The 1,153,433-nt window shown below is 45.2% G+C and overlaps 3 protein-coding genes and 1 pseudogene across 6 annotated transcripts in view; 3 read left to right on the top strand and 1 right to left on the bottom strand.

The window, feature by feature from the left end:
- Positions 1–74,263, top strand: part of CHRM3 (cholinergic receptor muscarinic 3) — a 2,422,098-nt gene extending 2,347,835 nt beyond the window's left edge. For all 4 annotated transcript variants that reach the window (XM_085612342.1, XM_085612343.1, XM_085612344.1 and 1 more), the window contains 2 exons: positions 45,909–46,033; positions 70,782–74,263. In XM_085612342.1, the coding sequence (XP_085468468.1) occupies positions 70,801–72,600 (1,800 nt within the window). In that variant the 5' untranslated portion in view covers positions 45,909–46,033; positions 70,782–70,800 and the 3' untranslated portion in view covers positions 72,601–74,263. The remainder of the gene's footprint in view (positions 1–45,908; positions 46,034–70,781) is intronic.
- Positions 74,264–184,750: 110,487 nt separating this feature from the next.
- Positions 184,751–962,185, top strand: LOC146821397 (kinesin-like protein KIF28). The gene is made up of 28 exons (XM_085609842.1): positions 184,751–184,801; positions 185,071–185,262; positions 253,338–253,544; positions 264,196–264,210; positions 265,207–265,242; positions 290,174–290,398; positions 291,993–292,147; positions 323,507–323,618; positions 334,811–334,878; positions 353,667–353,809; positions 353,977–354,095; positions 383,270–383,813; positions 385,319–387,418; positions 398,628–398,749; positions 414,919–415,009; positions 447,019–447,073; positions 465,999–466,122; positions 496,089–496,233; positions 498,780–498,788; positions 520,256–520,365; positions 530,131–530,238; positions 568,674–568,948; positions 595,731–595,865; positions 652,911–653,077; positions 697,300–697,406; positions 750,709–750,859; positions 789,612–789,817; positions 961,160–962,185. The coding sequence occupies exons 1-28, from the start codon at positions 184,751–184,753 to the stop codon at positions 961,319–961,321; spliced, it is 5,934 nt and encodes a 1,977-aa protein (XP_085465968.1). The 3' UTR covers positions 961,322–962,185.
- A 4,042-nt stretch (positions 962,186–966,227) lies between these two features.
- On the bottom strand, positions 966,228–1,134,924 carry SCCPDH (saccharopine dehydrogenase (putative)). The gene is made up of 12 exons (XM_085612341.1): positions 1,134,327–1,134,924; positions 1,098,949–1,099,061; positions 1,089,629–1,089,709; positions 1,079,851–1,079,980; positions 1,077,437–1,077,486; positions 1,074,850–1,074,980; positions 1,054,516–1,054,633; positions 1,047,059–1,047,178; positions 1,046,904–1,046,960; positions 1,046,369–1,046,480; positions 1,021,513–1,021,594; positions 966,228–966,814 (listed from the first exon to the last, which is right to left on the bottom strand). Exons 1-12 carry the CDS (start codon positions 1,134,538–1,134,540, stop codon positions 966,709–966,711), a joined length of 1,314 nt encoding a protein of 437 aa, XP_085468467.1. The 5' UTR covers positions 1,134,541–1,134,924; the 3' UTR covers positions 966,228–966,708.
- On the top strand, positions 997,896–999,346 carry LOC146821396 (E3 SUMO-protein ligase KIAA1586-like; annotated as a pseudogene).
- Positions 1,134,925–1,153,433: the final 18,509 nt, after the last annotated feature.

Raw genomic sequence — 1,153,433 nt, 5'->3', positions numbered from 1 at the left:
AGGACACATTTTGAGGGACTTCTCAAATCCTCTTCTATTTCATTAAAAAATTCTGACATGCAGACTGAAACATGCACTTTCAATAGCAGCAGCAGACTTCCCTGGTGAGCAGTAGCTTTACTACAGTGATTTAATGAGCAACTAGAGTGCTAACATTCTGAATTTATGGTAAATGTGTGACACATCTGAATGCCTTCTTGATGGAATCAAAGTAAAAAACTGAAAGTATTTCCTACTAAGGAGACTGTAGTAAAAAAGGAAATTAATTAGGAAACTTCATAACAAATAAGTCTCCCAAGATGGCCACCAGAGACAAAAGAGCCCAAATTTAGCACAAATATCACCCAGATGTAGCCCAAGTATAGCCCTTTGACAGAATATCCCAGAGTGTTCTAAAGAACAACTAGTGCGCTAATAGTCTTACTTATGACAAAAGTATTGCACACCTGAAGCCATCTTGATTGGAATAAAGTGGTAAACCTTAAAACATTTAATTTGCAAAGGAACAAAATGAGGGGGTTCATTTTGCCATAGAAATTACGATTAGTGCTGCAGAAAGAACAATTAGGGCACATTTGGCTTCTCAAATCCTCTTCTATTTCATTAAAAAATTCTGACATGCAGACTGAAACATGCACTTTGAATACCAGCAGCAGACTTCCCTGGTGAGCAGTAGCTTTACTACAGTGATCTAATGAGCAACTAGAGTGCTAACATTCAGAATTGATGGCAAATGTGTGACACATCTGAATGCCTTCTTGATGGAACCAAAGTAAAAAACTGAAAGTATTTCCTACTTAGGAGTCTGCAGTAAATGAGGAAATTAGGAAACTTCATAACAAATAAGTCTCCCAAGATGGCCACCATAAACAAAAGAGCCCAAATGTAGCACAAATATCACCCAGATGTAGCCCAAGTATAGCCCAATGACAGAATGTCCCAGAGTGTTCTTAAGAACAACTAGAGCGCTTACTGTCTTACTTATGACAAAAGTATGGCACACCTGAAGCCATCTTGATTGGAATAAACTGGTAACACTTAAATCATTTAATTTAAAAAGGAACACAATGAGGGGGTTCATTTTGCCATAGAAATTATGATTAGTGCTGAAGAAAGAAAAATTAGGGCACATTTTGAGTGACTTCTCAAATCCTCTTCTATTTCATTAAAAAATTCTGACATGAAGACTGAAACATGCACTTTTAATACCAGCAGCAGACTTCCCGTGGTGAGCAGTAGCTTTACTACAGTGATCTAATGAGCAACTAGAGTGCTAACATTCAGAAACAAAAGAGCCCAAATGCAGTACAAATATCACCCAGATGTAGCCCACATGTAGCCCAATGACAGAAGTGTGCAAAACAGTTTTTATTTTTTGTGTTTTTGCAGTTTTTTTCATTCATTTATCAGCTTTATTTCGGTCACTTGGACCATAAAAGAATAATACAAATATGCAGGGAAAAAAGAAAAATAATAAGATACAATCAGAAAACAAAAATAAAAATCCATCATATTCAATAAACCATAATTAACAAAAGAAAAAATTCAATTACCGATGTTTGACTTTATGCATCGATTGCGAATGTACCACATTGCTGTTAAATTCTAAAAGCAGGGAGATGGTGCCTGAAACCCAAATTTTTAAGCAATGGGACGAGCCAGTATTTCCTAGCTCTGTTTTAGGCTGGGCAGAAGAATATAATGTGCAAGCCAGTCTCGCACCAATGAGCGCAGGCTGGGCATTGTGTTGCGTGCTGTGCATGTTTCCAGGAGTCCGTGTATGCCCTAAGGGGAAGAGTGCTATGGCGCCATTGGATGTACAATTTCCTTGTTAATGTAGGGGCAATATCATCAAGAGCGAGCTCCAGATGGTATGAATCTTTGAACCCCAGGAAATGATCGGATAAAGACCCTGCCCGAACATTCTTAATTAAGGCGCATAAATTGTGCTCGTAGTAGGCCTTGGAGATGGATTCGCGAGAGATCCTGGTGCATGCATTTACTAGATCTAACCATAGATCTGGTATTCCTATTGACTCACATAATTGTTTGACATACCTTAACCATGGAATTTGAGCAACTTTTACAAGGCGCAGTATCTCTTGGAGCTCCATTCTATAGTTCAGGAGCTCTGGGGTGCTCCAGACTCTGCGCCAAAAAGTTAAGGGTTTAAGACCAAGCTCCTCTACAATAGGTCTTAAGCCCAAGTCAAATCTTAGTGGTAGTAGCGGAGTGCTAGCTGGTAAGGCTGTCAACTGCCTTAGAAAGTTATTCTCCGTGACCTGCAATTTCTGGGTAGATGTGTGCCCCCAGATTTCACCCCCGTATAACACAGCCGCCCTGGCCTGGGTTTTATAAATATGTAGGCGAGGGCCAAGTGGTTTGTAGGACAATCCTTTTGCCAACCTACAGATGCCGCCTGTCATCTGGGTCAGTTTTAAATTTGCCTTTATTTGGTGGGAATCCCAAGACATGAACTGGTTACATATGACCCCCAAGTACTCGAACGTGTATACCCTCTCCAATCTGGACGCCCCTATCAAGGGACTCGGTCGGGTTTGGGAGGGCGGGTTGCAGTTTTATATAGTGCAGACTTGTCAGGTATTGGAGTGCTTTACATGAGCATTGGTTACATCACACAAGATCACATTTTTTGGGTTGTAGACATGGGGAGATTAAGTGATTTGACCAGAATCACAGAATGTTGAGCTGAAGCAGAAACTCCAACCTGGTTCCCCAGTTGCAAAGTCTGCAGCTCTGGAAGTAACACCACATCCACTCCCCTAGGTGCAACATTTAATCAAGTGGTCAACTGGATGAAAAAACATAAAGATTACAAATAATTTAAAAGTTCTTTGTCGCTATTTGAAAACTCAGAAAATATGTCCTCATTTTAGTTTTTTAGAGCACTAACCATAATTTTGATGCAAATAAGACCCTCTCATATATGTAATTTCTAAAGAAAATGCTCTAGGTATTATAGTTTTGATCACATCAAGATGACGTCAGGCATTCCACACTTTTGTAATAAATATAGAATGTTAGCAATCTAGTTGTTCATTGGCATACTGTTGAGAGGCAGAGGCCAGGGGTACGGACTCTGAAAATTGAAGGCAGTTAGGAGAGTGCAGAGGCAACAATTGGACCACACTGGGTAGGCAGGAAGGGCAGTGGCAGCACAACAGACTATGGAGGGCAGTGGAAAGGGGGGCAGGGGCAACAAACCAACAATACGGGACTGGAAAGAGAGGCTGTGGCAATATAATAGACCATTGTGAGCAGAAGGAAGAGGCAGTGGTAGTACAACCATACATGCCAACAGACCCGTTTCAGCCAGGAAACGTCCAATGTTTTTAAGCTCAAATGGGCTTTATTTGATCTGTCTCCTGTCTACAATCTCCTCTTTTTCAATGTAACTCAAAGGGGAAAATCAATTCCCCAGTTTTTTTTCAAAATCTCCCTCTTACCAAGTTCAAAATGTTCGCAAGTATGGTACATTGGATCATGGTAGGCAGGAGGAATTGGGGTAGGGACATGGACTCGGATAAAAGAGGACAGGAGGGACTTGGAGTGGTGCACCAAACTGACCCTACAGGGCAGGCATCAGGGTTTGCAGCAGCACAATACACCACACTGGGCATGCGTGACGGGAGTGCAGCACAACAATCCATAGAAAGCAATAGGGAGGGGACAGGACCATGCACATGAACAACAGAGAACAGAGGGGACAGAGGTAATGACCATAATGGACAGACAGGAGAGAAAGCTGCAGCATAACAGACCATAAAGGGCAGGAGGGACGGATCAGGGGCAGTACAATGGAACAGACAAGCCAGGATGGAGGGAATAGGGGTCTGCACATGGAAACAGAGGGCTGGGGCAAGGGGGCAGGGCAGGAGTAGCAATATGACCATGGAGGTCAGGCAGGATGGGCACTAGAAACAAGACACACCATGGAGAGCAACAATGAGACTATGATGGCATACACACAGACCAGGAGGGAAGGTGGGAGGGGGTCAGAGGCAGCTAGCTGACCACACAGAGAAGGTGGGAGGGGCCATGGCAGCACAGAAGACCATGCATGGCAAGCGGGAGCGTTAGTGGCAGCACAATGGCTATGATGGGCAAGAAGGAGGGTGCAGGGGCATGCACAAAGGACCATGGAGGATAGATGGGAGGGTCAGGACCTGGGCACAGACAAGAGAGTTCAGGGGAAGGGGCCTCACAACAGACCGCGTGGGGCAGGCAGTAGGAGCAGTTGCAGCACAACAGACCAGGGAGGGCAGAAGGGTGTGGCAGTAAAATTGACCATGGAGGACAGGAGGAAGGGGATAGGGGCATGGCATGTGGACAGGCAGGGTGGAGGTGGCAGGGACAGGTTACAGTCATCTGACAATGCTAGGCAGGTGGGAGGGGAATGGCAGCTCAACAGAACACTCAGAGTAGATAGGAGTGGCAGGTCCATGGAACATGGTGGGCGAAAAGGATGGAGCAGGGGCATGCACAAAGACATCGGAGGGCAGGGGGAAGGAGAATAGGGGCAGCAAGCTAAGCACAGAGGCTAAGCAGGAGGTCAATGATGGGCCATAGAATTGGGCAATGGAGGGCAGGAGGAGTGGACTGGTACATCATGCTAAATGGAGGGCAGTGGCAGCACATCAGACTATGCATGGCAGGAGGGAGGAGGCTGGTCCATGGATTCAGACAACAGAGGATAGGGAGGAGGTGAATGGGGCAGCAAGCTAACTGTTCAGAGAAGGTGGGAATTAGGAACTTTATTGTTTTTAAAATGTGTGTCTGTGCGAACTACTTAAAATATGAATAAGTATGCAGCATAATCTCACTTTTATTCAAGAAGAAGAGGATGTTTGTGACTGTGCCTCTGGGCTCACTTGGCAGAAACACCCCCTGACACTCCACCCCCCCATCGCAAAATGTAATGCCTGTGAAAAGGGTAGGTGGACGCAGTGTTATATAGAACATAGTCCTGAGAGCACGATTGAAAATGAAAACTAGATATAGTATATGGTATAAACTATGCACCAAAAAGTGTGATATAAGATGAGCCGGGGCGTGAAATATAATATGCAATACATTGTGCGCAATGACAGATTCATTGGAGAGCGCAAGATAGCACAGGCACTAGTGCGTGCTATGCGATATGCGCCTTGGAGTGTAATATGCACAGGGCAGTGTTGTGTAACCTAACTAGTCTCTAAAGTTGTAATATAAAATATGTGCTGGGGAGAGTAATGTTGCATATGCACTGTGACAAAGATATGGATCCCAGATTGTAATATGTATGGCATAGCGCTGTGCGTTATAACATAGGCATTGAGGAAGGCACGTTATATGGGGCAATATAACCTGTGCGAAGGCAAGTGTGGCATGACATATTCACGGGGTGGTGTTACAGTGCACATGGGCTAGAGAGTGTCATAGCATACGCACTAGCTGGTGGAATACAACACAGAGGTGTGAGGCACTCGGCGGGCACTGGTGGGTGTAACACAGCATTGGGCTCAGCCAGGAGCACGCTGTGAATCGCAAGTGAGGTTCGTCTCCTTTCCAGAGAGTAAAATAAAAAGTATTACACATCCGGAGGTGGATGTGTGTTTTATTAACCGTGAGCGGGGTTTCTTGCATAGTTTGGTCGAATTTTTGTCAAATCCACTCGAATGGCTTGGTGTGCGTGTGTATTAAATGTGCCCATCAATAGCTACCCATGTTTGTATAAATAAACGACAAGGGTGTCTACTTGGAGAGTACCCACTGGTGGGGGCGCCGGGATTAGGCACGGCAGGGCGCCAGACACGTCAGAGCTTCACTAGCGGTGTAAATACATTCCACGTGGATTCATTGTATGCATAGTCGCCTTTTAATGACTATCACGCGAATCGTCATGGTGATGGGTACATACGGTTTGTCCAGCATGTCCTAGGTGTTTCTATAAATATATTTTTACAAAAAATATTAAAAAACAAAGGCCGGCCCCGGAGGATGGGGTCCCTGGGGCCATATATGGCCTGAGGAGGGGGCCCCCTCCTAAGGAATAAAAAAAAAAATGCCATGACCCGGGGGTTGGGGTCCCCGGTGCGGATTACGGCCTTGGGAGGGCCAAATTAATTTTTTTCAACAAGAAATATTAGGGTGCATGGTCCTATGGTTTTTTCAGTGAATATATATATATATATATATATATATATTACCTACTGGCGGTCGCCAGTAGGTAGTTATAGTTAGGACCACGTTTCCATAGGAAAACCTCAACATTCTATTTTGAATAACTTTGGCGCCGGTCGACGAATCCTCGCGAATTTCTCAAAATAGGTGGGGCGCTACGCTCCGCTCCTACCCTGAAAGTCTCGGGGGGATCCGTCAAGCGGGGGCTGAGATAAAAGGGGGGTCCCAAAACGCGTTTTTCCCATGCATTTTTCCATAGGACCTTTAGAACGAGCTACAGCCCGAACGGCTGAACAGAATTACTCAAAATTTGGCAGAGAGGTAGTCCCTAGGTCAAGGAAGTGCCTTTTGTAGGTTTGGTGTAAATCTGTTCAGTAGATTCTGAGAAAATAGCCTTTAAATCAATATATATATCTGAGCCCGCTTACGGTACGCTTACCGTACGCTTACCGTAAGCGTACGGTGGCGTGCGCGAGCGCGATTCTGATTGGCTCTTAGATCTTAGTAAACATTCGAATCGGCCGAAACCAGGAAGCGGCGGCCGCCATTTTCTGTGTTTCACTCTGAAAAAAAAAGAGTGAAAACAAGAAAAGGGGGCAAGGAGGAGAGTTACAGACCCCCTAACATTTGTAAGGGGGTCAAAGAAGGACAGAAAAGTACAAAAAAAACATTTATTGATTTTTTAAAAAATCACGGGGTACGCGTACGGTAAGCTTACGGTAAGCGTACGGTTAAAAAAAATAAAAATGAATAAATGAAATGACGAATTAAGAGTTTAGAAATTAGGGAGCTCTAAAAAGAGCTGTTGTGTTTATGAAGTCATTTTTTTAGTGGTACCTACAAGTAAGTACCGATGCAGAGTCTAAGGTTCAAGAGGAAGACTCTGTTCCCTTCATCATTGAAGTGCACACCATCTCCTCTATAAATGTCTTGCATGTCATAACGCAAGTTGTTGTGGTAAATGGCACCCATACCATAGTCACGGAGGAAAGCAGAAACAGATTTGTTGACGTGCTTTCTTGCTTTGTCAATCTGCGGACAGAAATGATTGGACCAGTTCCATTTTTGCCTTTGGCATATGTTGGAAAACACAAAGGCAGTTTTAGGGAAAAGTGTAAACAGTTGTGCAAAGGTGTCCTTCATAAGCATTTCCAGACCTACCCCAGTCAAAGTGCCTAGGTCATTGCCACCAAAGTGCACTATTATGAGGTCAGGGTGTTGGATTTGAATGAAGGATTTCACCAATGGCATCAATTGGTGCCACTTTAACCCTCTCTGACCAATCCATTTAATGTCTACATTTGGCAAAGCAAGGTCTCTCACCATACCTGTTTTCTCTGCAAACTTTTCACTCCAGAAGACATAGCTGTGCCCTACAATCCACACTGTGAACATCTTCAAAGGAGAACTGGATGCACTCAGGAGGTGTCTTTCAGTAGAATGGCAATATGAAAAGAAAGACAGTTTGGAAATGGAGGCATACATATTTTTTTCAAAACAAAAAGAACTGATTGGCTGTTTCATACCATTCTAGAAAAAAAACTAGGCTGTATGTGTAAATTAATAGAAGCATGTTTTGTATTGGTACAAAAAAATGTGTAACCAAAGAACAGTACTATGGATTTGCTGTAAGGTTTGAAAAGTCAAGCACTCTTGCTCTGTGGAATTGAAACATTGTTTGGCAAACTTCTGACCTAACTGCACACAGCAGTGTTCCATGAGCTGTTGCTATGGTAGCAGGCAGAAGTCAAGTTGGGGGAAGGGTACTAGGCAGAAGTCAAGTTGGGGGAAGGGTACTTTATGCATTTCTATAATGTTAAGTTTAAGTAAAAAAAGAATCAGGGCTTTTTTAATACAATCTTTGTGATTGGTATTTTTTTTTGCCCGCTGTAAAATGATGAATGCAATTGCTTTCACAATTTATAGTGAAATGCAATATATTCTGAAAACAGCAAAAATAAGGCAAAAATATTTTTTGGGAAAAAATGTAAATATGTGTACTGTATTATAAAAAGTTTTAAAAATATTAATACTTTTTACTTTTTTTCCAGATAGATATAGAAAATTTACGAAAACTACAAACATTTTTAAAACTATTTTTAAAAAAAAGAAATGAATAAATATTTTTTCAGTGAGTATGGTAAGTCAATAATAATAATTGTAGTCTCTCAAGGTCAATGTAATGTCATAAATGATTTTTAGTGTTTTTAAAAAAAAAAAAAAAAAAAAGTACGCGCACCGTACGCGTACGGTAAAAAAAAATAAAAAAAAGTTTTTAAAAACATATGTAAAAAAAAGATGAAAGATAAGGTTGGCTCTTAAAAGAACCGTTGTGTTCATGCAGGGACAGAGGAAAGAAAGATTGGGAATATTAGACGGTACGACAAGTGTGCTGATCTATTTTACTGTTCACCAGGGAAACACTGGTCTCCCTATAAGTAATTAGATCATGACAATGGGCGCACCGTACTTCAACCCTCGCAAACCGAGGGTTAATTTCCAGAGGGCCAGCAAAAGGAGATTCTCCCCCCACAGATGAAGGGCTCACCTGACCTGCAGAAGAAGGAGTCAGCCCTGCAGATGATGGTCCAGGCTGAGCTGCTGTGGATGTACTGGCTCGTCTTTCTGAAGAGTTACCTCCAAAAAGATGACCATGTGTCCTTCTGTGTATATCCTGGAGGTGTCTCTTCATGGTGTGATTCCCAAAGGAATACTTCCTGTCAGGATTACCTCTAGAAAGTACACGCTGACACAGCCTGCAAGTAACTAAGGGTGCATTCACCTTTTGCTGGCCTTCAGGAAAAGTAAAATAATCCCAAAGATAAGAAGGCTTTTGTTTCCTCGCTCTCTGCCTCAAGACAGTGCTGCTGGTGCTAGCCTCACTCTCAGAAGGGCTCTGCTGTTCTGCCATCGTATCCCAAAGACAAACCAGCTCCTTCTCCTAAGGGATCACAAGCAGAAATGAGGGGAATGGGTGTGGTGTAGGAGAGTTCTAGAACTGAAAGTAGTTTCAACCAATCAAAAGTTGTGTTTCATGATCACATGACCAACCGTACGCTTACGGTACGCTTACGGTACGCTTACGGCAAAAGTGCGCATGCGCGTAAAAAAGACACGCGCTTGCGCGCATGCGCATAACAGTCACTCCCCGACACTTCCGCGTAACGTGCGCGCGTGGCGTAAGCGCGCACGCGTCCCACGCGCAGTACGCGCGGCTACGCAAAGTCCGTAACTATACGCAAGCAGCGTAGAAAGATTACGGACGTTGCGTAAACCGTACGCTTACCATGAGCTTACGGTACGCGTACTAAAAAAAATTTAAAAAAAAAAAAAAACTGGAAATAAATTTTACATGTTTATTTTAAAAAATATATAAAAAAAACATATTAAAGAATTTTAAAAATTTAAGCATAGTCTTTATAAAAGGTAAGAAAATTACATTAAAAATATGTTAGAAAAAATTGAAGAATAAAAAAAAAATTAGCATTTAAAAAACCTTGCAAATTCACTGAAAAAACCATGGGTTTCAAACACGTTATAGTTAGGAATTAGCATTTAAAAAACCTTAGAAATTCACTGAAAAAACCATGGGTTTCACACACGTTATAGTTAGGAATTAGCATTTAAAAAACCTTAGAAATTCAGTGAAAAAACCATAGGTTTCACACATGTTATAGTTAGCTGGACATTTTACTCGTAAAAAACCAATGAAATTGCCCCGTTATAGTTAGTTCAGCTAACTATAACTCGCGCGCCCGCAATGCACTGCTGATGACGTCACATATTACATCACTCATGACATGGTCAGTGACATCACTCATGACATCACTGATGACATCTCAAATGACATCACTGATGACCTCACTGATGACATCATCCTTGTGATAGAGTGGCAGACCTCCTCTCACCCTAATATAACCTTTGATACACACATTCAAAAATAGAGACTAAAATTTTCAAAACAATGGACATACCAATACCAGTTACAACAACCTATTCAGTAATTCTAAGATCCACATAAACATCCACTCATTCACCAACAGTCCAATACAGTCACTCATACATGTACTCACTCAACACATGTACTCATACACCTATACATCCTGTTACACAATGCCACTCATCCACAGAGTTACTCACACACATAGTCACTCATGCTAATAAAGAATCAAACATACATTTACTAGCATATACAGTTATACACACACCACCACACTTACTTCTACAGAAACTTACACATACTTAGTCTTTTAAACAATCACTTATAGAAACACATACTTATTCATAAAGGAACTCTTTCAATCTCTCACATATACTCACATATATACACCAATAGTCACATATACTAGTTTTAAACATATGTAGTTACTCATAAAGACACTATTGAGACAGTCATTCACTCACTAACACACCCATACACACACTCATCCACCCATACAGTCCTGCACACATGCTGTGTTCAACACACACAAAGAGTGAATCATTCATTCATGCACCTATGCACTACATAATACCCCCCACCGAACCATACAGACACTCAGACTGATACTCAAAAAAACAACTAATAACCTATATAGACACCCATGTAGCTACTCACCAACCCATGCAACCACTTATACACAAAGTGAGAGACTGATACAGATATTTTCATATTTAAACATTACACAGTAAGCCATGTATTCACTATGATACACTTAATCAGTCAGTTACACAATACATTTTTCAAAAACAAAGCATCCATTTAGACACTTATATACCCATTTATTCTTCCATTGACCTTGAGATATACATATATAAAACATATTTAATTTTCAGAAAAACACACATTCACTGGATGATGTCATCAGTGAGGTCATCAGTGATGTCATTTGAGATGTCATCAGTGATGTCATGAGTGATGTCACTGACCATGTCATGAGTGATGTAATATGTGACGTCATCAGCAGTGCATTGCGGGCGCGCGAGTTATAGTTAGCTGAACTAACTATAACGGGGCAATTTCATTGGTTTTTTACGGGTAAAATGTCCAGCTAACTATAACATGTGTGAAACCTATGGTTTTTTCACTGAATTTCTAAGGTTTTTTAAATGCTAATTCCTAACTATAACGTGTGTGAAACCCATGGTTTTTTCAGTGAATATATATATATATATATATATATATACGCACATATATATATATATATATATACGCACATATATATATATATATATATATATATATATATATATATAAATATATATTGTGAAAGCTTTATTAAGTGGTTTTAAATGTTGATATTAGTCTCTAAGATGACATTGATCCACTCCACATAGAGGTTCATAGAAGTTTCGCAAGTAATGCAGATATTATGAATAAGGTTGTATACAATAGTGTATTTGAAATTAAGTGACTGATTTATAATGTGAGAAAACATGCAGTAACGATTTATTATACACATTGTATCAATTACTAGGTCAAGCTGCAATGAGCACGGTAGGGATAGTACAATGTTGCTGATAATCTGTGGCCCGGGGATACTTAGTGCAGAGGAATCCAATTAAGGATACCTTTAGAAATGTTATGGGGAAAAGAAAAAGAAAAAAATGTTTCTCTTTGAATGTTTGTTTACACCTGTGTGACCATTCCAAGAAAGCAGAAATTTCTGCATATGTATGTAATATGAATGTTTTTTTTACTGTGACAAAGTATTTTTATCAGAACGTTTAAAGGGTAGGACACGAAGCTCCTTAGTCTGTTTTCACTAGTATTGTTGCACGTCATTCACTTTGGTTAAATAACGCATGAAAATGGTGCCTCATCATCAATGAACAAGGCTGTGAGTCAGGCGAAATGTGCTTGATGTTAGCTGGACACTAAAGCATGTTTTTCAATGTTACACGCAGTGTTGTCCTTGAGATTCAAGGTGTTGGTGAATATATATATATATGAGATATGGAGTGTGATATATATATATATATATATATATATATATATATATATATATATATATATATATACATATATATGCCTTGAGGTCTTCCGTATATGAAATGCCTCCTCCTGAGCGAGAGTTGCTTTGTTGCCAATGGACCGCACGGAAGCCGGTCTCTATCAAATAAGTGGAAAAATCTTCTCCCATGTATCCGGAAGAATAACGAAGCCTTGTGCGGTTGAATAAATGCTTTATTCCTCAGTCAGCCGTTCGTCAAACGCGTTTCGAGTGCGCAGCACCCTTGTTCACTGACGCTGAGTAAAGTTTTCACAACCATTTTAACTTTGCTTTGCACGTGACTATACAACTACACAATGAGTGTATAACAAAACAGACTCGTAGTTTTTAGAATACACATATGATCCTACGCTGTTGGCATATAAATCACAATCCGATTTCATTGGTATTGAACTAAAATAGTAAATCATGACCGGCAGTGATTATATTATTGAAAACATTGTTCCGTTATCTGTTGTAATTATGAAATAAGGTATAAGGTATAAGTAATGCCCAAGTGGGCTTTCTTAATCCAACCATGTTGTTATTAAACAATGTTTTCCTAGAAACTTTTTTAAAAATCTAGCCCCAGTGGGCTATGTTGCCAATACAATGCATGAATTTATATATATATATTTTTTTTTCACCAAAAAGAAGAGATACTCGCACTCCAGGAGGACAGTTCAAAAGTTTCTTTACTTTCAAATATTTCAAAAACAGCTTAAGCACCATCAGGTTCCCTTAGCTAACCAACGCGTTTCGACCACTCTGGTCTTGATCACGGTTAGTTGTGTGCTACAAGTGATGTCTTTATATATCCAATTACCCATATGGCCATTGAAATGCATCATGGGATATGTAGTTTACATTGTGAAAAAGTGATTAATATATACAGTGTAATGTGTCTCAATATTATACAATTTTGAAGGAAGAATCTAATCTTTTAGTTTGTATAAAATACATATGTAGTTCTTTTATATATTTATGTATATACATTTGGCAGTTCATTAACGGCTAAGTGCCCCAATTGTCGGTATAGTACCACATGTATCCTATTTTTTGCCAATCAGTTCTTTGCTAATTTTTACATTGAGTCTATGATGTTGTCTTTTATGCATGAACAAATTATTTACAAATGAACATGAAGTTCTTCATCACCGTTCAGTCCTCTTGGTTGTTTCGTTTGAAATCTAATGATTAATTTTGATTCCAATTGTCTCAATTTTTTAGTTCTGTCTCCTCCTCTCTCATTTATGGGGATTGTTGCAAGTCCCCAATAGTTCATTTGTTGCCATCCGTATTCATGATGTATTTTCATATGTTTAGTCATTGCATAGGTTTGGTCGTTGTTTTGGATTGCGCGGATATGTTCTAATATTCTTTTTTTTAATTGACATATTGTACTCCCAATATATCTGCTTCCGCAATTGCATTCCAACATATATACGGCATACGTGCATTCGCAGTTGATCTTTTCTTTGATTATGTATTTGTTTCCTTTTGGACCCATGATCTCTTTTTTATTTTTTCCAAATTTACAGGCCTTGCATTTTTCACACTTTTTGAAACCTCTTTGATGATCCGAGAGCCAGGTTTTCTTTTTTATTCCTGTAAAGTGACTATGCACAATCTTATCTTGAATCGATGGTGCCTTTTTATAGGCTATATTCGGTTTTTCATTCAAGATTTTTTTCATATCTGGATCTCTCAATAAAATATGCCAATGCTTATTCATAATTTCTGAGATTGCATGATTTTCTTTGCTGTATGACAGGATCATTCTGATATCTAATGTTTCAATTTTTTGTTGTCCATGCTTAGCCTGTAAGGTGGTTTCTCTTGGAATTTGTTCTGTTTTTGTTCTTCCCAGTCTTATATCTGTAGGTTTATAGCCTCTTTCCAAGAATTTTTTCGTTGTTTCGTCCATTTTTTGTTTGAGTTCATCCTCATCAGAGCAATTACGTTTCATACGTAGAAATTCCCCAAAGGGTATGCTTTTTATTAATGATTTTGGATGGAAGCTGGTTCCATGGAGGAGGCTGTTTGTGGCTGTAGGCTTACAGTACGTTGTAGTTTTGAATTGGCCATTTTCCTGGTATACCTCAATGTCCAAGAATTGGCTTTTTGTTTTGTTTACATTAAATGTAAATTGTAAGCCCTCCTTGTTGATGTTAAGCATTTTTACATATGTGCTGAATTCTTCTGATGTTCCATTCCAGATAATAAACAGATCGTCTATAAATCTGAACCATAGCACAATTTTTTCCGTGTACATTTCCATGTCTTCACTCCATGCGATTGATCTTTCCCACCATCCCATTGTGAGATTTGCGTAGCTCGGCGAAAATGAAACGCCCATGGCAGTACCGCACATTTGGCAGTAAATCTGTTGATCAAATATGAATATGTTGTTTCTTAAGCACATTTCCACCATCTCCAAAAGCATTTTGGAATGTTCCAGATATTTAATGTCTCTTTGGTTTAGAAAGTATTTCAATGTATTGAGTCCTGTATCATGATTTATTGATGTGTAAAGTGAGACTACGTCTATTGTAGCTAATAGGTAGTCTTCTTGCCAATGGATTTCATTCAAAATTCTTAGAAAGTCTCCTGTGTCTTTGATATAAGAGCTTAGTGTAGTTACCATCGGTGCCAAAAATGAATCCACATATTTTGAGAGGGGTTCGTAGAGACTATCACAACTTGATATTATTGGTCTTCCAGGTGGATCTATTAGGGTTTTGTGAATTTTTGGCAGGAAATACATCGTTGGTGTTGTGGGATTGTCCTTTGTCAAGTATCGCAGTTCATCAGTGGATAATAGACCGTTTTCTGACCATGTTTTTAATTTGGATTGTAGTTCAATTGTCAGCTGATTAGTAGGATTTGTTTTTAGCTTTTTGTAGTTTTTGATCCCATTAAGTTGTCTTGTGGCTTCTTTTTTATATTGGATTTTATCCATCACCACAATATTTCCCCCTTTATCTGCGGGTTTTATTTCAAGATTTTCATTTTCCATCAATTCTTTCAAAGCTTCTCTCTCTGTTTTTGTCAGATTCTAATTTTTCTTTCTTTGTTGATTTGGTAGATTTTCTAGATCTGCTATTACCAGATCATAATAGAGATCGATCTTGTTGCCTTGAGTGAGGATTGGGCAGAATTTGGATTTGGGTTTGAAGGATATATATATATATATATATAGCAAAACAAAAGTTCACCGGACGCCGCACCTCGCGTCCCGGGTGCACTCCTACGCGGTGGTGAGTCGCGTTAATTGGCAAAAGCAATCCGCCCATACGAGGATATATTTGGAGGCACTATTCATATATATACATTTTTTTCTCTATTCATGAGCTTTCCAGTTTCCAGGGCTACTTCTGGGATTGTGACATCAGTCAGTGCTCCCAAAGGGCCGAATTACAATGCGACCATCAGCATGGTAGTCAGAAACATAGCTTGTGCTGCCTGCCGAAAAAGAGCCTCAGCACGAGCCACAATAGTAAAGGGTATGGCACCATCTGGTGCCTGGCACAGGGTTCATGGATGTTTGAGGGACACCACATGTGCCCCACTGGGCCCATAGCGGAGGCTCACCGGGCCCTGCTAGGGGCCTACAAAGTCCCAGTCCGTCTGCCTTTACATGGCCATTGGAACTCCATGTAAAGGCAGAGGAAAAAGGGACATTGTAATCCCTATGCAGGTGCCTCCGCAGGCACTGCCCCATTTGTAGGGTATTACGCTCTGACCAATGCTCTGACGGGCTCCTTGAGCCTCTCAGAGCCGTTGTTCTGTCCCTGCGCCCGCTGCCTCTGACCGACTGCATCATAATGATGCAATTGGACTGCAGCCCCAGATGTCAGATAGACCGCTGCCAACGGCCTGTCGGTGGCAGTCTGTCCGACATCATAATCGCGCCCATTCTTTTTCTATTCCTTGGCAAGGAAACATTTTCCTCTTGATTTGGAATGCTACTTTCCCATCCCTTGACTGGGATTTACAACTACAGAGTACTCGGCACTCATGTCAGAGAAATCTTAAGTTGTAAATGCATACACACCTGCCATGAATCATTTTGAGAATTCCTAGCAGGTCATAATAAATGTATGTATGGTTGTGAATACTGTAGGACTGATTCACAAAGGGTCTTTGCACTTATAGGGGAGGCCCTGCAATCGTGGGGAAGTCTTCACACTCGGGGTGGATTCTCGGCAATGATCTTCATTGAAGAGTTTCCACCTTGAGTGCAGAGACTTCCCCATGACTGCGGAGTCTTCACCCGACTGCGGGGACTCCCCTATGACTGTGGGGCCTCTGCACACGAGTGCGGGGGACCTTTGTGAATCAGGCCCTGAGACAATAGTGTCATACTGCTGACATACCAGCTTAATCATTCAGTATTGTGGATCCTCCTTGATCTACATACAGAGCATTCTTAGTGTATCTATGGCAGCAAAGTAAAGCTAAGTTGGTGAAGACATACAGACCCAATTCATTTAACTGAGCCTGTTTATTTGCAATTTGTATTTTGTGGATAGCAAATGTGCACTCTATCTCCATGTCCTGATTCACGAAGGAACCTATGTGCAGAGAAGGGGCTTAGCCTATAGCACAAGAGCTCTGCTGCTTTCTTCTGGCAGTCCCTCTGAATAGTAGGGCAGCAAGCAAGACACTTATGTTTTACTGTTCATTGATAGCCATCAGACTTGTGGAGGGGAATGAGGTACCGTGGATCTGCTGATGGAAGCAGGTTCCCCTGGCAACCTTCATGGGTCATGGATCACCCACTACAGTTGCAGCCTTGGGTGGGGACTGCAGGGAAATGCAAAAACGTATAGTTATACCCCAAAATTAGAACTTGATGAAAGAATTTCAGCCTCAAAAATATCCCAAAACAAAAATATCACTGAAAAAATGTTGAGGACCTAATTACGTATCTGTAAAGTAAAGTACAAGAATATTGACTATAAGAATATCATGAACCAAGTACTGCCATTGTATACGTATGAATATATTTCTTTTGATGTATATATAAATATATTTTTAATTGCTCAAACTAAATTATAAATTAAAATACATGTGTTAAATATAATTAAAAAGCAAAAAGAATAGATTATTAATGCATAGGTTACAACAAAATACAATATGAATATTATGATTATTTTTATCAATTCCAAACAGTTGTAAAGCAAACTGTATAACTATTAAGCATTAAAAATACATTTTAAGTTAATAAAACTGATGTATGTCAAAAGATAAAACACAAGATAAATAGTTTTAACAACAATGGACTAGTTAAACAAATAGCAAATTCTAAATGTAAAACCAAATAAAGTTAACACCATCAAATATTTATATACAAATATTGAAAAGAGTGAAAAAGTGGCCAAACTCCAATCCAAAAATATAAAAAATACTAAGAAGCTGTCCAAATACAAAGTAGACACAGCCATTGAGCAAATATTTTTGGGGGTAAAGTATCAAACTTACAGACGTTGGGGAAAATATATACATTAGGGGGTCAATTTACTAGACTAAATTCAATATAACAAACTTTGGAGACAGTGCACACACTGGTGGGCATATTTTCTATTCCAGTTCCACACTAACAAATGTTGAGGAAAGTGTATACATTCTGGGGGGCATTTTTACTATCCTAACTCCAGAATAAGGAATGCTGGGGCACGTTTATTCATTGAGGATTTCAGATTTCCTATTCTAACTTGAATCTAACAAACAGTGGAGGAAATGCCTACGTAGAGGGTAAGATTAATTATTCAAAATCAAAGTTTAATTATGAATCTAATATAAATATTAAATTCAAATAGTAATATTTATGTTAAAATAAAGAGTACGTTGCACACAAGCCCATACAACACACAAACATGAAACAATCTCTGACAAGCATTAATGATTTACAAAACAGTGTTGTTTTCTTATGATATTTAAGACACTTAAATATTGAATAAATAATATTTAACAAAATTATATAAATTACAAAATAGATGTAAAAACATAGTTCTACCCACAAAATACCACACAACCCTATAAAGTAATAACTTCATTAAAAAAATTATATAACATAGCATTAAAAAAGAATTAAACAATAACTCACAAAGCTAGAAAACATTTAGACAAATATTTTAATTTTTTTATAAGAATGAACATCTAAGTCAGTTAATATACATTAATATATATTTAAAAATAAAACTATCCACCCAATCACCAATAAACCCTGCAAACTGAACTTAAAATGTAATGGTTACACACAAAATGTATCAAGCGATTAAAGCATATAAAATGATCAAGAAATTTATCAATTTACAATAATTCATATATAATATTTAAATCAGTGTATCCAACCACACCCCAAATAAACCCAACAACCCATATTTCAAATGTAATACATAATTAAACATTATATTAACCTTTTAAACAAGTAGCTAAAACATAATTAACAAATTAATTACCCAAAAATATGATATATAATTTTAAAGACAAAAAAACACTATCTACCCATTCCCCTAACAAGCTCATAAACCTGAAAAATATAAATAAAAAATTTTTTAGAGATAATTTTACAACACATAAGAGAAAAAACATTAAACAATACAATATAACATCATTCAAAAATATTATATCAAAGTAAACAATATTTAACTTCAATATAATAGCAAAACAGTCAAAAAAGATATACTTACCTTTAAAATTTTGATCTAGGATATTTTGTAGGCATGATATTTTGAAGTACAAAATAAGGGGAATGAGAGGTTTTGGGCAGTTCAGCAAACATCCTCCAATCTCAGAATAAATAACAATAAGATGTGCTGTTCCATAAGTCCTACTTATCTACATGCTAGTAGGTGAACTTGTTCAGGTCGCCTGAAGTATCCTTTTCAGGATGCATAAGTCCTCACCCACTGTAGAGTCATGCATCATCATGGGGTGATGGCCCTGATTGTCTAGGCGCTCCAATACCCATGGGCGGTGGAGAGGGCTCCTTACCGGAAATGTTTTTTCTCTAACTATTGATATTGGTGAGATGAAAATATCTTAGCCCTTTTCTATGTAGGTAGAAGAGTATGAGGCAGATTGGATAGTCATCGGATAAAAATTAACTATTGACCAGCAAGGGCAAGTTTTATTCTGAATGGTTGTCCATGTTAAGATTAAAAGCAAACAGGATAGAAACTAATGTGGTAATAATGATCCTCATGGTCACATGCATTACATCTCTGTCGGGCAAGCACACCATTTTGGTTTGCATATCTTTGTAAACCTGGGTTTGCGTCAAAATATATGGATGGATGCACAGTAACATTCATTCTCCACCCATGTAATGCTTCCCGGACTCTAGGTAACGCAAGTCAGTGCAATGTGTTGTTTTACTTTGTATTTGCTAAACTATTCAAAGCCACACAAATAAACTTTGCGGGGCTTAATAAATGCCAAAATGGATTTTGTGTTGGGGCTGCACCAAAACAGTGATGCAACTCACACTCAAAATCCTAGTAAATCTGGGCATGAGTTTCAATGATTTATTGTTGTTTTTCCCCCAAAACGTACCACGTTCAGCACTCTTTGAAAAAACACCACACAATGACTCAGAAGATGGCAAAATGTCAAGTACTTTTTCGTTGTTTATAGTTTGGTTGAAAAGAAAGATGCCTTGTTTCCATAATCCAAGCACTTGTGGGTGTCCAGATATTGTCATGGACAACATAACAATAGGCATGCTCCAGCATTATGTGTGGTTTAACTTTAGCCTGAGGATGTAATGTTCAAATGGAATCTGCATGGCAGATGTGGTAAGTGTACAGATGGCACTGGAGTGATGTCGAGCAAACCTAGCTTCAAAGATGCAGAGTCCTGAATGGTAAAGAAGAGATATAGTGCATCAACGTGAGGCAAGTGAAGCAGTTGGGAGGTTGTTTTGGCCTCGACCCCTGCCAAGAGGCACAACACCCCCCCCCCCCTACACAGCAGAGGGCTTTTGGGATTGGATCAACAGGGCTCTAGACACAGTTGCCGCCTTCAAGAACTGCATTATTATAAGAAGTAAACCCTCTTACCCCATGATTCTTGGGTGAACTCATAGTCGTGAGGCGTGAATGCCGCAGACAAGAACACAATTGGTGCATCAGTCCTTGCCCCCAGGAGAAAGCCAAGCAGTGTTCACTGCTATAGAATTATAAGAACGCCAACTTCCAGGCTAAATCCCGTTTTCTTACTTGAAAGATTACGACAGCTGACAACTCCTCCAGTATGCTCTTTAAAGTAATCAAGGAAATTTCTGAACCTTCCCAGCAACTCCCCATGACTCCCTCCCAATATTTCTGCGATAATGTAGCAACCTATTTTCAAGAGAAAGTCCTGCAGATTTTCCATGAGTTTTCTCCTTCTGTTGACAAGGTGCCTGCCAGTGAGGAAGTCACGGATGATAGGGTCGAACTGAGTATGGTGGAGCACCCTCAGATCATTAGGAAGAATGTTTTGTGTTCCTTCTCCCCTATCTCAAGTCAACAAATTAAAGATCTCTTCCTTGGCCTTAAATCCAGAGCGCCCTCTGATCCCTGCATGCCCTCCATTCTTAAAATGGAGCTAATTTCCTGTGCAATGTATACAATGGAATACTTGCATTCGGCTGCTATCCAGCTATATGGAAGGAAGCAATTGTCCTTCCTCTCCTTAGGAAACCTAATGCCGGCCCCCTGGAGCTAAAGAATGTCCGCCCTATTTCCCTCCTTCCTGCTCCTGGACAAATCCTTTAACACTGAGCTGATGAAGTATTTTGACTCACGGGAAATCTTAGATTGCTCCCAGAATGGATTCTGCACCAGTCACAGTACGGAATCTGCCCTCATTACAGCTTCTGACTGCATTTGGATGCAGGTAGACCAAGGGGGCTCAGCGATGTTGATTCTGCTAGACTTATCGGCAGCATTCGACACTGTCTCCCCAGTACGCATGATCCAACACTTGCGGGAAGTGGGGGTCACAAGAAAAGCCTTGCATATTCTCCGGTCCTTTCTTACTGATAGAAGGTAAACATTTAGTTGTGGAGGCTTCAAAACCAAAGCTTTCACTCTCTCATGTGGGGTACCTCAGGGCTCTTCACTTAGACCTACTCATTTTAACCTGTATGTGACCCCTCTGGCCGAACTGTTGAGATCCTATGGATTTCAGGTGCTCTCCTACGCGGACGACACCCAAATCAATGTCTCTGTCACCAACAATGTGCAGCTGGTTGCCGAAAAGTTTAACGCATGTATGCCTAACATCATTTGTTGAATGAAGGGCAATTACTTAAAGATTAATACAGACAAGACGGAGGTAATGGTATTTGGGCCACAGAATTCCATTTGGTCTAAGGCCTGGTGGCCAACAGAATAAGGACCTCTTCCTGCCCCGGTAAAAACAGCTAAAAATCACGGGGGTAATCTTTGATGAGTGTCTGACTTTTGATGCCCAAGTCAATCGCACAGTTAGCACATGTTTTTATATTCTAAAAACCCTCAGAAAGGTGCTTCCCACTCATTCCCTCAGAACTGCATTGACCCACTATCATTGCTTTGATTACCTCTTGTCTTGATTATTGCAACGCCCTTTACCTTATAATCACCGCTGCATCTCTGAACAAATCCCAGATGGCACGGAACGCAGCAGCAAGACTGATTTTAAACATTCCCAAACATCAATCTGACAGAGGAGGGATCCGTTCTTTACACTGGCTCCCTATCAAGGAGCGCATTTCATTCAATGACCTAAGTAAAGTATATAAGGCCATGCATTGCAATGACCTGTTCCAATTCAAATCTTTGTTCCAACGGTGTACTCCAGGAAGGACTGAGATCATCCACACAATTTAAACTGGTCGTGCCCAGACTTCGTAGCTCCAGATGGGGTGTCTGCGCCTTCTCGGTGGCCGCTGCCAAACTTTGGAATTCTCTCCCCCAGCTATTGCAAATTCAAGCTCCCTTCCTGCTTTCAGGAAACTCCTGAAAACATGGTTATTCCCCTCCTAATCTGCTGTTGTATTTCTCTTCCTTACTGTGTCTGCTTAGGGCCTTGACACCTACGGGTTTAGTGTGCTCTATAAATACTATCTTATCTTTATCTTAGTTCATGGAAGGACATCATTTGAGAAGTGATGCTGAGGCTGGCAGAGATTAGAGTTGATGCAATACAGCAAATGGAGCAGGGCGGTGGTGAAGGCTTCAGGAAGCACAACAGAGAAGGGGCAGTGAGAGAGGTTGGGTGAAGGAAGGGTGAAATCTTTACTGGATGTTGCAGTACTGCCAGCAGGGCCATCAGCTGGGGAGAGAGGTAGATGGGCACAGGATTGAGGGGATCATTTGCACTGTTTAGAGAAGTCTGGTCACAAAAGGTCACACAAAGTGGAGATGCCCCTTGAGGAGTAGAATATAGAAATATTTTCTGAAGCCAAGGAGAAATGATGTTTGTTGTATTGTGATTGGGATAGAATCCACATTCTTGGAAAGCACCATGAAAAGGCAGACACCTTTCACTCATAAGTAATAGGCCTCAGGGATCCACCCCTTTAGGGAGGACAGAGGTGACAGAATGGGTCCCACTACCTCAAAAAGTAGTCATGTATATATCCGAGTACACATGGAGTTTTGCTCAGACTTAGCTCTTTGAGGGAGCGGGCTATGGCAGAAGGAAGTTGAGCCTTTCAGGGGCAACTCCTCAGTTGGAGCAGAGGAGCGTTGCCCTACTTACAATCCCCCCAAAGCCCTATAGATGATAAATAAAATAGTAGTTCATTAACATTTCATTTTTCATCGTCCGCCCTGAGCCAAGTGTTAGGATGGGGCGGTGCAGCTGCTGACTGACAGTAGCAGGGAGGAGGGTGGGCTGTCTAATGCATTGTTTAATGTGTGCATGTATTATTGGCTGCCCGTCGTCTTGAGACAGCCAGCCATACATGAGCCCTTCTAACCTCTTGACCCATCTGTCTTCAGACAGCTGAGTTGGGAGTAAGTGCAGGCCTCCAGTGCACTGTGGAGTGCCAAGTGAGACTGCTCCCTCCAACCAGGGCGCTGCTCACATGCTGCATGAGAGCAGCGCCAGGACTGGGCAAGGGAGTTGCAGCATCCAGTTCCTACAAAGAAGAGGTCCAGAGCGAGGACGTTGTGTTGCATACATTTTTATTTTATTGATTTTTATAATATTTTGCGCACCTTCACCCTCCTCCCTTCCAGTAGATGCCAGCCACCACTGCAGCCTTCTGTCTATGGAAGAACCAGAGAACACAAAAAATTGGCATGATATTGCTGCATGAATTCTGATAGATGAATTAGAACCAGGTGCACAAGACCACATTGTCTCAAAAGCCTTTTGACTGCAGACAATTACACCATTTCCAAATGCACTAGACAGACATGCACCTCATTTAATCATGTTCTCATAGTGTGGTACCAGTTGTTCCTGTGCCCTCTCAGTTAAAAATGCTACCAATCTAAGCCAGTTTAATTGAATCCTTTTTTTTGAATTAGGTAATGACTGACAGACTGTTACGAAGATCCAATCATGTGCACCACCCATCTTCACAGTCAGACCACACACACTAACTTTAATTAGATTCTTCCCTGCACTCAGTCCTACTGACATACTAAATCACCAATCTACTGCAATATGATTTAGAAATACCACTTCTAACTCTAAACTTTCCTGCCATGTGTATAACTTTTAGATAAAACCTCAACAGCACTTTGCTGTCTACAAGACCTGTTGTATCACTTCTGCAGGCTTTTGTCACACCCACTGATTGTCATTGGTTGTTATTTGTGTCATTTATAAATGCTGGCTTTTTATTGGTGCATTTGTTTAAATGTCCCTACTTTGTGTGCTTAGCTCCCTCCCTGGCAATTTCACTAAGAGAAGATTTTGTTTGACCATCACACTGTTATAGGGTGTGATGGCCTCTTCTCCCTCCTCCCTTCTGGATATTGTAGGTTTATTTTTACTGTATGTTTCCCCAATTTAAGATGGTGGCTACAAGTCCTGCGCGATGATGTCATTCACATCATGACAAGGCCATCTCGTTTCTTTCACTGGTGTTTGTTAAGCATGTCTTTGCTCCTCCAGCCCCTTGCTCTGACACTGCCCCCATTACATGCAGTTTAGTGCTCTGCTGGCAGACTGACCTGCCACAACCGGAAGTGATTGTCAGGGCACGTTGAGGCTGAGTCTTGGCACTGGGGCTGTGCTTGATGGACGGCCAATGGGATGCATACTGTCAGGGTGCTTCCCGTGATAGTCGTGCTGCATTCCAGACTGTTTTAAAGAGCTACTCAATTTTATAGCCCTGTTCCGTTGTATAGCACTGCTGGCAGGCTCTGGTGGAATGGCAGTCACACTGCCATCAGCGCACTTCTTTGCTCCACCAGCCCCCCGCCGTGACACTGCCCCCATTACATGCAGTTTAGTGCTCTACTGCCGAACTGACCTGCCCCATCCGGAAGTGACTCTTAGGGCAGGCTGAGGCTGAGTCTTGGCAATGGGGCCGTACGTGATGAGCAACCACCGTGATACATAGCGTCTGGGTGCTTCCTGTGATGGTCGTGCTGCACTCCAGACCATTTTATAGCACTACTCTGTTTTTATAGCGCTGCTCTATTTTATAGCATTGCTGGTAGGCTCTGATGGAATGACAGTCACACTGACATCTGCGCTGCTCGTTGGGGAAATTTGTGATAGCTGAAGGCAAGCTGGGCAGCACTTTTAAATGTCTGCGCTACACTGCAAAATCATTTTTTGTGGTGTTTTCACTGTTTTACTGTTTGAAGTGTTTTTTTTGTGTTTTTTTTTTTTGTCCTCATATATGCCGTCAAATGATGTTTGCTCTAGATGGGAACTCTCTGTGCCTTTCACACAAGCCAACTCGATTTCCGCTCTCGGGGGCTGTGTGCGGCAAACCGGGTTCCCCCAGAGGAAAGCTGTCTCCTTGTCCAACTCCCATTCCCTACCAAGGACATAATAGGTACTAGGGAGGACCGGACCACAGACCCCTGGCATAATCATTGGACAGATGTTATTATTTCTTCACCCAAGCCATTAGTGGAGACCAGATCTTATTAGTACTCGCTTCGTCACAGGCCATGTCTGACTGACTGATCATCATGATATTTTTTAGACAGTCCGCAAATCTAGGTGGGGCCTCGGACTTCCATTGTCTACAGATTTCTCTCCTAGCTATAACTATTACATAAAAGACAAATTGTGTGGCAGCATTCGTATTATACCCCGGTAGAAGTCCAAAAAAAATCAGTCTAGGGCAGCATATGATCGGTACATGTAAGACTTCCTCAAAGAAGCTACATATAGACCCCCAAAAACTAGAGATCTTTGGACAGTCAAAAAACATGTGACGATCGTCCGCCGCCGGGAATTTACACCTAGGGCAATAAAAATGATCTGACGTTACCCTGGATAGATTAGCCGGAGTCCAATAAACCCTATAGGCTGTAAATAGATGGTTCATCCTCAAATTAGCAGGTTTGATCACTCTCTGAGACATGGAAAAAGAGTTCCTCCAAATTTTCTGTACCTCCTCCATATTTCCTATTAAACCATTGCCCCAGAGTTTCCCTACCTCTAAATCTAAACCATCCTCAGACCCAATAAGTGTCTGATACCAAAAGGAAACTTCTCGTTTCCAACCTCCCTCCCTACAGATGGAATCTCGGATCGGGCTGTCAGCTGCAGGCCCCAAAGATTGTCTTGCCCACCACGCGGACAGTTGGTAAAACTTAAACCTAGTTAGGGACCTATTGGTTAGATTTGCAAGACACTCCCAGTCCATAAGCCTAGAATCAAGACAAAGGTCCCCCCATGTTTTAATTCCAGCTACCTTAAGAGGCTGGGACAATTGATCTAAAAGGCATTCAGGAGTGCCTGGAGAGTCCCAAATTGGGGCATGTAGGTTATAATAAGGTATCCCCAGTGATTTCCGGATGTATCCCCAATTTTTAAGTGCCGACTGTAAGATCTTAAGTCGGACCTTTTTAAAGAATTTTTGATCTCCAAATTTGAGAAGGAAATACTCGAGGCCCTGTGACTGGTCATATAACATTGCTTGGAAAAGGCGGCCCTGTGAAGAAAAGTCCAACTTATTGGGCAAAATTCTAAATTTTTTAAAGTGAAAGGCATGGCAGTAAGTAAACAGGTCGGGCAGAGCCAAACCACCTACGTTCAGACCTCTCCTCAGTTCCTTCCAAGCTATCCGAGGCGATTTTGTGGCCCATATAAACAAACCGATCTTCCCTTGAAGAATAGCAATATCTTTGTGATTGAATAATAATGGGATAGAATTAAAGAGAAACGTTATTTTGGGAAGGATAATCATTTTAACAAGATTTACTCTCCCATAGATATTGAGCGGGATACTTCCCCATCTTAACAATAGCTCTCAAGCTTCCTTCGCAACACTCTGCCAACTGGTTTTTGGGATGTCAGCCAGTTTCTGAGTTAGGTGTAGTCTGAGGTATCTAATTTTTTGTTTAGCCCCCTCTATAGGGATTAAATTATTCCATCCCATTATATCTGTTTTTTACTTTGCTCGAGGATTCCGATATAAAGATTAAACAGCTTCAATAAAGATTAAAGGGAAGCCAAACTTCATCTTGGTAGCCCAGAGGTACCCCCAGTTAACCTAATCGAAGGCTTTAGCTGCGTCAATTGCTATAATAGTAAGAGGCAGCCCCCTCTCTTCTGCATAATCAATTGCCCCTATTGCCTGAAACGTAAGTTCATTGAGCTGCCTACCTGGTATAAACCCTCTCTGATCTGAATGTATAATAGTTTTAATGGTTCTAGCTAATCTAGTGGCCAGTAGCCCTGAAAAGATATTTAAATCCGAATTTAACAATGAAATGGGTCTATACGACTACATTTTTTGTGGATCCTTATTTTGCTTGGCTATCAGGGTTATAGTGGCCTCAGCCCAGGATGGGGGTATGCTATCTCCTTGTAGAAGAATTCTGTTGAAAATCGTCCTGGGCACTGGAACTATTATTTCGATATTATCAGAATACATTTCTACCGGCAGACCATCTGGGCCAGCGGCTTTACCTCTACTCATTTTCTTAAGCTGTTCCTGTATTTCACCATCCTTAATTTCACTGGCTAAGTAGATCTTATCTGCTTCGGAGAGTTGGGGCAAATTGCCCAAATTAAGCCAGTCGACCACCTCCTCTAATCCAATTCTGGTATTCTCCTGATACAAAGCAGACATAAACCCCCTGGCCTCTTCTTTAATCAGCTCATCCTCTGATATTAATAGTCCAGATTCTCTTTGTACCAGCGTCTTGATGTTGTTCCTAGCCCTATCCTCCCTTGACTACGATGCTAGGAGAGCACCACATTTTTCACCATACTCGAAGTTCTTAAGTCTGCTGGCTTCCCACTTTTCCCTAATGATCTTATCACTCCTGGCTTTAAATGCTGCTTGTAGTTCCAACAGGTCTCTCTCAAGTATAGAAATACTCTCCCTGTCTTCCAGAGCAGCCAGTTGTAGATCTAGCTCTTACTTTTTTATAGCTTTGAGATCGTCAATTTCTTTTTTCTTACTGATTCTCCTCCTGTATGTCATTTGCGAACCTAACAGCCCGCGTACATAAGCCTTAAAGGACTCCCAAACCAATTGCACTGTAGAGGAACCAAGATTGAAATCAAAGAAATCCGTCATTCTTGCTTTTACCTCTACCTTCACTTTATCATCCAGGAGAAGTGTTCTGTCAAGTGTCCATCTATTTTCGGTATTCCTGGATCCTAAGCTGAGTGCAAGTTCGACCACTGAGTGATCCGAGATACCCACCAGGGTGTGGCAGACCGAAACAATGTTTGTAAGCAGAGCTTAGTCAGCCAAGAAGAAATCTATTCTGGAGAATTGCTTGTACTTTTTGCTATAAAAAGAGTACTCTCTTTTAGCAGCATATTTCACTCTCCATAGGTCCAGTAGATTAAAGTCCCTCATGATGTTCTTCAGTGATGCTAGAGTTTTGGTGGGAGCACAGTATTTGACCCTACAGGTCCGGTCCAGCTGCCCATCGAAAACCAGATTAAAATCTCCCCCTAAGATAACCGGGGCTGGATTCTGTAAAAGGCACGCACTAAGTTTTAAGATGGGACCTGGGTTATCCTCATTTGGGCCGTAGTACGCGGCCCAGGTAAAGGCTAAACCGCCTAATGAAAGAGCTGCCACGAGCCATCTACCCGATTGATCCGTTTCCCATTTCTGGACCTTAATCCCTCTGTTTGATCTAACAATGATAGCTACGCCTCTTGTGCACCCTTTTCTGGCGTGAACATAGTATATTCGGAACCCACCCAAGTTTACTAGAAACTTGTTCACATGCATTAGCCTCTAAATGTGTTTCTTGTAATAAATAGAGGTGAGCTTCCGTACTTTTTAGATGTTCACGGACCCTCGATTGTTTCCTGCCGCCTCCTAAACCATTAACATTACAGGAGAGGAATTTTATACTACTCAAGCCACTCATGATCTACCCATATTACCATACATCTAGGGCAATTAGCACAAAAAGACAGTCTTGCATAATGTGAGGACATTTTTCCAAATTTACTAACCCCCTTGTGACCCCACCCCAACCCTCCCGTGAGGAACCCTCCCTTCATTTCTGGCGTTGGTATCGCCTTTCAGGAGCGCCTCCCCGGCGACATAGCTATGTAATTATTACACAAAATCATAACTCTAAAAGGCGACATGATGGGAGTAATTACACCCACGACTCGTGCTGTGAGCAGAAATTAATTGTGTCCCATTTATAATCCACACTATAATATTTTTATCTATTATATATATATATATTTATTTTTTTCCCCTTAGAGCTACACCTCTTATGTTATGTTTTTCCCCCTCTATTTTGTAGTTAATGTGTCTTAAAGACTGAAGTAGAAATATATATTTTTTTACAATCTCATCTGAGATAGGAAGTCATCAACGTCTTCTGGCTGACTGAAGTTATACATTTTGTTCCTCCACATTATTTTCATGAGAGCAGGAAATTTAATTTGGACTTGTGCACCTAGAGACCTTAAATCTGGTATTCTAGAGCCCAACTCCCACTGTCTCTGCGCCGTTCTTCCCCCAATATCAGATCTAATTTGATACGGACGTGCCTTATGATGAAGAGTAGAGGGGGATAGGCATCTACCTAAAATTAATTCTTTGACGCCGTATGTTTGAAAATTAACAAGGATTTTTTTGGGTGTTTTCCTATCTGGGTGTAGTCTAAAAGGGTCCCTGTGCACCCTTTGAATCTCAGCCTCCAAATCAATGTCGGGTCGGTCTTTCAAAATCCCATCCCTCAGAAACTTGCAGACAAAACCCTTAATATCCTCCAGCTCTTCACCCTCAGGAATCTTCAGAATTCTAAGGTTGTTCCTACGGGCTTGCATTTCTAGCCTTTCCATGTCCATTGTGAGAGACCGATTCTGAGTGTTTAATGTTTCAATAACCTTAGAGTTTCCTTGAACAGACTCTGACAAGGCGGTAACTTTAAGCTCCAGAGACCCAGTTCGAGCACAGATATCATCGAGCCTGGACTCAAGAAGATCAAACCTGTCGTGAATACTCTTTTGGTTATTCTCGGAAATTTCGAACTTAGCCATGAGGTCGCCCCTCAATGACTGAAATAAGGAACCCAACATACCCCCCTCGCCATCGTGGTTTTCAGGTAGCAAAGGACCCCCTGAACCAGAGCCTGCGAGTGTAGCGGGGCCAGGATTTGAGGTTGACAATACCCATCAGGGACCGGTGTAGGCTGGGTAGGCAAAGGGACCAGGGCCCCCAATGAGAGCTGTGAAGTCCGAGCCAGGGGTGGGCTGCTTGCCGAGGGGGTCTGATTCACACTCTCACCCCCCAAGTCCAGCATGTTCTCCAAAGGTGCATACCGATTCTCCAGCACCAGGGGAGGATTAGCACACCCCTGGGCAGATACAGACAGCTCAGCCGCCCCCTCAGAGCCTGCAACCTGCTCCATAATTTTAAAGAAGGTCTTAAGCGACGGAGTATTCTTCTGAGGTTGTTGAACCTTAGGACCTTTTGCCCTTTTAATATCTCCTGGCTTTCTCTTCTTCTTATGGGGGGTAAGTGGAGTTGGACCCTCCCTTGCCACAGGATCGAGCACCCCTCTTGACCTAAGCTCTTGCTGTGACCTTAGCTGGTATCTATTTCTATTTTTTGAGGGTGAGACTGACAGCACTCTTTGCTCATTTGAAGGGTCCCTACTACTCTTACACCCTAAAAAAATGGACGCCTGCACCTCTGAACTTCTTCCTCGCAGAGCAGCCACCCCCTTCTCACTACAGGGGAGGCCTGATTGGATCTCAACAAAAATCTGATCCATAAACTCGCGCTGGCGAACTTCCCCTGCTTGGAAACTCCTTACCGAGATCGCCGGTTGAGGAATGAGGTAAGAATAGAGAAGATTGCTGCAGACCGGCCCACGGAACTGAGTAGATAGAAGTGCAGCTCGTACTCGACACCAGAGATCCCTCCGACGTCCACCGGGCCGCCGTACTGCAGTGTTCCTCGCTTCCTAGAGGGCTCGATCCGTCCCAGCTGCCTCTGCCGCTACACCAAGCATCCGTGTCCTCAGGGTCCTAGCGCCGCCGAGCGCTGTGAAAACCGCCTTGTTTCATGGCGTTTTACATAAAAGAAGAAAAAAGGCAAATTACCCGCAGATCGAGGGATGAAAGGAACAAGGCCAGCATCTGCTCACTGGTGGAATGAAGACCTCCACTTCATGTCGCCCAGATCACCTAAAAGCTCCTACATACTACGCCGCCTCGGACTCCCTGCGACGGGCGTCAGCCTGCCGCTGCCATGTTCCTCCCCGCCGACCCGGAAGTCACTCCTTTGATTCCATACTTAGCTGTTTGAAGTGTTGCCCAAATACTTTTCACATTGTCTCTAAGTTAAGCCTGACTGCTGTGTGCCAAGCTACCAGAGGGTGAGCACAGGTTAATGTAGGTGTGCCTGCTTTTTACCCTGACAAGGATTGTGGTTGCTTTCTGACTTGGGCTCATATCCCAGTCAACCCACAACCCAACTTCTAACAATCACTTTTTTTTTCTTGTTGCCAGTTTCTTTGTGACAGAGTTTAAAAATAAATAAATGTGTAATTTGACAGTGAGACTGCTTTTCATCGGTCTACCCTCGTGACTTCACCCTATTTTTGCTGCCAGACATTTAGCTCCTACTGATGGATTCCCCTAGTAAAGTTCCTCCAATTCCAGCACTGGCTGAGATATATGGACAAATGAGGGAAGCCCAAACACAAGCAGATTTCGGTGCTTGGGCTTGAAACGTAGGCCATCATGTTAAGTATATTACTGTGATTTGGAAAAACAAAGTCCAGTGTGTAAACTAAGTAAACAAAAGGTAAGATTTGGCTCTGTTCGCTTTGCTGGAAGCAAATATCCCACCTGTACATGTGGCCATTGACAGCAAAGCATCCTTCAAGGCTGCCATTATTTCTCATGCTATCTTTTGCAGCTGCCTTTTCATCATTGCTCTTGGCTCATCCCAACTCTAATTTACCAATCATCCTGCAAGATCCTATCATGTATTTGGGACGTTTATGGTCTTTAGTGAACAACACTACCGAACAAAGTGCCTCATGTAACAACATATGTAATAGCAATTACCTAATTGCAATTTTATGCGAATCTCAATTAGGTAGTCGCTGGCGTAAATTGACCTACCTCATTAATATTAATGAGGAAGGTTGTAATTTGCGACCCCCCAGGAATGGCTAAAATCACAGACGATGGTCGCCTGCTTGGGTCAGCAGACCAGCATGCCCGTGGTTGCTTCTAAATAAAGCATTCTTTTTTTTAAATAAATGCAGCCCGTTTTCCCTAAAGAAAAATGGGTTGTGTTTCGAAAATAAAGTGAAAAGATTTCTTTTCATTTTGTGGGACCACTGCATACTCTTAAAAAAGGTTTTGCATACATTCACAAATGGGAAGGAGTACTTGAAGTAGGTGGTAAAATGCAAATGTTTTGCGACCGCATTTCAGTCACAAAACATTCCTACATACCAATGCGATTGTGTATGAGGAAGGGACGCCCTGAACACGCCCCTTCCAAATAGCGAATTGCTCACCCATTTTGCGATTCGGTAATAGGTTATGGAATTGCAAAATTGGGTTTGGTGCATTGGGAAAGCTTTTTTCCGGTCACAAACAGCCCGATTCAGGTGGCAGGTGGTATGGAAGTTATTAACAGGATTTTCATTTCGGTTTTGCCCTGTGACTGATATTTCACACTGCAGTCCCTGAGTCTACCTTGATGATGCAAGTGATGATAATAATTCTTCTTTAAAGCAAATAATATTAGTTGTTTTAATAGATGAATATCTACTGGAACCTGATTATATTAAAAGTATAGTCCACTGTAAAGGATTCAGTTAAGGTGTTTGATATCCTTCAGGAGATGCAATATAATTAGGAAAAAGTTGCCAGAGCTGAATCTGACATTAGGGATGTCGCCCACGCATTCCATTTCTGTGGGAATAGGAGCCATTTCTTTCCAACTTTTCATAACCTTTTACTAACACTACGGTGCCATCTAGTGGTGCTTAGCCGCTTTTAACAACCGATTGAATTCTGCTTTCACAACATCATCTCTACAATCTGGTCGGACAATATCATGGAGTTTTCCTTTATGTCTGCCACGCACTATTAGATTTGGGCCGATAGGCCAGCTTTTTTTTATCATTATTATTTTATTTTACTACTCGTTCCTTCCTGAAGGCAAATTGGTTAATAAATGTTTTCAATCAGTGCTCTCAGCAGTATGAATTTAAACGAATGCAAAACCCATGCTGGCATCGAGCTCACTCGAATGTATTCAAAACCTTTTGCATCGGCTGGGACAGGTGTGTGGCTGAACGGAGCGTAGTTGCGTAGGGCGTGGCTAGGATGTTTCGAATGGCACTGATTTACTGTTTTACCGCTACTAAACATGAATAATAAGCGACAAAGAACTCCCAGCCGTTGGTAAATCGCCCCTAATCTTCATTTTGCATTTGGTGACCACTATGTTTGATGGTGAAACGATCACTGCACATAAAAAAAAAATAATTATACCATGACCTTAAAACTAGGGCTGTCCGTAACTTACAGTTGCTGTAGCATAATTACACGAAAATACAGTAAAATCAGGTGAAGTTAAAGCAACATTTTGCAAGATTACAGAGAATTATGTAAGCAGTGTAACCCAGCATTCAGCACTCTTTTCTGAAAGAAAAATGCACCCTCGCATCCATAATGTATGCATTGTGCAATAAGAAAATAGCGCTGAATGCAACAGAACACAAACCGCAGCGGCCAGCAGCTGATTACACTCGATAAATTTGTTGTTCCTGTGCTCCTGTAGTAGGATTTTTGTGTCAAATTATTCATAATTACTCAAATGGATGGAATCACATAGGGGCATATCAGCAAGACAATTATCGCCGTTTTAGCGGCCATTTTCAGCTGGAAAGCGGTGATAATTGTATCGCCCTATTAGCAAGGTCACGCTATCGCGTGAACCCTTGTCTCAGCGCCCTTTCCCTTAACGCCCAGCTTTGCATCTCTATGAGATGCAAAGTGGGCGTTCCTCCCAAGAATAACAGGAGAAATGTCACTAAGCGACATTTCTCCTATTATCAAGCCTCACGCTAAACTGCAGAGCGGTAAGAAAAGTAGCGCTAACCTCGGTTATCGCTATTTTCCTTTCACCTGCATTTCATCTGACTTAGCCATGATATCCAATGGAAGGTGGACATCATGGCTAAGTCTGTCCCTGCCCTATCAGCAAGCATTCGCCATACGTTGTGCGATTAGCGCTGGATTTCCAGCGATAATCGCACATTTGGCAGTTTGCGCCTTGATTTTTATCGCTGTTGAGATGAGCGTTGCTGATAGCACGCTATCTCAGTGAGAAAAATCAGCGTTAGCCGGCGATAATTATCCTTGCGCTGAGAGATAATTATCTCCGGTTCTTGCTGATATGCCCCATAGTTTTTGGTATTTTCGCTTCAAAAGAGTAATGCACAATATCTACAATTATTCCAGCATAATTAAAATTTAACCCAGGCCTTCTTAAAACATATGCACTGGTGAGAGGAAGCACGAAGACCGGTTTTCCTTTGTGTGAGTATGTGTGAGTGAGAATGAGTATGAAGATGTGAAAGTGCATGTCAGTAGCAGTAGGTCTGAAAGAGATGTGTAGGCGAGGGTAAGTTGTGTTAGAGGAGGGAGTCTGAGGCTGTCTGAGAAGAACAAGTAACAGGGTTGCGAGTGAGAGAGGGCAGGCTCTGCGAGAGAGGAGAGTGTGGGAGCTAGTATGAGTGTGTGGTAAAGACGGTGGGTTGATAAGCAAGAAGTGTGGGACAGAGGAAGATCTAAGAGAAAAGTTTGTGAGACTACAGTGAGACTAGAAGATATGCGAAAGGAGGCTGTGACTGTTAGGAAGAGAGTAGGATGAGTGAGTATAGGAAGCTGACTCTTTATGTGATATATCAATAAGTTGATATACCATATAAAGAGTCCAGGGGTTGCCTTGTGAGTGGACAGGGGCTTGCTGTGTAATCCCAAAGCATTCTATTAGGGGGTAGTGTGGTCGAGCAGCCTTAGGTTTAACACAGGGGAGTGTAATACATTTGTAAATATACACAATGATTAATAAATGACGACTCAAGAAAGATCTCCACACCAATTTATAAAAATAGCAAGTATCGTTATATATGTTTAGGTATCAGAGAAAAATCATTCAAGTAAGTACGTTTTTAAATAGAAGTTCCTTTCACTTTAAAAAGTGGAAAACTGTGCATTTTCTCAGTTCTGCAAAGTTATTGTATGGATGGAAGAACAAGTTCTGCAAACATGTACAGTACTTTGACTTATAGGACCAATCTCCAGGAGTTAAGGTGAGTGGTGGGCAAGGTGCAAGGCAGCACCAACAGTACTACACCAGCGGCACAAGGGCGGCCGGATGTAGGGTGCAAATCAGCATCTGTGTGCCCAATGTGTTTCAATAGGGATTGGTCACTGTAAAAAGAGGCTGCAGGTTCTTGGCTAAGAAGCCAGTCGGGCTGAACCAGCAAGTGAGCTTAGGCCTTGCAATGCTCGGAGATGGGGGGGACAACTTTGATCCTCTTCTCCAAGGCCCAGGGGTGATAGGTGCAGGGATATCCTTAGGCATCCAGTTTTTCCTTACTGGAGCAGTAGCGGTTGAAGAGGCGTGTGTTCAGACCCTGCAGGCAATGTCAGGGAGTCCAGGAGGGGTGAAACCACAATGGATTAGAGGTCTGGGGGGCCTGGGGACCTTGTTGACACCAGTGGACCACTTCAACTTAGGTCTGAGGTGACGGGTGGAGTAATGAATTCGGGTGTGGGTGTTATTGGTTCAAGAGGCCTCAGAGTCTTCTCCTTTGGAGTTTCTTCAGAATAGGTCTGCTGTTCACAGGAGGTCTTGCGTCTTTTTTGAAGGCAGGTAGTCCTCCCAGGTTTCTGGTATCGCAGCTGCAGGACGAGTCAACTTTGGCACAGTTTTCTACGAGGTATGCAGACAAGTCAGCGGAACTGGTACAGGTCAGCTGCTTCTTCTCTCCTCTCTGCTTTTGCGGCTCCTCTGTGTCATTTCTCTTTTTAGGTAATCAGGATCTGATTCTCTGGTGCCAGGGACTCCCCTAAATACTGAATTTAGGGGTGTTAGGGTAGTGTTTGGTTGTAGCCAATAGATTACTGAGCCTTGGGGGTCACTACGCCCCCATATGACCACTTCCTGTGGGAAGTGGGCATATCCCTGTTCAAGGATTCCTAAGTATGCTATCAGAAAGATGTCTATTTCTTAAAAATTGTGTCCACCTCACAGTAGTCAACCTTTGGGTCTAAAGGCAGCAGCTTCTTTGAGGCATGCCAGCCCAGGGAGGCTAATCAGCAGGTCATCCTGTGGGAGGGGGTGTACCACCCTCTTCCTGGACCGACTTTTGTCCTGGGTCACCTGATTGCAAAGGCTTTCACCCTAGATGGTCAGAACAGCGTCTTGGGTGGCAGGCTGGCAGAAACCGGTAAGCAAGTACGCCAGAGGCTATTAGGTTTTCAGGGGTCCCTCTAAGGTGCCACCTGTGTGCTTGTATCGGTAAATCCAACACTGGAATTATTGTGGGCTTACCAATACAAGATGGTGGGTACCAAACATCTGGGGGTACAGTGAAGCCATCATGTAGCTGGGGAACTCTTAATCATGGATGTCCAGCCCATGGACTTGGTATGACTTCCCTGTGCCCTCGTGGTATCCAAGGGTGAACTTAGATATCAAAGGGACACATCTCTCATGCAGATATGCCCACACATGGGTATAGTGAACCCCGCCTTAGGGTTGTTAGACCTGCTGTAGGGGTGAATTACCTATACAACATGCAGTGCTGGGTAGGCATGGCACACAGGGATGTGTGCCATGTCTACTCTTCGTTTTTCTCAACACCAAGACACGCAGGCTGTAATGGAATTTTGCATGAGCTTGGTGAGGGGTCCCTGAGGGTGGCACAATTCATGCTGCAGCCCTTAGGAGCCCCCCATTTAGTTCCAATGCCCTAGGTACCAGGGGTACCACTGGCTAGGGATTTACATGGAGCCTAAAGTGGTGCCAATTGTGGAACAATAGTACATTTTTAGGTAAAGAACACTGGTGCTGGGGGCCTGGTTAGCAGGGACCCAGCATACTTTCGGTCAAAGTTGCATCAGATACCAGGCAAAAATTGGTGGAGGGTAACCATGTCAAAATGGACACTCTTGTTCAGTGAGTTAAACTAGATTGGGGAGAGAGATCATAGTGTGAGAATGAAGAACAAGAATGGTATGCAAATGAAAATTGAGATGTGGGAGGGTATGTGAGATAGACAAAAAGGAGGTGAGAAAGGGGAATTAATGAGTAGAATGTGGTTAGGCAGAGAGAGGAAGATGAATATTATTAAAACGGTTTCCTGGGGGTGTGAGAAAGAGCCGATGGTTTGTGAGACAGAGAAATGTGCAGTTGTCGTTTTTTGTGTAGGGAATACTGGGTTGCTGCCTAAGCTTCCATCAGCGAGGGATTTTATATTACCATTTCAAATTAGGTTAATGAGGGACCATGCCTAGAGGGCTCGTGTAGAGAAATGTACCTCTGCCTAAGTGGGAAAAAAACATTGCAATGGCACTAGGTGGTGGAGATGAAGATAGAATTATGACATGAGAAAATAAAGCAAGATGTAGAGCATGAGTGGTGAGAAATTGGGAAAAATTAGAAGCATGCAACAGTGGTGTATGTGCGAAGCAACCAAAAAATGAGATTTATGAAACCATGCAAGGCCACTTTGCGTGGCCCTGAGTGGCTTAATAAGTCTGGAGTAACGCAACCCAGCGCAAATCACTGCATTGTGTTACTCTGTCCTGGGAAGGCATTGCGTGAGTGTTCCCACATAACTCCCATGTTTTTGTTGCATTCCCAGATTTACCAAAAGAGATAGACCTGGGAATGCGCCAAAAAGATACGCCTTCGCAAAGGAGGCGTAACAAGGAGAAATATCTCTTTGTTACTTTCTCTTTCTATGTGTGCTGTAATCTGCAGCACACATAGAAAGAGAAATATGCCTCTCAGGATTGTTTTTGTGCAGAAAGGTGCCCCTCCTGCACAAAAACAATCCTGCATGCAATAAAGGCACCCGTGCACTATGGTGCAAGGGTGCCAGAGTTGGTGCTAGGCAGCCCATTGTGTGCCAGTGCTGGGGAAAGGACAGGAATGTGCTGTATTGGCATAAATATGGCGCATTTCTGCAGTTTCTCTGTGACACAGCACAGCAAGGTGAATTGCTGCGCTGCATCACTTAACCATAAAGATGGCCCAGTATTTTTAACAGAATAAGGAGGAGCGAGGCTGAGGGAAGAAGATGAAAAGGATAAATTAAGGTGAAACAACAGGACAATGACTACCGATGAGAGTGACATGAAAGCCAAAGAGGCAGACATCAGAGTGAGAAAGAGATAGAGAAAAGGGGAAGGAGAAAGGGAAAGAAGTAAACATGTGAGCAATATTTACCTATGGTTTTACATATGAAACAAGTTCGGTGTTTTATGTACTACTTTGTAAAGTTTTAAAACATAGCTGCCAAGAGTCTGAATGTCATGCATCTCTTCATCCAATTCTGATTTTTTTTTAGATACAATCACTTTGTGTGTTGAGCATATTTTGTGCAGGAAGATGTCCCTTCCTGCACAATATAAATCCCGCATGCAACGCAGACACCTTGCACCATGGTGCAAGGGTGTGTGCATTGGCGCTAGGTGGCCAAAAGGGTGCCAGTGCAGGAAAAAAGGCAGGGAGCACCGTATTGCCTTAAATACAGCATATTCCTGCCCTGTCACGCAGCGCAGCAAGGTGACTTGTCACATACACACTTAAATCAGCAACACGCTTAAATCAGCCCATGCTCACCCTCTGGTGTTGTGACACAGAGAGTCAGAATTAACATAAGAGGCGACGTGTAAAGCAGCTGTGCATATGTAGATACAGTGAAAACACTACAAAAAGACACAAAAATGAGGTACAAAATAGTATCTCTTTTACTCTTTAAAACAAGATAAAAATGATAAACTAAAGCATCTCAAGGCATGAATACTTCAAGAATGTACAATTCTAAAAGATCCCTTGCGCTTTCAGTAGGTTCTTTACGGTTACGCTGGGGAAATGACAGAAATGCACGCCGTGAATTGGGAACAGACTTTCTTCCCGGGTCAACGCAAATCAATGCTTCCAAAGTTATTACAGTTTAAATATAATGCCAAGTTTATGGGAGGCTGATCTACTCGCTGCGTTCGGGTCACCTGCAAGAGCGCGGGAGGCACCAGGGACTTCGTAAGTCCCGGAGTGCACAGTACCTTTCTAAGGGGTTTGCAGCAGTGCCATCGGCCTCAGGATTGGGACCCGAATTGCAGGAGTCTTTATTTGCTGGAAATGATGCAGTGATGGGAGTCACAGAGGGCATACGCCCAGCTTTCTGTGATGTGTGCATAGTGCGCCGGGTCATGCTGAACTGCCTTCTGGGCGCTGCAGCTTCAGCTAAGTCGACGAACATGATGGTCTGCGCTCGAGCAGGCAGACACTGCAGTTCTTGATTGGTGCACTGCGCTGATGCATGTGAATGAATATGTTATCACACATACAATACATTGCATGCCATTGCAATGTGGTCGTTACAACAACAGCGTTGTTACATCGCATACGATTACATTGCAAGTCTTTACCACAACTTGCTTTAGGGGACGCGCTGGACTTAGGAATAGTATAATTTACTATTCCTACTCCAGTTTGTGCAACAGCAGGGAAGGTATTGGATTGTAAATCCAACACCTTCTGCCCCCTACAGCAAGTCGTGGTAATGACTTGCGATGTAATCGTATGCAAAGTAACAACGCGGTTGTTGTAACAACTGTGTTGTAATGGCATGCGATGTATCGGATGCGAACTAAAGGATATCTCCCATGTGGATGCCCAAAAGCGGCTGCCGACACTCTGTGAAAGCCCAGGATTGGTTGAGGGCAAGTCAGGCAGAGTCAGGCTCAGGATTAGCAGAGTCTAGCAGTGGTCATTTGTGCAAATGAAATCTTTGATGGCCCTGTGATTTCCAGAACAGGTGGCTAGCCAATAAAATCTTGTAGTTACTTTGCTTGCAAAATGTTGTAGAGAACGGATCCAGTCCTTCTCACTGACCTGGTCAGGGGCAGCAGGCCAACACAGCAGAGCAGATAGCAAAGTGGCCTACTGTAGTGCAGTAATCCGCAGACAGGAGACCAACACAGCAAAGCTGTTAGCAAAGGGGCAGTCCCTCCTTTAGCACAGCTCCTCTTCTTGGCAGAGTCATTTTAGTACCCCTAATTGAACTAGTGAGATGGGGTCATAGACCCAATACTTATACCCAAATGTGTCCTTTAAGTGGAGGTGACTACAAAGCAAAGCCATTGTGGTGCACAAGTCTCCTTTTAGCCCAATTCTGTTTCCTAGCCTATCTGCAGGGGGTTGATCAGTGTTTTGTGTGAGGCCAGACCACTACCTATTCAGGTGTACATGTCAGCTTCTCTCCCGTCTTGCGCAGGACAGCCCATCAGTATGCAGATGAATGCAGGTTGATTGTCCTGTACTTGTGGCTGTCTAGAGGGAATGCACAAGAGCTGAGAGCCGAGTTCACTTTCTAATAGTCACGTGATGAAATTGTTATTATGAGAGCCAACTTCGCCACTAAAGAGGATTTGTCATTACCAATCCAATGATATAAAACATAAAGCAGCTACTCCTCTGCAATCAAGAATTACCCTTAAAAAGGGTATTTAAGGAATTCCCAATGATAACCTATGAGAGGAGCAGGCCTAACAGTAGTGAAAACAAACTTGGGTGGTTGTTAATACCAGGACATATAAAACAAAAAGGTACATGTCCTACCTGTTACTTACACAGCACCCTGCCCTTCGGGCTACATAGGGCCTACCCTAGGGGTGACTGATATGTAGTAAAAGGGGAGTTTAAGGCTTGGCAAGTAGTTGGAAATGCCAAGTCGAGGTGACAGTAAACTGAGCCCATGGGCCCTGCAGTTGTAGGCCTGAGTCAGGTTTGAAAGGCTACTTCTGTGGGTGGCACAATTAGTGCTGCAGGCACAGTGGTAGCCTTTGGTTTACAGGCCATGGATTTATGTCACACTACTTTAATAGGGACTTATAAGTGAACCAAATATACCAATCATGGATATTCCAATTGTCATCACATTTTAGATAAGAACCCATGCACCTTAGCACTGGTCAGCAGTTGCTAAAGTGCTCAGAGTCCTAAAACCAGCATAAACTAAGTCAACAACAGAGGAGGAGGAAAGCAAAGAAATTGGGGTAACCCTGCAATAAGGGCCATTATCAACAAGAAGCTTTGTAGGGACTGTGGCAAGGGGAAGCTGTTTCTCACATATGACTCGCCAACATTAATTTGCCGAGCGCGGGCAAGAATTTGCTTCACCTTGTGCAATTTTCAGGCACTAAAACGCCTCCTAGCGAGATTTCTCAATGCAGCCAGTCGTGGCAGGTTGGGACTGTTTGAGTTGAGAAAGCTGCCACTCAAGCAGGAAACCTATTTGAGCAGCAGAAAGAAGCAGCGTCCTTTGATGTGGTGCTGTTTTTGCTGATTTTACATTGTGAAGCAAGCTCCTGGTGCTAAAAATCAGATAAAGCTACGCTATGTTCCAAATTCCACGTGCTGTGAAACTCCACAAAAACTCTGCGGGCTCCCCCTAGTTCTGTTGTAGAGGCTAGTGTCATGTCTGTGGTGATTAGAATGTCTGGGTCAGAAACAGGGTGGAAAGAAGATAAATGCTTAATATGCTACCTGAGATTTCCACACACCAGCATTCAGCAATGGCACTTTTAGTTCTCTTTGAAGAAACTTAGTGTTTCTCCCCACAATAGAGAATGGGTGTGCAAAGATGCATCCCCAAACATTTGATTTAATGCCATAATTCACAAGCATTCACATTGCATGCAAAATGTAAAGTCTACCCAAATGGTGACTAATATTTGTACTTACTCACAGAGCTGATCTGCTTTTAAAAGATATGAAATAATAGCACACCTTTACTTTCGCACTGTCATTTATTAATATTTACTTTCAGTAATTACTTGAGTAAATGGGTATTGATTGTGTGAGCTTTTTAAAAACAATGTAATGCATGTATTGGTTTCATTTATAATTTCTTTCTTGTATTTATACTTTATTCAATTTATATAGCATTGACACTCAAACTGGCATTTGAATGTTATCAGCTGCTTCAGTAATGTGTTTACATACCTATATGTTGCCCTCTTCCATGACATTTTGACCTAACTATAACGTCCCTTTAACCTTTGGTTGTGTAAGTGAATTTCTAAGGCAATTCTATGTAATGCTAAGGCCAATGGACGAAAAGCCACAGATTGGCTGAGTGAGCGCTTGCTGGGCCCACTCTCTTATTCACAGGCCCGGTACCAGATCTCTGAACCCATGAGGAGACGAACAAGGGTTCAACAGATTCTAAGTGCATGTAAACTCCCCGTTTGGGTCCACACGCCCCCCATCCCTCCTCAAAAATAGTAGCTTTTACTATTATTATTATTTTTCAAAAAATGGGGACCATCCAAGGTATGTATGCAGCCAGGGTTCACACTTATGGTAGGTGTTGGACTTGGCTCTTCTGGCAGGTTCACCCCTGAACTTTTTGCCTTAAGCTCTGACATATTGGTAGTGATTTGTGGCCTCTGCGCACTTTAGCACTGTGGCCCAGTGTAAAGTGTGTGCTCTCTCTGAGTGCATGTGGTGAGATAGGCCTGCCCTTCCATAGGAATGCATGGGGGATATGTGTGTCCATGGTAGTTCCTGATGTGAGAGGAGTGCAGGGTCAAGTTTAGTATGTGCGAACTCGTAAGAATAAATGCTGCGCAATGATGTGCGCGGATTTATTATAACTATAGGAGAAGTGCCACTTCTAGAAGTTGTACAAAAGGGGGTGGTGATGGACGGAGCATCAGAACCAATCAAACACTCACACACAGAAGTTGGCATGTCTGTGTGCTGTATGATGTGAATTGCCTGTCTGGCTTGTGATTGACAGGAGCTGATAGGGCTGGGGAATTCCAGGAGCCAGGGTGAGTCTGCCCGGTGGTGAATGGAGAGATCTGCATGTAGATGGGAGGGAAGAGTTGCACCTGGGACCTGAATAGGGCTGGGCCTTCCCTCCACAATGCTGGCTCCACCCCCTGTGGTGCGTCTGATGTCCCTGGCCTGTCCTGTGAAAAGAAGAGAGGAGCTGAGCAAAAAAAAGTGCTCAAGTGCTCCTGAACCAGTTGTATCTGGTTCTCCCCTTGCCCTACAGTTTTAGACAAAGGATCTGCTGATATAAATAGAGGGGCTGTGACCCCATGAAAATGTTCCTGTTTTTGACTTGAAACTACCAGGGGCGTGCTGCTGCTGGGGCCAAGGGGAAGGCTTGCCTCCCTGGGCCCTGCCCAGCCCCTGGATACCTTGAAGACTTCTGGGACCCTTTTGGCTTTATTTTCTTTGCCCCAGGACTCTTGCAACCTTTTGGCATCCTGGGAGCGCCATGCTCTGCGTCATCTAATTTCCGCAGGAAAAGGAGCTGGGGCTGTGCAGCGCCGCGCTCCTTCCAGGGAGAGAGAGGGAATCCCCAGCTGAGGGATTCCCCCGTGATGCCAGCCTTGCGGGTGCCCCCCGCTTATTTTTATTCAATTACGGGTGCCCACCCCGCTTATGGCCGCTTATTTACTTTATAGGCGGGTGCCCACCCCGCTTCGTATTTTGCCTTATGAGGGAGCCTAGCCCTCCTTACCGAGCTAAAAATCACTGCGGCGGCCCGAGTCACGGACCGGGCGGAAGTCAGGCAACGATGTGCCTGGCGGCGGGCGGGACTTCCGGTTTTGAGAGGGAAGTCCCGCGCACGCCGCCGCCTGAGAAAGCCGCCCCGAAGGAAATGCTAGGACGCCTGCCGGCGCGGGGCTCCCATTGCTGAGGGAGAGCCCCGCAGGCGCCAACCAGTGGAGACGAAAGGCGGAGGGGGCTCGAGGCACATTGCCGGTGCCTTCCCCCACCGCGTGCGGGGGAGAAGTGCTGCCGCCGCTGACACAGGAGTCCTGCCTGGCCCCCCCCAGCCGGTGAGTTCTACAAAGGGAGTCCGGGTGGGGAGAGGCAGGGTCTGAGCGGTCCCGCCAGGAGAGCGGGCCGCTCCAACGTGGGTCACAGTTGTGTCGAGCCCCATGTGACTCCAACAGAGGGCACCCTTGTTAAGAAGCCAGTGCGCTCCAATGAGGCGGGAGCATGGTTGTTTTCAGGAGCCCCGTGTGGCTCCAACAGGGGCATATCTTACAGAGCCTTGGTGGCTCCAACGACGGGGCATAATTGTTCTGAGAACCTACGTGGCTCCAACGAAGGGGGCATAGTTGTTTACAGAGCCCCGTGAGGCTCTAACGCTTTGCATATTTAGTTTCAGAGCCCTGTGTGGCTCCGCGGTGCTGGGGGACATGGTTGTTTTTAGAGCCTACGTGGCTCCAACGTTGTGCATATTGTTTCAAGGGCCATCGAGAGCCCAAGCCTCATTTGACCATTTCCAGCTGCCCAGCAAGTGGTGGGCAGCTGCACCGTTTAGGTCTTCCTTTTTAGGGGACAGGTTTTGAATGCAGGAGTGAGACGCACTCCTTCGCCCCCATCTTTTCCTTCCCAGCTGCGCAGCACTTAGTGCCAGCTGCTACGTTTAGGCCTGCGCAAAGTGCGCACCCCTGACTTTCGCTGCCTTTGCAGCGCGCCTTGACTCTGGGGACACAGGGCATTTGAGCCCCTTTCTGAGATGGCCAGTTGGCCAGGGGGGATTGCTAGAGTTATAGGGTGCCAGGCCCGCACTGTGATTTTGGGTGCTAGGAAATGTGATCTCTGTAGAATGATTTACGCACCCTGTGTTGATGCCTCTAAATGTGATTCATGATTATGAGGTTGGTTTGCATATGATGGTTTATGCTAGTGAGAATTATTCCCTAAGGTAGTTATCCTTAGGAGGTTAGGGTCTAATGTGTTTAGACTTGTGAGAGAAGTGCATAATGGGTTTATGCTGATGAGGTTGGCGTACAATGCGTTGGCGCCTAATGTGGTACTGTGCATAATGTGGTTTATGTTACAGGCTGATGCTAAGTGCAGTGATTACCAGTAGTACTGGTTGTGTTCTATGTTTATGCTAAATTTTACATTTACTAATTTCACTTTGTGATGGTACTGACAGTGGTCCAGTGGGTCCTGTCAGGTGTAAATAATCCCTTGTAAATAGTGCCCAGTGCCAGTTGGCACAGTGTATAATATGTGCACACTATTCTAAGGTGTTATGATAATACAAAGGCTATTTTTATATATAACCTTGTGTGGAGTTTCTTTTGTGGTGGGCCTGGGATGTTGTTGCTGGGTATGTGCGCAAATGCTTTACACATTGCCTCCGGGATAAGCCTGACTGCTCGTGCCAAGCTACCAAGGGGGTGAGCAGGGGTTATCTTTGGCGTGTAACTTCCTTGCCCTGACTAGAGTATGGTTTCTGCCTGGCTTTGGCGCAAGCCTTAGCCAACCAGAAATCCCATTTCTAACAGTAGGGTAGGTGCTGGGCTCAGCAGATGCTTAGCCTTGCTGCATTCTGTGCAACAGGTAGAGGAACCATTTGAAAGAAGATGGAAGTAGTACATTACTAAAAGTCAACTACAGTTAAAGTGAAGTTATGGTTAGGATTAGTTATAACACATTAATATATGTTTAAAAAACACTTAAGTCCACTTAGAAACACAGTTAAAGTCAAGTTATGGTTACAAATCAAAATCTAAAAAAATCACTGGGAATTTGACAACTATGGCTGCCTCTGCAATTCATGATTCACACAGTAGCAACTCAAACCCATAATTCGCTCACCAAATTATCTCACTGATTCTGAAGACCAATGGTGCTGATAGTAAAGGCTTCAGAGGTAGTCTGTATTCCAATGTGATAATGTCATCTTAAATGTTAGATTTTAAAGAGTGTACATTATATCTCCTTCTGAAGTGAACAAGGCACCTTTGCTATCAGTAAAATGCCCTTAGCATACTTCTGCACATTTAACTATTTAATCTTTTTATGTTTTCTAGAGCAAATTTCGGAGCAACATGAAAGTGGAAGCAATGGTGATATTCGTCTTCACAAGTAAAGCCAAGTGTTCAGGAAGAAAAGATCACACAGGGTCGCACTCCGAAAAATAACGTTTGTTTGAAAAGTAAGATACATTTTCATCTCTATGTAGTGGCCTAGTTGGGTGTCAGAGTGGAGAGCCAATTAACCTTTCACTTTTTTAATTGGCAGTTTTATATAGCGCCTACTCGAGCCGAAGGTATTGGAGTGCTTTACATGAGCACCAGCTACATTACACAAGGACAGGTTCATTTTTTGTTGTTATTTTAGGCACGGGGAGATTAAGTGATATGCCCAGAATCACAGAATGCTGAACCCAGGCCGGACTCGAACCTTGATCACCAGTTCCAAAGTCAGCAGCTCTGGCAGTAGAAATTGGCTCATAGTTCAATAAGGTTTTGTATATTGAACAGTGTCAATGCAAAACGTCTTCTCTTATCTAAGCGGAAAAAAGGATATCAATGGAACTGCCGAGACCTGGTATGACTGTCATTATAAATGCAACTGACCAAACCAGGCAAGAGTGGTCATATTAGGACACAGTGACATTTCGATAAAATTCTAGATGGCTCCATGTGCTAAAACCGTAGACCAAAGCAGGAAATCCTTCTACAAGCCTGTTATGTTTTTAAGAAACACACATTTTATCCAATCAAAAGTCAGTATATTTGGAATTTTCTTCTGGAATTCGTAATGAACAAGGCTAAACACAGGTTTTTTTTCCATGCCTATGAAATCATTCAGTATAGACAGAAATACCCCCAAAAGTCAGTGGGCAAGAATTGACTACATTTCACACGTTCTCCTCTGTGGTGGGAATTCCAGCCCATGCCTATTCCAATTACACACATCTTACTTGACAAACTCTGGGTCTGATTTAGAGTTGGTGGATGGGTACTTCACAAATGTGATGGATATCCTATCTGCCTGATCGCAAGTGCAATAACATATAATGCACTTGTAATAAGTTAGACGGGATAGCATCCTGTTTGGGACGCAGTAACCCATGCGCCAAACTCTAAATCAGGCCGCCTGTGTCTTCAAGGAAAGACCTCAGTAGAAGCATCTTACAGCTTTGGTATCTTTCCATTCTAAATCAGCACAGAATAGACAAGGTCATTGACAGCCCATGGGCTGTGCATGAAAACTGACAAATTAATTCCAGGAATTACCAAAACCGGAGCGTACAAGGTGACAGTGGAGCAGATTCCACCCCAGTTGGGTGGTATCTGGGCATGCAGCAGATCTTCACACTGCCAGAAATGATCAATGAGGCCGGCCGCGCCCCCCTGTATATCAGCGTCATCTATTGTGGTCTCACAACCAATATTTTGACCTACACTGACAGTGCCATTTCCGCTGAAACATAAGGAAGTGGAAGTTAGTCTCATGACAGTCTGAGGACTTATTGTGCTATCTAACCGAGTGTAACATGAAATGGCCTCATCCCAGATATGCACACACTTCTTTATTGTCTCCTGACTAACATCTGTACCATTCCATAAAGATATAACCTTACAGGAAAATTCAACATTGGGATGCCATTGATCGTGGGCAAATACTGACCGGGTGACTCTAAATCCTGGCCTACGAGCATAATCTGGGGCTAAAGGATTTATACATAGCTGTTACACTCAGTAGGTGGGTGTGTTACTCCTAAAAAAAATCAGAATCTAAGACCATCTGGATAAAATCTATAGTAGTAGGGCGACCTGTCTTCTTCATACCTGATAGCTCATCCTTGATGTCCTGTCTATCTGTGAAAATGTATAACACTTCTGCTAATGAGTCATATGTCATGGTTTTAACTAAAAAACGTACTACCTTAACATGTGTTAACTGCATTTGGGCCTTAATCCTACACAAGAAGAGATGCAGCAAACTTGGGGTTACTTCTTTTGTTGAATTTAACATTTCTGACCTGGTGGCATGAGGAATTAGTGAGTACACAAAACAGGAGTCATTAGTATTTTCTGAACCTATTTCTGACATGTGTTGATACATTTTATCTGACAACTGAGTACAAGCATTACGGGTCACAGTATTATTCTTAGAGAGTCCTCTTGGTACATGTAAACTTTTAGAACTAAAGGGTACTTCGCTATAGAAGAGCAGAAAGGATAGTACCAAAAGACAGAAAAGAGACATTAAAACAAAAATACATATTTATGTGTGCTCTTTTTAAAAAAAAATAGTCAAAAGGTAGAGGTGGAGGGAGGTATTTTTACAATGACAATCTTCTTCTCCCCTTGTGTTCATTTAATATTGTTCATGATGTTGGCGAGATGTGTGGTTTAGATGAACATCAGTGCGGTGAAACCAGGGCTTTATGCCATCCACCTTGAGGGCTGGTGGGGGGTCACTAAGATCACTGTATATGGGCCTTTCGAATTGTCTTTCCCGCCATTTTTGCACAAACTTCTTTACAAACACTTTGTCTCCTACTCGCACAACTGGTTGGTCAACCTCAGCTGTAGCACGCTTCTCCTTCTCTGTAGTTACCTGTTTAGAGATGAATCTTGCACATTTCATTAGTTCACAAAAGTACATATGCATCTCATCATGTAGGATCTCTGTGGAGCTTTCTACCTTTACATTACTTCTAGTGGCAGATACTTGATTATCCATGGATCTCTCTGGCACTATTTGATGGGGTGATGGTCAGAACTAGGTGTATTCCTAAGGGATAAGAGAGCTATGCAACAATATCAATGTAGCACATAACTTACTGATTTCACTCCTAAAGAGGCCGTTCAGACGCTCGACAATGCCAATACTTTTAGGATGGTACACAGAGGATAATTTTTGTTTTATCCCTAACTGTGGTGTGATGTACGTAAATATTGTGTTGACAAAATGAGAGCCATTGTGCCTGATCCCTTCTGAAACTCCCCATCGTGGAATTATTTCACAAATCAGAAATGTAGCAGCTGATTTAACATCACAATGGACGCATGGTCCTGCTTTAATCTATCGAGAAAAAGGGCAGATCACAACTATGAGGTAAATGCAGTTACTGCACCTATCAATCATATCAATAAAGTCATATGAAGAACTGTAAAGGGACCTTGTGGTCACTGAATGGTAGAATGTATCACTTTCAGTGTGGGATAAGGGCAAAAATGCTGACAGACAATACAATTTTGAAGATACATGGTAAGTATGTAGTGTAAATTCGGAACTTCTTGTATTTTTATAGACAAGTAATCTCTTGAGGTATGAGTAGGTATATGTAACTGATACAGAGCTTTCGTAAGCAACACTTGTGGCATTACTAGTCTACCTGTAGATAGTTGTCTATACACTAGGTCTTCCCCTGACTGGGTGCATCTTCTATCTACCAATAACTTACTAATGCAAAGGAGCAGCCTCCTGCAGTTCTTGAAGATGTAACATGCTGTCTCAGCATAATGAGGCCTGTCATTGTCTGTGGTAGCATTGGATTCAGACTCGGATGGTGAGGCAGTCTGACCCACCACAACAAAGATATGTTGTGAACCTGATGGCAAAGGTGGGGGCATGTGCCTAGCTACATCTTTAACTGCCCGATTTGCTAGTGCATTACAACGAGACACAAACTCATGTCCGCTTGTATTTACTGTGTCTCATTTGAACATGGACCTGTCACATGCCTATGAAATCATTCAGTATAGACAGAAATACCCCCAAAAGTCAGTGGGCAAGAATTGACTACATTTCACAAGTTCTCCTCTGTGGTGGGAATTCCAGCCCATGCCTATTCCAATTACACACATCTTACTTGACAAACTCTGGGTCTGATTTAGAGTTGGCGGATGGGTACTTCACAAATGTGATGGATATCCTATCTGCCTGATCGCAAGTGCAATAACATATAATGCACTTGTAATAAGTTAGACGGGATAGCATCCTGTTTGGGACGCAGTAACCCATGCGCCAAACTCTAAATCAGGCCGCCTGTGTCTTCAAGGAAAGACCTCAGTAGAAGCATCTTACAGCTTTGGTATCTTTCCATTCTAAATCAGCACAGAATAGAAGCACAGTTCCAAATTGGGAGGAATTTTGCAATGCATCTTCTTGACACTGCTGCAGGGTGAATAAAACTTTTAAGAAATTAAAAAGATACAGACTCCTCTTGGCAATGCAAAGACAACTCTTTACTGTTGCGACAGGGAGACAGACTCTCCATGTGCACAGGCAGGCAGCCGGTCTCAATTTGACACATCACAAACAGCTTCTTTTATACAAAACCTAACAATAAGGATTACAAAAGTTCAGCTGTGAATCATTACATCAGTTACAGATTAATATATGCCAACCATAAGAATTATGAAGTCATCTGTGACCCTTGACTTCAGCATAAATCAATATATATTCTTTATTGCAGGTTCTAGCAATGCTTAACAAACTTTGCCATTCTTGTACGTGAGCGCATGTGTATTCATGACAAATACAATTTTGGTAAAGTGCATGCTTTTATCATTGTACACCTAAGACCTCTGTGTACTCTAAGCTAATTGCATTTCCTGCAGCCATTGTCTAATCAGGTTACAATCTATTTGGAGACACGAAGGGCGTGCCGATGAACCAGTATGTTAAAACCATAAATGTTTTCAAGCTTGCTAAACACGAATTGGCCTTTAACTGCAATCCTTTCAAGTTATCTATTCCGTTGAGCGAACTCTTAACCTTTCTTTAGTCAGCACAAGATTTGGGCCTACACTGATCTTTAACTTTTAACCACACACAGCTATGTGCTGTCTGTTCGTTTTTATTGTTTCACCATGTTTTTATGTTTTACATACCTTACTATGGGCCCGATTCACAAAAGTGAAACATAATCCTAACTTTACAACTTTCGGTATTCACAGAAGGAATTTAGGAGTACTAAAGTTAGGATTTTATCTCAATTAAACTTAAGTTTTGGTCTTGAGTTCAACTTAAGACAAACTTAAGTTTAACTGAGACAAAATCCTAGTCGTAAAGTTAGGATTTTGTCTTTTTGTGTGTTTTATTGGGGCCAAGCTCCTTGGACCTGTTTGAACTTTACAGCCTATCTGTGGGATCGATCGCGTTTTTCTCTGTTTACGGCTTTATGCGTTTGTCTTCAGGATAGATGTAACCACACCTGTGACCTATTAATCGGTAGGCTTCGGTTTGGGTCTGATTCTTGGTTGATGGAGAGGTCATCTCGGGTGAATTCAACAGCTATGACGCAAGTTTGTTATTACATGTACGTATAACATGGCGGTAATTGATATATTTACTGACATTCTCATTATTATGCGTACATTTGTTATAGGGTACATCAACATCGTTTTTACTTGTATTGACATACCTATGTGTGCATAGGTTATGGCGTATATAGGCATAGCATTTCACTGATATCGACGTGGTTATGCATGCATATATCATGGTGAACATTGACATCACCTTCACCAATATTAACACTACCATCTCCTTTTTCACATTATGCAGTGTCTGTATGGTCTCTAATAGAGTTACATTGTCCGCATCATTTGCCGGGATGAAAGTGTAGCACACAGTCCCAATGTTCATGCATACCCCTCCTTGCATGAATGTCCTAAGGTCAAGTACATAGTGGTGTTGCATCATCATCATTCTTATGGTTTGTAGCTCTTAGTTCATGGTGTAAAATCAATTGTTTGTACTGTTGATAACCTTAAGAAGTTCCCATCGAGTAATTTGAAGCCATCGAGCCGTGCCTTTAGCCTTAACAAACGACTGAATGCTCCACACAAACAGCTGTGTACCACTATACAGGCAGTATTCTTGGGGAACATCTTTCAAAGTACTTGTACCATAATACTCTGCAGTTCTCTTGCTTTGACTATGATGTAGCAAGGTCATTGACAGCCCATGGGCTGTGCATGAAAACTGACAAATTAATTCCAGGAATTACCAAAACCGGAGCGTACAAGGTGACAGTGGAGCAGATTCCACCCCAGTTGGGTGGTATCTGGGCATGCAGCAGATCTTCACACTGCCAGAAATGATCAATGAGGCCGGCCGTGCCCCCCTGTATATCAGCGTCATCTATTGTGGTCTCACAACTAATATTTTGACCTACACTGACAGTGCCATTTCCGCTGAAACATAAGGAAGTGGAAGTTAGTCTCATGACAGTCTGAGGACTTATTGTGCTATCTAACCGAGTGTAACATGAAATGGCCTCATCCCAGATATGCACACACTTCTTTATTGTCTCCTGACTAACATCTGTACCATTCCATAAAGATATAACCTTACAGGAAAATTCAACATTGGGATGCCATTGATCGTGGGCAAATACTGACCGGGTGACTCTAAATCCTGGCCTACGAGCATAATCTGGGGCTAAAGGATTTATACATAGCTGTTACACTCAGTAGGTGGGTGTGTTACTCCTAAAAAAAATCAGAATCTAAGACCATCTGGATAAAATCTATAGTAGTAGGGCGACCTGTCTTCTTCATACCCGATAGCTCATCCTTGATGTCCTGTCTATCTGTGAAAATGTATAACACTTCTGCTAATGAGTCATATGTCATGGTTTTAACTAAAAAACGTACTACCTTAACATGTGTTAACTGCATTTGGGCCTTAATCCTACACAAGAAGAGATGCAGCAAACTTGGGGTTACTTCTTTTGTTGAATTTAACATTTCTGACCTGGTGGCATGAGGAATTAGTGAGTACACAAAACAGGAGTCATTAGTATTTTCTGAACCTATTTCTGACATGTGTTGATACATTTTATCTGACAACTGAGTACAAGCATTACGGGTCACAGTATTATTCTTAGAGAGTCCTCTTGGTACATGTAAACTTTTAGAACTAAAGGGTACTTCGCTATAGAAGAGCAGAAAGGATAGTACCAAAAGACAGAAAAGAGACATTAAAACAAAAATACATATTTATGTGTGCTCTTTTTAAAAAAAAATAGTCAAAAGGTAGAGGTGGAGGGAGGTATTTTTACAATGACAATCTTCTTCTCCCCTTGTGTTCTTTTAATATTGTTCATGATGTTGGCGAGATGTGTGGTTTAGATGAACATCAGTGCGGTGAAACCAGGGCTTTATGCCATCCACCTTGAGGGCTGGTGGGGGTCACTAAGATCACTGTATATGGGCCTTTCGAATTGTCTTTCCCGCCATTTTTGCACAAACTTCTTTACAAACACTTTGTCTCCTACACGCACAACTGGTTGGTCAACCTCAGCTATAGCACGCTTCTCCTTCTCTGTAGTTACCTGTTTAGAGATGAATCTTGCACATTTCATTAGTTCACAAAAGTACATATGCATCTCATCATGTAGGATCTCTGTGGAGCTTTCTACCTTTACATTACTTCTAGTGGCAGATACTTGATTATCCATGGATCTCTCTGGCACTATTTGATGGGGTGATGGTCAGAACTAGGTGTATTCCTAAGGGATAAGAGAGCTATGCAACAATATCAATGTAGCACATAACTTACTGATTTCACTCCTAAAGAGACTGTTCAGACGCTCGACAATGACAATACTTTTAGGATGGTACACAGAGGATCATTTTTCTTTTATCCCTAACTGTGGTGTGATGTACATAAATATTGTGTTGACAAAATGAGTGCCATTGTGCCTGATCCCTTCTGAAACTCCCCATCGTGGAATTATTTCACAAATCAGAAATGTAGCAGCTGATTTAACATCGCAATGGACGCATGGTCCTGCTTTAATCTATCGAGAAAAAGGGCAGATCACAACTATGAGGTAAATGCAGTTACTGCACCTATCAATCATATCAATAAAGTCATATGAAGAACTTTAAAGGGACCTTGTGGTCACTGAATGGTAGAATGTATCACTTTCAGTGTGGGATAAGGGCAAAAATGCTGACAGACAATACAATTTTGAAGATACATGGTAAGTATGTAGTGTAAATTCGGAACTTCTTGTATTTTTATAGACAAGTAATTTCTTGAGGTATGAGTAGGTATATGTAACTGATACAGAGCTTTCGTAAGCAACATTTGTATCATTACTAGTCTACCTGTAGATAGTTGTCTATACACTAGGTCTTCCCCTGACTGGGTGCATCTTCTATCTACCAATAACTTACTAATGCAAAGGAGCAGCCTCCTGCAGTTCTTGAAGATGTAACATGCTGTCTCAGCATAATGAGGCCTGTCGTTGTCTGTGGTAGCATTGGATTCAGACTCGGATGGTGAGGCAGTCTGACCCACCACAACAAAGATATGTTGTGAACCTGATGGCAAAGGTGGGGGCATGTGCCTAGCTACATCTTTAGCTGCCCGATTTGCTAGTGCATTACAGCGAGACACAAACTCATGTCCGCTTGTATTTACTGTGTTTCATTTGAACATGGACCTGTCACATGATCCACACTGTTGTATTTATTACTCCCACTCAGTCGCAACATTTAAGTCTCAGATGGTGTTCGGCTGCTGATTCCTCCTTTGTCGGTATCATCGTTTGCATATCTCTATAGTAAGTCGCTAGCAATTGTTTTCTTTTTTTCTTTTTTGTCTGCATTATGTCTAGATCGCACTTTAGTGGTAATATTCACCCACACATTCTTTGTTGCTTTTTGGCTGTCTTTGGGCTCATTCATTAGAATTTCATCACCTGTGCCTCTGTTGGCCTTTCTCTTTGAGCCTATTTTAAATGCTAATTCCAAATGCATGTTTTGACTCTCCCTAATGTCAAACTCGCCATGTTGCGATGTTCTGTGGACATTACCATCGTAAGTAGCTAACAATTGGTCTTTTCTTGTGCCTATACCACGTATAGCCCATTTTCTAGTTACTTAGTTTACCCATACATATTTTGTGTTCTTTTTTGGTAATTTTAGGGCTTACATCTTTGTACCTTGCCACGTGTATCTCTGGCGGCTTCTTACTTTCTGAGCTCATTTTAAATGCATGTTTTGACCCTCTCTGATGCCAAACTCACCTTGCTTCATTTCCATATTCTCATACCACCATGTTTATAATTAAATAATTGCTTGGTGTTTATATTAAGAGCATATGGTGCATTTTGAACAAGATCAACATGGACATAGAATCTAGTTCAAATATAAGCATCATATACATTTCTGATCTGGTCATTACTTGACAGTATTTGTTCAGGTACCCACGAAAAGTCAGCACCCTGGGACTGCAGGATAAAGGCTGGCCAACAGACACCGCATATTCAAGTTTCTGTGGTCTCTTGCTGGTGTTAGGTAAATATGTTCGGTATCACTGTTTCTCTATCCACTTCCACAAAATGTGGATAAACGAAACATAATTGCTTGCTTTACTTTATAGACAATTTTACCTTCTGCGTGCTCAAGAGGACCTGTTACATTCCAATCACATTGTTCAAGTGACTTCACCCTTTTGGGTATTTATTGTTCAGGAAATATTTATTACTCCTTCAATACACTCTGGGAGTTTAAATGTGATCTATGCACCATAGTTTTCTGATGGATTTATATTCACTTCAAGGGGATATATGACTTTTTGGCATGTTTTACAACTGAATTGACCTGGCTTGGCAGCATGCCCCAAAATCTTTATTCACTGTTTCCATTTTCTTCACCTTCTGTCCAGTTAGTGTTCTGGGGCTCTATCATTTTATTTTAGTTGCTTTATTATTGATCTGTGATCCTTTTATATTAACAGCTCACAGACATGAAGCAATGAATGTATTTTCTCCTAATCTGTCATCGTAATTTTGTGGAGGGATGCCCTATACATATATTTTGTTGATAGCCACAGGCATTCCTATCCGTTTTTTGTGGCTTTTCCTGATGAAGGCTTTGTTGTGCCAAAATGCGCGTAGATACCATCTGGGTTGCAGCCACTGAATGATGCTGAAGCTATTCACAAATTATTCATCAGATCGATTTAGTTGTCTTTCAGAACCTGGCCCTTTGCCATTTATGACGACATCACATGTTATAGAGATCTTACAGATTGAATATCATTACAAATGAGAAATTAATAGACATTTTTTCTAAGTATTTGGTTTTGTATATTATCTATGTATATATATCGTGTTTGTCTTGATTGCACATTGTGATGTTAAAGTGAATGTAGATATGGCTGTGGTTTGTCTGTGGACTAATGTATTGTTCTTATTATTCATATTTATAGTCTTGTCTCAATAAATGCTATTTTTGTATTTGTTGAATAACTCACGTTTCCTTGTCCCTCCATGTGATAGCTTTGAACTATTGTCACGTCTTTAACTATGTTTGAGTTGCCGTAGGAATTTGTATTTTCACTTGTCTGCAGTGCACATTTCACAACTGCCACTGCCTGTGGTAACGTGATTTCCTCTATTAGAGCTTCTAAAAGGTTCTTATGCATGTCTTTGAGAAACCTCTCCTGGCCCATCTCATAATGCTGAAATGCACAGTGGTTGTCGCATAAGCTGAATCTGAATAGATTATAATGACTTCTACTGCTCCTAGTTAAGAGCCGCCATTAGTGCTGTTAATTCTGCTGCTCGGGTGGAATAATGCACTGGTAATGTCAACTGCTCTATTGCATGCAGTGTATCAGAGGATTCATGCTGTTATTATCTGACTACTGCTGCAGCTGTGTGTCTAATTACTATGTCATGGTCATTAGTAGCAGAACTGTCAACTAAGTAGACAATACTACCTGGTATAGGATCTTTGTTGCTTGACTAGATTAATTGGGAATATAGATTGTACAGTCATGTGCATCATCCTCAGAGTCTAATATTGGCTGGGCAAAGAATTTTGCAGGATTCATTGTATGGCACTTCACAACCTTCAAAGATGATAGTGATAATATCACCTCATATCCTGACACTCTTTCTGTAGTCAGAGTGGTTTTAGCCTTCTGAATATTAGCAAATACTACATGCTCTGCATAGAACGTCAAAGGTGTCCCATAACAATGGGGGTGCTCTTCTGCACTGCAAAGGCTGCGTTAGCGAGATCCTGCTTACGGGGATAATGTCCTTTTGTTACTGAATCCAGCAGCTCACTAAAATATACAATGAGCTTGTGTCCTAAAGGGTATTTCTGTGTAAGGACAGCTGTCATCACCTGACCATTGCAATGGCAGAATAAATAAAACTCCTTGGTATAGTTAGGAGTTCCGAAAACTGGAGCATTTGTTATTTCAGTCTTCAATTTCTGGAAAGACTCTCTCATCTCTGATGTCCATGTTATCTTGTCATTCCTGTCTTTGCTTGTTTGATAGAACCTAACAAGGGCCCTATTAACGTGCTATAATAATAAAAAACCCATTGTCTCACATAATTACTCCTGCATTCCTTTGACAGTTTCTGGCTCTTTTGTTTAGCGGCTGGATGCTACTCTTTCAGGGGTTACTCATCGACCAGAAGCTGACAACAATTGCCCTAAATAATGAACCTCTTGCTGACAGTACTTTAATTTTCTCTCTCTACTTTGTATCCTCTCTGGGCAAGAGTTACTAGAAAAGATATACTGTTTTCTCTGCACTGCTTCTCAGTAGGACTACAAATCAATATGTCATCGACATATTGCAACAATGTGCTGTCACACTAGAAATTTCACAGGTCATTCTTTACCATTCTGTTAAAAACTCTAGGGGACTCACAATATCCTTGGGGCAAACAAGAGTACAAATATTGAGCCTGCAATAGGAGAATGCTTTCAGAAACTGGTTGTCGGGATGGAGAGAGATGCTAAAGAAGGCATTCTTCAAAGCGATAGCAGAAAAATACTTGGCATCCTGAGGAGTATCAGTCAAAGTTATGGAGGGGTAGGAACAATTGGAAATTCTGGTATCACTACATCATTCAGGGGGCACAGGTCTTGGACCATACGACAAGTATTACCCTTAAATGTCTTGACTGGGGAAATCGAGGTGTTACAAGGAGACACTCTAAGACAAATTACTCCTTGCTCTAGCGATGCCTGTGTACTAGGGTTGATGCCCTCATCTGCTTCTTGAGACAGAGAATATTGCCTCACTTTGGGTAGGAGAGCACCTTCCTTTAATGTAATTTGGAATTGTGTGGCAATACTAATAAGACAGACATCATGGGGACCCTTAGTCCACAAGGTGGCTGGTACCGGGGACAAATCTGATTCCCTAATAGAATCAAAAGCTCTATCTGGTGTGGGCGTCCTTACTTCTAACACTGTTCTCATCAGTATGTCATCTTGGAAAACTTTTCCTGGCTCAATGAAGATAGTGTATGCTCATAAAACATGATTATGGTCACTTGGTATCAGAGCACCATAGGTTCATGTTACTTCTAAAGCCTCTATTTGCAATATTTATTCAGCATCAGACATCCAAGAGTCTTGCCCTTGCTGCCGAAGAAGGAAATCTTTAGGTAATTGAACTTCCTTTCACAATAACTCTGGTGTCTCTGCTATAATTTTATACACTGCTGTAGTAAATGCTTCCATATCAGCAGGTCATGCTCTAATCTGATCTCCGGTAGAGGAATCTACTGTTAATGCCATTATTTTGGAAAATGAAACTCCAGGGGTGGAACAAATCATGGTACCATCAGATTCTAAATAAATAGTCATATTTATTTTGGCAATTAGATCTCTTCCTAGTAGATTAGTTTGGGCAGCTGGAGAAAACAGTAAACAGCCATTGATGTGCCTCCCTCCTGCTTCCATCTCCACTGGTTTATAAAAGGAACCCTTATCACTTCCCCAGAGAATCCTTGTGTGTCCATTGATCTGTTAGAAATCGGAAGGTTTCCCTCTGTAACACAGGATCTAGTTGCTCCTGTGTCTATGAGCAATGCATACGCTTTGTCATTGATAGCTACCATCACAGTGGCTTCCTCATCTGGCCTGGCAATACTGGACACATAGAAATAATCTGTGGGCACCTTCATTGTATTTAGCCTCCCACATAATTAACCTGGAAAGGAGTTTCCCCTTTCACAACTATATCTCCTTGTCCACTTTGAAGTGGAGCCACCATTGGGGGTATTTGGTAATTTATGCTGAGGCAGCACCTGTTGCGCTTGAGACAGTACTGGTGGCTGTGTATTGCGGGATGATGTCTGCGGCACATATATTATTTGCGGATTTGATTGTGGTTGTACTGCTCTGTTTCCTGATTGATTTTAAATTCCTGCTCTTCCACTTCGCTCATCCCATCTTTTAGTTTTGTAGTTTCTAGCAAAATGCCCATATCTCTTACAATAAATACATATCTGATCCCACCTTTGAGGACCCATCCTACCGTTTCCTATTCCTCCTCATCCTCCTCTACTATTTCCCTGAATCCCTACATTATCCTGCTGTTGTGGGTGCTGTTGTTGGGTGGCACCTGAGACCGAACCTACAGACATTGCAGTAATCTGAGTGGTGGCTATCACTACAGCTCCTTCTACTGCTCCTTTTTTTGCCAATTTCTGATGCACTAACTTGCCTGCTGCTTTCTCTGTCACCTCCTGTTTGTTCCTTTCTTTCTCCTGATTTTTCTTGCAAAAATGGATTATGTGCACTTGTATTTCTGTCCAGGGCTTGGCTTCTAGTATCACTATGTTATCTAGGCTGTCCTGCATGTCAGAGGGCAACCATTTTTAACTAAATGATAAAATAATATTGCATGGTTCAAAACACCACCGCCAGATTGGTCTCCAATTCCCCAGCCAGAACCCCATACTTGCTTCTACTTCAGAGATTACACTGGCTGCGTATGCGGAAGCAAATTTGCTTCAAGATTTGCTGTTTAGTGCACAAGGCGCTGTATGGCAATGCTCCCAGCTACCTTAGCGAGAGACTCACACGGTACCAACCTTCAAGAACACTTAGTTCTGGTTCCAAATCACTCCTTGCGGTCCCTCGGATAAAGAAATCACGCACTAGGGGGAAGGCCTTTTATAATCTGGCCCCCTCCTATTGGAATCATCAACTGCCTCTTTACCTCCATGAGTATACTAACTGTCTGCAATTCCGCCAATTTCTTAAAAACAAACTTTTTAAATCTTCTCCTTGACTTCGTCATTCTCATCAGTTCACCAAAGCTGACTAAATAGCACTTTCATAGCGCAGAGATACCCCTTTGGGGGTGATTTGGGCGCTCTACAAGACACATAAATAAATAAATAAATTGCCTCCTGTTACTTCCCAACCCTGACCTACTTTCTGGTTCCATTTTTCTTTCATTCTATTAAGGAACTGAGCAGGATCCTCATCTGGTTGCATTGTCTGGCCTATCAGGATACATTTTGCTTAGCTGATCCAAAACTACTGTTTTAACCAAATTGAATGGAGACCAATCACATCTAGTACCAGTGAGGGTAACATTTCTCACTCCAACCTTTTGAAATACAGCGTCTGTTTCATCTCCTATAAGAGAACTAAGCAGACTCTTTATTTCCCCTTCTGCTAAGGTGATTCCTGTGGTTTGTTTTTCAAAAGCTCTAATCCATTCCACCCTCTCCCTCTGTAAGGAGTGACCACAGATGTATAAGATTTTCCTTATCCATCAGTGACCAAGGAACACAATGAGGGTCTCCAGGTCCCTTGCGTATCAGGGGCATTTGATGTAAGGGAGTGGTTGAATGCTGGGGATCTTGCTCTCTGGCGTATTTCTGCCATACATGTAACATTTTCTGCATGTAGGGGTTATCCAAGTCTAGGTCTCCCTCCCCATAAAGAATGCAATCTTCAGCATTCACCATATCACATGGGTCAAAGGACCATTCTTGTGGCCATGGACTTATTTGTGAAGCTAGCCGCTCAGTCCAATCTACTAAATTGTCTACATATGTCATAACATTGAACCAGCTATTCTCTTAATTAGTGACTATCTCACTAGGAGTGAGATCAGTGCTGCGCAAAATTGATTGAAAACGTATTTGTTGCACTGGTATATCATGCAGTGTCAACCCTCCCATAATCTCACAGGATCCCATCCTGGCTTCTGGCTGGCCATGTGTTCCCTGAAACTGCAATTGCTAAAGCTCTGTCGCTCGAGCTTTCCCACCTCTAGAAAGCATATCCCGCTCTCCTTCTCTAATAGCAACACAATTAGTCAATCCCTTTACACTTTTTGTATGATCTAAATCGATAAGGGGTCTTTCTTGGATATCAACATCATGGGTGCAGTGTCTTGCTTTTGAGGGTTAAAGCATTTCACTTATGCTATCCACACACTTTTGTATAGACTCTGTCCTATTTGTTATTCTCTCAAAATCTCCTTGCATCTGTCCTGACAAATCATTGTGCTATCCTTCTCTCCTCACTTCACTGTCATCCCTTGTACTCTCACTCAGTGATAACTGTTCTTGAACACTTTCTGTTGAAACTATTACACTCCCCTTCTCCTACTGCCAGGGTGGTAAACTGTTCCGAGTTCTTCTACAATCCTCTTCTCTTCCTTAAGCTACTGGCCATCGTGCCATACTTACAGCCCTATCCACATAGCTACTCCATCTTGCATCCTCTGCATCTCTTCGCTGTGTGGTAGAGACATGCTCTCTAACTGCCCTTCCTGTGGTATCCCTTCTCTGCAACAAACTCGATGTTGCTGAACATTCCTGTGACTGGTCATCACTATCTCTGGGCTTTGCTCTTCGCTTTTACCCTTCTGGGGAGAGTGGCTGGATCTAGATGCATTACAAACTTCACTTCTAGTTGTCCTGGAAACTGGGAGTCACCCACCCTTGTTTGCTACCTAGGTGTACCCGCATGTTTTGGCTTTGGCGTTTGTCGGGTGACATTAGGGATAGGTTTTGAAGATTGTGTAGGGGTCTAATTTTCAGGGTTCTTAAATCCCACTGGTGTTTCTTGTAGCTGCACTAGTAGGTAGATACTAGGTACCTTGTGAGAAGTGCTCATTGGATCATATGGGGGTGGGAGAACAGACAGGGTACTAGCGGTATTATTTTTTGAGGAGCACTTGGACTTTTCCCAAGAAAAAACTCGCTTTAAAGGTAAAGTAGCTTCTGTTATTTGGCTCTTGCATATTTACTTATGAGATCTGTAATAACATGCTCAATTATTTTATTATCAAATGTTCCTTCTTTTGGCCAGGGATGCATGCGCTTTTGGGTGGCTTTAAACCACTCTAGGCTAAATCTTTTTAATTTTATCTGATTATTTGGAAAAGCCCTCTGCATCTGTGTTAAGGGAGTCTCCATGGTCGTATACAATACTTTCTACTATTTAACCTTCTTACCTAACTGATCATATATTACTTCATGTAGAAAACTTGCACGAATCTTTCGAAAAATGGAAGATTCATCAACTTTTGTCTTACCACTTATGTGAAGCACATTAAAAAATCCTTTTGCAAGTTATACATCATTACATAACAGCATCAAACTGTGCCCAAATTTCCTTCATACATGCACACACTCACCATCAGCATAAAAATATGAACACTTCTACTTCTCTTTAACATTAAACAGCGTTTCCTATTCTACTCGGTAAATACAATTGATAACCTGTGGTCACTTCCCTCTGCGCTTAGAGGGGATTTCTTTTTCTGAAACCATGTATCTTTGAGACCATGGAGTGGCTGCCAGACATTAGGTCCAGGATGGTAACTTGAGTGTTTAGATCGTACCTGGAGGTAAAGGCTAGCAACACAAGCTTTTCAGCTGTCCTTCAGTGTCATGCATTGGAACACAAATTGGCACCTTCCAATTTCAAATTAACCACATTGTCGAAATCAAATGTTATATTGGGAATATCAAGTTGACCAAATATGTAGCACCTTAATCAACAGTTTCTATTCAACTCAATAAATGCAACTGTCTGTTAAATAGATCTGGCACCCTGTCACTTCCTCTTAGAGGGGGTTTCTTTTTCTCAAACCATGCACTGGTTTTTAACCATGTAAAGCTGTGCGCTATATACCCGTTTTTGTTGTTGAGCCATGTTTTTGTGTTTTACATTTCTAACTATTTGTTCATATTTCACATTTCCTAAAACACAACCTTAAATGATAAATAATGGCTCAGATGTATTTGTATTTATAATTCAACTTGATGAAAGTAAGCATTTATTAGAGTACACAAGCTTGTAAAATAGTTTGATTTCTCAATGCACCGATTATAGCTCTATTACTAGTGTGATGTGACCTATTCATACCAGCCTGTACAGATCTTGTAATTAAAATCTCAGGATGATGATAGATGATAAACATAGAGGCAGTCTCTTTTTTCCATTAATGAGTCTAATGTGAGATTTGCCCTTCTGTCCTCGGGCCCAGATTTACTAATGCTTTGCACCCCATTTGCGCCACTTTTGAGATGCAAAACCAGTGCAGGGCTTGGTTTACTATCCAATGCAAACCAGGATTTGTGTTGAAAGGTATCCTAAAGTAACGCAAAGTCATGCTATAAGCTACTTTGTGATACTTTTCATCAAGGTAGAGTTCTATGGGTGGTACATGGGCATTCCCATACAACCACACATGGGTTTTGACCCAAATCCTTGTCTACCAACATTTGTAGAAATGGGATAAGACCAAAACGTTACATCTCCTCAAAGAAGGTGTAACGAGAAGAAATGTTTTCATTTGTCCTCATTTATTTTCTTTCCACTTTGCATTTGTGCCGCATGGTGCTGCACATATACTAAGTGTGAAAAGTAATAATGGATAGTTCTTCTACTAAAAGGATCCTATTCCAGTAAAAAAAAAACTCCACTTTAGAAAATGCACACACCCTTGCACTATGTTGCAGTGGTGTGTGCATCAGCGGATGGCAGCCACAAAGATATAACACACTTTTTCTCTCTTCCTTTTAATGCAAGGAAGTGCAACAACTTTGGTTGCTGCACTGCCTTGTGTCACATATTAGTACATTTGTCCCTGCTTATTTGAATGAGGTATGTGATAAATGCTTCTGGGCATAAGGGGATAACAGAAAAACAGCAAATAGAAAGAGTAATTGTAGAGTGCTTTGTTTCGACTGTCTGTTGTCATTGAAATTAAATTAACATTGATCCACAGCATTAGCAACAGTTCCTTACAATGATAATAATCTCCAGTCCCCTTGATTTAATTACTGTTTGTGCCTGCTAAATGGTTGTTCAGAAAAGCAATCCTCATCCATTCACAACAGAGGAGCCAGTTTGATACACCTCAGAATGAAGAGATGTTCTGGTCTGTGAGCCATAGAAAAAGCAGCTTGTGCATCATAGTTCAGAGTTTGATGTCACCTTTTACAGAGACATCAGGAGATGTAGGAACAGTTCGAAATGCAACTCACGTAGATGATCTGATGACCTGATGTGGAAGCAAGCACCAGCAAAGAACAGCGTTATTTGAAATATTGTTATACTTTTTAATATTATAAAATGTGAATGCTCTGAGCTCCTTGAAAGACAATGAAATGGCTAATAATGACTGGTATAAACTTTCTGCTCCAACATTCTAGAACAGTCTACCCTCAACTAGTCTTGTGTCAGCACATTCATTGGTCACGCATGTATCACACTGATAGCGTGTCTTGAGTAAGTCCTTTATTTTAAGCACAGCATACAGGAAACAGGTCTGCTCCGCAACACTGCCACAGCAAACTGCCCCACACAGAATGCTGGCCAGTGGAGCACCACTATGTCAAGGATGACATATGCCTCTTTCCGTGTTGTCATGCACAACACAAAAGAATACATTGCCATCTATACTATCTAAAACATTTATAACATAACCAAGACATTAATATCATAACCCTGTGTCCCCCTTAAAGGAGAGGAAAAAAACATCATCATATATACAAGAACAATATAAGAAGAATCCATCATCCAAATCTGATTGTGCTCACAACCCAATAACTTGAGTCAACCAACAACATAATCCTTCAACCATCCTGGAACTTCCCTTTTCCTTTTCCCAACACCCGACTCACTCATTCCATTTTCTCCTATACCTTTAGCCATACTATCACCCTTATCACCAGAAACACCCTCCAAAACAACACCTGGCATCCCCTGTATGACCTCCGTGCCATTCAATAATTCCCTCGACTGTGCCCCTCCTGGCTCAACTATATTCTCCAACTAAATTGAATTTGCACCGTCATTCACCACCTCTTTTCCACAATTGTTCCACTGAGCCTCTGAACCCAAAGCAACATGCTTAAGATTCAACTATTTGTCATTCCTGAGTCTAACCGCATTCTCCAAGGTCTCCACAACCTCTTCTGGCTCAAGGAATTTACTTTCTCCTTTAGAAACTTTTGTTGGGTTTCCGTACATGCACTTAATCTCCCACTTTAACAAAAGCAGGTTTGACCAGATAAGTGGAGTCCTAGTAACACTAGTAACACTTACTTCTCATATGCGCCTCTTCCAACTTCTTCCAAGCTGAATCCGGTGACCAATGCTTCACTGCACTGTTATGTAACCACACCGGAGTGAACTTACAACTGAGGCTTCTACCATTATCACAAACTGAGACAGACCAGTGGTGCCATTAGCAGTGATTCTATATGCCCACACAGCCTTTCGTACCGCATTGTTCCGAACACTGTTTCCGTACCGCACTCTGAATGACTCCCTTAATCACCCTATTACATCTCTCCACAGTGCCATTCCCAGTTGGATTATAAATGGACATGGTTTTGTATTTCACCCCTACGCGACATTTGAAACAAATTGCACCCCGTTGTCACTTAACAGTGTGGCAAGAATCTCCTCTGACCAAAACACTCTGTCTAAGAACTCCAACACCGTGGCAATATCAGCTTTGTCCACCATATCCACCACAAGCCACTTTGGGAAAAGGTCCATTAGCACTATCACATGCTCCTGTAGAGCCCCTACAGGACCTAATAAATCCATCTCAACAGATTCCAAAGGTTGTTCAGGAATAATGCATTCACACATGGGTAGTCTCAATGTCCTTACTGACTTGTCCACCGAAGAACACACCCTGCAGGAGCTGCCAAACTATTCCACCACCTCTACCAACTTCAGGCCAACAGTTCCTTGACTACAGATTTGGTTCCTACAACACCAAAATGTCCTTCATGACAAAGGCTCAAAATTACCTCATGTAATCCACATGGGGGAATAACCTTACCTTCCCCAAGAACCACATTTTTATCTACTGACACCTCTTACCTGACCTCCCAAAAAAGGTTAACTGTTCCTTCCTCCTACATGTATTTCAAAACCTTTTGCAAAACATCATCCTTCATTTCCTTCTCCCACTCCTCTCTCCTAATAGCAGGTGTGCCTGAGTCATGTATCAATACAATTTTAAAGTCATTCCATGGATCGTGCTCCCACTTTTTTAACAGGCAAGTCATTCTGGATAAACAATCTGCCACTTTCTTGTTCTTACCAAGAACATACACAATGCAATACACATAATCTTTCATTTTCATGGACAATCGCACAATCCAAGCAGAGGCTGTAACACTTCCTTCTGTTGTCAAAAGTTTCACTAAGGGCTTGTGGTCACATCTAATGGTGGCTTATTTACCCCACACAAAAGCACGAAAATGTTCCAAAGCCCATGCACATGCCAAAGCTTCCTTCTCAATAATGGGATATTTCTCCTCAGCTTGGGACAGTGATCTAGATGCAAACAGAATGATCCGCTCACCACTCTTAGCATACCTCCATAAAAGTACTGCCCCAACCCCCCTATTATTAGCATCGGTTATTATGATACAATCCAACCCAAGGTCAAAACTACCCAAAGCAGAAACTTTTTCCAAATCACGCTTGATGCTTCTGAACCCTGCCTCATACTGCGAGTCCCACACTAACTTCACATGTTTCTTGAGTAGCTGTCTGATTTTATACACATTATCAGCAACATTTGAAATATATTTTGCACTGTATTCCAAAGAACGATCTCACCTCATCTTTGTTGTCAGGCGCTGGGGCTCCCGTTATTGCATTGATCAATGATGGTTTGGTTTTAAGCCCCCTTCACTAATCGTATGCCCCAAATAAATTACACTCCTTTCCGCAACCTTGCATTTGCTCAGCTCTACAGTCAGCCCCTTACACTCCAGTATACTCAGGACGTTCCACAACCTCTCATCATGTGTCTCCCTGTTCTTTCCAAAAACTAGGATATCATCCTGAAAAAACATCACTCCACCCTCCTTCCCAGTTTATGACACTGGAAAACGGCTGCCACTGATGCCAGTCTAAACTGCATCCTTTTAAATTGAAAACACCTCATGCCGTAAGGTTCCTGGATGCAGATGTGAGGGGAATCTGACGTATGCTGCATAAAAGATCTATGGTAGAGTACCTCATTACCCTCTTAAAACATGAAACCGTTTATGTGATCTTTGGAAGAGGAAAACCATCTATAATAATGCTATTGTTCAGATTGCGCGGATCAACTGGTGAAAACCACTCTGAACTTTCTATTGGTTCAATTATATCCATCTCTACTAGTCTATCCAATTCCTTTGATACGTCCTCACATATCATCAATGGTATCATTCTTAGTTTGTGTACTTTGGGAGTAACATTTCCCATTAGAACAATCTTGTGCTCAAAACCATCCACCACGCCCAGATGGTTGCTGAACACTTTTGGAAACCTATACACCACCGCCTTGCTCAAAGAAATTCCTATATCCAACACTTTCTCAGTACTATTCTGATCCAGGACAATGTGTAACTTCCCTTGATCCTGCCAACCTAGTACTGATGGTCCTCTTTTCACCACATACAGTTTACATCTTGCATGTCTTCCCTAAAATACAAAGGACAACCACCAAAAACCTAACATATCGATCCTTTCTCCCATGTTATTCTCTGGATTAATGTCTGTTTTTTCAAGGTGTGATCCTATTTTTTACACAGATTTACTCCTCCACACCTCCTCATTGACTATGTTAAAATTAGAACCTGAATCTGCATATATCCTAATGGAAACCTCCCCAATTGACATATCACACTCCGGCTTCCCTCTGGCACTCTCCTCATTTATTTTCAAAACAATCTTATCTTGTAAGCTCATTACACTGTGTTCTGTTCTTCACTTTCCTCCTCAGTATCACTTCCACAATGGCTTCCAGTCTCATATATGGTCCTTAATGCAACGCACACTGCACATTTGTCTAATCGCATGACACGTCTTGCAATGTGCTAGATGCTCTTTACTGTCACAGTGGTAACATCTTCTTTCTTTCCCCATTCGTTTCTCCTTGTAGTGACTCTTCTGGTCATTCTGCACTTTACGTGTCAACACTTTACACACACACTCCATCATTTTCTCAGATTGTTTTAATTCTGTAGCGCATCTACCTAAGATCTCTGCTTTGCATACTATTGCTAATACATATTCTAGTGGTGAATCTCCATTGATCCAAAGACGTTCTTGGAAAGCTGGATTATTAGCATGCATGACAAGTTGGTCCCTAATTAAATCATCATGTAGAATACCAAATTTACAATCTATGGCTAGCTTCTTCAATTCAACCACAAAGTCATCAGCAGATCCTCTTTTGCATTGTTTGCGTTGAAAAAACTTGAATCTCATGATACCAATACATACTTTAGGTGCAAATTATTTATTCAAGTCTTTCAGCACAGCCACAAACACATTGTCATCTCCACTTACAGTAACCTAGGCATATGACTGTACCTCTTCAATCCTAAAGGGCCTAATGAGTGTAAGAGTATTCTTTTATTTTCTTCAGGTGACATTTTATCTCTCTCATCCACTGCCCTATAGTTCACAAAATAGTCCTTCCACTCCACACATTTCATTGATGGCTCCGTTTCTGACACCCAAAATGCATGTAGAGAACTAATTGAAAAGTTTTATTGAGCCATTGTAAGTATGCTACCAAACAGCTAAACTGGAAACCTGATAGTGTTCCTCCCAATATAGTGTTCACTTAGCAAATATGACCCCCAGTATTAAGACATAAAAATGTCTCTTGAAAAATGCAGCAAAAATGTAATTATAATAGTTAAAAAAAATAAGGGTCAACACCCTCACCTGTTTCCTGAATGCTGAGTACACATGAAAGTTCTCACATGACAAGCTTGTAACTAAAGCTGTGCCTGTCAGCTTGCAACCAGATTCCTCCATCTCAGTGAAGCTGTGCCAACCAGTGGTAGGCTTCGAAAAAACTTCAGTCATGGTCTGGGCATATCCTAACAAGCAGTGCCTGTCAGCACGACAGGCTGGTAAAATTTTTTGAATGCCTTTATTTGACCTTCCATCGGCCTGCACTACACGCTGAAGCAATCGGACGATAATCCCATATCCAAGATGGTGCCCTATCATGTAGCGTCACATCGTGTAACCCTATGCAAGACGCGTTTCAAGCACCCATAAGGACCAGCAGCCATAATAATGTCAGAACGCAGTCTGCAGCGCAAGCTCTCCACAGGGTTCTATGCACCGCTGCTCAAAAAATGTGGCTGAGTAACCGCACACAACTGTGAAATACACAGCTCAGCAATGTTTCTTACATGCCACACACCTTTGCCCGCAGCTCCCTTACCGGTGAAAGACAGGAGATAACCAAGCAGTAATAACCTCACTGTGGCTTTCCCCAAGGCGGTCTAAAAGTCCTTGTAAATCAGGTTGAGGTCGAGAAAAGTCATACAGGTTCAACTCGTCTCCAAATTGTTGTGTGCACACTTTCCTCGGTCAGGCATATATCATACTGGGAGCGTGTTTTGAGTAAGGCATTTATTTTGGGCACAGTATTGAGGAAACAGGTCTGTTCCGCATCACTGCCACAGCCAGCTGTCGCACACAGAATGCTGCCCCGTGGAGCGTCACCAAGGATGGCACATGCATCATTCTGTGGTGACATGCACAACACGGAATAAGCAAACCCTAACATTGAGTGGTAAGTTTTAATAGCCTTATTGCCCTTCTGCCTTGATCTATACCAGTTGTTAAAGGCCCTCTCCTTCGTTATATTTTATAACAACAGTACAGGGCTGTTAACAACTGTTATGGTCCTTAGCAGCAGGCTTTAAGGCAATAGTATAACACTTTTCAAGGAAAATAAACAAAGTATATAGCTCAGTCAAATGCCACCTAGTCGCAAACTCTCCTATAAAGCTTCATTCAGTTGCGGACACATTTGTGACATCTTGCACCATCTCCTCAGATCCAATCAGTACACTGGTCAGTTTTAAAAACTGAATATATTAAGGGTATCAAAGACCATTGATACAGGGATTTGGTGCAGTTAGTAAATGAAAAGACAACTACTTTTGTTTTTTGAGAGCTGTGCCTGAAGTAGGTCTTCAGGACCAAGGAAGAGAGACTTAATAATAGAGGAGACAATGGGGTTTACCATTAAATGGGACCACTTTTATTGAGCTTGTCATGAAATGACCACAAATAATTGATCTCTGAATAATCTTCACTTGGGCATGCTTTATGCAGGTACTATATGATTGTCTGCTAGACTGTTAGAGGTGTCAATGGTGTGCTCTGTGAGGTGTATCTCTTTAATGGAATATTCATTGATTAATGTGGGTTTCTGGCCTGAGTGTAAGGGGGTTAATAAGTGGTGAACTACAAAGAACTGTTCTATGCTGTAATGTGATTTTTGGAGCGGGTGTCTCGATAGAGGTTAGTTTTGGCCTGTGCGGTCATTAATTTTCATTTAGCTCATGTAAATTATTTAGTGATTAGGTTTAATGCCCTAGTTACAAGCAGGCTGGAAAAGGTTCGAGGTATTTATTGCACCTGGTAAATTCCAACACTGTGGGTTTTTGCAAACCATTTATGGTGTTTGTATGCATAACAGATGTTAAACTGAAATCAGCAGATGTACACATCATAACTTATGCTGTTTGAGATTTCTTAAAATCAAGTTGTAAAACATTTTAGAAAAAGTAATGTTGGGCTTGTCCCATACTAATTTAGTAAAACTTATTATTTTTTTCTTCTCTGCAGATTATGTCAGTGAGTCAAAATGACCCTGTCTATTAACAGTACATCTTCGCCTCTCGTCTCAAACTTCAGCTTCCTGGACAGCTTTGCAGATCTCTTTGGTCAGAACAATGAAACAGCAGCAATACTTGGCAACTATGACCGCTCGCACATGAATGAGAGTTTTCCCTTGAAAATAGTAGAAGCAAATCAGTCACTACAAAGCAATGGCACTGATCCTCTTGGTGGGCATCCAGTGTGGCAAGTGGTGGTGATTGTTTTTCTCACCGGCATCTTGTCCCTGGTGACCATCATAGGAAACATTTTGGTGATAGTGGCCTTCAAAGTCAATAAGCAACTAAAGACAGTCAACAACTACTTCCTTTTGAGCCTTGCCTGTGCGGATTTGATTATTGGTGTCATTTCTATGAATCTTTCCACTACCTACATCATCATGGACCGCTGGGCTATGGGCAACCTGGCCTGTGACCTGTGGCTAGCCATTGACTATGTGGCCAGTAATGCCTCCGTCATGAACCTTCTAGTAATTAGTTTTGACAGATATTTTTCTATCACAAGGCCACTCACATATAGAGCGAAACGAACAACTAAGAGAGCTGGAATGATGATTGGCCTGGCCTGGGTAATCTCATTCGTGCTTTGGGCCCCCGCCATTTTGTTTTGGCAGTATTTTGTCGGTGGTCGGACGGTGCCCGAAAATAAGTGTTCGATCCAGTTCCTAACAGAGCCCGTTATCACCTTTGGGACCGCCATTGCTGCCTTTTACTTGCCTGTCACCATTATGACTATTTTGTACTGGAGGATTTACAAGGAGACAGAGAAACGCACCAAAGAGCTGGCTGGACTGCAGGCCTCTGGGACCAAAGCTGAGACAGTGCGCTTCATGCGCAAGACCGGAAGCTCCAGGAGCTGCAGCAGTTATGAATTACAGCAACAGCAGAGCATTAAACGTTCCTCCAGGAGGAAATTTGGCATTTGCAACTTCTGGCCTATGTTGAAGAGCTGGAAACCTGAAGCCGAGCAAGCCGACCAGGATCACAGCAGCAGCGACAGCTGGAACAACAATGACGCAAACGCTTCTGCTGAGAACTCCGCTTCTTCCGATGAAGAGGACATGCCCGTGCAGACCAGGGCTATATATTCCATTGTCCTCAAGTTGCCCGGCCACAGCTCGATGCTGAACGCCACCAAGCTACCATCTTCGGATGACCTGAATGCATCTGGCGGCGAGCTTCAAAAATCAGACAACGAGGCCAAAGAGCGGCGGCCGAAGAAGCTGCACTCTCAGAAGAGCCTAGAAGATGGAAGCAGCCTCCAGAAAGGTTTCCACAAGCTTCCGACTGGACCGGCAGGGCTGGAGGAAAAGAGTTCACAGCTCAACTCTTCAGTGACCAAGGGAACAGCTCCCCTCCCTCTCTCTTTCAAGGAAGCTGTGCTGGCGAAAAAATTTGCGGCAAAGGCAAGGAACCAGATCACCAAACGGAAACGAATGTCCCTCATCAAAGAAAAGAAAGCAGCACAGACTCTGAGTGCCATTCTATTTGCCTTCATCATCACATGGACCCCCTACAACATTATGGTTCTTGTGAACACTTTCTGTGACAGTTGCATCCCCCAAACATATTGGAACCTGGGCTACTGGCTCTGTTACATAAATAGCACAGTAAACCCCATGTGCTACGCACTGTGTAACAAAACTTTCAGAACCACTTTCAAGATGCTTCTGCTGTGCCAGTGCGGCAAAAGAAAAAGGCGCAAACAGCAGTATCAGCAGAGGCAGTCTGTGACTTTTCACAAAAGGAGCCCTCGCCAAGCCTCCTAAAATATATCACAGTCTGATAGGAGGGGGAAAGGCTTTGGGACAGAGACTTATCAGTGTACAGTGTGTTTCTTGATGAAAAATGAGAGCAGGTTCCAGATTCCTATATTCTTTCAATAGATGTATGTATGTTGCAACTTTGTTTGGAAAAAAAGATATCAAAATGTTATTATGAAAAAAAAAACTGCTCCTTGCCATTAAAAAAAATGTTATGTACCTCTTTTTTCCCAATCTGCCCTCCATCTACAGTTTATAACATTGTTACACTCTGGGATCTCAGGTAAGCCTGTCTCACTAACAGTTGTCTTTACTCGATTGAGGAATTCATGAAGTTCCTCTACAAGGCGGAACGAGACAAGACAAAGTGAAATCAAGTTCCAATGTTTCTATTGTCATGTGTATGCATGTGGCAAAGCTATTTTGATAAAGGAGATCTTCCGGTCTTTTGCTCCTTGGGATCCATTCTGGCTCTCGCCATGCAGAATCTTCTGGAAATAAGCAAAAGATTCTTCGGAAGCAGATCACCCCGGAAGGAAAATGGGACTCCAAAATGTATTATTCCATAATAGTGCATTGAATATGCACAAATACAAAACACGCATTCTGTTACCCTAGAAACTCCTCTTTGTAAGGGACAGGTACTACCTTAAAAAGACACATGTTTACCTGCCTGATGGGTTTGGCCTTGTTTTCGCTTATATAGCAGTGGAAGACCGATTCAACCACAACCTCCAATCAATTTGTGACTCTTGGGAACTCTAAAGGGAACATAAGGGCTTTACACTTGTAACCAACAGTGTTTCCTGGTATTATACTGTGTGCACTTTGCATCCAAGAAAATGCTGTGCTTTTGAGTGATGTTTTAAGTTCCATATATATTCACATTTTTGGAAGATCATTTTGTACTATCCTTCGAACTGACCAAATTCTGTTGCCGGCACAGGTTTGCAAAGAGTACTTCCTTTGTCATATCACATCAGTGTTGTGAACACAGAACTGGTGTACAAGCTGCTTTTTGTATTCAGTGTCCGATGGTGTTTACAGATGATTTTGACTACAGTGGAAGTGAATTCAATGGTGTCTGTGTAGATGAACTGTTAACAGTTTTGTGTTATGTTTATATGAAGAAAATATTTATACATCACCAAACGTTTATTTAATGTTGATAAGTAGTACAAACGTAATGTCCTTTTAAAGTGATTCATAAAGGGGCCACCTGACCTATGAATACCTTCTAATGTATCTAGCTTTCATGTTGCTAAAAGTTAGCTATACTGTTGGTATCGAAAAAGAATACTTTTTTATACGACTTGTATAAAATGTCTATTTAAAATAAAGTTTGTAGGCTATGGTGTCATGAATTACAGTCAGGAACAAACAGCTCCTTGTGTTGTTTGCCCCATTGTATGAAGTTCTATAAAGTGAAAACAATAAATTATGTTGTTTCGTGTGCCAAATTTGCAACTAAAAAACGATTAGGGGTTAGAGAAGAGGTTTCACCAACCCCATTAAAGCACTCGGCTACTTTTAAAAAAAACCTTATTGAGTGGATTCACCCATTACAATTGATGCAAAGAAGAAAACAATTTCATTGAGCAAATCTGTCCGATGGAGCAATCCATACATGGATAAAGTGACAACAATACAACCAGAAATACAGTGCAAATATCACAAAAATGAAAAAAAGAGCAGCAGCCATTATAAATTAAATCGATAGTAGCAACTTAATCTTAGATCACTCTTCAATCGAGTAAAATAAAAAACAATAACATTCATATTAATACAAAAGATTAGTTTCCGTCTAAAAGAGATAAGACCTGCATAGTAGAAACGATTAAGAACATTAGTGGGTGAGAGTGCCACCAAACAATCTAGAATAAATTGTTAAAAAACCCTGACCAGGTCGCTGCAAATCTACGAAGGGACCCTATACTTTTGGCATATGCTTCATCCCAGATATATATCCTAACCATCTTCTTCTGCCAATGATGAATCGAAGGTAACTTATCGGACTTCCAATTCTGGAGAATTAGGGACCTAGCCACTGCTATAGCTATAGAGAAAAAATATTGCTGGTACTTTGACAAGTGCAGGACCTCTATTGAAGAATCAAATCAGACCAATTTAACAGAAGGGGTAATGTGGACCGATAGTGCTAACGATTGATTGATCATTTGAAATAGTTTGGACCAAAATTAGTGTATATCACGACAATTAAAAAAAATATGATTCCAAGACCCTATCTCTAGATCACCACATCCATAGCAATACTCTGAGAAAGCCCACTATTGACAACCCTAATCTTCCTGCTATGTTCGAAAAATCCTATTTTTCAGACTGGTTTAGAGCCGGCATAGTGAAGCTTGGGGACCTTATTACCACAGAGGGGGTAAACTCTTTTATAAGCCTGCAATCAAAATTCAAACTGAAAAGCCAAGACGCATTTAAATACCTCTCTATATTTGACTTCTTAAATAGGAAAGCTGGGGGCGCTGCGGGGTTTGCTGAAGTGGAATTTGTTAATTTACTGCGTAGTACTACAACACCTAGAATAGGATCCCTTTATAACAACTTAAATAGGCAAACCCCTGATGATCTCCAGATAATAGCCACTAAATGGCATTCTAAACTCGAATGTCCACACAACTTATTTTATAATTCTTTAACACTCTCTCAGAGTATTTTGCTCTCAGCTAAACTGCAAGCCCAACACTTTAAAACTATTTTTTTTCTGTACATCACCCCTAATAAAATCGCTAAATGGGGCTTTTTGCCCCCGGTGCTCGGAATTTGCTGAGGATTCTATCCATATATTTGCGACCTGCCCCAGACTCTTTCCAAATCTTCTTAAATTACAGGAATTTTTGAGGGAAGTCACTTCCCAGGCTATCACGTAAATCCCACAGTCATTATGCTGGGAACGCAATCTAACATCCCTAGGATAAAAAGTGAAGGATTAATTTTTATTGCAATGGCAATATGGAGGATTTGCGTTGCTTCGGCTTGGCTGGACTCTGATTCTCCTTTATTTTCTCAGTGGCTGGCCAGAATAGTAGCAACTCATCATTTAGAGAAAGCTGTCTATGCCATAAAAGGTCGTAGAGGACGGAAGAAGGGCTTAGAGGTTTGGGAAAAGTTAACATCTTGGTTGGACCAGCCCTGAGTAACCATTGTACTTTTCAATCCTTCTTCCATACTCTAATTTAGGTGCCTTCTAGGATCTACAGCATTTTCCTTTTTACTTACTCTTTGCTCTTTATTTTCTGTGCAAATGTGCTAAATTTTTGCTGGTTTTTGTTCGGTCCTCCTCTCGGTGCCTTAGGGGGGCGGAGAGGGTGGGTTTACCCAATTGTTTCTACTACTTTTGTACTTATTTTGTCAAACAATAAAAATAAAAAAAAATAAAAAAAATTGAACCTATATAAAGCTCTTTTAACATTTTAACCAGCTGCTCAGGGTGACCGAATTTTTGTAATATAAAAATCAAAGCCTGCCAGTCAACAAGGTTGAATGCTTTTTCTGCATCAAGCATTAAAATCGCTGCCTTGGCCTTGTTGACTGACAGGAAATCCATTGCTTGAGGCCATAGATCTATGAGGTATAAACCCTGTCTGATCCTGATGGGCCACCTGTTGTGCACACTGAGCAAGCCTCGATGCCTGGATTTTCCTAAATATTTTATAATGTACATTTAATAAAGTAATGGGGCGGTATGCGCTAGGATCGCTAGGACCCTTATCTTTCTTAAGAAAGCAAACCACCACTGCTTTTTAAAAGTTTTTAGATACAGGCTCACCATTTTTTATCAGATTATAAAATTTAGTGAGAAAGGGCAAAAGCAGAGGCTCGAAGGTCTTAAAAACTTTTAATGGGGATGTAGTCATTACCTGCAGCTTTTGCATTAGCTATAGTTTTTGATATATTACTAACTTTGGTTTGTGAGATAGGCTTATCGAGGGAGTCGCTCATGCTCTTTGAGATAGAGGGCAATTGTAGAGATTCAAAATATTGTATGAGTGAAGCAAGGCTAATTTCCTGCGTTTCTTCATAAATAGTTTCAAAGTGTTGCAGAAAAACGTTGGCAATTTTATCCTTTGATTCGACCACTATACCCATATCCGGATCTCTGATCTGAGTGACTACATTTTGACTAATCTGGATTTTTGTAGCCTAGGCCAAAATCGTCCTATATGTTGGCTTTCCTCATAGAGTTTTTGTTTATAAGCCTTATTCCCCTTGATTGCGTGTAGATTAAAAAATTGTCTCAGCTTGTCTTTAGCAACCGATAGGTCTTGGAGAGACGCCATTTTTTGGGTTTCTGAACTAGCCTTATTTAAACTATCACTAGCTTTTTCGACCGCTGACTTTAGCAAGAGCACCTCTTGGGATCGTAGTTTACTCGCCACAGACGTATATGCTATTACCTGGATTCTGAAGGCTGCTTTTAAAGCCTCCCACACAAAAAATACAGGGGCAGAATTCTCATTGATTTCAAAGGCGTTTTTAATGAAAAGCTGCAATGCAGCGATCCAATCCGCATCTTCAAGAAGGGATTTATCGAAGTACCACTGCTTAATACTTCTAGACCGAGTTTCATTAGATTAATTATTGTATAAATAACTGAATGATCTGAAAAAGAGTTGGAAATGATGTCAGACTCCCCTCTGAATGGCAAGTTGTCAATTAAAAAAAAATCTATTCTAGAGGCAGTCTTGTACCAAGAGGAATAGCAAGTATAGTGGGAATGCCCTGGATGTCTTAGACACCACAGATCCAACAGGGCAAAATCTTGTTTCATACTGTTGATCAACTTAGTTGATTTGGGTTTTAATAGCTTCTTAGCTGGATTTGAAGTGTCTACGCGGATAGCCAGAATATAGTTGTAGTCTCCCTCCAAAATATTGAACCTTCAGAAACAGCCAATAAATCATAGCTTTGGAGCAAAGCTGAAGTGTGATTGAATATCGGGATTAAACATTACACCACTAAGCTTAATTTAAAAACAAATCCCTTGGCCTTGAACATCTCACTAGCTTGAAGTACTTCACAATTACAATTATTAGAAAATATAATAGCAACTCTGTGAACAGACATACTTGTGGAAGCAAAAAAAGCTTGATTATACCCCTTAGAAAGAATCAACTTTGGTGTGTTTGACTTAAAATGAGTTTTCTGAATGAACCGAACCTGGGGAGAGAAGGAAAGCAACCAAGTCAACATAGCGCTTGCTTTTTTAGAATTCAACAATCCATTCTCATTACAAGAAATTATTCTGATACTATCCAGTTGTTATGAAAGTTATAGCTTTTCACAGCACCAAAAACACGGGAGCTTGAACATTAAAAACAAACAAAATACACAGAAATAAGTATGAAGAAAAAATTAATTTGATCCACTCGTTTTTCTCTGCTGCCCCAACCCACACCTGACCCCCCCCTTCCCCCCTTCCATCCACATAGCGGGAGACCACACTCCACGCGGGATTCCTTACTGAAAAAACACCATGAAATTGCATCCTAAGCCTGTGGCAATCGCCTACCTCAACCACCAACCCCCATCAACCCACTCAACACCCTTAAAAAGGTGTGCCCCCCAAAAAGAAAAAAAAATGGTTAATTAAGATTCTAAATACATCTTAGTTTCTAATTAACTTTAGAGAAGCCTGGGCTTTGGAAAGAACATTAAAGATCTTGAATTGTCCTTTCCAAAGAACCTTGAGTTTGGTGGATTGAACTAAGGAGGTTCTGGGCACCTATCGGCCTAAATTTAAAGGCTAGCTGTTGAAAGGCCTTTCTCTTCCTAGCAGAAGCCACAGAAAAAGTATTCAAGGAAACGTTTTTCAGGACTGTGAACGTTTTCTGCTGAATTGATTTTGAAAGAACTTGTTCCTTGATCAGGAAATCTGAAAAGTTGACCAAGATAGTTTGTGGATATTTAGCCCCTGGTGGCTGATGGAACTCTATATGCCCGCATGGTTGTCAAATCCTCAGGGGCAGATGGTAAAATATGATCTTTAAACAACATATTGATGAGCTGAGAAACAGACTGTAGTTGACCCTGGGATTCGCTTCCTTCCGGAATTCCCGTGAATCTGAGATTGGAGCGTCTTGCATGATTCTCCATTGATTCTAATTTCATCTCCTATTCCGCGATTTTTGCAAACTCAGGTGTAGAACGAGATTACAGAAATGCCAGTTTATCTTCAATATCTGCAATTCTTTGCTCAGCTGCCTGTAGCTGTTTTGGAAGTGCCAGTAAGGTTTCCTCCATCTTAGTAAGTCTTTAATAACCCCATATCCAAAGCTTGCTGTACCTTTAGCCCACGTATCCCTGCCAAAAATGTTTCAAGCAACATTTTAACAGTCTCTGGCAGAAACCCCTGCGGAACGCTGGGATTTTTGAGGCAGGATGCTTCCGAGGGAGCATTAGACTGAATAGTGGCAATCGCTTGAGAGCCGAAACTGTACTGTAGAGGGCCCAGAAGGAAGTTCGTCTGAGATCAAGAGGACAGCTGGAACGCTACAGTTTGGCTTCGCTCTCTCATTTTGAGAGTCACCCCCACCCTCTGTTGTTAACAGCATTGATCCACCTGATGTCATATTGGCATAGGAGTTGCCTGGTGATAACCCCATACTGGCATCAGCATAGCCCTCCGCACAGGCAGGCTTAAGCCCTATATTTTGAAATAGGGGAAAAGTTGTAACTTTTTGAGAAGGCTGCCTCTCTTCATTTTTATCATGCTCCACGCTTGTCGTCAGTTGAGCTGGAGAAGAAGTTACATTTAAATGAGCTGCTAGAAGTTGAAGAGGAGACGTGTGCTGCTTCTGCTTGAGCCTCTGCAATGCTTAACTTACGCAGGAGTGAACCACCAGCTGCACCCTTGCCCTCCTCTTCCAGCTTCTGGCCAGGATTAAAAGATAAAACAAGAGCACCTGCCGGAATCTCCATCTGTTTATCTCGCCATCCAGCGACTCTGCTTTCAGAAGCTTTCTTATGTTGTTTTGGGGGGACAGGAGGGACTGGTGAAGCAATTTTAGTGCGAAGCTGTCACATGACAGTAGGGTGCATATAATGTCAATTAATATAAATCCCCTAGGGCGGGGCTGGGGAAAGCTGATTCCGCAGACGTCAGAAGCAGGACATGGGACAGCCGCTGCCGACTCCCGTCCAGCACTTAGCTACTTGATATATTTTATTATTTGTCAGAAAATCATATATGTAGCATTATGATTTGCTCTGTATTATGATACAAAATTACCATGCTTCCCACCAAAGCAAGTCTTTATAAAAACGATAGTTACAAAGTATGCCTACAAAAAAGTGGCAGTTCAGAAACTCAGTTAGGGGTATCCCAAACCTGGGCATTATCCATTTACTTCAGCCAGTCACTTTGGCTCTATCTCGAGATCTAGTTTCCTGTGCCTTGAAACGAAAACAAATTCCAAAGATGTTACTTAGGGGGTCATAAAAACAAAACAGAGGGACTCATTTATGAAAAGTGGCGCATCGCTGGGCAAAAACAGTGATGCGTCACTTTTCATAGCGCCATCCTTATGGCATCAATGGATGCAGCATATTTACAATACGGTGCTTCATGGCTCAAGGATTTACAGATACGTCAGGAATCCTGACGTATCTGATGGTGCAGTAATGATGCATTGCCGGAGTGCGTCAGCTAACTGACGCACCTCCGGCAATGTGTCATTACACATGGGCGAGTCCCATCTGAAAAGCCCTGCGTCACTCCTTACACATGCTTGAAGCAGGCACGAGGATTGTGACGCTGTCAAGTTGTGGAAGTGGCACAGTGAAATCTCATAGATTTCACTGTGCCAGTCCTACAAGGCTTTTTTATGGGGGAACGCCCACCCTGCATACATTATACCTGACGCAGGTATAATGTATCGCAGGCCTTTACAAAGTGATGCATCTGCCTAGATGCGTCACTTTGTGAATAAGGGACTGTGCGCATTGGTTATGCCATTGCAGCGTCACAAAAAAGTTACGCAATGGCAGCGCAAGCCCTTCATAAATAAGGGCCAGAATATCAAGGATACACTTTCCTCTTCGCCTCTCTCACAAGTCTGCTGGCAGTGCACTGTATATCCACAAGTGCCTGCACAAATCAGCCAGCCAGAGGGTTCTATTGCCTGGAGTAGCAACCTCTATACGGCTTGGCTACACCACATTCACAAATCACGGAAAACACCGCTGTATAAATGTGGGACCTATTCTGGAACGAGGTGCCTAACATGTTGTCTCAGCAACAACACCAACAGATAGTCAACTATGCCCACCCCATTCAGTTCATCACTGAGATGAGCCATATATTAAAAGAGAGAAACTCAGACCAAAGCAGAGTCAAGCTTGCAGGAGATGCGCCACACAGATAGGTGCCAATTACGATCCGGTAAAAAATTTCCCCGTCCGACTCGTATCCGGTCGATTCGCATGGGAAAAAGTCCATACGAATCGCATTGGGAATTATTCCCCACACGTCCTCGGGTCGGAAAAGGTGTCCGACACGTCCTCGGACGATTTACCGTACAAATGTGAATAGCGAAGTCCGACCGCGGAAGTACGATCCATCCCGTGCGTCCGATGTCACAACCGTATGGAAAAAACACCGTCCGCACCGAACTCCCATAGCAACCTTGGAGACATGTGCCCGCATACGCGCCCAACACTCCCCCCAGCCCCTGCATGTACGAGTCGAATCCCCACCCGTGTATGTACACCCTTGTATGTACGAGACGTACCCCCACCCGTGAATGTATGGAGCGTACCCCCACCCCAACCGTGTATGTACGACACGTACCCTCACCTGCGTATGCATGGAGCGTACCCCCACCCCACCCGTGAATGTATGGAGCGTACCCCCACCCCAACCGTGTATGTATGACCCGTACCCTCACCCGCGTACGAATGGAGCGTACCCCCACCCCAACCGTGTATGTACGGACCATACCCCCACCCGCATATGCATGGAGCGTACCCCCACCCCAACCGTGTATGTACGACCCGTACCCTCACCCGCGTATGCATGGAGCGTACCCCCACCCCAACCATGTATGTACGGACCGTACCCCCACCCCAACCGTGTATGTACGACACGTACCCTCACCTGCGTACGAATGGAGCGTACCCCCACCCCAACCGTGTATGTATGACCCGTACCCTCACCCGCGTACGTATGGAGCGCACCCCCACCCCAACCGTGTATGTTCGGACCGTACCCCCACCCCAACCATGTATGTACGACACGTACCCTCACCCGCGTACGTATGGAGCGCACCCCCACCCCAACCATGTAGGTACGACCCGTACCCTCACTCGCGTACGAATGGAGCGTACCCCCACCCCAACCGTGTATGTACAGACCGTACCCCCACCCCAACCGTGTATGTACGGACTGTACCCCCACCCCAACCGTGTATGTACGACCCGTACCCTCACCTGCGTATGAATGGAGCGTACCCCCACCCCAACCGTGTATGTAAAGACCGTACCCCCACCCCAACCGTGTATGTACGAACCGTACCCCCACCCCAACCGTGTATGTACGACACGTACCCTCACCCGCGTACGAATGGAGCATACCCCCACCCCAACCGTGTATGTACGACCCGTACCCTCACCCGCGTACGTATGGAGCGCACCCCCACCCCAACCGTGTATGTACGGACCGTACCCCCACCCCAACTGTGTATGTACGACACGTACCCTCACCCGCGTACGTATGGAGCACACCCCCACCCCAACCGTGTATGTACGACCCATACCCTCACCCGTGTACGAATGGAGCGTACCCCCACCCCAACCGTGTATGTATGGACAGTACCCCCACCCCAACCGTGTATGTACGACCCGTACCCCCACCCGTGTATGCATGGAGCGTACCCCCACCCCAACCGTGTATGTACGACTCGTACCCTCACCCGCGTATGCATGGAACGTACCCCCACCCCAACCGTGTATGTACGACACGTACCCTCACCTGCGTACATATGGAGCACACCCCCACCCCAACCGTGTATGTACGGACCGTACCCCCACCCCAACATTCCAAGTACGGAGCGCACCCCAGGCCCCAACACCAGCACCTTCACCCAACATCGCGCATGTACGAGTCGTACCAAGCCAGACACAAGGACAGCACTGTACAACAAAATTCCCCAAGTACACACCGTACACACGCTAAAAACGCACGTACACAACCAGGACAAAGCAAAACAACACAAGAATACACCATTCAAATGGCACAAAGCCACAAAACATGTCCAACAAGCACAAAAACAACACATTCACTGACCTGCAACTGCCAAAATCCAAAACAGAGGCCCAAAACACAATCACTCCTTATAACACACCCACCCAAAGTTCAAACACAGCCACACCCACCAATGGATCAATAAAAAGGGCCCACACACACAAACCATGAGCCTTTGCAACAGACTCACTGCTGCCAGACCCCACAGACAACCTACAGCACCATACTTGAACCTTTACTACACCTTACACTTGCACACCTTCACACACACACCTTCACAAACACCCCCTCATCACATATACACACACACCTGCACAACCACACCCACACACCCACAACCATCCACACCCACACCCCCCACAACCATCCACACCCACACCCCTCACCATGCCCACTAACAAGAATCCAAAGTTCACTAGCCAAGAGTTGGAGGTCCTTGTCGACGAAATCCTCAGAGTCGAGCCACACCTCTTTGGAACATTGGTCAGACAGACCAGCATTTCCGATAAAACAGCCATGTGGCAGAGTATTGTCGATGCTGTGAATGCTGTTGCGGCCACCAGAAGGACCAAGCATGAATGCCAAGCCAGGTGGTACGATCTGCGGAGGAGGGTCCGAGCCAAAATGACCGACGACCACAACCAGGCCAACGTCACTGGAGGAGGGCCGCCCCGCAGACCCGTACACTACCATCCCTGGGAGGAGAGGGTGATGGCCATACTGCCGGTGGTGGCAGTGGACGGATTAGAAGGACTCCGAGACCCAGGTGAGTACACAAACAACTCACCTCACATGGGGGGAACGCCATCCACAACCAAACTCACAAACAGGCACACAACCACCCCAAGCTATCGCATGACTCAACCACACTCCATGAACACGCACATGCCACTGGCGCCACCATGCCCCATGCACCCAGCTGGACAATGCCAAGTCACAGGCCACAGAAAACACCAACACAAGACACGGTAAGCCGGATGGCGGAAGTGTGGGCCCCAAAAATCACATAGTGCAACTCAGAAGCAGACAACAATGCCCCCTGCCCATTTGGCCTAGGTCACAGGCAGACAAACAGTGTGTCCCCACACAGGAAAGACTTGCCAGCAAATGGCGCACGCCTTGCATCAACACATGGGGGTGACGGCACGTTTTTGCACATGACAGCAGCTAATGAACAGCCAACACTGTGAAAGAGTGGCAGCACACACCACAACAGCAGCAGCGCAGACACAGACACTACACCCAATGGGTGCCTGGAGATCAGAAACAAACTCACATCAACAAGCCAAGGGCCATTCAAAGATCTGCCAAAAGTGTGTGCCTAGGAAGCTGGGCTGAGGTGACAGAGGGTGACACACAGAGGGAGGGAGAGGGGGAGAGAGAGGGAGGGAGACACAGGGAGACGGACAGAGGGAGAGGGCTGACACACGGAGGGAGGGAGAGGGGGACAGAGAGGGAGTGAGAAAGGGAGACACAGGGAGACCAATTCAGCCTTGGGGGGTGTGGGAATGTCTGCTCGTCAGCAGGTGGACTGCGTGCATGTAGACAAGGGTGGCCAGTGCCTCAATCCCCCTCTCTTCTCCATGGCAAAACACAGGGCCATGTCTCAACCTGTGCACGAGCACAACACCAGCTACCTGCATTATCTAAGTATGTGGAACAACTCCATGTGCCCACGTACAGTGCAACACGGAAGGCGCCAATGCATGGCTTGCCACACCTGCTCACTCCACTGCTGACTGCAGTCACAATTGATGCAGCAAGTAAGACTGTGCCACACATAGGTAAAGTCACAAAAGCTGTGGCCAAGGGACACACCCATGCACAAGTGCACTGTGAGTGGAATGCAAGACATATCCAAATTCCCAGAGGAAATGTGCCAACTTAGAAACGAATGAAACATGGATGTTGCATGGAACAAAATTAACATTGTCTCTCTCACACACAGGTCAACGTCGTGGATCACCCCCCAACACTGGGGGGGAAGACTCACAGGACCCGGCTCTGCGGGATGACGGACCCACCGGCAGCGACGACTCTCACCACTCTGTGGACGAACCCGACCCCGACCAACCTGGCCCCTCTGGTGTCCAACCACCTGCAGCACCTGCGTCAGGTACAACTGTGCCAACCACCACCCCCACTCCTGCCACATCCCAGGAGACACCCAGGATCCCTGCCCCACCACCACAATGCAGCCAGGCTGGCCAGGAGGGACACGGTGTACCGGGCACCCAGGAGGAGGCAGGCGACAACGCCAATGCCACCCCTCAGGGGTCCTGGAGACCCGATGTGCCCACAAGGGCAGGCCAGGTGCAAGTGGGCAGGGGTGGTGGGAGTGGAGGACGGCGGAGGCGCGAGCCTGACCGGTTGGCTGCGGAACCGGTATATTCCCATGTCAGAAACATCCTGGACACATACCGGCAGGACACCACGGGCATGGCCCAGGTTGTGTCCATCCTCGAGGAGATCAAGACCCAGCAGGCCCAGCAACATGCCTGTCTACAGTGACACCAACGGCGGATGGAGGACAGACAGGCTGAGCTCGTGACGGTGTTCACGGGAATTCACAGTACACTCCGTCGGATAGCCGACAACATGGGCAACCCTCCCTGTGCCAGCAGGCGTAGAACATCACCACCCACAGGGAGGGATGAGGAGGAGGAGGATACATCCGACGGAGCATCCCAAACATCGTCACGGCCTGCTTCTGAGGGTCCCCGCAGGAGGGCGGGTCGTCCACGGAAAAGACCGTGAGGGTCAGCACAACAGCACCATCTCCCAGGACACCTGGCCTGGCACCTGGCCCACTGGACCAACAGCAGCACAGCAGCAAAAGGCATTCTCTGCCACATGGACTTGCTGGTCACTGTCTGACCAATGTTGACAAAGACAGTGGCATGGACTCTGAGGATATCCAATGGCAAGGACACCAACTCCCCTAGTGAACTTTGGATTCCACACACCCGCAAAGCCCCTCATGTCATACCCACCCCCACGTACCCCAACCAAAATAAAAAGTTACACCATAAATAGAAGATGCCTACATTTTGCTTTATTACCTTACATGTGTCTTGTAAAGTCTAACCATGCCTGAGTTCTCATTTGACTTCAACCATCCACACCCTGGGTCCTGAGTCTGGCACAGGACACACATGGGTCACATTGTATTAGGCAACACAGACATGGAGCACCATACACACCCGTGATGGGCCCAACCAGCTGAGGGGGTGGCCGCACAACCGTGCCGACAGACATATTGAGTACAGCGACAGCCATGCGCAGAGGTCAGGGATCATGTGGAGTGTCCTGTGGGGCACCCAGGTATGTGTGGACAGGTTGCAGGACCATGTCCTGCAAGCTTCAGTCAGGTGGATGCAGAGAATGGTGGCCTGGCCAACGTCGGATGCATGGGGATGGCACATGTCACAATACCCCCACAGTCATGGACATCATGCACAATACACAGTCTAATCCCACACAAACAGCTAGCATCTTGCAACTTTACACATAGACACATAGCCACTATCTCGGAAAACCATGCCAGACATGCCGGATGCACCGTGGCAACACACTGACTGAGAAGAGGCACCTTGGAGGCATAGGGACACCTTTATTAGTCATGTATTCGGGAATGCAGAGGCAACTCGGAGTACACATGAACAGGTCATGTGGAGTAACATGTGGGTCCAACACTGGAACCCCCCTTCTGCAGCACCAATGCGTGATAGCCATGGAACTGGCACACAAGTGTCGGCTAACAGCTAAACACCCCCTGCTGCTCACGGAGAGGCTGCCATACACCATTTATCCTCTGATGTGGAAGTCCCACACCATGTCAAGCCAATGCAAACCGGATGTGTCCGAGGGCAGTGTAACACACATTGATGCCATCATCACAATCCACAATCCCATCACAGATGACTGTCAACAAGTCTGACCATCTATTCAGGTGTACCCAGCTGCATGTCATGTGTCCCATGGTGATGCGACATGTCTGCAGAGGAACCAAACATCGACAGGGGCAGTGTGCACACATCGTAAACAACTGCCACACCCAATACACCCCTGATGCATCCCTTACCCTAAGGAGACTTCCAAGCTTGTCCGTGCGTGTAACGCTGAGTCAGCACACGATGACGTGTCCATGAGGAATAGCAGTACCACAACAATGCAACCAGCAGAGGGCATGCGCAAGTACCTGGGGATGAGAGACACACAAGAAGTCAGCCACAAAAAGCACAGCCACTTGCATGTGCATGTACTCGACACATGTAAGGATGACAACATGCTAGGTCACAATTATGACTGGGGAAATACACTCATCACTGGCACCATCACTCCAGTGACACATCCACACACACCTCTGACTCACGTGGCATACATGCAGATGGACACACACATCACAACACATGCCACACGGGGACCAATGTGTGCACACACAGACACTGGTACTCACCACTAAGCAAAGAAGTCGCGTATGAGCCGACTCCGGATGTCCTCTTGCGGAACCACATCCTCCACATCACTAGCCCCATTGCCAAGCCCTTCGTCCTCCACGGGTGGATGGTCCTGATCATCTTGATCCAGGATGAGTGGCACAGCTTTCTCAACTGCCATGTTGTGCAGCATGCAGCAGACCATGAAGATTTTGCAGACCTTCGCCGGGGCATATGGGAGGGCGCCGCCGGTCTTGTGGAGGCATCTGAATCGGCTCTTCAGGAGGCCAAATGTCCTCTCTATCACTCGCCTTGTCCGGCCATGGGCGGTGTTGTAGCGGAGCTGGGCCGGCGTGATGGGGTTGCGGAGAGGTGTGATCAGCCATGGCATGTTCGGATAGCCAGCGTCCCCTACATGGAAACCACATGGACATAAGTAGGACAGGAGAAGCAGTCGTGCTGGAAGTCTACGCTAAATACAGGACAGACAGAGTGTACCCACCAACAACACATGCTCTTTCGTTGCGCAGCTGCGTCATCATTTCAGGCACCCTGATACGCCTCATGATGTAGGCATCGTGTGCTGATCCTGGAAAACGAGCACAGACATGTGAGATCACCATGTTGGACAGACACACCACAAGGGCATTGATGGAGTGGTAGTGCTTGCGATTCCTGTACGCTATCTCCTGTGCCTGTGGTGGTATCAAAGCCACATGTGTCCCATCTATGGACCCAATGACATGGGGCATCCCTCCCAGGGCATAGAATCCACGCTTGACCCCAGTCAACTGTTCAGGAGTAGGGAAATGGATGAACTCATCCAGGTGAAGCAACATGGCCTCTAAGAAATCATGCAACACGGCTGAACATGCTCTGGGACATGCCACCAACATGAGCTATGGTATATTGAAAGGTACCCGTGGTAAGAAAATGGAGGGCTGCCATTACCTTCAGCTTGGGTGTCAGTGCCGTAGGATACCTGTGCAGCGGTTGCAGGTGTGGTGCCAGCCTCGCCGTCAACTCCTCAATCAACTGTTGGGGGAAGCAGTAGCACCGGATACAGTCATTCTCCCGCATGTCAGCCAAGTCCGGAATTGGTCGGGGAAGAGGCGACGCTCTGCAGTAATTGGGAAGTGACAAGGAAGAGTGAGTGCACTACAACACCAATTTATTTGTACAGGGCACATGTTAATCTGTCAATACACATATGCGACATACGGAGTCAGGTATGTGCCACATGCCCTGGACACGTATGGCTGCCAGGTGACACTCCTACCAAGACCCAGCTACACACGGAGATTGGGAACCTCCACATGCCATGGCATGGGATTAGCTGTGTCCCAGTGTAAGTGAACAGCCAGAGGCAACACAGGAGTGACATACATCAGCAGAAGTAGGATGTCGATTTCAGAGACTGGTAGCGGAACACTAGAGCCACAGGTCACATGACATCACACTAGGACAGCCCACACACCTTGCCAATAAGGTGTACATGTAATGACTCACCACACATTCATTGAGAGGATGCAGACATGTCCTTGTGACACTAATCCGTGTCCCATGCATACATACGCACCTCACATCCGATACCACATGTGGCCTGGTGTGCGTAACAGTGTGCCATGTCCATCTACACACAGACACATGTTGGTTGCTGCAACAGCTGATGCTTTTGAGGGAGCACCAACATCAGGCTAATGGGAACACCCCACACATACATGACATAGACACATCGTGCACCGTGGGTAGTCAAATGTCTGGTGTGGTAACCCCTGTAGCAGGCATCAGGGGACAGTTGCGTGTGTTGTTGACTGTGCCATGCCAGTGACGCTCATCCCAAGTGTGCAGTACGACATGCACACATGTCAAAGGAGTTAAGGGCATGCCTGGCACACATTGCACCGTCACACATGACATCTGTACATCTGGTGCCTTCTCGACTCAGGAGTGTGCCACATCACAGCCTTTCACACCTGTGCCCCACACATGTAGTACTGCCCAGACAATGCCTTGATGTCCATCCATGGACAAGTATGTCAGCCCCATTCCTTCCTGTGTGCTGCCTGTCACCACTGTGATGTGTGAAAGGCACCGTACATTCGCTCAGAGGGCCTGTGTACGTTCCCTATCACTATGGGAGTGCTGCCGTATATGTGTACCCATAGTGATAGTGAGCGTACAGGCGTGTGTACGGTCCGTACCACTATGGGTACGCATACGCGAGTACACCCATAGTGATAGTGAGCGTACAGGCGTGTGTACGGTCCGTACCACTATGGGTACGCATACGCGAGTACACCCATAGTGGTACGGACCGTACACACGCCTGTACGCTCACTATCACTATGGGTAGGCATACGCGAGTACACCCATAGTGGTACGGACCGTACACACGCCTGTACGCTCACTATCACTATGGGTACGCATACGCGAGCACACCCATAGTGGTACGGACCGTACACACGCCTGTACGCTCACTATCACTATGGGTGTTCTCGCGTATGCGTACCCATAGTGGTACGGACCGTACACACGCCTGTACGCTCACTATCACTATGGGTACGCATACGCGAGTACACCCATAGTGATAGTGAGCGTACACGCGTGTGTACGGTCCGTACCACTATGGGTACGCATACGCGAGCACACCCATAGTGATATGGACCGTACACACGCCTGTACGGGCCGTTGCTATGCTTTTGGGGTACCCTAGGGCCCTGGTACGCACCGTACATGTGTGTGAAACTCCAAATTACATAGGGGACACATGAGGGACAAGTATAAAGGCCTACATGCATGCTGGTTGTCATGGAGACCAAGTTTAAAGTTTGAATTTGTTTAAGCAGGTGCACAGCAGAAGTCAGTTTGAATAAATCTACTTTGTTGCAATGTGGTTCTGGAGTTGACATCATGCTCAAGAAAAAAACACAATCAGAACACACTGACTGTGCTAGGTTTGGAGGGATTGGAGGAAACATAGGATGCAAATGTGAGTGACCAATCACTCTGTACTCCTGTGCATGAAACAGGCCAGCAAGGCAGATATAAGGCAGCCAGGTCCCATGAGGGAGCACTTGCCTGCACATCTTTGGATTCTACGACCCAGCTGCTGCTACTGATTCCCTGGAACCATGTCAAGGGCTGTGGAGAGGTCACAGCCTTTCACCCTGGAGGAGAACCTGGCCTTGCTGGATGTGATCCTCCCACAGTACCCCCTGCTGTATGGGCGACCAGGGTATCAGGTGAGTGCAGAGTCCACTAGCACAGACTGTGTCCCTTTTTTGTGACTGTGACTTCTGCCATTGTGTCCAGGTGTGACACACATGCAATGTACTGTAGGGGGGGTCCCAGGGGGGGGAATGCCTGATGCCTCCCAGCCAGAGCATGCTGTGGTGCATGTCTGCCGTCCTCACTTGCATTGTGTTTACTATGACAATCACTGCATGGTGCATGCCACATTCTGCCTGTCTCATCCTCCTGGGAATGTAGCCTCTACAGTCCTCATGTGATAATGTGGTCAGCCCAGTGTGACAGGTGACTGTACCCACAGATGTGTGTTAGTTCTGTGTACCTGTGCTGAGAGTGTCCACATGATGTGTTCGTACCCTGGACATCGGTGTGTGTGTAAGTCCCCTGTCATGTGGGTGGGTGCATATGTGGAGTGTAGCACCCAAGCTGCATGAGGGATGGATATACCCTGCCCATGTGATGTGAGCAGGGAGCAGTGCTGTGTGTCTGATGTGCAGAGCCAGCCCCACACCTGTGAGCCCCCCCCCCTCTAGTGGCACATGTGCAGAGTGAGGTTTGTAGCTGCATTTGGCAATGGCAGGTGAATGTCCTGTGCCTGTGTGTGTCTGTGTACTCTGCTGAGGTAGCGTCAGTGGCCTGTGGCATATGACTGCTTTGAGGTGCTGCACATAATCCTGGTGTAGCTTGTGATGCACAGTGTGAGACTGGATCATTGATTGTGTCGTTGCCCTCATTCCACCTGTGTACTTTCAATGGCACGTACTGCTTTTGCCCTTCCCCAGAGGATCATGTCCCTATGACAAAGGTGCAATGCGTTGGATGCATACTATGCCTTGTTGTAAACAGCAAATTTGTTCTAATATGTGTCTCTGTGACATGTGCCAGGTGTATTGATGTAGTGTCACTTGTTCATCCTCACAGGTAGGCACCTCTGCCAAGAAGCAGATCTGGATGGACACCGTCAGTGCCGTGAGGAGGACGGAGGGTCGCAAGCGGCGCCTGTCCCAGGTGAGGAAACGCTGGCAGGATATCCGGTGCTGGACGCGGAGGATCGCACGGGTCCTGCTGGGGGACTCACCTGAGACCCATAAGAACCGCGGGCGCCGCCGACTGACCCACATCCACAAGCGTGTGCTGGCGGTGGTGTTTCCAGACTTGGAGAGGCGCCTACAGGAGAAGCAGCAGCAGGAAGGGGGTAGGTACATGTGTGTTTGTTGTGTGTCACCAGCATTTGTAAGTGCACAGTTGCATGGATACACTGCCAGGGTTTAAAGGTGCTGTGCAGATCCGGTTACCCACAGTATAGCGGTGCTCTCCTGCCTCCCTTCCCCTCCTTGCAATGTGTTCCCTGGTCTGTGTGTAGTCACTCCTTCACAAGGTTATGTAGGCTGGCAGTTTATCCACGTGAACAATGCCTGTAGCATCATGTGTGGGGGTGGTGTGTAACAGGTTTTTGGACCTTGCCTGTGCCCTGTCCAGTTCAGTACTTGTGGGTTCCATGTCAGTTGGCACTGATGCTGAGTCCAGACATGGGAGTTAGTCTCTCAAGTGTCATGCCTTACAGCACGCATGTCCTATGTTGTGGCCTGTGACATGATGTGCATGAGTGTGCGATACGCATAGTGCAGGGATGGTGACGTGTGTTGTTGTCATTCCCATTCAGGACCATGGAGTTGTGTGGCCACTACTGTCCCCTGGGGCATATTTTCCTAGGTGTCATGTGTGTCATCACAAAATGTGGACACTCTCAGTGTCTACAGCATAGGTTGTGCTCTGTGCCATTGTCCCCTGGCACCATGTATATTGACGTAATATGTAGTACAAGTGTCCACTGTACAGCCTGACCTGATTTTCCTTGTTCATACTCACGGTGGCCAGTGCCTGTGTGTCTTGTTACAATCATCTGATGATGACCATTTGTACATGATTATTTGGACAGGCGCACCTTGGGTATTTGGTGTCCATTCTTGCATTTATGCAGCCCCTGTGTATTTCACCCAGACTAAGAGATGTAAGTGCTTCCTGTGTCTCAACAAATAGTCTCATGTAGGGGGTTGTTGGTGTGGGCAAAGCCTACATGTCATGACCTGATGTCTCCTTGCTAGGTCTGGCCAGTGTGTGATGTTTGTCTGGACATACACTCAAGGTGCAGTGAGCCAGTCATGGTGGGCATGTTTTCAGTATTACCTATGCAGCATGTGCCTCAATTTCATGGATATGGTCCCTGCTCATCCCTATTTTCGGCAACGCTGTGTGGTGCAGATGCAGTGCTGGATTGCCCCCAGGGCCTGGCTCCTCTGTCAAACTCCATTTCATGTCATTTGCTATTGTGTCATGCTCTCCATGGTTTTTCAGTGGCATGGTGGGTCAACCAACTGTGTGTTGCATGCCCTACATCTGTACCTTGTTTTGTAGATGTTACTGATCTTTCTTTTCAGGCTATGCACTGTAACCTATGTAGATTGGACTCATGTGACAGGTGTATGGTTAATTGCTGTCTCTTTACCTTGCCCACAGCATCTTCGGGGGGCACGGAGGGAGACATGAGCACAGACGGAGCGGAGGGACCGAGCACCAGTGCCGGCGTTGACATCGTGGCTGGCACATCGAGTGGAACTGAGGCGGAGGAGAGTGAGGCCGAGGACCTGTCCACTGGCACGACAGAATATGAAGCTGACGGGTCCGAGGATGATCTCTCCGAGTGGGCGGAGGCTGCACCAGCAGCTGACAGCGGCACAACATCTGTCCCCGCCCCCTCCATTGCCATCAGCCGCCTCCCACTTGCTCGTGTCCCTTCCCAGCGTGCCCGGTCACCACATGTCTCCTTCCTGCCAGGCACCGCACCCCCTGCCCCTGTCTCCACTGCTGCCGCCAATGCCGAGTCTGTGGACATCCAGCGGCAGTTGCTGGTTGGTCAGGCTGCGATGCTTAATGTCCTCCATGGCCACAGCCAAGTGCTGACCAACATGGAGGCATACTTGGAGGGCATTTTCTCATCGCAGGCTGACCAACGCAACTTGCTGAGGTCCATTGACTCGACACTGACTGCAGCAGTGGGTCTCCTGCAGCGCTACGTCCAACCCCCTACCCCTGACCCATCCACACTTCCCACTCCCATGCCTGTCCCACGTACACCCAGACGTCAGCATGCACCCACCACAACAGACACAGGCACCACACCAGCAGGGAAGGTCATACGCACACCTCCTGGCACGCACACGTGGGGTGAAGTAGGCACACCCACTGGGTCGGGGGGCAAACGTAAGACACGCAGCCAGAGTGGGAGTCCGCATTCCACCCAATCCACTCCCTCCAAATCCCCTCCCCTCAGCTCTCCTGGCCACATATCCGGCAAAGACTCCTTCATGGCCGCTCTGTCCCTGAGCCCCACTGTGACACCACCCCGCAAGCGGTCAAGGGAGTCCCCGGTCAGGGTGGTTGAGTCCCCCCCTGTCCACACCCTCCCCCAGTGGCGCTGCGACCCATCCCTCTGCCCCCCCCTACTTGGGGCCTGTGGTTCCTTTGGGTGCAGGGGAGTCTCTGGAGGACCTTGCTAAGGTGTGCAGCGACATCCTGGCCTCCGCCTTTGGCCCTGCCCCACCCCCTGTGGTGGAGTCCTCCATCCCTACACCCACGACGCCTACCCTTCGCCCTCATGTCCCTGCGGTGCCTGGTCCTTCCCCCCCACATGATGCCCTCCCCGCTCTGGAAGACGAAGGAGTCTGACTGTGCAGGCAAGCTAGGGGACACGCGTCCCACTGTGTCCCCCACCTGGATTCGTCCTTTGGATTGCCCTATGGGCATTGTACATTTTGGACTTTCAAGGGACAAACTGATTTTTGGATGCTGAATAAAGCAATTTCTTTTTCCTTAGTACACTACTATCTGTCTGGTACTGCTGTTGGTCGACCTGCCCCATTATTTTGGGTGGTGATAATGTGTTGGGGGTGTGGGAATTGTAGTCTTGTGCTGGTCATAGGGTGGATCCTGGTATCTGTGTGCCATCACAAGCTGTTGGCTACATAGCTTTGTTCATGTAAGCAGTTACTGCATGGTGACATCGTCCCAAGGTGTGTTCCTTCCTCTGTGTAACCTGACATCTTCCCTGCAGGGTGTTTCCACTATGTGGTGCTGAGCTGTGTCTACATCAGCTGGGGGTGTGACGGACTCCTTCAACTTTGCACATGCATGCTGTGCGATGTCTCCACCTGCATCATTTGTGGCATCCTTGGTGGTCACTGTACTTGTGTGTGTAGACTGTTGAGAAGACTTCATGTGGACATGTCCTCTTTTAGGCGCTATGCATGTGTGTACTCCCAGCCTCGCACACATGTGGTACATGTACTGCAGGGGCTTTGTGCACCTGACTGACATTTGTGGGCATTGTATCTGTGGGTACTCCACCCTTTGCGTTCCATGGGCACTGCTGGGAGGACTCTGGACACACCCCTCCTGTGACTGGGCACTGCTGGGAGGACTCTGCACACACCCCTCCTGTGTCTGGGCACTGCTGGGGGGACTCTGCACCCACCCCTCCTGTGTCTGGGCACTGCTGGGAGGACTCCGCACACACCCCTCCTGTGTCTGGGCACTGCTGGGAGGACTCTGCACCCACCCCTCCTGTGTCTGGGCACTGCTGGGAGGACTCTGCACCCACCCCTCCTGTGACTGGGCACTGCTGGGAGGACTCTGCACACACCCCTCCTATGTCTGGGCACTGCTAGGAGGACTCTGCACACACCCCTCCTGAGTTTGGGCACTGCTGGGAGGACTCTGCACACACCCCTCCTGTGTCTGGGCACTGCTGGGAGGACTGCACACACCCCTCCTGTGTCTGGGCACTGCTGGGAGGACTCTGCACACACCCCTCCTGTGACTGGGCACTGCTGGGAGGACTCTGCACACACCCCTCCTGTGTCTGGGCACTGCTGGGAGGACTCTGCACCCACCCCTCCTGTGTCTGGGCACTGCTGGGAGGACTCTGCACCCACCCCTCCTGTGTCTGGGCACTGCTGGAAGGACTCTGCACACACCCCTCCTGTGTCTGGGCACTGCTGGGAGGACTCTGCACCCACCACTCCTGTGTCTGGGCACTGCTGGGAGGACTCTGCACACACCCCTCCTGTGTCTGGGCACTGCTGGGAGGACTCTGCACCCACCCCTCCTGTGTCTGGGCACTGCTGGGAGGACTCTGCACACACCCCTCCTGTGTCTGGGCACTGCTGGGAGGACTCTGCACCCAACCCTCCTATTTCAGATATGTACGCTTAGAACATACACAGGTGTGGGTTCGCTCCATGCATACGAGGTGGGGTTACGGTCCGTACGTACACTGTTGGCATGGGGGGTACGCTCCATGCATACGCGGGTGAGGGTACGGGTCGTACTTACACTGTTGGGGTGGGGGTACGCTCCATACGTACGCGGGTGAGGGTATGGGTCGTACATACACGGTTGGGGTGGGGTTACGCTCCATACGTATGCGGGTGAGGGTACGGGTCGTACTTACACTGTTAGGGTGGGGGTACGCTCCATACGTACACGGGTGAGGGTACGGGTTGTACTTACACTGTTGGGGTGGGGGTATGCTCCATACGTACGCGGGTGAGGGTACGGGTCGTACTTACACTGTTGGGGTGGGGGTATGCTCCATTCGTACGCGGGTGAGGGTACGGGTCGTACATACACGGTTGGGGTGGGGGTACGCTCCATGCATATGTGGGTGAGGGTACGGGTCGTACTTACACTGTTGGGGTGGGGGGTACGCTCCATTCGTACGCGGGTGAGGGTACGGGTCGTACATACACGGTTGGGGTGGGGGTACGCTCCATGCATACGCGGGTGAGGGTACGGGTCATACTTACAATGTTGGGGTGGGGGGTACGCTCCATACATACGCGGGTGAGGGTACGGGTCGTACATACATGGTTGGGGTGGGTGTACGCTCCATACGTACGCGGGTGAGGGTACGGGTCGTACATACACGGTTGGGGTGGGGGTACGCTCCATGCATACGCGGGTGAGGGTACGGGTCATACTTACACTGTTGGGGTGGGGGGTACGCTCCATTCGTACGCGGGTGAGGGTACGGGTCGTACATACACGGTTGGGCTGGGGGTACGCTCCATGCATACACGGGTGAGGGTACGGGTCGTACTTACACTGTTGGGGTGGGGGTACGCTCCATACGTACGCGGGTGAGGGTACGGGTCGTACTTACACTGTTGGGGTGGGGGTATGCTCCATACGTACGCGGGTGAGGGTACGGGTCGTACTTACACTGTTGGGGTGGGGGTATGCTCCATTCGTACGCGGGTGAGGGTACGGGTCGTACATACACGGTTGGGGTGGGGGTACGCTCCATGCATATGTGGGTGAGGGTACGGGTCGTACTTACACTGTTGGGGTGGGGGGTACGCTCCATACATACGCGGGTGAGGGTATGGGTCGTACATACACGGTTGGGGTGGGGGTACGCTCCATACGTACGCGGGTGAGGGTACGGGTCGTACTTACACTGTTGGGGTGGGGGTACGCTCCATACGTACGCAGGTGAGGGTATGGGTCGTACTTACACTGTTGGGGTGGGGGTACGCTCCATTCGTACGCGGGTGAGGGTACGGGTCGTACATACACGGTTGGGGTGGGGGTATGCTCCATGCATACGCGGGTGAGGGTACGGGTCGTACTTACAATGTTGGGGTGGGGGGTACGCTCCATACATACGCGGGTGAGGGTACGGGTCGTACATACATGGTTGGGGTGGGGGTACGCTCCATACGTACGCGGGTGAGGGTATGGGTCGTACATACACGGTTGGGGTGGGGGTACGCTCCATGCATACGCGGGTGAGGGTACGGGTCATACTTACACTGTTGGGGTGGGGGGTACGCTCCATTCGTACGCGGGTGAGGGTACGGGTCGTACATACACGGTTGGGGTGGGGGTACGCTCCATGCATACACGGGTGAGGGTACGGGTCGTACTTACACTGTTGGGGTGGGGGTACGCTCCATTCGTACGCGGTTGAGGGTACGGGTCGTACATACACGGTTGGGGTGGGGGTACGCTCCATACGTACGCGGGTGAGGGTACGGGTCGTACTTACACTGTTGGGGTGGGGGTAAGCTCCATACGTATGTGGGTGAGGGTACGGGTCGTACTTACACTGTTGGGGTGGGGGTACGCTCCATACGTACGCGGGTGAGGGTACGGTCCGTACATATCCGTACCCACGCTATGGAATGCTTGTGCGGGCCGTACCCAGGCCTTTGCCACGTGGGTACCGCCTTCCCGCCATTGTTGGTGTGACGTAGGTGTGGGCGGGGTACGACTCATACCCACGCTCTTAAGGCGTGGGTACGGGACGTACCTGTATTGTTGTGTTGCCGGTTTGCGTCGTCAAGCACTTCCGTTGTGGCGGACGCTGGCTTTGCTGGACACGCCCCCACCCCCTCGTAGTGACCAGGGCCTGGGGGTCAGGTATGTCCAGGGCATGTGTGCTGTGTGACTTTGGTGGGGGTTTTGTGGCCTGCCCCTGGTCCAGCCCCCACCCCCTTTCCCCGCTCCCTTTGTTGTTCTGACCTTCTGCGGCGTCTGCGTCGTAACCTGTAGAGGAGGTCGACTGCTATGAGGGCCGGGATGACACGTAGGTTCAGGTCCATGTCTGTCCGTCGCGTACAGGTCCTCCTTGTTCGCGTCGTCCTGATTTCCTGGCAGTTTTTGGCTGCCGGAAAATATTGTCCGTGCGGGATGACGTCGGTGCGAATCGTACTTCCTGGTTCGTGAATGGCAGGCTGCGTGCGTACCGACGTCACGTCGGCGCTTTCCCGGATCACATTTGTATGTTTATTTTCGTCGTTCGGGGTTTTGTACGAATCGTACGGAAATGGTATTTCCGTGCGAATCGTACTTCCATGTTTGTATATTTTGACGACCGGGTACGCGTCGGACAGAGAATATGCTCCGTCCGACGGTTCGTACCCGGTTTTTACCGGATCGTAATTGGCACCATAATCTCTCCTACAGCCCCTGCATATAAATCCATCACCAAGTGACACACATCTGGTAAACATGGTTATAAGTCCCTCAAATGAAGATCTCTTGACTTCCTTGACTGTCTTGATGAATGGATCCTCATGATGTGGGCATTTTCAGAGAAACTGTCTTGCAGCAACTTACATAGTCTAATAAGTGAGAGTGGTCATATTTAACACTATGATAAGTGCTACGAAGAGTAAGAAACACTTAATAACGTGGTCACAACCAAAGCACCATGCACAAAGTCAATTACAGTGGATAACATGATGTTCCTCCCAGAAAATGTTAACCCAATCCTCATCAAAGAGAAAAGTGAAGCATCTAAACTAACCACACAAATTCCATCCTTGAAAGACCCATCTTAAATAATGTTTTTCCCACTTCCAGTGTACAAATGCCAGTGCCCACTCCAGTTTCCAAGCCTATGCACTAAGCCTTTAAAAGACACAATATCGAACATCGTTCTAGCTGAAACTTCAGGCATTTCCATGATGAAAAAAACATTTGGTGTGTTGTTTTACTATTAACTAGAAAACAAGGATGTTTAAATATGGTAAAATCCTCAGTGTGTTTGCCAGTGGTAGCAATTTGCAAGATGCCCAACGTACTTCAAGATAAATGAAACATTACAAGACAGAATGTTAATCAGGAGGTAGCATAATTACAGTAAAGTTGGTTGGGAGTGGTCAGACAACAAAAATTGACAATCTTAATAAGAATTTATATTCTACAATGTGAAGCAAAAAAGGCTGTATCATAAAAAGAAAATCCCTCAGAAACCTATGAAGAAATCTAGAGTTACTAAGAGAAGCACTTGAACTGAAAATTGAAGTCAGCATTTTCCCTTTGCCTTCTCTTGTCCCTCGAATGAGCACATAAACGGTCTGGTCTTAATGGACAATGGATTTGCTAGCTTAGACCGGTTTGGATCTCCCTCCCCTGTCAAAATGGCCACCCTGAAACGCCTTTCCCACCTCTATTTACTTCTCTTATTAGGTTGAGCCTCAACAGTGCTTGCGCTGTCTGCAAGATCTTTTGTATCTCTTCTATGGGCATTTTTTTTCAATCAAAACCACTTTATTTGATTAATTAAAATCATAAAAGTGTACAATACATTCAACAACAAATTAAAAACATTTCATCTTATACATGATTAAAAAAGTGTAAAATAAATAAATTATTCCGGTGGTACGGTTTATAAAACTAATTAATTTCCTCTAGTACAGCCAATCTATCCCTCCTTAGCCTAATAGAGGCTACTAAAAAGCTAGCTACATAAAACATAATTGAAGGAGATTCCATTAATTGTAAAAACATTAGAGCAGGTTTGACTTGGACGAAAGCATTCTTTCTCATAATAGGCAGGATAAACCTTTTCCTAGCATCGAGGTACAGTGGACAAAAAACATAAAGTGCATCGTATCTTGAGCTGAGAAATCATCACATCTGCAGGAGACCCCATCTTCCGGCCTACACCAACCCTGTGGGACACTTAATACTAGGTGGATCTGATTGAATCGGAATTTTGTCAGAAGCCATTTATGATAAAAGTTTGAAACGGTTGACAAATATGGATGCATAGCCATGGATGAATTAAGCAAGAGGTGAGCCCTAACTGAGGGTTTACCATACTCATGGGATTCACGCTCAATCTCGCAGTGCTTAATAAAATATGTCTTGACCCACATTATATCTGCTTTACATAAACCTTCGGGGTTAGTAAAAAGCTCAGGGCGTCCTAGTTCCTTGGTAATTGATTTAATATATGACAGCCACTGAATTCCCTTCCAGTTATCTAGTTTACAGCAATCTTTCAAAATATTGTGGTTCAATGTAAGATCCGGGTTCAGCCAGATTCTGATCCATAGCAGAAGTGGGGCTATTTTTATAATGTCTGAAATATATCCAGTCCCCAATTCAAGATGGACCGAATGTGTCGCAGTGGATTGAGGAAGGCCCAGGAGAGCACGAAAAAATGTGTTCTCTTCTATTTGGATGGGTTCCGGGTTAGTATACCCCCATATAGTAGCCCCGTACCTAGCTATTGAGACAGTTTTTGCTTGATATATTTTTAAAATAGCCTCACAAGGTTTCCCTCCCAACCTTTTTGCAAAGCCCAGTATAGCAGCCAAGGAGCTATGGGCATTTGGCACACCCACCGATTGCCAGTGGTTGTTATCTGTGTCATTTAAAAATGCCTGCTTGTTATTGGTGCATTTGTTTAAATCCTCCGCTTTGTTTCCTGAGCTCCCTCCATGGCTATTTCACTGAAATAATTTTTTATTTGGCCATCACACTGTTATAACGTGTGATGGCCTTTCCACCCTTCTCTGGCTATTGTATTGTATTGTATGAACATTTATAAAGCGCACTGTAACCCTACGGACATCCTGGCGCTGTGATACACATATATTACCAACGGGGGATGCTATAGATCATACTGAAAAGATTATACTCTGGGAAAAAGCCAGGTCTTCATTTTTTTACGAAACAGCATCAAGTCCTGTACCTGTCTCAATTCGAAGGAGAGGCTATTCCAAAGGCGAGCAGCTGCCACGCCAAACGCTCTTCCCCCCATAATTACTTTCTTTGTTTTGGGTATGATTACCAAATTAGCAGAAGAGGGGCGGAGGCTGCGTATAGGAGCATACCATCCAAACCTATTCTGTAGCAGTTTGGGCCCAATTCCATGTAAAGCTTTAAACACGATGCAAAGAGACTTGAACTGTACCCTTTGAGCCACCGGAAGCCAGTGCAACTCTGCCAAAGCCAGAGATGACGATGACCGATGTGGTCTCATAAGTGCAAGTTTTACTACTGCCGCCTGAATTCTCTGGAGCCTCTCGAGCAAATAACTCGGAGACTCCAGTAGCAAAGCATTGCAATAATCCAGACGGCTCATGATGACACTCCTGACCACTAAAGCTCTGGCCTGGGTTGGAAGTACTGGCAGCACCTTCCGTAGTTCTCTAATAAGAGTATAACAGCTCCCCACCAGCATGTTGACATGAGATTCTAGGTTCAGCTTATCATTAAAGCTGACCCCCAGATTTCGCACTGTCCCCACCGGTACCAAAGGAGCATCCGTGGGGATTGGCCAAAAATTAGTAGGAAGAACCGGCGGCACTCTGCCTACTCCACAATGCCGGATCTCAGTTTTGTCATTATTGAATTGCAGGGAATTGTCCATTGCAGCCTTCGCCCTCCCCCTTCTCGCTCCCCTAATAATTTGACATGAGCGTGAGGATCAGATAAGGAAGGATTGCTGTCAACAAGATGGCGGAGTTTGCTGCGCTATAGCGCCTTTGCGGACCGCTCTTTTCATAGCCTCTTTTCATGCTGGTCAGTCGTGGTGAGTACTGGGCAGCAGTGAACTGTACTGCGCTCTGGTTGGAAGGTGCCACTGCCTGGGTGGAAGGCGCCACTCTCATAGGTCAGAAATGGGAGATCAGTCCATGCTAGAATCCTGCTACTTTGCTGAATTTGTTTTGTGCAATTCTGCAGTTAGCAGCCCCTGGTAGGATCTTAATAACGGCATATGTGATCAAACAGCATATGCAACAAATCCTTCAGAAGTGGGAGTGGTTAGTGTCTGCTGCATGTGGGAGAGGGGTAAATGTTTTGTTTGGCCAACACAGTGTCAAAGCGTGTGATGGCCCCTCCTCCCTCTTCTCGTCTAGCCATTGCAGCCTAAGTCCTCCCCCTTCTCGCTCCCCCGATTAATGTCACGTGAGGGGCATGATACGGAAGTGTTGATGTCAACAAAGATGGTGGTGCTTGCTGAGCTGCAGCACCTTTGTGGAGCATCTCTTTACGTGGCCTAGCTTTTCATTGTTCGGTCGTGGTGAGTACTGGACAGCAGTGAACCATACAGTGCTCTGGTTGGAAGGCGCCACTGCCTGGGTGGAAGGCGCCCCTGCCATAGGTCAGCAATGGGATGTCATTCCATGTTAAATGTGTATGTGCATGCTGAATTTGTGTGTACAATTCTGCAATAAGCAGCCCCTGGTAGGATCTTAATGATGGCATATGTGATCGAACAGTGCAAGGAATGAAGGAGGTGGACGAGGAGAGGTTCCACCTTTGTTGCAAGGGGAGGCCGCTGCATTTGGTAAAACCCTTCTACATAGGGCTAACAGCCCTGTGATGGAAAGGATCCTGGTCTATTGCAGTCATTTCATAAGGTGGGGCGAGAGGTCCTGGTAAAGTATTGCTGCATTAAATCGTCTCTGGTGTAAACTTGCTGCAGGTGGTTGGGGACCGCAGGGTAGACTGTCTATATTATGTATGGTATATAACTTTGCAGAAAAATGGTAGGAGGTTTGTCCTGTGGCATATCCCTCAGTAAGGAGGGAGTGGATCTGCCGATCTTGCTATAAATGGGAAGCAGCCTTGGGGAAAGCCAAAACGATTATTTTTGTAATGGAAAGGAAAAGGCTAGTCACTCGTGGAACTTTTCCGTAGGAGGTAGGGAGCTTGCTATGATATAACATTGGTAAAGGGCGGTGGGAAGGTGTGTGTACGTGACAAATACTTCAGAAGTGGGAGGGGGTAGAGTATTGCTGCATGTGAGAGGGGAGTCCTCTTGCGAAGGGGGCTGTGGGATCTATGAGGTCCTTGGTGCTGGAAGTTCTTTTTGAATTGAATTTTTATAGCGCTTACTACCCATAGCGAGGCGTGTGATAAATCCAGCCTTAGTGAGCGCCGATGTTTGAGCTCTGCTGCAGGCGGAGAGCTGGATGGAGAAGAGACCGCCTGTGTGGAACCTGCTTCTGCTGAGGGGAACCCTGTCCAGACCCACATTATCTACATGGTGCAAAGTGAATGCTTAATGAAGTTTTTGATTCCAACAGAGCAAACCCAACTATTCTTAGACATGATCTGGTGCAGCTTCATGCAGACCTTTTAGCTCCACTCGCACAGCTAAAGACATATACTGAGACAATGCAGCTGGATGGGAGAATTGTTTCCAGTTCAGCTACTTTGGCATTCAGGGGCAGATTTACAAACCCCTTGCGAGACATTTACGCCGCTGTTGCGTCACTTCTGTGACGCAGCGGCGGCGTAAACCATGCGCCATGTTGCGCCTTATTTATAATGTGACGCATTTAGGGAGATGCTTCACGTTGTAAAGCCCTGCGCTACATTAAACCTGCGTCAGGTTTAATGTATGCAGGGTGGGCGTTCCGTCGGAAAAAGCCTCGGAAAAGTGACGCAGTGAAATCTACAAGATTTCACTGAGTCACTTTTCCGATGCTGCTGCGTCAAAACCCTGCACCTGCTTGAAGCAGGCGTAAGGCATGACGCAGCATGTTCGGTATGGGCAGCCCCTGAGCATTGCTGGAGTTGTGTCGTGCTTGCGACACAACTCCAGCAATGCGCCGCCCTTATGCCATCAGATGCGTCACGCATCTGTTTATCCTTGCGCCATGATGCGCTGCATTGTAAATGCGGCGCATCTGTGGTGGCGCAAGGGTAAACTTGCGTGACGCATCTTTCCTGGCGCATCCCTGCTGATTTGCAGGGATGCGCCAGGAAACATAAATCTTCCCCTAAGTTTGAATTTCCAGTCTCAATTCCCTGCAATTCTCTCTTTATTGAGAGACCCTAATCTGCACTATGATAAGTAGGGAAAGTTAAATTATGGTAATTATGCGGTTTACATTATACAACCTCCAGTGACGCGTGCTACACCCTGGACTGTAAATGCCCCACCTGTCCTTCCTGAAGCACCGTCCCTTTAATGAAATCTCCTGCAGAGATATGTTGTTCATTACTTCTGCAAATGGTGACAAATGCTGGCAGGGCCAGTACTGATTATTGCTAATGATTGATTAGTATACTTTTAGATTGGCATATATTCGGTCCCTAAATTAAGACTTTAATAAAAGCTGTCACCCTCTACCTCATTTGAGGTATCTTTTTCTGAAAGCCGCTTTTTGTGGCAATCCGCGCAATTCCGTGTATAAAGAGTTCATCGGAATTTAAGTGTGTGTCATTTTTTTGCCACTCTGACCAAACCATAAAGTTTTACATCGTATTTACTGTTTGTCTTACTTATTATAAGACCATTTTCTACAGAATGCAATGCTACAAAGAATTGACAAACATACATTTACATTTACATTACATTTACATTACATTACATTCTGAGTGGCCTATGTTTATCAAGCTGACTTTTTAAATGTACTTTTTGCAATATTTATTAGAAATGCAAACATCCAATGTTAAGCTAGTATCGTCAATGTTAAAATGTTTTAAAAAAACAATGAGGATGTCGCAAAGTAAGAATATTGGTCCAAGGTGTGTTAATGGATAGTGTAGGCTTGAAGCTGGCTCAGTGAAAAGTGGTTAGACTTCAATAATTTACAGGATACCAGTGAGATTGTTACATTTTCAAAGTCCATCTGATGCTAAATAAAAATCATCCATATGGAGCCAACTGCATTCTTTTAGCAAATGGAAGTGTGAGCCCCAAGATAGAGGGCCATTGTATTCCAGATGATATTTAGTGTGTTGGTCTATTGGCAAAAAAGCTAAGTGCTCACTACTGAACGTGTAATCTGCATGTCACAGGTATGCTGTTATGATCTGTATCCTATTATAACCTGTTATAATAGGTAGGACACAGGTTGGAATCCTGTCACAACTGACTCAATTGGTCATCATCCTGAAGTCAATAGTATTGGTACTCTGCAGTTTTGTGGGTAGAGGGGAAGATTTACAAGCCCCTTGCACTGCCAGTGCGTCACTTTTTGTGACGCACTGGCAGCACATTTTTCTGTCCCATATTTACAAAGACAGGAAAAGCCACCCTGCGTGGCTTTTTCCGTCCTTGTAAATACGGCCCCTTTTCACGCAGCTCTTTGCGTGAAAGAAGCATTCCATGGGTGTTGCTGTGGGTGTTCCCACACAATACCCATGGAACCAGACACACTTCCAGATTTACAAGAAATCTTAAATCTGGAAATGCGTCTGAATGGTACGCCTCCCCAGGGGAGGCGTAGGGAGGCGCAACGAGGAGAAATTTATTTATTCTGCAGCACACATAGAAATGAGGAAATAACCTCTAATGATTGTTTATGTACAGGAAGGTGTCCCTTCCTGCACATAAACAATCGTTTAAATAAATGACGTTTTACAAGTTCTCTGTGTGCTAATGCAGCACGCATAGAATTAGGTAAACGCCATTTCTGATTGTTTATATGCAAAAGAGGAGTTAAAAGCAATTTTAGTTTTCCTCCACCTACGCTCCCTAACCTGCGCCTATCTCAGCTAATCCCCTTCCAATAGATCAGAATACTGAAGCTATTCCTTACCAGACACCCTTTCTCCCAATTCAGTTCATCCGTGATATTTGTGATGTCAGCAACAGAACTATTAAGCTAGTTATCTATTTTTGAGATGTATGCACAACATTTCCTTGCATGAATTTCCTTGCAGACTCCACCTTCCTCCACGAGAAGCAAAAAGTATTTGTTAATAACTGTTAAAGCACCTTCTGTATTAGCGGCAAGTCGGTCTTTTAAAGTCAACAGCTTTCTAATCTTGACGTTATTTAGTGCAACTCCTACAGAAGGTATGAGCGCTCCAAGGATATTGCTATGGGTCTGATTAAGGTCTCACAAATATATAATCATCTAGGAGTCAATAAAATTCAATTCAATAAGCTTTATTTAATTTCTACAGAGGAAACCACAAAAGCAAGTACATACAAATAATCTTTACAGACTAGAACAATTATGTATCAAAAAACAATTAAATAAGCAATTAGCATACAGGTTAAAAAACTTCAGCAGCCGCTGATTAAAAATCATCGTAGTGTACAATTTAAATTACATCAATAAAATGTCATAAACTAATAGTTTTTCTGCATCTGATTAATTTCTTTCAACAAACTGCCACTAACCGCAAAACATATTCGTTATCTAAAAGCTGCAGCGATATAAATGCTGGTTGACATTGTGTAAGACCAAACAGCTTTAAAATCGGCAGTATCCACAACTTTCTCTGTACTTCATAAAATTTACAACAAAGCACTACATGAAATGTTGTTTGCTGTGACTGTTCATCACATGGACATTTACAAAGTGAGGTTGACCAATCGTTAGTTACCAGAAAACTTGTTAATCAATGAAAAATACAGAGCCTAAAACGAGTAAAAACAAATCTATCCTGAGTAGCCTCCATGTTTTGCAGGTAGGGCTGTATCTCATATGTGATCAATATCATTTGGTTGTTCTGTACAGTTGGCCTCAATATTTCTGTAGAAAATCTATTTGACTCCATAAGGGCCATGCATCATTTTTAATATCATTTCTAGTTCAGCTGCTATGGAACCCTGTGCATTATAATATTCCGGGTGACCAAGGTCGTTCATAAAATCTTTAAAATATTTCAGCCAAAGTATGTTAGACACCCGATGTAATTTAACACAATTTCTTATGTTCTTCCTATTGAGGGTAGTTTTCTCCACGGCCCAGATCTTATACCACAGAAGGATTGGCTGGATTTTTATTAGGTCCGCTATGTAAGGTAACCCTAGCTCTGAATGGCATACATAAGTGGAGCAGCTTCCTGGCACAGCTAAAAGAAATCTTACAAAGGTGTTCTCAACCAGTTGTAAAGTCTGGGAGTCCCATTAACCCCACACACCTGAAACATATATTGCGGTAGCTACACATTTTACCTTATTTATTAGCTCTACAGGCGGTCTTTTGACCAACTTTCTTGAAAAGTTAGCTAAGACTGCCATGACTTTCATGAAAAATAACCTTCTTGATTTAACTGCCTGGGACCATGTACCTTTCTGATCAAAAAGGATACCTAAATAAGGAATATTTTAGTAACTTCTATTTTCTTGTTGTCAATAAAGATATCTCTACATTTTGAACTCCCTGTTCCACATTTCATAATGAAGGTCTTTGATATATTAACTTGCAGTCCTAGGTTCTGCATATATGTAGTGAAGCTTGTCAAAACACTTTGTAGCCCCAACTTTGTGCGTGCCATCAGCACTGCATCATCAGCATAGAGAAGGGCGGGTATTGGTCGTTTGCCAATATGTGGTAGGTCACGACACTGATCCAACAATGTCTGCCCCAGGCTGTTGATGTAAAATGTAAATAAAAAGGGTGCCAAAAAGCAACCCTGTCTTACCCCCCTCTCCATGCTGAATGATGCAGCCAACTCGCCCTTGACCCCATAGCGACCCTTGCTTTCAAGCCAGAATACAGTTGCCTCAGAAGATGCAGCAGCGGGGCATCTACACCTAATCTGGTCATAACAACCCATAATTTGTCATGTTCTATGCAATTAAAAGCTGTGGTTAGGTCTACAAACACAAGGAATAATCTACCCTGCTTGGCCAGGATATACTTTCCGATTCATAAATTTAGATTTAATCCTTGCTCAACTGTACCTAGACCTGGTCGAAAATCAAATTGCAGTTTGGTTAAAATGTAATTGGCTTCAGCCCAGTTCTGGAGTCGGTACGGACTGGGCACGTCCATGACAACGGGTGGTCTGTTTAATTATAAGGGACTTATCATAGTCCTATATGAAGCCTTGTAAAATTGGACTTAAGGCTTCTTACTTGTTTGATTGTCAGTAATTTTTGAGCACGGACTTATCATAGTCCTTTAGAAGCCGCGCTTAACTTGGGATTCTGGCTCTTTATGTTGTCACTACTGTTTAATTTCAAATTTGTAAGTCACTCCAGTCACGAGGCTTTACAGACTGCTAAATTCACTATTGCCATCAAGACAAATGAGTGGTCTATTACACAATTTCAGTCCATTAAGTCGACTCTTTATGAAGTATTTCGAATCCATCATGTATCACTACTGGCGAGCGCTTAACTTTTTACAGAAATACGTTCTTTTAGAGCCTTGAGGAAGTGTTGGCTGTTTCGTGTTCTGCTTCAAGGACTGGACTACTTTTTTACAATTATAGAGACTGTAATGTTTGATTGTATCATCGAGATTTAAGTGTTTCTGTCCTTACATATTTTGTAACATCTTTTCTAGTCACGTTTGATACCAATGAAATAAATTAGTGAATGTTTTGATAAACGAAATCTCTTGTGTTCCCTGCGTTAATAGTATATCTTGTCCTGACTAAACAGTGTCACTTATTTCAGTTTTAAATGTTATGAGTGCTGTGGTCTACCCAGTTTTTGTAAATCAGTTCTGGAGTCTGTTTAATACTATACGGCCCACCACCTTGACCAACAAGTCATTTAAAGATATTGGCCAGTAGCAGGCAGTGTTCTGGTGATCGCCTTTCTTAAAGATCAGCACCAATAACGATTTTAACCAGGTGGCAATGAGGCCTGAGGTGCAACAGGCTGAAATTACTTGTATCACAAGTTGGCCCCATAGCAAAAGATAAGCTTTTAACACGTCTTCTGTTAAACCATCGACATCGGGTGCCTTCCCTCCCTTACTAGCTCAATTGCTCGATTAACCACATCTCAAGTGAAATGTAGGTCTATAGGCATTTTAGTGGGAGCATTTATGCTCTTATCCATTAATATATCATCTATTCCTGTATTTCCTCCTGTGAGCTTATACATATTTGAATAATGATTCACCCACTCCTCCTCACTAATTGCGATCTCTATGGTGGAAGTATCCTCTGTACTCAAAAAGGGGGCCTTTATTGCCCTCCAAAACGCTGTGTTTTCTCTTGCTAATGTTGCTTCATGCAAAACCCTCCATGCATCTTCTTTCATTTCCTTCTCATGCTCCTTTAAAGCTTGTTTGTACTCCAGTCTACGCTCTTGTGCTCTTTTTTATTCTCAGCCGTTAAGGCTTCCTTAGTCCCTCTAGTAATCCATTGGAAGGATTCTATGACTTTGCCATCATCAGAAGTCTCATCTAGGCAAGCTAAAATGGCTTTATAATATTTACCCACTAGCTTCTTGATAAATTCAGCGGGGTCCACTTTGGCCCACTGTAGGGAATAGCCGTTGGTTTTATTAAGAACTATATCCTGTACGATTTGCGAGCATTTTCCCTTACCTTTTATTATCTTACTAGAAAGTTGAAAACTAACACTTTGGGCCCGATTCTGATCCTGGTCGGAAACCGTTCCGACCGACACGGACCGGGACTGTATTCCGACCGACACGTACAAGCGCTGTACAACCGGCATAGTGCAATGCAATGCGTGTGAAATACAACCGGCTCGCACGGATCACAATACGTACGACCGACACGTACGGAAATCAGTGAATCGGCCGTAAAAGAGCCCGACGCGACCGACTCGTACGCAGACGCTGCAACATAGCATAATGTGAGTGGGACAGGCTCGGACTACCCCGCAAATGCTGAGAAAAGCATCCGTCACGGTCAACGGAACCTCTCCGTCATGCTCAACTGAACCAAATAGAAACAGACAGAAAAAGACCAAACAGGCATTGTCAAAGGCAAAAAATAAAAAGACAATTCATTTAACACACACCCACAACTCAACCTACATAATGGGCCAAAATCCTTACCATGAACCTTTGCAAATTCAACAGACCTGCCAGCAGAGAATACCACTACACTGCACTGAGACATACACTCACAACACACCCACCACACAACCTTTACACCACTAGCACCTCTCAAAAAGCACACTTACAAATACCCAGCTCAACTCATACTCACTCACCCTCACTTTCACACACACCCACACATCCATCTCCACCACCACCCATCACCATGCCCCCAAAGAAGAATGCACAGTTCACAGATAGTGAGTTGGAAGTCATGGAAGATGAAATTCTCAGAGTAGAGCCACAGTTAATTGGCCCATTGGTCTAACAGACCCCATGTCCCAGAAAACAAAGATGTGGGAGAGGATTGTCAACAAGGTGAACTCACAAGCACCTTGCCTGCACACAATGGACGACATCAGGAACAGGTACTATGATGTGCCAAGGAGGGTCATGAAGCTGATTGGCAGAGACCATGGCCTGAGCCAGTGGACCGGCGGTGGCCCTCCTGCCAAACCTACGCACTTCACTTCCTGGGAGGAGAAGGAGCGGGCCATCCTTCCACCGGAGGGCATCCATGGATTAACAGGAATACCAGAGCCTGGTGAGTACATAACCAACTAGCCAATATTGTGAGGCAATACACACACACAGACATCACTGTCAAGGGGAAAGTGAAACCAATCACTGTTAGCAAAGCCATATCAACCGAAAGCTCATTATCCTGTGATGTGTCTGCCAGTTAGATAAACACAATACCTGCAATCTCAGAGTAATATGTAACTATGTCATAAAATGTACAAATTTACTAACAAATACAGCGAGACTTTGGCCTCAAAACACCAACAAACACTGTCAGCCATCTTGCCTGCACTGTTACGCTACCTCACAGGGATGCTGAGTCACAGGAAGGAAGGTCGGGTTTGCTGGGAAGGTGGGTGTAGCCAAAAGCATGATGGGAGTCGTTGTCACAGCTAACAGTCCTCCTCCCACATGGCCCATCAAGCCCACCTTCAACTATGCTCAGCTCACAGGGGGTGGAAAAGTACTGACAAGATGGCTGACACTGGGCTCTGCTGTTGGGAGTACAAGGCCCTGTTGGGAGTAGTGCTCGAACACCAGGACACCACTGTCAGCTATCTTGCCAGCACTGTTACACTACCTCACAGGGAAGCTGAGTCACAGGAAGGAAGGTCGGGTTTGCTGGGAAGGTGGGTGTAGCCAAAAGCATGATGGGAGTTGTAGTCACAGCCAACAGACCTCCTCCCACATGGCCCATCAAGCCAATCTTGAACCATGCTCAGCTCACAGGGAGTGGAAAAGTACTGCCAAGATGGCTGACACTGAGCCCTGGTGTAGGGAGCACAAGGCCCTGTTGGGAGTTGTGCACAAACAAACACCAGGCCACCATTGTCAGACAACGTTAACGTAAACTTTGACTCCCTGTAATGGAAGCATGGTTCATGGTGGACTATCTGGTCTGGGGGAGGAAGGGTGCTAGCTCTGACTACATTTACCAGCAGGCCCTGTCACTCACACACCCCTCCCACTAACTACAAACAACACACCTGGGACTATGCACTTCTTAAGAGTTGAGGAAAATCTCCTATTAAAGATGCCTCACACTGGACTCTGGTGTGGGGAGCACAAGTCCATGCTGGGATATGTGTTCAAAAAGTGATGTTCACTAACAACATACCTGCAATGAAAGTGGAAAGCTCGCCATTCATAAAAATGTACTAACTGAGCACCAACACACAGCAAGGCAATGTTATCCAAACACCAGGCACATCCAACAGCCATCTTGTTGCCACACATTCACTACCAGGGAAGAAGAGTCATAGGAAGGAAGGTTGGGTTTGCGGGGAAGGTGGGTATAGCCGAAAGCATGATGGGAATCGTAGCCACAGCTAACAATCCTCCTCTCCCATGGCCATTCAAGCCCACCTTGAACTATGCCCATCGCACAGGGAGTGGAAAAGTACTGCCTAGATGGCTGACACTGGGGTCTGGTGTAGGGAGCACAAGGCCCTGTTGGGAGTGGTGCACAAACAAACACCAGGCCACCACTGTCAGACATCTGGAACGTAATTTTTTAATTTCTGTCATGGAAGCATGGTTCATGGTGGCCTATTTGGTCTGGGTGGGAGGAGGATTGCCAGCTCTGACCACATCTACCAGCAGGCCCTGTCACACACAAACACACCTCCCACCAACACAAAGCACCACACCTGGGACTATGCCCAACCTGAGACCCAAGGTATACCTACTTCCAAGATGCCTGACAGTGGGCCCTGGTGTGAGGAGCACTAATCCATGGTGGGATCTGTGTTTAAATTCAGATTGTAACTACCAACATACCAGCAATGTAACAGGAAAGTTCACCATTTACAAATATTAAAAAACTTAGCACTAACTCAGCAAGGCAATGGGATCCAAACACCAGTCACATGCAGCAGCCATCTTGTTTGCACACATTCACTCCCAGGAAAGCTGATTCACAGGAAGGATGGCTAGGAAGGTGGGTGTAGCTGAAACCATGATGCGAGTCGTCGTCACAGCCAACAGTCCTCCTCCCACATGGCCCATAAAGCCCAACTTCAACTATGCTCAACTCACAGGGAGTGGAAAAGTACTGACAAGATGGCTGACACTGGGCTCCGCTGTGGGGAGTACAAGGCCCTGTTGGGAGTTTTGCTCAAACAAACACCAGGACTCACTGGCTGACATCCTGAACTTAAAGTTTGACTCCCTGTAATGGAAGCATGGTTCATGGGGGATTATCTGGGCTCTGGGGGATGAGGAGGCTCTGCAATTACTCCAACTGCTATCAAGGCCTGCTCTAAGCACACCTTCTCAGCCAGAACAAATAGCACTCTTGGAACCAGTCAGTCCATGACAGTGAAAGTAAATGCACTGGCAAGATGGCTGACACATGGGCCTGATGTATGAATTGGCCACCAGACACACCTAGGCACTGGCCCTCTCACACACATTCGCACTCTCAGCCATCTTAACTGTATATTTCCACTCACTGTCTGGGGATGCATTGTCCCAGGGGTGTCCCCTGGGCTGGCTGTGAAGGTGTGTGGAGTACAGGACAAGTGATGAGATTCAGACATAGCACACACCAATACACACACACAAAGCTACATATACATCATTGATAAGGTATACCTGACAGTGAATGGAATGGCCTTAGAATGATAGCTGACACTGTTACATGGTGTCATTTATACAAACCGCTGTTGTGAGCTGCTTTCAACTCCTACATCATGCAGCATTGTCAGCATCCTTGCCACTATACTCCCATCACTGTCATTGACACTTTCAAAACAAGGAGTAATCTGGACTGGATTGGAAGAGGCGTACAATTTACAGCAGCATACCACAAACACACACAAACCTCTGGACCTCACTGTTATAAGCATGGAAAAGCAAGAAAGCAGTCTTGGTTAACTCATCTTTCCATAGAAGGCATTGACAAAATAAATGATATTATCATGTACAAAACTCAGCAGATACATCATTTACTATGGTAACACAATCACATGTGTGCAATGAGATGAGAACTATAAATACATATAACAAAATAGTATATCTCAATTGATCACATACATACCGGACTGTGATTATGTTGTTAGACACACCAATGTGACTCAAAAAGACATGCACAAATGCCAGCACACATGCACTAATCTTGAAACACATCGTAAGAGGAAGTGCACGTATGTCATTGTTAAAGCACAATGTTGAAAAAAATAACACACCTGTGTCAGGCACAGGGTGGCACTTGAGTTTCAATGACTATGTACAGTCAATGAATCAATACATGAGCTGTGCATGCACAATGCTCTACATGCTTATCAATACGATTCACGCTGTAATTACAATGTTCTTAACCAATATAGGCCTCTGTCTGTGACAATTGAGGACAATGCAATGTACATACACTCATCATGAAGTACAATAGCAACTGCAATGTGTGTGATCCGTTGATGTGTGCAAAACCACAACATACATTGTGTGTTTCTCCTACCCACAGGGCCTGCTGGGGACACTGCAGGAACAGAACAAGAATCCTAGTCCCAGGCTCGGGTTGACCCTGAGCTCTCCAGTGCGGATGTCTCTCAGTTCTCTTCAGACGACGATGAATGACCTGGCCCCTCCGGTGTGGATCAGCATGCAGCACCAGCAGCTGTAACTTCAGTACCCCCTGCTACCAATCCTGCTACATCTGCCAACAACCAGATGACCTCTACCAACACGGACAGACCAAGGCCAGAAAACATTGACGGCACAGCTCCACAGGACACTCTGGAGTTGGAGGACAACAACACCACTGTCAACAGTGAAGGAAGCTCAGTGTTGTCTGTGTCTGCAACAGCAGGTCCTGCTCGTGTGGGTAGGGGTGGTGTGAGGGTGCGCAGGGTGAGGTCATGTCCTGAAGATGGTGCTGCTGCGCAAGATGACTCACAGTTAGGACGCATCATAAATGCATACCGAGAATGCACCGGAGACTTTGGCCAGGTAGTTGGGATCCTCAAGGACATACAACATCAGCAGGCTGCCCATTATTTCAAAATGGACTCCCACATGTCCAGGATGGACTCCCACTTGTCCAGGGTGGAGACCCACATGTGGAGGATGGAGTCCAAAATGGATAAAATGGATGACCTCACTGCGGTGCACAGGGACATTCTCACATTCCTCCGCAGATTGCTGACAACATGACCACACCTCCCTGTGTGCCCACTACATATGTTGCCACAACATCTGTGACTGCTACAGGGAGGGATGAGGACTATGGCGGAGAGTCCCCGGCACCGCAGCAGCCTGCACCTGAGGGTCCCCCTCAAAAGAAGAAGATTGGTCATCCAAAGAAGGACAAGTGAGAGACAGATGGCCATGCATACCCCCATGAAGTGAACACATGCTCCTGATATCCTCCATTGTGTGCAAAGCGTTCACGTTGTTGACTGTCACTGAACTCTCCCACATGTGATGGAGGGTCTAAGTTGGAACAATGAATGTAAAGCGCTCTGATACCTGATTGGATTCGGGTCAAGTTTGCGCTATATAAAACTCTGCAAAAAAAACCAAAATGAATCAAATGACTGTGGACTTAGCTCTGAAAATTTCATCTACTAACACTAACAACTCCTCTGTGAACTTTGGATTTCTATGACACTGTACAGCACTGTCAATGATGTGTACTATTTCACACATGCATCTAAATTAAATCATAATCACAGAATACTTGCCTCTGAATTAAACTTGGTTTGTGACATAGAGATGATGACCTGCTAAACAAATACTGTGCAGGAAAACAGCTACAGCAATTAAAACACAGTCTTGTGAGTCATGGTGATGTGACACATATGAGAGATACACACTACAAGGTCAACACAACACAAAATTCCCAAGGCACACATACTCATTGCCTCCACTATTGTGAATTGAAAAGACTCTGAAATGCGCATACACTAAACTCATTCTGAGAATGTGGCAATCAGGCCACAGGTACAGCATGCAAATGAATCTTGGATGTGTGTATACAGATGAGGCACACCCCAATGTGGAGCAGAGGTTTATTACACAATCACAACATGTCGCCTCCACAACAGATGCAAGGTAACCTCACCGTTACAATGAGCACAAAGTAACCAAGAGGGTCAGAAATGTCAGTACTGGGGTGTGTGGCACCGCTTCCGGTTTCCAAGAAAAGTAGCACTATGTAACAGCATTGTGTGTTTTGGAGGTCACATGTCACCAGCCAACAGCCGAAGGACCCTGTGAAGGACAGACATACAACAGTCTTGAAATACCAAAATAACTGCATACTTCTCCAATAGACATTCCATACACAAGTCTCATGAATCGTGAAAACAACCTAGGACTCATGTCAACACTGTAATGGTGAATATACCAACTCAACAGACACATAACTGCAAGGATCATGTCAAGTAGCATGCAGCCACACATATGCAGAGACATTGCACTACATACACATATCAGGCAAAGAAAATCTTAGACAACTCATCACTGTATACTCAGAATCATGAGAAAAATGTGTTGATGAGCTGTGTCCGCACATCCCCCTCACCCTCATCATCACTGGCAACATGACCCTGGGATGGATCCTCCCCTGCTGGAGGCTGCTGGTCATCATCATCTTGGATGAGAGGTAGCTCTTCCCTCACTGTCAGGTTGTGTAGCATGCAACACACAATGATGATCTTACACACCTTTTCTGGTGCATATTGGATTGCCCCTCCTGTCCGGTCCAGGCAGCGGAATATGCTTTTCAGTAGTCTAAATGTCCGCTCTATCACTCGCCTGGTCCACCCATGTGCCTCATTAAAACATAACTCGGCAGGGGTAACAGGGTTCCTGAGTGGTGTCAGCAACCATGGCATGTTGGGGTATCTGGAGTCACCTACATACAAACAAACAAACAAACATATCATGGGTCTGAAAAGAGGGTTAAAATCTGAGATACAAAAAGCACACAAGACATTACACACCGACAAGCCAGGCGTGCTGGTTTTGCAGCTGAGACACCATCTGTGGGATCCTACTATTCCTCATGATGTACGCGTCGTGTGCGGATCCGGGGAAACGTGCACAGACATGTGAGATTGTCATGTCAGGCAGACATACCACCAGGGCATTGATGGGGTAAAAATGCTTACGATTCCTGAATGTCTGTTCATTTGCTTGTGGTGGTACCAAAGCCACACGTGTACCATCTATGGAGCCTATGACATGTGGCATCCTTCCCAGAGCATAAAAGTCACTCCTGATGTCAGCAAATTGTCGTGGTGCTGGGAATTTGATGTACCGGTTCGGCAAATTCAACATTCTCTCCAAAACATCACGGAGCACAAGGCTAAACATTGTCTGTGACATCCCACCAGCAGTAGCCACAGTGTACTGGAAGGTTCCTGTGCCACAGAAATGTAGGGCTGCCATCATCTTCACATTGGGGGTCAGCGCTGATGGATATGGCCGTCCAGGTTGCAAATGTGGGGCCAACTGCTCTGCCAAATCCTCAATTAGTGGTCTGGTGAAGCGGTAACGTTGGATGCTGTCACGTTCAGTCATGGTCTCTAGGTCTGGAAAAAGTCTGTGGACAGCTGGTCTCCTGTGGTACATAGGTGAACAAAGAAAGATTATCAGTTCCCTTTCATATGTGGCAATGAACATGCAAAATATCACATGCTACATCATAGCAAGACTCAATGAAGTCAGGTGTGTGCTGTTGAGCATGGACACATATGCCAGCTATGCGCCCCTCACTGAACATTTCATCTCCTGATGGTTAAACAACAAGTGTGATTCTATGCTGTGAACAATCTATGGGGTCTGTCACAGTACATCTGAACAAATGTCACATACCAAACACCCACCTCAGTGACTAGTGAGGATAGATGTGTTCTCCAAATAACAGAATGTTTGTAAGGTCCACACACAGGGATATTGTATTGCCACATGGACACTGTCTTTATGTAACGTCTGATGCACACGTACCATCACAACCATGAAACACACATGATGTGCTCCCCAATTTGTTTGCATGGCAAACATGTATGTCTGTGGCACACAGACACAACAGCAACTCACATGCCAAATACAGATGGATGTTTGAAACGATTTACATCTACAACATACAAAAAGAATTATGTGCATAGCACAATATGCAAATATTCTGGATTAACCCCACAATAGTAGCTCAGGAACACTTTGAAACACACACTCCATTTCAGCTGTAATTCAGGGTGTATGTAACATGTGATCACACAATGGGCCCCTGGAACTGTGTCCAGGCCTAGGGGGGTGATCTGCAAAGTTGTCACTCACAGTTGTGATGTGCATCACACACAATGGATTTTGTCCCCATGAAACCTGGCTCATCATGGGAGTGTGTGCTACAAAGAGCTCTGTCCAATATGACATGTGAAGCTATGTACCCACACATGTAATGAAGCAGGAAATGTGGTTTTCTATAAAGTGTGACAGGCGTATTGATTGGTGTAGAGCACCTGAGGCTCAGCCAAAATATTGTGGATGGCATCCTTTGGCTGTTTTCTGTAATGGTGACAGACGCGGTGACTATTCAAAAGACGCGGCGTACACTCCAAGACCAAGCCGGACACATACATTGGATATTGGCCTTCTGTGGGACAGACGTGGGTGACTATTCAAAAGATGTAAGATACAAAGAGAAGGGACAAGAGAGGCTTTTTCCATTCACAAAGGAATGGGAGGTCCAGTAGGAACGGGGGCCCCTAGTACAATGATTACAAAAAGGTGTTCCTATAGTTCCTCAGAAGTAGAGTAGGTGAAGTCAAAGCGAAGGCTGGATCCAACTTAGTTCACCATGTGTCCATGGTCGGGAATCCATATGTTGGATTATAGTGCCCTCACACACCCTTTCAGGTGTCATACTTCATCATATGGGCTGCTCCTCGTTGGGCCGGCGGTGCAATGCCCTACGGGCTCCCTTAGAAGGGGCACTTTTGCGGAGATCTTCTATCCAACTGCCGTATGGTGAAGTGCGGGTGTGGGGCCTGGATAATGTAGATGTGCGTTGGTGGGTTAAAATAAGGTCAGGAATGCCTAGTGGAAATTGATTTTATTCTGGGGGCCTCCTACCCTAATTAAAAACGTGTAGACATGGCATTAATTTGAGTATAATGTCTCGTATCAAAGTGTCATGTATTTATAAAAAATGGGTCCACATGTTTCTCGCTTTGAGTAAATATACTCGCGATTCATCAGGACCTATAGAAAAAAACTATCTACATTTGACAAACTAATTATGTTAAGGTTTCTGTCAACCTAAGTGTTGTATTCAAACACAATACCTGTTTGCGTCAGGAACTACCTGGAATGAAAAAAGGTATGTTAAAACATATACATGGGTATATATTGTACAGAACGGTTGGTAAGAAAGCCTTCAGTGTGACGCACACTCTTAACTTGATTAAAAGTAGTGATAACTGATGCGTCGCAAGACACATCAGAGCGTAAAAACAAATAGTGGTGAATCCCCACGGTGAGCTAACGTGACTACTCACCACTGTGGAAATCCTGTTAAAAGCAGCGAAAAATACACACAGGTGTGACTCACTCTATTCAGTCATTGTCCGGACATCAACAGTACCCGGTGACTGTAGAAAAAATGATTCAAAATATCAATTGGATCATGCCTCATGTTGAATAATCTCTTTTTAAAGCCTCACAGTGACCAAAATTTCCATTTTTAGAGACTTGTCCTACTACTCAGAAGCTTCTATTTTGACCAATTTCAGGCAGGAAAATTACTCCGAACACATTAATTTTAGTTGCAAGGGTAATAATTCACATCCAACAGTCATTTACAGTCAAAAGATTAAACATTGAACATTTACCATTAGTGACCATCCTCAGAAAGTTCGACACGTCCTGGGTCATAGTTTTTCATCAGAAAATTGATTTTTTTAACTGTACAAAAAATGTATTCAAAATGCCAATTGGATCGTGCCTCATGTTGAATAACCACTTTTAAAAGCCTCACAGTGACCAAAATTGCCACTTTTCAGCATTTTCCTACTACTCTGAAGCTTCTATTTTGACCAATTTCAGGTAGGAAAATGACTGTAAACACATTTATTTTAGTTGCAAGGGTAATCATTCACATCAAACAGTCACTTACAGTCAAAAGATTAAACATAAAAAAACTCACCATTAGTGAATCTGGAGAAAAATCGATAGGTCCCGGGTCATTGTTTTTCATCAAAAAATTGATTTTTTTAGACTGTGCAAAAAATGATTACAAAATGTAAATTGGATCATGCCTTGTGTTGAATAACCACTTTTTAAAGCCTCACAGTGACAAAATTGCCATTTTTACAGACTTTTCCTCCTACTCAGAATCTTCTATTTTGACCACTTTCAGGCAGGAAAATGACTCTAAACACACTTATTTTAGTTCCAAGGGTAATAATTCACATCCAACAGTCATTTCCAGTCAAAAGATTAAACATAAAAAAATTACCGTTAGTGACCATCTGGAGAATATTCGACACGTCCGGGGTCATAGTTATTAATCAGAAAATTGATTTTTTTGACTGTACAAAAAATTATTAAAAATGGCAATTGGATCGTGCCTCAAGTTGAATAACCACTTTTTAAAGCCTCACAGTGACAAAGTTGCCATTTTTACAGAATTTTCCTCCTGCTCAGAAACTTGTATTTTGACCACTTTCACGCAGGAAAATGACAATAAACACACTTATTTTAGTTGCAAGGGTAATAATTCACATCAAACAGTCATTTCCAGTCAAACGATTACACATTAAAAAATCACCATCAGTCACCATCTGGAGAAAGTTCGACAGGTCAGGGGTCATCGTTTTTCATCAGAAAATAGATTTTTTGGACTGTAGAATAAAAGATTCAAAATGTCAATTGGATCATGCCTCGTGTTGAATAACCACGTTTTAAAGCCTCAAAGTGACCGAAATGGCCATTTTTCAGCATTTTCCTCCTACTCAGAAGCTTCTATCTTGACTAATTTCAGGCAGGAAAATGATTCTAAACACACTTATTTCCATTCCAAATATGATAATTCACATGCAATATTCATTTACATTCAAAAGATTAAACATTAAAAAATCACCATTAGTCACCATCTGAAGAAAGTTCGACAGGTCAGGAGTCGTCGTTTATCATCAGAAATTTTTTTTTTTTTACTGTAGAAAAAATGATTCAAAATGTCAATTGGATCGTGCCTCATGTTGAATAATCTCTTTTTAAAGCCTCACAGTGACCAAAATTTCCATTTTTAGAGACTTTTCATACTACTCAGAAGCTTCTATTTTGACCAATTTCAGGCAGGAAAATGACTCAGAACACATTATTTTTAGTTGCAAGGGTAACAATTCACATCCAACAGTCATTTACAGTCAAAAGATTAAACATTGAAAATTCACCATTAGTGACCATCTGGAGAAAGTTCGACACGTCCAGGGTCATAGTTATCAATCAGAAATTTTATTTTTTTGACTGTACAAAAAATGATTTAAAATGTCAATTGGATCGTGCCTCATGTTGAATAACCACTTTTTAAAAGCCTCACAGTGACCAAAATTGCCATTTTTAGAGACTTTTCCTCATACTCAGAAGCTTCTATTTTGACCAATTTCAGGCAGGAATATGACTCTAAAAACATTTATTTTAGGTGCAAGGGTAATGATTCACATCCAACAGTCATCTACAGTCAAAAGATTAAACATTGAAAATTCACCGTTAGTGACCATCTGGAGAAAGTACGACACGTCCTGGGTCATCGTTATGCATCAGAAAACTTATTTTTTTGAGTGTACAAAAATCGATTCAAAATGTCAATTGGATCGTGCCTCATGATGAATAACCACTTTTTAAAGCTTCACAATGACCAAAATTTCCATTTTTAGAGACTTGTCCTCCTACTCAGAACCTTCTATTTTTACCAATTTCAGGCAGGAAAATGACTCCGAACACATTTATTTTAGTTGCGAAGGTAATAATTCACATCCAACAGTCATTTACAGTCAAAAGATTAAACATTAAAAAACTCACCATTAGTGACCATCTGGAGAAAGTTTGATAGGTCCCGGGTCATCGTTTTTATCAAAAAATTGATTTTTTTAGACTGCAAAAAATGATTACAAAATGTCAATTGGATCGTGCCTCGTGTTGAATAACCCACTTTTTAAAGCCTCACAGTACAAAATTGCCATTTTTACAGACTTTTCCTCCTACTCAGAAATTTCTATTTTGACCACTTTCAGGCAGGAAAATGACTCTAAACACACTTATTTTAGTTCCAAATATGATAATTCACTTACAATATTCATTTACAGTCAAAAGATTAAACATTAAAAAATCACCATCGGTCACCATTTGAAGAATGTTCGACAGGACAGGGGTCATTGTTTTTCATCAGAAAATTGATTTTTTGGACTATAGAATAAATGATTCAAAATGTCAATTGGATCGTGCCTCATGTTGAATAACCACTTTTTAAAAGCCTCACTGCGACCAAAATTGCCATTTTAACACACGTTTCCTACTAATCAGAAGCTTCTCTTTTGACCAACTTCAGGCAGGAATATGACTCTAAAACATTTATTTTAGTTGCAAGAGTAATAATTCACATCCAACAGTCATTTACAGTCAAAAGATTAAACATTGAAAACTCACCATTAGTGACCACCTGGAGAAAGTTCGACACGTCCCGGGTCATAGTTTTTAATCAGAAAATTGATTTTTTTTTTACTGTACAAAAAATGTATTCAAAATGCCAATTGGATCATGCCTCATGTTGAATAACCACTTTTCAAAGCCTCACAGTGACCAAAATTGCCACTTTTCAGCATTTTCCTCCCACTCTGAAGCTTCTATTTTGACCAATTTCAGGCAGGAAAATGACTCTAAACACATTTATTTTAGTTGCAAGGGTAATCATTCACAATAAACAGTCATTTACAGTCAAAAGATTAAACATAAAAAAACTCACCATTAGTGAATCTGGAGAAAGTTCAATAGGTCCCGGGTCATTGTATTTGATCAAAAAATTGATTTTTTTAGACTGTGCAAAAAATGATTACAAAATGTAAATTGGATCATGCCTCGTGTTGAATAACCACGTTTTAAAGCCTCACAGTGACAAAATTGCCATTTTTACAGACTTTTCCTCCTACTCAGAATCTTCTATTTTGACCACTTTCAGACAGGAAAATGACTCCAAACACACTTATTTTAGTTCCAAGGGTAATAATTCACATCCAATAGTAATTTCCAGTCAAAAGATTAAACATAAAAAATTCACCATTAGTGACCATCTGGAGAAAGTCCAACACGTCCTGGGTCATCGTTTTTCATCAGAAAACTGATTTTTTGACTGTACAAAAAATGATTCAAAATGTCACTTGGATCGTGCCTCATGTTGAATAACCACTTTTTAAAGCCTCACAGTGACCAAAATTGCCATTTTTACAGATTTTATCTCCTACTTAGAAGCTTCTATTTTGACCAATTTCAGGCAGGAAAATGACTCTAAACACACGTATGTAAGTCCCAAAATTGATAATTCACACCCAACAGTCATTTACTGTCAAAAGATTAAATAATAAAAAATCACCATTAGTCACCATCTGGAGAAAGTTTGATAGGTGGGGTCAATGTGTATCATCAGAAAATTGTTTTTGGACTGTGGTAAATATTTCTCCTTTACCGGGACTGAATTTGATACAGAAACATTATAGAATAGCTCAGTAAAATGAGAGGCAGAATCCGTGATATTAGAGTTTCGGAATGGACTTTATTCCGGTGGTCGATTATAATCGGATGCTTCAAGTTCCATCACCACGGGGGTTCAGGAAGTGAAGTACATACTTTATTGACAAGAAGTAACTTTTATAGTACATACATTATAATGAAGTGAATACAGTAGGCGTAACAATTGATAAGGACATTGACGTTTGGTTTGCGTAACCGAAAATGGGTGTAATAATGAGTAAAAAGAAACATGATTGGTTATGATGTAATACATAGGTGGATCTATAAGATAATACTTGGCATGGATGCGCGCGCAGCAGTATGACGTGTAATTGACGTGTACTAGGGGGTGACGGGGACTTGACATTTAGCTCTACGTGTGGAGACAAGAAGTCTGGGGGGTCAAGTCAACCTAATCCCAAATCATATCTAACATCCTATGTTTAAAGAACTATGTTATCCATAAAAGAAGGACTCTCGGACAGAATCTATTCTATACTGACTGTGCGTGCATGTACAAGCGTCTAAGTGTCTACACTAAATGCGAGGGGGTAGGAATATTCCATGGTAACAGGGCTATGAATTACTTGCATGAGGACAGAGAAGATGGGCCTTTTTTGCTTGGTAACTGGAAGAATGTTTACTTAAGCTACTAGGCAGGAATGCGTCGGCTGAGGGGGAAGCAGATAATTCGAAGGTGAAATACAGTTCTTGGCAGGGAATAGGCTGATGTCAGGCTTCGTGAGCCGCGCAGAGAATGAGACAAAGTTCATGGTCACAGATGCAGGCTCGGACTGGAGCTTTCAGAGGCAGAAGGCAAGAAGAGTTTGATGACAGAATCAGGGCCTACTTGCCTGGACTGTAAAATGGCATAAGTGAACCATATAAAGCCGGTGGCCTTTCATATTTAGGAATGGAATATCCGGCCTGTTCATGGCGGATCTGTCAAAGGACATGTTGACGGTGGACGCACATGTGTTTGCGTCCTCAAAACTGGAACTGGGGGAAACATATATGTACTTGTGATATGCACATGGAACCGTTGGGGTCCAAGATAGGGGACATAACTGACCAGGAAAATCCATATTTCCACATTCCCTCCTTGTCCCCTACTTGCCCTTCAAGAGATATCAATCTTCATCAATCCATTGATCTGTTCATATAGCATCATTTGTTCTTCTTTCTTCTTCCGGGATCTTGAATGAAAATCTTGATGTGGGATACACGATGTGGCACACAGACCACAAATCGCTGGTCCACATTGTAGACATAGACAGCAACTGAATAGTATGAGAAGGCCAATACCTAGGAAGGATAAAACTCTCCATCCCCAGGCTGATACCGTATTCCAAAACCAACTGGACCAAGTCCAAGTGCCTGGGTTCTGGTGTATCTGGCTTACAATCTTATGAAGGCGAGTGATGGCTTTATATACAGATGGCGAATTTTCTGGAATGAATACGCAGCAGCTTGATCCGATGACCCTACAAGCTCCGCCTCTATCAGCCAGGATGACGTCAAGGACAAGACGATTTTGAAGCACAACAATCCGCATAGCAGACTGCTCTTCCGTTAAATTGCCTAAGGCGGAAATAGTTTCATTCACTACTGCTTCAAGGGTTCTAGTTAATCTACGTATCAGCTTACTATTAGTAACAGTACCTATATAGGGAAAGATGCCTTTATTAAAATCTACATACTTGTCCCATGCCGTCTCAGTGTAATCGACAATGGGGAGATCTCTCCGTTCTCTGTTGTGTACTAAATGAATATTTCTGTAATAATCAGGAGGAGCTAGGAAAACAGGTGGCAGAAGGAATGCTATGTAGCAGGTACCATCCCAATCTAGAGGTAGACGCATATATGCAGTCTGACCACATATAAAGTAGGAGTGGCGATAAGCTCTGAATGAAGATTTTCCTTGATCACTGAATTCTACTATAGTAGTGCATTTACTATGGCCCATATGTATGGAACCAACCTTTCTTACACATAATTCACCTTTTGCTGGGAATACTGACATGGTGGGTAAGACTAGTTCAATTTCAGATACGACATTTAGAATCATGAGATTAGGTGTAAAATTACCTAATCCATATACTTCATTTTCTAGATCAATTCCTGTTCTTTTGGGGCGACCCTCCTTGTCAGGGTAGCAGACCTTGAGTAAAACTAGGTTCAGGTTTCCCCATATCCAATGGTCTTGGTAAACTGCTGTGTCTGAGTCTATGGAATTAATTAAACTAAACCATGCTCCACAGGAGCCATTATGTGTAAATGGATGTGGAAAGAAAGGCAGGACTCCTTCATAATTCTGATAGGGAGGGAGTCGGCCACACACCCAACAATTGGTGGCGTTACTAGTCTGATGGGAATGATGTAACATACTAATGAAAGTGTTATTGCGCAGCGCAAGTCTATAAGACAATTCATGCGGAGGTAAGTCACTAAAAGAATGTTCAGCAGCAACATTATAAACATGTCTAGAAATAGGGTAATATATGTGCAACAACATACTTGTAATAATTATTAAAAGACTCAATAAAAACAAAATTAATAATGTCACTATGCAGTGGCTACGCAGTGATTTACAATACGCCTGTCGTTTCAACATTTTTCGGGTATTTTCTCTACTCAGGTCCAAGGGATACATGTCAGAGTCAATTCAACCGCTTCACCTTGGAGAGGACTTAAACAATCAAATTGCTCGACTTGGTGGGCCTAAGCTTTAGTTTGTAATTTTCAGATTTGTTCGGTTCAACAAAAGGGAGTTTTGTATCAGTCTGTGAGGGGGTGCAGGGCACAATGTCTATATCCGAGGATAGTCCATGAAATTTCTTGATGTGGCTTGAATGAATCCAGCCCTTGCGGCCCTCGATCTTCACGGCTGTTCTTGTGGTCAACAGGACCAACTTGGGTGTTTTCCACCTGGGCTCCAGCTGAGTCTTTCGGTCGAAATTCCTCACAAAGACAAGATTACCCGGAACAACGTCATGGGGTTTCACCTCAGTGTTGTCGGGAAAGGCTGCAGCTACCTGTGAACGAGAAGATTGTAGTGCAGACATCAAGGAAGCCAAGTAATCTGTCAGCATATTACAGTCAATATCAGTTATTTTGCGTGGTATAGGCGTCCCCCACATATTTGGTGGTCTACCGAAGATCACCTCATACGGGGATAGCCCTGTTCTAGAGTGTGCTACCATTCTCATGTAAAAAAGTGCAACTGGTAATGCTACTATCCAGTCGACCCCTTTCTCTCTGCATATTTTGGACAGTCTGATTTTCAGTGTCTGATTATGTCTTTCTACGAGACCTGCTGCCTCGGGGTGTCGGACACAGTGGAATTTCCACTGATATCCTAGCAGAAGTGAAACGTGTTTCATTAATTCGGATGAGAACGGCTGGCCGTTATCTGAGTAGACAACACGTGGTAAACCGTATCGTGGGAAGAATTCTCGAACCAACTGTTTGGCAGTAGTCGGGGCAGTGTAATCTGAAACCGGGTATGCCTCTGTCCAACGGGACAGAGCGCAGACAACTACGAGAACATATTTGAATCCTCGACATCGTTCCATCTGGATATAGTCCATCTGGAGTACTTCAAAAGGATTATTAGGAGGATGAAATCCACCCTGTTCTACGGGAACGCTTTTTCCTGGGTTAAACTGGCAACAGATCATACAGGTACGGACCTTTTGTTTGGCTGCTGCTCGTAAATGTTTATTGAACCAAATGTGTTGAATGCTGTCTAGCATAGCTTTTTCTCCTAGATGTGCCGGACTATGTATAGTGTTAATTATAACTTGGACCATTGAATCAGGAAGGAACCATACAGACCTTTCCTTCATCATCCATCCTTGGTCCGTTTGGATCCCTCCTAATTCGGTCCATTTCTTTATTTCGTCTGGTGTAGCATGTGTCTGTATGTCAATTACGTCAAGAGTAGGATCTTTAACTGTCATACAATGTGTCGGTGTCGGGACTATTGTCTTTGCCATATCGGGGGTTTGAGTTTGAGCAGTCAGTTTAGCTGTTCTGTCGGCTAGATCATTGCCTTGGGAAATGATATCAGTAACCTTCGTATGGGCCTTACATTTCATAATTGATATTTCAGTGGGTAGATGTATTGCATCTAATAATGCGTGAATGAGGGGTCCGTGCTGAATGTGGGCACCGTGGGAAGTTAAATAACCTCTCTCTCGCCATAGCACGCCGAAGTCATGTACAACTCCGAATGCATAACGTGAATCAGTGTATATGTTGACTTTTTTATTCGTGGCTTGAATACAGGCTTGTGTCAGAGCGATGAGCTCTGCGGCTTGAGCTGACAAAGTATTTATACGATTAGTTTCAATGACTTCAGTATCTGTTGTGACTGCATAAGCGGCTACTAACTCTCCTGTACTTGTTCTCATGCATGAACCATCGACATAAAATGTCAAGTCTGGATCTGACAATGGAACATCGGTCAAGTCTTGTCTGGGTTTTGTCGTTACAGTAATAACTTCAATACAGTCATGGGCTAGTGGGTCTGTTCCGGTTACTGGCAAAAGTGTGGCAGGATTCAATGTGTTACAGCGTCTTATTTCTATATGTGGCTGAAACAATGTAAGCTCGTACCCTGTAAGTCGTGCTATAGTCAAGTGTTGTGTTTGTGTTCTATTTACAAGAACCTCTACTGCGTGGGGTACTTGAACTGTCAATGGATGTCCTAACACTATGGCATCGCTTTGTCTGATTGCTAAAGCTGTTGCTGCTACTGATTTCAGGCATGCAGGCAAAGCCTGAGCTACGGGATCTAATGTACTAGAAAAATAAGCACATGGTTTGTGTGCTCCTGCTTGTTCCTGTGTGAGTACTGACAAAGCAGTACCTTCGCGTTCTGTAACAAAGAGTGTAAACTGTTTTCTGTAACATGGTGTTGCTAAAACAGGTGCTTGACATAAAGCTTTCTTTAGGTTTTCAAAAGCTTGTGTATGTTCTTGAGTCCAAGGGAGAACAGTCGATGTGGCTGCCTCCTGTGTTGTCAACTGGATGAGTGGTTTTGCTAGAAATGCATATTGCGGAATCCACTGTCTACAATATGAAGTGAGGCCTATGAAAGCCCGCACCTCCTTTTGTGTCTTGGGTATTGGCATGTTATCTATCAACTGAATGCGGTCGGGTGTAAGCTGCCTTCCCTCCTTGTCCAGCGAGTGTCCAAGATAAACAACTCGCTGGACACAGAATTGCAGCTTAGAAGGGGACACCTTGTGCCCTTTTTCGGCTAGAAATTGTAAAACTGTCAGTGATGCTTTCTCACATTCAGGTTCGCTTCTTGCGGTGATCAGCAGATCATCGACATATTGAAGCAGGGCAGTGTTAACTGGCATGTGGATACTGTCAAGTTCTCGTTTCAGTGCTTGGCTATAGATGCTGGGGCTTTCTGTAAATCCTTGAGGTGCGCGTGAGAATTTAAAGCTACGCCCATTTAAACTAAATCCGAACAAATATTGACTTTCCGGATCTATTGGGACGCTGAAAAAGGCATTTTTGAGATCAATTACAGTAAAGAATGTCGCTTCGGAATCAATAGCTGTCAATAATGACGAGATATCTGGGACCACAGGGAATTGTGGCACAATGCATTTGTTTAACTCGCGCAGATCAATAACCAATCGATATACTGGCGGAGCTGTAGGATCTGTTCGTTTAAGAATCGGTATTATCGGTGAATTACATATATTGGAGTCTGTTTCCACAACTACTCCTTGGGCAATGAGCTCGTCAATGATTTGTAGTAAAGCCACTACAGCATCTGGTGGTAACTTGTATTGTCGCATTCGTGGTAGTACCACTCCTGCCTTTAGTGTAACTCGGTATGGTGTAGTATTCATGCATCCAACATCAGTAGGGCCTTGTGCCCATAGACGTGTAGGTAAAATCTGTAATCGGGGATCCATGTCTCTAGACACATAATGACCTTTAAAATCACGTAAAAACAATCTTACTCCTTCCGGAGAACAACATATTATAGCTCCTAGAGCTTTTAACGTTTTTATTCCTAATAGATTTTCTGGACATGATTTAGTAAGCAATAAATCTGTAGTTCGGGTCAAAGGTCCTATCGTAAGTGGCAGAGGTTGTGACACTTCATTAATAATAGGTTTTCCTGAAAAACCAAGGGAAATATTCTGTGAGCCTGAGAGGGGTGCCCCTGGAACTTCACTACGTTTTATGGTCGTTCGACTTGCCCCTGTGTCGAGTAGAAATTTTCTATCTTGGCCTAATAATTCACTATGTACATAAGGTCCTTCTTGATCTACAGGAATCTCGATAAGGGGTAAGTCAACTTCCCTCTCTAGGCTAGTTCATGCGTAACGCTGATACTCGGGATATTCACACTGTGCGGTCTGATACATTTGTCGTGTTGTTGTTTGTGTGGCAGCAACAGGCAATGGGGGTGCAGCTGGCACAAACTGTATTGGCTGTTGTGCGGCTGGCATGGCCTGGGCATGCTGCATAGCTCCTTGTTCATTCTGATCTTGTCTGAGTGGCCGTGATCTTTCTTGTGTTTTACCTATGGCGATATTATGTTTTAGCACTGGACAATCGTGTACGTAATGACCTGGCTTTTTACAATAATTGCATGTCCCTTTTACAGGTCCTGCTGAATCGGAATGTGTCATACCCTTTTTATGTCCTTCAGCTGGAACTGTCTGGGAAACTAGCATTTTCATTTTCGTGTCTTTCATGCGTCTGTGTTCATGTTCTTGTTCCTCTCTAATTCTATTGTGATGGTACTGTAACATTTGTAACATTTGTGATGGAGTGTTACCTTGCCAGGTACTTTCGAATTTTAATACTCTATTCTTTACTGGGGGCAGAGCATTTTCCACTAATTTTGTTACAAACAGATGTGGGTATGATTCGCTACTTGCTTTTATGCCACTATTTATACCAAAACATTTCTCGAATCGGGCATAGTAATCGCTAGTGTCTTCATCTTGCTTCTGCTTACAGGCTGAAATTGTACCCCAATCTTCCTTTTTCGTAGTTAATAAACGCGGCAGTACCTGTACTAGTAGTCCTGGTAATGCCTTAGTTTTGTCCCCAAGCCCTGCACCTGGACCTCGGGCCCTTTCTTCTGCTTCTAATGCTGACCATTCTATCTTTTGATCACCTACCTCCCACTCTTTTTCCTTGAGTTTCTCATAAATGCCAGCAGGCATCAACACCTTTAATATTGTCATAATGTCGGGGTAGGTATACTCTCCCATGAGTAACATGTCTTTAATTTCTCGGTGAAAACCCGCTGGGTCTTTGTCATGACTGGGTACTACTTTCTTCATTTCTAACAATTCTATTTTCGATATAGGTGTATATACAAATACGCGTTTAAACTCATTGTCCTCACCCTTTATTGGGTGCACTTCTCGTAAGGGATTCTGTCTATCTATGTGATACGTAGTTCTTTCCTTGACGGACAATGGAACATGTTCTGAACATACAAAAAGAATATACTGCTTTCTTGATTCTAGAATTTCTTTAATTAATTCAGTACCTGGACCTCTCCATTTATTCATAAGCAATTCAGTCAATATGTCAGGCAAGGGACCAGGGTCCGAATGCTGACTCTGATATAGTATAATGAGTTGTTGAATCATATAAATCCCAGCTAACCTCTGCTCATCTGGGGTGAGATTCAAAAATGTGCGTACTACTGTATCATCACTATATTTTCCGGGACTGTCCACCCAATGAACAGCTGCCCTTGCTAAATCTTGTTCATCCATAGAATCGAGAAAATGATAACCCCTTCGTTCTCGGAGTAGTTTGTCGGCGGTTTGGAACGAATGCTCGTTAGACCTTATATTAATTATAGGTATTTGAAAATTCCTGTTATTATCTGGACATATCGGATGTATTGAGTCAGTATGATATCTAGTCTTATTCCTATTACAAGATCTTCCTCTACCTACATAGGCTATGGTGTCCGACTGCCCTGTGGGCAGTCCTGACCCTTCTTCCTCGTTTTGTTCGAACTCGTCTACCTCTAATCGCTCTTCGTGTAGGCGTTCTATTTCTTTACGGATCTTTCGGCACATGGCTATTATACAATTTTGTTTATCATGTCTCCCTTCTGATATATTCTGGCTCCATCTTGTAAGAATTTTCATGGCTTCCGGGTCTACCCCCGGTCGGTCTTGATTTCTGATCACACAGTTTATGAGGAAACGTAACAGTTCCCCCTGTATCTCTACTTTCTGGTATTCCATAGCTCTGTAAATACATTCTGGATCTCGCCCTGTTTGGACAAAATGATATATATTATCTAGATGCGCAGTCATTCCTGGTAACTTCGCTAAATACACTGCGGCTCGTCTGATACGCAATGATGCTAGGGTCATTTCGTCCTCCTTTCCAGGCACCGGGTCATATCTACAATCTATAAGAAGTTCCTTAAGCGCACGGGCACTAAGGAGTTTGGGTGTACGTGAATGCGCTGACTCTTGAAAAGTAAGTTTATTTATTCTGGGTGGCGTAGAAAAGACATTGGTAGCTCCTCCCGCGGCCCCATCTGGGGCGTCGGGTGTAAAAGGATTCGTCGAACGTGACACAGCAACTACAGGTGTGGACACAGCCATAGAAGTAGCTGTAGGAGCGGATACAGAAACAGATGTGCTTGCCGGAACTTGTGACTCGATTTGTTGCTGTAGGGATACGGGTACTGGATCTTGGCGTTGAACCTCCCTGGTATGCGGTCTATGTGGGGCGGAATTAGCATACTCGGGAGCTGCGTCATCTAAATATGAGGAAAGAAAAACATCTTCTGCGGTTCTAGGATGCCCCTTAGGATGTACCTTTATTGGGAACAATGGGGTTGGCAAGTCTTTTGGTGTTTCTGGAGTAGCCTTAGGTAATCCTTCGGCCAGAAGGGGATACATACCATTCATAAGGGCATTTCTTTGTCTGTCTACTTGTTCTGATTTCACTCGGATACCTTCCTCAATTAATAGATTCTCTCGAACTTTGCTTGAACTTTCTTTACTCTTCTCTTCCTGTCTACGTGCTTTTTCTGTTCGTCTATGCGATTCTTTACGCCATAATTCAACGGCGTCTTTCTGTGACTGTCTGACTTTCCTTTTCCATAACTCTTCCTCGACTTTCATGATGCACTCTGCATCCCAGGTTCCTGCTGTGGGCCACCTCTGACTTTCCGGTAATCCCTTGGTATAGTCTACCCATAAATCAAGAAATAATATAGCGTCTAAGCCATGTTTGTGATACATAAAGTGCCCTGGGGTGTCCCTAGGAGGAATAGGGACGGCTTCTTCGAGAACCCCTTTTCTGGTAGTGATCTGTCTTAATTTCGAAAAGAGCGGCATATTGAGAACTGACCTTATACTTGATTTTAACCTGATACTTGAATTTGAACAGACTTAATACAATAAACACGATAATGAACAGTCATTCATACCACGATATACAGAACATACTTAAACACTTTAAACATTTAACATTAAACCTTTAACTGAAACAACAATGATGATCGTCTGCATAACTAATCACCAAGCTTAATTCTCGACAATAACTAGACAATAACTAGACACTTCGGAATACTTCGGAATACTTGATATACTGCTAAACAGTACAGATACACTGCTAAAACAGTGCAGACCGGATTTGTGTACCCAAACCCGTCTTGACCGGCACAACCTATGTGCACGTCAGAAATGCCTCCCCAGCAATGGTACTCACCGGGTAGCTTCGGAAACGGAAGGCCTCAGTAACTTGAACTTGAATCGGACTGGACTCGACTCGACTCGACTCGTCGGACACTGAGCTTGACTTCGGACTGGTGGGTCTCTGTATACCTCGGATCTTGCTCTCTCAGCTAGGCTCTGGTCGGGATACTTCGCACTTCTCACCGCCTCGTCTGGGTGTTGATCGCAGTCTCAGTCGCCCCCGCTTGACCGGAGGGAGATACAGGAAATCCTGCTGGTACGCGTTATTGTCCGTCCAGCTGTGGCAGGAGACCGGGCCTGCAACGCACCGCCGGCGCGTGAGATGAGAAAGTGTCCCTATTCGGGCGCCATCATGTGGTAAATATTTCTCCTTTACCGGGACTGAATTTGATACAGAAACATTATAGAATAGCTCAGTAAAATGAGAGGCAGAATCCGTGATATTAGAGTTTCGGAATGGACTTTATTCCGGTGGTCGATTATAATCGGATGCTTCAAGTTCCATCACCACGGGGGTTCAGGAAGTGAAGTACATACTTTATTGACAAGAAGTAACTTTTATAGTACATACATTATAATGAAGTGAATACAGTAGGCGTAACAATTGATAAGGACATTGACGTTTGGTTTGCGTAACCGAAAATGGGTGTAATAATGAGTAAAAAGAAACATGATTGGTTATGATGTAATACATAGGTGGATCTATAAGATAATACTTGGCATGGATGCGCGCGCAGCAGTATGACGTGTAATTGACGTGTACTAGGGGGTGACGGGGACTTGACATTTAGCTCTACGTGTGGAGACAAGAAGTCTGGGGGGTCAAGTCAACCTAATCCCAAATCATATCTAACATCCTATGTTTAAAGAACTATGTTATCCTTAAAAGAAGGACTCTCGGACAGAATCTATTCTATACTGACTGTGCGTGCATGTACAAGCGTCTAAGTGTCTACACTAAATGCGAGGGGGTAGGAATATTCCATGGTAACAGGGCTATGAATTACTTGCATGAGGACAGAGAAGATGGGCCTTTTTTGCTTGGTAACTGGAAGAATGTTTACTTAAGCTACTAGGCAGGAATGCGTCGGCTGAGGGGGAAGCAGATAATTCGAAGGTGAAATACAGTTCTTGGCAGGGAATAGGCTGATGTCAGGCTTCGTGAGCCGCGCAGAGAATGAGACAAAGTTCATGGTCACAGATGCAGGCTCGGACTGGAGCTTTCAGAGGCAGAAGGCAAGAAGAGTTTGATGACAGAATCAGGGCCTACTTGCCTGGACTGTAAAATGGCATAAGTGAACCATATAAAGCCGGTGGCCTTTCATATTTAGGAATGGAATATCCGGCCTGTTCATGGCGGATCTGTCAAAGGACATGTTGACGGTGGACGCACATGTGTTTGCGTCCTCAAAACTGGAACTGGGGGAAACATATATGTACTTGTGATATGCACATGGAACCGTTGGGGTCCAAGATAGGGGACATAACTGACCAGGAAAATCCATATTTCCACAGGACTGTAGAAAAAATGATTCAAAATGTCAATTGGATCGTGCCTCATGTTGAATAACCTCTTTTTAAAGCCTCACAGTGACCAAAATTGCCATTTTTACAGACTTTATCTCCTACTCAGAAACTTCTATTTTGACGACTTACAGGCAGGAAAATGACTATAAACACACTTATTTTAGTTCCAAGGGTAATAATTCACATCAAACAGTCATTTCCAGTCAAATATTTTAACATTAAAAAATCACCATCAGTCACCATCTAGAGAAAGTTCGACAGGTCAGGGGTCATCGTTTTTCATCAGAAAATATATTTTTTGGACAGTAGAATAAATGATTCAAAATGTCAATTGGATCATGCCTCGTGTTGAATAACCACGTTTTAAAGCCTCAAAGTGACCGAAATTGCTATTTTTCAGCATTTTCCTCCTGCTCAGAAGCTTCTAGCTTGACCAATTTCAGGCAGGAATATGATTTTAAACACACTTATTTTCGTTCCAAATATGATAATTCACATGCAATATTCATTTACATTCAAAAGATTAAACATTAAAAATCACAATTTGTCACAATTTGACGGACGTTCAACAGTTCAGGAGTCGTCGTTTATCATCAGAAAATTGTTTTTTCTTTACTGTAGAAAAAATGATTCAAAATGTCAATTGGATCGTGCCTCATGTTGAATAACCACTTTTTAAAGCCTCACAATGACCAAAATTTCCATTTTTAGAGGCTTGTCCTCCTACTCAGAAGCTTCTATTTTGACCAATTACAGGCAGGAAAAAGACTCCAAACACATTTATTTTAGTTGCAAGGGTAATAATTCACATCCAACAGTCATCAACGGTCAAAAGATTAAACATTGGAAATTCACCATAAGTGACCATCTGGAGAAAGTTCGACACGTCCTGGGTCATCGTTTTTCATCAGAGAACTGATTTTTTGACTGTACAAAAAATGATTCAAAATGTCAATTGGATCGTGCCTCATGTTGAATAACCACTTTTTAAAGCCTCACAATGACCAAAATTTCCATTTTTAGAGGCTTGTCCTCCTACTCAGAAACTTCTATTTTGACCAATCACAGGCAGGAAAATGACTCCAAACACATTTATTTTAGTTGCAAGGGTAATAATTTACATCCAACAGTCATTTACAGTCAAAAGATTAAACATTGAAAATTCTCCATTAGTGACCATCTGGAGAAAGTTCGACACGTCCTGGGTCATAGTTTTTCATCAGAAAATTGTTTTTTTTGACGGTACAAAAAACGTATTCAAAATGTCAATTGGATCGTGCCTCATGTTGAATAACCATTTTTTAAAGTCTCAAAAATTGCCACTTTTCAGCATTTTCCTCCTACTCTGAAGCTTCTATTTTGACCAGTTTCAGGCAGGAAAATGACTCTAAACACATTTATTTTGGTTGCAAGGGTAATCATTCACATCCAACAGTCATTTTCAGTCAAAAGATTAAACATTAAAAAACTCACCATTAGTGACCATCTGGAGAAAGTTCGATATGTCCCGGATCATCATTTTTCAACAGAAAATTGATTTTTTAGACTGTGCAAAAAATGATTCAAAATGTCAATTGGATCGTGCCTCCTGTTGAATAACCACTTTTTAAAGCCTCACTGTGACAAAATTGCCATTTATACAGACTTTTCCTCCTACTCAGAAACTTCTGTTTTGACCACTTTCAGGCAGGAATATGACTCTAAAACCTTTATTTTAGTTCCAAGTATGATAATTCACATACAATATTCATTTACAGTCCAAAGATTAAACATTAAAAAATCACCATCAGTCACCATTTGGAGAAAGTTCGACAGGACAGGGGTCATCGTTTTTCATCAGAAAATTGAATTTTTGGACTGTAGAAGAAATGATTCAAAATTTCAATTGGATCGTGCCTCATGTTGAATAACCACTTTTTAAAAGCCTCACTGCGACCAAAATTGCCACTTTAACAGACGTTTCCTTCTAATCAGAAGCTTCTCTTTTGACCAATTTCAGGCAGGAATATGACTCTAAAACCTTTATTTTAGTTGCAAGGGTAATAATTCACATCCAACAGTGATTTACAGTCAAAAGATTAAACATTGAAAATTCACCATTAGTGACCATCTGGAGAAAGTTCGACACGTCCTGGGCATAGTTTTTCATCAGAAAATTGATTTTTTGGACTGTACAAAAAATGTATTCAAAATGTCAATTGGATCGTGCCTCATGTTGAAAAACCAGTTTTCAAAGCCTCACAGTGACAAAAATTGTCACTTTTCAGCATTTTCCTCCTACTCTGAAGCTTCTATTTTGACCAATTTCAGGCAGGAAAATGACTCTAAACACATTTATTTTAGTTGCAAGGGTAATCATTCACATCAAACAGTCATTTACAGTCAAAAGATTAAACATAAAAAAACTCACCATTAGTGAATCTGGAGAAAGTTCAATAGGTCCCGGGTCATTGTATTTGATCAAAAAATTGATTTTTTTAGACTGTGCAAAAAATGATTACAAAATGTAAATTGGATCATGCCTCGTGTTGGATAACCACTTTTTAAAGCCTCAGAGTGACAAAATTGCCATTTTTACAAACTTGTCCTCCTACTCAGAACCTTCTATTTTGACCAATTTCAGGCAGGAAAATGACTCCGAACACATTTATTTTTGTTGCAGGGGTAATAATTCACATCCAACAGTCGTTTACAGTCAAAAGATTAAACATTGAAAATTCACCATTAGTGACCATCTGGAGAAAGTTCGACACGTCCTGGGTCATAGCTTTTCATCAGAAAATTGATTTTTTTGACTGTACAAAAAAACGTATTCAAAATGTCAATTGGATCGTGCCTCATGTTGAATAACCACTTTTTAAAGTCTCACAGTGACCAAAATTGCCACTTTTCTGCATTTTCCTCCCACTCTGAAGCTTCTATTTTGACCAGTTTCAGGCAGGAAAATGACAATAAACACACTTATTTTAGTTGCAAGGGTAATAATTCACATCAAACAGTCATTTCCAGTCAAACGATTAAACATTAAAAAATCACCATCAGTCACCATCTGGAGAAAGTTCGACAGGTCAGGGGTCATCGTTTTTCATCAGAAAATAGATTTTTTGGACTGTAGAATAAATGATTCAAAATGTCAATTGGATCATGCCTCGTGTTGAATAACCACGTTTTAAAGCCTCAAAGTGACCGAAATGGCCATTTTTCAGCATTTTCCTCCTACTCAGAAGCTTCTATCTTGACTAATTTCAGGCAGGAAAATGATTCTAAACACATTTATTTTGTTTCCAAATATGATAATTCACATGCAATATTCATTTACATTCAAAAGATTAAACATTAAAAAATCACCATTAGTCACCATCTGAAGAAAGTTCGACAGGTCAGGAGTCGTCGTTTATCATCAGAACATTGGTTTTTTTGACTGTAGAAAAAATGATTCATATTGTCAATTGGATCATGCCTCATGTTGAAAAATCTCTTTTTAAAGCCTCACAGTGACCAAAATTTCCATTTTTAGAGACTTGTCCTACTACTCAGAAGCTTCTATTTTGACCAATTTCAGGCAGGACAATTGCTCCGAACACATTCATTTTAGTTCCAAGGGTAATAATTCACATCCAACAGTCATTTACAGTCAAAAGATTAAACATTGAACATTCACCATTAGTGACCATCTGGAGAAAGTTCGACACGTCCGGGGCCATATTTTTTCATCAGAAAATGTATTTTTTGGACTGTACAAAAAATGATTCAAAATGTCAATTGGATCGTGCCTCATGTTGAATAACCACTTTTTAAAAGCCTCACAGTGACCAAAATTGCCATTTTTAGAGACTTTTCCTCATACTCAGAAGCTTCTATTTTGACCAATTTCAGGCAGGAATATGACTCTAAACACATTTATTTTAGTTGCAAGGGTAATCATTCACATCAAACAGTCATTTACAGTCAAAAGATTAAACATTAAAAAACTCACCATTAGTGACCATCTGGAGAAAGTTCGATATGTCCCGGGTCATCGTTTTTCATCAAAAAATTTATTTTTTTAGATCGTGCCTCGTGTTGAATAACCCACTTTTTAAAGCCTCACAGTACAAAATTGCCATTTTTGCAGACTTTTCCTCCTACTCAGAAATGTCTATTTTGACGACTTTCAGGCAGGAAAAGGACTCTAAACACACTTATTTTAGTTCCAAATATGATAATTCACTTACAATATTAATTTACAGTCAAAAGATTAAACATTAAAAAATCACCATTAGTGACCATCTGGAGAAAGTTCGACACGTCCGGGGTCATAGTTTTTCATAAGAAAATTGATTTTTTTGACTGTACAAAAAACTATTCAAAATGTCAATTGGATCGTGCCTCATGTTGAATAACCACTTTTTAAAGCCTCACAGTGACCAAAGTTGCCATTTTTACATACTTTTCCTCCTACTCAGAAGCTTCTATTTTGACCAATTTTAGGCAGGAATATGACTCTATACACATTTATTATAGTTCCAAGGGTAATAATTCACATCCAACAGTAATTTACAGTCAAAAGATTAAACATTAAAAAATCACCATAACTGACCATCGGGGGAAAGTTCGACACGTCCGGGGTCATAGTTATTCATCAGAAAATGGATTTTTTTGACTGTACAAAAAATGATTAAAAATGGCAATTGGATCGTGCCTCATGTTGAATAACCACTTTTTAAAGCCTCACAGTGACTAAAATTGCCATTTTTACAAACTTTTCCTCCTTATCAGAAGCTTCTCTTCTGACCAATTTCAGGAAGAAGTATGAGTCCAAACACATTTATTTTAGTTGCAAGGGTATTAATTCACATCCAACAGTCATTTACAGTCAAAAGATTAAACATTGCTAAATCACCATTAGTGACCATCTGGAGAAAGGTCGAGAGGTCCGGCGTCATTGTTTTTCATCAGAAAATAGATTTTTTTACTGTTCAAAAAATGATTCAAAATGTCAATTGTATCGTGCCTGATGTTGAATAACCACTTTGTAAAGCCTTCACAGTGACCAAAATTGCCACTTTTCAGCATTTTCCTCCTACTCTGAAGCCTCTATTTTGACCAATTTCAAGCAGGAAAATGATTTTAAACAAACTAATTTTAGTTCCAAGGGTAACAATTCACATCCAACAGTCATTTACAGTCAAAAGATTAAACTGTTAAAAACTCACCATTACTGACCATCTGGAGAAAGATCGATAGGTCCCGGGTCATTGGTTTTCATCAGAAAATTGATTTTGTAGATTGTAAAAAAAAATATTCAAAATGTCAATTGGATCGTGCCTCATGTTGAATAACCACTTTTTAAAGCCTCACAGTGAACAAAATTGCCATTTTAACAGACTTTTCCTTCTAATCAGAAGCTTCTCTTTTGACCAATTTAAGGCAGGAATATGACTCTAAAACATTTATTTTATTTGCAAGGGTAATAATTCACATCCAACTGTCATTTACAGTCAAAAGATTAAACAGTGAAAATTCACCATTAGTGGCCATCTGGAGAAAGTTCAAAACGTCCGGGGGTCATAGTTTTTCATCAGAAAATAGATTTTTTGGACTGTACAAAAAATGATTCAAAATGTCAATTGGATCGTGCCTCATGTTGAATAACCACTTTTTAAAGCCTCACAGTGACCAAAATTGCCATTTTACAGACTTTTTCTCCTACTCAGAAGCTTCTATTTTCACCTATTTCGGGCAGGACAATGACTCTAAACACATTTATTTTAGTTCCAAAATTGATAATTCACATGCAATAGTCGTTTACAGTTGAAAGATTAAACATGGTAACAGAACATCCCATCTCCTTTTGAGTTTTCAGGGAGTCCTATTATCATGCCTTTAAATGTCATGTTGAATCACTCAACAAGACCATTGGTTTGTCGGTGGTAAGTTGTTGTGAACTCATATAACACTCCACACTCATCCCACATGTGTTTTAAGTATATAGACATGAAGTTGGAACCTTGGTCTGATACTGCCTCCTTAGGAAACCCTACCCTGGTGAAGACACCACTGAGGGCCTTGGCTACTACAGGAGCTTTAGTGGTCATGAGAAGAATGGCTTCAGGATACCTGTTGGCATGATCCACTACCACCAGTACACATTTGTTTCCTGAGGCAGTGGGAGGCTCAAGTTGACCCACTATATCCACATCTACCCTTTGAATGGGAACCCCAGGCACTGGTAGTGGAATTAAGGGGGCCTTTGGGTGTCCTCCTGTCTTGCCACAGGCTTGACAAGTGACACAGGTCTGACAAACTCTTCCACTTTTGGGGACATCTGGGGCCAATAGAAGTGGGTGACAAGTCTTTCCCTAGTTTTTTTCTAACCTAGATGCCCAGCTAGGGTAATGACATGGGCTATGGTGAGTAGAAACTCTCTGTACATCTGAGGCACTACCACTCTCCTAGTGGCACCAGGGTTGGGGTCTCTTCCAATAGACCTTGTGGGAGCCACTGACATCTCACTGCTCCTGTGCAGCAGCTTGCTGTCTCAGGCCTTCAAGAGTGGGGCAGACCTGCTGCCCAAGGCACAGTGGTTCCCTAGAGGGAACCAAGGGCCCATGTGCTCCACCTCATTAGGTTCATGCTCCATGGGCTCAGTTTCCTCTGGGGCTGACGAGTTCTCTCCGTGAGGAGAGGGGTCCTGATCTTTTTGCTGTGTGAAATCTGTTTCACTAATCTTCCTACTTGTTTCTTGGGAGGTTGGACCAGCCTTCCCGACTTCAACTCTCCTTTTTCACCCTGTGCTAGGCACTTTTCTCTTGTTTTCACACACACTATCTCGGGGATTTGCAGCATGACTGCATGTATCTTTCTTTCCACCTCAGTCCATGCTGAGGATTCTAGATCATTTCAAAGCAGACAGGCTAAGGGTTTTGAAGAGACCACTACATGTTTTAGGCCAGCACCCCCCAGTCTAATGTCACAATAGCTATGGCATGGTTATTGGTGACACTGTAAGCATTGGTAACTGACTAGGTCTTTCCATTCAGATATTGCTTTGGGGAAACCAGAGTATCTCTCGCCATGTTAACACTGGCACCTGTATCCCTCAGGGCTTATATCTTAGTCCCATTCACTAAGGGGTAATGTAGGTATTTCTTTAATTTAGGAGACCAGACAGCCAAAGTGGCTAACCCTCTCTCCCCTACAGAGACTAAAAAAGCCTCAGTTTGGAACCTGATTTGTGCTGGGCACACTATTGATCCCATCTGGAGATGTGCCACACTAGTAGAAACTGGAGGGGGAACTAGAGGCTGGTTTGTTGGGACAGGCAAGATCTCCAGTTCAGTGTCCCCTCTTGTTACAGTGGAAACACCAGGCCTTAGCAGGATCAAAATATTTCCCCTTGTACCCACTAGTGCTGAGAAGAGTTCTTGGACCCACCCCCCTGACTAGGATTTTGGAGGCCTTTAGAATACTCTTGTATTCTATCTTTGAGTTTCTCACCTCCTTTCCCGTGGGGAGGCTTTCTAACTTTTTCCTTTTGGACAGCCCCACTGGTTGTCTTGGTCAACCTTGTCTTGAACCACCAGTCCTGCAATCGGCCGTATGCCGCATTTTGCAACCCCCCACTCTGCCCCTCCTCTGCCCCACGTCACCGCCCCGGTAAAACGCCCTACACGGGCCGTCGCTGATCCAGAGTATCCTTATATGGGGTAGTGGCCTCCTGTCCAAGCCTTGGGTGTAAACATAAAGAGGAAGTGGCAGCATGCCATGTTCTGTTATTCTGTAGAGTGACCAAATCTTTTTCCTCTGTGACAAGAGGGAGCATGACCTACTGCCCCAGTCGTGTTAAGTTAAGCCTTGATCTGAAAACCTTGCACTGGCATCCCATGTGTATGCTGAGTACATGTGGAAGTATATAGTATGCATTACTATGACTAGAGGGTAGAGATCCAGACACTGAAGTATGGAGCATGGACACAGGGAGATCTGGAGAAATTCCACGAGGGCCTTGTTAGCAAAAGACCGCTGATTAGTTATTCCTAACCACTGGCATTTGGTAGCTGGTTGCAGTGATGGGTAGGAATGCAGTGCTGTAAATAGGCCGGTACTGTCTGGCACTGAGTACCGGTCCTTTTTTATTTTGAGAGGGAGAGTACCGGCAGCCCTCAAGAGTGATTTAATACTTTTAATTGGAGAGTACCAGCACTTCTCAGAAACAAGCAGGTATTCTGGTACAAGGTTCCTGCCCTCCACTTTTCACAATCCAAGCACTGTAGGAATGTGGTTTCTTGTGTTCAAGGTGAGTAGGTGTGTAGGCAGAATCGGTCCTCTTGTCTGTCCCTTATACTGCTTTCGGAAGGCTGATAACTGCCAGGAGCAGATATCTTAAATGTCACTGTGCTCATGTTTAGATACTTCCACTTGGAGCCAGCCCCATTGCTACCTGATGTGAGTAGCATCACTTTGCACACAGGGAGCGTCTGGAGAGCGGCCTAAAGGGGATATTTCAAAGGGAACCAACGCAAACAGTTTCTGAGTCCTTAGACAGCGAAGGCACATCACCTATCTGGAGAACGTACATGAAAGTAGGATCTTTACCACCCACATGTGATTCAGTTCCAAGATGTTCGTGACCAAAGAAGGGAGTGCCTCCTCAGTGCTTGAAGGCCTGCCGTGTGACCAGGACTGGTGTCGGCATGATAGCCGGGCTCCGAGAGGTACAGGGATATCACCTTAAGTCTGCAACTTCCTGGAGGAGCTTGCCAGCTCAGAGAGGAAAGGAGAGTTCCTGAAGCAGGAGAGGCTTTCCATGAGGACAAGCCCAGCATCTCTTTTGAGTGTGGGCCACCCCAAGTATATGCTGCCAGACAGCAAAGCTAGTCCTAAACCAATGTCTGCAGGGTCTGCTAGCCTCCTCTTGCAGCTCCTGCTGGAAGCTGCATCAAGTATTCACCAAGTCGCCACTTAGCTCCTCGGCATGCCCACTATCAACCCCAAGAGGTTAGTGCTGCTGTGCAAGACGCCCATCTCATAGGAGCTGCCGCATCAGACTGGAGGCTGCAAGTGCCCGCCTGCATCATGTTTACTGCCAGGCCGCAAGTGCTTAGAGATGAGAACCCACCTGTTTCAGCCCTGAGGGGTCACAACTGCTATTGCTAAAGATCAGGGGTGCAACTAGAGCAAAGTTTTGAGGGGGGCTAAGAAAAAAATCCAGAGGGGGGGCTGACTCTTCCAGCAATAGTTAGAGTGGAGATGCAGCGTCCTCTAGAAGGGGTGAAAAAACTACAAAGCCTCATTTACAAGCGAATGGTCTAGACCTGTGAAGTACTCGGGTGCCGCCGTGTGTGTGCCCGGGGAGCTGTCTCAGCCTGGGCTGCCACACACGACGGGGGGCTGAAGCACTTTGATCCCAATGGGAGTTGCGCGCCTGCTAAAGATGAACGTCCGCCTGCGTCGGGCCAAAGGCCGAGTCCTCCGTAATGAAGAGGACCAGACGTCCACCTGTGGCCTCCCGCTCAGCATTGAACCCCGTGAGTGTGAAGACGCTAATCGCACCTGTTTCACAAGCACAAATAAACTGGTAAAACAGCACAGCACATTGTCTACAAATAGCTGAGACTGCCGAATATGAGAATAAAACTTGCAAATAACGCTAACCTTTGCTGGCACAAACTTGTTGGGCTAAAAGACTAATGAACTGACCTACAGGGCAATCATGTTGGTAACCGCTGGTGCTCTGCACCCACATCTGCCCGTAACTTGCCTGTAACGCTACCTTTGCCTTAATTGCGCGAGACCGTTGGTGGAGGAATCGGACACCATAGGGATATCCTCATATCATTTGATCCCATAAGAGGTATGCAATCCTATTACTGAGCAACCTTTGGGACATGTACTATTTCGTTTTTCTGCACGATTCATGTGTTTTTTACAAACACAGGCCTGAATAATAAAATAATTAAGGCTGTTGTTTGACTGTTGAGTAACTAGCTCCCCCCCCCCATGAGAAGCGTTGGACCTCTCGACCTCACTACTTTGAGTGTCAAGTGCCGAAAGGGTGGTACTTGGACGAGTGTGCGCGGCCATAATTGGTCGGACCCCAGTCACTAATAGCAAAAGATCTCAACCACCACAGGTGGAACCAAGTAGTCCGGGCTTGCGCTGTGGACCCCGAACAGGGTCACGCCACAATTGTGTGTCAAGCATTTTAAAATGTAATACGCAATAAGGCATTTGACAGTAGGTAAGTAAGTAATACATGTGAACAAAACTGCACACAAAATGTTATCGTCGTATTATTCTGAAGTTGTTTAGCGTTTGTGCCAGAGACGCACAGGATCTGTCAATGTATTAAGATGCTTAACTGTTAGAAACAAAATATGGCTGCACTCAAAAGCAGCGAAAGTCACCAGGCAGGTCTGGCGTTTCACTCCAGTAATTTAATACGTTGGTCTCACTGAAGTCACTTAAATAATATATCACCCTTCCTTTCTTCAAACCCTGCCTGTGGGCTGGATAACCTGTTCATTCTCCGGATTGAGGGGAGCGACGTCACTGCGATTCTACCTTACTTATCAGAGTAGTCAGGAGTCCGGAAGAAATGCCGCATTTTGACAGCGTGAAAGTAGCCGTGCGCGTGCGACCCTTCAGCCAGGTAAGTAGATGAGGCTTTGTATGTATGCCCCTTATCTATATTCTGAAAGGAATGCAAATGCCCAGGCTCAGATGTCAACCATGGAGAAAAAATTGACCGATTCTAGAATGTGTCGTTGTTTGCTCAGCACCAGGACACTTTAACTTGTCATGTGCTAATAAACGTCCCTAAGCAAGTGCAACCCAAACACATTATATACAGAAATAGAAACAAATACTATTTGCGGCCATGTTTGAGTACGAGGAAGGGGCATTATTATGCAACAGAGACGACGCCTGGAGCGTGGCCTGATGGCCCCTCCCTCTTAAGAACATTCATAAACACAATGTTAATCTTGAGGAGAGAGGCCGTGTGTATAATTTATAAAAACGGTATTTAGCTAGAACCATAGCGCAAAGGGTACAATTCCGTGCAGTGCGCTTAAGTTTCATCAAAAGGCACATATTGGCCTTTACTCATTGGATAGTGACTGGCAATCTGTGACGCAAGTCATTTACGCTCTCCCACGGTGATAACGTGGAATTTGGCTTTTGCACTGTTTAATTAATTGTTTATAAGCATGTTTATATGCATGTTTATTAATTACACTTGTTCAAGTAACCTGTTTGTGGGCTTCCGTGCCGAAAAAGGTTAATAATTTGTAGATATGTTGCCACCCAGTTTAGTCAAACAAATGTGATGGAGGCAGTACCCCAAAGGCATTTACAATTTTTGCGATATTTTAAGTTCAGAAGTTTAATGGTTGAAATTCGGGTATGGCACTCTTAGAGAAGAAAACAAGGCTTTCCGAATACGTCCAGCTCACTCCATGGCCACCCCCCTTAGCATACCATCTTCAGTTTCTTCTAAAGATCCGTCATATTCACCCACTTAACATCATGACTGGCCAGGTTAAACCTATATTGACCATTTACATGAAAGGATGTTATCTCATTGAAATTCAACAGTATTTGCGCCTAAAATGAAAATTTAAAAAAGGAATAGAAAATGCAAGGACTGAGGGTGGTGTGGGAGAGGGGTTCTGAAGATACACATTCTGTAACAGGTTCTGTTCTTTTTTGAGTACTACCATAGTCTGGCTTGATGTCTTCAAAGCTAACCAGTTGTTGGACAGTCAGTCATACTTGCCCGTAATCAATAGTGTCATTTGGGTTCTGCTAGTTTCTTTCGGAATTTATCACCATGTAGAAAGATCAATCGAGTGTCATGTGCAAGTGTGAGACCCCATTCAGTGGGTCGTGTGGGTGCTTCACCTATAGTCTGAAAAGTACTGAGGGTTGCTGAGAGTTTTCGGGAGCTCTGCAGGCTTCCTACATTGATAGATCAAACACCATGTTGTATTTAATCTGGGGGGTCCTGCCCTCCATGATGCAAGCGACCCTGCTTAGAGTTTGTTGTTGCTTAGTTGCTACAATGCCAATTTAGTTGAACAGGATGGTGTGATATAAAGTGGTGAAAGCATACCCTAGATTCTCCAATTAATAAATCAGAGGGTACTTCATTACAAATATTTTATTGTCTTCCCGCCACCACTGTCACCTAGGCTTCCTTCTCACTCAGAACTCAAGTATCCACGAAGAAAGCACTACCCAGCCTCACAATGAGCTGGTTGGGCTAACCTGCTTTTTACCACAAAGGTGGTCTTTCTGGGTGATTGTTAGTTGTATTTGGGCCAGAAAGAAAGACGTCTTTTTGTGTGTTCTGACACACCAGCACCTGCAGCAAACACAAAGACAGGTTATGATGTACAATCTACCTATTCTCTGTCACATGCTTATCAATGTGCCAGGTTATATCTGTTCTCCACAAACTGCAAGTTTTCCCACAAAGCGTTGGTGAAATTTAGTGTGGAGTTTCACATTCTGTTTTTTAGTTCCGATCTCACTCTTATCGTTTGTTTTAGCATTAGTATTACATGAGAAGCAATGAGAGCGAACCAACCAAGTATAAACAGTCCGTCAAACCATTGGCACCAAATTGAATACCATTTCAAATTTTATTGTTCATTGCATTAACATTTGTTAGTATGATATGGTCTAAAATTCAATAGCTGAATATTGGGAATTGAGAGTTTCAACATCTGCCACTTGTCTGATCCAACTCTTCACATTAATATTGTCTCACTGTCGTTCTAAAATCTTCCCAAATCTCACTCTACAAACTCTGACACGTCATCAAAATGGTGGTCAAATGTAGCACTTGATATAGTGTAATCTACAGGTACGTGGTAGCCTGTCACACACTTAAAAATCTGCCAAAACGCAATGCCAAATCTATTGCCATAACCAAAGTAGTGGCATAGAATCAGATGTGGGTAAAATGTGGGTGTAGTATCCCAGGCACAAATCCACCCGGAGTCACAATTATAATGCCACTCTCTTAAGAGCCTGCTGTAGTGTCCTACCCCAGCGCGGGTACATGCAAATGATCATGTCGCATATGGAGCTTGGTGTTACACGCCTTCATTCCTCAATGTGTAACCGTTAACTGAACATTCTACATCATGAATTCCATCACTCACACCCACGTACTTATGTCACTGTTCTAGGAAGTCCACCAAGTACCAAAAGCATCCTGTCATCTCTGACTCCCAAGACACTACATCCCCCCTTTGTTAAATAAAAAGTACCAATAATACATATATACATTACAACTCTTCAATAAGTTGTTTTTGTGCTCAAACCAATTGCCAAGAAGGCCGCCGAGGTAACGGAGAAGGGTCCAAGATGGGCATTGGTGACAGAGACATCGGTACAGTCATTGGGCTCTCTGGATTGTCAGGTGTAAAAGTCTCACTCCTGAAATGAAATGAACGGAATGAAATGAAAATTTATAAAGCGCTACAATCACCCAGGGGTATCTAGGCGCTAGTCAGACAAAACAGGCTAAGAGGAACTGAAAAGGTAGGATTATTTGCGGAAGAGCCAGGTTTTTAGATGTTTCCTAAAGTCCAGTAGATTTGTCTTAGTTTTAAGTTCTGTAGGTAGAGAGTTCCATAGCCTGAAAGTGAAGACAATAAAGCCTCTCCCACCCCAGTTGGCTTTTTTAAATCTGGGGTCTCCTGACATCTAAAGTTGGCGAAGGTCACGGCAGGTGCTTGAAATGGAAAGATTCTCAAGTAATGGACTTTCCAGGACGGTGCGTAGTCACCATGTGTCCTTTACTAGTCACAAGCCTCAGTGGGTCAGCTTCAACAGGAGCATCATACTTGCGTTTCTGTTTCTGCCAGACATAACTTGGTCTTCTCCGTGAAACACAGTGCCCAGAGCACATAGGTCTTCATTTTGCGATTGTGAGACAATTCATTGGTTCGAAGTTTATCAATGTCAATTGATCACTCAGTGGTCCATGGTGGCAATTTGGTTCCTATGGCTCTCTCAAACGTTATGGTAGCAGGGCTCTCACCCATGGAAGAAACTGGAGTTGACCTGTATGTACTAAGCATAGACTGGAGAACTGATTTGAGTTTAAGCTTTTCCAGCGCAGCTCGCTGAACGTTCTTCTTGAGGGTACTCATAAATCTCTCGACAACACCCTTCACCTGTGGCCAGAGCAGTGTGCTTCTCTGATGCTTTATATTTTAAATGAGTGAGAACATCTTTAAATTCTCGACTATTGAAAGGCAGGCCATTGTCATTTCAAATTCAAAGGAACACTGCATGTTGCAAAACGACTTTCTAGTCTCTCAATGACTTCCATGAGCAGTTGGCAACAGATCTTCCACAAGGAGAAAACGGGAATATTCATAAACAATTGCTAGTAGATTATGTCCAAAGAAATCAATTGCAATCTTCACCCAGGCATGCTTTGGGGATCAGACATGTTTAATGGATGTGAACATGTCTTGGATGACAAAGAGTTGCACAAATGACATGCCTTTAACTATTTTTCAACTCTTTTGTCAAGATGAGGGAACCACACTCGGTCCTATAGAGCTCGTTTCATAGCAACATCTTCACGGTGTCCCTCATGAGCCAGTTCAACAACTTGTTGTCTCAAGCTCTCGTGTAGGACAATTCTTGACACTCGTAAGATGATGCCTTCTGGAGTAACTGAAAAGCTGGTATTCAAGGATATCTTGAAGAGGTTGATTATGTCTTCACCATGATGAATGGTGTGAAATAATGTCTTTGAGGATTAGCAAATCTCTGTCAGGACTCATGGCAGCAATGATTTGTTCTACTGTTATGGCAGCAGGGGTATTGGACTTCACAATGAAATTAAAATAAGTACCAGCCGCTTTAGAAATAGTGCCATGACATTGTATTGGCACACGTGAGAAGTAGTCAGCAGGGTTTTGATCTTTCTCCTGTATAATGCACAATCATATAATCATACTCATGCAGTTGCAAGCCCCACCTCTTAATGCGAGGGGGCATCTTGGCTTTAGAATTGACACAAATGGTGGGCAATGCTTGGTGGCCAGTGACAACTGTGAAATGCTTTCCATATAGGAACATATGAAATTGCTCACAAGCCCACATTACAGCGAGGCTTCTTTTTCAGGTCGTGAAGAGGTACATTCTGTTGATGACAAACATCGGCTGCCATAGGCCTCAATGTGCCTTGGAGTACTGGGATGTCCAGTGTGCTGGGAAAGGATCGCACCCAAACCCACTGGACTTGCATCAGCAACAACCTCCATCTGTAATTTTGGATCGAAGTAGGCCATTTCAGTTGCCTTTTTGATTGCATGCTTGATTTTCTTGAAGCTTTGTTCACTTTCACTTGACCATTGAAATGGGACATTTTGCCTCTTCAAGTCTCTAAATGTGGTCCTTACAGTGGGAAAGTAAGGTATATATCTTGAACTACTGGCCATAACCAGGAAGGATCACAACATAGTCACATCTTGTGGGTGAGAAGTGGATGACAAGGTTTGTACTTTATTCTGGTCTGGAGTCATTCCCCAATCAGAAAAGATATGACCAAAGAACTTGGATTTGGTTTTATGAAACTCACACTTCACTGCATTCAAACTGAGGCCTGCATCAGCAAATTTGCTACACACTTGTGTAAGAGCTTTATCATGTTCCTTTCCAGTGGGCTCAAAAAGTAGTAGTTTATCACTGTAATTGAATGCATTTGTGACTGGCTGCATAATGCAACAGATGGCATTCGGAAATAGTTCTGCATCTGAAGACACTCTGAAACTTAGCCTTTTATCTCAAAACAAACCTACACGAGTCAAAAAGGTAGTAATGTACTGGCAGTTCTGCCTCCAGCCGAGCTGGTGATACCCTTTGTTCAAGTCAAGGTGGGAAAAGACCTTAGCTCCGTTCCTCTGCGTAATCATGTCAGCAATTTGCGGACCTGAGTGTCATTCTCTTTTAATCACCTTGTTGGCTTGGCGTATATCAATGCAGATATGCACAGCTCCTCCACTATCCTTTTTGGGCACTACCACTACAGGTGAAACCCATGGTGTCGGACCAGTAGATCACTCAATGATGTCATGCTTTAAGAGTGTCTCAAGTTCTTTCTCAACAGCCTCTTGTAAATGAAATGTAATTGAACAAAGTTGTGTAGCGGAAGGACGAATGTCGTCATTTATGTGAATTTACACTTTCATGGTCTTAAGGCATCCTAGTCCATGAAATAAAGATGGCAACTGATTCACTATCTCATCATGATAGGCATTGACATTGTAGTTTACAGAAATCAGCCCCATTTCAGCAGCAGTACTGAAGCTGAGTAAACATGTGCTGAATGAAGTGCATGGCAAGACATGAATTGGCGCTTGGACTTTCGTCTTTTACTTCACAGTTGCTATGAATGAACCTTGCATTTTGAAGTGGCATCGAAAAAGCCCACGTATACACTTTGGTTTTCAAAGGGCTTAAAGGAGGCACTGGAAACAGTTCATTGTACTTTTCATTTGGCATAAGGTTTATCACAGTGTCACCTTCTATGATGCAAGGTATGGAACACCCATTCATTTTCAGTGCAATCTTGGATCAGTGTCCAAATGGATTTCGCACTTTCACTTGTCGACCTAGCTTTGATCTGCATTCTTCCTTGTGAGAAGCTAATCCTACATGTGTACATCGTCCATTAGTCAACATTGACATTGCGCCCCCATCTTCCTTACTGTTGCTTGACAATGACGGTGGCAAACTTTTCATGAAGAATTTGACGATAATCAGTCTACTTGTCTTAACTGATGTTGCTGCCTGGCCTTGTGGGCATGCTTAGAACGTTGTGTCTGGAATTTTCTGGCATGCATTTTGTTTTCTCAACATGACGCACTTAATCTTGCCTCCGTTTTGTTTTCTCAGCCTAAAGCACTTGATATTTCCCTTGCTTTGCAGACTGTTACAAAATTGTCCTAATTTCCTCAGCCTTTGCATACCTTTCCAGTGGCGGGACATCTACACTTCTGTGGAAAGGAAAATCCCCATTGAAAACCCAACTTCTTTTTCTTTGGAGACATTACTTTTTGGCCCTCTACTTTGTATTTCAACTTTTCACACTCAGCGCTGATTCATTTTGGGGTGTTTCGGCCTCCATGGTAACTATTTGACTGTCAGCTCTTTCTTCTGCTCTGGCAGCCATGAGTACTTGCTCCAAGCTGAGTTTCTCTTTCAGCATTAGTCGTCTGAAGGAATCGGAGAGGCAGCCATTTATGGCCTCTTCAGCATGGAACTCACTGAACCTACAATGCTTTATGAGTGAATCAAGTCTTTCTACAAACTCATCCACCATTTCTCCAGCTCTCTGCCTTTCCTGACTGAAGATGTACCTTTCATAGTCAGGATTCGGTATTGGATTGAACTTGGTGTTTAACATCGCTTTGATTTGACAGTATGTCACTTCATCACCATGTGACATTTTCTTTATCACTTCTTTTACTCCTACACCTGCTAAACTCTTTAGATATTTAATCATATTTTTGTCATTTGCTTTTTCCAGTGCATCAACTAAATCATCAAAGGTTTCGACACATGCAGTCCACCTGTTGCCAATATTTTTCTTTTTTCTTTTTGGCGGTATCTAAGGGAGGCGGTGGTTTCAAGAAGGCGGTGGTGCCCTACCTTGCGCTATTTTCAGCAGCCATTGAAAAATAACACTATTCTGACCGCCACTCACGGCCTTTCAGTTGGTCCACCGTGATTCACCAGCTTCGTAAGCACAACTCCCATGCTTCTGCTTGGGTTGCGGCCCAAGGTGCTGAGGTCGGATGACTCTCTTTACTCATGTGTAGGTAAACATGATCATATTCTCTATGTCTGGTTATCGCTACTTCTAATGATTCTCTGCATTTACCTGATTCTGCTCACTGCATTCTCATCTCTTGGTGTTAGAAATGCTTCTGCGTTTAACACTTCCTTGCACTCAGCTAAGATAGTCTTTAGTGCTTCTCTGTACCTGGTTGTCACTGCCTTTACCATTGTACTGTATAAATGACGGTTCTGTGTCATGTTGCAGCGCAGTACCTCTTGTCTCGACTTTATCAGCAAATTTCTAGCAGATGACAAACAAATTTATTGTTAGGCTTTCACCTTCTTTACAGGCCTTGCACTGGCTGGAGTGGTGTTTTGACTCCACATAAGCCAACCGTCGATTTACAATTCGACTGAGGCACACGTGGCATGCACAAGCAGTTTGTTGGACCACTGTAAACTCTTCAGGAGTGCACTCAGTTCACCAGGTCGCAAGGTTTACGTAATCCCCTATCTTGTCGCCAGCTGTAGCATCCTTCCCAGCCCGTGTACATGCAAATGATCATGCCACACAGTAAGCTCTTTATTACATTCCTTTATTCCTCAGCATGTAACATTAAACTGAACATTCTACATTAGGAATTCCATCACTCACACCCACGCACATTTGTCACTATTATACAGTGTCCGTCAGGAACCAAAAGGGTCCCATCACCTCTAACTCACAAGGCACTACATCTGCAACAATGTATCCTCCTCCAAAAACTCCAAAACTCCCCCAAAGTGGGTGCCTAATCAGTTGCATGGAAAATGAGTTAATTCATCCATCATTGGCCCAAAAAACCAAAAATACCTAGACTGAAATATTTCAAAACATTGTTTGCTTAGAGCTGCCACTGCCCCTTCCTTCCCCCCTGTAAGCTTCAGCAAACCTACTGAGAAGCTGCAGAATCAGCCTGCACCGATACCATTGTCTGAAATACCTAGATGTTTGTCGAGCTCAGAAAAGTAGGAATACAGAAAATAATTGAGTAGTTTGGTATTCACCTGAATAAATACACCCAAGCTATTATGGAACAGCACTGTCTTAGAGGTGGGCCACTAGTACAATTTCAGCAAAAGCATGAGCTTCATTTGTATTTTGACAACACAATGACATCATGGAATGTACCATTACATGACTTTTAATTTTATCGCTATCACAAAGTCACACATTGCTTGGATACTGATGAACTCAGAGGCAGAAGATAAAAAATACTACAATATATCTTATACTAATAAATATCTTTTCAACCCAACAGTAGCAGATAGGTAAATAAAGCAGACCGATGAGTCACAAGAGGGAGCTTGGACATTATTTCCATCCTGGAGTTCCCTAAATTATGCTCCTGCCATCTTTTAATGCATGGCAGCAAGTCTGGCTATTAGCTACTTGATAATTCCCTTTGGAGATGTGTGGTGCCCACCAGCACCCACTTGAAACAAGCATTGGCAAAGTCAATCAAACGCGCCCTCTGGTTTGTCAATGAAAACTTATTGGCTTCAATAATGCAGATACATTAGATTTGCCAATGTTATTTGCCATTGCTTTTAATCATCAAAAAAAGCGGTTATTGCCAGGGGTGTTCAGCATCACCCTAAAAAAACAGAAAGCAAGATTATGTAAAGACGCACATCTGTCTTCAAGCATGTATTCATATGAGTTATCACGCTATTGTAGCCCCGGTTTTATGATGTATATGCATGCCCACGCAACATCATGATGCAATAGCGATATTTTGCATTTTCATAACATTTTTAGTTGACCAATACGAGATGGGCGTTCCCCCGTCCTGTTTCGGTAATTTAAAAATTATGAAATAAAATGTGCACAAAAGAGCTGTTAAAAATGCAGCGGACCTATAGCAAATTACAGATGCTGGGCCTTCCTAAGAATGAATTTTAATTTTTTTTTATATATAATGAACAACGGACAGTGCGTTTTAAATCAGAAACAAGCATGTAGAACAGGGAGGTGTAGGAAAAGAAATTGACGAGCTCGAGGTGGGTGGACGGTATGGAGGGCGTGGTACAAGATTCTGACGGGGAAGAACTACACAGGAGAGAGAGAGAGGAAAAAAACATAGGCTCTCTCATAAATTTAGAAATGAAAAAAGTAGTTACTTCAATGTAAGCAGTCGATGGACTTCAACGTTCCAGAAAGAAGACAGTAAAGAAAAAAAATCTCCAGAAGCAGGACAACAAAGAATAGTGAAGAAAGCTGTTGTGAGATATCGGGTTGTTGGTTAAGTGGGGGTGTTATACCTGCCCAAGTCACAATCCCTGTCACGGTGAACCACAAAAGTGACTAAATTACCCTGTTCTTAAACCTCTGGTAGCTTGTCACAAAAGTAGTCAGGCTTAACCCAGAGGCAATGTGTAAAGTATTTATGCAGCACCAAGGCCGAACTGGCCTTAAAGGGCATTGGGCATTTCCCTGGTGGGCCGGAGGGTTAGGGGCCGGTTTTTGTGCCCCCCCCACACCCAGGGCCGGCCGAGCAGCAATCTGCCAGGGCTGGTTGCTGTTCCTAGTCTGTCCCTGTGCAGCACACAAACAGTAATAAAGTACAAACACAACACAAGAAAAATCCCACACCAAATTAGAAAATAGTGTACATTTTAATGATTATTTGATGCCAAAATGACAACAATCTAATCAGTAGAACCAGAGTTCTGAATTTTTAAAGTTTAAGGTAAAAACGAATGCCTAAAAGTCAGAGCCCCAATCACGGACGTCTAGTCGCATGAGACCAGGTCAAAGGTGAAAAATATGGCCGACTGTGATGGAGCTCAGGTCGTATACAAGAAGTGGATTAGAACCGGTTTGGTGCTTACCTTCGAACTTAGAAGAAATATTTGTGGAAAAATGTATAAGAAGGTGAAGTTCATTGGGGCAAGGCTACAGGCTCTGTTTGAGGAGGCGACGTCGTCGTTGGGTAGCTGCTGGATAAGGTAGAGTCGAAGAATTCTACATTCAGACTTAGGGCATCATTAGGATGTCCGCCCGCCATCCCGACGTAAAAAGGGACTGCCCGCCATGAGTGTGGCGGTCCCATGGGGGAGATTAGGATGCGCCCGCCACACTGGCGGGCGCCTCCTGCATTTTTAACATTGCGGCGGGCGGTGCTTCCAGCACCACCCGCCGCAATGCCAAAATTGCATGTTGTGCATTTGCATGCACAATGTGGCAGACACCGCGCGGTGCCTGCCATGTTGTGCATGCAAATGCAGGGGGGTACCATAGGTACCCCCCATGTGCACTCCCCACCCCCCAAAATTCCTGGGGGCCCATGGCAAGGACCGCATGCCTCTCTATGGTGGCAACGCCGCCACGGAAAGGCAAATCCCTGCATGAATCGTAATATGGATGGCGGGGTCTAACAGACACCGCCACCATATTAAAACCTTTTCCATCCGGTCGAATCAACGACCGGCCGGAAAAACGGCAAACCGTCTTTCCGTCCGCCGGGGTCCCCCCTACCATAGTAATATGGTGGTGGGGAAATGGCATGCGGGCGGGAGAGAATGTCGGACGGATCGCCACCGCCATGCGGGCGGTGGCGATCCACCCAACATTCTAATTGACCCCTTAGGCTCTTTTTTGGTAGTAGAAAAACACTACTGAAATTAAACTGCAAGCTGCAGCCAATATGTACTCCATGAGGCCTGATACCCCTTCTATGAAAGACCACTGAAATACCACCGAACAGGATTTGCTGCTGTGGAGTAGAACGCAGTGGGAGCAGCCATGAAGTCAGGCCGACTGGCGATTCACATTGGGTGGATCAAAGAGCAGGTAGGACCCGGTCTTCTCTCAGAGCACTTGGTAGTCAAAAACATTTCTAAGTTTGGGATTTTGGCTCTTTGGGCACCTTTAGCACCAATATAATGAGTACAGGACTGTAAAGGCACCGCTTGGAAGGTCAGGATTCACTCTGGCTGGGTCCAGGTACAGGTTCTATATGGTATGAGTCTTCTTTGTCCCTAAGGCACTGATCGGGAGGCCTGCCAACTAGCCCATGGTGTCACTCTGGTAGTCCTGGGTTCAAGAGGTAGAACAGGGCTCAAGTAGCAGGGCAGACCTCAGAGTGTTCAGGGCAGGCTTCAGGCAGCAGAGCAGTTCTTCCAGGTGAAGCAAAGCAGTCTTCTGAAGTACATGGCTGGTCTCAGCAGGCCACAGCAGCAGAAGTCCTCTGAGAGCCCTTCCCCAGGTCCAATAAGTGAACTGAAGAGTGGGTCTGAGGGTCCAATCTATATTCTTGGCACCTTCTTTGAAGTGGGAGAAGTTTCAAGAGATTCTTTTTGAAGAGGACTTTAAATTTCCTGCCTCCCGGTCCTGGCTCCAACCTGACTACAGACACAATGATGTAGTGTGAAGTCTTTTTTGTGAAGGCAGGGCACAGTCCATCGATTTGCAAATGGGGCAGTGCCTAGCTCCGCCCCACTACCCTGCAAGTGATGGCCTATCCAGGCACAATGAATCCCTCTATTGTGTGGTCCAACTACCGACTACACCCAGTCATGTGACCCAGGTAGAGGCTACAAGCACAAAATAGCTAGGGCAGAACAATAGCAACTTTTTTTAAAGTGGCATTTTCAAAACTAAACTGTCACTTAAAATCCTACTTTACCATTAAAGAGGATTTTAAATGATAATTTCTTAGAAACCAAGCATGAGTTTCTGAAATACTCCCAAACAAAAGTTAGCACTTATTAAATGTAATAAGGCAACCTAGGGCGACTTATATTTAATAAAAGAGGAGTTTAAGGCTTGCATGGGGGGTAATGCAGTTTAAAACTGCATACAGGCTGCAAAGGCACACCTGGGACATGTTTTACAGGGCTACTTAAGAGAAGGGCATAATAAGTGCTGCAGGCCACTAGTAGCATTTAATTTACAGGCCCTGGATATATGGTATTCCACATTGCTAGAGACTTATAAGTAAATTAAATACGCCAATCAGATGTAAGCCAAATTTACCATGTTTTAGGGAGCGAGCACAATCAATTTAGAACTGATTAGCAGTGCACAGAGATCTAAGGCCAGCAAAAACAAATTCAGCAAAAATAGGAGGGGTGAAGGCAAAATGTTTGGGGGTGACCGTGCAGAGAGGGCCAAGTCCAACAGTCATTGAATGAGAAGCAAGGAAATTAGAAAGGAGCACCAATCAAGAACACAATAGTGAAACATCTTATTGATGTTTTTGAGAGCAGAGTCCATCACAGTTTGAGGTAAGGTCTGCCTTTAAGTTAAGTTACGGCAGTATGGGGTGAATACAAAGAGCAAACCTTTTAACCAGAGTTGCAAAAGTTTTTTCAATGGTGGTCCGGTACCCACAATTATATTAACAATATTTCCAATTTTTAGGAGTCTGACGTATGTTCATCAAAATCTCAGTTGAAAAAATATCCTTATTTATTTTCTTCTTTTAAAAAAGCATCATTAGAATAGTGCTTTATAGTAGCCATTCGTAGTAGCCAGTTGCAAAAGTCCTTGCATGGATCAGGAGACCTACCCACAAATAGGAAAGTAAAAAGGTGTTAAGTTACTAGTAGTGGCAATTGCCGTTTTGTAGGTAAGAGGGTGAAGGTGGTTGAATTGTAAGTGACAAGGTTTATGCAATTAGGCCTTGATATGAGACTAATGCATTAAATGAAATATTCATAGTTTGAATGGATGGCAGCAGGATGAAACCAGATAGACACAGCCTGAGAAATAGGGGTATAAGTAAGAGAATTAATATGTCTTGAAGGATTGAAAAGAACATAGATCATCATCTATTTCAGAAGGGAGAGGCTGGGAGTAAGCTGAGCATTGACTGTATTGGTGAAAGAATGAGGTAAAAAGAAAGACTCCTCCACAGAAAGATAACGTAAAGATAAATATAAAAACATATTTAGCATAAATATAAGCATATAAAGAATATAAACAATAAAAAACAATAATAAAATAAAACATATAAAAACTTGAATAAATAGTAGGAGATATACAGTGAAAATATAAGTGGACCTAGAGTTAAGGCTTGAAGAGCATCATGTGGAAGAAGAGTGGACATAGATAAGGGACCTTTACATGAATCAGAGAGCATGGAGAAAATGCCAACGTAAGCCACTATTGAGGCGGTCCCAAAAAAAACAATGCAAGAGAAGAAAAGGTAGGTAGTCGATAATACTGCGTACCATTGACAAGTTTAGAATTCTAGGTTGGAGGTAATGGGGTTAGCTACTGTTGATTTTGATGAATTCAACTGGAAACAGAAAGTAGTGCAATTTCGGCATGTTCTCTAAGCACATTGAAAAGGAACAATTATGCTATGTTTATACAAGAATGAGAGTTCTGCAAATGGAAGGGCTAAAGTATTAAAAGCTAAAGAAGGAACCAGAGTGAATTGCTTAAAGTAAATTTACACTTCACACGAAGACGCAGAGATAAATAGATCAATGAGGAAAATACCATGTATTAAATTGATCAACATGGTGGCAGAGTCTCTGATGGTTTTACTGTCAGGCTAACTTGGAATGTGAAATTGAATTGAACACTTTAGGTTAAGACATTTTGGAGAAATTAGTCTTCACAGGTAAATTTGCACTGGCCTCTCAAGGCTGACATGTTGCATTTTTGTTTCTTGTAGTTGCGTTCAAAGAGCACCCTATCCTCTTGATGAGGCATCAAAGTGCATTTGTGGATGGGTAGAAGGCTACTCCTATATGTATTATAAATGGAAGTGTCTCTCATGCTATCGATAGTGTAAGACACCGCAAGTAAGGACCAATTTGTATTTTTATTATGTCTTTTAGTTGCCGCTATGTATGAATTTGAAACAAAAAGGAGTGATGGATATGGTGCTTGAAAATTAGACGCTAGTCCATAGCTGGAGAGGAAATTGTTTAAGTGAACTGGGTTCTATTTGAGAAGGGTGTCTGATAGAGACATATAACTACATATTCCTTACCTTAGAGTATTCCCCAGGCATCAGACTAAATCTGGAAAATCTTGAGCAGTACCCTTGTGCACCGGTAGGTGGTGTTGAATGGATCCATGTCCTTTTCTTTCCACGCCAGCAGCGCTAATCTGGAAAGGTTACCCTAGTCACTTTTTGACCATTTTTTCAAAATATTGTCCGCTTTGTTTTGAGCATTCTGCTCCCAGTATGCTAGCGATGTCCCCTAAAAATCCAGTAGTGTTTAAACACTGTGGGGCCGGTCACAGGCAAATGTCTGTGGTGCCTGGAGCCGCACCACAACTCCAGGAACGGTCCAGCCTAGTGCACTAAGGATCTGAAGGTGATTTGAAAGCAGGAGACTAAACTGCTGACAGCCTGACATCAGAATACTTTGCACCGCTCCAGGCCCCAGTCACATGCAAGGTCATGGGCCTTCTGTCTGAGTTATTCCCGTCAGTTGTCGTTGCAGTCAAAGTTGTTTTCACATATGTCCCACAAACAGAAGAAGTCTCAGAAGTTGAAGCGCTCTTCAACTTCACTGCACCAGTCCAAGTCATCAGACAAGGCATGGAAACTATGCCACAGAGTTAAGCCCTGCTCCTGCACTCCACCTGTGGAGTCTGAGTCTGAGCACGCTCAGCGCCTCCCTAAACTTTTCTGGAGTCAGCGCCACCCCCACCCAACTCAAAGAGTTTGATGAGGACATGCATCTCCTATTTGGACATTGGGACCCCTTTAGGGCACCTCCAGTCCCCACAGGTCTGGGAGATTCACTGACTGGACTTTCACCAGCAGGTTCACCCTCTGCACTGGTTGGGCCCCCTGGATCCATTCCTAAATCCGGACTGACTCTGGGCATGAATCCACACACTTTGGCAGGTTTTGGTGCAGTGGCCACAGTACCAGCACCACCGACATCCCTTGAAGGTGCCAAACCCATAGTCATTCCCTACTTAGACATGGAGTTGGACCGGCAACATCCGATGCAACGCCGACGCTGACCACTAACACGAAACGTCGCACCTTGTCTTGACGCTCGGCTAAAGTTGTCTCATTCCCAAAAAAACATGAATTCTATCAGTAATAGTTATAACCAAAAGTTAAAAGTCCATCCTTACTCATGTATTGACATCTGGGAAAGTCTGTCTCCTTATTGGGCTAGAAGCATAAGGTGTTAAGTCACACCACTTCCATCGCTCTTCTCTTTCAAAAGTTCTTGGTTTATATTCATGCTGTCATCATCTTCCTTCAGCAAAGGAAATCAAAATCTTCTCCTTCCTCGACATGCGCATTCAAACAAATTTTGTAACATTTTACTAGCACAGTTATCCACAAAACAAAATATTTCCTCGAACAATAGGAAGTTCCGCTGATACACCAAACACATAGCAGCCATCGACAAGAAAGAACACAATAGTCATCTAACACAATTTTCTGCATTTCTACATTTTAAAGCAAAATTAACACTAATGACAGCTTTGAAGGTGTTAGAAATGGGATCTCTGGTTGGCTAAGGCTTGCGCCAAAGCCAGGCAGAAACCAGTCAGGGCACAGGAGTTACACGCCAAAGACAACCCCTGCTCACCCCCTTGGTAGCTTGGCACGAGCAGTCAGGCTTATCTCGGAGGCAATCTGTAAAGCATTTGTGCAACACACACACACAGCAGCAACACACTAGGCACACCACAAAAGGAACTCCACACAAGGTTATATCAAAAATAGCCTTTGTATTATCATAAAACACATTAGATTGTAATCACACAATATACACTGTGCCAACTGGCACTGGGCAATATTTACAGGGGATTATATACACATGACCGGGCCACATGGACCACTGTCAGAATCATCACTTAGTAGAAATAGTAAAAGTAAAATCTATCATTAACGTAGGACCAGTAATTGTAGCACAAATAGTAAATGTAGCCCAACCAGTAACTACTGGCACAATAATGACCTCAGCATTATCACATTAGGCATAAACCATATTAGGAGAACGCATTGCGCAATAGGCATCATAGTAGGCATCACAAGCATAAATACGTTAGGCAATACCTGTAAGCATGAGCACCATCACATAAACACCTGGGGCATCACCTTAGGGCCTGGCGCTCTATCAATACTCAACTGACCCCCTTGCAGACTGGCCTGTCGCATGGGGCTCCAATATCCTCTGTCCCAGAGTGTCAGGGCTGGAGGCTGCCAATGCAGCAATCTCGCAAAAGGTGCGCAAATGATCAGGCCTAAACGTAGCAGCTGCCCGTTAATTGCTGGGCAGCTGGGAAATTAAAGGATGGGCACGGGCATTTACTGTGCCCTCTGTAACAGATCTGCGCAACGTTGCAGCTGCCCTCTATCATGCGGGGCAGCTGGGGGAAAAGTCTTGGCACTACGGTGCCCTGGGAACCCTCACTTGGTTCCTACAATTTCACCCAACCGTTGCAGCTGCCCACTGGTGGACGGGGCAGCTGGGAGAGAAGCCAACACCAACATGGTGCACGTTGGAGTCCCGCTCTGGGACTCAGAAAACACTGGTGCCCCCTCGGTGCAGTGGCCCGCTACTGCGGCGCCACTGAGGAAATTGGCCTCACACAGGGAATAGCTGACCCCCCAGCCGGGCCTTGGGAGCACAAGCCAACCGCTCCCCCCTCAGTCCCCACTCACCGGCAGTCCAGGGACTCCGATCTGCTCCTCTGGGAGGCTCCGGTTTCCCGGCCGGCTTCCTCTTTGCCAGTAACTATCTTGTGGGGCTCTCCTCACAACACAGGAGCCCCGCCAGCCACTGCAGCACTCCTCCGCTCCTTAGCGGGCACTCCGGGGCTTTCCCTTGCTCTCTGGAGCCCCATGGAGAGACCCCCGCTTTCTCCACGCCGTACCGCCTCCGGATGCCCCAGCGCGGGGTGGGCTACTGACCAGCGCATCTCTTCCAGGCCGTTCTCCTTGGTCCCACCTCCAAACAGGCAGTCCCGCCTGACTTCCTGTTCGCTGTTCTTACGCTGCAGTTTCTTTACTTGGATCTTGGGCCGCAGCGGTGATTTCTCGGTGGCAATGTGGGGTGGGCACCCACCAATAATTAATTCAAGGTGCGGGGTGGGTACCTGCCAGTTAACGAAAAATTGGCACAAATATGCGGGGTGGGCACCTGCTAGAAACCAACAATGCGGGGGAATCCCTACGCCGGGGATTCCCTCTAAAAGGGATCGCAGCTCCGCGCTGCAAAGTCGAAGCTAGACTTGCTCTTCCTCAGCTGCAGGGAGCACAGCGCTATGAAAAATAATGCAAAGCGCTTTTCAGAAATAAAAAATAAAGCGCTCACAAGGTGCTAGCGTTTAAGTCCTGGGGGGCAGAGGCTGGGCCCAGGCAGGCAGTCCCTTGTGGCGGTTCCTCCTGTAGCCCGGCAGCAGCAGGACCCCCTCAAGTCAGGAACAGCACCCAAAATCACAACATTTTCATGGGGTCACAGCCCCTTCTTTTATAGAACATTTTCCTTTGTGACACAGCACAGGGCTGGGGGAAAACCAGATGCAACTGGTTTAGGGGGGATTTGGAACACTTTGTTTTGCCCAGCTTCTCTCCCCTGTCAGGTGGGGGCTTAGTGATCAGACGCACCACAGGGGGCGGAGCCAGCATTGTGGAGGGAAGGCATAGCCCTATTCAGGTCCCAGGTGCAACTCCTCCCTCCCATCTAGATGCAGATCTCTCTATTCACCACTGGGCTGACTCACCCTGTCTCCTGGAGCCACCCACACCCCTCAGCTCCTGTCACTCACAAGCCAGACATGCACTCCACATCAGGCAGGCAGACACATAGCACACAGAAATGCCAACTTCTGAAAGTGGTACTTCTCCACCAGTCACCATAATTCTGCGCACACTGTTGCGCAGCATTTATTCTCACGAACCTATACATACTAAACTCGGCCCTGCACTCCTCTCATACCAGGAATTACCATGGACACACATTTCCCCCATGCATTCCTATGGGAGGGCAGGCCAACCTTTCAAATGTAACACAGAAAACGCACAAACTTTACGCTGGGCCACAGTGCTACAGTGTGCAGAGGCCTAAAACCACCAACACTACACAGGGAAAAGGCTAAGAGACAGGCAAAAAGTTTAGGGGTGAACCCGCCAAAAGGGCCAAGTCCAACAGAAGCCTTCTTTGTAAAGTGTGCAGTTTTCTCCTGGAGAAATAAACCGGTTCAGTTATCCCCCTTTGATGGCTACTTAAGCCATCAAAAATCAGATTACAATCTGATTGTATCAGAACACACTTGTTCTCATTTGTTTCAACCTAACCCCATCTATATCTTTCATTATCTCATAATAATTTCTCTTCTGGTCTTCCATTTCTATTTCTTCTCTCGTTCTTTTCTTTGCTCTTTGTTTTGTTTCTGGTGTTTTCCCCTTGCATTTGCAGCATTTATATATTAGAAACAGCATTAGTATTCCAGTAGCAGCAGCAGTGATATGTTTTAGTATCTTACCTAACAAGCTGTTACCAAATGTTAAAAACAAGTTTCCCATACAAGAGAAACCCTTACCAAGTTTCTCCCAATCACCATCAACTTTAAGTTCAGTTAAATCTTCCCTTAAATGTGTAATGTTAGCGATATATCCCTCTAGATTCTTACTTTTGTCAGGGATATATGTACAGCATTGTTGAATTTTCAACATGTTACAGATGCCGTCCTCTTTTCCCAATAATACATCCAGAGTAAGTCTATGTTGCAAAACCATAGAGCTCATAGAGACCATTTCAGTGTAAATCATCAAAAATGAACAATCAACAACCGTGGACAGTTTTCTAATTTTGTGCTAATTTAAAATTAATCCAACTGAAGGTATCAATGCTCCAAAAATATCACCCACATTCTCAGCAGCACTAATTCCCCTTTTGCTATGTAGTAATCTACTCTTCCTCCTTTCATTGGTTCCATGATTCTTGTCAACATGATAGACTTTGAGGAAGACAATACCCATATAATAACACTGTAAGGAAGTGGGTTTCTGTTGCAGTAATCCCCCCACTTTTTGCCTGATAACTGATGCACTTTTCCTTGTTGTGCCCTGGGCTCCTGCCAATCAGGTGCCCAGAGCCTGTGTTCCTTCCCTAAAAACCGCCTAACAGCCAAAACCCAATTGGCATCTCTGGTCACATGTCAGCCCCTGGTAAATGGTACCCTAGGTACCCAGGGCCTTGTGACCAGAGAAGGCCCCTAAGGGCAGCAGCACTTATTGTGCCACCCTTAGAGGCCCTGTACCCTGACACACACACACTGCCTCTGCAGGCTGAGTGTCTTGGTGCAGAACAAAACACAGAGTTGACATGGCACACATCCCTGTGTACCATGCCCACAACACACACTGCCCTGGCATACCTCGGTCACCCCTCTAGCTGGGTGCCCTATGCCAGTGGTGTGGGCACAGGTGCATGAGCCCTGTGCCCCTACAGTGCCCAGGTCTATTCCTGGGCACTGTAAGTGCAGTGCTGCTATTAAGAGTATACGGTGCTGGGAGATTGTCAACACGAACTCCACAGCACCATGATGGCTACACTGAAGACTGAGGAGTTTGATATCAAACTTCTCAGCACAGTAAACCCACACTGATGCCAGTGTGGGATTTACTGTAATATACACAACAGAGGGCATTTTAGAGATGCCCCCTGAACCTAACCTACAATCCACGTCTTGTCTGAGGAGCTGCCTAGGCTGCCAAACAGCAGACATGTTGCTGGAGCCCTGGGCAGAGAGCCATACGCTCTCCTGGGCCTGCTACAATGCACATCCTGAGCGAGGTGCTAGGTCTCTTCGCCCAGGATTGGCAGGGGAAGCTTCACAGGCATGCCGCCTTTGTGAGCTTCTCCAGGCCACCTGCTGTACTCAGCAACTGGCCCCTACCGGTTCTAAACCCCCACTCTGGTGGGAAGACTGGTTGGAAACCCCAAGGAAGGGAAGGGGGTGTGCCAGCCTCTGCCAACCCCACCTCTCAGGTGGGGGAGGCGAGGTGAAGCACATCTCCGGGCTCTCACCATCTTGAAGATGGGAAGCCCTGCCCAATCAGGACTAGGCTACTGCCCCCTCCCACAGGAGAGTGGCAGGATAGGGGGTGTACCCACCCCAGGACAGGGACCCATTGGTCCCTGCCCTTTACCTACCTGTAACACCCCTAAATTTAGGGGCACCCTGAACCTTCCTTCCTTAGATTCCAGATTCCGAAACAGCAAAGAAGATCAAGAAGAAAGAAGACCTGCCGTGCAGCTGCTAACAAGAGGAAGACACCAACTGCTTTGGCCCCAGCCCTACCGGCCTGTCGACCCTCGAACCTGCTCCTGCTAAATACCGGCATCTCCCATGGCCAGCAACCTCACAAACCCCGGAGGACCTGGCTACCTTGTGACTCTGAGCATCTGGGACTCCCATGAGCAGTGGCACTGCTCAAAGCAAGTAACTGACCCCTGGCACCAGCCAGGAACCGCAAATCCTGCACACTCTGCACCCGCCAAGCCTGGCCTGTGCTGGGTGGACAAAGACCCCGAGGACGTCCCCCAGCGACTGTGACCCCGAATCCGGCACCCAAGGACCCCCCTCGATGCTCCTGACGATGACTGCAGCCTCAGAACCAGGGACCCCCCAACCGCGATCAACAGAGGGTAAGATTTCCCGACATCAAAAGGCACCCCTGCATCTGGCGCCCTGCGGCCCCTTGTGCCCAACTCCTGGGTACCTACCTATCCTCCAACTACCCAACTTACCTCTCGAAGTGGAGGTCGCACCTGAAGAATCTTCGTCCCCGAGCTTGCAGCCTTAGATCGTTCTTGAGCTTTTCCATTGCAATCCATTGAGCGCCCGACGGCTCAAAAGCACCCTGTACCCTGCCGTCCGAGTGGCCCTGGCAGTGCAACTTCTACTCCTACCTACTTCCCCATTTACCCTGAGCAAGTGACCAGGAGCCCAGCTCCCACAGCCGCGTGGCCTGCCAGTCAGCAGCCACCAACCAAGGGCCCCCTGCCTTTTATAGGATAATATTGGGCCTAACTCACTCTACACCCAGCTGCCCCTGTGCCGCTCAGGGTGTAACAACTTTACTTACCTGACCCTGGGAGACCCCTGAGTCTATGCCCAGCACCTTAACTCTGCCAGTCAAGTACTTACCCAAAAGCCGATAACTCACTTTTCTTCCATAGGGTAACATTGGCTGGTTTCACTTCAAAATTCTTCTAAGTGTGGAGTTTCTAAACTTTAAAATATTTACCTAAAATCAACCGAGTAACGAAATCGAAAATACTCACCTGCTATTGGGAGAGTTCCCAGTACTGGATCTTGGTGCCCAGCACTGACCCTGAAAAGTAAATACAAGCATGCTTACCGCTAACTCAATTTTCTCCCTTAGGAAACCATTGACTGTTTTTCTGTGAAATGTATTTTGTCCATTTTTGCAAACTACAAATATTCTTTAAAAATCGTACCAACTGCGAAAACGTAATTACTTACTTGTGTTAGATAGATGTCCCAGGACTGAGCCTAGGAGCCCAGCACTGGATTACAAAAGTAACGAGAACATACTTTACCTGCAACTTGAATTTCCTTCTATGGGATAACATTGCCTAGCTTTTGCTGAAAAAGTTTCCAAGTGTCGGTTTTGCAAACTTCTAAATATTCGTTAAAAATCGCCTGTATAACCTAAACGCATTCTCGCAACTGCTTACAGGTGGTATACTAGTGCTGGATCCAGGATCCAACACTGAACCCGAAAAAGTAACCATAACCCCACTGACCTGCTAAGTGAATTTCCTCCCATAGGATAACATTGGTAATTTGATTAGAAAAAGTTTCTGAGGTGTCAACTTTTAAAATACCAAAATATTGCTTAAAAATAACAACAGTAACTAAATCGTTTCCAAGAACTGTCCCAGGACTGAATCTAGGATCTAGGATCCAGTCCTGGAGTTAGAAAAGTAATCCTGAAAGTAATCAATTACATTTAACTTAAAATTCCCATTGAGCTCAATGTATAAATGTGTTTGAAATTTGTTGCCTATTGAAACAAACAGTAACTATTACATGCAAAAGTCAATTGCCTATTGCAAAGTATTTAACTAATGCATCTCATTCCGAGAAAGTATATTTTGATACCTATTGTTAGTTCTAAAATAATACAATCATATATTTTTATATACAAACCATTGGCCTAGAGTTCAGTTCTTGAGTGTGTGAGACCATTTGCTGACTGAGTGTGTACAACAAATGCTTTACACTGTCCTCTGATACTGCCTTCCTGCTTGACCAAGCTACCACTTTAGGGAGTAAGGTTATATCTTACTTTAGCCTCTGCCAAACCTCTGGGGACAGTGGACTCTGTACACACTGTACCTATTTGGGAACAGTATATACAGAGCCACTTTCCTACAAACACCCATACCAATGTGCTGGTAACCTATAATAGACATTGTTACCACACACATAATAAATTCCAGGGAAAACAGGATCCGTACCACCCTTTAAAACCCCAACCTCCTGTAATCAGAAAGGTATGATCACATTTACTAGAACCAATGAAATAGTTATTATAATCTGTCTTACCTTTATGATGCCAATCCAGGGTCAATGCAGCATTGTACTCTACATGAAATACCATATGTTAAGGGAAGGTGGTGATAAGTCACCCCTTCTGATACAGAAGACGGTAATTGCATGCACACATAACAATCTCTAGCATCCATAGTACTTACATACTTATAAAGAAGCTAGTAAAAACATTTAACAAAAAATAATTAATATAATTATCTTGATGTAAATCATTCCAAGTTAATCTCCTAATGTTAGTGTGTGGGTCTTCTTTAAGAGTTTCTCCCACGTTCCTGTTTATATTCACTAAATCATTAATAGTATTACTCTTAGTAGGAAACATAAAGTAAGACACAACAGATTTTAGTATTAACCCAACAATCATTATTAGTAAAACACATAGACAACAAACGTTAATACACTCACGTTAAGTTAATCCCTGATTCTGATTACCAGTCTCCTAAATCCTAGACATTTTAAGCTAAAGTACTAAGAATACTAAAAAAAACTCAAAAAAATTAGACTTGATAAAAATGTGTGTATCCAAGCACTTTCAGGCCTTAGGTCTCCACAGCTTCTTTTTTCTCTGAAACTTCTCAAAGAACTTCTCCAATCCCCTCTTTTTTTTTAAGTCTTCTTAGCACAATTTACAGTTTTGGTTTCAATTTTAGTTTCTCTTCTGTATTTCCAGAAAAATGTTCAATCTTCTGCACCCAAGTTCTTTAACACAGTTCATTTAGGGTGGCTCATAACAAATTCTGTTATTTGGCTCGGTATCTTCTCCACTATTGTCTTGATCAATTGTTTGTACAACCAAGTATGTCCAATCAGGTGCTGTGTATTTCTTGTTTGGTACTCTTGCTCTTTTTATTCTCCGAACTGTATTTTCTTCTGCATCATTTTATTCAGATATTTCGACTATTGTATTTGGAACACTCTCATTCAAAGTGTATTTCAGTCTTTTCACTCCTCTTGGCCATACATCTCCTTTTCTTGCTTTCTTCTTTTGAATTTCTTCGGTTTTGTTTGGTTCAGAGCTTGTTTCAATATTTCTTTTAATTGATTCCTTTTTCTCTTCTTCACTGTTTTATTTTGGAATCAGTCTCTTCACTGTATCAACATTGGCAGTCTCTCGAGACCCAATAGCAAGTGCCCACTTTACTCCACTTTTAGTCTGTTCAGGTTCTTTTTGATCACTTTCTTTATCACCTTCAATTGAGTCTTCACTTTCAAGTGGACTTGGGACTCTTCGTGTATGACTAGCAAAAATCCAATTCGGCAATCCTCCACACTTTACTGCTGTCATGGTCCCCAGTATCACTTGTTATGGCCCATGCCATCACGGTTCCAAACATGACTTTCTCATGTGCTTATTGACAAGAACCCACTCTTCAGGATTCAAGTCATGTGCCTGTTCTTGCTGTGTTGTGGTTGCAACTTCTCCAACCTGACGAGACACAGAACGCATCACATCAGCCAATCCTTTGGAACAATTGAGTACCAAATAATCAGTTATATTCATTAGTCGATTCGCTGGAATTACTGGCTTTCTCATGGCTCTGCCCATGATGATCTCATGCGGAGACAATCAATCCAGTTTTCTTATCTGGAATACTTCTCAGACTCATGAGAACTATGGGTAATGCATCTGGCCATTTCAGTGCAGTGGAAGCACATACCTTCGCAAGTCTGGATTTAATTGTTCCATTGACCTGCTCAACCACACCTGATGCTTCTGAACGATAGGTACAATGCAATTTTTGTTCAATTTGTAAGGCTGAACAAATCATCCAAATTAATTCATTGTTGAAATGCATTCCCTATCAGATTTTAAAGATAATGGAAATCCAAATCTTGGGATGATCTCTCTAACAAGCAATTTAGCAACTGTTAGACTATCATTATGTCTTGTTGGGTAGGCTTCTACCCACGAGAAAGCAAACAGACAATCACCAGAATATTATTTATTTATCTATTTTTGAGTTTTATAGAGCACAAACTTGACCCGTTAGGGTATCAGAGCGCTTTACAGGACTCAAGCAGTAGTATACAAAAGACTTGGATGGGGGGGGGGCTGGATACAAAGGGATAAAAGGGACAAAGTACAATTTACATTTGCATTTTATGAGAAACAAAGGTCCCATGGTCCATGTAGGGATGCCCTGAGGTACCGGGAGGATAGTGTTTGTGTACTCCAGGGGATGCATTAGAAAGGAAATAGCGCAAGGTCTCTGTGTGAAATAGAGGAAGGTTTTGGCATCCTTTTTGAAGCGAGCCAGAGAAGGGATTCCTCTGATGGCGGGCGGGAGTAAGTTCCATATTCTTAGTTCATTAAATCTTGGTAGTTCTATGAAATCAGCTTGTAATTGTGTAAAAGGACCTGCTGCTTTTCTAATTCATCCCCAACTAACAGCTGTCTTTCTCCCTGCGTTTTGCTGCTGACAAGTCACGCACCTCTGGCAAAGACTTTCTACAATGACCCTGAACTAAGGGTTGAACCAGGATTCCTTAAACATCCTAATCATAGCATCTCTACCAATGTGTGTAGGACCATGATAAAACCTCGCCAATTGGGACAACAGACTATCTGGCATTATTAGTCTTCCATCAGGATAAATCCACACCTCATCTTCTTCTCTATGTGAACAACCTGCCTTGATCCAAATCTCTTTTTCTTCTGCACTTGCTTCTCCTCATAACTGTCTAATTTCATCCCATGTTTCAACAAATGAGAACATCAGATTGCATTCTTTTTCATCAGATTTCTGTATCTTTTTATTTATTGAAACCAAATTTAGCACACAAAAACCCTCAACTTCATCAGCATACTTGTTTCCAACTGTGATATAATCTCTGCCAGATCTGTGTGCTGAACATTTCACAACCCCAACTTCTTTGGGCAATTATAGTGCCAACAGTAGTTCTTTTACATACTCTCCATTTCTATTTGGTGAACCTGATGAGGTCAAGAAACCATGTTGAGAATTAGAAAAGCAGCAGGTCCTTTGACACAATTACAAGCTGATTTCATAGAACTACCAAGATTTAATGAACTAAGAATATGGAACTTACTCCCGCCCGCCCTCAGAAGAATCCCTTCTCTAGCTCACTTCAAAAAGGATGCCAAAACCTGCCTCTATTTCACACAGAGACCTTGCGCTATTTCCTTTCTAATGAACTGAAAGTGTACAACCGTCTCTTTCGTAACAGAATAATGCAAAATCCTTATTGAAATATGGCATTCCAGATGCTGGTGCATGACAAAGGCTATCTCACGACTCAACAAATGCCCTCATGCCTTCCTCATCCAATTGAATCAGATCTGACACATCTTTGTGAGTCAGGTTCTGTAATGGCTTAGCTATCAATGAAAATCTATTGATCCAGTGTCTGCAGTATCCAACCATACCCAAAAACATTTGAATTTCTTTTTGTGTCTTGGGAGGTTTCATTTGCAAGATCACATTTATTCGATCTTGCGACACTTTCCTGACTCCTTTTCAATTCTTTTTGGCAAAATTGCAATTTTGCTGGTGACACTTTATGCCCACCTACTGCCAAATGGTTCAGTAGAGCAATAGTATCTGTCGCACAAGCTTCTCTTGTCTGTGATGCAACAAGCAAATCATCCATGTACTGGACTAGCACTGAGTTATTAGGCATTACCAATTACTCTAAGCACCTCTTCAAAATCTGATTGAAGATTAAGGGGCTTTCAGTATACCCTTGAGGGACTCAGCATAATGCCAAGACATGGTTTCTGAACCGGAACGCAAACAAATATTGGCTATCCGGATGCAAGGGTATCGAGAAAAATGCTTGACGCAAATCGATCACTGTGAACCACTCTGGGTCACATAGAATTTGAAAAGAATTACTGATGCATTTGGTACTATTGCACAACAAGGTACTACTATCTGATTGATTTTCCTTAAATCTTGAACGATACGATATTTCCTGTTCGGTTTCTTAATTCCCATAATAGGCGAATTACAAGGACTGCTTAGTATCTCTTTTAGAATAACTTGTTCAATCACCATTTCAATCACAGGCGTTACTACTGCAATTGTTTCAGGACTCATTTTGTAACGTGGCATTTTTGGAAATTCTGCACCTTGTTTGACTGTAATTTGGATTGGGATCAACTCCTCTCATCAATCCAATGTCTTTCCCTGAAAAATCCCACACATCAGTCAACACAATTTCTCTTAATTCAACAGGCAAATCCTTCGCCGTAAATAAAGGAGACAAATCATTCACCCCTGACCCTTGCCTTGCCATTTTAAAAACGACATCCTCGTCCTTTGTATGGAATGCTATTCCATCTGGTGTACAGTAGATGGTGCAATTCATTTTGCACAAGTCTCTACCCAAAAGGTTAACTGGACTTGTATCACACACCACAAATCGATGTAAATCTCTGAAATCTCCTATTTACACTTCCATTAGTTTTGTTCCTGGAGTTTTGATCAATTGATTTGAAATGCCTGCAGCTTGGATATTATCTCCTGAGAGGGGTAGGTTAGGAATATCCACTGTTCTCACAGTGGAACGGGTAGCGCCAGTGTCTACAAGGAATGTAATCATATTACCTTCTACTTCTCCATCCACAAAAGGACCATACTGATCTACCCCTAGGGATGCGCCAAGCACGCACTCCTTCTCCCCCCTCAGGCACCGTCATTGAAATGTATCTGAATCACTCCCTTGGGACTGTTACCAATATTGTGAAGTCACTTGTACATTTTGCTTTGCTGATTCATCCGTGTGAAAACCCATATTTGCACTGTATTTCAGTACTTGACCACTCATATTCTGATTTGGAATAGGAGCTTGAGGTATTTGAAGTTGAGTTATTGGTAAACCTTGTCCTCTCCCATCTGGTATTAAACTCTGATTCTGCATCTGGTTTTGAATCTGATTTAACTGATTCTGATTCATATCTTTAACACCTGTACCACCACCTGTATTTGTCAATAAACTTCTACACTCGCGTTTCCAATGTCTAAATTTACCACAAGCATGACATGGATATTTCTTTTTCATATTCTCTTTATTATTTCTACCTCTTGCACCCTCACCCTTTGTAGCAATAGCATTCTGAGTATCTTGAACAACCTGATCTTTGTCCTGAAAACCTGATTGAGAAAAATCCACAAATCCACCTTTCTGTGCTGCTTTCATCTGAGCCCACATTAATTTATCTTTCAACTTTTTATGTCTTGTTCCAATATCATCACTACAGTATTTCGCATAACACAATATCTCATCGATAGACTTATTTTGCCAACAGATTAAATGCTGTTGAATCATCATGCTAATCTCTGATCTCAATCCAAACACAAACCTATATAAAAAATGACCCATGTCCTTGTCAGTAATATTCTCAATTCCACTATACTATTCAAGCACTTGAAGAAGCCTTTCATAGTAAGCATGCACTGTTTCTTTAGTGTCTTGTGTAGTTCTATCTATTGTAACCCAATCTTCCCCTTCAAATAGGTAATGACGTGATTATACTGTTTCCTCACTTCATCAGGTGGTGCTCCAGTTTTTGCATCTCTTGGATATTCTTATTTAGGCCAATATACTGCAACTTTACACTCAATCTACAAATCAGCTGGGACCACAATATCAAACAAACCATCTAAGTCTTTCCACAAAACTTTTGAAACTTTCACAAACCTCTCTACTTGTTTGTTTCATTCTACTGTTTTTTTCTCTCAATCTGGGAAATTCATTTGTCAATGTATTCTGTACTGACCACGAGACATGAACATATCCACCTCCAGGTACCTCTCTTATGGGATATATCATTTCAGTCGCTTCTGTACCTGTTTCTCTCACTGGAAACATTGATAAAGCACCTGTATTTACAGCTGTTTCTTCCTTCTTTTTATCCCACCTTCCTTTCCAGCGATCTAATTCACCCCATCGTCTCAATGTGTCAATAAACTCCTTAATCTGCAATCGCTTCCCTGAAGCATTCAAACTCTCCAGATCTTTGTCACCGAAATCCAATCTGTATGTTTTTTGTAAGGCCTTTGACTTTTCTATACCCAATCCATACGTCTGTGCAACTTCAGCAAATTTCTCATGACGATTCCTTGCTCTCATTGTGATATTTTTACACAAGAATTACAACTCTTCTTCCTGATACCTAATTAGTCTCGCTGGACTAATCGTTTCCAATATCATTTCTTCCAAATCTGCTTTTAATCTACCTACATCCATGTGCCATTTATTAGATGTCATCCCTCTAATCCACTCATCCAATTCCTCCAGTGATGGCCCTAAAGACCCTCCTGATGTAGGTGTTGCTGTCACTCCCTTCGTATTCTGTAACAATATCCTTGGACCAATCCATACACCACGTTTTGGAGTTTCTACTGATCTTTCAGAAATATCAATTAAAGATTCTGATTCTCACACCATTACTAGTCCCATCATTTAGAACTGTAGGAACTGTTAGAGCATGCACCTGTGAAACATTTTATTCATTATTATATAATGGAACTATTGGACCAATATTTACTGGAACTGACAAAGCATTTGCATTCAAACTTTATTGATTTATTCTTTTGGTTAAATCTCCTTTTGCCTGACTTACTACACTTGCATTTTTCCTTTGGGAATCTTCCATCTGAATCAATAGAGCACTTGGTGATGGTCTCTCTTGTTCTTCCTGATACGGTGGAGATCTATTCATTAATAACTCATCCAACAACTCATCATCTGCCACATTTGGATCTGATTCTGTCTCTAGAATATTATTTTTCTTTTCTTTACATTTTCCTCCTTCATTCCTTTGCCCATTGACACTACATCTCTCCTCCATTTTTTCATCTGTGCTTCCCATTTTGCCTCAGAGTATCTACACACAGTGTTTCTGTATCTATTCTCAGTTCTATCCTTTTCTCTTTTTTATGCCTCATGTTCCCACTCTTCTAGCGCTTCATTCTGCATAGGTCTCAGACTTGATTTCAACTCATTCATTTGATATCACAAATGTTCTAAAATCCTAGTGTTAAAAGTACCATACTCTGGAAATGCATATTACCATCTCTCTCTGTATACTTCACACAATGTTCCAACCATGTACACATATGATAACCCCTTTCTAATGACTTAAAGAAGCAGGCTTACCCTCAGGACCCATAGTAATTTCCTCTCTAATGGGTATAGGTTCATCCTTTCTAAACAAGGTTTTCAAAAATTTGAATAACTTCATTTTCGTTTCGATCGATCGCAAAAAAACTATATCCAAAAAATTCCTACAACTTCTAACAAATGCAATTGGTTCTCACTGACCAATACAATCACGATTCACACCAATCAACCAATAACAGGTTATTTATCTTTATGACATTTCATATTAGCTATCCAAAAGCAGCAGGCTTTCGGTGAAGACTCACGCTAAATATCCAATTGCAGCACGGCTTTCTGTGATGTCAGTGTAACTCCTGCAACTGACCCTCCCTTTACAAAAATTATCGGCAAATATTTACAAACTTTTTAGACAAACAAAGTTAGAACACATAGACATTCCAGCTTGTCTGCTCCACTAAAAGAAGATATATACAAACTCTTCAAGAATACTCTCGCTACTAGTAAAATCTCCGACCAGCGTGATTCTACTCTCATTCAAGTGAAGACTTTTGGACTACTCCAGATGCACTTTCTAAAGGTGCCCAAATAAGTCTCTACTATATTAACTCCAAAGATCCTTGTGCAATACTGACAATATGGCTATTGTTTCTCTACTTGCATCACCAGCAGACAGCGCAATACTACTTAGTGTATGCTAGACTAAGACAAGACCTTGAGCTTATCCCGGGATCTTAGGTCTCTTTGGACCTGCTAACAAATTCCTTTAAGCTCAAAAATTGGTACGAACACTACATGTAACAAAAAGTATGAAAGATTATTAACAAACAATGATTCTCATCTTAATCATTGGGCAATATAATCAATCTACACTAACCATCCAAATCCTGCTACCAAAAACTGATAGCGCGTGGCACAGCGGAAAAGGGGGGTTTGGCTTACTAAGGCAGAGTGTATAATATTTATACCACGCTCTGAAACAGTTAAAAAATCTCTCTTTTATAAGACTGAATTTTGGCCCATGTCAACATCAGGTTCTCCGACCAATCGGAGAGTTGACAGGGATTTGGCAAAGGATTTAGATGAATATCCCCCTCATGTGGACCTAGTGCAAGGGGAATATTTATACAAACCACACTATATACAACTCTATATATATGTCTCATTATTTACAAAAATCAATAATGACAGATTCAGTTTCTCTATTACTTTGCTTTTATCTATTTTCTTTGAAAGCATGTGGAATGGTCAAACAAAGGTACAGCAGCGAATTAGAACCATCACACTAGAGAACACAAGTTTAGTAATTCACAGTAACATCTCAATTAAGGAGCATGAGTTGAGTGGATAGTGTAAGAAACAAAAGAGCATTTTTATAAGATCAATGGCATTACAGAATTTCATACAAACCTAAGAAAACAATAGCACAGCGTGCTAATAGCTGGAAATGCTAACCCTCCGGCCAGAGGGGAAAGCTGGGGCAAACCTCACAAAAGTATGAGGAGCAAAGTTAATGAGTCAGCAAAGATAAACGATAAATGATGAACAATAAACACGTTTTCATTCCACATTTGCTCATGAAAATAATATTTGCTCCTTCTTTGCTGACTTTCGTGCAGAAATCATTTGTGGCCCACTTAAACCTATTGTCATTTTCCTTGCACCTTTTTAATTTTATTTTCCAAGACTAAAGATTAATAATACTTTTTCGGTTAATTTCAAAACTTTGTTAATGATTTTCACACAATGGAAGGTTTAATCTGAGCAGGTTTTATTTACGGGAAACCCTGCTCCATCAGGGGTGATGGCCTCTTTGACGCCTTGTCATCAGGAGCGGATATCCCTGACAGATTCAATCTGAAGCGAGAGAATACTTCACCAAGCCCCCCTTCCAGACAAATGGTTTGTGACACAACCCAAATGGAATCAACATAAAGCAGAGGCTGCTCCCAACGGACAGACTGACGGAAGGGCGGTCACACAACCTTCGACCCAGCCTGGAACCTGCCGAGTCCTCAGAGACAATGCATGAAATCTAGGGTAGGCAATGGCTACCACTCAAAGCAATGTCCTGCTTGCAAACTGACTTGGGAAGGGATGTAGAGTGCCATCTCTGACTCTACGTAGCTTGTAAACATGTTGCTCGCATCCGTGGGTCCCTTGCTCACTAAGGGGCCGATTCACAGAACTAATCCAAGACAAAATCCTAAACTTACTACTTTTGGTGTTCTCAGATGACACCTACAATTTTTGGTATTCACAGAATGCACTTACGACTCCTAACTTTACATCCGCACTCAGGCCAGAATTTCCACACCCGTACCGTAGTCTGGGGCCGGATAGAGTGTCATCAATGGGCTGGATTGCAATTTTTACAAAAAGGAACATTAGGAATGTGTGATAAATGGTAGAGGGGGTCATAAAAATTGTTTGGGCAGGGAGGAGAGTACGGCCAAACACTTCATCATAACCCAGAAAAGTTTTCTCTTTGCATCATGGTACATGCAGTGCACAATTTGCGCTCTCCTCAGTGTTGACTGCGGTGTCAACACTACAGTCACCACTAAGGGGCGCGCCCTTAGGGTTGACTGTAGTGTTGACACTACAGTCAACCCTAAGGGGGTTTTCTTGCACACAGTCTTCACACTTTCCTTTTCTTCAATTTACATTCACAGTATAGCAGGGGCCTAACACAGACTACTGCCCCCCCCCCTGTGATGCAGGGGCACTCAACTTTTCAGGGGGCACTTAAACATTCAAGGAGTTCCCATCCGTGACCAGGCCAATGAATATCTGTGAGACATGGGATATGTGGCGGCCTCTCATCACTTTCTGCAGGGGGCACCACCATTGAGCATTACGCCACTGCAGTGTGGTGGATGGTTTCTAAACAATGTCAATGTCATTCTTTCATGACCAAACAACATGATGCTTTGATCTCATTTTTAGGTCTCGCCTGATTCAGCGCTAGCGCTGATCTGGCCGAGACATTTTGTAAACAGGCTTTTTCAAAGTGCTGCCGTGGCCTAAAGCTACAGTGCACGTGAACGTGCACGCGCGCCCTCCGTTGCACGCGATCGTAATCGCGATTGCGATCACTTTCACTTTCGCGGCCGCGTCAGTTTCGCGGCTGCGTTGCCAAAGCTTGTTTAAATGTTGCTGACAGACCTTGTTCGCTTCACTTCTCCTCTCCTGTTATCTCTCTGCTGTCTCTCTCCGGTCTCACTCGCTCTCTATCAAACCCTCTTTCCCGTTACTACTTCTCTTTTCTTCCCTATGTTACTTTGCATTGTCCCTTCCCCCATTGTCCTCTTTCTTCTCTCTCACCTGCCTGCCATCTATTTTCATGTTTTATCTCCTTGTCACCTCTCCCTGCGCCTTGTCCCCTCCTCTCTTTTGAATGCATTAAGTTTACCTCTTCCTCCCGTACCTCTTTCCTTCGCTCCTCCCTTCTCTGTCCACGCGTTCGCTCTTCCTCTCACCCTGACTTGTCTTCCCTTTCATGTCTCACCTCCTGTCGGTCAGAGAGACTCTTTCTTAGACAGACTCCGGTTCACCGCAGAGACTGGCCCCGTCAGCCACAGATGCCCCGTACTGCTCGCAATATTGTTACAACTGTAAAAACGAGGTTAGCAAGCGGGTGAATACAAATTCTGCCCCCCCCCCCCAATTAGGCATCGTATTTTAAGGTAACGCCGTTCTTGAAATTAAAATGGAATATATTTAAAAGTTCCTGTGGTGGAGAAGTCATCTGAGAGTTAAGATCCCTATTTAGGAACCAAACACATATCCTGACGCCCTAACTTGACCTCATATGTTCTAAAAATGTAGTAAGAGAAACAACGCAACTCCATTCCAACACTGGGACTGGGCCTGCATCATACTAATAACAAAGTCTGCTGTTTGTCATGAATGAAGCCATCCATAGAGCTTGATCGAAGGTCATATAAATACTTGATAACCTTTCTAATTTACCGAGTACCATCGTGGTTTTGAAAATTTGTAAAAAATGTGAGACATACATAACTGAAGCTTTTTTTTTCGAATGCACAACCAACTGATCGTTCTAAAAGTAATCTAGAACATTCACTGAATGAATTGTAGATGAAAGCTTGAGTTTCCAAAGCTAAAACTGTTGCGTTTTTTGTATCTATATAAGTGCTATACTTCTGTGCTTTGTCACAGCTGTGATTCGGTGTTTCCAAAACCTCCTAAAAAAAGGATTTAAAGTGCTTTGAGTGGGCGCCGTGACTGTGGTGACTTTTTTCTGACCGACAGTTTTGCTCTTGCCTCGGGTTAATCCCGCATTTAAAAGGGAAACATGTTCATTGCCAGAAAACACTGTGGTGGGTCCAGTGCCTGCACTTAATCGCATTTAAAGTGCCTTTGTAATGTTATTGAGGTCTTGGGGAAGGGAGCTGGACAGCATATGAAAGGATAGTCCAGGTGTCATTGCTAAGGTATTTTTAGAGCCGTTCTGTATCGAGATTCACTCGAGTAACTTTATTTATTGCTCAGTAGATTAGTGAACAGTTGGTTGTTCAATCAAAATCTAGATTGCCAGTTGTACTGCAGGCTGTATACATTATACCACGACGTATGTAGGATTTGAACTCTGCATAAGCACCTAGTTATTCAAGGCACTGAAAGGCCACCATTCTACCTTGTAGGGGACGATGCTGCTAAAATAAAGGTATCTCGGGTTGGAGGGGCTCTTTCGAAATTACATTACACAACACTTGTTTTAGGGATCCTAGACTATTTATCTGGTGCACACTGTGTGCTCATGTGGGTGATTAGTAATATGCGCAGGGGCTTGACCATATGGATGTAGAACTGATTGAGGCATTGTCAGTAAGCTGTGTACAAAGCACAGCCCTTGCGAGTACAACCCACAGTTTGCTCAAAATATTGTGTGTCAATAGCACCACTATTTCTTGGATTCGATAACCTTAATGTTCAGTCAATGTTTTTTCCTTTGAACCCGAGTGTACGCATATAGACACAATTATTCTGTAGAGTAATCCCACGAAAAGTTTACTTTTTCAAAAGTAAAAAGTCCTAGATTATATTGTACTATTGACATTTGAAAAATGTGCATGCAGGGCTGGCCCAAGACCAGCTACCAACATATGGTACGCTCGTTTTTATTCATCTGTTACTTAAAATTGCATTTTGTTCTTGCTTGCTTTTTTGCCGCATCCAGGTGCGGTTTTTCCTCTAGCATGGCTTCCTAGTGCTTTCGTCCGCCTGGGGATGACTCTCCAAATACTCCTGAGGTTTGATCGCAGACTGGAGCCTGGTTCCGCCTGTAGCTTTGTGGGTATGGTTTTGTGCTGTGAGACGCCTTTCTGCTTGGTGGTTCTGTTTTATTGATTGTACCGTAGATACATATTATGGCATGTGAGAGGTGAGTGTAGAAGGCCTCATTGATTTGCTTTCACATCTTCTAAGTTGGTATATCTGCTCAGTGCTCATTGGGTTAAAACCAGCTGCCCTGTTGTAGTTGGGTTTGTGGCAGTCTGAGGTATAATAGATATGGGCGTGGTGTTGTAAATAGTGTTATTTATTTTTTGAGTTGTGTGTCGCACCACCTTAACGCCTCACATACTCCATCACTAATAACCCACCGTGATCACTAGACACTGGATATATGGGGAGCCCTCAAGCATAGTTGAAGTGTGTGCACGCCTCTGCACCTTTCAGCAGGTACAAATAATTCGTGGTCTATCGCTTATTCGTTTTCAGTTTCACGGATTCTAGATTTTATTTTTTGCTCCTGTACATTCCTTTGCTCTGCTTTTCATCTGCTGAGTGAACTCGTGCATTTCCTGCCCCTCTGAGGTTAAAGTAGTTTGGGTAAAGGCTGCTCCAAGCCCTCTCCTCGCTGGCTGAGAGGTAATTGTTGGCATTCAGTTTTCACAGAGCTCGTCGCTCTGGTTCGCAAGCTTCCAGGGTATTTAACTGATCTGTTTTTCCAGGATCTTTGTATGGATAACTGTAGCATATTAAAAACAAGCATTTGCAATGCACTAGGTCTCACATTTGTGAGAGTTTAAGCTATTGGCCTTGTAAATGACAATTCCTTTTATTGATGTTTTAAAAACCAACACATAAATAAAAGGCATTGTCATTTACAATGCCAATAGCTCAAACTCTCGCAAATGCGAGACCTATTGCATTGCAAATGCTTGTTTACTGTGTTAGCGAAGTGAAAGTTTTATCAGGCCCTCGCCTATTGGGGCTGCGATGTATTTCTCATCAGAACTTAACCTAGACGGTAACAGAATTTGCACTAACCATAATGTGAACTAGGAGCACCGGGCAGTGGACATTAGATTATCAAAGTCTATGGGACAGTGCTGACTGGCATGATTTCTGCCACTACACGTTCACACCAAATGAATGAATTCTATTGTATTTTACCCAATGAAATGGGCTTCACCCAGAAGGTGATGGGCTCACTTTCCCCTGATCTCTAGAAGGTGACACTCTGTCAGTCCGATCCTTGAGTTATGGTCTATTTACTGAGCTGCAGTATACTCTGTTCGTTCATTTCCTGATATGCATTTTATTCTAAGCTTCATGCTTTTTTACGAAAACTGAATACCTGACTGACTTTGCATTTTACTTGCTTTCTGTTATGCCTTTAATGTTTGAATAAACCTGCACTGTTTTCATTTGAAGACTTGTCAGTCTTTCTTCTGAAGCCTTGTGTGGTTTACATTTAATTAATTCTGTAATGTATTTGATATTGAATTTACATTTCCTACTCTGGCAGTCCTCCCTCATGAAATCTAGAGTACCCTCATTTCTGATGTGTACAATGATTAGTGTTACCTGCCCAGTACTGTGCCCACCGCCCCCTCTGTCAAACCAAACTGGGTTCTCCAGAACCATACCTTGGGAGGGAAGACTCACAAATGGAAGACCCCAAGTCCCTCCTTCGACCTTAAAGGCATAGCGAATTTCACCCCGTACTCACCGCCTACGAGAAGTCTATCAAAACAAGTTACAGCAGCTCTGACATTCTGACAACCTATACCCTTTCTTTAGGGTGGCGTGTCCTTACAATAGTGTGTGAGTGACAGAATATTAAATTGCAAAAATGAGCCTGGGAGGTAGTGGCTCGCAGCAGTAGGAGGTCAATGCACCTGCATCCCTATGAACAAACCGCTGCTGACAATATAATGCCTAAAATTAGGGAATTTATGCGTGGGAATGAACAAACACACCAGACAATTCATATGACGAGCGAGACAGACTACTCCGAAAAAATGAGCATAGAAAGAGTAGCCTTGTTATAATAGACAGTGCCAGGCACGTGTGCTTGTTGCTTGCCCCCCTGCGGCACTCTGGTATTACTGACGCTTGTGATACATGGGTCGAACGAGCCAGCACAATGTAGGGAACCCTGTGCCATTTGGGGTAAATGGCACAGACGCTTTCAGGAGCAGCGCTGATTATGTGAAACATGATGGACTGGCGCGACTTCAGAGCAGTGAGTGCACCCCTAACAGGTGCTCCTTTAGAGGGGGTCGCAATGTCTTGGGTCCCTCCAGTAATAGCCCTCTAGGTGGGTACAGTTACACACTGCACCACCCTGCGTGGGATCCATCCCTGCCCAGTGCCCATTCTTCAAGCTGGGGCCAGTCCACTTCCTGTAAAAGACGGAGACACAGCTTCGAATCGAGCGCCGTCTTTCTGTAATTGGCCCTTTTCAGTGCTTGTGTAAACTGTGCGTTTAGTGTAATCAGGTGTACAGTGTCGCATTCTGGGCCAGGTTCACCGAGTTAAATGTTCAGTGTTGCACAAACCGAGATAGTGAGGTTAATGAATAATTTCGGGCTGAATTTTTGAAGCTTATTACTTGAACCTGTCCCTGCCACCTAGATGCGTACCTTAATTGATCAGTTTCATAACTGATGATGGCTCAGTGATTGCTGTACTAAGAAGTGATTTACATGGCACACATTTGCATTATTGTAAAACCAACGGAGGTTTCAGTCCTTCCAAAGTTGGTGAGTTGGATGCTTTAACATTTAGGGGCATATTATCAAGGAAAGTTTAGCTGCTTTCCCGGCACATATCACCGGAAAAGCGGCGATTTTCCTATCGCACTATCACCAACGACTCGCCAACATGCGCTAGCACTTGTTTCCTTGAGATAGCAGCCGTTTATCCTGCCGCTTTGCATGTCAGCGAAATTTATCGCTAATGATATGCAAAGTAGGCGTTCCTCACTAAAAAACATGAAAACTGTTGCTAACACAACTTCCCTCTATTATAAATCCGACCCTGGACCCTGGTAGTGATAATAAAAGTTGCGCTAACCGCGATTATCGCTGGTATTTGAACACCTGATTTAAACCTGACTTAGCCATCTTGTCAATGGGAGGTGGTTTGTCAGGATAAGTCAACCCTGGCTCATTATCAAGGATTTACCTATCGCTGAGGTTTTATCGCTGGATTTCCAGCGATATTTACGCATTTTGCCACTATCGCTGGAATTCTTATCGCCTTGGAGATAAGCGTTGATGATAACGAGCTAACTCGGCGATGTAATCCAGTGATAACCGGCGATAATTAAAATTGCGGCAAGCGCACTTACCGATAATTATCGCTGACTGTTGATAATATGTCCCTTACTATTTACAGCCCTTAGAAATGTCAGAACTGGGTAGTGGAACAAATTCAAGTACCGAGTTTCAAAAAACAAGGAATGGGAGGTTGGCTATTGTTGTGCAAGCTGCAATGCTTGGTAATGTTCCCATACCAGGTTTGTAAACTATCTCAAGTACCTGTTTATAATTTATATAGGTGAAATATTATGACCATGTTTTGAGCCTCAAGTATGCAGAATGAGAAAGTTATGAGACTTCAGCCCAATTGCACAAACACACTGGTCAGAGAAACTGCACACTGTCACTTTGTGACCAGTCTTTAGCATAACGATGTGGCCATTGTACAAAAAGGTTGCAATGAAACTCTTCAGTCGTGGAATGCTCACAGAAAGACCTGCCACAAGAATATTAGTTAGGCAGGTTGTTATTTGCGGCCAACTGGGATTTCTTTATGGGGGGGGTGGGCAGAATTATCATTTATTTTTTTCTTATATAAAGCTATTTGGGAAAACAGAAGGCTGCTCTTCCAGAGGCCACCCAACACAGTTCCCAAAGGAGGAACTGTCCAACAGGAACATCTCAGCTCGCCTTTGCAGCTTGAGGAGTCAGTAAATTTTCAATGTTTTTTGCAACTGAGCTCACAAAATCATTAATACTTCTCATTCTGAATCGCAACTAAAAGGAATACTATTTTCTAGTTATGATTCAGACTGCGCCTGTAAACTCATTTTGTGAGTCCGAAATTATTTTCGGGTCCTAAATTGGGTTTAGTACATACCAAAAGCCATTTTGCTCGTGCAAGCTCTATGATTTTGCCAATTGCCGTTGTTGTGACCTTAAAATGGAATGGAATGAAACCCCTTTCATATTAAAAGTTATGCTTGTTAAATGGCTTTGTACACGTGACCCTAAATTAACAGAAATAGGAGGCCATTTATGGTGAAAGCCCATGCTTTTTAAGAATTAACATAGGGCAACACAATGCAACATAACATACTTTCTAGAAGGTCCACATATGCACTACATGGAGTTTAACATTAAGATAACTTACTGGGTTAATGCACTCACTGCAAAGGTATTTGTGTATGTGATCTAATGGGTATATGATTAGCTCCAGGCCTGACCGACTCAAACTTTCATGCCTTTATGGTCAATAAACCGGTTAAAATTAATGTGGCTACCAGTAAGAACGGTTAATTACATTGCTAGAAGTGGCAAAACCTGTGACGATAAATATTGATTAACCTAAAATAAGAAGATCACACAGAATGGCTTGGTAGGTTTTAGTTGTAACTATAGTGAGTAATACACTGCTAACTGGTTGATGTGGTCTTCTTTATACAGAGGGAGAAAGAAGCAGGCAGCAGGTGTGTCATATCTATGAATTCCAACTGCACCACCATTTTTGATCCTAAGAATCCTGGGCATGGAAAAACCTTTAATTTTGACTTGGCATATTGGTCACATGATGGGTTCCTGAAGGACAGCAATGGCCTGCTCATTCCAGATAATCCCGACAGCAGATATGCAGACCAGGTAAGACCAACACTTTCAATGCATGTTGGACTTTCCTACTAGAAAAGTATAATAATTCAGAGCAAATCACTTTAATCATGGGTAGCAGTTGTATAAAACTGGTTAGTCTTCAAACAGACATCTATGGTGCAATTTCTTAGTTACATTGCTACACATATACACACACAGACACACACGCACACACACAAACACATATATTAATTCCCCCAAAAATGCCCACCCAGGACACTCCTTTCAAAAGAAAAAATATTGGGGAGGGGTTGCTCAGCCCCCAGCCAGAGTCTTTCTTTTTTATTTAGCGGAGGGGGCATGTGGACCCCCTCCCTGACCCACTACAGCCCCGGGTACTGCACCCCCGGGGACTTTTTTTTTAAAGAAAAGGGGGTACGCGGCCACCCTCCTTGAACCTCTAGGGCCCGGGGACCCATCCCCCAGTGACTTTCTTTTTTTATAATGGGACTTAGTCAATAGTGGCATGAGGTCCCTATCTCCTGGGGCCTTAAATGGGTGCCCCTGTGCCCACCCAGGGCACCCATAGTACACATCACAGGGGGTGCCCTCACGGACCACTGGCCAACCAAACAGTCCTGCGCACTTTGTATGTTCTTCATCCAGGATGTTATGTTATGTTATGTTATGTTATGTTATGTTATGTTATGTTATGAGGGATTTGTAAAGCGCACGGCTACTCAGAGGAGTGTCCCGGCGCTGAGAAAGTACCCCTTGGAAAGAGAGATGTACTACAGCCTGATGGAAGACATGCCCATGCACCCAGTCCCTCTCTGAGTGCCGAATAATGGTGCTTAGACCAATCACGACACTGCTCAGTGATGTCATTTGAGATGTCATTAGTGATGTCGCAGTGCATTGCGGGGGCGCGAGTTATAGTTAGCTGAACTAACTATAACGGGGTAATTTCACTGGTTTTGTACGAGTGCAATGTCCGACTAACTAACACTTTCACTAAAACCTCTGTTTTTTTCAGTGAATTTCTAGGCTTTTTAAATGCTAATTTCTAACTATAACGTGCCTGAAACCTATGTTTTGTTCAGTGAATTTCAAAGGTTTTTTAAATGCTAGTTTCTAACTATGTCTACAGAGGTAGGACATGTGATGAAAGTAGAAACAACACACAGAAAGAAAAAAATAAATGCAGAAAGAAGCAACAGAAGTCCACAAAGACAAAGAAAAGAGCAGGGAGAAGCAAGACATATGCAGAAAGAACCAGCAGAGGAGCAGAAAGACGCCTTATTACAAAATCATCCTGTGCCCACAACTTTTTCAGACGGGTACAGGTGGTAACTGACTCTGACTAACCAGGCCTAGAGCCGGTAGTATGCTAAAAGACACTTAGAATACAGTGAAAACGCCTACATACACTATGGAACACTATGCTTTGGGGTACCCCTGTGATTAGCATGACCTCCTCTGTAAGCCCCTAGTACATAATAGGGCAGGGGGATTAAAACTACCTCTTAAAATGCACCAAGAGGGGGGGGGGTTGCACACTGGTGAAGGAAGGGGGGCCAGAGGTAATGTGTGCAAACACGCCCTGTGGCACGTTTTAAATTGGGGGATTAAGTCCCCTTGAATCCTGAGGGTCCCTGGGGTCCAACTAGCCCACCAGGTACCTCCAGTAAGCACCACAGACCTGCGTTGCAGAGAGGTGTAAAAAGGGGCTTTGCCTCGTCCAACTCTCTGCAACGCAGGTCTGTGGCGCTTACTGGAGGTACTTGGTGGGCTAGTTGGCCCCCAGGGGCCCTCAGGTTTGAAGGGGAATTAATTCCCCAACTTACAACATGCCACAGGGCGTGTTTGCACACATGTCACCTCAGGCCCCGCCCCCTCCCTTCACCACTGTGCAAACTCGCCCCATGGCGCATTTTAATTTGGGGGATTAAGTCCCCTTCAATCCTGAGGGTCCCTGGGGTCCAACTAGCCCACCAGTTACCTCCAGTAAGCAAAACAGAGCTGCGTTACAGAGAGGTGTAAAAAAGGGGCATGGCCTGGACCACCTCTTTGCAACGCAGGCCTCTGGCGCTTACTGGAGGTACCTGGTGGGCTAGTTGACCCCCAGGGGCCCTCAGGATTGAAAGGGAATTAATTCCCCAACTTAAAACGCGCCACAGGGCATGTTTGCACACGTCACCTCAGGCCCCGCCCCCTCCCTTCACCACTGTGCAAACGCGTCCCATGGCGGGTTTTAAGTTGGAGATTAAGTCCCCTTTAATCCTGAGGGTCCCTGGGGTCCAACTTGCCCACCAGGTACCTCCAGGTAGCGCCACAGGACTGCATTGCAGAGAGGTGGTCTGAGGCCACGCCCCTTTTTACACCTCTCTGCAACGCAGCCCTGTGGCACTTACTGGCGGTACCTGGTGAGCTAGTTGACCCCCAGGGACCCTCAGGATTGAAGGGGAATTAATTCCCCACCTTAAAATGCGCCACAGGGCCTGTTTGCACACATGTCACATCAGGCCCGCCCCGTCCCTTCACCACTGTGCAAGCGCGCCCTGTGGCGCGTTTTAAGTTGGTGGATTAAGTTCCCTTGAACCCTGAGGGTCCCTGGGGTCCAACTACCCCACCAGGTAGCTCCAGTAAGCGCCACAGAGCTGTGTAAAAAGGGGCGTGGCCTGGACCACCTCTCTGCAACGCAGCCCTGTGGCGCTTACTGGAGGTTCCTGGTGAGCTAGTTGGCCCCCAGGGACCCCCAGTATTGAAGGGGAATGAATTCCCCAACTAAAAACACGCCACAGGGCGCGTTTGCAGAGTGTTGCTGGAGGGGGCGGGGCCTCTGGCACGATCGCGTGTATTTTTATTTTTTTATTTTTTAAGAAGGGGGGCTGTGTGGCACCCCTTCCTTTTCTATTTTATGGGCCCTGAGGACCCCATCCCCCAGGGCCTGACCCCTTTAAAAAAAAAAAATTTAAACAGAAGGGGGCCACGTGGCCCCCCTCCCAAGGCCATATTTAGCCCCGGGGACCCCATCCCATGGGGCATGGCCAGTGGGTTTTAAAAAAATATATATATTTGGAGGGGGGCTGCGCGGCCCCCCTCCTCAGGCCATTTACGGCCCCGGGGACCCCAACCCCCGGGGCCTGCCTACGCATTTTTCTTTGGTTTTGCTTTTTTTTAATTATGGGGGAGGGAGCCGGCATTGCTTTTCCACACGGGGAGCTGCTAAGATGCAGCTCCGCGTGTGGAAAAGCAATGTGGTTTGGTTTTTGGAAGAGTGAAACTCTCTTCCAAAAATCAAACCAGAGTTTGCTATGACAGGGCTGGAGCCACGAGGCTCCCGCCCTGTCATAGCAAACTGCAGTGTCCCGGGGGTGGGCACCCCGGGACACTGCTGGAGCCGGCCCTGGGGGGTGGCGGTCCCCAGGGCCATCATTGACTCCAGGAAGGGGGCCGTGCGGCCCCCCTCCCAACATGTACACAGCCCCGGGGGGTGGTGGTCCACGGGGTGTGTGGGGGGAGAGCCCCCCTCACAGGTGTTTTTTTTTTAAAAAGCCCCAGGAGGTGGTGATCCCCGGGGCAGCGGGGGGGCCGTGTGCCCCCCTCAAATTAATACATAAAAGCCCCAGGGGGTGGCGGTCCCCGGGGCTTGGGGGGCCTCCAAGGCCCCCCCACAGGTGTAATAACAAGCCCCGGGGGGTGGCAGTCCCCGCGGCTGCGGGTGGGCCATGTGACCTGCGCAAATATTCATGCAAAGCCCCGGGGGTGGCGGTCCCCGGGGCAGTGTGGGGGTCATTCGAGATGTCATCTGTGATGTCACTGACCATGTCATGAATGATGTAATATATGAGATCATCAGCAGTGGATTGTGGGCGCGCGAGATGTAGTTAGTACAACTATATCAGAGAAATTTCAATGGTTTTGTTCGAGTGAAATGTCCAGCTAACTATAACACCCCTAAAACCTATTGTTTTTTCAGTGAATTTCTAAGGTTTTTTAAATGCTAATTCCTAACTATATCAGGCCTGAAACCTATGGTTTTATAGATATAGAGATATATATATATTCACTGAAAAACCCTAGGTTTCAGGGACGTTATAGTTAGTTGCACATTTCACTCGTACAAAACCATAGAAATTCGGCCGTTATAGATAGTAAAGCTAACTATAACTCACGCCCCTGCAATGCACTGCTGATGATGTCACATATTACATCACTCATGACTTGATCAGTGACATCACTGATGACATCTCAAATGACATCACTGATGACATCATCCAGTGAATGTGTGTTTTTGTAAACATTAAATATATTTTATATATGTTAATGCCAAGGTGTATTGAAGAATGAGTTGGTGTATAAGTGTCTGGGTAGAGGATTTAATAGGTGTGTGACTGACTGTATAAGTTAGTGATTAAATGTCTGTTACTGAATGCATGGGTTAGAGACTAAACTGTGTGAATGTCTGTATCAGTCTCTCAGTTGTTGTATAAGCTGCTGCATGGGTTGATGATTAGGTACATGACTGTCTATATGGCTTACTTATTGGTAGCATAAGGTTTAGTATGGGTGGCTCAGTGTTTGTGTGTGTAGGTGGGTGGGTGGTATGTAACTTCCTGCCAACATGTGTGAGTGGCTAATTTACTAGGTGTATGGGTACAATAGTGTATGTGGAAATAGCTGTTTCGGTGAGAATGTGTGTGTATCACTGTGTTGGAGAGTGAATGTATATCTCACTGATATATGTGTGAGTAACTACATATGTGAAAGGCAGTATATGTGAATGTTGGAGTATATAAATGACTCTATGCGATAGTGAGTAATTGTGAGAGTGGCTGTATAAATGAGTGTGTGCGTGTGTCAGTGATTGTATAAGAGAGTTAGTATATGTTACTATTTGTATGAATAGGTTGGATACTGAATGTATAACTGTGTAGGTGACTAAACGGCAGTGTTAAAGATTCTTTATATGACTAGCTACGTGTGCCAATAACTCTATGGATGAGTGACGGTGTATGAGTGTTTATATAGGTGTATGAGTACATATAATAGTGCTATATTGATGAGTGACTGCATGTATGAGTTACTGTATGGGTGAATGAATGAATGTGTGTGTATAATTAGGAAGTGGTCAGTTGGTATATAGTAACTGCTATTGATTTGTCTATGGTTTAGAAAATAGTAGTCAGTATTTTAGGGTGGGTGTATCAAAGGTTATATTAGGGTGTGAAGAAGTGCATCAAATTATCACGTGGATGATGTCATCAGTGATGTCATTTGAGATGTCATCAGTGATGTCATTAGTGATGTCACTGACCATGTCATGAGTGATGTAATATGTGATGTCATCAGCAGTGCATTGTGGGGGCGCAAGTTATAGTTAGCTCTACTAAATATAACGGCCGAATTTCTATGGTTTTGTATGAGTGAAATGTGCAACTAACTATAACGTCCCTGAAACCTATATTTTTTTCAGTGAATTTCAAAGGTTTTTTAAATGCTAATTTGTAACTATAACGTCCCTGAAACCTATGCTTTTTTCAGTGAATTTCAAAGGTTTTTAAAATGATAATTTGTAATTATAACGTCCCTGAAACCTATGTTTTTTTTCAGTGAATTTCAAAGGTTTTTTTAAATGTTAATTTCTAATTATAATGTTCATTAAATCTATGGTTTTTTCAGTGATTTTAAATTATCATTCCATTTTCAACCTGGTGAAAATAGGCGATATCGCCAGTTTTCCAGCAATAGCTTCCGCAAAAAAAAAATTGCCTCAAATGAGAGCAACAACTAACGCAAATAATATGCAGAGTAGGCGTTCCTGTACAAAAATAACACAAAAACACCACTTCCCGATATTTTCAACGAGCAACCAAATCTGCGGTGCCATCCAAAAACAGGCGATAAGCTGCATTAGCAGTAGGAATGTACCATCTGCCATTTACTGCTGTAAAGTAGGATGACTACCTACAGTGTGAAAGGGAGCCCAGCCCAGAATCACATCTGAAGACCAACACATGTCATAGAGCTACTGATCATGCACCTCCAATACCCAAGAAGGCCACAAAACCTACTGCCACCACCCTCAGGACCTCCCCCCCCGGAGCACCCCCCTACTGCCACCGAGGCAGCGCACCACAGGACAGTGGACCTTCCAAAAACGGCATGGCCCCTCAGCCACACAATAGCTGAATGTTGCGAGATGTGGCAACCAAACATGTGTGAAGGACGCAAGTCACCCACCAATAATAATGCCCACAATACCAAGTGTAGCAGTGATGTGCTGGACAGACCTCACTATGCAGAGCACAAACCTCTCCACGTGTACATATACTGCTGGTGCTTGTAGTGTTGTGGACAGTGGACGCAACCATGTTACCTCAGGCAGCGGGGAAGATCTCGGTCATGTACCTGTATCGTCGTCCTCTGTAAGCGGAAGCGCAGTGGGCTGGTCCAACATACGCCACTCCAGCGTAGAAGTGTGAATAAATAGGCCGGAACTCTGGGCGTGGTTCACTTGTGTGAAAGCCAACTCGTCTGCCAGAGCAGTGGCCCTCACCCTGCCATGAACTGCCGCCATATCCGCCGGCCTCCTCGACACACGCCCCCTGCGAACACAGCAGCACAGCACCGCAGACTTATGTCTGTACAGACTACTGCCTTCAAACTGCACTGCAGACAGCAGGGCTCACAATTCAGATGGAGTGGCGATTGCAGATGACGCAGTCCAGTAGGCAATACACAATCGTCCCAGTGTGGCCCGTCCGGACCACGCATCACCGCAGGCTGTGTACACGTTGAATGCCAGAGGTACCACTAACTCAGTGCACCACAACTCAACCCCACGTGGCCTTATTAAGGCAGAATTCATTAGACAAAAGACATTGCTACCAGTGTGGCCTGCCCGGACCACGCATCATCGCAGGGTGCGCACATGCTGAGTGCTTCAGGTGCCACTAACTCAGTGCAACACAAGTCACCACCACGTGGCCTTACTAAGGCAGAATTCATTAGACAAAAGACATTGCTACCAGTGTGGCCCGCCCGGACCACGCATCATCGCAGGGTCCGCACACGCTGAGTGCTTCAGGTGCCACTAATTCATTGCACCACAAGTCATCGCCACGTAGCCTTATTAAGACAGAATTCATTAGACAAAAGAAATTGCTACCAGTGCGGCCCGCCCGGACCACGCATCACTGCAGGGTGCGCACACGCTGAATGCTTCTGATGCCACTAACTCAGTGCACCACAAGTCACCACAATGTGGCCTTACTGAGGCAGAATTCCTTAGACAAAAGACATTGCTACCAATGCGGCCACCCGGCTACGCATCATCGCAGGGTGTGCACACGCTGGTTGTTTCAGGTGCCACTAACTCAGTGCACCACTTATCATCTCTGGCTGCACACACGCTGAATTGCCAATAACTGCGCAGCTCTACTGAACGCCACGTGGCTGTGGGCCCTTGCTGACCGCTGCCTCTGGCCTACACTGCGGTCAGCACGGCTCACAATTAAAATTGAGTGTTAATTCATTAATTACAGAGTCCAGTGGGCAACCAACTACAACATCTTCGAAACCTAAATAATATCCTTTTAGTATCCTTGCTTCAAGAACTTTTTTGATATCAATTATAGCTTTAGTACAATCACCAAATTCATCTTGCAAGTCCAAAGGGACACTGAATGGCAGTCTATACTGCGGCCAGCAGAGCTCACAGTTCGAATTCAGTCTTGATTCATGAATTTCAGAGTCCAGTAGGCAACTAACTATAACATCCCCGAAACCTACACATTTCGACAATGTATTCCATACATATTTCATCTTTTGTTACCTACACTGCGGTCAGCAGAGCTCACAATTTACATTGAGACATGATTTATTAATTGCAGACAGAATTGTACTCTATGTCCTCGGATTTTGCCAAGAGGAATTGACAAAAAGCATTCCTCGATGTCTGTGCTGAGCCCTGCCTTCCATCTACATTGCGAATAGCAGGGCTCACAATTCACATCGAGTCGCAATTGCAGATGACGCAGTCCACTAGGCAAGAGACATTGCTCCCAGTGCGGCCCACACGGGCCACGCATCATCGCTGGCTGCGCACACGCTAAATGCTTCTAATGCCCCTATCTCAGTGCAGCACAACTCATGGACCCTTTATGATACAATATTTTGTGTATAATTTCACATCTGGTGCCCCTACCCCAGTGTACCACAAGTCATGGACCCTTTACAATAGAATCTTTTGTGTATTATTTCACATCTGGTGCCCCTACCTTAGTGCAGCACAAATCATTGACCCTTTATGATTGAATCTCTGTGTCTGATCCAATGATTACTGTTCTACTTGTTGCCAGCACCAACCATTCCCGGAGGGCTGGCTTACACTCACACCACATGCATCCAGCACAGACGTCACTGGACATGTGACCCTGGTAATAAAAAGGAGTTGAGCGCACGTGCCGGTACCCAGTTCCACTATCTATCTGTGTCCGTGTGTTCATTATGTATGCAACATGCTGCCCCTGGGCCCTACCACATTACATTGCGCTCTGAACAGCGTTTGCAACCAACTTACCTTTGATAGTGGGAGAAAACTTTGGTTATGTAACTTTGTCTCGGTCATTGTACAAGAACATACGTAGAGACTGGATGATTAGAGTACTGCAAGGAGAGTATATAGTGAATTTATAAGTGTGTGGGGATTGGCGGAGTGATTGTATAAGTAGATATGTTGGTGCACCTAACTCCGAAAACGGAATTTCGGACTTTGCATGGCCCAGTATTGCTACAGCTGCAAAACTCCACTGAATGTGCAATAAACATTCACATCCACACAGATGTGTCATGTCCACAATCTTTCTGGTGTGGAACTATGGATGAATGTAGGGTCAGTGATTCCCCCTACCTTCCATGTTGGCCATGTTGTGGGACTTGGCTCATAGAGTGACACATTGACGCTTGTGACCCGGGTGATGGCAGCACTACAAGAACACCCGCATGCCAGTGTTGCCATACTTTTCAAGCATTATCTACCCCAAAGACAACCAAAAAGTAGCCCAAAGTAGCCCAATATTGCTACTTTAAGGAAGGAGGGACAGGGACATCCTCAAGCAGGCGGTGAATGCATTGGAATTGATGTTGCAGCAGGCTGCTAAGTATATATTTGTCTAATAAAGTGCTTTAACATGCTAGTTTGCTGGAGCGCTGTATATATATTTATAATCTGGCAACTAGCACAAACCAAATTTTACCGTACAACCGGGAAAAATATAGCCCAATTGTGAGTGATCTAGCCCAATCTGGCAACAGTGCCGCATAAGTTGATTCCTCATACAGCTCACGATGGAGCCACGCCCATAGCTCCGGAGTCATTCTTCACAGCCTCACGCAGGACTGGCATACTCCAGGCCAGCCCATTCTGCTTACGCTTACAGGGAAGGAAAACAACGCTACATGGCCCAGATTTTCAATGTACTGATCTGCTGGTCACAGGTCTAGTTGTCATTATGCCACAGCCACTCCCTCATGGCTGGTATATACCCACACCACACCCATCCAGCACAGGCGTCACAGGACACGTGACCCTACCAATAAAAAAGACCGGGCACATGTGCTCTACGCCATTTTAGAGTTGCTCCCACCGCACGCACTGTCATGGCCCATCCCGGTGATCTGGACACCTCATGTAGGCCTGAGCCACCTAACAGGGAGGCCTACCGCAACGTGCGTGGCCTCACTGGTCACTGCGTTAGTGGCACCGCAAGGACTGAGTGGGTGTGCAACCTGCGTTGATGTTAGGTGCACTAGTATGTCCTCTGCCATGGCAAAATCAAGACGCAGCACGAAATGTGAGACCTGTTGGCCTGCGGAGCGGGACTGCATGATGTGGAGGGTGCCCTGTCCACGAATAGGTGAGCAGTGAGGCCTGGGTGTGCAGCGGTGGGCAAATACGTCTGGGTGGCGGGAGTGGATACACAAAGGCGGCACTGCGATTTAGGCGTACACAGTCATATATACTCTCCCATTACCAATTCTGTACTATGTTTCAGATGTGGGAGTTGAGGGCTCCACTAGGTCCCAGCACGTGGTTGGAGACACAGCGGTGAAGTAAAGGTGAGCTGTGAGGGTTTTGTCAACAGTATGGGCCCTCACTGTCCCTCTTCATCTCTTCCTTTCTCTCCTTCACACTCTTTCTCTCTTCTTCTCACACTGTGTCTCTCTCTCTCTCTCTTCCTGTTTCTCACACTCTTTCTCTCTCTTCCTATCTCTCATTGTTTCTCTCTTTCTCTTTGTCTTCCTCTCACTCACTCTTTCTTTCTTTTTCTCTCTCTCTTCCTCTCACTCTCACTGTTTCTCTCTTTCTCTCTGTATTCCTCTTTTTCTTTCTTTTTCTCTGTCTTCCTCTCACTCTTTCTTTTTCTCTCTATTTCTCTTTCTCTCTCCTTTGATGAACGCATGACGCACAATCTTATCTTGCTTTTTGTCTTGCAGGCCTGTGATATGCGTTGCCATCCTGCAATCAACACTCAATCTGAATTGTGAGCTCTGCTTCGCCGCGTGTGCACAAGGGGTGAGGAGGTTTCTTCGGCACGTGGTTGACCCTATTCGACACACGCCGGTGTTGTAAGGTGAGCAGAGAGGCTTGTTTGCACAGCGACGGGCAGTCACCTCCGGGCAGTGGGAGTCGATGGGGTGCAGCAGCCTGGGTGCGCAGCAGCACGCAGTCATGTCCGGCCAGTGGGAGTGCATGGGGTGCAGCAGCCTGGGTGCACAGCGGCTCTCATACACCTCTGGGCAGTGGGAGTGGATGGGGTGCAGCAGCCTGGGTGTTCAGCAGCACGTAGACACTGGACAGTGGAAGTGGATGGGGTACACTAGCATGGATACACAAAGTCGGGACAGCAATTTAGGCATGCACAGTTGTATGTACTCATCCATTACTGATTCCATACTATGTTTCAGATGACTAAGCTTGAGGGCTGCCCTATATCCCGGCACTTGGTTGGAGACACACCGGTGGCAGAAAGGTGAGCTGTGAGGATTTTTTCCAGTGTCAACACTTCCTCTCCCTCTCCCTCTCATCTCTTCCTTTCTGTCACTCACACTCTTTCTCTCTCTCTCACTCTCTATCTCTTCCTTTCTATCTCTCACTCTCTATCTATCTTTCTGTCTCTTCCTCTCTCTCTCTCTCATTCTTTCTTTCTTTCTCTTCCTCTCTCTCACTTTTTCTTTCTCTCTCTTCCTCTCTCACACTGTTTCTCTCTTTCTTCCTAGTATCTCACTCTTTCTCTCTTTCTCTCTCTCGCACTTTTTCTTTCTCTGTCTTCCTCTCTCTCTCACTCTTTCTTTCTTTCTCTCTCTCTTCCTCTCTCTCACTCTTTCTCTCTTTCTCTCTCTCCTTTGTTGAACACATGACGCACCATCTTATCTTTCTTTTTGTCTTGCAGGCTGTGATTCACAAATTGTACACTTGACGGTACTCATCCAGTACTGATTCCATACTATGTTTCAGATGACTAAGCTTGAGGGCTGTCCTATATCCCGGCACGTGGTTGGAGACACACCGGTGGCAGAAAGGTGAGCTGTGAGGATTTTCTCCACAGTGTCTATACTCACTCTCCCTCTCTTTTTTTCTGTCACTAACACTCTTTCTTGTTCTCTCTCTCTCACTCTCTATCTCTCCCTTTCTCTTGCTCACACTCTTTCTCTCTTTCTCTGTCGCTTCCTCTCTCTCTCATTCTTTCTTTCTCTCTCTCACTCTTTCTCTCATTTCCTCTCTCTCACACTGTTTCTCTGTCTCTTCCTCTATTACACTGTTTCTCACTTTCTCTCTTCCTTGTATCTCACTCTTTCTCTCTTTCTCTGTCTTCCTCACTCTCACTCTTTCTCTCTCTCTTCCTTTCTCTCACTTTTTCTCTCTCTCTCTTCCTCTCTCTCTCCCTCTCTCACTCTTTCTTTCTCTCTCTTCCTCTCTCTCACTCTTTCTCTCTCTCTTCCTCTCTTTCACTCTTTCTCTCTCTCTCTCTTCCTCTCTCTCACTGTTTCTCTCTGTCTTCCTCTCACTCTTTCTTTTTCTCTCTCTCTTCCTCTCACTCCCACTGTTTCTCTCTTTCTCTCTGTCTTCCTCTTACTCTTTCTTTCTTTTTTCTCTGTCTTCCTCTCACTATTTCTTTCTCTTTCTCTCTCTCTCTCTCTCGCTCTCTCTTTCTCTCTCCTTTGATGGACGCATGACGCACAATCATATCGTGCTTTTAATCTAACAGGCTGTGATTTACGAATGGATGTCCCCCCAACACCACCACAGCTGAACGCGTGTAGAACCTGCGGTGATGCGCGGCATCGTGACAACGCCTCAGAAAGTTGCTTCAACATGCGGTGCACCCTCTTACACACGCCGGTAGCGGAAGGTGAGCAGAGAGGCTTCTTTCCTCAGCAGCGGGCAGTCACCTCTGGGCGGTGGGAGTGGATAGTGTGCATCAGCCTGAGCGCACAGACACCTCCGAGCAGTGGGAATGGATGGGCTGCAGCAGCCTGAGTGCGCATTGCCGAAATAGAGAATTAGGCGTATGCAGTTGTATGTACTCTGCAATTACTAATTCTATACTATCTTTCAGATGACTAGACTTGAGGGTGCACTATGTCCCGGCACGTGGTTGGAGACACACCGATGGCACAATGGTGAGCTGCGAAGATTTTCTCCAGTGTCAACTCTCCCTCTCCATCCCTTCCTTTCTCTCTCTCTCAACTTTCTCTCTTTCTCTGTCTCTTCCTCTCTCATTCTTTCTTTCTCTCTTTTCCTCTCTCTCACTCTTCCTCTCTCTCTCTTCCTCTCTCTCACACTGTTTCTCTCTCTCTCTTTTCCTTGTATCTTACTCTTTTTCTCTTTCTCTCTCTCACTCGTTCTCTCTTTCTCTGTCTTCCTCTCTCTCACTCTTTCTCTGTCTTCCTCTCTCTTTCTTTCTTTCTCTCCTCTCTCTCACTCTTTCTGTCTCTCTTCCTCTCTCACACTCTTTCTCTCTCTCTCTCTCTTCCTCTCTCTCACACTGTTTCTCTCTTTCTCTCTTCCTTGTATCTCACTCTTTCTCTCTCTCACTCTTTCTTTGTTTTCCTCTCTCTCTCACTCTTTCTTTGTTTTCCTCTCTCTTTCACTCTTTCTTTGTTTCTCTTTCTCTCCCTCACTCTTTTTCTCTTTCTCTTTCTCCTTTGCTGGATGCATGACACACCATCTTATCTTTTGTTTTGTCTTGCAGGCTGTGATTCACAAATGGTCCAGCGATGACATGACATGGCTGTACATAGTTTTATTTGTTGTTGTTTTGTTTTAGTAAAATGTTTTATATGTAAATCCATACATGACTAAGATTCTTATTTGTCCAACCTAACCTGACTGTCACATTTGTTTGTGGGGGGTGGGGGTGAGGGGGGATGGTGGACAAGGAGCTCCTGCTGGGGGATGTCGGAGCAGTGTTGGGTGTCCGACCTGCATGATTTTTGCCTCCATTGCATCTGTTCTCAGAGACTTACAAGCCAGTGGGCTGGCTCGTAGAGGATGAGCTCTGAGCCGACTGGCAGGCTCATAAAGGGAGAACCGCGGTCCATCAGTTCGCAGAGGGAGAGCTGCGGGCCAGCTGGCAGAGGAACACCTGAGGGCAAACTGGTATAGGGAAAGGTGCGAGCCGTCGGCTTACAAAGGGATAGCTGAGGAACAGTGATGTGGGGAGAAGAAGCGTGAACGGGGTATGTCGCAGAGAGAGACCTGCGGTATATTTTTAGTCTTGGCTTCACAGATACCACTGCGGGTCCGAGAAATCGCACCTGAAGAGCTGTGAGCCGACAAGTGGTTCCCAGAGGGAGACTTGCGGGCCCAAGAATGTTGTTGGAGGTATGCTGTTGATGGGGAAAAAGGGTGTGTTACCTGCTGATGTAGGGAGATGCAGCGTGAAAGAGGTATCTCGCACAGAGCTCTGGCATATTAAATTGCTCTAGGGACCTTTCTTTTATATTTTCACTCGATGTGAGGCACAAGATGGCTGCTAACACTTCCTGGTTTGAAGTGTTAGCAGCCAATCAGAGGCAAGCTCGTGCTCGGGAGTTAGGCACCGTCCAGATATATATATCTTTTTTCCTTTAATATCTCAAAAACTACTGAACGGATTTCCACCATTTCGACAAAAGAGCGCTTACTGGACCAAGACCGTTCTCCCTGCCAAATTTGGCTTAATTCCGTTAAGCAGTTTGCCTGTAGCCTTGTCTAAAGTTTCCTATGGAAAATGCATTGAGAAAACACTTTTCCGGACCCCCCTATGTTCTCAGCCCCCCCTTGACCAATCACCCTGTAATATGTCTTCGCAGCTGGATGGCTCCGGTCGTGGGTGCAAATATCTCGCAATAAACTTGCTTGTAAGTCCTCAATACACACCTAAACTTTCAACATACGAGCTGATCAAAAAAGAGAAACTTTCTGGAAATTTTAGTAAAGATTCGTCAAACGATGCCAAAGTTATAAGCACATGGAGGGCACAACCCCCCTCCCAACATGAGTGAAGCGCCGGGTCTGCGGGGACCCCAGCGGGCCCCCTCAGCACCAGCGAGCCGCCGCTATTATTTTTTAAGAAATGCCCCCGGGACCTAGCCCACCCCGGGGTCTCATTAAAATAAAACGTGGGAACCCGCGACCCCAACGCGAATTCCGCCGATATATATATATTTTTTTTAAATGCTTTCTTTGGGGAGAACATGGCGGCTGGCTAGGAGCCTGGGTCGCAAGCTCCGCCTCTGTGAGAGCGAGTAAGGCGCAAAAACTGGCTCTTGTATGCAGCTTTTGAATGGGAACTTCTTTTGGCAGGTCTGAAGATTACTCACCAGGCTCAGAGGTAAATTTTTGGGGGCCAGAAACCGTCACAGACCGGAAAACTCGTACGGTGGTTTATTGGGCGGTGGCAGCATCCGAGGACTGCCGAGGCTCAGCAAGACGGAGGAGCAGGTCGGAGCTGGAGGCGGAGGCGTGTCCTGCCTGGAATCGGTGCCCCAACAGCTCGGGAGCACGGGAGAAAGCAGGAAGTCTCTGGGCAGTTGCCACGGTGGTGTTCCAGCATCAACGCGGGGCAACACTAAGAGTACATTTTAGGGGATCTTTATGTAAGTCCCCTCGCATTACTCAGTTAACCCTGGGGGCCTCAGAGTTTGGCTTTAACGACGGGTAACTTTCCAGGTGAAACGTTAAGGACATAAAGAAAGTGAATAGAAAAATTAAAGTGGACCCTGAAGCAAAGTATCAAACTGAAGACAATGCAGAAGTAAATGCCACTGTCTGCATGAATTCAATTAGGAAGAAAGACAGAGACAAACAAAGGGGGTTTTCCACCTCAAGCACAAATCCGGCGGCTCTGTTGCAAGGGGATACACTGAGTCCTTCCGTACAAATTCTGCCTGGACAGGATAAGTCAGCTTCAAAACCCTATGAGGGGGAAGGCATTAAAGACGGTGTTTTTGACCTTAAAGAAGCTTCCTATGCCTTAAAAAACAAGCGACCGAAATTGGAGCCGGCTCCCATAGGATGATGACAGTCCCTTGGCAGAAACTGGGTCAGAGAGAGAACAGGAGCAAGACAAAGAGTTAACTACATTACAGGATAGCGACATAGGGAAACATATCAATAGAAAACAAAGGGTTCAGAAAGCCAAGGGAGGCACAACAGCGGTAGTTTCAACCTGAGCTGCAAAAACGGCTAAAAAAGAGCAGTTAAAGAAAGGATCAAACCTGAAAGTGACTCCCTCCCTGCGTTCTTTTTTTAAGGTGCAAGAGAAGCTAACTCCAAGATACGGGTCACTTAAATTGGAGAGTGTCACTGGAGGTAATCAACCGGTAGTCCCCTTGCCAACTTTAACAATAATGGAATCTCCCAATAGGTATCAAGTCCTTATGTCAAAGGACCCAGGAAACGAGGGTGAGAATGCCATAGAAATCGAGGAGGCACCGGAAAGGGAAGATAACCTGCAACAGTGTATGAAGAATAAGATCAGAAACACCCGCGCGGGTTGAGATTGGTGATTTGGTGGGTTCACTCTTTAAGGAGATGAAACTTAGCTTTGCAAAGTCGGAGAAGAATCAAGAAAAAATCCAGGCTACCTGTGAAGCCGTCGATAGAGTTGTGGCAGTTGAGACCACTTTGGAGCAGACCAGGGAGGAAGTGAAGCTCTGCCAGAACGACATTGATTAGCTGAGACTAACCGAAAAGGAACTCAGGGATAAAGTCGAGACCTTGGTAAACAACTCAAGGAGGAATAACTTACGATTGTTGAATATCCCGGAAGGTCAGGAAGGGCAGAACATAAGGAGCTTCATAGTTAATCTGTTTAAAGATTTTACCCCGGACTTGGACAAAAAAATCCTAGAAGAAGACATACAAAGGATACACAGGGACGCTTTCAGACTAAACAAAGCTAGAAAAAATCCGCGAAGAGTGCTTGTTAATTTTAAATCCTACACCTTTAAGGAACATATTTTGAACAAGGCCTTGAATTCAGGTACTCTCACAAAAGACGGATACAACTATAAAATTTGTTCCGACATTTCTAAGGCAACGGCAGACAGGCAGTGGGCCCTAGGAAATTACATGCAAGATCTGAGGGCCGAAGGGCAGTTGTCCAAATGAAATTTTCAGCCCTCCTGCGAATAATGTGGAATATCCAAACATACAATATTAGAGAGCCGAAAGAAGTGGAATTGCTTTTAAAGCGAATGAAAACAAATAGTAATGTTCTGAGCCAAGATAGTTAAATTAGACTCTCACGACAGCGGACCTCAAATAGGGCAACTAGGTTTGTCCAATGACTGTAGGGAGGGTTCTCTGGGGTGGGGGTAGTGTTAAGGGTTTTTAAATTCTTTTGGAGCACAATACATTTTCTTTGGGTGGGGAGCATTGGGGAAAAAAGGAAAAAAATAGTTGTCCGTTATGTAAAATCTATAGCAAACAGGGCCAAGGCAAAATGCAGATTAATAAACTTTTATCTAGATGGGCGATCTAAAATTCATGACATGGAACGTGAATGGGCTAAGAACAAGGGGAAGGCGACAAAAAATCTTTGAGTACCTTAACTTAACAAACAGTGACATAATCATATTACAAGAAACCCATCTTCTTAAAGAAGAGTGGGTTGAAATTTTAAAACGTGAAAAATGGGTTGGGGAGAGTGTTTGTACAAATCAAATCAATCTTGTAATATTAAGGGTGTATCAATTATTATTAAAAAGTCATCTAATCTAACATTAGTAGGGGAAACCGTAAACCGTAGATTCAAGAGGTAGATGGGCCATAGCTAAAATAAAGTCGGGAGATATTTCTTTATCTGTGGTTGGGTACTATGGCCCCAATACAGACGACCCTGCACCTCTATAGTCCCTTTACGCACAGTTGATAACAGCGTTCACACCAATTATACTAGGTGGTGACTATAACATTTTATTAGACCCAAAAAGGACAGACACCCACCTGGTAGAGCTTTGAATCTCCCTAAAATGAGAGAGTGTCTGAACAGACTTAAAGACGACTGGTGGCTAATTGATATTTGGAAATCCAGAGGAGATCATACTAATAAATTTGCCTATAGGAATCACAAATACCGCCATGCCTCAAGAATCAATTTCTTTTTAATTGATACACTCTTATGCAATAATGTTAAAAAGGTGTTCCATGTGCCCGCTCACCTCTCAGACCACTCTTTAGTTCAGCTAGATATAGGCATTAATCCTGTGCAGGGAGAGAAAAGATGGACATTGGACCGTACTCTTTTTCTGGACCATCAAGTTATAGACAAGATAAGAGATACAACAGTAAACTAATTTAAAGATAACATCAATGGAGAAGTCCCTAATATGGTAATCTGGGACGCTTATAAAGCTGTGCTCAGAGGAGTCCTAATTGGTTTAGCAATAAGTAAAAATAAAGAGAAAAGGCTTAAAGTATCTCAGTTAGAGGCCGACATATTAGAAAAACAGGGGAGGTGGGATGCTGGAATTACAGAGGAAGAACAAAACAAAGTAAAGGGAGAAATACTAGAAAAGAAACAGGAGTTAGCATTATACCTGGAGGAAATGGTAAGGAAGAGATGGCAGACCAGCTCTTTATCGAACTATGAATTTGGGGAAAACAGCGGAAAACTCTTAGCGTGGAAGCTTAAAATCGAGTCTAATAGAAATGAAATCATGGCAATATATAAGGGTAATGAAAGAGAAAAAGTAGAAGACAGGCCTGGTATAGAAGAAGCCTTTGTATACTTCTTTCAGTCATTGTATGAGGAAGACCTTTTCCCTTTACCCTCCGCTGTATTTAAAAAAATTGCAACTCTCGAAGCTGGACGTAGATTCTTGTGAATCACTAAATGCAGCTATCACAATGGGGGAGGTCATGGAGGCAATAAATAGCTTGAAAAGAGGAAAGGTTGCTGGTCCTGATGCAATCGCCAACGAGCTTTAATTAGTCTTAAAGGAACCACTAGCCCTCAAATTAGCAGATCTTTTCAATACTATTTATTTACCGCTAGCCCTCAAATTAGCAGATCTTTTCAATACTGTTTATTTAGATGGTTGCCCGATTCCAAAAACCTGGAATGAGGCGACTATTAGCTGCGAGTCATACAGGACCATATCACTTCTTAATACTGGCTACAAAATATTCACACAGATCCTAGCAAAAAGACTTGGGTCTCTCTCTGATAACCTTATTCATGATGACCAGAAGGGTGTTATAAGGGGGAGACAGTTACATGACCTCACCCACCAACTCATTGAAACCATTGACATTGCAGTTCAGGAAAAATCCCCTCTTGCGGTTTTCACTTTTGATGCGGCCAAAGCCTTTGACCGCGTAAATTGGTCATATCTGCAGAAGGTTATTCATTATCATGGTCTAGGGGAAAACTTTTCAAGAGTAATCGCGAACATATACGCGGCTCCTGTGGGGATAATACTCCTCAATGGTAGTGAATCAAAAGGCTTCCAGATTAAAAGAGGCACCAGACAGGGTTGTCCGCTCTCCCCCCATCTTTTTAACCTCTACATAGAACCCCTAGCTAACATGATAAGGAACTTTAGAGAAATTATCCCCTTTAACTTTAATGGCTGGAACTTGAAAGTGGCATTATATGCCGATAATCTAATGATCTACACAAGTAGCCTGAATGAGTCCTTTAATAGTATAACCTGCTTATTAGCAGAATTTGGGAGCATTTCCGGTTATCAAATCAACCACCAAAAAAACGAGGTTATGCACTGGAACACGACAAAGCTATTAAAATTATGGAGTTGCTTATTTCTTACCTTCATGGGGAGAGCTAATGTTATTAAAATGGCTATTTTACCAAAGTTTACTTTTGTATTCAATGCTATTCCTTTGGAGTTTAAATCAACTTGGATAAAAAAGATTCAGAGCGAAATTAACACCTTTATCTGTGCCTCCAAAGGAGTAACGATAGCCTGGAAAAAGCTCTGCCAAAAGAATAATCGAGGGGGCATAGCCAGCCCAGACCTCATGATGTACTACAAGGCCTTCCACTTCAAGAATATCAGGATTCTTTTTCGAACGCACAAGTTTTACTCCGCCTACTGGAAAGCTGTGACTGAACATGACCAATGTCTTTATAAGTTTGGCCACCCTAAGTATTTTTAAAAAACCAGAATGAAGCTATTGAGATCAGTGTATAAACTATGGTATGAGATAAGGAAAACATGAAAGTTCCTGTATTACAGTCCTTTAGCAACACTATGGAATTCTCCGGGAACACCAGAATATTTTAAAGACTCCCTAGCAAGTCCTTTAAAGAGAGCAGGAATATAGAAGTGGGGAGATCTTCTTGAAAATGGTAATCTAAAAAGTTGGGACACTTTAGCAGAAAGAACGAATGCCGAAATATCGAGGTTTAAATATTACCAGATGGCTAGCTGGTCTAGAGAACAAGGGACAATATCAGACCATATTGGGAATCTAGAGGAAGAAATACAGAAAGACCCAGCTCGAAAAGAAATATCGAAGTGGTATTGTTACCTGTTCGAGAAGAATGAGGTCGATTTTGATACACTAGATGTCATATGGAAGAATATCTTCCCGGCTCAAGATTTGCAACAACTCTGGCAAGTATCCTGCACTTTTTTATGGTATATTATAATTTCTACACCCCTTAGGAAAAATCATCTTTTTACTTTGCACAGGTCATATTGGAAGCCTGAAAAACTGTCAAAAATGAACAAACAGGTGACGAAAAAGTGTCCCAAATGTGGAGAGATAAAAGCAAATGATATCCATATGTTTTATGCATGCACCCATCTTGATGCCTATTGGAATGCAATTGGTAAGATTGTTGATAAGGTTCTAAACACCAATATCAAGGTAAGCGCCTTTACTATTATCTTTGGCATTTTGGACACTGAAGAATCTAATATTATTTTAAGTAAAAATCAGAAACATCTATTATTTACTTTAATGTTACTAGCCAGACGTGAGGTGTGCATAAACTGGATTCTCCCATCTCCTCCTAAGGTGGATGATTGGTTTCGTGCAGTTGATAAGTTTAGGAAATTGGATAAATCAAGAGGGAAAAGTAAACGTATGAAACATTGGGAACTTTGGGATATGTTTTATGCGGTAGGGCAGGAAGGGACGTCCAATGATTTAAACTAACGCGATCAAACAAATTCAAGAGAATCATTATGGTGGCACAGTGACGGTTAAACTCAAAGAATTTGTAGATTCTTAAGACATGGTCTTACCTCGTATTACAAGGGCGTTTCTTCTCTAACGAACAGGATGTGACCCTGCCTCTATAACCATGAAGATCGCATAAATGAGGACAATAAAAAAAAATTAAAAAATGCTTTCTTTGGCCCTGAGGTTCCTTCTGGAACCCCCTGAGCAGGCCTACCTGCACTACCTTTTTGCCAAATTTGTGGTAATTCCGTTCAGTAGTTTCGGCTCTAGCCTTGCACAAAGTTTCCTATGGGAAATTGATTTTTTGACTCTTATTCTTTGAATTTCTCAAAAACCGCTGAAGGGATTTACACCATTTAAGAAAAAGGTCGCTTTCTGAACCAGATCTACCTTTCTGCCAAATTTGGGGAAATTCCGTTCAGCAGTTCGTGATGTAGCTCATCGCAAAATTTCCTATGGAAATGAACATGAGGAAAACGCGTTTTAGGACCCCCCTTTTTTCTCAGCCCCCGCTTGACGAATCACCCCCAAGCTTTCAGGATAGGAGCTGACCTGGACAGTTTTTATTTGGGGAGAATTTCGCAAAAATTCGTCAAACGACGCCAAAGTTATTAGCAAATCAAAAAATGCTTTTCCTATGGAAACTAGGTTGTAACTATAACAACCTACTGGCACTATATATATATATTTACTAGAAAAGATGACGATTAAAGTGACGTTTTAGTTAAGTATGATAATACCTTTCTTTACATTAAAAAACTTGGAAATTCACTCAAAAACATGTTACAGTTGGAAGTAGGCAATACATTGAAAAACAAAAGCATAGGAAGCTTATTGGAGAAAGAAGTCATGGAAATCCTTGTTAGAGAATTACATTTTTATTGAAACACTCAAACATCAAAAACTAGAGGAAACATTTGAATGGAAATGCATTTAAATCGAAAATGTAAAGGAGCATTTAACTGGAAACACAATTTAATGTAAAGTACAGTACAAACAGAACAGTTTCATGAGTGATTTATTGAATGTTTAAACAAAGCAACAGTTGGTAAAATGTCACTAGAAATTGAACTCTGGAACAATTAATTTGTAGTTAAACCAGCACAAAGGTTAAAGTTCACATGCAGTGCCCCTCATTTTAGAAGGTAGTTGCTGCATGGGGTGGGGGGAGCAGGTGTTGGCTTACAAATATGCCAAAGAGATGACTGAAAATGTGGTACTCTGGTCACGCTAAATTGAGGATCTTCATGTCCTATGGCATGGCAGCAAATCATCAGCAGAGATTTTCAAAAATAGATTGAACAACAATAATCTAAATCTACAGTTCACTGCACATCTCAGTGACAAGGAAGTACAGTTCTTAGATTTAAAAATCTATGTGGCAGATGGAAAAATACAGACCCAAACATTCAGAAAGAGCACTGCGGGCAACACTGTGCTGCATGCTAAGAGTTTTCATCCCACTGAGTTAAAGAACAGTCCTCAGTACGCAGAGAATCTCCGCATGAGAAGGAACTGTAGCAGTCCTGAGCAGCTCCAAAAAGCCCACTTTGCTTCCACAGAGAGGTTTGATGCACAAGAGTAAGATGAGTTGGCCTAACGGCTAGGGTGGTTGACCTCGAATCTGGGGAACTGGGTTCGAGTATCGGCAATGACGCTGAACATTCTGTGATTCTGGGCAAATCACTTAATCTCCCCGTGCCTAACAAAAACAAGCATTTGCAATGCAATAGGTCTCGCATTTATAAGAGTTTGAGCTATTGGCATTGTAAAATTACAATGCCTTTTATTTATGTTTTGGTTTTAAAACAAATAAAAGGCATTGTCATTTACAATGACAGTAGCATAAATTCGCATAAAAGCAGTGTGTGGAGTGCAGCAGTGTGCCGCGTGCAGCAGTGTGTGGCGTGCAGCAGTGTGAGGCGTGCAGCAGTGTGCGGCATGCAGCAGTGTGCGGCGTGCCGCAGTGTGCGGCGTGCAGCAGTGTTTCGTGTAGCAGTGTGAGGCATGCAGCACTGTGACATGCAGCGGCGTGCAGCAGTGTGTGGCGTGCAGCAGTGTGCGGCGTGCAGCAGTGTTTCGTGTAGCAGTGTGAGGCATGCAGCACTGTGGCGTGCAGCAGTGTGCGGCGTGCAGCAGTGTGCGGCGTGCAGCAGTGTCATGCAGCATGCAGCAGTGAGTAATGCAGCAGTGTGCAGCAGTGTGTGGCGTGCAGCAGTGTGCCGGTTGCATCAGTGTGTGCCGTGCAGCAGTGTGTGGCATGCAGCAATGTTTCGTGTAGCAGTGTGTGATGTGCAGCAGTGTGCGGCGTGCAGCAGTGTGCGGCGTGCAGCAGTGTGCGGCGTGCAGCAGTGTGTGGCGTGCAGTGGCATGCAGCAGTGTGTGGCGTGCAGCAGTGTGCGGCGTGCAGCAGTGTTTCGTGTAGCAGTGTGAGGCATGCAGCACTGTGGCGTGCAGCAGTGTGTGGCGTGCAGCAGTGTGCCGGTTGCATCAGTGTGTGCCGTGCAGCAGTGTGTGGCATGCAGCAATGTTTCGTGTAGCAGTGTGTGACGTGCAGCAGTGTGCGGCGTGCAGCAGTGTGCGGCATGCAGCAGTGTGCGGCGTGCAACAGTGTGCGGCGTGCAGCAGTGTGCGGCGTGCAGCAGTGTGCGGCATGCAGCAGTGTGTGGCGTGCAGCGGCATGCAGCAGTGTGTGGCGTGCAGCAGTGTGAGGCATGCAGCAGTGTGAGGCGTGCAGCAGTGTGAGGCGTGCAGCAGTGTGGCAGTGTGAGGCGTGCAGCAGAGACACGTGGAGGGTGAGGACAGACATGTGGAGGGTGGGGAGAGACACGTGGAGGGTGGGGAGAGACACGTGGAGGGTGAGGAGAGACACATGGAGGGTGAGGAGAGACACGTGGAGGGTGAGGAGAGACACGTGGAGGGTGAGGAGAGACACGTGGAGGGTGAGGAGAGACACGTGGAGGGTGAGGAGAGACACGTGGAGGGTGAGGAGAGACACATGTGGAGCGTGAGGAGGAGACACCTGTGGAGGGTGAGGAGGGGACATGTGGAGGGTGAGGCGGAGGGTGAGGAGACACGTGTGGAGGGTGAGGAGAGACATGTGTGAAGGGAGAGGAGAGACACATGTGGAGGGTGAGGAGAGACGTGGAGGGTGAGGAGAGACACGTGTGGAGGGTGAGGAGAGACACGTGTGGAGGGTGAGGACAGACATGTGCAGGGTGGGGAGAGACACATGGAGGGTGGGGAGAGACACGTGGAGGGTGAGGAGAGACACGTGGAGGGTGAGGAGAGACACGTGGAGGGTGAGGAGGAGACACCTGTGGAGGGTGAGGAGGAGACACCTGTGGAGGGTGAGGAGGAGACACGTGTGGAGGGTGAGGAGAGACACGTGTGGAGGGTGAGGAGAGACACGTGTGGAGGGTGAGGAGACACGTGTGGAGGGTGAGGAGACACGTGTAGAGGGTGAGGAGACACGTGTGGAGGGTGAGGAGACACGTGTGGAGGGTGAGGAGAGACACGTGGAGGGTGAGGAGAGACACGTGGAGGGTGAGGAGAGACACGTGGAGGGTGAGAAGGAGACACCTGTGGAGGGTGAGGAGGAGACACCTGTGGAGGGTGAGGAGGAGACACGTGTGGAGGGTGAGGAGGAGACACGTGTGGAGGGTGAGGAGAGACACGTGTGGAGGGTGAGGAGAGACACGTGTGGAGGGTGAGGAGAGACACGTGTGGAGAGTGAGGAGACACGTGTGGAGGGTGAGGAGACACGTGTGAAGGGAGAGGAGAGACATGTGTGGAGGGTGAGGAGAGACACGTGGAGGGTGAGGAGAGACACGTGGAGGGTGAGGAGAGACGTGTGGAGGGTGAGGAGAGACATGGAGGGTGAGGAGAGACACGTGGAGGGTGAGGAGAGACACGTGGAGGGTGAGGAGAGACACGTGGAGGGTGAGGAGAGACACGTGGAGGATGAGGAGAGACACGTGGAGGGTGAGGAGAGACATGGAGGGTGAGGAGAGACCTGGAGGGTGAGGAAAGACCTGGAGGGTGAGGAGAGACACGTGTGGAGGGTGAGGTGGAGGGTGAGGAGAGAGACATGTGGAGGGTGAGGAGAGACGTGTGGAGGGTGAGCAGAGACGTGTGGAGGGTGAGCAGAGACACGTGGAGGGTGAGCAGAGACACGTGGAGGGTGAGCAGAGACACGTGGAGGGTGAGCAGAGACATGTGGAGGGTGAGCAGAGACATGTGGAGGGTGAGCAGAGACACGTGTGGAGGGTGAGCAGAGACACGTGTGGAGGGTGAGCAGAGACACGTGTGGAGGGTGAGGAGAGACACGTGGAGGGTGAGGAGAGACACGTGGAGGGCGAGGAGAGATGTGTGGAGGGTGAGGAGAGACACGTGGAGGGTGAGGAGAGATGTGGAGGGTGAGGAGAGACACGTGGAGGGTGAGGAGGGTGAGGTGGAGGGGGAGGAGAGACACATGGAGGGTGAGGTGGAGGGTGAGGAGAAACAGAGTTGGAGGGTGAGGAGAGATGGAGGTGGAGGGTGAGGAGAGACGGAGGTGGAGGGTGAGGAGAGACCGAGGTGGAGGGTGAGGAGAGACCGAGGTGGAGGGTGAGGAGAGACCGAGGTGGAGGGTGAGGAGAGACCGAGGTGGAGGGTGAGGAGAGACCGAGGTGGAGGGTGAGGAGAGACCGAGGTGGAGGGTGAGGAGAGACCGAGGTGGAGGGTGAGGAGAGACCGAGGTGGAGGGTGAGGAGAGACCGAGGTGGAGAGTGAGGAGAGACCGAGGTGGAGGGTGAGGAGAGACCGAGGTGGAGGGTGAGGAGAGACCGAGGTGGAGGGTAAGGAGAGACCGAGGTGGAGGGTAAGGAGAGACCGAGTTGGAAGAGAATCAGAAGTGGAGGAGAGAGAGAGGTGGAGGGTGAGGAGAGACAGTGGTGGAGTGGGGGGGAGGGGAGGATATCACTTTTACTTCCTCTCCTAGTGTAAGGTAACGCCCCCACCCCACAGGCCCTGCCGGGGCCGAGAGCAGATCACTGTTCGCATCAGCCGTCACCCGAGACCGCTCCGTACTTGTTGGTAAATAGAGGTTCACTATCTGTTGATAATGGGATTCACTTGGGGGGCTGACTTACCTCCTCCACCACCAGGGCCAACACTGAGAAGGCATCAGAGACCTGGTGCTGCCTATGCTGCAGTACTACGAGAGAGAGAGGGATGGGGGGGCGGGCAGAGGAAGAGGAGTGGGGTTAGAGAAGGGACAGGTGGGGAGAGAAAGAGGAGAGAAGGGACAGAGAGTTGGGGAAAATGAAAACATTACGAGAGAACATGTAGCAAAGAGGTGGAGAGAGAAGATGGGAGAGAGTAAGGACGCAGCCAATAGATAGGGCAGAGACAAAAAGAATCGAAACAATACAAAAGTATTTTCCAAACTCGTAAATAACCACGGGCCAAACAACTGATCTGCAATGAAGCATCCGAATCCGGTATATCATGACGTTAACCATGCAATAAATTTTTTTTTTTTTTTTTAAAACACCCAAAAACACGTATACACCATGTTGACGATTTTCCATGCAACGTATTCTAAAATGCCATTCTCATTCATACATTCACAGCAAACCTGTTCACAAGAGTGACAGAAAATGTGGTATTAGTGTTACATTTTTGTTTACATCCATACCCGCTCACTTATGCAATTAAAGGATTCATGACCACACGGTTAAACAAAACGTACTGATTGGCCTTGCCGTGAAGGAGAAACATGTGTTGACACACACTCCCGATCTGTGAAACGTTCACCCCACTTTCTCGAAATTGAAACCAGTGCATGTGTCCGACGAACTTCCTGCCGCTTATCTGAATGCACCAGTGGCAGAAGATAGTTCCCATCTTGCAACAACACAATTAAAGGGAGGCATGTCTGTCTCTCCCCACCGTCACATGTTTCTGAGTCTTATTGTCTCATGCATGATCTCCCTCTAGGAGACAGCTGACACCGACTCTTCCCCTGAGACAGTACGGGAGATGCGTGTGTGTGCATAGTGTGTGTGTCTATATGTATATATCTGTGTGTGTATGCATGTGTGTGTGTGTTTGTATGTGTATATGTTTGTGTATGCATGTGTGTGTTGGTGTGCAAGTATGGGTGTGTCATGGTGTTCATTTGTCTTCATGGATGTGTACACATATGTTTGTGTGTATACCTATGTCTGTGTATGCATGTTTGTGTGTATGTATATGTGTTTGAGTATGTTGGTGTGCGTGCTTGTTTATATGTGCATGTGGGGTTGGTGTGTTGGTGTGCATGTATATGCATATGTTTATGCATGTCTGTGTGTGTTTGTATATGTTCATATGTGTGTGTAAATGCATGTTTGTGTTTGTATGTGTGCATAGTTGTGTATGCATGTGATCAGAGGGAAGAGTGCACTTGAGGGCTAAGGGGAAAACATACAGGGAAGAGTATGTGAGGGCAGAGAGAAAAATACAGAGGGAAAAGCACGCGAGGGCAGAGAGAAAATACAGAGGGAAGAGTCCATGTGAGGGAGGAGAGAAAAATAGAGAGGGAAGAGCTCATGTGAGAGCAAAGCGAAAAAAATACAGAGGGTAGGGCGCATGTTAGACCGGAGATAAAAACATAGAGGGAAGAGAGCATGTGAGAGCAGAGAGAAAAATATAGAGAGAAGAACACATGCGAGGGCAGAGAAAAATATACAGAGGGAAGAGTACATGTGAGGGAAGAGAGACAAATACAGAGGGAATAGCATGTGTGAGGAAAGAGAGAAAAATAGAGAGGGAATAGCACATGTGAGACCAGAGAGAAAAACATAGAGGGAAGAGCATATGTGAGGTCTAGACGCCTTACACAATTGGCGCCCTGAGCAGCATTTCCTTTTCATGCCCTGGCACAATCAATGTTACATTCTATGTCACGTCACTCAGGAGTACAACCTCGAATGCTAAACACTGACCAATGAAATTACGTGGCGAAACACCAGCCTATTCAGTGTCATGGACCCCAGGGCAAGTAAGTAAATGACCCCCCAACCTCCTCAATATGCTACAGTTATATTAAATACACGAATTATCAGCGTTCGTGGGCCCTGGTGCCACTGCACCTGCTGCACCAATTGAAGAAACGCCCCTGGGCAAAGGTACACAAACAAGGAATCAATGACTGCCGACCTACCGGAACCACTGCAAAATGATAAAATAAAAATACTTTCCAAAGAACATTTACGATGGAATGCATAGAAGCGCTGCCATTATAGCATTATTAATAGAAGATCGTTGCTACACGTTTGTTTTTCAAGTGTCGAATTCTAACCTGGAGGGTGAGGATGGTATATTTTAGGAGGGCTGAAGAGGCGCATGGCGTGGGATCGCGCTAGCATGCATCACAGCTCACAAACCTCGGACACATTAGGGGCAGCGGAATGTACAACATACAGAAAGTATGTGCATCACCACGTCGTTACAAAAGTGCAGAAACCTGATGCTTTGGTTAAAACATGGCCACAATGTTATCAACTACTGCAGAAGAAAAGATGGCCAAATGGGAAACGTGTGGAAGGAGAGGAGTTTTCTTGTTTGAGAACAAGGCTGTAAGATTACGACGACATTTAAAAGTCAATTGCTTCACTTAAGGCGAGAGTTTATTATTAAAGTAAATTAAAGGGAGTGGACAAAAATAACCGGTTCCTAGTCGGGAAAGATGGGTCTAGTGAAGCAAAGGTGACCCAAACAAGATGGACTTACAAAGGGATTTAAGGACAGTGAAAAGGAATTGAGCAGAGCATCAAAGGGCTGGGTGAGAAGGGAGGGGGGAATGAAAGTGAAAGTAATCGAGCAGAGCATCAAAGGGCTGGGTGAGAAGGGAGGGGGGAATGCAAGGGTCAAAGCGGCGAAATTGAAAGTAATCGAGCAGAGCATCAAAGGGCTGGGTGAGAAGGGAGGGGGGAATGCCAGGAGCAGCTGTGCACGTGCACGCCATCGTGCACTCAAGCCCTAGGCCAGCAAAACCATGTGGGTAGCACTTTTGAAAGCCCACTTACAAAATGTCTCAAAGAGACAGCTTTCGCTGTCTCAGCGAGACCTAATGAATGAGTCCTCATGTAACATAACTGGTGCTATGTAAAGCGCTCTGATACCCGAGACTGGGTCAAGTTTGCGCTTTATAAAACTTCGTAAAAAAAGAAAAGTTACAATAAAGCCATCCTAGAAGGAGCCTAACGCAAAGCTAATTTGAAACCTACGGAACAACTGATCTTTACAGACGCAAACAGAACAAGTACACCAGATAGAATTGAGCAGAAATTTCACTTCATAGCTGGTTACAATATGCAACATCAGAAAATTTTAGACATTTTTCAGTGACATTGGCACTTACTATGTAGTGATCCCACATTAGGGCTCAAATGCACAACAAAATACTTATAACTTGTCACAAAGCCAGATAAATGAGACAACATATAGTAGTCCAGAGATGACACAACAGGAAACATGGTTGAGTGGTAGTAGTGGTTTCAGACGATGCCATAAATGTAAAGCATGAAATTATGGCATGAACACCACAGAGGTGCCCTTGCCGTTTTACAACAGAAAATGGCAGATCATGAAGCCACTAACATGTAGAAGTGAATTTGCCATATATGTACTCAGATGTGGTTGTCTTAAGCTCTATATAGGCAGTACTATTTTGCGTGCACATCAGCTAATTTTACAAAATATTCGAGCCATTAGGAACAAGGCCCAGTCCTATCCAGGAGTAAGACACTTTTAACTGGTGCATGAGAGCAATGTTAAGAATTTTGAGTACTCTGTGCAAGATCAGGTCCCGGCAAGATTGAGGGGTGGCAACAGAGAAAGTTATCTAAGACAGTTGGAGTCCAGATATATTTTATGTTTTAATTAGAAGATTCCAAATTGTCTTAACACCGAAGAAGACATGTATGTCAATCTATGAATTTCTACAGTGATACAAATCTCTGTTCGAATTGTAATGAATTAAGAGGCCACTTTTCAAGTAATTTTATTCTTCAAATCAATTTCCCTCCAGACACATCCTGTAATTCATATTTATAATTTTAAAATTCCTGACTTTTATATAGCATTTAAATGCACAGCACTTTATTAGAAATTAGATTCTATTTATTCTAGCAGTATTTTGTAGAGTCCGGAAAAACATCAATGACAATTTTACCATGTTTTTGAGGCATTCAGGAGTTGAAGCAATATAGGGGAAAGGGCACTTGCCCTTTATCAGCAATGTGATGATCATTGGTAGAATGTGGGAGCATCTTTCAAAGCTATAATTATTGGGTTGAATAGCATGCTGTTGTACTACACCCAGGCACATAGCCCCTGATTGACCCCATGTATGTCTGTATGTATATGTATTTATATCAGAATTGTCATTAATGTCAATGTTATATCTATGCTAGACTAATTGAAGGTTCTTGGTAAATGTTTGAGGCAATTGTCACTTTATTTCACGCAGTTTGAAAGCATAACTTTTCAAAGTAGGAGCGAAGTGGGTTTATTTGTATGCATCACTTTAAACATAAAAGTTGCACTGTCACTTTAATTTTTAAAGGGCAGGAACATGTATAAACAGTATGCAAATGGTGACAGCAGAAGGTTTGACAAAGAACACGACTGCAGTTGAAATGCGCTACCTGTCCTGTTGTGAGCCGCAATAAAGCTGTCTAAAAGTGAACCCGAGCGTTCTGGGGCTTGTTTGTACTTGGCAGCAGGCGTGTTGGGGAGATATATATAAATATATATACTTACTAGGAAAGACAAAGATTAAAGTGACGTTTTAGATAAGGATGATAATATCTTACTTTGCATTAAAAAACTTGAAAATTCACTGAAAAAACAAAGGTTAATATCATGTTACAGTTGGTAGTAGGGAATTCATAGAAAAACAAAAGCATAGAAAGCATATTGGAGGAAGATGTCATGGAAATCCTTATAAAAAAAAGTCATTTTTTAATGAAACACTAAAACATCAAAAACTAGAGATAACATTTGAACGGAAATGCATTTAAATTGAAAATTTAAAGGAGCATTCAACTAGAAACCCAATTTAATGGAAAGTAAATGTACAAACAGAACTGTGTCATGAGTGGTTTATTGAATGTTAAACAAGACGACAGTTGTTAAAATGTCACTAGAAATAGAACTCTGGAACAATTTGTAGCTAAACCAGCACAAAGGTTAAAGTTCACATGCAGTGCCCCTCATTTTAGAAGGCAGCTGCTGCATGGGGGGGTTTAGGTCTTGCCTAGGCAGCGCTTGTGCTGTCTCTTCGAGATATGCTGCGTTGCGGTATGGACTTGAAGCTCCGCCCAATTTCTGCCCATCTTTTCAATTGACTTCCCTTACTGCCATTTTTAAATGGTTGCTTTTGATACGTTAATAGGCGTATTAGTCCCTCCTTAATACCTCCCAGTCTTCTGTTGTACCCTCCCATTGGGACTGCCCCGGTTACATGTGTTGTAACTTGTGACCCTATGTAGAGACATTCAAGATAACTTTTTTTCTGTGTTGGTCTGCATCTTCTATTAAGTGTTGTGTACTTAGCTTTGGCAGCTGTTTTCACCTAATGTCGCTGTGCGGTCCCTCCAACAACACTGTTTGCCTGTCCACTCCTCCAAGATCGCTGTTTTTTTGGGTTTCGTTTAAACTATCATTTTTATGTTTTATCTCCCTGTGCCCTCTCTCCCCACCCCCTCATTCCTCCCACAACAGTACGAGTGTGTCCCCACCACCCAAGAAGATCGCTGCTTATTTGTTTTCAATTACATTTGTAAATTTATGTTAGCGGGGACAATAAGTGATTTCCAAAAACTTACAAATATTTAAAAAATATTGAGCCAACACCGAGGCTCAAACATGATCCCCAGCTCCCGAGGCGGCAGCTTGCAGGGAGATTACAGTGGCAATGGGGTCACTGATTGCCTTTGCCCTATCTCCCCACCCACTATCCGCCCCACAACACTACTTGTCTGCCCCCACCACAACTACAAGATTGCTTCTTCTTTCATGTAAAATTGTACATTCTATATGAACTAAAGCCCCCCCGGGTGTCTAACTTTGTTTTGGGGGCACACTGTTGCACCTCAAGCTCACCCCACAAGGTAATGAAGCACTTAATGGTGATTTTGTATCATTGAGCAGGCTCCCTTTATTACTATGACAGAATTGCTTGTTGTTATTTTCTGTATGTTGCGTTTTAGCCCGCAGTGCATATCTCCTAGAACGCAACTTACTTAAAATAACAAAAAGCAATTACGCCATGGTAATAATACAAAACGTGTGTTGCTTCGCCTTCCCCACCCAGTGTTGTTTTGTATTTCCCCTGTGTTGCTTCGCCTAACCCTACCTGCCCATGGTGTGTGGGTAGCAGTTTTGGGACAGTAGCATTTAACACTTGATAAAAATGGTTAGGTTGTTTGTGCATCCTTAATAAGTATGTACATTCTGTGAGGTTTGGGTGAAAATTGTTTATTTTTAGCCATCTTTGATACATACACGGTAACCATAAGCAAATGGAAAAGGCCCGTGAGTGACGTGGCATCTGGGTAGTAGTTACATATTTGGTATTCAGCAGCATCACAGTAATGTCACAAATGAAATATATCCTAAATCTCTGCAGTAGAAGATGTGCGTTTAAAATGGGCGGTGGGCTTCCCCCAGAAAGATTACCTCCTTCAGGAGCAGGAAAAAACAAAAGCTGCCAGGGCTCCGGTTTATGTGTCGTGGCAAATTGATTAACTGTTAACCAGCAGATTACCTGACTCCCATGCTCCCTCCAACACCACCCAATGCGCAGCACACCGTGGCGCTCATGTCTTTTTGGCAATTATAGCAGTTGAACGGTAGGGCACTCTGCAAATCTGTCTAAGGAACACACCAACATGGTAAACACCAATGCAGTAGTTTAGTTTTACCACCTAATAAATGTTTTGAAAGTTTGCGCTCCGAAACTGCAAAGAACAAACCCTCAACCACTTTCCTCTTTCTTCTGTCCCTGCCGTTGCTTGCCATGCCCCACTTTGTGCTTTAGTGTATATGGTGCACTACACTTCTTCCATTTCAGCAGGAAGGAGGATTTCTAGATATTGGATCCTGATTGTAGAGAAACAGTTTCAGTGTCAGTTTGCAAGGGTTTTTCTCAAAATAGAACTGCACGTCATGCAGCTTTAGAAAGTTTCTCTGAGAACTCTATAATTGCCAGACGAAAACCAGGTGAAAAGGTGTAGCCCTTTTTGTCTGTTATTGGCACTGCCATAAAAACTCCACAGCTGACACATCTTTCCAAAGACAGCGTTGACATTCCTTGATTCTGTTGAGGAGTCCCATGGAAGAACATGGAGGCCAGTGGAGTGGGCTGTTGGGCTCCTAAAAGGTCAGATTTCGATGTCTGGACAAGACTGGAGGAGCCCTCCTCTACTCACCCTATAAGGTGTGCAAAATCACCATGGCATGCCACGTGTTACACAACATAGCCCTGCGACTGAACATCCCATACACTGCAGATGAAGAAGACCCTGGGTGAGGATGTTGAAATGCCAAATAAAGATGATAGTGGTGAAGAGGAAGGAATTGACGTACGTCAAGATGACATTGACAACTTCTTCACATAAATTTAAGTAATAATTACATTTTATTAAAAGAAATGTCAAACCAACTTTCATTTTAATGAAGATAAAAGTGTGCTGGGCATTTTTTAGGAAGGCCAAGTAAAGTGACATCCAGTGCAAAGATGTTTGTTGATCAAAGTTTTGACACATTGACTACCGCCTTCATTTGCATTGTTCATCTTTATTTATTTTGACAAACCTTTTGTTTTTTTCTGTTTTGGGACCCTTTATGTCATCTTCATCTTCCTTGGGACATTTCAAAGTTGTGACATTTGCAGTTATATGCTGCTGTTGCGAAGTACAAAGGGCATATGGGTTCATCCTGTGGAATGCGCACACATACTCTGAGACAACTTGCACAGTGATTGAATGGAAGTTTTTAAAACTGCATTAGACTTCCTTTCTGTTGAATTTTGGCACCAAGCCAATATGTGCTGCTTGAATTGCTCTAACCACATGTGGTAGTTGACCCAAAGCACACCAGTCTCCCTTCACATGGACAAAATGCTCATTTTGTGTTAAATTAAGTGTGTGAATCTGTTGATGTGTCTCATCATTGTAGGAAGAGTTTCCTGTAGCACACTACTTAAAGTTGGTTGTGACATTCCCCTAGATACAGCAACAGTGTATTTGAATGATCCTGTCACCATAAAGTTGAGTAGTACCAGGATTTATGACTATAGGTGTTATTGCTGTGAAATTCCTATTTTAGGCAGAAGATCTGGCTCCAGCTGATGACATAATTACATAATATTTTGCCTATTGAATCTGATTTTTTTAATTGTATCCCCTTCTTTCATAGTGGCAAGTTGTCGAATTGGAAATGTTAATATGGTACTGAGTATTTATGTTATGTATGGTTTGATATGTTTAAGGAAAATTTGACAGACCAATCTTTTTCAAACTTAATAAAATACTATTTGATGAGTATTTGGTATTTGTGTTGTTGTCATTGTAGAAAATTGTGAGAAACATGACCTACTTGCAATTCATTCAAAAATAAAGAATGATTTGATTGTTTACTTTTTTAGATATCCGATAGAAGTAAAAAAAAGGAATAAATACAGAAAAGAACTACAACACCAGTCTGCAACTTTGTTAGTTTTGCATTTATTAAACCAAACCAAATAAACTAAGACAGCATGAAAGCAAATATCCAACAAAAAATGAAAAAGCCAGTCATGGTGAATGAAACTATTATTGAAGTGCCAAAACTGGTTGGAATTCAATGTAAAAAATACAACTGGCATCAGAAAGGCAGAGTGAATGGTAGGTACACACTGGAGGAACTTAGGTTCTGCGTCTCTTGGTGGTGGTGGTCTTGCCATCGTCTCCTGGTGGTCAGGATGAACATGTGCTCCTGCGGGGGGCTCGTGGATCCACAGTTGCAGGGACTGAGTTGGGTGCAGGTTTTGCCTCTTGTGGCAGGGGCTCTCTTTCTGTGGCTGAGGCAGATGTAGATGGCCCAGATATTGTTGGACCACAGAACAGAGAAGATGGTGCTGGAAAAGCCCTGCACAAGCGGGTGTAAATGTCATGCAGCACCCCAGAAAGGGAGCCTAAACTGGAGTTCAGATTCTCCATCTGTACATTGTGCTACCTCTGAAACTGCTTCACCTCCCAGGGTTCTATAAGGATCTGGCCCATCATGTCTTGGGACTTATGGAGGGATCCCAAGACTTGGTTAATGGTGGCCTGGGTGACAGTGAACCCAGTGGCCTCACTATGCTGGCCTACAGATTCCTTCCCACTACCTCTACCCACACTACCCTGTGCCCTTGACCCAGTGCGCCCCATCAACTGGGTCCTTGCTAAACTGGAGGTGTTGGTGTTCTCTCAACTACAACCAGGACAGGGGTTCACAAGATCGGGGTGATCTTGGTTTGGAAACAGGAAGTGGAGGTATCCGTAAACTGAGGTGTTTTAAGAGCTGGGGTGAGAGCTGTAGCTATGGGCCAAGTTAGACTCACTGGAGCTGTCTGCCCAGGCAGGCCAGATGGACCAGGCCACTTCTCTTGATCCAGACTTTCAGGAGTGGAGTCCTCCCTGGAGGCTTGATCCAGGGCTGGAGTGGATCTTTCCTCAGTGACAGATGTTTGGCCACGTGCTCTGGCTGCTGGACCTATTATGAATGTTGAAAAAGGAATACATTGTAAAACGTGTGGAGTACACATCCAATGAGTTTTAAGCAAAAATGTAGCAGATTAAAAGGGTAAATGAATTCAATATCATGATTATATCTTTCAGTGGTATCGTAATTAATTACACAAATAGTTTACATTTCAGACAAAACTACTTCAGATAAACAGGTAAGATGTCCTGAAATGAAAAAAAAATGTGTAACTGTACATGAAATGTACAAACCATTCAACACAACACAATAGAGAGGAGAAATGTGAAATTAACCATTTCAATGCTTAGTAGGCTAAAAAGCAGACATTTACACAAATTAGAAGGATGTTTAGCATTAGTCATTATATAAGAAGTAAAGTTTTCGCATGTACCACTTATATTCAGCATACAAATTTATATACGTTAAACTCCTTAGGTCAAAAAACTATGATTTGTGAAACTGATGACATCAATTACAAGACAAGAAAAGGACAACATCCAAAATTCAACACAAACAGTTTTCAAAAGAGAGCATTAATTAGAGATTAATCAATATATAACACTTTACCGTATGTGAAATATGATAGAAAATGGAGAATGAGCAAAGTTACATTGCAATATTATTTTACTAAACATAAACAAGGCATGAGTTATAGTTCTTTCAATGAAACACACAACACTTGCAAAATTGCAACTTGAACCTACTTAGTGAAAATCTGCAGTAAAATGAGAACAGACATTTGCTATATGAAACATATGTTATTTGGTGTACAAACACTTACAAGCTCCATAACATCATGTGAACAACACAATACATTTAAACAAACAAGCCAAACAAGATGTTACTTATGTATTTAGGTTTCTATGTAAAACGAAATGTGCTGAACACATTAGCAACAGCTAATTTCAAAACAAGTATGACATTTAGGACTAGTGGCCCTTTGAAAAGTCTAGCTTACCAGTCTCCCTTCCAACAGGGATCCCTGTCAAGCCTTCAGGATGTAGAATCTGCAAAACCTTCTCCTCTCAGGAAAAGAGTTGTAATGTGGGGCTGGAAGAACCACCACCAGTCTTCTAGGCCTCCAGGTGAAGCTGGGAGGCCAGGGAATGCACTCCCCCCAGGTCGTTCCACCTCTTCCTATTTTCCTCCTGTGTGCGCAGGTTGTTTGCTACAGCATTCATTCTATTAACTATTCTGACCACAGTTACATTTTCTGAGATATGGTTGTATTTTGGACTTAGGCTCCAAACAATTGTGGCTCTGATTTGTAATTTCTTCCACTCTGACTGTCAATTCCCCCTCTGTAAAACGGGAATTCCTCCACCCTGCCATTATAATGTAATTTAAAGAAATTTGTGAGCCCACAAGTAAAAAAAAAGAAAAAATCTGAATACGTTGACAGAACTTCTCCTGGAAAATGCCTGCATTCATCTAGATAGGGCAGGTGGGATTCCATCAGCTTGACGGAGTACCTGGAAACTCCGGGGTGATTAGGATGCGCCCGCCACACTGGCGGGCGCATCCTGCATTTCTAACTTTGCGGCGGGCGGTGCTTTCAGCATCATCCGCCGCAATGCCAAAATGCATTGTTGTACATGCCTGCCATGTTGTACATGCACATGCAGGGGGGTCCCATAGGTACCCCCTGTGCCCCCCCACCCCCCAACATCCTGGCGGCCCGCAACGGGCCCCCAACTTCAAGATCCGCATGCCTTTCCGTGGCGGCAACGTGGCCATGGAAAGACTGCCCCCGCCTGCTTCCTGATAAGGATGGCGGTGTCTAGCAGACACCGCCACCATATTAAACTCTTTTTCGCCCGGTCGACTCGTCGACCAGGCAGAAAAGCGGCAGACAGTCTTCCCGTCCACCGCAGTACCCCCGCCATACTAATATGGTGGGGGGTAAATGGGTGGTGGGCGGGGAAGGATGTAGGGCGGATCGCCACCGCCATGTAGGCAGTGACAATCCGCCCTACATCCTAATGGACCCCTTAGTATTTGCTCCCGTTTAGTCAGAGATTTTAAAGTTCTCCAGCCAGATGGGTGTAAACACGTTTCCCTGCCTGCGCCAGTGCGGGCAGAGAAACTACTGTGTCCTGGGGTGGCTCCCTTAGACACAGTAAGTGAACTGGCACAGGTGGATGGTGTCCTTGAGCCATTAAATGCTCAGCGAGAGGGGCCATGTGGCCCCCGCCCCTTTATTACACATTTCGGCCCCGGAGGATGGGCTCCCCAGGGTCTATAGTGAGTCAGGGAGGGGGCCACATGCTCCTGTCCCCTGTATTAAACCCCAGGGATTGGGTCCCCTCTGTCTTTGAAAGCTTTGGGAGGGAAGCTGGGTGCCTCCCTCCTCTTCTTCGGACATTTCAACCCCAGGAGATGGGTTCTCCAGGGCCTATAATGGCTCAATGATTTCAGTAGTGACTCTGTAGTTATTTAGGATTCCCAGAGATCGGAATTCCTTCGATTTTTGACTGTTATTAACTTTGTAATCATCTGTAGCAGCCAAACATTCAGTCGAATTTCTTTGAAATTTGGCAGGATTATAGATCATGGTGCGCAGATTACCCTTTTTGGTACTACAGGTAAGTAGGGTAAGGATTTCGAAAGTTATTAGGCTTTTAAATTTAGTGATATCTGTGGCTACTGTAGTTTTGCAAAATTGCACTGTATTTTGCTAAAATAGTGCGAAACATAGTGAATACAAGCCAATATGTGATTAACTAATGACTCTCTTTACCAAGGTTTAAAGGCAGACCTGTATTTTTAAGTTCACTTTGGCTGTGTTCTGAATTGGACCCTTAGATATAGGCAAATATTAGGTTTTATATTTTTTCCCTACTTATTACCATTTTATTAAAATATTAATTGTTTTCTATATATTTTGAGAAAACTTATGGAGTAGCGCAAATGGCGCACGCACTCCGAAACAGCCAGCTAATCTAGATCTTCACAGTGGTGTGATGAGGCGATCCTGAGTCCCATGCGGTCAATCACAGAGTGTGGCTCACTGAGGAGAGAAGGCCACAATCAACAAGCTCACCACTTACTACAGGAGGAGCAGCCCGATCATCGTCCCCGCGTGGCTGCAATGTGAGCCGTGTGCTACCAATATGCACCGACGACCGTTGCAGAATCAGTCCACAGCTGCTGCTCCTCTACTGTTGACATCAAGTGCAATTAAGCATAGCTTTTCGAACACACTGGGCCCGCAGCCTCTGTCCTAAACCCACACAATCAGCTCAGTCTAGATGCTTGCCTGACCCTGCATGTCTGACCCTAAGATGGCGACTAGCTCCCACACGATCAATCGCTTAGCAGTAGGCACCTGAACCGATTCCTAACTCAGTACACTGCTACCTTAACTCAGTGTGGGAGAGATTGCTTCTCTTAACTTGCATGAGCAGGAACTTGCTTTTCTTATACTCAGGGATCTCTGCATGGAGAGTTAATCTCAACCCGTACATATCCAAAATGGCACCCAATGTTGTTAACACAGGATAAGCAAATGACAGATGGTATCAAGAGCAGCTTGGTTTATAAAAGGTGAGGTGTGAGACAGCCAGGGGAATGGGGAGAGGATGAACATGAAGATTCAGTTGGTTATTTAGATGGAGAGCTGAATGGAGGTAGTGATAGAGGAAATGGGTGAAGGCAAAAATTATACCCCCAAGGCCTGGCAATGTTGTGGGTGAACAAAGTGGAACTAGGGTGCAAACAAAAGTAAAAGAAGATTGCTGGCTCCCACTGGCACTCAGGATGGATGCTGGCAAGAGAACCAGGGTCCATGGGCCTCCACAGTGGCCCCCAACATTTTGAAATTGTTTGGCGTCCTGGGTAGTACTGGGGCACCCGAATATAAAAAACGGTTAATTTTTTTAAAGAAGTTCGTGAAATGAGCGGGCAGCCTCTCATTTTACATTCAATTCTTCTGCAAGGGAGCCCCCAAAATGCCCTGTACCGGCTATAGATTTTAATAAATGTATCCACCTGGCGCCCCCAGAAAGGGTAGGGGCAACACCAATTTTTAAAAATGTTATGGTGGACTGCAGTTAATGCAACCCCCCCCCCCCGGAAATAATTATGACAAATTGTTACAGTAAGTCTCCTGGGTCATTGAATACATGACCCCAATAGAGTTTACAATATTTTTAATGCACTCTAAGCTGTATGCTCCTCAGCTGAAGTGTGGGACCCCTTGTGGCTGTTCTATGGCTGCCTTTTGTGACCTGATGAGTGTTATAGAAAGACTCCAAAACATGTTTATGGCTTTTTTTGAAAAATAAAAATGCTTTATTTAATTTATGTTTGTGAAAACAATTATTATTAATCATTGCCATATATGGAAATACATTGGATAATAATTGTTGATACATTATTGTGGTGATTAAATGACAAAGGCAATAGATCTGGTTTACAAATGTTGATGTGCTGACCCTCTGATAAAGCCAATAGGCCTGTCTTGTAGATTTTAGACCTCTGACTTTTTAACAAAGCCAGTAGGTCTACCTTACTTAAAATAGCAGACTTCATATTGTTACTTTACGCTGAAAAAAGACTCAGAAATTCATTGAAGAAAACGAAGATTAAAGTGACGTTATAGTTAGGTTTGGTAATACATTCTTAATTTACATTAAATAAAACCTCAGAAGTTCACTGAAAAAAACACAGGTTAAAGTGATGTTATAATTAGGTGCAAAAGGCAGTTAAAACATAATGTTTATGCTAAAAAAACTGAAATTCACCAGCTATAGTTAACTGGAGTAACTATAACTCACACCCTCATCATTTAGTGCACATGACCATATATATATATATATACTGAAAAAAACCAAGGTTAAAGTGACATTACACATAATTGAAAATGTCAGTTTAAATGTAACATTTTAATTTTAATAAACACAATAATTCACCAGTTATAGTTAACTGAAGTAACTATAACTCATGCCCCTGCCATGCACAGTGTCGCCATCAATTATGTCATTTCAGATGTCATCCGTGATGTCACAAAACAAGTCATGAGTGATTTAGTATGTGATGTCAGAAGCAGTGCAAGCAGCTCTTTGCAGACACATTATTCTCAGCACTTACACCTTTACCCAGACTAAAGGTGGTATCACTGTATCCAGCAGCTATTGATAATGCAGAGGGTAGGATGGCATACTTCAGTTAAAGGGAGGAGGACATTTTCCTCCTTGAGAGAAGCCCATTTACATCCCTCCAGCCACCATGCATCATATCAATGCCCCAAATGAGGCTGGCAGCGCCATCTTTGGCAGAAACTGAGCTGGCTGCACCAGGCAAGCTACCGCCACAGCCAGCCATCAGAACTACCGCCACAGCCAGCCATTAGAGGTGCACACAGAGTTCATCCAAAGACTGCTATCAGACTGAAATTAGTCAGCCTTGTAACTGAAGACACACGTATTGAGGCTGCCTTCAGCCTGTGTTACTTTTTAGCTTGCCAAGCATGAACTTTGGGGCCATCTCCTGATGGTGTCTGCTGAAAGATTTCTGCCCCTTCTTTACCACCTTAGAGAGAGCAGAAAGTCATTTCAGCCCTCGACTTGTGTTCACTCTGTTCATGCTGCATCCTGCTCCTGATCTAAGAACTGTAAGATTATTTTGTAAATCCTACCCCAGGTTATGCGATCCCCTGAGTTGGTTCGAGTCATTAAGAAAGGGAAATCGGAGTGATTGATCGCCCATCGTTTCCCCCGAGACCAAACAAATTAAGGGGTAGAATTCTGGGTCCAAAATTATTTGACAAGACAAATTGTTTTACTTTTCACAGTGTTTGAAAGAGCGTAAACATAGATTGCTTCTTCAGAGGCCAGAACTGTAAAAGAGATTTAGCCCAGTGGATAATTTGTGTTGATCCGTTTTTCAGCACTGCCGTCTTATAGACCTATTGTTACCCTTTCTTAAAGGATACATAGAGTGGCATTTGGTTCTACCCTGAGAACTATTCCGCTCTCTCACCTCGTGCTATTGTCAGTGTGGTGTATCATTCCTCTTTCTATAGAATGTTTTGTTTGTTAACGGACTATTTTGCATCTCAAGAATACAATAACTCATGAAACATTAAATTATTTGTCTCCTGTATAGGAAGCAGTTATTTGTTGTTTTCACTGCAACAGGATTATTGAAAATATTTTAATCAGGACTCAAAATGCAAGCCAGGAGCAACTGGCATCCCCAGTGCTAATTCGTGAATGTGGATAACTCAGGTTAAGGCTGAAAGTCAGACATGTCGTCGTGTGCAGCCCTGCTAAATCGTCTCTTATGCTTCAGAAGTTGGATTTTTGGGGAGCGTTTAGTTTCAAATGATGCATTTATTAAGCACATTATTCCAGTGCTATAAAATGAAGAGATTTTTTTCTCTTCACCCTTCCTTTCTTAAACCGAGGTCTTGGTTAATGCTTCAAAAGTCGGATTTGTTCCACAAAACTGTATTGCCCTTCACTTCAGTTTGAATATTTATTTATTTATTTAATGCGTTTTTATATAGCGCGGACTTTACCCGAAGGTGTCAGAGCGCTTCACAATAGCAGCAGTAATGATACATAAGGAGCAAAAATACAATTGAGCATGTTACAAAATCAAACGGTACGTTACATGAGGCAATAGTGAAAATTGTGCAAGTATCAAGGGCAAACAAAATACAAGAGGTAGCAAACGATACGTTACAAACGGAAAAAGTGATGTGTGCAGGTTACAAGAGCATACAAAGTACACGTAGAGGTAAAAGGAAAAAAAAATTGCAATAAATGGCCGACACTCAGAACACTAAAACAGAAGTTACGTTACATGAGGCAGTGGTGGCCGTAGTGCATGTATCAAAAGCAAACAAAATACAAGAGGTAGCATACGATACATTACAAAAGGAGAAAGTGACATGTGTGCATGTTACAAAAGCGATCTTAATACAAGTAAAAGTATAATACTGCAATATATGGCAGACACTCAAAACACAAAACACACTGGGAAGGCACTTCTATAGGCATGGAGAACAGAATTTCCTATAATGGAAGGACTTCCTTCAGAAAATATAGGGCGTGAATTAAATTTGGAAGTGTCTTTGAAGGAGGAGAGATTTGAGGTCAGTTTTGAAGGCCTGGGAAGAAGTGGTGGTCCGGAGCTGAGGCGGAAGTGAGTTCCAAATTCTCACCGCGTTGCCTGAAAAGGATTGGGCCATCGATCTTTCCTTCTTGAAAGTGGGAGGTTCAAGCAATACATTTTCTGCATTCCGTGATGGTCTGGAGCCACCAGAGAGTTTCAGTTTATCCGCCAGGTAGCGAGGGGAGGATGAGTGCAAGGCTTTGTGGGTGATACAGGCAGTCTTGTAGATAGATCTTGCCTCTATGGGAAGCCAACGGAGGGTGGATAAAATGGGTGTGATGTGGTCGCTTCTTTTGGCCCCATGTATGAAGCGAGCTGCTGAATGGAGAACAGACTTCAGGGGGGACAGGTGGGATTTGGGGAGGCCAGTAAGAAGAGAATTGCAGTAGTCCAATCTGGAGAGAACCAGCGATTGGACCAGGGTTTTAAGGTCGTGCTCCGGGAAGAAGCGACGAATCCCCCAAAGAAGGCGCAGTTGGTATCGAGCAGACTTTGCAATGGAATCGATGTGGGAGAGTAGATTGAGTTTTTTGTCGAGTATGACGCCAAGGGATTTTGCGCTCTCGACAATGATGGGATTATTGTTCAGTAGATTAATCTGATGCATCCATGATTGCACTGGGGGAGGAGAAAGTGAGGAGGAGAGGAGGAGGAATTCAGTTTTGGAGGGATTCAGGACCAGTTGATGAGTTAACATCCAGTTTTGAATGGAGTCGAGAGTAGAGCTTAGGAGGGAGAGATCGTGAGTGGAGGCCACCTTAAGGTAGATTTGAGTGTCGTCCGCATATAGATGATAGTGGATCCCGGATTTACTCATGAGATTTCCCAATGGTTCTAAGTAGAGATTGAACAGTGTGGGTGCAAGTATAGAGCCTTGAGGGACACCTTGACCGACCGCTAAAGGAGATGAAAGACTGTTCGCTATTTTGATCATTTGGGATCTATCAGAGAGGAAGGAGGCAAACCATTTGAGCACAGTGCCCTCCATGCCCATTCTCTGTTGCAGAGTGTTAAGGAGAGTATTGTGATTGACAGTGTCAAAGGCTGCAGAAAGGTCAAGAAGAATTAGAAGACAAGACTCCCCTGAATCGAGTATCCATAGTGCGTCATCAATCACTAGCAGCAGGGCTGTTTCAGTGCTGCAGTTTTGAATAAAGCCGGACTGGAAGTTGTCCAGAAGATCATTGTCCTTGATATAGCGAGAGAGTTGTTTCGCTACACATTTTTCTGTGATTTTTGCAAGAAAGGGTAGGTTAGTGATGGGACGGTAGTTGTTAGGGTCGTTCGCATCAGCGCTGGGTTTTTTAAGCAGAGGGGTGACCTGCCCAGTTTTGAAGGAAACAGGAAGGGAGCCTTGACTGAGGGAGAGGTTGACCAGAGTGGTCCAATAGGAGAGAGAATGGGTATAGAAGTCAATGGCAATGGCACTAGGGATGGGGTCAAGAGAATGGTTAGAGGGCTTTGTATCGAGGATGCATTTAAGGAGGGCATCATCAGAGATGGGGTCAAAGTTTTGCCAAATGGTGAAGGATTTGCGCTCCTCTGTAGGGGTAGGATGAATGACCTGATCTACAAGTGATTTCACCTTTTCATCAAAGAATATAGCGAATTCCGCTGCTTTCTTTGTGGAATCCTTCAATTTGGAGGTTGGGGGAGAGCTGTTTGGGTTCTTGATGAGGTCGAATAGTTTTTTGGGTCTATTTTTGGCTGAGTCAAGGAGGGATTTAAAGTGCGACACTTTTCCAAGGAAGATGTGCTTGTGGTACTTGGATCTTGCTGAACGAAGCGTGGCCAGATTTTCGGTGAAGGGCGCTTGTCTCCATTGTTTCTCAAGGACTCTTAGGTACTTCCTTTCTTCATAGAGGGATTTGTTGAACCAAGGTGCTGAGGGAGTGGGCCTTTTCTTTTTGCTTTGGAGAGGAGCGACATTATTGATTTCGACTGCAAGGACTGTGAGGCATTGGGAGGTGAGTTTGTTAACATCTAGGTCCGGGTCTAGCCTTGGAAGTGATAGCAAAGCAGAATCACAGAGGGTACTGAGGTCAATATTTTTAGTGTCACGGAACCAGGAAGTAGCCCTCTTAGGCTGGCCGAGAGTTATAGAGTGTGCTAGCTGAAGAGAGAATGGGATGAGGAGGTGGTCAGACCAGTCTACATGAATAGGGGTAGCGATGGTCAGCAAGCCTGCTTTAGAAATGACAAGGTCCAGGGTTGAGCCCTTAGAGTGTGTTGTTTCAGTGCAGTGTTGGATAAGATCGTTTGCAGAGAGGAAGGTGGCCAGTAAGTTCGCATAGGTGTCTTGAGGCGAGCCCCAATGGACATTGAAGTCACCCACGAAGATCTGATCGTCACTTTGCGAGTATTGGTCGCTGATGCAGTCCGTGAGTTCCTCCATAAACGAAGGGCTGCTTCCAGGCGGGTGGTAGATAACATGGAATCTGAGAGGTGAGCGGTGGTGCAATTGAAGCTCAAGAGATAGGCATTCAAAAGTGTGGAAGGAGCTGTTGGGAAGAGCCTTAAGTTGAAGGGAGTTTCTAAAGATGACTGCAACACCTCCCCCAACTTTGTCAATTATGTCATTTCTAAGTATAGAATAACCTGTGGGTACAAGGAGATCAAACATAGAGTGAGAGGTATCGTTGAACCAGGTCTCAGTGAGGAAGAGCATGTCAATATTGTGCAAGTTGATGGTATCGGAGATTTCAAGTTTGTGTTTTATTGCAGATCTGCAGTTGTGGAGCATACAGCGCAGCTCTGTCGCGACTGTTTTGGTGACGGGGGCACTTGGGCTCTGAGGGGTGATGGGGATATTGTACCTGTATGAGGGTGCTCTGGAGGGTTTAGGTGTCTGCTGTTTTAGCTCGTTATCGATTTTCCCTCTCATGTGTACAATGTATTGTATAGTGTCTGATACGTCTCTTTTTATGCAATGCATCTATGATGAATGATGTATTGAACCAAAATGGCTTTGCTAATGCTGCAGGACGCGGATTTTGTAATCACAACACAGTATTTGCGCCACAAGTCTTCTTTTATATAACCACTAGGTGTCAGTGTAACTATGCAAACATGATCTGTAGAACGACTCTCCTAAGTAACATGATCATGTATCAGCGGTCGTTTGGTTCAGTCTTCAAACCTTACCTTACCTTAACTTTGAAGTATGCACAATCTAAGACCTACATAAAAGTTATATTTCCTGAATGCTAGGATAGAATAGTTGAGCCATTACACATTAGCAGCTGCACCAGCCAGAGCTGCATCCAGCCTGCAGTCTAGACTGCCCAGCTGTGTGTAGAACATCTGTAACTTGCCTTCAGGCAGACCTAGAAGAGCTCTAAAATGTTTATCTTCCTGTAGAATCAGTTGTATTCCTCTTGAAACCTTGCCATGAGGAGACACACCCGCTGCATATCATTCAACCCTATCTATAGCGTTTATTTAATACACTAGGAACCTTTTAAACAGCCTTCTACATATGCTTTGGTTTAAGACGTTGTAAAAGTGCTTATTGTGGTGTCTCATTTCTTTCAATTTCCTTGTAGGCCCCCTACATTTTAACTCACTAATTACGGGGGAAGACAGTTCATGTTCACCATTCGAAACAATTATATGTGAGGGTGGGAGCATTTCCCACCATACAGTTGGAGAAATCATCCTTTTTACACATCTACTGCTGCTGAATAATTATGGCCCCCTGTACCTCGCTGGGACCATCGGCCGCAGAGAGGATGTGAGTCTGTATGGTGTCTTCTATGAAGCCCCCACCAGGAGGCACTACCCTTCACTATATATCATTCAGCCCACTTAGTCGAGAACAAACAGCTTTTATTAAGATATTAGAGTATATTGATCAGGTCCTTCTCCTGATAGGTCACATAGCTGAGGTTCTATCCATATATGGGAAGCCATACATAACCCATTGTTAAGACCTTTTTGAGAGGGGTCCCACTGACCCCCAGTATGAAGTCTAACACCTGACAATGGTCCATTATTTATATCAACGTTCGTGCTGTGACACAGCATCAGTGATGTATCAGGGGGATCCCACTGTGATGTCAAGGTTGTTTTAGAATCAGTATCAACAGCTGTAGTTATCCAGAAGGCCCCCAAAGTACACACTGAAAATAAAGCATCATGGCTGCTGATTTGAGAGGATCTCCAGTCACAGCAGCTTGGAAGGGTGTTCCTTCCGGGTCTGCATACTTTGCTTCTACATGCTTAGAGAATGAGTGGTGGTAATTGACCTCTTTTATTCTGCATCCCAAGGTTGTTGCTGTCGTCTTGGCGGCATATGGCACCCGTTGAGACAAACTTGTGGATTGGTGTGTCACCTGACAAATTGACCCTTTACAGGCAAAACCGCTGGGACCTGCTATCGCACCCTGAGCCTTTTGTGCAGAGTGTTCATTTGGCTGCCCCTCGCAGTACGTAGAACCCTAGTTCAGGCTCTGATTATAGGTCGCCTCGACTATTGTAATGTCCTACTGGCCTCTGCAAATGAGGCCCTTCTTAGCAGATTACAGATCGTTCAAAATGTGGCCGCACGCTTAGTTCTTAATAAGCCACCTCGTACCTCCTCCGGGCCACTATTGAAGTTTCTGCATTGGCTTCCTATTCGCCAGAGAATAAAGTTTAAGCTCTGCTGCTTTGCCCATAGAGCTGTTTTTGGCAAATGCCCGAGCTATATGGCGGACAAGCTTTAATTGTATCGCCCGAACCGGTGTCTTAGATCAGAAAGTAAAGGGCTGCTGGCAGTCCCGCATTTTAAGAAAATTCGAACTGGAGGTACAACAGTTGCCTTCCAGGCCTCAAAATATTGGAAATCCCTACCAGAGGAGCTTCGTAAATGTTCTAGTTTCACGCGCTTCAGAAAACTCCTGAAGACGGAATTATTCAAGGCCTGAGTTATGGAAATGTATGCCAGTCTGCTCTGTTTTCTATGTTAACACGGAGATACCCCTGTGGGGGTGATTCCTGCGCTTTGCAAATTCCCTACATACATACATACATACATACAAAGCTATCTGAAGTTTTGCTGTTTGTTTTGTCCCTAACACGGCAAGGACTTTCCTTGGGCACAGTTAAGGCTCCATATCTGCCCTTTCAACGCTACCTGTGACCTGTTATGGTGTGTTGTTTTGAAACATTTGCAACATTTGTTTCCACAGAAACCCTGTTTTGCCCCAGTGGGACTTGAACTTAGTCCTCCCATTTTTGATGTACATCCTGTTTGAGCAGTTGCACAGTGTTCCTTGAGATTTCTAACTTTAAAGACAGTCTTTCTCATCAACATAACTACAACTAGATGTGTGAACGAACTTCAGGCTCTTTGTGTAAATCCACCTTATACCACCTTCTTCCCCAATAAGTTGAACTTGAGGACCCGCACTTCCTTTTTACCCAAACAGTCCATGATTCTTTGCTTCATCTCCTCCTTTTAAGGAGGAAGAGAGACTCCATAATTTGTAATATAAAAGAGCCTTGATTTTCTATGTCGATTGTACAAAGAAACACTGAGTAGACAATCAGCTCTTCATTGGGTTTTCTAAAGCAAAGAAGGATAAAGCGGTAGAAAGCAGTGCAAAAGCAGATCATGTCACAATGGATTGTTCTTTGTATTACGATCTGTTGCACATTGATGTAAAAGCAGCCCCCAGAAGACTTGCAGACTCGTTCCACCAGTGTCAACGCTGCTCCTTCTGTGTTTGTGATTGTCCTGTCCTGGACATCTGTTAGTAAACTTCATGAGCTTCGGTACACTACTGCCTTGACAGTCAGGTCTGTGGAGAGGGGCATTGTGCCCTCTCGGTCCTGCAGGACGTTTTGGTCTGTCCCATTTCAAAGACCCACCACCTTGGGAGGCACTGCTTTGGTATCTATTCACAAAGTGGTGAATCTGGGGTCAGAAGTAAACATCAGAAGAACAAGTTGCTAACCTTTGTTAATTATCCCTCTATATCTAACCATAGAGTTCTCACTGACCCTCCCACTTCCCCGTTCCGTTCTGTGAACTAGACACTTTTCCGTCTAGAAAGATCCCAATCTAGAGATCTCTACACTGGTTGTACCAATTTGAAGATGTGATGTACTTCTGAGGGTGTGGCCACCCTAGAAGACAACTGATGTCAGCGCGCATGGATGGTGTTTGGGTGTGTCTCCGCTCATCCTTTCCAGAACCAGTTGACATTGGTGCAGAGCCATGCAGTGCCATTTGGTGGCATGCAGGAGAACTGCTGTGGGAGATTATGGATCTAGTCTGACGTCTGGGGATTGTTCATCTTTCTGTTCAGCCTCAGGACATGAAGAAAAAAGAAACACAACAACTAAAATACCAACTCTTCCACAAAAGATCCATGAAAAAACATTGCTTTATGATCTTTGACCTACTCTCAGAAACCTTAAATCAAAAAAGGGGGAAGGAAGAGCAAGTTATTTAAAGAGGTCATACTCCTAAGCTCCTCCAGGTAGTAGTATCAAGTATATCACCGAAAGGAGATCGTTCCTCTATCAAGCCGGTGCACTGATGGGTGCTACTTGGCCAGAGATTAAGTCGCTGGGAGATCTGAATTTCAAATCGTGATGCCTTCACACACCTGTAAGGGTGTCATGCTTCATCAGAGGGTGCTCCTCGTCAGACCGGCGCTGCAATGTCTGGCGGGCCTGATGGCTACTTTGGCAGAGTTCTCTTGATCTGAGGACCCCGTATGTGGTGGGTGCACTTGGCCAATAAGTGGTGAATAGTGATGTGTAAAAAGTGCCTTAAAATAGGCACCGGAACCCATTCACAGAAAATGTAATGAGATATGGGTCCAGGACTAAGTAAAAACAGTGGTGCTATATATGTGGTGACCCTCCGGGTGCCCGGATGGCTGTTATTACTGAGTGATCGCTTTCCACTCACAACAGATTTGCAATGCGTGGGACTCTCCCTAGGTACTCCCTGTGATCATGCAGGGCCAGTCGGGTCCCTTCTCCGCATGTTACTTTCTCTGCCATACAAACTCACCTTGGATATCTGCCTCCAAGACCACACAGATCTCTAGGCGACTCAGCTCGGCTTTCATATGTTCCAGCTGGGATGGCAATGAAGAGCGCACCCCGCTGGAAGTCTTGATGCAAACTCCCTGGATGTAGGCCTTGAGGGCGTCACACTCGACGAACAGCATAGTGGCAATGCCCAAGTTGTGTTTGAAGTATCGCATGATCTCTTCCAGCACCATGCCATGAAATGCTGCATTTTCTGAAGCAGATGTCTGCAATCGCAAAGAGAAGATGTGGGTCCGAACTGGAATCCACTTCAAGATCAGTATTAGTGGGCAATGATCTGATTAGGACTTAGCTAAATATTCTACATTGTGTGTTGCTCCCTCTAAGTGTCGAAAAGTAAGAAATAAATCTATTTTCGCATTTGATGCGTGCACAGGGTAGATGTAGGAGTATTCCTGCGTCAGGGGATGCACCTGGTACCACGCGTCCAGTAGATGCCAGCTAGGCACTCATACACGTAACTGCTCCACAATCCATGTGGCTGTGTCCTGCAGTAGCGGGTGCGAGCAGTTTAAGTCAACATCCACTACCCTATTGAAATCCCCTCCGACCACCAGGGGCTCGGTTAGCGTCTGTTCCATCAACTCCTCAAGGGAACGCAAATACTCTGTTTGCCCTGCATTTTGGAAGTATTGTCCCATAATGTGTATCGAACAGCCATCCAGCTTTCTTCTCACAAACACATATCTACCCTCCAAGTCTGTCTTCTGCCATTGCAGTTGGAATGGCATTGCAAATGCCACCCATGTAAGGACATCCCTAGAATGCGCAGAGTAGGTGGTGTAAAAAAGTTGGCCCCCTCCACCTGGCCCACAAACTCTGCTCCTGCTGTTAAGTCAAATGTGTCTCTTGCAAGGTAGCCACATGCACCATGCACCTCGCCAGGTACAATCGTACGTTATAGCTCTTGGCCGGTGTTCTCATCTCACGGATAATACATGTGAGAAAATTAAACCCCGAGTGTCATGGTATATCTCCGGTTGTGGTGGGCCATGTTTCAGGTGTGGACAGCACCCCGTTCCTCCTGCCCATGTTTCCTGACTGTCCGAGTCAGCCCTCCCAACCAATTGTCCCTACTGTGGTCAGCTGAGGATTCCACTAAGTCTTGTAAAGTGTGAAAGTCTCTGATATGTCCCGCAAACAGTGTATCAACAGTAAACATAAGAACCCACAACAAGAACTCCTTTTCCAGGGCTCAGCCGAGAACCAAACCTTACCCACTGTTATAACAAAAGCACAATGTAAACCATAGGAGGAGACCCCAAAACAGATGACAGGCTAGCATAGCAGTAGAAAGCAACAGAATATGTGTGGAGAGAAAGTAAAAATTGCCCAGAAGGGTGTAAAATAGGTAGAGGATTAGAGTAAAAACATACCTAAACATTACTAAACCAACTTACGTCCCGTGGGGGAGAGCGCAGAGGAACTCCTCCAACTCCTCCAATTACAGATGATTTAGGCTGGGTCCCCAGCTCAGACTGATGCAGCTCTCAACCCAAAGCCCACCTCTATGTCTGAACACACAGCCCCCCCAGGCCCAGAAGTCAGGGGATGAAGTAATATCAGCTCCTCAGCAGACTGCAGAGTGACCCTTGGGTGGGCACAGGCCTCTTCATCAGAGCTGTGTAGAATGTCTTAGGTGTTACTCTTGCTGCTAGCCTCCAAAGCGAACACAGAGGGAAGGTCTCAAAGTGGCACAGCAGACCTCAATGCCACTACCTTGTCAATATTCACCTGGGATCTCTCAGGGGTCGCACCCGCTCGGTCCCCGGACCTCCTCTGCTTCTGGCCTAATGCTGCGCCCATTGGAGCTTCAGGTTCCCACCACAGAGCCCGCATATGCCACCTGGCATGTATCACACGCAGGATGCAGGTGGCTATGAGGCAGTCTCACTGATATCCAGGACAGAGGCTGGGAGGATAGGCTCAAAACTGCACCATGTCCAGAACAGCCCTAATAAAAGGGAGCGTTAGAGAGGGAGTCAGGTGTGACTTCGGCACATCAATAGTGAACCTCAGCGAAAACAGGAGATTAGTCATAGTCTGGAGGTGGGAGAGGACCATCTGGGGCTTGTTCACTTTAACAGCCATTCGTCAAGATAGGGGAAGACTGGCACCCCTGATCTGCACAGATGAGCTGCAACCATCGCTATCACCTTGGTGCACTGGTAAGGCCAAAGGGAAGAACTGTGAAGTGAAAGTGCATGTGGCCTACTGTGAACTGCAGATAGCGCCGATGGGCAGGCAGGATAGGAATGTGAAAATTGGTGTCCTGCAAGTCCAATATTACTATCCAGTCTTTGGGGTCCAGGGAAGGCAAAACCTGAGTCAGCGTAAGCATTTTGAACTTTTCCTATTTGAGGAAGTAGTTGAGGGCTCTCAGATCTAGACTAGGACGAAGGCCTTTGTCCTTTTTCGGCACTAGAAAGTAGCAGGAATAGCAACCACAGCCTACTTCTGGTGGCAGAACTATCTCTACGGCTGCCTTGGTTAAGAGAGTCCAGACTTCCCCCTGAAGTAAGTTCCTGTGATCCTCCATCAGCTGTCAGAAGTCGGAGGCATGGAGTGAGGGGTAGTCTCAAAGGGGAGGGAGCAGCACTTTCGTACTCTCCGAAGAGCCACTTGTCCGATGTGACGTTTTGCTGGTGGCGGAAGTGACGGCTGATCGTGCCACCAACTGGCTGCCCATGATCTTGAAGGGCCAGACTAGGAAGGTTTAGAGTCTGCAGGGGGAAGAGTGACCTGACTAGAGCTCTGGTCCCCTGACCCACAGGGTCGAAAGGAGCTGAGCCTACGACCATGCAGAGTTTGCTGAACTGGCACGGTCTTGTGGCTGGGATATGTCTGGCGCGACTGAAAGCCCTTTCTGTGGCAACGAAAGGGATAAAAAGCAGACCGGGACAGGTGGTTACCGAAAGGCCCAAGCATTTGACCGTAGCCCTAGAGTCCTTAAAGTGCTCCATGGCTATGTCTGCCTAGTCTCCAAAGTGATGGGTGTCATCAAAGGACAAGTCCATAAGGAAAGCCTGGAAATACCCAGAAAAGATAGAAGTTCTCTGCCAGACATGGTGTTGAACAGCCACCATCGATGACATTGATCCACCCAGTGAGTCAGTGGTGTCAAGCCCACAACGAATGGTGTACCTTGCAGCATCTCTTCCTTCAGATAAAGCTTGGGAGAGAATGGCTCATGTCTATTCTGGGACCTGTGGCAGCACTTGAGAAACCTGTGGGATCCTGGTTGTCATAGCAATGTCTAGCATATGTCATCTGGATTCTCTAGCTTGTCATTATGATGTAGGGATGTTCAGGCTGTTACCTAGGTTAAGGAATGTGTTGGTTTGAAGGTGGGTACTGGGACCAGGGACGGTTGGGAGAAGACAACTGTATTGCTGATGAGTTGGATGTGCGATTGGATGGGTCCTCTTACTTGGATTAAACCTGCATTTGTTTCATGGAATTCCTGTGTCCAAGCATCTTATTTCGTCAAAGGGAGATTCCTACATTGGCGTAGTCGGCAGCTGTACCAAGAAAGGACCCAACATCTGCAACGCTCTGTTTATGATTTACTTAAGGTACTCTGTTCTTTTATTATTGGGCTGGGAGCTTTCGCCATGAAGGACTTACTTGTAGCTTATTAATCGTCACGGGCTCGCCCTTTGTTTTGCGAAATTCTGAATTTTATGACGTTTTAAAAGAGGTGCTCTGTTCATAAATTGTGGGGCTGGGAGCTCTCGCCGTGAAGGTTTAATTTGGTGTAAATTACTCGTCACGGGCTCGCCCTTTTGATTTAAATAGAATTCGGCGTTTGCTGACAAAGGAAGCTAAAAAAAAAGTTTTGCGAGAGTACTTGCACTATATTTCACAGCGTGGCTTACCTGGTGTGAGCTGCAGTGCTTCGTGGTGTTTTGGTAAAGTTTTTACCTGGTACTTGACTCTGCGAGTGGAGTTGCGGTTTAACGGCATTATCTGTAACTGCCTCCGGAGAAGCTCTTCACTCGATGGCTGTCTGTTGCCAATGATGACGTAGTGGAATCCTGCAAGGGGATTCGGTGATTCACCAGCGTCATCATTAGTGTCTCTTTCAGAACCTTGGCAACAGAATTTTGAATAAGTATCTGTGGGTTGCTAGAAGCAGTTTCGTCGCGCGTGTGAGCAAGCGAAGCCATGGACATTTTATTGACCCTGTGCTGTGAATGATAGGAAGTAAGTGACTGGTGGTGATCGATTCAAGAGGCCAAGCGGCAAGTTTTGTCATAAGAGCTCTGACTTTATTTTCTTTCAGTGACGTGATAATTTTATGAGCTGAACATCATTTCATCGTTTTTCATCGTTTTTTTTGGTCGTGTGTACCTTGGCACTGTCTGTCTGCAGCAACGGAGAACAAAGCATCTGTGTGGGAAAGCACAGAGGGGTGTTTTACTCTGTTTTTTTGTTTTATTTCATCCGTTTTTTTAAATACAGTACATTATTCCTTTGGGTAATACTGCCATCTACTGTCCTTTTGCTGTATTGGTCTTATCATATGTTTTAAAGCTGATAATTGGCTTTGGGTAGATAAGAATAATTTTCCAATAGAGTGGGTAGTACTGTTATTTAAGTGATCTGTGTTAGGTGTTGCTTGTGCTGTTTTTTTTAGCAAGCTGAAACCATGGAGAATGTTACTGCTCCTCCCTTCTTTTTATCAGAGCCTGGTGAACCTGCGATCAGGTGGAAGAAGTGGAAGAAGGTTTTCGAACGGTATGCTAAAGTTTGTGGTAATAATCTTGGTGCGGAGAGAAAGACTGCTCTTCTCTTACATTGTCTGGGTTCGGAGGTGCAAGATGTTTTTGATCATCTAGCCGAACTCTCGGCAGTTGAAAGCAGGGGGTTAAATGAATTTGAAGTATGTATTAAAAAATTAGATAATCAATACCTCCCTAAAGTTAGTACAATTTTAGAGCGGTTTCAGTTTACCAAGAGACTGCAAAATGAAGGGGAATCTGTAGAGGTATATGTTACTCAACTAAGGAAGCTTGCTTCTTCCTGTAGGTTTGAACAGCTCTTGGAGGAAAGAATAAGGGATCAGTTTATGCTAGGCTGCAACTTAAAGAAGGTTCGTGACGAACTCTGGTTAAGAGATGAACCCTCTTTAGATGAGGTATTACAGGTTGCGAAAAGAATCGAACATTCTTTAAAGTGTGTAGACACCTTGAAAAATGATGTGAAAGTCTCTGTTCAAGTTGTAAAAGAAGGCAATGGTACTAAGGACATTTCTAAAGACGCAGAAGGTGCTAAGAGTAAAACGAAATCTTTTGTTCCTAAATGTTTTAGATGTGATAAACATGGTCATTTTGCAAATGATAAAAAATGTCCGGCATTGAAGGCAACTTGTTCGAAATGCAAGTGCAAGGGTCATCTTGCGGTTGTTTGCAAAACAAAGGGTTCTTCCAACAGTGTCAGAACTGTAGAGACTGGATTTCAGGAGGAAGACTTTGTATGTGGTCAAATTGTAGTACAAGTTCAAGCTGATGTACAAGAAAATAACTCTGGAGAATGTAGATCTTCTCCTTTGGATATTATTCAAGTTGAGGGGGAGAAGACAAAAGTGTTGTTTGATTCTGGGGCGAAAATTACTATTGTCTCAAAAACATTTTATCAGGAGAGACTTGCTGGGAAGGTAAAGTTACTTAAACCAGATATACGTCCTTTGGCTTATGGGGTGAACCGATACCACTATATGGGTATTTTGTTGGTTTGATTGAATATGGTGGTAGATATCTATCAGGGAAGGTGTATGTCTCCAAGAAGGGCGACAGTATTATCAGCTGGTTTCATCAAGCTGATTTAGGGGTTATGTTGGATCCAGGGAGCACCACTCCTATCATTCTTAAACAGAACATTCAAACGTGTTTAGAGAAGAGTTAGGTTGTCTAAAAGACTTTAAATTGAATATACCTTTACGTCCTGACTCTCAACCTTCAACTTGTAAAGTTAGGAGTGTCCCTTTAGCGGTGAGAGATGAGATGAAGAAGGAGCTGGAAAAACTGAAAAATGGGGGTATAATTGAAGAGGTCTCTAGCACAGAGTGGCTTGCTCCGGTTGTCGCTGCACGCAAGGCCAATGGGTCTCTTCGTTTATGTGTGGACTTAAGACAATTGAACAAATGTGTGGTTGTTGATAAATATCCACTACCTAATATCTCAGAGTTACTCATGTTGTTAGGGGGTGCTAAAGTTTTTAGCACTATTGACTTAGCATTGGCATATCATCAGATTGAGTTAGATAAGTCTTCCAGGGATCTGACTTCATTTGTCACACCTTTTGGTACGTTCAGATTTGTTAGAATGCCTTTTGGCTTAATATCAGCGGCATCTGTTTTTCAGCGCGCAATGGAAAAGTACTTGAAGGTTGTGATGGTGTGTGTGTGTATCAGGATGACATTCTGGTGTTTGCGAAGGATCATAAGGAGCATAGGAAGGTACTTTTTGATGTATTGAGTAGACTGGAGGATGCCAATCTAACTATAAAACTTGAGAAATGTCATTTTGAAACTTCATCCATTCACTATTTAGGGCACACAATTTCTGGTGCGGGTATCTCTCCGAAGCCTGATTTGGTTGATACAATTTCACGCATGCCGCCTCCTGCTTCAAGAGAAGAATTGATGAAGTTTTTTGGGATGGCAGAGTACTATAACAAGTTTGTAGAGGGTTTTGCTGAACATTGCTCAAACATGAGAGCACTGTTGAAGAGAGGTGTAGAATTCAATTGGTCTCGGGAGTGTGATGAGGAATTTCTTGGGATAAAGGAAAAACTTAAAAATGCGCCTAATCTAAAAGGGTTTTGTTCATCAAGAGCTTCAGTGGTAACTACTGATGCTAGTGTAAAAGGGTTGGGTGCGGTGTTACAGCAGGAGGGTGAGAATGGTTTGGAAACAGTGACTTTTATTTCAAGAGGCCTTAAGGATGCGGAATCGCGTTATTCTGTTATTGAGCGTGAAGCGCTTGCAGTATTTTGGGCTATCAGGAAATTGAAGAAGTTTTTATGGGGAACTAAATTTATTGTTAAATCGGATCATAAGCCACTGTGTGAGATTTTTGAGAAGAAGGGTATTGATCAAGTTTCGGGGAGGATCAGTAAGTGGGTCATAGCTCTTCAGGAGTATGATTTTCAGATTAAGTACATTCCTGGTGTTGAGAACACAGTGGCAAATGCTCTTTCTAGGCTGGTTGATGGTTGTAGTGATGAGGAAGAAACTGATGATTGGGCTGAGGGAGATTCACATGTGTGTCTGGTCAATGATGGGATTATTGATGAAGCTCAATGGCGGGAGAATTTAACTCGGGATCCTGTTCTAGCTGAAGTGATGGATTTGATTCAGAGAGGGTGGTGTAAAAAGAAAACTGGGTCAGTCGAAGCTATGAAGTTTTGGGGTGTGAAGGATGAATTGAGTGTGATTAATGGTATTTTGTTACGTGGCACACGGTTGGTACCTCCTTTAGAATTAAGGAAAGTGTTGGTTGATATGGCACATGAGTTGCATTCAGGCATGTCTAGGACCAAGGAGCGTCTCAGCTCTTCTTATTGGTGGCCTGGTATGGATTTGCACATTGAGAGAGTTATTAGAGATTGTTCGGTGTGTGCTGCATGTGGAAAGTCAAAGGTTGTTAGAGTTCAGCCCATGGTTATAAGGGAGCTACCTAGTGGTCCGTGGAAGGAGGTGGCTCTGGATATTGTGGGTCCTATTCATTTCAATGGTCAACAGAATTATATTTTTGTGTTCTTGGACTTATTTTCAAGGTGGCCTGAAATACAGTTCACGTCGGGGATAGAGACTGTCCATGTGATTCGGTTTCTTGAAAATCTCATGGGTAGAGAGGGATTCCCTGAGTCAATTCTAACTGATAATGGGGTTCAACTGGTTTCTAGAGAAATGGAAAAGTTTCTTAAGGATAGAGGCATTATACACAAGAAATGTTCATTATACCATCCAGAAACCAATGGGATGGTGGAGAGGTTTAATAGGGTGATTAAGGAGACGATCTCTTTAGCTAAAAGCTCTGGGAAAAACTGGAAGGAACAGGTTTTAAAGAAAATAGAGGAGTATATAATGACCCCACACAGTTCAACGGGTCAGTCTCCTTTTGTTCTTTTTAAGGGAAGGGATCCTTGCACCCAGGTTGAACCTTCTTGGGTTCGACGGTTGGGAAACTCGGTGTGTGGTTCTTCTGTTGTAAAGAACAGTGAAGTGTGGAGAATAAGAGAGGAGAACAAGTGTCGTTACAGGAAGGAAAACTTTGATGTGAGAAAATCCACCAAGCATACGAAAGTCAAGGTTGGAGATGTTGTTGTTGTAAGGCTTCCAGGTTCTAAAGTAAGTTTCTCCAAACGTTTGCATGTTGTTAAGGTTTTCAATAATGCTGTTCGAACTAATGACCATAGAATTTGGAACTTAGGTAGAGTTTGTGTGTGTTCAGACTTGTATGTCAATTCAGAGAAAACTTTAAGAAAGGACATTGATTTTTCTGAGTTCTCACGCAAATCTTCTAGGGTTCTAAGGAAACCAGATTACTTAAAAGACTACGTTTCCTAAGGTGTTGGGATTCTTAGTGGGATATGTTTTGTAGCTGTTGTAAACATATGTATTCTTCTGTTCTTTTTGGTTTTTTTTGTTTTGTTTTATCGGAGGGAGGTGTGTGGGATCCTGGTTGTCATAGCAATGTCTAGCATATGTCATCTGGATTCTCTAGCTTGTCATTATGATGTAGGGATGTTCAGGCTGTTACCTAGGTTAAGGAATGTGTTGGTTTGAAGGTGGGTTCTGGGACCAGGGACGGTTGGGAGAAGACAACTGTATTGCTGATGAGTTGGATGTGCGATTGGATGGGTCCTCTTACTTGGATTAAACCTGCATTTGTTTCATGGAATTCCTGTGTCCAAGCATCTTATTTCGTCAAAGGGAGATTCCTACAAAACCGTTTCCCTCAAGAAGTCTGCATAGCGGCCGAATAGGCTTGCAGTGTTCACTGACTGCAATGCTAGGCTGGCGGAAGAGAAAGTCTTCTTGCCCCAACTATCCAGCCTCCTGGATTCCCTCTCCGGAGGTGCGGAAGGGAATGTGAGATAGAGGCCTGGATCACCAAGCTCTTGGGGTAGGGTGGTAAGTGGGGAATTTCGGGTTGTCTGGTGCAAGACGATGGCTGCGAGCAACTCTCCTGTTCTCCGGAGATCCTGTGCTGGGCTTTGACCATGTGCCCAGAAGGACATCAGTCAAGGCCTCAGTAAAAAGGCAAGAGGGGCTCTGAGGAGGAGACTCGCAACTGCAAGATGTTCATCTTGACTTCCACCAAAGGGATCCCTTCTCACCTCTATAGCTTATGAAGCACCCACCTCCATAGCCATGGTAGGGTGGAAAGCAGGCCAGAATCTTGGAAGGTGTCTAGTCTACTAGCCTCACCCAAATCCTCATACCATTTTGTGCTAAGTCTGGTCTTGTAAAGGGTCCAGCAACCCATCCCAATCTTCCTCCATTCCTAGCTCCTCACATATATAGACAGGCGGATATCATGATGGTGTTCTCCGGCTACTATGCGGCCCTGTAGGGGCTGTCATGTGATGCAGGAATGGCTCAGCTGGTCTCCTTACAAGCCAAAAAATCTTTAGACATCCTCCCTGCAGAGAATAAGCAACAGATGGAAGGCCCCATCATGGCGGGTGAAATAACCCTTGCAAGTAAACAATTGGCGATGGGGAAGACTCCCGGTAGCGACAGGTTCCCCATAGAATTGTATAGATACTGTCAGGAGAACCTTATAAAACCACCGGCATCAATGTATGCAGCGGCACGGAGGCAGGACAGCTGTCAGACTTCTTGCGAGAAGCCTTGATCGTAATGATACAGACCGAGGCTCAGAACTTCTGAACCAAGGTGTATACAGACTCCTGTCTCACTTAAATCTGGGTTGCAGGATCCTGGGGAAAATCATTGCGAACCTCATCCAGCCTCACTTTTCAGCATTGGTCCACCTAGACCAGAGTGGGTTTATCCTGGGAAGGAGGAAGTTCTCGAACATATGGCGGCTACTCCATCTTATAGATAGCCTGCCCGAGTAGTTTCGTAAACCAGTGGCAATTTTGGTTGATATGAAAAAGGCCTTTGACATCATCTCCTAGGCCTACCTTTTTTGCTGTGCTCCATCGCATGGAGTTTGGAGCTGGACTGTTGGTTGGTCCTGATACACGAGCCAGGCTGTGGTGCGAATAATCCAACAAAAGCAAGGGGACCATTGGCATGCCGGTTGCAGTCGCAGGGCAATTGGCCTTCTGGCAGACACTGCCCCTTTCACCTTTAGAAAAACAATTGCTGAATTTTTTTTCTAGTTTATGTGTTTGCCAACGTTCCATTGACACTACCCTGCAAAGTGTTTACCGATCTAAACAGCTGGCTCTCCGAACAGACCTGGGCCGTGGGGCGCCGTGGGGCGCCGTGGGGCGCCATGGGGCACCACCGTGTTTTTTAGGAGAAACTGTATTTGCCAATGGCCGCAGGCGGCCTGGGAGCACCACATTATGAGTTGTGTTACCTGGTGTGCCAACAACAATGGTTTATTATGTGGTGAGCCTCAGATTCGCCTCCTGAGATTGACACTCTATGGCCCCACAAAAGAAGGGAGGGTATACTCAATGATATGCTGGGAGTGGACCTTGAGATTGAGCGCACACCACTTTTGAGAACAGTGGTTAGTTATTGCTGGGCATGTTAGAGGCAGCATTGTCATGCAGGAATAGCATATTTGCCAGATTTGCCCTTGTGGTGCCTGCCAGCTTTCGCTAAGATGGAACAGATGGCCCTTCAGTCCAAGTAGGACTGACTTGGGCTAGCTGTTCTCAAAGAGGACTGCCCCCTCATTTGAAGAGCTCCAAGAGATATATACTATCTCAGCTGAACAGTTCTTGACACATTCAGTGCTGATGGGGGCAATTAGTGAGACGTGGGGTGACCAGAGCAAACAGCCAGACGTGAACCGGATACTACAGGTACTGTTGACATTGGGCCTCACGCTCCACAGGATCACTAATGTATATTGGGGCACTGATCCAGGTGATGGGTGGGCTAAATGGCTTGAAGGATTGCTGGAGCCAGGGCTTTCAGATCGTGCCAACAGAGGTGGACTGGAGCAAGGTCCTGAGCAACATCTTGAGGGTCCTGCAGCCATTTTGGATCGCAATGTGCACATATATTACACAAGACACGGACGGTAGCACATCCATATCTCCAAAACATGGCTACTTGGTCTGGTGCCATGTCCCAAAATGGGCAAAGCTGGAAGTAGGTTTGTGGAACTGGCACTGGTGAGGTGGATCATAGCAATACACTGCAGGGCAGACTCGTCACCACTGCTCGCAGCATGGCAGAATGATGTGCGCTGCAGAACAAACAGAGGATAACATGCTGCGGCTACTCCGCTGACATGTGGGATGCACCAACAACATCACCGGATGGGGTATGACAATATAAGCATTGGAACCCGACCCGGATGGGTGTCCACCCTGAAGGAGCAGCGGCCAAGCATGGGTCCAGCGGTCATCCCATAGAACTGGGAACGTACAGACCTGCTGTGGGCTTGTCTGGCAGAGTTTACATTTTTGGAGGTGTGGGGGATGCCCACACACACAGTCTTGGCTTGGGGGACACTGGCCCCTTCTTCTTTCACCCCTCTCATTGGTGGCTACGGGGCACACACTAAATGTCTTACTGATTGTTATCTAATTGTATACCGCTACCATCCAATAAATATATATTTTTTTTAAGGAGACAAAAGCACAACAACACATGATTAAGTCATCATAGAAAGAGACAACAATAATCATCCATCAATGCATACTTTCAATACCCACGCATTACGGAATCAGCTGTGTTTGACCATTGTAGCCGTTGATACTAATTAGAGTTCCCGAACCACATATTGCTTTAACGTTGTGATGCATAGGGCATATGTGGAGCCCTTAATTCATATACATACCTGACTTGTCAGCAAGTACCGATAAGCTTCATTCCCTCACAGCACTGTGTCCTGAGGATAGTCTTGTGCACCTGTTGTGCCATATGAGAGAAAGCAGCAACAACTGTCCTCTCTAGCAACATTTACAACACTGCTCTGGGTCCCTCATTCAAAACTGAAACATTATTATTTATATCTCAGGGAATGGTGTGTCTTGGACCTATATAGTTAGAAGGATTGTAGTGCTTTCTTAGATCCTCAAATCGTTATGAAAGTGTATGCAAAGATCATAAGGTGGCATCAGTGTGGATTTGTACTGCTTTTATGCCACGAAATGCTATTTGGACTATAATCGTGTATAATGTATATGATGCTACTGTGATGTGATTTTCATGAAAAACTAAAGGAATGAGGTTTCATACAAAACTAGGTATTAGTGTTTTCAACGTTACTTCATTTTCTATACATGAATGTTGCGCTGATGTTATTTGATCATTTGCCTGACAAGCATAAAGATTAAGTTGAGTGGAAATAAATCCTCCAGGAACATATTAGTTTTGCAGATTACATTATCCAGTTCCTTGGGGGTATACTGGACGGCCCTGTCCTAATAGAGACTATCAATACCCTGTCACAAAAAGATTTTCTCAATATTATATTTGCAGCCGGTCCATCAGGGTCACTTTCAGATCCAATACCACCAAAACTCTTTCAAGATATCCTTTTCTCAACCTGTGTGGCAAGATAGTCAGATGTTTACTCCTCAAGTGGCTGAAATTAGGTTCATTCCCACATGAGCTGAAAGCCTCATACATTAGACTTCCCCTCAACAAGAATAGGTTCGACCCATCCAACTCAGCAAACAGCAGGCCCATGTCAAATGGACCATTCTTAGGAAAGCATTTTGAGAGATCAATGTTTACTTGTATTTCAAAGTTTATTGGATATTGTGTTGACTTTCTGCCATACATTTATAAATAAATATATATTGATAAATAATCAACAAATACATAAAGTCACATAAATAAGTCTCTTGTCTCTCATATTAGACTGCAGAATACACAAAAAAAACAGTAGCACCCAAAAGACCCGCAACTGCAGGTTAGCGTTCCCATAAAGTGCTGGTGCGTATACAGTAAAGGATAGTAGCAAAGAGCATAAACACCATATTATCCACATCATCATTCTGCCTAACAGTTGTGTTTCAGTACACCCCAAGTTACATAAAAACCCCATAACACAACAATCTCGTAGCAATGATGTTGGGCTACTGTGTACAAATGGTACTGTCCATGAAAGCTGCAACTACTAATCAAGATCCTCCTTGAGTACAGGTATACAAATTTAAGAAGCACAAAAGCACCATGAGGTTCTTAATTGTATACAGGCCCTTTGGAGTTTAGTCAGATTCATTGGGCAATTACAGGCCCCTCATACATGGCCAAGCTGCCAATAAATAAGAGGTAATTGAGCTAAAAATACATTCATCATCTGTTCTAAAACAAAATGCTAATACTGCTCCGACAGAGTTGAGCTCATAGTTTCTAAAAAGAGGCACAAGTCACCTTTTTCATGCTAAGACATGTTCAGTGCAAAACAGAAAAAAAAGTGCAACAGATTGTACCCCCCCCCCCTCAAAAAAAATGAGTCACAAGATTCCTCATTTGTAAGAAGCCTTGAACATTTAACTGGGTATTCTCTTGATGGCAAGATACCCAATCTAAATTTCATTTAAAGTGTATGTATTTGTTCACGGTAAATCAAATCCCTATGCCATGTCAATGGGACCTTAATTATTGCTAAGATAGTGCCCCAACAGACTCACAGGATTAACCAGGGAAAGTATCCTCTCCTGCCTAGTCTCAAAATAGCGTTCCTTGACAATTTTTACTGTGTCCTGCTTTATGCTACTCGGGTCGGTCCAGAGTGACCCCAACCGCAATTCATCTAATTTGTGTTTTACGTGGAACAACCAAGTATTTCTACCGTGGGTACCAGCATAATTGGCATCTCCCAAAGACTTTAGATAGCCTGCTTCTTTAGGGTTCAGCACAGCTCTGATTTAGTATAATACTGATTTTCGAGCCGCTATTTCTGCTATTGGTGTGTGTCTAAGCTCTTTATAAAGTGCTAACAGAGGGGTGACAGAGCCCAGTCTTAGCAAGGATCTGAGGAAATTATTCTTAGCCACTTGTAATGTGTTTCAGAATCAAATCCCATACCCCAGGACTTAGGCCCGCAAAGTGCTGTTGCTACCGCCTTCTGCCTATAAATTTGCAGAATGGTTCTGATACTTTTAGCACCCGCCTTATGACTACATTTAGGATTGCAGTTACCTTGTGTACATTGAAGTTCTATTTCAGGTCCTCAGTAAACCGTACCCCCAGGTACTCTAACTGCTTAACAGACTATTGGCTCACCATATATCATATTCTTCCACTTGAGACTGGGAGGCAGTCTCAACACCATGCTCTTTGTCTTGCTGCCGTTAATAGTCAAATACTTTTTTTTGGGCAATATTCGACATACCTCCTCAGTAGATTGTGGACTGCATTTTCAGTATATGCCAATAAAACTGCGTCATCTGCAAACAGCAGTACTAGGACCTTTTCCCCTGCTAAAATGAGGGTGTCGATGTGATCTTTAAGCAGATATTTTAATACATCTTTTAGATATAAACTAAAGAGCAAAGAGTCTAACATACCTGGCAAACTCCGTTTTCTACTGGGAAGGTTTCAGTGCACTCTCTCCCGGTCCATACCTGACCCTAGCTTTGTTATCCTTGGGGAGTGCCATTATTGCATGTACTAATGTGGCGTCAGCCCTTAGCTCTAGCAGTGTTTGCTCAAGTCTCTGACTTTACTCAACATTATGATTTAATGTCAGACCAACAGTCCAGTTTCAGACCAGGCAGAGGCACAGAATCAGCCATCAAATACATCTGGAATGATCTAAAACACAGTGGACGAAAACAGAGTAGCTGCATTGTTGCTTCTAGATTTAATAGCTTCATTTGACACTGTCTACCACCACACATAACTGCAAAGACTCCACAATCTTGGATTCCATAAAATTACCACATGTGAGCATTTCCATTTTGGAAGCATTCAATTTGAGATGGCTCCATGTCATCCACTGATCAACGGCTCTGAGGCAGCTGAAAACTTGTGAGTTTCCAATGTTTTGGAGCTTTCCAGTTTAAGGACTATTTGTGTGTCATCTGCATAGTTATAGCATGTGAGGTGAAATTCATTGATCAGTGCTGGTAATGACTTCATGTAGAGAGCATGTGTGAGATGATAGAGCCCTGGATTTCGGTTTGGCAGAGAAAGGGGGGTATGGAAGACATTTGTTCTGTTTTGAAGATAGGATGTGATCCAGTCAAGAGCAGTCCCATCTATGCCAGATTAGTGGAGTCTTTGTATTAGAGTGTCACAGTCAACTGTGTCAAAGGCAGCTGAGAGGTCCAAGAGAAGTAGTGCAGGAACCCCGTTCTGTTCAACTGTGTTATGAAGGTCATCCCAGGCGGCAATGAGGTCAGATTTGTGCTTCTTCCTGGACAGAATCCTGTTTGGAAGTCTGAAAGTATGGAATTATCTTCTATGAATTGTGACATAATGCTCCTCTTTCTATCAGTTTGCCAAGCAAGGTCCATTTGTAATTGGTCTATAGATGTTGGGGTTAAGCGGGTCCAGGTTTGTTTTCTTTAGTAATGGGCGTATGTATGATTTTTTTTTATATCTTCTGGAAATATTTCTGCAGTTAAGGAATTGTTGATGATTCTGCTTATTGGTGTTGCAGCAGAGGTAGTTAGCAGAATGTTCTTGAAAGTTTGTGTTGGACATGGGTTAGAAGAGCTGACAGCAGTCCTGCTTGCTTCGACCAGATCCATAAATTCATTGTGTGATATTTGTTGGAAGGAATGCAGAGGCTGGGTTAGCCTACTCTTTTAGTGTTTTTTGGAAAAAGGTTCGTGCTGGTGGTATTCCTTTGTTTGAAATAGTAGTCCACGTGTCTGCTTTGTTTGTATAAGGATTTGCCAGTTTGTTTGTGAATTCTTAAGTCATGGGATGAGTTCCTTCTAAGCAACTGGTCTACAAAATTTGTTGAGAATTTTATAGAATTCTTTATTTGCACATTTAGCATTTTGAATTCTGGCAGAATAGTATCTGTATTTTAGCTTTTTTGATTGCTGACTTGTATAATCTGTTACTTTTCTATAGGCGAAGTTTGTCTTTCTTGGTGTTTGTTTTGAGCCAGGTGTGTTACAGATTTTTCTAATTTGTTGTTTTATCTCTTTTAGCTCTGTATTTCTCCAAGGTGCCTGTTTTCTTTTGTCCTGTTTTATTGTTCTGAGTGGCAATAATATATATAGAAAGCTTCCTGTAGCCACTCGTACAGTTTTTAAACGGAATATATTGTGCCTAGATCTGTCTTGGATGTTAGTTGTGTTTCTAAGTGTTCAAATTTTAATTTGTTCCACAATAGGTGGATGCATGTAAGGTGGTTCTAGGTGTGTTGCTTTGGCAAATGGTGGTCTGACCATGTGACTGGAGTAATCTTTTGAAAGGTAAGTAGTTCTGTATTTACAAAAATTACATCTTGGATGTTTTCAGAGATGCGTGTGGATTTGTGGACGATCTGATGTAGGTTTAATGCTTCTAGGCCAGTGATTATTGTTTTCAGATGGGGCATACTGGGTTTGTCAAACCAAATGTTTAGGTCACAAAGAATGCATAGGTTGGAATGTAGTATAATCAGGTTTGAAATTGTATCTAGAAGTGTGTCTGGGAATGTTGCATTGTTTGGTGGAGGTCTGTAGAAGAGTAGGAGGTTACAGGAGGAAAATGGTGTACGGTTGCATCTGGTGAAGAGGGCCTTACAACCTTGTATGCAGATGTTGTCAGGTTTAGTGATATTTAATGTTTGCTTGAATACAACAGCTAGGCCACCACCTCTTTTCTCTATACGATTTTGTGTGATTGTTTGATAGCCTAGAGGAACGGCTTCATGCAACACTGGAGCCATGTCATCTCCCAACCATGGCTTGTTATGAAGACTAAGTCAGGTTGTTTGACAGTTAGAAGGTCGTAGATGTGATGTTTGTTTTTAGAGAGTGATCGAGCATTTATTAGTAGGCAGTTTCCAAAATCTGTTTTGGTGATGGTGTGACTTGTAGAAGAGTGAGCAGTATTTTTTGGACTTGCGCTGGTATTAGCTGTATGAGGATAGAAAAAGTGTTGCTTTTCTGTATCATATTTCTCGTCCAGCAGGCTAAGAAGGCATTTTTATGTGTGTGTTGGTGGTGGAGATGGTGGTTGAGAGTGAGTTGGTGAGCTGTGTTCTTTTGTAGAGTAAACTTGTTGTGCAGTAGACACGGAGATGTGAAGTTATGAAGAGTGGCATGTTGTTTATTTTGTTTGCGTCTGTTTAGGGTGGAAGGTGTATGAGTTAGGGGTGGTGGTGCAGCATGTGGGTCATGTTGTACGGTTCTAAATTGTCCAATGGACGAGAGGCGGGTTAAAGAGAGTTGCTGTGTTGCTGTATGTGTGTTAGGTGTGGGGTAAGAGAGAAAGCTTGGCAGTAAAGTGGGTCTAGAGTATGTATTATTTGTGTAGTCTGGAGGGTGTATGTTTTTAGTTTGTGATGGAAAGTAATATGAGGTAGTGTGTGTGTGGTATTTTGTTGTGCTTGTGAGTGTGTTATGTTTTGATTTTGAGGATTAGTGAGAGGAGATGATGATGTAATTGTTTAAGAAAAGTATTTGTATGTAAAGTATTGTTGGTGAGTGGAAGCTGAAAGAATGAGGGGTGATGATGTGTTTTGTAAAAGAGTGTATGTGGTGTGAGAGGGAATGGATAATAGTTAAGTGTGTGTGTGTTAGATTTGATCACTTGAAGAGGTAATATGTGTGGTAGATTTGATCGCTTGAAGAGCTAATATGTGTGGTAGAGTGTAGTGTCGGGGTTGTGTGGTTGTGTTTTTTTGGTGAAAAGAGAAGCAAGGTGTTGGTAAATGAAATGATAGATGGCTGAATATAGGTTTGGTGGTGACAGAAAGGGGTCTGTTACGAGTTTGTAGAGGGTAGAGCTGTTGCTTTAGTTTAATTTAAGACCGAAACTTAAGTTTAACTGAGACAAAATCCTAACTTTACTACTTCTAAATGCCCTTTGTGAATACCAAAAGTCGTAAAGTTAGGATGTTGTCTCAGATAACTTTTGTGAATCGGGCCCTTTGTTTTTTTGTGATTCTCAGGGGTGGAATCACAAAATCCATTAATACATCTGTCCCTTGGAGATTACTAATCCAGTGCTTGCAACACAATCCCAAAACACTTGCCTGATCACTGGCTATGATTCATCACCTCTCAGGGCATTATGCACAATAGAAAAAACATTTTGTAATATTCAGAAAATATCAACTGAAATCTCAAACACCAAAAATGTCAATTTTTTTGATTAAATGACAAGTTTCTGTTTTCTTTCTCTCTGCAGAAAAGAGTATTTTGTGACCTCGGACAGGGGGTTTTGAACAATGCTTGGCAAGGCTATAATGCAACTCTCTTGGCCTATGGGCAGACCGGCTCCGGGAAGAGCTATTCTATGATTGGATATGGTGCCAACAGGGGTATAATCCCAATTATCTGTGAAGAGCTCTTTAAAGCAATTCAAAACAACCAGGACAAAACAAAGCAATACCAGGTAAATGTTGAGTTGCTTGAACTAGTATCTGATGACATAGATACCAAAGTGCTTACTTCCAGTTTCTTATCTTTCATGGACACCATTTAGGAGTTTTAACTGCAGCCCCTGACTTTCCTCTTGTTACCCCTGGCACTGATTTTGTGACCCCTGGCATCAGCGCTGCACCCTTCTCTTTTCTTTTTTCCTGTCTGTTTTATATAATACTAATAATGAATATAAGTAGGTTATTGTGAGAAATTGAGTTGTTGGTTGAGGGCGGTGTGAGGCCTTCTCAAGCAAAAGCCACAATCCTAGCCAGGGTGAACCTCAAAAAGTCACTAAATTAACCGCTGCTTAACCCTCTGGTAGCTTGACTCAAAAACAGTTAGGCTTAACTTAGAGACAATGTGTAAAGTATTTATGGAGTCTTAAACTGCAATAAAGTGAACACACAACACAATAAAACTACTACACAAATTTAGAAAAACAGAAGGAAATGTAATACAGTATTTGACACCAAAACAAAAAAATCCAATCAGTAGAACCAGAGTCATGCATTTTGAAAGGTTTAAGTACAATCTGGCACCTACAAGATCAATTCGCAAACCACAGACATCTAGTCAATTGAGACTGGGGCAAAATCAAAAGTTATGGCAGACTGAAATGGAATGCAGTTCAGATTAAAAAAAATGGATTTGGCCAGGTCTCTGCTTATCTTGGACTAAGAAAAAATTTCAAAGAAAAATGTCAGAGAAGGTTAACTTTAGCAGGGCAAGTCAGCCAGCCATCTCACTTTTGGAAGTTGAAAATCCCCAGCAGCCAAAGCTGTAGCTTGTAGCTGACAAGGGCTCCACAATGCCGGATGTCTTTTTGAAGAAGAGTGGCTGAATAGGAGTTGCTGCTGCAGAGAGAAATGTAGAGGGAGCTACAGCGAAGTCAGGCCGTCCGTCAGTGAACCTCGGGTGGATCAGTGAGCAGATAGGTCCTATTCACAGTTCTCAGAACACTTTTAGCAAGAAATTTTCTTTTCACCATTTACATGGTCAAGACTCACTTCAGGCTAGTTCAAGGTGCACTTTAAAAGTTGTTGGAACATTTTGTGTCCCGATAGCTCTAGAAAAGAGGCCAGCAAACTAGCCTTTGGATTCAATATGTTGTGCTTGGGGTTCAGGTAGAAAAACAGGTCTCAAGCAGAGGACAGTTCTCTGAGGGTATGGGCAGGATTCAGCCAGCAGGGCAGTCCTCTGAAGTACATAACAGGCCACAGGCAGCAGGTCAGCCCTCTGAGATTCTTGCCCAGGTCCAGAAGTGAACTGAGGAATGGGTATGAAGGTCCTATTTTTACATCTGGTGCCATCTTTTAAGTGGAAGAAACTTCTGGAGTTTTCCCCTCACAGGTGGCCCTGAAATTTCCTGCCTCCCTGCCCAGACTCCACTGGGTCTAAAGTCCCATTAATCTAATGTGCAGTTCTTTGTGTTTGCGCTGAGACAGCTCCTCTGAAATGTAAGTGGGGATGGGCATAGCTCTGCCCCTTCCATCCTGCAAGGACGGCCCATCCTGACAATCAATAGTCCCCCTTTGTGTGACTGTCTAGTAGGAATACATGAAAACCAACTGCAAGTCACACCTAGTCATGGTAACCCAGGATACAGGCTGCTAGCCCCAAATGGTTAGAACAAGAAAATGCCAACTTTCGTAAAGTGACCTTTTAGGAATGGTGAATTAAAATCCAACTTTACCATGAAATAGGATTTTAAATGACAATTGTTTAGACACCAAACAGGGCATTTCTACCTGTGCCCAAACAAAAGTTATCATTTAATAGCTGCAATGAAATAACCCAAAAATCATATGGGAGAGGTAGTCCTCGCCGTAGTGAATAAAGAATTTGTGAGTTTTTTGTACCAGTACAATAAAACATAAATGTACATGTCCAACTTTTTTTTAATACAAAGCATCCTCCCCTATGGCCTTTTTAGACCCTTTCCTAGGAGTGACTTATCTGTATTAAACACTTGGTCAAGTCGAATTGGCAATTAAAAACTACACACATGCTCCAATGACAGGTCCGAGACTAGTTTTAAAGGGCTCCAGAAGTGGGTGGCAAAATAGGTGCTGTAGGCCCACTGGTAGCATTTAATTTACCAGCCCTGGGTATGTGGTATACTACTTTAGTGGGTTGTACTGTAGGTTTTCCTTGTTTCTGAATCCTATTCTGCTTACATTAACCACCTACTCATAGGTCATAATCAAAAAAGAGCAAGTCAAAATAGTGAAAGATACCATACAATATAGAAAACTGACAGAGATCACCTAATAATACACAACCGAGTAGCTTTGAGAGGAGTACGGCAAGAACTGCTGCAGAGTAGGAAAATCTGGCAGGATATTGGGAAGACCTCGATGTGTCTAGTCTTTAAGCCATTTCCTGAGAGTGAGAGGAGACTTCTGGAAAAGAAGGAGATATTCCAATATCACTCAACTGAACAACAATCAACTGGGCCGCAACGGAAGTTGGGATAAAAGTTTGTCAGCCCCAAAAACTTTTATCAGGGTTATAACTATCGCAGTCACTGTGAAGCGGGGGGATTCGAAACATTCAGTGTGTTAGAACCTGGCAAACAGCCAGTGTATAGTTGTGAACTGAAGGCCTAAGTGAAAGTATAGAGGCCACTGTATGCATTTTACCAGGGGAATTATTTTTTGTTAATCCACTGACACACTGTAATAACAGTTTGTACATGAGACAGATTTCTGAGATAAACACCAGACAAACGTAAAACACATTTTGAAAGGGAGAGGATGTAGGAAAAGATGTAGGAAGATAATGGAGTTAATACAAAATGAGAAAAGAATTCTCCTCAGTCAATGGCAGTCTCAACAACTCTTGCAAGAAATAGGGAAAGCATTACAGAAACATGTCTTCAGTTATTAGACATAAAACGTTAATGGAAATAAGATTGCATGGAAAGAAAAGATGATGCGCATTTCAAGTTAAATCAATGTGCAAACAAGGAGACCTAGTGGACTCTTAGCAGGAGACACATACCAACAAACAGAAGAACAATGATTTCTAAATTATGTCTAGGAGAATCAACATCAAGCTTATGTGACTACTTGATAAAAAATAAAAGATGGATAGATGATACTGTAGAAAAGAAGACCATCCTGAAACATTTTGCATTGGAGCATGCACAAGAACATTCAGGCAGTTGGTCGCTTCCTGCAAATCGACCCTACATAATATCTAAGATAAAGGAAATGAAATAAGCAACCATACAAAAAACAAAGAAAAGGCCAGCTTTACAAAACAACAGATCTGGAATGATGGAATGCAGAAGACCAGGATAAGTACAAGTTTTTAGAGACTCTAAAAAAAGCTTGGAAATGTATTTTAGCTACAGCACAAGAACCGGAAATGAATAAAAGGGACTGTTCTTGATGAAAGGAAAGAGCAGGTTATGTAATAAAATCAAAATGATGACCATCAGATAGGTAGCCTGGCAGGAAGATAATGGGCCTGATTTTAAGACCTGTCGGTTGTTATCACTTCCGAAAATAAAAAAACTGGCACAGAGGTGTTCAGAATTCAGGTTTGACCTGATTAAATATAATGAAGGATGTGATCTTATAATACCTGGTAATTACCTGTTGCAATAAAAAATTTCACCACTTGTAACTGCGATCAGTGTGTGAATGTGTTTGAGTATAGGAGTCTTGATATAACCAGCCCCTTGTTATAAGGTCCAAAATCTGCTCTGCAGGTTTTGAAGTTGGATATCGGGGTGGGGAAAATGGCAAAAAAGACACCTCAACAGGACACTCACTGGTGGGTGGATCAGGAATGGTGTTAAACCTCAATTTCATGAGGCAATGTGCCCCACAGTAAGGTGCAAATTAGCATATCAAAAATGCAATCAATTAAAAAGGGACTGACTCAATAAATTAGTTCTAGGGCAGAATAAAGAAATCAAAAGGATTTATTATATAAATCCAAAGTACAATACAGAATAATTAAATGCAGAAATTGCTAGGTTGCATTGGATATCAATCGCCATAAAGGCCATCAGTACAGAAGAAATCTCTAATGAGACAGATCGTGGATCTCATTTTTAAAATAAGTTTCATTAGCTGTCTCAATAGAGATTGGTAGGCCAAATTTCAGAACTAATTCTGTCAACAAGAGTTTGGCAACTGTCATGCTGTAACATCTCCACGTTGGATAAGCTTTTACACATTTTGAGAATAAGCAGACAACTGCAAGAATATACTTGAGCCCATTACAAATGGGCATTTCTACAAAGTGTGCTTGAAGTCTAGTAAATGGACATTCTGATGAGCTTATGTGACTCATGGTCACCAGTTTCTTCTTCCCCAAATTATATCTCTGGCAAGTAACATACCTCTGACACAAATCTTTTGCCACACTTCTGAAAGTTCATGGGTATCGCCATGCAAATAATGGGCCAATGGATACAAAATGGAGTCTCGAAGTATGCACCGATGTTCAGGAGTGACCCATAAATCATTAAAGTCTTTTGTGAAACCTATCAATTCCCATTTCTTGTTCTAGTCCTCTGTTACTTCCTCCTGGAGGTTTTCAATTCACTCAATGTGGTCTATAATGGATATAACAACAAACAATATACATAATTAGCATTTTCAAAAGTTCTCTCACTCTGTTCCTGTTCATACACTGTGATTTGTTTATTACATTTCACAGCTGCATTTTCAAGGGCACAGTACTTTGCCACTTAGTCAGTGTCCTTGTTACTCATTGTGACTATGCCATCTCCAGTCTTGCGGGCTATTCATTTGACCACTGCAGTCTCTCTAGGTTGTTGCATTGCTTCCAAGAGATCGGGAATTTAGAAACCATTCCTAATGAGAATACCAGAGGATATCATAAAACCACTTTGACTATAGCTGCCCAAAATTATGTACCACTCCAAGTTCATACCAGCTGTTTGTATTAATTGTCATGCTCAATTTATCTAATTGGTAGGAAGCTCTTGTCGGAGCAATCTAGTCTGCCGCTGGTGCTGAAGTTATATCAGACACGTATGGTGCTTTAATGATTTCAGAAATGGAACAAACTGCATAAACAGCTTTTAATGCTCCTTGATGGTCTCTCAAACAAAAACCATCTACAAACAAGGTCAGATAATCCATTTCAGTAGGAACATCTTTGATCTCTGGACCTGGCTTGCTACACAATGCTGTCATATTAACACATTCGTGGACTGGATCCTCTGCATCTCCATCTTCATTGCTGTCTGAAACAGGAAGCAGCTTTCCAGGGTTTAAGGAATTGCACCTTCTAATTGAAATGTTTTAAGCCAGAAATATTATCTGCTCATATCTTGTGAGGGAGCTTTTTGTCATTTGCTGAGCTCTGGTACGAGACAGCTAAAATTTCAATTGAATGACGGACAAACACAATTAGTATATGACCCATTACAATTCATTCACTTTTCTGAATTGCAAGGCAAACAGCTGCAACCTACTTCATATAACCAGGAAAGGCTCTAGCTACTGAATCCAACATAGTGAAGGCCTCATTGCCCCTCTAGGTTTTGGGGTAATCATTGAAAGTGAGCACCCATTTGTCTCATGACACAAAAGGAAACATTTATTATTATAATCAGGCTTTTGAGGGCAGGTGCACTGCATATATTTTCTCCTAATTCTTGGAAGGCCTTCATATATTCATCATCAAATGGTACCAGATCCTTGATATCATTGTAAGTTAGCCTTATTAAAGTTTTCGCAGTCTAAGAAACGTTTGGAATCCACTGATGACAGTAGCCTATTATTCTCAGAAACATTCCCAACTCCCTTCGGGAGGTTGGAGGATTCATCATTAAGATTACAGAAATGCGTTTGTTTGAGACTTCATTGCCCCCTTTTCAATGTGGTGACCAAGATAAATCACTTCTCTTTTACAGTACTGCATCTTTGTGGGAGAGACCTCATGGCCATTGTCAGCAAGATGGTTCTGTGTAATTGTATCCAGGTTGCAGTCTTCTTTTGTCCTTGATGCCACTAAAAAGTCATCAATGTATTGGACCAAGACTGAGTTACAGGGCAGCTGCAAATTTTCAAAATCTTTTAGATCTAACTAAAAATTGAAAAAACACTTTCACCACACCCCTGTGCGATTTGAACTCAAACAATAACTCTTTTTTTTTGCAACCAAAATGCGAAAAGATATTGACTATCCTCATGTAGTGGAATGAAAGAAAACACTTGCCATAAGTTAATGACTACACCATTCTGTATCTACAGGAATCTGAAACGGTATTACTGCTGGATTTGATACCACCAGACAACATGCAACAGCAGTTTAATTTATCTTGCAAAGGTCCTGCACTATCCTCCACTTACCTCTAAGTTTTTTAATGTCCATCACAGGAAATTTGCAAGGACCACCGAGCAATACCTTGTTATATATTCTTTCCATTACAGGCTTTACTCCCTCTGCTTTTAAAGTGTGTGCTGCCTAATTCTGGAAAATACAGCACTGGGTTTGACCTGTAGATATGGAACCTCCAAGGAATAAACTGTAGAGCGGATAGCACCAGTATCGATCAAGAATGATCCGGGGTGGCCATTTACCTCTCCTTCTACATATGGACCACTTTGGTTTACCTCTAGGACTGCACTATGCAAGTGTCCTCCTCTCCCCTCAGACACCACCATTGTGAATTTGTCTCTGATGAAAACTGAGGAAACTCACTGTTCAGAATCAATGGATTCTGTTGGCACCCTGGATTGTTTAGCATTTTGATTCGCATGTTTTGCTGCAAAACTTGAGCTGTGGGAATAAGTATGGAACTGCCCTTGATTTTGCACAGTCAGTATAGGAGTTGGTTGGGCTGGAGAGACAAACTGTGACTGTGTCTAATTTGTATTTCGCTTCATCTGGGAAACAAAATCATTCTGGATTAAATCCAGATTCTGTCTGCACTTGCATTTCCAGTGTTCAATTTTAACACAGAAATGATAAGCAGTGCTTGTCTTCAGAAAATGTGTAAGTGCATTCACTTCAGAATTATTCACATTCGCTTTGACTCAAATCTGCGTCATCTTATTTCCCATTCTGCACCTTGCATCCTCATTTATTCCTGAATTTTCAGACTGCATGAAATCTGAATCAGAAATTATCATCCGATTTCTATTGTTTTTCGGAATCTCTTTCGTTTACACAACCATCAACTTTTCCTTAACATTTTTTTGGTTTGTGACACACTAATCATTATAATATTTTGCATATTTGAAAATCTCATTAATACTCTTAGTCTGCCAACACTTTACACTCTGTTGAATATTAGAACTAAGCCCTGAAGCAACCCAAAAATGAAAAACGATATGAATCCACTGACTCCTTTTTTCTCAGTCTCTTCAACTTGGCTATATTTGCTTCAGCCTTCATAGTACGTATGCACCAACTCGTCCAGCTCTTGTGTAGCTCTCATTGTCTTTGTCCAGTTCACTCCCTTCTCTGGCACTCTCATTTTCAGATACTCTAGCACTGCTCTGTATTTCTCAATAGCCCACCTCTGTTGGTGCATTGTAGGGAGGTACCCTACATGGTTTGGCAGTCAGCCAAGAAAAAGCAGCATTGAACTCTGTCCACAAATCAGTAGGAACAACAATCTCAAATAATATATTAAAATCAACCCAAAGCATCTTTAAAATTTTCACCAATCTATAAACCTCTTTGCACCACATGTCAGGTTCCTTTCTCAGGTTCGTCAATTTATTGTAAAGGCATAGAGATCATCTCAAGAGCAAAGGACATGCACATAATTCCCTCCGTGCACTTTCCTTAAACACAACCCTGCCACTGTTTCTGATTCTGAAACACTTACAATTTATTTTGCTTTGTTTCCTAGCTCAACCTTTTTCTTTTTAGTGGTAATTTTCTTTTTCCATTTCTCTTTGCATTTAGTCAAATCTCTAGTACACTCAGCTTACACTTTATTGTTAGCTCATAAAGTTACCTGACCCATTTCCTTTATTTCTGCCTCACTCAAATACATTTTGTAATTCCTCTGTGAATTACTTGCCCTCCTTGTATCCATGAATCTGATCACTTAATTACCAAATATTAAAACCAATTCCTTTTTGACACAAATAAGACAAATACATCAGAATCACTGTAATCAAACTACCAATTGAACCAAGAATCAACAGAGAATAACCAAAAATTTCATATGGAATGTAACAATCCATCATTCAACATAAACTATACTCTCAACTACACATTCCATAATGCATCACTTGTACACTGAACACTGGCAGTCTTAGGAATCATTCCACTCTACTAATACTCACAGCCCTTTGCTCAGGAACAGCCTCTGCAGTGTCAGAACTCAAAAATAATTCCAAAACTTGGGAATGTAGGCAGAAAACCAGTCTAGGGACAAGAGAAAAATGAGACTATAAAGGCACCTGTTATCTCGTAACCATCCTCTGCAACCAAAGTTGTGTGTGCGTGGGTATCCTAAAATCTTACACCGCAAAAGACATCTCAACCCCACACCCACTCGAGGGAGGATCAGGACATTGTTAAACCTTAATTTCCTGAGGCAATGTGTTCTAAGATAAGGTGCAAATTAGCGTATGTAAAATACAGTCAATTAAGGAATGACTGATGCAATATGTGAGTTCTAGGACAGAATGAAGAATTCAAAAAGATTTATTACAAACATACAAAGTACAATACCGTATAATTAAATGCAGAAATTGCTAGGTATCATAGGGAATCAAATGGCATAAAGGACACCAGTATAGGAAAATGACTAAACCAAAGGAAATGTGAAGTCCCAAATGTGCAGCAAAATCAGTAAGAAATTCGACAGCATACCTAGCAGAATGGGAAAGCCATTATAGAAGAGTAGGCTCACCTCCAAATTGAAAGGTTTATATAGAAAATGTTTTCATGGACTAGCATTGAAAGTGCAGGTTCATCATGGTGTGAGCAAATCCAAATTTCAGCAACTCAGAACACAGAAATATTAAGCATCTAACCTAATGTCATCAGGAGATGTCAGAACAAACTAGTGATAAAGTGAACTATAATGAATTAATGAAATGCCACGTGCAAGCAGAAGGACCTTAAAGAACCAGTGCTTAATTTGAGCCAGTAGTTTCAGTGCTCGGCACTGGCACTTAGTTGTGAGCACCAGTACCTATGACAGTCTGCCACATGGTGGCGCTGTTTTTTTAATTCAGAGTGAGCACAATTACTGTTGTTTATTCACTCAATATACATTAAAAATGACTAATACCTGCTGCCAAAGTCATTCTTTTACCTTTGGGGACTGAAATAGTCAGAATTGTAACACTTGTAGAAGTGTGACTTATTACTTTTGCTCTTACTGTAATTGACAGCCGAAATGGGCAGTGTAAGCGGAAGTGGCCTGCTGACTAGAGCCATGGCACTTATTTATTTTTTACAAATTAAGCACTGGGAAGAACGATACAATACAAGATTTCGTGAACAGTGTCAATAGGAAATAAGCAAGCATGATTTTTTGTTTTGTTTGTTCTGATATCACTATAGCGTTTGCAACACTTAGGCCTCTGTATCTGTGCACCTTGCGGTCCAACCCATTAGCTCTTGGCCCCCTCCACTCAGGCCGGCCAAGAGGCCTCTACCTAGTGTAATTATGGGATAAAACATTCATACAGTCCACGCCTTTTCCCTAAGACTCCCTCCATCTAGAAATGTCGGCCCATACCCCTTCTGCCCTTCCTATTTTACATTCCAGATCCAAACGCCACACCCAGTTGGCCGCTTTAATCCACTCTACAATTGTTGGGGGTGAAGGATCCATTCACTTCTTACAGATTTCCCTCCGTGCAATCAGTTTAAAGTAAAACTAAAGGCCACGTTGCTCCCTACTTAGAGAGCTATGTGTTGCTATATCCACACCCAGAAGGACCAGTTGTGAATTCATGACTATTGCTGCCCCAAATATATCTTTTAGGATAGCCTCTAGGCCAGCCCAGAACGCTTTTATCCTGGGGCACTCAAAGAAAATATGATCATCATTGACTTTCAGAATGTCACTCCTTCTAGCCCTGGGAGTGGGTGGTAGAGCGAATGTAGCTATTTTTGAAGGTGTCCAATAGAGTCTATTGCTAGCAAAAAAAATGGTTTCGCATTAAAGTTGCTGGTTTGACAACTGAGGATAGTAATTTCAAAGAGTCACTCAAGATCAATTGAAAGTCCGCCCCTTGGAAGGTGTCGTCACTCCACACCATATGTGCCGATTCTGGCTTTTTATCATCTGCTTCCAGGAATTCCCAATACCATAAAGCGACCTCTTTCTTTTTAGACCTACTGTCCTGAAGTGAGGACTCGAATTCCCAATTACCCCCCGATCTGCACATTCGAGGCCAAGAACCAGGAAGACAGTTGCACATATATAAACCTGAATAGACTATCTCCAACTCTCGCTGTAAGTACACCTCAGGGAATCAACCCTTGCATTGTCATCAAATCCCCCCAGATGGCAATCCCAGCGCAGCGTATAGGGAGACTCAGCTGATCCTTCATACAGTCAGGGGTGCCTGGGGCGTTTCATAATGGTGCAAAGTCAGAATAATAACCTACACCAACAAATTTTCTCACCCTACACCAGAGAAGGAGTGCAGTCATTAGAACCTTCAGTCGCACCTTTTAAAAAATGTAGGTGCACCAAACTTATACAGAAACCCAACGACGGTCACCTCCTCTGTCATTTCTCCAATAACCTACCCCAAGTAGAGTTGTCGGGCTTCCGCAACAGCATTTGGATATTCTTAAAGTGGAATGCTATGGAATACATATATATATCCTGGAGAGCTAAGCCCCACTTACCCAGCCTGCATCTAAGGTTTTTCCAACGCAGTCTTGCCCCCTTAGCAGTATCTTGTAAAATACCCATGTTTTAAGACTTTCAAATCAGAGACTAGAATTTGTATGTGTTTTTGTCTGAGTTAGTATTTAAATATCCCAGGTGAAATCGAGCAGACATCTTACTATACCCAACTGAAAGTTCCTGTACCCTACTATTTATTAAATAATACATTGATTAGGAGGGGTTTCTCCATCTCAAAATTAAATCCCAGGTGGAGAAAAAAGAGCAAAATTACACATAGTAATGTATAAGCCGCAATGTTTGCTCTAGGAGACTATCCACCTTGCAGACAATTCACAGAAATACATGCAGAGGAATAGAGGTGTGCGTGAATGAAAACATTTAAAAATAATCTTTCTCAATCAGCTTTATAGTGTCTCTGATTGCACAAATGGAAGCTTGCATCAAAATGTTTTAGGATGGTGGTGAGCCATAAACACAGCCATATATAAGATCAGGATAGCTTACGAGAATTTCACAGCGTCCACAGGGTGAATCCTACCATGGGTAAGGAACGCCCATCTGTCATGGCCAGGAAATATCTTTGCTTTACATGAAGCCTCTAGTTTGCTTGTTTCCAGATTTCCTGCATGGCATAGCGCCCGTCTTGGTGGTGCATAGCTTTATAAAATTACTATATGTTTTTTGAATTTGCTTAAAACGTTTACTTTTTATCACTTAACTCTCACTTAGTACGACAACTGAAACAACCTTTAAACGCTGACGGTCACTGTCTATCTTTTCTTTTCTTGTTTTGTCTTTTCAGGTTACTTTCAGTATGCTGGAAATTTACAATGAGCAGGTATGGATTCCTTATTCCCTTGATCTTTTTTTTTGTTTGTTAATGCTGAGAGAGGGAATGGGACATATTGGCACTTCCATTAATCCCGCGGTAGAAATGTCTACATTGTCATAGGATGTTTCTGGTGGTAGTTTAGGGGGTTCAGTAAATGATTTCCACACTGCTTCATCAGGGCTGCATGACTTGGGCCATCATACATTTGCGCTCAGACTTTCAGAAGGGTAGTCATGGCTGGGGTACCCATGGACTCTGAATCTGGATTTCCCCAGCCTGTGAAAGGGTTTTGCTGGGTTCGGAGGTCAGTGCATTATACTAGAGAGGGATCCATGCACTCCAGAGTTCCAGGACCATTGGTTCAGTTGTTGGAACCCTCGGGAGTCAGTCACCTGGAAGATGAGAAGGAGCAAGTTGTTGCTCTAGCTTTTGGTGTTCCGGTACCTGGATAAATCTTAAAGAGGTTCTTCTTGTGGATTTACGTTACATATAAGCTGCTTCTTCTCATCCATGGGACGTTGTTGCTAGGTGAGCTTCTTTTTAGTTGAAAAAAGGAATTTTATGGATATAATATAAAACATCTCAATAAAGTATTGAAATAGGAAATACAATCTTAGCTGTATAGTCTATTAAGGTAATATGGGAAGGGAGGGGAAGAGAAAAAGAGGGGAAGGGCAGAGGGAAGGAAATAACATTCATGTAATATTAATTTTCAACATAACCACTTATAGACTTAATGCCTACTGTATTGCATAGTAAAAGGAAGTGTGCACAGAAAATACATAGTATTGATATCAAAATACAGATATATAAACAACTGAAATTAAATCATGGCAGGTTAGGCACTTATTCAACTCGGGGATTATGGACTTGTGCCAAATTTGCAGATACATCTAGAAAATGAGTAATAGGTGACCATAAGTATTCTCGTTTATTTGCAAGGGAAATAGGGTGGTCATACGCTCTATCTAGCCTGTGGTTATAACAAATCCCATACCACCAGGCCTGATAAGAAATATTGGTAGTGTTCTTCCAGGCCCTACTAATTTGTTGGAAAGCCACTGCGAGAAGTAGGTTTATAATATGGAAATTGTTTGAATGTGATTCCCATTTAGAAGATACACTACCTAGAAATATCCTAACAAAGGTGAAGGGGATTCGTGTGTGAAAGATATTATTGTTTTGTCTCCAAACTTATTTCCAGTAAGTGGACACATGGGGGCAAATAAATAGCATGTGGTGTAAGTCAGCCGGGGAAATATTACAGGACCAGCACGAGGGAGAGAGAGCAGGGTTTATTTTATGTAATGAAACAGGAATCAATAATAGTCTGTTATAAATGTAAAATAAAGTTTGGGTAGTATTAGCAGCCCTGGAAGACCTCCTAATTTTAATCCAGACCTAATTCCTTTTTTTTTTTTTTTGTCCTCATCTCACCTATAAACTACTAGCAGGACGTAACCGGTCAGTTTTAGTGATGGGGCGCCCTCCGACCGCCTACATTTGTTTAGGTTGTCCAACCAATCCCCTGTCGTCCGGGATTTAGGTGTTAATCATAGGACCATGGTCTTTATCGGCCCTTAACAACTGCAGAATGGAGTCAGCAGAGTCTCAGTTCCTGACCCAGACGAACAAAGTGCCCAGAGTGTGGGAAGGCTAGGGTTGGAACTCATAACTTCTAGCCGGGCCATAGCCAATGCGGATTTTAACCAGTCTTCTACTTTCGGGGGGAGGGGGTCTTTCCACCTAAGACAGATCTCCCTTCGGGCCAGCAAAATCAAACATAGTAACAGCCCTCTATATGGTTGAACCAAGCAGGTAGTAGACACCTGGTCATTGGCGAAAAAAACCAGAGAGCCGTTCAACACGGTATCTATTCCTATTCCAAAGGTCATACATAAGTATCTGCACACCCCTACCTAGTATGTTCCTAATTTGGCACATTCAAAGAAGATATGTACATCGTTGGCTTTAGGGAGCAAGCACCTGGGGCATCTCGGCTCGGGGATTGGGGCAAATTTCGAGATCTTCTCCGGGGTATAGTAGATTTGATTGGTGACTTTTCTTCAGACTGGCAGATTTTGTGTATTTATAGAGCAGGGTCATGGAGGGTTCCAAGAGGTTCCCGATATCCGCTACAAAAGGAGAGTCGTTCCAGGCTGACACCTGATGTGGAATACCAACATCATCTGCGTTGATCAAGAGCCTGTACCAGATGGAGATTTCCTTCTTCAGATGTTGAATGTTTTTAAGAGCGGCTTCCACCTCTCCATTTCCCCTTAGATTCTCCTTCTCTGTTTCAAACCAAGATTTTAATTGGATAAACTTGAATCCGAGGCCTATTCTTGCTTTCAATAGCTCCCAAGGATGTATACCATTTTCATCCCCCAACTCAGACCAATTCGTGACCCCAGCTCTTTTGATTGGGAGTGCCATACTATCCTGGAGGCAGGGGGGGGTCCCCGGGGAGTCCCAGATCGGTGCCTGATCGGAGTAGTTACCTATCCCACATCTGGAGCGGATGAAATACCAGACCTCCAAGGCATTTTTGATCACCTTCAGCCTTACTCGTTTGAAAAAGTTTGGTGAGCCAAACTTATAGAGAAACCCTACTTTATTCCCCCCGCCTTCAGTGCTGACCGACTCCCCCAACAGCTTACCCCAGGCACATGCAGTTGGTTCCCCCAATAGCATCCTGATAGCCTTAAATTGAAAGGCGATCAGATAACAACGGATATCTGGAAGGGCCAATCCCCCTTTAGTTAGGCGACGCCTCAATTTTTTCCAAAAGATAGCCTAACACCCTTCTCACCCCAGATGAAACTCCCGATTTTACTTTGCACCTTTGAGATAGAATGTTTAGGAAAGCCTAGAGGGACCGCGTTGAACAGGTACGTTAATTTTGGGAGGATGGTCATTTTAACTAAATTCACCCTCCCGAAAATGGTCAGGGGAAGATTCCTCCACCTTGCAAACAGCTGGTCAATTTCTTTTATTATTTTTTCTATATTAATAGATGAAATTTTCTCAAGATCTTTCACTATGACGATACCGAGATATTTAAATTTGTTGCTGGTAACCCCGCTCCACTGATCTATGTTCCAGCACATAACCTCCGTCTTCGTGGAGTTCGCCAAATATCCGGAAATTGCCCCAAAGTCTTCCAACAGAGCCCCTACCTTTGGCAGTGTTATCTCTGGGTTGTCTGTGTAGATGATTATGTCATCCGCATATAGAGCAATTTTAGAGCGATATTGCTGGGTCTTAAACGGGGTTATGGTCTCATCTAGCCTTATAGCCTGGGCGAGAGGCTCAATGTAGAGATCAAACAGCAATGGGGAGATGGGGCAACCTTGCCTGGTCCCTCTTTGGATATTAAAACTGGGAGTAAGTACACCGTTGATGAGGATCTTAGCTGAAGCATCCTGATAGCACCCTCTCAGAGTATGAATAAATATTGGACCAAATCCCATCTCCTCCAACACCTCCCAGAGGTAGACCCAGCACACCCTGTCAAAGGCCTTGGCAGCGTCTAACGCGACCACTGCCAGGGGTTCGGGTCTAGAGATCGCCAAATCAATGTTGCCAATAAGTAGCTGTGTTTGTTCCTGGATGTATCTCCCAGTGATAAACCCTTTTTGGTCTGTATTAACCAGCCCAGGGGCTAATTTGCCCAATCTCCCTGCCAGGACACCCATAAAGATCTTATAATCTGCGTTAAGCAGGGAGATTGGGCGATAGGAATCCGCTTTAGCTGGGTCCTTCCCTGGCTTCAGAATCAGGACAATGATTGCCTCCCTCCACGAATTAGGGGCATGGCCTGTTGGGCTGTAGATTGAATGAAAAAGGGATCCCAAGACAGGAATGACTACTTCCGAAAGAGATTTATACACTTCGTTTGGGAGGGCGTCAATACCGGAGGCTTTACCGTTTTTAGACTGCTTTATTTGACTTCTTATCTCCTGCAACGTGATTGGGGAATCAAGGAAGTCTTTGTTGGCCTGTGTTAACGTGGAAAGGGATTTTGAGCTCAACCACCCGCGGATTTGTTGTTTAGAAGGGAATAAGTTCTCCCTATAAAGATCCGAAAATAAGGTAAGTATAGTATTTTGAATGTCACCTATATCAGTAGATCTATCCCCTTGGTTGTTCATCACCAGCTCGACTATGTCATTCTTCGTGCGTTCCGATCTCGCTTTCCACGCCAAAAGAGCCCCAGCCCTTTCCCCATACTCATAATTCTCCATCCTATTCCTATCCCATTGCTTCTTACACTTCTCTTCTAAAATGCCTCTATAGCATTGTCTTGCCTGTTCAAGTTCGAGTTCTACCTGCAGCTTCCTTTGTCCATCTGGGGAATTTAATAGCCTCAAAAGCTCGGCTTCTAGCAGTCTAATCTTTTCTTCGCCCAATTTCAATGCACATCCTTCAGAACGATTTTTAAAGCATATGAGACTGTGCAGTCGGCCTCTCAGATTAGCCTTAAAGGCATCCCACACGACCTCAATGGCAGCTGAACCAATGTTGCTGTCAAAAAACTCCGAGGATGATATTTTAACTGCCTGAATTAAATCTGGATCTTCTAACCTTCCCCTGCTAAGTGTCCACCTCGATTGAGATTTTAAAACTAATTTTTTGATGGAACAGAAAACAGGGGAATGGTCCGAGAGATGGCCAGGGAGAATGGATATATCGGAGTCCTTACCAAGTAGGAGCTTACTGGCTAAGAGATAGTCAATCCTGGAGGAGTGATGAAATCTCTTACTATAAAATGTATAACCAGCCCTATTGCCTTTCGTGAACCTCCACACGTCTACCAGGCCAAGATCGTGAATCATATTCTTCATTGCCCGTCTGACAAGAGGAGTCGGAATAGAATGCGCCTGATTTGACCTATCCAAATTAGGATCTAATAAGGCATTGAAATCTCCTCCAACGATTATTGGGGGAGCCAGCAACATAAGCTTGGATTGCAGCTTAACAATATAAGAAGGGTTGTCGATGTTTGGACCATAAAATGAAGCGCACGTTAAGACAGTGCCCCCAAAGTCCAACTGCACTATCACCCATCTCCCTGATTGATCAGTCTGGATAGATTTAATCGAACAGGTTACCCCCCGTTTAACCAGGACAGCGACCCCACGGCTATTCATACCTTGGTCCGAGACGCCATAAGCTTTTATCCAGGGAACTCCTGAAAAAAGTTTATCCGACTCCCCAGTGGTCAGATGGGTTTCCTGTAGGAGGCAAACCCGAGCTTTCGCAAGTTCTAGATATTTCATAATCAGCCTTTGCCTCCTAATACATCGTAACCCATTTACGTTCCAGGAGAGAAGGCCCAAACCGGCCTGATCTATAATTACATCAGCCATCCGTGTACATCGCCCTTCCGCCTTGGAGTTGTTCCGAAGATTAAATCACAAAAGTAAGATGAGGTTATTTTAGTTTTATCATTTTTATTTTTATTTTAATATTTAATCCTTGCCCACCCCTGGTGCCCCCCCCGAAAATCCACCCCCTCCCACTTCCCCGTGCAAACCCCTAATCCCTTGAGGAACCGTCCCTTAAAGATGGGTAAAAGCATTAGGTCACCCTCACCTCGGGTTCAGCTAGAGAACAAATATACTAGGAGAAAAGGAATGAGGAGGGAGCAGGAAGAAAGAAGTGCAAATATATATATATATATATATATTGCCCAATAAAGAGGCCCCTCGCTAATTACTTGACAATCCTCACTTTCCCTGTTCTGCCCTCCTTAACCCTGCCATGAAGAGATCTACCTCTTCAACTGTATGGAATAGGTGCATCTGATTATTATGCATGGCACGCAACTGAGCCGGAAATTTTAGTTGTGCCTTTACACCCAGAGATCTCATTTCCTCCAGTCTATTACCCATTTCCCACTGCCTTGTAGCCGTTATGTGGGGAAGGTCCGACCTTATTTGAAATGTAAATGAATCCGAACCATTGGGGGAGAAAGACAAGGAGCCCTCCTTAAGACCGAGTGATAGAACTAGATCTTTTACCGAGTAAGAGAGGAAATTGACCAGAATCTTCCGGGGTTTCTGTTTCTTCGGGTTTTTTCTATAGGGATCCCGGTGAATTCTTTGAATTTCTGACATTAAATCAATGTCAGACTGATCCTTCAAAACAGACCCTTTTAAAATAGAAATAACAAACCCCTTTAAGTCCGAACCTTCCAAGTTCTCGGGAATATTAAGGAGTCTTAGATTGTTCTTCCTTGAGTGGTTTTCCAGCCTTTCGATGTCGTCCTTCAGAGCCTTTTGTTGTAAGGATAGCTTCCCTACTTCCTTCATGGCCTCACTTATGGTTTCTTTAATGCCAGGTATTTCTGCTTCGAGAAGACCCGTCCTAACCACCACCTCATCAAGCCTCTGAGACAAAATTTCACAGGAAGCCTTAATCGCTGCCTGATTGGCTTCGGAAACAGAGAACCTTCCCGCAAGTTCTGCTTGGTTAAGTTCTGATACCTTAAACCCGCTTAACATCTCCTTCTTCATAGCGATCAGTATATCAGACAGAGATCGCACTCCAGAGCCATCTACTACTTCCATGCTTCCTGCCTCAATGCACCCAGGAGGAGCTCCCATTGGGAAGTCTCTAGAGGGATCCTTGCTCGATGCGGGCCCTTCCTCATCTGATGACCCCAAGGCATTAAACCTATTCGAGAGGGTTACACCTTGTTGTGAAGCCTTAGGTACTTGGGAGTCGGTTAGAGGCCCAGTGGGTCGCTTGGGATTTTGCTTAGCCCCCCTCTGTTTGCATTGAGAGAACGGGGTCACGGGGGAAGAAGTCCCCCCATCATTTACAGCAGGTTTCGGTTTGGACTTTGATTTTACTTTGGAAAAAAAAACCTCCGGCCCGTCAGATGTCACTTCTGTAGTTTGGTTGGGCTCCGCTGTGGTGGCCATGACTCTATAGTAAGTCTTTAGTGAGGGGGTGATTTTGGAAATAAACGCGGGTTTCTTTTTCACTCTAATTTTGGTTTTAGAGACACCTCTCTGTTTCGATTCCTCCTCCTCTTCTTCGCTCTCCCCAAATCTAGCTCCGGACCTCCTTAGCTTTGCCTTAGTTAAATTGACAATGGAAGTCTTCTTTTGGGTCACAGAGACATGGGTGGCCTCTCAATTCTGCAGTGAGTAGGCAGCTCTAGCTCTTAGGGTATACCTGCCCACTCCAGGAGGAGAAACAATTCCTTTTGGAAAGCCGCCTTCATTCACCTCCATACAGTTACTAAGGGTGTCAATGCAGCCACCCCAGGACATCGGGACCAAACCAACCAAACTAAAAAATGTATTACACCTTACCGGAGATTCGACCCCCCCTGAGGCTTGATTGTCACCTCTGTCTTCGCCAGTGCCTTCCTCTAGGGGATGCCGTGCAGTTCGAGCTTCTGGTGTCCCGGCTGCCTGCTCCCGATGCTCTCTATACGGAGTCCACAACTGCTCCGGAAGAAATTGCTCAGCCGTAGTCACCGCTGCAGGTGCTGACACTGCCCCCGAGGCCCAGAACCAAAAGCAGGCAGAGACTCGGCGCCTGCGAAGCCTCGCTGCCTCCTCCCACCTCCAGCCGGTAAACTCCCCGCCGAAGCCCATCAAGTCCAGGCGGGAGAGGCGGAGGCAAGGCTACGGCGCTTTGCCGAGTGCGAGAAACCAGCGAAAAGAATAAAAATCCACTCAAAGGGCCCCCGGAATGCCTCTTCTCCCTCCTTTCATTCCCCCCTCATTCCGCGGAAAGGACCCGAGGTGAGTGCGGCCGCGACCGTTATCTGACGGCCGCCATGTTCCCTCTCCCCAGACCTAATTCCAGGTAGGAATAGAGAAGGACAATTGGAGATCAGCCTCCCATGAGAGTTCCACGTCTGTTTTATCTCAAGTAACTGGAGAAGAGGACAAATGTTTATAAACTTGAGATGCAGATGGGGAAAGAGATAAGATGGAAAGGACAGTAGGAGACAAAGATGACAAGGTAGTACTAAGTGTTAAATTATTCTAGGTTGATTGAATCAATGAGACTAAGGATGAATATTTAGACGCACACGAGGTAGGTAAAGAAAATTGTGTTTGAGCAACTGTAAAAGATATACATGTATTATCCTGTTAAAGTTGATGTACCCAGTGAAGTCCTTTGGTATGCCAATCCTTCCGAAAAATAACTCTATTATTGATTTTAAGACGTTTACTGTCCCATAGTGAAGACTGCCAAAAGTGGTCTTTAGGAGAAAGATGATTAGTAAGTAAAGGTTGGAGAATTCTGCAGCTATAATTAAAAATGGGCAGAGAAAGTGACAAAGGACAGTGTGTGAAGGATACAAATTCTTGGAAGAAGAAAGGATTAAGAACATTTCTTTCAATGGTAGTCCATAACCATAATGATGAAACTTCGTTGTAATAAAGAGGCTTGTTTGAGAAAGAACATGGTATGATAGGATTGGAAATCTGGGAAATTGACACCACCCAACTGTTTTGGTCGTTTAAGATTATGTAAAGACATACAAGGTTTCTTATTATTCCATAGAAATTTTGATAGGATAGAATAGATTGTTTTAAAATGTGATTTTGGAATATTTACCAGAATATTAAAGATATAAAAAAGTACTATAGGTACCAACATCATTTTGATTGTGTATAGACGGCCCCACCAAGATAAAAACATGGGATTCCACCTGGACGTTGCATTTTTCAAGAGTGTCTGTAGTTCTTTTAAATGTATTTACATTGACTCTTGAATGGAAGATTTGAACCATAAACCCAAGTATTTAATTTTATCCAGGGCCCAATAAAAACCTGAAGAAATGTAGTCCACGGAAAAGCATACTTTGTTTAATGGGAGGATGTCACATTTGTCACTGTTTAATTCATAAACAGACACAGAGGCAAAAGACTACTTCGGATAAAACAGCTGGCAAAGAGGTCTATGGTTGTATTAAAAAGAGCAAAATATCATCTGCATAGACAGGAAGTATTAATTGGTTAATTCCGTATTTAAAGCCTGTAATCTGAGAATTGGAACGGATCTTAATTAAGAAGGGTTCGAGAGCAAGTATAAAGAGAAGAGGTGAGAGAGGACAACCTTGTCGTACGCCACAATATAAGGGAAAGGAAAAAGAGATAAGACCATTAGCTAAGATGGAAGAAACAGGAGAAGAATATAATAAGGAAATATAATTTATGAACTTGGGACCAAAACCAAACCAGGACAAAGTGGAAAAAATCAATGACCAATCGACTCGATCGAAAGCTTTCTCGGCATCCAAAGAGATAGCTGTTATGGATTCCTTACACGATTTGGCCTTGGTAAGAACGTTAAAGAAAAGTCTTGTGTTGTCTGAGAAATGTCTCCCTTTACTAAAACCACATTGTTCTCGTCCAATTAATAGGGGTGAACATTTCTCTAAGTTTAGCGCCAGAATTTTTGCGAAAACTTTATAATCCAAATTATATAAAGAAATGGGTATGAAATTTGTACATAAAGTATGATCTTTACCTTCCATGGGAAGAAGACATATCAAGGCTTCTTGAAAAGAGCCACTGGAATTTTTGGAAGAAATAAAGAAGTGAAATAATTGATGTAATTTAGGAATAAGAAGTCGAAAAAAATAAGATTAAAATTCAATCGTAAAACCATCAGGACCTGGGGCGTTACTGCATTTAATAGAGTGAATAATAGCAGAAAGGATATCTAGTTCTCGGATATCATCTTCTAACACTGAAAAATCTAGCTCAGGAGATGAAGGTGGGTTAATAGAGGATAAATATTGAAGTATAGTATCCTGAGGTACAGAGGAATCAGGAGTGTAAAGAGTTTGGAAAAATTGAGTGATTTCTGATAGAATATCTTCATTTCTGTAAACTATGTGATTGTTTGAAGAAAGAATAAAGCTAATCTCGGTGAGCTTTTTTTTAACTTTGAGATAATTGGCTAAAAGTTTCCCCGCTTTATTTTGACCCCCATAGTATTTGGCTGAGGATTTGAGCCAAAAGGTGTTAGTGTTTTCAATAGATAATTTGTTGAATTTGAATTTGAATCTGATTAGCAGGATTTAGAATTCGATTGGAAAAAGTTTATTCATGTGTGCCGTAAGTGATTGCATAGTGAGTAAAGAAGATTTCTTCCGGTGGGACACAAAGGAAATAATAAAGTCTCTAGAGGCTGCTGTAAATGCCGCACCTAATAAAGAGAAAAACATGACAGGTAAGTATAACATAGGGAAATCCGAGAAATTTTAGTAAACTGGAACAAAGACAACATAGTTTGAACAACAGAGCACATAAGACCAATAACAGCACAAGGTTAAACAGTATCGTGTCTGGACACATCCATATCTTCTTCGCTGCACTGCTTCAAGAACTTTTGCAGTAAAACAGGATCCTCATAAATTGTAGTTCTATTCTTATGTGTCACTTTGACGAGACAGGGATGAAAGAGACCAAATCTGGCATTGAAAGTACGAAGTGCTGGCCTCATATCTAGGAATTTCTTTCGTCGATCTGCTGTTTCTTTGGTATAATCTGGCGCAAAAAAAGAGATTAGAGCCTTGTCATGACCTTTGAGTTTAGCTGCTTGTAGAGCCTTTAACAAATATGTGTATTCTAGGAAGTATATAATTACACCTCAAGGTTTGGCTGAAGAGGCTGCCATGGTTGGAGTCTTACCCAAACAATGCGCTCTTTGAATGTTCAATGCAGGGGAGGAAGGTATGCCAAGAACTTGTGGAAGGAATGATTTGAAGATAGAAATGGTGTCTGAGCCTTCCAAGCCTTCTACCTGACCATAAATGCACAAGTTATTACGTCTGTTATGGTTCTCCAAGTTTTCCACGCTTTTTTTGAGCAGTGAAATTTCAGATTTCATTGAAGGAACTTGGTTCACAACAACCTGAACAGAGTCAACTTGCTGTTCAATCTGCATAACCCTAATCTCCATAGTAGAACACTTGTCATCCAAAGCATGGAGCCTTTTATTTGTTTCTTCCATGTAAGGCTGAAGAGCCAGTATCTCCTCAAGAAGGACATCCATAGTTGTTGGTGGAGGGGATGCAGTAGGTGAAGGAGAATCCTTTTTGATGTGTTTTCCAGAAGTCAATATAGCTGAAGTGGTCAATTTACGAATAAGTTTGCTGGTGGGGAGAGGAATATTAGATGCATCCACCAATGTTTCCTTATTGGAAACTGATGAATTGGTGTCAGAGCTCTCTACAGTCGTTGAAAGAACAGAGTAAGGGTTGTGGTCTGCCAAAGATGAGAATGGCAATGAAGAACCAGTAACACGACGAGTGGATTTTGTTCCCCCCATATAATACTGAGTGGGATTTGAAAAAACTGAAAATAGCAAGCCAGTGTGCAAAATAGGATGTAAAAATGCAGTCTCAGAATAGGGACACAAGGTGATATGTTGTGGCAGCCAAAAGAAGACCGTTGTTGAGATAACAGCAAGAATGCCCTTGGAAGCAAAAAGGTTAAGACTAATAAATTAGACCATATTCTTTAGCCATAATGAACTCAATTTATCTATAATCCATTCCTGCTTGATAGGAGACCCTGAAGAAATATAATGACGAGCATCAACATCCACTTGAGGAAAAAGCACATTATCTGTAACAAATTATTCCCTTTCAAACATTTAATTCTAGTCGTGACAATTTTTGTTTTTGTTTTGTTTGTTTTTTATTTATTTTTTGTCCTCATTTATGCAATCCTGTTGATTAAGCAATCGGGTCTCCTCTCTAGTTAACCACCCTCGGAGCGGAGGTAGAAACCGTGTCTTAAATGCAACAATTCCATGAGCTAGTGTGACACTGTTGCCGCCCTACCAGACACATGAGTTGTTTGGATCGCAATGTTTAAATCATTGGACAGCCCTCCCTGTCCTACCGCCTATAATTATCCCATAATTCCCAATGTTGTGTACGTTTACAATCCCCTCTAGCTCTATCCAAGTTCCTACATTTTTCTACTGAACGAACCCAATCATCAATCGTAGGGGGAGAAGGAAGAATCCAATTTATACAATTCTCGCGTCTGGTCAGAAGCATGAATGTAAACAGAAGGTATTTCTGTTTTTTTGATAAGTTAATATGAATATCGTCATTATCAAGAATACCAAAAATAATAGTAAAAGGTCTTACCTTAATAAACGAGTTTAAACTTTTATCAATAATCTTACCGATTTCACTCCAAAATAAGTCAAGCTGGTGACAGGAGTAAAACATGTGGATATCATTTGCTTCCTTCTCAACGCATTTTGGACATTTTTTCTTCACCTGGATTTTCATTTTTGAGAGCTTTTCGTGGGTCCAATAAGATCTGTGCGAAGTAAACAAATGATTCTTCCTAAGAGGTGCAGAAATTATAATATGCCATAAGTAAGTGCAGGATACTTGCCAAGCTTGTTGCAAGTCTTCAGCCGGAAAAATCTTCTTCCATTTGAGGTCTGGGATATCGTAATTTGCTTTCATCTTCTCCGCAAGACACCAGTACCACTTCGATACTTCTTTCTTCCCAACATTTTAATGGAATTCAGCCTCTAAGTTCGTAACGTCAGCCAGCCAGGTAGCATGAGATTTAGCCCAATTAGTCAACTGATAAAATTTAAACCTCGAGATTTCATTTGTCGTCGTTACCACCAGTTCTTCCCATGATTTTAAGTTTCCATTTTCCAAGAGGTCTCCCCATTTTGCTATTCCAGCCCTTTTCAAAGGGAGTGCTAGTGAGTCCTGCAAGCATTCGGGAGATCCTGGAGAGTTCCATATCAGGGCTTGCGGACTATAGTACGGGTATTGCCATATTTTCCTTATATCTGACCATTGTTTAAATGCAGATTTTAACACCTTTAGTTTAACTTTTTTGAAGAACTTTTGGTGGCCGAATTTATATAAGCAGTGACTATGTTTTGTTATTGCTTTCCAATATGCGGGATATGAATCGTAGTCTCGAAAGAGGTGCCTTATATTCCTAAAATGAAAGGCTTTATAATACATCAAAAGGTCCGGACTAGCTATCCCTCCTCGATGTTTTTTCTGAGTCAAGTTTTTCCAGGCTATCCTGGGCATTTTTGACGACCAAATGAAAGTGTTCTTTTCGCTTTTTATCCTTTTTTATCTATAATGAGTTAAACTCTTAGGGGATTGCGTTAAAAATAAAAGTAAACTTTGGTAGGATAGACATTTTTATTACATTGACCCTCCCTATAAAAGAAAGAGATTGACAACTCCAAGACTTCAATAATTTCCTTGATTCTTTAACTTTTGACTGCAGATTAACCTGGGCGATGTCATTAATGTTTTTTAAAATTTGGATCCCAAGGTATCTTATTTCATTTTTGGATTCAACTTGAGGGTCAATTATATTCCAATGCATTACCTCAGTTTTTTGATGGTTTATTTGATACCCAGAAATGTCCCCAATGTCTGTTAGTAATTTATTTATGTTGTTAGATGTCTCATTTAAATTACTCGAGTAGATCATCAAATCATCGGCATATAATTCCACTTTTAACTCCCAGCTGTTAAAACTAAAAGGGATGATTTCTTTTGAGATCCTAATCATGTTGGATAATGGCTCTATGTATAGATTAAAGAGGTGGGGGGAAAGAGGACACCCCTGCCTGGTGCCTCTTTTAATTTGGAAACTGTTTGTTATGATGCCATTGATAAGCATTTTCCCCGTTGGAGCCGAATAGATATTTGCTATTGCCCTAGAGAAATGATGACCTAAATTATTATGTAAAATAACTTGTTGTAAATAACACCAATTAACTCGGTAAAAAGCCTTGGCCGCATCAAATGTGAATATTGTTAGGGGTATCTTCTCATGTGCAGCAATGTCAATGGCTCCTATCAGTTGGTGTGTGAGATCATGCAGCTGTCTCCCTCTAATAAAGCCCTTATGATCCTCATGTATAAGCTTACCGGCGAGAGACTATTTGTTAAAATGAAACCAGAGACTCACTGTAGAGAAGTTTCCATCTCACATCATTTGCCGCAGCTCTGTATACATTTAAAGCAAATAAGACTGACTGAGTGGGAAAAATGCATCTAATGTCTCTCTCAAAGCGTGGTGGTATAACGTCTGCCATAATCACAGACTTGATAACGCCTTTGTTTTTCCTGTTCACTTAGCAGCTAAACGTGCAGACTTATGGCTTCCCATTACGCTGTATTTAAATAACTGTGCGACTCGTTCTTTCAGCCCTATGCCTGTTCAACAAGAAGTCTCTAAACCTCCATGATACCCTTTTCACATTTTACATATTTCTAACATATTGTTTTTGTTTTTATTCTTCTAAAATTTGCTGTTTAATTTATAACGGTTATGCCTTTTATACTTCTTTTCTAATGCCCATGATTACTGTTTCATTGTAGTTTTCTTAGTTCCTACATTTTGATTTGTTAACCCTCCCCCCCTTCCCTTTCCCTCCTCTTTCCTCCCCCCCTTTTATAGCTGATATTGTGTATTGATTATTCCTTTTTCATTCTTTAATAAAATTTCATTGAACTTAAAAAAGACTGACTGAGTGGAAATTTTCTTTAAATAAGTTTAAATTTGTTGCATGCTCCAGTGTCCACCACAGGTTATAAATTTTTCCCATTGATAGCACGAATGATGGGTCAGGCATCAAAAATTGAATGAAGAAAGTCCAGTTTTTCGCCTTTACATTATGCGAGCCATTTCGACAGAGAGAAAATGTCTGACGTGAGTCCCCTGAGGGAAACGCTCCATCCTCAGCTAAGTGTTAGAAATGCTCACCAGCAACTAGAAAGAGCGAAAAAGGGCACGTAATACGTCATCGAGAAGCGGCAAAGCGGCGGGGTCTGCAAGGAAAGCTGCCACTCCTTCTGAGCTGCACGGAGCTCCTCTAGTGAGCAGCCATCTTCGCTTGGCATCAAGCCAAGCCCCCCGCTAGGTAAGCTTCTGATCTTACAGATTTCTATTAGAGAAGATCATGACCACACCCTAGAGTTAGTCAAACTACTGATCTCACAAAATCTTTCCCTAAAGAAGAGGAATCCTCATATAGTGAGTAGGCAACTCATATGTAATAATCAGACCCTCGTATAAGGGCAGCACCCAACATGGGTAATCCAGTGTTTGCTACTGGAGGTACAACTGTGTGCACTTAGCCCCTGCACTGTGATTAGAGGTTCTTTACTTCTGCCACAAACTAAGCAAGACTGCCTTTTCCCTTTTGCCACCACGGAGGACCCTCTTACAGTTTCTTAGAGTGTAACCACCTGTGCTGAAAATTGAGTTTGTCCTGAGATGGCAGAACCATAATCTGTAATGAAGTAGTCTGCCCTACTTAGCCTTGCATCGCACTACCATCAACTTTGGTTGGCCCCAGGCTGTTCCTCATGTCCCCCTGCACTTTGCCATCACAATGGCCCTCAATTCTACAACGAAATTGGGTTTACCTCATACTTCAGTCGCACCTCGCCCTTACCACGTAAGCCTCAACATATGTGATCAACAGTTTGCCTGACTTTGGTGAATTAAGTGAATTATTATTGAGCAAACCGCAAACTGCGGTGTCCTGTGGTTGGACTTGTATATAGTTGCACTCCTAGCCACACACTTACCCACTTACCCTTGCCTCATTTTAGATGGAGATAATAAATAAACTTGATTGGTCTTCAAGTAGATCATTCTGTTTACCTCGAATCACCAAGAAAAGAGCCCATTCTGCTACATAATGAACTCCCTTATTTGTTCTTTCATGAGTTCTCTGTTATTGTTCCATCCTATGACCTAAAAACAATCTCATGAGCTGTCTCGTGACCCTAAGGAAGGTTCCATCATGGCTATAAGGTCCAGTCATAGCAAAGCTGTCAAACAAAATGGTCTAATTTGATTCTGATTTTGCTAATTTAAAAAATCAATACTGGGAAGGTGATTGAATAAATGACAAATAGAGTTCTAAGCGGTGGAAAATATGCCAGAACTGCCAAAAACAGGTAGGAAAATCACATTCACATTTACTGACAAAAATTGATGTTCAGCATTTTTTGGGATTGGATAAACTTTGTAAGACGGTGAATCTCAGTCATTGTCTGATGAAATGCGACCGTCACTCTTCTGTGTCAAGAAGGAACTAAAGATTTAGGGGCATATTTACAAGCCCTGTGCGCCACCTGACCATCACTGTTTTGATGCTACAGTGGCAAACAATGAAGACCCATATTTACAAGCCCATGCAAATTCCACCCTGCGTGGCTTTTCATGGCCTTGTAAATATAGTGCAAGCAACGCAGCACATGTCGCTGCGTTGCCTTACTATGCATCGGGGAGGCTTGCCATGGGCGTTGCTGTGGGTGTTCCTATACGACACCTACGTCAATTCATTATAAATACGCCCCCCTACTCTTCAAAAAACAACCCATCTGCAAAAAGTAAGATCACCTATGAGACCAGTAACTGACACCACATTAGGAGCTGCCCCTCACTTTCAACACCCCGAAAAAAACCTTAAAATTAGAGCTTCTGCACTATTGCTAGATATATGCTTCATGCCTACCATACAAACAGACATACATTTTCATGTTTTTTTTTAAACAAAGGGACATATTTACAAGCCCCATGCACAACCAGAGCGTCACTTTTTTCTACGCTCCGTTGGCGCACAATGCAGACCCATATTTCAAGGCCACGCAAAGCCACCCTTTGTGGCTTGTCATGGCCTTGTAAATATGGTGTTAAGCAATGCAGAGCTAGATACTATGCAACGGGAAGGCGTGCCATGGGCATTGCTGTGGGTTTTTTCATGCAACACCCATTGTTTTTTATACTCCTCCATATTTTCAACATAGCGTAAATCTGGGGCAGCGCCAAAATTGTAAGCCTCCCCAGAGCAGGCTTAACGAGGACAAATATTTACATTTCTCCTTGTTTTTTCCTCTTTCTATGTGTGCTGCATTCTGCAGCACACATAGAACGAGGGAAACTCCTCTCCTGATTGTTTTTGTGCAGGAAGGTGCCCCTTCCTGCACAAGGTGCCCCTTCCTGGTATAAGGGACACCCTTATACCATGGTGCCTGCGTTGCCACTCGGCTGTAATTTATGTGCTGGCTCAAGTAGAAAATATCTTGTAAATATGGGGCTCTGCTGTTCTTTTAATGTGGCATAGTGCAGCGCTGCCCTACGTCACTTCATTGTAAATAAGCACCATTTAAGTCCATCTTGATATCATAAGGCCATATATATATATATCCTATTTAAATATTTTGCAATGCAGGTTTTACGTGTTTCAAGCAATCAAGTCTTGCCTTGGTTGTGAAATGGGTTTATATATTCTTTTTTAAACAGTATTTCTTCAAAAGAACTCTTCACTCAAAAACTGGAGTATGACCCATCTTAATATCTGCTAACTATCTCTGGGTGCCTACTCTAGAAATAATGTGTGCACCTAATTTAAATTAAGTGTGCAATAAACATCAGTTTCTGGACGTAAGATCGCAAGCCTTAATCAGAGAATTAGTATTTTCATGTTTAAGAGGCAGATATGAATAAAGAAATTTGGAGTCTGTGAGACGCATATGGACTCTGTGGTGCTTGGGGGCAGAACAACATCTATCAGCAGCCCTCTTCGCACCAGGAGGAGGATAACTAATGTGCTCATCAAAGGGCCTCGCAGGCACCCATACTGCAGGACGTGTGTGCCAATCTACACCTTAACGAGGCCAGGCCGTGTCCCCACATCTAACTCCTTCACCGCCCTGAACGGAGTGTGTCAGGGCCCCTCGACAATTTATTTTTTGACTTTTTGCTGTAGGTATGCTGTCAGAAGAGATATCGTCAGTAGAGCAAGAGCTAGGTTTTGGACCGAGGAGGGATGGGAGAGCCTCCAAATGCCAGCCTAGTAAATCTATGAACCTTCCTGAGACTCTTGCTGTACACTCTAGCTTGTATTTGGCAGATGCCAGAAGTACCACAGGCGGTTCTGGCTCCCTGACTATTACAGAAGATGTTCATCTCTCCAGTGTGGAAGCTGACCATGACCAACCAGCCCTTAAGAGGAAGAAAGGGTGGCTAAATTTGAAGAAAGTTCCTATTCCATCGTGGTTGTATTCTTGTATGGGAGCCAAACATGGGAGGCTCCAAGGGCTGGCAGTGATCAATGGGTTCTGGGGACCTCAATAGCCTTCATAGTAATACATTGGGCTTGTTTGTAAGTCAGTTGTAAACTAAAATCTAATTACTTTTGAAGAATTTCCTCAATGATATTTGTAGTAGCTTGTCACGGATAGAGAAATCCAGCGCTGACTTCACTTGTTCTCACAACGGAGCCCAATTTATAATCCATTACAACAAACAAATGATGGACGGAATGCTGACAATGCGTACATTCTCCCCCAGTCAAGAGATCTGGGTTAAATCCATCGTTCTTTTGCCCACTACACCACCCCAGTTCAGACATGGCCATATGCAAATCAGTCTTGACCCTGTGCCTCATGGGAACAGTCCAGCCCGAACTGCCAAGCCATGTCTTCCCTGGACCGGAATCAAGCATCCTAGGACCGGTTTCTGGCTATCAGCCGTCATCAGCCAGGATAGCTTGACTCCAGTGGCGTAGTGAGCACGGGTCCCACGTCTGGGAATACCCATCCCACTTAGGGCGAAAAGCGTTACAACAAACAAATGATGGACGGAATGCTGACAATGCATACATTCTCCCCCAGTCAAGAGATCTGGGTTAAATCCATCGTTCTTTTGCCCACTACACCACCCCAGTTCAGGCATGGCCATATGCAAATCAGTCTTGACCCTGTGCCTCATGGGAACAGTCCAGCCCGAACTGCCAAGCCATGTCTTCCCTGGACCGGAATCAAGCATCCTAGGACCGGTTTCTGGCTATCAGCCGTCATCAGCCAGGATAGCTTGACTCCAGTGGCGTAGTGAGCACGGGTCCCACGTCTGGGAATACCCATCCCACTTAGGGCGAAAAGCGTTACAACAAACAAATGATGGACGGAATGCTGACAATGCATACATTCTCCCCCAGTCAAGAGATCTGGGTTAAATCCATCGTTCTTTTGCCCACTACACCACCCCAGTTCCGTCCGTCATTTGTTTGTTGTAACCCAATTTATAATCCAGCCCATGACTCCAAGGTCTGTTTCTGACCAGGCATACATGGCAGACAGAGCTGAAGGGCTTGATGGGGCAGTAGGTGGTGTGTCTCCAAAACCCAGGGGTTGGGGAGTTAGAGGAGAATTTTGCTACTCATGCTTCTCACCAGCAGCCCATTTTCCCAGGTGCCAAGTTTCCCTAATGGTCATTTGCAGCCCAGGAAAAGGGTGTACTTAAAAGAAGGATCACAGGCTCACTCATTCAAGGGTGTACTTACCACCTATGTCATTATCTTTGCCATCTGGGATCACCCCAATGTTATTGTCATGATTAAGGTCTCCCCCCTTTAAAGAAAGCACTGACCAGTAAAGGAAAACGTTGCTCACTGGTGTAGTGAACACAGTGGGAGTGAACCATCTTTATTTGACCATATAATTATGGTCAGGTGTGCTGGTTGGGTGAGGCCGGGCCATAAAACTATTGAAGGTAATAGCATGATCATACATTTTAAGAAGTCAAAGGTTGAGGCTATACTACTTTCATCGCCTTTTTATTTAGGCAGCCGACCTTCCACGATCCAACTTTGTGCTTCAGGTTTCTTTGACCCCTGCTACAACCTTCCAGATCTAGACCTCCAAAATGCCTTGTCCTTGACAAGATAATTAATCCTGCAATATTCCACTGCAGCGTTGTGATTGGTCAGTGGCCCGTGAGTCTGGGTGCTTCCTCGTTCGTTGACCTGAACGAGAATGGAGGAAAGTGGCCACCGGCAAGGTAAGTGTTTTTTTTGTTTTCTTTGCCCCTTTTTAATATTTTTTTTAAGCCCCCCCCCCACCTCCCCGCCGCACCACTACTGCCCGGTAGCAACCGCTACTGCAAACATTGAATGCTGCAGCAAGGGTATGGATTCCTAAGTGTTGGTCACAATCTATAGTCGTACCAATTTTTAAGAAAGGGATCAAAACCGAACACTGCTGTTATAGGCCCATCTTCCTGATTGATTCGACTGGCAAGGTACTTGGGTGTGTGGTCCTAGCCAGACTTACTGGTTGGGCAGAGGATAACCATATAATTTTGGATGCCCAGTATGGTTTCAGGTCATGTCGTAGTACCATTGATCGATGTCTCAACTTATATTTGAAGATAAATATACTGTAGCTAAGCAAGGAAGCCTTCTTATGACTTTATTATGCCCGCCTTTGACAGGGTAAACAGGGACAAATTGGGGCCTATCATATGTTGAATTCCTTTGGGGTAGATGAGGGCATAGTCTATTTACTTGCTGATCTGCATTTGAGTATGACCATCTGTGACCAAGATGAGTCCTGCACAGAGAGTTTTGTGCTTAAACAGGGATTAAGGCAGGGATATATGTGTGCCCCTTTTGTCTTTATGATGTATGTAAACATCTGGAACTCCATCTGCTTAGAGCAGGAACATGCCACCTGAGGGCATTTGATATATCCTTGTACATCTTCACACAAATGATGCAGTACTGTTAGCAAAAACAGCCTTAGGACTCAAGCAGCTCTTTGACTCTTTTGGGGGGTTTTATGGACTCTCTTGACCTTTCTGTTATTTATAGTAAGTCACAGGTTCTCGTAGCTGACCAAGGTCAGCAAAGATTAGGAGGCACCAGGTACAAAGACATTAGATTAGCAGGGTAAGTACCTTTTCATATTTGGGAATCCAGTGTTCTGATAAGGGGACATGGTCACCACTATTGTCCGGTACAAAACACACCCTCTTCAGGCTCATTGCCTCTGTTTTTTATATTTCTGTGAGATAACGGAGTAAGCTCCTAAAAATTGTCCTAAAGAATTTTAACGCCAAATGTGTCGCTGCTGCAGCATATGGCTGTGATATGCAGGGCTATGTGGAAACACATTTCTGAGACGCCTTTCATCACTGCCATAGAGTGTTTCTTCATATATTGTCCTCGAGGAGCTAAGTATAAATGTTATGTCCAGTATATTTGACTTTCGCCCCCTTGATTAGATGCATTTTAGTCTGGTCGAAATCAGCTATTGAGGTTCATAGATTCATTTTGAGAGATATTTTTTATCTTTAGAATGGGCTGGGAGGATTCCCTGTTTACAGTGTGTTAAGACCATTTTTATGAGCTTGGGTCGTCCTGAATCGTTTAATCACTCTGTATCAATTAATGAAATCAAAAAAAGAGCTTTCTCAGATATCAATAGTTTGAATAAATCTACTGTGCATGCACATATCCTAGTCACTACTATACTATTGATTGAGCCTTATCTTATTTTTGTTACCAGTAATAGATTCATCCTTACCAGGTTTAGATTAAATCTATTGCACTGTCTTCTGGCATTGACCAGCTCAAAAGCCTGGGACCATGTTTATGTGACATGTTTTAGGGCCAGGACAATTGCACCTTACTTTGTTTTGTGATTTTTATGCTGCTCTTTGTATTGAGTTCATTTTACCGCTGTTAAAAAATATGGTATGTTACACAGGCCAGCCTTGACCTTTCTTTGTTATAAATGTTTTTTTCTGATCATATTAGTTATTGTATTGCCTTCTTTCATCTGCACTGTGAGAAAAAGGTCTTTAATGGATGTTTAATTGTTTTATGTGCATATGCTTTTATGGTCTATGCCTAGACCGAAGTAAAGGTATTTTGATGATGATGAATATTTGTGTGCACAATTTATTGCAACTTTGAAATTTGAGAAGTTCTTGAATGACATATTATGAAAAACTCCACACAATTTTTGAGGACTGATTGGAGGAACATATGTCTAACAGTAGACTAGTTCAAGAAGATAATGTCTTGCATTAGATATTTTTGCACAAGCTAGTGCCCCTGCTGAAATCTAGCTTGGATTTTGAATGCAACACATGCACAATATACCTCCAACCTACCAGCTACCCAGGCCAGCAGAGTCCATGCATGATTGGATTTAGCGCTGGTGGCAGTTGTGCGACAATCTTTTTGGATCCACCCCATATGACCTTTTTCTCCATGAATTTCCTCACTACCTCCCTCCAAAAGTGCCCCTTATCTCTCCATAGCCCCTCTCTTACATGCATTTCATTTGTTTTATAGCACCATTTATATCAGTGTACTTTACATCACACGTAAACTATGCAAAGACAGCAAAACACGTGTGTAAATCAGTCTACCGGAAATGCTGCTTAAGACAATGAGGATTCATTTACAAGGTGTGCTTGGTCTTAGAAGCACAAACTTAGGATTTGAAACGTACCATACTGGTTGGCTTTACTAATAGGAATGTATGTCCATCCAAAATCAACCCTTTTTAGCAATCTTAGGATAATGAAAGACTGGGGAAAAACAATCTAACATATATCATGCAGCTCTTTGATGAACGTTCATAGGCCACTGCGCTACATTAGGATTGTAACTTCTGAACTGCAAGTAAAAAAAGGATTGGTCTGACAAAAACAGTAACCCACCAAGCTATCTACATAAATACAGTTATGTGCTCTGCGGGTTACATGTTCTTTGCAGCAGGCATATCAATCGCTACTCTATGATGAGTCAAAATTGCCACTAGATAAAACTATCTGTCTCCAGCATTAAGTTGACATTTTTATTGTTGCCTGAAACCTGCTGGACACACAAGGAACTCTGCAGCAGATTCTTTTAAACAGATAAGCTATTTCTTAATATAGCACGGCCCCAAACTTAGCACCCCCAAACTCAGAGCCCCCCAAACTCAGCGCCAGTTGCAGGTGCAAAAGTCACACCGCCCTAGGCCAGCCTTGAGGCCATGGCCTCCGCTACCTTTGTGGAAGACCTCTGGCCACATTAGTGTGGAGCAGTTTAGCAAAGGGGTATGTGCTGCTTTAGCTTTGAACCATTTTGTATTCCAGAAGCAAACCCCTGAAAATAATGTTACTATGCCATTTCATGCAATTATGTGCCGTACTCTCCAAAAATGTAGCACAATTATATATGAGAGCATATATAATGGTCAGAACGCAAGTGACTGCTGTTTGTAGTTTGTGTGATTTTTACACTAATTTATTTGCGCAAAATGTTTCCTCGCTTCCAAAATAGATGTGAGGGCTCATTTCACGCTAAATTATAGTGCCAAATGCTGATTTTGAGTTTCACCTAATTTCATGTAATTTTTAAATAATTTCACGTAATTGCCAAATAGCAAATGATGCAATTTCTGCCACAGGAACTTTTGGCATCAGTGCATTTTTTGGGTGATCGTGGAAAACAAAAATCTGCCAAATTCTGCCATCCGCCTTACCGTTTGAAGTACTATCCATGATATTGGCAGACTTCATTATTTAAGATTTAAAATATACACAATTTTTGTTTCCTAGAGAAATCTCTGTCTCAACCACAGCACAACTGTTTACGTGCAGAACCCACTAGGTGCCTATTGTACTGCCCTATACGCCCATTTCCCACCATTGCTCTTTTCTCAGTAGCACGTAATCAGCCCCTCCAGGTAACCAGTACTTAGCGCCAGGACACCCCAGGGTAACCGTGCGCTCTATAAGTATAAATAACATAACATAACATTGCTCAGTTCCACTGTCCGGAAACCTTCGCTGATGTGTTCCTGTTCATCAGGATTGATTTTACGCAAAGTGCCCCGTGGGTACTACGGGCATGCATGGCCACTTTATGCACCCCTGGGGGCACTTTGGTATGAAAAGAAGGGGCTGTGGCCCCTTTTATAATACCAATAGCTCTGGTACACATATAGCACCAGTGCTATCATGAGAGGACTTTCCCTCATTTGTATGGGGTCGTGGCTCCAAGCAAATGAGGGAATCACTTTTCCTCGTCGCTCACGCTGTATTACGGACATGGGTGTAGAGCAGTAGTGGCAGGTGCTGTGAAATTGTGACGCTGGATAAGGTGTTGGGGGGACAAAATGTAAGAAAAAAACTTGCTGCCGCGCCTTTCTTTCTCTCTTCTCGCAAACACAGGATCCCAGACTCCACTGCAGCCAATCTTAACGCTGCTCTCAATTCATGATGGTAGCATCAGGATTCACCTGAGCGCACTACATGCGCTTCCAGGGAGACTGCGAACCTGTGCCTGCTCTCTCCAAACCTGCAACGCAGCTCGGGTTGGAGACCGCTTCAGTGCACATAACGGTTTTGGCCGGCCCAAGATGGCCGGCCAAATCGCTATGCTCACTGTTCACAGTGCACTACCACTCCTCCTGCTCCTGTCGTCCCCCATGCCCCCCCCCCCTAAAGACTCAGCAGGAAAGGAAAAATAGAACAATAATATCACGTTTATTATTGTTTTATTTTTCCTTTCCTGATGTTTTGAAGCAGCTGGTAGGGGGCAATGCTCCTCTGCCATTGTGGAAGAGCTGCGTCTGGTGTAGAGAGAAAGATGCGTTTTAGGAAGAGCACTGACAGTGCGCCACAAATGGTGCCCCCAGAGGGCAACCCCCTCTGTATGGGGGAAAAAGGGCCATGTCAATCCCTCAGATGGGAGCTGCCTACACAGAGAAGCATGGAGAGGCTCGGAAGCAGCTGCTCCATATTTCATTGAATGTGCTGCCCACGGCAGCGTGAGTTCACGACTGCCCTTGTGGCAGCGCTTTCATTGGAAAAGGGCAGGATATCCTGGGCTCACCTTTTGAAAGGCGCGCCCTGGTGCAAGCAGGGAAGTGTGCCTTAAGTATAATACAGGCTCAGAAGAAAGATTTTTCAAATGTTGTAATTGAATCATATCTACTAACTGCAAGGCTGATTCTCCTTACTTGCAACATTATTTTTAATTAATGTACAAGGCAATTAAAGCTAACACTGTTTATGCGCAACTTTGTGATGTAGGAAGAATAGTTGATCTACATGAAATTTCCTTTTCGACCTAGGTAACAGATCTCCTATCTAAGACTAAGAAGGCTGGTGGTTTGAAGGTGCGGGAAGACCAGCAGCAAGGCTTTTATGTGGACGGCTTGAAGCTGGTGCCTTGTGAAAGCTACTCACAGATTGAGAGGCTTATGGAGCAAGGAGCTAAAATACGAACCACAGCTTCAACCAGCATGAACGCATCGAGCAGCCGATCCCACATGGTCATCACCATCCAGTTCAAGCAGGTAAATTAAATGTAACACAAGCAGGTATCCATAGCAGAAGCTATATAGGAGGGGCAACATTTGTACCTGTTAGTTCTGTGAGTTTCAATGCCTGTTTACCTATGGTAGTAATTTATTTTTATTTTGCAATGATGTGGTGTATTATACTACAGAATATCGACCCCCAGGATATCATCATATATGAATATCGAGGACAGAACAGAAAATCAAGGGACAAAGTATTGAAAGGCAAGTGCAGATAGGGAAGTATAGAATACTATTTCTAACTCCACATCTATGAAGATACATGTACAGCTTAGTTACATGTATGTGGAGTTAGGTATAGAAATTCTAAACTACCTGTCAGTATTATTTTTCCCATATTCTGTCTTCAATATTCTGCCAGCTTGATATTCGGGGTTTGATCAGTGGCATACCAAAAGTTGAGGGGGCCCCCCTGCCACGCACACAGAGGGGCCCGCTCCAGATTTAATCCAAGCTATTGGGCCCGCGTACTGTGCTGAGGGGGCCCCGTGCAGCTCGGGGGCCCCCCCACACCGCAGAGGATGCGGGGGCCTGTGTTACGCCCCTGGGTTCGATATTCAGGGTGCACATCATATCTGTGATGCATGGACTGAGTGGGCATGGAGTAGGACGTTGAGTGTGGATGATGGGAGAATTTTATGATGCATGGAACGTCGATGTGTGCTGGGTGAAGTCTGGGAGTTGATTGCAGATGGAGTGAGAACAGAGCCCCGTCAGGACCTATCAGACAGTGGATGTAAATGAAGGGCCTAACATGAAATAAAGAACTTATCACCAACCTGAATGGCTCTAGAATCTTGTGTGACAACATTGCCATCTAACTACAAAATATTTGTCTTTCAAGGAGCATTCTGACTGTGGGTGTTGTCATTGTCCTTAGTCAAGTTAATCTAAGTCTCTTGCAGTAGCATAGGTCTTGTCGTCATCCTCACCTTTACTGCTTTCCATAGTAGAGTAATTGCTACCGTGCTGCCGGTCCAGGAATAGGGTTTATTTTGTAATCCTTTTGGTGAGAAGTTTTTCTGTACCTTGCAAATATTTCCTCACAGGTGTCCATGACTCCCTTGATTTCTCCCATCAAGCTCTCCCACGCCTATGCACCCCAAAACATATTGCTGCTCAAGGTTCATTGTGATTTCAGCTGCCAGTACAAACATTAAAGCCCATTATTAGTTTTCCCAGAATACTAAGGGGCACAGGGAAACACTTGCAGGCTCCTGAGCAGTTCAGACATATAATGCGGAGCACCGCATGAAGGGAAAATCCAACGACAACAAAAACAGGCAGCCAGACCGAGAGGGCAATTAGCAATGCCTAATGGGTTATTCTCAATTCCTAACCTGCATTTTCACCCTGATTCCTCACCGTTCCTTTAAGAGGAGTTTTCTCGTATTCAATCAGTCACCTCAAGCCGCAGTTGCAAGGCTTGTCATATAATATATACAAAACATATTATTAGTTAGGCTTATTCATGCAGGAGTACCTAAGCATTCTGATGATGTTGTCATTAAGCATGAAGTACATAATTTTTCAAAAATATATATTTGTGTCTTTTCAAAACCTTATACAGCTCTTTCTGGAAGAAGACATCACCAAGCAATCCATCATAAATTTAGTGGACTTGGCAGGAAGTGAAAGACAGAAATCTTCTGGATCAGAAGGAGACCGTCTAAGGGAAGGGACTTGTGTCAATCTCAGTTTAACCACTTTGGGAAACGTGATAAGGTACAGAATGACTGAATACAAGTTATCCACATTTACATAGTCTCAGTGTTACTGTCTTCACCTCACAAAGTTTATCACTGGCATAATGAAGATAAATAGGGGATCCAGTGCTGTATCCTCAAGAATTTAAAGCAATACTGATCCTAGCCAATTGTTTTTTATGTTGGTTCCACCACTGAACCCATCCTGTGTATTTAACTCTAAGATATATTTCCTCTAACGCCAGAACTTTAATAGTATTCAAATTCATTTTTTATCAATCATCCATCATCGCTCGACCAGTAAGGTAAGACAGAGGCGAGGGGTAAATGCCACCTCAATGCACTTCTTCTGGGCAGCATAGGGGTTAACATTGTTCCCCATATTAGGGATTGATATTAGGTTTATATATAAACAAGAAGCCTGTAATCATTATATAAAAGTGTCTCTTTAAATTTCCTTTTCACATGCGAATTGCGGCATCCTTAGTCACATGAAGTATATTGGATAAAGTATCTCTGCCATACATTATAAAGATCTTGCAAGTCACCGAGGGCTTCCATGACCATATAAAGGGGAACACAGTTGAAGGCTGAGTTCCCTTATAAGATTAAGAAACTCTGAGGTAACTTGCAATATCCTTATAATGAATGGCAGAGGTATGTCATTCCTTCTTAAATGGTCCCACAATCACCTTTCCCAAAAACCACTCAAATCCTTGGTGCGTAACTCTTTCATATGAAAGAGAGAGCTGGTTTGCAAAAATGAAGAATAAAAATAGAATCTCTGTTTCAAAATGAAACTCAATATAAATATGCTGTTAGATATTTAAATTAAAAATGCTGTTAGATATTTGTTGGAAAAAAGATATTAGAATCGGTTTAATATCACACTATTTGTTAATCGTGTGGAGGATTAGGCAAAAGGCGAGTCTGCAATCAATACCCCTGATACATCTGAGGCAGCAAGCCCTCCCTGATTTGTACAATACTCTAATTACTAGAAGAGGCTAAAGTGTACTAATCTTATGGATATGATTTACATTGTACAACAATTTTGAATTACTTTAATATCTGTTTTCTTAGTTTATGTATCTGACATAGGCACCTTCGCTTCTATGAATTTTATCCAATGTGTATTCTAACTGTGTTTTATGACAGATTGGAGGAACAAGGATCAGGAATCACTGCTCTGTCCATTCTAAGTTATTCCATGTTGGCCTAAGGCGCTACAATAATCTGCTACCAGCTTAGACTTTCCAGATGGCACAATGGACCCTTTTCTCGTCCATTTTCCAGGAGTTTTTTTTTGGTTTTGTGTCTCAGCAAGAATATGCCTAGGTAGCAAAGGATGCATTATCTTGTAAACCAATTTTATTCAATTAATTTGCTCTGATGTTTTACTTAAACAGCCTATTATGCATTTTATTGTTTTAATATGTGTATCCTGCACTTTTATGGTACAATGAGATTACTTGTTCATGCTGTTTAATGCAAGTTAGTTTTTTTTTAAAGGCACAATTGCTCTGAATGTGTGGAAACATGCAGAAAGATTCAAATGTTTGTATAAGCATATTTTGCAACAATAGTCTCATTTGTAAAGTACATGCATTCTACCACTCTCCTGGAGACAATCTGCCATTCATTGAATAAATAATGGAAGTCATCACAACCAGCGATGACCCTCAAGTGACCCAGATCTGCTTCTGGGACTTTAACCTCCACAGGATTGACCTGAATGACTATGCAGTGAACAGCCCTAAATCTTTTCTATCAGAACATAAGTTGACCCAAATCTGTGACAGGCCTACTCACAACAAGGGTGACACATTGGACCTTATCATTTTGAAAATGGACAACATCACATTGGAGTCTATTAGCCCCTGCGACTGTACAGGCCATTACTTTTTCACCTTCCTCATCAATGTGGTGGTGACCCCGAAGAGAGCTCAGCCGAAGAAAACAAAACAATGGAAAAGGAGTATTTGAAACATAAACCCTGACAGCTTAGCTACCCGTTGTAACAACGCTTTGACTCCCCCGATGGACATGGTTGATGTCCATGACCTCACAGAATTCTACAATACCTCCATTTTGGTCGCCCTTGACTCTTATTGCCCTGCTTCAACAAAAAAACATATGCACTAAAGTCTCTAAACCTTGGTTTAAGGACAACTTCAATACTAAAAGACGCAATCTAAGATTAGCAGAAAGAGCCTGAAGATCCTCGCTCTCTATGGAACACCTAAAACGCTTAAGATCAGTGAGGAAGAAATACAACAGAAGAATCAGAAATGCAAAGCCAACTTCTTTAGAACCCAGATAGACCAAACCAGAAATCGACCCAAAAAACTTTTCAGAATCGTCAAGCAACAATCGCTTATCTTACCAAACCCGCTTGGCATTGGGTACATCGTTCTCCCAAACTGTGAGGAGTTGGCTTCCTTCTTCTGAAAAACTAAAACCATTGAAAATGACCTACAAACTAAGGAGTATAAAAAATGAACGGGTTGCTATAAATATGTCATTTCTGCTTGTCACTATATAGCTAGAAAAACAAAGCAGAAGAAAGAAAAGCCACATTTAGTTTTCGTTCTTCAAATATCTGGTTTACTTATACTCTGTGGCCTGACCTGCCTTTCTGTTAGGGAGCTGGCATTGGCAGCAGGCATTGCGATTCCAGAACTCAATTTCAATAAGTCATTATAATTGAGTGGCTTTTGTCATTTCTTTATAACAGGTGACTGGTTGTGTCACAAGTCATCGATTATAAAGAAATTAGAGATGAGTTTTTATCTATAGTTTGCAGAATCCCATGTATTCATCATCATCATCAAGTTCTTTATTCGGCCAATCTAGGCTATAAAAGCACACATAAAGCATATACCTAACACAAAATAAATTTCCTTACACATTCTTTACATATAGATATGCAATTGTTTCATATTAATAAATGTAAGCCACCCATTTTAAAATAGACTTAGAAGAGCAATTACATACTACAATTTAAGGCCTTATTCAGTATAAACTTAGGGTGAAAACCTCAAGTGTGGATACACTATGTCAAATGGGTTACATTTAATGGTGCCTGGAAAACATTGATTAATTCAATTCGGTGTGTATTTCTTCCGTTCATCCATGCCATATAAAATAACATTCACAAAACATACAAATTAATTAAAATAGACAAGCATCATAATATATTTGCAGTGTACTATAAGAACTTGAAAACGTAAAATCCTCTATGCATTTCTTAAATAAATTGAAAATCTCACAAACAATAAAAATTCCAATAAATATAAATTCATTTATATGTGCAAATAATGCAGAAAGTGCAAGGAGGCTTGTTTTGATCAAGATCCCTAATCCTAAATCCAAAGGAATACTTGCTCTACACATGATAGCCATTACATTTTAGGGCTTTCATTCTAATATGCCATATTGGTGACAAATAGCTCGTAATTGCCAAAACAAGACAGTCTCCGGTCTTCGTTTCGCATACTCTCAAGGCAATGATTGATCTATGAAGCCAAAAAGACTGCAAAGAGGGATTATCTAATACAAGCATTGTTCTCATCTACCAGACAACCCATTGGACATAAATTTGATCAAATTGACCTTGTTTTTTTCTTCCAAGAAAGCTTAAAAGTAGTCAGGGGTAGAGTCCTTAATCTAAATGTTTTATAAAGTGCTTGTGCAGATGGATCAATTAAAAAGTTCATAAATGGTTCCAAATCAGGTACATGTTTAAATAACAACCCCCAAAGCATAATTCCCTGTCACCACGTCTCTTGGGAGTCATTCCTTGATGAGATTTCACATAGCCTGCTCCATCTCAAGTAAGAAATCCAGAGACTAACATCCATCATCCCAGAGCTACTGCTAACTCATAGACCCAATAGTGCCTTGGTGAATCGGACCGGCTCACAAACAGGCATGCTACCTTCCCATAGCCTTCACACTTCTTATTTTAAATTGAAAATAATACCTTTCCCCAACATCTGTGGAATATACAACAGTGACATCCACGACCTACTCCTCTATTACTCCTATACAAGAAATACAATACCTCCATCTTGGTCGTCCTTGACTCTTATCACCCCGCTTCCACAAAAAACATATCCACTAAAGTCTCTAAACATTAGTTCAATGATAACTTTAATTCTGAATGACGCAATCTAAGATTAGCAGAAATAGCCTGGAGATCCTCGACCTCCATGGAAAACCTAAAACGCTTGAGATCAGTGAGGAACAAATACAACAGAAGAATCAGAAATGCAAAGCCAACTTCTTTAGAACTCAGCTGGACCAAGCCAGAAATTGACCCATATCGTCAATCACCAATTGCACAACGTGCCAAACCCGCTTGGCATTGGGTACATCACTCTCCCAAACTGTGAGGAGTTGGCTTCCTTCTTCAGATACACTAAAACCGTTGAACATGGCCTACAATCAGCGAGGGAACTACTTCCGACTGCCCCACACATTTTCAACACACCTCCTAGACTTCTGATCAGATTGGTCCCCCCGGGCAGGTCACCAAAAACAATGCCTCTTGGCACACTTTCACACACCTCGATGAAAGTGACATTTACAACATTCATTTAGCTTTAAACCCATATAATCACTTCATCGACCCTTTACCTCCTACGATCTTCAAGGAGATCAAAGTCGTTATACTCCTCTTGTGGTCTAAGATTGTAAATGCCTTCCTACATCAAGGCACTATCCCTGACTTCCTAAAAGTAGGACAGGTAACCCCCATTTTGAAAAACATCACAACTCTGGGGAAGCTTCTGTAAAAATGTGCCCAGATCCAACTCTGCAACCACATAGATAACTTTCAACACCAATCTAGCTTCCGTCAAGGTCACAGCACTGTATCGGCACTCACACACATTGTGGATGACATATTAAAATGATAGACTTAAATAAATCATGTCTTCTGATACTACTTGACTTATCCTCTGCCTTCGTCACTGTTAAACACGACAGTCTACTGAATCTACTTGAACTGAGGATGGGCTTATCAGGGTCCATACTGCAATGGTTTACTTCTTTCCTCCACAACAGAACCCAAGGTGATTGAATCTCTTTCTCAGTCCTCTGCAGTCACCCTTTGGGTTCCACAGGGATCAGCCCTCTCACCCATTCACTTCAATTTATTCTTGGAATCTCTAGCAGACTCTTTGAAATCTGCTAACATTCATTATCACTTGCATGCAGATGGCACTCAATTGTATCTGAAAATATCCTATCCAGAAGACATCATAGCTCTCAACTCTACTTTACAAAACAGTCAACATTGCCTCACTGGCAACCATCTGAAGCTCAATGCTGCTAAAATGGAATTCCTCCTCATTACTCCTCCGAACCACATTACCAAGATGAACCTTTTGGATGAAGTGTCTAACACCCCTCAACTGTTCTCCTCACATTATACACTGTGCTAGATCATTGGGAATTACACTAGAAGAATACCTGAATGTGCAGGATCACATCAGTACTGTCACCAAAGGAGCAAATTACCAGATGAACATTTTAAGGACAGTTAAACCCTACCTCCCACATGATGATCTTAAGCTTGTGGTCTAAGCTCTTGGGTTGCCTAGGCTAACTATGTAAGTGCCACAATATGCGGCCTACCTAGATACAAGCTGGCCCCTATAAGAGCCTCCCTTAGCATTGCTGCCAGACTTGTCTCAGGAACAAACAGAAATAGCCACATCTGCCTGGCTCTAAAATCCCTCAACTGGCTCTCTGGTGAGGCAAGAATACAACTAAAGATTGCGTGCATGACTCATAAAGCCCTACATTTCAACACCCCAAGTATTTGTAACAAAAGCTAGAACTATCAGAGGGATGCAGATCTTCATGAAGTGCTAGCTCTCTGATACTAAAACCACAGATTTTCCAAGAAAAGAAAATGTGCTACAGAGCCTTCTTGGGCATCGCCCGAAGATTTGTAACTCCCTGTCTCCAGTGGCGTAGCTAGAGCTTTTGATGCCCCGGGCGAGCTCTTAGTTTGCTGCCCAGTGCCTGTAAGAGCGGGGGAGGGTGCTGGCGAAAGACGACGCTGAGCAGGGGGGTGCGGGCAACAGATGACAATGAGTGGGAGGTGTTTAGCGACACCAATGAGAAAGAATAAAGAAAAAACAAAACCCACTTGGCGCTCGCAGCTTGCGGCCGCACCCAAAATAGTGACGCTCGGGGTGGACCGACCCCACCACCCCCAGCTACACCACTGTCTGCCTACGGATGTACGCCTAATCAAGACTCCTGCCTCGTTCAAAAAAGAAGTGAAAACATTTCTGATTAACAAGTTTTTGCACACCTTATGTCTATTGATTGTACTCCTGCTTGTTATTCAGTTATTGTTTTTGACTACTACATTGCTGACTCCCTAATGAGGTCAAGCCTATTATTTTGTTTATCCTCAATGTTTATTCTTCGCTTGTATATGTGACTAGATTTGTTTTCACACCTATACCCTACCTCCCCTTCATGTAAATCACTATTGATACCATCTAGGGTCATGTTCGCGCTATGCAAAACTTTATAAACAAGCATTTGCAATGCAATAGGTCTCGCATTATGGAATGTTTGAGCTATTGGCGTTTCAAATAATAATACCAAACCAATAGCTCAAACTTTCAGTAATGCGAGACCTATTGCAGCCAGGCCTCCTGTGTGTATGTTGGGGTGCTGAATGGTAGAAACGGGTTGTTGTAAATAAAGATAAAGGGAGTTAAGAGGCTTCTGCAGCCTGTCAAAATAAACTTAATGGTTTGTTCAGAAAAATAAACGTGCTGGAGAGGCTTCTGCTGCCAACTGAATAATTGTGGAAATGCTAAATGTACGAGGACCTATAAAATGAAATGGCATAGAGTGTTCACTAGTGACAGAATAGTGCATGGGAGTGAGAATTATTTTTAAAAGAAGCAAGTATTCGCTTTTATGAAAGAACAATATTAAAAGAAAAGCAAGCAAGCTGTAAATGGACGCAGCCAGGCCTTCTGGGTGGATGGTGGGGGGTGCGTGGCTCAGACGGGGTGACAAATACAAGCATTAGCGAATACCGAACTGTGTCCTGGTGGCATGAAAACATGTTTTAAAATGTGTAATCACCTAAACAATGTAATTACTGAAAAGGCATCAGAGGTTGAAATGTTTATAATGTGAAAGATCCCCTAGACATGTCAAGCATTTATAAAATGCATGCTGCTGCTACCGAATTTGATATTATCTAAAAAGGTAAATAATGACTTTTGAGGCATAAAAGACCAAAATCTTTTCAAAAACCATAAGTGGCAGTGAAAAAGCAAGCATAAATTTCCTGATGTTGCTATGACACCGGTTCTGAAAGAATATGGTAAAAACAGAAGTTAATTATTTACTAAGTATTGGAGCTAATATTTTATAAAAAATATAAATATACAGTAAACAAACAGTTTTTGCAATGTGTGCATATAAGGGAATGCGTGGGGACAGGAACAGATAAACAACCCCCTAAAAAGTACATTTGAAATGCGTGGAGACAGGAGGAGCCAACTTACAGCAAATGGTGTTAATAAGGACGATCTAACTGTGGAGCGATAGCGATCAGGGAAATGAGGCTACAACCAGATCAGACTTCCTCAAGGATGAGAGACTCTTAGGGCCCACAGCCAGGCATCCTGCATGCATGCCCTGAGGGATGAGGGGGGGTAGAGGTGTGTTGTGGTGATTTCTGATAAACGTGTTTGTGAGGCCTCTGCAGCCAAAGAAATATTTAACATAATGGTAAATGCATGCATGCAGGGAAAGTGAAGAGCAGCGCCAAAATAAAAGTACAAAGCCTCGTATGCTTAAAACCTGCCATTGAAATGTGCAGAAAGAGTTAATAAAAATCAAATAATTTCCCATCATAAATAAAACTGGCCCAGGTGTATGGAGTCCGGAGTTCCTTGAAGCCACACAACTTGTTCTGGTGTTATCTTTAGTGGCGGCTCGCCTTATTCATAATACATTTCAGTTGATCCTCCATGCCCCGCAGGAGGACAATAGGTAAGGGTTGTTTTAATATTTTAATTCAAATACTGGAGCATTGAAGAAGCAGCGTGATACCTCAGCACAACCATACTCTTCCATATAAATAACACCATCTCACGCAGCTCTGCTACAGCAGACTGCTTAATGAAGATTAGAGAAGCGTTAACCCAATGCGAAGGCTCAGCACAGCTGTGCTGATAACGTCAAACATACTGCGTCTTCGCCACACTACTGCATCAGAATGAGCGCATTAAAATACAGAAGCTTAGCTCATTGCCTCTCCTCAGTTGCACTATAATGGCATAAATTTACAAAAGCAGTAACTCACATGCATTGGGTTCCTGTCAGCCACACAACTCGTTCTGGTGTTGTGGGCTGCTGATCAGCTTTTGCAGGGGAGGAGGGGAGGCGGGTAGGTCGGAGCCTGGCTCAGCGGCTGATCACCATGGCTGAAAGAGGCTTTTGCTCGGCCGCTAATGAAGAGGTGGGAGGAGTGTGAAATATGTAGCCTGTTTTTGGTGGCTAGAGGTGGAGCAGATGCAGCTTTGAACCTGCAAATAAAATTAAAGCACAGCACTTTGAAGCTGCAAATATAATTAAATGGCGGCGCTTATAAAATTGGCGCTGCGCTTATTTAAATTTGAGAAATATTAAAAATTGGAGGTGGGCGAGCAATGATGAAAAAAGCGCACGGCCTGGTATGTGCGTGACTGCAAGTGAAGCAGGCATGCTGAAGAAAGCGCGGTGCCCGGTAAGTGCGTGGCTGCGAGTGAAGCAGACACCATGTTAATAAATAAGTAGTCCCTAAACAAATACATATGGAACTATAGTGTAAGGAAACTGTAGTTGGCCGGTGCTCCTGGTCTAAAAGTGGAAGTGATGTACCAGGAGCACCAACCAATAATAAGCCAAGAAATAAAGGTGACACACAAATGAACCAACGGTAAGCGGCAGGCGGGATTACACTCAGTATGAGTGATTACAGCAGGTCTAGCAGACAGTGCATGCACGCTGATGCTCGACCTAATAAATAAATAAATGAATCTGTATTCTTCCACAAATGACAATCCGATTCCCTTGCTCACTGACACCCTTATCAGTGAGCCTGCCTCTATCCAACCACCAAGCAATAAGAATTATCTAGTATTCACCCTGGATGAGGTAGTTGTGGCACTGAAGACAAGCAAGGGTGGCAAAGCCCCAGGCCCGGACGGGATCCTGATTGACATGTTTAAGTCCAACATTGACCTTTGGGGCACTATTATTACCCTTCTCTTTAGAGCCTGTCAGGACAAAGGACCTGGCCTGAGTCCCTCATCGTACCCATATACAATAAGGGTGATCGTAATATCCCAGCACAATACAGGCCAATCAATATAGTGAATGTGGCCGCGTGCATTCTCCTCGACCGACTGCAGGACTGTCCAATAACATTCTCTCGGACCTGCAGTATGGTTTTAAATCTGGTTTGGGGACCATGGAACATGCGTGTAATCTGGACTTCCTCGTTAAGAAATACACGTGCATTTAGAAAGGTAATCTGTTTTTGGCCTTCGTTGATTTATCTTCTGCTTTTGATTTTGTGATACATGAGAAACTATGGTCCATCATGACTAGCCTCGGAGTTGACTGCACCATTATTAATTTTCTTAGAGATTTGTACGCTCTAGGTCGCGGTAGAGTCCGCTACGGCATTAATGGCGATTGCACTCAGCCATTTAGTATAAAAAGAGGGATACAACAAGGCTGTGTGCTCGCCTCCTTCTTGTTCAATCTCTATCTTAACAGCATAGGTGACATCTTGGCAAGTAAGTGTGCCAACTTACCACAAGTAGTTCATTGTTCAATTCCAGCATTTTTTTACACTGACTATGCTGTGCTAATGGCTCGTACTCCTCTTGGTTTACAGCGTCTAGTCAACGAGTTTGCCAATTTTATGCAGGACCACGGCCTAAAAATCAACATTGGCAAAACTTTTGCTATGAAAATTGGGCATTCGACCTCACAACCTCCTGACATTTTTATTGAGGGCACTAAGATTCAGTATACCACTACTTTTTCCTATTTGGGGATTGTATTTAGCCACTCTGGGAAGTGGTAACAGGCTATAAAATCAAGGCAACTTCAATTTGTTAAAACTACAAGGGCCCTGCTGCAATTTGCTAGATCTCATGGAATTAAACACCCGAGGGAATTGTTGACTATATACAAGGTCAAATGCAGACCCATAGTTCGAACCCACACATGGCATGTATGGGTCTGAACTTTGGGGCCATCTATGGGTTTGAACTATGGGGCCATGGGCAGATAGACAGCCTCCAACTGGAAGAAAATGCATTCTTACGTAACCTTCTTGCCATTCCGAAAAGTAGTGCAACTTATGTCTGCCATACAGAACTGGGAGTCCCGTATATTTCGCAGACCTGATTAAGAAACAGCTAGTACTACTATGGCATAAAATTTGGTCATCGGAACATACTACACTTAACCGAGCCATTATAACCGATTGCCTCGCTTAAATACGTGCATAACGTTCTGTCTGATATCGTTCACTCTGACTACTTTGAACGTCCCGATAGCTTGGTTTCTGTCCAAAGAAAAGTACTCAAAATTAAATGCTTTGCTCATTTAGAGAAAATGAGACTAGCATCTGAAATTTTAAAACCTTCTGTACTGAGGAATCAGACGATATTGACTAGCTTTAAGATGCAATTTTATTTAGCTAATGTGTTTAATGCTCACCATAGGTTTCTCCTGACTCTGTTTCGTCTGAACATCTTTCATCACTCAATCAGCTTCCCCACTATTAACAACTGGTCATCTGACATGGGGAAATGCACTTGTGACGATATCTCTTTGCAATCCACAATGCACACTGTTTTGTTCTGTAAACAATTATCCGGGCCAAGGAAGAAACATATTGTCCCTCTGTTGTCGCAGCTTGGCTTTGTTCAATGTCGCCCAGCTTTTTTGTACCTGCAAATGCTACCAAACATTCATACTTGTGCTGTGATGTCTTGATTTTTGCTGGCAGTTACTAATTGCAGGAAGCATTTGTAGTCTGAAACTTAAACTAAAGCTGATATCGACTGTGTATTCCACTGTAGCTATGTATCGCTGCTTTTATCTTTTTAATCTTTTCTATTTTTCTATTGATTTTTTATTGTTTTTGATACAAATGTTGCTCTGTAGCTTATATGGATTATTTGCAAATTCGAATAAAGCTTATTTTGATTGATTGATTGAATCTGTAAGTCTCCCTGTGGTTACCACAGATGTCTTGGCTCCCCGGATAAAGTCCCAATAACAAGTTTTATCACTTCATGTACCACTCTCGAGATTGTGCTAGGATGTGACCAGTAATCATTCAAACCAAGCTTAGATAGCTAGGTTTTAATATGTAGTAACCATGGAATTGTGCTGATTGAATGTCCAATGAATAGCTCCTTAACACAGTCCCTAAGCCAACTCTTCGATTGACCAAAGTCTAACCCATTATTGGATGGGCCTTAGTACAGCAATATCTGATATTGGTCTAAAATTTAGATAAAAACTTGGGGTACTGATGGGATATTTCAGAAGAGATTTAAGGAAAGTATTTTCCACTTTTCAACAGAGTCCAAAATATCCCAAAGTGTAGCCCTTGGGATGGGATCAAGGTCCACAAAAGCCACAGACAAAGATCCCCTTTCTATACTACACTGTTTTCCACATGATGGCAGTGAACCGCAATATCTAGTCAATTGTGCCTATATTGGGCCTAGATCCTGCCTGGAAGTGGGATAACACTGGCCCCAAGGATATCCAATCCCACTGTCTTGTTAGAATCTGATTACTTTAGACTTTTTGGGGCATAGGTATCAAAAAAGCGTTTTGCGAATTTCAAATAGCGATTTTTAAGGAGTCACTATTTGAGAATCGCAAAACGTAATGTAAATAAATATTCACAAAAATTTAGCGATTCGGTAATAATCGCAATCGCTATTACCGATTACCAAAATTGCGATTTCTTAATTGCGAATTCGCTATTAAGAAATCGCAATTTTGCGAATCTGCTATTCTGGAGCAGAATGATGACATCACAACCAGGAAGTGTGACTGCCCATGCTGTTCCTGATTGCCTGAGGCTGTGTCAGAGGCTGGGAGTAGGAGCACACCACTTTGAACTGCAACACCATACAAAACTCAATGGGCACACAGGAGAAGGAAAAGGAGGCGGATGGAAGGAAGAGAAAACAGAAATTTTGTGAGAAGGAACAGGAGGTCCTCATTGAGGAGATGGTTAAGAGCCATGAAGTGCTTTTTGGCAAGATGTCCCTGCTCATCCCAGAGTCTGAAAAGCGCAAAGTCTGGCTGGACATACCGGCTAAGGTGAATGCCATAGGTGTGACACAGTGCTCCATTGGTGACCTACGCAAGCTCTGGTATGACATGCGCTCAAGGTCTAAGGACAAGGTTGCCACCAGGCTTGCAGAGGCGGAGAAAACTGGTGGGGGTCTATCCACAGAGCCTGCATCCACACCCCTTGAGGAACTGGTGGATTCCACCCTACAGCCTGAAAGCATCAGCGGGGTCGCAGATATGGACAGCTCCGCCACACCCAACACCAGACAAGGTAAGATGCATGCTAAATCAGCCCTGACACATTACCCACTTAAGAACATACTCAGGAAAGCCCCAAATTCAAAGTTAGGATGCAACTCCATTTCACATTTTCCTGCCCACCCAACAATGCATCATGGGAGATGTAGTCACACACATTTCACAGTTGAGCAATGACACACACCATTGATTCTGCAGTTGACATAAAATAGTAAAACCAAAAATGTAACACAGCACGTAGGTACCCAAAATTCAACCAAGTTTATTCAGTGAACAATGGAAAGCAGGACACACAATAAGTAGTGCTTTTGTATTTACAGGTGAACTTGCAGCACAGTGTCACAACACATAACCTGAGGAGGCACAGCAGTCACAGGACCAGGCAGGGGAGAGGACACAGATCAGAAAACACAGCCAACACCTGTGCCAAAAAAAGCCGTCACACTGTGCCTCCGCTCCCGGAGTTGGAGGGAGAACCCGAAGGCATACAGGATGAGGCACATCCAGAGCAAGAAGAGCAGGCATGGCAGGAACATGAGCAGCCCCCTATGCACCGTAGGGACGACAGTTGCAGGATACTCAGGCCCAGGGCACAAACCAGCACAGTGGTAGGAGATGATCCTGCCGTATTCTCAGGCCTGGAAGGCACAATGGTGAAGTTCCATCGTCTGCAAGCTAAAAGCATGCAATCAATAAACAGGCAGCTGGTCTCTGTCACCCATAATCTCACAGACATGAAGGAGAGCATTAGAGAACTCAATCACACCATTGTGGAGGGCAATACGGCCTGTGCAGACAGCATTATTGAAATGACTGGAGCAATCAAAGACCTCTGTGCTCCAATGCAAAGGGACCATGCATCCAGACGGAGGGAAAAACAACGTCTGAACACCCGTCTGGATGGATACAGTAAGGCGGTCAACCATTTGTGTAATGCCACATCAGTACTGTCAAGACACTCAGTGGCGATGCAGATAGAAATGGCACACTGCAGCCAGGATGCTGTAATAGGTTTGGTGCAGGTCACAAATGCAGTTGACCAGCTACAGACTGCAAATATAGGTAGCACAGGTCTCCTGTGGGCAGGGGACAGTGAGGAGGTCTCCAGCCGCAGCAGCATCACCCCACCAATGACAGAACCCAGACGGCGTAGTGTGAGGCAGGGAACTCCATCAGATGCCTCATCAAGGTCTGGTCAGTCAGCACACTGAGCGTGCATCTGCAGGACGTGAACGGAAGAAATAGACAGAGTTGCCACAGCTGGATGCTAATGGGTGAAGTAACCCATGGCATATGTACATTTGTCATTCCATTACTCATGTCCTGTGTACATGACATGTGCAACAGCAAGTGCCACACATAACTTGTGTTTGTAGGCTGTATGAATGCAATTTACCTGACGCTAAGGTACATTAAAACACAGTCAATCTCAAATCATTATTGGCTATGTGTCATCATTACTCACCTAAAAATAGTTGTGTGTTATTTCTGCACGTCTGTGTCGGCCATCAGCTGCCCCTACACCACCTGCTGGTCTGCGACGTGGACCTGGTAACATCCTCATCTGATTCTGTATCTGTGAGTTCCACTGGTATGCCTTTTCTTGTCGCAATGTTGTGCAGCATGGCACAAGTAGCCACAATCTTGCAGCAGGTCTCTGGCCCATATTGTAGTGCTCCTCCGCTCTTGTGCAAGCAGCGGAACCTGCTCTTCAGTATACCAAATGTCCGCTCGATTACACAGCGTGTTGATTTGTGTGCGCGATTGTATCTTCGCTCACTCGGATTAGCCGGATTGAGGTACGGTGTAAGGATGAATGCACGCACAGCATAAGCACGGTCACCTACAGGTTGAAAGGCATATGGTTAATCACTGTCCTATCACTGCAGCTCTAAAGTATATATCAGAGTGTCTGACATGCATTTACCTAGCAGGTATCCCTCGCCAAATTCGCCCCCAGTGAGATGTGTGTATATTCCACTGTGTCTAAAAATGAAGGAATCGTGTGTACTGCCAGGATATTTTGCAACTATATCAGTTATGATCTGTTTGGCGTTGCAAATAACCTTTATGTTTAGTGAATGGAATGATTTCCGGTTCCTGAATACGTACTCATTGTCTGAAGGGGGTGAGAGGGCTACATGTGTTCCATCCATGCAACCAATGACATTGGGAAACTGGGCAATATGGTAGAAGTCCAGTTTGGTCTGCTGCAATGACTGTTGTGTGTTGGGGAATATGATGTGATGATGTATCCTCCGGACCATGGACCATTGGACCATTGCATCCAAGAATGCATGGAAGAAGCGTGACAGGCAACTCTGGGACACCCCTCCTGCTGTAGCTATCACTCCATGAAAGCTCCATGATGCCAGTAAGTGCAGTGAACAGATGACCTGCACATGTGGTGGAATTGTTTGGGTCCTGCGGGTTGGGTGTTCAAGTATAGGTTTTTGCTCAGCAGTCAAGTCTAGTATGGTAGCTGAGTCCAGCCCATACTTCTCATGTATCACTTCCTCTGTATGCTGGAACAGGGTGATGCGCACTCTGAAGACCCGTTCCTGTCTCCTCCTTCTCTGTGCTGCTGCTTGAATCCGCATCTTCCTGGCTATAACATGCAGCGCTGCCATTGTGGAAGTTCCTGAGGCATTCTAGGCCTGTTTAAATAGGTTGCACCTGGTTACCACCTGGCTTGAGTTGGTGGTAATTTCCAGGTGCAAAATTGCAAATCCTGCCTATTTGCAATTTGCGATTTTTTGACACATTGGTTAGCGAACTCACAATTTGCAACATTCTATTTAGCAAATTCGCAGATTGCGGTACGGTAATTGCCAATTGACTGTGAAAAACGGTAGCCTAGCAAAATTGATATTCACTATTTTTGGGAATCTCTATTTTGCGATGCGAATCACTGACATACATTGGAGAAGGCAATTTTGCTATCGCAAACACTGTTTTTTTGCGATTCCCAGCGTTTGAGACCTCAAGATTGCTTGATACATATGGCCCTTTGTATATTGTCTCGCAGACATATTGGTCTGTAGTTTCCCAGGGTCATTCTGTCACCTTTTTTAATATTGGAGTGATTTCTGCACCTTTCTAAGAGCTCAGAACAGCTGTCAAAGTATTTATAAAAGGACCCCATGTTTGCGGCTCAGAACAAACCTGATCAGATGGCATCCTATCTAAGGGGCTTTTTATGAGTTTGACTCGTGGGGGCGCGGCGGTGGCGGTCCTCCAACCACCCTATTATGGCCAGTGCGGGCAGGCCACCCTGGAACTTCCACAACCGCTAGGGATCAGAGATTTCTGGCCGTGTTAGGTCGGTTTTAAGGCCACAATACGATTAGTGGGGCATATGGGTCCCTGCCAAGCTTATTATGAGTTTCCACTTTTCATGGGGGTCTGAATATACCCCAATCAACTTTGAATCTAATTCTAGTAATATTCCAGCCTACGAGAAGTAGAGAGATTTCAGGATGTTTGGATTTATGGTTAATATTTGGAGGGGTATTTGGTGGCAACGAGGGGTAGCTAGTCAGACCTATATTATTTGGGTAACTCATATTATCACAAAACAAGACAGGTGCTCTCAAGGTTTGTCACAGCTGAATATCCCATCCAACTAGAGTAGACTCATAAGTATTTGTATCAGGTGGAAAAGGGGATAAGATTTGCAGTCAATTAATCTCTGCCAGATTACTCTCCTGGGCGATAGATGGATTTACCTCCGACTTTGGTCCAGATCTACATTTGTTCTTGGTAGTTACACCACTCCCACCTCTTTCCTTCACCCAGATTGGACATGGGCCAAAGGTCTCAACTCAAAACAAATTTCTGAGCCTTTGTGGGTCGTGGAGCGCTGAGCTAATGAAATGAGGCCTTTAACCAGGTCTGGAGAAATTGAGTTCAATTCAATAGAGTCCCAAGGGCCAACAGGCGCTATATGTTATTTGACATGCAACATATCTGAATAAACAATTGAATAGCACTGTCTGGTATGTCTGATCCACTGCAAGATCTTGTTTTTAAATGAATAAGTGCTTTTGCTGGAACCAGGCAATAGCTTTAGCACTTTCATCATAAAAACTGAGTGGCCAGATCTAAGGGAAAAAGTCCTCTTCATTCTCCTTGTGGATGTTTATCGAAGACCCTAGTGGCGGGACCCATAAGTGATGTTATTTGGTCTTCACAAAGTAAGATAAGAAGAGGGGGGCAAACTATTCTCCAGTGTGTGAGCATCTGCTGAAGATGGAGCTCTTATCTGGGGACATTGGTCCATGCTTGCGTGTTGATTATGATTACGGTAAATGTTTGCAGGAGTTGCTCGATGGAAAGAGGCAGATACCTGAGGCACAGCTACTAGTCTCTTCATGCTCCCTTGATCCTGGTGGGTCGACAATTTTTCAGCACAATTTGGTGACTGCAAGGGAGATTTAATAGATACTGTTAGATTATTGAGAGATTTTACCACAGAAAATAATACCTGTTTCAAGTTTACTACCCTATCCTTTAAAGCAGAGGTTAAGCTAATGACTTCCATGAAAGTCGAAGGTTCCTGGGTAGTGAAAGCAGGTATGGGAGCAGTGTGCGGGTGTGGGTCTGTCAGGGGAGCCCCCTGCAGAGGGGCATACCTATTAGACCATTCAATTTCAGCATGAATTTATGAATCCTCCTTAGTCCCCACAGGAGAAGTGGGAGGCATAATAGATGCAATGTAAGTGACTGCGCCATGTTAACAAGAGGTACTGTTGTATTTAGTTTTTTCTGGGCCCCCTGTTACATTTTAACTAAATCTGGGACCTTACTTTCTTTCCCCCCTTTCACTGCTTTCTCCTAATTCATATCTTTACTTTGTAGGATAGTTTCCACCTCTTCAACTAGGGTATCAATCTCATTTACTACACAATTTGCAGCAACATACTTAGACTGCTTTGAAAGTTTTAGCTGAGCAGCCGCACCCACTGGACTAGTTTATGCCTTCCGTTTCCCCGTTTGCACATCACCTTATAGGAATGCAATAAGTATCAATTACAGTATCTTTGGATGCAGGAGAACACCAAGACTGTAGGGCTCAAAGCCAAGAGCCAATGTGAGTGGTCCTGCCATGGCTTTTCCCAGCACTAATGGGCACAGGACGAGCCCACCCTTGGACCCGGTGCAAACAGCGCTGCGGTAAGTGAAGGCTGTAGATATGTGCCTGATGGCGCTTACAGGTGATCAGAGCCCCCCCCCCCGCCTCCTGGCTGGTGTGGATGTCTGGGACGTGGAGTCCCCAGCCCTCTGAATGTTTCCCGCACCACAATAATTGAAGGCTATAGATTTGTGCCCAATGGCATTTGCAGCTGATCAGAGTCCTGCTCCACGTCCTGTCAGCTGTGGATGTCTGGGACGAGGAGTCCACGGTCCTCTGGGGTCTTAATATAAGTGTGATTATGTTGATGATAATCTTTTCTCATTTTAACCGACTTGACTATTACGATTTTTTTTTAAAGTCGAATAAAGATTATGAACTGGACTGAACTAAACTTACCAAGTGCAAAGTCGGGCAAAGTACAAAAAAAATACTGTTCGAGTGATACAACTCAAGACAAGGAAAGGATGTTTTTGTTATTTTTGTTAAAGAAATTAAGGTAGAGACAAGTTCAGTTGATTACAAAGTTATAAATAAAGGAACCTAAGGAAGGCTGATTTCCTAACCTCAGTTTTGCAAGAGGTGAATTAACCTGAGAGCATCTGATAACCAAGCTACATGCGAAAGTATATTTTGTGTGAACAGCTCACAGAATTGTAGTGCATGTAATATTTACTTTTATCTGCTATTGGCGATAGGATCATTCTGTGTATTGTACATTTTTTCTTGACAGAGCATGATAAGACAAGAGTGAGTTAGAAGGAGGGGCAACCCGCATAGGGGCAGTAAGTGCTATATAAATTCTGCAATACAATGAAATATAAGTTAAGGCACTGTAAACCAACAACGGTTGTTGTGGAGTTAAGATTAACTGTTTCTAGCTAATTGAAATATTTATGTGAATGCCACTGCAAAGAGCACAGTAAGGTGTTAAAATATGTGAGGCTATAAAACACGTACAAAGTCTTGTACAGTATGGTTTATTGAGGGATTATGCTGGCTTCTGCTCCCCCCTCAGTACAAACACTACTCTTATAGATGAGTTGGTCATGGCCAAATGTATGGTCTACCAAGAACCTTGACGGAGCATCTTCTATTCACAACTATTGACACAAGTATACTCGGCATCCTGCTACGTTGCCTGAATGAATACAATGGTAAATGTTAGGTGTGCCCTTAAATTGCTTGCCTTCTTTCTTGCCGACTGCACTAAGCTAAAAAGGGTCCTTTCATTACCTCCACCACTAAAGGACTTAGCAGAGGGCCTCTAGGTTCTGGTCTTATTCCTGATCTTTAAGGTCTGTGGGGTGACAATTAAACAAATCCTCGTCAATTACGAGACTGGTGACCACATAAACAACAACAGTACTTAGATGCACTTTAACATGGAGGAAAGTGCTGGTATTTGTGGTTCTGTGAATGTAAGCTCTCTACCTTTAAGATGCGCCTCTTCCTATGTGTCAAATTCTCAACCCTGGAGTAACCTTTGGCAAAGGCTTGTCCTTTTTGCCACCAGTCAACCTGGTCAGAGGCGTAGCTGCAGGGGGTGTTTAGGGTATTACAACTCCCTGATAAATGCTTTCTGTAGTAAATAGTTGGGTGCAAGTTCTGTAAGCCATATAAGGTGAGGTGTTTGTCTGATTTCACTTGTGATTTTTAGAAACACATGCAGACAAAAACACACAGACACACAAACACTCTTTTCTGTTTTAAAGGTCTTAAAATATAGTTATTTTTCAAAATATTCTGTTTTGAAGAACCCGTCACAATCCACACTCCTCTCCCTTTTTGGTTCTTCTTAACCCCCCCTCCTGCCCTGCTTCTCAAATAATTATTTTAACCAGTGTGATTGTTGGGAAACTTGAAGCCCCTCCAATCTTATTGACTAAGGTATGCCCCTGACAGTGGTACTCTTGCCAGGGATGCTCCCCCACCTAATGCCCCAAATGAGAGCGCTATTTCTACCAGTCATCATGAACACTGAACAAACACACCAGATACAAGAAATATTATCAGTGGCTGCTAACCGTACATTGGATCAGCTTTAGGGCTTTGTCTTTGATCCATAAAGCCCTTTCTAATTTTTGAACGGGTCCCTATATTTAGAAGGCTACTGCCTTTCAAATTCCCTGCTAATGCAGCTCTGTGTATACCCTGATAGTGTTACATTCAGAAGAACACTGAAGAACCACATGTTCTGCAGTTAATTTGGCCTTTAGATTTTTGACTGTGCTCAAACATTCGTGTTTGCTTCTCAGTGAGCCCCTTCCTTTTATCTATTTGACTTTCTCGGTGCTCTGGAAGCCTCCATCCATGGCAATAATCATATAGTTACAAACAGAAATCAAAGTAAAAAGTAAATAAATATAGTTGAGAAGACAGTTATTCATATTTTTCTAATAACCCATTAGTGCAATCTCCCATTTCTAGTTATGAGTGGGCTTGCTGAACTGTGTGTAATATCCAAGCTAAAAGGGAATACAGAGCACCTAATTCAACGTATTCTAAGAATATCAAAATCACTGTCATCAATTAGGGGCAGCTGTTCTGACTTGTTCCTTGTTACCTCTGCCATCCCCTCTGTTACCCCTGATCTCTGTGGTCTCATAGTTTGCATTAGAAAACAAGTCTTAAACCCAACTGTTTATGTTCCTTATCCTTCCCATAGGCTTCAGGCAGCAAATGGTATTCGTTTACAGGCGGGATAAGGAGGAGAAACAGGGTCAACATGCACTCAGGGGATCAAAATGTGTGATGTCTCTTCCACTGCTGAGGTACTTTTTATGAATTGACAACCATGCCCAGAGTTGTCCGTAGCCTCCACACATTCATTTCAAATCATCCATCCTTAGGGTAGTGCCTATGTCAACTGGAAGCCTGAGGACAAATTCTCTAAGAAAGATTCTATCACGTTTACAAAATGGCTGTGTGAATCCTTTATGAGCCTATCTTTAATATTCAACACAGGGAGGGATAAAGACTTCAAATAGATTTTCAAATACAATTAAAAGATAACAATATGGTTGCCTAGTGTTCCCCAGATTTTATGAATTGTGAACAAGCTTTTTATCTGAACAAAATCAACATGTTTGTTAGACTTCCTTTAAGAGAAACCTTGTTAATAGAATATCAGGTCCTGATTTGGAAATTGATATATCCCATAACATAAAATTATATAATTTGGTGTTAATATTTGGAGGGCTGGCCATCATCTTTAGCTCTCACTCCCCAAAACTTTCATTTGTAGACAGCAAGTTTCTCCGTTATATGCCCCAGCAGAGAAAGCAGTAGGTTTTGTTGGTTAACTTGCTGTATTAGTGTAATATCAATTAATGCCTCATCTGATTCTTTGAAAGAGATTTTCATCTCCATATCAATGATTCTGCTGAAATACATTGCAAAATGCTAATAACTATTTTAGAAGGTTTTTGCCCAGTGCAAAAATGTCTTAATTACTCATTGTCAGGTCATGCGTGGATCTTATCTTTGCCATAGAGGAAAGTGATGAGTATGTGGCTACTGAACCCACAGCACGGTTGGACCACAGCCTTGTTAGATTTGATATAAAGAGTATTAAAAAGAGCCCCCTAGAGTTATAAGTTTTACTGATATTAATCCAAAAATATATTCAAAGGGAAGACCACATATACAAATTGCTTTGGATAACATTAGAGCTTTACCATGTATTGTCTTTTGTGTAGAAAGACCCTAGTTTGGTATTAAAAACCTCTATTAAACTTAACAATACATTATCTGCATATACACCCACCACATAGAAAACGGGAGGGACCCACCACAAATGTAATGCTTGGATTAATCAACAAATGAAAATCATAGAAGCTCGCGAACATGTCAGGCAAGGGGGGCAAAGTTTTTTCACCTGAATACTACAGAATGGTTAAAAATCAGTTGTGTGTGTTTCTATTGCTCTTTGAATGGATGGGAAAACAACTGATTTATATATGGTTGTTCTTCATTTAGACAAAAAAAATATTAGAATGGAATGCTGCTCAAGAAGGTTCCAGTGGCTGATTCTTTTATGAGCAGTCCGCTTATCAGCTTTTGTTGTTTTAACGTGACATTGTTAGTGTGGCTGGTAAGGCCAGATGTTGATGGTGTGCGTAATGTGCCACAGGATGTAAACTGCACCTCACCGATGAGGCCCAAGTAGGCTGAAACCGAACTGGGGTTGGTCATGTGCCTATTCTGAGGAGAAATGGCCTGGCAGGTTGAGCTGAGCAGTTCCTGTTGGAGCAGGACCAAGTGATTTGCATATGGTTGCTTCTTGTCTGTGTCCAAAAAGGAATGGAATTCAGCTCTGAGCGATTGCCAATGATGAAGACTATTGTAACCATTCTACAAATCACAGCTTTTTTGTTTAAGGAATTATCTGACAAAGTATAAATTAAGCCTTATGACATCCACCAACGCCTTCTAAAGATTGGTACTCAGTCTCCCAATTCAGCTCACGAGCTATTTACAGCAGTCAGAGAATTCACTAACCCATGACGGCATAAGTCTCCCAATTCAGCTCACGAGCTATTTACAGCAGATGTATGACATTACAACGCGTGTTATTACAACACGTGCAGTAACATCGCATGCGTTACAATGCATACGATGTTACAACGCTATGCCATTACAACGCAAGTCTTTACATCGACTTGCGCTAGATGGCGTGCTAACATTAGAAAAGTGTAATTTACTATTCCAACTCCAGTCCACTTAACAGTAGGGAAGGTGTTGAGATAGTAAACTACACTATTTGTAATGTTAGCACGCCATCTAGCGCAAGTCGATGTAAAGACTTGCGTTGTAATGGCATTGCGTTGTAACATCGCATGTGTTGTAACGCATGCGATGTAAAGGCTGCGCGTGGTAAAAACAGCGTTGTAATGGCTGTTCCCCATTTACAGCTGTCAGAGAATTCACTAACCCATGACGGCCTAAGTCTCCCAATTCAGCTAACGAGCTATTTACAGAAGTCAGAGAATTCACTAACCCATGACGGCCTTATTCTGAGACTCAGCCCTCACAACGGTTATGAAACACCTTTAGGATTTTCTTTGAAGTGAAACTAGCATTGATTTATAAAGTGATTCAGGCAACAGATATCCTGAAACTTGCACCTTAAATAGCCACAAGAGCCTTAGCTATTAAGGTTGACATCCCTGTTTTACCTCAGTTAAGATTTTTTTCCATTATTCATCCTGTGTTCCCTGCCTTGAACTGGCCCCGCTGCCTGAGATTTACCTTCCGATCACCGGCGCTGCCCGAGCTTCCCCTTTCTGCCGCTGCCCGGAGCTGAATCGCTGCTGTACGCGAGCGTCGTGGTGAGGCCTACCGCCCACGTGCTCGCAAAGGGATCCTGCGGCCTACCTGCGCCCCCGCGCTGTGTCTGACATGTTGCGGGCTCGCCCTGCCTGTGGCCGCGGACTGCCTCGCAGCCTCGGCCGCTGCGGTCTGCCGCGCGCTCCTTGCGCTTCAGGAGGCCGGCGGGTGGGCCCGGGTGGTGGACTGCGGCAGCGGACCTGCTGCTGGTGCTCTTGTTTTGACGCGGAAACAGCCGCTGTGTGGCTGCTGCGGCCTGGAGTTGTCTAGTGTTCCTGTGCCATGCTGAGTGCGCCTGGGCCTGAGGCACTTGAGCCCTCCAGCTGCTGCGACCACGGGGGCGATAGTGTGCCTGGCACCGAGACCTGTGAGTACTGCCTGTGATCCTACCTCCCGGGTGACTCAGCTTTCCTTCCTGCACCTAGCCTCCTCTCTCTTTGCCTGCTTTGGCAGCTGCGGGTGACTGCCTGAGGTGTGGACTTTGCCCGACACGGTCTATCGTGACAGGGACGCTGCGCTGTGGAAGGCACGAGAGTTGGGTGCTCTACGCTATGAGGGCTCTTCCATCTCCCTATTCCCGGATTTCACCCTTAAAGTCCAGGAAGCCAGGCGGCAATTCCTCCCATTGAAGCGCAAATTGCGAGATCAGCAAATCGAGTATGCCATTCTGTATCCTGCGCGCCTTAAGGTTCTTTTTGATGGTAAACCCTGAATTTATGCTGACCCACAGTCGCTTCAGAGGGCACTTCGTGACTGAGAGAGGGCTGGCGGGCAGGCGAAAGCTCCGGCTACCTCGCCTACATTGCAGGAGGCACCTGGTGCTCTTGATCACAATGACTGAACTCCTGTTGTCCTCCTCTAAATGTTCCCATGCTTTGTTTATCTCCTGGTTATTGCTCTGCTCAGTCGAGCTGTTTTCTTCTGCCTTTTCTTCACATATTTCAGGTTGTCCATTGTTTCTCATCTTCACAGTTGTATGATACTGGCACTAAGGTTCTATCCTACTAGCGCTGCTGCCCTCTGCTTCTGCAGTTGCCCCTGTTTGACTGTGTCCTGGTTTTCAATCGCTTTGCTTGTGGGGTTTATGTCAGCTTCTGTTGAGCACGCCATAAGTCTGTCCTCTGTGTGGGGAGTCGCCAACCTGCACTCTGCTATTAGGAAGGCAGGGAACTTCCCTATTCCTTATGGTCGGTGGTATGGCGGGGAGTTTGGTATAGTTTGTGTCGCTGGGTAACATCTGCCCCACTGCGTTACCCGCCGGTAGTTCTCTTGGGTTACTTTTTCTTTGTGTTTGTTCAGGTTGGATTGTATTGTGGTCTTGTTGTTTCTCAGGGTTCTTGGGGGGATGGTCTGCCACTGCACAATTGGGTAGTGCAGGGCGTGGGTGGGGGGTGGCTGGTTTTAGGGTTTTACTTTTTTTTTTCTTTCTTCCTTTTTTCTCTCCCTTTTGTATAGATCACGTGTACGAATGACGTCCCCATGGTCGACATAGCGACTGGTGTGGTGAGAGTGGGGATTCCTATTGCTAGTGTAGGTTGTCAATATGGGTGACCCTCGGGCTAGGCCCAAATCACCTTCCAGTGTGACACTACTGTCATGGAATGTTCGCGGTTAAATTATCAACGTAAGGTGAGGAAGATTATTGCTTATTTGAAGCGTAGGGAGGTGGATGTGGCTCTGCTCCAGGAGACGCACCTACCCACGGGTGCCGCGCTCCTTTCTGGCCGTAGACTGGCGGGGGTCTCTTATGCTGCTTGTTTCACTTCCCATGCTAGGGGGGTTTTGACTTGGCTGAACCCTAAGGCTGGTTTTCAGTTAGTACCCTTACATACTGACCCCGCGGGCAGATTTGTTATCTCTTGCTGTCACAGCCCGTGCTGGGACTTCCTAGTGGTTAACTCCTATGGCCATAATTGGGTTCTACCGGTCCCTCTTTGAATTGCTTAAAGACCATTGTGCTCTACCGATACTCTGGGGTGGGGACTTTAACTGTGTAATGGATACGACTCTAGATCGCTCTAAGGGCCCTAGTTGCCCTCTCTCGGCCAAGGCTGTGCAGGATGTTGCCCTACAGCTCCAATTGGCGGATGTCTGGCGCTCTCAATCTACTACTAGCGGCGAATACACTCATTACTCCACACAGTATGACATTCACACGCGAATAGACTACTGGTTTATCTCGCAATCCTTATTGCCCTGGGTGCTGGGTTGCTCTGTCCTAGTGCGCTCCTTCTCTGATCATTCCCCAATTATGGTTGCTGTGGCGGTGCCTCCTCGTGCCCTCCCCCGTTCTTGTGGCATTTCCCGCCCATTTCATTGCTGGACTCTGTTTTCCACTCCGAGCTGCGCAAGGCGATTTCTGGTTACTTCGATACCAACGTGGGATCTGTTGACTCCTTCACCACAGTGTGGGAGGCTTTCAAAGTCTTCATTAGAGGGATAGCTATTAGCAAGCATGCCGGGGTACTCCGTGCCATTCGCGATCGGCTTACTCTGCTGGAGGCTCGGCTCTATGATTTAGAGTCCCGTCTGCCGCACTCTGATGACCCTGAGCTGCGCGACTCACTTAAGGCCACTCTGGCCGAATTTCATGAAGCGGCAGACAGCGAGGTCAAGCATATGGGCAAATACGCTTCCGCCTGGGCTTATGGCGAGCCCGATTGACCTGGCTCTGTTCTGGCAGCCTTGGCCGGCCGGCGGGTTGCGGCGTGCGCGGTTGTTGAGGTGGAGGGTGACGACGGGTCGACCCTGATGCTACCTGCTGACATTAATGCGCAGTTTTGAGCTTATTACCAGGAGCTGTACAGCTCCAAACTCGCTCCAAGTGATGATGACATTACTAGCTACTTGGAATACATAGAGCTGCCCTGGCTACAAAACTGGCCCAGAGAGTTCTTGATCCGACCTCTCGAAGCGGCAGAGCTTCGTCTTGCTCTGGGCTCGATGCGCGAGGGCAGCGCCCCTGGCCTTGATGGCCTCACGGTATCCTTCTATAAAGCCTTCAGTGAGCTTCTCATTCCACATCTAATTACCCTATTTCACGAGATGGCCGCGAGTGGCAATATGCCTCCATCTATGCGTGAGGCGTTAATTATCACTTTCCTAAAGCCTAATAAAGACACGAGTAGATGCTCCTCCTATCGTCCGCTCTCTTTGATTAACGTGGACACCAAGCTATACGTGAAGGTCCTTGCTTATCGTTTATCACCGCTCCTTCCGCAGCTAAATGGCCCTGAACAGGCTGGGTTCCTTCCGAGTCGCATGCTCTCGCAAAATCTCCGTACGGTCTTTGGAGCAATGCAGCATGTTCGTCCGGAAGTTAAAGCTGCCGGGCTCTTCCTTGACAACGAGATGGCTTTCGATTCCATCGAATGGAAGTTTATTTATGCGGTGTTAGCGACGCATTGGGGTCGGCGAAGAATTCCTACAAATGGTGTCGGTATTATACAATTCCCCAGTGGCTCGTGTCCGCACAGGTGATGTGGTTTCGGCCCCCTTTTCGATCCGGCGGGGCACGCGGCAGGGCTGCCCGCTTTCCCCATTGCTGTATGCGGTGGCTGTTGAGCCACTGTTGCGGGCACTGTGGGAATACCACAGCCACAGAGGGCTTTGATTTCCTCAATATAACCTTATTGTCTCGGCTTATGCGGACAACACGCTTTTATCTATCAGGGACCCTGAGACACATCTGCCCCCGTGATTCGGGAGGTGCTGCGCTTTGGGGGTCTCTCGGGCCTCAAGATCAACTGGGATAAATCCATGCTGTTCCCATTGACGCCTTCCACAGTGCAGTTCCCACTAGACCGCCCCGTTCCAATGGACCAACGACCCGGTGCGATACCTCGGCATCCAGGTTCACCCAGATGTAGACGTGGTACTTAGGGCTAATTATGGTACACTAATAGAGAAGATAGGGAGTGATGTTGATAGGTGGATACGCCTCCCATTGTCCTTGGCTGGTAGAGTTTCTTTAATGAAGATGGTGGTGCTGCCCCGCCTACTCTTCTTGATTCTCAATATACCCATAGTAGTCCCTAAACACTTGTTTCGCGACCTGCGGTCCCTGTTGCTCAAACTGGCATGGGCAGGAAAATCTCCACGAGTGGCCTTTGACACGCTTATGCTCCCATATGCCTCCGGTGGATTTAACGTCCCAAACTTTGAACTGTATTACAGAGCTGCACAGGCCTCTCACGCCCATAGCTGAGTACATGGCCCTCCAGATCTACCCCATCTTCATATTGAAAAAATCATCGCTGCCCCCTTTCCGCTGCCTCGTCTCCTAACGTGCGTCCCCACTAGATGCTACGGTATACTGGACTCGATTGACTCTGTTGTACATGCATGGAATGCATTCCTGACGCTCCACGAGCGGGGCGCAATTATATTCGCCATGTATGCGGATTGAGTGGTGCCAATGGTTTGTGCTTAGTTCAGATAGGGATACCCTGGATTCCCTTCACAAACTATATATATATATTGTATGGGTGATCTTTTCCGTGGTGGCCGGTTGGGCACCTGGGCAGAGATTGCGGGTGAGGACGGTGCGCACTAAGCCCTAACCAGGCTTCACTTCTTTCACACTCGACATGCTTTACGGGCAGTGCTTGGGGACGACCTGCAGGAGCCCTTGGCCATTTCCCCCTTTGACAGCTCTGTTGAGCACCCAGTCCCTGGCACAAGAAGAGAAGGCTTCCTCCATTAGTAAGGTTAGGATGGCTTTGCAATCTGATATCGGTACTCCCATCAAGGATGATATTTGGAATTATTGTTGCGAAGTTACCCGCAAGATATCCCTCAATGGTCGTCATCACATTGCTCACTTCAAATTTTTAAACAGAGTTTATTATTCCCCTGCACATCTCTTCGGGTATGGTCTGAGGGATATTTCTTCCACGAAGCGTGGCAGTGCCCGCTAGTGTACCAATATTGGGAACTAATTTTTCAGAAGCTAAATGATATTCTAGATTTATCCCTTGTGCCAGATCCCCTCTTAGCGCTTCTTGGTTACACTAAACCCCTTAAGAAAGCTGCGCGCAAATTGGTGGCTATGGGTCTACTACTTGCCAAGCTGCGACTAGCGATGAAATGGATGAGAGGTCCGTTGCCTACCCTAGTGGAGTGGGAGAGTGATATGGTCTTCTGTAACACCCAGTCTGATGTGTATAACGAATTGCTCCCCCCTGCAACCGCCCGAAGAGTTTCTGGGGTATGTTTGAGAAATATCGGGCTGCTCAACAGTCTTCGCCTGAGTCTCCTGGGGACTGAGTGGGGACTGTGTGTGGATGTATGATGTTACAACGCATGCTTTTACAACGCATGCTGTTACAACAAATTTTTTACAACGCAAATGCTGTGACAACGCAAGTCTTTACAACGCAAGTCTTTACATCGACTTGCAATAGATGGCGTGCTAACATTAAAAAAGGGTAATTTACTATTCTAACTCCAGTCCACGTTGCAGTAGGGAAGGTGTTTGGATAGTAAACTACACTATTTTTAATGTTAGCACGCCATCTAGTGCAAGTCGATGTAAAGACTTGCGTTGTAATGGCATGCGTTGTCACAGCATTTGCGTTGTACCAGTTTTGTTGTAATGGCAGTGCGTTGTAAAAGTTGCGTTGTAATGGTTGTTCACCCTGTGGGATGTATGATGTTACAACGCATGCTTTTACAACGCATGCTGTTACAACAAATTTTTTACAACGCAAATGCTGTGACAACGCAAGTCTTTACAACGCAAGTCTTTACATCGACTTGCAGTAGATGGCGTGCTAACATTAAAAAAGGGTAATTTACTATTCTAAATCCAGTCCACGTTGCAGTAGGGAAGGTGTTTGGATAGTAAACTACACTATTTTTAATGTTAGCACGCCATCTAGTGCAAGTCGATGTAAAGACTTGCGTTGTAATGGCATTCGTTGTCACAGCATTTGCGTTGTACCAGTTTCGTTGTAATGGCAGTGCGTTGTAAAAGTTGCGTTGTAATGGTTGTTCACCCTGTGTGTACCGTTTGCTTTTTTTTTTTTTAACAGTCAGGACTGCATCTGCCATCCTTCAGGCTCTCTCTAGATACCTGCCTTCATCCCACTCACAGCTATTTGTAATCACCTGGCCCCGCCTGCATGTCTCACTATTGATGAATTGTACATGCGACTGATATATTGTATGCTCCCTCTCTGCCATTCTCCTCAGTGTCGCCATGCTTCGTATTGTCACTCTTGTAGTGATATTTGCCTTTGATTTCAGTGATCCATATAATTGTATAAATGTTTGATTCTGTATTTTTTTTTCTCGTTTAATTGTATGATTGATTTCTTTTCTTTGTCTGTTTAAAAAGCAATAAAAATAAAAAATAAATAAAAAAGTTACGATTTTGTATCTTTTCTACACCAGATTAATCCAAGATCATCTGGGCATCTTTTTCTAGTCCCATTGAGCATGACAGTAATCTTTCTTATGTTGTACAATCTTCTCCCAATAATTGGAAGAGAGGAATTGTCAAGCCCCTGTTTAGTAAGATAATTTCTGACACTTCCATTCCTTCAAAAGTATAGATTTATTGTCTTACTTCACACACAAAAACTGTAGAAAACATTTTCGACAGATGGATTTCCAACTTTCAGAATGGCTACTTAGATTAGCCCCAACTGGTTTTAGTTTCGCTCTTGAAACAAAGGGAGCTTTTGCCCATGGTTGAATGAATATAATGTGAACCACTGAAGTTGAAACAGTTACCAAGGCTGTCATTCTGTTAGCTCTTTCTGCAGCCCTTCAATGCGCTAGACTCATGATTCTAATCAAAAGTGAGCCATCTCTTTTTTTTTAAAGGACCGGACCAACCTTAAGCTACTTCTTCTTCATTTCTTTTCTACAGTACACAAGGCAACCTGGGCAATGTCATCTAGTTGTTGAAAAACCTGATCAGAGTGTTTGTTCATTAAGCCATCTCATACACTGAAGATAGCAAATGCTTTTTAAATCTCTGTAAAATAGAATACCGGATGTCATCTAATATAGGACATCAACCCGGGGGTTCTTTCGGTTTTTGGGACTTCGAGGGACTCTGACAATGTATGAAACCCACAGGTGAGGTGAGGGCATTTAGAGCACACGGTCATGGGAGGCCTCACCACTGGCTTTCTGACAGAAGACCGCCCACCATATTTAGAAATTCTTACTGTGTCAGTCCTATGAGGGTCCTGATTTCTATTTCAGTGGCAAAAGAAAATGGTCTGATCACTGAGGGAGATGCTCAACATTGTGCATTCTGATAATTGTAGTCTTGATCTTTAGCATTGAAATAAGTTGGACCACCAGATTTTTGCTGCTTTGTAAAAAGGTAAAAAAGAAAACCCAAAATACGGGCAATGGAGTCCTTAGTGAGTCACCTGGCAATCTCACTCTACAGTGATATCACTAAGGCAGAACTTTCACATACCGATTCTCGCTTCCTTTAAAAATCAGAAACATTTTGGTTGCCACCATGTGTGGATATAAGAGCCTTTTGATACTGCACTTAACTGTTTTTCCTGGCCAGTGAGTCATGATTGTGATCATCAGGTGTATATTTGGTTAAATTCCAATTTAATGGCCAATACAAGTATTTTGGTTTGGTCATGAGTATTTTATTATTTCATTTTCAGAAGAATATATGTGTAAAAATATTCCTATTTTCCTTGAGTGTAGGTTATAGCTCCTACTTGTGATAGCCAACATGTATTTTGATCCAGGCTCTTCAGCCTGCGAGTTTTCTCAAAAACAATTCGTTCTTTGCTGGTTGTAATTTGAGAAGGGTTGCAGGTAAAGGCACTTTCTATCTGTAGAGTAGTAGGATGGAGAACCTTAAGCGCTGCCTGAAAACCACGTGGTTCTCGGAGTTTGTATGAGTGTGTACCCTGGCATCCACCCTTAAACCGCCCGGTTTTCAGACGGCAGTTGTGAGACTCCATGTAACTGACCTGATGGACGTAAAGTGACATTATCTCCACCCGTATTTTGGATATTCATTTTGTAATCCTTGGGGGGGGGGGTCACAAAATGGCTCAGGCCCATGGTGCCTTCTGTGGCTCAATGGGGACGTACATGATGACTTTGTCCCACCTACCACTGCAGACTGACTCATGTGTGGCACATAATAGCTCATCCATGAAATGTGATGTTCTTTGAGTTAAAAATTGTAGTTGATGTTATTATTTGGATTAATAGGTCTTCAGGTGAATCTTTCATTCGAACAAAAATGCTCCCTAAACCCTCTGTTACTCCTTGTTCTTTCTTCTGCAGTGCTCTGGCCGAGGCAGCAATGGGAAAGAAAGTACTCCATATTCCATACAGGGACTCTGTCCTAACAAAGCTCTTACAGTCCGCTCTGGGTGGAAACAGCAGGACTATTATGGTAAATAAAAAAAAAATTGATTTTAAGTCTGGTACCGCGTGCTTGACTTGCGGAAAGACCTATTGAAACATATGTACATATTTAGGTCCTTAAAAGATACACATTACATACACCGAATTATCAGAACGCTGGATATGGTTAACCTAAATGTTACTTACATTTTTTGTTTTTTCACAATATACTGGCAGCATCGCATAAATCATGAAAGGTCTATGTAAACTGCAAACATTAACTGAACGTTTCCCCTGTAGTTAACATTATTACTCAATATCCAACGTTTCTATCGCCTTTTCTGTATGTGTTACTTAAACGTGACTCGCAGCAGCACTAGGGACCGTGGAGCACATCGAATAATACATTTAACAAATGTGTAGCTGGCCTACTTTTACATTTATTTTAGGAATGTGATAGATATTGGTGATTTTCCCTATTTTTAGTCAGGTGCAAAGAAGGGGTTCCGCCCCCTGCTTCCAGTTTGGAAGTTGATGCCATTCAGAATCTATTGGCTTGGCAAGTGCCAACATGGCTAAATTTCAAAAAGCATGTTTTCAAATATTAGGGGCATTTTTAACGGCAATATTTCAGGTCTGCAGTTAGAATGGTAAATACACCTCCTGGGCTGTTTTGCATAGAATTAACAAGTACGTTACTGATTCGCCTCACTTCTGGAGGGTGGCAAAACCTTCGGAGTGCCTAATGGGACAATTTGAAGATCACTGATTATAAGAGACAGGGGAAATGTGTAGAGTTAAAAGTAGAGACTGGCTCAGGAAGACAGAATGAAAATAGTGCAAGAGACATAGGCACTGTTTAGAAGCGGGCTGGTAGATGATGCCGTAAGCTACCCATTAAAGGGTCTGGGGGAATGATCGCACCAGGCTACCCTGTGCACAGGGAGGAAGGCAAAGCAGGCTGCTGTCCCATGAATGCTGGCCCTACACTTCTTGACTACGCCCCTAAACAGAATTAACCTATTTCAGGTTGCCTGCCTGCCGGCAGGCAGCACTGCCCATATCACAACCCTGAGATAGTCCTTGTGTGGCATCTTAAGATGCTACTCCTGTTGCTAGGTGCTTAAGAATGTTTTTATCTGCATGTACGGTTATGATGTAATCACCTGCAGGGCAGTTGGAGCCTGGCTTTCATCCCTGCAGGACCTTCTCATGTGGATGGGATCTTTTCCTTGGAATGAACCTTCTCACTTACTTTAAACCTTCCTGAGTAGTCCTCATCTTTACATTTGGCGACAGAGGATGGCTACACCCTAATGGATTGGCTTCAAAATAATGGAAAGATCTCAACACTAATTCAATTCCTAAAGCTACTTTAACAAGAACTGCTCTTGATTTATCTACATCACAGGTACTGTTTAATTTTTTTTTTTGCTTCACCCTGGATTGTGATGTACTCCAACAAGTAACTCTACACCTTTATGTACTACTGATGTCATTTGCTAATTTGGATGCCCATATATCTTTGGCTGTTCGATGTTTTACCTTCTATTTCACCTTCATGCAACGGGCACACGAGTGAAGGATTGTGCTGCTGTCATCTCTTTGGAAACCGTATCTGACTGGGGAGTCCGTACTGTGCTCGCATTCATCTAGCATACACACTATTCACACTATATTTTTTTTACATTGGAATACTGTTTATTTTTGAGTCTCGTTTGGAGGATGGTGACTCTTGCTCATGGTCTTTAAGCAATGACGTACTGCTCTACTTGTACTCGTACTCGCCGCCGTTTTGCGGCTTCGCGATTGAGTGCAGCATTTCAGGTAGAGAGGCGTCATTTGATTTTACCGGCGGTCACTCACCTGATGATCGTGTTTACGATCGAACATTAACAGCGCTCTCCTTCTCCTGCCTCACGAAACCAGCTTCAGAGCCCCCACATATGCCTCTTCGTGGAATCATACGCCAGCGTTTGGACAGGCCGACGCGTCACGCTTTTGACGTACTTCCTCCAAAGGACAGCCATTATTAACGTTGCTTAGCAATGCATCAATACAGAGCATTCATCCCGCTCTCAACGCGTTACCGAACACTAACTCGCCTCGCATTAAACAATTTACACCCATTTAAAAAAGGTTATTTTGGCAAAAGACACAGCGCATCCTGCATCAACGATCAAGGATTCAAAAGGGAAATTTAGTGTATCTCTTCAGTGATACACACACTTGAAAAGACAAAGGTAAATCCAAGGTGTGTCATAACAGTGACACACACACTTTCTTCAAAAGATAATTCTACAACAGTGACACACACACTATTGTGTGTCACAACTTACACAACATTGAACTTTCATTGCCGTTTCTCAACTTGAATGTAAAACTTATATAATTTAGAAGTCTGTGCTTGAGTTTGTTTTACAGCTCCTTCAAGTGCTAATAACGTTAATCAATTATTGAATAGATTAGGAAAATTTAGAATATAAACTAAATCTGTCATATTTTTTTTAACTAATTTGTTTTCAACAAAATGCAAAATGTCACTGCACCTCCGTTCTTTTTGTCATCACCGGGAGATCCCCCTATAAAGTGGCAAAAATGGCGAAAAGTCTTCGAGAGGTATGCAAGAGTGTGCGGTTCCTCTTTAAGTGCAGAGAGGAAAACTGCTTTACTCTTGCATTGTTTAGGATCAGAAGGTCAGGAAGTTTTCGATCACCTTCCTGAACTTGATGATCGTGACCTTAATGAATACGAAATTTGCATTGGAAGGAGGACTCAATTGGAAGTAGGCCTGGGCAAAAATTTCGTTCCGTTCGCGGAAATTGCGATAATTTGACATTTTTGCGTTCCGCGGAGAGCGCGAAAATGTCAAAAATTCCGGTTTCCGCAGCTTGGCGATAATTTGTTTCTTGCTCGCGCTGTAAAATGATACATTCTTGCGCGCGCGCGATCGCCTTACCTGAATCCCTGCGTTCGCCGACAAGTTTTCTTGATCCGGTCGCGTTCTCCATGAGATGTTGTATTGTTTTTAGCCATTTGCGCTGTCTCGCGACAGTTCGCGCCCGCAGTGACGTCATGCGTCGCGCGATCACGTCTTTCTTCTCGCGATCATGCACCGCGAGAACAACTCAAAACAAGATGGCCGCGCCCGCAAGCAACCACATGGGTAAGTTGGCGACCCGCAACCATGCAGAAAATCTCGCGAACATGCCGGAAAAAAACTTCCGCATCTTCGCGATATTTCTGCTTGTTTGCGATAATTTTAAACATTCTCGCGATAATTTGCGAAGGTTAATTCCGCAAATTCCGCCCACCCCTAATTGGAAGATGAGAGTATTGAGAACTATGTTATGTCCCTTAGGAAGTTGGCATCATCATGTAGATTTGCTGCAACTCTTGATGAAAGAATAAGAGATCAGTTCATGCTGGGCTGCAGCATTGAACACGTCAGAGAAGAGTTGTGGCAAAAGGATGAGCCAACTTTGGAAGATGTAATTGTAATTGCCAAAAGGATAGAACACTCTCTAAAATGTGTTGATGTTATAAAGAAAAATTTCGAAACTAAAGAGAAAAACTCCATTCAAGGTGTTAAGGCTATTCCTAGAGGGACTACCAATCATAAGGAAACTATAAAAAATGAAACTTCAAAGGAAACACCCAAGAAATTTGACTTTTCTAATGTGAAATGCTTCCGTTGTGGGAAAATGGGACACTTTGCAAATGACAGACAGTTTCCAGGATGGAAGGCGATTTGCAGTAGTAAATGCAAAAAGAAAGGCCACTTCTCTGTCATGTGCAAAGGGAAGAACTATAAAGGGAAAATAAGGGAAGTTTATTATGATGTCGATGACAATTAGGAATGTCAAGATGAGGTAGACTGTGGTCAAGTACAGGTCATACAAAATGGTGAAGGGAAAAGTTGCCCTATTGATGAAATCCTAGTGGAAGGGAAACCTACTAAGGTTCTGTTTGACTCAGGTGCAAAGATCATCATCATCTCGAAAGACTTCTTCACCAAGGAAATTGTTGGAAAAGCAAAGGTTTTTCGCCCTGACATAAAACCCTTTGCATACGGCGGGGAACCCAGTAAGCTGTTTGGTTACTTCTGTGGTTTGATTGACTATAAAAACAGGTTAACAAGCGCAAAAATATACATATCGCAAAAAGGGGATAGCATATTGAGCTGGTTCCACCAGAGGGATCTAGGTGTTATGTTGGATCCAAACTCTTCGCCCCCTATTATATTGAAAAAGAATTTTGATTTAAATTCAATTTTTGTTAGTCATGACACCACAAACAAAGAATTTTCTGATGTCTTAAGAAATACATTTCCGAATGTTTTTTCAGATAAGTTAGGTTGCCTCAAAGGGTACCTCCATCACATTCGTATGATTGATAATGCACAACATGTATGCTGCAAGGTTAGGAATGTACCTGTTACAGTTAGGGAAATGGTCAAACTCAAATTGGAACGTCTCAAATCTGAAGGAGTAATTGAGGATGTAGAAGCAACTCAATGGGTTGCTCCGGTAGTCGCCGCTAAGAAGGGGGATGGGTCTCTTCGTTTGTGTGTGGACCTTCGCGAATTAAACAAAAGTGTTGTCGTAGACCGTTATCCGCTGCCTAAGATAAATGATATGTTGATGTTGTTAAAAGGTGCAAAGGTCTTCAGTACCATTGATCTGAGGTCAGCTTACCACCAAATTAGATTGGATGATGTCTCTAAAGATTTAACGGCATTTGTCACTCCCTTTGGCACGTTTCGCTTTGCAAGACTCCCTTTTGGTCTTGTATCAGTAGCCTCAGTTTTTCAAAGTGCGCTGGAGAGGGTTTTAAAAGGTCTTACAGGTATTAGGGTTTATCAAGATGATATATTAATCTTTGGAAGTGATACTAAGGAACATGATGACAGACTTTTCATGGTATTAAACAGGTTGCAAGAGTTCAATCTGACAGTGAAGATTGAAAAGTGCAAATTCAGGAGAAGCTCCATTGAATACTTAGGGCACACTATCTCCGAAGGGGGTGTTTTACCAAAGGAAAGTTTAATTACTGCCATACAGAATCTAGCCTCCCAACGAATAAGGACGAACTGATGAGCTTCCTGGGTATGGCCGAATATTATAGCAAATTTATAAGTGGGTTTGCCTCATTATTTGTTCATATGAGAGCTTTGCTCCGCAAAGGTTGTGAATTCATTTGGGATAGTAGCTATGAACAAGAATTTTATACCATTAAAGAGAAGTTGAAAACAGCTCCCAGACTATGCAGTTTTGACCCTGAGAAAAAATCTATTTTAGTCACTGACGCAAGTTTGAAGGGGCTGGGAGCTGTTCTTTTACAAAAGGATCATTCTCAGGAACAGGACATTCTTTTCATGTCAAGGAGCTTGAGGGGCGCTGAGTTACGCTACTCTGTGATAGAGAGAGAAGCACTTGCCGTTTATTGGTCAATAAAGAAGTTAAAGAACTTCTTATGGGGTGGTGTGTTTGAAGTCAGGTCTGACCATAAACCTTTGTGCGAGATTTTTAAGAATAAGGGTATTGACGCCGTTTCAAGTAGAATTACCAAATGGGTTGTTGGTCTCCAAGATTATAATTTTGATGTCAAATATTTGCCTGGGGTGGAAAACAAGGTGGCTGATGCATTGTCTAGACTTGTTGTCAAGAGTGAGCTTAATCCTGATGATGAGATTGAACAAGATGACGATACGGTTTGCGCCATTGAGGAATCTATAATTGACAAGGATAGATGGGAGAACGCTTTGCAACAAGATCTAGAATTAGTGAAAGTCTCAGAAGCTGTCAACAAGGGTTGGGAGACAAAACACAAAAGTGATGTAAACTTGGAGAAATTCTGGCATGTCAGAGACCAGTTATCTGAACGCAATGGTCTGCTCTTCAGGGGTTTGAAACTTATTCCTCCCAATTCAGTTAGACTAGAGCTTATATCCCTGACACATATGACACATCAGGGCATTTCTACGACTAAAGAGAGACTTAGATTAAATTATTGGTGGCCAGGCATGGATTTACAGGTTGAACGGAAAATAAGAGATTGTGTAGAATGTGCTCTGAGTGAAAGGGTAGCCAAACCCAAAACACAACCCATGATCATAAGAGAAAGACCAGATGCTCCTTGGAAAGAGGTGGGATTAGACATTCTTGGCCCGATACAGTCTTCTGTAACCAAATGGTATGTGTTTGTGTTGATTGACTTTTTCTCTAGATGGCCAGAGATAGGAATTTCTAGAGGGATTGAAACCAAGCACGTAATCAATTTTTTGGAAACAAATTTCGCTAGAGAAGGGATACCTTGTAGTATCCTTACTGACAACGGTGTACAATTTGTATCTAGAGAAATTGAATCATTCTTGTCAACACATGGTATCAAGCACAAAAAATCTTCTTTGTATCATCCAGAAACAAATGGAATGGTCGAGAGATTTAATCGTGTACTAAAAGAAACCATTAAAATGGCACGTTCAAATGGTCTAGATTGGCGTACTGAAATTTGGAAAAAAATTAGGCTTACAGGTTGTCGCCTCACTCTGTGACGAATAGGACCCGCTTTGAATTATTTAGGTCTAGGTGCCCCAACACCTTAATTGCACCTCCCTGGGTGAATAATATGCAGCCTGAATTACTTACTGAAAATGAAAAATTATAACTGGAAATTAAATGAGTCTAAAAGAGTTGAATCTAGAAAAAAATTCATGACTTGAGAAAGTCTGTAAAGAAAACAGCAGTGAAAATTGGGGATTGGGTTCTCATGAAAAATCCATCCAAAAGAAAATCTAATTCAGGATTTTTGAAACCCATTCAAGTAATCAAAATATTTAACAATGCTATAAAGACTGCTGATCACCGTATTTGGAATTTAAACAGGGTGGTGGTGGTTAGGAAAGACTTTGTGGCTGGTCATCGTAATTCTAGTTCTCATGATTTAACTCCTAGCCCAGATGTCATTCGTAGGTCCTCGAGAGTTTCCTGTCCACCTATATTTTTAAGAGACTTTGTTAAATAGATGTTATGTGAATTTTATGTATTTTAATTTTAAGGTATAACTTACTCTCTTTCTTTATAAAGGATGGGGATGTGTGGCATCTTAAGATGCTACTCCTGTTGCTAGGTGCTTAAGAATGTTTTTATCTGCATGTACGGTTATGATGTAATTACCTGAAGGGCAGTTGGAGCCTGGCTTTCATCCCTGCAGGACCTTCTCATGTGGATGGGATATTTTCCTTGGAATAAACCTTCTCACTCACTTAAAACCTTCCTGTGTAGTCCTCATCTTTACACCTTGCTTATCCCCTGATCCCCCCTCCTACCCCACCACTTCTCTTCTGCCACTTCTAAGCTCTGTAAGAAGATGGTGTTACTAGTACACATTTATTGGTACTTACAGGATTTCAATGGGACCGTGATTTTGGAACAGTTTGAGGGACGTGGTGTAAAACACAATAATAAGTGGACCCGTATAACGTTTGTTGAGGTTCCCCTAAAAATTCATGCCACGTGAGTAGTGACTGTCCAACTGCAAGCTCAACAAACACAAAGTCAGGCCACCTAGCGGATAATCAGAGGCCTTGGGTCCACCCTGGTAGTGCATTGGCTGCAGGGACCGACTTGATTCCCCTCAGTGTGAAATGAGGCCTGTGAAATGGCCCCTCCTCTGAGAGCAAGCTTTGCTCTATTCTTCTATTGCTGAAATCTTAATAGCAGACTCCATCAGAGCTGGAATATGACTGTGTTATAGGAAGGTACCTATATGGATATTTGAACACAGTCATATATATATTCCTGCCCTGATGAAGTCTGCTGGTAAGATTTCAGCAATTGACACGTGCTGACCGGAAAAGACAGCCAATTATTTGCATGGATCAAAAAAGAACAGTTGATACCACAACCTCAACATCTGAACTAATTGTTTGAGTGCGCCGAGAAAACGTTTCACCTGCTACAGCTGTACAAGTATCCAGAAATTTCAAGGTATGCTCTAAGGGAAACATTCATTACAACGCACTACCTATGCAACGCAACTGTTACAACACAACTGCCTCTACATCGCATGCCATTACAATGCATGTCATTACAACGCATGTCACTACAACTCAGGCCATTGCAACGCATACCATTACAATGCATGCCATTACAACGCATTATAAGGTAAGTAATGGAGATTTTTTAATTATTAGGGTGGGTATGGGTTTTGGCGTACATGGGAATAGTTTTTTTTAACCGTACACTATCCAACACTTTCCCTACTGTTGCACTCACTGAAGTGGGAATAGTAATTTTTACCCTTACACTGTCCAACACTTACCATACTATTGCCCTAAAAGTATTATGTGTTGTAATGGTATGCGTTGTAATGGTAGTTTTTCAAAATGCGTTGAAAAATCATGCAATGTAATGGTGGTTGCAATGTAAAGACTGTGTTGTAAAAGCATGTGTTGTCATTGCATGCGTTCTAACGTCATACATTCATGCTCTAATGACTAAATCATTCGCAGGAGAAATCCTTTTGCATTAGTTAAAATACCTTGATATCACCTGTAAGGTAATACGTTTGAAACCTATTAGCTTTTAATTCAACTTTTGTTGTTTTAAAAGTTTGATAAAAACGTTTTCCATTGACTAGTAACAACCATTTATTATTGAGTGGCAAAACATTTAATGTTTATTATCTTCTATATAAATAATGATCATTCATGTACTTGCTGAGCGTGCATAGATCTACACGTGTTAAACAACCGTGAGAACAACATGACGTTACACTGCAGGGGATCTCTTTGTTTCTCTCAATGAGCTGATGGATACACTGGCCCTTTGTTTGATTGCAGGTGCGGTGCGTCCATTGGGGCATTGGGGCGTTTCCCCCCGCCCCCGCCCGCGCCCGCAGCTCCCTCGGTGTCTCTGAACTTAGTATACTTAAGTTCAGAGATGCCGAGGGTGGGGAGAACTGACAATGCATGTCAGTCAGCATGACGTCGGACCGTGGGCGGTCCGGCGTCATGTTGACTGACATGCATTGTCAGACAAGCCAGGGACAGGCAGCTCTGCAGCACAAGTGCGCATGAGTGGGCATGGTCAGCTAATTTTTAGCCCGTGCCCAGTCATGCGCACTTGTGTTTTCACGGACTTGCGCATGCCCATTAGGAGCCCCTCGGTCTCCTAATGGGCAGGCGGCGGGTGAAGAGTAGGCTGTGCCCTCAGCCAATCCTGGCGCTGCAGCAGCGCCAGGATTGGCTGAGGGGTTGCCACTGCAGTGCTGACGTGCTGTTCCAGTTTGAAGAGGGCAGAGGCGCCAACGCGGACCAGGAGCAGAGGCGGTCAGGTAAGGTTTCCTCTTAATTTTAAATGTATTCTCCTGTGCGACCCCCCCTCACCCCCGCGCGTGACCCCCCTTCACGACCCCCCACCCCTCGCGACTGCTCATGTAGTAAAAACCGGTCCTTTTGTTTATTTGCTTCCTTTGCAATCATTTTACGCCCCGCCACTTTCAAATGTCACCAGCCGCCCCTGTTTGATTGTCCAGGTGAGGCGTAGCTTGGTCAGTAAGACTGGGGGTGTGGGCTTCAGATTTTCCGTCAATCAGCCTGGCATATAATGTTTAAATACATTAGACGACAAGCAGAGTACATGAGAGGGGCCTAAGGGGCAGTTTGAAGTGAGAAAAATGCGAATAAGTCTGAGTACTAAGAGAGAAAGCACAATATATTGTAAAATAACAGGTATTTTTGAGGACTTTTGAAATAGAGAGGGAGAGAGTGTGTATTTTCTTCTGTGTGTATGTAAAAATGAGTGGTGAAAACTGACTGGCATCTCACAATACCCAACTGTAGGCACCTGTATCCAACAATTTATCAGAAAATGCATTTATTAGGGGAGGTGTAACACCCCAAACACCCCCTGAAGCTACGACCCTGAGGACAACATGTGTACAAGAGGAATTGGGTAGATTGTCTATGAAGTGATGCCTTTGCTGCTGGTTGTGCTTGAAAGGAGAAGCAGACTGAAAGCATATGGGCGCTGTTACACGAGTCCTGGGGTTGGTACTCTGCCCTGGGACACAGGCAGGATGATTCACAAGGACTGGCTTTCAATGCAGTCGAGTTGCAGGATATCCTCCACAGAGGCGGTATTTCAGGCTGGAGTTTGGGGAGCCCTGTGAGACATTGCTGGCATCATTAATGTAGATGACATCAACAAGAGCAGCTCTAATAGACCAATCAGGAGCCTTAAATCCTAAGAATGAAGAAGATGTCCTGTTTGATGCCATTTCTTTTTTAGACATTACAGTTTGTATTTATAAATATATTTTTTTGCTCATGTAATGTGTATTTACCATACGTTTTGTGGTGTGCGCAAAAAAGGCAGCAACTAGTATTTTTGCACATTTATTTAGCTGATAAGGGTACACTCACATTCAGATGTCTGATGGGTATTAGTGCTGTAAGAAACCATATATAATGCTTCTCTGGTATGCAATAGACTAATGAGAAAATAGTGCATTGTAGTTCAAACACACCCACCTCTGCATCTATTAAAATCATCGTTAGGAAACGTCATCCCTTTCTTAAACTCCCTCACCTCACAGTTTGCACACTCTTATGTCTAGAAGGCATGATTGATAAGATTGAAAATCACTGAAAAGAAGACTCATTTCAGTGTTTCCATATTTAAAAACAAAGGCAGAGAAATAGATGGCTTCTATGTGTATCTAGGAGTAAGAATCTGTAAACAATTGAAAACTGGGAGCCTTAATTGTGAACAAAAATAGTGCTCATAGCAGTATCACTGAAATGAAAGAAAGGAGAGAGTAAATCAAAACTGCAATACAACGTCATACATCAATATGTTTTAAATTTGTTGAATGTAATGTGCTAAATATAAACAACCGAGGTCCTCAGGTGTTCACACAGTAAGAATCATGCAATGGAAAAGTAAAAATGACTGCAAGGTTATGAGTAACAGTGTCTTTGGCCTGCTTAGGCCTTAGTGGACAATCAATACGGTTGAAAAAAATTATAAACGTGAGCAGAATCAGATGGATTCGGGTTTTTTTCACCAGATATGTTGTTATATGAAGTATACACTAAACTCCCACCAAAGTGTAAAACAAGTGGTCTGGACACGTTAAAGGTCTCAATAACTACACTCCATGGTGTAGAGTTTCTGGAAGGCAAGACACTAAACTAAATAATGTTTGGTAAATCTTGGCTTTTTTCATTCCCAGATTGCTGCTGTAAGTCCAGCAGATATCTGTTATGAGGAGACTCTATCAACTCTACGCTACGCAGAGAGGTACATTTTTGTTCTACTTCTTTACCAAATGCACATGTATTGCACATGATGTATATGCACCATTAAAATGGGAATGAATGAATGAATGAACGAACGAAAAATGTATAAAATGTTCAGCTCTCTCAGTCTTTAATGTTCTAAATACATTGGTACGTAATCGTAGTTTACTAGAGACGTACAACACACCACTAATTCATAAATGTAAAAAGCATTTGTTGTGTACCCTGCTTTAACTTTTCCACAAAGTTAGAATTATAGTGCTGAGAAGTGCAGGAACCGGTGCTTCTCTGTTATTATTGTGTTTATGTTCATTGTTACAATGATTTGCTTTCTGGTGTATATATATATATTGAAATACTTAGGGTTCCTAGCAATGGAAGAGACTTCTATTTTGACACACCACATATTGGTGCAGTGAAGCCTTTTTTAGGTCAAGCCTAGGCAGCGCTGTCTTCGAGACATGTGGTATTCAGTCCATGGGCTTTAAACATTCCAGCAGTTCCCATTGGTTCTTAAGTCAGCCTTTACAAATTCCTTTGTTTTCGTTGGTCAATAGCCTACACTTGTATCGCCTTTGTGCAGATTTAGTCCACCCTGAAGTCTGCACTGGCTGCATGGATCCTTTCACTATGGGCCATATGTTTTGCTTCAGTGCACTACTTTGTCTTGCCGCTCTCTCCTCACCGCTCGCTGGCACACAGTGTTGCTCCCAGTTCACTTCATCTTGTGTGTCGTTCCCACTGCTTCACCTCCTTCAGCTTGTTATTTGTAATGTGTGTCATTCTTCTGTGATCCCATCCCACCCCATGCTGCTTGTACGGTGCTGCCCATAACAGACACATGGGCCTTGGGCAGTACAACGCCACCTCCCGACGCTCCCTGGTACGCACCTGAGCTTTGCCATGACTTCACTACTACTCAGTTCATGCATCCACCCGCATATGCAGTGTAAGGTGGTGCAAGCCGGAATGGCTTCCCCACGGCCTGTACAATGGTAGCGCCCACCTCCCCGGTACATTGTAGCACCTGTGTCATGTGCATAGTAAGCTGGAACTGACTGGGCTGGCTGGGTATTGACCTCTTCGCCATCTCCTCCCCCCTCCCCCCCACAGAACATTTTCTATCCATTCCTTTATAGTTTTAAAACTTTAGGGCTATTTTAGTGAATTGCGTTCACGTCAGGGATTTGCCGATGTAGCTTCAGGAGCTGGAGATTCGCTCGTGTTCTGGGAGACCAGGGCTGTCTTTCAGAGTGTGCTGGTGGGGGCAAGAAATTTTACTCTTGGAATGAATGATGACAGGTGCCCAGGGCACTGGACCTCTTACACCCCCCCCACCATTGCAGATCTTGTCATTACGGTAGGGGTGTGTGCAGCCCAGAAATGGGGGAGGAGGTAGTCCTCCCTTATTCTGAGCTGTGCAACACAATGCATTTTAAATTCTATCCGACACCCTGGGACTGTGTGTGCTGAAATGAGGGTTAAGTGAGGTGGGGGAGTGTGGGGCGGGACTCACCTGTGCACAGCAATGATGGTGATAATCAGTTGGCCTTTCTCATCAAACATGACGTCACGGGCTGAATGCTTTACATCACTATTCTCCTTCCTGAACATTAGCGGGCCCATCTGTTTAATGTGACAGTACTCGCAAAGGGATCTGAGTCATTTATAATGGAACAGCAGCAGTCGTTTTGGAATAAATGTAAAAAATAAATGAATGTTTGTGATTAAAGTTATTTTTAACAATGCTCAGTAATGTCTGTGTGAGCAGAGGTTTTTTAATACTTTATTGCGACTTCCATAAAAAAGAAAAAAGATCGCAAAGATTGGGCTCAGAGTAACAGGCAGGAAGAAGTTGCCAGCATTTCAAGGACAAAAAACACTAGAATATATCTTTATGTTAATTATTTTCTTAGCAGGGTCATTCAGTTGTACATAATGTTTTATTGGTTATCTATAAGGTACCAAAAATGCTTATAACACTTCTTTATTATAACTTTTCAACATGCTGTACAGCAGCCACAATGCTCTACAGCAAAGCTTAAAAACATTAGCAAAGTCAATAGCTCTGGCTAAACACTTATAAGGTCCCAAAGGTGAGATGCTTTGACTATGCCAGTGCTTGTTGAGTTATGCCAACATCCCATCATCCCTTTTACTAAATACGTAGGCTATTATTCCGGGTTACATAGTAAAACTGCATGTGATTTTACCATTACACTGCAGTAAATCACGGAAGATACTCCTAAAGAAGTCTTACACAATGGGCACCAGCATCTGCCCTGCCTCATCGTTAATCGCCAGCTACCCCCCCATCCTTCACACTGGGTACCCGGCTGGGTCCAGTGTGAGTATTTCTTTACTTTCCTCACTCACTTGACCGGTGTTTTTCACTTCCAACACGTGGCTGCGAGTACTTACCGGTCCTTTTCATATGTCCCTATACTACTAGGTCCTGAAGAGACCCTACATCCTTGAAAGGGTTGAAACGCCATCGACACATGTATAAAACGAACCATTATGTCACCACTGATTATTGGACACAGTGGCTGCAAATATTGTTAAAGTTACAAATGGTCGTTTTCCGAATTATGGAAATCAAGCTGTAAATGTCACAAGAGTCACTATTTTGTTCCATTTCACACTGGAGACACTAAGCACTGCTTGTTGTATATTTTTACATTTTTTGAAAGTTTGATATAAACTAAATACTCAATCAAACTGTACTCGGCCTCCTTTCTGTCTGAAATCCATATGACCCATTTCTATTGCGATTGTGCATTGTAGTACCAATAGAGAATACTATTGTCCTCACTAGAACCTTTGTTGTTGTCGTATAAATTCCTACAGCAGATGCATTATTTTTGAATAACTGTCCCCGAGCAAAAGGGAGTTGCCAAAAATGTTGTGATTTAGCTTTTTAAAGACACACAGCATGTCTGGTATGCAAAGGAACTGTGTATGAATAATCCCAATTAGTGAAAAATAGATTTTCCCCGCCATTGCAATCTACTCTTGTCATAAAGGGTTGATTTTTGTTCCAAAAAGCATTGGTTTTTATCAGAATTATAGATACACACAGAGGGCCAGACATACGGAGGGCCGGGCATCATGTCTAATGGCACACAGGGCATATATGTGTTTATTCTTACTTTAACAGATCTGTTTCATCGGAGGAAGTAAGGTGGGTATGAATATGGTTCTATATAAGTGAACAGGTTTACGGCTGTTTTTTAGGGAATCGTCTTGCTAGAGCACTTAGCCCTCTGTCCAATTTTCCCTGCAACTGACCTTTTTAGGAGCCTACAGAATGAAAAGGAGTTAACATCATCCACACATTCAATATACAGTGTAACCAATTCTGCCACACAGTGAGGACCCAAAGTCTGTAAATGAGATCAACTATGTTTATTACAAATTCAAAGCCAGACTGATGTATACAAGGCTAAAAATATATTGTAAAAGTACAGAATCACTACTGGCAGGCCAAATCGTCTAACAAAGTTCAGTCTCAATTGCATATTATTGTGTGGTTCCTATAAATCTAGATATGATCTACATAAGCTGTGGGATTGAGGTCCAGACAGATTTCAGACACCCCACACCAGGTATGTTCGCCTGTATACCTAGCTAGCTCACAGTGCCACTGCAAACTCCTATTACCAAGGAGAGAATAGTTTCTGGCACCTATCGAACATGACAACCCTGTCCCATAATGGAAACAGTAGAGTACTTTTCGCTCCGTCACTCGTGCTCACTTTGTCTCAGAGAGATACACAGAATAAACGGTGGGGACATTTTTCGATAAGCACTTATTGAACCGGCATCATTCTAGTGTAAAATATGTGTGCTGAAACAACCATAAGACAGAAACAGTTATAAATGATTATAAGCACCAACAGAGTAAATGGATGGTAGATTTCTATCATATTGCTAAACCAATGAATACATGCAGGTTTGAAAATACATGACAATAATAATGCGTACTCCTACGTTGCAACCCGAACTAGATGTACCTAAGTGTACCTCGCAAGTATACAGGTGTAGAGCCAAGAATCCCCCTAAGATGAAGCCAACCCCCCATTACCTGATGTGGGAGAATGAAGGACCCCATCTTGGTCTCGAGATGGACACCCCGCAAAGGATGTCAGACCACTGCGTGCTGGAGTGTCTGCATGTAGGAACCTTAGCCCCTCGCGTCAGTGTGTCAGCATGGAAGTCTTTCGCCTCTGCCTGCTTCAGCAAAGATATGGTATATATATACCCGAAAGGTACCCTCAGGGGTTCTATCTTTCTGTGTCATGTCGGCCGAGGATGACGGAAGGGATGACACTTATACATAGTTATTATGCAGAAGATGGTCATTCCTGCTGTGATTCTGAGAAGCTCATGCATAATAAAGGAGGCTAGTTTTCTGGGAAAATCACACGACATTTATGCAGCACCTTAACTAGGTATTAGGTCAATACCAAGAACCTTTATGTAGTACAATGGCAGTGAAATGTAGGTGCAAAGGTTAAGTGACTATCCAGGCCTATACTGGGGTACATTACAAAACATAACAATATAACAGACAAGGAATTTGGTGATATCAATGCCCAAAAATAAGGAATACAATTTGATGATCAGTATATGATTTGCAGTCCGCTTGCCTATTATGCTTGAGGAAGTCTAAATCTCCTAAACTAAGCCTGAACTAAAAGCACTGATTGGGAAAACCCTAATCAGATCCAATAAAGTAGGAAATAAAGAGCATTGTATAGCATAAAGTCATACAACAGAGACATCGCGAAGAGGTCTATACTCCTCTGACACTAAAAGGAATCTGACTAAAGCTGAAGTGTGACAACCAATTATAACTCGCAAAAGAACATTAGGGGATCCTATATCATGTATCTCATTATTTACTCCTTCACAGAGTAAAACTTGGCAAGAACACTTGAAACTCCTTTCCTTTGGTACGCACATCTGAACGTCCATGGATTCCTCCTGTATCTCAATTCCACATGGACAGTAGTACCCCCTTTGTTCGTTAAGGCTTCTCGTCTTTGCCAAAAGTACTCCTCCTGAACCTCACTATCTCTCATACGCAATATGCCTTTCTCTATTCATGAGATCATATGACTGCACCTGCAGAGGAGAGGAAAATATTGAAACCCTAGCAAACATTCACGTTCAGGGTTAAACATAAAATTCAAAGGCTAAGGTCTTTAGTCAAGTTAATGTGGCAAGCATCTCACCACACGTTTAAATGCATGGTTATAGATACATATTTCGTCATGAAATACATGAAGAATAGTATTGAAATGAGTAGATGAATATATAAGAATTAACAATATTATTCAAACCACACAAATGCAGATATATATGGCAACTAATTCAATGTTACTGTAAGAAAAACATTAGTATTCACACTTGTATAAATGTTGAGATTACACAGTAAATGCAGTTCAGTACACCACATCACGTTAGTGATATTAAGTCACATGAATACATGAGGCCATGTGGAAATATATATGTGGGCTGGTCGAACATAAAAGGGTAGAGCCAAAATTACGCTACTTCAGTCTGCGCCTATTTCTTTTTACCAACGGGAAAAATATATTTGCACACCCCTCTATCAGTGCACAGGTAGTACTGTGCTGTGTCCGAAAGACAGGCCCCTAGAACTCTGCAGTTGCTCACATACCATTGGCATTGTTTTATTATGGATAAATTGAAATGAGGGAAAAGTAATGCTCAATTGTTCTTAAAGATTTCCAATCATATAAATATGCATTAATATGTGCTATATTAGGACCCCAAGCAACACTCTTTTTTCCTCCCCTGTTTAGCTTCTGTATCCAGACAATTGTAGAGGGCATATTAAAGTCCTATGCCAGTGGCATACAAATAATGCCATGTACCTTACATGAATGATGTGGCTTTTTAATACAAGAGTAATGAGTTTCATGCGAAGACCTCGAGCACAGTTTGGAGGGTGCACTGAGGTCCTAAATATGAGTTGTATGATATAGGGGCGATTTTACAGCTTCCGTGTGTTGGAAAGTCATCCTGTGCCCTGGGCACCCCCTCAACCTTTTTCTCACTGGTACTGGTGGTAACCGACTCTGACTGACCCTGGGCTCTGCCTAACCAGGGCCAGTGCTATGCTGAAAGAAACACATTTAGAATACAGTTAAAACACCTACATACCCTAGGGTACACTATTGGTTAGGGTACCCCTGTGATTGACATGACCTACCCTATAAGGCCCTAGTATATAATAGGGCAGGGGGGTTGAAACTACCTATCAGTCCCTCATATATAACAGGGCATGACAATATAGAGGCCAGCAGCCCTTTCTGCACTTGCATGTGTGCACTGCTGAAGCCTGAGGTCAGTTTAAAAGTGGCTCTGTGTTGCAGGACTGATTTTAAAAAGTAAATTGTGCCCAAACTCGACTTTGGAGTTTGGGGCACCTAGATGTGGTTGACTTACAATGTTTGGGCATATTAGGTACCCCCAGGGTCTCCCCTAGGTGTCCCAAGGGATCAGGTATTTATAAGGAGGACACTCATAAAATGCGTTTTATATGCCCTGGGTTAAGTGAAATTGCACATTTTCCCATGAGGCACAGGGTCAGACTGATTTGCATATGGCCATGTCTGAACTGGGGTGGCAGAGTGGGCTAAAGAACGGTGATGGATCAAACCCAGATCTGTTGACTGGGTGTGAGTGTTTGATTGGTTCTGATGCTTCGTCCATCACCCCCCCTTTTGTACAGCTTTGTTCGCCATAAGTTGGCAGGGTATGCTCAGACGTGAGTCCCTTGCTCACTTTGCCACTGAATTCAAGCAAACCTGGCTGAAGACGGCTGAAATGCCAGAAACCGGTCCTAGGAAGCTTGTTTCCGGTCCAGGGAAGGCATGGCTTGGCAGTTCGGGCTGGACTGTTCCCATGAGGCACAGGGTCAGACTGATTTGCATATGGCCATGTCTGAACTGGGGTGGCAGAGTGGGCTAAAGAACGGTGATGGATCAAACCCAGATTTGTTGACTGGGTGTGAGTGCTTGATTGGTTCTGATGCTCCGTCCATCACCACCCCCTTTTGTACCGCTTTGTTCACCATAAGTTGGCAGGGTATGCTCAGACGTGAGTCCCTTGCTCACTTTGCCACTGGATTCAAGCAAGCCTGGCTGAAGACGGCTGAAATGCCAGAAACCGGTCCTAGGAAGTGTTTTTCCGGTCCAGGGAAGGCATGGCTTGGCAGTTCGGGCTGGACTGTTCCCATGAGGCACAGGGTCAGACTGATTTGCATATGGCCATGTCTGAACTGGGGTGGCAGAGTGGGCTAAAGAACGGTGATGGATCAAACCCAGATCTGTTGACTGGGTGTGAGTGTTTGATTGGTTCTGATGCTCCGTCTATCACCAGCCCCTTTTGTACCGCTTTGTTCGCCATAAGTTGGCAGGGTATGCTCAGACGTGAGTCCCTTGCTCACTTTACCACTGGATTCAAGCAAGCCTGGCTGAAGACGGCTGAAATGCCAGAAACCGGTCCTAGGAAGCTTGTTTCCGGTCCAGGGAAGGCATGGCTTGGCAGTTCGGGCTGGACTGTTCCCATGAGGCACAGGGTCAGACTGATTTGCATATGGCAATGTCTGAACTGGGGTGGTAGAGTGGGCTAAAGAACGGTGATGGCTCAAACCCAGATCTGTTGACTGGGTGTGAGTGTTTGATTGGTTCTGATGCTCCGTCCATCACCACCCCCTTTTGTACCACATAGGTTAACATGGCAGGAAGTTATTAACTCATATCTTTTGATAGGAGAAGGCTAAAAGTACCATTCAAAGACTTCCCAGAATGGTATTAATAAACTCAACAATATTATATTGTTGAATTTCTCCTAAAATGTGCATACGAGAAGTTATAATACTTTCTTGTTTGTAAGCCCAGATTCAGCCTTCCAGTGGTCTGTACTGATTGGTCAGAGTTAAGAGGATTAGTCTGGCTGCTTTGAAGAGGCGATAAAGAGCCCCTGGGGTTGTCCAGTTCTGCTGGGAGGGCAGTGTTCTGTTGCAGGGCGAGGAGTCATAAACAATGGACTTCACGGGAAGGGGAAGAAACCAGTGTCATTTACAACTCCACTCTTTTGACCCCAGCCAGATGCTAGGATTAAGGAAGGAATGAGCAAATGCAAGGGGGAGAGACTAGGGAGATTAGCCATCCTAGGGTTGTGTTTAGCCAGCTCTTCTCTCCCTGCTGGAAAATCAGCCATTATGAATTTGGAAAAATTGGTGCACTCTGGGAAAAAATAGTGCCACACTCTGGGCCTGATTCTGATGCGGTTAGGAAGGCCTCCTAACGGCATTTGCTCAGTCCAAACCGGATTAGGAATGTGTCTTTCAAACTGACCGACTACGATGCGAGTTAGGCATTAGGAATATCCCAATCCAAAACAGACGGCATTTGAAATGACCGATACGTATGGAGCAGAATTGTACGTCTCCATGGGCTGTGTTTCCAAACAACCGAGTACGATGCTGGATTTGGACATCCTTTCCGAATCCTGCTATCTGACTCGAATCGGCAGTCGGAATAACATTTTAGGGGCCCATAGTTTCCCCCTTTGCACCTGGAGCCTTCACAATCAGGCCCGTGGGGGTACCCATTGGTCTTCCCTTACCAGCCATGCACAGTATGGCAGGCATCAGGGGGTGCCCGCCACAGGGTGCCCGCCACAGGGTGCCCAATTTTCCCCAGACACCCCTTTCTTCAATATGAGCCTATGCATCCAGTCGGAACAAAGGCTACCATTGAATTCAATGGGAGTCCAACCAAATTGCATCTGGAAGCATCCGGATGCATCGTACTTGGTCGATTGGACTCTCCCGATCCGATTAGGGGTCTGATTTTGACATGGTTAGGAAGGCCTCCCAATGGCATTTGATCCTTCCAAATCAGATACGTGTCTTTCTGACCGACTCTGAAAGATTTCTGAGCGACCGAGAATGATGCGAGTTAGGTGTTAGGAATAGCCCAATCCGAACCCGATGGCATTTGGAATGAACGAGCTGTACGGAGCAGAATCGTACGTCTCTACAGGCCGCGTTTCCGAACGACCGAGTACGATGCTGGATTTGGACAGCCTTTCCGAATCATGTCATCCGACCCCCCTGCACCCGGAGTCTTCCCAATCGGGGCCGTGGGGGTACCCATGGGTCCCCCCTTACCAGCCATGCACAGTCTGGCAGGCACCAGGAAGTGCCTACAAAAGGGCGCCCGATTTTCCCCAGCCACCTCTTTCTTCGATTGGATCCACTGCATTCGGTCGGAACAAAGGCTCCCATTGAAGTCAATGGGATTCCAACCAAATTGTACCTGGAAGCATACGGATGCATCGTACTCGGTTGGTTGGACTCTCCAATCCGATTCGGTCAGAAACCATTCCCAAACCCATTCAGATGGGAAACTTTCCAAATCACATCAGAATCAGGCACTAGGTTGGAAACCATTCCCAAACCCCTTCGGTTGGGAAGCTTTCCAAACCTCATCAGAATTGGGCCCTCTGCAGGAAGTGGTCAGACCTTTCGGTAGAACCCTGCAACCCATTGGACAGGAGTGACCTCCTGCTTGACCCAGAGAAATTGGAATAAGTATCTGAGAAGGGCAGAGCCCCTCAGATCTGCTGCTTGAAATTTAAGAAAGCAAGAAGGGCAATGCTGGAAGTGTGATATGCATTTCCTAGGGCCTGCACTCTGAAGACTGCACCTTCTGCACCATCTGAAACTACAGCCTGTGGATTACCTTGCTGTAATAGGACAAAAAAGATTAATTTCTGGTATTTTTCTGCAGCAGGAAAACAATCCTGTGTTCACAGGATCCTCACAAAGCCTAGGCACCAGGATGACTTTCACAGCACATAGAAGGGGGAATGTTCTGATGTTACCTGAAAATGTAGAGTGGGATGAAAATAAGCAGAAAATCACAAAGTAAAAGTGCCATATATGAAAAAGGTAAAGGGCAATATGGATCTGGGTGACATTTCCTCGTCCATCACAAGGCAACAAATGCAAAACAATTTAGAATAAAAAAATCAGATGTATTGTGTCTGTCTTTTTTCTTTGTTTTTATTTCAAAGCATGATATAGATATTATACAGAGGGGCTGACAAGAATAGAGGCGTGGAATCGCCAAGGTGTATCGTTATTGCTCAGTGGGCATTACGGATGCTTGACAGGTATTATGGTAGACCGCTGGTGGAATCTTTTCGTTTTCTTTGGCCATAGTTAAGATTTCACATATTTTCTGAAGGCAAGGCTGTTTATCATGAGACATAGGTTTGGAGAGAGCATCAAAGTATTGCTAGGCACGTGGAGAATGACAACCCTCCCATTCAGCTTTTTTTCTAGTTAGCCATTATTATGTGAAAATGGGGGAACAATAGTAACAAGTGATGGAAAGAATGGTTGAATTAATTTAAGACACTGGCAATCGCTTGGATTGAAACTCAATTAATCGTTTTTCACCCACTGTACCACTCTAGACACAGACCAGCCAAATGTGTGAACAACAGTACGTGCAGACATGATTGTGTGCATGTGTGAACATGATTGCGTATATGCTCGTGAGTGTGTGTAGAAATTTGTGTTCGAATCTCAACAGCTTCATTCAGCCTTTCATCCTTCTGAGACAGATAAAATGAGTACCATTGAATTGGGGTAAATGTGTGCATTTGCAAATACTTCTTATTTGTCTGCAAAGAGTGTGGGCACATGAGTGTTGGTGCACATGAGTGTGTGTGTGTGAGCACATGATTGTGTGAAAGTGTGTACTAGTCTGTCTGTGCACATGTGTGTATGCAAAAATCTGTGTTCGAAGCTCAGCAGCTTCACCCTGTCTTTCACCCTTATTAAGTCAATAAAATGAATACCATTAAGTTAGTTAATAAATAAACAATTGTTATTCATTGCCAAGATATCCTAATGGGTCAACTTCCATGAAATCCAGGCAATAGAAGAGATCACTGTCCAGCCAGCAAATCCTTTGACAGTGAATATCAGGGGGGTCTGATAGCCTCGCTCAGTACTCAGCTTTTTCACAGGGGTGGTGGTGGCAGGGGGTGGGTATAAGAGAAAATATTCTGGGGCACATTTACTGTTCTTTCACAAAACACAGCAGGGAACTTGCTGCACTGCATTGTGTGAAAGTGAGAGAGCAGAAATGTGCATATTTACTAAGATATGGCAGACTTCTGCTCTGTCACAGCGCTGGCGCACTTGTTGGAGCCTAGCGTCAATGAAGGTACCCTTGCACTATGGTGCAATGGTGCTTACGTTACAGGCAGAATAGTTTTTGTGCAGGAAGGGATACCTTCCTCCACAAAAACAGTCCTGAGAGGCATATTCCTCTTTGTAGCACACGCTACAGAATGAAACACACATGGAAAGAGGAAATAGCGAGGAGAAGTAACAATATCTTTCCTTGGTATACCTCTATCGGGTAGGCACACCATTTTAGTCAAATCCAGCTTTACGGCCTTTAGTAAATCCGGGTTAGCGTCAAAATGCATGGGTGGATGCATGGGAATGCCATGCTTCAACCATGTAACGCCTACCTTATGCAATGCACCACAAGGCGCAGCATTACATTACATTTTGTTTACAAAGCCATCAAATCTGCCCTTGTGAGGCTTTGTAAATCTTGACTAGCATTTTGCATCGTTACTTCACAAAAAGTGGCTGAACCACAACACAAAATGTTAGTAAATCTGGTCCTTAATTTTTACTAGCTGCATTTATGTAAGTTTGCCTATGTACACATCTGGATCCCACAAATGAGTTTCTTGACCGGTGACCATTTTTTAAACTAAGACCTGCTTTAAAGACCACAGTTAAAATCGCAATGTTCAATCATCCAAAACATGCACGCAACTTGATACTTGAGTGGCACAATGCCTTGCCTTGTACGCCTTGTATGCCATGTGAATGTGGCATTGCATTGTGCCGCATTGTAAAAGCAGTGAACAACGCAGGGTTGATCTTGTTTAGGAAACCAAGGGTAGGCATTTGAATCAAATGTCACCAAGCAAGACCACCATAAATGTACTCCCATCTAGTTAATCTACATGTGGACCATATTCATCATATTGATATTATGTTTTTCCTGAACATTCTATTATACTACTGAGCCAGCATATAGATGAAATCACTTTTGAGTTCTTAAACATATAGCATACAGCACTTTGTGCATGTACTGACATTTTACAACAAACAACACATAGCATTTCACCCACATGTATAGGCATTTACAAAGTCACAACTAACATAAAGGGAAGAACGTACCCAGTGTCCCAAACTCGTGTGTTTGCAAGTCCTACGTATTTTATGGACATATACAAAGTTAATTTAATTGCTTCACGTAATTAATTCCCAGCTGAGGGTCCTGTAGCTGTGCCCCATTTTGTTATATTGATCTGATTGTCCTTTCTTGGGTCTCTCCATGTGAATTATGGCTTTTAGAATGTTATGTGGCCCAGTGACTCCTCAGGAATATCTACACGTTTCGATCTCCTGGTATTTGGGGCAATGGTTGTCGGAGATTTTCTTCGAGGCCCAAAAATCTGCCAGTAGTGTCTTTGGTATGCATTTTAAAGCTGCATTATTTGACTGGGGTATTCTCTAAAGGTTGTGAGGAATGGGTATTTGTCATGCAGACAGCTGTTTATGCCGTCCAGTGTCTGCTGCTTGTTGGCTTTCTAAAAGCGGCACTGTGCCATGTGCTTGGCTTATACAACTGTTAAGCATTTGTTAATTATTCAACTGGTCTTTGTAGCATGCTCTGGTGTGCACAGCTGTTTTGCCAGCTTATGATTCTATGTAATTATTAATCCTACTAACAATATTCCTTACCTTTCCAAATGCCACCCTAATACCCCCAAAATAATCAATCAATCAATCAGGGGTTTGTAAAGCGCAGCTGCTCACCCATGAGGGTCTCAAGGCGCTGTGGAAGCGGACCCACATAGCTCCAACCCAAACCATGCTCCAGGTCACCCTATTTTCTTTTACTAGTTGGGTACCCTACATCACTTCCTGGGACATCTCAGTCTCCCAAATATTATTGAGTATGCTCCATCCTTGGTCATATGATACCACTTCTGTTGTCTCATCAGGATCAAAGGACATGCTATATCACTTCTGCTATCCCCGACTTTTTAGTGAATCAACATTCATGACAACAAGACATAACATATGTGCAGCTATTTTTAGCATTCATGCAAGTAGTGAAATGAAGGTCAATAGCATGCTAGCAAATTTAAAGTATAGCTAAAAAAGATCAAAGTGTAACAAACGTTAACAAAGCCAATAGGTATCATCTAGGCAAGATTGGGATTTTCTTTTTCAGTAAATATATGCAATAGGCATTAAAAGTGTACAAGTAATAAAAGTGCAGACGTGGTCGTTGACGTCTTCTGGGAGGCACTGTTGGCGGGTGGTCCGGCGAGTTTGGTCCTCTTATAAGACCTCCTCGGCAGGCAGTTGTGGGTGGCGGAAGCGGCTGGGCTAGGCTCGGTGCGGCTTGCGGCCGACGGCACACCTGGATCCGTGTGGACCTGCTGACGGTGCTTCCCTGAGGTGGAACCCAGCACAGTCCTTGCAGATTCTCCTACATTGAGGTTGAGCATCCCCCTGGGCCAGCACGGTTCCGCCACCAGCACCTATATCTCTGGAGCTGCTGTCCCCTCCCTGACACTAATCGCAATGGGCAGAGATAAACCCAGCGGGTCTGGCCCCAAACAGGGCACCTTGGATCACTTCACCGTGCCCTTTGGGGGCTCCACGGGGAGCGAGGGGGCCACCTCAATACCTGATAACGCGGCCCTCCTGGTGGCCATAAACGACGCCAGGGATAAGCTGGATGCTAAGATCGGGGTAGTGGGGGTCGGAGGTATCGTTCGTGTGCCACGATCTCCGTAAGGCAGTTGACCGTACCACAGAGGCGGAGACGCGTGTCTCAACATTGGAGGACTCCGTGACCACCCTTCAGGGAAAGGTCAACAAACTCACAGTGGTATCACAGGAACTGGCCTCTAGAGTGGAAGATGCGGAGGGTTGAGCGTGATGCAACAATCTGCGGTTGTGGGCCTGCCGGAGGGATGTGAAGGATCCTCCATGACCCGCTTTATTCCCCGGTGGCTCACAGATATCATGCCGCAGGAACAACTCTCCCAGTGTTTCGTAGTGGAGCGTGCTCACTGGGCGTTGACCAGAAAGCCACCTCCGGGTGAAAATCCCCAACCAGTCATAGCTAAATTATTGAACTATTTCCTAATTATACGCGCCTGGTTCAGCAGCAACGCCAGTCGTTTACAGCGGCAAAAGCGCAGATTACGAGACTTGAATCTACAATACATGCTCCTGTACCCCGCCAGGATGCAGGTAATTTTCAATTTGAAATCACTTTTCTTTGACACACCGAAAGCCGTATTTGCGTGGGCAGAGAAAAGTACTCATCTTAAGCTGCACTCACCTCCACCTCTGGAATCGGACTCCTCCCGCGGATCACAACGGAATAGACCTCATAGGACTAAATCAAAGAGATGCCATAGATGCGGATCGAACAGGCAATCCACTAGTTCGGAGCGCGTCAACTGAGTCCTCCGGTCACATCTTTGAAGTCCAGCCGCTTATTGCCACAGATTGCTATCCACCGAGACAATCCAAATATATGCTTCCTTTGAGTGGGCGTGGATGCCCAGTCATGGGGCGCCAAGCCCGAGACACTTTGATCTCCCCTTGTTAAATGTTTCTTGGGTGGGCAGGGAACCGTTGGTGTAGGGGCCCTGGTCTCCCCTCTTGGGGGCTCAGCGAACCCTGCACCGCGACTGATGCTCCTAGTTTATGGCAGTGTCGGGTGGGGGGTTTTGTGAGGAATGATTTTGTACCGTTTTTATTTTACATTCAGAACTTTTATCTAGATTCAGATGTCATCATTATAGTGCGTTTAGAGATACAGGATGATGGCGCTGGCTGATACAGCCCCCCTCAGGAACCTCACTGTGGTTTCATGGAATGTCTGAGGTCTTCTAAATAAAATCAAACGCAGTGCTGTTCTACGCCAGGCCAAGCGCTATGGGGCCGATATCTTAATCCTCCAGGAGACTTACCGCCTGGGCAATAAGCCCCATGTCTGGCTCGTTTTGGCTTCCATTATATATATCATGCAGGTTTCACCAGTAGAGTCCCGTTTCACTATATAGCCCACAGAGTAGATCCCAGGGGCAGGTTTGTCTTCGTCATGGGCACACTATACAGTGAGCTGGTCACCATGGGTAGTATATATGCTCCACCTCCGCTTGGAGTGACCTTTATTGACAAGATCTCTGGAGTCTGGGGGAACTGCCGGAGGATCTGACCCTCCTGGGAGGCGACTGGAACGACACAATGGGGCTAATTAACCGACAACACAGTACTGACTGCCCACCACCACCGGGTCCCTCTAAACTACACGTACTGGTATCTACCTTAGGCTGGGCAGACATTTGGTGGGATTATCACCCCACAGATTGGAGCTACACATACCTATCCACCGTTCATGGGTCACAGTCCCGATTGGATTATTTCTTCGTACCTCGCATATTTCTCCATAGATTCTCACAGATTGCCCACCTCCCTTTGGGGCTCTTTGATCATTCCCCGATTACTCTAAAATGTCATACTTCCTCTCGGAAACCCCCCTTTCAATGGCGCATGTCCCCTTGGCATCTTCGAAGCCCGGACTACCAGGACATGTTACACGCGGCGATCTCCGATTATCTAGGTGTAAATGTCCCCTCTGCTCCATCCCCGAGCATCCTCTGGGAAGCTCTCAAACCCACTGTGTGAGGGGGCGGAAATTAGCTATTTTACCAAAGAAAGGCGCGCGCAACGGGAGCAATTGGCAGACCTCAAGTCGCGCCAGATGGCTCTAGCCCTACAACTTAACCTAGACCCCAACCCCACTCTTTGACGTAACCTGCTATAAGTGCAACAAACAATACAATAATATCTAATGGGGGAGGCAAAAGAGATTTGGGAAGCGTCGCAGCACCGAATTTACCAATGGGGGGACAAGTTGAGTAAAATGCTCCATAAGCTCTGCCGGGCGGACAGATCCCCAGCTGTGGTCCCCACCATCCGAGATGCTGGTGGTGCCATGTGCTCGTCACCAGAGGATGTGGCCAGGGAATTTGCACAACATTTCACATCACTGTATGAACGTCACAAACAGATCTCAGAGGCCCTGATAGCGGAATTCCTGACAGATATCCCACCTCGGAAACTCACTGACCAAATGCGCGAACAACTGGAGGCCCCCATCACCCTAGACGAGTTGACCTGGGCCATACATGCCTTACGCTTGGGGCGGGCCCCCGGACCCAATGGATTCCCTATGGAATTCCTGTGACCGAACATGCACCTAGTAGGCCCCCACTTACTGGTGGTTATGTACGTGATGGATGGTTTTAAGCATCTGGACATCTTCGTGTCACCATGCCCCAAAGTCTCATGGGCGCAAAATATCAATCCAATGCTTCTGAGTCTGAATGGCGAAAAGACAATCAGGTCCTCTCTTCCCCTGTCCCTCTATGGGCGATTGGCCATCTTTAAGATGGTGTCTTTGCCTCGAATTTTATATTGACTACAAAATTTCTCCTACACAATCCCACGATCCTGGTTTGCGCAAGTGAATGCCATACAAAATACATTTCTCTGGTACGGGGGTGCGATTAGGGTCGCACTCCGCACTTGGGTACAATCTACGTATTGCGGGGGGATCGCAGCAGCGGACATCTATTCTTATTATGCAGCTTCTCATCTACTCATTGAAAATGAATGGTGGTATAACTCCCCGTCTGACCCAGCTTTCGCAATAGGGCAAACGGCAATGGAAGGGACCCCCCTCCTCCAGCTCCTTTACAGTGCCATACGATTGGATTTCCTACCCCTGCGAGTAAAGTGGTGATACGGCTGTGGCAAAACACAGTCCGACAGATGGGGTGGTGAGGAACGTTGACTCAAACAACTGCCTAATGGCAAGGCACATACCTCCGTCCAGTTGCAGCTCTGGCGGGATTCCGCGGGTGGGACCTGGTGGGGATATCGTCCCTCGGTGATGTGATGCAGGGCACCACACTGAAATCCTTTTAGCAACTTCAGGCGGACTATCAACTACACAAGACGCAATTTTATAAATACCTCCAATTCCGCCATGCCTTGACCCCCCTGGTTCGCACTCTTGGGACCCTTCCGGAATTCCACCCATTAGAGGGTCATCTGCTGATGGGAGATTTGGGCCTACATAAAATTAAGCAAATATACCAGACATTGACAACCCATACACAGACAACGTTAGATAAGACACGTCGTGCGTGGCAAACTAACATCCCTGACCTGACGGACAACGACTGGGCTGAGGCCGATACACGGTATTGCCTGATACAGTTCAAGTATCTCCACCGCACATACTACACTCAAGACCAACTCTGGAAAATGGGGGGGTCATCCAGTCCCCTACATGTTTACGGTGAGGGAGGGAGGATGGGACCTTCCTACACACGGTTTGGAGCTGCACTGCGTTGCAGCTCTTTTGGAGTAAAATACTGTCCTGTTTAAAAGTACTATCATGGGAACTCCCGCTTGACCCGCGACTTTGTCTCCTGCACAGTACAGATGATATTGGGGTCAATAAGTATAAGCAACATTTATTGTTTTCAGCCCTCATTATCGCTAAACACGATATCGCCCAATTGTGGAAAGGGACTTCTCCCCTGACCCTAGGCAAATGGAAAACTGAACTTGATAGATGTATGGGGGCAAAATTGCTGTAGCCCGTGGCTGCCCCAAAAAACACAGAAAAATCTGGACCCGATGGGCGACATATCGTGGAAAAGATCTTACACCCCTGCCGTCCACAGACCCATGATAGGTGACCCCCCTATTCCAATGTTCATTCATCGGACCACTCCATATTGTTTGATAACCCATCATTCTGCTAATGTATCATGTGCACATTTATTGAGATCTAGTACAGTCTGCGTTTTGTTTAAGTTATGGACCCTGCACGTTTTTCAGGCCTTCAAAAATATTCAAAATATCGGAACTCCTGCTAGGTTTTAACTCCTACAGGTATGTATAGGGCTGCAGCCAGAATTTCATTCGAATAACCAAATAAAAGTTGTTGTTAACAAGTAATAAAAGTGAGAGGGTGTAAACCTGACTGTTCGCTTGCACAATGATCCACTGCAAAAGTACATTAATAACATGAATTGAAAGCATAAATAAAAGAATAAATTGACCTACTAGCCATGGTGCTGAAGTGGATTATTTCTTAAATGGATGTGCACGCGCACAGTGCCATCATTGACAAAGTAGAGAGCCAATCATTTAAGTAGCTTGACCCTTTGACCAATGCTACAGTGGGCGGAAACAAAATGCGAATGACACTTGAGCATACCAATAGATGAATAGAACTGACCTAAAGCCTCAGTATGCGTGTTTAAATATATAAAACATTAGGCTGCCTACAGCTGTCTGCACCAAACTTTAGAAGGTAAACTTACAAGGATAGTATCCCTTAAATCTTAAAGTATTATCCTTGCAAGATGACATGTTGTCATTTTGTCTTTATAAACAAACACGCTGTGCCATACCGAGAAACATTTTTATTTTTTGTCTATTTCTCTTTACACACTATTTCCTGAGATTATATTTTGCCAACATTGGGCATGTTGTGTTAAACTATTTTAATTTTTTTTTAACAACAGGGCAAAGAAGATCAAGAACAAAGCGGTGATTAATGCAAGCCCAACAGAAAAGTTGATCAGAGAACTCAAGTCTGAGAATAACAAATTGTTGACCAGGCTTTCTGCACTTGGGAATTCTGGGAAGAAAGTGGAAGAAGACACAAGTACGTGCTATGGGTTCCATTAATTGAAACTGCATAATAGGCAAGGCTGTACCATTTCTCGTAGTGGTTATATATTTTATTTGTCCGTCCTTCAGAACATTTACGTTGTAATAGTTTGTGTTGTTCCTAAATTCACTTTTGTATCAAATGTTTGACTTTTTCGGCAGGAATCACTATTATGCAGAATGTGCAAAGAGATAAGAAAAGGGTGGAGGATGTGCTCTTATGGCTGGATGTGGCCTTACGGCTAGAGCTCCCGACTTCAACACTGTGGAACCGGGTTCGAGTCAGGGCAGGGACACTCAACATTCTGTGATTATGAGCAAATCACTTAATCACCCCGTGGCTAACAAAAATGAACGTGTCCTTTGGTAACTCAACTGCTGCTCATGTAAAGTGTTCTGATACCTGAAACCTTCAGGTCAAGTTCACACAATATAAAACTCCAGAAAAAAAATTATAATTTGGTGCTGGTTACCAATGAGCCCTCCCCGTTAATATGCATTGCATTGCATTCTCTCTCTCTCCTGTCGTTCTCTTCTCCCTCTCTGATCGCTTTCTCTCTAACCCTGGCCGTAGTACTACGCTACGCTCGCGGAGCGTGCGTAGTTTTCACCATTACGCGAATTGCATGTAGCACAGTGCAAAAACGCGTAGTGGGTATTTTTTGCTTGCTCGTGCTCCTCAACGTCAAGTTGGCGACCGCGAGCGAGCAAAATCAACATCCCGGGGAGACTTTTTCCTCGTTTGCGATCAACAACATCAAGTTGCCGATCGCGAGCGTGGAAAATAAACCTCCCGGCGAGTTTCTCAACGCAGGGTGGTCGGATTTCCCATAGCGAGTGGTTACGTATGCTTATGACCGCTCGCGATGAGAAACTACCAGTCCGCGTTGAGAAAGGTGCCGCTCGAGTACAAATCTACTAGAGCGGCAGAAAACAACCGCTTGCACTGTGCAAGATGCCGTTTGCAATGACTGCACAGTGCGGACAAGCATCCGGCACTGTGCAATCAGTGCGAACACCATTTCCCTACAGCACCACACAGTTTGCGTAAATACGCGTAGTATACGTAGTGCGAAGTGCACTTCGCGTAGCTATGCGTAGCGCTACTATGCAAACTACGCCCAGGGTTATTCTTCTCCCTCATGCAGGGTCAGGCAGTGGCCGATGAGCTGGTCTGGCAGGAAAGCCTGTTGGCCATATTTTTTTTTACTGTTTGTAGGTCTCTTTTGTGGTCTGCTAGGCTAATTTTCACTGTGATTTCTCTGATAGTAAAACAAACATTGACTGCAGAAAGCTTAACTCCATGCAGTCTTTCATACCTCGCGAAAAACATATATAGCTTGTCTTTACAAGTTCATACCTGCACCAATTTGCAAACATTGGCCCCTTTTTTAGCTATCTAATTCACTAATGGCGACTACATTTATTTTGGTGCCTGAGCCTATTTTAATTTCCAGCCCAACCCTGCATCCCTCCCACTCTTTCTCTCTCTCTGGAAGCATCCTCAAATTAACCTTGATAGCTTGGGAATGTGATAGAGGCACCAGGAATGCTCCTGGGCTTTTCAAACCCAGCTTCCAATGACTCCAGCCCACTAGGGAAATGCCTGGCGGAATAAAAGGACTGTCTTGGCCCAGTGCTTAATTTGAGCCGATGTTTCCAGTGCCTGGCACAGGCCCTTAATTGTTAACATCTGCACTTATGACAGTTCGGCACACGATGGCACTGTTTGTGTACTTTTGTGATGAGCACAACTACAGTTGTTTAATAATTCAATGCATATTAAAAATGACTTCATGCCTTGCACCCAAAGCTTGGGCGGCTGGTCTAGTCCTTTTTAATGTATACCAAAAAGTCTGAATTGTTACACTTGTAGAAGTGTGATAGTCAGTAGTTGTGTTGGTACTGTCATTGGCAGCCTTGCCAGGGAGAATGGGTTCTGCAAGCTGCAGCCACCTCCTGACACGTGCACCTAAGCCAAGAAATCCAGAACGCAGTTCCTTATTAGTAGACACACATTTATATTGAGAGTTGAGTATGTAGTTCATTAATATAACATGGTGTCTATATAGGCATGCTAGATTAGCCTCAGAGTGTTTAGTCATTGTTTTCTGGGAATAAGTTATCTGTAAAAGCTTTAATAATGTTCCTGGAGTCGTGATTTCATTATGTTTTTAAGAAGTGTTGTCTTTTTCTCTTTCTGTCTCTTGCCACTCAGTATTCCTCCATTGATTTATATATGTTAAAATGAGGAAATAAACATAGCTGTGTGGGTATATAAATTGGGGCCTCTTTACTTCCTGTGCCTTACAGCTCTTTCTCCTTTAGAATGCTGTCAAAGCATTTCTGGCATTTTGTATTTACCTGTTGGAGCTTGGACAGTGCTTGATAGCGTTGTAAGTTCAGTAAAATACTTCTAGGATTTTCCTCACGACAATATTTCATGCAATCCAAGAGGAGATCTAGAGATAGCTTTGGAGGGGTCTGGAAGCTGCATCACCACCGCTGACTTGTTTTTTTATCTTTTTTTTGTTGCAGTTTTATATAGCGGGAACTCAACCCGAAGGTATTGGAGCGCTTTACATGAGCACCAGTTACATTACACAAGGATACATTAATTGTATGGTAGGCACAGGGAGATTAAGTGATTTACCCAGAATCACAGGGTGCTGAGTCGTCACCAAGACTCATACCTGGTTCTCCAGTTCTCCAGTTCCAAAGTCGGCAGCTCTGACCATTACGCCACATCCTCTCCCAAGTAAAGCACCATTATTGCCTGTGTTCAAATTATGCCGAACATCTGTGTTACTCGTCCTTGTAATCTACATTTGATGGGGAGTGTACACTGTGAATTTGAGTTGCCTGCTCAAGGGATAGTCGTTGAGAAGGAGGGGTGTGTGAGAGTTAGCTTGAGCCTATCTTGCTGACGGCTTTAACACTTGAAGGTGCAGCATGCATGCATCTCCATGTTATTGTGACATATGTGCCCTGGTACGCTAGACCACAGTGCACGAATGCTGCACTGCTCTTAGTTCTTGCTGCCATATCAGTGTTTGAATGAACACCATCATTCCTAGAGTACGGAGTTAGAGACATGGTAAAATCATCTGAAATAGTTAGATGATGTTGTCTCCAGGCAAGCTAGTCTCCGGTAGGGGCTGTGCAGCATTCCATCCAGGATGTGCTCATCTGTTTGTGGAACCACTGCTTCCAGCACTCCCAGGTGAAGGTCTTACCATGTGCAAGGTGATCGACTGGCAAGCAAGGGGCATCCTTTCCAACTTGAGCCGGTGGTTGCAGGTGGAGTCCCACGGCACCTAATTTTCCTCAACAGACTCCGATCCAGAGCAGAAGAGAGAAAATCACAAAAGAGGTAAAGAAGGAGGAAGGGAGAGATGCAAAAAAAGGGAGAAAGCTGGAATGAAAACGAACCAAGCTGCAATAGTGAGATAAATAAGTAGGTGATATCTGGTGGTGGATATAAGAAGCTGGAGGTAGAATCAAGACTAGGAAGAGTTGGTCAGTCAAACATTCTTTATTTGGTTCTTTTTGCAACCATGAAAGAGGACATCAAAAGTTAAAACAAGAAACAGACAATATGGTGCCAATTCCGATCCTGGAAAACCCGGGTACGAATGGTCGTACGGAGCGTTTTCTCCATACGACTCGTACCCGGGATTTCCATCTTACAAAGCTGCAAGTATGATTCGTACAGAAATGTATTTCCGTACGATTCGTACAAAAGTACGAGCGGCGAAAACTTACCCACAATTCCGATCCGGGACACTGCGTACGTGACGTCCGGACGGAGTCAGGCAGCGTTTTAAGAACAGTGGTACGGCCCGTACCCACGTTCTGAAGGCCTGGGTACGGGCCGTACCCACAATGTTGGGGTGACGTAGGGGTATGGCCCGTACCCAGGCCTACAGAACGTGGGTACGTGTCGTACCACGCCTACCCCTACGTCACCCCAACAATGGTGGTACGGCCCGTACACACGTTCTGAAGGCCTGGGTACGGGCCGTACCACCATTCGTGGGGTGACATAGGGGTACGCGTGGTGCGACCCGAACCCACGCCCTGAAGGGCTGTGTACGGGCCGTACCCCTACGGCACCCCAACATTGGGGGTACGGCCCGTACCCAGGCCTTCAGGGCGTGTGGGCGGGTGGGTGTGTGTCATGCTACAATCCACATCAGTGGACAGAGACATAGGGGTGGGCGCCTATCACTTCCAGCAGTGCCCAGACATATGAGGGGTGGGTGCCTACCACTCCCAGCAGTGCCCAGACATATGAGGGGTTGGTGCAGAGCCCTCCCAGCAGTGCCCAGACATATAAGGGGTGGGTGCAGAGCCCTCCCAGCAGTGCCCAGACATATGAGGGGTGGGTGCAGAGGACCCCCAGCAGTGCCCAGACATATGAGGGGTGGGTGCCTATCACTACCAGCAGTGCCCAGACATATGAGGGGTGGGTGCAGAGGCCTCCCAGCAGTGCCCAGACATATGATGGGTGGGTGCAGAGGCCTCCCTGCAGTGCCCAGACATATGAGGGGTGGGTGCAGAGGACCCCCAGCAGTGCCCAGACATATGAGGGGTGGGTGCAGAGGCCTCCCAGCAGTGCCCAGACATATGAGGGGTGGGTGCAGAGGACCCCAGCAGTGGCCAGACATATGAGGGGTGGGTGCAGATGACCCCCAGCAGTGGACAGAGACATGGGGGTGTGTACATCATCCTCCGATGAGCAAAACTCCATGGGTGCTTGAAGGCATCCACAATGTGTGACTATGTTGAGAGTGCCATGACAACACATCACAGTGTCCCACTCCCATGAGGATGGATGTCCTTCCCCCACTGCATGACACACCACATGTGGGTGTGAAGACAAATTACACATGCATACCCACCACTGGCGGTGGCAGCACAATACACACACTGAGATCATGCAACAAGACTGTATCCTCATGTTAAACCCCACTAAACTAAGAGAGCCTAAGGGAACACACACTGTCACCCACATTCCAGGACTGATAGGAATGTACAGGTGCTAGGGCAGCCAACAAGTTGTTGCCTCCCATGGAAGGGAAAGGGTGGAGTACCCACAGATACAATGCCCACAATTGTCAGTCAGGTGACCAAATACCCTGCAGAACAAGTAACACATGTGTGCTAGGCTGGGAGTGCACACATGCATAGTGCGGAAAATGGACCATGTCCACATGAAGCCATGGCAACATACTCCATACACAAGTACAGTGACTACCAAGGATGGCACAGACGATGCAGGCGGAGACATTGATCAGCAGGCATGGGCAAAGTTGAAGGGATCCCTCACACAGCAAGGAAATGTAGACACAGGTCAGCACAACAATTGGGAAACATCCTGCAGGGAAGAAGTCAGGTGCCACAGAGGAAGGAACAATCCTTGGGACAATGTCACCATACAGTAAGAGCTTACATGACCAAATATTATTTGCAGAGACCTTGTGATGGCACGCAGATACCTGGGTCCTCCCCATGAGCAGCACACTACAACATTTCCCAGACACCTAACACATTATCACCACCCCAACTCAGGGAGCAGCAGCACCAGCAGCAATACCAGAAAAGCATTTGTGTGCAAATGAAAAACAAAATGCTTTACTCAGCATGAAAAATTATTGAATTCGAAATGTACCCTATATACAAGGCCCATAGGCCAGTCCATATGCAAATTCCTGGGGGGGACACATTGGGACGCGTCTCCCCTAGCTTTCCTGCACAGTTCAGAGTACCTTTTCATCCACAGGGGGGGGGGCATCATGTGGGGGGGGGGAGGACCAGGCACCGCAGGGACAGGAGGGGCAAGGGTAGGTGTTGTGGGTGCAGGGACGGACGACTCCACCACAGGGGGTGGGGCAGCGCCAAAGGTGGTGGTTAGGATGGCACTGCACACGGTTGCAAGGTCTGCCAACATCTCCCCTGCACCCGAAGGAACCACAGGCCCCAAGGGGGGGGGGTCGGAGGGATGGGTTTCAGCGCTACTGGGGGAGGATGTGGACGGGGGGACTCAACTCCCCTGTCCAGGGACTTCCTCAACCACTTGCGGGGTGGTGTCACACTGGGGCTGAGGGACAGACTGGCCATGAAGGACTCCTTGTCCGACTGTTGGGCAGGGGAGCTAAGGGGAGTGGTTTTGGAGGAAGTGGGTCGTGAGGACTGCGGACTCCCACTGTGGCTGCCTGTCTGCCGTTTGCCCCCCGACCCAGTGGGTGTGCCTACTTCCCCCTGTGTGTGCGTGACAGGAGGTGTGCGCTTGGCCTTCCCTGTTGGTGTGCTGCCTGTGTCTGGTAGGGTGCGTGCATGGGGATGTCTGGGTGTGCTTGGGACAGGCATGGGAGTGGGAAGTGTGGATGGTGCAGGGGTGGGGGGGACGGAGTGCTGCAGGAGACCCACTGCTGTCGTCAGTGACGAGTCCATGGACCACAGCAACATGCGTTGGTCAGACATCGCGGATGACATGCCATCCATGTACGACACTGTCTGTGTCAGCAGTCTGGTGTGGCCATGGAGGACATTAAGCAGCGATGTCTGACCAACCTGCAACTGCCGCAGGATGTCCACAGACTCGGCATTGACGGCAGCAGGGGAGACAGGGGCAGGGGGTGCGGTGCCTGGCACGAAGGAGACATGTTGTCGCCTAGCACGGACATGAGGGACCTGAGCCAGTGGGAGGGCGGTGATGGGAATGGAGGGGGCGGCGAGAGATATACTGCTGCTTTCAGCTGTGGGAGCAGCCTCCGCCCCCTCTGGGAGCTCAGCCTCGGACCCGTCTGCGTCATAGTCGGTGGTGGGACTGGACAGGTCCTCCGCCTGACTCCCCTCGCCCTCCGTGCCACTTGCTGCACCAGACTCCCCAGCACTGGTGGCACCGGTGCTGGATCCCTCCTCCACGTCCGTGCCGGTGTCTCCCTCGGTGTCCCCAGACGATGCTGTGGGCAAGGTGAAGAGACAGGAAATAATCAGACACCTGTATACATATGACACATGAGTCCAAACTACATAGGTCACAGTGCATAGCATGAAAAGCATCATGAGTAACATCTACAATACTACGCACATATGTAGGCCCTGCACTACACAGTTGGTTGACCCACCATGCCACTTTGAAACAATGGAGAGCATGACACAACAGCAAAGAACTTGATATCGAATTATACAGAGAAGCTAGTGTCTGTGGACAGTCGAGCACAGCATCTGGACCACACACCGTTGCCAAAAATGGATGAGCAAGAACCATGTCTTTTAACCATTGACACATGCTGCAAAGCACAAACATTAAACCCTGCACAACATGACTGGGTCAATACTTGTTGAGTGTCTGTTCAGACTATCATCAGACACAGGCCAGACCTGGCAAGGAGACAAGTAACATTTGGACATGTAGGCCTTGCCCGCACAACCCCCCCCCCCCCACCTGAGACAATGTGATTGAGACAGAGGAAGGACTTACACCTCTTAATCAGGGATCACAGAAATGTGCTCCATTACATCCTAATTGCACTCCAACTACCCCTTGTGGGGCTGACCACACATATTATTGGCAAACAACCATCATCAGATAGTTGTACACAGACACACAGGCACTGGCCAGTGTGAGGACGCACAGGCCACATTGGGTCACCCTGTACAGTGGACACATGTAGCACATTTAACGTAAATACAAATGAGGCCAGGGTACAATGCCACAGAGGGCAACCTATGCTGAAGACACTGAGAATGTCCACAGTGTTGGATGACACACATGATTCCTAGGAAAAGGTGTCTCAGGGGACTGTAGTGGCCACACTGCTCCATGGTCCTGGATAGATCTGACTGCAACAGGAGCAACTGTCCCCGCACAATGCATATCTCCCCCTCATGCACATCATGTCTGAGGCCAGAACATCGTTCATGCATGCTGCAAGGCAGTTCATTTTAAGCCTCACACTCCTATGTTGAGACTCTGCATCAGTGCCAACAATCATGGACCCCCAAATGACTGAACTGGACAGGGCACAGGCAAGGTCCCAACACATGTCACAGACCACCCCCACACATGATGCTGCAAGCATTGGGCACTTGGATTAACTGCCAGCCAAGATTACCTTGTGAAAGAGTGACTACACACAGACCAGGGAACACATGTCAAGGAGGGGAAGGGAGGAAGAACAGCAGTGGATGACTTTGGGGAACAGAATATGCAAAGCACATATCAACCCTGGCAGTGTATCCATGCGACTGAGCACCCCCAAAAGCTGGTGACACACAACAAACACACATGTACCTACCCCCTTCCTGCTGCTGCTTCTCTGTAACCGCCTATCCATGTCAGGGAAGACCACCGCCAGGACACGCTTCATCTGGTGGGTCAGGCGCTGGCGCCCGCCATGGGGGCGTGGTGGTGAGTCCCCCAGCAGGACCCGGGCGATCCTCCTGGTCCAGCACCGGATGTCCTGCCAGCGTTTCCACACCTGGGCCAGGCGCTGACTGCGACCCTCCACCGACCTCACGGCCCTGACGGCCCGCTTCCATATCTCCCCTCCATGTCACAGAGACACACATTAGAACAATTAGGCTCGTACACACACGGGTACGGTCCGTAGCACTATGGTGTATGCCTATGGCGACACTACCATAGTGCTACGGACCGTACCCGCGTGTGTACGGTCCGTAGCACTAAGGCATACGCCTATGGCGACACTACCATAGTGCTACGGTTCGTACACACGCAGGTACAGTCCGTAGCACTATGGCGTACGCCTATGGCGACACTACCATAGTGCTACGGTTCGTACACACGCGGGTACGGTCCGTAGCACTAATGGGTACACCTACGGTGACACTACCATAGTGCTATGGTTCATATACACGCGGGTATGGACCGTAGCACTATGGCGTACGCCTATGGCGACACCACCACCATAGTGCTACGGACTTTGTCAAGTCATTGTCAGTGCAGTCCTTCATGTGTAGGGCCTAGGTGTGTCAGGCAGTGATGTGGCACATGTCTCCTCATGTGTCAACCCAATAGTTGTGTCGTGACCTGTGTACACATGTCATGTGTGATGGGGCACTGTGTTGCGCACTTCCCCTTCACACCTTTCACATGTGTGCATGTAGCTCTAACTTGTCAAGCACTGCATCACTGGCATGGCACAGTCACCAACACCCGCAACTGTCCCCTGATGCCAGGTACACGGATGATGACACCTGACATCTCACTACCAGCGTGCCATGATGTGACTATGTCATGTGTGTGTCATGTGTTCCCATGATCTTGCTGTTGGTGTTCCGTCAACGGCATCTGCTGTGGCTGCATCCAACATGTGTCTGTGTGTAGATGCCCATGTCACACTATTACACACACCAGGACACATGTGGAATAACACGTAACGTGTGTCTGTATGCATCAAACTGGGACTTGCGAGCTTAGGACATATCAGCGTGGTCTCAATGTCTGTGTGATCATGTTTGACATGTACCCCTTCATGGCAAGGTGTGTGGTGTGTCCTTTTTCCATAACATGTGACCTGTGCGTCTAGCTTGGCGCCAGCTGTCTGTATGAGATGACTTCCTCCAAAAGCACATATGTGGATGTATGTCAATCCTGTAATTTGTATACCTGTTCACTCACACTGCCCCACAGCTACTTTCATGGCATGTCATGTTGACCTTTACAATCCACGTTTGTAGCTGGCTCTTGTTAGGAGTATCACCTTGCTGGCATACGTGTGCAGGTTGTATTGCACAGTACAGACTCTGTATGTTGCATATGTGTATTAGCTGTTGAACATGTGCTGAGTGCATTGACATTGGTGTAGTGATGTACTCAATCTTCGTTATTCCTTCCAAATTTCTGCAGGGCACTGCCTCTCCCCCGACCAATGCCCGACTTGGGTGCCATGAGGGAGCGTGACTGCATACGCCGATACAGATTCTCGCAACAGTTAATTGAGGACCTGACAAACAAGCTGGCACCACACCTCCAACCGCGACACAGTTATCCGACTGCGCTGGCCCCCAAGATGAAGGTGATGTCAGCCCTACATTTCTTTGCCACCGGTACTTTTCAATTCACCATCGCTGATGTGGGTGGCATGTCCCAGACCATGTTCAGCCGTGTCCTGCATGATGTGTTAGAAGCCATGTTGGAGCACCTGGATGAATTCATCCATTTCCCAACTCGTGAGCAGTTGACAGGTATCAACGGTGAGTTCTATGCCCTGGGAGGGATGCCCCATGTAATTGGGTCCATTGATGGGACACATGTGGCTTTGGTAGCACCACAGGCACAGGAGGTAGCCTATAGAAACAGAAAACATTACCACTCAATTAATGCCCTTGTGGTGTGTCTTGCTAACATGCTGATTTCCCATGTCTGTGCACGTTTTCCAGGGTCAGCACACAATGCCTACATCATGAGGCATAGCAGGGTGCCAGAAATGATGCTGCAGCTGCACAACGAACGGGCATGTTTTGTTGGTGGGTAGACACTGTTTGTCCAGTATTTAGCGGTGTCTTAGTATGTGACTGCATCTCCTGACCCACTTCTTTACATGATGTTTCCATGTAGGGGACTCTGGCTATCCCAACATGCCATGGCTGGTGACGCCTCTCCGCAACCCCAGAACTGCAGCAGATCACCGGTACAACAACGCCCATGGGCAGACCAGGCGAGTGATTGAGTGGACGTTTGGCCTCCTGAAGAGCCGATTCCGGTGCCTCCACAAGACCGGCGGGTCCCTCCCATATGCACCGGTGAAGGTCTGCAAAATCTTCCTCGTGTGCTGCATGCTGTACAACATGGCAGTGGAGAAAGCTGAGCCACTCATCCTGGATCCCGATGAGCAGGACCATCCACCTGTGGAGAATGACGGCCTCCTACAGGAGGAGGAGGAGGAGGAGGAGGAGGAGGTGGAGGACATCCGGAGTCAGCTCATACACAACTTCTTCTCATGATGGTGAGTCCCTGGGTCTGAGTGTGCACGCTTGGAGCCTTGTGTGGCATGTGTTGCAATGTGTGTGTCCAGATGACTGTATGCTAAGTGACTTTGAGGTGTGTTCTGATGTGTCACTCGAGTGCTGATGTCATTCCACACATTTCAGCTGACACACTGATTTGACAACTAGCATGGTGTCAACCTTAGTCAATTGTAGTACATGACCATGCATGCGGATGACTATGTTTTTCCTGACTCCTTGTGTGTCTCTGATCCCCAGGTCGTTGCGCATGCTGTCTGCTCGTGGCATTGTTGTGCTCCTGCTAATCCTCATGAGTATTGCAACGTGTGCTGAATCAGCGTTACATGCACGGACATGGTGAAAAGTCTCCTTTGGGTAAGGGTTACAGCACGGCATTTTGGGTGTGGTAGTTGCTTGGAATGTGTGGGCACTGCTCCTGTGCAGGTTTTGTTACTATGCATACATGTGGACTCAACATGGTGCACATGACATGTAGCATGACTCACATGAATTGATGGTCACACTTCGTGACAGTCATCTGTGATGGGATAGTGGAATTTGATGAAGGCATCAATGTGTGTACAACTTGCCTCGGAAACATACGGGAGGCTACGGGTGGACATATTGCGGGACGTCCCCATGAGAGGCTCAATGGGGAATTGCAGCCTCTCCGTGTGCAGCAGGGGATGTTTGGCTCACCCCCTTCACTTGTGTGCCAGTACAATGGATTTACAGCATCTGTGGTGCCAAGGGGGTGTCCAGTGTAGGTCACACATGTTATTCCTATAGACCTGTGAGTCAGTTAATATTGATGCTAATGCATAGGTGTGAGCCTGGGTAATAAAGGTGTTCGTCAGCCTCCAAGGTGCCTCATCTCGGTCAATGCAGGTCTATTGCCACTGTGCATGTGGCATCTCTGGCATGGTTGTCAAGGATTGTGCATATGTGTCTATGTGTAGATTAGCAACCTGCATGCTGTTGTTCATGTATGTAATTCTCTATTGTGCATGATGTCCATGGCTGTGTATGTGGTTTGGCATGTTGGTCCCCGCAACAGGCCGTCAACACCTTCTGGGGTGTGTTTCCTGTGTGCAGCTCTGCCTTCAGTTTCATGATCCGCTGTCAGTCATCTTTGGTGATTGTGCATCCTTTGTCTCTGGGTGTGCCATTGGAAACCGGTTACTCCTTCCTTGGCATACACCTATTGCAGTGGTCCTTTCAGACATCCTAGTCTTTGCGTGGATATTGTGTCATCGTTCCCAGGACATGCCGCCTGCTGTTGCAGCCACTGCAGCAAGGGCACACGTAGTTTCCAGATTTGGCAACACACACACATCAAAGATGCTCCTCCCTTCCTCCCTCCACCCATTAATTTGGCTGTCATCTGCTTGCCTGTGCCACAGTTGCGTCCATGCGTTGCGAAAGGCTGGACCGTCTGCACATGCAACGTGCACATGGCACGACCCTCAGGTCCTTGCATGACCCACATCACACTACAGCCTGATGTTGCAGAAACCCTCCAAGCAAGGTCCATCCACACATCTCCCGCCTGCTCTCAGGCATACACTAAGCGCACACACCTTTGCATGATGAGTGTGCAACTCCGACTGCCTACACTGCGCTGCCACGCCTTACAGGCCCTGCAACACCCACCAGGTCATGTCCCTCCTACTCCCCACCGGCTCTGTACCCCTGCAAGACCATGGGAGTGGGACTCAATGCTTCTGCATGTAGTATGCTGTTGTCGTGAGGCACATGGCAGAGGTATCATCTCTCAGCGTGTCAATCTGCTATGTGTCCAGGACCCCCCTCTCCACCATCACATGCGCACACAACCTCATCATCAACTCGTATGCCATTGCAAGCCAGGCGCTTCTCACCATCACCAAGGACGCAGACATTTCCAGTTCCAATATTCAAGATTGCATGAGATCCATAGATGAATGTCAGAACAGCAGCCACCTGAGGCTGGACTTGTACAGGGCTGAGGTCAACATCTGAGAAATGTCCCCTTACAGCTGGGTCAACTGGTTGTGTCCCACCCGCAGACGCCCTGCACAAGCACCCAGTGTCCACGCACACAAGATATTGTGCATCATGGATTGCTTGCTCACATTTGCCATGCTAATCACCAGCATCTGTACCTCACACTGCAACACCCTCTGCATTATGCACATGATCCCCAGATGGATTCACTCCAAGGAAAGACGGACCATCCCCCAGGTCCATGACACCATCCGTGTCAAATACTGGCCTGCCCTCTACGGAGCAGCCACATCCAAACTCCCGGGACACTTGTCCACATCCAGGCTGCATCATTCTGAACACCTCGGCTGCAACATCCCGCGCCCCAGCCACATCACCGTCCAGCAGAGATAGCTGCAATGGATCACTGTGTGCTGCCGGAAGACCTTCTGACTCCCCACCCACACTCAGGAGGCAGCCCACAACCCTGACCCAACACCAACCTTGTACCACTGTCATCCGCGAGCCCATAGTGCCATCTCCGTGCATCCAACCTTGACCTGGCCACCATTCTTCACATCCACCTTACTCCAGCATGCAGGTCATAGTTCTCCCACCTGGGAACACATACCTGGGACTCCCTCCCCGGGAACCTCCAAATGAGGCATGACCTCTACGCCTTAATGTTACTCTTCCAAATAGGTGTGTCCGCACAGTTTGGCAAGCACCCCCTCAGCAGCTTGAGCCCATCACAGGTGAGTATTGTGATCCATGTCTGCATTGAATGATTACTTGTGACCCATGTGTGTCCTGTACCAGACTCAGACCCCAGGGTATGGATGGGTGGAGTTAGTTCAACACTCAGGCATAGTTAGACATTTACATGCACATATGTTGGGGACTCATGCAAAATGACAGCAACATCTCATGCCAGTAAAAGAATTTATTTTTGATGGTGTGAGTCTTTTGGTAGATGTACAAAGGTGCTCTACCGGGTGCATAGAATCCAAAGTTCACTGGGGGAGATGGCATCCTTGTCAGTTGGAGTCATCAGAGTCCAGACCACAGTGTTGGTCATCATTGGTCAGACTGTGACCAGCAAGTCCATGTGGCAGAGAATGTCATTGGGTGAGGTGCTGCTGTTGCGCCCCAGGGCCAGGTGCCAGGCCAGGTGACCTGGGAGATGTGAATGGTCCGCTAACTCTCACGGTCTTTTCCGTGGACGACCCACCTTCCTGGAGGGACCCTCAGATGCAGGCCTTGACGATGTCTGTGATGCTCCGTCGGACAAATCCTCCTCCTCCTCCCTCCCTGTGGCTGGTGGTGGTCTTCGCCTGGTGTTACAGGGAGGGTTGCCCATGTTGTCGGCGATCCGACGGAGTGAACGGCTCATGTCTGTTTGCACCGCCAGGAGCTCAGCCAGTCTTGCCTCCATCCATCCTTGGTGTTGTTGTTGACTGGCATGTTGCTGGGCCTGCAGGTTCTTCATCTCGTTGAGGGTCCCCTTGATGTCTGTGAGGCTGGACACTACCTGGCTGATGCCCCTGGTGTCACGCCGGTATGTGTCCAGGATGTGGTGCATGTGTGCCATACCAGTTCCCTCAGCTGGCTGGTCAGGTTCTCGCCTCCGCCTGCCTCCACTCCCACCACCACTGCCCACACGTGCCTGGCCTTCCGTTGTGGGCACATCAGGTCTACGGGACCCCTGAGGGATGGCATTGGTGGTGTCGTCTGCCTCCTCCTGGGTGCCCGGAGAACCTTGTCCCTCCTAGTCAGACTGGCTGTGTTGTTCAGTGCGAGCAGGGCTCCTGGGTGTCTCCTGGGATGTGGCAGGAATGGGGGTGGTGGTTGGCACAGATGTACCTGACGCAGGTGCTGCAGGGGCTTGGGCACCAGAGGGGCCAGGTTGGTCGGGGTCATCCACGGAGTGGTGAGAGTCGTCGCTGCCGGTGGGATCGTCTTCACGCTGAGCCTGGGACTATGAATGCTCCCCCCCATTGTTGGGGGGAGGGCGATGACGTTGCCCTGTGTGAGAGAGAGAGACAATGTTAATGCTGTCTCTTGCCACATCCATGTTTCATGCATATTCAAGTAGTGACAGTTCCTCCAGGTGGTTGGATGTGCCTAGCATTCCTCTCAATGTCCACTTGTGGATGGGTATGTTGTGGGGGACAGATTGGCATGTGCTCCTGAGTGTTTGCCCAGTCTATTTTTGGCTCGGATGCTTATTTGGCTATGCATTGGTCTTGTTGTGTCACATGTCCATTGTGAGAGTGGGTGAATCCGTAGCCTGCCCCGGGGGTGTGTGCTTGTGTGAGGGGGGGGGTGACCGGGCCTGCTGTTGGGTGTAGTGTGATTTGTCATTGGGTCTCCCAGGTGATGTGTCTGTCCCCTCATGGTGCATGCTGGCATGACAGTGTGTGTGAGTTCCTGTGCTAGGTATGTGAGGTCGTGGAGTTGTTGTTTGAGTGTACAGTGGTGACAGGAGGGCCTTGTGCTGCCTACAGCAGGGCCAAGTGTCAGCTACCTTGTCAGTACTTTGCCAGTCCCTGTGCATTGGGCATGGTGCATGGGTATGTACCTAGGCCATATGGGCTGTGGGCATTGGTGTCTGCTTCTGAGTTGCACAATGTGTTGTTTGAGGCCCACCCTCCCAGCATCCCGGACATCCAGTCTTGTGTTTGTGGATGTTGTGGCCTGGGACATGGCATTGCCTTTCTTAGTGAATGGGTCATGGAGACGTTAGTGACATGAGCGTGGTTCTTGAGTGTGGTTGTGTGCGGTGAGGGCATGGGGTAAGTTGCGTGCATTTGGTGTGTTAGTGGTGTGGATGCCATTCCCCCCATGTTACGGGAGTTGTTAGTGTACTCACCAGGCTCTGCGACTCCTTCGACTCCGTGTACTCCCACCGGCGGAAGTGTGGCCATCACCTTCTCCTCCCAGGGATGGTAATGTACGGGTCTGCGGGGCAGCCCGCCTCCAGTGATGTTACTCTGGGCGTATTCCTCGTTCATTTTCCTCTTGACTGCCCTGAGCAGATCGTACCACCTGGCTTGGCATTCATGCCTGGTCCTTCTGATGGGCGCAACTGCATTCACCTTATCGACGATCCTCTGCCACAGGCTGGTTTTTTGGGATATGCTGGTCTGTCTGACCAATGTTCCAAAGAGCTGTGGCTCGACACTGATGACTTCGTTGACAAGGAGGTCCAGCTCCGCATTTGTGAACTTTAAATTCTTGTCTGTGGGCATGGTGTGGGGTGTGGGTGTTGATGGTTGTGGGTGTGTGGGTGTGAATGTGACGGTGTGTGTGTGAATGTGAAGAGGGGGTGTTTGTGAATGAGGTTGTGTGAAGGTGTGTGAGTTAAGGTGTAGTTGAGGTGCAAGTAAGGTGCCGTAGTTTGTCTGTGGGGTCTGGCAGCAGTGGGTCTGTTGCAAAGGCTCATGGGTTGTGTGTGTGGGCCCTTTTTATTGGTCCTTGAGTGGGTGTGTCTGGGTTTGAATTTGTTGTGGGTGTGTTATAAGAGTTGTTTGTGGTTTAGGGCCTCTGTTTGCCTGTTAGGATGTGCCAGGTCAGTCATTGAGTGGAATTTTATCATGTAGACGTGTTTTGTGGTGTTGTGCGAGTCGATTTGACCCTCCTTGTGCTGTTTTACAGTGTCCTGGTTCTGTACGTGCTTTTTTCGCGTAGGTACGGTCTGTCCATATGCGATGCTGGGTGAGGGTGCTGTGCTACGGTGTGGGGGTACGGTGCGTACAGTTGCGGTGCTTGTCTATGGTGTGGAGGTCTGGTGCGTACAGGTGTGGTGCTGTGCTACAGTGTTGGTGTACGATGCATACAGGTGCGGTGCTGTGCTACGGTGTGAAGGTCCGGTGCGTACAGGTGCGGTGCTGTGCTACGGTGTTGGGGTACAGTGCGTACAGGTGCGGGGCTGGGCTACGGTGTTGTTGTACGGTGCGTACGGGTGCGGGGCTGGGCTACGGTGTTGGGGTACGGTGCGTACGGGTGCGGGGCTGGGCTACGGTGTTGGGGTACGGTGCGTACAGGTGTGGGGCTGGGCTACAGTGTTGTTGTACGGTGCGTACGGGTGCGGGAGGCTGGGCTACGGTGTTGGGGTACGGTGCGGAGGGGGTACGGTGCTGACATATGGGGGTACGGTGCTGACATGCGGGGTGCGGGGGGGCTGTACGTCTCGTATCCGGGCACAGGTTTAACCGTGTACATGTGTGCTACAGCGTTCGCTCCGTACGGGGCCTTTTACATGCAGTTGTGTATTCGGACGGCCGGTACGGATCGTACTTGCGCGCTCGGACTATTGTTTTACGATTTGCACGGACAAATTTCCGCCTCCCTCTCGTACGCTTTTCCCAACGCTATTCGGACGTAAAAATTCCCGGGTCCCTCTCGGACGCTTTTCCCGACGCGAATCGTAGGTAATTTTCACGTCCGAATCGTACTTCGCTGTTTGTACGGTACTTGTACGATTCGTACGTGAAAATTTACGGATACGAGTCGTACGCAATTTTATTTTAACGGATCGGAATCGACACCTATATGATCAAATTCATGATGATAACATTTATAGTCAGCAATGTAAACTAAAAATTAAGATGGTATTTCATCACATGGCAGCAATTCACTAGTTTCCAAATGAGGGCAAAGATAACAATTGTGTGACAGTAATCATGGGTCAGTACAGAGACAATACAAATATAAATATTAAAACAACGCTGTGCACCCAGAAAACCATGATATTCAGTGGTAATTAATTAGGGATCAAATAAAACAGAAAAAGCCATAAGACGTGACCGGAGCATGATGTAGTGATAACAATAAATTCAGTAAAAAATACAATTTGCGAATAAATAAAATCATTTCCCAACGAAGAGGCCCATTACGATGGCGGGCGATCGCAAGGGAGCCAGGGACCGACCGCCAAAGGTGCGGCAATCCCGACAGTGGCATTAGGATGCGCCCACCACACTGGCAGGCGCATCCCGCATTTTTCACATTGCTGCGGGCAGTGCTGCAAGCAGCACCAGCCGCAAGGTACAAAATGCATGTTGTGCATTTGAATGCACAACGTGACAGGCACCGCGTGGTGCCTGCCACCTTGTGCATGAATGTGACAAATCTTTATAGATTGTAACCTTGAACAGGAGGAATGCCATAGTGTCCAAAAAAGCTAGAAATAGCCCAAACTGTATGTTTTTATGATATAACTATAACACTGTTTATCAGCAATAGAACTTTGACATAGACACTTGGTCCATGGTGAGAGAATTCTCTTGGTGGTATTGAAAAGATAGGGACATTGTGTTTTAGAAGGTTGAGACACTGCTCAACAGGTCCCAGGCCCCTCCTGAAGCCATACTGAATATCCGAAAACGTCCCTTTCTGTTACCCAAGTATCAAGGTGATCTAAAATGACCCTGTTCATCAATTTACATGTACAATCAATAAACGAGATTGGGCAATAACACCTCGGGTCAGACCTGTCCCCTTTTTTAAAGAAGGGTACTATGATCATGGTGGCCCATGATAATGGGGGGCCCTGGGAAGCTATAGAGCTTAAAATATTAGTCAGCAGTGGGAGCCAAAGGACAGGATTGGCTAGGAAAGGGTTAGCGGGGATGGCATCCAGGCCAGATGCCTTGTTCTTTATGGTTTGATTTAAGGCTTTTTTGACTTCCTCGAAAGTCGGAGGCATCAGCTGTAGAGGCCCCGGATCAAGTTGATTGTCTCTATGTTATAAAGTGCAATAGTGCTCACCCTCATTGCTATATAAGCTAGAGAAATGTTGAACCCAATCATTGGGCATGATAGTGGCATCAGTGCTACTATTGTGGGAACTTTGAAAGAAAGTTGAATTGACTGTTTTCCCAAAATGTCTAGGGTCTTTGTTGAGACTAGCTTCATGCAGTTGTTCCCATGCCTCTTATCGTATTGCGATTTTTCGTTTCAGGATAGCCTTATTATATTCATTTTGAAGGTGTCTCACTGCTAAATTATCCCTAGTTTTTTTTTTTTCAATGCCTTAATGAGGTTGCTGTGAGATCGTGAGGAATCACAGTTGAACCATATGTGGGGCCTATGGAGTCTCGGTTTCCTATCCCCTTGTAATGCAACATTAATTGTCTCCGTTATTTCGGCAAAAGCCATTAGCCTGGACGGTGGATTTATTATGCTTTCTAGACACTCCAAAAAGTGTGCCTTATTAACAAATCAAGATCTGTTGAAGAACAGAGTCCAGGTCCACCAAGGTCCACTTACGCAGGAGGCCCTTATTTTTATTATGAGTTATGGCAGGTAGTTTTGATTTCCCAGGGGAATGAGCAATCTGGGTATCGAAACGAATGGCTAAGGGGAAGTGATCACTAAGACAGGTCTTTAAGATGGAAAAGGCCACTGAATGAGATAGGGCAATGAAATCAATGAGGCTACCTTGGCCTCTGCAAAGTGGATGTCAATAAGGTCAGTAAACCCCCCTTGAGGTGATCACCCAATGTGCACCTGCCGGGGTATGAATGGAAACATAATCATCAATGTGGACTATTTCTCTGGCCCAGGTTTCTTGAAGGCATATGATACTATAATCTTTCACAAGTTTAAGCCAGGCATCATTCCTCACCTTATTTAGTAAACCTGCAATGTTCCAAAACAAGCCTCCCCAAACAATAAAATTATTGCTGATAGGTGTGCCCCAACTACTTGCATGGCCATCTACCTGGCAGTCAATGTGGAGCATCTGAACTGTGTTTGGGGGTATCATATTCTGACCCATTTCTAATACTAAAGTGTTCGAAGTTTCCACAGGTACTGCCAGTGCTAAATCCTACATAGTTGTTTTATCTGCAGACACCGGGCAGTTGATCACGGCCTTATCAGTGCTACCTTCAGCGTCTATCATGACTTAATCACAATTACTATCCAATATAGGGGCATATTAACAAGGGCAGTATCGCCGCTATAGCTGCACTTTTTGACGCTAAAGCGGCGATATTTTCATCGCCCTATTTACAAGGTGGTGCTAACATGCGTTAGCGCATGTTAGCACCCGTTTTCCCGACGCCTCGCTTTGCATCTCTAATGAGATGCAAAGTGGGCGTCACTGGGCGTACCCCTGATGGACTACCTTGTAAAATATCGCTAGTTGTACATCGCGATATTTACAAGGATGCCCGCGCATTTTAGCAGACGTTAGCTTTTGGCGAAAACCGACGTTTTCGCCAAAAACTAACATCTACAAAAATGCTGACTTACCTATACCTAACAATGGGGGTGGATTATGCTGATACGACCACAGGGTCATATCAGCAAGGTTATCGCTGTTTTCCATGTAACATCGCTGGAAAACCATTGATGTTCCATGGAAAACACCGCTATCGCTGGAAAATTATCTCCATTGCGCTATGCGTTGTTGACACAGCGATAGCATGGCGATAATTGCCAGCTACAGCTGGCAATAAATAGGTTCTCGCTAAGAGCGGCCAGCGATAATTATCGCTGCTGCTTGATAATATGCCCCATAGTTCCCGACCCCCATTGGTATAGTCAGTCCACCTGTTCCAAGGGAGAACATTGATTAGAGGTTGGAATATCAAAGTCCTGGTGGGCACTGTAATTAACATAATGTAACAAATGTGCCTGTGTCCTTGGTTTATAGAAATAGCCATGGGGTACTGCAATGAATTTGTGAGCCTAGAAAGCCTTTCCATAAGAGAGTGTACCAGGAGCATATATTTAAAATTAATGACAACACAGTCACCAACATCAGTTTTGAATTGTGAGCCCACTGATAATACTCACTTGAAATTATTTATATTCCTAAATAAATCCTCACAGTTTAACCAATTTGTGGTTTGTGCTAACAAGTTATTCTTTAGTTGTAACATATCTTCTTCCTTATCAGGTGATGGGGGTGAAACTTTTTGAGGACTATAACCAATGGGTTTGCTTCCAGTGGAAGATGAAGAACTCTGTCTGGGTTTCTCCTCGTTTCCGAATAACATTTGCCAACTGATTCATTGTTTCCAACAACATTGCTCCCAGTTAAAATTGTTGATGATCCCCTACAGCTGTCTGGAATTAGGACTATATTTGCTCCAGTTTGAGATTTTAGGCTGATGGCTGGGTATGAGCTGATTATCTAACATGGCCGGCCTCTGAGTGGGCAAAGAAGTACGCCGCATGGGCAATGGCTCAGTGTCCAGTCCCTTGTTATTCCCACCAGTTAAGCTGGACAGATTTGAGCCAATCAGAATTTTCAAAGAGGTATCTATACTGTTAAGGATACTCAGAAAGGGACCGAGGAGTGTTTTCACAGTTGTTTCCAGAGAGCTAATAAACAGAGCATAAGATAAAGTCTTGCCCTGATCATGGGTTCCTGATTCTATTCCCAAGTTAGTCTCCCTTGCGCTCTTACTTGCAGAATTGCAGGATTTAAGGGGCACATGCATCAAGGTAGGCTTTTGCGAGTCATTAATTGCGATTATTAAGGAATCGCAATTAAGGACGTGCAAAAGCCAATGCATGTAGGAATCGCTATTAAAATAGCAATTCCTAAACATTCCTTAATTGTGACTTACAAATTTCGAGTCGCAATTACGGAATGGCTTCCCATTCATTCCTATGGGCCTACAGGCCCTTGGGAATACATGGGAAATTGCATGCGCAATTTGCGAGTACCAATAGGTACTCTCAAATTGCGCATGCAATTTCAAGGGTGCAAGATTGTCAAAAGGACACCCTGTTGCACCCTTGAAATTGTGATATGCACCCATGTTGCGCACACACATGCCCCAAGGGCATGTGTGTGTGTAACCTGAAACTTTGAAAAATGTACTTGGTGCATTTTTCAAAGTTTTCGCTAAATACCACCAGGTTGTAATAATTGGTATTTAGCAGACCATAATAGCGAAATTGCTATTTCAAATGCAAACTTGCATTGACTTTAAGGCATCGCAATTTGCGATTCCTTAAATGCAATCGCAAATTGCGATTTTTGCATTTGGGATGATGCATCCCAAATGCAAAAATTGTGGTCGCAAAGGGGCAGATTCGCAGACTCTGCCCCTTTGCGAGCGCAATTTCCAATGATGCATGTGCCCCTAAGTCACTTTTGACTTTGTTACTGGCTGTTGCCTTCTTTGGTGGAGAATATCTGATTGAGGACTATGCAGGATATTAGTGGCAGACTCTGGATCAAAAGAGTTTTGGTCTGCCATAGAGGGCTTGGGGCCAATCAAGGCTGGATTTGTGGTAAACTAAGTGAGTCTACCAGGGGACTCGTATGTAGTGCCCTCTTTGTGGCCCCCAGCCTCTCCTCAACAGACTCAATCTCATTATTAATATCCGGTATAGAGACAAAATATTGAGTACAAAATGTTGAGGTGCACTAATATCGAGTTGGAAATATCGTGGGTCAGAATATCGGCAGCAAGAATATTGAGGGCAAGAATATCGAATTCATTTTGTGTATAAGAATTGTTTGTATTTTTAATATATCTGTTACATTTTTAGTAGTTATAATAAAAATGTATTTTAATTTAGCACTTTCAGTTCCGTAGTGGGTTGTGGGTTTATAGGGGAATAGGGTGGAAAGTAATTTAATTATATTTAATTTATTACTTTATTTTTAATATGAATTTGGTGCTTTTAGTTCCCTAATTGGTTGTGGGTTTATAGGGGAATAGAGTGGGGGTAATTTAATTATTTTAAATGTATTGATTGTTTTTTTTTTTTAAATTAATATTTGTTTTATTGATATTTTATAGTATTAAATGTGTAAATTAATGTAGTATTAATTAGTATTATTTGGTTGTTAATTAATTTTAATTTTATGTATTATTTAATTATAGTAATTATGTAATTAATTGTAGGTGTGTGTTGTGGTGTTTGTAGGTATAAATGGTAGGAAGTAATTTAATTCTAATTTATGAATTAATAATTGGTTGTTAATTACATTTAATTAATTAATTGTAAATTAATTATGGTAATTGTCTAATTTTAGATGTCTCTTGTGCTGTTTGTAGGTGTAAATGGTTGGAAGTAATTTATTTGTAATTTGTGAATTAATAATTGGTTGTTAATTAATTTTAATTAATTCAATTAATTAGTTTGTGTTGTGCAAAGTATAGTCTTAAAGTGTGTGTAGTAGATCAATGTTCATAATTATTTATTAGTAAGATGTTTTTATTGTTTCTTAAATATGTAAAATATGTAAATACATTTAATTAAGAAATGTGAAGTGTTTTGTTATTGGAGTGGTGTTATAGGTTAGGAAGTTAAATAAATACATTTATTTTGTCATTAATTTTAGTTTTTGTAAATTTTTGTATTTTAAAATAAATATTTATTGGTAAATGTATTTATTATTTTATTACATATAGTATTTGTAACTTTTTGTTATATATAATTACTATTGTTATATGTTATACGTTTTTTATTATATTTTTTCAGTGTGAATAGTAATTTTCTTTACTACGGTATCCAGCACTTTCCTTACTGTTGCACTCATTAGAGTGGGAATATTAATGTTTTCCACTCCGCTATCCAACACTTTCCCCACTGTTGCACTCACTGGAGTGGGAATAGTAATTTTGACCCCTCCACTATCCTACTCTTTCACTACTGTTGCACTCACTGGAGAGGGAATAGTAACTTTTACCCCTCTGCTATCCAGCACTTTCCCTACTGTTGCACTCACTGGAGTGGGAATAATAATGTTTACCCCACAGCTATCCAGCACTTTCCCTACTGTTGCACTCACTGGAGAGGGAATAGTAATTTGTACCCCTCTGCTATCCAGCACTTTCCCTACTGTTGCACTCACTGGAGTGGGAATAATAATGTTTACCCCACAGCTATCCAGCACTTTCCCTACTGTTGCACTCACTGGAGTGGGAATAGTAATTTTTACCCCTCCGCTATCCAGCACTTTCCCTACTGTTGCACTCACTGGAGTGGGAATAGTAATATTTACCCCTCCGCTATCCAGCACTTTCCCTACTGTTGCATACACTGGAGTGGGAATAGTAATTTTTGCCCATAGTAATTTTTACCCGTCCGCTATCCAGCACTTTCCCTACTGTTGCACTCCCTGGAATGGAAATAGTAATTTTTACCCCTCCGTTATCCAGCACTTTCCCTACTGTTGCACTCTCTGGAGCGGGAAAAGAAATGTTTATCCCTCCGCTATCCAACACGTTCCCTACTGTTGCACTCACTGGAGTGGGAATAGTAATTCTTACCCCTCCGCTATCCAACCCTTTATCTACTGTTGCATTCACTGAAGTGGAAAATTTAATTTTGAAGACTTTTAAATAGTTTGTTTTAATTTATAATATAATGTTTGTAATATATTTTATGTTATTGGTGTATTTATATATATATTTATTTATACATTTTCATAAATACAATTACAAAATACATTAGAATGAATAGTTTATTAATTGTTTTAAAGTAAATATATATGTAACATTTTATATACGTATGTTTACATTTTTAAATAAATTTGTTTGTTATATTCATTGAAATGTATAGTAAATCCAATCAATAATAATTTTTGAGGTAATTGTTATATATTATATTATATCCTATATTTTTGTATTCACAATAATAAATATAGGATGTCGATATTTTTGACATCGATATTAAAAACTCGGTATTTGTGTATGGGGATATTTTGAGGGTTGATATTCTGTCAGTGAACCTTAATAGCCCCCATGGCCATGGTGAGAAATCTGGTGATAATAGAAGTTAATGGGCGGTTCATTGTGGAGGTATAATAGACTTTTGTTTCCCCATCCTCTTACCTTCTCTGTAGGCCGAAATTACAGGGGAACCAGGCACTCAATGCAGAACCAAGAGAAAGGGCCCAGCCCAGCCTTGTACGGCCACGGATGGGCGCATCCCGCACTGCGGGAGACCCGCGCTGTTGAAGAGGGCCTCCAGGCACGGAATGATGTGGTCCTGTGCGGCAGCAGCCTGGGACATTGCTGGGAGTTGTAGGCTCCTGCCCCCTCACCAGAAAGCAAAGATACCGGCTCCCTGAATTGGTATTCTGCACCCTGACCTTCAATAGCGCCGGCTGCTGACTTCTGAGCAAAAACTTTGGCCCCTATACTTATTCTTTTATATATCTTAGCACTGATTTCTGTGTATAACAAAAAAAAATGACCTTCCAGTGAATTATTTTTTACCTAAAGAAGAGACTGTGGTGGGGTTAATAATGCAGAAAACAGATTCTGTTGTGCTAAAACTGTTGTATATTCTGGAAGGAACACAGACTCTAGGAATGGAGTCACATACCTTATTAGAATAATCTTGAATTGCATTACCAGTGTAATTTTCCTAGAGTAAATGCACACCCCTATTTTTTATTTCAATTTATTTTAAATTGTTATTTTGCATTTTTGCACTAGTTTATTGTTTTAATTTAACATGGCAGCCATAGTACCTCAACCTCTGACTTTTTTAAATGATGTGAGTGAGCTGGTGTTGCAATGGAAGCAATGTTGTTTGAATCATCTTTGATTGGCTTCAGGGGAGAAAAAGAACTGTTGCACAATTCTGGGATGGAGGGTTGGAAAGTATATGAACGTTTACCTGACTCATTGAAAAGTTGAGAGGGTAATGTGTTATCCTTGGTTTCAATACCTCAGGACTTCAAAATCTCAAGATTTGTAAATTGGGAAAAAAGTGATGCACATCAACACATTTAAAAACAAGTATTTATAGGGATAGTGGATTAGAGAATGCAATATTAATACAGTACTGTTTGGGCCTGGTCCTACTGCACCTGCTGCACCATTCAAATCATGACCCTGTTGTCTGCAAGGTAACTTCACTTGTGACTGTCTTGTTTGGTAGTAGTCTTGTGCAATAATCTGGGTTTTGTGGGGTCCCTAGAGCTGTTGGCCTGGGTGCCACTGCACCTGCTGCACCATTCAAATAAAGTCCCTTTTAACTGCATGGTAACTGCAATTAGAACTGTGTTTTTAGTATTCAAATATAGCAATATTGTGTGTTTAGAACAGTTTTGACAACTTTTTAGCTCGGTGCCACTCCACCTGCTGCCCCATTCAAATCATGACCATGCTGTCTGCAAGGTAACTGCACGTGTGACTGCCTGTTTAGTAGTAAAATATAGCAATTTTAAGTGTTTAGTAAGGTGCCTAGTGCTTTTGGTCCTGGTGTCACTGCATCTGCTGTACCACTGAAATTATGACCCTGATTTCTGCAAGGTATCTGCACTTGTGACTGTCTGTTTAGTTTAAAATGTTAGCAATATTCTGGGTTTAATGGGTTCCCCAGAGCTGATGGCCCGGGTGGCACTGCACCTGCTGCAACATTCAAATCAAGTCCCTTTTAACTAAAAGGTAACTGCAATTGTGACTGCCTGTTTAGTAGTCAAATATAGCAATAATATGTGTTTAGAGGAATTCTGACAACTTTTGGGCCCATAACTACTGCAAATGCTGCACCATTCAAACCATGACCCTGTTGTCTGGACGGTAACTGCACTTGTGGCTGCCTGTTTAGTAGTAAAATATAGCATAGCTTTCGTTTATTAGCTTTATTTTTAATGTGCAATGTTTATTACATTTAGAATTTGATCGTAATGACCAAATAGATTAAGTTGAGAGAATCAAGCCTATAATGCCTAAGAAGTGCAAAGAAAGGTACTGAGGCATGAAAAGGAAATGCCACAAAGTTATAAGGCTAAAGCATCTGCTTTACACAACTAAGTAATAAAAAGCAAGAATTCCAGCATACTGTTAGAAGATATCTGTCTAGCTTTTCCGTGGGAAGAGATCTTATCTTGACAGTGAACGGGTCTTAAACAGTGTGAACAGCTTTGGTAGAAGTATAGTCCAGTGGAGCAACGGCGTACCACTCGTTTTGCACCTAACGCCAGTTCCAATAAGTGAATTAGCCTCGCAAACAACCCTAACGCCAGCCATGGTGTGACGTCACTGTGCTCTAGATCAAGAAATCATTTTAATGTCCAAAGGGGGTGCGCAGCTCACAAGGTCCAGTAGTCAAATGTTGGTGAAAAAATATTTTAGTCATTTTAAATTGTGTCAAAATCATCAAACATAGACACTCCAGCCAACGCGTTTCATTCCCATGCTGGGAACTTCATCAGGGCTCAAAAAGTAACAAATATTACATTCAAATAGCGAGACACAGGACTGAAATAAAGCACATATATATACACAACAATAAACATAACAGAAGTATGTGCATTCCTGTTTATAACTGATCAAGACTCAAACGATCACAGAAGACTTAACACATGGACTACATATATAATACACACCACACATAATATTAAAATATTAAAACACCCTCGAAATACGATGGGACCTGGTACTTGGCGCAAGACACTTCAATATCAATTTATGACAGCGAGTATCTTAATCCGCCCCATCATTACAGCACATATTGAATATGGTTTGAATGATGCATACAATCAGCATAGATTGAAAAGCTGAAATCAGCCAGTAACCAGTATGGACACCCCTATACAAAAGAATAAAAGGGAGGTGATAATGCATTTCTTACCAAATGAAAATAGTATAAAACTGCTTGTAGCTATCGCCTCACACTGACGAGTTTTCGCGTTCCGTTATCTTAAGTGAGGTAGACTCTCCCAAGGTAAATGTGCGTCTTGAAATGTTCCTAGAGGGTGAAATACACAATTTAAAAACTAGGCAAGGCAGATCTGTATCCTACTCTATTCATGTTTGTTTAAAGGCTAGAGATATGCAGGGAAGAAGAGCGAGGAAAAACTGTATGGAAAGTAAAAGCCATTCATACTATGCTGCGTCAGCTCCATCACTGCATAATAAGGTCACATGTTGGGCAAAAAAGGTTCTGTGTCCATATGACCACATACTCAAATACCCCCCAGTCCAACTTGGCACCCGTATCAAACTCCATAAATAATAACTTACTATATATGTCAGACAACATACCTAATTGGCCATTGATTGATTGTGATAGTCTGGGTAGACGGGGTGCGTTGTAAGATGAAACCCACCCGACAGAGTGCAAATAGGCTGTCATGTTTCCTTGCGCCCCTCACCCGTAAACCAGAAGCAGGGCACTCCTCAGTTGACACGGGACTCCTCCCCCTGGGTGGTCCCGGCAGGTTGCAGTCTAGTCTTTTGGCGGCACGTAGTGGACGCCGCCGGCCGGCCGTCACTTCCGGTTACCTGAGCATATCACTACGGAGGACGGCAGGCTCGGCGCTTCGGATTCATTTCCTGAGCTTCGCAGACACGCAGGAGCGTAGCGAAAGCTCTTCCAGCAACCGGACAGTCGGTCCGGACCGCGCAAGGGCGCCCAAAGATCCCGCCTTACTTTATACTTGGCATGGAGCCACCCTAGGCACTATTACCTTCCAGAGCGCAGTGGCGCTTTTCCTTTGTTTGTAAAGACGACTCGTGCGACGGCACAGAGTCACCATACCTGCCTTGGTAACCTCAGAGCGCAGTGATGCTTTTCCTTTGTTGGGACGACTCGTGCGACGGCACAGAGTCGCCATCTCTGCCTTATAACCCCAGAGCGCAGTTGCGCTTTTACCTTTGTTGAGACGACTCGTGCGACGGCACGAAGTCGCCAGAACTGCCTACTTGTCCCCCAGAGCGCAGTGGCGCCTTCCCTTGCTTACTTTCACACATGACTTGTGCGACGGCACGAAGTCGCCACACCGGTATTCCTCCCTCTAGCGCAGTGGCGCTTTCCTGGTGCTTGATCCTTCCCAAGAGCGCAGGAGCGCTCGGACCCTGGCGTCCCTTCAGGGTCTTTTTCTTCACTCTCCGCAAGGACCTCGTTTGATACCAACGCCTGACATTCTGTACAAGAACACCGCGCTCACAGGTAACCAGAAAAGAGTACTGCTCCCCTTAGTACTGTGTTCCCCCAAAAGCTCGGGGGGTGTGCATGTTCCGCTCTAACCCTGTACTATAGTCATCCCTGTTTCCTCTCTTGCCTTAGGGATCGTGGACTTCTACACAGCCTAGGAGCCACGAAGGGTATCCCCGTCACGTCATCCACAGTCCCACTCGCACCACCCTTCCTGGCAATCTCCCCCGGTTCCCTCCTGAAACTGGCTAGTGTATTCAGTCCTTCCAGTAACAGAAGGGTTCAGGTAGGGGTTGCTCCTGTCGTCCCTGTGGGATTCCTCCGCAAACACGAGGTGAGAATTGTGGGGGTCTGACAGAATCCGAAGCCCAAGTTTATCATCCTACCCGGACACATGGAGGGCCCCGATGTTACGTTACAGGACATAGCAGCAATGTTAACTAACATCCAGGCTGAGAATCGGAGCTTACGTAGCGATGTCACTGCGTTACAAGGACAGTTGGGTGCAGGGCATACAGGAGCCTGGGGCGCACCCCAGGGACAACAAACCTAACCAGCCGGAATAATAAGACCTCCTTTGCTTAACCCATGGGGTCAGGCGCCTACTGTCTCGTCTAATCCTCCCCCCGTTCAGGTGTTAGCCCAACCCATGGCACAATTGGCCGCACCAGAACGTTACTACGGTGATAGTACTAAGTTCAGCATATTCCTCAACCAGTGCCACCTGCACTTCATGGCCAGAACCACCGCCTTTCCGGATGATGCCTCAAAGGTCGCCTTCGTTCTATCCTATTTAGGAGGTGACGCCGCTCATTGGTCCATTCCCCTGGTAGAAAACGACGAACCTTTGCTATATAACTTTCCAGTTTTTAAGGAGACCATGAGACGCATGTTTGCCCGCCATACCTTCGTCCAAGCCGCGGACAACGAATTGCTCAAATTAAAACAAGGCAACACGGACTTGTTGCACTACATCACAACGTTCAAACGATTGGTGGTGGAGGCTCACTGGCCAGAAGATAAACAAGTGTCAGTATTCTACAGGGGTCTTCGGGAAGAATTGAAGGATCTCATCTCACAGATGACGGAACCTCCTGAGGACATAAACCAGTTTATTGATATGGTAGTGAAACAAAACTATCGTCTGCAAGAGCGAAGAACCGATAGGTTCAGAGGAAGTGAGACCAGACTCCCGGTGTACCGGGAAACTCCAAAACCCCGTGAAACACCCGAGCCTATGCAGATCGGGGGGGTTCGGGCTCCCTTGACGAAAGAAGAAAAAGATAAGAGGCGGAAGCAGAACCTATGCCTGTACTGTGGCAAAAATGGGCATTTCGTGCGGGATTGCCCTGCTAAACCACGCCAGTCCAAGGAGAGGAACCCTTCGGCTCTATCGATCACCAGAGAAGAAAGGACGGGAAACGAGACCTCCCAGTAGATAATGGGGTCTGTCTACTGGGACTACACACCGAGAAGACGCAGACCTCGAACACCTGCGCCCGCCATCACCATATGGGTATACCCGTACTCCTTCAGTCGTTTACAGGGTCTTCCTGGCGTGTCATTGCCTTAATAGACTCTGGGGCAACCGGGAATTACATCGATGCACAGTACATGAGGGGTTTGGGCATACTGACACAAGCCAAGAAGACACCAGAGATAGTCAAGGCCGTCGACGGTACGGACCTAACCTCAGGATTGGTTAGATACCAAACGGAGGATCTGCGAATGGTGTTGGAAAATCATCATACCGAGACCATTGCCTTCGATGTCATTGATGCCCCCCAGTTCAGGCTGATATTAGGCCTTCCCTGGCTGGTTCAGCACAACCCCTTGATCGATTGTGTTACTGGCAAAACAACAGTGGACTCTGTTTATTGCGCCCAATCCTGCTACCCCTCCACGGGGAAAGAGGCGACCCGAGAGGTTCTAGCCTGTATCCTACCTAGAGACGGCATGGGCTCGGTTACACAGGAGTCTATACCCCAGGAATACAGGGATCTGGCCCAAGTGTTTGACGAACAAGGAGCTAATACTCTGCCTCCACATCGACACTTTGACTGTAGAATCGATCTGATTCCGGGATCCACGCTCCCTTGTAGTCGAATATACTCTCTCACAGAAAAAGAAAACACCCATCTCCGCAACTACCTCACTCAATACCTTCAGAACGGGTTTATCCGTCACTCCAAATCTCCGGTCTCCTCCCCTCTCTTCTTTGTGGCTAAGAAGGAGGGGGATCTACGCACATGCATTGACTTTCGGGCAATGAATGCCATAACCGTTAAGAACAGGTATCCACTCCCCTTAATTCCTGACTTACTGGACCAAGTGAAAGATGCGGCCATATATACCAAGTTGGACTTGCGAGGGGCCTACCATCTTGTCAGAGTCCGAGAGGGCGATGAATGGAAAACCGCCTTCCGGACGCGGTACGGGTTATTTGAGTACCGCGTCATGCCCTTCGGACTCTGCAATGCCCCGGCCGCATTTCAGTACTTCATCGACGAGGTGTTACGGGAGTTCCTTGACCGTTTCTGCATAGTATATATCGATGATATACTGATCTACTCTGCGAACACGGAGGAACATCGCCAACACGTACGAGCCGTCCTCCAACAATTGCAACAACACGGGCTGTACGTGAAATTGGAAAAAAGCGTGTTCCATACCACAACCGTAGAATTCCTGGGACACATTCTGACACCAGGAGGCGTCCAGATGGATTCCAAAAAAGTCGATGCCATTCTGAGATGGCCAGCCCCGTCCTCCGTGAAACAAGTCCAGAGATTCCTAGGGTTTGCGAATTACTATCGCCGCTTCATTGATGGGTTCTCCCGGATTGTCGCCCCCATTACCGGTCTTCTGCGTAAAGGGGTGCTGTTCGCATGGAACGCCAAAGCAGAACAGGCATTCCGTGACTTGAAAGCCCGATTCACCTCGGCTCCAATCCTGAAACATCCGGACCCCACACGCCCCTTTATCGTGGAGGCCGACGCCTCGCAAAACGCCCTCGGGGGAGTATTATCACAGAAAGACGACAAGACCAACATGCTTCACCCAGTAGCATACTACTCCAGAAAGCTACAACCCGCTGAATGCAATTACTCCATTGGGGACAAGGAACTCCTGGCCATCAAAGCAGCATTTGAAGAATGGCGACACTACCTCAAGGATGCCAACCATACGGTGACCATCTTCACCGACCATAGGAATCTACTGTTCCTCCGTTCAGCCAGAGCATTAACGGCAAGACAGCTACGCTGGACCCTCTTTTTTAACGAATTTGATTTCCATATCACTTACAGACCCGGAAGAGAGAACGCCAAAGCCGACGCCTTGTCAAGAATCGAGGAAAACGGAGACCAGAAACCCCCAGCAGAACCAGTACCCGTAATTCCCATCCGCTGCTTTCAGGGTGCAGTTACGTCATCCGACTTCTTGACACAACTCCACCAAGAGTTACAACAGAAAACCAGAGACGACTGGGTCGGAGACGTCCAAGGGATCACAGAAAACAACGGCTTCCTGTTCAAAGACGGACGATACTATTTACCGCTGCTCACTCAACAGCTACAGGCAATGGTCCTGTGCCACGACCACCCCTTAGCTGATCACCCAGGGTACCAAAAAACCAAGGAATTACTGCAGAGACACTTCTGGTGGCCCACCCTCAACCATGACACACAAGCCTATGTCGCTCGATGTGCCATCTGTACTCAAGGAAAAACGCTCTCACAACCCACGGTAGGGCTGTTACACCCCATTCCGGTTCCGCCTTGCCCGTGGCACATGGTCTCGATGGACTTCGTGGTAGAGCTCCCTAAAACCTCCACAGGACACACCACCATTCTTACGATTGTGGACCACTTGACAAAAATGGCGCATTTCATTCCTCTCACGCATCTACCGTCAGCGGCAGAACTGGCAGCCCTGTTCATGCAGAACGTGGTGCGGTTACATGGCATCCCATCGGTGTTGATAACGGACAGAGGTACCCAATTTGTATCCAGATTCTGGACTGAAGTCTGTTCGATATTACAGATGGAAGCCTGTTTATCGTCCTCCTACCATCCCCAAACTGATGGCCAGGCCGAGCGTACAAATCGCACTATGGAGCAGTACCTCCGTTGCCTGCTATTGTCTATGGAAACCGACTGGTCCGCAGTGGTGTGGATCGTAGAGTACGCCTACAATAACAGCAAACATGCGGCGACAGGGGTTTCCCCGTTTTATTGCCTCCAGGGATATCATCCCAGAACGACCCCCTGGGTGGAAGCTCGACCGTGTGGAGTGCCTACTATCCAGGAACACCATGCTTCCCTCCGCACCATATGGCAACAGGCTCGTTTTGAACTCGCAAAGGCCAAAGAATACTACAAACACAACACCGATAAACACCGGCAACCCGAACCAGCCTATGTGGTGGGAGACAAGGTGTGGTTATCCATCCAGAACCTCAACACGCATGGCCCCAAGAAACTGTTGCCCCGATACGTGGGTCCCTATCCCATCACCAAGATCATCAACCCAGTGGCCATGAAGCTTTCCCTACCATCTCACATGAAAATACACCCTGTCTTTCATGTTTCCCTCTTACGCCCTGTACATCCAGACAGCTCGTTGGCAGAACCTCCTCCTCCTGTTCCCGTTGAAGACCACGTGGAATACGAGGTTCGGGCCATTCTTGATTCCCGCAGAACTAGGGGAAAACTGTTCTACCTAGTGGACTGGAAAGGCTACGGCCCGGAGGAACGCTCCTGGGAACCCCTGTCACACGTCCGTAATGCTCCTTCCTTAGTCAGAGCCTTTCATGCCCGGCATCCCCAGAAACCTCGCCCTGTTACCCCTCTGTGACCGGGTGGGTAGATCTGTTTTCGGGGTGGGTGCTGTCATGTTTCCTTGCGCCCCTCACCCGTAAACCAGAAGCAGGGCACTCCTCAGTTGACACGGGACTCCTCCCCCTGGGTGGTCCCGGCAGGTTGCAGTCTAGTCTTTTGGCGGCACGTAGTGGACGCCGCCGGCCGGCCGTCACTTCCGGTTACCTGAGCATATCACTACGGAGGACGGCAGGCTCGGCGCTTCGGATTCATTTCCTGAGCTTCGCAGACACGCAGGAGCGTAGCGAAAGCTCTTCCAGCAACCGGACAGTCGGTCCGGACCGCGCAAGGGCGCCCAAAGATCCCGCCTTACTTTATACTTGGCATGGAGCCACCCTAGGCACTATTACCTTCCAGAGCGCAGTGGCGCTTTTCCTTTGTTTGTAAAGACGACTCGTGCGACGGCACAGAGTCACCATACCTGCCTTGGTAACCTCAGAGCGCAGTGACGCTTTTCCTTTGTTGGGACGACTCGTGCGACGGCACGGAGTCGCCATCTCTGCCTTATAACCCCAGAGCGCAGTTGCGCTTTTTTTACCTTTGTTGAGACGACTCGTGCGACGGCACGAAGTCGCCAGAACTGCCTACTTGTCCCCCAGAGCGCAGTGGCGCCTTCCCTTGCTTACTTTCACACATGACTTGTGCGACGGCACGAAGTCGCCACACCGGTATTCCTCCCTCTAGCGCAGTGGCGCTTTCCTGGTGCTTGATCCTTCCCAAGAGCGCAGGAGCGCTCGGACCCTGGCGTCCCTTCGGGGTCTTTTTCTTCACTCTCCGCAAGGACCTCGTTTGATACCAACGCCTGACATTCTGTACAAGAACACCGCGCTCACAGGTAAACAGAAAAGAGTACTGCTCCCCTTAGTACTGTGTTCCCCCAAAAGCTCGGGGGGTGTGCATGTTCCGCTCTAACCCTGTACTATAGTCATCCCTGTTTCCTCTCTTGCCTTAGGGATCGTGGACTTCTACACAGCCTAGGAGCCACGAAGGGTATCCCCGTCACGTCATCCACAGTCCCACTCGCACCACCCTTCCTGGCAATCTCCCCCGGTTCCCTCCTGAAACTGGCTAGTGTATTCAGTCCTTCCAGTAACAGAAGGGTTCAGGTAGGGGTTGCTCCTGTCGTCCCTGTGGGATTCCTCCGCAAACACGAGGTGAGAATTGTGGGGGTCTGACATAGGCAGACTGTATCTGTAATTGAGAAAATAGGGTAGGGGGTAGTACACACTCCTATATGGGTTGGCCAATGAGCCCAAATAGAATGTGAAATTCACATCCAACCACCAGAAAACCAATGCTCAGCACCCCAATCCTCTTATCACCAACCCTAAGTAATAGTATGATAACGTACCCCATAACCCATCGATTTCTTTAAGCAATATTATTATTATTCAATTCTACTCAGTCCCGAGTATTGCACTGGGACCCAACACAGCGATAACATGTATGATAACTCCTATACAAATAGACAGGAAAAAGAAAAAGAACCCGTTGTGATGCTTCGTTCGGCATGGACCCAATTATCGGTGATTGTAAGTGAATTCCCTATTGGTCTTAAACTGAGTCTCCCGGTGTAGAAAATCTTGTGCAGATAGAACCTGCACTGAACATAAGTTATCTGTATCGCTATCAAGTAGACATTTCACGCTATTCTAAACAAACCCACTCCTGCTGGCTGCCCCACTCCCTATTAGGGAATATTGAAACTGCCCAAGTTAGCCCCAGGCCAAGATGCTAGCCTGCATGTCTGCTCTATTAGATAGTTCCTACGCCCACAAGATAAGTTTCCCAAATGAATAGGTACGGTGATCAATATTTCACGAAAGTTAGGTGACGGGCTGTTCATAACCGCGCTCCTCCGTCGAGCTGGAACCTCTGGGTGGCCGCCATATGTACGAGGTCTGAGCACTCCTCGAGATGAATACATTTTTGTACAAATACCGAAAATGAAAATGGGAAAACAAAAACTCCCATCATGTTTAAAAAGTATAATCCGTCACAAACTTAGTCAATATACACGCACACATCCAAGACCCTCAAAGAAGAGAGGCGGAAATTAGGTAATGGAAACACGGGGGAAAAAACAGCTGCCATTTCTAAATAGTGTCATTTGCCATTAAAACCTTATGAAACAGACACTGTCACCCGTGTGTTAAATTCAATTAAAATGAAATGCCGTATGTACAACGACTACCCATAAATGAAAAAGGAAGGTAATCAATATTACGCGAAAGTCAAGCGACGGGCTATTCGTAACCGCGAACCTCCGTGGAGCTGGTACCACGGGGTGGCCACTATATGTAAGCGGTCTAACCATCCCTCGAAGTGAATACCCTATATATACAAATATCGAAAACGAAAAGGGGAAAACAGAAACTACCGTCATATTTAAAACTTATAATATGCCCCAAAATTGGTCAATATACACACACACATCCGAAACCCTCAAGATAGAGAGGCAGAAATAAGGGCAGGGAGGAGGTAGAAAAAAGGGGGAATATGATAATGAATGATCCAGATTGTCAGAGACAGGGAGATACTGATGTAAGTGTAGATTTTCAGCCAATCCTACAAGTCATAGGTGTAATGAAAAACAGCATTTCGGAAATATCAGTCCCAATGCCACCTCATACATGGCCCCTCCTGAAAGTGCTAGTATGGAAGATGCAAATGTTCAATTATACATGGTGCATTTCTCATCTGATGCGTGTATAAGCAGGGCAATAATAATGAAAAAAATATCACACTCCCAGTGTAGTAGAGTGAGGATCATCTACTATGGTACTAATATAAAGGTGAAAATCAGTTAGGTAGTAAAATAACTGCATATTTAACACACATTTACAGTAAAAGCACAATCACTCCAGGATATACATAATGAATATAATACCACTTAAAATAAAAGCGGAACACCCCAACAAAGATAGCTTTTCTCAGAAGAAACTGGATGGTCCCTTCCCATATAGCAGTGGCACAACATTTGATTAGAAGAAATATTTCAACCATTCCCTAGAAAAAAAATGCATTTCATGATCAGTGTTGAAACCCTGGTTGATACTTCTATGTTTGCAGATCCTTTTTCGATTCACACTGACTTAAGTGAAGTTCCCCGTCACCACCCCTAGCTCCCATTTCAACATGTTTGATGGCACGGAACCAGAAGGTGGCTTCACCCTTGTGATTCTTGGCAAAGTGTTCTGTCATTGGGTATGTTAGATCTCCTTTGAGAATGGCCCTTCTGTGTTCCTGAATACAAAGTTTTAAGCTACGATTGGTGCTGCCCACATAGATCAACCCACATGGACATCCAATCACATATACCACAAAAGTGGTATTGCAGTTAATGAATTTAGTAATATTGAAATCTACAGATCCATTGTAGGTAAACTTCGTAATCTTATTAATGCCCAAATTGCAGATATTACACAAACTGGGTGTGTAGAAACCCTTTGGTTTTGCTGGTAACCATGTTGCCCCCTTCTCAGTGTCAGTCGCTACATAGCTTGGACAAAGTTCGTTTCTCAGTGTGTTACCCCTTCTGTATGTAACTGATGGATTGTTCCAATTGCAGTTCGGAGGCTGGGGATTTCCTCTAGCAGATGCCAATTCCTCTGTAATAGTTTGAAAATAACGTCACTGTGCGTAGTGTACTGTGTAATTAATTTGATATCAATACTTTCCTTATTATTTCTGGTCCTTCTGCCCTCTGTCAATGTGGATTCTTTAGTCAGTGTTTGTGCTCTGCTCTCAGCTAAGTCCAGGACCCCCTTGTTATATCCTCTTGCTAGAAATCAGTTTTTTTACTTGTTGGATGTTGCTGCTGAAGCTGTCTTCCTCGCTACAGTTGCGTCTAATGCGGACCATCTCCCCATACGGGATATTCCTGATGGTTGAACTCACATGTGCGCTACTGGCGTGTAGTACTGTGTTGCAGGCAGTCTCTTTGCGATGCAACGTACTTTGTATCAGCCCATCCTTAACGTAGAAGTGTAAGTCTAAAAAGTTCATGCTCTCCTTGTGATATTCCATTGTAAGCTTGACATTGTAAGGATTGGTGTTTAAATACTGGAAATATTCCAAGAGCAGTAACTCAGTCCCCGACCATAGGCAGATGATATCGTCGATGTACCTCCCCCAGAACATGATGTGTTCTGTCCAGGAGGAGGCACACCTGTTCCAGGCGTGCTCCCTCTCATACCACCCCATAAACAGGCAAGCATAAGAGGGAGCAAACCTAGAGCTCATGGCTGTACCCCTCTTCTGATGGTACCATGTGGGGATAGCGTTTCCCTTAATATTAAAGTCAGTACCTCATGAGATCAGTGAGGGCACTCGGGAAGGTTCTCCGGTAGTAGCAGGGCCGATCCACCTGCATGCCACTCCCTGTCTCCGCCGGCGGGAGAACCTTCCCGAGTGCCCTCACTGATCTCATGAGGTCCTGAATTTAATATTAAGGGAAACGCTACTCCCTTCTACAGAATTAGCAGCACTAGTTAGTTCAGGCCGCCACTGATACTAAAATTGAACTCCCTTTGGTCCTGAAGAAGCACTTTGGATCTCCCTCTGAGGCCACATACAGCGTGAAACATGTTGACCGTTATATATGTTCATTAGGGACATATAACCCCCTACAGAGGGACATAATATCCCCTAGAGCAGTACCACACACTTTGTTTTAACAATAACAGAGGGATCACCCTAATAAATAGTACCCACTCTCCCTTCAGTCATTTTTTAACACACCACTTTAGACTTCACTGCCACTTACACCCACGCACCCAAATGGCTTCTCATCAAAATATCTCTGATAAAGAGACCCTTCGGGGGACCTGTAGGGCATTGCAGCGCCGGCCCGACGAGGAGCAAAGCCCAAATAATGAAGCATGACATCCTTCGGGGTGTGTGAGGGCATTAAGATGAGGACACACTGTCCCCCACAGACAGAGTAGCACATGACAAAAGTCTCTTCCTCTTTCTTCCTCTACAAGGAACAGTGACTCCCTTTATGTACCAGTAGCTGGAAAGATAGCCATACAGCAGCTGCAACAGTGGTGTTTCTGGTTGTTTCCCTTAAAATTGGATAGCGTGAGATGAGTGAGCATGTTTGTTGGGGTTGAAAGAGAACAAATCATGGAGTGTGTGAGAAAAAAACATGAAAACTATATGGGATGATATGTCCGTTCCAAAGGGGTGAAAGTAATGAATTGTTCTGTGGGTGACCCAAGGAGAGCAGTCCAGGTCTTGCTAAATAATGGTGAATTTGATACCATTTGTGGGTGGACTTATTCTGCAAACACTTTTCAATGAGCAGCAAGGCTGCCCACGAGCCCCTCATGTGTATCTTGGTGGTGCTGTACATTTCCAGAGCGTTACAACAAACAAATGATGGACGGAAAGCTGACAATGCAGACATTCTCCCCCAGTCAAGAGATCTGGGTTAAATCCATCGTTCTTTTGCCCACTACACCACCCCAGTTCAGACATGGCCATATGCAAATCAGTCTTGACCCTGTGCCTCATGGGAACAGTCCAGCCCGAACTACCAAGCCATGTCTTCCCTGGACCTTAATCAAGCATCCTAGGACCGGTTTCTGGCTATCAGCCGTCATCAGCCAGGATAGCTTGACTCCAGTGGCGTAGTGAGCACGGGTCCCACGTCTGGGAATACCCATCCCACTTAGGGCGAAAAGCGTTACAACAAACAAATGATGGACGGAAAGCTGACAATGCAGACATTCTCCCCCAGTCAAGAGATCTGGGTTAAATCCATCGTTCTTTTGCCCACTACACCACCCCAGTTCAGACATGGCCATATGCAAATCAGTCTTGACCCTGTGCCTCATGGGAACAGTCCAGCCCGAACTACCAAGCCATGTCTTCCCTGGACCGGAATCAAGCATCCTAGGACCGGTTTCTGGCTATCAGCCGTCATCAGCCAGGATAGCTTGACTCCAGTGGCGTAGTGAGCACGGGTCCCACGTCTGGGAATACCCATCCCACTTAGGGCGAAAAGCGTTACAACAAACAAATGATGGACGGAAAGCTGACAATGCAGACATTCTCCCCCAGTCAAGAGATCTGGGTTAAATCCATCGTTCTTTTGCCCACTACACCACCCCAGTTCAGACATGGCCATATGCAAATCAGTCTTGACCCTGTGCCTCATGGGAACAGTCCAGCCCGAACTACCAAGCCATGTCTTCCCTGGACCGGAATCAAGCATCCTAGGACCGGTTTCTGGCTATCAGCCGTCATCAGCCAGGATAGCTTGACTCCAGTGGCGTAGTGAGCACGGGTCCCACGTCTGGGAATACCCATCCCACTTAGGGCGAAAAGCGTTACAACAAACAAATGATGGACGGAAAGCTGACAATGCAGACATTCTCCCCCAGTCAAGAGATCTGGGTTAAATCCATCGTTCTTTTGCCCACTACACCACCCCAGTTCAGACATGGCCATATGCAAATCAGTCTTGACCCTGTGCCTCATGGGAACAGTCCAGCCCGAACTACCAAGCCATGTCTTCCCTGGACCGGAATCAAGCATCCTAGGACCGGTTTCTGGCTATCAGCCGTCATCAGCCAGGATAGCTTGACTCCAGTGGCGTAGTGAGCACGGGTCCCACGTCTGGGAATACCCATCCCACTTAGGGCGAAAAGCGTTACAACAAACAAATGATGGACGGAAAGCTGACAATGCAGACATTCTCCCCCAGTCAAGAGATCTGGGTTAAATCCATCGTTCTTTTGCCCACTACACCACCCCAGTTCAGACATGGCCATATGCAAATCAGTCTTGACCCTGTGCCTCATGGGAACAGTCCAGCCCGAACTACCAAGCCATGTCTTCCCTGGACCGGAATCAAGCATCCTAGGACCGGTTTCTGGCTATCAGCCGTCATCAGCCAGGATAGCTTGACTCCAGTGGCGTAGTGAGCACGGGTCCCACGTCTGGGAATACCCATCCCACTTAGGGCGAAAAGCGTTACAACAAACAAATGATGGACGGAAAGCTGACAATGCAGACATTCTCCCCCAGTCAAGAGATCTGGGTTAAATCCATCGTTCTTGGCAGTTCGGGCTGGACTGTTCCCATGAGGCACAGGGTCAAGACTGATTTGCATATGGCCATGTCTAAACTGGGGTGGTGTAGTGGGCAAAAGAACGATGGATTTAACCCAGATCTCTTGACTGGGGGAGAATGTATGCATTGTCAGCATTCCGTCCATCATTTGTTTGTTGTAACGCTTTTCACCCTAAGTGGGATGGGTATTCCCAGACGTGGGACCCGTGCTCACTACGCCACTGGAGTCAAGCTATCCTGGCTGATGACGGCTGATAGCCAGAAACCGGTCCTAGGATGCTTGATTCCGGTCCAGGGAAGACATGGCTTGGCAGTTCGGGCTGGACTGTTCCCATGAGGCACAGGGTCAAGACTGATTTGCATATGGCCATGTCTAAACTGGGGTGGTGTAGTGGGCAAAAGAACGATGGAATTAACCCAGATCTCTTGACTGGGGGAGAATGTATGCATTGTCAGCATTCCGTCCATCATTTGTTTGTTGTAACGCTTTTCACCCTAAGTGGGATGGGTATTCCCAGACGTGGGACCCGTGCTCACTACGCCACTGGAGTCAAGCTATCCTGGCTGATGACGGCTGATAGCCAGAAACCGGTCCTAGGATGCTTGATTCCGGTCCAGGGAAGACATGGCTTGGCAGTTCGGGCTGGACTGTTCCCATGAGGCACAGGGTCAAGACTGATTTGCATATGGCCATGTCTAAACTGGGGTGGTGTAGTGGGCAAAAGAACGATGGATTAACCCAGATCTCTTGACTGGGGGAGAATGTATGCATTGTCAGCATTCCGTCCATCATTTGTTTGTTGTAACGCTTTTCACCCTAAGTGGGATGGGTATTCCCAGACGTGGGACCCGTGCTCACTACGCCACTGGAGTCAAGCTATCCTGGCTGATGACGGCTGATAGCCAGAAACCGGTCCTAGGATGCTTGATTCCGGTCCAGGGAAGACATGGCTTGGCAGTTCGGGCTGGACTGTTCCCATGAGGCACAGGGTCAAGACTGATTTGCATATGGCCATGTCTAAACTGGGGTGGTGTAGTGGGCAAAAGAACGATGGATTAACCCAGATCTCTTGACTGGGGGAGAATGTATGCATTGTCAGCATTCCGTCCATCATTTGTTTGTTGTAACGCTTTTCACCCTAAGTGGGATGGGTATTCCCAGACGTGGGACCCGTGCTCACTACGCCACTGGAGTCAAGCTATCCTGGCTGATGACGGCTGATAGCCAGAAACCGGTCCTAGGATGCTTGATTCCGGTCCAGGGAAGACATGGCTTGGCAGTTCGGGCTGGACTGTTCCCATGAGGCACAGGGTCAAGACTGATTTGCATATGGCCATGTCTAAACTGGGGTGGTGTAGTGGGCAAAAGAACGATGGATTTAACCCAGATCTCTTGACTGGGGGAGAATGTATGCATTGTCAGCATTCCGTCCATCATTTGTTTGTTGTAACGCTTTTCACCCTAAGTGGGATGGGTATTCCCAGACGTGGGACCCGTGCTCACTACGCCACTGGAGTCAAGCTATCCTGGCTGATGACGGCTGATAGCCAGAAACCGGTCCTAGGATGCTTGATTCCGGTCCAGGGAAGACATGGCTTGGCAGTTCGGGCTGGACTGTTCCCATGAGGCACAGGGTCAAGACTGATTTGCATATGGCCATGTCTAAACTGGGGTGGTGTAGTGGGCAAAAGAACGATGGATTTAACCCAGATCTCTTGACTGGGGGAGAATGTATGCATTGTCAGCATTCCGTCCATCATTTGTTTGTTGTAAAGTACATTTCCAGAGGGTAGATAACAGATTTTGTTTTAAAGCTGATCCCGGCAAAATCATGAGTTCTTTTGGTTAAGTGTGAAACTCTACTCTGGTACCAGGGTCTTTGGCCATTGGACAGGAGATCATGGCTCATGCATTCCAAGACAGCCAAATTGTGGTGGCACCAGTGTCTTTTTTACCTTTTTCTCACCAAATTCTAGTAAATCTCATATTGCACATCAAATGTAATTCTCATAATTATTTATACTGCCTATATGTCAGTAATACGTCTTTCTTTGTGGAGACTTTTATTGGGCACCTTTTGCCAGATCTGTTTCATGTGTCTTTTTTAAAGTGCCGTTTTTCGAATAAGCCTTTTGGGATGGTCAGACTTTCTCCCATCAAACAGTGTTCACCGGGAGCCAGCTCCCCCAAAATCTCATTATCCTTCGGATCATCTGCAGTTCCACAAAGCCATTGACACCTGACTCTTCAAACAATAGGTTGTTGTTCTGTCTGTTCACACTTAGCATCGTGAAACTGCCTGGTGGTGAATTACATGCTTCATAGAAATTAGATAACATATTACGTATAGGAAATGCAAAAAAAATGGTGGATTACATTTAATCTGCTATCCTTCCTATATGTAGACATTGAACAGAAAAACAGCTTAAAATACAGCTCACCCGCCCAAGCTATTATTGGTTTTGTCTGTATCAGCATCACCCCGCCCCCGATTAAGTTAACCTACAAGCAGTGACAGCAGTGGCTTAACGATAATTGAGGGAGCCCCCCCCCGCAAGGTACGTGCAGAGGCCCCCTCCAGACTCTATCAGGAGCTCTCCCGCCGAAGTGCTGTGCTGAGGGGGTCCCCTGGAACTTGCCCCCCCGCACTGCGGGGGCCTTTGTTACGCCCCTGAGTGACAGTGGATTACCTGGACAATTCAAAACACTGCCCAGTCTGCCCTCACAACACTACTTTGCAACTCTTCAGATATGCGTATGTGTATATGTTACATCAGTGGTGGTTGGCTAGAAGCCACTTTTTAAAGCAATACATTCATGACATTCCCTGAGGCCCAAGATACTTTTGAGCTACGTACTGGTCAGGTTTCACAGTACAGTAACTAGGCTAAAACTACTAAGAGCTTCCGGAGCTCAGTCCATAATGTCCTTCAATAGTCTACCCCCGGGGTCAATGAAGGGGTAGGGCTCTCCCCATGTTATATGTAGCCCTCTACAAATGTGAGACATCGCCAGAAGAAGAACTTCACAGAATCAATCAATCAATCATGCATTTGTTAGCGCTACTACTCACCCCTGAGGGTCTCAAGGCGCTGGGGGAGATCCTGTACAGGGAATAAGGCTTACATGTCACCATCTTGAATAAGGCCATATTCACATGTGCACAATTTAATGTGTGCACTTACATGACTAAAGCCATAATGCATAGGATTTATGCAGCACAACGTCTTCTTATCCACTGTTTTGTGAGATTCGGTTTCATCCATTTTGTCCTGGGACTTCCCTTGGATAAGTAAATACTGCCTTATTGACATGTACAGACTGGACAGACACTAGGATGAACAATGCAACGCCACCCACAGATGTGTCCGCTGGTTGCATCTTCTGGGCCTTGGGGAAAAAGACTAAGAAGAAAATGTAGGCATTAGCATTATTTGTAACTGAAAGATAAGTATCTGTCTAAGTTGGATGAATGGCTGAATAAGCAGTCCTACTTTTATCAAAGCCCAAAATTAGGTGACAGGGTGAGCGGATGCTTGTCTGATTCGAGGACGGAAGTTTACGACCTTCTCTGCCCATCTGATGCCACACAGAATCATGAATTGCCTATGCGATTGACGTCATGAGTTTGTTCTTCAGTAGTTGCATATTCTGATTTTGTGTTGATTTGAAATTGGTGCCCTCTGGCACCTTGGTGTGGCACACTGGCCTACGTAGACATGTAAACACCTTGGTAGCTTCTCCTAAGCAGTTAAACTACAAGATTCACAAAACTTGATTTCAAGTTTCAAATCTTATTTTCATTGTTGTACTTAATTGTGTTCTTTTATGGAAAAATTGAAAAAATGACTATTCTGCTTTCGACTGGGTTTAGTTAATGCCAAAGGTTACAACTGCCCTCGTATTTAGCAATCGATTCATCTCCATTGAGAGACGTCCTTTCATACTAAAACAATTGCAATGTGAATTTGTTGCTGGATCCCTTTGGCCATGGGAATCCCCTAACGCCAAGATCCGTCTATTTCCAGAAGAACTGCGGCGTTTGCTCACTGAAAATGAGCTGCGAATACAAGCCATTCAGATCACCTGGGAACACCAGCTGGAAGAGGCGAGGAGGGAATGGGAGCAGCAGTATGCTGCCATTACACAGGTAATGATGGCGAACACCTCACGTGACCTTAACTGTGATGAAAGCTGCCCAGCTCAGTCAGTGAAATTACACATTATAATTGAACAGAAAATAAGCATTTCAATACTTTCTCTAGATATGTTCTTATAGACTGATGAAGAGGTTGCCTAATCTATAACAGTTAGCAATTATGATGTGTGTATTAAACTGTACTGTTCTAAATGTGATCAAATCTAAATATTTTTTCAACGTCTAATACATCTTTTCTCACTTTAGGCGGTCTAAATCGTTCCAGTTGGAATGATTTTCATGCTGTCCGTCTCTGCTCCTGTTCTGTTTGTTGACAGTCATGAGTGCCAGGTGGCTAGAGTTGTTGTTGCATCCATTGTTTAATTCTCAAATATTCCAAAGCAGCATATAATTGCATTTCTCTCAATTACATTATTGGTTGAATTATGAAATGTGAGGCTGCTGATGTGGTTTTGTACCCATCCCAAAAGACATTTAACCCTTTCGCTGCGGCGGGAATTCCGCCGCAGCGCTGGGGGGGGGTGGGGGGGCAGCGCAGTGGCGCGGTGCTCATGATGGAACCGCTCCGTCATGAGCCGCGGTTGAGCTGTGCTCATGACGGAATGGTTCCGTCATGACTCCGCCCACTGCGCTAATCGCCCGCACAGGCGGGGAATTAGCGCCGCGTGGGCGGCGCGGCCGCCAAGGGCCGCAGCATGACGGAACCACTCCGTCATGAGCACACGGCGACCGTGGCTCATGACGGAGCGGTTCCGTCATGAGTGGGGAAGGGGTTAAACTCATGCCTTGTTATGAAGGCTACAACTCTTTCACAGACTCTTCATACAAGCTCCCTCACCTCCTCCACCTAGCACCAGGTCATCCAGCTCCAGATGGAAATACTGCCAGACTCCATCCCAGCTTACCTCAACACAGGACATATCTTAATGCCTTACCCCGTCATAAATCATAGGATGCATTTGAGAAAACGCTGCTCAGCCCTGAATTCACAATACCTTCATAAGAACTTTGAGCTCTCAAACACTTTGCGGATAACCCAGGATATATCGCTTAACGCCTTTTTAAAAAATAATAGGTGATCCCTTCTTGCCACTAGAAGAAATCTACTAGCCCAGAGCACCTTTCAAGGTAGAAACATTCTCTTTTCTCTCTAATCAGCACCGGTTACCCCATCTTTTCACTTCAACCGCACAGGGGAGGCTCCTCCATTTGAGCAGAGGAGCATTGCCTCACAAGCCCCCTGAGCTGAAAAATAACAGTCATAAAGTTCCTTTATTACCGTTTTATTTTTCAGTCACCCATCCTGAACTAAGCTCAGACGGGGCAGGGCCAGCGCTGCTGAGTGGCCGCAGCAGAGAGCTATGCACTTTAAAATGCACATGTCTCTTTGGCTGACCATTTTGAGGCAGCCAACCAGACATGCACATTTTAAAGATCTGTAAACTAGCTGTCTCAGGCAGCTAGGTCAGAGAAAGCGCAGGCCTCTGGTGCTCTTAGGACCACTGGGAGAGGCAGCGCTATCCAATCCTGGTGCTGCGTTCATGCTGTGAAAGCAGCACCAGGATTGGGGAGTGCAGTTTCCTGCATCGGGAACTTCCTTGAGAAGAGAAGACACCCGAGGGAGGAGGGCGTTGTGCTGCAAGATAAAAAGTCTATTTTAATAATTTTTGGGGTGCCCCACCACCCTCTGTACAAGCCAGCCGCCACTGCATCCGCATTCAAAATGTCCATCACATACCTTGCTATCGCTGGTTTCCCTACACTGCACCACTATCACTTCCTCCATTCTTGCAATATTGAGTTTTGCTAAGTATTTCCACTTGAAAATTCGCATCAGCACAACAGTCACAACTTTGTGCTTAGCACCCCTTCTTCCCTGTTCACCAGATCATAGAGCAGTGTTATTTGCAGCAAAGTTGTACCTCTTGAGTAATTCCATCTTAGACTCTTTGAATTCAGTTAGGAAACTCATCCTCACTCTAAAGTCTGCAGCTCAACCTAAGCGTAATTCAGGCACGCTGGAATCTTCCCAGGAGTTTTGTAAAGACCTTGCCACACATTTGCAAGGTACGATTAAAAAGATCTTTGAATGAATCAAAGCAAATAAGACATCTAGCAACAATGATACTAGCTGGGAACTTTTTGTAGCCCCCTCCTCCATATAAAACTGGACCACATTTTAGCGAGTCGAGGTTGAAACAGCTGTTTTGTTTAGCTGTACCACGTGAATAGATTTGCATTTTCCCCTTAAAGAAAGACAAAGACTTTCTCAGATTGCTCAGAATAAAGTATACACATTCAAGGTTAAACCTAGCTGTGCCAGGGAGACTCACATTTGATGTATCTTTTCTGTTTCATGTGTAGATGATTGCTCATAGCTGTAGTACAGTTATGAGAATAATGTTGATTGTATTCAGTTCTAAAAGTTTATTTTTACTTTATTCTGGTTGGTTTAGAGCCTGTGAAACATGCACCACTCTAGGGAATGCATCATATCCTTTGTTTAGAACCCTAAAAAAGAGTGTGATTTCTGGAGGTGGATGAGAGCCCCTTTCCACTTGCTTTAGAAGGCACATATATGCTGGGTTTCTTCCCCATGTTAGACTCTGCAATTTTGTGATCTGAACATTACTGAGTTCTTGATTGAGTTTGTACTTTAACTGAGCTTGCACTCTGATATATTGATTAACTCATTTTGACTACTTTGAGGTAACTTCTGCATGCCTCAAATTCTTAATTAAATCCTTTAACTTTGAGACTGTATTGTCTGCCATTCTTGTAGTATGACATGTGCTCTACATTTCTGTTATTTGAAATTGCCACCAGTGACTTCATAAAGTCCTTCTCGGGACTACACTGCTCCTGATTTAACAAGCACACTTTGTGGGAAAATGTGAATGGATTTTGCACACTGTTAGATCTGGTAGCAGACTTGATGGTTCTGACTGGACTGTCTGGTACAGAGTGGGCCGCTGTAGCTAAATTGGCTTTTAAAAACCGAGAACTGCACCTTCATGGTACAGACATTTTTCCTGAGACTCAAATTGACCCTGATCCAATCTGCATCCCCAATTCCTAACGACCATGGGGAGATGTGGCAGCTCAACTTAGATTCCTGAAGCAGCTTTGTGAGTATTTTACATGTGTGATGGTGTGAGTCAGCATGAAAAAAAGTGGTGCATGTTGGGGTTTGTATTGCATTGTGAAGGAGAGTGCATTGTCATTGTGAGAAGTTTGCCTGGTATATGCTGTCCACTAATTAAAGTGGGCACATTCAATCAGTCCAAACAACCCTTATGGTGATTTAAGAGGTCAGAGATAACCTTAGAAAGCTATCCAAGTGGTAGCAATGGACAGCAGCCTTCAGGCTTAGTATTGAAGGAATGTTAAGCAGCTTCTTTTACCAGAATGAAACCTTATAGTATTGGTTAAATGAAAAGAGAACCACACAGTAGTTATAAAAATATGTATTTAATAATATAACACTCTCTAGTATGACACAGTATCTCCTACGCGGAGATAATCACAAAGCACACAATACTTAAGCCCAGAAATGACAATAAATAGCACTCACACAGTGGGCCCGGGGGGGGGGGACCAAACCATATACTAAAATAGTGGTATAAGAACCACGACTCGAGTCAAGACAGTGTCTAGAGGTTGTTGAATCGCTGGGACCTCAAGGAACCACCCAAGGTGAGTAAGTTACGACTCCATGGAGGATGGGTGCAGTGTGGGAACACAACCGTGTGCTCCGTACAATTCTATGGGAAAGCCACGGGTGACGTTTTAGAGTTTAAGGACCCTTCCCAGTGGACTTCGAAGAAACCCAGTGGAAGTTAGGAGGTTGGAGAGCCACCGCACCCGAGGATACCGAGGTACCCAAGTTACCTATCCCAGGTTAGCCGGGTGCATAGATCTGGAGTGGCGTCGGAAACCACCGTCGAACCAAATAGAGGACTTGGAAGAAGCGTCGCTGCTGGAAGGAAGAAAAGTGTCCGTTGGAATCCAAAGGTGGATTCTTGTTGAAGAGTACCTGAAAGAGGAGGGGACAGAGTCTGGGTCACTCAGGAGTGACCAGTGGCTCGGTAGACGAATGCCCACCGATGTCGGGTGCTTCAGGTGCGTTGACGGAGTTCTTGACTCTGCAGCCACGGGGACCAGGAGATGTTGAGGACAACCAGGAGCTGGATACGAGCTGTCCCACAAAGGATCTCGAGGGCTGAGGGGTCGGTTTCTGGCGGGAGCAACAACAAGCCTTGGCAATGGCAACCAATGCAGAAGGTCAAGGATGGTTATGGTTCGGACCAGCAAGGTCCAGGAGACTCACCAAACACAGGGCAGTCAGAGCAGGCAGAAGCAACCATGAGAGCCCAGGAAAAGCACAGTTGACCCTCAATTGGACCTACAGACCAAAGGCACAGGAGTCACAAGAGGACCTCAAGGGATTTCAATAAACTGCAGCCCACGGAGCACTCGCTGCAAGGAGGCAGGAGTTCTTGGTAGGAAATGGTGCCAGAGGTTGGGGCTACTCGGAGCCCTATGCACTCATTTGGAAAAGCCAACAAGCATATCCATCTGCAAATATACGCAGTGCACAGGGGGTTCAGGAATTGCAGCCCCCACGAGGGATTCTGACCTCAAACTTGGTGAGAGGGCAGCTCAGACCTCAGGGAACATAAACACCCTCCTCCTATGTTGCTGAAGCCTTCAGAGTCGGTAGGAACTCAGGGTCGGCAGACTGGACAGCAGTGATGTGGTGCCTGCAAATGCAGGGGAGTGACTCCTTCTTTCCAAGAGAGATATCTTTAATTGTCCTTGATGCTCCACAGGTCCTGTACAGATCCTGTATGGTGCACGGGCATAGACAATGCTTCAGACTGAGAGGGAGACAAAGTTGGGCCCAAACGAAATCCAGCGAAATCCAGAATGCCCAGATGGTCGAAATTCAGTGGTTTCTTGTTCAGAATCTTGTCCACATCGAATCTAGGATCCTATAGGCAGGTAAGCCCTTTTGTACCCATGGGAGAGGGTTGGACAGATTCAGGGAACCCACGCAGGGGATGGTCAGAACAGTGGGGAGGTTACTCCCATGTCCTTTGTCCAGTTTCACGCCAGAGCAGGAGCCAACGGCTCTCAGGACTGGTTTGAACTGGACTATGCACAGAGATACCAAATTTGCCCTTCATGCAGACTTTCTGTTGATGGCAAGGACACCAACCCATCCCTAATGCACTAAATCCCGTTTGGAAGGTGGTCACAACTCCCTGTGACAGGATGCCTATTGCTCTGCCTTCCCCTGCTTGAGCATGGCTCAGCAGCAGGAGGGCAGAACTGTGTCTCTGGTCAGCAGCAACCATTTTGTGCTACCTGGGACTAGAATATGTGAAAAGACAAGGGGTAGCCGAGTATCCCTCAGAACCTGCGGTACAAAAGGGGGTGGTGATGGACGGAGCATCAGAACCAATCAAACACTCACACCCAGTCAACAGATCCGGGTTTGATCCATCACCGTTCTTTAGCCCACTCTGCCACCCTAGTTCAGACATGGCCATATGCAAATCAGTCTGACCCTGTGCCTCATGGGAACAGTCTAGCCCGAACTGCCAAGCCATGCCTTCCCTGGACCGGAAACAAGCTTCCTAGGACCGGTTTCTGGCATTTCAGCCGTCTTCAGCCAGACTTGCTTGAAACCAGTGGCAAAGTGAGCAAGGGACTCACGTCTGAGCATACCCTGCCAACTTATGGCGAACAAAGCGGTACAAAAGGGGGTGGTGATGGACGGAGCATCAGAACCAATCAAACACTCACACCCAGTCAACAGATCCGGGTTTGATCCATCACCGTTCTTTAGCCCACTCTGCCACCCCAGTTCAGACATGGCCATATGCAAATCAGTCTGACCCTGTGCCTCATGGGAACAGTCCAGCCCGAACTGCCAAGCCATGCCTTCCCTGGACCGGAAACAAGCTTCCTAGGACCGGTTTCTGGCATTTCAGCCGTCTTCAGCCAGACTTGCTTGAAACCAGTGGCAAAGTGAGCAAGGGACTCACGTCTGAGCATACCCATACCTTGAGTATTTGAATTAACCGACAGCCGTGTGATTATTCAATAACTGTTTTGATATGCTAAGTAAAATATTGCTTTCTTTTCATATCAGTGATTATCTTGTGTGTGTGTGTGTTTATCTTCAAGTGTCTCTCTTGAATTTGTTATTTTGCCCTAAGTAAATTTGGCACAATTGCAAAGAAATTGTGTTACAATTACAAAGAAATTGTTTGACCCGACAGAACCACTTGTTGTTTGTACTACATGGGACTAGAAGGCGGGTACCGGGAACACCAGAGACCCAACGAAGCTCGCTTCTGAGGGGTGGAATCATACCTCCTAAACCGGTGTCAGAGGTATGATTCCAACATGTTTGACACCAAATACAATAGGGTTTGTTTCAGCCGTATTAGAGTCGGTCATCACTCGGTCGCATAATGTCACTATATATGTCGTAAATGGCTGATGCACTGAAAACCCTGGAGAATGGACTCCATAGGCTGCAGGAGTGTTCTGCTCATGCTGTGGCACCCTCTCACTTAGAACCAAGCACCCTGGCCTTAGGTTTGTAAAGGCCTGCTAGAGGGGTGACTTATAGGTTTTAAGTGTGGTGACCCTTAGATATAGCAAACCTGTATCTTAAGTAAGTGGCTCATACACCAACTTACACAGGCTGCAATGAAAGGCTCGTAGGTTCTATTTTGCATGGCCTTTCATGGGTGGCATAATACATGCTCCAGCCCATGGGAGGCCTCTGGGATACCTATGCCCTGGGTACATGGGTACCATATACTAGGGACTGACAAGGGTACCTCAGTATCCAATCTGGAGTGTACCAAAGTACATAACATAAAAGTTTAGGGATAAAGCGGATAGACTTGGGTCCTGATTGACAGGATCCCAGTCAGACTAGTTAAAAACAGTATCACATTTAGCAAAAAGTGGGGGTAACCATAAGAAGCAGATCCTACTTTCCTACAGTCATGCAGCGGTTGGATTTACAATTCTCGTTTTATATGGCTTAAATGTATGCACTTGTAGGGACTGTGAGAATTGTATTGATGTTTTTCTTCCCGTTTTGAGTGCGTGCGCTGTGTGATTTCGCTTATGTTCAAGGCGCTTAAATAAATTGCAATATAGAGTTGTGGTTTAAGTTGAAAGCCCCTTCAAAATCTGTGATCTTGAGATGCAGTTGTTTTGTTGAATTGTCTGCTGGAGTTGAAGTGTGTACTATCACACCAAGGTAGGAACTTAATATCAGTGTATGTAAATGGATTATTCTATATCTAGATTTGTTTATTACTTAGTGGATGGGAGTGAATGTATCGGTTAATAGCAGTAGCGGCTTGTGATCTTGACATAGAGGCAGGCGAACGGGCCACACATGCACAACTTTACACTCACTGACACCCATGCATTACCAAATGTGCACACACACGCATTTACAACACTCGCTCACAACCAATTTATACAATTAAACATACACGCTTGCATGTACAAAACATTCACAAACTTAAACTTACCTCAGAGGTCCCAGGAGGGTTGGGACTGCTGCCTTTTCTCATTGGCTGACCTTAGGCTGATGAACTAACCATGATTAACAAAAAGCTTTTTGCACTGAGGATTATGATCATCCAGAACAGACTTTCTTCTTGCAAAGTAAGGTTGGGTTTCTAAGGTACTATGCCAAAAAGAATGCTGTGCCTATATCCCTAGAATTATAACTAGATTAACAATGTTGTTGTGAATATCACTAACAGACAGACGGAAAAGCCCAAAACTGATGACACCTGTCTTGTGAAATTACCAAATTACATGTTTATGGTGATGAGAATCATCAGAAGTGGGGTTGATATAGCTGTTTTGTTGAAAAAGATTTTTTGCATTTATGAGAATTTGTATTCAAGCTGACTTAAAACAAACTATACCTTTGACTCAGTTTGTCCCGTGACGGTTTATTGTACCACTTGAATAGACTTGCATTTTTCATGTCTCATTAGAATAAAAGTTAATTGGGTCCCTCAAAGAAGGACAAAGACTTTCACAGATTGCTCAGAATATAGTATACACATTAAAGATCAAGCATTGCTGCCCCAGGGAGACTCACGTAGGATGTAATAATGTCTGTTCCATTTGTAGACGATTGCTTGTGAGAGCTCTCTGTAGTAGAATTATGAGAATAACGTTGAATATATTCAGTAGTAAATGTTTCTATTTTGCCTTATTCTAATTGGTTTTAAACCTGTAAACCATGTACTACTGTAGTAAATGCATGAAATCCTTTGTTTAGAACTGTTTAAAAGAGTGTGATTTCTTGACTTGACAAAGAACCCCTTTCCACTCCTGAGTTCTTGATTGATTCTGTAGTTTAGCTGAGCTTGCACTCCCATTTATTGATGTAAGGAATTGCCACTTATTGCATCATCACCCTCAAAATATTGGACTAATGCTGCTGTTTTTTTGAGTCAGAGAGTGCACTGAGGCCTGCTAACCAGACCTCAGTGCCAGTGTTCTAGCCTCTTATGAACTATATGAGTAATTGGCTACACCCAATTGGCCTGCGTTTACTTACTTTTGAGTCCCTAGTATATGGTACAAATGGTATCAATGGCATGTAACACAGAGTGAACACCCAGGGCTGCAGCACTGGTTGTGCCACCTTGTGTGTGGCAGAGTACAAAATGGCTCCCAGCCTGCCACTGCAGCCTGGAAAAGCAGCTCTCAACTGCTAGTTCAACTTTGCTATTTAAACCAATGGCAAAGTCCCCTCTTCCCTTCACAATATATATAGTCTCCCTTAAGGAAGGCCAATGGAGCTCTAAGGCAGGGAGGTGTAATTATTAAGACGGACAATTATTTTTAATATGTCCTTACAGCAAAACTTCCAAATTGGTTTTTTTGTGTGGAAAGGTTAGTAGCCCGATTGGCTAACACAGAGTTACCGGCTCACCTCTCAGTCTGGTTAACGTTTGAATGGTACTACTAAAATGGGTACCACAAGGTATTAAATTAATCATGCCACTAAACCCGACTTGATGCCAATGTCAAATTTAATGTCACATTTAAAGAAGGGCAATTTTTAGAAAGTTTCCACTCTCTTGCCCAGTTTGTCCAATGGCCCGCACAGTTCCTGGCTACCAGACAGCTTTCTGCCCTCCTGGGGAGTAGTGTGAATGTCCCCCAGGCTCAAGAATAATAGAAGCCTGATATCGGAATAGGTGTTACCTTCCCCTTGCAGGAAGCCATTCAGAGTGTTCACCCCGAAGGAGGACTTCAAAGATGAGGCAGCACCTTTGGTCAGATGGACAAGCTGAAGGCGGGAGCAGAGAGGGGAGACCAGTCCCAGTAATAGTTTTCCCGTGGGTGTGTAGCCCACAGGTAGCCACATCTCTACGGTGGGCTACCGAGCTCCTAATATCCAAGGGAGGGTTCATACATCTTGAGAGTGGGAAGAATGGTGCACTGTGGGACTGCTAGATGCTACACATAGCTGAAAGTCATCACAGGTGGGACAGATCCTGGTAGTCCATTAGCTGGTAACAACTTCATTCCCCCAGGGCACTTTCTGGGCATCGGTATGGCACCCTTGGCACCCTCAACCTCAGATCAAAATGGAACTGGAGAAAGGATTGAAGAAGGAGTTCCCTGCTGAGCCCTTGACCTGGCAAGAAAGGCTGCACCTTGGGTTGACAAAGAGGGGACTGTGCCTGTGGCTCCTGGCTAAGAGAAAAGTCACTCCAGGGCCCCAGACCAAACAAATGACTACAAGAGTCAATCATCTGAACCCCTAGAACCAGTACCAGGGCCATCCCAACTGAAGAAAACTATTCCAGCAAGTCTGTAGCTGCTTTCTTTGACAGCTGCTGGGTGACCCAAGAGACAGATCCTCAATGGCCAAAGGTTGTGCCTAAGCCTGCTTGACCTGGAAGTATTGTCTGGGCCCAGATTGGTCGCCAAAGAGAAACACCAAAGGATACCACTGGACCCGCTGTGTACCGAGACCGGTAGACCGACCCTGTGGCCAAAGTTGCCTCACCTTACCCGTTGGCCAAGGAATAACCGCAATGACACCCCCATCAACTGCACAGCACCCAGAGCATCTTTCAGCATCTTGCATCCTCAGCAGGAAGACCACTCCAGTGAAGTCTATGGCAGTCGTGATATAAAGTGCGGAACTTGACTTGAGACTGCTTTGGTGACCTGGTAACGGTCTAAATACTCCTTAGTGGCCCTCTGAACTTCTTCCTGTTGGGTATGGTCACCCCACTTGAGCCAGAGTAGCCGAACACAACTCTTGCAAGCTTTTCAAAGGTTTTCAAACTTTACGGTTACCAATGTTTGTTTGCACCTTGGACTAAAAAGCTGAGATTTACGTTTTACTTACAAATCTATATCTCTGGAATCTTCTGATGGATTTTGCTCTTCTTGGTGTCCAAAAATTCATAAACATATCTATTTTTATGTATTGGTGGATATCGTTTGTGTTTTGTGACTATTATTTCGCTGTTTGGTGCATCTAACTAGTTACTTTGATTACACCTTGCTGCTCAAAGCCACAGCTGCCCAGGTTTTATCTAAAGATTTGACAAATTAGCCTGACTGGACCCAGGATAGTTTTACAAGTGTACTATATGGTAAAGGTGCACAACCATACCATATGATACATCACAATCCTCACAATTAATACATTGATATTTTATATTTTGAATTAACCACTGTGTGCCTAAAATCCTTAATTAAAAAGGTTAAGGTTGCAACTCCAGTGTCTGTTATTCTTATAGGACCAAATGTGTTCTACACTTCTGTTATTTGACATTGCTACCTTTGACTTCTTACTTTTGAGACAACTGCAGCGGGAAACACAAAAGTCCATCTAGGTACTACACCACTCCTGATCCATCAAGGCACACTTTGGAGCAAGATTGAATGGGTCATCACCGACATCAAGTACAATGAAGTCAAAGCTAGAATGCTGAAAATGAAGTCGGGATCCCTTCATGATCTAATCCCTGCTTTATTTCTTCACAAGTATGCTTTGATTCTAGTCCCTTTTATGTTCGAGATGGTTCATTTCTCCATAGTTACTGGTGAACCTCCAATTGATTTCAAGAGAGGTGTCATTGGGACTCTCCTAAAAAAAGAGTGATTTGGATACTCTGAACATGAGACAACTGCAGACCACCCTGTTACCAGTAATGCGTAAAATTATGAAAAGGGTGGTTGTCAAACAACTGACCACAAGGTTGATGGAAGAGACCTACCTTGAAGCCTGGCAATTAGGCTTTAGGCTGGAATGATTTAATAAGAGAAAGCAAAGGTTGCATATATATGTTAAACAACATAGATGATGGGGACGAACCCTAAGGAACTCCACATATGGCATCCTGAGGGGCAGATAAGGAGCACAGCAAAATGAGAACGATTTAAACAAACAAGAGGTAATAAACAGCCAACACAGTATCTCAAAAGTGCAAATACACAAATTGCCTGACAATAATATCACAGTCCACTTAATCAAATGTTTTCTTTGTCCACAATCAAACACAATTATGTAGTGTGAGGCTACCAATACATAATTGTGTTTAATTGTGGAAAAAGACAGCATTTGACAGAGTGGACTGTGGTATTATTGTCAGGCAACTTGTGTATTTGCACTTTTGAGATACTGTGTTGGTCTTGTATTACCTCTTACTTAAACATTCATGCTCATTCGGTTGTACTCCTTTTCGGCTCCTCAGGATGCCATATGTGAAGTTCATTAGGGTTCGCCAATGTTGTTTAACATATATTTGTGACCTTCTCTTTATCTTATTAAATCATTTGGGTGCACTGTTGTTTCCTAACCAGATTACACCCAATTTTTCCGAAGGTTGGATCAAAATGCACTGAAATCTAGTGGAAATATGGCTGCATGCTTATGCACATTTCATTCATAAGTTTCTTTTAACTTTGTAAAGGTCATCTCAAACAAGAAAGAGCTCCTGCTGGTGGGTAATCATGCTGCCAGATGGTAGGACTCCATCTGGCCTAGCTCCTTGGCGCCAGCTTCCTTTCCCTTTAAAACAATAAAGTCCCTGGGCTTTTTGTTTAGATGACCATCTCTGTGTGGACTAGCAGCTTAAAGGGGTCTTTTCCTTATGGATCTTTCAGCTGAGGGTTATTAGGGAAATTCTGCGTTTTCCTGATCAATACTTACATGACCAAGTGGTATCAGTAAGTGTTTTCCCAAAGTGGATAGTTGTAATTTGCTGTACGTTGACTTTCCACCGTCACCCCTGATGCCCTTGCTGAGAAATCAAAACATAGCTGTCAGAGTGCGGTGTGGACTGAAGAAATGTGATCATGTCTCTCATGCAAGAATTACCCTGCATTGGCTTCCTGTCAATCAGAGGATTGTTTTTAAAACACTGTGTTTAATGTTTAGGTTTGTCTACAGGATCAAAAGAGTTCCTTCAGTTGAGAGATCTCATTTTAGCAGCCCCTGAAAGATCTCAGTCCTAACACTCAACTACTTTTTGCAGAACCCCATGTCATAGACACTAGGGGGCATATTATCAAGACAGGCGATAACATTATCGCCGCTTTAGTGGCAGAAAACTGCAGCTAAAACGGCGATACTGGGCTTGATAATATGCTCTATGGAATTCCAATTGAAGCCCATGTTAGATGTGAAGGACATCTAACCTGAGCTTCGATTTCCAATAGTGCCACTCCCTAGTGGAGCCCTGCTTGGGGATTGCCCCAGGAGGGCGATCCCCAAGCAGGGATCCACCCACCAGCCACCAGGGAGGAGGGAGTGGCCCCTTGGTTAAGGGCCTTTGCTTCTCCCCTGAATTCTGGCATAACCAGTCTTTCTGCCCCCCTGGGGGCAGATGGGGTCATTAGCCTCCGATTGTGCCCCCCCCAGGGGAAGCAGAAAGCGCTTTAGACACCAGGGATTATTTTTTTACAGGCCAGGGGTGGGGGCTGCCCACAATGGGCATGTGAAGGCCCCCACCACTTCCCCCCCAAAAAGGCAAAAGTCTTTATGTCCCCCCAGGAGGTAGATGAGGCAATAGCCCATGATCTGCCCGCCCGGCTGGTCAGAAAGCCCACTGGGCACCAGGGATTTATTTTGTACATAGGGTGGGGGCTGCCCTGAATGGGCATGCCATTGCCCCGACTCCCATAAAAATGCTAGAGTCTATCTGCTCCCCAAGAGACAGATGTGGGCAGTAACCCCTTATCTGCCCCCCAGGGGGCAGAAAACCCACTAGGCACCAGGGTTTTTTTTTTCAAAGTTCAGGGGTGGCGGCTGCCCGGAATGGGCATGCCAATGCCTCCACAAACCCCCCAAAAAATAGCCAAAGTCTTTCTGCCACCCCCCTCCCCCCGGGCAACATAGAGCTTACTAGGCACTGACTTTTTTTCGTAGTGTGCATACCTATGGAGTCTGGATCCTAACACAGCTGGCACCTAGAGAAACCTAGCAAACCTGTACTTTTCTTAGAACTAGACACCAAGGGGAATCCAGGATGGGTTGACTTGTGTGCCTCTCACCAGGTTTGTTACCCAGAATCCCTTGCAAATCTCAAACTTAGTTTAAAAAACAAAGTTTCCGCACATTTATGTGATGGAAAGTTCTGGAATCTGCACGGAGGCACAAACTTCCACCCACCCAGCATTCACCAAAGTCTTCCGATAACAATTGTACCTCACTTGTGTGGGTAGGCCTAGTGCCCATGACATGAAACGGTCTAAAACTTCAAAATGATCAATTACAAAAAATACCTTGTTTTGCGAGGGAGTCAGGTTCCCCAGCCAATCTGGATGCTGTTCTCATGTTATAAGAGTGATGCCAAGAATGGTCTGAGCGGCCTGGTCTGCCTCTCAGACATTGCTTAGGAGCCTCCAGCTTTTCTCCAACACGGCTGTGAACACAGTCGGGTTGGAGTAATAGAAGTGATGCATGTCTGTTTGGCTGGTCTAAGAAGGCCTGACACACTTACATGCGCACTTCCAAGTGTCCACCACTCCTGCCACAGAAAAATAAAATGATATTGTTTTACTATCATTTTATTTTTCTGTGACTGACTCTGACGAGTGGGGTGGTGCTCCTCCGCCATTACAAAGAAGCCGCCCCTGCCTTTTACTGTGATTACTTGGAAACTGCAAGTTACAGGATGATGCTGACAACAATTCCAAACTCAGCTTGACTAACCTGGCCATGAGTATAGAGCCAAAGAGTGAAACACCAAAAAATTCTCTATGACTTAGAAACAGGTGATATCGGATCTCACAAAATCACAACTGCCTTATGCCACTTACTTCATGCTGCACTCTCTTTCCGCCACTGGATAACTAGCTCGGGAGCCTTGTCCAGTCCCCCAGACACTGTAAAAGGTGTTTGTTCTGTTGTAATATGCATCATTGTAAGTGATCTGATTCAAAACCTTGGGGTCTTACCCGTTCTTTAGCACCCTTTAGCTTTCGAGGTAGGTTTGCACAATGCAAGTGCCACTACATACACACAAGTGTACAATATGGAGTTTAGCTTCAATGTACAAGGGTTAGGTTAAGAGAAGTGCAGGTGCACCAGCAGGCACAATCATTTTGTGCTTCTTTGAAGATAAAGTCTCTTTTCAGGCAGCCCAGGTGGAATGTGGGTTCCAAGGTTTCTCCTTTAGGTGTTCTATGTACAGATATCAATCTGTTGCAATGTGTGCATGTCCTTGTAGTTAGGAGAGTGTCTTTTGGATCAGCAACTTATCTTTTAGGGATCACAGCAGCAATACTTATCCATTGTCCTGGAATTCTTCCTAGTTTTAGAGAAAATAGCAGCACATAGTGCCCTGATCTTGGCAAATTGTACTTTCAGCTGGTGCTGTAGATTGAAATCACAACATACACAAAATACTGGCTCCACCTGGTCAGTGCCTCTCCGAAACAGGGAGCATTGGCAGGAAACCAGGATAGGGTCAGAAGTTTTGCCATCGTCAGATTTGATAGGAAAAAAAAAAACAACAGTCAAGAAGATGCATATTGGAAAGTCACGGCAAGTGGGTATCCGTTGTGCCTGGTCAGAGTTGGGGACTGAGCAGCCTCTACAGGCAAACCACTTTCACCCAGGCATTGTTACAAAACAGATTTCTGGATTGAATGTGCTTTGCGGTCCAGCAACACGATGTGGACGAAACTATTGAGCGGTCACTTCTGTCACCAATTACTTTGAAGCCAGAATGATCATCACTCTGATGCAAGGCACCACTTCTTCTGTGACATAGAATATGTCTACAGAGAGGACATCTGTACTACATCACATATTTCCCAAGCATACCATACATGAGCACAGCCACACTATACACACTCAGAGGGGAGGGTACAAATAGGGTTCACCGGAGGGGATCAGAAGACCCCCTCCTTAAGGTAAAGGTTAAAGGTCCTCTTTCCTTACCTTTCAAATTAGCAACTATCCACTATCTGTCTCACCCATAATCTAGTGAGTGGGGACTATCTACTCTTTACTATAGGTTGGGTGTATTGCGCTGTACTGGCGACAAATAAGGCAACGTCTCCATTGGGCACACAAATGTTGAGCACACCAGAGTGAAATATGCACCCTGAAAAGCGAAAAAAGGCAGGATACCACGACTCACCACGCAGTGCGAGGACCATTAACAGTACTGGCTATTCTGCAAGAATGCCATCTAAAGTCACTGGTACCTGTTTGATCTAATTTATTTTTTGCATTGATAAAAGTCATTCAAAATAATTCACACTGTCCTGGGCAACTGACCATTTTCCCCATGCCTTAAAACGTCTCTGGTTTGCATCTGTCAGCTTTTTGGTTGAGGTTTGCTACTCCCATCTTAACATATGTCTGTTCCTCTTTAGCTTTTATTTAAAGATGCAAATGGTGATCTGCCTTTGAGTTAAAACAGTTCGGATGTTTCCATACAGGTGATCATTGAATGCAACTTATATTATTTTGGTCAAATATTGAGAATCTCTAGGACGTGACTTAAACAAAAGTCAAACTCACTATTGTGTTTATGTCTCAACATCTTCAGCTTGTAATCCATACAGTTGGTTCCTTATAATTGACCATGTCTTTTGTTGAAAACTCTCTCTAGGAACGGCGCATGATGCAGTCGTTCCCGTATCTGTTGAACGTCAATGAAGACCCTCAGCTTTCCGGAGTCCTCAAGTTCTTCATACAAGAAGGTTTGGTGTTCCATTGTGGTATTCTGCTGCTGCGATTCCATTACTTGCTTTATTTTAGCCTTCAGTAACCCTGGTAGAAGAATAGAGTGAGCCTAACATAAGTCAATGTATGGTGCAGTGCTTATGACAATAGCATGATGTGCGGTGATATGCGCATTGCTAGAATTATGCAATCCAGCAACTGCGAAGTGTATCACTTTGTTATGGATTTGTTTCATGGTGCGCTCATGCCTGTGTGATTTCCAGTGTTGAGCAAATAAAACTGGCTCTCGGTAAACTGAATTAACTGTAACTGAATCTTCTGCAAAAGACTTCAAGATAGCTCCTGGCAGTCTGGTAAAGAAAGGTGGTTACCTATAACATGTTAATTTTTGGATTCAAGCATTACAGATGTGTGAATTTTGCTCATATGGCGTTAAAATTCTCAATATGTAAAACAGAGAAGGTATTTTGTCTGCAGCAGGAACAAACATGTACATAATGAATTGTACTTCAACGATTTAGGGTCTAAGTGGCATCCTCCCCACCTTCCTGTGGTGAAGTGCGGCCCCTCTGCATAGCTGCCAAGATTTCAGATTGCTTATCTGTGACATTTTCATGGTTTCAGTGTTTTTATGAGTGACATTCACCGACCAAATGTGTGACACTTAGAGTGACACTTTCTCACAAGAAAAACCAAGCAACAAAGTCCATGGAAACATCTAAATGTCAGAAGTTACACCCATTTGAGCAACAAGAAACTCTAAATGCTTTCAGTTGTAGGCTTGAACTTCATAGCACTATATATACACAACTTTATATCCCCCTTGAGCCAACCAGGATGCATTTCCTTTTCTCTCGGTTACACAGTGATAGACATGATCTGCAGTGATTGTGATGCACTCTGAAACTTCACTGGAATCCTCCTCAACAGGATCCAACACTAATACCACACTCTTCTTCAGCTTTCTGCCACGCATGCACATGTTACTTCAACACCCTTCTCTAAAAATGAAAACGCTCCTACTAACTTGCAGAACCTCCTCACATTCTACATGATTGTACACCTCTTCTGACCACTGCAGCAGAGCTGCTTGCAGTACAATGGACAAAATTAACACATTCATTGCTGTCTCCGAACAATCAGTGTATATTTGCCAGGCCATTGTAACTTGGCTGCATAAACACTTTTCAACACAACTTATTTGTTATCAAACCCCTTGCTCCATCTATACAGTAATAAACATTAGTATGATATCATTCACAAACAGTATAGTGACAGAAATAACTGGCTCACTCTCTCAGAGCTGGCATTAGTGCTATGGCGCTCGCTTCAACAATATTTTTGGGCAACCCCCCTTCCAATGACCTCCTTCTCCAGGGATTCCCTCACTACCACTCTCCAACAGGGCCCCACATCTCTCCAAAGACCATCTTTAATATCATTTTGATTTGTTTTATAGTGTAATTCATATCATTGTTTGGTGACATAGCACTTTACATCACAGGCACATTACACAGAGACGATGAATCATACCTGCATAAATTAGTCTATAGTTCATGTTGCATGAGACAATGAGGATTACAAGGTGCAGGAGTCACATGTTAATATGTTATCCATACTAGTCAGCAGTATATTTAAAAGTGTTTGGTTTGGAGAAGCAAAGACTCCGGATTCAAAACATACCACCAGGAGCGGCCGGCATGGCTCGTGGGTGTGGGGGCGGGTGCATTGGGGGGCTCAAGGGCTGCTTTAAAAAAAATACATAATAAAAAAATGTACCTTGCCGCCGCTGGGTCCAGTGTCTTCTCTCCTGCTCGCCTGTGTCCGACTCCAGGTTGAAACAGAATGCAGGAAGCTAGGCTCCCACAACCTAAGCCAAATACAATGCTCCAATGGAGCGTTGGGATTGGTCTGAGTGCCGTGACTCAGCACTCAGCCAGGGGCTGTAGGGGTGCGCATGTTTTCCATGAAGACTGTAATGCAGCCTGCATGGAGAACAGGGGAGTGTGCATGACTGTTTTGGGTGGCCCGAGAGGGCCGACCAAACAGTCATAACGAACAGGAGTGTCTACCACTCCTCCCCTGCAGGTCAGCTCTGCACCCTCACACACTGCCGCAGCAGGAGGAAAAAATAAAATGATACTAACGATTCCGTTATCATTTTATTTTTTCCTTTCTTGCTGCTCCTGGCAGTGGGGCAACGCTCCACCGCCTTAGCAGAGGAGCCGCCACTGCATACCACAGTGGTTGGTTTTGGCTTTACTAATACGAATGTATTTCTACCCAAACAAACCCCTATCAGCAACATTAGGATAATGGACAATGGGGAAAAACATGACATTCTAACCTATACCAAGCAGTTTGCATGCAGCTCTTTGATGACAGTTCATAGGCCACTGTGCTGTATTAGGATTGTAACTTATGAACTGTAAAGTAACAAAAGGATCTCTGTGACAAAAGCAGTAACCCACTGAGCTATCCACATAAAAAAGAGTTCTCTGATCTGCGTGGTACATGTTCTTTGCAGCAACAACCCTCGGTGATACTTTATGATAAATCAAAACTGCCACTACACAAAAACTCCGATCTCTCTCCAGCACGAACATTAATCACCAGGGTAATCTTAGCATTTTTAGTGTTGCCTGCAAACTGCTGGACACACAAGGAACTCTGCAGAAGGTGATTCTCATAAATTAATCCTAAACCCAGTAGTGTCCCCATCTCAGAGCCAGGTGAGTCTGCACTGGTACTACCCTAAAGCCAGTCCAGCAGGAAGGCTGGCACAGATGATGCTAGTCTGTCAGAGTACACGTAGAAGTCATGGTGAGAGCAGTCCATAACGTGTGCCTTTTAAAGACACTGTCTCAGTGCCTGCTCTCTTGACCGAACACAAATATAGCTGACCCCCAGTCCCCTACCCCTACCCCCTACTGCCTGTAGTATCCTACTGGACACGCTCTAGTGTTCAGCCGTGTACCAGTTCGCCAGCCACTCCTTTGAGGGCTCGCCTTTACACCCACACCCATCCAACACATGCATCATTGGTCAAGTGACCCTGCCAATAAAAGAGCCAGAGTGCATGTATTCGTGCCAGTTTTAGAAACTATGCACACTGTGTCTGTCTTCACACACAACATTTGCCCACAACATTACATTGGTGACAAGGGTTTGACCCCACATCCCATCGTGCCTCTGCTGCCATGAAGGAGAGGGAGAGATATCCATCGGCCGCTATTGCATGCCCTGTGAAAGAGGGCATGTCATCCGAAGTAGGGGGAGAGCACTTTTACCGCATGAGAGGGAGGGAACAGAGACATTCCATAACCTCCCTACATCTGCTGCCATGCATCTGCTGAGGGAACTGTGCGAGGCGAGCAGTGCCAAGAAGTGTGAAAGAGTTATGGGTAACACGCCGGCTAGGGACACGCCCCGGTCCCTCGAGGTGCAATATGTTGCACTGCCCACCTATCAGTGAGGTTTTTCTGCATGAGAAGGTGAAGTATTATAGAAGGAAGAGGCCCTGGGGGGCTCCCTGCCACAGCAGAAGAGTGAAGAGTGGCTGCAGCACCACCTAGAGGCAGCCCATGGTATTGCACCTCAATGAAGCAGATATTTGCACAAACATGCCGGACACCTCGCATTTGTCTAAGAGCCTGCGATGTAGATCTCTATGCTCCCATAACAATTAGCCCCATGAAGCTCAAAGCTGCCCAGCCCAGAAATCTGCCAAGGGTCCAGGCAACTCAGCAAAGCAAAAGGCAGCCAAGTCCAAAGCAGAAAAGTTAACAGAGCAGCATGCCCTGCAACAGCAGAGTCAAGCACAAACCTCAGTGTGCAACCACATTGTCCCTCATGAACTGTATTGCTCTCTGTGAAGCTGAAGGAGAGAAATGTATGCTTCACCTCTGCAAGTGAACACAGCAAGCTCACAGAGATCCAGTAGTTGGCACCCTTAAAGAGACACAGCCAAGTGACGCCATTTGTGCACACCAGGCTGCCACAGGGAACAGTCCACTCCTTAGCACTCCCCTGCGAAAGCTGCCCACCCGAGCAGACAAGACCGTCTCAGATCAGAGCTGCGGTGTGCATGAAGGAGAACCTACAATGTTGCCAGAATGCAACTAGAGAGTGCCAGTCCATCAGCATTCAGACAGAGCAGCAGCGCCTGCATCCCTGAAGTCAGCACAAGAGAGATGTGGGAGAGGTAGGAAAAGCGCGGCACAAGCGTCACACCAAGAACTGCAGGACAAAGGGTGTGCCCAACAATGTATGACAAAGAGCACCAAGACTGGCCTAGAGAGTAGGCTGGACCACTCTCCCAACCAGACCCAGGTACCTACAGCGCTAAAAGTAGTATCACAGCAGTGCAAACAGAGAATTGCATACCACCAGTGGTGGCCGGCCACTACCGCAAGAGAAAATAACGAGCACACAAGGCACCAGCAGAGGGGGCCCATAGAGAGACTATCTACTAACCCCACCACTGAGAGAGCAGGGACAGTGCCAAGAGGGTATATAGACAACGCAGGGCTGCGTAAAAGTAGCATTGCCAGCTGGACGCCCAGCATCCTATGGCCACAATTGGCCTGCCAGTGAGAGTGTCACACGGAGCAAGCAACCCCACCCAGCACACACAAACCTAGACAGAACCCAGCGTCGCGATTTCACAACCTTGAGGCATAAGCACTACGCCCTCAGATGGAGGAGAGGCGGAAGGATGGTGACCTTGCATTAAGAGAGCACCAAGAAAGTCCCTGGGGAAGGGACAGGACCTGCAAGAGGTTCACGAGGCGAGGGAAGAAGACTCAGGCGTACAGAGAGCAAGCTCAGGACTTGCCTAAAGAGACAATGCCAGCTACAGAAGAAGCCTGGTTGCCTACCAGGTGTCTGCAAGAAAGACACTGAAGCTGATGCCATGAGGAGGAAGACTGACACTGCTCCCCACCACAAGACAAGTAAGGTGCTTCCTGCTATCTGTCCCACCACACACATGCCAGTATCACTAGTTATCACTAGAGACAAGAAGGGAGGAAAGGCCTAGAGTTGCCTGAATGCAGGAAGGACAGTATGTACACCCTAACTGCACTAGCACTGCCCTTCAGGGGGCCAGAGACTGTTCAGGGAGTTTCCTTCCCCACACTGTCTTAAGACAGAGTCGCTCACCAACCCATTACAGGCATGAGGAGAGCCGCACATACCCCAGAGGCAAGCTGCCACCACCATGACAAATGAAAGGAGACCCTAATCTCCCACGGTAATCCTGAGTTGCACCTGGTATACCTTGTACAGGAGAAGAAATGTATGGAAGAGGCTGCAGACCAGGTCCCTGAAAGCAAACCTACCTCCACTGCCATTCACAACCTGGCTAGCGCATCGGTAAGATGACACCCAGACCTGCTGATAGGACAGGACTTGTTAGTGGCCCAAGATGGGAGAAGATGTGCAGTCCTACAGACAGGTCAGAGCAAGCAGGAGGTCCCAGTGAGGAGAACCAATGACATGTGGCCTGATACCTTCTCAAACAAACGGAAGAGCTGAAGAAGTGTGACGCGTGGCAGGATGCAAGCAAGAGTTATCAAAGAGAGAAAATGGTGTAACTAGCCCTGTCACCCTGAAAGACTGGACAACTACAGATACGTAAGAGCAGAAGACCAAGGACTTGTGCCATTACCAGAGAATGCACCGACAGACACAAGCCAGCTACTGAAGCATAGCAACGTCCCTGGCGACAACTCAGCGGAAGGACCAAATGTAAGCCACCACCAAGCAATGATCGAGTCCCTGCCCCACTCTTCCCAGTGCGACTGTCAGTTCTCAAGCATCGGCTGGCTTAGTGAAAGATGGGATCCCTTCTAACAAGCACACATTCCAGAGGAGAAGAACAAACCCTCGCAACTACAATGACCTATGTGGCTGCAAAGTCCCTCTAATCACCCTTACTCCATGCAAATCATCACCACCTGTCGTCCAGGTCGTCTAAATGGCAAACACTTCATCATTGCCATGTGCATCACCCAATCCAACAAAGGAGCATTTCATCACCTGGGTGGATCCTTGCATCCGCAAACATCCAGAGACTACTGAGGCACTCCTGGCAACATGAGCGAATGATTGTCCATAGACTATTTGACAGCCCACCTGCACCTGGGTCCTATTGGTAAGCACACCGAACATGAGTCATCCACCCTTGCAGTTGCATGCATGACTTGGCTGTGGTTTCTGTAGGAGATCCTGCAGCGACCCCCAGGCGGCCCACAAACAGACCTGCACAGTCCACGTGGTCCTGTGGCAACCCATATGAAAGGGCCTTAAGAAAATTCCTGCACTAAGGTATCCCGGTATGAGAGATGGTCTGGGAGTTGCTCCACTGACAAGTTACTGGTAGGCACTGGGCTTCAGAGGAAGGAGTCCCAAGCATCGTTGATGCCATCCCAGTTCTGAGAAGACTTGCCTTCACAGAGTCAGTACACCTACAGGAGAAAGCTCCACAGCGGAATCCTCCAATGCTCCTGATGCACCAAGTTTGAACATTTGACACCCACTGAATCACAGTGAGAACAAGTCAGACTGACCAACATCACATAGGTGAACTGTCACCCAACTTATAGGCCGTCAAAGGATTCAGACTATATCTACACAATGTTGATGCCCAGTGGTAGCTGATTAAACCATAGTTGCGTTCTGGGATGTCCGGATGCCCCCAGCTGCACCTATCTAGTGCTGTCCTGCGGACTGCCTCTCGAGGCTGAGACTAAATGTTGGTTTAGTTGTCTTTTTCATTCCAACATGTTAGACTTGGCTTTGTTTTTTAGTAGAGTTTTGGAGGAATGTAGTGTTCAGCTAGACACGTTCTAGTGTTGAACCATGTACCAGTTCACCAGACACTCCTTTGAGGGCTGGCCTTTACACCCACATCCATCCAACACAGGCGTCACTGGCCAGATGACCCTGCCAATAAAAGAGTCCTAGTACACGTGCTCGGGCAAGGTCTAGTATCCATACACACCGTGCCTGTGTCATCACTTTACTAATATGTGGGCCTAGGGCCCACAGCATTACACCCCTTTCCCCCCATACACACACATGAGCAGGGCAGCACACGGATGTACGTCGTTACAACGCACACTTTTACAACGCATGCACTTACAACGCATTTTTTACAACGCAACATCCACTACAACGCATTCCATTACATCGCAGGACACTACAACGCATTTTTAAAAACTACCTTTACAACGCATTCCATTACATCGCATACTACCTTTACAACGCATACCATTACAACGCATAATATTACATTGCATTTAAGGTAAGTATTGGATAGTATAGGGGTAAAAATTACTAATCTTACTCCAGGGGGTGCAACAGTAGGGTAAGTGTTGGATAGTATAGGGGTAAAAATTACTATTCTAACTCCAGGGGGTGCAACAGTAGGGTAAGTGTTGGATAGTATAGGGGTAAAAATTACTATTCTTACTCCAGGGGGTGCAACAGTAGGGTAAGTGTTGGATAGTATAGGGGTAAAAATTACTATTCTTACTCCAGGGGGTGCAACAGTAGGGTAAGTGTTGGATAGTATAGGGGTAAAAATTACTATTCTTACTCCAGGGGGTGCAACAGTAGGGTAAGTGTTGGATAGTATAGGGGTAAAAATTACTATTCTAACTCCAGGGGGTGCAACAGTAGGGCAAGTGTTGGATAGTATAGGGGTAAAAATTACTATTCTAACTCCAGGGGGTGCAACAGTAGGGTAAGTGTTGGATAGTATAGGGGTAAACATTACTATTCTTACTCCAGGGGGTGCAACAGTAGGGTAAGTGTTGGATAGTATAGGGGTAAAAATTACTATTCTAACTCCAGGGGGTGCAACAGTAGGGCAAGTGTTGGATAGTATAGGGGTAAAAAATTACTATTCTAACTCCAGGGGGTGCAACAGTAGGGTAAGTGTTGGATAGTATAGGGGTAAAAATTACTATTCTAACTCCAGGGGGTGCAACAGTAGGGTAAGTGTTGGATAGTATAGGGGTAAAAATTACTATTCTAACTCCAGGGGGTGCAACAGTAGGGTAAGTGTTGGATAGTGTAGGGGTTTTAATATAATATTATGCGTTGTAATGGTATGCGTTGTAAAGGTAGTATGCGATGTAATGGAATGCGTTGTAAAGGTAGTTTTTAAAAATGCATTGTAGTGTCCTGCGATGTAATGGAATGCGTTGTAGTGGATGTTGCGTTGTAAAAAATGTGTTGTAAGTGTAGTGCGTTGTAAAAGTTGCGTTGTAAAGGTTGTTCCCCGCAGCACACATAAGAGGACACCACTGGAGTCCACAGAGAGTGACCTGAGTTCGATAGTTGTCCTTTATGGCAGGCCACGTCGCCCGGGCAGCGGTAGCGATGCTATCCTAGCAGAAATTAAATTAATTTAAAACGTGATGCTGCCTGCACCAAACAGACTTTTTCATTCTAGCCTGAAAACTATCAGCTGGCTACACTGTTCAGAGTAGTGCACTGGCTGCAATAAGAAAGAGACATGATGCGCCATATGGACCTGAGAGAAGTACCAGCCCCGTTCTTGGATTTTTTTTTTTTTTTATCTGTTTATTGAGATTTTGTAAACATAAGGAAACATGATACAAATATGCATTAAAGCAACGAGTACCAGATGGAACAATAGTGCACATTAATAAGAAATACATAAAATCCTGGCAGCGATAGAAAAGGTAAAAAAACATCGGTGTAATCAGTGAGTAATGTGTCTCAGGAGTATATACAGATGCTTAGCAATAATACATCATGCTTCCAACAGTGTATATTAGCCATTACAGCTTGTCATTAATGCAATATCTAAGACACCATGCAAGAGTACAAATAACTCTCCGCAACATGAGAACTGTACATTTCCAGCGACTCCTTTCAGCTGAGCTATAAAGTCACGACTTTTATGTAAATAAACAGATCCACATAATAAAACTATATAAAACCACTCAGAAGAAACAACTGAGAAAAACATTAAGGGAAATAAAGGAAGGAAGGAAGCGGGGGGCTGGAGGGGGGGTGAGATGTAAGGGGACGATCCGTTTAATAAGGCCACAGCCACCCACACTCAGTTCCAGACATATCAAACTCGGTGTCACATATTAAGAAGCAATATCATCCGAAATGAAGAAATGCACTAAGTGCAAAACTCTTTAATGAGTGGGATCAACATGCCCAGTATGAGAATTAACCTGATCGGAGTCGGACGCAACGGTAGAGTCCTCTGGAGTCGAAGCTACCTGTAATACCGTCAGCAGCCCACCCCATGCCGCTGAGATGGGATACTTGCGGAGTCCTAGCGTATCCTCTCTGACCAATAGTGTCGCCTCTGCCTTAGCACAATATAACATCGAGTGAACCCAGGCTGTGAGTGAAGGGGTGAGTGGAGGGGGGTCAATTGACTTTCAACAACTGGTGACCAGCCGCTTGGCCACCGCCAAACCAGATCGAGAAAACGAGAGGAGACCCTGTGTTGTCTATCTCTGGGAAATATGCCCATGATGCAAGCTCCCCAAGTGTTCGGCAGAGCTCTATCTGTGCTGTTGGATAACAATCTAATTACTCCGAGCCATTAAGTCTGCAATTTGGATCAGGATCATATCATATGCAAGAAATCAGCGTTCACCAATTGGCATCGCGGGCAACAGGCATCTGCCTTATTGAAAAACGTATTCATTTTATCTGGGGATAGGTAGGCCCTATGTACTATATAGAACTGGATTAGCCTAAATCTTGCATTCCTAGGGATCCGTCTGGGACTTTCCAGCAACGCTCCCCATTCCCTAGGTGTGAATGGACGTGCAAAATCCATTTCCCACTTACTGCGCATGTGTGTTAAATCAGTAAAGGTGTATTCTCTAATGGACCGCGCAAACCACTTAATGAGGTGTCTCCCTGTGCCCAGTACATGTATATATTGTAATAGAAAGTGTGTCGGAAGTCCTTGCGAAATATCCTCCCATTGGTGTCTCAACGTAGCTGTCCAGGAGGCGTGTTGTAGGAACTGCCCCAACGGAACACCTTCCTCATCCACCAGAGACTGAAACTGCCTTAATGTGCCCTCTAAGTACAGGTCCCGCAGAGTAGACACATCAGCCTCATGCCAAACTACCAGTTCAGCCGTACTAGCTCTGCCCTTACCTCTCGGTAGCCCTAGGAGCGGTATCGTGGGCGCATATGTCGTGACGTGCCTAGTGATATATAAGGCTCTATGTAACGTAATGTAATGTAATGCAATGTAAATGTAATGTAATGTAAAATGATTCTTGTTGAGCGCATATTTCATCCAGATGTCTCATAGCGCTTTGCCTAGACTCAGAACAGACAAAGGAGAACTAGAGGGAAGGAGATAAATCAAAAGAGCCACGTCTTCAGGGACTTACGGAACTTCTGGTGCTCTATGGAAACATTTATGGGCTATCTGCACCAAGAAGGGTAAAGGCATACTTGGTTTAGCACAAGGATGAAAAATGTAGACAAGCTCATCTAATGTAAACGGCGGTCCACCGTCCGCTGTATCCTCAAGATTTAGCTCACCTAACCACTTCGCCACCCACTGTATCTGGGACGCCAGAAAATAATGTTTCAGGTTGGTTAGAGCTAACCCCCCCGTGTCACCGGCAGATACAATTTAACAAGCGCAACCCTACAACGAGTATTACACCATATAAAGTCTCTCAGCAGCCTTTCCAATGTGCGGAAAAATGAGGCCGGCAGAGATAGAGGGAGATTCATGAAGAAATATAATAATCTGGGCAATACCACCATTTTGATGATTGCCACCTTCCCCGCAACAGAGAGGTTAAGCGTTTTCCAGAAGTCCACCTGCTGGCGCAGCGCAGTGAGTGCTCTGGATAGGTTGCCATCCAGTAGATTCCGGTCCGTGTGATAGATACGGACACCCAAGTACCGAAACACCGCCGGGTGCTAGGCCACCACTGCTCCATCTACTGTCCATTGAGGATCCTCAAAACCAGGAGTAAAGGGAAATAAACATTATTTCCCCCAGATCACCTTCACCCCGGGCACTTTGGCAAACAGCCGCAGCGTGTTGGGCACCATGGGAGGAATCATCTGTATGTTATTTAGGAAGAGTGAGATATCGTCCGCGTATAGTGACATGCCATGTGCCTCTTCCCCCAGCTGTATTCCCCATTGGTCCGCCAACTGGTGCAAAGCTATGGCCAAAGGTTCTAAAGCCAAAGAGAATATGAGCGGAGAGAGGGGACACCCCTGTCTGGTTCCCCTAAATATCGACAAAGGTTTAGAGAACAAGAATCCCGAGTGAACCCGGACGGTGGGGGCGTCATACAACAGCTTCACCAGATTAAGGAAATAGGACCCAAACTCAAATCGACCCAACACTGCGAACAGATACTGCCACTCCACGGTGTTGAAGGCCTTCTCTAGGTCCAAGACCAGGCAGCCTGCTGCAGGCCAGTCCACCACAGCTGTGCGCATAACCCGAAATAACCTACGAATATTTAAAGAGGTGTTGCGAGCCGGGACAAACCCATTCTGATCCCGATGAACCAGTTCTGCAGTAACCAGGGCCAGACGACTCGCGAGCACCCCAGCCAAAATCTTATAATCTCCATTTAGCAGCGCCAAAGGCCGATAGGCGCTCGTGGGATCCCGATCTGGCTTAGGAAGGGTAACCAAAGTGGCTTCTGTCATCAGGGTCAGAAGAGCAACCCCCTCCAATGCGTCCATATAGAGTCCCAAGAGGGGTGGACCCAGCTGATCCGCATAAGTCTTATAAAACTCATGAGGAAGACCATCCGGTCCTGGGGCCTTCCCGTTAAGCAAAGCATGCATCATTCCTTTTATTTCCTCCAGGTTAAGAGGTGCATCTAGTTCCCAGCGTTGTTCAGGTGTGAGCATAAGAAAAGTGATACCATCCAGAAAGGAACAGATGTCCCCATCAGAGGCAGTGTGGGCGGGAATGTGCAACTGTGCAAAGTGCGAGGTCAGTTCTCTGTGAATCTCATGTTGTGTATATTTAAGCCCACCATCCCGGGAACGAAGGGCAGTGATGAGGCCCGTGGTCTGGTCCCGTTTGATTAACCAGGCTAGTAAAGCACCAGTGCGGTCCCTCTGAGCGTGAGCCCTCATTGAGTGTGCCGCGTAATTTAGGCATCTCTGGCGCTCCAATAGTTCTTTGTGTTCTTTACGTGCCGCCAGAAGCAAAGCCCTATCCGTAGCAGCACCCTCAGTTTCGGATTCAAATCGTAATAGTCCCCGTTCCACGTCAAGCAATTCCGAGTCTACCTGTCCCCTCATGTTACAACCCAACCCCAGACATTTCCCTCGAATTGTGACCTTCATAGCAGCCTATTCCTACATACATGACAAGGCCGTTCCCGCATTGTGCTCAAAATACTCACTGAGAGCTTCTCCCACCCCGTCTCTAAACAGGGGATCCTCCAGCATTGACGGCTGTAACCACCACGTAGGAACTGCAGGAGGGACACATAATGTGGGTTGTGATCGGAGTGGGTGCGGCCCCAAGATTCCGAACCTGAGACATATGGGAGTAGGGAGGGAGAACTAAGAAACGTATGTAATCGGACATGTAAATTGTGTGGTACCGAGTAAAAGGAATACACCCGCACCATAGGATTTTGGTGCCTCCAAATATCCACCATCCTCCAACCCTGAGCCCACCCACTCAAGGTACCTGAATTGACTGTGGCTGCGGTATGTGTAAGGGGGGGAAACGATCTGTCTAACCCAATATCCAACACACTATTGAAGTCTCCTCCAATCAGCCACGGGGTCTCCCACCATTTAGCAAGAGTTAGGGAGACCAGCCCCGTTCTTTGATGGTGGGCGTTTTCAAACAAAGTTTTGCCGATTATCACTAATGCCCACCACAGTAGGTCAGTGACACACTGGTGGGGTGGCTCCATTTGCTGGAAAAACAACACAGGGCAACTAGGCAACACCCCTGGATTCCCGTAAGGCCCATCACTGCCAGGGTTATAACACTGACAGACTCCAGGTAGGATGCTCATGTCATTACAGGCAAGCCATGTGTAATGATGGTATGGTCTCTGAGGCCGCAGTCGGGTCTGAATTATTACAATTAAATGAAATTCAATTGTATTTAAATAGCGCTTACTTCCCCTGTCGAGACAGTCAGTAGCTGCACAGACAGCAGTTGCAGGCTGCTTGATCATGTATTGATAGTCTGCCAAATTACAGATGCCAGTAATCAGAGGGTGGGTCTTATCACTGCAGCACAGTAACACTCACTGCGCTGCTACTTTAATCCAACTCCTGAGTCCTCTCGTCTGTAATGGGCACTCTCTCCCGGCCAGCTTCTGCCTCGCAGCATGTTGCAGCAGGTAGTGTCAAGGTGTTAATAATGCAAGACTATGCATTTTAATGCAGTGATGCGGACCACCACACTAAAATGCGTTAGCCTAACCTCTGATGTGTGGTACGTGGCAGGGCTGCCTCTGTTCATAGGGATACATCAAGTATAATGGGGTAACCCAGTGACCCTGAGAACCTGGGTGTGTAGGATATGAAGTACTGTTGGTTCTGTCAGGTGCAGATATTGCTTTAAAACTTAATCAATAATAGAACTCAAGATGAAATAGTTTAAAACAAGAGAAAAGAAGAACACACTAGTTTTGAATTGATCAAATAACAATATATTGACAGCGTCATCACTTTTTTTCTTTTTCCATTTTTTGGTAGTGCAATAATAACAGAGTAAGGCTGTCACAAGTAATCCAAAATAACTTATTTGGAAAACGGTGCATGGGTGATTAAGTGATCTAAAAGTGACAAAGCGTTGTAAGTCAGTGAAATATATACAGTGCTGTACAGGTTATCTAAAAATGTCCAATTTAATAAACATCCAGCCCTAGGCCCATGAATCTCCAGTCCGACTAGGACTTACTCTGCTTTTCTTAAGGAATGGAGAGAGTAGGGTGTGGATCATACAGGCACATCGAGGTTTCGACCCAGAAGAGTGCATGATTGAAAATGTAGTCATGGCGGGTCTTCTTCTGGACACGGGGGGACAGGGGAACAGTCTGAGAAAGAGGAACTGAGTTCCAATGGAATTCTTAAAAAATAGTTATTTGACTAATTCAAAACTGGGGTGTTCTTCTTTTCTCTTGTGTTAACCTATAGATCTAGTGTCAAAGCAATTGTTCCTTTCACCTTGAGTTCTATTATTGATTGAGTTTGAAAGCATTTTTTGCACCAGACAGAACCAACATTACTAAGTATTCTTTTCATAGGGAGCCCCATTGTAGACAAAGAAAATGAGACTTTACTTGAAAGCGGAACTACTCTACTTTCTAGTGCCTTCACAAGGAGGATGAGCTGCGTTGACTCTTCACTGCTGGATATTTTCTAGCAAGCAAAGGTGTGTGCCCCTCCAAGAATAAGCCTAATAGAACTTAATTTGAGGAAGTGGTACCACCAGCACCTGTTTTTGGTCCCGGCACTTATTTTTTCACATCAGATGTTTACCAAGCGCTAGAGATGGAAAACAAAACACACAGTTAAGGAAGACGGAGGAAGATAAAGTAGGCAAGACTGTCACACAGAGAGAAAGCAGGAAACTACAAGAGTGAGACAGAAGGGCAGGTAGTGTCTGGTATTGGATTAAGGAGGCATGAGGTAGATTTAAGACTGCCAGCCTTGGTGTTAGGCATGCTGACGCTAAAGTGCATCAATCCCAGGCCTCTGAGCAGAGTTCCTGGCACCAGAATTCAAATTAAGCATTGCTAAAAGTGTAGGCCCCTTCTGTAGGGAGGCACCATAGGCTATGTTTATGGAATGTTCATCAGTTAGTTTAACTTTCTCTATTGTTCCATGTGCAGAAAGCTGTACTGTGGAAGTGGAGGGGAATCGAGAAGGATAGCTGTCCTCTCTCCTTCTCTGCACTGGGAGTCCAACTGACATGGTATGCCTGCTCACCTCCATCCTGTCGTTTGTGTCTATGAGGATCCTGACTTCAGAGCTATAATGCAAGCCCCTGCAGTGTATGCGACCACTGCCCTTCAGGGGACCCCTTTGAGACCAAGGATTATGAAGATCTCTAAGATATGGAAGCCCGAAGGGACCATGACTGTCTTTGCAGACCCCATAACTTTGCATTACACCGCTGCCTGTTTGACCTCTTCCTTGCTGACTCGTGCTAATTGTAAGTTACTGAATGACCTGCAGATCTGGCTGATCGACAGGCACTGCACCAACCTTGGTTCTAGGTCTCAGAGTTCTATTGCAGGACCCAGAATGTACATTCTCAAAAGATTACACAGCACTTCATCCGTTCTCATAGTAACTGTGCTTACCGTATCATTTAATTATCATATTGAAGGAGTTTCAATCGCTCATTTCAATCAGTTATTATATGCTGCATTCTTGTCCTTTCCTAGCGCTGGTGCACTTTTGGCTGCCTAGTGCCAACACAAGCACCCTTGGGTCATGGTGCAAGCGCAGCTGCGTTGTAGGCAGGCTTTTGTTTTGTGCAGGAAGGCAGCCACGGGGCCTCCATGAGAGTGGAGGAGCGTTGCCCCTCCACTGCAGGGCAAGAAACAGGAAAAATAAAATGTTATAAAACAGATGTATTGGTATTTTATTTTTCCATGCTGGTACCAACCAAGTCTAAGGGTGGGGCAGAAGCAGGAAAGAATAGTGTGCATTCCAATTTATATATGTGCACGTCAATTTGGTCATGGTCGTTGTTTTGCGATGGCCAGCCTGACATGCACATATAGAACACTCCAAACCAAGCTGTCTTAGACTGCTGGGTGGAGAGAATACACAGGCCTCCAGTGCTACAAGAAGCGTCGAACCAGCATGCTCCAGCCAATCCTGGTGCTTCTTTTATGCTGCCTAAGCATGAGCGCAGTGCTAGGATTGGTAGTGGGGAGTTGCTGGCTAGAGCTCTGGGAGCCTGCGGTGCCGAGATGAAGAGGAGCATGAACTTCATTTAACTCACTGACAGGCAATGTCAGAAAGTCCATGGCCCGTTATAAACACTGTTTAAAACGGACCACAATTGAACGCTTTGGCTTTGAGCCTAAGGGCACTGTTGGTTTTTATTAGTGCCCGTCAGTGGGTTCATATTTGTCTGTTGCCCCACCTGTTCTAATTGCCGCTGGCAGTCACTGCAGGAAGGGACACCTTGCAGAAAGGGACACCTTCTTGCACAAAAACAATCCTCAGAGGCATTTTCCTCTTTCTATGTGTTCTGCAGAATGCAGCACACATAGAAAGAGATTTCTCCTCGTTACGCCTCATTTGGGGAGGCGTAGCATTTTGATGCATTCCCAGGTTTGCCTGTCTTGATAAATCTGGGAATGCGCCAAAATCCATGGGTGGATGTGTGGGAACACCCATGCTCCAACCATGGAACGCCTCCCTAAGGCAAGGCGGCAAATTGTGCTGCCTTGCATTACTGCAGATTTATTAAGCCGTGCAGGGCCACATCCAGTGGCCTTGCCTGGCTTGACAAATCTCATTTAGGTTTTGTGTTGCCCTTGCTCGCTCTTGTGTGGTGTGAGGGTGACACAAAACTTGATGAATCTGGCCCTCAGTACTTGACATACCATAATCCTGTTGCCTGCCAGAATAGTTTCTTTGTGTGAGGGTTTCACCTGTACCATCAGTGCTAGAACTGCCAGTGGGTAGTCTTCAAAATGCCAGGTGTAATCCTATATAGATGTGTTGCTGACACCAAAGTTGCTTTACTTGTTGCCATTACCTTGACCCACAAAAAATGAACTTGATCTGCTGAAAAGGATTTGAAGTTCTGCTCTTCTCCAGCATCATTCGTATACATTATGTGGTGCGCACTTTCAGCATATCAGCACCAGTTCTCCCAAGTGCATCTGGTTGTTGCAATTCATAGTATTTAATTTGGTCACAAATAGAAAGTATTTGCCATTAACGATGGTACAACCAGTGCTGGACATCTCTGGACACGTGTTTCTTGGTTATTACATTCATCTGCAGAGAGTAAGCGTTTGGGGCTGATTGATTGAAATGCTGCTAAGACATTCCCAAGTGAAGCACAACTCCAAGCATGCAGTTGAATCCCCTGATGCTTCAGCCAAACAGCTCCAGAAGAAGCCTAACAATTACAGGTTGAGGAGTTATACGGCGACCTACATGCTTGAAGTAGATCTTGATCTTAGACTTATAAGCAGTTTTTTTATCGCCTGCTAACCTACTGTCTGTTGATGAATGACAATGACTCAGAAAAACATGTGTCCAGAGCTGTCCACCACTGGCTGCGGTAGCACTGATGGTCCACACTTTCAACTTGTGAGAGCTTAAACTAAGAACTAAAACAACTAGAATGCACTGGTAGGACTGGTGTTCATACGCTGGTAGGCTGCTCCCTCCCCCTTTAATTGTTAGGCTCCTCCTGGAGCTAAGTGGCTTACATATCATGGGATGCACCTGCATGTTTGGCATGGTACTTTAACAGAAAACCTATAAGCAGCAGTTCAAAAACCCCCAAATACAAGGGGATACTTTCGGTTGATGAACGGCAGTGATCAAGAAGCGTGTCCAGAAATGTCTCATACTAGCTGTAACCAACATTTATTTTGCTTTCTGCGGCCTGTAGTCTTGATTGTATAATGAGATAAACACATTTTGTTAAAAACCTTGACTTGAGCAGTGAGTCATGCGTGGACCTGTGAAAATTGTCTGATGAGGGCGAAGCTTCCTCATCATTTGAGAACCTGGGCTTGCTTATCTCACAATGTCAACCAAAAGAAACAATTGGCTGAAAAACACAAAGAAGACCCAGGGAGTCATGATGTCCCAAGGGAAGGCCAACCAGCGAGAGGAAAAGAATATGTAAATAATTTAAAAGTCTCTCTTAATTGAAAAATGCAGATAGGGAGTCTGAGTGAGGCAACTGCTCACAGAATCCAAGAACAGAGAGAAATGTCTGCCTGTTTGCAAAAAAATGTTGAGTGAAATATTATTGACTCATATTAATAAAAGCATGTCAAAAAATTGTGAACAAATAACAAAATAATGCACATGCTTTAACACATTTAAATGCTGCCAGATTTAAGGTAAACAGTCTTTGGCTAAGCCAATAGGTCCAGCGTTGGCCGCCAGCCTTTTGGCTTTGTTAATGCTTGTTTTGTTTTGTAGGGGAGCAGATGGCACTCGCAAAAATGAAAAAAAAAACTGGCTAAAAGCTAAAATATCTTGTGGTCTCCAAAAGTACACATAGTGAGAGTACCCCCTGGCACTGAAGGAAACTACTTTGAATGTGGATGTGCTGCTTGTAAAAGAGAAAAATCCCATCATTCACAGTGAAGTTAGCTAACAGCTGAAGTGCGCTGACTGTATGCACTAGCGGGCAGAAGGAAAACATGAATGACACGACAAGAGAGGGTTGGCTGAAAGCCCCAATTAAGTAAGCATATATATGTAAAATCAAAAGGACGTTGCTAATGCCAGACCTAGAAAACTCTTTAAAGATGGGTGTCTTTAGATGGGTTCAGAAGGGGGTTTCTTGCTTGTGCAGTGACACAGTAGGAAAATAATACTTCAAAGCAGGGGGACAGCAGGCGCATTGGTATAGCCAAAAAGAAAGTGGAGTAGAACAGAGTGGGAGCAAAATGGAGGGTGTGAAGGATTCATGGGACAAGGAAGAACCATGAATGGGCCAAGGGATTTAAGGAAACAAAAAAGAGGTCTAGCCTATGTAAGTGTCCCCTTCATAAGAAGGGAGCAAGGATAGTAGTGTACCAAAACTTGAGGGTCCCTCTGCAAAGTATGTGAAGTATATGAAGTGGGCCCTCTCCCCCCGGACCCAATCAGGAGCTTTCAGGCCAGGGGCCCACCAACAGTGAACATTGTGGAAGAGGGCCTCCTGGAGCTCCAGGCCCCCCACTGCACAGGGGCTGCGGGGGCTATTTTTACATCACTGAGCAAGGAGCTTGATAGAAGCCGGGCACAGACAAGGCCCACGGTGGTGGCCCTCCACAGTTTCAGCAGGTGCACCATCAAGGCTGGGATTGCATAGAGTTTGGTACGTGCATTTAAAACCTTTTCAAAGAGGTTGGCACCTTTGCGCATGTCTAGAGTATAGCTACTTAGGATATGTTGGGTGCTCCAAATACCAATGACCTACAACTTAACTCAATATGTAGAAAACCAAAGATTCAACACAAACAGATAGCCTCCAAGTGACAGAGCAGGGCTTTAAGGTTGCTGGTGTAGAGTATCTCCTAGGTGAGAAAGGTGTCAGAACTTGGATTTTAACAGGAAATGGAAAATTGCATTTGCCGCCTTCTGTGAGACACTGAAGCTTTATTTGGTTTGCTACAGCTGTGCTGTACTTCTTCTGTAAGGAAAAAAAGCTTGCACTACTGTTGCCCAAATTGTGGGTGTCTGTGCTGGGGAAAGATTGCACTGGTGCTGCCACAGCCCTACCTGTCCTCTGAAGGAGGGAAGCTTGCACTGCGTCAGCCCGAGGTGTGCACAGGATATATAGTGAATGTACCTGCATAACATACCCCATGATCCAGCAATTGTTTCACAATATTCTATGTGAGATACCTATAATCCTTAGGAAGTTGCCTGATCTCGTAGTGGCAATATTCAAACAGTTGGAAAAAAGGAGCAGTCTCCATTGCTCCACCCTCCTCTTATTAATTTTGTGGTAGAAAGACACCAGCAAAACCATTTTTTCAGCTCATCCACACACAGTTTTAGATATATGTATGACAGTTTAACAAAGGGAGAAAATATTTGTCTATACAGGATATAACCCCACCAAAACTAGAAAACCCATAACTAGGAGACTGTACAACCAGTGGAGAATGTTACTCAGTGCTAAATATAGAAACCACTAGTGAAGCATACCAAGATAGATGAGGGTTTATCATCCTATATGAGTCCATGAATGTATGGCAATTTCATAAGAGATTTGGCAGCTTTTTTCAGGAGTTTTGTATTTCTTGTATGTTTAAGTCTGTTCCTGAGAGTGTACAAGAATCCTATAACTCCTCTCTTTCCCTCTTCTGTGTGCTAGCTACCTGTGTTGTACCAGATCTTGATTTTTGTGATAAGTTTTGTGTGTTGTTCTTTCTGCTACTGCTGCCTGTCCTGTTTTTTACTTTAAGTGTAAGGAAAGGTTGCACTGCTGCTGTCCAAGTTGCACCTTTGTTTTCCACTACACAAAAGACAAAAAGCTTTATATTGCCAATGCTTGTTTTTAAGCATTATGGGAATGAAAGTGGAAGCCCTAGTAAAGTATGTGTGCAGAGTTTACTTTTGGTTTTACCTGTGAAGCAATCAGTTTTTAAATGAACTAGACGAATTGTTAAAATTATAAAACATAACTGACTAGTAGCTCTTGTGCTGGCTGTTGAGCCTTTGGCCTGCTGCGCACGAATGGGGCGTGATTACCGGGGACTAGCTGTGTGGGGCTTATACGTGGATGATCTCCTGATATTCCTCCGAGATACGGGAGAGGATTTGAGGGGAGCAAGGAGTATGCAAGAACGCTTTGGTGTGCTAGCAGGTTTGAGAGTAAATTGGCAGAAATCCAGACTCTTCTCTGTGACGTCCAACAGGCTACCCCCAGACCATATAGACCACCTCCAATGGGAACCCTTGAGCCTGGCATTCCTAGGGGTAAAGATATATAAGCTATATAACCTCTTGGAGGGCAACGTGGGTAGAGTGATCCGCTGCCTCCATTCCTCCATGGAGTTTTGGAAATCGCTGCCTCTATCAGTTGAATGCAGAGTGGCCCTTCTGAAAATGGTGGCGCTTCCGCAGCTTCTATACTACTTTGTCACGCTTCCAGTGTGGGTCCCTCGAATGCTGTTCTGAGACCTGGATTCCAGGTCATATTGTTTATTTGGGGGATGGGCCGCAGACGAGTGGAACTGGCCATGATACCATGTTCCACAGCGACTGGGGGACTGGGGGTCCTGGACTTCGAAGCGTACTATATCGCAGTGCAGCTAAATAGGCTAATTCAATGGCAAGCGTCCAGAAGGAACCTGGACAGGGCCCTAAACCCATTCACACTGGCATCATCTGACCTCGTACACGAGAGAGTCATAACTCAACGTTGGGCTAGATTTCTGCAACAAAACTCACAGTAGAATCCTGTACTCTCACGATCTACCCCTCGTCATGTTACGACATTTGCTACATGCCAGATCCTGGGTGGGTCTCGATGCCTGGGTTGCAGAAGGGGTGACTACAGTGGCAGAACTCTTTTGAGACTGAATTACTCCAGTTTAATGAATTTCACACAGAATTTGATCTGCCTCAAGGTAATTTTCTCCTGCATAGGGCCCTCACTTCTGTGTTCAGAAAGCACTGAGGTACTGGGACAATGGAGTGACGGGCACTGATCTGTTGTCGATATGTGGCCCTATTGGCAGGCACAGTCAAAACAGTCTTGTGTCTCTATAAAGCGATACGTAACAATCTTCAACAACCAATGGAGCACTTGCAAATACAATGGGAGGAGGATCTGGGGATTCCAATCCCTGAGATGGATTGGGATACCATAGTGGAAAGAATGCCAAAGGGCTCGCATAATGCACAGTTTAAGGTAATTGATGACTATCTTCTGAACAGAGCACACCTTACCCCCTGAGAATTTGAAGACATTTCCAGATGGAGGAGGCAGCTTGCCCCAGATGTGGGGAAAGGGAAGCACATATCTTACATATGTTCTGGGAGTGCCCAATTCTAAAATGCCTTTTGGGGAGAGGTCGTGAATATAGTCCAAGCCGTCACTGACAAAGAGATTCTTCGCACTCCAGGTCACTGCTTACTGGGATGGTTTCCACACACAGCCAAAACCAAAATCACAGGGAAATTCCAAGTTCTCGCATATGTCCTGGCCAAACGGGAAATCACCAGGAACTGGAAGTCAACGGGAGTGCCTAGATTCGAAACATGGAGGAGAGACCTGAAAAGTGGGCGGGCTGTGAAGAGAGAATACTCCTAAGGGAGAGCCGACACAGTATAGGCACATTGGACACAGCCAGGGCCTGGGGGAGAGCTAGTCGATTAACTGATAGCAATGAACTCCGATGCTGACGTGGCCTTGCCCTTGCGACCTCCATCTCCAGAGCAGGGATGAGGTGGACTGGTCCAGGTCGCACACTTGGCGACACCTCTCTGACCACACACCCCATCTCCCATAGTTATAACCTACACATACCAACTCACAGCAAACTCTAGAGCACACACGAACATCGCATACACTGACAACTGCGAAGCGGTAATGGCTAGGGATGACAGATACTCCTGGAATTCCAGCCTCTGAAGTGGAGGATTGTTGTCAGACTTTATTTCCTCCGGAAGGCCAATCAGGGCAAATACCTCCACCAAGACTGGTTTGATATTCGCGAATGCAGTGGTTTGTATCAGTTCCACTACTGGGAACATGGTGTGGTAGTCCATGAGAACCACTGTGAGGCGCTCATCTGGGAAGCTCCAAATGTCCATACTCACTTTCGACCAGGGCTTTAGGCAGGGTTCCTCTGTTATTTCCGGCGCTGGGGGTAAGTCTCCCTGAGCAGAAGGACTTCCTTGCTTGCACTCAGTTTGTGTTGCACATGCCATATCTTTTCCCTTCTCATCTGTGTTTCCACTGTTTCCCGGTGAGAGCCTCTTTGGCTCTTGAGATGTTCTCATGTTTTTCAGTTGCTTCCTGTATCTCCTGGATTGTTAGCACCCTGGGGCATGCTTCAAGTCAAACCGTTGGCACAAAACCGTTGGCTCCTTCATTGTCTTTTGTCTGGTTTGCCCCTTCAGGAGGCGCTGGGTGTCTTGACAAATAATCAGCCGGGTTGTTGGCGCCTGGACAGTAGATGACTTCAAAAGAGTATGGTTCCAACTGTAGGGCCTACCTCTCAATCCTCTGTGGCACTAGCCAGGCCGACCCAGTGAATAGCTGGTCCAGTGGTTTGTAGTACATGATCACTTGAAAGTTGGCCATAAAGGTACAAATGGAAATAACGACATGTCCATCGGATGGCCAAAGTCTCTCCCTCGATCTGGGCGTGCCTCGCTTCTATATTGGAGAGCCCCCTGCTCGCATAGGTCATGGGGGCCCACAGTCCTTCTGTTTACTCCTGCAGGTGCACCCCTGAGCCCTACCAAGCTGGCACCGACCACTAGCTCTGTCCTCCGCCACGGGCTGATGCATGGCATGATGGTTTCGTCAAGGAGGGCCTCTTTTACTCTTCGGAACACTTTTTTTTGGCCTCTGGTCCCCACTCTCATGAGGTGGCCACTTGTGTCAATGGTCTTAATGGTTCTGAGGTTCTGACAGGGTGGCGAGGTTCAGTATGAACCTCCTGTAGTATTATGCCATACCTAGGAAGTTTATTACTTCTGTCATGTTCTGGCGTATGGATGTGCCCCTGATGGCATCAACTTTCTTTCGGTCCCCCCTTAGGCCATCTCAGAAGATATAGCTGAAGAACTCCATCAAGTTTTGATAGAAGGAGCACTTTTATTGATGCAGGGTCAGATCGCACTCCGTCAATGTCTGTAGGGTGACTCTTATTCTTTCATGGTGTTTTTCCATGTTGTCTAAAAAGATGAGGATGTCATTGTTTATATTAAGCATCCCGATCTGTCCCAAGAGGGTCTCCCTGACGGCATTCTGGAACATCTCAGCAGCAGATGAAGTGGCAAAGTTTAGCCTGATGCCCACATGCATGGAGAATGTAGTGATGTATCGGCTGGATGTTTTTTTTTTAAACACATATTTTATTCACTTTCGTTCTGTATATGCTCATTACATCTGGAAGTGATTACATCTTCATTATAACGAATTGCATGGACAGGAATTCCAATTTTTGTAACATGGCTATCTCAGACTTAGTCATTGCAGTATACTTCTGACATTAGTTTGCATGATGAGAGGCTTACATACAATTGTCCGGATATACATTCAGGGTAGTTAATTTTTATAAATCTCCTCCCCCCACAAACCCCTCCCCAAAACCACTAAAACGATGCTGCTATGGTCTGAACGCTTGAATCGTATATTACATTCTTATGGGGTGACAGAGCTAGAGCAGTAGGGGTGGGGGGTTGGGAAGGGAAGGGAAGGGAATGAGAGGATCCAGGTCAGAAAGGGGGGTACATGAACAATTCAACATATGATGCCAATTTTTAACAGGTGTCTGGACAATTGGTCACAGGCTAAGAACACGAGGGGGGGCTCTGATATTCCCTCAATCTTCAGGATCAGCTGCGGTATTTAACCTGAAATCTTCAACCAGTTGTGCCCATTCCATTGAAATCAGCTTTTTCCTCAGTCCCCTATACTCCTCGCGCTGTAGCGCCTCTCTCTCAGCAGTAGTTCACTTGAGAACTTCTTCTCTCCACTTTCCCTCGTTCGGCGCGGCACGAGATTTCCAGCTCTGCATGATTAGCCTCTTGGCCAGCATCAAGGAGAGCCCTGTGAAGCGGTTCAGTACTACCGCCTTTTTAGGGAGAAGGGAAGGTCCCAAGAGGCCGGCCTCGATAGTAGTCCAAGTGGAGCGCTCAGTAATTAGGGTGAGGCCGAGCGTGATTTCAGTCCTAAACCCCTTCAGTGAGGGACAAGCCCACATCATGTGGATGAAGTCAGCACCCGGTCGGCAAATCGGCTGGCTGGTTCAAGCTCCTACTGGAGGTATTCAGCATTCAGATCTAGTTTTGAGAACCATTGGGCACCGTTTAGGCCCCTCACATGTCATCAATGGTTGGCGTGATGTGCTGCTCCCTTCGATGGCTTTGGTCGGGAGATCATATTTGTGCAAAGCCTGATGACTCCCAGCTATTTCAGGTTTAGAGCAATGACTTGCAGGGACACCCACAGTGTGGGGCCCGTTACCTTCTCTATGACCTTCTGTTTTCTGAGTCAGGTGAACAACTGGTGAAATTCTTCCAGTATTGCATTGATGTGTGACACGTGTACTTGCCTGGCAAAAAATACCAGTTTCAGGTCTTCCGCTGCGTGGCACCCCAGCAGCGTGACTGTGCCCCTTTGGTGATGTAAAGTCTTGTCAGGGTTGAGTGACCTTAACTCACACACCGAGCACAATTATTCCTTTGCAGGACAATGGCTCTGTGCTTCCATACATGTATATTCTTACTTTAGTGGCGGATAATGATGGGTGAGGTGTGATGAGGTTGAATTGTATTGAGTCCATAACATTTACAGAGGCAGCGATGGTGGTCCCTCCTATCTCAACTGTGTACATGGTGGGCTCCCTCTTCCCTGACAATGAATGATATTATGAAGACTTCATCTTCGTCATCCTCCATAGGGCTGCCTGACCCACAGCTGCTTCAGGGGTCTTCTTCTTCATGCTTGTCGAGGGATAGCTGCCTCAGTGCAGTGGTTGTCTTCTTTGGGTACCCCGTCCTTGGTCTTTGTTTCCCACTTCGGCACACCTTCGCAAAATGGTTGGCTTTTCCGCACTTGGAGAAAGAGTGCCCTCTGGCCGGGCATATGTTTGAGGTTTTGTGTACAAGTCCGCAACTTTCTCATCCACCACTCAGTTGTCTTATGGCGCCCACTGGGTGGGAAGTTGCTGGTCATCTTTAAATGGCTTCGACATGTTCTTACTTTATCTTTACGTTCCTTAGGGGTCCACTTGTGGCTGTGACTTTGCTTAGGGCAGCCGCCATGTCTTCAGCCCTGCTATTCGATAGTTCATGGGAGCGGGCTAGGGCTAGGGTATCATCCAGGAAGATGCCCAGCTATCGAAAAAAAAAGGCACCAGAGCACCTTTGACTTGCACCCCTGTATGATTTGTGTATTGATCTCTTCCAGTTGATTAATGTTTGCACACATGTTTGCCAGATTTCTCAGATGCGCATAGAACATGTCCACTGATTCCGTTTCTGCCTGCTGGGTCTGATGTAGAATGAAACGCTCATAGTAAGGATTGAGCTGCGGCTTAAAATGCCTGTTTAGGGCCATCATGGCGGCGGTGAAGTACACGTCCCCTCCTGTATTTGGTAGAGTCTCGAATAGATCATAAAGCACTGCCCCACCAAGGTGCACCAATAGTGATCTCTTAACGCCTCCTTCAGTATCTCTGGTGACACGAAAATAGTGTTGTAGGTGCCAAATCTAAGAGTGCCATCTAAGTGCCGCTATTGCGGGGTCAGCTAGCTCATTGAAAGCTTGCAGCTTTCTTCTCAAGATCTTGCCTTCCTTGTCTCCTTATTATTGATATATATTTGTTTCTTTTTCTTTTCCTTTTCCACTGACCACTAGTGGATTACTTTCAATCATGCATCCCTCCTCGGCACTGCGCTTACACAGCACTGCTCGTGTTTGAATTGCACTTGTTGTCTTTTTGGTTTTCCACTGGCCCCCAAGCAGCAGTGATATTGCTGGTTTCTTCAGTTTTTTTCACCCGCTGTGTCGGTTGGTGTAAGTGGCACATTACTGCACCCGTCAGGGGCCTCTATACATGGCTCAGGCTGCGGTTGCACCTGTTGGGCTCTAGGTTTCACTGTGTGCAAACCTACAACAACTTTTCCAAAAAAGAAAGGGAGGCAGTACGCAAACTACAAGAAAACCCCAACATAATCATCAAGCCTGCGGACAAAGGGGATGGGACATTGATCCAGAACAAACAGGGCTATACCACTGAATGCCACAGATTACTCAGTGATGGACGAAACTACAAACGCCTGAGAGATGACCCAACCAGCACACTACAGACCACCATCATTTAATTGGTAGAATCAGCAGAAAGCCTCCAACATATCTCCAATCAGGAGGCAGACTACTCATGCACAAAAAATGCTAAGATCCCCTGTTTCTACACAGTGCCAAAAATTCACAAAGAGGCAAGACCCCCACCCGGACGACCAATCGTCTCCGGTATCGACTCTCTTTTAGAACCACTGTCCAGGTACTGTGATTTCTTTCTGAACCCACTAGTCCAGAAAGCCTCTATTTATATCAGGGATACCAAACACCTGCTGTCTCTCGTTAAAGATGTACGTTTTGGCCCCACCACACAACTCCTCGTGGGGCTAGACATTGAAAGTCGGTACACAAGCCTCCCTCAAGATGCCACCCTGAAAGTCCTCTGTGACATGCTAATGGAGACCACCTGGGAATACACCACCCCCAGGGAATTTATCCTGCAATGTGCCACGTTAGCCCTGAAGGGGAACTATTTCAAATTCAAAGGTGAATTCTACCTCCAGACAAACAGCACCTCGATGGGCAGCATTTTTGCCCCTAGTGTGGCAGGACTATATGTATACCAATTTGAAAAAACACACATCATACCAGCCACCAACACACATACTAACAACATCGGTTTTTGGTGTCGATATATCGACGACATACTCATGATTTGGGCTGGCACAGAAGAGTCCCTGACCATTTTCCTCACCTGGCTCAACGAACGTGACCCCTATTTACGGTTCACCAGTACTGTCAATGTACAGAGCATAGCCTTCTTGGATCTCACCATTGAGGCTGAAGCAGGAACCCTTTTTTTTTTTTTTAAACAAACAAGATCTTTATTAGTATCGCGGGCCATACAACTCATCCACTGCCTACATCCCGTCGGGCCGGCAGGGCTAAAGTACCAGTGCTGGGTGGTATGTGGGAGGAGGTAGAATACACAGCAAGCCGCCTACAACCCCATGAGGGGCCGGCCGCGTCAGGGGGGGGGCAGCGGTGACAACTCAAGGTGACTTAGATCTCGTTTTTTTTTTTTTTTTTTTTCCTTTTTAAAACCATTATATAACTGAGAAAGAACTGTGGAAGGGAAACCACCATCATTGAAGTGTGTATTAGGGGATGTACGTCGCGACAGACCGTGTTAGAATATGCAGCAGGGGTGGAGGCCGGGGGGTAAAACGGGGATGTCGTTGCCCATGTGTTCACGTTGCGTCTACTATGGTGGGCCTAGACTCCGCCCCAGTGCTAGGGGCGCATCCGGGCAGTGCGGAGGATAAGTGCAAGCTATTAGGTATTGTGGGAGAAGTGTCAGAGTTCGTGGGAACTATTACCCTCCGAGACGGGATTTGAAGGGGGGGGGGGGGGCGTGTGCGGTGATGGTGGCGCCAAGCGTGTCCCTGTGCAGGAACCCTTAAGACCTCCACTTATTACATACCCACGGCTGGAAACTCACTGCTTCAATTTGAAAGTTTCCATCCGCGCCCTCTCAAAGAGAACCTACCCTTCGGGCAGTTTCTCCACATACGGCGAAATTGTAGCTCAACTTCAAACTACCAGAGACAGTCAACAGACCACGCATTGAAACTACGGGAATGCGGCTACCCCAATAAAATCATTGAAACTACCCAAAAACACGCCCGTAATCAGAACAGGGAGGCACTCCTGGAGGACAATGTGCGAAATGACACATCCGTGCCACTCACCTGCGTCACAACCTACAATAAAGTATCAAACAGGGTGGCTAAAATGATACGGAAAAACTGGTGGATTTTCAATACAGGAACTAGAAATTGGGAGCAACCACTGTTTGCATATAAAAAAGCTAGTAGCCTTAAAGATCGACTGGTTTCCACGCGCCCGCAGAAAATCCAAACCACCACTGCCAACACTGTCCTGAATGCATGGGGTTTACCTAATGTGGTGACTGTAGTGTTTGTCATCTGACACAACATAGTAAGACATTAAATCTAGAACCGGGAAAGACATGCCACCAACTAAAACACACAAACTATAATTCGACCAACACAATATACCTGATTGAATGCCCATGCAAACCCTGTTACGTCGGCATTACTACACAGAAAGTGAGGACGAGAATTGTGGAGCACCATTCGATGCAAGAAGACCAACAGCAAATTAATGGATCACTATCTACAAGAAGGGCACACCCCAAATGACATGTCATGGACAGTGATAGAACACATACCATATCACAACACCAACAATGATGATTTTCTCCTCGCAAAAGAACAGCACTGGATATATCGCTTTTCGACCCATACCCGAGGATTAAATGACAATATCCCTTGGAATAGCCTCAACAACTGAATTTCGCTACTAAATTCAGCCTAAGAACCAGATATTGATCCGTTGGGGGACAGTTACATGACCATTAACATCGCAGGCCACACTACATCTGCATCCCAAACTTAGGATCTTTGATGAACACCTAAAAACTAACATTACCCAGCCTGGCACTATGACCAAACACCACTCTTGATAAGCGAAGCAGGGCCAGCCTTTTCTAAAAATATTTTTCCCGCACTATGCCTTGCTCAGATGCTCCTTTTGGGATTTATCCCTGGGATTCACAAATTTGACACACTATGTGTGAAAAGAACACATTTGCACATTTGACGCTAAGAAAATACTCACAAGTTAATGCTTAACATTCTGAAATGCAACCTTGCAGTCTGTCGTCTCTTTCTCGCCCACACTTCCCAAACCTACTAGACGGGATAACCGGGCTACTTTTGCACTGGCAACCGCTACTGTAACTACATGGCCCAGGTGCATATATATTTTTAAACCCTGCCAATTTCCATTATTATTTTTAAAGGCTATAATAATGTGCATATACGAGAAAATGCAGATGACACTACACACATGTGCAGTCTGTCGTCTGTTTTTACTCTTTGCTTTGCCAGATGCTACTCGCGCTGAATAGGGAATCAACTTCAGCTGCGGCACCAGGAAGATATTTAAACCCCACCAAAAAGCATTGCGATCACCGACGGAGTTCCTGTAATGGCCAAGTATGTTGAGCTGTGGGTCCTGAGCCGTGACAAAGTAAGTAGGGAAATGGGGGGGATACTCGTGCCAATCCCGATCCTGTGCGAATTGCGTCCGTGACTTATACATGGTCACGTCACCCTTCTTTTTAATCAATACTAGAGTGTGACAGTAAGCCGGACCCCCTCCAGGGACTCATGGAGTTTGACTCTTTGAATATGAGAGTAAGAATTAAATGTTTTTCATGTCTCCATGAGCACTACAGTCACAAAATGTATGATCATCCGGCCATCTGACAATCTAGTACGGTTCCGCATATTTATCAATACGGCAATTCAGAATCACATGCCGACACGTACCGCTATACACCTCCGCATTTATTCCGACTATCACTAAGGCACGACAATACGAAGTCACACAAAGATAATAGTGCCTAGCATGATATCAACTCATTGTTATTGTGTGTTCTCATGTTTGTTTGTCTCTTTTATCTCCACAGGTACGAACCTAGAGGAAAGCATCCTCTTACACTTATCGCACCTTAGCGCGTGCGTCACTTAGGAGCCTGTACACATTCTGTAAACTCACGTTTTAATTTACCATTCACACATAGGTCCTGATGAACGCTAGAATTAACACAAGGCCTGGCTGAAACTAGTTGACCACACTGGATGTGGGAGCCCATGGTCATCTCCAAACACATCCGCAGCCTTGCTTTTAACACTGCCAAGGGCCCACGATTAAATTTCCCTTGTGGACTTTGGGACCCTTAGGACAGTGTTTAAATCAACGGCCTTAACACCATCACTGCACACTCACTTAACACAATCCGCTCCGCTGTAAACAGACGTCGCAGCACACCCAAGGCACACTCGGTGCCCTGGGTGGGGCCCGATGATGAAGCATGCCACCAACTAGGTTGGTGGGTGAGGGCCTTCATGAAAAATAAATTGTTTTTTTCTGACACACAACACATGAGTTTCTATATAATAGCTATCTCCTGTTGATTATCTCTAAATATGCTTCTGTGTCGTCAGAGATTGTCAACTGAAGATAAACGGTTGTATGATGGAACCCTGCAGGCCTATACCCCACACGCCTTTACAATACAGTCAGTACCCCACGTGCGACATTTCCACTTGTTACTTTAGCACGCAAGTTGTTACAACAACTTGCTTTAGGGGGTGCTGGACTTTGGAATAGTATAAATTACTATTGCAACTCCAGTCTACGCAACAGTAGGGAAGGTGTTGGATTTAGAAATTCCAACACCAGTCCAACAACGTGCCCCTTACAGCAAGTCGTTGTAATGACTTGCGTGCTAAAGTAACACGTGGTAACGTTAGATGCAGACTACCAACCTTGTTGTAAAGGCTGGTCTTTGTAAAGGCTACAGAGTAAATGATGTTTCTCAAGACAAGCATATGTCCAACAATTGTCTGAGAATTGACTATGTAAAGATTCATGTTTGGATTCAGTGTACATAAATGTATCCCAAGTGTATAATAAGAAAATGTGGCATGGGCCCAGCAGTCATGGACCAATGTTATAGATCCCTTACCCTAGCACATTCAACAGCCAGATGGCACTAACCAAGGATGTAACCTAACAGGCACTTCCTTCCTAATGCAAAATTTAAACAGGCAGCCTCTCCAAAACCTACCTTTCACTCTACCCTCATTAAGTGTGTAACAGAAATGGTTTGATGTATGTCATAAATCCATTGCTGACTTGTTTCATTCAAGGATATTCCCAGAAACAGTAGTCTTATCAATGCTGGATGATCTAAGTTGGCTTGTGGATAAAGTGGAATCAGGAATATTGTTAGATTTGTCGGTTGCTTTAACGGCATCAACAAAACACTCATTTATCCATTCTGTTTGGCGTGCTATAAAATGATTGTGCCTGCCCAATCCTGGTGTAGAAGACCAATTGCCAGGTAGTACATTTCTGACAGAAGAGGCAGCTAAAGCTCCACCATCAGAAACCTTGTAGGCCCTCCACTTCCTAATGAGATGAATGTACTGCAAGTCTGGCCATGCTCCTCGCCGATTTATGATAAGGGTCGACTTTCACAAACTCTAAGGGGCAGATTTACAAGCCCCTTGCGCCACTTTTGCGTCACTGTTAACATGGGAAAATTGACGCAAAAGTGGCGCAAGGGGCTTGTAAATATGCCCCTAAATGTCTCCCAGAGTACTGGGATCAAGCAAGAAAATGCAAAAATAGCCTTAAATTGATTAATAATTGTCGTGACTGAATTCTAACTCCACTCTTTTTCAGGTTCCTGTGATGCAGGTCAGTCGACATCAAATGCAATAATTCTTAGAGGCTTGGGGTAAGTAAAAAGAAAAATTAGAACATTATGGCACGTGTTCAGATTTATTCTTAGCCGCTGAAACCATGTGAACATAAGGAAGTAACTAATTTGCATATTAAGTGACATCACAAGAAGTGACATCATAGGAAATGGTATCTCGACCTTACCATTTCTTTGATTCTAATAGGAAAGTTTCACTTTGATCCTGTGGCAGCTTAAAAGTTTTTGTATTCACCCAGGGGCATTCTTTCCAGTTACTTAATGGGAATATGTTAATACATCGTGTATGTTGTTTTGCCTGATGTTCTGTATTATTGTTTAGATTTCAGCAGAAAAAACTGCACATCTGTATTAATAAATCTAAATTGATTAAGCAGTCACTGCTGATATCGGTTTTAGAGAGTGCTGGTCACTCATTCAGATCCTGACATAATGAATGCTGTCCTTCATCATTCCAAGGCTACTGTAATGATTACTATGTTAGATTGGGTAATAGTGATGGTGCACACTAATGCAATATGTAAAGCACTTTTGATGAAGATGCATGTAGAGAGTTATTTATAATAAGTATGAGTCATTCTTTCCTCCATAAGGTGGAATATCTTTGTCTCCTGTTGCACATTTCCGCATAGATTAATAGGAAAACAGTGCATCCCTCAACCCACTAGAGACACATGGGCCCTAATACCAGCCCACTACAGATTCAGACTGGCCGAGTATAAGCAGACAGTACAACCATCCCACACAAACTGTAGTACCAGCATTGGAATACATTTCCCCAGAACCATATCACTTCTGTAAAGCTAAGTAATGGTTATAGGCCTTAAAAGTGGGTGTGCATCTCAAAACTTGAACCATACAGGCAACTTCAATAGGAAGACCTAGACACCAGTGCTCTAGGTTCCCAGTGCCACATAGACAGGCGCATTCTCAGAAGGTATAGCATGATTAAGACCTGGGATCAAAACAGAGGAAGCAGGGCCTTGCTCTTGTTACTGCATCTGAAACCTGCTGCACACCTCCAGAACACAACTGGAAGAGACAGACGTTCTGAGGTGAGGAGTACTCAGCTCAGTGAGTCTTCCCTTGCGTTGCCCACACCCTTCATTTAGACTGCGTTCAGTTAAAAAAAGCTGCAACTCTACCCAGGGGGCCATCTGGAAGGCTAGCCCAGCTAAATTCTTGCGCCAAGTGTCTCCTTCATTGTTTACTTATGCCTTGATGGTAGTGTGTCTGTTTCCAGAATCACAGTCTTGAGCTGCACAGACCCCACAAAGGCCTGTATAGTCAAACAGACAGACAGCACTTTCCAACTTTAAGATTGTCCAAAGTTTGTTATCTCCTCAGAGACCTTGAGCAAAGATAAATCTTAGCTTTGCATCCCAGTTTTAACTTGTAACGCCTAGGCAGGGCGGCTTTAGTGCTGGTGGCGCCCAGTGCGACAATGTTAGTTGGCGCCCCCAATGACCACCTCCACCACGGATTCTCTCACTAGCACCCTTTAACAGTGACCAAGTCTCCATAACCACTCTCTCTCAGATGCATTGAATTATAATATAGTGCCACTCATACCAGTAAAGGATGTCAGAGCACTTTGCATCCCACACACATTACACAGAGACAATCAATCATACGTGTGTAAATCAGTGTTTAGGAAATGTTGCATAAGCCAAAGGAATACAAGTGTAGGAGTCACAAGTCATCTATACTGGTAGGCAGTATAGTTTAAGAGTGCTCGGTGTGGAGAAGCACAAACTCAGAGTCGAAAAAGAAACAGCATAGTTGGGAGTTTTCTTTAATAATAAGAAACGATTTATAGCCAAAGTAACCCTTTTTGCAACATTAACCACTGTTCTAATGTATACTTTGCAGTGTGTATGCAGTTCTATGATGAAAGTTAATAGCTCACTGTTCTATATTAGGACGCCGATGACACCCAAATTATGGTGTCCCTGACCCACTCGAAGAATATCTCAGCGTTCAACTTTAGGAGCTGCATGCAGGCAGTCTCCGAATGGATGATTCTAAACTCTCTGAAGTTGAACGGTGATAAGACCGAAGTCCTGATTTTCGGGAACAATCAGGATTGTTGGTCTGATGAGTGGTGGCCCCCTTCTCTGGGTTCTTGTCCTATTCCATCTCAGTCCGCCAGGAACCTGGGCGTCATATTTGACACTTCACTGTCAATGACCCTCCAGGTTAACAGAACGGTTTCTACTTGCTGGGGGGTCATTAAGATTTTGAGGAGAATTGTTCACTATCTTTCTCCTCAATCACGTATGCAGATTGTGGTGGCACTGGTTGGATCAAGACTAGATTACTGCAACTCCTTATATGCTGAAATTAATAAGGGCTTGATCCATCGCCTTCAGGTGATACAAAATGCGGCAGCGCGATTTGTTCTATCTGTTCCTGCTGCATCTTCGGCCACCTTAGCCAGGAAAAGCCTTCACTGGCTCCCCATCCAATATAGGATTTCTTTTAAACTTCTGACTCTGGTTTTTGGAGCCTTAAGGGCAGATCCTCCTAATGCTCTGGGCTCTCTCTTGATTTGCTACGCTCCTAGCAGGGCTCTTCGTTCTGCAAATATGCACTTGTTAGTAATTCCCCGTTTTAAGAAAGTTAGATGGGGAAGTAGGGCTTTTTCTGTTGTGGCCCCACGGCTGTGGAATGCTCTTCCCTTTGACATCAAGGTTCAACCCTCTATGACCATGTTCAAAAAAGCACTCAAAACCTGGTATTTCTCTAAGGCCTACCAGTAAGCAACTGTGATTGAAGATCCTATATTTGGTTAGGCGCCTTGACGCCCATTGGGCTAAGTTGCGCGCTATAAATTAATTTTCATTTCATTTCATTTCAAGTTATAAATTTCAAGTAACAAAAGCATGTCTCTTTTAAAAGCAGTAACCTGCTGATCTGTTTACATTATATGCACTCTGTAATCTACTTGGTACACGTTCTTTTCAGCAGGCATACTAACCCTCTGCACTCCCTTCACATAATCCAAAACCTCAACTAATCAAAACTCTGATCCCTCTCCATAAAGAACATTAATCACAGGAGTTATCTTGACATTTTTGTGAGGCCTGGTAATTGCCAGAGGGAAGAAACGCTGCAGCAGGTGCTTTATAACAGAATAAACTTGCAAACAGGGCTCCCCCAGGAAGCCAGTACCCAGTGCAGTGGAACCGGTCGCACCGCCCCAGAGCCGGCCCTGCGCCTAGGGTCAAAACCTCCGGGTCTGGAGTAGCAGACGGACTCTTCCTCACATGTTTGGCTACTCATCATCACTGCAAGTTCTTGTTGATCTCCGTGGCTAGAATCCGGGTTTCATAATGATGCAATGCTGAACCCCAACAGTGGAGAACGAGATGAGATTCTGGGAGCAAGTACAGTGGAACCCAAGGCACCACAAACACCTTTGAATCCTGTAGAGACGGATCAAATAGAGAGACAATGATATATGTATATATGGAAACAGAACCCAACAACTAGTCTTCTCCCATCCCTGAAGAGGACCACTGCTCACTAAATCTCCCTGCATCCCACTCCAAGGATAAGCTGACTGCCTGGATAGGAGCACTGTAAAGTGTGAACGGATGCATGTTTTGCACTATCCACTGGTATGTACACCATCCCCACATCTCTCTAGAACTGGGTTTTGATAAAATGGAGATTTTGGGCCAGCACCAACTTGGACTTGGGCACATTCACATTCATCCGGAATCCAAGGGAACTGTGTATCGCACACATCCTCTCTGCATCCTCCACATATTTGGTCCTGGATGGAGAATGAATCAACAAATCATTCCAAGACTGGTATAGATCCACACTTTTACAATATATGGTAGTCCCCACTGGGGCAACCACCTTGGAAAAGTACTTAGAGTGGACTTCAGACCAAAAAGGAGGTCATTATACTATAAATGTGATGAAAGAACTTCAAACTTTGGGACTCAGTAACGAAGAACCCAGACTGGAATGTTAAGATAAGCATCCTCCAAACCCAGTGTTGGCAGAGTCTCATAGTCAGGTGACTGATGCTCTGAAGAGTGTCCTGCAAAACAGATCGACCCCTTTCCGATTGTTGATCATTCTAAATCCTGCATGATCAGTAACACTAAAAAATGTGACAGTGAATCTTATCACTTTGATGTCTAATGGGCACTGGACAGGTGGCCACCTTGTCCAACAGAGATTAAAGTTCAGCTTTGAGTGTGGCCTGTTTGTCCAAAACTTCCAACCAGGGTTGTGAGAGGCATGGAATTCGGTAGCAGAGAAGAGAGTTCCAATCAGGTATTACTGTCACAAAATGTCCAACACCCAAGTATCAACAAAAAACCTGCCATCAATCGAGGTCCCCTGAATCCTTTCTCTAGGGGAACTGTGTAGATAGTCATGAGTGATGAAAAGGCCTTAAAGTAGGATCACCTGAAAACGCCTATGCCAGAGCCCACTCTTTGCCCCAGAAGTGACGAGCAGCACTTCTTAGTTGGCTAGTAGAAGGATGATGGATGTTGGACTTGGCCCTCTCTGCAGGGTCACCCCAAAATGTTGCCCTCACCCTTCCTATTTTGCTGAATTTGTTTATGTTGGCGATAGTATTCTGTGCATTTTACCATTGCTAAGCAATGGTAAAGTGCTTGTGCTCATTCCCTAAGAATTAGTAAAATTGGCTTACACCTGAATAGCATATTTCATTTGCATATGAGTCCCTAGTAAAGTGGCATTCCATATAGCCAGGTCTGTAAATTAAATGCTGCTATTGAGCCTGCAGAAATTATTGTGCCACCCACTAAAGTAGCCCTCCTAAACATGTCTCAGGCCTGCCATTGCAGCCTGCTATCAGTTCGAAACTTTCATTGCGACCTGGCAAAATAGCCAATTTGACAAGCCTAAAACTCCCTTTTTAATACATATAAGTCACCCTTAAGGTAGGCCCTCAACAGTCCTTAGAGCTGAGTGCATTATAATTAAGAGGTTGGACATGTACTCTTGAGTTTTACATGTATTGGTAGTGAAAAACCGTTAAATTAGTGTTTCACTGCAGTGAGTCTAAGCCTCCACCAGAAGACAACATTGGGTTGCATTATTACATTGATTTAATGTTAACTTTTGATTGAGAAGAGGCAGGAGAGTCATGATTAGTTTCTGAGGAATTGTAATTTAAAATCATCGTTGATGGTAATGTCGGCTTTTAAGTCACAGTTCTTAAAAATGCCACTTTTAGAAAATTAAAAGACACAGAGATGATGGATGGAATGCAGAGGGAAATCAAACATTCACCTCCAGTCAAGAGATCTGGGTTAAATCCATTGTTCTTTTGCTTACCTTGCCACCTCAGTTTAGACGCAGCCATATGCAAATCAGTCTTGACCAGGGGTCTCCAACGAGTTGCTCGGGAGCTACTGGTAGCTCGCCAGTTTCCTGAAAGTATCTCTCAGAGTTGAAGACAAGCCAAGACAATCTCAGAGAGTCCATGCATATAAAAGAAGGCAGCACCGCTCATCTCACAACACTTAGAGGGAAAGCCAACCAAACCAATAGCAGACCCTTTTAATAACACTCAAACACAAACTGAGTTGGGTTACGGGTCTGCCACATGACCGTCTGTATCCACTCTAACTCTTAATCACAAGGAGATTTGCCATGGTATACACCCTGCTCTTTCAGTCCCAGCACATATGTGAACAATGCACTATCAAAGAATGACAGTAGTACTCAGTGCTGTCCCACCAAAGTGTGGGACTGTAGGAGCCGGAGAGAAAATTTGTTAGGAGCATGATCAACCCAAGAGCTGAGAGGAGCAGTGTATTGATCCAAAGCAAATAAATAATAGCCTCATCTGCATTTATTTATGTGATGTCTGTCTGACATGGTGTCGCTCCCTAATAAACATTGTTGTTTCCTGGAAGCTACGTCTAGAGTCAAGGACCGTCAAATGTGTATGCTGGCCTGCATCATAAGGGTTTTATCTTTGGTGCAATTGTTTCCGTTCATGGCATAATAGTGCCCATGCTGTAATAATGGTCATCCTTGACTATTACGGGTATTTTTTAGTGTAGTTTTCCAATACCGGCTACCATCATTAACATATTGACTGGCCTACTTTTAGCCCCCCTGACAAAATGATGACTGTTTCTTGCATAAAAATGGCAATAACGGATATACATTGGGCATCCTGGATGTTATGGCGCCCAGCCTTGGTATGTTGGCCCTGGTATAACGGTGGGCATTATTTGCATAACAAAAGCATACTTGGTGCTATGGTGAAAATCCATTACCTATGATTGTAATACTTGGGCACTTTAAGCAGAATCTGTCTATGTGAGGCATTTTTACATGATAGTACTGATATTTGCGGATTTTTGTTTTCTAAAATTGAAAACTGATATTTTAATGGCAAATATGTTTTTTAGAAAATATTTGTTATTTTGGAAACTGAGTTTGTTTGCCCAAAATGGAAAGTGGTATTTGATAGAAAAAAAATGCGTATTTTCAATAATTAATATGCTGACAAAGACAAAATACTTTATTTCTAAAACACATTTAAAGTTGATAGCAGAATGCTAATTCAAGCTGAGCTGGGGGTGGGGGGGGGCACTTACTGCTCTAGTTCGGTCCTTTGTGCCGCAAAGCATTTGATAATTTGAATGTAACTTCATTACTGAGGGGGTGGCATTTAATAGTGAGAAATGCTTTCCTGCTATTTCTGCTGGTAACCTTATCTTGAATGCTTGGGTGATTACTACTGACAATCCTGCTTAGAGTGGTCATAATGTAATGTTAACACATGTTGCCACTACTTTACAGTGATAACATATACTAGTAGTTCAGCAGGACTTTCCTTGAGCAGAAGTAGCTCTCAACACAGAAAAGGTTGGAGACCCCTGGTCTTGACCCTGTGCCTCATAGGAACAGTCTAGCCCGAACTGCCAAGCCAGTTCCTCCCTGGACCAGAAACAAGCATACTGGGACCGGTTTTGGGGCATCACCCCTCATCAGCCGGGCTAGCTTGAATTCAGTGGCACAGTGAGCCTGGGACCCACGTCTGAGCATAACTGGCACACTTAGGGTGAGAAAGCAAAAGACACACAGATGATGGACGAAATGCAGAGCAAATCAAAAATTCACCCCTAGTCAACAGATCTGGGTTAAATCCATTGTTCTTGTGTTCGCTACTCCAGTTTAGAGCCAGCCATATGCAAATCAGTCTTGACCCTAAGCCTCATGGGAACAGTCCAGCCCAAACTGCCAAGCCAGTTCCTCCCTGGACCAGAAACAAGCATCCTGGGACCGTTTTCGTGGCATCACCCCTCATCAACCAGTCTAGCTTGAATCTAGTGGCACAGTGAAACCGGGACCCACGTCTGGGCATACCTGGTGCACTTAGGGCGAGAAAGCAAAAGACACAAAGATGATAGACGGAATGCAGAGCAAATCAAACATTTACCCCTCAGTCAAGAGATCTGAGTTAAATCCATCATTGCTCACCATGCAACCCCTTCCCCGTTCCCTGGGCCGATTTCGGCCCCAAGGACCCCATCCCCCGAGGCCGGGCATTTTGAGAATGGGGAAGGTGGTCACTTGGCCTGCCCTCCACAGCCTGATTTCCTCCAGGGCCCGGTCTTTCTTTTTTGATTTTTAAAATTTGTATTTTTAAATTAAAGGGAGAGGGAGCGCAGCCCCCCTCCCGGGCCAATTTAGGCCCCAGGGACCCATCCACTGGGGTCTGCCCTTTTTTTTTTTTAAAGGGAGGTGGTCTGCACTGCCCTTCGATTTTATCCCCTGGGGACCCCAGCCCCCGTGGCCTGGCCTCTATACCAGGTGCCCTGGTTCCACCCAGTTTTTTTTCTCAACAGGTAATGACTCTAAGACCATCAATCAAAACATTCTTTAGTGGAAGAGACCCAAGTATTGTTTCTTCCAATGTCTATGACTTGACCGCTAATTATTTAATGCTTGCAGCAGATATGTACACTTGAATATTTCACCCCAAAATTTTAATATTCCTGTGATTCTGGATGAAATGACTCAGCAGTCCTATTTTCTTAGGTTATAGCTTTTGTCATTGCCTTTCAAAAAAAAAATTCTAAAAAATATTGTACACGTAGTACTTACATTTGTAAACAAAATGACTAAGAACAAAACTTATACAAATCAAAGACAAAAAACATTACATGACATGACTTATTGAATATGTACAATACGGTGTCCTACTTTGTCCTATTAAACAGTCCAGCCTGAACTGCCAAGCCAGATTCTCCCTGGACCAGAAACAAGCATCCTCGGACCGGTTTCAGGGCATCACCCCTCATCTGCCAGGCTAGGTTGAATCGAGTGGCACAGTGAGCCCAGGACCCAGGTCTGGGCATACCTGGTGCACTTAGGGTGAGAAAGCAAAAGACACACAGATGATGGACGGAATGCAAAGCAAATCAAGCATTTAACCCCAGTCAAGAGATCTGGGATAAATCCACCATTCTTTTGCTCTCCATGCCACCCCTTCCCCCTTCCCTGGGCCGATTTTGACCCCGGGGACCCCATCCCCCTGGGCCCAACATTTTTAGAATGGGAAAGGTGGTCACGTGGGCCCCATCCCCAGCCCAATTTCTCCCGGGGCCTGGCCTTCCTTTTTTGTTTTTAAAATTCTTGTTTTTAAATTAAATTGCCCCCCCCACCCCCCTCCAAGACCGATTTCCCTTAACTTCCTGGCTTCAGAATAACTTTTCCTAAGAGATATTGACATAGCGCTATTTTGTGGGCGTGCAGTCAGGGCTTTGTGCAAGGATGTAAGTGCTTGTGTGTTCACAGGATGTTCACGATTTTTCCATGAGTCGCGCTAATACTAATCTGAATTTCAGTATCTAATAGTTCCACCGCGTCCTTCATATTACCCCGGAAATTATTATTGTAGAAATTCACTAATAACCAATCACATTCCTTATTCCCCTCTATCAAAAGAATTTGGAAATAAGGACTCGGGTGCCTAACGTTTTTGATTTTGAGGGGGAGGGTATTTGCAATCAAAGTCAATAGCCCCCCCCCCCCCTTGCTCTGCCTGAAGTTGAAGGGAGCGCATCTGTTTGGAAAGAGCGAAGCCCATATAAAAATATAGGTTTGGTTGCCCATGTTTCTTGAATGCATAAGAGGTCTGATTCTTTCCATTGTGCGCACCAATCTGGATTGCTCACCTTTGAAGAAACACCTGAAGTATTCCATGGGGATTTTTTTAAAGGGAGTGCAGAGCCCTTTATTGCAGCCTCCCTGTCTTGACAGTTTTGGATAGGGTTTATATCCTGAGTATTTCTCGTATTTGCTAACTCCCTTAACTGAGTCGTGGCTACCCCTGACAGTCAGTCACAGGATTCCCAGTTAACCAGCCGGGTTAAGGGGTCAAATCTATTTGCTAGGACCAACCCATTTTTCTCTGAATGCCCTGACTTTATAATGCCCGCTATACCCTCTGTTGGTAGACCGATGGGCTTTATTGGTTGACCTGAGTGAAAGCTATAAAAATGTTCAAGTGGGGGTACAGAAATCTGAGAAAAAAGGGGGAGATTGGTCTGGAAGTAGTACAAAAAGGACATAGTAACATGTTTATTATTGAAATTTACCACCACGCAAGCCCCCGGAGTTTGATTTGGATGAAGACCCCACCCAACTCACCCTCCTTGCCATAATGATATGTCTGGCACAACCCCTAGTACCATCAAAGATAGTGGCCCAAGAGTTCAGCCAGTGGAGAAATGTATCCATCAATTGAGTAGTAGTTTCCCTTTGGCCATCCCCCAGCAGTGGAACATTTGTCAATACCAGGACCAGTGCGGAAGCAGTGGGAGAAAGGTCCAGTACCGAATTGGAGTCCCAGGACTGTGCTAATCGGCATGCAGTTCACCCGGTGTCCTCAACGGGTCCTTGCCCCCCTCTTTTGTTTATGTCCCTATAAGAATCTATACCGGGGGGGATAATGCAACTTGCTGCCCTAGAATATATCGGCTGCCTCTGGATCGATAAAGGTGATGGATGAGGCACGGCATAGAGAGACTGGAGAGAGGGTAAAGATGGCGCTACAGCCTGCTCTGATTGCCCACTGGGGGAGCCACCAGACCTTGGGGGTGGCGGAGGGACCGTGGTTGTTTTGGATTTTGTGATTATGTTATCCGGGTTCTCCTCAATTTTCTCAAGTCTACCAAGTAGTGGGCCAAACAGAGCCTTAACCAATTTTTCCAACTTATTCCAGTCAAAGTCAAGGTTTTGGGTGATGGCAGTTCTTAATTCTGGGGATGAGGGTTTTTTTTTACTCAGATCCCGTGATAGGCCCTTTCTTGGGACTTTAGAGCTTCTTGCTCTTTAGCCCCCCTTTTCCTCTTAGCAGCAGGTTGTGAGGACTGATCCACCTGTACCATGGAAACCATTACAGCAGCAGGAACTAGTGTGGGGGGCGAGGCCTAGCTGTAGGTACAAGGGATGAAGCAAGAGGGGTCTGAGAGGTAGACTAGAATATCTCTGGAGCGCGCCTACCCTCCTCCAGAGATAACCGGTGTTCAGTCAGTTTGATCTCGTATGAGAGTACATTTGCAGCCCTAGATAAAAAGACAAAAGGCATCTAGGGTAGTTGATGTGGCCGCAAAGCACGGTGGGGTATGGAGGCCCCTTGTAGCAGGCAAGCTGGAGGCGAAAAGGCAGATTCATTTAGCATTCCGTCCTTCATTTCTTGTTGCAGCACTTTCTAAAAGTGGCATTTTCAAAAAACACAATTTAAAAACCATCTTTAGATGTGTTTTTAAATTCTGAGCTCAGAGAGACCAAAATCTAAATCTCTAGCTGGTCCCAACAGAAAGTTACACTTGTAAAATGTTACAAGGCAGCTCAAATGATAGCCTATGGGAGAGCTAGCCCTTGCAAAAGTGAAAAACAAAATTGGCAGTATTTCAGGACATGTAGAACACACCAGTATGTGTCCTACCTTTTACATACTCTACACCCTGCCCACGGGGCTTCCTAGGGCGTACCTTAGCGGTGCTTGACATGCAATAGAAGGGAAGGTTTGGGCCTGGCAAGTGGTTGCAGTTGCCAGATCGACATGGCAGTTTAAAACTGCACTAATAGACACTGCAGTGGCAGGCAGGAGACACTAGAGACTTACCAGTAAATCATATATGCCAATCATGGATCACTAATCATAATCACAATTTATACAGGTAACACTAGCACTTTAGCACTGACCAGCAGTGGTAAAGTGCCCACAGTCACCAAGGCAACACAATCAAAGTCAAGCACACAGTCGAAAATACAGGAGGTAGAGGCAAAAAGGCTGGGGAAATCATGCCAAGGATGCCCGGTCTAACAGTAAATGCTCAACAAAACCCATGGGAAAAGAAAAACCTGAAATGGAAAACAATGAGATAATCCCAGAAAATAAGAAACACAGTGCTAATGGAAAATTTTAATCTTCAAAAGAAAACAGAAGACAGTCAGGCACAAATTCACTTGTTATAAAGCCAAGCCACTATGGACAAATGAAAATATCAAAGTATGTTTTGGTGGGTTAACAATAGATTATCCATTCACTTTCACCAGGATTTGAAATTGATGACTTTGAATTGTACTAGTAATTCCAATTAATTGGAAATAACAAGGGTCTGACAAAGAATATAAGCAATAACACCAAAAATATGATTAGCGAATAGTCATCAAAAACAAACCTCTTTGGACAGTTATCTTAGGTGGAACAGTAACAAGCATTGGCATAGCCAATAGGTCTCGCCTTTGGGACCTTATAAGAGTTAAGCCATGCAACAGTTCATGTTGTTGCACCAAGAATATTGTGCTGGATAACCAAACACTTATTAGGTCCCAAAGGCGAAACCTATTAGCTATGCCAATGCTTGTTTCATTTTGTTTGCTGATCCAAGAGGGATCAGTAAAAAAAATAGCATGGTGGGGGGAAGCAACATGGCTGGGATATAGATTCACAGACGCCTGGGGAAGCAGTTCAGAGGAATGCAGGTTGTGGGAAGCAACACAGAGGGCATGAGTGAAGGAAAGGATGCGGGAAGGGGAAGCAAACAGAGAAAGGAAAATTGGGAAGAACACATGGATAAGATAGAGCACAACAGTACAGAATATTGCAAATGTTTCCGTTCTGAAATGATGCGACTGTGAAAGAACTAAAACGAGTCTCTTTGAAGTTACATCAAAGTCTTCGTCGAGATTTTCTTTTCCACCCTGAGGGCAGAAATGCCGCCGCCCGCGGCCCCCGCAGAGGGCCACTAGAGCGGTCGGCGCCCTAGTGTCGCCTGGGCACCGGTCACCCCTCCCCGCCCCCCCTCCAGGGGGCGGGGACGCCGGCCGGTGTCTCCCTCCTCTCTCTACCAACCGGAAGTGACGCAGCAGCGTGTCACTTCCGGCCCTCTGTGGCGAGGGGGAGGCTATTTAGCCTTCCCCCACACTCCTGGCGACCTCGTTGTTCACCTCGCACGCCGCATCCCTCCCTACCGCTTACCCTGCGTGAGGGTCAGGTGGGGGTAAGAGTGTTGTAATGTTTCTTTTTTCGTTGCAGGCGGAGTTACAGGGCGATCTGAAAGCAGGCCGGTACCAAGGGTACCTCTGCGCGGCACCATAGGGGGTGCCTGAGCCAAATCCGAGGAGCCTCAGGGGAGGGCCCTGGAAGCAGTGTCGGCGCCCCGCTAGTCCTGCGGGCGGTTGTGGGCCTGAACAACCGGGGGTTTGCTATGCGACGCTCCGCCCCGGAAGGGGTGTGAGTAGAAGTTACCAACGGCACGTGATCCTGTAAGAGAATCACCTGGACGGCAGCAACGGTGGGGTTCCCCCAGCGCTGCCCGGCTCATCAGGCGGGCAGGTGGCCCAGTTGGTTGCCTGCCCTGGATCACCCGTAAGATAACCCACCCATTACATATTGGAATATGTAATAAACCTGCAGCAAACTTTACCCAACCCAACAGTCTGTGTGTATGTTATTTGGGTATGTATTCTGGGGGAGGGGGGACTGAGGAGTGCCAATGGCGATACTATGGAGGGCACCTGCTTTTAAGAAATGCTGGTGCTCAGCACTGGCAAGACCCGGCCCACTTAAAGCCCTGAAGGGGTGCCCCATTCAGCACTGTATACTGGAAGAGAATCACAAACAGCTTTGAATTAACAACTGTCTATGACAGACCAAAGCTCTGATGAGGGAGGGCGTGGGTTTGGGATCAGTGGCCTGGACAGCTTGTCATGGGCCCTAGTCGAAGTAAGGAAAAGAGCCATTGACTGATGTGTGAACTGTGAAACACAGGAATATTCTGAGTTCAGAGGGCCCCTCGGGCCTGTGTCCCGGTGCCACTGCTCCTGCTGCACCAATGGACATTATGCCCCTGTTGAGGGTAGCTGTTCTTCAGCATGTCACGTGCTGTAAAAATACCAGCCATACAGTGTGTCAGGCCCCTGCTGCACTCTGGGGCGGGGCCTGCCTGGCTTGTGATGCCGCTTCCTACTGTACTGCTTGGAATGTAAGGTCCGTATCCGAACAGCCACCGAGACTCGGCCAGTTTTTCAGGGATGTGCACCATCCTGTGCCTGAACCCCTCCACCTCTGTGTGCACGTACTTGCAAGGGGCAGGGGCACGCATGCAGTGCACCTCTTGCCCCCGACAGCCGGGGAGCCGGGCCCCGCAGCAGCCGCTCATCTGGTATGCATTTGCAGACTCTGAAGTAAACCTTCATTAAGTGGCAGGAGCACACTGCTTCTGTTTCATTCATCAGCGCAGTAAAACGCTCAGTTTTCTTTCGCAGAATCTTGGGGGGGGGGGGGCTAAAAAGCACCACGTCCAGGGTGAATTGGAATTCTGACGGCGCGTCTCACTCCCGGACTCCCAAATATAAACTCCCTGCTCGTCTTTCACCCTCAGACACTCACGCGCCATATTTACTCAAAAGGTCATGAAAGGAAAATTTTGTTTCCCTGCCCCCAGTTGTTTTGTAGACCTAAATTAAGCCTGCGCCCTCGCCTCTGCTCTCAATTGACTGTATGGGAACACTGTAAAGAAAAGAAAGGAACAAAAATCACACCCAGCTGCTGATGAATGCGAGTGTATTTGTTGTCTCATGCCACCCTACCCACCACCCAGGAAAAAGTTTGGATATGACTTTTGGTGGAGTTGTCAAGCCATTTTTAACTTGTGGTAGGAAAGCACGGACCTTGCAAGACTAAACCACATGGGACACTTGTTCTAAAGAAAACTTACTGAAAGAAACTGAAAAGTTCTATTACAATATACCTTGGGCAAAGAAATAAGTTGTTCCAAATCCTAATCAAGTCCCAGGAGCACTCAGTGGGGCAACGTGTACCCAGCAAAATACATTTGGCGTCTTGGCTGCTGCTACTGATGAATACAATTATGCAATAGAAGTCTCCGTTTGTGTTCCCAGGCCAACCCCTGACTTTATCACTTCAGAGCAGTGACTGGCCTCTGAACACAAACAGCTCCCCGACACCCCCACCCCAACTTCACCCAAATCACTCACTGCTGAGCTCCAGCACACTGCTGCCGAGTTGTTTGTTTTGGGGTGTTGGTGTGTGGCAGCATGGGTGAGGGAGATGGGGCAGGGCAAAGAATGTGCTGCTGAAGTGTTAAAAATCACGCCTGCTTTATGCTAAACAAAGAATAAAAATTAGTTTGTAAATGTACCACTGGAGCCAAGAATCCCCCTGAAGATTAGCACCGTTGCCCTGGGCCCAGCTCGCCCGTGCCAAAAGCCGGCGTTGCCTGCTGTGTACACAGATCAGGGCATGTTTCCATTACTGCGAATTGGTTGAGCGAGACGCCCTGACCAAAAGGCACTGCTTTCACGGCAGTGTCCGTGCAAAATGCACAGCTGACTGTGGTATTGTTGCCAAAAGACTGCCGACCCTTCGTAAACTTCGCCACGGAGTTATCAACACATCCAGCGTGGTTAATACATAGTGGTGGTAGTAGGGTAATGATCGGTGGCCTAAAACAAAAGCTGACCAATCTGTAATCATGGCGCAGCTATCGAGAATACACCGGAGTAGAATTAACAGCAGGGCACATTTAAGAACAGTACTAAACACAAGGAAACCAAGCATTTGCAATGCAATAGGTCTCGCGGTTACGAGAGTTTAAGCTATTGGTATTGTAAATAACAATTCCTTTGATTTATGTTTTTAAAAAGAAATCAAAAATAAAAGGCATTGTTATGTGCAATGCCAATAGCTCAAACTCGCGTCAATGCGAGACCTATTGCATTGCAAATGCTTGTTTTAGCTTGGGTGTTTTAAGCCACGTCCGTGACTGCATTGGTCACTCCCCATTGAAATCCCACACCCCACTGAAGTTTATATCCCACATAAAGCCTGGTGAAGACTGATTTGCATATGGCTTGGTCCAAACCGGGGTGGCGTTCTGAGCAAAAACGATGGTTTGAACCCAGTTTTGTGACCCGGTGTGACTTTGCATTCCATCTGTGCTTCATGAACAAGCTCAGCCACGCTTTTAAATTGAGCACGTTTTGTATACAAATTTCCGCTAGGGCCTTGATTGTGGTTGCAGCTTGTCACGGCTGTGGTTTGATTTCCGAATAAAGTTTTTGTCCCAAGAAGGCTAGCCTAATCCCAACACGAAGTTGTCCGACAAGGAGAGTGACGGCCCCGGATATGTTTATGGGGTTAAGGGGGTAAACTATGGTTACAGCACGGAGCAGGATATTTCGTGTGGCGCAGGGTAACGAATTTTGTTGATTTTGGAGTTTAGGAGAGCTTTATTACTTTATTTGGTTGGGCAGTGAGCTTGTGTTGGGAAGCCCTGCTGGCTCATTTGCCAGCACCTTAATACGGTTGCCTTGGGTGGTGGGTGTTGCCTGGTAGGAGTTTTGATGCATTGGTATGATTTCTAATAGCCACGATGTTTAATACGGAGGAACCAGTATTAGCCAGGAATGCTTGGCACATGGTTAATTTTGTGAAACAAGTTAAAGGGATGTATCTTTGTAGCTGTTGGGAACGAAACCGTCTCGGGGCCAAGCGGGTTGACATGGCTCTGTTCGTGGGAGAGACGGAGGTTACTTCCGTCCAGCACCGGATGCTGCTGTCACGTTTTGGCAGTTCTGTCCAAGAAAAAGGCGAATAACTGTGCTCATTTACCCGAGGTTGGAGCATTGAAATGAGTCTCTCTCACTTACCACCATAGAGCCATAGCGATCTGTTGGATTTCAGTGGGTTTCTGATCGGCTTTAGTGCAAAGCAGTAAGTGCTTGACAGATGTCAAACAACGAAGCACCTTCACTAAAAAGAAAACCTGACAACTTTTTGTGACTACAAAGCTAGGCCAGTTCTTAAAATGGATGGTGAGCTTCGGAAGGTTAAACTAATGTGGAACAAGCGGCCGCGAAAGTGAAAGCAAATGGTGTGCAGGCTGCCAAATGGTGCGCGCGCCCGGCGCACATGCACTGTATTTGGAGGCCTGAAAGCACTCGTTTGCACTTCCAGATCCCCCATTTACAAAAGCTCTCGCGAGAGCAGTGCTAAAGCGCTGGCTCAGGCGAGACCTAAAAAAAGCAAAATCGAAACAAACACGGCTTGTGTAAGACAACCAAAAAGAAATGAAGTGGGTTTTGTACATTTATTTGCATAAGTTTTGCTTTACATTAAGCTTTCACTTTTCCTAATTACTCTTTCCATCAAACACAAACCTGCGCTAATACATTATTCAAGCTGTTAGAACGATTTTCAGCACCTTTAAGTTGTCTTAGAACAACATACCCGCTGTACAGAAATACTTCTCCAATTAAGGCTCTGCCGCTCTTAATCTAGCATTCCTCACCATAGTGCCAAAAGCATGGTGTTTGTCACAGAGGATTATGACGACTACATTTTCTCCACAACTTTCTCTAACCCTGTTGCTCACCACAGTGACTTGCTGGACTATATCAATCCAACATAAAACCTATAATGCTTCATATTTTCACATTACATCGCGAGACACTAACGAAACCTGAGGATGTAACAGATGCTGCATGTAGCAACAGAGTAAGGGTTAGATGATGGGCTGTCTTTTTGAAAGCAAGTGTTCAAAGAAATACAATAGAAAACAAGATTTCGAAACCTTCTATAGATTATTGGCCGCACATATACATCAACAAGTGCTGAAAGACAAGCGCGGCCACTCGACCACGAAAGTTAAAGAGTACTTGAGGGGTGGGCGGAGTGCGGCCGAGAGCAGGGACGCGCAGCGTTTACCTTGCGGGAGCGAGCGGGATAATTGGTAACACATGGCGCCGCTCGCTCCCACAAGGTAATCGCCAAACGTTCACGCGTTGCCATTGAAAGCAATGCAACGCGTGCACGTTTTTGCCCGAAAAAGCGAATCAATTCCAAGAGGTCTCTTCCTACAGTAGCGCATGCGTGCTGCGTAGGCGATACCTAAAAAGGAGTGTACCTTATAATCAATATTAGCAGAACAAATTATCATTGCTACAACAATAATTTACACAGTCTAGGTATTCAAACACAGGTTTAACTGAAGACAATTGCATGTATGGGAAGAACATTTTTGTCTTCCATGGCTTGACCTTTGGTACCCCTGTAACATCTCCTTCTACTCCAGTTCTCCATGGTCATGATGGCGGTGGTGGGAGCATACGTTTAACGTCTCTAGATACTAGAGGTGGGCAACCTAAAATATTAGCAAGGAGAGCTGAGTCAGAGCAGAGCTGGTTAGGCCGTAAGAGCCTGTGCATGATCCAAGCTCTGAAAATATTTGGCATGCAAGTAATGCAACAAAAATAATGTTAAAATATAATGAAGTCACTTGAAAATGTAAATAAAGTGTACACTTTACCATGTGGGTGCACTTCAGCACTTCAGATAATGGACCATATGTATCACAATGTTCTTTTGCGATTCTCAAATAGCGATTTTTTGCGAATCGCTATTTGAGAATCCCAAAACGCTATGTGTGTAGGATTTGCAATTAATTTTGCGAATCCTACATATTCCTTAATTGCGATTCGCAATTAAGGAATACTCCCCCATTCATTACTATGGACCTAGAGGCCCATAGGAATGAATGGGAAGACATTCTCAATTTGCGATTCTCAATTAGAGAATCGCAAATTGAGAATGCAATTTCAAGGGTGCCAGGGTGTCAAAAGGACACCCTGTTGCACCCCTGAAATGTGCATGTGTGCAAATGTGGCACACATACATGCCCTAAGGGCATGTATGTGCGCCACATGGCACTTTGAAAAATGCAAAAAAGTGCATTTTTTCAGAGAAATCGCAAATTACCACCAACTTGAAGTTGGTGGTAATTTGCGATTCCTTAAGGCCAATTTGCACTTTTTCTGTGCTTCTTACATTGCATTTAAGGAATCGCAATTTGCGATTCCTTAAATGCAATCGCAAAACAGGAAATCGCAAATTTTGCGATTCCTTATTATGCGATGGAGTTTTTCTTTAATGCATACCACTGAGCCCAATTGCGATCGCAAATGCCGAATTTCGTAGAATTTCGGCGTTTGCAATCGCAATTTGGAATGATACATATGGCCCTACATCACTTCGTTATAAAGTATTTATTGCCCTCCTGACAATGCCATTGGTGAACTAAGAGGCAAGTCAGCTGTCATGTGTTCCCCTATAGAGGTGGAGTAGATTTTTATTGCAGGCAGAGTCTGGCTCGAGCTTTCAGTGGCTCGCTCACCTCTACTAGATACTAGGTTTAGTTTATGTATTCTCCACTCTTTGCCAAACGACCAAGGTACTCAGGAGCAAATATAAGGTTGTTGAGAAGAAAAGTGTTAGAAAAGGTGTCAACCTAGTGAAGTCCTCGTGTATTACATGGTGAGTGTGTGATTTCACTTCCACTGCACCTGCCATTTTGGTGAATTAAGTCTATCCATAATCTGTTTTTTCTTTCAGCATTTCGGACAAGCATGCTGCTTTCATAAATGTGGAAAACAAAGTTACAGTCATTCCCTGTGGCAAATCTAAAGTAGTCGTCAATGGCGTGCCCATCATTATAAAAACCAAACTTCAGCACCTGGTAAGCATTTGAAAAGGACTGGGTGGGCCATTGTGACAGTGGTTCATAGAGTTGCAGTGTTCATAATTGACAATTGTAATCTTGCGCGTTCTTTGGACAAATTTAGCACTACCAGAAGTAGATGAGTGCTTGTGGTAATAGTGGTACACTCTGGCCCGTAAAGTAGGTATATTTCTTCTTTCTTTGTTGCTTTCAAACACTCACCAATACTCATTGCGTTATTCAGCACAGGAGTAGTTTAGTGATGCATCATGTCTTGCTTTCCCTCAATTGATATGCTATATGACCGCCTCACAACCTACTGTTCAGCATTCAGATGAGATTTATTTGCATGCCTATGTGTCACTTAGATGCAGTATAAAACACTAGTCAATGCTACATACTCATTCTCAGATTTAGGGTTAGAGGAATTTTGAAAATGCAAATTCAGCTTACAATTGTTGAAAATTCCAGTAGGTGCCCATCAATCTTCCCTGTGCCCACTGAAAGGTGCACGGTAATCAGCAGCAATACTTGCTCACTCCAAGCACCAATGTAATCACATTGCCCACATCCTCTCTGAATTCCACTCAACCAGAATACAATTAAATATTGGCTGTCTACTATAAGTCCACAACATGGTGAACAGGGTCGGTGGTCACCAGACCACCTCCCGAGAATGGGGGGGAGGGGAGGGGGGGAATTTTAATGGATAAGGATACAGTCTCACAAAATAATACTATAACACAAAAGGGTATCCCACACCCAAGAGTATATTCAGAATTGAGTACAAAGAGAAGTACACCTTGATTCAGACAACCAACAGGCTTTCTTTGTTAGACCCTCACCTACCCTATTAGTGGCAAGCTTCATCATCAGGTCTCATCCAGGTCCCCAAAATCCAGGACGGGCTCAACCATATGGCAGGGAGTTCTTTGGATATTATCACAGTCGGAGTCTTGGGAAAAAGAATAAAAAATTGTGAACAACCCAGGCCCAATAAACATTTCATTCATTAATAATTGGAAGAATATTGGGCCATTGTACCCCTGAATAACCTCCCTATTAGTTTTTCGATATACTTGAACAACCAATATTAGCATTATACCTGGATTGTTCAAGGTATTTTTATCATTTTCCCCAAGACCCTGGTTGTAATATTATCCAAATTGCTCCTTCGAATATGATTGAGCCCACCATGGTTTTTGGGGACCAGGATGAGACCCGATGATGAAGCATGCCACTAATAGAGTTGGTTAGTGTCTTACAAAGAAAACCTTATGTTTGTTTGAAGCAGGGTGTCCTTCTCTCTGTACTCAATATTCAGTATACTCTTGGGTGTGGGATACCCTAGTGTAATAATGTGTATTATAAGAGCCATTCATGATAATAACTCTCCATAGCTAGCAGACATGCTCAACATCTTGAGAGGCTCAAAAGTTGTCAGGAGTCACAGCACACTTCTGGAAGGGCCATAATTCAGGACCGCCACAGCACAACAGCAGTCACTCTAGGGAGTTTTCACCTCAGCCTGGAACTCTTTCCCTACTGAACACAGAATGCTGCCCACTGGTACAGAGATAGGTAACAGCTCAAGGACAATGTTTTCAGACAATATCTAAAAGTAAAATGGACACAACAGCCTGCTGTCTGCAAATGAATCTCAACATTGTTCTTCAATTGTTTTGTCCAATAATGTTAATCCACTTCCCCGGTTAGATGTAATCTTTGTCAGTTCACAAATTGTTCTCAGTAATGTGCTATACTATTGACTAAGCCCTGGTGTGCAATACAAATCATAAAGATAGAAGTTACCCTATCTGAAATCTCCGGGGATTGGGTGTGATTTGCTATCAGGATGTTGACCAGGGAGGTGAACAGAGCCCATGTTGCTGTATTAAAGAATTTGAATGTACTACATCAAGTTCAGGCATCACTATAGGTACAGCCAAACCCATCAGTCACTTTCAATACCACATATTTCGGATTATCTCTGCAAAGGTTACACAGTGTAGAGGTGTATCTGAGGTGACCTTGGGTTCGTTTAAAACTTTCTGTATCAACAGTATACGAGGATGATCAATAGTAGCAATTTGAAAACTCTGGTGAGATCTACCTGTGGGGTTCCAACAGGGCTTTCTATTTTCCCTGATACTTTTTAATGTATATGTGAGTCTGCTCACTTACACCTGATGGCTCTCAGTTATCCCATTGAGTAGTAAAATCCAGGTAGACAGAGTGCATCTGAACAGAGATTTCATGAAGGTGAAGCAGTGCATTGGAGACCCTTGAATGGCCTTAATGTTTCTCAATCAGTTAAATATTTGGGTTTTATATTTGATGAACATATGGTATTAGATAAGTATGTTAATCAAATCTTCAGTGCACGTTGATTTTACAGCCAGGCACTGGTCATGATGCGGCCTTAACACCGGAGTAAAAGAAAAGGACAACTATTACAAATCTCAATGTGGGCTCGTGCCTACACTACTACTACAACAACATTTTTCTGGGAGCCCCACAAAAGTACTAAGTAGGCTGCAGCAAGTACAGTTTCAAGCAGCTACAGTAATGAGAGTTGTCTGTTAACAAGATCATATTTTTCTATATACTTCAGAGACTTAACTGGCTTTGGATATATTAGACCCCATTCAGGAGGTCACATGACAGTCAGGAGCTATTGTATGCAGCTGTGTGGGCTTGGGGCATTTGCCTCTAATGTCTAGGTGCCTGTCCTACTATACCTCTGCAAACTAGGCCAAGTACAATCCTTTCAGCAATTGACTCTCAGTGGTAGCAATGGCAAGCAGTCACACTTTTCTCATGAGGGTTAGTGTGGGGGTACCCAGACACAGCCCTCAACACCACCTCCAGGACTGCAAAAAGATCAATGTCTTGCCCAGTGTTTCTCTTTATGAAAGACAGAAACTTTATTACACAGAAAGCAGAAATATTGCAACCAGAAATCACATGAGCCTATCTGATTCACTGGTGTGGCTCCCTCTAGGCGCAATACCTTCTTTACCCTGTCCCTGTCCCTCTGGGTTTTCGGGGTCCATGGTGTAGCATTTAAAAAGGCACAGAGCGCTCCATCCCACTTTGCGTAGTACACACAGCCTTTGGGGCACTGGACCACCCTTGGTTGGAGCAGCATGAGTGCCGCATTGGTTCCAGTGCTTAATTTGTAAAAAAAAAATATATGTGCCAGGGCTCTCACCAGGAGGCCATTGCAACTTGCACCAGCCATTGCTCCTGCATACTGCCAATGATAATAACAATTCAACTACTATCACACTCCTACAAGTGTGACAATTTATACTTCTTCAGGCCCCAAAGATATAAGAATGGTTTGGGTGTCAGGTAATAGTCATTATTTATGTATATTGAATTATTAATTAACTGTTGTTGTGGACATCTCTAAATTAGCCAGACAGTACCACCTTGAGGCAGACTGCCGCAAGCGCTGATGTTGACAATTAAGGGCCAGTGCCGAGCACCGGAAACCACTGACTCAAATTATGCACTGGTTGGTTCGTCGTGCTGTGGCAGGTTCACTGATGATCGTGAGCACATGCCATAGTGCCCCTGGACGCGAGCATCTGCCAGCTGAGCAGCACATTTTCTGGAAGACGTGACAGGATCAGTTGTTTTTGGCATTGGCCCTCTTCAGAGTTCCTACGTGGTCGATGTCGGTGGCCCGGACGCTTTGCGGTCTAGCATTGATTCTCTGGTGAGTCTCCTGAGGTCAGTCATGCTGGGGCCTCCCTGGCTAGAGGTAGCTGGCAATCTTCTTCTCCCAGTTTGTGTTTGCTTTGGGCTCAGACCATGCCAGCACCATTCCAGGGGCTATCTTGGGATCTGATGTCAGTCATCTGATTTTGGTCTGAGGTTTTCAGCGCCTTAACTGCCAGGCACTATTGTCGGCACATTGTACCACAGGGCGATGGCTTCAAATCTTCTTAGCAGGGTGGCTTGTGGACCCTCAGGACAGTGCTGGCCCTCTACTCATGACAGGGCACCTCAGGCTTGGTAGTCTTTGCTTCTTGGGACCAGTCAAGGCCAAACACAGATTGGCATTGCCACAATCACAACGTCCATGTTTTCAAAGACACACGCAGCAGGTGCCATAACCAGGCATTTATTCCGGCCTACAGATAAGGTAAATGACCCTTGGCAGCAACAATTTAGGATAATGTAAGGAGACCGCCTGACACACTACTGCAGTGCCACAACTCCTTTAACAAAACTGCACAGACAGATTAGTGCTCCCAATCATGGTGCTCATGTTAGATGGCAAGTCTTTGTTGTAGGGACCCCTACAATAGGGTTAATTACTGCAGCCTCTTCCTTGGTCAGCTCCTTCGGCAGGGTTGACACTTCCTTCTCTCTCACAAAGGCAAGACTCCTTGGTTCCAAGGATAACTTCAGCAACTCTTCCTTCAGATCATTCTCCAGCTAATGTTCTTTCACCCCTGGGACGTTGGCTGTCAGAGGGACACCAACAAGTGGTTGCAAAGTAGTCCTCTGAGTACTCTGAGATGTATCCCTCCTTGGTCAAAGAGAACTTGGAACTAAAGCTACAACTGGGTCAGAAGCCCCAACTTCTATATAATTTTCACTCACAGAGGATGTAGATTAAAAATCATGGCCTTCACTGCACTTTTTTGGATTAGTTTCTCGTTCATGTGTGCTGCACAGGCCATCTTTCTGACTCAGCTTTTATCTCGAGGGATGCTTTTCAAAGCTTGGCTGTCTCCAGGTAGAAATCTCACCACAAAGCTACAAAAGAGGTGTGAGCAAACTGCCCCTGGCTATTTACAACCACTTCTGATAAAGATAAGGCAGAGAGATAAAGGTTTACTCAGTGTCACAAACACCCTACATCTCTGACACCAGATTCTGCAGTCCTCACCCTTTACCCCGGACATCCAGCATAAGGCAGTTACAGCAAGACTAATTCGCAGACCTCATCATCAAATTGGATCTAAAATACTGATTTTTAAGTTGAAGAGAAAAGTTTATTTATGTTAAAAACAATACAATTGAAAAATAACAACACTGAGAGATATTTAAAAAAAACCAAATGATTAGTATGCATTTGAATTGTAAATACAGAGGTGGAAGGTATAAGAAGGGAGAACGAAAACAAAGCTATAAGAAAGGTACTCCTGTGTAACATTCTAAGTAGATTACATAAAACAAGACTGAAATTAGTAATTTATATAATAACATATAATAATATCTTCACATATGTAAATGCATACAAAACAATTATATTATCAACAATAGTAAACAAGGGAATTTGAGAACTTCCACTGAGTGTGATTGTGCACTCTGATCAAAGAAATTAATGACTGGAGACCATATGGTGTGATGCCTTAGTCAGTGGCGGCTGCTACTGAAAGGGGGTGGCGGGGGATGAAAAACAAAATTAAAGATCACTTACTTGTTCGCGCTACACACTTCTCTTAGTCCTCTGCTCTACCTCACTCCTGAAAGCAGTAAGCACCCAGGCTCCCCTAAGCCAATCACGATGCTGCTGTCAACATGACAGCAGCGTCATGATTGGTCTGAGCGCCCTGGCTCGGTGCTCAGACGGGAACTGTGAGCCTGTGCATGATCTCCACCCAGCCTGTGAGTTACAGCCTGGTGGAGAACATGCTAAGTGTGCATATACAATTTACATACATGTTTAAAGATGAGGCAAGAAATAAATTTAGGTTCTCTTGAAAATGAGAGATATTCTTGAAACTGAAAAGGAGATAAGAAATAATGTTCCAAGGCTAACAATGAAGGAGAGAATTTTGAGGAATCTAGGAGCCAATGTACCAATTATGTTGCCAAAAATGCTGAGTGATATTTATAGAAGTCAGGGAAGTTGACGCCACCATCAGTAAATGGTTGTTTCAAGTTTAACAAAGACATACATGATTTCTTATTATTCCAAAGAAAAGAAGAAAGAATAAGGTTGATTTTCCTAAAATATTTACAAAGACGATTTAATAGGATGATAGAAGAGTTCGGAAACAAAGCAGAATGTCAGCGAAGGCTTGGAACGCTACCAAAGAATCGAGGCTGTTACTGCGCTCGAGCAAATACGACTTCTGCACAAGTCAAGGGTCAAATGTACAGTAAGGCATCTGAAATATCTTTTAAGCCTCCAAAATCGCAATTGATACGACCTGCACTTGAATCAGTTCGCCATACACCAATGTTGAACATTCTTTCCTTTTAATTAATAAACACGATTCAAAGCTGCATGAAGAGTAATGTTCGAAAATTCAATAAATGTGGGTTCACCAGTGTTCCGCTCCCGCTTGTCACCACTTGTAAAGTTGAGCCGGACATGTATTTGAAAGTAACTCCTTTATTCATGAAACACTAGTAAGCAGTATCCAGTGGAGAGGCAGGGAAACCCTTCTGCACACGTCCAGCTCCAACGTCCACTGTCGGAATTCTCAAATCGAATCTCTGACCTGGACCTGGACCTTCAAAGTGAAACCCATTCTGGCTAATTCAGACACAGATTTACTGCACACCAACTCACACAGATGCTCGGCACTTGGGATTCCTGTGTTAGGATTCCAGGTTCATTGTGAGCAACAGAACTTTCAGATGAATGTGCCGGTAGGCTTGTATTTACATGATGCAGGTGAAAAGGCCTGGCCACTATAATCACTACAAAACACGGTATTCTGCCAACACCAGGTTACACGCATGAAACCAGTGACAGTAGTCCAACCATTAGGAGGGCTTGTTTAGTGCGCCACTGAAGGTGTAGGACACGTCCATAACCTATTGTAGTCAATTGCAGGGCTAGGCCTTCAACCACACAATATATTAGTTTGGGGCGAGGACAAAATCCAAAAGCCAGGATCAAAGAGTCTCTCATTTTGGATACCCAGGGCACGACATATAAGTGCACATCATGTAGGAGACCGTCCTGTCCCAATGGGATGGAATATAGGGTTATTTGTACAACCCTCACTTCAGTATTTAGTATAGTGCACAGGGAAGGACTAGGACATTGAAAAGCCAGAAGAGTTGAGCATGTATCAGCAAGTGATTTAAGGCTAAGAAACAAATGTCTCTGGAGGTACTTCAGGCAAAACAAACACAGCTGGAGGCAAAATGGTTCTAGTTGAAACGGCAAAATTTTTTATGGGTTACCAGAGCAACTTCCGAATTTACAAAATGCTGGTTTATAGAATAATGTAAAAACATTTAGGGTTAAATAGTGTAGCAAGAAATGCATATGGGCAAATAAAAACTGTTTGGTTCATTGGCGCTTATAGGTGTTTATGACTCTGACCCTAGATGCACAACAGCATTTACTCAGCAGTCCTCTGTGCAGGCAACATAGAGGAGGTCATCACACTCAATCTAAATACACTATCCTCCATCAAGAATATCCTCATTTCCACAGGCCACAACATTCAAAACATAAACCAAAGACACAATCATAAATGAAAATAGATTCAGGGCCTGATTTATAGTTTGTTGAACAGGTTACTTAGTCATAACATGTCAGATATCTAGTCTGTTTTATAAGTGCACTATTGCGAAAAGGTTACATTTTCAGTGGAGTATCCCATCTGCTAAACTATAAACAAGGCCCTCAGTTAGCACAAAAATGCAACCCCATCTTCATTTAGTAGAAAAGTTAGACAATATTGTTTTAGCACACCAACAGTAATAAGCATGACATCACCACACCATCAAGCCCTTGTTATAACATCTGGTCAACTCACATAGGATTTACTGACACACTACAAGACCTTTTGTCCTTCCTCTAAGATTGGTACCTACTCATTTACATGGGCATCCCAGATACCATCAACTTTAGTTGACTCGCAGAGTCCCCCAAATATCCATCGTCTAACCTGTGATCTTCATCCTCTATATTGAACTTCTCTGGTCCTTCCTAGGAATCCTGGAATCAAGATTCACAAATCTGTAGATGGCACCCAATTTTACCGGAAGGTATCTACAATGAAGGTCATCAATCACCACAAGTTCTATATCTTCTTCATCCAAGCATACTTGCCAACTGACTGCCTCAAGTGAATCTGAACAAGACAAAATGTATCCTCATCAACAACATCCAACTAACCCGGATCCAGATGAATCATCACCACAGGAAGTGACATCACTGCATTTCCTAGTGTTAATCTGTACAAGAAGTGACAACACTTGTTTCCATCTGAAACCATCTTTAAATCAAGAAGCCAGACAAATGGCCTTTATTCCTTAGCATCCATCTACATGGAAATTGTCATCGTTGCATTTCCTGCATTCATCTTTACAAGATGCAAAATCACTGATTTCTCCTCTAAAACCATCTTTAAAAGAAGAAATAAGATAAGTGGACTTCATTCCTCAGCATTCATCTCCTCGGGATGCACTAAGATAGATAGCTTGTCCAGCCCCTTCATAGTGCTTTAAAAAGCAGCTATGCTTTTGGGTTTCTTTTTCCACCCAAGGAGCAACGGATCAGCCACAATTCCATTCTCTCTGTATAACCAATGGGCAAAATTCCATTCTTTCACTTATCACACTGGAATTATGTTCACCTCTATTCTAAACAACTTCTTTCTGGAGAAAAACATGTGAACATCTACGCTCCAACTAAAACACAAATGTGCAAGCCAAAACCTTAAGCACATTCATCTTCCAAAGACCTTGCTAGCAACAAGTGCTTCATCCACAGGCAAGAAAGAAAAAGGAGTCAAAATCACCTCGATGACCTCACGTCCCTGAAGTTCCTCCACATAACACTCAGACACCTCATCACATCATAGACTGAATACTATACCAACACCATCAATGAACTGGCAACAGAAACAAAACAATTCAAAACAAAGAAGTTGAGGCCCTGGGGGAGTAGAGAGTGGAGAAGGCCGCAACACTAAAGGCTAGGCCCCTGTGCAGCAGAAACGGTTGGCCTGGCAAGAATGAGCAGCGCTATAAGGGTGGAGACAAGCAACGCTGGGAGGCTCGCCATGGCAAGGGGAGTGAATAAAGCATAGCTCGAGGACTTAAACCTAACAGGCTCCACGCTGAGAGTGAACCTATAGGCTATAGGGAGTCCGCTCGCTGTGAAATATTGGGAATTACAGGACAGTGATGGCTACAAAAGTACAGGTGAGATACGTAAATATATAAACGCTACCGACGGGCTATATCTGCTGCGGAGGCGCGGGGCTCATGGTGCGCATACAACTGCTGGTTATACCCTGGTCGAATGGGGCGACTACATTGTTGGCAGAGAATTCCGCAATTAAACAGCGCTCCTATACGACTCACATCTACTGGGAGCGTGTGTAATTTGTGGGTAGCTGGTACAGCACAAGACACACCACTGAAGTGGGAGGCAGCAGCCTGTGCAGATAATGGGAAAGATGGATAAGAATCAAGCTAAGCTCAACTTTGAGACGAAAGGCTCAGATAAACAACCCTCAGACAATGGAGGGGAAGGGAGGCAGGCAGCTGGGACAATGGAGACAAGTGTATTGGAAACAACTTTACTAGCCATGAGGAATAGCCTTCAATTTATAGATGGCAAGATTGATACCCTCAATTTGCGTATGGACAGCATGGCAACAAAACTAGACAAACAGACTTCACGGATCACTGAGATGTAGCAGAGGATATCGAAGGCCAAGGATGAGTTACAAACTGTAAATTCAAAAAGCTTGAACATGGAGCGTGTATTGGCAGTCATCCAGGCCAAAAATTAAGATTTAGAGGCGCGCTCTCACCGTGATAACCTGCGAATTATAGGTATGCTAGAATCCACAAATACCGGGAAAATGGAAACCTACATTGAAAATATGTTGACGGTGGTGTTTGGCACTGAGAATTTATCAAAATTACTGGTGGTGGAGCGACGAAACACGCGCTCATGGTACATCCGCTGCCTGGAGCACCCCCTCACCCTATAATAGTGAAAGTATTGAATTATAGGGATAGAGACGCAGTACTTTTTATGGCCAGGGAGAAAGGAGAAATACAATATCAAGGGGCCCAGGCCTCTTTTTACCCGGACTTCACGGTAGCAGTACAATCAGCAAGAAGAGAATTCTTGCCCATCAAAAAATAGTTACAGAAGGCAAACAAAACATATGCTATATTATATGAAGTGCGCCTACGGATAGAGTATAAAGGACAACAAAATATTTTCAGGATACCCAAGTGGCCACAGAATACCTCAAGACACTCTTGCCATGCAGGAAAACACGAAGCACTGCGGACACCGACAACGAAGAAATATGATAGCCCCAACAGACTGTGCTGTTTCATTTGGAGTAGCGTGAACCCCAACTAAAGGATAACAGAGAATAACTGGTGATGGTGGGGTGGGCATGGGGAGTGCTAGGTAATAACGGTTTAATGGACCTTTAGCTGAAGATGGCTTGCAACTGCTGCTGAGAACCTGACTACCTCCGTACACCTGGAGGGAGGCTGGGAGTCAGGCGCACCACCCGCGAGGGAGCACCCCGGATGAGTTCAGCACATTTTGCTATGTTGTGCTATAGTGTGTGTGATACTAATGCTGAAATGTAGTACATTGTTTGTTACACAGGGATGTCTTTAGCAAATTGATATAGCTGAAGTGGGAGGGGGAGAATGTTGGGTTGTATACCCGCTCATTGCGTGCATAATGCTCTGGAACATTCACTTGCATACGTACATTGGCATACACAACACCCAGATGAAAAACAGATGGCAAAGATGAGGGACAGTATAAACTGCATTTACGACCCTCGTACGGTTAGACTGGTACTCAGGTGTCTAGACAGATATAACATACATGTAGCGCTTTTACAGGAGACGCATTTGGACAAAAAGGCGGAATGCACAGTGGACGCACGATGGGGGCAGTTTCGATTGGCTTCTTCGTGCTCCAGGTAATTGCAGGGGTGCTAATATGGATCAAGCGGGGGTCCCCTTCACGCTTATGAACCACTATGAGGATGATCAAGGCAGGCTTGTAATTGCGCATGGTTTGTTGGCTGGCAGAGCTATCACGTTCGTTAACACCAATGCCCCAAGTATCGACAACCCTGAGTTTTTTGGGCAGTTTGGAGACAGATAGTTGCGACCCCGTCAACGCATGTTTTCTGGGGAGGGGATCTTAATACATACTTGGATCCTGAGATGGACTGATCTGCAGCTACAGAGAGGCGTGGGAAACAGGCGGCCAAGGTGATCAGAGGCAGAATGGAGGAGTATGGCTTGGTAGATGCCTGGCAATCTAAACATCCTTTACAGAAGGAAGGCACATTTGTGTTTTTTTGTGCACGGCACATGGTCTAGACTGACTACTGGCTCACATCTACGGAGGTGTGTCTGTGGATAGTGGAGGTGCGGCACTTACCCAAGACGCTATCGGACCAAGCGCCAGTGCTTTTGAGGCTGGAAATACCGGATATGACTCCTGTGCCTTTCACCTGGCGGTTTTGCCCAGCAGCTTTATTAGATGTAGCCTTTAAAGTGGAGCTGTGCAGTGCGATTAGTGAATACACTAAATATTGGCACTGTGGAAGGTCAGGGTATTTTGTGGGAAGCCTTTAAGGTAACGATACGGGGTAAATGTATTGGCGTGCAGGCAGTGGTACTAAAAACCATAAGGACATACTAAAAACACTGAGGATAAACTAAATGCCCCAGAGAGGGATTACGAGAGGCAACCAGCAGCAGAGACACCTACATCCATTAGGGAGCAGCTAACAGAATGTGAGGCTCTGGCGGAGCAAGGGTCACAATACCTGAATAAGAGACATGTGGCAAGGGCATATGGTGAGGAAAGGAGGCCGGGACACAGCCTAGCAGAAAAACTGCAATCTCAAAGGGGTGTAGCTTCTGTGGTGTAGCCGGTGGATGGGGCAGACACAGCGCAGTATGCTTACACAGACATACTTGAGACGCTTTGGAAATTTTATGCCAAACTATATGGAGCAAGGACATCGGCATCGCAGGATGAACTGGAGCGATACCTGGGGAAGTGGCGCTGGCATGGCTTTCACCGGCCAGAGGGAATACTTAACCCAACCAGTAACAGTGGAAGAAGTTAAAGATACTATTTGAGCCTTGCCTAGTGGGAAGGCCCCCGGGGTGGATGGCATTCCGAGGGAATTCTATGAGGAATCTATTGACTTGTTAGCCCCTCAGCTCCATGCGGTGTATGAGGAGGCATATCAACATCGCATATTGTCGCCCTCATTGAAGGAGGCACTGATAGTTGCATTGGTAAAACCAGATAAGGCACCTGTAATGTGTGAGTCCTACAGACCTTTGTCTTTAATTAATATAGATGCCAAGATTGTGTCAAAGGTAATTGCAATGTGCTTGCAACCCCTGGTGCCCCTATTGGTGCTACCTGATCAGTCAGGCTTTGTACCTGCTAGATCAACTACGCACAACCTGCTCACTATATTTGCATTGCTGCATTATCTAGAGCCTACATTGCAGGCGGCAGCAGTATTATTAGATGCGGCTAAGGCCTTTGATTCCATTGCATGGACCTACATGTTTGTGGTACTAGGTCGCATGGGGATGCCGGAGTCATTTATTAGTTGGATATGTCTCTTTTATGAGAGCCCAATAGCACGTGTAAGCATTAATGGACACACATCAGGGGTCATTGAGGTCGGCTGGGGAACGCAACAGGGCTGTCTGCTGTCGCCACGCCTCTTTGCGCTGGTGATTAAGCCACTCGCCTGTTTAATCTGGCAGAAGCATGCAGCAGTGGCGCTGCGATTCCAGTTGCAAGCCCTGATCATCTCACTATCTGAGGATGATATGGTACTCTATATGAGGAAACTGTCCAACTATTTGGCTCTGGACATTAGAGAATACGTAAAATGTAAATATATCTCGGGGTTGAGTATTTATTTGACTAAGTCCATAATTCTTCCATTAACACCAGACACCAAAAACTGCGCAATTGAATACCCTCTGGAGTGGGCGAAGGGGCATGTTAGGTATTTAGGAGTGTAGGTGCATAGGGACCCTGCCATCGTGTTACAGGATAATTATGGTAGGGCAGTGTCTAAACTGGAGGACCGTGTATCGCGATGGATGACACTTCCACTCTCACTGGCAGATAGGCTAGCGGTCATTAAAATTACAGTACTACCGCAATTTTTATGCTTCTTCATCATTATTCCAATAGTGTTGACTGAGACTTTCTTTAGGCAGCTACGTTCTCTATTGATTACACTGGCATGGGCAGGAAAGAAGCCAAGGATTAGTTGGGAGGTTCTCACTTTGCTGTACAGAGAAGTTGGGTTTTACGCACCGGATTTTAAACTGTATTATCTGTGTGCGCAGGCGCATTTTGCGCAATACTGGTACACAGCACATGAGTTCATTCCACATGTGGCGATCAAACACAATGATGCTGCTCCGGTGCCCCTCAAGGCTATTTTACTATATAAGCGTATGGCGGTCTAACGCACTGAAATAAACACCCTTCATACAACATTGCTGGCTTGGCAGGGGTTAGCTAGGTGGGCAGGTCCTGAATGGATCCATGCCCCTGCGATCTCCTGCTGCATCACCCAGACATAACAGTAACACAGGAAAGCAGGTCACTCCGGTGGTTGCAGGAGGCAGGCCTACCTACTATGGGGGAGTTTTATAACAAGGGTAACTTTTTGACATTGATAGATGCGCAGGCTACACGAGACAGTGCCCCACTGTCAGCCTTTCTATATTGCCACCTTAGAGCGGCGGTGAGAGTGCATAGTCCATGCTTTCCTGTAGAACCACCCGCTCGTAGGGTGCTACAGGTGCTGATTACCAGTATGTCCCCTCAGCATCTCATCACCAAATTGTATGCTGCTGCACAGACGGATACAACATCGGGTGGCGGGAGGGCAATGGCTAAATGGAATGCAGGATTGGAGCAGCCTATTGAGGTAGAAGACTGGAGATATTGCTGTGAGCAATTAGATACACTGACATCAAATTGCAATCTGCGTATAATACAGTTTAGATTTTTGCATCAAATGTACTATACCCCTAAACAACTGTTTAAGTATGGGCTGAGGGATGAATCTAACTGTGCAAGAGGTGGGCCTGCAGAGGCAGATTTTATGCACCTGGTGTGGAGTTGTTTGCGGGTAAGACAATGCTGGGTGCGAGTCACATGAACTCTTTCCGAAATGGTTGGAATGAATGTGAAGTCCAAGCCAGCTATCTGTTTATTCGGTCTATTAAAGGACTTTCGGGTGATAAATAAGAAAAATCCTGGCTGTGAGTCTAATGCTTGCAAAACGCAGAGTGCCACTGCATTGGGGATGTAAAGCCAATCCAATGAAGACCGCATGGCTGGCTGATATGGCACATTGCAAGAAGCAGCTTGAACTGTAGGATGAGGAACAACCACTAGCCCTAGGCCAAAGGATTACTGGGGACCAATGTTGGCATATCTGCAATCCAATAGTGGAAATGGTGGGTAAGGTATGAAGAAGTAGATAATATGTCACTGTAGACAAAATGTATTAGATGTTTGAGAGCCTGGACTACATCAACTATGGGTAAGCCCTTCACAGTGAGACATGTGTGTACTCCCTTGGATTTTGTTTTGGTATCTGGGAAAATAAGGGGCAAGGAATGCTGTGAATGTAGCTGGACTCTGGAATAGCAAAAAGCATGTGCAGATACTGTTTGTAGAAGTTCTATGTTAATGGAATGTATGTTTTATACATTAAGCTTTCTTGAAAATAAAAATAAAAAAAACAACACCAATCCTCTTTCCCCGTTGACACTCAGCCCTTCCCACTACATCCCACAATAGTCCACATTAAAACTCTGTCTCTCAAAGACCTCACCAACCTTCAGTGCTTAATTTATTTAAGAGTAAGTGCAGTGTCACAAACTTTTGCTCAGAAGCATGGTGCTATTGAATGTAGAGTGCAAAGGCTGTCTAGTCCTCATTCCAAGCAATGCCTCTTTATCTGACCACTGGTCACTGTCTGTTCCTTTTATCTCACTCTTGCAGATTCTCTTTCATGCCTGCTTTCTTTCTTTGTTACTGTTTTTACACTTTTTTTTCTTCCTCCTTCATTCCCCTTTCTGTGTCTTTCTCTCCTTCTGGGTCAAAGTCTAGGTCCAGGTCCCTGAAAATGTATGTGATGGGCTCCACCTCCAGCCACTGGCTCAAAATAAGCACTGTCAACATCCTCAACTACATCAAAGCCATTACCTATGAAGTTGATATTTTACCCTCATCCTTCCTCAAACCACTCTCAGGAGGAGCCATCTCACCATTTTGAACACGTCCTTCACTCAAGGCATCTTCTCATAACCTCTGAAGACAGACCAGATTGTCCCACTCCTGAAGAAACCTACACTAAATGTTGAAAACAGTGCCAGCTTCCCAACACTCACCTACCATCCATTGGCAAAATTATCGTAAAAGCAATATATGCACAATTCAAAGATTACATCTACACCAACCATCTCTTGCACAATTATCAATCCAGCTTCAGATCATGCTGCAGCATGGAGACAGCTATCTTACAAAATCTGACCAGAGATAAACATGACACCAAAGTCCTGATTTACTTGGTCTCCCAGCAGCCTTGGGCATTGTCGACCACTCAACCCTCTTCCACACCCTGTTAGAATAGAACTGTTCATGTTTGCGTATTGCCCTATGTAAGTTAGCATTCTCTTTGCCATTTTCTTCACAGGCGCCATTTTCAGCTGCTCGAAACTGATCTTGTTCAAATTCTGAAAAATACTCCCCTTGGAGTTCCGTTTTCTTCACTTCTGTTCCAGCAATGAATACACTGTTCTTATTAGCGCATTCCTTTCTCACTATATAGAGGCTCTCTACCACTTGTCTAATGGTGGGCCCGAATGGAACGACCTTGGAGTTCAGATACTTTGTGCAAGATAGAAGCGCTGAAACCGTTTTTTTGTATTTCACTGTTTAGCTGCACCTGCCTGGAAAATTCCACTGTGGGCATGTTTTAGCCCAGTTACAAAATGTACACAATGGGCAGACTGGGCTCCGCTCTGAGTGTACAATAATAAACAAGGATTGGTTTGTATTCTCTACTGCCTGACCGACTCTTCAGTTGGTATGGAAGGCTGAGAGGTGGTCATTAGTAACCCGCGTGACCCTAATTGGGCCACTTCCTTCAACCCGGATGTCTCAAATAGAATTCAGATGAAATTGTCCTAACTGGTCATCTTCCTATCTAGCCAAACAGAAACAATTCATTCACACTGGCAACTCAAGGTACGAGAATCCCTCGTGGAGTTCCCCACGGTTCCATCCTGTCCACTGTCATCTACATGATCAAATTTCACCAATACACTGATGAAACAGAACTGCATTTCAATGTCTCCTTTTCTCCAGACATCCAGTGCCTCAAAACACTGCTTAAAATTCATGCAGACCTACATGTCCACACACAAACCTGAAACGTAACCCCTCAAAACAGCATTCCTGCTTCTCAACAAGAACAACACACTGCAACTAGTCCAAATCTGCCTCAAAATGACACAAACCTGTTTGAATTTGAACCCCGAATCTGATCTCACCCTCAAGGAACACATCACCAAGTAAGGTAAGACAGCATGGTACCATCTCTCTCTATTAAAGAAAACAAAACCATTTCTGCCAGATATCAACATCAGAATTGCTGCTCAAGCACTTATTCTCTTGTTTGGAGATGGCAGCAATGCCCTGCTCTGTGGCCTTCCTCCTAGATTCTACCGTGACCTCCCTCAAGGGAATCCTACATGCAACAGCACGCCTCATGGCCTAAAGAAATATGACCACCCTCCAACCCTGATGGAGCTCCATTAGCTGTCCTTGCCAGCCTGCCAGCATCATCTTCAAAACCACCTGCATTATCTAAAAAGTCATCATGACCTGCGCACATGCCTATCTAGCTGACGTGGTCACCATCTTTAATGACTCTTGGCACTCTTACAACTAGGACACCATCAAATTAGAGATGAAGAAGAGCAAAAAATGTTAAAGACAACAGACCTTCTCCAGTTATGCACCTAGAATCTGGATCAACATCCCAATCTCAGGATTGCCCCAACATTTCTCCAATTTAGGAAAGTACAGATGTATAGTTGGCAATACAGTATCATCGTAGCTGATTTTTCAGTGTTGGGGGATTTCAATTATCATTTGGTAAAAACTGGAGAACCATGATACAGCCTCGCTAGTCAATACTTTGGCCAGTTATTCCTTGAAACAAATAGTCAAGCACTCTACCCACTCTGCAGGACATATCTTAGGTGGCATATCAACATCAAACCCGTCTATTTTTTTTAAACAAAATTTGTATTGCTTTTCAATCAAAGTATATTGGGCCGTTACGCCTCGACCCTGTCAATCAGCAATGTTACAATCAAACTACTTGGAACACGAGTAGGGAAGGACATAACATACATAGGAACAGTCCGTATGAAATGTTGGATTAGCGCGATACCCACTCAGTACTGTATATGTATTTGTGTTCAGTTCCCGCTACAACCCCCCATCCACCAAAAACCCCCTTCCCTTCCCACCCCCAAGGCGTGTCACCTAAGTCCAGGTTGTTAATGCATGGTAGACCTACATACCCAGTAGTACGACGACAGTGAGTGAAGAATCGCTGTAGGGGATCTCGTCCCAGCTAGGTAACCCAGTGCTCTCTCAGTATGACTCCAGGACATAAGAGACCTGCCTCTCCCTGCAAATTAACCTGTGTTCGCTGTGGGGTCCCCTATGGAAGTATCTTCTTTACGGTCGTTGGGGGATTTGAGTGCTACAACTAGCGCTTCCCAAGCTCTCGTCGCTTCTAGTGCCTTCTCACTCCCTATTCGTTTTGCCATCTGCAGCCTGGCCACCCCTTCACATTCAGCCCATTTAAGGAGCGCTGTCTTCCACCTTGCTATACTTGGACCCTGCTTCACTTTCCAATGCATGGTGATATTTCTCTTTGCCAGGAGTAGCCCCAAATCTAAGAACTTACTTGTGATTTTAATCTTGGACGTGTGGGGGAACCAGTGCAAAATGCAGTGTTTCAGAGACGGGTCTATCTCCCTATCCATGACATTCGTCACCACTGTCGTTAAATCCTCCCAGTAACTGGCCAGGAACGAGCAGCCCCAAAACATGTGTTTAAAATCTGCACCTTCTGCATTGCAATGCAGGCAAGCCGCTGAATGGGTTGGGAAATACTTGTTGAGCTTTTCCAGGGTACGGTATGCTCTGTGTAGGATATAGAAATGTACTAACTGGAACCAACTCCCCCCAAGTCTTCTCCGTGATATCCTCCCCAACGTCAGTCTCCCACTTGAGCTTCAAGTCAGTCAGGGGAAGTAGGGCTTCCAACGACATGCGCCTGTATAGGCATGTCACTGCTTTGTATGTACTTGCTGCCATTACCACGTATTGGCAGCCCAGCGATGTCTTTGGTTCATTGAGACTTTCTCCCCAGTGCTTCCGAATAGCCGCAGTAAGGGCTGAATACAGCAGAAAATCTCCCCTGGGCAAGTCATAACGAGCTTGTAGATCATTAAACGGGATCATGGTTCCTTCCTCATACAGGTCTCCTATAGTGAATAACCCTTGTTCCGCCCAGACCCCCAACCAATGCCAATTACCTCCATGCGGTAAGGCCCTACACATAAGTAATGGGATTTCCGGTGCATAAGGGCGTCTAATTTTAGCCCTCCGCAGGTATCTGTTCCAGCACTTTCGTGCCATGCCGAGCTCTGTGGTGAGGGTTGTGGTCCTGACAGGAAGCCGCAAGACAATGCGGGACAGCAGTTGAAGGGATCCAAATTCTTCTCTCTGTTCTTCCGCCCCACTGGTAATGTTCGCTACCCATTGCGGGAGCCATTGAAATTGTGCTGCTAAATAATAGGTCTCATAGTCTGGGACCGCTGGGCCACCCTCCGCTCTTGGTCGCAGAAGAGTAGCAAGTGCTACTCTTCTTCTAACAGTACCCCAAATGAATCCTGTGATCATCGATCGGAGCTGGACAAAGTACTTCGTCGGGATCCAAATCGGCAAAGTCCCGAAGTAATATAGTAGCCGCAGGAGGGTGACCATTTTAAGCCGTGCCACCCAGCCCGCGACCGATAGCGGCAAGGAGCCCCAGAAGTCAAAGTTACTTTTTGTCCCCCTGATGGGCTGTCCTATGTTACCCTCCAGAATATCATCTTGGTTATGGTAGATCTGCGAGCCCAGGTATGTCAAGCACCTGTCCTTCCAGGTCACCCCCTCTGTTTCTTGTGGGCCCACTCTGCCCCTTTTCACGGGATACAGGCAAGATTTTGTCCAATTCACTTTCAGTCCTGAGAGCCTGGAGCAGGTTTTTTGCTCCTACTAGCTCCGCTCCCGAATCGGCCAGAAAGAGCAAAAGGTCATCGGCATACAACGCTATGTGATGGATCTGCCCATGCACATTGAGCCCCTGATATGCTCGCCCCGATCTGGCCGGTGCTGCCAGTGACTCCAATGCCAGGGCAAATAGCAGAGGGGAAAGGGGGCACCCCTGACGTGTCCCCCTCCTCATGCTGCAGGCATCTGAAATGAGCCCACCGGTTTTTCATGTGATACAGGTCACTCCAGGCTGTCAAATGCTTTTTCTATCAATGGCAAAGACCGTCGCCGTGTCAGTGTTATAAGAGTCCGCTTCTAGGACTCTCAGAAGGCACCGAACATTAAGCGCTCTGCTTCTGGTGGGGATGAACCAGGATTGATCTTTGTGTATCAGGGCCGTCATATGGGGGAGCAAGCGGGTAGCCAAAATCTTACTTAGTATTTTGTAGACTAAATTAAGCATGGATAACAGGCGATACGCTGTTTTATCCCATGCCTGCTTGCCCAGCTTGAGCAACAGTATGATGACCGCCTCTCTAGTAGACACGGGCGGTTGGCCAACCCGCTTGGCGTCATTATATGACTGTACTAGCCTGGGAACCAATATATATATGTATTCTAGGTAGAATTCGACTGGGAGGCCATCCGTGCCTGGAGTTTTGTTTTGGGCCATTCTCTTGATAGCTCCCCGCACTTCTCCTATCTCGATTGCCCGCCCTAGCGATTCCGCTCTGTCCTCGTCTAGAGCTGGTAGTTCTACAGCCCGCGTGAACTCCTGCAATTCCTCTTCCGCTGGAGTTAACTGGCTTCGGTAGAGGTCAGTATAATAGGCTAGGTACAGATCATTGATTCCCTGCTGATCATATCTGCTACCCCATGTTGGTCCCTAAGCTCCAAGATCACTGAGCCTCTTCTGGCCGGGTTGGCTAACCAAACCAGTAGAGCTCCCGACTTATCCCTTTTCGAGTGTGTGTGGGATATGTATTTTTTGTAATTGAAGCACGGTAGCCGCTCTACTTGCATTGCTACTGCCTCTCTGGCTTCTAATAGCTCCTTCTGTCTGTCTGGGTTCTCAGGCCTATCTTTTTCCAGGTCTCGCAGCCACTGGTCATCCCTCTCTATGTCCCGAGGGAACATTTCCCTAACTTCCATCATCTCTGATATGCATCTCCCCCTAATGACTACTTTACATGCGTCCCATTCCACTAAAGAGGATGTGGCAGTGCCAGCGTTATCTTGGAAGTAGTTAGTAATAGCTGACCCTATTACTGCCTGGAAAGCTTGGTCTTCTAAAGCCTCGGGCGCAGGCACCAGGTGGGGATCTTGGGTCACCCACAGGACCATTGTGAACTTACTAGTACAGGATTATGAATAGATAGTGTCTGAATGAGGTATTAGCTGCTGCAAATCCCCTCATGGACATGAGGGTAGCACAATATGGGGTCTAATCAGACATGGAGGACAACAAGGACCGCAACACCACTGCTCTGCTGGACAACATGGCCAACCTCGGACTCAAGCAACTGGTAACCACCCCCACCCACTACGCCGGCCACACGCTTGACCCAGTCTTCTCATCCAGCAAATACGTCACCTTCAGCCACTCCACCAATCTCCAGTGGACTGACCACAGCTGCATCCACTTCAGCTTCAGTAAAACGATGACCCACCACCACCCTCAACAAGCCCCCCGCAGGAGCTGGAACAAGATCACCGGCGACCAGCTCACCACCTTCCTCAGCCAGAACCCCCCCACCAGCTCAACGGACCCCAACGAAGCCGCCAACAACCTCACACAGTGGATCACCAACTGCACCACTGAAGAAGGACCCCCCCAGCAGACGCGGCAGCAAGAAAGCCTCCTGGTTCACCGACGAGCTCATCACCTCCAAGAAGAACTGCCGCTCCCTGGAGAACACCAACCAGACCACAGACAACATGACGGCCCTCAAACACGCCACCCGCAAACACCACCAACTGATCCGCGCAACAAAGAAGACAGCCTTCAAGGAACGACTGGACAACAACACCCAAAACAGCAAGGAACTCTTCAGCATCGTCAAAGAGCTCTCCAACCCCGACGCCGGAAACAATGACATCACTCCCTCGCAAGACCTCTGCGACTCCCTCGCAGCCTTCTTCCACGACAAGATCGCCAACATTCACAACAGCTTCAGCCCACCAACCACGAACCCCACCACCGAACCGATGCCCCCCACCGCCACCCTCCGCACCTGGACCCCAGTCAGCACCGAAGACACAACACGCACAATGAACACCATCCACTCCGGATCCCCTACAGACCCCTGCCCACACCACATCTTCAACACAGCCGACCACATCATCGCACCCCACCTCCGCGACATCATCAACGCCTCCTTCAACACCGCCACCTTCCCTGAGTGCTGGAAACACGCCGAGATCAGTGCCCTGCTGAAGAAACCAACTGCAGACCCCTCCGACCTCAAGAACTACCGCCCCATCTCGCTCCTCCCGTTTCCTGCCAAAGTCATCGAGAAGACCGTCAACAGACAGCTAGCCGCCTTCCTCGAGACCAACGGATCCCTCGACCACTCGCAATCTGGCTTCCGAGCCAACCACAGCACGGAGACCGCCCTCATCACAGCCACAGACGACATCAGATCCCTAATGGACAACGGGGAAACTGCGGCCCTCATCCTCCTGGACCTCTCCGCAGCGTTCGACACTGTCTGCCACCACACCCTGGTACAGCGCCTGAACAACACCGGCATCCAGGAGAAGGCCCTGGAGTGGATCACCTCATTCCTCGCCGGAAGAACCCAGAGAGTCCGCCTCCCCCCGTTCCGGTCAGCGGCCACCGAAGTCATCTGCGGCGTTCCACAAGGGTCATCGCTCAGCCCCACCGTCTTCAACGTCTACATGAGGCCCCTTGCAACCATCGCACGTCAACACAACCTCAAGATCATTACCTACGCCGACGACACCCAGCTGATCCTCTCCCTCACCAGCGATCCGGACGCCGCCAGAGCCAGCCTACACGAAGGGATGAAAGATGTCGCCGAATGGATGAAGAACAGCCGCCTGAAACTGAAATCTTACAAGACGGAGGTCCTCATCCTGGGATCATCACCCTCCGCCTGGGACGACTCCTGGTGGCGCCCCGCCCTGGGAGCCACCCCCAAGCCAACGGACCACGCACGCAACCTAGGCTTCATCCTGGACTCCTCCCTCTCGATGACCAGACAAGTCAACGCCGTCTCGTCTTCATGCTTCAACACCCTGCGCATGCTTCGAAAGATCTTCCGGTGGATCCCCACCGAGACCAGGAAGACGGTCACCCAGGCCCTCGTTACCAGTCGGCTGGACTACGGGAACGCCCTCTACGCCGGCACCGCCGCCAAACTCCAGAAGAAACTCCAACGGATCCAGAACGCCTCAGCACGACTCATCCTGGTCATCCCCCGACACAGCCACATCTCCGGACACTTGAGAGACCTGCACTGGCTCCCCGTCAACAAAAGAATCACGTTCTGACTCCTCACCCACGCACACAAGGCCCTCCACGACCTGGGCCCCAAGTTCCTCAACAGCCGCCTGACCTTCCACAAGCCCACCCGCCAGCTCCGCTCCGCCAGCCTCGCTCTTGCCACCGTCCCCCGCATCCGCAGAGCCACCGCCGGAGGAAGATCCTTTTCCTACCTGGCAGCCAAGACATGGAACTCCCTCCCCATCCACCTCCGGACAACGCAAGACCATCTCGCCTTCAGGAAGCAACTCAAGACCTGGCTGTTCGAGCAGTAGCGTTCCCCCCCCCCCAGCGCCTTGAGACCCTCCGGGTGAGCAGTGCGCTATACAAATGCCTATGATTGATGTAGTACGTGCAGAGCTGAGAAGAAGGAGTAATCCCTGGTCTGAGGGTGTTGCGCCCTCCAGGAGTCTATCAAGTCCCATTTCTGTTGCCAACAACAGCGCGCTTCTGCTAGCTTGGGTGCAGGTGCGTCAGGGAGCGGAGGGTGGGAACGGTCAAGAGTGACATCTGATGTGCAATTGATGTCGCCCCCCAGTAAGACCGAGCCCATGAGGACAGTCGCCAGCTTCCTAGTCAGATGCGAGAAAAAGGCTTGTTGGTCCGAATTGGGCGCATATACACTCCCTAGAGTAAGGTCCCTGCCATCCAATTTCCCGGTCACTACCACATACCTGCCCTCTGGGTTGATAACCTGATGTGTGCACTGGAACAGGATAACCGCCCTTATCCATATTAACACCCCCCATGCAAATGCGGAGTAAGAAGTATAAAATGCTTGGCCCCTCCAGCGGCGCTACAATGCCGATCCTTCCTGTGCCAATATATGGGTTTCCTGAAGTAATGCTATCTGAATACCTCTACGGACCAAATAGGAGTGCATTTTGTGATGGCGTGTCATTGAGTGCATTCCCCTCACATTCCACGAGATGCATTTCAAACCTAGTGGGGATCCCATTGTCATGGTATGTGTCTGTATGAATGTCCCCAACTCCCCCTCCCCAGACAGGTACTGGAGAACTAGCCCCCATCCAAACAGTGCTAAAACATACCATCATCTGGTGACAGTTTCAGGGGTGGACAACTTGCAGTCTCGGTGCTAGGTCTCCGCTCCACGCTCCCGCATTACATGAATCAGACACTACAAGACAGTAACCCCCAGACCTGCTGGCCTAGGCCAGTAGCCCAGAGTGGAATATAAACGGGCCTATGTGGATTCCACCAGAGTCAGGGATATGTCTTGCCGCTGGGATCTTCTGCGCCTGCTGCCGTGGTACTGTCATCACATGAGATCGTCTGCAGTCAGGGGTGTAACCTGAGGTAAGTCCGTTCCTAAGCTGTCATTGTCGCTGTGGTCTGGAGAGGTTTCCGATCTTCCTGTGCGACGATCACTCCTGCTCTAAGAAGGGATGGGACTTTTTTGGCTATGCATCGCCAAAGCCTGCAGTGCATTGCGGAGTTCCAGGCTAAGCTCTCTGGGCAATGGGACATTGGATTCGGATTTAGTGCTGCGAGGGCTCAGCTGTGGAGAGTTCGTAGTGGAGGCACGACGGGGCACCAAACCGCGTGCTTCGAGCCAATCCCATGCCTCTTGTGGTGTATGGAAAAAGCGGGTTCCTGCAGGGTTCGCCACCCGGAGACGTGCAGGGAATAACATTGCGTAGGGCAAGTGCAGCTGGCGTAACTTTGCTTTGATAGCTGTGAAGGACGCTCTGCTCCACTGGACCTCCCTTGTCTGGGAAGATAATTATGGCGTTGTTATCGAATTGCAGATTTTGTTTTTTGCAAGCTCTCTGGAAGATGTGATCCCTGTCCCGCAAGTGCAACAGGCGGGCCACTATTAGTGTTGGAGGAGCCACTGGTTTTGGTGGTTTAGCCGGAACTCTGTGTTCTCGTTCCAGTGTATAGAAGGGAGATAACCCTTCTGGCGTGACCTCTGCTCGGATCCAATCCTCCAAGTATCTCACCATATTAGGCCCTTCCTTTTTTTCTGGCACTCCCATGATGCGGATATTGTTTCTGCGGGACTGACCTTCACTGTCTTCAGCCCGCATTTCCAGCACTTTTACCTGAGCTTCGAGGTCTGTGAGAGAGCGTTCCTGGCCATGGACTTTCTCCGGAAGGCCCCCTAGTTCTTTTTCATTAATGGATACCCTATCCTTGAGTTTGCGGTGCTCATCCTTTAGCAGGGATAGATCTGTTCCGATAGCGCTGATTTTCTCCTTCAGCACCTCTCTGGAGGCCGTAATCGCCTGCATGACATCTGTCAATGTGGGTTTCTGGGGGGTCGAGTCACGACCTGTCTCCAGGACTTCGTCCTCATCATCCGTCTGGGCACCCGGGGGATCCATGCTGAGGACAGCGGAACCTCTCTTCTTTTGTGTTCTCCCCATACCGGTAGAGCTACAATTGGTGTCTGTCAGCTACAGGTTTGCGCTGCAATGCTGGTGGCTGTTTCGTGCAGGTTAGTTTGGGGCCTCTCAGTAGTCTGCTAGGTGGTAACGGGCCAGCAGGAAGCCTCCAGCCCTCACAACCGCCCTGGAGTCTTCGTCTGCGCACTTCAGTAGTGTCAGGGACGCTGCGATTTAAGCCCTCCAGTACCTTGAAGGCCCGCGCCCTTTCCGGGAGGAACATACTCCACTGCTGCACCTGGTTCTGGATCCTCACCGCCACCATATTTTCCTGGATCCGCGTGAGTGTCTGACAAACCACCAGCCCTCTCACGCGGCAATGGATACAATACCACTGATGATCAGCCCTGCCGCAATTTGCGGGCCTACGTCTGTGGATGGCCTCAACCCGGCGCCTTCCCCAGTGCTCAACCAACGTCTTGCCAAGGGTCCGGAGGAGGTTAGGCCATCAGCGTGTGGGGCACCATTCCCTTAGGAGCGCCCTGCGTCGTCCCCAGTACCAGATACCTCTCCGCTAATGCCAAGCAAACTGGATGCCGTAATGTTGGGCCTTCTGTGATGCAGGGGTCCGCCATGTCTAGCCTTCTGGGTTGAGGCCTCCTATGGGGCTAGGGCACACGGGGAGCAGCCGGGGGAATGTAAGGCTCTTGTAGGGAGAAGGAGATTCTCTTGGCACTCACCCACGGTGGCGGGATACCAGGGCTCAGTTCGGTGCATGGACTACTGCACATGCGGGGACCCCCAGTGTCGTCTTCCTCATCTCTACCAGCCTCCCACTCACGCGGGCACTGCCTCGCTGCGAGATCACCTCATCGAGGGGATTTCAGCGCAGCTAGCAGGGGCCAGCTACATCCATCCACTGCCTTATGCCGAGGTTCAGTGCACAGTCTCCACATAGTAGCAAAGCGGCCTCCACTTGCAAACAGCACCCAACCGACCAATGGTCTGCTTCAGTGGCTCCAAGACCTCCCTCGCACCGGTATACCCCTGCTGCTCCTTACAGGTATCATTCGTCAGCAATTACAAGGGGCAGGTGAGTCCACTTACGCTGCCCCGTCGCAGTGCAGGCACCACCAACCTTGCGCTGTTACCTGCAGTGTACTAGGCCTCATGAAGGGTCAGGTACACTCCGGTGCCAAGTGTCTCCCAGCCGCAAAAACAACAGTTGATGGACAGAATGCAGAACAATGTCATACATTCATCCCAGTACAGAAATCTGGGCCTATATCCATCGTTTTTTTTGCTCACCATGCCGTTCTAGTTTGAACCCAGCCATATGCAAATCAGTCTTGACCCTGTGCCTCATGGGAGCAGTCCAGCCCGAACTGCAAAGCCAGGTCCTCCCTGGACTGGAAACAAGCTTCCTAGGACTGCAGGGAAACCGCACTAGGGTGCCATTTTGCTGTTGCGCTCCTCCGGTCAAGCGTACCGTTCAGCAGTCGGGCAGTCGCCAATACTCAGGCACCCCTCCGCTACCCCTATGCCCCCATGCAGTCTGCAAATTCGGATGAGCACTGCCGCAGCGGGTGAGCTCTCCGTCAGCCCCTCACATTGAGTTCTCCACAGCAATCATGGGGTGGCCGCCATCTTGTCTGTGCTTGCCAGCGCTACAACCTCTGATCTTGTCTCAAATGGAAATGATGCAGGCAATTCAGAGCCCGTGTCACCTCAAGGGCAGTTTTAGGCAACCCTCAGTCTGTGTTTCAGGGCACCTCACCAAGCCCAGGGGTCAGGATTATTGTTTACGGGGAAGAGGCAGTCAGAGCTTCTGAGCCCGCGTCCGTTCCCATCGGCTGCAGGCCACGCCCCTCCTACATCAAATCTATGAAGGTCTCAGTAGTGCTGCCTATGGTCAGAGAATAAATCCATAGGGGCAGATTTATGAGCCCCTTGCGCCACTTTTGCGTCACTTTTAACATGGGAAAAGTGACGCAAAAGTGGCGCAAGGGGCTCATAAATATGCCCCATAATGTTTACAGTGAGTACTTCTCAGCTCTCCCCGTGACATCATAATCCCCGCATAGCATCTAAAGGTCATGACTGGAGAAACATTGAATCCCTTGCACTACGAGTGTCTCTAACTAGTTTAAAGCACAATCTGATTACAGATGCAAATACTGCAGCTCATAAGTTTTCTTCCTGGATTAAAGCTGCGGTTGATACTCTAGTTCCTGAAAAGACCTTTTTCACTAGGCGGACAAATCACTCAGCACCCCTGTTCTCCGATAAATAGAGAGCCCAGAAACAAATCTGCAGAAGGAAGGAGAGGCAGTAGAGAGCAAATTATGACCTTCCATAAACAAAATATGCAAAATCACTCTCTGACTATAAGAAACTAATAATCGAAAAGGAAAGCAAGTATTTCTTGGCAAACCTTCTGCAGGCGAATAATTCTAGTAAAGAGCTCTTCATGTTAAAAGCCTAGCCAAACTACCAGAGCCCCCCAGTATTGACAGTAGTGCTGAATTTTGTAATTCACTAGCACTGTTTTTCAAGGACAAAGTGAAGACAGTGTAAGTCCTTTAGGGACAAACACCTAACCACTAACGGAAATTTTCTGGCAGCCACAACTCCCTCCCCATCTAATCTGTTTGTTTATTTTTTTTCTGCACCCCTCACAGAACAGTTCCTTCAGGTGGAAAGGACATCTAAATCGGGGGCTCCATCTGATCCATGTCCCCCAAAAATACTGCACCTGAAATTATCAGGGGGCTGCATTAAAAGAGATCATTAGTTCAGGTATTTTCCCTGATGTTTCGAAAATAGCCTCAATTCTCCCACTTTTGAACAAATCCAATTTAGATCCAGCCGATCCCAGCAGCTGTAGACCAATCTCTAGACTACCCTTCCCGGCAAAGGTATTGAAAAAGTGTTACATTTTCAACTCACTTTGTTCATCTCTTACAAGGAACTTATAGATCCATCTCAATATGGATCCTGGGAGGGGCATAGCACTGAGACGTCCTTGGCCATTGCTGCTGAAGAGTTAAGATCAATTCTGGATGCTGGTGCTAAGGCTGCCCTGATTCTGTTAGATCTATTGGCAGCCTTCGACACAGAGAATCTTCAAATACTGGCCAAACAGGTTATCAGATTTGGGGAAAAGAGGCACTGCCCTTAAACTGGTTAAATCATTTATATATAATAGGGTCCAATCAGTTGAGATGGGAGCTTTTTCACATTTAAGCCCTACACTTTTAAATCTCAATTTTATCCCCCTGGCCAAAATTATTAGGGAGTTTAGCTTTTCTGGTGTCCTTACGCTGATGATACTCAGTTAGTGGTGTCATCTCCAGTAACGTGGAAGAGACTGCAGATCGGTTCAATAGATGTATGACCCAGGTTAACCAGTGGATGAGTTCCAATTGTTTAAAATTGAACAGTGTCAAAGACGGAGTTTCTCCTGTCGGGTACTGTTACCTCCTTTTGGACACCGAGATGGTGGCCTAGTCCAGAAGACCTTCCAGTCCCAGTGATGAAGGTGAAAAACTTAGGGTTTATTTTTGACAACAATTTGACCTTAAAAAATCAGATCAGTACTCTCACCTCTACAATCTTTTTCATGTTAAAGATAATCTGAAAAATTCATCCTTTCATATTGCCTGACTCCCTAAAAACACTTGTGACAGCATTAGCTCTGTCCAGGCTGGATTATGGTGATACTCTTTACATGAGTATCCAAACGGAGTACTTCCAAAAGTTACAGCATCTCCAAAATACAGCAGCTTATTTGCTGCTGGATATCCCCAGATCTCAGCCAGTCTCCCATGGTTTGAGAACTTTGCACTGGCTTCCAGTCGAAAAAAAGGATTACATTTAAATCCCAATGCTTAGCATTTAAGGCATTGCACGGTGCCGGCCCTCAACATTTGAAGAATCATCTGATCTGGTACATGCCCCCTAGAAAGCTAAGGTCTTCACACAGCAAATTCCTACAGACCCCCAGATTTGCGAAAGCTCATTGGGGCGGAAGAAGTTTAATCTTGGGGATGGTTAAAATATTGAACTCACTACTGACTGACATAAAGAACAGCCCAATGCATTTATCCTTTGCAAAATCGCTAAAAACCTGGCTTTTCGCCAACTAAAAATTTCCTATTACATTTCTCTCTGGCAACCTTCTGGGTCTTTCTGGCACCAGCTCCTTGACGCCCTCGAGCATTTGTGTGCTATATAAATGTTCAAATCAAACATACCTCTGTAAGAACACTGCATTCTAAAGCAGCAAAAGACCTATTTTGCTCTTAAAAATCAGCCTCCTCTCCAATCACATGTTGACAGTTTCTTTGCCTTGGACTCTGCAGAGTGTTCCACCACCTTTCGGTTAGGTTTATGCTATATATATACCAAGTGCATTCATATATACATGCGACTCAAATAACACTGATGAAGCTCATTGTGTGCAAAGACAAATGTCATGACATGTTAGAGCAATTCATTCCCTAAGCAGGTTTTGATATCTTTTGTTGGACTGACAAATGTGCCTACTAAATGAGATCAACACAAAAACCTATAAAGCCCTACTGATTCCTTAATTACTGACAGCTCACTCGGGTCTTAACTTCATAATAACATTTAGGATATTCATATCTCGGATTACAATGCTTGTCCACTGTTGAACTTGACGATGGTTATTTTGAACACGAGGATCGAAATAAAGATGTGAATCTGACAATGCTTGAGCTAATTGTCATCTTCTTCTTCTATTTTATAGGACCGCATCATTTTGGGATCCAACAGTGCTTATCTGTACATTGGATTTCCCAGTGAACGCAACAATGATGACATCTCCAAATATGACTATGACTTCTTTCATTCCGAGCTGGCAGCAGCTGAAGGTTTCAGTGTTGATACGCTTGGTAAGAATGTAATTAATCAATGAACAATTTCCATTTAAAGATCAGCTTGAGATATGTTCCCTGCATCCTACTTGAACTATCAGATTTCACCACTCCTCCACCTCACACAGACTACAAGGTGATAGAAACCAAATTGTGCATTTGAGTTGTTGGGAGGAGGAGGAAAGGCCAATTATGCTATAATCACATCTATTTTGAAGCCCATTTTTTTTTTAGATATTCTCTTGTTCTTCTCATCTTTTGGTCTACTTTCACACTTTCTGTTCACAGAAGGATTTCCTATGACAGAATAAAAGTGATACTGGATTCAGCTAGAGGAGTTATACCGAACATTGTGGAAAGGTTGTAAATGAACGGTCCACTGTGTATTGAGTCTAATCTAGTCATCTACACTTTTGCCATCAGTTCTTCTGGGGAGCAGGAGACAAAATGTGTTACCAAACATGGGAGCCTGCCTGGCAATCCTGGTGACAAAGGCTCCATGCTATCATTTTTGAATATTCATAAAAATGAAAGACTTCATGCTTGTGTTAGTGTAATGAAGAACAACTTGGGCAGGTCAATGACATCTAGTTTGTTGGTGTCTACTTATTTTTTAAATAATCCCAAAGTCTACGAGGAAGCAATAGGCGAACAGAGGCATACTGTGGTCAGTGAATTGTCAACAAGCATGTAATATGGTAAAAATCTGAACTCAAGTTTCCGGGTTCCATGTTATTAATGTAGCCACAAGCTCACATTTCTACATCCACATCACCTGCATGAACAAATGTGTGCAGCAGTATTTGTTAGAAAACCTTGCTCTATGGAAAGGTTTTTTGTACTCTGTGTGAAAAATAAATGTTTTTTCTAAAGTACATCAAGTCAGAACTTGTGGTCACAGTTGTATAGGAGTAGTTTATTTTTCTGTATTCTCTGCAATTTGCTAATGGGATAGGCAGTAACGAAAAGCATGTTCTTGAGAACGGCATTGTGCCTGAGTTATGTTCTTGCTTCATCTTCCTCCCCGCAGAATCAAATCAAAGCAAATGCCAACTTTCAACCTCATACAATGAGATGCCACTCTTCTACAGTAGTTCCAGTGGTTTATAGAAATCTCACATATGTCCCAGGTTGGTAGAGGCGTCAATAGTTCAATTGGCAGACAGATGTATCTAAAAATGGGTGTGATTGTGACTCTAAAGGGGGTTCTGTTTCTACCATGGTCAGTATGGTAAAACTATTTAAGCATTTATCACTTTGATTTTCAATTGTGGTCCAGCAGGGTTTTGGGTCCTTATGACAAAGAAAATACCATGTAATGGCCTCACCAAGGGAGCTAGGTTTGGAAGTTAGGTTGCCAACCAGAAGAGTAACTTTTGATGGTGTTGGAGGAGCAGTGGCACTGGAACACAGAGGTTTGGGCTAAATCCACACTTATTATAGCTGTCTTTTAATGGTTAACTGCGAGGCAAGGGAGCCCATTTTCCTTGTTTGCAGTAGGACCCTTTGCATCCTTGTTATGCCACTGTTGGCTGCCTGTCATCTGGAATCAATCATGGCAGACTATCTTGTCTCCCTTCTCTGTTCATGGCTTCCTTGTGTCAACAACTACCCTATATCTGGGCCTTTTCAACACTAGAACCTGACTAGCCCTCCTACTACCAACTGAATTATTGTAGTCTTGTGTGGTTCAACTTTCCACAGATGGAAACCAAAGATCTACAAAGCAGATCCAGCCCCTCTCTGTGGCTATGGCTAACTTCCTGGTGTAGCTCATTGTAAGAAGTTAAAACCTGGCCCCTGATATCCAAAGTTTCCTAGATAAAGAAGGGAAATAGAACTCTCTGAGTGGCTGGAAGAGGATGTGGCTACTTGAACCCAGGAGACATATATGAGAGTGTGGAAGAGGATCAAGTAGATGGAGCTGGCTGGTGGACTTGAGGGTGCACCCTCAGAATGTAAGTACCATTTTCAGACCCTAAGGGCAACCCATTAAGGGCACATGTCAGCTGCACAAGAGATTGAGTTAGACTATACCTTCCTTCCTAAATTAAAAAAATACCACACTGTAAATTCAGGTCTTCTGAAGATGATAACAATACAGGTGCCGTGACATAAAGAACAATACTAATGTGCAAGTAGTATCAGTTTAACAGGACTCTATATTATGGTCACTGGGCGACCCAGTACAACCTGCAAACCAGTTTACAGTCATGAATATTTTACAATACTTTGTGATTTTTCTCTTAGTTCAATTGGTTTAAGTTACATGAACCAAGACTACAACACCCAGAATGAATTAATTTGCAAGGTCTAAAACACAATGGGCTGGTCACACCACGTCATCTGCCCTCTTTACACTGAGTGACTGCTGTATGTAGATTCTGCACCTCTAACCTCAGTTCATAACATCTGGTCATTTCTAGCATGACAGGTATGGGGCATCTGGGTACAACAGGCAGTGCCCCTTGAGCCAAACCTACAGTTTGCTTGCTTCATTTAGTGGAGGGTAAATGTTTTGGAATGAATGAATAAAATAATTGTATAGAGCAGGCAATCCCAAGGATGTCTTAGTGCTACACAGACCATAACAAGGAGACCTCCTGCTGGATGGACACATCTGGCAAGCTCATTGATCTATTGAGTAAACAGCCAGGTGTTCAACTCTTTTCTGAGTTACTGCATGGTGGGTTGCGAGCGTAAAGGAAGAGGCAAAGAATTCCATAGTTTCCCTCCGCAGTAGGAGAATTTTCTTCCACCCCATTTTGCTTTGTTTGTTCTTGGGACAGTAATCATTCATGCAGAGCTCGATCTAGGGTTTCTGCTGGGAGTGTACCAGGAGAACCGATTCTGAAAGTAGGTCAGGTTAGCCCTGGATATGGCCTTGTGGATTACACACAGAGCCTTGAAATGAATCCTTTTTTCCACTGGGAGCCAGTGCAGGCCATGCATTTGGTGAGATATTGGTGCAAATTTCGGGACCTTCAGCAGCATTCTTGCTACAGCGGTCCGCAAGGACTACAGTTTCTTTATCATGTATTTAATGGTATCTAAATATAAGGCATTTCAGTAATCCATCTTTGAGAAGATAAGAGTCATCATCACCGTCTTTTGTAGGTCAAAAGAAATAAACAAGAGAAGTTTTTTAAGAACCTTCAGCATAAAAAATCCTGATGAGGTAACAGCATTGATTTGTTCTGAAAAATATAGATTGGTGTCAAATATGACTCCTAAATTTCTTACCTTCTGAGCTGGCCCTGTTCATGCACCTAGGTCTGAAGGCCACCATGATGCATCCCGAAAGGTGGTCTCATTTCCAAAGAGCAGAACCTCCGTTTTTCCCGAGTTCAGCTTGAGACAGTTTATCTGCATCCAGCCTGCAACCTGGGACATACATCTACAGATATTACTTGCCTCCTTTTTCACGTCCAATGAAATGGAGACCACAATTTGCATATCATTGTCATAGGAGTATACAGCCAAGCCATAACTGTGAATTAGATTAACAAGAGGAGTGACATATACATTTAAAAGTGTGGGGATAAGAGTAGACCCCTGGGGCACCCCACAGTGAAGAGAGAAAAGCCTGGAACTTGCATCTCCCATCTCTATCCTTTGCTGTCTATTGTTAAGAAATTAACTCAACAATGTTAGTGCAGCATTCCTAAAACCAAGCAAGTCAAGCCATTTGATGAGAAGTGCGTGGTGAACCGTATCAAAGGCAGCAGAGAGGTCTAATAAAATCAGTACTGCTCTACTGCCCTTGTCAACTACTCTTTTTAATTCCTCTAACGCTGCTACCAGAGCTGATTCCATACAGTGGTTTGCTTTTAAACCATATTGAGAAGAATCAAGCAACTGGTTGGCATCTAAAAATGTTAGTATTTCCTCATTCATTGCCTTCTCTAGAATCTAGGCAGGAAGAGGAAAGCAGGATATGGGTCTATAACTTTCCACCTGCTTAGGGTCCAAAGAGTATTTTTTCACCAATGGAAGCCCTTTTCCATATAATCAAAAATTGCCCCGAAATCAGTGTCTCGTTTAATAAATCCGTAAGCAGTCTGTCCACAGAGCTGGCCACTTGGTTAATAACCTGGGGAGGACAGGGGTCCGAAGGCACCCCCGATTTAATGGAACTCATGAAACTAATTATTTTCTCCTTAGTGAAAGGTGAGAACCTTTCAAATCTAAGTGTTTCTAGAGGCCCAGGATCTAAACCAGGGTTCAGTACCTCAGCGTGAGCTGAATCACCATGTAAACAATGTGTGTTCAAGGATGAGGAAAACACTTGAAAAATAGAATTGAATTTAAGTTGGAAAAAATAAGCCATCTGGTTGCAGAAGTGTTAGAAATGGGGGTCTCTAGTTAGCAGAGGTAGGTACTTTTGACCAAATAGGGACCCTTGCTTCTAGTCAGGGTAAGGGGGAAACACACTTTAGATAACCCCTGTTCACCCCCTTGGTAGCTTGGCACGAGCAGGCAGGCTTATCCCCAAGACAATGTGTAAAGTATTTGTACCAACACTCACAGTAACACAGTGATAATACCACAAATGGACACCACACAGGTTTAGAAAATAAAGGTATCTTTATCTAACTTGAAAAGAACAAAACAACAAAAATCCAACATATGCGTATTCAGTAAAGTGACTTTTCAAATAACTTGTAGGTTCTGTATTCCTCGATGTAATTAACCAAAAATGTCAAAAGCACAGTTCAGCACGGTGCTCTTCATGGACTCTCACCACCTGGGGGTTGCTTCCTCTCTTCTCCTTTCCTCTTGGCTCGACGTCCCGCTGGGCAGCTCCATTGACAACAGCTGTTCCTCGCTGGGGAATCCCGGCTGCTAGGCGACGCCTCGCAGCGGATCGGATCCCAGCGCAGTTGCTTCACGAATGCTTCTCGATCTTGGGCAGATGACTCGGGCCAGCTGCGGTGACGGCTCGCAATAATTCTTGGCATTTCATGGATCGGGCCGGCGGCGGTGAAACACTTGCAGTTCTTTGCAGATGACGGCTAGGACCAGTGGCGGTGATTTAGCAGCGGTACGATGGTTGCACTGCAGGGTTCAGTGCAGTCATAGTGCGCTTCAGGCACATGGGTACAGCGGACCATATGACAGTCTCAGGCTGCAAAAAGCACACCCACGCAGTGTCGCTGAGACGATGGGGGGAATCTTTGATGTTCCTGAGTTCCCACAGCAGGAGGCCAGCTCTTCTCAGGCCCTTGGAGACTTTCTCTTCAGGACACAGCACACAGCAAAATTATTTTGCAAGCGGGGGGACACAGCACACAGCAAAGTCCCTTGTCCTCTCCTTCAGTAGAAACAGCAAACTGCAGGCCAGCCCCAGACACACAGCAAGGGCAGTATTCCTCCTCAGTCTCTTCAGCTGTCCTCTTTGGCAAAGGTTCCTCTTGATCACGAAGTAGTAGGGGTTTCAGCTCACATATTTATACCCCAAATGTCTTTGTTCTCTAGGTGTAAGGGGTCCTGAACCCAGTCCAAACCAGTTCTGGGTGCACTCTGCCAGTGCACAACTTCTTCCTTTGTCAATGTGGGCCAGGGTCATCAGACGCACCACAGGAGGTGGAGCCAGTCTTTTGTGGAAGGCAGGCACAGCCGCAGTCAGGGACAGGTACTACTCCTCCCACCACTCCAAATGCAGATTGACCTAGTCAGCCCAGGCTGACTCACCCAGACTGCTGGAGCCACCCCAGCCCCTGTCACTCCTAAGCCAGACAGTCAATTCACAGCCAGGCAGAGGCACACAGAAAGGTTGAATAAGAAAATAGCCACCTTCTAAAAGTGCTATTTTCAAACACAGAATTTAAAAACCATCCTTACTAAAAGATGTGTTATTAAATTCTGAGTTCAGGGATACCAGACTCCAAATTTCCATCTCACTCCTATGGGAAGATATGCTTGTAAAATGTTACACAGCATTCCACATTCTGTCTGATGGGCAAGATAGCCTTTTTAATAGTAAAAAACGAAATTGGCAGTATTTCACTATCAGGACATGGTACACACACCAGTACATGTGCTACCTTTCACAGACACTGCACCCTGCCCGGGGGAGGTACCTTGGACCTACCATAGGGGTGCCATATGTGTAAGAAAAGGGAAGGGTAAGGCCTGGCAAGTGGGTACACTGGTCAGGTCAAAATGGCAGTTAACAAACAGCACGCGGGCACTGCGGTGGTAGGCCTGAGACATATTTTCTGGGATACTCATGTGGGTGGCACAATCAGTGCTGCTAGCCCACTGGTAGCATTTGATTTACCCGCCCTGGCACACTCAGTGCACTTTACTAGGGACCTACTGTTAAAACAACTATACCAATCATGGATAACCAATCACAATAACAATTTACACAAAGAGCATATGCACTTTAGCACTGGTCAGAAGTGGTAAAGTGCCCAGAGTCCTAATGCCAACAACCACAGGTCAGGAAAAAGTAGGAGGAAGAAGCAAAACGTTTGGGGCTAACCCTGCAAAAAGGGCCATTTCCAACACAACTCCCATCCAGCCTAAATCCAGGGTAGAACAATCGATCACTCGATGGGATTCCCTGATTGGGGTGATAGAACACAGAACCTGCCCCAAAACAGCAGGGGGCCATTCTTGCTCTACGCTTCCCTGATCCCAGTTGGATCCCTCTATCTATACTCTCAGGGCCCACCAGGCTAACCAATGGGGGACCCATCTCCTCACCTGGGGACCCCATCTGTGCAGCGCCTAAGCTTACTTTGCTCACAGATGCATCCCAACAGGTAGACAGTACCCACAAGGCCAACACAGCGGTGTGACCCAGTCCACCCCCAGGGTGTGACTCCTGCCCCCCTCCCAGGGGCAACTCTGTCCACCAGGACAGCCAGCTACAGAGGCCACTGACAGTTGTCAGTGATGAGAGCCAGGCCTCATGCCTGCCAGGCCTCTCTAACCACTGTGGCATCAGAAAGTGGGGGGCAGTAGCCCCAGGTGCCTGGCACTTTTTCTCCACTTTCCCTCCGGCCAAGTCAGGTATGGCATCCTGACACTGGCGCACAAGCCCGGGGTCCGCACCCTCAGGCTCACCAGAGGTCACGGGTGAGGCTCTCCTCTGCCTACCTCTCCTTCTGGGGTCCTGCACTCTCCTCTCAGGAGAGGCACCCTCAGGACACAACGCTCCCACCAGCTCAGGACCTCTCTCCTGCAACTGGTCTCCCAACCTAGGATCTAAACCCTCAGGTTGAACCAGGGTCAGAGGCGAGGACTCCCTCCCTTTTCACACCCTTCCAGAGTTCTGCACCCTCCCTCCTGGAGGGGTACCCCTAGAAGACAAAACGGTAGGGACACTGATTACAGATGTCCTTCCCTCCAGGTCAGGCAGAACCTGAACCTGGCCTCCCAACCCAGGGACTAAACCCTGCGGTTGAACACTTGCCTGGCACACCAGGACTTCCGGGGGTGCACACAGTTTCCCTCTGAAGGTAACACATACCCCATGCGTTGTGTGACAGTCTGCCTGGCGCTGATCTCCCGACCCCTGTCCATCTGACAGTGCATTAAGACCCCCCACGACAGAAGTGGTGTCACTATGGTCACTGCTAGGAGACTCAGCCCTTCTGGCTGGTCCCTGACCCAGTGGTTCTTCCACTGGGGATTCATTCCCTCTCTCACCCCTCTATCTGGATTTCTGCACCCTCCACTTAGGAGCGGCACTGCCAGACATCAGAACCACCGGAGCTCCGTTTACAGACGCTCCATGTTCTCCTGACACTAGGAGATTCCCCTCAAATGGCCTACGAGTACAGCCTAGGCTCCCCACCTGGTGTTCCCTTAGGGCACCCTCCCGGCCCTGAGACTGGGTTTTGGGCACCTTGGGACGCAGCCCACTCTCACTCCTCCTCCGCGGAGACAGGACATGAGTCCCTACACCCCTCCCACTACACGGGACCTAGTTGGGCTACTCTGAACCTCTCCCAGCTCCCTGGGCTGGAAGATACCTGAGCCACTCCATTTAAGGGTCACTCCCAAAAGCTTCTTCAGACCCTCTGGAATCCACCAAGAGGTCTGCCTCCAGCGCAAGCTCCCTGGAATCAGAGAACTCACACTTCACCGGGTGTTGGCATAACTCTGGAAAACAGGGACTTAAAATATGCTCTCCAACAAATGAATCACACAGCTACCCACAGTTTTTAACCAAGTTAACCTTTGCCTCACCATCCAGTGCCTCACACAAGTACCCCACACCACTCTCCTGAGATTGGCAAGACAGTGTCTGACTGTCTCTGTCACTCAACCCACACTCTGGGCAGTCTCCATACTGACGCACCAGGACTTCTATCATGGGGGAACCACTCTCCCTGCACCTCTCATCTAGAGTCAGTAGAGTGTCCCTCCCACCACTAGAAATATGATCCCCTGTGTCAGTTCCCCAATCTACTTCATGGACACTGCACACCACTGGAGCTATCTCATAAACCTGAACCCCCTGGTGTATTTTAACCCCCTCCCTCAAGTCAGCCGCCACATCTCTGGGTGTGTGCACTTCTCCCTCAGCACTATATATCTCCATTTCGCTGCTACCATCTGAGCTGGACTCCACCTCCAACTCAGCAAAGCTCACTTCCTGAGCTAAAAACGTTTCCTCTTTTTTGGCTAAGACACTCATGGCCTCCAGCCTCTCGAGCTCCAAATCAAGCTCCCTCATGCTTAATTCATGTGCCAAGGTCAATTTCATTTCTTCCAGGGCATACCTCTTCTTGCTCTCCTCTGCCATCTTTTTGCTCTCAATAAGCAACTTCTTTTCCTCAGCCTGAGCCTTGAGTTCCAAAACTTCCAGCTCATGCCCTCTGACCCTTTGATTTTCCTGCAGCTTCTCTGGGGAAAAGCTCCTACAAGAATGGTTGCTGCCAGCCCTGGAGGCTGGTCTGCCCACAGGCAGATCCTGTGATATGAAACCATCCCCTTGCGCATCCTCATCCATATTTGCATCACCTGTCTTCTCAGCCTCTTTGGCCTCCCACCAGGCCCTTAAGGCCTTCTGCAGCTCCTCCTTCTAAGAGCTGCTTCTCATGGGACATCCAAAATCTTTGCAAAATTGTTTCAGTTGATCTACTTTGTAGGTAAGCAATGCCTCAATATCAAATTCCAATTCTTCAATCTCACTTGCTGGTTTACTCTTCTGAGACATGATGCGTGGATGCTTTAAGGGACACTCAAAAATAGAACCAAAAACAAAGCACAGTATGTGGCTGCGTAGTGGTCTGTGCTAAACTAGTGATGTACACCAATCACTGTGGGTCAAGTACAAATACAAGTTCAGATCCTCACCACTGACCACCAATGTTAGAAATGGGGGTCTCTAGTTGGCAGAGGTAGGTACATTTGCCCAAATAGGGACCCTTGCTTCTAGTCAGGGTAAGGGGGAAACACACTCTAGATAACCCTTGCTTACCCCCTTGGTAGCTTGGCACAAGCAGACAGGCTTTTCCCCAAGGCAATTTGTAAAGTATTTGTACCAACACTCACAGTAACACAGTGATAACACCACAAATGGAAACCACACAGGTTTAGAAAAATAAAGGTATCTTTATCTAACTTGACAAGACCAAAACGACAAAAATCCAACATATGCATATTCAGTAAAGTAACTTTTCAAATAACTTGAAGGTTCTGTATTCAGCACCGACACACGGTGCTCTTCACAGACTCTCACCACGGGACTGCTGACTCCACGTCAGCGATTGCAGAAGTATGCCCCCAAATGCTTTTAAATCAGGTAAACAGCTTTAACACGGGCCCCGGTACTGCCGCTCCTCTCAGGCAAGTATGGGCCGGTGGAATCACTCGAGCGGAGGCTCTCGCTACAAAGGGAGGAGCTGAGAGCAGTCTCTCACAGACATGCAACCCGCCCCAGGGGGTGACACACGCAGTGCTCTGGACTTCGGTCCGAGCGTTACCTGGGGTTTGCTTCCTCTCTTCTCCTTTCCTCGCGGCTCGACGTCCCACTGGGCAGCTCCGTAGACAACAGCTGTTCCTCGCTGGGGAATCCCAGTTGCTAGGCGTCGCCTTGCAGCGGATCAGATCCCAGCGCAGCTCCTTCTCGGGTGCTTCTCGATCTTGGGCAGATGACTCGGCCAGCGGTGGTGACTGCTCGCAATACTTCTTGTCAATTCACGACTCAGGCCAGCGGCGATGAAACACTCGCAGTTCTTTGCAGATGACGGCTCAGGCCGGTGGCAGTGATTTAGCAGCAGTACGATGGTTACGCTGCAGGGTTCAGTGCGGTCATTGTACGCTTCAGGCACACGGGTACAGCTGACCACACAGCAGTCTCAGGCTGCAAAAAGCACATGCACACAGCGTTGGATCAGCAATGGTACAGTGCCCAGAGTCCTAATGCCAACAAACACAGGTCAGGAAAAAGTAGGAGGAAGAAGCAAAAAGTTTGGGGCTAACCCTGCAAAAAGGGCCATTTCCAACAAGAAGGATTCATCGGGATTGTAGATTACTGTTACTCCATTTGATCAGAGATTTAACTGTTTTAAAGAGTTCCCTAGTAGAGTTTATCGCTTAGCTAATTTTATCAGAAAAATATTTTATTCTTTGCTGCTTTAACTAAATCTTCATATTCTAAATATTATTTTTTTGTGCTTAATTTTTTTTCTTCAAGATAATATTCCTTCCTTCTTTTGTGCTTCTGAAGTCTGCACTTCAAATGGGGCCACTATAATTCTTGTGAAAACCATGGGGCTGATGGGTTTTTCCTATAGTTCTTAAAGGTTGTTTTTTCCAGTACCAATCTTTGAAATCCTGTGTCTAACCAATGTGTATAATTTATGCAAAAGTTGGTCGCACACTGCTCGTCACACCAGCAAGTTGCCCCAAGGGACTATGGTAGATGTAGTGGCGACGGCGGGTACGCCTGTGCCACGATGTATAGAGAACAGTATGTGTTTGCGTTAGCCATCCCTGGACACGTGTTTCGAGGTAGTTGCCTCTCGTCAGCAGGGAGCAGGTCAGTGTAAAGGGGTGCCGCGTGGACTGCCAAAATGTAATTAAAACAGGTCAAGTACCTCTCATGGCACGCAGGTGCAGATCCAAGGCTCGTCAGCCCGTTGGCTCAAGGGAGCCGTAATAAATTATGCAAAAGTTGGTCGCACACTGCTCGTCACACCAGCAAGTTGCCCCAAGGGACTATGGTAGATGTAGTGGCGACGGCGGGTACGCCTGTGCCACGATGTATAGAGAACAGTATGTCCAGGGATGGCTAAATGCAACACATACTTTTTTCTTTTTACACATCGTGGCATAGGCGTACCCGCCGTCGCCACTACATTCACCACAGTCCTTTGGGGCAACTTGCTGGTGTGACGAGCAGTGTGCGACCAACTTGTGTTCAAATTATTACGGCTCCCGTGAGCTATCGGGCTGACGAGCCCTGGTTCTGCACCTGCGCGCCATGAGAGGTATTTGACCTGTTTTAATTACATTTTGGCAGTCCACTCGGCACCCCTTTACATTGTCCTGCTCCCTGCTGACGAGAGGCAACTACCTCGAAACACGTGTCCAGGGATGGCTAAATGCAACACATACTTTTTTCTTTTTACACATCGTGGCATAGGCGTACCCGCCGTCGCCACTACATTCACCACAGTCCTTTGGGGCAACTTGCTGGTGTGACGAGCAGTGTGCGACCAACTTGTGTTCAAATTATTACGGCTCCCGTGAGCTATCGGGCTGACGAGCCCTGGTTCTGCACCTGCGCGCCATGAGAGGTATTTGACCTGTTTTAATTACATTTTGGCAGTCCACTCGGCACCCCTTTACATTGTCCTGCTCCCTGCTGACGAGAGGCAACTACCTCGAAACACGTGTCCAGGGATGGCTAAATGCAACACATACTTTTTTCTTTTTACACATCGTGGCATAGGCGTACCCGCCGTCGCCACTACATTCACCACAGTCCTTTGGGGCAACTTGCTGGTGTGACGAGCAGTGTGCGACCAACTTGTGTTCAATGTGTATAATTGATTGCTGCAGTGTTGACGTTATTGTCTGGAACAGGAACTGATTTAGAGAGTATGCCCTCCAATTCCTCCGCATTAAGATTTTTCCACAGCCGGTATTTAACAGTTCTTGCTGTATTATTAGGTATTGCTGTATTACAGAGGACTTTCATTGAGAAAAAGATGGCCTTATGGTCTGACCATAAAAGGGGCAAGACTTTATCTATTTTCAGTTCTTGATTGTAAAAATTCCATCCAGCGTATGATTGGCCAAATCTGTGGGTTCTTTGATTAACTAGTGTAGATTGAAGCTCTTAAGAGTTTCAACTAAGGTATCTGTATCGAGTTAATAGAAAGCTCAAGGTGGAAATTAAAATCCCCTACAATTGTGAAACTTGAGTAATTTGGGCAAGATTCCAAAAAGGTTTGAATTTTTTGGATGAAAGGCCTGGTGGTCGATAGACTAATAGTCCCTGAAACGTGTATGAGTTGTCCATTTTTATACTAAAACTGAGGGCTTCGCAGTCTAGATGGGGTATTGGCTGAAAGATGGCATTGATTGAGCTACGATACACAATCGCGATCCCCCAACTTTTCTTATCTGTTCTTTCCAGCCTTTCAATATTGAAGCCATTGGGGATGGCAATTTTAATATCTGGATCCGAAAGACTGTCTGCCCAGGTCTCTGTGAGAAAGGTAATATCTGGATCGTGCTGAGACATGAAATCTGCAAATTCATATTTATTTTTAATGAGGAACCTTGAATTGAGTAACATACAAGAGTATACACTCCCTGCTGCTTGCTTGTCTGTCGCCTTTACAGCAGAGATTGTAGAGGTAGCATGACCCTGCTGATCCTTGGTATCATCCTTAAAGCCAGAATTACAAGGTCGACATTCGTAGCTGTCTGTATGGAACCCCCATTCATGGGGGTGGCAGAGACTAGTTTTACCACTATAGCGTAGTTCCAAGAGTTCTCTCCTTGTATACCTTGGTAAGGAAGCAGGGGTCCTGGAGCCGTCCAGCAGCAGACGGGCTAGACTTTGGCGCGTCCACTGTGAGTGTCCACTGCATGCGTCCTCTGCATGCCCAGTCCTTCCTTTCAATTTATGGGCTGGGTGTAAAAAAAGCTGGACCCCTAAGATGGCTGCCAGTGAGTAGGCAGTTGTGAGAAGAACTAACCATTGGCTCTCTCAACACAAATGGGAGGATTCCCGCGAAGGACCGGTGAGTCAAGGGAGACTTTGCAGGTATGTTGTCTTCAACTGTTTTAAAGTTTAAAACATGCGATGTCCCCGAGGCACTGCAACCCAAAGTGGCAGAACAATTTAGGAGCAGGTAGTGCTGAGCTCTGGTAAGCACTATTCTATTTAACAGAGCAGGAGAAATAATGATTAAAAGCTTAAAGACGCCAGTCTTAAAAACGCTTAAAAATGTCAGCTCCTTACTGTAGTTTCAAGTCCGCGAAAGGCAGAGCTTCAGCAATTAATCTCAACTGAGTAGTTATCACTCCAATCATTTTTACATTTTCAGTCCATCCTTATATTCAGGAGAGGTCCTTCAAAAAGAAAAGCACATTTTCCAGCATAATATGTGAGGGTGACTCGGTTTGTAATACAGCTGAGAAGTTAAGTGATAATTCAGAAATCCTGTTGAACATGAGACCAATCTCTGTCTTAACCATAAAGCTCAAGGATTCTTGATACAAAGGTTATTGCTCGACTCTCTGCCCACTTTGAAAGCAACCAGCACCTTCAGTCATTTTCCAGAGTGGTGCCAGATCACAAAGAAGTAGCAAGAGAACCTCAACAAATATCAGCAAAGGGATCGGGGAAGAGTCTGTACCTTGATTCTGCTAAACTTAAAACCAGCTTTTGACGTAGCAGAATGCGATTTTCTCATCTGTCAGCTAAAGAACTTCTCTTGAACAGAAGGCTGAAACTTACAATGGTTTACGGTACAGGTGAATGTGAACCCTTCTCTCATACTCCACTACAAGAGTGTGAGATGGTCACAGCATGAAATAAAATATGGTTTACCACATTTAACTACCAATTCATCCTAATTGGAATCCCGCAACAAAAGGTCAATGGACCTTTGATGTAAGTAGGAATAAACAGGAGCTGTAAATCATTTAATAATTTTTAATAGTTACTATTTCAATCTGGGGAATCAATGATGAGATTTTGCTGTGAGTTTCAAAGATATTTTAAAGCATCAAATCTTTAGTCTTAGTCTTTATTGGAAATTGACATACTCTCATCAATATTAATCAATGTTAATAATAATCATGAATAACCAATGGCAGAACTATTTTATTCAGTGTGTTCCATAAAGAAAAGTCCCAATTCTAAGGTTGGGAGAACAAGAGAAAAGTGTCAGTTAGAAGAACTCATAAAGAGTTCCAATTCAGGATGCTAAAGCATGAAGCTTCAGCATAAAACGCCAATTGGAAATCATCACAGAACTCCTCCTAAAGAAAAGTTCATAACATGCAGTAGAGTTTTATAGAAGCATAGGTTATATTAGGGAAAAAGACCTTTGATGTAGCAAGGGGGAACCGGAGCGGGTAGCATGAGTTTTGGGGGTGGTGGGCCACTCCCCTTACCTGCGGCTGTTGTGGGCAGCAAACGCAGGAATCAACAGCATCCTCCTCCTTACATGCGGCTGCAGCGGGCAGGGAATACAGGGACCGCCACAGGTAGCCAAAGGTCTAGCTTCGCCATTGGAAAATAGAAAAGGGGTTTCTCAGCAAAGGGCGCTGCAGAGAAGTCAAGAAAAGATCACCATTCAGTCCATCTTAAGGTCTGAGTGAACTCACTCTGTCTATGTCAAAGAACACGCCCTTTAAATCGTTCCTGTTGCAAATAGTTGCAACTGAATTCTAGAAACTTTTATTGAAACATTTGTAGAAATTCAGAAGAATTTCTCTACTTTCGTCTACTGTAAGAAAACCAGGGTTAATGGTTAGGCATTTGCATCACTACGTTAAATCACTGGGTTCTCATCCATTAAAATTGACTAATATTTTATTCATATGAAACCTTTCTGCGGAAATTCAACAAAACATTTTAATACATTTTTATATTTTATGAAAGTAAACCTATGGGAAGGCCAAAAACCTAACCATTTGACATTTTAATCAAGATCGTCATGTCAGCTTATAAAGTTTAAACATTTCACATTCCTAATCTACGGCATACCCAAGTCTAATACGTATAAAGGAAATAGATAGTTTAAAAAAAACTTGCTTTAACTCTGACTTTTCATTTGAGGCCTACATTCCTACACGTAAATGTTTTACTCTTTCATTGTGTATTTAGGTCGAGCCTGAGCCAGCTCGCATGCGCTGATCTGGCGATCTGCTGTAGTAGAGTATAGAAGAGAAGCCCCGCCCACTCTCCGCCAATATTTGTCATTGGCTTTGTGTTTGTCCTTCTTCAATGCAGGCTTCTGATTAAGTAATCGCTTTGTTAGTAACGCCTTTTCTTCATTTGTAACCTTTAATGGTTACTGGCCCCTTTACTTCAGTTGCTACACGGTACGTGTTATTTAGTCTTGTAAGCACTATTTTCTTCATTGAGTTTCTCTTCCTGCAAGCACGACGAGCTTTGCTTACATTCAGCATGCCATGCGCCATTTGTTTTTTACACATCCTGTTTCTCTCTGGCGCCACAACGTGCTTTGCTTACAGCGTTTTCACTTTTCAAGCAGCCCGGGACAATGGCGGCCACACCATAGGTCTCGCATTTAAGTGCGAGACCTATTGCATTGCAGATATTTTTTACATGAAGCAACACTGTTTTACCAAGCATTTAAAGGCACTAAAAGCAGCAGAAAACTGAAGGGAAATAAGTTAAAACACCAACCTTAATGGCCGGGAGCAGAACGGACGTCTAGCACGTGCAATTGCTCAGCACGCAAACACACACAGAATGCCTTTTTTCGCATACACTGCACAAAGTACTGTCAGAAGACAAAAATGCCATGTTCTTCCTATGAGTTTCCTCTGTGCCTTTGCTGGAGATCAGCCCAAGTTTCGAGTGACATCTCTTCAACAGCCACCTGCTCGCATAGGTGCTATTGATCAAAGTGTAAGGTAGATAATGGAAGCCTAGGGAGAACTCGCATGTTTATTAATCAGAAGATGGAAAAAAGGGTTTGCATTCCAAAGAAATCCATCCAGTTGTCGGGACAACAGGAAACAAACCAGGGGTGTATCTGCTATACCCTGACATCACTGTGTTGGAAACACGCAAGAGAGGGGCAAGGAGGCCTATCTGGGGGTAGGAACTGCCAGAAAAAAATATTTACACAGCTGTGTGCCCTAGATGTTCGCTGGGTCTCCTATTGCACAAATATACGTTTCCATTTTTTTTTTTTACCGTTTACGAAGACCCCTCGGACTGCGCCTTTTAGCAGCAGAATTCATAAAAAGACATTGAGTAACAGCAACAATCCTGTTCTGAAAGCAAAGGTGAGGTCATGAACTAGTTTCTGCTGCATTAATCCAGGTGTGGCAATAAATTACACGCTGTCCTCTTCTACACGTAACGGCCATCATGGGTGAGTATTGGCATCCGCAGCTACCATGGAAGGCAATATCTGGTTTGTGCACCTGTCCTAACGCCGAGAGTGGTGAGGCCAGGTGGACCCACACAGGTGTGTGTGTGTGTGTGTGTATATATATGTTATGTTTGTGAATCCTTATATGCACAATGGTCAGCCATACGCTTGGTGTGCACAGGCTCCCTCAATAACGAGGACTGGCCCTTTTACTTCTGTTGTTACACGAATTATTTCTTATTTTCTCTGTAAGCACTATTTTCATTAATGCGTTTCTCCTACAGCAGGCATGACATGCTTTCCTGCAACATTCAGCGCACCATGCACTCTTTCGCCTTTTCATGCAGCCCGGGACAATTGCGGCCGAAGTCTTGCATTTGCAAGAGCTTGAGCTATTGGCATTGTAAATGACAATGCCTTTTATTTCTGTGTTAATTATCAAAACATATAAATAAAAGGCATTGTCATTTACAATGACAATAGCTTAAACTCTCACAAATGCGAGACCTATTGCATTGCAAATGCTTGTTTCAAATGTGTTGGCACCGCCATGGTGTTGTGTGTCATTCTGCATAGTCCTCATATCTATCTCTAGACTCTGGGGATTATTCTTCGTGATGAAGAGGGACAGATCGCCGAACAGTTGTAAGTGAGCCTCATTCACAGTTAACCTTCAGTAAACCACTCATGACCTTCTTGATGCCGCCTGGTCACTGGCTCCTGTGGCCTGGACCCCTGCACAAAAGAATCAGGTGACCAACAAAAGGAAAGCTGGTGCTGCGGAGTGCGAGTGTGAGTGTCAAGCATTTACCACTCAGCACACCTGCACTTCTAGCAGTGCAAAGGAGATCTCTCTGGTGAGTGGTAGAGGCAGCGTGTCCAAGTCGCAGAACATCTTGGGCTGGGTGGCAGCGTCTGCAAAAGCAAGGTGGGCAGCGGGACAGGGCAGCTGAGCTTCAGTAGAATCTTCAGGCTGGTTCATCGGCAAGAGAGAACAGGCAGCACTCAGCTCCACATTCTGGCAGCACCAAAGCAGGGTCCAGGCATGCCTGGGTTGAAGGTCTTCAAATGAGTAGAGACTAGCTCCAGCTTCTATTGCCATTCCCTGACTGCAGGGCAGCAGCCGATCACCAGTGCGGCTTAGTGCATCTTTTCATCTTCCACCATCCAACCAACTAGGTTGGGACAGAATTCTCCTGGTGAGAGGGGCTTCTGAGAAGGGTATCTCTTGCCTTTTTTCTCAGAATGCACTCTGCTGGCTGTCACATATGTGCAGCAGGCAATGCGCAACATTCAAGAACCTGCCCAGACAAAAGACCTTGTGTATTCTCCCACACACAAGCACTGTTATTGGGGATGAAGAAAACAGGAGAGGAGGAGGAAGTGCGGATTATGCTGTCCCTTTGTAATATGGGAGCAGCATCCATGCTCCATCTTGCAGCCTCCAATAATACATATATATGGATGTTTGCGACAAGCTGCAGGTATTTCCTGCCAGTGATGGGAAACTACCTCCCATGCCCACACATTCTGATGTTTGCAATCTCTGCTGCTAAACCTGTGCTTTTTACTCATAAAAAATAAACAGGCCCACCTTTGATGCAGATGACCTGCATTTTTCATTTAATTCCATAATTTAGAAAGGAAGGCCAGTAAATGTTACGTCAGTGTGCAACTACCACTCTCTAACACTCTCAATGCTTCCATCAGCCAGGGCCTGTGGCAGATTGACCATCGGGACTACCGCACTAAAGTATATAGTGGGTTAGCCATCCCTTACAAATGTGAAGTTAATATGACGAGTCTTCTATGTAATCAATTTCCAGGAGGCGATTCTCTTTATTTGTAGCTATAAAAACCATAGCCTTCTTTTAATAAATCAACCCTTCTCTCTCTCCGGATAATTCTTTTGGCTCGAAGAACGTCTACTACCGACGAAAATTTGATTCTCCCAAATAATAGTGCTTGCAGACTTCAATGTTTGTGGTGAGGCCCAAATAAAAATAATAATACTTTAAAGCAATCAATGGCCAATCTAAATCCGTCTCAGCAAGTCACTAGTCATACCCACCAAGCAGGTCACCTTTGACCTTATATTCTCAATAGTTTGCCCTGATACATTTCAAATCCTGGTCGGAAATACCATGGTCAGATATTCCACCTCTTAAAAGTTCAACAGCTGTATAATTAACATTCAAAACAGAGTATGAACTGACAACAATGTAGCAAATTTAGCAAATGCCGTGATTGTCTCCCCATAGTACTCCTTCCTTTCAGTAAAACGACCAAAATACCTCCGCCATGCTTGAACTCTTTTATGTCCATTTCAAGTCCATTTTAGATGCCTGATTCAGTCTAAAAAACATCAACCAAAGCCGAGCTTCTTGTAAATAGTATACTCCCATGCTTAAGGAGGAGACTATGAAAGCATCAGACAGAATGGCGGAAAGATTGTGGCCCTGCCACCAGAATTACACAGTCTTCAACTGAGGAACTTCTGAAAGATCCTACTTGTCAAATAAGATCTAAAACACAACAATTCTGATAATGAATCTGTTAACCTACTAGCCTGTCCAGTTGAAGGGACTTATGCTGTTCTCCCTCCCCACGTGCCAGCGAACAGCCTCTTGGACTATATTGCTAAAAAGAAATAGATTAATTTGTAAATAATTTGTGGCACAGGACAACCCCACGCCCGTCTCTGCAAACCTTAGTTGCCCACAGCTGGATGCTGTAACCACGTTACCAAAACAAGAAATTTCAAGAAGTACCACGCTCCCCTTCAAACATCCCACAGCTCAATGCTGCAACTGTGCTACCTAATAGGAGCGGCGTTAGCCCTGGTGGTGCCTGGTGCGACCATCTTGGTTGGCGCTACCCACCATGACCTTCTTCTCTATGGATTCCCTCACTACCACCCTCCAACAGTGCCTCTCATCTCTCCATAGCCCTTCTCTTGCATACTTTCAATTTCTTTTATAGTATTATTCATCCCAATATAGGGCGTCAGAGGCTTTACATCATTAGCACGCAGATGCGTGCATATTAAGCTGAGACGATTCATATAAATGTGTAAATCAATGTATAGGAAATGTTATATAAGACAATGCAGACTATGAGGTGTAGGAGTCACATTTCATCCACATCGGTAGGCATTATATATTAGAACGTTAAGTCTTGAGAATCACAAACTTGTGATTCACAACATAACAGTGGTTGGGACTGTCTTTACCAACAAGAATTTATCACTAACCAAAGGAATCATTATTAGCAACCTTAGAATAAAGAAAGTTGGGGTAAAAACATTAAGGTTCCAAACCCATGCCTTTGCAGTTTGCATGCTGCTCTTTGATCCTCGCTTATAGCTAACAGTCCCATATAAGGATTGTTATATTTTAGGAACTGCAGATAACAAAAGGATCTCATTGGCAAAAGCAGTAACCCACTAAACTATCCAGAGAAAATGTAGTTCTGTGATCCGCAGTTTACACATTGTACTTTGCAGGTCACAGTGGCATTATTTAGCCTTTTCCCACTGTGCGCGGCCCTGCTGACGACTGCAGTACCCTACGCTATCCCAATAGCTACACCCACCTTTCCGTATCTCGGGGTTCAGGTATACCGGGACTCAGAGGATATTGAGCAGGGCTTTCTGGCTAACGCTATCCCTGTCACCCATTAGACAGGAGGCTCTGGCAAAAAAGGTGGCTTTGCCACGCCTCATTTGTGTGTTTGTCAACATCCCACTTACACTACCCTACATGTTCGGAGTCCTGAATGGTTGGTTTTCAGAACTGATCTTGGCCATGGGGCAACGTTGCATGTCCCTGGAAAAACTGCATCTGTTGCTGATCGCGGGTGGTCTGGGTGCAGCAAATTATGAAATGTACTATCTGTCATGTCAGCTGTAATGGCTCATGAGGTGGATAACCCCAGCGAGTCCTCTGAGAGGGCAGGCTGAGGCCTCATTGGACCAAGGAGGGCATACTCTGTGACTTGCTGGGCCTGCCCCTTGGGCAGGGCATATGACACTCTTGATAGAGGCGGGCCGGGACTGCTGGTCCTGCTACAGTGTCATCAGGGCACAGGAATGGCATATTCGCTGGACCTGCTCCTATGGTGTCTGCCGGTCCTCGCCAAGGGTAAGTGGATAAAACACCAGTTCCAGTGGCGGCTTGACTTCATATACAGCCTTGGCCAACTGTTTGGGGAGGGCTCCAACCTCGAGTTGAGGAGCTTCAAAAAACATACACTGATCTAACGGGCAGTTCTTGACACACATTGGCCCTTAAAGGTGCCGTAGGTAAAATGTGGGGAGATGCAAGCAAAGAGTGGACCCCATACTGCATGTGTTATTTACATGGAGCCCTAAGAACTGCCGAATCAACAATAAATATGCAGAATTGATTCAAGCAATAGGTAAACCACTTACTGGCCCGAAATACTGCTGGCGTTAGGACCTAAAGATCATGCTAACGGAAAACAACTGGAACAAGGTCCTGAACCATATTCTGCGAGTCGCATGACTGAAATTACTACATTTCAATTACATCCACTACACATATGTCACCCCATTTCCCCACTATCGGATGTTTGGCACAATGGCACATAAATGCAGAGCAGACAATGCAGACTTTTACTACATGACATGGCAATCCAAGATACTGTGACCATTCTGGAATGCAGTCTACACATACGTCACACAAATCAGCAGCATATAAACACACCCAAAACATGCCTGCTTGGCCTGATGCCTTGCCCCTAGGCAGACAGGGCAGGAAGCAGCATACAGCCCTAGAATTGGCACTGGTGCATTGTGCAATCATGAAGCACTGGAGGGCCTCAACAGCACTGCCTCTGTTGGTTTGGCAGAGTGATGTCCGCTGCTGGGCACGGGTGTAAGATGATGTACTCCAGTGACCCGGTGTTAGATGAGACAGGCCAACCAGATTATGGGATGAGACGTGATATTGCTGGCAATGGAGCCAGACCAGAATGGGTGTTCGCCCTGAGGAGTCGCCGATTGGGGGATGGTATCTGGGGGCAGTCTGAGCTGCCAATGTCCAAAATTGGGAACCAATATGCCAATCAAAGCAGCTCAGTAGGAGCAGGACTAACAGCGGCAGGAAAAGCTCACCACATGCAGTCAGAATCTGACAGGACAAGTTTCCCCTCTCTCTGGACTTCCGGCCTGGTGGCAATGATGCACAGCTAAGAGGACATTGATGAACACATGACACACTGTCCCATAGATAGCTCACAGCTCACACCACTGTACAGGGCTACCCAAGACCTCATCCCACCCATCTTGCACCTCAGTGTTGAATGGTTACATGACCATGCTTTGTATTGGACCACCAAATGTCTAAATAAATTGACTTCCCACTGTTTATCAATACAATTCAATAAAGATTATTTGTAAAAAAAAAAGTTACACATTGTGCTTTACAGAAGGCACAATGTTCCACTGTGCTGCTTTATGATGAGTCAAAAATGTTACTAGACAAACTAAGATGAGATCTCTCCATCAAGTACATTAATCACCAAACCTAGCTTGTCAGTTTTAAGAATACCTCAAAAATGCTGGGCACACAAAAAACTCTGCAGCAGTTGTCTTTAACGTCATAAGAAGTTTGAAAATGCTGCGCCCCTCGAGCTTGGCATCCAGTTCGGTGGCTTTAACCGCACCGCCCTAAAGTCAGCATTGTCACCTGAACAAGAAATATCAACTGAGAAATCCAGCAAACAAGGAGCTAGAGGTCTATTCCCTATATACTTTTAAACCCATTGTGACCAAAGACTGTGTTTAACTAGTCAGTATCAGCAGGCCATCAGATTCGCAAGTCAATCCAGTTTTAGGCTTGCTGTGGAAATGCATAATAATGTGGGATGCCTCATATCTAATGAATATTATAAATTCCTCATTGTCAACCGTCATCTTCCCTGAGCACTTAAAACATTCTTTTGTTCACCCCTTGTTAAAAAAAAACATGTTGGGTTCTATGGATCCTAAAAATCTCATGTCCACTTCCCAATTTCCTTATAATTCAAAGCTCATTGACAATATGGTCACAAAAAAGTTTGAAGATTTTATCGAAGAGAGCCACAGTTAGCAACTGGCTACAGCGCCAAATGGTCGTATACTCGGCAACTGGGTAGATGTTGATGGAAGGGTCCTAATTCTACTGGACCTATTTGCTGCCTCTGACACCATAGACCTACTGCAATATATTAGCTCCTTTGGAATTGGAGACACCATCCTAAGATGGATCATATCTTTTTTTTTTATCAAACTGGTCTCAATCCATCCAACTTTAGATCTTTCTTTCCATTTCTAAACCACTACCTTGGGTGTGCCAGAAGAAGCCATAATTCTCCCCTGCGTTTTAATTTATAGCCAAGGCCTTTCACCTTCCTGCTACAGACGTTTCAAGACAAATCTTACTTCTATGTCGATGACACACAACTCATTTGTTGTCTTACCTCCAACCCTGCAGAGAATCAAACCAATATTTTGAAGCAGAATCCCAGTAAGACAGAGATCCTTTCAATCAGTAACAAGATAAACAGACCAGACTCCACCTTGGGACTATCAATCCTGGGCCATTGCCCGACTTAGAATCAGCCTGTGATCTAGTTATCATTCTTGCACTAAGCCATCCCTAGAGTGAAAGACAGTGGTATTCACCAAATTGTGTCTTTTCCACCTTTAACAACTAATGAGAATCTTCCAATTTCTTTCATTCACACACAAAATGATGGATGCTAATGTTTTTGTCCAGACAAGGCTGGATTGCAGAAACTCAGTTGAGCCTCTGGCTGCCCAAAAAATCGTGGTTTGCTTGCTAAAACTGTAAAACGCCACGATATGGCTTATTTCCAACCTAAAAAATGTTTCACCACATATCATCATACCACATCCAGCTCGACTGGTTTCCATTGAACAAATGTATCCAGTTAAAGGTAGTGAGCATCAAGCCTTATTTTTGGGGACTGCTTGTTATTTTTTATCATCACACTTTGACCTGGGGAAAGAGAGATAAAGGCATAAAAGTATAGTAACAAAGGTAGGAAGAGGTTGTGAAAAAGGACCTGCAAAAGTGAGATTAAGAGACACGATTGTAGGGTGGTAGAAGAAATTTGTTGGAGGTGGAATCATGGCTAGCCAGCCTTGGTATTCGGCCACCTGGCATTCAGCCGTGCTGGAGAAGTGCTCCTAAGAAAAACTTTGAGCCCCTACACTTATTATTATTTTACAAATTACTCCTTCAAAGAGCCATCTGATCAAAGAGGTGCACTCTAAAGGTTAAATGTTACCAAGTTTCTGCAGTGTTGGAAGAGCAGGCTTTACTTATATTCCAGGTTTGTTGGCACATGAACAGTGGAATAAGAATTCAGAACTGCATAGTGTGTTTCAAATCTGGATATGCAGATGTTCTTGTTTTTTCGTCAAACTCTTTCTCACTTTATACTTATAGGTCCTGCAGATGGCAAACCAGATCCCAGTGTCCTGGCTGTCTTTCATGATTACATTAAAGCAATGCCCTTGGTTGCAGAAGGAAACCAGATGAGTAAGGACCTGTCTAAGGTAAAACTTTTATACTGCTTATCAAAGACCTCTTAACTCATACTTTCTCAGTAATATCAGCTCCACACCACCCTCACAGGTGTAAAAAGTAACTACAAATATCATTGACTGAAGTCAATTTCTGACCACCCAACCAGTTCCAGCATGCAGAACTCTCAGAGAGGAGTTTGTGTGATGGCCATAAACTCATGTGTTTGTGGGTATTCACTAGCTGTCAAGGCTAACTGCGGTTTGCAGTGTGCACTCCCCCTGTGAGTGTAGGGTTTACTAACTAGTAACTATACATGGTTGGGGGGTATTAATTTTAGGAAGCAAAAGCATATACTACTGCAAGCCTCCTTTTCAAAATTCCTTGCAGTCGTAAATCAATCATTTACTCAAGTAAATCAGATTTAGGATAACAAATTTATATATAAAATCAGGCCCTGTGTTTTCATTTTCCATCAGCAGTGTAATATAATCTAAGATGATCTTACTGAAAGGGAATGATTATGGCTAAACACTATGAAGAAGGAAAAGCACTGGAGTAGTTAATAGCATTGTCACATTTCTAAAGCTATGATACCCATAGTTCACAATAATGTACAAAAACAACTATATCGTATCTATGTCTGGGCTGGGGCTATTCCCATATTCTGTGTTTTCAGGCAGCCATAAAGTCCACCAAGGTAAATTGAACAATTGGTTCAAGGATGTACTATTTAATGCTTACTTCTTCATTAAGCATGTGTGCATGACAGCCAGTCCCCCAGAAGTTGAGGGGACATCACCTAAAGTGTGCACAACTTGCTGGAAACCTGAGGATCTTCCTAGGACCATGAAGCCTACATGCCTGCTGTAGGAGGGAAGCAGAGTGCTTTGCCCTATAGGAAGACCCACTGTCAAGGCTGAGAAGACCACCCCTGTTCATGGTGTGTGGTTATTAGATATGGGGGTCTTTAGTTGGCAGTGGCTTGCACCCTTTCCAAGTAGGGACCCTTCTTTCTGGTCAGGATAAGGGAGTGACACACTCTAGATAAACCCTGCTCACCCCCTTGTTAGATTGGCACGAGCAGACAGGCTTATCCTAAAGGCAATGTGTAAAGTATTTTTACTGAAACACAGAGTGAAGACACCACAGATGGACACCACACCAGTTTAGAAAAAATAAAGTATCTTTATCTAAACCAAACCAGACCAAAACAACAAAACTTTAACATACAGAACTCAAAGTATGACTTTTAAAAGTTTTCAAAAAATTCTGTCCAGAGAAATCTATGGATGCTTGATTTTTACACAAAGTTCACCTCAAATGTGTCAAAATCCTCATGGCAAAATAGCCGCAGCGGAGGGAAGCGTCAGAAAGCACAGTGATGCATCAGTTCCTGAGTCCTTGGCGAGGCGATGTAACAGTTCTGCTGCACGCAGGAGAAGTGATGCGTTGAATCCAGACTGTAGGGGGAAGTGAGGCGTCGATTCCAAGACAGTTCTGGTCTGCGGGCACTGTGTCAGTGATGCGTGGAAATTCGGAATGCACTGGAGGTTGATGTGGTGGCAGCATACAGGCACTGCGTCGATTTCTTGAGCCGCATTCCCACTATGCGTCATTTCTTGTAACCGCACAGCTGGGCCTGCATCGGAGTCGGACAGTGGTCTTGGAATTTGGAGACCATTGCGTTGAACTCAGTGTGCGGCGATTCTTTGGGCTGCTGACAGGCGCTGCATGGATTTCTTCAGCCGCACAGGGCTGTGCGTCTCACTTTTCTCTAGCACAGCGGTGATGCATGAGAAAATTCAGCCGCAAAAAGGGTGAAGTGCATCTCTTTCAGTTTTTTTCAGTTATTGATAGTTCTTTGCAGCAGAAACAACCTCCAAAGGCCAAGAACGGGGTTTGGCATCACAAGGCTGCTAAGAAATCCCAGCAATGGAGTTCCAGGAAGCTGCAGATGAAGCCTTTGTGTCCCTGAGACTTATGAACAGGAGGCAAGCTCTACATCAAGCTCTTGGAGATCTTCTTCAAGCAGGATACCCAAACAAGGCAAACATTTCAGTCCTTTCCTTTGCCCACAGACAGAAGCAGCAAATGCAGGCCAATCCAACAAAGCACCACACAGCAAAGGGCAAGTACTCCTTCTCGCAGCTCTTCAGCTCGTCTTCTTGGCAGGGTCCTCTTAGTTCCAGAAGTGATCTAAAGTTCTAGGGTTTTAGGTCCAATACTTATACCCCATTTTCTCTTTTTAGGGTCTCTCAGCTCAGTAAAAACCAGTTTGGTCCTCCCTGGTCCAGTTTCACTACATGAGGTGCAGGCAGCATTGTGCAGAACAGGCACAGCTTATTCAAGTGCTAGTGAAAACTCCTCCCACCACTCTATATGCAGAAAGGTCTATTCAGCCTGGCTATGAGTCACCCAGGAAAGGCAGGGCACACCTTAAACCCACGAGCTCCTGTCACTCCACAACCAGAAGGTGAATGCACAAATAGGCAGAGGTACACAGGATGGTTAAACTAGAAAATGCCCACTTTCTAAAAGTGGCATTTTCAAACAAATAATTTAAAAAACATCTTTACTAAAAGGTGTGCCATTACATTCTGAGTTCTGAGAGCTAAAACTCCAAATCTCTAGCTTTTCCCAATTGAAAGTTACACTTGTAAAATGTTACCAGGCAGCTCCAATGATATCATATGGAAGAGCTAGTCCTTGCAACAGTGAAAATGAAATACACATTATTTCACGATCAGGATATGTAAAACACAGCAGTACATTTTGTGTAACTTTCTTTTAATTAGCATTTATCATAATTGCACATTGACAGGTACAGTCATAGCATTCCATCATACTCTCCCTTGCATGACAGAGTGGTATCCAGATGGTATACCCCAACCATCCCACCTGTTCTTGTCATATCACCGAATCCACCCTTCAAAAAACATTGCTTCCATGTCATGGATAGTAATATCAAACCATTCTATGTGTTAAACATTTATATGGTTCTACCCCCTTCGACATATATTCTGAATTTTTATGTTTCCGTGCTTGCTGTATGGTGCAGTTTAGGAGCTCCAGTGGGGAGATCTCACTAACAGTGCCTTTTCATTTAAAATTTGAGAAAAAAAGGAAAAAGAAATTACAGTAGAGTTTCTGGTGTGGGAATAGACCATGGATGAGTGCTCCATATCAAATTGTGTTACAGTCCCCTGACAGCCTGAGTGCTCTTTTCTTTTAACTGGTGCTTGCCGGTAGGCTTAAGGCCAGATAGGACAGCGGGCCCTGGCCTTAAATTTTTGTAACTTGATTTACAAAGGTTTTAATTAACTATGCAATAAAATTATATTTGACATTTTGTGCTCTCTCTATCTCTCGCAATACCTCATCTTACCTGTCTCTAACACCTCTCTCGCCACTGTCTAACTCCCTGCTCTCTACCTGATGTTTCTCTCTATCTCACAAACCCCCTACTTCATTTCTCTCTATACCGCCCCTCTCTCTCTGTCTATATAGTATGTCACTTTATCTCACCATTCATTTGCTATCTCACCTCAACACCTACCTTCTCTCTCTATCCCTGTCCCTCCACCTCATCTCTCACTACTTTACTCCTTTTTGGCATCATTCGCTTTTATCTCTCTACCTCTCACCTCCTGCTCTATTTCCACTTGCCTTCTTTGCCTCACCACTCTCCCTCTCTTTATACACCTATTTACCTCACATCTCTGTCTCTACCTCTTACCTCTTTCTCCTTCTATCCACCCGTGAATTACCCTCACCTTTGTCTGCTACACGTCTGTCTCCACTTCATTACATGTTTCACTAAAACTCCTCTCTATTTCCTTCATACCTCCGTCTGTTTTTCTCTCTGTCTCACTACACTCAGAATCAGATCTTTCTTTCAGAACTTCTTATTGAACTGTATATTGTCTTGTAATTGCAGTTATGTAGTGCTTACAACCCCCGACGAGGCAGAGAAGTGCTTTATGGTAGGTAGCAACCCAAAGTTGGTTGTTAACCCAGTGGTTATTGGTTATTGCAGTATATTGTTGGTTACTGGGTCAGTCGTGTGCTCTGAGGGAACGTTTTGAAGAATTTCCTCCAGTTTCTAATGAGGCATTGAGTTAATGGGAGATAGGTCTGAATAATAAGGTGAGTTCCTGCAAGAAGGAACAAAGGGATAAAGAAAGAAGGTACAAAAGGTTACATATTGTGAAATTGCAAGAGGTTACACAGGGAAGAATTTGGGATTACTGAAAGTGGGATAGTCGATAGACTAGAAAAGGTTAGATATTGCAGAAATGGTTACTCAGTGAGGCAGACAGGCAGGCATGTGATAGAGTAGGATACACCCAATTGCACTATGTCAGGCAGAAGCTAGAGTATAAGGAGAGTATACTTCAAATAGAAACATACGAGAGAGAATAATCCCTAGCTATAAATAAAGGTTTTATCCTGCAGGTTTTTTTGGGCAGGGGTAAAATATTGAGATAGAATTCAATTAGAGGAAGTATAAGTGTAGAAAGAAAGGTTGAGAGTTGATAATCTGTGGCAGATGAAGGAGTCTGGGCCCATCAGTTCAGTTCCAGTGCAATACCAATCTTCAGATGGTTCTTTTTAGTAGCATAAAAATGTAGAGGGGAGTAAAATTAAGTACATCGATTAAAATATAGTGTAACACAATTCGGCTACACAAGAACCCAAGTCGACAACCAAATGAAGGTTAGTCAATTTTATTACAAGTTTTACAATAGTTCGACAAACACAGATCTGAGCATGAGAGTATAAAAGTACAGGGGAAACAGAAGGAATCTGAATCTCGCGAAAAGATTCCCTTGATGAAGCATGAACAGTTCTATGACGATCATACGTGAAAAGAGAAAACAAAAGTTCAAGCCCCCCCCCCCGGATCGGCACTTCTTCAGTATACAACGTTTAGCTTCTATCTATCCCTACTCTAACTCTAGAGGTGACATCCCTAAATTAGCAATAAGCCAGCGATTTGCCAGAGAAAAAAGGTATCAGCGGGTAGAGCTTTCCTAAGAAGTCACTCCACCGTCAGATGGGTCTGAGGCATGAAGCCACAAACAAGGAAAGGAAGCAAGATAGGACTCAGGTGCTGCATGTCAAGATGGCAAGTAGGAATGGGGGTATCTGTCCATCTCTACAATGCATCATATACTCAAAGCCATAGTCTGCAAATATCCCATGATTCTTTTCTCACACATACTCCTCAAAAGGCTCAGCCACAGACTTTTCCATGACGTCGACACCCTTCATGGCTTTCTCCATGTGCACCCCTTTGTAGCAGTTTGTCCCTGATCTTCTCTGTTTCTCCAATGTGAAAACACCTCCCTCCACCTTATCTTCCTCAGGCCAAGTGAATTGTAACTCCTTCATCTTACAACCTTGACTAATAGAACAACACTCCTTCTCTTTGCTACCAAATGTTGTCCACTTGCAATGCAAATGTGAAACAGTAAGCATTCTGCGAAAACTCACTTGAGAAATCAACATTACATTACTTTCAGAAACAAGTACATTTCAATATGCTACAAATTCAGGCTTACAGCTTAGGCTAACTAATAAATTCACCATATGATATATGTTAGAAATTAATAAACCCAATAACATTCATTACAAATAATCTCTTTAACTACATTAACACGTGTCTTGAGCTCTACATCATTAGCCTACAATACCGTCTAACAAATTAATACAGCATTGAACCACATTCACTAATAGGGCCTATAAACAAATTGCATTGGTTACAATTTCCAGCACAAGTTATACATATTAATTATTAAGCTATATATTACAATATACTACTTTCATAGAAACATGTTACTTGATTCACGTTCTTTCTTGCATCTAATTTCCCTAATACCATCGGATAATACGTGAGTGTGTTCTACAGTGACTATATTGCACAGGTACCCCATTTAGAAGAAGAACTTTTCACTCTATCACAGGTGATATATATTGTTGCATCTTTAGTTGTTCCTTTTGGCTGTTAGTGTTGATAATGTAATTTGTTTTTTACATAGATAGTTTGTTTAATGGAACTGAGTTATGTGTTATGTCCAGATAGCGGGTACTTTAGGTTTCTCTGATAAGATATCAAGGAATGGACAATGTCTGGGTTTTCCATTGATTATTTCCTTATGTATTTATTTTAGACAGATGCATGAGTAATATATTTCTAAGGCGATACAGTTCTATCTGATATAAGTAGGGGTTGTTTGTAACAGGATTCTGCTTACTTTGCTCTTCCTTGATCTTGAAGAGTAGTGTAGGATATATGCCTGTATATGCCTGTAACTCGAAATTATGGGGCATATTCACAATGCCACTGCGGCACTTTTACACCACCGAAGCGTCACTTTTGTGACGCTCCAGAGGCGCAGTGAGCTGTCCCTTATTTGCAAGGCCACGTACAGCCGCCCTGCATAGTTTTTCATGGCCTTGTAAATATAACCCCCATTCACGCATTACTCTACGCAAAAGGGGCGTTCCATGGAAGCTGTTGTGGGTGTTCCTGAGCAACACCCATGGAATCTGACTCATTCCCAGATTTACAAGGTTTCCTAAAGCAGGCAATATGTCAGATTCTAACGCCTCCCCAGGGAGGCGTTAAAGTGGTGCAGCAAGGAGAAATAACTTTGTTTCTCCTCATTTCTTTCTATCTCTATTTGTGCTGAATTCTGAAGCACATATAGGAGGAGCAAATGCTATCAATGATTGTTTTTTTGCAGGAAGGTCTCCCTTCCTGCAAATAAACAATCATACCTGCAACACAGGCATCCTTGCATCATGGTGCAAGGGTGTCTGTGTTGGCGCTAGGCAGCCAATTGTGTGCCAGCGCAGAGGAAAGCGCAGGGACGCGTCATATTGCTGTAAATATGACACATCCCTGCACCTTCCTAATCACGCAGCTCGGCGAAGCAAGATGGCTTGCAGTGCTGCGTCATTTTATAGCAAATCTGCCCTTGAGTTCATATGGATTCTTTGTTGGCTCGTATTAGGATTACCCAAGGCTTAATCACCCCTCTGAACTTTAAGTGATTCTAGTAGCTCTGATATTTGCAGCTAGGAATGGCATCGTTTTGCGGCTTAATTGGAGAAAGCTGTGCCACCAAATCTTTTTTTACTTGTACGTAGGAAATTTTAAGTGTAGTGCCAGTCTGGAGCATAAGTTCATAGGTTGGGAGTATTTTTGCTTGAATGACTTTTGGTCCTTCGCCATTTCTAACTCTATGTGTGACACATTCTGGTTTGAAAGATGATCTTCTTTCAATAGGAAGACAGTGTAAAACCCTCAGGACCACAGAAATGTGGGTTTGTACAATTACATTTTGAAGTGGTCCTAATGCTAATTTGTGTAGTCTTTGTAGCCTTCCGGTAGTTCATAGTGGAAAAATCAGGTTTTGAGAGGATGAAAGGTGTTGTTGCTTGCTTGCACTTTTTGAGGAAATGCAAGGTCTGTAAAGATATAATCCAAGATGTGGAGAGACAGAGCATGTAAACTTGAATATTCATGGGAGGTGTGGTCAAAGAATATTCAAAGAGTTCTCAAATCTGTAGCATGGGTTCCAATTCATCTGGTCAAAAAGATAGAGGATCATAATTTTCTGTTCACCCAGGGTCAGTATTTCAGTTTTTGAAGCATTCAGCTTGAGGTTATTCCATGCCATCAATTGATCTCCAGCTATGAGGCAGTTCTTAAATTTAGATGTTCCTATGATTTCTACCGGACCACACTCTCTTCCCCTTACATAGCTCTATACCACTCTCTCTACTTCACATCTCTACCAATACTTTTATCTACCTCTACCTCTAAACTCTTTCTACCTTAAATATCTCTCTACTACTCTTCCCTCTGTCTACAGTTCAATCTCTTGCTATTACTAGCTCCCCATTGTTAACCTCATTTTAAAAATGTACCCTGTGCCTGTCTACCTACATATGTGTTGTGTGCATGTGCTGGTATTTTATTTAGCTCAAATGTAACTAGGGTACACTGCAAGGGATAGGTGTTGGAAGATTATCTAAAGGTTGTGTACACCAAGTAGAGAAGCACACAAATACATTTCAAATTTCTAAGCACAGGGATATTAAGCAATTTGCCCGAAATCGTACAATGTTGAACCAAGCGCGGAGGCCACGATTCAAACATTGGTTTCCAGGTTCCAAAGTCAAAAGCTCTAGCCGTAAAAACACGTCTCCTCCCTACCTCCTTTTTTTCTAGATCTCTGTATGTTTCTTTCTGGTTACCTCACCAAACTCTCTACCTCGTCTTTGTCTCTACCTCGCTTGTCCCACTACTTCAGCCTTCTCTCTAAACTGTGCTCCTAATTACTCCATTCTCCTCATGTCAACCCAATAGCATATTGCAAAATAATGTCCCCGCCAAATGTGAGGAGCAGCCCCACCCATATCTCACAGATTTTCATTGATCTTGGGCTGAATGAGGTCCCCTGAAGAGTTGGCCCCAATGTTTCGCAGGGGCCTGTGTTAAGCTGCTGCATCACCCACCCCCTAATAGTTCTCTTACTAAGCAGAGACAGAGGTCGTGAACTTGCCAAAGTAGTGTACATATAGAAAGAGGAGAGGAGGGAAAAGGCAGGGAAGAGATTTAAGAATAAAATTATCAGATTTCATCCAAAGAAATGGTGAAAATCCTGGATCAGTCTTTTGATTTTCACTGTGCGAGAAGGCCAATTGTAAAGAAAGATTTATTTGTGATTATGAATAACCAGCAATTGAAGCTAAAATATATGTGCATATGTTTTCTTTTCATGATGTGCACTAGTCACTTGAACATCAACCCAGCCAACATTTCTGTGTATAACTTCTTCCGTCCTACCCTGTGAGAGGCTTTTGGATGGGAGCATGGGACTTGAAGAGGTTCTCAGGAGACCCTACTCACTTCGACAGGCCTCAATGCCCACTAGCAGCGGCTGTTGCCCCACTGCTTTAAGAGCAGTGCAAAGGAAAAATAAAAAGATAATAACAAAACATTATTATCATTTTATTTTTAGTATTGAACTTGCAGTTGCAGGCAGCTTAGGTTAGGGCCGGACAGGGCTGGGCTTCCGTGACTTAGAGGGAGGAGGAGTTGTTGCTGCACCTTGAGTGCGCATGACGGTTTAGCCGGCCGTCTTAGGCCAGCCAAACCCTCGTGCGCACTTAGCATGTTCCCCTCCCGGCTGCAATGCACAGCCTGGGTGTAGAAAATGCACATCCAACCAGTCCCTCTCTCAACAGTGAACCACGTCACTGTTCCCTGCCAGACACCACTGGTGCCCACTCTGGAAGTAGGCTAGCCACTGACAGAAGATTCTCATATTTTGGAACTTGATTTCTTTGTAATCGATCTATAAGAGTGTATGTATGAGTGAGCAGATTTAAAATGTTTTTTAAATGAAATTAAGGTTCATGTATGTACTCTCAGAGCAATTTTGATAAATGCAACACATTTCACCATCTTTCAGGATCTGTGAAAACAGTAACACACGTATATAAATATGGAACAATTGTTTACCTGTTTATTAAGACTGTCAACCTTGTAAAACTCGTTTACAAATATCATTCATCAGTGTTTTTGTGGTTTGATTCCATGCCAATTTTTGTACTGTTCTAGGTTTTGTTTGTTCAGTTTTTGGCCTTTTATATTGAAATATGGAAACATTATTTTTATTAATTTGTTGTGTTCACTCTGGAATGTACGTTTTACATTAGTTCTCAAGAAGCCCTATATTGAATGTCATAAAATACAAACATTCTCTTTTCCTTATTAGGACCTTAGGTTTGAGTTGGAAGTAAAAAACTTAGCATTGTCTGATTCCAGAGGAAACGATCTGCAGAAGGAAATAGTTGTGAAAGTGTCAAATAATACCACACAGCAGGTAAAGGCACGCAACTGTCACAATTGCTTGCAAATTGCACGATGCAGCTATTAATGATAATATCTGGCTTTTGTAGAAGATGTGCAAAATGTGAGCGTGTGAAAGGATTTCAAAGGATTTTGGTTTTATGCATTCCACATTTTACATTTGAAGAAGGGCATGCAACATTGACTAGCATTGGTAATCATCAGTTTCGCCTATATAAGGAATAAAATAGCTTTTTTCCTTCAATCATCATCCAGGATTAGGAAGGCGCTCCCTGACAGATAACGGGGGGGTGGAGAGGACGTGGCACAGTGGCCAGAGCTGCTGACTCGAGAGCTGGGCGAGTGTCGGCACCACGCAACATTCGTTGATTCTATGCAAATCACTAAGGGCATGATTACGATGTTGGACACACTCACATCCACCCAACACCGTTGTGGTCTCGGGACATACTAACCTACGGTCAGTTGTCCTGACACAGCAATTACAATGCGACCGCACATGGTGCGGTCTCATACTCCCATTTCTCGATGGGAGCTTGTGCTGCGGCCGCAGACCTGCCGTAGCACAAGCTCCCATAGAGAAATGGTAGCCTGTGTAAATCCCTGCAACATGTGGCAGGCACCTCATGGTGCCTGCCACACAGAGGGCCAGGGGGGAAGAGGGCTCTGCTAGGGGCTCCCAAAGGCACTTTCCAACAGCAAATCCATGTCGGAAAGGCCAACATGGATTTGCTCCCAGGAAGTGTCATCATAATCCCGAAGGTGGAAACGTCTTCCTCACGGGATTATGTGGCCCTTCCGACTGGCCGATGGGCTCCTTGAGCCCTTTGAAAGTCAGCCAGATTGACCGGCCGGTTTGAATTCCGACCGCATTAATTGTAATACAGGGGTCGGAAGTCAAACCAGGGATGTCAGTCAGACAGCCTCAGATCAGCTGTGAAGAGACTTTCCGACCAACATCCTAATTAGCCTCTTAATCTCTCCGAGTGATAAATTGTTATATACATTTGCTGCAAGAGTAAAAGGTAAACTTTTATGAAACTATAGTTCCACAGAAGCAGATGTTAACAGTATTTCGGCCGTGGTAAACTGATAAGAAAAGCAGGAACAAGCATTGGTAAATGCAGGAGGATATGCTTCAGCCAATATAAATCGAGGAAATGTGAGTGACAAGCAATGAGAAGCCAGGAAAGAGACAAGGCTGGATGTAAGTCCCTTTTAAGTTTATATTAAAAACAATAGATTTGTGCAGTGTGTGTACTACTGGCGCCTCTAGAGGGGCGTAAGAAGGGGCCATCCCCAGCTCCATTTGTACTGCCCCTCCCCATGCCCTTAAATCACAGCTGCTGAATGTGCCAGGAGGCAGCACAGAAAACAGATGTTGCACCTTACCACACACATTAATTTGTCAAACTACTTTTAATTTGAAGCAATGTTCACTTAAAATGTATAAATTTGACTTTGTATGTTAGTGTGTATATCTAAATAAATATACACATGCACGCACAACACACACACACACACAGACACACACACACACACACACACACACACACACACACACGCGCACACACACACACACACACACACACACACACTATAGCCTTTGTAGATGGCCCCAACAGTGTTATCTGCCGCCTGTGTGCCCCTGCCTCCCTCCATTCACTCCGAGAGATGCCCCTGGTGTGTACTAGTTGAATGTATATAATACTAATATTTGTAATAATTTAGAAAATCAGTGAAGAATATTGCACAATCAGTTCCGAATTTGATATTCTTTCACAGCAGCATGAGAAAGGAAGTGAATGCTGTTTATTTCAGAAAATATTACAGACTCTTTAGGGTTTATGCTTCATAACATGAACTAAAGCATGCATTCTCCACTGATTATGTCCTCGTCTGTCTCCCTTGTTAAAGTTATTACAGTGCAAGGTTTACCTCCTGCAACAGATAGAATTTATCTAATCTTCCCCTGGATAAAAACTTTTTTTCCTAACAAATACCCCTAGTCCTGAACCCAGTTGCTCCCCTTACTAGAAATTATAAATAGAGACCATGGCTAAAAGGTGTTCTGAATATCAGGCAACTCCATTTCCCCTGTGGTTGACCAGTGGCAGTTGGTGGCATATTACATCAGAGTCGCGTAAACAATTTGTTACAAATAAAACAAATACACATACCATACACTGCCACTCAATGTTCTGCAGCATGACCTCAATGTTTTGCAGCATGTACTCTAATCACGAAACTAACAGCCAACGCTCTCATCCTATCAAGACACTGTTCTCATGCTATTAAGCAGCATGAATGAAGCGCCTTGATTGGCTGGATTGGGCTGGCTCTGCACTCCAAAAGGCACTATAAACCTGTGCCTGCTCTCTGACCCAGTTGTCCAAGACAGTCGGGTTGTAGAAGTTTGAATTGCATATGTCGGTTTGGCCATAGCAAGGCAACTGGACACACAAAAATGTGCACTTCAAACTTAAGTGGGAACTCCTTACTGCACTGCAGTGTGGAGTGGGGGCGATGCTCCTCCACTCTCATGAAGAAACCGCCGCTGTGGTTGAACCAAAAAGGGCAGTGATGGCGATTAGCCAGGACTGCCTGGAGGAAAACTAGGATTCTGAGCAATGAAGACTACTGGAAACAAATGGGGACACTACACCCGTCCTTCGTGTCCCATCCTAACAAAGCAACAATTTACCCAAGCAGAATAACCTCCCAATGTACTAACCATGGACAATAGACCCAGAAACCCTACCAGAATCAATGACTCACAGCTGCAGAGGAGGGATCTCACTTCCATCATGATCAAAGAGGGTGAGAATCCACCAGAAGAAGAAGACCAGCAGAAAAGACTGTGCAAGGACTGTGATGATGAAGAAAATAGAGCAGTGATAATGCCTGTCCTTGATTGTTTTTTGGAATGCATCAATTATTATAAACCAGAACATTGCACAAACCAACAGCAGCCCTTTCTCAGAGTGAGATATATTTTTACATTTTACAAGCAAGCTAGTGGGGACAGCAGACCTCAGCACACAGCACAATTACAAGATATGAAATACTCACGCCCAGTCGACCATACGTCAGAATAGCGCTGTAATAACGTCTGGCTGCATGTTTTCTTTACATAGTGGCAGGAAGGAGACACTGGAGCACCTCACAAACAAAGCATCATTCAAATAATTAAAGTAGGATTTATAATACAGCAGAGGTCCACACAGTGGCAGTAACTAATTTTTGAAAATGGAGTGGAGTAATAAATGTCATGACTTTACATGAGAGGTCAGGGTTCCTCCCACAAAAAATAATTTGGTCAAATAGTGCTATTCAAATCACAGTTTTCATATAAATTTTGCTGAAAGCCATAGGCTGTGACATGGCGCTCATTAAACATTCAAGTACTTTATTAGTATGCCAACCCAGTAAAGCCCTATGGTCCACAGGGGCTGACCCAATTGTTTTCAAAATTAACTTTGTGTACAACATGTTAGGGGCTATCACCAGTGTGTTAGGACCACCATTTTGTTGTGGGTGGATCCTATATGCCATTGGTGACCCCTTATGACAGGAATTAGATGGAATATGCCGGTGCCAGAATTTTGCTGTTGATGCCTTCATATACCATTAGTGACCCATTAGTCAAAATTTGCATCTACTTTGTCAGGTACAGCATTTTTTCATGATTAACCGCCTCCTATCCCACCCCTATATCCCATGGTTATCTTCCCTAATATGAATAATTACCTTTACACGGTTGGACTAGCATTTTGCCTCGGATGCCCTTTATGCCAAGAATCATCTCCATAATACCTGCCCCATAATTTTGCGACGGGAGCCTCCATAAGCTAAGAATTAGCTCCAGTATACCAGGTTCAGTATCTGACTCCCAAATGTCACACACACACACACACACTCTCTTGCTTATGCTTACTTACATTCACTCACAAACTCATTCTCAGTCGCACTCACTCTCCTTCCCACTCACACTCCCTCCAACAAACTCACTCTCACACTAATTCTCACTCATTAATTCTCACTCAATGTCTCCCTCACTCACATGCACCAACTCTTACTCTCACTCACTCTCATGGACTCACTATCACATTCTCATTCACTCTCACTCACTTTGATTCCCTCATTCTCTCTTACAGTCACTCTTGCTGCCACTCTTGTTGTCACTCATTCTTCATGAGTCACTCACACTCACTTCCATTCAAAGACTCTCTCTCACACACACACACACACACACACACACACACACACACACACACGCACACACACACATACTTACACATTTTCACACATATAAACATTCTCACATATGCACACAATATTTGAGAGATTTTTTTTACTTACTTACTTCCATCTACCTGGGCTGGTCTGCTTCGGCTCTTTAGCTCCTGGTGCTTAAACCAACAGGAGCTAAAAAGCTGATGCAGAACATGAAAAACACTGATTGAATGTATTGTTTATACAAGATGGCAGAGGAAGGATCCTGGAGCTACATGCATGGTTTAATTTTAAAATAATAAATGTAAACTTATCCTCATGAGGCATGCTAACACAAGCCCTGGCATAAGTCATTGATGTGTATTTTCTTTATACACAGGAGCAGAGAAAAAGCTGAGAGTCCCTAAAGCATTCACCCTCCCCTCTCAATTTATTGGTTGCAGTTGTATAATATATAGAGTAGCACAGAAACTGTATAAGCTTTGTGTTTTCTTTGTAGATTTAGGATGGGTGAAGATAATGGAGCCCTACACATGACACAATTATAAACATTCTATACACATGACCTTTTAAGCTATGCACAGTAGCAGAAGCCTGTGGCAACTTCCACAAAGTAGAAAAACAATCGCTACAGTGCCAATAAAATGCACAGAATCCATATTCTAGTGGTGCAACATTCAGTTTAGTTAAGTAATGTATGATGTTTACAGTTCAGCACTGAATGTCAAACAGTGCCCTAGAACAACTCTTTGAACTAGAGAGGGTTCTTAAACACATTTAGTAACTTTTTATCAAGCATTCCTCGTATTATTTCCTGGTGTTTGCAGTGTGGATGCACTCTCTGACAAGCATCTTTTTTTACTTTTCCATCCCAAAAATATCTAGTTCCTTACTATGTAAAGACAAATGGAACTGTGTAACTTCCTGTTAAGTTAATTGTCCATTTGGGTGCAAATTTTCTGAAGCATGGTGCACTGGCCTATGCATATTTATATTGTTCAGTTATAAGCGGCGTGTTGACCTGCCTATTTATTATGTGATGCATGGGCCTGTAGAATATAGCATGCTACAACGCATGCAAATATATCGCGTTCCGTAACAACGCGGTCATTACAACGACCGCATTGTTACAACATGATGCCATTACTACGCAAGTCATTACATCGACTTGCTGTAGATGGCGCTGTAACATTAGGAATGTATAATTTACTATTCCAACTCCACCCTACGCAACAGTAGGGAAGGTGTTGGAATAGTAAATGATACTATTCCTTATGTTAGAGCGCCATCTACTGCAAGTCGATATAATGACTTGCATAGTAATGGCATTGCATTGTAACAACGCAGTCGTTGTAACAACCGCGTTGTAAAGGCATTGTAGTCAATTGACCGCGATGTAAAGGTTGTTTCCCGGACCAGCATGTGCTGTGGAAGAGTTCTACCTGTATGCAATGCAACATAATAACCACTGACCATTCTGTTAGCACTGTATATTAGGACAGGTCTGCAGTTAAACTTCATTAACTTAAAATACATCATAAAATCAAACTCACTTATTCATTATAATTTCCTGGCATCCCGCCTTCCTTAAAACTCCTCAAACTATAAACTGTCCCCCCAAACTACTCATCCATACTCAGAACAGCTTTCCTTCTGCCATTCACAGTCATTCCCATGAATTCCACAATCTCTCTTGCTCATCTCCCACCAAACATCTCCATGTCAGTTCCCCTTCACCTGCTCCAAAACCCCCAAATTACTCTTCCCCCTCCCCTTTACCCGCACCACCATGAGGGGTGGATACGCCTGAACCTTCTCTTTAATGCTCCCATACACTTCAATGCCTGATATCATATAAAGAAAACCTTACCTATGTTTTCAGTTTTCTCCTTGCTTTGTCCACCGCTGCACATGTGCAAGCCTCTCCCCAAATTATTCTGGTGATGACTTCTGCTAATACTATATATGTTTCAGCCCACATCTCTTTTAGTAGCATCAAATTTGCTTTCTTTTTTTTTTTTAGTGTGTTACAGCAAACAAATGTTGGACGGAATGCTGACAATTCAAACATACTCCCCCAGTCAAAATATCTGGGTTAAATCCATCATTCTGTTGCCCACTACGCCACCCCAGTTTGGACCCAGCCATATGCAAATCAGTCTTGACCCTCTGCCCCATGGGAACAATCTAGACCGAACTGCCAGGCAAGGTCCTCCCTGGACCGGAAACAAGCATCCTGGGACCGGTTTCAGGGTATCTCACCCTTCTTTAGCCAGGCTAGCTTGAATCCAATGGCACAGTGAGCAAGGTACCCACATCTGGGCATACCCATCCCACTTAAGGCAAAAAGTGTTACTGAATACAAATGATGGACGGAATGCTGACAATGCAAACATTCTCCCCCAGTCAAAAGATCTGTTTGCTTGCTGTAACACTTCTTTCTTTTTAAATCAAAGTCAAGCCTGAAAGTTGTACCAAATCATTTTCTGCATGGTTGACTAACATGTCTGGGCACCCTCTGCCCACAAAAATCTCAGATAAATAAAGACATCAACCTGACCCATCATGTGCCATTTGTTCTCCTCCACATCATCTCATGTCTGCTGTTGGGCAGTCTCAAATAACGGCCATATATTTGCTGGTCTGTATAATGGCCAAACGCACCAATGAATGCATACACTGTGGAGCCATTAATGCATCCTGCAAAAAAGAGAAGGAAATCTTTTTCTTTTCTGGGAAATCTTTTTATTCATTTTAAGTCATAGATCATAAACATCATCACAACAATCCAACAGAGTACATCATTATCCAGTTATATATTCCATGCAAATTTCTGAAATCTGTTATGATCATGCAAATATCCCATTGTCTAAAATAAAAGGTCAGAATTCCATCCCTACTTAAATACACTCTAACTCTAGAGCTGCGCTTAGTGATAATTATCGCTGGTTGTTGATGATATGCCCCCAGATTCCTTCCGATAACTATGTTTTCAGATCTTCTTCTCCGGGAGCCACCATTCAAAATTGTTGCCACTGAGAATAGGAAAAAGCATCAGCTATATTATTGTTCCCCCTGACACATGGCATGCTTTGAAGGCAATATTCAGCTGTAACCACTTTAACATGAACCTGCTCAATAGATGAAACACTCACAAACCTTGTGCTTTATGTTTATTTACTAAATCTACCTCTGTCATGTTGTCTACGTTAAACATCACATTCCTATTTGCAGGCTTGTTTCCTCATATTGCAAGTGCCACTAATAATGGAAAGAATTCTAAGAAAGCTATGCTCCTGCCTTGCTGAAAACTATGTTCTGGCCATTTTTCAACGCACCAAGGTCCATCTCAAAACAGTTTGAAGCTTTTTGCTCCTTAAGGATCAGAAATAAATTAAACCTGCCACAATTTCTTCATCCACACAATATATTGATACTCATTGAAATTTTCCAAAAGAAGCACGTCTCTGCTCTCACTGCCATATTGACCCTCACTCTATGACGTGTCAACATACCTCCCGCTGTGGACAATCCTAATCTCCTACAGAAAGTCCTGCCCACCTTCCCTACTCTGAATGCAAAATGTAAATACTGCAACAACTTTTGAACTTTCCTCAATTCTTAATACCTGTGTACCATAACTTCTTCCAGAAATGTCTTTATCACCGTCACTTACTTTTGTAGCAGTCCAGCTAACATTGCCATTGTATCCAATTTTCTGCCCATAAGAATCAAGTTGTGTAAGGGCTTTCTGTTTTTCTGGGAGCCAATGAAAACTCCAGCTAGCTCCTCAAAGTTCCCCAGAATTAGCCCTACATACAAAAAAAAAATTGTGAATAATGTGTAATAAAGTTGTGACCAGGCTTAACTGAAATGACCTTTGCTAAAAGGTTCTAATGTTTCAAATAATGATCAAGAAACTGCACTTCCCATTGGTCGTACTCCTCCATTTAACTTGCATCCCCAGTAATAAACAAATCTTGGGTATACTGTTATTCTGCAAAAAGCATATTTTATATCACATTTTGACAGTGTGGCTCCTGTCCTGCCATTTTTCACCAATTTGATAGCATCATCAACATTTACATATTTTACACTAGAATCCTCTAGCGCTATCAAGTAATTGACAAAAGCTCCTTTCTGTCAAGATAAATGGTGAATCATGTTTTTTTGGGAATAACAGCTAATGGTGATATTGTTAAATCATGCAATGGGCATTCAAAAAATCAGCCTGGAATATTGAATCCTTTTACCTCTTTATCCAATTTTTATGCAACAATATGTTTTAATTCTTTCATGGATTTTAAATTGTCTTCCCACCTTTGTACCCTAGAAGTAGGCCAAACTAAAACCCTCCTTAAACCCCAATACCCAAATTTGTTGCAGCTTTGTTGTCTGGGTAATACAGCAACCATTCTCTCAAACTGTCCTCTTTAACCAGTCTATGTACTGTTCAGTAAAGATTGACTTTGCTTTTCCTTCCTTCCCGTTGTTTGTCATTCCTCCCATCTGCTCGCCAATTGGGTGTCTTCCTCCATACTAGGAAGATTCATGTTTATACCTATAAGTTTGCCTGGCATAAAGTCTCTTGAGAAATTCCCAAAATGCTCCCAAGTTAGTACCCTGTCCTCTTCTATAGATACCTGCCCCTGGAGGGATGAGACGGTAGGGGAAAGGTCAGTATGTTATTGGAGGTCCACTGGCTCCGTGCATTATTGATGGAGGTGGATTAGGCCCCATCAATCGAAGCTATGATTCTGGAATCCACTTCCACCAATGGATTCTCTGGATAAACACTTAACCTTGGCCTAAATTCTTCATCATGCCTCAACCATGCAGAACCTCCAAAATCCATTTGTGCCTTCTTTATAATGTCAATTTTTCTGAATGCTGCTACTGCACATTTTACATGTCTATCAAAGTATAAGCTGGTGTAAAATAAAATGGCAGATGTACGTGTTTCAATGTTCACCTGCACCCTTAGGGCCTGATCACAAGTTTGGCGGTGCGGCGCCGGGTCTGCCATGCTGCTGCACCGCCAAACCTGTGAACAGGCGCCCACCAGATTACAAGTAATTCTCATGCCTGTCAGGCTTTTTTATGCTGTTCCCACTGCGGTGCCCTGAAAATGGGCACTGCAATAGGAATGCTAAAAACAGTTCCTGAACGACATGAACTATTAAGTCCATGCTGTGCAGGAACTGGGGTGCATGCACACATGGAGGCACATGTTGTGCCCCCATGCAGGCCCTCCAGGGCACAGAGGCACCGGGGGCTCCCCTTGTTTCCTCTCAACCACAGTTTTCATGGCGATGGAATGGCTATGAAAACCGTGGCAGACAGGAAACTCGTAATATGCTTGGCGGGACCGCGGCGCACCCGCCAAGCATATTGCAACCTTCTGACCGTCGCAACACTGCCAGGGAATGGCGGTTCACTGGCGGCTGCGGCTGCGGCGGGGCAATGGCGGTCCAACTGCCCTAATAGTAATAAGGCGGGTGTTTGGCCCCCACGAGTCTGGCATTCCGTGGACCGCTAGACTCATAATAAAGCCCTTAGTGGTGCTCATTTTGGCAGAATGAAGGGCTGCGTGTACCAGCCGGGAGTAGAACCTGTGATCTTGAGGGGATATTTATAGGTATGGTGTGTTGTAACTGAATGCAAAAAAACTGTCTCATAAGACATATGCCTCATTCTCCTCCTTATGGAAAAGGAATTTAAAATTTGGGAGAATTTCAAATCTCAGTTTTTAATGAGGGGTTTGTTAGCAACACAACTACAAATGCTGGCAAAATCCATCTTGAAACTCTCAGTGGACGATGAGAGAAGCAAGATTGAGGCTTCTTCCCGCTTAAATCTAACCCTTGTTAAAGGCCATACACTTCCTCATAGTTAGTGACTTCCACCTGATCTTCAAACTGTGATGTTGATGAGGTTGAATCTCCATAGAGTGGTGGTTATTTATTTATTTATTTATTTATTATTGAGCAGAGCCTTAGGTTCAAGAAATACATGGTATACTGCAAATCATTTTCATTAAAATCAGTTTCTACAAAAAATCGAAATGACAGCCGCACAATACATAAAAAAATGACAAAGAACTAAATCTAGAGCAGCTAATTATATACTCATTCACAAAGCGAAGTGCAAATTTATCCTAGAACACAGCAGCAATGAGGAAAATTCCTAATACATCTAAAGTGCAATGCCAATAAAGTGCTAGTGCCATCTTATCGCCTAAAGCCAACATAAATACAACATTTTTTTTTTCCCCCCAAAAGAAACGAGGATTTGGGGCTATAGCGGTTCCTCACATCATTGACCAAAGTGCAGAATGCATTCTATAAAGTGCTGAAACTGTTAAAGTGCTAGTGCTGCTAAAGTGCAATAAGAGAAAGTGCTAATGCATTTTAGAAAAAGCTGCTACCTTAATTTACCAACCCTGGTGCTATGATCTCTCTTTAAATTTTTCCAGTTCATTAAAAAACTTCCAATTTTTTTCAAATGTTTTAGTAGCTCCTACCCTCCTAGCATAGGCTTCCTCACATTTTCGGGTTCTTTTCATTTTGTTGAACCATTTCAGATGAGAAGGTGCTTCCCTGGATTTCCAATTCTGCAGAATTAGGGAGCGAGCCACCATACACGAAATAGATACGAAGGCTTTTTCGGGTTCAGATAGTATCTTTTCATCTCTACTGATACCAAACAAGGCAGCTTCGGCCTCGAGCAAAATACTCTTACCGATTGCTTGCCCAATATCCGAGAAAACTGCCTCCCAAAAAAGCCTAAGTCCTGAACATGCAAAAAAAGTATGATGCCACCCACCCTCCCCATCTATTTGACAGCGAAAGTACCTATTTTCTGCGCCTGGAAATCTTTTTTTTAAAGCGGCCAGAGTTAAATAAGAAAGCCATCGCGATAGAAAGGCCATCATTTTAAAATTTGCGGCACGCAAAGATTTACTTCCTAGATGGCACATAGACTCCCACTCCTTCCCATCCAGCCTACATCCGGTCTCCCGAGTTATTTTGTCCAGATGAGTCTCTATCACGGAAGCCTGTCCGTGCTTATGTAACAGCCTATACCAGTTTCCCACCCCTTTAACATTGGTCGCATAAAGGGCTACCACAAATTGATTAGGGGTGTCCAAAATACCACTGGTATTTGTTAGCAGATGAACAACGTGTAAATATTCAAGAAAGGTCGGCTTCCGACGGCCTTCCACCCGTGCCGTTATTTCTTGCCAGGAGATCGGCCTATTTAGAACTATAAAATGCCTTAACTCGGAGAGTCCACAGCCTTCCCAAGTACTTATATGCCTTGATTGCATCAGGAGGCCGAGACTCGTACATTCTCTTAATTTTAAATACTGGAGACCAGATGAGCCCATCTTTTTAAAAAAGGACTGGAGTCTAAAAAAATAATCTTTTAAAATCTTATAACGTGTCTTTTTTGGAAGTCTAGAAGTTTTTAAAAACACTGGGGTTAGTGATCCAATTTCTTGTGTCATTTTATCCATAAAAAAGCTGTCGCTAGTAAAATTGGATCTTATCAAGCCAGACACTAAATCTAAAAAAACGGCCTCATAATAAGTTCTCAGATGAGGCAGCGCTAAGCCCCCTTGTACTATGGGTAATTAGACCACGTTCAATTTAACCCTCGGAGCTTTCCTACCCCAAATGAATTCCCTGAATAGAGTATCAATTTCATTAAAGTATGACTGATTTATTTTAATCGGGACATTAGAAAATAAAAAAATAAGCAGCGGGAGTATGGACATTTTGATCAATTAAACTCTACCCACTATCACTAGGGGGAGTAATGTCCATTGTTACAACAGCTTCTTGATCTTGCCCTTCATTGTTAGATAGTTCAACTCAAATAACTGATGATACTGATTAGATACATATATCCCGAGATATCTTATAGGATCAGTTTTTGTTGCTTGTATCTTTAGACAAGATGGAAAAGAGTTCAAATCAGCATTAAGGGCGAGACCCTCGGTTTTATTGGCATTTATTTTGTACCTGCCTATTTGCTCAAACTCCGAAAATTCCCTCAGAGCTGTTTCGAGGTTCTCTCTATTGGGAGTCAGGTATAAAATAATGTCATCAGCGAAGAGTTTTAATTTAGCCATACCAGGTATCGGGGGTTGGATAGCAACATTATTTCGTATCTTTAAAACCAGAGGTTCTATAAAAAAAGTAAAAAGTAATGGCGAAAGCGGGCAGCCCTGCCTGGTTCCGCGGTTTATATTTATGGTTCCTGCATAGTTTGAGTTAATTATGATCTGGGCAGTGGCCCCCTGGTAGATGTTACGTAACATATTAACTACTTGTGTAGGAAACCCGAACCGACCCAAGGTGAAAAACAAGGTTTTCCAATTCACAAGGTCGAAGGCTTTCTCCGCATCGACCATTACAATACTGGCCGGGATGGAATTTGTATTAAAATAATCTAACGCATATATTAAAAACTGGATGTTGGTCGCCATTGATCTGCCGGCTATAAAATCGGTTTGATCTCTATGGATTATTTCTTGGGCGGCAAGTAAAAAACGTTCTTCCTATACCTTCATCAAGATTTTATAGTCAGAATTCAACAGACTAATGGGCCTATATGAATTCACATCTTCCGGGGGTTTATCTTTTTTTAACAAAAGAAACAATTATTGCTTCTTTAAAAACATCTGGGACTTCACCACCCTTTTTAACAAAGTTAAATAAGTTTTTCAACGGGGTAGCAAGTTCTTTTAAAAATACTTTATAAGACTCGATAGGAAAGCCGTCCTGCCCACAAGCTTTTGCCCCGGCTGTTGATTTAATAGCTGCTAAGATTTCGGTAACTTCTACTTCCCTTCCCAATTCGCCAATCCGGCTATCTGATAGTTTGGGGACATTCATATTTATGAAATGTTCCTGGATTTGCTCCTCCTCCACTAAATACTCAGTAGAGTACAGCTGGTGAAAATGGTCCACAAAAGTCTGTGAAATATCGCTACTGTTAACTATTTCTTGACCAGTCCGAGGATCTAAAATTCTGGTTATTGTGACTGATTCTTGTTTTTTCCTGGTGGAGTTTGCCAAGAATTTACCGATTAACTGACTTTCTTCATAGACCCTCTGTTGGAATATTCGTGAGTTGCAAACCTCTTCTTAAGTAAAAAAGTCCCTCAGCGCTGTTCTTGCCTGCTCATATAGGTTTGGAAGAAGCTGAAGTTGGAGAGCGTATTCCCGATCCACTACACTTTGCAATTGAGCTATCTTAGTCCTCCGGGTATTGGACTAGGCGGCTGCTGCCTTGAACCCCCCCCCCATACTGAAAAGGGGGCAGCCGTATTCTCATTATTCTGGAAATATTCCAAAATCCACTTTCTAAATCTCTGAACCCAATCCTCATTTTGCAAAAGGAGACAATCCAGCTGCCACCTGGGACGTTCCCTACTTCTTCCCCCAAGCACCATTTCTATCCCAACATAAGCATGGTCTGAAAAAGGGTTACAGCCTATGCCGGCATCTTGAATCTGAAGGGATCTGGAGGTAAGAAAAAAATCTATTCGAGATGCCGTCCGAAAACGGTGTGAATAGCAGGTGTAGAATTCCTTATCTAAATTGACTTCCCGCCATGGGTCCACCAATTGATAATTCTTGTTTAATGGGTCCCATTATTTTTTTTGTATTTGGTTTTGGTTGTTTTTTATTTTTATTCGAGGTATCTTTCCTTATATCATACCACCTGTCTGGGGGATCCTATCAATAAATCATTAATTTGAGTTAAGGGTACAATGTCATCTGAGACTGGACCATGGTAATTTATAAAATTTAACGCTTTCCCCTGTAACTTGGATACTACCCATAACCACCTCTCATGTATATCCCTATGTACTTGTATGAATTCCCAGGGAAGTTTACTAGAAAAGTAGATTGCTACCCCTCTAACCGCAAAACCCGAAGATGCAAAAAAAACTTAAATCTTAGGTATAAAAAGTTTTGGAGAATTAGATTTCAAGTGTGTCTCCTGTAAAAACAAAACTTGGGGATTTAATGAAGATAACCATCAATAAGAGCGCCATATTTGCTTTTGTTTAGTATGCCATTAGTGTTGACTGATAGGATGTTACATTTACTGGTTTCCATAATTAACCCTTTCTTGTGCCTTTACTAAACCTTCAGAACCTTCTGCTCGTGCTCTTTTTCCTGCTGTGCCTCCCTTCCCACCCCTTAAAATGTGGGAAAAGCCCTGCCACCCACACTGCTCACATTTCGCCCCTCCCACCCAACTTCCTGGGTGTCATGAAATTACACCCTAAGTGACCCTGCTAACCTCGAGCCCCCCAACAATATGAAGAAGAAAAATCGATCTAAGTGTGTGCCAGAATCTATACGCTAAATGTAGGGAGCCCTTTTTTCATTTACTGAAAGGTTAATCTAAATAAGAACCAATGTCAACAATATTCTTAATTACAATTGACAGTAGCCTATCAGTAAATACATTTCCTAACCAGCCCAGCTGTATCTCTAGAGAGGTCACCCTTAATATTGCCATTGCTACTGGTAACTCTATATATATACCAATATTTAACCACTAGACCCTGCTGAAATCTCTTGTAACAAACCCTGGGCCTCTTCAAGGTCTGAAAACATAAAGACCTTTCCTTTGACTAAAACTCTCAGATTGATGCTTGTGCGCCATGAGCTTTAAAAAAATGCGAAATTTTAACAAATTATTTTCTCCTGCGAGCAGCAGCACCAGTCATGTCAGAGAATATGCGACACTTATTAGTCTCGTTCACAAAAAACTGTCTGGATAGCTTTTGTCAGAATCCTCTCCTTTATACGAAAGTCTGCGAAGTTCAGCAAGATAGTTCTTGGTATCGTGGAGCTTGGAACAAGTTGCGGCGGGACTCGGTGGGCTCTTGTAATGGTGAGGTCGCCCTCAAACTCTAAAAAACTCTGATAAATGAGTTTACCCATGGGAGGGGTTGGGAGCCTTCTAGCCATTCCGGAACCCTGACAATCTGGAGGTTAGACCTCAGAGAGTGGTTTTCAAGCTCCTCCACTTTATTCTCAAGGTAGTTCTTCCTTTTAGCTGCCTCTTTTGCCTCTCTCATAGCCATATTCATTTGATCCTCCAATACAGATATTCTAGCTTCCGCTTCCTGCAATCTAATGGGAAATCCGGTCATCGCTTCTTCGATTTTCCCCAGTCTCTGATGCAAAGCAGCGATTTCCATTTGCTGCGTTTTTTTCATTTCGCGGACCTCTTCCAGGATTAAATTCAGCATGTCCCTGATGTCTAACTGAAAGACCCCCCTGGTCTCCATATTCTGACAGGAATTGCTTAGCAGGCTGTCAGTTCCAGTACTCGTATTTCCCACCTTTGGATCCGGCTGGGCCGGCACAGCTTCTGGCAGTGCTTGCCCTTGAGATCTCAATTGAGGTTAAGGCTGAGATTGTGGCTGAGGCTGGGATGACATCAAGCTCACCGAGGTATCCATCACGATCCTTCTACCTTTATCTGCTACATCTTGGGCCTGGATAGATTTTAACCTGGGCATAGTTTTTCCCACTGCATTCATGGAGCTTGGAAGTATAGGGGGCGCCGCCGAAGCTTGTACTGGAGTTAGATCTTGCTGTTGATACTGAGCTTCTAAAAGATCACTTTCAGAATTTCGTCAAGTTATAGCCTGATCCTGATCCTTAGGAATCAGTTCTTCTGGAGATCCTAGTGGGACCAATCCTGACCCCGGCGGTGAAGCACTCGATTGTTTGGAAACTGAATTTGAGGTTGGTGAAGAGGACTGTGACAGTTGTAGAATGGTTTTCTTTATAAACAACGGAAAATCCTTCATTCTTTTTCCACCTTTCCTCAGACCGTCCTGTACTGGGCTGCCTTGTGGAGACATTGTTGATACAACGGCAGCTTCAGTCGGCTCTGGTGTGGCATACGCCTGTTCAGCTGTTAATTCAGGCAACCCCTTGCATTGTGGAGAAACAGTGATGGAGGGGGACTCGTCCTCAGAACTCTCGGGAGTGCTGTTGAGCCCGGGGGAGCTGGAATTGGTTCGCTTATCCTTTTCCTTATTAGCCCAGAGTGCGGCTTTTTCCACCAAAGCCTGGGGTGTTTTAGCTTTAAGACGAGCCGCAGTGTCAGTTTTACTTGATTTATTAACAATACTTGCATCCTTCTGGGGTTTGCCCATTGTTACCCTAGTTTTTTTTTTTACTTTATTTGCCTTTGTTCCTCTCGGATCCTCCTCTCCTTTACTTTCACGAAAGGATCTCCCAAAGTCTGCAATATCCGATTATTACTTTCTTGCTTTCTTCTTCTATGTATTTTCCCCCTTTAAGCCACTAGTGCCTCTGATATTCCGAGTCTTTAAATTCCTGCAGTTTAGGTACTTCAAAATCAGGAAAGGCTCCCGTCATTAAATCTCACAGCATCCCCGCAGCAATCCCGGCCGTCATTTTGGAAAGCGCTCGTCCCCTCCTCACCTTCACGGGCGTTGCTCGCATCGGTCAACTCCCACAGTGGCCGCCGGAAAAGAGATTGTCCCCTCCTCACCTTCACCGGCGCTGCTCGCGTCAATCAACTCCAACGGTGACCGCCAGAAAACTCGCAGTTGCGAGCGGACAGACTCCCGGAGGGCTCACTCCACACCCTGCTCAATCCTTACGCCTGACGCCTGGGACTCGAAAGCCTGCCTCGCCTCTCGACAAGAATCCCGGCAAAAAGTCGCGGCAGGAATCACTCGGGACGCCAGCCAGCAGCAACACACCAGGTACGAATCGCCATGTTGGGGGTGGGGCAGCGGTCACCTACGGCTATACGGAGGCGTGGTTCTGCATCCGTATTCGAATTCGAGTGGTGGTTATTTTTTACATCTTAATAGACCAACAGTGCCAAAATTATGATTTAGTTGAACAATTCAGGATTTGTTACAGAAAATAGATAATTCCGATAAATTCTCTCTTCCTAAGTCTAAGGGCATGATATATCCATTAGCAAAACGGTGAGATAGGACTGCTTTATTAGTTAATTGTGCTTCTTTGTTGGTGTATTTGGTTGAGTAGATAGCAGACATTACAGAAGATGTGGTGATTCAGACTCTATTGATGAAGAGGGCTCAGTTGGATCTCAATCCAGATTGTACGAGCGGTTATTTCCTTTGTTTATTCAATTCAATTCAAAAACTTCATTCAGGTGCATTAATGCAGGAATAAATGTGAATCACAAAAAATAATCACATAGGACAAATTAAAAATAACGATTAAAAATATGCTTAAATATAAATGCATAAAAATACGATACAAAATGACATCAACATGTATTATCGAAGCATTGTTCTAGATGCTCCTGTAACAGCCTTTAAAAAAGAACCAAGCCTAAAAATCATTTCAGCATTGTGCAAAAGTGATAAGAATCTAAAAGCAGGTCTACATTGTTTATAGTCGTGGCAATACTTCTTTAAAATTGGAATTAAAAAGAGTCTGGTGTATCACATATATAATTTACAAAAAAAAAGGAGAAATGCAGCGTAGTCTGTTTGGATATATCATCACATGGACAGGTTAAAAGTTCAAGGAGCTGAAATTAGCCTAGAGGAAAACATAGCAGATACTTAACAGTGTCTGATCTGAAGCGGAGTAGCAGGGAACATTCCCATCTGCTAAGGGCAATCCATATGTAATTGGTAATGTAATCTGAGTCCCATGTGTCCAAATAACTAGTTGCAGTAGATCACCCCAAATGACTCCTTAACTGCTGGGATTCCTCAAGCTGGTAAAAAACTTCAGCCACACTACTTTTACTTAGAGAGATGATAGTAAGGGGGTTAGAAAAAAGGATTCCATCCTTATACAACCATATGCAGCTTTTACATAATTAATCCAGAGAATGTGACACTTCTTATCCAAGGAGAGACAATCCAGTATATTCTCTTTTGTTAGAACAATCTCAGAGTTCTTCCAAACCGACAGCCAGAGCAGCGGGCTGCGCCTGGATCAGATCTTCAAGGTAGGGTAGCCCAATTTACTTGTGGTTGATGTAATTAGAAGCAGAAATGGGAAGAGCAAGCACCTTCCTAAGCAATCTATTTTCCTCTTGTTGACTAACCCTACAGTTTGAGATTCCCCATATCTCTGCACCATACATGGGAATAGGTAAGCACTGGGATTTATAAATTTGTAGCAGTGAGATTAAAAAGCCGCCGCCGGTGGTTGGGGAAGGCGGCATAAAGAGCCATTGGCCATTGAAAATGTTGTTGCACGATGAGAGATAATAGGGGATCAGGAGCCTTGGGCAGAAACATAGATTCCTGAATAAGGAAAAGTGCTAATGCTGGTCAGGTAATTGGGTCGAATGGACACGGTTGACATGGGCCTACACTTTGGGCTACAATATATGATGTGAGACTTAGTGAGATTATTCCGGAGATCTAGGGAAGCCATCAATTTGACAAAAGCATCTACTAGGATATGCAGTGCTCTCAGGGTACCCTATGAGCACCGCGGCATCCGCATACAAAAGGACTGGTAATGGTTTACCCCTAATTACAGCACATCTTGTGTAACACCTAAAAGTGAAGGATGGAGATCGTTAACATATAAAAAAATAAAAGTAGGGCCAACACGCAGTTCTGTCTGAAACCACAATCAATCTTTATATCTCCTGAAACCTTCCCTTGCTGGCTGATGCGAACCATTGCCTTCATCCCCTAATGTAGATGGGCCAAAAAGTGTACCAAAGCAATGTCAAGTTCCCATGCAATAAGAATGCACCATAATTTCCTTCTGTTGACAATGCGAATGCTGATGTCAAGTCCATAAATGCTAGGTAAAGTGGAGATTTTTTAGCCACTGTGTATTTACCTAGCAGTACAAGGTCTCCACCATCGAATTTTAATCTGTGATATTTAAAGTGACATTTTTATCTTCCTATTGTTACTAGCCTGACATTGCAACTGTGATTAAGGAGTGCCTGGTAAAGGGCTCCTTCACCAAATGAAACACTGTTTTTAAACGCTGAAAATACCAAACTCATACCATTCAATTGGAAAGAAATCTGCTTGTTTTAACTTACTGCATTCTCAATACTGTTCACGCTGCTCACTCGTAGCTTGGTGCCTCCCCGTTCCACCGCGGATCGTTCCGATTGTGTGGAGGGAGGGAACACCCACCGGAAGTGACTTAGAGCCCACTTCCGGCAAACAGCAGATCGGGAAGTTAGCAGTTCAGCTTTCTCCATATAACCAGATGCAGGGCACGATGCGCAGTAAACGCGCTTGAGGCCACCGAGGAGACTGTTTGAATCAGTAAGCTCGCTTCTGCATTACAAGGAGAGCCTGGTAAAGGTCTCCACCATAGAATTTTAATCTGTGATATTTAAAGTGCCATTTTTATCTTGGTATTGTTACTGGCCTGACATTGCAACTGTGATTAAGGAGTGCCTGGTAATGGGCTCCTTCACCAAATGACACACTGTTTTTAAACACTGAAAATACCAAACTCATACTTTGAATTGGAAAGAAATCTGCTTGTTTTAACTTACTGCACTCTCAATACGTTCACGCTGCTCACTCGTAGCTTGGTGCCTCCCCGTTCCACCGCGGATCGTTCCGATTGTGTGGAGGGAGGGAACACCCACCGGAAGTGACTTAGAGCCCACTTCCGGCGAACAGCAGATCGGGAGGTTAGCAGTTCAGCTGTCTCCATATAACCAGATGCAGGGCAAGACGCGCAGCGGACGCGCTTGAGGCCACGAGGAGACTGTTTGAATCAGTAAGCTCGCTTCTGCAGTACAAGGAGAGCCTGGTAAAGGTCTCCACCATAGAATTTTAATCTGTGATATTTAAAGTGACATTTTTATCTTCCTATTGTTACTAGCCTGACATTGCAACTGTGATTAAGGAGTGCCTGGTAAAGGAATCCTTCACCAAATGAAACACTGTTTTTAAACGCTGAAAATACCAAACTCATACCATTCAATTGGAAAGAAATCTGCTTGTTTTAACTTACTGCATTCTCAATACTGTTCACGCTGCTCACTCGTAGCTTGGTGCCTCCCCGTTCCACCGCGGATCGTTCCGATTGTGTGGAGGGAGGGAACACCCACCGGAAGTGACTTAGAGCCCACTTCCGGCGAACAGCAGATCGGGAGGTTAGCAGTTCAGCTGTCTCCATATAACCAGATGCAGGGCACGACGCGCAGCGGACGCGCAGCGGACGCGCTTGAGGCCACGAGGAGACTGTATGAATCAGTAAGCTCGCTTCTGCAGTACAAGGAGAGCCTGGTAAAGGTCTCCACCATAGAATTTTAATCTGTGATATTTAAAGTGACATTTTTATCTTCCTATTGTTACTAGCCTGACATTGCAACTGTGATTAAGGAGTGCCTGGTAAAGGGCTCCTTCACCAAATAAAACACTGTTTTTAAACGCTGAAAATACCAAACTCATACCATTCAATTGGAAAGAAATCTGCTTGTTTTAACTTACTGCATTCTCAATACTGTTCACGCTGCTCACTCGTAGCTTGGTGCCTCCCCGTTCCACCGCGGATCGTTCCGATTGTGTGGAGGGAGGGAACACCCACCGGAAGTGACTTAGAGCCCTCTTCCGGCAAACAGCAGATCGGGAAGTTAGCAGTTCAGCTTTCTCCATATAACCAGATGCAGGGCACGATGCGCAGCAAACGCGCTTGAGGCCACCGAGGAGACTGTTTGAATCAGTAAGCTCACTTCTGCATTACAAGGAGAGCCTGGTAAAGGTCTCCACCATAGAATTTTAATCTGTGATATTTAAAGTGCCATTTTTATCTTGGTATTGTTACTGGCCTGACATTGCAACTGTGATTAAGGAGTGCCTGGTAATGGGCTCCTTCACCAAATGACACACTGTTTTTAAACACTGAAAATACCAAACTCATACTTTGGATTGGAAAGAAATCTGCTTGTTTTAACTTACTGCATTCTCAATACTGTTCACGCTGCTCACTCGTAGCTTGGTGCCTCCACGTTCCACCGCGGATCGTTCCGATTGTGTGGAGGGAGGGAACACCCACCGGAAGTGACTTAGAGCCCTCTTCCGGCAAACAGCAGATCGGGAAGTTAGCAGTTCAGCTTTCTCCATATAACCAGATGCAGGGCACGATGCGCAGCAAACGCGCTTGAGGCCACCGAGGAGACTGTTTGAATCAGTAAGCTCGCTTCTGCAGTACAAGGAGAGCCTGGTAAAGGTCTCCACCATAGAACTTTAATCTGTGATATTTAAAGTGTCATTTTTATCTTGGTATTGTTACTCGCCTGACATTGCAACTGTGATTAATGGGTGCCTGGTAAAGGGCTCCTTCACCAAATGACATACTGTTTTTTTAAACGCTGAAAATACCAAACTCATACTCTGAATTGGAAAGAAATCTGCTTGTTTTAACTTACTGCACTCTCAATACTGTTTACGCTGCTCACTCGTAGCTTGGTGCCTCCCAGTTCCACCGTGGATCGTTCAGTTTGTGTGGAGGGAGGGAACACCCACCGGAAGTGACTTAGAGCCCACTTCCGGCGAACAGCAGATCGGGAGGTTAGCAGTTCAGCTGTCTCCATATAACCAGATGCAGGGCACAACGCGCAGCGGACGCGCTTGAGGCCACGAGGAGACTGTATGAATCAGTAAGCTCGCTTCTGCAGTACAAGGAGAGCCTGGTAAAGGTCTCCACCATAGAATTTTAATCTGTGATATTTAAAGTGCCATTTCTATCTTGGTATTGTTACTAGCCTGACATTGCAACTGTGATTAAGGAGTGCCTGGTAATGGGCTCCTTCACCAAATGACACACTGTTTTTAAACACTGAAAATACCAAACTCATACTTTGAATTGGAAAGAAATCTGCTTGTTTTAACTTACTGCACTCTCAATACGTTCACGCTGCTCACTCGTAGCTTGGTGCCTCCCCGTTCCACCGTGGATCGTTCCGATTGTGTGGAGGGAGGGAACACCCACCGGAAGTGACTTAGATCCCACTTCCGGCGAACAGCAGATCGGGAGGTTAGCAGTTCAGCTGTCTCCATATAACCAGATGCAGGGAACGACGCGCAGCGGACGCGCTTGAGGCCACGAGGAGACTGCTTGAATCAGTAAGCTCGCTTCTGCAGTACAAGGAGAGCCTGGTAAAGGTCTCCACCATAGAATTTTAATCTGTGATATTTAAAGTGACATTTTTATCTTGGTATTGTTACTAGCCTGACATTGCAACTGTGATTAAGGAGTGCCTGGTAAAGGAATCCTTCACCAAATGAAACACTGTTTTTAAACGCTGAAAATACCAAACTCATACCATTCAATTGGAAAGAAATCTGCTTGTTTTAACTTACTGCATTCTCAATACTGTTCACGCTGCTCACTCGTAGCTTGGTGCCTCCCCGTTCCACTGCGGATCGTTCCGATTGTGTGGAGGGAGGGAACACCCACCGAAAGTGACTTAGAGCCCACTTCCGGCGAACAGCAGATCGGGAGGTTAGCAGTTCAGCTGTCTCCATATAACCAGATGCAGGGCACGACGCGCAGCGGACGCGCTTGAGGCCACGAGGAGACTGTATGAATCAGTAAGCTCGCTTCTGCAGTACAAGGAGAGCCTGGTAAAGGTCTCCACCATAGAATTTTAATCTGTGATATTTAAAGTGACATTTTTATCTTCCTATTGTTACAAGCCTGACATTGCAACTGTGATTAAGGAGTGCCTGGTAAAGGGCTCCTTCACCAAATGAAACACTGTTTTTAAACGCTGAAAATACCAAACTCATACCATTCAATTGGAAAGAAATCTGCTTGTTTTAACTTACTGCATTCTCAATATTGTTCACGCTGCTCACTCGCAGCTTGGTGCCTCCCCGTTCCACCGCGGATCGTTCCGATTGTGTGGAGGGAGGGATCACCCACCGGAAGTGACTTAGAGCCCACTTCCGGCAAACAGCAGATCGGGAAGTTAGCAGTTCAGCTTTCTCCATATAACCAGATGCAGGGCACGATGCGCAGCAAACGCGCTTGAGGCCACCGAGGAGACTGTTTGAATCAGTAAGCTCGCTTCTGCATTACAAGGAGAGCCTGGTCAAGGTCTCCACCATAGAATTTTAATCTGTGATATTTAAAGTGCCATTTTTATCTTGGTATTGTTACTGGCCTGACATTGCAACTGTGATTAAGGAGTGCCTGGTAATGGGCTCCTTCACCAAATGACACACTGTTTTTAAACACTGAAAATACCAAACTCATACTTTGGATTGGAAAGAAATCTGCTTGTTTTAACTTACTGCATTCTCAATACTGTTCACGCTGCTCACTCGTAGCTTGGTGCCTCCCCGTTCCACCGCGGATCGTTCCGATTGTGTGGAGGGCAGGAACACCCACCGGAAGTGACTTAGAGCCCACTTCTGGCAAACAGCATATCGGGAGGTTAGCAGTTCAGCTGTCTCCATATAACCAGATGCAGGACACGACACGCAGCGGACGCGCTTGAGGCCACCGAGGAGACTGTTTGAATCAGTAAGCTCGCTTCTGCAGTACAAGGAGAGCCTGGTAAAGGTCTCCACCATAGAATTTTAATCTGTGATATTTAAAGTGTCATTTTTATCTTGGTATTGTTACTCGCCTGACATTGCAACTGTGATTAATGGGTGCCTGGTAAAGGGCTCCTTCACCAAATGACACACTGTTTTTTTAAACGCTGAAAATACCAAACTCATACTCTGAATTGGAAAGAAATCTGCTTGTTTTAACTTACTGCACTCTCAATACTGTTTACGCTGCTCACTCGTAGCTTGGTGCCTCCCAGTTCCACCGTGGATCGTTCCGTTTGTGTGGAGGGAGGGAACACCCACCGGAAGTGACTTAGAGCCCACTTCCGGCGAACAGCAGATCGGGAGGTTAGCAGTTCAGCTGTCTCCATATAACCAGATGCAGGGCACGACGCGCAGCGGACGCGCTTGAGGCCACGAGGAGACTGTATGAATCAGTAAGCTCGCTTCTGCAGTACAAGGAGAGCCTGGTAAAGGTCTCCACCATAGAATTTTAATCTGTGATATTTAAAGTGACATTTTTATCTTCCTATTGTTACTAGCCTGACATTGCAACTGTGATTAAGGAGTGCCTGGTAAAGGGCTCCTTCACCAAATGAAACACTGTTTTTAAACGCTGAAAATACCAAACTCATACCATTCAATTGGAAAGAAATCTGCTTGTTTTAACTTACTCCATTCTCAATACTGTTCACGCTGCTCACTCGTAGCTTGGTGCCTCCCCGTTCCACCGCGGATCGTTCCGATTGTGTGGAGGGAGGGAACACCCACCGGAAGTGACTTAGAGCCCACTTCCGGCAAACAGCAGATCGGGAAGTTAGCAGTTCAGCTTTCTCCATATAACCAGATGCAGGGCACGATGCGCAGCTAACGCGCTTGAGACCACCGAGGAGACTGTTTGAATCAGTAAGCTCGCTTCTGCATTACAAGGAGAGCCTGGTAAAGGTCTCCACCATACAATTTTAATCTGTGATATTTAAAGTGCCATTTCTATCTTGGTATTGTTACTAGCCTGACATTGCAACTGTGATTAAGGAGTGCCTGGTAAAGGCCTCCTTCACCAAATAACACACTGTTTTTTTAAACGCTGAAAATTCCAAACTCATACTCTGAATTGGAAAGAAATCTGCTTGTTTTAACTTACTGCACTCTCAATACTGTTTACGCTGCTCACTCGTAGCTTGGTGCCTCCCCGTTCCACCGCGGATCGTTCCGATTGTGTGGAGGGAGGGAACACCCACCGGAAGGGACTTAAAGCCCACTTCCGGCGAACAGCAGATCGGGAGGTTGGCAGTTCAACTGTCTCCATATAACCAGATGCAGGGCACGACGCGTAGCGGACGCGCTTGAGGCCACGAGGAGACTGTATGTATCAGTAAGCTCGCTTCTGCAGTACAAGGAGAGCCTGGTAAAGGTCTCCACCATAGAATTTTAATCTGTGATATTTAAAGTGCCATTTTTATCTTGGTATTGTTACTAGCCTGACATTGAAACTGTGATTAAGGAGTGCCTGGTAAAGGGCTCCTTCATCAAATGACACACTGTTTTTAAACTCTGAAAATACCAAACTCATACCTTGAATTGGAAAGACATCTGCTTCTTTTAACTTACTGAACTCTCAATACTGTTCACGCTGCTCACTCGTAGCTTGGTGCCTCCCCGTTCCACCGCGGATCGTTCCGATTGTGTGGAGGGAGGAAACACCCACCGGAAGTGACTTAGAGCCCACTTCTGGTGAACAGCAGATAGGGAGGTTAGCAGTTCAGCTGTCGCCATATAACCAGATGCAGGGCACGACGCGCAGCGGACACGCTTGAGGCCACCGAGGAGACTGTTTGAATCAGTAAGCTCGGTTCTGCAGTACAAGGAGAGCCTGGTAAAGGTCTCCACCATAGAATTTTAATCTGTGATATTTAAAGTGTCATTTTTATCTTGGTATTGTTACTAGCCTGACATTGAAACTGTGATTAAGGAGTGCCTGGTAAAGGGCTCCTTCACCAAATGACTCACTGTTTTTAATTGCTGAAAATACCAAACTCATACTTTGAATTGAAAAGAAATCTGCTTGTTTTAACTTACTGCACTCTCAATACTGTTCACGCTGCTCACTCATAGCTTGGTGACTCCCCGTTCCACCGCGGATTGTTCCGATTGTGTGGAGGGAGGGAACACCCACCGGAAGTGACTTAGAGCCCACTTCCGGCGAACAGCAGATCGGGAGGTTATCAGTTCAGCTGTCTCCATATAACCAGATGCAGGGCACGACGCGCAGCGGACGCGCTTGAGGCCACCGAGGAGACTGTTTGAATCAGTAAGCTCGGTTCTGCAGTACAAGGAGAGCCTGGTAAAGGTCTCCACCATTGAATTTTAATCTGTGATATTTAAAGTGCCATTTTTATCTTGGTATTGTTACTAGCCTGACATTGAAACTGTGATTAAGGAGTGCCTGGTAAAGGCCTCCTTCACCAAATGACACACTGTTTTTAAACGCTGAAAATACCAAACTCATACTTTGAATTGAAAAGAAATCTGCTTGTTTTAACTTACTGCACTCTCAATACTGTTCACGCTGCTCACTCGTAGCTTGGTGCCTCACCGTTCCACTGCGGATCATTCCGATTGTGTGGAGGGAGGGAACACCCACCGGAAGTGACTCAGAGCCCACTTCCGGTGAACAGCAGATCGGGAGGTTAGCAGTTCAGCTGTCTCCATATAACCAGATGCAGGGGACGACGCACAGCGGAAGCGAGAGCGGGTGCGCCAAAGACGCACCAAAGGCAAGCCCGTCTGCGCCCGTCCGCGCCTTGCCGTCGCCAGGAGCCAGAACCCCTGCCGGTTCCCTCACAGACCAGACATATAACAGAAGCGCCATCCGTACATACTCAATGCAAGACCTAGAAACAATTAGAAATATGAACGGTCTAACGCTCCCAAATAGCAAAGAGTGTAGCTCCTCCCTAAGAATAGAAGGACCTTTCTCATGCAGAGCCTACCAATTTCAGAGTAAAACACCTACTCGGCCCCCAAAAAATGATCCCAACACAATCAAGAGCTCAGACCCCCCCCTATCACCAACAAACCAGAAAGATTATCACACTCCCCACAAAATAACTATAACGGAGGTTGGAATTGCTTCCTGGCCAACGCCAGATCATTACCTAAGCACTCCACCCATATATGGGATCAGATATCCTCCACTCTCCCCCACATCGGATTTCTGACCGAAACATGGACCAAGCCCTGGTCCAACCCTGATATTGCTATCGCAGTTCCCGAGGGCTATCACAATCATAAAATAGATAGACCCCACAAGACAGGAGGCGGGCTAGCAATCATATATAAAGATCTGATTAGAATCTCTATGATTGACCATCAATATAACGAATCGAAGGAGATTCTGATATTCACAGCGGACCTACATCCCCAACTTAGCAGGAAAGGTTCACTTGTATACAGACCCCCAGGACCCCTTGCAAAGTTTCCATCACAGCTAATGGAACTAATTTCCCCCCACGTAATCTCAACCAAAAACTTCTTACTGCTAGGCGACTTTAACTTTCACGCCGAAAATCCCGACAACAAAGAGGCCGCAACTTTGATGACGGACCTATGCACACTAGGACTAACAAAAATCAACAATGAGCCCACCCACCAGACAAGGCATACTCTAGACATCATTTTTACCAATTCCCCCAATATCACTTATAAAACCTCCAGCCCTCTGACATGGTCAGACCATTATCTAATCGAATTTCAAATTCACGGCCAGAAAAACAACATAGCCCACAACACACATATTACTAAGAATTGCAGGCAATGGCAAAAAATTACCCCCTCTAAGTTTCATTAAATATTCACCCCCCCCCCCAAGATTTTGGACTCCGACACGATCCAAGAACGTTTAGCATCCTTCACTGCCAATTTGATAGCCACTATTGATTGTTTGGCCCCTCTGAAATCACTGCCGACTAAAACTAAATGTCTTCGGGCCCCATGGTACACCCCCGACCTAAGATCTGAAAAATGCCAATGCAAGAAACAGGAATGGCTATGGCGCCTTTCCAAAGACCCGCAAGATAAAGAAAGTTTCAAAACCACGCTAGCAGCATATCACAAAAATATAAAACTTGCTCGGAAAACGCATATCATATCACAACTTGAAAGTGCTGGAAACTCCTCTTGCACCTTGTTCCAAGTTTTGAACTCATTTATCAATCCTAAGGCCTGTCACACCGAAGTAACCCCCTACCAAACCTTGTGCAACAGCATTGCAAATCATTTCTTAGAAAAAATCGAAACCATCTACCAAAACATTAGCTCAAGCCTATATCTTCAACCGTGCCCCAACATAGACTCTCCCCCTATTGCTACAGATGATTTAACCCTTGAATCCTTTCCTGCCTTGACCGCAATCAAAGTGGAATCACTGCTGAAAATGGTTAAATCTGGATCACCCCTAGATCCCATACCCACCAAAACCTCTGCCCTCTTATCTATGACGCTTGCTGCTCCCATCTGTTCAATCCTCAATAGATCTATGGAAGAAGGCAGCCTCCCACCAGAGTGGAAAGCAGCACAGATCACCCCCATCAGGAAGAATCCAAGGATAGCCATTGATGAAATCTCTAACTATCGTCCAATTTCTTTGCTCCCCCTGCACAGTAATCTCCTGGAGAAACATATTAATAAGCATCTGTCGGAATTTATTGAATCCACACATCGCTTAGACCATTCTCAGTCAGGATTCCGACCTAAACATAGCACCGAGTCAGCCCTGGTGGAAGTAACGGATAACATCAGTATGCTGGCGGACAAAGATCGAGCAGTACTTTTGGTGCTGCTCGACTTGTCCGCAGCATTTGACACCATCTCCCGCCAGATTCTACTAAGGCGACTCGAAGACATAGGCATTCGAGGAAAAGCCCTGAAATGGCTGACCGACTTCCTCACTAACAGAACGCAAACCATAAACTTAGGCCCTTTTAGCTCACAAACCACCAAAGTCACCAGGGGGGTACCGCAGGGCTCATGTTTGAGCCCCACATTATTCAATATCTATGTTACCACTCTGGCTGACACACTGAGACAACTCGGCTTTATCCCTATCTCATACGCAGATGACACGCAACTTCTTTTATCCTATGATAAAACGGACATGAACATCTAGTCCACTTTCTCGAAGGGTATGAAAGGCATTGCACACTGGATGAGAGGAAACCTTCTCCAGCTAAATACTGAAAAATCTGAAATCATGCTGTTTGGAGAAGCAATGATGACATGGTCCCCCAATTGGTGGCCTGAGGAACTAGGTGCAGCCCCATCCCCCAAACAAATAGTGAAAAACCTAGGGGTGAAACTTGACCAGAAACTCACATTAGAAGAACACGTTAACCATACCGCAGGGACATGCTATCGCACACTGGGCCTCCTCCGAAGGGTCTTCCCCCTTCTACCGACATCCATTCGCAAAACACTGGTCCAGGCCTTGATACTCAGCCACCTAGACTACTGCAACGCTTTACTTATCTCTGCCAAGGAATCCTCACTTAGCAAACTGCAGGTAGTCCAAAACACCACGGCCCGTCTGATAAACAATGCCCCTTCCAGAACCTCAGCTGCCCCATTGCTTCAAGAACTTCACTGGCTTCCAGTGAAACAAAGAGTAACATTCAAAATATGCTGCATGGTACACAAGAGCCTGAACAACATGGGATCCAGCTACCTGACCAAAAAACTGGTCAAATATACGCCACCCAGAACCTTGCGATCAAGTAACCAACGACTCCTCCAGGTCCCACGCTTTAACCTTGCTCACATGGGCGGTAAAGCATTCTCTCACCTCGCCCCATGCTACTGGAATCAGATTCCTGCCCAGCTGCGTCAATGCCCCAACTTCCTGACATTTAGAAAACTGCTGAAAACGACATTGTTCTAACTCTCCTCTGGCTGGCCATTAGCAGTCACAGCGCTGAGATACCCCGAAGGGGGTGATTCAGGCGCTATAGAAACCACAAATCAAATTAAATCAAATACTTAGAACTCCTTTTTACTTGGCGTGGAAGTTCGGTGGACATATTGCGAACTGAAATTTATACGGCCAGTCAAGGCTATTTTCAGATTTTCAAAAAAATTGGGAACAAACCAGTCAGGGAAATGTTAACTTTATATAGGAGCAAATGTGTCACAGGAACATGTTATGGAGTGGCATTATGGGGAACAGCAAACCATACTTTATTACAAACTCAGGAAGGTAAATTTTTGAGAAGGGTTTTAGCAGTTCCCAATTCAACCCCGTCATACATAGTCCATAAGGAATTGTCAGTACCTTATATTAGTGATTACATCAGTACAGCAGCTCTTATGATTTGGTATGGGATCTGGACCAAGGAGGGAACTAAATTTACCATGAAGATTATAATGGATTGCCTTGCCCTTGATCACTATAAAAAAATCCCTTGGTTGCAGTCTATTACAGTATTTTAACTGAGTGCAAAGTGGACGCCATCTTTAAATATCCAATGTCCATATGAACTATAGCAAACGGGACTTAAAACTGGGGCTTGGAGGTCAAGAGAAGTATCAAGAGATACAGTAGCAAGTTCCAAAAAGACGATTAAATTATACTGTGACGACCCAATATCAGTAGGCACCCAACCATACCTATTGCTGACAAGAAATTTACAACATAGGTTTTACCTAAGAAGGTTACGTCTGGGTACCCTCCATTACCTGACTGCATTCCCTACAATGAGCAAGTGGATCAAAAACCTTCCAATTTGCCCTTGTGATGGAAGACGACATTGCACTTTATACTTATTTGTAATTTCATACAGACCTCAGGAAGCATATTTTACGGCCTTTATTTATTGATAGCAAACTATATTTTTATAAACATGCTTTTAATTATATTTATGGCTTAGAAAATGTAAAAGTTTGTAATGCAGTAATCTTTGTACAAATGGCAATTAAAAGAAGAATAGATAATTCCCACCTGGAGGCACTAACTGACGAAAATACCTAGGTGCTCTTGTAAAGATTGGATTGCTTGCTTTTTAAATTTTTTAATATACTTTAACTTTTTAATGATGACCCCTAATGCCTGTGTGTTGTTATATATTACATTTCACCTTGTGTACTGTATAAACAAATATTAAGTTGATCAAATAATATAAATTTTATAACATGCTTTTATGGTTGTATTTTATAAACCGAATAAAGCTTGATTGACTTGACCAATTCCTATTCTTTGGTGGATCGTGTGCTCAACCTCCAGCAAGGTGGTATGGAAATGTAAAACCAGCAACAGATCAACTTGAAAGATATCTGCTAAATGTGGTGCGACATACATTTTCCTAAAATGCTCCTCCCATTTTCTCCTGAAATATGACAGGAGATGATAGTTTTGAGTTTAGAAATGGTAGACCAGAATGTCTTACTGCTACCCTGCTGGGATGCCTGTAAGAGTGTTTCCCAATGTGCAGTTACGATATTCTGTCAACGTCTGTTCATATCTTGTTTATATAACTTACACAAAATTGGGGTCTCTGGGTTTAGCTGTTAGTGCAGTACAGAGGGCCCTGTTGGCTGCAGAACACTCTGTATTAAACCATCTTGGCGTACCCAAAACAGGCTTAGCTGGTTTGAGTAAGCCTTCCTTAATTCTGAGACATAGGTCAGAGAAAGCCCCCACCTCAGCCTCCTCGGACAGACGCTCTAGATTGGCCCCAATTAATAGATTGAACAACTGATCGGGGTGCTGCATTCTCCACACCAGCCTCAAATTATCAGTTGTAGGTTGAAGATTGAAAGCACCTACATCCCTCTTGAATTTCCCCCTAAAATGGACTGCCAGAAAAATGTCAACGGGGTTGTGATCACTAAAAGATGGTGGGACTACCATACCTTTATGAAGTAGGTCATTTAAGCTATCAGTAATAAAAAGTAGTCCATAACTGAGTAACTCCTTCTTCCTTTAAATGTGTGAATCTTGCTCTAAGTAGGTTTTACTACGGCCAATCATTCCAAGTGAGGCAAGAAAAGCAAGCAAGTCACAACCATAAGGATCATTGCAGGTGCTGGCTGCCAAACAAGTTACATTTGAATGAGTCATAAGATGTTTGGAATTTGCAAATTTAAATCTCCAGTGAAGCAAAGGTGAAGTGAACGTCACCGACAAACTATGTTATCCATTAAATTATTAATAAAATTGACCAGGGAAGGACACTTTGAATTGGTAGTGTTGAGAAAATCATTGTTATAAAAATGACCAATATAGAGCCTAAGGGTAGACTTAATAACTGTATCTTGAAAGTTCTCCTCATATGTCTCAGTGGCCTTTACAATACCCCTAATTTTAGTTTTTAGCCATATAGCCAGCCCCCCTGAAGCACGTCCTCTATTGGAGGGCCTTGCTGGATTAGAGAAACAATGGTACCCATCAAATTGAGTCAGCGATATCTCCCATGTTTCCTGCAATAGGATAATATCATACTCCCTTATAAAATACTGCCACTCTGTTATATGGATCTTTTATTTAAGGCCCAATACGTTCCAGCTTAAGATTCTCAATGTGGTATTACAAACATTAACATTGGTTGTGTAGGGATCAGATACTCGGCCCCTGAGCCTATATTGAGAACTACAATTGGTGTTTGATGCAGATGTTGTTGCCAATATCTTTGGATAGATTGTATTGTTCCCTTCCTCAATTGGCATTCTTGCAGTACTAGTAGTTGTCAGTCAATCCACGCATTCTAGGTCATTCAATATGAAAAAGGAGTTAGAACGAGAAACAGCATTAGGAATGTATTGCGCTTGAGGCAAGGGACCATACTGAGAGACCGGAGGCTTGTCTAAATATCCTAGTGGCAAAGTGGCAATATTGGTTTCATTGTGCATGTGAAATTCTTTAGCGCATAATATTCTCTTTACATTTGCAGGCCTTTTGAACCTTATAACCACACAGTCGCTATGAATGTTCTTCTCAGAATAACCCAACCAACCCACCCTTTGCACCATTAAAATCTCATGTTGGTCCTGTCTTTCAAAGTTCTTGTTTTTAACAAGCTAGTGTCTAACGTTCGGTTGGAGCTGATCCCACGACTCCTGCTGGCCCGTTTTCAGTGCAGGTACCCCAGACAGAATTAACACATATTGGCAAGCCGTGGAAGGCAGATTCATCAGGGCGTTAAATATGCAAATTGCTGGAGGTCATCAGAAAGCTGGGTGACACGGTTGATGCCTGAAACTGAGTGGTAGGGTGAATGCAAGCATATCATTCCGATGGACATTACCTAATACAACTGGAGGTATTATTTGATTGTTACACAAGACCGAAGGATTGGTAGCAGTCTCCTGCAGTACAGATGATTCGATATGCATGTGGGCAGGAGCAGATACACTGGAGGGCATTTTATTTGAAGGTTTGGAAGCCCCCGGCTTGTGCAAAGTGTCTAGTAGTCACTCCTAGTGGCCTATACGGTCAACCAACGTATTGAGTTTTGCCTCCACATTAATCTCAGTCTTGGTAGAGAGTGAGTCTATTAAGTAAGTGTCAGGTGGCCGAAGACTGTAGAGATACACTAGGAGGGGCACAAGAAGGCATGGGTGTTTGAATCCAAGAGAGAATCTGATTAGAGTATTGACTTGTTTCACAACGAATGGGCTGCCTTTTTTAGTAGTTGTTACCTTTTACGTTTAATAGCAGCAGTTGGTTGAGGTGAGTGCTGTACATGAGAATATCCCAAATCGGTCAGATCAAGGGGGAGTGTTAGTTACTATAGCATTGGTTACACTCGCAGCTTCTGAAGATATTAGATCCTTATTGATGCCCATATTTGTTAGGGGACTGGCATTAGGTCTGGAATGAGCATTAGAGGTTTGGAGAAGTGGTACCCCAGGGTCAAGGAAACCTCTGTTCTCGGTCAGATCAATCTCGCCGACCACGAGCCCTAGGTCTCATTCAAGAATACTTTCAATAATGATTGAAGGACGCGATGTCGCAATGCCTCCATGTAGGAAGCTGGCTCTGCATATACTATACCAAAGTGAGGTATAGTGTGTACAGAGTCAAGTTGAACCCAAAAGGTAGGCAGATGTAAAGTAGATAGCACCTCACTTTCTATTTGTGGTAGTGTGGTCGAGCAGTAAGGCTTTCTCAGAGGGTAGTTTTAAGCATTTGTTGTACACCCTCAGAGTCAGTCAGCAAATGAATTCACACACTCAAAGACTGAACTTCAAACCAATTATTTTTGTATAAAAATATTCTTTATGTTATTTTATTTTCCAGAACCAAGCAAGCCTCGCACAGGTAAGCAATAAATACTTTACAGTAGTAATGCAGTTTGTAAACAGTTTGAATTGCAATTGTAAATGTAATTTGATTTGATTACAGTAGTGTTACTGATAATGCAATGCTTTTCAGAATACAGTACATATACTTTGTATAGGATTTTTGGTAGAATATCATGTAAGTTACTTTTCAGATTACTTTTCTTACACAGTGTAGTATACCTGGATACTAGACTGGGACACTTCCTGTAAACAGGTAAGTAAAACCGTTTTTGTTATTCAGTACAATTTTAAAGGATTTCTTTAGGAGTTGTAACTCCACACTTAGAAACTTTTCAAAGAAAAACAGTCAATGTTATCCTTTGGAGGTAAATAGTGTTATCGGTTTAAAGGTAAGTACTTTGTTGTGGGAGATGGTGTTCTGGGGTTAGAATCAGGGGTCCCCAGGGTCAAGGATGCACTCTTGTTGCACCCTCAGGGGCACTAGGGCGGCCGGGTGCAGAGTGCTGAGGCCCAATGTTATCCAATAGGGGGTAGGGGTCCTCCGGTTGGTAGCTGCTGACGAGCAGGCCACTGGGTTGTGGGAGCAAAGCTCCTGGACTTAAGCTCAGGGCAAATGGGGGTTTAGGCCAACAAAAAAGATGCACCCTCAGCGGCACTGGAGCGGCCGGGTGCAGAGTGCTGTTTTGGCGTTGGCCGCCCTGTAGCTTTCAATGGGGAGTCTCCGGTTTGCAAAAGCAGTGCAGGCTCAGGGACGAAGGTCTTCTGGGTGCGCCCACCACTTGGAGAGGTAAGTTGGGATCTTGGGGCTCGGTTAAACACCGTTGGTTGGGCCACCCAAGGATATGGACCATTGGGTGCAGGGGTGCCTTTTAGGGTCGGATCTTCTTACCAGCTCCTGGTCGGGGTTGGGGGGACCCTCTGGTTTGAGGCTGAAGGTTTCGGCTGAAGGCTTGAGGCAGGTCATGGGTCGACGGATCTAGGGTCAGGATCGCTGGGAGACCTCCTCTTGATGTTGGGCCACTCAAACTCAGGGCGTGGGAGTCGGGTGCAGGGTGGTGCAAACTCGCAGATCCATGCGGAGCTGGAGTCTGTTGTTTGAACAAATCCGGTGTTCATGGGAGACAGTCTTTGGGTCCTCCGGGTTTCTTGAGGTTGCTGGCTGCAGGACACACTGGGATTTGGCTGGAGCAGGTTCGAGGTGGGGACGGGCCGGTAGGGCTATGGCCAAGTCAGTAGGCTTCCTCCTCTTGTTAGCTTGGCACGGCTGTTCGGTCCTGCTTCTTCTGTTCTTCTTGTAGTTTCTTGTCTGGGGAAGCAAGGTTCAGGGGTGCCCCTAAATACTAGATTTAGGGCTGTTACAGGTAGGTAAAGGGTTGGGACCAATGGGTCCCTTCCCTGGGGTGGGTACACCTCTATTATGCCACCATCCAGTGCGATGGGGGCATAAGCCTTTCCCTGGTTGGCTGAGTCCCCCATCTGCAAGATGGCAGGGACTGAGAGTCGTGCCTCACCTCGCCTCCCCCACCTGAGGGGTGGAGTTAGCAGAGGTGGGCACACCTCTCTTCGTCACTTGTTTTTCCCACCGGTTCTCCCACCCAGAGTGGGGGTCAGAACCAGTAGGGACAAGTTGCTGAAAGCAGCAAGTGACCTGTGGAAGCTCACATAGGCAGCAAGCCTTTGAAGCTTCCCCTTCGTGAACCCTGCCCATCCTGGGGGAGGAGGCAAGACACCTCGTCCCAGGATGTGCACTATTTCAGGCCCCCGAGAGCAGCAGGCTCTCGACCCAGGGGTCCAGAAACATGTCTGGTGGTGGCAGTTGGGGTTAACTCATATTTGTATGGTACTGGCACCATGTTGCAGCACGGTAAAGTTATTTTTTGCATGTGAATTTACCACCACACCGGTACAGTGCAACTCAATGAGTCAATGGGTTCCTCAGTGCCTGTTTCATATATTCCTTCTTCTCTGGGTCCATTAAGATTATCTTTGAACTGTGTTGGTATGTTCTTCTCCCCCTTTGACTGGCAATAAGAGGAGCATGGGGAAGTACTTGAGATTCAATACGTTCTCACACAAACTCTTAGGCACATGTGCCACATATTCTCTTTTCCCGCTTCTTGCTTAGCCAGAGCAGCATCAATATTTGAATAGGTGGCAAATTAAAGCTGGATTCTGCTCCTTGTCCAAGCTGTCCCAACCCTGGCCACTTTCTGTCTCCTGTACACTCATCCACTGTCCTCTGTACTTGCAATGCTCATTCCCACTGCCTTTTTGATACACATTGTCCAGTGTCTTATCCCACTGGTCTTCATTCTTGTCAGCTGCCTCCTTACTGTTGTCCTGCCAATCATAGAGCTCTATACTCTTTCACTGCCCCCTCCCTGATCCAACTGACTGCATGTTTCGGGAGTTAGATGGCCGCCCCCCAGCTGTGCAAGTATCTCATGGGCACTCCTACGTTCCTTCCTTGCGATCAATTATGTATACCAAGACCTTTGAGGCGTAAGAATGGCCAAAGTTTATTCACATCATAAGTTGGTACACGCTTGCATGATGCCATTGGTCATCAACATGCCAAATTCTGGTTTATCTTGGAATTACAATGTAAATCATCTTATAACAGGTTATACATTGTACATCCTATACTTTATTCCATATTAATAACCATAATTAGTGTAGTTATGCAATGCATCAACCTTACAGTCATCATGTTTCTTCAAGGTTGTCATAAATCACCTCTAACTGATGTGACAGCTCTACTTGTGTCACTTGGTACGATGAGTTGTGGCTTCAAGGCTTCAACTTGCTATCCAATGTGTGGCGTTCGTGGCACTGTGTCCATGTCTGGGCTGCAAGTGCCGTGTCCCTCCTGAGCTGACCATTTTTTACCTTTTGTCTGCCCATTAGGCATCCCAAGGACCTTGTCTGGGCACTTGTCTCAACAGTCCCTGCAGTTAAGGCATCCCAAGGACCTTGTTTGCCCTTTTAGGTCCTTATGTGAACATATTTATTGTTAAACCTCATTAATCCCTACCCCCTGGTCTCACTGAGGTTGCGACGCCTGCATTCTCTGGTGTGGGCGGGTGGGACCAATTTTCTCTAGCGACAGAGCTGGGGACTGATTGTCCCGGTCACCTTTTTAGCCGAGCTTCTGACCATGCCCCTCTTTCTTGACTGAATTCTTTGAACCCAAACTCCCTTGGTCCTTCGCTGATCCTTTCTTTGGCACACTCTTGCGCCCTGCTGCGGCTGTGCCCTTTGTCTGTTGTCCATGGGGGGTGGGTTAGCCGCCCTTCCTCTAGAGTCGACTGTGCCTCAAAGCTGACGGTAAATTCTTCTCGCCGCTGCATGGCATTGCATTCACTATGACCCTCCAACACCCTGCTTCAGCACCTCGATGCACTGCTTGCAACCAACTTGTGGTTGGTCAAAGTATAAACTGGATCACGTTCCACACACTGCCTAATTCCTAGCCTGCACAAAGTCCCTAAGGCTAAAGGACCAAACCCAGGGTTCACAGCTTTTGTCCCATGCTTACAGCTGGGAATATTCTTCTTGTAACAATAATTGGTCATAAGGGTGGTATTTGATGAAACAGGTGTTTAACACCGTAAATCAGCAGGGCATGGTAACCTTAACTTGATTACTTATTTGTCTATTTTGTACTGTAACAAACATTTGAGCCACTCCATTATGCACTATTGTTATGTTGTGAATTAGTGGATTATGTATATTTCTAACTAGGGCGTATTCAGATTTTCTTTGAATTTTCTATAGTATGCAATTGGATCTCCAAAATTAACAATTCATTAAATGCAAGGAATAAATGGCAGCCCTTGGACAGTCATAAAGTTGTTTTTATCATTGTCTTTGCAATTAGAAACTTGACTAATGCAAACAGGGCTTGATTTAGAGTTTGGCGGGCGAACATGATTGCTGTATCCCATTAAAATTCCGCCGCTGCTGTCGGCTGTCCAGTGTAGAGACGAGTATCCTGCAAAGCCAATGGCAGAATCCCTACCTTTACAGATTCACACCATGCTGCACATGAAAACATAGAAGACAGTGGGTGGGAGGGAGAAGGGCATCAGTGGGCCTTCTCATAGCTGAGAGAAGCATCCCTTATTGTCCTTCTCTGAGCCTACGGGAATCTCTGGTGTGCCTCCCAGCTTCTCATCCATTCCGGGCAGTATTCGGTGTACCACATATCATGAGAGCATTCTCTGATATTCTCTGTGGTTGCCTCTGAGTAAGAATTCCGTTCCATGTTTCCTCTCCCCCACAATGATTTAAAGTGATAGTGCAAAAAACACATACTGCATTTTTTAATCCTTCATTGCTTGCATTTCTAGGTGTGGGTATGGTCCAAAGCTAAGTTCATCAACCGGAAGTATCTGATGGAAGAGCTTTATCAGCGTTTTATAGGCGGCGAGGAAGTTGGAACTGACAAAGAAAGTGATCCTTTCTGGGACCCTATTGAGGTCATTCATTTAGGATCGGCTCATATATGGCTTCAGTCCCTGGCATATTGTATGAAACTTGAGGAACAAACAGAACTTCTGAACTCTGAAGGGAAGGAGGAAGCCATATTGCTGATTAACATCATACCCTGCTCCAGTTCAGGAAAGTACGTACCATTCTTTTAAAATTAAGGCAAAGTAACTATTCTCAATGAAAATATGTGTTGGTTTTAAGGGGACTTCAAGGGACTATTACTATTTTATCTCCTTTTTATTAGATGTTAGATCCACTTAAAATATAATCTTAAATATAAAACAACTGTGCCAGGTCTTCAAGATCGATATGGTGACTTAAAGGAAAAGTTAATTTAGTTTTTGAAGAGCATTTCCTTTATCGATTAAATGTTTACTGCAAGCTAGTTAGTTAGCCATCAAAACAGGTTAACCGTCTGATTCGTTCATCTCGGCCACATGATGTAGGTTCAAGTAAATTTTGCAGTGGGCAGGATTTTTCCATCAACATGCACACAACTATCAAATTTAACTCTGCTGATACTCACAATCAAAGCAAAGGGATACTTAAATGCAGGTTAGCGTAGTGGTCAACTGATTACACACCTCAAGGTATCTTGGCAGAAATTAACACAGTTGCTTTGCTTCCTAGTGAGGACAAGTGGTTGTAGGAAGTAAAGTCCTACAAATTTTTATTTTACTGAACTGTGTGAAATTAAAAGTGAACGTACCCAACAGTTAACCATTTATATGGAATGATTAAAACACATCTGAAAACAAGTTTAGGAAGGCAAAGTTTTCTGCATGGCTCCCGATGAGAGATTCACATCTGGTCCCTGCCACGAGCTCTCCACTTTAAATGCAGGAGCCGTGACTGTGTGCCCAGGCGATTGACACAACAATAGGGAGGAAACAATTTCAGACAGTCAGTGCTATTAGCAGAAGGCAGGAGAGAGAACTATTGAAAGGCTTGATCAATGTTTCTACACCATTCTGATAACATCATCTCTGTTTTTATCAAAATCTCCCTTTATTCTTAGCAATTGATATAAAGACATGAGGCTAACTCAGTTTTAAGTAGGCTGACACTCCATGTTCTGTATTTTTGCAGGATCATAAACAGGTTTGCCTTTGACACAGATTTTGTTTGACTTTCTCTTTCCAAGAACCTGTGAAAGTGTCAAGTCACTCTAATATAGACATCAACAAGACACCTGATGCGACATCAGTCTGGAACGAGTTTCTTGTTATCTCAATTTCAAAGTCAAACAAGAACAATAGCCTAAAAAGTGTAGTCTGAATCGGTATATTTTTACCTTATTTGTTTTAAAGACTTTCCTTTGGACTTGCATCTTGATGCTCATTGATTATTTCAAACATTCCTAAGGTGATGTCAAATATTCCATCTTAGAGAAGATATAGTTTAAAAGGATTGGATAGGATCCCAAGAATAGCTGTGTCCCCCAAGTCGAGCACCACCATCACAACCCTAGAGGTTAGGGACTCGGAGGGGCATTTGAACAGGAAAACCAGGTCCCTAGCCCAACCTACATCTCAGGAAAATTTCGTTAGTGGGTATACTTCATGTAACCCCTCAATTCAACCTTGTATCAATCTCCCCCCTGAGGCTGTCCCGTTGGTGGTTATCCTGGTTAAAGTCCCACCACTACCGTACGGAAAAACTGAATCATCCGAAGCACTACTGTCAGTTACCAGGAAATGGTGTGACCAGAACTGCTCGGGTGATGCCAATATTTCATGTAGCAACACGTTTACTATGGGACGCCTCTGATACAGCCGGGGAGGATGGTAATATTAGGGCTGTCCCTTTAAGCCTTTTTTATCCATCGCCCCTCAGTTTTTCCAACGCTCGAGGGAGACACTGTCCCCCGCTACGATCTGAGCGCCCATTGGCACTGGTGCCCTGTGCCGTTTCTAGCGAAGACCCTGCGCCTTGGTGTCCTACCAAAGCTCCTTCTCAGGGTAACTCCAGATTTAATAGGATAGATAGGACCACTGATGCCATTGTTTTATCCAACAGGTTTTTACCCCTGTCCCAGCTAGATGCTAACGACTGACTAGATCTCTCAACCTCCATACCAAGTAACATTGGTAACGATATAGTTAACCCAGGGGACCCTGGAGACTCCGTGAGACTCATGACCTGGAATGTAGCTGGTCTACGTTCTAAACAAGAAGATGCAAACTGGTTAAAATTTGTTGCAGGTTTTGACATTATAGCTCTACAAGAGACCTGGGCTAGGGAAAATAACTTGTGGATTGACGGTTTTAAATCCTATTTCCACCCTGCATTACCATCGGCAGCAGGCAGAGCTAAGGGTGGCCTGCTGTTCCTTTTCTCTACAAAACTCAAGGCCAAGATCTCCCAGCTAGACATAGCCTCCCATAACTGTCAATTGTTGGAATGTACTATGGAGTTGCAATCCAAAATATTGTTTATTAATTTTTATAATGCTGGGGATTGTGTACCTGTGAATGAGAATCTTAGTTTTTTATAAAAATTCTTAGAACTGTATAAAGCTCGTCAGACCACTTTTGTACAAATTATTTTTATGGGTGATTTTAATATTCATCTTTGTGATTTTAATTGAAAGATTGTTGATCTGCACGGCCCCCCGCACTTTGCCCCACCTCACTTTGAACATTCTATCAAGGGTGAGGCTCTTGAAGAACTCCTTCAATTGGCGGATCTTTATGAGCCTTGTTTCTTAACCAAGAGTGAACGGGTTGCGACATTTGAAGCAAGGGATAGTGAATCAATTATTGATTGTATTTTCCTATCGCCAGCTCTCTTAAGGTGGGTCCATAGGTACTATGTTTTTCGGTCTCCATTCAGTGACCACAATCCTGTAATCTTAGTATTAGATAAGGGTTTTTGTCCCAAGGAGGTTCCATTGGCCCCAGTCCCCCCTGTTACCCTGGTCTCTTGTGACCATGGTAGGAAACTGAAGTGGGCCAAAGTAGTTCCGGAGGACTTTATGGAGAATTTAATTGCGAAAAACAGTCTTGCGTTTAGGAAGTGTTTGGACCCCTCCACTATGGGTGGAGAGATAATCTCTGCCTTTGACTCTATCTGCTCCCAGGTCGCCTCAGACCTAACTATTACTAGCAATCTGCGTCCTTTACAGGGTGGTTTGACTCTAGCTGTTCTAGGGCCCATCAAAATTTATTAACTGCTCTAAAAAAGCAACCCCGGGACAAGGCTCAAATATCCATCCTTAGGAAAGATTACAAACTAACCACCCAGAGACGAAAAAACGAACTAAAGAAGGAGGCCTGGGATGCCTTAACTTCGGTAGAGGTTCTTAAGGATAGTGCTAAGTTTTGGAACATAGTTAATAGTCCACTCTTAACGGGGGAGGAAAATGCTCCACTTGATATTAACATCCCAGAGGGGGAGTGGTTGGCCCATTTTGAACAAATTTACGCAAGTAATTTGACCCTGGATATCTTTAAGGCCCCTGAAATATCCTCCCCCCCTAATTTTTTGACATTTGATAAACTTGATGTGGGGAAGGCCATAAAAGACTCTGCCTCCAACAAGGCCCAGGACCAGATGGCGTCCCGTTGGAGCTCTACAAAGGTGACATTGAGCTATGGAGCAATATTTTAACCAATGTTTTTAACGCTAGTGTTGTGAATGGGTTTCTGGAGTCCTGGTCCAAATCAATTATTATACCGGTTTTTAAAAAGGGAGAGAGGGGTGATCCGAGATGTTACCGGCCCATTTCATTAATTGATTCAGCGGTCAAAATTTTGGGTAAAGTGATCCTGAATAAAATTTCAGACTGGGTGACAGAGAGGGGGATTTTATCGGAGGCCCAATATGGCTTTAGATCTGGTAGGGGTACTATGGAACAGTGCCTTAATTTGTACCTCCTAATTAACAAGTACACAAAATCAACCAAAGGCCCCATATATCTGGCATTTATGGATCTATCCACAGCTTTCGATCTGGTGAATAGATCGAAGCTGTGGACGCTCCTGTTGGATTTGAGGATTGATCCTTGTCTTGTCCATTTTCTAGCGGATCTGCACCAAGATTTACACGCCGCAGTAAGGGTGTCCCATGAGGGCAAATGCACACGCCACTTTAAATCGGCCAGAGGGGTCCGCCAAGGTTGTATCCTGGCCCCCTTACTTTTTACTATATATATCAACAAGTTAGATATCATCTTAGGCGAGGCCAGCCTGGATATTCCGCGTATAGGGAGCTGTAGTTTACCTGTTCTTCTGTACGCGGACGACGCTGTCCTATTGGCTCGTACCCCTCTGGGATTGCAGAGACTATTGAACTCCTTTGGGGAGTTCATGAGTTCTTTGGATTTAGTGGTGAACAGCTCTAAATCGCAGGTTATGTCCCTGGGCACTCGTAAAAACAAAGTTAAACATTTCTATTGTAACGGAGTAGAGGTCACAAAAGTAAAGGTATTTACCTACCTGGGGGTCCTGTTTGATGATAGATGTTCGTGGACCCCACAGCTTATAGCCAAGAAAAACAGTGTAGGTAGAGCTTCCTCTGCTATATTAAATTTTGCCCGACGCCTGGGTGGTAAACCATGTGAGGCTGTTCTTGCCATCTATAGGGCGAAATGTTTAGCTTTAGCGGTCTATGGTGCCGCTATCTGGGGGTATAAAAGAGCGGAGGGTGTCCAACTGGTAGAAAATAAATTTTTTCGCTCACTTCTCTCCATCCCCCAGTCATCCCCTACCATCTCAATACACCAAGGATTGGGAATGGATTATGTCTCTGACCGTATAAGTCTGGCCCCTTTAATATTTTGGCTGAAAATTTGGTTGAACTCTCCCTAAATCAACTAATCTTAAAAGACTGTATTGGCTTAGATAGAGCGTCAGATATCCCCTGGCTCCTGTACATTAAGAAAACGTTTTATAATCTAGGGCGCCCTGAGATCTACGAGAACCCAGAAGTGATCACTAAGGGGGATATTGACCGGGTTAAAGCTCAGTTCTTGAATTTAAGGTTTCAAGAGCGGGAGGGAGAGGAACTTAACAACGTGTCTGTAAGGGCTCATTTCTTACTAATAACCTCCCCCCAGATCGAGCCTTATCTTAAGTTGGTCACAAATCATTTTCACCGCTGGCTGTTGACTAGATTTCATTTTAATTTGATACATTTTAATTTAGGGAGCTTCCAAGGATGGAGTAAACCAGAAGACGCTGCTCTTTGCAAATGTGATGATAGCTCAATCCAAGACACTGTGCACTTTATTCTATTTTGTAATTATTATACTGCAAGCAGAGAGAAGTACATTTTACCATTGTTTCAAGGGAGAGGTTTTTATCAAGTTAAACCAGCTCTGATGTACCTGCAATTACTTGACTGTCCTTGGATCATTTTTAATATTGCTAATTTTCTGGTTTCTGCGGTGCGGACAAGGAAAAAACTTGATGTCCAGCCGGGATTATGACATCAGTGGCACATTTATTTGTCTAGATGATCTTTTCAGGAAGTGTTTATCACATTGTATTTTTTAACGTATTTTATCTGTATGAATTTTTGTGATGTCCTTTTATGATTTTAATTAATCGATTAAAGTGGTTTTGACTGACTGACTGATATAGTTTAAAAGGATTGCCACTCGCCCACTTGGCAGGAGAGGTACATTGCCTCAGATTATTGTGCACGATTCTGCCAGAAAAGATTCTACCTGCCGGAGACGCTGCTGTTTCGCACTTTATACTCAAAACTGATATTGAGCACGAGCCCAAGATTTGCTGATGCTGATACAACTCATGTTTGCCTTTTGCAGGGAAAACGGTGTACCTAACTTCTAATAATTACAGCATTTTGCTGTAAACAGGCATGCAGTGCACTCATTCTTCCTAAGGGAATCTATATGCAAGTTATTCTTCTTCATAGACTCCAAGGGCAGTGCATAGCAGCAAGTTTTAGGCGGATAGGTTTTTAGATGACATCTTAACCTTTGTAGAAATGTTAATTTTATTCTTGTTGTTAGCAACATGCATTTGTGTTGTTTTAATCGTATTCTGTGTGGTTATTTAAGATGAGCTGAGTGACAAAGTCTACTAGTTGAAATTAGCACGCTTTTTATTTAAAGTATCTTTTTCTTATCGCAGTTTATGTGGGTGGCATTAAGAAGAACAAAAAAGGTTTGTATCCAATCACCACATTCTCCCTGGATCCCTGTTGAGGGACTGTTAGTAACCCAAACACATTGACACCACTTTAACTATGAATTGGGTGGGGTTCTGTGGGGCTTCAAAAACTGCTAAAGTCCCCCTCCCATTGTCTACAAACATTTTAGTAAGTTTTTCTCCCTAACCAGGTGAAGTGAAACAGTGAGCAGCATGAATAGTAAACAGCTGGAAGCCACGCTTAGGTAAGAGGTGAATATTGAGACCAAATTATTTTATTAAGTAAGACAGTTGTTTTTCCAATCCAGAGCCTCAATAAAACATAGAAGCAGACTGTAGTAAACCGACATTGATTTATTTAAGCAGCTGTATATAGTGTTTACATGTCTTCTAATGGCCACTTCAGAGCAGGTGAGAAATCAAGTTTGCACATCATCCTTGAAAATGAAAGTTTTACATCCATTTCTGAACTGGAGATTGTTCTCTTGGTCTCCTGGGGCAGGATATAGATCTGTCCAGAACTGGGAAGCCAAGAACTTTATTGATTTTCCTCTGTGTTTAAGTAATTTTAGCTTGTGTGGAATGATCTGCAATGCATTAGAAGACATTGATTTCCTCATGGGTTGCTGAGATTTGGCCTGTTATTCAAGGTGGGTAGTGCCTTGTGCCTGATACAAAGTAACTTCAATGCGTTCCCTTGTTTCACAAGTGCCCATTGATCACACTTCAAGGCAGGGAGGCTGGTTTGAATTCTTTGGAGAGTGAGGCTAGTTCTTGCCACCTGATTCTGTATTGTTCAATCTTTCTAAATTTGAGATATTTGAAGACTGGAATAAACACTAGTGCAATAATCCATCATTGAAATGATTAGATCTCTTGTCAATTCAATTAAATATGACAAGTGAAGGTGAGGTGGGCTTTTCCAGAGCATGGATAATTGCAGGTTAGGGATTTTGACCACTGAGATCATCTGTGTACAGTAGGACATTGCATTGTCCAATAGGATTCCAAGCTTTTTTCGTCTAGAGATCACGGTTGTCTCTTAGGCAAAGGCTAAATGAATCAAAAGGCAGGATAAGAGTTAGGCCAGTTGTCGAAGATGAGAACCTCTGTTTTGTCCCCAATGAGGCAAAGGAACCTTTCCTTCATCAAGGAGAAAATGTGGCAATAGTCAGCAGTGTCAGTGTTGAGTAAAGATTTGTGATTAGGAAGGGGACATCTATCACTGGAGTTAGTAAAGGTTGATAACATGAGATAGAGGACGCAGATAAACTTTGAATAAAAGAGGTGACTTAAAAGATGAACCCTGAGGGTACACACATCAGACATGTTTCCAGGTGAATCCTCAGGAGCATAACCTGACTTTTTTCTATTTGCTAGGAAGGAGCTGATTCAATGCAGAGCAGCTCTTAACAGTACCAACGAATCCATTGATGATCTAAAATACGTTGCTGATGCACATTGTCTTAAGCTATATTGACAAGTCAAGAAAGATCAGCACTGCTGGCTGGTTTGTGTCCAGAGCTAAAAGGATTCAGTCACTGACGTTTATTAGCACTGATTATGTGCCTTTTCCAGGCCTAAATTCAGATAAAGATTTAAAAAGGAGGCCAATGTTTTCCAGACAACCTTGGAGTGGTTTAGCAGCATCCATTTCCACTATCTTGCTAATATTTGAAATTGGCATGAAGTTAGCTAAGACGTATGGATGTGCTGAAGGTTTCTTTGGCAGAGAAGTATTTATTTATTTGCAGAGTTTTATATAGCGCTGGCTAGACCCGGAGGTATCAGAGCGCTTTACATGAGGAATCAGTGAGTTACAGGTTACATTAATTACATCACTTACAGGAGCCATGTATAAACAAACATTGGAGAAAAACAGTGATTACACAATAAAATGAGTTATTAGCGCGTAGCATAGCCAGGACACATGTCTGATGGGGAATGGAAGGTAGAGGTGAATGGTAAAAAGGGGTAAGGAAAGCAGATAGTGTCAGGCAGACCGGCAAGGGGAAAGTACTTCAGGGGCACAAAGCAGTGAAAGTGAGAGATAGGCAAGCCGGATGGGGACCAACGATCTAAAAACATCCCGTGTATCGGTGACAGAATACGATGAAAGAAAGGCTGGAAAGGGGAGGCAGCGGCAGGATCGCGGATGGAGGAGACAGGGGAAGAAATGAAAAATACAACGGGGAGATGAGGAAAAACAATGTCCAATGTCCAGCTGGGTAGGTGACGGCCGAGGGTGTGAACCAGAACCAAACTCCTCTATAGCTGCCTAAACAGCTCCACCCAGCATTGGCCATGATGCTCGGGCTCCGCGGTAAGTACAGCATTCAAGGTGTCCACCCGGGGGGCATTGTTAAAGTTCCATCAACAGCATCAGTCCCGGTGTTACTGGGAAGCGCTGACTGCCTCACCCTCCAGCTCGCCCCCAGGAGGGCCGAGCGCGCCATCGTAGTACATTTGATCCAGGCAGGGGAAATTCTCAGCCGCCAGTTAGACTTTGGCCAGGTTCTGACCCAAGTCCCCTGAACACACTATCGAAGGTTTGTTTGCCTACGATGATTTACTGATGCAATGATGCAGAGTTTAGACATCGTAGGGTGGATATGCCAGATTAACCAGACACTCGTGCATTTGAGAGATTAGTGAATGGTTGTAGGGAGGAAGGTTCCCATGAAGCATGTAATCCCACCATCTTGTCAGGCAGTGCTTCAGGGTGAGTCCAGGGAGGCTGCGGGGTATTATGCTGTCCGTCGGTGGTTATGGAGAGAGCAGTTGTGGAGCGCATATATGATAAACAGCTAGATGTGACTGTCTTGATTAGTGCGCGAAATGCAGGCACACGTACGGTGAGGAGTTCCACCATCTTAGGGTCAGGCAGTGATCAAGATTGCTGCGCTGACCAAGGTTTATTGCCGGTAAGAGTTAAAATGATCAGCAACAAAGGCTGTGTCTCACCTCCCAAGCTGCATCAGCCAATCTTCAAGCGCGAGCCTGGAAACACCAGAACTCCGCTGCCATGCCTGCCTCAATGCGCGCTGCAGCCTCCACAAACCCAGGAACCGGCCTAGATCAGCAGGGCAGGGCTCGGGCTCCCCACAGCCGCCCATGTCTCCTACCGATGGCAGCAACCGTTGATCGCACAGCGCAGTCCCGTAGACACTCGGGCTCCACTTCCACGGCTTGGGCTCTCCAGCATCGGCCGGCGACCACCACCAAAGGCCCTCCCCGGTAGACGCAGAAAAGATAGCAGGCCAAGGCCTCCACCCCGGCGAAGAGGTAAGTGTCGTTTGACGGGTGGAAGGCGGATGGATGGCCGGGATTGTAGCGGGATTATTCACTGAACGTGATCTCGAATCCAGGAGCTCCATTTAGGGGCTCCATCTCGGTGGCCATCTTGGATCCATGAATTCATGGATCCAATGAGTTGGATCTGTTTCCATTTGTAAGTAGTTATTGATAAAATCCACAACATATGACACCAGTAATTGGAAACATTCCTCGATCTGTCATGCTGCACAAGGCTAGGATGTTTGAAACTGTAATCTTAGCTGCTGAGTCTACCACTCGATTCTTGTTTATAAACAGGAATCTGACAGAAATCTGCATAACTTAATAGAATCTCATGATCCTCAGACATGGTTAGTTTTTTTTTCTTCATTGAAATAGTTTGTTGCATCCTGCAAGCGTATTTTTTTAAATAACATTTCTGTAGCATGCAGTGGATTGGGAATTTGCAGCAATAAAACTCATCAGTTACAATTGCTGGCAAAGTTTATAGATCTAGCCTTGGCGATTGGGTGCATCTCTGGACAGTAGAACATAACTTTGTCAAATAGGATTCCAAGCTTTTTATTTAGATTTTGTTGTCAGAGATGATGGTTGACCTGCAAGCACAAGCTGGACGAATTTGAGGGTTGGATTAGAGTTAGGCCCGTTGACGAAGATGAGAACCTCTGTGTTGTCCCAAATGAGGCAAAGGAGGCTTTTCTTCATCCATGAAAAAAATGTGACAATAGTTATGGTTGCATGGTCAGTGGTGTCTGTGTAAAGTTTAACAAAGATGTGGGATTCATTAGTGTACATCTAGTACTGGAGTTGGTAGAGGTCGATGACAAGAGATAGAGGACACAGATAAACATTGAATACAAGTGGTGACATAAAAGATGGACCCTGAGGAAACTTACATTGGATAAGTTTCCAGATTAATTCTTATCAGATTCTAATGTTTGTTTCTATTTTATAGGAAGGAGCTGATTCAATACAAAGCAGTTTACAGTAGTAACTAATCCTTAGACGATACAAAAGACTTTGATGATGAACAGTGTCATCATAAGCCACACTAACAAGTCAAGAAGGATCAGCACTGCTGGCGGGTTCATGTCCAGAGCTGAAAGAATTCAGTCACAGACACTTATTTGCACTGATTCTTTGACTTTTCCTGGCCTATATCCAGATCACCTTTTATATGGGAGGCCATTGTTTTCCAGATTACCTTAAAGTGATTTAGTGACATCCCTTTTTCATTATCGTGCTAATGAATGCAAGTTTTGAAATTGGCAATAGTTACCTAAGACATAGGGATGTGCTAAAGGTTTCTTTGGCAGAGAAGTATAAATCACTTGTATCAAATGGTTTGGAACTGTTTCCCTTTGCATGTTTTGCAGCTATTACACTTAATAAACCCCTTTCTTGCATCACTCAGCCAGTTGTTGGTCGGGGTTGATGTTATTGTTCTTAAATTACTCCGGACTAGCTTGTCTTTCGGTGATTGAGTTTTCTTATGTGTCACTTGTGGGTGAGCCCCCAGTAAGTCTCCTATATCTGAAAGAAACACGTAGTGATAGATTCCTTACCTTAGAATTACCCTCAGGCGTCAAACTGGATCCGAAAAGTTTTCGTCAGCAGTACCTTTGCGCGTCGGTAGACGTCACCGTCGTGCAGCTCCGCGTGCGTCGTTGGCGCCGGGTTGATGTCGCTGGACGTACTTAGACGCGCGCACACGCGCTGACGTCAGTTCTTTTTTTTTGGGCGAGTAAGCGCAGATCCGGGAAGAGCTAGTACCCCCAGTAATTTTTTAGGCCTTTTGTCTAATTTTTTCTCGAGTCGATCAACTCCTGGTGTCATAGGGATGCCCGGGATTAAGAACTGTGGGGACTGTTACCGCAGGATGTCGGTGACGGACCCACACTGCGTGTGTCTCTACTGCCTGGGGCGCGACCACGACTCTAAGTCGTGCCCCGACTGCCAGGCCATGGCGCGGAAGACTTTGCGGGAGCGGGAGCGGTACCGAAAGTTACTGGAAGTCTGGCAGTTGGCTCCGCGCCGCTTAAGTTCCCGGTCCCGTGGGAGGTCGAGGAACCGGTCGCGGAGCCGTCACCATCATTCTTCTGGATCTAAGTCTTCGCACTCGGGGTCAGGTAACTCGAAGCATTCCAAAAAGAAGTTGAATAAGCGTAGTCACTCCTCGACTTCCACTCGCCCGTCGTGGCTGAGGGTGCGGGTGGAGCCACCCCCGCGGCTCCGGCGAAGCCTGCAACGTCGCTGCCGGCCTACCCGCCCTTCCCGGGTCCGTCAGCGATGCCTGCCCAGGTGCAAGAGTTTCTTGCTGCCATGGCCCGACTCTTTGGGCAGTCTGGCCCTGCCGGTGCATCTACGGGTCCCGCGGGCCCGACTGGGGGTCCTGTCCTTCCATCGCCGGTGGCTCCGGCTCCGGTGCCGCAAGACCCTCTGGGATCCGGGATCGGACCCCGGTCAATGCCGGTTGACCTTATAACGCCTCCACCGACGCGACCCCACCTGCACCACCTCCGACATCACCCACTCCTTGGGACGGCGTCGTCCCCAGTTTCAGCCCTGAACCGGACACGTGCCGGATCGGCGCCGCTAGGCGCCAATTCCGACAACGATGGGGCCATTTTTCCCCTATGTCCGTCCTCTGTATTTTCAGCCTGTTTCACAGACTTCAGAGGAAGGGGAAGGCTGGGATGGGTTTGAGGACCCTCTCGCACAAGACTGTGCTTATGACCCAGACTGGTCAGAGAATTTGGGGGAGGCCAGTGGTCTTGACACCTCACCTGACCTTGGCATGCTGTCTCCTCCTACCCTTCCCAGAGCGCATTCCCTTCTGCACCTCCAGATAGGGAATCCAAGAAGCTGGAGCAGCCTGGCAAGAAGCTGTTTACATCTGCCAGCTTAGGGCTGCGGTCGGTGAACACTGCATGCCTCTTGGGCCGTTATTCCCACTCTGTGTGGGACACGGTTGGGCAGGTGCTGCCTAGCTGTCCGGAGGAGGCCCAGACATTACTCGCCCAAGCTATTGCTGCTGGGAGAGACACAGCTAAGTTCACCATCGGTTGTAGGCTTCACACCGCCAACTCATTGGGCAGGGCGATTTCTACAACGTTGGAGCTTAGGCGCCACGCCTGGCTGAGAACAACTGGCTTCTCGGGGGATGTCCAGAACACTCTCATGGACATGCCCTTTGATGGCATTTGCCTTTTTGGCAATAAGGCAGATAGAGCGTTGGAGCGCTTTAAGAACTCACGGGCTACTGCCAAGTCCTTGGGCCTGTCGGCCACTCGGCCTCCTCCGCCTTCTGCTTTTCGTTCCTTTCGTGGCCAAGGAAGGGGTGCCCCACTATGTTTGCAGGGCCACAGGCCGGCGCAGCAACAACAACATCACGGCCGCGGACGTGGGAACCATCGAGGCGGTTCGGGGGGCCAGCGGGCGGGTCAGTCCACCACCAGCCCCGCAGCATCCACTGCAAAGCCTTCCTAGTCTGGTATTTCAGGGCCATCAAACACCAGTGGGTGGCAGAATTCGCAATCACCTTCCCCACTGGCGCAACATCACTTCGGACAAGTGGGTGCTGCAAATTGTCAGAAGGGGCTACTCCCTCCCCTTCGAGACTACCCCTCCAGCCATGCCACCTCAGTACCACCACATGTCGGGGGCCATCTTGCTCTTCTTCATCAGGAAGTCATGGCCCTTTTGGCCAAGGGGGCCATTGAGCGCGTTTCTGGGCCAGAAGTAGGTTGTGGTTGTTATTCCCACTACTTTCTGGTCCCCAAGAAGGACAAGGGCCTTTGTCCTATCTTGGACCTCAAGGAACGTCAACCGCTTCCTCCGGAAGGAGAAGTTCAAGATGTAGACGCTAGCTCAGGTCTTGTCTGCCCTCGACCCTGGAGACTGGATGGTAGCTAGGACTTCCAGGACTCACATTTCCACATCCCCGTCCTGCCAGGCCACCGACGTTACCTGCGGTTCACGGTAGGCCAACAGCACTTTCAGTTTACCATGCTCCCCTTCGGCCTAACCAGCGCCCCTCGGGTGTTCACGAAAGTAATGGCGGTGGTCGCAGCTCATCTGCACCGATTAGGGGTTCCAGTCTTTCCCTATCTCGACGACTGGCTGTTGAAGACGGGCTTGCCTCAAGCAGTTGTCTCCCACCTCCAGACCACGGCCGACCTCCTGCATTTGCTGGGGTTTTCCATTGACGTGCCGAAGTTGCACCTGATCCCCTCTCAAAAGCTCCTCTTCATCGGTGCGGTTCTGGACTCGGCGCGGTTTTGGGTTTATCTTCCCGAGCAGCGAGTCCAGGATATTCAGGCTATGATTCCGATCTTTCAGCCTCTATCCCGGGTTTTGGTCAGGATGACCCTCTGGCTACTGGGCCTGATGGACTCCTGCATCCTGCTAGTGGATCATGCCAGATGGCCTATGCGGGTTCTGCAGTGGGACCTGAAGTTCCAGTGGACACAGCATCAGGGCAACCTGTCCGACCACGTCCAGATCTCAGAGGGCACTGCACGACAATTGCAGTGGTGGCTCACGAATCGCGACTGGGTCAATGGCAGATCTCTCTCCCTTCCCCAACCGGAACACACAGTTGTGACGGACGCGTCCCTTCTGGGATGGGGCAGCCACATGAGAGAGGTGGAGATCAGAGGCCTCTGGTCTCCGGCGGAGTCGCGGCTCCATATCAACCTTCTGGAGCTTCGGGCGATCCGACTTGCACTGAAAGCATTCTTTGCCTCTGTCGTGGGGAGAGTAGTGCAGGTGTTCACAGACAACAACACCGCCATGTGGTACTGCAACAAACAAGGCGGGGTGGGGTCATGGACCCTCTGTCAGGAGGCTCTGCGCCTCTGGACATGGCTGGAACATCAGGGCATGTCCCTGGTGGTTCAACATCTGGCAGGTTCTCTGAACGCCAGGGTGGACAAACTCAGCCGCCGGTGCATGATGGATCACGAATGGCGTCTGAACTCGGATGTGGCGCAAGGTCTCTTTCAGCAGTGGGGAGAGCCTTGGTTAGATCGTTTCGCCACCGAAGAGAACGTGCAATGTCATCAGTTCTGCACGGTGGAATTTCCAAGGTAGCACTCGCTAGGCAAAGCTTTTCGTTGCGGTCTACTATACGCCTTTCCACCTATACAACTTCGACCCAGAGTGCTGAAGAAGATCAAGCGCGAGCGGCCCCAAGTCATTCTTGTGGCTCCGGACTGGGCTCGAAGAGTATGGTATCCCGAGGTACTCAGCATGGCGATCGATCCCCCGCTCCGACTGCCTCTTCGGGAGGATCTTCTGTCGCAGCAGCAGGGGAGGGTTCTCCAACCGAACCTGTCCAGCCTCCACCTCCTTGTGTGGAGATTGAGCGGCGGCAGTTGATGTCTTTTGACCTCCCTCCGGAAGTGTGTGATGTTATCTTGGCAGCCAGGTGTCCCTCCACTAAAATGATATACGACTGCAGGTGGAATAAATTTGTGGCATGGTGCACAGCAAAGGCTGTGGATCCCTTTCTGCCCCTCTTTCAGAGATCCTCCTATTTCTCCTTTCTTTGGCCCAGCAGGGCTCTGCTCTGGGCACTGTTAAGGGCTCTCTCTCGGCCATTTCAGCCTTTTTACGGCTTCCAATTCAGCCTTCCCTTTTCAAGTCCACTGTTGTAAATAGATTCTTCAAAGGCATTATTCATCTTTTCCCTCCTGTTCCTTTCATAATGCCTCAGTGGAACTTGAACTAGGTTCTGACCTATCTGATGTGTGCTCCCTTTGTGCCACTTCACAACTGTCCTCTTCGTCTTCTCACTTTAAAGACTGCTTTCCTGGTTACCTTCACCTCTGCCAGAAGAGTGAGTGAGCTCCAGGCTCTTTCTTCTAAATCTCCTTTTCTCTCTAAGGACTCGTCTATCTTTTCTGCCAAAGGTAGTCACTGCCTTTCATTTTGGGCAGACCATCACTTTGCCCACCTTCTTTCTGTCTCCGCATCCTTCAAAAGAGGAAGAGAGGCTCCACCGTCTGGACCCAAAACATGTGCTCTCATTCTACCTCAGCCGCACACAACAGTTCCAGGTGGATGACCAACTCTTTGCTGGCTAAGTGGGCGCCAAGAAAGGTCGGGCCGTGCACAAGTAGACCATCTCTCGGTGGGTCGCTCTTTGCATTAAGTCTTGTTATTCTTTGGCTAAAAAGGAGCCTCCGGTGGGGCTACGCGCCCATTCTACCAGGGCGACGGCAGCCACTACTGCTTTGGGACAGGGATTTCCCATGCATTACATCTGTCAGGCAGCTACGTGGGCCTCGCTGCACACATTTACCAAGCATTACTGCCTGGATAGCCAAGTCCGGAGAGACGGCTTCTTTGGCCGTTCTATTCTCCAGGACTTTCTGGTGTGATCTTGGATCCCAGACCCACCACCGCGGTTGGTATTGCTGGGGTATTCTAAGGTAAGGAATCTATCACTACGTGTTTCTTTCAGATGAACAAGTTACTTACCTTCAGTAACGATATATCTGTAAGAAACATTAATAGTGATAGATTCCTTACCGCCCCACCCATCCTCCCCGTTCTGCGAACTGATCCTTGGTTTAAGGTCTTCCCTTTCAGGGCCCTAGTTTCTTGGCACCAGTGGTCAGTTTCTTGCATGGCTCTGTGTTCCTGGTGCGGAAAGTCATGTACAGAACTGACGTCAGCGTGCGTGGGCGCATCTAAGGAGCTCCAGCAACGTCATCCCAGTGCCAACGACGCACGTGGAGCCACACGATGATGCCTACCGACGCGCAGGGGTAATGCTGACGAAAACTTTCCGGATCCATTCTGACGCCTGGGGGTAATTCTAAGGTAAGAAATCTATCAGATATATTGTTACAAAAGGTAAGTAACTTGTGCATCTGGGTCCTTACTGATCAAATGCCATTGTTTTTGTATTGCATTGATTATTTTTTGGCTCTGTTTGCTATAAGTCAGGATTAGTCTTGGTGCTTCTTGATTTTTCCTTTCAGTGACTTTCTTTTTCGGAATTAGAGTTTCAGCACGAGTTTTTGTTCTCACTCTTTCCAGGCTTGTGGTCAGATCTTTCTGTTTGTATCCTCTTTTTTTCATCCTCATTATTGTTTCATAGTACTGAAATTCTGCATCTTCATCCTTCGAGCAATTCCAACGCATTCTTATTAGTTCTCTATAGGGAATGCTCTTTAATAGGGACTTAGGATAAAAACTTTCTCCATGTAGCATGCTGTTTGTTGCTGTCTTCTTCCTGAATAGCGTTGTTTGTATTGCACCATTTTCCACAAAAATATGTGAATCCAAAATGTCTATTTTGGATGGGCTAATGGTGCAGGTAAAGAACATGCCAATGTTGTTCTCATTCAATCTGTTGAAGTAATCCATAAAATCTTCTATACTCCCAGCCCAAATTATAAAAAGGTTGTCAATATATCTGACCCATATTATACTTTGGTTGAGTTCTTTGTGATTGTCTGGACCCCACGCCATTTGTTTCTCCCACCATTCCATTGTGATATTGGCGTAGTTTGGAGAAAATGAAATGCCCATGGCTGTCCCACATTTTTGATGAAATAGTTCATGGTTGAATAAAAAGACATTGTTTGTCAAACACATTTCAATCATCTTCAAGAGCTTTTTTGAGTGTTCTAGTTCACCTACACCTCTTTGTTTAAAAAAATAGTGGCGCGCCTGCAAGCCTATTTTGTGTTCGATTGAAGTATAGAGGGAGACGACATCAATCGTAGCCATTTTATAATTATTATTCCAATCCATTTCAGATAAGATACGTAAAAAGTCTCCAGTGTCTTTAATGTAGGAGCTGAGGCTCTGTGCAATGGGTGCTAAGCACGAGTCCACATATGTTGACATGTTCTCGTAGATTGATTCGCACGACGAGACGATTGGTCTAACAAAGCGGTTGACCAGAGTTTTGTGAATTTTCGACAGTAAGTATATCGTTGGCATTACAGGCTGTTCTTTTAGTAGAAATAGATGTTCTTCCTTCTTGATTAATTTTAAATTTTCCCATTTATCCAGCTTATTCTCCAGTTCTATAACTATCCGGTTGATTGGATTTGATGGTAACTTAGAATACTTCTCTTGATCATTCAGTTGCCTGCAAGCTTCCTGCATATAGTCACTTCTGTTTTGGAGGACTATATTGCCTCCTTTGTCTGCGGGCTTGATTATTAGTTGGTCATTGTCTGTTAGTTCCTTCAAAGCTAATCTCACTTCTTTGTTGTCTAGATTTGGTTATTTTGTCCAATTCTCTTGTTATTGCGCCAGAGAACATATCAAACTTATTGCCTGGGGAAAGGTTAGGACAGTATTTAGATTTTCTTTGGAACTTACTGAAACTGTGTTCGTCTGTTTCTATTGTCAGTTCTTGCAATATATCCCCTTCTGTCATTTTATCTTCATAGAGATTTAAAACAATTTTTTTAACACAATTTAATTAGAAGTTTGGGATACACATCATGATTTAAGATAGAGTTTCATTCATGGTTACATGTGAGCGTTCAGATTTTGTGTACATCTTATTGGGTGCTTTTGTGACATTGCACTGTTATGTACAAGTATTTAGTACGTAAGCTAGTAGTCCATGACACCATTGTAACCGCAATAATTTGTTCGGAACAGCTCATCTCATATCTCCGCATATCTTCAGTTTCTTACCCCAACACCCACCCTCGTCATCCCACCCGCAACTCTTCCCTCCCTACTAACTGGTAACCACAAACTTAGCCGCTTTATTCCAACTTGTGTCACTGGGACAGGCTCTTAAGGTTCAATCAAGGTAATGTTGATTTAGTGTGTCCCTGGGCAGGGAGGAGGGAGGAAGGGAGCCAAATGGCATCCAAGAGAGTAGCTGAGTGGTCGGGTGGGAGGGAGGGAGAAGGAGGGGGGTGCATGAACCCTCTCTGTCCGGACCACCTGCCAAGCTGGGATCCGGTAGTTGTGACTAAGTTAACAGAAGATCCAGGGCCTCCTCTGCGTCTACATCTGTTTCCGCCTTAAACTGCTCTATTACTTGAGCCCATCTTCATGGAGATTATACATCAGATCGAACATAATTTTCAGATCTGGTATTTGTTCAATTGTTAATTGTTTCTTTTTCTTCTCTGTCTCTGCCATTGTTATTAGGGTCCCAAGTTGTTTATTTGCATGACTTTTAGTCAATTTCCATTTCCTTATGTAGTTGTATACGTCAATTTTAGTGTCCACATAGTTGAAATGTGTTTCAGGACAAAAAGAGAGTCCTTTATTCAACAGTAACTTCTCGTTGTCCTTTAGTAAATAATTGGAAAGATTGACAATCAGATTACAATCTTCCCTATCATTCATTTTTTCTTTGTCCGGTCTCTCAGAGTGTGCTGTCTCCTTTCGTTTAGAGCTTCTGGTTTTCCTTGTACTTTTGAAGACTTTGTATCACCTCTGCAACGTCCTCTGCCTGCCTCTCTTCCACTCCCTCTCCCCCTTGTCATTGACGCATCCAAGTGCATGAGTCTAATTTCTTCTAAAAAAGTTGGTTTATATATGAGGGTGGATATATATAGTTTATTATTTTTTTATTGCAAGCATGTGTCACAAAAATGAAATAATAAAAACATACCACCATCTCTCTTTATGGAAAACATATAGCCTGTGTGGCCATATGCTTGCAATAAAAGATTTAATTTGAAGAAAAAAAGAATTGCATATAATTTTAATAGAGCAGTATGCGTCCTTTTTAATAGGGATATGTATTAGGAAGAGACATAGAAGCCCATTTTAGTTTTAATGCACATCACAGGAAAATGTGATTCTTTTTAGTGCAAAGAAAGGGTCTGTCTTCGGGTACATTAATTCAGACTAAAAATTCTAAATGAAGAATAATGGATGGAAAGGAAAAAAAACATTAGCAGCATTAGTAAGTTACACTGGCGAATCCAAACTGAAAAAGGAAGAGTAAGACAGAAAATTACTGTTGGGTAGCCTCATGCAAGAATTATGTAGGATAAAAAATCTGGTTGGAGGCTGCTTGGTAGGTGTATGCTGAAAAGTTACGCAATGCCACAATCAACTTATTGGTCACCTGAAATCTAATTTGTGCTGTGATGAAGTATCCACAAGGTAAAAAGAGAGCTTAACTAGAAGTGAACAGTTTAGTAGATTTGTTATGTATCCACTACTTTCTTCATAGGGATGGGAAGAAAAATTGTTTACATGAATAAAAAAGTTAATCTGACATTAATATGTACTCCTCCTCCCGACATAGCTATGGTACTTTTCCTTTACCCACTTGCTCCTGGTCTGCACTCCTCCTCCTCTCCTTTCCTTGTCCTTAGAATAGTTCCATTTCATTCTGCCACTTTTCTAGGTCATGTCTATACAGCGCATGCACTGTGCTGCAAGATGTATTGTTCACTTTTCAGTGGTCTTACAAACCTGCGAACAGCATACAATTAGTTGTTTTCATAGTCACTCTCATTTATTCCTATTTGTAATATTTTGATTGCTTGGCTTCCATGGCCTTCCTTCCTGCCTTGTGTTAGCTCTTCCCTGGAGAATGGACCAAATACATGTGTTATTCCTCATCTTTCTTCCTTGTCTTTTTGCAACTCACTATTTTTTTATTTTATAAGCACTTCAATAATATTCCTGGATGTGCAATGTGCTTTCCTACTTTTAACACAGGCATATGGCTTTCAATTTAAGTTGCCATCACCCTATCTGCAGCTTCTGTTACTTACACCCACACCTGTACTAATCTATGCCACTCTCTAGTCTATGCTACTTAACTCTACGGCACTCCACGCCACTCTACACCACTCTCCACATTCCCATTCTACGTCACTCTACTCTGCGCCACTCTAGGCCACTCCAATCCACTCTACCCCACTCAAATCTAGGCCACTCTTCGCCACTTCCCTCCACTCTATGCCACACCAGTCCACTCTACGTCACTCCACTCTGTACCTCTCCACTCTATGCCACTTCCCTCCATGCCACTCTACTCTATGCCACTCTACTCTACACCAATCCACTCTACTCTATACCACTCCACTCTACTCTTTGCCACTCTACTCCACACAATGCCACTCTATGGCACTTTATCCCTCTACTCTATGCCACTCCACTCTACACCACCCTATGCCACTTCACCCAATGCCACTCTGATCTACTCCACTTTACTCTACGCCACTCTACTTTAAACCATTCTACTCACTCTACTCTACAGTTTGCCACTCAACTCTACCCCACCCCACTCAACTATGCATCACTCCACTCTACTCTACACCACTCCACTCTACTTTATGCCTTCAAATCAGCTCCACACCACTCCACTTTATGGTATGCCACTCCACTGTATGCCACTCCACTTCACCCCAGTGCAATCTGCACCACTCCACTCTATGACATTCTACAACATTCCATGCCATTCCACATCACTCTACTGTACGGCACTCTAATCTATGCCACTCCATACCAAATGACTCTATGCCACTCCACTCCACACAATGCCACCTTACAGCACGCTATGCTACTTCACTCTACACCACTTTAGGCAAATCTTCTCTACGCCACTCTATTCTATGCCTCTCTGTACTCTATTAACTTATGTGGAGCGACATTACGTTCCATCCACCTGTGGCACAGCCAATCAAGTACTGTTCAAAGACTTCATTATCATTTTGACCATCAATTTTAATCCATTTTGATCCAACTTTTATTCAGTTTCAACAATTTCTCATTGCTCTTTTCATTCATATAAAGGGCTGCATGTTTCCCAATTTTTCAAAATGCTACCGATATGCCTATCAGGGCCTTTTCATGTGGCACATGGGTGTACACAATTCATCCTGGACAGCTATGTTCACTATGACCCAGTGCATTTTGGGCTGGTCTGCCCTTCATTAGGGGTAGCTATAAACTAAAACCACTATTAATATTTGTGACATTCAGACATGCAACTTAATCTATGATCGACAAACCTATGTTGCAAACTGTAGTCCATGCATGTAAGGTGCGAAAAAAACAATACGTAGACTCCCGTAACTAATCAAACCCAACCGTTAGCTTCCTCTACATTATGAATGAAAACCTTTACAAACAACGTCAACCAAAACCACCCCATGTGCAACTTCCCACCACCAATTGTGTGCAAAATAGAGCCCCCCATAGTGGCCTCATATTCTCAAGCCCATAATTTTTCGTCTGTACCTGCTTCTGTTAAACACAATTACTTGCGGTTGAACCGGTTGATCTTCTTCTCACACCACCATGCACATGCACAGAAAACAAACTAGTGCCTCCTGAGTCCTATAAGCTCCAACAATTTGCAACCCTCTATATGCATTCAAACTTTACACCTGGCTTTAATTACCAATCAGAACTTTCATTCTTAAAAAATACAAATCCCACTCACCATTGCGTTAGCTTCTTAAAACACCCACCCTCCATGCATAAACTCCAACAATTTACATTATTCTATGTGAACTCTATCCACTGTTTCAATGAAAGAGTTGTTATAACATTTGGGAAACAGTCGGAACACCGCAGTCTAAACCACGAATGTTCCGACTCTGCAAGCCCTGCCACGCATGCCTTAACCACGCATATGCCTTAACCACACATGTGCGTGGGAGAGGTGAGGTAAGTGGGGCTGGGGGACGTCGGGGTACTTTTGTGGGCTGGGGTGTGGCTCAGGTTGTGTTGTGGGCTGGGGGGGGTGAGTCAGGAATGTTTTGTGGGCTGTGGGTGGGTTCAAAATATTTTGTGGGCTGGGGTGGGCTGGGATTTTGTGTGCTGGGGGGTGGGTCCATAATTTTTTGTGGGCTGGGGGGTGAGTCTAGGTTAATTTGTGGGCTGAGGGTGGGTTGGGGATGTTTTGTGGGTCCTGATGTTTTGTGGACTGCGGGCTGCAATAGGCGGAAGCACGGAGAGATCCGAAGTGAGGTAAGTGGGGCTGGGTTGTGGGTCAGGGTGCTTCTGTGGGCTGGGGGATCAGGGGTAGTTTCATGGGCTGGGGGTTGGTTGGGGTTGTTTTGTGGCCTGGGGGTGGGTCGTGGTAGTTGTGGGCTGTGTTTAGGTCAGGGGTAGTTTTGTGGGTTGGGTTAGTTTTATGGGCTGGGGGTTGGGGTAGTTTTCTGGGCTGGGGTGGGTCGGGGTAGTTCTGTGGGTTGGGGGTGTTCAGGGCAAGTCTTCAAGGCTGGGGGTTAGAGGAAGTTTTCAGGGCTGAGGGTTTTGTGGCTAGTTTTCAGGGACAGAGGTTTGAGGGTAGTTTTCAGGGCTGGGTTTGGGGCTAGTTTTCAGGGCTGAGGGTTGCAGTAGTTTTTAGGGCTGGTGGAGTGTTGGGGTAGTTTTTTTAATTGGGTTAGGTTATTAGGCCTCAGGGCAGGAGGAGGGGAATGGCTAGTCGGGGTAGATTTTAGGGCTTAGGGGAGGGCGAGCAGTTTTTAGGGCTGGGACGGGGCTGGGCAGTGCCTGGAGTGGTTGGCGACATTAGCCACACATGTCCCTTTATCATACATGCCTTTAGCACAAAAAGTTGTGGTAAAGGAATGTGTGATTAAGACGCAGTCGTTATTCAGACCACGTTGTTTAGGCATGCGAGGTAGGGGAATTCGTGGTTGCATCATACAACAATACAATTTCAATTTCAATTAAACACCAAATAAAGATGATGTTCGCAAGTCTTAAGTTCTTCGTCGTAGACTTTTAGCAAACTCGTGAATTGGATGTTTCCAGGCAGTCCTTTATATGATATTATTCGTTGTTACTTTCAGCTGTTTTTGTCTGCTTAGTCTTCTTGGGTACAAACTGTCCAGAGGCACAACATTAATTTAATATCAGTGTGAAAGTGACAGGATGCATACCTTGGTATTTACCAATCAGTTTTTCCCAAATGCTTGAAGGCAACACTGTATGCGTGCAGACAGGCGCTGTGCCCTGCCCCAACAGCGCAAATGAAATCTTATGTGAAGCAGCATTATGTTCCATCCACCTGTTGCACAGCCAATCAAGTACTGTTCAAAAGACTTCATTATCATTTGACCTTCAATTTTAATCCATTTTGATCCAACTTTTATTCTGATTCAACATTTGCTCATTGCTCTTTCCATTCATATAAAAGGCTGCATGTTTCCCAATTTTTCAAAATGCTGCAGATATGCCGATCCGGGCCCTTTTCTATATTACGTGGGTGTACAAATCCTGGACAGCTATGTTCACTATGACCCAATGCAATTTGGGTTGGCCAGCCCTTAGTCAGGGGAAGCTATCAATTTAAATTAAAACCACTATTAATATTAGTGACATTCAGACATGCAACTTTATCTATGATCTACAAACCTATTTTCAAAACTGTAGTCCATTTGTGTAAGGTGTGAAAAAAACAATATGTAGACTCCATAACTAATCAAACCCAACCGTTAACTTCCTTTGGTGGTCAAATGATAATGACATTTTTTTAACAGTCCTTGATTGGCTGTGCGTCAGGTGGATTGAACGTAATGTTGCTCCACATGAGTTGACAGATTTAATTTGCGCTGATGAGGCAGGGCACATCGCCTGTTTGCAGGCATATAGTGTTGCCTTCGAGCATTTGGGAAAAACGGATAGGAAGGTGTACATCCTGCCACTTTCACACTGATATTGAATTAATGTTGCCCCTCTGTACAGTTTGCACCCAAGAAGAATAAGCGGACAAACAGGGCTGAAAGTAACAAGGAATAATACCATATAAACAGGGCTGGACTGGCCATAGAGGGCACCGGGCATTTCCACGGTAGGCCGCTAGGGTGGGGGATGGTTTTTGGCCCCTGGGGGGCCGTTTTTGTTACCGGGGGTCGGCAATATCGGACCCCTGTAACAAAATCGGCCGAAACAGGCCCTCGCAAAATGCACTCCCCCTCACCCCAAGGGAGGCCAGCTGAGCAGTTTGCCAGGGCCGGTTTCTGTTCCCAGTCCGGCCCTGCATATAAAGGGCTGCCAGGATACATCCAGTTTGCTAGTTCGCTAAAAGTCTATGATGAAGAACTTAAAACTTGCGAACATCGTCTTTATTTGGTGTTTTATTGACATTGACATTTTATAACAACTATTTAATTAAAACAGTGGATAGAGTTCACATAGAATATGTACATTGTTGGAGTTTATGCATGGAGGATGGGTGTTTTAAAAAGGTGAGTCGGATTTGTATTTTTTAAGAATGAACGTTCCAAGCGGTAATTAGAGGCAGGTTTAGAATTTGAATGCATATAGAGGTTTGCAAACAAGTGGGTCCTATGGGAATCACAAGCATAGGCTTGTTTTTTGTGCGTTGACATGGTGGTAAGAGAAGGAGATCAGCCGGTTCAACCGCTAGTAATAGAGTTTCACAGAAGTAGGTACAGACGAAAATTATGGGTTTGAGAATATGAGGCCACTATGGGGGCTCTATTTTGCACACAATAGGTGGTGGGAAGTTGTGCAGGTGGTTGTTTAGGTTGACATTGTTTGTGAAGGTTTTCATTTATAATGTGGGGGAAGTTAACAGTTGGGTATGATTAGTTATGGGAGTCTACGTATTGTTTTTTCGCACCTTACTTGCATGGACTACAGTTTGCAAAATAGGTTTGTAGATCATAGAATAAGTCGCATGTCTGTATGTCACAAATATTAATAGTGGTTTTCATTTAAATGTATGCTACCTCTTTCGAAGGGCTGACCAGCCCGAAATGCATTGGGTCATAGCGAACATAGCTGTCCAGGATGAATTGTGTACACCTAAGTGCTACAGAAAAAGGCCTGGATACGCAAATCTGCAGTATTTTGAAAAATTGGGACACACGCAGCCTTTTATATGAATGAAAAGAGCAATGAACAATCGTTGAAATGGAATAAAAGTTGGATCAAAATTGATGGTCAAAATGATAATGAAGTCTTTTGAAAAATACTTGATTGACTGTGTGACAGGTGGATGGAACGCAATGTTGCTCCACATAAGTTGAAAGATTTCATTTGCGCTGTTGGGGCAGGGCGGGGCACCTATCTGCACGCATGCAATGTTGCCTTCGAGCATTTGGGAAAAACGGATTTGTAAATATGAAGGTGTGCATCTTGTCACTTTCACTCTGATCTCTGTACTCTATGTTACTCGATTTCACTCAACTCCACTTTACTCTACACCACTCTAGTCTACACCAGACCATTCCATGCTACACCAGTCCACTCTGCTCTACACCACTCACACCACTCCACTCCACTCAACACCACTCCACTCCACACAATGCCACTCTACCCCACCCCACTCCACTCTACGCCACTCTATGCCACTTTATGCCACTCCACCCCACTCTATGCCACTCAACTCTGCCCCACACTATTCCGCTGTACGCCACGGCACTCTACTTCACTCCACTCTGTGTCACTCTATTCTACACTGCTCTATGCCATTATATTCTATGCCACTCCACTCAGTACCAGTTTAATCTATGCCACTCTATGACACTACACTCCATTCCACTGCACTCCACCCAACTCCATTCTACGCCACTCTGCTCAACACCACTCTACTCTACTCTACCCCACTCCATTCTATTCCACTCCACTCCACACAATGCTGCTCTATGGCACTCCACGCCACTCCACTCTACAAAACTCTACGAAACTCTACTCTACACCTCATCACTCAATGCCAATCATCTGTACACCACTCTACTCTGCGCCTTTTTACTCTGTGCCAGTCTATGCCACTCTACTCCTCTTTGTGCCAATCTGCTCTACGCTCCTGTACTATATGCCACTCGACTGTATGTCAATATATAGTACTCCACTCCTCTCTATGCCACTCCCTTCTGGGCCACTCCACTCTATGCCACTCCACCCTTTGCCACTCTACTCTGCACAACTCTACTCCACTCCATGCTACTCTATGCCACTCCATGCCACTCCACTTCACCCTAATCCACTCTACTCTACACCACTCTACTCTTTGCTGTTCTAGCTTTTAGCCATGCTGAATGCAGGCACAACCTGGTTAAAAGACATTGGCAAAGCCTAAATCTTTCACACGTGAGACCTATTGGCGTTGCCAATGCTTGTTACCAAATGTTCTCGTACTCTGCCTCCATTTCCCTTGCTCTCTTTTGAGTCCTTCTTCCTCCTCTCCCAATCCCGGACCCTGTTCCTTAATTTCTGTTCCTTTCCAAAACACACTTCCTTTGATCTCCATCCTTGGCATTGTCCTCCTTTCTGCACCACCCTGCCTCAGGGCCCGACACATTTTCAACTCCAAATAACAGGCAATGTTGTGTTTCCTGCCATCACCCCTTCTGGGTGCTTGCACTGTTACTTTATCACCATCACATTAGCGCAAAGAAAGTATGATCTTACTCAATGGTAAATCATTTTTTTATATTATGTGCTTGTTATTTGTCTCATATTACCATTACTCCTTGTTGAAGTAAGATTTCCTATTTTGAACTCATTTACTAATTCATGTAACACTCAGTATGATTATTCTGTTATATATTTTAGACCGCTAGGCGAGGATGATATAGTCATTGATCCTTTGGAACTGCTTGGGCGAAGAATCGACTTCCAGATTCATATTTTACGATGCCTTGGAGTTAGATGGGTAAAAGAAGTTGCACACAGAGGAATTCAGATAGGGTAAAGTAAATATTATGCAAGAGCATTAAAGTAAATTTGACATAATATCCATTTAATGTATAGTTTGTTTCAGCTCTACACTTCAATTAATATTCTGCCTAGCTTTATCCTGCCTACTCCATGACTGTTTCTTCTGCCACTCAACTACCCTACCAACTATCTAATTATTTTTTGTACGTGCTTATAACATCTTCATTTTTGGTGCCTTTCTATCTTACATTTTTTTCACCACGTCCCGCTCTCTGAATAATTTTGCCAATAATATCACAGAAACTGACAACACTGTTCAGTAGAATATAGGGAAGATAATGTTAATATTAGTAGAGAAACATGATGTTTTTATTGGAAAAGAAAAATGGTGACAATCAAAAGAATAACGCAGTATCATAAACGTGATACTCGCTAGGCCCCCTTTGTTGGTTGAGGGGCCTTCCATTATGCTGGCAGCAAGCCATTTAAATTAGCCTCTCACCTATGAACCTGTCAACTTTTTGTGATGGCATAACTACCAGGCAGGACACTTGCACATTACCTCTTTCGGTGCTTGACAAAATACCATCTTCAAAGGCCAGATGACAAAGTACCATCTTCAAGGGCCCACTATTAGTCCATCTGTTACCCTGCACCCTTCACTCATTATTATACATTGATCTAGCGAGATTGTTCCATGTATGCCACACTAATCTCTTCTTCAGAAGATTTAAAGACAGAAGGAAAGCTTCAATATCTATATCATGATCACAACCCAAAGACTATCTTCGCCAGTCGCTATCTGTGGGTATAACGCAGCACTGAAAAAAACGCCTTTATTCCCATCCTACCTTCTGTACCCAGCCTCCCTTCCCAGGATCCCAAGCTGTCAAGCACCAACTTTGCTATTGATTATAATCAATTGCCAAATACTCGCGATGCGTCGTTATGATTACATAAAGGTGATGATTCAGGATACAACCACAATCTGATGATGACCGATGATTATTTTGGAGTTTCTGCTGCCGCAGTATGTTGAAGATTATGCATTAAAAGAAGTTCTAAAGCTTTGGAATCACCAGCTCTCTCAAGAACCTCTACTCCATCACTGCAAGCACAGACACCCATTGAGTCCCTCCTCACACAGGCATATAGCCCACCGTTATTGATCATTTATGCCTGGCTTGATGGCTGTAATTGCCACTTTCCACCTGCAATTTTACAGTACGACTCTGGCTAGCTTACCCGTTCTGAGAACATCCAGATTGTACATGTCCTCCCTCTTTACTCCTGGTGGCATGTCAATCTTATTTCACAGGCTAAACATGGGAGCCCAGCCCCTTCTCCTTCCATTTCATTTAGGACCATCTCTTGCTTCTACAAGCAAATACTGATCTTTAAAGGGCACTGCTAAACTACTGATTTGCTGTAACCAAGGTCAGCAACATCTATAGTATAACCAACATGTAGGGCCTTTTGTGGTTTGGCTGAGCTGTAAGAATGCAGGAAAGTAGCTATACTTCTACTCCGCCAAACCTTTGGTTGCCCGCTCTGTTTGAATCAGTGAAATATGTGGCCCACTGTTGGCCGAGCCTCTACTGCCTCTGTTGGTTGGAGTAACCACTAACCCAGCAGTCCGTTCGACTCAGGACCCCTGCGTAAATGTGTCATTGAGGGAGCGACGACTGTCCCTAATTTTCACTGGCAGTATCTGACTTCGAAGGTGTGACATAAACAGGCAGGAAACATGCTAAATGGCTCCCATGCACAGGGAAAATGCTCCATCCATGTCGGACCATTTCATTTTTGTTCAGATTTTGAACTGGACTTTTTTTTAACAAAAACGTTTGCTGAGTGGGCCCTTTAACCATGGAGTCCACTTGACAAACTTCTGGGAAGGAAACCACTGTTGCAGTGGTATCTTCACAGCAGTGAGATCCCCAGTGGTGGGAGATCTCTCCATATGTAGGTGACCCCTACTGGGCTGAGAGAGATCATGACCTCTGTCTCTCCCCTGGAAGTAGGAAGGTTGCCCAACAATAAGGCCAATGGTCTTACAAAACAGTGCCTATCCCCTGCTACCTAGCAACGAAATTCTATCTAGATATGTGATCACACAGTTAGGAGTGGCAGAGCGCTACTGATTGTCTTTGATGGTTGAGGCAATCATCTGTAAGGAGATCCATTGGCCTTGCTCTGATTCTTTCAAGCAAGTAGTTCCCACATGTCTTACCTGTCTAAGCTCAGTGACCTACGTCAGCAACTTCTGTAGCTATCAATTCACTATTGCCTTCTCGAGGACCTCAAAATCTGGGCCAATGACTGTTTCAACTCCTACACACAAAGTGTGATTGGGTCTGAGGGCTTCCCTGAGTATATTCTGAAACACACTGAGGCTACTGCCCCAACTTACTGTTTTCAGTGTACGCCTCCATCCTTATTTATGGTTGGACCTTTCCCTGATCCTCCTCAGCATGGCTAGCGAAGTGGAGCACCTTTCTGGCACTAAAAGCTGGATGAGGCCTGTTTCTCTGACTCCTAGTCCAGGTATCTCAACAGTACATCCCCTAATGCCTTTGTTCAATATCCATTTCCATATCTGACCTTCACCTGCTAGCCTGCAGCATCATCAACTGGAGTTCAAACACGTTATCATCACAGCACGATCTTAGGGTTCCTAAATGGAGACCCAGATGTCCTGTCTACAGACCTATCTCGGGGCTAATGGAGAATTGGGAGGAGTTGTTGCCAATCAGAGGTCAAGTTCATGCTTGCAACTTAATTCTTGATTTATCTGCAGTTATTGATGTAGTTTATTGTCTACTGTGTCTTCTGAAGTGCTCCAAGGGGAACAATGAGAACGCTGCGAAAAGGTTAGCCACGGCATCACCAACTATATCTACATGTCAAACTGGATGAGAAACAGCCTTTTTACCGCAGCTCGAACCATGCTGCGCCTTGACAACGAGGTCCGAGCTACGGATGCGCCTTTACAACACATTCCTTTACCCCGCTAGTTGCTACAATGACTTGCCTTAAGGGAAGACTTGTTGGATTGATGTTGGACTTCAAGTCCAGCACTTTCCCTACTGTTGCACAGACTGGAGTTGAAAGTGTAAAATATACTATTCCAGCTCCAATTCTTTCCCTGAGGCAAGTCCCTGAGGCAAGTCGATGTAACAACTTGCGTGGTAAAGGAACATGTTGTAAAGCCACGTTCGTGGGTCGGACAACGTTGAAAAGGCATGTTGAAAAAATGCCTGCATGGTTCTGACACACGTCCAAACTGGCTACTCTTTCATCAATATCTACTGCGGTATGCCTCTGGGATCAGTCTTTTTGGCAACTCTATTTAGAATCTACATGGCAAAACCAATTCAAATCCATAGTAGGTATGACATTGGCTAAGTGATATAAGGCTAGAGCTCCCAGGTACCCACCACACAACAATAGAGTGCGTTTGCCATCAAGAGGTTTTGGACTGCCTCCTACACCTGAATTCATGGATGAATGCTGGCCAAGTGATTATCATGCTTTCACCTGATAATCTTGGTCATCTCCCACTGTTGTAAACATTCTCCACTCTCCTTGGCACTCGCCCGAAGAATCAAGCCTACAGTCTGTATAACTGTTGAGGGTGAACTGTGCTTCATTCCATAACTAGTTAGTCTCAAAGGGCATGATTTAAATGTCAGCGGACGAGTTCCTCCTTCACAACAGTGACGGACATCCTGTCCACCAAAATATACATCCCATAGGATATAATGGGATTTATATATCGGCGGACAGGATATTCATTACCATTGTGACAGAGTAAGGCGCCGTCCAAGATCGAAATCAGGCCCAAAGTGAGGCATTTGCCAATTGAGAATCTTGAAGGAAACTCCTAGTGACACCACAAAGTTGCTTCTAGTAGTCTTCAGGAGGTGGCTTGATTACAGCGAAGCTGGAATCCTCAGCATTGGCTTCAAGACAATTTGCCACAAAACTTTTAATTACAGAGCCTGGTGATTCACTCGCCCAGGAATAAGCGATTGGGCCTCTTCATATCTTAACAGAGAGTTCCCTTTCTACCTGCTAAAAAGCACAAGGTGAACTACCTAAAAACTGCTGGCATTCTGGCAACCAACCTACAAACAATTGTTCAACAACTTCACAACAAAGGCTTCCCTGTGCTCATCTGGATCACAAGATGGCTTCACAAGGACAAGATGAAAAGCGTAAAAATATCTGCAGAACTTATTGGGGATCTCGTGGGGCTCTGGGAATACTCACTCCTGAGACTCTGCAAAAAGCTGGGCAAAATTACTTTGTAATCAGTGCACTAACCTACAGTAAACCCACTTTATTGATGATTAATTAAAACCATTACAATATAAAAAACGGCAGAGATATATGATTTAAAAATTATTTTGCAAATTAGTTTAACATTTCTAGAGGTAAAATCTAACAGCTACATAAAAAATGTAAGTGCTTTGTGTATGTCAATTATGTCAATTTGAGTAAGTGCCAATATTGGAATTTTCTAGGTTTGTGTCTTTTGCCAGCTAGGCATTAAAACCTGCAAAATTAGATCCCTAAAAAATGTATTAAAGTTCAAAGGTTCTTATGCAGGTGCAGATGATGCTCGCTGTGTCCGTCATGTCGACACCATCTTTGTTACCACCACTATTAGGTTTTAAGTCTTGGCCAATCTTGGGCGTTTGACATGTAAAGTGATGCTTTCTTCTGGCCCTTAATGAGATGGGTCGCCAAACGATTTTTGCACCTAGCAAAGATATTTAGCCCCCTGCCATGCCAGGGTGATGGAATCTCCACTGACCCAGCAAATTATGACTTGCCTACAAGTGCACACTTACTGATTTTTAAGAAGGCTGATTTAAGAAGCTTTCTTCTGTGTTCTAAGAGCCCTGTGCATGCACATAATATGTGGATTACTGAGTCCTGTTTGTACCCACATAGGCAGCAGCTTACCATTGTCAGCAGGCTCTTCCAAGAAGGAATGAGATCTTTTCTTTCGAGTTGACCAAAACGGAACATAAACCCTTTCTACATGAAGAATGTCTATTACTTACTATGAAACAATGTGACCAGTTAATTGTTTGGTACCTGACTCCTTGGTAGCTCACGCTTGAGTAGTCCACTTGTCTATGAAAGATAATATTGCTAGATACTCCTTATTCTAACAAGGCATGCATTCATACCAGAAAGCTTCAAAAACTGCCTACCAGATCCTCAGTCAAAAACTATTTATGCTCAATGACAGTAAACACCAATTTGGGTCAAAATATGCAGTATTCATTTATATTTTCTGGTAACTCACCAGGCAAGAGGTTCCATAATGCTGGGCACAGAAACACTCTTGCTTCTTTTTGTGGGTGCTTATGATTGGTAGCAATGCAAGAGAGACAGCTTTCAGTGCATGGATGAGTGCATCATAACAAAGAGCAGGCATAATCCACTGTGTGCTTCTCTGCCTCCAGTATGTGACATCAAGGAAGCAAGTTTTCATTCCTATGGCAAAAAGCTCACATTTGAAAATCTAAGGAATCTTTGGTCATTTTTGTTAACTGAAGTGCACCGTAGGTTTGCATAAAGTTGTACAAATATATAGGGTGCTTTTAAAGGGTAAATAGACATAATATCGAAAATTTTATATCGAACAACACTAATATCGAAGTAAAAATATCGATATAACATTAATATCGAAGTGTAGAATATCGAGGTAAGTAATATCGTTTATTTTGTGTTCAGTAAAATATCGAAGTATGAAATATCGAAGTAGTAATATCGTTTGTAGATTATATCGATTGATTAGTTTTGTTAAAAATATCGAAATATAATATATATAATGTTAAAAAAGTCTATTTAGTGTATATTGAATGAGTAAATTGTTTAATTATATGTAAAAAAAATGTATTATTTTTTAAAATATAATTAATAGTGTTAAGTAATTTATTGTATATGTTTTAGGAGCAGGATGTTGGGTTATTAGGGGATAAGGGTGGGGAGTGTTTTAAAAATATGAGCGTAAAATCAGATAATAATTTAAAAATATTAAATAATAAATAATTTTAATTTTTAAATTGTAGTCAAATTTCGAAATTAAATATTTATAATTTAGAAAATAATTTAGAAATTATATTTATAATTTAGGAGCGGGATGTTGGGTTATTAGGGGATATGGGTGGGGAGTGTTTTCAAAATGTTAGTGTAAAATCAGATAATAATATCCAAAATTTAATTAGTAAATAATTCCAAAATTCTAAATTGTAATGTAATTTCGAAATTATATAAAAAAAAATTTGTCAATAATGTAGACATTATGGTGCCAATTACGATCCGGTAAAAAAATTCCCCGTACGACTCGTATCCGGTCTTTTTACCGTACGAATCGTACAAGTGCCGTACAAACTGCCAATTACGATTTGCATGGGAAAAACACCATAGGAATCGCATTGGGAATTATTCCCCACACGTCCTCGTGTCGGAAAATGTGTCCGACACGTCCTCGGACGATTTACCGTACAAATGTGAAAAGTGAAGTCCGACCGCGGAATCACGATCCATCCCGTGCGTCCGATGTTACAACCATATGGAAAAAACACCGTCCGCACCGAACTCCCATAGCAACCATGGAGACATGTGCCCGCATACGCGCCCAACACTCCCCCAGCCCCCGTACGTTCGAGTCATACCCCCCGTGTATGTACACCCGTGTACGTGTCGTACCCCCCGTGTATGTACACCCGTGTACGTTAGAGTCGTACCCCCCCTGTATGTACACCCGTGTACGTGTCGTACCCCCGTGTATGTACACCCATGTACGTGTCGTACCCCCCGTGTACGTTCGTGTCGTACCCCCCCCCGTATTTACACCCGTGTACGTTCGTGTCGTACCCCCCCGTGTATGTACACCCGTGTTGTACCCCCCGTGTATGTACACCCGTGTACGTGTCGTACCCCCGTGTATGTACACCCGTGTACGTGTCATACCCCCGTGTATGTACACCCGTGTACGTGTCGTACCCCCGTGTATGTACACCCGTGTACGTGTCGTACCCCCCATGTATGTACACCCGTGTACGTGTCGTACCCCCCGTGTACGTTCGTGTCGTACCCCCCCCGGTATTTACACCCGTGTATGTTCGTGTCGTACCCCCTGTGTATGTACACCCGTGTACGTGTCGTACCCCCGTGTATGTACACCCGTGTACATGTCGTACCCCCGTGTACGTTCGTGTCGTATCCCCCCCGGTATTTACACCCGTGTACGTTCGTGTCGTACCCCCCGTGTATGAACACCCGTGTACGTGTCGTACCCCCGTGTATGTACACCCGTGTACGTGTCGTAACCCCGTGTATGTACACCCGTGTACGTGTCGTACCCCCCCGTGTCTGTACACCCGTGTACGTTAGAGTCGTACCCCCACCCGCGTATGCATGGAGCGTACCCCCACCCCAACATTCTAAGTACGGAGCGCACCCCAGGCCCCAACATCACGACCTTCACACAACATCGCGCATGTACGAGTCGTACCAAGCCACACACAAGGACAGCACTGTACAACTAAATGGCCCATGTACACACCGTACACACGCTAAAAACGCACGTACACAACCAGGACAAACCAAAACAACACAAGAATACACCATTCGAATGGCACAAAGCCACAAAACATGTCCAACAACCACTAAAACAACACATTCACTGACCTGCAACTGCCAAAAACAAAAACAAAGGCCCAAAACACAACCACTCCTTATAACACACCCACCCAAAGTTCAAACACAGCCACACCCACCAATGGACCAATATAAAGGGCCCACACACACAAACCATGAGCCTTTGCAACAGACTCACTGCTGCCAGACCCCACAGACAACCTACAGCACCATACTAGAAGCTTTACCACACCTTACACTTGCACACCTTCACACACACACCTTCACAAACACCCCCTCATCACATTCACACACACACCTGCACAACCACACCCACACACCCACAACCATCCACACACCCCCCCACCATCCACACCCACACCCCTCACCATGCCCACTAACAAGAATCCAAAGTTCACTAGCCGAGAGTTGGAGGTCCTTGTCGATGAAATCCTCAGAGTCGAGCCACACCTCTTTGGAACATTGGTCAGACAGACCAGCACTACAGCAAAAACAGCCATGTGGCAGACGATCGTCGATGCTGTGAATGCTGTTGCGGACACCAGAAGGAACAAGCAGGAATGCCAAGCCAGGTGGTACGATCTGCGGAGGAGGGTCCGAGCCAAGATGACCGATGAACACAACCAGGCCAACGTCACTGGAGAAGGGCCGGCCCGCAGACCCGTACACTACCATCCCTGGGAGGAGAGGGTGATAGCCATACTGCCGGTGGTGGCAGTGGACGGAGTAGATGGACTCCGAGAGCCAGGTGAGTACACAAACAACTCACCTCACATGGGGGAACGTCATCCACAACCAAACTCACAAACAGGCACGCAACCACCCCAAGCTATCGCATGACTCAACCACACTCCATGAACACGCACATGCCACTGGCGCCACCATGCCCCATGCACCCAGCTGGACAATGTCAAGTCACAGGCCACAGAAGACACCAACACATGACACGGTAAGCCGGATGGCGGGAGGGTGGGCCCAAAAAATCACATAGTGCAACTCAGAAGCAGACAACAATGCCCCCTGCCCATATGGCCTAGGTCACAGCCAGACAAACAGTGTGTCCCAACACAGGAATGACTTGCCAGCAAATGGCGGACGCCTTGTATCAACACATGGGGGTGACGGCACGTTCTTGCACATGACAGCAGCTAATGAACAGCCAACACTTTGAAAGAGTGGCAGCACACACCACCACAGCAGCAGTGCAGACACACACACTACACCCAATGGGTGCCTGGAGATCAGAAACAAACTCACATCAACAATCCAAGGGCCATTCAAAGATCTGCTAACAGTGTGTGCACAGTAAGCTGGGCTGAGGTGACAGAGGGTGACACACAGAGGGAGGGAGAGGGGGACAGAGAGGGAGGGAGACACAGGGAGACGGACAGAGGGAGGAGGCTGACACACAGAGGGAGGGAGAGGGGGACAGAGAGGGAGGGAGACACAGGGACACGGACAGAGGGAGGAGGCTGACACACAGAGGGAGGGAGAGGGGGACAGAGAGGGAGGGAGACACAGGGAGACGGACAGAGGGAGGAGGCTGACACACAGAGGGAGGGAGAGGGGGACAGAGAGGGAGGGAGACACAGGTAGACGGATAGAGGGAGGAGGCTGACACACAGAGGGAGGGAGAGGGGGACAGAGAGGGAGGGAGACACAGGGACACGGACAGAGGGAGGAGGCTGACACAAAGAGGGAGGGAGAGGGGGACAGAGAGGGAGGGAGATACAGGGACACGGACAGAGGGAGGAGGCTGACACACAGAGGGAGGGAGAGGGGGACAGAGAGGGAGGGAGACACAGGGAGATGGACAGAGGGAGGAGGCTGACACACAGAGGGAGGGAGAGGGGGACAGAGAGGGAGGGAGACACAGGGAGACGGACAGAGGGAGGAGGCTGACACACAGAGGGAGGGAGAGGGGGACAGAGAGGGAGGGAGACACAGGGACACGGACAGAGGGAGGAGGCTGACACACAGAGGGAGGGAGAGGGGGACAGAGAGGGAGGGAGACACAGGGACACGGACAGAGGGAGGAGGCTGACACACAGAGGGAGGGAGAGGGGGACAGAGAGGGAGGGAGACACAGGGACACGGACTGAGGGAGGAGGCTGACACACAGAGGGAGGGAGAGGGGGACAGAGAGTGAGGGAGACACAGGGACACGGACAGAGGGAGGAGGCTGACACACAGAGGGAGGGAGAGGGGGACAGAGAGGGAGGGAGACACATGGACACGGACAGAGGGAGGAGGCTGACACACAGAGGGAGGGAGAGGGGGACAGAGAGGGAGGGAGACACAGGGACACGGACAGAGGGAGGAGGCTGACACACAGAGGGAGGGAGAGGGGGACAGAGAGGGAGGGAGACACAGGGAGAGCAAATCAGCCTTGTGGTGTGTGGGAATGTCTGCTCGTCAGCAGGTGGACTGCGGGCATGTAGACAAGGGTGGCCAGTGCCAGAACCCCCCCTCTCCTCCATGGCAAAACACAGGGCCATGTCACAACCTGTGCACGAGCACAACGACAGCTACCTGCATCATATAAGTGTGTGGAACAACTCCATGTGCCCACGTACAGTGCTACACGGAGGGCGCCAATGCACGGCTCGCCACACCTGGCCACTCCACTGCTGACTGCAGTCACACTTGACGCAGCAAGTAAGACTGTGCCACACATAGGTAAAGTCGCCAAAGCTGTGCCCAAGGGACATACCCATGCACAAGTGCACTGTGAGTGGAATGCAAGACATAACCAAATTCCCAGAGGAAATGTGCCAACTTTGAAACGAATGAAACATGGATGTTGCATGGAACAAAATTAACATTGTCTCTCTCACACACAGGTCAACGTCGTGGATCACCCCCCAACACTGGGGGGGAAAACTCACAGGACCCAGCTCGGCGGGATGAATGAGCCACCGGCAGCGACGACTCTCACCACTCTGTGGACGAACCCGACCCCGACCAACCTGGCCCCTCTGGTGTCCAACGACCTGCAGCACCTGCGTCAGGTACAACTGGGCCAACCACCACCCCCACCACCCCCACTCCTGCCACATCCCAGGAGACACCCAGGATCCCTGCCCCACCACCACAATGCAGCCAGGCTGGCCAGGAGGGACACGGTGTCCCGGGCACCCAGGAGGAGGCAGGCGACAACGCCAATGCCACCCCTCAGGGGTCCCGGAGACCCGATGTGCCCACAAGGGCATGCCAGGTGCAAGTGGGCAGGGGTGGTGGGAGTGGAGGACGGCGGAGGCGCGAGCCTGACAAGTTGGCTGGGGAACCGGTATATTCCCATGTCCGAAACATCCTGGACACATGCCGACAGGACACCACGGGCATGGCCCAGGTTGTGTCCATCCTCGAGGAGATCAAGACCCAGCAGGCCCAGCAACATGCGGAGCAACATCCCTGTCTACAGCAACACCAACGGCGGATGGAGGACAGACAGGCTGAGCTCGTGAAGGTGTTCACGGGAATTCACAGTACACTCCGTTGGATGGCCGACAACATGGGCAACCCTCCCTGTGCCAGCAGGCGTAGAACATCACCACCCACAGGGAGGGATCAGGAGGAGGAGGAGGAAACATCCGATGGAGCATCCCAAACATCGTCACGGCCTGCTTCTGAGGGTCCCCGCAGGAGGGCGGGTCGTCCACGGAAAAGACCGTGAGGGTCGGCGCTACAGCACCATCTCCCAGGACACCTGGCCTGGCACCTGGCCCACTGGAGCAACAGCAGCACAGCATCTAAAGACATTCTCTGCCACATGGACTTGCTGGTCACTGTCTGATCAATGTTGACAAAGACTGTGGCATGGACTCTGAGGAATTCAAATGGCAAGGACACCAACTCCCCTAGTGAACTTTGGATTCCACACACCCGGAAAGCCCCTCATGTCAAACCCCCCCCCCAACCAAAATAAAAAGTCACACCATGAAGAGAAGATGCCTACTGGTTGCATTATTACCTTACATGTGTCTTGTAAAGTCTAACAATGCCTGAGTTCTCATTTGACTTCAACCATCCACACCCTGGGGCCTGAGTCTGGCACAGGACACACATGGGTCACAGTGTATTAGGCAAGACAGACATGGAGCACCATACACACCCGTGATGGGCCCAACCAGCTGAGGGGGGGGCCGCACAACCGTGCCGACCGACATATTGAGTACAGCGACAGCCATGCGCAGAGGTCAGGGATCATGTGGAGTGTCCTGGGGGGCACCCAGGTATGTGTGGACAGGTGGCAGAACCATGTCCTGCAAGCTTGAGTCAGGTGGATGCAGAGAATGGTGGCCTGGCCAACGTTGGATGCATGGGGATGGCACATGTCACAATACCCACACAGTCATGGACATCATGCACAATACACAGTCTTATCCCACACAAACAGCTTGCATCTTGCTACTCTACACATAGACACATAGCCACTATCACGGTAAACCATGCCAGACATGCCGTATGCCCCATGGCAACACACCAGCATTGACTGAGAAGAGGCACCTTGGAGGCATAGGGACACCTTTATTAGTCATGTATTCGGGATTGCAGAGGCAACTCGGAGTACACATGAACAGGTCATGTGGAGTAACATGTGGGTCCAACACTGGCACCCCCCTTCTGCAGCACAAATGCGTGATAGCCATGGAACTGGCACACAAGTGTCGGCTAACAGCTAAACACCCCCTGCTGCTCACGGAGAGCCTGCCATACACCATTGATCCGCGGATGTGGAAGTCCCACACCATGTCAAGCCAATGCAAACCGTATGTGTCCGAGGGCAGTGTAACACACATTGATGCCATCATCACATTCCACAATCCCATCACTGATGACTGTCAACAAGTCTGACCATCTATTCAGGTGTACCCAGCTGCATGTCATGTGTACCATGGTGATGCGACATGTCTGCAGAGGAACCAAACATCGACAGGGGCAGTGTGCATACATCGTGAACAACTGCCACACCCAATACACCCCTGATGCATCCCTTACCCCAAGGAGACTTCCAAACTTGTCCGTGCGTGTAACGCTGAGTCAGCACACGATGACGTGTCCATGAGGAATAGCAGTGCCACAACAATGCAAGCAGCAGACGGCATGCGCAAGTACCTGGGGAAGAGAGACACACAAGAAGTCAGCCACAAAAAGCACAGCCACTTGCATGTGCATGTACTCGACACATGTATGGATGACAACATGCTAGGTCACAATTATGACTGGGGAAATACACTCATCACTGGCACCATCACTCGAGTGACACATCCACACACACCTCTGACTCACGTGGCATACATGCAGATGGACACACACATCGCAACACATGCCACACGGGGACCAATGCGTGCACACTCAGACACTGGTACACACCACTAAGCAAAGAAGTCGTGTATGAGCCGAGTCCGGATGTCCTCTTGCGGCTCCACATCCTCCACATCACTAGCCCCATTGCCAAGCCCTTCGTCCTCCACGGGTGGATGGTCCTGATCATCTTGATCCAGGATGAGTGGCACAGCTTTCTCAACTGCCATGTTGTGCAGCATGCAGCAGACCATGAAGATTTTGCAGACCTTCGCCGGGGCATATGGGAGGGCGCCGCCGGTCTTGTGGAGGCATCGGAATCGGCTCTTCAGGAGGCCAAATGTCCTCTCTATCACTCGCCTTGTCCGGCCATGGGCGGTGTTGTAGCGGAGCTGGGCTGGCATGATGGGGTTGCGGAGAGGTGTGATCAGCCATGGCATGTTTGGATAGCCAGCGTCCCCTACATGGAAAGCACATGGACATAAGTAGGACAGGAGAAGCGGTCGTGCTGGAAGTCTACGCAAAATACAGGACAGACAGAGTGTACCCACCAACAACACATGCTCGTTCGTTGCGCAGCTGCGTCATCATTTCAGGCACCCTGCTACGCCTCATGATGTAGGCATCGTGTGCCGATCCTGGAAAACGAGCACAGACATGTGAAATCACCATGTTGGATAGACACACCACAAGGGCATTGACGGAGTGGTAGTGCTTGCGATTCCTGTACGCTACCTCCTGTGCCTGTGGTGGTACCAAAGCCACATGTGTCCCATCTATGGACCCAATGACATGGGGCATCCCTCCCAGGGCATAGAATCCACGCTTGACCCCAGTCAACATTTCAGGGGTTTGGAAATGGATGAACTCGTCCAGGTGAAGCAACATGGCCTCTAAGAAATCATGCAGCACACGGCAGAACATGCTCTGGGACATGCCACCAACATGAGCTATGGTATTTTGAAAGGTACCCGTGGCCAGAAAATGTAGGGCTGCCATTACCTTCAGCTTGGGTGTCAGTGCCATAGGATACCTGTGCAGCGGTTGCAGGTGTGGTGCCAGTCTCGCCGTCAACTCCAGAATCAACCGTTGGGGGAAGCGGTAGCACCGGATACAGTCATTTTCCCGCATGGCAGCCAAGTCCGGAATTGGTCGGGGAAGAGGCGGCGCTCTGCAGTAATTTGGAAGTGACAAGGAAGAGAGAGTGCACTACAACAAGAATTTATATGTACATGTTAATCTGTCAATACACATATGCTACATACGGAGTCAGGTATGTGCTACATGCCCTGGACACGTAAGGCTGCCAGGTGACACTCCTACCAAGACCCAGCTACACACGGAGATTGTGAACCTCCACTTGCCATGGCATGGGACTAGCTGTGTCCCAGTGTAAGTGAACAGCCAGACGCAAGACAGGACTGACATACATCCACACATCAGCAGAAGTAGGATGTCGATTGCAGACACTGGTACCGGAACACTCGAGCCACAGGTCACATGACATTACACTAGGACAGGCCACACACCTTGCCATGAAGGTGTACATGTGATGACTCACCACACATTCATAGTGAGGATGGAGACATGTCCTTGTTACGCTACTCTGTGTCCCATGCATACATACGCACCTCACATCGGGTACCACATGTGGCCTGGTGTGCGGAACAGTGTGCCATGTCAATCTACACACAGACACATGTTGGATGCTGCAACAGCTGATGCTTTTGAGGGAGCACCCACATCAACCCAATGTGAACCCCCCACACATACATGACATAGTCACATGGTGCACCGTGGGTAGTGACCTGTCTGGTGTGGTAACCCCTGTAGCGGGCATCAGGGGACACTTGCGTGTGTTGTTGACCGTGCCATGCCAGTGACGCTCATCCCAAGTGTGCAGTACGACATGCACACATGTCAAAGGAGTCAAGGGCATGCCCGGCACACATTGCACCATCACACATAACATCTGTACACATCTCATCATACATCTGGTGCCTTCTCGACTCAGGAGTGAGTTGCCACATCAAAGCCTTTCACACCTGTGCCCCACACATGTAGTACTGCCCAGACAATGGCTTGATGTCCATCCATGACAAGTATGTCAGCCCTATTCCTTCCTGTGTGCTGCCTGTCACCACTGTGATGTGTGAAAGGCACCGTACTTTCGCTAAGAGGGCCTGTGTACATTCCCTATCACTATGGGAGTGCTGCCGTATGTGTACCCATAGTGATAGTGAGCGTACGCAGGCGTGTACGGGCCGTACCACTGTGGGTGTTCTCGCGTATGCGTACTAATAGTGGTACGGACCGTACACACGCCTGTACGCTCACTATCACTATGGGTGTTCTCGCGTATGCGTACTCATAGTGATAGTGAGCGTACAGGCGTGTGTACGGTCCGTACCACTATGAGTACGCATACGCGAGAACACCCATCGTGGTACGGCCCGTACACACGCCTGTACGCTCACTATCACTATGGGTGTTCTCGCGTATGTGTACTCATAGTGGTACGGACCGTACACACGCCTGTACGCTCACTATCACTATGAGTACGCATACGCGAGAACACCCATAGTGATAGTGAGCGTACAGGCGTGTGTACGGGCCGTACCACTATGAGTACGCATACGCGAGAACACCCATAGTGATACGGAGCGTACACACGCCTGTACGGGCCGTTGCTATGCATTTGGGGAGCCCTAGGGCCCCGGAACGCACCGTACCTGTGTGTGAAGCTCAAAATTACATAGGGGACACATGAGGGAAAAGTATAAAGGCCTACATGCATGCTGGTTGTCATGGAGACCAAGTTTAAAGTTTGAATATTTGGAAGCAGGTGCACAGCAGTAGTCAGTTTGAATGAATCTACTTTGTTGCAATGTGCTTCAGGAGTTGACATCATGCTGAAGAAAAAAACCACAATGAGAACCCACTGACTGTGCTAGGTTTGAAGGGATTGGAGGAAACATAGGATGCAAATGTGAGTGACCAATCACTCTGTACTCCTGTGCATGAAACAGGCCAGCAAGCCAGATATAAGGCAGCCAGGTCCCATGAGGGAGCACTTGCCTGCACATCTTTGTATTCCACGACCCAGCTGCTGCTACTGATTCCCTGGAACCATGTCAAGGTCTGTGGAGAGGTCACAGCCCTTCACCCTGGAGGAGAACCTGGCTTTGCTGGATGTGATCCTCCCACAGTACCCCATGCTGTATGGGCGACCAGGGTATCAGGTGAGTGCAGAGTCCACCAGCACAGACTGTGTCCCTTTTTTGTGAGTGTGACTTCTGGCATTGTGTCCAGGTGTGGCACACATGCTATGTACTGTAGGGGGGGTCCCGGGGGGGGACTGCCTGATGTCTCCCAGCCAGTGCATGCTGTGGTGCATGTCTGCCGTCCTCACTTGCATTGTGTTTACTGTGACAATCACTGCATGGTGCATGCCACATTCTGCCTGTCTTGTCCTCCTGGGAATGTAGCCTCTGCAGTCCTCATGTGATTATGTGGTCACCCCAGTGTGACAGGTGACTGTACCCACAGATGTGTGTTAGTTCTGTGTACCTGTACTGAGAGTGTCCACATGATGTGTTTGTACCCTGGACATCGGTGTGTGTGTAAGTCCCCTGTCATGTGGGTGGGTGCATATGTGGAGTGTAGCACCCCAGCTGCATGAGGGATGGATATACCCTGCCCATGTGATGTGAGCAGGGAGCAGTGCTGTGTGTCTGACGTGCAGAGCCAGCCCCACACCTGTGAGCCCCCCCGTCTAGTGGCACATGTGCAGAGTGAGGTTTGTCACAGCATTTGGCAATGGCAGGTGAATGTCCTGTGCCTGTGTGTGTCTGTGTACTCTGCTGCGGTAGCGTCAGTGGCCTGTGGCATGTGACTGCTTAGAGGTGCTGCACATTATCCTGGTGTACCTTCTGATGCACAGTGTGAGCCTGGATCATTGATTGTGTCGTTGCCCTCATTCCACCTGTGTACTTTCAATGGCACGTACTGCTTTTGCCCTTCCCCAGAGGATCATGTCCCTATGACAAAGGTGCAATGTGTTGGATGCATACTATGCCTTGTTGTAAACAGCACATTTGTTCTAATATGTCTCTCTGTGACATGTGCCTGATGTATTGATGTAGTGTCACTTGTTCATCCTCACAGGTAGGCGCCTCTGCCAAGAAGCAGATATGGCTGACCGCCGTCAGTGCCGTGAGGAGTGCGGATGGTCGCAAGCGGCGCCTGGCCCAGGTGAGGAAACGCTGGCAGGATATCTGGTGCTGGACGCGGAGGATCGCACGGGTCCTGCTGGGGGACTCACCTGAGACCCATAAGAACCGGGTGCGCCGCCGTCTGACCCACATCCACAAGCGTGTGCTGGCGGTGGTATTTCCAGACTTGGAGAGGCGCTTACAGGAGAAGCAGCAGCAGGAAGGGGGTAGGTACATGTGTGTTTGTTGTGTGTCACCAGCATTTGTAAGTGCACAGTTGCATGGATACACTGCCAGGGTTTAAAGGTGCTGTGCATATCCAGTTACCCACAGTATAGCTGTGCTCTCCTGCCTCCCTTCCCCTCCTTGCAATGTGTTCCCTGGTCTGTGTGTAGTCACTCCTTCACAAGGTAATGTAGGCTGGCACTTTCTCCACATGAACTATGCCTGTAGCATCATGTGTGGGGGTGGTGTCTAACAGGTTTGGGGACCTTGCCTGTGCCCTGTCCAGTTCAGTGCATGTGGGTTCCATGTCAGTTGGCACTGATGCTGAGTCCAGACATGGGTGTTAGTCTCTCAAGTGTCAGTCCTTACAGCGCGCATGTCCTATGTTGTGGCCTGTGACATGATGTGCATGAGTGTGCGATACGCATAGTGCAGGGATGGTGGCGTGTGTTGCAGTCATTCCCATTCAGGACCATGGAGTTGTGTGGCCACTGCTGTCCCCTGGGGCATATGTTCATAGGTGTCATGTGTGTCATCACAAAACGTGGACACTCTCAGTGTCTACAGCATAGGTTGTGCTCTGTGCCATTGTCCCCTGGCGCCATGTCTAATGACGTAAAATGTAGTACAAGTGTCCACTGTACAGCCTCACCTGATTGTCCTTGTTCATACTCACGGTGGCCAGTGCCTGTGTGTCTTGTTACAATAATCTGATGGTGGACATTTGTACATGATTATTTGGACAGGCGCACCTTGGGTATTTGGCGTCCAATCTTGCATTTATGCAGCCCCTGTGTATTTCACCCAGACTAAGAGATGTAAGTGCCACCTGTGTCTCAACAAATTGTCTCATGTAGGGGGTGGTTGGTGCGGGCCAAGCCTACATGTCAAAACCAGAATTCTCCTTGCTAGGTCTGGCCAGTGTGTGATGTTTGTCTGGACATACACTCAAGGTGCAGTGAGCCAGTCATGGTGGGCATGTTCTCAGTATTACCTATGCAGCATGTGCCTCAAGTTCATGTATATGGTCCCTGCTCATCCCTTTTTTCGGCAACGCTGTGTGGTGCAGATGCAGTGCTGGATTGTCCCCAGGGCCTGGCTCCTATGTCAAACTCCATTTCATGTCATTTGCTATTGTGTCATGCTCTCCATGGATTTTCATTGGCATGGTGGGTCAACCAACTGTGTGTTGCATGCCCTACATCTGTACCTTGTTTTGTAGGTGTTACAGATCTTTCTTTGCAGGCTATGCACTGTAACCTATGGAGATTGGACTCATGTGACATATGTATACAGGTGTGTGATTAATTGCTGTCTCTTCACCTTGCCCACAGCATCGTCGGGGGACACGGAGGGAGACATGAGCAAAGACGGAGCGGAGGGACCGAGCACCAGTGCCAGCATTGACATCGTGCCTGGCACATTGAGTGGTACTGAGGCGGAGGAGAGTGAGGCCGAGGACCTGTCCACTGGCACGACTGAATATGAAGCTGACGGGTCCGAGGATGATCTCTCCGAGTGGGCGGAGGCTGCACCAGCAGCTGACAGCGGCACAACATCTCAGCCCGCCCCCTCCATTGCCATCAGCCGCCTCCCACTTGCTTGTGTCCCTTCCCAGCGTGCCCGGTCACCACATGTCTCCTTCCTGCCAGGTACCGCACCCCCTGCCCCTGTCTCCACTGCTGCCGCCAATGCTGAGTCTGTGGACATCCAGCGGCAGTTGCAGGTTGGTCAGGCTGCGATCCTTAATGTCCTCCATGGCCACAGCCAAGTGCTGCACAACATGGAGGCATACTTGGAGGGCATTTTTTCATTGCAGGCTGACCAACGCCAGTTGCTGAGGTCCATAGACTCAACACTGACTGCAACAGTGGGTCTCCTGCAGCGCTACGTCCCTCCCCCTCCCCCTGCCCCATCCACACTTCCCACTCCCATGCCTGTCCCACGTACACCCAGACGTACGCATGCACACACCACAACAGACACAGGCACCACACCAGCAGGGAAGGTCATACGCACACCTCCTGGCACGCACACACAGGGTGAAGTAGGCACACCCACTGGGTCGGGGGGCAAACGCAAGTCATGCAGCCAGAGTGGGAGTCCACATTCCACCGAATCCACTCCCTCCAAATCCCCTCCCCTCAGCTCTCCTGGCCACATATCCGGCAAGGACTCCTTCATGGCCGCTCTGTCCCTGAGCCCCACTGTGACACCACCCCGCAAGCGGTCAAGGGAGTCCCCGGTCAGGGTGGTTGTGTCCCCCCCTGTCCACACCCTCCCCCAGTGGCGCTGTGACCCATCCCTCCGCCCCCCCCTCCTTGGGGCCTGTGGTTCCTTCGGGTGCAGGGGAGACGCTGGAGGACCTTGCTAAGGTGTGCAGCGAGATCCTGGCCTCCGCCTTTGGCCCTGCCCCACCCCCTGTGGTGGAGTCCTCCATCCCTGCACCCACGACGCCTACCCTTCGCCCTCATGTCCCTGCGGTGCCTGGTACTTCCCCCCCACATGATGCCCTCCCCGCTGTGGAAGACGAAGGAGTCTGACTATGCAGGCAAGCTAGGGGACACGCGTCCCACTGTGTCCCCCATCCAGCTGTGACTCATGGACTGCCCTATGGGCTTTGTAAATATTGAACTTTATCCACTCACAAATTTTTTCGTAATGCTGAATAAAGCCAATTTTTTTTTTCCTTAGATCACTACAGCTTTTGTGGTATTGCTGTTGGTGGGGCTGCTACATGATTTTGGGTGGTGAACATGTGTTGGGTGTGTGGGAAATTTAGTAGTGTGCTGGTCATAGTGGGGACCCTGGTATCTGTGTGCCATCACAAGGTGTTGCTAAGTGTCTTTGTTCATGTAAGCAGTTACTGCATGGTGAAATTGTCTCAAGGTGGGTTCCTTCCTCTGTGTACCCTGACATCTTCCCTGCAGGGTGTTTCCACTATGTGGTGCTGAGCTGTGTCTACATCAGCTGGGGGTGTGATGGACTCCTTCAACTTTGCACATGCATGCAGAGCGATGTCTCCACCTGCATCATTCGTGGCATCCTTGGTGATCACTGTACTTGTGTATGTAGTCTGTTGACATGACTTCATGTGGACATGTTCCCTTTTAGGCTATATGCATGTGTATACTCCCAGCCTTGCACACATGTGGTACATGTACTGCAGGATCTTTGTGCACCTGACTGACATTTGTGGGCATAGGATCTGTGGGTACTCCACCCTTTTCTTTTCAGGGGCACTGCTGTGAGTGTTAGGCACCCACCACTCTTGTGACTGGGCACTGCTGGGAGGACTCTGCACCCACCCCTCCTGTGTCTGGGCACTGCTGGGAGGACTCTGCACCCACCCCTCCTATGTCTGGGCTCTGCTGGGAGGACTCTGCACCCACCCCTCCTATGTCTGGGCACTGCTGGGAGGCCTCTGCACCCACCCCTCCTATGTCTGGGCACTGCTGGGAGGACTCTGCACCCACCCCTCCTGTGTCTGGGCACTGCTGGGAGTGATAGGCACCCACCCCTCCTGTGTCTGGGCACTGCTGGGAGTGATGGGCACCCACCCCTCCTGTGTCTGGGCACTGCTGGGAGGACTCTGCACCCACCCCTCCTATGTCTGGGCACTGCTGGGAGGACTCTGCACCCACCCCTCCTGTGTCTGGGCACTGCTGGGAGGACTCTGCACCCACCCCTCCTATTTCACGATATGTACGCTTAGAACATCCACGGGTGTGGGTTAGCTCCATGCATACGAGGTGGGGGTACGTGTCGTACTTACACTGTTGGGGTGGGGGTACGCTCCAAACGTACGCGGGTGAGGGTACGGGTCGTACTTACACTGTTGGGGTGGGGGTACGATCCATACGTACACGGGTGAGGGTACGGGTCGTACTTACACTGTTGGGGTGGGGGTACGCTCCATACGTCCGCGGGTGAGGGTACGGGTCGTACTTACACTGTTGGGGTGGGGGGTACGCTCCATACGTACGCGGGTGAGGGTACGGGTCGTACCTACACTGTTGGGGTGGGGGGTACGCTCCATACGTACGCGGGTGAGGGTACGGGTCGTACTTACACTGTTGGGGTGGGGGGTACGCTCCATACGTACGCGGGTGAGGGTACGGGTCATACTTACACTGTTGGGGTGGGGGTACGCTCCATACGTACGCGGGTGAGGGTACGGGTCGTACTTACACTGTTGGGGTGGGGGTACGCTCCATACGTACGCGGGTGAGGGTACGGGTCGTACTTACACTGTTGGGGTGGGGGTACGCTCCATACGTACGTGGGTGAGGGTACGGGTCGTACCTACACTGTTGGGGTGGGGGGTACGCTCCATACGTACGCGGGTGAGGGTACGGGTCGTACTTACACTGTTGGGGTGGGGGGTACGCTCCATATGTATGCGGGTGAGGGTACGGGTCGTACTTACACTGTTGGGGTGGGGGTACGCTCCATACGTACGCGGGTGAGGGTACGGGTCGTACTTACACTGTTGGGGTGGGGGTACGCTCCATACGTATGCGGGTGAGGGTACGGGTCGTACTTACACTGTTGGGGTGGGGGTACACTCCATACGTCCGCGGGTGAGGGTACGGGTCGTACTTACACTGTTGGGGTGGGGGTACGCTCCATACGTACGCGGGTGAGGGTACGGGTCGTACTTACACTGTTGGGGTGGGGGTACGCTCCATATGTCCGTGGGTGAGGGTATGGGTCGTACTTACACTGTTGGGGTGGGGGGTACGCTCCATACGTATGCGGGTGAGGGTACGGGTCGTACTTACGCTGTTGGGGTTGGGGGTACGCTCCATGCATATGGGGGTGGGGGTACGGTCCGTACATATCCGTCCCCACGCTATGTGATGCTTGTGCGGGCCGTACCCAGGCCTTTGCCACGTGGGTACAGCCGTCCCGCCATTGTTGGGATGACGTAGGTGTGGGCGGGGTATGACTCGTACCCACGCTCTTAAGGCGTGGGTACGGGACGTACCTGTATTGTTGTGTTGCCGGTTCGCGTCGTCAAGCGCTTCCGTTGTGGCGGACGATGGCTTTGCTGGACACGCCCCCACCCCCTCGTAGTGACCAGGGCCTGGGGGTCAGGTATGTCCAGGGCATGTCTGCTGTGTGACTTTGGTGGGGGTTTTGTGGCCTGCCCCTGGTCCTGCCCCCCCTCTCCCCCCTCCCTTTGTTGTTCTGACCTTCTGCGGCGTCTGCGTCCGAACCTGTAGAGGAGGTCGACTGCTATGAGGGCCGGGATGACACGTAGGTTCGGGTCCATGTCTGTCCGTCGGGTACTCCTTGTTCGCGTCGTCCTGTCTGTCCGTCGCGTACCGGTACTCCTTGTTCGCGTCGTCCTGATTTCCCGGCAGTTTTTGACAGCCGGAAAATATTCACCGTGCGGGATGACGTCGGTGCGAATCGTAATTCCTGGTTCGTGAATGGCAGGCTGCGTGCGTCCCGACGTCACGTCGGCGCTTTCCCGGATCGCATTTGTATGTTTCTTTTCGTCGGTCGGTGTTTTGTACGAATCGTACGGAAATGGAGTTTCCGTGCGAATCGTAATTCCATGTTTGTAAGTTTTGACGACCGGGTACGCGTCGGACGGAGAATATGCTCCGTCCGACGGTTCGTACCCGGTTTTTACAGGATCGTGATCGGCACCTATATTTATGTTTTAGCAGCGGGATGTTGGGTTTTTAGGGAATAAGGGTGGGGAGTGTTTTCAAAATATTAATATAAAATCAGATAATAATGTAAAAATATTTAATATTGAAGAATTAGAAATTTCTAAATTTTAATGTAAATTCGAAATTATATAATTTAAAATTACAATTTTATAATGAAATTTTATATTGTTTTATGGGTGGGATGTAGGGTTATTAGTGTATAAGGGTGGGGAGTGTTTTTAAAATATTACTGTAAAATCAGATAATAAATTATAAAAATTAATATTAAAGAATTAGAAATTCATAAAATTTAATGTAATTTTGACAATTTTTATTTAAATTTTTCATAATATTTTCCAAAATATAATTTAGTTTCATGTTTGGGAAGTTGGGTTCTTAGGGTGGAAGGGTGTGGAGTGTATTTTAAATATTATTACAAAATTATAGATTAATTAAAAAATGTTTATTTGGAAATATTTTAAATATGTGAAAATGTAATGTACAATCATGATTATATACTTTTGATTAGAAATTCTAATTTCTATTTTTATTTTGTATTTATGGGTGGGATCTGGGTATATTAGGGGAGAAGGGTGGGGAGTAATTTTTAAAAATAATAGTCTAAAACTAGATCATAAAACAATAAAATGTATTAGTAAATATTGTGATATTTAACATTTTAAATAACAATTATAATAAAATAATTATATATTTTCAATTTTTTGGGAAAAAATATTGTACATTTTTTATATGGAATTAGGTTTAATATGGGATAGGGGTGGGTATTGTTGTAACTATATTATTGTTAAATTCTATAGTTTTTAAAATATATTTCATTGTTAATACATTTTTAAAAAAAATATTTTAAGTGATGTTATAACCAGCACCTTCTCTGACTTTGATCTTTCTGGAGTGGGAATAGTATATTTTATTGGGTTAGTGTCGAGCATGTTCCCTGAGTTTATGTTAACTGGAGTGGGAATAGTAACTTATATAGGGTTAGTGTCCACCACCTTCATTGACTTTATTTTAACTGGAGTGGGAATAGTAAATTATATAGGGTTACTGTCCAGCACCTTTCCTGACTTTATGTTAACTGGAGTGGGAATAGTAAATTATATAGGGTTAGTGTCCAGCACCTTCATTGACTTTATGTTAATTGGAGTGGGAATAGTAAATTATATAGGGTTACTGTCCAGCACCTTCTCTGAATTTATGTTAACTGGAGTGGGAATAGTAAATTATATAGGGTTACTGTCCAGCACCTTTCCTGACTTTATGTTAACTGGAGTGGGAATAGTAAATTATATAGGGTTAGTGTCCAGCATCTTCTCTGACTTTATGTTAAGTGGAGTGGGAATAGTAAATTATATAGGGTTACTGTCCAGAACCTTCCTTGACTTTATGTTAACTGGAGTGGGAATAGTAAATTAAATCGGGTTACTGTCCAGCATCTTCCCTGAGTTTATGTTAACTGGAGTGGGAATAGTAAATTATATAGGGTTACTGTCCAGCACCTTACTTGACTTTATGTTAACTGGAGTGGGAATAGTAAGTTATATAGGGTTAGTGTCCAGCACCTTCCCTGACTTTATGTTAATTGGAGTGGGAATAGTAAATTATATAGGGTTACTGTCCAGCACCTTCTCTGAATTTATGTTAACTGGAGTGGGAATAGTAAATTATATAGGGTTACTGTCCAGCACCTTTCCTAACTTTATGTTAACTGGAGTGGGAATAGTAAATTATATAGGGTTAGTGTCCAGCATCTTCTCTGACTTTATGTTAAGTGGAGTGGGAATTGTAAATTATATAGGGTTACTGTCCAGAACCTTCCTTGACTTTATGTTAACTGGAGTGGGAATAGTAAATTAAATAGGGTTACTGTCCAGCATCTTCCCTGAGTTTATGTTAACTGGAGTGGGAATAGTAAATTATATAGGGTTACTGTCCAGCACCTTACTTGACTTTATGTTAACTGGAGTGGGAATAGTAAATTATATAGGGTTAGTGTCCAGCAACTTCCCTGACTTTATGTTAAATGGAGTGGGAATAGTAAATTATATAGGGTTACTGTCCAGCACCTTCCTTGACTTTATGTTAACTGGAGTGGGAATAGTAAATTAAATAGGGTTACTGTCCAGCATCTTCCCTGAGTTTATGTTAACTGGAGTGGGAATAGTAAATTATATAGGGTTACTGTCCAGCACCTTCCTTGACTTTATGTTAACTGGAGTGGGAATAGTAAATTATATAGGGTTAGTGTCCAGAAACTTCCCTGACTTTATGTTAACTGGAGTGGGAATAGTAAATTATATAGAGTTAGGGCCCGATTCACAGAACAAACTTAAGACTAAATCCTAAACTTAGTACCATTCTGGTATTCACAGAATGCACCTAGTACTTCTGGTATTCACAGAATGAACTTACTACTTTTGCTATTCACAGAATGAACTTAGTACTTTTGCTATTCACAGAATGGATTTACGACTACTAAACTTACGTCCGCACTCGGGCCGGAAATTCCGGCCCGGAGGCGGAGCTTCCGGCCCGGAGGAGGGGCTTCCGGCCCGGAGGAGGGGCTTCCGGGCCAGAGGCGGAGCTTCCGGCCCGGAGGTGGGGATTCCGGCCGATTTAGCTATGGCCGAAATCTCCACCTCCGGGCCGGAAGCTCCGCCTCCGGCCTGGAAGCTCCGCCTCCGGCCCGAAAGCCCCGCCTCCGGGCCGGAAGCTCCGCCTCCGGCCCGGAAACTCCGCCTCCAGGCCGGAATTTCCGCCTCCGGGCCGGAATTTCCGGCCCGAGTGCGGACGTAAGTTTAGTAGTCGTAAATCCATTCTGTGAATAGCAAAAGTACTAAGTTCATTCTGTGAATAGCAAAAGTAGTAAGTTCATTCTGTGAATACCAGAAGTACTAGGTGCATTCTGTGAATACCAGAATGGTACTAAGTTTAGGATTTAGTCTTAAGTTTGTTCTGTGAATCGGGCCCTTAGTGTCCAGCACCTTTCCTGACTTTATGTTAACTGGAGTGGGAATAGTAAATTATATAGGGTTAGTGTCCAGCACTTTTCCTGACTTTAATGTAGGTGAAATGGGAATAGTAATTTGTATAGGGTTAGTGTGCAGAATGTATATGTATTGTGGTAATGAAGTATGTTTTTGGATTTAATGTTGGAAAAATGTGATTATTAACATTTTAAAATAATTAAATAAGCTACATTATATATTTGATAGTAATAAATTATGGAATTCAATGACACATTTTATATTTTTACATAAGCTTTATTTTTGTTGAAGAAAGTAGAGAGATGATTGCTTTTTTTATTTACAGAATGAAGTATACATTAGTAGAGATACAGCAAATATCCATACATTTATGTATTTTTTCAATGTTTTAAGGAAAATAAAATGTATTGATATCATCACATTTTATAACAGAAGTATTGATAATTAAAAAAAACCATACATAACATTTATAACGTTTTTACATTGTTTGCAAATAGACATATTCTTACAGTATTGATATAATAATGTTTTTGTTGGATATATACATAAAATAAATGATTGCATATTTAATTTCTGAAGAATATTGTGTCATTTTTATGTTGTTGTTGTACATAATTACTACATGACAAAAAGTATATTCTTATGCTATGTATTTTTAATGATGATTAATAATATTATTGTAGGAAATATTAATATTATTAACATTTCTATTTTATAATTATATGTAAAAAAAATATTCAACTTGTACATTTTGTAAAAATCATTTAAATTATAAAATAAAAGTGATTATAGTTTGTACAGTTGTGAAAAAAAATACTGTATTATAATCATAATAATAATGTATTTATAATTATTATGAATATAATTGTTAAAGGTATTGTTTATTAGAAATTCCTTTTTATAAATTAAGATAAATTTATGTTATATTTATATATGATTATAATGATGTTTTTTCTTGTTTTAATGTATTTACACTGATTTAAGTAGGGATTTTAATTTGAATGGGATTATTTTGTAACCGCTTCATGTTATTTTGGGTCATTTTGGACTGAGAAAGCTCGCGGTTGGAAGCTGCGTCGCGTTGAGCAAGGTAAGGGGTGTTTTAAGTATTAAATGTTATTAAATACTTATGTTTAGGGTAGTTAGGATGTTTATAGTGTATTGATTGATAATTTAAAATGTTTTGGGTGTTTTGGAGGTGTTAGTAATGTTTTAGTTACGTGTGGTTGTTTACTGGTTGTGACGTAGTTTTTGAAGTAAATATTGTGATTAAATATGTGTTGTTTGGAAATGATGTAATTGTATTTAATTCATGTATTTGGGTGTGATTGTGTGGGTGGGTATGTTTTGTTCTTTTTTCAGGTAAATTTTGATCGATGTTTTCTCGAAGACCAAGACGCGGTTTTTTTTAAGTGTGTGTTACTTGATTTAAGTAATATTGTTAACACACTTTTTAACTTTTTACGGGATTTCATGGAGCGTTTATTTTGATTTTTCACATATTTTCGGGTTTTTTAGGGTTTGGATATTATGATGGAAAGAGAGACGTTATTTTTTTTTTAACAAAAGTGTATTTTAGTTGATGAAACTAATAAAGTTATCACACTTTTTTTTCCCGGGATTTCCAGGAGCGTTTGTTACTATTTTGACCTATTTTTCGGGTTTTTGAGGGTTTCACGTTTTGTGATTTGTCGACGATGGATTTACATTGGATGTGTTGATTTTTTGCATTTTTGGTGGGGCTAAATTTTTATTATTACTATGGATTGCCAGACAAATGGAAGGAGTCTTACTTGGTGGAATTGATCTTCTGTGGCTACATCAATGGTAAGTTATATATTTTAATAATTTGGGTGGGAAATTTTATTATAGTTTATTGTTATATATATTATATTTTGAGAAATAATATTTAATTGTACATATATATTTCCTATATGAAAAAGAAATGTCTTTGACAATTATATATTATTTAGGAAAATATAGTATTAATATATGATTGCAATTGTTTCTTGTATTGACCTATTTAATTTATTAGCTGTGGGTATGTTCATTATAAAATGCTTTTGGCTATTAGTGATAGGTAGTCTAGGCCACTTGTGGATGGGTATAGGTTTACTTGACTTTGTAGTAGATCAAACATTTGTTTGGTTTGTTTACTTAATTTAGGACCCATTTGAGTAACAGATTGTTGCATCCGTAATTCTTGGTAGCTTTGTTCTTTTTGTAGAGATTCCAGGAGTTTTTGTAGGGTAGGTTTCACTCTGCTTGTAGTTGCTTGGAAGGCATTATGCCATCCTTCAACACTATTGTTTGTTTCGGATTGTTTATTTAAGGTACTCAGGTATACATTCCACCAAGGAATGTGGAACTTTGATTGTCTTCTATGTCCTGATCTGTGTAATCTTCCCACCCAGGTGTCCTCAAAGTAGTCTAGGAGTTGGCTTAGTTTGTCTTCATTCTTTTTGTAATAGGGACTTTCTATTAGAATATTATAGTGTTCTGCTACATCTGTTACTGGTACGTATGCTAGTGCTATTCGTTTTTTAACCTGGTAGACAAAAGTACTATCTGTAGCGTATTGTACACTTAGGGTGGACTTTTGCAGATGTCTCCATAGACTCTGGTTAAAATGATAATAGCAACCTTGGATTGCTGTGTGTGGAAATTTTTTTAGTATTGAATTGATCATGGCTAATTCGAAATCAATAATTATTTTTTGTGGGAAATAATTATTGGTTTCTTCTTTAATTTTGGTTAACATTTCTATGTATGTTGTTTGCTGTTTATTTGGTAAGAGGGCATAGATGAATGGAATGTTAGAATGTTGGTACAATCCATGCACTGTGTACAGCTGGTAGAATGGTTTTGGACAAACTTTAAAAGTTCCATCCATCATCCAAGTGTCACATTGTTGTAATTTCACCAAATTGTTTGCAGTAGCAAACATAATTAATCTTTTATCAGGAGATTTGTTATAAAAAAAAAATAAATGGTTCATTACTGTGAGTTATGCTTAATTGTGGGGGAATGATTACTGTATCAAATGTTTTAGGGGTAGGTAGAGTTTTGGTAGTTTGTTTTTTTTGTCTAGCAATAGTTCTTTTTAAACAATCAATTGAGGGTAATTGTGCTGATGCATGGTGTGGTATTTTTAATAATTGTTCTTTGAGTATTTGGGTGGTGGGTTTATCAGTGCTAGTACTTGCTTCTTTAATGTTTTCAAGAGCATTTCTAACTTCTATCTCTGTTATATTGGGGGGGGTGATTATGTTCTTTTACAGAAAGAACAGTGGTTTCTTTTGTAATAGCTCGCCCATAGCATTTGTTTGAGTAGTATTTGCTACATTTCCAAAACATTTTCAGACCACTTTGTTTTTCCTGTGTATATACATAACCCATATAACATAACAACATTTTATTTTTTTGAGACGTTATAAATTCTGCACCTTCAGTAATGTTGTTCTGTATTATGCTAGGGGAGATGAAAAAAATATTTTGTAAATATAAACAATCTTATAGATATTGTAAATATCAGGCGGAGGCTACCAGATTGCAAAGGGTGCAGAATGCCGAGGCGCGAGCCATCGTTGGCCTGCCTAGACAGTGCTCTGTCTCTGCAGTTTTGACCTCTCTCCACTGGCTGCCGGTCAGACAGAGAATTAAATTCAAGGCTCTGTGCCTGACATTTAAAATCTTGAAGCTTTCCTCCCCTCCAGCCCTTGCTAAGCTTGTTTCCTCCTATGTTCCTACGCGGTCCCTTAGATCGGAATCTCTCCATCTGGCGGTTAATACACGGTTTAGACTGAGTAGGATGGGAGGTCGCTCTTTTCGAGTATTAGCGGCAGGATTATGGAATTCTCTCCCTGTCCATATTCGAGCCTTGAACAATCTTACTTCCTTCAGGCGCGCCATAAAAACTTTTTTGTTCACAACCACTGACTGATTCCCTCCTTTTCCTTCCCAGCATCGATTTGTTGTGTTGTGGTACCTGATCAGGCGCCGGGACGCCCCTTGGCTGGGGCAGCTGTGCGCCTTATAAAAACTACTAACATAACATAACATAACATAACATTTAAATTGTAGTGAATATACTTACAATGTTTAATTTGATGTGTTGAAAGATGTGAATTAGTTGATTTCAAACTTTCAGTTTAATCTTGGAGAAAGATATTCTGTTGGTAAGAGAGAAAAATTAGTTAATAGTTGGATACATTTTTTGGAATGTGATACTGTTTTAAGGGGAAAGTAACATTCTGGCTGCGTATTTTAGGCTGTTTAATGATTGAGGTTTATATACTTACTTATTTATTTGGTCCAGTAGGTGATTGCGTAGAAGGTAGTTTTGGATGGTTTAGTGGTTTTCTGTAGAGGAGAGAAATAAGTAATAAATATGTTTTAGAATTATTTTTTTAATTAATACTTGTAGGTGGGTAGCAACAATTTAAAATATACTTACATTGATTAATATTAGAGTTGTGGGGATGTCCAAAATATTTCTGTCTGTTTAGAAGGTATCTGTAGAGGACATATGAATGTAATTAAATAAAGTGTAGTAAATTCATTTATCCAAATAGTTTCAGCTGTAGCATTCTAGATTTGTTGCTTTATAAATAGAGTTTAACTTACTTTCTGTAGTTGTAAAATTTTCTTTTGGACTGTAAATCTTCTTTCAGGAAACAGTTGAGTAGAGTTTCATCTTATTTGTTCTTTTCAGTTTGTAGTGTGAAAGACATGTTGAAATGTAGTGTTTTTATAGTGTGCAATTAATTAGTTGCTTCATTTCATTGGTTTAATTTGAAATGTGAGTATTTCATTGGTCCACCTTGAATTTTTTTTTCTTTTCTGGCTGTTTGTTTCCATGTAAGGGAAACGTTAATTAGCAACTTATTAGTAGTAAGTGATAGTTTATTTGTAGTATTAAATGCTTTAAAGATATTTTTAAATGTGGTTTAATGCATGTATAATAATTATAAAATATTTATGTAGTGAAATGTATTCATATTGCTTATGGAATGTTTATTTTTAAATGTATGTGTTTGAACAAAAATGTTTAATGTTATTTAAGTGTTTTATTATGTATTACAATGCTAATGTATGTGTTGTGCTAAAAGTATATTTTCTTCATAGTTTTTTAGATAGTCGATATTGTGAAATATTCTATATTTTGGTTGTCTATATTTCGGGTTTCGATAATTTAGTCATTTACATAGTAATTTCAGGGTAGACGATATTTGTGTAAACGATATTTATTATTTCGATATAATGATATACGATATTTTGTAAAGACGATATTGTGTACTCGATATTTTAGTATTTTCTTTAATAAGTATAGTGAGTCGATAATATTGTAGTCGATAATTTGGCAACGATGTTTTAAGTAGTCGATATTTTGGTAATCGATATTATGTCAGTGATCCCTTTTAAAGAGTCTAAGACATATGTGAAACTCATAACAGAATTGTGTTGTTGTAAATGCCGGTAGAATGCAAAAATGTATCAGCACAATATACTATTGTTCCTGTCAGAATGTAGCCCAAATCCCAAGTAGAATGTTAAGTATTGTAGAAGTGTACTGAAAAATGTCTTGTATTACATGATGATTTCATTGACTGCCTGCGGTCCACACTTTTACAATAGGTTGGGACACATGCCACTAAAATTATGGAACTAATGATGGATCACACATCATAGATTGTGAGCACTGAAATATTGTGATATTGTGCCCAGTTTTAAACATGTTTAGCTTGATAGAAATGTGATAATTGTTAGCAGTGCAATTGCTGTATGTAAACGTTAACATGCGAGAACTCTTTTGTGGGTGAGGGGATAATTTTTATTTATTGTTATTGTTAATTAATTTATTGTCAATTTATTAATAATTAGTCATTAATTTCTATTAATTAATTCATTGATAATTAAATGAATTGTGTTATTTTTTATGTCTAGCGGGTTGTGAGTTTATAGGGGAATAGGGTGGAAAGTAATTTATTATAATTAAGTAAATATTAATTACATTTTATTGGTATTTATTATTTTTGTTAATTAATTATTAATTTGTTATTTATTTAACAAAAATTACTAAATTAATAAGTATGTTCATTTAATCCCTACACTATCCAAAACTTTCCCTACTGTTGCACTCACTGGAGTGGGAATAGTAATTTTTACCCCTACGCTATCCAACACTTTCCCTACTGTTGCACTCACTGGAGTTTGTATAGTAATTTTAACTGCTACGCTATCCAACACTTTCCCTACTGTTGCACTCACTGGAGTTGGAATAGTAAATTTTACCCCTACACTATCCAACACTTTCCCTACTGTTGCACTCACTGGAGTGGGAATAGTAATTTTTATCCCTACGGTATCCAACACTTTCAGTACTATTGCACTCACTGGAGTGTGAATAGTAATTTTAAGCTCTACGCTATCCAACAGGTTATCTACTGTTGCACTCAGTGGGGTGGGAATAGTAATTTTTACCCCTAAGCTATCCAACAGTTTCCCTACTGTTGCACCGTCTGGAGATGGAATACTAATTTTATTCCCTTCGCTAGCTAATATTTTTTGTATTATTTTACCTAATGTAGTATATAATTAATTTTAAAAAGATTAAAAATATTTGTAATTTTTTTTATTTGTTACATATATTTATTACATTTTTATTTATATTATTGTTTTATGTGGATAGATGTATTTATAATTTATAAGCTTTTTTAAAACAATGTATAAGATATTAAAATAATTATTAAAACATATTAATAAGTAAGTATATATCTTATATTTTATACGTATATGTTTAATTTGATTTTACATTATATATATATTACTTATAATTTTTAAACATTTTGTAATAATTTTAACTATGTTTATTTTAATTATATGTATTATGTACTTTATTTTACATTATTTATTTTAACTTAAATAAAAAAACAACATTTTTAACAACGATATTTTTGACTGATATTTTTTTCTTGATATTTTTGTACTTACCATGATGCAGATATGATGTTGATATTCTTGACCTCGATATTCTTGCTGTGATATTTTTGTAGGTCGATATTCTAACCTTCGATATTCTGTCAGTGATTTGGTGGAATAGAATTCATGAGTGCAGAGGGGACACGTTTTTCAGAATGAATTGTGATGGTTTGGCAAAGAAGGAGAGCACCCTAAGGGTAATCTGGTAGCAAATGGGTAGCCAGTGTAGAACTAAGCTTTAAGGATGGAAAGACAGACTATTGCATACAATAAACTCCCTTGGTAAAATATCGAATAGACTTCATTGACCTACGTCTATTTTGTAAGGTAAAAATAGAAATGTTTGCATTAAACTAATAAAGTATTTTTTTAATGAATATAAATAGTGCACTTAGCTACACTTATACTTATTTTCCAAGTTAAATCTGAGAGACGTTAATAAAAATATATGCTTGCCAAGCAATATAGTGGCAGTCGATGTAGTGAATGCAAAGTTGCTGTAGGCTGATATTGTCAACTTCAATGCAGTGATATATAACCCTTCAAGCTCTTATCAGCAGGTAGGCAGCCACATTCCAGATGTTCAGCATCTACAGAACAAATGTCTTTGAAAGCGCAGAATAAATGGTGGTCCTATTATACTTTAATGAAGCATCTGCATGGGTGGTTGCTAGTGCAGTAAGCCTACCAGCCGCGGCCCGTGCAGGTAAGAGGGGTGGAGCAGTGGGGCCGGGTGGAGGGGTATTTTGACAGACGATGACGAGGGAAAATTAAGCATTTATTTAATTTTCCCTCGCCATCGTCCGTCAAAATCCCCCATCACCCGTTCCCACCGCCCCTACCGCTCTTACCTGCACATGTCGCGGCTCAAACCTACTTATTGCTGTCACCCAATACATTTTAGATGTCGATTGTTTTCAGGGTTGCAGCATGAGTGAGATAAGATTAAACTGCAGTCTGAACAAGAGGAAAAGAGAGCAAAAACTGCTCATTCTCTTACAAATGCTTCAGAATGCAGCAGCTTGTGCATTCTTGGACACAACCCAAAACATGTCGTAGCTGTAATTGCGGCCTCTATATGCAGTGGGTTCCTTAATTCCCCCCCCCCAGGTCTTCGAGATCATCAAATGTTCTCCTATTGAACGTGGCATGAATCTGCAAATCTTTCCTTGTTTATTAGTCAAGAATGTAAATGCAATACAAAAGACTAGACAAAATGTATGACGTTTTATTGCATTTTGAAATATAGGGGTTTGAGTCCGGGAGGTCGTGAGTTCCCCGGCACCGTCTCGGTCCTGGGACCGACCGACCTCTGGTCAGCAGTCCTGACCGCCTAATTAGGATGCGACCGAACACTGTTTGGTCACATTTATACATTTCTTTATGGGAGCATAAATTACGGCCATAAACCGGCCTTAATACATGCTCTCATAGGGAAATAGGAGGTGCTGTTCATCCCAGCACCCTGTGGCAGGCACCTCAAGGTGCCTGCCACGGGTGCAAGGATCAACAGAGGGGTCCAATAAGTGCCCCCTCGGCCCCCAACTTGAGGCCACACACCCAAGGGGGCCCTGCAGGGGGGCCCCTAAACACACTTTACGGCATGGTTTCCATGTTGGCCATGTTTTGTAATCTCAAGGGTGAAAAGGACCACCCTTTGGTATAACGAGTTGGTTCCCACTGGCCGGCGGGCTACTTGCACCCATCAGAAGCCTGCCGGAATGACCACCAATTAAGTTTCCGATCCCCAGCATTGTAATGCAGTAGTCGTAAGTAAAACAAGGGGCCAATTACGATACGGCCCAGAAGGCTCGCCATCGGTCGGAGCCTTTATGGTCTGCATCATAATCGGTCCCATAATGTCCAGTTAATAATCTGAAAAAACATTCTCCAATACTATCTCTTTAACCGGATACATAAAATGCTAATCCTCAATTTGAGTGTTCTACATACAGATCGAACAGTCCCTATCAGCTCTGAGACTTAATTAACCTGATGTTTGTCAGTGCATAGAGACATTTTTGTTGCATTACCATTACCATTTTATTAAACCAGTTAACATGTCAAAGGAGTAGGTGACTTCCACTTGAACATGAATAATGCTCTTGCTATCACCTTTGCAATATATACAAAGGTGCCGATCACGATCCTGTAAAAACCGGGTACGAACCGTCGGACGGAGCATATTCTCCGTCCGACACGTACCCGGTCGTCAAAATATACAAACATGGACTTACGATTCGCACGGAAACACCATTTCCGTACGAATCGTACAAAACCCCAACCGACGAAAATAAACGTACAAATGCGATCCGGGAAAGCGCCGACGTGACGTCGGGACGCACGCAGCCAGCCATTCACGAATTACGATTCGCACCGACGTCATCCCGCACGGTGAATATTTTCCGGCTGCCAAAAACTGCCGGGAAATCAGGACGACGCGAACAAGGAGTACCGGTACGCGACGGACAGACAGGACGACGCGAACAAGGAGTACCCGTACGCAACGGACAGACATGGACCCGAACCTACGTGTCATCCCGGCCCTCATAGCAGTCGACCTCCTCTACAGGTTCCGACGCAGACGCCGCAGAAGGTCAGAACAACAAAGGGAGGGGGGAAAGGGGGGGGGGTGGCAGGACCAGGGCAGGCCACAAAACCCCCACCCAAGTCACACAGCACACATGCCCTGGACATACCTGACCCTCAGGCCCTGGTCACTACGAGGGGGTGGGGGCGTGTCCAGCTAAGCCAGCGACCGCCACAACGGAAGTTCTTGATGACCCGAACCGGCAACACAACCAGACAGGTACGTCCCGTACCCACGCCTTAAGAGCGTGGGTACGAGTCGTACCACGCCCACACCTACGTCACCCCAACAATGGCGGGACGGCTCGTACCCACGTGGCAAAGGCCTGGGTACGGCCCGCACAAGCATCACATAGCGTGGGGACGGATATGTATGGACCGTACCCCCACCCCGTATGCATGGAGCGTACCCCCAACCCCAACAGTGTAAGTACGACACGTACCCACCCGCGTATGCAAGGAGCGTACCCCCCACCCCAACAGTGTAAGTACGACATGTACCCCCACCCGCATATGCAAGGAGCGCACCCCCCATGCCAACAGTGTAAGTACGACACGTACCCCCACCCGCGTATGCAAGGAGCGTACCCCCCACCCCAATTGTGTAAGTACGACACGTACCCCCACCCGCGTATGCAAGGAGCGCACCCCCCACCCCAACAGTGTAAGTACGACACGTACCCCCACCCGCGTATGCAAGGAGCGTAGCCCCATGCCAACAGTGTAAGTACGACACGTACCCCCACCCGCATATGCAAGGAGCGTACCCCCCACCCCAACAGTGTAAGTACGACACGTACCCCCACCCGCGTATGCAAGGAGCGTACCCCCAACCCCAACAGTGTAAGTACGACACGTACCCCCACCCGCGTATGCAAGGAGTGTACCCCCCACCCCAACAGTGTAAGTACGACACGTACCCCCACCCGCGTATGCAAGGAGCGCACCCCCCATGCCAACAGTGTAAGTACGACACGTACCCCCACCCGCGTATGCAAGGAGCGTACCCCCCACCCCAACAGTGTAAGTACGACACGTACCCCCACCCGCGTATGCAAGGAGCGCACCCCCCCACCCCAACAGTGTAAGTATGACATGTACCCCCACCCGCGTATGCAAGGAGTGTACCCCCTATGCCAACAGTGTAAGTACGACACATACCCCCACCCGCGTATGCAAGGAGCGTACCCCCCACCCCAACAGTGTAAGTACGACACGTACCCCCACCCGCGTATGTAAGGAGCGTACCCCCCATGCCAACAGTGTAAGTACGACACATACCCCCACCCGCGTATGCAAGGAGCGTACCCCCCACCCCAACAGTGTAAGTACGACACGTACCCCCACCTGCGTATGCAAGGAGCATACCCCCCATGCCAACAGTGTAAGTACGACACGTACCCCCACCCACGTACGTATGGAGCGTACCCCCCACCCCAACAGTGTAAGTACGACACGTACCCCCAACCGCGTATGCAAGGAGCGTACCCCCATGCCAACAGTGTACGTACGACACGTCCCCCCACCCGCGTATGCATGGAGCGTACCCCCCACCCCAACAGTGTAAGTACGACCCGTACCCCCACCCGCGTACGTATGGAGCGTACCTCCACCCCAACAGTGTAAGTACGACCCGTACCCTCACCCGCGGACGTATGGAGCGTACCCCCCACCCCAACAGTGTAAGTACGACCCGTACTCCCACCCGCGTACGTATGGAGCGTACCTCCACCCCAACAGTGTAAGTATGACCCGTACCCTCACCCGCAGACGTATGGAGCGTACCCCCCACCCCAACAGTGTAAGTACGACCCGTACCCTCACCCGCGGACGTATGGAGCGTACCCCCCACCCCAACAGTGTAAGTACGACCCGTACCCTCACCCGCGGACGTATGGAGCGTACCCCCCACCCCAACAGTGTAAGTACGACCCGTACCCTCACCCGCGGACATATGGAGCGTACCCCCACCCCAACAGTGTAAGTACGACCCGTACCCCCATGGAGCGAACCCACACACGTGTATGGACTAAGCGTCCATATTGTTAAATAGGAGGGGTGTGTGCCAATCGCTCCCAGCAGTGCCCAGAGTCAGGAGGGGTGTGTGCAGAGGCCTCCCAGCAGTGCCCAGAGACAGGAGGGGTGTGTGCAGAGTCCTCCCAGCAGTGCCCAGAGACAGGAGGGGTGTGTGCAGAGTCCTCCCAGCAGTGCCCAGAGACAGGAGGGGTGTGTGCAGAGTCCTCCCAGCAGTGCCCAGAGGCAGGAGGGGTGGGTGCCTATCACTCCCAGCAGTGCCCAGAGACAGGAGGGGTGTGTGCAGAGTCCTCCCAGCAGTGCCCAGAGACAGGAGGGGTGTGTGCCTAACACTCACAGCAGTGCCCAGAGACAGGAGGGGTGTGTGCAGAGGCCTCCCAGCAGTGCCCAGAGACAGGAGGGGTGTGTGCAGAGTCCTCCCAGCAGTGCCCAGAGACAGGAGGGGTGGGTGCCTATCACTCCCAGCAGTGCCCAGAGACAGGAGGGGTGTGTGCAGAGTCCTCCCAGCAGTGCCTAGAGACAGGAGGGGTGTGTGACTAACACTCACAGCAGTGCCCAGAGACAGGAGGGGTGTGTGCAGAGTCCTCCCAGCAGTGCCCAGAGACAGGAGGGGTGGGTGCCTATCACTCCCAGCAGTGCCCAGACACAGAAGGGGTGTGTGCAGAGTCCTCCCAGCAGTGCCCAGAGACAGGAGGGGTGTGTGCCTATCACTCCCAGCAGTGCCCAGAGACAGGAGGGGTGTGTGCCTAACACTCACAGCAGTGCCCATGAAACGCAAAGGGTGGAGTAGCCACAGATACCATGCCCACAAATTTCAGTCAGGTGCACAAAGACCCTGCAGTACATGTACCACATGTGTGCGAGGCTGGGAGTATACGCATGCATAGCGCAGAAAAGAATACATGTACACATGAAGTCATGTCAATAGTCCACATACACAAGTACAATGACTACCAAGAATGCCACGAATGATGCAGGTGGAGACATCGCTCAGCATGCATGTGCAAAGTAGAAGGAGTCCGTCACACACCCAGCTAATGTACACACAGCTCTGCGCTAAATATTGGGAACACCCTGCAGGGAAGATGTCAGGGTACACAGAGGAAGGAATACACCTTTGGACAATTTCACCATGCAGCAACTGCTTACATGAACACAGAAACCTAGCTAACACCGTGTGATGGCACACAGATCCCAGGGTCCCCCCTATGACCAGCACACTACTACATTTCCCACACAACCAACACATGATCACCACCCAAAATCATGTAGCAGCCCCACCAACAGCAATATCAGAAAAGCAGTAGTGTTCAAAGGAAACAAAAATGGCTTTAATCAGCAAGATCAAAAATTGTATGTTCGTAGAAAGTTCAATATTTACAAAGCCCATAGGGCAGTCCAGAAGTCACAGCTGGATGGGGGACACAGTGGGATGCGTGTCCCCTAGCTTGCCTGCACAGTTACATTCCGTTGTCTTCCACATGGGTGAGGGCATCATGTGGGGGGGAAGAAACAGGCACCGCAGGGACAGGAGGGTGAAGGGTAGGCGTCGTGGGTGCAGGGATGGAGGACTCCACCACAGGGGGTGGGGCAGGGCCAAAGGTGGAGGCCAGGAGCTCGCTGCACACCTTAGCCAGGTCCGCCAGGGAATCCCCTGCACCCGAAGGAACCACAGGCCCCAAGGAGGGGGGGGGTCAGAGGGATGGGTCGCAGCGCCACTGGGGGAGGGTGTAGACAGGGGGGGGAATCAACCACCCTGACCGAGGACTTCCTTGACCGCTTGCGTGGTGGCGTCACTGTGGGGCTCAGGGACAGAGCGGCCATGAAGGAGTCTTTGGGGGAGATGTGGCCAGGAGAGCTGAGGGGAGGGGATTTGGAGGGAGTGGATTGGGTGGAATGCGGACTCCCACTCTGGCTGCGTGTCACACGTTTGCCCCCCGACCCAGTGGGTGTGCCTACTTCACCCTGTGTGTGCGTGTCAGGAGGTGTGCGGTGGACCTTCCCTGCTGGTGTGGTGCCTGTGTGTGTTGTGGTGGGCGCATGCTGACGTCTGGGTGTACGTGGGACAGGCATGGGAGTGGGAAGTGTGGATGGGGCAGGGGTAGGGGGTGGGACGTAGCGCTGCAGGAGACCCACTGCTGCAGTCAGTGTTGAGTCTATCGACCTCAGCAAGCTGCGTTGGTCAGCCTGCGATGAATGAATGCCCTCCAAGTATGCCTGTGGCCATGGAGGACATTAAGGATCGCAGCCTGACCAACCTGCAACTGCCGTTGGATGTCCACAGACTCGGCATTGGCGGCAGCAGTGGAGACAGGGGCAGGGAGTGCGGTGCCTGGCAGTAAGGAGACATGTGGTGACCGGGCACGTTGGGAAGGGACACGAGCAAGTGGGAGGCGGCTGATGGCAATGGAGGGGGCGGGGCGAGATGTAGTGCCGCTGTCAGCTGCTGGTGCAGCCGCCGCCCACTCGGAGGGATCATCCTCGGACCCGTCAGCTTCATACTCTGTTGTGCCAGTCGACAGGTCCCCGGCTTCACTCTCCTCCGCCTCAGTCCCACTTGATGTGCCAGCCCCGATGTCACCGCTGGCACTGGTGCTCGGTCCCTCTGCTACGTCTGTGCCCATGTCTCCCTCCGTGTCCCCCGACGAAGCTGTGGGCAGGGTGAAGAGACAGAAATTAATCATACACCTGTATACATATGTCACATGAGTCCAATCTACATAGGTCACAGTGCATAGCCTGAAACAAAAGAAGAGTTACATCTACAAAACAAGGTACATATGTAGGGCATGCAAGACACAGTTGTTTGACCCACCATGCCACCGAAAAACTATGGAGAGCATGACACAATAGCAAATGAGATGGAATGGAATTTTGACTGAGGAGCACGGCCCTGGGGACAATCCAGCACTGCGTCTGCACCACACAGCGTGGCAGGAAATAGGGATGAGCAGGGACCATACCCAGGAACAAGAGGCACATGCAGCATAGGTTAAACTGAGAACATGCCCACCATGACTGGCCCACTGCACCTTGAGTGCATGTCCAGACAAACATCACACACTGGCCAGTCCTAGCAAGGAGATATCAGGTTGTGACATGAAGGCCATGGCCGCACCACCCACCCCCTACATGAGACTATTATTTGGAGACACAGGAAGCACTTACATCCCTTAGTCTGGGTGAAATACACATGGGATGCAACAAATCAAGGTTGCACACAAAATACCCAAGGTGCGCCTGTCCAAATAATCATGTACAAATGGGCATCATCAGATGATTGTAACAAGACACACAGGCAATGTCCACCGTGAGTATGAACAAGGAAAATCAGGTCAGTCTGTACAGTGGACACTTGTACTACATTTCACGTCAATATACATTTGGCCAGGGGACAATGGCACAGAGCACAACCTATGCTGTAGACACAGAGATTGTCAACATATTCAGATTACACACATGAGACCTAGGAAAACATGCCCCTGGGGACAGTAGTGGCCACACAACTCCATGCTCCTGAATGGGAATGACTGCAACACACGCTACCATCCCCGCACTATGCGTACCGCACACTCATGCACATCATGTCACAGGCCACCACATAGGACATGCGTGCTGTAAGGCCTCACACTTGAGAGACTAACTCCCATGTCTGGACTCAGCATTAGTGCCAACTGACATGGAACCCACAAGACCAGAACTGGACAGGGCACAGGCAAGGTCCCAAAACATGTTACACACCACCCCCACACATGATGCTGAAGGCATTGTACACGTGGAGAAGGTGCCAGGCTACATAACCTTGTGACGGAGTGACTTCACACAGACCAGGGAACACATTGCAAGGAGGGGAAGGGAGGCAGGAGAGCCCTGCAATACTGTGGGTGACAGGATCTGCACAGCACCATTAAACCCTGGCAGTGCATCCATGGAACAGTGCATTTACAAATGCTGGTGAAACACAACAAACACACATGTACCTACCCCCTTCCTGCTGCTGCATCTCCTGTAAGCGCCTGTCCAAGTCTGGAAATACCACTGCCAGCACACGCTTGTGGATGTGGGAGAGACGGCGGCGCCCGCGGTTCTTATGGCTCTCAGGTGAGTCCCCCAGCAGGACCCGTGCGATCCTCCGCGTCCAGCACTGGATATCCTGCCAGCGTTTCCTCACCTGGGACAGGCTCCGCCTCCGACCATCCGCACTCCTCACGGCACTGACGGCGGTCAGCCAGATCTGCTCCTTGGCAGAGGCGCCTACCTGTGAGGATGAACAAGTGACACTACATCAATACACCTGCAACATGTCACAGAGACACATATGGGAACAAATTAGCTGGTTACAACAAAGCATGTCATGCAGCCAACGCATTGCACCTTTGCCATAGGGACATACTCCTCTGGGGAAGGGCAAAAGCAGTACGTGCCAGTGAAAGTACACAGGTGGAATGAGGGCAAAGACACAATCAATTATCAAGGCTCACACTGTGCATCACACCCACCCCTCCTATCTCTGGGCACTGCTGGGAGGACTCTGCACACACCCCTCCTGTCTCTGGGCACTGCTGGGAGGACTCTGCACACACCCCTCCTGACTCTGGGCACTGCTGGGAGTGATAGGCACCCACCCCTCCTGTCTCTGGGCACTGCTGGGAGTGATAGGCACCCACCCCTCCTGTCTCTGGGCACTGCTGGGAGGACTCTGCACACACCCCTCCTGTCTCTGGGCACTGCTGGGAGGACTCTGCACACACCCCTCCTGACTCTGGGCACTGCTGGGAGGCCTCTGCACACTCCCCTCCTGCCTCTGGGCACTGCTGGGAGTGATAGGCACCCACCCCTCCTGTCTCTGGGCACTGCTGGGAGTGATAGGCACCCACCCCTCCTGTCTTTGGGCACTGCTGGGAGGACTCTGCACACACCCCTCCTGTCTCTGGGCACTGCTGGGAGGACTCTGCACACACCCCTCCTGACTCTGGGCACTGCTGGGAGGCCTCTGCACACACCCCTCCTGCCTCTGGGCACTGCTGGGAGTGATAGGCACCCACCCCTCCTGTCTCTGGGCACTGCTGGGAGTGATAGGCACCCACCCCTCCTGTCTCTGGGCACTGCTGGGAGGACTCTGCACACACCCCTCCTGTCTCTGGGCACTGCTGGGAGGACTCTGCACACACCCCTCCTGACTCTGGGCACTGCTGGGAGGCCTCTGCACACACCCCTCCTGTCTCTGGGCACTGCTGGGAGACATCAGGCATTCCCCCCCCCTGGGACCCCCCCTACAGTACATAGCATGTGTGTCACACCTGGACACAATGGCAGAAGTCACAGTCACAAAAAAAGGGACACAGTCTGTGCTAGTAGCTCTGCACTCACCTGATACCCTGGTCGCCCATACAGCAGGGGGTACTGTGGGAGGATCACATCCAGCAATGCCAGGTTCTCCTCCAGGGTGAATGGCTGTGACCTCTCCACAGACCTTGACATGGTTCCAGGGAATCAGGAGCAGCAGCAGTGTGGCAGAATCGAAATATGTGCAGGCAAGTGCTCCCTCATGGGACCTGGCTGCCTTATATCTGCCTTGCTGGCCTGTTACATGCACAGGAGTACAGAGTGATTGGTCACTCACATTTGCATCCTATGTTTCCTCCAATCCCTTCAAACCTAGCACAGTCAGTGGGTTCTTATTGTGTTTGTTTCTTCAGCATGATGTCAACCCCACAAACACATTGCAACAAAGTAAATTCATTCCAACTGACTTCTGCTGTGCACCTTCCAGAACAAATTCAAACTTAAAAATTGGTCTCCATGACAACCAGCATGCATGTAGGCCTTAATACTTGTCCCTCATGTGTCCCCTATGTAAAATTGAGCTTCACCCACAGGTACGGTGCGTTCCGGGCTCCTAGGGCACCCCAAATGCATAGCAACGGCCCGTACACGCGTGCGTATGTTCACTATCACCATGGGTGTCCTCGCGTATGCGTACTCGTACTGGTACGGCCCGTACACACGCCTGTACGCTCACTATCACTACGAGTACGCATACGCGAGGACACCCATAGTGATAGTGAACGTACAGGCGTGTGTACGGTCCGTACCACTATGGGTGTGCTCGCGTATGCGTACTCGTAGTGATAGTGAATGTACAGGCGTGTGTACGGGCCGTACCACTATGGGTGTTCTCACGTATGCGTACTCGTAGTGATAGTGAACGTACAGGCGTGTGTACGGGCCGTACCAGTATGAGTACGCATACGCGAGGACACCCATGGTGATAGTGCACGTACAGGCGTGTGTACGGTCCGTACCACTATGGGTGTTCTCGCGTATGCGTACTCGTACTGGTACGGCCCGTACACACGCCTGTACGTGCACTATCACCATGGGTGTCCTCGCGTGTGCGTACTCGTACTGGTACGGCCCGTACACACGCCTGTACGTTCACTATCACTACGAGTACGCATACGCGAGAACACCCATAGTGGTACGGCCCGTACACACGCCTGTACGTTCACTATCACTACGAGTATGCATACGCGAGAACACCCATAGTGGTACGGCCCGTACACACGCCTGTACGTTCACTATCACTACGAGTACGCATACGCGAGAACACCCATAGTGGTACGGACCGTACACACGCCTGTACGTTCACTATCACCATGGGTGTCCTCGCGTATGCGTACTCGTACTGGTACGGCCCGTACACACGCCTGTACGTTCACTATCACTACGAGTACGCATACGTGAGAACACCCATAGTGGTACGGCCCGTACACACGCCTGTACGTTCACTATCACTACGAGTACGCATACGCGAGAACACCCATAGTGGTACGAACCGTACACACGCCTGTACGTTCACTATCACTACGAGTACGCATACGCGAGAACACCCATAGTGGTACGGACCGTACACACGCCTGTAACGTTCACTATCACTACGAGTACGCATAGGCGAGGAGACCCATAGTGATAGTGAACGTACAGGCGTGTGTACGGGCCGTACCAGTACGAGTACGCATACGCGAGGACACCCATGGTGATAGTGAACGTACAGGCGTGTGTACGGTCCGTACCACTATGGGTGTTCTCGCGTATGCGTACTTACTGACCGTACACATGCCTGTACGCTCACCATCACTATGGGTACACATACGGCAGCACTCCCATAGTGATATGGGAACGTACACAGGCACTCTTGGCAGCAGTACGGCGGTTTACACACATCACAGTGGTGACAGGCAGCACACAGGAAGGAATAGGGCGGACATACTTGTCCATGGATGGACATCAAGGCATTGTCTGGGCAGTACTACATGTGTGGGGCACAGGTGTGACAGGCTGTGATGTGGCACATTACTCCTGAGTTGAGAAAGCACCAGATGTATGATGAGATGTGTACAGATGTAATGTGTCACGGTGCAATGTGTGCCAGGCATGCCCTTGACTCCTTTGACATGTGTGCATGTCGTACTGCACACTTGGGATGACCGACACTGGCATGGCACGGACACCAACACACGGAAGTGTCCCCTGATGCCCGGTACAGGGGTTACCACACCTGACTTGTCACTACCCACGGTGCACGATGTGACTATGTCATGTATGTGTGGGGGTTTCCCATTAGGTTGATGTTGGAGCACCCTCAAAAGCTGCAGCTGTTGCAGCAACCAACATGTGTCTGTGTGTAGATTGACATTGCACACTGTTCCGCACACCGTGCCACATGTGGTATCGGATGTGAGGTGCGTATGTATGCATGGGACACGGAGTAGCGTAACAAGGACATGTCTGCATCCTCTCTATGAATGTGTGGTGAGTCATGACATGTGCACCTTCATGGCAAGGTGTGTGGGCTGTCCTAGTGTAATGTCATGTGACCTGTGGCTCTAGTGTTCCGCTACCAGTCTCTGCAATCGACATCCTACTTCTGCTGATGTGTGGGTGTATGTCACTCCTGTCTTGCGTCTGGCTGTTCACTTGCACTGGGACACAGCTAATCCCATGCCATGGAATGTGGAGGTTCTCAATCTCCGTGTGTAGCTGGGTCTTGGTAGGAGTGTCACCTGCCAGCCATACGTGTCCAGGGCATGTGGCACATACCTGACTCCGTATGTCGCATATGTGTATAGGCAGATTAACATGTGCTCAGGACAAATTATTTGTTGTTGTGGTGCACTCACTCTTCCTTGTCACTTCCAAATTACTGCAGAGCGCCGCCTCTTCCCCGACCAATTCCGGACTTGGCTGCCATGCGGGAGAATGATTGTATCCGGTGCTACCGCTTCCCCCAACGGTTGATTCTGGATTTGACGGCGAGACTGGCACCACACCTGCAACCGCTGCACAGGTATCCTACGGCACTGACACCCAAGCTGAAGGTAATGGCAGCCCTACATTTTCTAGCCACGGGTACCTTTCAAAATACCATAGCTCATGTTGGTGGCATGTCCCAGAGCATGTTCTGCCATGTGCTGCATGATTTCTTAGAGGCCATGTTGATTCACCTGGATGACTTCATACATTTTCCTACCCCTGAAATGTTGACTGGGGTCAAGCGTGGATTCTATGCCCTGGGAGGGATGCCCCATGTCATTGGGTCCATAGATGGGACACATGTTGCTTTGGTACCACCACAGGCACAGGAGGTAGCGTACCGGAATCGCAAGCACTACCACTCCATCAATGCCCTTGTGGTGTGTCTGTCCAACATGGTGATTTCACATGTCTGTGCTCGTTTTCCAGGATCAGCACACGATGCCTACATCATGAGGCGTAGCAAGGTGCCTGAAATGATGACGCAGCTGCGCAACGAACGAGCATGTGTTGTTGGTGGGTACAGTCTGTCTGTCCTGTATTTTGCGTAGGCTTCCAGCACGACCGCTTCTCCTGTTCTAACGATGTCTATGTGCTTCCCATGTAGGGGACGCTGGCTATCCCAACATGCCATGGCTGATCACACCTCTCCGCAACCCCATCACGCCGGCCCAGCTCCGCTACAACACCGCCCATGGCCGGACAAGGCGAGTGATAGAGAGGACGTTTGGCCTGCTGAAGAGCCGATTCAGGTGCCTACACAAGACCGGCTGCGCACTCCCATATGCCCCGGCGAAGGTCTGCAAAATCTTCATGGTCTGCTGCATGCTGCACAACATGGCAGTTGAGAAAGCTGTGCCACTCATCCTGGATCAAGATGACGAGGACCATCCACCCGTGGAGGACGAAGGGCTTGGCAATGGGGCTAGTGATGTGGAGGATGTGGAGCCGCAAGAGGACATCCGGACTCGGCTCATACACAACTTCTTTGCTTAGTGGTGAGTACCAGTGTCTGAGTGTGCACGCATTGGTCCCCGTGTGGCATGTGTTGTGATGTGTGTCTCCACCTGCATGTATGGCACGTGAGTCAGAGGTGTGTGTGGGTGTGTCACTGGAGTGATGGTGCCAGTGATGGTTGTATTTCCCCAGTCATAATTGTGACCTAGCATGTTGTCATCCATACATGTGTCGAGTAAATGCATATGCAAGTGGCTGTGCTTTTTGTGGCTGACTTCTTGTGTGTCTCTATTCCCCAGGTACTTGCGCATGCCGTCTGCTGCTTGCATTGTTGTGGCACTGCTATTCCTCATGGACACGTCATCGTGTGCTGACTCAGCGTTTCAGGCACGGACACGTTTGGAAGTCTCCTTAGGGTAAGGGATGCATCAGGGGTGTATTGGGTGTGGCAGTTGTTCACGATGTATGCACACTGCCCCTGTCGATGTTTGGTTCCTCTGCAGCCATGTTGCATCACCATGGTACACATGACATGCAGCTGGGTACACCTGAATAGATGGTCAGACTTGTTGACAGTCATCAGTGATGGGATAGTGGATTGTGATGATGGCATCAATGTGTGTAACACTGTCCTCGGACACATACGGTTTGCATTGGCTTGACATGCTGTGGGACTTCCACATCAGCGGATCAATGGTGTATGGCAGGCTCTCTGTGAGCAGCTGTGGGTGTTTAGCTGTTAGCCGACACTTGTGTGCCAGTTCCATGGCTATCACGCATTTGTGCTGCAGAAGGGGGGTGCCAGTGTTGGACCCACATGTTACTCCACATGAAGTGTTCATGTGTACTTCAAGTTGCCTCTGCAATCCCGAAAACATGACTAATAAAGGTGTCCCTATGCCTCCAAGGTGCCTCTTCTCAGTCAATGCTGGTGTGTTGCCACGGTGCATCCAGCATGTCTGGCATGGTTTTCCCTGATAGTGGCTATGTGTCTATGTGTCGAGTAGCAAGATGCAAGCTGTGTGTGTGGGATGAGACTGTGTATTGTGCATGATGTCCATGACTGTGTGGGTATTGTGACATGTGCCATCCCCATGCATCCAACGTTGGCCAGGCCCCCATTATCTGCATCCACCGGACTCAAGCTTGCAGGACATGGTTCTGCCACCTGTCTACACATACCTGGGTGCCCCCCAGGACACTGGACATGATCCCTGACCTCTGCGCATGACTGTTGCTGTACTCAATATGTCTGTCAGCACGGTTGTGCGGCCACCCCCTCAGCTTGTTGGGCCCATCACGGGTGTGTATGGTGCTCCATGTCTGTCTTGCCCAATACACTGTGACGCGTGTGTCCTGTGCCAGACTCAGGCCCCAGGGTGTGGATGGTTGAAGTCAAAAGAGAACTCAGGCATGTTTAGACTTTACAAGACACATGTAAGGTAATAATGCAACCAGCAGGCATCTTCTCTTCATGGTGTGACTTTTTATTTTAGTGGGGGGGGGGGGGGTATGACATGAGGGGCTTTCCGGGTGTTTGGAATCCAAAGTTCAGTAGGGGAGTTGGTGTTCTTGCCATTTGAAATCCTCAGAGTCCATGCCACAGTCTTTGTCAACATTGGTCAGACAGTGACCAGCAAGGCCATGTGGCAGAGAATGTCTTTTGATGCTGTGCTGCTGTTGCTCCAGTGGGCCAGGTGCCAGGCCAGGTGTCCTGGGAGATGGTGCTGTAGCGCCGACCCTCACGGTCTTTTCCGTGGACGACCCGCCCTCCTGCGGGGACCCTCAGAAGCAGGCCGTGACGATGTTTGGGATGCTCCATCGGATGTTTCCTCCTCCTCCTCCTGATCCCTCCCTGTGGGTGGTGATGTTCTACGCCTTCTGGCACAGGGAGGGTTGCCCATGTTGTCAGCCATCCGACGGAGTGTATCGTGAATTCCAGTGTACACCGTCACGAGCTCAGCCTGTCCGTCCTCCATCCTCCGTTGGTGTTGCAGTAGACAGGCATGTAGCTCCGCATGTTGCTGGGCCTGCTGGGTCTTGATCCCCTCGAGGACGGACACAACCTGGGCCAGGCCCGTGGTGTCCTGCCGGTATGTGTCCAGGATGTTTCGGACATGGGAATATACCGGATCCCCAGCCAACTGGTCAGGCTGGCGCCTCTGCCGTCCTCCACTCCCACCACCCCTGCCCACTTGCACCTGGCCTGCCCTTGTGGGCACATCGGGTCTCCGGGACCCCTGAGGGGTGGCATTGGCGTTGTCGCCTGCCTCCTCCTGGGTGCCCGGGACACCGTGTCCCTTCTGGCCAGCCTGGCTGCTTTGTGTTGGTGGGGCAGGGATCCTGGGTGTCTCCTGGGATTTGGCAGGAGTGGGAGTGGTGGTTGACCCCGTTGTACCTGATGCAGGTGCTGCAGGTCGTTGGACACCAGAGGGGCCAGGTTGGTCAGGGTCGTCCACAGAGTGGTGAGAGTCGTCGCTGACGGTGGGATCGGCCTCCCACAGAGCCGGGTCCTGTGAGTCTTCCCCCCCAGTGTTGGGGGGTGAACCACGAGGTTGACCTGTGTGTGAGAGAGACAATGTTAATTTTGGTCCATGCAACATCCATGTTTCATCAGTTTCAAAGTTGGAACATTTCCTCTGGGAATTTGGATCTGTCTTGCATTCCACTCACAGTGCACTTGTGCATGGGTGTGTCCCTTGGGCACAGCTTTGGCACCTTTAACTATGTGTGGCACAGTCTTACTTGCTGCGTCAAGTGTGACTGCAGTCAGCAGTGGAGTGGGCAGGTGTGGCGAGCCGTGCATTGGCGCCTTCCGTGTTGCACTGTACGTGGGCACATGAAGTTGTTACACACACTTATATGATGCAGGTAGCTGTTGTTGTGCTCGTGCACAGGTTGTGACATGGCGCTGTGTTTTGCCATGGAGGAGAGGGGGGGGTGCTGGCACTGGCCACCCCTGTCTACATGCACGCAGTCCACCTGCTGACGAGCAGACATTCCCACACACCACATGGCTGATTTGCTCTCCCTGTGTCTCCCTCCCTCTCTGTCCCCCTCTCCCTCCCTCTGTGTGTCAGCCTCCTCCCTCTGTCCGTCTCCCTGTGTCTCCCTCCCTCTCTGTCCCCCTCTCCCTCCCTCTCTGTCCCCCTCTCCCTCCCTCTGTGTGTCAGCCTCCTCCCTCTGTCTGTCTCCCTGTGTCTCCCTCCCTCTCTGTCCCCCTCTCCCTCCCTCTCTGTCCCCCTCTCCCTCCCTCTGTGTGTCACCCTCTGTCACCTCAGCCCAGCTTCCTGGGCACACACTGTTAGCAGATCTTTGAATGGCCCTTGGCTTGTTGATGTGAGTTTGTTTCTGATCTCCAGGCACCCATTGGGTGTAGTGTGTGTCTCTGCGCTGCTGCTGTGGTGGTGTGTGCTGCCACTCTTTCACAGTGTTGGCTGTTCATTAGCTGCTGTCATGTGCAAAACAGTGCCTTCACCCCCATGTGTTAATGCAAGGCGTCCACCATTTGCTGGCGAGTCTTTCCTGTGTGGGGACACACTGTTTGTCTGGCTGTGACCTAGGCCATATGGGCAGAGGGCATTGTTGTCTGCTTCTGAGTTGCACTATGTGATTTTTTGGGCCCACCCTCCCGCCATCCGGGTTACCGTGTCATGTGTTGGTGTCTTCTGTGGCCTGTGACTTGACTTTGTCCAGCTGGGTGCATGGGGCATGGTGGCGCCAGTGGCATGTGCGTGTTCATGGAGTGTGGTTGAGTCATGCGATAGCTTGGGGTGGTTGCGTGCCTGTTTGTGAGTTTGGTTGTGGATGACGTTCCCCCCATGTGAGGTGCGTTGTTTGTGTACTCACCCGGGTCTCGGAGTCCTCCTAATCCTGCGACTGCCTCCACCGGCATTATGGCCATCACCCTCTCCTCCCAGGGATGGTAGTGTACGGGTCTGCGGGACGGCCCTCCTCCAGTGACGTTGGCCTAGTTGTGTTCATCCGTCATCTTGGCTCGGACCCTCCTCCGCAGATCGTACCACCTGGCTTGGCATTCCTGCTTGTTCCTTCTGGTGTCCGCAACAGCATTCACAGCATCGACGATGGTCTGCCACATGGCTGTTTTTTCTGAAATGCTGGTCTGTCTGACCAATGTTCCAAAGAGCTGTGGCTCGACTCTGAGGATTTCATCGACAAGGACCTCCAACTCTCGGTTACTGAACTTTGGATTCTTGTTAGTGGGCATGGTGAGGGGTGTGGGTGTGGATGGTGGGGGGGGTGGGTGTGGATGGTTGTGGGTGTGTGGGTGTGGTTGTGCAGGTGTGTGTGTGAATGTGATGAGGGGGTGTTTGTGAAGGTGGTTGTGTGAAGGTGTGCAAGTGTAAGGTGTGGTGAAGCTTCTAGTTTGGTGCTGTAGGTTGTCTGTGGGGTCTGGCAGCAGTGAGTCTGTTGCAAAGGCTCATGGTTTGTGTGTGTGGGCCCTTTTTATTGGTCCATTGGTGGGTGTGGCTGTGTTTGAAGTTTGGGTGGGTGTGTTATAAGGAGTGGTGGTGTTTGGGGCCTCTGTTTGTTTTTGGCAGTTGCAGGTCAGTGAATGTGTTGTTTTAGTGGTTGTTGGACATGTTTAGTGGCTTTGTGCCATTCGAATGGTGTATTCTTGTGTTGTTTTGGTTTGTCCTGGTTGTGTACGTGCGTTTTTAGCGTGTGTACGGGGTGTACATGGGCCATTTTGTTGTACAGTGCTGTCCTTGTGTGTGGCTTGGTACGACTCGTACATGCGGTTGTGATGTTGGGGCCTGGGGTGCGCTCCGTACTTAGGAGGTTGTGGTGGGGGTACGACTCTGACGTACACGGGTGTACATACACGGGTGGGGGTACGACTCTAATGTACACGGGTGCACATACACGGGTGGGGGTACGACACGTACAGGGGTGTACATACACGGGGTACGACACGTACAGGGGTGTACATACACGGAGGGGTACGACACGTACAGGGGTGTACATACACGGGGTACGACACATACAGGGGTGTACATACACGGGGGTACGACACGTACAGGGGTGTACATACATGGGTGGGGGTACAACTCTAATGTACACGGGTGCACATACACGGGTGGGGGTACGACACGTACAGGGGTGTACATACACGGGGGGTACGACACGTACAGGGGTGTACATACACGGGGGGTACGACACATACAGGGGTGTACATACACGGGTGGGGGTACGACACGTACAGGGGTGTACATACACGGGGGGTACGACACGTACAGGGGTGTACATACACGGGGGTACGACACGTACAGGGGTGTACATACACGGGGGTACGACACGTACAGGGGTGTACATACAGGGGGGGTACGACACGTACACGGGTGTACATACACGGAGGGGTACGACACGTACACGGGTGTACATACACGGGGGGTACGACACGTACACGGGTGTACATACACGGGGGTAGGACATGTACACGGGGGTACATACATGGGGGGTACGACACGTACAGGGGTGTACATACACGGGGGGTATGACACGTACACGGGTGTACATACACGGAGGGGTACGACACGTACACGGGTGTACATACAGGGGGGGGTACGACACATACATGGGTGTACATACACGGGGGGTACGACACGTACACGGGTGTACATACACGGGTGGGGGTACGACTCTAATGTACACGGGTGCACATACACGGGTGGGGGTACGACACGTACAGGGGTGTACATACACGGGGTACGACACGTACAGGGGTGTACATACACGGGGGTACGACACGTACAGGGGTGTACATACACGGGGGTACGACACGTACAGGGGTGTACATACAGGGGGGGTACGACACATACGCGGGTGTACATACACGGAGGGGTACGACACGTACACGGGTGTACATACAGGGGGGGGTACGACACGTACACGGGTGTACATACACGGGGGGTACGACACGTACACGGGTGTACATACACGGGGGGTAGGACACGTACACGGGGGTACATACACGGGGGTACGACACGTACAGGGGTGTACATACACGGGGGGTACGACACGTACACGGGTGTACATACACGAAGGGGTACGACACGTACACGGGTGTACATACAGGGGGGGGTACGACACGTACACGGGTGTACATACATGGGGGGTACGACACGTACACGGGTGTACATACACGGGTGGGGGTACGACTCTAATGTACACGGGTGCACATACACGGGTGGGGGTACGACACGTACAGGGGTGTACATACACGGGGGTACGACACGTACAGGGGTGTACATACACGGGGGTACGACACGTACACGGGTGTACATACATGGAGGGGTATGACACGTACACGGGTGTACATACGGGGGGATAGGACACGTACACGGGTGTACATACACGGGGGGTACGACACGTACACGGGTGTACATACACGGGTGGGGGTACGACTCTAATGTACACGGGTGCACATACACGGGTGGGGGTACGACACGTACAGGGGTGTACATACACGGGGGTACGACACTTACAGGGGTGTACATACACGGGGGGTACGACACGTACACGGGTGTACATACACGGAGGGGTACGACACGTACACAAGTGTACATACAGGGGGGTAGGACACGTACACGGGTGTACATACACGGGGGGTACGACACGTACACGGGTGTACATACACGGGGGTAGGACACGTACACGGGGGTACATACACGGGGGTACGACACATACACGGGTGTATATACACGGGGGGTACGACACGTACACGCGTGTACATACACGGGTGGGGGTGTATATACACGGGGGTACGTCTCAAACGTTAGGGGGCTGGGGGGAGTGTTGGGCGCGTATGCGGGCACATGTCTCCATGGTTGCTATGGGAGTTCAGTACGGACGGTGTTTTTTCCATACGGTTGTAACATCGGAAGCACGGGATGGATCGTGATTCCTCGGTCGGACTTCACTTTTCACATTTGTACGGTAAATCGTCCGAGGACGTGTCGGATACATTTTCCGACCCGAGGACGTGTGGGGAATAATTCCCAATGCGATTCGTATGGTCTTTTTCCCATGCGAATCGTAATTGGCAGTTTGTGCGGCACTTGTACGATTCGTACGGTAAAAAGACCGGATACGAGTCGTACGGGGAAAATTTTTACCGGATCGTGATCGGCACCAACATATTCATTCTTGACTATGCCAGGTTAATTTGTTGCACAACCACCAAGCCTGGCAATCTTTGAATACGAGATAAAACATTTAATTCAATTCATTTAAAAGGGTACATCAATCTCTAAAAACATTAGAGATGTGGGCGTGTACAAAATGTGGTCACCATCCATGGGACAAAAATTTCACATCCAGGGCATTCATCTGGAAAATTGGTTTTAAACATATGAAATCTTTAGGTGTACAACTTAATACCCATGTACTATAGAGTTGCATTTGCAAAACGTTAGCCCTAGAAAGACATTTCTGAAGTAATAAAGATAAATGTCACCAATCTTTGATCAACAGCTTTATGCCCATCTCCTCTCGTTTTAACAGAATGGAAGGGATCAAGTAGGGCAAGGTTTCCCCTAGATTTACATGATATTTTCTCAAACTATAAATTCTGAAACGGGCAAACAATAAATATAAGACCATTTATTCACCTTTTTGGATAGTAGGTCTTGTTTTTGAGACAATTTCTTTCACGTCCTGCTCCATGACTGTGAAATGTCTGCTCCTCAAGCCATTGAAGATTAACTAAATTTGTCTTTGGGTTTGGTGCTAATGGGAGAAAGTCTTCCATTAGGATGGAAATCATTATGCATTAAGTGACCTGGGTTCACAGCAGGTAAGGAAAAATGGATATTGCCCTGAGGAACTCTTTTAAAGAAGATCTTCCAACCTAAACTCTAAACAGAAAATAAAAATAGTTGGGTGTGCTCTACTCATGGACTGGACTTTTAGATCTTGATGGTACCAGACACTGAAAATTGAAGATGAGATGGGTACTTTGGAGAGTCATCTGACACAACTGTACGAACAGCTTGAACACACTTTGCACTCTGTCACCCCGTTATGGAATAGGGATAGTCACATATCAATCAAAACACTTTTCACAACCAATATTACTGAATAGCAGTGGTGGTATTTCCATTGTGGATTTCGGAGTGCTCCTCTAGAAATGTTCCACAGATATATTTTGAGAGTTGTCAGATGCACCGTTCCAGCCAATCAAAATTACAAGACAAAACATCAAACTGTGTGAATTATTCTGCAAGCATGAACAGTTTGATTTGTTTGTTATGGAGCTGGACTAGCACCCTGCTGGGGATCTGGGTTCTTAAATTCCAACCCTTAGTTCTCATGCAAGATTTGTATGACCATGTTCTAAGGCCAAAGGCAGGCCTGGCCCTCGCTCTTGCAGTAAGAAGCCTGAAAACATTCTGGGTTGGAATGTTCTACTGACAGGTAGGTAGTTGGTAGCTGAGTGCCTAACAGAGAGGAAGAATCTAGGCAGGCTGATGTTTTATTCATTCTCACGGTGTCCCTGAGAAAGGCCTACCTCATAAAAGTCCCCTTATGGTTCAAAATCATATGAACAGTCCAAATTCCCAACAGATAGATACTAGATATATCCTGAGCCATCTGTAGATATTCCCTATAGATTGTCTGGTTCCTCTCCACTTGCAATGGAATGGCAAGGATGTGGGTGGTAAGTTGATACATAGGGCCACCAATCATGGGGATTTGACCGGACACTGGACAGTATCTTGACTTTTATGGGTTCAAGTTCCTAAACCAGCAAATAGCTGACAATCTAAGTCTAACTTAAAACTACCTTAGCTCAATTTATGGTTAGAATTATCAAATCCACAGAATCAGTATTTGCAGGATTTTCTGACCACAAATTTCACTAACTACTTTATCAAATGTACCAAGTTTTCAAAATTGCCCACATTAATCTAGAAAGGGGGGCAGAAAAATTGATGTTCCAAAGTGAGTGGGCTTTCGGAGTGTAGTGGCTTGATCACAACTGGCCCGGTGTTCCCACCCCCAGTTGTGCAGGCACATCAACCAGATTTTATCACTGAAAAAATAGGATGATAAATTTGCTTTCGGCTTGTGTTGCAGTAGCAGACACGACTCAGCCCACGTTCTCACGCTACCATGTTCCACAGCAAAGAGGGGCATGTGATTCTATACCTACTATGAAATTGCTTATTCTTATCTTCTCTACCCACACAACCCTCTTCCTCACACAACCCCCAGAGGTCACAAATGTATCGCCTGATCAGAGGGGGTGCTAATGTGCGCCTTAAACCCCTCAGAAGACAAACTTCTCAGAATACATGTTTCAATAGTAAATTCTGCATGATAATTCTGGATCTACACGGTTATTTCCCAGTCCAGAGGTTTACCTTGTAGTTGCATGGTACTGGTGGGTATTACCACCCAGTACCGATAATTGTGGGGCGGAGTATTTGGGGGCCAGTACAGCGTGACTCATAATCGGGTAAGTTGTAAAGTTGCGTGTATTCACACAAACATTCACAGCCATTTCCAATTACTTTTCCAGATTATTTACATACCTAAATTTAGTCCTGTAAAAATGTTGACGAATATCCAAATGTACACATGTAAATTTCTATAATACCCATTCAGCCGATTGTCTCCACAGTGGACAATCCACAAGAGTAAGTGTAGATGAATGGGTGTACATCTGAATTTTGTCCTGTAGATTTCTGAGTCGTATTCCCTGGGATTCTGTGCACTGAGCATCCCTAGGATAGGCCTGGCCTTCCTAGTCTACGCTCCTATCTGTTCATTTTGTTACATGTGACTCATTCACGGTGGTATGGAGAGAACACTGTCAGGCTACGCAAATGCAACTGATATATTTAATTTCAAGTATTTCTGACCTGCTACCGATTAATTATTTTGTAATATAAATGTACTTTATTGATTAATCTTGAGTCATTTGTGTCTCATTATTGAGGTAAATATACGTTTTCATGACTGTGGTAAGCATATACTTTCAGAGAAGCTTTGCATGCTCCAGCGTTTTAACTTACCACAGCCTTAAAGGTCTTACAAAAAATGTAATTCAAATTTTTTCTCCTTTAGCTATAGATTGTATGATCTGCCATGCACTGTTAATACCAAGCCTGCCTGGAAAAATGTAAACCCCAGGATCGAAGATAAGCTTCAGTTTACATCGCCAAATGCATCCCATGAGTTTCTGAATTACCTGCAGAAGAATGCTCTGGTGGTTGATCTGTGGGGGCTGCAAGGTATTCTCCAGTAATATGTCTCTGTGGTTTATGTGTTCATGTGTACTCTTCAAATCAGTTGTGATCATGTAAGCTTGAATTAACCTGAACCACTAAGAATTTGTCTGGGTGGCATTCCAGGCAATAAGTTTAGTAAGTATGGCCCCTTTCGACTGAACCGCAGAGCCCCTCCCTCCACTCCATCTCAGTGCCTTGAGACCCTCACGGGTGAGTAATCGTGCTTTATAAGAATCCTGATTGATTGATTGATTGATTATAAATTGGAAACCATGACGTGTTGTCTCTATCATTAAAAGAGCATTCTAGCCCAACATGCTAGGCGACATTCCCTCTGAATGAGTATGGTTCCTTGCATTAATATTTAGAGGAAATGTGGTCTATCAGTACAAGCATCACTGTCTTTTTTGGGGGCAGGAACAAGATTGACCCCTACATAGATAGTCCTTGTCTGTAATGGCACAGATGAGTTCAAAGAAGTGGAATGGAATGGTGCACACTGATTCCATCTTTTTCACCATCCCGAGACATAGCAGGCTACTTGGTTGCAAAAGACCTGTTGTGGGCTTACCTCCCAACTATTGGTTTGCATTGGTTGGCTTTAATATCAAAAAATCAAAAAGAGAGTGGACCACTTGTCCTGTGTAGCCAGGGTCTTTTCGCTGTTGATTCCTTCATAAAAGAACCCTCATAACTATACACAGGTACGACGGCGGCATAAACTGGGTTACCGCTTACGTGTAATAGTGCAGTATCATCATCGGGTCTTTTTTTGAATGTATGCTGCCCTCCACCTGGAGGAAGACCTTCTGGTTAGACAGTAGCATCCAGACATAAAAAATAGGGAGGGTGTGAGAGGGTTCCTATCTGGTGAATTAAAATCTCTTGGTCATGGTTTCGATTGTGACTTTATTCTTGAAATCTTGATCAGAGAATGATAAAAGAAAGGAGTGCGGAGTGAGACCGAGTTACTGGTCTGCCGTACTTTTCAAAATATAGGGGTCAACATGTTTCAGCCTTCTGTAGTGGTCTAAAGGCTTTCATCAGGACCGATAAATGTAGGAAGGCGCATTGTCGCTCCTAAAGCGAAAAACTTTTTTCCACTTGTTCTGATTAGTGAGGTCAGATCAATAGTATCTGTACCTAGTGGGGTAGAAAGAGTTATAATCACATATTCTTAGGTGACTAAAAATCATGAGATACTGCTTCATGAAATTCTTTGTGGAGCTACTTTCGTAGGTGGGAGAAGTGAGGTTAAAAGTGAGTTTAACAAAAGGCGTACGAGGGAGGCGGCTATGTGAAGAGCGGGGACGCAAGTTATAGCGAGGTGAATTTAGAAAGTGACTATGAATACGTTCTCATTGGTTAAGACTGGAATGCGGACACTTATCTAGGGTTAATCGGTAAATACATAATGATCGTTATCGTGTGTAGTCGATATGTTATTTCATCACCAATATTGTGTATAGTCGTAGGTGACCCTTTATATAAATCTATGAATACATTATTGAAGGAGGGGATTAAATAACATTTTAAGTAATCGCCTCTATCAGTGGTTTGGTCATAAGTAAACAAATCATGATCTGTGAATTCGTCATACAAGTTTACCTTCGAAAAAGATATTTGTGTTCTTTAGGTGATGCCCGGGGGCAGGTGGAGAACTCCGTTGCTAGAGTTAAAAGGGAAGCACAAGTAGGGAAAGTTAGAGGCATCTTACTTCAGTTTATTTCGTAGTCCCACTTGCGGCGGCCATCGGAGCTTACCGGTTCTGTCATGTTCGTTGTCTACATCTGCCTCTTTTCGCGGTGCATCCAATCAGAATGGCCCGTTCAGGCTTGCCGTTAAGAAGTGCAGCGGTAATAGAAGTTGACAAAAGACTCGTTATTTGTATTTCACGTTGATGGTTGGCATCTGCTCGTGGTTGGCAAAGAGTGTTTGAGCAACAGATACATCATAAACATTACTGTGTGGGATGTGAACACATATGTGTTTGTCTTATGATAGTGTGTTCCCACTATTATGGTTAAATATGTGGTCAGTGGGTAAATGAACAGTACCGAGAGACGGTAGTCAACCAAATATATAAAAATAAATAAATATATGAATATGCTCTGGTTCAGCGCTGGGGCATCATTATTAATCTAAAGTCGCCTCGGTCAGTAATTGTTTTTAGACCAATGTGTGCCGTGTGGTCAGTGCGGAAATGAATAGTACCGAGAGGTGGTAGTTGACCAAATATATAAATATGCTCTAGTTGAGTGTTGAGGCATCATTGTTGATCTGAAGTCGCCTCGTTCTGAAATCATCATTAGGCCAATGTGTGCCAAGGGATATTATCATTCAGGCCTTGTTTGTCCGTGGCCAGACGGTGAATCCAACGTTGTTCTTTTTCAAACAGGATGCGGTCAGCATTATGATTAACAGATCTCAGACTTTCAAGTACAACCCATTTTAGGTCGCTAGTGTCATGATTATTCTCTATATAGTGCCTGCTCATTTTGGTTGTCAATCTTTTACAGTTCACGTTGCTTTTATGTTCTGTAATTCTCAGCTTTATTTTTCGGCAGGTCATCCCAATGTACCTAGGATCACAGGGGCAGGTAATCATATAGATTACATGGCTAGTATTGCAATTTGTGTGCTGACGAAGTGTCCAGGTTAGGTTGGGGAGAAGTTGAATGGTCTTGGTCACTTTAGTCAGATTGCATACCAAGCACGTACCGCAAGGGTAGTGTCCTGTGATTGGTTCCAGATTCCATGCTGCTGTAATGGTCTCTGTGGTGGTTTTTGGAGTTGGTCTTGTGTGTACTAGAAGATCTTTTATGTTCTTCGTTCTCTTATTCGCAAATCTGGGTTTGGGCCATTGTAATGCGTTGGAAGTTAGGATTCTCCAATTCCTGTTGACAATCTTTTTCACCGTGTTGGTTATAGTGTTATAGGTGGTAACACAGGTTAGGAGGTCTTCTGGTTCAACCCGTGTGGACACTTGTAGAAGGTTTTCTCTTGGTTGATTGCGCGCTCTTCTCTGGCACTTTTTGATTATTTTCATTGGGTAATCCCTCTTGACTAATTTTTCTCCTAATTCTTTAGCCTGTGTTTTGTAAGTTTGGAGATCGCTACAGTTTCTCTTCAGTCTGAGAAATTGGCTGAATGGTAAATTGTCTCTGAGAGGGCGTGGGTGAAAACTATGGTAAGACAGCAAGCTGTTCTTCGCTGTGGGCTTGTGGTACGTCTTTGTCTGAAGGAGATTGTTTTCCGAATAGACAGTGACGTCGAGGAAGTCAAGTTGTCGTCTGTCAGAAATGCAGGTACATTTTAAGCATTCATCTCTGGAGTTGATCCATCCAAGAAATCCTAGTAGGGTTTCAGCAGTGTCTTCCCAAATCATGATGACGTCATCTATGTAACGTTTCCAGAATTTTACTTGTGTCAGGTATGGATTGATGGGATTCTGTATGTATTTTTCTTCAAAATCACTGACATACAGACCCACCACACTGGGAGCAAAGGTGCTGCCCATAGATGTACCGTGGCGTTGTCTGTAGAGAGTTCCATTGTACTCAAAATAATATTCAGTTAGGGCTAATTTACAACACTGTAACACGAAATGTCTCGGTGTTGAATAAGTCCAGGGCTCTGAGAATAAGATGTTTTCTAAAGTGTCCAAGGTCTTCTGTTGTGGGAGACTGGTGTACAAACTTTCTACATCCAGTCCCACTAGATACATGGTGTTTTCATTATAGACCTGATTGTCTAGTTGGTTCAGGAGGTCTCGTGTGTCCTTGAGGTACGTCGGTGTACGTTGTACCAAGGGTTTAAGGAATTGATCCGCAAACTGTGATAAAGGTTCTAGAACTGAACCAATCCCCGAGACAATGGGTCGTCCTGGTGGTGGAATTCTGTTTTTGTGTGTTTTAGGCAAAGAGTAAAAATATGGTATTCCGGGAGATTTCGTTCTGAGAAAATCTGCTTCGTGTTTTGATATCCATTGGTTGGTCTGTGCTTCTTCTATCATGGAGTTTATGGTGCCTTGTAGTCTCTTAGTTGGGTCATCGGTAATTTTCTCATAGAATTTTTGATCTGATAGGAGGTCTTGACATTGAGTGTCATATCCTAATTTATTCAGGAGAACAATACCACCCCCTTTATCGGCTGGTTTCACAATTATATTTTCATTCCTGCTTAGTTCTTCCATTGCTAGTTTTTCACGTCTCGTGATGTTGACAAATGGTCTCTTGGGCGAGGGTTTGATGTTGTCCACCTCTTTGAGAATAGCTTGTTCAAAGGCTAATTCTTCTACTGGGACCAAATGGTTGGGTGGACAGAAGGTAGATTTCGGTCTTAAATTGGTATCACTTGTCGGGGCTTCGTTCTCCTTGTTTTTGAAGAAAGCCTTCAGTTTGATTTTTCTGCAAAATTCTGATAGTTCGCATTTCACTTTAAAGATGTCTAGAGGGGGTGTAGGGACAAAACCTAGTCCCTTGTTTAGTATCTCCTCTTGATCATGAGTGAGTGTAGTATCAGTCAAGTTTATCACCAATGATTCGCGTTGCTGGGGCCTGGTTGGTCTTTGGACATGCTCCGGGTGTGTATCTGTCTCTCTTGCTCGTTCCAGGTTACCTCTTTTCTTCTCCCTCGTTGGGTGAACCGGCCTCTCCCTAAAAAAGGTGGTCGTTGGGTGTTCATCATGGGGCCCATCATATGTGGTCCTGGTAGATACGGGTTCATCCATCCCTGGAAATTGGGTACAAATGGTTGGAATAGTTGTTGTGGTTGGTCGTAGAAATGTGGTGTGGACCAGTTGTTACCTCGTCGAGAACGTATTCATAGTCACTTTCTAAATTCACCTCGCTATAACTTGCGTCCCCTCTCTTCACATAGCCGCCTCCCTCGTACGCCTTTTGTTAAACTCACTTTTAACCTCACTTCTCCCACCTACGAAAGTAGCTCCACAAAGAATTTCATGAAGCAGTATCTCATGATTTTTAGTCACCTAAGAATATGTGACTATAACTCTTTCTACCCCACTAGGTACAGATACTATTGATCTGACCTCACTAATCAGAACAAGTGGAAAACATTTTTTCGCTTTAGGAGCGACAATGCGCCTTCCTACATTTATCGGTCCTGATGAAAGCCTTTAGACCACTACAGAAGGCTGAAACATGTTGACCCCTATATTTTGAAAAGTACGGCAGACCAGTAACTCGGTCTCACTCCGCACTCCTTTCTTTTATCATTCTCTGATCAAGATTTCAAGAATAAAGTCACAATCGAAACCATGACCAAGAGATTTTAATTCACCAGATAGGAACCCTCTCACACCCTCCCTATTTTTTATGTCTGGATGCTACTGTCTAACCAGAAGGTCTTCCTCCAGGTGGAAGGCAGCATACATTAAAAAAAAGACCCGATGATGATGCTGCACTATTACACGTAAGCGGTAACCCAGTTTATGCCGCCGTCGTACCTGTGTATAGTTATGAGGGTTCTTTTATGAAGGAATCAACAGCGAAAAGACCCTGGCTACACAGGACAAGTGGTCCACTCTCTTTTTGATTTTTTGTATTGAACACAAGGAAGCCGAATGGACCATAGCTTCTTTCTCCCTCTCCATTGATTTTTTGGCTTTAATATCACTCTCATTTGCTTGTTTCTTATTCAGTGGCTTTCTTGGTACACCTTGTGTTGTCACTTCCCTGAAACTTTGCATCGTTACCATCCTCTTGACTGGCGGACTTGTGTTCTTCCACTGCCCACTTTCTGTGAACAACTTTTTTCTTTTTCGTAAAGCACCATCACAATGCATGTGATTTCCAACTCAGTTCCTCTAGTGTTTCTCTCCCCCTCTCGCATATCAAAAACCCTCACCCCACTCTGTTTGCTCTCTCCTTCGTGGTTTTTTAATCTCTCTCATGTACTTCTACACCGCCCCCCGCGCTTTGTGCTGCTGCCTGCCTTATGCATTTCTCCCCATCCCCCATGTTGGCGTCTACTTAGTGTGCTTCTTCCCCCGCCATCTGTGTTGCTCTCTCCGTTGTGCCTCCCCCCGTTCTACTATTGCACATCCACTGTTCTTTTTTAAAATATATATACATTTTTTGGGGGGCCAGGCAGCAAGTTGATGCCTGCCCTCCACAAAAGCGCTTTTGTGCACTTGAATTTTTTTATTGACCAATTTAAGGTGCACCCACCAACATAGATCAGGAAATAAAAAATAAAAGAGAAGAGCGCCTGTATCATTCTGCAGGTGTGCGCATGCGTGGTGACCCATGTGTGTGCCTACAGAATGATGTAACTGCCAACAGAAGCAGCGTCATTGCACATTTTGTTTTTCCCATTCTAAACAACATTCACAAAATGCATTGCTTTTTTGTTGATGTTCAGCATCACGAGAAAGTATTGCAATGCAAGTAGGCCCCAAAGGCGAGACCAATTGGTGTTGCCAGCGCTTGTTATGTAGAAGCGGCTTGCCCTAGGTGGCCCAAGTATGGGGCATATTTACAAGGACTTTAGCTCCGCTTTTTTGGCTTACAAAGTCAAAAAAGTGGAGATAAAACCAGCGCCCTATTTACAAGAGGGTGCTAACATGCATAATTGCATGTTAGCACACTTTTTCCCAACACCTCACTTTGCATCTCCAATGAGATGCAAAGTGGGCGTTACTGGGCGTACCCAAGATGGACTACCTTGTAAATATCGCTGATGTTTACATTGCGATATTTACAAGGCAGACCACATGATTTTAGCACACATTAGATTTTGGCGAAAACGGCTGTTTTCGCCAAAACCTCACGTCTGCTAAAATCCTGACTTAGCCATCTCTATCATAGGGGGTGGATTATGCTGATACTACCCTGTGGGTCATATCAGCAAGGTTATCGCCCTTTTTCAGGGAACATCGCTGGAAAACCAGCGATGTTCCCTGCAAAAGGGCGATAACCTCGCTATCTCTGGAATTTTTATCGCCCTGGAGTAAAGCGTTGTTAATAACGCGCTACCAGGGCGATAAATACCAGAGATAGCCTGCGATAATATAATTATCGCTAAGCGCGGCCAGCGATAATTATCGCTGGCCGTTGTTAATATGCCCCCATGTTCTCTGCAAAAGGGCGATACCCTCGCTATCTCTGGAATTTTTATCGCCCTGGAGTAACGCGTTGTTAACAACGCGCTACCAGGGCGATAAATACCAGAGATAGCCTGCGATAATATAATTATCGCTAAGCACGGCCAGCGATAATTATCGCTGGCCGTTGTTAATATGCCCCTAAGTTTCTACAAAGATCCTGAGCTAGCAGTATGGACTGAACCTACACCTCATTGATGGGCAAAATAAGAGAAAAACACATCTAGATTTTTATTGTGTTTCTGTTCACACGGCATGAGGCTTCATTGTTCCGTCTGGACTGTCCCTTTTGGTGGGAGCTCTAGACTGAGTTGCTTGTGGTTGGTTCACGCCACGTCTAACAGGCGAGCTGTTAAAAACAAAAGGTTTTATGAAATGTGCCTAGAGAAGCTACTGGTGGTTCGGATTGATTGAAGCATTTCTGTTTATCTCTGTTTTGCTGCCCAAGCGGCACGGCACGCTGGCACAATATTTACTTGTTTGTAACAGTAAGGCACTTGAATTGCAAATGTATATTCCAATTGTAGATGAGTCATGCAGCTGAAGAAGGATGTCATTACGAAATGCTTTATTGACAAATGATTCAGCACATTATGATTAATATTAATATTTATTTGTATTGACTGTACAGCTTTCAACCAAATACATTGCTAAGAAATTAAACAAATGGCAACTAAGCACATTATGTGACGTAATTGTTGAATTGTCATGTGCATAATATATTTGGGTATTTGCATATTACAGACACATAGGTGCCAATTACGATCCGGTAAAAACCGGGTACGAACCGTCGGACGGAGCATATTCTCCGTCCGACGCGTACCCGGTCGTCAAAATTTACAAACATGGAATTACGATTCGCACGGGAACACCATTTCCGTACGAATAGTAAAAAAACCCCGACCGAACAAAATAAACCTACAAATGCGATCCGGGAAAACGCCGACCTGACGTCGGGACGCTCGCAGCCTGCCATTCACGAACCAGGAATTACGATTCGCACCGACGTCATCCCGCACGGTGAATATTTTCCGGCTGCCAAAAACTGCCGGGAAATCAGGACGACGCGAACAAGGACTACCAGTACGCGACGGACAGACAGGACGACGCAAAGAAGGAGGACCAGTACGCGACGGACAGACAGGACGACGCGAACAAGGAGGACCAGTACGCGACGGACAGACAGGACGACGCGATCAAGGAGGACCAGTACGCGACGGACAGACAGGACGACGCGAACAAGGAGGACCCGTACGCGACGGACAGACATGGACCTGAACCTACGTGTCATCCTGGCCCTCATAGCAGTCGACCTCCTCTACAGGTTCGGACGCAGACGCCGCAGAAGGTCAGAACAACTAAGGGAGGGGGGAAAGTGGGGTGGGGTGGGGGTGGCAGGACCAGGGCAGGCCACAAACCCCCCACCAAAGTCACACAGCACACATGCCCTGGACATACCTGACTCCCATGCCCTGGTCACTACGAGGGGGTGGGGGCGTGTCCAGCTAAGCCAGCGACCACCACAACGGAAGTCCGTCACGACGCGAACCGGCAACACAACCAGACAGGTACGTCCCGTACCCACGCCTGAAGAGCGTGGGTACGAGTCGTACCACGCCCACACCCACGTCACCCCAACAATGGCGGGACGGCTCGTACCCACGTGGCAAAGGCCTGGGTACGGCCCGCACAAGCATCACATAGCGTGGGGACGGATATGTACGGACCCTACCCCCACCCCGTATGCATGGAGCGTACCCCCACCCCAACAGTGTAAGTACGACCCGTACCCACACCCGCGTACGTATGGAGCGTACCCCCACCCCAACAGTGTAAGTACGACCCGTACCCCCACCCGCAGACGTATGGAGCGTACCCCCACCCCAACAGTGTAAGTAAGACACGTACCCTCACCCGCGTACGTATGGAGCGTACCCCCACCCCAACAGTGTAAGTATGACCCGTACCCACACCCGCGTACGTATGGAGCGTACCCCCACCCCAACAGTGTAAGTACGACCCGTACCCACACCCGCGTACGTATGGAGCGTACCCCCACCCCAACAGTGTAAGTACGACCCGTACCCCCACCCGCGTACGTATGGAGCGTACCCCCACCCCAACAGTGTAAGTACGACACGTACCCCCACCCGCGTACGTATGGAGCGTACCCCCACCCCAACAGTGTAAGTACGACCCGTACCCACACCCGCATACGAATGGAGCGTACCCCCACCCCAACAGTGTAAGTACGACCCGTACCCACACCCGCGTACGTATGGAGCGTACCCCCACCCCAACAGTGTAAGTACGACCCGTACCCGCGTACGTATGGAGCGTAGCCCCACCCCAACAGTGTAAGTACGACCCGTACCCCCACCCGCGTACGTATGGAGCGTAGCACCACCCCAACAGTGTAAGTACGACACGTACCCCCACCTCGAATGCATGGAGCGTACCCACATCCGTGTATGTCATGAGCGTACATATTGTGAAATTGGAGAGGTGGGTGCAGAGTCCTCCCAGCAGTGCCCAGAGACAGGAGGGGTGGGGGCCTATCACTCCCAGCAGTGCCCAGACACAGGAGGGGTGTGTGCAGAGTCCTCCCAGCAGTGCCCAGAGACAGGAGGGATGGGTGCCTAACACTCCCAGCAGTGCCCAGAGACAGGAGGGGTGGGGGCAGAGTCCTCCCAGCAGTGCTCTGAGACAGGAGGGGTGGGCCCAGAGTCCTCCCAGCAGTGCCCAGAGACAGGAGGGGTGGGGGCAGAGTCCTCCCAGCAGTGCCCAGAGGCAGGAGGGGTGTGTGCAGAGTCCTCCCAGCAGTGCCCAGAGGCAGGAGGGGTGGGTGCAGAGTCCTCCCAGCAGTGCCCTGAGACAGGAGGGGTGGGTGCAGAGTCCTCCCAGCAGTGCCCAGAGACAGGAGGGGTGGGGGCCTATCACTCCCAGCAGTGCCCAGACACAGGAGGGGTGTGTGCAGAGTCCTCCCAGCAGTGCCCAGAGACAGGAGGGGTGGGTGCCTAACACTCCCAGCAGTGCCCAGAGACAGGAGGGGTGGGTGCCTAACACTCCCAGCAGTGCCCAGAGACAGGAGGGGTGGGGGCAGAGTCCTCCCAGCAGTGCCCTGAGACAGGAGGGGTGGGTGCAGAGTCCTCCCAGCAGTGCCCATGGAACGCAAAGGGTGGAGTAGTCACAGATACCATGCCCACAAATGTCAGTCAGGTGCACAAAGACCCTGCAGTACATGTACCACATGTGTGCGAGGCTGGGAGTATACGCATGCATAGCGCAGAAAAGAAAACATGTACACATGAAGTCATGTCAATAGGCCACATACACAAGTACAATGACTACCAAGGATGCCACGAATGATGCAGGTGGAGACATCGCTCAGCATGCATGTGCAAAGGTGAAGGACTACGTCACACACCCAGCTAATGGACACACAGCTCTGTGCCAAAGTCAGGGGACACCCTGCAGGGAAGAAGTCAGGGTACACAGAGGAAGGAATACACCTTGGGACAATTGCAACATGCAGCAACTGCTTACATGAATGGAGAAAGGTAGCTAACACCGTGTGATGGCACACAGATCCCAGGGTCCCCCCTATGAGCAGCACACTACTACATTTCCCACACACCCAACACATGACCAACACCCACAACCATGTAGCAGCCCCACCAACAGCAATGCCAGCATTGCAGGAGTGTTCCAAGGGCAAAAAATAAATAGCTTTATTCAGCATGAGCAAAAAACTAGTATGACGTAAGTCCAATATTAACAAAGGCCATAGGGCAGTCCAGGAGTCCCAGCTGGATGGGGGACACAGTGGGATGCGTGTCCCCTAGCTTGCCTGCACAGTTACAATCCGTTGTCTTCCACAGGGGTCAGGGCATCATGTGGGGGGGAAGAAACAGGCACCGCAGGGACAGGAGGGTGAAGGGTAGGCGTCGTGGGTGCAGGGATGGAGGACTCCACCACAGGGGGTGGGGCAGGGCCAAAGGCGGAGGCCAGGATCTCGCTGCACACCTTAGCAAGGTCCTCCAGGGACTCACCTGCACCCGAAGGAACCACAGGCCCCAAGGAGGGGGGGGGTCAGAGGGATGGGTCGCAGCGCCACTGGGGGAGGGTGTGGACAGGGGGGGGGACTCAACCACCCTGACCGAGGACTTCCTTGACCGCTTGCGTGGTGGCGTCACTGTGGGGCTCAGGGACAGAGCGGCCATGAAGGAGTCTTTGGGGGAGACGTGGCCCGGAGAGCCGAGGGGAGGGGATTTGGAGGGAGTGGATTGGGTGGAATGCGGACTCCTACTCTGGCTGCGTGTCACACGTTTGCCCCCCGACCCAGTGGGTGTTCCTACTGCACCCTGTGTGTGCGTGTCAGGAGGTGTGCGGCGGACCTTCCCTGCTGGTGTGGTGCCTGTGTCTGTTGTGGTGGGTGCATGCTTACGTCTGGGTGTATGTGGGACAGGCATGGGAGTGGGAATTGTGGAAGGAGCAGGGGTAGGGGGTGGGACGTAGCGCTGCAGGAGACCCACTGCTGCAGTCAGTGTGGAGTCTATGGACCTCAGCAAGTTGTGTTGGTCAGCCTGCGATGAATGAATGCCCTCCAAGTATGCCTCCATGTTGTTGAGGACCTGGCTGTGGCCATGGAGGACATTAAGGATCGCAGTCTGACCAATCTGCAACTGCCGCTGGATGTCCACAGACTCAGCATTGGCGGCAGCAGTGGAGACAGGGGCAGGGGGTGCGGTGCCTGGCAGGAAGGAGACATGTGGTGACCGGGCACGTTGAGAAGGGACACGAGCACGTGGGAGGCGGCTGGTGGCAATGGAGGGGGCGGTGCCAGATGTAGGGCTGCTGTCAGATGGTGGTGCAGCCACCGCCCACTCGGAGAGATCATCCTCGGACCCGTCAGCTTCATACTCTGTTGTGCCAGTCGACAGGTCCCCGGGTTTACTCTCCTCCGCATCAGTCCCACTCGAAGTGCCAGCCCCGATGTCACCGCTGGCACTGGTGCTCGGTCCCTCCGCGCTGTCTGTGTCCATGTCTCCCTCCGTGTCCCCCGACGATGCTGTGGGCAGGGTGAAGAGACAGAAATCAATCATACACCTGTATACATATGTCACATGAGTCAAATCTACGTAGGTTACAGTACATAGCCTGAAACAAAGGATGAGTTACAACTACAAAACAAGGTACATACGTAGGCCCAGCAAGACACAGTTGTGTGACCCACCATGCCATGGAAAAACTATGGAGAGCATGACACAATAGCAAATGAGATGACATGGTATTCTGACTGAGGAGCAAGGCCAGGGGACAATACAGCACTGCATCTGCACCACACAGCGTGGCAGGAAATTGGGATGAGCAGGGACCAAAGCCAGGAACTAGAGGCACATGCAGCATAGGTAATACTGAGAACATGCCCACCCTGACTGGCACGCTGCACCTTGAGTGTATGTCCAGACAAACCTCACACACTGGCCAGTCCGAGCAAGGAGATGACAGGTCTTGACATGTAGGCCATGCCCGCCCCACCCACCCCCTACATGAGACAAATCTGTGGAGACACAGGAAGCACTTACATCTCTTAGTCAGGGTGAAATACACATGGGATGCAACAATTCAAGATTGCACACCAAATACCCAAGGTGCGCCTGTCCTAATAATAATCTACAAATGGGCAACATCAGATGATTGCAAAAAGACACACAGGCAATGGCCACCGTGAGTATGTACTTTGAAAATCAGGTCAGGCTGGACAGTGGACACTTGTAATACATCTCACGTGAAGAAATATGGTGCCAGGGGACAATGGCACAGAGCACAACCTAGGCTGTAGACACAGAGATTGTCGACATTCTCGGATTACACACATGATACCTAGGAAAAGATGCCCCTGGGGACAGTAGTGGCCACACAACTCCATGCTCCTGAATGGGAATGACTGCAACACACGCTAACATCCCTGCACTATGCCTAACGCACACTCATGCACATCATGTCACAGGCCACCACATGGGACATGCCTGCTGGAAGGCCTGGCACTCGAGAGATTAACTCCCATGTCTGGACTCAGCATTAGTGCCAACTGACATGGAACCCACAAGTCCAGAACTGGACAGGGCACAGGCAAGGTCACAAAACCTGTTACACACCACCCCCACACATGATGCTGCAGGCATTGTACACTTGGAGAAGGTGTCAGGCTACATAACCTTGTGATGGAGTGACTACACACAGACCAGGGAACACATTGCAAGGAGGGGAAGGGAGGCAGGAGAGCCCTGCAATACTGTGGGTGACAGGATCTGCACAGCACCATAAACCCTGGAAGTGTATCCATGGAACAGTGCACTTACAAATGCTGGTGAAACACAACAAACACACACATGTACCTACCCCCTTCCGGCTGCTGCATGTCCTGTAGACGCCTGTCCAAGTCAGGAAAGACCACCGCCAGCACACGTTTCTGGATGTGGGAGAGACGGCGGCGCCCGCGGTTCTTGTGGCTCTCAGGTGAGTCCCCCAGCAGGACCCGTGCGATCCTCCGCGTCCAGCACCGGATATCCTGCCAGCGTTTCCTCACCTGGGACAGGTGCCGCCTCCGACCATCCGCACTCCTCACGGCGCTGACGGCGTCCAGCCATATCTGCTCCTTGGCAGAGGCGTCTACCTGTGAGGATGAACAAGTGACACCACATCAATACACCTTGCACATGTCACGGGGACACAGATTAGAACACATTTGCTGTTCACAACAAGGCATAGTGTGCATCCAACGCATTGCACCTTTGTCATAGGGACATGATCCTGTGGGGGAAGGCCAAAAGCAGTACGTGCCATTGAAAGGACACAGGTGGAATGAGGGCAACTACACAATCAATGATCCAGGCTCACACTGTGCATTACACCCACCCCTCCTGTCTCAGGGCACTGCTGGGAGTGATAGGCCCCCACCCCTCCTGTCTCAGGGCACTGCTGGGAGGACTCTGCACACACCCCTCCTGTCTCTGGGCACTGCCCGGAGTGATAGGCCCCCACCCCTCCTGTCTCAGGGCACTGCCGGGAGTGATAGGCCCCCACCCCTCCTGTCTCAGGGCACTGCTGGGAGTGATAGGCCCCCACCCCTCCTGTCTCAGGGCACTGCTGGGAGTGATAGGCCCCCACCCCTCCTGTCTCAGGGCACTGCTGGGAGTGATAGCCCCCACCCCTCCTGTCTCAGGGCACTGCTGGGAGTGATAGGCCCCCACCCCTCCTGTCTCAGGGCACTGCTGGGAGACATCAGGCATTCCCCCCCCCTGGGACCCCCCCTACAGTACATAGCATGTGTGTCACACCTGGACACAATGGCAGAAGTCACAGTCACAAAAAAGGGACACAGTCTGTGCCAGTGGACACTGCACTCACCTGATAACCTGGTCACCCATACAGCATGGGGTACCGTGGGAGGATCACATCCACCAAAGCCATGTTCTCCTCCAGGGTGAATGGCTGTGACCTCTCCACAGCCCTTGACATGGTTCCAGGGAATCAGTAGCAGCAGCTGGGTCGTGGAATACAAAGATGTGCAGGCAAGTGCTCCCTCATGGGACCTGGCTGCCTTATATCTGCCTTGCTGGCCCATCTCATGCACAGGAGTACAGAGTGATTGGTCACTCACATTTGCATCCTATGTTTCCTCCAATCCCTTCAAACCTAGCAGTCTGTGGGTTCTCTATCGGTTTTATTCTCCTGCATGATGTCAGCCCCACAAACACATTGCAACAAAGTAGATTAATTCCAACTGACTTCTGCTGTGCACCTTCCAGAACAAATTCAAAATTTGAACTTGGTCTCCATGACAACCAGCATGCATGTAGGCCTTGATACTTGTCCCTCATGTGTCCCCTATGTAATTTGGAGCTTCACACACAGGTACGGTGCATTCCGGGGCCCTAGGGCACCCCAAATGCATTGCAACGGGCCGTACACGCGTGCCTACGTTCACTATCAGTATGGGTGTCCTCGCGTATGCGTACTCGTAGTGGTACGGGCCGTACACACGCCTGTACGCTCCCTATCACTATGGGTGTCCTCGCGTATGCGTACTCGTAGTGGTACGGGCCGTACACACGCCTGTATGCTCACTATCACTATGGGTGTCCTCGCGTATGCGTACACGTAGTGATAGTGAGCGTACAGGCGTGTGTACGGCCCGTACCACTACGAGTACGCATACGCGAGGACACCCATACTGATAGTGAGCGTACAGGCGTGTGTACGGCCCGTACCACTACGAGTACGCATACGCGAGGACACCCATAGTGATAGTGAGCGTACAGGCGTGTGTACGGCCCATACCACTACGAGTACGCATACGCGAGGACACCCATAGTGATAGTGAGCGTACAGGCGTGCGTACGGCCCGTACCACTACGAGTACGCATACGCGAGGACACCCATACTGATAGTGAGCGTACAGGCGTGCGTACGGCCCGTACCACTACGAGTACGCATACGCGAGGACACCCATAGTGATAGTGAGCGTACAGGCGTGCGTACGGCCCGTACCACTACGAGTACGCATACGCGAGGACACCCATAGTGATAGTGAGCGTACAGGCGTGCGTACGGCCCGTACCACTACGAGTACGCATACGTGAGGACACCCATAGTGATAGTGAGCGTACAGGCGTGTGTACGGCCCGTACCACTACGAGTACGCATACGCGAGGACACCCATACTGATAGTGAGCGTACAGGCGTGCGTACGGCCCGTACCACTACGAGTACGCATACGCGAGGACACCCTTAGTGATAGTGAGCGTACAGGCGTGTGTACGGCCCGTACCACTACGAGTAAGCATACGCGAGGACACCCATGGTGATAGGGAGCGTACAGGCGTGCGTACGGCCCGACCACTATGGGTGTTCTTGCGTATGCGTACTCGTAGTGGTACGGGCCGTACACATGCCTGTACGCTCGCCATCACGATGGGTACACATACGGCAGCACTCCCATAGTGATATGGGAACGTACACAGGCCCTCTTAGCAGCAGTACGGCGGCTTCACACATCACAGTGGTGACAGGCGGCACACAGGTAGGGATAGGGCGGACATACTTGTCCATGGATGGACATACTTGTCCATGAATGGACATACTTGTCCATGAATGGACATCAAGGCATCGTCTGTGCATTACTACATGTGTGGGGCACAGATGTGACGGCCTGTGATGTGGAACATTACTCCTGAGTCGAGAAGGCACCAGATGTATGATGAGATGTGTACAGATGTACTGTGTGACGGTGCAATGTGTGCCAGGCATGCCCTTGACTCCTTTGACATGTGTGCATGTCGTACTGCACACTTGGGGTGAGCGTCACTGGCATGGCACGGACACCAACACACGGAAGTGTCCCCTGATGCCCGGTACAGGGCTTACCGCACCTGACTTGTCACTACCCACGGTGCACAATGTGACTATGTCATGTATGTGTGGGGGCTTCCCATCAGGTTGATGTTGGAGCACCCTCAAAAGCTGCAGCTGTTGCAGCAACCAACATGTGTCTGTGTGTAGATTGACATTGCACACTGTTCCGCACACCATGCCACATGTGGTATCGGATGTGAGGTGCACATGTATGCATGGGACACGGAGTAGCGTGACAAGGACATGTCTGCATCCTCACAATGAATGTGTGGAGAGTCATGACATGTGCACCTTCATGGCAAGGTGTGTGGGCTGTCCTAGTGTAATGTCATGTGACCTGTGGCTCTAGTGTTCCGCTACCAGTCTCTGCAATCGGCATCCTACTTCTGCTGATGTGTGGGCGTATGTCACTCCTGTCTTGCGTCTGGCTGTTCACTTGCACTGGGACACAGCTATTCCCATGTCATGCCATGGGGAGGTTCTCAATCTCCGTGTGTAGCTGGGTCTTGGTAGGAGTGTCACCTTGCATCCATACGTGTCCTGGGCATGTAGCACATACCTGACTCCCTATGTAGCATATGTGTATTGACAGATTAACATGTGCTCAGTACATATGAATTGTTGTCGTAGTGCACTCACTCTTCCTTGTCACTTCCAAATTACTGCAGAGCGCCGCCTCTTGCCCGACCAATTCCGGACTTGGCTGCCATGCGGGAGAATGACAGCATCCGGTGCTACCGCTTCCCCCAACCGTTGATTCTGGAGTTGACGGCGAGACTGGCACCACACCTGCAACCGCAACACAGGTATCCTACGGCACTGACACCCCAGCTGAAGGTAATGGCTGCCCTACATTTTCTTGCCATGGGTACCTTTCAATATACCATAGCTCATGTTGGTGGCATGTCCCAGAGCATGTTCTGCCGTGTGCTGCATGATTTCTTAGAGGCCATGTTGATTCACCTGGATGACTTCATCAAGTTCCCAACCCCTGAACAGTTGACTGCGGTCAAGCGTGGATTCTATGCCCTGGGAGGGATGCCCCATGTCATTGGGTCCATAGATGGGACACATGTAGCTTTGGTACCACCACACGCACGGGAGGTGGCGTACCGCAGTCGAAAGCACTACCACTCCATCAATGCCCTTGTGGTGTGTCAGTCCAACATGGTGATTTCACATGTCTGTGCTCGTTTTCCAGGATCAGCACACGATGCCTACATCATGAGGCGTAGCAGGATGCCTGAAATGATGATGCAGCTGCGCAACGAAAGAGCATGTGTTGTTGGTGGGTACAGTCTGTCTGTCCTGTATTTTGCATAGCCTACCAGCACGACCGCTTCACCACTTCTAACGATGTCCATGTGCTTCCCATGTAGGGGACGCTGGCTATCCCAACATGCCATGGCTGCTCACACCTCTCCGCAACCCCATCACGCCGGCCCAGCTCCGCTACAACACCGCCCATGGCCGGACAAGGCGAGTGATAGAGAGGACGTTTGGCCTGCTGAAGAGCCGATTTCGGTGCCTCCACAAGACCGGCGGCGCGCTCCCATATGCCCCTGCGAAGGTCTGCAAAATCTTCATGGTCTGCTGCATGCTGCACAACATGGCAGTTGAGAGAGCTGTGCCACTCATCCTGGATCAACATGACGAGGACCATCCACCCGTGGAGGACGAAGGGCTTGGCAATGGGGCTAGTGATGTGGAGGATGTGGAGCCGCAAGAGGACATCCGGACTCGGCTCATACGCGACTTCTTTGCTTAGTGGTGAGTACCAGTGTCTGAGTGTGCACGCATTGGTCCCCGTGTGGCATGTGTTGTGATGTGTGTCTCCACCTGCATGTATGGCACGTGAGTCAGAGGTATGTGTGGGTGTGTCACTGGAGTGATGGTGGCAGTGATGGTTGTATTTCCCCAGTCATAATTGTGACCTAGTATGTTGTCATCCATACATGTGTCGAGTAAATGCACATGCAAGTGGCTGTGCTTTTTGTGGCTGACTTCTTGTGTGTCTCTCTTCCCCAGGTGCTTGCGCATGCCGTCTGCTGCTTGCATTGTTGTGGCACTGCTATTCCTCATGGACACGTCATCGTGGGCTGACTCAGCGTTACAGGCACGGACACGTTTGGAAGTCTCCATAGGGTAAGGGATGCATCAGGGGTGTATTGGGTGTGGCAGTTGTTCACGATGTATGCACACTGCCCCTGTCGATGTTTGGTTCCTCTGCAGCCATGTAGCATCACCATGGGACACGACATGCAGTTGTGTACACCTGAATAGATGGTCTGCCTGGTTGACAGTCAACAGTGATGGGATAGTGGATTGTGATGATGGCATCAATGTGTGTGACACTGCCCTCGGACACATACGGTTAGCATTGGCTTGACATGGTGTGGGACTTCCACATCAGCGGATCAATGGTGTATGGCAGTCTCTCCGTGAGCAGCTGTGGGTGTTTAGCTGTTAGCCGACAATTGTGTGCCAGTTCCATGGCTAACACGCATTAGTGCTGCAGAAGGGGGGTGCCAGTGTTGGACCCACATGTTACTCCACAAGATGTGTTCATGTGTACTTCAAGTTGCCTCTGCAATCCCGAAAACATGACTAATAAAGGTGTCCCTATGCCTCCAAGGTGCCTCTTCTCAGTCAATGCTGGTGTGTTGCCACGGTGCATCCAGCATGTCTGGCATGGTTTTCCCTGATAGTGGCTATGTGTCGATGTGTCGAGTAGCAAGATGCAAGCTGTGTGTGTGGGCTGAGACTGTGTATTGTGCATGATGTCCATGACTGTGTGGGTATTGTGACATGTGCCATCCCCATGCATCCAACGTTGGCCAGGCCCCCATTCTCTGCATCCACCGGACTCAAGCTTGCAGGACATGGTTCTGCCACCTGTCTACACATACCTGGGTGCCCCCCAGGACCCTGGACATGATCCCTGACCTCTGCGCATGACTGTTGCTGTACTCAATGTGTCTGTCAGCACGGTTGTGCGGCCACCCCCTCAGCTGGTTGGGCCCATCACGGGTGTGTATGGTGCTCCATGTCTGTCTTGCCTAATACACTGTGACCCATGTGTCCTGTGCCAGACTCAGGCCCCAGGGTGTGGATGGTTGAAGTCAAAAGAGAACTCAGGCATGTTTAGACTTTACAGCACACATGTAAGGTAATAATGCAACCAGCAGGCATCTTCTCTTCATGGTGTGATATTTTATTTGGGGGGGGGGGGATAAAGTGAGGGGCTTTCCGGGAGTTTGGAATCCAAAGTTCAGTAGGGGAGTTGGTGTCCTTGTCATTGGAAATCCTCATTGTCCATGCCACAGTCTTTGTCAACATTGGTCAGACAGTGACCAGCAGGGCCATGTGGCAGAGAATGTCTCTTGATGCTGTGATGCTGTTGCTCCAGTGGGCCAGGTGCCAGGCCAGGTGTCCTGGGAGATGGTGATGTAGCGCCGACCCTCACGGTCTTTTCCGTGGACGACCCGCCCTCCTGCGGGGACCCTCAGAAGCAGGCCGTGACGACGTCTGGGATGCTCCATCGGATGTTTCCTCCTCCTCCTCCTGATCCCTCCCTGTGGGTGGTGATGTTCTCCGCCTTCTGGCACAGGGAGGGTCGGCCAGGTTGTCGGCCATCCGACAGAGTGTATCGTGAATTCCCGTGTACGCCGTCACGAGCTCAGCCTGTCCGTCCTCCATCCTCTGTTGGTGTTGCAGTAGACAGGCATGTAGCTCCGCATGTTGCTGGGCCTGCTGGGTCTTGATCCCCTCGAGGACGGACACAACCTGGGCCAGGCCCGTGGTGTCCTGCCGGTATGTGTCCAGGATGTTACGGACATGGGAATATACCGGTTCCCCAGCCAACTGGTCAGGCTCGCGCCTCCGCCGTCCTCCACTCCCACCGCCCCTGCCCACTTGCACCTGGCCTGCCCTTGTGGGTACATCGGGTCTCCGGGACCCCTGAGAGGTGGCATTGGCGTTGTCGCCTGCCTCCTCCTGGGTGCCCGGGACACCGTGTCCCTCCTGGCCAGCCTGGCTGCATTGTGGTGGTGGGGCAGGGATCCTGGGTGTCTCCTGGGATGTGGCAGGAGTGGGGGTGGTGGTTGGCACAGTTGTACCTGATGCAGGTGCTGCAGGTGGTTGGACACCAGAGGGTCCAGGTCGGTCGGGGTCGTCCACAGAGTGGTGAGAGTCGTCTCTGCCGGTGGGATCGGGCTCCCGCAGATCCGGGTCCTGTGAGTCTTCCCCCCCAGTGTTGGGGGGTGAACCACGACGTTGACCTGTGTGTGAGAGAGACAATGTTAATATTGGTCCATGCAACATCCATGTTTCATCAGTTTAAAAGTTGGCACTTTTCCTCTTGGAATTAGGATCTGTCTTGCATTCCACTCACAGTGCACTTGTGCATGGGTGTGTCCCTTGGGCACCACTTTGGCCCCTTTAACTATGTGTGGCACAGTCTTACTTGCTGCGTCAAGTGTGACTGCAGTCAGCAGTGGAGTGGGCAGGTGTGGCGAGCCATGCATTGGCACCTTCCGTGTAGCACTGTACATGTGCACATGGAGTGGATCCACACACTTATATAATGCAGGTAGCTGTCGTTGTGCTCGTGAACAGGTTGTGACATGGCCCTGTGTTTTGCCATGGAGAAGAGGGGGGGTTCTGGCACTGGCCACCCTTGGCTACATGCACGCAGTCTACCTGCTGACGAGCAGACATTCCCACCCACCACACGGCTGATTTGCTCTCCCTGTGTCTCCCTCCCTCTCTGTCCCCCTCTCCCTCCCTCTGTGTGTCAGCCTCCTCCCTCTGTCCGTGTCCCTGTGTCTCCCTCCCTCTCTGTCCCCCTCTCCCTCCCTCTCTGTCCCCCTCTCCCTCCCTCCGTGTGTCAGCCTCCTCCCTCTGTCCGTGTCCCTGTGTCTCCCTCCCTCTCTGTCCCCCTCTCCCTCCCTCCGTGTGTCAGCCTCCTCCCTCTGTCCGTGTCCCTGTGTCTCCCTCCCTCTCTGTCCCCCTCTCCCTCCCTCTGTGTCCCCCTGTCCCTCCCTCTGTGTGTCACCCTCTGTCACCTCAGCCCAGCTTCCTGGGCACACACTGTTAGCAGATCTTTGAATGGCCCTTGGCTTGTTGATGTGAGTTTGTTTCTGATCTCCAGGCACCCATTGGGTGTAGTGTGTGTCTCTGCGCTGCTGCTGTGGTGGTGTGTGCTGCCACTCTTTCACAATGTTGGCTGTTCATTAGCTGCTGTCATGTGCAAAACAGTGCCTTCACCCCCATGTGTTGATGCAAGGCGTCCGCCATTTGCTGGCGAGTCTTTCCTGTGTGGGGACACAGTGTTTGTATGGCTGTGACCTAGGCCATGTGGGCAGAGGGCATTGTTGTCTGCTTCTGAGTTGCACTATGTGATTTTTTGGGCCCACCCTCCCGCCATCCGGGTTACCGTGTCATGTGTTGGTGTCTTCTGTGGCCTGTGACTTGACATTGTCCAGCTGGGTGCATGGGGCATGGTGGCGGCAGTGGCATGTGCGTGTTCATGGAGTGTGGTTGAGTCATGCGATAGCTTGGGGTGGTTGCGTGCCTGTTAGTGATTTTGGTTGTGGATGACGTTCCCCCCATGTGAGGTGCGTTGTTTGTGTACTCACCCGGGTCTCGGAGTCCTCCTAATCCTTCGACTGCCTCCACCGGCTGTATGGCCATCACCCTCTCCTCCCAGGGCTGGTAGTGTACGGGTCTGCGGGAGGGCCCTCCTCCAGTGGCGTTGGCCTGGTTGTGTTCCTCCAGCATCTTGGCTCGGACCCTCCTCCGCAGATCGTACCACCTGGCTTGGCATTCCTGCCTGGTCCTTCTGATGTCCGCAACAGCATTCACAGCATCGACGATGGTCTGCCACATGGCTGTTTTTGCTGCCATGCTGGTGTTTCTGACCAATGTTCCAAAGAGCTGTGGCTCGACTCTGAGGATTTCATCAACAAGGACCTCCAACTCTCGGTTACTGAACTTTGGATTCTTGTTAGTGGGCATGGTGAGGGGTGTGGGTGTGGATGGTGGGGGGTGTGTGTGGATGGTTGTGGGTGTGTGGGTGTGGTTGTGCAGGTGTGTGTGTGTGAATGTGATGAGGGGGTGTTTGTGGAGGTGGTTGTGTGAAGGTGTGCAAGTGTAAGGTGTGGTGAGGCTTGTAGTATGGTTCTGTGGTGTCTGGCAGCAGTGAGTCTGTTGCAAAGGCTCATGGTTTGTGTGTGTGGGCCCTTTTTATTGGTCCATTGGTGGGTGTGGCTGTGTTTGAAGTTTGGGTGGGTGTGTTATAAGGAGTGGTGGTGTTTTGGGCCTCTGTTTGTTTTTGGCAGTTGCAGGTCAGTGAATGTGTGTTTTTTAGTGTTTGTTGGCCATGTTTAGTGGCTTTGTGCCATTCGAATAGTGTATTCTTGTGTTGTTTTGTTTTGTCCTGGTTGTGTCCGTGCATTTTGAGCGTGAGTACGGTGTGTACATGGGCCATTTGGTTGTACGGTGCTGTCCTTGTGTGTGGCTTGGTACGACTCGTACATGCGGTTGTGATGTTGGGGCCTGGGGTGCGCTCCGTACTTAGGAGGTTGTGTTGGGGGTGCGACGGGAACGTACTGGGGTGTACATAGACAGTGGTACGACACGTACAGGGGTGGGGGTTTGATTCGAACGTACTGGGGTGTACATACATGGGGGTCGGACACGTACAGGGGTGGGGGTTCGACTCGAACGTACTGGGGTGTACATACATGGGGGTCGGACACGTACAGGGGTGGGGGTTCGACTCGAACGTACTGGGGTGTACATAGACGGTGGTACGACACGTACAGGGGTGGGGGTACGACTCGAACGTACTGGGGTGTACATAGACGGTGGTACAACACGTACAGGGGTGGGGGTACGACTCGAACGTACTGGGGTGTACATAGACGGTGGTACGACACGTACAGGGGTGGGGGTACGACTCGAACGTACTGGGGTGTACATACATGGGGGTTGGACACGTACAGGGGTGGGGGTTCGACTCGAACGTACTGGGGTGTACATAGACGGTGGTACGACACGTACAGGGGTGGGGGTACGACTCGAATGTACTGGGGTGTACATAGACGGTGGTACGACACGTACAGGGGTGGGGGTTCGACTCGAACGTACTGGGGTGTACATACATGGGGGTCGGACACATACAGGGGTGGGGGTTCGACTCGAACGTACTGGGGTGTACATAGACGGTGGTACGACACGTACAGGGGTGGGGGTACGACTCGAACGTACTGGGGTGTACATAGACAGTGGTACGACACGTACAGGGGTGGGGGTATGACTCGAACGTACTGGGGTGTACATAGACGGTGGTACGACACGTACAGGGGGGGTACGACTCGAACGTACTGGGGTGTACATAGACGGTGGTACGACACGTACAGGGGTGGAGGTACGACTCGAACGTACTGGGGTGTACATAGACGGTGGTACGACACGTACAGGGGTGGGGGTTCGACTCGAATGTACTGGGGTGTACATAGACGGTGGTACGACACGTACAGGGGTTGGAGTACGACTCGAACGTACTGGGGTGTACATACACGGGTGGGGGTGTACATACACGGGGGTACGTCTCGGACGTACGGGGGCGGGGGGGAGTGTTGGGCGCGTATGCGGGCACATGTCTCCATGGTTGCTATGGGAGTTCGGTGCGGACGGTGTTTTTTCCATACGGTTATAACATCGGACGCACGGGATGGATCGTGATTCCTCGGTCGGACTTCACCTTTCACATTTGTACGGTAAATCGTCCGAGGACGTGTCGGACACATTTTCCGACCCGAGGACGTGTGGGAAATCATTCCCGATGCGGTTCGTATGGACTTTTTACCATGCGAATCGTGATTGCCAGTTCGTACGGCACTTGTACGATTCGTACGGTAAAAAGACCGGATACGAGTCGCACGGGGAATTTTTTTACCGGATCGTGATCGGCACCATAATGTATCTGCGTACCTGGGCGTCTGTTCAGATGACAAGCACAGAAACCCTTTGTAAACGTGTTTAACACCACACTCTCAAGTTGTAAGTGCTTGCAGAGTGTGGAGAAGTGCGCTAGTTGTTTCACTTTTCACAGAGGTAATGAGGGAATAAGGATAGCGCGTGGACCACATTTAAAACTTGAAAAATAGATAAAAGAAAATGAACACATTTCACACAAGTCCTTATTTCCCCCCCGAAAAGGTTTACGCCTGATAACTCCGAAACGTAAAGGTTGTGTCCACACAGGCAGAAGGTTAAGACAAACGAGAGCAACTTACACCTTTTGAGAGGGAGTAAGTCACCCCTGGGATATTGTACACATATTTTGGTAACTCGGACTCCAAGCTGGTGCCAGAGATGTGCATTTCTACGCAGTTTGTGGAATTACTTTACCAACTTGCCACTTAGAAGGGGTCCGCAGTATTTGCACATTTTTTATCCGAAGTAAGAGGTCAAGGATGTTGTGATATAACAGGAATGGGGAAAACTTGTGATGAAATCGAAAAGATGAAGATGATTATTGCTTCCATCCAGGGGTAGCCAGACACTCTGATCTATTTAACATTCTTCAAATATTAACAACTGAAACAAATGCGAAATCGCAGTATTTTAAGTATTCTCTGTGAAGCACTCTCATACCCGCGGTATTCGGCGCTACGTGAAACTGTTAAATTAATAAATCCATTGTTGAGTTTGGTTGATGTTCGTTAAACAGCTAATAACCATTTCACTTTTTCCTTTGAGAGTTAAGTGTAGGTTGTTGGTGTTGGTGTTTTCACGTAGTTCACAGAAGTTACTCTGCTTGGTGCCTACTAAGACATACAGACGGTCAATGCCAGTGAGGCAAGGCCCAGTAATAATAATCACTCCTCATCATCGATCAGTTTGGAATAGAGACCGTGGGCCATGTTATGCATGGGGCGATTTGTCCCACTCTGCACTCTAACGCACACGTAAGTGTGCGTGCCGTGCCCAGATTGGGACAGTGCACTGTATCACAGCAAAGGCGTTGTTCCCAGGGCAGGCTCAAACATTGCGCTTGGAGCAGCGGATTGAAACTGCAAGATTACTTTTCACTTTACAGGTGGTAACAGGCCTGTATTTCAAAAGGACAGGCCATGTTATCAAAAGAGCCCAGAGGGTGCATAGGGATTGCACACCCAGGGGCCGGATTTTCAAAAAAGACACGCAACGCAGCAACCAAAGAGGCGGCGCTGCGTGATAGGAATGTCGCCAAAGAGCGCCATATCTGCAGAGATATGTCTCTTTTGCCCCCTCTCTAGTGGCATAGCACTAGGATGTGTGCCTGAGTCTAGCATAGGTTTTGTACAGGAAGTGTACGAATCGTGTACAAAATACTATACCTAGACAAGTTTGAACTTTTCCACTTTGTATGTGTGCTGCACAGTGCAGCACGCATGCAAAGTTGGAACAGAAAGGAAAGAGCAAAACATTTCCTCCATTTAACTACTCCTTTGAAGTTATGTTAACTTTTGGTTCTGAACCCTGTGTACAATTGTTTGTAGATAGAGTTTTCCATCAAAAGGCAAGGGTGGTTGCATGGGAACGCCCATGTACAACCCATGTAACGCCCCATTGGCGCTAAGTAATGCAAAGCAGTGCTTTGCGTTGTTTTGTGTTACTTATAGGGTACTTTGCGCGTAAAAGCAAATTATCCAGTGCAAAATGTTTGTAAATCTACCCCTAAATTTTTTAAAACACTTGGGGCACTTGAATAGTTCAGAACAGTCGGTAGATGCTTGCCCAACCCCTTCTGTAACACAGATCATATTGGCCATTAATGTGTACCGCAAACAAAGGAATCCTTTGACTTTGTACCCGTGCTGTATTACAGATGTGGGCGAAGAGACAAAGAGGCCGTCAGGTGGCGCACTGATTATGACCCACAAAGTCTCTGTGTCACCCCCACCCCCACCTAGGAGACCCCTAATGAGGGGGACACCGATGTCCCAGGAATCTCCCACAGCCATCCCCCTCGAGGTGGGGGCAGGCACTCACCATACCCACAGGGAAGAGGATGCGTTGAAATGCAGGCAGGTGGCCATCTGCATCGGGAAAATCGGACAGGTGGCATAAACGTGGTACATCACTAAATTGTATTCCCAAATGCAAGTAATATGGATCTTACCCTATCAGAGTGGAATTGTTGCCCCTGGTATGGGGACAGAGGACCGCATTATGCTGGGGGAGATAAACTGGCAGAAAATGGATACCAATTAGTGGTACAAATTATAGAGAGTGAAGAAAAACTCACAAAATATCCATCAAACCCAAGTACTCACGTGGTCCAACGTGCTATAATGTCAGTGACCTACCCACTTCTGCTGGCCTGGGGGGTAATGATCTTGCAGACAGGAGGGTATTTAAAGTATGTGTAATCAGTATCAGGTGCAGGGCAACCAATTAAGTAGAAGTTGGACAGCTGCTAGAATGACCGTATGTCGCGACCGCGATTGAGGAGGGCAAAGTGTTGCCCTAGATCAAGGTTTTGTGGTGGCCACCATGCTGGGCAGGCTATAAATGGGTCAGTGTCTGTGCACAAAAGCGCATGCTGAATAGCCGTTTTAGCCTTGAGATTATCCCTGGATAGCGGCCGCTAGAAAGGGCCGACTGCTGTGCCTGCCGTAGTCGCGTGCATATGTGTCATGCTGACTGGTGCATTCGAGAGAGGGGGCTGCCTTTACTGTAAAGGCAAACATCCAATAGGGTGTTTCCAGATGAATGGGCACCATTTTGGAGCAGGGCAATGTAATAAAGAATGCATTCTATTAGGAGCCTGCCTCACAATGCTGGGGCAAACTAATACAAGAATATTGATTAATAAAGGGAACACAAAAAAAAGAGTACCTAAAAATATTAAAATATAGAAACGTAAGGGTTCTCACAAGGTTTTTGTCATATGCGGAGTATGGAGACCTGAGCTGTAAGTGGACTCCTCAATGAGCACTAATGTAAAGAGATGTGTCACCAAGCCTAATAAGGTAGTGTATGCTTCTAGGGGGAGATTGATGATAAGTTCACATGTTGTTTTTTTTAAAGATCTTTATTGAAGTTTCGTAGAATACAAGAGATAATTATAGTATGCAATTAGTATTCAATTAAACAACAGATCATTATATATATATCAGATTTGCTCTTCCCCCCTCCTGCCCTGGTGACTAAAGGGTCCCTGGAAGCATCACTCTGCTGTCCCCTCTGAGGGGTTAGCGTCTGGGGGTTCTTTCAAATCAGACAGCATGGCCGCCCAGGCTCTTAGGTCATCCTCCAATTTGTCATCTTTACAGACATGTTTTATGCTATCTCCTCTGCAGCCGCCCATTCTGAGACATCCTGGAGCCAGTCTGAGTTCCTCGGGGGATCCAATTAAAACCATTTAATATCTATGTGCCATTTTGCCAACAGCAGACAAAGTAAGATAAACTTTCAGCTACGTATTTTATGAGTAGGTGAGGGGATTAGGCCTAACATATCTGTTTCATCGTGAGCTGTATATTTCACCTGATGGCTCTATTAACATCACTCAGTGTCAACATCCTATGCTAGTAGGGTATCAGTGTCGCACAGGACCACACCATGTGAATAAAGTCCACTTCTGTCCTTCTACATCTTGGGCAACTATCACTAAGGGTGTTGTATATGATGTGGGGTGTCTTGGGAGAAAAGTAGATTTGGTGGGCATAATTGTATTGTAATATTTTAAATATGGCATAGGAGCTAACCAACTTCACCCCTTTGTGTACCCATGTCCACTCTTTTGCGGTCATGGGTCCTCCAGTATACCCTGTCATCGGGCAATGAATCACATCACAGACCGATGGGGATTAAAAGGTCGCTTTTATTTCAGCAACGACAATTCAATACAATAATACAATCAATGAATTTGCATGTAACCCCACCCGCCACCCCTTCCTGATCACCCATGAAATATCCCCAATGAAATTTCCCCATATTGATCCCCCATGAATTTTCCCCCATCTTGATCCCCCATGAATTTTTTCCCCCATATTGATCCCCCATGAATTTTCCCCCACCTTGAACCTCGACCCCAACCCCTTAGTTTGTCCCCCTTCCTACCTTCTGCCTCATTCCTCTGTCCTCTGTTTTCCCTCTGTCCTAAGCTATTCTGCCTGCCCCAACCCTTCCTGCCTGCCTCAATCCCGTCCAAATCTACCACCAGGAAAAAACCCTGCAAAGGCGTTTTTCCTGTACCCCCCCCCCACCCCTAAGGATTTAAATTGTGAAAAATTCCCCCTTTCAGCAAAGATGAAATCAAAATCCTAAATCAGTTCATTATCAACAGCCAATTTAGATGAAAAAACACCAGATCATAAAATCTTGTTGTCAAGACACAATTAAAGGACTGTCGCCAATACAGCCCTCAACCCCAAGTTGCCATCCTAATATATCAAGTAACTTTCTTCAATATTTGCCAAATACCTGAAAATCAGTAACACAAAGCCGGAAAGTTGTACCAAGGTATTTACCAATAATCCTAATAAACTCAAAGCTAAAGACTGATGTTAGATCTACAACAACCCAGATTAGTCATCATGATTGCCAACTTTAGAAAGGAGTGTCCCACGATCCAGAAGCTTGCCATGTATGCCGGAGAAGAGATTTGACAACCTGGAAAGAAAAGAGATGTTAGCAAGACCAAAAAACTATTTCTAAAACTCATTCAAATGTCTAACATATCTTAGCAGTTTGCTGTCCCACGGCCCAACCTTGCAGTAGCTGCACAGAAAAAAACACCTCTGCCCGCTTCTGGAGCTGTTACTATTCTAATAGAATGGGTACCAAATTCTAAAAGATGTAAGACCTAACAAAAGCAAAATGTTCTCGAGACCCCTAACAGCTGTGAACCTGTCAATGCAGACCCATCCTGATGCTGAAACAGAAAATTATTATTTGGATAACTTTCAAATTGTTCAAATTGTAACCAAGCTGACCATGGACAAAGCGGGCCGCTAAGCTTCCGCAATACCACCGTAGCCCCTTTTCTTCTTTGGTCTGTTTTAGATGATTCTAAAAGAATATTTAACGAATTTGGTGTGGTTTACACAATGGAATATTTTGGCCCAGGAAAAAATTGATAACCTAAACGCTCCAAAGAATAACTATAACAGGCAGACCTGAAATAATGAAGCTTCCAATGTGGAACAACAAAGACTAGGCAGTGTTGGTACAAATGCCTACTAGTAAGGAAAAAATATATATGTTAGCACAGCACAGTGCCATGTCCCTTTATGTAAGGCCAACCTAGGGAAAAATTCTCATTCCCAAATCACCTAAAGAGGGGTCATAACCCTAAAAGTACTTAGAGAGAAATGCCTTAATGCTTCCCCGCAATGGTGGTAAGGGATACATTCTTATCAATGTTGCTCAGAATAACACGCAGTATGCCGTTGTTACTTAGTAAAAAGCCTGCTTGATCATTGTTACAACAAGCCGTACATGACTGGAGAAAATCCGCCCAAGCCCTTATGTAAGCTAAACATGTGCTGATAACAAAAGAGAGTCCCACCAACATCTTTATCTTCAGCCCGCCAGAAACCATACCTCCTGAGGAATTTAATCTTTCCGTGGTCTGCTTTGGGTGCAAAACACAAGGAATACTATTACTGAGAACGGGATCATGTCTCTGCTGTAATATTGTCCGGATCAGATATATGCTTAACTGTAAACTTTATATTAAAAACTTTATATTAAAAATCATACAACACAGCATGACACAGTACCCAGCATGAATCTCTGCAACAAGTTAAGCAGACATTTTTCTTTTGCCTTTTGACCAGTTACCAGATCCACTTACAGTTTTGTTGTGGATATGAAAGGCACTGATTTGTTGCCAAATACTTACTCAAAACTGTCAACACTACGGTCAGAGGAAAGAATTCAAAGAATGAAATACTGCGATTCTCATTAATCCACGCACCCTTTCCGGCCCAAAAAGCCCAAAGCTGATATCTCCTGCCGCGTCAGAAATTTTTTCGTACTAACCATACAACACATTCGTCCAGAGACCTGATAGGAAAACTGTTAAAAAACTTTAAAAAACATTATCCCAAACTTGGAATTGGATCTCATGGACAGAGACGTTCTAATCCTGTGATGAGGAAAAGAAACGGCAGCCAAAGCAACGCCCAACCTCTGACAGAATGATTTCCCAGCATTTACTACCATGCAAGCAAAATTGAGGTGACCTAGTAACTGCTGCATTCCAAAAAGAGTAAGTTTGGTGACATCCTATCAGGTTTCAGCAAATACGCAATTCCCTGCACTTTAGTAACTGTTCACATGGCCTCCATTTTCACTGCAATAATCTACATACCCAGGAATATGAGGCATGTAGCAGATCCTTTCTGTCTTCTCTTTAGCCAGAGGCCCACCTAACTCTTGCATTAAAAATATAAAAAAATTGAGTGCCTAGACACACTGTTGTGATCCTTGTGATCAAACAAAAAGAAAAATCATTCATATAATGGGACACTTGGGAATGAGATGATCTGAATGAGAAAATCCCTTGCAGAAAAGAGCTAAAAATCTCAGAACAGCAGACTAGAGTTTGCACAACCTGTGGGCAAAACTTTGTTGACAAAGAATATCCTTAAAAGTGTATGTAAAGTAATTCAAAGTCTTGTGGATGAAATGGAAGTAACGTAAAAGCAGATCTAATGTCACATTTTGGCTAACTCCGCTCCTGAGCCGGCCTTCTTACCAGACCAAAAGCTACCTCCACTAAAACAAACTGCACCACAGTATCTTCCGTGGCGATAAAATCATTCACAGACAAAAACTTGGGGCCAGGAAAAATGTTTTATCATGTGAAAATCTCCCTGAGTCTTACTAGGAACCATTCCCAAAGGAGAATTGATAATATTGGGAAGAGGCCAAGAAAAGAAAAGGCCAGCCAACCTACCCTCTGCAATTTCAGAGTGTAATTATGAGTTATATGTTTTGCAGATTTTAAGTTCAGAGCAAACCTGCTGTGTCTAGGACCTTAATAATTTGAGCTGAAAACCTTCTTCAAAATCCCCCACTCTAACTTCAAAGCTTTTTCCCAGTGAAGATAAAAAATTGAAGATAATTACAAAGCATGGAGATATCAATTGTTGATGGACTTAAATGTACAAAATGCCAATGTTAATGTTAACTACAATTCAAAAGCTTCACTTACTTTACTACAGTATAAAGACAATACCACTGCATCATATAGAAATATACAGCAAAACACACAAGATGATGGACGGAATGTTGCACATTGGCAAAACATTCACCCCAGTCACAGATCTGGGTTTAATCCATCGTTATTTTGCTCACCACGCCACCCCAGTTCAGACATGGCCATATGCAAATCAGTCTTGACCCTGTGCCTCATGGGAACAGTCCAGCCCGAACTGTCAAGCCATGTCTTCCCTGGACCGTAATCAAGCATCCTAGGACCGGTTTCGGGGTTTCACCCCTCTTCAGCCAGGATAGCTTGACTCCAGTGGCGTAGTGAGCACAAGACCCATGTCTGGGCATACCCTTCCGACATAGGGCGAACAGCAAAACACACAAGATGATGGACGGAATGTTTCACATTGGCAAAACATTCACCCCCAGTCACAGCTCTGGGTTTAATCCATCGTTATTTTGCTCACCACGCCACCCCAGTTCAGACATGGCCATATGCAAATCAGTCTTGACCCTGTGCCTCATGGGAACAGTCCAGCCCGAACTGCCAAGCTATGTCTTACCTGGACCGGAATCAAGCATCTTAGGACCGGTTTCGGGGTGTACCCCTCTTCAGCTAGGATAGCTTGACTCCAGTGTCATAGTGAGCATGGGACCCACGTCTGGGCATACCCTTCCCACATAGGGCGAACATTAAAACACACAAGATGATGGACGGAATGTTGCACATTGGCAAAACATTCACCCCCAGTCACAGATCTGGGTTTAATCCATCGTTATTTTGCTCACCACGCCACCCCAGTTCAGACATGGCCATATGCAAATCAGTCTTGACCCTGTGCCTCATGGGAACAGTCCAGCCCGAACTGCCAAGCTATGTCTTACCTGGACCGGAATCAAGCATCCTAGGACCGGTTTCGGGGTTTAACCCCTCTTCAGCCAGGATAGCTTGACTCCAGTGTCGTAGTGAGCACGGGACCCACGTCTGGGCATACCCTTCCCACATAGGGCGAACAGCAAAACACACAAGATGATGGACGGAATGTTGCACATTGGCAAAACATTCACCCCCAGTCACAGATCTGGGTTTAATCCATCGTTATTTTGCTCACCACGCCACCCCAGTTCAGACATGGCCATATGCAAATCAGTCTTGACCCCGTGCCTTATGGAAACAGTCCAGCCCAAACTGCCAAGCCATGTCTTCCCTTGACCGTAATCAAGCATCCTAGGACCGGTTTCGGGGTTTCACCCCTCTTCAGCCAGGATAGCTTGACTCCAGTGGCATAGTGAGCACGGGACCCACGTCTGGGCATACGCTTCCCACATAGGGCGAACATCAAAACACACAAGATGATGGACGGAATGTTGCACATTGGCAAAACATTCACCCCCAGTCACAGATCTGGGTTTAATCCATCGTTATTTTGCTCACCACGCCACCCCAGTTCAGGCATGGCCATATGCAAATCAGTCTTGACCCTGTGCCTCATGCGAACAGTCCAGCCCAAACTGCCAAGCCATGTCTTCCCTGGACCGGAATCAAGCATCCTAGGACCGGTTTCGGGATTTCACCCCTCTTCAGCCAGGATAGCTTGACTCCAGTGGCGTAGTGAGCAAGGGACCCACGTCTGGGCATACCCTTCCCACATATGGCGAACAGCAAAACACACAAGATGATGGACGGAATGTTTCACATTGGCAAAACATTCACCCCCAGTCACAGATCTGGGTTTAATCCATCGTTATTTTGCTCACCACGCCACCCCAGTTCAGACATGGCCATATGCAAATCAGTCTTGACCCTGTGCCTCATGGGAACAGTCCAGCCCGAACTGTCAAGCCATGTCTTCCCTGGACCGTAATCAAGCATCCTAGGACCGGTTTCGGGGTTTCACCCCTCTTCAGCCAGGATAGCTTGACTCCAGTGGCGTAGTGAGCACAAGACCCATGTCTGGGCATACCCTTCCGACATAGGGCGAACAGCAAAACACACAAGATGATGGACGGAATGTTTCACATTGGCAAAACATTCACCCCCAGTCACAGATCTGGGTTTAATCCATCGTTATTTTGCTCACCACGCCACCCCAGTTCAGACATGGCCATATGCAAATCAGTCTTGACCCTGTGCCTCATGGGAACAGTCCAGCCCGAACTGCCAAGCTATGTCTTACCTGTACCGGAATCAAGCATCTTAGGACCGGTTTCGGGGTTTAACCCCTCTTCAGCTAGGATAGCTTGACTCCAGTGTCGTAGTGAGCACGGGACCCACGTCTGGGCATACCCTTCCCACATAGGGCGAACATTAAAACACACAAGATGATGGACGGAATGTTGCACATTGGCAAAACATTCACCCCCAGTCACAGATCTGGGTTTAATCCATCGTTATTTTGCTCACCACGCCACCCCAGTTCAGACATGGCCATATGCAAATCAGTCTTGACCCTGTGCCTCATGGGAACAGTCCGGCCCGAACTGCCAAGCTATGTCTTACCTGGACCGGAATCAAGCATCCTAGGACCGGTTTGGGGGTTTAACCCCTCTTCAGCCAGGATAGCTTGACTCCAGTGTCGTAGTGAGCACGGGACCCACGTCTGGGCATACCCTTCCCACATAGGGCGAACAGCAAAACACACAAGATGATGGACGGAATGTTGCACATTGGCAAAACATTCACCCCCAGTCACAGATCTGGGTTTAATCCATCGTTATTTTGCTCACCACGCCACCCCAGTTCAGACATGGCCATATGCAAATCAGTCTTGACCCCCGTGCCTTATGGAAACAGTCCAGCCCAAACTGCCAAGCCATGTCTTCCCTTGACCGTAATCAAGCATCCTAGGACCGGTTTCGGGGTTTCACCCCCCTTCAGCTAGGATAGCTTGACTCCAGTGGCATAGTAAGCACGGGACCCACGTCTGGGCATACGCTTCCCACATAGGGCGAACATCAAAACACACAAGATGATGGACGGAATGTTGCACATTGGCAAAACATTCACCCCCAGTCACAGATCTGGGTTTAATCCATCGTTATTTTGCTCACCACGCCACCCCAGTTCAGACATGGCCATATGCAAATCAGTCTTGACCCTGTGCCTCATGCGAACAGTCCAGCCCAAACTGCCAAGCCATGTCTTCCCTGGACCGGAATCAAGCATCCTAGGACCGGTTTCGGGATTGCACCCCTCTTCAGCCAGGATAGCTTGACTCCAGTGGCGTAGTGAGCACGGGACCCACGTCTGGGCATACCCTTCCCACATAGGGCGAACAGCAAAACACACAAGATGATGGACGGAATGTTGCACATTGGCAAAATATTCACCCCCAGTCACAGATCTGGGTTTAATCCATCGTTATTTTGCTCACCACGACATTGTTCTGCATTCTGTCCGTCAATAGTTCTTTTTGCATTTGTCACCCCTAGTGGGACGGGTATGCTCAGACGTGAGTCCCATGCTCTCCATGCCACTGGAATCAAGCTATCCCGGCTGAAGAGGGGTGAAACCCCGAAACCGGTCCTAGTATGCTTGTTTCCAGTCCAGGCAGGACCTGGCTTGGCAGTTCTGGCTGGACTGTTCCAATGAGGCACAGGGTCAAGACTGATTTGCATGTGGCTGGGTTCAAACTGGAATGGCATGGTGAGCAAAAAAACGATGGATTTAGGCCCAGATCTCTGTACTGGGGTGAATGTATGACATTGTTCTGCATTCTGTCCATCAATAGTTCTTCTTGCATTTGTCACCCCGAGTGGGACGGGTATGCTCAGACGTGAGTCCTGTGCTCTCCATGCCACTGGAATTAAGCTATCCTGGCTGAAGAGGGGTGAAACCCCGAAACCGATCCTAGGATGCTTGTTTCCAGTCCAGGGAGGACCTGGCTTGGCAGTTCAGGCTGGACTGTTCCCATGAGGCACAGGGTCAAAACTGATTTGCATATGGCTGGGTTCAAACTGGAATGGCATGGTGAGCAAAAAAACGATGGATTTAGGCCCAGATCTCTGTACTGGGGTGAATGTATGACATTGTTCTGGATTCTGTCCATCAATAGTTCTTTTTGCATTGATACAGAAATATAAGCCTATTGCCTAAACTACGATATAAAGCTAACACCACTGACTCACCAAAGCCACTGCTGCTGATTGACCTACAGTAAGTAAACATTACAAACGTAACTGCTTTTTGACGTAAGGCTGTAATGGGGCACCCCTCCCTCTACCTAGAACTAGTAGGGAAACCGGATCTTTGTTCGCTAAAACATTGAAAAAATGGAGTGTTGGCCCCATTTGGAACATTCATGGCTATATGTACATGGATCCTTCTGTCAGTAACCTCTGTCAGAATTCCAGCAGGCTCCTGTAGTGAAAGCTTGAGATTTTGCCCAAGTGCCCGCCCCTCCTAGGGTGGGGAGCAATAGCAAGCCCACTAGCAGTATGCATCGTAGGGAGAGGTCTCTGGGAGATACATCTATTGCACCCCTTATTTGTTATCCACGTCACCCCAAGGCTTCTCTGTAACTAGGGCTAGACGGGCTCAAAACTCTTGTCCTAATGTAGCCAGGCAACGCCCCCAAATCTTGACTGAGCCTTTCTAATTGTATCCAAGTATTTGAAATTGAAATCAAACGTTCTGGAAATCTTATACAGTAAACACATGCAAGAATCAAAAATTTGTGGTCCACAAGTCAATATTAGCGGGAAACCTGGGTCTTTTAGTTAGCTTCAAAGCCTCCTCCCTAGAGCCTTCCTTGGATTGAATCTCCCTGTGCAGTAACTTGAAACGCAACCACAAACTCTCCATCCCAAATCTTGTCTTTGGTATGCTTGTCAAGACATGGCGCCAAGGGCATCGACAACCCCGTATAGGGAAGCCTTTAAAGACCTATGACTTTTGTCCTTACCATCCTTCTCCTTAGCAAAATTACAAGAACTACGGGGCATATTTACAAGGCGGAGATAATAAATTATCGACGCTTTTGCGGCCGTTTTCGGACGAAAAGCAGTGATAAGTTTATTGCCTAATTAGCAAGGTCATGCTAACGCGTGAAACCTTGCTTTAGCGCCGGGATTCTTAACGCCCAGCTTTGCATCTCTAATGAGATGCAAAGTGGGCATTCCTTGACCTGACATAACAGGAGAAATGTCGCTAAGAGACATTTCTCCTATCATCAAGCCCCACGCTATGAAGCATAGCGGCAGGAAAAGTAGCGATAGCCCTGTTAACGCTACTTTCCTTACGCCTGCTTCAGGACTGACTTAGCCATGATATCCTATGGAAGGTGGATATCATGGTTAAGTTTGTGAGTCCCTATCAACAAGTTAACGCCACATTTCGTGAGATTAACGCTAGGCAGTTAGCGTTAGGATTTTTATCACTTTGAGGTAAGCTATCTCAACGATAAAAATCCACGTTAGCCGGCGATAATTATCCTAGCGCTAAGTGCGCTTAGCGATAATTATCGCCGGTTGTTGCTGATATGCCCCTACATTCTGTAACAGTGAAAGTGACTCATACTGGCAACAAACCTTAGCCTCTGCGGCCTTACCGACAACCCCATTTGCTTTACGTTTCCTAGAAACTTTTTCCCTAATGAATATCAATCAGCGGCTCACCTGCTTGACAGGGCTTGACTGACGTTGAAAGCTTTTCTTGCTGGCGCCTCCAGATGCCTTGGAATAACGCTCCAAACCCTTCCAACCCCTTTCAGATTCTTGTATCTGCAAAATATTACACGGGAAATCTTGTTAGTAAATCCCCCCCCCCCATTCCCCCTGTTTTGAGAGAAAAAAGGCTATTAGACAAATCGTCATCGCTAGCAATCTCACCCTCTTCGAAATCGGATAATTCATTGTCACCATTAGCATGAAAACCCCTTGACGAGCCCCACTGCAGGTTGGTTGAGCTCCATCGCCCACACCACCATCAAAGTGTCTGCAGTTCACCGCTTTCTTGAACTGTATTTTTGTGGTTGGACGAAAGCATTAGGAAAACCCGCTCCGTGATAATCCTTTTGCTGATGAGGAAATGAACAGGACGCTTGATACCTGTTCAATGGAGTATTACTGCACCTGATGCCCTTTTGCAGACTTGCCTTATGGTTGGCCTGCAAGGCACTAGAACTCGAAGACATGTGGAAGGAAACAAACAGGACGCTTGATACCTGAAACAAACAGGACGCTTGATACCTGAAAAGAACAGGACGCTTGATACCTGTTCAACGAGTATTTCTGCACCTGGTGCCCTTTTGCAGGCTCGTATTATGGTTGGCCTGCAAGATGCTAGAACTCGCAGAAGTCGGATGAAATAGCAATTTTCTTTACCCTCACTGCTAACCAACAACCTTTTTCCCTACCCTTTATGCTCACCATTAACCTTGAATGACAAAATTCACTGATGCTGCCAACCTCAAAGCAGCAAAAAAGGGGGAAATAATACGAAATACCATATTTAGTAGTTGAACTTAATAAAGCAGTGCCCTGAACAACATCAAATAAGCCATAAGTTAAACCCCCACAGGTAGCGCCATTACCCCATTTTTTACCAAAAAACACATCCTGTCAAACCTGGCCCAGCCCGCCTTGGAAATAAACCATTCTACCCTGTATAACCCTGTGTAACAAAGCAGCACAAAATACTCCCAACGACAGCGAGAACTCAGCCTTAATTTAAAAAAAACAAAGAACAAAAAACGCTACAAAAAACCAACAACACGGCACCAAAAACGAAGGCGCTCAGAAATAATGCATATTCCTTATTGTCAAGAGGACCACTGTACGATAGCCGTAAAAACCCATCCCTAAACCTATATGTAAATTACAAAATATTTAATAACATGTTGTAGAGCCAATTGTCTTATCACTATGTCAAATATACATTCACAAGCTCTTAGAAAACACAAAATAAGCACAATACATATCGGTTTTCCCATTCACGCTAAAAAATTGAAAGGCTCATCATAAACTAAAACCAAAAATGTTTCACCAACAGTCATTTGTAAAGCATTTTTTCATAATGCTAAAAATACTTTCACTATCTTCAGTACAAAAACGCTTTTTAACCACTAGATGGCACAGTTACTCTACTTAGCAAGTAAAAAACACCTAACTGTAGCACTAAAATCAAGCTCCAAAAACCATTTCTAAATACACAATTCAATTTACATTAAAGGCAAGCTCTGAGGCACAAAAACTGCCGCGCTGCCGCCTACCTTGGCTTAGGACCCCCAACTGGCACAAATTAGAACGCGGCGTTTGAAACCGCTGCGTTCTAAAGCAGGCGCCGCCTGCGCATGCTCGGTCTGGGCAATACCATGCCTGAAGCCGCCCGGGGGTGGACATTCTTCGAATGCCACCCCCAAGCCCCCATTTAGTCTGGACTCAAAGCCCCCATTTAGTCTGGACTCAAAGCGTCACAGTCAGGATTTCGGCTCGTAGGGCCTTGTAAATATTAGAAATCAGTCTGTTCTCCCCTGTTCAGCAGCGTCACCAGTGAATTGGAGGGCTGTGGTGCTGCCAAAGGTCCTGGGCAGTTGCCACAATGTTTGTATATTGCAGATATTGGCATACTCCTAGTGTGAAGGATTCTGTGGCGTTGTTTTGCATAATAAATCGTCCTGCAGGCTAAAGGTCTCCAAGTGTGTTACAGCCCCCATCATTCCATTTCTGCACTGACATAAATACTGCTATTTTTAAAAAAGGTTGGAGGGACCATAGCAGCATATCTAGGGCAGGTGGTGCTCTCCATAGTACGCGTGTGACCAGGCGCGCAACACCCATTGGACTCAAAGGGCTTCAGCCCCCCCCCCCGTTGTGTGTGGCAGCCCGGGATGAGACACCTTCCCGGGCAAAAAAGCAGCCGCACCCGAGCACTTCACGGGTCTTTAAAAGACCATTTGCATGTTAATGAGGCCTTGCTGTTGTTTCACCCCTTCTAAGAGCCCCTGCAGCTCCACTCTGCCTATTGCTTAAAGTTCAGCCCCCCCCGAACTTTTTGCTCAGCCCCCCCCGAAATTTGGCTCTAGTTGCACCTCTGCGTGTGACTGCCTCTACCCACAATTCGCAGACCTGGTGTATTATGTAGGGTGTATCCATAGGTATACTTGCACCCTGCATCAACAGGACGGGGAATCTCCTCTCCCCATGGGAGCCTCATAGGAGTTTGTTTCCCCAGTCATCATCTGAGTCCAGCCAGTGGACTGCGTGCTGCAAGTACACAGTCATATAATAAAGCTTCTTGTGAAAGACTTCGACCCCACCGGCCCTAGGTCCGTTTAAAGGTAGATAGGCCAACCCGCTTCCACTTGTTAGCCCACAGCAGCTCCACCACTAGGCTTTTTATGGTTTTAAAATAATGTTGTGGAATCATATAAAATGTTCCCAGGAGGACATATAGGCATCTAGGGAGCATTATCATTTTAATAATATCAACCCTACCCATGCGCGAGAGGGGGATATCTTTCCAAAAACGTATTGAGGACCGTAGTCAATCAATCACCCTCCCAACATTAAAGATCCAGGAAATTTGATTTTGTATGGGACAGTCTGATCCCAAATACTGCACTCCATCTGATCCCAGGGGAGTTCCACCTCTGGATGCGCCTCCAGCTGTAGGTCTGCCAGTTCCCCCAATAGGAACAGCTTGGACTTTCTTGGATTAATGCGACGGCCCAAAATCTCATCAAACTTCTGCAACACATTCAGGAGTATCCAGATTGAGTCTGCTGCTTGCCTCAGATATATCTGGGCATTGTCGGCGTAAAGGAAAACCACATGGGTGTTCACTCCCACAGAGATCCTGCAGGAATGTAGGGTCCTGCATAGGCTCTCCGCCATTGGCTCCATAGTGAGCACGAAGAGGAGGGGTGACAATGGACACCCCTGCCTCATTCCATTGTGTAGCGGAAAGGATTCCATTCCTCCCTCCCGGATCTTACTCTGGTGTTGGAGGCAGTGTACAGTAGTTGTACCCACTGTATGAATTTAGGGCCCATACCCATCTTCCACAACACCTGCCATAGGTAATTCCAATCTAATTAATCAAACGCCTGTTCGATATCCAGGAGAGCTAAAGCCTAGGCGTCCCACCGCAATTGTGAGGCGTGGTACACAAGCAAGAGTCATCTTAGATTATGAAGAATACTCCATTGAGGGATAAAACCAGACTGGTCTGTGTGAATTAGGCTTGGAAGATGAGGGAGCAGATACTTCACCAGTATGTTAGTAAGGAGTTTAACATCCACATTTAATAACGATATTGGTCTAGATGTGTAGGCCTCCATACGGTCCTTGCCTGGTTGTTGTATCATTATAATTATTGCCTCACTCATTGTTTGCGGAAGGGTCCCTTTCTGTGAGCCTCCTGATAAACCTCTAATAGTTTATCGGCCATTTGGTCTGTGTATTGATTTTAGAATTCAGCGGGTAGCCCATCACTGCCTGGGGTATTTGCAGTTTCCATGTTCCTAATCGGCACCAGTATCTCCTCTCGGTGATGGGTCTATCTAGGTGGTCATGATCGTCAGGATTTAATGTTGGGAGTGGTATTTCTGCTAAATATTCACTTAGCCGATTCTCCGAACCCCCTCCCCGTACAGCATATGTTGTGATCTCATATGTTGTACATTAACAATTAAGGTCAGTAAGGATGTCACAGTGGCACCTCAGGGGACCATGGAAATGAACTTAGTCATGTGTCTAGCTCGCTCCAAGGAATGTCATCATTCAGGCCAGTGGTGTGTGTAGCTAGACTGTAGACCGAGTACTGTTACCTTCAGAAAAGGGTACATTTGTCCCAGAAATTGCATGCTTCCAGGATGGTCCACTATAAGCAGTCGGGAGTATGGTGATTGGCCAGGAAGTAGGCACTCATCTTGGTGGCCTTTTTCCTACACCGTATGTTGTTGCGGTGTTCCATGATCCTGATTTTGGCTGATCTGGTCATCATATCGATGTATCGTAAGGCGCAAGGACAGGTGATTAAATACACACAGTTCTTGGTGTTACAGTTTGTATGGTCCCTCTGTGTCCACATGTGTGAGGGGTCTAGCCTGATATCTTTGGTCGCTTCTGTGAGGTGGCACACCCTGCATGAACCACATGGGTAGTGTCCCGTGACCAGGGGAAGGTTCCAGAGGAGGCGTTATTCTATTCTCAGAGCCACCCGGGGTCTCTTGTGTATGAGCATGTTTCTGAGGTTCTGACGACATTTGAATACAAAATAAGGGTATGGAATTTCCAGGGATCTAATTTTAAAACTCGTTTGTGGGCAGTGAGGCATACTACCTGTTCTTACATTAAAAACGCAATAAAAATATATATTTAAAAAAAGTTCTCTTCAGCAAATCATTTGCAGTCTCTATCCCGACCTATACCATAACAACTCTGGCCTCTAGCAACCACCTCCCATAATCAATCTACTCTCGTTGAATAGGTGACGGAACAGTTTAGGTTTGCACAATTCTAATAGTTGCATGAGTTGCTCCAAAATCATGATGGGGCAGCATCCCGCTCCCCTCACTCTCTCCATTACCTTTCAAGCAGAATTGAAAAGTCCTGTTCGACAGACAAACTACTGTCCTCTGAGTCAATCTCCTCGGTCTTGCATATTTGAAATATTTATTTCACTCAAGTTTCCAAAAGTTAAAACAGAGCCTAATGACACTCATTTGTGCAACCCCCAGGAACCAGAACTTCATAACTAGTCTCACTTACAGGCAGATTAACGACAGGTGTTCATGTAAGTACTAGATATTTTCATGGAAGTTATTGATATAAAAACTGATTGATAAAATGTGGGTGTAATTACTTTGCGACACGTGTTATAGGTGAAAACACTTTATAGTCAAAGTATATTAAAACCACCACAGTTGTAATAACTAATCATGACATGTAGTAAACCGTTACAGTATGGTGAAGACTACTATACCAAGGCTTGAAACCCTTCCTTTAACCACATCCGGCCCAAAGTTGGTTCAATTCTTGAATACTTCCGCCTTGCGATCTCACTTGACACAAACATGCCAATGGACCCTGGTGACCTCCATGTCACATTGTTCAGTGGCACAAATTGAAACAAGACACGCCTCTCATGGCTGATTCAAGCAGAGCAGCTTTATGTGACAAAACCCTTTGCATAGGCATCAAGATCCCCAAAATGAGCCTCTTAAAATGATCTGTGGCCCAAATATCAGGCCGCATATTTCTTAGGTCATTAGCCCCTGTTTCAGCTTTCCTCCCCTCAAATAATTAGGGTTGTACTCTGTATGGAGTGCTGTGCACCAACCAATACAATGCTCAAGGGCAACCAAAGCATCTACGCTTTAGATGTTGTAGTTCAAGAGCATGGTTCCAGTAAATGGATTAGTTTGGACTGGTGGATGACAACTAATCACCCACTAATGCCTCCAACTAAAATTTGAAACAAAGCCTGGATTGAAAAGAATATCCTATAGCTAATAATTATTTTTATTAAGTGGGTCCTCTTGTCCAGATTAAAATAAAAAAAATAGTGGCTGTAACGAGAGATGATGGTCTGTATCAGCTCATAAAGTAGTGTGTAAGTTGGTCGACATGTTTCTTGCCACAGTAGTCAAAACCTATCAAAGTCAATTCATCATGGCCGGGCTTCCTCATCTACACAGTGATTGGAAATATTACTCTGAGGCGACAGAGACGGTGTAGGTTTTCAACCGCACTTCACGTCCGGACACATTGTGTCTCCAGGTAGCTAAAATTTAGCAGGTTCTCTGCATGGTTTGTTTTCTTGTGTAGTTCTATACAAATACATTCAGTCGTCAAACACCAATTCTGCATACCTGGACTTATTGAACCAGACCATCTTCCAAGACAAGGAGTTGTAAAATGAGGAAATGTTGATAGCTCTCTTTTGGCTTTGTCAATCAAGGGGAACATGTGGTTGTTGTATGTTTTTATCACCTGATCGCAATGAATGGGGGAAAGCTGATTTTCTATTATGTAACAAACAAAAACTCCCTCTAACTGTGAAATACGCAGGAACACATTTATACACATAAAACTAAAAAGTGTTTTTATTTTACAGAGTTTTATATAGCGCGAACTTGACCTGAATCGGGTATCAGAGCGCTTTACATAGCACCAGTTGCATTACATGAGGACACATTCAATATTATATATATTTTTTTTTTAGGCACAGGGAGATTAAGTGATTTGCCCAGAATCACAGGATGTTCAGCGTCATTGCCGAGACTCGAGCCCAGTTCTAGCCGTTAGGCCAACTCCTCTCCCCTATCATCAAATATACTAAAAAGAAGTTCACCATCATTTGTGGCTGAAAAGTTATTGGTGATATGTATTCCTAGGACGATGATGGGTTGTCTCCACTAAGAAGTTGTGCATTCTGTTTTTATGGAACTCTTTTAAAAGGTGAGCCAATCCAATCATGTTAACAGTGCTCTTCCTTGTGTTTCTGCAGAAGGCTGTACTGAACTGGATTGGTCTTTGAAAGATATAAAGCTCACCACAGAGGGTCACATTGTAATAGACGGAATGAAACCTTTTCCTTCGAATTCTCCTATTCTGGTGAGTGCAAATTGGTTGTACACATGGAGCCATACGTACTGATGTGTACATTCGTATGCTTTAATAGTTAATAAATCGAAAATCGGAATAGTTATAATAATAACTGATAGCTAATAGTGAATCAATTGTTCATTCATGTTTCTTAACTGTAGGCGATTCACTGGTTCCCACCACATTTGATTTAATCTAAATAAATCAATGTTTAGTTTGAGGTTAGAATGAAGGGTGTTAATTACAAATATACCAAAATAACACTGTCTGAAGGGGTTACCTAGAAAGCACTGATGCAGTCCTTGTATTATATTCTAATTTAGCATTTACATAGTGCTTCATACTCCTATCTTGGGGGCTGATGCAGATTTTAGATTTGTAGTACACAACATTGTGGGGGAGTAGGTAGTTGGATGTAGCTGTTCTGATCCTGTTTGGCAGCAGTTTGCTGTTGTGAGTCAGTGACTAGAGGAGTTTTTAGCTTGTGTTGGTTCCAAGCACCCATTTTGTGCTGGTGGAGGAGGTGTGAGAGATAGGAGATCAATTTATAATAGTTAAGACTAACACATGTGGACAGCTATTTAGTGCCAACCTATCCAGAGGCGTTGAGGGGGCTGTGTGGATGTACACCAAGAAAGGTGGTAATTAGAGATATTCCAGTAATCCATATGGCAACATTCTCATGGCATAGATGCTGCCAGAAGAGTAAAATGGTGCCAAAAGAGGAAGAATGGTAGGTAGTGACATGAATAGTAGCCTTGCACCTTTTCTAAAGGCAGGCATACTACCTACTTTTGTGTAAAAACACGTCCTGAACAAGGATAGAAGTGTGAGAGAAATCAAGCTTGGCAGCCTGAGCAGAAGTGACCCAAACTTTAGCAGGCCCAGATTTCACTTACTTGTCCAATGCAGAGAGAGGCCACATTTTTTAGCAGTGGTTTGTGCCTTAAGTCAGGCCTATGCGCCTTAAAGCTACCAAAGGTGGGTGCGTCTAGTCAGGTCAAGGTTCAGGCGCTATCCTGACATGCACATGCAAGGGTGAGAGATGAAGCGCTTGGTAGGTTGATGCTTTGAAAGCACAAGAATGAATGGGCTGCAATGTGTTCCCCTTCTGTCCTCACCCCTCCAGATGAGCAGAATACTTTTTATTATATCTCGGATACCCTGGCCCCTTCTAGATTGACATGAGGCAGCATACTCCTTACCCCATCTACGGTTTCCACCCTGACAACTGCCACTTCATTATTGTTGCAGGGGAAAAAAGCAAGAATGTGGTGAATGTATGTAACACCCTGCCACCATTTCAGCTAAAAGAGTAATTTCGTCATAACTCTCTTTCTTCCTGACTTTGGCATTGATGAGTGGCTGAGTGATAAAAAGTAAAGCATTCCTTTTTTTAAACAATTTGAGTGTATGTGGGTATATGATGATAAAACATTAAGGCCATTTTAGCCCTGTCCCCAGACAGTGAAGATGAGTAGGTGAGAGAGTGCATGGATAGATGAATGGGGAAGACCATGAGTGCACGCTGCATCCAACATACTGCAACACATATTAGTGCCAGAACAGTGCAAAGAATGGCTAAGAAAAAGGGGGAACTACTCCTTTGTGAACACGAACAAACATGAAATGTCTGTCACAGCCCCCCACCCCCCCCCCCACACACATATAGAACTGTCGGAGACTGAAATGACAGGGAGCTACGCAAGGCAAATAAATATACAATACACAGAAAATAATTATGCTTTAGCAGAGAGTGAAACTCCACTGTAAACAAATGTGGTTATTAGTTGTGAGAGATGTGAGTCTTTCACAATTAATAGCTGAACAATTGTCTTTTTAATGGGGACCAAGCACCCCATTGTAGCACTTGACTCTCTCAGTGTAGCAAAGCAGAGCACCCCAAGGCCTACCCAGGGGAGGTGGTTGGAACTAGTAATCTCAAGTCACTGACAAGCAGCAATAACACTCAATAAATGATTGTCCAGTAAGTGGTTTTATTCTAAGAAGGAAAAGTACTCTTATTACACATCCATTACTAAATACTACACATTAATTTACAAATATGTTCATCAGGTAGATGGGAATATTTTTTGTGACACCCTTATATCATATTACACCCCAGTAGGTCCTGAACCTCATAATTACAATACTCCTCACCTATACCAGATTGAAGATGTGACGTTACAACGCGATCAAAATGATCGCGGAACGTTACATTGCAGTTTTTACAACGCCAGTCGTTACAACGACTTGCGCTGGAGGGCGCTGGACTTAGGAATAGTATGATTTTCTATTCCAACAGCAGTCTACGTACAGTAGGGAAGGTGTTGGAATAGGAAATCATACTATTCCTAAGGTTAGAGCGCCATACAGCGCAAGTCGTTGTAACGACTTGCGTTGTATTACCCGCGATGTAAAAGCATTGCGATGCAATGCCCACGTGGTAATGGATGTTTCCCTACCAGATGCAACATCACAATATAAGGGGGTGTCATTTCAAATAAGGCAGGCCTACTGGCTTTGTCAAGGGGCACCACATTAATAACAATAATAGCCCTGTTATACGTTGCCAAGGTAACACATTATAAGGGGTGTCGGTATATATAAGGCAGGCATACTGGCTTTGTCAGGGTGTCACTACATTAATAAAATCAGCCACATGCCATGTTCAAACATAATTAGAATTGATGAAAGCAGTACTACCATTCATAAGCATTCATTATAATGGTAAACATTTATTGTTCAATATTCAGGTTGGCAAAAATAATTGTCATGTGCTGTAGGCCACACAAGACATAGGGCAAGTTTTTGTCAAACATTGCTGGGGAGCTGCTGCATCACCTGCATCCTCCCACAATCGATTTGTCACCTGTTAGTGGTGCCCCTGCCCTTCCTTGGGACCACCACAAACAGACAAATGTATACAAATATGTGTCACTTCTCATCAGAGCTCTTGAATACTTTATGAGGGGTAACTGGGCGGAGGTAATCGGCTTTGCATCGCTTTTATTTTTCTCTTGTTTTTCTTGATTTGGATCCCCCAGTTCTCTCTAGATCTTCTTAGGCCTCTCTGGTGCTGGGTGCAATTGCCCCCCAACACATGCATGGGGACGGCACCTCATTGAGCTAAAGGTTTCCTCCCTCAGGGGATGGGGTACCGTGGGTAGGAGAATAATATCTGTGCAGACCCCCAGGTAGATGGGGAGACCAGGGGCAGAACTGAGTACAGGGAGGGATCCCCCCGCATTACCAATCCCCAAAGGGGAACATTAGAAAAAATAACTCTATGTTGCATTAACACCAGGCTCCTGGCCCACCACGTGGGTTTGAAGAGGAGCTCGAGCAGAATGCCATGTGCTCTGCTGCTTCTTTGCTTCTATTTAAAATGGCAAATCTTCAAAGTGGAATTTCTCTGTCCATGTGGGGCTAGTTTTTCTTTTGGTGGCCAGGTCTAGTGTCTGGATCCTGGTGCTCCTCTCCTGCTAGTGGGGGCAACATGCGCAGCCCCTCCACAACCAGCCAGCAGGGCACCCTCCTGTCCGCACTTCCCAGGCACCAGAGCCTATTAGTTGTTTTGAAGGGCTCCCGAGGGGGGCAGTGGAGTCTAGGTCCTGCATTTCAACTGGTCCTCATGGGGTATAAGTGGGCCAGCACCACTGTCCCTAGAGAGCCCCATCCAAATGCAGGGGGCCAGCCGGAGTCAAATTCCTTAGTCCATTCTTGAAGAGCATTAGCTGGCTTCGCCTTCTGGCTGGGCACCCCTTCCACTGTCAGCCTCTACAAGGTCTAAGGTCTTCTCAACTGTCTCTCCCCCTTGTGTAGGGGTTTTTAAGGGGAGACAGCCTTTACAATGAAACTATTACAACGCATGCCATTACATCGCATGTCTTTGCAACGTAAAAGGTGTGCAGCAGTGGGTAGAAGGTGTTGGATTTTACTCCAACACCTTCCCTACTGTTGCACACACTGGAGTTGGAATAGAAAATTAATCTATTCCAACTTCCAGCGCCCCGACAGAAAGTCGTAGTAAAAGTTTGCATTGCAATGGCATGCAATGTAATGGCATGCATTGTAACGTCACCTATTCGTTTTTAAGTGAGGGTGTTGAGTTCTATATGCCAGGGACTCATTGCAAATCCTAGGATGTTACATCATCCTCCCACCCCTGTTCCAACACTCCTATGCAGCATTCTGGAGCAATCCAACATGGCATCTTCATGTTTTCTCTGGCAAGAACTCCTCTCAGGAAATTAGGTCAGCCCCTAGCGGACATCACTGCCTGATCCCTTTTCAACAAAACATCAAAGGTGAGCCCCTACTGTGTTGGCTCCAGAAGTCTGTCTCTCCCCCTCTGTTCTAGTGGGCCTGTGCTTTCCCACCACTTCCTTTAACATGAGCGGAATCAATCACTGATAATTGCTACTTTTGTGTGGAGAACGTCTGTTTCCTCTGCCGGGGAGGAGAGTGATTAACTTGGCCCAGTGGGGGGACAAAGGCCTGGAATCTGATTGTGATTTAAGCCACAGAAATAGGATAAATAGTGAAGTCCCATAAAATGTGAATGTAGTGCATTGTTAACTGTAAATTCAAACTCAGTGTGCATTTGTTACCCCAGTTTGTTACCTTGCTGTACCCTGTAGGCCTAAGTAGAGCAAAACTGCACTTTGGAGCAGGTTATGCCTATCTCTAAAATACAGTGAAATCCCCAGATATTTTCCAGAAAGCACTACAACCTACTCTGAGTGCCCACTAATATAAGGCCTACCCCTGGTCAGCAATCCTTGTAGAGTTCATTCTGCGGAGGGCTACTTGTGCAAAATTACCAGGCTGCACACTACAGTAGTCTCGCATACGCAGCCGCACATGTGTGCACACATATTCATGTGGATCCAGCCCAGTCCCCCTTACCCTAACTGCTCAGGAGTTGCCTTATCTTAAAAGTGAAAGTGGCGGTTAACATGCTCAGTCCAATTGTCGTGAATTTACTGTGAGAGAGAGTCAGGTAGTGAGACTTACCTACAGTAAAAGTTTAAAAAACTGGTAGTCAATGTAAAAAAAAACCTGGTGAAGTTAATGGGCGGAACATTCAGAACAGTGTGTCGGTCTTATATGTTTTACAGAGAATTAAATAAACAAGACAGGAAGGTTCATTAAAAGTACAGAGAAACAAAGGACTGGTAAAAACAAGTTAAAGAGAGAGAATGAACAACAGTGGCTGTTGATTAAGAAAGAACATGTAGCAATAGTGAGGTAGTACATAAAGAGTAATTACTGTTACGATGCATAAAGTGGAAAACCAAAAGTGTTTTATATTAAATAGAGAGAGTGCATGGTTAGTGTATGGGGAGCAATTGCTGTTGTGGGTCAGGGCAGGTAAGTCCAATCTCAGCAGTTTAAAGTGTAAATTGAGAAGTTCAGTGTAAACACTACAGTAGCCCTAGACAGAGGGGATGGTACAGAGAGCAATTTCATTATAGTGGCATTGTTAGGGTTTGTAGCGAAGAGGTCTATCTGTGTTAAATAACACAAAAAGATGTAGAAGTACCGGAGAGAGAAAAGGAAAGGGCAGACATTGGTGAGCTCTTCAGCCAAAAGCAACAAGAAGATGTTTAATAACGGGAGTAAAGAGTAAGGGGCAAGGCAGCATTGCACGCTCCAAAAGCACAGTTCAGCTGTAATAGCATAACCTGCACTCTGGTATGATCTGCACTCAGACGTCTTCATTGGAATAAGGGTGCATGTGCTAACTAGCTCCCACAGAACTGTTGCATTGACTGTCGAAAGAAGAGCTACAGTTAGTTATTTGAACTTGGGGACTGGTGCTCCCAATCAACTTTCTTGTGCTCCTTTTTTGGAGCCGCAACTTCAAACTCATTTATGAGGCGATTCAACTCGGACCCATGCAGGTAAAAGGAAGAGAACAGAAGCAGGAACCAAATCAAAGAGGCCACGTCTCTCTACTTTTTCTCCTTGCAGGGCCACTGAGGTAGTGGGAAAAGATAAACTAACTGACACATTGAAGTACTTTTCCAATAAACTCTCAGAGACTCTAGATGGTAAATTTCAACCAATCTATGAATGCTTAGGGGCAATTGATTCAGAGCTGTGTAAGATGAGCTCACTTTCTGCTGCCCAGCAGCCAGTGCTGGAGCCATCTGTTGATTCCCATATTGTGGTTGCTACTTCTAGCTCCTTGCCCACTTTACCAGAGTCCATTGCTATTGAACCGGCTCGAGATCATTCTTTAAATAACATGCTTGTAAATCAATCTAGTATGGCCCAGTGTCAGCAGGCGAGAGTGGATACAACATCATCGGGTGGGATATGGGAAAGAGCTGGGACCGTGGGGGCGCCTAAGACTATAAGGGCAGTCCCGGCCAATGAGTTAAATTCAATATCAATACATTTGCCCCTGATGAATGCCCAGATGTAATTGTGTTGTCCAATATGCCCTGTGTAGCTGTTGATTTGGATGAGTCCTTTTTCAGACTGAAGAACAAGGTTTTACACTGGTTGCACACTTTGGCTGGTTTATCTTACTCATGTGTGCCCAATATTTTGATGGTCAGAAGAGTGGGATGGGTCGGTCTCTTGGTAAAAACATTTGAAGGCGACTGTGTTATCCTCAACTTTAGGATTTCCAAAATTCTGTAAAACCTATTGGCTAATTGCCCCCAACAAGGTGAGCTAGGCCCTACCATCTTTTCCTCCCAGTGGGCTTTTTCGATCGCCATTTGAGGCGGGGGCTTGTGCTTGTGCCTTTACTACCATCATTGCGATCACTGGGCCCCTAGTGCTGGTAGAACACATTCTTGTCCAATCCCTCCCCTGGCCCCAGTGGGAGATCCCTCTCTCCTTAACCAGGTAGACTGACTGCAAACTTATGTTAATCCTATAGCCTCTCCATGCATTGTGCCCTGCAGAACTGGGCCGTTTTCTTTAGATTGCTCACCCAAATGTAAAGTATAAAGCAAACTACCCTTGCCAGTCCTTGATTGTGAGGGTTGAAACTCATCTAATAACACATGCACACCTGATTCTCAGATGGTAAGGAGAGAATCATGTTCAATTGGATTAGTCGAACAGCCATTACCTGATGCTGTAGACGCCAATGGTTTACCATCCAGTCCGTTACACCCCCAGCTAGCCATTCTGAGCTAGAATATTGCGGGCATTAGGGGCAAGTTTGGTGATGCTGACTGGGGCATTTTATTGATAGCTATCGACTTTGTTTATTTCAGGAAACATGAGTGATCAAGCTGGTGTATTGGAGTGGTTTCAACAGCTATAGTGTCCCTGCCGTTGCTTTGGTCGTGCGCCCTTCAGATGAGCTGCTCATATGGGTGTGCACCTCTCTATCCTGCCCTGTTACTCAACTCAAGTCGCGCTCTCCGGATATCCAAAGCAAAGTCATTCCTGTTGATTAACATCTATAACAGGTGTTGTGGGCATAAGCAAGAATCTTCGACTTTCTAAATACATGAAAAAATACAGGAAGCCCATTCAGAGAGCCACTACATTCTCGTGGCTGGAGACTTTAATCTGACCTTTGAACCTAGAGGTATTATTCAAGATCTCTCTCCAGTACTCAGGATTTAATATGGGGGATTCTTGAACTTATTGCACCGGTGAGGAGAAATCCTCCAAGGGCTATCCTACAAGTTGTGGAACTCACTCTGACACATGGGCCCCAAGACTGCAAGGGCTGTTCATTTTCTGATAAAACTCCTACTCCCACTTTCAGAAGAGGGCTGTATCGTAGTTTTAATGATTACATTCTCTTGGATGTGAGCCTGTGGAGCCAAATGGGTGACATGATGGTGTTTGAGCATGAGGAGAACGACCATAACCCTCTGGCACTGAAAATGAAGCAGTTGACTCCCCTTGTTTTCCTCCCAGAGCCTTTAGGAAAAGATGACCAGTTAGAAACCATGAATAATCGCAAAACAGTAGGAGGGTAGTGTGTTCTTACCCCAATGTTGTGTCTGACATATACTTAACCCTTGCCTCCCATATGGAGGTTATGTTTGATAACTAGGGAAATTATGCAGCAATTATGACTGAGCACAACATAGCATTTGCAAAGCTCAGGGATTTCTTATCTAAGAAATTTGTAAGATCATCAAAAACAAATTCCTCAAAGGGATCGTTTGCCAAATCCTGTAGAGCTGCAAAGACCAAGGGGCATATGTATCAGCATCCCCATTTGCGATTCTCAAATAGCGATTTTTAAAGAATCGCTATTTGAGAATTGCAAAACGGGATGTATTTAAAAAATCGCAAAACTTTAGCGATTTCTTAAAATTCCTTAATTGCGATTAGCAAATTGCGAAATCGCAATTAAGGAATACCTTCCCATTCATTTCTATGGGCCAGGAGACCCATAGGAATGAATGGGAAGTAATTCTCAAATTGCGATTCGCAATTTGCTAATCGCAATTTGAGAATAATTTCAAAGGTGCAAGGGTGTCATGATGACACCCTGATGCACCCCTGAAATGAGCATGTGTGTGCATATGGCGCACATACATGCCCTAAGGGCATGTATGTGCGCCTTTTGGCAATTACAAAAAGTGCATTTTTAACAGAAATCGCAAATTACCACCAACTAGAAGTTGGTGGTAATTTGCGATTTCTTAAGGATAATTCGCAATGCTTTGGTGCGTGGTACATATCATTTAAGAAATCGCAATTTGCGATTTCTTAAATGCTTACTTAAACTTAAGAAATCGCTAAATTTGCGATTCCTTAAATTTGCGATGAGAATTTGCCTCATACATCCCGTTTTGCGAATTTTTAATCGCAAACGCTGTTTTTTGCGAATCGCAGCGTTTGCGATTAAAAATTCGGTTGATACATATGCCCCCAAGTTTTTGGGAGCAATTAAAAAGGGACCTGCTTGGGAGATTGGGGAAGGTAGAGCCTTAAATCGGTTCGCTCTAAAACAAGATAAAGTAGAATGAGAAAGTGAAATCTGAACTGATCTCCTAAAAGCCTTGCCCAACAAAGACCAGAAGAAATTCTGCCATTTAGTCAGTCTAGGCGGGGAAAAGTTTGAGACATCAGCAGAATACTTAATTTTGCCCAGTGAATAGGTCACCCATTTTGAAAGCTTGTAATCTGTTAGTCATGAACCAAATAGGGCTGATTCTTACTCGGAAGTTAGCTCGATTTGCTCCCACTATTTTTTTCTTTGGAGGAGACTGCCTGTGCAGTAGCATCTTTTAAACAAGGGAAGGCACCAGTGTTCAATAGGATTCCTGTTGATCATTTTAAATCAGATATCTCTGCATGGGCTCCCTATATTAACATAGTATCCAATGGAATTATGGCTTGGGAGGCTATTCCTGCATCATGGAAGGGTGCCACGATTGTGCCGGTTTTAAAGAAAGGGAATCCCAGCATCCCCTCAAATTATCGCCCAATCACCCTTATAGATAACCTCCAAAAGGTTTTTTGCAAACAGGTGCTGGACGGCTTTTGGATTGGTGTGATGAAAAATAATTCTTTCGAACTTATAAGCAGATCCCAGATCCAAAACTAGTGATATTGACCAGGTTTTCTGCTTTTTCTGGTTAAGTGGAAAACCGTGGGTATAGTTGGGAGAGATCTTTTTGTAGCATTTATCAACCTTTGTGCTGCGTTTGATTTGGTCCCCAAAAATAAGCTGTGGGAGGTTCTCCAAAGGATGAGGATTCCTCCATATCTGTTGCAAATAGTTGAGCTCTTCCACAAGGGGAATTGTTTCCAGGGTATGGTGCGGTTCAAATGGGGAACTGACTGAGGCCATACCTGTTAAGTAAGGTGTGCACCAAGGGTTTGGCTTGGTACCCACACTCTTCTGCCTATACATCAATGTGAGAAGGTGGCCTGGTACATGCTGTCCACTAATTAAAATGGGCACCCTGTACCAGTCCACACGACCCTTGTGATGTATGAGGTCAAAGATAACCTTTAGAAAGCTATCCTAGTGGTAGCTGTGGAGAACAGCCTTCAGGCTTCATCTTGAAGGAATGTAAAGCAGCTTGTTTTACCAGAATATCACCTTCTCAATGACTAAATGAAAGGAGAACCACACAGTAGTTATATAAAAATATTTGTTTATTAATATAACACTGTCTACTAGTCTCTATATGAGACTAGGGCACAAAGTACACAAAACTGAATCAATAGAACATTCGTAAATAGCAAATTACACATCAGGCTCCAGGGGGAGACCGAACCATATACTAAAAAAATGGTATAACAATAACAACTTGACTAGACACAGTGCCTAGAGCACGTAGAATCACTGGGATCCCAAGGAACCACCCAGAGGAGTGACACACGGAGCCCATGGAGGACGGGTGCAGTGAGGAAACACGTGCTCCGTACAACTCTATGGGAAAGTCACGGTTGTAAAGTTACAGTTTAAGGACACTTCTACGAGGACTTCGAGCAAACCCTTTGGAACATAGGAGGTTCTAAGGCCAACCCACCAGTGAGTACCGAGGTACCTGTGTTACCTATACCAAAGGAGCCGGGTGCATAGAGGTCAAGTGGTGTCGGAAACCTTTGTCAATTTCAATGGAGAGTTGCTAAGAAGTACTGCTGTCAGGAGGGCGAAGAGTGTCCGGTGGAATCCAAGCCTGGATTCTAGGTAAGAGGAACCTGAAAGCAGAGGGGACAGAGTCCTGGTCACTTCAGGTGACCAGGTGCTCGGTAGTCGAATGCCCACCGATGTCGGATGCTTCAGGTGGGAAGAAGGGTTGCTTGACTCTGCAGCCACGGGGACCAGGAGACGTCGAGGATGACCAGGATCTGGAGGTGCGCTGTCCCACAAAGGATGTTGAGTGCTGAAGGGGTCGATGTCCGGCTGGAGCACCAACAAGCCTTCGGTAACCCACTTCCTGTGTTGCTGAAATCTTCAGAGTCCTCAGGAGCTCGGGAGAAGCAAAGAGGTCAGATGCATTTAGGTGCCTGCTTTTGCAGGGGAGTAACTCCTTTACTCCAAGGGAGATTCTTCAGTTGTCCAGCATCGTGCAGGCAGTCGAAGTACTTGGTTTCTCCTTAGCAGAATCTTGTCCAGGTAAAATCTAAAGTCCTGTAGTCAGGTAACCCACTTTATACCCATGGGAAGGGGTTGGAAAGATTCTGTGGAACCTCCTAGAGGAGGGGCAGGACAGAGCGATGGCTACACCCATGTCCTTTGTCCAGTTTCGCACCAGAGCAGGAGCCAATGGCTCCCAGAACTGGTTTCAGCTGGACTATGCACAGGGACACCAAATGTGCCCCCAGTGCAGATTTTCGGGCACTCTCAGAGTGCACCCACCCAGCCCCAATACACTAAACCCTGTCTGGGAGGTGGTCACACCTCCCTGTGACAGGTTGCTTATTGTCATTCCTTCCTCTGCTCGAGCTTGGCTCAGCAGCAGGAGAGCAGAATCGTGTCTGTGGCTGGCAGTGTCCATTTTGTGCTGCCCAGGTCGAGAAAGCTGGTACCGATTAGACTGGTGATCCACATATGTCCCTTTGGAAGGGTGGAATAATACTTCCCACACCAGTTACTGGTGTAGAGGTATGATTCCAAAGTATTTGACACCAAACACGACATGTTTCTAAGCAACCGTTTTAAAGTTAGCATTTACCGTGAGGTTATAATGCATTGAAACATATATGTTTGGCTGCATCACAGACAACCCCGGAGAATGGTCTCTGAAGGCTGCAGAGGGGCTCTGCTCATGCAGGGGCACCCTCTCACATAAAACTCCGCACCCTGCCTTCAGGATTGATAAGGCCTGCCTAAGGGGTGACTCATAGGTTTTTAAGTGTAGTGATTTCGATATATTTGGAGAACCTATATCTTAAGTAATTGGTGCAAGCATCAGCTTAAACAGTCTGCTGTAGCAGACGTATCGTGTCAATTTGAATGGCCTCTCATGGGTGGCATAATAGATGCTTCAGAGCCCTTGGGAGGCCTCTGGGATACCTATGCCCTGGGTACATGGTGTACCATATACTAGGGACTGATAAGGGTACCACAGTATCCAATCCGGAGTGTACCTAAAGTACATACTTACCAATTTAAGGGAGAAAGCAGATAGACTGGGGTCCTGAATAGCAGGATCCTAGTCATACTAGTCCAAAAACAGTGTGACATCAGCAAAAAGTGGGGGTAACCATAAGAAGCAGATACTACTTTCCTCCAATTAACAATTGTGTTAGATTTTTGTTTGACTGCTCAGTGACTCTCCTACCTTGGCAGGATATAAAATCCTGGTGCCGCGCTTTTCAATTCTGATGACACCCTTCTGTTGGCCAAAACCATAAGGGGGGTCCACGAAATTTGATCGATAGTTTTGCCGTTTCAGCTTGGAGTATGGCCTTGAAATTAACATCACTAAAACCAAGCTGATCGCCTACTCAAGGAGAAGAAAGTAGAGGGTTGTTATCAGTACAGAAAAGAAAGTTTTGGAAAGGGTCTGGGAGTTGGACTAACTGGGAATTCGATTGGCAAAATCTGATTCCTAAAAACCATAGATATCAAAAAGCTCCACCACGATTAAACGTAGTGCAGGGGCTATATGTAGATTTGCTAAGTGGGCCACTTGGTTTCCAATTCCTCCTGCTATGGAAATCTACAAGTGCCAAGCTAGGGGTTCAGCTTTATATGGAGAAGAGCTATGAGGTCATTGTAATATGGGCATGTCGAGTGTCGCTGAAAATATATTTTTAATATCCTCACAGGCTTAAGGAGGGGCACGCTATAAGTGCCACTACGATTGGATTTAGGCACTTTTGAAATTACAGAATAGGCTGCATTGAGACTACTATTGTACTGCATGTGTTTTTGGATTACCAGTGAACTCCATCACTACAGAGAGTGGTTAGCAGAGACTTTAAGAATGCAGTTGTCCACAAAAATAAAATGGTTGGGTTTTGTAAGAATTAGCGAAAGGAGAAACCCTATGTTCCAAAATAGGGATGGGGTAATTAAACCTAGAAAGTAAGACAAGTCCCTAACCAAAAGTTTGGATCATGTGTTGCTTTGTAATACTAGTGGGGTTACACCAATTCAGTAAATTCACAAAAATGCAGTAATTATCAAATTTTCCTCTGCCATATAATGTTTACGGGTTTTGTAAGAACCCTCCTCTATTCAAGCTGATGATGCACAAAGGGTGAAAAAGCGATCCCAAGAGAAAGTTGCTGCTCGTAAGGAGCAGCAAAACCCTATAGGTAACCTTACTAAATGTTTCTTATTATATAAATCTAGCAAACCAAAGTAAGTTCTAGGTGACAATCATCCGGCCCGTGAACGTACATTGTTTTTACAGTTCAGTTATGGGACCCTTCCTTGTGCAACTTTTACCTCATCCTGGGGCGTTGCTAGACCTGGATCCATCACTGTTTCTTTTGTCATTCTTCTGAAGAAACTGAGAAACATCTGTTATTCTTTTGACCTTTTTATGTCAAGATTAGAAGCAGGTGGATTGTGTCCGTCTGTCGGTCCTTGAGTTTGATGGAAAGAGGTCAAGCGATTAGGATTTGTAAAAGTGACACTTTAATAATAGTAGTAGTCACTGTGTCCAAGGTTCTGTATGCAATGGGTTAATTAGGCAAAAGTTATTACGCAGTTTGATAAAATAACGTTTTATAGGTCCTGTTCTTGTTGCACTTTATATTTTAAGGATTTTAAAAAAACAGTTCTATTACTGCTTTTGTAATCATGTGTGTATTGAGAGTTTTTAACTATTGTTGTAGGGTTGTTTTTAGTCTAAACATTTTTTATGAAGTTGATGATGAAATTGTAATTTTGTTCTACCAATAATATTTGGAAATTTGAATTCATAACTGCAAGGTTGCCTCCTGTGACTACATTGGCAGGTTCTTCTATTCCAGAGACTCGAGTTAAAACGATATTTCATGGCTGCAGTCCAGTGAAACCCGATACTGCAGCTCTCCTTTACTTTTAACAGTTCCAAGCAGGAGTCGGTTAGATCTCAACACTCGACGTTTAGCAAAGTGAACTTTAAACTAATTTTCCACGCTGGTTTTATTAGATTTGCCCCTCCCCCTGATGGAGTCCGTGATGGCGTGGTGAGCGTGGAGAGCGAAGCAGACAGAAAGAAGAAGTCTGCCTGAAAATTTTGCCATTTTCACCTACTTTTCGGCACGGCTGCGGTCCGGTTCTATAATCGGACCATGAAATCTCGGTCGGCCGGTCTTGGAGATGCGTGGCGGCTGTAAGATATAACTGATTCAGCCGGTTGCAGGGCTTGCGGGAGCTCACTTCTGCCGGTTTTTGACGATGCCTTGGATTGCTGCCTGCTGCTACTGCTCGAGGTCAAGGCTGTGGGATCCCGTCCTGCGTCTGGGGGTCTCGCGCGCTGGTGTGGATCGAAGAGTGGAGGCTTGCAACCAACAGATTTTAAAAAATCCCACACCTGCATTGTTCAGTGGGGGTTACTTTTTCACCTGGCGTTCCGCACGGTTTTTTTGAGTTTCTCGAGCACCCGAGTTGGAGCGGGGAATCATGTGGAGTTGAATGGTCTGAAATCCTCGTTTCACGGCTGAAGCCCGAAGAAAACGCTGTGGGACCGTTTTCGGCAGGAAAGCGAGGTGAGGAGTGAAAGGAACATTATAAGAACCGTGGGCTTGTTTGTACAACGCTAGTATATTTTTGCACAGCTGTCTAAAAAAAAAAAAAATAAGAGGGGAATCTTTAAGATAAAATGAGGAGACAATGAGGGGAACCTTTGAAACCTTTGGTGCAAATCTAACCCTCAGAGCTTACCGGGGATAGCGGCGGAGACGCGCTGCTCGCGGACGGGGCTTGCTGCTGGTGACGGGGCTTGCTGTTCCCTCCCCCGCTGGGGGACGGACTCGATCTCCCACAATTCCCGGCAGGGTCCCCGCCCCCTACCACACCCACGTCCGCGCCTGGAGGCGCTAAAGTCGAGGAGGCTCCCTCGGTGGAGCGGGAACCTTTGAAACCTTTGGTGCAAATCTAACCCTCAGAGCTTACCGAGAATAGCGGCGGAGATGCGCTGCTCGCGGACGGGGCTTGCTGCTTGGCTGCTGGTGACCGGGGCTTGCTGTTCCCTCCCCCGCTGGGGGACGGACTCGATCTCCCACAATCCCTGGCAGGGTCCCCGCCCCCTACCACACCCACTTCCGCGCCTGGAGGCGCTAAAGTCGAGGAGGCTCCCTCGGTGGAGAGGGAACCTTTGAAACCTTTGGTGCAAATCTAACCCTCAGAGCTTACCGGGGATAGCGGCGGAGACGCGCTGCTCGCGGACGGGTCTTGCTGCTTGGCTGCTGGTGACCGGGGCTTGCTGTTCCCTCCCCTGCTAAAGTCGAGGAGGCTTCCTCCGCGGCGCGGGACGCGGGCAAAGGGCGGGCCGTCTGTGGCCGTCAGAGGCCAAAAGAGGCTGGGCAGGGCCAGTACCCTAACATCTACAGGAGGCTGCTGAAGGTCCACCAAGGTATTGTGTTGAGCTCATCACAAACGAGGGTGGATGTTACGTAAGAGCTGACCTGGGATTATAAGGACAAGGGCAGACTATTGTAAAGTCCTATATAAATTTGGGCATTACAGTAATAGCGACATGTCCACTAAACCCACAACACGATTGGCAAAAGTAAATACTGCGGACAAATTACACCGTAGAAAAATGAGCAAAGCTTTAAAGACCCCGCCACATGTACCAGCGCCACAGACTGCAATTGATAGAATGTTGCTTAAAGCTATTGGTGAAGTCTCCTGCGAAATTGCACGCACGGAGAGGCGACTTTCATTAACACCCCAATTGAGTCAACTGATCTCGCCTCCCCCTACTCTACCACTGACAATTCAGGACTCGGTTTTGGAATCCCCTGAGACTGCTAGTTCCCCTGTACAGATATCCCCGGATAAGTGTGCAAATGCTAGGGGTAAAGGGATTAATATGCAAGCTGGTAAAATGAAAGTGACTAGTAAAAAGAAACCTAGGCCTAAAAAGGGAAGACGTCGCCCGGCCATTAATGGTAATGATATAGTAACCATTCTGGCGGAAGAAACAAGGGACCAAGCAATGGGCTTTCAGGTTCCCCCGGGCTGGGTGACAAATATTATTAGCGACTTGAAGTCACACTTTGAGCAATTAATTGATGCCCAGACTAAACAAATCCTGAGTAGGCTGGACAAAGTCGTGTCGCTAGTAAAACAAAAAGGAGGGGGTAGTAATACACCCTTAACATCATTGCCCAATATTTCTATTAGCGACACAGCCACTACAAAGCCAGCATCTGTACAGAGGGAGAATCTTAGCAAAACTAAGTCATTGGCAAAAATGACCTTGCCCACCACCCCACTAGATAACCCCGTAGCAGGGCCTTCAAGTGGTTGCATAGGACTCCCGCCATTGGCCACTCATATTCCCCTTCCCACTGGTGGACGAAATAATGACCCCAGCCAGAATATCAGAGAGGTACCTTATACTAAAGCAGGTAACAAGGGGTTCTGTTTAAATTTACCCCCAGAAGCGGCCCCTTATGTTATCATCCTTACAGGGGTCCCAGAGTTAAAACTTGGCCAAACAGAGATGCACGACGAGCTTAAAAACAAAGTCACGCACTGACTGAATAAAGATAGGCATTGCCAAGGGATGAACAGGGGGAAATCTTGCACGTAAGAAGGGTCAGGTGGATCGGAAATAAGGCAAAAAACACAGTGGGTGATTGTGTGGTGATAAACTTTAGGGCCAGTAGAACAGTAGACTACATATTAAGTTGGGGCCCGGCAGTTAAGGATAGCACCATTAGTCCCGCACCCTTATGGTTCTTTTATGCCAATGACTCAAGTCCCCCGTCTAGGAATTGGGCAATCCAAAGCAGTGAGGAGGGTTATCAGACTAGTAAGGATGTCTATGGCATAAAGTCACATGTTCTATTTAGAAATCATGGTGGAATAGCCCTGTCAAACAGGTTTGATCCCCTTATGTCCATGGATGAGTGAGATTGACTGCAAAGGGTGGAAGATCAAGCAGAGCAAACCATACAGGATTTGACTTCTGATCAATCCCCCCCTTTGGTCAATGATCAAGTGCACTCTACAGGGAGTAAATTAGGTCCTAGTTACTTGGCCGGGGAAAGATCCCGAGACAATACCAATGTAACTAAACTTACACCGGATAATGTGGTGGGGAATAAGGTAGGGATGCAAGAGGACAAAATTATCGAGTTGGAAGCACAGGTGCCCTCCCAATCACATCACGCACAAGTTGTACAAATTGAGTGTGTATTAAAGAAAGTTCCCACTGAAGCAAAGGTTCACCCTCCCAATAGCCAAACAGTTCCACTAGGATCGGTAAGAAAAGAGGGGATTGAAATGGTCTCCTGGAATATTGCGGGGCTAGCTGCCAAATTCCACAACCAGGAGTGGAGACAGTATGTCAACAGATTCCGTGTAATCTGTTTACAGGAAAGCTGGGTGGTGGACCATAACCCTTTTCATCTTGATGGCTATAAGTGTTTTTGTGTGCCCGCAAGGAAATTGGCTCCGGGAAGACCAATGGGAGGGCTAATCACATATGTGGACTTACAGCTTGAAGTTGTGTGGGCTGATTTGCAGTGGAACTCAGCTAATATACAAGCTATTGGGCTCGAAGTCAGGAAGATGAACATTGTTTGATTAATGTATATAATGCTGTTTCAGGGAACGGGAAGAGCTCAATAATACAAAACCTAGACGATTTATTGACCGATGAGCTAGCGGCAAGTAAGAGGGTAGTAGCCCCATATGTGATCCTAGCAGGGGATCTAAACTGTCATCTGTGCCCCAATTTAAGATGGACGGAGGGGGTTTGGTCTGGTTGCACAGTGGGAAAAGGCCCACACCTCGAACACACCCCTGATGGATTGGAGTTAGAGAGGGTCTTGAACAATCATGCACTTAGGCACACAATAGACCTGATGGGGCCTAAAGATGGCCATGAAATCACCCCAACATTTAAGGGAAGAGGGTATTGCTCCATTATAGACTATATAGCAGTGTCTATTCCTTTTGTGAACTGGTTAATCAAGGCTGGAATTGAATGGAGCATATTCAGTGACCACAATCCCCTAGTCTTGAGGATCAAGAACTGGGCCCCTTGCAATAACAAGAAAAGTGATAAGGCAAATAGCACACTGAGGGCGATGGACCAGGGGAGAAGGCTCAGATGGGCCAGGGTGGACGGGGACGCCTTTTATAGATCCCTTATGGAGGACGGTAAAGAAATGATTGGGGTGTGCTTAGATACCTCACTTAAGGGTTCTATGGTGGTTAAAGCCTTTGAGGCAATGGCACAGGTCATCAATGGCTTATTAAAATCTCCTGTGTCAGGGCCAATGAAATGCTCCCCTAGATGGTTCAATAGAGATTGCTCTAGGGCCCATAACGAACTAAAAGACAGTCTAAAAAAGGTCCCCAGAGACAAGGGGTGTATTGCACAATGTAGGTTAGCATACAAAAAAGCTATCAAATCAAGGAAATTGGCTCTGCAATCACAAACATGGGAAAATCTACGGGAGGCTGCAGATAGAAAAGACCCTAGGGCATTTTGGGAAATAATAAACAACCCTTGCTTCCAGGACGTGGTTGCACCGGAAATTGGCACAACCATTTTACCGGAGCAATGGTTTGACCATTTCAAAGTTCTGTATAGCCACGCTAATGAGCAACCGGGGGGGGGGGGCGGGGTAATCTGCCCATGGAGGACAAATGTAGAATTCACGGTGGATGAACTGGTAGTGGGGATCAAGGGGCTGACGCAGAACAAGGCCCCAGGCCCGGACGGTATCCCCCCGGATCTCTACCTAAGTAAAGTTGATCTTTGGGCACCCATCCTTACTAGAGTAATAAACATGGCAGTCTCCACAGGTATGCCAAGATCCTGGTCGACAGCCACAATAGTTCCAATTTTTAAAATGGGAAAAAGGACGACCCCAGGTGTTACCGACCGATTTCTTTAATTGATGTAACGGCCAAAGTATTGGGGAGAGTTGTCCTGAATCGCCTTTTAGACTGGGCTGACGAACATGATATAATAACAGACTTGCAATATGGGTTCAGAACAGGAAGGTCAACTACAGACCAGTGTCTGAACCTCTATTTATTAACAGCTAAATACACTATCGCAAGTAACCAGTCGGTTTATATGGGGTTTATGGACCTCTCATCGGCTTTTGACCATGTTAATAGAGAAAAACTCTGGAACCTGATGATCAAACTAGGGGTAGATGAAGGCCTGGTAGTTATCTTAAAAGCACTCCACTGGAACACCTCCGCCAAAGTGCGTTACAATTTGGAGGGGGATACTACAGCTCCCTTCCTTTGCACCAGCGGGGTGCGCCAGGGCTGTATCCTGGCCCCGTTCTTGTTCTCACTATATATAAATGGGCTAGAACAGGCACTATGTTGTTTAAATGTAGATACCCCTAGAGTAGGCGCACGAGCAGTACCGGTGTTATTATACGCCGACGATGCGGTACTCTTAGCTCGAACTACGAAAGGCCTCCAGACTGTGCTGGATGGGTTTGTCAGCTTTATGGCTAGTTTAGATTTATCGGCTAATTTAGCGAAGTCATATATACTGTTGGCTGGTTCTAAACCATGTAAAAAGTTTTGTTATAAAATCGGCTCACACGTAATGGAACAGGTTAAAACCTTTTCCTATCTGGGTCTTTTATTTGATGGGCTTTTAAATTTTAAACTTTTAATGGAAGGGAGAAGTGCAAAAGTAGTGGCATCAACAGGGGCGATAATGAACTATGGACGTAGGCTGGGCAGGTGGTCGCCTGAACAGGTCATGCACCTCTATGGCTCAGTTTGTTGTCCCAAGATAATGTATGGGGCCGAAGTTTGGGGCTTTGTAAACCCCACACAAATTCAAACTGAGGAAAACAAATTCCTGAGGAAGGTCTTACAAATCCCACAAAGCACGTCAGCTTATATCACACATGCAGAACTGGGAAGGGTATATATGGAGGACCTGATTAAAGTTAGACCACTTATGGCCTGGTTAAGAATTTGGACTAATAGTGAGGCTGGCCTGAGCAGGCAAATAATTAGAGATTGTATGGGTAGAGACAAGGGGATGGATATCCCATGGTTGAGTTACGTAAAGGGTGCTTTGACTGGATTAGACCGTGAGCATCTCTTTACTGAACCCACAACAATCATCGCCGAGGAAAAAAACAACATTAAAAGAATTTTTTTGGCAAAGGAGATTGCACGCAGAGCCGCCTCAGAAGAAAATAAATCCACAGTCCGTATTTATAGCTCAGTTAAGTCAGCTGAAGGGCTAGAACCATATCTTGCCTTACTATATAATGCACAAGATAGATTTTTAATTACCCGTTTTAGGCTCAACCTTTTACATCACCTTTTGGCTGATCCGCCCGGCTTTACTGCCACGGTTGAGCAGAAGGGTACCTGCGGCTGCGACAATAGGTCTCCGCAGGATACCCTTCATTTTGTATTACTTTGCCCTTTTTATTCAGTACCCAGACGCCGCTTTTTAGTAAGGTTTTTAAAACAATTGAAGTTTAGACATGCCAAAATTGCGCTTTTATACTTACAAAAGGCCGAGAACCCATTGGCGTTAGCTTGCATTATGAACTTTATTAGAGTTGCAATAAGACTGAGACACACTAGAGGGTCACTTTGAATGCCTTGATGCAAATGGTTCCCTAAATGTTAATGCAAAATGAAATGTACTGAAATGTTTTAACTGTATATTGAACTTTTATGATATTTTTTAAATATCGAATAAAGGATTTTGATGATGATGACTACATTGAAGTTGTAAAGCAAGCAATTTGCACATGTAAGCTATACTTACATGCACAAATGGTTATGTGAATTGGTTCCCCAATCTCTGCCCCTGCAGTACCTTTTGAAGATGTCCTAATCTGTTAATTGTTTGCATTGCACTTCAAGTTATTTGAGCTGTTTAAGAGCTGCAGAAATCTCTAAAAGAAAAAACAACTGGTACTCCAGAGGGAGCTTGAAGGAGAAGTATGAGGAGTCACTGTACTAGTGCATTTTGTCAGTGATTTTAACATGACAACACAAACTAAGACGAAATATCTCTTTGCCCTTTCGCAATGGCAACAAGATTTGAGTTTGCCTTCTAAACTCCCCTCAGTAAATCACTCCCCAGAACTAAGCATTGAAGGCATTGCTCAAAGTTGCCTTTTGTATACAGTGTTATTAATCTTCATGTTTGTATTGTATATACTTGTCTGACTCATCTTCCTAATAACATAAGTTGTATCTTATTGCATGCATGACTTCCTCTTCCTAATGTGTTTCTGAAACGTTAATACAGCTGAGTGGTAAATCCTGCCTATCTACCAGCTTAATGTCCTCAGGTCATGCTAAACAGGCAGAGAATTAAGGCCTTATACTGAATAGGATTTCACTTGTTGAAATGTAGAACCCCATACTCACAAACGAAAACTGCACAACCACAGATTCCAGATAGCAGGGTTCAAATGGCTAAAAGGCCATACTAGCATATGACAAGGGACAGCTTGGTAATGCTGCAGTCACCCAACAAGATAATCTCTGGAAGCCAAGCAGACTTAAAACAGTCTATCACACTGGTAGACTGTCAAGGCGGAGGATGAGTAGCTCTGCTGAGGTTTGACTGTGTGACCATGGGATCAAACACAGATCCCTGCAGTACAGACATTAATTCAGTGCCATGACCACCCTCTTGCTTAAAGCCTACATTTTGACAAATTAAGATAACCGGTAGGTCTCCAATCTCGATTTAGTTCTACAAGAGTACCTAATAGTTCAAGTGCTAAACTAGTATAGACAACAAATTATTAAACACAACTATACATAGCATTTTTATGTTCAGCATATTAATTCGTAGTCCCCTCTTATATAGAACTGCCAATTTTTTGGGGCCCAACTTCAGTTTGACTCATTAAAGTAATATGTTGTGTCACTTGTGACCCAGCATACTGGTCATCGTACTGGTCATCTGAGGCAGTCATGCCACCTATACCTTCGATGTGCTCACAGAGGACTCTAGGAATGGCAGAAGAGGAGTGTGCATGCCCTGCACAAGTCTAAGTTGCCAATTGTTATACACCACGGGTGTAGAGCGAAGAACACCACAGCCGGAAATGTGTTTGAGATTCTGGATGAGCCACTGATCATATGTGCAGGCATGTAGCGATAATCCACTTCAGCAAATATTGTGTGGTGCCCAAACTTTTATTAGAAATACAGTGACATGTCCATGCATGCTCTATAAACATAAGAGCAGAGAATGAGTGATATTCTGCACACGTCCAGCATGATGGCTGGACGCAATTATGTTACACACATGTGAACTGATGTCTTCCCTAAAGAGCTTGCAACAGTGTTGTTATTTACTGTTCTACACACATTTATACACATGTATCAGCAGTTTGTCAATGTCATCACAACCATTGTGAAAATACCTGGGCGCTCATCACAAGATGGCTGGAAAATAAGTGGGGTGGGGAGCTCGGGCCGCAATTTAGGGTTGTACCACCACACCAGTTTCCAGCCATAACGAGTTGCAGGCACGGAAACATCTGGGCCCTCGTAAACATATCTTCAATGCTAGGACCAGTAGGGCCCTAGTCTCCACGCACAGTTGCGTTCAGGACAATGCCTTGAAATAATTCTCAAAACTGTAGTTCATACTTAATCCAGCATTTGTAGTGAATGAATTAAATCAATGTCTCAGTGATTAAAGCAATTTATTCATTGCAAAAATATTCGTTAGTCAAATCTTCATTCAATCCTTCATATAAATCCAAATTACGCTCTTACAAGAAGTTCACTTTCTGTGAATGCCCAATGCATTTCGAGCCAGCCGGCTCTTCATCAGGGGCTACGTATCTAAAGAAATAAATAATGCATATTTACACATTGACCATTACAATGATGGCAAAAACATCAGTTTGCAAATACATGATCAAACTCAGAAATTCATAACAACATTCCATACTGAAACAACTAAGTGAATAAGTTGAGTGACCGCATAATGACCCAAAATGACCATCACCAAGAATGTTTAAATAAAGTTGTGTAGACGGTGAAAGAAGCCGAAAAAACTCAGAGAGACTGTTACCTTGTTGGGCAATAAACAACCGCTTTTCAAAACGAATGGATCAACCTGAAAACAGAACACACTAGAATGTCGTCTCTGAACGTAGAGAAAGAAACTGGCAAGAGAAATGAAGAGAAAATTCAAAATGAGAAATCTTACCGACACAGTACAACGTGGTCGATTCAATGAAAGGAACCTGTTCGACTGCTGGCTCAAAAAATCACCAGGTGAAAATCATGGCGGTATGTTGGGAGCATGCGCTTAAATCAGAGCATGTTTAGACATAAAAAAGGTGACTGAACAACGATACCTTACTCAAAATGGGAGGAACTATCTCAAAAAAAGTGACTAATGATACATGGACTATCATCAAAGGTAAAACTGGTTCCACTATAAAAATAAACGACATGACAAAGCGCAAAAGCCTGAATCAAAGTGGAGGTAATACTCGCGTGCATACTGTGCTACTGAAAAAAAATTTTTAAACAAGGTGGCTGGATGAATGGTGCCGCCATCTTGAAAGAGAGCGAAAAATGAACCTGGACATGAGAAAAATGGTGAAAAATTTAAAAACGTTAAAGAATAGTCGGAATGACCGGAAAAAATAAAACGTGTGTTGGTGAGGGTCACTGGTCAGGGTAATCTAACCCAAGAAGAAAGGTTGATCACATAGGTATATATGAATATGCAGTCCTATCTTGATACAAAAAAACCTTTGACACAAATAGGTTTGTGACCTATTTGACCCTCACCAACACACGTTTTATTTTTTCCGGTCATTCCGACTATTCTTTAACGTTTTTAAATTTTTCACCATTTTTCTCATGTCCAGGTTCATTTTTCGCTCTCTTTCAAGATGGCGGCACCATTCATCCAGCCACCTTGTTTAAAAAATTTTTTTCAGTAGCACAGTATGCACGCGTGTATTACCTCCACTTTGATTCAGGCTTTTGCGCTTTGTCATGTCGTTTATTTTTATAGTGGAACCAGTTTTACCTTTGATGATAGTCCATGTATCATTAGTCACTTTTTTTGAGATAGTTCCTCCCATTTTGAGTAAGGTATCGTTGTTCAGTCACCTTTTTTATGTCTAAACATGCTCTGATTTAAGCGCATGCTCCCAACATACCGCCATGATTTTCACCTGGTGATTTTTTGAGCCAGCAGTCGAACAGGTTCCTTTCATTGAATCGACCACGTTGTACTGTGTCGGTAAGATTTCTCATTTTGAATTTTCTCTTCATTTCTCTTGCCAGTTTCTTTCTCTACGTTCAGAGACGACATTCTAGTGTGTTCTGTTTTCAGGTTGATCCATTCGTTTTGAAAAGCGGTTGTTTATTGCCCAACAAGGTAACAGTCTCTCTGAGTTTTTTCGGCTTCTTTCACCGTCTACACAACTTTATTTAAACATTCTTGGTGATGGTCATTTTGGGTCATTATGCGGTCACTCAACTTATTCACTTAGTTGTTTCAGTATGGAATGTTGTTATGAATTTCTGAGTTTGATCATGTATTTGCAAACTGATGTTTTTGCCATCATTGTAATGGTCAATGTGTAAATATGCATTATTTATTTCTTTAGATACGTAGCCCCTGATGAAGAGCCGGCTGGCTCGAAATGCATTGGGCATTCACAGAAAGTGAACTTCTTGTAAGAGCGTAATTTGGATTTATATGAAGGATTGAATGAAGATTTGACTAACGAATATTTTTGCAATGAATAAATTGCTTTAATCACTGAGACATTGATTTAATTCATTCACTACAAATGCTGGATTAAGTATGAACTACAGTTTTGAGAATTATTTCAAGGCATTGTCCTGAACGCAACTGTGCGTGGAGACTAGGGCCCTACTGGTCCTAGCATTGAAGGTTTGAAGTGTCAGGAATCCATGACTGTTGGAATCCACTCCACAGCACGCCATTGAGAAGAAGTGTTAAACGAGTAAAACTTTGTTTCTGAAACAAATTCGGAGTGCCTCTACCACCCATTTTGTTCCCTCGTAAACATATGCCTTGAAACTGCATCAGGTGGTATCATGCACCAGTTTACATACTAAGGGCCTAAGTATGAGTAGGGCAGTCCTTGAACCGCCTTACCCGTGGGTAGTGGTCTGACCGCCGCCATCGCACCAGGCCTCCTGTCCGATGACGATTGTGGCAGTGGAACCATCACAAGACCACGGCCAGGATACAGAATCCCGCGGCGGTGGGGAAAGCCGGAGGGAATCGCGGCGGTGCCAATGCCGGTACCGCTAAGCAGATTAGGACCTGCCTTTCCACCGAGCATTTCATGGCCAGAACCCTGCCATGAAATGCTTGGTGAAAGGCATGTAAAGGAGCTCTAAACAGGGCCCCCAGGTAAATTTCTGTCCATGGCGATGCATGCAGGAGGCACATGATGTACCCCCCAAAAGTGGACAGTGGTGCGTGTACTGTGTGGCATGCATGGCATGGTGCATTCCAAACCGTGCCGGACGTGCTGGAGTTGCTGTCATGGCAGCGGTATGCCTTTTAGGCTCTCCAAAGAGCCAAACCATCCGTTACGCCACCGCTGCACCGCCAGCACTGAATTCCTATCATAATCTGGCGGGCGCGTTTATGACAGGCTTGGTAGTCTTCCTGAGACTGCCATGGTGGCTGTCCTTCAGGAAGATGCCAAACTCATAAAATGGCCCTGAGCGCCTGATATAGATTTCGGCTTACAACTGACTCCGTCATATCAGTGAAGGAGTAACCTGCCCCCCAAAATCTAAATCAAACCCATAATGAGTTGCAGACCCTGGAATGGGAAATAACCTGCAGGGACCTGGAACTATATGGCAAAACACCCCAGATTTTTCCAGATTCCAATAACTTTTCCTTTGACTCTCAGCAGGGGGAATCTGTCCACTGAAACCTTTGCAGATGTACTTGGTGTATTTCCGAAAATTGTAAAACCTGGGCCACTGTTCACGCAGCATCTGTGCCCTACTAGATATAGACTGCCTTTTTAGATCATTTTTATTCTAAACGTCAGACCTCCATTTCTGCATTCACAGCCACTCACAGGGGGTCCGAGTAATGTCCTGCCTAATTAATATTTATTAGGCAGGCAATTGTGAAATCCCCGGCAAATTGACAAATTGCAATGTCACCTATTAATACATAGGTTGCATCACAAACTAAATTCCTGTTTTGAACCAGTCAGTGAACACAATGCACATCCCTGGTTTAGGAATGGAAATTGAGCATCAGGCTCTGGTGCCCAACCACAGTTTTCCTTTTTGCATCCTGCAGTGTTTTACATAGAACTCTTTTACTAACTGGCAACCAGTGTACCAGTTTGTAGATGGGATGAGACATGCGCCCATTTGTTCAGATTAAGAAAAGACCACACTGCACATTTTGAAAATCATTTTCAAGTGTTGGATACTTGCAGAAGGCAGGCGTAGATACACTGCATTCAATTGAAGATTGTGTAAACACGTTGGCAGTCATAACTTTGGGGAAAACAGATGAAGGAAAAAATCCAGTGCACAAACTAATGATTTCTTGGTTTGCACGAATAACAGTCATCAAGATTAACTTTATGCCTAGGCTCCTACAGTGTATAGACGCCAGAGCAGCGACCCGGCGTGGAACAAAAAGCATCGGCATCCCTCAGATTTACTCTCAAAGTAGGTCCCCCTACCGGCAACTGGAACCGCATTGCGCTGCTGACTGCCTCCCGTACCAGCGAGCCACGCACTTAATTCCTCCTGATCTCCTGCCTAAAATATCGAGATCAATCACCGGAGTTTCGCTGACGGTTGCTCTCTATTTGTGAGAGATCCCCACCCCTCTTCCACGTGTGTGGAAACAATTGATACTGTCTGTTGTGTCCTGCTGGACACAGTCTAGTGTTTCTGCCAGCCACTCCCCCGAGGGCTGGCCCACACACACACACACCCTCACCCATCCAACACGGACGTCACCAGTCAGGTGACCCCGCAAATAAAAGAGCCGGAGTGCACGTGCTCTGGGCTAATTACCAGTACCACACTCCAGTGTCTGTGTCTTCCTTCTTACACTATGTGGGCCTAGGGCCCAGAACATAACACTGGTGACGAGCGGGACCTGCCCCGTGTGTACGCTGACAGCAGCGTTGATGTGCCGAGAGGAAAGTGTGGCCGGAGTTCAAGGCGAACTCCCCTGCGCCTGCTGCCAGCTTGTTATCTGCTGTACTATGGTGAGAAGACACACAACCCGGCACGTGAGGATAGTGCCTGTGGTGGTGAGGAAGTCGGCAGGAGGCGTGTGAAGACGGTAGGAAAAAGCGCCTTGTATCCCCCTATGACCGGAGAAAAAAGGAGCTGCTCGGAGATACGGTGAAAGATGCCAGGCAGCCCTCGTAAGAATTCACTGGCACGAAAAAGCCACAGTGGTGCCTGGAGACGAAAGCAGGACCGTGCGTCAAGGGAGGTACAGCTTTTGCAAGAAAAGGCACCCTGGGCTGGTCAACGTGTGGGGGGACTTGTGCATGCCCAGTTTCCCGCCTGTGAAGATTCCCGCAAGCTGCCCCGATAACGGTGTATGGAGGCTGGTCTGCCTACGACGCTGACCTCACAGTGCCCTGATGAATAAGGCGCCAAAGCGGGCAGATGCAGCCGATCGTTACACCCCACGACGAGTGGGAGTGACACAGCAGCAAGAGAGCAGCCCGTCTGCTCATGACGCAAGTTAATCAGTCCACGCTGACCGTGTGAGCACGGGTACAGCAGCGCCACCTAGCGATAGTCCATCGCACCTTGCCAAGCCTCAGAGAGTAAAGTGAAAAGAGAAATACATAAATAAAGAAACCGACACCGCCGAGGGAAAATAAACTGCCCACACAAACTCAGGCCGACCCTGTCCCCGACCTGAATAAAGAATCTGCACCACCTTACCTCAACGACTTCTGGACAACAGGCCCTGTTTTTCACCAGGGCAATCCGCATGCAAGAGCTGCAGCGCCCAAACAAAAAGTAAAAGAGCAGGCTGTCCAGTGCCAACAGTTTTTAAAGTCAAACCTGCAGTGTATATCCCCTCCCAGCAGGTGAACGTAGCAGCGGAGCTCGAGGGAGAGAGTGTGCATGAGGCACACAGCGTTTGGAAAACTGCAGAGGCTGTGATCAAAGAAAGAAAACACTTACTTCGAGAGGTGACAGTCCCACTGCGGTGTCCTGGGGCGTGCAGATGCCTTGCAGTGTGAAGGAGAGACGAGCACCGGCAGCAGCAGCACGGGTAGCTTCCCTACGGTGCAGGCAAGAGCTGTAGGGCCGCATATCAGAGGAGGACTGCCTGAACCGGCAAAATAGAAGTGCTGCACCGCCACCTAGTGGCCTCCAGTGGTACTGCAGTCGCCCCAAACCAGTCATACTATAATTAAACACATGCAATGGCCGACTGGTAGATTTGTCAAACAAGGGAGATGCACGGATATCCATTTACAGACACGCTGACACCAGTGGGCCACATGCCCAGTAATCGAGGGTAAGTGGGGAAGGATGTTCAAGGCCCACACCCAAGAAGAGGGTGCAGTCAACCTACCCACAACACAGAAGAAAGCACTGCTCGGACTCCATCGGCAATCACATAGGGTGCAATTACACGCCTCTACCTATTCTAAGTGGCTCTTCATCCCCTACGAAGTAGCAAGCATTTGGCCATACACCCCTAGTGGCTGCCTATTATCTGAAGGAGAGACAGTTAAAATCCCCAAGGAGCACCAGGGACCCCAGAGCTGCACATCCAAAGAAGCTGCCAAGGGTCCCATGAGTTCGAGAGCAGCCATATCCCAAGGCCTAAGGAGAGCCAATGCACAACTGCACCAGAGTGAGAGAGTACCCAGACTGTTTTCCAAAAGAGGCAGTTCAGATGAGTTCATTTGGATGGTCCATAGAGATGACTAACTCTCACGCCTGATTGCTAGGCCCAACGTTGGCAGCCAAGAAAGCTATCCTAGCAGTGAAGAGAAAACTTATCGAACTTTATCCTCAAAGGGAGGAAGAGCATTTCATGATCCCGGTAGCTGGGCATACTCTCTGCAACAAAAAAAACAAACAACAAAAAAATACACAGGGCGCAAGCGGCAGCTACACAATGCATAGCTAAATAGAAAGAGCAGCACCAGCTGCCCAACCAGCACTACCTAGCCACCCTTCGACATTCAGGGAGAATATCACATGCCGTGACTAAGCATGCCGGAACCAATGTCATGACGGAGTGGCCTCAAGTGCAAGAGCAATGCCCTTGACCGAAGAGTAGGCGGAAGGGTAGCACACACACAGCCCTGTACCTGCCAGTTGAAGAGCAGAAAGACTGGATACCTAAGCAGAGAAGACCAAGAGGAAAGGAGACTGTACAGCAAGCACCACTGTCAATGCCTTCAGCCAGAGAATTACCTACCCTGGAAAGCTGAAAGTGTAGTGGACCGAGAGAGAGAAGAAGAGACCCCCAGGCCGGTGGAGAGAAGAGACCCCCAGGCCGGTGGAGAGAAGAGATCCCCAGGCCGGTGGAGGGGGACAGAGAGACCCCCAGGCCGGTGGAGAGAAGAGACCCCCAGGCCAGTGGAGAGAAGAAGAGACCCCCAGGCCGGTGGAGTGAAGAAGAGACCCCCAGGCCGGTGGAGTGAAGAAGAGACCCCCAGGCCGGTGGAGTGAAGAAGAGACCCCCAGGCCAGTGGAGTGAAGAAGAGACCCCCAGGCCAGTGGAGTGAAGAAGAGACCCCCAGGCCAGTGGAGAGAGAAAAGAGACCCCCAGGCCGGTGGAGAGAAGAAGAGACCCCCAGGCCGGTGGAGAGAAGAAGAGACCCCCAGGCCGGTGGAGAGAAGAAGAGACCCCCAGGCCGGTGCAGAGAGAGGGAGACCCTCACCCCAGGCCGGTGGAGAGAGAGAGAACCCTCAACCAGAAGGGAGACAGAGGCCCCGGGCGTCCAAACACCGGAAGGAGAGAGATCGTGATCACCCCACCTGCATCAAAATCGCCCAGCAGTGGGCCAGAGATTATTCAGGGTGTGCCCCGTTATTGCCTTGAGACTGTGGTGGGCAACAGTCCGTTGCAGGCAGGAGGAGAGTCCAGCACTCTGAGTGGCACGTCACCACTACTGATGCAAGAAAAGGGAGATACTTACCTCCCACAACAATACTCAATTAGAGCCGGAACATACGGATCCCTCAAAGCACGCCTACTTCCACTACCGTCCCTGAAATTGGAGGACGCACCAGAGAAGACGCCCCATCCTATCTGACAGGACTGGACCAGTGAGAGGTCTGTAGCGGGAGCAAATGCAAAGCTCAGAGAACACGACGGAGTGAGCAGGAGATCCCTACAAGTCTGTGTAGCCTTCTCAACACATTTTCAGAAAAGATACGGAGTGGAGAAATATAGGACGGTAACGGCCCAGTACAAAAAAACAGACGACAACTGCTGCGCAGTGAAAGTCAACAAAGGGACGCCGTTCACCAGAGTGCACCTTCTAACACACGCAAGCCACTGGGGTGCGGGGTCGTCATTCTTCTCAGTGACCATCAGCCACCTGTCGCCGGCTGCGTAAAGAAAAGGGCCTCCCTGTTCTGCTTACACAAATGCCAAATCAGAAGAGCTGCACCAAGTGTCCGACGAGTATCATGACTGCAAAGATTCGCCAGTCATCCCTACTCACTGCCAGTCATCACCAAATGTTTTGCGAGTCGTCTCATGGCATCCACTCCATCATCTGTCATGTGCATCACTACCATCCTTGGAGTATCAAGTACAATAACTGGAGTCCTACACCACTTGCCAGAACAAGCGATGATCCGAAAATACAGTGACCATCTGTTTAACCGGCGCATGTCCTGATCCTGGCAGCGAGAACATGTTTCTGACCAAGACACATCCACCCCTGAAGTTTGCACGAGTGGCGACACAGTGGCTCCAGAGTCAGAGCCCATATGCAGTCCCGGGGCAACTCATCCAAGGGGCCTCCCAGAGCGTGACAGATGGACTTTACTGTGCCCCACCAATGGATTCCAGGAAGTAGCCAGGCCATCCAACCGAGAATTTCAACAGGTCACAGAATGCCAAGACTGTCTTCAAAGGATCAAGCGACACAATCGTCCGGTGTGTTACAGTGGACTCATCTATACGCTCCTGATGCACCCATGTTTGAACAAAAGGACACAAATTGCATCACAGCAAGAGTACGCTGGACCGATGAACATCACGTAGGTGGACCATCCCTCAACTGAAGCGAAGCTGAAAGGTCCGGATATCATCATCACCGTGTTCGTCCCCAGATATACCTGGTTAAAGTATGGACATGTGCCAAGACGTCCGCGTGCTCCCAGCTGCACCTGTCCACCGCTGTCCTGCGAGCTACATCTCTGAACTGTGAGACTTCTTTTATTTTAGTTGTTTTCTCATTCCTTCCCATAGGTTGGACTTTTGTTTGTTGTTTTTCGTTTTATTAAAATTTGGGAGGAATGTTGTGTCCTGCTGGACACAGTCTAGAGTTTCTGCCAGCCACTCCCCCGAGGGCTGGCCCACACACACACACACCCTCACCCATCCAACACGGACGTCACCAGTCAGGTGACCCCACAAATAAAAGAGCCGGAGTGCACGTGCTCTGGGCTAATTACCAGTACCACACTCCAGTGTCTGTGTCTTCCTTCTTACACTATGTGGGCCTAGGGCCCAGAACATAACACTGTCGAAGATGCGTAGTGCTCACTCACCTCACCTGTCCTGATGATGATCTCGACTGAATGAGATCGAAACTCCGTCGACCTACCTAACTCCTTCTTTCATTATATAAAAACTTACAAGAGGAGCTTCATATTTTGTCCCTTTTAAAAAGATGCATGTTTTAATGTTTTTCACCCACTAGAGCACTTTTATGTCACCTTTTTTGTGAGCACTGGATCGTTTTAACTTAAAAAATTAGAAAACAAGTCTATATGTTTTCCTGCACCATACTTACCTTGCTAACTAAACTATTTCATTTGGGTTCTAAATGTAATTTCTTAATAAAAAAATAGAGAAGTGTCAATGATAATGTGTATAGGACTCACTGTCCTCAGTGAACCATTGTTTCTTGAGTACCCTTGATTTCCCCAGGTTCGTAAATATTGTGGGGTCTCCCTTGTTTTGAATATATATGCACCTGTATGTGGCACAGATGCTCCCATTATGTAGTTGGTCCTTTGTAGAATACAACGGACACAAGTATCGTTTATCTGGCACAATAGGGCCCGGCGAATAGCCAAAAGAACCCTACTGAAACTGATGGGGCATATTTATGGGAGCCCCGCATCACATTTGCACCACACAAAGTAGTACACTCATGACGCAAGGCTCTGAGTCAGATTTATGAAGCCACACAAAGCCACAATGCATGGCTTTAAGTGGCCTCATAAATCTTGATTAAGGCCACGCAGTGCAAATCGATGCCACTGGAATCAAGCTATCCTGGCTGAAGAGGGGTGAAACCCCAAAACCGGTCCTAGGATGCGTGTTTCCAGTCCAGGAAGGACCTGGCTTGGCAGTTCGGGCTGGACTGTTCCCATGAGGCACATTGTCAAGACTGATTTGCATATGGCTGGGTTCAAACTGTAATGGCATGGTGAGCAAAAAAAAGATGGATTTAGGACCAGATCTCTGTACTGGGGTGAATGTATGACATTGTTCTGCATTCTGTCCATCAATTGTTGTTTTTGCATTTGTCACCCCGAGTGGGACGGGTATGCTCAGACGTGAGTCCCGTTCTCTCCATGCCACTGGAATCAAGCTATCCTGGCTGAAGAGGGGTGAAACCCCGAAACCGGTCCTAGGATGCTTGTTTCCAGTCCAGGGAGGACCTGGCTTGGCAGTTCGGGCTGGACTGTTCCCATGAGGCACAGGGTCAAGACTGATTTGCATATGGCTGGGTTCAAACTGGAATGGCATGGTGAGCAAAAAAACGTTGGATTTAGGCCCAGATCTCTGTACTGGGGTGAATGTATGACATTGTTCTGCATTCTGTCCATCAATTGTTGTTTTTGCATTTGTCACCCCGAGTGGGACGGGTATGCTCAGACGTGAGTCCCGTGCTCTCCATGCCACTGGAATCAAGCTATCCTGGCTGAAGAGGGGTGAAACCCCGAAACCGGTCCTAGGATGCTTGTTTCCAGTCCAGGGAGGACCTGGCTTGGCAGTTCGGGCTGGACTGTTCCCATGAGGCACAGGGTCAAGACTGATTTGCATATGGCTGGGTTCAAACTGGAATGGCATGGTGAGCAAAAAAACAATGGATTTAGGCCCAGATCTCTGTACTGGGGAGAATGTATGACATTGTTCTGCATTCTGTCAGTCAATTGTTGTTTTTGCATTTGTCACCCCGAGTGGGACGGGTATGCTCAGACGTGAGTCCCGTGCTCTCCATGCCACTGGAATCAAGCTATCCTGGCTGAAGAGGAGTGAAACCCCGAAACCGGTCTAGGATGCTTGTTTCCAGGCCAGGGAGGACCTGGCTTGGCAGTTCGGGCTGGACTGTTCCCATGAGGCACAGGGTCAAGACTGATTTGCATATGGCTGTGTTCAAACTGGAATGGCATGGTGAGCAAAAAAACGATGGATTTAGGCCCAGATCTCTGTACTGGGGAGAATGTATGACATTGTTCTGTATTCTGTCCATCAATTGTTGTTTTTGCATTTGTCACCCCGAGTGGGACGGGTATGCTCAGATGTGAGAACCCGTGCGCTCCATGCCACTGGAATCAAGCTATCCTGGCTGAAGAAGGGTGAAACCCCGAAAACGGTCCTAGGATGCTTGTTTCCAGTCCAGGGAGGACCTGGCTTGGCAGTTCGGGCTGGACTGTTCCCATGAGGCACAGGGTCAAGACTGATTTGCATGTGGCTGGGTTCAAACTGGAATGGCATGGTGAGCAGAAAAACACGATGGATTTAGGCCCAGATCTCTGTACTGGGATGAATGTATGACATTGTTCTGCATTCTGTCCATCAATTGTTGTTTTTGCAAATAGTTGAGTCACCTTACTCTGGCAAGAGAGGTGTTCCAGGGGTGTTGCAGTGGGTTTACCCATGCAAATCCCATGGTTTTGACGCATTCCGAGATATACAAGGACTTGTAAACCTGGGAATACGGCAAAATCTTGCGAAGTAACAAGGAGAATATCTTTATTTCTCCTTGCAATGTAACAAGGAGAATATCTTTATTTCTCCAGTTTTTTTCTTCTTCCTGCCGGTTTCAAGTTAACACCAGATTTGTGACTGGGTGTGAGTGTCTGAAAAGTTTCACCACTCTGGCCATCATCTCTCTGTGTTTGATTTGTTTGCCCTAAGTTGGAAGGGTACGCCCAGACGTGGGTCCCTTGCTCACTTTGCCACTGGATTCAAGCTAGCCTGGCTGATGAGGGGTGTTACCCCGAAACCGGTCCCAGAATGCTTGTTTCTGTTCTAGGGAAGACCTGGCTTGGCAGGTAGGACTGGACTGTTCCCATGAGGAACAGGGTCAAGTCTGATTTACATATGGCTGGGTCTGAACTTGGGGGGCAAAGTGAGCTAAAAAACGATGATGGCTTCAACCCAGATCTGTGACTGGGGGTGAGTGTCAGAAAAGTTTCAACACTCCATCCATCATCTCCTTGTGTTTGCTTTATAGTTTGAATGACATAGTAGTTTCTTTCATTATTGTCAATAGTATGATCTTTGTTTTTTTTAGTTGCTAGGATATTTATTTTCCATTTTCTACTTTTTAATAGGAATGTCTGTGATTGATTATTCATTCCTAATGCTTAATGCCTAATATTAGTTTTTTCTATAAAGGGAAAGTGTAATGTAGTATTCTGTAGCTGAAGTGCTATGATGTAATTTGGAATGTTACATGTTTAGAATGTTAGTGTTTTTAATCCAAATCAGTTGGAATCTGGTGGGGTGCTCCTTGGCAGCTTTCCCAGATGTCATCTTTTATTCATGCTTTTTATCCATGAATTGCATGAATAAAAGCATGGATTTCATGAATAAAAGCTGATCATTCTTACCTGTGTTGTGAGTCAATACAAATGCCTCCAAAAATGATTCTGGCTATTTATGACTTCATTTCGGAGAAAATCAGTTTTAAAAATGTTTTTTTTTCATCCATCTGCAAGTCTTTTCTAAGGAATGCAACTAAATCGATGACACATTACTTTTTTGTTCGTTTTAACTGAATCCTATTTGTGTGCCATCAACATATATCTGCATCTACAAATGTTCTTGTGACAGACAGGCCAGTGGGCGTTCATACTCACTGAATGGAAGAGGTAAGATGGCAGTGCCTTGCGGACCTCCTCTGCACCTTTTTCTGCACTGATGTAAAATATTCTAACTGGAATTCTTGAGTGAAACTGGCCTAAAAAATGATATCCACACTGAAGGAAGTGACCCAGCTAGGATCACCCGGGTCACTCTCGACCTCCAATAGCCTGCCAAGAAAATGAAGAGTCAATGACGCAGTAGAGAATGCAATCAAACTGGTTTATTCAAAAAGTACACTGCAGTGGAGTCCAGTCCGAGCAGCCTCCCATGATGACTGACGAGGGACTGACTCTAACAAGCATAAAGTTACATTATGTACATTGCAGAACCCACAAAAACCCACCCATTATGGAAAAAGACTGGTAAATGTTGTAACACAATGGGGGTACAGAACATAAGTTTTGATTCCACGGCCTGGTACAAGCTATCTACTGCTCAAGGTTGTCTGGCTTATCCTCCCCACCAGACAGGTGGGAGAAGGCCTCATCTAACGAGAAAGGAATGTGAACATGAGCAAAATTCAGCTTTATGAGAAACGAAACCTACCAAGGACCATTTCTCGTAAATGATCAAGTAGAAGTTTCGATTATAATACAAGATGGCGTCTGCTAGCAGTAAAATGGTGGCACAGATGTCAACCTAACTTACATAGCGTCTGTGCTTATTAATTGTGTATGCATACAACGAGAATGTATCATAAAATAGCTATATAAACGCTAACATAATACCAGGTAAAATACGAGTAATATGGCAATAACACGTTTCAATTCTAACAACACTAACACTAAGGGCTTGATTACGATGTCGGTTGGAAAGCGTTCTGACCGAATCAGTCTCAGAATGATTTCTGACCGAATCGGATTCGGGTAATTCGACCGACTGATTACGATGGTTCCGGACACCGTTCGGTCAGACTCCCATTGACTTCAGTGGGAGCTTGTGTTCTGACCGAATACACAGGCTCCCATTGAAGAAAGGGGTGGGTGGGAATATTTGTACTCCCTGTGGCGAGCAACCCTTGGTACCTGCCACACTGTGCATAGTCTGAAAGGGGGGTCCCTTGGGTACCCCCACAGGACCCATTCGGAAGGCTCCGGGTGAAAGGGAGCGTGCTACGTGTCCCCAAAGTCAGATTATGACAGCCGATCTGTGTCGGACAAACCGATTTGGAAAGGCTGTCTGAATCCGACATGTTAATCACGTGGGCTGAAACGCGGTCTGTAGACCTCTAAGAGTCGACTCCGAACAACTTGGTTCCTCCGAATGCCATCTGGAACCGACTCGGAAAGTCCAAACGCTTTTCGAACATCGGAATCGGTCAATCAGAAAGCTTTCCAAATCGGTTAAAAAAAAGTCAGGGTCTGCCAAATCTGATTTGAAACTTTCTGAATGACATCGTAATAAAACCCTTAGCCAGAAATGGCAGTCTGAGTCTTTTAATAAGCAAGTCCTGGTTGATGGTGCCAAATGCAACGGACATACCTGGTAATATTGTTACACCAACTCTTCTGTCATCTATGATAATGCGAAAATCGTCACCAACAGAGCCAACCACCAATGCTGTTCCCATGCAAGGTCTAAACTCCACTTGCTTCTCATCCAGGATGTTAGTGGAGCCTAGGAACTGGATCGTTATGGTTTTGTCCGGGAATATGGCCACAACAGGAAGCAATGAAATCGGATGAAAATTGCATGTCATCTGGGCTCAAAGAAAAGGCTTTTTAAGAAGGGATGTACCACAGCTGATTTCTATTCTGTTGACACCATAGCAGATGATAAATCTGCATGTATAACATCCATAATTGTAGTCGAAAATTCCTCTTTTATGACTTTAATTGCCTTACCTGTACATAAGTCCAGGGGAAAACCATAGGTCTTACTCTGGCTAATAAACCTCTTGTAGTCCTTTTACAGTGAGCAATGTGACATTTCTGAAGGCTCTCTCAACTAGTAAGGGTAAGTAATTGAGAGACACTGACATTGTCATGGAATTTGTCTCTAGTCTCGTTCACTCACTGGTGAAAAAATAGATAAATGTTTTGATGGAGTAACTGTTTCTCATAGAAACAGAATTAGTTACTGCATCTACAGTTCAGAAACCTTTCCTGGACATATTATCAGGAATTAACATAGGCTGCGAGAAAAAGTTATTTTTGATACTCTAAAGAAATAGCTGTACTTTCTCCTCTGTTTAAGTAGATTTATCAGATGTCAAATAATTTATAAGCCATGCTTTTTCTAACTTTTTGAAATTCAGGCTTTCTTTTTTCAAATCATGATGAGTGATACATTTTTAATTTACTTCCCTTAGATTTAATTTGCAAGATTTCATGTAGGGAAGATCCTAGTAATTGATTAAACCTGATGAGTTTATTTGTAACCCCTACTTCCTCCAGAAGCAGACCCGGAATAATCATCCTTCCCCTGATTCTATACTGGAGCTTAGTGGGAGTAGTGGCCCAGTTACATGCACAAAATACTTTTGGTTTTTTTTATTGCCAATTAACTTGTTAAAGTTGAACAACACACACCTGTAGTCCAACCAGACTATTTCAACTGTTTACTATTATTTGAGTATTTTGGTATTTAAAAACTCAAATGAAACATAATTCTATCTCCCTGTGTGGGTCCTACAACTACCTGAACTAGTCACAGCAAGGCAAAGTTTTTAAAGATCTTATGCACCTTTACAAATATGTTAAATTCTCCCAGCATGAATAACTCATGGAACTTGAAAAAGGCACACATATTTCCTGCAGTCAGTCAAAGTAGCTTTGACCCATGTCTGGGAACAGTAAGAAAGAATGCCATCTAATTTCATTGTATATGGATTGCCAATCACCAAAATCTGTGTTTCTGAGAATTCATAAATTGACTTAAATTTTCATTGAGTATACTAAGGATGCCTCAGTCCTAGACTGTTGATGACTTTGCAGTATTTTAAAATCATTAGCGGTGGAGGGCCTGAAGTATAGAGCCATTTTGTGGTTATAAACCTGCAACTCACAAAACCACAGTGTGTATGCCAGCCGCGGTCCGTGCCAGTTAGAGTGGTGGGACCGGGTGTGGGGGGTTTTCGACAGAGGATGCAGATAGAAAATTCAATAAATAATTTTCCCTTATCGTCGTCTGCCGAAATCCCCCCCCCCCCCCCCCAGCTCCACCGCTCTTACCTGCATGGGCTGCGGCTGATGTATGCTTTCCTATGTACTAAGACCATTTTGCTTATGAATAAATCTTTTCCGAATTGCATAATGGGTGCACCAACTCATTCTGAATTGCAATTAGGAAGGACCATGAAAGGGTCATTCCTTCCTAATTTTGAATCACTTGAAGATATATCAATACTTTGTGATCGTAGTTGCGGTTGCAAACTATTGAAAATGTAACGACTCCTCGAAGGATGTGATAACATGATTGTGAAGAGGAAGCTGTAACTGTTGTATATCTTCCCCTTTTGAAACTGACTCGGTGACTTGAGGGGAATATTGAGTGTTTCAGTGGAGCACAGCCTGCTCCCCACAATTTTATCCCAAAGGGAAACTTTTTTTAAAGCAGCATATATTCCTTTAAGGAACGCAGGTTTTTTCTTTTTTCTTTGAAAACTTTTTGGGGAATGCAAACACACGAATAGTAGTTTGCTGTTCCTAGTAAATTGCCATCCCTTTGGAAGGGCCAAAATAACCACTTACCTCGTTATTGGGCAGGTAGAGACCCTCTTTATTAGATCTGGCATGCTCGGCGGGTTTTACCCCTAACTCTCTGCCTGTTGTTTTTATCTGTTTATGTGTTTGCTTTACCACTTTTCATTTGGATTTACTTAACTTTCGCCAGTACCGTTACGCAGGAAGGGAAGCCTTATTGATTGGCGTGGGGCTGCTGGGCTCTGGTTTTGTTTTGTTTGCCCCTCCCACTTTTCCCTTGCAAGCATCCGCCCTCACAAGGCGGATACTTATGGGATGACTGAGGCACGATCGCCACTGCTAGAAGGTCAGTAGGAAGCGGACCTTTTAACTGACTGCTGTGTGTGTGTGCTCGATGTGCTTGTGCACATGTTTTTATCTGTTTTTGTGTTTGCTTTACCACTTTTCACTTGGAGTTATTTTAATTTACTTACTTTCACCAGTACTGTCACGCAGGAATGGAAAGCTTTCCTGATCGGCGTGGTGCTGCGGGGCTCCAGGTTTTGTTTTGGTTGCCCCGCCCACTTTCTCCCCCGAATGGGATTATTGCAAGCACAACCCTCACAAGACCGGTACTTAAGGATGCCCGAGGCGTGAATGTGCAGCAGATACATGCAGTGGGCACGCTTAAGGCAAGCCCGTCTGCGCCTGTCCACGCCCACCGGGACCAAGGTCCAGGACCCCTTCCTGTTCCGAGCCATTCCCCATTAGGTACTCAAGAGACAAGCTTAGCCATCTTGACCCCGCAATAGCAGAGGAGTGCTGGCACACTATGGACATTTCCAGAGCTGGTTGTGGGTGTGGTAAGTGCATGTTTAGCCAGCCCACTGGGCTCCTAACTGAAGGAGTTAATGGGCTGGCAGCCCAACTATTACACTGTGTGACAATTAACTGCCGCTCACTGCCTAAACACAAAATGCAGATCTTCAACCTCCTTTCCGAACAGACATCGGATGTACTCTTTTTAACAGAAACTTGGCTCTTTGACATCGCGGCTCCTGGCATTTTAAATGCTATCTCTAATTGGTATGGGATTGTAAGATGTGACCGTGCCTAGCAGAGAGATGGCGGTATCGCTATTATTTTCAGACACTCTCTCCAGTGCTCATTTATGGACATGGATATAGCCAACTGTAAAGCACCCTTTTTTACTCCTAATCTATTCTGCAAGTTCAATCTTGCGGGTTTCTTAGTATGTCACCCTCTGGACAAGCTATGAAGTTTAGCATGGCACTGGTCGATCTGTTACCTTCCTTTTCACTATGTTCTAAACATCTATTTAGTGTTAGGTGATTTTAACTTGCATATTGATGATAAAGCATGTAGCATGGCTGCCTCCCTGAGGATCTGGCGACATTGCAACTGATACAGCTAGTTTAAGGCGCCTCGCATTGGTTGGCACATACTCTGGATCTGAGTTTTTTTCTAACTCTACCTCCATTATTGTGAAAGACCCTGTTCCGATCATTTGGTCAGGCCACTCTACTATACCCTTCGAGATTTTACTACCAACGCCAGCTTCTTTGTTGGAAAGATTTTTACCCTCTGAATCTCATAGATGAGCCAACTTCTCATCTGAGGCTTTTACTAACACACTTTTGCTAAACAATACGGTGTCAGGGGAGAAGGTAGATGTGGTCAATTCTGGAATGGAGAGTTAGATAACTGCATCCCTGGATAGAGTGGATCTTTAGGCTCAGATTTGCATGACAAGTGTAAAACCAACTGCAGAATGGTTTAATGCTGAGTTGGCACTCCTAAAGCAATCCTGCAAATGCTTGGAGCGGATATGGCAAAAGGAGTTTGATGCCACATACAAGACTGAGTATATAACAGCGATAAAGCACAAGCATAAACAGTTTCATATCGCATGCAGGGCTTTTTATGCTCAGAAAATTGAGGCCTCCACATATCCTACGAGAGTCCTTTTCTCCATCGTAAAATCCCTGTACTCCATGAAGCAGGTGGTGGCCTGTAACACCCCATCAGTTTAGAACTGCTATGAGATTGCACTTTTTTGTGAACAAAATATCGAAAATCTATGACTCATTTCCTCAGGAAGTCAGAGATTTCCATTTCTCTGAAGCTAGATTTGAGGTTGACCCCCTTGGGGTTGGTCTCCTCAGTTTTAAGCTTCTTTCCTGGGAATGAACTTAGGGGACTCCTAGGGAAAGTTAGGCCAGGGTCCCCTGCGGATCCAGCCCCCCCCTAAATTCCTAGTTTAGTGAATGGATGCTTTTTATCCTACCTGAGCAATCTGATCTCCATGTCTTTTATGATCACGGCCAAGGACACCGCCTCGACCATGAAAGGCATCCACTCAGGGGCCCCCACTGACCCCTGCTCTCCACACATCTACCACCGAGCCGCCATCGCACCCGAACTACAACGCACCATTAACACCACCTTCGAAACAGGCAGCTACCAGATGACTGGAAACATTGAGAAGTCAGGCCCCTGCTCAAGACGCTCACAGCAGACCTCCCCTACGCGGCCAAAGTCGCAGAGAAAACAGTCAACAGGGAACTGACACGATTCATCGAAGACAATGATGTCCTCGACCAGTCCCAATCCGGATTCCGAAGCAACCACACCACCGAGGCCACCCTACTTGCCGCCACAGACAAAATCCACACCCTCCTGGACCAAGGCCACTCCGCAGCCCTTATCCTACTGGACCTATCAGCAGCCTTCAACACCGTCTACCACCGCACACTCGTGCTAGACTACATGACGCCGGCATACAAGGACAGCCCTAGACTGAATCTGATCATTCCTCACCGGAAGAAGCCAAAGAATCAGACTACCACCCTTTCTATCCGACCCCACGACAATCAACTGCGGAGTACCACAGGGTCATAGCTGAGCCCGACCCTCTTCAACACCTACATGGCCCCACTCGCTGCCATCATCCAATAACACGGCCTCATCATCGCATCCTATGCTGATGACACCCAGCTCATCCTCTCCCTCACCAAGGACCTGACTGCCGCCAGACTCAACTTCCAGAAAGGAATGCAGAACATCGCAGTCTGGATGACCAACAGCTGCCTGAAGCTCAACTCCGAGAAGACAGAAGTCCTCGTCCTTGAAACCACCTCTTCAGCATGGGATAACACCTGGTCGCCGGTCGCCCTCGGAAGCTCACCGACCCCCTCGGACCACGCCAAAAACCTCGGCATCGTACTCGACTCCTCCCTCGCCATGAACTGACAGGTCAACGCCGTCACCTCCAGCTGCTTCAACACCCTCCGCATCCTCCGCAAGACTTTCAAGTGGATCGCCCCTGAGTCAAGGAAGACGGTCACCCACGCACTCATCACCAGCAGACTGGACGCCGGCATAAACAAAGCACTACTCCGCAAACTCCAGACAACACAGAACACCGCCGCCAGTCTCGTCCTCGGCATCCCCCGACATGAACACATCAGCCCAAACCTGCGAAAGGCTTCACTGGCTTCCCGTGGAGAATAGAGTCACCTTCAAACTCCTCACCCACGCCTACAAATGCCTACACAACACCGGACCCAAATACCTCAATGACAGAATCATCTTCCACTTACCCAAAAGAAACCTCCGATCTTCCAACCTTGCACTGGCCCATAACCCGCGTATCCACAGAGCCAGAGCTAGCGGAAGATTCTTCTCTCACATTGCGGCCAAAACCTGGAACGAGCTCCCGGCAGATGTTTGTTTGTTTATGTTTATGTTTTTGAGATTTTTATTGCGCGCAAATACCCTAGGGTGTCTCGGCGCATACAGAACTTCATAAAGACAGAGGCATCTGAAGGGATCACTGGTTGAATAACCAAGTTTTCAAGAGCTTGCGGAAAATGGTAAGGGTAGGGGAAGTTTTTATGACCAATGGGAGGGAATTCCACAGCCTGGGAGTTGCTACCAGGAAGCGTCTGTCTCCCCATGTGGAGGTTCTGGTGCGTGGTATCGGGAGCATGTGCGTGGAGGCTGATCGTAAAGTTCTTATAGGGACATAGATTTGGAAAGCGTCCTTCAGGAACTTAGGTCCTGATTCATGAATGGCTTTATAGGCAATACATAAAGCCTTGAACTTTATACGGCTCTTTACTCTCAGCCAGTGCAGATGGTATATGGCAGAAGAAGTGGGATGACGAAATGGAACGTCGAGCAGTAATCTTGCTGCCGCGTTCTGTACAGATTGCAGCTTGGCTAAGACCTGCTCCTGAGCATTAAGAAAGAGACCGTTGCCATAGTCCATTTTTGAAAAAACAAGTGTGGTGATTAAGGTTTTTACTGCAGTCGAGGGGAGATATGGCAACAACTTCTTAATTTTTCTCAACATGAAGAAGGATGATGTCGCCACTGCATTGACGTGATGCTTAAAAGAAAGTTTGTTGTCGAACAGGATACCGAGATTCCTGACCTTGGTTACTGGAGTGGGGGGGGGGGCCCATCTCACTGGGCCACCAGGTTGAAGACCACTCGGGAGAAAGCTTACCAAAGGTTAGCACCTCGGTCTTATCCGAGTTCAATTTTAAACTGTTATCTGCCATCCACGAGCTGATGGCCATCATCCCTTCCTGAAAATTAGCAGCGACTGCGGGACCGTCTTTGTGAACAGACAACACCAATTGGGTGTCGTCAGCATAGGTGGTTAACAGCAGGCTGTGAGCTTTTATAACCCTCGCCAAATCCGCCACATATATATTAAATAATGTGGGGCTTAGCGAGGATCCCTGAGGGACCCCGCAGGGGAGAGAGAAAGTGGGTGAGTAGAAATTACCCAGTTTCACTGCTTGAGTTCGGTTGGCCAGAAACGAAGCAATGAGATCTTTTGCACGATGAGTTACACCAATGGATGCGACACGGTCGACCAAGATGGAGTGGTCGACCGTGTCGAAGGCGGCGGACAGATCAAGGAGCACCAAAACCGCCGCCCCCCCCTGATCCATGATGGTCCTGATCTCATCAGAAGCCTTTATCAAGGCCGTTTCCGTGCCATGATATTTCCTGAACCCAAATTGAGTATCATCTAAAAGATTGTGATGGTCAATGAACTCGGAGAGTTGCAGGTTCATAGCTGACTCGAAGATTTTGGCCGGGAATGGTAGACAGGCGATAGGCCTATAACTGGCTGAATCAGTAGGATCCAGAGACGGTTTTTTCAAAAGAGGTTTAATAACTGCTTCTTTCCAGACTTCCGGATAGACACCTGCTTGAAAGATGGAGTTACAGAGGTCCGTTAAGGGAGGTGCTATAACCTCAGTGAGAGTGTTCAATATCACGGAGGGGCAAGGGTCCAAAGGGGAGCCAGATTTAATAGAAGTGACCAACCTGCTAATGTGTTCAGTTGAAACCGGGAGAAAATTGGTGAACTTGGGCAACAGAGCAAGCGGGGAGGGAGAATGATGAGTAGATCTTGGCGACTTTAGTAAAAAAGAAGGTGGCCAATGCATTGCACAGAACTTGAGAAGGTTCCGTCAGAGGGTCTGTAGGGGGGTTGGAGAGGGCATCAACTACCTGGTACAACTTATTAGCTGAATTTTGAGCTGATTCAATTTGGGCGAGAAAAAAGATACTCTTGCACTTCACAATGGATTTTTTGTACAGTGCAAGGGCATCCTTATAGGTCTGCCTATCGACAGGGTTATAATGCCTTCTCCACCGCCTTTCCAGGTTCCTACAATGTTGGCGTTGTAAGCGAAGATCGTCCGTGAACCACGGGGCAGAAGGTGATGCCCTGTTCGAAGTAAAAGATTTGGCCGGAACCACATGGTTAACTGCATCAGAAATCCATTTCTGGTATCTGCTGGACGTTGCGCTGGGATTAAGAGAAACCTCGTACCGGGAGTCTATTAGAGTCTGGGAAAGAAGTAGGTGATCGAAATTATTCCAGGTTCTAGAGCTGATGGAAATGCGGGGCATGGATTTGACGAGGTTGCGATTGTTAGCCTGGATGTCAGACGCGCCCTCTCCCTGAACACCTTCAGGAAGACTCTGAAGACCTGGCTCTTCGGCTAAGCAGATCTTCTGACCCCCCCCCCCTCCCCTCCGCACCGTGAGACCCTCACGGGTGAGGAGCATGCTTACAATTCCCTGATTGATTGATTGATTGGTTTTACTCAGTTTTACCTCTGAAATGGAAACAGGCGTCGTTGTGCTCCTTCTAAAAATAAAAACTCCTTAATTTGAGACCAATCTCACTGCAGCCTTTCTTCACATAAGTGATGGAAAAACTTGTTAACAGTCAACTTATTACGTTCATTGGGGCCAATAATCTGCTACATCCGATGCAGTCAGGGTTTTGGGCACACCACTCCACAGAGTCGGTCTTATAGCTGGCATCAGAGTCACTCAAGCGATGTGGTGATGAAGGTCAGACAGCAGCACTAATATTGCTGGATTTGAGCGCTGCCTTTGACATCAAGTTTCTAGAGTGAGGAAGGCCAGGATGGGCAGCTGCTCCTTTGGTTTTCTGGCAGCAAAGCTCTGGAACTCTCTGCCTCGTCATCTAAGGATGGAACCTTCGGAAATAGTCTTCCGTAAGCGGCTAAAAACCTGGCTTTATCAATCCGCTCTGTAACAGGGTAACATTGAGTAGGAAGGGAGTAGAATGCCTGTCGCTCTTGCGTTCTGTCGGTAGGTGGGATTATTGGTGGTAGGTTTTTTGTCGCTGTCTGTATAGAAATGACGCAGCACAGCCCACTCATCGACGGCCTCCTTGAGGAAGATGCAGGTCCTCGTATCGCAGCCTCTCAGGTCCTCTGAACCGCTGCTGCATGCCGTATCCTCGACACAGGATCTCCCAATGCTCAGCAACCAGTATTTAAGGTACTCTTGTTGAGTGGGCCTAGCTTGGTTTGTGTATCCCGCCCGTGCTCCGTCATGGTCTGCCTGAACTTGTGACTTTGTTCCTGTCCAGCAGAACCAGATAAACACAGTTGGCGTATAGTGCTTCTAGACACTATTTTTGCTTTAAACTTGAAAATTGTTTATCTCTGGTACTACTGATTGGATTTTTGTCATTTTTGTGTCAAATGTATTAGATTTTGCTCTTTTTTTCAGAATTGGTGTGGGATTTTTCTTCTGTTGTGTTTTTATTGTATTACTTTACACATTGCCTCTAAGTTAAGCCTGTAAGCCTGACTGCTTCATGCCATGCTAACAAAGGATTAAGCATAGGTTAATTTGGTGTTTGATTGTGATTTCACCCTGACAGAAATTATGGCTGCTTCCTGAGTAGGGATCCACTCCCTCAACCAATGACCCAATTCCCAACAGTGGTAAATGAATACGGGCCCTATGGGAGGGGTGTGGCAGGGGAAGTAAAGGTAGAAGAGGAAGGGTTTTTCTGGCAGGGGCAGCATTGTATGCTCCCTCCATCAGACAAAAATGAAGAATGAAACATGGCTGCTGCTGCCAAAGCCTCATGCAATTTTTCCAGCTGGAATTACCGGCCAGAAAAATTGGGTTTGATTCTCCAACACCCTAAAAACTGAGGGGCAGATTTACAAGAAAGTGACTCAGTGCGGAACGCAAGTCATTTGGCTGTGCCGCACTGAGTCACTTTTAGAGCACAGGAATGCGACACATTTACAACAATATGTCACATCTCTGTGCTTCCCCATGCGCTGGCGCACAAACTGCTGCCATGCGCCAGCGCAGGCACCCTTGCACTTTCGGGGCCGCGCGGGCGCTTTGATGTTCTCCATGAGGCTTCAAAAGATTGAAGCAGTTAAAACAAGCATTGGCATAGCCAATAGGTCTCGCTTTTGGGACCTTATAAGTATTTAGTTATGCAACTGTTGCATGGCTAAACACTTATAAGGTCCCAAAGGCGAGACCTATTGGCTATGCCAATGCTTGTTGTTTGTTTGTGGGTCTGTTTTATGTTCATCTGGTTTACTGTTGATTTCTTTGATAATAAAACAAACATTACCTGCAGCAGGTTCGGATCCGTGCAGTCTTCCATACCTTGCAAAACACTTATACAATATGTCTGTTCAAAACTGCCCCAATTGGCAATCATAGGACACTTTTTTAGTTTCTAATTTACTAATAAAGGCAACTTCTATTTTGGTGCTCAGGTCTATTTGTTGTCCCATTCCAACTCTGTCAAGTGCACATTATGCTTGCAACTTGTTCATTCAGGTTCCATGACATTTTGGTTTTGGACTGGTAAGAGAGTTGCTGACTAGGCATTGTTGATAAGTTACTGTTTGTTAATCTGGGTCCTGATAAAAATTACACTCTTGCATACATTTAGTGTAAGCACAGCAGTCTGACAAACATTACCAGAAGTTAGCCATCATACTGTGTTTTTGTGTGTAAGAGCATCATATGCCAGTGGCACCACAGAGTTCTTAATGGTAATGCATTTATTGTGTTTCAGTTTAAAATCTGACCTTGGCAAATGTAGGAGGATAGATGGACAAGGGAGGTAGTGCAAAAAGTGAGAGCCAGAGGAATCATTTAGTGACCCCTAAAATCAAAGGTTTAAGTATATATATAAAGACGGTGTTATTTCAAACTTAACATTGTTGGTTGGAGCTAGCTGAGCCATTGTCTCATTCACTGAATGTTGTGGGCTCAAGCTCTCAGGGTCTCTATAATTGATTCTAAACATTAACGTGGACACTTAGGTGGTTCACACCTGGCCAAATATAGATATAGGCTGAATGGGAGTTTTCTATCTATTGATCTATTAGGCATGGAGAAACATCAATAGAAACAAGCATTGTCAAAGCAAATTCATTTGTTGCACACAATTTGAACTGACTAGACTCCCTCCCTGTCAGACAGTTTTTACACAGCAGTGCAACTCAACCAGTTTATGCACAGCAGTGAAACCTCAACGGCATCAGTGCAGGGTCGTCAGTGACACAGCCAGCCAATATAGTCATGTAAACCTCTGAAGAGAAGAAGATCCACATTTAAAGATTTTAGTATGTGTAACCCTTTACTAGGGTGATATGTTTCACAGTACAAGGCCTTTGTCAAATCATGGTTTGTCAAAGGTGGTGTATGCCAAAAACCATCACTATTAAAGGATTACAAGCACTTTCACAAAGGCGATGTATGCCGAAAAGCATCACCTTTGAAGGATTATAAGCACTGAAATCTTGGAGTGGTCTTCTTCGCAGCAGATGTTTACATGGATATATACGTGTGTGTTTATAAATGCATGTGTGCAATATATATGCAATATTATATAGTTATAATTAGGATTGCGAAAGATTGTAATTCCTCAGATTTCTGACTGCTAATAACTTTGCTAATGTTTGATGAATCTCCAGGAAACTTTGCAGACCTATTCTTTCTTCTACATTGGCTGATGATGCATGTTTTTGGTGACTAGTTAAAGGGGCACAAAGGAAAAAGGGGAGGGATTCTAAAACATGGTTTGCCACCAAATAATTTTCCATAGACTTTTGAAACAGATGTAGCAACAAAACAGCTGAACGAATTTGCATGACATTTGACAATAATATAGTTTATGATGTGGAAAGGATCCTTTTTGTTATTAGGTCTAAATTTGTGCAGTTGTTTTGAGTAATAAGGGACAGAAACTTAGTGATATGTTGGGCTGCATATAAAGCAGGGCCTTAGCAGCATACCACAGTACATGGCAATAACTAAATGAAATATTATTGGTTAATTAAAGCCCTTGCCAAATAAAAAGACATTGGTTAATTAAAGCCCTTACAAAAAAGGACAGCCATTTTGTTTAGACCACACTTTATCTTTGTTCTGTGTTTTAATGCCAAATATAGCTTATTACTCTTTTTGTAAAGTATAGAAAGATATTAGGCAGTTTAGCAATGTCTGTAGAGTGATGGAAAAATATTTTCATTGATGTATATATTTTTTTTAAAGTTTATGTACCGCTGTACTTTCTTGAGCATATCTATAAAGTACCACCGTATTTATTGAAATCTAAAAAAAAATCTATGTAGGATTAAATAAAATTAGACATAATATAGAGTGGCTCTTAAAAGAGCCTTTGGTTTATATATGTTTATCAAGGCTGGTTATTAGGTTTGAAATGAAAATATGATTTACATAGGCTTGATAAATGTACACCATTAGGAAAATACAGTACTGCATCAACATATTTCATATTGAAATGAAAAACGGAAGATATTTTGTGATTGCAAAGGAATGCAGACACTGCCTTGTTCACATGTCTTCAGGACTTTTCAAACTCAGCAGCATTTACAGTAGACCCCTTTCCAATTTTGTCTTTGAGAAATATTTGAGTACACCAAATGTGTGTTCGTAAACATAGACATTAAGATGGAAAATGTCTCCTTCGTCTCAATTTCCAATCTAACTCCGGTTAAGTGTCCTATAGCATTGCCACCACAGCAGTGGCGGCTTCTCCGCTATGGTGGAGGAACGTCGCCAACCCTGCCAGCAGCTTCATAATGTCAATTATAAAGCGATAATAATACGTGTTTATTATCATTTTATTTTTCCTTTCCTGCAGTGTCTTGTGGGCGGGGTCATCAAGGGGACAGTCACAGGAGGAGTGGTTGCACTGCACTCAGTGCGCATAGCAATTTGGTCGGCTGTCTCAGGATGGCTAAACCATCATGTGCACTGACATCTCCCCGTTGGGGTGGAAAATAAGCCAGGTCAGGCCAAACCCAGCGCTTCTCTCATGCATGAGGGAAGTGCTGGGATTGTCACAGGGGAGTATGGGAGCTTTCACAGAAAGGAGAAAAGCGGCTTTTGGCAAGGAGAAGGTAAGTTCTTTTTTTTCTTTATTTTTGTCATCTGTCTATCCCCCCATCTCACACACCTCCCCCACCCTGTCACTCTGGCGTGAAAACAGCCACTACTGCACCACAATAGATAACCATGAAGTGTTGATGTTTACAATTACTAAGAGAAGAGGGTAGAGGGAATAACTTATTCCATTCCAAACCTCTTTCACCAATCCATGTTAGTTAAATTCCTTTAAACCTAAATTATTTTCAACACCTGATTTCTTAGCATGATATCTGGCCCAAAAAATGAAAGTGTACCCAGCTAACCAAACCCTAACCATCTTGCACATACACTGATATAAAAGAATAAGGAACACAGAGGCAGACAAACAGATATATAGAGAATTAGATGATTGGCCATTAGGAAACTACATCATACCAACGATTTCATTTTGGAAGGAGGACAATTATTGGTGTGAATAAAGTGTGTCTTATAGTGACTATGAAACCACCATAAGGCACATGTTTAACTTACCTTACACTTAACATTTATCTCTACATTAATTACAATTTAGTATTTCAAATACCTGAACAAATATGGTTAATATTTGTAGAAGCTCTTTATATTGTGAGACATTTGGTTAGTTCTGAAAAAAATGTCCTTCTTTTTTCTTTTAATTTCAAATAAACAATACCTTAACAAACAACATTATATGATTAGAAACACGTTAAAAACATTGGAAATTCAATGAAATAAAGGTTTAAGATTAGTCATAATTAGGAAAACAAAAAAAACATTTCTATACAAAATCAGCTTAGATTACACAAACCTTGGAAATTGAAAAGTTACAGTTATAATTTAAAGTTATAATTTGAGCCTTGCCCAAAACTAACTATAACTTGAGCACCTCCGTACAGAGTCGTGTCAGCTCATTAGCCAGGCTAACCTACTAACCTAACTATAACTCGACATCTATCATGCACAATCTTCTCATAAATTATGTAATCTGAGGTGGCATGAGTGTAGATATGAATTCTTTAATTTAACATGATATAACTGCGGCAACATGAAAGGGTATAAACAGTACATGGGGAAGGTACAAGTTATATAATTAATTTAGTCTGGCTAAGTAATAGTAAGTTTTGGCCGGTTTATCGCTCTAGGTCAAAGTTAATTATGAAAATCAGCGTCGTTTGCGTGATCGTTTTGCTTTCAGGAGTGGTTCCTCAATAGTACTATGTTATCTCTGTTAAATTGTAAAATTATATTTACACCAAAGAATTAATTTTTATTTAAAATATAGATTCAGGGTTTCATGCCTAATTTTTTTTTTTAATGGTAAATGTGTTAGTATTGTAACTTTAGGTTATGTTTGTGAATTATATGGGTACCGCAATAGGGAAGTGGTAGTATCGAGATGCAACCGGGGTACTTTCACATTTGTAAAACAGCATTTAATTGGCTTACAACTCTGACAGTTGCAGGAAACAGTAAGTGTATACCCCTTATCCCCATTCAATTCTTCAAAGAAGTTTTGGACATCTCCAATGGCTGGAGAAGATGATACTGTGCTGTTGCAACAGGAGGAAGAAGAGGTGGTGCGGAGGATAAAAATGTAAAGATTCCATTGTATGGGAATTTTTTTCTTGGCTACCTGGAGGGAACAAAGTCAACTCCGAACTTGTTACATGCAACCTAAGTACAAAAAGTTATTTCCTGTTAGTACATTAAACAATAGTCCTTTGGTACCACTGGAAGGAAAAAACACCTGCAATAAATTGATTCCACCAGGTTGGCGTGTGCATAAAGAAGGCGTCGGAAGGAGACAAAAGAGGCTGAAGCAGAAAGATGAGCAGTGACCACTTCATTTGTTAAAGCAACATCTTTGACTTCTTCTGGTTCATCAGCACCTTCACCACCACCTGCTCCATCTGCCCCTTCAGTAACATTTTATAAATCTTCTTCTCCATCAGCACCTCCACCAACACCTGGTGCATTTGTCCCTCCAGCAATACCTGTTCCTGGTACAGCAAAATAGGGCACAATTCCCAAACGTAAAGTTAGACCAAATGTCTAACTTAGACCAAAAGTCTAACTTTACTACTTTTTGGTAGTCACAAAGGTCAGTTACAACCAGAAACTTTACTACTAGTAAAGTTACTAGTAGTATGTTTACTAGTAGCAAATGTACTAGTAGTAAAGTTACTAGTAGCAACTTATCTTTGTGAATACCAAAAAGTAGTAAAGTTTAACTTTTGGTCTAAGTTAGACTTTTGGACTAACTTTAAATCTGTGAAGAGGGCCCTTACTGTCTCCTGTGCCATACAGTCATTGTTGTGAGAGAGAGAAATATGACCATCCATCATGAGGTTTTCTTGGCTCACTAGTGTCATCCCCTGCACCATTAGTTTCTTTTTTTTGCGTCTTTCTTGCCCTCCTGTTTCTTGTTGAGACTATTGTTTTGGTTAGTTGTGATGAGCTTGTAGAAAAATATACCCCACAAATCTAACACAACAAGGAGAAAATATTTTCAGACCTAACCAAATGTCTCAAAAGATAAAGCATTTTTACCAATGTTAACCATATGTTTTGCAAGGTTCATAAATAATACATTTCATTTATTATAGCGATAAATGGTAAGTGTAAGGTAAGTTAAACATGTGCCTTAAGGTGACTACATTGTAGATAGTAAGTTAATATTAGACTACTACACTGATATCTGATTGTATTTAATAAATGTAACACAGTCAGTCCATCATTGTTTTCCTTTTTGTGTGTTTTAAGACAAAACTGCCATTTCTGTTACACTACTATCTCATCATTTAGAAAATTTACAGTTCCAGATGATCATATGGTGGTAGTCACTGTGAAACCCTTGGAAAAAACAAATCAATTGGATTGTGAAAAAACTGATGTAATCACCAAACAATAAAAGTATATTCCACTACAATGTTTTGGCGTCCAGCTTCCTCAGGTAGTACAAGAGAGTTTGCTTAGTGGCAGCAGAGCTGACACTGCTGGATTTTCAAAAAGCATCATGAGTGAAGGTTCCATTTGGGATGTGGAATCAATGCAGTCCTGAGATCTCTTGAGATAGTCAGTAATCAGGTGGCTTTGTCAGTTCTCTTGAGTACATCTGAATGCAATGACTCATATCCTATGGGATCCTGATTTTTGCCCTGGCTAGCACTTGGTTTCTTGTGATCCTTCATCTTCTGAGGTAGATGTGTTTGTATATCAATGTATGTGAACAGTACCATAGAAAGGATGTGATTGATGGTGGTAGGAGAAAGAGACAAATAATGATACATGTTATTGGGTATGGTGCACGTAAAAATTATTTGCCTCCACAGAGTAACGATCTTGTGCCTCTTAAAACCATGTTTGTCAAGATAGCTCCTTTTATAACCACAACCCATTGTCTCTTATTTTGTTTTACCTCACTGAGTGAAGGTTATCTCTTTTGTATTTTATCTGCAAATAATGCACATTTTTAAGAAAATTTGAAAGAAAGGGTGTGACTACATGCGTGATAGCTTAACTGTCTTGCAGGATACGAATAACCATCTCTCTGAGCTCTACCTCAAACTATTGAAGCTGGAACAGGAAACAGAACTTCTCAGGGATATCAACCGAGCCTTAAGAGGAGAGAACCTATTTCTGAAGGAATCTCAAAAGAAGACTGACAGAGAACCTCAAGAAGGTTAGTGATTGCAAAGCATTCATTTTAGTGTGTAGTGACATAAAAACACAGAACTTTCAATAACCAAGCAATAGCATATTGTTGAGTAGGTTGGATTGCTTCCAACAGCTTACTTTACAAAAGCAAACCTTAAAATTGTACAAATGATTGAAATCATAATACACAATCCAGAACAGATGAGGGCAAGTCAGAGACAGTCCAGTGGATACAGGAGACTGCCCCATCTTCACTGAATCTACCGTCAGATCTCTTATGCCACCTCTTCTAGATAGATACATTTACTTGGATACCCACAGCCAGTTGGACAGTGAGGGGAAAGATGAGCATCTCAAACAAAAGGCTACCAGGGTTAGAAACAGCTCTTTGAAAATGAATCAAATGAGGCTGGCAATAGGATTTCCAGACCCATCCAGTCTGCGCAAACCTGAATGTTGTACTAGAATTGGTTTGCACTATTGTCAAATATTTTTACAAAAGATATTACTATTACATGTGTTGCTGCGATCTGTGATCCTGGGTGTATTGTGAGTTTTGTGACAGTTGTGTACTGTGGGGCACCATAAATCATTAGACATTAAGATTGGTTTCTAAATTGCATGTGCGTTTCTGCTTCCAAAATGTTTACAAAGGTGAGTTCTGTTTCAGGTCCTGGAAATACCTCAGCCAGTGCTTAATTTGTTTAAAAAAACAAGGAAAAACAATAAGTGCCAGGGCACTTATCAGGAGGCCACTGCAGCTTGTGCCACCCATTACCTCTGCCAGCGCTGCCAATGACAATACCAACGCAACTACTAACCATCACACTTCTACAAGTGTGACAGTTCAGATTATTCTGGACCCCCAAAAGCAACTAAAATGGCATGGGTGGCAAGTATTAGTTATTTTTATGTCTTGCTTGCGACAGCGCATGTACTCTGCCTTGCAAGAGCTATTGGGACAGATGTATCAATAATCCATTTTGCGATTTCCTAATTGCGAATTCTTGTGATTGTGAAAATCACAAAATGGAATGCATGAAAGTGTGTTTAACACTTTCTGCGATTCCTAAGGGATCGCAAATTACCTACCTCATGAATATTAGTGAGGTAGGTCGCAATTTGCGACCCCCTAGTGCTGGCGTCAGTAGACCACCATGTCCTTGATTGCTTTTAAATAAAGAAATCTTTTTTTTGTAAAGCAGCCCATCTTCCTTAAAGGAAAACGGGATGCTTTACAAAAGAGCAAATGAAAAATGTTCCTTTGATTTTCTAAGAGCAGGCAGTGGTACTTGGGACGACTGCCTGCTCTTAGAAAATGCATTTTCAGACATTGAGAAAGGAGAAGGGGTCCCTTGTGGAGCCCTTCCCATTTGAGAACTGGTTACCACCTACTTGAAGTAGGTGGTAAAATGCGAATGTTTTGTGACTGCATTTCGGTCACAAAACGTTCATACATACCGATGCAATTCGGTATTGGGAAGGGACGCCCTAAACCAGTCCCTTCCTAAAAGCGAATCGCAAACCCATTTTGCGTTAACAGGTTACCAAATCGCAAAATAGGGTTTGCTGCATCAGAAAGGCATTTGCATTTGCATTGCATTTGCAAACGGCCAATTCTGCGAATCGGCCGTTTGAGTAGGCAAAAAATGCTTGAAGCATATCGTTCATTGTATACAAGGGGCTCGCAGCCTGCCCATTGCTTAACATTCATTGGCCTCATTGCACTCTTATTTGTGGCCTTCTAATTGGCCAGTGTGTGCTGGCTTCACTTCCTCTTCTTTCGGCTGGAACAAGGACCAAGTACTGATTGCCTCATCTTGATTGAAATCCTTCTGCTGATTGCTCCGTGATTGGGGAACTACTTTTATTTCTTCTTCTTCTTCTTCTTCTTTTTCTTCTTTCTTCTTTCTTCTTCTTCTTCTTCTTCTTCTTCTTCTTCTTCTTCTTCTTCTTCTTCTCTGTCCTCCTTGTTCAGCCTTTTGTCATTTGTAGCTATGTTTTACTATGCCACAAGCACTTCAAGAACACTTTTCTCCTCTGAAACGGATCTTTATTGTGGCAACATATGTTATCTGCTTTAATTGTGAAAACAGATGTTATCTGCTTCCATATGTATTTCCAATAAGACATGGACATGAGTGCAATTTATTTCTTTATGTGAAAAGATTTATTGTCAAATTTTATATTTCTTCTTTTTCACTCATCAGGAGATTAACTGATTTGCTCAGACAGGGTTGCTGTGCTGAGACCTAAAAAGCACTGGCAAAGCCAATAGGTTTTGCCTTTAAGACTACCGGCTCTGCCATTGCCTTTTGTCCAAGCTGTACAGAAGAGGTGCCCAACCTTAACTGCGATAAGAGCTACTTGTGTAACTTGAAAATCATCTTGAGTTGCACATATTAATGTCATAATAGTTACCATATGAGACAAGAGACCACTAGTGACGCCTCTCTGCCCTCTTACCACTAGTAATCACATCCATGCATCAGGCCAGCAATAAAGTAAAAACGGCTTTGCCAATTTGAAATGCCTTTACCTGTGTAATACATAACACCCATTGCTGCAATGGCCCTGGGACCAATGTACTGATGTTAGTAAAAGGTCTCCCCAACGCTACATGATTTATCACTCAAATATCAGCTTTAAATATATCTTATAAATTCAATCATTTTCCCCCAAACATCAGCTTATGAGTTCTGAAAATAGGTACGTTTTTGTTTCGAAAACACAGTTTTCAATTTTGATACTCATATATTAATTTAGCCAAGCAAAATCTTCTAAGTTATTAGTCTGGACTGTACACGGTAGAGCTACTTAGTGGTAGCTGTAGAGCTATCAGTAGCTTATGAGCTATTTGTAGGAGACGTTTGTAGTGCAGCAAAGGCATTGCTGACTTTGGCAATGATTTGTAGCCATGCTTTGCAGCATGACTAAAAAAAGGACTATGATACATCCAGAGCTAATGCACTTTTTGAAAAAAAAAACATTAGCACTGGCTCTCTCATAGCACCTTATAAAATTAGTTTTAGCCACACTGCAAAGCATGCGTGCTGCTCTACAGCAAGGCTACAAAACATTGCTACAACCAATAGCTCTCATAAGCAAGACCTATTGGCTTTGCAAATGCTTGTTACCGTATATCAATTAGTAAACAGCTGTTTAGACAAACAGCATCACCAAGTTGCAGACTCTCAAAAGTGCCTGTGCCGAGCACCGGAAACCACCGCCTCAAATTAAGTACCGAGATAAGTATATAAAACAATAACATTGGGCCAGGTCTCATAACCAGTATTACAATGAAGTGCCAGGGAACACAGATTCAACAATCTGTTCGTTTTAGAGCTTGGAGCTCTACTTTTAAAATGATGCAACATCACTCCTGATAGCAAGAGTGTAGTCTCCTGTTCTGACAGGGTGTCCTGCAAATAACATTATGGTGTTCTGTACAAGTAAATGCAGCATGAACTGAACAATAATTACAGAAATCTGTTCCTTAGGCACCAATTTCTACTCATTTTCCAAAACTATTTGGGGAACCCCTTAATACATTGTCAACGTTGTTGTCCTATTAGGTGGGGATCATTGCAACCGACAAAGTGTGCTCAAATTGTACTATTTGCCACTAATTGTCTAAAATGCTAAAAACTCAAATTCCACATCGTACCAGGTCTAATTACAAAATATATATAAAAATGCTAAATTTGCCATTCATGCTCCTACAATTCCTTGAGGGTAAGTGCTCAAATCATATAATGTTGAAACTAATGTTACTCTTTTCTCTGATACATTATTAGCTGGATACTTTACAAAGAACCGTCGCCTCGTATTCCACATTGTAATTGTACTACAACAGGGAAGGGTTCCCTCACAAGTAATTTAGACCTTGACTCCAAAGATGGATATGTCCCTGTTGCTCAAATGTGAATTTACCTTGAAAAGACAAAGGACATGAGGCATTTGGCAAAACAGGAATAGTTGGTTTAATTAAACACGTTAGCCAGGAGCACAGTTACAGAAGCAGGTCTGAGAACTGTCTCAAAATACAATCAATGTGAACAGGGTTTTATACATTTCTTTGGGTATCATAAAGTACTTCATTAGATCCTTTTTTGCTAAAAGAATGCAGCCTTGCCTGTGGAGTCATAAATAAGACCCCTGATAACAAATGCAAATGGGTCTCAACCTTGTGTGGACACAATGGAGGCCAGCGGGTAACATATTCAGATGTCCGGCATGAGAGGTCCATGATCACTGCATGTGTTGTGAACTTATTGGGTGTCTGTTCCTAACTTCATATGGCACCTGACTTTTTGTTGTTTTGGGAATGTGCACACCCCTCTGGCCATATGAGCTTTATTGGGGCCAACCTCCCTGGACCATTGTGGTGTTGCTGTGCTTATCTGAGGGATTGACCTAAGTTTCCTGTTTTCGCGTTTGTCTGCCGACTACGTGCCACCCCACCCGTGACCGGTCAATCAGTAACCTCAGGGTTAGGTCGCAGAGCTTGCATAACCACATATTTCTGAGTCGGGTTGATGAAAAGATGATGATGGGCAAATTTGATAATAGTGATGTGATTTCAATATTATGTGCAGATGTATCAATATTACCATCTCCTTCTTTGAAATGCTTCCACCCACGAGCCCATCTGCTAAAGATTGGCTGCAGTTGATCCCTGGGTGACAAGTCTCTGCTAAAGAATCCCAACTGGAGCTTCTGAGAGGAACCAAAAGAAAGACGGGGGTTCAAACTTGATCTCTGAGTCCAGGATTTATGGAGGAGGGATACAAAAAAGTTGGTGTGAACCAGGGAGACAGAATGGAGATGGATAGGGAGACTAACGTAAGATGGGGAGTTGGCCTAACTGCTAGGGCGCTCGACCTCGGACCTGGGGAACTGGGTTCGAGTCTCGGTAATGAAGCTAAACATCCTGTGATTCTGGGCAAATCACTTAATCTCCCTGTGCCTAACAAAAAAATGAATGTGTGTCCTCATGTAACGTAACTGGTGCTATGTAAAGCGCTGTGATACCTGATTGGATTCAAATCAAGATTGCGCTATATAAAACTCTGCAAAAAAAAAAAAAAGGCAGGAAGAGGAATTGCGCAAACTGGGACAGAATGAGACACTGACAAAATTATTGTGGAGTGGCATCAATCAATCAATCAGGGATTTATAGTGCACACTACTCACCCATGAGGGTCCCAAGGCACTGACCACAGCCTGTAGAGCACAGAATGAGGACACAGATCTGGTGAGAAAAATTGCAGATCTTAGGGTTCGGAGAAGAGGATTTGGAGAGTGGAATATCTATAAGGACAGGCTCTTGGACCTATATACCTCCCCCACATCAACATGAATTTGATCAGTTCTTTCAGATCTCACCTGCGCATTCCAAAGAAGGTGATGACTAGCCCAAGGGTAATCTTGATACACCCTCAAATAGGGGTGAAACAGAACTAAACATTGCAGTACAAAAGGTAAAGGGAAAAACAAAGAACAAGTAGGCAAGCAAAACTAACTTAAGGTAGCAGAGGGACAAAACTAAAACAAATGTGAGAGAAGCAAAGGAAGTGTTACCTGATACAGACAGTGGCAAGCTTCTAAAACTAGAAAGTTGATAGGCAAGTTGTTCACAACTGATGCTGCCTTTATAGCACCAGAACCATTTCTGCGCTACCTCCTCCAAGGCTTGTATTGGACCCCTAATCTCTGTCTCAGGCACCCCAGGCCTGTTCTCCACCTCTTAACCTTTCCTGCTGCTGTTCTAACCTTTTTTGCTCATAATTAGCTTTATACACCTGTAGTACAAGGCAACTGGCTCTGTCAGGGAGTGAGAATCATTACACAGATTAACATATACACCTATATGGTTAATCAAAGTTACTTCTTAGAATCCACTAAAGGGTACATCCTGGCAAGGCATTTGATAATGCTGGTCTTATATGGTTTGTTATGTGCCCTGGAGAAAATGTTGTGGATGTCAAAGGGTGACTTGTCACCATCTTGGCATTTAACTGACAGAACTTAGACTCCTTAGAAACCGAGGGCTAGTCATGACCTTCAAGCCTTAAGGTTAGGAGCGTATTTTGGCCATCATCTATTCTTTGATGATTTTACCGCTTGTGTCCAGAAGTTCAGCTGTCCCTTCTGAATCTACCTCTAGTGACCAATCCTTCTATTGCAGAAATAAATTTGCTGGGGTTTCCTCGGATTTCACAGGTTCACACTTAACCATGATGCATTTCTGCATCCTCTCCACCACCTTTTGCAACTAAGGGCCAGTGGTGCAGTAGTTCAAGAAGGGTATCATAATTTTCGTATCCTTCCTCTGATACCAAGAGTGTGACCTGTCATCAGGAGAAATAGAGGGTAATTTGACATGCTGCCTCTTCCCGTTAAGCATTCTGAGTGAGATTGACAGATTAGACTTTGTGCAGATCCTCAGAATCATAGAATCATTATTTGAATATTTATCTTTCAGGACTCACTTTTGCATATTTTAAAAGTGGAGGTCATAACAAAAGGGCTGCAGAAACCAACTCCATCACCCCACAAAGGAACTCGCATAGCTCTGCTTATGTCCCACAGAAGTTCTGGATCACTGAAGATGCCCATAGCATCCCGCAAGATGGTGAAGCTCCATTATGACCTCTATACTATGTGGAGGTAACAATGTGCACATGCTAGAGGAAGGGGGATTTTTTTCTTTGTGGAAATACTAACGTAGTCTTCTAAGGAGAATGAAAGTCACCATAGTTACAGACACAGATGTGTTGACAAAAAAATCAATCCATCTGAGACAAATAAATGACTATTGTTGACGTTATCTTTATCTGACAGATTAAAATAAAGCACCTATAATGTCCTGGGGGGTTCTTGACAAGATTAAACTGGGGGCAGTCCTGAAACAGGATAAAAGTATGGGGGCTGATATTATATTGCTGCAAGAGACGCATCTCCTTGGTACTAAAGCTCCCTTCCTTGCCAGATATGGTAACAATCTAATTTTGTACTCTGGTTTCACATGTGGGTCCAGGGGTGCAGCTATACAGATCCGCCGTACAATTTCCTTTACGCCTCTTAAGACATGGATCAACTGCCATGGCAGGTATACAATAGTGATGGGCTCCATATATGAGGAGTCCCTTACCTCCTATATATACACACACCACCGCCTCTGGGGCAGACATTTGTTGATTCAGTTGTGCAACTGTGGGGTGAGTTACCTGGGGGCCTTTCAGTGCTTACGGGGGGATTGGAATGAATCGGTGGCTTACCTGGGGTGAGGTCTTCCAGAGTCCGTTCCATGGCCTCTGTATTGCAATTAGTGGATGTGTGGCGGGCACTGTATCCTTCAGAGAAAAGGTTCACATACCCTTCCACGGTTCACAGCTCTCTGTCTCATCTTCATTTTTGTCTGCTCCCTAGTGTATATGCTAATAGATTATCAGACATTGACATCTTAGCTAGGGGGCTGTCTGATCACTACCAGATAGCCTTTCAGCTCCATGTGTGGCTGGGAAGACTGCCCTTTTGCTGGCACCTCTCACCATGGTATCTGCAAAACCCTGCTTATCGCTTATACATCGCACAATCCATAGAAGAGTACTTGACCCTAAATGTTGGTACAGTGTCCTAGCAATGGTGTTGTGGGAGGCCATTAAGCCAATGCATCATGGAGTGGATATCAGTTACTGTGCAGGGGACCGCTGGCCTCAGGTACAGGGTCTTATGGACCTTAAGTCACAGATGCAGACACTTGAGTACCGGGGCTGCATTGCTGATGGCCACGTGATGCAGAGACAGTTATACTCGTTCAATAGTAGTACCAATAGTTGCTCCTAGAAAAAGCCAAGCAGACCTGGAGGGCGAAACAATGGGGGGACAATTCAAGAAAAATGCTACACAGGCTATGCCAAGCCACCCAATATCAGTCTTCCCTGCCTACCAATCCAGACCTCGCAGGGGCAGCTGCTGGAGAGCCCTTGCACAGTTGCACAGAACTTTGCCCAGTACTTTAGAGAAGTATATACCCAGAGACAGGTACTCCTGCCAGACCAGATTAATGCCTTTATAGATGACTTGCTTCTGTGGAGCCTTTCCAATGCTGCTCATGCCCAGCTGGATGGGGTAATTACTAAAGAGGAGCTCTCACTGGCCTTTACGGGAATGCAGCATGGAAAGGCTCAGAGTCCTAATGGATTCGCCTGGGGATTTCTTAAAGCCTTTATGCCTCTGTTAGGGAAACACTAATTGGTGGTGATTCAATCTGCACTTCAGAATGTTGTGCTCCAGCTGCACTGGCATCGTGCAGAGTTTGTGGTTCTAATTAAGCCGGGTCGGACACCAAAGGAACATTCCTCGTACCATCCGATTTCTTTCCTGAACTTGGAGGAGAAACTCTTGGTCAAAACCCTGGGCAACAGACTAGCACAGTACATGCCAAACTCGGTCCACCATGACCAGGCGGGCTTTATACCCAATCAGGCCTCGCGCCACAATATGAGGCAGGTATATCATGCCTTAGCTCTTGCTGGTCAGTTTGGGAGACTGGTGGCTGTGCTTCTGGCAAATATTGACAAAGAATTTGATTCTGTCAGCTGTGTCTTCTTGCTTGCTCTACTTCCAAAATTGAATCTGAGCCCCGCTTTCTCTCTTATGTCTGGCTACTGATTAAGGATCTCTCGGCAACGGTACAGATTACTTGGGCTTTTTCTGACCCATTTCTAGTCAGTAGAGGGACAAGGCAATGGTGCCCCCTTTCACCACTATTATTTGCACTGGTCATGGAGCCGCTGGCTGCTTGGGTCAGGTGAGGGCTTTTGAGCGGGTAGAGGGGCCGTCCGACAAGATATCCCTATACGCTGATGACGTCATGCTTTTCCTTACTAGCCCTAAAATCTTTTGAGCCCGAATCATGCAGATTATGTACTTTCAGTGAGACCATAGGCCTCTACATGAATGTCTCTAAATCCATATTATTCCAGGTTAATGGCTATGAGGGGCATTCAGAGTGGGGACCGGAACTGACTCTGGCTAGCGGAGTTTAGTTGTGACCAAATTGGTGCAGGTTAGGTCAGAGGTACGAGTTTGGTCACTCTTACTGCTGTCGTTGACGGGCAGATCAGCGATAATTAAGATGGTCTCCCTGCCTAGACTGTTATATCAGTTGCAAATTTACCCTTTCACTATTCCTCGGTCTTGGTTTCTACAAGTAGATGCCACTCTGGGAGGCTTCCTCTGGGGGGAGGGGTTGCCCACATTGCCCTCAGAACCTGCTTTCAATCCAAGTATGGTGGTGGTATTGCTGTGGCCGATATATATACTCCTATTATACCGCATCTCACCTCCTGACCACTACACATCCCACCACAGCGACCCGGCATATGCAGTCAAGCGGTGAGCAATGGGTGCCATCCCCGTATTGGAGAACTTAAATGGTGGGAGGGGGATGCGCTCCCTTTTGCAGGCTACACAGGTGGTTTTCAATGCATGGGGGGGCTCCTTGCAGCAGATAGGCAGATGGAGGAAGTTGACAGAGTGGATGCCATTGTGGCAGGGTAGCATACTAAAAGGGGTCAAGAGAAAGGCTAGACACAAGATCTACGATAATGAATCACAAAACTATGTCAGGCTTAAATCATAACTAAGACTAACAAATTGAAAATCAGAGTGCATTGAAGATAAAAATGTACACATGACTGGAAAAGATTGTTTTTCTTACAAACTATTTTTTATTTTGTATTCTTATATCATATTTTTTCCTTACTTTTTTCTTTTTTCCCTTTATGTTTTGATATTTTTTCTTTCACATATGTACTGTAATTAATACAAAATCACTAACATATACAAAACATATACATCCACATAGACACAAGCACATATGTACAAGAAACAAATATATGAATCTTAAATTATAACCGAGACAACAATTGACATTACTATACACAAGATAAAAAATGTGAGAAAGAGTTGATGTGTTGGCAAACAATTCAGAGGCTGGCGGTCGATGAAAACACGACGCGCATTTCGGCGTGTAGGCCTTCGTCAGGGGAACCGTCTTATCTTTCTCTATATTCCGTAACAGGATCATTGGTCATCGTATGAGAACAGCAATTTTATTAATCTTTGAATGTGAGGTTATCCCACGGGATCTATTCTTCTATCTTGTTAAAGGAGACAACTAGATGTCCAATATGGGTATTGAGTTAGAATATATATCATAAATGATTTCCGGTCTATTAGACTTTAGATTCCAATATCATAAGAGATGCTTATTATTGCTAACTCCTGTAGCTCTTGAAAATCTTCTTGGACGGGCAGTCAAACCCTCTGTGGTCGTAATCGCATTGGCACACAAAGGTTGTCAAAGATATACGGGCGCGCAGCCACCTAATCAATGGGAGATTCAGCACCTTGTGCTCATTGATCCTTTTAGATCATATATTCTGTGGCACCAAAAGGTTGTGACAGAGTTAGGGGCACTCAGCTGCCTAAATAGATGATTCTATCAAGGGGAAATCGGCACATTGTGCACAGTTTTCAGCTCTGAAAAGACGCGCTGGGTGCTATGCTGCTGTGAGCATGAAGAATCCACGGAAATTTATCGTTCCGGGATCTGAGGAGCTCACTGTTGCAAGAAGGTGCGAGTGCCCCTGCTGTATACTACAAGAAGGCGACGACCTTTAGCGCTTCACGCGGGAGGAGAACTGTGCACGATGTGCCGATTTCAAAGTGAGTCAAATCACAATACAAGATTATACATCATCCTATACAACCATCATCCTAGCACTAACCCCTGAATGAATACTAATATGTCCTATTCTATTCTAGTGCTGTCAGAGGTGACACTACAAACCTAGACAAAAACATTGGAAGTCACAGGAATCAATACGCTTTATTATCACTATCAGGAAGAGCCTTGAAATTAGCAAAAGACTTCCTCCGGGTTTTTTCAAGTACAGCATATTAATACAGAACATTAATGCACATCCTTTCTGTGTGTGGTGTCGGTATGAGAAATTAAAACATGGCTGCATTGAGGAACAAAGGAGTCAGAACCTAGTTTTGGGCCTAGTTCACAAAGCACAGAAAAACACAGTTTTATCAAGCGCAGAATTTATGTTTTTGTGCGGATATGTTCATGAGGTTACATAATCTTAGGCAAAATGTGTATTAAAACAAAATCCATCTTTAATGTCCCCCATTGATTGAGTTATCAATCATCAAAACCCCACTATTCTATTTACAAAACAGTGTTCATTGTTTTCAATTTCTTGCGTCTCAACTCTTCAAAGGCCTTCATCTCAAAACATGGCTCTTTAAGACCACCATCTCTAATTCAACATCACACCTCTTCATTTTCTTTGTGATGCTGCCTATGCTATTCACACACCCACAATTTAGATACATTCTCAAACAGATTTCCTTAATAAAGTTTTTAAAAAAATGATAAGACCAATTATGCACAAAACAATAATAATAATTTTTTAAAGCATCACTACCAATGCTACCGATCAATTCACCAACCTTTCTAAAACCCTTTCAAAGCTTACTAAACCATGTACCAAAGAATTCCCCAACCCATGCTCTTCTAAAGCCTAAAAGACATGCAAAACATTAGTTATACTATTAATGTAATTATTAATAAGTGGACTATTATCTGGTCTGAAGGTGCTAAATTGTTGAACCATCAACACACAACAGACTTAGTCTTCTTTTGCCAAAATAATATCTAAAGCAAGGCCATTCTCCCTAATCATCGCAAACATATCCAAAAGCTTTTTGTTATCTAATGTTTGTAATCCAGCAGTATTAGAAGCCAAACAATCAACCTGTAGACAGCTTTCTAATTTTCACACCATTCAAAGCCACACTAATAGGGGAAATCAAAACACCAAACACATCCGTCAAAACTTGCACAAAACTATACTTTGATCTTTTAAGACCCATATCACTTCTTACGCTCATTTCATTTACATGTTATGTTTGAAAAGACCAGAGCAATACAGCAGCTTCTCTCACCCAATTACGGGGAGGTTAAAACAGGCAGTCTTTCCACAAACATAATAAATACCTCTCAAAGTTGGTTCTTCACAAGTCAACAACTCTTCAAAAACTCAGTAACTCACATTACACTCACTCTTACCAACATATTCAATGTTTTCAGAATTCTGAGATTTCTCATGCACCATAAACAATACCCTCTTCTTTCTTGCTCAACTCTCAAGCTACGATGCATTCCCAAATATCTACATTTTTCTTCAGCGTCTTCTTCCTACGCAAGATCTCTAGTTTCTTTCCAATTTTTACTTACTCTCACCTTCTCTCAATATGATATTTAATAAATTCATGCTCTTCATCACTCAACTTACATATCAACACATTGTTAGTGCATTAATCCCTTAAGGTAGAGTGCATATTTTTCTAAAAGTGCTTAGAAAAAGATTTGGAACCCTCAAGTTTAGGAAGAGCTTCCAAAAACATGTTGTAGTGTGTGCAGTGCAGTGCACGAACTCTTGATCACGGAAAACATCAGCAAATACATTACAGACAAGGAATAAGAAAGGGGAGGTAAAAGCTAGGTAACACCTTTTGAAACAGAAGTAGGGAGAAAAGTGCAGAAATACCAGTTTGTCAAATGTATTATTTCTTCCTACTCGGACATACTCCTTCTAAAACAACTAGGTAAAAGTAAAAAACAAAAAATACCCACAAATTTTAAAGGTACACAATCAAAACGGGAACAAAATCAAAACGTAAATCATCAGATGTCTTCAGAATACAAGAAGCATTTGTTTTTTAAGCTCATTTCAATAATTCTACTCATGCCATTTTTTACAGGTTCATAGAAACTCTTTCAACTGGACACCTAAGGTAAAAAACACAAAAGACTATCCATAAAACATTGTGCATAAAATTTTAAGCCTTCAAAAAACCAGAAAGATTAGATCACAAATATTCAGTATTGGTCTTCTTCAAAGTAGTTTTTTTAATATCCATTCACAGTAGTTGTTCTTCAAAAATAAATTGGCAGCATCCTGTCGGATCATAGACTCCCACGTCATAATGCTCTGACTCATTGTCCACAAAGTGGGACCATTAAGGAGCTGAATAGTTTCTGCTGGGCACTCTCACTCTTGTTGATGTTTTTATCTGCTAGATGTTCACCTTTACTGTGGATCAGTGTGTCGTTTCTGTAGTTCAGAATCTTCTCTGATAGGTTCTGGTCTCCTGACTTTGTTGTGCACTCACTTTCATTATCTCATAGGTTTAGGCCACTTATCTCCATGATGCTCATTCTCAGCTTCAGATGTACACTTTCCTGATGCTGTTCTCACCTTTGTCTGGAACAGCTTGATTGTCATTCTTCCCAACAAAATTCTTTCCGATGGGTGTAGTATACTGGTCTTTAGTGTAATGCACCTTTCCTGCTTCTCTGCCTTGCTGCTCAGCCAGTATGGATGTACTGTGGAATGTTGGTGCGTGGTGAGGTAATAGAATGCTGGTATGCCTGAGTGTGGTGTGTCAGTTGAGAGGATGGGCTGAGCAGCAAGGAAGCTGCTCCTGGTAGGGCTCTCTATTTTACTCTGTACTGAAGACCTATTCTATATCTGGTTCTGTACTGCTCAATGCTTGATACTTACCTACAAATAAGAAATGTATCAATAAAGCATTCATCTTCATTCTACACCTCGTCTACATGGACTTATTACATTTGGCGACGAGGATGGGCTCGAGGTCACTGCTTTGTGGTGAGTGTGCTTCATAAATGATTTGCTTGCTGTAACATTCTATCGTTAGCCATCAAACGTTACTGCAGCTTTACAGGACTCCAAGTAACATTCGTTAGTCAACAATCGAAGTAAACAAATGTTGAACACTTCAAAATACGGCAATACTGAAGGAAGTACTTTAGAACTGGGTCATTCATCAAGGGTTTATTCAGCCATCTGTGCGGCGAAGTCGAGAAACTGTTATATTTAAAAATGTTCTACATTGTGGTTTCTCATTCAATGTCATGAGAGTCACCTATGTTCTTTATACTGTGCTTAGAGCACCATCTACTGGGCATGTTATTCAATAAGAAAGTTATTTATTTCTAAAATGCATTTTTTTTCCTCATAGGGAATTAATTTGTTTACTAGTTTGCCTTTGGAATGTGTTTCATGTAATCCTCATTGCTAACCTGTTTCTTATTTTCTTCTTGATGATGCACATCTTGTTTATTCTAATCTCTATTTCAATATTTAACAGTTTACATTTGCACTGTTTATTTCAAGAGTTATTGGAGCGAGATTCTCTTTATTGACTCCACCTGTGCATATTTACTGTGTGTCAATTAGTTCAAGGTTTATGTTGTAATAGCCTTCTGGCTATGTGGCTTTCCACTGGTAGTGGGTTTGTCACCTATATTGTTCTACAAGGTTTATGTTGTAATAACCTTCTGGCTATGTGACCTTCCACCAGTACGTGGATTTGTCACCTATTTGTTTTTACATGATTCCTTACAGTGTTTTTTTGTGTGCAAGTTTTAGTAAGGGCACTGTCGTTGATTAAAGTATACGTTATAATAGCAAACTGGCTATGTGTTTTTTCCACTTGTGCGTGGATATATCACTTTGAAGTATACGTTTTGGTAGCCTACTTGCTATGTGATATTCACTTGTGCGTGGAAATATCACCCTCAGTGTTTCTACTTGTTTTTTTACTTTACGGTGCTGGATTTACAAATCCACTGTGCGTAGGATCTACTACTATGTATTTATGACAGAGTGTGTTTGTCACTTTTACACATGGTACCTGTGCGTGATTTCACACTTTTTTACTGTCATGTTGGACTTATTTTCAAAGTACAACAGAGGGTAGTTTTCATCCCTGCTTTTTCTTTTCATTGTTGCTCTAATTCTTTTCATTGTTTGACATTCTCTGCTTATCATCTTCATGCTAGTCTGGCCAACTGGTGTGTCTTGCTAGAAACCCTGATGTCAAGTTCTTGTTTTCATCTTTGCTTTGTTTTAGTTTTGCTGCACGTATGGTGGAAATACTCTTATTCTCACATTCCCTTATTTATTTTTGTGAATTCCTTGATCTATTCTGTTTCTTCTTTAGACCTTTATGGCAAGATCTATCTTTTATTGAAATTATTGTTTTGCGTTTTGCATTTACTATTACTATTCTTCATTTTCTCCGTTAAAAGGGGAAGAGGAGTGTTATGTCATTTTTGTTAATTAATGCAATGTTTTTACTCTTATGGATTTATTGCATGATTTTCCTCTAAAAGCTTAATTTGTCCTGTTACGTGTTTTGGCAGCAATATTACTCCTATGTTTATTTATGCTAGTACAATGCTTTCTTCTTACATAATTCTTTTGTTGCTGTTCACTAAAGGGGGAAGGTGTTTAGTATACTGGTCTTTAGTGTAATGCACCTTTCCTGCTTCTCTGCCTTGCTGCTCAGCCAGTATAGATGTACTGTGGAATGTTGGTGCGTGGTGAGGTAATAGAATGTTGGTATGTCAGTTGAGAGAATGGGCTGAGCAGCAAGGAAGCTGCTCCTGGTGGGGCTCTCTATTTTACTCTGTACTGAAGACCTATTTTATATCCGGGTCTGTACTGCTCGATACTTGATACTTACCTACAACTAAGAAATGTATCAATAAAGCATTCATCTTCATTCTACACCTCGTTTACATGGAATTATTACAATGGGGGTGCTAGAAAGTTGAATTTTCAGCTTCACTCTTGATGTTGAGTAGTTTGATTCTCTGTCTGATCTTCTGTGTGATCTTGTTGATGTTCGGCTTCATTTTCATCAGTTTGATCAGATTCTGTTTAAGCTGGATCTTGATCTATTCCCCTTCCAGATCCATGCACTGAATTCAAAAATAATACAGAGGACTAGGGGGCATATGTATCAAGCGAATTTTTAGTCGCAAACGCTGCGATTCGCAAAATACAGCGTTTGCGATTAAAAATTCGCAAAACGGGATGTATTAGGCAAATTCCCAACGCAAATTTAAGGAATCGCTAATTTAGCGATTTCTTAAGTTTGCGTAAGCATTTAAGAAATCGCAAATTGCGATTTCTTAAATGAAATGTAACACTCACCAAAGGATTGCGATTAATCCTTAAGAAATCGCAAATTACCACCAACTACTAGTTGGTGTTAATTTGCGATTTCTTTTAAAAATGCACGTTTTGTAATTTTACAAAGTGCCACGTGACGCACATACATGCCCTTAGGGCATGTATGTGCGCCATATGACCACACATGCTAATTTCAGGGGTGTATCAGGGTGTCATCTTGACACCCTTGCACCTTTGAAATTATTCTCAAATTGCGATTAGCAAATTGCGATTCGCAATTTGAGAATTACTTCCCATACATTCCTATGGGTCTCCTGGCCCATAGGAATGAATGGGCAGGTATTCCTTAATTGCGATTTCGCAATTTGCTAATCGCAATTAAGGAATTTTAAGAAATCGCAAAAAGTTTACAATTTTTTTAATAAATCCCGTTTTGCAATTCTCAAATAGCGATTCCTTAAAAATCGCTATTTGAGAATCGCAAATGGTGATGTTGATACATATGCCCCCTAATCCTTATACCCAATAGCTGAACCAAGGTAAAAAGCAAGAACAAAATAGACGGTTCAGTGGGACTCTTTTGTTATACAGTCAATATTACTCTCTCTCTTAACAATGAAACGAGTTTACTCCATTTATTCTCCAAATAGGTATACTGTGTCATATACAATTAAAATTAGTGCAGATGGTGCAGTGCTCAAAGGTGCACTGATGTGCAACATTTTCAAAGATACATAAATACAGTCGGGATGTCTCAAATATCTAAACAAATCAACAGTTCAATGTATATTCACTAGAAAATCCCTATTAACAATGTCAACATTTTGACCCTACACACAATTTACGCCGATCTTTTCAGGACATAAGGGTTCCATCTGGCACAACACCTCCAAGCAGTGTAAATAATTGATGCTGAGGTGACAACACACAAGTATGATACTTCCACAATAATTGATATAGAGCATATTGCATATGCCAATTTCAATGTGCCATGATGGTCTCTCGGACAAGAACCATCCACAAATAAAATCTGATCAGTCTGATCAAGTGGAATATCTTGTATGTCTGGTCTTGGTTTGGAACACAACTCTATTACATCTGTACATTCATAATCACTATCCTTATTGTGACTATACCTATTTGTAATTGACAACGCTTTGCAGGATTCAGAGTATTGCATCTTCTGATTGTAATATCATCAGCCGTGTAAATATTTTGCTCATATTTATTAAGGCAACTACCTTTTTGTAAAATGCTGAGTTTGTGTACGAATCAGCAAGACCGCAACTGAACGAGGGACCTGCACAATGAGTGTGTAACCCATCATAATCCTTTTCCTCTACTGAATTAACAGACAAACAGCAGGCACTGATTTCAGGCAACCAGGAAATGCAGTGGCTACTTGATCTAATGTAGCCGAGACGTAAGCGAAAGGCTGCCTTACTTCACCATGCTCTGGAACAAGAACAGATAATGCACACCCTTCTCTTGTATGACAAAATCGATAACAATCTTTTTCATGATTTGACATTCCTAGAGCAGGTGCGGTACAGAGTTCGTCTCTGAGCTCCTGCAAGGCATTAATGCATTCGTCATCTAATGACATCAGATCAGAAACGTTGCCGTTTGTAAGCCTCAATAAAGGCTTTCCAATAAGGGAAACATTTGTAACCCACTGCCTATAGTAGACAGCTATTCCCCAAAACATTCTCCCTTCTCTCTGTGTGTTTGGAGGATCTATTCAAAGGATTCCATAAATGCATTCTTAAGATACTTTTCTCAGCCCTTTTTTAATAGGTTGACCCAAATAGATCACTCCTTTCATACAGTACTGCATTTTTTTCAGGGACACCTAATGACCATTGTCAGCAAGATGATTCAAGAATGCATTTGGATCCAACTTGTAATCTTCCTTTCTTTTAGATGCTACCTTCAGATTGTTGATATACTGCACTAGAAATGTGGCAGCTGCAGACTTTCCAAATCCTCCTTTAGTATCCGATTAAAGATTGAGAGGTTTTACATAAACACTTTACTGAAGAATCGGAACTCGAAAAGATAGTGGCTATCTTCATGAAGAGGAATGGAAAAAGAATGCTTGGCATAACTTAATGACTGTGTATCATCCTGCATCCGCAGGAATCTGAAACAATATCACAGAAGTATTCAGTATCAAAGGACAATATTAAACTACAATTGTATTAATCTTTTTGGAGATTTTGGGCCACCCTCCAATTTCCACTTGGCTTTTTAATTCCCTTCGCAGGAGAGTTGCATAAACTTCTAAGCACTTCTCTCAGAATGCCCAGCTTTAACATCTTTTCAATTGCCGGTTTTATCCCCTTCTCTGCTTCCTGCATACGCTTGTAGTGGGGAGTTCAAGAGTAAACTGCATTAGGTTTCGATGTAATCCTCACTGGCTCTGCACTTTTAATCAATTCTATCTCTTTACCAGTAAAGTGTCATACCTCCTCTTTCACTATATGTCTTAGATCAGGAGGCAAATGATCTTTTGTGAGACCTGAGAACAAATGGACTTTTTACTATAACAATTTAATTTATACTTTGAATCCTCATCCTGGGTTAAATTGCCATGCCATCCGGCATACAATAAAACAAGCAATTCATCATAAATAGGAGATCCATATCTAATAAGTTCACAGGACTTGTATCACATATTATAAACTTGTGGTTATCTTTCAGTGGGCCAATTGCTACAGGAACATTTGCTGAAATCTGATGCACTATCTGCTTGTCAGAACCCCTTTCAGAGGGCCATGGGTTACGCAGGGGCTACTGGTCCCAACCATGGTGGTCGAGGACTTTTACTCCTGATGTCAGGGCTGTCTTTAACACTGGTGGCGCACTGTGCAACAACGTTTGTTAGCGCCCCCCAATGACCACCTCTGCCACGGATTCCCTCACTAGCACCCTTTAACAGTGCCCCTCAAGTCTCTATAACCACCGACGCTCACATTCATTTAGTTTTGTAGCACCACTCATACCAGTGTAAGGTGTCAGAGCACTTTACATCACACACACATTGCACAGAGACAATCATATGAGTGTAAATCAGTGTGTAGGAAATGTTACATTAGACAGGGCTACAAGGTGTAGAAGTCACATGTCCACGATACTGGTAGGCAATATAGTTTAAGAGTCCTTTTTCTGGAAAAGCACAAATCCAGGATATAAAACATTCTTCAATAATAAGAATTATTTTCTACCCAAATGATCCCTTTTGGCAAGATTAAGATAGTGAAAGACTTGGAAAAAAACATGTAGCTCTAACATATGCAGATTGAATGGAGCTCTTTGATGACAGTTAATAGCTCAATGTTCTGTATAAGGATTTGGACTTATAAACCACAAGTAACAAAAGGATCTCTCTTGCAGAAGCAGTAACCTATTTACATTATATGCACTTTGTGATCTGCATGGTACACGTTCTTAGCAGCAGGAATTTTAACCTACTGCGTTACTTTATGATGAGTTAAAACTTTTACTAGACAAACCTCCTATCTCGTTCAAGGAAGAGGATTAATCACCGGTGTTATCTTGACATTTTAATTGATGCTAGGAACGTGGCAGCGGAATGCGGCAGCAGGTGTTTTAAAAATTATTATATGCTCGCAAAAAATTATGCCCCCACCCCAAGTCAACACACGGGGGCACCGATCGTACCGCCCTAGAGCTGGCCCTGCCTGATGTCCCCAGGCCTGGCCTACTATGGATCCTAATCAACTGGGCCAAGTACTCCTTCCGCACTTGACTCTCAGTGGTAGATGTGAACGAGCAGTCTAAGACTCCCTCAGGTGGGAGATGTAGTCATAGATTAGTGAAAACAGCTCATAACTCAAAGAGCGCGCTCCAGCAGTAATAAACTAATTTCCTGCCAAATACCAGTTTTATAAGAAAAATACGTATTTTATTTCTAACTCTACTTATTCAAAGGAAAGTTACTGCTTTCACAGACAACAACACGTTCCCCACTAGAATTTGTCTCTACCAGCAACATTGTTACCAAAGGTAAGTAACCTACTCATCTGATAGAGAATTCTAGATGTAGATTTCTTACCTTTAGAGTAGATACTCCAGCAATACCAACCCCCGGAGGATGGTTTGAGACCCAAAACCACACAAGGAAGTACTGGAGGACCGAACGGGCAAAGAACCAGTCCCTCCGAACTTGGAAGTCCAGGCAGTAGCATGTGGTAAACGTGTGCAGAGATGTCCACGTTACCGCTTGAAAGATATCCAGGACTGGGACTCCACATGCTAAAGCAGTGGTTGCCGCTGTTGCTCTAGTAGGGTGAGCATGTAACCCCACAGGAGGTTAATTCTTTGCCAATGCGTAGCACAATTTAATGCAGAGGACAACCCTTCAAGAGAAAGTCTTTTTCTGTGCTACCCAACCTTTGTTGTCACCCACATAGCCAATAAAGAGTTGATCGTCCACCCGGAAGTCTTTGGTATGATCAAGATAAAAAGACAAAACATTTTTGGGGTCCAGGCGTGGAGTCTCTTCTCTTCCTTGGAGGGATGCAGAGGCAAATAAAATGTGGGAAGAGCAATGGATTGTCTTACATGAAAGGGCGTGACCACTTTAGGGAGGAACAAAGCTTTTGTTCAAAGCATCACTTCATCTAGATGGACAGACAGATAGGGAGACTTAGAAGACAGAGCCTGGAGCTGGCTATCTCTGCGAGCATAGGTGATGGTAATGAGGAAAGCAGTCTTAAGAGTTGGAAAATGTAATTCCCATTGGGGCATTATGAAAGAAGACAGGGAAAACAAGTGAGTAAGGCCCTTAACAAAAATCTATTGACCATGAGAGATCTGAACAAAGAGGCTCTGATCTGGAAGTCTCGGAAAGGCAGGGATAGCCGAAAGATAACCCTTAAGAGAGCCCAAAGCAGAGTCCTGCTGGGCCAAAGAAAGTATGTACAAAGGAACTTCTGTAGAACCCACCTGTCCGACGCGATGGACTGCCAGCGGAGGAGGTGATGGCAAATCCTGCCAATGATGGTGTGGAAACGTTGGACTAGGAGGATTGGGAGGCAGTGGCAAAGGGGGAAAGGTTGAACTTGCCTGACCGCTAGCTCCCTGATCCACGAGGACACTGGGTCCCATGTCCACAACCACGCAGGGGTAGAACAACTTGCATGATTCGATGGCTTGGCTGGACAGGATGTGGTTGCGGCGCCCGTTCCGTATCCAGAAACGGGATGGGTTGTAGCCATGAGGCCCATGGATCGGGCTGTAGCCCGAGATTCCTTGAAGCGCTCAAGCGCCAAGTCGGCCTTCTCGTGGAAAAGGTGAATGCCATCAAAAGGCACGTTCCTCAGAGTAGATTGGACATCCCCTGAAAAGCCAGAAGTCCTCAACCAGGCGTAGTGATGTAATGTTACCGACTAGGCAAACGGTTCGCCCAGTGAGTCTGTGGTGTCCAGTCCACAACGAATGGTGAATTTAGCTGCATCTCTCCTATCTGCAACTACCTGAGAGAGAACAGCCCAGTCCTCCTCTGGGCAATGAGGCAGCACCTGCACAACCCAAGACCAGATGGTATGGAAGTATTGGCCCAAGAGGCAAGCAGTATAGACCGACCACAATGCCAAGCTGGAGGAAGAAAACATCCTCTTCCCAAGATGTTGAATTCCCTATCTAGCGGAGCAGAAGGGAACGCGCCGTTGGAAGATGAGCTTCGGACCACCAAGCACTCAGGGGAAGAATGTTGCATAAGGAACGCTGGGTCGCCCTGAGTGGGGCGAAAGTGGCGGGCATTTGTCCTGTCCACAGGAGCCCCTGTGCTGGGTGTGGACCAAGTGCCCGGAAGGACATCAGTGAGGGCTGCATTATAAGGCAACAGAAGGTCAGATGTAGAAGCTGTAGGCTGAATCACCTCTATCAGGAGGTTTGTCCTGACTGCCAACAAAGGTAGCGCGAAGTCCAGGACTTCGGATTTCCTTCTCACCATCATTGTATAGGATGTCCCCTCCTCTATAGGTAGGGTGAGAAAGAAAGCCAGTGTCACTGGAAGTGTCCAACCCACTGGACTCACCCAGGTCTACCCGCCAGTCCATGGGATCTTCAAGCTGGCCTGTTAAGGGGTCCAGCGGCCCCTCCCAGTCAACTTCACCACATCCTGGTACAAAATCAACACTGGGTACGAACACAGGTGACAAATGTTCCCTCTGGCGTGAGAGCCGACGTTGATGGACATCGCTCCGGCTCCATGTCCAAGTCGAGGAAGAGGATTGGGGGCACAGTTGGCATCAGAAGAGTCACTGCTGGGACCAGCGTCAGGGAAAGCCGAAGTGGAACGACCAATGTCGGTCCGGATCTGAGAACGGGTCCACAGGGGCCCTCCGAATCCAGGGCCGGAGTGGACGGCATCATAGACCTGACGGCCCCAACCGACTCTGTGGGCTCATAGGCACACCAGCAGAGCCAGACTGCCCAAAGATGAGATGCAAGGCCTCATAAAACTGGCGTAATTGGGCAGGAGAACCTGTGACTCCCAGATAAGTGGGGAGTCATCTCGGAAAGAGGCTTCAGGAACGGAGGCCTAGAGCACCGTTCTGTGTTCCCCGTCGTGTCAGATGATGGACAGGGTGAAGTCAAAGAATGGCTCTCCTTCTTTGACTTCTTCTTGTGCTTACTTGACCATCCCGAAGATTTTGAATGGTATTGAGTAGTGCAGGCTCCACAACTGTTCTTGAGACCTTCCTCTCGACAGAGAATGGGAAAGACATGGAGCCAAGCGTCAGGCCTCCAACAGCTTTTGGACCCGCTCCCAGAAAGCTGTTGGATTCATGGCACGGCACTCGGAGCACAACTTCATGTCGTGGTCGCGCTTTAAGCACCAGAGGCACATGAGGTGGGGCTCCGTCATGGACATCATCGGATGACAGGATCTGCAGGGTTTGAATCCGGTCCTACATTGGGACATCTTGAAATCACCAAAAGTCCAAGACTCAGAAAAAATATTGACAAAAGTCAAAAAAGGTTATCCAAAAAATAGCTAAAGGGTAGCTCTCTCTGGATCTGCGCTTAGGCTGGCACGGAAAAAGAAAGCACTAACGTCAGCATGCCCTAGTGGCATCTATGAAGGTCCCACGATGTAATTTCCAGTATATACATTGCCGACGACAGACGCAGAGCTGACCGACACTACCTACTGATGGTCAGGGATACTGTTGTTAATGGAAAGTGCTCCAATATCTTCGGGTGTTGTTGGTGCTATATAAAACTACACAAAATTAGTAACTGGCGCTAATGTAGAACGCACCAATACATTTGGGTGGTGTTGGCGCTATAAAAAACTGCCACAAACAAAGTACCTGGTGCTAATGTAAAGCTCTCCAATACCAGCTGGTGTTCACACTACATAAAACTGCACCAAAAAACAGAGTCGGTGGAGGAGGGGATCTATGCAACGGAGTTTAGCGGAAGTGTTTCAGGGATTCTTCACATACACAGAACTATGTGCAGGATTATGGGACCTCAGTGTATAGGGGCTAAGCCTTCCTGCAACATTAGTGCCCACAAGCCCACGACTGATTAGCTATAGTGTCTCACTCGCTCTCCTACTCCCAAATGGAAAAAACAATAATTAGACACCCCAGAACTCAACACTCATGGATCTCTCAGGAATCGCGGTAACAAGACACACCTTTTCGCTCACACTCTCATACTTGTCCACAATAAGATCTGACAGAGACACGAAGATAGTTTAAAATATTTTTGTTTAACTAACGTGCACTAAAATGCAGTATACGTGCCGCAAACAGTAACAAGATGCATATTATCAATACAGTTAGCATTGCAGGAAGGCCATATATCATAAAGGGTGATGTTATTTTAAAAAGACAGTGGATAAAGGACTATACGGCCTAACCACCCTCCCCTTGGTAAGCAGAAGTATGACTATATAATAGAAGATCTCTGGGCTTTGTCATCAGACCCCATACCTCAGGCCATAGATCGTATTTCGGCATCACAGGTGCGGGTTGCTCTTCTCCCTTGAAAGGTCCCTGTCCAAGTGTGTGTTACCTAAACATGCATCCCCATAATGTCAAAGTACGACTCTCAAGCGAAAACAGCTGAATTGGTATGTTTTGTCTAAGTGCTAGGGCCTGACCAGAACAGAATAACAGGAGTTAGTGTTTTTCGACCTTGCTCACAATGTTCAGACTAAACTCCAGGAACAGGCAGAGAACGAGCACAGCAGAGAGTTCTCATGTGAAAGGCATAAACGGAGTCTTGCAAAAATAGACTTGTAGTGTTGTGCGCAAAAGCAGCATCATGGGTACTGGGCTCATGCTAACTGAAAGATGTTGACAATGTCCCTAGTGACCACGTGACAGGGGCAAGCGGTGACACGCTGGAGGTGGATGGGCAACCAGAAGCAAATGTAGGCAGCGACAAGGAGTTTAAGTGATTTGCACATAATGCGGAACTGAGGCCGAGGTTGGGGAGACACAAATACAATGCATCGGCAACCACATTAAAATAATTACTTTTGCCACGGACACTGAGGGCTAGGCAGACTCAGCCTGGCTCCTTTGAATAGAATTCAAGTTAAGCAACAATGGCGCACGGCAACACTTCACCTGTGAATGCGGAAAAAGTAAGAAAGTGTCCAGAAAAAAGAAATTTGAAGAACTAGAGTCTCACCCTATGTAATTAGAAGCAACAATGTGAGACACGAGGAGGAGCCAAGATGGCGACCGGAGCAGTCGCTTGAGCGCCCGGCTCCGTCGGCCCTTGGCCTCGGACTATCATCCTGATTCCTATCCTTGCCGATTTTCGAGGTGCAACGCGTGCGACGACGCGCTGACTGCGCCGCCGCTTTCCCGAAGTCTTAGCCCGCCCGGATGCCGGAGTTTTTGGTGCCTTTGTTCCCCGCCCTGGACCCTTGCTCTACTGTGGCCTCGGCCGGCCCCCTGGAATCGTTGCAGTCACCGGACCCGCTGGTGCAAACCTGAGCCCGAGGTCCCGATCCCGCCTCACGCCACGCACGGTCGCCAGAAGAGCCGGGAGAGAGACGCCCGGACACCTCCTGTACCCTGCATCTGATGGGCTGGAGCCAGAGGGTAAGCCCCGGTGTGGCGGGTCTCCTACCCCGCTCTGTGGACCACGCTGTAGAAGGCTGCAGACCCCCTTCTTCTATGGTCTAGTCGGCTGCAAAGAGAGCCTGAGGGAGGGGAAGAGACTGCTGGCTTTCACCTGTTGCGGCGCAGACCTGTTGGGAATTGCCTCCTTGTCACGATCCCCCCCCTGGCCACGGTACCGTTCAACGGTAAAACATGGCGCTGATTGCCTGCTCGCTGCTGGGGGGTGATGCTCCGGTCTCGCCCGCTGCCCGCTTCGCCCTCCCTCTACCAGACTCCAGCTCCCCAGTGCCGTCCCGGATTGCTGCCGTTGGGGGGACGCAGCTTCCGCTGACATACGGCTCCGTTCTGGCTGCCCTGCGGGACTTTCGTCTGCAATTGTGTGTCGGCTTGCAAACGCTGAGTGAGCGGTTCGACTCTACACTGTCTGCTGCGGGCCGTGAGCGCCCCGTTTGTGATCAACAAGACGTGAGTCTGCCAGTGCTGTGGTCCTCCTGCGGGGAAGCAACGACTGGGTATAACGGTGCTACACTGGTGTCTGCATTTGGCTTTCCCGGCGCTCCGGATCAATCGCTCTCCTGCTCAATGGCAGATACTTTGTTTCCCCGGTCATTGCTGCCTGCTTTGTTGTTGCCTGCCTCACCGTGCCCGCAGGAGTTTCCAGCTGAACTACACCTGGCGACCTCGAGGAACTGTTCACGGTGGCCTACGACTCCTTTTATGTGGAACTCATGTACTTTACAAGCCAGGTCTGGATTTTATATGGTGTGCAAGGGGACCTCAATAGATGATCGGCGGCCATTTTGTGACTCTACTTCTCCATCTTCTCCCAAGTGGCCATATTGTCTTTGTCTGTTCGGGATGCGGGGCATTCACGAGGGGGCGGGTCTAATCGTACGCCCGCGATCGGGCCAGGGCTAGATTACTTTCTATCATCATGGCTTCACGGCCGGGCTGGACTGGGACTGGAATTGTCTACTTATGTTGTGCGCACTCGTCGCGATCTGTCTGCCTTCATTTCCGTGGTGTTACATGCTATTTTCCCACGACCGCCTTCGGGTGTAGTGGGGTTTCAGTGTGTGGAGGCTTGGTTGGCCGGTGGTGTCGGGCGCTCCTGAGGATACGTGGGCTCCTCCCCGCCTCCTTTCTTCTTTCTTCTCTTAGTTTCTTTACTCTATTCCTACTTTCTCTCTCGTCTATATTTCGGGTTCATTGGGCGACAGGCACTATGCTGGGGGGGGGGGTAGGCCATAGCCTCCGCATTGGTGTAGGGTGGGGGGGTAATTTACTGTTTTTTTTTTTTTTAGTTCTATGGGCCTCTTTCTTTCATGTCTCTGCGCTATACTTGTTTCGATTCGGGGTCCGGGTGTGGGGTGGATTGAGTGGGGGCGGCTTTTAGGGGGTGCGTATTTACTACTGTGATGATCCTGTTATCTAATTGCATCGCCTTACTGTATGAGATTTTCTATGGCTGTTTTAATGATGCTGCTGCTCTCCAGTGTATGAAGCCGACTTGCGGACTCGAATCTCCTTGTTTCTATCCTTTACTGATTTTTTTTTTTCCCGATAAAATTTTTTTTTGAAAACCTTAAAATTAACCTTCACTTCTCCTTCCCCCGGTGTCAAGGATCCCTCCAGTGTATGAATCCTGAATCGTTGCTAATCTTGACCTTGACGCACAGGGGATGTATTGTTTGTCTCTGTGCTCAACCGTATTGTGGCCGGCCTGATGGTTGTAGGCCCGTATTTGTTCTTTTACTATGCACAAATAAAGGTTTTTTAAAAAAAAAAAAAAAAAAAAAAAAACAATGTGAGACACGAACAGTTCAGTCATTTTGCATGGGAGAAATGTGGCTATGCAATTACAGCAGAAGACACAGGTAATTTAGAAGTTCTGACATGCCCTGTGATAATGCATACCTGATTTACTTGAAGTTTGATTTTCCAGTTATAAACATTAATTCCAAATGACCACATATGGTGTAAACACCCTCAAGGCTAGTTCCCTCACGCACAGAAAAAAAAAGAGACTACATGTGTTTCAAGTAATAGCAGCCGTGCACACATGCTCCAATCAGCACTTCAGCTGTACACTAACAGGATATTAAAAGACAGAACACTACCTCTCACAACAAAACAGACTACAATGGGGGTTAAAGCAGTGACAGGGTCAGGGAAGATTTGTGGACGGGGCAAGCACCCGGAGGTGCAAGGGAGCAAGCAGAGACAGGATGAAGCAGGTGGGGGAAACAGAAAGCAGCATCTAAGGGAAACGCAGTGAAGGAGGAGGGGGTGATTTGTGGACGGGCAAGCACCGGGAGATGCAAGGTAGCAAGAAGCAAATGGAAGAAAGGAGGTGGAGTAATGAAAAGCAGTAACAATAGGAAAAGAGGTTGGGAGGGGGTGATCAGAGCATGCGGTGGGGGGAGATGGAGCTGGTAAAAGCACGAGCAATGTGTAGGAGTGCTGAAAAAGAAAGAAAAAAGTGGGTCCTAAAATGGTCGTGCAAACGGGAGCAGTGGATGTTTACAATTACTTGGCCCATGCTCTAGGGAAGGGCTAGATACAAAAAGAGGCATTACCATGCATGCCAGGGACAAATGGTGACAAAGAATATGAGACAGATGATGGAGCGAGCAAATAGGAAGTCTGTGGCAGGCTGAAGCTCACAGATTAGACACAACATGTCTGTTCGAGAAAGTGCATGCGCAGTCTAGCCGAGACTTAAAACTATGATTTTTGTATTTTTATTTGTGAACCAATGAAAAACTGTTTCCCTTTTGTGCTCACACTACATATCCATGAATCATCTATATATGCACATTAGTAGACCAATTAGAATACACTGAATAAAATACTACATTTATCTTATTTATCTATATCACCCAATAAGACTATCTCCTTTTTATGAGAAAAATGTTTGTTCAATAAAATTATTCAGATGACTTTACTTATGTACACAATATACAAATCAATTAACATATAAAAACATGTTTAAAAACATGAAGAGGATGCATCTGTCACCCTATTAAGTGCCAAAGCTTATACAGTCAAATCATATAGATTATTTCTTAAACCCTCCATTTTTTGTCGACACATTTTATGCATCCCACATAGTCAACATTCAAAAATTATTAAACCGATTTACAATCAATCCCTAAATATCAAGATTCTATCACATAACATAAAAACTCTGTTGACCCTGTGTTTCTTGGAGTCAATCCACCACCGTATTCAGGACAAATTCATGTATTTAATAATTTCATACAATAAAATAATTGTTACTAGAGGAGACAAACCACATGACAAACCTAATCAGTTCAAAATTGGTAATTTTGTATCACTGTCATTTCATATATATCTTTGTTCAATTCAGTGCATGATATTAACTACAAGAATACCCACACTCCTACACTTCATGGGGTATGTTAGTATATATGGACGAACCATCTTGCGGGGAAACGAACATATTTGATCACGATATATCAAAATCCCCATATAAATATTGCGGACTGGCTTTATAATATTAGAGTAATTACCCAAATTGAGTGATTCAAATGGTCCGTTCATTTAACAAAATGTGTGCTCTTTTCTTCCTATCATGTAGGAAATGGGTAAAAACGTAAAATCAAGAGAGATTACTTATTGTTTATTTACTTAAGTGCTTAATTGGTCAAATTAAAAACAAATAAATAAATAATAATAATAAGTGCAGAGGCCCAAAGATTTTCTTTAGAGCCCACTGCTGGTGCTGCCGAATGCCCATGTTGCTGATTACCATTGTTGACAATTCTTGATTCCATTTCATACCTCTTTCTACCACCACCCACCCCTTTTTGCCTATTTATCACACTCTTACCGATTCTTTTTCAACCCTTCTATCTACTTTAGTCATTTTTGTTTCATCTTTCTCCTCCTATTTTCTCTCTTTTCTGCTTCTCTGTGATAATTAAAAAGGAGTGCTGGTGCCCACCACCTGCACATATTAAGCAGGCTGGAGAGAACAATGCAGAAACATATGACAGTAGGTGTCATGTACAACTTGGGTTAGGAAGAACCCTGCCTCTAGTCATGCTAATAAAGAGGGCCAGCTAGGTAGTCACCTTCTATTGTACAGCCTGGCTGAGCCCATAAATTGGTGCTGCAGGACAGTGAACATGTGCAGTGAACATCATAACATTTTCTAATTTTGTCTTTTGGCCACAATAATGTACACTATCTTTATCAATACATTGAAATACTTTCTGCTTTATTGTGTACTTGGCATGATTATATATTGTGTATTTTCATTATATATTGATAAGTAAAAGGATCAGGAATGGATGCATGTATCTATGAGCATGATTATGTCTGTTGATTGCAATGTATGTCACTTATATTATGTATATGTTTATTGCTAATTATTGAGTTTTAAGACACAGCGATACTGTTTGGCATTGATTAAATAGATTTTCCAATTTTTGCTATCAATAGATATAATTGCTGTGTCATTCTTTGTGCCCTCAATTAGATTTGTATATTCACTTGTCTAAGTTACCTTCTGAAACTTAACATGTGCAGTGATGCCACCCTAAATCAGCAGGGGACCAGCAGTAGAGGCTTCTGTCACGCAGGCATTCGTCCTTTTCAGTTATTGACTATTCTACCCCGGTTTTATTAGAAGGTAGGTTGAAGATATTCATAGAGTATGTGATGAAAAGGTCTGCAGAACATGACCAAAATTGAAGATTTGCTCTCATTATAGCTTCTTTTTTTTTTTTTTTTTTTTTTAATAAACATGACGGGAAGTGAGACAACTTTGTTTTAGGTACCTTTAACTCATTTCTTCATGTATATCCCTGTAATTCACTGTTACCCATCTATGATTCTATACGTTATGCATGGCTCTGCTAGAGAGCCACTAATGTGAATAACTGAATTCAAATTCATTAACACAGACAACAGTGGGGGATGGCGTGGACGGATAGGGGTGCAGGTTCTCCCAGGCCTGCCTGGACCCAGCACCATATAGTGAGCTGCCATTCTGATATCAACTACATGCCATCAATGTTCTTAATAATAAAGTTTGAGGAAAATACTCCTGGTGACTGTAGTGGGCATTTGACTTGAGGGACTATGCACAAATGACACCCTTAAGGAACAAAGGATGGTAGTTGAAGAACAAGTTAACTGACGCCAATAACATTCTTTCATGGTAGAGATTATTTAACCACACCTTCCTCACCTTTTAAATGTTCCCCAGGCATAAGACTGGATCTGGACACTTCTCAGCAGTACCTCTGCACACAGCTAGGTGGCACTGTGCATCTCTTCACTGATGCTGTCTTGCTTCGGAAATTATATGCAAGACTTTATAAGTGTCACTCCTGCGCACAAATGTCAGTTGCTTTGGAGACTGTCCGCACCTCAAGATGCAGTGTCCTAAAGCAAATTGGTGTGACCAGTATTCAGATTCCTAGGTCAGTGAGAAATCTACTACTAGGTAGAGTCTACCAGAAAGAGCACTATCGAAGTTAAGTAACTTGTTCTTCTGATTAAGACTTTTAACCGCAGATTCCTCCCCTTTTTAATAGATACCAAAGCAGTACCTAATTGGAGGTGGGTCTGTGGATGGACTCAAATCAGAATGTCTTGCAGGACTGAAAGGGCACAATGCCCCACCTTGCTAACCTGACTATCAAGATAATAGCACTTTGTGAATGTATGGGAGACGCCCATGTAGCCTCCTGGAAAATGTCTACAACGGACTCTGCGTGCCAATGTAGTGGTAGCAGCTTTGGCCCAAGTAGAATGAGCATGCAGTTCTTCTGGTTGCTGCTTTTTAGCCAATGTGTAGCAGACCTTAATGCTGAGCACAATCCAGCAGGAGATGGTTCTCTTTTGCACAGCCTTGCCTTTTTTCACTCCAGAGAACCCCACAAAGAGCTGATCATCCACCCGATGTCCTTTGATAAGTTTGATGTAAAAGCTTAGCGCTCTCTTGAGTTACAAGCAATGGAGTCTCTCCTCCTTCTTAGAGGGTTGAGGTGGAGCATAAAACACCAGCAGGGTGGTGTTGTGACCGGTATGGAATGGCGTCACAACTCTAGGCAAGAAAGATGCCAGTGTCCACAAAACCAGGACAAAGGTAGTGTACGGCAGGTTGACACAGAGAACTTGAAGTTCGCTCGCACCAGGAACCATAGTTGTGACGAGGAAGGATGCCTTGCGGGTGAGAAGCCTCAGGGAGAAGCTGTGAAGTGGTTTGAAGGGAGTGCATTTCAGAGCTGCAAGAACCCAGTTAAGGTCTCATTGCGGCATGACTAAGTGAGAGGGAGGAATTAAATGTTGTTCACATTTTTTTAAGAAGCGCATAACAATTGATGACTTGAACAAGGAGATCGGATGTAGCGAACACAAAACAATTAAAAGGTAACCGTTACCTGTGCACAGAGCAAAGCCTTACTGGGCTAGGAACAAAACCAAACAATTAAACATCAGATAACCTTGCGCAGATGTGGGGTGGGGGGGGGGGGGGGGTCTATCTGCTAACTACTGCTCCAAGCCACACATTTTTCCAAATGACTGGTGTATACAGTTTTAGCCAAGGTATACCCAGCTGCCAAGATGGCATCAACCACCTCAGGGTGAAGGTTGAAGGTGTTCAGCTGTCGCCACTCATTCTCCCAGCATGAAGGTGGAGATTGCGAAAGCCCATGTGTAGAACCCTACCCTCCTGCTGTGACAGTAGATTCTCCTGGAGGGGTAGCCTAATCGGAGGATGGGTGCTCAAGCCCAGGAGTTCGGGATACCATACCCTCTGTGCCCTATCCGTAGCCACGAGGATGTCTTGGGCCTGTAGGTCTTCATCTACTTGAGAACTAGGGGCAGGGGTGGTATTGGTGGAAAGGCACACACAAGTCTAGAATTCCACTCAAGATGGAACGCTTCTCCAAGCGAGAAGCACCTTGGCAAACCCAACATGCATAAGTGCTGGCAATGCACGTTTTCAGTGTTGGTGAACAGATCGAGCCAATGTTCTCCTCATTCACGGAAGAGACCTAGCACCACCTCTGAGTGTATTTGCCACTCATGATCAGCTAGGCGCCAACGGTTGAGCTTGCCTGACCTGGCATTCAATGATTCTTCAAGGATGTTCACAATCAGGACAGTTCCTTAGTGAGCCTGCTATTTCTTGAAGCGTTGAGCTTGTTAGCATGGGGTCGGTAACCCCACACTGCCTGGCTTGTTGCAGTACAACATGTGGTGTAGTCTGTGAGCACCTGTCCCTGTTTACCTTTTATGAATGGAAGGAAGACTTTTAGCACCGGTGGGATAGCCCTCAGCTCTAGAAGGTTGGACTGTGATCTCAACTTCCCCCATATGTTCACTCCAACCTAGAAGCATTGCATTTGTCACCACTGCCACGTCTGGACTGGGAAAAGAAAGAAGGATAAGGGTCTGCCATTGGCGCAATCGCGGTTCAGTAAACACTACTGCCGATTTTGTTATTTCTCCTCTGAAATCTGATTGGGGCCGGAGAGTTCCTCTTGATGTCCAGCCCACTGAGAATTCAGATCTCACTGCAAATCCTGCATATGTCACCAGGTGTGCTCAACCAGCAGAATGCAGAAGTCCCTTAGTCCCAGCAGCCTCAGTCGACCTCACTAATATCCTGGACCGAGGCTGAATAATTGGGATCATAGCCTGAAAGTCTTGGACTCTCTTTCCTGGGAGAAAGGCACAAAACTGAACCATATCCAGAATGGCTTCAATGAGGGGGAGCGTCTGCGAAGGAGTTAGGTGTCACTTTAGCACATTGATAGTGAACCCCAAGGATGACAGAAGGCTCGCCGTAGTCTATAGGTTGTTGACGACTTTCTGGGTTGAGGCCACCTTTAACAGCTAGTCATTGAGGCAGGAGAAGACTGGGATCCCTGACCTCCAAAGATGCTCTGCTATGTCATCCATCACTTTCATGAACACCCGAGGGGCACTTGTGAGACCAAAAGAGAGCACAGCAAACTGAAAGTGATCATGGCTCACTGCAAACATCAGGTAGCGTTGATGGACCGGCAGGACAGGTTTATGGAAATCGGCATCCTGTATGGCCAATGCCACTAGCCAGCCTGCAGGGTCAACAGCAGACAAGACCTTGGCAAGCATGAGTATTTAGAATTTTTCCTTTCAGAGGAAGGCATTAAGAGGGAGCAGATCTAGAATCCTTCATTGGCACCAGAAAGTAGCAGAAATTACAACCACATTCTACTTTTCATGAAAGCACTCTCTCGATAGCCCCTTTTGCCAAAAGGGCTCTCACTTCCTTCTGCAAAATGGAAGGATTGTTCTCCATCAGTCACTGGGGGAAGGTGGAATGCATAGTGGTTGGCAAAAGAAGGGTAGGGTACAGCTCTGCAGAACAATTTGCAGGACCCATCAGTCTGATGTTATGGCCTGCCAAGCCAGAAAGAATAGTCAAATTCTGCCTCCCTCTTGGTGGTTGTGTTCTACTAAGGGCACACTAAAGGGGTTTGGCTGGTGGGGATCCTGGGGCAGTGGTCTGGGTGTCCCATTGACCATGTCCTCAGGGGTGGTGAGCACTATGGCCTCGACCAGGAAACTGCTGGGCATCCGGAGGGAGCTGGATTGGCTGGCGGTAGGGGGTACCTCTGCCAAAGACTCAAAAGGAGCAGTGGGGCTGATGTTTTTGGCAGGGTGGGTCAGATAAGCCCAGAGAATGTGCTGTGGCCCTGCTCTCACTGAACTGCTCGAGAGCAGAGTCTGCTTTGTCCCAAACAGGTGAGTCCAGTCGAAGGGCATGTTCATGGAAAACTGGTGGACCATAGAGAAGCGAGGTGGCGAATGGTGTCCAAGCCACAGCGAATAGTAAACTTGGATGCGCCATGACCATTCGTAGGGCTTTGACAAGGACCAATCTTCAGTGACACCTTAGAGGACTTGAGCCACTGACTACCAAAGTGCATGCAAATAGCGCCCCAGCAGGCAGCAAGCACCAAGCTAGTGGATAAGAAAACTCTTCCAGATCGTCTCCACCGATTTTGACTCCTTTTTTGGGAATGTAGTTGGAAAAGTTTTAGGGTTAGTTTTGCCTGCAGACGCCTTCCCCACCAAGCTTTAAGGGGAGGACTGCGGAGACAAAAATATCGGATTGACTGGGGCATACAGATGGCTTTATGCAATTTGGCGGTTGACTGGGGACCCAGAGGAAGGTTTGGCCAATCCTCCTAGGAATGTATCTTTAAGAGTCTTTATAGATGGTAGGAAGTGTTTGGTCGATGTCTAACCCGGCTGAAGAACTTTCATAAGTACATTGGCCTTGACCTCCAAGGTAGGGAACTTGAGATCTAGGACTTCGGCTGTCTTATGCATAACCATAGCATAAGAAGCACTCTCTTCAGTGCCAGGACGGGGGGATAGAGGAGTCCAGACTCAGGAGACATATCAAGATGATAAACAAAAAGTTTTTTATCAAAAGGGGGTCCAAGGGAAATATATTTACCGACCCTTCGGTTTCCAATCCCTTTCTACCTTGTATAAAACAACATCCAAGAAACCTAGGGTCAAAAAACAAAGAGCTTTACAATTTGTAAATGAGCATCCTGAAAAATTGAGGAAGAAAAAGAGAGTGAACATTATCATTTATAGTAAATCCCATCAGCCACTGAAAGTAGCATACATCATCATTTGGGATTCATTCATTCGTACAGCTCTCTCCAAGTCATGAGGGCTGCCTAATATATGAACATAGACATATACAAGAATTCAATTCAAATGTTCATATCTTTTGTCAAGAATCCACGTGATGTCGCTAACACATGTTTAAATGGGGTTGATGGTATAAGCAGTGCCAGTGAACCAAAAATCGTGAGTGCAAATGTTAAAATCATCTAACAAACATTTTATTAATAGCTGCCCAGGTGATGAGATTAAAAACAGTGCAAGAGCAGTTTGACAAAATAACTGCTAATGTCCTAAACAGGGTCTACATGTTTCAGCCTATAGATTGAGTGACAATCAGGCTTTCATCAGGACCAGAATAACCTTGTGCTACTGCTATAATAGGTGTGTAGTCCAAAAGTGAAAACACCAATAAACATGGAGAATAAATGTATGAGACAGCTATTGGCCCTCCCCCAAAGTACACCCCTCCTACCATTAAGGTTAGATCTAGGACTAAGTCCTATCCAGGATGAGCTAGCCCTAAAACCTCTCAGGTTCTGGCGGAGGCTCTGGATAACGCCAGAACTTTTAAATTACAGGCTTGCATTGAAGGACGTACTGAGCCATAGTAAAGCAGCAAAAATTCCCTGGCTTGTATTTGTGAAACAGGAACTGGAGAATATGGGACTACCTGCCCTGTGGTATGAACCAGAACAGGCGTGCAGGGAGGTTTCAGGTAAATCCCTTACGAAGTCCTTCAGGGTTTATAAACGCAACATATGGCTGCATGATTCTCGAGTCTGCACCATGACAAAACTATTTTTAAATAACAAGACTGCCTATGTGTTCGAGGACTTCCTGAATGTTATCTATCCAGTAGCAGCAAGGAAGCTCTATATTCAATGGAGGTATGGTACACTTCCATTAAGGGCCTTTACAAGCAAATGGCCCTCCTCTTTGAATGAATTTTGCCCAGGATGCGGTGCCGATCAAGAGGATGAACTCCACATACTCTTTTTTTGTCCTGCTTATAGTAAAGCCCGGAAGTATTGGCTAGTACCTTTATGTAAGAACTTGGGCTTTGACAAATGATCGGTTGCTATGAGAATTTTTAAGACCGACACCTCAGGGCATATCGTCTTTGCACTATCGAAGTTTCTGATAGTTATGTGGTCCAAGAGATGGCTCATAATTGCGAATAGTAGCCAGGGGTGACTGTATATTTTTGTTTTTATGGAATTTTATTGTATAATATGAATTGACAATTTTATATTATGTGTTGCAATGTCTGTTTTAACTTGTAAATCTTTTATGGCTGAAATAACGTCGAAATAAAGATCAAATGAATGAATGAAAACACCAATAATGAAAATGTATAAAACCTACTTGAAGACAGGTTTTCATAGACTCCCAAATAATTGTGGAGTTGTTCCCAAGTCCTAAAAACAATAATAATAGAAATTATAATAATAATGATGTTCACAAACATTTTCCGCAACAAAAACTTATTAGTAGATGCTTAAACAGCTCTTTTGAGTCAGCATTTAATCAGCATTTAATCAACTATTGTAGGCCAATGAGAAATATTTAGCACATTATGCCAAAAACAATTAAGAATTTGAAACTCTTACCCGTCAAAATACGGAGACTCCCCTCACCTCATCTGGCATCCGCTCAGATAAATGAGACCCCGCTCTGTGTCAAGACAAACGGGTATAGCGTACAATTTACAATGCGTTATCTGCATTGAGCACTAGAACCTCCACGCGCTCTCTTACATCTCAAGATCATGGTAAACACATCGTAGGATCAGTACGAAGATATAACATGCTGTCTGTCCATGATGATGAAGACTAAATAAGACTTAACTCTTTGAACATATACCATATTAAGTTTATAAATATTGATAAAAGCATTAATTTCATTAAGGAGTTTTTTGCAGCGTTTAACGTCCCAAAAATGAAATACAAATGTATTCAACCGCTGTTGCCTTATCCGAACTACCTTGTGGTAAACAGATAACTATACTAATCTGAACGGTAACAATTATTAGCTAGTTCGTTAACGGTTCTATCAGGCGCAAACCGCAATACAAGACTATTAAATACGTGGCCATGGTAAACCTCTTCAGAAGAGTGATACAAACACCGGTCTGATACCATACAGTACAAGTTAAACTCGGAACACAAACAATTTGGTTATAGGCTACGCGTGGAGAGCACTAACCTGTCCGTCGGTTCCGTTGGTACCTCCGGCTGTGTAGAGCTGGACGGGGAGGTACCGGCGCGTGATTGTGACGCGTATAAATGTGTACGCGCCAGCGTGGAATACGTCGATAAAGCCTATTGGGAAATGTAGTGTCGTAGTATTCTACGTATTAAACAAGCCCATCCGGACGTCACAGACACCACTCTTAGATTACAAAAGGAGTGTAATATCATGCAGCTGTAATTTACATGAGTTATAAATAAATTAAGAATCAACTCAGGTCAAAGGTGCGCTTAGCTCAAAACCCTAGAATAGTCATAGCGCAATCTTTATGTTGATCCAAATGACCACTGAGATTAAGGAAATGCGTATTGAGACCATAAACAGCAAGAACCTAATGTATCAGTACCCTGCATAAATTGCACTATATATGCTGAATACTGGCAGTCAGTGACAGCAAAACCCTCAGATATAAACTCCGGGATGTATCAAGATGGTCATAGTACCAATTCTCCATGTGTTAAGGTTGACCAGTCTTCTCACCTACATCGTAATCATTGTCAGAATTTGTGTTGAACAGGGAATGCAGAGTACTGTTGTGGAGGCAGACCAAGTGGATGAAAAAGAGCCTCAATGGTGGCAGGATGCGACTTTGATCAAGGTAGAACCAACAGAAGCTCAGTCAGAAAAGACGATTGGGGCCTTGTCTTTCGGCATCAATGGGGTCAGCATCAGCTAAGAGGTGCTGGGAACTGGAATGGATCGTGGCGCAGAAGGTTGGGTGGAGATGGGAACCAAAGATAGCCCAGTTATGAATTCGGAGGGTCCAGCTGGTGCTGAGGGCAAACACGCAGGCTGTAACCCCGGAGGAGAACCTCTCGGCTCCCTGGGACTAGCAGGTGCACAAGACGGATTCAGCAGGGATCTGAACTGAACTTGCATGGAGACGAGGATCAACCTCTGTAACAACTCGGCTTCTGGATCTCTAACAGGAATGGGATCGAACTTTCATCTTGGATTGGTCTTGTTGCAGAGTCTCCCAAAGCTTGGTGATGCAGTGCTTTGCCTCGTGGTCCCGTACGGCCTTAGGGTTCACCAACGCACAGTCACTGCAGACCTTAAAGCTGTGGCTCGACTCCAGGAAAATTTGGATGAGGATCTGTCACAGACATTGGTTTGCGACAGTCCTTACAGGGCTTAAAACCTGTTGTTACGGGCGGTGACTAGTCTCTTGCACACTTGAAAACAATTGTGTGGATCGAGGCAATGGTCTCAATGACACCTCATTGAGTTCCGGATCCACGTCTGCTTGTGCGGAAAGATAGGAACTGATGTCAGTGCACAGTAGTGGCACCTATATAGGCCCTGCACATCATTTTGTCTGTGCTAGCTTTGCTGCACCACCTACCAGCGCACGGAGGAACTGCTGAAAAGTTTCCAGATCCAGTCTGACGCCTGGAGAATATTCAATAGGTGAGGAAACTGTGGCTGAAGTTTCTATCAGAATGAGTGTTTTTACAGCTGGCTACATTTAGCAGTGTCCATCGTTCTGGATCTGTGATTTTTTCCCCCACGAGGTACAGTGCTTCAACATTTCTTATAACATATAACCAGGCACAGGAAAGAAATGTGTCCGGCTGTTTTTCAGTTACACCTCAATAGCATATATCATGTGACCATTTCTTTTGTACTTTAGGTTGTACTAAATCTGAGCTACCTTCCTGCCATGCGGCTTCTGCTAAGAAAGGACCACACACTGCACCATCATCGAGAGAAAACGTGCAAGTGTGCAGCCCCCGCACCAGTTATGACGCTGACTTTGCAAAAGCGCTCAAGGCCTTCTATCAAAGCATGAACACAATTCGAGGACACTTCTTAAGGCTCAGACACTGCAGGCCTCCGGTTTGTATTCATTTTTAACATTATCAAAAGAATATTAAATAGAATCACATCTCTACAACGTTTTCAAATGATCTAAGATAATTTTTCTGTAAGCAAAACGTGCTTTCACTTTTGTAAGATGTGGTCCAAAGTTTGAAAAAAAAAAGAAATGAACATTACGTGCAGTGGGCCAATGTCATGTGCTAGCTTGATATAAATAAGGAAGGGGCATATCAGCAACAACCGGCGATAATTACCGCTAAGCGCACTTAGCGCAAGGATAATTATCACCGGCTAGCGTGGATTTTTAGCACTGAGATAGCGTGCTATTAGCAACGCTTATCTCAAAAGCGATAAAAATCCTAGCGCTAACTGCCAAACATGTGATTATCGCTGGAAACCCAGCGATAATCCCATGAAGTTTGGCGTTAGCTTGCTGATAGGGCCTCACATACTTAGCCATGATATCCACCTTCCATAGGATATCATGGCTAAGTCAGTTTCAAAGCAGGCGTAAGGAAAGTAGTGATAACAGAGGTTATTGCTACTTTTCCTGTCGCTATGCTGCTTTGCGTGAGGCTTGATAATATGAGAAATGTCGCTTAGGGACATTTCTCCTGTTATCCTGTGGAGGAACGCCCACTTTGCATCTCATTAGAGATGCAAAGATGGGCATTAAGGGAAATGGAGACCTTGCAGAAAAGGCGATAAAATTATCGCCGCTTTTCGTCCGAAAACGGACGCAAAAGCGGCGATAATTTTTTAACACCTGCTTGCTGATATGCCCCGAAGTGAGTTCTCCTGAGGTAGATATTGACACCATTGGTAGGAAATACTGCAGGCAGTCATACTGAAGAGATTGAGATATACAGAGTCCTTCAGCTCAGTATTTCTGTGCATCAAGAGATACAGAGAAGGTGTGTTGCTCAGCTGCTTTAGACAAAGAGGTTCCCATTGAGCTGCAGATTCAGAAGCCCCTCCCATAATGAGCCCGGTTGGGGGGCTGGTGGGGGTTCTTACCAATCCGCCACTTGCAAGGATCTCGAGACAAAAGTGAGTACCAACCTGATGGAATTTAGGACTGTATTGCTGACTTTTTTTTACCCTCCGATTCACCAAGTTTATCACATGGTGGGAGTGCATGCATTTTTCAGAATCAAGTTACAGATGAATTATCTAAAACCAAAGCCAGTAGGTCCGATTTTCTCTTTAATAGTTTGGATTTATTTATTTAATTTATCTTTACATTGTGATTATTGCAAAACACAACTATTTCCTTCTTCTGTATCAATACAAGTTCACCATAGCCATTCTTGTCATATTTTTATTTTAGTAAATTTCAGCAAATACTACCGTCTTTTACTTCACGTATGGGCACTCCATGAACAGTAATAGCTAAATATAAGGAATGTTTTAGCGTATGTCCTTAAAGTTTCCCATTAATCTAACCTCTTTTAGCATATGTCTATTTTTACATTATAATCATATTTACCTATTGACTGAATTTTACAATTGAGACCACAATGCATCTAGCTATTTTATAATTTCAGAACCGAAATTAGGATTTTCTTTAGCCTGCTCGGTGAAAGTATAGATTTTCTTAACGACAATGAGTCAGATATTATATGCAAAGGCACCAGAGGTCTTACCACTATCAAAATGCTTTGGACAATAGCAGCTTAGCCACTTTTTAGGTCGAGCATTCAAGACCTATTGTCATTTCTTATGGTGGGTGAAGCCATCCCCCAGCTTTTGATTTGTTTGTTTCAGTGTCCTTCAAAACTCCTTGCTTGCCAGTGGTCAGTCCTGCCTCTTTGTCCCTCCTTTCTCTCTTCCATTCCTCCCATGCAGCAGGGACTAAGTACTGTCTCATCACACTACAGTTATTTGTCTGTTCTCTGGGGGACTACGTTATTTCTTTGTTTCCTGTTTCTGTTTGCCTGTGTGTAGTTCCTGCACCATAGCTAATTATATTTAAATACAGTTTTTCTCACTTCCACCTCCTCTTAATTCCACAGTTGTACTGGTGATATGTTTTGCGCCATGCCTGCAGCTTCGTTGTTTATATTGTTTAGGTTTTAAGCAATTTTTAAATGTCGATCGTCATTTGGGCTATTTTTAGTAGGGTGTCAGTTTGGTTATGGGCTTTGTTCTAAAGAGGATTGGGCTTGTTATCTGTTGCAGTCAGCAACGCACGGGAGCATTAATCCTTTTTGTCAGTGTGCACTATTGCTCCCAGTGTCATACAATCTCAGATTTCTTTTTTGCAAGTGGCATTGTGGTAAATAATTTTCCTTTACCTGGACTTAATTTGATACAGAAACATAATTAAATAGCTCAGTAAAATGAGAGGCAGAATCCGTGGTATTAGAGGTTCGGAATGGGCTTTATTCCAATGATCGATTATAATCGGTTGCTCCAAGTTCCATCACCACGGAGGTTCAGGAAGTGAAGTACATACTTTATTGACAAGAAGTAACCTTTATAGTACATACATTACAATGAAGCGAATGCAATAGGCGTAACAATTGATAAGGAAAATGACGACTTATCTGCGTAACCAAAAAATGGGTGTAATAAGGAGTAAAAAGGAACATAATTGGTTATGATGTCACATATAGGTGGATCTATAAGATAATACTTGGCATAGATGCGCGCGCAGCAGTATGACGTGTGATTGACGTGCAACTAGGGGGTGAAGGGGACTTGACATTTAGCTCTACATGTGGAGACAAAAAGTCTGGGGGGTCAAGTCAACCTAATCCCAAATCATATCTAACATCCTATGTTTAAAGAACTATGTTATCCACAAAAGAAGGACTCTCGGACAGAATCTATTCTATACAAACTGTGCGTGCGTGTACAAGCGTCTAAATGTCTACACTGAAAGCGAGGGGGTAGGAATATTCCATGGTAACAGGGCTATGAATTACTTGCATGAGGACAGAGAAGTCGAGCCTTTTGCTCGGTAGCTGGAAGGATGTTTACTTAAACTACTAGACAGGAATGCATCGGCTGAGGGGGAAGCAGATAACTCGAAGGCGAAATACAGTTCTTGGCAGAGAATAGGCTGATGTCAGGCTTCGTGAGCCGCGCAGAGAATGAGACAAAGTTCATGGTCACAGATGCAGGCTCGAACTGGAGTTTTCAGAGGCAGAAAGCAAGAGGAGTTTGATGACAGAATCAGGGCCTACTTGCCTGGGCTGTAAAATGGCATAAGTGAACCATACAAAGCCGGTGGCCTTTCATACTTAGGAATGGAATATCCGGCCTATTCATGGCGGATCTGACAGAGGACATGTTGACGGTGGACGCACATGTGTTTGCGTCTTCATAACTGGAACTGGAGGGAACATACATGTACTTGTGATTCATACATGAAACCGTTGGGGTCCAAGATAGGGGACATAACTGATCAGAAAAATCCATATTTCCACATTCCCTCCTTGTCCCCTACTTGCCCGTTAAGAGATATCAATCTTCATCAATCCATTGATCTGTTCATATAACATCATTTGTTCTTCTTTCTTCTTCCGTGACGAATGAAATCTTGGTGGTGGAATACACGATGTGGCACACAGACCACAGATCGCTGGTCCACATTGTAGACATAGACAGCAACTGAATAGTATGAGAAGGCCAATACCTAGGAAAGATAGGACCTTCCATCCAAAGGTAGATAATACACTCCAAAACCAACCGGACCAAGTCCAGGTGCCTGGATTCTCGTGTATCTGGCTTACAATCTTATGAAGGCGAGTTATGGCTTTATATACAGATGGCGAATTTTCTGGTATGAAAAATGCAACAGCTTGATTTGATGACCCTACAAGCTCCGCCCCTATCGGCCAGGATAACGTCAAGGACAAGACTATTTTGAAGCACAACAATCCGCATAGCAGACTGCTCTTCTGTTAAATTGCCTAAGGCGGAAATAATTTCGTTCACTACTGCTTCAAGGGTTCTGGTTAATCTACGTATCAGCTTACTATTGGTAACTGTACCTATATAGGGAAAGAAACCTTTATTGAAATCTGTGTATTTTTCCCATGCTGTTTCAGTGTAATCGACAATTGGGAGATCTCTCTGCTGTCTATTGTGTACTAAATGAGTATTTCTATGATAATCAGGAGGAGCTAGGAAAACAGGTGGTAGGAGGAATGCTATGTAACAGGTACCATCCCAATCTAGAGGTAGGCGTATATATGCGGTCTGGCCACATATAAAGTAGGAATGACGAGAAGCTCTAAATGTAGACTTGCCTTGATCACTGAATTTTATTACAGTGGTGCATTTACTATGGCCCATGTGTATGGAGCCATTCTTTCTTATACATAATTCCCCTTTTACTGGGAATACGGACATGGCGGGCAAGATTGGTGTAGCTTCAGATTCAACGTTCAGGATCATGAGGTTAAGTGTAAAATTACCTAATCCATATACTTCATTTCTTAGATCAGTTCCTGTTCTTTTGGGAAGTCCCTCCTTGTTAGGGTAGCAGACTTTAAGCAAAAACTAAATTCAGGTTTCCCCATACCCAGTTGTCTTGATAAACTGCGGAATTCGAATCTAGGGAATTAATCAAACTAAACCATGCTCCACAGGAGCCATTGTGTGTGAACGGATAGAGAAAGAGGGGCAAAACTCCCTTATAGTTCTGATAGGGGGGGAGTCGGCCACAGACCCAGCAGTCTGTAGCATTGCTAGTCTGATGTGAATGGTGCAGCATCTGAATAAAGGTATTGTTGCGTAAGGCAAGTCGATATGATAGCTCATAGGATGGCAGATCACTAAATGTGTGCTTTATGGTATCATTAGTGGAGGAGTATAAGAGTGAGGCAATAGGAGGAAAAATAGCATGTAGTATTAAGCTGATACATATTATCGTGATGCACATCTTGCTCTTTGTTTTTAATATTATAGTCCAAGATCTTATGCAAGCCAGAATACATGTTCAACCGCTTCACCACCTAGTGGACTTAATTGATCAAACGGGTTCTGACCTTTTTTAGATCTAAGTTTAGCTTTGTGGAAACTGCTGGGGAGTCTCCTCTAGAAAATGGTGTTCAAAATCCAAAATTCAAGTTCAAAGTCTTTTTCCTTTGTAAAAGAGTGGTGAAGGTGCACTTTGACTTTAACGGCCGTCCCCGTGGTCCAGAGCACTGACTTTGGCGCCTTCCATCCAGGAGCGATGGAGTATTCTTTGACCTGGGTGTTGTCAGGGAAGGCGGCAGCAACCTGCGAACAACAAGAGAGTAGTGCAGACATCAAGGAAGCCAGGTAATCTGTCAGCATGTTATTATCTTTTAGGCATTGGAGTGCCCCACATATTTGGTGGTCTACCAAAGACCACTTCATAGGGAGATAAGCCTGTTCTAGAATGAGCTACCATTTGCATGTAAAAGAGGGCAACCGGCAGGGCTACCATCCCATCTACACCTTTGTCTGCGCAAATTTTTAATGTCTGTTTATGTCTTTCTACAAGGCCTGCTGCTTCAGGATGTCGCACACAATGGAATTTCCATGTATACCCTAACAGAAGGGACACCTGCTTCATTAGTACCAGAACATATTTGTAACCTCTACATCTGTTTATTTGGATATAATCCATTTGGAGCACTTCAAAAGGGTGGTCAGGTGGATGGAATCCACCTTGTTCCATCGGAATGCCTTTACCTGGATTGAATTGGCAACAGATCATACATGTTCTGACCTTTGGTTTCGCTGCTGCACGCAGGTGCTTGTTGAACCATATATTCTGTAAGCTATCTATCATTGCTTTCTCTCCTAAGTGTGCAGGACTATGTGCGGTATTTATAATCACTTGTACCATAGAATCAGGAAGAAACCATATGGATTTGCCCTTATTCATCCAACCCTGATCAGTCAGTACCCCTCCTTGTTCCGACCATTTCTTTAATTCGTCCATAGTAGCATGTGTCTGTATGTCTTGTACATCCTTGGAAGGATCCCTAACTGTCATGGCTTTGGACACTTATTGAACCTGTAACTTTGTCATGTCTAGTGGGGTCTGAGCTGTCTGTTTAGCAGTTCGGTCTGCCAGATCATTGCCTTGGGAAATGGTATCTGTGGCTCTAGTATGTGCTTTACATTTTAGGATAGCTATGGCTGTTGGTAAATGTATTGCTTCCAGTAGGGCTTGAATAAGGGGGCCATGCTGTATCTTGGCCCCATGAGAGGTCAAGAAACCTCTTTCTCGCCAGAGAATCGGTGTAAATGTTTACTCTCAGGTGCTTAGCTCTTATGCACGCTTGTGTCAGGGCGATGAGCTCTGCTGCTTGTGCTGACAATATGTCTATTCTTTTAGTCTCTATTATTACAGTATCAGTAGTCACTGCATATGCTGTCACTAATTCTCCCGCCCCTGTCCTCATGCATGAGCCGTCAACTTATAGTGTTAGGTCGGGGTCTGGGAGTGCAACGTCTGTCAAGTCTTGTCTTGGTTTAGTCACGGTATGTATTACTTCAACACAGTCGTGTGGTGAAACGCTTTCTGTACTGGAGGGCAAAAGGGTAGCAGGATTCAGTATGTTGCATCGTCTGATCTCTATGTGTGGTTGAAATAACGTTTGCTCATAGCCTGTCAGTCTAGCTACAGTCAGGTGTTGTGTTTGTGTCCGGTTCAAGAGAACCTCTACTGCGTGTGGTACTTGTACTGTCAGAGGGTGGCCCAGCACTATCAAGTCACTTTGTCTTATGGCTAAGGCCGTTGCTGCAACTGATTTTAGGCACGCAGGCAAAGCCTGTGCTACTGGGTCTAATGTACTAGAAAAATAAGCACAGGGCTCGTGTTTTCCTGCATGATCTTGTGTTAGGACAGATAGTGCTGTTCCATCCCGCTCTGTCACAAAAAACATAAACGATTTGTTGTAATCAGGGTTTGCTAAAACTGGTGCTTGACATAAAGCTCTCTTTAATTCTTCAAATGCCACAGTGTGTTCTTATGTCCAAGGGAGGACTTTAGTAGAAGCTGTATTAGGGGCTTGGACTAATTCCCCTGAAAGATCACAATAAAACATGAGAAAAAGGGGAAAACACCATATCTATTTCCTTGGCTTAATTTCTAAGGGGGCTAATTTCTAAGGGGCTTAATTTCTTAAGGGGCTAGCGGGAAGCGAACCTCCTCAGGGGCCAGCAGAAAGCCAATATTCTCCTCCTTCCCCCCCTTTTTGACAGGAGGAAATCTGAAACAGATTTCACTGCTGTCAAACACTATCAAACCCTGTGTCTTGTCAACACTATTAATCCCTGTGTGTAGCTACTGGGCGTAAGCAAAATTATAGGAGATACACAGCGTATTTGAAACGGCGAGAAATCCTTCAAATTAATGTACAAACCTCATTGTGTTAGCTCATAAGCTAGCCAAATGACATCTCATATGCAAATGTCCCTATTACATGAACCTACACCAACCTAAAGTCAATATTAATGCTAGTAGGCCCTAATAGGAATGCTAAATTACCTAAATATTCGGAAAACCAAGTTTAAGAACAGTTGTTAATGTTGATAATTAATAATTTATCTGCTAAAGAAATCAGTCATTTTGCAATAATTTCCACCTATACAATAAATAGCCTAATTTAAAAACAAGTCAACTTTTGGGGCCACCACTTACAAGAATGAGCTTACTAAAGCAAACTTTAAAAAGGAAATCCTGTCAGATATTTTCTCATTACCCTAAATACCGAGCCTCATTTGTCACTCTGTGGTGGCAGTCCTTATTTAAAATAGGCCTTTCAAGAGTTAAGATGCGAGTGTACAGATCATAATTGTTCCTCAATGTCCAATCTGGAAACATATGACCGAGGCTGCCTGTCTATAAGAGAAAGGCAGTCATGTGAAAAATATTTTAGTCTTGCATAATTTTTCCTTTTATTTCATTCATCTCCAACACCAATTAGACATACACTGATAACGTGTTGTCTGCCATTTTGACAGCATGATAAAGGTAATATCACGTCTGTGAAATTTAGTAATTGTGAACAAGTTCCAGCCAAGCGCTGTGCAAAGATCGCCGTCGTCACGACTATCTCCGTACTTGCACAGGAGAACTTGGTATTAAACGCTAAACAGACTGGTCAATACAACACAAAAACAAAACATATATAAAATACATATGCCAAGCCATCAGTATACCAAGCACAGAAAGCATAGACAATTGCACTAACATATATAAATGAGCAGCGATGCGCAATTACAGTACCTACAGCTCAGAGGCGAACATTCTGGCCTGCTTAATTTGTCAGGCTTTTAATCAATAATTGATTTACCTGCCCTATACACCCCCATCTGAAATCACCGTGTCAAGTCTGACACACAGAATCAGCAATAATAATCAAAAACGAAGAACACACGAACCTGTTTGTTTTCTTTTATAAAAACAGAATCAGCAATAATAATCAAAAACGAAGAACACACGAACCTGTTTGTTTTCTTTTATAAAAATGAGCTATGCATCTTCGTCAACACAATGTACCCTAATGTCCCAGACGAAGACGCACCTCTCATCTCTCCTCACAGACTTTTAACCACTGGATCATTTATCCAATGCAACTGGTGGCAGCTTGTGGCCACAATTCAAAAATGTCTGAATTTGAAAATCGTTTTTATATAGGCACATAGCCCTTAAAATTCCAAACAAGAGCAACATTTTACTTTCTGGCCAGATGCAATATAACATTTGCTAAAAAATAAAACAAATCTTCTCCATAGACATTTCCTCGGGGCACTTGTTTAGCACAGAATAGACCAAGGGAATCTTTCTCGACTTACATTTCTCAGCTGCCCTGTCTTATCAGAGAAGTTAAAAATAGCCCCTCAGCGCGGCCTGAGCCTGGGCTGCCAGCCAACTTTTTTTGTTGTTCCGGCTGCAGGCATTACACAGATGCGATGTCAGAGAAGCTGTCTAAGCAGTGCCTCTGTTCTGCTCCTCTCACCGGCCCCCACCTACACTGGCTACAAGGTCAGAATCTGTCTCCGATTTCTGTATCACATACTGCTCTACACAGCCCCCACCTTCTCCTCACTCTGAAGCTGTCAAAGACAAAAAGACTACTCAATTCCAGAAAAACTGCAATAATTCGCCCAATTGAAAAATTATTTTTATATACAATTTGCACTCAGGGGGTCATAATCTTACCGACTTGACCCAGCACATTGGCTCACTGGACCATCAAGAACACAAACCTGTATTCTTGAACAATTTGCAAATTCGAAATACCCACAATTCTTTTTTTTTTTTTTTTTTTTTTTTTTCAAGCTAAACTATTCAAAAATTACTTTTTCGTTAGCACTTTGTACATTAGGGGTGTCATCAAATCACAGGTGTTGCTCCTTCTCTAGCTACACCCCTCTCAATTTCCTATTGACAACGTAGTCAAATGTTGGACCATGTAAACACCAGCCATGCGCTGTTCATTTGGTGGGTGGCTCAAGAACCTTTGGGCTACTATATCATTATTATATGTTTCGGGTACTTGCGGTGGCACTCTAACTGGTCTTTCTACTGGGGCCACTCTTGCTAGGTCCTCTGAAAGGACGGGATAAATACCAGCAACGTCAGTATTTCTTTCTCTGTCAGCCTGCGCTCATTTTACCTACTCCAATTACTCCTGTAACATCTGTTCCTTGGCTTTTCCAGACTCCAGTCTACTCCTCTCTGCTTCGTGAAACACTTACTCTGACCTACTATGTGACTCCTTGCGCCAAAACTCAATGGCATCCTTCCAAGCTGGTCTACATTTTCTCTTTCATAAGAGTGTTTCGTTGTCCATCTACTTGTTCTGCTTTTACTCGTATACCTTCCTCAACTTACACGTATTCTCGGGCTTTGTCTGAATCCTCCCTACTTTTCTCTTCTTTTCTGAGCGCTTACTCTGTGCGTCTATGCTATTCTTTACGCCATAATTCAATGGCATCTGTCTGTTACTGTCTGGCTATCTTTTTCCATAATTCTTCTTCCACTCTCATGATGCAATCTGCATCCCATGTCCCAACTGTGGAAATATGGATTTTTCTGATCAGTTATGTCCCCTATCTTGGACCCCAACGGTTTCATGTATGAATCACAAGTACATGTATGTTCCCTCCAGTTCCAGTTATGAAGACGCAAACACATGTGCGTCCACCGTCAACATGTCCTCTGTCAGATCCGCCATGAATAGGCCGGATATTCCATTCCTAAGTATGAAAGGCCACCGGCTTTGTATGGTTCACTTATGCCATTTTACAGCCCAGGCAAGTAGGCCCTGATTCTGTCATCAAACTCCTCTTGCTTTCTGCCTCTGAAAACTCCAGTTCGAGCCTGCATCTGTGACCATGAACTTTGTCTCATTCTCTGCGCGGCTCACGAAGCCTGACATCAGCCTATTCTCTGCCAAGAACTGTATTTCGCCTTCGAGTTATCTGCTTCCCCCTCAGCCGATGCATTCCTGTCTAGTAGTTTAAGTAAACATCCTTCCAGCTACCGAGCAAAAGGCTCGACTTCTCTGTCCTCATGCAAGTAATTCATAGCCCTGTTACCATGGAATATTCCTACCCCCTCGCTTTCAGTGTAGACATTTAGACGCTTGTACACGCACGCACAGTTAGTATAGAATAGATTCTGTCCGAGAGTCCTTCTTTTGTGGATAACATAGTTCTTTAAACATAGGATGTTAGATATGATTTGGGATTAGGTTGACTTGACCCCCCAGACTTTTTGTCTCCACATGTAGAGCTAAATGTCAAGTCCCCTTCACCCCCTAGTTGCACGTCAATCACACGTCATACTGCTGCACGCGCATCTATGCCAAGTATTATCTTATAGATCCACCTATATGTGACATCATAACCAATTATGTTCCTTTTTACTCCTTATTACACCCATTTTTTGGTTACGCAGATAAGTCGTCATTTTCCTTATCAATTGTTACGCCTATTGCATTCGCTTCATTGTAATGTATGTACTATAAAGGTTACTTCTTGTCAATAAAGTATGTACTTCACTTCCTGAACCTCCGTGGTGATGGAACTTGGAGCAACCGATTATAATCGATCATTGGAATAAAGCCCATTCCGAACCTCTAATACCACGGATTCTGCCTCTCATTTTACTGAGCTATTTAATTATGTTTCTGTATCAAATTAAGTCCAGGTAAAGGAAAATTATTTACCACATGAATGGCGCCCGAACAGTTTAATCTCTTTCCCCACACGCCGGAGATGAAGGTCCAGTTTTGCCCCCTTCCACAGCCGTGATGGACTTCAAGCGCGCACGTCGCGGGTCTTCCCGCCAACTCCCTCAGGCCAACGAAGGGGACAGACTGCGACCAGGCATCCATACGAGGCGGTGAGGAACGCAGATTGTCCTACCCAGAGCCCACCTGCGAGAGAGCTGTGTCCGAGGTATACAGAGGCCCACCAAGTGTCCAGAGTGTCCGAAGTTTTCGAGTCGAGTCCAGTTCGGTTCAAGTTCAGTTCAGTTTCCGAGGCCTTCCGTTTCCGAGCTACCCGGTGAGTACCATTACCGGGGAGGCGTTCTGACGTGCACTCCCAGTGTCATACAATCTCAGATTTCTTTTTTGCAAGTGGCATGCGCGATGTGTCGCCACACAAGGAACGATGTGAGAGGAGTACAGTGCACAGGCGGAACTCTCGTTATTGCATGGGTCACCTTATGAAAACCCGCTCAAGTGGATGAGTAGGATGGGCCCGGTTGCGCAATTCTTTCTTCTTTATGTGCAAGCAAGCATAATCCTGCAGGCAGGATGGAACCATAAAGCGATAATCCAAACGATCAGGCGGCATAAAGAGATGTCCGCAACCTGCCACCCTCTTGTGCCGCGAGAGGTAGCGGGCCGGCCGGGTGGTCCATGGACACACACACAATGCCGTGGATGTGGAGACCCCCTGCCTCCTGAAGGACCCCTAATCTGAGGCCTTGGTTGCTCCCTTCAGTAGCTTCTCCGTTCGCTCACGAAGCAGCAACCCTCTCCAATTCCAGGGCAAAATTCTACCCCACACACCCAGTCTGGTCCGATGCACAACCCAGAGACATGCAGGCACAAGCTGATACGGCCGGGCCACAGCCTGGCCGGAGCAGGGAATCTGCAGATGGCATATACCACATTCAAAGGTGACAGCAAATAAAAGAGGTGCTGCAGCCGATTCTAGCTCCAGAGGCTCGCAGTTTACAGGAGGAGGGAGCAGAAGGAGGATCTACAGGGGCGTGCAAACCATAACAATAAAACAGCCAGCTGGATACCTCCTCATCCTTCCCCTCGCTGGCTGCTGCCCCAGTGTAAACAGCGTCGGATTGGTAACGCGGGCACTCGGGCAATGCCCGAGGGGCCGGTATCCGAATTCCAGCTGTAGGCTGCTTTTTTTTTAGCAGCCTGGGGGCCGATTTGGCCGGTTCTGCATTGTTCGATGCCGCCAGCGGCCCAGTGGGTGCCTGAGTGGCCATTCTGGAGGTAAATGGGCGTCCATTACCTCCCTCTTATCAATGGTAGAAGTGTCACTCCCTTTCTCTCGCTGGACCAGCCCATTAATATATGCATGTTGAGCGGGAGCAGGAGGCCTGAGCAAAAGTGGCCTCACTTGTTTTCAAGTGTGTCACCAGTGTAAACTAATCTGTGCATTTTTTTTAACACCCCTCCTGATTTTTTTAATAACATTTTGCCGAAGCTGTGTTGTGCGGAAAGGCAATATGTACATTTCGGCCACTTTTTTTAAGCCTGCCCGTGCCGATTTTTAATCCCAACCCAACCCTGAGTGTGAAGGATGCGGCAGGCAGCGAGCGAGAGCCGGCCATTCAATCTGCTCTAATGGCAATGGAGTGTGTGTACAAGCAGCAGAGGATCCACGGGCTTCCCCCGGGTCCTAGAGCGCACCTGTTCACTGCCTAGTCAGAAGGAGGCACAGCTGACAGCTAATGCAATTATCACAACCTGTTAACTGGGATTGGCTGTCCTCCTGTCTGCCTCGCTTGTAAACAGCTACTGCAGTCCAAGGGATAAGGCGAGGCCCACAGTCAACATTAGCTCAATTGAATTGCCTCTGTAATAGTGTTTACTGTTGTCATAACAATTGTTTATCATGCTGCCGTGAGTCCTCTAAAGCAAATCGGCATTCATGATCGTCTTTTGTCTGTTTGTATGTGTTTTAATTAGCAGGCAGTAGCGGGGTTTTTTTTTGTTTTTTTTGCTGCATATTTATATAGCGCGAACTCGACACGAAGGTATTGGAGCGCTTTACGGGAGATTAAGTGATTTGCCCAGAATCACAGGATGTGGACGCGACCTCGAGGCTTGAACCCTGGTTTCCTGCACCAGAGGCGGCAGCGCAGCCGATGGACCACATCCTCTCTTCGGCGACAAGCGCGTCTTAAATGACGTGGGAGCAGCAAATGTTTCATATGGTATGCATCGTTATTTTACTGACAGTCTCAGTAGCAAGTAAGACAAGCAGTTTGGATTATGTATTTTTTTAAAGCATTATTGCTTTGATCATAACGTTGTTTGGTGACTAGGTCCTCCATTTTGAGTGGCAAAATGGGCAATGGACCTATTCTGAGTGTAGAAATTGGCAGATATTTCCGAGTATCTCCGCTACTCTATATTTATGTATTTACTGAACTTACTCGGAGTGTAAAAACAGACAGCTGTGAGGACAAAATAAATCACACCTTGTTGCCTGGAAGGCTCTATCTGCCACAGTATCTATTTTGCCTCTCTAAATATAATACACGGTATCCACCCCGCTGAAGCATTTCCAAGTAAGTCCAGACTCCAGAGGCATAACATCGATAGCCTAGATAAGCATCGCTTTTTAGGTCTCGTCTGAGCCAGCGCTTTAGCGCTGCTCTGGCGAGAGCTATAGAAAACGGGGATTTGGCAGTGCAAACGAGTGCTTTTCAGGCCCCCAACTACAGTGCATGTGCGCCAGGCGCGCGCACCATTTGGCGGCCTGCGTGTACATTTCGGGGGCGCTTTGATGTTCTCAGTGAGCCGCGCGGCCACTGAGAACATCAAAGCGCCCCCGAAATGTACACCATTTGCCACCCCCTCCCTTATCCCACTTCCTGCTTGTTATCACATCCTTGTTCTTCTAATCTTGCTATTTAGTTCGCTTTCAATCCCCCCTCGCAGGTTTAGGATTTCTTCCCTTGTCCACCCTTGCCTCAAGGTTTGCTGGCTTGGTTTGCTCTCCTGTGTTTCAAAATAATTAGCGCTTAAAAACAGAGCAAATGCAGCACTCAAAACACTTGCCCATTACCCTCCCAGCACTGCATGCAGGATTCCGTTTGTCTTCACTTTGCCTTTCCCTCTACTTTCTTCTGGTTCCGTCTACCCCTAACACTTAACTGCTGCCTTTTCCCGCCTTCGTGAAGAGCGGACAGACAGACGTTTCGTGGCCTGGACAGCAATCTCGTGTATGAGCGGAAGGTAAGTGAGCAAACGAGTCAGATATGATCCTTTGTTTAGCAATTAACCATGTATTTTTTTCTTCACTAAATTTGGTTACAGCAGCGTAAACTATTGTGCGCGTTTTCATAGAAATACCGCAAACTATGTTAGTCATTTTGATACAGCACATACTGCAAGCTGAACTGCCTGTTGTCAATAGAATAAACGCGTTACCATTACCACACTTTAGTGGACACTTTGCATCCACCATGGGGAGATAAAGGTGCGAGCTGGCCCTACTGGGGCCCGCTCCTGTGGGCTTAACACAGACATCAACAACAGGCACTCAATGCACGGTACTATCTAACCTGCTGAGAGTGTCACTACTTTATGTATCACGTTCTTCGTGTGACCCCAGGACCCCTTACAGAAGTAGGGAGCGAGGAGCGGCTGTGTTGTTTGCTTTGAGACAAATGCACTATTCACTCTTATCATTTTGATCAATCCTGATTTCAGACATGGTTTAGGAGAGTTGTAGACTGAGTTTAAGAGCTCGTAGGATTGTAAGATCCGGAAGGCGGATTGGCCTTGAGGCTGAGTGTGTGTTCCGATGGGGATCACCTTCCCAGGCTCTGGTTTTCATACTGCTAAGGGATGTAAGTGGGACGACCACGGTGGGCCGCAGGTGTTCCACACGTTATATATAAGCACATAGCTCATTCTGATCGGATTTTTGCAAGAAATCATAACAAGAGCCGCTTTTAGAATCCTGAAAAGAGACGGCACGGGTGCGAATGTGCACTCTCAGTCGGAGCCCCGGGCCATCCAGCCTTCCCGTGCTTCCCTCTCTGCCCCTGGGCGGTACCAGTTTCATCCTTGTTTAGTCCATGCCATTGTTTCCTTGTATTGTAATCCGGGACTTAATTGATTTTGGACGGTTTTGGCTTCACCAGTTCTCGTGGGCCAAGCTACCCTGCATTCACCACAATTCAGGAGAAAATATCCTTTTCAGAACGCACTTCGCCGCATGTGGAAAATAAGTACAGCACTGTTTGGAACTGAAAAACCTGTCATTTGCAGCGCTTCAAATCGGCACTGGATGCATCAACCGCTACCTAAAGCTTTGTGTGTGTCGAGCAATGAATGTCCAGCAGCCACTGTCTGACTGAAATTAACATACGGTTGGTGTAAACATTCTCCACACTTGTCATAAAGAGTGAAACACCATTTCAAATCCTTAGCGTTGAATCCAGCAGAAACAATGTGATTCTTTTAAATGGAAGTGTTTGGTGGGACACGGAATCTTTATACCTGAGCTAGCATTCCAAACACAGGACATCTAGTGGTGGAGGAGAAGCCCGCCATCTTGTGCTGAGACTTGTATATAAAGGCAGAGGGAGACTTTTGTTTGCTTTTTGACTAGCTTGTATCTCTGAGGGAGAGATAATTTATAAAGCGCCAACAGGAGTAACTCTTCGCGTGAGGCGCATAAGGTGAAATGTCTGTGCACAGTGCAGACACACACAATACACAATAACACTGCATGAATACACTTGTTAGGCACGCAGACGAAGTGCATCCAGGCGCATACACACACATACAAAGAGCCGGTTACACAATCATGCTCACTGAACACAAGCACTTATTGCCAGGACACAAGTCCTAACAAGCATTGGCATAGCCAATAGGTCTCGCCTTTGGGACCTTATAAGTGTTTAGTTATCCAGCACAATATCCTTGGTGCAACAACATCAACTGTTGCATGGCTAAACACTTATAAGGTCCCAAAGGCGAGACCTATTGGCTATGCCAATGCTTGTTCTTGTTACTCCTTACACTGACGAAACCGCGAGGGAAAGCAGGCGGTTACACAAGACCACTTGTATTTAAAGAAGCGCTGCTTTCATATGTGACTCCAGGGCTGGTAATGCCATGGGACAGTGGATGGCAGCACCAGAAGTCCCCGGGGAGGGCGATACAGCTAGTTAGCAGATCTGTTTATTGTTGCCAATTATGTATACATTTCCTTAATTGTGTGTTTTTTCTACAGCCATGAATCCCTGCGATGCAGTTACATTATTTCTCCTGTTGCCCAAAAAACCTTGTAATTGAGTGACAGCCATTTTAATACTTAACTTCTCAACAACACAGCTTAAAAACATTGGCAAAGCCAATAGATCTGCCTAAACACTTCTAAGGTTACAAAGGCGAGACCTATTGGCTATGCCAATGCTTATTGATATTGAGGGCCTCATTTATGAGCACCCTACCAGTACTATTGTGCCACCGTAATGTCACTTTTTAGACATTCCGGTGGCACAATGTTCCACTGGAATATTTATAAGACCACGTAAAGCCACGTTATGTGGCTTTTCATGGCCTTATAAATATGTGCTCCTTTCACGCCGAAAACTGAGTGAAAGGGGCGTTCCATGGGTGTTGCTGGGGGTGTTCCAAGCAACATCCATGGCTTTTTGACACTGCCCCAGATTTACGAGAAATTGTAAGTCTGAGGCAGTGCCAAAAACTTGAGCCTCCCCAGGGGAGGCGTATGGGAGGCACAATGAGGAGGAAGATCTTTATTTCTCCTCGTTTTTCCTCTTTCTATGTGTGCTGCATTCTACAGCACACATAAAAAGAGGAAAGAGCCTCTTGTGAAGGTTTCTCTTCCTGCCCAAAACTAATGATCCCGGCAATGTTGGCACCGTTGCACCATGGTGCAAAGGCGCCTGCGTTGGCGCAGGGGAAAAGGACAAGAATCAGCCGTATCTAATAGATACAGTGCTTTCATGCCCTTTTGATTTGGCGTAGGACAGTGCTGCAGCAAGGCCTGCTGCGCTGCCCTACGGCAAAAAAACCATAAATCAGTCCCTGAATCCTTAAACAGTGAGAATAGGCAGCAAAGGACCCAAGCTTCAAACACGTCTTTTCTTCTAGTGAAGACACCCTGGGCCTCATTTATGAGGCCCTTTGCGCTGCCAAAACATCACTTTTTGTGATGTTCTGTGGCCCAGGAGCCTGCTTCATTTTTTCCTTTTTATATGTGTGCTGCATTCTGAAGCACACATAGAAAGAGGAAAAACCCTCTTGTACGCACCTCTCGAGATGTATTCCAGGTACCAAAGGTCTGAAGCAGGGATGTGTTCTAGACCCCACACTTCAATCTCTTTATGGCATATCTAACACCAAGGATGGACTGCTGCAATTCCTATGCCCTGAAGTTAGGAGAGCTGGTTCTCTCACATCTCCTTTATGCTGACGACATGGTACTAATAAGTCGTACCCCGATTGGGCTCCAGCATTTACTAGATGTCACTCAATCTTACTCGGTTGAGTACAGTAAGAAGATCAACATAGAGTAAACTAAGACTCTGGCCCTAAACCAAGCAAAAAAGAGGCTCCACGCTGGCATCTGTGTAACCAACCTCTAGAGATAGTAGCAGAATATAAGTACTTGGGAGTATAACAGATAGCAATGGATCATTCATCCCCCAGAAAGAAGATCTGAGGAGTAGAGGCAATGCCCAAGCCCTCGCAATAAAAATTTTGAAGAATACAGCGGTCAGTTCCAGCTTCACACCACTACTCTGGGTGATCCAGGCAAAGCTTGTGCCAACAATAACCTATGACAGCGAGCCAATGTGGGGTAGAGATGCGCCCATTCTGGATGGAATACTGGTGGTTGCATACAGAAGGATCTTCAGCCTCCCCAAGTACATGTCAGCAGCACAGATAAGGTTTGAGTTCGTCCTGCAGAAGCAAACACTTGCCAGAATATGTGTAAATATTAAATGCTGGTAAATGATCAAGAGTGCACATCCGAAAACCTTGCATGCACATCTCTGGGTAGAAGTGACAACCAGGGATAACTCCCCCGCAAGGGGCCTACCTAAATGGGTCAATAAACCAACTGGGGTTACAGGGCTTCTGGGAAACATCCACAACTTAAGCCAGCTTCACAAATCCGGTAATGAAAATCATCAAACAGATCTCATTAACGGAGGACAAGGCAACATTGGCAGGCAGAGCCCATGGCTGGTTTTACTGCATAGCTATGTCAGAACAACATTGCAACCCTACCTCCACACAGGGTTCACCAAAGCAGCTAAAGAGAAGCATTTGTGCTATCGCCTTGGCGTATTAGCCTTGTTACTCCTTCTAGCACCCTGGAGATGCCACCCAAACAGGACTAGCTGCTGGCTATGCCAAACAGGAGGAGAAGATATGCTGCATTTACTATGCACCTGTAAAGACCTATTGGGCAAGAGAAGAGTGATGCTACGCCCCCTTTTCAATCAAAGAGGAATTAGATCATACAGATAGACTGTCATGGCATGCATCACTTTGGAGGACTGTCAGCTAAACTGCCACCTCGTGAGATTGTTGAACAAGGTAGAAATGAAACTGGCAGTCAAAACAAACCCTGATGGCAAGCAGAGGGATCAAGGCATGCCAGTATAATGGGAACCGCTGTATAGGGCTGCCTAAGAAGAAGTGCGACATTGCTTTTCGACTCCTGGAGCCTTCTAAATGACCCTAAAGATCATAGTTTTCCAACCTTTCAAGCAAATGATACAAAATGAGAATTAGATTCTTCCATATATATATTAATGGATTTATGTATATATGTGTATAGTTAATCATATGTATTTAGCTGTATAGACATGCATTCATGATCACAATTTGCATGCTCAAAGATCGCCGAATTGTTTTCTGTGTCCATCATAATAGTCCCTCATTTATTTTGATTGAATACGAACCACCAATGTTGATTTAAATAACGCTGTCTCGGGCTGCCGTGTGATATTGACAAAGGCAGTCACCGAAACCCATCTTTTTGTGCTTTGTAAACCTGAATAAAATCTGGGTTAGCAGTTTCCCGTGAGTGCTGTGCTTTGTGTACTCTGCAGCAGTAAGATTTTGCGTGTTTTCACCAACACGTGTAAAGCACTCGTTTAAGAGTGCAGGGACTATGGTGGAATTCAAGTGAGCAGTAACTAATTATCCCTGCACCTCCGTAGCCATACCGGCTTGGATCACGACTCTCCGCTGGTTGCGAGCCTCACGAATGGTAACCAGGATTAGAACGCCGGGAGCTGTAAGGCGTGTGTTCTACGAGTGAGAGTACGGATTGGAGCCGGTGCCGGACCCCGAGCTCTGAGACGGAAACTGACATCACTACACGGCTTGAAATTGAAGGCTTCACATAAATCCAGAGGTGAGAGCAATGCCACGATACATCGTTGAATAATTACAGTGCACAGCGCTTTTCGAATTAAACTGCAGAACGAGGGAAACTAGAGCATAAGGAAAGAGCAAAACCAAGTGCTCTCCATTATGTTTAGCGATGCGGCACGCCTCGAGGCAGCGGTCGATATTTTTAAAAGAAAGGGAAACACCCAGAGAAATGAAACTGGAGGCGCTGCACAAGGGGGAGATGATTTAAAGATCAAATTTCAAAAACTTGAAAGGCTTTATGAGAGAGAAACCCGCAAATGGTGGGAAGCCACATCTCTCCAAAATTACATTGATGTGCAGCGAGTACCAAGAAGGCTGAGGATCTATACGGTCCCAGCCTATAAATATCCGGATCCAAGGCTGCTTGAAGAATGGGCAGAACACACAGCCCACTCCTCTCAGGGCATGTTGCGAATTTTAGTTAAATTCGCCTGGAGCGATCGCTCTCGAGCTCTGGAGGAAATCAGCATTCTAGAGAGTGAACTGGCTACACATGCTGACAAAACCAAAGTAGAGGAGCTTACTGGAGCAATGAAAAAGCTTTTGACGAAATACGAGCAAAAAATTAAACAACGCAAACAAGACAAATATGAAAGGGATGCCCAAGATTATGAGTTAGGGCGGGTCCTAACATTTGCAAAAACATTTGATGCACCTCGGCGACAGCTACAAGACAATAAAAACCAGCTAGCGGAGGAACAGGTGGAGACATCTGAATCAGATTTTACAGACTCTGAGCAGTCTGGCGACCGAACGGTGCTAAAACAAGCTAGCAATGAACCATTGGCCCCTTTTCACGAGGAGTTTCGTTTAATCAGACAAACGTGGAGGAGAGGGGGCAGACACAAACCCCCAGAACCAACAAAAAGAAACGCCCGACGAGGAGAGACGGCGGGCACAAGTACAAGCAATGCATCGCCGACAGTAACAAGGAGCAAACGGGGAGCCAGACGCCTATAATTGACATTGACAACCTAACAATTGTTAATCTAATGCCCAGGGCTCTAATGGATAATGAAAAGGCAGTTTTGCAATTGGGATTATCATTTTGTCCATCGGAAAATTTGGAATATACTCAGACGAGAATTGATCTCTACAAATTCGCAAGAACAATAAAGGTACAGAGTTCTTCAAATTGCAAGGCCCCAGAAATCCTATCAGACTGGTGCAGACCCAAAATACAGGAATGGAACTCTTAACTAGCCATGATTTGAGCACAGTGGTAGTCTTTGAGGAACTGCAAGGAAAAGGCAGAACAACTACGTCGGATCAGAATATGGACCACAACATGGACCCTCTGGCACTACAGAATGGTAGTGCGAGCATAGCGCAAGAAAGTCCAAGAAGTCCATTTAAACCAACATCCAAATTCGTCCCTCAAATGCCACATGATGCCATTGATCAGTTCACTGATCAAGTAACTAAAGGTCTCATGAAGCTGAGATCGAAGGAGGAGCATCGTAGAGCTACTGATAACATCACTGAACTCCAAAGAAAGGCAATCAAAGATCTAGAAGGAGATCGAACTATCGTCTGTAAACCTTCAGACAAAGGAGGGAATGTTGTGTTGCTTACATCGGAATACTACTGTAAGGAAGCACTCAAACAGCTTAATGATACCTCCAATTACATCCGGATCACCATGAAAGAATATTCCAACAGCATCGAAACATATGGACATCTCATAAGAAAATGGAAACAGAAGGTATGTTGGACAACAATGAATTAAAATTTTTAGACTGCAAACATCCAGTCATTCCGACTTTTTATCACCTCCCAAAGCTACATAAGGACAGTGTGAACCCTCCTGGGCGTCCTATTGTGTCTTCTAAGGGGTGTTTCATGGAAAATATGTCCACATTTATTGAGTTCTTTCTGTTTGATTTTGTTATTGAATTGACCTTGTATAACCAGGATACAAAAAACTTTTTAAAAAGAATTGAAGGCATCACCTGGGAATCAGATTTTGTCATGATTACCTTAGACATTTCTAGTCTATATACAAGTATTCAACACAGTAAGGGCCTGGAAACCATTGACTACTTTTTGAAAGGACTCTCCTTGAAGTATATGGAACACAATTGTATGATTCTTGAATTTGTCAAGTATTGTTTGACTAACAACATTTTCCTTTTTCAGGAACAACTGTTCAGACAGGCACAAGGCACGGCCACGAGCACCTGCTTCGCCCCCAGCTATGCAAATCTCTTCGTAGGCTGGTGGGCGAAGTGGGTGGCCTGGTCAGATGCCAACGATGCATGGACCAATAAACTGGTCAGCTGGAACCGGTATATTGATGACTTGTTCATCATATACAACGGCACAATAGAGTCAGCTATCGAGTATGTCAATGTTCTGAACATAAACAATCTCAATCTTAAGTTCAGTGGAGAAATAAGTAAAACCTTCGTAAATTTTCTGGATTTACGTGTCTCGGAAGGAAAACTGTGTACAGTTCTACATAGAAACCCACGGCAGGCAATTCTGTCTTGCAGCAGCTGTCATATGGATAAACTAATTCATAGTATTCCGTATGGCGAGCTGCTAAGGATAAAGAGGAATTGCACCAGAGAATGCGATTTTCAAGTAGCAGCGAATGAAAGTACAGCCAGATTTCCCACACAAGGATACTCTAGTGAAGTTCTCCTCAGTGCCAAAAACAAGGTAGACACGAAGGATAGAATAGAGCTGATATGTGGGTATCAAGAACTAAACAGAGGAAAGAGCAAGCTAGACTATCTCAAACTGCAGATTGTAGGATGATCACCAACTTTTCTAGCAATGCCAATGATCTAAGACAAATACTGAGAAAGAACTGGCATATCCTAAAATCTGATCCAGTCATTGGGGAGGATCTGGCTAGAGACCCCCAACTGTCATTTAGAAAGGGCAGATCTTTAAAAGATCAATTGGTACAAAGTCACTATTCCCAAGGAAGAAGTGGTTTACTCTTTGCCCCTTTAAAAGGCTTTCATCCTTGCAAAAAGTGCAAAGCGTGCAAAAGTAGTAACAACGTCTTGACATATAATGTACCAGGTATAAGGATTCCGAAAAAGATTGAAAAATGTATGAATTGCAACACCAGCCACACGGTGTACTGTTTAGTATGTCTGTGTGGACTCCGGTACATTGGTAGTACCATATATCCTACTAAAATCAGGATCCTAGAGCACATGAGAGCTATCGCCAACAAGAATGTAACTTATCCGGTGGCTCACCATTTTGAAAGCCACCATAGTAGCAACAGGGACCTGTTGCGCTATTTCTGTTTAGACCATGTGCCAGGGAATATAACAGGAGGAGACAGACAACTTAAACTCCGAAGACTCGAGTCCAGGTATATTATTGACATTCAGACTAAAATACCTCAGGGACTCAATAGTGGGAAGGAACTGGCTGTGCATTTGTAAATAATTGTAAATATTGACATCAGTGGATTCTGGATTATATGTACATATATGGTGTAAATAGTCCTGTAATGAAGTAAATGGACTTTTTTGCATATTGTTTTTTTGGTAGCTCCTTGGTTATCTTCTGTGATTTCATTTTGAGGGGTCTCCCTTTGCATTTAGGTTTCTGAACTTTTCTCTTGTTTTCCAAGTTCCTGTGGTTTATTAATAAGTTGGTATTATATATTCAATCATAATAGAATGATTTAGCATTGTTTAAATGGGGCAGTGGATCTAAAAGCCCATTCAGGGCGAAATTATGTTCAATCTGTACAATTACGATCAATGACCAAAATATGTGGTATGGACTTGTTTACAGCCATAGCCCATCCAGGGCAAGAAGTAAATTAATGAATTTATGTGTATATGTGTATAGTTAATCATATGTATTTAGCTGTATAGACATGCATTCATGATCAGAATTTGCATGTTCAAAGATGGCCGAATTGTTTTCTGTGTCCATCATAATAGTCCCTCATTTATTTTGATTGAATACGAACCACCAATGAACTGGTCATATGTTGATTTAAATAACGCTGTCTCGGGCTGTCGTGGGATATTCACAAAGGCAGTCGCCGAAACGTGTCTTTTTGTGCTTTGTAAACCCGAATAAAATCTGGGTTAGCAGTTTCCCACGAGTGCTGTGCTTTATGTTCTCTGCAGCAGTAAAAAATAATATATATATATATATATATTTATTTAATTTTTTTAGTTTTGGAGTTTTATATAGCGCTTACAAGACCCCAAGGGGTATCAGAGCGCTTTACAGCATACATGTAAAGAAACAAAAACATTAGAATACAATGAGTAGCATCAGAGTGCTGGAGGTCCTATAGATCGAGGTCATTGACCAGATGCATATATATATATATATATATATATATATATATATATATATTACCTACTGGCGGTCGCCAGTAGGTAGTTATAGTTAGGACCTATTTTCCATAGGAAATCCGCAACATTCTATTCCCAATAAGTCTGGCGCCGGTTGACGAATCCTCGCGAAATTTTCCAAACTGTTGGCCAGCTCCGCTCTGCTCCTACCCTAAAAGTTTTGCGGTGATCCGTCAAGCGGGGGCTGAGAAAAAAGGGGGGTCCCAAAACGCATTTTCCCCATGCAATTTCCCATAGGATCTGTTGTCGCAGCTACAGCCCGAACCGCTGAACGGAATGACACCAAATTTGGCAAAGAGGTAGTCCCCAGGTCGGACTCGTGCCTTTTGCATATATGGTGTGAATCCGTTCAGTAGTTCCTGAGAAAATTAGAGTTAAAAGTACATATATATCTATGGCCGCGGAGGATCCGCGTACCCTACCCGCACCGTAAGCGCACCCTCCCCGAACCAAGCGCGCACCCTCCCGATCGCGCGCTGAATGCTAATTGGCTGTTGAGTGTCTCTCTACATTCGAAATCAGGAACTGTTGGCGGCCATTTTCTGCCTCGGTAGAAGCGAGGCTGAAGAAGCAAGGGGAAAAAGTGTGTAAAACATACAAAGGGGGTAGAGTGGAAATACTCTAACCCTCTAGAGATGCTTAGGGGGTCCCAGAAGGACCCCCTGGGGCCCCTTTTAAGAAAAGAAATACGGCGAAATGCGCGCACGGTGCGCGCATCCTATTGCGTTGGATGCACGGATCCTCTCGCGGTGGGTTCGCGGATCCAAGGGAAAAAAATGAAATTGTTGGGAGATAAAGATTAACCTTAAGTGTTTTGTTCTTGAGTGGCTCTAAAGAGAGCCGTTGTGTTCATTCAGAGTTTTTGGTACTTATAAGTAAGTACCTATACAGAGTCTAAAGTTGTTGAGGAAGACTCTGTTTCCTTCATCAGTAAAGTGTACTCCATCTCTCCTATACATCTCTTGCATATGAAAGCGCAGATTGTTATTGTAAATGGACCCCATTCTGTAGTCTCGGAGAAAAGCAGAAACAGATTTATTCACATGTTTCCTAGCTTTCTCAATCTGTGGACAAAAATGATCGGACCAGTTCCATTTCTGCCTTTGGCATATGTTAGAATACACAAAGGCAGTTTTAGGGAAAAGTGAAATCAGTTCTGCAAAGGTGTCCTTCATAAGCATTTCCAAACCTACCCCAGTCAAAGTGCCTAGGTCATTGCCACCACAGTGCACTATTATGAGGTCAGGGTGTTGGATTTGCATGAAGGATTTCACCAATGGCATCAATTGGTGCCACTTTAACCCTCTCTGTCCAATCCATTTAATGTCTACATTTGGCAAACCTAGGTCTTTGTGAATGCCTTTGTTTTCTGCATACCTTTGGCTCCAGAAAATGTAGCTGTGTCCCACAATCCACAGTGTAAGCATCTTGTAAGGAGGTCTGGATGCACTCAAATGGTCTCTCTAAATGAAATGGCAGTTTAGAAAGTAAGATGTTTCTAAAATGGTGGCTAAGATGCAAGTTTGAAAAAAGACAAGAAATCATTGGTTGTTTGACAACCTTCTACACTGAAAGGTAGGGTGCATATTTCTGTTTTTTAAATGCATTATTCTTATTGGTTAACAAAAACTGATTGTAAGGAACATTATATATGATAAGCTGATATGTTGAGAAGTTAAGCACACTTGCTGTCTTGATTGGCAACATTGTGTGTGCTGAACTTCTGACCTGTGTCCTCAGTACAGTGTTCCATGACATGTTTCTATGGTAACGGGCAGAAGGCAGATTGGGGGAAGGGATGAAGTTGATGTCATTTGAAAAGGGTTGAAATGTTTAACCAATAGAAATGTGTGTTTGCTTTTGAATTTATGTGGGAAGGAGTGTGATTTGATGTTTACATGTATATGTGTGGAAGAAGAGAGGGAAACTTTGCCATTCTTTGGTTCTGCTGACAGGTGCACAGTGCAGAGATTCTGTATAAGAAAATCTGGTGTGTGACTGATATCTGGTGTGTGACTGATATACTTCTTAATCTACAAAACATCTTGAAAGGTGAGTTATTTAATTGTTAGGGGATGTATGTAGACTATTTTGATTTTAATCAGACTAATGTATTTCTTCTGCTAAAGTGTAGGGAGTACCTTTTTTTTCTCTACAATCTTATTGACAGTGTGTGTGCATGTAGAAACCATTCTGTGATAAGCATTTGTGTTTTTCATGTGTTTGCAGACAGATAACTCTTTTAAAACATGTCATGTTGTCAAGTTTTAGTAGCATTAGAAGCCAGTCTTTGCTTATGCAATGATTAAATGAGTCAGGCATTGACACTAAAGTGCAGTTGTGAAATATGTAGATTGTGTAGAGTTCCCTTACCTCTTCCACTGTAGTAAATGAGTTTTGGTAAACTCCTAGGCATAGTGGTGCTTGTCTAGAATCACACTGTAAGTCTGTGTGCATTTGGGAACCACTGTGAGAGAACTGTTTGGTAATATTGTGTATTTGCTGACAGATAAATGTTTTAAAACCTGTCATGTTGTCAAGTTTTAGTAGTATTAGAAGACAGTTATGGCTTATGCTTTCATTAAATGAGTTAGGTATTGACAGTAAAGTGTAGTCGTCAAATATGTAGATTGTGTGCATTTCCTTTACCACTTTCAGTGTAGTGAATGAGTTTTGGTATATTCCTAGGGATAGTGTTGCTTGTCTAGAATCAGACTGTGAGTCTGTGTGCATTTGTGAACCACTGTGAGAGAAGCGTTTGGCAACATCGTCTATTTGCTGACAGATAAGTGTTTTAAAACATGTCATGTTGTGAAGTTTTAGTAGCATTAGAAGCCAGTCTTTGCTTATGCATTGATTAAATGAGTCAGGCATTGACACTAAAGTGCAGTTGTGAATATGTAGATTATGTGCAGTACCTTAACACTTTCACTGTAGTGAATAAGTTTTGGTAAACTCCTAGGGATAGTGGTGCTTGTCTAGAATCACACTGTGAATCTGTGTGCATTTGGGAACCACTGTGAGAGAACTGTTTGGTAACATTGTGTATTTGCTGACAGATAAATGTTTTAAAACCTGTCATGTTGTCAAGTTTTAGTAGCATTAGAAGACAGTTATGTCTTATGCTTTCATTAAATGAGTTAGGTATTGACAGTAAAGTGTAGTTGTGAAATATATAGAGTGTGGGCCTTTCCTTTACCACTTTCAGTGTAGTGAATGAGTTTTGGTATATTCCTAGGGATAGTGGTGCTTGTCTAGAATCACACTGTGAGTCTGTGTGCATTTGTGAACCACTGTGAGAGAAGCGTTTGGTAACATCGTCTATTTGCTGACAGATAAGTGTTTTAAAACATGTCATGTTGTGAAGTTTTAGCAGCATTAGAAGCCAGTCTTTGCTTATGCATTGATTAAATGAGTCAGGCATTGACACTAAAGTGCAGTCGTGAAATATGTAGATTGTGTGCAGTTCCTTTACCACTTACACTGTAGTGAATGAGTTTTGGTATATTCCTAGGGATAGTGGTGATTGTCTAGAAGCACACCACAGTGTGTGTGCATTTGGGAACCACTGTGAGAAACGCGTTTGGTAACTTCGTGTATTTGCTGACAGATAACTTTTTAAAAACTTGTCATGTTGTCAAGTTTTAGTAGTATTAGTAGCGAGTCTTTTCTTATGCGTTGATTAAATGAGTCAGGTATTGACACTAAAGTGCAGTCGAGAAATATGTAGATTGTGTGCAGTTCCCTTACCACTTCCACTGTAGTGAATGAGGTTTGGTAAACTCCTAGTGATAGTGTTGCTTGTCTAGAATCACACTGTGAGTTTGTGTACATTTGGGAACCACTGTGAGAGAAGCATTTGGTAACATTGTGTATTTGGTGGCAGATACGTGTTTTTAAACCTGTCATGTTGTCAAGTTTTAGTAGCAGTAGAAGGCAGTGTTTGCTTATGCATTGAAAAAATGAACCATGCTTTGACACTAAAGTGCAGTACCATGTAGTATTGTCTTCACTGCACCAGAACTGAAAATTTAAAATTTTTACCCAGGTACTGTCCTAGAAGTAGTCTGATGATTTAGTTAGTTTCTAAGTACTTATGTTGTAAACCATTCATTACCAAATACACTGCTTCAAATGTCTATGCAGTATGCATGTAGTTCTCTAACCACCTATACAGTTGTTTTTCACACCTTCAATTCCCTAGTCAGCATGCATACACTTCCAGGAAACACCCTGTCACTGCCTTTGCAGTGTTCTAGTGACCCATTCAGCACCATGTAGTAATCCATTCACTGTGCCAAAACCCAAACACTTATAAATTCACCAAGACACTCTCTTTCCAGTACTCTAATGATTCAGTCACTGCCTAAGTATTCATGCAGTGAGCCAGGCCTTAGCACATGGACTGATGCAAACTCCTATCTACTATGCATGCAGTCTTCTAACCACCTAGACACTTGTCTTTCACACTTTCAATTCCCTAGTCAGTATCCATACAGACCAGCAAACATCCTGTCACTGTCTTTGCACTCTTCTAGTGACCCATTCAGTGCCAAGTACTAATCCATTCCCTGCGCCAAAATCCTACCACTTATGAACTCACCCAGGCACTCTCCTTGCAGTACTCTAATCATTTAATCAGTATCCAAATAGTATTGGAGTGAGGCAGGCCTTAACATATGGATGGATTGAAACATTTGTCCAGTATGCATGTAGGTCTCTAATCACCTACACACTTGTTTTTCACACCATCAATATCCATGTCAGTATTCATACACTTCTAGGAAACACCCTGTCACTCACTCAGTTTGTTTCCTTATAGTATTGTAATCATTCTGTCAGTTAGCATGTAGTCTTTTAGTGAGGTAGGCTTTAGGGCATGAACTGCTTCAAAGTAGTATGCACTATGTATGTAGTGTTTTAATCATCGTCACACTTGTGGTTCAGGGACATAGTTTCTTAGTTAGTTTTTATATAAAATGTGTTTGTACAGTAATAGAATAGTATAAATTTGCAAGTTATTAATATACTTTTCTTTGTGATTCTTTTTTACAGATACTGTTTTTCAACGTTAAAATAGAGAAATTATGCCAGAAAAAAAAAGAAAAAGAAAAGAGCAGAGACAGGAGGATTATTTGAAGAAACATCAACCACAAGTATTGAATGTACAAGATAATGTGGCTAAAAGGAAAAAATCTTCTGGTAAGATCACAAAGCAATTTATTAAAAATGTTTGTAGGAGCAAACAGAATGTAGAGAATGCTCCAGTTTCACAGATTTTTTTAAGTAAGAAAAAAAATCAAATTAGGAGGAAAAGTAAAAAAGCAAATGTTCAGTCGAAGGAGATAAAGTATGGTAAAAGAAGACAAAATCAGTATAAGGAATTACACAAAGAAATATTTTACAAGAGAGTAGTGAATAATTTGCTGAAAGATGTGAAGAAATATAAAAAGAGAGCTTTATTTTATAAAAAGAAGAAGCATATTGAAAGCATTGTGGAGAAGGCTTTTGAAGTAAAAAGGAAACTGTTTATTTTATTGTTAAACAGAATTCGATCACTAGATAAACCAATATATGTAATGAAGGCCAAAAGTAGGAGGAAAAGAATTATGAATCAAAAAAAATGTTGTGATGTTTTTTTGGGAGAACGGAAACACAGTTCTAGTTCAGAGCCTTTTTTTAATGAAGAGAGTTATTCACTAAGTGAAAAATTATTGTATGCAGTTGACACCAGTGGTAGAGGTTATGAAGTTAGTGATGGTTGTCCAATGGAGAAAGAGAAAATGGTAAAAGAAATGCAGAAGAAGTACACTTGGGATTGCAGTAGTGTTTGCAGTGTACGACAGGAATCTATTGAAAAATTATGTAGTTTTTTACGAACCTATAGTAAAAAAAGTGTAAAACAAAAGATTAAGCTGTTGCAAGGACTAGACCCTTGCAGAGTGAGAAAACATACTGGTTTGCAAGGTCATTCTCTGGCTTGTCTTTCTAGGAAAGTTTGTGAAAGTGTTTTTCACCATTTCAGAATGCTGGCAGTACATCATACTCAAATGCGGAAGTTAGTGAGAAGGTTCTATTATGCAAAAAGTCCAGCACTAAAGTTAAGTGAGTTGAACAGTGCTCTTTTGCTTGGGTCAGTATCAGATGTGAAGCAGGTCTGTGAGGATATTGAGTTTTGTTACTTTGGGCCTCAGCAAGAGAGTGAAGAAACTGACACATTAGTAGAACAAAATGTTGAAGACAATGTAGAACCCGTAATTACAGAAAAATTTGAGGATGAAATCACAAAGTTTAAGGTAATTTCAGGTGAAAGACCAAAAGTTTCTTGTATTTGTTGTCGGCGAAGTCACTATAAAAATCAGACTAGGGGTGTCAATCTGTATTTAAAGAGTGAAATAGAAGATAATGATAAGTGGATGGAATTTGCAACTTATTTGCTGGTAGAGGATTGTTTTGATTTGGGATCTGAGCAGCGTATTTGCAAATATTGTTATAATAAATTAGATGAGAATAAAATGCCTGCTAGAGCTGTTCATAATAATCTAGAGTTGGTTGCTATTCCTCCAGAGCTGATAGATTTAAATACGTATGAGTCTATTCTGATACAATGTGTTCACCCATTTCAGGCTATTGTTGGTATGGAGCCCAAAACAAGTAAATTACCTCCATCAGAGTTGCAAAGAGGATTGAAAGGAAGAGTTGTGTATTTACCATTAGATTTAAGGAAAAATGTTGAAACCACTGATGTAGATCATGCAGAAAATGAGCCACTAGTCCTTCTGGTTAATGGTGTTCCTACTAAGAATAAGAAAATATGGCAAGAGTTAGTGAATGTTAGAAAAGTGCAAAAGGCATCATTGTATCTGTTAAAAAATAATGAGTACTATAGAAATGTGTTTGTTGGAGAAGAAGAAATAGATTTAGCAGAAGATAGTGAAACATTAAGTGGACAAATTGAAAAAGTGGACATGTCCAGATGTGAAGAGATCTATGAACATTACAGTGTACATCCACTTCATTCCAAAGAGGTGATGGGGAATACAATTGAGTTGTTTCAAATGAAAAAAGCAACTGGAAGTCCCATGAGTGTATGGGAAGAGAGCTTGGAAGCTCGTTGTTTCCCGCAGTTGTTTCCAACTGGAAAAGGTGGACGATATGCTGAACGTCCTGTGCAGATTCCTGCATCTGAATATCGGACAACAAGATTATATGCAGAAGATCCAAGATTTCGACAATGTATCCCTTATATGTTTCATCTTCTGTTTGAAAGTGACTTGTCTGGACTTTCATATGCAGTAAATCACATTTTAAAAACTGGAATGCATCTTCAAAATGTAACTGCAAAGGATTTTATGGATAAAGTGCATCAGAGAGATGATCATTTAGAATCTCAGTTGATTAATCTGATGGCATGTCAGCGTGGGACTAATGAATATTGGTACCGTCGACATGGAGAACTGAAATGCATGCTACGGAACTTGGGAACTCCTACATGGTTTGTTACACTAAGCTGTGCTGAGTATGCTTGGGATGATTTACTTGAATTTCTTCGAGAGGCAAATTGCAATATAAAAAATATTGAATACAAGACACCTGGAGAATTGTGCTCTTTGGATCCTGTCAATGTATGCAGATATTTCAATCATAGATTTGAAGCTATGATGTCTTTCATCTGCAATAAAAAGAATCCTCCTCTTGGAGAAGTTGTGGATTTCTTTTGGAGAAAGGAGTATCAAGCAAGAGGTGCTCCTCATATACATATGTTGTTAGGGGTCAAGGATGCCCCCAAATTTGGAACAGATTCAGATGAAACTGTTTTGTCTTTCATTGAAGATTATGCTACATGTGCCCTGCCATAGCAAGCGGCACTGTCCCAGGGGTGGGCACCCCGGGACATTGCAGGAGCCGGCCCTGTGGGGTGGCAGTCCCCAGGGCCGTCAAGGGCTCTCTACATTTCAAAGTCCTGGGGAGGTGGTGGTCCCTGGGGCTTGGGGGGGCCTGCGAGGCCCCCACCCCTAATATATAAAAGCCCTGGGGAGGTGGCGGTCCTCAGGCCAGCCTGGTAGGTTGGGACCCCCCCACGCATTTATTATTGAAGCCTCAGGGTGGTGGCGGTGCCAGGGGCTGCGGGGGACACGTGCCCCCGGCACACTATATTATCTAAGCCCCAGGGAGGTGGCGGTCCCAGGAGCTGTGGGGGCCGCCGCAGGCCCTCGCAAATTAATTACGCATTGCCCTCGGGACCTGGCCCACCCGGGGGCTTAAGTACAAGGAAGCGTTGTAGCCCGCACTTTGTTTATTTTTATTTTCTCTGCCGGATTTGCGAACCCAGTGCAAATTTGGCCGTTTTGTAAAAAAAACTGCTTTTTTTGGCCCTGGAGGTCCCTGTGGGACCCCCTGAGCAGGTCTAGGGGGTCAGGGTGTTTCTACCCTGACCCCTTTTCTTGTTTTTCAACCTTTTTCCCACAGTTTTCTTGTGACTCGGTTACCGAGTCACAATATGGCTGCCAACACTTCCTGGTTTGGAGTGTTGACAACCAATCAGAGTGGAGCTCGTGCCTGGGAGGGTTCGTGCCTCCTCCTCGGTGCTCAGATATCGAACGTTTTCTTTTTTAAATTTCTCAGGAACTACTGAACGGATTTACACCATTTAAAAAAAGGTGCTTTCTGAACCAAGAGCTACCTTTTTGCCAAATTTGGTGTAATTCCGTTCAGCAGTTCGGGCTGTAGCCTGTTCCAATTTTTCCTATGGAAATTAACATGGGTAAAACGCGTTTTGGGAACCCCTTTTTTTCTTGGCCCCCGCTTGACGATTCACCCCGAAACTTTCAAGACAGAAGGTTCTGTCAACCGTCACCAAAGATATTGGCAAATCAAAAAATGCTTTTCCTATGGAAAAAAGGTCCTAACTATAACTACCTACTGGCGATATATCTGTCCATAACAGCAGATGTTAGTTGTCTCCAACCTTTACTGTATTGAGAGCTACTTCTGATTAGTGAAAATCATGTTGCCTGTAATGCTAATATCCATAGCCCCAGATACTGTGGTTTGGAAAAAAGATACCATGGTTTGGAGGGAAAAAAAGCTTTGACGAGGGGCACTATGACAGGGCTGCCATGTGCGTCAGTGAGAGTGTTGTCTTCGGGGTTGTACGCACATGTGTGCATGTGAAAGGGATATATGTGTATGAGTGACTGAGAGCTCGTGTCATATGTGTTTGTGGCACAGGACATACCTTTTGCCATATGTGGCAGCATTACATGTATAACACAAAGAGAACCATTTAAAAAAAATTGGAGAAATTTAAAGTGCAGAATAATGTTGTACAAAAAACATTTATCTGCCCTTCAAATTTCTCACATTTAAAAAAAAAAATCTGTAGTTTGTTAGCTCTACATATGGCACAGTGTCTACTGGCCATTAGAAGCAAAACACTTTGAAATACTTCATTTTAATGTTCTCCCATTTAAAAGCATTCAGAAACATAATTTTCTTCTCACACTCCAATATTGAGTTGACAAGGACTTTTATGTAAGAGTTAAATACCTCAGTGCTTCAGGTCTTCACCTCTGTGCCCCAGCCCAAGCCTGGGTCATAAAATCTGACTGAGCACTGTTCATTATTTATCAGGCCCTTCTTCTGCAGTCTGGTGATAATAATGTCAATTGAACAAAGCCTCCCCTAAACTTTAAAAGGAAAATGTGACCCTGTGCTTATTTAAAAATTAACTCAAGACTGCAAGCTACTCTGAAACTAACTGGGAGACATTGGTAGCTCATGATCGACTGGTTGGGAACACCTGATATAGATATTTCTCACTATATATATATATAAATATATATATATATATATATATATATATATATATATATTACCTACTGGCGGTCGCCAGTAGGTAGTTATAGTTAGGACCACGTTTCCATAGGAAATCCGCAACATTCTATTTTGAATAACTTTGGCGCCGGTCGACGAATCCTCGCGAATTTTTCAAAATAGGTGGGGCGCTACGCTCCGCTCCTACCCTGAAAGTCTCGGGGGGATTCGTCAAGCGGGGGCTGAGATAAAAGGGGGGTCCCAAAACGCGTTTTTCCCATGCATTTTTCCATAGGACCTTTAGACAGGGCTACAGACCGAACGGCTGAACAGAATTACTAGAAATTTGGCAGAGAGGTAGTCCTCAGGTCAAGGAAGTGCCTTTTGTAGGTTTGGTGTAAATCTGTTCAGTAGATTCTGAGAAAATAGCCTTTAAATCAATATATATATCTGAGCCAGCTTACGGTGCGCTTACGGTACGCTTACCGTACGCGTACGGTGGCGTGCGCGAGCGCGATTATGATTGGCTCTTAGATCTTAGTAAACATTCGAATCGGCCGAAACCAGGAAGCGGCGGCCGCCATTTTCTCTCTCGCACTGAGAGAGATGATTAACAAACAAAGCACAAAAACATTTAAAGGGGCTGTTTTGACAGCTCCCACACACATAGCCATGTAGAGGGAGTCCCCAAAGATCCCCCAAGGCCAAAAACTGAATTTTTATTTTTTCGCTAATTTCGCCGATTACGCTTACCGTACGCGTACGGTAAAAATACATAAAAAAAAAAAATTATCCTCACTAACCCTACCCCGTGTGCAATAGGTGACCGAAGGTCACCAATTGTGCATGGCTTATCCCCGAAGTGAAAAACAAAAATATTAAAAAAATATATATAAAAAAAAAATTATCCACACTCTCTCCACCCCGTGTGCAAATGGTGCCCGAAGGGCACCATTTGTGCATGGCTTATAACTATTGCGAAAAATTAAAATATTACCTTTAAAAACGAAGTGCATCATATGTCCTCCATGTGCGCACGGTGCGCGAAGCGCATCGTGCGTACATGGCCCATCTAGCGTAACGTGGGCACGCGGTGCGCGTAGCGCACCGCGTGCCCACCGTGCGTGCACGGCACTAACTGCGTAAAGTGGGCGCGCGGTACGCGAAGCGCACCGCGTGCTCACTGTGCGCGCACGGTGCGCGAAGCGCACCGCGCGCGCACGGAACGAACTGCGTTAAGTGGGCGCGCACGCCACGAATGGCGTAAAGTAACTTAGCATTTAAAAAACCGTACAAATTCACTGAAAAAACCATAGGTTTCACACACGTTATAGTTAGGAATTAGCATTTAAAAAACCTTGCAAATTCACTGAAAAAACCATAGGTTTCACACATGTTATAGTTAGCGGAAATTTTACTGATAAAAAACCAATGAAATTCCCCCGTTATAGTTAGTGCAGGCAACTATAACTCACGCGACCGCAATCTTCTGCTGATGACATATGTGTCTTTATGAAAAAAAAATATTTGTAATATATGTATAGCTAAAAATGTATGGAAGAAGACATGGGTAAATAAGTGTCTAAATACAGTATTAGCATCAGCAGAGGATTGCGGTCGCGTGAGTTATAGTTGCCTGCACTAACTATAACGGGGGAATTTCATTGGTTTTTTATCAGTAAAATTTCCGCTAACTATAACATGTGTGAAACCTATGGTTTTTTCAGTGAATATATATATATATATATTACCTACTGGCGGTCGCCAGTAGGTAGTTATAGTTAGGACCACGTTTCCATAGGAAATCCGCAACATTCTATTTTGAATAACTTTGGCGCCGGTTGACGAATCCTCGCGAATTTTTCGAAATAGGTGGGGCGCTACGCTCCGCTCCTACCCTGAAAGTCTCGGGGGGATTCGTCAAGCGGGGGCTGAGATAAAAGGGGGGTCCCAAAACGCGTTTTTCCCATGCATTTTTCCATAGGACCTTTAGACACAGCTACAGCCCGAACGGCTGAACAGAATTACTTGAAATTTGGCAGAGAGGTAGTCCTCAGGTCAAGGAAGTGCCTTTTGTAGGTTTGGTGTAAATCTGTTCAGTAGATTCTGAGAAAATAGCCTTTAAATCAATATATATATCTGAGCCAGCTTACGGTGCGCTTACGGTGCGCTTACCGTACGCGTACGGTGGCGTGCGCGAGCGCGATTCTGATTGGCCCTTAGATCTTAGTAAACATTCGAATCGGTCGAAACCAGGAAGCGGCGGCCGCCATTTTCTCTCTCGCACTCTGACAGGGGGTTGAAAAACAAAGTGCAAATCATGTAAAGGGGCTGTTTACACAGCTCCCAAGCACCTAGCCATGTCGAGGGAGTCCCCAACGATCCCCCGAGTGAAAAAAGGCAATTTTAATTTTTTCGAAAATTTCGCCGATTACGCTTACCGTACGCGTACGGTAAGAAATAATAAAAAATAAAAAAAAATATCCACATTCTCCCCACCCCGTGTGCAAAAGGTGCCCGAAGGGCACCATTTGTGCATGGCTCATCATAGCTGAACAAAACATATATTTTACCTGTCACAACGATGCTCATCATATGACCACCATGTGCGCACGGTGCGCGAAGCGCATCGTGCGTTCATGGCCCATCTAGCGTAACGTGGGCACGCGGTGCACGAAGCGCACCGCGTGCTCACTGTGCGCGCACGGTTCGCGAAGCGCACCGTGCGCGCACGGAACGAACTGCGTTAAGTGGGCGCGCACGCCACAAATGGCGTAAAGTAACTTAGCATTTAAAAAACCGTACAAATTCACTGAAAAAACCATAGGTTTCACACACGTTATAGTTAGGAATTAGCATTTAAAAAACCTTGCAAATTCACTGAAAAAACCATAGGTTTCACACATGTTATAGTTAGCTGGACATTTTACTGATAAAAAACCAATGAAATTCCCCCGTTATAGTTACTGTAGGCAACTATAACTCACGCGACCGTAATCCTCTGCTGATGACATGTCTTTATGAAAAAAAAATATTTGTAATATATGTATAGCTAAAATTTAATGGAAGAAGACATGGGCAAATAAGTGTCTAAATACAGTATTAGCATCAGCAGAGGATTACGGTTGCGTGAGTTATAGTTGCCTACAGTACAGAACGGGGGAATTTCATTGGTTTTTTATCAGTAAAATGTCCAGCTAACTATAACATGTGTGAAACCTATGGTTTTTTCAGTGAATATATATATATATATATATATATATATATATATATATATATCAGACCAACAATCCCTTCACTTTCACAAAGGATTAAAGCCCACGTGGAATCCAGGGAAACTTTCTTTATTTCAGCATGGCAAATCTGGCATGACGCGTTTCGGAATGAATTCCTTTCTCAAATGCCTCTACCATTCCGGTTTCTCAAAGTCCACATTTAAAGTTTAGAGCGCCTCTCTTCTATTGGTGGAGACACTCTGATAGGTGCAAGAAGGCGTGCTTTGAACTCAGTGCTCCGAGTCCATCTGCTGCAGGCAAACCAACGTAAGTACTCCCCAGGTGGGCGGTGCCTGCAGCGCCACTTTTTTGTACCTGGATGTTTTCTCGTGGGTGAAATATAAGTTCCCTGGCTCCTCATCCATCCGTTCATATCCACAACGATCATCGGTGTGCACAATCCTTAAGTAAGTATGCGCGCATACCGTGTAGTCACAGTCATAGACGATAGCATAGTGCCGCTGGGGAATACGGCGGTTCGGCGTGTCCCAAGCGCTTTGAGAAGTCCAAAAAGTCTGCCACTATATCTGCCGAACCTCTTGTGGATGGGGGCTTTTACGGTGCTCGTGGCTGCACCCAAACATCAGACCAACAATCCCTTCACTTTCACAAAGGATTAAAGCCCATGCGGAATCCAGGGAAACTTTCTTTATTTCAGCATGGCAAATCTGGCATGACGCGTTTCGGAATGAATTCCTTTCTCAAATGCCTCTACCATTCCGGTTTCTCAAAGTCCACATTTAAAGTTTAGAGCGCCTCTCTTCTATTGGTGGAGACACTCTGATAGGTGCAAGAAGGCGTGTTTTGAACTCAGTGCTCCGAGTCCATCTGCTGCAGGCAAACCAACGTAAGTACTCCCCAAGTGGGCGGTGCCTGCAGCGCCACTTTTTTGTACCTGGATGTTTTCTTGTGGGCGAAATATAAGTTCCCTGGCTCCTCATCCATCCGTTCATATCCACAACGATCATCGGTGTGCACAGTCCTTAAGTAAGTATGCGCGCATACCGTGTAGTCACAGTCATAGACGATAGCATAGTGCCGCTGGAAAATACGGCGGTTCGGCGTGTCCCAAGCGCTTTGAGAAGTCCAAAAAGTCTCCCACTATATCTGCCGAACCTCTTGTGGATGGGGGCTTTTACGGTGCTCGTGGCTGCACCCAAACATCAGACCAACAATCCCTCCACTTTCACAAAGGATTAAAGCCCACGCGGAATCCAGGGAAACTTTCTTTATTTCAGCATGGCAAATCTGGCATGACACGTTTCGGAATGAATTCCTTTCTCAAATGCCTCTACCATTCCGGTTTCTTAAAGTCCACATTTAAAGTTTAGAGCGCCTCTCTTCTATTGGTGGAGACACTCTGATAGGTGCAAGAAGGCGTGTTTTGAACTCAGTGCTCCGAGTCCATCTGCTGCAGGCAAACCAACGTAAGTACTCCCCAAGTGGGCGGTGTCTGCAGCGCCACTTTTTTGTACCTGGATGTTTTCTCGTGGGTGAAATATAAGTTCCCTGGCTTCTCATCCATCCGTTCATATCCACAACGATCATCAGTGTGCACAATCCTTAAGTAAGTATGCGCGCATACCGTGTAGTCACAGTCATAGACGATAGCATAGTGCCGCTGGGGAATACGGCGGTTCGGCGTGTCCCAAGCGCTTTGAGAAGTCCAAAAAGTCTGCCACTATATCTGCCGAACCTCTTGTGGATGGGGGCTTTTACAGTGCTCGTGGCTGCACCCAAACATCAGACCAACAATCCCTTCACTTTCACAAAGGATTAAAGCCCACGCGGAATCCAGGGAAACTTTCTTTATTTCAGCATGGCAAATCTGGCATGACGCGTTTCGGAATGAATTCCTTTCTCAAATGCCTCTACCATTCCGGTTTCTCAAAGTCCACATTTAAAGTTTAGAGCGCCTCTCTTCTATTGGTGGAGACACTCTGATAGGTGCAAGAAGGCGTGTTTTGAACTCAGTGCTCCGAGTCCATCTGCTGCAGGCAAACCAACGTATATATATATATATATATATATATTCACTTAAAAAACCATAGGTTTCACACAAGTTATAGTTAGCTGTACATTTCACACGTAAAAAACCAATGAAATTCCACGTTATAGTTAGATCAGGTAACTATAACTTGCGCGCCTACAATAAACTGCTGATGACGTCACATATTACATCACTCATGACATGGTCAGTGACAACACTCATGACATCAATGATGACATCTGAAATGACACATTGTGGATTGCGGTCGCGCAAGTTATAGTTACCTGATCTAACTATAACGTGGAATTTCATTGGTTTTTTACGTGTGAAATGTACAGCTAACAATAACTTGTGTGAAACCTATGGTTTTTTAAGTGAATTTGCAAGGTTTTTTAAATGCTAATTCCAAACTATAACGTGTGTGAAACCTATGGTTTTTTCAGTGAATTTGTACGGTTTTTTAAATGCTAAGTTATGTATTTATTTTCAATTTTTTTTTCTGGTTTTTCACCGTGCACACACCCTGCGCGCACGGTGCGCATTTCGTGCCGTGCACGCCTCGCCATTTTTTACAAAATATCAATTGTTTTTTTCTCCCTTGGGGGTCCTTAGATTTATATATTAAATGTGATTGTTAATTCTTTTTTTTATTATTTTTTTTTTTTACCGTACGCGTACGGTAAGCTTACCGTACGCGCACTCCGCGATTTTTAAAAAAAATTATTAATTGTATTTTTCGTACTTTTTGGTCCTTCCTGGACCCCCTCACCAACGCTAGGGGGTCTGCAACTCTCTTCGTTGCCCCCTTTTCACGTTATCCACCTTTGTTTTTCAGAGCGAGAGACATAAAATGGCGGCCGACACTTTCTGATCGACCGATTCGAATGTTTACAGTCATGTAACCACCAATCAGAATTGAGCTCGCGCACGGCACCGTACGCGTACGGTAAGCTTACCGTAAGCGCACGGAGCGCGCTTACAGATATATATATTGATTTAAAGGCTATTTTCTCAGGACCTACTGAACAGATTTACACCAGACCTGCAAAAGGCACATCTCTGACCTGAGGACTACCTCTCTGCCAAATTTCAAGTAATTCTGTTCAGCCGTTCGGGCTGTAGCTCGGACTAAAGGTCCTATGGGAAAATGCATGGGGAAAATGCGTTTTGGGAACTCCCTTTTTTCTCAGCCCCCGCTTGACGAATCCCCCCGAGACTTTCAGGGTAGGAGCGGAGCGTAGCGCCCCATTAGTTTTGAAAATTTCGCGAGGATTCGTCAACCGGCGCCAAAGTTATTCCAAATAGAATGTTGCGGATTTCCTATGGAAACACGGTCCTAACTATAACTATCTACTGGCGACCGCCAGTAGATAATATATATATATATATAGTTAGGAATTAGCATTTAAAAAACCTTAGAAATTCACTGAAAAAAACATAGGGTTCAGGGGCGCTACATTTAGCTGGACATTTCACTCGTACAAAACCATTGAAATTCCCCCGTTATAGTTAGTTCTGCTAACTATAACTCGCGCGCCCGCAATGCACTGCTGATGACGTCACATATTACATCACTCATGACATGGTCAGTGACATCATTCATGACATCACTGATGACATCTCAAATTACATCACTGATGACATCATCCAGTGTTTTATATATATATATATATATATCTCTAGGTGAATAAATGGGTATATAAGTGTCTAAATGGATGATTTTTTTAATGAAAAATTGATTGTATAACTGACTGATTAAGTGTATCGAAGTGAATACGTGTGTTAGTGAGTAATGTTTAAATATGTAAATATCTGTATTAGTCTCTCACTTTGTGTATAAGTGACTGCATGGGTTGGTGAGTAGCTACATGAGTGTCTATATGGGTTATTACTTGGTTTTTCGAGTATCAGTACGAGTGTCTGAGTGTCTGTATGGTTTGGTGGGAGGGTATTACATAGTGCATAGATGCATGAATGAGTGACTCACTGTTTGTATGTGTTGACGACAGCATGTGTACAGGACTGTATGGGTGGATGAGTGTGTGTATGGGTGTGTAAGTGAGTGAATGGCTGTCTCAATAGTGTCTTTATGAGTAATTACATATGTTTTAAACTAGTATATGTGAGTATTGGTGTATATAAGTGAGTATATGTGAGAGTGAGAGATTGGAAGAGTTCCTGTATAAATTAGTATGTGTTTCTATAAGTGATTGCTTAAGAGAGTAAGTATGTGTAAGTTTCTGTACAAGTAAGTGTGGTGGTGAGTGTATAACTGTATATGCAACTAAATGGATGTTTGATTCTTTATTAGCATGAGTGACTATGTGTGTGAGTAACTCTATGAATGAGTGGTGGTGTGTAACAGGATGTATAGGTGTATGAGTACATATGATGAGTGAGTACATGTATGAGTGACTATATAGGACTGTTGGTGAATGAGTGGATGTGTATGTAGATCTTGGAATTACTGAATACGTTGTAACTGGTATTGGTATGTCCATTTTTTTGAACATTTTAGTTTCTATTTTTGAATGTGTGTATCAAAGGTTATATTAAAGTGAGAGGAGGTCTGCCACTCTATCACAAGGATGTCGCATTTGAGATGTCATCAGTGATGTCATGAGTGATGTCACTGACCATGTCATGAGTGATGTAATATGTGACGTCATCAGCAGTGCATTGCGGGCGCGCATGTTATAGTTAGCTGAACTAACTATAACGGGGGAATTTCAATGGTTTTGCACAAGTGAAATGTCCTGCTAACTATAACGCCCCTGAAACCTATGGTTTTTTCAGTGAATTTCTAAGGTTTAAATGCTAATTCCTAACTATAACGTGCCTGAAACCTATGGTTTTTTCAGTGCTAGTTTCTAACTATGCCTACAGAGGTAGGACATGTGAAGAAAGAAGAAAAAACGTACAGAAAGAAGCAAAACAAATGCAGAAAGAAGCAACAGAAGTCCTCAAAGACGCAGAAAAGTGCAGGAAGAAGCAAGACGTGCAGAAAGAACAAACTGAGGAGCAGAAAGACGTCTTTTTGCAAAATCATCCTGTACCCTCGATTTTTTCAGACGGGTACTGGTGGTAACTGAGTCTGACTAACCAGTCCTAGAGCCAGTGCTATGTTAAAAGACACTTAGAATACAGTGAAAACACCTACATACACTAGGGAACACTATGCGTTGGGGTCCCCCTGTGATTAGCATGACCTCCTCTGTAAGCCCCTAGTATATAATAGGGCAGGGGGATTAAAACTACCTTTTAAAACGTGCCACGGGGTGCGTTTGCAAACTGGTGAAGGGAGGGGGGGCCTGAGATGACATGTGTGCAAACACGACAAGGGTGTTTTAAGTTGGGGGATAAAGTCCCCTTGAAACCGGAGGGTCCCTGGGGGCCAACTAACCCACCAGGTGCCACAGATTTGCATTGCAGAGAGCTGTAAAATGGGGCACGGCCTCAGACCACCTCTGTGCAATGCAGCTCGGTGGTGCCTACTGGAGGTACATGGTGGACTAGTTGGACCCAGGGACTCTCAGGATTAACCAGGACTTAATTCCCCAACTTAAAATGCGCCACAGGGCGTGTTTACATACGTCACCTCAGGCCCCGCCCCTCCCTTCACCACTGTGTAAACACACCCTGTGGCCGTTTTAATTTGGAAGATTAAGTCCCCTTGAATCCTGAGGGTCCCTCTAGCCCACTAGGTACCTCCAGTAAGCACCACAGAGCTGCTTTGCTGCAGAGGTGTAAAAAGGTGCACGGCCTAGACCACCTCTCTGCAACGCAGCGGAGTGGCGCTTACTGGAAGCACCTGGTGGGCTCGTTGGCCCCCAGGGGCCCACAGGATTGAAGGGGAATTATTTCCCCAAGTTAAAACGCACCACAGGGCGTGTTTGCACATGTCACCTCAGGCCGCGTCCCCTCCATTCACCACTGTGTAAACACGCCCTGTGGCCGTTTTAAGTTGGGAGATTAAGTCCCCTTGAATCCTGAGGGTCCCTAGGGTCAAACTAGCGCACTAGGTACCTCCAGTAAGTGCCACAAAGCTGCTTGCAGAGAGGTGTAAAAAGGGGTGTGGCCTCTGAACACCTCTCTGCAACGCAGCTCCTTGGCGCAAACTGGAGGTACCTGGAGGACTATTTGGCCCTCAGGGACCCTCACTATTGAAGGGGAATTAACTCCCCAACTTACAACTCGCCAGGGGGCGCATTTGCACAATGGTGAAGGAAGGGGCGGGCCTGAGGTGACATGTCTGCAAACACGCCCTGTGGCACGTTTTTAGTTGGGGAATTAATTCCTCTTCAATCCTGAGGGTCCCTGTGGGCCAACTAGCCCACCATGTATCTCCAGTATGCGCCAGAGAGCTGCGTTGCAGAGAGGTGTTCAGAGGCCACGCCCCTTTTAACAACCCTCTGCAACGCCGTAATCGGCCCCAGGGACCCCATCCCCCGGGGCCAGCCTTTGTTTTTTTTTTTTTTTATTTTATTTCCTTTATGTTAGAGGAGGGGGGCCGCGTGGCCCCCCTCCCGGGCCACTAATAGCCCTGGGGACCCCATCCCCTGGGGCTGGCCCTCTCCGTTGGGGACCGTGGGGGGTCCCCAATCCTCCCATGGTCCCGCCGGCTCCCTGCGTCCTGCGGGAGCCGGCATTGCTTTTCCACACAGGGAGCTGCTAAGATGCAGCTCCCCATGTGGAAAAGCAATCAGCTTTGGTTTTTGGAAAAGAGAGCAGGTTTCCTGCTCTCTCTTCCAAAAACCAAAGCAGTTTGCTATGGCAGGGCAGGAGCCGCGAGGCTCCCGCCCTGCCATAGCAAACTACAGTGTCCCGGGGGTACGCACCCCGGGACACTGCAGGAGCCGGCCCTGGGGGGTGGCAGTCCCCAGGGCCATCATTGGCTCTATGTGAGGGCCCCCCTCCCACTTAATGAAAAGCCCCGGGGGGTGGTGGTCCCTGGGGCGTGTGGGGAGGCTCGAGCCCCCCCCAACACAGGCTATTTCTTTTTTTTTTTAAACACAAGCCCCGTGGGTGGCGGTCCCCGGGGCTTGGGGGGGCCTTTGAGCCCCCCCACCCATTCAGTTTAGAACCCCCCAGGGTGGTGGTCCCCGGGGCTGGGGGGGCTGTGAGCCCCCGCACATATTTTCATAAAGCCCCGGGGTGGCAGTCCCCGGGGCTTGGGGGGGGCCTTTGAGCCCCCCCACCCATTTATTTTCCAAGCCCCGGGGGTTGGCGGTCCCCGGGGCTGGGGGAGCTGTGAGCCCCACGCACATAATTTTTAAAAGCCCCGGGGGGTGGCAGTCCCCAGGGCTGGGCATTACTATATAACAATTGCCCCCGGGACTTGGCCCACCCGGGGGCTAAATATTAACGAAGCGTAGGAGCCCGCGCTTAAGTTTTTTTTTTTGCGGCCGGATCCGTGGGTTTTTACTTTTGATATTCTCAGCAACTACTGAACAGATTTACACCATTTAACAAAAAGGGTTCTTTCTGAACCAAGAACTACCTCTTTGCCAAATTTGGTGTAATTCTGTTTAGCAGTTCGGCCTGTAGCCGTGTCTAAAGTTTCCTATGGGAAATTGCATGGGGAAAACATGTTTTGGGACCCCATTTTTTCTCGGCCCCTGCTTGCCGAATCTCCCCGAAACTTTCAAGATAGGAGCGGACCGGAGCGGGCCATAAGTTTTGAAAATTGTGCGAAGATTCGTCAACCGGCGCCAAAGTTATTGGGAATAGAATGTTGCGATTTTCCTATGGAAATCATAGGTCCTAACTATAACTATCTACTGGCGACCGCCAGTAGATAATATATATATTTGTATATTTGACATTGACGAAGGCCGGGAAGGCCGAAATGCATTTGTCAGCATGATGGTTTGAGCAAAATAAAGAATTTAAAATGGACTTCGGAGTGCGCTGCATACATTGCTAACGCGGAGTATTGCTAGGAAGATATATAGTACCTACTGGCGATCGCCAGTAGGTAGTTCTAGTTAGGACCTCGTTTCTATTCAAAAAGCCTCATTTGAGGTTGTGGTGTCTACTGTAGGTTCCATGCTGCTAGTTCCAGTGAAGGGACAAACCAGAAATTACCCTGAATGGTTTGACCACACCTGCTCCAAGGCAAGCAAAGACCTAAGAAAAGCACTGAAAATCACACCTAGGGACTCAGGCCTAATTAAAAATCTACGCGCGACTTATAAAAAAAGCACTCGCAAGACGTAAAAAGGAAATTAAGGCCCTTACCTGGGATTCTTTGCTTGACCCCTCAACTCTGGGTAACAGCAGTAAATTCTGGGAAATTATTAACAAACCCCTATTTGACAATCCCAGTGATACAGACCTAGGAACTAATATCCCAGAGGAGGACTGGATTAATCACTTTAGTGTAATCTTTAAAAGTAATAAGCAACAAGCAGAATACGATTTTTTAACTATAAGGGCAAATCCTCTGTGTTTTCTGGATAACGAGGTAGAAAAGGCCATTCAAGGGCTAACTGGAAATAAGGCACCTGGCCCGGATGGCCTACCTCCGGATATTTTTAAATCTTGCACTTCACTTTGGGCCCACGTACTTACTAAAGTAATAAATGCTGCCACGGTTTCGGGATGTCCGAAGACATGGGGGCACTCGACAATAGTCCCCGTGTTTAAAAAGGGTGACCGCAGCAACCCATCGTGCTACAGACCAATCTCATTGATAAATTCAGTAGCAAAGGTAGTGGGGGGTGTCATCCTGACTAGATTAACAACATGGGCCCAAGAGAATAACATTTTGTCTCCAATACAATATGGATTCAGACCTGGTCACTCAACAGTGACCCAATGCCTGAATCTATATTTGATTACAGGTAAATATACCCTGGCCCGGAAGGGAACTATTCATATGGCTTTCATGGACCTATCGTCCGCTTTTGATTGCGTGGATAGGGGTAAACTATGGGATATCATGTTAAAGATGGGTGTCGAGCAAAACCTAATCCATCTATTGGCTGTTTTGCATTCTGACACGAGCAAACGTTCGCTACACCCAAGATTTGAAAGTGACTGGGGACATAAGAACTAATCGGGGTGTTAGACAAGGCTGTATCTCGGCCCCATTCCTCTTTAACCTGTATATCAACGAGTTAGAGGACTACTTGTTGAGAACAGGTACGGATTATCCTCATGTAGGTCTAAGAGGAGTTCCGGTTCTGCTTTATGCAGATGATGCCGTCCTGATTTCAAGGACAGTGAATGGACTCCAGACACTTCTAAATTCATTTTATCTTTTTATGGAGTCTCGAGGCCTCAGTATTAATAACTCTAAGTCATTTGTCATGAAAATTGGCCATGGTTCGCGAAAACCAAATTCCTTTACTATAAACGGGGAAAAAATTCCAACATCTAAAACTTTCTCATATCTTGGAATTCTTCTCGATGACCAATTATCTTGGGGCCCAGCAGTCCATAAAAAAAAGGACGAAGTGACTCGTGTCAACGCAGCCATATTAGGATTTGCGAGAAAAATGGGCAACAGCCCGGTGGCGGCCTTGCTTAAATTATACCAAGCAAAGAGCATTGCAGTTGCCTGCTATGGCAGTGAACTCTGGGGCTATAGCCAGACGCGAGACCTAGAGGTCACAGAAAATAATTTTTTAAAGAAGATCCTAAGGCTGCCTAGGGGCACCGGAAACTTCTCGGTTCACGAGGAGCTAGGTGTGCCCTTTCTAAGCGATAGACTAGCCGCAAATCCCATATTTTGTTGGTTGAACTCTTGGTTGAATAATGACATACCCCTTACCCACGATATATTAAGAGAAGCCTTAACCTGGGATGGTAGACTCAAGGTCCCATGGCTGAAATATATAAAAGACTGCCTTACTGAACTTGGACGGCCAGCCCTGTTTTTAACCCCATCCACTATAACAAAAGCTGATGTCACATCTGTGAAAAAATTTTTTTTACAACCAGGTACTTTGCCCGGGAGGAGGCCGAGTTTGTGAAAGGCAGTGTCAGGAAACACGCCCTACTTAAAACATGTTTACATTTGGAACCATATCTCTCATGGCCTATATCTGGCTATGATCGTTTTTTGCTGACTAGGTTCCGTTTCGACCTGTTCCACCTCCTATTGGCAGTACCAAGAGGGTCCCATCGTGGACAAGTGCTACCTGCTTGCGGCTGCGACGGAAAGTCTCCGCAAGATTTGGAGCACTTTTTATTTTTTTGTCCTTATTATTCAGTACCTCGAAGGCTATATCTAAATCCTTGTTTAAAGAAATTAAAATTTACACAGATTAAACCAGCACTTTATTTCCTTCAACTTTTGAACTGCGATTGTACTTTATATGTAAGCAGTTTTCTAAAACTAGCTATTACTTTCAGGAAAAGTATGGAGGGATAATTATGTTGTTATCATTGTCCTATTCCCTAATGATTTTTAACTTTGTACAAGTTATTTATATTCTTAACCTGATTATCCTGCTTGATGCCTTTACTCATATTGTTTACATAGTCCGCCTATCATACATAAGTATTGGACAGTCTTTTTAAACAATTTATTTGTGAAATGTTTATTCATGTATTGTGCTTTTATGATTGTTAAATTTTACAATCGAATAAAGTTATTTGAACTTGAACTATTCAAAAAGTGTTTTTTCTTTTGGCAGTATCTTTGGCGCTGTTTGACGAATGTTCGTGAAATTCTCAAAACTAATGGTTCACTCAGGTCAGCTCCTGCTGAAAGTTTTGGGGTGAGTCGTCAAGTAGGGGCAGAGAAAAAAGGAAGGTTCAAAAACACGTTTTCCCCATGTTCATTCCATAGGAACTTTAGAGACAGCGACAACCCGAAATGCTGAACGGAATTACACCAAATTTGGCAAAAAGGTAGCTCTTGGTTTAGAAAGCAACCTTTTTTTTAAATAGTGTAAATCCGTTCAGTAGTTGCTGAGACATTGAAAAAATGAAAATATCAATATCTAAGCATCGAGGAGGATTCGCGAACCGTCCCGAGCACGAGCTTTATTCTGATTGGCTGCCAACACTCTGAACCAGAAAACGGTAAAAAAAAAAGATAAAAAACAAGAAAAGGGGGCAGGGTAGAAACACCCTGACCCCCTAGGCCTGCTCAGGGTGCCCCACATGGACCCCTAAAGCCAAAAAAAAGCATTTTTTTTTTTAAATGGCCGAATTCGCACTGGGTGCGCAAATCCGACTGGAAAAAAAAACAAAGCAAGATCCCCACACTTTGGCCCAGGTCCTGGGGGCAATGTCCAATTAAGTAACAGGGCCCCTGCAGCCCCGAGGACCGTTTCCTCCCCGGGGCTTAGATAATTATATGCAGGGAGCACGCGGCCCCACCGCAGCCCCGGGGACCACCACCTCCCCAGGTTTTAAAAAACAAAATGCGTGGGGGGGGGATCCTGCCCCCCCACACTGCCCTGGGGACCGAATCCTCCTGGGGCATTGTTATTTTAGGGTGGGGGGCTCGTGGGCCCCCCAAGCCCTGAGGACTGTCACCTCTCCTGGGCTTAGATAATTTTATGCTGGGGCATGTGGCCCCCCCACAGCCCTGGGGACCACCACCTCCCCGGGGTGTTTTTTTTGCATGGGGGCTCCTGCCCCCCCACGCTGCCCAGGGGACCGCGACCTTCCTAGGGCATTGTTATTTTAGGGAGGAGGGCCTTGTGGGCGGTCCCAAACCCCGGGGACCGCCACCTCCCCTAGACTACTTTCTAAAACGGTGTATGGGGCTCTAGCCCCCCCACACTGCCTCGGGGACCGCCACCTCCCCAGGGCACACTTTATTTAAATGCGGGGGTCTGATGCGGACCCCCAGCACTGAGGACCACCACCACCCCGGGGATGTGCAAATAATGGGAGGTGGCCACACAGCCCCCCTCCTGGAGCCCTCCATAGCCCTGTGGACCGCCACCCCCAGGGCCAGCTCCTACAATGTCCCGGGGTGCCCCCCCTCGGGACATTGCGGTTTGCTATGGCAGGGCAGGAGCACGGCTCCCGCCATGCTATATAAAACACTGCTTTGCTTCCTGGAAGCAGAGCAGGAAACCTGCTCTTGCTTCCAAGAAGCAAAGTAAAATTGCTTTCGGGCAAAGGGAGCTACATGTTAGCTACCGCTGGAGGCGGGGATCCAGCTGGGACTGTGGGGACATTGGGGCTCCCCACACGGTCCCCATCATAAGGCCAGGCACCAGGGTCCCCAGGGCCATAATTGGCCTCAGGAGGGGAGCCCCCTCCAAAAAAATAAAATAAATTATGTCTGGCCAGGCCACTGGGAAGGGGTCCCCGGGGCCAATAGTGGCCCAGGGCAGAGGGGCCACGTGGCCCCCCTCCCTTATACATATATATATTTTTTAAATGCTGGCAGTCCCTGGGGTAAGGGGTCCCCAGGGCCAAACATGAGTCCGGCCCTGGGGGATGGGGTCCCCAGTGCCCAAAAAATACTAAAAGAAGGGGGCCACACAGCCCCCTTCTAAAAATACAAAAAAAGGAAAAGGCGGCATACCGCCGGAGGCCAGCCCCCTCCCTGCACCACTCTGCAAACGCGCCTCCTAGTGTGTTCTGGGTTGGGGATTAAGTTCCCTTGAATGCTAAGGGTCCTTAGGGGCCAACCACACCACCAGGTACCTCCAGTAAGCTGCACACAGTGGGATTGCGGAGAGGTGGTCCAAGGCCACGCCCCTTTTCACACCACTCTGCAAACTCGCCACTTGGCACATTGCTGGTGGGGCAATGAGGTCCTCTTGTGTCCTGAGGACCTCAGGACTAAATTGGACTTCATCCCCCGAGCAGCAGTGCACCAGGAGGTGCGTTTGCAGAGTGGTGTAAAAAGGGGGCGTGGCCTCGGACCACTCTCAGCAATCCAGTTGTGTGGAGCTTACTGGAGGTACCTGGTGGGCTAGTTGGCCCCCAGGGACCCTCAGGATTCAAAGGGACTTAATTCCCAAACCCAGAACGCACCAGGAGGTGCTTTTGCAGAGTGGTGGAGAAAGGGACCGTGGCCTGTGTCCACCTGTCAGCTATCACACTATCTGGGGCATTCTGGGGGTATCAGGTAGGGTAGTTGACCTCTAAGGACTCCCAGCAGCAAAGGGGACTTTAATCTCCATCCTTAAGCGTGCCAGGAAGTGCGTTTGTGGAGTTGTTGGGAAAGGGGGAGTGGCCTGCTATGGGAACTTAGCAATCCTGCTGGGTGGGATTTACAGGAGGTAATAGGAGGGGTAGTTGGCCCCCAAGGTTGACCTTAGGGGCTAACTGGTTAACTACCCCTCCTGGGACCTCCAGTAAATCCCACACTGTGGGATAGCTAAGAGGTCTTCAGATGCCACCCTCACCTTTCTCCACCACTGTGCAAACGCACCTCCTGGCACAGTACTGGTTGGGGGATGAAGTCCACTTTACTCCTGAGGGACTTTGGCAGCCAAGTGGCCCTCCTGGTACCGCCTGTAAGTCCTATGCAGCAGAATTTCTGAGCGCTGGTTGGAGGGCCAGCCCCCTTTCTCCACCACTCTGCAACCGCGACTACCAGTTAAAGAAGCATTTGTAATGTAATAGGTCTCGCATTTGCAAGATTTAGAGCTATTAGCATTGTAAATCTAAAAGTTTTTTGATTAATGTTTCTTGGAGGGGAGTGGATGTAAGTTGCGTGTAGTGAAATTATGTGGTATGTTGTGCAGTGAAATTATGTGGATAGAAAGTATGTGGTATTTAGTGTATAGGAATTATGTAGAGTGGGATTATGGGTTATGGAGAGTAATTATGTGGTATGTAGTCTGTGTTGTGGAGTGGTAACCTCAGGGTTAGTCTTCCTCATTTCCATAGAGGGTAAACTATGAACTCAATGAGACAAAACAAAGAAGGAATCACTGAGGAGCACTTCTGGACCTAGTCAGAGGTGTAAGCAGGGTCACTGGAATTATGTGACTGTTTGGATGCACCAACATTCGCACAATTATACATTTTCAGCTTTAGCCACATAATTCATCATCTGCTGCCTAATCTGAAGATTTTAACAGAAAAGCCTTGATTCTAGCTCAAACGTTACCAAAAATGCAGCGATAAGTGTTACAGCGTGGTGGAAGGTCCTTTGTAAAACTAGAATGGTCACCTGTTACTTATTGCTAAATGTAGGTGTTAAATTGGTACTAATGGTGGTGCAAGCCACTCTTGCCTCTTTCTATATTTCGGTTGCTTCTTTCTGCACCTTTCTTTATTTTTCTGTACTTCTCTTCACTCTTCCTGCACATCTCTTCTACTTTCAGCATCTATTTTGCCTCTTTCTGCACCTCTGTTGCCTCTTTCTGCACCTCACTTGCTTCTTTGTGCACCACTCTTGCCTCTTTCTGCACCTATGTTGCCTCTTTCAGCTCCCCTGTTCCTTCTTTCTGCACCACTCGTGCCTCTTTCTGCACACCTCTTCCCTCTTTTTGCACCCCTCATGCCTCTTTCTATACCCCTCTTGCCTCTTTCTGCACCCTTTCCTTCTTTCTGCTCTTCTTTTGTTTATTTCTGCACCTCTCTTGCTTCTTTCTGCACCCCTCTTGCCACTTTCTCCACCCCTGTTGTCCCTTTTTGCATTTCTGTTGCTTCTTTCTGCACTTCTCTTGCCTCTTTTTCCACCCCTCATCCCTCTTTCTGCACCTCTGTTGCTTCATTCTGCACTTCTCTTGCTTCTGTCTGCACCTCTGTCCCTTCTTTCTGCAAACCTTGTGCCTCTTTCTCCACCCCTCTTCCCTCTTTCTGCTCCCCTCTTGCCTTTTTCTGCACATCTGTTCCTCTTCTCTGCATTTCTTTTGTTTCTTTCTGCAACTCTCTTGCTACTTTCTGTATCCCTCTTGCCTCTTTCTCCTCCCCATACCCCCCTTCTGCATCTCTGTTGCTTCTTTATGCACTTCTCTTGCTTCTTTCTGCACCTGTCTTGCTTCAGTCTGCACCCCTCGTGCTTCTTTCTGCACCCCTCTTCCCTCTTTCTACACTCCTCTTGCCTCTTTCTGTACCACTTTTGCTTCTTTCTGCACTTCTTTTGTTTCTTGCTGCACCTCTCCTGTAACCCCCTTGCCTCTTTCTCAACCCATCCTCCACCTTTCTGCAGCTTCCTCTCTGCACTTATCTTGCCTCTTTCTGCACCTCTCTCCCTTCTTTCTGCAACCCTTGTGCCTCTTTCTGCACTCCTCTTCCATCTTTCTGCTCCCCTCTTGTCTCTTGCTGCACCTCTGTTGCTTATTTCTGCACTTCTTTTGTTTCTTTCTGTACCTTTCTTGCTTCTTTCTGCACTCCTCGTGCCTCTTACTGCACCCCTCTTCCCTCTTTCTGCGCTCCACTTGCCTCTTTGTGCTCCTCTGTTCCTTCTTCCTGTACGTCTTTTGTTTCTTTCTGCTCTTCTCTTGCTTCTTTCTGTATCCCTCTTGCTTCTTTCTGTACCCCTCGTGCCTCTTTCACACCCCTCTTCCCTCTTTCTGCATCCCTCTTGCCTCTTTCTGCACGTCTGTTCCGTCTTTCTGCACTTCTTTTGTTTCTTTCATCACCTCTTTTGCCTCTTTCTGCAACTCTCTTGCCTCTTTCTGCAGTTCTCTTACCTCCGTCTGTACCCCTGGTGCTTCTTTCTGCACTTCTCTTTCCTCTTTCTGCACTCCTGTTGCTTCATGCTGCACTTCCCATGCATCTTTCTGCACCGGTCTTGCTTCTTTCTGTACCCCTGTTGTCTCTTTATGCAGTCGTCTTCCCTCTTTCTGCACCTTTCTTGCATCTTTCTGCACCCCTGTTCAATCTTTCTATACCTTTCCTGCCTGTTTCTGTACTTCTCTTGCCTCTTTCTGTATCTTGGTTGGTTATTTCTGCACTTCTCTTGCTCATCAGCACCCTTCGCACCTCTTTCAGCACCTCTGTTGCTTCTTTCCGTACTTCTCTTCCTTCTTTCTATACCCCTCCTGCCTCTTTCTGTACCTCGCTTGCCTCTTTGTGCACATCCTACCTTTTTCTGCACCCCTCTTGCCTCCTTTTGCACCTCTGTTGGTTCTTTCTGCACTGCTCTTGCTTCTTTCTGCACCACTGTTGCTTCTTTCAGCAATTCTCTTGCCTCTTTCTGTACTTCTCTTCCTTCTTTCTGCACCCCTCCTGCCTCTTTCTGTACCTCTCTTGCCTCTTTGTGCCCTTCTATTGCTTCTTTCTGCACTTCACTTGCTTCTTTCTGCACCTCTCTTGCCTCTTTCTGCACCTCTGACTTAGAGGTAGTTTTAATCCCCCTGTCCTATTATGTACTAGGGCCTTACCGGGGAGGTCATGCCAATCACAGGGGTACTCCAACCCATAGATTACCCTAGTGTATGTAGGTGTTTTCACTGTATTCTAAGTGTCTTTCAGCATAGCACTGGCTCCGGGCCTGGTTAGTCAGAGTCAGTTACCACCATTGCCAGTCAGCAAAAAGTTGGGGGCACAGGAGGACTTTAATCAAGGCCTCTTTCTGGACCTCTATTGGTTCTTTCTGCATATCTCTTCATTCTTTTTGTACCTTTCTTCCTCTTTCTTGACTTCTGTTGCATCTTTCTGCACCTTTCTTTCTCTTTCTGCACATGTCCTACCTCTGTAGGCATAGATAGAAATGAGCATTTAAAAAACCTTAGAAATTCACTGAAAAAAATAAAGGTTTCAAGGACGTTATTGTTAGAAATTAACATTTAAAAAACCTTTGAAATCCACTGAAAAAAACATAGGTTTCAGAGACGTTATAGTTAGAAATTAGCATTTAAAAAACCTTAGAATTTCACTGAAAACCCCACACAGGTTTCAGGGACGTTATAGTTAGTTGTACATTTCACTCGTACAAAACCAGAGAAATTTGGCCGTTGTAGTTAGTTGAGCTAACTATAACTCGCAGCCCTGCAATGCACTGCTGATGACGTCACACATTACATCATTCATGACATGGTCAGTGACATCACAGATGAAATCATTGATGACATCTCAAATGACATCACTGAAGACAATAATGATTGCATCTTCCAAGTGATAATCTAATACACCTCCTCACACCTTAATATAACCTTTGATACACCCACTCTAAAATACAGACTACCATTTTCGAAACCATAGACACACCAATACCAGTTACTTCATACTCACTCACGGATTCCTAGGGCTACACAGACACATCTACTCATTCACCCATACAGTCACTCATACATGCAGTCACTCATCAATACAGCAGTATCATTTGTACTCATACACCTATACAGACACTAACACTGCCACTTATCAATACAGTTACTCACACACCTAGTCAGTCATGCAAAGAATCAATCAAACTCTCATTTACTCACCTATACAGTTATACACACACCACCTCACTTATTCATACAGATACTAACACATACTTACTCTCTTATACAATCACTGAAACAAGCACACACTCATCCATACAGCCACTCTCACAGTCACTCCCTCTCACATATAGTAATTTATATACTCCAGCACTCACATATACTGCCTTTCACATATGTAGTTAGTCACACATGTACCACTGAGACATCTATTCACTCACCAACACACCCATACACACACTCACCCAATCATACAGCCCTTCAGAGATCCACTCTTGAACCCATACACCCAGTGAATCACCTACTCACACATCTATGCACAGAATCACACCCCCCACCCACCCACAGAGACACTCAGGCACCCATACAGATGGCCAATCAATAACCCATGTAGACACTTATATAGCTACTCACCAACCCATGCAGCTGCTTACACCCAAACTGACAGACTAATACAGACATTCACACAGTTTACTCACTAACCCATGCATTCAGTAAGACACGATTAATCTCTCACTTATACAGTCAGTCACGCACCTACTAAATCATCTATTCAAACACTTATACACCCACTCATTCTTCAATACACCTTGGTGTGTGTATGTGTGTGTGTGTGTGTATATATATATATATATATATATATCTATATAAAGCACCAGATTTCGGCAGGCACACACCTTGTGTATTTTTTTATTTCGGCAAGGCAGCTCTGCACAGGTCCAGCATGCACACAGAATTTATCAGCCAATATAATAGTCCTTACGCGTTTCGAGCATCATACGCTCTTGATCACAGGTGTTTGGCCAAATGCGGAAGGCAGCATACCGCAACTCCTAAATAATAGTTCATAAGATCCGCCCACCTGGGCGTGTCTGCCAAGTGCATCCTGGTAGCTGGAGTTTTATACTTTCACCACTACGGCTTTCATTACCACATTGTAAAATTTCAAAATACCTTAGTAGGTTTCCGTGATGACTGCTAGCTACGGCAGAGCTGTATTTGTCCCTTTACTACAGAAACCACAAAGTATATATATAACATATTTAAACTTTACAGAAACACATAGTCACTGGATGATGTCATCAGTGATGTCATTTGAGTTCTCATCAGTGATGTCACTGACCATGTCATGAATGATGTAATATGTGACGTCATCAGCAGTGCATTGCGGGGGCGCGAGTTAAAGTTAGCTCAACTAACTATAACGGGCGAATTTCTCTGGTTTTGCACTAGTGAAATATCCAATTAACTATAACATCCATGAAAGCTATGGTTTTTTCAGTGAATGTGTATGTTTTTTTAAAGGCTAATTTCTAACTATAACGTCACTGAAACCTTTGGTTTTTTCAGTGACTTTCAAAGGTTTTTTAAATGTTAATTTCTAACTATAACGTCCTTGAAACCTATGTTTTTTACAGTGAATTTCAAAGGTTTTTAAATGCTAATTTCTGACTATACCGTCCCTGAAACCTATGCTTTTTTCAGTGAATTTCTAAGGTTTTTTAAATACTAATTTCTATCTATAACGTTCCTGAAACCTGTGATTTTTTTCAGTGAATTTCTAAGGTTTTCTAATTGCTGATTTCTAACTGTAACATCCCTGAAACCAGTGTTTTTTTCAGTGAATTACTAAGGTTTTTTAAATTATAATTTCTAACTACACCTAGATAGGTGAGACGTGCAGAAAGAGAAAGAAAGGCGCAGAAAGAATAAAGATAAGTGCAGAAAGAAGAAAGAGAAGTACAGAAAAAGGGAAGAAAAGTGTAGAAAAAAAGCAAGAGATGTGCAAAAAGAGGAAGAAAGGTGCAGAAAGAAGCAGGAGAAGTGATGAAAGAGGCAAGAGAGGTGCAGAAATAATCAAGAGAAGTGTGGAAAAAAGCAAGAGAGGCACAGAAAGAGGAAGAAAGGTGTAGGAAGAGACAAGAAAATGCAGAAAAAAGGAAGAAAGGTGCAGAAAGAAGCAAGAGAGGTGCAGAAAGAAGCAAGAAAGGTGCAGAAAGAAGAGAGCGAGGTACAGAAAGAGGCAAGAGAGGTACAGAAAGAGGCAAGAGAAGTGCAGAAAGAGACAACAGAGGTGCAGAAAGAGGCAAGAGTGGCGTAGAAAGCCAAGAGAGGTGCAGATAGAGGCAAGATAAGTAAAGAAAGAGGCAAGAGAGGTGCAGAAAGAGGCAAGAGAGGTGCAAAAAGAGGCAAGAAAGGTGCATAAAGAGGCAAGAGGGCTGAAGAAAGAAGAGACTAGGCTGCAGAAAGAGGGAAGAGATGTGTTGAAAGAGGCAAGAGAGGTACAGAAAGAGGTAAGAGGTGTAGACAGAGCCAAGAGAGGTACAGAAAGATTAAGAAAGGTACAGAAAGAAGCAAGCGAGCTGAAGAGAGAAGCAAGAGACGAGCAAAAAGAGTCAAGAGAGGTGCATCAAGAGGCAAGAGAGGTGCAGAAAGAAGAAATGTCCAGAGAGAGGCAAGAGAGGTGCAGAAAGAGGCAGGAGAGGTGCAGAAAGAAGAGAGTGAGCTGTAGAAAGAACCAAGAGAAGTGCAGAAAGAGACAAGAAAGGTACAGAAAGAAGAGAGTGAGCTGCATAAAGAAGCAAGAGAAGTGCAGACAGAAGCAAGAGAAGTGCAGACAGAGGCAAGAGAGGTGCATAGAGAGGCAACAGACGTGCAGAAAGAGGCAAGAGAGGTGCAAAAAGAAGAGAGGTGCAGAAAGAGGCAAGAGAGGTGCAGAAAGATGCAAGAGGGGTATAGAAAGAGGCAATAGATCTGCACAAAGAGGCAAGAGATGTGAGAAGTTGGCCTGATATATGGTGTCCACTAGTTCTAGTGGGCACCTTGTATCAGTCCAAACAACCCCTTATGGTGAATTGGTTAAAGACAACCTGTATTGAAAGCTATCCTAGTGGTAGCTATGGAGAGCAGCCTTCAGGCTAAGTCTTGAAGGAATGTAAAGCAGCTTGTTTTACCAGTCTATAATCTCTTGAATGATCAAATGAAAGGACAACCACACCAGGAATATATTTAAAATATATGTATTTAAGATAAAACACACCCCTCTAGTCTCTTTATGAGGCTGGAGTTCAAAGTACTTAATTTACAAGTTAGCAATTAACAGCAATAGCACAAATACACGTTTGGGCCCTAGGGGCGTACCAAACCATATACCAATAAAGTGGTATAAGAACCACGACTGAACTAGACACAAGGCCTAGAGCCTGTAGAATCCCTGGGCCCCCTAGGAACAACCCAAGGTAGTGACACAGGGGACCCACGGGGACTGTATGCAGTGTGTAAACACAACCGCGGGTTCCCGTTAGCTTCTATGGGCAATGTCACGGTTGGAAATTTAAAGATTAGGGACACTTAGAATCGAGTTAGGATCAAACCCTTTTGGACTTCAGAAGTTCTAGGGCTAGCACCCATGGGAGCACTGGAGTATTCGTGTTACCTTGTTAGAAAAGGTAGACGGACCGGGAGGGCCGGCCGGGGTCAGGAGGAGAGGTCTCCGGGGAGAGCCGTCTCCAGCGATCGTACAGACAAGTAACTTCCCCCCCCACAGACAAATACCACTCACGGATAAGGTTCAGTGATCTTTATAAGCACTTATTTAAGGTACGGTGAAAAGGGTACAAGGAGGTCTGGACTCAGGGGTCCCCTCGATCAGAGTCTCGCAAGGTAGGGAAGGGGGTAGCGGGACAGTCTATTTACCAATCAGGTAACTCGGATGCGGTGGTGATGAGCTCACGATCCTCGAGCTTTGGTGAGTAGGTGGTATGGGCCGCGGCAGCGCCAGCAGGTCCCGGTGCGGATGGTCGATACAACGGGCCGCGGCAGCGCCAGCAGGTCCCAGGAAGATGATTGTTGCAGAAGGCCGCGGCAGCGCCAGCAGGTCCCGGGAAGGTGATGGTTGCAGAAGGCCGCGGCAGCGCCAGCAGGTCCCGGTGAGGATGGTCGGTACAACGGGCCGCGGCAGCGCCAGCAGGTCCCAGGAAGATGATTGTTGCAGAAGGCCGCGGCAGCGCCAGCAGGCAGGACGATGGTTCACAAGAGCGGGCTACGGCGACGCCAGTAGACCGTCAGGGTTGAGTTCACTCGGTGTCTCTCGACTCCAGGATACAACTGCCTTCCTGCTCCGGAGCTGCCCCAGTTATAGGGCTGGTGCCCTTTGATGTCCGGACCCTCGCACTTGGAGGTCGGAGAGTCCGGGATGAAGGTGTCCAGACGCCCAGCAGGGGGTGGAGCCAGTGCCCGGGGGAGCTGGGCGCGATCGGCACCTGGCGGGGGAGAGCCCTTGACACTTCGGCCTCCCATTGACCTGTCAAGGGGTCCGCTCACCTCCTGGGGGGATTGTGGTGCCGGGATGTCGGGGCCGGCCAGGCCCGGGGTCAGGGTCGAGGGGAGGCCAGGCGGCCGCGTGGTACAGGGTCCAAGATGGCGGCTTGACCCGGCCGGGAAAGCCGGTGGGGCTGGACCCCGTGATGCGTAGGGGTCCGAGGGCAGAGGGTCCGTCGGGGGACGGGGTACAGGTGCTTGTCGCGGGGTTATGCCAGGTGGCCCGGGGTCCGGGCCTTGTCGAGCGGGGAGGGCGCGAGCCGTCTGTGAGGCCTGTCCAACATGCGTCCCCCCCAGCTGAAGGCGGGGAGAGTCACCCATCTCCTTGGGGACTCTCTTCGTCGAGGCGGAAAAAGCGGGACAGGCCATCCGCGTTGGCGTGGTCTTGGCCCGGTCGGTGCTCCACGGTGAAGTCCATTCCCTGCAGGGAAATGGACCAGCGCAAGAGTTTTGGGTTCTCCCCCCGCATCTGCATCAGCCATTGCAGGGGTCGATGGTCGGTCTGTACCCGGAAGTGGGTACCGAAGAGATAGGGCCGGAGTTTTTTTAGGGCCCACACTACTGCAAATGCTTCCCTCTCGATGGTGCTCCAACGCTGCTCTCGGGCCAGGAGACGTCGACTGATGAAGGCCACCGGCTGGTCATGACCTTCGGAGTTCAACTGAGAGAGGACGGCTCCGATGCCGTGGTCGGAGGCGTCGGTCTGCACCACAAACTCTCGACTGTAATCGGGGGCCTGGAGCACCGGGGCGGTGCACAGGGCGGCCTTCAGCTCCTCGAAGGCTGTTTGACAGTCAGGAGTCCAATTGATCCGCTTTGGCTGGTTCTTAGATGTGAGACCCGTGAGGGGCCCCACGATGCTGCCGTAGTCCTTCACGAACCGCCGGTAGTAGCCGGTGAGCCCCAAGAAGGCTCGGACCTCGGTCTGGGTGACGGGGGGCTGCCAGGACTGGATGGCAGCAATCTTAAGTTGTAGGGGGGCCACCAGCCCGCTCCCCACTTGGTGCCCAAGGTAGGTCACAGATCCTTGGCCAATCTGGCACTTGCCGGCCTTAATGGTGAGGCCGGCCCGCTGGAGGGCTTGTAGGACCTCTTGTAGGTGACGGAGGTGGTCGGCCCAGTGGTGGCTGTACACAGCGATATCGTCCAGGTAGGCAGCGCTAAATTCTTCAAGTCCCGCCAAGACCTGGTTCACAAGGCGTTGGAACGTGGCGGGGGCATTCTTCATGCCAAAGGGCATGACCTTAAATTGATAGTGGCCATCGGGGGTGGAGAAGGCTGACCGTTCCTGAGCCCTGGGTGTGAGGCCGATTTGCCAGTAGCCCGCCGTTAGGTCGAAGATACTAAGATAGCGGGCGGCCCCCAGCCGGTCGATCAGCTCGTCTGCTCGGGGGATGGGATGAGCGTCGGTCCGGGTGACAGCGTTCAAGCCCCGGTAGTCGACGCAGAATCTCAGTTCAGGTGCGGTGCCAGGGGCAGCGGCTTTGGGAACCAGTACGACCGGACTGGCCCAGGGACTGTCCGAGGGCTCGATGACCCCGATCGTGAGCATCTTGGCCACTTCCTCCTGTATGCAGGCCCGTACCCGATCTGGTACGCGGTAGGCCCGGTGCCGGACAGGGGGACTGTCCCCGGTGTCTACGTCGTGCAAACACCAGGGGGTGACCCCGGGGGTGAGGGAGAACAGGGCCGCGAACTGCAGCAGGAGGTTCCGGCAGTCCTGTCGTTGCTCCGTAGTGAGGGCGTCGGAGAGCCGGACCCCGTCCACGGAGCCGTCCTTCTCCTGAGTCTTCAGGAGATCCGGGAGGGGCTCGGAGTCTTCTTCTGTGCCACTGTCCGTAGCCATCAAGAGGCTGAGTTCGGAGCGCACAAAGTGCGGTTTGAGCCGGTTGGTGTGGAGGACCCGAAGGGGGTTCCGGGAGGGCCCCATGTCGATGAGGTAAGTGACGGGGCTTTTGCGCTCGACCACTTTGAAGGGCCCCGTCCACTTATCTTGCAGGGCACACGGTTCGGTGGGGGACATCACCCACACCTGCTGCCCCGGCTCGAATTCCACGGAGGAGGCATTGTGGTCATACCACCTCTTCATGTCCTCCTGGCTGGCCTCGAGGTTCGCCTTGGCCATCTCCCGGAAGCGCCGGGTTTGGTTTCGTAAGGCCAGGATGTATTTGAAGACGTCTGGAGGGGTCGTTAGGGGGGCCAATTCCCAGCCCTCCTTCACTAGGCTGAGGGGCCCTCGCACAGGGTGTCCGTACAGGAGTTCAAAGGGGCTAAAGCCGAGGGACTTCTGGGGTACTTCCCGGTAGGCGAAGAGGAGGCACGGGAGCAGTACATCCCACTGGCGACGGAGAGGCTCTTCCAATCCCCCAATCATCCCTTTGAGAGTGCGGTTGAACCGCTCCACTAGTCCGTTCCCCTGGGGGTGATAGGGGGTCGTGAATCTGTAGGTGACCCCGCATTGTTGCCAGAGGGACTTCATGTATTTCGATATGAAGTTCGTACCTCGGTCGCTGACGACTTCTCGGGGGAAGCCTACCCGGGAGAAGATCCCCATCAGGGCCCGGCCAACCACTGGAGCGGTCACGGTCCGTAGGGGTACCGCCTCGGGATAGCGGGTGGCATGGTCCACTAGTACCAAGATGAACCTGTGTCCTTGTGCCGTGCGGGGGTCCAGCGGTCCCACAATGTCTATCCCCACCCTCTCGAACGGGGTGGTGACCACCGGGAAGGGTTGTAGAGGGGCCTTAAGCTTCCGGCCACTCTTCCCGCTGGCTTGGCATGTGGGGCACGATCGGCAGTGGTTCAGGACGTCATTCCTCATTTTTGGCCAAAAGAAGTGGGTCACCAGTCGACTGTACGTTTTATCTTGGCCCAGGTGCCCAGCCAGGGGGACATCGTGGGCTAGGTTGAGCAGAAAGTCTCGGAAGCGGAGCGGGACCACCAGAACTCGACTGGCCCCCAGCTCGGCGATTCTTTGCTCGCTGTAGAGCAGGTCGTTATCCCAGTAGACCCAGTGGGTCCCGGTGGTGTCCCCGGCGGCTTGGGTGCTGGCTTGTTGGCGGAGTCCCTCGAGGGAGGGACAGGTCTTTTGCTCCTGGCGGAACTGTTCCTGGGTGGGCCCCCCTTCTTGCCGCCACTGAGCCAGATCTGGAAGGTCCTGGGGTTGCGCGTTTTCTTCGGTGGTCTGGTCTGGGAGGTCGGAGCCGCCGTTGTCCTCTACGGGGGCAACTGGGGGCGGAGGTGCCGGCCATTCGGTTTCTTCTGATCGGGGGGCGGCACGGCCGGCCATGGATCGGGTGGTTATGCAGGCCCAGTCCGGGAGGCCCAGCATCCCCAAGTGTTCTCTTCTCTCGACGGTGGCCCACGGGGAACTCTCAAGGTCATTCCCCAGGAGGCAGTCCACGGGGGCATCGTCCCGGACCGTCACTTTCAGTAGGCCGGAGACCCCTCCCCATTCAAACGGGACGCAGGCCATCCTACACATGCTCTCAGAGTTATCTGCCGAGCGGACGGGGCAGAGAATGTTCGGCAGGATCTGCTCGGGCTTCACCAGATGACAGCGGACGGCCGTCACGCTGGCGCCGGTGTCGCGCAAGGCCTCAGCTCTCTGTCCATTAATGGTCACCCACTGACCGTATTTTCTGGTGTTGGCGGGTAGGGGAGCCCGCGGAACCATGTCTCTTCCCCCTAAGCATGCCAGGACCATGGCGGCCGGTTCCCACCCTTGCTGGTCCGGCTCACACTCCTCGGGTCCTTCCGACGACTGCTCCTCCCCCAGGGCAGCGGCAGCTACCTGGCGGGGTTTGGGCGTTTGGTTCAGCGGGCAGTTCGGATCGTTGGCGTAGTGGCCTATTCGCTGGCACCGGTGGCACGTGACGTTGGCTCGGTACCCAGGCCGCAACGGGGGGTTGCCCCGGCCGGCCGGCGGCGGGGTGCTGGCCACGGTGGTTGCCGGTAAGGCGTCTCTCCCACGCCCCTGGCCTCCTCCTCCTCGAGGACGGTGCTGGCCTTGGTTGCTTCTGTTCTGGTCGTGTGGCCCTTTTCGGCCCACTCGGGTGCTTTCCCATCGGTCAGCTTCGGCGGCGAGCTGCCGGGGGTCAGTCAGCTTACTGTCGAGTAGGTGCTGCCTGAGCTCGACGAAACAGTTGTTTGACAGGTGTTCCCATACCATCAGGTTGAAGAGTTGTTCGTATGTGGTGACCTGACTTCCCTTGATCCAACCCTCGAAGGCCCGGCTGAAATAGTTCACGTATTCCACCCAAGTTGTACCTGGGATCCGGGTGCAATCCCGGAACCTCTGGCGGTACATCTCGGGTGTGAGGCCGTAGCGGGTGAGGAGGGCAGCCTTCATGTGGTCGTAGGACGACATTTGGTGATCGGGGAGCTGCAGCAGGGCATCGCGACCCTCGTTGACGAATCTCCCCCAAAGTCCGGCTCCCCAATCACTCCGGTCGATCCGGTGGGAGGTCATTGCGATCTCATAGGCCTTAAACCACTGTTGTATGTCGTCTTCTCGGACATACTCGCGGACCACATCCTTGGGAATGTGAACTTTTTTCTCAGTTGGTCCCGGGGTGTGTGGTCTTTCAGGCACCCCCAAGTCCTTATGCTGTTTGCGCAGTTCTATTTCTGCCAATTGGCGCTCGTGTTCGAGCGTTATCTTTTTCTCTTCCAGCTCTCTCTGTCTCTGTTTTTCTTCCCGTTCCTCTCGAATCCGCATATGCTCGAGGTTGAGTTTCTGTTCGGCTAACTTGAGCTCCCCATCCATCTTGAGTCGTGCCATCTCTAATTCGTGCAGTCTGACTCTGTCTCTTTCTCGTATCTCCTCCGGTGAGAGGCCCGTTCCCCGCTCCTCGGGAGTCGTGGCGTTTCTCTCTGGTGTACCGCTGTTTTGGTCTGGTGTGACGCTGCTTTGGTCGGAGGGTCTTGCGACCCCCGTTTCTGTCCACGACTCAAGGGCGCGCTTTAGATCATCCTTGGTACTCAGGCTAGTGGTAGCAATGCCAAGTTCTATGCAAAATTGTCTCAGTTCGCGGTGGTTGTATTCTTCTAGTTTCTCCATTTGGAACTTCTCGGTGGAGCTGCTATCTTTGGTCGACATCGTGCTTTGTCGTGGGGTGAGCTACTCTCTGTACGATTACGCGTTGATTCGGATCGCGCCGCTGGCCACCAATGTTAGAAAAGGTAGACGGACCGGGAGGGCCGGCCGGGGTCAGGAGGAGAGGTCTCCGGGGAGAGCCGTCTCCAGCGATCGTACAGACAAGTAACTTCCCCCCCCCACAGACAAATACCACTCACGGATAAAGTTCAGTGATCTTTATAAGCACTTATTTAAGGTACGGTGAAAAGGGTACAAGGAGGTCTGGACTCAGGGGTCCCCTCGATCAGAGTCTCGCAAGGTAGGGAAGGGGGTAGCGGGACAGTCTATTTACCAATCAGGTAACTCGGATGCGGTGGTGATGAGCTCACGATCCTCGAGCTTTGGTGAGTAGGTGGTATGGGCCGCGGCAGCGCCAGCAGGTCCCGGTGCGGATGGTCGATACAACGGGCCGCGGCAGCGCCAGCAGGTCCCAGGAAGATGATTGTTGCAGAAGGCCGCGGCAGCGCCAGCAGGTCCCGGGAAGGTGATGGTTGCAGAAGGCCGCGGCAGCGCCAGCAGGTCCCGGTGAGGATGGTCGGTACAACGGGCCGCGGCAGCGCCAGCAGGTCCCAGGAAGATGATTGTTGCAGAAGGCCGCGGCAGCGCCAGCAGGCAGGACGATGGTTCACAAGAGCGGGCTACGGCGACGCCAGTAGACCGTCAGGGTTGAGTTCACTCGGTGTCTCTCGACTCCAGGATACAACTGCCTTCCTGCTCCGGAGCTGCCCCAGTTATAGGGCTGGTGCCCTTTGATGTCCGGACCCTCGCACTTGGAGGTCGGAGAGTCCGGGATGAAGGTGTCCAGACGCCCAGCAGGGGGTGGAGCCAGTGCCCGGGGGAGCTGGGCGCGATCGGCACCTGGCGGGGGAGAGCCCTTGACACTTCGGCCTCCCATTGACCTGTCAAGGGGTCCGCTCACCTCCTGGGGGGATTGTGGTGCCGGGATGTCGGGGCCGGCCAGGCCCGGGGTCAGGGTCGAGGGGAGGCCAGGCGGCCGCGTGGTACAGGGTCCAAGATGGCGGCTTGACCCGGCCGGGAAAGCCGGTGGGGCTGGACCCCGTGATGCGTAGGGGTCCGAGGGCAGAGGGTCCGTCGGGGGACGGGGTACAGGTGCTTGTCGCGGGGTTATGCCAGGTGGCCCGGGGTCCGGGCCTTGTCGAGCGGGGAGGGCGCAAGCCGTCTGTGAGGCCTGTCCAACATACCTCATCCAGGGAAGCCGGGTGCATAGGTGTCTTTTGGTGTCGGGTCGCGTCGTCGATTACAATGGAAGCTGGCGAAGAACTGCTGCTGCCGTGAAGAAGAGAAGTGTCCGAAGAGATCCAAGCCTGGATCTAGGATGGAAGGAACCTGAAAGCAGAGTGGACAAAGTCTGGGTCACTAGCCAGTGACCGAGGGCAGGATGGACCAATGCCCACAGATGTCGGGTGCTTCAGGTGAGTTGACGAGTGCCTTGACTCCTCAGCCACGAGTTCCAGGAGGCGTTGACGAAGTCCACGAGCTGGATACAAGCTGTCCCATTAAGTCTGTCGAGTGCTGCGGTGTCGGCAACCAGATTGGACCCAACAAGCCTTGGCAACGGCAAGTCTTGTGGAAAGAGAAGAAGGACGTCGGTGCAGACCAGCAAGGTCTGAGGGACTCACCCAGTGAGGGTAAGTCAGAGCACATCTGGAGCAGCAAGGGAAGCCCAAGCAGAAGAGGAGTTGCCTTCGTGGGGACCCACTAGCCAACAGGCTAGCGATCGCGAAGGAGCCTCAAGCGGTCACACTGGAATCCAGCCCTTGGGTCACTCGTGGAGTGGAGGCCAGAGATCTTCGGAGCAGTCAGTGCTCAAGGCTGGGGCTACTTGGAGCCCAAAGCAGAACATCAAGGAAGAACAGGAAGTTAATGTACCAGCAATAGTACGCGATGCCCAGGGGTCACGGTTCCTCGTCACCCACGATAGCCACAGGCCTCAGCTTTGCTGTGGACTCAGGGAAGGCTCGGGGAAATCCACCTCTGGTGATGCAGAGACATCGGCATCCAGTGGGAGCTTCGGAATTGCAGACCAGACAGTTGCTTCTTCGGTGCCTGCCAAGCAGGGGAGTCCCTCCTTGACCCCAAGGGAGATTTCTTCAGTCTTCTAGTCAGGATAGAACGTCAAAGGTCCAGGATATATATTGCAGAGTTTCGTCCAGGGTAATCTGAAGTCGCAAGGATTGGGTTCCCATACTTATACAAAGTTTGGGGTTGGACATACTCTAGGAACCTACCTATGGGAGGGTTTGGAAAGAGAAGTGGTTATACCCATTTCATTTGTCCAGTTTTGCACCAGAGTAGGGGCATGTAGCCCCTGCAACCGGTTTGAACTGGACTATGCACAGGGACACCAAATGTGCCTCCAGTGCAGGACTTCAAAGCACCAGAGAGTGCTCCTGCCCAGCCCCAATACACATCTGCCTGTCTGGGGAGGTGGTTACACCTCCCTGGCACAGGAAACCTATTGTCCATTTTGTGATGCCAGGGCTGTAGAAAGTCCTACCGGGTTAGACCAGTATGAACATGTCTCTCGCTCTAGAAGGGTGGAATGCTACCCCCGCCGCCAGAACTGGTGGGGGTAGTATTCCAAAGTGTTTGACACCAAACACGACATGTTTCTGTGCAGCCAACACAAAGTTAGCATTTACCGCGAGGTTATAATGCACTTAAGTGTATATGGTCAGGCTGCACCACAAACAGCATCAGAGGAGGTACTCCGAACGCTGCAGAGGGGCTCTGCTCATGCAGGGGCACCCTCTCACATAAAAACTAAGCAATCTGCCTTCAGGATTGTTAAGGCCTGCCATAGGAGTGACTTATAGGTTTTATATGTGTGTGCAATGGTATTGATATAGGTAGCCTATACCATTGTAAGGGGTGCAAGTACACCCTTACCTGAGCTGCAGTAGCTGACCTGTGGTGCCATTTTGGAGTGCTTCCCAGGGGTGGCATAATACATGCTTCAGCCCCTGGTAGGCCTCTGAGGTACCTATGCCCTAGGTACATAGTATACCATATACTAGGGTCTTATAAGGCACTCGAGAATCCAATTAGATATGTACCTAATGTACATGCAAACCATTTTAGAGAGGAAGCAGCTAGGCTGGGGTCCTGATTAGCAGGGCCACAGCCAGAATAAGGTCGAAAAACAGTGAAACACCAGCAAAAAGTGGGGGTACCTATCTGAAGCAGATTCTACTCTCCTACAAGAGAGGTGAAGAAAGAGGCAGCAGAGGTACAAAAGAGGCAAGAGAGTTACAGATAGAAGACAGTGAGCTGCAGTAAGAGACAAGAGAGGTGCAGAAAGAGGCAAGAGAGGTGCAGAAGGGAGAGAGTGAGCTGCAGAAAGAAGCAAGAGAGGTGCATAGAGAGGCAAGAGAGGTGCAGAAAGAGGCAAGAGAGGTGCAGAAAGAGGCAAGAGAGGTGCAGAAAGAGGCAAGAGAGGTGTAAAAAGAGGCAAGAGTGATGCAGAAAGAGGCAAGAGAGGTATCGAAAGAGGCAAGAGAGGTGCAAAAGAGGCAAGAGAGGTACAGATAGGAGGGAGGGACCTGCAGAATGAGGGAAGAGAGGTGCAGGAAGTGGCAAAAGAGGTTCAGAAAGAAGAGTGAGCTGCAGAAAGAGGTAAGAGAGGTACAGAAAGAGGAAGAAATATACAGAAAGAAGCAAGAGAAGTGCAGAAAGAAGCAAGAGAGGTACAGGAAGAAGCAAGAGGGGTGCAGAAAGAGGCAAGAGAGGTGCAGAAAGAGGCAAGAGAGGTGCAGAAAGAGGCAAGAGAAGTGCAGGAAGAGGCAATAGCAAGATAAATGCAGAAAAAGGAAGAAAGGCACAGAAAGAAGCAAGAGAAGTGCAGAAATAAGCAAGAGGGGTGCAGAGAGAAAAGAGTGAGGTACAGAAAGAGGCAAGAAAGGTGCAGAAAGAGGCAAGAGAAGTGCAGAAAGCGGGAAGAGGGGTGCAGAAAGCGGCAAGAGAGGTGCAGAAAGAGGCAAGAGAAGTGCAGAAAGAGGCAAGAGTGGTACAGAAAGATGCAAGAGTTGAGTAGAAATGCAGGAGGGGTACAAATAGAGGCAAGGGAGGTGCAGAAACAGACAACAGAAGAGCAGAAAGAGGCAAGAGAGATGCAGAAAGAGGCAATACAGGTACAGAAAGAATAATAAAGGTGCAGAAAGAGGCATGAGAGGTACAGACAGAGGCAAGAGAGGTGCAGAAGTAGAGAGTGAGCTGCAAACAGAGGCAAGAGGTACAGAAAGAGGCAAAAGAAGTACAGAAAAGGACAAGAGATGTACAGAAAGAAGAGTGGGCTGTAGAAAGAAGCAAGAGAGGTGCAGAAAGAGGCAGGAGAAGTGCAGAAAGAGGCAAGAGAGATATAGGAAAAGACAAGAGAAATGCTGAAAGAAGAGGGTGAGCTGCAGAAAGAGGAAAGAGAGGTGCAGAAAGAGGCAAGAGGTGCAGAAAGAAGAGAGGGAGCTGCAGAAAGAGGCAGGAGAGATGCAGAAAGAGACAAGAGAGGTAGAGAAGGAGGCAAGGGAGGTATAGAAAGAGGTAGGAGAGGTACAGAAAGAGGCAAGAGAGGTACAGAAAGAAGCAACAGAGGTACAGAAAGAGGCAAGAGATGTACAGAAAGAGGCAAGAGAGGTGCAAAAGAGGTGAAGGAGAGGTACAGAAAGAAGGGAGTGAGCTGCAGAAAGAGGGAAGAGAGGTGCTGAAAGAGGCAAGGGAGGTGCAGAAAGAGGCAAGCGACGTGCAGAAAGAGACAAGGCATATGCAGAAAGAAACTAGCAAAGTGCATAAAGAAGCAAGAGAGGTACAGAAAGAAGAAAGAGGTGCAGAAAGAGGCAAGAGAGGTGCAAAAAGAGGCAAGAGAAGTGCAGAAAGAGGAAGAAAGTTGCAGAAAGAGGCAATAGCAAGAGAAAAGCAGAAAAGAGAAGAACGTTGCAGAAAGAAGCAAGAGAAGTGCAGAAAGAAACAAGAGAGCTGTAGAGAGAAAAGAATGAGGTGCAGAAAGAGGCAAGAGAGGTGCAGAAAGAGACTAGAGAAGTACAGAAAGCAGCAAGAGAGCTACAGAAAGAAGCAAGAGAAGTGCAGACAGAGGCAAGAGAAGTGCAGACAGAGGCAAGAGAGGTGCAGAAAGAGGCAACAGAGGTGCAGAAAGAGGCAAGAGATGTACAGAAAGAGGCAAGAGAGGTGCAAAAGAGGCGAAGGAGAGGTACAGAAAGAAGGGAGTGAGCTGCAGAAAGAGGGAAGAGAGGTGCTGAAAGAGGCAAGGGAGGTGCAGAAAGAGGCCAGAGAAGTGCAGAAAGAGACAAGACATGCAGAAAGAGGAAGAACTGTGCAGAAAGAAGCAAGCAAAGTGCATAAAGAAGCAAGTGAGGTACAGAAAGAAGAAAGAGAGGTGCAGAAAGAGGCAAGAGAGGTGCAGAAAGAGGCCAGAGAAGTGCAGAAAGAGGAAGAAAGGTGCAGAAAGAGGCAATAGCAAGAGAAAAGCAGAAAAGAGAAGAACGTTGCAGAAAGAAGCAAGAGAAGTGCAGAAAGAAACAAGAGAGCTGCAGAGAGAAAAGAATGAGGTGCAGAAAGAGGCAAGAGAGGTGCAGAAAGAGACAAGAGAAGTACAGAAAGCAGCAAGAGAGCTACAGAAAGAAGCAAGAGAAGTGCAGACAGAGGCAAGGGAAGTGCAGACAGAGGCAAGAGAGGTGCAGAAAGAGGCAACAGAGGTGCAGGAAGAGGCAAGAGAGGTGCAGAAAGAGGCGAGAGAGGTGCAGAAAGATACAAGAGAGGTGTAGAATGAGGAAAGAGAGGTGCAGAAAGAGGCAAGAGAAGTGCATAAAGAAGAGAGTGAGCTGCAGAAAGAGGCAAGAGAGGTGCAGAAAGAGGCAAGAGGTGCAGGAGGAAGAGAGTGAGCTGCAGGAAGAAACAAGAGAAGTGCAGACAGAGGCAAGAGAGGTGCAGAAAGAGGCAACAGAGGTGCAAAAAGAGGAAGGAGAGGTGCAGAAAGAGGCAAGAGAGGTGCAGAAAGATACAAGAGAGGTGTAGAAAGAGTCAAGAGAGAAGCAGAAAGAGGCAATAGAGGTGCAAAAGAGGCAAGAGAGGTACAGATAAAAGGGAGTGAGCTGCAGAATGAGGGAAGAGAGGTGCAGAAAGATGAGAGTGAGCTGCAGAAAGAGGGAAGAGAGGTGCAGAAAGAGGCAAGCGAGATGCACAAAGAGGCAAGAGAGGTGCAGAAAGAAGACAGTGAGCTGCAGAAAGAAGCAAGAGAAGTACAGAAAGAGGAAAGAGAGGTGCAGAAAGAGGCAAGAGAGGTGCAGAAAGAGGCAAGAGAAGTGCAGAAAGAGGAAGAAAGGTGCAGAAAGAGGCAATAGCGAGAGAAATGCAGAAAAGAGAAGAAAGTTGCAGAAAGAAGCAAGAGAAGTACAGAAAAAAACAAGAGAGAAAAGAGTGTGGTGCAGAAAGAGGAAAGAGAGGTGCAGAAAGAGGCAAGAGAAATACAGAAAGCGGCAAGAGAGGTGCAGAAAGAGGCAAGAGAAGTACAGAAAGAGGCAAGAGAGGTGCAGAAAGAGGCAAGAGTTAAGTAGAAAGGCAAGAGAGGTACAAATAGAGGCAAGTGAGGTGCAGAAAGAGACAAGAGAAGAGCAGAAAGGGGCAAGAGAGGTACAGAAAGAGGCAAAACAGGTACAGAAAGAAGAAAGGTACAGAAAGCGGCACGAGAGGTACAGACAGGCAAGACAGGTACAGAAAGAAGAGTGGGCTGCAGAAAGAAGCAAGAGAGGTGCAGAAAGAGACAAGAGAAGTGCGGAAAGAGGCAAGAGAGGTACAGAAAAAGGCAAGAGAAATGCTGAAAGAAGAGGGTGAGCTGCAGAAAGAGGGATGAGGGGTGTGGAAAGAGGCAAGAGGGGCAGAAAGAAGAGAGGGAGCTGCAGAAAGAGGCAAGAGAAGTGCAGAAAGAGGAAGAAAGGTGCAGAAAGAGGCAATAGCAAGAGAAAAGCAGAAAAGAGAAGAACGTTGCAGAAAGAAGCAAGAGAAGTGCAGAAAGAAACAAGAGAGCAGCAGAGAGAAAAGAATGAGGTGCAGAAAGAGGCAAGAGAGGTACAGAAAGAGACAAGAGAAGTACAGAAAGCAGCAAGAGAGCTACAGAAAGAAGCAAGAGAAGTGCAGACAGAGGCAAGAGAGGTGCAGAAAGAGGCAACAGAGGTGCAGGAAGAGGCAAGAGAGGTGCAGAAAGAGGCGATAGAGGTGCAGAAAGATACAAGAGAGGTGTAGAATGAGGGAAGAGAGGTGCAGAAAGAGGCAAGAGAAGTGCATAAAGAAGAGAGTGAGCTGCAGAAAGAGGCAAGAGAGGTGTAGAAAGAGGCAAGAGAGGTGCAGGAGGAAGAGAGTGAGCTGCAGAAAGAAGCAAGAGAAGTGCAGACAGAGGCAAGAGAGGTGCAGAAAGAGGCAACAGAGGTGCAGAAAGATACAAGAGAGGTGTAGAAAGAGGCAAGAGAGAAGCAGAAAGAGGCAATAGAGGTGCAAAAGAGGCAAGAGAGGTACAGATAAAAGGGAGTGAGCTGCAGAATGAGGGAAGAGAGGTACAGAAAGATGAGAGTGAGCTGCAGAAAGAGGGAAGAGAGGTGCAGAAAGAGGCAAGCGAGATTCACAAAGAGGCAAGAGAGGTGCAGAAAGAAGACAGTGAGCTGCAGAAAGAAGAAAGAGAAGTACTGAAAGAGGAAAGAGAGGTGCAGAAAGAGGCAAGAGAGGTGCAGAAAGAGGCAAGAGAAGTGCAGAAAGAGGAAGAAAGGTGCAGAAAGAGGCAATAGCGAGAGAAATGCAGAAAAGAGAAGAAAGTTGCAGAAAGAAGCAAGAGAAGTACAGAAAGAAGCAAGAGAGGTGCAGAAAGAGGCAAGAGAAGTGCAGAAAGAGGCAAGAGAGGTACAGAAAGAGGCAAGAGAAATGCTGAAAGAAGAGGGTGAGCTGCAGAAAGAGGGATGAGAGGTGCAGAAAGAGGCAAGAGGGGCGGAAAGAAGAGAGGGAGCTGCAGAAAGAGGCAAGAGAGGTGCAGAAAGAGGCAAGAGAGGTACAGAAGAAGGCAAAAGAGGTACAGAAAGAGATAATAGAGGTGCAGAAAGAGACAAGAGGGGTACAGAAAGAGGCAAGAGAAATGCTGAAAGAAGAAGGTGAGCTGCAGAAAGAGGGATGAGAGGTGCAGAAAGAGGCAAGAGGTGTACAAAAAAGAGAGTGAGCTGCAGAAAGAGGCAAGAGAGGTACAGAAAGAGGCAAGAGAGGTACAGAAAGAAGAGAGTGAGCTGCAGAAAGAGGCAAGTGAGCTGCAGAAAGAGGCAAGATAGGTGCAGAAAGAGGCAAGAGAGGTACAGAAGAAGGCAAAAGAGGTACAGAAAGAGGTAATAGAGGTGCAGAAAGAGACAAGAGAAGAGCAGAAAGAGGCAAAATAGGTGCAGAAAGAGGCAATGCAGGTACAGAAAGAAGAAGAAGAATGGTGCAAGAAGAGGCAAGAGAGGTGTACAAAAAAAAGAGTGAGCTGCAGAAAGAGGCAAGAGGGGTACAGAAAGAGACAAGAGAGGTGCAGAAAGAGGCAAAAGTTGAGTAGAAAGGCAAGAGAGGTACAAATAGAGGCAAGTGAGGTACAGAAAGAGACAAGGGAAGAGAAGAAAGGGGCAAGAGTGGTACAGAAAGAGGCCAAACAGGTACAGAAAGAAGAAGAAAGGTACAGAAAGAGGCACACGAGGTACAGAGGCAAGAGAGATACAGAAAGAAGAGTGGGCTGCAGAAAGAAGCAAGAGAGGTACAGAAAGAGGCAAGAGAAGTGCAGAAAGAGGCAAGAGAGGTACAGAAAAAGGCAAGAGAAATGCTGAAAGAAGAGAGTGAGCTGCAGAAAGAGGGATGAGAGGTGCAGAAAGAGGCAAGAGGTGCAGAAAGAAGAGAGGGAGCTGCAGAAAGAGGCAAAAGAGATGCAGAAAGAGGCTAGAGAGGTACAGAAGAAGGCAAAAGAGGTACAGAAAGAGGTAATAGAGGTGCAGAAAGAGACAAGAGAAGAGCAGAAAGAGGCAAAATAGGTGCGGAAAGAGGCAATGCAGGTACAGAAAGAAGAAGAAGAAAGGTGCAAGAAGAGGAAAGAGAGGTGTAGAAAAAAGAGAGTGAGCCGCAGAAAGAGGCAAGAGGGGTACAGAAAGAGGCAAGAGAGGTGCAGAAAGAAGAGAGTAAGCTGCAGAAAGAGGCAAGAGAGGTGCAGAAAGAGGCAAGAGAGGTGCAGAAGTGTTAGAGCCGGCGGTCTCTAGTTGGCAGAGGTATACACTTCTGACAAATAGGGACCTACCAACTCTAGTCAGGGCAAGGGGATTACACACTCAGATAACCCCTGCTACCCCCTTGGTAGCTTGGCAGAGCAGACAGGCTTATCCCAGAGGCAGTGTTGTTGGACAGGCCACACGAAGGGCTTGCTCCCTCCCCGCACGACAGGGCCCGAGCTCCGGCCCACCAGGCATAATCCACGAAAAGCACCTGTACCCCGTCTCCCGACGGATCTTCTGCCCTCGGACCTCTACTCATCACGGGGCCCAGCCCCACCGGCTCCCCCGGCCGGTTCAAGCCGCCATCTTGGGCCCTGCACCACGAGGCCGCGTGGCCTCGCCCCGACCCTAACCCCGGGCCTGGCCGGCCCCGACATCCCGGCACCACCATCCACCCGGGAGGTGAGCGGACCACTTGGCAGGTCAATGGGAGGACGAAGTGTCAAGAGCTCTTCCCCCGCCAGGTGCCGATCGCCTCCAGCTCCCCCAGGCGCTGGCTCCACCCCCTGCTGGGTGTCTGGACACCTTCATCCCGGGCCCTCCGACCTCCAAGTGCGAGGGTCCGGACATCAAAGGGCGCCTGCCCTATAACTGGGGCAACTCCGGAGCAGGAAGGCAGTTGTATCCTGGAGTCGAGAGACACCGAGAGAACTCAGCCTTGACGGACTACTGGCGCTGCCGTAGCCCGCTCTTGTGAACCATCGTCCTGCCTGCTGGCGCTGCCGCGGCCTTCTACAACATCCATCCTCGTCGGGACCTGCTGGCGCTGCCGCGGCCCGTTGTAACGACCATCCTCACCGGGACCTGCTGGCGCTGCCGCGGACCGTACATCGACCATCTCTCCGGGACCTGCTGGCGCTGCCGCAACCCGTTGTAACGACCATCCTCACCGGGACCTGCTGGCGCTGCCGCGGACCGTACATCGACCATCTTTCCGGGACCTGCTGGCGCTGCCGCGGCCCGTACCAACTAAGCTCGAGGATTGTGAGCTAATCATCATCTCATCCAAACTACCTGACTGGTAGACAGACTGTCCCGCTACCCCTTACCCTGCTTTGAGAGACTTGAATCGAGGGGACCCCTAAGTCCAGACCTCCTTGTACCATTCAACCGTACCTTAAGAAGTGCTTATAAAGAACACTGAACCTTATCCGTGTGTGGTATCTGTCTGTGGGGGGGAAGTTACTTGTCTGTACGATCGCTGGAGACGGCTCTCCCCGGAGACCTCTCCTCCTGACCCCGGCCGACCCTCCCGGTCCGTCTATCCTTTCTAACATTGGTGGCCAGCGGCGCGATCCAAATCAACGCGTAATCGTACAGAGAGTAGCTCACCCCACGACAACAACACGATGTCAGCCAAAGATAGCAACTCCACCGAGAAATTCCAAATGGATAAATTAGAAGAATACAACCACCGCGAACTGAGACAATTCTGCATAGAACTTGGCATTGCTACCACCGGCCTGAGTACCAAAGATGATCTAAAGCACGCCCTAGAGTCGTGGACAGAAACTGGGGTCGCCGGACCCTCCGACCAAAGCAGCATCACACCAGAGGGGAACGCCACGGCTCCCGAGGAGCGGGGAACGGGCCTCTCGCAGGAGGAGATCCGAGAAAGAGAAAGAACCAGATTGCACGAGTTGGAAATGGCACGACTCAAGATGGATGGGGAACTCAAGTTAGCTGAACAGAAACTCAACCTCGAGCACATGCGGCTCCGAGATGAACGAGAAGAGAAGCAGAGACAGAGAGAGCTGGAGGAGAAAAAAATAACGCTCGAGCACGAGCGCAAACTGGCAGAAATAGAACTTCGGAAACAGAATAAAGAACTGGGGGTGCCTGAGCGACCACACACCCCGGGGCCAATCGAGAAAAAAGTCCACATCCCCAAGGATGTTGTCCGCGAGTATGTCCGAGAAGACGACATACAACAGTGGTTTAAAGCCTACGAGATCGCCATGACCTCCCACCGGATCGACCGGAGTGATTGGGGAGCCGGACTCTGGGGGAGGTTTATCAACGAGGGTCGCGATGCCCTACTGCAGCTCCCAGATCACCAAATGTCGTCCTACGACCACATGAAGGCTGCCCTCCTCACCCGCTACGGCCTCACACCCGAGATGTACCGCCAGAGGTTCAGAGATTGCACCCGGATCCCAGGTACAACTTGGGTAGAATACGTGAACTATTTCAGCCGTGCCTTCGAGGGTTGGATAAAGGGGAGCCAGGTCACCACCTACGAACAACTCTTTAACCTGATGGTATGGGAGCACCTGTCGAACAACTGCTTCGTCGAGCTCAGGCAGCACCTCCTCGACAGTAAGCTGACTGACCCCCGGCAGCTCGCCGCCGAAGCTGACCGATGGGAAAGCACCCGAGTGGGCCGGAGGGGGCCACACGAACAGAACAGAAACAACCAAGGCCAGCACCGTCCTCGGGGAGGAGGAGGGGGCCAGGGGCGAGGGAGAGACGCCTTGCCCGCAACACCCGTGGCCGGCACCCCGGCTCCGGCCGGTCAGGGCAACCCCCTGTGGCGTCCTGGGGTCCGAGCCAACGTCACGTGCCACCGATGCCAGCGAGTCGGCCACTACGCCAATGACCCGAGCTGCCCGCAGAACCAAACACCCAAGCCCCGCCAGGTAGCTGCCGCCGCCCTGGGGGAAGAGCGATCATTGGAGGAACCAGAGGAGTATGAGCCGGCCCAGCAAGAGTGGGAACCGGCCGCCATGGTCCTGGCGTGCTTAGGGGGAAGAGACATGGTCCCGCGGGCTCCCCTACCCGCTAACACCAGGAAATACGGTCAGTGGGTGACCATTAATGGACAGCGAGCCGAGGCCTTGCGTGACACAGGCGCCAGTGTGACGGCCGTCCGCTGTCACCTGGTGAAGCCCGAGCAGATCCTGCCGAACATTCTCTGCCCCGTCCGCTCGGCAGACAACTCTGAAAGTATGTGTCAAATGGCCTGCGTTCCATTCGAATGGGGAGGGGTCTCCGGCCTGTTGAAGGTGACGGTCCGGGACGATGCCCCCGTGGACTGCCTCCTGGGGAATGACCTCGAGAGTTCCCCGTGGGCCACCGTTGAGAGAAGAGAGCACCTGGGGATGCTGGGCCTCCCGGACTGGGCCTGCATAACCACCCGGTCCATGGCCGCCCGTGCCGTCCCTCGATCAGAAGAACCAGAATGGCCAGCACCTCCGCCCCCAGTCGCCCCAGTAGAAGACAACGACGAGGCCAGCCTCCCAGACCCGACGGCCGAAGGGGACGCGCAACCCCAGGACCTTCCTGACCTGGCTCAGTGGCGTCAAGAGGGGGGGCCCACCCAAGCACAGTTACGCCAGGAACAAAAGACCTGTCCCTCCCTCGAGGGACTCCGCCAACAAGCCAGCGCCCAGAACGCAGGGGACTCCACCGGAACTCACTGGGTCTACTGGGATAACGACCTGCTATACAGCGAGCAAAGAATCGCCGAGCTGGGGGCCGGTCGAGTACTGGTGGCACCTCTCCGCTTCAGAGACTTTCTGCTCAACCTGGCCCACGATGTCCCCCTGGCTGGACACCTGGGCCAAGATAAAACGTACAGCCGCCTAGTGACCCACTTTTTCTGGCCGAAGATGAGGAACGACGTCCTGAACCACTGCCGATCTTGCCCCACATGCCAAGCCAGCGGGAAGAGTGGTCGGAAGCTGAAAGCCCCTCTGCAACCCTTCCCTGTGGTCACCACCCCGTTCGACAGGGTGGGGATAGACATCGTGGGGCCTCTGGACCCCCGCACGGCACAAGGACACAGGTTCATCTTAGTACTGGTGGACCATGCCACCCGCTACCCCGAGGCGGTGCCCCTACGGACCGTGACAGCTCCGGTGGTTGGCCGGGCCCTAATGGGGATCTTCTCCCGGGTAGGCTTCCCCCGAGAAGTCGTCAGCGACCGAGGCACGAACTTTATATCCAAATACATGAAGTCCCTCTGGCAACAATGCGGGGTCACCTACAGATTCACGACCCCCTATCACCCCCAAGGGAACGGACTAGTGGAGCGTTTTAACCGCACCCTCAAGGGGATGATTTGGGGATTGGAAGAGCCCCTCCGTCGCCAGTGGGATGTACTACTCCCGTGCCTCCTCTTCGCCTACCGCGAAGTTCCCCAGAAGTCCCTCGGTTTTAGCCCTTTCGAACTCCTGTACGGGCACCCTGTGCGGGGGCCCCTCAGCCTAGTAAAAGAAGGTTGGGAGATGGCCCCCCTAAAAACCCCTCCAGATGTCTTCAAATACCTCCTGGCCCTACGCAATCAGACCCGGCGCTTCAGAGAGATGGCCAAGGCGAACCTCGAGGCCAGCCAGGAGGACATGAAGAAGTGGTATGATCACAATGCCTCCTCCGTTGAGTTCGAGCCTGGACAACAAGTATGGGTGATGTCCCCCACCGAACCATGTGCCTTGCAAGATAAGTGGACGGGGCCCTTCAAAGTGGTCGAGCGCAAAAGCCCCGTCACTTACCTCATCGACCTGGGGACCTCCCGGAACCCCCTTCGGGTCCTCCACACCAACCGACTCAAACCACACTTTGTGCGCTCAGAACTCAGCCTCCTGATGGCTACGGACAGTGGGGCAGAGGAAGACTCCGAACCCCTCCCGGATCTTCTGAAGACTCAGGAGAATGACGGCTCCGTGGACGGGGTCCGGCTCTCTGACGCCCTCACTTCGGAGCAACGCCAGGGCTGCCGGAACCTCCTGCTGCAGTTCGCTACCCTGTTCTCCCTCACCCCCGGGGTCACCCCTAGGTGTTTGCACGACGTGGACACCGGGGACAGTCCCCCTGTCCGACACCGGGCCTACCGCGTACCAGATCGGGTACGGGCCTGCATACAGGAGGAGGTGGCCAAGATGCTCACAATCGGGGTCATCGAGCCCTCGGACAGTCCCTGGGCCAGTCCGGTTGTATTGGTCCCCAAAGCCGCTGCCCCCGGCACCGCACCTGAACTGAGATTCTGCGTCGACTACCGGGGCTTGAACGCTGTCACCTGGACCGACGCTCATCCGATCCCCCGAGCAGACGAGCTGATCGACCGGCTGGGGGCCGCCCGCTACCTCAGTATCTTCGACCTAACAGCGGGCTACTGGCAGATCGGCCTCACACCCAGGGCTCAGGAATGGTCAGCCTTCTCTACCCCCGATGGCCACTACCAATTCAAGGTCATGCCCTTCGGCATGAAGAATGCCCCCGCCACATTTCAACGCCTCGTGAACCAGGTCTTGGCGGGGCTCGAAGAGTTCAGCGCTGCCTACCTGGACGATATCGCTGTATACAGCCGCCACTGGCCCGACCACCTCCGTCACCTCCAAGAGGTCCTACAGGCCCTCCAGCGGGCCGGCCTCACAATTAAGGCCGGCAAGTGCCAAATTGGCCAAGGGTCTGTGACCTACCTTGGGCACCAAGTGGGAAGCGGGCTGGTGGCCCCGCTACAACTTAAGATTGCTGCCATCCAGTCCTGGCAGCCCCCCGTCACCCAGACCGAGGTCCGAGCCTTCTTGGGGCTCACCGGCTACTACCGGCGGTTCGTGAAGGACTACGGCAGCATCGTGGGGCCCCTCACGGGTCTCACGTCCAAGAACCAACCGAAGCGGATTAACTGGACCCCCGATTGTCAAGCGGCCTTCGAGAAGCTGAAGGCCGCCCTGTGCACCGCCCCTGTGCTCCAGGCCCCCGATTACGATCGGGAATTCGTGGTACAGACCGACGCCTCCGACCACGGCATCGGAGCCGTCCTTTCTCAGTTAAACCCCGAAGGTCATGACCAGCCGGTGGCCTTCATCAGTCGACGTCTCCTGGCCCGAGAACAGCGCTGGAGCACCATCGAGAGGGAGGCCTTCGCAGTGGTGTGGGCCCTCAAAAAGCTCCGGCCCTATCTCTTCGGTACCCACTTCCGGGTACAAACCGACCATCGACCCCTGCAGTGGCTGATGCAGATGCGGGGGGAGAACCCAAAACTCTTGCGCTGGTCCATTTCCCTGCAGGGAATGGACTTCACTGTGGAGCACCGACCAGGCCAAGGCCACGCCAACGCGGATGGCCTGTCCCGCTTTTTCCGCCTCGACGAAGAGAGTCCCCAAGGAGATGGGTGACTCTCCCCGCCTTCAGCTGGGGGGGGACGCATGTTGGACAGGCCACACGAAGGGCTTGCTCCCTCCCCGCACGACAGGGCCCGAGCTCCGGCCCACCAGGCATAATCCACGAAAAGCACCTGTACCCCGTCTCCCGACGGATCTTCTGCCCTCGGACCTCTACTCATCACGGGGCCCAGCCCCACCGGCTCCCCCGGCCGGTTCAAGCCGCCATCTTGGGCCCTGCACCACGAGGCCGCGTGGCCTCGCCCCGACCCTAACCCCGGGCCTGGCCGGCCCCGACATCCCGGCACCACCATCCACCCGGGAGGTGAGCGGACCACTTGGCAGGTCAATGGGAGGACGAAGTGTCAAGAGCTCTTCCCCCGCCAGGTGCCGATCGCCTCCAGCTCCCCCAGGCGCTGGCTCCACCCCCTGCTGGGTGTCTGGACACCTTCATCCCGGGCCCTCCGACCTCCAAGTGCGAGGGTCCGGACATCAAAGGGCGCCTGCCCTATAACTGGGGCAACTCCGGAGCAGGAAGGCAGTTGTATCCTGGAGTCGAGAGACACCGAGAGAACTCAGCCTTGACGGACTACTGGCGCTGCCGTAGCCCGCTCTTGTGAACCATCGTCCTGCCTGCTGGCGCTGCCGCGGCCTTCTACAACATCCATCCTCGTCGGGACCTGCTGGCGCTGCCGCGGCCCGTTGTAACGACCATCCTCACCGGGACCTGCTGGCGCTGCCGCGGACCGTACATCGACCATCTCTCCGGGACCTGCTGGCGCTGCCGCGGCCCGTTGTAACGACCATCCTCACCGGGACCTGCTGGCGCTGCCGTGGACCGTACATCGACCATCTTTCCGGGACCTGCTGGCGCTGCCGCGGCCCGTACCAACTAAGCTCGAGGATTGTGAGCTAATCATCATCTCATCCAAACTACCTGACTGGTAGACAGACTGTCCCGCTACCCCTTACCCTGCTTTGAGAGACTTGAATCGAGGGGACCCCTGAGTCCAGACCTCCTTGTACCATTCAACCGTACCTTAAGAAGTGCTTATAAAGAACACTGAACCTTATCCGTGTGTGGTATCTGTCTGTGGGGGGGAAGTTACTTGTCTGTACGATCGCTGGAGACGGCTCTCCCCGGAGACCTCTCCTCCTGACCCCGGCCGACCCTCCCGGTCCGTCTATCCCTTCTAACAAGTGTGTTAAGCATTTATGACCACATACAGTAATAAAGTGAATACACTACAGATGGACACGACACAGAAGTTATTATAAAAATAGTATTTTTATATAAGGCTTAGCACAAGACCAAATAACGACAAAAATATACCACAGTCTTAATAAATACTCTTTGGAAGGAAAAATGATAGTTCAAGTAAGGTTTCTTCTTGGCAAATTGTTCTTTAGCAACAAAATTGAGTATTCTTTTGAAACACAGTTCTTTGGCAACAATGTGACCCCCACAGGAGTCACACGACGTGGAGTCTACAAGATTCCCAAGTTTTGGCGTCGACCGCGAGGAGCGCTATGTCGAGCCTGGAGTTGCAACAGACCCCACAAGTACAGTACCTTGAGAAATGAAGAAAACGATGATCCACGGCGTTGAGATGTCGGCGTCGAGGTCGGCGTCGATTGTGCCTCGGAGTCGGGTCGATCTGCAGCGGCGTCGAGGGATGTCAGGCCGGAGCAGCGCTCACGGCGTCGAGAAGGGCGTCGAGTCGATGCGCTCAGCAGCGGCGTCGGGACGGGGTCGCTTGGAGGTGGAGCCGATACTCACTCCTCACTGGCGTCGATACCGGCGACGAGACGGGGTCACTTGGAGCCGGGGCCGATACCCACTGCTCACTGGCGTTGCTGCTGGCGTCGATCGAGCCCGGCGGCCGGCGTCGAAGGCTCGGGACACTGGAGCCGTTACTCACGATGTCGAGCTGGATTCGGCGGCGTCGAGACTGCAGATTTTCCCTTGTGTACTGGAAACAACACTTTCCAGCAATTCAGCAATTCAGTAGATGGTGAAGTCCTTTGGCCCTGTGACTTCAACAGGAGACTGGCACTCTTCCAGTCCTTGGAGATTTCCTAGCAAGTGTTCAGAGAGTACACACCAAGTTCCTCTCTCCTTGTTCCTTGGCAAAAATAAAGAAGCAGCTTTCAGGTTCCTCCACAGCAAAACAGCACTCTGGCAGAAAGGGGAGGCAAGTCCTTAGATCAGCAGGCTTCTTGTCCTTGGTACAGGTTTCCTTGTCAGAAGTGATCTCAGTTCTTGGTTCAGGGGTCCTTCTCTTATACCCCATTTCTCCTTTGTTCCCTTTGTCCAAGCAGGGAAATTCCCCCCATCTCAGGTTTGTTGTGGGTGTTGCCAGGCAGAGGCACCTGGCCTATTCACTGAGCAGGGCAGAGTCCTCAGCCGCCCAGCAGGAGGCGGAGCCAGTATTGTCACTGGCGGGAGCAGGGCTATCATTCGCCCAGCAGGAGGTGGAGCCAGTATTGTGTCAGGCAGGGCAGGCTACTCTTCCCTCACTCTATGTGTAAATGCCTCATTCACCCCACACTGACTCATTCAGACCTCTGGAGCCACCCAGCCCCTGACACACACACCAAACCAGCAGAGACCGGTGGATAGTTGGACAAGAAAATAGCCACTTTCTAAAAGGGCTATTTTCAAACATAGAATTTAAAAACCATCCATCCTAAAGGGTGTGTTATTAAATTCTGAGTTCAGGGATACTAAACTCGACTTGCTACCATGCTCCCTGAGTCAGATAGATTATAATGGAGTTAATAATCAGTCTGCCCAGTCTGGCCTATTGGAGGCAGGTAGCCCTTCAATAGTGAAAAACGAAAATGGCTGTAATTCACTATCAGGTCATGCCACACACATCAGGGCATGACCTACCTTTTACCAACAATGCACCCTGCCCTAGGGCCTACCATAGAGGTGTCTGAAATGTGGCAAAGTGAAGGTTTAGAGACTGGCAAGTAGGTTTCCTTGCCAAGTCGACATGGCCGTCAGGGACTGCACGCAGGCTCTGTGGTGGCAGGCCTGAGACCCATTTTACAAACTGCTTCTGTGGGTGGCACAACCAGTGCTGCAAGCCCACCAGCAGCAGTTAACTTACATGCCCTTGGCACCCGCAGTGCACTAGACTAGGGACTGAACAGTAAGTCAACCAAGCCAATCATGGTAACACCAATCAATGTAACAATTTAACATAGGGAGCACTTGCACTGTGGCACTGCTCAGCAGTGGCACAGTGCCCAAAGCAATAATCCAGCAAAAACATCGTAAACAGAGGAGGCAAACAGCAAACAAATGGAGGAGAGACTCATGCCAATGATGCCAGGTCTAACAAGAAGGAAAAGAGTGAGCTGCAGAAAGAAGCAAGAGGAATGCAGACAGAGGCAACAGAGGTGCATAAAGAGGCAACAGAGGTGCAGAAGGAGGACTGAGAGGTGCCGAAAGAGGCAAAAGAGGTGCAGAAAGAGACAATACAGCTACGGAAAGAAGAAGAAAGGTGCAGGAAGAGGCAACAGATCTGCAGAAAGAAGAGAGTGAGCTGCAGAAAGAGGCAAGAGGGGTGCAGAAAGAAGCAAGAGAGGTGCAGAAAGAAGAGGGTGAGCAGCATAAAGAAGCAAGAGAAGTGCAGATAGAGGCAAGAGAGGTACATATAGAGGCAACAGAGGTGCAGAAAGAGGCAAGAGAGGTGCAGAAAGAAGAGAGGTGCAGAAAGAGGCAAGAGAGGTACAGAAAGATGCAAGAGAGGTGTGGAAAGAGGCACGAGTGGTGCAGAAAGAGACAAGAGATAGATGTGCAAAAAGAGCTAAGAGAGGTGCAGAAAGAGGCAGTAGAGGTACAAAAGAGGCACGAGAGGAGCAGAAAGAGGCAAGAAAGGTCCAGACGGAAGAGAGACAGCTGCAGAAAGAAGCAAGAGAAGTGTAGACAGAGGCAAGAGATTGTGCAGAAAGAGGCACCAGAGGTGCAGAAAGAGGCAAGAGAGGTACAGAAAGAGGCAAGAGAAGTGCAGAAAGAGGCAAGAAAGGTGCAGAAAAAGGCAAGAGAAATGCCGAAAGTAGAGGGTGAGCTGCAGAAAGAGGGAAGAGAGGTGCTGAAAGAGGCAAGAGAGGTGCAGAAAGATGCAACAGACATGCAGAAATAGACAAGAGATGTTCAGAAAGAAGAGAGGTGCAGAAAGATGCAAGAGAAGTGCAGAAAGAAGCAAGAGGGGTGCAGAAAGAGGCAAGAGAGGTACAGAAAGAGGCAAGAGAATTGCAGAAAGAGGAAGAAAGGTGCAGAAAGAAGCAAGAGAAGTGCAGAAAGAAACAAAAGAGGTGCAGAGAGAAAAGAGTGGGATGCAGAAAGAGGCAAGAGAGGTGCATATAGAGGCAACAGGTGCAGAAAGAAGTGAGGTGCAGAAAGAGGCAAGAGAGGTGCAGAAAGAGGCAAGAGTGGTGCAGAAAGAGGCAAGAAATGGATGTGCAAAAAGGGGCAAGAGAGATGCAGAAAGAGGCAGTAGAGGTACAAAAGAGGCAAAAGAGGTACAGATAGAAGACAGTGAGCTGCAGAAAGAGGCAAGAGAGAAGCAGAAAGAGGCAAGAGAGGTACAGACGGAAGAGAGTGAGCTGCACAAAGAAGCAAGAGAAGTGCAGACAGAGGCAAGAGAGGTACAGAAAGAGGCAACAGAGGTGCAGAAAGAGGCAAGGAAGGTACAGAAAGAGGCAAGAGAGGTGCAGAAAGATACAAGAGAGGTGTAGAATGAGGGAAGAGAGGTGCAGAAAGAGGCAAGAGAAGTGCAGAAAGAAGAGCGTGAGCTGCAGAAAGAGGCAAGAGAGGTGCAGAAAGAGGCAAGAGGTGCAGAAGAAATAGAGTGAGCTGCAGAAAGAAGCAAGAGAAGTGCAGACAGAGGCAAGAGGGGTGCATAAAGAGGCAACAGAGGTGCAGAAAGAGGAAGGAGAGGTGCAGAAAAGTGGCAAGAGATGTGCAGAAAGAAGAGAGTGAGCTGCATAAAGAAGCAAGAGAAGTGCAGACAGAGGCAAGAGATGTGCATGTAGAGGCAACAGAGGTACAGAAAGAGGAAGGAGAGGTGCAGAAAAGTGGCAAGAGATGTGCAGAAAGAAGAGAGTGAGCTGCAGAAAGAGGCAAGAGAGGTGCAGAAAGAGGCAAGGGGTGCAGAAGAAATAGAGTGAGCTGCAGAAAGAAGCAACAGAAGTGCAGACAGAGGCAAGAGTGGTGCATACAGAGGCAACAGAGGTGCAGAAAGAGGAAGGAGAAGTGCAGACAGAGGCAAGAGTGGTACATAAAGAGGCAACAGAGGTACAGAAAGAGGAAGGAGAGGTGCAGAAAAGTGGCAAGAGATGTGCAGAAAGAAGAGAGTGAGCTGCAGAAAGAGGCAAGAGAGGTGCAGAAAGAGGCAAGGGGTGCAGAAGAAATAGAGTGAGCTGCAGAAAGAAGCAACAGAAGTGCAGACAGAGGCAAGAGTGGTGCATACAGAGGCAACAGAGGTGCAGAAAGAGGAAGGAGAAGTGCAGACAGAGGCAAGAGATGTGCATGTAGAGGCAACAGAGGTTGAGAAAGAGGCACGAGAGTTGCAGAAAGAAGGGAGTGAGCTGCAGAATGAGGGAAGAGAGGTGCTGAAAGAGGCAAGAGAGGTGCAGAAAGATGCAACAGACATGCAGAAATAGACAAGAGATGTTCAGAAAGAAGAGAGGTGCAGAAAGATGCAAGAGAAGTGCAGAAAGAAGCAAGAGGGGTGCAGAAAGAGGCAAGAGAGGTACAGAAAGAGGCAAGAGAATTGCAGAAAGAGGAAGAAAGGTGCAGAAAGAAGCAAGAGAAGTGCAGAAAGAAACAAAAGAGGTGCAGAGAGAAAAGAGTGGGATGCAGAAAGAGGCAAGAGAGGTGCATATAGAGGCAACAGGTGCAGAAAGAAGGGAGGTGCAGAAAGAGGCAAGAGAGGTGCAGAAAGAGGCAAGAGTGGTGCAGAAAGAGGCAAGAAATGGATGTGCAAAAAGGGGCAAGAGAGATGCAGAAAGAGGCAGTAGAGGTACAAAAGAGGCAAAAGAGGTACAGATAGAAGACAGTGAGCTGCAGAAAGAGGCAAGAGAGAAGCAGAAAGAGGCAAGAGAGGTGCAGACGGAAGAGAGTGAGCTGCACAAAGAAGCAAGAGAAGTGCAGACAGAGGCAAGAGAGGTACAGAAAGAGTTAACAGAGGTGCAGAAAGAGGCAAGGAAGGTACAGAAAGAGGCAAGAGAGGTGCAGAAAGATACAAGAGAGGTGTAGAATGAGGGAAGAGAGGTGCAGAAAGAGGCAAGAGAAGTGCAGAAAGAAGAGCGTGAGCTGCAGAAAGAGGCAAGAGAGGTGCAGAAAGAGGCAAGAGGTGCAGAAGAAATAGAGTGAGCTGCAGAAAGAAGCAAGAGAAGTGCAGACAGAGGCAAGAGTGGTGCATACAGAGGCAACAGAGGTGCAGAAAGAGGAAGGAGAAGTGCAGACAGAGGCAAGAGATGTGCAGAAAGAAGAGAGTGAGCTGCATAAAGAAGCAAGAGAAGTGCAGACAGAGGCAAGAGATGTGCATGTAGAGGCAACAGAGGTTGAGAAAGAGGCACGAGAGTTGCAGAAAGAAGGGAGTGAGCTGCAGAATGAGGGAAGAGAGGTGCTGAAAGAGGCAAGAGAGGTGCAGAAAGATGCAACAGACATGCAGAAATAGACAAGAGATGTTCAGAAAGAAGAGAGGGGCAGAAAGAGGCAAGAGAAGTGCAGAAAGAAGCAAGAGGGGTGCAGAAAGAGGCAAGAGAGGTACAGAAAGAGGCAGAATTGCAGAAAGAGGAAGAAAGGTACAGAAAGAGGCAAGAGAGGTGCAGAAAGAGGCAAGAGAGGTACAGAAAGAGGCAAGAGAGGTACAGAAAGATACAAGAGAAATGCAGAAAAGGGAAGAAAGGCGCAGAAAGAAGCAAGAGAAGTGCAGAAAGAAACAAAAGAGGTGCAGAGAGAAAAGAGTGGGATGCAGAAAGAGGCAAGAGAGGTGCAGAAAGATGCAGGATACATGCAGAAATAGACAAGAGATGTTCAGAAAGAAGAGAGGTGCAGAAAGAGGCAAGAGAAGTGCAGAAAGAAGCAAGAGGGGTGCAGAAAGAGGCAAGAGAAGTGCAGAAAGAGGAAGAAAGGTACAGAAAGAGGCAAGAGAGGTGCAGAAAGAGGCAAGAGAGGTACAGAAAGAGGCAAGAGAGGTACAGAAAGATACAAGAGAAATGCAGAAAAGGGAAGAAAGGCGCAGAAAGAAGCAAGAGAAGTGGAGAAAGAAACAAAAGAGGTGCAGAGAGAAAAGAGTGGGATGCAGAAAGAGGCAAGAGAGGTGCATGTAGAGGCAACAGAGGTGCAGAAAGAGGCAAGAGAGGTGCAGAAAGAAAAGAGTTATATAAAGAGGCAAGAGAGGTGCAGAAAGAAGGGTATGAGGTGCAGAAAGAGGCAAGAGAGGTGCAGAAAGAGGCAAGAGAAGTACAGAAAGCGGCAAGAGAGCTGCAGAAAGAAGCAAGAGAAGTACAGACAGAGACAAGAGAGGTGCAGAAAGAGGTAAGAGGTACAGAAAGAGGCAAGAGAGGTGCAGAAATATACAAGAGAGGTGTAGAATGAGGGAAGAGAGGTGCAGAAAGAGGCAAGAGAAATGCAGAAAGAAGAGAGTGAGCTGCAGAAAGAGGCATAAGAGGTGCAGAAAGAGGCAAGAGAGGTGCAGAAGGAAGAGAGTGAGCTGCAGAAAGAAGCAATAGGAGAGCAGACAGAGGCAACAGAGATGCATAAAGAGGCAACAGAGGTGCAGAAAGAGGAATGAGAGGTGCCAAAAGAGGCAAAAGAGGTACAGAAAGAGGCAATACAGCTACAGAAAGAAGAAGAAAGGTGCAGGAAGAGGTAAGAGATCTGCAGAAAGAAGAGAGTGATCTGCAGAAAGAGGCAAGAGGGGTGCATAAAGAAGCAAGAGAAGTGCAGACAGAGGCAAGAGAGGTACATAGAGAGGCAACAGAGGTGCAGAAAGAGGCAAGAGAGGTGCAGAAAGAAGAGAGGTGCAGAAAGAGGCAAGAGAGGTAAAGAAAGATGCAAGAGAGGTGTGGAAAGAGGCACGAGTGGTGCAGAAAGAGGCAAGAGATGGATGTGCAAAAAGAGCTAAGAGAGGTGCAGAAAGAGGTGCAGAAAGAGGCAAGAGGTACAGAAAGAGGCAAGAGAGGTGCAGAAATATACAAGAGATGTGTAGAATGAGGGAAGAGAGGTGCAGAAAGAGGACAAGAGAAGTGCAGATAGAAGAGAGTGAGCTGCAGAAAGAGGCAAGAGAGGTGCAGAAAGAGGCAAGAGAGGTACAGAAGGAAGAAAGTGAGCTGCAGAAAGAAGCAAGAGAAGTGCAGACAGAGGCAAGAGAGGTGCATAAAGAGGCAACAGAGGTGCAGAAAGAGGAAGGAGAGGTGCAGAAAAGAGTCAAGAGAGGTGCAGAAAGAAGAGAGTGAACTGTATAAAGAAGCAAGAGAAGTGCAGACAGAGGCAAGAGATGAGCATGTAGAGGCAACAGAGGTGGAGAAAGAGTCAAGAGAGGTGCAGAAAGATGCAAGAGACATGTAGAAATAGACAAGAGATGTTCAGAAAGAAGAGCGGTCCAGAAAGAGGCAAGAGAAGCACAGAAAGAAGCAAGAAGGGTACAGAAAGAGGCACGAGAGGTGCAGAAAGAGGCAAGAGAAGTGCTGAAAGAGGAAGAAAGGTATAGAAAGAGGCAAGACAGGTGCAGAAAGAGGCAATAGAGGTGCAGATAGAGGCAAGAGAGGTGCAGAAGGAAGAGAGTGAGCTGCAGAAAGAAGCAAGAGAAGTGCAGACAGAGGCAAGAGATGTGCATGTAGAGGCAACAGAGGTTGAGAAAGAGGCACGAGAGGTGCAGAAAGAGGCAAGAGAGTTGCAGAAAGAAGGGAGTGAGCTGCAGAATGAGGGATGAGAGGTGCTGAAAGAGGCAAGAGAGGTGCAGAAAGATTCAAGAGAGGTGCGGAAAGAGGCAAGAGAAGTGCAGAAAGAAGCAAGAGGGGTGCAGAAAGAGGCAAGAGAGGTGCAGAAAGATGCAAGAGAAGTGCAGAAAGAGAAAGAAAGGTACAGAAAGAGGCAATAGATGTGCAGAAAGGGGCAAGAGAGGTACAGAAAGATACAAGAGAAATGCAGAAAAGGGAAGAAAGACGCAGCAAGAGAAGTGCAGAAAGAAACAAAAGAGGTGCAGAGAGAAAAGAGTGGGATGCAGAAAGAGGCAAGAGAGGTGCAGAGAGAAAAGAGTGAGGTGCAGAAAGAGGCAAGAAAGGTGCAGAAAGAGGCAAGAGAAGTACAGAAAGCGGCAAGAGAGCTGCAGAAAGAAGCAAGAGAAGTGCAGACAGAGACAAGAGAGGTGCAGAAAGAGGTAAGAGGTACAGAAAGAGGCAAGAGAGGTGCAGAAATATACAAGAGAGGTATAGAATGAGGGAAGAGAGGTGCAGAAAGAGGCAAGAGAAATGCAGCAAGAAGAGAGTGAGCTGCAGAAAGCGGCATAAGAGGTGCAGAAAGAGGCAAGAGAGGTGCAGAAGGAAGAGAGTGAGTTGCAGAAAGAAGCAAGAGGAGTGCAGACAGAGGCAACAGAGGTGCATAAAGAGGCAACTGAGGTGCAGAAAGAGGAATGAGAGGTGCCGAAAGACGCAAAAGAGGTGCAGAAAGAGGCAATACAGCTACAGAAAGAAGAAGAAAGGTGCAGGAAGAGGCAAGAGATCTGCAGAAAGAAGAGAGTGAGCTGCAGAAAGAGGCAAGAGGGGTGCAGAAAGAAGCAAGAGAGGTGCAGAAAGAAGAGGGTGAGCTGCATAAAGAAGCAAGAGAAGTGCAGACAGAGGCAAGAGAGGTACATATAGAGGCAACAGAGGTGCAGAAAGAGGCAAGAGAGGTGCAGAAAGAAGAGAGGTGCAGAAAGAGGCAACAGAGGTACAGAAAGATGCAAGAGAGGTGTGGAAAGAGGCACGAGTGGTGCAGAAAGAGGCAAGAGATGGATGTGCAAAAAGAGCTAAGAGAGGTGCAGAAAGAGGTGCAAAAAGAGGCAAGAGGTACAGAAAGAGGCAAGAGAGGTGCAGAAACATACAAGAGAGGTGTAGAATGAGGGAAGAGAGGTGCAGATAGAGGCAAGAGAAGTGCAGATAGAAGAGAGTGAGCTGCAGAAAGAGGCAAGAGAGGTGCAGAACGAGGCAAGAGAGGTACAGAAGGAAGAGAGTGAGCTGCAGAAAGAAGCAAGAGAAGTGCAGACAGAGGCAAGAGAGGTCCATACAGAGGCAACAGAGGTGCAGAAAGAGGAAGGAGAGGTGCAGAAAAGAGTCAAGAGAGGTGCAGAAAGAAGAGATTGAACTGTATAAAGAAGCAAGAGAAGTGCAGACAGAGGCAAGAGATGTGCATGTAGAGGCAACAGAGGTGCAGAAAGATGCAAGAGACATGCAGAAATAGACAAGAGATGTTCAGAAAGAAGAGAGGTCCAGAAAGAGGCAAGAGAAGCACAGAAAGAAGCAAGAAGGGTGCAGAAAGAGGCAAGAGAGGTACAGAAAGAGGCAAGAGAAATGCTGAAAGAGGCAAGAGAAATGCTGAAAGAGGAAGAAAGGTATAGAAAGAGGCAAGAGAGGTACAGAAAGAGGCAACAGAGGTGCAGATAGAGGCAAGAGAGGTGCAGAAGGAAGAGAGTGAGCTGCAGAAAGAAGCAAGAGAAGTGCAGACAGAGGCAACAGAGGTGCATAAAGAGGCAACAGAGGTACAGAAAGAGGAAGGAGAGGTGCAGAAAAGAGGCAAGAGAGGTGCAGAAAGAAGAGAGTGAGCTGCATAAAGAAGCAAGAGAAGTGCAGACAGAGGCAAGAGAGGTGCATGTAGAGGCAAGAGAGGTACAGAAGGAGGCAAGAGAGGTGCAGAAAGAAGAGAGGTGCAGAAACAGGCAAGAGAGGTGTAGAAAGAAAGGAGTGAGCTGCAGAATGAGGGAAGAGAGGTACTGAAAGATGCAAGAGAGGTGCAGAAAGAGGATAGAGATGTGCAGAAAGAGACAAGAGATGTGCAGAAAGAAGAGAGGTGCATAAAGAAGCAAGAGAAGCGCAGAAAGAAGCAAGAGAGGTGCAGAAAGAAGCAAGAGAGGTACAGAAAGAGGAGGGAAGGTACAGAAAGAGGCAATAGCAAGAGAAATGTAGAAAAGGGAAGAAAGGCACAGAAAGAAGCAAGAGAAGTGCAGAAAGAAACAAAAGAGATGCAGAGAGAAAGGAGTGAGGTGTAGAATGAGGGAAGAGAGGTGCAAAAAGAGGCAAGAGAAGTGCAGAAAGAAGAGAGTGATCTGCAGAAAGAGGCAAGAGAGGTGCAGAAAGAGGCAAGAGAAGTGCAAAAGGAACAGAGTGAGCTGCAGAAAGAAGCAAGAAAAGTGCTGACAGAGGCAAGGGAGGTGCATAAAGAGGCAACAGAGGTGCAGAAAGAGGAAGGAGAGGTGCAGAAAGAGTCAAGAGGTGCACAAGGCGGCAAGAGAAGTACAGAAAGATACAAGAGAGGTCTAGAAAGAGGCAAGAGTGAAGTAGAAAGAGGCAAGAGAGGTGTAAAAGAGGCAAGAGAAGTACAGATAGAAGGGAGTGAGCTGCAGAATGAGGGAAGAGAGGTGCAGAAAGATGAGAGTGAGCTGTAGAAAGAGGGAAGCGAGGTGCAGAAAGAGGCAAGCGAGATGCACAAAGAGGCAAGAGAGGTGCAGAAAGAAGACAGTGAGCTGCAGAAAGAAGCAAGAGAAGTACAGAAAGAGGAAAGAGAACTGCAGAAAGAGGCAAGAGAGGTGCAGAAAGAGGTAGGAGGTTAGAAAGAGACACAAGAGGTGCAGAAAGAGGAAGAAAGGCACAGAAAGAGGCAAGTGAGGTGCAGAAAGAGGCAAGAGAAAAGCAGAAGAAGGCAAGAGAGGTGCAGAAAGAGGCAAGAGAGGTACAGAAAGAGAAAGAAAGCTGCAGAAAGAGGCAGGAGAGGTACAGAAAGAGGCAAGAGAGGTGCAGAAAGAAGAAGAAAAGTACAGAAAGAGGCAAGAGAGGTGCATAAAGAGGCAATAGAGGCACAGAAAGAAGAGAGTGAGCTGCAGAAGGGCAAGAGATGTACAGAAAGAGGCAAAAGAGGTGCAGAAAGAGGCAAGAGAGATACATAAAGATTCAAGAGAGGTGCTGATAGAAGAAGAAAGGTGCAGAAAGAGGCAAGAGAGGTACAGAAAGAGAAAGAAAGGTGCAGAAAGAGGCAGGAGAGGTACAGAGAGAGGCAAGAGAGTTGCAGAAAGAAGAAGAAAGGTGCAGAAAGAGGCAAGAGAGGTACAGAAACAGGAAGAAAGAGGCAATAGAAGTACAGAAAGAAGAGAGTGAGCTACAGAAAGAGGGATGGGAAGTGCAGAAAGAGGCCAGAGAGGTGCAGAAAGAGGCAAGATACATGCAGAAAGAGGCAAGAGAGGTGCTGATAGAAAGGAGTAAGCTGCAGAAATAGGGAAGGGAAGTGCAGAAGGAGGCAAGAGAGGTTCATAAAGAGGCAAGAGACTTGCAGAAAGAGGCAAGAGAGGTGCAGAAATAGGTAATAGGTATAGAAAGAGGAGGAGCAGAAAGAGGAGGAAAGGTGCAGAAAGAGGCCCTGATTAGCAGGGTCACAGCCAGACTAAAGTCAAAAAACAGTGAAACACCAGCAAAAAGTGGGGGTAAACATGTGAAGCAGATCCTACTCTCCTACACTGGGCACATTGCATATTATAGAGGTTCTTACACGAAAGAAAAGAAATAAAAAGGGATGTTAATATACACACACTATCCCTAAATAAAGTTCTGATGATTATAGTTCCATTCCATTCGCAGCTCATTTGAGATGTCATGAGTGAGGTCTTGAGTGATGTCACTGACCATGTCATGAATTATGTAATGTCTGAGGTCATGAGCAGTGCATTGCGGAGGCGTAAGTTATAGTTAGCTCAGGTAACTATTACTGCTGAATTTCAGTGGCTTTGTATGAGGGAAATCTGAGTTTAACTATAACGTCTCTGTAATCTTTGTTCTTTCAGCGAATTTCTATTTTTTTATGTTAAGTAAGATGCTTATCACAATGGATGGTGTGGGGTTGGAAGCAGGGCCTGGCCTGGCATTGTGCTGACCCCCACCCAAGGTTGCTGATCCTGCCTCCCCTCTACCTTGCCATCCATTGTCCAAGTCTATGCCCCTGCTCCCTCATTACAGCTCTGTGTGGCTGTTGTTCTGCCACTGGCCTTCATGCCTTCTCTGAACAGTTAGATTGCTGCTCCATCCACTTTCTACTCTCCTCTGTTGTCTGAATCCATGCACTAGTCTCCTCCCTCCCGTCATGCATGGTGTGATGTGCTGCCACTGCCCTCCATTTAGCATGATGTCCCAGTCCACTCCTCCTGCCCATAATTGCTCTCCTGCTTAGCCTCTGTGCTTAGCTTGCTACCCCTACTCTCCTTCCCCCTGCCCTCCGATGTCTGTGTGCATGCCCCTGATCCATCCTTTTTGCCCACCATGTTTCATGGACCTGCCCCTTCCATCTACTCTGTGTTTTCTATTGAGCTGCCACTCCCCTCTCACCTGCCTAGCATTGTCAAATGACTGTAACCTCTCCCTGCCACACCTCCACCCTGCCTGTCCACGTTCCCCGCCCCTATTCCCTTCCTCCTGTCCTCCATGGTCCATTTTACTGCCACATCCTTCTGCCCTCCCTGGTCTGTTGTGCTGCAACTGCTCCTCCTGCCTGCCTCACATGGTCTGTTGTGAGGCTCCTTCCCCTGAACTCTCTTGTCTGTGCCCAGCTCCTACCCCTCCCTCCTAACTTCCATGATCCTACGTGCATGCCCGCACCCTCCTTCTTGCCTATCATGGCCAAATTGTGCTGCCACTAACCCTCTTGCTTGCCATGCATGGTCTTCTGTGCTGCCACGGCCCCTCCTACCTTCCCTGTGTGGTCAGCTAGCTGCCCCTGACCCCCTCCCACCTGCCCTCCATGGTCATTGTGTATGCCATTGTAGTGTCAGTGTTGCCCTCACGGTGTGTTGTGCTTCTAGTGCCCATCCTGCCTGACCTCCATGGCCAACTTGCTGCTCCTGCCCTGCCTCTTTACCCCCTGCTCTCCCTTTTCATGTGCAGACCTATATTCCCTTTCTCCTGGCTTGTCTGTTCCATTGTCATGCCCTGATCCCTCCCTCCTGCCTTCATGGTCCGTTATGCTGCAGCTTTCTCTCCTGTCTGTCCAGTATGGTCAGCTTGCTGCCATTGCCTCTTTCCCCTCTGTTCTCTGTTGTCCATGTGCATGGTCCTGTCCCCTCCCTATTGCTTTCCATAGTTTGTTGTGCTGCACTGCCGTCCCGTATACCCTGTGTGGTGTATTGTGCTGCTTCAAACCCTGATGCCTGCCCTGTAAGGTCAGTTAGGTGCACCTGTACATGTCCCTCCTGTCCTCTGTTATCCGAGTCCAGGTCCCTACCCCAATTCCTCCTGCCTTCCATGATCCAATGTACCATACTTGCTAACATTTTGAACTTGGTAAGAGGAAGATTTCGAAAAACAAACCTGGGGAATTGATTTTTCCTTTTGACTTGCATAGAAAAAAGAGGAGATTGTAGACAAGAGACAGATAAAATAAAGCCGTTTTGGGCTTAAAAATAGTGGGTGTTTTCTGCCTGAATCGTCTCTGTTGGCATGTATGGTTGTACTACTACTTCCTCTTCCTTCTGCCCTCAATGGTCTATTATATTGCCACAGCCTCTCTTGTCTGTCCTGCATTGTTGATTTGTTGCCCATGCCTCCCTTTCCACTGCCCTCCATGTTGTGCTGCCACTGCCCTTCCTGCCTGCCCAGTGTGGTCAAATTGTTGCATCTGCAACTTCCTACCTGCCTTCAATTTTCCGAGTCCGTGCCACTGACCTCTGCCTCCCAACAGTATCCTAATGAACAACTAGATTGCTAACATTTTATATTTATTACAAAAGTGTGGCACCCCTGACATCATCTTGATGTAATCAAAACTGGAATACCTAAAGCATTTCCTTTAGAAATTATAGAAATGAGAGGGTCTTATTTGCATAGAAATTATGGTTAGTGCTCTAAAAACTCAAATTAGGACATATTTTCTGAGTTCTCAAATAGCAACAAAGCACTTTTAAATTATTTGTTATCTTTATGTTTTTTTATCCAGTTGACCACTTGATTAAATGTTACGCTTAGGGGAGAGAATGTGATGTTACTTCCAGAGCTGCAGACTTTGCAACTGGGGAACCATGTCAGAGTTTCTGCTTCAGCTCGACATTCTGTGATTCTGGTCAAATCACTGAATCTCCTCATGCCTACAACCAAAATGAGTTTGTCCTTGTATGATGTAACCAATGCTCATGTAAAGCACTCCAATATCTGACCAGCCTGCACTATATAAAACTGCAAAAAAAAAAAGGATAAAAAGTGTTTTCCACACTTCTGTAATTTGGGCTATACGTAGGCTACATCTTGGTGAAATTTGTGCTACATTTGGGCTCCTTTTTCTCTGGTGCCCATCTTGGGAGACTTCAATTAAATTAATTAAACTTTATTCAATCTGATTTAGAAACATAGATAATAAAAGTGTACATAAAAACAGTAAATCCTCTTTCTTAATATAATACAGTGAGAATTAATTAAAACCTACAAAAGGGGAATAAAGGAAAGAGAGGGCACCCATACACCCGTCATAACAGCCAGGACCTGGGGGTGGAAAAGTTAAGCCTTCACTGATTGTGGCACCCCGGACACTAGAACGATGGCTGCGATTCCCCCATGTGGAACGGTTTATACTGGATGGCCCTTCCTCAGCTCAGGCAGCAAAGTGGAAGGACTGGGTCGAGCGCCTAGAAACGTACTTTGCGGCCATTGTCCTGGAGGAAGAAAGAAAGCGTCCCATGTTGCTACATTTAGGGGGGGCACCTATCCACAAGTTGGAGAAGGTTTTGGTTGAAGCGGGGTCACCACATACATATGCCTTGTTGAAACGAGCGCTGACAGCCCATTTTGATCCGGACTATGAGTGGTTTCTGCTGCGTCAGGCCAGGCAGTTGCCTGACGAATCTCTTGACACGTTTTATGCGAGACAGAGAGACTTGGCTAGCACGTGTATGTTGCCAGATGCCACTGACGAATTCAGAGCACAATTTATTCAGGGCTGTTTGTCCATGAAACTACGGGAGAACATTCTACAGGTCCCGAAGATGTCCATGGAGGACATGTTGACCCTGGGCAGATCAAAGGAACTATCAAAAGTAAGGGCAGCCCACATGGAGGCGGCGCTTCAACAAGTTGTGAAAGTGGAACCGGTAAATGCAGTTACAGCCAAGACCCAAGACAGACGGAAACTAAGGAGCAAAACATCTTCTGAATCCAAGAACTGCTGTGGATGTGGCGGACCTTACCATATGGGAAGAAGTCCTCAAACTGTAACCAAATGAATAATTTTGCGAAGTACTGCCGATCTTCCGCACCACAAAGGAATCCTCGACCGAAATCGATCAACCGGGCATACAGCAACGAAAGTCCCATCGAAGAAGGAGATATGGATGATGACGATGTAGAGGGGGCTGTTCACGTTATCCATACCTTGTAACACGGTGGATACTTGCGAAAACACATTCCCAAGTGTAGCGTGCTGGTGGAGGGTCACCCTGTGCAGGCGCTGATTGATACAGGGGCATCCATCAAGGTCATGGCTAACTCGATGATGCTCACGCTGCCCATCGTACCAGCCCTGAAACACACTGCTACCAAGGGTCTATGCTTATGGGTCCCCCGATCCCCTCCCGCTGGCAGGAGTCTTCAATGCTGAAGTTGCGCATGGTTCTCATGCAAGAGGACCAAGATATACGTCACAAAAGGGCGCCAAGGTATGCTGCTGAGTTGCAGGATGGTGGAACTTCTCCATTTGGTTGCATTCGCGTTCAGCGTGCATCAAGAAAACGTGGAGGACTTGATGGCCCAGTTTGCAACATTGTTTGAGGGCATTGGCTGTTTGAAGGATCGGAGTGATAAAGCTTCACATAGATGAGTCAATTCAGCCGGTGGCTGCGACACCGAAGGGTGGCTTTCCACCTTCGGCCGAAGGTGGAGGAGGAACTCATCAAACCCGCAAGCCCAAGCAACCGGGAGAGGTTCAGATCTGCATCGATATGCGTTTGTCCAACCTTGCCATCAAGCGAGAACGACATCCCACCCCCACAGTGGATGACGTCGTGGCACAAGTCAGTGGGTTGAAATGGTTTTCGAAGAAGGATCTACGGGCAGGATACCACCAGCTGATGCTAGATCCTGCATCCTGTGCGACCACCACATTTTCAACTCACATGGGATTACGGAGGTACAGGCGCCTCAGCTTTGGAATTTCAAGTGCTGTGGAGGTGTTCCAGGACACCATCAGGGGAGTACTGTCTGGCCTCAACGGGGTGTTAAATGTCAGTGATGACATTTTGGTACATGCCCACACCCTGGAGGAGCACTTTGCCCGCCTAAAAGCTGTGTTCCAATGGCTGATGGAGAATGGCCTAACCCTCCATAAGGAAAAATGTGACTTTCTGAAAAATGAAATATCATTCTTTGGCTACCATTTCTCACAAAAAGGAGTGTCACCAGATCCCCTCAAGGTCCCGGACATTAAGACGGCATCCGCTCCCACCAATGTGACAGGAGTAAGAAGTTTCATGGGGATGGTGAATTACTGTGGCCGATTTATTTGCAACCTGACGGACCTTACCGCTCCACTGAGGGAGTTGGTCAAGTCCATTGTCGCCTAGAAATGGGGACCCGAACAGGAGAATGCCTTACAGGCCACGAAGCAAGCACTCTCAGCAGACACTACGCTGGTCTATTTTAATCCAGCAAAGGAATCAGAACTGTCTGTGGATGCTAGTCCCATCGGACTGGGAGCGGTACTATCCCAAAGGCAAAGCAATGGAGAATGGGCACCGGTGGCATATGCCAGCAGAGCGTTGACAGCAACGGAACAAAGGTATTCACATATAGAAAAGGAGGCCATTGCCATACACTGGGGCTGCCACTATTTCCATTTGTGCTTGTACGGACAGCCTTTTACGGTACATATGGACCATAAACCTCTTATTCTGTTGTTCACGGGGTCGTCATCAAAGCCACAACCTCGAATTGAAAAATTGATTCTTCAGCTCCAACGTAGTCTTCCGTCCTGGAACACAAAATCCGGTGGACTATCTCTCGAGGCATGCCCGTCCCGCCACCCTGATCGAGGAGATGGATGCGAGGGAGGTAGAAAAGTATGTTTGCCTGATGGTGGAAAGGTCCAGGCCCCTTTTCATATCATTGGAGGAGATCCTGGAGGCCACCAAGAGGGACAAATGCCTCCAGTTCTGCATTTCCGCTGTGGGGTCTGGAAAGTGGAGTACCCTGCTGGACAAAACTGTGTATCGCACAGATGAGGCAAGGTCAGCACTGTTATCTCTTCATAATATGAGGGACGAGTTGGTAATATTTTCAGAGGAGTGCCTCATGAGAGGTTGGTGATCCCAGGATGCCTACAACAGAGAGTGGTGGATTTGGTGCACCTGGCTCACCAAGGGGTGGTCAAAACGAAGTCCAGACTAAGGTGCAAGGTGTGGTTGGCATTGAGCAAGTGCTTATTTTGGGAGCCTACCTGACAAGCGCCATATGCTGGTGGTCATTGACGACTTCTCTAAATATCCAGAGGTCGAAATCATGGAGTCCACCACGGCCAGTCAAACCATTCCTCGTTTTGAGAAGATCATGGCAACCCATGGAGTATTTAAAGAACTGCGCATTGATAATGGTCCTCCCTTCTCCAGTCAAGACTTTGCAGAGTACTTAAGGGTCCAGGGGAATCCGTCACCAGAAAGTTACACCCCTATGGCCTCAGGCTAACAGAGAGGCAGAGCTTTTTATGTGCACTCTGAACAAGGCCATCAAGATTTCAGTAGCTAACCGACAGGAGTTGGATTGTGCTCTCTATGGTTTCCTCCAAGAGTATCGGATGACCCCTCACTCCACCACCCAAGTGAGTCTAATGTCCTTGTGCATGAACCGGCCAGTGGGAGACGTGATTCCACATCCTGAAGGTGTGTTGGCCAAACAAGAGCTGGTGGTGAAGAGACTGCAGAAACGCAAGCTGAGGAATGAGAAGGTGTCAAGGAGACGTGGAGCGAGGCCAAGCTGCCTAAAAATAGGAGATGCTGTAATGGTGAAGAATCGGCACCATAAAGGAAAGTTTAATCTACCTTTTGAAATCGAACCCTGGACATTCACAAAAGTACAGGGAACCAAGGCCACTGCTGTGAAGGAGGGAGCAACCATCACCAGAAATGTGTCTTTCTTTAAAGCCTACCAGGATCCTGGCAGGAATCAAACCGTTAGTGTGGTGCTCCCCTGTGGGCCAGAACTTGGGACAGGTGATGAGTCAGGAGCTGGCGGAGAATGTCATGGTCGGGAGTCTCAGCCTCGGAGACTGCTGGCATCAGAAAAGGTGGGCCCCAGGTTGGAGGAAGAGCCATCACGTGGATTACACAAAAGTGACTTGTCTCCCTGCCCAGAAGAGTCCCAGGGACCTGAGGTTGGTATCCAGAGAGGAGGTGCAGAAAGATACCAGGTTCGACCACGCCCTACCAGATCGACTCATCTGAAGGACTTTGTAACGTATTGAACTCACTATATACATGTTGTAGAGGCATATTGAGCAACGAGGGTTGGTGGTAATAACCTGTGTTTTTTGTTTTGTTTTTTTTGTTTTTTGTTGCTGGTTTGGGAGGAGTGTTACGTGGTATGGCACTGGACTCCGCCAACTGGGTAGACCGCTGAGGGGTGTTGCTGCGACTCCCCCTCAATGCGTTTGTCCTGATAGTCACGAAAGTGATATAAGGACGTGTGTAAATAAAGGCATGCTCTGGGCGTTGCCAGAGCAGTGCGAGAGTAACCAGCTACAGTGTCCTGTGTCTTTATTAAGTTGTCTGGGAGTTTTGACTTAAGCACACAGCATCCACAACCAAGGCCAGACTATTGGCCTGTGGACATAATAGAAGAGGATTTGATATCTCACGTAAAACATGCCCTAATTTTTCTTTCTGCAGCACTAACCATAATTTCTATGGAAAAATGAACCCCCTCAATTTGTTCCTTTTTAAATTAAATGTTTTAAATGTTATCAGTTTATTTCAATCAAGATGGCTTCAGGTGTGCCATACTTTTGTCATAAGTAAGACTGTTAGCTCTCTAGTTGTTCTTTAGAACACTCTGGGAAGCTGCTGTAGAACACAAATGAATGAATGAAAATTTATAACGCGCAAACTAAGCCCAAAGGTATCAAGGCGCCTAACAAATAAAATCATAAAAAAAACACAGAGCCAGATTCACGGATATGCCTTGACAAAGAGCCAAGTCTTTAATGCCTTCCTAAAGAGAGGAACAGAGAGTTGAGCTTTAATTTCCATAGGAAGAGCATTCCACAATTTAGGGGCTAAATAGGAAAAAGACCTTCCTCCCCACCTAGCTCTCCTAAATCGAGGCACAGATAGCAGGCTCTTTCCTAAAGAGCGGAGATTTCTACAAGGGACATAGGGTACTAAAAGGTCCTTGACCCCTCCAGCTCCCAGGCCAGATAACGCCCCGTACATCAGGCAAAGGATCTTAAAAGTAATCCTGGCAGAGATAGGAAGCCAGTGCAGACTCTTCCTAACAGCTGTAGCCGAGGAAAGCCTCGGAGCATCAAGCACAAATTTGGCAGCCGCATTCTGAACGGTTTTTAGCCGTTGCACAAGACCCTTGTCTATACCAGAGTAAAGGGCATTACAATAGTCGAGCCGCGAGGCAACCAAGGCACCCACAATTTGTTTGCGAGCCTGAGGAGCAAGGTAGTGTTTTATTTTCCTAAGAATTTTAATAATGCCCCAACAGGTAGCAACCGTCCTGTTTACCTGTTGATTCATAGAAAGAGAGGGGTCAATCAAAACTCCTAGATTGCGAGCTGAGTCTGTGGGGATGGGACACATTCCCAGAGTGGGAGGCCACCACTCAGCGGACCAGATGTCACTCTTACCACCAAAGACAAGAACCTCCGTTTTTTCACCATTCAGCTTCAATGAGTTAAAGATCATCCATTGAGAAACTGCCTCCATGCAGTTCCTGAAGCTGAGAGCAGAGGAATTGCCAGAGTGTGAGAGGGACACCATGATCAGGGTGTCATCGGCGTAGGAAACCACCTCCATCCCGTAAGATCTTATTAACTTGGCAAGTGGGGCCACATAGATATTGAAAAGGGTCGGACTAAGAGCCGATCCCTGTGGGACCCCACATTGAACAGGCAGGGATGGAGATAGAAATTCGCCCAGTTTGACCCTCTGTCCCCTCTGATCAAGGAAGGAGGCCTGAAGACTCCAGGCCGAACCTTCCACCCCTATCTCCCTAAGACGAGATGTTAAAGTCAAGGGGGATAGGGTGTCAAAGGCTGCTGTCAGGTCTAACAGGACCAAAAGAGTAGTATAGCCCAGATCAACCTCCTTACGGATGTTATTTAACACAACTGTAAGAGCCGACTCCGTGCTATGAAACCTCTGAAAACCATGCTGGGACTGATCCAGGAGACCCGAGGTATCCAAAAAAGCTGTCAGATGTTCATTTAAATAAGTCTCCAGCATCTTTGCTGGTGCCGGGAGCAATGAGATGGGTCAAAAATTCTTAAGAATTTCAGGGTCCAAAGTTGGCTTTTTTAGAAGAGGCTTAACCACAGCACTCTTCCACACGGTAGGATATACACCTTCCTGTATTGCCCTGTTCATGATATCCAAAAGAGGGGGCAATAAGGTTTCCCTGCAATCCTTAAGGACTTTAAGAGGGCATGGGTCCAAAGGGGACCCCGACCTGGTCTTACTCAACAGCATGTCCAGTTGGCATAAGGAAAGCAGGGGAAAGCTGGACAGACTCGCCATAGAGGTCCAGTTTTCATTTCCTAGGGGGGATAAGGCAAGAGTGATAGGGGGAGGCACAGAAACCCTTTGCAGTTCCAGGGCAGAATAAATATCAGCTATTTTAGCATGGAAAAACTGGGCGATCCTATCACAGAGGTCTTGGGAACTGACAATAGGGTCGGGCATTTGCAAGGTACACAGAGAATCAACAATTCTAAAAAGATCTCTGGGGGAGGAAAGAGCAGTAGTTAACTTAGAAAAGTAGTCCTGCTTTTCTTTAATTACCTCGGCCTTATACCTTTAAAAAAAAAAAAGGAATCAACTGACAGTCCCTTGTTGGAAGTACATGTTTTACTGAGAATTTCAGACTTCATTCTCACATGACTGAGAAAGATAATGTGAATTTACAGAAAATATGCTCTCATTTTAGCTTCTGGAGCACCTTCCAAACCTCTATGGGACAAGCATGAGAAAATAGTTTTCTCTCAAACATGATTCGTGATATCAGATATTCACAGGGTAAAATCACCTTAGAACACACTACAATTCCTAAAATTAGTATGGTACCATCAACAAATGAATTCCAATGTAACTAAAGTCTGTTATCACCCTTTATAGTTCTCCTTTTGGTTCTCCTTTTGGTGACCCTCAAAAGCTTCTATTCACTACAATGCATTTCAAGGGGGGGGGGTTATCATGTATATTGGTCCCAAGATGGCTGCAAGCGATTCCAGGATGAAGTGTTGACAGCCAATTAGATATCACGATGAGATGTATGGTTAGGCTCTGCCCAGATATCGATATTTTTTTATTTTTGAATGTCTTAGAAACTACTGAACAGATTTCCGCCATTTAAAAAAAAGGGTGCTTTTTGAACCAAGAGCTACCTTTTTGGCAAATTTGGTGCATTCAGCAGTTCGGGCTGTAGCCTGTTCCAAAATTTCCTATGGAAATTAACATGGAGAAAATGTGCTTTGGGACCCCCTTTTTTCTCAGCCCCTGCTTCTCGAATCACCCTGAAATTTTTAACAGAGAAACTGAGAGGGCCAACCGATTTGTTTTGAAACTTTTGTGAAGATGCGTCAAACAGCGCCAAAGATATTGGCAAATCAAAAAACGCTTTTCCTATGGAAACAAGGTACGCCCGTAGGTTACGTATATATATATATATATATATATATATATATATATTAATGCTCCCAGACTCGCACGCTTCAGTAAAAGTCCAGCACTCGGGGGGTCACTTCACAGATGTCTTTATTCAGCCACACAAGAAAACAGACGCGTTTCGGAAATTCCTTTGTCAGTGTTTACAACTATCGCAGTGAGGCAGCGTTTTTTTAAATTACAGCTTGCGTGCACGTGACTACAGCAATAACGCCCACAATCAAACAGCTTCTCTCATTAGTCTGCAAAATGTAGCGGCCATCTTAGCGTGGTGGACTGCTGCCTAGTTGATACCTGGCAAGACTATTTAACAGACCGCTCTGTATCCCAACAAAGTGTTAGTGAAGAAAAAGACATAAATATGTCAGTACTATACATTGTATAAAGATGAGCGATTAATTTAGCGATTATCTAAAGCATGATGCCGCCATTGATAATTCAATCAAAACAATACTTCACACCGTGTATCGGTGAAATCGGCCTATATTTGTCCATATTTTTACTAATCAAACCGTGAATCGGTCATAATACTGGTGATTAAAATTAATGCTTCAGTAAGACAAATATTTATCTTCCGCTATCGCACTGTTGTCGTGGCATTAGTATTGATCGAGGATACAGTGAGAGAGTTAAAAACGTTAAATTCGAGCAATTGTTCATATGACATCAACTCCCTAAATGAACTGTGAGTTCTTCCCCACTATTGAGTCCTTTTGGTGCCTTGGTCTGCAAGTCGATAATATATCGAGATTCTAATCGCCGAAGCTTCAGAACCCTATCCCCACCTCTTGTGTTAATAGGTACATGGTCCACCCCGAAATATTGCAACAGCTCCCTGTTGCTCTGATGTTTTAATGCAAAGTGTCTGGCCACAGGATAATTCACATCCTTGTTCACTATAGCCCGTTGATGTTCAAGGATTCGTAACTTTACATTATTTATGGTGCTGCTAATGTATCTAAGCCCGCAGGGGCAGACCAAACAATATCCAAACAATATACAATATGTGATGTAGAACACGTTATGAATTGTTTAATCACTTTACATTGTGTGACACCCGGGATGTTATATGTCAGGATTCTCTTACTGTTAGAGCAGGCCCTACATTTTCCACAGGGGAAAAAACCTCTCATCTCTTTTAGGGTCCCTGTCTTAGATACAATGGGTGGTAGATGACTCTTTACTAGTCTATCCTTTAAAGATCTAGCTTTACGGAAAGTAATTAGTGGTCCAGGGGGAATGTCTGGTCCTATAATTAAATCCGTTTGTAGAATATGCCAGTTTCTTTTTAGCATTCTTCTAAGCGTGGTTGCATCATCCGAATATGTCGTGATCATGCGAAAGGTACTTTTGTCCAGATTATTGTTATCCCCTCCCTGTGCTTCATCTAGTATTACTTTGCTTTTCAGGAGCTCTTTACGGGGAATTCTAAGTACTTTTTTGTATGTGGTCTGTAACAGAGCTGGATCATAGCCCCTCGTTTTAAATCTGGCTAGGCAGCTGACAGCTGCCTTCTCAAAATCTTTATCACAAGAACAGTTCCGTTTCAAGCGGAGGAGTTCCCCATACGGTATGCTGTTAATCAATTTGGGTGGATGGCAACTGTCAGCGTGCAGAATCGAATTACCCGCGGTGGGTTTTCTGAACAGTTCGGTCTCTAATCTGCCATCTTTAGCATACACTCTGAGATCTAAATAGTTCACTGCCACTGAACTGATGTCATATGTAAATCTCAAGTTTAACTCGTTGTCATTCAACTCCTGGATGAACTCTTCCGCTTGTTCGACAGACCCTCTCCACACCAGGAAAAGGTTGTCGCTATATCTGTGCCAGACGACCACATACTTAGCCCATTTCGCCCTGCTGTTGGACAGGGCCACCTGCTCCTCCCACCAGCCTACGAATAAATTTGCATAGCTGGGGGCGAAGCAGGTGCCCATCGCCGTGCCAGAGATCTGCCTGAACAACTCATCTTGGAATAGAAAAATATTATTCAATAGGCAAAATTCGATAAACTCGATTAGCATGAGACTGTGTGTCAAAAACTTTAATGGTCTTTTGTCTAAGAAGTATTTCACAGCTTCAATACCCTGTCTATGATCTATACATGTGTACAGGCTGGTTATATCTAAGGTAATGAGTGCAAAATTTGATTCCCATTGCACATTATCGATTTTAATGATAAAGTCCTTAGTGTCTTTCACATAAGAAGAGAGTTGTGAGACAAAGTGAAAAAGAAAGGAGTCAATATATCTGGACAAGTTCTCTGTGAGACCTCCCTTGGAGGAGACAATCGGTCTCCCTGGTGGATCGATCTGACTTTTGTGGATTTTCGGGAGTTGATAAAAAGTCGGCAAAACAGGATCATCATTTCTCAAGAATAATAGTTCATCTGTGTCCAACATGGACTGATCACGCCATTTGTTGATGAGTTTATGAAACATTGAGATACTTTCATGATATTGTTCTCTTGTTGTCCTCTCATATGATTTTGTTACATTTAGTTGTCTTAGGGCTTCACCGCAGTACTGCTCCCTTGTGAGCAGCACGATGTTGCCGCCTTTGTCTGACAGCTTGCAAATAATTCCTTCATCCTTGCTCAAATTCAAAAGGACATCAGTTCAGTGGCAGTGAACTATTTAGATCTCAGAGTGTATGCTAAAGATGGCAGATTAGAGACCGAACTGTTCAGAAAACCCACCGCGGGTAATTCGATTCTGCACGCTGACAGTTGCCATCCACCCAAATTGATTAACAGCATACCGTATGGGGAACTCCTCCGCTTGAAACGGAACTGTTCTTGTGATAAAGATTTTGAGAAGGCAGCTGTCAGCTGCCTAGCCAGATTTAAAACGAGGGGCTATGATCCAGCTCTGTTACAGACCACATACAAAAAAGTACTTAGAATTCCCCGTAAAGAGCTCCTGAAAAGCAAAATAATACTAGATGAAGCACAGGGAGGGGACAGGGAGGGGATAACAATAATCTGGACAAAAGTACCTTTCGCATGATCACGACATATTCAGATGATGCAACCACGCTTAGAAGAATGCTAAAAAGAAACTGGCATATTCTACAAACGGATTTAATTATAGGACCAGACATTCCCCCGGACCACTAATTACTTTCCGTAAAGCTAGATCTTTAAAGGATAGACTAGTAAAGAGTCATCTACCACCCATTGTATCTAAGACAGGGACCCTAAAAGAGATGAGAGGTTTTTTCCCCTGTGGAAAATGTAGGGCCTGCTCTAACAGTAAGAGAATCCTGACATATAACATCCCGGGTGTCACACAATGTAAAGTGATTAAACAATTCATAACGTGTTCTACATCACATGTTGTATATTGTTTGGTCTGCCCCTGCGGGCTTAGATACATTGGCAGCACCATAAATAATGTAAAGTTACGAATCCTTGAACATCAACGGGCTATAGTGAACAAGGATGTGAATTATCCTGTGGCCAGACACTTTGCATTAAAACATCAGAGCAACAGGGAGCTGTTGCAATATTTCGGGGTGGACCATGTACCTATTAACACAAGAGGTGGGGATAGGGTTCTGAAGCTTCGGCGATTAGAATCTCGATATATTATCGACTTGCAGACCAAGGCACCGAAAGGACTCAATAGTGGGGAAGAACTCACAGTTCATTTAGGGAGTTGATGTCATATGAACAATTGCTCGAATTTAACGTTTTTAACTCTCTCACTGTATCCTCAATCAATACTAATGCCACAACAACAGTGCGATAGCGGAAGATAAATATTTGTCTTACTGAAGCATTCATTTTAATCACCAGTATTATGACCGATTCACGGTTTGATTAGTAAGAATATGGACAAATATAGGCCGATTTCACCGATACACGGTGTGAAGTATTGTTTTGATTGAATTATCAATGGCGGCATCATGCTTTAGATAATCGCTAAATTAATCGCTCATCTTTATACAATGTATAGTACTGACATATTTATGTCTTTTTCTTCACTAACACTTTGTTGGGATACAGAGCGGTCTGCTAAATAGTCTTGCCAGGTATCAACTAGGGAGCAGTCCACCACGCTAAGATGGCCGCTACATTTGCAGACTAATGAGAGAAGCTGTTTGATTGTGGGCGTTATTGCTGTAGTCACGTGCACGCAAGCTGTAATTTTAAAAAACGCTGCCTCACTGCGATAGTTGTAAACACTGACGAAGGAATTTCCGAAACACGTCTGTTTTCTTGTGTGGCTGAATAAAGACATCTGTGAAGTGACCCCCCGAGTGCTGGTCTTTTACTGAAGCGTGCGAGTCTGGGAGCATTAATTTTTACGTGGAGCACTGCCACGAGGAGCACCCGCCTTTGAGTGCCTTGGTCTTCGGTGCAACCTGGGAGCTGTATATATATATATATATATATATATATATATATATATATATATATATAGCAAGGTTTCCCTAACTTATACTAAAAGAAAGGGAGGGACTAGCTCTATGACCACTCCTCTAGGAGGGTCAGGGGGGTGGGTGGTTACACCCACTTCCCTTTGTCCAGTTTCATGCCAGAGCAGGGGCAGGTAGCCCCTGAACCGGTTTGAGCTGGCATATGCACAGAGGAGCCTACTGCTCCCCCAGTGCAGGACTTCAAAGCACTCTATGAGTGCGCCCACCCAGCCCCAATACACTAAATCCTGTCTGGAAGGTGGTGACACCTCCCTGTGACAGGATGCCTATTGTTGGGCCTCCTCCACTGCGAGTTTCAGTCAGCAGCAGGAGGGCAGCCCAGTGTCTGTGCTGGTGGCATCCATTTTGTGATGCCAGGGCTCTTTCAGATTTCTACCGTGTTTCCACAGTGGATACATGTCGTCCCCTCTAGAAGGGTGGGATCATACTCCCACACCAGTTACTGGTGTGGGGGTATGATTCCAAGTTGTTTGACACCAAACACGACATGTTTTGATGCAGTCATTCCAAAGTTAGCATTTACTGGGAGGTTATAATGCACTTAAGAGTATGTGGTTTAACCGCATCCACAAACAGCCACAGAGAATAGACTCTGCCAGCTGCAGAGGGGCCCTGCTCAGGCAGAGGCACCCCCTTACATTGTAAACCAAGCACCCTGCCCTCAGGATTGATAGGGCCTGCCTTAGGGGTGACTGATAGGTTTATATCTGTGTGTATGGTGAGATATAGGAACCTATACCTCTGTGAGGAGTGCTAACACTACCTCACCCAGGCTGCAGCAGCAGGCCTGTGGTGTCAGATTTAGTCTGCTTCCCAGGGGTGGCATAATACATGCTTCAGCCCCCGGTAGGCCTGTAAAGTACCTATGCCCTTGGTACCTAAGGTACTATATACTAGGGGCTCATAAGGCACCACAGTATCCAATCACTAGTGCATCTAATATGCACTCCAAGTTGTTTAGAGAGAGCAGAGAGACTGGGGCCCTGATTAGCAGGGACCCAGCTAGACTATAGCCAGAAACCAGTGTTAACATCAGAAAAAAAGTGGGGGCAACATAAGTGCAGATCCTACTCTCCTACAACGTGCCTAGGTCATTGCCACCACAGTGCATAATCAAGAGGTGAGGAGCTCGGTAATCCACAATGGTTTTAACCAAAGCCAGCAACTGATGAAACTTTAACCCTCTGGCCAAACCAAGTAATCTCCACATTTTGCAAACCCAAGTCTCGGTCAATACCTCTTTTTCTGCAGCTCTTTAGCCCAATAGACATAGCTGTGGCCAACAATCCACACTCTAAGAAATTTGTGGTTTTAATTTCTTTATTGCAGATTGCATCATAGCAGATGACATAAGCCACATGCCCTGTCGATCACAGTTTGCATTACAATTTAATTTAGCTTCCCAAAAACTTCACCCTCCTTCCCCACCCAGGACCCTGTCTGCCTAGATCTACGTAGTTACAACAAACAATTGATGGACGGAATGCAGACAATGCAGACATTCTCCCCCAGTCAAGAGATCTGGGTTAAATCCATCGTTCTTTTGCCCACTACACCACCCCAGTTTAGACATGGCCATATGCAAATCAGTCTTGACCCTGTGCCTCATGGGAACAGTCCAGCCCAAACTGCCAAGCCATGTCTTCCCTGGACCGGAATCAAGCATCCTAGGACCGGTTTCTGGCTATCAGCCGTCATCAGCCAGGATAGCTTGACTCCAGTGGCGTAGTGAGCACGGGTCCCACGTCTGGGAATACCCATCCCACTTAGTGCGAAAAGCGTTACAACAAACAATTGATGGACGGAATGCTGACAATGCAGACATTCTCCCCCAGTCAAGAGATCTGGGTTAAATCCATCGTTCTTTTGCCCACTACACCACCCCAGTTTAGACATGGCCATATGCAAATCAGTCTTGACCCTGTGCCTCATGGGAACAGTCCAGCCCAAACTGCCAAGCCATGTCTTCCCTGGACCGGAATCAAGCATCCTAGGACCGGTTTCTGGCTATCAGCCGTCATCAGCCAGGATAGCTTGACTCCAGTGGCGTAGTGAGCACGGGTCCCACGTCTGGGAATACCCATCCCACTTAGGGCGAAAAGCGTTACAACAAACAATTGATGGACGGAATGCTGACAATGCAGACATTCTCCCCCAGTCAAGAGATCTGGGTTAAATCCATCTTTCTTTTGCCCACTACACCACCCCAGTTTAGACATGGCCATATGCAAATCAGTCTTGACCCTGTGCCTCATGGGAACAGTCCAGCCCGAACTGCCAAGCCATGTCTTCCCTGGACCGGAATCAATCATCCTAGGACCGGTTTCTGGCTATCAGCCGTCATCAGCCAGGATAGCTTGACTCCAGTGGCGTAGTGAGCACGGGTCCCACGTCTGGGAATACCCATCCCACTTAGGGCGAAAAGCGTTACAACAAACAATTGATGGACGGAATGCTGACAATGCAGACATTCTCCCCCAGTCAAGAGATCTGGGTTAAATCCATCGTTCTTTTGCCCACTACACCACCCCAGTTTAGACATGGCCATATGCGCCACTGGAGTCAAGCTGTCCTGGCTGATGACGGCTGATAGCCAGAAACCGGTCCTAGGATGCTTGATTCCGGTCCAGGGAAGACATGGCTTGGCAGTTCGGGCTGGACTGTTCCCATGAGGCACAGGGTCAAGACTGATTTGCATATGGCCATGTCTGAAATGGGGTGGCGTAGTGGGCAAAAGAACGATGGATTTAACCCAGATCTCTTGACTGGGGGAGAATGTCTGCATTGTCAGCATTCCGTCCATCATTTGTTTGTTGTAACGTAGATCTACGTAGTGACATCTGTTATGTGCTCCCCCATCCAGCCGTGTTCCGGCTCAGGATTTTGGATTGGGAATCGTAGGGGTTTCTGAGGGGCACAATAGGCAAAGATACTTGGGGCAGGAGAGTTCACGGACTTCTAACATCAGGAGATTCAGAAATGGTTTCCATATCTTGCAAAATGCTGAGCTTTGATTCAACAATGTAAGATTAACTTGTTCTATTCCTATAATGTACCACAATCTGTGTAACCATCCTTCGTAAGCCGGATGTGATCTGTTCCCTATTGCAACAGTATGTTCTGCAATGACGCTGTTGGGCATATTCTCAAGGATCTATCGCCGAGTTATCAGCACTTTATCGCAGCCAAAGTTGCGATAAATTTATCGCCCCATTCACAAGCTGGTGCTAACAGTCCATATCACCAGATTACCTGCGATAGCATTCACAAATAACATTGCCACAGATGACCCCAGCAACTAACGCTAATGAGATTAATGAGTAGCAGAGTAGACGTTCCCGTGCTAAAAGCCGCGACATTCTCAACGACCAGCCAGATCGGCAATAAGAAGACAAAACATGCGATAAGGTGTGTTAGCTGCAGGTTTTTAGCACCTGCTCTTACCTGGTGTAAAGCCGGACGACATCCGGCACCAGAAAAGGGAGCACAGCCCAGAGCCACACATGAAGAACAACAGATGCCCTGGAGCAATTGAACATGTAGCCCGGAGCTCCAATAGGGCAACAGCACCCACCGCCACCACCCCCAGGACCCCACAACCTCCCCCCCCGGGGCAATTCCCCAGGCACCACCACCCCCGGACAAAGATATTGCACATCAACTCTACGAAATCCTGAACCAAGCAATTTGCATGAAGTCGCACAATCACAACACCTAATATACATGTGTGGACAGATAAAGGAGAATCATACATTCATCTTAGAACATCCAAATAATTCGTTTATTTCAGAATAAACCCAAAACAACAATTCCGAAGAGTCATGGAAGGTCATCTCAGGACATTCTGTAAGTCACAGCCTGCAAGACAAAAATCTAGATAAGAAGGTGTGTCATGCGCTCATCAAAGTATAGAGAAAGAGAGCGAAAGAGAGATAGAGTGAGAGAGGGAGAGAGAGAGAGAGGGAGAGGGAGGAAGAGGGAAAGGGAGAGAGAAAGATAGGGAGAGAGAGTGAGTGAGAGAGAGAGAGAGAGAGAGAGGGGGAGAGGGAGACAGTGAGAGAAAAAGAGGGAAAGAGAGAGAGGGGGAGGGAGAGAGAGTGCCGACACTGCGGACCCAGGCCTCACTGCTCACCTGCTGCCACCGGTGTGTCTCCAACCACGTGCCGGTATACACTGCAGTCCCCCAGATCCTTTATCTGAAACAGTTGCCAGAGACATGAATGGCAGAGTCCAGACAGTTGCACACGCCATCATCGCTTGCTCGCCCCTGCGCACACAGGTTGCTGCACCCGAGCCCCTACCGCCACCCAGCGGTGATTGCCCGCCCCTGCGCAACCAGGCCTCACCGCTCACCTTCCGCCACCAGCATGTCTCCAAGAGGGCCCACCATGGGCAGGTGCTAGCTCCAAACCTGGGGCCCGCGACCATGGCACCCTCCACATCATGCAGCCCCGTACCATGGGCCACCAGGTCACTCACTTGATTCTGGGTCTTGATTTCGCATTGGTAGAGATCACATCAGTGCACACGGGCTCATCGCAGGCTGCACACCCGCTCAGCTCTTGAGGTGCCATTAACTCTGTGAACCGCTAGGCAACACCACATGACGGGAGGCCCGCACTTCCCCCTGGCTCAGGCCTACACTGCGGTCCAGCAGGGCTCACACTAATCCTACCATTCCAGACTGCCTGGACGGCGCATCATCGCAGGCTGCACACCCGCTCAGCACTTCAGGTGCCCCTACTTCAGTGCACCTAAAGACACCACCCTGTGGCGGTGTGCCTGTGCATGCTGCAGTGTATCCAGTGCCACCGCACCGCAAGCCATGGACCCTTTATGATTGAGTCCTGTGGTGCAGAGGCCATCAGGTCACCCCTGGCACTGGGCAATGTGAGGTGGCAGGGCCCTAGGCCCTCATGCATGAATGATACCCACACGGAGGCACCCAGCTAGAGAGTGGAAATGGCATCCAGCATGTGCGCCGGGCCCTTTTTATTGGCAGGGTCACATGTCCTGTGCCGGATGGGTGTGGTGTGGGTGTAAACTAGCCATGAGGGAGTTGCTGTGGCATGATGACAACTAGACCTGTGAGCAGCAGATCCCTACAGGGAAGACCTGGGACATGTAGCGTTGTCCTTCCCCCATGAGCATAAGCGGAGAGAGCTGGTCTGGCGTATGCCAGTCCAGCATAAGGGTGTGAACAATGACCCCGGGGCTCTGGGCGTGGTTCTGTCCTGGGCTGGACAAGGAAGTAACTAATGTGTGTGTCTCCGTTGTAGTGTCTGCGCCACCCAGATCGCAATCGGCAATGTGTCACACTGTGACCCAAGTCCCACAACATGAGCAACATGGGCAAAAGGGGGAATCACTGACCCTACATTCATCCATACTTCCACACATGAAAGATCATAGACATGACATATCTGTATGAACATGAATATTTATTGCACATTCAGTGAAGTTTTGAAGCTGGAGCAGTACAGGGCCATGCAAACCCCACCTTACATTGTTTGCACGTGGCGGGCCAGCCAGAGTCCTTCAGGGAATGACAGGTACATCAGGAGAGGAGGAGTTCAGTCCCCAGTCTGATAGCTGTGTCATTGGTGACCAAACAGAATATGGCATTGCATGTCGAGGTCCAAGGTGAGTGTCTCAGAGTGCATCGGGGGACAGTGGAAGGTAATGATGCAGAGGGCAGAACCAAGCAGAAACAGGCCATATGGTGGAGATGGATGCTACTGCATCCTTCTGACCATGGAGACAGATTCATCAGCATCTGCGTCCTCTGCTGTTGCATGTGCCTCATGTAGGATAGTAGGATCTGCTTCACATGTTTACCCCCACTTTTTGCTGGTGTTTCACTGTTTTTCGACTTTAGTCTGGCTGGGACCATGCTATTGAGGGCCCCAGCCTAGCTGCTTCCTCTCTAAATTGATTGCATGTACTTTAGGTACATTTCAGATTGGATCTGGAGTGCCCTTATAAGTCCCTAGTATATGCTATACTATGTACCCAGGGCATAGTTACCCCAGAGGCCTACCAGGGGCTGAAGCATGTATTATGCCACCCCTTGAAAGCCACCCAAAATGACACCACAGGTCTTCTACAGCAGCCTGGGTAAGGTGGTGCATGCACCCCTTACTGTGATATAGGTTACCTGTATCACTGCATATATACACACATATAAACCTATAAGTCACTCCTATGGCATGCCTTGTCAATCCTGAAGGCAGAGTGCTTGGTTCTTTTGTGAGAGGGTGCCCCTGCATGAGCAGAGCCCCTCTGCAGCGTTCGGAGTCCCTTCTCTGATGTTGTTTGTAGTGCAGCCTGACCATATACTCTTAAGTGCATTATAACCCAACGGTAAATGCTAACTTTGGACTGGCTGCACGGAAACATGTCGTGTTTGGTGTCAAACACCTTGGAATCATACCCCCATGCCAGTAACTGGTGTGGGAGTATGATCCCACCCTTCTAGAGAGAGACACATGACCGTACTGGGTTGCCCGGTAGAAACTTAATAGAGCCCTGGCATCAAAAAATGGATGCTGCAGCCACAGACACGGGTCTGGCCTCCTGCTGCTGACCGATACTCCGGCAGGGGAGGCCTGGACAATAGGTTTCCTGTCACAAGGAGGTGTAACCACCTCCCAGACAGGCTTATGTGTATTGGGGCTGGGTGGGAGCACTCTCTGAGTGCTATGAAGTCCTGCACAGGGGGCACATTTGGTGTCCCTGTGCATAGTCCAGCTCATACCAGTTCAGGGGCTTCCAGCCCCTGCTCTGGCGTGAAACTGGACAAAGGAAATGGGTGTAGCCACCCCTCTTTCCAAACCCTCCCATAGGTGGGTCCCCAGAGATAGTCAAACACCTTCCTTAGGTATAAGTAAGGAACCTCTGTAACCCGAACTTTAGATATCCGTGGACGAAACTCTGAAGCTGAATCCTGGAACTTCGACGCTTTACTCAAGACTAGAGGACTGAAGAAATCTCCCTTGGGGTCAAGGAGTGACTCCCCTGCTTGGCAGGCACCAACAAAGCAATTTGCCGGTCTGCATTTCTGAAGGTCCCGCCGAACTCCAAAGTATTTGCAGCCCAGGAAGAGGATTTTCAGACATCTCTCAGGCCGACCCGAGTCCCCAGTAAAGCTGAGACCCGCAGCCCTCGTGAGTAGCATGGAACCGGAACTCCTGGTCACCGTGCACTTTTGCAAGTGCATTGACTTCTCGACATCTCCTGAAGTCATGCTTGGGCTGACTTGTAGCCCCTACCTCGAGCACAGAATCCACCAAAGATTGTTGGCTTAGTCACCCCGAGTGACCCGTGGGCCACCATTTTGTGTTTCGTCTTGAGCTCCCTTCGCGATCCCTGGTCCATCAACTGGTGGGTCCCTGAGGGGGTAACTTTGAATTTCATTGGGCTTCTCTGGTTGCTCCAGACATGCCCTGTCCCCCTACCAAGTGGTGAGTCCCACAGACCTTGATGGTCTGCACCGAAGCATCTTTCTTGTTTCTGTGTGGGTTACTATTGCCAAGGCTTGTTGTGTCCAATCCGGGCACCGATGCTGCAGCACTCAACATCCTTTGTGGGACAGCTCAAATCCAGCTCCTGGTTGTCCTTGACACCTCCTGGTCCTCATGGCTGAAGAGTCAAGCTTCACCCTCTTCACCTGAAAACACCCGACATCGATGGGCAGCTGCCTATCGCCTTCCTGGTCACTGGCTAGTGACCCAGACTCTGCCCCCTCTGCTTTCAGGTTCTTCTCCTCTTCGATCCAGGCTTGGATCACTCCGGACACTTCGCATCTTCCAGGCAGCAGCGCTTCTTCGCCAGCTTCCATTGAAATCGACAACGCGACGCGACGCGACACGACACCATTTGACACCTATGCACCCGGCTTCCCTGGGTGAGGTAACACGAGTACTCCCATGCTCCCGTGGGTGTTGACCCTAGAACTTCCCAAGTCCCAAAGGGTTTGGTCCTGACTCAATTCTAAGTGTCCCTAATCTTTAAAAATCTAACTGCGACTTTCCCCATAGAAGCTAACGGGAGCTCGTGGCTGGGTTCACACACTGCACACGGTCCCCGTGGGTCCCCTGTGTCACTACCTTGGGTGGTTCCTTGGGGTCCCAGCGATTCTACAGGCTCTAGGCCTTGTGCCTAGTTAAGTCGTGGTTCTTATACCACTATTTTAGTGTATGGTTTGGCACACCCGTAGGGCCTGACGTGCATTTGTGCTATTTTACTGTAATATTTGAAGTGTAACTTATGTGTTTTGACCTCTAGTCTCAGGAGGGTGTGTTTAGTAATAAATACATATATTTTATATATATACCTGGTGTGGATATCTTTCACTTAGGCACTCAAGAGATTATAGACTGGTAAAACAAGCTGCTTTACATTTCTTCAAGACTTAGCCTGAAGGCTGCTCTCCATAGCTACCACTAGGATAGCTTTCAATAAAGGTTGTCTTTAACCTATAACCAACAAGGGGTTGTTTGGACTGGCACAGGGTGCCCACTATAATTAGTGGACAGCAAATACCAGGCCAACTTCTCACACCTCACATGTGGGTGGTGGTGTTCCATCTCCAGCACTGTGTGGCAGTGACACCTCAGGGGCCTGAGGTGGAATGTCCACTGCACTGTGTGGCACTGACACATCAGAGGCCGGAGATGTGGATGGAGTGGTAGCAGCAGCTTGCATCAGCGCCAGGCCTTGTGGCAGAAATGCCATGAGGATGTCTTTAGGGCATTGAGGGACCCAGCTACCCCTTGCTGGTGTTCAGCCGTGGCAGTCTCTCTTTCCACCCGCGTCCGCTCCATGTTCTCCATGAGCCTCCGAATGAGTCCCAACTCCCGGGCGAACTCGCTGGAGCCACTCTGACTAGACAGTCGTTCTTGTCTCAGAGTCAGGACTCTGGCGATGTCAGCCATGATTCGTTGCAGAGCATGGAGTGGACTGTGGGTGTCCGTTAGGGACTGTGAGTGGTCCCTGATGGGACTTAGACACCCACGTATGGTGTCTAGTTTGTCTGCCATGCGGTCGAACCCCACCTGCACCTGTTCAGCCAGCTTCTCCTGGCACCCCAACACACAGCATTGGATGGCCATGTGTTCGTTGTGGGGGTCCGGGGAGGCAGCCATGGTGGTGGGTGCTGCCTGCTGTGTGGTCTGTGCAGGGGGTGGGTTCTCCTCATAGTAGCTGGGCTGCCCTACTCCTGGAAGTGGGCTGCGGAGGCTCTCCACGAGCTGTTGGATGGCGTCGGAGTCGAAGGTGTGGTAGTCCTCTTCGTCATCAGAGAAGAGAGGTTTGGCCTGCTCTGCAAGAGATGTTGGATTTCCGCCTGCAATGTGAAGGGGAGATGCAGTTAAACATTGTGTTCACATGTGTGTTGACGCATTGTACATGTTTACATTCAGACTGCATGACAGTGTACATTGAGTGTTTGGGGGCAGCTGCCTATTTGATGCGGGACAGTGCACATTTGGACAACATCACGGATGTATGTTTGTACTTGTACATTGTCAACTCACATTTCCCTGCAATGCCATATGTGATTGGCCAGTTTCTACACACAAGCGGCACCAGTTGTGTCCTCTGTTCTGTTGTGAACGTGTTGCGGTTTGTGCCACATCGTTGTCAATGTTGATGTGCTCTGCATGTAATGTGTGTGTGCCACATTTGGGGGAGTCGCCCCTGCAGCTCTGAGTTGGCTGCCCCTTACCCCTTACATGCGGTCTGCCTCTGACTTCTGTGCTTATACAGTGCTGGGATGTTGCATACTTGGGTGCATTGGTCTCTTGGAGGGAGTTGGGGGTCTGGGGCACGGTTTGGCCGAAGATGTGCTATGCTTAATTGTGCATGTGTGCCATGGTGCCCATCTCCCCCCGTCCCCCCAGTCCCTGGTCATTACTCACCCTGTTGCTTTTGTGTCCGGTCATGTTGAGCAGTGTCCGGTCCCCCAACTCCTGCCACCATCTCCCCACTGATGACTGTGGACACCATTTCCTGCATCTCGTCCAGCTCCTCCTTTGGCGTTGGACTCCCACCTCCAGTCTGCATTGCTGCCTTCTGGTTGTTTGCGAGTTTCTGCTTGGTTTTGCGCTTCACATCATTCCAGCACCTCTTGACCTCTTCCATTGTCCTCTTCAGCACTCCGACTACATTCACCTTGTACACGGTGGTCTGCCATATTCCATTTTTATTTGTCAGTGACACAGTGGAGGTGACCAACAGTAGTTGATGGTGTTCTACCACCGCAGTTATCAGGATCCTGTTATCCTGCGGACTGAACCGCTTCTTCCTACTCTTCTTGTCCTTGCCATTCCCTGACCCCGAGGTCCCAGGCTGGTCCTGCAGGGGGCTTGTTGGGTTTTGATTGTCCTCTGCACTTGGTCCGGCTACCTCCATTGTGCTTCACTGTTGTTTGGCTTTTGTATGTATTTTTTCTACTTTTATAGTGCATTTTCCCGCATGACGCATGGGAATTGCAGGCGCGTGGCTGGTTTTCGCTGATTTTTGTATCACGATTGGCGTCATCACTACTATTTTTTAGTTTGTTTTTCACGATTTTGTGGCATCGCGTTGATTTTAACGCGTTCATTTGACGCGTTTTCGTGGAACGCATGGTACCGCCGTGTTGACAATACCACGTTGACACAGAGTTATTTTCCCGCGATAGACTGCGATGTGAAGAGTTGCGTTAAGCTACTCTTGTGGTAGTCATCACACGTTCTTGAGAATATGCCCCTATGAGCACTAGCCAGATCTGCCTGCCTCCACAGGATTTTAGTAGAAAAGTAAGAGCATTGGGGAGGCGTATGTTGATGGAGGCGGGGATGCTCGGGAGTTCCGTTTTAAGGTATGTGTCAATATCGTTAAGCACCCTTGTCCAGTATGGCGTTATTTTTGGGCAATCCCATAAGATGTGTAATAAGGTGCCTGGGAGGCCACACTGACGCCATCAGTAGAAGGATTTAAACGGTGCAAACCTGTGGAGCCTGATAGAGGTATTTGCCACTGTTTCAATCCCTGGTATATTACGGGCTGTGTGTCTAGTGCGATAGTGGTGTCAGTTCCCGCCCGATCTCAGACTCCCAACAAAGTTGACCTGCAGTTTTAGTAGGGGTACTCGATGAACTTAGGAATCTAAATAACTATGTAATTAAACGTGAGTTTGTGGGGGTTGAAAGCAGCCAGTGTTCTAAGGGTGTGAGGTGTCATTGTGCCCCTGGACGTACTGTCAATTGCATCACCCAGTGGCGTATCTGTGTATAGTGCCATCGCTCACATTCATGAAGCCCTCGGTCTGCACGGAGGGACTCAAATGGGATGGGGCCCTCCGTGTCAAACAAATATCCGACTGATCTACAATCTGGCTGGTTCCACTGGTGGAACTCTGGGTTGTTCAGGGTCAGGGTTCCCTACTATGAGAGTCAGAGGAGAAGGGAAGGAAGTAAGGACTCATTGAGATATTAGTTTATCCCAGATATTTAGTGCTGATTTGGTGATGTAGGACAGATAGAGGTTAGGGGGTCGGGTGTGTTTAGGGAGGAAGGGAATCCTCCACAGAAGTTGTCCCGCCAGGGCCCTTTCCATGAATAACCAGTGTTTCTCCGACTCTGCGCTGGACCATTCTGCAAAATTTCTCAACTGGGTAACCTGGTAGTATCGATTTAAGTCTGGAACCCCTAGCCCACCTTTGAGCGGACCCCGGTAGGTGATTTCTCTGCGAAGACGAGGGCGTTTATCTGCCCAAATCAAGTGGTTTATCTCATCTTAAAGGGAGAAGAGCATGCCCATCGGGGGTTCTACTGGGAGGGCGTGGAACATATACAAGATCAGAGGAAGGAACAACATTTTTATAGCTGCGTTCCTCCCCAGCCAAGAAAGAGAGTAGTGTCCCCAGCGGTTGAGGTCCTCGCGTGTTTGGCGAGGCAGGGCTCTGTAGTTAAGAGCAACAGTCGTTGGGATCGTGGGGGCGGTTTGAAGTCCCAGAGAAGAGAGATGTGATGGGTCCCAACAAAGAGGGAATCTTTGCTTGAGAGTGTCTATCGTTAGGGGCTACAGTGTTAGGCTCAAGGCCTGTAATTTATGAATGTTCATTTTGAAACCGGCAGCCTGGCCGAACGATTCTAGTTCTTTAAGGAAAGCTGGTAGGGAGGTGGATTGGTTCTCCAATGATGCTAAAATGTAATCTGCATACTGACTGACTACGTGATGATCTGTTATCGCAGGGTTGGATCTAACTCTATGGGCCATAGGTTTCATGTATTATGCGAAAAGTAACGGAGAGAGGTGGCAACCCTATCTGGTGTTCCCGGTTATTGGAAAGGAGGTGGATATATGGCCATTAACCCGTATTGTGGCTGTAGGGTGATCGTATGCGCTGAAAATCCAGCTTCTAAACCTTGTCAAATGCATTCTCGGCATCCACCGCCAGGAGCATTCGCTCCTGGTTGTGTCTCTGCTCCTTATCTATGAGATGGAGAACCCTGCACGTGTTGTCCCTGCATTGACATTGAGTGACTAATCCGTCTTGATTCAGATCGAGAAGGCCCGGGAGGAGCAGGTTTAGGCAGGAGGCCGAAATGCCTGTAAAGATTTTAAGGTCCACATTTAACAGTGAGATCGGCCTGTATGGCGGGCATTGTGTTTTGTCCTTTCCTGGCTTTGGAGTCACCACAATCAAAGCCGTCTGCATGGAAGGGGGAGAGTAGCTGAGCTCCCCAATTCGTTAAATAGATGAGTGAGAAGGGGTGCTAAGGTTTTACAGAAGTCTTATAAAAGATGGCTGGGAAATTAGATACCTGTTGGCATGTGACGTGAGAGATAACCTCCTCAATTTGAATAGGGCAGTCTAAGTCATCCCTCTGATCTGGGGTGTGGAAGGATGTGTGGATGTCCCCAAGATAGGCCGGAATGTTCGCCGGCGGAAGGGACTGAGCTTTGCAGAGTTCTTTGTAGTATTTTTGGAAGGCCTCCGCTATGTGAGGGTCCTCATTCTCTGCCTGGCCCTTAGAGTCTTTGACCTCTTGGACCCGGTGCTACTGTCTTTGGACCCGCAGTCTGTTGGCGAGGAGGCGCTCCCACCTGTCACCACCAACGTAGTATCTGGATTTAAGACGGATTGCCATGTATTCCGCTCTGCCTGTGTCTATGCCGGCATCTTCCAGCTGTCTCCATATTCTGGGGGCACCAGTCCTTTTATGTATACATTCAAGCTCTACTGCTTGAAGGGAGAGCTGCCGGTATTTATCCCGGTGAGTTTTATTTTCCACCAGCGATATGGCGATCAATTCCCCCTAATCACTGCCTTTAAGGCATCCCAGAGCATGGGTGTGACCATATCTGGGGTGTCGTTTATGGCTGGGTAATTATCTATGGAATTGGAGATCGGTTGTATATTTTCAGGGCATTGGAGGAGGCTGTCCCGCAGACGCCAGGTTCTAGCGTATGGACTGTGTTTAGGGATCTCTAATGTAATTACTACTGCCGAATGGTCAGAGAGGGATCTGGGTTCGATGGTGACTCCCTGCACTCTAGTGATGAGGTCTGGTGTGATCAGGAGGTGGTTGATCCTGGCGTAGGTTTTGTGTGCGAATGAATAGTATATGTAATCCCAGATCTGAGCGTGAATGTGTCTCCAAATATCTGTGAGGTCCGTGCTTTGAAACCATTGTAGTCCCCTGTTGGACTTGGCCCTTTTTGTCTAAAGTTTCCTAAACTTTTTGCTTTCCCCCTAGACCTTTTTTCTGACATGGTGTTGCCAAAATAGACGCTTTGGGCACTTTTCCAGTGCTGATCAGTGTCAAAGTGCAAGTGCTCCATGTATAAAGTGTAATAGTAATTGGTTGTCCATGATTGGTATGTTTGCCTTACTAGTAAAGTCCCTAGTAAAGTGCACTATGTTTGCCAGGGCTGGTAATGCAAATGCTACTAGTGGGCCTGCACCACTAATTGTGCCACCCACACAAGTAGCCCTAAGAGAACTCAGGCCTGCCACTGCAGTGCCTGCGCGCAGTTTGTTAAACTGCCTTGTTGTCATGACAAGTGCACCCACTTGCCAGGCCTCACCCTTCCCTTTTATGCACATCAGACACCCCCTATGGTATGGCCCAAGGTACCCCCCTGGGCAGGGTGCAGTGTATGTGAAAGGTAGGACATGTACTGAGGTGCGTACCATGTTTTAACAGTGAAATACTCTCCATTTCGTTTTACACTGTTGGAAGGCCATCTTGCCCATAGGACAGAATGGGGAGGCTGTGTAATGTTTCCAGCCTATCTTCCCATGGGCTTAAGATGGAGAGGTGAAGTTTAGTGTGCCTGAACTCACAATTTAATAACACATCTTTTTGTGAAGGGGGTTTTTGCATTGTGTGTTTAGAAACCACTCTTTTAGAAGTGGCTGGGATTTTGTGTTCTAACATTTCTGTGTGTCTCTGACTGGTTATGGATTGACTGTCTGGATTTGAAGTGATAGGCTCTGGGGAATGTCTTGACCCAGGGGAGGAGGTGAGACAGCAACGGGCTGACCTGCATCTGGAGTGTAGGGGGGAGGAGTAGCCCTTGGAGGTGAAGAGGCCTGGGTTGCTGCCATAAAACAATGGCTCCATCTCCTGCTGAGTGATTGAGGACCCAGACCCCCACTATCAAAGGAAGAAGGTGTCACTGGCAGGGAGACACCCAGAACTGGTTTGGACAGGGGGCAGTGCCCCCTGAACACAAAGACTTCAAAGACATTTAGGGGTATGACTATGAGCTGAAGCCCCTGAACATTGGAATGGAATGGAATTGGACTGTAAAGGATTGCAACTACTTCGTAGTCAAGAGGAACCTCTGCCAAGGAAGAACCAGCTGAAGAGACTGAAGGAAAGGACTGACCCTTGCTGTGTGTTCTGGGGCTGGCCTGCAGTTTGCTGATTTAACCAAGGAGAGGCTAAAGGGACTTTGCTGTGTGCTGTGTCCTGAAGTAAATGATCCCAGAGGGCCCGAGGAGAGCTGGCTCCCTGTTGTGGAAACTCAGGAACATAAAAGTTTCCGGGAGAGTCTCAGCAACACTGTGTGTGTGGGATTTTTGCAGCCTGAGACCCTCATAAGAATTGCCCTGTGATTGTGGGCACCTGGAATCCAAGTGAGTCTCAGCGACGCTGTGTGCATGTGCTTCGTGCAGCCTGAGACCTTTGTGAGGATTGTCTTGTGATCATGTGCACCCGGAATCCAAGTGAGTCTCAGCAACGCTGTGTGCTTGAGCTTTGTGCAGCCTGAGACCTTCGTGAGGATTGCCTTGTGACCGTGCACGCCCGAAGTCCAAGTGAGTCTCAGCGACGCTGTGTGCGTATGCTTCGTGCGACATAAGACCTTCATGAGGATTGCCCTGTGATCGTGTGCACCTGGAAACTAAGTGAGTCTCAGCGACGCTGTGTGCGTGTGCTGTGTGTAGCCTGAGACCTTCGTGAGGATTGCCCTGTGACCATGCACGCCCGGAGTACAAGTGAGTCTCAGTGACGCTTTGTGCAGCCTGAGACCTTTGTGAGGATTGCCCTGTGATCGTGCACACCCGGAGCTCAAGTGAGTCTCAGCGACGCTGTGTGAACATGCCTTGTTGCAGCCTGAGATCTTCGTCATCGCCATCAGCCCGGACCGGCATCCCCAGAGGAGCTGTGCCACCTGCCCAAGCCCGCCGTTGCCAAAGCGGGACCACGAACCAACCCCATCGGGAGGGGGCCCTAGTTCCACTGCCGGGAATCAACAAAGTCGCATTGGTGGCCCAAGTCGCGAGGAGAGGAGAGCAAGGTCGCACCCCCAGGTAACATGTGTTGCCGCGGGGTGCAGACTCGGAGAGAGACGCTCTCAGCCATTCCCATTCCCGCAGTGCGAGCCTCCGCTCAAGCTCATACAAGGGTCCGTACTTGCCGAGAAGTGGCAGTACCGGGGCTGGAGTTTGGAGCTGCACTTTGATTTACACCATACCCGTGTTGGGGGCATATGTTGGCAGAAGCTCACCGCGAGTCAGTATGAGTGGCATAGAGACCGTCCAAAGCACCGTGATCGGTGCCGGAGTGCATTACTCATTGCATTATTTTAGCATAATGACCTACCTGATTGTTGCATTACGCATTGCATTATTTTTAAATAACGAACTGCCTGATTGTTGCATTACGCATTGCATTATTTTTGCATAACGAACTACCTGATTGTTGCATTACGCATTGCATTATTTTGGCATTACGAACTGCCTGATTGTTGCATAACGAACTGCATTATTTTGCCATTAAAAAGTGCCTGATTCTTGCATTATGAACTGCATAGCATTGCATTAGGAATGCAGGGGATCATAGAGAATTGCTAATTAATACTGCAAGACCCTACAAGGGTTTGCTGGCCTAATAACCGGCAAGGTGAAATATTACAAATACGCATATGTTGGATTTTTATTGTGTGGTCTCATCTAATATCTTTTTATATAGACATATACTTGATTTTTATGAAACTCGTGTGGAGTCCATTTGTGGTGTCATCATTGGGTTGCTGAGAGCATGGTTGCAAATACTTTACACACTTGTCTTGAAGATCAGCCTTGCTGCTCGTGCCAAGCTACCAAGGGGTGAGAAGGGGCTATCTGAGAAGGTGACCTTCCTTTCCCTGACTTAGAAGCAAGGGTCCCTATTTGGCCTAAGGTACCTACCTCAGCCAACTAGAGACCCCCAGTTCCAACATCCCCCTTTGGGCAGGGCACCTGTTTTGCCGTATCTTTGCACCGACCTGTCTAGGGAACTGTCAAATAGGAGGTTAAGGTCTCCTGGGACCCCAATATCTCCATGAGGGCATTCAGAAGGAATGGTTCCTGTCTTTCATTAGGGGCATATAGGGAAGCTATTGTTACCAAGTTTGGGCCAACCTGTAGTGAGTAGGCCAACATCCTCCCCTTTGTCTCAGCCTCTTTAGAGAGAACCTTGCCCTTGATATGCCGGGTAAAACAGAAGAGCTACTGCTGCAGATTTGTTCGGGAGGGACAAGAAGAACTGTTGGTGAAAGTGTTTGGAATAGAGACAATGCTCATCCCTAGGGTGGAGGTGGGTTTCTTGTAGCAGACAAATGTGGGCTCTGATTTGTTTCAGATATGATAGAATGGCACTCCTTTTCAGAGAATGATTGAGGACTTTTACATTCAAAGTGAGGATTGTTAGGGGGTCTGACATGTAGTAGTTGGGGGCCTAAAGCTACCTAAATCATCCTGAAGTCACCCATCGAAGTTGTGGGCAATTATAGTATGGGGTCTTATGCTAGGGGTGGTGGTAGCAAGATATTCACCCAAAATAACAGCAAAACCAATTAATAACATAAATTTAACTATTGTAGTATCAAAGTCCATTTCCCGTAGGTCCATGGAAGGTTCTTGAAGTGGGGTCATGGAAGCCTACCTCTGCCCCCGCTCGGCCCACCCTAACCATGAGCAAAGTCCTTTGTGACAGGATAAGGATAAATGTAAAAGAGGGGCATCTCGTCTGTCGATGTTGAGCGGCCCGGGTCTCAAGAAGAAGGAGGTCTCGATGTGCTCTGGGACAGAGACTCAATGACAGCTTGTTTCTCTCTGGCTACAGTTTCGGCGTCCGGTCTGTGCTCTGCAGGAAATGCTTTTGTGTTTTTTCATCCCTGGGTGTCCGCTAAGTCATGGCCCCTTGTGTCCTCCTGCGGGTTGTCCAGGGCTGTGTCTGCCGGGTCTACTATGTTGCAGGCCTCCTACAATTACCTACATTGTTGCAGTGTCCCTTTGTGGTGGAAAATTAGGCGGAGGGGGTGGCCCGAATTATACCGTACTCTCACTGCTCGAAGGTGTGAAGTAATTGGGCAGAAGGTTTTGCGTTTTTGAAGAGTTATGGCAGCTAGGTCCTGAAATAGGGTCGAGTGATAACCCTGGTATTGCAGTGGATGTTTCTCTCATGCACATTGGAGGGTACATTCCTTCAGAGGGAAATTATGTGCACAGGTAAAGATGTAAGGTGGTAGAGCTTCAGGTGATCTTTTGGGCCCCACCCTATGTGTTCTGTCCAATTTAATGACCTCCTCCAGGGGGGCCTCAAGAACATAACTGAAAAGTTCCATTAAGAATGTGGAAACATCTGATTCCCTCCATGCCGGATGGTACTCCCCTTATGCGGATGTTGTTGCGACGTGATCTATTCTGTAAGTACTCTGCATGTGTCTGGAGGTCCAGGTGCTGGTCCCTGAGGCAGGGGATCCCTTACTGTAATCGTTCTATCCCCTCAACTCTGTCTGATTCATGATCTTCCAATGTAGAGATCCTCTCCCCAAGTCCACCCAGGTCTTGCCAGGTGTCTTTGAGCTCCTGGGCGAATTCCCTCTTGAAGGACTAAAGGTCTTCTCGCAGTGTAGCAAACAACAATTCAAGGTGGAGACGGGTGACTGGCTCCTCTGGCACTCCCGTATTGGCAGGCCCCTCCACCGTTGACGTCACCGTGGTGTTACTCAACTTGGCCCCCCTGTTTTTAAGAAGCATACCTTTAAGGATGCCGTCCTTCTTTCCTGTTGCAGATGCCATTTTGAGGGGTGCGACGGGTCCCAGAGGGCCAACCCGGCCGATGAGATAGGGAGCCTAGGGGTCCCCCTCCAGGCTAGATCATTGTCCCAGAGGGTGAGAGGTAGACTACAAACCCGGTGTCAACTTCTCTGCTTCAATTTTTGCCTCCTAAAGGATCGATTGCTAGGTTTCTCGGAGTCGCCAGTTGACTAGTACACTGTGCTCGGCGTTATGGAGTCGGTGTTTGCGGAGCCCACCTCTGCCCTTCCTCCTCAGTCTGCTCCATCCAGGGTGGGGCTGACTGACTTGGAGCTCTCCGCGGCCTCTCAGCCTTCAGAGGACCCCCCGCCACAGGTCATCATGCTGTGGCTCCGCCGATCTGGGAGATGCAACTCCCAGGCAGCTGGATGACCCAAGCACCGGGGACCCCAGAAGCACTCACAAACCAGGGGGGCCTTACTATTCCCCCTCTTTAGGCAATTCCCAAGACCTACCCGACGGTAGACCGCCTAATCCTTGCAGAGGAGGTGCTAGTTGTGGGCACTTGGCCCTGGTCCCTGTGGGGCACGAGGACTCCCTCTGTGTTATTAGATGATGGCCCCTTAGAGCTGTTGATGGGAAGTGGTGTGGCCTTCCTCCTCCCTAGAGAGCACTCGCCGGTGATCCGGACCGGCTCCCTCCTGGTCCTCTATTTCATTCTAGGGCCCCTTTGGTGGCCCTTTGGGTGCTTCCCCTGGTACCTGGGTCGTTGTAGGAGTCCTCCCCCTAGAATCGGCTCACCGTCTCCCATAAGGGAGGAGGGGCCATCCTCCCGTATGCCACAGCAAATTCCTCTGGCCCAATCTAGTGCTGATTACCGCAATCTTCTTAGTAAGGCGGGGTACATTGTGCTCTGTTTAAGATGTTCGTACCGATTGTTTTGGGAAGTAAGAGAAATATGAATTGGTGCCCCTTTATTCCATTGTGTATTTTATAGAAAAACAACACTATAGTATTGTTGAAAGTTACAATGAGGAATTTATTTAAATCTAAGAATGCTTTAAATGTCTAAGCATTATGTGCAGAATAGATACATCTATATTTTTTGCATTCTGGGAATTGTAGTACTTTTAGTCACATTGTTAAATAGGATCAGTGTAGCCACGAATAAAAGATAAGAAAATGTGCTGCGCCTGTATATGAATTATAAAGTAATAATACTTGTTAGGTATATATTAGGGAGTGTTTGTCAATGTGGTTTTAAAACTTATATGACTGGTTTGCATATGTTTAGATGGCGAGAAATGCTTTTTCTGGTTGCAGATAGTTATACGCAAGATGAGACTGTTGAGTTTACTTAAAGATGTAGAGAACTATATATGTTTGGAAAGATGGGTTGAAGGTGTATATCTATTATGAAATCACATATATGTTTACATGGTGATCTATGTTCTTTAAGGTTGTTAAAAAGTGCATATATATGGTGAGGGTGGTGTGTTTCTTTAAACATGCTGTGTTTAAAATTGAGGAGGGTTAATAGTGCAGAATATCTGTTGAGAGTTCTTGTGCTAGCTTCTCTTGATATGTAACTTTTCTTTGAGTAATGCTGAATATATGTTTTAAAGACATAAGAAACATTTGAGAAATGATGTAGGTATGCCATTAAGAAAATTTTTTGTGCTTTGAAAAAGTGAGAATTGTTTTCAGTTTCAGAAACTTACTGATGCATGTGCACACTAAGTAACAGAGCCATGTACGCTCCAAGAGAGCTATGTATCCAATTATATATCAAGTGTTCTATCTAGACTTCACTCACACGTAACCCAGTAGAAAAGGATAGAACTGACAGAAGGACTCAAACCATGAGTCACAGATAAAGTCACAACTGTTTATATATCTAGCAGCAATGGAGGTATTTTCAGTCAGCGAGGCACTACTCAGGTACTCATCTAATCATCCAGCCACTACTCAGGCACTCATCAAATCACTCACGCACTATCCACACACTTATTCAATCACCCAGGCACTACACATGCACTCTTGCAATCACGCAGGCACTAATTATGTAGTCATTGAACTATGCAGGCAAGACACATGCATTCATCCCATCACCCAGACACTAACCATTTACTTATACAATCAACAGGGCTTTACCTATGCAGTCCTTCAAACATCAAGGCACAACCCAGGTACTCTTCCAAACACCCACTTACAACCCATGCACTCATCAAAATACTGAGGCACAACCCAGGTACTCATCCAATTAAGCAGGCAGTACTATTGCAGTGAACCTATCACCCATCCAGTATCTATGAACTCATTAAATTACTGAGGCAATACTCTTGCAATAATACAATCACCCCTGCAGTACACTCACTCAGACACTATTCATGCATTCATCTAATCAGCCAGGCACTATTAATGCACTCATAAAATTGTCCAGGTACTTCCCATGTACTTATCTGACCACCCAGGCACTACCTGTTCATTCAACCAAAAACACATGGGCAGAAGCCATGTACTCATCCAATCACTGAAACACTACTCAAGCACTCATCCAATCTGCCAGGTGCTATGCATGCACTTAAACAATCGCGTACGCACTATCCATGCACTTTATAAATCATCTATATACTATGCCTTCCATCCTGCAATCATCCAGACACTAGAGTTGCACTCATTTAATCATCCAACCATTATCTATGCATGTATTGAATTATAGAGGCATTAGTCATGCACTTATTTAATCATTCAGGCACTACTTATGCCTCATCCAAACACACTGATAGTAGTGATATACTCATGCAAACGTGCAGGCAGTAACGACCCATGGAGTTCCCCCATACTCAGGGAATCATCCAGGCACTAACTGTGTCCGCAGAGAATCACCTAGGCACAATCATCCAGGGGGTATTGATGTACTCAACCACAAAAACAATAATAATAACAATAATGAAAATATAAAGCAAACTATGAGAACAAATATGAGTGGAAAAAATCTATATTACAAGAACAGGAAAGAATGCAATAAAGATGGACACACCTTAACCAGGAGACAGAAGCAGTTTAAGGAAATCAGAGACAGGATGTTTCGTAGTAGAGTGGTTGTAAATCTACTGAGAAATATGAAGAAGTATAGAAGAAAGAGAGAGGCACTGAAACAGAAAGAATGAGTCGAGGGAGTAGTTAATAAGGCCTTTGCTTTGCAGAAGAAGCGTTTCATTTTGATTCTAAATAGAATGATGACTCTTGACAAAATGGTGTTGGGCATGAGGAGACAAAACCAAAAGAAAAGATTAGTGAATAGAAGTAACTTTTGTACAGTTTATAGTGGAGAATGGATACTTCTACTAAAGAGCATTTCTTTATTGAAGAAAGCTATCTCCAGGATAACACATTAGTTCATGCTATAAATGCTATTGATGAAAAAGGACGATGTTATGAAATGAAGAATGGCAATCTTATGGCAAAAGAGGTGAAGGTATCTAGAAATGTAGAACACGGTTTTGTAGAAGAGGTACAGGGAAGGCGTTGTCAAGCCCTGTATGCAAATGGAATTGTAGTAGTGTTTGTAGTATTCACCAGAAATCTATTGATTTACTTAGAAAATGTCTACATATCCTTCCAAGACGAAGATTAAAACACAAAATAAGTACTTTACGAGGTTTGGATCCTTGCAAGGTTAGAAAGCATACTAACTTTGAGGGACACTCACTAGCTTGTTTATCAAACAAAGTGTGTCCAAACACCTTTCATCATTTCAGGATGTAAGCTGTACACCCCTCAACAATGCGAACTTTAGTTAGGAGGCTGTACTATGTGAAAACTCCTGTTTTATGTTTAGAAGTAAAGTAATGGAGCACTTTTGAATGGTACTGTGGCAGAGGAAGAAAAGGTTTATGATGATGTACAGCGTTGTTTCTTTTGTCCAGAACAGGACTCTACAGAAAATGAATAGTTGATAACAGGAGGAATTTCAGAACAGGACACAGGTATTATAGTTGACAGTTTGAAAGAAGAGATTACAAAATTTAACACAGGGTACTCTGAAAAACCAGAATATGTTTGTATACGTTGTCGACACACTCACTACAAGATTCAAACAGGGACTGCTGACTTGTATTTAAAAAGTGAAAAGGAAAATAATGATGACTGTCAGAAGTTTGCTTTGTACTTATTTGCTGAGGAATGGTTTGACTTGTACACACAACAAGTTGTATGTAAGTACTGTTACAATAAATTAGAGGATAATAAAATGCCAGCTAGAGCTGTGCATAACAAGTTAGTTCTGGTTCCCATTCCAGAACCACTTCAAGGTTTACATGTTTATGAGTCAATTCTTATCTAAAGTATACATCCATTTCAGGCTATAGTCCATATGGAGCCAAAGACAAACAAATTAACACCAACAGAGCTGCAGAAAGGTCTAAAAGGTAAAGCAGTGTACTGGATTAGTAGTGTTTTCTCAAAATTTTCTGCAGGATGCTCAAGAATTTTTAATGGTAATGCTAGAACTATTAGAGGTAGAGGATGTGAATATCAATGAATTATTTGGTTTAACTTGTAAATGGAACCATAATTGTGAACATTGCGAATTCACCTCTAGTTTTGAAATCAATTCAGAATGATTCCTCTACTTGAGTTTACCAGATTGTAAAGCTGTGGCCTTTGAAAATGTAAACAAAAATGCCCATCAAGATATGACCTGTCCAAACTGCAGTTGAGAACTGGAAATATGTCACAGTCATGCTACAACGATGCAGAGAGGATGGTAATAAATTGGAAAGTGAAATACAAACTTTGTGGCTGGACAACTTTTCATATCAAAAAGAACTTTCACAACTATAGCAATCAAATTTCATGAAGGAGTTATTATAGCCTCTACGCAATATATTTAAGATGTCAAAGAGGATGGACAATGACATAGAAATGACATTCAAATCAAGGGTACCTAAAAAGTTACCAAACTCATATCTGTATTTCTAGAACCAAAGTTCTAAGGTCAATTTAGGATAACAAAATGTGTTATTGAGTTCACATGTTTATGAATTATGTGTTTCTGAGACACTATACGGCCCATTAGGAGTATTGTCTACAGCAAGCTGTTAGAAATGAAAGACTCTAACTGCAGGAAAGGAATTTATATAACATTAGAGAACTACATTCTGTTTCTACAGATAAAAACAAAAAGGAGGTACTAGAATACCAGCAGCCTTAAGTTGCATCTAAGAAGTCTTTCACCACTTCACCATTGTATCTTGTTTTGGTTGCCTAATGTTCAAAATGAAATCCTAAGACCTTTTTCTTTGTTTCTAATTTTCACAGTGGTTGAACTGCAGCAATAAAAAAGGAAAAATAATTAGCAAGTATGGTTTTTAACATTCAGCAAACTTACATCCACAGATTGCTCCCCGGCTGTTACGGTGGTGTTACAGTCCATGCAGAAGGTAGCACAACGCTTGGGTTCTGGTGACATTTCACTGCATCTTCTCTCCACTTCAGCTGGAACTTTGTCACCAGGGGCTGGAGGCTGATAATCCCTCTCCTTTTTTTTCTCTGTGCAATTTTAAGTTGCTTCTTGTGGTATGTTTTCAAGTGTTACAAGATGCTTGTTGTACCACATGAATATTTATTTGCCCTGCCCAGACTATAATTATGTGTATATAATTCCCTGTAACCTTTGGTTTTTCAGTGAATTTCTAAGGTTTTTTAAATGCTAATTCCTAACTATACCGTCCCTGTAACCTTTGTTTTTCCAGTGAATATATACATATATATAACCTAACGTTAAAGTGGAGTTATACGTAGATCATCTAATAATGAAAAAAATGACCATTTTAAAACCATAAAATACACTGAAATTCACCAGTTACATGTAACTCACCTAGGTGTAACCTGTACCACCATGTATTTGAGATGTCTTCACTAATGTACTACGTGAGATCATAAGCAGTGCACCATAGCAGTGCGAGATAAAAGTGGGCATTCCCGGTGAATTCCAGTTTTTTTTTGGTTTTATAAAAGTAAGTAGGATTTTTTATAATTAGAAGATCCAAGTTTAGATATTGGGTTGAAGCTGTTGTCCTGATACAGTGTTACAGCTGCAAAAGTAAATACATAATTATTGAAATGTGGGTTGGGGTCTGCCAGAGAGATGGCATCCATGGAGGGTTGGGTGCAGGACCAGCCGACAGACTGGCACCTCCCGTGTACAAGGCCAAAGGCAGCTTGCAGGGGGTTTCCCGCAGGTGCAATAAACCTCCCCCAGCTACCATGGCCGAAGGCTAATGTATTGCAGGGGATTTCCCATCCACATCGAGATTGGTCACAGGACCTGCCTGGAGACTAGGCCCTGCGACTAAACCACTGCTGTGCACAGCCAAAGGGTCTTGGTTGCCCATGGAGGTTTAGTGCCCTCCGGCCAGTCCCTCAAGTCAAGACCCTGCTGTGCCAGTGTACAGTGTGGTGTAGTGGACAAAAGAACGATGGATTTAACCCAGATCTCTTGACTGGGGGAGAATGTCTGCATTGTCAGCATTCCGTCCATCAATTGTTTGTTGTAACGCTTTTCGCCCTAAGTGGGATGGGTATTCCCAGACGTGGGACCCGTGCTCACTACGCCACTGGAGTCAAGCTATCCTGGCTGATGACGGCTGATAGCCAGAAACCGGTCCTAGGATGCTTGATTCCGGTCCAGGGAAGACATGGCTTGGCAGTTCGGGCTGGACTGTATCCATGAGGCACAGGGTCAAGACTGATTTGCATATGGCCATGTCTAAACTGGGGTGGTGTAGTGGGCAAAAGAACGATGGATTTAACCCAGATCTCTTGACTGGGGGAGAATGTCTGCATTGTCAGCATTCCGTCCATCAATTGTTTGTTGTAACGCTTTTCGCCCTAAGTGGGATGGGTATTCCCAGACGTGGGACCAGTGCTCACTACGCCACTGGAGTCAAGCTATCCTGGCTGATGACGGCTGATAGCCAGAAACCGGTCCTAGGATGCTTGATTCAGGTCCAGGGAAGACATGGCTTGGCAGTTCGGGCTGGACTGTTCCCATGAGGCACAGGGTCAAGACTGATTTGCATATGGCCATGTCTAAACTGGGGTGGTGTAGTGGGCAAAAGAACGATGGATTTAACCCAGATCTCTTGACTGGGGGAGAATGTCTGCATTGTCAGCATTCCGTCCATCAATTGTTTGTTGTAACGCTTTTCGCCCTAAGTGGGATGGGTATTCCCAGACGTGGGACCCGTGCTCACTACGCCACTGGAGTCAAGCTATCCTGGCTGATGACGGCTGATAGCCAGAAACCGGCCCTAGGATGCTTGATTCCGGTCCAGGGAAGACATGGCTTGGCAGTTCGGGCTGGACTGTTCCCATGAGGCACAGGGTCAAGACTGATTTGCATATGGCCATGTCTAAACTGGGGTGGTGTAGTGGGCAAAAGAACGATGGATTTAACCCAGATCTCTTGACTGGGGGAGAATGTCTGCATTGTCAGCATTCCGTCCATCAATTGTTTGTTGTAACGCTTTTCGCCCTAAGTGGGATGGGTATTCCCAGACGTGGGACCCGTGCTCACTACGCCACTGGAGTCAAGCTATCCTGGCTGATGACGGCTGATAGCCAGAAACCGGTCCTAGGATGCTTGATTCCGGTCCAGGGAAGACATGGCTTGGCAGTTCGGGCTGGACTATTCCCATGAGGCACAGGGTCAAGACTGATTTGCATATGGCCATGTCTAAACTGGGGTGGTGTAGTGGGCAAAAGAACGATGGATTTAACCCAGATCTCTTGACTGGGGGAGAATGTCTGCATTGTCAGCATTCCGTCCATCAATTGTTTGTTGTAACGGTTTTCGCCCTAAGTGGGATGGGTATTCCCAGACGTGGGACCCGTGCTCACTACGCCACTGGAGTCAAGCTATCCTGGCTGATGACGGCTGATAGCCAGAAACCGGTCCTAGGATGCTTGATTCAGGTCCAGGGAAGACATGGCTTGGCAGTTCGGGCTGGACTGTTCCCATGAGGCACAGGGTCAAGACTGATTTGCATATGGCCATGTCTAAACTGGGGTGGTGTAGTGGGCAAAAGAACGATGGATTTAACCCAGATCTCTTGACTGGGGGAGAATGTCTGCATTGTCAGCATTCCGTCCATCAATTGTTTGTTGTAACGCTTTTCGCCCTAAGTGGGATGGGTATTCCCAGACGTGGGACCAGTGCTCACTACGCCACTGGAGTCAAGCTATCCTGGCTGATGACGGCTGATAGCCAGAAACCGGTCCTAGGATGCTTGATTCAGGTCCAGGGAAGACATGGCTTGGCAGTTCGGGCTGGACTGTTCCCATGAGGCACAGGGTCAAGATTGATTTGCATATGGCCATGTCTAAACTGGGGTGGTGTAGTGGGCAAAAGAACGATGGATTTAACCCAGATCTCTTGACTGGGGGAGAATGTCTGCATTGTCAGCATTCCGTCCATCAATTGTTTGTTGTAACGCTTTTCGCCCTAAGTGGGATGGGTATTCCCAGACGTGGGACCCGTGCTCACTACGCCACTGGAGTCAAGCTATCCTGGCTGATGACGGCTGATAGCCAGAAACCGGTCCTAGGATGCTTGATTCCGGTCCAGGGAAGACATGGCTTGGCAGTTCGGGCTGGACTGTTCTCATGAGGCACAGGGTCAAGACTGATTTGCATATGGCCATGTCTAAACTGGGGTGGTGTAGTGGGCAAAAGAACGATGGATTTAACCCAGATCTCTTGACTGGGGGAGAATGTCTGCATTGTCAGCATTCCGTCCATCAATTGTTTGTTGTAACGCTTTTCGCCCTAAGTGGGATGGGTATTCCCAGACGTGGGACCCGTGCTCACTACGCCACTGGAGTCAAGCTATCCTGGCTGATGACGGTTGATAGCCAGAAACCGGTCCTAGGATGCTTGATTCCGGTCCAGGGAAGACATGGCTTGGCAGTTCGGGCTGGACTGTTCCCATGAGGCACAGGGTCAAGACTGATTTGCATATGGCCATGTCTAAACTGGGGTGGTGTAGTGGGCAAAAGAACGATGGATTTAACCCAGATCTCTTGACTGGGGGAGAATGTCTGCATTGTCAGCATTCCGTCCATCAATTGTTTGTTGTAACGCTTTTCGCCCTAAGTGGGATGGGTATTCCCAGACGTGGGACCCGTGCTCACTACGCCACTGGAGTCAAGCTATCCTGGCTGATGACGGCTGATAGCCAGAAACCGGTCCTAGGATGCTTGATTCCGGTCCAGGGAAGACATGGCTTGTCAGTTCGGGCAGGACTGTTCCCATGAGGCACAGGGTCAAGACTGATTTGCATATGGCCATGTCTAAACTGGGGTGGTGTAGTGGGCAAAAGAACGATGGATTTAACCCAGATCTCTTGACTGGGGGAGAATGTCTGCATTGTCAGCATTCCGTCCATCAATTGTTTGTTGTAACGCTTTTTGCCCTAAGTGGGATGGGTATTCCCAGACGTGGGACCCGTGCTCACTACGCCACTGGAGTCAAGCTATCCTGGCTGATGACGGCTGATAGCCAGAAACCGGTCCTAGGATGCTTGATTCCGGTCCATGGAAGACATGGCTAGGCAGTTCGGGCTGGACTGTTCCCATGAGGCACAGGGTCAAGACTGATTTGCATATGGCCATGTCTAAACTGGGGTGGTGTAGTGGGCAAAAGAACGATGGATTTAACCCAGATCTCTTGACTGGGGGAGAATGTCTGCATTGTCAGCATTCCGTCCATCAATTGTTTGTTGTAACGCTTTTCGCCCTAAGTGGGATGGGTATTCCCAGACGTGGGACCCGTGCTCACTACGCCACTGGAGTCAAGCTATCCTGGCTGATGACGGCTGATAGCCAGAAACCGGTCCTAGGATGCTTGATTCTGGTCCAGGGAAGACATGGCTTGGCAGTTCGGGCTGGACTGTTCCCATGAGGCACAGGGTCAAGACTGATTTGCGTATGGCCATGTCTAAACTGGGGTGGTGTAGTGGGCAAAAGAACGATGGATTTAACCCAGATCTCTTGACTGGGGGAGAATGTCTGCATTGTCAGCATTCCGTCCATCAATTGTTTGTTGTAACGCTTTTCGCCCTAAGTGGGATGGGTATTCCCAGACGTGGGACCCGTGCTCACTACGCCACTGGAGTCAAGCTATCCTGGCTGATGACGGCTGATAGCCAGAAACCGGTCCTAGGATGCTTGATTCCAGTCCAGGGAAGACATGGCTTGGCAGTTCGGGCTGGACTGTTCCCATGAGGCACAGGGTCAAGACTGATTTGCATATGGCCATGTCTAAACTGGGGTGGTGTAGTGGGCAAAAGAACGATGGATTTAACCCAGATCTCTTGACTGGGGGAGAATGTCTGCATTGTCAGCATTCCGTCCATCAATTGTTTGTTGTAACGTGCCAGGGATGGATGGCTGCAGCCCCCATATGCACAACCAGACGCAATGTTCAGCAGGAATCCAGAAATTCACTGAAAAACACAAATGTTATAGTTAGGTATAGTAATAAAATCTTACCTTTAATTTAAAAAAATCTTACCTTTAATTTAAAAAAGTCTGAAATTCACTGTAAAACCCAAAGGTTAAAGTAAAGTTATAGTTAGGTATGGTAATACGATCTTCGTTTATGTTTATAACAAAAAAAACTAGGAATTCACTGGAGAAAACAAAGGCAAAAGTGACTTTATAGTTTGGTGTTGAAATAACACAAAAATCTATGTTTAAAAAACAAAAGACCAAGGAAATTCACCAGTTACGTTTTACTGATCTAACTATAAACACACTGGTTAGCACTTGACATATTACATCATTTGTGACGTTAAAGTACATTACTGAAGACAACACATTACTTCTCAAATGTTATCTACTACCTTTGTCAGCATACTCTGCCGGTTCATTGGATCCGATATTCAATACTGGTTTCCCCTAGGAACAGCCATGGAAGAGACACGTACAAATCATCAAACAAAAGTCTCAATATACAGTTGGTCAGCGTGTCACTTAAATTGTGATTTGTTGTGAACCCACTTATCTTCTTGTTAACATCCACCCACAGTTACAAAACAACTCCGCACCTCCCTAACAAATGTGTTATGTTATGTTATGTTAAATTTATTTATAGAGCGCACGTACACCCAGCGGTTTCATGGCGCTACAGCAATGACGTACTAGATCAGGAGGTTATTGGTAAGCTTGCGTGAATAAAAGGGTTTTCAGGAGGGATCTGAAGTGTGGAAAAGATGTTTCAAGTCTAAGTTCCAAGGAAAGGGAATTCCACATTTGAGGTGCCAAAAAGGAAAAACTGAGTCCGCCGTGTTTTTTCCGGTTAAAGCGAGGGGTGGTGAGAAAGTTGGCATGAGACGAGCGAAGAGCATGAGTCGGGGTATAACGAGAGGTTAAAGAGGCGATGAAAGCAGGCCCCCGACCTGCTAGGGCTTTGAAAATAGTACAGCCCAGTTTAAACAAACAGCGTTTGGCTACTGGAAGCCAATGGAGATGTTTCAGCAAGGGGCGGATGTGTTGAGTACGTGGTTGATGAAAAATGAGCCGCGCGGCCTGATTCTGGACCAGTTGAAGGCGATGGAGTTGATAGACAGGAATGCCAACATAGAGGGAGTTGGCATAATCTATCCGGGAAATGACTAAGGCCATGAGAACCACAGTGAGGGCCTCGGTGGTGAGAAATCTTGAGATCTTGCGAATTCTGCGGAGATGGAAAAAGCATGAAGATGTAACTGCACCGATCTGAGGCTTCATGGACAAGTCATTACTGATTATTGCTCCAAGGCTTTTTACTGACTTGGTAGGTAAAGGAGGGTTTCCTAACGTGGGGGGCCAGAAATTATTATTCCAGGGATTGGAAGTACCGCTCAAAACCAGCTCGGTCTTATCTGGATCGAGCTTAAGTTGGCTGGCGTTCATCCAGTCCCTGATGAAGCATAGAGTGGCCTGAAAGCTAGAAACAGACGTGTGGGAGGAGTTAATGTTGAACACAAGTTGAAGGTCGTCCGCATAATTGAAGCAGACTACCTCAAAGTTGCGGAGAGAGTGAATTAAAGGAACCATGTACAGGTTGAACAGAAGAGGGGAAAGAGAAGAGCCCTGAGGTACACCGCAGGTTAGAGTGGTCCTTTTGGCGGAAAAGGCATCAAGGCGAACGGCCTGCGAACGGCTCCCCAGAAAAGAGGAGATCCATTTTAAGGCCGTGCCCTGAATGCCCGCATCCCCGACACGGTCGATCAAAAGTTTATGATCGACCGTGTCAAAGGCGGCAGAGAGATCCAGAAGGACGAGGGCTTGGGAGAGATTGTTATCGGCCCCCCTACAGAGCTCATTCATAACAGCAAGTATGACCAGCTCAGTAGAATGTGCAGGCCTAAAACCAGCCTGTTGGGGGTCAAGGAAAGATGAGAGTTCGATAAAGGAGCTAAGGCATTGCGTAACATGGGCTTCCAAGATCTTGCTCAAGTAAGGAAGGAGGGAAATGGGGTGATAATTAGTGAGGTTGGTGGGATCAGCATGAGGGTTCTTCAAAATGGGAATGACCTCTGCTACTTTAAAGGAATCAGGGACAACACCTGTTTTTAGTGAGTTGTTGAGGAGTGCAAGCGGGGGATCGGGGCAGGAGAGAAAGGCTTCTTGAAGAAAGAGGGGAGGGCAAGGATCTGAAGGGGAACCGGAGCTAACCTTTTTTAAAAGTATGAAAAAGTCTTCTTTGGAGATCAGAGGTATTTGGTCTAATAGTTGCGTGTTTTGGGGCGAAGTCCCCAAAACAGAGGGAGTGGGGATCGGAGGAATACTCTTTTTGATAATGGAAATTTTCTGGATGAAAAAGTTGTTAAGGGCGTCACAAAGGTGCTGGGTGGGTGCGGGTTTGACAGTTACTCTATCAGGTAGAGATAATTCATTTACGATAGAGAAAATGTCTTTGGTTTTGGTGGTCGAACTCGTAATTTTTGATGAAAAATATGAGGATTTAGCCGCGATAATGGCTTTTTTATATTCAGTTAGGAGCTTAGTGAAGATGTATTTTGTGTCTGTAGAATAATTTCGTCTCCAACTTCGTTCCGCTTGTCTAAGGAGAAGTTTTTTTTGTCTGAGGTCCTCTGTGAACCACCGCTGGGCGTCATGGGGCCGCCTGATTATGGGAAGTTTACAGGGGGCAACAATATTACTGGCTGCACATAGCCAGTTATTGATGACAATTGCTTGAGCATTAAGACAGTCAGCTTCCATGGGCAGAGAGGTGGAGAGTAAGGAGCAGAACTCGTCTTTGTTGGCCCGGTTCCAGTTCCTGGTTAAAATTTTACCCGGTATTAAGGGTTTAGCTGGCCGGGGCAAGTCCAGAGAGAATTGGATAGAGTAGTGATCGGACCAAGAACAAGGGGAAATGGATAAGGAAGAGATGGACAGATTGGCTGTCCAGAGCTGCTCCAGAAGATGCCCTTTGGTGTGAGTGGCAGTGCGGACATGCTGGATACAGTTGAAACCCGAGAGAAGATCTGTAAATTCTCGGGAATTGGGTGTTTCATTAGGGTCAGAGGGCCAATAATTGAAATCACCAATTATCATTAATTTGGAGTTGTTTATAATTAGTTGGGAGATTAGATCCCCCACTAACTGAGGAAAGGAGGGCATGGAATGGGGAGGCCGATAGAACAGGGCGCAAATAAGAGGGGCATGAGAGGACTCAAGTTTAATAACAAGACTCTCAACAGAGGGAATGCTGGTGACAGTTAGAGCAGTAAACTGTAACTGGTGATGGATAATAGCAGCCACACCACCTCCAGATTGCCCAGAGAGTCTATTGGTCTGTAATATATAATACCCCGTAGGGATAGCGGCCAGGATATCCGGTAGAGAATCATCCGTGAGCCAGGTTTCAGAAAGAAGAAGAAGATCGGGTTTTTCAGAATCAAGAAGATAGAAGATTTCTGATTGATGTTTTGGTAGAGACCGCGTATTCAGATAATAAAACTTCAGTGCCAGTTTGGTGGGGTGGGAGGGATTAAAATTGACTGGCGGAAGGACAGGAAGGCCCTCTCTATGCGGTGGACGGGGGAGTGATGGCAAAGTATGACAAGAGGATAGAATTCAGCAGGAGGAGAGCTTTTGTTTTAAGCGTGGAGTAGCGGGCCAGTTATGATGGAGAGTACATAACTCATCAGAGGAATATGAGAAGAAATGGGCAGAATGACTGGGCCCTGGTCCCGTTCGGCCGCGGACGGGCGAAGGGCATGCCTTTAGCGCGTCTTTGGCGCGCTGCCAGCACGCGCGCTGCGCATGTCCGCTGCGCGCTTGCGCTGGCATCGGGGATTTGTAGCCACTGGCTCGCGGTGCCTGGAGCGCAAAACAACTCCCTCACCCAAAATGGCGGCCCCGCTGCTGACTACCAAGTCCTCCGCCCACGAAAACGCGACGGGTCCGGACAATGGCAGCAACGACGGTAGCAAGACACACACAGATGACACGGGTAAGAATTATGGCAAAGAACAGTTAAAAAATAATGATGCAGGACAAATAACGTAACAGTTTAAAAAAATTACCTCCCGGCTTCCGCCTCAGGAAGTACAACATATGCTGCGCGCTTGCGCTGGCATCAGGGATTTGTAGCCACTGGCTCGCGGTGCCTGGAGCGCAAAACAACACCCTCACCCAAAATGGCGGCCCCGCTGCTGACTACCAAGTCCTCCGCCCGCGAAAACGCGACGGGTCCGGACAATGGCAGCAACAAATAGTAATGTTGCAACCATGTGTGGGCATATGAGGCCTGATGTACTAAAAATCCATTCACAAAAAGTGGGTGGAAATTGCACACCAAATTGTTGTGCATGGATCTGATTTAACGATACGACCTATTAGGTTAGTTTGCAAAATCACCATCCTCGCAATTTGAAACACCCTGTGATTGGCTGCAAAGACAGGGATGGTGGATTACAAGAGACAGCAGAAGATCATGTCTGTGTTTGCATTCTTAAACCACAAATAGAAGGTTTTCAAGGAGAGGTTACGGCACACAAACTATACAAACAGCCAGGGGCAAGATTCTTAGAATTAACAGACCGGACGTACTGAGAGAGAGAACATGAAAGGTAGGCACATCAGAATGGGACCGCCTTGTTATGGACTTCCCTGGGAAGTCAAACCTATTACTCGTAAACATTGGCATGTTCTACGTGCCAACAAAACACTAGATGATTTTACCTCTGTAAGACCAGATATTACTTTCTGCTGGGCTAGATCTTTAAGATCTCTATTGATCCCCAGTTATCCCACATTACCATCACAAGAACATTGGATGAGACAACACACATTGGGCTTCTACAAATGTGGACATTGTGACATCATCAAATGAGCATGCAATAAGAAAAGGGATATTGGAATTGATGACACTAAGAGTTTTGAAATCCATTTGAATATCAATTGTAACACAAAAGTTGTAGTGTACATCATCAAATGTAAATGTGTTCGCATCTACAAAGGGAGCACCATCAGGACATTGAAAGAAAGGGTAAGCAAGCACATAAGAGCCCTGAAAAAACATGATGAGAGATACCCCGTAGCAAAATGCGAGGCACAAGGACAACAAGAGATTCAGCTTTTCTGGGATTGAACAGGTGTTCAGAGACCCCCGAGGGGGAAACAGGGGACTCACTATGAAAAGGAGGGAGGTGATGTGGATAATGCGCTTGAAAGCAGTGGTATAGGGTCTTCATACTGATCACGAATAACAGTATTTTTTAGGTGATTAATGCGGAGATACAATACATTGTTTTGGTGATGCCCTTCTCTATTCTTCCTTTTTTCTTTAACCTTTAAATTTTTCATCAGAAGTTGGCTGGTTTTAACAGTTATGTTCCTTTTCCTAAATGGTATATTGAATCACTAACAAGATGTGAATTGCAAGGCGTGGCAATGTATGTGGACCGTGTTAGCTGATGCGAAATGCTTTTCCTAAATTGAAGATTGGATTGGTACTGTGTACTTTTATCGTGATAATACAAATTGGTCAGGTTATGCAGAGGCAAAATACAATCAAATGTATATTTAGAATATTAGGATGTTGCCTGCTCCGTATCAAATCTGCCTCAAATGCCATTGTTCAACTTTTGTGGTGTCAGTTAGAGGTTGTACGATGACTATCATGACACATTGAAAAGCATGGTATTCAGATTGTGGACACACAGATGTTCTATTTACCGAAGTTCATTTAGGTTACGCAGATGCAATATAGAACTAAATATACGTTTTGCCTCAAACGCTAATGTGTAATATTAGTTGAGGTTATTACATGTTGTACTATGATTGTCATGACAGAATACAAAGCGTGATATTCAGATTGTAAACGCACAGAAGCATTATTTAACTAATTGCATTTTGTTATTGCATATCAAAATCTGTTGGAAGATAGACTTTGAAGTAATTTTCATGATAAATCTCGATGTGACACATTGTGAAACGGGGCATAGGGAAAACGATGTGCAGTTTGAGTCACTAACATCATACTTTATTCCAATTATACTGTGTACACCTTAGGCTATTGATTAAACATAGGGGGCCCGATTCACAGAACAAACTTAAGACAAAATCCTAAACTTAGTACCATTTTGGTATTCACAGAATGCACTTACTACTTCTGGTATTCACAGAATGAACTTACTACTTTTGCGATTCACAGAATAAACGTACTACTTTTGCGATTCACAGAATGGATTTACGACCACTAACTTTACGTCCGCACTCGGGCCGGAAATTCCGGCCCGGAAGCGGAGCTTCAGGCCCGGAGGCGGAGCTTCAGGCCCGGAGGCGGGGTTTCCGGACCGGAGGCGGAGCTTCCGGACCACAGGTGGAGATTTTGGCCATGGCTAAATCTCCGCCACTGGCCGGAATCCCTACCTTCGGGCCGGAAGCTCCGCCTCCGGACCGGAAGCCCCGCCTCCGGGCCAGAAGCTCCGCCTCCGGGCCGGAATTTCCGGCCCGAGTGCGGACGTAAGTTTAGTAGTCGTAAATCCATTCTGTGAATAGCAAAAGTAGTAAGTTTATTCTGTGAATCGAAAAAGTAGTAAGTTCATTCTGTGAATACCAGAAGTAGTAAGTGCATTCTGTGAATACCAAAATGGTACTAAGTTTAGGATTTTGTCTTAAGTTTGTTCTGTGAATCGGGCCCGATGAGTGGAATAGGAGATATTTAACAGAGACAAAAGTAATAATATTTCAATCGAATTAATATTTTGGGAGAAATATTTCAGGTACTTGACACAGGAGGGAAATTAGGAATGTGCATTGGTCTTTGTGACAATACAGTTTGTTTTGCTTCTAAACCTCTGGAATGTATATGACAGGATTAGTATTATTCTTAATTCAAGATAATACACGGGAGACATGGCAGACATTTTATCTCAATGAGGCAGACCTTGTAATGGGACTTCGGACTGTTACCATAGTCTGTCTTCACTGCCTACTACTACTCGGATTTTTCGCAGGACACGGATTTAACTGGGCCAGCAATGACGATCGGCTAGCATGCCATAGTTGGAGCGTACTCATTTGTGCACCAGTGAGGAATGTATAGTCCAGTTCAGGTAAGCCAGCAGCATAGTGAAGGGGGGGATTATGGAGGGACACGTCCTCTATGAGGATGGTAGAATCTAATGATTGCTGCACGTTAACTGCTTTACAGGGAGGACCTTTCCAGACACGGGGGACACCTACTTATATTCTGAAAATACGGAGGCCGCGATTGTGAGAGGCTTGCTCAGTACATGATGTACACTTAGGTGAGTGGACACCTTGCACTGATCCAGAAAACCCTTATGGTGATTTTAGTGGTCCTAGACCACCTTAGAAATCTCACTAAGTGGTAGCTGTGGAGAGCAGCCTTCAGGCTTAGTCCAGAATGAGTGTAAAGCAGTTTGTTTTTACCAGAACACAATCTTATAGGTATAGATTAAGTGAAAAAGAACCACACAGTGTATTTATAAAAATATGTATTTATTATAAGACACTCACTAACACATACAGGTATCTCCTAGCTGGAAATATATACAATGCACACAATACTTTACAATAGAAACAGGTAAGTAGCACAGAATACACAACGGCCACTGGGGGGGGACCAATCCATATACTAAAATAGTGGTATGCAAACAACGATTGAGTCAAGACAATAGTTAGAGGACGTAGAAGTACCAGGGACCCAAGGAACCACACAAGGTGGGTATCTAGGAGCCCCACAGAAGTTGTGTGCAGTGTAAGAAAACGACAGCGTTCTCCGTACAAATCAAGGTGTAAGTCACGGTTACAGTTTAAAAGAAGAAGGACCCTTCCCAGTAGACCCTGTAGAAACCCCATGGAAGACAGAAGGTCGGCGAGCCACCAAACCCATGGATACCTTAGGAACTAGGATACCTGCCCCAGGGGAGCCAGGTGCATTGGTGTGAGGTGGCATCGGAAATCACCATCAAACCTAATAGAGGACTTCAGGAAAGTGCAGCTGCTGGAGAAGGTGAAAGTGTCCGTTGGAACCCAAAGGTGGATTCAACTTGAGGTATACCTGAAAGCAGAGGGGACAGAGTCTATTCCACTTGGAAGTGACCAGGAGGAACGGAAGACGGAAGCCCACTGATGTTGGGTGCTGTAAAGGAGTTGACGGTGACCTTGGAACTGCATCTGTGTGGACCAGGTGATGCTGTGGAAGACCAGGAGCTGTACAAAAGCTGTCCCACATCGGATTTCGAGAGTTATGGGGTCAGTGTCCAGCAGGAGCACCTACAAGCCTTGGCAACTGCAAGCAACGTGGAAGTAGAAGAAGGTGAACAGTCAGGACTAGCAAGGTCCAGGAGACTGACCACAAGCAGGGGAGTCAGGTGAGGCCCTGAGCAATCAGGGGAACCCAAAAGAATTCAAAAGAGACACTCGATAGGACCAACAGGCCGGAAGCACTGATGTCGCAAGAGGACCTCGAGCAGCTCACCAAAGAAGCAAACTCACGGTGCAAGCAATGCAATGTGGTAGAAGATTCTGGTCACTGGAGATGCTTGAGGCTGGGGCTACTTGGAGTCTGAATATCTTGGTGGAAGGAAGCCAACAAGCCTTTGCAACAGCAAGTCAACATGGTGCACAGGGGTTCAGTTACTGCGGCTCCAATGAGGGATACTGGCCTCAAACTTGGTGAGAGTACAGGGCAGGCCTTGAGGGATTTGAAGAAGCATGACCTGTGTTGCTGAGCCCTTCGGAGTCCATAGGAGCCTAGGATCAGCAGACTGGTCAGCTTAGTTGCGATGCCTGCGGTGCCTGCAGATGCAGGGAAAGGACTCCTTCCCTTCAAGGGAGATTCCTTCAGGTGTCTTGGATATCCACAGGCCCTGGATGGGTTCCTGTATGGAGCACAGGAATGGACGTTGCAGCAGACGAGCAGGGTGATTAGATCAGGACCAGCAGGAGTCATCCCGGTTGCAGCTTTGATACCCAGAGCAAAGTCCAGAGTGCCCAGACAGTCAAAGTTGAAGTGGTGTCTTAATTGTATCGTGATCCATGATGAATCTAGGGACCTTCCCACAGGTAAGCCCTTAAATGCCCTAAGGAAAGGGTTGGGACGATACAGGGGTCCCTCCCTAAGGAGAACCTGGACAAGGGGGAGGATACTCCCCTGTCTTTTGTCCAGTTTCATGCCAGAGCGGGAGCCAACAGCTCCCTGAACTGGTTTGAGCTAGACTATGCATGTAGGGCACCAAATGTGCCCTACATGCAGACTATGTGTCGCTGGCAAGTGCACCCACCCTGCCCCAATACACTAAATCCTGTCTGGGAGGCGGTTACATCTTCCTGTGATAGGATGCCTATTATTCTGCCTTTCCCTGCTAGAGCTTGGCTCAGCAGCAGAAGAGCAGAGTTGTGTCTCTGGTAGGCAGCAACCATGTTGTGCTGTCCGGGTCTAGAAGACTGGTACCAGGAGCACTGGGGGCCTAACAGAGGGCCTTTACAGTGCTTGAAATCATACCTCACACACTGTGTACAGTGTGGGGGTATGATTCCAACATGTTTGATAGAAACAGAACAGGGTTTGTTACAGCCAGTTTTGAGATGGTCATTGCGTAATGACGGGGTGCCCTCTATATGTTATATAGCTGCCTCACTTACAACCCGGAAGAATGGAGTCCGACGGCTGTAGGGGTGTCCTGCTCATGCAGGGGCACCCTCACACTTAGAACCAAGAACCCTGCCTTCAGGATTGAAAAGGTCTGCTGTAGGGGTGACTTTTAGGTTTTAAGTATAGTGAGGTTAGATATAGGGAAACCTACATCTTTCGTAAGTGGTGCAAGCACCAGCTTACACAGGCTGCAATGGCATGCATGTAGATATAGTTTGAATGGTCTCCCATAGGTGACATAATACATGCTTCAGCCTATGGGGGACCTTTGGGGTAACAATGCCCTGGGTACCCTAGTACCATATACTAGGGACTGATAAGGGTACCCCAGTATCCAATCTGGGATGTACCTAAGTACTTACCATACCAGTTTAGGGGAGACATTAGATAGACTGGGGTCCTGATTAGCATGATCTCAGTCAGACTAGTCAGAAACAGCATTACTTCAAGCAAAAGGTGGGGGTAACCATAGAAGCAGATCCTACTTTCCTAAACAACCCTGGAGAGGATGTAGCCTTATGGCTAGAGCAGTCGACCTCAAAGCTGGGGAACCGAGTTCGAGTCTCTGCAACAACGCTGAACATCCAGTGATTCTGGGCAAATCACTTAATCTCCCCGTGCCTAACAAAAATGGATGTGTCCTTCTGTAACGAAACTGGTGCTCATAGAAAACACTGATAACCGATGTCTTGGGTCTAGTTCGCGCTATATAGAACTCTAAAAAAAAAAAAAAGAAAACGTAAAGGAGATGAGACCAACCTTGCCCCGTTGAGTCCTCATATTCTAAGTGAAAATATCTGGAGAGTCCATCTGCATTGGCATGGTTACTTCCAGGTGTATGTTCCACTGTATAGTCCATCCCCTGTAGGAAAATGGACCACCTCAAAAGTTTGGGATTTTCACCCTTCATCTGTTTAAGCCATAAGAGAGGCTTGTGGTCTGTCTGAACAATGAAGTGAGTGCCAAACAGGTATGGCCTTAGCTACTACAGGGACTAGACCACAGCAAAGGCTTCCCTCTCAATGGCTGACCAACGTTTCTCCCTGGGGATCAAGCTTCTGCTGATAAAAGCTTCTGGTTGGTCCTAGCCCTCTGCATTAAGCTGTGATAGCACGGCCCCTACCCCTGTCTCAGATGCATCTGTCTTGACAATGAATATTTTGTAGTCGTCAGAACTTTGCAGGATGGGAGCAGTGCACATGGCCTGTTTTAGGTCATCAAATGCCTTTTGACAGCTTACTGTCCACTAAACTATCTTGGGCATTCGTTTTGATGTCAGATTATTCAGGGGAGTCAATATGGACCCATATCCCTTCACAAATCGTATGTAGTATCCCGTCAGGCCCAAGTAAGCTCTGACCTGAGTCAGGGTAATGGGAGCAACCCAGTCCACAATGGTCTGGATTTTGCTCTACAATGGTTGAATCTGTCTTCCACCTACCAGGTGGCCCAAGTACACAACCTTGCACTGCCCTATCTGGCACTTAGTGGCCTTGATAGTGAGGCCTGCCTTTTGCAGGGCCTCCAGAACATTTCTGAGGTGGACCAGGTGATCGTCCCAGGTGGAGTTAAATACAGTTATATCATCTAGATATACTGCACTATAGGCTTGCAGACCTGTTAAGACTTTATTCACCAGCCTCTGAAATGTGGCGGGTGCATTCTTCAAACCAAAGGGCATCACAATAATATGATAATGCCCACTAGGGGGTTCAGAATGCTGTTTTTGGCTTGGCCTCCTCAACTAGTCTGATTTGCCAGAAGCCAGCTGTCAGGTAAAATGTACTCAGAAACTTGGCTGAGGCCAAAGTATCTATGAGTTCATCTGCCCTGGGAAAAGGATGAGCATCAGTCCTAGTGACTGTATTGAGGCCTCTGTAGTCTACACAAAACCTAATCTCTCTTTTTCCACCCTTGGTGTGAGGTTTTGCCACAAGGGCTACTGGACTAGCCCGGGGGCTATCAGAAGGCTCAATGACCCCCAATTCTAACGTCTTTTAGACTGCTGTTCTGATGAAGTCACAGACATGGTCAGGCCATCTGTAGATCTCATTCTTCACATGCAGACTGTCTGTCACCTGTGTCCACTTCATGGGTACAACAGGTGGTTTGACTGGGTGTCAGGGAGAACACATGTCTGTATTAATTGAGGACTTGCCTGCAATCAATCTGCTGTTGATCAGTGAGGCTGCCTGCCAAGGCAGGGTTCTGAGAGAGGAGATCAGGGAGAGGGTCACTCGCTACGTCCTGTCCCTAATCAGTTGCCATGAGCAAGCCCATGTCAGCCCTGTCAACAAAAGGTTTTAGGCGATTCACATGAAGTACCTTATGGGGACTTCTTGAAGTACCTAGGTCCACCAGGTAGTTGACCTCACTGTTTTGTTCAAGGATGGTGTGGGGGCCACTCCACTTGTCATGGAGAGCTGCTGTGGCCACATGCTCCAACTCTCACAAATTCTGGCCCGGCTGGTAAACAGTCAAGGCAACCGTTTGGTCATGCCAAGCTTTTAGAAGTTCTTGGCTGGCCTCCAGGTTTTTTCTGGCCTCCTTCATGTACTCAGCCATGCATAAACGCAGGCCAAGGACATAGTCCACAAAGTCCTGTTTAGGAGGTTTGAGAGGTTGTTCCCAACCTTCCTTCACTAGACTTAATGACCCCTAACTGGATGTCCAAACAGAAGTTCAAATGTGCTGTAGCCAGCCCCCTTCAGAGGAACCTCTCTGTAGGCAAAGAGAGGGCAGGGTAGTAGGACATCCCATTTTCGCCTAACCTTTTCTGGGAGTCCCATGATCATACCCTTGAGGGTCTTGTTGAACCTTTCAACAAGCCCATTGCATTGTGAATGATAGGGTGTGGTAAACTTCTAGTTTACTCTACACTCTTTCCACATTGCAGTGATGTAACTTGCCATGAAGTTGGTACATCTGTCAGTTAAGACCTCCTTAGGAAAGCCCACTCTGGAAAACATTCCCAGGAAGGCCCTAGCCACCACAGGAGCTATGGTGGTCCTAAGGGGAATGGCTTCTGGGTACCTAGTGGCATGGATCACCACCACTAGTTTGTAACTGTGCCCAGATGCAGTTGGAGGGTTTAACGGCCCAACCATGTCAATCCCTACCCTCTCAAAGGGAGCCCCAACCAGTGAAAGTAATGGGGCCTTTGTGGTGCCACCTGACTTACCACTGACTTGGCAAGTGGCCCTGGAGCGACAAAACTCCTTTGTGTCTTCAGACATAATGGGCCAGTGAAAGTGAGGGACAAGCATGTCCCAAGTCTTGCTTTGCCCCAAGTGTCCTGCCTGAGGAATATCATGTGCTGGAAAACCTCTGGGGTATTACCAACCTCCTATTAGCACCAGGCTTTGGGTCTCTACCCTCAGAGTATATAAATATTTTTTTTAACGGAGTTTTATATAGCGCGAACTTGACCCGAAGGTATCGGGTATCAGAGCCCTTTACATAGCACCAGTTGCGTTACATAAGGACACATTCATTTTTTTTTGTTAGGCACGGGGAGATTAGATGATTTGCCTGGAATCACAGGATGTTCAGCGGCATTGCCAAGACTCGAACCCAGTTACCCAGATTCGAGGTCTACCGCCCTAGCCATTAAGCCAACTCCTCTCCCCAAGTATAAACGTCCAACCTCGCTATAGATCCTATGGGACCCACTGATATTACCTGCTCCCTCAGCAGCAGGTTCCTGTCTGAGGGCTTCAAGAGAGGGGCAGGATTGTTGCTCCAAACTCAAATCTGCCCTGGAAGGGCCCCTTTCCCCCCAAGAACTCTGCCTGATCAAGCCAAAGCTCCTCTGGGACAGTTCCTTCACAGGGACTAAGATCCTCCCGTTCAGGAGACTGGTCTTTACTGAGAGTTTGGAAGGAGGGAAATTCCTTACCCTTCCTGCTCCTTCTCCTGGAAAGCACCTGATCCATTGTTCTAGGATCCAGTGCTTTTTCAGTGGTGAGGTGTTTGGCCTGAGCCCTGGTGACAGCAAACACACTGACAGAGATGCCCATCATATCTGCATGAGTCCTTAACTCCACTTCAGAGCAGGCTGAAGTTTCTAGATCTTTGCCCAACAAACAATTTACAGATAGGTCTGGAGATACCACAACCCTCTTAGGTCTAATTACCCCTCACCAGCTGAGATTCACAGCTGCCAAGGAATGGTCAGTCCTGACATTGCTAGCGCTGGTGACTTGGTACACTTGTCCAAGTATGACCTGTTCAGGGGATACAAGTTTCTCTGTCACCGTAGTGTTTCTCTGACACACCTGTAACCCTATAAGTCATTGCTTCTTTTCCATTGATTAAAAGCTGTTGTCTCTACTTGCCCAAGTTAGTGGGACTGACTAATAAGGTGGCAAGATCCGTGCCACCATCACAGACTAACACAGCCTGAGCTGGAGTTCTGACTAAGTCAGAACCCATCTCAGTACTCATGGTTAACCCCACTAATCCCTTGTTTGCTGTCCTACCCCCTGTACTTGTGCTAGGAGGAGCAGGTGCCTTAGGGGAAGTGATAGTAGAAGTAGTTTCCTTGTCCTTTGGACAATCAGCATATTTTGTCCAATGGGTCTTCACCTTACAGAAGCAACACCAACATTTCTTTTTGCCTTTCTCGCAATTTTGGGACTCACTCCCAGATGCAGATTTTTGGGGCCCTTGAGAAAACTTTCTTTTCTTCGGCTTGGTCACCATTCTTATCCTGAGATTTAGTAGAATCTTGCTTCTTCTGGTCATCTCCATTACCATGGTTTTTCTGCTTAACCTTGGAGAGAACCTATTTGTCTGCCTTCTTTCCAAATTCTTGGCGAGAGGTCAGATCAGAGTCTACCAGGCAGTGATGCAAATGCTGGTTCTGACAATTATTAAGGATCTGCTGCCTCAATCAAATTGGACTTATTTGGTAGTCCTGTACCTTGCTTCCATGAAGCCAGGCTTCCAGAGCCTTAATAGCACTGTCTACAAAATCTACTCAGTCCTGGTTGTGTGCCTTCTGGTTGTCGCTGAACTTAATCCTATACTGTTAAGTGGTTAAGCTAAACCCATCTATGAGAGCATTCTTCAATACTGAGTAATTGTCAGCATCCTCTTCCCTAACAGTGAGGAGCTTATCTCTACCTTTGTTAGCAAAGGAGAGCCACAAGATAGCTGCCCACTGCTTTTGAGGGACCCTCTAAACTTTACTTGCCCTCTCCAAAGCAGTGATCCATTTATGGATATCACCCCCTCCTGGTAAGGAGGGACTATCTTGTTGAGAATCCTGTGGTCAAAAGAAGGTTCTCTGATTCTAGGGACACTGTTGCTGCCACCATGGGACTCTAGTCCCAATTTCTTCCTAGCTTTCTGGATTTCTAGGGACTCTTTGTCAAGGGCCAACTGATCTTGCCTGAGTCTGGCTTGAGTCTTTCTTTCTCAAGTTCAAGCAGCTGGTACTCCCTGACAAGAGAGCTGTCCCTCTTACTAGATATAGAGGTCCCTATAGAATGTCCTGAAGCATTAGATTCTCTAGAGGAGGATCTAGACCTCTATGGTCTACTCTGAACCATTACAGGAGCAACAAAGGGAGACCCACTTCTGGGGGCACCCTCTGTGCCATCTGCACTATCATCTGAGGGATCTGAGTTCTCCCGGTGGGAGTCATGAGACTCCTCCTGGTCAGGGTCAAAATTAAGGTCAACAAGTGGGATCCCTCCAGATCCTTCTTCTGTCCCTGGCCCACCCACTCTGTCCTGTTCATCTCACTCACTAGCTTTCTGTAGGTCATCCAACAGTAACACCTCCAAGAGGTGTTGAGTATTAGAGCCTTTCCCTGTCTTAAGCTTCCTAGAGGACCAAAGGGCCCTCAGTTCCTGGAACATGACGTCACTGTATTTAGAAGGCAGAGAGTCTCTGGCATCTCCTTTGGAAGACATACTAGGTGTAGTGGGTTGTTGCACCTACCTAACCTAGTGGAAACTAAATTCTCTGAGGTTGGAGAAAGGGTTGTGCTAGACCCTTAACTACCCAACCCTAAGTTCATTAGAACTTACCTATTCTAAGCTTGTACTATATGTGCCAAATATTAGTGATGGCTTTTCAATTCATCCACAGAAAGATTATCTGGTAGAACAATGCAGACTTGAATCCCAACTGCTGCAAACCAATGTGAGAGGCTGGCTCAGTACACTTAGGTAAGTGGACACCTTGCACTTATCTAGACAACCCTTATGGTGATTTTAGTGGTCTTAGACAACCTTAGAAAGCTCTCTAAGTGGTAGCTGTGGAAAGCAGCCTTCAGGCTTAGTCCAGAAGGAGTGTAAAGCAGCTTGTTTTACCAGAACACAATCTTATAGGTTTATTAGGTTATTAAGTGAAAAAGAACCACACTGTGTATTTATAAAAATATGTATTTATTATAAGACGCTCACTAATACATACAGATATCTTCTAGCCAGATATATACACAATGCACACAGTACTTTACAATACAAACAGGTAAGTAGCACAGAATAGACAGTGGTCACCAGGGTGGACCAAACCATATACAAATATAGTGGTTGCGAACCACGACTCGAGTCAAGACAATAGTTAGAGGACGTAGAAGTGCCGGGGACCCAAGGAACCATCCAAGCTGAGTATGTAGGAGTATCACGGAGGTCGTGTGCAGTGTAAGAACACAGCCGCGTTCTCTGTACAAATCACGGTGTAACTCGCGGTTACAATTTTAAAGAAGAAGGACCCTTCCCAGTGGACCCTGAAGAAAACCAGTGGAAGACAGACGGTTGGAGAGCCACCCCACCCGTGGATACCTTAGGAACCAGGATACCTGCCCCAGGGGAGCCTGGTGCATAGGTGTGAAGTGGCATCAGAAACCGCTGTCAAACCCAATGGAGGACTTCAGGAAAGTGCTGCTGCTGGAGAAGGTGAAAGTCTGGTGGAACCCAAAGGTGGATTCAAGTCGAGAGGTACCTGAAAGCAGAGGGGAAAGAGTCTATGCTACTTGGAAATTACCAGGAGGCACAGAAGACTAATTCCCACCAATGTCGGGTGCTGTAAAGGAGTTGACAGTGACCTTGGAACTGCAGCAGTGTGGGCCAGGCAATGCTGTGGAAGACCAGGAGCTGTACACGAGCTGTCCCACATCGGATGTCGAGAGTTCAGGGGTCGATGTCCGGTGGAAGCTTTTAGAAGCCTTGGCAACTGCAAACAATATGGAAGTAGAAGGTGAACAGTCGGGACCAGCAAGGTCCAGGAGACTCACAACTAGCAGGAGAGTCAGGGCAGGCACCGAGCAATACGGAGAGCCCAAAATAATTCAAAAGTGACCCTCCATAGGACCCACAGGTCAGAGGCACTGGAATCCCAAGAGGACCTCGAGCCCACTGTGCAAGCAATGCGGTGTGGTTGAAGATTTTGGGCACTGGAGATGCTTGAGGTTGGGGCTACTTGGAGCCCGAAGATCTTGGTGGAAGGAAGCCAACATGCCTTTGCAACATCAAGTCGAACCGGTGCACAGCGATTCAGTTCCTGTGGCTCTGACGAGTTACTGGCCTCAACCTTGGGGAGAGGACAGGGCAGGCCTCAAGGGATATGAAGAACCACCCCCTGTGTTACTGAGCCATTAGCCCAGGAGCAGCAGACCGGTCAGCTTAGTTGCTGTGCCTGCAGATGTCAGGTGTCTTGGATGTCCACAGGCCCTGGACGGGTTCCAGTATGGAGCACAGGCACTGACTTTGCAGCAGATGTGCATCGTGAAAAGATCAAGAGCAGTAGGAGTCATCCCGGGCGCAGCCTTGATACCCAGAGCGAAGTCCAGAGTGCCCGGACGGTCGAAGTTGAAGTGGTGTCTGATTTGTATCACGTCCCACCATGAATCTAGGGACCCACCCACAGGTAAGCTCTTAAATACCCTAAGGAAAGGATTGGGACAATACAGGGGTCCCTCCCTAAGGAGGGGCAGGACAAGAGGGAGGATACTCCCCTGTCCTTTGTCCAGTTTTGCCCCAGAGCGGGAACCAAGGGCTCCCTGAACTGGTTTGAGCTGGACTATGCATGGAGGGCACCAAATGTGCTTTGCAAGCAGACTATGTGGTGCTGGCAAGAGCTCTCACCCAGCCCCAATACACTAAACCCTGTCTGGGAGGTAGTCACACCTCCCTGTGACATGATGCTTATTGTTCTGCCTTTCCCTGCTTGAGCATGGCTCAGCAGCAGGAGGGCAGAATTGTGTCTCTGGTCGGCGGCAGCCATTTTGTGCTGTCAGGGTCTAGAAGACTGGTACCAGGAGCACTGGGGGCCCAACTGAGGGCCTTTACAGTGCTTGAAATCATACCTCACACACTGTTTACAGTGTGGGGATATGATTCCAACATGTTTGATACAAACACAACAGGGTTTGTTACAGCCAGTTTCGAGATGAACATCGCGTAATGACACGGTGTCCCTCTATATGTTATATGGCTGTCTAACTTACAACCCGGGAGAATGGACTGCGATGGCTGTAGGGGTGTCCTGATCATGCAGGGGCACCCTAACACTTAGAACCAAGAACCCTGCCTTCAGGATTGAAAAGGCCTGCGGTAGGGGTGACTTATAGGTTTTAAGTGCAGTGACCTTAGATATAGGGAAACCTATATCTTTAGTAAGTGGTGCTAACACCAGCTTACACAGGCTGCAATGGCAGGCCTGTAGAGATAGTTTGAATGGTCTCCCATAGGTGGCATAATACATGCTTCAGCCTATGGGGGACCTCTGGGGTACCTTAGTGCCATATACTAGGGACTGATAAGGGTACCCCAATATCCAATCTTACCATACCAGTTTAGGGGAGAAAGTAGAGAGACTGGGGTACCATTTATATGTACATTTTGGGTGTTTGATTTCTTTGAATTGTTATTGCATGATGTGGTGTGGTGTTAAATAAGTAATAGGGACTGACCCTGGTAACCCTTTGAATGCATGTTAAATGAGTAAGGGCCACACTGCGCGAGGTTTCATAGATGGGTAATTCACATGTTTTAAGGTGCTCATTCATACTAAACACATGATGGCTTAGCAGTTGATGCATGATGATCTTTGACATCATAATTAATTGCATTACGATTTGCTCATGGGTTTACGCTTACTTATCACTTCAAGTGAACTTGCAACATATGCTTATATACACGTATGGCACCAGATTATGGGTGCCACTTCAGTCTATACGTGCTACGCAAACAAATGATGGACGGAATGCTAACTAAATCATACATCCCCAGTCAAGAGATCTGGGTTAAATCCATCGTTCTTTTGCTCACCATGCCACCCCAGTTTAGACCCAGCCATATGCAAAGCAGTCTTGACCCTGTGCCTCATGGGAACAGTCCAGACCAAACTACCAAGACAGGTCCTACCTGGACCGGAAACAAGCATCCTGGGACAGGTTTCTGGGTATTACCCTTCATCAGCCAGGCTAGCTTGAATCCAGTGGCACAGTGAGCAAGGGACCGACGTCTGGGCATACCCATCCCACTTAGGATGAAAAGTGCTATGCAAACAAATGATGGACGGAATGCTGACAAAATCATATTATTCTCCCCCAGTCAAGAGATCTGGGTTAAATCCATCGATCTTTTGCTCACCATGCCACCCCAGTTTAGACCCAGCCATATGCAAATTAGTCTTGACCCTGTGGCTCATGGGAACAGTCCAGACCGAACTGCCAAGCCAGGTCCTACCTGGACCAGAAACAAGCATCCTGGGACCAGTTTCTGGGTATTACCCTTCATCAGCGAGGCTAGCATGATTCCAGTGGCACAGTGAGCAAGGGACCCACGTCTTGGCATACCCATCCTACTTAGGGTGAAAAGTGCTAGGCAAACAAATGATGGACGGAATGCTGACTTAATCATACATTCACCCCCAGTCAAGAGATCTAGGTTAAATCCATTGTTCTTTTGCTCACTATGCCACCCCAGTTTAGACCCAGCCATATGCAAATCAGTCTTGACCCTGTGCCTCATGGGAACAGTCCAGACCAAACTGCCATGCCAGGTCCTACCTGGACCGGAAACAAGCATCCTGGGACCAGTTTCTGGGTATTACCCATCATCAGCCAGGCTAGCTTGAACCCAGTGGCACAGTGAGCATGGGCAGTTGATACGACATGTAGCATTACGACCGGGACGGTTTTCTATGTTTTTTCGTCAAGCGCCACAGACTCATCATCTCCTACGCGGATGACACCCAACTCATGCTCTCCCTGACAAACAACCCAATGACCATCAATGATAGTTTTCTAAAAATGCATGAAGGATGTGGCTATTTGGTTGACCAACAACTGCCTCAAACTGAACACAGACAAGACAGAAGTTCTCATCTTTGGGAAAGGCAAGGAACAACAAATGGTGGACACTTGAGATGGGCCCTCTCCCCAAACCCACCAAACACACCCACAACCTCAGCATCATCCTCGAGGCAGCTATCCATGAAGAAGCAGGTCAGCGCCGTCTCATCCACCTGCGTCCTCACCCTACGAATGCTCAGGAAGGTCTCCATATGGCTCTCGCCCCACACTAAGCAAACTGTCATGCAAGCTCTCACCACTAGCAGACTTGACTACGGCAATTCCCTCTATGTAGGCATTACCGCACAACTCTTGAGGAAACTCCAGACCATCAAGAACACAGCAGCCAGATTCATCCTCAACCTCCCAGACAGACTCACATCACCCCACACCTCAGGAAAGTCCATTGGCTACAAGTCACGAAGAGATGCCAGTTCAAGCTGCTCACCCAAGCTTACAAGGCACTACACATTAAAGGACCGGCGTACCTCAATAAACAAGTGATTTTCCACCAACCTACCAGAGAACTCCATTCCAGATCCCTCTCCCTAGCAGCTACTCAGCGCATCCGTTGGGTGAACAGCTCAGTTGCTCCTTCTCCCACCTGGCAGCTAATACCTGGAACACCCTCCCCCTACACCTCAGAGCAGCTCCGTTGCTCCAACAGTTCAGGAAGGATCTCAAGACCTGGATGTTAAGCCAATAGGAATGGGCAGCGGAATTCTGCAGCAGAATCTCACAGCGCTTCGAGACCCTCACGGATGGAGCAGCCGCAATATACAAATTCTGATTGATTGGTACTCTCCATTGACATGCTCTCTAGCAGCTGGTAAAACATAAGGATTGCCATACTTAGGCAACAATGTCTGACCTCAGGATGGAGGGGCATACCTGTGGAGAGTCACCAGGCCCTGATGTCACTGATAGGCAGGATGTGAGCAGTCTCCGGTGCCCCAAGGGTGAACCCACATATGATTTAGTGGGCCCAGCAAGGACATAGACCATCAGGTCTGACATCTCAAACTGTAGGAGATGTTTTAAGGGAGGCAGGGGTGTTAAAGACATTTAAGGTGCGAAGGGTGGCTGATGCTCTCTGTCTGCTGGCCATTTATTATAGATCAAAGGACTTAATGCAAGCTGATGAGGCCTTTACTGGGAGACAGCATGGTGAATAGTGCATCTGCTCACATCACCAACTGGCCATTCCCCTCCAATACTTTCAGGATTTTGACAGTCCCTTTTATTGGTATGAATAATATGATTGGATAACTAAAATCTGGAAAGTGTCAGAATAAACTAAAAAAAGTAATTGTGGGCAGGGTTTTTATTAATTAGATATATAACTTCTTGTAATCGATAAAAGCAAATGGAGAGGAAAGTCAACATTAAGGGGCCGATTCCGGTCGCAAAACGCACCGACCGACGCGGACCCGGACCGGAGACCGACCGACACGGACCGGCGCTGTACGACCCTTGTAGTACGATGCAACACGTGTGAATTACAACCGACACGTACGGAATACAAGCCGTACGACCGAGCCGTAGGGAAAATAGTGATCTGGCCGGAAAACCGACATGAGTTGCACCGACCGACACAAACCCAGAATGAACCCGACCGACATGTACCCGCTATGTCCGACCCATGCAGTACGATGCAATGCGTGTAAAACCAGACCGACTCGCACATAGACCAAGCCGCATGACCGACACGCACAGAAAACCTGGCCCACAAGTAATAGAGATCTCCGCGACCGACGCGTATGAAACACAGAAGATAGTCAGCGTGAACGAGGCGAAGAAGCCCGCACGAGCCAACATCAGCATCCGTCTCGATCAGAAGAATGTCTCCTTCATGCCTAGAAAACCCAAAGGAAAAAAGACAAAAAAAGGACCAAACAAGCAATGACAAAGCCAATAAATATCAAATAAAAAAAAACTGGGATAAAGACACACCCACAACTCCACCTATATAAAGGACTTCAATCACTACCATGATCCCTTGCAAATAGGAGACACAGCCAGCAGCAAACATCATCACACAGCAACCACAGACACTCACAACTCACCCATCACACAACTCACACACCATCAGCACCTCACCAAAAGCACGCACACATACAGCTAGCTAAACCAATACTAACCCACCCTCACTTGCACCCTCACAAACACATCACTCACCACCACCACACATCACCATGCCCCCAAAGAAAAATCCAAAGTTCACAGATAGTGAGTTAGAAGTGCTGGTAGACGAGATCATCAGAGTAGAGCAACATTTGTTTGGTACATTGGTCCAAATCTTTGTTTTCTGTGACATGGGGGTCCATGTCACAGAAAACAAAGATTTGGGCGAGGACTGTGGACAAGGTGAACGCACAAGCACCAGCAAGGCGCACAAAGGACGATATCCAGAACAGGTGGTATGACGTGCGCAGGAGGGTCAAGAAACTCATCGAGAAAGATCACGCCTTGAGTCAGTGCACCGGCTGTGGCCCTCCTGCCAAACCAGTCTACTTCAGGACCTTGGAGGAGAAGGTGCGGGACATCCTACCACCAGAGAGCGTACACAAACAAACAACACAAACAACATACCCAATATTGTGTGGCAAGGGGACAGTGAAACCATGCACCGCAGCAAAGCCACAGTAACCAATAGATAATCATCCCAAGATGTGTATGCTAGTCAGACAAACACAATATCTGCCATCTCATAGTGACTTGTAACTGTGTCATGACATGTACCAACCTACAAGTCAGTGGCACAAAGCCAGACAGATGGGAGTTGCAGTCGCAGACAATCCCCACTCACCCACATGGCCCATCAAGCTCACACTGAACCATGCTTGCCTCACAGGGAGTGGGAACGGACTGACAAGATGTCTGACACTGGGCTCTGTTGTGGGGAGGACAAGGCCCTGCTGGGAACTGGGCAACAACAAACACCAGGATTTCACAGTCAGCCATCTTGCCATTTCTGTCACACTCCCTCACAGGGAAGCAGAGTCAAAAGGAAGGAAGTATGGACATGCTGGGAAGGGGGGTGTAGCCAAGAGCATGATGGGAGTTGCATTCACAGACAATCCCCACTCACCCACATGGCCCATCAAGCTCACACTGAACCATGCTCGCCTCACAGGGAGTGGGAATGGACTGACAAGATGTTTGACACTGGGCTCTGTTCTGGGGAGCACAAGGCCCTGCAGGGAACAGGGCAACAACAAACACCAGGACTTCATAGTCAGCCATCTTGCCATTGCTGTCACACCCCCTCACAGGGAAGCAGAGTCAAGAGGGAGGAAGTATGGGCATGCTGGGAAGGGGGGTGTATACAAGAGCATGATGGAAATTGAAGTCACAGACTATCTCCACCCACCCACATGGCCCAGCAAGCTCACACTGACACATGCTCGCCCCACAGGGAGGGGGAAGGGACTGTCAAGATGTCTGACACTGGGCCTGAGAAATGATGTGGCTGACAATCACACATATGCACTGACCAAACAAAACCCGGTCGCACACACAGCCATTGCAACCATATGTTCTAAATCATTGTCTGGGGATGCAGTGTCCAGGGGTGCCCCCTGGCCCGGCTGGGGAGGTGTGTCTTGCAGATGACAAATGTGTATGGTACATTGTACAAAACACACAGGAATTCACATATACATCATTGACAGGGGACATCTGACAGTGAATGGAATGGACACACCAATATAGCCGACACCATAGCATGGTCACATTCACACTCGGTGCTGTTGTGAGCTGCATTCCACCCGTACATCGTGCTGGGACATAGGCATCCTTCACACAACGCACCACTCACTGACAGACACTGTAGACACAAGGTCAAACATGGACAGCATTGGAGGAGACATGCTACTCACAGCAGCCAAACTGCAACACACTCTCCACCGGCCCTCACTCTCATGAACACTGAAAAGCCAGAGTGCTACCTTGCCCAATCCATGTCAACATGTGGAACATTGACAAGTCAAATCACATATGCACGTACAAAACTCAGCACCAGACTCGATGGTGACATCAGCACTTGTATGAAATGAGATGGGAACTAGGAACACTGGAAGAAAACACTTCCTCCAAAGAGGTCACAGGCATACCGGACTGTGACCATGTTGTATCAATACACCAATGTGGCACACAAAGACTAGCAAACTCTGCTACCACACATGCCCCAATAGTACCACATATTCCCAGTGGAATAGCACGTATGTCCTTGTTAAAGCTCACATGTGTACAGGGATGACACACCTGTGTCAGCAACGTGATGGCCCTTGAGTAGCAATGGTCATGTACAGACAAATCTATCCATGAGCTGGGCATGCACACACTTCGACATGCACATTGAAATGTTTCTTTATGGCTGGGCAATGTGCTACAACAATATCAATCTCTGTCCATGACAAGCCAGGAAAAGCAGTGTACAGGCAGGCATCCGTTCGTACAGTAGAATATCTCATGTTTGTGAACCATTGATGCCTGTAGAAACATAACTTACATTGTGTGTCTCTTCCAAACACAGGTGGTGCTGGGGAGCCAGCACCAAATGAGGATTCCCAGTCCCAGACTCTGGTGGACACTGAGCTCTCTGGTTTGACTCTGTCTCTGTCCTCTTCGGATGATGACCAACCTGGCCCCTCCGGTGTGAGTCATCATGCAGCACCAGCAGCATCAACATCTGCACCCCCTGTACCCACGCCTCCAGCACCTGGAAACCGACAGGGCACCCCCGCCAACACGGACAGACCAAGGCCACTGAACACTCACAGCACAGGGACACAGGACGCCCTGAAGCTACAGCAAACACCACCAGCAACACCACCCAAGGGGTCCCAGTGTCACCTGTGCAGCACGGCGCTGGTCCTACCCGTGTGGATAGGGGTGCTTGGAGGGGTAGGAGGCAGAGGGCGCGCCTTGCAGAGGGGTCTGGACTGCATGATGACCCCCAACTGGCACGCATCATAGATGCGTACCAGGATAGCACTGGAGGATTTGGCCAGGTAGTGTGGATCCTCAAGGACATACAATAGGAGCAGGCTGCCCACCATGCCCGCATGGAGGCAAAGTGGGATGCCATTACTGCGGTGCATTGGGACATACTCCAATGCCTCCGCCAGATCAGCACAAACCTGTCCACACCTCCCTGTGTGGCCACAACATCTGTTGCAACACCATCTGCCAGCGCCACAGGGAGGGAGGAGGACTCTGGCAGAGAGTGCCCTGCACCGCATAGGCCTGCACCTGAGGATCCCCCCCCCCCAAAAAAGAAGAGGGGTCGTCCGAAGAAGGACATGTGAGAGGCAAATGTCCCAGCACATCCCCCAGGGCCTCTAAACCTGTTCTGTACAATGTTCTTTGTGCGCAACCAGTTCACCTTGTTCAATCGCACTCAACTCGCCCACATGACATGGAGGGTTCATGTTGGTCCAATGTAGCAGAGGACTGTGGACTTTACTCTGGACATTTCATCTACCAGCACTTCCAACTCTAATGTGAACTTTGGATTCAAAACCCAATGTACAGCACCCACCATCCTGTGCACTTTCCTCACACATGTCCGAAAATAAACTCACCAGTACACCATATTTGCCTCTGTTGTGATTCCAACTTGTCATGTGTCATGGAGATGTCGATCTGCTAAACAACACAGAGCATGCCAAATACTACAACAATGTGACCAACGTTAGGTGAGTCATGGTGATGGGACACATGTGAGGGAGACACACCACTATGGCAACACAACACATACTCACCATGGCCATGTTACTCATCCCACACAATGATGTTGACCTGAAACACATAGGTATGCACAGACAATACACCTATCCACAGTCAGTGGTAACAAGTCCACAGGTGAGGTAAGCAAATGTCACTCAGATGTGGGAAGACAGACAACACACCTAACAAAGCATAGCACAGGTTCATTACACATCAGCAACATGTTTATTCTAAAATAGTTGCAAGGCAATTGTACGTTACGGTGGACACCCGGTCACAGAGTGTCTGAGAATTGAAGTCCAGGGGTGTGTGGCACATCACTTGATGGCAAATGACTACTCCCACACTGGTGTTGGATTCTGGGTGTTGGGGGTCAGTGTTGACCAAACAACAGGAAAATTACCCTGGGAAGGACAGACACAAGACACAGTCAAAAGCACAGCAGAACAGGAGAGAAATGCAATACACATGCACAAAACATGTCACAATAAACCTACACAGAAACAAGTTTGCAGTGCTACCCAATTGTGGAGTACACACCACCTGAATGGACACATCACTGCACGCATCCAGTCAAGTGGCACACAGAGACACTCAGACAGCAACAGAGCAGCCACAACACATTCCAGGCTAACTCCATACATTGACATAACAACCCTGGAAACTCACATTCAGGTGAAGAAGTTGTTGATGAGCTGTGAGCGGACGTCACCCCTCATCCTCATCATCACTGGCATCGTGGCCCAGGCTGGGATCCTCCACAGGTGGCGGAGGTTGGTCATCGTCATCCTGGATGAGAGGCACCTTCTTCTGCACTGCCATGTTGTGTAGCATGCAGCATACAAGGATAATTTTGCACACCTTTGCAGGCTCATATGCGAGGGCCCCTCCGGTCTTGTCCAGGCAGCGAAAGCGGCTTTTCAGGAGGCCAAATGTCCGCTCAATCACCCTCCTGCTCCGACCATGTGCCTCATTGTAGCGCATCTCAGCTGGTGTCACAGGGTTCCTGAGTGGTGTCAGCAACCACGGCATGTTGGGGTATCCGGAGTCACCTATACACAAACAAATGAAGTAGCTAAGTTTTGTAGGAGTGCGGAATACAACATTGCTAAACACACACAATGGTAAACAGTCAGTACACACTGACAAGCCAGGCACGCTGATCTGGCATCTGTGACATCAGCGTTGCAATGCAACTACTCCTCATTATGTAGGTATCGTGTGCATAACCAGGGAACCGTGCACACACATGTGTGATACACATGTCTACAAGACATACCACCAGAGCATTGATCAAGTGGAAATGTTTCCTGTTCCGGTATGCCTGCTAATGTGCCTGTGGTGGTATCAGGGCCACATGTGTACCATCAATAGATGTGATGACGTTCGGCATCCTCCCCAGTGTATAAAAGGCATCCTTTATTTCAGGGAGTTCAGCTGGGTTAGGGAACTTGATGTACAGGTCAAGGAAATGCAACATCCCCTCCAAGACATCGCATTGCACACGACTAAACATAGTTTGCGACATACCACCTGCTGTAGCCACAGTGTACTGGAAGGTACCAGTAGAAAAGAAGTGCAGGGCTGCCATCACCTTCACCTCTGGGGTCAGTGCTGTAGGGTATGTCCGGCGAGGTAGCAGATGTGGCGCCAACTGCTCCGCCAACTCCTCAATCAGTGGCCTGGTGAAGCAGTACCGTCGGATGCAGTCGCGTTCCTGCATGGTTTGAAAGTCTGGGAACGGTCGATGGACAGCTGGTGCCCTGTAGAACAGAGATGAACAAAGGAAGATTGTCGGTTCATCCACCCATGCGGCCATGACCAGGCACAATATCACATGATACATCATGACATTACACAATGTACTGAGGTGTGTGCTGTTGGTCATGGACACATATGTCACCTACATGACCATCACCTCACATCTCAATTCCACATGTCCACATAAGTCCCATGTAGTGCAATGGCCAATCATTGGACTGTGTCACCCGACCTATGTACTGCTGTGATGTTACAAACACACACTATAGAGACACGTGAGACCTGATGTCTCCCAGGCATCACAGATCTTTGCCATGCAGATACCCAGGGTCCCTGTATTGCAACATCGACACTGGCATGGACATGGCGCACAACGTACACACCATAAGGCAAGCGTGAGTCCCACAGGTAGTGGCCACTGTTGTCCCTGCAGGCCCTACATGTACGTCTCTTAGACACACACTCACCATCAAGGTTGCTGCATATACCACATGGATGTGGAGACTGTCTCCTATTGGGCACATTTGATCATCCACATCTGAGACACAACATGCACACAGACTGTGGGTGCACATCTGAATTGTGGCTACAGGTCTCACTGTGACGTACATGCCATCACCCCCAGGACTCAGGGTGTATGTGACGTCCTAAACATATCCAACCTGCAACTGTGTCCGTGACTCATGCCCATTACTGTACAGTTGCACATCACAGTGGTAATGTGCACAACACACAAAGGATTATGCCCCCATGAACACGTGCACAGCCTGGGAGTGGCTGAACAAAAGTGCCACACAACAAACCAAATGTTGCCCCCCCTCCAACACACAGGGAATGCAGCCTTACATGCCATGGGACACTGTGTGGCCAATGCTGTAGTGTGGTATGTGTGCACATGTGTCCCTGGCAAGTAATTGTGTATTGAAGCCGTCAAATAGTCACACCAATGAGGTCCGACACGGGTGACAATGCATACACATTGCACAGTTCATGACCGAGCCGTGCGTACGCTTTGCCATTGACTGCAATGAGGTCCGACGCGGGTGACAATGCGTACGCATTGCACGGTTCATGACCGAGCCGTGCGTACGCTTTGCCATTGACTGCAATGAGGTCCGACGCGGGTGACAATGCGTACGCATTGCACGGTTCATGACCGAGCCGTGCGTACGCTTTGCCATTGACTGCAATGAGGTCCGACGCGGGTGACAATGCGTACGCATTGCACGGTTCATGACCGAGCCGTGCGTACGCTTTGCCATTGACTGCAATGAGGTCCGACGCGGGTGACAATGCGTACGCATTGCACGGTTCATGACCGAGCCGTGCGTACGCTTTGCCATTGACTGCATTGAGGTCTGACGCGGGTGACAATGCGTACGCATTGCACGGTTCATGACCGAGCCGAGCGTACGCTTTGTCATTGACTGCAATGTGGTCCGACGTAGGTGACAATGTGTACGCATTGCACGGTTCATGACCGAGCCGTGCGTATGCTTTGTCATTGACTGCAATGAGGTCTGACGCGGGTGACTATCATGCATGCGCGTCGGGCAGGCATGGTCCGAGACAGGCGTACGCCTTGGCCATTGAATCGTATGGAGACGGGTGCATGTGTATTTTCAAACTACGCGTTGTACAGTCAGTTGACCGAGCCAGGCACACCCATTGGCTCTGCACTGTCATAGAGACGGATGCGGATTCAAAACTTGTACGAGTTGTGCGCTGGAAATTCAGTTGGATGCCTACAACAATGTTGCAATTCCTAGGGTTTTATGAAGGTGAAGATTTGAACGATGCGGAAGACGTGTAGGAGTCGTACATTTCCATGGATTGGCCAGGTTCATAGAATGCAACCGTGATGGACCTATCACTGGGGACAGATGGCACAGAGTCTGCCTCTGCAGCACAGATATAAGGCTGGCTGGCCCCCAGGGAGCTCACTTGCCTGCACTACATGCTACTGGACCACATCCCTGCTACCACTGCTACTGTCTCTGCATCCTCTGGCTCCTGCTATGGCACGTACTCTGGAGAGGGCCCCAGCCTTCACTGAGGAGGAGAACCAGGCCCTGCTGGACGGGCTCCTTCCACAGTACTGCAAGCTGTATGGAAAACCAAGGGATCAGGTGAGTGTGCAGTCCACTGCCTTCCGAATTATGCATGTTGTCTGACTAGCAGTACTAGCAGTGTGTACACCAGTGGCAAGCATTCTCACTGAGTACTTTTATCCCCCAAAGTGTGTAGGTACATGTAATGAACAGGTGTTCTGCTGCTAAAGTGCATTTGTGCTTGCTTAAACTTCCCAGGCATTGTTAATATGTCAGACATTCAGGTTATGTGTCCTTTTCCATGGTTGCACCACCTGTGTAACTCATTTCCCTTTGTGATGATGACATGTATATCCAAATGTGTGCAGCACAAATATGGGGCATGCGTGTTAATGGACTTTTAACTTTGTCATCCTCACAGGTTGATGCCCACCAGAAGCAAGAGATATGGCTGACCATCGCCCGGACAGTTCGTTCGGTGGGGATCTACAAGCGCCAGATCCGCAACTGCCAGAAGAGGTGGCAGGACCTTCGGGGCTGGACCCAGAGGATCGCAAGAGTCTTGCTGAAGCTGTCACCTCCTCGCAGGAGGGGAAGACACCGGACCCTGACCCCCCACATGCTACGGATACTGGCGGTGGTCTTCCCGGACCAGGATAGGCAGCTGAAGGCCAGACAGCAGCAAGGAGGGGGTAAGTCCATGCATAATCTGTGTACTATGTCTGACATGCTAATTGCAGTATTTTGGCCTGGTCACACTTCCACATTACGTTGGTCTTGTAGTCCAATTCTCAGGTCCCTCAATTGTGTGATGCACCCTCCTCATCATGTTGCTGGCCAATGTCTGGATGCTGTTTTTGTGATTTACCCTGCTGTCCCTGTGAGTCATGTCACATCATTCTGAACATTCCTCCTGGTTGTTAGGTGCCATTGCTGGCATGGAATGTGAGTTTGTGACCTGACACCTACAGTCTACACAGGTTGTTTTGATTAGTGTGTCTATTTCCGAGATGCGTGTATGCTTTCTGATGGTCACTTCTGCTTTTGTGCCACTGTACACTGTATGCATTGTCAGCCCCCATGTGTGGAGCTTGTCTGCACATGGCCAAGAGTATGTTTTGTTTTCACAGCACTGTTAGCCTCACCACATCTCTGTGGGTATGGGACATAACCACTAGTTTTCCCCAAAAGTGTTTCATGTGTTGGGACCGGGAATCATACATGCTGTCTGGCATTTGTAGCTTTGACCATGATGACACCTTTTGGTCACTGTGATGAGGGGGGGGGGGGGGGTTAGACCCCATCACCACAACGCTCGACATTTGCTGCAGTTAAGAACCCCACACTTAACTTTTGTTCTACACAGTGAAGGGGGGGGGGGGTTATTTTTACATCGACACAGTGCTATTGTGATGCTTGCCTTGTGTAGGCCACACTCATTTTTTGGTCACACATGCGCTGGTAGTTACATTGTATGTTCGAAGTCATAATCACTGTTGTGGGCATTTGTCACAGACTACACACCGTTGTCATGATGTGAGGGGGGGATGTATTTTTCTGACATACCTAATTTTGGTGTATGATGGATGTGTGGCGCATCACCCATCCTATGGGTGGGGGTGGCAGTACTGCTGGGCAACAGGTCCCCTATGAGTGGGGGTGGCAGGGGTGATGGGCAACATAAGCCCTATGAGTGGGGGTGGCAGTGGTGCTGGGCAACAGTTTCCCTATGAGTGGGGGTGGCAGGGGTGGTGGGCAACATAAGCCCTATGAGTAGGGGTGGCAGGGGTGATGGGCAACATAAGCCCTATGAGTGGGTGGCAGTAGTGCTGGGCAACAGGTCTCCTATGAGTGGGGGTGATGGGCAACAGGTCCCCTATGGGTGGGGTGGCAGGGGTGATGGGCAACATAAGACCTATGAGTGGGGGTGGCAGTAGTGCTGGGCAACAGGTCCTCTATGAGTGGGGGTGGCAGTAGTGCTGGACAACAGGTCCCCTATGAGTGGGGGTGGCAGTAGTGCTGGGCAACAGGTCCCCTATGAGTGGGGGTGGCAAGAGTGATGGGCAACAGGTCCCCTCTGGGTGGGGGTGGCAGGGGTGATGGGCAACTGGTCCCCTATGAGTGGGGGTGGCAGGGGTGATGGGCAACATAAGCCCTATGAGTGGGGGTGGCAGGGGTGATGGGCAACAGGTCCCCTATGCGTGGGGGTGGCAGGGGTGATGGGCAACAGGTCCCCTATGGGTGGGGGTGGCAGTGGTGCTGGGCAACAGGTCCCCTATGAGTGGGGGTGGCAGGGGTGATGGGCAACATAAGCCCTATGAGTGGGGGTGGCAGGGGTGATGGGCAACAGGTCCCCTATGGGTGGGGGTGACAGTAGTGCTGGGCAACAGGTCCCCTATGGGTGGGGGTGGCAGGGGTGCTGGCCAACAGGTCCCCTATGGGTGGGGGTGGCAGTAGTGCTGGGCAACAGGTCCCCAATGAGTGGGGGTGGCAGGGGTGATGGGCAACATAGCCCTATGAGTAGGGATGGCAGGGGTGATGGGCAACATAAGCCCTATGAGTGGGGGTGGCAGTAGTGATGGGCAATAGGTCCCCTATGACTGGGGGTGGCAGGGGTGATGGGCAACAGGTCCCCTATGGGTGGGGGTGGCAGTAGTACTGGGCAACAGGTCCCCAATGAGTGGGGGTGGCAGTAGTCCTGGGCAACAGGTCCCCTATGAGTGGGGGTGGCAGGGGTGATGGGCAACATAAGTCCTATGAGTGGGGGTGGCAGTAGTGATGGGCAACAGGTCCCCTATGACTGGGGGTGGCAGGGGTGATGGGCAACAGGTCCCCTATGGGTGGGGGTGGCAGGGGTGATGGGCAACAGGTCCCCTATGGGTGGGGGTGGCAGTAGTGCTGGGCAACAGGTCCCCTATGAGTGGGGGTGGCAGGGGTGATGAGCAACATAAGCCCTATGAGTGGGGGTGGCAGTAGTGCTGGGCAACAGGTACCCTATGAGTGGGGGTGGCAGGGGTGATGGACAACATAAGCCCTATGAGTGGGGGTGGCAGTAGTCCTGGGCAACAGGTCCCCTATGAGTGGGGGTGGCAGGGGTGATGGGCAACATAAGCCCTATGAGTGGGGGTGGCAGTAGTGCTGGGCAACAGGTCCCCTATGACTGGGGGTGGCAGGGGTGATGGGCAACAGGTCCCCTATGGGTGGGGGTGGCAGTTGTGCTGGGCAACAGGTCCCCTATGGGTGGGGGTGGCAGGGGTGATGGGCAATGGGTCCCCTATGGGTGGGGGTTGCAGGGTTGATGGGCAACATAAGCCCTATGAGTGGGGATGGCAGGGGTGATGGGCAACAGGTCCCCTATGAGTGGGGTGGCAGGGGTGATGGGCAACGGGTCCCCTATGGGTGGGGGTTGCAGGGGTGATGGGCAACATAAGCCCTATGAGTGGGGATGGCAGGGGTGATGGGCAACAGGTCCCCCATGGGTGGGGGTGGCAGGGGTGCTGGCCAACAGATCCCCTATGGGTGGGGGTGGCAGTAGTGCTGGGCAACAGGTCCCCTATGAGTGGGGGTGGCAGGGGTGATGGGCAACATAAGCCCTATGATTAGGGATGGCAGGGGTGATGGGCAACATAAGCCCTATGAGTGGGGGTGGCAGTAGTCCTGGGCAACAGGTCCCCTATGAGTGGGGGTGGCAGGGGTGGTGGGCAACATAAGCCCTATGAGTGGGGGTGGCAGTAGGGATGGGCAACAGGTCCCCTATGACTGGGGGTGGCAGGGGTGATGGGCAACAGGTCCCCTATGGGTGGGGGTGGCAGTAGTGCTGGGCAACAGGTCCTGTATGGGTGGGGGTGGCAGGGGTGATGGGCAACAGGTCCCCTATGGGTGGGGGTGGCATTAGTGCTGGGCAACAGGTCCCCTATGAGTGGGGGTGGCAGGGGTGATGGGCAACATAAGCCCTATGAGTGGGTGTGGCAGTAGTGCTGGGCAACAGGTCCCCTATGAGTGGGGGTGGCAGTAGTGCTGGGCAACCGGTCCCCTATGAGTGGGGGTGGCAGGGGTAATGAGCAACCGGTCCCCTATGGGTGGGGGTGGCAGGGGTGATGGGCAACATAAGCCCTATGAGTGGGGGTGGCAGGGGTGATGGGCAACAAGTCCCCTATGGGTGGGGGTGGCAAGAGTGATGGGCAACAGGTCCCCTCTGGGTGAGGGTGGCAGGGGTGATGGGCAACTGGTCCCCTATGAGTGGGGGTGGCAGGGGTGATGGGCAACATAAGCCCTATGAGTGGGGGTGGCAGGGGTGATGGGCAACAGGTCCCCTATGAGTGGGTTGGCAGGGGTGATGGGCAACAGGTCCCCTATGGGTGGGGGTGGCAGTGGTGCTGGGCAACAGGTCCCCTATGAGTGGGGGTGGCAGGGGTGATGGGCAACATAAGCCCTATGAGTGGGGGTGGCAGGGGTGATGGGCAACAGGTCCCCTATGGGTAGGGGTGGTAGTGGTGCTGGCCATACAACCCCTATGGTGGGCTGTTGTTAGTGGCCAGGATGTGGATCCCCTGTGTGTGTGTGCCATTTTGCGGGTACGTGTCGTTTGTGTGGTAGGTGTCTGACTTACTCTCTGCGCCGTCCGCGTCTGTTCCTGATCCGGTCATAGATGTAGAGTACTGGTATGACCTGCGGGATGGGATTCATGATGTGTTCGTCTCATACACGCTGCTTATTGATCCGTCTCGTACCCGTTGCAAGCTGGTCCGTCTCGTCGCCGTGGATTGAGTTGTGGCGCGAATCGTAGCGGATATGCTTCTTTTCCGGATGCTGTGACGTGCCGCACGTGGTGAACCGTCTGGCGCGTAGGAAGTACGCATCGTACTTGTCAGGGTGGAAACTGCTATGGATACTGCTTCCGGGCGACTCGGTTCGGCGTTAGGAGTTACGGCTCAGACGGAGAATGGAGCTTGAATCACAGCCTACATGTCGGTCGGGTTTTTGTCAGTTATGCGCATTGTACTTCATCAACAGGACGGACCGGCTACGTGTCGGTCGCAAGGTAAGGCTACGAACAGCTCTCAGAGAGCTGTCCGACCCGGATCGGAATCGACCCCTAAATGGGAACTGAATTTGTAAAGGAAATATCTATATCAATTGATACACATTGTTACGATTGGAACAAATTTAAGGAGAATTAAGTATTCAAGTATGTAGAAGTAATAGCATATTCCAAATTAACTTAACAAATTAGTTTGCAGAACGCTTCTGATCGCTCTAAGTAAAACAAGAATATTGGCAACTGGCTTTGTGTATTTGGGTTGTGGCCACAACGGTTTCAGATTTTAAGTACAATGTTAATATTGGGTTGGCATTGTCACCAAGGATTACATTAAGAGGAGCAACAGGTAGTTTTTTAGCTTACAAAATCCAGCACTACCATTTTCCATAGTTTAGCTGAAGACACACACTTTAATTGCATATGAATTAAACTTTCAAGTGGTACCTAAATTCAAAGAATGCAAACAACTGAAGCCGAAAATAGGAATAGAACAAAAATTGTATTTCTGAGATAATGGACGAATTAGTATACACATACAAGGGGATGTGTGTCAATTTAAGAGCTGCAGAATACCAAATTTGTTGAAATGTATTACCTAGATTCCATATACGAAATGCATCAGAACAGAGAAGACATGTTATTCAGTGTTTCTGAACCATGATGCAATTTTTTTTCTCTTTTAAAATTAAAATACATATACATTTTCCTATGGGCTACAGCAGAGCTTATAGACGTATAGTCCTTGCGTTTCCAATTAACTGCGTTCTGTGGTAAGAAGGAGTTTACCTAGCATTTTTAGGTCTTCTCTGCAAATAGTCATGATACAACAATGCTGGTCTTGGACTTTAATAAATGATAATTAAGTGTGTATTAAGGAACAATATGGAAGAGAAACTTGTACAGAATCTGTAAATGCCTCAAGAAAACTCATTTTTTTTTTAACATTTCTAGGAAGAAGAAAGCCTCTATCTGTTGCGTCTCTTCACTGAAAAACAGTCACACATGTTCACTGACTTTTGGCAGCAACTCGAATCTTGCATCTTCAAGTTGAAAAACGATGTTGCAGTAATCGTCAAAAAGAAAAGAGAAAGCATGGCCTTCAGCAAACCTTAAGTGACAGAATATATAGGGCTCTACTGTTAAGTTTTCCCTGACAAAACTTCTGCAACTCTCATTTTGAAATGGTATGACATTTCTTGGGTATTAGCCCTTCTAAAGAATACTACTTTTCTAAGCAATTGCCTAAATATATATAATTATCGATGGTCAATTGAAAAAAGGAGCTGTGTGTTTACCAAGGGGTTCTGAGTGACATCAAATAGACAGAAAAAGGGCAGCTCGAGTTGTCAGTTGTATCCCTCAGAAGGACGAGGTGAAATCGCTTTCCTTCCTTCACACTAACCGATACAAAATGTTATGTTGCATATAGGTGCAATACACAAACAACAAAATTAATTTAGCACATTGGATGTGACAACACAGCACTGGAAAACCAGTTTTGTTTTTCAATGCTGGGACATAATTTCAGAGACTAACTGCAGGTAGAAAGTCAATTTACAAACATATGAAGGTAGGGGATCTAAACCATCTGCCCCTACTTTCAATAGCTATGCAGGTGCAAAGGAGTCATGGGGAAGCAACACAAACATGGCCTCACCTTCTGCTCCCTGTCCCACCTGCTGTCCTGCAACCAACCACTACCTCCTTCTGTGGCCATCATTCTCTCCTCTGACCCCAGGAAGAGAATACCAAGCATCCTGTTGCCACCCCCCCAAACACCAGGCCTATTTTCGCCACCTAATTAAGAACAAGCATTGGCATAGCCAATAGGTCTCGCCTTTAGGACCTTATAAGTGTTTAGCCAGAGATATTGACTTCTGCAGCATGCTGAAAAGTTATAATAAAGAAGCGTCGGAAGCATTTTTGTTACCTTATATATGACCAAGAAAGCATTATGTACAACTGAACGACTATATTAAAAAAAAAGTATTAACAATGAATAATGTCTTGAGTTTTTTTTTTGTCCTTTCAATGCTGGCAACTTCTATTTGCCTGTCCGAATGGTTGCTTGTTTTGGGTTTTTTTGTTTATGGGGGGCATAAATAACAGGAGGGTGAAGGATGGGAAATAGTACCTGTATAACAGTCAGTGAGAGTCAGTCAGTGAGAGAGCGAGTCAGTCAATGACAGAGTGAGTCAGTCAGTGAAAGAGAGAGAGTCAGTCAGAGAGTCAGACAGTGAGAGAGTCAGTCAGTGAGAGAGAGAGAGTCAGTCAGTGAGAGAGAGTCAGAGTCTATAAGCACAAAAAGTGAGAAGCATTATTGTGAAAACAACACTTATAGGGTTTAATCACAAACACAGAAAAGAAGCGATGACAGAAATGACATTTTTTTCTCTAAATGTTGTGGTGAATCCTTTTATTCATTAGTTTACCTATAGCAGCCAACGCGTTTCACCCTTGCGGGCTTCAAGGCGAGGATACGGTCCATAAAGCACAAGGTATTAGCCCAGGTAATTAGATGATATCTCCAATGGATTCCTGATTAAAAGATGTGAATAAAAGTGCTCAGAAATTTCCGTACAGTACTTAAGTTGATAAACCAAGTATACAAGGTTCACACTAATTGCAGTCGAGAACCAAAGCGCATAAAGTATCCTGCTAGGCTGCAGGCCTGTACAACGGCCAACAAGAAAAATCCTATCACATCAGTTTTAAAAGTGACCTGGGTTAATACCTTGTGCTTTATGGACCGTATCCTCACCCTGAAGAAGCCCGCAAGGGTGAAACGCATTGGCTGCTATGTGTAGACTAATGTAGAAAATGATTCACCACAACATTTAGAGAAAAAAAGTTATTTCTGTCATCGCTTTTTTTCTGTGTTTGGGATTAAACCCTATAAGAGTTGTTTTTACAATAATGCCTCTCTCACTTTTTGAGCTTATAGATTGTATTTAAGGCCATTACTGGTGGCTGGTTTCGAGAGGTGGACATTCTTGTTAGCAACTGTGTAATGAAGGACTGTTAGCTTCTTTGGCTACATTTTGGATAAACACTGGTAGTTAGTGCAGCAATATATGCCCTGCCACTGTGCTCGTGTGTGTGAGAGTCAGTCAGTGAGAGAGAGACAGAGTCAGTCAGTGAGAGAAAGTGAGACAGTCAGTCAGTGAGAGTCAGTTGAGAGTTAGTGAGAGTCAGTCAGTGAGAGAGAGAGAGTGAGTCAGTCAGTCAGTGAGAGAGATTGAGACAGTCAGTCAGTCAGTGAGAGAGCGCAAAGCATGAGGGTGACTCATGCAGATCCAGGGGGCCTGATCCATCCCGAGTTTTTAGGATTGGCACATTATCTGCATGTAGTTAGAGAGGCAGTTGTTATCCTGAAAATTTCACATAGATCCTACTCTTCTGGACCTGCGCTGCACCCCCATGCTACAGAAATGATTGTAGTCTAAGCACTCAAATTATGCAAACCAGGAGTATCTCTTAAATGAGGAAGAGGCAGGACAGATTGCTTGAAGCCCATCAAGCTAACTTTACCCTTCGGCTTCCCGGTATCAAAGAAACAGATGGTTTTACTTTGAACCTGATGAAGAGCACTAGAGTGTGACGTTAGTGGAAACATATTGAAGGGTACTCCTTCACCCTGGATTTTATAAAGGGAGGGGGGGGGGGGGGTTTAATCGGGCACTTCACTTTTTGAAACGGGCCCCATCAAATCTTCAGCCAACCTTGTACAGAGGACATTTAAAAACAATTAAAAGACAACAATGAAACATATCTATGAAGCAACCAGATAGGAGGAGTCTAGTTTACTGGGGTGGAAAATGGCTACTTATTAGACATGATGTTTCAAGGTGTATCCCATTTTGCATTATTCAAGATACCCTCATTGGTTAAAGATCGCTGAAATCTTCATGTCTATATGCCTCATACAACCCGGGTCGGTGGCTACTGTGTGATTATTTTATGCACGTCGCTTCCTGTTGCCTGCCAGGATAAGTGAACCCGGGTTTAATTCCTCCAGAGGTACTCATGGATTAATAATATACCCTATACACCTAAAGATATTGCATCAGAATATTTTGCCAGAATCGTGCTATTGAAAAGAAAACATATACAAAGGACTTTAAACATTCACTGTTACTCTAAGATGGCTAAAAGAAAAGTGTCTGTTTGCTAATGAAAAAATTCATACAACTGCTTATAAAAAAGTGTGGAGTCGATGATCACTTGACTGGGGTGCATGTTGGTCCCAGCCCAATTGTTATATGCAGAGCGTGAAGCTAATGACCCTTTTTTGGATCTAGATTGTCGGCTTCAGTATTCCAAACAAATTACCCCGACAGGACAAGAGGCCGTAAACTGGAACAGAAAATGATATTCGCCTCATTAGGAATCATTATTTCGGGCGCCGAAGATAACAACTCACTCAAGTGACAGTTAAAAAGAGAGGCCATAGCATTTGGCGCGACTCCACCTTTCGATTCATGAGAACAGTTACAACACACATAAGCAGCACAGTTAAAGGGAGTTTCATCGGGGAAGTCCGACATGACATGACAGATCATGCACGGGAAAAAACATCCTCCCTCTAAAAACTCTTCACTCTTTTAAAGCTGCGATTGATCTTTGTTCGGCATCTTTAAAAATATATGAATAGCATCTGGAGAACAACACTTAGGTATTGTGAGATTAGATGGTTGCCCGTTTCGTACAAAAAACGTAAAGGAAGAGACAGGACAAAGCAGCAGCTGTTGGGATTAAAGGATGCGTCTGGTATTATACACTTTAAAACAAAAATCTAGGTACCCATCCAACCCCGGTATGTTCCGCTTAAAAACTCTTACAAGTATTTAGCAACAGTTCAAATTGTGGCGATTCCTTACTCCTAGTTGCGTTGGACTCATAAGACTGACAGCTGATAGAAACGTGAATCCAATAAAAGGGAGAAGGGACGCAAAGTACATATTAGCACTGATCAGTAACTTAACATGCAAAAGTAGCCCAGGGATGAACCAATGCAAGACGTATAAATTACATACGCCCTTGGTGAGGGAATCAAGAGCAGCATTAATTAGGGCAAGAAGGAACATGGCGAGTCCTTTTTGTCATGGAGCATTTTAACATGTTTTCTGAAGTGCGTGTATGAAAAAGGGGATATCTTATCACAAACCAGAAGAAGGAAGATTTTCAGGGTGGGGCCAGCAGAACAGAGCACAGCAGTGGGCTTGGGGAGCTATAAAAATAACAAGCGCCGCCACGAAAGGCAAGATAACTATCAGGGTATGCAGCTGGCACAATGCACGCCCCTGCTCGCTCCCGAGCCCCCTAGGCCAGGGGAGTTAACGTTAAAAGAAAAGGTGGGACATGATGCCGTCTTTGGCCATTTGCATGCTTTTAGTACTGAAAGCCACATGCAAAGGCCATTTGAATATGTGGGAGTTAACTAACTCCCACGGAGAAGTTTAGGAACAGTGTGGAATGCTCACAAGAAGCCTCCCATAGAGCGGAGCTAGGCTCGACCTAAAAAATAAAGGGACAAAATGTACCAGGGTTCTGCACCCACCCCTCACCATTGTCTGCATTAATCCTCGACACTCCCACGGATGTAAAAAAAAAAAAAAAATGATAGAAACATGGTTTCCGGCAACCAGACACACCATGCTCTGCAGTTCCCCCTCCCCCTATCTGCTGGAGGCTGTTCTCCCACAGAGCACCGTCAACTGGCCTAAACTTCCTTTATAAGGTAGCAACTTTGAGAAACTTTTCTTTCTCTACTGATGCTACGCCACAGCAATAAATAGCCAGATTTAGAAAAAGTAGATTTAGATTCTGGTATTATGCGACTGGCTCTTTACAAAGTCCATTCATAACAGGTTTTTGTTAAGAAAACATTACATTGTTTACAGATGGCACTGCAAAAGGCAGTAGAGAAGCATGTGCCATTGGAAATCCTACAATATTTGAAAAATAAATAAAGAACCACTTTAAATCGCTAACAAAAAATGAGTTTTTGGAAACCTTGTGCATCAAAAGGTTGATTGTAAAGCATTTAATCAGAGAACAGGAACTGAACATTTCTAAAGAATGCTACATAAATATTTACGTGGAAAAATACTGAGTACAGGTATGATGACAAGCGCTGAAAAAAGGCATACACTTACTATGAAACTAATGCAAGGAGGCGCTTGTTTGTGTAATGCAGGGACATTCATTAGTGAAATATTCATGGAAAGTAAAAAAACTAAAATAAAGTGCAGCCATTATTTTTGTTGGTAAATCATTCCTTTCAGAAAAGCTAGTTTTTAAAAAAAGCTGAGCCAATTATATTTTTTTATTAATGCAAACACTGCATGTTTATTTGTTATAATGGTCATTCTTCAATGCTATGCGCCATTAGTCTATCCTGCTGCAGCAAGAAGCACAAAGAAAATGCCTTGGGTTAATACAGCACTATTATTCAGTTGATTGGATCTTTCAGTTTTAGATATCCAGGGACTGGATTTTCATGCTTCAGGCTTGTGGATGACAGTAAACTTTATGCCATGTTTGTTGAGTCTGTCAATCAGTGTGGTCTTGGAGAATGCAGCTCCTGGGGTGTACACGCCTCCTCTGTAAAAGAACAAGACAGTTTGGAAGTTGTAAAACATATGAAAATAACATTTATTGCTTGTCAAGTAAATTTCATTTCTCCAACTGACTACCCACTTAGGCCCTAATTAGCAGTAAGGCAGAATTCCATGAAGAGATTCCGTTAGATAGAACTACAGGTACAGGCTGGTATCTAAACATGGCATTCGGTTTGATACAAGTTAGCCCTCTCGGAATGCGGGTTAAATCTGGACACGGAATCACTATGTGGAATGCTGCAAAGCATTTCCCATTTCGAAGGGCTTCATTCTGCCATTTACAACCTGCAAACTTCGGCCCCGGACTGACTAAACCACTGGAAACAATCTATACCCGTCTGAAAAGTCCCTATAGGGGTAAAACTGATCCTGGGTTGTTTCTGTTCCAGTTCTGGGAGGACCTGGCATGACAGTTCGGGCTGGACTGTTCCCATGAGCAGCAGGGTCAAGACTGATCTGCATATGGCTGGGTCCAAACTGAGGTGGCATTGTGGTGGAAAACCACGGACTGAGATGCAGCCAGAGCGATTGCCAGTAGCTGAGATTAATTTGATCATTCCATCACCTTGTTGTTTTTGCATTTGCTGCCTAATACATGACCGTACCGCTCTGTGCAGACAGTCTGGAGGAGTGCAGTGAGGCCTGAGAAGAGAATGAAAGGCCTAGCAGGAAAAGAAAATTCAAATAACCATCTGATATTGATATTGACACCTCTACTAGAAATGCAGACCTGAAGTGGGTGGCTGGAATTTCGACATTCCGGTGATGGGATATTCTGAGTAGCTGTAAATTTAGTACAACAGGGGTAAGTGGCATGAATGATGAACACTCCTAGTGTATTTTTCTTTGTGGCTAAACACCACAGGTTGCAGAGGGAGCCTTACACTTGTACCTGTGGCACAGTACATGGGGCTGTAGTCAGAGTAAGACAGTGGTTTGAAAGTTTAAAACTGCTCCAGCCTACAAAGGACTGCGTATGTACTCATTATGATGGTACGTGGTATATTATAAATGAGATGGAATGATTAACACTTCCAGTAGTAAATAGACCACAAAGTGCTAGATTCAGCTGCTTGTGCTTTTGCGACACAAGGTGTCAGCGGAAAATATTCAAGTAAGTATGTTATGTTAATAGTCACACACTGAGGTATGATGCTGGTTTAGCTGTGGGCTAGCCAGCAATCCAAAGGCCTCAGAATAGACAGAAAAGGACACTTTTACACCAACAGTCTAATAGACTGTATTAATATGACTTTCTCAGAGGAGGGAAGCATACTGCTGACTATATTACCCCACCAACTGAGAAAGCGGAGGTAAATAGCTTGTTCTTCTGATGGATACTTTTAACTGCGGACTCATCACCTTGTGAATACATACCAAAGCAGTACCTCCTCAGGTCTATGGAATGGCTCCAGACAAGAAGTTCTGCAGGACCAAACGGGCAAAAGGCCCATCCTGACAGACTGACTTTAAAGACAATAGTGCTTTGTGAATGTGTGCACTGATCTAATGTCTACCTACCAGCTCGAGCTGAATGAGCCCCTAATCCTTTCTTGGCTGGTGCATAGCAGATTTTAATGCTCCCTGGTGCAATCAATGCAGAAACTGATGGATCTCTTAGGGTCGGAATGATGGAGCCTCTTCTACTCTTTCGAAGGGTGAGGCAGGGTAAAGCAAGTCAGAAGAGTGATTTCATGTCGGGCAGGCTAAGGTTTAGGCAGAAATGCAGCTCGAGTTCTCAATACCAGTCTGGATTATATGTTGGGTAAGGCGGCTGAACTGAGTGGTTGCAGCTCACTCACTCAACAAGCTGACGTTTTTGTTATCAGAAAGACCATTTTCAGGATCTAGAAATATTGTGGACTGCTGTGAATTGGCTCAAATAAAGTGCACGCTAGAAAAATGAGAACCAAGTCCCACTGTCATCACAAAGTGCTTCCAAGGAAACATATGCTGTAAACCCTTTAGAAATCTCATCACAACAGGTGATTTATACAAAGAAGGCGGATCCAGCATCCTTATAAAAGCAGAAAGATCGACAAATAGCCTTTAACAGTGCTCAATGGCAAGTTCCTGCTGGGCCATCCACAAAATATTCAGACAGATTATCTTGTTTTGGGTGAATCCGGCACGTGCTGCACCAAGCCACAAACTTGTCCCATAGTCTAACGTACACCGTTTTCATAGATTGGCACCAGGCTGCCAGAAAGATATCAACAGCTTTGGGAGGGACATTGACGGAAAATATCTGCCACCGCTTAATCCCAAAGCATTGAGGACCTGGAGGAATCAACTAACCCTTGCTCCACAGTATTCCTATAAAGCCAATACAGACTAACCGACATCACGCACCTCGCCTGACACGTACGGGACCCCATCTTTACCACCATCGACAACGTAAAGTTCAACTCAACCTCACCCCTCACATGGACCGACTACTCCTTAATTCACATTCAGATTAACATACCACAGACCTACTGGCCCACTAATATCAGCCTGGAGCAAAATCCTAGAAACAGAATGGATCTATGCCCTCTATTTGGACCAACCCAATGCTACAGACAATGTCAATGCGGATGTTGGCAACTTTAACAACTGGATCAAGGGGGTGTGGCTTGGTGCTTCAATATGTTGGTCGCACTCTAAGAGTGCTCCGGACCTCTCCGTCATCCTCCCAAGTATCCTGACCCATCGGCATAGAAACTTCAGTCTTGCTGCATGCTACCATCCCACTGGTGCCTTTGGCGGGCTCCGGTGAGGTGCGGGATCAACGAATGACCGTATACGGCCGGACTCTGCCTGAATTGATGTGGTGCGCCTCAACAAGATGGCAGAGAGGCCTAATGTCGAACGCTGCTGAGTGCCTTGGACGGACCCTCCTCTGCGGCACCCCCAGTGAGAGAGACTCTTATTCCCCCCAACACCCCAGTGGTCCCGGGGCACAACTAGACAAGGGATGAGATCTCCTGCCCACGAAGAGGAGACCCGGGGCCGTTCACCGCAAGGCCGAGAAGTCTGGGATCTGCGGCCCGGGCCTGATGCGGACGCTGTCGGCCCGGCGTAGCCCCTTACAGGTTGATCGGTGAGCAACAGAGCCAAGAACTGGGGGCGGCGCAGCCACCGTGGCCCGGCCCTGAGCGAAGACACTGCACCAGTAGTGGCTGCTCCCAGAGGGCGATAGAACCCACATTGCAGCCCTGAGTAGGATAGTGTGACCCACCTTGCCGATGGTGGACCAGGGGATAGCTGCTGCCAAACACCGACTCCCCCGCTGTGGTGAAATTCCTGATTGCGCAGAGAGCGGGGCTGCCCGATTGCGTCAGACCCTGCACAGCTCACTCTACTCGGAGTGAAAACTCCTGTGCCCTGGCATTTCACCGGAGTCCTCAGTAAAAATAAGGACTCCCAACGGGCGACCGAGCAGAAGACAAGGTCCCGAGCCTGCGAGGAGTAGCCCCAGGCCTGCTGATGTGTGGCAGATTCGGCTGGTGCCCTTGACCAGACTGGGAGTAGCTGCTTTCGGCCCGGCGCAGCCCTTCGAATGGACCGGTAAGTCGGGGGCTGGGAGTGGTGCAACCGCAGTGGCCCCAGCCAAACAAAGATGCAATCATCCTGCCCCGGGTTGGCCCCATCTGAGGGGTTGGAGGGACGGACTTGGAGCCTAGGCGGTGCATTGGTGCGCGGTCCGAGTCCCGCTTCACCGATGACGGATCCGGGAGAGTCGCTGCTGGACTCCCACGCTCCCCCATCGGTGGCGGCGGATACCCCCTGGGCCTGGGTGAGCGGAATGGGATGCGGGCTGGGGGTGCACTGGTCCCGCAATGTGGCCCCTGTGAAGGGGAATGGAACCACCGCTATAAACTGAATCAGCACACAGCGATGTGGACACTGTGGGCTTGGCGGTGCCCCAGATAGACCTGCCTGATTCCCTACCTCTTCTGCAGGCTATACCAAAGAGGCCACGGCTGCTGGGCTAGACTACCTCCGAACCACTGGTAATATACAGATAATATCCCGGCCAATCCCATAACCAACTTGGGCCCTAAAGACTTTCAGGTTTTCCCAAGCAAAACAGGACACAACCACTAAATAACGGAGAACCTCTCTGAATTATGTCATGGAATGTCAATGGTTTGCTCGAAAGAGTCAAGCTGACCGCAGTCCTTCGATATGCCCAACAACATGCAACTGATATACTCCTACTCCAGGAGACTCACTGTTAGATCTGGGGGTCTCTAGTTGGCAGGGTATGTACCACTGTCCAAGTAGTGACCCTTGCTTCTAGTCAGGGAAAGGGGGATACACTGTTAAGATAACCCCTGCTCACCCTCTAGGTAGCTTGGCCTGAGCAGTCTAGGCTATCAAAGGCAATGTGTAAAGTATTTGTACCAACACTCACAGTAACACTGTGAAAACACCACAGATTTGCTCTACACCAGTTTTAGAAAAATAAGTTATCTTTCACAAGACCAAATACTACAGAAAAACCAACATACAATTAAAAAGGTTACTTTAAAGATAGTTCAAGAGTTTGTAGAAAGTACTCCAGGATGTAAAAATCAGTGTCCTGCACAATGCGACTCTCAATGCACAAAATGCAACACTCTTGTGCCCAACAGTACCTGTAGTTGCGCTAAGGTTCCCAAAAGCTATAACACTGAAGATGGCAAAGGCGATGCGATACTCCTGAGACCTTGGGGAGGCTTTGCAGCAGCCCTGCTTCATGCAGCAGAGCTGGATGCGCCGGCTCCGATCTGTAGAGGGAGGATGCGATGACTTTGGCTTTCGTCGCGTAGGTTTCTTAGGGGGAAGCTTCACGCACAGGTACGGTGCGACGCTCTTCGATGGGGCGCGATGCGCGGCACGGCGTTGACGTCTGGCGCCGCAACCCTCGATGCGCCACCGGATTGGACTCTGCGTCGACACACGCAGCGACTGGATACTTTCACGCACCGGCAGTGGTGCGGCCCGCAAACTGGTTCTGCGACGACCTTCGCAGTGTCAGGAATCTTCATGCATCGTGACAATACTCGACGCACTCGGCAATGCGGGGACTCCGGGTGCTGCGATGACGCCGCGATTAAATTCTTCTCGCACTCTCGATCTTGCGACTCGCAACCGGATGATGCGACCCTCAAATGGATGATGCGATGGGTACCAGTTACTCTTGTTCACGCTTTCTGCTTTCCAGCTCCCAAACACAGCAAAACGACCTCCTGAGGCCCCAAGACTAGGCAAGCACTCCAAGGCAGGTCAGAACTCCCTCAGCAGAGTTCCAGGGGAGCTGGTGGTGAAGTCCTTTTGTTCCTGGGACTTCTTAACAGGGAGCCAGCTCTCCTCAGGCCCTTGGAGATCAGAATTTAAAGAAGGGGACACAGCAGAGTCCTTCCCCTCTCCTTGGCAGCAAAGAAAAATAGCAAGCAGGCAGTCTTCTCCTCTTCAGTTCCTTCCAGCTTTCTCCTTGGCAGAGGTTCCTTCTTAGTTCCACAGTGATCTAAAATTTAGGTGTCTGGGGTCCTCTTCTTATACCCCTCCAAGTCTTTGTCTCTTTGTTTCAGTGGGGGGATTCCCCTGCTCAAACTGGTTCCTGGGTGTGCTCTGCCCTGGAGCACCTGGTTCCTTTCAGAGTGAGGGGCAGGGTCGTTGGACGCTCAGCAGGAGGTGGAGCCTTCTTTGTGCTGGCAGAGGCAGAGTCCTCAGCCTGGCCAGCAGGGGGCGGAGCCGGCATTGTGCTGACAGAGGCAGCCCTATTCAAACCCAGGGGCTACTCCTCCCACCCATCTAGAGCAGATCTCCCTATTCACCCTGCTGCTGACTCATCCAGACTCCTGGAACCACCTAGCCCATCACATGACACCAGTCGGCCAATCTGCACACAGGAAGGTTAAACAGGAGAATAGCTACTTTCTAAAAAGTGCTATTCTCACACAGTGAATTTAAAAACCATCTTTCTAAAAAGATGTATAATTAAATTCTGAACACAAAGATACCAAACTTGGATTTTCCATCTTGCCTTTAGGGGAAGATAGGCATGTAAACAGCCTCCCCCATTCTGTCCTATGGGCAAGATAGCCTCTCAGCAGTGAAAAACGACAATGGCTGTAATTCACTACCAGGGCATTTTACACACCTCAGTACATGCCCTACCTTTCAGATACACTGCACCCAGCCCAGGGGGGTACCTAGGGCCACCATAGGGATGCCTTACATGTACGGAAAGGGAAGGATAAGGTCTGGTCAGTGGTTGCACTGGCCAGGTCGACATGGCAGTCCTGGACTGCACATAGGCACTGCAAGCAGGCCTAAGACATCATTTTAGCGCTACTCCTGTGGGTGGCACAATCAGTGCTGCAGCCCACTAGTAGCATTTGTACTACCAACCCTGGCACTCCAAGTGCACTTACTAGGGCCTTGCAGGTAGAACAAATATGCCAAACATGTATAGCCAATTACATCACAATTTCCCTAGGGAGCACTTGCACTTTGACACTGATCAGCAGTGGCAAAGTGCCCAAAGCATCTATACCAGTAAAAACGACATCCAGCATAGCATCAAAAATACAGGAGGTAGAGGCAAAAAAGTCAGGTGTAACCTCGCCAAAAGATGCCAGGTCTAACACTCACCTTATAGGTAATTACTGTCCCTTCCTTGCAAGATACGGGTACAACAGGGTTTGGCATTCGGGTTTTGATTGGGGTTCAGGCGGGGTGGCAATTCTCCTGAGACAAAACCTCCCCTTTGTACTTACTCAGGCCACCAACGACCCTCAAGGATGCTTTGTGGCCTTGTCCAGAACATTGGGTGAGAATGTCCTGAACTTACTGTCCATATACACTCTTCCTGCGACGCTCAAACTGACCCGGAGGCGAACTAGGTGCACGCCTGAGACACGAAATAGCCCCCACCATGGCAGCTCGCACTGCTGAGGGAAGAAATCAAATGAATTTCTCTGCAGTCCGCTAAGTTGCTCTGGAGATCTTCAATTGCCCGAGTATACGGTTGAGGGGATAAGAACGGGAAGATTGTTCACAGATTGGCCACATATCCCCTAACCAATCGCATAATCCCAAAAATCCAAGACTCCGAGGAACTTGCCCACCACAATCCCCCCGCGGTGGGCCAGACTTTCGCCTACTACTACCACAGGCTCTACCTGGCTCAGCGACCCGAGATTTCCTTTCTGAACTGATCGACCTGGATGGTCCCCACCTTCCCTACCTTAGCACGGTTGAGTAAAGGACGCATCACCAGGTAGGCAACCGGCAAAAAGGGGCCTCCGGCAAGCTGGACACACAAACAAGAGCTTGCACCGTTGAGCAGACCGGGGCGAAGACCACGGACATCGCAGCAAGGAACGTTGCCTGGGCAACCCTGCTGTGGGAAGAGAACAGAGTAGATAGATATTTAAGAAAGATACACATCTAAAAAGGATGTGTTGCATAAAACAAGACAAGGGTACACCATAAGTACCAACAGTCATTCTGAAGCAGAGTTGGACAGGACAATGTCCAGATCCGTAAGCGACATCAGCCACCCGTTCGGGAGGAGCCACGGTCCCCCGCTAGACAGATGAGGATATGGAGCAGGACATGAAAGTGGAAACAGTCAGGACCAACGTAACGGCCTAAGGATGTACAGACAAGACCACCCAAGAAAGTGAGCATCCTGAAGAAAACACTTCCCCTGAGAGTGTTACAGCAGGAACCCAAAGCAGAAGCGTGGAAAACACCTGCGCGGAAGGCAGCAGGGAAACAGGAAAAAACTCCTGTCTGGGAAGTGCCCAGAAAATGAGGGCACAAGGCATTGTACAGCATAGACGTACATGGCGAAGATGCCATCGCCCATAGACAAGGCCAAACAGGGCTGAAGTACGAGAATGCATTACCCATCCCGGAGAGTTTAGGATAGAACTAGTTACCGCAGAAGCGGAAGAAAGACCGCAGGCGCCCTATGATGGCGAACATACCAGGGTGCACCTACACGAAGCGCAAACACTAAAGAAGTGTGTCGCGCAGCGGCCCTGCCCTGGCGCTATATGATGGCAGGGCGTCAGCCGCGGACGAACTGTGCCGGAACGGAACAGAACAAGGGGTCCCAAGGGACAGAAGCTGGTAAAAAGAAGAGCAGCCAACATGGACAAAGAGGAGCACAGCGAAGATGAAAAACGCCCCTGGAAAGGGCAGGCGAGGCGGAAGCCTCACGGTAGGGCACCTCTACCGATTCCTGTAAGTACTACAGACAACCGTAGACCCCAACCCTAACTGAAAGTGCAACAGAGCGACGCCAACCTGTGGGTCGCATAACATTAGAAAGAGTGGACAAACTGATCCACAGAAAAACCTCAGTGAGGAAGACTCAACAGGAGCGTGTCAAGCCTTCCTTGTAGGAAGGCAGCTATATAATAGCCAGCAAATAGCCACATAGGGTAAGTCTTAACCCCTGCGAGGGGAGACCTCTTGGGATAAGGTCACAGACAGAGGACTGGAAAGAAGGCAGAACCAGCCGACTGACTGTACTGAACAATGTCAAAGAGGGCGGAACAACCGCCTACACCATCTGGGTACTACGTTAAGAACCCAGGACTCAAAATAAACAAGGCAACATCGCCTATGCACAAGAAAAAGATACCACAAGGCAGAAAACCAGGCCGCAAGGCCAGAAAGTCACGGTAGACCAGACATGAGGCGGGAGACCGCTGAATCAGCGTGGAAGTCAAAAAGGTCCACGCCATTGAATGGCAGATCCCAAAGAGCATCCCGAACATTGCCTGGGAAATGACTTTCGCGCAGCCATGCATGGCGGCGCAAAGCAACCGACCGGGCCAGTGCCCTACCCACAGTCCGTTGCATCAAGGGATGATCGAAGGGAAAATTGTGCCATTCCCCTGCCATCAAGAAGAAGGCGATATAAGTCAGGAAGAAGCTCAACTAAGTCCCAAAGGGCAAAGGAAGCACGTGCGAACATGCAAGAAGTGTTTAATGCACAGATGCCCACACTGGCAGAGGCAAACATGTTGCGACCACATGTCTCCAGCCACCGAGATTCCCTAGTGGGAGGTAACAACGGTAAAGTGGAGGAAGGATGCAAGTCAAAAGCCGCCAGGACAACCAGACCCTGAGCTCTAGGGTGAAGGGACAGGCAGAGAGGATCGTCCGGGGCCAGATGATGCCAGCGAGCAACGGCCCGATCAACAGGGTCACCAGAGGAGGGCCGTGCCCAGGTACCAAGCAGGATGTCAAACAAAGACCCACCAAGGGGCAGCAAAGGCTCCACCTCAACAGCCTTCATGTGGAGGAGATCCAGTAAAGGATCAGAGGGCAGGGAAACCACAGGGGGCTGAAAGCGAAGAATATCTGCAGCCCTGCGAATATTCCGTGCGAAAGCTGCACTAGCCTCAGTCGCCATTCTGGGGGGCGACAACAAACAGTCGGTAGGAGACGTTGGAGACTAACCCATCCACTAGAGAGTAAAAGTGGGAGGAGCCTGAGGTTGATCCGAAGGCCACGGAGCGCTAGGAACCTGCACCAAGGGGCACTGAAACGACCTCTGGCTTGGAGAGTCCAGAGGGACGTCAACCTCCTGTAACAGAAGTGGATTAGGCACTGGCACCGACCAACGCCGAGATGGCGTCGTATCGACGTCGAGAACCTCCAGAGCAGACTCAGCCTCGGTGCGGTCCAACCGCGATCCAACCCCTATGTGCGGGTAGGAAAGAGGTCGACAGGGCGTCGAACTCTGTGCCGCTTCCGACGTCAGCGCAGGAAGCCACGCAGGGCTATGCGGTGACTGGACGGGTGGGCTGGACGGACGAATGGGAGGGCACTCCGGGCCGTGTCCTCTCGACGTCGTATCGACCCCAGAACCGGAGTCGATGCACGCAGCCGGCGCCAAGGACGAATCCGCCGGGAAAGACCCGACATGAGTGCCTTCCTCCTCTGTGGGACCCGAAGGCGACCAGGGAGAGGAGGTGACCCAAAGAAAGAGTGGAGGGCCCTTGAATAAGCCTCTATTTGGGCCCGTGTTGCTCCAACACCCGGGAAGGGAGGGTATGGGGGAAGACGACTGCTGGGACCGAGAGCAAAGGACCCCAGCATCACGTTTACGGGAGGACGAACTCCGCGACTTGTGTTTGTGCTTACCGGTCTCCGAACGACGTCCGCGGGAATTACCTCATGAGCGGGCCCGATGCCGAGAGGTAGAGCAAAGGTGCAGGACCGGACAGCCGCGCGGCCAGCAACTTCACACGACGCTCCCTTAAGGACTTAAGTTTCATCTGTTGACAAGCGTCATACTCTTCAGAGTCGTGGTGCGGCACCACATACAAATGGTGTGCGGGTCCGTGACAGACATTTGGCGCGCACAGGTCTCACACACTTTAAAGCCCGAAGGCATCGCACACTGTTCCGTGATGCCTAAGGCGTCGAGAAGGCCCGTAAAACAGGCCAAGGAACCGCTAGTTTTCCTGGATCCGCATTGGGAAGCGGAAAAGAAGAAAACTGACGTCAGCGCGCCGGGAGTGGCTTATATGGCTCCACTGACATCACGTCCGTGGACGATGTCAGGGCAGAGCCGGGCGGTGCCGCCCCCAGCGTTCAGAGGTGCTGCTGCGGAAAGTTTTCCGGATCCAGTCTGACACCTGGGGATATTCAAAGTCCAGGAATCTGCGGCTAGATGTCAGAAGATGGGCACAGTGGAAATTATGCCATGACGGATAAAGGAAGATAATATGCAAGTGTTTTTTATCAAAGTGGGTAAAATTCAAACTCTGTATTTAATAAGGGAGACTTTAAGCATAATCGCTACAACCTAAAAATGCTCTAGAAAGAGACAAGAATTAGTTACTGAAAAACAATTGCACAATTTGTCAAGAATTTTTATCTGATTTATATCTGTAAAATGCAGCACCCTAAAGCATTTTTTTTTGCAGTGTGGCTACAAATTCACCAAGACAGTTTTCTTTTAGTTTCTTTCAGAGATGGCAGAATGTTGAACCACAGAGACTGATGTTCGGCATACATCAGATCACTCCTACATGTTACAAGCAGGGAGCCGAGTTTGAAGTACTCACAAAGAGAGTTTTGTGTCAATATCTAGAAAACAATCTCCACATGACAAATATATATTGTTTTTATAAAACATTTTATATGTTTTTCCATTTTTCAATGCAGAAAGGCTCAATACAAATAGATGACCCAAATGGGACATTGTTAAATACCCACCTGGAAGGCACAACCATAATCCATAACTATCATGTCAAACATCCCCCCGACATTGCTACCACCCCTATCAAACAAAACCTTTGCTTTGGACCCCCTTGATCTCTAAACCAGTTGCTTCATTGCCCTGGGCCCAAGGTTGTCTGTCACAAGGTAAGAAGGATGCCTCTGTATTGACACCTTTCCTTCTAAATCCTGTGATGTTTGAGGAGGCACATATGGGCCTTTCTTAAGTTATACTGCAGTCCAACTCCTTCTTCCATCACTCCAGCTTTGGGGGCTCCGATTTCTTCTAAGCTCTACCGATGTACCTCTTGACCACCACCAATCTCAGCAAGACCAATAATGTCTGTACCTGCCGTAGTATGCAGTACAGTCATTTTTGGGTCCATAGGCAGCCTCCAACCCAGTACTCCGCACAGACATGCAAGTACTCCCTCCCATAACGGAACCACCCTCCCACACCCCAGATCGTATGAAAGAGGTCCCTTCTGCAGGATAAGCATCTTCAACATAATGGATCCATGGTTTAGGTAATTCAATTGTAAGGCACTGAATTGTGAAGCAATAGCAGCCTCCTTGAGAACTTGACAATTATATTAATCATTTTGGATGAAATTAAAAAACGGATATAACATCTTAAAAATCTTGGATACACATGGGGCAGACAGCAGAGAATGAAACACTACTAAGTATTTATATCACCAATTTTACACTACTCCTAAAGTAATTACTGGAGGCTGAGACTGACGTTTGGCATCAGATTACAATTCAGTTCATAATCTTTATTTCGATCAACAAGATCATAAAAGAGCATTCATTTAAATACATAAGCTATTTTGTTAAAAAGGAAAAGGACCAATTTCTGGCCATAAAACTAAGCGTATGTACATATATACATATAGTGATCGAATATTCCAGGACCAGTGTTATTTGATAAACGTGTAAAAAAAATAAAAAAAAAGACGATTGAACTGTGTCTTTACTCGAATAAAATTAGAACATGTCTAGTTTTTTTTTTTAAAGTCATATTTTAGTCCAATGGTTCGACTGATAATGGGTTATGATTGGTCCAATACGACGCAGAGTGGGCTACATGGTGTGGTTCTTACTAGTCATAGGCTACAAAATAGCACAGATTCGCGTTTGTGTAAATAATCTATGTACATTCATTATTTCCACACAATCGTAAAAGAAAGCTGGAGAGGTGTTAATCATTACTAACCAGGCAATAATAACCCAACTGGTTAAGCGCCATCCTGGTCACATTGTTGGCTACTAGTTTGTGTGGCCACGGGCATGATTTGCATATTGCTGTGCATTATCCACATCCAGCTCAGAAATTTTGCAATTGATATTACACACGACTCGCTTGTGTTTGAATGCAGTATTCCGAAAGCAGTAGTGCTGCTCCTGGTGGCCAAATTTTTACACAGACATTTTAGCAATTTTTTCAGACAGACAAAGAGGATATGTGAGTAGATCTCCACTTGTTCTACGCACAGGTGGCATCTACTATCATCTGTATTGTATCATCTTTGGGTAAAGGATTTTAGTTGTAGAGTGCCCACCTGAAATTGAAAATATAGTCTTCTGTCTATGGGTTTGGAGATAAAATCCCAATATGGGTCGTACTGGGGGCAAGGTTTGAACTCTAGGAATCTGCCTGTTAGTGATAAGTGCTCAGTGGTTCTTGTAGTGTTGGTTACAGACATGGACCGGTAAAGCTCTTTCATTTCCCTTTTGGAGGGGAACTGTAGAACCAAAGGATCTTCCCATAGGTGGCTCAAACCCATATTGACCAATGTGCTTTTAACTTTTTGTAGCTAACTGATCTTACATGTGGTGTCAGCTTCCCCAACATCCTGGAGTGCTGCAGCATGATATGTTAGCTCAGGGGTGGTCCACAGTCTGCGCCAGTGTGCTATCGGACAGAACCTTGCAACCTCATCCAGTGGACTACATCCTAAATCGTGGTAAATGGGCCTTTAAGGGGTGTTTTGCAGGAGACCAGTGATGCCTCTTAAAAATCTATTTTGGGCTAAAACTAATTGTGTCAAGTTTTCAAAACCCCATAGTTCCTAGCCATAGAGTATTGAGGCTATAACTTTGGTGTTATAGATCTTTAGGGTAGGGCTTATGGGCTCAGTTAAAGATGTTTTATGTTCTCTTGCCAATGCTCCTGCCAGTTGGCGATGTTTTAAGGCCATGGTAACAATCTGAGGTTTCCAGTTTAGCTTTTTTGCGGTGGTGATCCCTAAATAATTAAAAACGTCAGTCTGTTCAAGTGACTCATTTAAAAATATGCTACCCTTGATTGCCCAATGCTTATGTAGGACCATAAATTTAGTTTTGCTCGCGTTTATCACAAGACCACGTCAAAGCGTGTCATCTGATAACATTAGTATGGGTATTTTGGTGCCTGCAAGTGTCGGGGCATCAGTTGGGTCAGAGGAGAAGAAATTAACAACCTCATTCAGAAATAACAAAAAAAATGTTGGGGCCACAACACACCCTTGGCGAACCCCTTTCGATACAGGAAATCGGTTTGTGATGTTACCCTGGGCGCCACATTGCATCTGTGCAAAGTTGCCCTAATGTAGTCTCACGACTATAGATAATGGGTCTAATGGCATCCCTAGGTCCATTATGACCAACCAAAGTTTTTTTCGTGAGACCAAAATCAAACGCAGATTTTAAATCCACAAAGGCAGCGTAAATTGTGCCTTCCGCGATCACTACAGTGCGCCAATAAATTAATATAAAACGAAATTCCTGGTCGATGGTGCTAACTTGGGCACGAAAACCTGCCTGTAAAGGTGTTAGTATGTTGTTATCTGAGATCCAGTCCTGGATTCTTGCCAGCACTAATCTTGCCACCACCTTTTGTATCGAATCAATTAGGCTTATTGGCCTTTAGTTACTAGGACTAGATCGGTTGCATTTTTTTTATAAATAGGTAAAATCTCAGCACCTCGCAGGATTCAGGAATAGGAGCTCCACTAACTATTCCGTTTGCTAGCATCTGAATATATCTTTGCCAGATATCCCTGTCGTGCAAAAATAGGTCTGCCAGGATGCTATCTATACACAGGGCTCTTCCACCCGTTACTTTCCCCAACGCTGCTTCAACATCAGATATATCGAAATGCAAGACAGACTTGTGTGGTGGAATTTGGAAAGGCTCTTCAGCTTCCCCCTCTTCTTCTGCTGCAAATCATTTGAAAAGTATGCAACCCATGTTTCTGGGGCTAAATGGTTTTGTGGGGAGGGTGCTTTCCCACCTCTGCCCTATTTCACCAGCTGCTCGAATGTTTAGAGGTTTTCCCTATACTGGCCTGATAGAGATCTTGCCATCTCTGTTCGTCCTAATCTTTTTTAGCATCCAGCTGTGTGGCTTTGTACAGCTTCCTTGTTTTAGTAGTAGCCATATCTTTTGATTTGATTACTGCTGTTAGGGACATGTATACTTGTATGCAGTCCTTGTTGTACCAGTTATCATTGTTATAGATTTGCGAGGCTGTTTAAGAGACTTTAGGAAATGTGTCTTTATTTTATCAAAAAGATTATTATGTGCCCTAGTTATTATTTTGTTCAGTTGTACCTGGGTATAGGCAGTTTGCAGCTCTTTCAGGGAGTTGGTAACATCTGCCCTAATTGATCAAACTATTTGTTAGTTTTCAACGTTCTTATCCCATTTAACCCGCCTCATATCATTACAGAGGAAGGGTTTTTTTGTCGTACTCTGCATTGTCTGCATTGGGGCCGCACTGGGTTTTAATGATTTCATTGTTAGTACCAAAGGGTTATGATCGCTTTATGCTCTTTCTAGCACCTCCATATCGATGAGGGCAGACCACTGTTTCAGGTTGACGGAAATGTAATCAATACTGCTCATACTATGGCCAATTGTTAAATGTGTTTGACCCTAGTCTGTCAGATGGGGTTCTCCTATTAGCAGCCCTGATGCCCCTTTCTATACTCAATGCTTTTAGCTGTGATACTGCCTCCGTCCATCTTCTGACAGGTGGTAACTCTAGGGAGGTGATGTTCCATTGTACATCTTCCTCTTCGGTCAGTTTACGGTCTTTGTGGTCAAGGGGCTCAAAGGTAGTATTGAAGTCCCCTTCTATAACAAGATTGACAATTTCGGGGTTTCTATCCAGAAAGTCATCTAGGAGAGAACTTTTATTGGACAGTATTCCACCTTTAAGTCCTCTTGCATAAACATTGAGAATTGTTATATGTGTTTGGGGGCTAATCTGCATACATATGGCCATGATGTCCAGGCTATCAATATGGAGTTCCTGAATCCTAAGTCCTGCTTCATCCAAATTGTTAGACCACCCGATGGGCTACCCCTCGGTCCTTGAATTGCCGGTTTATAAAAATTAAGATAGTCTAAGCGATAGATTGGATCTATGGACCATGTTTCTTGGAATAGACAAATGTCCTGGGCGTCCATCAGACCAGACCAGTCCAAGGAATCTATTTTCGACGTTAGGCCCGCAATATTCCATGAAAGATAGGCGCTCTGGGCTGACAACAGAGGGCGCATTGGCTCTATGAACCTGTTTGGTTCTCGAGGGTTGCTATCCTTACTGCCAATGTACACGCGAGGGATAATATCCACAAGTGTACTTTTGGTACGTGAGGTTGGTTGACGATCAGGAGCCTCTCAATTGTACTCAAATACTTGAACGTGGTGTAACTGATGGAGAGGTCTTCATAACCATCAATCTATTTCACATAGAGGAGACCCCTCTGTGTGATTGGGTGCAGATTTTTGGGTGGCGTGTTTCATTAGTGAATCTGGAGGGTTATATTTCATCCAGATTTTTGAATAGGGTAAATTAGAAGTCAGGATGTCAAAGGCCACTATATTTTCTACCAAGTCAGCGCTAAGAAGTGATAGGCCTATATACTCAAAGTCGGTGCCTGTTTGGGGGAACCGTTTGGCAGGAATTATGTCTTCCCTAATAAGTGATCTACTTCCCCTAACATGTCTGAGCCATTGGGTACATTTATTTATTAATGAGTGTTCATTTCTTTAATCAGGGTGGGTGTTAGTTTGGAAACATTAGTTAACAAAACTCGCCGTTTGAAATCTGGCCTCTGTGGCTGGCCTTGGGGAGTGTGTGCTTCCTGAGAGTGTCTGCTCAGTCGGTATGTTATGTTTAAGTGGTGACTATAGTCATCGGCCAGTCCGGGGAGCTGTTGCCTCATCCCACAGGGTCTAACTCTTGTTTGGTTTGAAGGTGCTGGATGGTGGGTTCTGTCCTTATGAGAGCGAGTAGGATCCGCTCTTGATTCTTGTAGTCAGGGGTCATATCATTAGCCATGTCTGCCCTTGCTTCTCGGGGCCAACCAGCTAGGTTCCTGATCTTTTTGCGTGACCATCTGTTTAAACAAGTGGTCCTTCATGCTTTATGTGTCCGCTGCCACTCATTTAAGGGAATCAGCTAGTGTACACACTATTACCTTAAGAGCACTGGTCCCAATAAGGTGGACCCCCGCGTGCACACATTTGTTCCCCGAGCGTGCAGTGCGGCGCGCACACACACAGCACAAGAGTATTCGCGTCGCCGCTTTTTAAAGGTGAGCGGCGTGAAAAATTGCCAATTCCTGGTGTCGGAGGGCGGCAGAAGTGACCACCTTGAAGAAAACACTTGGGAGCAGCAGGTAACTTGGTCTCTTAAGATGTGGGCACTTGCTGCACTTTTGATTCGGCGATGGAAAGGTGATCTAAGAATTAGAAACTTCTCGTGGCAGCTCTGGCAGTCTGCTATGGTGCGTCCACAAGCCACTGAGGAGTTTCTCCTTTGGATGTTGCAGGCAAGCAAATCGGCAAGACTGAAAAAGGCCGCCTTCTAGATCCGGCATATTGTCCAGGACCCAAGGGGTTGCTCTGCATGGTATTTCACTACCAATCATCTCATTGAACTTTATTCAGCATGTACATTTCATTTCTTAAACATCCACTGGATGGCACCGGAGACTTTGGCAAGTAAGTGTGCAGACATCACAGCAGCTTGACACAATGCACAGGTTTATGGCCGAGGTAACAGTAATCCAACCCCAGCAGCGAGACCTATTCCGGCACCAAAGACCTTCTGAAAGCAAACACTTCGTGTGCTTTTGGACTGACCTGAAGCACACGCAGTGTTTGCAGACTTGCAGTGTTATTTTGTTAGTTAAGCACGGCTGCGGGGCAAATTGAGTGCTTTTATTTTAGTATTCATGTTAATTGCAGCCCCCTTCAAGAGCTGCGATTAACATGAATACTTAAGGTTAAACAAAAGCACACAATCTGCCCGCAGCGGCTCTTTAGTAACACAAGACTACAGCAAGTTTAAAAACACTGTGTATTTTCAGGTTATTCTGCCTTGTTTGCAGACTTGCTTGTTTTGTTAGTGAAGCGTGGCTGCGGGGCAGATGGTGTCCTTTTGTTTGTTATGTATTCATATTAATCTGCAATTAACATGAATACTTTAATAAAAACACACAATCTCCCCCGCAGCCGCGCTTTACTAACAAATTAATACAGCACGTCTGCAAACAAGGCAGATTAACCTGAAAAGCACACGCCCTGTTGTAAACGTGCTGCGTTTCCTTTCTAAATATATCGGGGCTGCGGGGTGATTGTGTGCCTTTGTTAAAGTTTTCACGTTAATCACAGTGCCCGCCATGAGCTGCAATTAACCTGAAAACTTTAACAAAGGCACACAATCACCCTGCAGCCACGATTTATTAAGAAGAGAACAGCAGCAAGTAAACAAACATCCACATTTGTGAATGTATATTTGGACTTATCAAGACTGTAGCATCGTGCAGCATAGTCTCCATACACATTTTAAAAACATCAGTTCTATAGGAAAGTAGGCAGCTACATAAACGCGTCAGTTAATTCATAACAGTTTAGGCGATCGAATTAAGATTAGTGTGTTGTGGTGGTCATTAGAAAGACCAATTTTCTACGAGTCGGTTAGTGCGCATCGCATGCATTTATTAATAGACGCTAGGAATGGGAGGGTATGCTTTAAAATTTAGTAATGCACTTTTAAAATAATGCAACTGACTTTTGAGTCTCCGGTGTCTGTATGTATGCTCATCTCATCAAAAATCAATGGAGTGCAATGCAAGTAAATCAACAATCAAACGTCTTTCCACAAATCAATGCCGTGCATTCAGCGCAGAGCTATCACCATTCACCATATTCTTTGAATGTAAATGAAAGTCAGTCAATGGTGAATGTTAGATGCTTTTCAGTAACATGTGAACTGACACTACGGAATATACGGTAAATACTTTAAGGCCCTGTGAATTGCCGATCATATTTTGGAGTGTGTTTTTTTTCTATAACTTCTAGATATAGGGGTGTGTATGCCTGAAAGTGGTGTATAAAGGCTATAGTTGGATCACATAATGTGGAAGACTCAAGGGTGCCTAAAGTATACTGATTCAATGCACACACTTTAAACATAAATGTCATGTGGTAGCTCCCAAACTGTATGAGAAAGCCAGGAAGGCTGATTAAATATATTCATTGCAATATACCAGGACATCTCTGAGGACTAAATACTGTGTGACCGAGAGACAGGAACCAGTTCTAGAACTCTAGTAATATAATGTTAATTATCCAGGACATAGTGGACCTGGGAAGACTGCAATTCATTTACTTGTATCAAGATTGTGAAGAAAGGTTCAAAATATTTGGCTTGACATCCTGTGGAAAATGTAGGATTATTTCCCACTGTCAATGGGTGCATCAGTTGTTAAAGATCGGCTTCTGCTGTGAGGACCATTAATGAGGAAAATAACATTCATAAACTGGATCACCCAAGAAAGAAGGGCCATAATGCTATTGGTACATTCCACCTACTGAATGTAAAATGTTCTTAATGAAACTTTTAGGACAAAAGTATGCTGTGAAATGTTGATGCAGAAGGTCTACGCCAGCCATTTTGTACATCTGACAAGGTATTGTCTTGAGAGGAGCTCTCAACATTCCCAAGAACTAATATGGCTTCCTCTTTTATAACCAGGGTGATCATTCATTGACTACGGAAAAAAATAAGATGGCAATTGCATAGGAGTTTGAAAACAACCATTTTTGGTGATCTGTTCCATGTGCATCACAGACTATTGTGATGATACCATAGCTGGATATTAGACAGTATACACGTTTGGTCAGCTTGCAAAGGCTGCATCAATCCCTAAACTACTGTCCACTTCTCAAGAGCATGTAAAGTAACCTTGCTTCAGCAATATGTGACGGCTCCCAATGCTGACGGAAGTCCCATGCGTGAAGTGTGGGCACATGGGATACTTCAGTTTATACATTTGACATTCTTTCACTAACATTCAAGATAAACTAATTTTGAATTCCTTCCATGCATTTATTAATACTGACAAATGCCAGGGTGGCTTGAACAGGAATTTAAAACTTGTTGTGGCACCTTAGTTCCTGGGACATCAACTCCTCCTACTGTGCCATTGAGGTGACATTCAAGCTGGTCTCTTACAAATATGCGCTTTCCTCACCCACGCTGATGGTAGTCTATTTTGCATAAAATGAATGCATCTTGTGAATAATCTTTAATCCATAAACTAAACACTGAGGTGTAACATGAATTGCTTTAAGGTAGCCTGAGTGCTCAGTGCTAACCACGCGCCCTTCCCAGACACTTTCACTGCTGTTATTCTCTACCCCAGCAAGTTTTTCCTTCCCTGCCCCCTTGCACCAAGGTTTTGCATTTCTGCCACCTCCTGATCTGTGATAGCACTACTTCCCTACCCAATTGTAGCAATGTACTTTTGTCACTGCCTACCTGCAGCAATGTGTCGTTTTCCTGCCGCTTTCATTTATTTAGTTGAAAGCCTTGCGCTGTCTGGTTGCTAAGACATTTTGGAGACATTCAGAAAGATGTCCTAGGAATGCATTCTGCCCGTTGCTTACCATTGGCTTTGGGGTTTGTAACTCACATTTTCTATTTGCTGGCTTTATTTACTGTAGGCTGTCCAGCTTGAGTTCGTCCCTCCCGTTGCCCAAACTTTGATTACTGTATTCTTCCCTCTGAGTAATATAAACTGGGCTAATGAATGTAGTCTAGGGGGAGGGCTGGGAATCAATGATAAGGAGATACAGCAAGCCCCATAACAGGAGAGTTGTACCCCCCAGACCATGTTAGTTAATACAGATGAACCACAAAACACCCAGGTCTTATCCTGGAACATAGCAGGCCTTAGCTCAAAACTGGACTTCCCAGATTGGGGAGATTTTGTAGATTTTGTAGATAAACATGAGCAATGCCTGTTCCAGGAAACGTCGTCAAGGTCAAACTATATTTATAGAGTGGGTTACGCTACATATTGGATTCAAGCTGTTCAGGGGGCTAGGGGGAGACCCACACTATACCAGAGAATTGTTACGTAATCATAGGCGGAGATTTTAACTGTCAATTCGAGCCCCTGAATGGCCTCACCATAACTATTACAAGTGAGGAAGACTCAGTTTGGTCAATCCCAGAAACTAACATCCAGCCAACACAGGCATGGACTCCCTTAGTTTTACAGATGAATGCAGTTTTGCTTAGCCACTCACTAAGGGCCTGCAATGGCCGATTCCCCTCCGATAGTCCTGGGAATTTTACTTTTAACAAGCCGGGACAGGCCTCTATAATAGATTATATCTTGGTAGAAGTCCAACTATGGTATAAGACTATGGATTTCACGGTTAGCTCCCGTTCCAATCATGGAGTCCCACTCTGCAACTCTGGGCAATAGCTTGCTTAATCTCCACAACGGCCCCCACAACGCTAAGGATGCCTGGCCTCCACCTTGGGGGTGCCCAGGAGTGGACGCCTCACAGGGAAAGCCAGGATGGGTTCCACAGCGGTATTCGTACAAGAGCCTTGAGACCCTTGCGGGTGAGTAGTGCGCTATACAAGCATCAATTTACATTTACCTTTACATGAAAGGGATCATAACCCGCTGGCCCTAGAAATAGGCTTTCCCGTGCCTAAGGACCTCCAAAGCACATCTTTACACCCCACCCCAAACCTAGTATCGATTGAAGGAGGGAGGAGGGTACGCTGTTTTTTTTTGTGCAAAATCAACGGACAAAGTGGCTACTTTGTACCAACAAAATGCCCCCTTTTTAGAAGTTGCATTTCGATTGTCTGTAACTAGCTGTGGCTCTGCATCGCAATTGGCGATGGAAAAATTCACCAGGATTTGCTCTCCACATTGGCACCATTTTTTTATAATAGTGATAAGATCAGGCTGAATCCCAAACCCAAGCCTCCATGGTACAACAAATCATGCAGGGAAGCCAAGCAAGCTTTACTAATTTCCATTAAAACAAATGACAAACCACGAATAAAGGAAGCCAGGGCCCAATATAAAAAATAAAAAAATAAATCCCAGCTGGAGCAAAAACCAATTGGGAAATAGATAAATGGGAAGCAATAAAAATATCTCTAGACAATCATGATATGCGAGGCTTCTGGAATCTAGTTAAGACAGGGAAATCTGAAGATCAATCAGCTATTGGACCAAATTTGGGGGAAGAAGTCTGGAGATCTCATTTTAAAACCTTATATTCGAGGTCTGCAGAAGAAGCTGAAGATGTTAGGAAAGTATTAGCTACCCCAGAAGTAAATCCCCCAAATTCAAACGCCCCCCTTGCACAATGAAGGAGATCACAGTGGCTCTGGGTAACTCACTCCCAGCAAAAGCACCTGTGCTAGATAGGATCCCTGGAGATTTATTTCGATCTGAACAAGTAGTCTGGGCACCCTACTTATGGTCATTATTTAATGCCATTCTACAAGGCATGGTGCTGCCCCCGACCTGGGCAGGGGCAGAAATCATTCCTATTTATAAAAAAAGGTACACCACTCAACCCAGCAAACTATCGCCCAATTAGCCTCATAGAGGTTACCCACAAATGTTTTGCTCGTGTGCTTCTGGGCCGCCTGCAATCGGGGCTAGAAGAAAACAATGTATTAGCACCTTTACAAGCTGGATTTAGGGCCAAGACCTCGACTATTGACCAGGTCATCACATTGCAACTGATCCACAGGAAAACTGTGGTTTTAGAGGATGGCAGCCTCTATCTCACAATTGTGGATCTTAAATCCGCATTTGACATGGTTCAGCGAGATCAATTATGGGGCATACTCCTTGATATGGGAGTACCAGATTATCTTTGCCACCAGCTGAAACGTCTGCACCAAGACAATTATGCGAGAATAAGATCTGGTAAAAAAAAATAAAAAGGTGAATTGCTCGTTCCCTTTCCCATAGAGAAAGGGGTGAGACAGGGATGCGTCTTGGCCCCGACACTGTTCTCCCTCTTCTAAAATGGGAAAGACATAGACGCCCGAGGTTGACGAACCACAAAATTCCAAGACATGTTTGCGAATGACACGCTGCTACTCTCTAAATCAACTATGGGTATGCAGCGGGAACTTGAGGAATTCAGTGCCTTTTGCAGGAAAAGGGGTCTGGAGATTAATCTCCAAAAAACAAAATACATGGTTTTCCACGCTAATACCACCAATTGCCCACACCCTCAATTGGATGGCAGGGCCCTTGAGAGGGTGTCTATTTTTGATTATCTGGGGATTACACTTAACGATAAGATGGACTGGGGGACACAAGTAAAGAAAGCTAATTTAAAATTGATTGTCTACAGGGGGCATTTTAAAAATACACAAAAACTGCTCACAGAAATTGGTAGGTCCACCAGCAGAAATTTACAAAATACAGTCTAGGGGAGCTTCACTATACGGGGCAGAACTATGGGGACACTGCCCACCAACTTCGGTATCCATGACAGAGAATCTATTTCTCAGGCAATTGTTGGGCCTCCCCAAGAGCACCCCACTAACACCACTTAGGATGGACTTGGGGATTGATCCCATAGCCGATGTAGTCGCCTCTAGACCACTTCTATATTGGCGCCGCCTCTAAAGTACACCAGAGTTAGTTAACTACAGAGAGGAATTGAAGGATGTCATGACCCTCTTGGGTGCAGGGATCCTACCATGGTTAGTCCATATTAGGAATTCCTGCCAGGCACTGAGGAGGGCAAACATGTGGTCAACACCCAAAGAGATCTGCCCCACATTTCCCAAAAAGGCTTTGCTAGTCTCCTACAGAGAATACAAATTGGCCCAATTATGCCAGAGGACCAATACAAGTAGCTTGACCTCCAGGTTTCTGGATTTCAAACAGCAATACAAGTTGGAGTTGGCACTTGATAGTATCCAACCACTCTTGGCAAAGAAACTGTTCCTCCAATTTAGACACGGGGCGCTTCCGCTTCGAGCATTTACCAACAAATGGCAGGGAGCACTCAAACTAGATTGCCCAGGGTGTGATACAGTTGAGGAAACAGAACTACATGTTCTTTTCTTTTGCCCCGCCTATAGTAGGCCAAGGGCTAAGTGGGTGTTTCAGCTCTGCAGAAATCTGGGGATTAGACACCATACCGAGGTCTTCAGGCTCCTCAAATATGAAACGGACTCACTATTTGTGTTTGCTATTTCCATGTTTCTCTATGCGATGTGGTGCATTCGCAGGGGCATTTTAAAGAAAAAGACTTTAGAAAATCCTTAGCTCCCATTGTCCATCAAATATGTAGCTATGTTATGCCTGTACATTTTCACAGCTCGAATATAGTCCCGTAAATTCTTCTCTTTTGGGTTCCTTTCCTTTCTAAACGTTTTATATTTTAATCGTTTTTAACCTGTTTTTTAATATATGCCTTTGGGGATATAAGTTACAGCTAGAAACTTTACTATGTATCAATTGATTTGAGTTTTATATAGATTAATTCAACGGCAATCACTAATAACATGGGGTATTGCAACCCCTCTTGTTGAGATGTAGAATACACATCCACTGTCGAATATTGCCTGCACTATTTTAGTACTAGAACTGTCAAGAGGGAGCGCAGTCAATGCGAAGCCGGAAAACCTTGCACAATCTGGACTTGCACTCTTAGCTCTATGATGACATTTTATTCAAACATCTGTTCTTTTATTATTGTATAAAATGTATTTGTATTATTTTATGTGCTTTTATGGACATACTGGCCGAAATAAAGCTTTTTTTGACTGATTGACTGTATTCTTCCACAAACTCACTTTCTGTAAACAGGCCTTTACATCTTGGCCTTCTGTTGTCACATTTGCTGTGCATTCAAAGACAGAGGTAACATGTCAAGCTCTCTCTTCAGCGTGGGCTTGGTGTTTATTTTTCTTTCTCTAACTTCAAAGTGAGAGAATGTATCCGACAATCCTGCTGAGCATCCATGTAAGAGGAGAGGGTGTAGAATTTTTTTCCCTAGCACATTAAAAAAATGAACTGTGCTAATTTTTCAAAATAGATTAATATAAGTACAAATGAAGCAATTTGTTTTTGTAATTCTACAGTACAGTGTGCTGGAAACAAATATTTGAATGTGATCAAAACACATCAATACACTAGGTGATTACTTATGCACACATTAGCGTTTGTATGGAGTTTTACCATATTTCGGTCTAATGGTCATTACAATTGAAAATGTGTTGTCTGTAATGGTAGTGCACTACCACACCATGCATACTCCACTTTACACCACTCCACTTCGCTCAAAGCTTTTCCACTCTGACACGCCACTCCATTCTATGCCACTCCACTCTACAATATGCTATTCCACTCCAAGACACTCCACAACATGCCACAGCACTCCACTTCACACCACTTACCCCACACTACTCTACCCCACTCCACCTTAATCTATTACACTTCAGTCCACCCAATCTACCCCACTCCACTTTACATTGCATGCACATTACACAGAGACACTGAATCATAGTGTGTAAATCAATGTATAGGAAATGTTACATCAGACAGAGGACTACAAGTTGTAGGAGTCACAAGTCATCCATACTGGTAGACAGTATAGTTTAAAAGTTCTTGGTCTGAAAAAGCACACACTGACAAATTTAAAATGTAACACCATGGTTGGGTGTTGGATTTACTAATAAGAATTGATTTGTACCCAAATGAAACCATTTTGCAGCATTAGGATAATGAAACACTGGAGGGGAAATTCATAATGATGCTCTAATCTATACCTTGCAGTTTGCATGCAGCTCTTTGATAGTTAACATCTCACTTTTCTATATTAGGATTTAAACCTATAAACTACAAGTAACAAAAGGGGCTCTCGGACAGAAGCAGTAACGCAGTGATCTATTTACATTGCATGCAATTTTGGATCTGCATGGGTCCATCTGCTTTGAATCAGGCCTTTTGACATCCTCCGCTTCTTTATGAGTCAAAACTTCGACAAGACAAAACTCAGATCTCTTTGAAGTCGGGCCATCAATCTCCAGAGTTATCCAGCCAAAGTGAAGCGGAGAAGCCAGTATTGATCCCAGATTTTCTGGTACCACAATGTGCAATTTAATTCAGTCACTAAATGTAAATACTAAGTCCACCTTAACACTTCCCTAGTCCCTGACCACTACCCTGCAGGCAACAGTGCGGTCCTCAGTCAGACAACTAAATATTGTTGGCCCTTGGGAAAATATTTGCGAGTACCCATGGTCTATTGTAATTGTGATTACATGCAAATGTGTGTGAATGAGATGCAGCTGTTAAAACATTGACATGGCAAAAGGTAAAGGAAATGCTGGAGAGTGGGTGGATTGTGTGGGGAGGTTGGTGTAGTGAAGGTGAAACAAGAAAATAGAAGGGTTAGAGAAATAAGTTATTTTCAAGTAGAAAGTCTTTATAATATTTTTTGCATGCCACTTGCTGTATCTGTCCATGTGGGATCTTTTGATGGCCTGTGTGCGGATCAGTCCTTGTGAATTTCCTAGTTCACCCAACTCAACCACTTGCGCAGTTTGAATGCATGCGAAAGCTGCACCACAGAAGGTGTAAAGCACAATACAGATTTATAGACCAGTTTAGCGTAATAGATGCTAATAATGAAGCACATGGGCACGTGACTGTTTGGCCTAAACTGGAATCCCAGGTAACTATTTGGTCGTTTTTCCTATTGGAGTCTCTTGAACAGTCACATACATTGTTTGTAACTCTTAGAGCCTTTGCAAACCATCTTGTCTTCAATTGCAGGTTCGCAGTCTGTAAGGTATTTGGATTTGAATGGTCAGGCATGAGTACCAACAAAGACAAGGTAATTCTGTTTGTTACTCATTGGATTTGGGGGGTGCTGGGTAAATAGATTCACAATCCGCACCCCTTTTCTTTTGCAGGTTTGCGAGATCGTGCTACAAAAACAGTTTAGATTAAAGGCACCAGAACACACCATACGATAGTTACTTTCATCCTGTGTGCATTATGCACCATAGAGAGCATTATCATCACACACGAAAAAGTCCCACAAAATTTAGTGTCACCGTAGCTGTAGATCGATTTCAAATTCAAATTGTATTTCTTTACATAATGCAGCAGCCGACGCGCGTTTCACCCATCAGGGATTCCTCAAGGCAGCAAATTACATAAAAACATAGATTGGAACATGTATACCCTATAAACTTTAAAAAGCATGGCATCAAAACAAAGTTTCTTTGTGTAAAGATAGTCAATTTATCTGTGAGTGCTAATTTCATTATTAAGACCACCAATCACCCAAAGGAAATACATAAATAGAACTTAAATACTTATTATCACGTAATGAATGTTGTGGCAACTAAAAGATGGCCGCGACGGAAATGTTGAAACTGGGAGTCTAGGACATGGTGTCCGTCTTTCGTGTTTACCTGTATCGTGACGTAGATAAAACTGAGCTGGTTGACGTACAAGTGTGCAACACGGGTAGTGGAGGTGTGGACACGCCGTTTGGAACGTACGGGAACTCCCGGTAAGTTTGAACGCGGTACAAATAGTTTTAAAACATTCTGGTATAGGAGGTGGTTTAAATGAGATCCGTGGTGATCGTAGTTAGAATTAAAAACTTAAACCCGCCCATATATTTTCTTTTATGATAGATGTAACGTATCATGGTTCTATTAATATTATAGACTTGGAAAGGACGACGTATATTATACACGGAGTGCGCAGAGTTTAACTTTGGCACCAAAGACGGTAAAAAGAGGACTATGAGACTGTAGGTAAGAGGGGATTTCTCTTGTTTATGCGTGCTCTCATTTTGAGAAAAGATGTTTTGCTACGCTGGCTAGCATTTGTGATTGGATGTCACATTAGGATCTCTACCTTTAAAAATCTTTTAAAAACACTTCTGGTCCGTGTGACTATATTTTGGAATTATAACAAAGTGCTGTGTTAATTGGAGGCATAACGTTACAACTACTACATCAGCGAGGTGAGAAGATTAGGAGATTCATTTTATCTCTTTTTTATTCACTTACTGCGTTACGATGGATGGAAATGGTATCTAGTTTCTCTGTATATAACCAGACACATGGTGTGTTGACTTTTAAATTTATCTATTGGGTGCAGTGAATTTGCACATTCTGATTTTGTATGATTTAGACTCACTGAGGGGGAATATATTGTCCTCGTCTTTCTGTCACTTTGGGCGATTGGTGGTCTTATTAATGAAATTAGCACTCGTAGATAAATGGACTATCTTTACACAAAAAGAAACTTTGTTTTGATGCAATGCTTTTAAAGTTTATAGGGTATACATGTTCCAATCTATGTTTATATGTAATTTACAGCCTTGAGGAAGCCCGGATGGGCGAAATGCACGTCGGCTGCTGCATTATGTAAAGAAATAAAATTTGAATTTTAAAATTGATCTACAGCTACGGTGACACTTAATTTTGTGGGACTTTTTTGTGCGTGATGATATTCCACTCTATGGTGCATAATGCATATTACGGTGCATAACGCACACAGGATGAAAGTAACTATCGTATGGTGTGTTATGGTGCCTTTAATCTAAATTGGTACCTGAATCACCTCGGTGTATTCAGGAGTTGATACTCTAGGTGGACGAGTGTTTGGCACCAAGGGAGCACCCAGGACGGAATACAAGGACTTCTTTTTTTTTCGTGCCACTAAGGAGACACCTTGATGTGCAGATCGTCTAGAGCAGTGGTCTTCAAACTTTTTAAACCCGTGCCCCCCCCAGTGAAAAAAATGTATTAACCGGGCCCCCCTCAGAATATTTTACAATTATACCATTATATTATGCAATGTTTGAATGTGTCTCGCCTTATTTAGGCGATATATTCAAACATTACAGTTAAATTATCTTACTGTTTAAAAAATGCAACCAAATAAATGATTGCCAAACTTACTATTCTGGTCAAGCAGGTCTTACTAACGTGTTAAAATACCCACAGTGTGATTTTTAGAAATGGGGGTGTGGGTGTAGAAGAATATTTGGAGTCCCTTCCGTTTTGACATCTTTTCCCAGCCAGATCTAAATGACAAAAGTGGTTAGTGATGGCCCATTACAGAGAGGCTTACTGCCACAATTTTTTTTCCTGCTTAAAACAAAGCACTGCTGTCAGCTTAATGCTTCTTTTGGCCACAGCCTGGCGCCCCCCTGGGATTACTTGTGGCCCCCTAGCCGCCCCCCCTGGGATAACTTGAGACCCCCCTAGGGGGGCCCGTCCCCCAGTTTGAAGACCTCTGGTCTAGAGCATATCCACTAGGGGTGGGCGGGATTTGAGAAGTTGCCTTTCGCAAAATTTCGCTAAACGGCAAAAAATCTCCATGAACACACGAAATTTCGCATGCTCGCTGAGATTTTGGGCTGATTAATGCGTTACTGAATTTGAGCTTCGACTCGGGCACCTGCTTTATTTATATCGGTTAGTGCTTCCTGTTGAGGTTTAATTTTTGTGACAGGAGCATTATGCCAGAATGAATCCTGCCCAGCATATTTACCCCGAAAGATGCCACCGTTTTGTGCAATACCTCTACTCAACTGGAGTACTTTCTAGTTCTACTGGCTAATCAGTAAGTGCTACCTCGTTGGGTAAATGTATAGTGCTTTTCCTACACTACAGCTGCGTAAAGGGCCAGAAGAGTTGTCTCCCGTGACCATGTGTGTCTGTAACGTTGCCACCGCGCCGACGTCCCTCGAGTGAGCTGTCCATCATAGTGGGGGAAAGGGCGGGAAGACGTTGCACACCGCTGGTGTGTGGGCCGGGGCCAAACGGGCAGGGCTTCTATGAGAGTTCACATGCCTCGTTTATAAAGGGTCAGAGACCGATCAGAGCAGCAGATGAGGAGAAATGCTCCTGGTCACAGGAACTAAACGGGGATTGCGCTTGAGAAAGTCATAGATACACAGAGCTCCATCAAGGATCACAGCTAATTTTTGACGGTAGATATGGGGAGAAAAGCACACCTGCCCAGCCTCGACCTAGCTCACGAATTTATTTGGCTGATTAATGCGTTACTGAAATTGAGCTTCTACTCGGGCACCTGCTTTATTTATATCTGTAAGTGCTTCCTGTAAAGGTTTAATTTTTGTGACAGGAGCATCGTGCCGGAATGAATCCTGCCCTGCATATTTCCGTTCTGCCGCGGATCGCGGAAGTTGAGACATTTTTGCGTTCCGCGAAAATGCCGAAATTTTGCAAGTTCCGCGAGCGGAACAGAATTTGCCGCCCACCCTTAATATCCACCACAGTGTATCAAAGTATATACAAAAACAGTTGTACAGGCAGACGTGAGTACAGGCAGAACAAACAGACAATTGTTTGGTAGAGGTAAAATGGTGCATCTTGTACATTTTAGTATAACACCATACCTTACCCATGTTTTCTTCTGTTGCAGGTTTCACAGACCATACCACATACATTTGAATGGGCATACATGAGTACAAGCAGGACAGGTTATTATTTGGAAGAGTTAAACTATGGTGCATCTTGTACATTGTAGTAGAACATACCTTACCTATATTTTCTTCCGTTGCAGGTTTTGCAGATAGTACCCCACACATTTGAACGGGCATACGTGAGTACAAGCACAACAGGTAATTGTTTTAGCAGAGTTCTCTTGTGGTGCACATGGTATATTGCTGTATCACAAATTCACAATGTGCTGTAACAATCTTTACTTGTTTTGTAGGCTCTACGGACAGTGCTGAATTTAAGTTTGAAAGGGCATGGCAGTGAACAGAAAAATACAGGTAATTACACTCAACGTTTTGCCGGCGATGCCTCAGTACTATGTGACAGATTGCATTCATGAGCATAGGCATTAACTTTATCCATTTTCCTTTATTTTGCAGGCTTTGTGGCACAGCAGGATAAAACCGGTTTGCACAAAAATGTTCAAGCGCAAATCTGTAACTTCGGGAGAGTGTGGTGCTTCACCACAAAGGAAGAAATGTTGCCTTGTATTCAAGGAAGAGTGGATGAAAGAAATTGTGGAGGCTGAAACACAGAAATCATTAAGCAAGGTTCGCAAGCAACTCTGGGAATATTTCAATACAGTCCAGACGTGGGCTTGATTTGCTGAAGCCAAGATTGTCGGGAACTGTTCTACAGGGAAGAAATGGAGTGATGGCTGAAAACTGGATTACATGAAACGCCATCTAATTAGCAAAGTTCATGAGTCAGCCATGGTGATACTGAGAAACAAAAGTGCTGCTGCCAGGTTTGGTTATGGAGTGCGGGCAATGCTGACAGAAACTGCCACTGACAAAGCAAATAGAATGGAAGTATTTGGACAAAGATCCCTGCCTGAGGAGATGAAGATTCTCATTAACGTGTTGCTGGCAGTCAAGATGAAAACTTCAATGTTATCTGTACAAGACATCCATGAGCTGGAGGAGCAAGAACTCTACCTTTGAGTTCCTTGAGGCCATCAATAGCGTGATACACTGTGGAGCTATGGCAGAACTTCGTAAAGATTTGTATCACACATTGATAATTGATAAGCGCACAGATATTTCTGTTACAAAAATGTTCATCCTGTACTTCAAGTTCCGACCTGTAACATCAACAGAGCACAAAACACTGTTTGGGGGCATAGTGAAGCTGACTAGTTGTAATGCTGAGGCTATCACTACTGCTGTGAAAGAATTCTACACTGCCAATGAACTGGACCTCATGAAAATGGTCATGGTCACATCCGATGGTGCGTCTGTAATGCTGGTTAAAAATAATGGTGTTGCTACTTCGCTTAAACAATCCATTCCTCATCTAGTTGAGCAGCATTGTGTCGCTCATCGAGAAGATTTGGGACTTGATGATGCCTGGAAGAGGGTTCCAATGATTAAAGAGATGGAGACATTGAGGACTGTCTACACTGTTCCCCAGATCTCCTGCAAGGAAGTCCAAGCTGGATGAAATAGCATCGGTCACTGAATGTGAAGTGGTCTCTTTTCGACCATTGAATGAAGTCCGGTGGCTTTCAAGGCATTTTGCAGTTGGTGCACTAATTCAAAATTACGAGGCTGTTCTTAGGTACTTTGAGCATGAGAAAGTTGAGGAGAATAATCTAGTTGCTAAATATTGTTACAAAAAGCTACCAGACTCAAACTACCATATTTCCCTTGCAGTACTTAATGACATTCGGAGTGACTTTGCATCTCTGTGGAAACTGTTCCAAAACATTTCTTTAACTACTGTTGAAGCTGTACAGTATGCAAGAGCAAAGATTGGCCAAATTAAGGAACAGTATTTGGGGGACACTGTCTTTTGGAGCAGCAATGTAAGAGATCTGATGGTGTTGTACAAGGAAAGGCAAGAGTTTGACAGTGCACCTATTTTGTCTTTTATTTCCCTTCTTTGTGAGCACATGCAAAAAAGGTTCCCTGAAGATGAATTGAAAGAATGGGCCAGTTTCGAATTCCTGGCAATAGCAACACAATCACATTTTGAATTTGGGACTGAGAATGTACAAAAACGTGTTAAAAAGTATAAAAATATCTTGCTCCTGGGTGATTGTGAAAGACCTGGAAGATGTTGTTCGACAATACAGAGACTATAAATATGTGGTGGCAGAACATGTAAAGGGTGGGTTATTTACCACCTTTCAAGACATGGTGAATTTCACTGTACACTATGCTGCTCAGTATAGTATGGTGTCTCAGCTTGTTGATGTGTGCGCAACATTTGAAGCATCTAGTGCAGATTGTGAACGAGGTTTCAGCCTCATGAATACTATCAAGAGTAAATTGAGAAATAGACTAGAGCAGAAGTATTTCGATATGCTGATGAGGACAAAGGCCTACCTTCTGAATGGGAAAGTTGACCTCGATAGAGTTTATCAGCACTTGAAAAATGTCAAGGATCGCCTTGAGAAGCAACCATGTCAACCATCTAATGATGGCATTTGACTTGTGTTAACTGCCCTCTACCACAGTCCATGTTTGCCTGGATGTCACACTTTTACAAATTATCTCTGGCGGAATAGCCCAACATTACTCAGTAGCTTTCACATCAAATTGCAAATAGGTTATGTAATTTTGTCATTTATTGTGTATATGTGATCTTTATAGGCTCTCAACATTTCCCCACCCAATGAACAGTGCTCCAGTTAAGAATATTTAGTAAAATCTTATGATGATACCATCGTTGGAGTATTGTGCTTTTCTAAACCTGAAGTGTACTTGCCTGTGTAACCAATTTATGTCATGGCGTGTTTATCCAAATTGCAAACCTGCCTTAAGACCCTTAACGTGGCACTGTATGTGAGAAAAGGCAACATCTTTTCACTTTTTCAAGTAAACATTTGGAGTGATATTTGGCACTGCACACGCACGGGGTCTGGTTCCTGGTGCACATAGCCATGGTTGCAGCGCACAGAGACCCTCCACTGTTGCACACAGAGGAAAAAAATTAGATGGAACATTGCTTAGGAGCTCTAACTTCCTTGGTTAGATCTCTGCAGTTTCAATTCATCGATGAGACCTTCTATGGGCAATACAGAATTAACAGGTAAATTAAGCAAGGGGACTGGCTCTTCTAACACTTCTGGGCTCAGGTCTGGCCTTGTGGCAAGATCTAGTAATGCACCATTTTGATCATTCCGGGAGGGGATTGCTGTTGCTATGTGACTGAAACTATTAGTGTTGCTTTGACTGCCCCTATGCCTGTCCCCTTGCAAGGGGTGTCTTGACATAAAACTTTTAATGGAAATATACCCTTGCCCTGCTGTTAGTTTATCCCTGGGTGGGCTTACCCCAGTTGTTTTCACCTTTGCCCGCTGGACGTGCTTGGATAGGGATCTGATCCTTGGGGAGCGACCTTTGTTGTGCATGAAAAGGGCGTATTAGTGTTTCCACTTCCTCAATCAAGTTATTGATTTCCACCAGGGTGCTCTTACCCTTTTCCCCCCACTTTCTTTTTGGGTCTTGATGATCCCTGGGCTTGGTCTATTGCCTTGCGTTTCCCCATTGAAAGATTACCCAAATAAAATAACTAAATCAAGTGGGCTAACAGGGTAATACCCCACCACGTTATTAGGTGATCACCAAACTAAGACAAATAAATGAGTTAATAGTGAATCCCTTGAATAGTGTCAAACGATGGGGTCACTAGAGGCGTTTGGTTGAAGAAAGATATAACAGTTCCTTAGGTCTGAGGTAAAGCCAAGAGAGTGGGGCCCAGCCAGGCCTCCTCTGGTCAATGACGGGCGAAGATCAGATTACGCAAACACAAGGAGATGATGGACGGAGTGCTGAAACTTTTCAGGCACTCACTCCCAGTCACAGATCTGGGTTGAATACATCATCGTTCTTTAGCTCCCTTCGCCACCCCAGTTCAGAGCCAGCCATATGCATATCTGTATTGATCCTGTTCCTCATGGAAACAGTCCAGCACGCACTGCCAAGCCAGGTTTTCCCTAGACCGGAAACAAGCATCCTGGGACCAATTTCGGGGTAACACCCCTCATCAGCCAGGCTAGCTTGAATCCAGTCACAAAGTGAGCAATAGTACCCACGTCTGGGCAGACCCTGCCAACTTAGGGCGAACAAAGCAAACACAAAGATGATGGAAGGTGCGTTGAAACTTTTCAGACACTCACCCCCAGTCACAGACCGGTGTTGAATCCATCATCTTTAGCTCACTACACCACCCCAGTTCTGTTGTGTAGTTCCTATAAATCTATATAGGATCTGCGCGTTTAGACAACAGAAACTGTGGGATTGGTGTCCAGACTGATTCCAGACACCCCCACCGGGTATGTTCGCCTGTATACCAGCTAGCTCAGAGTGCCACTGTAAACTCCTCTTACCAAGGAGAGAATAGTTTCTGGCAACTATCGAACATGACAACCCAGTACCTTCAGGGATCGTGGAAACAGTACAGTACTTTTCACTCAGTTACTCGTGCTCACTTTGTCTCAAAGAGATGCACAGAATAACGGTGGGGACGTTTTCAATAAGCAATCATTGAACCAGCATCATTCTAGTGTAAAATATGTGTGCTGAAACAACCATAAGACAGAAACAGATATAAACGATTATTAGCACCAATACAGTAAATGAATGGTAGATTTCTACCATCGTGCTAAAACAATGAATATATGTGGGCATATGAATACATTACAGTAATAATGCGTACTCCTACGATGCAGACCCTAACCAGATGTACCTAGCATGTATTTATGTATGTGTATAGCCGAGAATCCCCCTAGGATATAAGCAACCCCATTACCTGGTGTGAGAGAATAAAGGACCCCGTCTTGGTCTCGAGAGGGACACCCCGTGAGGGAAGTCAGACCACTGCGTGCTGGGATGTCTGCGTGCAGGAACTTCAGCGTCTCACGTCAGTGTGTCAGCATGGAAGTCTTTGTCCTCTGCCCGCCCCAGCAAAGATATGGTGTTTAAATACCCAAAAGGTACCCTCAGGAGTTCTACCTTGCTGTGTCATGTCAGCAGAGGATGACAAAAGGGATGACACTTATACATAGTTACTATGCAGAAGATGGTAATCCTGCTATGATTCGGAGAATCCTCACGCATACTAAATGAGGCTAGTTTTCTGGGAAAACCTCCCAACATTTACGCAGCACCATACTAGGTAAAAGGTCAGCACCAAGCCAGTTATGTAGTACAATGGCAATGTAAATGTAGCAGAAAGGTTGGGCGACTGCCCAGGCCTATATTGGGGGTACATTATAAATCACAACACCTACTCCTCATCCGACCAGAAGACATACTAAAAAAAGGGAATGTCCTTCAAATCAATCATAAAAACATTGTTAAAATGTTCACAATAAAAAAAATATATAAAGTTCATAAAAGAAAATGCCTTAAAAAACTCTATAAATCCTTTAAAAGGCTCTATAATCCCTTTAAATATGCCCATGTATATGGTCTGAGCAGTTGAGTGTCTGAAAACCATAGTGCTCAGCAAGAGCAAAGAAGGAGGAGAAGAGAGAAACTATTTTTGTTTAAAATTCCAATTTCGGTTGTTTTGAAAAAAGGCTGAATTCTTCCCAGCACACGGAGAGCCAAATTGTTATGTGTCACTGCTGCTTGCCTTCGCAGACGACGGTCCCTGTAACACCTCACAGATCAGGTCGATCGAACAAATATGATCTTCAGTTCCCACAGCCAATGCTGGGGAAGCATTCAAAACATCCATAGCCTGTGTGCCTGTAGTAGAGCCGGTAACCAATCCAACAGGGGCAGAAGCATCCCGTGGTGGCTCTAAGAATTCAGACATCAGCATGGGAATACCCTTAGGGCACTGCACTACGTGGGCCTTTAACAGGTCCAGCAATACATGCGCATTTAGTAGCCCAACCAATGGAAGTGTTTGACAGAGATCCAACACGCATTCTTGTTCGCAATGCAAGCAGCGGAAAACAGGCAAAACAGTCAATCCAGACTAGTCGGATAAGATAGGAACCAAGATTCGCTTGGCTCCCGAAGTCAAGGCGTGCCCAGATGGAGTACCATGCGAACAAGGTAACGTCGCTCCAAGAGTATTTTTTCCATCTCCTCGGTGACTGGGACGTCCATTGCGTAGCAGAAAAATTCAAATCAGGATTCCCACTACCAGTAGCAGGATTAGTGGAAGCCCTCCAAAAATGCTTCAAAATACTGAGTGTATAAAAGATGGAATCACTCCGAAGACTGTCTGAAAGGTGCTTAAAAGTCCAGAACCTATGTTCTTAAATAGGTGTACTATACTCTTCATATCAGACATCTTACAGATACGCTGTACCAATTTCTACGAAATGGAAAGGGCAGTTAGTTGGACCAGTGCCTGCATCTCAGCTGAGGACCTTGCAACTTGAAGATCAAAAGCTTCTCGGGCTGAGGTTAAGGGTACATCCTTCTGTAAAAAAATGGCTTTCATTCGGCTCAGAGTATCAAACTGTACAAAGGAAGCATTTAATGAAGTCCATAAGAGCGCCTCTCTGACTGTGTGGGTCGGTGGAAACAATACTTGCATACAACAAGTAACCCTGGAACTTACTGTGACTAGCTATGCAATGCCTGGAAGCATCCCACAACATTGTTCATTCATCATTAAGTAACTCCCATTTGAGAGCAGCTTCAACACAATATTAATCACAGCAGCTGGGGAACCCTTTAAAGGACAGGATAAATTTGCAACAGAACCGTTGCAAGCCCCTTGAAGCATAATATCCTGGCAAAGTAGAGACCCACTCAATGAAGTCTCGCAGTCTTTACCGCTGAGAAACACTTCAGTGTCCCCATTCCTGCATCTAAACCTATACAGTAATTCCCAAGAATCATGGATGAAGTTCTTACCCATTGCTTCAAATCTGCCTACCTGGTGGTTTTTAGGCAGTATTGAAATTGGAAAGTTGTTACTGGCAATGTTATATGAATTACCCATTCTGTGGACGGTGACTCGGCCATGGTGAAAGGTAATTGGTCGAAATTTCTCAATATGTAGCTTTGTATATTTTGGATCTCTATGCATTATTCTCGTCTGTCTCTCTGATAGATTACATGCGGAGAATAGAGACATACTGTTAATATATCGTCAGGGCACTTGACCAGAGCGCAATGATTGTAGTGTTCAGCTTAATAATAGAATGGATCGTAACTGTGACTGTCGGTGTTGTAACATGAACAGATTCTGCTCCATTACATCTATAGCAGAAGATACAATGTTGTCCAGTGAATAAATCCTGGATGTCATTGTGGTCATACCATTGTCAAACACAGCCAAAGCCTTTTCTAAGTTAACTCAGTCAATTTCACGCAACCTCTCTGCAGCTTCCTGTTGAGAGATTTTCCAAACTTCGTTTTAAATGGCGGATAAAAAGCATTTACGACGTGGCTTTCGGGGACCTAGCAAGAAATTCCTAAGATCAATGTTATCTGAAAGTAAGAAGAAATGTTGTTTCACCTGTGACAGTGTAGAGGTTCTTAGCCAATCTAGGCATAACTTCCCAACACTGCATGAAGTCACCACCCCTAGACGTTCTCCTTGTATATAGCGTAAGGCGTGCCTATGGATACTAAACCCTTTGGCGGTCCCCCTAAATCTTGACTGACACCTAACTACTTATGTCAATAGGCCAAATCAACCATCCCATCCAAATGGGGCCTGTTGAATTGTATGAAACGCCATGCATGATGTCATCTAGTGTACCCTCACCATTTTATGTATAGATTTGCCATCCCTTCAAGTGTGAAACAGAGGGAATACGAGGTGTGTTCAAGTCCTTAATCTTGGCTAACCCTAACAGGAAGTCTGTTCCACAGTGTCAAACAGGAAGAAAATTAGTTGTGGTAAGAGGCATGTTCTAAATAGTGCCTCAGTTCCCTGAACCTGCCATTCCTTAGTACCCCAGACTGACTTTATTTCTATAGTGTCTTACTATAAGGCGAAACCCTTGTGAGGCTGTTTAGCAATTAAGGATGCAGAATATATCTATTTTGTGTTAGTAAGCATACTTTTCTTTGTAATTGTAGATGCAAGCTTATAATATTATGAGCGTGGATCAGATGTATTGAACCCAAAAAAATAAGCAAACATTTGTGCAAATGTTTGTGTACTACCTTTTGGTGGTGTTGGGCAATGTTCCCATCGGTGGTATGTGAAAATATTACGTAGTGAACTTGTTTTATGCAAAAAATGATGAACATAGTGCTGGTAACAATACAGGGTGTCAAAATCAGATGAATCAAACATTTCATTTTTCGAAAATGCTGCGGACAGTTCTAAATCAGACAGCATACTATTTACAGTTTCAAAATTCTAATCGTCAGAGTATGTACTGGAGTTGATGATATCATTTAGATACATTTTAAATACATGTGGTATTTTAAAAAATTCAGTGGGACCAAATACATCATATGAAACCCTGTCCCAAACTATTGCGTCAGGAACTAGAACTGCTGTAATGTTCACATAAGACAGGTCTCTTTGTTCACAATGAGATGAAGTATCAATCAGGGAATTATAAGCGTGCTACTCGCCCGTGAGGGTCTCAAGGCCCTGGGGGGGGTGGGTAGTAAACAACCCCGTTCAGCCGAAGAGCCAGGTTTTGAGAGTCTTCCTGAAGGTGTTCAGGGAGGGAGCGCGTCTGATGTCTGCCGGTAGCTCGTTTCAGGTCTTGGCTGCAAAGTGAGAGAACGATCTTCCGCCTGCTCTGGCTCTGTGGATGTGCGGGGTTTCAGCCAGAGTGAGGTTGGACGATCGCAGGTTTCTTTTGGGTACGTGGAAGTTTATTTGGTCGTTGAGGTATTTGGGTCCGTTGTTGTGTATCTATTTGTAGGCGTGGGTGAGGATTTTGTAGGTGACTCTTCTCCACGGGGAGCCAGTGGAGTCTCCGCAGGTGTTGGCTGATGTGTTCGTGCCGGGGGATGCCGAGGATGAGTCTGGCTGCGGTGTTCTGTATATTTTGGAGTTTGCGTAGTAGGGACTTGCTGGTGCCGGCATAGAGTGCATTGCCATAGTCCAGTCTGCTGGTGATGAGTGCGTGGGTGACTGTCTTCCTCGAATCGGGGGGGAAGTAGTTGAATGTCTTGCAGAAGATGCGGAGGGTGTTGACGCAGCTGGAGGTGACAGCGTTGACCTGTCAGTCCATGGCGAGTGATGAATCTAGTACGATGCAGAGGTTTTTCGCGTGGTCTGTGGGGGTAGGGAGTCTTCCAAGGGCGGTGGGCCACCAGGTGTTGTCCCATGCAGAAGGGGTGGTTCCTCTTTCCCTCACTTCGTTTTCCCGCCGGTTCTCCCGTCCAAATTGAGGGGTAGAACCAGTGGGGACCAATTGCTGAAAGCAGCAAACGGTCTGGGGAGGCTCAAAAAGGCGGCATGCCTTTGAAGCTTCCCCTTCGTGAACCCTGCCCATCCTGGGGGAGGAGGCTTGGCACCTCGTCCCAGGATGTGCATTGTTTCAGGCCCCCCGAGAGCAGCAGACTCTCGACCCAGGGGTCCAGAAACATGTTTGTTGGTGGCAGCCTAAGCAGCCACTCAGTCAGGGCACTAGAAGTTGGACGAGTTTCAGGGTGCATCTCTAAGAAGCCGTCTGTCGTGCATTTTGCATTAAATTCCACACTGGCCTCAGTGTGGGTTTAATGTGCTGAGAAGTTTGATACCAAACTTCCCAGTTTTCAGTGTAGCCATTATGGTGCTGTGGAGTTCGTAAAGACAAACTCCCAGCACAGTATACTCTTAATGGCAGCACTGTACTTACAATACCCAGGAATGGACCTGAGCACTGTAAGGGTACAGGGCTCATGCACCTGTACCCTCACCACTGGCATAGTGCACCCAGCTAGAGGGGTGACGGATCTATGCCAGGGCAGTGGTTTGTATGCATGGCACACAGGGATGTGTGCCATGTCGACTCTTCACTTTTGTTCTGCACCAAGACACGCAGCCTGCAAAGGCAGTGTGCGAGTGAAAAGGTACAGGGCCTCGAAGGGCGGTACAATACGTGCTGCAGCCCTTAAGGGCCTTCCCTGGTCACAGGGCCCTGGGTACCTGTGGTACCATTTATCAGGGGCCTACCTGTGGCCAGGGATGCCAATTGGGTTTAGGCTTCAATGCAATTTTAGCGAAGGATCATACGCGCTGGGTATCTGATAAGCAGGAGCCCAGGGAACACTCAGTCAAAGAACATCAGGAATTCAGCAAAAAATGGGGGCATACCATGCAGAAAGAGGGTACTTTCTCACGATTCCTCTCTGGAAGTTGAGTTTTGCGGTGTTGGAGTCCTTGGTGAGGGAGAGGATGAGCTGGGTGTCATCGGCGTAGGATACGATGTTCAGGCCGTGTTGTCGGACAACGGCTACGAGAGGGGCCATGTAGATGTTGAAAAGGATCTGGCTCAGAGATGACCCCTGTGGGACTCCGCAGGTGATTTCCGTGGGGGCGGAGAGGAAGGGCAGCAGTCTGATTCTTTGGCTTCTTCCGGTGAGGAACAAGTGGATCCAGTCCAGGGCAGTTCCTTGTATGCCGGCGTCGTGTAGTCTGGTGACTAGTGTGCGGTGAGAGACGGTGTCGAAGGCTGCAGACAGGTCAAGGAGGATGAGAGCTGCGGAGTGGCCTTGGTCCAGGAGGGTGTGGATGTTGTCTGTGGCGGCGAGTAGGGCAGTCTCGGTGCTGTGGTTGCTTCGAAATCCAGATTGGGACGGGTCGAGGACGGTGTGCTCTTCGATGAATCGTGTCAGTTCTCTGTTGACTGTTTTCTCTGCCACTTTGGCTGCAAAGGGGAAGAGCGAGATGGGCTGGTAGTTTTTGAGGTCGGTGGGGTCGGCCGTGGGCTTTTTGAGCAGGGGCCTGACTTCAGCGAGCTTCCAGTCGTCTGGGAAGGTGCCTGTTTTGAAGGTGGTGATGGTGCGCTGCAGTTCCGGTGCAATGGGGTCTGCGGCTCTGTGGTAAATGTGCGGGGGGCAGGGGTCGGTGGGGCCCCCCCCAAGTGGATACCTTTCATGGTTGTGGCAGTGTCCTCAGTCGTGATTGGTGTCCAGTTGGAGATGGTGAGCTGACTGGTGTCTTGGGGGGGAGGGGGGTTGCTGTGATGTCTTGCGGGTGGTAGACGAAGTTGACGTAGAGTGTTTTGATCTTGAGGTGGAAGTAGGTTCTAAGCTTGTCGCAGAGGTCTTGGGACAGGGTGATGTCTGTGGCTTCGCTGCGTGGGTTGGTGAATTCCTGAATGACACTGAAGAGTTCATTACAGTTGGTGAGGATTTTGTTGTGGATGAAGTTCCTTTTGGTTGTTCTGATTTGGTTGTGGTAGTCCGTCATGGCGTCCTTGTAGGTGGAGTAGTTATCGGTTGTCTTGGTGTTCCGCCAGTTCTTTTCCAAGTGCCTGCAGGTGTGCCTGATTTGTTGGAGGTAGGTGGTGAACCAGTACCTAGTTCACATGTGATACTGCGGAGCGTTCTGGGAGATAGTGTCCATTCATGAGGAAGAAAAAAACAGTCGCTAACCCTATCTAGAAAAGTAGGAACAGTATTCCAGTTGCTATCCACAGCTGTAGCCATGGTGAGACTAGGTATGTCTTTTTCAGCCAAAGGTAGAAATCAGGAAGTTGCTCGTTGCGGGAAACTAGAGCCAGCGGTGACTTAGGTTCAAAAAGTGTTGAAATCGAAGAAGTAGCTAGATGCAGTTTGATCTCTCTTTGGTAGCTCAGCAGGTTTTGTTGAACTTGCACGAGTCTTCTGTAGAGGAATATTGATGTAGATGTTGGTGGTAGGCCAAATTGATATCTGCATTTCATTTGTGTTTTGATGATGTTCAATTTCAATAGGAACAAGTTCCATTTCATTGTTGGTAATTTAATTACTACGTATAGAAGACTCTTCAAATGTTATCAGTCTTTCTATCTGAGCCTCCTGTATGGTAGCGAGAGGAGATTAGCGGCTACCCAGGAGTCCATGTAGCCGGCTATTTAGTATCAGATCAATGGAGACAAATCTCTTTTCTTTCTTGCCGGCAAGAGGCAGAAGAAGTACTGTTCTTGTTCCTTCGACAGCCAGGACAGGTACAGGCGTTCTGTATGATGGCCCAGTTTCTTTCTAGTCCACAATCTTTTCTCTGATCAGATCCCCAACGTTGGGGATCAGATTGTAAGGGGCCGCAGTGGTCCGAAAAGACACAAGCGAGAGGTCTGCCTGATATTGGTAGTGGTGTATGCGCTGAACGTACTACGGTCGAACCCTTTATCTGCTGACCGAAGTCGCGCCTAAGGACAAATGCTTTTGTCTGTTTTGTTAAACCCCGCCACCAATAGTTTGTTTCAGTAGAAGAACTGTAGCGGTAATCTCTGCGTGTGAAGAACCCAGACCCTTGTGGGCATCTAGAATTAAACCTAATCTGCAGTCCATGTTCAGTATTACTCTATCCCCCACTCCTGGAATTTGAGCATATGGAAAATGTTGTGCATCTAACTTGTAGAAGTACTTGAGTGGAAAAGCCTTTTGGCACGGCAGAGCGGTTTTTGCGTGAAGCAATGACACCTACCATGATCTGTCCGTCTATTCTCGTGCTAGAACAAGTGATTGCAGTTACGGCAGCAGTTCGCACTGCCGCCTTGGCGGCTTTATCAGCCAATGAATTCCCTTCAACGTGAACACCATCACATTGATGGCTCAGAGTGTGTATCACGTGAGCTCTTGGCAAGTATTTTTTCAGCTCTGCCACTTGTTCCCAAAGCAATTTGTGCTTTATTGTGCAACCTTTTGAGTCTTTAAACCCATTCTGACCCCAGTAGTGAAGATATTAATTGCTCAAGACTGGACACAGTAAAATGAATCGCACACTATAAGTATGGGAAATTCTGCATAATTTAGTGCCAGTAATAGGGCTTTTAATTCTGCCAGCTGTGCCGTGCAGTCTCCTAGAGACTGTGTCTTCGTACTGCTAGGATGGAACTTGCCATCCTGCATACGTCCTTTTACAATTGCACAAGCTTCGCTGTATTGTTGTTTACTTCCTGTCAGGCTGAGCAGAACCATCAGTGTAAATAATGTATTCATACTGATCTAAAGGTATTATTACATTCGGGAGAGGATATTCTTGTTCGTATTGCAGGAATGCTCGTGTTTTTAACGTGGAATCAAATTTCTAGTCTACATCTGGTGCAGAGAGAATTAGCCCATTGTATCTATTGTGCTATTGTGGATGCAGTGCTTTTGCGCTTGGAACGCTAGCTTTTGTAACCGCTTTCAAGGCTGGTACTGGAGTTACGTCATTTTTTTGTTTCCCCTGAGCCAGTGCTCTCTCTCTCTCACTATGGCAGTCTGTACTGGTGTCAGAATTTTCTCTATATCAGCAAAGCGTATTTCAGCAGTTGTGTACAAGTGTGATTTGTATGCGTTTTGCCTTCATTGCAAGTTAGGTAAGTGTACCCGGATGGACCCGCGATTACACGGATCACCAGATTTGTGGCATTTACACATGTGTTTAGATGTTTGGATGCGGTCATATCAACTTGAAAGGAACAAAGGATATTTGTGTGTTCCTGTGTTTAATGTCGAACTGAAAAATCAGGTCTCAATAAATTGTATAAAGGTTTCACTTTTTCTGCGTAATCTAAAATGTAGGTTCTTCCAAAATGTAGGAATCTCAATATGGATTGAAACTTTTTCAGAGTTTTTGGAGGTTGGAGCAGCGTGCACTTTTCTAAAAAGTTAGCTGCTAGGCTTTTTCCTTCACTTGATAACTCTTATCTCAAGAATAGGACATTGAGGTGGGCTTTTTTTTTTATTTTTTAAAGTTGAATTTGTAGCCCTCACACAAATCCAAAAATTATGTTGCTCACCCTGTTCAAATGATCCAATAAATCATCATCCGTCAGATAAATATCATCCACATAGGACAATGCCGGCTCATCAAAGGTTTGCATCAACTCTGTTACCCTTGCTTAGAACACCCGGGGCTATTCTTATACACTTAGGGCAGTCAACAGAATTGACGCTGAGAGTCATGGGCTGAAAATGCTGTCAAATGTCTGCTTTCAGGCTCTATATTTTGGCAGAAAAATCTATTTGAGATATCTAGTGTTGTTTTGTATTTTTCCCCCCACAATGACGGTAGTCAGTAGGAATTGTCAGGCTTCATTATGGGAAACAAATGATTCTTCATTGAAGAGGTGCAATTCTCTATTACACCTTGGTATTCAAGTTGATCTAAGATATCCCTGACTAGTGTTTTCGCTTCTTGTTTTATTTTGTACGGTCTCTGTGGATTTAGAGTTATTTTTACAGGGATAACATGGTGAGGAGATTCAGAAACCCACCCTACATGGTTGCGATACAATGCAGGAACATGGGCTACCGCACACTCCAGCTTGAATGACTGTTGTAGAGAATTGGGAACGAGGTCAAAGAAAGATGGTTAAATTACTGTTTCTACCTTTGGGCAATCCATAACTATTTCAGGTTGACAAATGTTTTCAGCCAAAAGGATGTCATAGCCATAAGTCAGGTTCTCCCAAAAAAGACCATAAATCTTTCTGGGTTTGTACCCCTCCATTTGGAGTGTTATTTTGTACAATGGGCGTGGGACACTTACCCTAATATAAGGTGTCTACACTGTGATATATTCATTCAACGCAGCTGTCACCAGAAATTCCATCTGGTTCTGGCAAGGTATTGTTACTTCTGCTGCGCGGTCTAGCATTGTCAGAAACCATTCTCCGTTTAGATGTTGAGTCCTCAGTATCCTTGGTATTTCTTACTTTAAGGCCAGCTACCTTCTACTTTTTAAATTTAGGTTTTGATGTTGGTTTATCTTCTTTTTTGATATTCTAGTCCTAAGTACGATGTGCGTCTCTGGACTTTGTTCATTCTTCTGATTTGTGCTCTAACCGTCCTTCCCTCTCGGAGTTTTTTGATGAACCCTGAAAGGAACGAGGGGAACCTGTTTCTTAATGTTATCACGATTCCTATTGGTTGTCTCTCCTTTCGGAGGGTTCCTGCTGAGGAGGCCCAGCTCTTTATTGTGATCTATTCTCTCTATTCTTTTGTTGTTTATTATCCCATTTCTTTTTGAAAGAATCAGGTGCTTGTTTCGTGTTATCCTTTTCAGGACCACTCATGAGTTGAAGTTTTGTTGCTCTAGCTCCCAAATTACCTCTACCTAATTCGGCATATGTATCTTCAATAATTTTAGGCAATTCACACTCCTGTTGTACAGAAGTGAAATCCTTCAAGCGTTGGCATATTGCCACCACTACTGCCTCCCCTTTTATGTTTGCCAACATAATTGTGGATACCTGGGCAACATTTCATCCCTAAGTTCAGAGCAGGTTCTGCTCCATACTCATTTTGTATCTGTCTCAATACATATGGTATCACTGCTAATGAAGTCATACCATGAGTTCTAGTATCGATGGCAGGAAAAACTGTATCCCAAGAGGAACTATCCTTTATTGGGGGAGCTATACCCATTGGCAAGCAGATGGTCAGCATTCTGTGTTATTCTTGAGGGCCTGTATGTAGGAACACCACCTCTGTGTGATTTTCTGCGATATCCAGAATGGAATTAGCTCATGTTTAGTGGGCATTCTACCCATAACTGCGTTCAGTGTTTGTGGAGTTATTTTAGTTGCAGTTCCTTGTATTTGTCCTGCTGGTGTATCCCTTGTTGGTTGAAGTGTGAGTGTTCTCATAACGAACTGTTTCAGATTTCTGTACAGTTTTATTATTTCTTTGTGAAGTGGATATAAGTCTGCTATTGGCATGGTGTCAATGTCTGAATGCTCTGTGTAAGCTGCTAGGACCGGCCAAGTCGCTCCATCACTGCTGAGCAGACTAAATCTTACTTTATCTGTTGTATGTGGGAAGGAGACTCTAAACCAGTTTATGTGCTCCAGGTAGGTGAGCGGAACTTTAATGCCCTTATAGGGACAGTATTCCTCTGGTATTTCATCTTCGGTGCATGAATGAAATGTATTTGTGTGTGCATCTGCGGGTGGGAATATGACCCATGAATAGAATATCTCTGTCCTGTATGACTCGTGTGCCTCAATCACGAAGGTTTCTGGCCCACCTCTAGCAGAAACTCCAAATTCTGAAATGTTTATAGCACCTTCCTGTTCCCCTTACCCCGCTGCATTCGCACTTAATGCTGCAGCAGCGTTCTTTTCTTCAGACATTGTTGAGAGTTAAGGAAACAGATACGGTTTTATGCACAATAGATAACTATAATCCTTCAAGCTTGAATAAACCTACAGCCAATACATAGGATATGCCTACTCAGCTGCATTGGATCTTTGCCTTCCCCTCCAGATGTCTCTGGGTAGTAGGGGTCTTCTGAGAAAAGCACGACTGAACTACTCAGATTTCACTGATAAATAAGAACCAAAGCTACGTTGGCGGCACCATGTCGTGTAGTTCGTATATATCTATATAGGATCTGCGCACTTAGACAACAAACTGTGGGATTGAAGTCCAGACTGATTCAAGACGCCCCCATCGGGTATGTTCGCCTGTATACCAGCTAGCTCACAGTGCCACTGTAAACCTCTCCTACCAAGGAGAGAATAGTTTCTGGCAACTATCGAACATGACAACCCAGTCCCTTAGGGATCGTGGAAACAGTACAGTACTTTTCGCTCAGTCACTTGTGCTCACTTTGTCTCAGAGAGACACACAGAATAAACGGTGTAGACGTTTTCAATAAGCATTTAATTAACCTGCATCATTCCAGTGTAAAATGTGTACTGAAACAACCATAATATGCCTGGTGTTAGATGCCATGGAATTGCACAAGTACAGTGTTACCCTAGAGGGGGAGATAGACTATTTACTCTGAGAAGAACAGAGACACAATGGATTCTGAATTGAGAGCTGTGGAGATGGGTCTAAATACTGATAGGGAACTAAATGTGCCTCTGTCTGAATAATCCCTAGAACAGGCACGTCAGTGTTTACATCTGCTAGAAACACATGCTCAATGTATGATAGATTAGTTCTAGTAACATAAGTGCTGTGTGAAGAAAGAGGCTTCCATATCCATATTGCTTTGTCTGTGTTTTAATACTGTTTGTTTAGGTGCTTCTTGAGGGATCTCAACAATTCGAAACATGGCATTGACCTAAGCAGAACTCTATGAATACTACTGAGTCAGTGTACAGCATAAATTTTAATGTTAATTAGAAATTTGTAACAAATTGTAATATGCGTGGAATTATATGTATTATAAGTTCTACATGTCCTTATTTTAACTATTTTACCTTGGTGGATACGTTTCCTAGCAAATGGCCATTCCATATATGGTGTATGTGAATTGTAATGCCTTACCAGTATGCTTGTAACTAATTGTATATATTATAGCATATTGCAATTATTCTTACTCGAATTGCATGTATGTTTAGTAACTTTACCTTTTGTCTGTCCACACTCTTATTTTGTATGGGAATGTCTGTCTGCCACTATTTCTCACTTTGGATGCCCTTCCAAGATGGCCACCACATTACTACTGCTGTATAATGTCAGCATGTAGTATTATCGAGGTAAATGCAAAGTCCGTTTTCAATTGCGGTTATAAATATAGCGTATTGCAATAATTCTCACTCGAATTGCATGTACGTTTCGTAACGTTACCGTTTGTCTGTCCATATTATTATATCGCATGGGACTCTTTGTCTGCCACTCTTTCTCACTTTGGATGTCCTTCCAAGATGGCCACCGCTTTACTCCTGCTGTATAATTTCAGTAGGTAGTATTATTGAGCTAAATGCCAAGTTCGTTTTCTATTGCTGCTAAACCTTCTTTCTCGTGACTTCTCGCGTCATTTCCGGTTCCGGGTGAATTTTAAAAATGCAACAATGAAGCGATTGGTCATCGCAACGGTACAGGCGGGAGGAGACTGCTTTCACCAGAGGTCAGCGAAGCAATGAGGTTGGTGTATGGGATTTTTAAGAGTAAGCACAACGCGATATGCCCCTCCCGCCTCACACGCTGTTAGTTTTTTAACAGGCCACTATCTGTACCAAAAGCATGGTTGCTCCGTGTCTCTGAGCGTGCTGCGTGTGTATTAGCATGCAGCACTCACTGTTATGAGCACAGTTTTGAGGATATTTTGTAGCAAGCGGAACGCGTTGTGCGACTTTCTCGTAACATGCTGTTCACTCAAAAATGGGCAATAATTTGTGCTTTGCTGCTCTCTTCTAACATGCAGTTTACTCTAAAATAGGCAACAATGTGTATTAAGAGCACAGCTGCTCTTGTCTCTTGGCACATGCTGCAAGTTTATTAACATGCCCTTCTCGCCTAACATGCGGTTTGTTTTGAAATAGGCAACTATCTGTACCAAGAGCACAGTTGTTCCGTGTCTCTGAGCGTGCTGCGTGTTTATTAACATGTAGCACTCAATGTGATAAGTACACCTGTGCTAATTATGTTTAAAGATATTTTGGAGCAAGCGTAACCCATTGTGCCACCTGCTCATAATAGGCTGTTAATTTGTGCTGTGCCGCTTTCTTCTAACATGCAGTTCATTCTTAAATAGGCAACAATTTGTATTAAGAGCACAGCAGCTCTTGTTTCTCGGCACATGCTGCATGTTTATTAACATCCAGCACTCTGTTGTGAGCACATTCATATTTAATATTAGGAAAGTTACTGGAGAATTACATTACAAGTCTGTTACTTTGTCCTGAATGACATATGTTTCTGAGCGTGCTGCTTGTCAGCACTACAGATCAAGGGCACATTTGTTTAAAATATTGGAAAATTACCTGATTAAAAGCATAGATGTCAGTTGCACTTTTCGGAACAACAATTGGTTTGTTTACAGGGACTTATCATAGCTCCCTAGATGCCACATTAAATCGTCATCGATACTTTCTAAAAAGAATACTTTGACATGTAAGTCAAGACGTGCATCAATTATTCATACAAGTTTAAACCCGTACGTTATTATTTGAAAATCTTATATGTAATTGCGGGTCTACGGTTTACATACCTGATAAATTCTAATTTGTAATTTTCATTCAGAATATATTATTTCTTTGTTAACAGACAGATTTCAAATAAGAGTCCTTCAGGACACGATCAAATGTTTTAGCTACGGCAACGGAGACCGAAAATGGCCTAGATACAATTAGAGAGTGACCTTACAGCCAGGCTAGACATTACAATTTCATTTTAAACACTCAGATGTGTCTCTGATTTGTGGTAACTCTTATGTTTTCAGCTTTGTATGTTGATATTACAAATTTACTCCCATGACGGCTGCTTACCACTACTGTTGAGCCGTCTAACTTCTTCGAACAATTCGTATAACTCTAAGATCATAAGTCTTAGCTATACTCTTTTGGATACACTATTGTTTTCCATCACATCGGTGGTCCCCCGGTCAATCTTTCTTCACGTTCACTTTTCTGCTTGTCTTATGCACTAAATGGATTGGAACACATCACAATATGTCTTTTCTTCTTTACGAGATTTTCGGTATTGGGTTTACCTTTATTTACTCTGTGTCACATTTATTTCCATTTTCTACACTAGTTGTTACATTTCTGCACCCTTCTTCATGGTTTCAGACCTTCTTTTCTTGCTATATCCCGCCTATACACTGTCCTATGTGGATAGGATGTATTATACATTGTAGGGATATAATAAATGTTTATACGTGTTTTTACTATGGTTTCCACAGCCTTGAGTAAGTCACGGTGGTGACGAAACGCTTATTGGCTGTTTCATGTTCTTTGCAACAAGGACTGGATTACTATCTCCATCATTTTAGAGATTTTTTCACTATATTATCCAGACTAAAGAGTCCGAGTCCTTGCAACTTCTTGTATTAATTTTGGTACTTTGATATTTATCAAATAAACTAATGAATGTCTTGATAAATGCACTTCCCGTATTTCCTGTGTCAAGAGGATTTCTTCTTTTTCTTTTTTTGCTAGGTTGGACAGATTTATGTCATCAATATAATCTGAAATGTTGTGGGTGCCAGGGTTTCTTTTGTTGTAAGCTATTTCACTGTTACTTGTATTTCCTACACCTTAGGTAGTGGGGTGTTCCTTACCATGAGTGGCACCAAGCCTACTCTTTCATGCTAGGTTACTATTTTAACTTACTCTGTAGCTTGTATATACTTTAATTTTGAGGTGCGACCCTTGTATCCACCACTACCTATTCCTGTTTCGTTTCGCTTGAATGCAGTGGAAAAGCAAGTAAGGGACCCACCTCTGGGCATATCTTTCCAACTTCCAGCAAACAAAGCAAACACAAGGAGATGATGGATGGAGCGCTGAACTTTTCAGACACTGACCCCCAGTCACAGATCTGGATTGAATTCATCATTCTTTAGTTCACTTCGCCACCCCAGTACAGTCCCAGCCATATGCAAATCAGTCTGTACCCTGTTCATCATGGGAACAGTCCAGCCCGAACTGCCAAGCCCGGTCTTCCCTGGACTGGAAACAAGAAACCTGGGACCTTTTTCGAAGTAACACCGCCCATCAGGCAGGCTAGCTTGAAACCAGTGGCAAAGTGAGCAAGGACCCACGTCTGAGAATTCCCTGCCAACTTAGGGTGATCAAAGCAAACACAAGGAGATTATCAGAGCACTGAAACTTTTGAGGCACTCAATCCCATTCACAGATCAGGGTGGAATCCATCTTTGTTCTTTAGCTCACTTCGCCACCCTAGTTCAGACCCTATTAAAGTATATCAGATTACTTCCACATTTATAAGCAGGGACTCAGAGCTTCAAGTACTCACAAAGAGAGTTTTTTTTTACCAATACCTAGAAAACTATTTCCATATACAAATATATTAATAATTTTGGATACAATAAGCGCTCTACTAATGGGCAAGGTTACACATAGGGCAGACAGCACAGGATGAAACACTAAGTATACATATTACTAATATTAAACTTCTACAGAAGCAACTATTGAAGGTTCTTGAATGTGAAGATTAGGTGTGCTGACAAAAGATAGAACTCAAGTTCAAAGAATGGACCTTAACTGAGCAGCAAGGAGGTAAGCAGAAAGAATGCGTTCCTTACCTTTTGTAACGCTCTTTCTGGTGGATACTATAACCGCAGATTCCTCACCTTCAGAATATCACCAAACAGACTGGATCTGGAAGCTTCCACAGCAGTGCTCCTGCACACCGCTGGATGACAGCGTGCAGCCCTGCTTGAATTTGTTCTACATTGGAAGTGTCAGAGCAGAGCCGTATATAAATGCCACCCCTAAGTGGACGTGCACCGCTAATGGTAAATTAAAGCAGGTTGGAGGGTGTTTTCCAAAGGGGGGGTGGGGCTGAGAAGAAACAGTGGTTCTGCTGACCAGTACATTGTCTGCCTGATCCCTGGACATAAAAGGGCTGAGAAAACTGCAGTAGCATGTGGGGCCTGGCGTTGCCAGTACTCCAAACCTCTGGAGTAGCCATGGTAGGGTTGAAACTGACAAGGAAACTATCTGACAAGTGTTGAAAGCCCCAAAGATAGCGCTATGGCCCTGCTTTTCTAGAAGAACTTTAAGGAATCATTTTTCGGACAAAAAGATGGGATCCATCGAAAAGCATATAAATAAGGGATGCCTGCACACCATCAAAAAAGCTTGTGGATCTCATCCATACGTCATGACGGAGCACCACACTAGTGTAGACTGTTCACTGACAAACAATAAGTAGTGTACAGCCCAGTCCAAATTATGGATTTGGATGCATCTTTACTGCCTTGAATAGACTGAACCAGGGAGACCCCAAATATTTCTGGAACCACTAACAAGATCTAATGACCATGCCCTAGCGGACATAAGTATGTATCGTCCCAGTGGGCAACTAGTGTCGCTCGACCTTAAAAGCAGTCTGGTTGAAAAAAAATGTGTTTTTCAAAAGCCTCAAATAGTAGGAAATGAATTGGGATTTACTTTGCTGGTGGGAGACTGGATGACCAGAGTCTCTGTAGTAAGGTGTTGAGGCAAAAACCTGGGTTATCTGGCACAGGTCTGCTGTGTCTGACTACCTGCATGTTCACCGGTGGGCAAGAGCAATGCTAAGGCCAGGTGCCCATCTATGCACAGCTTAGGGCTTTGTTGAATGGCGGCAAGTCTTAGAGGAAACTTGCCTAGCCTGTGCAACTTCAGTAATTAGTTTTGACCTCCAGAGATGGAAATTTTAGATCCAGAACCACAGCAGCAAGCTAATCACTATAGCAAAGTAAGATCGGTCTTCCTTTGGTGGCCCATGGGGGACACCAACAAAGTATCAAGGGAAGTATCAAGCCCAGTAGCCTCCTATAAGTCCATATAAAAATTGTCATAAAATGGGGGAAAATCATCCTCATCGCAGTTGTCATCTCCTAATGGTGTCAAACTGAAAAGCTAGCAGAGCAACAGAGGGTGAGACACACTATTTACAACAATGAATTCAAACATACAAAATACAAAATCAAGATCCAAAAATCTACAGTCATTTACATGATTTAGGCACTATTAAATATGGGAAAAACAGTTGTCACAAAAAAGATTACAAAAAATAATATACAATCCATTTGACCAATTTCATAAATTAGAAGATGGAGGAGCAATCTTACACAGAAACAAAAAGATTTCATATTATGCTATTTATATCCATTTTTTATTCATTGTACATTGTTCCTTAATTAGTACCCTTGTTGGTACTGCCAATGTATTATACAATACATTGGCATTTGAAAAATGCACTTAATATATACTGTGAGGTATGTGCCATTTATATGTATAAAATTATAAGTACCAACAAGGGTCCTAATTAAGGAACAATGTACAACAAATTAAAAATGGATATAAATAGCATAATATGAAATCTTTTTCTTTCTGTGCAAGAGTGCTCCTCCATCTTCTAATTTATGAAATTGGTCAAATGGATTGTATATCATTTTTTGTAATCTTTTTTGTGATAACTGTTTTTCCCATATTTAATAGTGCCTAAATCATGTCAATGACTGTAGATTTTTAGATCTTGATTTTGTATTTTATATATTTAAATTCATTGTTGTAAATAGTGTCTTTTATGTACTTTTGTAGCCCTGAAGAAGTCCGATTGTGGACGAAACGCATTGGCGGTTGCAAAAAAACGCTTTTAAAAAATTGAGAAAAATGAATAAAGGATGAAATCAAAAAGCACAAGATGACATCGATCTTTCTTTGGGAAAACAGCTTTATCAATAATTATTTTCTGTGCATTATACATGCTTGATATTTAGAAGTGTGCAGGGCTGTCTGTTTGCTGTATGGTATTGGGGAGACCGAGTGGGTTGTCTTTGATCTCTCCATATTGGGACCTAGGGGATTGGGTCTCAAGCCTTTTTGCACCTTTCTCTGTCTATAAAAATAGGGACGTCAAGACTGGTGCGGGTTTTTATGCTTTGATCCCCAACCTTGTATGAGCAACAGAGGGTGACCCTGTGATAGAGGCAGTGATTTGTTTGAATATGACCTATGTGGACTGGGTGCAACATAATGAAGGGCCATGACCTTGGTGGATGTAGAGACAAGTTCAGACATTGGTACTGGCAAAGGGTTCCCCCTCCGGTGCCGGTGGTGTAAGGACCGAAGGAACCAGTGCAGGCTGTGGAGCCAGAGTGGAAGTTGACATAGGAGTCGGCAGAGAACAGGAGATGGGTTTAAGAGGCACAAATGGCATAGAGAACGGATTTGCAGAAGATAATCCAGCTGGGGCCTAAATGCATTCAAGAGGGAACAGAAGGACGAAAAAGGTGCAACATGGCCTCCCTAAAGGCTTCCATTTGCTGTAGTATCACTGATGACCTGGTAAGTTGGGTGTATCGGGAACAATTGTGGAATCGGCTCCACAGAGCGGGAGCGAAGCAGAGTGCTCTTGAAACATCTTTGATGATAGAGAGTGGCAAGATGAGGATCAATGGGCCTTCTTGTGTTTCTGCTTTGATTTGGAATTCAAACTACAAGACTACCTCACTCGCAAAGAGGACCTGTTACGGGAAAAGGTCTATCACCACAACTTTGACCAGCAGCGAGGTTTACTCTGCTTTGTCCGATGCTCAGAGACATACAGCTTAGCTTCCTGGTACTTTGGGTTCAAGAGGGTACATTCTTCACACAACATGGAGTTGTGCCCTGAGCACAAACACCAAAGGCACACCTTAAGTGGGTAAGTCACCGGTTTTTGTTTCTGCTAAGTGCAGCATGGTTTGAACCCTGTAGTTTTAGCTGGGGACTTCATTATTTTGCAAACTGGATTTGAATTTTTTCAAGAAAAGTTCATCAATCCAACGAAAAGAGGGAGAGATGCTCCGGTGCCCCATTTGAAGACCAAGACAGACAGGAAATCATGTGAGAGCACTGGGATGAAGCATATGCAACTTGGCTCTTTCACTACTGGGGCAGAACAAAGTTGATGTGAAGGCATGCGGCGCCACCGACCAGCAGGCCGGAACACTGTTCTGAAAGCTTCCAGATCCAGACTGACTCCTGGGGATATTGTAAGGATGAGAAATCTGCAGTCAGAAGTATCCATCAGAAACAAAAATGGTAAGAATGTGGGGGACAATTTTGCAAAACCATGGCCATGTGATGCTGTCAAAGGAAAGACTTAAGAATAAAAATAAAATTGGAATAACTCACCTCTGAGGAAGAGAGCTGGCTTCTTTTAGAAGAGTCACTGCAGCCTGAACCATTGCTATCGGTGTGGTAACATATCCAGCCTCTGCAGGTGGAAAAGGACCACATTAACATAAAATGAAACTGGCGTATAAAGGCTTGTGTGCAAAGTCATTAATTTCAACTCAAGAAAAAGATTTACCTACAGCTTTTAAAGATGGATTTCAGTTATTTGGATACAGTCTTTGTTGAAAGATACAAAAATTAAAATCTTTCCCACATTTCAGATGGAACTTTGGTGCATACTGTAAATGATAAGGAGATACACATACCAATAGCACACCAGCCCAGTATGTAAAAATGCACTTACCTAAAACAGTAGGAATGAAGTATGGGTGTCCTTCCCAGATAATTATTTTGTTGTTTTCACAGTTCGATTGCTATCCTGGATTTGAATGGATGTTCCCCTTTCAGAATCTGCTGATTTCTTTAGATCAGTGAGGAAGGGGGCAGGAGGAAGAAGGTAAATAACCATACCCTGTCCCTTTCGTTAACAATTTGCTTGAACTCTTGGTTTTAATTACTGGGGACTAAGCAGTATTTTGGAGCATTAGCTGTCCCTGCCATTCTGAAAAAGAAATGTGTTGCAATCTACTTGGCATCAGAGTATTTAAGCTTTTTGCACTTGTTTTTGGTAAGTTGTGCAAGTGATGGAGTTCCTCAGTGCTACTTGGAATATTTTAGTCTTTTCCACACAGTGATGAAGGAACGCGTTACTTACCTGTAACTGCGGTTATCCAGTATTGGTATCTTTCATAGATTCACATGCCTGAATCATTCCCCGTCGTCGGGAATGGGAGTCACCGGTAAATAACAAAGTAATGTCCAGAAGACATAAGACAGCCATAGGCCTCAGAGGCCTTAGCTTAGTAAGCTATCCACGTCCTTATGTAAAAAGGACCAAATTTTGGCCAGAGCCAATCAGCTAACACCACCCTCTAGAACCTTCCTGGTAGGAGCTCTAGTCCCTCAGATTTTCGTGAGCACAGTGCTAAGCAGCTGTATACTGAGAGATCCGAGAGAGCCCTTCCAGGGGAGGCGGGTGGGTTGCATGTGAATCTATGAAAGATACCAATACTGGATAACCGCAGTTACAGGTAAGTAACGCGTTCCTTATCCAGTATTAGGGTATCTTTCATAGATTCACAGTAGCAAGCAGTGAAAAAAAAAAGCACATTTCGAAAGATATGGATAACATACAGGTATTACATAACCACATCTATCTGAGATAAACAACAGTGCTACTGTAAAGCAATGAATAAGTAATGCATACATTATAGTGCGAAATGTGCATAAACTCAGGATGGTGGGATGAAAGAAAGGGCTCACCTCTATTTAAAAAGATGACGTAGTACCGCTTGGCCCACTGACGCATCCTTCATGATCTCCGCATCCAGGCAGTAATGCTTGGTGAAGGTATGCGGCGTCTTCCATGTGGCCGCTCTACAAATGTCCACAATGGGCACCCCAGCAAAAAGAGCCATGGAAGTAGACATGGCCCTTGTGGAGTGGGCACGGACCGTTGTTCTCAACGGACGTCCTGCCTGTTGGTGACAGAAAGAAATGGCCGAAGAAATCCAGCGGGAAATGCTCTGTTTTGTGAGCGGAAGCCCTCTTCGAGGTCTGCTGTAGGCTATGAATAGCTGATTTGATTTACGAAAAGATTTCGTTCTCTCAATGTAAAATTTCAAGCAACGTTGAATGTCTAGTGAATGTAGAGTTCGTTCCGCCACGGTTTGTGGATTTGGGAAGAATGATTGTAAAACAATAGGTTCGTTGAGGTGGAAGTGAGATGGAACCTTGGGAATGAAAGCTGGATTTGTGCGGAGAAGGACTCTATCCTTTTTGAATTGCAGGAATGGGTCCTGGATAGAGAATGCTTGGAGCTCTCCCACTCGTCTTGCCGAGGTAAGAGCTAGTAGAAGTGCCACCTTCCAGGAAACAAATTTAAGGTCAGCTCTGTGGATGGGCTCAAACGGGTGCTTCATTAGTTGAGCTAGAACTATGTTAAGGTGCCAGGCCGGTGGAACAGGCTTTACTGGAGGGAATGTGCGAAACAGTCCTTTCATGAATTGCTTTATGAGTCTATGAGACCATAAAGAGGGGCCGGAAGAAGATCTTCTGAAACGTGAGATTGCAGCTAGGTGAACTTTAATGGAGGCATGAGCAAGACCAGATTCTGCCAGATGTAAAAGGTAGGGTAAGACTTGTCCTGGGGTGGAAGAGAAAGGATGCAACTTATTCGTCTTACACCAGATACAGAATCTTTTCCACTTGAGTGAGTAGGTCTTGTTGGTACTATCTGCTCGAGCCCGAGCTAGAATTCGTCTGCAGTCTGGAGGAATGTCTAGGCCCCGAAACTCTCTGAACTCAGGAGCCAAGCTGATAACCTGAGAGAGGCTAGATCCGGATGTTGAATCTGCTGATCGCTGAGCGTCAGAAGAGATGGAAACGTTTTCAGCCTGAGAGAGGAGGTGAAGTTCCGAGAACCAGTGTTGGCGTGGCCAAGCTGGGGCTATCAATATCAAAGTGCAAGGTTCCGCCTTCATCTTCCGTAGTACCCTGGGGATCAGGGGAAATGGCGGAAAGGCGTATGCAAAGACGTTGCACCATGCTATCGAAAAGGCATTCCCCAGGGATCCTGGTTGGGGATACCAGCTTGCAAAGTATTGGCATTTGGCGTTGCGTTGGGTGGCGAATAGGTCCAGCTGAGGTGTGCCCCATTGGGCGAAGATATTGTTGAGGACCTGCTGATCCAGTTCCCATTCGTGGCACGCTGCCTGCCTCCTGCTTAGATAATCTGCCAACACATTGTGGGTGCCTGGAACATAATCTGCTCGGAGAGAGATGTTGTGGCGGAGCAGCCAGTTCCAGATTTTCTGCGATTCGCGCGAAAGTGTCAGTGAACGAGTCCCTCCCTGCTTGTTCAGGTAGTGCATTGTCGTGGTGTTGTCTGTCCGGACAAGCACTACTGAGTTCTTTATCCTCGGGAGGAAAGCCACTAGAGCTAGGTAGATTGCTCGGAGCTCTAAAAGGTTGATATGAAGCATTTTCTCCGAAAGGGACCACTTTCCGCTTATCTGTAGCTCCTGAAGGAAAGCTCCCCAGCCTTCCAAGGAGGCGTCCGTGGTGATTATATGAGGAGTAGCAGGAAGCAAGAAAGGCAAGCCTTGCGAAAGGTTCTTGGGGCGAACCCACCATTGCAGAGCCTGTTTGATCGCCGGGGTTACTTGGATGACGTCGTCGAAAGACCCTGTACACTGGATCCACTGGTTCGACAGAGCCTCTTGTAGGGGTCGCATCCGTAAGCGGCAATGTGGGATTAATAGAATGCAGGAGGACATCATCCCGAGGAGGGATTTGAAGAGGCGCACCGAGAGTGTCTTTCTTGTCATTACCTGGAGTGCCAGAGATTGAAGTTTGTCCTGGCGTTCCTGTGACGGGAATGCTTTCCTGTGGATGGTGTCTAGTGTGGCTCCCAAAAATTGCATGCATTGGGATGGTTGCAGGACAGATTAGTCGTGGTTGAGAGTGAGCCCCAGTGACTCGAAGAGTGTCAGACAAGCGTTGGAAGATCTTATCACGCCTTCTTGTGATGGGGACTTGATAAGCCAGTCGTCTAAATACGGGAAGACTTGGTGGTGGAAACGGCGTAGGTACGCCGCCACTGGTGCTAGGCATTTGGTGAAAATGCGTGGCGCCGATTTGAGCCCAAATGGCAGAACCCGAAACTGGTAATGCCTGCCCGCCACCATGAAACGCAGGAACTTCTTGTGGTTGCGGTGTATTGGGACATGAAAATAGGCGTCCTGAAGGTCCACCGACACCATGTAGTCGTTTGCGTTGAGTAAATGCAAAACCTCCTGTATGGTAATCATTCGAAACGACTGTTTTTTCAGAAATTTGTTGAGATTTCTGAGGTCCAATATGGGTCTCCATTTTTTCTCTTTCTTTCGGATGAGAAAGAAATGGGAGTAGAACCCTCTCCCTCGTTGGCTTAGGGGAACTTTCTCTATAGCTCCCTTTAGAAGCATAATCTTTATTTCTTGGAGTAATGGGCGTAGGTTTTTGTGAGCCCTTTGGCGGGGAGGAGTTTGAGGAGGAATTTGTATGAATTCCAGGGAATGGCCGAATTGTATTAATTGGAGGACCCATCGGTCCGTAGTTATCGTTTGCCAATTTTTGAGAAAATGGGAGATTTTTCCGCCAATCTTGTAGGGTGGAGACAAGTTTGAGACCGGCTGCATCTGGAAGTCATTGCCGCCGCGCGGCACCCTTTTGTCTTCCTCCTCTGTTACGAAAGGAAGTTTTGTGGTAAGACGACTGTTGTCGCTGCTGAGATTGTGGACGGTACTGCTGGGAAGAGGAGAAAGAGGAACGCTGTTGAAAGTCTCCTCTGGAGGAAGTCTGACCTCTTCCTCTGGACCCACGAAAGGAAGGGTTCCGAGATTGCAGAGACCCCAGGGCTCTGGCAGTATCTGTATCTTTTTTGATACCTTGCAATGCCTCGTCAATAAGAGAACCGAATAGAAGCTGGCCATCATAAGGCATGTCCAGGACTTTTGTCTGGACCTCCGGCCTGAAAGAAGTTGCCTTGAGCCAACCCTGGCGCCGGAGAACAGCCGCACCAGCCAGCTGTCTAAAACCTGTGGAAGCAATATCCATTGCACAGTCTATCAGTTCCGTGGCAGATCGTTCACCCTCCAACAGAATCTTCCTTGCCTCTTCTTTTAAGTCAGAAGGCAAATCCGCTAGATATGGGGCAATGTCCGCCCACATTTGTCGGTTGTACCGTCCCAATAGTGCAGTAGCGTTGGAGGCACGCACTGTCAAGGCTGACATAGAGGAGAAACGTTTCCCTATGTTATCCATACGTCGCCCTTCTTTATCTGGCGGAGCTGTCAACAGCGCAGCTGGGTTGTTTGCCCTCCTCTGCGCAGCCTGAGTGATAACCGAGTCCGTTATTAAGAGCTGAAGGTCTGTGACCAAGGCTGCCGGTAGACACACCATGGAAGGTGGAGGCGGCATGTATTCTTGATGAGGAACCTCCTCATAGTCCTGGGGATTGTCTTCGTAATCCGAGACATCCTGGTACTTTACATGGAGCTGTGATGGACTAGTCGCCGCAGGAAAGAGACTAGCGTCGTCCGAATCCTCCTCTTCAAAGAGGCGAGTGGGAGGCAAGGTTGAGACCTTACTGGGCGAAGTGAGGGCCGGAGTTAATGCACGCTTGGTTATTTGTACATGCACAAATGTACCCTGGTCGTCCGTGTCCATACCCCTCAAGGGGCTCGATGGTATAGCTGTAACCGACGTTACAGGTATCAATGCCGTCGACGAGATCGTCGTCGGGGTCGTCGTCAACGACGAGGATGATGAAGACGGTCTCCTCGTCGACGATGACGTCGATCTTCGTCGTCGGTGTCTTCGTCGACGATGTTGTCGTCGACGATGATGATGAAGCTCTCGTCGACGGTGTCGTCGTCGACCCTCCCGTCGACAGCTTACTCGACGACGACTTTTTTATGGCTAATGTCGACGGAATTGTCTTGCCTGCCGTCGACGATTGAGTTGTCGTCGTCGAGGACATGGAATGGGATGTCATCGTCGATAGAGTCGTCGTCGACGATGTAACTGAAATCGCTGTCGAAGGAGATTTTCTCGTCGACGCTACTGTCGACATTGTTGTCGTCGACGAGGTGGCAATAGGCTTTTTGAAGGTGTGGGGCATCACCTTAGGAGACGAGCTCCCTGGAACAGGCGAATCCTGGACCTCTGAAGACTTTTTCTGCGTCTTCTTTTGAGGTGGCTGCGACGAAGGGCCCGGCGATGCCACCCTTGGTCTTTTAGATGAGGAGTGAGACGCAACTGAGGAACTCTCACTCTCCTCAGAGGACACCACATCCTCCTTGTCCTTTAGCCTTTGCAGCCAGATTAAAAGGCGCCCCTCTCGGTCTTTCAAGGTCTTAGAAGAGAAAGTCCGACATACCTTGCAGTCCTTAGAACTGTGACTGGGATAGAGGCAATACAAGCAGTCCTTGTGTTGGTCGTCGATATGTAGCCTCTTCTTTCCGCAAGAGGCGCAGGGCCTGAATAAACCCTTCTTAGCTGTATCAGCCATGCTGAAAATCCAGAAAGTTGAGAAGAAATACTGTCAAATCCAAAGAAATGAGCAGAGCTCAGTGGAGACTCCCTTAGCACGACGTGCGGTAGAAAATCTGAGGGACTAGAGCTCCTACCAGGAAGGTTCTAGAGGGTGGTGTTAGCTGATTGGCTCTGGCCAAAATTTGGTCCTTTTTACATAAGGACGTGGATAGCTTACTAAGCTAAGGCCTCTGAGGCCTATGGCTGTCTTATGTCTTCTGGACATTACTTTGTTATTTACCGGTGACTCCCATTCCAGACGACGGGGAATGATTCAGGCATGTGAATCTATGAAAGATACCCTAATACTGGATAAGGAATAGTTTGTTACCTGTAACTTAACCTCCAGTTCTCTCGTACGGGAATTTCCATTATATTCATACTCCATTATAGTCATAAGCACTGATTAGTTCCGCCTACGTGCCCGGGAGCACTTTTTCACAATATATCTTCTGAAGTGTAAATGTTCACCTTTTTTCAGGAAGGCCTACAGATTCACTTAAAGAAAAAGAGTATGCAGCCTATAGGAATAGGCGACAATGGCCCAATTCTTCAGCTTGACGGAGTATGTTAATATACTTATTTCTTCGGGCGATTGCGCCCAAGATAGATTTGCAGGTGTCCTCTAAGTGAATAAGCCAATCCACCATTAGAGGTTTCGCCAATATTGTATTCAAAATTTTGTGATTTTAAAATACCCTTTATCCTTGGGTTGGAGAACAAGATTTTAGGATGAACAAGCCAGATAGTGGAAATCAGTACTTTGCTGGGAATTAAGTTATGTTACCATGTTTGAGGTGTAGGGTATGTCCACAATTATATGTGGGACTTAAAATATTTCTTAAATCCCCGCTGTTTCATGGTCTCTGTACAATACTCAGATCTTTGTTGTAACCCCTGAGAATTTCTAAAAGCAGTTAGATTACTTCAATTACAAACCCTTTCCTGGGCATGGAGGAAAATTTGGCAGCGAAGGAGGGGGTGCAAAAAAGGTAGTAAACTAGTACCAATATATTGAACTCATTAGCTGAGTAAAGTAAGCAAATTGCTAAAAATTCATCCCTCAATCTACTCCCTTGAGTTGGGGGAAAATGAGGTTTTTGGGTTTTTAAAATAATCACACCCCTTCTCACTTCACCAAACTAATTTCTATAAATGTGGTAAATCTTAGTAAACATGGAGTTTTTTTTTCCTTTTGTAATATGCTCGGGAATGCAGCAAGATGATTTAACATTGCATTCATGTATTTGGATGACAAGAATAACCCCTGATTGACATTTATTAGGACCCAGCACAAATCTCCCTGGTACATGCTTCTAGCCACCCAGTGGCTAACGGATGTATGTGACTTCATTGAAAAACAATTTAGTGGAATACCATTACTGAGAAGCCATTTCACCTAAAGCACAAGTTACTACTTGTGTAACGCGTCGACGCAAATAAAAGCATAATCTATGGGAAGTCCTGGTCATGAAAATGGTGTAAAGATTTAGTACATTAAGGCCTAGTCTTCATATTTAGCCCAATCGATATGCTCTTTGAATGACAAATGCTGCTGTCATAATAATTTCTCTCTCTGTATAACAAACACTGTTTTTAATATAAAATGTTATTTTGTATCATGTTTTAACTGTATTGTACTTCATGTAATATTGTACTTTTAATTGATAAAAATTGTTACACATAGGTTGTGAAACAAAAAAACTTTTTTCTAATGTCATTACATTTGTATACAATGTGTTTTAAATAAAATAGTCTTTTTGTGATACAATTTGGGACTTAAGTGGATATTACTAGAATTAAGCTAGAGTACTCCGTTGAGGATAGAATTACTATATGATTGAATAAGATGATGGGATTATTGTATGTTTTTTTAAATATACCTTAGGGACAGCTGACTTTATAAGAATATATCTGTAAGAGACATTAGTTTTTTTTTTTTTTTTTAAATTCTTTTTACTTGCATTTCCAACAGCATAACAAATACAAGTCTCTGCAGTATGAATTAGATATTTTAGTGACAACACAGTCCCCCACCAATACAACAATAGAAATAGGAGGTCTAGGTGCCAACCTGTTATTGCACGGTAAGTCTTGCACAACCCCCCCCCATCCCCGCCCCCCCCCCCACCCCGTAACCCACTCTCATCACACAGGATGACTTCAACACCCCACGATCCCTCCGGCTCCTGTCTCGCCCCGGCTATTATCGGTGTATATTACTGCTTTACAATGCCTGAATCGTAGTTTGAGCTAACCATTGCGTGAATGGTTCCCATACGTCCTTTGGCCTTGAGCGCATTGGTAAGAGCTCCCAATATAAAGAAAGTTGTGTCTGGCAGTAGACCACGCTTTTGATCCAGTCCCTAATAGTAGGTGATGTAGGTGCTCCCCAGTGTATCGCAACCTGTCTTTTTGCAAGCACAATCAGTGTGGCCGGCAGTTTACGGTGTTTAGGCTTGACCATGTGTAAGATCCCCAGTAATGTAGTCTGCGGAGTGCATGGGATCAGTAGGCCAGTGATTGCACACACCAGCTCCATTGCCCTAGTCCAGAAGGTGGCCAACTTGGGACATTCCCACGCCATATGTAAGAATGTGGCGCCGGGCGCACTACAACGCCAGCAATTGTCTGTGTCCCTCAAGCCCATGCGATGGAGCCGGCTCGGAGTACGATATACCCTATGTATGTATTTAAAATGTATCAGCCGGAGTCTATAGTTAGGGGAAAGGGCCTCAAGTAGTTTACAGCACATATCCCAATGATCGTCAGTTAGTTCGGTGCCTAGTTCCGTACTCCACAGATGTCGCGCCGCTGGGACCACTATCGGGTGATTACTCTGCATGCTTCCGTATAATCGGGATACTAGTTTACGCCCGGATTCCACCCGGAGCACGTTTTCAAGGGCCAGCAGATCTGGTGGCGGCGCCGGAAAAGTAGGAAACAGCTTTTGACATGTGTGGCGAAGCTGATAATAGAGCAGTGTGTCGAGTATCATCGGAGTTTCCGTACCACACATCTGTTCCGGCGTGATGAAGGTATCGTCCGGGAAGAGGTCCCCCCAGTATTAAGGCCGTGTGTCGTTGCTCGTTCCCCGGTTTTCATGTTTTGCAGTGGAGGCCACATGGGATTTCCGCACAGGGGTATCGATTTGGTATAGAGAAGGTCCAACTTGGCCCGTCGACGCGGCCCGTCCCAGGCCCACTTAAGTGCGTGTACAGTGTCAATGTCCTTGCATCGTCTCTTGTGTGGTGTGTACAGGGCCATGTTTAGCGGAAGCGGGGCCACCCTATCTATCTCTATCGCTACATGTGGCTGAAATGGTGTGGGGTGTACCCAGTATTGCTAATACTGCGCTTGTGCGCAGTAGGCATATAGCGTGAAGTCCGGTGCCGCCATTCCGCCCTGTCGTTGGGGGAGAGTAAGGGTCTCCCAGGCCACCCTCGGCTGCCCTCCGCCCCACGCCAGTTCTATCATCTGCGAGCACACTTGTTTCAGAAAATGTGCGGTCAGGGGCAGCGGGATGTTGGCAAATAGATACAGTAGTTTGGGCAATATGACCATTTTGGCCACAGCTATTCGCCCAGCTAGAGAAAGGGGCAAATGCTTCCATCGGCTCACCTTTTCCTCGACCCATCCCAGCGCTCGCCCATAGTTCTCGGTCCACAATTCCTGCATGTCAGTGCTAAACCATATCCCCAGGTAGCGCACCGGTCCGTTCGCCCACACCAACGGGCAGTCCGGAGTAAAGCGGCGTGTCCCAGTTGTCAGGGGCAAAATGACCGATTTCTCCCAATTGATAGTTACCCCCGATAGTATGCCATAGTGTATCAACTCTCTCGTCATGGGTAAGAGATTTTCATGTGGATCAACAATGTACAGTGTGATGTCATCAGCGTACATAGAGATGGTTAGTGCCCGGGACGAGAACCCGATACCCCTGGCTGTGTGGTGCTGTCTGATCCGTGCTGCCAGTGGCTCGGTGGCGATCGCAAAGAGCAGGGGTGACAGGGGGCAACCCTGCCGTGTGCCTCTGCCAATGGCAAAGGGCTCAGAGATAAGCCCATTTACCCGTACTCTGGCAGATATTGCAGTGTAGAGTAACCTAATATAGCGAATAAAGGACTCACTTATCCCCATTCGCTGCAGTAGCGGAAACAGGAATCCCCATTCCAGGGAATCGAACGCTTTCGTGGCGTCCAGTAGCACCGCAGCGGCTTTTACGTGCGGGGCCAAATAGTGCAGTACCCCAAAGAGGGTTCGGAGGTTGTGAGACGTGGAGCGGCCCGGCACGAATTCCGACTGATCCGGGCGTATTATGAGTGGCAGTGTTGGCTGCAACTGCGTGGCGAGCATTTTGGCGAATATTTTCGCATCTGTGTTGATTAGGGACAGTGGCCTATAGGAGTCGCATTTCTGGGCATTCTTGTCTGGCTTTAAAAGAGTAATGACGATTGCCTCTCTCATTGACGCCGGGAGTAATCCCGCATCCACTGCCTCCGCGTAGACGGCCAACAGCCTGGGGGCTAGGAGGTCAGCATATTCCTTATAGAATTGCGCCGGTAGGCCATCTGGTCCTGGCGCTTTTCCGGCTTTTAGGGACCCTATTGCTTGCTTAACATCGTCTACCGTAAAGGGGAGATCGAAATATCCTTTTTGGTGCGCATCAAACCAGATTAGTTGTACCGTGTCCAGGTAATCGGACAATTCTTCCGATGTAGGAGCTCCCTGAGATCTGTAGAAGTCTTTATAGAATGTCCGAAACGTTCCTAAGATTTCCGGGGGGGTGTGTGCAAGGCTGCCATGTGTAGTTTCGACTGAGGAAATATAAGAGGAATTTCTTTGTGATCGTAACAAATTGGCAAGTGTTCTGCCCGGGCGGTCCCCTTCACCATAACGGCGGGCCACCGCGTGCTTATGCAAAAATGTAAGCTCCCTATCCGCCTCAGTTTGATATTCCGTAAGCTTGGTACGTGTCTCCGCTAGCGTGTCTGCCGAAGGGTCAGAACAATATTGCACCCCCAGGGTGTGTAGGCGTTCCTCCAGCCCTTGGAGCGTGTTCCTGATATCCTTCAATACTCAGGCTTGCCCCGCAATACAGTGGCCCCTGATAATCACCTTGAATGCGTCCCACAAGGTGCCCAGCGAGGGCACTGAGTCAGTGTTAATTTTGAAATAGTCGAGGATGCGCTGGTGTATGTCTTCACGGAACACCTGATCCAACAAGGCCTGCGCCGGCATTCTCCATGTGAAGGGTGGAATGTACGGTTTGGGGACCTGTAGCACTAGCTCTACCGGGGAGTGGTCTGAGAGGGTGCGCGCCCTATGATTAACCCCAGACACCCAGGTATGCACATTTGGGGTCAATAGCCAAAAGTCGAGTCTGGACCAGGCTCCTCTGTGCGGTGTGAAACAGGTGCCCTCCCTCACCGCGGGGTGCAATATCCGCCAAGAGTCCAGTAAGTTATATTCCTCCATCAGGCCCCGAAGGAGACTCGCCGTTTGTGGGTGGTGTGTGCGAGCAGCCCCCTCCCTGTCTAATTCCAGTGAAAGCACGGCATTGAAGTCTCCGCCCCATATGTATGCCCCCTCTGCCAGTGTCTGTGCTTTGAGCCAAACATGCCGGAAAAAACCTGGGTCGTCCGTGTTAGGTCCATAAGTGTTGATAATTATTACCGGTGTGTGAAATAATCGCCCCAACAGTAATATATACCGCCCCTCGGGGTCGATGTGAACCTTCAATGTTTTCCACGGTAGGCCCTTACGAATCAATATGGCCACTCCACGGGAATAGCTGGAGCATCCAGAGGCGTGGACCTCACCCAATCTGGCATGTCTGAGACGCTCCCCAGCCCTCCCAACAGGTGGGTCTCCTGTAAGAGGCATATGTCAATGTGGTGTCTGGTCAAGTGTGCGCGAGTCAGCCGGATCTTGCGGTGATTATTTAAACCGCGAATGTTCCAGGTCAGGCAGCGCAGCGCGGACAGAGGGATGTCTGGACATGTGTCCTACGCGGCTGTATGTCTACCTTTAGATCAGCAGGTGGGGCATGTGGTGGGAGCCATATTACACCATGGCCCACCCCAAGCATTAACTTAGAGACGATCGGAAACAGTGATGTCCTATCAATCAGTTGTGTGAAAGAAGACTGCAGTACATTAACACAAAACAACAAAAAACTTACCCCCCCTCCTCCCACTCCAACCCCCCAATCAGGTTGAGATCCATCACCCCCCCCCCCGAACAAAATGAACAACAACCCTCCTTAAGCAATATCTTGGGAATCATCCCTTCGGGGGCGTGGGGTCACCGGCACCCTCCCCTGTCTTAAAGTGACAGGGTGGCCGAACATTTCCTGCCTTCTGTATTCGCAATATGCCTAATTGCAGCAGGACATACCCTATGCCTTGCCCAGCACGGTATTGGTACTCAGCCACAAGTCAAAAATAGTCTCTGCCCCGTGTCTAACTTCCTCCATTGGCCCATCATTGTGCCCCCTACCCGCCCCAAGCCCCAAGACAGTATCAAGAAAGAGACGGTGTATACTTAACAACAAGGCCTTAGGGCTTCTTTTGGCGTCGCAGACAATCATAGCCCCCAGATAAGTATAATGTTTTACTCATCGTCACTCAGCTGGCTTGCCGGGGAGGTCCCTCGGCCGTCACGCGTCTCCCGTTGTGACCGCTCTGTTTGTCGTGCAAATTTCAGCGCCTTTTTCGCCACTGTGAATATCAGCGGCTTCCCCTTAACCTGGATCTTCAGTTTGGCAGGATATAACATGGCGTACTTGGTCCCCTTGCAGTTTGCACAGCTTGCGTAAAGTCAGGGTATAAGGAGATAGCCATGTTTTGGAAGGTTAGTTCGCCTTTTTCCCCCGGGAGAGCCTCAGTATTGTGTCCCTGTCCCTATAATTGAGGACTCGGGCAAGTATCGGGCGCGGCGGCGCACCCGGTACTGGGCGCGGGCCCAGTGTACGGTGTGCGCGCTCGACCAAAAACATGGCCGACAGGTCCGCACCAAACAGGTCACGGAACACGCCCTCTACGAACTGCTCCATAGTTCCAATATTTGTGGATTCTGCAATTCCAGTAATACGTATGTTATTCCTGCGTGAGCGGGCTTCCAAATCTTCGTTACGTCCACGTATTACTTCCAGGAGCTTATCCATGCGCAACAGTTTTTCCCGGGTGTCACTGTGGCCCTCCTCACACTCAGCAATTCGCGCCTCCGCCGCCGTCAGTCGCTCCTCATGTTGGTCGACTTTGAGTAAGATGCCGTCTATGCTCATAGCCATGGAATCCAGTTTGTTATCGATTTCCTTGAGGTAGCCTTTTAGGTCACGAAACATACTCTTTATGTCGTCCTCTTGCGTGGGGTCCATCTGTGTTTCGGGGACCACCGTCTGGGACGTCATCTCCACCTCTATGTTCCGGGCACTGCGTCGCTCGAAATGCAGCTTCGGATGCTTGGCATCCGGCTTCCCCATTACACTTTGGGGGTCCCGGTGGGGGCTCCGGGGGGGGGGGGGGGGCTCTGATGAGTCGACTTAATATCTGGCCCGCGTTTAGGCCCGCAGGTCTTGCAGGTCCCTGAGCCTCTTCCGCTTTGGGCCGCTACTGCAGCCCCTGCTGTGAGAACGGTCCGCTCAGAGATGGTCAGGCTCACCGGGTCCCCAGCGCGCCCTGTCTGCTGGCGTGTATTTGCTCCGCCTAACTAGGCATGTACGCATTGGTCCTGCGGCAACTGGGCACTCTCCACGGTCACGTCTCTCCGACCCGCCGTTGCAGACCGCCTCGCCTCTACCTCCTTACTCAGTCCGTCACTCCCCAGGAGGTCTATAGTCGTTAATGTGCAACCAGGCGCCACATACACTTGGGAATGATCCGGCTCCCACCTCGGGGGCTCAGCATACACTGCTCCCCGTGCTGGTCGGAGAGTCAGCTAGATCAGCAGGCCAGGGCGTTTCCCCGCTTTCCAGGCCTCGACTGCCCGCAATGCTTTTTGCCACTTTTCTCCTCCGCCGATGTGTTTTGGCCAGTTCTCAGCCTGCCAGGGGTCCCGCCGCACTACTCCGGCAGCTCGCGCCGGCCCAGTCCCGCCCCTGCTACGTCCGCCAGATCTTCGGCCCTCGACCGGGGACTTGCATTGTTTGTGCGGCCGCCCAGCGCGACGTACGCAGGCCGCCGATGCGACGAGGGCCACAGTTTCAGAACGCTGCCGCCGACTGCGGTCGCGAAAACTGTCGCCGGGTCCTTAGCAATCAGGCAGTTCCCGCCGCATTTCTGCCACATGGGAAGTGAGGCAGCAGACGGATGGGTGCACGGATTGTGAGTTCGACGGCAGAGCCCCGTTACACGGGGGCCATCTTGCGGCTCGGCCACGCCCCCGTAAGAGACATTAGTTAGTGATAGATTCCTTACCTTAGAATATCCCCAGGCGTCAGACTGGATCCGGAAAGTTTTTCGTCAGCAGTACCCCTACGTGTCGGTAGTTGGCGTTGTGCGGCTCTGCGTCCGTCGCTGGCGTCGTATGGGCCGAGATGACGTCACGGAGACTACTTAGGCTCCACCCATGCACGGTGACGTCAGTTCTGTACAAGACTTTCCGCGCCAGGAACGCAGAGCCATGCAAGAAACTGACCACTGGTGCTATGAAACTAGGGCCCTGAAAGGGATAACCTTAACCCTAGAATAAGTTCGCAGAACAGGGAGGATGGGTGGGGCGGTAATGGATCTATCACTAACTAATGTCTCTTACAGATATATTGTTACACAAGTAGTAACTTGTGCATCTGAAAGAGACACGTTAGTGATAGATTCCTTACCTTAGAATAGATACCCCAGCAATACCAACCCTGGTGGTGGGTCTGCGAACAGGATTATACCAGAAAGTCATGGAGAACAGAACGGCCAAAGAAGCCGTCTCTCCGGACTGGACTGTCAAGGCAGTGATGCTTGGTAAACGTGTGCAGCGAGGCCCACGTAGCTGTCTGACAAATGTCCTGCAAGGGAACGACGCGTCCTAAGGCAGTAGTGGTTGCCATTACCCTGTAGAACGGGCATGCAGCCCCACAGGAGGCTCCTTCTTGGCCAACGAGTAACATGCTTTGATGCACAGAACGACCCACCGAGGGATGGTCCGTTTGTGCACGGCCCGACCTTTTTTGGCGCCCACGTAGCCAACAAAGAGCTGGTCATCCACCCGGAACTGTTGTGTACACTTCAGATATAACGAGAGCGCACATTTTGGGTCCAGACGGTGGAGCCTCTCTTCCTCTTTTGAAGGATGCGGAGGCGGAAAGAAGGTGGGTAAAGTGATTGGCATGAACGAAGGACGAGTCCTTAAAACCACCTTGTCCTTGTGAACAGAAAGAAAAGGAGGTTTAGCAGAAAGAGCCTGAAGCTCACTCACTTTTCTGGCGGTGATAGCTACCAGGAAAGCAGTCTTGAGAGTGAGAAGACGTAAGGGACAGTTATGAAGGGCTCAAAGGGAGCGCACATCAGATAAGTCAAGACAAGATTTAAGTCCCTTTGAGGCATTATGAAAGGCACGGGAGGAAACGTGTGAATAATGCCTATGAGGAAGCGATTAACAACCGGGGGCTTAAAAAGAGAAGGCTGATCTGGAAGCCGTAGAAAGGCGGAGATGGCCGAAAGGTAACCTTTGATAGTGCCCAGAGCAGAGCCCTGCTGGGCCAAAGAGAGAAAGAACAGAAAGACCTGGGAAAGAGGGGCAGAAAGGGGATCCACAGCCTTTGCTGTGCACCATGCCACAAATGTGTTCCACCTGCAGGCGTATACCGTTTTAATGGAGGGACGCCTGGCTGCCAGAATGACATCACAGACTTCGGGAGGAAGGTTGAAAACTGTCAACTGTCGCCGCTCAATCTACACACATGGAGGTGGAGGCTGGACAGGTTCGGGTGGAGGAACATCCCCTGCTGCTGCGACAGAAGATCCTTGCGAAGAGGCAGTCGGATCGGGGGATCGATCGCCATGCTGAGTAGCTCGGGATACCAGTATCTTCGTGCCCAATCCGGAGCCACAAGGATGACTTGGGCCCGGTCGCGCCGAATCTTCTTCAGCACTCTGGGCAGAAGTGGTATAGGCGGAAAGGCTTATAACAGACTGCAGCTGCACTCGCGACGAAAAGCATCGCAGAGCGAGCGCCTCCTTGGAAATTCCAACGTGCAGAACTGATGACATTGCGCATTCTCTGCGGTGGCGAATAGATCTAACCAAGGCTCTCCCCACTGCAGAAAGAGACCTTGCGCCACGTCAGAGTTCAGACGCCATTCGTGATCCATCATGCACCGGTGGCTGAGTTTGTCCGCCTTGGCGTTCAGAGAACCTGCCAGGTGTTGAACCACCAAGGTAATGCCTTGATGTTCCAGCCATGTCCAGAGGCGCAGAGCCTCCTGACATAGGGTCTACGACCCCACCCCGCCCTGTTTGTTGCAATACCACATGGCGGTGGTGTTGTCCGTGAACACCTGCACCACACTTCCCCGGACAGAGGGAAGGAATGCCTTCAGTGCAAGTCGGATCGCCCGAAGCTCCAAAAGATTGATATGGAGCCAGGACTCCACCGGAGACCAGAGAACTCTGATCTCTGCCTCTTCCAAGTTGCCACCCCATCCCAGGAGGGACGCATCCGTCACCACTGTGTGCTCCGGTTGGGGAAGGGAGAGGGATCTGCCATTGACCCAATCGCGATTTGTGAGCCACTACTGCAACTGCCGTGCAGTGCCCTCCGAGATCTGGACGTGATCGGACAGGTTGCCCTGATGCTGTGCCCACTGAGACTTCAGGTCCCACTGCAGAGCCCGCATATGCCATCTGGCATGTTGCACTAGCAGGATGCAGGAGGCCATCAGGCCCAGGAGCCGGAGGGTTAGCCGGACTGAAACCCGGGATGGAGGCTGCAAGATCGGAATCAAAGCCTGAATATCCCAGACTCGCTGCTTGGGAGGATAAACCTGAAACCGCGTAGAATCCAGAACCGCTCCGATGAAGGGGAGCTTCTGAGAGGGACTCAGGTGCGACTTCGGCACGTTGATGGAGAACCCCAGCAAATGCAGGAGGTCGGCCGTAGTCTGGAGGTAGGAGACGACCTTCAACAACCAGTCGTCGAGACAGGAGGAAGACTGAGACCCCTGATCTGCGCAGATGAGCTGCGACCACCGCCATCACTTTCGTGAACACCCGAGGGGCACTGGTAAGGCCGAAGGGGAGCACGGCAAACTGAAAATGCTACTGGCCTACCGTGAAGCGCAGGTAACGCCGGTGGGCCGGCAGGACGGGAATATGAAAATATGCGTCCAGCAAGTCCAGCGCTACCATCCAGTCTCCAGGGTCGAGGGCAGCCAAGACCTGAGCCAAAGTCAACATCTTGAACTTCTCCTTCCGGAGGAAGCGATTGACGTTCCTAAGGTCCAAGATGGGGTGCAGGCCCCCTTTCTCCTTCTTGGGGACCAGAAAGTAGTGGGAATAACAACCACGTCCTACTTCTGGCCCAGGAACGTGCTCGATAGCCCCCTTGGTCAAGAGGGCCATGACTTCCTGTTGGAGAAGAGCAAAGTGATCCCTCGACATGTGGTGGAACGTAGGTGGCATGGCCGGGGGGGCAGACTCAAATGGGAGAGAGTAGCCCCCTTCGGACGATTTGCAGCACCCACCTGTCCGAAGTGACGGAACGCCAGTGGGGAGGTGAGGTTGAATCCTGCCACACACCGGCTTGGGGTGCACCCCAAAGCTCAGACTAGGAAGGTGGTGGACTGACCCACACGCTGGCCCCCTGTGCCGCCACGGCGGCCACCATGCTCGTGCGAAGGATGATTCTGCGCAGGCTTCTGGCTGAACAGGAACGAAAGGCAGACGTGGCCGGGCACGTGGTGGAGAGACCCAAGGACTTGGCCGTAGCCTGAGAGTCCTTAAAACTCTCCAGCACACTGTCTGCCTTATCGCCAAACAGGCGAATACCATCAAAAGGCATGTCCATGAGGGAACTCTGAACATCCCCTGAAAACCCCGTGGACCGCAGCCAGGCGTGGCGACTCAGGGCCACTGTCGCCATATCCAAAGAGTCCGCGGTGTCCAGCCCACACCGGATGGCGAACTTTGCGGCGTCTTTCCCCTCTGCTACAGCTTGGGAAAGTACAGACCGAACCTCCTCCGGACACTGGGGCAGTGTCTGCGCCACCGTGTCCCACACAGCGTGAGAGTAGCGGCATAAGAGGCATGCGGTGTTGACTGACCGCTGCCCCACGCTGGCAGAGGAAAACAACTTCTTGCCAAACTGCTCCAGCTTCTTTGATTCCTTATCTGGCGGGGGCGGTAGGGAATGCGTTTTGGGAAGTGGAGGCCTGGATGACCAGGCTCTCCGGGGTTGGATGGTTTGTTAAAAAGCCAGGGTCACCGGGTGCCGGGCGATGCCTACCAGGCCACGTTCTTATCCACAGGAACCCCTGTGGCTGGTCTAGACCAGGTGCCCATCAAAACATCGGTTAAGGCCTCTTTGAACAGAAGCAGAGGCTCCATAGAACTTGCCGCCGGCTGAAGAACTTCAGTAAGGAGGTTGGTTTTGAGAGGGACAGTAGGCAGGTCAAGGGCCTCATCTGCTCTACGGAGCACCACAGTATATGTTGGCCCTCCTCCATAACAGTAGGAGGAGACAGAAAACCAGGCTCAGAGGAGAGGTCAAGGCCACCAGCATCCTCCAATAACTCTGCCCACTCCTGTTTAGACTCGCACTGCCGTGCAAGAGGGTCCTCAGACCCTTCCAAGTCGTCCCCCTCCTCCACCACAGGCTGCTGTGGTGGGGGAGGGACAGGGGAATACAAATGGTCCAACAGCGCCGGGAACGTCGCCGGTCGTCGACGATCCGGCTCATGTCCCAATTAGGGTCCCAACCCGGAACAAAATTGTCCGGAAACCGGGCAAGGGCGGGGGTGGGACGAATGGGATCCATTGCGGCGCCGGGAACGGAGTCGCCAGCAGAGGACCCTGCGGCGTCGGACCTTGCGGCGCCGGGCCAGAGCCGGCGGCAAGCAAGGGCCCTCAACTGGGACCGTGGGGCCCGAAGGCACGTGGGCGGGGGCCCGAAGGCGTGCGGGAGGGAGCCCGAGGCCTGAAAAGGCAGTCCATGGCAGCAAGAAATTATTGCACCTGGGCCGGAGTCACCGACGAACCCGGATAAGGTGGGTGGGCCGCGGGACTCTCAGGCTCCAACGGAGCAGCGGGGGAGGTACCCCTGGCCCCCTCGTCGGCATCCAGAGACTGACAGGGGGACGTCAGAGAGCGCAAACGCTTCTTCATCTTTTTCTTGTGATGTCTCTTACCCGATTCAGAGTGTGAAGACTTCGACCCCGAGGAGCGATGATGATTGCTCCGCGGTCGGTCCTTTGAGCGACCCCATGATCTCGAACGGCGCAGAGACGACTGCCGGGCCTCCAGCAGCTTTCGGGACCGCTACCACAAAGCCTTCGGAGCTATGGCCAGATAGTCAGAATATGACCGGGAGTCATGGTCGTGCTCCAGACAGTAGAGAGAGACGCCATGGGGGTCGGCCACCGACATCGTACGGTGACAGGCCCCGCAGGATTTAAACCCAGGCATCCCTTGCGGCACCAGGAGTCAAAGACTCAAAGAAGTAGAGACAAAAGTCTCAAAAAAGTTAGTCAAAAAGTGACTAAGGTACGTGCTCTAATCAGATCTGCGCTTGCTGGCGCAGAAGAAAGAAAGAACGGACGTCAGCACGCATGGGTCGCGCCTAAGTAGTCTCCATGACGTCATCTCGGCGCTTACCACGCCAGCGACGGACGCGGCCCACACGACGCCACCTACCGACGCGCAGGGGTACTGCTGACGAAAAAGTTTACGGATCCAGTCCGACGCCTGGGGATATTCTAAGGTAAGGAATCTATCACTAACGTGTCTCTTTCAGATTTGTTTAATGGAAATTTACAGAATGAATGAGATTTACCATTTCATAGAATGTCTTTTTGTTCGAAATTGACTTTTGCATGCTTATTTTTTAAGGTGTATATACACAATGGTTGCAGGTCTTACTTTCAGAAACAGTTTTGTCGGAGGTATTTATTTCGGTGCTTTAAGTCAGGGGGCGTTATTTCAGATGGATATATTTTAAATTTCTAAGCAATTATGTTGGATGCTTTAAATTCGTTGACATCTCACCACCACTAAACCCCATTCTTGCCTGACCCCTCACAAACCCAAAATATCATCAATCCCTGCCCCCTAAAAAACCCTCACTACATCTAAACTACATCTATTCCTCATCCCTTAAAGCCTTTACAACCCCTATCCTCCACTCATTCCAGAAACCTAAAAAAGCTCCTCACTACACCTATCCCCGACACCCTAAAATACACCTATCCCTAAACCTGAAAAGCCTTTTCTAACCCTATACTCCACCCATCGCTGACCCGTACAATCCTTCATTACGCCTAAACTCCACCTATTCCTGAACCCTTAAAAACCCTTTCTACGCCTAAACCCTACACATCCCTGACCCCTTTCAACCCCTCACCACTCCCAAACACCTTCATCCCTGAACCCTAAACAAACCCTCAATGCTGTTAAACACCGCCCATCCATGACTCCTAAAAACCCTTCACTCCAGGTGACGATATCCGTCCTCCCCAAACCGTGGAAAGACCCGGTGTTCTGCAGCTCATACAGACCGATTTCTCTGCTACATATCGATGCAAAGTTATTCTCCAGTATCCTGGCCCATAGATTAAACCATCCAATGCCCGGCTTGGTCGATCCGGATCAGTTGGGCTTCATCCCGGGTAGGCAGTGTGGGGACAACACCAAACGGCTATGCCACCTAATTGAAAAGGTGCATAGGTCACGGGAGGAGGCTTTTCTGCTAGCAGTTGATGCCGAGAAGGCCTTTGACCGGGTGCACTGGCCGTATCTGTTCACCACACTAGAACGCTCCAGCATAGGGCCTAAGTTTCGCAGGTGGGTGGCAAGCATCTAAAGTGCCCCTACTGCACAGGTCCGGGTCAATGGCGTTCTCGGGTGACTTCGCGTGGAGAGGGGCACCAGACACGGCTGTCCTCTTTCTCCCCGCTGCTTTTCGCCCTACATATGAAGCCCTTTCTTCAGCGGCTTCGAGACAATCCGCAAGCGCAAGGTGTTCCTTTGGGGCCGATCGCCATTTAATTAGTCTCTACGCCGACGATGTCATTTTCTCTCTGGCACATCCCCTAACTTCTATGCCAGCCATCGTGGCAGATCTACAAGCCTTCAGTCTGGACTCTGGGTTTTAAATACATTTTCAGAAATCGCAAGTGCTGAACCTCACTGCGAAGCATACCACCGTGGATGCTTTGCAGGCCCAATTCGACTTTGACTGGGTGACAGGGGGCATTACATATCTGGGATTGGCCCTGCACAATAGTGTGGATAAGACTGTAGAAGTGAACTACTCTACTTTGCTTGCAAGTGTCCGGAAAGATCTCGCCCAATGGCGGCGTCTGCCCCGGTCATGGATGGGTACACTGGACGCAATAAAAATGAATGTCTTACCGCGGGCCCTGTATCTTTTCCAGACCCTTCCCCTACTGCCCCCGTTGCATGCGCTCTCACACATCAAAACAGAGACTGAACGCTTCATCTGGGGCCGGATCTCGCTCAGGCTGCAGAAATCTTTGCTACAGCGCCCTAAGAAAGAAGGAGGTTTGGTTTTGCCCAACCTCACTCGCTATTTTCAGGCCTCGCTGCTGCATTATCTGGTTGTATGGAGCCGTCCCATGACAGAGAAACACTGGGTATTCATGGATCAGACAGTGGCAGATCAGCATATCTGGAGGGAAGTCTGGCTGCCTAGGTTGGTGCACTGCTGGGGACTCTATTCCTCGCCAGTCACCCACCCCACCAAGCTAGCCTGGGACTGGGTGGTTAAACTAGCAAATCTTACCATTTTCCCCTCCCCCATGTCTCCAATTATTTCTATCCTCGACTTAACCCCTGGAATGGACACGGGCATAGGCACGTGTTGGGTGGAAGGCGGGTGCAAGCGTCTGAGACAGCTGTTCGACCTGCAGGGTCATATTCCCTTTAAGGAGCTACAGGAGGACTATGGCCTTGTGGGGTCAGACTTCTTTCTCCACACACAAATGCTGAAATTGACATCTAACCCCCTTGTGCATCCCTTGGTTGGCAGACTGATGCTTCCATTTGAGAGGTGGTTCTTTTGAAAAAAGACGACCGCAAGCTCATCTCGTAACTCTACACCTTCCTCGCACAAGGAGTTAAGGAGGCGCGTTCCGCGGGACAGGGGCGGCGGGAGGCAGAAATAGATCGCACCCTTTCAGATAAAAAGTGGGAGTACATATTTTATAGAACACACCATTTTGAGCACTCCGTGGGTCATACAGAGACTGCATTTAAAATGGTTTCCTACTAGTATTATACCCCGGCTCAATTAACTAAATGGAGCTCTCAGAATGATGGCCTCTGCTGGCGTAGATGCGGCAATCCGGGCACCCTCCTTCATTTGCTGTGGAATTGCCCAAAGCTCACAAGATATTGGGACAAAATCCTTGACGAAATTGATAGGGCTTTTGACACTACTATCCCGAGATTCCCCGCCTACACTATCTTGGGACTCCCTAACGCCTTGACCTTCCCTTTGCGCTTTGTTAAAGGCTGGCAAATCGCCTTGGTTTTGAATGCTGCACATCAGGTTATACTAGCGGGCTGTAAGACAGACAGGATCCCTGACCACTCTCAATGGCTGCTACAGTAGTGGACCCTCCTGGGTATGGAGCCTTTGTCTATGGCCACGCTTGGGGACAAATCAGAATACCCTAAGGTTTGGGCTCCCTTTATCACGATTTTATCCTTGGGGTTCCTGGAACTAACATGCCCTGCCTATTTAAGGCTTTTACAGCTGATCCCTGAGAGCCGGGAGGGAGGCTAGGACGTGCGACCCTAACGAATCCGCTTATTTCCTGGGGGACTGTTAACTTTCACTTAGGACCATATGTGTATACTTGAGCTTACTGCGGACTCACTGGGAGAGAGGAACGGTGGGGGTGCGGGAGGGCTGGGGTTTTTATATGTTTTGAAATTCGGTTTGTTCTTTTCCTTTTTGTTAAAAGTAGACTTACTTGCTTCAAACGAGCCATGTGCACCCTTGCAGCACTGTCATCAGTCCACGAGTGGCACCACAGAACCTTCTCCTGTTCCCTTCCTATAATAAGAGTATTTCTTGCTCTAAGATGTTGGGCGCGGCAGGCCCAAGATGGGTTGTAGGCGACATGCTGTGTTAATTACCCATTTCATTGACTCATGAATCATAAGCTCTGTTTCCGGTTCTTTGCTCGGGAGATCGCCGGCCCAATGGGTTGTAGGCAATGACGCACTGTATTTCTTGTCATGGGTTCTGCCAATAAAAATCTATTTAATTCTAGAAACCCTTCACCACACCTAAACTCTATCCATCCCTGAACCATAAAAACCCATTTCTACTTCTAAAATCTACCCATCCCTGAATCCTTAAAACCCCTCACCACCTAAACCCCACCAAATTCTGAACCCTAAAAACTCCTCTACCCATCACTGAACCCTAAAACCCCTCAACACCCCTACATTCCACCCATCATTGAACCCTAAAAACACCTCACAACCGTAAACTCCACTCATCCATGAACCCTAAAAACCCCTCGCCTCAGCTAAACTTAACCCATTCATGATACCTAAAAAAAAAAAAAAAAAAAAAAAAAAAAAAAAACCACCACCCCTTAACACCACCTATTCCTGAACCGTACAAAACCTTTTCTGTGAGTAGGCTCCACCCCTTCTGGACCTCTAAAAACCACTCATCGCCCCTAAAAATTACTCATCGATGAACCCCAAAAACACTCACTTGTCCTAAACGCCACTCAGGTTTAATGTAATGTTGTATTTTTCCTAAAAATGAGCTCTTCTTTAGACTGCTTTAATTTTCAATTTCTTAGTATTTCCTTAGAATTGCCTTTCCTTAAAATTAGTTGTCCATTATTTGGTTTCCTCCAATATGGTTTCTCAGTTTTAATTTTGCCATTAATTCATATACATCCATGGCCAACTTAGGTGACATATCTTTATATATTGTGTCTCATTCAATAGTCTAACAGAGCAATGTTTCTTTAATTAAGCAAGCAAAAAGTTCTTAGTGACAGAAACTACTCCGTATAAAGCGTTATGGCACATGCCTACTAAGAAGATAAGTACTTCTACCTCACCATCTGCCTGTAAACCATGTGAAAAGGTGATAAAATATCCGGGAGCAGGAGTGGTCCAGCGGGACATCCCTTATGAGGATGTACTGCAGCCGCACAACTTGGGCCCATCTTTTAGGCAGCGTTTCTGGCTGAACAATATCAAAACCGGATTTAAACGTGTTGTTCAGGTGGTCGATGAGCTCCTTTACAATGAAACATAATTTCGCACTTTCCACCCTACCCGTGATAATAAAAAGTGGTTCTTTGTGTCTTTTCCGCACTAAGGCTCAGCTAAAATGTATGGTATAACAACTGGAATTTGTAAAGCGTGAGAGAAAGAAAATCACGTTGTGCTTTAATTCAGTAAAAACAGAGAAACACACTAACCACCCTGAAGCAAGAAAACAACGTAGAGCAATATTGAAACTGGTGTACCTGGTCCTGTCACTTGAGTGCAGATTTTCACATTGGGTTTTCCCTGGTCTGGACTCTGGCCTTCGCTGTATCCTTCACCAAGGAAGGTCATCGAGAAGGAAGAACCGTCCATCTGAAAATGTACACAATGCATCAGGAGACATGTCTCCTTTATCATATTACATGCATGTTATTAGCAATGTTTATGTGTCGAACTGTTCCATTGCGGCCAGTCCTCGGACAAGAGATACTCAAACAATTGCAGCAGGAACATTTGGCATCATATATTTGGTCTTGTTATGAGAGGGGAGAACATATAATAGGAGCGATCTTCAACTGTATCAACCAAAACCCAAACTAATATCTACAAAGCCCCTTCATTTCCACCAAATAAAAACAAGGTGTATATTTAACATGAGTTCCTTTCAATACATCCAATCAACACACAAGAGTTTTTTAGTGAATTATACGAAGGTTAATTAAACGTAAACTATAATATGAGTAAACCAAAAAAACAAAACACGAAGTGGCTTGCGTTTCCGAGCCCTGAATGTACCTGTTTTTGTGTTGGTCCTTCCTTTGTAAAATGTCCAAATGAAAATAATGCTGGGTACTGAAAGGAAAGACACAAAGTATCATTTATTTAAGGGTAGCAGCATGAAAGTGTTGCTTTCACTATTTTTTAAGCATACAGTTCACATGTACTCTTACTTTTATCATGAGATTCCGTCCAAAGCTGAACTTTGCAAAAATGAAAAAGAAGAGACCAGCGAAAATCAGCGGAATGACAGAAGTGAGTCCACCCACAGCAAAATAGGCAGCATATTGCACCTGTTATACAAAAAACAAAAAAAACAAATAGCCATCACTATGTGGGTCATTCACATAAGAATTGATCTGTGTAAATACATTCCTCAATGGATGTATCATGCAAGAAATAAGAAAGACATTCAAACCAGTGCAAATCAGCGTTCCATCTGTGTGATGCAATTTTTCTGAAGATCGGTGTAAAAAGAGATGCAAGTGGAATTAGTTAAATTCTAAAACACGAGGCCAGGCCTTGTAAAAATTGTGTCCTGTACCCAGAAGCACAAGCACTTTATTGTCCTCGAAATGGACTGCACTGATAATAAACTGTGACAGCCTGTCTAGAACCAGGCCTTGTTAAAACTGTGTCCTGTACTCCGAAGCACAAGCACTATCACCCTGGAAAAGGACAGCATAGATAATGGAACTGAGGTTGATACGACCTTTATTTGAGAGTAAAATTTTAGATGTAAAAGTACAAGATAATGCCAAACATAATTTTATCGTTGAATGTTTTTATATTGTGAGTTTTAATTAACTGCACAATAAAATTATTATTATTATTGGCAATCAATCAAGTTTGAGTTTATTTTTTGTATCACAGTGTTAACTTTTGGCCCCTGCTTTGAAACAAAGTAAAAGTCAGGAAAAACACAACGTGCATAGTCCGATTTAAGTAATCTCTCTTTTAGATGCAGTAATGAAGATCTGAACTGACAGGCAATTTAACTGGGAGCTTACCAGGACTACATTGTATGGGGAGCTCTGCCTACGAACCCCTCTGCACACCTGGAGAAGTACACCAGGAAAACAGCGAGACCACAATGGTATCTGGAGGGAGAGAAGGTTGGGTGGATGCTGGCATGTTTGATCCGGGCTGATGCTGCACCATGCCCCATATATGAACCATTAGAAACGCATCAGGCAGCGACGCCATATGCAACAGGCCTTTAATGAAGCTTTTGCAGATCACTTTCAGAGGGTGTATGCAGCACCCCAGAGGGCGGCACTGCACAGGATCTGTCTGCATATTTAGACGTACTCCCGCTAAAGTGCTAGGAACCAGAGGAAAAGGGAACCTTGGCGGCTCCGGTCAATAAATGCTCGGAGCTGTGATGGCCTTAGAACCTGCAAAAACGCCAGGAAGCGACAGCCTACTGATGGAATTTTGAAAATGTTTCCCCCAGACTCACCTAGACCAATTATCTGCAGTATTTGTCGAAGCCCTTGATAATGCAGAGCTTCCACAATCGATGAGGGTAGCATGGATCATGGCGATTTCGAAGCGGGGTAAGGACGCTTTGAAACAGACCCATTTCCATGTTGAATGTAGATTTAAAATTCCGGAATCATCTCCTGCCGTGGTGCCTGCTCCCCAATTTGCCTTAGCTGATCCATGAGGATCAGTCTGGCTTTATCCCACATAGAAATACCTTGTGTATCTTCCGCCGCCTGGCACTCGTACTGCATTCGGCGGGGCTGCGTGAGGACCCTTATGTGCTTGCCTTTTTAATTACTGAACAAGCATTTGAGTCAGTGATTTTTGCCATGGCCATGGAGCCTTTAACATGCAGACTCTGGCACACACTTAAGAGGCGGGGCATAACGGTTGGACATATGTAACATATAGTTTCGTTATATGCTAATGATGCCATGCTGTATCTGCGGCAGCCGGACATATCGGTTCAGATGTCGTTAGCCATAATGACCGAATTCTGGAAAATGTCAGGGCTGTGACTCAGCCTGAGTAAATTGCTCCTGTTTCCGTTGGGGCGACTGCTAGCCCGACCCCTTGCCCACCACCCAAAATTTGGCTTACCCTGGAAAATTGATAGGGTGAAATATCTAGGCATTTATATTACACATGGACAGACCCAGTTCCATACCCACAACGTGGGACGAGTGCTGGAGAATTTGTGACCCACTATTAGGTTTTGAAACATGTTACGCCTTTCCCTGGTGGGAAAAATAGCTCTTGTACAGATGGTGGTCCTGTTGAGGTGCCTATATGCTATGCAGAATGCTTTCTATGAATTTCCCGGTATAGTATTCAGGACGCTTGACAAGTTGTGCTGGAAATCCTAAGGCAGAGTAAGCATTGCAGAGTAGGGTTGTCAACCCTGAGGCGAAAATGGGAAAAGGCGGGCATGGAGGTCCCAGAGCTTGAGCTGTCTTACTTTGCGGTGCAGTTGCAGTATGCAATTAATTCTTTGGACGGGGAGCCTAATTGGGAACGATCCTTATTGGCAGGAACTCATGCTGATCACAAGCTTGGGCCCCTCCTAATGTGAGGAGGTGGTATGCCGGGAAACCTTCCACACTTAATTTGCCTGCTAGGAAGGATATGGGAGATAGCGGTGAGGCAGGTCCTAAAGAGAGCGCTGTGTACGTCTGATCTCGACCTACAGCTAATTTACCTGTTTGAACAGATGACTAAAGGCATGTTCGTTGGTAAATGGCAGGAAGGGTGATGTATTATGTTATATGATTTGTACCCAGAGGGGCGCTTCATTTCCATCCAAGATGCCGTAAGTGTATTTTTTGCTTATGTCATGGTCAGTTCCTTACATACGTTAAGATCGCAGCAATGGCTCGGTAGTTATGGCCCACCTTTCCAGAGGTACCCAAACCCTCACAAACCTTGATGACTCTCTTATCCATGGCAGAAGGTTGCAGGCTCATTAAGCATTTATATCGAGCTCTACACTCTAACAGACAACTCCGGAAGCTCAAACTAGAGGAAACATGCAAACCGTGCACTAAAGAGCCCCTTACCCCGAAAGACTGGTCAAAATTCATGCAGGGGTTCGCAGAGTGGCAGTAAGTGCTCGGTACAAGTTGATCCAATATAACATAGTCCATATGACATTTGTATCCCCCAAAAAGTTGCACTCCATTTACCCCTCGAGAGGCCAGGGATGCTAAATGCGTTGCAAGAGAATAACATTTTTTTCTTATGGTGTGGCAAAGCTCTACCTAGGTCTACTCTGGGGTTCAGGTCTTAGCCCAACTAAAGATGGGGATAGCTGGGAGATTCTCTACACAGTGGATAAATGTTTATTGGGGTTCCTCTTGGAGAACCTGGAAAAGACGCTCAGTAGGTGCCACGCCATACTAGGCCTAAGAGCGGCAAAGAGGCGGATAGCTATACATTGGATGGGAACATGTCTTCCAACATGAAAAGCCTGGGAGACGGACATGGTAGAGAGGGTGGGGGCAGAAGAGGCTCAACTGAAGAAGACAAGGAGAGATGAGAAAGCTCAAGAGGTCCTAATGGCGTGGGATGCAATGAAACCAAGCTTATTGCAATCCCTGGACCCCAACACACAAGTTAGTTCCCCGGTGCAGGGAGGGAATAGGGAACATTGAGGGGATGTGATGGTCCCTTACCTTCGGTCCCAAAGATTGTCCATACTGGAAACTAAGTAGGATTCACATGTGGGAATACAATTTTTGTTGTTGTTACATCTGTGGAGGCATATGGGGTAAGATAGGGTGATAGGAGGGGGGGAATGGGGGGTTCCTGACCAGTTGTCGGGAGGTTCACTGGTTATAACTACTGGATACGGTGAGACATATCCTTATTGTATCCCCTGTACGGGTGGAGATGCTAACTGCTATTTATGATCTGGTATGTATTGTTTGTGAAAATGCCAATAAAGAAATGATTTTTTTTTTAAACTCTTTTTAAGCCTACAGTACCTACATAATGCAAATTTGGGTTTTTGAATGCAGTTAACTTCATCACAGAGAAATATGAAAACTGTTGGCTTACTTCATTAAGAAACCTTACACACCTTTTCAGGGATACAATGCTTCTCAGTGCGCCTTCAAAGTATTAACACTTGTTCAGGAGCTGCTATCTCTAGTTTTATTTTTCCAAACCATAATCCAGAAGCAGAATCTACTGTGCATAAATTAGGCCACTTTGGTTAGACGGATATCTGTGAGATAGCGAATGGTTGGAGGGACACAGCGTGCCTAAAATTTAGGCTTGTGGCTGAATCCCCACAGAAAAATCTGATAAGCAAACGGTGATCCTCGCGGAATGAGGAATAAACCTGACACTTTTTCTGGCTGACAATTAATACAGAATTAGCAATTTTATCTGATAAGCAAACGGTGATCCTCGCGGAATGAGGAATAAACCTGACACTTTTTCTGGCTGACAATTAATACAGAATTAGCAATTTTATCTGATAAGCAAACGGTGATCCTCGCGGAATGAGGAATAAACCTGACACTTTTTCTGGCTGACAATTAATACAGAATTAGCAATTTTGTGGGGATTAATGATCACATATATCACCTGCTCTGAGCTGCATTAAAATGGGACTGGGGCAGGCAATGGCACTGATAAATCCAACTTTATCAGTTGCACCTACGATATTCAGGACTTAAAGGACAAGAATTTTTAAATACTAAACCCTCTAAAATTAACATTTTGCTTTTTGGAACTTATCGAAATAACAGTTCACCCGAGTTTACTGGACTGTGTCAAACACTTTCTGCAATAGTAAAATATATTAAACTGTTTTCCAAAGAACATTATCTCTAGTGTTGACAAGTCCATTATTTTCATAGTGTGGGTCTCAGGAGATTCATCCTTACCTAACTTTTCAAATCAAAGTCCTTCTTGCTGTAGTCCAATCTACACTGGACTATCAAAACAGAATACACATTTGCTTAACCACCTATTCCCGAACTGGTCTGCAGGAAGTGCAAAATGGTGCCGCTAGCACCTTATCTGCAGCCTCAGTTCCACCAAAACTCTCCGTCTATGGAAACTCTTGAAAGACAGTCTATCGATAAAAGTGTTAACTTTGAGGCACTTGAAGAGGACTGTCCGTTTAAACATACAATGCTCATGTCCAATTTCCCTGTTAGATTGCTTTTTTCTACAATGCTGGTCTCAGGTTGTGTGGCATACAGCTTTCATTTCAAGTATCCGTCCTTTTGAGCCTCTTGCTACTGGGCCAGTGTTACCAAACAGACTATGCAAATTACACACACTGATCACAACGATTCTAATGAGTAAATCAGTCAATCATTTGCTGCAAGCATTACAATTCTTGCAGCTTATCTGTTCTTAGGAGCTGCAGGCCAGAGGACTGTACAACTGATAGTTACAAGGACCTGTCAGGTGCCATAAAAGTTAAAGGGGAGAAAGAAGGATTTATTAGTAATAATTATAATAATCATAATATGAATATTAACCTGACACCTAGAGACTGGTTTAGATTACTACAAATTAATGTTATTCGTACAAGTCACAGAGTGTCAGATGTGAGAAAATTCACTTTAGCGAGTTGCTCCGAATTGCGACTCGCAATTTGCGACTTCCTAAAGTGTATGTACAACAGTGTCTCAGACACTGCATGCGATTCCCAATGGGGTCGCAAATTGCATGCCTCATCAATATTAATGAGGCAAGCGCAATTTGCGACCCCATTGGGAATGGCTAGCACTCACAGGGATAGTGGCCTGCTGGGGTCAGCAGACCACCATATCTGTGGCTGCTTTTTAAATAAAGCGGTTTACGTTTTTTCAAATGCAGCCTGTTTTCCTTAAAGGAAAATGGGAAGCATTTGAAAAAGAAAAATGAAACTTTTCAGTTTCATTTTTTAAGGGCAGGCAGTGGTCCCTGGGACCACTGCCTGCTCTCAAAAAATATTTTCGCACACACTCACAAAGGGGAAGGGATCGCCTGGGGAACCTGTCCCATTTGCGAGTGGTTTACCACGTACTTGAAGTAGGCAGTAAATTACGAGTGTTTTGCGACCGCACATGCGGTCGCAAACCAATAGTGCATTGCATTGAGACTCGCTATTAGAAAGGGACGCCCCTTCCAAATAGTGAGACGCAGAGGCTATTTTACGGGTCACCGACTCGAAAAGTAGCGTTTGTACATCCCTGGACCCTTTTTTGCGGTCGCAAACGGGCTGATCTCTCAGAGTGAATTGTCCTCATTTGAGGAATTGGTAAGCAAAAAAACTGAGGAAGCGAATGTCTTTGATACACAGGCGGATATTCTGAGAAAGCCACGCCTGTTTCTATTTATACAGAGTAAAGTTTTAAGAGAAATTGAACATAATACCCAAGGACCTATGGTTAATCATTTGGGAGAGAGAAGGGAAAACCTCCACATGTATGAGACACAAGGAAAGCAAATATAGAGTCAAAATGTGAAGCTGTAAGATCCCAGACCAATTAAAAATGATCTATGGTAGCTCAGATAGATGCTGGAGGGTTTGTGTACAGAAAAGCACATCAGCAAACACACGGTCACTTTGCCCTAACATATAAACGTTTTGAAGCTCTATTGTGGGAGTCACTTGTAAACTAGCTGAAGTGTCATTACCTGAGAACCCTTTGATACAATTGTTTGGTTACACAGGAAATTAGATTAAGTACACCCTAATGTCATCACTGAGCCACTTTGTTACCTTAACAGCCAAAACTATGCAATCATGAAGCTATGGAAATTTCCAGATACTCCATATATATCATTGTGGAGGTCCCAGATGTGGTACATTAGTGAGTAAATCCCCCCCAGTGTGTTATGGTCCATCAAAGAGCAGCTAGATCTGATCACGTATGGACCTCATTCAAGATATGCTGATCGGAACCAAACTTACCAACAATCCCACTGATACCAATCTGATTTAATAAAAAGGGTGAGATTGCACGACTCGGACTCTGGGGAGCATTCACCAAGACTCTCTATTTGCTCCAAATCAAGATCAAGGACTTATATATATCTGTGTGGATCTCGCCTGACCATTGAAGGGACTTTGGGGCAGGGTAGGGCGGTGTATGGTACTGAACTTGATGCTTCATTTAAGGTGTCTTTTTCTGGTCACTATTTTGTGAACTTTACTCACATATGAATACACTTGTTAGAGTTATCGTGGCGGTAAGATGGGAAAAGATTATTCTTGAGGATCTACTGCAGGGCCTTTAATTACCCTCTCCTCCACTTCACCCACCACCAGCAATCCTTAAACATGCTTCCCCTTTTCTTTTTACAAATCCTCATAGTGTGACACCCAGGGTCTAAATTTCCCTTTTGCACTTAGAGTAAAATTATAAATGAAACTTTGTAATTTAAAAAAAATATAGTAATAATAGTAATAATACACATAGGAATCCTCATAATGTTTATATTAATAGCAGTAATAATACCAATAATATTTGTTCTGTTTCTAACTGAGAAGGCTTCTGCAGATTCATCTTAAAATGGACACGCATATTTATATAACAAATTAAAGATTGCATATACCCATGCAGATGGTGGAAGTAAACACAAGTCACTAATTTATTACACATGGTGGTCACTTTTCTTATTCTTACTAACTTACAGGAGATTCTTGCGAGCACTCATGCAAGTGACGCTGAGTTCTTTTTACCACGGAGGCATCTGATCCCAGGAATGGAATGGAATACTTTTTCATTTCAGGCGAATAAAACAAAGAACCTCTGAAAGGAAACAATTAAAATCAATATCCAATACTTACATTGGATCTTTAACAAACTGGAACAATGCAAACAAGCATAAACTGTCAACAGGTCTAGCTATCATAAGCAATGCAAGTGATTCACAGTTATAAGTACGGTACTTTTCATTCTCAAACCCTTTACGTTCATTCACCAATAAGCTCATTATAAGACTGAAAAAACAAGGATGTGGTGCTTAGCAAGAAACCATTAAAAAAGGAGAGTGATTTTGGGGAATAGAAATTCCGAATGTTAATCGGCATACAAATATCTCAATATCTAGTTTGGGAGGAAAATCTCCACGAGGCAGCATTAAAATCACATTTCTTAGAATTAAACGTGTCTTTCCTGAGACCGAGCAGGACGTTTTTGGGTCCCTTGTTAGGACCTCGGTTACGGATAATGGGAACTAAATTGTTGCCAACATAAAACTTTGCCAAAGCAGCTTATTGTGGAAAATTGTTCAACCAAGTTGTTGTTTTTCAATGGTGAGCCTATATAATTTTATTTGGACTATCGGAAGGCAATGTAGAAGCACAGGTCACGCTGAGGAGTCACATTGTTTAAACAGACTTGAATTCATAGTGCTTCTTTTGTCGTATTCTGCTGAAAGACAAAATAGGCTGAAGTAGGCAAGCTAAAATACTTAATTTACCAGGAGATTAACAAAGCAAATTGGCTGTATGATAACCCCTAGAATCAATAGTGCTAGATAGCTAGATCTCTCAATAAGAAATGCCCAACCATCAGATCTCTGGAATATGATTTTTACAATTGAAATTGTTAGTCATGATACATGAGGATCACATTATAATGCAAAAGAAAAAAAATCCTATTCTTTTAATCAGGATCATAATTATTTAAATCTCCCATTAACCGTCCATCAGAAGCGAAAACTAATTAGACTCTGGGTCTCATTTTGTCCACTTCTAGCCCTTATATCACAAGAATACTGTAGAAAATTATCTATGGGTATACAGACATTATCCGCAGCCCACTGTTTTGTTCTATTTAAGTGCAGGTGTAATGTGGGTCTAAATGACCACAAAAAAAACTGAAGGATATGCTCTAAGCCAGCAAAAGATGGTAGGTTTTTTCATCGGGCAGCCCTTCATCTCATCATATATGACACGGATGGGCTTACCACCTTGTGGAAGATCTTCGATCCTACTCATTTTCTAATGCTACTGCATGTTAAAATGAGACCTGCAAATGTGAAAAATACTAAAACCTGCAAATGTGAAAAATACTAAAATTACCTTTTGGTAAACCAGATCAGTTTTAAGGATTCAACCATCTAAAAATATAAACACGCATTTACAATGCAATGGTCTCGGCATTGGTAAAGTTCGAGCTATTGGCATTGCTCATGACATTATTTTTGTTTATGTTTTTGTTTTTAAAACATTTAAAGAAACGGCATTGTTATTTACAATGTCAATAGCTTAATCACTCTCAAATGCGAGACCTATTGCATTTGCACCCACACACAGAGCCACCTACACAAACACTGATTAAGCTATTGACATTGTAAATAACAATGCCGTTTCTCTACATGTTTTAAAAACAAAAATAATGTCATGAGCAATGCCAATAGCTCTAACTTTAACAATGCCGAGACCGTTGCATTGTAAATGCTTGTTAAAGTTAGAGCTATTGGCATTGTTCATGACATTATTTTTGTTTAGGTTTTTAAAACATTTAAAGAAACGGCACTGTTATTTACAATGTCAATAGCTTAATCACTCTCAAATGCGAGACCTATTGCATTTGCACCCACACAGAGCCACACACAAACAGAGCCACCCACACACACAGAGCCACCCACAGAGCCACTCACATAGAGCAACCCACACACAAATAGAGCCACCCACAGAGCCACCTACACACACACACACACACACACACACACACACACACACACACACACACGCAGTAGCCCACTGACCTATTTACATTATGTGCACTTTGTGATCTGCATGGTACATGTTCTTTGCTGCAGGCACATTAACCCTATGTGCTACCTTTCCAGGAGTCAAAACTTCCACTAGACAAAACTCCGATCTCACTCTAGGAAGAACATTAAACACCAGAGTCAGTATGACATACAGTATACTGTATTTCAGCAATCTGGCACCCCCTACTTAAAGTCTCACCTTGCTCTTAACAGTCACATGGAAAGCCTGCAAGGTTTGCACCCTAATAGGTCTCCCACCCTCTGTAACTCGACAGCCCTTTATTTGAGACTGGAATTAATTTTCCGTTAATACTCCTTTCACAGACGTCTTCTGTTCGTATTCACGGGAGAGCGTCGATTTTTTTTTAGGTCTGGCTTGAGTGCAACTGTCACCCGACCTTTTAACCAGTCATTTTCAACATCTTACACCACTCCTAGATTTTCCAACAACCGTACTACAAGTCCCACAGTGCACAGCCCCAAATACCAGCTTCCCAATGCTTTACGGGGAGGTCGAAAAAAAAACTCAAAACGACTGTGCAGACCCCATTCTGGAGGCGTATAGATGGGGGCAGATGGAAGGCCTCTTCTGGGGTGAAGGCAGATACAGCGAACTGTCTCAGGCAAGGTATGGAAATACGAGTTCTCACTATGGTGGAGGAAACATGGGGACCCCTCTCTGTAGCGGAGGAAGATTGTGTGGTCTCCTCTGTAGCGGTGACCTCCCATTTTGGGGTGCTCTGTACGAGTTCACAAGGTAACCACCTCGCCCCGTGTCATCGCTGGGCTTTCTTTTTACAAATCATTCTCACCAAGTGCGAGAGTTCACTGGAAGCAAGCTAAGTACAGAGAACGTAATAAGCTGTCAAATAAGCTGAGGCCTGTAAACACTGTACCTAAACAACACGAAGAGAGGTTGAAAACCCCTCCCCCTGGATGCAGATACAGGGTTTCCCCTAAAATGGTCCGGTAGGAGGCCTCAAACATAGTGTGGATACATACAACTACAACACAGTGTGTCGGGTACGTGCATCGATTCATTTATGATAAGAGCAGATAGCTCATATGAAGTGGGACTGAGAAACCGTGTGTAGATGCGCGGTGCAGCTAAGATGAGTGGGACAGTTTTGGTAAAAGCTGGGCAGTTGTTATGAGGGCGAGGCAGGTCAGAAGAGGAAGGGGGCAAGTGAGAAGGAGGGTGGGAGAGTTGTGGGAAATCTGCGACAACTGCGGAGATGGTAGTCCACTAGTGAAGAAGTGTGACAATTACGGTGGGTGTGGGACAGTTGTGAAGAAGCTGCGACAGTCGCGGAGAAGGTAGATCAGTTGTGGAGAGGTAGGACAGCTAGAGCGTGGCACATTTTGTGGAGAGGTAGTACAGTGGTGGAGAGAGTAGTAGTTAAATTGGGTACGGAGAGTGTGATAGAGGTGGGACAGTTGAGGTGCGTGTGGGATAGTTATGGGGTGGGTGAAGGAGCTGAGGTGAGTCGGGTATAGTTGAGGTTAGTGTGGGACAGGTGAGGAGCGGGTGGGGCAGTTGAAGTGAGTGTGGGGGCAGTTAAGGCGAGTGGGGGACAGATGTGGGGCGGATGGAACAGCTAAGGTGAATATGGGACAATTGTGGGCCGGAGGGGGCAGTAGAAGTGTGTGCTGTGCCAGTTGCGGTAGTGTGGTCTGCCGCCCGCGGCATGTGCGTGCAGGGGCCCCGGGATGCTGAGGTGGAGCCCAGAGCGCACACACCGGTACCCGCTGGGGTTGCTCTCCCACCTCACCTGGGGGCCGCCGGCCGGGGCCCTGCCGCCCTCTCGCGGCCTCCCGCGGGGTCTTCATGCCGCTCGCTGGGCCGGGACAGGAGCCCGCTTCGAGCCCTCCTGGTCAGAGCCAGGCGCTCTTTCCCAGGGGGCTGCCTTTGCTTCCTGTATCCCTCCAGAGCCCGCCTCTCCCGGCCCCGCTACTTCCGGTTCAGGCCGGCTGAGGGCGAGGTAGAGGAGGGGCTTCGGGAGAGAGAGAGGAAGGGCCTGGGGTGGAGGGAGGGCCTGTAGCTGGAGAGAGGAAGGGCCTGCGAGTAGCGGGAGGGGTTTCATGAGAGAGAAGAAAGGTCTGGGGTGGAGGAAGGGGCTTCGGGAGAGAGAGGAAGGGTCTGGGAGTGGAGGTAGGGTCAGTGGGTGGAGAGAGGAGGGTCTGTGGCTGGAGGGAGGGCCAGTGGGTGGAAAGAAGAAGGTTCTGTGACTGCTGTTTATATAGTGCGTACTTTACTCGAAGGTGTCACAGCGCTTTACAATATAACCAGTTACATTACATAGGACTGGACGCCTCCTTACAATATACCCAGTTGCATTACATAAGGACTGCATATTTAAATAGATAACAAGTACTGGCAAAACTGTTGCCTTACCTGGCGAGAGCCATGAACACCACCGCCTTTCTCCGAGGCGAAGCAGAAATGCCTCGGAGAAAGGCAGCGGTGGTTTCGGATTCGGGGGTGTGTTCTCCTCTTGTCATTGGCTGGAGGACATAATTAGAAAAGTTGCAAAAAACACACCCCCGAATCCGAAAAGGATGGGGCCTGTTCGGAGTGACGGACCTCTTCTCCAATGGCTGGCCAGCATTCAAGAGGCCAGCCAATGGAGAAGAGGGGAGAAGAGGGGCGGGTTCAAGCCACTCTTCTCCAAGTCATTATATCTCGCGAGCGAGACTGCGCAAGTGCAGCCTTCGCTAGCCGAGACCTAAACAAACTGGAATACAATATGCCAAATCATCTGCCCTAGTGGGTCAACATGCTTCGGTCACATACCAATGGCCTAAACTAGCTCCATGGCATTCATCCAGATGAGGTCCCTCTTCTTGATTCTGTACACTGCCCTAGTTATTTGTCCACAGGGAATAGTAGGTTAGAGAAATATAACTATGTGGTGGACTAGGTTCTGGTAAGGATTGAGAACATTCTTTCATTCTGATTGACTTCATCTTCCCAGTACAAATTCAGATATTGTGCTGCAGAAGGAAGTAGTATGGGAGTTGGAGAGGGTAGCTGAGGTTTAGGGAATAGCTAATTCAAGCTCTTGTATTAGAGTAAAGCAGCCACAACCATGAGCACTTTCATAAAGAGGACTGAAGCAGTTGTCATTCCAAATGGTAGTGCCACTATGAGGTAGTGCTGTGGCCCAGCCTTGCACCTCAGATAACGTCTTTCGACGAGAAGAATTTGAATAAGAAACAGAAGCCTTGAAGACCAAGGGAGGCTAATTAGTCTCCTGCATGGAGGGTTAGAAGGTCTTGTTACAAGGAAAGCAATTTGAACTTTTCCTGGATATGAATAAATTTAGAAGGTGAATATCCAGAATGGGTCTCAAATCGTCTTTGTTCTTAAGGACCAAAAAGTCAAAGGAATACAATAACGTGCTCCTTTCTTACATAAGCACCACTGTTATGGCCCCTTGGATTAATGGGCCAAGGATTTATGCCTCAAATCGAGGTGAGCGCTCAAAGCAGATCCTAGTGGAAAGAAGGCAGCCAGAGGGAGGGAAATGACTGGCAGAGCATAGCCATTGTAGATCAGATGGATGCCTAGCGATTTGTTGTGAATACCTCCCAATTGGTGGAAAAATGTAAATACTTCCAAAAACTAAAAGGTAGATATGTGAGGTGGGGCCAGAGAGGGGCAGCAGAGCTAGTGGAGGATAGAAGTGACTTTATCTGCTGTTGATGATGATGTCCCCTACATCCACTACTGACCCAAAAGGAGGGGGAATAGCAGCTGGGAAGGCCGGACAGCCAAAGAAGGTTGTTTCTGCTGGGACTGACCCAGTCTTGGGCAGCCACAAAGCTTCTTGTGTGGTTGGTTAAACTGAGTGCTGGGGAAGGGAGGCCCGACAAGTGAGCGACAACTTTACTTTTTTTGTAGCGGTCCAGGTAATAGTCTGCTTTTTCTCCGAACAGCCATTCGTCATCAAAAGGCACATTCATGACTGAGGCTTGGACATCTCTAGCCAGTGGAACAAATTTAGGCATGCCGATGCAGTGCGAAAGCCATGCCCATTGACTGACCAACATTATCAAAGCTACCATGCAAGATCTGTATGGATGCATCCCCTCCTCACTAATCAAGTCTGTAAACTGTTTTTTCCTATTGACTAGCAAACTGATCAACACGTGTGGCAAATTCCCAAAAGGCATGAACATTTCAGGCAAGGAAGCGAGTCGCATTAGTAGTTCTGAGGGCTCAGCTGCCATCAGCATATGGCTTTTTGATCCATATAGTTATGTTTCTTTGATTCTCTCTCAGGAAGTGCAGTTGAGTTTTGCTTCAACAAAGACACTTGGACAGGCAGGCTTTCCAGTGATGAATAGAAGGACCAAAAGTGAGAGTCGCCTGGAGCATTCCTGGTCATCTGTGGATTGCTGGTACTGAAAATTAATATTTTATGCTTTCAACCATGACAGAATCCAAGACTGCTTCCTTAAATTGAACAAAGGGCTCTACCAGAGAGGAAGAGAGTTGGAAGATCACAGTCACAATATTGGAGTTTGAATCTTCAAAGGACAAGATAAACTGCAAGGCTTCAGCGTTTTTTCGTAATACAGCTGTAAATGAGGAAACTCCCCCTGAAGCACGTCCTCTTCTAGTGAAGTGTCCAGGCACTAACTATTTTTTAATTCTAGATATAAGGGGGTGTCATTATAATGGGAATTAATCGGCATGCTCTGTATGTTCATAAGCTTTGACAGGCATTACAAGGGCTTTGGAGTTGGAGATGAAAATCTCCTCAATCCGGGCAAATATCCGAGCCCCAGGAAAGTATTCTGATAAAGAAACATCAGAAAAGTTGGCTTTAAAATTCTCCTTTGTCACAAGAATAATTGCCTTTGACTTCAACCACATTGAGAGTGGTACTCAAGTCTGCTCTGTAGAAGGCGCTTGTGCCAAAGGCAGCTCCCACTCAACAGGGAATAGCATTTTGCCAGGCTTCATCTTTTTATTAGGCGCTGGGGCAGGAGTCCGTGGACCTACGGCATTGTATAGCTTTGGAGTCAGAGCCACAGGAGTCACGAAGCTTGCAAGAACGTGATATCCCCTTGGGAGATGGAATTGGGGGTCCTAGTTAGGGAGGGGCAGCACCACAGGGAGTATGCCAGTACTGATTTTCATGCTCTTGTCTGGAGAGGCACAATGGGGGAAAAACGATGGATTAGACTGAAAGAAAAGGCAATTGTCATGGGATTCCTCCCATCATTTTTTGTGGGTCTGATGTAACACCTAAGTGGCGGAAGATATGCCCAGATGTGGGTACCTTCCTACTGTGCCACCAGATTTAAGCTATAGCAATTTGACATGGCCTAGCAAGGCTAGAAAGGTATGGGGTCAGTTGTCTTCCTTCTGCAGGCGATGTCAAATGGCAGTAAAATGTGAATTGTTATAAGAATCAGGGTTGGTATCGATTTGCATAAGGCATGCCTCCGTCTGCAGTTAAAAAGTTAACGGAAAACAATGGGTTGGTGTATGAAAGTAGTATCTGCTTCTATGGTTACCTGCACTTTTTGCTTGATGTGAGGCTGTTTTTGACTAGTCTGAATGGGATCCTGCTAATCACGACCCCAGTCTATCGGCTTTCTCCCTAAACTGTTATGCTAGTACCTAGGTACAGTCCCAGATTGGATACTGGGGTGTCCTCATCAGTCCCTATTGTACGGTACCCACAAACCCAGGGCTTAGGTACCCCAGACAGGGATGTAGAATTCCTATAGCCCAACACCCAGAACATGTTGTTTGGGGTCAAGGGCAACAACTTTTCATGTGTATTTTGTTCTTGGGACAAGGAGGCCCAACACCCTGCAGCACAAACCCTTTGCCAACCAGTTTGCAGTACCACATTATGGATCAGGTAAGGCCACTGTCTTCAGTCAAGGTGATAGTTTTGTCTATATGTTAATGCTGTTCAAACTTATATTTATGGTTCATTAATTGAAAGCCTATATTATTAGGGTGAGCGCTCTAAGTAAATGTTGTAAGCTCTGACTGCACTGCTGACAGCGGTTCCAGTATAAAAATGTGTACACAAGTTTTCAAAGTTTAGCAATATGAGGCTATGTATAATGCTCCCAGCATGCTCTCCGATTTGATGCAATATTTGCAGAAGCTTGAAAGCAAGATTGATGATTTTTTTCTTTAAAAAAAATAAAGTTTTCAAATAAACATTTTATGTCCATCAACTGTTTTTGCAATTGTTTTTGCATAAAGAAAGGAAAGCAGGAAAAAAAAACGTTTAGCTAAACCACTGTAAAATTTTAGGTACCATTTCTTTGCAGCATTATTTAGTAACGTGTTGATGCATGCTAGTATTTCCCCAAAAATATTCATAAATGGAAAATCAGTGTAACCAGTTTCATTAAGATTATGGGAAACAAAAAAACAAGCATTGGCAAAGCCAGTAGTTCTGAAATTGGTGGTCAGTTTTTAGTTTTGTCAATGTCTGACTTGTTTTGGCATGGTTTTTGTAAAACCTTATTGGTGTGGGAGCTGTCGGGCCTTCACCATTATAACAAACATTGGCAAAAGCAAAAGTTGTTTTGGGTCTCAAAAAGCACACACTGCCACAGTAGTTCCTGGCACTGAACAAAACTACTTTGTGTACCGATATGCTCCTTGTGAAAGAGCAGAATGCTGTCACTCACAGTGAAGCCAGACGATACCTAGAGAGAGACAGAATTTTAATAAACTCAAAAGGTCACTGTCAACTCCAGACCAAATTAAGGGCCCAATTATTAAAGTAAGTCTCAAAAGTGCACCCATGGTATAGGTCTTTGCATTAAGTGCAGCTACACGGCTTTCATGAATTCCCAAGAATTTACAGAAGTAGCACAAGAAACAGTACTCCTAGGAAATATTTGTGAACTGCATTTTAGTATGTGTACACCTGTTCATGAGAAAATCTTAGTGTTTGCAAGTTAACTTTCCCTCCAACCACTTTTTTCCCCAACTCTGGAAGAAGGTATACGTCGGCCATTGTCAGGAGTAAATTGGCAACATTTCTCAGTATGGGAACAGATTAGACAAGAGTTGCTGAAAATCCTTAAAACATGCAAGTTAGTAGGGTTGTACATACTCAAAAGGGCATTCTAACCCTGGAACTATTGCTTACCACTACCCTCAGCCCCAGTATGTAGATCTGCGGAAACGTGGCAACATAAGGGGATTGCAAGTATTTAAACACTTCTATGGAATGAGCATAGTCAGAGAGGCTGTATCAGATCTTTTATAAAATGAGACTGCTGCCATAATTTGTTGCCGCACTACATGGCACCAAAGGGACAAGTGGATTTTGTTACAGGACAAGTAGATTTATGAAGCAACTTGCCCCATGGACAAGTAGATATTTTATTAAATTTCACACCCCTGCCAGAGGTCTCCCATGGGCTGAAGCATGTATCATGCCACCCGACCATGCAAAATGGAACTATAGACCTGCCATTGCAGCCTGTGTTAGTTGGTCCTTGCACCACTTACTAAAGATATTGGTTTCCTATATCTAGGGTCACTGCACTTAAAACTTATAAGTCACCCCTATAGCAGACCTTTTAAATCTTGAAGGCAGGGTGCTTGGTTCCAAGTGAGAGTGTGCCCCTGCATTAGCAGGACACCCCTACATTCTCCCGGGTTGTCAGTGAAGCAGCCATATACTATAAAGAGGGGCACCGCATAATTACGATATGATCATCTCAAAAACAGCTGCAACAAATCCTATCATGTTTGATATAAAAAATGTTGGAATCAGTTTGGGAGGTATGATTCTAAGCACTGGAAGAGCCCTCCGTTAGGCTCTCAGTGGTGTTCCCAGTGCCAACCTTCTAGTCCGAGACAGCACAAAATGGTTGCTGCCGACCAGAGACACATTTCTGCCCTCCTGTTGCTGAGCCAAGCTCAGGCAGAGGAAGGTGGAACAACAGGCAGCCTGTCACAGTGAGGTGTGACCACCTCCCACACAGGATTTATTGTATTGGGACCGGGTGGGTGCGCTTGCCATCGCTAGAAAGTCTGCATGAGGGGCACATTTGGTGTCCTTGTGCATAGTCCAGTTCAAACCAGTGCTGTGAGCTATTGACTCCCGCTCTGGCGCTCAACTGAACAAAGGACATGGGAGTAACCTCCCCCCTGTCCAGACCCTCCCCTGGGAGGGTCCCCTGTTTATTCCCAACCCATTCCCTAGAGTATGTAAGGGCTTACCTGGGTGTAGGTCACTAGATTCCTTGTGAGACAAGATTCAGATCAGACACCAATGTACTTCTACTGTCTGGGCACTCTGGACTTCGCTGGACTTCATTTGGGCCCAACTTAGTCTCCCTTCCAGTCTACAGCAACGTCTGTACTTGTGCATCATACAGGAACCTTCAAAGGCCTATGAAGCGTCTAAGACACTTGAAGAAATCTCTCTTGGAGTGAAGGAGCCACTTTCCTGCATTCACAAGCACCGTAACTAAGTCGACCAGTCTGCAGAGCCTGAGCTCCTCTAGACTCCGTGAGCTCTGCAACATAGGTGACTGTTTTCCACAGCTCCCAAGGCCTGCCTTGCCCTCTCACCAAGTTTGAGGCCAGTATCCCTTGTGGGAGTTGCAATAACCGAAGCCCTGTGCACTGCGTCCAGCTTGCAGTTGCAAAGGCTTGTTGGCTTCCTTCCAAGAAGATCTTCGTGCTCCAAGTAGTTCCAACCTCGAGCACCTCCAGTGACCAGAATCTTCAGCCACACTGCATCGTGAGCATCGTGGCCTGCATCTTTTGTTGAGCTGCTTGAGGTCCTCTCGCGACTCCAGTGCCTCTGGCCTGTCGGTTCCTTTGAGGGTCATACTTGTTTCTTTTGAGATCCCCTGATTACTCGGGCCTGCACTGACTCCCCTGCTGTTGGCGAGTCCCCTGATCTTGCTGGTCCCAATGTTGCTCCTTATTTGATTCCTGCGTTGGTTGCATTTGCCAAGGCTTGTTGGTGCTCCGGCCAGACACAGACCCCTCAGCACTCGAAATCCTTTGTGGGACAGCTCATACACGGTTCCTGGTCCTCACAGCTGCAGAGTCAAGGTCCTCGTCATCCATCCTGCAACACCTGACATCGGAGGGCATTCGTCTAACAAGAATCCTTGTCACTACAGAGTGACAGACTCTGTCCCCTCTGCTTGCAGGTACCTCTCATCAAGAATCTATCCTCGGACGCGTGTCATGGTGCAAGTCTGGCACGCGGCCAATGCAGCTATGGGGTGGAAGGACAGTTTGACCCGGGCGTCACCGCTATACGCGTCTGAGCGGTTGGGTTCCCTGTGGACCTCTAAGGGCTTCGAGAGGTGGGACATAATAGGTATCAGTAAAGTGGGGGATCTTTGGACGAGGGGAGGATTTAAAACGTTCGATATGCTGCAGACGGAATTCCAGTTGCAGGGCAGTGAATACTTCCGGTATTTGCAGGTCCGTCATGCGCTGGGCTCCGTCTTCACGGACGTTGCCTCCATCCCGGAATATTCCCCCCTGGAAGATAGAGTGCTGGATGGGCACGTCCCAGACAGCACGATCTCACTTATATACAAAAAGCTGATAAACGACCGCTTGGGCCTGTTGACTGCCCTGTGTGCGGCTTGGGTTGCCGACGGGCTGGAGTTGGACGACGAGGACTGGACCTCCGCGGTGGCCTCCCCGAAGGAGGTGGCCATACCGGCTCGCCTCCGCTTCGTCCAGCTCAAGATACTCCACCGGGTCTACATGACGGGGCCAAAGCTTCTGCGTATGGGCTATGCCGGAGATGGGTTATGTAAGCGTGGGTGTGGTGCTTTGGGGACCTTTATGCATATTTTGTGGGAGTGCCCGGAGGTAGAGGGGTTCTGGCGTGGTGTACATGAGGTGCTGCATCTGGTTACGCATGTGGCGCTGTTGCCTGAAGCGAGGAGATGCCTGTTGAATGTGTGGGAACCGACTGATTACTCAGCGCCGCAGACGTGGTGGGTGACTCTGGGATATATGGTAGCCAAGCGTGATATTGCTCAACTGTGGGGATCCCAGAGGCCCCCGACGGTCTCGGCCTGGAAAGAACACATGGACTGGTGCATGTTTCGCGAAAAAGTGGTGTATGTGGCGAGGGGTAAGCCTGGGACGTGGGTGAAAGTATGGGGCCCCTGGAACGCCTACCGAGGGGGTATCTGCGCGCCACCGCTGCTGCCTGATCCCTCGCCAGCCCCATCCCCTTAGCCGACTCATTCCCCCGCTGCCGGGCATTGGGTTCCCCCAGTCCTCGCTTTGCTCTCTTCCCCCTCTTCACACTTCTGTGTATAGTTGGGATCCCCCCTCTTGGGGAGCACGTGCTGCTATTTTTGATTGTGGGTTGCCTTGTGGGTGTGGTTTTAATTTTTGTTGTTCTTAATTTAAAATGAAACCGCATAATGGGGCCTGGATGATGTGGTTTTTGACATTGTTATCTACTGAGAAATGCTCCTCCTGTAATACCACGTGTTCCATGAATGTATGTCGTATGTTCCTACCATTGCTAGCGGCCGGCCGGAAGGTTGTGGGCCCATACTTGTATACTTTTAAGACCTGTAATAAACGGTTTCAAAAAAAAAAAAAAAAAGAATCTATCCTCGGATTCTACTGGACACTTAATTCTTCCACAGCGGCACTTTCCTAAAGTCCTCCATTGGGTTCGACAGCGGTTTCAGACACCACTTCACACGCATGCACCCAGCTTCCCTGGTGTAGGTAATGTGGGTACTAGGGTATCCACAGGTGGGGTAGCTCTCCAACCTTCTGTCTTCCACAAGGTATGTTCAGGGACCGCTGGAAAGGGTCCTTAATCTTTAAAAATCCAACCGGGACTTGCAAATAAGAGTTGTAAGGAGCATGCAGTCGTGTTTCCACACTGCACACGCTCTCCGTGGGGTCCCTATGTACTCACCTTGGGTGGTTCCTTGGGATCCCAGCACTTCTACGTACTCTCTTGAAACAGTCTGATCCAAGTCGCAGTTCTTATACCACTTTCTTAGTACAGATTTTGGTCCCCCCCTGGAGTCCACTGTGTATATCGTTCTATTTACTGTGTTTCTTTCCTAAAGTATTGTGTTTCTTCATGGTAGAGATATTGGAACATACTAGATAATATTACATAATAAATACATATTTTTATAAATACTCTGTGTTTCTTTTTCACTCAATCTATACTACAAGATTGCATTCTGGTAAAACAATCGGCTTTATACTCCTTGTGGACTAAGCCTGAAGGCTGCTCTCTAAAGCTACCACTTAGAGAGCTTTCTAAGGTGGTCTAAGACCTCTTAAATTACCATAAGCGTTGTCTTGACTGGTGCAGGGTGCCCACTTACATTAGTGGACATCATATACCAGGGCCAGCTTCTCACAGTTAGAATGCTACCAAGAGTGATTTCCGGTGGTTTAAACTAGCAAGCATTCCTCCCACAACGTTTTGTGTGTTTGCTGACCTAAACAGATCCCGAATAGAATGCCAGAAGGCCTCAACCTGCGCTTGAGTTAGCTATTGGACAAAGAAGCTCTGATCTTATCTCTTCAGCATAGGGATCTTATCGGCTTGAAAAGGAAGAGTCTAGCATTGCGGAACATTGTTAAGAGCCTCTGACTAGCCCCAGGAGCGGAATCATGTGCTTGAAGATAAGGACGTCTTCTTTGTATGGTGTTTTCGCCTTTTGTGGTTTTTGTTTTTAATGGGACAATCTTTTGGAACATCATTCACTAAATTTCGCTTAGGTTTCTCCCTGTGGGCATTAGCCAGAAACACCTGGCTCCTACTCCCCGATACCCCTCTGGTGCATGGAGGCTCAAGAGACGTACTACGCACACCCCTGATGAAGCATCACTCTGGGCACAACTGGAATGCCATCTCCTGAGTAGCCTGAACCTGCCTCTACCAAATTATCTTGGCATGCCTAGTCATTCCATTGCTGCAGATCCAATTGTGACTGTTGCGGGTAAAGCCTGGCATGAGGCTGACCAACCGGTGGATAGATAGCAAGCAGAATATCTAGGCTGCCTGGCATACAAAAGGTGGAACAACTACTTGATGACTGGTCCATTAAATCGTTCCTAACACTGCAGTTGGAGTATGAACTTGGGACAGCAGATCACTTACAATATCGAATACTAGCCCACGGTGCGCACTTTTATGGCTCTTTCAGCAATGGTTCTCATGACCTCCCCCATCCTCCAGGACCTACAGATATGAGGCCAGTTCCGGGGACTGGTGTCTGGATTGTATAGAGTCATCTTATATTAAGTGCACTCTGGTCCTGATGTCCACTCCATCCAATTAACATGACAGACACTCATTTGGAAAGAGTACTCTACGGTAGATTGGACATTACTACTCCTTGACCATGATAGGGTCCTTCAGGAGTGTTTATACTTCAAGCTATTGAATGACTGGAAGTTACATTTGGCTAAGCTTGTACCCCGTGGTCTCTACTGGAAATGCAGTCCTAATAATTAGAATAGATACCATATTAGCTGGACCTGCCCAGCGCTGGAAGACTACGGGACAGATGTGTAGGCCAAATTGAGTAGATATAGCCCCTCCCCCTTAACCCTCTACCACTAGCTGGTCACCGCCTACAATACATCGGAAATCCTGGTCTTAACAACTGATACACATGCTGACTGTACACAACAATTGCGAAAATCTGCATTCTATGACACTAGCGACATCCTTCCACCCTATCTTCCTCTAAATGGCTCATTGAGCTCCATAGAGTAATCAGCTATGAAAAAGTCATATAACCTTAATGACTATCTCAAAGTCTTTTCACATGTCTGGGGAACTCTATTGACTCATCTTTCTAGGGGCTACCCTCCTCGACTCATGGTCTCTGCCTGATTTGAGGTTTGCAGGGGATTCTGGGTAGGAAAACGTTGAGGGGTCCACGCAAGCCAAACCTCCCTGGACTCCCCCGGGTGTCTACTTTTCACAAATGTGTAGGTTTGGTAGGTTTCCCTACATGGCGGCTGAGCCCGGGGCCAAAAACCCAGGTGCCCTCCCTTGCAAAACCAGGTTGTTTTGTGTTAGATAATTTTGATGTCTCCACAATATGTTTTGGACCCTTCCCTGCCGTGGGCACTGGGCCCATCCACACGAATGAGGTACCACTTTTATCGGGAAACTCTGGAGAATGCGGGGTGGGTGGAAGTTTGTGGATCCAAGCAGATTCCAAAACTTTCCATCACAGAAATGTGAGGAAAATGTAGTTTTGTTTTTTACAATGTTTGTGGTTTGCAATGTATTCTGGGTAACAGAACCTGGTGAGAGCCACATAAGTCACCCCATCCTGGATTTCCCTTGGTGTCTGGTTTTCAAAAATGTATAGGTTTTCTAGGTTTTCCTAGGTGCCGGCAGAGCTAGGGTTCACAATCCACAGCTAGGCACTTTCCCCAAAAAAGGTCGGTTTTCACTGTAATAATATGGTGTGTAGACGTTGCGTTTTGGCTCGTTTCCTGTCGCTGCCACTAGGCCTACCTAAACAAGTGAGGTGCCATTTTTATTGGGACTTTGGGGAATGCGGGGGGTGGAATTTTGTGGCTCCACGCAGATTCCAGAAATTTCCATCACAGTAATGTGAGGAAAAAGTTGTTTATCTTTTTTTTTTTTTACAACGTTAGAGGTTTGAAGGGATTCTAGGTAACAGAACCTAGCGACAGACACACAAGTCACCCCATCCTAGATTCCCCTGGGTGTCTAGTGTTTACAAATGTACAGGTTTGCTAGGTTTCCCCAGGTGCCAGCTGAGGTAGGGTCGAAAATCCACAGCTAGGCACATTGCGAAAAAGGGTCAGTTTTGGCTTTCAAAAATCTGTCACACTTAGAAGTTACAGGTAAAAACGTTGGTACAAATGGCTACTTTTTCTAACTCATTTTCAATTTTTCTTATTTTTAACTGCTATTTTCTATTATAAAAACCTTGAAGGATCTACACAAATGACCCCTTGTTGAATTCAGAATTGTGTCTACTTTTTCAGAAATGTATAGCTTTCCGGGGATCTAGTATTGCTTTTACACCCATTTCTACCACTAACTGGAGGGAGGTTGAAAGCACAAAAAGTAGCAAAAATAGTCTATTTCTTAATAAAATACCCAAACTGTGAAAAATAAATAGGTTTTCTGACAAACGTCTGGCTGTCCCTAAAAGCTCGGAAGATGATGATTTCAGCACAATAAACCCTTTGTTGATACCATTTGCAGGGAAAAAACAGATACTTTCTTTTGTAGCACTTTTTCCCCATTTTTCCCAAGGCCTAGCAGCAAAAGGGTTACAATATTTTTATAATTAAATAATAATATATACTATGTTTATATGTATAATATTACATTTTATTAATTTAAATAATAAATATTTTAACATTATATATAAAAGGTGCCCAGTTTTTTGTTTTTACTGATTTTTCAGTTATAAATACAGCCAGAAAAGAGTGTGTTCCAGTCTGTATTTATTTTTAAAAGCATAAAAATACTGAAAATTGTAGTTCAGGCAAAAGCTGAACAGATAGACAACGTGGGAAGTTAAAAAACAAGATGACATTTCCTTAAATACAGGGACATGTTAACATATATGTGTAGTATAACGCTAATATGTACCTATGCGTTTAATGTTTGTTTATATGCGTCTGCCTAATTTCTGTAAACGCTACAAGGATCCACATATCAGTGCATATCTGAGAGTTACATATATGTTGTAAGATACAATTTTATTCTTGAAAATACAAAATAAATATGAATAAATACCAATAAGTATGGCTAAATACAGATGTAAATGTTTAAAATAATTAATACCATAAAACCAGGAGCCCAAATTATATACTATGGGGTTTCATTTTAATTCCCAAACTCCATTATTTTCTTTGGAGGGTACCAGTGGCTGGCTAATACTCTTTTCTGTAATGATATATGTATTATTAATAATCAGTGAAAATCACATAGGAGGTCCTAGGTGATCTGTACGCCTAGAGAATGAGTTACAAATTCTTCTCTTCCTTCATCATGATCAGTTTCTCTCGAGGGCAATGATTACCAGAAATGTGTATCCCTGCTACAGGATAAATTAAGCCATATGTGGTGTGAGATTTAGGGAAAAAAACACTAGAGTAACTGCAATTGCTACCACCATCTTTTTGTTTAGTGCTTTCATGCTGTGCTTATCTATGGCGTGTAAAGCCTTGTTTTTGTGTGTGGCAATGAAAGCAAGAAATTTCCAATGAGATTCCTCAGAGGCAAGAGTTTACATTTCTATATCTAGTTTGAAGTTTCTCATAACTTCAGAAACCTGCACATGTGCAACTTCTTTGTTTCGGTCTCATCATATTATCTCCGCTGCAGCACCCTATTCAGCAACCTATATATTTGTGACTTGTCTTTGATCGTGCAGCTTATGCTCATTTGATAATCTGGAGGATCCCCTTATCACCCATTTATAGGACTCATGACTAAATTTTTCCTAGTTTAATTGACATGTTAAGACTTCTAATCGGCACCTGAGCAGAATTTAACAGTGGTTAAAGTATCCCAAATGTATCGGGCTCATTATCGCCTGGCTAATTCACTTACAGAGCCTTTGCTCTCCGATATGTTACATATTCCAATGACCTAAACACTCCAGATGTTGTGGGGTTCAACAGGGCACATGATCGAATCCTCTATTTTGGGGTATACATTTAAACTGGACATCTTTTTAGACTGACTTTTTAAATGCTTTCCGCGTACATGATTACATACTTAGAAAGTCCTGCTTCTAGCACATTTCTTAGTAAGCATTTTATTATGCCATTTGTACACTCTGTCTAAGGATAAGGAATTCTGAGCACGTTGCCCTTGCTTTTGGTTGTCTGGTTGGAGACAGCTCTGAATTGGACAAACAATAACATCAGCAAGGCACCCCTCACATAGGGCGAATGTAACCGGGTTAATATAAATTGCCTCTGAGCGAAGTTCCTCAGAGGAGCACTTCTATGAATTATCCTGGTATGCTTTGCCTGTGACTGAGATGCAGCCCTGCGATTCCAATCTCTATCATGCAAAGGACGGCGGCCTGTTCTACGCCAGACTAGCTTCTTGATACATAATACACAGGTATGGGGAGTTGATGTGTCCCAAAAGATCTGGCAGACAGTACTCTCACTATGCTCTGGATAGTGTAGGTAGGATTAGGGTAGGGTCAGTGGCGGATGTTATCAGCGAAAAGTGGTGGGGCCAGCGCAGGGGACAATAACAAAGAAAATAAAAGATAAGTTACCTGCCGCCCACCACATCAGTGCTCTTCTGCTCCTGCTGCCAAATCAGATGCTGCTCTCATACTGGTAATATTGCCCAGCATGAGAAGTGCTGAGAGCGGGCTGATTTAGCACTCCCACAAGGACTGGTAGCTTGTGCCTGTTCTCCACGTGGCTGTGCAACACATCTCGGGTTGGAGTCTGGAGAAATCTAGGTGTGCATCAACGGTGGCGGAATTTATCACCCGACGCCCAAACCAAGATTTTATAATAGGCAAGAAGATTTGTCTATTTTGTCTGACAGACAAGTAGACATTAAATCACTAAATATATATGCGCTGTGGGCACTCTGGGGTTCATAACCAATTAGAAATGCTGTCAGAAAGCCTGAGAACCTTTGGACGCCCATGACTGGGCTCTAGCCAGCGATTGGCTGGGGGAATCTTCAGTCAAACGTCAGTGTTCTGTGCGAAAAGGGCAGACCATACTGGTGCAGCCAACTGGTCTCAGAACCCAGCTGCTGAATGTGCAAGGGGAGGCCCAAGGCAGGAAATGCTTTTTCCGCTGCCGGGACCCAGCGTTGTGGGTCGGGCTGCCTTGTGGAGTCTCTGACGCCGATTGCTGCGTGGGTCGATCACCGTGTCCAGCGGTATCCATTCAAGGGAGGCCACTCATCTTTGGTGCGCTGTGGCTCACTTTCTGGAATTGGAAGAGGCAGGTCGGCGTCTGACAAACTGTATGCTCCCCTAGCAGGTGAGTCAGTCTGATAATGGTTTATGCAGCAGTCATAGCCTTAAGAAAAGTATGTGAACTGTGATGCTGTATGCAATGGGCTGGGTTCAGTGAGCGTGGGAGCAGGGTCAACTGTGTGGCATGCCAACATAATTTACAATAAGGCGGGAGCCTCTCCTGAATGAGGCACCTTATTTAAAAAAGGTGATGCAGGAGACAATCAGCATCACATCGCTACTGTGAGAGGGAGAGTGGGCAATTATACATCGGAGCAAAAATCCATACATCAGTATAGTATTGGTGAAATGTACTGCTAACCTGACTATTTTGCACGCTCCGAGTCATTGCGGCGGTGTGCTAGAACCCTAGATATCAGGTAAGGGAATGTCTGGGCTGTGAATGGAGGGTATACGGGAGACCAAACCTATCCTGCTGTTGAGAATTTACACGGCCCAGGGAAGGTGCGAAATTACACGCAGTGGGGTATTAGTGCAAGGCTGTTGTTGCAATGTAACAATGGAACCAGTGCAGCACTTGAGTTGATCGTAAGTGAAACAACAATGAAAGCAAGTTCACTATAGAGATATTGACCTTAACTTTGTCTCTGCTTTTATGGATGAGATCGCATTTGGGGCCAAGGAGCAAATGCTCATACTTTAAACACCTAGCAGGCTCACAGAAAATGCTGCTTCACAAGGTTACACGTGCGCTGTAAATAGAAGCATTTTATAAATTACATCTTTTTCCTGGGGTTAAACAAATCAAGATAAATTTGAATAAAAGAAAGGCCACAAAACGCAACAGGCAGAAAGTATCTTCGTGATTCAGGCAATTCTGTGAACACTTTCAGCCCTGCAACAATGAAGTGGGTGAAACAGGTCTGCCAAGTTTCATAGGCATTCAACAAAACAGGTGCAAAGTTATTAAGGATCACAAATCCCAAAAGTTCCTAACTATAACAGAGTGCCTACTGCCACTATATACATAGGTTTTACTTACCTTAAGTATGCTTACCATGTGATGCATGTGCATGGAAAAGGCATCTGCGTAGTAAAGGCATGCATGGTAAACACATGCACTGTGATGTCATACAAGCATTAAAACCTAAGATAGTAGGCAAACTGATTTTTGGGTTGCATAACAACCAACAGAAAATAAGAAACCAGCATTGCTGTCAACTTAGCTATATCAAAGCTACAGAGCACGGTCTCAATCAAATAAACACAAATTGCTAAGTCAACAGGATATCACACTAACCTTCTTTTCAACTTTGCACCAACGACTGGAAGAGGTTTGTAGCCAACTTGCTTTCTTAACTTTTTCAGATTGTCCTGGTCCGCAAATCCATAAATTGCTGACTGCCACGTTCCATCATGAACACAAGTACCCTATGAAAGCATCACAAGCAAAACAACATTCACTTTTGCTATGCACGGGTACAAAGAGCTTTACTGAAGGAAAAAATACTTACCTGCAACATCTGCTTTAAGGCATTTCTATCTTTTATAAGATCTTAACACAGTCAACACGATCCGGGTTCAGTGAAGAAGCAGCTTTCATAAAAGTTCCATTTGTGGATCGCCATTTGAAGAACAAGGTTCCAAGATTATTTTGTAAAAGGCACAAGAAAAACTCACTTCCTGCTCCATTTCAGATTTGTTTAAAGGGGTCAGAGGGAAAGCATGCTAGAAGCCAAGATGGTCCTTAGTGGCTAGAATGGGCTGCAATTAGTCATTGGTAAAATCCTTGATACAACAAAAAAAGATAAAAATGGCTACATCTTTGGGGGCAAAATTGATCCAGTTTATCTTCAACTGCACACAATGAGCTGCTTGAAATGAAACGCTGATTAATAGAGGGTCTGGCTCACCATCGTTTCCTGTTTCATGTCAACTTACGAAATGTGAGCTGCTAAGGGGAATAGAACTTTAGCACATAGTGTCTCCACAAGGTAGGCAAAGTTTGCTTGCTAATAACCCAGGTTTTGCTGAACGTATTGGTAAATCTGGGGCGAATGGATGCTGCGATGCAATGCAATGGATTCGGTGCAGGTGGCTTTCCAAAAGGAGGTGTTAGAGACCACCTAGCGTCTCATGGCTGTTGGATGCCTTGAGGAGAGTCAGTCATTATTCAAGTTAGTTGGTAGGGACTGCTAAATGAGTGTGGCTTGGGTTAGTGTCTCTCAAGAAGCTCGGAGCTTGAAGGAGAATCCTCTAACAGGCAGAATGGATAAGGAGAAGCTCACTGACAGTGGGGTGCAAATTATTTCTGAGATTAATTCAATGTGAAAAAGGCTGGTTACAGTACTTGCAGTATTAAGAATATTTGTAATCTAGTGGTCAACATTATAAATATTACTTCAAAAGGAAAGTTTTCTTTACAGGTGGACTCTCCTCACTTGTTACAGTGAACTGGCCAACTCCAAGCTGTACAACATGCAGGTTCTGTATGTGAAATTGGGTTCTGTATCATATCTATATTGGGGTTACTCAATTAAAAGACACATAAAAGCACCCAACAAGGGACCAGTAAGGCCATAGTGAAGAAATAGTGCAAAACACATCCGATTGGACTGTGGATGTCACATGATATTTGCAGAACTAATAGCTAGGAATAGAGGTATTGGCACAAAACTCTAGGCTATGCAATGCAACAAAAAATATATGCAGAGCAGGCTCAAAAAATATACCACCAGGACTACACAATCTATCCAGTGTATGCAGAACCCTGAAATGTAGGTAGGAGGCGGTGTCCAAACTACATTGCATAACTGGCTGTGTTGCCTATTTTTAAACCCTCTGCACTTAATTGATAGGAGACATCAACATTTCTACTGCACCGAATAAGAAAATACATTATCCCATCCAAGTACAGTCTTTTTCAACCCTGGTCTGCTTTTTTCTTTTTGAGATGGTATGATCTCTGCTGAGGTTACTTATTCCAAAAGCTAATTCACTGCTGTCAAACGAAAGGGAATCAATGTGTTTTGATAGTTGCTCATCTTTTTCAAGACTCACTACTTGATCTCGAAGCCATGCTGCCCCCACCACCTGAATATCTGGATAGTGGATGAGGTGAAAAAGCAGAAAAGGTCTGTGTGGCTATACAAAATATATCTGCTCCGCCATTTGCTCAGGCAAAGCTAAAATGTGTTACTTTTTTAAGTCAAAATTCCCAATAATAATCCCATATATTAATTCCATGAGTGAGAATACAGTTCACAGAGTGAAGGAGGTGTTAAAGTGCTTAAACCTATTGTGATATTTTTTGCATAAAAATACATAACAATTGCTTTCTTTTAATAAAGGCTTAATACTTGATTAAAGGTTTTAGAGTAAGTAGATTGTGTAAGCGCTCAGAGTAACAAGTTTGTGCAAGGTCTTGAACCATCTAAACTACCAACTTTGCAAAATAGATTATCGTTCATTATTTAATATTATACAGTGTTCTACTTTAGATCACGATTCAAAATTCTGTCTTGTCGAATAAAGAAAACATTTAACCAAAGATTGTGTGTTCTCAAGTACAAAACTGGGGAAAAAGATATCAAGCTCAGTCTTCCGTCATATTTGGTACAGTATCTCTTTTTCCTGGTATAGAGCCTATCTTGCAAAGTTATTAGAAACAGTGCAAGACAAGGCTTTTCCAATGTTAATATTAAAACCTAATAGTGGTCTTTACAAACCTCCTACGAGTCTCTTCCATTGCTATAATTGGACTGTGATTAATTTTTACAAAATATTTTCAGTTTCAAGGTCCTGTATAAATAGATACATATAATGTCCACATACTCTAAATACGCATTAGGGATAAGGCCATGAAACCATATTATATAGCTTTGTACCTCGGGTCCAGAGTTGAAGGACAGGAAACTTTCAACAGCGGTCAGAGTACCTTTGGAAATGAAAGTTAAAATATGGTGAGCAAAGGACCAGCGACTTTTATGGAGGACAGAATTTCTTTAGCACTTTGATTGTCCAACAAGATATGTAACTTAATTTGGTCTTGAAATAAAACACATATCATGACAAGCACACTAGGGGCCAGATGTAGGTAATCCACAAATACCGAATTCTTAATCCCGAATTTTCCCGATTCGGTATTAAGAAATTGGTGTTTCTAATGTAGGTAACGAATCGGTAAAAAAAAAAACGATTCCTTAATATTCCTTATTACCAAATCGGTAATACCGATTCGGTAATAAGGAGTACCTACCCATTCATTCCTATGGGCTTGGAGGCCCATAGGAATGAATCTAAAGCCATTCTGTATTCGCGATTCGGTATTACCGAATCGGTAATACCGGGAGGTATTTCAAGGGTGCCAGGGTGTCCAAAGGACACCCTGTTGCACCCCTGAAATGTGCCTGTGTGCACATGTGGCGCACATACATGCCCTAAGGGCATGGATTTGTGCTACATTAGAATTTGTTTTTAAGTGAATTTTTAAAGGAATTTGTTAATTACCACCAACTTGAAGTTGGTGGTAATTAACGAATTCTTAAAGCACATTAGCACTTTATGAGCTTTCTACATTGCATTTACCGATTCGGTAAATAAAGATTCGGTAAATACCGAATCAACACCTACATTTGGAATGGCTAAATTCGGTAGATTTCAGGGTTACCGACTGGTATTTAGCCACCTACATCTGGCCCTAGGTCTTTGTTAACTTGTGTCCCAGTATTAACAACAATAAAGCCTAAATGCATCTCAGTGCTGAAAATCAAAATCATACCTCTGGATGTAGCCATATAGCCCCACAAAGAATGAAACACAGTGAAATTGGGAAAGGTTAATCATCAGGATGCCAATGCGTATGTTCACAGTAATATTTGAACAACATATCCAGAATGTGTGAATAGCACAACCGTATGACTCATACCCAACCGGTGTCAAAGCAAGACAAGGTGAGGCAAAGGAGTGCAGGTAAATCTCTCAAGAGTGCCAAAGCCCTGCCATTGGCATGTATCCCGTCTCACCTTCAACCAGTCGCAATTAAACACCCCTGAGCTATGGAAGGCAGCTTTACACTATGCAGACATGAGTTTCAATAGTTAGTAACTTTTACCTACTCTTACTACTAACTAATCCAATTCTCAAGAACTGAAAAACCTAGAAGGTTGCAGACAGCGTGTATTTATATCACTAATAGAAGTTTCCATGCGATGCCTATGTAAAATGTGCATCAAAAAACAAGGCGATGGATGGAATGACTGAATTCATCTCAGCCATTGGCAATATCTCAGGCTGCAATCCAATCCACCGTTTTCAACCACCATGTCAGTTTGCACCCAGCCAGATGCAGATCAGTCTTAACTCTGCTTCAATGCAAACAGTCCAGCCTGAACGGCCAGGCCAGGTGCTCCCTGAACCAGAACACAGGCATTACAAGACTGTTTACACACTTATTAGGGCTCATCAGTCAGGTATAGCTTGGATCAAATAGCACTGTGAGCACAAGACCCACATCTGGGCATACCAGTCACACTTAAGGCATTAAAAAAAAACATGATAGATGGAATGTTTGAATTAACCTCGGCACCCCAATACATCACTATTTTGCACACCATGCTAACTCAGTTTGGAGGGGGTGGCAACTAGTAGTACTGGAGAAGACACATATGGCAATTTTGGTTGATCGGTACCCACGGCCATCGAGACCGTTACCAGACTGTTACCATGTATTATTTTCTCCTTTTTTTCTCTTTTACTCCTTATCACCATCCTTCTGAACTGGACAATGTACTGCCAAAAACGTTTTGAGTAATTCCTTCTACACAAACTTGATTTTTACAATATTTCTCTCCACCTTGTTGTGATGCATCTTTTGTGGCCCGAGAGCTATTTTTTGTGCAACCACACCAGTCCCAGGAAACAATGATGTCATGACCCAGGAGGGAGACTATCACAACCTACTAGTGGAGGGATATGGCCAATGGCCTACTAACCTCCTCAGGAGATTTGACTGTAGAAGCCCTCTCTATCTAAAGACACTGTGATCCTGGTAAACGTGGTCCCAAGGCAGAAGAACACATCATTAGGACATCCTGTCACAGACTGTGGTTAAAAAAGTTGTGTGATATATTGCATTGCACTATACAACAATGGATTCAAATCAGAGGAGATGATCCAAATACTTTAGATATCACCTACCTAGTTGAAGTTACTTGCTTATGTCGACCAAATTAACATTTTGAGGTATATTACATGTACAAAGTAATTAGGTGCAAACACCAATTCAAAGGAAATGAATTACCTTTCAAACTGTTGCGGGTAAAAAGTACACCCATATCTGCTGGAATGGAGTCAAAGCCACTGCTACCGATGATATATACTCCTTTATCAGCAGCTTGGTTGTCATATTTCAACTGCATCCCTTCAAGAAACTGAACAAAAATGTAAATGTTACAATAAAAACTATACACATTTCGTGCACCCTTTATAGATGTCCATGTTTCATAAACCCCTTAAAATATGGACACAATCTTAAAACAATACAAAGGTAATAATAAACAAGGGATGATTATAGCTTCAACGTTTAGCCATGGCCCGTGAAATGCATATTATATTAGTGAACGTCAATCAGTCATACTAAAATTAAAACAATTCAAATTTGTATTCCACATTTTAAATCTAGAATTAAAAAAACACAGTGACTGGTGTTACTAGTGGGTTCCTTTAGAGAGAAAGGGGATCAATATTAGTTTGCCATGTGCCCCACCGCCCAACTTGTGTTTCTCAACCCCATTCAGCGACGCTCGGTTTCCAACGGCAGAGCTCTGTCTGGCACCCACATCTGAAATCCTTGATCTGATGGTCTGTGGCACTGGGCAGGCAGGTCTGAGTTACAGTCCCCCTGCCCTATCTAGTGCTGGGCAACTCCCACTGGATGTCGCTGCCAAGCAACAGAAGAAGGTCAAAACTATGGCAAAAAAAAGTAACAAGGAAGGTAGTGTTCACCTTGTGAATAAATAAGGCGCAGAAGGCAACAAGGGCCTTGGTGGTGTTGACTTGGGGAACCCGGACTTCCATCTACTGATATAAATTGTGTTTTTCTGTAAAAGAGATGGTATGCTTGAGGTTGTCCACTCGTACATTCAGCTAAGGGCTTTGGTTAAATGCTTATTCATCTAACTGGATGATGGAAAGATCACAATCACTGACCACTGCTCCATGAAGGATACGTGGCTTGACGAGAAAGGGAGACAAGGTAGAGTACTAGGCAACTCCGAAGGAAAGTGCGAGTTAATTGTACTGATGCGGATCTAGAATCAAAATTGTCTTGTGTTCTGAAAGGAAACTGGTACAGGCCAATTTTGTTTTGAGTAGGGTAAGTTAATCAGTGGTGTACAGCGAATAAGAGGGGAAAAATTAAAGCTGCAAACCCACTTGTAAATTACGATTTATTGTCCTGTATGAAGTGCAGAGGCCCGATACAAGAGGTCCAACATGTACATCTCCTCAACATATCACAGAGTTTGATTACAAGAGGCGGAGTGGTAACAAATTAAAAGCATGTCATTATTCGGCCATCTGTATTCTCCACTCTTCAGCCCTTCTGACGTATGTAAGTGATGCCCAGGTACTGGACATTTCAGAACTTCAATGAACATCCTTAAAGGCTTGCCAGCAGTGAGTTCACAACGCCATTCTACTGATCCGACTCTTCGGTCTTCCATCTTCATGTTTCACCAATAGAAGAAAGAAACCCAGAAAGAAGTTGAGGTTAACCAGGACTGAAGAGGTTGAAGGAGTAGGAAAACGTAGGTGACTCCAGTGAGTAACAATTACTTATTTGTACATCCCAATTCCATGAGAGTTATGTATGGGATACTTACTAACAATGTTTCAGTAGGAGGCATAAACAAGTCCTACCAGGAGTCAACTAACCAAAAGTGTATTTTTAGCATGAACTGGCCCGAACTAGACATGAACCCAAGTGCAGATCCTGAACACAAAGCAAGAGGAGCAACCCAGTTGACCATTTTGCATGCATCCGTGGAACTGTGCGTTAAAAGCTATTGAGACATATTCTATCATAAATGTGTGAGAACATGCATGGAAAGTCCCTAGCCTGGGCTAAAAAGGGTCCTAGCATGATCTAATCCAAAACAAAGCCTGCATTGAAAAATTAAAACTTAATGTATTACTAATGCCACACACGAGTCAGGGGTAAGTGTTGTGCCAGTTGGGAGCAAAAATGGGTCATTAAGTCCGGAGGTCACATAATGTACCAGCCATCTACTGGCTTACCAGATACCAAATGTGTACTCTCCTAGACCCCTGGACTGAATACATGAAATAATTTACATCCAGAGGGAAGCAGCCACCCCAGCCTTATCCCTCAAAATACAGTACTGCGCTCACATCCTTGCTTCTGCTTTATTTTTTAATCTACCACATAATCTTTGACACTTTATCTGTACCTATTCTGTCCTCTTTTCCATCCTTTAACTTACCTTCCCTATCAAGCCCCCGAAAGCCCTCCATCCTGCTATTTTCCTGCAGTTCCTCCGTATACTGGCATAATCCCCTTCTCTCGTCCCAGTTTTCCTACCCAACCCATACCGCTTTCGACTTTTACCTCACTGGAGACTGGGACCATGGGACCCACTTTCTACAGTTCCCTCCCTCTACCACCCTCCTTTGTTAAAAGGTAGTGAACCTCAAACTTCCCCCTCATCAATACTCCAATCCAACACTTTATTCCCATCCTCTCCTTTCGAAAGAAGGGATTCTCTGAAACTCCCAAAATGGCATACTGAAACTGTGAAATCAGTTCCATATATGCCTTAATGCTTACAAATATACTATGAAAATGCAAATTAATGTATGCTATTACATTTTACTAATCAATTGATGTTTTATTTTTGTACATGTTCCAAGACCACAAAATCCTTAGTATTACGGCACAATGAAACACATTTTACATAAGTCTGCATCATGTTATCTTGTGTACTAACTACACTACACATTTTTTACTGAATAATTCTAGCAAAGTGCAGCTTTTTTCTAAAGTTGTACCACTGAAGCAAGGATTTTTAGATTATTATTGTTTGTATCAGTGTGCCATGGTCTTCTCACATTTTCCCACAAGATGATCATGGCAACTGCTCATTAGTCCCTATTTGTAGGTTTTATTTCTATCACACATTCTCACTTCCATTGACTTGGATGAAGTTGAGGTGTAGAAATGCAGCACCAAAATGTATGATTTTTAGCTTCACATGCTACAACTGATTGAGAGTGATGTTCTAATCTAGTGGTTCTTAACCGATGGTCCGGGGACCCCTGCAGGACCGCGAACCCTACTGAGAGGGTCCCGGACAGCTTTAGAAGATATTGATACGTGAAGGTACACGAAAATCAAAAGATTAAGAACCACTGCTCTAGTCTGTTGCCAAGGCAATTGCATTGCTTATTCTAAATGTTAACCTGCAATTTTTGTTAGACTTCTATGCGCTATACTGAGTGTAGCATTTTCTTTTACAATACGCTTCCTGAGCTGAATGCAAAGAGGGCCCTTATCCCGACTCATTCCACAAATTGGCCAACTGGAAACGTCAATGCCAACAGAGGACTACAAATTTGGTGCATTTCATGTGCACAATACTTATTATCGATAGGTATGAGAGCCGGTGGTTTTAGTTTGCCTGCTGCTAACACAAGTCTAGTGGGACACAATCAGGATATATGATAAATGTCTTAACTACAATGATCTCAATGTTCTGAAAATGTGTATGTATGGTTGCTGTTTGAGCCGTGTGACAGTGAATAAAATACAATTAAAAAAAATATATTTACTACGTAAAATTTTCAAGAATTATTGAAAATTATAAAACAGATTATGGAACCTGAAAATGGTTCTCTTTATTCCAGCAGCCAATTACCACACAAAAAACGATTTGTTATTGCAGTTTCTCTCAATAGGAGGTACTTACTGCATTAAATAAAGGCCGACGTGATGAAAGCTCAAGAATGAGACAACAACAGAGGGGAGTGCAGAAGAACCTCATGTATAACCAGTGGCAAAACATTGATGTTCTACAGATTAATGCAATAAGTACATGCTTTTGTGAAGACATGATGCTGTTTTTCCTTTAGCTCGTTGAACACAAAATTTCAGTAGGATGCAGAAATCCGTGAATTTTGTAGCATTTTAATAACCAACAGATTCTGAGCCTGGATCATGTTACTTTCAACACTTTGTTTCAAGCAGCAAGTCTTCACGAGAGGATGAATACACCAAATTTAAAAATCTTAGTGGTCTTGAAATTTCCATGTTATGTAATACTTCGGCTAAAGAAGCACGAGTCTAAGCTCGTAGACAGTTTAATTTCTGGTGTAAATGCAATTCCCTTAGGATCTTTCAATTTAAAAACGGACTGCATGCGGGACCTGAAGCATAGGTGATAGAAATTAGTCTTTTGCCTAAAGAAGTGTAGGTCAGTAGAGGTTATGGGTTAGAAAGACTTCTGTTCAACAGAAACTATGACTAGATTTAAATCCCTGTCAGAAGAGGTCTGATGAGCGTGTAGTTGACCATCAAACACATTTCTCAATGAGGAAATAGTCTCTTTTGTCAACTAATGCCAAATACTGCTACAAACGGCGTTTCCTTAAATCATTGAGAAAGCCTGCACAGAGCTAAAAAAACAGAAGTTATGATGTCACTTAAATTAACTGTAGAGGGTTGGCCCTCACTTCTCAAGAGCCCAATGGGAGAATCTTGGCCATTTTCTCATATCATTGAATCATTTCTACAAGGAGACATAATGAAATGTTATCAGAGATGTTAACAAATGTTTATATAGGAACCAGGCTTTGAGGTGAAGCACTAGGAGGAAGGGTGTTAAGAATTAGCCACTGTGGAGATTTTGAAACTTAAACGATTCAGTATATCATTGTATGATAGCAGAACATCTAGAAACCAGAATGGCAAACCTAAAATGATGCAATTATAATACATTTTGAGTTGCTGGACTTAAGTTTCTAGGGGCATCACATCGTCAAATGAACTAGAGAAAAGACTCCGAGGAACTTCCCATGTAGCGGTATTAGAAGAGCATCCACTGGAGATATAATAAAATATACAAAATCACATTCTGGCAGAACTTAGTCTGTGCATTCTCACCCAAGCAGAAAACATTTGACTCTTTACAAGAAGAAATAGCAGCAGGTAACCAAGAATCTGCGAAATCTCACAAGAAGCAAACTAGCCTGGATAACTCTGTGAGGCCCAAGACTAAGGGTTGTAGTACAGAATTGAACAGACATGGTGACAAAATCCAAATTTACTAAACCAGACTGTCCAAACCCCCCCCCCCCCCCCCCAAAAGTAGACAATATGTAGGTAAAGGTTGAGAAGAATAAATCAAGGTTTATGAAAAAAGAAACACATGAGACTGCTCAAAAAAGCGTCCAGCATCAAACAGGATCTTCAATCAAAGAAAAATGTAATGGGATCCTTGCAATTTAGGCAAAGAATAATAACTTAAGATCCAAAGTTTCAGAAAAACTGCATCAATGTTCTGGGGCTGCCAAACACGGGTGCAAAGGTAATCCATCAACTTTAGACATAAAAGAACATATATAAAAACACTAGTTGATCGCTGCAGAACTAACATTAATGGGTCATTCCTCGGTACACTTAACCAAGCTCCAAATGACTCTTACATTGCAACATGGCAGAGCTTGATCACCAGTAGCGACTGACTAACCGCTAGATTTTAAATTGAATAGCAGACTTATTCCACATCAGTGAGGATGAAAAAAATGAAGGGCAGTAATACACACTCTTGGTTTTCACCTTGGGGACAGGCAGATAATAAAAAGGAACAGTTTACCTACCCCTACACAATTTTAATATTTGATCCAATTATTTCTAAACATAAGGAGTAGGTGAACGCTCTAGAGTAAGTCAAGTTATACTAAAGGGCCTCATTACAAATTGGTAAGAGTTTTTACAGGAGATACTGGAGGGCCGGAGTGAAGTTTACCGACTCACATCCCCACTGCAAAGTCTGACCATTTGAGTTCTTCCCCAAATTGGGGGTGAATGGCGTGTACCCAGTGCTTTTCCAAGCAGTCAGCTTACATTTTCCACCAGCTCTGAAGCAGCTGAAAATATTTGGCCCACCCGGTGGTATGGGGCCTAAAGAAGGGTGCGGGGAGTCTTCACCAGGTAAGTCTGTGCAATGCTGCTTGCTGCAAACCTAAGCCCCTGCAGTTTCTCCGAGAGGCCTGGACTCTCTGGGCCAGGAATTATTGGGTTTAGAGGTTTTGGAGTCAATACTTCTGGACGTTGAAAACACTCACAGGTGAAAAACGTCTTATTGCTCTCAGAGTTACCACTGTGGGTGAAATAACGGAGCTCATAATGAGGGTCTAAGTGGTTAGGTGTTGTTATTTTGTAGTATGAATCTTTGGCAGATTCACTTTACGCAACCATGTCCAGAGAGATGGGTATACTTTCTCCTTGATTAGCTATGGTTTGATTTCATGTGCAGGTATAGGTCTTGTCTAAAGCCAATCCAGGCAGCAGGAATAGCCCCTGCATTTTGCTCAGATCTTTTGCACTACTGGAAAAACCTTTAGACAGACGCCTAAACAATAATCCTCATTTTTCATGTTATAATTTTTAAAACAAGAGAATACAATTGAACCTTCTCAAATACCAGGGGTTTTCCCTGCATGAATATCAGCTATAAAGAGGCAGGATGAAACCTACAGACACCTCTCAACTTTGGACAGGACCACAATCCATAACTCGCACAACAACAATGGAAACCATATAACTCGCACACCACGTGCAATGCTCATGAACTCATCTTGGACATAAAAGATGCGACAAATGTGGTTATTAATTTTACTGATGCAATTACATAGAACATTACTCTTAACATTGTGATTGAGACACCTACAAATGTATTATATATTGGCTTGAGTTGTGCTGTTATTACACCACGTTGTGCTTTCAGGTGTTAATTATTGATGTAAATATTGTGAAATTATAAGCATTGCATTTGGTGTATGGTTTGCATTGCTGCCGTGAAGTTATGAATTTTTGTCCCATCCATCATATGCAAATTTCAGTATTTTTTCAGCTTTCATTTGTAACCATTATTGCACTGTATCTGCGTTTTTTTTCTGTGAATTTCTGACTTAGTTGTAAAAATAAGATATTCTAACTAAAGCTACCCAAAGCTTCACTTGAACCTTTATTTTTTTCAGTGACATTATAGTGTCCTTTGATCATGCCAACCGTTTCCTGTGCCACAGGTGACTAATCCCCAGTGTGCGTGGCCAAAGGCCAGGCCCTGAAGCCAACCCCCACTAGACAAGGCTGAAGGCTGTGTGCAGTGAAGGTTGGCCACTGGGACTGGTCTATGGCAGGGCTTGTGCCGCAAACAGCCAATTCCAAGCTGCATGCAGATAGGGTAGACTAGAAACCCTGCACCTTGCAGTAACCAGGACTAGGCATCAGCTTTGCTTACCCCGTGTTATATCCAACATACAGCAGACCCCTTGCCATGGATTCAACATCCGTTGTCCTGGGTTTGCAGATCTCTGGGGACACAAACCCAGCCCCAAGCTCGACGAACCCTGCAGCAAAATAAAAACATTTTACATAAAGGGAGTGCCCTTTGGGGCCTCACCTCCTGAACCGGTGGGTGATAGATGATGATTCTTATGGCTCCGTCAAGTATCTTGGTTTATTTTTACTGTGATGCAGTCACAATATTTTTCCTGAAGTTCTAGATTATTTCAAGTCTATGTGTGCACCCGGTTTATGGATCTGTAATGGACAAAGAAAAAGATCCCTTTCCCATTTGGATTTATTAGGGTTTTAAAACTATGGACTAAAGGATGGACTGTCTTGATTGACAGTGAGTGTCAAAGGGTTAGAAAACCCTATCTCTAAAGCTAATTTCTCAAAAACTACTTAACGGATTTTGGGATGGATTTATATTTTGGCAGTCCGGCAATAGCATAAGTGCCGCCCAACAACTTTAGAAATGCCTGCTGGCCTAGCGGACATATCTATCATTGACGGGAACCGTCATGATGACTGTTCCTACCAATGCATTGTAAGTTTGATATATGGCTCCTTCAACATGCCGGAGCTGTACGGCACACTTACAAGGTTTCTTTTATTTTCAAAAACAAAATCTCAGAGCGGAATTTTCTTTTTGATAATAAAAAAACAACAACGCCCCCCCCCCACCATGGGAGTTTCAAACCATGGCAGTGGGGGCATTGAGCACTTTAAGGCTTTTCCTGGCAGAGATGGGCATTGAAAATCAGCAGTGTGTCCACCCATCTGAATTAGGAAGGCAGACATATAGCCAAACCTCCGATGGTCCTTTCTTCATCGGAGGGCTCTGACCATGACGAACATGGTGTAGTCTCCACCATTGTCAAACCATGATCAGCCTGCTTCTAAATTAGGCGGGCAGACCATAATGTTGGCTGGGAGGGAACTTTGTTGTCGTTGCAACCGAGTTCCCTCTCTGCAACATATAAATCGGGCCCTTACTCTAAGACCAAGCACATGCACTTCCTTGAGTAATGTTCTACGTTCACACCAAGTCAGGTGCAATTCGTCAGTTCAGCAGTTCTTTTCTATATCAGAGAGAAAGAATCTAATGGCCGTTAAGATGAGAAATGTCACTTTGTTTGAACTCCACTCCTTTTTTTTTTGCTCCCCGCTTGACAGTAAAGTAAAATACATTTTATTATATGCTTAGTTAATAAAAACCACTGCATAAAGGTACACTCATTGAAAGAACTAAAATATGGAAAACGATGAAATGAATCATTACTGTCACATGCATCTGCACGAACTTTGCCATGCAGAGCCCAACTGGAAATAACCTTTTATTTAGGAAGTTTCTTGCAGATTTAAATGGTGCTCAAGTTATTAGGAAATAAACTGAAATTCATGCGACCCGTTAATCAAGATAGAGATATCTGGACCATTTTTCACGGAACCAAAAAATACTTACATCGGATTGGACATTGAAGCTTTTTTTCCAGTTGTCCATTTTGAGTCCGTGAACCCAAAGTCAGGACCGAAGAACCTAGGTTCTCCGACTAGTTGTCCGCAACTTGAAGAAAATGTTGCGGCAACCCTTACTGGATGCAGGGACCAAGTGAGAAATAAAAACGATTAAGCCATAAGAGAACAGGGAAAGCTTCCTCCCACATCCTAGCTTAGGTGGAGGGAGACCCAAAAGGGAACTGCACTATTTGTTAAAAACTGGAACCCTTTTTGGACCTCCAATGGGGTTCTCCAATCCAGCACTGGCCTGTGGCGGGTTGGGTACAGGACATGGCAACTGACCAGGCCCTGCAGCTACTTCGCTTTAAGCATGAACAAATTCTAAAAAGGAGACCGATTAATATGGAATACGACTCCCCGATATATCTAAAGAGTTCAGAAAATTAATAATAAGGCTAACATTTACCAGCTTTTGGTCACATTACAGATGGTAACCCTGCCTAAAAAAGGTTGGGGTGTCTTTAGTTAGTTAGAGACATTGCCCACCTCACAAGGCAAGGCTTTAACCAGGGTTCACCCAGAACTCATGTTAATCCTGTATAACTCTAAAGGTGGTGCACATGGGGTTTGGCTGCCTGCAGTAGGCTGTACTAAGCCCTGTGGCTATTCCCCACTGCGCTGGACCCACACCTATTAGCAAGGTTCACATTTATTTACACTTCGGTAGTGTAAAGGACATTTCCCTGTGGCTGCCTATTGTCAGAGCAAGGCTTGACCACTAGAATTATTAAAGAGCATCACAGAAGCCAAATTATCAGCTCAGGAAAAGCAATAGCAAATGGTTCTAGTAAAAATCAGAAAAACAAAAACACTATTTTAGATAACACTACAACTCAAAGTTCATATACCATTTTTATTTTTGTACTGGATATGAGATCAATAAGCAAAAAATCTAAGGGCAATAATTTCATTTTGATTAACCTGGTCAGTAGTATGTGCATCATTTTAACCAAAGGCTAATCCTACATACCTGGGGCTCCCCACTAATGTCAATGCAGCTGGTACCGTTCTCCACACAGGCTTTTACCACGGGTTCGCCAAAAAATCTGTACTGTAAACAAACAGAAAAACATAAATGAGCCAAAAATCACCAGCTCCAACAAAAACTAAAAAGATCATGCTTCACAGCAATTCATGCCAAAAATGCTGCCCTTCACTGCCCCACTCAACCTGATGCTCACTCTAGTCATCAGCAATATTAAAAACGAATGCAACTCTAAATCAATGCCCCAACATATGGGTCCAAATACAAGGAATTGCAGAAATATGCATCTAACTTTATTTTACAAAAAAAAGAAAAACGTAATCTGGGGTTATCAATCTTATAGAAGTTAGGAGAGGAGATAATGTCAGTGGTAATGGTAGAACAATATAAAGAAAATCAAAATCACCTACTGGACTCTTTCATTATGTCGCACTTCCTGGCCAGCCCTGCATATCAGGCAATGTGCGCTCTTTTAGAGTTATTTTTTACTTGTTTGTGCCCCACATGCTTTCCACCTTTTGGTGAATAGTGGCCTTGAGCGTTTTTTCCTAATGTAATTTTGCAGTTTTTTTCCCCCTCATGTATTGCTCTAACACACCTGCAATTGGGGAAAACCCTGGCACAAAGTTACTTTTCTGTTCTTCGGCTCCTGACATCTCTGGACAATATTAATTACTTCAATTAGCCTCTGTGGTTTAAACAGCTCCTACTTGGTTTATATCTTATGGTAAAAGCGCGCTCTTACCCTGGTAACATTATTTCCTCTAATTCTGCTTCACTAGAGGATTACAATCCATTTAGCATACTACAAGAAAATATGGAGGAATTGGATTCTGGTCCTACTGCTATTGGGGGTGCGAAGCCCACTGTGTCACACAATGCATCTAAACAATCCTCTAAAATACCTGCTGCCTCATCGTCTGTAACAGGCAAACACGTTAAAAAAGACCCACCTTCTCCTTTTAACTCCTCGCCATCTCTATCTATGGAATTGCTTTTGGAGGAAATTCGTGCTCTCAAACCTTATATGGAAGACACAAATACTCTTCTCCAAAGTCTTGAGAACAAAGGGTCTAAAACAGAACAAAAAGTTACTCACCTGGAACAACGAGTGGACTCTATTCAAGGTGTTTCAGATCAAATTCTTTCCTTACACTTGGAGATTTCCCACCTTAAACAGCAAGTGGAAAATTTGCAAAAACCGTAATAGACGTAATAATCTACGCATCTATGGCCTTGCGGAGGGTCTTGAGGATCGAATCCACTCTCCTTTTTCCAATCTTTTTTTATGCTGAATCTTTTGGGTCTCCCCGAGACTCCAAAGTTGAATATTCAAAGAGCTCATTGTCTGAGGCAATCCTCCAGATCACCACCTTCTTCAGCTAAACCAAGAGGTGTTACTTTATATTTTTGGGAGTACACGGATTTAATTAAAATACTACAAGCTGCCAGGCTTAAAGGAAAAATTCCATGGCAAGGATCTAATCAGTTTTTGCTCAAGACTATACTAAAGCAACTGCAGACTGACGGAAGAAATTTCTGGGCATAAGACACAGTCTGAATGATAGATATGGTCTGTTCCATCCTTGCCTTATGAAAGTAACTTATAACAATAAAACCACTGCCTATGAAGATCCGGCTCGCCTACAACATTTCTTGGATACCTGCAGAGAAAAGAGCATGGAAATTCCTCATTCACTGATGTTTTGATTGTTTTCTTGTAGTTGGTTACGTGTCTGCATTTCACAGATTTTATTCATATTGATGTCTTGTTCTTATGATCGTTTGTTGTGCTTCTTATGACTAGTTTCTTTTCTTTTTACTGTCAGATGCAGTTTTATCCTGGTCCTCTACTATTTGATCCCCCTTTTCCCGTCTGGGGGATGTCTCACTTCCTTGTCTTCATCCTGGAGTTTCCCGCTTGACCGTGCCGTCTTCCTTATGTGGCTCCACCACCCCCTTGTTCATTTTATGTTCGTAGTATGTCTTTTTGTTTTTCTTTTTTTCATATCATTTGCTTTTAGTATTGCTTTTTTCCACCGTATTTCTTATATCTTTTTTTTCCTATTTGCTTGGTTTCCTTCTTTACTGTCTCCTCTTTTCATAAAGATTCAATTTTTTACTTTTCATCCATTTCTTCCTCTCTATTCTTCTCACTGGCCTTTTTCCTTTCCTTCCATGATTGCTCATCTTTTGTTTCGTTGTAATAAACTTTCCTATTTCCTATTTCTCTTATTTATGCATAATGCTTTTCTTCTTGGGTTCTTCTTAGTAGAGAATGTATTTCTGTTACATTACTGTATTTTACTATGAGCAGTTCTTATTAAGCTTTTGTAAACGTTTTGCTTATATAGATGTCGGTAAATGTTATATCCTGGAATGTTAAAGGATTGGGTTCCCCCATAATACGTCAACGGGTTTTATCGCACATCGCTAGATTAAAAGGAGATATAGTTTTATTACAAGAAATTCATGTCACAAGTAAAGAAATTGCCAAGCGTCAACGCCAATGAGTGGGTCATGTCTATGCATCACCGGGTTCAGGCAAACGTAATGGTGTAGCTATCCTGTGCCATAAGCGTTTAGATATCCAACTCCTACATCAAGATGCAGATTCTGAAGGTAGATGGGTTTCAGTTTCATTACTAGTTAATAAAATTCCTCTGACTATTTTTAATTAAAATGCACCCACCACCCCAGATAAGCTCTTTTGGCCTCAGATCTAAATTGATGTTATACACGGATGATTACTTAATATTGGGTGGTGATTGGAATATGGTTATGGATCCTTTCATAGATATATGCTCTAAATTTAAATGTATCCCCTCCTCCATACACACTCAATTTACATCTTCTATAACTTAACGATTCATTGTTGGTGCTTGGAGACTATGTCATCTCACTCTTCAGGAGTGTATACGTATATCTCACCAGTTCACTCCTCACAATCCCGTATAGACTATTTATTTATTTATTTCAAAAGCCCTTACTCAGCATATTTCTCATTCAAACATTGGATCTACATTAATTTTGGACCACGCTCCTGTATCCTTGGATTTAGACCTACTCCCTCCCATTAAAGGAATTAGGAGGTGGAGATTAAATAATGCCCTTCTATTAGACCCTACGTTTACGCCCACTTTTCAGCAATTTGCAGACACGTTCTTGATCGACAATGAATCTCCTCATACCTCTCCACCACTTATTTGGGACACTTTTAAAAGCTGCTTTTATGAATTTCATTATTTCTTTTGTAGCTCAGAAACGGAGAGCAACCGCCCAATCCATACAATTGCTTGATTCACATATAAAGCAATTAGAACATTCATATTACTCCACTAAAACCCCTTCTGTTTTGAATGAACTTATTAAAGCCAAATTTACTTTTAATAAACTTTCAACTGAATCTGCTAATCTATATTTACTTAAATCTAGTGCTAAATATTATAGTGCACAAAATAAAGCCGGCAGTCTTCTTGCTAATTATGTCAAGACTAAAAAAGAACGCACTAAAATTGAATCTATTCTAACTTCAACTAATACCACAGTTCATAAAAACGAGGATATTCTTCTAGAATTTTAAATTTTTTATCAACAGCTCTATACTCCAGAGTCTCCTCCTCAACAGTATGATATTTCTCATTATTTATCCTCCATTCCTCCTCCTAAACCCCTAATGTAGATTTCTCTTCCTTGGAGGAGGACATCCACATTAGTGACATCCTTACTGCCATTCAAACTATTAAAAAAGGAACAGCTCCTGGTCATGATGGTTTTACCATTGAGTTCTATTCATATTTTTACCTTCTTCCCAAATTACGTCATTTAATTGCATATTTTATTTCTACTCAAAAATCGGAAGGATCCTTTCAAGAAGTGTTGATTTGTTTGCTCCCAAAAAAAAAACCAAAAAAAAAAAAACTAAAAATTACAGGCACATTTCTTTAATTAATTTAGATTATAAAATATTTGCAAAAATCCTTGCCCTTCATTTGGACTCTTTCTTGCCCCAGTTGATTGGAACGGAGCAATGTGGTTTCATTAAGGGACGTCACTTATCTGATAATACTAGATTGTTTTTTAATGTCGTAAGTAAATCTAAATTATATATCGTTAGTAGCAATTTCACTAGATGCTGAAAAAGCTTTCGATAGAGTTAGTTGGTCTTTCATGTTTTCAACCCTCGCTTGGTTTTGGCCCAAAATTCATTAATTATGTCTCTTTACTGTATTCCTCCCCCAGGTCCTTTATTCTAGCTAATGGTCTTGTATCACCTTCTTTTTCCCTTCATCGAGGAGTTAAGCAAGGTTGCACGTTATCTCCACTTTTATTCATCCTTTCCCTAGTACCTTTAATAAGAATTCGGTTGAATACAAACATTACAGGTTTCTCTTATGGAATTAACCATTTAAAGCTTTCAGTTTCTGCTGACGACATATTTATTTCTAACCCGCAATCCTCGCTACCAGCATCTTTATCAGAGGTAACTTTTTGCTCTTGTTTCAGGTTATAAATTCAACGCCGACAAATGTGAGAACCTCCCACTGAACAAACTTTGTTTTCATGCTGATTTTTTATCTTCTTCTTGCCATTGGAACCCGGATAAAATTAAATATCTTGGAATATGGTTTACTCCCTCTATTAAAGATACTGTTGCTTTAAATCTAAAAGAACTACAAACATCCTTAACCACTTCCACATCACGTTGGCATCCCTTATATTTATCCTGGTGGGGCAGATTAGATTTTATAAAAATGATGCTTGTTCCAGTGATTCTTCTACCTATCCAAAATTCCCATTAATATTCCTAAGTCGTTCTATAAATCTGTATACAATATTCCTTCACATTTTTTATGGCATAATAAACAGCCTAGGATGTCTCTCTGTAAACTTAAAAAGCCTAAACACATTGGTGGCGTTAATTTTCCAGATTTTTATTCTTACCACACTTCACTTTTTCTTAAACACTCCTCCTTCTTACTGTCTGAAAATGCAACAGATTCCACTTTTTACCCATTGTGGGTAGACATTGAAAGATCTTTTTTTCAGCCTTTTTTCTTCGAAGAATACATTTCTCTTTCCCATGTACCCTTATCATTATCTCTTCCTATGCTTAAAAAAGACCGTAACATTTTCCAACCGCTTTTCTCATCTGTTCAAGATGAGCGTACACAATTTTTGAAGACTCATCAATTTGGTATAATAAAATGTATTAAACTTAATAGGTATATCTTCTGGCATGATTGGTTAACTCGTGATCTCAAATGGACTCACCAACTTTTTCATGATGGTACCTGTATTCCCTTCTCAGTATTGCAATCTCATTTTTTCCTTCCCTCTTCATATCATTCGAAGTATATATCTTTAACAGCAGCTGCCCAAGTTTCTTACAATTCTTTAAGCTCCTTTCATACCCCTACCCCCACAACTCCTATTACAACAGCATTTTAAAGTAACTCTCCTGCTGCCTCTCTAATGTACAAAAAATTAATGGATATTCCTATTTCTCATTATAAATCTGTCGTGGAATGTAGTTGGGAAACTGATTAGGGTGAATCATTTCCTATTCAATTATAAATTAAAATCTGGACTAAAATAAAATCTTCTAGAGCAGCTAACACTACTCAAACTTTATTTTGTATTTATAATAGACTCCTAATCATTCCCGCTAAATTACATAAGATTGATCCTAGCATCCCCTCTACCTGTTGGTCATGCAACTCCCCATCAGCAGACCTCAAACATATGCTTTTTGATTGCCCAGCAATCCACACTTTTTTTACCCAAGTCTGGCGACACATTAACACTATCTGTCGCTCACATGTCCCTTTCTCTTTTTCACACATTTTTCTAGGTAGCGTCTCCGAAGTTTGGTCCCCTTCCACCGCCAATTTTCGTATTATTGATTTGCTCATTGCTATTGCATTTTAACAGATCACTAAGTCATGGAAAGCTACCTCTGCGGTATCCTGTCACGCATGGTGGTATGGAATTTGCTATAAACAGATTGGATAGAGCCTATGTACAACCAACCACGCTTGCTATTAAACGAGGTTGCCAGTTACTGAGTTTTTAAATGTTTCAACTAAAAAGCTACCATTGCATAACCCATGCTTTGAAGAAGTACCCAAACCCCCTTGATTTTACTAATACTGTTGTTTTAATTAATATTTACCTTATAGCTATAGAATAATTCAATATAGTGGGAACTTTTATGCATAACGGTTGTTTTTCGCATATAAAGCTAAATATGGATGTTGAACTCCCCCCCCCACTTTTCTCTCTTTCTATTCCCCTATTTTTTTCTTCCTTTTGCTCCCTTCCCTTTTCCCAGATATATTAGCTGTATTATTATGAACTTATGTATTGTCCTTCGATTACTGTATTATGTCTTACTTTTTCTTAACAAACTTCTTTTCTAACTAAAAAAAATATATAGCAAGACATGAGGAGAAACCAGGTATAAGTACCAGTAGTTCGTTTTCTGTGTCTCATTTGAAAATGTGACGAGGCTCCTCTATATAGTTATTTTCTTCACCATTTCTGAAATGTTCCAGCCCTTTCACTTATAACAATTATTTTTAAATATTAACTCTCTTCCAAACATCTCCTCTAATGTTCAACCTGCTTCCTAGCATTCATTTTTCTCTCTGCTCTCATGCATGACACTCCATCTGTTACTCCTTTTAGATCTTTGTTACAATTTAATTGGGAGAGCCAAATAAAAAACAAACACATACATTGATAGATTGCACACTGTGATGATGGCCTGGGGTGGCAACAGCTCCAATGAAAGACTCTTCAACCATTTCTAGGCAATGTAATCTCCCATAACGTCATAAAAAGATTTGTCAATAAGAAATGCTACCATATGAGTAGCAGTCATAACAGCAAATCCATTTTGCTACCATGGAAATAACACCGGTGATCTATCTCCTAAACTGAACATGAATTATCACTTAACTGTAAGCTTTAAATGGATTTTGAGCATGTGCTTGTTTTGTCTACAAACATCACCTTATGGGTACTGAAAATATCAGCAATATATCAAATGACCATCATGTGCTAGGGATGACCAACATAAGGTCAATATTGCACAAAATATTCCTAAAATGGCCACAAGAGAGCCAGGATTACAACAGTGCTATGACTGGGCCCCACAATGCCACAGATGCCAACACTTTATATTGCTACAATATTTCAAGGAGATTTACCATCATGGCAAGGGTGTCCATCATTATATAATTGTGCCAGAGGTGGCCACAATTATGGCACAAATTCTTACACCATTCCCTCAAAGGCCACAAGTAAGTGATCTCGGAACAATGTAACACCAAGAATGCCCACAAAGTCGGACATCATTATACCAGAAACCTACTTTGTAAGCAACTACAACTGTTATTTCACTGCTGCTGAGCATTGTGCTAGAGATGATGGCTATATCCTCTGGGACCACCATATAATGCTATTGATCTGAAGCAAGTATTGTGAACACGGAAGAACATTCTCATTCTGCTTCTCATACACTCATTCTCATATACTCGCATTTTCTATCACTATCAAATATTCTCATTCTCTCTCACACACACGCACACACACACACACACACACACACACACACAAATATTCACTGATGCGCATTTCCTGCATCCCACTTCTCCAACAGCCAGTTAGGTCCTTTTAGGTCTCCACTACCATTATGGCCCTGGTTCTGCTTGTCTTGGGCTGCTTCCCCATTTCTTCACACACTTGCACAAGGGTCCCAAGTTCACTCAAATGGCTTCATTTTCCAGTTGTATTCTTCCTTAGCATCCCAGTCCTTAGACACACAGTTTAACAGATGGCACAGGGACACCCCACCACCCAGCTTTGACTCCTGGTGATGGCTCTATTGCAGGCTACTCGATGTCAGTGACACTCTATGTATGGCTGCCACTCTGTGTTTGAAGCTGAGCAGAGCTGTTGTTGCTCCTTGTGTCTAAAGCTAAGCACTACACAGCTCCAGACCCTCTGAATAACATAATTAACTCCATGACCACAAACTACTTCTAAGCAGATGGGAAGCTAGCAGTAACTCCCACGAAGTTCGTTGGGGCTCTAACTGATTTTAATGGGGAGGATGCTGCTGTATGGTTAGCATAAGAATGTGTTCTACAGCAGAAAGTGGTTTTGGTTCAAGGCTCTTAAAAATGCATTCTGATGTCACCAGCCTACATGTATCCTATCCCACTAAAAATATTAAAATTATCTGGTATGCTGCTATATGGACCCCAAGCATCATGTATAGATGTTCGAGCTGGTTACTCTTTCCAGATGACTGTCCTATTACTGAAAAATGGTGAGGTACCGTGCACTAAAAAGTGTTTGTGCTACTGTGCAGTAACCTCAGTGGATCTGCCAGAGAATTTATATAAACATATACAATCAGAGTTCTACGTTTGTTTAGAAGATCACACTTCAGAGTGAGAATCAACCTAGGAAAAGTAAACTACAAAGATAATAACAAGTGAATGAAGAAGATCTATCTAGGTCACCCTATTGTGCAGTACTAAACGTTTTGATTTGTTTTTAGTTGCTATAGGATGCATTATTTAAAGGGCTGTTGATGAACTCTGGTGCTTCACTACAAGTTGTGTGGGAAAACCTCAACAGTAGTACAGCATCCATAATCATTGATCCGGTTGATGAAGTATTACGAAGGAGTAGCCTTACAGCAACAAGTTTTACCTTAAAAAATGTGGGATATCCATGGAAACCTGTGTTTATGCAACAATTCATGCATGCTTTCCCCTCAATTTAATGTATGTCCCTTTCAGATACATTTCAACTACTTTCACCAGGTGAAATAAGCCCAGGAAAAAACCCAATGATGCTATTTTTCCTTAACAGCTTCCAATTCCCACGCAGGCTGTGACTCCAGCTACCAACCGAACCAGGATTTACAAGGAACTCAAAGACCATCATATTATATTATGGCTCGTTTCAGTAATCGTGAATGAACTAGATTTATCACAAGAGCTACATTTGCGTACAACTTTGCAAATGTTACTTTATATTGTTCACATTGAAGTCGAAGGAGCTTAAAGAGTGTTTATGTTCTGAAACAGTTGTACTTGATACTTTTAATGGTAGTCTGAATCTCAACAACAATAAAGCAAATTCAAAGTCAGATTTTAAACAATGAAGACCGCTGTCATTTATTATCAGGCAACATTTACAGTTACGATTTGTGCCATGCTCTCAGCAAAACCGGTAAATGAAGCAATTGTTCCGTCTGCTTCAGAAGAACAGGCTGTGATACTTACTGGGCCCACACAATCCAGAACAAGTGATGTTTGTTTGCACATTTCAGCAAGGGAAGCAGGATCACCAACATCACAGATTATAATTCCAACTTCTGATGTTAGCTGTGGTTGTCCTACAAGGGAAATAACGAATGATTAGATGTAGTTCTTGCTACCAATATACATCAAATCAAATGATGCTGCCACAGAACAGGCTTATGCTATATTATTCACTATCAGGTACATGCATCAAAGGTTTTTGCTATCACAAACGGTGCGATTCGCAAAAAACGCCCGTTTGTGATCGCAAAATGGCCTTCTGCGATGCATGAAAGTGTTTGGGAAGCGCAATTTAAGAATTTGCAATTTTTAGTGAGTTCCTACATTGCGATTGCATTTAATCGCAATTTGCGATTTCTTAAATACAATGCTAGAAATACTTTGGAATAGCGATTGCGCTATTTGGGACCGCTAATTATAGAGAAATCAAACTGGTCTGTTACAGTCAAAGTTTCAGGTTACACACACACTTGCCCTTGGGGCATGTCTGTGCGCAACATAGGTGCACATCACAATTTCAGGGGTGCAACAGGGTGTCCTTTTGACACCTTTTCACCCTTGAAATTGCATGCACAATTTGCGAGTACATATTGGTACTCGCAAATTGCGCATGCAATTTCCCCATTCATTCCTATGGCCCTGTAGGCCCATAGGAATGAATGGGAAGCCATTCCTTAATTGCGACTCGCAATTTGCGAGTCGCAATTAAGGAATGTTTAGAAATCGCTATTTTAGTAGCGATTTCTACTTGCATAGGCTTTTAAGAGTCCCTAATTACGATTCCTTAATAATCGCAATTAAGGACACGCAAAAGCATTTCTTGATGCATGTGCCCCTATATACTTTTTAAAACTGCCAGCAGTGACATCGAATCAGACATAAATAAATCACAATCCTAATTTTGATAGTAGGACTGCTTCATTCTGGATGAAAAGGGGAAGTGGGCTTGTACTGCAATTCCTGCCACAGTCAACCAGCTTGTACAACACACATCTAATGTCCTTACAACCTTGGAGTTTGTATTTTAGCAGAGTTTACAAAGTGTATTACACTTGGTACACAATTTACCAAAACTAGATTATAGGTTGGAATTTTCTCTTATCAACTGCTTTATTTTCCTCATTTCTATGCATGCTTGGAAACATCATCTACATCAGAAACGACACTAAATCTGCTCATCTCGTTTGAATGTTATGCTCAATGCCACCCACACCGAGCCAGAAAAGTGACAATACATTTTGCCATATTTTAACATTTTGATTAGTAAGTGTTAACCATGCCAAGTCAAAGCATTTTATCATTCCAGGTGCATAAAAAGATTAAATAATCATTGATTTGGGTCAGTGTCGGCCACAAACAGGACCTGAAGCGTCACACTCGCTCAAAAGACCGCAAACCAATATTATAAAAAACATTGTTATTATACTACATATTTCTACAGGCCAGAACCATTATTGAATACTTCTCAAATTCTTCGTATAGTGAAAAGAACACAGAATGTTCTGTTTTTTTTTTTTTATTTCTACATGCACACCTTAGCTGCGGTGTTTGGATGCAAATAATGCATATTATTGCATTTGTTTCTGTGATTTGTAGTCTCAAGCACCCCTATTTGGAAAATTAGTCCCATTTCACTACTCATAGAACTTTAATCTGCCTGGTTTATTATGTTCATGTAGACATTTGTCAGGCTATGGCATGCCGCTTTCTTGACTGCAGTCTTAGTTGCAGAGCCCAACAATAATATAAGGTACCATGGTGAATATCTCTATATTAAGGGAAAAAATTGACTATTTCATAGAACTGCACAGAGGGAGGGTGGTGAGGAATTTGAGGTTAGATAGATAGAGTACCCACTAGAGAGGCAGCGACAACGAAGAATAAGTAATTTGTTGTTTTGATGGATACGTATACCCGCAGATTCCTCATCCTTAAAATAGATATCAAAGCAGTACCTTCCAAGGTGGTGGGTCTGTGGAATAGCTAAAACCAAAAAATCTGAAAGAACCGAATGGGCAATAGGACTTTTCCGTCATCATGGCTCTCAAGGCAGTAGGGATTTGTTGACGAATACTGAAGGTCACATCGCAGCCTGACCGGTGTCAAGGACTGCCACTCTGTGTGCCAGCACAGTGGTAGCGGCCTTAGCACTGGTGCAATGGACCCGCAATCCCTTAAGAGGCTGCTTCTTGACTTTTCTGCACTGCCTTGCCCTTCTTTGCCCCAGAGTACTCCACAAGAGCGGATTGATTGCACAAAAGACCATCATGTAGACAACTTAAAAGCTTAAAGCTGTTTTAGGGTCCAGCAATTGAGTCTCTCTTCCTCTTTTGAGAGGTTAGGAGGAATAAGTGATCACTGGGAGAGTGATTGACTGTCTAATGTGAAAAGCAGTCATGACTTTTGGCAACAAGCATTGGCAATAGAGCTTGCCTATTCGAGGTGTATTGGCTTTGTCAATGTCTTTTTAGCAATGTTGCACAGCAGCATTGCCGAAATATATAAATATATATTTTTTTTAAATTATGGCGCTGCCAGCATTGACCACGTCATAGCATTTTTTTGTTTTTTACGTTCAGCCATGCTGCTGGACAACATGGCTAAAAAACACTTTGACAAAGTCAATAGATCTTGCATAGGCGAGACCTATTCACTCTACCACTGCTTGGCGATCCTATATGGAAGGTGTTCCAAAAAAAAAAAAAAAGTGATGATCATTGAGGTGCAGTTACTTTAATTTGGGACGCAGCACTCAGCAGTGTGTTTGGATGAAGATGCTTGTGAGATAGGTACACAGTTTATGGTCATTTCAAATCAGATTGTCATTATGAGATGTCAAGAAGCCATCATAGTAAGTAGCTAGTTGGCACTAGCAGTGGTGGACTAGATTAGATTCCTCCATTTGGCTAGCAGCATGTAGCAGATCTCTTCAGTTATTTCATGCCTGTTCATTTGGAAATGGTCCATTTCTGGGCTGGTAAAGTACTGAGTGATGGACAAGACCTGTAGCAGAAGTGTCATATGTGAGTTTAAGAGGATTAAGCTGAAAAACTTCGTTATTATGCAGATTGCATGTACTACAATTGTCTGCCAAATGCTAAGTGTTAAGGTATTAGTCTTTGTGGGGGCCTTGGGATTATATACGATTTGACATTACTTTATAATATCCATGGTAGCCATAGACCAGCCCATAATAACTTCCATGGGTATAGAAAGCAATGAGCGGGTCAGCCCCTTCTGACAACACCATTCACGTTACTGGTCTATGCAGTGTTTACAGTCTGCCTATGTGTCTGGCTGCAATAATCACACCTTACTAACAGTGCAGTGTTCACAGTGCACACATGTGGCAGACAGCACCCTTCACATTATTGTTCTATGCAGTGTTTACAGTCTGCATATTATTTTTTATTTGAAATATTTGTAAAGCGCTACCAATCATCCCCTGAAGGATATCACGGGGCTAGTAACTACCATTTGAAAAATCAGCAGATGTACAAGGCTAGAGATGGAGATTCAGAAAAAAGTTAGTTGGGGAAAAGACAAGTTTTCAATCGTTTCCAAAACACGAGATAGTCTTTTATGCTGCGAATCTCCAGGGGTAGAGCATTTCAGTGGGTGGTGGCCGGAAAAAGTAAAAGAGCGGCAGCCTGCTCTGGCCTTCTTGATCCTTATTACTTTGGCTAAAGCCCGGCTGGACAATCTCAAATTTTTTGATGGCTGATAAAGTTGGACTGTATTCCTGAGGAGCAGAATCATTAAGCAATTCATACGTATAGCAGAGTAGCTTGAATTGAGCCCTCTTGTGTATTGGTAACCAGTGTATTGTTTTTAAGCAAATGATTGCCGAGTCGTGTCTGCCTTTATTGCAGATAGGTTTTGCTGCAGCATTGAGGATAGTTTGAAGGCGTGAAAACAAATAATCTGCCATACTCCTGTACAGAGTGTTTACAAAATCAAGGCGACGGACAATCAGCGTCTGGACAGCTGCACGATGACAGTCATCATAATCCATCGAACATTTTTCTGAGAGGTTTTAACAGTCCACAGCAGGTACCACAGGTAGCTAGCACCTTTCTTGCACTGAAAGGGAATGGTCAATCATGATTTCAAAGTTTTTTACTTGTTTTTTTTAGCACTGGTGCAGTGTCAAGAAAGGAGGGCCACCAGGAATTGTCCCATAAATGCTTCGGCACCTAAACAATAGGATCTCAGATTTTTCTGCATAATGTTTTAAGCAATGCGTCGACATCCAGCCTGCCCCCTCCGAGAGGCTGCTTGCCAGATTTTTCTTGGTATCAAACGGACCAGTCTCCCATGGAGATGACCAGCTGGGTGTCATCAGCATAAAACCATATGTTGAAACCCCACTTTTTTAACTAAAGTGGCTAGAGATGCAACGTATACATTAAAAAGTATGGGGCTCAGAGCTGAGCCCTGGAACATGCCTTACTTTGAGCAGTAAGGAAGCAATCTAAATTTGTCTAGCTGAACGGACTGGGATCTTTCCGACAGGAGTGAACCAAACCATTTGAGGGCAGTGGAGTGAAAACCAGTCTCATGCAGTCTCTTAATCAAAAGACTGTGGGAGACAGTATCAAACGCCGCAGATAGGTCTACCAGAAGCAGGGCTACTGCCTTACCCTGATCTACCTTCAGTCTAATGTTATCCAAGACAGCAGGAGGCGTGCTTTCAGTGCTATTATTCACTCTAAAGCCTGACTCTGAGGGGTGGAGTAAGATGTAATCTTGCAAGAAGGTTGACACCTGGAGATTACCCAATATCTCAAACACCTTCGCCATAAATGGCAATAAGGAGATGGGGCGATAGATAGTATAGATTTAGCCATGCCAGCTTTTTGGCTAATGGAAGAATTACTGCATGCTTCCACAAATCCAGGTATGTCTCCGTCATTAGGGATACATTGAAAATCTGGGTTAAGCAAGCGCTCAGGACAGATGATAAACACGAAAAAATAAAATGAGGACAAAGGTCCAAAGGGGAGCTAGATTTGATTTCTTTCATTGTTTTCACCATCTGTTCTTTGGGGACCCAGGTGAACTTTCCAAAGAGTACATTGGCTTTAGGGTGCAGACCTAGCAAATTGCAGAGAGAATCCCCCAAGGAGGGATGGGGTTCAAAGGAGGAATACATTTTCTCTATCTTGTCTTTGAAATATCTAGCTAAGGTCTCACAATGGTGGCAAGAAGGAGTGATGGTTTGAGACAAACTGCTGGGCCTGGATAGTTCCTTAACATTTTTGAACAACTCCCTTCGAAGAGCTGCGGTGATCATTCAGTCTTTTACCAAAACGTTTTTACTTTGCTTTGTTTTTGTATGCTTTGTAGATGTCTGCCTGTGGAAACATCATAGAATCAGGTGTATTTACAGTCTGTCTGCTTACACTGGTGATGTATCTATATAGTGTTGTGTGCACAATCTGGTTGTGTGTTAAGGTCACGTTTGCTTTCCTAGCATGGGAGATTAAATGATTTACCCAGAATCACAGGATATTGAGCTGACACCTGTACTCAACCCTGGTTTCCCAGTTCCAAAGTCAGCAGCTCTGCCGTGACATCTCATCCTCACCCATATATGATAAACAAATAATAGGACACTATCTTGCAAGAGCCAGCAGACAGTGTCAAAGGGACCAGAGAGAATAGTAGCCTATGCAGCACGAGAGGCCCACTTAAGCAACCTGTCTTTGACATCATGAAGTGGGGAAGAAAGGCTTCAATGACCTGGCTGAACAAATTAAGACCTCTGGAGAGTCTCTGCCCTCACAGAACAGGCAAGGGGGGTGTTGACTACATAGAGGAGTCAGTCCAAAGCTGCTCAACACCCTTGATGCATATTTGGCAAACAGAAATATATGAAGTGAGTCAGGAAGCGCCAACACACACATTCCTCCGATAAATTTAATGGTCCGAGGCCAGTGATTGAGAGCCATGAATGATAGAAACCAGCTGTCCACGTGGAAGTATTTTTTCATGGAAGGAGCTTTTGAACTACAAATTGGTATCAAGACATTAAACTACATGATCTCTTCAGAGAGGTTTTAAGGGGTGCTCCTTGTCTCAGAGAAGACACTCCACAACAGGGCAAAACCACTGGACTTCAACCGTGCAACATGGCCTCAGGGTACTGCTCACGATGTGGCAGGTGGCAGCCAAATGCTTGGTTATTCGCTGCCACCAGCCTTCATGTGCAATGCCTCTGTCTCCCTCTGTAGTCGCCCGGGATTGCAGTTCTCAATGCGGACAGAGTGCAGCTCCTACTGCATGCCATCCACATAAGCACTGAAGCAGCAAGGCTACTTCTGGAAAAGCTTTAGGCGAGCTAATGGTACACACGCATGGTAAGTAACCTCACTCGTGTGTCTATGCAATTCTAATTTTCCCTTTTAATATACTACGTTTGTTTGGCATGGGGCCAGCAGGATGCTCGTTTCTCAGCGCAACATGTCTATTCTTAACTGATGCCGCGGCTTATTTCTGATAAAACAAGTAAATGAAGGACAGGTTGGGAGGGGGAAGGCAGCAACATGTCAGGAAGTGGGCAAGAGGTAGCAAGTTGAGAACCAATGGATGGAGGGCAGGAGCAGAATAGGAGAATGGGACAAACAATGGAGACGGGAGGATGGTAGACGGCCTGCAAGCAAGGAAGAAGAAAACAAAAAGTACCTCCTCATTCCAAACGCGACAGCGGAAGGACACCTAAAACGAAATTAATCAGTACCTGGTCCATGCTCCACATTTGAAGAGACAAGCAGGAGTTAACCGAGGACCGCTGACCTACGAGAAGCACGGCAAGAAGAGTGAAGCTGAAGCAAATCAATGGTAATAACCAGCAGGCTTTAAGCATTTTTGAAGATTTTTTTTTTTTTTTTTTTAAAGAATAGACTTGCAGCTATAGTGCATGTACCGTCTCAGGTGAGACCTAAAAAGTCCGTCCTGGTCCTCAACACCAATTTATCTGGGAAAAAGGAGGTGTTAGGAGGCTGCACCTAGGGAGCTTGGAGTTCCTTCACATGACAACCTGAAGTCCCCATGACCAGGAACACAGTGTTCAGCTGTGCACGGCTTCGGATGGCATGCAAATGAGGAGAGTGAGGAGCAAATGAGGAAAGTAAGAACCAAACGAGGATACGGGTCCTCCAAAGCAGGGGCCTGATCGGAGGACAGGTGTTCATGCCCAGATGTTGTGGATACCACAACTCTCCTTGCCCAATTCGTAGCCACTAGGATGATGTGGGCTGAGCCATTTCTAATATTCTTCAGAACTTGGGGCAGGAGAGGTAGTGGTGGAAAACATAAAGGAATCCTGTGCTTCACTATCTTCAAAGCATCACCTAGAGAGACTTCTTTAAAACTACCCCATGAAAAGTGTTTACATTCCTCATTCTCAATGAAGGTAAAAAGATCTAGTGATGGTTCTCTCTCCTCATTGCTGGAAGATGCCCTGTGACACCTCTGGGTGTAACGTTTATTTCTGATCCACCAGACGCGAATGGCATTCAAAGATTCCTCTGGGTGGTTCATGACCAGGGAGATGCTCTGGCCTTCCAGCCAGATCCAGAGACGAAGCCCATCCTGGCACACGACCTAGGGCCCCATCCTGTCCTGCTTGTTTTAATACCACGTGGTGGTGGTGTTGTCCATGAGAACCTGAACCCAGACTCCCTGTAACGGATTTTAGGAAGGCTCTATACGTCAGGCGGGTAGACCACAACTCCAACAGATTGATGTGGAGAGGAGTCTTTCCAATGACTCCTCTAGCCCCTTCCCAGCAGTGACGCAACAGTCTCTGCTATCAGCTCTGGGTGAGGCAGGTAAAGGGGTCTCCTGCCGGCCCAACTGCGGTTGAGCAACCACTGCAGGTCTTCTGCAGTCTGCTCTAAAAGCCTGATGGATCCGGCCTCTAGGGACCCCTACGAAAATACACTGCCAGTATAGAACCCAAATGAATATGTTCCATAAGAGGGGGAGAATTCAGCTATTGATGTGTAATGATTATTTGATGGATGGCATGACACGTGCAGACCAAGCTATTGTACTGCTGCATACTTATGTACCTGTTGGCTGTTTTCTGATTAAGCTATGAGAATGTTCAATTCAATAAAATACAAATAACGTTAAAAACAAGAAAGCTGGATGTACTCCGACAGCCTCCCCTGGTGCTGGGCCCACTGAGACTTCAGGCTCCGCTACAGAGCCTGCATATGCCACCTGGTATGGTCACTGAGCATGATGCCAAGAGGGTCAGTAGCCTCAAAGCCACTCCTACTGTGCCCAGAAATGAGGCTGAACCATCAAGAACATAGCCCAAATGTCCTGAATATCATCTGTGGGACTGCAGGATGAGTATGTGAAAGTAGGCATCCTGCAGGTCTAAACTCACCATCCAGTCGCCTGGATCCAGGGCAGACAGAACCTGGGACAAAGTGAGCATCTTGAATTTGTCCATCCGCAAGAAGTCTGCATCCATCCTTCTTCAGCACGAGGAAATTACTGATAGTAACTACCAGTCCCTATTTCGGAGCCTGGACCCTCTCAATTGCTCCTTTGGACAAGAGAGCCTGCGCTTCTTGGAGCAAGATAAACAAGTGCTCCTCTGAAAGATGCGGGCGTGGAGCACGGCCCTGTTGAACAATGTGCAGGGCCCAACTGTCGGATGTTATCCTTTGCCACCCTTGAAGGAAATGTCTGATCCTGCCTCCCACAGAGTTGGTGTATGCCTTCTGAGGGGAAACTAAAGTGGCTTGGAGGCTGGTGCAGCAGGGGAGGGGAACTAGGAAGTGTGCTGCCCCTGATGCCCTGGGTGCTGTCCGCTTAAACCGCGATCCCCAGGAGGACTGGGGTGCCTATTGTAGGGTGCTGGGTTTTGATGAAGTTTGTCCTGGTTGCAAAACTTACATTAGTACGTTAGTTTTGACTTCCATAGTTTGCATGGTTCTGTCTGAGTCGGACTGAACTGGGGCCAGGTGCTTCAGAACAAGACCTTGTTTGGTGCCAAGATGAATTTAGCTAGGAGTGGGATAAGACTATAGGAATGACATCTTCTATCGGCAGGATTGGGACTGGTGTGGATTTTGATGCCTAACTGGAAGTTGGCTCTGGCATCAGAGCAGAGCCAGTGTCGACTTCAGGAGGCACAGATGGCACCAAGGGTTGACCCAGCAGCGGTAGCAGGATTTGAGGCCTCCCTGGGGCCCAAAAGGCAAACCAAACGGAGCTGGAAGACTGCAAAAAATTAGCAACATGACCTTTCAAAAGGCCTCAATCTGTTGTGACATCGATGATGAACCCGGAAACTCTGGACACATCAGGAACGATTGTGGGGTCAGCTCCTCGGCTGGGGGTCGATACCACAACTGGTCTTTTAACAACAAGCGATATGTCTCTGTACTTTTTGACTTGAACATAATATCACACGGTCAGACATTGAGTGAATGTTTCTGTTTGGGACACAGTGTGGTGGCAGCCTCTGTAGGCATAAACGACAGTTGCCCCAAAATACTTTCTAGAGAGTGCACAATACCTTGAATGTAATCCTTGCTAGCAGTGGTAACCAAAAGGGTGTTTTAAGGATGGGTGTGATGTGGTCCGTTTGCAAAGGATAAAGTACAATCTCACTGCTTGGGTGCAGTCTTTGAAGCATCTCAATGAGTTCATTGGGGAAACCAGAGTAAATGATGTTATAGTAATTGAGAAGTGCCGCAAAGAGAACTTTAGACAGCTCAATTCACTTAATTTGTATGGAAAAGTGGAACGATTTTTCAAAGAAGTGCGAGAGCTACATATGTTCATATCTTTTGGAAGTGGGTTGATTTAGGAAGCAAAAATGAAGTCAGTGTAAAAAGTATCCACAGATGCCTTACTTTAAGTAATGTGGGGACGGAGGGGGGTCTCCAAGGCCTGAAGACCAGTCAAAGGGAACTGAATCAGTCTCAGGGTCTCTGGTTACTCTATAGAATCTCAGTTTGGTGCCATTCACTTACAGGAGCCTCTCCTTAATCCAGTGAAACACATGGTCCAGGCATAGAGATTTGTTTTTGGGATTATCTGACCATTTTGTGTTTTGTCTGCTTGTATACCAAAGTTCACATGTATTTTGAGAGACATTGAGCAAGGGCATTTGTAGATGTTGAGAAGAAGACAAATAAGGAATGAACCTTGAAGAAAGTTACAGTAAACTGGACAACTGGATGATTTGATTAATCGATCCTGACTTTTTGGTATGTGCCAAGTTGGAGATGACTTTTGTGTGTCCAAGGTTCAAAAACACTTTATTCAGATAACATCGTATCCATAAAAGCACAGTAACGTAAGTTTTAAAATGCACAGAAAAAGAATCATACTAAAATCCATTGGCAATATACATAAAAAGAGCACAATGATAAGATAAGTCAAATTAATACAAACAAAACAACCGCATGTGTACACAACACAAAGACTCAAGGATTAGACCTCATCTGGCATGCTGGAGCGGCAATTCTCATGAAAGTGCCTGTGCAGAAAACCAACTCTTCATCAGCCAGGGTAAGTAACCTCAGGTAAGCATTTTCTAGACTAATGGGCACGATCTTTTTAAAAAGCGGAGTTAAAAGCCACTTAGTATACTTTAAATAGTATTTACAGAAGAACGGAAAATGTAAGATAGGTTGACCACTCTGGCCATCACACGGGCAGGGTGCGTCGTCAAGGTTAGGGTGTTGGCCGAGGGGGAAACATAATACAAATTTAACAGTACATGCCCTTAGGCAAAATAAAAGACTCCTTTCCCAATAGCTCATAGACAGGGTAAGATAATTGGCCAGGGGGGTGCACAGGCTGTTCGATTGTCATATAGCTAAGGACGAGGGATTTTTTAGATTCCCTTTCAATCCTTTCCGTTCTGTAAAGCGGATAAAGTACACTCCTAAGGTCATTCTTATGCATAGTCTCGGCTGTGCTAGGATTCAAAAAGAGACTTCCTTTATTAACGCTACATAAACTTCGATAACACACCGGACAGCCATGGAATATCCGTCCCTTTCTTGCACCCAATACAATCGCTTATGATTTCTTTCGTAAGGGATGCGGCCGGGTTCTCCCATACAGATAGCCAGAAGAGGGCCGGGCGGGCCCCAATAAAGTCCTCTATAAAATTTAGGTTAAGTTTGTTATGACAAGTATATTGTGGTGTGGATATCGGTATGCCTAATAACTTCCTGCAGAATCTGTTCTCTTCTTGTTGGATATAAAGACTTTTGGCAATACCCCAGACCTCAGCGCCATACTTGGCTATTGGTGTACATTGTGATTAAAAAAAAAAAAAAAAGCTAAAACAGCACCTGTTCTCTTTGGGCGTGGGAGACTAAGGATCTAGTTAATGGCCTTTGAGAACTTGCTCCTGGAGTGAACCACGTGCTCAGTACAGGAGCCGTTCGCAGCAAAAACCACCCTAAGGTAAAGGGAAAGTGCTAGTGCTAGTCAGTTTCTGGTTGCCCACGGATATAGAACTCGGTTGGCGATTCCTAGGAAAACAAAACATTATAAAAGATTTTTTTTTAATTGGTACTTAAGTACAAACTATCCATGTGGTTAATAAAACCCTGCACTAAAATGCGCAAAGAATTCAGAGAGCGGCCCATAATGACCGTATCGTCCGCATAGAGTAGTATGGGAAGTGTTTTACCATTGATTTTGGGAACATCGTGGGACATTGATTTTAATGTTTGTGCAGTCCAATAATATAAATTAAACAAGCATTTACAATGCAATGGTCTCGGCAATATTATAGGTAGAGCTATTGGTATTGCTCATTATTTTTTTATCATTTTTGTATCCCTAAATAAATGGCATTGTCATTTCTATTGGCATTAGCTTTTTTTTTTGCATATGTGATACCTATTGCATTAGCAGAGAGAGAGTGAGGTAGTGAGATAGAGAGAGAGAGTGAGGTAGTGAGAGAGAGTGAGGTAGATAGAGAGTGAGGTAGTGAGATAGAGAGTGAGGTAGATAGAGAGTGAGGTAGTGAGATAGAGAGAGTGAGGTAGTGAAAGAGTGAGGTAGTGAGGGAGAGGGGTGTTGTGAGGTAGTGATATATAAGCATAGAGTGAGGTAGTGATATATAAGCATAGAGTGATGTTGTGATGTAGTGAGATAGAGAGAGAGGTAGTGAAAGAGAGAGTGAAAGTGAGTTAGTGAGATAGAAAGAGTGAGGTAGTGGGATAGAGAGTGATTGAGGTAGTGAGTGATAGAGAGTGAAGTTGTGAGGTTGTGAACTAGAGAGTGAGGTAGTGTTGTTTTGAGAGAGAGAAGTTGTGAGATAGTGAGATAGAGTGGACTCCTCCTTTCACCTGAGCCTTTAACTGTCTTCTAATGGCACTACCCTCCGTTACTTCATGGCCTACCTCTCCCCTCTTCATTCCGTCACTCCTTTCACCAGAGTCTCTCGGTTTCTCAGCCTGTCCCTCTTTTCATCCCAGCCTTTTAGTCCCTCCATCTTATCCATTCAGTCTCCCTATGCGGCTCTTCCACCAGTACTTCATAGCAGTCTCTTCTCTCTACTTGTCACACTGTCCCTCATTTAGGCTCGCTCTTTTTATTGCCCATTAACTTGTTCTCCAGCGTCGCAAGTTCATACCATACCAATAGCACTATGCAAATATATATACTCTACTGCAAATACAAAAGCACAAGTAAAAAATATTGTCCTTTTTAATGCCAATTGCTCCAAGTTTAATAAATGCGAGACCTATTGCCTTGTAAATGCTTGTTTTGTTAGTCGCTGGGAGATCAATCGCCATCTCTGGCCTCATACACCCCCTTTGAGCTCGTCTAGCTACTGGAGAACTGTGTCAGTGAGAAGTGCTACACTCATGCTGCATCTTAAACAGTTGCGTATTTAAACTGTTAAGTGTCAACACACTGGTCAATAACCAGTCAAATTCCTTTGAATTTTTTTTGCATCTTTTAATAGTGCCAACTCTACCCGGCGGTATTGGAGCGCTTTACATGAGCACCAGTTACGTTACAAAAGAACACATTAATTATTTGGTAGGCACGGGGAGATTAGGTGCTCTGCCCAGAATCACAGGATGTTGAGCCTGCGCCGGGGCAAGAACCCAGTTTCCCATCTCCAAAGATGGCAGCTCTAGCCGTAAGGCTTAACTCTGAAACTACACAGGTCCTGTGGTGTTTATTAAGAAGCCCTACACTTAAAGGTCTCAGAACACGGCATCCATCTTGTTCTTAAGTCACACTCCCAGGCTGGCAGTGGACAGTTAAATTAGTTGCGTTCTGCTACATATGTGTTATTTTCTTTAATTGTGTTTAATTATAATTTAACTTGACAAAGTGCTTTCTTTATTTTTCTGTTATGCTGTTTTAGATAGCACAGCCATTACCCAACAAAGGTAAGGATTTACCAACAATTTGTGCTCGTGCAGAGTCAACACTGTTTTGACCAGCTCTCGCGAGTTGCTATATTGTGTAGTAAATGGGCTCTACATTTTGCATCCAGTTCGCTCCGCGAGCGACCACACACAGCTTCAGTAGATCCGCCCCCTTCAGCGCGCTATACCTCGCATTTGTAAACGAGAAGTCAATCCTGTATTGACAACAGAAGCATTCGATCACATTTACCATTATTACAAAGGTAATAATCGAGGTGTTCTTGCTTTCCAGCACTTTTGGATCTAGCCGATTCGCATTCAGTACTTTATCAAAGTATTTGAAGGTCAAGACATACAAACACGAGAGGGATTTGCAATCAAACTTTTTTTTTTTGTTTTTAATTCCACGCTCCGTATATGAATTTCCCCATCTAAGCGCTGTAACTGACAAATGTTAACCAATATAATGAAAACCCATTTGAGGCTGTTTTGTTGTGATTGTAACTTGTGTCCCTTAGAAACGCTGCACACCTATTGCTCAGCTGTGTTACCGCACGAGCCCGGAGGCTATCTGCACGTGGGCGCCTCTCACCACGAGCCGCACTCCGGGAGTGGGGAGGGCCCCCAGCCCCCTTTATGTGAGAACCACGCCCGCCGGAACTGCAATTATGGAGCTCCCTTAACAGAATTACGACGTGAAGAAATGAATTGGAGAGACATTTTTATCTTTTATGCTACCGTCTCCGTCTGCTTACCGACTGACTCACTTTCTTAATGCGCTCTAGCCGCAGCTGCATCACAAATCTCCACTGGGCCCCATTGAAACCCGGCCTGCTCCTTTCGGCCTTATGAAACTGTAGCGGAAACCCATTCTCTGCGCTGAAAGGGTATCCTTTTGCCGTTGATGTAGCGCATATTTCACCTGACAATATTGCAGTACTTGGGCGCGGGGTCGGTTTTGTTTGCCGGCCCTCGAGGGCTGCTCTGCCTTTCACTTTCTTCACTTTACTTTTCCCGGTCCAATAAGTGGAACCGTGAGACTCCGTGCAAACACTGCCTGACACAGGGGCGAGTTTCGTGGGTAGTAGGCACAACTGAGGCAAAGAAAAACCATATAGAATCAAAATACACTTTAACAAAACTACGATACTCGAGAGGGATGGAAATACAGGCAGACAGGGGTAACGGAAGGAGAGGCAAGGCAGGGGGCAGAGAAAGAGCAACGGGGAGTGAAAAAAGAACAATACCGGCGGCGCTGGCCAATAACGTCATCTCACTGAAGGCAGTCCTAAAACAAGGGAATCACTATGAAGGAGCAGATTCTCTATACCACCAGCACAACAACACGGCGCGGACGGATGGATGGATCCTCACGGCCAGACGACAGCAAAAAAATGGCGGCTGGAAGCTTCGTAACTTTTTCGGATTCGGGGGCGTGTTCCTGCTGTTCTAAAAGGGCGTGGCTAAAAAGTGGAAAGAACAGCAAGGAACACGCCCCCGAATCTGAAAAAGACGGAGCCTATTTGGAGGGACGGCTCTCTCCTCCAATGGCGGGCCTCCGTTTAGGAATCCAGCCAATGGAGGAGAAGCAAAAAGAGGCGGGCTAAATAGCCACTCTAGTTAACATTAAATCTTCCGACTTCCGGTTCTGCCTTCGGCAGAGCGGTAGTCCTCGACCTAAAAAGAGGGGGGGCGAGAACACAACCCTGTCTAACCTCCTGCCTACCTTAATGGCTTCAGTAACCTCACCCCTGCAGCTGATCATAACCCGAGCCTTAAGATATTTATGGAGGTGCGCCAAGAAGTGCACGAGAGGCTCATCTAATCCATAGACCAAAAGGGTAGACCAGAGTTTTGACCTAATAACAAGGTCAAAGGCAGAGGTCAAATCCATTAAGGCCAAATAGATTGGCGAGGCCCGCACTATGGTGTATTTGCCCACAATTAAATTAATGTTTAGGCATTGTTCATTGGTGCCAACTTTACTTCAAAAACCCAACTGCCAAGGCTCTAAGATACCGCTTTCCTCGGACCACTCTAATATCTTATTGTATAGGACTCTACCCAAGATTTTTAAGGTGTTGCCTATTAGGGAGATAGGCCTATAACAATTGGGTTGGGAACGATCGGAACAATGATGCTCGAGGACCAGGTGCTAGGTACAGGGCTCGAAAAATCCGAAAAATAGTACTAGTCCTGCAGGTCTAGTCCCTTGGAAAATCCCCTCGACCTCACTGCAACCTACTTGACCTCCGTCTCTGAAAACGGAGCAAAAGTGACAAGATAAGATTTTAAAGGCATCTTTATTGCTCATTCCCTTTGTGAGCAATAAAAATGCCTTTAAATCTTGTTATCTTGTCACTTTTGCTCCGTTTTCAAAGACAGAGGACAAAAGTTAGTTTGTCTTCCTACTAGCCAGAAAGGGCAAGTAGGACCTAAAAATAGCTCATCCTCATCAATTCTCCCTCGCAAATGCGAGCGGGCAAGTGGATTTGTCGAGCCCTGAGGTAGCTGAGCATACACTAGATTATTAAAAACATTTAAAAGAAGAGGCGCCCAAAAGTCTGGTTTGCATTTGATAAGGTCAATGGGTAACCCGTATGGGCCAGGAGCTTTGTTGCCCACACTCTGTTGGAAGGCTTCTTCCACCTCAGACAGGGTTATCTGTATTCTAGCTGATGGCCCAGACTCAAAGCGGCCCATCCGCCTCTTGTATGGGGGCGGCATAAATCTTTGTGAAATGGTTTACCCATGACTTACCTGTAATGGTGCAGCTAATGGGAGTTAATAGCTGCCCCATGGATCGCAAGTCTTTCACGGCTGTCCAGAACGTGTCACCCTTCGATAATGCTGCCCAGCGGTCTTTTAGAATTTCTCCTTTCCGATTGATGATCGCAGTTTTAAACCTCTGCCTGGCTAGTTTCACTTTACGGTTACACCTTGGGTTAGATGACACGGCTCTGCACAGTTGTCTATTTGCCTCAGAGCACTCGTGGTCAAACCATCTCAGGTTGTGTTTCGCAGGAGGGATAGATTTTAATAAAAGGGTTTTCATTGCTAGGCAAAGTTTGGTGAAATCTTGAACAGCCTCAGAGTATGGATCCTAGGCTGATAACCAAGAATTTATGAGATGCATATTAGACTTCACCAGTGCCTGAAACAGTTCATTATTAATATCCCTCCATACTAGTCTTAAATTATCAGTGGAGGGCATTAGATGCCTGGCCCTACATTCGGAAGTAAACAAGGGCCGGGGGGCTCGTCTCAACATTTTTGATTGGATTAGGATCCCCTTGGCTCAAGGCAATAACTTTTGCTTCCATTAGATGGTCTGCGAGGAAGGGGCCAGTAAAAACAAAATCTATAGCGGAAGAACATCCCCTTCCTCTGAATGTAGGCTCAGGATGGCTATTAGGGTGTGATACGCCCACGATGTCCATGACATTTGGTAAGGTTGTGTATACTAAAAAAATGCGACCAGCTCTACACCCCTACGACAGGTAGGGCCGGAGTAGCGAAACCCTGTGCTATGTGTTGTGTCCATTAGTTTCGCATTAAAATAACTTCCTAAAAGAATGGCAATTGTTTCCATTGAGTCATGCTGTCAATTTTGATTAGAAATAAAATCAAAAAGCTTAATAAAATTCCCTTTGGGAATGGAGTAGAAATCATGGTTATAAAAATGAATCAAACAGAAAGAGACTCTCCTTTTATACAGTAAAGCTTGGAAATTGCAGCTATTTGTTGGTAAAACCGTAATGCTGCCACCAGCTGCAATATTGATCCAAATGGATAAGCCCCCGAAGGGCGACCAGGTTTGGGAATAGGGGGTACGGTGTTATAACAATGAAACCCATTAAGGTGTTGTTCTTTGGTGGCCCAAGTATCTTGGAGCATAACTATGTCCTGTTCATTTATTAAACGTAGCCAGTCCGGATCGCCAAGCCTAGACAAGAGGCCTGCTACGTTCCAGCTCATAATACTCAGATCTGTGTCTGCCTTAGCCATGGTTATAACTGGCTGGTCATCTAGCGCATCAAGAGGAGGAAGGGGTACATACTCCAGTGAATTATCCAAAGGGTGTGATTGATATTCCAGTAAGGATGATTGTCAATCCTGAGTATCTAAGTCTGATAAGTCCTAGAACCTATTGAATAACGGGGGAGGGCCAGACTCGTTTGCAATATGCCTAGATGGGGGTTTGTCGAAGTAACCCAGAGGGAGCGCACAGATCCTGGAACTTTGGGTAAATGTTTGCTCACAGAATCTTAATAGGCAATGAACCATATAGGGCCTGCGAAAATTGATCACGATACAAATCGCCATCTATGTTCTTGGGACACTGACCAACCCACCCGACTCTGCGGGCCATAAGAATCTCATTCATAACAGATAGATCAAACCTTTTATGGTTTTTTTACCAATCCACAGTCCTATTATGTAGATCAGCCCAGGACTCCCTCTGGTCCTCTTTAAGGGTCGGAACGCCGGCCAGAACTAGAACATAAGGGCAGGTGGCTGGGGGTAGCCACAAAACATCAGTATTCGGTCTCGGACTATTACTCCTTGAGCTATCTATTGTGCCCCTACTCGGTTTGCTTGATGTGGTCCCAAGGTGAAGACATTCAGGGCGAGTACTATGAGGTCCCAAGGGCTTTGTGTGAAGCTCCCGGGATACATCCTGTGTGTTCACCTGTTTGGGAATAGGTTCCAACATAGGGGATACTTTTGCTTTACAGCATGTTGTGCAAGAATTAACAGGAGGAGACTCAGTCTTTGTACGTAATAGATCGTGAAATTCGTAGGGTATGACAAATTAGCATCTGCTGGCATTGGCACCGCCCCCCCCCCCCCCCAACAGTGACATCTGGATGAGAAATTGCCTGAATACCACTGTGATTGTTCATAGCAATGTCCACGCGTTCTAACTTTTCCCAAAGTAAAATGAAATTCATGTCAATCAGTTCTTTGATGTGGGCTAGTACAGTTTCCAGAGCAGTCGCCACAGCAGTAGCAAGGACAGCGTCCCCAATAATATCGCGTCTTGCTGGAGGAGAGACGACATCGGTCTGTGTACTAACAGAGTTGGTTAGGGTTGCTCCGTGGTTGATTAAATGGTTGGCAGGTCGAGCTCCCTTTGTAACTTTGCTTTTTTAAACGCCGGCACCCCTCTTCCGTTTAACCGGAGGCTCTCTCACCTTGTTCTCATCTGGGGGTTTGGATACCCGTGCTCTAGTGGCTGTACTAGGCCCATTGGGGACAGCTATGAGAGGTGAATCCAAAATTGACAAGGGAGGGTCAGGGACAAATTTTGGGGCACTATAGGCAGGCACGTTTGTGGGGTGTCACCCAAATTACGAATACCTAATGACGAGCATCTCTGTAAGGTCGAAGGATCTAAAGAAAGACGCCGTTCTGTCATTTAAATTTCATGGGTCAACAGCGACTCTGCCCTAACAATGAATGCGTCTAAAGTGCCAGCTACCCCTTTGCGCTTATTCATGGTAGGTCCACAAATCGTGAGCAATCAATGGCCCAAGGACGTTGAAGCGAAGCAACGCTAATGACAAAAGTGGAAGTAAGCACAACAGTACCTGAGAGCTGGGGAGTGCAGTTGAGTACTGGTAGCTAAATGTCAGAGGAGGAGCCCAGCCCGGCCTCTTCCGGGCTCGGACGGGTGGTGACGGGCGTGCCCTTGGCCCGGGCTTTGCCCACGCGCATCCCGCACTGCGGGAGTCCCTGCTGGATTATGTAGGCACCTCCTGTCGCTGCTCCCGTGGCGTAGCGTTGGCAGCAAGCGCTGGGCTGCTAGGGAGGCTGGGAGGTGTAGTCCTCCTCCTCTTCACCCCCGGGGTCTCGCTTGCTTCCACGAGCGTGAAGCAGGGCAAGGCAGTAAGGCGGCGGAAATAAAAAGGGCTTCAGAATGAAAGATAATAGGAAAACTGAAACAGCTTTAAAATTGAATATTAAAATATAAAAATAAACTTACATACACTTTTTTGGAGCAATGCTTCTAATATAAAAAAAGATTGCGCTGTCATTTTCTTGCTTGAAGCAAACGAGTAAGCAACATTCAGTGGCAGCATTTTAAAAGGATAACTATAACGAGGTTACGGTTTGACTTATTTTTACATGAATATTCCAGAAAAGAAACACAACGTTTCTTAAAATTACACATCCCTGTAGCACAAATAAGCGCACTTATACAAGACTATGGCAAATGTATACAAAACTACAGCCGAGTCAGGCAAACACCTATGTTGGTAATGTATGCTAGGGTGTTCCAACTGGTGGGGTACATTGAGACTGCAGTTCATATTACCACCACAACACAGAGTGTCTGCACGTGATGTCACGTGCAAAGACACTGTTCCTATTGGTGGGGCACAGTGAAACTAGATTTCCCATCAGTGTTGCAAAATTGAACGACAAGGACTGCAGCTGTCCACAAATGACGCCACAGGTATGCGACATAATGACAATATACATCATCATCAATCTTTATTTCGACATGTAGTCATAAAAGTAACCATACAATTATCAATACAAATACAGTACAATAGGTAAAAATATACGGCACAGTGAGAGAGTGTAAGATAAAAAAAATATATATAATAATAATAATAAATCGATAATAAAATGGATATACCGGTTGATACAACAGGTAATTGACATCGCCCATGGAACATGCCAATATTAATAGTCGATGCAAGGTGACTCCATACAATCTAGAATATTAAAGTCCATTCTCAAAGCATCTAGGGTACTAGTGTGGGGGTATGGTTACGGGCAGGATTGTCACAAGTCCTTCTTATCCTCCACATGGCTGAGAGAAAGGATGAGACAGCAAAGACTATTATAATAGTTAAGTCTGTTTTAAAAACTCGGTAGGCGTGCATACAATGCGTGAACCCCAGATTCTTACATACGGGGACAATCCAAGACTTTCTGATCTTATTATATGCAGGACAAAAAAATAATATATGCAGCTCAGTTTCCTGGTCTGCATCGCAACCAGGACAATTTTTTGGAGCGAACGGAGACCATTTACTCGTAAAGGCTCTTATAGGTAAGGAGCCGTATCTCCACTGCAAATACAATTTCCTTGCAAGGTGAGGTCTAATAACATTCAGGACATCCTCAAAATGGTAAAAATCTTTAGAGATTAAAAAAGTTTGTGTTAAAATGGAAGATTGAGATTTTAGAATTAAGACAGTGAATTTAGATTCATAATACAGATTAGCCAGGTGCTTTCGTGAGACAGTGGTGCATGCTGTCACCGGGTCAGTCCACAGCTGTGGAAGGCCTATTTTCAACAATTCCTCCTTAACATACCTGAACCAGGGATGTTTCCCTGCGTTGGGTAATCCCAGGACTTCCATAAATTCTTTCCTATAGTCCTGGAGCTCTGGAGTAATCCAGATCCTCCGCCAGAATGTTAAAGGTTTGAGACCCAGTTCTTCATCTATGGATCTGAGGCCCAAATCGAGTCTCAAAGGCAATAGAGGAGTACTGGGAGGGAGGGCCAGGAGATGCCTTAGAAATTTACTTTCTGTAACTGTAATCTCTGAGCGGCAATTACAACCCCAAAGTTCTCCTCCATAAACAGCTCCACCCCTTGCCTGCGATTTATATATTTCAAGGGGTGGACCAGTTGGTTTAACACATGATTTATTTAGGAGTTTTATAATCCCCCCCTGCTGATTGAGCTAATTTCAGTTGGGCTTTGATTTGATGAGGCGCCCATGTCATTGTTTCATTTAAAATGAGCCCCAGGTACTCAAAGATCTGGACCCTTTCCAGGGTAATTCTCCCTATACTTGGGTTAGAACGTGTCATTGTTGGTGAATTAAAAATCATGTATTTAGTTTTGAGGGTGTTTATTTCTAAACCCCGATCCACACAAAACGTCTCAAAACCATCCAACACTCATTGTAAGCCCATAGGTGACTTCGAAAGTAATAAAGTGTCATCTGCGAACATAATCGCAGAGACCCGGGAGCCGGCAAGTTTAGGGGCATCGCTGTAAATAACCTCGTTCAGCTGTGCGAAGACTCCGTTGACGTAGATACAGAATAGGGTGGGAGCCAAGACAAACCCCTGTCTGACTCCCCTGTCAACGGGGAATCTAGATGTTAATACTCCGTTTTTCCCACACCTGACTTGTGCGAAGTTTCCCTTATGCAGTCGAATTATCATATTCAATAAGGGTTCAGGAATGCCCAGTTGTTGTAAGACAGACCACAATTTGGCCCTGGGAACCAGGTCGAACGCCGCACGTAAATCCACAAAAACAGTATACAACGAGCCACCCTCAACTTTAACAGTTTTCCAAAATAGCATAGTCAAGCGGAAAATCTGGTCGATAGTAGACACGTTCTTCCTGAAAACTGCCTGGTAAGGGCTCAGGATGGAGAATTCTTCTGCCCAGTCCCTAATGCGATCTAAAATTAGCCTTGCAAAAAATATTTGGGGTACGTCAATAAGGCTGATAGGCCTATAGTTGGTTGGGAGTAGAGGCGAGCCTTTCTTAAAGATTGGGACTATCTCGGCTCCCAGCCACGTACTAGGTATGGCCATACGCTTCTGGACTGCATTAAGTAAAGCCGTTGGATAGGGAGCCCAGATCTTAGGGAGCCCAGATCTTAGGTTCATGTTTAAAGAGGTCACCGGGGAGTTTATCCAGCCCAGGTGCTGTACCGGCTGGAAGTTTGGATAATATAACAAGGACCTCTTGCTCCCTGAACTCATCCCCATATTGATCAATAGAAGATTTAAACAGTGGTACCCCCTGCTCCTTTACATTAACAGAATGATCGGCACCATAAAGGGAGGAAAAATGGTCTTCCCAAACAGTGGCAGCAATATTGGGTGCAATGGCCAATGAAGGATCAGACGACCCCGTGTTAACAATTTGCCAGAACTTCCGTGAGTCTTTTGTTTTTAATGCTAAAATCAAATTTTCCCAGTTGTCGTTGTCCCACTCCATCTTGGCATGATGAATTAATTGCTTATATTCTGATCTTTTTTGTCTTATTAGCGCCTTATTGTTGTGGATTTCACAGCCTTGAGGAGTTCTGTTTTTGACTTCCTACAGGCAGTATTATACCAAGTGGGTTTTATGCCACTCCTGCTCACTTCGGGCGCTATAGGATTAAAAACATCATCCAAAATGGTAATTAATTCCTGATTTATTTACACGTAACATATTGACCAAGTGTCAACAGGACAACATACGGGTTTATGAACTCATGAGGCGATCTGGCAAAAAAGGTATGTACAAACATAAGAATAAGATATAACTCCGCTATTTATAGAGACCGCAAGACTAACCTTTCCCTGTCAGTTCTGCGACTTTCTCCAGTCTTATCACATCTAGCAGGAACTTATTGCTCACAACTCGCTCCTCCATAACACAAGTAATGTGCATAGGATAGGCGTGTGTCAAAAAGGCTAATAGCTTTAACAGCGATCAATATTTAGAAGGTTGTTTTAAATCAGAATAATGCATAGAGTGCAATTTGTCACGGGTGGCACCAGTGTGCTGTCTTACTAGATGAAGGTAGGACATGGATTTCGTAAATATAAATTTCTCAATAACCAACAAATGATACCTACTAAATTGTCTGTCCTGCTATGTAAAGGATGAGAAATTACTCAGCAGTTGTGAGCGTCATTTGGTGTCTAACTTTCCACTCCTGACGTTCGTATAGTAATATGTTTTTGGTTAGTTATTAAGCTGCTCCAGGCCACCCAGACCGACAGACACAGTATTGTGTGCTTTTTCCTTCCATTCTTAAAATATAATAAACTCCACTATTATAGAGTGAGGAAATTATTATTTACAGGATCATAGCGTTGATTAAGGCCTTTGAACATAATTGGGATTAAAATAGGCACAAAAAAAATGGATTATCTGTAGAGCCAGGTTATGTCATAAATCCCGAGGATTCTTTATAAAAAAAAAAATATATAAAAATTCAAAATCCCCGTTAGACAACGTGAATAAAATGGCCCCGTTTATGTATTAAAGTTTAGCAAACACTCATAAAACCAGCTCGTTCATTCGGGACAACCTGAACAAAGTCCATCTTCGCTTGAATCCTTGATAAAGAGGAACCCAAGGACGGAGGGAAATATGAGGAACAATTTAAGTAGTTATTATCAACTGTTTGGTAGAAACTCCTTCTCTTGTCCACCCTTCCTTAGGGGTTATATGTCATTTTCGTGAATATTTCACTCACAAATAATAATATTGGACTTTTCCAAAGTACTAGCCTATTCACTCCAAGTTGCTCGTTTTAGATACCGGGCTGAAAGTAAGCAAAGTTTACTGTACCAGAGAATGTGTGTTTTTCTTGGTGAACTATTTTAAAGCAAACAAGTTTAATCGCATTCAGATTCTAAAAGAGAACACAATGTTGCCGTATTCAGCCATTGGCAACTTGAAATGGTAATGCAAACATGCTGATGAGGGTAGATCATATTGGGATCTTGATGCAGGGGCGACACAGACCCACATCTACGTCATCAGTCTCACTTCACGTGTTCTATTCTTCTCCACGCTTTCAAACTGGTCAGAACTGACAAAACGGGTAGAGCGCAGGATGAAGCAGAAAGAGCGACTGTGAGAAGTTCAATATTTTAAATAGCATTTTCTCACTCGAATTGTAGCCGCCTGCAATCAATGCATAATTTATAGAGGCAGGGTCGAACGTTTTGTACTGAGAGTATGCTACAGCGGCCCTAGATATCTAGGTGGAAACCTACAAACAGGTGTTCCAGCATACAGAGCTGCATCAATCTCAAAGTCAGAAGAAAAGGTCTGAAACTGTAGCATGGCATTCTTGAAAGACTAATCCTGTAGTTGGCACCCGGTGAGGCACTGCATGCCACACAAATGCAGACTATTTGCTGCACAGGAGCTCATTAAGCATAGCAACAAAAAATGATTCCGCACAATGTTTGCCAGCCTAAAGTCATTTGTAGTGTTAGAGTTTTCAAAGCTTGTATTGTTCTACCTCTGCTATCTGAAGAAATGCTCATTCAAAACAGATCAGCTAAACATTGTTATCGTCCACCAGGCAGACATGTTCTCATCCATGGGCACATTTAGAACAATGCAGACCAAATATAGAACTTTAAAGATCTAAGATGCAATGCAACCACATTATACATGTGTGCTTAACCATAAGCACTGTGTAATCGCTCAAACCCGATGTTTACCTCAAAGTTTAGCATAATGGTTTCAAAAAATAGACAGAGCCCTGTTAGTCGAGGGCAGATTGTGGCACGTTAAGCTGAACTACTGTTTCAATGCCATGTGGCCTTATATGCTGAATTTATAGCACCTGCAGGCTACTGTCACTGAAAGGGAAAAAGCAACGTCCCCACTGAAGAGTAAGCGAGATTTGAACATGCCACAGCCAAAGTATGTGCCAATGAGCCTGGCATCCTCAAGGACACCCCAGGCAATGAACAAATGGCAAGATTTTCTCATACACTGTACAGTCTTTGCGGTCCAACAGCCAATGAACAGCAAGTTCTCAAATCCATCTGAATAAAGACTCTCCAGGGAAAATCTGGACCAATGGCCTCTCTAGCAGCACAACACGCAATAATAAAAAAAAATGTATGCCTCCCAGATGAGGACGCAAACAACTACTGTACCAATGAAGAGGTCTTATGTCATCGCAAAGGCAAAACTTCTTTAGTCAAGAATGGCAGATACAGTCAACTAAATGTCTTGTAGTTCCCACTAATCTGTAGGATCGGCGCATCTGTGGACAACATAAACTTTGGGTGAGGGGCCTAGACTGATTCCATGCACCCCCGTTGTATATGCTGGCCTAGAGACCAGCTAGCTCACAGTGCCAGCATAACCCCCCCCCCCCCACCCACCCACCCAAACAGGCAGCAAATGATTTCTTGCAAACACTGATCATGAAAACCCTGATCCCTCAGGGATAGTGGTAACAGATCTAGAACCCTTTTGCTCAGTCACTTGTGCGCTCTTGTTCTCAGAGAAGTATAAAGAATACACAATGGGACGTTTTCAATATATTTATTGAACCAATGTTATTCATGTTTAGAATACATGTGCTGCGATAATCAGCAGACAGAAGCAAATGAAAGCGATTGCAAGCACCAAAAGAATGAATAGTAGATATAGTTCTACCATGGTGCCAAAACAATGCATATATGCATGCATATAAAATAAGGCAATTATCAAACATACTCCTACCATGCAATCCCTACTCCATGTGCGTCTAGAGCATTGGTATTCACAAACATTTTCCCACAACGTTTGGTTTTCGTTGTGGCCGAGGGCCGCACTGATGCCAGCAGGGGGGGGGGGAATGTTAAGTCGGTGTAGGGAAAGCAAAACATGTATATTTAGTGGCTGAACTCAATTGCGCAAGGTGAAACTAGAAAACCTGGGCAATTGTTTCCTACTTTTACTTCATTATCACATATAAGAGGATCTCGAAATGCAAATCTTCAGAATGCGTGCTGTTCAAACCTATCTCCTATGCTTAGATGTAATCACAAATGGCATTGTTGTCAGGGTGGGCGTAGAGGGGCATGAACGTTTAAATTAGTGTTTGAAAAACATCATTTTAAGAAAAAATACTTTTGAATGCACTGCTATAATTTGGATTTACTAAGGTGAAATAGTTCTACAGGTCAATGAAATACACTTTTTGAATTTTGAAAAGATAATAATTTTTATACACATTTGCGGTCTTTAAAAATGAAGGCGTTACTAAAGTTAAAGGCCTAGTTACTTCCTTTCTCTAACTACAATTAACCTTTAAACAAGTGCTTGCTGTATATTAAAAAAATATATGTCATGTTAGTGCTGAGTCGAGTAAACAGCAGCCCAGTGCTGCTACTGTCCAGGGGCCACATATAAAGGCCAGGAGGGCCCCCTCCCTCCACGGGATGATCGAACCCCATTACCTGGCGGGAAAGAATGTAGGACCCTGTTTTGGTCACAAGTGGGACACCCCTCACAGAGATATCAGGCAGCTGCTTGGCGAAGCCTCAGCATGCAGGGACCACTTGACATCAGCTCAAGTGTCTCCTCTGCCAACCCCCAGAAATGCTTCTTTATTTGCTGTTCATGGGATCTTAAGAAGGCGGCAGCCTGCTCTTCATACTGAGAGAACCTGCATTAAATCTCTAAATCCTTAAATTAGTTCAGGAACCACAAGCTCAGCTGTTTCCAGGGTTTCCAAACAACAGCTGCCTTAAAGAGGACTTGAACAAGACAAGAGAACTTCTGTCGCTATCCAGCCCTAAATCAACATCGTGATTAGGGAAAGCCTTCCTGTTGTTCTCACCTTTTCCCAAAGAGAATCGATCCCAGCAAGCAAAACCTGAGAAGCAAGCAGAAAGAATCTGAATAACCGTCTGGAAGAACTGCTACTGGGCAGGCTGACTGAGCTAGCTCCAGGACACCTGGCATCAGACCATTTGAGGGCAAATAACGCATCATCCCCAAGGTCACACTCTACCCCGTTTGTTGCTCCAGGCTAGCTTGTTCCCAGACACCCAAGAACCACAGCTGCAAGCAACTGTGAACGGAGGGCTTAGTAAACAAACACATCCACCTCAGAGATCTGGATTTGACCTAATGGTCACAGATTCAAATATCAATAGGTCTGCTCAGCCTTTCAGTGGTCCAAAATCAAGAAAATACAGACCACCGAGTTGAGTAACCATAAACCTCTAGTGTTCAGTGCAAAAATTCTCAAAGGGGTTGTTATGAAATACTCCAGGATCGTTATTGAGTAGAAAGGTCTTTATTGAAGAAAGTAGCAACAGGAAATATAACCGGTCAGCTTCACGTCCAGGAACAGTCTGAACCGCTCTTTGCCTGCTCCACGTTCCATGGAACGTGGAACGTGGAACCTGCATGAGGCAGCATGACACGATAGTATCAAAGATAACATAACACATCCCCTTTTCTCAATAAACCAAGAAAAGCACAAAGCACTATATTAAGGCAAGAAAATACTTAAAATGATAATGCAAAACAACAACGAAAGGTACAATGCAACGAAAGGTGCAATGCTAAAATACAAAGCATACCAGGAACATAAAAAAAAAACTAAAAACAACAGATGTAATGAAATGTAACACACATCACAAAGGAAAATTTTCAGAAATGTAATCCTTTAGCCAAACCGGCGGTCTTCTTTCCCGCTTGTGATGTGTGAGATCAGAATCAGAAGTAACTTCATTAGTATTCACATTAAGAGGACAAGAGGCCTGTAACGAGGTGCTGGAAACATCAATTTGTTCACAAGTGGACGCATTTGCATCAGAAAGAACATTAGGAATCACATTTACATTGTCATAAGCACAGACCTTGTCCGTGCAATCTTCTAGATCAAATAGTGGAGGCACATCACCTGTGCAAGTAGAAGGTGCAGGACATTTAGCAATTCTCTTGAGATTCCACACTTTACCATCAGACAAACGAACAGAATTATTCAAAAGTTTAATAACCTGTAAAGGTTCAAAAAACTTGCTAACCTCTTTTGCAACCTTGCCAGGTTTCCCAACTCTCACCCACTGCCCAATTGTTATATCAGGTAGTTTAGTATTGTGTTTAGAATCATACCAATCCTTCCTTTTAGTTTGAAGAGTGACAGCTTTCTCTCTGACATCCTCTTCAGACCAATGCACTATGCTGTGTTTGAATAACCAACCAGGTGTAAATTTTGTAGTTGGATTCCTTCCTCGCATTAAAACAAATGGTGGATATCCAGTGGCTTCACAAATAGATACCCTATAAGCCCAAACCATTTTCATAACCTGTGTCTCCCAATCGCCATGCTTAGCAGCCATTTGAATAGTGTTTTTTATGACTCTGTTGAAACGCTCAACCATTCCATTACTATTTGGGTTGTAAAGTGCTGTAGTTTTGTGTTTAATGCAAAATACTCTTTGGCTCTGTTTGACATAAATTGAACACCGTTATCACTAAGCAGAACCGAAGGAATACCTTCAGATTGAAAAGATTTGTCAAGGAATTTAAGGACTGACTCAGTATCAGCTCTAGAAACTACTTTAACTATGGGCCATCTAGAGAATAAATCCATTAATACCAGAATGAATTTTTGTTCATTGCCTACAGGACCCATAATGTCTATCGCGGTATGTTCCCAAGGAGAGCTAGGTCTTGACATCACACCTAAAGGGGGATTACACATAACCAGAGATTTATCAGCTACTTTGCATATATCACATTTGCGAACAAATAGCTCAGTTTCAGCGTCGATGTCAGGCCACCAAAATGAAGCTTTGACAGTTTGTTTAGTACGAACAATGCCAAAGTGACCTTCATGACACAGGGCTATTATAGACGTACGTAAACTTTTGGGTGGAATAACTCTTTCTCCTCTCCATATATTGTCCCCCCGGATGCTCAACTCCAATCTAACTTCCCAATAGGGTTTTAAAGGATGATTTTTTCCCAATTTCCTAAGCCAGGATTGAGTAAGATGAGTTTTAACATCACACAACTCACCATCTTTTACATATTCCTCATCCCATTTAGTTTTAGAAGTACCATTATTGCCATAATCGTGAACAAATGCAATCTGAAAAGAGTTCCAGGTTTCATCTTCACACTAATCAAGTTGTTTAGGCATTCTAGATAAAAAAATCGGCCATGTAGTTTTTCTTACCAGGAATGTGTTCAATTGTATAACAATAATCTTGTAGCCTGATTGCTAACCTTGCAACTCTAGCTGACGTATTTATGGTGCCTTCTGTAGTAAGTACTTTAAGAAGAGGTTTATGATCACTGCGTAACGTGAAATGTTTTCCCCACACAAAAGCTCTGAAATGATCAACAGCCCACACACACGCTAATGTTTCTTTTTCAATAACAGAGTATTTCTCCTCAGTAGGTGACAAAGATCTAGAGGCATATGCTATTATATGTTCATTGCCTTCGTCATCAGTTTGTGAAAGAACGGCCCCTAAACCTTTAATGCTAGCATCAGTAGTTATTATACTGTTGGCCAAAGGGTTGAAACTTTTCAACGAAGCAACATTAGTAATACAATTTTTTTATGTCCTCAAAATCTTGTTGACACTCCTGGGACCACTCAAATTTGTTCTTGTTCTTCAATAATTGTCTGATATTGTAAATTCTAGCAGAGAAGTTTTTGATATACTTAGAACAAAACTCAGCAAGACCAATGAAAGATCTTACATCATCCTTGCAATTTGGAGCTGGGGCTGAACTAATCGAATCCACAAGATTAGGTTTGGGTCTAATACCCTTGCTGTCAATTATGTGACCTAAATAGGAAACATTATCACTAGCAAATGTGCATTTTGAGTATTCTACGGTCAAACCTTTAGTATCCAAAATTGATAACACTTCTTGTAGGGTTTTATCATGGTCAGCTTTATCTTTTCCGAATATTAAAATATCGTCCTGAAAGAATTTTGTGTTTTTAATGGTAGAAAATAAGTGGTGCATTAAATGCTGAAAACCAGCAGCAGCAGACGCTAGCCCGAAAGGCATCCTTTTAAATTGGAAACACCCTTGTGGAGTGACAAACGTGGTAAGTTTTTTGCTATCTTTGTGAAGTGGAATCTGGTGGTACGCAGCAGATAAATCCACTGTTGAGAACACTTTTGCACCATCTAATAAGGCTAACATTTCATTTATTTTTGGCAATGGAAATTGATCAATAACTATGTTCTCGTTTAGATGGCGTAGATCCACACATAATCTCAATTTTCCATTGCTGCGTTTAACGACAACTAAGGGGGAAACCCATTCAGAACTCTCTACAGATTCGATAATGTCAGCAGACATTAGTTTATCTAGTTCCTTAGCTACCTCATCTCTTAAAGAAATGGGAATATTCCTGACTCTGTGTATTTTAGGAATTGCATTTTCTTTTAATATAATTTTATGTTCAAACCCCTTAAGTTTTCCTATATTTTTTTTTAAAACTGTCGGAAACGTTTTTAACAGTTTTTCACCTGTTTTGGTGCCTTCATCCATAACTAGAACTTGTTCGTCAGAGTTTGGATCTAAAATTATGTGTAAATTCTTTTGATCCTTCCATCCGAGAACAGATGGGCCCTTTTTTGAAATGTATAACTTTCCATAAGCTTGGCGATTTTTTAATACAAATTTAAACCAACGATAACCCAGAATGTCAATCTTTTCTCCCCCTTATCCTTCAGGGTCTATGTCGGAAGCAAATAATTTTGAACCCACCTTGCTAATGAACTGTTTCTGCCACACCTCATTTACTATAGAATAAGGTGAGCCAGAATCAGCATATACTTTAACACGCACCCGACCAATGTGAATCCAACACTCGGGTTTGTTTTCAATTATGAGGCATCCATCTCTTATGTTTAACATTAATTTCTTTTTAACGGCACCTGAACATTCAGAAATAGAATCATCATTGCTGCTAGCATCACTATCTGAATTTTGTTCCTCCTGAATGCATTTGACAGCACTCGTTTTTCTCCTGCAGGATTTTGTATAGTGCCCATACAATCCACATGTACTACATCTAGCTTTCCTGGCAGGACAGGATTTCGCAAACGCTAAATGTTCTAAACTACCACACCTGTAACATTTGGGAGGTCCGGTATGAAACTTATACTTGTTACCTCCCTCTATTTTAGTTTTACCAAAAACATTTTTTTTAGCACTGGATTTAATTTTGGCTACAGTTTCTTTAACCGCCTCATCTGTTTTCAAGGCATTGGCACACCTGCTGGAAGTCTCAGCTTTGCGGACAATAGCTAGGATGTCATTAAGACACGAATCACCATTTATCCAGAGACGCTCCTGAATAGCAGGGTTGGAAGCGTGCATAACAACTTGGTCACGTACTAAATCTTCCAACAATGCTCCAAAGGCGCAATCAACCGCTAGTTTCTTTAACTCACCAACAATCATCCACTGATTCACTTTTTTGTTGTTTTCTCTGAAAAAACTTATAACGCGTAATGCCAATACATACTTTTGGTGCAAAATACTTATCTAAGTTGGTAAGTGCAGCTAAGAAAACATTACTGTCACCATCGCCAACGGTTTTGTTCATTTGGTTATACGTTTTTAAACCATGGGGACCTAAAGAATGTAACAGGATCCGCTTTTTGTGTTGAGCAGCCATTTTCCCATCAGAGTCTACAGTTTCGATGTAATTCAGGAAATATTCTTTCCATTCTGTCCATTTGAGAGATGGCTCGGAACCTGAAGACCAAAAAGCTTGAGGATGACTGAGTGAAAAGGTTTGTTGGCTCATTGTGGCAAAACGAGTATTCAGTCAAAAATGAATGTGGGTTACGTTGTAAAGAAAGCAAACACACCAGAGAAGTGAACTGGAAAGAAATAAAAACAATAAACCAAGAACAAATCCGATGAAGTCTCTAGTTTAAATGCAAAGCAAAGTGGAATTGTTCAGTGAGAGAAAAAAAAAAAATCCTACACTGTCCATACTTCACCACTTAAATCCAGACCATTTTTCACTCGTATGTGGTAATGGAATTATGATAGTTGAACTGTCGTTGTAAAACTGTAAAATATCAACAACAATAAAAAAAAATTTTTTTAACTTTACTTTTTTTTTTTTTAAACTTCTTATTGTCCAAAATCAACATTAAAAATAGTGCTATAGCGATTATTAGTGCTGACTGACCGGTTCCTTTAAACGCCTCCTCAATTGTAGGCTAATCGCAGCACAGACGAGAGAAATCTTCTTTCTTTTTTTTTTACAAGACGCGACCTCCCCAATTCAAAATGGCCGCTGCGCGATGACGTGAAGACGCGCTATTTCCTGTATGCGCAAGCAGTCACTGACGCGCTACGTTCTTAGAAGACAGAAGAACGTTTCGCGCGAAGCAGTGCAAGCATAATACCCTGGCCGCGAGCACGATTCCACGTTGCTAAGCGATGGCACAGTTCAAACTGGCAACAGACGCCTAGATAACGGTAGGCTGGTTTCTTGATAATAAAATAAACTTTCGCTCACCGTTTCTGTGGTCCGATGCTCGCGTAGGTGGTAAATACAGCGCTCACGTTTGTCCATTAGAAATCATTTCCTGCATTTTCTGAAGACGGAAGAAAAAAAAAAAAATTCCGCTTGGTGAACCGGAGCAAATCCTCTATGGATTCCGTTTTTTATATCCCGATCGTCGCCAATTTTGTTATGAAATACTCCAGGATCGTTATTGAGTAGAAAGGTCTTTATTGAAGAAAGTAGCAACAGGAAATATAACCGGTCAGCTTCACGTCCAGGAACAGTCTGAACCGCTCTTTGCCAGCTCCACGTTCCATGGAACATGGAACGTGGAACCTGCACGAGGCAGCATGACACGATAGTATCAAAGATAACATAACAGGGGTGAACGTGTTATTTACAAATACACATGTTGTGTTATGTTATATTCTCCATGTGCTTCGCTGCCAGCAGCAACCATACTACACCTCATGCTCAGGGACTGCAAGGGAAAGACTCAGAAGACAAGCACCAGAGTCCAGCAGCAGCAGAGATACTCCAATACAGGCCCACACATGCTGAAGAACACATTAGGAGTTTACCAAAATTGCCATGGGCAACAGGTATGTAGTTGTTCTTGCAGGGACGTTTAGAACCTTGACATGTGGTAAGAATCTTTAAGTTGAAGGAGGCCAAAGATCTGAGTTGATGCCAGTTGCCAGACACTTTGAGGTGTTTTTATGTTAATAAATGCTTAATTAGGGGAAGGGGGCATGCCAGCCCCTTATCATGAGCTTTCTTGGGCCCCAGGGACCCCATCACCCTAGGCCACAGGTGGGTGCCCCAGTACCCAACCGGGGCACCCACAAACCACACATTAGGGGCAGCTGGGGGAGCCCCCGCGGCCCCAGTCCTCTCTCCGCAGGATGCTGGAACCAGCACGGCTCCCATCCAGAGGGCAGGAGAAATATCTGTTCTTTTCCCCCTGGCAGTGAAGCAAAACAGAAGTCTGCTCCCAGCTGGTGGGAGCAAGTTAAATCTCCAGCCTGGTGGGGGCACACTTACCTTCCCTGCCAGCACTACTGCAGGCAGGATAGGTAGGTTTCCTCCCATCTGGCGGGAGAGTTAAAAATTGCTCCCACCAGGCGAGAAAACAGGAACCAAGTTGGCCAAGGGGTTGGGATACTTGGGCCTTTAAAGGCTGAGGGAGGGGAGGCCGTGTAGCCCACTTCCATTTTAATATGCTATGTCCCCGGAGGATGGTGTCCCTGAGGCCTTTTTAAGGTATGCATGGCTACCCTCCGCTTCAATAAAATATTGGCCCTAGGGAATGGCATCCCCAGGACCTCTTAGCGGCGATCCAATTTAAAAAAAACATTTTTGCCACCAGGTGGAGTCCCTCTGGGACCCCATCACACCACCAGGCCTAGAGGATCAGGGTGTTTCTATCCAGCCCACTTTGTATTTTTTTCATTTTAGGACTCAGGACTGAGTCCCCGCATCCTAAAATGGTTGCCACCACTTCCTGGTTGATGTGGTGGCAACTAATCAGATCTCAGCAGAAAATCAGTCAGGTCCACAGGAGCCTTCACGCCGTGAAATAAACAGTTTTCTAGCATTAAATATAGTCAGCTTTTATCTGTTATTAAACCCCTAACACTCACCTAAGCTACATTGAGAAATGAAGTGGATATCAGCCGAGAAGTGGGTACTGTAAACAGTGTTTACTCTATAGAGATAGTTTACTCAATACCGCACTGTTTGCAAACAGTGAAACGCTCATGAGAAATACACCACCGAGTATTACAGAAGTATCCACTAAGAACAGTGTACACTCTATGCAACGGTTGGCAAAAAAGACACTATTTACAAAAAATAACTAGCGTATGAAGGTGCTAATGCTCATACTACCTGCAGCCTTCAAAGTGTTGTGAAAACTTAACAGATAGCCCATCTTCTGAAGCAAAGCAAGTGTGTGTATGTGTATATATATATATATATATAGTCATGTTGGCAGTTCTCCACATCACACGAGGTTGCTCCTGAGCGCGTGTGGGAGAATGCCTAGGCTTGAACATTTGGCAGTGAACAGTTGGTCTGTGGCTGAACTAGTAGTGCCCCAGCCGCTCTCCCTCAGGAAGAATAAAACTTTATTTTTGACGATACTAGAAGTGTTGGAGTTGTACTTAACACATATACCATACCAAATCATTCTTACCCAGTGGAGGTCAAACCACAGAAGAATATTATTTGCACTTGCTGCAAGTGTTGTCTGGTTGCGGTGGGTCTGGGCCAACAGGCACTGGTAAACAGCAATGCCAGTTACGGTCAAGTTCCCAAGAACCCAGAGAACAGCCTGCTCCTAGATCAATTATCTTGGGCCAAGCATTTCTGTACTTGGAATGCGAGAATGCTGCACTCCTTTGCACATCACCTAGTATGAGTAATTTGCACTATCGCAGACAGCAATGTATCAGTAAGAGGAGTGCATGAATGCATGCTGTCGCTAGAATTGCCCGTGATGCTATCTTCAGGACCTCCACGCAAGTTCTCAAATTCAGATAAGCAAACTCTATTTGAGAGGGAGGGGTGGCCAACCACCCACTTTAAAGTAACAATAGTAGTTTAGTTAGTTAAAACTGAAATTACAAATATATTCCTTCCTCCAGCTGCAAAACGCAGCCGTTCACGTAGAGCGTTCTCTTTGTGAATTTGAAGAGTTTGGAGATGCAGGCATCATTTTGTTTTTTTCTAAACGGTTATCAGACAGGCAATAACTGCCTGCTTAGTGTGGTCTGAGTTCAATGCACTGGTATTATATTATTTAACAGAATAAAGCCCTGATATGGAGTTGGTTTATTTATTCCCTCGTGCCAACTGCGAAACGACAGTAAGCGCTTTTAAAACCAACCATGCCCTTGCTGCACCCAACGTAACTATCTCGGCCCCTTACCCAGCTTATCAGCCGCACGTTGCAGGACTCCCTCTAGCCGCTGTCGATTTCTCCCTGCCACGGCCCAGCGCAGCGCTGAAACCCTGAACTCCTCCTCGGACGCCACCCGTGCTAGCTCTTCCACCACGAACTGGCCAGTGAAACCAGAGGCTCCAAACACTGCCACCTGGTAGGGTCTGCAAGAGTCGTCCGCATCGCCGCCTCGGGTAGTCATGGTGACATGCACGAGAGAGCGTCGAGGGTCTCCGAATTAAGAAGCAAAGAAGACACGGTTCTGTGTGCAAGCTCGATGGTCAAGTCAATAGGAAATGTGCCAACCAATTGCTTGCGCGGCTCTCCGATCACGTGACGGCGCGTGCTGTAGGTCGAAGGTTAAAGTCTTTTAGTCACGGTAGAGAGAGACAGAGGAGCTGGGTGTGTACGGTACCCAGTGCCGCGGGAGCAGTAGCCTTTCAAAGGGCTGACATCGGCAGCCATGTTATATGCAGGCACACGTCTCATTTATTCAAAGTTCTAGAAAAGTAATGCACCTAACACGCTAGCGTGTATGACAGAACAGATGCCACGTTCACGAACCTGCATTTACGTAATGTCCTGTAACGCAAAACGGCCTGAGCTGCCGACTTTGAAACGGGGCAACCAGATTCGAGTCTTAATAGTCGGCTCTACATCCTGTGATTCTGGGCAAATCGTTTGATCTCCCTGTGCCTACCAAAAATGAATGTGTCCTTGTGAAATGTAGCTGGTGCTCCTGTAAAGCGCTCTGATACCTTCGTGTCGAAGTTAGTGCTATATAAAATAAAAATAAAAAACTGTTTGGTGGCGTCAGTTTAATATTCAAGAGCGGGTGAAGGGTACAGAGAGTTAACTGAATAAACGTGCAGTAGAATCAGTTTTGGTAGTGCATTAAAAAAGTATGGGAACTGTGATCTGCGCAAAGAGGGGTGGGGTGAGTGAGCGTGGTGGTGGGGGTCAAAGGGGTGGGTCAAACGTTCGGCCGATTCATAATGGTAAACAGACAAAATCTTACTTTGCGTCTTTCGGTAATCATAAAGAGCATTTGCAAATAATAAATGTAGACTTGTTTAGGTTAAAGTTTTTTTTTAAACTTATTTTTTATTGCAACACTGCAGAGATATTTGCGTGTCAGCCTTACAGTTTACAATGTGTCAGCGGTAGGGTTATATCACAGCAGTCTACCTGGGTGTCCTTATGCTCCATTCAATAGTTTCATTGCTGGGCACATGGTAACTATACGGTTTATAAAGCCTTCCCCGCCCAGGACAAATAGGCGCAGCAATATTTAAAACGTATAGTCACAAAATAAAAATAACAAAAAGAAGCCTGGCACTGATCAGTGGCGGAAAACCATCCCATAGGGGATAGAAAGTAGGACATCTAGAGCAGGACTATCAAACGGGCAACAGAGGTTTCAAAGGAAGCAGGTAGCTAGCTTTTCTGCTCTCCAGTGAAAGCTATTTCTATATGTGAAGGTGGGGGTTCACTCCATTCTCTGGGTTCGGCGTAGGGGTGGTATGACCTGACGTCTGCATTGAGCCCTCCTCCCTCTCATTCTGGCCCTCCGCTGACTTTAGGAGAGCAAATTTGTACCTCATATGGGTTCCTTTTTTGGTGTCGGAAGTACCCATAGTAAACACTGCTTAACTGACTCCTCTATTCACACTACTGTAACCGTTCGGAGTATTTGTTGCCAATACGATGGCTGGCAGACACAGGTCCAGGTCAAATGAATGTGGCCGGGTCTGCGCCACATCGGGAGCATGCCGAGGAACGCCCCGGACTAAAGCGTGCTGATCTCTGAGGTGTTAAATAAGTGCGGTTGTAATAATGGAGGTACGCAGGTAATCTTTTGTTAGTAAGATTTAATGAAGTATCAAAGGCACCCACAGCCAAGCGCTCCCGCTGCGTACCAGGATCTCCACCAACTGATTAACGTTGGTAGAATCCTGGCACGCATCGTTCGCAGCCAGACCGTAGAACTACAATCAAATACATACGAGCTCTCGCGCCTTCAGCGCAAGAGCATGTAAACATATGCAGCACACTACAACTTCTCTCTTTCTAACAAATAAAAGTGAAAAGATAACTGAATATACAACAATTACAAATTGGAATTATTAAGACAAAACATAGTCATTAAATCTCACAAGCAACCTTCTTGGACGTGTATCCGAAACAATGGGTGAAGACGATGCATGCCCCGTACTATCAATAGGTACCTCATCAACCAATTGTCCACCCATAGATTCAACAGCTTCCGCTTGAGAACCAAGCAAAGCCAACTTAGATGAAGAATCATGCAACCAAGTTGTCCAATCAGATTGTTCAAACTGTTGCTTGGATAATTTCAATAAAGAGGAAACCTGTGAATCAGTAAGTCGGACAAGTGATCTCTTATTCCACCACCCTTTATAACCAAGGAGTGCTAACCCTTTGTTCACATTAGTAACCTGCATTGGAGAAGAGAATTTAGACAAACCTTTTGCCACTCTTTTTGGGTTTTTGATAAGAACCCAATCATTAATTTTTAAATCAACATCATTAAAACTTTTCTTTTGATCATGCATCATTTTCATATAAGATTGTTTTTCTATAACTCGTGATGCCAGACTTATATCTTGGGGCATATTCTTAACTTGTCTATCCTGCAACCAATTAGGGCACAGCATAGTGTGAACATTTCTACCTCTCAACAGGGAAAATGGCGGAATACCTATTGTACAATGTGGTGAAATATTGTATGACCACAACTTTTCCTCAACAAACTCCTGAACATTTTTACCTGATGACAGAGCTACTTGAATAGCATCTTTGACCACTCTGTTAGCCCTTTCAACTAACCCATTAGATGATGGTGAGTATAAAGCAACCTTAAAGTGAGTGACATCCTTTTCCGCAAAAAATTCCGAAAATTTCTGGGCAACGAAGTGTGTACCATTGTCACTAATAATAATGGAGGGTGAACCTTCAATAGCAAACACCCTCCTCAAAAACTTAATGGCATTATTAGAACTAGGTGAGTCACAAAACATGTGATAGATCCATTTGGAGTGATAATCAATCAACAAAATCAAAAACCTTAAATCAGGAGATAAATGATCGTAAGGACCTGAAAAATCGACAGCAACCTTTTCCCAAGGTTTATTTGGAAATGGGACGGGATGTAGTGGTGTTTTCATCACCTTCCACTTTTTGTCTGATAAAAGACATTCTGAACATGAGTCAATATAAAACTTGACCTGTGACTCTAACGATGGCCACCAATAATACAATTTGATGAGTTGAGAGGTTTTTGAAATCCCCAAATGACCCTGATGTGCAAACTTAATAATATCCTCCCTTAAACTTGATGGGGGAATAAAGGATTCATGTCTCATAACCATCCCATTTACCAAAGAAAGTTCAGAAGCAACCATGGAAAAGGCTTTTAATTCATTCGATAGCTTTCTATTTTCTGGCCAACCCTTTACGATATATTGCATGGCCAGTTTAAGCGTATCATCCTTACTATAAGCTTCCAACCAAATTTGTTCAGTAATGTGAGGACATTCTTTGATTGCATCAAGTGTAGCAACAACACACTCCGTGTCTTCAACAATATCCAAATTAGGAGCTGCATGAACTGCCATGCGTGAAAGGCAATCAGCCCTGAAATTTCTTCCGCCAGAAATATGTTTGATAGTAAAATGAAATTCTTGCAATTTTGACAATAACCTAACCAACCTGGCCGAAGTTCTCCCAAATCCATCACCAACAAGTAACTGTGTAAGAGGTTTATGATCAGTGAATTGTTCAAACTCACGTCCCCAAATGTAATTCCTGAACTTCTCTATTGTCCAGACACAAGCAAGTGCTTCGCGTTCAATTGTACTATAATGGGTCTCTGCGGGTTTGAGCATTCTAGATGAAAAAGCTATGGTGTGTTCCTTTCCTGCAACCCACTGGCCAAGAACTGCACCCAAACTCGTGAGACTGGCATCCACCATAATGAAACATTTAGAATCATCTTGGAAAGCATGAAGTGCAGGGGCTTCGACAATAAGTTTTTTCGCTAGATCAAATGAAGAAGAAACCTCACTGGACCAAAGAAACTTTGAGCCTTTGCGCAATAGGGCGCATAATGGCTCCACAGTCTGAGCATAACCTTTAACAAAACGGGCATAGTACTCTGCCAAACCCAAGAATGATCTAAGAGCATCTTTATCTTTGGGAGGAACAGCATGAGTTATGGCCTCAACAAGCGAAAATTTTGGTTTAATTCCTTGGGAAGACAACATGTGACCCAAGTAGTCTAACTCTTGTTTTCCAAATTGACACTTGTCAGGTCTGATAGTCATGCCAGCATCATTCAATTTGGTTAAAACACAAGTAAGATTTTTTACATGTGTTTCCCAGTCATTGGCAAAAACAAGAATATCATCTTGATAGGCTTGGACCCCAGGAACATCCTGAAATATATTATCCATAATTTTTGGAAAAACACTGGCTGCAGATGCCAGGCCAAAAGGAAGCCTAAGATATTTATAGACACAGAAGGGTGTGACAAAAGTGGTAAAATCTTGGGAATCTCTTGTTAAATACATTTGATGATAGGCTGAACGAAGATCAATTAATGAATTTTTTTTTGCACCCCCTAAACTAGCAAGAAGATCATGAATTCTTGGGAGAGGGTGACAATCAACTAAGATGTTTTTATTCAAAGTGCGCAAGTCCGCACATAGCCTAACCTCACCTGATTTTTTTCGGACAATAACGATGGGAGAACCCCATTCTGACGAGTTGCAAGGTGCAATGACCCCATCATCACACAATTTTTTAAGTGTGGGCTTGAGTTCATCCCTGGCACTAAGTAGTAATGTGCGAACCTTATGTACAAAGGGTTGAGCATTGGGTTTTAACTTTATCTGATGTTGGAAACCTTTGACAGTGCCAAGTTTGTCAGAAAATACATTAGGAAATAGATCTAGAATCTTTTTGACATCATGTGAATGATCTGTGACATCAATACAATCTAATATGTTCAGTTCATTTTCTGTCCATCCGGCTGGTGAATAACCTTGGGGAGGATCACCACGCATGATAGGATTATCGCCACCAGGAACAAGGTACAGACCCATTCTAGCAAGATCCTGCCAACCAACTATATTGCGTCCCCTAACTGCAACATAAACTTTAGTGTATATTGATCTTTCAAGACACTCCAATCTTGAGATAAAGTATCCTAACATCTCTATATCAAATTCCCCAAACGCTTTTGGATTGATGTCTGTTTTGGTCAAGGTAATGGAATTCTGCCACTTCTCAAAAAACATTACATCTGATAAGATAGTTATTGGAGAACCAGAATCTGCCATAATCGGAATTTCAATCTTACCAAATAGTGCAACACCTATGGGGCCTTTGACATAATGAGTATTAAAAATTTAATTGCATTCAATTGAAACAATTATATCATGAAATTGTTTTGTACAATCCTCAAGAGATTCTGCAACTTCTATGCTATTGACTCTGGTAGGTCTCTTGACAGATTTGCAAACACTTTGAAAATTCCCAATTTTTTGGCATAAAACACATCTTTTGCCTGACGCAGGACACATGGGATGATTACCAAGATGTGATCGAGAACCACATCTGAAACATATTGTGTTAACTCTTTTAAAAGGTTGCTTATAAGTTCTGTGAGCATTAACGGCATTGACAGAATACGCAGGGTCATTTGAAGTCGACTTGAAGGAGTTAATAGATTGATCTTGTTGCAGGACTTTTGAAGTAACGATGGACCTTTCAATACTCTTGGCAATATCAATTGTATCTTGTAACGAAGGCTTTCTACAGCTGAGAAGCCGTTCTTGTATTTTTCTTGAAAAACAAGCAAAAACTAACTGATCACGTATGTAAATTTCTGGATCTGCCTCAAACTCGCAAGTGGATGCAAGAACACGTAATGCAGCAATGTATTCATCCACTGTTTCATCCTCACGCTGTTTTCTCCTGTTAAAATTATGTCTTTCAAGCATAATGTTTGGTTCTTGGTCGTAATGTCTTGCCAAGCGAGCTAATGCTTCTTTATAAGAATTCCAATGTTGCGCATCCCCAGCTTCACCAGGTGGTGTGGGAAATTTTGGTAAATTCTCAAATACGTGTTGCGCCGCCAGACCCAGACAACCATAAAGGATTGCAACTTTGCGATCATGAGAAAATTTAACAGCGTCTATAGCGACAATATGATTTTCAAATGCTTTAACCCACTGACGCCATGGGATTTCTGGTTTTCCAGGTTGTTGTAAAAAAGGAGGCGGTTGCGCAAATTGTTGAGCAGAAGCCATGACAGAAAATGAATTATCAATAAATTATATTTAATTTATGAACGAGTCAAACATTTAAATAAAATGACTTATTTTGCTATGTTAAATAACACAATTTTAAATTACAAATAAGCAACTAAGGTAAACAAGTTACTACTATATCTATTTTGCATTAATATTATGCATTGAGATTTGAGCATTTCCCTGAAAAATAACAACATAGCTCTGAACTGCATGTAAAAGTGCTTATGAAAGGTGTGCCTGTCACCGTGAGAAGTGCAGGCTGAATTGTGCTGAAAAGAGTGTGCCTGTCACTGTGAGATGAAAGTGAGGGTTAGATCCTACCTTGGATCAGAAGAACCGCGTTGAATTGCCTTTGGATTAAGGTAATTTAAATTGCCTCAGAGCTTGACTGCTTCTGTGTAAAAATAAGCATCGATCTTCTTGCTTAGAGCTTGCTGGCGTTGCTATGATACGCGTGTGTGAAGCGTAATGGCCAAAGAGCGTCAGGATATGCTTTCCCTCGTTGCTAGGGAACACCGCGTTGTAACCGCGATGTCCCAATCACAAAGAAATCGCCCAGAATGCCCCCGGCCTCAAATGCGGAAGACAGGAAGCAGCTTCTCACGATGAACTTTCAAGCTGGCAGCAAGAGCGTGTGAGCGGAGTGAGGCGGAACACCAAGAAACAGCGTTGCCTCCAAATCTCTTGAAGAACGCTGGTGGGTGCCAGATGCTTCAATCCGTCCTTCTTCCTGTCGCCAATGTAATAATGGAGGTACGCAGGTAATCTTTTGTTAGTAAGATTTAATGAAGTATCAAAGGCACCCACAGCAAAGCGCTCCCGCTGCGTACCAGGATCTCCACCAACTGATTAACGCTGGTAGAATCCTGGCACGCATCGTTCGCAGCCAGACCGTAGAACTACAATCAAATACATACGAGCTCTCGCGCCTTCAGCGCGAGAGCATGTAAACATATGCAGCACACTACAGCGGTGTAGGTAGAAAAACTGAGTGAATAAAAAATTAGTTAGCATTCGCGCCAAGAATTTTCAATTCTATTAAGGACACGGAGGCGAGGATTATGCTTCTCTTTTGTTTACTGCAAACCAACAGCAGCCAATGAGAATCATGATAACATTATACATAACATTCCCAGAATGCTTATAGTAAGAACAATAACAACCATAGAGACTAGCTCTATATAACAGTCAGTCAAACCGGAACACTTTATCTTTCTTTGCCCAACGAGCAGAGTTCAAGTTCATCAGTATAAGTCCGATAACCACAGCGAAACATCCAAACCGCTCCAACAGGCTGGAACCCCAGGAAAAACATAGAACTGGCAAGTGAAAACCTGGAACGCACTCCGCAGAGGATCACCATCTGGTCTAATCTCCTTTCTGATCAGCGCCTGAAACAGAAATACCATACTCGTAATAACTGTCATCGACTGATAAATCAGGGTGGGTAACATGACAGTATGAATCATCACCAAAATTCAGTTGTCCCTGGGCGGGATAATCCTCGCCTCCATGTCCTTAATAGAATTGAAAATTCTTGGCGCGAATGCTAGCTAATTTTTTATTCTATTACAGGACCGGAGGCTTCAGATTATGCTAGTTTAACGCTTATGTAATACCACAGAGGCAACATCGCCCACAGGTTTATAGTAAAACTGGAAGACCAGTCGGCCGCTTTCATGATATCTTGTATACTGGTACCCAGCATGAAAGACTTGGAGGCCATAGCACCTCTGACCGAATGTGCCCCAAACAAATTAACATCAATGCCTGCTTCTGACATAACAAATCTCAGCCATCTGGCAATAGTAGCGGAAGTCACTGGTTTAAATGGTTTCTGTAAGGCAATAAGTAACCTGGAACAACCAGAAGGGCGAAGTGGTCGTGTACAATCCTCATATACCTTAAGACACTTGACCACACAAAGTTTTTCATTCAAAGGGAAAGCATTGTAATCAATAGACCTGGAAAAAGTTTTAGTGCGAGCAGTGATAACAAATGACACTCCTTCAGGAGAAAAAATCCTACCCTCCAAATCAAGCACTTTAACATCTGACACCCTGCGGCATGAAGATAAACACAACAACATGGCAAGCTTAGCTGACAATTGCTTACGAGATAATAATTCATTATTAGGCCATGCATCAAACAAAGTCAAAACTTTCGAAACATCCCATAAAGAAGTATATACTTAGCCTTAGGTGGGTTGGAAACGCGAATTCCCTTCAGGAGCTTACACACCTCCGGGTGCATGCCTACCGGCCGGCCATCTAGTTGTGAATGTCCTGCTGAAAAGCCGGAACGAAAATGATTCACTGATCTGTAGGATAGACCCTCGGCAGCCTTTTGAGATAGAAAATTCAATATGTGAGAGAGATCTGCTTCCACGGGATCCAGATGTCTCTCCAAGCACCAACCCAACCAGGCCTTCCAGGCCGATCCGTATCTCTTTCTGGTAGACGGGGCCCAAGCTTGTTGAAGAAAGGTGGAAGCTTGTTCCGAAATTCCTGGCAACGACCACTGTTGCCAGAAAGCCTCCAGGCCATCAGGGTCAACTGCCCCGCTAGAACTAGCGGATGGAGTTCTCCCTGAGGGTCCTGGAGCATCTGAGGGAAGCAAGGGAGACGGAGCGGACAGTCGCACGCCATCTCTAGGAGAACTGGGAACCACGGCTGCCACTTCCAAATTGGAGTAATCAGCACAATCTCCGCTCCCTGCCAAGAAACTTGATTCGCCACCCTGGGAATCAGGAGAAAGGAGGGAAATGCGTATTGAAGATTCAGGGACCAATCCTGAGTGAATGCATCTGTTGCTTTCGCCAAGGGGTCCGGCCTCCAGCTGAAGAACGCTTCGAGCTGACAGTTCAGTCTGGAGGCAAAAAGATCCGTGTGAAAGGGCCCCACAGCGCTTGGATCTGATGGAACAGGGATGGATGGAGTTTCCAATCGCTGTAATCCTTCAAATGGCGTGATTGCCAATCCGCCACCGCATTGTCTCTCCCCGGAAGGTACTCCGCAATGACCGATATTTGATGCGCTAGGCAATAATGCCAAAAGTCTTTTGCTATCTCCGCCAGCATCGGGGACCTGGTACCCCCCAGCTTGTTGATATAGCAAACAGCCGAAATGTTGTCCATTCTCAACAGAATACATCAAGAAACCTTTCTGGGGGAAAGGGTGCGAATCGCAAACGAGCCCGCCAGGAGTTCGAGACAATTGATATGAAGCTCCAACTCCTGGCGAGACCATCTGCCCCCCATCGTGACCTCCCCGCAGCGGGCTCCCCGGCCCGACCTGCTGGCATCTGACTCTATGATCACCTCGGGACGAGATCCGAAGATCGCCCGACCGTTTCATGCCTCCACATGGGTCAACCACCATTGAATTTCTACTCGGGCTTCCTCCGAGAGCGGGACAAGGTCTGAATAAGAGAGGCCCTTCTGGAGATGTCTGATCTTCAAGCGCTGTAACGCGCGATAGTGTAGGGGGCCCGGGAAGATCACTTGTATGGATGATGCTAGCAAGCCCACCAGACGAGCGATCTCCCTCAGAGACATTAACTGCCGGTCGAGAACATTCCTCAATTCTTTCTTCAGGTCTCTGATCTTGTGTTTAGGCAGAAGCAACTGCGCAGATTGCATATTGACCACAAATCCCAGAAATTCCAGGGATTGCGTCGGAGTGAGGACCGACTTCTCCCTGTTCACTACAAAGCCCAGACTCTCTAACAGTGACATCGCCAGCTGTAGGTGAAGAGATGCTATGTGCGCTGAAGGAGCCATAATCAGAATATCGTCGAGATAGATTAAAAGACGTATGCCCTGCTCCATGAGATGTGCAACCACTGGCTTCAGGAGTTTGGTAAAACACCACGGAGCCGAGGAAAGACCAAAAGGAAGAACCAAATATTCCAGGCGCCTGCCGCACCACTGAAACTGTAGAAATCTGCGATGGGAGGGAAAAATGGGTACTGTAAGGTAAGCGTCCTTGAGATCGAGGCGGACTAGCCAATCCCCCGGTCTCCAGAGATCCGCCAGAAGATGGATACCCTCCATCTTGAAATGTCGATAAAGGACATAGGAATTGAACTCCTTCAGGTTGAGAACCAGTCGGAACCCCCCACCCCTCTTCTGTACGAGGAACACGGTGCTGCAGAAACCTACGGGACCGTCGTCCTCGCAATAGGTCACCGCGTGTTTGCGCAGCAGCTCGTCTAATTCTAGATCTATAAAATGCACGTCTTGTTGGGAATAAAATAGGGGTTTGGGAGTCGACTCCTGAAAAGGAGTTTGGTAAAAATCTATGTGAAAACCTTGCACTGTCTGAAGAACCCAAGCGTCCTGAGTAAGGGCCTGCCAATTGTGAAGAAAAAGGCGAGGATAAACAGACAAAGACACTGGGCTTACCTGTGTAATTTGAGGACGGGAGTTTCCTCTGTTGCCACCACGGTGGAACCCGTGACGATTGGATCGTCTTGTAGGGCAGAAGGTGCCACCTCTGGTTGAATCCTGAAAGTCTCCGCGGCCTCGGCCATAACCACCTCTCGCGGGACCCTGATGATACTGGCGGCCTGACGAGCGGCCCCTGCCTCGTCCGGCCCTTCCAAAAAGGCCAGTGGTGAACACCCTTTTGATATTTGACTGGGCTTTATCTAGACTCGTGAATGTCCCTACATACTTGGAGACGTCTCCGAAGAGTAAGCCGCCCGCCAGGGGGCCTGGTTCAGCCCCAGCCAATTCTGTCAGGTTAGTATCCATGCTCATAAGGAGGGATTTCCTGCACTCGGCTGAAATGGCGCAATTTGCATTGCCTAGGAAGCATATAGCACGTTGGGTCCAACCTGCCAAAATGTCAGGGTCAATCAGATCCCCAGACTCTTTGGCCTTCAGAGCCATCTCTAAAATTTTAGATAATGGGCCAATAGTATCCAATAACTTATCTTGGCATCCGTGCCAAGCACGGTCGATGCCCTTCTTAGGGTCCTTCTGAAACTTTTTTAAGAACGCTAACATGTTGGGGTCCATGTCCGGAGTCTCCGCGACCTTGTCCTGGACATCGGGACGGGGGCATTCTGACCTCAGGCGGTTCCTAACATCCCTATCGAAACTACGCCGTAAATTCTGGTGAATATAGTCCGCCACCTCCGGAGGTGGCGCCCAATCCGAAGACCTAGGGTGCACTATATCTTGGGGATTAAAGTCAAAGGGTGTAGAAGGCTGATAGACTGGGGGCGATTGAGAACGCACCCCTGACTTTTTAGATTTTTTCTTCTTGGGCGACAGAGTGTGGCTGGTGGAATCCGTGTCCGTGTCTGTGTCGGTATCAGTATCCGTGACCACCCTGGACGCTGCAGGCAAAGGATTAGGGGCCCCAGAATATGGGTGGTCCCTGGACGCAGGGGGGGGGAGAGTGGTGATTGTTTGGGCATGAGGCCAAATGGAGGATTTAGACTTAGATTTCGATTTACCCCCTGACGAAGTAGACGCCTGTATGGTATCCTGTTGCAACAGTCCATGCCGCTTGGCGAAAGTTTCCAGTTGCACTGTAATGGGCTTTAATGCCGCAGCCAATGCTTTATTTGCGGCACCTCCACCGCCTTAGTGACGGAGTCCTGAACCGAGGCATCTAAAGCCTGTACAAGGTTGTCCTCGAGGGGGGCATGCTCCTCCTGATAGTACCCATACTCGTCCTCCTCAAAGTAGGCCCAGTCTTCCATGTCCACCCGGGAGAAGGTGGCACGTCAAGACTTAAATATATATATCTATATATATATATATATCTATATATATATATATATATATATATATATATATATATATATATATAGGAGTCCCAAAGGGGATCAGTCAAGGGGGAGCCACCCTGGTGCAAATACTCTTGTATAGAGTCTTTATCAAAGCTCCTCAGCAAAGCTGTAATCAGGGCACCCAAAGGGCATAAAAGAGCCTAAAGATACACCAGCCTGCACACAGCTGGGGGCCTGCCACTATTTTACAGCCTGGGAAGGCGTCAACCAAAGGGCACTCTCTCCAGACAACCTGCTGCTCCAACGCGCGAAGAAAGACGCGTGGAGCGAGGAGAATATCAATTAAGCGTCGTGTAGCCCAAAAGGAGCCCAAAAGGAGTCCAATTGGGTTACACGACGCGAGGCTCAAGTTTCTTTGCGGGCTCAAATTAGGGGGAGCGCCGCCCGCCACCGAAGGGCTGTGAAATACACCGGGGGCAAAAGGAGACAGCGATCGGAAGGTGAGGCGCGCTTCAAAGGCAGAACCGCCACCTTCCGATCGGCCGTTAAAGCGCACGAGCGCGGAGCGCGGTTACAAGCAAGCGCGCAAATCAATAATACACAACCAGGCAATGGCAGCAAACAATGCGCAATGAAGGCAATGGCATCAAATACATGGTCAATAAAAGGCTGCAATATCATTGAAACGCAACTCAGAGACAAAGCAAGATATAGAAGATCGAGCACTTATCTCTGTGTAGGAGCAGCAAAGAAAGAGGAAGTGTTCCGGTTTGACTGACTGTTATATAGAGCTAGTCTCTATGGTTGTTATTGTTCTTACTATAAGCATTCTGGGAATGTTATGTATAATGTTATCATGATTCTCATTGGCTGCTGTTGGTTTGCAGTAAACAAAAGAGAAGCATAATCTGAAGCCTCCGGTCCTGTAATAGAATTTAAACCTTGTGTTACTGGCTACCTCATGGACTTGCGCAAATGCCCTCTTCCACTCACCCTCAGTGAGTGGAGATGGTAAGACCACTATCCATCTTTCTTTTATCATGTATACCTCAACCAAGTGATCTTCTTTCAAGGCTTTATATATAAATGTGAGATAAGTCCTCTAGTGGACCCTGGATCATGTAAGAATGCCAATGTGCGTGACTCCTCTGGCACATCTGGAAACCAGGTCCATATTTCGCGAACTGTGCGTGATATTTGCGCATATTGTAGGAAGTGACCACACGGCACTTGAAATAACTCCCTCGCCTCGTTGAAGGACAAGAAGGTCCGTTCATATACATGTCCCCAACTGTTGTGCAGCTCCCCTCATACCATTTAGTGATATCCACAATGGACTCCATTTGGTGGAAACCCTGTAGCCACCGAAGTGGAAGTGAGCAAGTGTATGGAGCTCTCTGGATAATCAGGGTGACAGGTTGCTCCCAGGCCTCTGCTACCTGCCGGGGTCCGGGAGGCCATCATAAGATATTTTGCCAGTTCTGTCCTGCTGCCCCAGTCTGCGGACAGTGCCTTTTCTACATTACGGCCCTCGGCGCACCAATGTGCCTCATACTGTAGCAAACCCACAAAATAGTAGAGTCTGAAGTCTGGGAGTCCTAATTCCCCCGAGTCTGCATCTAGCTTGAGTATCTCAAGTTTTACTCTGCTGCGTCCTCCAGCCCACACCAACGAGATTAGGAAACTGTTCAGGGTGTCATAAGTGGAGTTCGGGATACTGCAGACGGATATATGGAGAGCGTAGAGACAACGGGGGAGCATAACTATCCTCGCCATGGCCACACGCCCTACAACCGAGTGGGGAAATCTGTTCCAGAACCAGACTGATACCCTCAGGCCCATAAATAACCACTCCCATATTCAGTGTGTATTGTGCATCTGGTGAATGAGCCACCTGTATGCCCAAGTAGGGAAAATGATCACTCTCCCAGCTAAATTCCACCTCAGGGAGGTCCAAGGTATCTCCCTGTGCTAGCACCGCCAATGGGAATAAAACCGACTTTTCACGATAAATATGCAAGCCCGATGGTGAGCTAAAAGAGGCTAATATATCCAGGAGTGCTTATACTGATCCAGCGAAAGGCCAGGATAAACTTTTTCACACATCAACGCATGCACATTTAGATTTCCTGACTATTTCGCTGGGGGTCAAGTTTTATTTCTCTTTGATCTGAATTAGTCTATGCTTAACTAATCTTCACAGATCAGCACTTTTCCTTTGGTCAATGGACCATTAGTCGAGTAGTTGATGATGATATTAACGAATTCATTAATTATCTTATAACTTTTTAGTAAAATAATCATAGACTCCAGGTAAGATTCAATATATTTGATCTAATAATTCAATCAAAATTGAACGCTCATTTGTACAGATTCACAGTGCAAACTCCATCAACTTTCATGGGAGAGAAAAATTCATTTATCAAATTTCATTCAAAATACAGACTCTTTCAACAAACTCAAATGCATTAGGAGTGATAGATGAAGAGACTATAAAGACGCAATAATCAATACTTTACAGTAAATATCCAAAATTTAAGGAAGAATGACAGTTATCAGAAATAACAGGAAATACAACCTCTGGCCAGAAGGATTGATGGAGGCCCCCTGATTAAGAGTCAGGAGACAAAGACTTTAGGACAGGTACAGGATAGGATAATACTTACTATTTTTTTCTAAAACTCCGACGCACCGGAGCGCATCCCTCTCTTACACTGTCTCCCTTCTCGATATTCTTCTGCAAATCTTCAATCTAATCAGGCGGTCTCTCTGTATTGAATCGTCCCAGTCTATTCTTTTCTTGCCTATTCCTCACTCAGTATTAACAATTCTTCTTAGCAGCAGCAGCTCATCTCTCAGCATCTCAGAATCTCCGTCTCTCTCTCTCTCTCTCTCTCTCTCTGATCTCAGTACAACGTCTCTAACTTTAAGTCACTCAAATTATACCCTTTAATTTTGTATGTCCCACCCTCAAAAGTTACAAATGTCTGTGAATCCTGAACTGCGATTGGGCCAGAGCAGGGGAGTTGTCATCACCTCATGCGGTCATCCCAAAATTCTTAACTAATTCTTTGTTTAGTAAACCCTTACCACCTAATTTATTCACTCCTCATGACTCTTCCTGTTCCCATACATCTCATATAATAGATAGATAAAAATTTTATAAAATTTCTTCAGTTGAGGATATTTCTCAAGCTCTTGTCCTTGGGTTTTGGCCGACAACCAATATCCCGGTCAGCGGGTCACGCTTGGTCTTCACTGCACAAACTCAACTTTCATTACGTTTCACCCCCCATCTTTCTTTCGACTTAGCATATCGGGCCCAAAACGTTCACTATTGACGATAGAATCATAAACAAATGTTAATTTCTCAAATACGTCAATATCACTGTTTACCTCCCCCTTCTACTCTATCCCATGTTATTTTCTTCTTTGTTATGCTAAGAGTTAGTAACGAAAAACTTCTTTTAAGGTCTGGGCAAGCACATGCCAAACATGCGGTACTTCGAGACCTACAGTTAGCAACTCTTTGCGCCTGCGTGAGAGTTTTCCTCTCACATGGTTAATCACATGGTTACTTACACAAAACAGGTTCGCGCATAGCAAATTTCGGTTTCAAGCGGGTCTTTAATCACGTAGCGAATTATTCTTTGTTATTTAAGCAAGCAAAATGCCTTTTTCCTCGTGTATGAATGTCATGTGTATGTTAGTTTTCATTTATCTATGGTTTCTATTTGTGAGTGTCTGTTAATGAGAGGTTGATACGAGCAAGTTTCTTTTTCTTGAATCCTTGCTCCATCAGTACCACCTCCTCTGGTTGGCGAATATAGAGAAGTGCATCATCAGCGTACAGTGAAATCACATGGGTGCGACCATCAGTGGTGATACGCTACAGATCCATATCTTGTCGTAACAGTATCGCCAATGGCTCCATCCCCAAGGCAAAAAGAAGCGGGGATAATGGACACCCCAGCCTCGTGCCCCTCTCCATGGATATATTCTTCGATACCATGCCGCACTGCAAAGCCGAGCTCTTGGTTGATAATAGAGGAGTTGGACTCAGGCCATGTACTCTCTACCAAATCCCATTTTCCTCAGGACCTCCCTTAAACTCCCATCATAGAGTGTCAAATGCTTTCTCAATATCCAGGGCGAAAAGTGCCACCTGGATATTGCTATCTGCTACCGAGTGTAGCGTATGTGAGAGGTGGCGTATATTCATATATGTTCCTCTTCTAGGCATGAGCCCTGTTAGATTTAGGGGTCTCTAGTTGGCAACGGTTTGCACCTTTGTCCAAATAGGGACCCTTGCGTCTAGTTAGGGTAAGGGGCTACACTCCTAAAATAACTCCTGCTCACCCCCTTGGTAGATTGACACGAGCAGGTAGGCTTATCTCAGAGGCAGTGTGTAAAGCATTTGTGAACACATACAGGAATACAGTGACAACTTTACAGATGGACACCACACAGGTTGTGTTATAAAAATAAGTATTTTTATATAGACTTAACACAAGACCCAAATGACAAAAATCCACAATACAGTACTTAAAATATGCTGAAAAAAAGGTTATTTACTTAGATGCAGTCTCTAGCAAAAAATAACTCCACCTTGAGTTATTACGACGCCGTGACAGAAGAAATCCCAAAGTACAGTGCCGACCTTGAGGTGCGTGGCGTCGGGCCCAGAGTCAAACAGACCCCCAAAGAACAGTACCTTGGAAAAGCGATGAAAAACAAAGACAGCTCACGGCGTCGGGGAGGTGCGGCTTCGTTAGCGCTGCGCAGCGTCTGTTCCTTACGACCCCAAGGGAGGTATAGACTCGGTTCCTTACTGCAGTGCTGGGGAGGTGAGACAATGGTTCCTTACTGCATCGGGGAGGTGACGTCACGATGGCGCAGAGACCATGGTTCCTTACGATATCATGTTGTCGATGGATTCTTGGTCACCCACATCGAGGATCGGCTCCGCAATGACGATGTCAGCTTGGGAGTCGATTCGGCACAGCAGCAGTCGATTCGACTTCGGGCAGGTTTACAGTGTCGTTCGCTGGCGTCGATGTGACACGGCGGCCGGCGTCGGGTCTACTTTCCAAGTCAGGGCAGCGCTCACGACTTCAGTGCAGATTACAGTGTCGCTCGCCGGCATTGGTGTTGCAATTTTCTTCTGTAACAGCTAGAACCGCAGTTCTACATGCAGGCAAACAGAAGGGGTGAAGTCATGTATCCCTGAGACTTCAGGCAGGAGGCAAGCTCAATTTCAAGCCCTTGTAGATCTTCCTCAAGATGATGAAAGCACACTCAGTCCTTTTCTCCTTTCTTTGGCAATAAAGTAACCACTATAGGCAAACCCCAACAACACGCAGCATAGGGGTAGTCTCCTCCTTCAGCTTCTTGGTTCTTCTCCTCAGCAAAGGGTCGTCTTGATTCCCAGAAGTGATCTAAAGTTCTGGGGTCTGGATCCCCCTTTTTATACACAAAATCCTTTGTCTCTGAGTCAGAGAGTGTATGGTACCTAGTCCAAACCAGTTCTGGCTGCATTATGCCAGTGCACAACTTTGTCCTTTGTCAGTGTGGGCCAGGGTCATCAGACGCCCCACAGGAGGTGGAGCCAGCACTGTGGAAGGCAGGCACAGCCCTATTCAGGTCCAGGTGCTACTCCTCCCTCCTCTCCCAATGCAGATAGGTCTATTCAGCCTAGTGCTGACTCACCCTGTCTCCTGGAGCCACCCCAGCCCCTGTCACTCACAAACCAGACATGAAATACACAACCTTGCAGAGGCAGGCTTGGATGATTAGACAAGAAAATACATACTTTCTAAAAGTGGTATTTTCAAACACAGAATGTAAAAATCACCCACACTAAAAGATGTATTTTAAAATTCCGAGTTCAGGCACACTAAACTTGAATCTCTACCTTGTTCCCTGGGTCAGTTAGGATTATAAGGTGTTATAATCAAACTGCCCATTCTGGCCTATGGGAGCAGGTAGCCTTGCAATAGTGAAACACGAAAATGGCTGTAATTCACTACCAGGAGATTGAAGGACTGGGTTATTCTAAGACCCAGCGGTGCCAGGGGACAACACCTGAAACCTTCGTGGGTTACCTGTTCTGGCGTACAAAACACAGAGACACGGGACACTTCCAGCGACGTCAAAGATCAGCGTTTATTTACTGCAGGGATACAGAAATCGCAAGAAGTACACAACGTGTAGGTTCTGAGAGACTGCTTCGAATTGCAAAAGTGAATCGCTCCTTTTATACACATTTTTGCCATTGCACAACATGGCAAACAAAGGTTACAACTCAGTTCCCGCAATAAACTTCAAAAGAATCGCGTTCATGTTCCAGGAGGCCGGAACATAATTACAGCAGCATTGCCGGTTCACAGCTGTAAAAGCATATTATTCCCACAGTTAAACACATTCCATTCTGACTGTAAACACATTAGGAGAAGGGACAGAAACAGATGCAAAGAAAAAACAAGGATTCACAACAGATTGGAAAAGAGTGTTGGGAGTAATAACGGAAACCTGATTATAGGATCAAAGACCTCGTGCCCAATGCATGCACGACTGAAACAATAGATCAGCACGGTAAGATGAGCCTTGAGCGGGGCCATCTGCCTTTGCCGTGTCATTTCCCCTATCATAAAAGTCACCCTCAAAGAAACACGTGTCCTTAGCGTAAGCTTAGGAATCCCAGGGTCACAGAGCGGACAAGGTCCGTTCGCTGGCTACTTGAGGGCAAGAGACAAAATGGATGCCGCATCTAAAATGGAACCCGAGGGTTCGGATGGACAAACCCAAAAATGAGACGAACTATACGTGGTGGCGTAGCGAAACCGCGTACACCCACTAAACTCGTCATTTGCGGTTCGTAGATACCAAACTCATCCATATTCGACCACACCCAAAAAGTGTTGTTCCGTCTCGCACGGAACCTCAGACGCTCCTTTTGCCCTCATGTAGGCAAGCACTAGTCGAGATCGGAATCGATTTCAATATTCATCAA

Source organism: Triturus cristatus, chromosome 6 (assembly GCF_964204655.1).
Source record: "Triturus cristatus chromosome 6, aTriCri1.1, whole genome shotgun sequence".
Taxonomy (NCBI): Eukaryota; Metazoa; Chordata; class Amphibia; order Caudata; family Salamandridae; genus Triturus; species Triturus cristatus.
This window is presented reverse-complemented; position numbering and strand designations above follow the sequence as displayed.

What these genes read in the sequence shown, in the direction of transcription:
- LOC146821397 (XM_085609842.1), top strand. Translation starts at nt 184,751, where the DNA reads ATGGAGTTTAACATTAAGATAACTTACTGGGTTAATGCACTCACTGCA. An exon ending in CTTCGAATTCTCCTATTCTG is followed by an intron (nt 697,407 to 750,708) that starts GTGAGTGCAAAT and finishes ACTGTCTTGCAG; the next exon opens with GATACGAATAACCATCTCTC. An exon ending in TCAGACACTGCAGGCCTCCG is followed by an intron (nt 789,818 to 961,159) that starts GTTTGTATTCAT and finishes TAACATTTCTAG; the next exon opens with GAAGAAGAAAGCCTCTATCT.
- SCCPDH (XM_085612341.1), bottom strand. Translation starts at nt 1,134,540, where the DNA reads ATGACTACCCGAGGCGGCGATGCGGACGACTCTTGCAGACCCTACCAG. An exon ending in AGTGCTCGCAAGAATCTCCT is followed by an intron (nt 1,047,179 to 1,054,515) that starts GTAAGTTAGTAA and finishes TTTGTATAACAG; the next exon opens with GTGCAATATGCTGCCTATTT. An exon ending in GCCAGCTCTCTTCCTCAGAG is followed by an intron (nt 966,815 to 1,021,512) that starts GTGAGTTATTCC and finishes GTTCTTTTACAG; the next exon opens with AGGAGGCGTGTACACCCCAG.